General features: G+C 38.1%; 1 protein-coding gene, 1 long non-coding RNA gene and 1 other non-coding gene across 10 annotated transcripts; 2 read left to right on the top strand and 1 right to left on the bottom strand.

The window, feature by feature from the left end:
• Positions 1–193209: 193209 nt before the first annotated feature.
• LOC5576740 (leucine-rich repeat-containing protein 24) lies at positions 193210–1019529 on the bottom strand. Of its 8 annotated transcripts, none has more exons than XM_021837549.1 (7): positions 1018040–1019529; positions 1017653–1017975; positions 478538–478774; positions 313945–314096; positions 217871–218336; positions 211504–212785; positions 193210–194656 (listed from the first exon to the last, which is right to left on the bottom strand). In XM_021837549.1, exons 5-7 carry the CDS (start codon positions 218096–218098, stop codon positions 193686–193688), a joined length of 2481 nt encoding a protein of 826 aa, XP_021693241.1. In that variant the 5' UTR covers positions 218099–218336; positions 313945–314096; positions 478538–478774; positions 1017653–1017975; positions 1018040–1019529; the 3' UTR covers positions 193210–193685. The 8 variants fall into 8 exon arrangements, with proteins under 8 accessions (XP_021693241.1, XP_021693242.1, XP_021693243.1 ...); XM_021837550.1 differs by having other exon boundaries at positions 1017653–1017926; XM_021837551.1 differs by having other exon boundaries at positions 1018683–1019529.
• On the top strand, positions 409782–409853 carry Trnaa-agc. Its single transcript has one exon. It is a non-coding gene; the product is annotated as a tRNA-Ala (tRNA).
• LOC110674080 lies at positions 800424–801649 on the top strand. The gene is made up of 2 exons (XR_002498629.1): positions 800424–800847; positions 800925–801649. It is a non-coding gene; the product is annotated as an uncharacterized LOC110674080 (long non-coding RNA).
• Positions 1019530–1153433: the final 133904 nt, after the last annotated feature.

Raw genomic sequence — 1153433 nt, 5'->3', positions numbered from 1 at the left:
ATAAACAGAATACAAAAATCACTTGATTTTTGCATATATTCTCATAACTATTTTATGGATTTTTGGCCTACGAGCGGCACCACTGTGCAGCGTTGCCCATTCCAATCGACTTAAATGATAAACGTGCAAAGTTCATTTGTTTCTCGGAACGTCAACCGCCACATAATGGACGAATGAATAGGTTGGTATGTGCATAAGTTGCCAGTATGTTTGTAGGTGCTTAACATTCGCTCAGCTTTGTGTGTACCGGAGCAGAAGCGACCACTGCTCAAGTCGTTTTCCATGTCAGAAGGAAATTGTACCTCACCGCTACAATAAAGCGTTTGAAGTGGCCCTCTAGCAAATTTCTGTCGTCTTACGTTCGGAGCACAGGCGGATGAGCCCCAAGGCGATACGGTTTTGCCAAGGAAAAGACATGCTCTTTCTTGCACCGGCAGACCCATTCGATGGCAGGTAATTGAATTTAAAGGCTCCCCTCAATTGTTGTGCGGTTAGCCTTCTGTGCACAAGGATTTGGCAAGATCATAAACGGAACGTAAGCTGCAGAATATGAATAGATGAGATAGATACATGTTAATTTAATTCATCTTGCTTCGTTTAGAATCTATTAGGGTCATTATTAAGTGACATAGAAGTTTACAGAAGTATTTTTGTTATTCGTGTATAGAATTCCATTTGAATAGATTTCATTCTACATCTAGTTTTTTAGTGAATAATAATCAATTTAACTCATTGCACAGAGAATTGTTGGGGTATGGTAATTTACGAAACTCTTTTTTTTTTAGGTTCACGAAAATGGCTTTCTAGACAACCTATAAAATAGCAATAGCAACAAATTCTTGGACAAACCTGCCACGAACTCCGGAAAAGTCGAGAATCTACCAGCGTAATCAGAAAACCTTTGAAAAGTTGACATGATGAGAATCAAAATCAGCGTAAATAACCAGTTAGCTACAAAGGTGACTAGAATCGATTAGGACCAAATCAATCGTAGAAAAGATATTAGAAGAAAAAAACAAGCAGGGCTATCAGGATATTGCATTAAGTAATACCCTGAAGATTTAATTTATTTGGCTAACATCTAAACAGATAACACTTAATCAACAGTTTCACACCACAATATTCGGTTCGTGGCCGCATCTCTCCATCCTCGGCTCTGCCCCACGCTCGCCAAATCGATACGCACTTGATCCGCCCACCTTGCTCGCTGCGCTCCACGCCTTCTTGTACCGACGGGATCCAAAGCGAACACCATCTTTGCAAGGTTGCTGTCCGGCATTCTTGCAACATGCCCTGCCCATCGAATCCTTCCAGCTTTGGCCACCTTCTGGATACTGGGTCCGCCGTAGAGCTGGACGAGCTCGTGGTTCATCCTTCGCCACCACACACCGTTTTCCGGCACACCGTTAAGATCGTCCTAAGCACCCGACGTTCGAAGACTCCGAGTACTTGCGAGTCCTCCTCTAGCATTGTCCACGTTTCTTGCCCGTAGAGAACTACCGGCCTTAAGAGCGTTTTGTACATAGTACATTTGGTGCGGGTGTGAATCTTTTTTGACCGCAGCTTCTTGTGGAGGCCATAGTAGGCCCGACTTCTACTGATGATGCGCCTCCGTATTTCACGGCTAACGTTATTGTCAGCCGTCAGCAAGGATTCAAAGTAGACGAACTCGTCGACCACAGTATCCGACAGTATCCCCGTCTATCGTATCACTGCTACCTAGGCGAGTCCTGTCGCGCTCGTCTCCACCAGCTAGCATGTACTTTGTCTTGGTCGCATTAACCACCAGTCCAAATGTTGCTGTCTCGTGTTTCATGCGGGTATACAGGTGCTACCTTTTCAAATGTTCGGCCGACAATGTCCATATCATCCGCGAAGCAAACAAAATGGCTGGATCTCGTAAAAATCGTACCCCGGCTGTTTAGCCCGGCTCTCCGCATAACACCTTCTAGTGCAATATTGAACAACAGGCACGGAAATTCATCACCTTGTCGTTGTCCTCGGCGTGATCCAAAAGAACTGAAGTGTTCGCCTGAAACCTTCACACAATTGTACACACCTTCCATCGTCGTTATTATCAGTCTCGTGAGCTTCCCAGGAAAGCTGTGCTCATCCATGATTTTACATAGCTGTATGCGGTCGATACTATCGTATGCCGCTTTGAAATCGATGAAAAGGTGATGCGTTGGGACCTGGTATTCACGACATTTTTGGAGGAGTTGCCGTACAGTACAGATCTGGTCCGTTGTCGATCGGCCGTCAACGAAGCCGGCTTGATAACTTCCCACTAACTCGTTTACTATAGGTAACATACAACGGAAGATTATCTGGGATAATACTTTGTAGGCGGCAAATAGAACGGTGATGACTCGAAAGTTCTCACAATCTAACTTGTCGCCTTTCAAGTAGATAGGGCATATTACCCCTTCCTACCACTTCTCCGGTAGCTGCTCAGTATCCCAGATTGTGCCTATCAGCAGACAAATGGCCAGCCTCTCCGGGCCCAACTTTATGAGTTTAGCTCCGATACCATCCTTTCCGGCGGTTTTATAGTTCTTGAGCTGGTGAATGGCATCCTTAACCTCCCTCAAAGTGGGGACTTGTTGGTTTCCATCGCCCGCAGTACTGCCGAAGGTATTTCCTCCGTTGTTCCGCCCTTTATTGCTTGTGTTCTCAGCGCCATTCAGGTGTTCGTCAAAATATTGTTTCCACCTTTCGATCACCTCACGCTCGTCCGTCAAAATGCTCCCATCCTTATTCCTGCACATCTCGGCTCGCGGTACAAAGCCGTTGCGGGATGCATTGAGCTTCTGATAGAACTTACGTGTGTCTTGAGACCAGCACAGCTGTACCATCTCCTCGCACACCGTCTCCTCCAGGCGGCGTTTTTTCTCCCGAAAGAGGTGGTTCTGCTGTTGCCGATCCGTCTATATCGTTCCACGATCTATTGGGTCTCTTGCTGCAGCATGACCGCCCGCGCAGCATTCTTCTCCTCCAGAATCTGCCTACATTCCTCGTCGAACCAGTCTTTCCGTTGTCTCTGTCCCACGTACTCGACGTTGCTCTCAGCTGCATTATTGATGGCTGCTTTTACTGTTCTCCAGCAGTCCTCAAGAGAGACTTCATCCAGCTCACCCTCTTCCGGTAATGCAGCCTGATATCCTGAAGAGCACTCATCAAATAAAATTCTCCCGTTGGAATTACATTGCGAACCATTCCATGAGCAATTTTTTGCATTAAAGTCACCAATGACATTTTTTTAACTTATTGCAAATCAATTTTATCAAGTCAGTTTGTAACAAATAAATTTGCTGCAAATGTAACTGCTCAGACTTTGCGTTTTAGGAATCTCCGATCAACAAACTGGGAACTCTATATTGAATTGGCTGCGACCAAATTTCATAGATATTCTCCGTCCATTGGAAATCCAAGTGATCTGGATGATGCGGTTGATACTACAACATCCTACATTATGGAAGCTTTTGAAGAAGCATGTCCTCTGCGGTCTGTAAAGACTACAAGAGGGACCCCATGGTGGAATTCCGATCTGACTAGACTCAGGAAACAATGTAGAAGGAGTTGGAACAGACGCCGTTCAGCTGGATCAGAGTCGTTCAAGTCGGCTCGCAAGGCTTACAAGAAGGCTCTTCGTTCTGCTGAACGATCCGGCTGGAAAAACCTTTGTACAAATGTTTCCAGTTTGAGTGAAGTCAGTCGGTTGAACAAAATTCTTGCCAAATCTAAGGATTTCCAAGTGAACGAAATTCGCTTACCTAATGGTGACTTTACTTCTTCCGATGAAGAAGTTTTAGAATGTTTATTCAATACACACTTCCCCGGATGTGTGGACATAGCATCTACGGATGAACCAAATGTCTTTTCATGTAGTTACGAGTCTCTGGCCTCGGCTCGCAGTATCGTAACTACTGAATCGATTCAATGGGCACTTAATAGTTTTGCTCCTTTCAAATCTCCAGGAGCGGATGGGATTTATCCTGTTCTGCTCCAAAAGGGATTTGAGTTTATCAAACATGTTTTGAAAAAGCTACTTGTAAGCAGTTTTGCTACCGGGTACATTCCCAGATCCTGGCGTGATATTACTGTAAAGTTTATCCCGAAAGGAGGACGTGCGTCGTATGAAGAAGCGAAGAGTTTTAGACCAATCAGTCTGACCTCTTTTCTTCTGAAATGTCTGGAACGCATTATCGATCATCACATCCGTGATGTTTATTTGGCAAACATGCCTCTTCATGTGAATCAACATGCTTACCAATCTGGAAAGTCCACTGTGACACTTTTACACAAAGTTGTATACGATATCGAGAAAGCATTCGCTTAGAAGCAATCCTGCTTGGGTGTTTTCTTGGATATTGAGGGTGCCTTTGATAACGTGTCTTTCGATGCCATATTGGAAGCCGCACGAAACCATGGGCTACCTACAATGATTACCAATTGGATTCATCAAATGCTCAAAAACCGACATCTCTTCTCGACATTGCGTCAAGCAGCGATTCTATAATTGAGTGTTTGCGGATGCCCCCAAGGGGGAGTCTTGTCACCACTTTTGTGGAATCTCGTAGCAGATACGCTATTGAGGCAACTCAATAATAGCGGTTTTCCAACATATGGATTTGCCGACGACTATCTAGCTTTGATAGTTGGTATGTGCATAAGCACCCTATTCGACCTGATGCAAAGTGCTCTTCAGGTAGTCGAGAGTTGGTGTCGCCAATATGGCCTTTCGGTTAACCCGAATAAAACATCTATTGTTCTTTATACGGAAAGACGAAACCGCGATAGAATTCGACCTTTACGTCTTTTTGGCACTGAGATTAATGTGACTGATCAAGTAAAGTATGTCGGAGTCATTCTTGATTCCAAACTTTCATGGACAGCTCACATTGATTTCAGAGTCAAAAAAAGCTTGTATGGCCTTCGGTCAATGCCGGCGAACCTTTGGTAAAACTTGGGGCCTCAAACCCAAATATATCAAATGGATTTACACAACAGTTGTTCGACCAATATTGGCATATGGATGTCTTGTGTGGTGGCAAAAGGGCGAAGTGAGAACAATCCAATCAAAATTGGGCCATCTCCAAAGGATGTGCTTGACGGCGATGTCTGGTGCGTTCTCTACAACTCCCACAGCAGCGCTCGAGGCCCTTTTCGACGTTGCGCCACTACACATATATCTTAAACAAGAAGCACTTTCTTGCTCTTACCGTTTATGGGTACTGGATCTACTGGAGAAAAATCCAGTTAATCGTAGATCTACACACACTTCGTTGTTTCCACTTTTGGTGAATTGGGACAAAATTGTCTTTGCTCCAAGTGATCTCACAATTGCTTGTAACTTTCCTTACAGGACATTTACCACACAATTCCCTTCACGGGAAGAGTGGACGTCTGGCTATTTGGAAAGAAGTATATCAAACAATATAGTATGTTACACTGATGGCTCCCTTCTTGAAGGTAGAGCTGGTGCAGGAGTATATTCTCGTGAGCTAAGGCTGAATCAGTTTTACTCACTTGGTAGAAACTGCACCGTTTTTCAGGCGGAAATATTTGCTCTTATGTGTGGAGTGCAATCAGCACTTCAACAGCGCGTAATGGGTAAAGTCATATACTTCTGTTCAGATAGTCAGGCTGCTATAAAAGCTCTCGCTTCGGCCAACTCAAGGTCGAAGCTTGTTATCGCATGTCGAACTCAAATTGAGGAACTGAATTCAGTCAACTTTGTAAACCTTGTATGGGTACCTGGCCATTCTTCCATCGCTGGAAATGAATTGGCTGATGAGCTAGCTCGCGATGGAGCATCGCATGACTTCATTGGCCCTGAGCCGGTTGTTCCAATTTCGAAGTGCTGGGTGAAGCTTCAGATAAACTCTTGGGCGGCAACTCAGCACAAGCAATATTGGAATAGTTTGGAGTCGTGTCGTCAAACAAAATTGTACATTACTGAGCCATCTCCAAAGGTGGCGAAGTATTTAACAAATCTGTCAAAGCAGAATTGCAGTCTCTTGGTCAGAGCGTTGACAGGCCACTGCCGACTCAACTATCACATGGCAAATATTCAGCGTGCTGACTCATTTGTGTGTGATAGTTGTGACTCCGATTATGGAACTTCGTATCACCTGATATGTAACTGTCCAGTTTTTGCGCAAATGCGATTCCAATTACTTGATAAACACTTATTAAGTGAAACTGAATACAGAAGCCTAAATCTTCAGGACATTCTGTTATTCTTAACCCGCTGTGGTAATGAGCTATAGACATGCGTTTTGCAGTGCCCTTTTTAGGGCGCTGTTCGAACCCATTGTGGTATGGAGCTACATGCTCTCATTTCGCTTATGCGATCTTCCCTCTTCAAGGGACCCCACTCCTATTTCCTCCCATCTTTCCCTTCCCTTTCCTCTCCAATCGGGTAGATGATGAAATAGGCTCAAATATGACGATGGCACAAATCTCCCAACTGGTGGGGAACGTGCCTTTGGAGCCGGCCTTCTGATACCTGATACCAGGTCATGGGTAGTAGTTGCGGTCTTCTACGGGAGCGGGCTGGTGTCTGGCGAGGTGGATGGGTTATTCTTAGATCCAGTCATTGGACCAACCGTCGAGTGGGCCACTCGTTGCTCTCGGCAGGGGTGACCCATTTCGCATGGAGAAGTTTCGCATAAGGACGTTTCGCATACGGACGTTTGGCATACGAACATGTAGCATTTTAAAAAAGGCATATAATTATTTTTATGCCAAATGTCCATTACGTCAAATGTCCATATGCGAAACGTCATTATGCGAATCGTCTTTATGCGAAATCCCACCCCCGCTCTCGGCTGTGACGGGGCTTACCTACGACGACGGTTTCGCTCACCGCATTCTTCTCCGTGGAAGTTCTGCGAACAATTGACGCAGCGTTGCGCTCCAGGGCAAAGAACACAAGTGTGTCCGTAACTGGTGTTTGTTCGGCAAGCCTCGTAGGATAAATTTACAACTCGTGCTGTAAAAATCATCATTCTGCGACTTGTTCCGTAAACTAAATGCCCGAAAAAGCAATTATGAAGCTAAAAGTAGAACGAAAAATAAGTAGTACTACGGGCCAACTTGAATGACGACTATCCTGGATGGTTCACAACAGTTGTGTTACTATAGTGGTAATTTGATCCATAAGCTCTATCAGATCTTCATGGTCTATACGACACGTCATGGTTGAATAGTTGGTTCAGAGACGAATGTTTGTTTTGCTGAAAACTCTTGTCGTGCTCATTGGTCTTCTTGGAAAACATTTATTGTGTGAACAAATCTAATCACGCCAACCGTGTAGATATCTTTTCCAAATAATTTGCTCAGTCAACCATTCCAGCAATACTTGAAAACAGCTCGGAACGTGTCCCCCTCGCTCTGCCAATCGTTACGGCTACAGTCTTTGTTGACGTCTAGTCAAATATATCCCTTCTTCTGGTCCCCAAGTCCTGCTTTAGTCGAATCTGTACGGTAATGGTAATCGAATCGGATAAGCCAGTTTGTTGACAGACAAGAGTACGCTAATGTCGGCTGGCAGCTCGCAAATATCGCATCCGTCGCTAGGGCTGGTTGCTGAAATGATAGCGAACTGAGATTGTAAACACAACAGATAGCTCCTACGCTACTTTCCCAAAAACGTAGAATGTAAAGCTTTTATTCCGACTGGCGTTGTAAAGGCAGCGGAGAAACGCTGATATTTTGAAGGGTTTGTTGTTTGCTGATTTGTTTCGCGATGTGTGCGAGATAACAGCTTCCATCCTAAAAGGAGCTTTCCTCTTGGACCAGGTACATACTGCAAACAGGTAGAACATCAAATAGAATTTCTCCAACTTTTAGCCCTGTCTGTAGGGTGGCTGACTGAGGACGCCACGAGTGAAGCACATCCAGTGATTGTTAGCCTTTTGCAGATATTATTTGTCGGAATCGGTGCTTCTGTTGATCCTGTTTGTTGGCGGGTCGTTAAGAGCTATCTTCTGTTTGCGTATTTAAAACCAGATGATTGAAGCTTATTGCATCAGTAGCATAGGATGAATGATACATTATAGTTCCATCGAAGAAAAAACAGGGACATTGGAGCAGAATAACACACAATGCAATAAAATTAAACATAAAAACTACCGTTTTAGATTATGCCTTTAATAAGTTTATTGGTTTGGCACAAATCAGAGCTCCAATGATTCATCATCTACTCATTGGCGTTACGTCCTCACTGGGACAGAGGATACTTCTCAGATTTGAGAGCACATCCACAGTTTAACTGAGAGCTTTCTGTGCCAAAGTTGCCATTTTTTCATTCGTTTATCGTCCGCAAACACGATGCTACTTTGCTTAATAACCGCGTCTTTGAACAACCCTCTGACACTTATTGGAAAATGACTGAAATTTAATAAAATGAGCATACACATAATTTTAGATTATTTGTATGTAGTTCGTTATCCTAATTTCAGCCAATTCGGACTACCTGAAGCTAAAATACAGAATGTTTCAAACAGAAAAACTGCTTTTGAAGTTTCGATGATGACGATGATCACGATGACGGAGCGTTGATCGTCAAAGGTGGTACTCAAAGTGTCAACATTCTTTGATTTAATCATAGTAACATGTTTTCGAAATCAAAATAACAGTTCTTGGCAACACACATGCGTGTTGTTTTTCATTGAAACAATTTGTTTTTCGTATGCCCTGAAGATCTCCAGGCAAAGTATAGTCTCGTTAATAGCTGTCGTTCCGCAGTTGATTTATTTTTATGTTTTCGGATTACACAAATGCATAATCGAATTGCTTCTTAGATTTACACACGGTATATACAACAATGTAGGCTATTCCCACGGGTAAACAACGATTTTCCATCAAAACATGTGTCATCATTCCTATCGTCAAGCATGAGACCTTGAGGATAGTAAAGGAGAGCAGGCCTTGCTTTCTTTTGCACTCGTTCGAGTTTGCGATAGGAATGACGTCACTGCCAAATGTTATTTTTCGGAGTATAATACCTTGCTTTTTTTTACCGTGGATTTACATAGATTGGATGCTTTAGCCAATGGCAAGACGGATGGCGACTATATTTTTGCTCCCGGTACTTTTCAACCTGCTGCAACTTGACTCTGTATGGTGAAACTTTGGAGACATGTACGAGGAAAACGTAAGGATCAAATAGGACAATTGCAGTTGTTTAAACTGTTCATTATTCAGTAGCTTCTCATTCCCATAGCTTCTGTCTTCTTACATCAGTCAAAATTCTTAAATTGTTTCAGTAATATAAGATAAAGCAAATAAACGTTGTTTTATTTCAGTGAAAAATTGAGTACAAATCATTATATATATTACGCATACGTGTATCCGAGCGAATTCTGAGTGTCCATTTCCGATTCGTTCTGCCGTTAGAAACGTTAAACAAACTAGCACCGACTCGCTTTGTGAGTTTTTGTCCATCTTTTTTGTTTCATCGATTAGGGTAACGGTCGTATTTTGGACCCCCTAAGGAAGTTATTTTGTTTTTTTTGTTCCAATTAATTATTTGCACAGCGTAACTAAGTCAAAGAACATGCCAAAATGTGGAGTAAAACTTCCTCTACGAGATAAAAATGCCCATACGGTCATGTAGGATCCAAAAAACGTCGAAAATAATTGAATTGTAAAGCACTGTTTTTCATTTTTTTGGACACACCAATACATTTTGGACCCTCAAAGTATATATTTTGGACCTTCGGCATTTTTAATCGTTCGGCGATGAAGTCCACGACACTGGTTGTATAATACACTTGCACATAGTTTAAACAATCGATTGACAATAGAAAACCGAAGCAATTCTACGCTCTTGGTTCAGAAATTTGAAAAAAGTTTTTGTTTACATTTGAAAAATTTCTGACGGCTTGATGTTCCGTGTGTAACGTGTTGCAACGGTTGCATGTACGAACTAATTAAATTAAATTAATTTCAGATAAAATAAACACTTTTTCTATGTACAAACGTTTGATGCAAGTGCGGAATAGTCCTATCTTTCCAAATGGCTTGCGAATTGAGTAGGTCTTTCGATTTAAACTGGAAAATTTGCAGGAAAATGGCCCAGGTGGTCCAAAATATATTGGTTACCCTAGGATTTGGTTTCACTAGCATCCCGCATTTCACTTTCCTTTTCACTTCAGGATACGAAAAGAAATACAAAACAAAACAATCGTTTTGACACTTTGAGTACCGGTAGATTGCGCCACTAAAAAATCAAGGCTACTGTGGTTCATTCATTCCCATCACAACCATCGTCTGGAAGGAACAGCCTAGAGGCGCTGTTCTAAATCAAATATTTCTATTAGTTTAACAATAGAAATATTAGTAGTAGAACGCTAATGTCGCTGTTCTCACAAAAATTAATTAGTTTATTATCGCCTTTAACTGTATCTTTTCATTGTTTGTTCAATGCCATGTTGTAGTGGACGATTTTAAAATTTATTTGACACTTTGAGGACCGGTACTCAAGCTGTCAGCGCGTGGCAAACTAGATGTTGGTAACACGAACAGTAGCGACATTAGCATTCTTAGGTTAATGCTTCTACTGGTTTAACCCATTAACGCCCAAGGTATTTCACAATTGGAATTAAGCTCCGTATTTATTATTCATAATTGTATTTCCATAAATTAATCCTTGTTTAACTGAAAAATATTATCTATGGTGAGGGTCCAAGAAATTTCTTGAATGTGTATCGCCGATATGTACTTGTTTCATAAGATTATTTTCGAAATTTATAAAATATATGTCACGATAGTCAACCCATTACAATGTGAAGAAGTTGACAAAAAACAGCATGTTAGGGGTCGTCCATAAATTACGTCATACATTTAGCGGAAATGATGGGGTTTAAAGACACGTATCGTTCCATATAAAAAAATGAAGTACATATCAAAAGCGTGATATAGGAGGATGCGGGTGGACTAAATATGGCTAAATTGTTCTGGAAGTTATCAATGGACGAAATCGAAATATAAAAAATTAAAAAAGACTCGATAGATACAAACTTGGATACATCAACGCTGAGCAGAATCTAACGACTAAGGCAATGTGGAACTCGCGAGGGGGATCGATCCTATTCTACGGCTTCTAGGGCAATATTATGCACGTTACTTCCGGGAACCTTGAAGCACGCGTAGCATTCGAAGCATGTGAGGCATGCGGCAAGGCTGGTAGCAAAAAGTGGTACCGAAAAAAGTTATTTTAGTGACCACATTTGAGAAATAAGTGACTAAAAAGTGACTTTCAGTTCTCAAGAAAGTGACTAAAAAGTGACTTTCGGCTCTCGAAAAAGTTACTAGAAGTGATTTGACAATCAAACCGTAATCAGTTTTATTTCAATTCTAATATACCGTTTTTCGATCAATATCCAATATTATAGGGATTATTCAATATGATCTTCTGCAGGTAGTAAGTCTAGTTGAGTACATATTTGTAAAATTTTATTGTACAGTTAACTCTCCCTTACTCGATATTCCGCCGTATCTCGATATCGAGTTACAATTTTTTCAAGCAGAAAAGTTAATATTTATTAAATATTTTTCAATCTTTCAAAAATATTGTGTCTTTTATATCACCAAAGTATTTTATTTTGTAAATTTGAAAAATATTTGGAACATTTGAATTTTTTGTCATTTCACATTTACTTAGAGTTTGGATGGCTCTAACACTTCTACCTAATAAGGTAAATATTTTATGTAACTAGATCAAAATCACCGAAAATGTTATACTTGGACATTCATCAATATTTCAAATGAAAAATGATGATGGAAAAACAAATGGTTGATATAAGCCTGAGTGACATTGAAATTTTCAATCAGTAAGTTTAATGGGAGGTACTTTTGGCCGAATGGACATTTAGCATAAAGACGATAGGCTTAATAGGCTATTCTTTTGAGTTATGCTGTCAAAGTAGTTAATAGCACTAAGCTTCTAATATTGCAATCAAAATTACTTGAACACTTTCATATTTCACTTGACATTGGGGGTTATAGTTGGTCAAATATAACTCTGTGGGTTTCAAAAAAGAAGATCTAACGACTAACATTTTTTTGAAGAAAGCATGCATGATTTCATGAATGATTCAACGAAAGCGCTAAATTCGCGGTAAATGAATCGTCGAAAAACACGAGGTCTTTTTAACGTCGTTTTTTGAAATAACGCGGTTTTTTTACGCGGACGACCGACGTGAAAAAAACCTTAGGGTATCCGGCTTTTTTTGAAGGTATGACTTGCAAATAAAGTCTGTCCTAAGAAGTTTTTATTCTCAAATAGAACATGAAACAATTGAATACCATACATATTTATACCATGATGGTTTGGTTAATAAAACGAATTTTGAAGAAAACGAGAATAATTAGGATGCATATTCTCAAACGTAATGTTCGACAATGGAAGATACTGTCCATTAATGCATGTCGGTCCCATGTTTACTTGATTTCCTATTCACATGGGACAATTATGCGTTTATGGGCAGGATAAATATCTAATTATCCACCACAAGGTAAGGACATTTCTTTTAAATGAGATTTCACGAGATAGGGAGCCGTATTCTTTTCTTGGGAATTTTGACTCACTTAGGGCTCTCCACCTTCGCTTAAGCCGTAAACCCCGTTTACCCATATGATTAAACTAGGTTTAAAGCCTAAGCGGGAGTGAAGAAATCGGCCTTTAGGCAGTGGAATTTTTTGAATGCTACTGAGCTTATATTTGGCAACATTATGCGTCGTATTGACGTGCTTCTTATTGCAAAGTCCCAGACAATTCGACCGAGAAACCCACCCCCATGGCAAAGTGAATCATGAAAGTGCCCAAATAGCTCTGTACCCTATTCAAAAAAGGGAATACTAAACATTTGAACCTTTAGTTTAATAACAATGAAGTTACACCATACTAATAATAGCTGAGATACTATTACAAATTATGTGGAACTCTATGAAAGATTTACTCCTTTTTTTCTATCTTTATTAAAGAGATTTTTAGCCCTGGGCTAGTTCATCTCGGGAAATTTTTAGTGACTATCTCGGGGGTAGGATTCGATCCCAGGTCCTCGGCGTGAGAGAGATTAACCTTTTTTTCCAAGCTTTTTTTATCTTTATTAACGAGATTTTTAGCCCTGGGCTAGTTCATCTCGGGACCAACGGCTTTACTTCCCTTTTGAAGGAAGTTGTCACTGAAATTTTTAGTGACTATCTCGGGGATGGAATTCGATCCCAGGTCCTCGGCGTGAGAGGCGTGTGTTCTAACCACTACACCAGGTCCCTTTTTTTTCAATCTTTTTTCACATGAAAACCATGAACCAATATTTTGATAATGACATGAAGTTGTTCTGACCTAACTTAAAACTTAGCCTTAATTAAAAAAAGGCCGATTCATTATTTTTTCCAGTAAATTTAGCTCAAAATAGTTGAAAAAAGTGACTTTTTGACGAAAAAAGTGACTTTAGTTGAAATGGCTTCAAAAAAGAGACTTTAAAGTGACTGACCTCAAAAAAGTGACCAAGTCACTAAAAAGTGACTCGCTACCAGCCTTGCCCGGCGGCATGCGAGCATCTACGAAGAACCACGGGAGTACCTCTCGGTGATCAACCGACCGGATGCACTCGTTGGAAGGTGGAGCCGATTACGCAGTACCGCACTCCATTGCACAGCATTTGGTCGTGTTGGCCATGATTGGGTCGATCGTTTTTGGAATCTGAATGCTGCTGCAACAATTTAGACAGACGGAGCAGTTCACAACGTGGTCGGAGCTTTAGGTCACTATTTTATAAGTCGAGTCGACCAAAAACTACTCGACTGCAGTCACTGTCGACCAAAAATTTAGCTCGACTCGGCTCTGTCACTCGAGCTTATCGACAGTTGTCACTCTCTAAGACAAGACGTGACAAGTCAAAGTACAAAAATGAAACCAATTACCTGTCAAAAAAGACCACTTCCCATCGGTCGTTTTGGCAAAGGCCTACTTTCACATCGTTGAATTGGATTGCAACAGGGCACTTTGTTGCTAGCCCGACCGTGTTGCTAGTTCATAGATTAGAGTTTTTATCAAAAGTTTGTAGATTTTTCATGAAACTTTTTCGTTTCAAATCTATTTATATTTGTTGTTAAGCTTAAAACATGTGCTCCTAGAGTGATAAATTGAATTAAAAATACCTTATTGAGACAAATGTAATGGAAATTGTGTCCATTCTCGCTAAAAATACCGTCGGTTTTGAAAACTAATCTAATTTTTTTAAATATAGCATCCTCTATTGCACTAAATCAATGAAGCGTGCAGAAAACAATCAAATTTTGATCCTTGATATTTGTATTTGTTCACAAGATTTGCATAAAAAGGATACTGGTAACACTGCACTGGCTTTTGTATCGTCAAGGTTAAAAACTGAAAAACAACGGGGTAGTCTTAGTTGAGCTGTCATGTCTTGTCCTAGGTCACTCTATGGGACTGGATTACCTGGGAGGGAGGCACAAATACTACACACGTAATACGACACAACACTTTTCCAAATTGCAAGATAATTCTCGCTCACCAACGACAATCAAGGCAGGCTTGCGAAGAATCGCTAGTTTTCTTTTGTTGTGCACCTTCGATCTTTATGGACAAACTTGCGAAAAGGGCCATTGTTTTATGTGCATCTAATTTCAATTTTTATTAGAAAAGAATAAATAGATGCGTGTTTCAATACTTTACATTCGATCAAATTAAAAGGTGCTATCGTGGCATTGCTTTTGGGTGTGCAGGAATTGATTTTCAACCGATTGTTGCCAACTTTGTTAAAATGCAAAAATATGTTTTGATCAATTATGCGCTTTTCTCATGTTTGTCCATTCTTTAAGATCTGGGCTCACAGTGACAGTTCGTGACAACAGAATCTCGGCTCACTATGACGTACATAAATTTTGTATCGGTTTCTCCCTCCCAGTGGATTACTATGGGAGTCGTCGGGTGACATCTGAAATATACATGCTTACTTTGATCGACAAAAACTACAGACGAGTCACATGGATCCAATCCATTTATAAAATAGACCCCTTATGTTACAGTTACGACGAATGTTACAATGATATTCTGCTATTATATCTTCCGATTCATCTCAAGAGTGGAAGAATACTGACGGACATCGACCGCCCTGAACATCAACCTAATGCGCAATTTCCACCTCCAACTCTGTATTGTCGTAGTCCTTATGTTCTACTGGCGGAATAAGACCTACGACCACTGCTGGAAAACTTCAGTGGGCCAGAAAATCTACCGCCTCAAAGTAATCGACTTTGTTGTCTCCGTCATATTCCTTGACTTTCTTCAGGCATCTCGCTACGTTAAGTATCGTTACTACAGTCGCTTCATCTCCTTACCCGAGTTCTGCATCACCAACAACAGTCTCTGTCTGGTCTACAATCAAACTCTGCTTTTGTTTGGTCTGCTCTTCTCACCTCTGCTTCGCGTCGTTGTGGCCGCAAAGCTATTCCCCTCATTCTACATAAAAAACTTAGTCTGATCTAGTTCTGCAAACCCCAGGGCAAATAATGGCGATCTAGTCGAACCCAAATCCTATTCCTGGTCTTGGCCTTTATATCCCTCTTCGGGGTAATCATCACCTATGGTAACATCAACACCTAGATTCCCGTTAGCGCAGAGTGTGGCCCCTTCCGAGGAAAACGTCACTAAACCGGCCATCATCGGCGGTCGGTAAGATTACGCGCGGCACAGAGTGGAACTTCAATCGGGACCTGTTGAATGGGAGGAAGCGCAGACGGATTTCACGCCAACTCGACACGCGATTGGCAACACCCCTTCAGAATTCAATAAAACTTTCTGGATGTCTAAAGTACGTGAAACTAAGATACTTTGCAAATTTTGTTTTTTCAAAATCGATCTAGACTAACATTTGGTAAGGGTCAAAGTTTTTTTTTACTTTTTTTTATAAACCCGTATTTCTAGCACCGATTTTTTTAAGTCCAAAATGAATTTTTTATTTTACTTTTATTTCGCTTCAAATAGGCTAGTATGATCATATTTCCAAGTGGTAAATGAGTTTTAATCACAAAATAGATTATATTTGTTTTATTGGGAGTAGTTAAAAGAAATAAAGCGGAATTACACTGTTCGACAAAAAAAAATTTTTTGGATGGATCAGGGACGCATTTATATGGGTCTTGAAGTGCAAGAAAAGTATAGAAAGAGGCCGTTTTCAAATGATTTGCAGCACCCCTGGATTATTTTTTGATAAAGCTTGAAAATTTGGCATTTTTAATCACAAAAAGTGTAATAAGCAAAATATCAATATGTTTTTAAATTCAATTATACAACCATTGAATTTATCAAATCAATATTTTTTAACACTGGATGACTTCAGGGAAACGTGCACCATTTCAGAAGAATATAAGCATCTATTTTGTATATGAATTTGGAATGTTAACGATCATCAAGCAAGTACGTGAGCATGTGCACCATATAAATACTACTTTTTTCTATTCTACACATCTGGTTCGTTATATAATAATTATTATAGGTTCAAGAAGAAGCTTGATTAGGATTTGATTCTTTGCTCCATTAGATAAAGCAATGAGCAATGGAATTCAGTAACATTTGATTTCAACAAGGATACGACAACTACGGAAAATTTATGAGTGTTGTATTTATATGGGCTGGTTGGTCTAATAAACTCTCAACAGAAATACAAAATTGATATAGGTTGTACACTGGCATGTAAGTGGTCTTACAAGCGCTAGCTGGTTTATCAGGGGACGATGACTGTAAAAAAAATGTGATAACATTGTTATTTGCGATTTCTAAATATTTCGATAGGTTCTCATTAAAAATAGTTTACCTATCGTGAGATTAATTTTGCGCTCTTTATGAGGGATTCCACGGAGGCATGCAAGTCGATTCTGATCGACCATTTCAAAAATATCTGAAACTTTGCACAGTTTTTCAGTTCCATCTAAATCGTCATTTTCCGATATCAAATCTTCAAGTTGAGTCACGACTAACTTTTCAAAAGGGTGTATGTGAAAATGGTTCAAAAATATTCAAAAAGCTGCACAGCAAAAACGGTTCGTTCGATTGTTAGACAACTAAAGAAACAAAGTTAGACAACTAAATAAAGATTCCAAAAAAAATACACACAGTAAAAAAAAAATTTTTGCATTAAAAAACATCATTTTTGTCACAAAAACTCAAATATCTCAAAACCCTATCGGAATACCAACGTTATTTTTTGAGGGAAAACGGTCCATTATATTAGCTATCTACCATAAAAATTTGGTGATGGTAAGCCAATAAACAAAAAAGTTATGACATTTCAAACATTTCACAAATTTGACACTTAGTGAAAAAAAATTTTTTTTTTCATTGTTGATTTTTTTTAGGACCGCAGTTTGTTGCTGAATTTTTTGTTAAGGGTACCACATGAGGTTAACAAGTTGTTTTCATGATATTTTATTTAATTATTCATAACTATTATAGCATCTATTAGAAAGTTAGACGCGATCCAGTGTTGTGATCTAAAGTCTTGATAGTGTCATATTTTTTATTGTACGTAACTGAAGAAAAATTCTCTCAATAGTGTTGAAACCTTTTGATAAAAGAAACCTATAAGAAATCTAATATTAAAGACAAAAGCTACAAAAAAAGTTTTCTATACAGGTATACGACTAGTTTACCTGCAAAAAGTTTACCTCGTAGAGAACAAGGCAGGTCTATACCCAGGTGATCTAGTATAGAGGGATTCCACGGAGGCATGCAAGTCGATTTTGATCGACCATTTCAAAAATATCTGAAACTTTGCACAGTTTTTCAGTTCCATCTAAATCGTCATTTTCCGATATCAAATCTTCAAGTTGAGTCACGACTAACTTTTCAAAAGGGTGTATGTGAAAATGGTTCAAAAATATTCAAAAAGCTGCACAGCAAAAACGGTTCGTTCGATTGTTAGACAACTAAAGAAACAAAGTTAGACAACTAAATAAAGATTCCAAAAAAAATACACACAGTAAAAAAAAAAATTTGCATTAAAAAACATCATTTTTGTCAAGACAAAAGCTACAAACAAAGTTTTCTATACAGGTATACGACTAGTTTACCTGCAAAAAGTTTACCTCGTAGAGAACAAGGCGGGTCTATACCCAGGTGATCTAGTATACGTAAAGCAGGTCGGTTTTCTCGGTGCTGGTTTTCTCCACAAAGTTAAAATCTGATTACACCTGGGTATAGACCCGCCTTGGTAGAGAATAGACTTTGTTAATCATATTTGGGAGAAAGCGAGTAACTTCAACAACATCAAAAACATGATAGGTACATACCATGAACATACTCACGAAAAAGCTAAAAATATACTACCACTATGGTTATAAAAGATTTAATTGTAAAATTTTTCTTCAGTCAAGCAAACGACACCAAACTAGTCAGTAAAAACTTAAAAGTGATTTTGTTTATTAAAATCTAACGAGCAACATGAGTAGTCGCTTTCTCAACTGTTAAATAAATAAATAAATAAGTATTAATAAAATGTTTTCATGATCTCATAACGCATACCCAAATCCAAAACTTTTAAAGTTTATATATAACATTTAGAAACTCATCGATCATACTCTAAAAAAAAATATCCTGGTAAAAAAATTGTATTTTCGTGTAATCTGTTAATTCATTTTAATTTATACATATATACATATACATATAATATTTATACATATACATAATATTTATACATATAATATACATAATACTAATGAATACATGAAAACGACTTGTTTAATTCACGCAAGGCCCTTAACAATAAAATCAGCAACAAACTGCGGTTCCCGTAATAATTTACACCGAAAAAAAATTTTTTTTTCTACTAAATGTGAAAATTGTGACATGTTTGAAATGTCATAACTTTTTTGTTTATTGGTTTACCATCACCAAATTTTTATGGTAGATAGCTAATATAATGGACCGTTTTCCCTCAAAAAATTACGTTGGTATTCCGATAGGGTTTTGAGATATTTGAGTTTTTGTGTCAAAAATTATGTTTTTTAATGCAAAAAAAATTTTTTTTTACTGTGTGTATTTTTTTTGGAATCTTTATTTAGTTGTCTAACTTTGTTTCTTTAGTTGTCTAACAATCGAACGAACCGTTTTTGCTGTGCAGCTTTTTGAATATTTTTGAACCATTTTCACATACACCCTTTTGAAAAGTTAGTCGTGACTCAACTTGAAGATTTGATATCGGAAAATGACGATTTAGATGGAACTGGAAAACTGTGCAAAGTTTCAGCTCAATAGAAAAAAATGAATTAAAAAATTTACCAAATTTTGGTGCTGTTGCTTGGAATCACTCTTATGATTCAGTTTGTGCACAATGCTGATCATTTGGGAAAACTGATTTAGTGGTAACATGCCTGCTTCTTACTTGTAAGATGAAACAATTTCTGGTTAAACCATTTCCGATTTTTTTTTAATTTTTTTATTCTACATTTCACATATTTTTTGGCAATTTCAATCAAACTTTCAGTTTTTAGATTTAGAATAAATTTCACAAAAAATTGTGATATAATTTAAATGAATAAAAAACACTTTTTTATATGTCTTCCTGTTAAAAGAAAGAAAAACAGACATTACGTGAAGTTTCGCAAAATTGTTTATCATAAACGTATTGATAAATTGTTTCTTCGCTTAATCGAAAAGCATTTTTAGTCATTTATAGGATATGGGAATGGGGGTTCATAAATGGACACGTTTGGCCTCATAAGGGAAACGAGTTTAAAATTAATTTTAATGGACGACTTCTTTAAGTTTCCAATATGCCATTGCTAAACCCATTTGAAGAAAACATCCCATTGAACAAGAAACTAACGCTCCATTTGAAAGTTTGATTAAAATTGACGAAAAAATGTTAAATGTAGAACCAAAACAAAAAAAAAAAAGATTTGGAAATGGTTTAACCAGAATTTTTTTCATCTTACAAGTAAGAAGCAGGCATGTTATCACTTAACCAGTTTTCACAAATGATTAGTATTGTGCACAAACTGAATCAAAAGGAGCTCATGCCTGCCTGAGTGGCTGTCGAGTGGTGTCACAACAAAGGTGAAATTGATGATTACTGAATTGTTGGTTGCTATTTTACGTTAGTCTGTGATTTATAGGGATATTCTGATAACAAATAGACCTCACGATAGGTAATCTATTTTTAATGAGTACGTATCAAAATCTTTGGAAATCGCAAATAATAATATTGTCACATTTTTCATAGACTTCGCCATCGGTTCCTGATAAACCGACTAGCTCATGTAAGACCACTTACATGTCAGTGTCTAACCTAATTTTGTATTACTGCTAAGAGTTTATTAGACCAACCAGCCCATATAAATATAATAGACACATAAATTTTCCGTAGTCGTCGTGTCCTTGTTGAAATCAAATGTTACTGGATTGTATTGCTCATTGCTTTATCTAATGGAGCAAAGAATCAAATCCTAATCAAGCTTCTTCTTGAACCTATAATAATTATTATATAACGAACCAGATGTGTGAAATAGAAAAAAGTAGTCGTTATATGGTGCACATGCTCACGTACTTGCTTGATGATCGTTAACATTCCAAATTCATATACAAAATAGATGCCAATATTCTTCTGAAATGGTGCACGTTTCCCTGAAGTCATAAAGTACTAAAAAATATTGACTTGACAAATTCAATGGTTGTATAATTGAATTTAAAAACATATTGATATTTTGCTTATTACAATTTTTGTGATTAAAAATGCCAAATTTTCAAGCTTTATCAAAAAATAATCCAGGGGTGCTGCAAATCATTTGAAAACGGCCTCTTTCTATACTTTTCTTGCACTTCAAGACCCATATAAACGCGTCCCTGATCCATCCAAAAAAATTTTTTTGTCGAACAGTGTTATACAGAGTTTTTTTTCTCAATTAAATTTAATTCATTTCGCACCAAACCGCTTATGAGAAAATCAACTCCGATGGGTGTTTTATGGTTTGAAAGATATCACAATAATATTTAATTTCTTATTTGGTCAAAGCCAATCTTAACAGACACCTGTTAGAAAGGAAATGGTGAATATTATGCTTAAGAAAAAAAGTCGTGGTTTGTTTCTATCATGCATTATTGTTTTTATTATTGCTGTATATCCCTAAAACTTAGTATCTGCACATGAATATTTACATTATTTTTGGAGTTAACTGAAAAAAATTGAATATTTTTGGTTCATCCTCTGAATTGTTATACCGTTTGGCTGCAATTTGTGTATCACTAATAGGCATAAAACAATGATATTTTTGGGTACCAGGGACAGTTGTATCCTTATCAAACAATTCCACCAATTTCTCCGACGTTTTAACATATTGTTCATTAGATATATAACAGAAATTTAATTTGGTAATATATGATTCGCTGCCCAGTTGAATAGTTCTCTGTTTCCCTAGTCTTTTGCAAGTCTTGCTCTTTTTGCCATTCGCTTGAGAGTGCCACCAGTAGCGTCACAGGGGCCTTTGCCGTGGGATGTGGCAAAAAAGTGCAACTCTGCTTCCAATCCATGTATTTTCTTGAAATTACATAAGCTGGCAATTTTTTTTATTTTTATAATGAGCTGCATGGAGCAGATGGAGCTGACATAAAAATAACTTTTGAGGAATTTATTTTTTGTTTAACAAAATTTATCAATTTTGAAATAAATAGCTGAACTGCTACTGTGTCATGGGTCAACACTTCTGATATTATAATAAAACGAACGTTTTCCAATTTATTATCCTTTTTTATGGTAAATCTCGAATGGGTGTATCGTTGCTTGGGAATTATTCCAATGATATCCTTGAGCAGCGTTTTGTATGATAAAATTATATTTTTCAGAAAAGTCGCTAATTACCAGTATTCCACCTTGTTTTAAGGAATCTTTTTTGTTTAGTAGAAAAGAAGACTGTTCTTTGCAAATAAAATCATGAGTTATAAGCTTATAAACTTTCTCCACGAAATACAAAAAAAAAAATCTTTAACATGCTTTATTACAGTTTCTAAGTTACAGCGATCGGTGGTGAACCATTCCTGAAAAACTACATCTTCTTTGTTGTTTTGCTCTAAAAGCGAGATTAGTTCCCCTGTAATATAAAAATCCGTCGGATAGTTAGTCGGAGTTGATTTTCTCATAGACAGAGGTTTTCATTTAAAAAACATAATCACTGTATAATTCCGTTTTTTAACTATTCTCAATAAAAAATACAATCTATTTTCTGATTCAAACTCATTTATCACTTGAAAACACGATCATAGATCATAGCTTAGAACAAAATCTTTGAAAAATAAATCAGTTTTGGACATGAAAAAATCGTTGTTAGAAAAACTTTTTTCTCTTAAATATGCCCAATTTGCAATGTATGGACGACTTTTAGTAAACTTAATTGCGAAACTTTTTGCCTAAGAACGATCAAAATCTGAAATGGCCTCTTTTTTAAATCGTCTTTAAAGTTTTAATTTTTTTTTCGGTGTTAAAAATGTTTTCTTATTTTTTCAATATTTTATTCTAAAACTTCAGGAAATTTCACGACAGTCCCCGATACAACACTTTTTTGTAGGTCTTACCGTTTTCGAGTTATACGGGTTTATAAAAAAAAGTAAAAAAAACTTTGACCCTTCCCAAATGTTAGTCTAGATCGATTTTGAAAAAAAAAAACAAAGTATGTAAAGTATCTTAGATTCACATAGTCTTCACACCCAGAAAGTTTCATTGAATTCTGAAGGGGTGCTGCCAATCCCTTTGTCGAGTTGGCGTGAAATCCGTCAGCAGCAAGGCCGATAAATATTACAATGATCCGAGTTCTACGTGGCGATTCGCCGAAAGCCCTCGGAATTTCAGTGTAGACTCCGTACTAAGGGATAATCGGATAACACCGATGGGTTCCAGGTGTCAGCGAATCGATGAGTGTAACTACGATGAGACGGATCTAAAGCGTATGAGACGCATTCTAAAGCGTATAAACCTGAATTTATTAGCCATCTGCAATTTTTTATCAACTTAAAAAAATCGCAGCAACTTTCTGTCACGTTTGCTTCGGTTATGCGTTTTCAATTTGGCTGACGAAAAACAGAATCGGCTGATGGTGCAACGCCACTTGGTTTAGTTTCAACAACAACAATTCAACAATTCGAATCTCTCGAAAAAGTTAAGAGCGAGTATTTAGTGATGGCAGAAGTCAGAAATTTAGTCAGTATTCATTGCTAGAGGAACGACGGATTGTAGAGGAGTTTCAAAAACGAAATTTACATATTGAACATGTGTCGGCTAGAACGTCTATCGAACGTATCCTATGGCACTATCCTTTCTATCAACATTCCACAACATCGCGTAACAACTATGAGAGGTCGTAGAGTTCTCTGCATCTTTCTTAAGTAGGTGTTCAATCAATAATTCTTTCCTATTCCCCAGTTTTCGCAAGGACGTGGCCAGGACAGCATTCGACTATTGGTGGATGCGTCAATCGTGTCTAAGAGTTAGACTGTTAGAGGTTAATCCCAAATTTACGACTTTAATAACGCACGGGAAGGAGGCAACTCTCTTACAATGGTCAAGGAATATACCACCTACGAATTTTTGCGAATTGCTTAATGCTAATCTGCGTTTTTTTATCAACTTATATACGAGCATTTGAGTTTGTCTCAGTTTTATACGGAATGTTTATTCATATTGATTGCACGCCTTGAGTTGAGCTGCATTTAAATTAAATTGTAATGTTTTCCAATTGCTAAAAATAAACCAGCGCAAAATTTTCAGACATGTCATTTGAAAATGTATATGTTGCAAGTTTTATATTTTTAAAACAAGTACTGACATCATGTTTAACCGGAGTAAAGTGGAATGAAACGCTGTGGAACGGAAAGCAGAATGGCTAGATGTTCAAATTAAAAATGAACCCCGAAGGTTTGCATGAGGTACCGTTCAAATTAGAGGGGGTGTACGGTATCTCTAAATCCAGATAATATAAAAACTTGAAGTCTTTAGTAAATTTTGGAAAACAATTTTGGATTTTCAGTCTATTTTAACCATTTAAAACAACTGTATGGTTTCATTCTCCAACGTTTCGGTCCTTATTGGACCTTTATCAAGGACTCGAAGTTTTATGTTGTTTTTCGTCTATATGTTTGTTTGAACAATTAATCGTCATTGGTGTTATTGGGTGTTCACGGTTCTATTACTACCCGGAAACAATTTTATTTTTAAAGAATTTTTTTATTTAATTTCTTTATTAGTATTCCAAACATTACATTCATTTCTTATATCTAGGTGTTCTGTGTTATTAGACAACACTATCATCCTAATTTGGTAAAACAAATTTAAGATTTTATTAACATTTTGTTAACAACATATTACATTTCATTTGCCGTAGCAGTTTAGTTTTTTAACAGGTGAGTTGATTTCACCTGCTTATAAGAGAAAAAAAAAACGTTTTTATTATTTTTAAAGAATCGAAATTCGGTCTACCGTTCTACGCACTGGCGCAATTTTTCAATAGTGAGCATGAAACTATTGTTTTCAGATATTTCAGGAGCCTGACTACTTAGAAAGGTAGTGTCTTCGGCAAAGTTGTTCAGAAGCTCAAGGACTATCATTATTTTACAAAATCTCGAACTTTAAGGATTGAACAAAAATATAATGTGAGCTACTGAACAACTTTGCTGAAGACGCCATCTTTCTAATTGGTCAGGATCCCGAGATCTGCGAAACAAAAGTGCCTAGTGGCAAAATTCCGCATTTCTTGGCTAAAATAATGATAGCCCTTGAGCTACTGAACTGGGATATTTGCAAAACCAAGGGTACAAAGTACAACGTGCGACTACTCGCGTTACAAAAATTCGCGCGACAACCGAAAGGTTTAAAAAAAATTTAAGTGATTTATTTATTTAGCTGATATGAGGTAACATTGATCACCCATGAAAACAACGTTACCCAAGTAGCATGCGAAACATTTTCCAAAGAGATGCTTTTCAAAAATGGTTTCAATCGCGTATCAATAAAAGCATCTGTAACTTACGTGGTTCTTGGTCGGTTGCATAACAAAATCAAGGCTCATAAAGTTTCATTGCCGTTCCAATGAACATGCATTTCACTCCTTGTTTGACGTTCAACATTTTTGAAACGACACGATTTAATGTAAATTTCCTTTGCAAATAGCAATGAAGTCAAGTTTATCAAGATGTTTTTAGCAATTTTTCAAACAAACTCTTGAAACTTCTCCCAAAATGCCGGTTTTAATGTTATGGTTCAAATTACTTTCATTCAAAGCATTCGCAACTTGCATTCAATTTTCGTTCCCATACCCACAACTCAAGAAGATTCATCCCAGTTGCGAGAAAGTTGCACCAAACTACGTGTATGACAGCTAGAAGTTTGTTTGTTTCAATCCAGTTCAAATATGGTTGAGTTGCACCTTACGTATAATCTAACAACGAAAACATGGTCTAGCAACCAGGGAGTGAAATTATCGGTCACGGCGATAATCATAAGCCTATCACTCAAGCCGGTTTTCCGGCGAAAAGAAACGTGCTATAATATCCTACACGAAGAACCGAAACAACTCAAACATTAGATAAAAAGTACTCAAAATGAAGTATCTTTGTGTGTGCTCTCTCGAGATCTGCAGTAGCGAATTTATATTATCACCAGCAACGAAAAGTTGGCTTCCTTCTTTTCTTCTTTTGTTTCGTCGTTTTGAGTGTCCTTCGCTTCCGCATGTAGCTTTTATGTACCAAATTTCTCTACCCCTTCGTTCAGCTAGCGTGGCTGAGTGGTCATGGTGCACGCGTGTTTTTGAAAACGTTTTTGCTCATGGGCATGGGTTCGAAACCCATCGGCGGCAATTTTTTTGTTTTTTCCCGTCTGATAATTATCGCGATAAGTTTAGAGCCGATAAAGTTGGATCAGTGCATATGATCGGATCGATCTTGGCTTTTCGCCAGCACAATGATCAACAATTATAGCAGTTCACGAAATCTGTTTCTCGCAGATAAAGGCGGCAACTAATTGTCGGGTTGCTTGAAAAATGCTTATTTTCGTCTCATTTCCGCGATAATTTCATTCACTGCTAGCAACAGTTTGTTTGATCAAAAGGTGGTTCTCATGTGGCGGGGTAGTTTTTGCGAAAAGTTTAGATTATTTCAGGCGTGGCCTAATTTCGCAAGTAATAAACTTGTATTCCGAAGGGTGCAGTAAAGTTATAAGCAACAAGCATTGATTAATGGGCCATGTGGTCGCTTTTATAATGCACTGGCGAAGCAATTGTTCGAAGAGCTGGTGGAATAGTGAGTAGAAGAGAAGATTGGTGATCTTGAGGTCGGTAGTTCGATTCTCGTTCATGTTTTTGTTTTCATTTTTTCTTTTAAGTATTTTGCAACAAGTAAGCAATTTCGATATAAGTTTAATATGTTGCAAACAGAATTCGCCTCTTGCGCTTTTTGTGTTACTATTCAGTACAATAGTTGTTTTCTCTGATGTTTCATACATAAGGACTGTTCATTTTATAAAGTGGACACCTTGTGCATGCTGTATCTTTCTTATTAATCAATGAAATTTCAATCGGTTTTTTTGCACATCGTTCGACTAGTATTGTACAATGTTGTGATAATAAAAATTCTCCAAAATAATTAAATTTCACACGAATATGGAACAACGATTAGATCGGTCGATTTTTGAGGTTATCAAAATCAATGATTGTAAGAAATTGGCTGGAAAATACGATAATTTATATTTTCTATTTCAAAAAAGGCTTGTTCTTCGAAATCATCATCAATCAGAAGCCTGATGGAAAAAATCAAGTTATTCAAGTTTACAGATATAATAAAATCAATTTTCCCGTATATGTTTAAAGAATTTTTTTTTAAAATTTGATGGGAATTGATATGAGTAGAATTTTTTGTGTAAAAGTACGTCCTGACGGAAGTCCTAATATAGTATTAATATGAAAAATAACTTACGCCTTCATAGAGTTACTTAGTAAGTCCCCACGTCACATTCAAAGCACAACAGAAACACAATTGTTTTATCCTTAGAAGACCTATCAAAGTACATTGACAATCATCAAAATTGGCAACACTGCTGTAATAAAATCGATTTTATTTTCCACATATTATTTTTATAATATGTTATTCTGAGATTACCAATTGAAAAATTCGGAGAAAACTGTTTACAATTTGCTGTAGATCGATAAATATTCGTACATGATTTTAAAAGTATGAGACTTTTTAGTAAAACTACCATAAACAGTAAAATTTATACTTAAGACTGTAGTTTAATCTCACGATTTAGCTTTCGTTTATACTAATATAGTTTCTTTAGTAATCCAAACTAGTTTTGAACACGCTTTTTTCTTTTCTCTTTTGCTGGGAGTGAAAGGATGGTGTATCAGCAAATTTGGCCATAAATGGGTAAATCACTAAAGTTACCTAATGTCATAGAATGGTGGAATATAATTGATATTTTTAAAACTTTATCTTTAGTAGAATAGTAATAATAATAATAGTAATAGTAGTACAAACATACAATTTGTTCATAAAAATAAGGATTTTTGTTTTGCGAAAAATAATGTTAAACTTTGACAGACAGCTTTTTTTAAGAGTTTTTGGAAAAACTATTTAGCTCTTCAACCAAAAGCATTTTCAAAGATTTTATATTTTCATAGCATTTTAGAATAATAGGTCAACGATACACAGAAAACTGATTACGATTTTATCAATAAATAAAAAAGATATAGCATAAACAAAGTGTCCACTTTATAAAATGAACAGTCCTTAATGTCCATTCCCCACTAATTTGTTTTAATGCGAATAGGTTAGTTTGTCTTTGTCTAAAACACCAACTTTGTATCTAATTACTGAAATGACATATAAACAAATGAAATATTGGTCCACAAGCGCTATGTTAGGAGTTTTTAGGTGAATAAATCTTATTTAGTCGATCAACTTTGTATGAAATCACTGCAATGAGATAAATGCAAATACAATTTTTGCCACTAACGCTATCTTGGGAATTCCAATTCCAATCTTTTAAGTCTTAAGACGAATAGGTCTTATTTAGTTCTCGGAAATGTTGCTTGACGACTGGATGTTACAGCTATGAACGTGCTATTTTCGGCCGTTGCAGTCTTTGAGAGCAGCAAGAACAGTTTTGCTTCAATATCCGACGGTTTCGGTAATGTATTTTACCTTTTTCAAGGATTCTAAAATTATTTGCAAATAGTTACATATTCATCGATTTTGACTCACCCTATTACTTACAGAAACTACGTTCTCTTGTACATATATGGTAGTGCTATACATTCATTTGTCCATACATGAAATTGGAATGGCGCCCGCTTTGGCTATGGACAAGATTATGTCATTTAATTGATTTTAGTTTTACAATGTTTTTACTCACTGCATGTGTGGCGATATTTTTGCCTAGTACTGTAACGTGGGAGGCTTTTTGCTATAAACCTACTCGCTTTAGCTTACGCTTTGTGCTATAATTTCACAATTTTATCTCGCCTACGCTTTTAACCGTGGCAGCTTCTTAGCTGTCCACGCTAACTTTCATTTGTTTTTGTGTTAGTGGTTTATCGTTAGCAAGTATCTATTGTTGTGTGTGTGTCTTATAATTGTGTATTATTTCCTTTTCGTGTTTTGTTTATGTTCCTCACTTCGTACAAAATTCCTGCGTAAATTGCATGTAATCCTTCAATGTCTGTTCTTCTGTTTATACTATTTGTGGTGTTCGCTATGTGGCACATTTCGAGAAATTGAAGTGTTTGTGTGTTTTCATTTCTTATTTAACTTATTTAGTTCATCAGCTTTGTCTCGGACACCAACTTTGTATTTAATCACTGATCTGCGACATGGGCAAATCAAATGTTCACCCAGTAGAGCCATCTTGGGAATGATTTCGAACTAATAAGGTTCAAGGCAAATAGGTCTAATTTGGTTCTGATCTGGTTGATCAGCTTTGTTGAAGACACCAATTTTATATTTAATCACTGGACTGAGAAGTCTGTCACGTACTGATAAAATTTAAGAGGAATAGGTTCGGGCACTCAAAATTTCCTGCGTGCCCCACTCCCATGATTCACTTTATCATGGGGGGTTTTTCTTGGCCTAATAGGGTCCTAAAGCCCTGTCCCAATTTTAGTGCCAAACGCTTAAAAACAAGATTTCATTAAAAGTTTTAGGACCCAAGTGTCTGAAGCTTTGCAATAAGATGCACTTCAATACGACGCATATTCTAGCCAAATATGAGCTCATTAGTTAAAAAAATACACTGCCAAAGTGAATTGAAAGTGCCAAGAATAGGATCCCGCTCCCTAGGTTTCATGTGTTTGATCAATTTTGTCGAAAATGTCAATATTGTATTCATCACTTGAATGAGATATAAGCCAATAAAATGTTTGTCTATTAGCGGAATCTTTGCAAATATTTGTACGTCGAAAACTTATTTCATATATTGCTTCTGAAAGCGACTTTGGTTTTAGTTTGTGCGCCACCTGGTGAATGGATTGTGAATTAAAACATTGACCAAATGGAAGTCTGAAATCCTGTGACCATCTTGGCAGAAGGCAGTTTTTCCCTAAACTTGTTTATTTTCACGATACAACCCTCCCTTACTCGATATTAAAGGGACCATCGAGTTAGGGAGGTATCGAGTTATAGAACACAAAATCAGTGCAATTGCTAACCAAGGGACCATCAAGTTAGCCATGAAAACCAACTTTTACTATGGTTCTCTAACTCGATATCGAGATATCGAGTTAGGGAGAGTTAACTTAACTGTATTTGCATTACAAGTACTGGCCTATTTTTAGGATGCTGGGCGAATATGATTTAGTCTGATTTAGTAGTTAAGGTAGGATTAACGATCAGGCCGTTCTTCAGTCACTCATACTCTCAATCGTTCCACTCATTCTCGCATCACCCAATTATGTAACACACAGTAGTTACAGCCATCAATAAGATTCACTGAAGAGCTTACAATTGATCAACTGTAAATTAGATTTTAGGAATAAATTGACCATAGTACCGACAACACGCATCATTCAACTCTGAAAGATTAGGAATACCTCGCTTTTTCCTTATGCAGAAGCAGCTAGGCCTCCTCCACTGACCTACTATCAATTGAAATGAGGTTAATGTAGTGTATACATAAGCTAAATCATACCCGCCACATATATTTGAAGCTTGTGATAGCCGTAAGTATTTAGAATATGAGCCTGAACCCAATGAACCAAGAATTATGTTTTTCAATATGTTTGCACAAAATATTGTTTTTGACCTTTAAATAGATTAAAGAAGAAAACAAAAAAAAAACATTCTGATGAGGGGACTGACCTTTTTTTAACAAGATTAAGCTAGTCGCCGTCGTCGCCGTAGCTTATTCTTCATTGCCGAAGCTCATTCTAAGCTAGTCCTTGTCATTCAGCTTTCATTCACCTTGCAATAATGATGATTCCACATCACAGTAAAGCAAGCATCCACGTCATCTTTCTCAACTTCAAAAGGGCAACAGAAATAATGACAACCGGCAGGGTTCGGAAGAGTTCACATTTTTGTCATTTTCCCAGTCCCTTTGTACCAGCAACTTAGCTGAATTGTTATGTGTTGTGAGTCGCTCGGATTTTATTTCGTTTGCCTTTTCCCCCGGGGGGCGTCTTCTAAAAAGGGTCGTAATATGAGTTATTACGATAATCCTGTCATGTGCCCTGGATCAAATCTCCGACCCGGGACGGAAACGGAACAAAAAGAGATGGTTATCTGTGCAAAAATTGGATTAGAGTAGCAATTCCTAGTTCAGAGTCGCATTCTGCGAATTATGTGAAAGGTGCTACCTTTGGGGAGTAAGAGATTGAACCACACAAATTAATGAACCCCAAAAGTCATTAGAGGCTCGTCGTTTTATAAGTAAGGAACAAAAATAGAAAAATCATTTGCTGAAAGAAGTTCACTCTATCCGTAGGGAGCATAATGAAGAAGTTTTCATAACAGTTCCCCGTATTATCGCGCATTTCCGGAAGGATAGATGGATGCAGGACATCGATCGAACACGGCAAGCTGGAGGAAAATTCCGGTGTCTGCTTTTAATGATGGGTGGGCCGTAAATCGAAAAAGTTGCTCTTGAAGCGGGAATCTGCCCCCAAAAGTTGAGAACACAACACACTGAGACTAGGATTGTAAGGCGCCGTTACATAGTCGTATCATTAAAAGGAAGAATAGGGATAACACGAAACCCGTAATGAAAATGGACTCCGATTTTATAGCCGGTGGTCGGGTGTAGTGCACGTGGCGGAAGCTATTCCCCGAAAAAGCAACCGAAGACGGATGGAAAAATGCTAGTTCCAGGTAGATAGGGGCGTACGTACTTAATTCCCATTAATAAACCTGATCTTCCGATCCTTTCTCATGCCTATTTTCACCAGGCCCACTTTCCGTCTCCGCCGGAGATGTTAATGACGAACACTGTCCATCACTTTGAAGTACGGGAGGTGAATTCAAACTGTGCCGACACTTATGGGGCCCACTGTTCCCGAGCTTCCAGTGATTCTCAATTGATTAGTGCAAATCCATGAAACGGTTTTTTTTCGAATTCTCATTTGAATTGAATATGTGTTACGAAAATGGGAAATTTGCATATGGAATTCATTTTGCAAGGATTTTTCAAAACTGATATCGTAAACACTGAAAATGTGACTTGTGTGATAAAGCTTGTAAATCCGCTAGCGCAATCCAAAAAAAAAGTTCCAGCAAAAACTCAACGCATCCCGCAGAGGTTTCGTGCCGCGAGCCGAAATGTGCAGGGATAAATATTGGAACATTTTGTCGGACGGATGCGAGCTGATCGAAAGGTGGAAGCAACACCACGACGAACACTTGAATAGCACTGTGAGCACACACACGGAGGTTTAAAGCAAGTGGGAGAAATGACTAGGTATTTCGGAATGTTGGACAATAGCAACCAACCATCACCTACATTGAGGAAAGTTAAGGATGCCGTTCAACAGTTCAAGAGCAACAAGGCAGCTGGAAAGGATGATATCAGAGTGGAGCTCATTAAGATAGGCCCGAAGAAGTTGGTCGCTTGTCTGCATAGGCTGATAGTCAGAATTCGGGAGACAGAACAGCTACCAAAGGAGTGGAAGCAAGGGGTTATATGCCCTATTAGGCATTGCCCTATCTACAAAAAGGACGAGAAGCTATAATGTGAGAACTATCTAGCGATCACTATTCTAAATGCCGCTTACAAAGTATTATACCAGATCATCTTCCGTCGTCTAGCAGCACTAGCAAATGAGTTCGTAGGATGTTACCAAGCCAGTTTCGTGAACGGCCGCTCGATGACGGACCAGATTTTTACAATACGGCAAATCCTCCAGAAATTCCGGGAATACCAGGTCCCTACGCATCACCTGCTCATTGATTTTAAAGCAGCATACGACAGTATCGGGGGGCCTTCCTTAGCCGAGTGGTTAGATTCCGCGGCTACAAAGCAAAACCATGCTGAAGGTGTCTGAGTTCGATTCCCGGTCGGTCCAGGATCTTTTCGTAATAGAAATTTCCTTGACTTCCCTGGGCATAGAGTATAATCGTATCTGCCACACGATATACAAATGCAAAAATGGCAACTTTGGCAAAGAAAGCTCTCAGTTAATAACTGTGTAAGTGCTCATAAGAACACTAAGCTGAGAAGTAGGCTCTATCCCAGTGAGGACGTTAATGCCAAGAGGAAGAAGAAGAAGGCGACAGTATCGACCACATAGAGCTATGAAAGATTATGGACGGGTACAGCTTTTCCAGGAAGCTCACAAGACTGAATAGAGCGACGATGCACGGTGTAAAGATTTTGAGTGAGCATTCCGGTTTCATACGAATCCCCCCAGGGGCTAAGCCAAGGTGATGAACTTTCGTGCTTGCTATTCAGCATTGCGCTAAAGGGTGGCGTGGAGAAACGGGTTTAACTGCCGAGACACGATTTTCACAAGGTCCACTCAATTTTTTTGTTTTGCTGATGATATGGATATAATCGGAAGAACATTTGAAACGATGGCAGAAATGTACTCCCACCTGAAACGCAAAGCAACAAGAGTCGGACTGGTGGTGAACAAGGCTGGTTCATTGTACTCTGTGGCCAGAGTAAGGTTATCTGACTTGGCGAGAGTGGCTAGGAGGCCATCTTTAACTTGCTGGCCGTTTCGTTTACAAACATTACTGCCTGGCCTGGAAAACGCTCGAACTGAAACTAACCGTGCTGCCAATAGTGCGAACGAAATAGTTAAAATAGAGATAAAAGTAGAGTACGCTACGCGCAGATGCGGCTGCATTAGAATAAGTTCTGACACCATTTTTTTCTCCCTCCAATCAGAAGTCATTACTGCCTGGCCCGCAAGATGCTGAAACTAAAACTAACCGTGCTGCCATAAGTGTGGACGAAATTGTAGAAAAGAGAGAAAGAAGTATAGAGGACACATGGAGCAGTTGCGACCGTATTAGAATAATTCTTGATAACACTGTTTCTCCAACCAATTAAAAGTCAATTGTCCGACTACCTGTCTCAGATGTTTGTAAACAAAACGGTCAGCCCTTCCTCACCTACCCTTCCTGGTTTTCTCCACAAAGTGAGCATATTGCGAATCTTTACTTAAATCCGCAGACTGTCCAACAAGTTGCGCGCCGATGGCCCTTGCGCCGAGTTGTGCGCCAGCCAAAAAGTAAATAAAGAAATGTCAAAGTATCTCACCGAGAAAGTGAATCACTTTTAGGGCTCGAGTACTAAACTGGAGAGCGATCATAATTGTTTTATCGATACAAAACATATGGAATAAGATTTTTCATACCTTCTTATGTTCAAATTGCAAGCGATTGAAATCGTTTTGACCGACCCACAACTCGGTGCATAATCGATCGGCGCGCAACTTATTTGGTGGTCTGCGGTTTTGAGAAAAGATTCGCAAATTGCCCAACTAGTACCACACAATGACGCGTAACATTCGAAGTGAAGAGGAAATGATCGAAATGCTAAAAATTCTCGAGAAGCTCAATACACACTTAGATTAAATTACTGGGGTCGGTAAAATTTTACTGGGTTTTGGAACTACCAAAAAAGTCAATAAAATGAAAACTGTCGCCATGCGTAAATGAAAAGCAAATTTTACCATGTTTTATTTTTTATCAATATATGATAGAAAAAGAAAGCTCTCTGCAAAATTTCAGTGAAAAATCTCTGTTTTTCGATTTCTGAAATTTTTTTTAGTTTACTGAATTTTTCGGTAGTTCCAAAACCCAGTTATTTTTACCGAACAGATTGAGTGTGTAATGTATCACCTTAGGAGTGAACCCGCCTTGGTGGTGAATGCATCGAAAACAAAGTACATGCTGGTGGGTGGAACGGAACGCGACGGGGCTCGCCTAGGAACCAGCGTTACGATTGACGGGGATACCTTCGAGGTGGTAGATGAATTAATTTACCTCGGATTCTTGGTGACGGCGGACAACAATGTTAACCGTGAAATACGGAGACGCATCATCTGTGGAATTCGTGCCTACTATTGGCACCAGAAGAGCCTGCGGTCAAAAGAAATTCGTTCCCGCACCAAATGTACCATGTACAAAACGCTGATTAGACCGGTGGTTCTCTAGTGGCCTGAAACGTGGACGATGTTCGAGGAGGATCTGCAAGCACTCTGATTCTTCGATCGTCGGGTGCTTAGGACGATCTTTTGCGGCGTGCAGGAGAACGGTGTGTGAAGGGTGAACCACAAGCTCTCTGTACTCAACGGCGAACCTGAAGGTAGCAAATGCTGGAAGAATGCGTTGGGCGGGGCATGTTGTAACAATGCCGGGCAACAACCCTGCAAAAATGGTGTTCGCTTCCGATCCAAGGTACAAGAAGGCAAGGAGCACAGCGGGCACAGTGCGCTGATCATGTGCTGCAAGATCTGGCGAATGTGTGCCGCAGCCGAGGATGGAAGGACTCAGCTACGAACCGATTTGTATGGCGTGGAATTGTTGACGCAGTTTTACTTTAATTACAATATAATACCCATAAATGATGATGACCGCTAGCACGTTACTGCTCAACATAGTAGCATGTTCTAAAGAACTTGAAACTATTGACAACCAGAGCTACAGGTCCAAAGCCCTGATGAATGTGGATGTTTGTGATGGCTATGCTATGATCGTGATAATCGTATAAAGAACAACCAGAAAATGCTGTAGCGCAACCCTGGTTAAGTGGCCTATTGAAGACGTTTCGTCAACGAAGAAAGGCAAAAGTAGAGCAAACGCATAGATTTTACGGCAGCAGACCCGGAAACGAAAAAAGGTTAACAATTGGAAAGTTGGATCTTGGATATCCAGGAAATACGCTGGTTCAAAAAATTTCATTCAATAAGCACCTCTACAAGAGGCGGCGACATAGCACAACAGAGCATAATGAGCGACCGAATCTGTGTGTTGAGAATGAAGGGCAAGTTTTTAACCATAGCCTGATCAACATATATGCGCCATCGAACGATATGCTTGGCCTGAAAGTCCCATCGCAGTGAACAACGTGAAGTATATCCCTTCGATGTCATTCAATATACTATTGGTAAGTCAAAATGTCCGACGCGATCATTAGGTAAAGTTCACTAATTGAGGGCAGTTTTGATAGACTCACACTCAAATCTCAAACAATACGCTCTCCCGTGAGAGCAAACTCATTGGATCTGCTTCTCAAATCTCACGCTTGAGATTTCGATGCGAAAATCACTCAATCAACTCAAACCGTACACGGTGTGTTTCGTTGAGCAATTTCAAAACAGAAAATTCGGCATGTCTGAAATTTTAACACAAGAAAGCCATGAGTGTCCCCTTTCATTTGCGACCAAAACGAAAATAATCAGTCGGGGGGTCTAGAACAATATTTTTTTTTCAATATTTTTTACCGATTTTGGGATATAACTTAACCTTAGTAAGGACCTTGGGTCGTTTTCGACCCATTTCAAAATTCAAATCATTGTAACTTTTGATTAAAATAACCTTGCAATTTGACGTTTTCTGACTATTAGGTATTTTTATGGGAACATTTATTTTTTCGGAGACAAAAGTTTTGAATGGCTGTCTAGAATATAATCTACAAGATATTGACTCTAGATTTTTGCAACATTTTCATCTGAATCCGTTTCAACAGTTCAGCTCACCAAAATTTATTAATTTACGGTGCATTTAAAATGATATTACAAATAACAAAATTTCAAGAAACAAAAATTGCACTAGACCCCCTGATGGATTATTTTCATTTTAGCAGCAAATGAAAGAGGAAGGTCTTGTCTTTCATTGGTCCAAATTTGAGACATGACGATTTTTTTGTAATAACGTTACATGAAAAAGACACCGTGCGTAAAAAATGTTTCAGTCGCAAATCCCGGCAAAAACTCGTAAAACCCGAATGTTGTTGTTTACGTTAGAAAGAATTACTATAATTTTACCAGACTAACAAGAAATTATTGCCGTGTGTGAGTAAACAGTGGAAATACGAAACAATGAGTCAAAAAGGTTAGCCAACTCATCCATGATTTTTTGACTGCTGAGTTGCGTGATTGACAACTCACGCATGAAAAATCTCAAGTGTGAGTTGTGAGAAATTGAGTTTTTCACAACACTAAGTGGAAGTGATTGACCCGGATGAAACGGTAATCGCAACTGCGTAATTTTTTGGATACTGGCAACCAATTGTTAAACTCAATACTTGATAGAACATATTTTATTTAACCTGCTTGGGTGTAAACATTATTCATTTATTTCAAAAAGATCTTTGGGTACGCATGCAGATCGGAAGTCCTTTATTTGAATCTTAGATTGGCTTTGCGCTAAAAACACAATATGGCGATATTCAAAACTGGAAAGGCAATAGATGGCTCTTTGTAGTAAAAACGAAATCCTGAAGCAAAGAAAGCATCATGGAAGATGAACTAAACACAAAAAGATATGTATTCACTTTACACTTGATTTCTAATCACTACTTTTTTGATCCAGTTTCCTAAATGCAAGCAATTTACGATTTTTATTATTTTTCATACGTTTTGACAGTTCTCCGACTACCATTCTTCCTTGCGCTTGTGTTGAAAGTTTTAGAAATTTGAGAATTCAGCGTAGCGGGATCAGTAAGTGGAATACAAACATCAGTGTCGCCGCTCGACGGCCGGTAAGAGAAACTGAATGTTCGAAAGGTTGTTGTCTGTAATTTTTGCCGCTGGCGCCAACTGTTAGCGTTTGAGAACAAAATAAATAGTCATCCCCTTTTGATAATAGTTGATCTTGCGTGATTATGAATTGCAAAGATATAACTCTTGATTATCACTGATTACCTCTATACTCCAAAGAGTACAACAATACATATATTAGATCATCACGAAGGATATTGTTACATGTAAGAATGGAAGCTATAAGAATGCTGCGTAGCCTCAAATGAACACAAATTTTATTTACGAAATAAAAAGCTGAGAGAGAGGAGACAGCTCACTGACAACTACACTGAGGCAAAAATACTTAGGGTTTCCATAAATCAAGACTTATGAACCAGCCAAATTATGGTTTCATTGCTCGCTTAAACATTTCGAAAATGGGATCATAAGTTTCATAAGTGAGAGCTTTGAATTTTTTAACAACAATTACTTGAAATATTTATCATAGCAATCGCTAGAAGAACTACTCCGCTTTCGATGTTGGCTACAAGTTGATCGAAAGCTGATCACATGTTATCAAAACATGTCAATTTTTGTGCACGCCTGAAATAAAAGGCGAACAAAATTATCGATTGATAATTCGATTTGAGTTATTATCATTGCGTGTATTACCGAATTTCATTGATTGACTTATGAAATTCATTACTGAAATTCTTCACTAGACTCATAAGTAAAACTTACAAATTTCAACAATAATCATTGTGGCGCCAAATCATAATTATTCATTAAGAAACTATTAAGTTTTTTTGCCTCAGTGTAACTTGTTTTCTTGGCTTCTTTGATTTCTTCTTCTCAAGTTTGGGTTGTGCACAATGGTTCGGACAGCACAAACTGGGTCAAACCCATTTTCACATCCCATTTGTTATCGAAAAGATCATAAAATTGAAAAAAATCAAAAACAATTTGAGTCCAATCGACAATATTTAAATATTCAACAATTGTATATGCGAGAGTACAGGAAAACAACCTGAATTTTCAATCACATCCAGTTTTAATTTGGCCAAATTTTGACGGTTTTTCACGCTCTGCCCTTCGAATGTGCGGTTTTCCAGTGACAGTTGATGACAGGTTCCCTTGACTTTTGGGAGCTCGCAATATAAGCCAGCTGTCTCCTCTCTCTCAAATAAAAAGTTACGTAAATGAAGTTGTCAGTGTAAATGAAAACTGTGTTTATTTGTTTACTTACAAAATAACATTTGGCTTCGGATACGACATATCGCTGAAAATAATTAGTCGACAGCTGTCTTCGGTAAAAGCACCTCCAGATTGAGAATCCCCGTTCTCAATTGTTTACCATTGACATTTCATGCCTGCAAACATCGGGGTCAGGGTCCTTCATTTAATTAAACTGTTGACCATTTATCTTCCCATTTTTGTCGAGTTCATATTTCAGATACGGGTCCCTCTTTCCACATCCGAATAAGGCGTAGGCTTTCAGAGCAACCAACATCCCATAGAATGGTGTTTTGATGTTGATTTTATTTTCGATATCCAATTTCCTGTCCCAATTCTCAATCCAAACGTTTCACAAAAATGTTATGGGTGGTGAAATAACCAACATTGGCGTTATCATAGCGGGCGCTTCACTTTTTTAAAAGTAATTCACTTTTTTCATAATGTTCCTTATAGAGATTGTCCATGCGAATTAATCGTGAGATTCCGGAGGTTAATTCCAACAATTTTCTCTGAAATTTGTCAAAGAAAAACTCTCTCCTCCATCAAAGGTTTTTTGATGGTTTGTTCCTAAATATCATCTTTACACCAGCATGGGTTTTTCAGAGGTTCGTTCGGAATTTATTTCAAAGGATTGTAATCTTGATATTCCTGTAATAGTTTGGTAAGAGTCTAAAATTTATGCTGAAAGAAAAATGCGTGATTCTTGTGTTTTCTTTGGAAAATTTAAGAATAAATCATTTGAAGTCAGCATTATGCCCAATTAGTAATCTACCATAAAAATGGCAATTGCTGTCACTTCATCCAAGATGATGTAATTCTACGTACATTTTCCTTGAGGGGAATTCAATGTTTGCAATTTCAAGTACAGTGAGATTCCGTTTTTGGCAACAAAGTAGAAATTTTCAGTTGCCAAAAACGGAACCGTGCCAAAATCGGAACCCTTATTTTAAATTTTATTTTTCAACTACTGGTTTTGAAAACATCATTAGAATGTTATTACATCATCCTTATAGAACCATATGGCATAAAGACTTCTGAACGGTTCACTTCGAAGCAGTTTCCCTAATATTGTACTATGCTATGGATCTATAGCGCCGAAATGTTAATTGTGGCAAACGTTCTACATCCATGCTTTTTACGCCTAAACGTCTTTAATGATTTTTAGAAGCTTTATGTACACTATTTGTATGAGTGTGCCATGTAACATTAATAATCGCAAAAGTGGCTTATATACAAGAACTGAACATTTCCCTAAAACTGTGTAAGAATACGAAAAAAAATAAATGTGTTACTGTATTCATACAAAGACGTTTTTAAGTACAAATCAAAAGCCCTGGATATTGATTTTAGCTAAATTTAGCTAAACATATAAACATATAAAACATATATTTACATATATCCATGTTATGAAACCTCAAGAACTTGATAGGAATCTTCAGGTGCTCGTAAGTAATTTACAGGAAAACGCTAAGGTTCCGAAGCATCTTGCTAAGAATATTGCTGCTATATTGCCAAAAATTCTCAAGTCTCCAAGGAAAATTTTCAAATGTTTTTTATTCTTAGGTTAGGGTAGATGTACCAATAGTGGAGGTACTAAGCACTATTAAACTTAATTTAACCGCCTAAATTCAAGAAGCGCAATTAATATACATGTTAATGTTGTAACGGGAAATAACGACCCTTGACTTAATGAGAAAACATATTACGGTTGTTAAGAAAAATTTCCAGTTTGCGGTAGCCGCAGAGTTCTACCGCAGCTGTCAAAGTTCTACCGCAGGCTTCGAAATCATTCCATCATTAAAGCATACAATTCAATCATAGTATGCTTGAAAGTGAAAACGCTATGAAAAATAGCAAACAAACAACAATCATCAAGACGGTATCCAAGGTATCATTGAAGCCTACTAATGATTTACCAGTGCAAATCAGTGATGTGATAGCTGCGGTAGCTTTTCGTTGAACCGTAAAACGGAAAGTTTTCCCTAAAATTGCAATATTTCATCGTAGTAATCCACGGCATGTCAGTAAAAAATAATACCTCCACTATTGGTAAACTGTTCCTTTAGTTGCGGTATATTTTTAATTTGTGTTCCTATAGTTGCGGTATCCGTGGTTTTCTTATGGGATTCTCCACTATAGGAACACTTTACCGCATCTACAAGAACAGTTTTAGCAATTGTAGTGATGTGTCATCACTTTTAAAGCAATTTTAACGCTCTTTTCGACTATTCCGTATATCAAAAAGCCTATACGTCGATTGGCAGTGTCGGTTCTGCGGTTAATGTAATAAAATTAGTGAAAACGGCACTACCGCAACTATAGGAACACCCACAACTAAGGGAACACTTACCCTACCACTAGCACTCCTCAAATTCCTCTGGAAACCTTTTCAAAATCTACAAGATTTCGCCAGAAATACTCAAACTCGCCACCACAAACTCACATTTTCCCGCTAGGAATTACCAGGATGCCCTAGAAATCTTGAGAGTTTATTAGGAATCACCAAATTTCGGACTTAATCCCCAATAACCAACTATACATTCTCAGGATCCCACAAAAAACCCAAGTGTCCGCTAGGAATCTGCAGACATTCTCAAGAATCCATTAAAACTTCTGAGAAGTCTCTTAAGGACTAAGAACCTCCTAAGGATTCTCCAGGCTTCAGTTAGGAAACTCATAGTCCCAGCTCGCAAGGAACATTTTGTTTATGTTGAGACCCGTATTCTTGATTAAAAATCTTGTACCGAACTCGTCTCTTAAAAATCTAACGTCTTAAAGAATTTCCAACAAAGAGGGAACGTAGCTCTAATTAGTTGTCGCTGAAATATTAATATACGCACTAAAACCACAAGCAAAAAGTTAAAATACTCTTAATCGTTTTTATCGCACGCTTCAATTATTGAGAATAAGTTGTAGTTTGGACTGTGTTCGCATTTGTGCCGGTATTGAATGGAACATTAGAATTCTTAAAAACTAATATGCAATATATAGTAAATAGTAAATAAGTAAATAGTAATAGTAAAATCTTCCCTTTACGGATTATATGTTGCCATTTCTGCAATTCACTAGAATTAAGCAATTTATTCTATGAAATTCCTTAAAAGTTATGATGCACGACATATTGTTGTATTTTCATTTATTACTGCGTTGTGTTTTTCATGCGCAATGTATGTAACTCCACAAAAATAACAGTGAGCTAAAAAGGTGACTTTCAGTTGCCTCATGTGCTTGTGCTCTGTTCAAACAAGCTGTTCCAAAACTGGTTTTGAAAACATCATTAGAGAAGTGATTTTTAGTGTACCCCCTACTGGCAGACCCTAGTGGGCTGGACACTTAATAGGAATGCCTAAGAGATTGATCTCTAGTTGAGATTGTGGTGGAGATGAATGGCCTTATGAAACGATGCGAATGCATGACAAATGACCATCCTGAAGTAAATAAGCGCGTACGGGAGCCCTTAGTAGTTAATGAGATTTGGGGGAATATCAACGAAAATGAAGATCTGGAATGTAATCGGTGTGTTATTGACCTGCCATTCAGATAAAAAAAAGCAACAGACATGATAATATTTACAAAAAATTACAAATTTTAATGGTATTCAAAAATGTTGCCAAAAACGGATCCATTTTGTTGCCAAAATCGGGGGGTGCCAAAAACGGAGCATGCCAAAAACGGAATCCCACTGTAGTAGTAGAATACCAATTTTCGACCCATCATTAGTTTTCGACCCATTCTTAGATTTTAGCCTACTTTGTATGGAAAACCTAAAATTGCACAGATCCTAGTAGGTCAAAAATTAGTGCTTTTCCTTAATTATTATCTGAAAAAGGTGGTATATTTCTAATTGAATACCAAAGAGTTCCATATTTAAGTGTTCAATCATTTCTTCGACTGTTTCCAACAAATACTGCCCCATGCGAAATGACCAACAACACCACTGTTCACCAGCCCAAACGCCTCGTCTACAATTTAGCGCCACCTCTAGTCCGGGTCCGACTTCGACGTGACCGGATCGAAATGGACCACATTCGTCATCGTCAGTGGCTAGAAAAGCGCTGCTCTTGCACTTAAAATCCATTAATCTCGTCGGTTCTAATTAAATTTAGCCTCCCCTTCTGATGGCTAATGGAATTGGCGTGGCAGAGTCGGCCGTTTTAACGATATCTTCCTCGAAAGGTACAATTCAATTCTCGAAACACCAAACAAACCAAACGACCGGGAACGGTTGTTGGTGCGGTCTCACTCGATTCCGAATGAAGCTGCTGCTAATGGTGAAAGAGGTTTGTGATTTGATTGTAGGATTTCTTGCTTTTCCGTTGGCCGCCACAGAATTGTGAACCTTTGGGAAATATGATGAGCCTGTCAGCCGGTTTTATCATAAAAGTGTGCTGATGCTGAGGAAACCAAGAAAGGAATCAACTTGTAGTAGATTAGATGATAATGTATGCAAACTAGCGTAGGGCACGATTACACAAACAATTTAAATTCTCGGTCCTGTCCTTCTTTAAAGTCCCTACATCTCAATAAAAATCTAACAATTGATAACTTTACGATAAAAACATTGTCGACAACCGTGAATCTTATAGGGTTTTCGTTTACTTGAAGAGGGATACAGTGTTTGATGGGGATCCATTAGAAGTTGTTGATGAATTTGTTTACCTTGGAAGAAATGTGAAGTAAAAATGACAAACAATAAAGGCCTGTAAACACATGAAACTGTTACGTTCCAACTGAGACATGCACTCAAGACATTAATTGGTCGGGGTTCTGCTAAACCGCACCAAGTGCCATTTTTTCCCAAATTGAGTTTTTACACCAGAGGACTTAAATAATCATAATCATTTCTATCATAAAAATATCGAATAATTTGAACAGTCCCTTGTAATCTCAGATCACCAATTTTCTTTGAAAGGACTTGTAAAACTGTGATTTTGTTCAGCCAGAGTGAACCATAAACCAATGCATGTCATCAGAGGGAATTTATTTTTATGATATTAAGCTAGAATTTTTCAATTTCCTTCTATATCCTTAAAATTTATCCATTCCAAGCTACTCATTGAAACAAAGGCTAGTGGAATTGGGCAGCAAGTGTCTAATTAAAATTAAATATTGTTTTGGTGACGTTGATCTATTTTCTTTGAAATTATATCCAGCCACACCGTACTACGTACTGTTTATCTGAAAATCACGTTTTGGTATGAAGCAAAGACATTGACATGCAATAAATACCTAAATTTGCTTGTTTTATAAGTTAATTCATCCACACAGGAGCCACAATGAAATAACAAATTAATTTAATCTGATACTTTGGGAACAACTGAGGTGGAATTGGTGCGCTTTAATTGTTCAGAAAATAGCGTTATCGCCATCGTACCCCGTCAGGCAGAGTGCACATGACTCGTTCCAAGTTTTATAACCCTTCATTCAAGAAGTGAAGATGACCTTGTGGTAGCATACTAGATTACCACTAAGAAGGCACGAGTTCGAATCTCGTTGAAACTTTTTTTTTTCTGTTGTTCTATCCGATGGTAATGGAAATTAATCAATTTTTAGTTTCTGTGGTTATTTTTATATATCAGTAAGACATCAACAGGTTAATGTACAACTGAAAAGATGGTCATTCCTAGTGTACACTTCTCGCATAGAACTGTGAACTTGTTCAGCAAAAGTGCACCAAATGGGGCGCAACTTGGTGCGCTTTGGTAGAGCAAATTCATGGTTTTCTTCGATCATCAATTTTGGATCACTGTTGTCTCATTCGAATCTATGAACGAACGTGTGTGGACATTGATTCATATGTTTATAAGTTTTGTGAAAATGGATAACTCTCTTAATGAAATATTATTGGAAAGCGTAGGAGAGGAGTTGCATTAATTAATTGTCCACATAGATCCACAACACAACAGCATGTCCAGACCTTAGAATAACAACGAATCTTACCCAATCATAGTACATAAATATTTGTGACATGGCTTCCAGCATGCATGGTAATGATAAACATCATTTGTCTCCAATTTTACTTGTGTTGTTGAAAAATACGAAACACATCCAACCATACCAAACCAAGAACCATATTTTAGGATTTTTTGGCTGAGTGCTTTATGTTTTTAAATAAAATCCAATTACATCGATAATTCATGACGGTTTACTTGTATATTTCATCTTGGGTTACTTTTTGGACACTGTTAATCGCATGTAAGCGATGAATCAAAATTAAAATTAATCGTCCGCGATATACTAGTACATGATAAGACTTAAAAGTGAAATATCTAACAATAATGTTTTTGGCACTTGGTGCTGTTTAGCAGAACCCCGACCAATTAAAATGCGGAACCACCTAGATGATGTGGATTCTAGAGATGGGCGACTCACTCGTGAAACATTCAAAAGAGTCGACTTTCGAAAATGAGTGAACGAATCACAGTTCTTTTCAAAAGAGTCGCGATTCACTAACATCGCTCGTTTTAGAAGGAGAGCTCAAAAATCAACCAGGGATAACCATGTATAAATAGTTAAACCAGTTATATGAAAAATGTTTTATTTACTAATCTCGTTTTTTTTTGGCAGGCTCAGGCGCCGTAGAGCATAACAGAGCCGAATATTTTTTTTAATTTTTACATTTTGAAATTTGTAATTTTTTTTAAAACTATGTTAGTTTGGAGAAGTTTTAAGGTTAGGGAATACATTTGTAACAGAAAAGGAAAGGATTTTTTGGGATTTCTTAAGCTACTTAGACTACTAGGATGATGAAGCTTGAAAAGACAGGATGTCCAAATCTGTAATGAAACTAAACAGAAACGGTTTGTGGGAGACACGACGAGAAGAGGACAATTCAAAGGGGAAAAAGAAAGACAAGGAAAGAAACACAATCAAACTCGGATATTGATACGCACCAAAAACAGATATTGCTGTTTGCATTTGAGGCGCAAATCTTGACTAAATGTCCTCCAAATGCGGTAACACAAACCAATCAAAGGACTCCCAGGAACGATCTAAATCTAAATCACCGCTGACCTAGATAGAAAAACCTATCTTTGACATCGCATTTCTTGTGGAAAATCCTACCGCGTTTGGTGTTCCCGCATTTGATATTTGCGTTTCAAACGCACACAGCAATATATAAAATTCATATGTTCTAAATCAAGACCAGAGCTGCTGGCTGTCACTATCAACGCTTGTAATTTGCTGATTTGTACAGGCCGACTGCGATACAATTCGGACCATTCCATATCACATCAACATCATGCTGTGTACTCTATCACAGTGGATTGATGGCGATAGTTTAGTGATGGATATCACTGATGGCTCAAGTTTAGCCTTAAATTAGGCAAATAAAATAGCAAATAATCAGTACGATATTCTTGATAGTGCTGCAGACGGATTGAAACTGTGTGTTGGTCACTGAAAAACATTAATAGCGTGGTTAATTACCACATGATCACTCATTCTGCAGTAATTGTGATCTAGAATGCTATGTCGCATCACAGCTGTTGATTGTCAGATCCAAGTGATATTGATAGTTCGCAACTGATATTGATAGTTTAAGTCCATCAGCCATCAGCTGATATGACCGATATTGTGCAACTCTGATTCCAAGACCCGCCAACACTTCCCTGAAAGGTTTCTGCTGTTTTCCTCTGATCCGGAGAGATTCAAACAGTTCAGTTCTGTTGCCACGATACTCACCGCATCCCCATACGACATGTTCGATATCCTGGTAAGCCACGCCGCAAACACAGAGATTGCTTTCTGAGAACCCAATAAGGTGGGTATGTGCGTTTAACGAATAGTGATTGGACGTAAGCCGACACATGACACTAATGAAATCACGGCTAATGCCCAACCCCTTAAACCATGGTTTATTCGACACCTATGGAAATATGGAGTACAGTCATCTACCCATTTCTCCGTCTCTCCATTTCTGTTGCCAGCTGATAAAGGTCTCCCGACGGACCAAGGCAAAAAATTCATCGAAGGCGTAAACATCGCCTTCTTTAGCGCCTACCTTAGCCAGAGTGTCCGCTTTCTCATTGCCTGGAAGCAATGGGAAGGGACCCAAGCTAGGGGAATAGTGTAAGAGCGATTTGACGAAGCACTCAATGCTTGGCGTATTCCATTCAGGAAGTACGCTGAGTGCTTCATCGGTTTTATTGACCGAACAGCCTCCAGAGACTGTCGAAAAAAAAAAGAAGTGCTCGGGTGGGAGAGATGTACTCTAAGGCGTAATGTATAGCTGCTAGCTCAGCAACATATACAGAACATGGCTTTTGAAGCATGAATAAGGCGCTATGAAAAACGTTGTAAACACCGAAACCAGTATTATCATCCATTTTTGACCCATCAGTTAAGAACTGTCGGTTCTCGCTGACATGCCCGAATTTACTTGCAAACATGGCAGGGATAAACTTTGAACGAAAGTGATCTGGTATATCAAGGATATCTTGCTTCATGGACAAATCAAATACTACAGAGGAACAGTCGAGGTCTAGGAAGTTGTCACGAGTGGTGTGAACCGAAAATGGGCTGCTCTCCAGCGTCATGTACCAGTAATACACACTCATGCAACGAGTTTGAGGGTTATGTTCAAGCAGCTTTTCGATGTTTTCAATAACCAATGGATTGAGAACCTCACAACGGATGAGGAACCTGAGTGTTAACTCCGCGAAACGATCTGTCAGGGGCTGTACTCCTGCAAGTACCTCTAAACTCATTGTGTGAGTCGAGTTCATGCAGCCTAGCGCGATGCGAAGACAGCGGTACTGAATCCGCAGTATCTTCAGCATATGTGTTTTCGTCGCGGATTGAAAACAAAAGCTACCGTACTCTAAGACCGACAAGATGGTTGTTTGGTACAGCTTGATCAGATCTTCCGGATGGGCTCCCCACCATGTTCCGGTTATAGTTCGCATGAAGTTAATTCGTTTTTGGCATCTCTGTGTCAGATACACAACGTGTTTCCCCCAGGTGCATTTGGCGTTGAACCAGACCTCGAGATATTTGAGAGTAAGCGGAAACTTGGCAGGTTGGTGTTTCCTTGAAAAGACAACCATCTCAGTTTTCTCCGCAGAGAATTCGATACCCAGCTTTAAGGCCCAAGTAGCCGAATTGTCCAGAGTATCTTGTAAGGGTCCTTGTAGTTCGGCTGCTGTTGGTCCTGTGACAGAAAGAACACAGTCGTCTGCAAGCTGTCTTAACGAGCAATTTTCCATGAGACAGTCATCGATGTCTTTCACGTGAAAGTTATAAAGCAGGGGTCTCAGACATGAGCCCTGAGGGAGACACATGTAGCTAATTCGTGAAACTGTCAAGTTGCCATGAGTAAAACTCATATGCTTCTCAGACAACAAATTGTTCAAAATTGATAAAAGGCCACTTGCGTGGAGTTTGTCTGAAAGGGCATCAACACAAACTGAGTCAAAAGAACCCTTAAAATCCAAAAACACTGGACCCATCTGCTCCTTTTGGGCAAAGGCAAGTTGAATTTCTAAAGAAAGCAGCGCAAGACAGTCGTTCGTTCCTTTGGCTCTGCGAAAACCAAACTGCGTAACTGACAGCATGCCATTCGATTCAACCCATTTATCCAGTCGTAAGAGAATCATCTTCTCAAACAACTTGCGAATACACGACAACATCGCAATTGGACGGTACGAATTATAGTTCGACGCGGTTTTCCCGGGTTTTGGATGGCTATAACTTGCTGCCTCCAGTCATCCGGAATAATGTTACACTCCAGTAAGCTATTTAACAAGTTCAATAGGCGCCTCTTTGTGACGTCAGGTAGGCCCTTAAGCAAATTGAACTTGATTTGATCCATTCCTGGAGCGGAATTGAAAGGAGAGAAAGTGAGAATTCAACCATCGAAAATGGTCTATCCATGGCGTCCCTCATTTCATTTATTTTGTTAACATCTAGACAGATAACACTGAATTAACAATTTCACGCCACAATACTCGGTTCGTGGCCGCATCTCTCCATCCTCGGTTCTGCCCCGCGTTCGCCAAATCGATACGCACTTGATCCACCCACCTAGCTCGCTGCGCTCCACGCCTTCTTGTACCAACCGGATCCGAAGCGAACACCATCTTTGCAGAGTTGCTGTCCGGCATTCTTGCAACATGCCCTGCCCACCGTATCCTTCCAGCTTTGGCCACCTTCTGGATACTGCACGGAAAAAAATCCGTTGCCGGATTCATGAACAAAAAGTCATGAATTCATAAAATTTTATGTTTCATGATATCATGACTAATAGTCATGAAATCGTGACTATTAAGCAAGTATTCATATGTTCAGGGCGTTACACAAATGAAACTTTCACTTTCTTCACCTTAGTCAACGTGTATCATGGCGATCGTTGATGTTGTCTAGGGAAATTATATAAAAAAGTTTTGTTTTTGGAAAAGTTTGAATTCTTCGTAACCTTGTCATCATATTGATGACATTCCCGACAAAATTCCCGTGAGTTCCCATATTGTTTCACGACACAATTAATCTGCCGGAGCTGTTGGATGTTTCATAATGTACTTACTTCATCTTGACTTTGCAGAACCGGACAATGTTTGACTTTGAGCGAAGATTTTGCTTGACAAGCTCGTCGGCGATTTTGACTGTTCGGAAGTGATGCATTCCCCACGTCCTATAACAGAGCAGCTCACAAAAGGCCTTCGGCAGCTGGATGTTCCAGTTCCACTTTCCACATCCGCAGAGTCGTTATGGAGTGTTCCATCATTCATGCAATCCACCAGCCTAGGGACCATTTGCCAATTCAATGGATGCTCGAAACTACATATTGCGTACAAACCTAACCACCGAATTTTCGCGTTCTTGCTAAAGATGCGACACTCGTTAGGTTGACATCTGTGGAATATTTTCATGGTTTATTCCGAAACTACCGGCACAAAAGCAGTAAAAATTTTAATCTTAATATTATTTGTTTACCAATGGCAGATATAAAGTGGTATCATAATTGACGTATGAAGTTTGTTTTCATTAACTGAGTTCTTGTGCTTATGTTTTCATGACCTGTGTTCATGATATCAGATCCTGCTTCATAATTTCATGACCGAAATTGCCACTTTTCGTATCAAAAGAAGAATCATAAATGACAGTTGACTAAATACATGAATATTGCTTATGTTTGCATGAATTTTATTCATGGTTCCAGCAAACATGTTTCATGATTTGAGGATTTCAATTGATATTTTTCTTCGCTAAAAATTTAAAACGTAACGTATAGCCGACGTTACTGTAAAATACTTCATGATTTCATGACTTTTGGTCATGGTGTAGTTTCATAACATGAAATCCCACCTTTTTCCCAAAGTCATGACTCTTTCTCCTGTTTTAGAGAGCCGCATTTTTACCCGTGTGGGTTCGCCGTAGAGTAGGGCGAACTCGTGGTTCATCCTTCGCCGCCACACACCGTTCTCCTGCACACCGCCGAAGATCGTCCTAAGCACCCGACGTTCGAAGACTCCAAGTGCTTGCAGGTCCTCCTCGAGCATCGTCCACGTTTCATGTCCGTAGAGGACTACCGGCCTTATGAGCGTTTTGCACATGGTACATTTGGTGCGGGCGTGAATCTTTTTTGACCGCAGCTTCTTCTGGAGGCCATGGAAGGCTCGACTTCCACTGATGATGCGCCTCCGTATTTCACGGCTAACGTTATTGTTAGCCGTCAGCAAGGATCCAAGGTAGATGAACTCTTCGACCACCTCGAACGTATCCCCGTCTATCGTAACACTGCTACCTAGGCGAGCCCTGTCGCGCTCAGTCCCTCCAGCTAGCATGTACTTTGTCTTGGTCGCATTCACCACCAGCCCAACCTTTGCTGCCTCGCGTTTCAGGTGGGTGTACAGGTCTGCTACCTTTTCAAATATTCGGCCGACGATGTCCATATCATCCGCGAAGCAAACAAATTGACTGGATCTCGTAAAAATCGTACCCCGGCTGTTAAGTCCGGCTCTCCGCATAACACCTTCTAGCGCAATATTGAACAGGCACGAAAGTCCATCACCCCGGTGGGATCCAAACGAATTGGAGTGTTCGCCTAGAACCTTCACACAATTTTGCACACCTTCCATCGTCGCTCGTATCAGTCTCGTGAGCTTCCTGGGAAAGCTGTTCTCGTCCATAATTTTCCATAGCTCTACGCGGTCGATACTGTCGTATGCCGCCTTGAAATCGATGAAAAGGTGATGCGTTAGGACCTGGTATTCACGACATTTATGGAGGATTTGTCGTACAATAAAGATCTGATCCGTTGTCGATTGGCTGTCAACAAAACCGGCTTGATAACTTCCCACGAACTCGTTTACTACAGGTGACAGACGATGGAAGGTGATCTGGGATAATACTTTGTAGGCCGCATTTAGAATGGTGATCGCTCGAAAGTTTTCACAATCTAACTTGTCGCCTTTCTTGTAGATGGGGCATATTACCCCTTCCTTCCACTCCTCCGGTAGCTGTTCAGTTTCCCAGATTGTGCCTATCAGCCGGTGCAGACAAATGGCCAGCCTCTCCGGACCCATCTTTATGAGTTCAGCTCCGATACCATCCTTACCAGCAGCTTTATTGTTCTTGAGCTGGTGAATGGCATCCTTACCCTCCTCCGTTGTCCCATCCTTCATTGCCTGTGCTCTCAGCGCCATTCAGGTGCTCGTCGAAGTGCTGCTTCCACCTTCCGATCACCTCACGCTCGTCCGCCAAAATGCTCCCATCCTTATCCCTGCACATCTCGACTCACGGCACAAAGCCGTTGTGGGATGCGTTGAGCTTCTGATAGAACTTACGCGTTTCTTGAGACCGGCACAGCTGTTCCATCTCCTCGAACTCCGTCTCCTCCAGGCGGCATTTTTTCTCCCGAAAGAGGCGGGTCTGCTGTTGCCGTTTCCGTCTATAGCGTTCCACGTTCTTCCGGGTCCCTTGCTGCAGCATGACCGCCCGCGCTGCATTCATCTCCTCCAAAACCTCCTGTCACTCCTCGTCAACCAAGCTGCTTCTACTGTTCTCCAGCAGTCCTCAAGAGGGGCTTCGTCTAGCTCACCCTCTTCCGGTAATGTAGCCTCGAGGTGCTGCGCGTATGCCGCTGCGACATCCGGTTGCTCTAGGTCATACGGAGGCGGGCGTCGGTACCGTACATTGTTAACGACGGAGAACAGAACGTGGTCGATTTGCAATTCTGTCTGCTGTGGTGATCTCCAGGTGTATCGGTATGGAAGGCTGTGCTGGAAGTAGGTGCTACGAATGGCCATATTCTTGTCCAAGAATATGGCCATGGAGTCCTTATCCACCGGAATATCTCGTCGCACGAGATCATCAGGAACGGAATCCGGACAAACTTTCTTAGCGAAATCGATAATCTACCGAGGAGAGCTCACTCGATCTTCATTAACCGACGATGTATTACGCATTCAAATGAACCACATTTCCGAAAGTCTTTAAACGCGGCGGATTTCTCGCGATAGAGTTCCTTATACTCGTCATCCCACCATGGATTGGGAGACTTCTTACAAACCGACGGACCTGGAACAGGACTGTTGAGAATCAACTCGGATAAAAAGCGATACTCTTTCAACGGAGGACATATTTCTACCGCTTGCTCTCCATCAATGATCAATGATCGATCGATAGATAAAGACTGTTGTGTTCCATTGGAAATTAAAACTGATCGCCAAGTGATCGCTACCATGGGGATCCTGGATTACCCTCCATGAACAATCCAGCGATAACGAGCATGAACATATTGAGAGGTCTGAACGGATACCCCTAGGACTTACATCTTGAGCTAGAGGTGCCACTCGTGTAACTTCCCCAGTGTTGAGAATTGTCATATTGAAGTCGTCGCAGAGGTCATATATCAACGTTGATCGGTGGTCGTCATACAGTTCCCCCAATCTGTTCCGTGGGAGTTCAAATCCCCAATGAACAACCGTGGTTTAGGCATAACTGAGCAGATGTTAGACAGATTTCTGCGAGATATCGTTGGTCTCGGAGGAAGATATATGCAACGACTTCAATGCCTGACAGCGCACACAAGAGTAATTTGGGTAAATCATGGCCAAAATTATTTTTTACCCTAAATGATCTGCTCATACGTTAATATTGACTAAACAACTGTTATAACTCAACTAGGATTAACTTCGAACCGTTTCAGGACATTTATCCATCTATCAGTGAGTATCCGTATCGAAAAAAAAATACCGTTGTAGAAAAAAAGTTTTTGATTTAATTGTTGATGGCCAATCGTTCGAATATTCTACCAACAGATGGAAAATAGATTTGTACGTCATAAGTTGATGTGCATCTAGCTCGCCAAGAGGATAAGCAATCGATGAATAAGAGGGCATCCACAAATTACGTAACGCTCTAGGGGGAGGGAGGGAGTAAGCTCAAGCGTTACGGCTCATACAAAAATTTGAAATTTTTCATACAAAAAGCGTTACGGACGGGGGGAGGAGGTCGAAAATTTCCAAATTTCGCGTTACGTAATAAATGGACGCTGAATAATTAGAATTTTAACAGATATTGGATTTTTCGTCTTAAAGAATACAATGCAATATTGCATTTGCAATTCATGAAATCAAATTTCTTTTTAATGGAATAATAAAACTGACTGGTATGTTTTATTTGGAACGCTTTCTCCATGCCTTCTACAAAAATTTTATGTATGCCTCATTTGTACAAAAAATCTGATACACAAATTTCAAGATATCACGAACGGATTATTTTGACTCTCTATGTTTTGTAAATGTGAATTGCATCAATAACACTAGGAGTCAGCCTAAGCCCATCAGTCTTAAAATTTTAATAAAAAAGTAGACGAATATTCATAAAAATTCCTTCATAATTAGGTGAAAATTTGACAGCATAATCAGGTAAAAATTTTACAGCTGGAACAACTCCTATTCCCATGAATGTAAAATCATGACATTTATTGGTTAATTCATTCAATTTTCACTCACAACTTTCAAGTCCATTGAAAATCCTTTACGGGTATCATTTCTGAAAGTTGGGATCATAAAACTCGATGAAAAGGACTTTTATGCGTATAATAATGTCGATTTTTTTTCAAACAATGGTGTGAATGAACGTTGTTGACTATTGTTGGATCGAGAGTTGTGAAGATTTGTTTTGCGTTGATGAATGTTTATTTCTAAGAAAATAATGTAAAATTATGAATCATGTACGGTACGATATTAACAAACATTCGAAAATACCCTTAAAGTTTGTTTGTTTTTTAATCAACGAAACTCGTATCCATGAGCTTATTTTGTTGAAATAATTCAGTATCGGGTAGACATCAGGACATTCTTTTTTTCTAAATTGCCTACATTGAGGCGTTTTCCGCGAAATTCTTGATTTTTCTTTAAATTATTTCTAGAAATATAGTTTTTGTTTCAAATTTGGAAGCATATTCGTATTCAGGGAGCCGGAATTCAGTATATGGAGTAATTTTAAAAACTCACAATAATCGCATTGACAAGTGATCAATTTCACCCCGAAATGGAATCCCCCCAGTTTTTATTTTAAAGATTATTTTCATCACTTAAACCCCATTTGATAGAAAATTTCTGTACATGAGCTCGAGAGGATTACCGTCGTACTTGTTTTCCTGTATTCAGTTGTTTGGCATTGTCAACATTGAAGAGAACAGATAAAACCAACCGGGAAAAATTATCCATTTCAACCGAAATTACGGTATTCCTGAAAACCTATTAATGTGATGTTAGCAACTGTGGAAGTACTCGATGAACACTAAGCTGAGAAGCCGGCTCTGTGCCAGTGAGGACGTAATTCCAAGAAGAAGAAGAAATTCAAAAGACATGGAATTTTAAACCATGGCACCATTGCGTCTCTTACAAAGCATTTTTGTTTATTTCATAAATTTGCTAAAACTGATTTGGCGATGTCATGTGTAAAAACTGTGATATACGTTATTTATAAAATTAGCAATTTTACTTAAGTCAGTTATACAAATAAAAGAAATATGTTTAAATTACAATTTTCTCGGACATCACATTAAACAAACGCATTAAGAACATGCACTTCAATTGATTAGGGATAGAAGATTATTGAAAAGCGGGCAAAAATATTCGAAAAAAAAAAATGATAAAAATTGATATTTTCTAAAGGCTTAAAATTTCAAGTGCGGAAATATGCGGAAGTGTTTTATGCTGTAACTGATAGATAACATAAGTAAGTTTCACACTGTGGTCAAAACTTTGCCGGATATTGCCGTATAAGGTAACTTTTCCAATACTGAAGTTTACGAAAAATGACTAAAAGTTCGTTTTGCAAAATAGTCTTAAAAATAAACAAATAAAAAATTTTTTTTGGAAAATTTTATGCAGAAGCTCTTTTTGTATTTATAAACAAAAAGTTCAGTAAAAAATATATGTTTATTTTGGCAAAATTGTCTCATGTTAAAAATAATTCTGATTAAATAATATGAAAAAATGAAAAAAACCATTGAAAATCCTGCTATTTTGAACTCTTATAACATTTTTTAAGGTTATATGACGTCTTTTCAATGTAGCCACAACATGTGGCATACTATTAGCTATGTATAAAAAATATAGCGGGGTCAAAAATCACAATTTTTCAAAATCGAAATTATGGCCACGAATTTGTTCTAGGTGCTCCTCTGTGCAGCGGTGGAATTCTGATCTGACTATGCTCAGGAAACAATGTAGAAGAAGTTGGAATTATGAATGATGGCTTAAATGCCAATTATTGCTGTACGGTATATATTTAAAGCATTTAAGGTTATGTTTGGATTAGGCATTTTGAAAGTTTTTCCGTGGGCCAAAAATTGTTTCGAAGCATTTATTCAAAAATTTACACACATCAAAGCATCTTTACCATAAACCTAGCAAAGCCGTTACATAAAAAATTGAATTGAATCGAGCCTTCGACCAAAAATTACAACTTTGAGGTCTAAAAATGAAAAATTTCCATTTATCTCAATCGATTTCTGACATTTATCGAACAAAAATTATTTACTTGAATAGTTTTGAAATTATTTAAAAAAAATCTTGACCTACTCAAACTTTTTCCCCACTTTACTGTATGAGACATTGTCAAAATATAAATAGAAGTGTTCTTGAAAATATTTTTAAATGATCAACAATTGGAATTGTTTGATAGATTCTCCGAACGACGTTCTTGAAGAATCTGAGAACATTAAATTGATTAACATGTTATGTTGTCCATAATAAAAATTGAGAATTGTAAAAACATGGTTATTATGATGGATACTTCGCTGGGACTCTTACTTGTTATTCGAAGCATGATTTTGCAGATTAGCTTTAGCCCTCTATACTTTTGATTTTATTTTCCAAGATTCTGTTTGATATATCTCATTGTTTCAAATCTAGAATGATACGTAAAAATCCCGGCCTCATTCGTATTATATTAAAGTTGCGTTCAATACAACCAATCCAAGTTAGTACTATCCTCCACACATCCTGCGGTTATCCCACTTTGCTAACCTAGTACCACGAAGAAGACCCCACATCCAGCATAAATTGATCGTCACGGACAGCAATGTCATCTGTAGAATACAGTATTTATGCACCTCACGGAAACAAACGATGTTCGTTTTGTGCGATGTCGGCAGCCGGCTAGTGCAATTTATTCACGTGGAAAAAGTAAGTCGTAGTACCACGCGAACTGACTCCATAAGAAGTAGTCACTAGTAGTGGCATGGTAGGTCCAGCCTCGTTCTTAATCCCCGGAAACCACTCTCGAAATAAAATGCAAACGTTCGCGTTCTCGTTCAGCTCAGTTCAATTCCGTTGGAATGAAGTGGCAAGCATTCACACAGTCCTGTAATTGCTGGCAATGTGACAGCACAGTTCACCGCAGCCAGTAGTCGGTGGAAGTCATCCTTCATATCGCCGTTACGGGTCACCCAAGTCGTGAATGTGTGTCCGTTCAGGGTGAGGGTATGCGATATGCATGTTTTTTTCACGTCATTACGGAACTAAACGATACATGGAACATTGATAACATTGATAGAAAATGCTTTTCTAGACATAGAAAAAAATACAACAGTGTTAGGCTTCAAGGTTTGATTGTAAAATTGAATAAACTTGAAATTTCCAACATACATACATTGTAAGAATTATTAAAAGTTATCTATCAAATCGGACACTTCAGGTTAATTATCATAACTGTAAGTGCTGGTGCTCCTATGTTTCCAGAAAAATTCGACGTTACGAAACCGAAAAAAAAATTTCGCTACAAAGGATTCCGTGGAATTCTGTTTTTTCCTTTTTAACTAATTTTGATGGAATCATTCGAAACATTGCATACCCTTAGCTCAGGGACGATTGCGAAGGAAACAAAAAACGACCAACAAGGCACAGCTAACTATAGGGTATCGTCATCGAGTTTGTCGTAGACGTCGTTGTTGTCCACGACTGTTGGCATCTCTCTGCAATGGTAAGCAAAAGTCTACTGCACAGTAAAAGGAAATTAATGCCATAGTGGGAGTAGTAAATTTATTTACTATTTCTATTATGTGTGTGGTCCAGTACTTCCACTTCATAGTGGTTTCGTTCGAGAAGGTATCGTCATTTTCCGCTAGTTACTCGCGTTGAATGGGGCTCACATTTTGCACTATTTCACTGGAACGGGTGCTGAATCATGATTATTTTCGGTCCGTTTACTTTCATGCTGATGAAAAATGTAGCAGTTGTTATGCCTGGTGTTAGCAGAGACTAAAAAAGTAGCTGTCTTTTTATAGTTCCTTTATATTTTCGTGAGACGCTTTTCCTACTTTTGAAGTCTGTCAGGTCTTTAAATATATCCCATACAACAATAATTGGGCACGATTAAGCTTTATGTAATCTCAGTCCAGCAGCGAGAAAAAAAAACAGATCGGTATCTATTAAAAGTCGCCAAAGGCAAAAAAGCACGGAATACACTGTGTAAAATCCATAATGCGAAACTATATAGGTGGTAATATAAGTTAAATAACAACATATCTGTAATCCCACTCTTAATCCCAGGCATGAGAGTAAAGAAGGACAGCCGATTATCCCGGAAAAACACAAGAAGTTAATATTGTTGACGCTTTGCTCCTGTCGGACCCAAGCAGCTAACAAAATTTGGATTCAATTTGGAACAATGCCTCATATGTATAAACAGCCAACAGTGTGTTAACCATTAAAAGTAGTAGAAGCATTAGCTTTTTCTAGTAATACAGAATTGGAGTAGGTACGAACAAAACAAAATCTGTAAAAAAAACAATCACTTAACTAATAAAAGTTTCACAGCAAATAGCGCCATTATCTATCCAACTACGTTTTACTACATATCACCCCCGATGAAAACAGCCATTGAGAATGAATTCAATCTACTGCCGCAGCCGCCATCAAGTCTGAACGTCGCTGTGGGCTATGATAACTTTCACAACGCGCCTGGGCTTCAATGCTCGAACGAAACGTCCATGAAAGACAAAAAAATCGAACCTCCCCGCTTGATGGTCTGACAATGATTTGTTACCGAAATGAATTGGCAATCTCGAGGAAAATAAATCCCATCGACAAGGGGGAAATCCACCGCCTACAGCGTGGATTCGCTGATCTTTGGTTAAGAGCGTATGAGATATGGGCGCGGTTTTTTTGCGATTTTCCCTGCCTTCGAGTTTGATGAATCGGGCAATACATATCAATGATCTATGTTTGCAGCTTCTTGGGCAATTCGCTCGGAGATACTTCCTTGTATTTTTTTATGATTCAAAACGGCGGAGTTATCTTACATCTGGATAGAGGCGGTCAATTGATTTCGTAACATTTGCTCACAAACATAGCGATGAATATCAGTGGAAGACATCTAGTTCATCTACTGACAGGTTAAAAGGCTAATATAATAGGCGTAACCATGATTTTAATAAGGGGGTGGGTATTTTGGGTTTGAAGCGTCCCTAAAATCACAAGTCAGTTCCATCTGCATTTTTAAAAATTGAATTGATGCATATCTGTTTTCAAAATATCTTCCATGTTCTTGCAGGTACATTAACGAAACAACGCTATTTAGTCGGCAAAATCAGAATCATCGAATCGGATTGTCTTGATGAATGCATTTATCTGAAGATTCTCAATTATAGGCATCCATGAATTTCTCCAAAAGATTTATCTGAGAAAACCTCCTCAAATTCTCTTAGAAATTACTCCAGAAATTCATCTGAGATTCTATCATTGTTAAGGTAAAGATGCATCAATGCCGAATCTCCAAATTTCAAAAGCACAAATCTGGAGAACCGAACATCCGTTTGCATAAGCATAAGCATAAGCAAAGATGACCGCACAATTCGTAGTTACTACTCCGTGATTGACCATTGACAATCGACGTTGCACAGAGGTTTAATGGATGGGGCTTGGGATTAGCTCACCATTCTTCAATGTGCACAAATCGAGAGCTAAAAATCCAAAAGTCAATAACAGCGCCAGCCTTACGGTCATCGAGGAAGGGAAGGAATGTTAGTTCGACAACCGTTGTTACTAGAGACCCCGATCACCTCTGCATCTCCACAGTTGTCATGGAAAGGATACTGGGTTAGTGGATAAGGTATATATCTGGGAGTCACCAATGTTTGGTGATGCAATAATTACGCCTAACCAGATTCGCGATATTATTCGATAATCGCATTATACGCCGAAGAAGTGTACATCACTCGCCCCAGCCAGAACAAGCGACACGATCAATAGATCAATCACTACTGACGCTCGCGGCACTTTTTCACTCTAACGAAAAACGACGCGCGAAATGTTTGATGCTGCCAAGGTCGAAGGATCAAACACTACTCCTGGAGAACCGAACATCCGTTTGAGCTGAAAACTTGACCGACTGGTCACTTGCTGGCGGTAACCAATCGATCAACTTTTATACTCAAGCGAATGTTCGGTTCTCAATATTTGTGTTTTTGAAAATGTGAGGTTTGGCTTCGATTCATCTTCACCTTAACATCAGTAACTACTTTGCGAATTTAAAAATTTCTCACTTTCCTGAAGTATCCTTAAAAGAAACTAGGGAGGTAAACCCCATACCGTCCTAAGCTATTCTGATGCTTTCGTAGCACCCCTCTCCCCTTTTTTTTATGCCGTCGGGACTAGAGTTACTGTGCACGTGCTGTAGCCTTAAGCAGTGCCGTAGCGTGCGGTTGGCCAGGTTGGCACCCGCCAAGGGCGCCAGCCTAAAGGGGGCGCCAAAATGCGCGAAAAAATAGGACATAATAAAGAAACATACAAAACAGGTTTTGAAAGGCTTTAACCCCTCTACCGGCAGCTTCAATTTTTACCGCAAAAAAAAAATTCAAATCGTGATAACTTTTTTGTTTCTGGGTATTTTTGCACCATTTTTTCACAAGTTCTCAAACAGCTCTTCTAGTTTAAGAAACCATGTCGATATTAATGATTGATAATCTGGTTTTGAAGATATTCCAATATTCCTTGGGGGACCGACATTATCCATACAAAATGTCTTTGGCGACCATTTTGTTTTTGGTCAATTTATCAAAAAAATAAAATGTGGGCTATACATTATTTGCTAATAAGGAGCTACTCTGAAAAAATCATGCAAATCGGTCAGTACTCTTGGAGAAATCTGAAAATTACGGTATGAGATTTTTTGAAGTTTTCAAGATCTTCATTTGGCCAGCGTGGTACCAGAAACATAAATGCTCATTACTTAAAGACGGCTGCACCAAATTGCTTCATTTTTTCACAACATACTCTCATTAATGTATTGTCCCAAGAAGTGAATACCCGAATGCGATAAAAATTCTGTAGCCTTAGATATTCACGTGGGTTATGGCTAGGCGTCGGTCCCCCAAGGAATTTTGGAATATCTCCGGTTCCAGATGACCGATAATCAATATCGACACATATTCTAAAACTAGAAAAGATTTTTGAGAGCTTGTGAAAAACTGGTGCAAAAATACCAAGAAACAAAAAAGTTATCGCGATTTGAATATGTTTTTTGGGGTTCATTCCTATATATATTTTTAAAGTTTGAAGTTCAAATAAATACTCATAAATTTAGTTTGTTAATAAGAAGAAACAAAGATTTGTATCATTCAGATTTTTATGTATGCTAAAAGTTAGACTGTATGTTTCGATCACTCGTTTTTTTAGTAAAATTACAAGAAATATTTCACAGAATACTGAACACGAAATTATGGGCGGATGTTCAACAGAAGAAGGGCAAGATTCTCACAAAATCAAATACAAGATTCTAAGCAGCAGGCTCTTGCTTTATCTTGATCGGTCTTTCTTATAATTCTAGGCGTCATTCTGATATAATGTTGCGTAATTTTTTCATAACTCTAATTATTTTGTAAACTGATTTTGATACCTAGACGAAAATTCTCACACCAGACATAATTCTAGAATTTGTAATATATTTTTAACTAGTGTTCCCAGCAATCCTCGTCGTGTTGAAAAACGCTATGGATCGTCCCATACAAAATGACAGTTCCGTGCACTCTCGTTTTTTCAACGTTCCCGGTGAATATCCTGGGATTTTTATACACACAAACTAGTTGGAACCCTTGACGAACAAAACAGAGAAAAAAATCATTCAAATCCGTTGACCCGTTCGCAAGCCATTTCGTGACATACAAACACCATTTCATTTTGATTTATATAGATAACCGTAAACATGTTCTACACTAGCTGAAACTCGTTTGGTTTAAAAAAAATGCGGTGGAAAAGTTGAATGTAACTATTTAGACTTTTTCATTGACATTATTGTTAATATTTGATCACCTTTCAAGAAGTTTGCATGATTGACATTTTCCATGTTCACCTTCTCTTCCACCGTAAAGGTTCTAGGAAAAAACTTTAGATTTCTTGTGAATATTTCCATTTTTCGATATTTCAATGGTAATAGCAATTCCTTGAAAGTAAATTAAAAACTCTTCGATATATTTCAAATATTTTTTTTATTGATTTGCAAACAGCAGTTTTGCAATAAAACTTTTAAATAATGTCTTGACTAAATCTACGCAAAATTTCAAATAAAAATATTTCCTTTTAAATCCTAGAAAATTTTCTTTGCTTTCTCTATGAATTTCCTGAAAAATGATATTTCTATAAATGTCCAAAGAATCTTAACCATCCTATCATATCTCAGAAAATATAACAATTTTTCTATTACTATTATAAGGTTAGTCTTTGTTTAAGAATCATAATTTTGTAAAGGATTGCTATGGTTTTCGAATTGTATTTCTGGCATAAGCTATAAATTTCTTTCCAGTTATTCGGAGCGAAAAGTTTTAAAACTCTGCTTGAAAGCAAATGGTCCGGCATGTACAGGAGAATTTCTTTAAAAATTTGCATTTCACCAAAATTTACAAATTTTGTAGAACTGTACATTTGTTCTTAGCTATATAAACTCTATATTTCTTCGGAATTTGTCAATGCATCTTTCAGATATTATTCAAAAGTACACAGAAAATTTTCATTAAAAAATAAAAGAATACTCATATTTTCTTGCAGGAGATTTACTCAAAAATTTAATATGTTCTGATCTCAAGGAAATAATATAACCTTTTATGACACTTATGACGATTTTCATAAACATTCTCATAGAAATCGCTCAGAATTTATTTTTTTTGCTGAGCTTTGATTAAGAGGCGCTGAAATGGAGGTTCGCCAAGGGCGCCATGAAGCCACGCTACGGCTCTGGCCTTAAGTGCAGGAGCCTCATTGCTTGTAAGCGCACGGGCGCTCTGTACATTGTGAGACCTTTTTTGATGAGCCTCATTTTTCTGGAGATGTGTCTCACTGCGGTCTCATGCGCTCCGTCACATGTGCTGTTTAAAATTCAGCGCAATAATTGAAGTGATTACAAAAGTTTTCAACGAGAATCGAAATTGTAACTCTTGGATCGCAAGTCTTCGACCATATCATATAGGCCATCTAGACGCCTGCATAATGAGGCGAAAATAGTTGTAGAGGCTCTTCGTTACTAAGCAGTTGTTTCACAACTTGGAAACCGATGGTGTGCCGTAGCGCCGAACAGCGCATGAGACGAGTCTCCCCGAGAGCACATCACCTAGCGCGCGCTTTTAGAATTTTCGTGAGCCTCCATCTAGCGCAGCACACTAGGATTCCGATGAGCTGAGAGACGGTTTGGTTGGAGGCTCGTCAATACATTTATGTGCTCCTGAGATATATGTAACTCTAGTCGGGACATACCTTCATTTTGCGTGTTCATCTTCCGTTCCGGGCCTGCCGTCTATAGACCTCTGTCTTGTTCGTGTACCAAGAGCGATCCCGAAATACCATTCGATCCCAATTCAACTGCCATAGGATCTACCGCTGGCGCGGTAAATAGCTGGGCATGGCGTATCATTGGTACCTCGCGTACCTGCAGGAATAAAATAGACCCCTTTGTGTGGTCCTTAGCCTCTTGCCCAGCAAATCCTATCCCTACCTCCTCGTGGTACTGGCCGGGGTACGAGTAACCTTGGGGAAGATCGGGTACCCAACCCCCGGTGGGAACTTTAGGCTGACAGGGAAGGGTGGGTTTGCTTTTGCTTTTGCAAACCTGGAGCGTCTGTACTTCATGTTAGGAGCTGCTCACAACAGCGTCTTTTCCCCATGTCAGGGGTGGCTGGTCATCGTCCGAGTGCCAGAGAAGGACTCTAAGCTAAACTGCGTTCTATGGCCCTCCGAACATTTAGAAAGAATGGTCCTCCGGAAATCTAGGGGGTTGGTGTCAGGCCCTCCGAGCCAACCGTAAAAACACATCAGCAGTGGAACGTCAACGAGAGAATACGGACCGGAACAATCGGCAAAGACCACAGCGACGAAAAAGGACTAGCGATTGGAAACTCGGTACGTGGAACTGCAAATCTTTCAACTTCATTGGAAGTACTCGCATACTCTCCGATGTACTGAGACCCGCGGTTTCGACATCGTAGCGCTGCAGGAGGTGTGCTGGACAGGAGCATTGGTGCGAACGTTTAGAGGTAATCATACCACTACTTTCGGATGGCTTTCTCAGTCTGGAAGTCGAAAAACGATGTTTTTTATATTCCCGACGTTTCGGCCGATGGGTTTTGGCCTTTTTCAAGGGGTGCTAAAACATATATTAACATAGATCATACAACATGAAAACATAAAACATAATGTGGTAATCATACCATCTACCAGAGCTGCGGCAACACACGCGAGCTGGGAACAGCTTTCATAGTGATGGGTGATATGCAAAGGCGCGTGATCGGGTGGTGGCCGATCAATGAACGAATGTGCAAGTTAAGAATCAAAGGCCGATTCTTTAACTTCAGCATAATCAACGTGCATAGCCCACACTCCGGAAGCACTGATGATGACAAGGACGCATTTTACGCGCAGCTCGAACGCGAGTACGACCGCTGCCCAAGCCACGACGTCAAGATCATCATAGGAGATTTGAACGCTCAGGTTGGCCAGGAGGAGGAGTTCAGACCGACGATTGGAAAGTTCAGCGCCCACCGGCTGACGAACGAGAACGGCCTACGACTGATAGATTTTGCCGCCTCCAAGAATATGGCCATTCGTAGCACCTATTTCCAGCACAACCTCCCGTATCGGTATACCTGGAGATCACCTCAGCAGACAGAATCGCAAATCGACCACGTTTGAACCTATCGTGGCGCTCACATTGACTCCGACCACTACCTGGTGATGGTGAAACTGCGCCCAAAACTATCCGTCATCAATGATGTACGCCCGCCCCGGTACAATCTCGAGCGGCTGAAATAACCGGATGTCGCCAATGCGTACGCGCAGCATCTTGAGGCAGCGTTGCCGGATGAGAGCGAGCTCGATAGGGCCCCTCTTGAGGACTGCTGAAAGAAAGTCTAAGCAGCTATTAACGACGCTGCCGAAAGCATTGTCGGATATGAGGAACGGAGCTCAAGAAACGATTGGTTTGACGAGGAGTGCCAGGAGGTTTTAGAGGAGAAGAATGCAGAGCGGGCTGCAATGCTGCAGCATGGTACGCGGCAAAACGTGGAACGATACAGACTGAAGCAGAAATAGCAAACCCGCCTATTCCGGGACAAAAAGCGCCGCCTGGAAGAGGTGAAATGTCAAGAGATGGAGTTGCTGTACCGTTCTCAAGAAACGCGGAAGTTCTATCAGAAGCTCAACACATCCCGCAAAGGCTTCGTTCCGCGAGCTGAGATGTGCCGGGATAAGGATGGGAGCATCTTGACGGACGGACGCGAGGTGATCGAAAGGTGGAAGCAGTACTACGATGAACACCTAAATGGCGCAGAGAACACAGGCACAGAAGGTCAGGACAACGAAGGCGATGGCTACGTCAGCACAGCGGACAGCGGAAACCAACCAGCTCCCACGATGGGGGAAGTTAAGGATGCCATTCAACAGCTCAAGAACAACAAGGCCGCTGGCAAGGATGGTATCAGAGCCGAACTCATCAAGATGGGCCCGGACAGGTTGGCCGCTTGTCTGTATCGGCTGATAGTCAGAATCTGGGAAACGGAACAACTACCGGAGGAGTGGAAGCAAGGCGTTTTATGCCCTGTCTAGAAAAAGGGCGACAAACTGGAGTGTGAAAATTATCGTGCAATCACCATCCTAAACGCCGCCTACAAAGTGCTATCCCAGATTCTCTTCCGTCGTCTATCACCTATAGCAAACGAGTTCGTGGGAAGTTCATCGACGGCCGCTCGACAACGGACCAGATCTTTTCCGTGCGGCAAATCCTCCAGAAATGCCGTGAGTACCAGGTCCATACGCACCATTTATTCATCGATTTCAAGGCATACGATAGCATCGACCGCGAAGAGATATGCAAAATCATGGACGAGAACAGCTTTCCCGGGAAGCTCACAAGATTGATCAGAGCCACGATGGACGGTGTGCAAAACTGCGTGAAGATCTCGGGCGAACACTCCAGTTCGTTCGAGTCTCGGCGGGGACTACGACAGGGCGACGGACTTTCGTGCCTGTTGTTCAATATTGCGCTTGAAGGTGTTATGCGGAGAGCCGGACTTAACTGTCGAGACACGATTTTCATGAGATCCGGACAATATGTTTGCTTCGCGGACGACATGTATATTTTTGGGAGAAAATTTGAAACGGTGGCAGATTTGTTCACCCGCCTGAAACGCGAAGCAACAAAAGTCAGGCTAATGGTGAATGCGTCGAAAACAAAGTACATGCTGGTTGGCGGAATTGAGCCCGACAGGACCCGCCTAGGAAGCAGTGTTACGATAGACGGAGATACCTTCGAGGTGGTGGACGAGTTCGTCTATCTCGGATCCTTGTTGACGGCTGACAACAATGTTAGTCGGGAAATACGAAGGCGCATCATCAGCGGAGTTCGTGCCTACTATGGGCTCCAGAAGAAACTGCGGTCAAGAAAGATTCACCCCCGCACCAAATGTACGATGTACAAAACGCTCATAAGACCGGTAGTCCTCTATGGGCATGAGGCGTGGACTATGCTCGAGGAGGACTTGCAAGCTCTTGGGATTTTCGAACACCGAGTGCTAAGGACGATCTTCGGCGGCGTACAGGAGAACGGCGTGTGGCGGCGAAGGATGAACCACGAGCTCGCTCAACTCTACGGCGAACCCAGTATCGTGAAGGTAGCTAAAGCTGGAAGGATACGCTGGACAGGGCATGTTGCAAGAATGCCGGACAACAACCCTGTAAAGATGGTGTTCGCTACGACTCTGGTCGGAACAAGAAGGCGTGGGGCGCTGCGAGCTAGGTGGATTGACCAGGTGCACGAGGATGGAGAGAAGTGACCATGAACCGTGTGAATTGGCGAATTATTGTTGGCGAGGCTTTATCAAGATAATTGATGTAAAGCCAAATAAATATTAGGATCTACCGCTAGTAGGAATGTGGTCCACCCGTGTACTAGCACTACTCCAAGCGCAAGCAGAAGTCACCCCACTCCGGCTTTAACGGAACCAGCTAGATTTCGCCTGCATTGGAACACGTACGGATTCTTTAACAATCTTGCGGACATTGAGATCCACGCAAACAGCGACCCCCCTTGGGTCCTGGGCCTCCAAGAAGTCAACGGGGTCACACTCGAACAACTGAACCGCTCACTTGGCAGTAGATATGTATGGAACCCTAAGCGCGGAAGCAACTTTCGCCATTCCGTCGCCCTCAGGGTGCTTAAGTCGATTCCGTCTGCCTTTTTCAAAAAAGACTCCTGGAAGTTGGGAGTTGTTGGGATCAAACTTCAGGGAAGTACAGCAACATCTTTGGCATGTGTCTACCAACCATGCATAAATATTGCGAACCTGCGGGGCGAGGTAGAAAAAAAATATTCAACAACTGCCTGAAGTGATTTAAACGCCCACTATCCGGTCTGGTGTGGATCCCGGTCAGACTCTAGGGGCAATCCCTACTAAATCTCTTCGAAGATAGTGATCTCACTATCCTGAACGATGGTTCCCGATTTTCATCAACAGTCGCTGTTCGACGACAATCGATGTAACGGCTGCCACCCGGTCGGGGATCCGAAAGTTCAGCTGGTGCGTCAATTCGGATCCCCATGGTAGCAATTACCATCCACCTAAAATCTCGTTAGCCGTGGAGGCTCCCGTCACAACCAGGCATCCCTGCTGGCTATATGATCAGGCAGATTGGACTGTCTATAATAACAGCGTCAGTGCTTCACTCTGCTCTCGCCACCCGAGTAACATGGCAGAATCCACTACCGTTCTCACGCAAGCGGCTGCCGTTTCGATACCGAAAACAAGCAGCAAACCTGGTCGAAAAGCTCTTTGTTGGTGATCTCCAGAGATCAAAAAAGCTATCAAGGCACGTCGAAAGGCTCTTCGCGCCATTTAGAGATTGGCACCTGACCATCCAAACCGAGATGTAATCGTTGATCGGTATCACATCGAACGTAACACTTGTCGGCAAGCCATCCGAGACGTCAAACGAGCCTGTTGGGAGGAGTTCTTGGATAGTATCAACGCAACCCAATCAACCGCTGACCTATGGGCCAAAGTCATCACCCTCAACGGAAAAAGAGTAGTCACTCCACCCACTTCCGATAATGATGGGAACAGTACTGCGGATCCAGAAATCATTACCGACGGCCTAAGGAAATATTTCGAAAACTCGCAGCTTTTGAGACCTATGATCTGGTCTTCGTCCGCCAAACCGGTGCTACTGCTAACGTTTGTTTCACTGTACCCGACGATAATTGCCATCAATCAACCTGCTGACTCCTACCCGCCGGCATGGCAAGCGAGCTTCGTTGTCCCAATCGCGAAACCCGGCAATCAAGCTTGTGAACCAGCAAACTATCGCCCAATTGCAGTCACCTGCTGCCTTTCTAAGGTAGTAGATCGAATGGTAAACCTTCGGCTTACGCACAATTTTCAGCAACGTGGCCTGCTCAATCACCAGGAGGCACGCCTTTCTACCCGGTTACGGTACCAATACCTACTTTGAGGCCCTCGGCGAGGCTCTGCGGGAGGCAAAATCCTTGGATCATCAAACCGAAATTGGAAGAACCACAGGGCAACCGAATTCAGTAACGTCCTTGTGAGTTCCGTATCACCCACAGCAGATCGTTTGAATGGAAAAAAGTCAACGAATGATGAGATGGCAGAGTAGAAATTGATGACAACAAGTTTGATTGGACTAGCGTTGGCAGTTGAAGTAAAAACTATAGCCACCTCGCAACTTCATCATGCAGTCCGCAAAAGTAAGCGGTAGGTAAGTGCTCATCCAGCGGCATAACAGGAGGAATGGCTGGCTGTGACATGTGTGATGTCTGGTTTCATCCTGGATGCGTGGAAGTTAGCGAGACCAACCAAAACCCAGATAAAACATGGAGGTGTACCGGTTGCGTGAACGACGATGTGAGAGAAGTTGCTAGTCAGCACACTAGCAAGTCGCTAGGAAGTTCGGCAAGCAGTAAGGCCCGAAGAGAGCTTCTTTTGCAGCAACTAGAGAAGCAACGGGCATTGAAAATCAAAGAACGTGCAGAAGAAGACGAAATTCGTAAAAAGCGAGCTGAGGAAGACGATTTTGCATTTCTTCCGCAAAAGCTGGATATCATCCTGGAAGACGACATCGAGAGTAGAAGCAGCAGGCAAAGTAGTCGGGCTAGTCGTAGGAAAGTTGAAGATCGGCTCAACGATGGTCAAGGCGGCCAGAGAGCAGCGCAAGGCAAAAGTATGCCTCAAACAACCTATGGCCCAACAGTTTGCATCGACGAATACGGCTCATGACCAGGGACAAGTACCTTCTATCTTCGCACCACCAACTGGAGTCTCCACCTTAACATCTACACCACAGTCAGGTAAAGTCGACACAGTCCTAGAAGTAGATAACCCTAAGCTCAGCGTACCATAACAATTAGGTGCCTTTTCTTATCTTAACTCTCAAACCCCCAACGTCTGACTTTTCATTAAAAATGAACTTTAAAAAATCATAACTTGGCCAATTATTAATCAATTTTGGATCTTTTGGCCTCAAACAAACCGCATACTCCTCAAGATTTATTGTGTTTCGGAAGAAATGGGATTGGCCACTTTGTTCCGGAGTTATTCCGGATTCAAATGGGGTATATTCGTTCCGGAAGTGATAGTTCCCTTAGATTTTTCAAGATAAGCGGTAAGAAAATTATTCATTGTGTACTTTCTATAAGTAAAAAGCTGCCAGAGGGTCGAATGACATTGGTTCTCATTGATTCTGGCCATTTTGGATACCCGGTCACCTGGCACCGGTTCCTGAATGTACCCAGAGAGGACATTTTCTGAAACTCAAAGAATACTACCGTGCGACGGCTCAAAATTCCTGATTTTTTATCCGGAACATCATAGATATAATGCCAAAGACCAATATGAGGTTCTGGCTACATCCGGATACCCCGGAATCGGTTCCGGTAGGGCCTCAGTGGGACACTTTTGTAATCTTACTCACTCATATCGTGCGACGGCTCAAAATTCATGATTTTTTATCCGGAACATCAAAGATATAATGCCAAAGACCAATATGAGGTTCTGACCACATCCGGATACCCCGGAATCGGTTCCGGTAGGGCCTCAGTGGGACACTTTTGTAATTTTACTCACTCATATCGTGCGACGACTCAAAATTCCTGATTTTTTATCCGGAACATCATAGATATTATGCCAAAGTCCAATACGAGGTTCTGACCACATTCGGATACGCTGGAATTGGTTCTGGGAGGGCCTCAGTAAGACACTTTCGTAATCCTACTCACTCATACCGTGCGACGGCTTAAAATTCATGATTTTTTATCCAGAACATCATAGATATAATGCCAAAGACCAATCCGGCCACATCCGGATACCCCGGAATCGGTTCCGCTAGGGCCTCAGTGGGACACTTTCGTAATCTTACTCACTCATATCGTGCGACGGCTCAAAATTCATGATTTTTTATCCGGAACATCATAGATATAATGCCAAAGACCAATAAGAGGTTCTGGCCACATCCGGATACCCCGGAATCGGTTCCGGGAGGGCCTCAGTAGGACACTTTCGTAATCCTACTCATTCGTATCGTGCGACGGCTCAAAATTCCTGATTTTTTATCCGGAACATCATAGATATAGTGCCAAAATCCAATATGAGGTTCTGGCCACAGCCGGATACCCCGGAATCGGTTCCGACAGGACCTCACACTTTTGAAAATCTTCTCCTTCATATCGTGCGACGGCTCAAAATTCATGATTTTTATGCTGCACATCATAGCTATTATGCCATGGATCAATATAATATTCTGGTAACATGCGATTACTCCAGAATTGTCCTGATAAGACTCATATGCACTCTGTATAATCTTCGTTGAATCCATTGAGATAGCTTTGGATCCATATCGATAAGTCCATGAGACATTTCTGGCTAACCGTTTTTGTCAACATAAAAAACACGATAAAAAACCGTGTTTTTATTTTATTTCTTTTATCGCGGATTAAAATGTTGTTTTAGCGATTCGATTATCGAGTCCGACCTGTATTTGAATCTACTGACACATTAAGACTAGTTTGTTTTTCATTACACAATGCAACTAAATAATCTATTGGTACTACAGATCGGACTCGAGAATCGATTGTTTTTCACTCCGGATAATCGAATCCTCCGGATAATCGAATCACTAAAAAAAAGTTGAAATTTGCGAATAAAGAACTCAAATATTTTTCATTCGTTATTATATTTATATGATGCAGTGGCGTAGCAAGATATTATTTCTAGGAACATTTGGGGGTCTTGAGAAGAAAATACATTTTTTGACCAATGTACACAAAAAAAAACTTTTTCAAACCCCCTTTTCTTACCTACGTCCAAAACTGCTAAACCATTCATATTGTATAGTGCAATACTAAATTATCTCAAATTTATGCACAAATACTGAAAAACAAGAATATCAAATATCGTACTCCGTATAATCCAGTCTAAAATTTAAATAGTTAAATTTAATCCATGTTTATAAATACAAAAGTGTTTGATTTTGACACGGTTCGATATTGGCAAAATGATTTTTTTCTGGAATTGTACCAATATCAAACGGCACTATACCTTATCAACATTTTTAGAGTCCCTTTCATAAATGTTGTTGAAAAAAATTAATATTTAGAGAAAATTCTAAGACATGTTCGCTACAAATTCTTTTGACTATTTCATCCTATATATCTTTTATGACAACATGTCGTTTTTTGGAATTCGTTCGCAATGCTAAATACATTCTTATACAATTTATTGTTAACCTTGATGCAAGTTACTAGAGAAAAGTATAATTTTATTTTTAGAATATCATTTAATCTTGTGGCAGAAGTACTCCAAATTTAAATAATAAAGAAATTTGAAAATGTCTTTGAAAGTCATATGATGAAATTCTATATCATTTGTTAAGCTTTGATGCTGGTTCATAAACTACATCATTTTATTAATTTGTATTCGTCCACCTAGCATCAATTTCTCCAGACTACCAAGTTCCTTCCAACACTGTTGACTAGTTCCTTAGAAGAGTCAGCATTCGCATCACGCTGAATTTGTTCAACGCGTATTGACTTTCAAATCTATATTAGATTTTCGTCCATGCTGACTCTTCCTCCAGACTACAGCTCAGTCTCCAGGCTATATCTCCACGAAGAGGTTCTGTTTCCGCGTCCAGACTCTGTGTCTTAGCCCAGGTTCTGTTTCCTTCGAACCAGCCTCAGCATTTCGCTAAGATTTCAAGTATCTAGTCAGAATCTTTATATTGATTTATGGAGTGATGCTGTTTGATAAACAATTCGGGGTATCCAGATGTAACCAGAACCTCATATTGGTCCACGGTAATATAGCTATGATGTTCATGATGACAATTCATAAATTTTGAGCCTTCGCACGATATGAGTGAGTAGGATTACGAAAGTGTCCTACTGAGGCCCTCCCGGAACCGATTCCGGCGTATCCGGATGTGGCCAGAACCTCATATTGGTCTTTGGCATTATATCTATTATGTAAAGGATAAAAATCATGAATTTTGAGCCGTCGCACGATATGAGTGAGTAAGATTACGAAAGTGTCCCACTGTGGCCTTGTCGGAATCGATTCCGGGGTATCCGGATAGGGCCAGAACCTTATATTGGTCTTTGGCATTATATCTATGATGTTCCGGATAAAAAATCATGAATTTTTAGCCGTCGCACGATATGAGTGAATAAGATTACAAAAGTGTCCTACTGAGGCCCCACCATAACCGATTCCGGGGTATCCGGATGTGGCCAGAACCTCATATTGGTCTTTGGCATAATATCTATGATGTTCCGGATAAAAAATCAGGAATTTTGAGCCGTCGCACGGTATGAGTGAGTAGGATTACGAAAGTGTCCTACTGAGGCCCTCCCGGAACCGATTCCGGGGTATCCGGATGTAGCCAGAACCTCATATTGGTCTTTGGCATTATATCTATGATGTTCCGGATAAAAAATCAGGAATTTTGAGCCGTCGCACGGTAGTATTCTTTGAGTTTCAGAAAATGTCCTCTCTGGGTACATTCAGGAATCGGTGCCAGGTGACTGGGTATCCGAAATGGCCAGAATCAATGAGAACCAATGTCATTCGACCTTCTGGCAGCTTTTTACTTATAGAAAGTACACAATGAATAATTTTCTTACCGCTAATCTTGAAAAATCTAAGGGAACTATCACTTCCGAAACGAATATACCCCATTTAAATCCGGAATAACTCCGGAACCAAGTGGCCAATCCCATTTCTTCCGGAACACAATAAATCTTGAGGAGTATGCGGTTTGTTTGAGGCCAAAAGATCCAAAATTGATTAATAATTGGCCAAGTTATTATTTTTTAAAGTTCATTTTTAATGAAAAGTCAGACGTTGGGGGTTTGAGAGTTAAAGACACTAGTAGAGACAATTATGGGATCAGCACTCTAGCATCGACTCAGTTAGTAACCGCGGGTGGGAATATACTGTCATTTCCCCTCCATGTGTCATCCCAAGTCCCACAAGTATGTAACAATCTTGAAAGTTTGAGGGCCAAACAGTCATTCGCTGATACGAAAGTTACTTTCTCTGATCAGTTTCCTCACGTAGTTTCTTCACAACCTTACGCTGTATTCGGTCCACAAAGTGGGTATGCGCCTACCAGTCAAATACTGTCAAACGTGCCACCGGGCTCGCAAAATACGATTCCTTTGTCGACAGCAAACGTGAATTTAATTTAGTTGCGCTGTATCATACGCGAGTGTGCCTTTAGCGTCATCGTCAACAGCTGTTCCAGTATTGGATGCGACTCAACGAGTGCCGATCACCAACGTGACGACGATTTCACACAACCAAGTTTACAACAGTTTTGTTCATCACCGATGGGTACAGTGTATTAGCCTGCACTTAGTAGTGTACAACTCAACGGCGGCTTGTGGGTTCACAGATGCGGAGAACCTAGCGAGACTCCAAAGCTGTCTGAAAGGACATGCTTTAGAGTCAGTTAAGAGTCGTTTGTTGATACCAGAATCGGTGCCACATGTAATGGAAACGTTACGCATGGTGTATGGGAGACCGGAAGCACTCATTCACACTCTTTTACGGAGATTGCGAAGCGTGCCACCGCCAAGAACGGAGAATTTACAGTCAGTCATTCGGAATTCGGAATGGCGGTACGGAATTTGGTCGATCATATGTACGTGGCTCAACTTTCGGATCATCTTCGTAATACATTGCTTCTTCACGAGTTCCTGGAAAAACTTCCGTCACAATTGAAGATGCAATGGTCATGATTCCAGCGTTCGCAAGTGGATGTCAACCTGGCGACATTCGGAGAGTTCATAACTGAGCTTGTCAATACAGCGTCATACGTGACTCTCCTTCCGGACGTTCAATAGTCAAGACCAAACCTAACAGGGAAAGACAAGCAGAAGCTGTATGTTCAAGCAGCAGCAAGAGTCAGTTAGGCGTCCACGAGAGCTTTGGATACTATCAAATGTGTACCGGAGATCGACAAATTGAAAATATCTTGTTGCTACTGTTTGAATGAAGGCCATGAGGTAGCCGCATGTCCGCAGTTCAAGGCTTTGGACGTGGATGCAAGGTGGAAAGCCATTCGTTCAAAGGGTTTTGTGCAGAATATGTTTGATTCCACATCATAAGTGGCCGTGTCGTTCAGGGAAGGAGTGTGGAGTAGAGGGCTGTCGACTACACCGAAAGGAGGACAACGTCGAGCGGTGTGAACGTCATTCAACAGAATCATCATTCAACGTTGAACTACTGCCTTTTCGGGTATATTCCAATGACTCTTGAAGTAAATGGGAAGCAGGTGAATACGTATGCCTTTCTTGACGATGGCTGTTAAACTACACCAATGGAAGCTGGATTGGCGGCTGATCTGGATGTCACGGGACCAGTTGAACCCCATTAACTTGGATGGACGAGCAACATCTCCAGTGAGAAAGAGGGGTGGCAACGAAAGCAGTAAAAATATCCGGGACTGGAAACAAAAATCAATACCAGTTGAGCAACGTGCGTACAGTGCAAAAACTTTAGTTACAAGGGCAGACATTCCATTACGAGGAATTACAGAAGATCTACCCACATCTATGGGGCCTCCCGCTGATAAGTTACGACGAAGCAGTCCCAAGACTAATCATCGGCATCGAACATGCACAGCTGCTTATGGCGTTAAAAGTGAGAGGGGCGGATCGAACCAGTGGCAGTTAAGACTAACCGAGCCCGTCGGATTCTAGAGCAGACAACGCGCAGAACTGAAGAAGGCTTTGAAACTGGATTATTCTGGAAATATGACAATCCCGTGTTTCCAAACAGCTATCCACTAGCCTTGCGTAGGGTTCAGTTGTTAGAAAAACGACTCGATAAAAACCACGAGTCAAGGACGTGAGTTATATCTCGGATGCGGGAATACGAGACGAAAGGGTACGCACATAAATAACCCAGGAGGAAATGGAACTAACCGATGCGAATCGTACATGGTATCTATCCCTGAGGGTTGTGAAAAATCCAAAATAAGCTTCAGAAAATGCGATTAATCTGAGACGCTGGAGCACGAGTACATGGGCTTTCTCTGAACGTCATGCTCCTAAAGGGACCGGATATATTAACATCACTTTTCGCGAGATTTAGATAGAGATCAGTCGCGATATGTGGAGACATCCGTCAAATGTTTCACCAATTCCGGATCATACCACAGGACAAACAGGCACAACGATTTTTATTCCATGAAAGTTACAAGGAACTCTCACAAATCTATGTCATGGACGTTGCAACATTTGGTGCAACCTGTTCACCTTGTTCCTCCCGATTTGTCAAAATCAAATACGCACAAGAGTTCCAGTCACAGTTTCTGAGAGCGGCAGAAGCAATAATCAAAGCGCACTACCTCAACATCGTAGACACCACCAAAAAAGTAATAAATACAGCTGGTGAACGAAGTGAAGCACGTGCATGCGTTAGGTGGGTTCGAAATATGCAACCTTTTGTCGAACTCACCAGAAGTCCTGAGGCAGTTGGGCGAAACAAATTGCTTGCAGAAGAAGTCGCTCGATTTGGATGATTCATCGCACGTTGAGTGTGTACTTGTGATGGTTTGGAAGTCCACCGAAGATTTGTTCACCTTCGATGTTACGTTGAAAGAAGACTTGAATAAAGTTCTGGTGCAGGGAGTTACGCCGACTAAGCTACAAGTTCTGCGACTGGTGATGTCGCTTTTCGATCCCTACGGATTTATTGTACATTGTGTTTTGCATGGTAATATTCAATAATGCAGCATATCTGGAGATTTGCAACAGAGTAGGACCATGATATTTCTTTAGAACTGCAGGGGATGTGGAATAATCGGATCGGCTTTATTGGACGCCTGCAAGAAGTCGATGTTCCACGTTGTTTCTTCGGGGAATCAAACAGCAAAATACCCAGCAGCATACATTTGCACATATTTGTAGACGCAAGCGAAGTTGCTTATGCGTGTGCGGCTTATTTACGTATAGTACAAGTCGGTGTTGTCCGCTGTGTCCTCGTTGCTGCAAAAACGAAGTTATCCCCCTTGAAGCCGCTATCCATTCCTCGTTTTGACCCTGCGTTATTGGATGCCGTATGATGGAAACTGTTCAGTCAGCGCTGAATCTAACTATTGAATGGCTAAACAACTCCAGTTTAGATGAGTGGTATCACGTTTCTTCGAAGCAGAATGTGGCTGATGACGCCTTAAAATGGGGAAGTGGATCACACTTTGAAGCGAACTGTCGTTGGTACATTGGTGAATCTTTCCATTATAAGCCGATGTCGGAATGGCCAATACAAGTCGGGAAAAACTGGAAGACTGACGAAGAAATGCGCATTGTTTTCCATACCCACCAAAAACTACCTCCGCAAATTATCAACGTTAACAGGTTTTCCAACTGGTATCGATTGTTGCGGACGACAGCCTACGTGCATCGAGCGGCACAAGGGTTTCGTGGGCGAAAGTTCTTCGGAGAGCTGACAAGCGATGAACAGTTGCACGCCGAAAATTTTCTGTGGCGTCAGACTCAATCTCATACGAATATATTATGCTCAAACATAACCAACAGTATCCGAGCGAAACACCAATGCAGCTAGATAAAAGTAGTGTGCTGTATCAGGAATCTCTCTTATGGACGATGTAGGAGTGATCTGAATGAATAGCAGGATCTCTAATGCTCCATCGATTTCATTTGATACCCGGTAATTCTACCAAAGGACCATGTGGTGTCCCGTCTCCTATCAGACAGCTATCATCGACGTTTCTTGCATATGTATAACGACACTGTCTTCAATAGTGATGCAAAACGGTGAACCGAGTCTGCTCATGCACTACAGAAAAATGCTACCGTAACGGTGATTTCTTTTGTGCGATTGCGTTCTTGCTTTCTTTGCTCACGATCGCTCGAACAAAAATACTATAGAGGGCATCGCTTCATTTTATTTTGACGTGCACTCATGCATCCGACTCCCTACGATATTTCTACAGTAATACCATATATCCGTCAATTTGCTCAATACTGACGTACATTAGTTTGTAATATATCTATTATAATCATAATCCACCCAATTATTTACAAAAATTGTTATGAACGGGAAAAGAACGGCTGCGAGCAGACTCTGCTCATCCAGCAATCACGCTCTTTTTACATTTGTTTTGTTCTGGTCCTCCAACGCAATCTGTGAGCAAATCGGTCGCTATTGGTTCGTGAGCGTGTGAGCGTGGATCCTGCTTAATATTGGTTCATTATGCGTAAACGGCATGATACTTTCCACCACTGGTCTTCAACGAACTTCGGCGTATAAGGCCATCCAACCATCCGGTGAGCATTACCTTCAGAAGTACTCGGTGGGTGGACTTGTAAAGCTGCGCACTACCATGCTGATAAGCACGACCGGGATCTCATTCTTCTCAGTATTACTACACTGCTTTACTGCCATGAATCGCAAGTCAGTCCCATCTATAAAAAGTAGGCATTGAGAAAATTGGGTGTGAAGTTTCCAAACTCGATTTCTATACGAACAGTTAAAAAATTCAAGAGCATTGGAACATATTTTAATATTAATGAAACTTTCACAATTTGCTCTTCACTACGATATCTTTCTGAGAAAAATATAAAGATGATCAAAACACGGTTCATTTTTGTGTTACTTACTTGATACTTACTTGATGGGCAATAATTCCTTGCTATTGCGTTGAGTCCACGCCGAATGAAGAAGCCTTCTCCATTGGACCCGGTCCTGGGCCAATCGCTTCTAGTCGCCCTGAACGTTAAGCGACCTTAAATCCTCCTCAACTGCAAAAAGCCATCTGGTGCGCGGCCTTCCACTGTGGCGATGGCTTCTCCCTGGTTCTCTGCTGAATATTAGTTTAGCTTGACGTTCCTCCGACATGCGAGCTACATGCCCAGCCCACCGCAGCCTGCCGTGTTTTATACGCTTAACAATATCCATTTCATTATAGGCTTGGTATAATTCGTGATTCATGCGACGCCGCCAGATGCCATTGTCCAAATTACCGCCTAGTATTGTTCGCAACACTTTACGTTCAAAGACCCCAAAAGTTCTCCGGTCGACCTCTTTCAACGTCCAAGATTCGTGACCGTACAGAGCTACCAGAAGAATTAGAGTCTTGTACAACGCGAGTTTGGTCTTCGTCTGTAAGCTGCGGGACTTTAGCTGGATACGAAGTCCGTAAAAAGCCCGACTCGCAGCTGCAATACGCCTTTTTACCTCGCGGGTAACATCATTATCGCAAGTCACTAGAGTTCCAAGGTACACAAATTCTTCAACTACATCAAATATATCACCACCTATCACCACCTCATTACCAATATCACCTATGGGCCTACGGTTTCTACCAGCGACCATGTACTTTGTCTTTGTGGTATTAATAATGAGCCCAATTCGCGTTGTCTCCCTTTTAAAAGGCACGTATGCCTCTTCCACGGCTCGGCTATTAAACCCGATTATGTCAATATCGTCCGCAAATCCTTAGTTATACGAACGTGTGATAATAGCGCCATTCCTATGCACGCAAGCTCTCCTTATTGCTCCTTCTAACGCTATGTTGAACAATAGGTTTGAAAGTGCATCGCCCTGCTTCAATCCATCTAAGGTTACGAAAGATGTTGAAATCTCATCCGCAACCCGTATACTTGATTTCGATGTTTCCAGCGTTGCACGAATCAGTCTAATCAGCTTCGTCGGAAAGCCATGTTCCATCATTATTTCCCACAACTCGTTTCTTTTAACTGAATCGTACGCCACCTTGAAAGCAACGAACAGATGATGAGTCTGCAAGTTGTACTCCCGGAATTTATCGAGGATCTGTCGCAGGGTAAACATTTGATCCGACGTCGATCGGCCCGCACGAAAATAGCTTGGTATTCGCCGACGAAGGACTCTTCAAGCGGTCTCAATCTGTTGAACAGAATACGTGACATTATTTTGTACGCCGAATTGAGGAGCGTTATTCCTGGGTAATTGGGGCACTCCAATCTATGCCCTATTTTGAAGAGTGGGCAAATGAGGCTGCTGACCTTCTCCGCACGCCATTGACAGTCTCATAGAATCGTCGCATATCGTTCTGTTCCATACAGTTTTGCGCTTCGGCTATCACGTTCTCATCAAACTCTTTTTTCTTCCTGCGATGGATTCGCTTTTCGGCTGATCTTGCTTCCCTGTACCGCTCTCTGTTCAGCCTGGTACAAGACACTAACATCCGACGTCTGGCCACGTTCTTCTCATCCGTCACTCCTCGTCGAACCATCCGCTTCTGGGGCGTCTTCGAGCAGTACATATCACTTCTCGCGCTATTTCACTCACCACTCTATGGATTGCATCCCATAGATTGTTGAGGTTTTCGCTCTCATTGACCTCACTTATCCGCTCGTCCAGCTTTTGGTGGTATTCAGCTGTAACACCGTCTGCTGAGAAGCTTTGGATATTGAATCGCATTGTTCGCTGTGGTCTTGAATTCGCTACAGTTGATATCCGCGCTTGAATTTTACTGACAACGAGGTAGTGATCCGAGTCAATGTTAGAACCCCTGAAACTCCTAACATCGATGACATCTGAGAAATGTCGGCCATCCACCAGAATATGGTCTATCTGGTTGCAAATATCACCATTTGGATGCCTCCAGGTGTGCTTCCGAATATCCTTGCGTGCAAAGTAGGTGCTGCTGATGGCTATCCCCCTGGCAGCAGCGAAAGTCACTAGTCGTAGGCCGTTGTCATTGGTAACAGAGTGGAGACTCTCCGATCCGATTATCGGACGGAAAAAGTCCTCTCTTCCGACCTGCGCGTTCGCATCTCCGATGAAGATTTTCACGTCGTGTTTTGGGCACTCTCCATAGGCCTTATCAAGGCCTTCATAGAACGCGTCCTTCACGTCATCAGGTTTGTCGTTCGTCGGTGCATAGATGTTGATCAGGCTGTACTTGAAGAATTTGCCCCATATCCTCAGTACACAGATTCGCTCGCTAATCGGTTTCCACTTCATAACGCATTTCATCTGCTTCCCGATCACTATGAAACCGACTCCATGTTCAGCCTTATCGCCGCCGCTGTGTTAGATGTTATATTTGAACGTAGTGTTGGCGATGGGATCAACCGCTCGGAATTAACGTTCTCCAGATCTAGGCTACCGCACTTCTTGAATGGCGGCCACGCCCACTCCAACCTTCTGCAGTTCACGAGCCAAAAGGCTCGCACGTTCGGGTTAACATCCTGACAATCCAGGTACCAAGTTTCCATTCATAGTCCTTATTTCGTTGCCAGGTCGGTTGCCGAAAATATCGTTCGTTATTTCTTCTTTCTCCATTTTTCGTGGTAGGTGAGAAATTCGGTATGCTACCATACCGGGGTTGCGCTACCTACATCACGTTGATGGGGCTGCCACCTTAGGTTAGTTGACGTGATACAGCATTTCATACTCAGCCGCACTTCCTGGTGAACAGACGCTCGGGACGCACCCCCTCACTCTAGCTGATGTCAGAAGGACAACAGTGCCCAGGTTGCACTACCAGCTAAGTACGCAACCCTTAGCTGGTGGTCTTTGTCAACGTTAGACCCGTGGAAGCGTGAGGTAGGGACTTGCGAGGACCAGAGCTATGTTGGACGCTCCTTCCTGGTTGTCGAATCACCATTTTACAACCCACATTTTTGTGTTACACTGTACGGAAATCTGTAGTGGGACTGATTTGTGATTACTTTTCACTATGGGACAATTTGACTTACTATTTTTCCCTACTTTTTCCGAACAAATCTTATTATCTCATAAGGGCAGCTGAAAGCCTTCTTAACCTGCCCTATGGTCGGTGGGCCCACAGCTTGAACGTCATCATCAATGTTCATCCTGTTTCTCGCTAGATTTCTATTTTCGCCGTTAAACAATTACTGAATGTATTCGAGGGTTATAAAAAGGGATCCAAGAAGGAATACCAGGGAAATATGTGGGGGTTTCTTTTAATAAATTGAGTGACAAATTCATCAAGGAATTTCAGGGTTGGTTTGATTGTTTGAATATACCGTGTTGAATCGATTTGCCTGGACGCTTCGAATCCCTCCATCGGCTTTCACTCAGCCAAAATCTATCTTTTCGTCAACTTTATTGAATACAGCACGGAAAAATCGTTTTAATAATGGATCTCAAATGAAAAAAAAAAAAAGAATTTAGTCCAAAAATACATTTAAAAATGCGAGTGCCCGACAATTTGAAGCAATTTGGTAATTAGTGAATCTGCTGGCAATATTCCTAATAAACTTATGAGTGTCACAACATATTTTTGTCAAATTCCTCTCAAGATCTATTGTAGTTGAAGACAAATTTTGAAAAATTTGTACATAGAATTAATTAACGTAGCACATTTTCATCAGCCAAGGGGAGGGAGGACCCTCCCTTCTCTCTTTGGCGCCTTTAGCCACGCCCAAGACCAATATCGCTGTTCATCAAAGTCGACTTCCATTATAAACCGTATTCTATAGGAAAAGTGGCTTTCTCGGAAACGTTTCCTTTGTTATGCTTTATTGGTATCTACGCAAATGTGTGCCCATGTGCAACATTGGAAATCCTTTGTATTACATCGAAGAACATAGTTCAATAACAACGTAGCAAATATTTTGCTATTCATCGCTATTTATTTATCTGGAAGGCACTATCTCACCCATCTCCAGCACTACAGGCAGGCAGGCAGGCAAAAAGAAGTTAATCCAAATAGTTTTCCCTGCTGCTTCACGCCGGGTGCTGTTTGCTCTGCCAGCAGCCTAGGAAGGTATATATCTATCTACTTGTCTGTCTGTTAAGTGTTACATTACGCTCTGACGTTCTTAGGGGTTTTCCACCGACGCCGATTTTCCGCGCCCATCGCCCCTTATTTGACGACGGTCGTTGTATGACATGAAGGAAAACGATAAGCTCCACAACTCCCCGGTTGTTTTTTCCTGCGCAAACTGCAAACTGTATATATTGCTCGGAAGATAGAAAAACTTTCCCTCGTCTCAACTTCAAGTATTACAGTTTTTCTAGGATGTTGTTCTTTTTTCTTCACCGGCAGTCAAACGCAAACAGTTGCACCAGCTTTCTAGCTGTAGGAACGAGCTCTTTTTCTCCTGAGGTTTATATCAAATGCGGATTAGAGATGATTCAGAAAAATCCCAGCACTGCAGCATGTCCCAATGTTCCATGGTTTTGGTTTAGAAGCGTTGGAAGGGAAAGAGACACTTATACTGCAGAGAGATAGCGCAGCAAATATGGCACCATCCTGGCAATTAGAGTGAATATCGTCTGGATTCCCTGCAGGGCTCGGGGCGAACTGACTTGTCAAACCGTTTCGATGCAGCAGTTTTTGAGCAAAATCATCGCTCCCTGGTCAGAAGCAGCATTCGAACGTTTTACTCTACAGGAAAGATGTCGTTCAATTTCTATCCCCCAATGGCTATATTCTTTGGGTATTGTTCTGAAATTTTCATCATATTATCCACGTATGTGACATTTTTCTTGGTCATTGCTGCTTTGCTACCGCTGCCATGGTCAATAACAGCAATCGACGACGATGGTACGGGTCTTCTATCAGCAGTCGGTGCTCTTTGCTTCACATGGGACCTAACGATCCTCTTAACGGCGGAAGAGGAAAAACTTGTTCAATTAGAAAGAATCCCATGATTGCAAGCGATTAAGTTTACTACCCTTTCATAGGTGGTGACAATTGTTTGTCGCTTGATAAGAGATACCATGGTTTTCTATTGAAGAAAGAGTCGGAATGATGCAAGGACAAAACAGGTAGCTACGGAATGTATTCATTTCAATAATATTAATCTACATCAATTCTTTATGGACGACCCCCTTGAAGCGAAGACTGATTTTACAGGGTCAATCAGCATGTGCGACTTTTATTGCTTCGTGGTTCAGGCAGATGTACAATACCAATACTCCCAATAATATTCATGGCTTTCGTGAAGCAAACAAATTTGTTGGACTTTGTGATATTCGTGCCTTGATTGTTGAACCCGGTTCTGTACATGACATCCTCTAGCACAATATCTGTTCTATATCGTGCTAGAGGATGTCTTGTAGAGGACCGGATTCAACAGGTTCAACAGGCATGAAAGTCCATCACCATATCGTAGACTCCGACGGAATTCAAACGAACTGGAATATTCGCCCTACCCAAGTAGCCACTACCACGTAAGTTCGCCTTTCCACTGTTCCCTGTGTTGGTATCACTTACGCTATCTTGGCCTTTCTGCGCCATTTAGGTGTTCATCGTAGTGCTGCTTCCTCCTTTCGATTACCTTGCGTTCGTTCGTTAAGCTCCCACTATTATCGCTGCTAAAGGGTCTTGTTTCTTAGGCTCGAAAAAAATCCGGGGTTCCCAATTTGTATCTAAACATCTGTGCCAATCTTATGGAAAGGCATTTTTGTAAATTATTATGTATTCCCGAAAAAATCCAATTGTTCTAAATCATATATAAAACGATCGGAACGAGTTTTTAAGCAGTTTTTTATGTGTTCCCGATCGAATCTGCTTTAGTGACCTTCATTGGCGTAGCTAGGATTTTTCCCTGGAGGGGGCCTAGGGGGGGCCTAGAAAATTCTTGATTTACCGAAGTAATAATCATGATTTTCGCAAATTTCGTAGTTGGCGAAAATTTGCGTTGATTTTATCTGTTTGTGTTTTTGTCTCATATCAGCTATTATCTTTGAATATCAGTAATGCTTGAAAATTACAATTTTCATTACGGAAAATTTGACACGAATGCCACACGTATGGTAAAGTGGGAAATATAAGTTCTTTGTCTAATCCAGTAAAAAAAAATCCTTCAAGAATTTTTCCAAAGAACTCACGAAGAATATCCCTTTTAAGTTCTTGCACAAACTTTTCAAGTATCGGGGATCTCTTCATGAACTATTTCCGTACTTTTCCAGTGCAAGAACGCCTTTACCAGTTTTCACTCAGTTTTTGCTGGGACTCCCACGGAATAAGTAGTTATTATTAAACAGATTTTTCCCGGAGTTTCTTTAGGCTTTATAATCTGGGATTTTTCGAAGAAACTATATCAAATTGCTCAAAAGAAGACATCAGAATTTTAAACATCAACATGAAGCTTAACTACGTACTTATCACACATAAATTTTAATTGTTGAAAATATCATTAAGTTGTTCATCAATAATGTACCGTAAAACGGGGTAACTTTGATAGTTTTTTCGAAGAAAACTTGAATATTTATGCATGCTGTTTCAAAGAATTATAGTTTATATCTTTAAAACAAGTACTGGCATCCTAGCCATCGATTGCAATTGATAGATTGCCAAAAGATTTATTTTGAATGGATGTATAATTTTTCATTTAATCGAAAGTCGGGATTCTGTTTTGGGGTAACTTTGATAGTGGAGTATAAATCGAACAAAATTTAATGCATAACGTAACATTTGTAGGGCATTGCATACGTTTAGGCGTTTAACGTTGTATGAAAGTTTCTGACTTAGATAACAAAAATGTTCCCAGTTTGTGAAAATGCTTTTCGCTAAGAGATTTGTGGCCATATTCAAGTTCTATGATAACTAGGCTGTCAAAGATAAGTGATCAATTATTTAAAACTACATCAAATAGTGACCGTAGAACAGATTGTTCGGAAGCCTTTCGGAAATGCTAAAATCGTGTCAATTTTTGAAATTCGTATATAAAGCCTAAAATGCTCTCGATTCAAATGAAAACAGCTCTAACATGAAGTGTCATAGTAATATTCTTTAGTTTTGCATTCATTTCGCTTAACCGATTAACAGAAATTATGATATTTGGAGAAGTAAGTGGTGGGTAACGCAATCAAAGTTACCCGCATTATCAAAGATACCCCGTTTTACGGTACTAAGGATTTTCTGGAAATACTTAGGGTTTCTACAAGAAATATTACAATCAATAGTATCAAAATTGTGTTAAAAAATCTCTCTGAAATTCTTAAAGTCAGGGTGTCGACTACCTGGAAAAACCTGGAAAGTCAGGGAATGTCAGGGAATCCAATTTTGACCTGGAAAGTCAGGGAATTTCACTACAGGTCAGGGAAAACTATCTATCAATACTATATTACAACATCAAACGAGTTGATTATCTGCAAATTATTGAATACGATAAATTTGTTGGACGAAATGGGTAATCAATCTTAGCTATTAACCATTGATAAAGCGCTGTTATGTATGGTAAAGTAAACTATATTTTGCTATCTATAAAAAAAATCCTAGGAATTTCGAATTTTGAAAATGTGATGAATAAGGCTTCAAGCGCTACTTGAGGATTTTCATTAGGAGCTTTCCTATACTGATGTTAAGAATCGCAGAATGAACACATGTTCAAAAATTTGACGGCACTTGAAGTAATACATCAAAATTTAGAATGTCGTAGAAAGTGTACTGCGATATGCCAAACTTGGTAAACAAAATGTAGCGCTGAGCCTGACAACTATATTTTTATTTCGTCTTTAAACCAAATTCAGTACTTTGAAATGTTTCTGAAAAATTACTGGAAGGTCGGGGAATGTCAGGGAATTTTATTTTCCAAATTGATTCGACACCCTGTAGAGGATAGCTTGAAAAATTCGCTGCAAAAAATAGTGATTCTCTCTTGATTTCTCCTAATATTCCACAAAGTTTTCATAAATAATGAAATAATATTTAACTGGGAAAATGTTCTTAGTGATTTCTCAGAGAAGTTTTCAATAAATCCATCTGCATTTTTTCAAAGAAAATTGTCTATGTGTTTCTTTAGATTTATCTAGAAATCAATTTTATATTAATACCCGAATTCCTTACCCATATTTTTTCAATTTAATTATTTCAAAGTTTTAAGTGGAATGGGTTCAGCTATTCTATCATAAACTCTTCCGTGCAAATATTCAAAAAAAAAATCAAGAAATTTGTTCAGAGATTTCTTTTTTTATCATTAAAGTTCAAATTAAATTTGGAAAAATATTGAACTCTTATCGGAAAACTCAAGAATTAATCGTAGAATTTTTGGAACTTTCTGACGTCCTGACGATGTTACTCACAGAAAAAGCTTTGGCGTTTTTTGTAAGATTATCTACAAAAAATCTTGTTAATTTTTATCGTCTTTATAAGAGACAATGGCTTATGTTAAAACAGATGGAATTTTTATGAAGGTGTTTGTATCTTACATTTTAGAAAATGTTTCGCATGAACTCCGAAGCTTTAATATGGCAGATTAATCTAAAAACTTTGAACTATTGTGGTAGAACTGTAAAAGTTAAAGGTGAAAATATTGGCGGTTTTTATCAAGAACTCTGCTAAAAATGTTTTATAACCAAATTCATAATTTAAAACTTGAAGTAAATTTTGAAAATTCGTTGAGGAATTCCTGATAGATTTTCAGAAATTAGGAGCCATACGTATAAGAACTCTGAAAAATTTTAAAACTCCTGGAATTCATTTTTCTTCTTTAGATTCTTTAAAATGTTGCTTTTTGGAGTACGAATTTTTGTACGAAGGTGCCTAAGTATACGTCATGTGAAGGAAGGAGAAACAACAAAATGTTAAATCAGATCGAAACAACCAAAGATAAGTGATTATCTATATTTTTTCTCTAGAGGTGAATCAATGGGCAGGATAAATAAACAATAAACTACAGAATAATTGAAATCGCTCAAATCATATTAAAAAAAAAATCTCAAGGAGCTCCATCAGAATCTTCATAATTAAGCCATAAAGCCTCTAGGAATTCCGCCTTGAAAATGTACAAGAATTCAATTCCAGAATATATATTTTTTTGCAGAATTTATAAAACAATTTCTGAATCATTGTTTTAAGGAAGATCTTCACAAATTTCTTAATTAATCAATGTCCAGTAATTTTGCTAAATTGTTAATTTCGTAAGTAAAAATATGCCTGGGATTTTTCAATAAATTTCTTCTGGAGATTCGAAGCCAAAAGATGTTCCAAAAATACTTTTCGTATATAATTCCTTTGGAATCAGGGGATTTGAAGTAGAATTTACAAAAAAAAAACAAAGTAAAATTTGTAACGCAATTTACAATGTATTTAAAAATATTTCTATGAATGCGAACTTTGCGAAAAGGTTTTAAATAACTTTTTTGGGAAAACTAGGGTCATTTACGGCTTCGGCACCATTGGACAATCATCGGCAATCAAATTTCAAATGCCAGATACACAGAATTTATTCTTCAAAACACATCAATGAAAACATTCAGATGTTTCTTTATTTTGTCAGCTTCCCGTTGACGAGATGGCCGAGATTGGTCGAACAATTTCACCATAGATGCCATCAATTCAAATGAACACGCCTCAAAGTGCAACTGATTTAGAGATTTGCCTACAGTTCTTATGGAAAATCTGCCGAAGAGAATATTTAAGGCTGCCGACATTAGTCACACGGATATTGGTTGTTTGAAGCGTTATAAATAAGTTTCCAAGAAGGTTTTAACAAGTCTATCGGTGTGAATTGATAGAGGATTGAGCAACGCATACATGTAAACAGGCAAAAACGTAATTTGTCTGCTGATGTTCGAGAAAATTGCAAAAGAAGCGCGACATCGGTTTGGACTGCCAAAAATACGTAAATTCCCCTATATGAAGGAATTTGACAGAATCAACGATTATTTAGAAAAAAAAATGTTAGGGCAAAGTTTGAACTTTTTCAAGGTTTAGCAATTATTGGCAAATCTCTATATTATTTGACCACTTCCTAAAAGATTTGAAGCAAAAGGTATAAACCACTCTTCGATATACATTAACGAATTTGATCACTAAAATTCTTGAGACTGTAAAAAACTTACTTGGTAAAACGTAGTTTAGAGATAAATTAAAAAGTTCATTCATACGAAATTATTAAAAAAAATGAAGCAAAAACAGAAAAAGAACATATTGCTGGAATCAAAAATTATGGCCGATTTTTTTACTTTTTTTTGAAGCCTTAGGTAAGTTCGAAATTCTTTGAAGAGATATGTTTTGAATTAAGCCTTGTTTTTCGCCAATATTTGCAGCAATTTGACGTCTTAGAAGTTGCTTTAGTAATTTTGCCTATTTATTTCTTTGCCGAGACCTTTTTTATCAATGAATTTCTTTGAAGAAATCTTATGGGGACAATCATCATCACCGGACACCTCAATCAGGGCACCCTCCAAGAACACAGGAAATCGTTATTCATTTAAAAGGCTACACTATTCTAGAACATTTGAAATAGTATTGTTTGCCCTACTCAGAAAATACGAATTTAAGGAACCGATTTTCTAAGATACTGACGCTTTTTAGTATCACAGTATTTAGAAACGGAGATGTTGAGCGACAGCAGGACGATTAATTTTTCGATGGTCGCACAATTCAACGAATTCAGAACCGCCACACAAATGCTGTGAACGACAAGCTAGGTTTTCCCACTATTATTTAACAAAATAAAAGAACGTACTGAAGAATGTTTATCAATAGATTTAGAAGATTTAACTTCACTTTAGAATTATGTCAATTTTTTTTTATAAAAAAAATTTTTCATTCAAAATTCTGGAGGGGGCCTGGAAGACTCTGGGGGGGGGCCTGGCCCCCTTGGTCCCTCCTGTTCCTACGCCAATGGTGCCCTTTTTAAATCTAGTGTGACTTCATCTGTATCCTTAGTGTGATATAGGGCTTCCCAACCCAATGGCTTCTCAGGGGGTTTACGATAGTTTTTTTTTATTGACGCATAAATGTGAGGAATCTCTTATCTGTTTTGCACGAGAGAGTTATTATTGAATTGTACATTTATGATGTTCCAAATATTTTCAAAGGGGGTGGGCTACGGCAAAACGCAATCCCTAGTTGTTCATCACAGTTTACTGCGATTCCTGTTTGCCTTGGCAGCCAATTACAATCTCCAAGTAGACCAGAAGGATGCCATCACTGACTGCGTTCATTCAGGGCGAGTTAGAGGAGGAGATTCACATGGAGCACCCGCCATGCTGCGTGAAGCCTAGAGAAAGACAGCTAGTGTGTCGCCTGAACAAGGCGCTCTACGGTTTCAAGCAAGCAATTCAGGTCTGAAACGCCAAACTGGACGCCGCGCTAAAGAAGCTAGGACTCATCAAATCGGAGTTTGATCCATGTCTGTACTACTGGATCTATTTCGACGACGTTTTTATTCTCTACAACGACCAAGCGCTGAAGAACGACTTGGAGGTCAAGCTGAGCAGTACATTCCGGATGAAGGATATGAGACCTGCGGTGAGCTGCTTGGGCATGCGTATTCAACCCAGACAACCAAAATGTATGCATAACGAAATCACCTGGAGGCTTTGTATGTGCTACATTTCACTTATAAGATGTCGCGAAAAGGCCTTCTACGTATAAAAGTGGAGGTGATGAATAATAACATACAATGCGAGTGTATAAATATTCTACCGAACTAACCTGTGATCTCATGCGAGTTAACTTATGATAACAAATGTTGATTTGACAGCTGCTACGAATTGATTCGACTTACTTTGTATGAGTGTACGGGACGAAACAAAATGTAGAAATGATCTCAGAAAAAATGCGTTTATGCGAGGAAATTCATCAATCTGACGAGTTTATCCACGGTGTTTTGCGGGTTTGATGTAATTGGTATGAATAAACGAGTTGTAACGTGAACTTTCATGCGATTTCTGGTTGTCTGGGAAGCAACCAATAGTTCGGATTGTACTTAAGCAGTGAACTCCGTAGTTTACTTTTGGTATAAATCTAGTTTCAGTGAAACTTTCTCGCTGATTAAGAGATCACTGCGGATATTAAATGAACTTGATTCTCAAAAGAGTAACTCATGAACTCATCAACAACTTGAAAGTTCAGAACAAGTTCGAATTGAACTTATTTTGTACTTGAAGGTAAACATCAAACTTAAACGAACTTTATATAAACTGTAAAGTGCTGTTAATTACTTAAAAAGTAATTTGGTGAATGCTTTTGACTGTGATGACTAATTTCTTTCTAAAAAGTTAGCTGATTAAGCCAAAACATGCCCTTTTATCCGAACTTTTGGTTGCTTGGGTATCACTCGTACGGAACGTTCAGTATCGTTGAACCAGGAAACATACGTCGATCCCATTTTACGTCGGCTCAGTTTGCCCGTCACAATTCCGATGATCGATGTCTAAGGAGATGTCACCCAAGAGCGAAAGAGGAGGTTGAGCGGATGAGGAATGTCCCGTACCAAGAAGCCGTTGGATGCTTGATGTATCTGGCACAATGTACGCGTTCGGATATCTTCTTCGCTGTGAACCTTCTAAGTCGTTTCAACTGCTGTCCTTGGCCGAAGCACTGGGAAGCCGTGAAGCGCCTCTCCGCTATCTGACAGGAACGACAACAATGAGATTAGTATACTCTGCGACGCGGAATGGTGGGTACACATCCCGGACAAAACATATCGATATCCGGCACCATTACAGCCGTGATGTGTTGCACGGGAAAGTAATGAAAATGAACTACGCTAAAACTGAACAGTAAGTTGCTGATGGACTGACGAAGCCTCTCCAACGAGTCAAGCTAGAACGCAATCGAAAAGCGATGGGATTGCTCGTTTGTGGAGGAGTGTTGAACATCAGTAAGCTGTGCTTATCTGAATTACATTATAGTAGGCTAGTTATAGTACAGGTTTTCCACATCTCGATGTTCTATATCTCGATATCTCTCCCTATATCGATGATATCTTCACTCCCTTCATTCTGCATACATTTTCACTCTCCATATCTCGATATCCTCCCTATCTTCCTATCCCGATATGATTTTCATTCCCGATTTTCTTTTCGTATGTCAATTTGTCCATTATCAAAGGTTAGTAGACTAGATTTTAGGGATTCAAAACAATTTGCAAAGAAGTTATGACGTCTGTTTGTTTTCAATTTTCCTGGTAACGGAATATTTTTCAATCTTTTTTTTTTTTACTTATCTCGTTTATTTGGCAGGCTCAGGCGCCGTAGGGCATAACAGAGCCGAAATCTTTTCTTTTTTTACATTATTTACATTTTGAAATTTGAACTTATTTTAAAAACTATGTTAGTTTGCGGAAGTTTTAAGGTTAGTGGATACATTTGAAACAGGGAAGGAAAGGATTTTTTGGAATTTCTTAAGCTACTTAGACTACTAAGCTGATGAAGCTTGAAGGGACAGGATGTCCAGATCTGTAATGAAACTAAACAGAAACGGTTTGTGGGAGACACGACGAGAAGAGGACAATTTGAATGGGAAAAAGAAAGACAGGGAACGAACACAATCAAACCCGGATATTGATACGCTTCAAAAACAGATGGATTAAATTCATATATTCTAAATCAAGGCCCGCCAACACTTCCCTGACAGGTTTCTGCTGTTTTCCTCGGATCCGGAGAGTTTCAGTCAGCTCAGATCTGACGCCACGATGCTCAACGCATCCCCACACAACATGTTCGATATCCTGGTAAGCCACGCCGCAAACACAGAGATTGCTTTCTGAGATCCCAATACGGTGGGTATGCGCGCTTAACGAATAGTGATTGGACATAAGCCGACACATGACACGAATGAAATCACGGCTCATGCCCAACTCCTTAAACCATGGCTTTTTCGACACCTGTGGAAATATGGAATGCAGCCATCTACCCATTTCTCCGTCTCTCCATTTCTGTTGCCAGCTGATCAAGGTCTCCCGACGGGCCAATGCAAAAAATTCTTCGAAGGCGATTTGACGCTCGTAAACATCGCCTTCTTTAGCGCCTACCTTAGCCAGAGAGTCCGCTTTCTCATTGCCAGGAATGGAGCAATGCGAAGGGACCCAAGCTAGGGTAATAGTGTAAGAGCGAATTGACAAAGCACTCAATGCCTGGCGTATTCTATTCAGGAAGTACGCTGAGTGCTTCACCGGCTTCATTGACCGAACAGCCTCCAGAGAACTTAAACTGTCGGAAAAAATGAAGAAGTGCTCGGGTGGGAGAGAACTGATGTACTCTAAGGTGTAATGTATAGCTGCTAGTTCAGCAACATATACAGAACATGGTTTTTGAAGCATGAAGGAGGCGCTATGAGAAACGTTGTAAACACCGAAACCAGTGATATCATCCATTTTTGACCCATCAGTGAAGAACTGTCGGCTCTCGCTGACATGCCCGAAATTACTTGCAAACATGGGAGGGATAAACTTTGAACGAAAGTGATCTGGTATACCATGGATATCTTGCTTCATGGACAAATCAAATACTACAGAGGAACAGTCGAATTCTAGGAAGTTATCACGATTGGTGTTAACCGAAGATATGCTAACCTCCAGCGTCATGTACCAGTAGTACACACTCATGAAACGAGTTTGAGGGTTATGTTCAAGCAGCTTTTCGTAGTTTTCAATAACCAATGGATTGAGAACCTCACAACGGATGAGAAACCTGAGTGTTAACTCCGCGAAACGATCTGTCAGGGGCTGTACTCCTGCAAGTACCTCTAAACTCATTGTGTGAGTCGAGTTCATGCAGCCTAGCGCGATGCGAAGACATCGGTACTGAATCCGCTGTATCTTCAGCATATGTGTTTTCGCCGCGGATTGAAAGCAAAAGCTACCGTACTCTAAGACCGACAAGATGGTTGTTTGGTACAGCTTGATCAGATCTTCCGGATGGGCTCCCCACCATGTTCCGGTTATAGTTCGCATGAAGTTGATTCGTTTTTGGCATTTCTGTGTCAAATACACAATGTGTTTCCCCCAGGTGCATTTGGCGTCGAACCAGACCCCGAGATATTTAGAAGACAAGCTATGAGTGATTGTCTTACCCATGAGTGTAAGCGGAAACTTGGCAGGTTTGTGTTTCTTTGAAAAGACAACCATCTCAGTTTTCTCCGCAGAGAATTCGATACCCAGCTTTAAGGCCCAAGTAGACAAATTGTCCAGAGTATCTTGTAAGGGTCCTTGTAGTTCGGCTGCTGTTGGTCCTGTGACAGAAAGAACACAGTCGTCTGCAAGCTGTCTTAACGAGCAATTTTCCATGAGACAGTCATCAATGTCTCTCACATAAAAATTATAAAGAAGGGGACTCAGACATGATCCCTGGGGGAGACCCATGTAGCTAATTCGTGAAACTGACAAGTTGCCATGAGTAAAACTCATATGCTTCTCGGACAACAAATTGTACAAAAAATTGTTCAAAACTGATGAAAGGCCACTTGCGTGGAGTTTGTCTGAAAGGACATCAACACAAACTGAGTCAAAAGCACCCTTAATATCCAAAAACACTGAACCCATCTGTTCCTTTTGGGCAAAGGCAAGTTGAATTTCTGAAGAAAGCAGCGCAAGACAGTCGTTCGTTCCTTTGGCTCTGCGAAAACCAAACTGTGTATCTGACAGCATGCCATTCGATTCAACCCATTTATCCAGCCGAAAGCGAATCATCTTCTCTAACAACTTGCGAATACACGACAACATCGCAATTGGGCGGTACGAATTATAGTTCGACGCGGGTTTCCCGGGTTTTTGGATGGCTATTACTCTCACCTGCCTCCAGTCATCCGGAACAATGTTACACTCCAGAAAGTGATTAAACAAGTTCAATAGGCGCCTCTTTGCGACGTCAGGTAGGCCCTTAAGCAAATTGAACTTGATTCGATCCATTCCTGGAGCGGAATTGTTACATGAAAGGAGAGCAAGTGAGAATTCAACCATCGAAAAAGGTCTATCCATGGCGTTCCTATCCACCGGAATATCTCGTCGCACGCGATCAACAGGAACGGAATCCGGACAAACTTTCTTAGCGAAATCGATAATCCACCGAGGAGAGCTCTCTCGATCTTCATTAACCGACGATGTATTACGCATTCTTCTTCCGACGGTCCAAAGCGTTCTCAACGAGGTCTCACGTGATAATCCTTCCACAAAATGACGCCAATAACCGCTTTTCTTCGCTTTGACCAAGCTTTTAAACTTGCGTTCAAGGGAAGAATAGCGCTCATAGTTGTCAATTGAACCACGTTTCCGGAAGTCTTTAAACGCGGCGGATTTCTCGCGATAGAGTGCCTTACACTCTTCATCCCACCACGGATTGGGAGGCTTCTTGCGAACCGACGGACCAGGCACAGGACGGCGTTGGGCTTGAAGAGCGCTGTTGAGAATCAACTCGGATAAAAAGCGATACTCTTCCAACGGAGGAAGTACTTCTACCGCTTGTTCTCCATCAATGATCGTTTCCGCGTACTTTCCCCAGTCTATGTGCTTTGTGAGGTCGTAGGCGAGATCGATGGATGAAGACTGTTGTGTTCCATTGGAAATTGAAACTACGATCGGCAAGTGATCGCTACCATGGAGATCCTGGATTACCCTCCATGAACAATCCAGCGATAACGAGCTTGAACATATTGAGAGGTCTAAACGGCTATCCCTAGGACTTCCATCTTGAGCTGGAGGTGCCACTCGTGTAACTTCCCCAGTGTTGAGAATTGTCATATTGAAGTCGTCGCAGAGGTCATATATCAACGTTGATCGGTGGTCGTCATACAGTTACCCCCAGCCTGTTCCGTGGGAGTTGAAATCCCCAATGAACAACCGTGGTTCAGGCATAACAGAGCAGATGTGAGAGAGATCTCTGCGAGATATCGCCGATCTCGGAGGAAGATATATGGAGGCGACACTGAAGCTTTTGCCTCGGATAGTCACCTGACATGCAACGACTTCAATGCCTGACATCGGCGGCAGATCGACTCTGTAGAACGAGTGATGCTTTTTGATCCCCAAAAGCACTCCTCCATATGAGTCGGATCGATCCAGGCGAATAATATTAAAATCATGGAAAGGAAGGGTCACATCAGGTGTTAGCCATGTTTCTGATAACGCAAAAACATCGCACTGTAAATTACTAACTAAAAATTTAAAACTATCTAATTTAGGCATAATACTACGACAGTTCCAGTGTAGAACAGAAATCATATCTTCGACCTCTGTGGATAATTTATCCATCAAAAGATATGATCGTTGCAAGGAGGGGCATTCTAGAAGCCAGTTGCTTCAAAAGAGGAGTCACACATGGAAGCAATCCTTTGACAATGTTCTTCACTGGGTCAGAAGCATTGAAGAAATTAAGGATGATATCTACAATGCCAGAAAGCGTAAACATTGGAACGCCCTGAGGTTGCCCTAGGGGTTCCGAATGCGAACTTTCTTTTGGCTGAGCAGTTTGAAATTTTGGAATATTTGGGATTTTAGATTTTCCCGGTAGTGGCGGAAAGTCTCTTTCCTCTTGGAGTTTGAATCCAGGAGGTGAAAGCTTTGAGACTTTCGCGACAGGCTTAGTATTTTTCATGGCTGGTGGGTCATCACTGCTAGACAGATTCCGAGGCTTTTTTGTGGGTCTCTGGAGTCTCACACGCTTCCTCGATGAACCCTTGAAAACGAAGGAAACTCCTTCACCAACCTCAGAGTCAGAGCCCTGATCATCAAGAGACAGAGAAGAGTAGATATTTTGGGATTCAGCAGACGGAGCAGCCTTTTTCAACATCTCGGCAAAACTACGCCGAGAGCGCTGCTCTAATGATCGTCGCTGATGTTGCTGCCGGCGTACGTACGTCGGGCAGTTTTCGAGGGCATGTGGTGGACTTTCATTGCAATAAACGCATTTTGGCGGTATACTACATGCACCATCCACATGTCTCTCCCCGCAAGAAGCACAGCGAGGTTTATTGCAGCAATACTGGGCAGTATGGCCCAGCTGCTTGCAATTTGTGCAATTCATTACCTTCGGTACGTACAGCCGCACAGGTAAACGAAGTTTGCCGATTACAAGAAAATTCGGCAAAGCAGATCCGGAAAAGGTCACACAGAAGGATTCAGAATGTGAATAGATCTTCTTTTCTCCCACCAGGGATACGGAATGCAATTGCTTGCATTCCAATATGGGGACAGATGGGAGAGAAGGGTTTTTGAAGCGACCACAACCCTGCATCAATTCTTCGCAGGTCATACTGCCTTCGGTGACCACTCCCGCAATCTCAACCCGATGGCTTGGCAGATAAGTTTGATACTCCCGAGTAAAGAGCTCACAGGCCACAATCTCATTGGCCTGTTTACGGTCACTGACGGTGACGCGCAGCTTACCAGAACCCACTGTGTCAATGGCGACAACGGAAGAGAATCGCTTAGTCAGATCCTTACTAATCTGAATAGTGTTCAACCGTTTGCCTTTGGATCGAAAGAAAACAACAAAAGGCCCACCAGAGTCGGGCGGGTAGGCCTTGAGGCGAGGGGACGTCGGAGATGGTAGAATATTGGTGTCCATTTGAGACACATCAGATTGAGGGGACACACATGGATTGGGCATAGAGGTGTTTGTGTTTTGTTGGTTCAACACATTCGAAGACTCAGTGAGGGGATACGACGTTCCCCCGCCATCATCATCTACACCCATTGCGGTAGCTTAACACCGCAAAGGGCGCACGAATAACTCAAACTAACACTATTCACAGAAATGGAAATTGAATCAAACTGAAAAAAAAAAACATACAAAAGGGGAAAGGGAAAACTTTCACACGCAGTAAAAACTAATCAAAAAAGACGTGAAGAGGAGAAGGACAACGAGAGGTACTTATCTTTTACTCTATCCACGCTGGCGTCGTCGATGCTGTAACCGATGGGCGTCTACGCTTGGGGAGAGGTAGCAAGTAACGTACGACCATTCGCTGGGACGCGTAGATGTGTGGTTGATCTCCGCTGTCCACGCTATACGCACACCACAGACGATGATCGCACTGATGAACTCTGCACTGCACACAGGTAGCACACGGGACGGGGTGCGAGCTGCCTTCGATGATACACGTGATCAAAAAAGGACGGTCTGGTTCCTGGTTCGCTGGTACGGTGTATGTGTGGTTGGTCTCTCACTGCCTGCCACCAACCAACACAGGCGTCGATAACGATGGTGACCACTGTCGGTGTGGAGAGCGCACCGCTGTGCACGCTATATGCACACCACAAACGATGATCACTCAGGTAGCACACGGGACGAGGTGCAAGCTGTCTTCTACGATACACGTGATCGGAAAATAACCACGCAATGGCGAAAACGTTCAATACTTTTGCGCAAAACTCGATTAATCGGCAACACAATGGCTTCGCCAAAAGTGTTCCGCTTCCAAGCCGAACTAAGGCTCTTCACTGCCTAAAAACACTTTGCAATAGGCGTCGAAATACCAAAGATTTGGAAAAACGGGGGTGAACCCGGACACACGAGAACTATCGACTGTCTCGCACGGTAGCTCAACAAGGAATATTTTTCAATCTAGTACTCATTAAAAAATTTTCTATGTGTCGATCTCTCCCTATCTCGATGGTCCCTTCGATATGGAGATGTGGAGAGTCAACTGTCTTATGAAATAGACTTCCTCTTTTATTCCAACCTGTTGAAAAGCTAGTCCGCTGAGACCACGCAGATCTTAGCGAGCGTCCCCAACCGATTGAAAATAAATAGAATGGCCATTCAGAAGTTGTATCCATCAACTAGACAGCTACTGAGTGGTACCTCAATCAGCAGCTGCCACTCTCTTTATTCAAACCAGAAGGCGAATTCCGGCGTGTATTTTCTTCGAAGAAAAGAAAATTTTCTTGCTGGTGAGTAACGGAAGAAAATTTCTTCTCTTCGAAGAATTTGTCGCCGGAATTCACCTACAGCTATATTTTTACAATTCAACATCCTACACAAATATCATACCTCTCTCAACGAATCTGCCACACTTTTACCTACGGCGATGCATGCTCCTGAACTGATGCGATGTTATCTCTATTCCAACACAATCGTCACCCGAACCAGACGTTCTTGTTGCGCACTCCCACTGAATACTTCCAATGACATTTTATCAATAAGAGATTCAAATCCTTTATGCGCATCCATTCTAATTTTATTCAATGAGAGCTTGAAAATGGAACTAAGATCGTTCCAGGAGGTATATCTATAACTACGTAGATAAAAACCGAATACAAATCAAGTCTAGTAACGGGTGTTAAGTCAAAAATGCGAATGATTCCAATACCTTTCTATAATTAAAGTAAAGAGCGTATTTTTTTTTCTCGAAGAGAATTGCTCTTTAGACTCCTCAAAAATGGGTAGCATGTTTCTTTTCCCTCAGGTGTTGTCAGTTCAATCGAAGATGGCGTCAATACAGCAAGCTCTCTGCGAGCGTGTTGTACGGTTTTACGAAACGCCGTACGTATCGAAAGATAGGAACCCGACCAACTTGCCCAGTGTCATCCCATTGAGGATTTTCCGACTACCTCGGCGCCCTAGTGTATAAAAATAATTGGCGGGCCAAGGATACGAAGCAGTTAACATCGAGGATCCGGAATTGTATCTGGAAGATGAAGGTCTTGCCGTTCAGCGCTCTTGTGAGACTATCTATGGCAGAAAAAATTCTCACCTTTTATGGAACACCCGTTAGTTGTACTAAAAACACAGTATTGCTTTTGAAGAATCAAAATGGAAAATATAGCCCAAACAACTGATTTCTTGGTCTTCGGTCAGTATCTGTAAAAGATTGTTTAATTTTAATTCTCCTACTGAGGTCCTAATGAACATGCAATTTGTTGAGCTATATATTTGGGGAGCTTCTTTTGGGCATGATATAAGTATCATAGCCCACGTCACATATTCAATCAAACATCGACGGTTCACGGTTACTTGATTGATTATAAAATAACAGGTCATCAAAGATAGTCTCCAAAGAGATGTCATTCAGATGTAGAAGGTTCCCGAAGACCAAAGTGACTAACTTTGATTTTCCCGGAGTCCCAATTTGCGGTCATTCATAAACAAAGTTTGAAAATAATTGTCAAAAAAATGCTGGGTTTCGATCAAGCCTTTACTAAGGTTACTGTTTCATATCAACATATCCAAAATTTGTTGAAAAATTTCAGATTGTATGTTGACTCATTGTTACAATATATTGATGAATAAAAAAATAATTTCCAGTTACCTAGAATCAAATTTATTAAGTCTGAACCATACCAGACCGTTGACCTCGCTCACAGTTCCGTTTGATCGTAGACCAACAGGTCTGGAACCAACGCCTAGTTTGCTTTTACAAACTAGCTTGAATTAAATCACGTTAGTAATTAAATTAGTACGCAGAAAGAGGCATTGTAATAGCACTTTACCAACTCCATCAGACCGGTCGATCGTCGCGACGTCGGTCGTTCATGACGGCCCTGGGCGCTACAGGAAACTGCAAATTAATTTATAAACAGCATGCGGCTTTGCCCATCGGTGACGACGTCGCTATGGACCAGAAGGGCGCGGTTTGCGGTCGACGAGGTGTGTTGCAGTGGGTTAGCCAAGGGCGATCCCTTGGGGTATATTTTCGCGCCCCGTTCCTGTCGCTTGGCCAGATAATGAGCTGTAAACAGATTAACAATTGTTTTCTACAGGATGCTTGGACGAAGTAATTGCATTAAAGGTGACGCTTTTGAGTCCACAAAGTGTCTACTCACGAAATGGAAAAAGGTTTTTGCCACTACGAAGTACTAAAAACGCACCATAAAAATGGCAATGCTCCATAAAAATGTTACCATTCGCCGGAAAAGTTTCAATTTTCTCCATAAAAATGTAAAATTTATTAATTTTTGTAGTAAAATAAATTCTCTGGCTATTTATTTCGGATTGTACCAAAAAAGAACACAATTGAACAGCAAGATTGTCTCCTTTATCTTTCTTTCTAGCACTACGTTCCAACTGGGGCAGAGCCTGCTTCTCAGATTAGTGTTCTTATGAGTACTTCTACAGCCATCAACTGAGAGCTTACTTTGCCAATTGATTATTTTTGCTTTCGTTTATCATGTGAAAAATCGAAGAAAATTTCCATAGCGAAAAGATCCTCGACCGGTGGGATTCTAATCCACGACCCTCAGCTTGGTCTATCTGAATAGCTGCGCGTTTATCGCTACGGCTATATGAGCCCTCAAATGTCAATAAAAAGATGGCTTAAAAAAAAACTGTAATCCAATGCCAAATTTATCAGTGGTGCGAATTTGATCAGGTCAACACCAAATAGCAATTCCTTCCAAGGATGCTCAATATCTTGTTTACATCACAGATATTCCATGTTTTCCTGTCGATAAATTTCTAATGATGATTTTAAACAGTTTAGTTTTAAGCTAAGTATGCTGTTTCGCTCAAGAAAAATAAAGATATTCCTTAACTGAATGGGTCACGAAATTTCCTACAGAGAGCCCCATTTGATATGACATTTCTTCTCAACTGCGTACTGCGATCAGAAAAAAAGTTATTTTCTGTACCATTTCTGGGAAGAAATTTTCTATGCATCGAGATAGACGATTCTTTTTTGAGCGTAAACAAAATTGCTGGAAAAGTCAACACTAAACAATCTACTGGTAGGCTTAGTTATACGAGCTTTAAGTGTTTGAATTATTTTGTTAGCTTGAGAGAAAATTACTGAACGTGTTTTTGAAATCATACTGCATAACAAGCATAGTTTTCCAATCATAAACCGTGTATTCTAGAAAAAAAAGCTGCGTATTGGGCTGTTTTAATCCAAAAAACTTTTAAAATATATTGAAAGAATTTGGATTTAATTTTCCTAATTTGGGACCCAACTTCAAAGAAAATGTCTTATTTTTAAACTTGTTTTATAACATGATGATCAATTTCGCCACAGTGGGTCATTTTCATTTCATACTACACAGTTAAAATAAACACGATGAGATCAATAGTTCTGCTATTAAATTTGCACTATTGTTTAGTCTTGACAATATCCAAGGCACACCTCTTCAACTCAACGTTGTATGTTTTGATTTGAATTAATTAAAAAAAAAAAGTAAAATAGCGGTTCCGCCCGACCCAGACTTGAATTTTCAATGTTTGAAGTGCGAGTCTTGCATATTACTTTGACATCGAATTGCATCTGTTGGAAGGTGTTGAATTAATCTTCAACTAGCTGTCAATGTATACTTTTCCTCCTGGCATGATGTTCAAAATCAACAACTTTTCACTTCAGAGTCTAGTGCTAGAGACAGTAGTGCAGATCCACCTTATCCACAGTTGTTCACACCTTATCCACCTCTTCAGATCATGGTGATTGGTGTTTTCAATAAAGTTAAGAGGTCAATCCATTAAATCTAACGTGTTTATTTTTTAACCGTGTATTCCAGCTAGTTTTATAATATATTGCTGTGTGCGTTTGAAATGCAAATATCAAATGCGGGAACCCCAAACGCGGTAAGATTTTCAACAAGGAATGCGAAGTCAACGTTTGATTTTCTTTGCTAGGTTGGCGGTGATATGGATCATGGTTGCTAAGTATCCTTTGGTTACTTTGTGTTGCCGCATTTGAAGCCCAGTTATGTTGGATTGGTTCGTCAAACGCGAACAGCAATACACTCCCGTGCAAAAGTTTGGGTTCACTTCCTAAAAAACATAGAAAAGTGTTTTGTCCATATCTCTGTGATTACACGGCCATTACAAAACTCTCTATGGCGCATTCGAAAAGCAATGAGTTATTCTTAATTCGTATGTATTTTTACAAAATCATTTTTTGAATTTTGTACACTAAAGTTTTACTTAATGTTATGACATTTTTCAAATAACACACTGAAAAAAACATTTCTAACATTTCCTCAGCTTTGGATCGACCAAAATTGTAAAACAATCGAAATTATATTCTTTGAAGAGCACTTTTTTTGTGGAAAAATCTGAAAACTATTCAAAATTAATTAAACAGTCATTCAAGTCATCGTGCAAAAGTTCACCCCTAGGGGCGATCCATTAATTACGTAAGACAATTTTGGCGGTTTTTAGACTCCCCCCCCCCCTAGCAGGATTTTTTGTTTGAAAATTAAAAATAATTTGTATGGCGCGTAAGAAATCTCAAACCCCCCCATCCCCCCATAAACCCTTACCTAATTAATGGACGACCCCTTTGTATGATGTATGTAACGTGAAAAAGTTTAGTTTCTCTGGTTTTGCCGAAATTAAGTTGACAATATCTCAATTCCTAAAGATAATATTACAAAGAAATTGTAAAATACTGATCAATTTGCTTCCGGATTACGCATCCAGCTTTACATAAGTCATCCATATAGCTCTACATTGAAAGAAAATTGCATAAAAAGCATCATCGAAATGTACTATAGACATTTATTTCAGTGTCTAACAATAAATTTAATAAGTTAATAAAATTTTGCTTCAACAAAGGGCTAAAACATAAATGTTGAGCCTATTGTCAAGTTATTAGTCTTCAAACAGTTGCACAACGCTTTCAAAACATGACATAAAAAGCTCGGTAAGATAATCTTATCAAATGTTTGCCTTTTATCCATGATATTTTAAACTTATGATAACCGATTCGGGTTAAAAAGGCAATTAACCCAATTTTAAGTACTTCGGTTCTATTCCTCACAATTTATGTTTTAATGCTAAATGAATATTTTTTTTTACAATTAAAACATCTTAAACAAGAATGTCCGGGTATTGATTTAAAAACCCGAAAATTTTCAAATTTTAAAACCCGTACCCAACCCATACCCGTCGGGTTCAGGGTCGGGTTTCTGGTTTGAAAACCCGAGACCCGACCATCTCTACTAGACATGCCTAGCTGATTTCATTATTTTAGGTTATATTCCATATTCTAATGAAAATACTAGAGAAATATATAGAAAATATTAGTTGAATATTTTCCACCGCTTAAACGTCCGGGTATTGATGCATCACGGTAGGAAGGGGGATTTTGCAATCTAATTCCGAACTGAATTTTGATCGCAGTAAACACTTCATACGGCTCTACTTGAAACCTAGGGGTGCGAACTGTATATCAACAACCAGCCAGGCTGCTGTCAAGCTAAAATTTTCATCAAAATGATCCGAGTATGCCTAGGAATATGTACCCATTACTTTGTCACGCTAGAAACTGGTATGCATTTTATGTGACACAAAAACTATCAACTGTTGATAAAACGTTTACTTGGTCTTATTGATGAGCAAGTTTTTCAATTTTTTTGTGCAATATATTTTAAACTAACATACTGTCCGAAACAATCTGATTCAGCTGACTTATTGGACTTATTACCAGCATCAAATTGCAGAAGCTTTGTGTGGAGTATTTAAAGTGTGCATCTTGAAAATGGTTTCCTGCGAGACAACCAAACAAACAACGGTTAGCACTGACAGAAAAAATTGTGTCCAAATTGAATGACCAAAATGTTTGAGACCGCACTCCTTAGTTTTAAACAACCGTGCGGGATCGAAATCCATACACCTAAAAAATAAATCTAAATCCGTCCACTTCGAAAAATACCATCGATGCTGCTATGGACCAATGCACGAGTTCACAAGTTGACGTTCAACCGGTGCCGTGTTATTTGGTCACATAGGCTTTTTACAAGACGTTTTGAATCAGCTGATCTCGAAGCACTGCACTTTGACAGTTCTTCTACGACATGACATGAAAAGGCCTATGGAAACGAATGAAATTGGCCCCATCAACGTCTAATTCATGAACTTGTACAAAGGTCCATGGACTCAATCACTCTTTGACGTTTGAATGGTGCCGAGACATTTATGTTGAAGATTCAATGAACCCTTAGACTAGCTATCTAGGAATGGGCAGCCGTTGCACTGAAAAGCAGTTGTCGGTGGCCAAGGCTGTCTTGAAAATAAGGCAAGCACCAACGCAAAAACCAGCGAAGCCACTTACTTTTGCGAGGGAAACCAACGCAATGAGAGACAAACTCAAGAAGACGGAAAGCATGACTAAAAATTTCAACATGAGACACAAGAGCTCACCGAGAAAGCCAAGGTTTATATGGTACAAGTCAGAACCGTATGCCTGCAGGCGATCCTCGAATTCAAGGACTTTTATTTGTATTTGTATTTGTGCTTATTTTTTTCATCGGACTTTTTTGAGTCTACATGAAACTGACTAAATTTACTCTAGCATTGAATACACTTAAATTAAACAATACCATTTGAGACAAGCCTATTCTTAAAAACATTGATCGAAATATTAATATCAAAAAAGTGATATTTTTCATCCATCATCATACACATTGATCTACATTCTACATAATATCTCATTTTGTGCATAGTTCGTACGATGGTGATCTAGGCATAGAAAGTTAGTATTCCTGAGAGTCCTTGCTGGAATGTTGAGGTTTATTCGAGCAGAAATGGCTGGTGCGTCGATTTCTCCTTTTAAAAGTTTTGCTACAAACACATTTTTTATGAAATTTCGCCTCTTCTCAAGAGTGTCCATGCCTAAAAGTCGACAGCGATCAGGATAGGAAGGCAGATCAGTTGGATTGTTCCACGGTAAACTCCTCAACGCGAATCTTATAAATTTTCGCTGGACACCTCCGATTCGTCTTATCCAAATAAGCAAAGTTCTTCTCCAGACTGTTGCCGTGGATTCCAGTATCGGCCGCACCAAGAATAATACAAAGATCTCAAGCAATAGGGATCATGTAATTCTTTAGTAAATTTGAACAACTTTCCCAGATTGCGATTTGCTCTTGCAAGGATGCTGGCATAGTGTTCATTGAAGAGAAGCTTTGTGTCAAGGAGGACGCCCAAGTCCTTCACAGTACATACTCTTTGTAGTGACTCATCCTTCATTCTGTAGATCCAAGTGAGCGGCTGCTTTTTCCTACTAACCAAATAACCATGCATTTATGTGTGCTGATGGTCTGACGATTTCGTGTGCACCAGTCCACGAACATATCCACTATTTGTTGGAATTTCTTGCAGGCTTTGACTGAACTCACGGCTAAGAATAACTTCAGGTCGTCGGCATATATTAGTCTGCAACCAGCAGGCAGTACGAAGCAAACATCGTTGAAAAATATGAGATATGCAGAGAGATGAACCAAGCTTGATCTTCAAACGGCGATCCACAAGGTACGATTTCAGCCATTTAACAAAGTCCGTTCATGCGCCCAAGTATTCCATTTACTCAAGAGCACTTGATGGTTCACCCGATCGAAAGCCGCTTTTAAGTCGGTATAAATCGTATCAATTTGCATACCTTTCTCCATGTGTCGTATACAGTGTGATGTGAACTCTATCAAGTTCGTTGAAGTGGATCTTCCAGGAAAGAACCCATGTTGATCAGACGAGATATAATGCTTCACACTCTCGAAGAGACTCCCTCCGACCAGAATTTCGAAAAACTTCGACCCAGCACATAAGGAGGTGATCTCTCGTTAGTATTTAATGTTACGCTTATTTCAAAAGCAGGGATCATGAACGACTCATTCCATATCTCCGGAAATTTACACGTCCGTAAACTCAAGTTGAAAATGGTTTTCAAAGGAAAGGCAAGCGAATGTATGCATTTTTTTAAACACTATCGAGGGTGTTAGAGGAGCAACGACCTCGTAATATAAACATTTTGTGCCAGCCTAATCATTCATGTAATTTGTACCAGTCTAATGTTTCCTCTGCTGGCTATGCAATGCGCACCATTTTTCTATCTAAAAAGTGAACTCGTTGTGTGCGCATCGTTGTTTTAATAAATCGTTATTTAATTCGTTATTCAGTATAACTCAGACTTTTATTCCACTGCTGCCTAATCCCAATAGGTTATTGGCCCAGTAATCGTGGAAAGTGCGTGAGTTTGTGTCGTCGCGAGTGTGAATTGTGTGGACAATTTCCTGAACCGAAAAATCGTGTTTGATCGTGTCGGAAAGACAAGATGGCGGACGCAAAAGTATCGGTGGAAAAGTTAAAGGACCAGAACTACGCGATCTGGAAGTTTAAGATGCGACTTTTGTTGACACGGGAGAAATTGTTGGATGTGGTGATTCAACCGAAGCCTCCAGCTGCTGATGCGACCTGGGTCAGTAACGACGAGAAGGCGCAGGCGGTCATCGGGTTAGCACTGGAAGACGCCCAACTGATCCATGTGATGCAGAAGTCCACGGCCAAGGAGATGTGGGATGCTCTGAAAGATTACCACGAGCGTTCTTCTCTTTCGAGCATCATTCACGTCGTGCGTCAATTGATAACGTTGCGGATGTCGGATAACGGTGATATGGCGGAACACCTGAAGCAGATGACGGCGTTGCGAATTCGCTTGTCTGCTTTAGGAGAGGACGTGAAGGACAACTGGTTCGTGGCTCTGATGCTGTCCAGTCTTCCGGAGTCCTACGGTGGCCTCATCATGGCTCTCGAAAGTCGACCAGATGCGGATCTGACTGTCGATTTCGTGAAGGGCAAGCTGCTAGACGAGGGAAGGCGTCGTGTGGAAAACGCGTCGTTGAGTGAGAAGGCGTTGGCGACCGGATCTTGGAAGAAGTAGCCGGCTGAGAAACCAACAGTGAAGAAAGAAAAAGTGTGCCATTATTGTAAGAAGGAGGGGCACTTCCGGCGCGACTGTCGGAAGCTGATGCAGGATCGACTGGAGAAAGAAAAGTCACAGCAAGCAAACATCGTCGTGAAATCGGAGTCAGGAGGAGAGCTTTGTCTTGCTGCTGGCGTGACTGGAGACGCTGCCGTGTGGTATCTGGATTCGGGTGCCACAGCACATATGACGAACAACTCCAGCATTCTTGAAGAGGTAGATGTGGCGAAAGCGACGACAATCTGTCTGGCTGATGGAAAGTCGATCAAATCGGCCGGGTCCGGCTCTGGGCGGCTAATTTCAGTGAATGGAAGAGGAGCCCGGATGGATGTGAAACTGGAGAACGTGTTCCATGTGCCATCGTTGGCAGGAAACTTGCTGTCAGTCAGCAGAATTGCCGACTTGGGGTTTCGAGTCATGTTTGATAAATCCGAGTGCAAAGTGCTAAAAGGAGAAGAAGTAGTGTTAGTGGGCCAAAGGAAGGGTGGTCTATATCATCTGAAACAACTTCCAGAACAAGCGTTCTTAGTGGATCCAAAGCACGGTGAACTGTGTCCGCATTTGTGGCACCGTAGATTTGGCCACAGAGATCCACAAGCTGTGATGAAAATAGTGCGTGAAGACCTGGGACACGGGTTGAAGATGGGCTCTTGTGAAGTGCAATCGATGTGTGGCTGTTGCTGTGAGGGGAAGATGAGCAGAGATTCTTTTCCGAAGGCATCTGTGACAAGGTCGAAAGTAGTAGGAGAGCTGATTCACGTCGACCTAGGAGGTCCGATGGAGGTAGCTACACCAAGGGGTAATCACTTTTACATTGCTCTGGTGGATGACTGCAGCCGTTACTCCGTCGTCTACCCGCTCGAGAGGAAGTCTGATGCTGAGGAGAAAATTCGTGAGTATTGCGCTTTGTTGAAAACCCAATTTGGTCGATACCCGAATTTGTTTTTTTTATTTTATTTTTTTTTTATTTCTTTATTAGTATCATTCCAAACATTACATTCATTTCTTATATCTAGGTGTTCTGTGTTATAAGACAACACTATCATCCTAATTTGGTAAAACAAATTTAAGATTTAATTAACATTTTGTTAACAACATATTACATTTCAGTTGCCGTAGCAGTTCAGTTTTTTTACAGGTGAGTTGATTTCACCTGCTTATAAGAGAAAAAAAAAACGTTTTTAATATACTTAACCTAACTTAACCTAAACATATAACGCATTAATCGTGGCAATAGAAGATTGTAACGATTTTTGCCTGAAATTATTTATTATTTTATTTGACATTTGTTCCAATGTTTCATTGGATATTCTATGTAACTCATTGGTACTATACCAGGGAGGAAGTCTCAGAATCATTTTCAAAATTTTATTTTGAATTCTCTGCAGAGCTTTCTTCCTGGTATTACAACAGCTAGTCCATATTGGTACAGCATACAACATGGCTGGCCTGAAAATTTCTTTGAATATCAAAAGCTTGTTCTTAAGACAAAGTTTTGATTTTCTATTAATAAGGGGATAGAGACATTTTACATATTTATTACATTTGGCTTGAATGCCCTCAATGTGATTTTTGAAAGTTAAATTCTTATCTAGCATGAGCCCTAGATACTTAACTTCATCTGACCAATTTATTGGAACCCCTCTCATCGTGACAACATGTCTACTTGAAGGTTTCAAATAAAGAGCTTTTGGTTTATGTGGGAATATTATTAGTTGAGTTTTGGAAGCATTAGGAGAAATCTTCCATTTTTGCAAGTATGAAGAAAAAATATCCAAACTTTTTTGCAATCTACTACAGATGACACGCAGGCTTCGTCCTTTGGCGGAGAGGCCTGTGTCATCCGCAAACAAAGATTTTTGACATCCCTGAGGTAACTCAGGTAAGTCAGATGTGAAAATATTGTATAATATTGGTCCCAAAATGCTGCCTTGAGGAACACCAGCTCTTACAGGAAGTCTTTCAGATCTAGAGTTCTGATAATAGGGTCCTAAAGCCCTGTCCCGATTTTAGTGCCAAACGCTTAAGTTTAGACCAAAAACACATGTTTACTCAATTTTCTAATGTTTTCCGTTGGTTTAAGTCGAAAAAACATTTTTTTAGATTTTGTCTCTCCCCTTGGCTTAAACTCAAATTTTGGGTGTATTTTGTTTTCCGTGTCCCTTCCGAAATGTCAGATAGGAACAACCCCCGTGTTGAAACTAAAACCCCTGTGGTTTTTTTGTCGACTAAGCGAACGTCAAACATGATCTCAAGTGTCAAGGTTCATTTATGGACCCAATTTTTAAATTAAAGTTTCAATATGATATAGCCGTTATTTGAGCGGGAAAAAATGCTAAAGTAGTTGAAGTAACATGCTCTTTCGGGTTGTTAAATAAAAACAAGATTTTATTAAAAATTTTAGGACCCAATTAACCTGAAGTGTACGATTTGACAGATAACTTTGAATTATTCTAACAATGTATGTTGGAAAATTAAAGTTTTTTAATTTTACAATCAAACCTTCATGCCAAACACTGTCGAATGCTTTTTCTATGTCTAGAAGAGCAAGACCAGTAGAATAGCCCTCAGATTTGTTGGAACGGATCAAATTTGTTACACGTAAAAGTTGATGAGTGGTCGAATGTCCATGGCGGAATCCGAACTGTTCATTTGCAAAAATTGAATTTTCGTTGATGTGGGCCATCATTCTGTTCAAAATAACCTTTTCAAAAAGTTTACTGATGGAGGAAAGCAAACTGATTGGACGATAGCTAGAAGCTTCTGCAGGATTTTTGTCTGGTTTTAAAATTGGAACAACCTTAGCATTTTTCCATTTGTCAGGAAAATATGCTAATTGGAAACATTTGTTAAATATATCAACTAAAAATGATAAGCTACTTTCTGGAAGTTTCTTGATGAGGATGTAGAAAATTCCATCATCGCCAGGAGCTTTCATGTTTTTGAATTTTTCATAATAGTTCTCACTTCTTCCAAATCAGTCTCCCAGGCATTTTCGAAAACGTTCTCTTGATTGAGAATATTTTCGAACTCCTGAGTAATTTCATTTTCAATTGGACTAGTAAGTCCTAAATTAAAATTGTGCGCACTTTCAAACTGCATAGCTAGTTTTTGAGCTTTTTCGCAATTAGTTAGTAATAATTTGTTTTCCTCTTTCAATGCCGGTATTGGCTTCTGAGGTTTTTTCAAGATTTTCGATAATTTCCAAAAGGGCTTAGAGCCAGGGTCCAATTGAGAAATTTTATTTTCAAAATTTTTGTTTCTTAATTGAGCAAAACGTTTCTTGATTTCTTTCTGCAAATCCTGCCATATAATTTTCATAGCAGGATCGCGAGTGCGTTGAAATTGCCTTCTCCTCACGTTTTTAAGACGGATCAAGAGTTTAAGATCATCGTCTATAATCACGGATTCAAATTTTACTTCACATTTTGGAATTGCAATGCTCCGGGCTTCAACAATGGAATTTGTTAAAGTTTCAAGAGCATTGTCAATATCAAGTTTAGTTTCTAAAGAAATGTTAACATCAAGATTAGAGTCAACATACGTTTCATATATATTCCAGTCGGCTCGTAAATAATTGAAAGTGGAGCTGATAGGATTGAGAATCGCTTCTTGGGATATTTGAAATGTAACAGGGACATGATCAGAATCAAAATCAGCATGAGTAATCAGTTGGCTACAAAGATGACTAGAGTCGGTTAAGACCAAATCAATCGTAGATGGATTTCTTTAAGAGGAAAAACATGTGGGGCTATCAGGGTATTGAATTGAGAAATATCCTGAAGAGCACTCATCAAATAAAATTCTGCCGTTGGCATTACTTTGAGAATTATTCCATGACCGATGTTTGGCATTAAAGTCACCAATGACAAAAAATTTTGACTTATTGCGAGTCAATTTACGCAAGTCAGTTTGGAGCAAATTAACTTGCTGTCCAGAGCATTGAAAAGGCAAATAGGCAGCTATGAAAGTATATTTACCAAACTGTGTTTCAACAGAAACACCTAAAGTTTCAAAAACTTTAGTTTCAAATGATGAAAATAGTTGATGTTTTATAAGCCTATGAATGATGATTGCAACTCCCCCACATGCCCCATCAAGTCTATGATTACGATAAACAAAAAAGTTAGGATCTCTTTTGAGTTTAGATCCAGGTTTTAAATACGTTTCGGTAATAACTGCTATATGCACGTTATTAACCGTTAGAAAATTAAACAGCTCGTCCTCTTTATCATTTAGAGAACGAGCATTCCAATTTAAAATATTTAAATTATTATTTGGATCCATTAGAGAAACGTAAATTTGTAAATTTTACACCTACTTGGACTGCTTCAGTCATAGTGGTGGCTTTGAACATTGCATCAATCATTAGATTCAATTGTTCAGTTAGAAAATTAAAATCAGAGGCAGACATGTCATGTGATTTCCCATTAGAATTTCCGGTAGACGAAGAAGCGGAATTACCTGTGGCGGTAGGGTTTTTTTCCATTTGATTTGAAACAAGTACAATGGGTACCCATGGATCGAACAGGGGAGGAGTTCAAATTTCCTGCTACGATATCGGCAAAGGATTTACCGTGGGTAGATACATTCGAAATTGAAAGATTCGAACGGCTACCCGACGGATTAAAATTAGTTTGTGAATGAGCATGGTATGATTCATGATCAAGCGATCGTTAACTGAAAAATGAGCATTGTTCGATACTCTACCAGGCAAATTGCGGAAACGACCGTTATCGTAACGGATATTATCTTTCATCTGCCTGGCACGAGCCTCAATGACCCTTTTGCGTGAAGGACAATTCCAAAAATTGGACTTATGGTTAGCCCCGCAATTACAGCATATGAATTTGGTGGTATCTTCCTTCACTGGACAGACGTCCTTAGCGTGAGAAGAACCTCCGCAAATCATGCATTTAGCATCCATGCGACAATTTTTTGTACCATGACCCCACTTTTGGCACCGACGCACACTGGGGCAGATCGCTATTTTCGACGGCCAAAACCTCTAGTACTCTAGATATGCACCCTAGAGGTTTAGTGTCTTGAACAAAGTGTTTTGGAATAACTTGTACTATATTTTGACACATTCATATTTGATCTAGATAAGTGAAAACTGATCTAGATCAGTTTTATCTTTTGATAGGAGCGTCCTAGCAAAAAACTTTCTTCTGCAAAGTTGTTCATTGAGGCATTTTTGACATTTCTTCGGAAGACACTTACACTCTATCACTGACGTGGATTACAATATATGACAATTTAGTAAAAATAGTCTAAAAATCGATTTTGACCATTTTTTCATAAAAAAAATTATTAAAACATTTTTTGTCATCAAGTATTAGAAGCTTAACTATAACAAAGTAAATTTACATCATTCACTAGCAAAATTTTCAGATGTAATTATATTTTTAGTAAAAACAGTCTAAAAATAGTGTTTTACAAAATCCAGGATAACTCATGAAGCGGCAGATGGCGGCAGCTAATTTTTTGTATACGACTAGCCAAGAACATAAGTTTCCTTGTCGCAAAAAAAGAAAAGTGGGGCCACGTGGGGCTTTTTTGTTGTTGTGGTTTGAAAATTTGATGAAAATATGTTAAAAAATGCTTATATTTGTGAAAATTTTCATGAATTTATATTTTTCAAATGTATTTCTGAAACATATTGCATGTTGACGAAGTGTTTTGAAAAAGTCATCTTTAAACTTGGGCTTGTGTATGTTGATGACATTATGGTTGGTAGTGATGATGAATCCCAGATCGATGCAGTGTATAAAGCGTTGAAGAAACAATTTGAAATGACCGATCTTGGTGATGTGAACTATTTTCTCGGACTTGAGATTGGACTTGAAAATGGACAATACAGTGTATCGTTGGAAAATTACATTCAAAAAGTGGCGGAGAAATTTGGCCTCCGTGAAGCGAAAAGTGCCAAATCGCCAATGGAAACCGGTTATATTCGGATGGAGGATACAAGTCCGTTGCTATCGGACACAACAACCTACAGGAGTTTGGTTGGCGCGCTGCTATACATAGCTGTGTGTGCTAGACCAGATGTAGCGGCATGTGTTGCGATACTTGGCCGGAAGGTAAGTGCTCCAACAGAAGCGGACTGGGTGGCGGCGAAGAGAGTAGTTCGCTACCTTAAGACTACGAAAGACTGGAGATTGAAATTCGGTAGCAATGACGGTCTGGTTGGCTACTGCGATGCCGATTGGGCTGGAGATGTTGGAACCCGAAAATCAACGACAGGATTCGTATTCCACTATGCGGGTGGAGCGGTTTCGTGGGTGAGCCGTAGACAAAATAGTGTGACGCTCTCATCCATGGAATCCGAATACGTGTCGTTAAGCGAGGCATGTCAAGAGCTGGTGTGGTTGCTGTCTCTGTTCAAGGATCTTGGTGTGCAACAAAGTGGTCCAGTCACTATTCGAGAGGATAACCAAAGTTGCATAATGTTTATTGGTTCGGAGAGGTCTACCCGTCGTTCAAAACACATTGAGACCAAGCAGCACTACGTGAAGGAGTTATACGAGGACAAAGTGTTAAGCTTGGAATACTGTTCGACCGACGAGATGGTGGCAGATATATTGACAAAACCACTGGGCACCATCAAGCACCGGAAGTTGGCAGGAATGCTGGGTCTATCCGCTTAAGGTGGACTCGTTCGTTGAGGAGGAGTGTTAGAGGAGCAACGACCTCGTAATATAAACATTTTGTGCCAGCCTAATCATTCATGTAATTTGTACTAGTCTAATGTTTCCTCTGCTGGCTATGCAATGCGCGCCATTTTTCTATCTAAAAAGTGAACTCGTTGTGTGCGCATCGTTGTTTTAATAAATCGTTATTTAATTCGTTATTCAGTATAACTCAGACTTTTATTCCACTGCTGCCTCATCCCAATAGAGGGGAGATCATCAGGACTAGCTGACGTTGAAGCTTTTAGTTTTGTAGCTGCTGCGGTCACATCATCTTCAGTGAACGCTGTGATATTAGTGCTGATTACGTTGCTAGGGACGTTACGCAATGCATTGCTATTGTGGCTATCAGTATCATATTCAAAAGCGCTCAGGAAATGTGCTGCAAATAATTTACACATTTCGTCCGTGGTATTAGTAATCTCGTCCTCGTAGAACATAAAGCTGGGAATTCCATTGTCCTTTCTTTTGTGTTTGATGAAGTCCCAAAAATGCTTAGGATTTTGCTTAAGATCTCGCTGCTTTCGTTGTGCATATCTGCTATACATTAAACGATAATAGCAGTTATATTTAGTGCTTGCTCTTACGAAGCGGAAGTTCACCTAGCGTAATGATGGCGTAAAGCGGAGGCTCTCATTCTTTTGAGAAATCGGAGTCTGTAATTTGTCCAAGGAGGTTTCAGAGGGGGTCAAGGAGACGGTACGATTCGACGAAATACTACCATAAGAATGTCTGTGAGCACTGAAACTGCATGATCAACATCGTCCATATCGTCTATGATGTGTCAGTCTATCTCGGCCATAGCCTGACTCAATCTATCATAGTCTGCCCTAGCGAAATCGAATTCTCTCAGATCATTAGGGTCTACGTACTTGACGTCTTCAATGGTCTTCAGATTGACTTCAAGGGGTGGATGAAAACTATCAACAGTGAAGAGGGGTTCAATCACCTCTTCCAGATGGCATCGGTTTTCAACTGTTTCACTAACAAAAGCCAAATCAAGTGTGCGTCCTGGATGATTTTTATCATAATTTATCTGCACCATTCCATTCAAAGTCATCCCGTCGATCAATGCGTGCGAAAAAGATGATTCACCCGCATTGACAGTCATGGAACCCAATTCGTCCCTAGCCCAAATAAGATAAGGCTGATTGAAATCTCCGAACTATTTATGGCAATCACGGTAACTCATTACATTGGAAATAACACCAATAGAGTTAATATGTTGATTCATAACTCCAGAATCGGTAGGCATATCAGGACTAAGGTAGAATACCCCAACGTAAACCGACATATTTTGTACAGTTACGCATGTCCAAAGCTGTTCGGCAGCTCTATCTACGTTCACTAGTGAAGACGTCTGTGTTTACTGGGAAGGCGCCATAGGCACTGCAACTCTAGAATTTGTTTTGTACAAGAGGGAAATCTGCAAACAAACGCCTGAGAAGTTATCTCAGGGAGTGTGGGGATGCCGCACCAACGACGACTCACTAAAATCGGGCTACACATTGTACATGCGTAACTCTCGCTGAATTGCTCAAGTGGTGTACAGAGTGCACCGACATTACCCTTGGCCACAGAGCCTCATTTCCCCTGAACCGCCTTAAGGTATTTCTTCAGGGAGGAGCCAGGGCATATAGCACAACACATGTAGCAGAAGTAGCCTAGGCAAACTGCTTCCCCTAGCCGACTTAAACAATGTTACAAGGGACCAGCATCGGCAGGGCTAATCTCTGCTGCCATTTCTAACATAATGTGAGTAACAGTCGTAGTTATATAGTGCAATCCAGCACTCGGCATTCGCACACATTCTCTCTATTATATTATCGGGGGACGTGTCCCCTCCGCATGTAGCGAGCATGCAATCTCTCGCAACAATAAAACACGGGTAATCGCACACGACATGCTCCGCTGTTTTCTCCACATCAGCACAATTGGGGCACGCAAGAGATTATGAGTGCCCGAACCTATGCAGATACTGCCTATAGCAACCATGTCCTGACAGAAACTGCGTCAGGTGGAAGTTCACTTCCCCATGGTTTCTTTTAAAATAATCCGACACATTCGGTATTAGCCGATGGGTCCATCTACCTTTAGAGGAGTTATTCAATTCTTGCTGCCAATTTCTGAGCGTTGCCTCTTTACTCACGTATCTCTTTGATTAAAGCATTGTACATCTTCCTTGATGATGAGCCTGATGGGCGTCAATCACGGCTATGATGCACGCGGCATCTTTAGATACCGTTCAGTATGCACTTGCTATTCTGAAGCTCATGATCCTGTACGTGCTTTCCAACCGCTTTAGGTTTCTGCTCGTTCTAAGCGCAGATTGGTTCTCCATACCTCAGTTTGCGTTTGCTGGCAAGTACAGCAGAGCTGTTAGACATCATTCTCGAAAGCGCCGCTAAAGCCGTAGATGCCCTTTTACAAGCATATTCAACGTGGTTCTATGGCGCAATCTCCTCCCGAGATAAGCGCCCGTTGCTTGGACTTGCGATTGTTGACCACCATCACCTCAGTCTTGTGACGGGCGAGTCCTAGTTTTCTAGACTACATCCATTCATTAACTATGAAGATAGTACTTCCTCCATTGATTCGCCATAGACCCCTAGGGTGATGTCGTCGGCCAAGCCAACAATTTTAACACCCGTCAAAAGGGGCAGCCTCAGTACGTCATCGTACATCGCATTCCATAAAATCGGGCCCAGGATTGAAGCTTGAAGTACTTCTGCGGTAATTCGAACACTTTTCTGCCCCTCCTCTGTGTCATACAGTAGAATCCTACCACCATAAAAGCTTTATAGAAGCTTACACAACTGCACCGATGGTGGAGTGCAAAATAAAAAACTTTATTCATCGTTGCCTACATTTTTATAAAGCATCATCATTATTTTAAGGCGCTTTTTGATTTTTTCATGGGTGCATTAAACAGGCTGCCTCACAAAATTCCAAACCATGAATCAGCAGATTTTTTTTTGTTCGCCTAATTCAAAGTGGGTTTCCATTTTTTCACACTTCGCACGCGGTTGCTCTAATTAATTGTATAGTAGAAACGAAACAATATAAAGTGTAGAGAAAGGAGCGCCAAAAAGGACAAACGGACCGTCGTCGACGATGACGGTCCTCACCGGGCCCGGAAGTCGTTTCGCCACAGACTGCATTTTCGTTGGTGATGGGCGGGCGTCGGTACCGGTCGGTTGGCTTTGGCGATTCAGCAAAGCTTACCCGGCAAGTTGGAAATAAAGCGAACCGAAACAAAAACGGGAAGCACTTATTCTGGTGCAGTTTTAATGATCGTTGGTGGAAGAGAACTTTTTCCTGTTTTTTTTTTCTTTCCAATTCTACCGGGTCTCTACGTCTTCGTTTCCGATGTTAAATTCAATGTTCCGGTGTGTAGGGCGGGTAGCGTAGAAAAATGGAGAACTGGTTTTCTAAAAAATTCAGGTGCTCAAGCCAGCAACAAAAAAAAACTGTGTGAATTTTCGCTATGTTTTAGCACTTTTAAACAATGGAGTGCTTCTGGTAGATCGGTATGTTTTTTGCTGTGAAGGACGAACAGAAAAACATGCTTCCCTTTTTCTATGGAAGAAAGACCGCTGCTAATGTAGGGTTGCTGGTGCTTAGTTAACATGATTCATTTCAGATGAAAAAGTCAGCTGAATGGGTCTGACTTCAGGACGTCGACTCGATTGCCAGATGTAGGTATTTGAAAGTCAATTGCGAATGCTAATGCGTATTTACTGTGAGTACGAAATGCTTTCATAGTTTGGAACTGATTTACAATCGCATTCATTTGAGAGAGGCGCACTACAGTTCATCTCCAGTGATGTAACATGCCGTTAGCTCCCACCAAGGGCATCAGCCTTCAAAGGGTGCCAATAACCGTAACGCACTTAATAAGTTTTTTTGGAAAAAAAAAATAAATGCTACACACTTAGATTAAATTACTGGGGTCGGAAAAATTTTAGTGACTATCTCGGGGATGGGATTCGATCCCAGGTCCTCGGCGCGAGAGCGCGAGAGGCGTGTGTTCTTACCACTACACCAGGTCCGTCCCCTACATTCTACAACCTAGTTACGAAATTCCATAATTATTACAAGCATTGTCATCCATTAACCACGATTTATGTACCAGCTCAAAAAATGAATCCAAGCCATCCCACAAATTGAGAAAAATGTCATCCACTACCACGTCCACCATACCACTACTGGCGCAACTTAATCACATTTAGTGTCGGCGGACGGCAAAACCCAACTACCCAAACCAATTCCTACCCTTCCAGCCATTGCATAGTCATAGCCGATAGCATTCCACCGCTTCGGATGCCGGCACATTCAGCAGCAACTCGGCATAGTTCATTTCATTAATTTATATTTTTTTCCTCTTGACCGATGGGGGGTCCTGCAGGAAGTACCCCACTACCGAGACACGACTATTCTCCTCATAGCCGGGATTAACCTAAAGCTAAAGCATCATCATCATCATCCCCTCTTATATTCTCTTCCAAGTTTCGGCCGGACTTAAGCGGAAGTAGCTGAGAACAGACACACACAATGGAAAAAAAACTGTCTATTTGAAGCAAAATTAAGCTTTGCGTTCATTTTTATTAACGATACCTACCTTCTCCATGCTAGGCTGGGCGAAACGTGCTGAGCGAAGCAGAAGCCGTAGTGTTTTTACTACGTTCGGTTCCTTGGTTGTCCGGAAGAAGCGCCGGTAGAAGGAACAAACCGGGAAGCGGAAGAATTTTTTTATGGGATCATGGGTTTGTTTCTGAATGAATTGTTAGTGAATTCTTTGGCAGCCTATTCAATGCAGAAATGAAATATTAAAAAAACTATTTTAATGAAAAACTAATAATTTTGGCTTGTAAATTTCATTGTAAATTAGGATTAAATACCCATAAAAATAAGTGCGCATACTACTAGCAACATAGCTGGTAATTAAACACATACATTAGAATACAGGGTGTTTGGTTCCATGTTTTTAATAATTGGAGGGTAGATAGGTCTCCATGAGATATGAAAAAGTGCCCATGGAACATAGGGTCGCAAATCACTGCTAAGTGAGTTATTCACGATTTTAAGATTTTCAACTTGTTCATCTTTGGAACCACATATCTAATTAACTATGCGTCATACATTTAATATCAGCGCATGAATCGAAAGCTTATGATCTAATCTATCTTAGTTTCTTGGACGTAATTTTTGTAGAAAATGATTCAAAGGCTCAAATTACGAAAAGTTTGCAAAAAGTGACGGAAAAATCAGCATTTTTCGACGTATTTTTATGAATTTTATTAAAATTATCGTAATTAATGTTAAAAAAATTCTTCTACAAAATATGCATTAACTTGTTAGCTACCAAAGTGTCTTTGAGAGCAAAAGTGTATCTCTTGTAGATTCGTCACAATATCATTTTGAAAGTTGTGCTTCAAAGAGCAAAAAAATCAAAATAAATATCGGCTGATAACTCTATTCGTTCGTCCGTTCGTGTGTTGATGCCTCCGCGTGTGGATGAAGTGCTCGGAAACGACAGATGTCGGTCGTGCCGAAGCGAAGGGGAAATGAAATCGCTTCGCAACATGCGCCATTTTTTCTTCTCTTCGCGGCGTTTGGTTTGCAAACAGACGCATAAATAGATTTAGTGCGGTCGCCGCACGACCACCGCAGTAGCGAAAGTGTGTTCATAAAGACTGATCCCTTTAAATTCCTCGCACTCAAGCTTCCGAATTCTCACTCACTCTCACGATAATGGATTTCTCCATCACCACAATTTTCAGCGAAAAGCTGCCTTGCGAAATTATCCGTCTACAAAACAAAGCGAAAATAGATAATGGCACAACTCCACAGCTGTGAGAATTTTATTTTATCATTCTCCTCTCCATGGAGAACTTTTCATGTGTCCATCGCCACAAGCAGCAGTTGCTTTTATGCACCAAATTAACAGCTGCTTTCGTCAAGTTGATGTGGTAGCATGGATAGCGTGCACGCATCGCGGTTGTTTTTAGCAATGTTCTAGGTTCGAATCCCGTCGCCGGCACTAGTTTTTGTGTATCCACATAGTGATAATTCTCGGGAGCAGTTGGTGAGCGATAATATGATGGAGTGAAAAATAAATTATCCCCAGAGTGGAGTGATTTTCGGTTATCCTCCATCGTAGCTCCAGGGAAAATTTGTGTGAGCGATAAAAGATGTTCACGTGAGGAAGCGAAAATAGCATTCTCCTTACGTGCGAAAAATCGTAGATTTCGCATCATTGATACGAAAATTCAGAACCCTGCTCGCACTAGTAGCTGAGCTACGGTGCAGAGCAGATGGGGGGTGCGCTTGCGCGTGTAGCGAGGACTCAATTTATGCATTTCTCGCCTATGACGTGGAACTTTTGATGCATTTTGAAGGGTTTTAGGTCGTCTATTAATTACATAGAGGTGGACAAGTGAGAGTAGAATTTATGACGTGCCATTCACGCCGTTGTAAAAGTACAACACTACCAAGTAAACCTCGCCCGTGATACACAGCACGAGCGAGGTGAATTCTTAGGTTCAATAAAGTAATTTAGGTATCGCACTAATGCTCAGCGTGAACTGTTGGAGCAGCAGGATGAAATATCTCACAAAATTAGTGACCGTCTATCCTACTACAGCTTGGTTTTCTGTATAAGGTTGCTTACAAATTATGTTCAATAGATCAATAATCTCTCAGTGAACTATTTTTATAAAATCAAATAATAGACCTACATGTAATATTTCATATAATTTTCAGTGTCGTATCCAGAAAATTGCTCAGGGGAGACGAACGACGCAAAAAAGTGGATAGTTTTACAAAAATTGGGAAGGCTTAAGACGGTTCAACCACATCATTTTGTTTTTCTTTTATCCAGCAAAATAATAGAATAACTGCATAAAATTAAGAATTTCTTTTGAAATTGAGACTTTGGCAGTTTAATAGGTTCTATGTGCAGTCACAACAATTAAAAGTCACAATTTGTAGATCAGTACTTTTCTTAAAAAAAAGCCTGAAGCCTTGCAATGTTTGTAAATATTTTGAAAAAAAAATCAAATAATTCATCAAATTCCAAAATTTATGATAGATTGAACGAAAACGACACAATTTTATCAAGCAGGTTGATGCGGTTCTTGTACAAGAATAATAAAATATAAATAAACCTTTTGTTATGCTCTAAATCAAATAGTAATCAGATCAGTACCCAAATATTTGTAGTTCAAAATTTCATTTTTCTCTCTCTCTCTCTCTGTTGAGTTACTGAGTCTTATTTTTTAAAATTTGAATTAAAAACCAAGAGAAGTGTTAATTTTGAACGATAACATTTGAAATATTTGCAGTTTGCTCTAATAGATGGAAAATTAGGAATCAAATTGAATATAATTTAACAATTAAATGTATTAAAATGAACTTAAAACAGTCACAGTCACAATTAGAAATTGAAGCTCTTTCCAAACTTTAGTCAAGTTTTAATCATCAAGCTAACTGTAACTCTAGCAATGGCAAAATCATTTGAAATTTGACTCATGGAACATATTCAAGGCATAAATGTGTATGATTTTACACGAATTAAATTTAAAAAAATACCTGCTGGAAACCCACCAAAACCCGGAAATATGAGAATATGTCATTTTTCAAACAAAACTAGTTTCATGTTATTTAAAGCTCCCACAGCAATTTACGGATGCTAATGGTTGTCACTATGGCAAGCCTGTAAAATTTCGTGAAGGGAAATATCCTTCATCATTTTAGTAACAGAACCTCCGAAATGTCAAGAAGGCGAAAGTGCAAACACGACACGTAGCAAAACATTTTTTGGGATGAACAATATTTCATTAATAGTATCAAGAACTTTGGTGATCACTAAAGCCTCTCACTGATTTGAATTTCAAATCCAAATGTTTAATTTTAAAAATAAAATTCAATTCACATTTTCAAAACTGAATAAGCCAAACATGGCTTTAAGAGCGTTTTTCGTATTTCAAGTGGTTTCACACCAAAAACTTACTCCAAAATCCACTAAGGTGGAGAGGGAGGGAGGGTTGACCCTCAAACACACCCCCTCCCACTGATCACTTGTTTCTGTTTTGTAGACAATATGATCTTAATTTTCTTTCTGGCGTTATGTCCCAACTGAGACAGAGCCCTGCTCCTCAGCTTAGTGTACTTATGAGCACTTACATAGTTGTTAACTGAAAGGTTTTCTCAGCCAAAGTTGCTGTTTTGTATATGTATATGGGCAGAGGCATATACGTTTTAAATAGTTTATATGGGACAAAGTCCACGAGACCCCTCCCAGCTCTGAAATTCTTTGGAAATGAGCATGTAGCTTAAGGACAGCCAAAAAAGCACTGCAATATTAAATAAATGAAAAAAAAACTCTAGTGGAATTAAATGGTATAGTACTAGATTCGGGTTTTCTTTTATTTATAGGTATTCCACTAAACAGCTCGAAGATTTAATACACAATATTCTTAGTTTTTCTCATGATCTCAATTAAATGCTTTTCACACAAAACAAAAGCATGATTACTGCATTCACATGAAAATATTAATTTAGAAAATATTCAAGATCTATCCTGCAATTTCCAAGTTGTTCCAATAATTTCTCCACAAATTCCTTCAGGAATTCTTTCAGTTAATGTTCTCAGGAGTTTCCCAGGGATACCTTCAGACTGAGACCACTTGAGGAATCCTTTGTCGGCCAATACCAGGCTGGTTTTTGGGAGGGCCGATCCGACAACGAATCAGATATTACCAGATACATCTTGCAAATGAACTTAGATAAATTCTTGGAGTATAACTAGCAGACTCACCATCTGTTTGGATTGGAGACGAGGTGTCAATGTCGTGTGTGAATTTAGATGGAAGTAAGGAGACGCACTTTGGAATTCATTGTTCAACATTGCACTCCAGGGTGATATTAGGAGACCAGCGAGCAAAGAATGACACTATCATGACACGGTCACATCTTCTTCTTCTTCTTCTTCTTCTTCTTGACATTACGTCCTCACTGGGACAGAGCCTGATTCTCAGCTTAGTGTTCTTATGAGCACTACCACAGTAGTTGACTGAGAGCTTTCTTTGCCAAAGTTATCATTTTCGCATTCGTATATCGGGTAGCAGGTACGATGATACTTTATGCGCAGAGAAGTCAAGGAAATTTCCATTACGAAAAGATGCTGGACCAACCGGGAATCGAACCGAGACACCTTCAGCATGGATTTACTTTGCAGCCGCGGACTCTAACCACTCGGCTGAGGAAGGCCTACGGTCACATATGGTCCTTGGTCTTGTGGACGATATCGGCTTCATTTAAATCGATCGCAGGTCAGTGGAGGAGGTTTTCGAGGCTCTGAAGAATCTGAATATCTCCAAGAATTCGTTGAGGAATATCTGCAAAACATCTTTCAGCAATATTTTTAGGGATCACCCCTGATACTCCTTCAAGAATTGTTTTATGAATTTCTCCAGGATTTTCTCCAGAAATTGTTTGGTAAATTCTTGCAAATTTTTTTTCAGGGATTTCCTATGAGATACATCAAAGGATTCCTCTAGGAACTCCTCTAAAATTTCTTCGGGGATTTCGCGGATTTCACCTAGCACTCTTTCTCTTAGGAATTCCACTAGGGATTTGTTCAGAGTTTCTTACAAAGATTTTAACAGGAATTCTTCCAAAGATTCTATCAGGAATACCTCTTTGAATGCCTCCAGAAATATTTACAAAGATTTCTCGTAAAATACTTCCAGAGCTCCCTCCAGGAATTCCTTAAATTACATTCCTTCAGCATTTTCTCCAAAAATACCACCAAGAATACCTCCAAGAGTTTCTCTGAGGATTCCTCTAAAAATACGTCCAAGGTTTCCTCCATGATCTACACAAGAAATAACTTTAAAATTCTACTAAGAATAGCTCCAGGGATTCTTTAGGATTAACTTCATGGTTTCTTCCAGGAATACCTTCAGGTAGAGGAATATCTTTCAGGATTCGTCCATAAATTACTGCTAACTGGAATATCTCTGATGAATTGTTAGGAATACCGGCAGGGTTTTCTCTAGCAATCAATAATATATCCATTGATTTTTTTCAAGAGTACCACTAAGGTTTTCTCTAGGATTCCGTCAGTTATAACCCGATGAATCCTTTAAAGCAGTGATTCCTAAAGTGGGCGAATTCGTCCCCCTAGGGGCGATTTTCAGGTCCAAGAGGGCGAAAATTTGTAAGACAGAAATTGGGGAGCGAAAATCTAGAAAAAGCTGACATGGGAGCAGTTGAAAATTGTTACTTATAACCTTTGAAGAACACACTCAAGTACAACTATACAACAAGCAACTATTACTAATGCATCTGAAGGAGAATCATTTCTAAACTAAACCATTTTCATGAAATCATGAAAATGGTTTAGTTTAGAAATGATTCTCCTTCAGATGCATTAGTAATAGTTTCTTGTTGTATAGTTGTACTTGAGTGTGTTCTTCAAAGGTTATAAGTAACAATTTTCAACTGCTCCCATGTCAGCTTTTTCTAGATTTTCGCTCCCCAATTTCTGTCTTACAAATTTTTGCCCCCTTGGACCTGAAAATCGCCCCTAGGGGGGCGAATTCGCCCACTTTAGGAATCACTGCTTTAAAGGATTCATCGGGTTATAACTGACGGAATCCTAGAGAAAACCTTAGTGGTACTCTTGAAAAAAATCAATGGATATATTATTGATTGCTAGAGAAAACCCTGCCGGTATTCCTAACAATTCATCAGAGATATTCCAGTTAGCAGTAATTTATGGACGAATCCTGAAAGATATTCCCCTACCTGAAGGTATTCCTGGAAGAAATCATGAAGTTAATCCTAAAGAATCCCTGGAGCTATTCTTAGTAGAATTTTAAAGTTATTTCTTGTGTAGATCATGGAGGAAACCTTGGACGTATTTTTAGAGGAATCCTCAGAGAAACTCTTGGAGGTATTCTTGGTGGTATTTTTGGAGAAAATGCTGAAGGAATGTAATTTAAGGAATTCCTGGAGGGAGCTCTGGAAGTATTTTACGAGAAATCCTTGTAAATATTTCTGGAGGCATTCAAAGAGGTATTCCTGATAGAATCTTTGGAAGAATTCCTGTTAAAATCTTTGTAAGAAACTCTGAACAAATCCCTAGTGGAATTCCTAAGAGAAGGAGTGCTAGGTGAAATCCGCGAAATCCCCGAAGAAATTTTAGAGGAGTTCCTAGAGGAATCCTTTGATGTATCTCATAGGAAATCCCTGAAAAAAAATTTGCCAGAATTTACCAAACAATTTCTGGAGAAAATCCTGGAGAAATTCATAAAATAATTCTTGAAGGAGTATCAGGGGTGATCCCTAAAAATATTGCTGAAAGATGTTTTGCAGATATTCCTCAACGAATTCTTGGAGATATTCAGATTCTTCAGAGCCTCGAAAACCTCCTCCACTGACCTGCGATCGATTTAAATGAGGCCGATATCGTCCACAAGACCAAGGACCATATGTGACCGTAGGCCTTCCTCAGCCGAGTGGTTAGAGTCCGCGGCTGCAAAGTAAAGCCATGCTGAAGGTGTCTCGGTTCGATTCCCGGTTGGTCCAGCATCTTTTCGTAATGGAAATTTCCTTGACTTCTCTGCGCATAAAGTATCATCGTACCTGCTACCCGATATACGAATGCGAAAATGATAACTTTGGCAAAGAAAGCTCTCAGTCAACTACTGTGGTAGTGCTCATAAGAACACTAAGCTGAGAATCAGGCTCTGTCCCAGTGAGGACGTAATGTCAAGAAGAAGAAGAAGAAGAAGAAGAAGATGTGACCGTGTCATGATAGTGTCATTTCTTTGCTCGCTGGTCTCCTAATATCACCCTGGAGTGCAATGTTGAACAATGAATTCCAAAGTGCGTCTCCTTACTTCCATCTAAATTCACACACGACATTGACACCTCGTCTCCAATCCAAACAGATGGTGAGTCTGCTAGTTATACTCCAAGAATTTATCTAAGTTCATTTGCAAGATGTATCTGGTAATATCTGATTCGTTGTCGGATCGGCCCTCCCAAAAACCAGCCTGGTATTGGCCGACAAAGGATTCCTCAAGTGGTCTCAGTCTGAAGGTATCCCTGGGAAACTCCTGAGAACATTAACTGAAAGAATTCCTGAAGGAATTTGTGGAGAAATTATTGGAACAACTTGGAAATTGCAGGATAGATCTTGAATATTTTCTAAATTAATATTTTCATGTGAATGCAGTAATCATGCTTTTGTTTTGTGTGAAAAGCATTTAATTGAGATCATGAGAAAAACTAAGAATATTGTGTATTAAATCTTCGAGCTGTTTAGTGGAATACCTATAAATAAAAGAAAACCCGAATCTAGTACTATACCATTTAATTCCACTAGAGTTTTTTTTTTCATTTATTTAATATTGCAGTGCTTTTTTGGCTGTCCTTAAGCTACATGCTCATTTCCAAAGAATTTCAGAGCTGGGAGGGGTCTCGTGGACTTTGTCCCATATAAACTATTTAAAACGTATATGCCTCTGCCCATATACATATACAAAACAGCAACTTTGGCTGAGAAAACCTTTCAGTTAACAACCATGTAAGTGCTCATAAGTACACTAAGCTGAGGAGCAGGGCTCTGTCTCAGTTGGGACATAACGCCAGAAAGAAAATTAAGATCATATTGTCTACAAAACAGAAACAAGTGATCAGTGGGAGGGGGTGTGTTTGAGGGTCAACCCTCCCTCCCTCTCCACCTTAGTGGATTTTGGAGTAAGTTTTTGGTGTGAAACCACTTGAAATACGAAAAACGCTCTTAAAACCATGTTTGGCTTATTCAGTTTTGAAAATGTGAATTGAATTTTATTTTTAAAATTAAACATTTGGATTTGAAATTCAAATCAGTGAGAGGCTTTAGTGATCACCAAAGTTCTTGATACTATTAATGAAATATTGTTCATCCCAAAAAATGTTTTGCTACGTGTCGTGTTTGCACTTTCGCCTTCTTGACATTTCGGAGGTTCTGTTACTAAAATGATGAAGGATATTTCCCTTCACGAAATTTTACAGGCTTGCCATAGTGACAACCATTAGCATCCGTAAATTGCTGTGGGAGCTTTAAATAACATGAAACTAGTTTTGTTTGAAAAATGACATATTCTCATATTTCCGGGTTTTGGTGGGTTTCCAGCAGGTATTTTTTTAAATTTAATTCGTGTAAAATCATACACATTTATGCCTTGAATATGTTCCATGAGTCAAATTTCAAATGATTTTGCCATTGCTAGAGTTACAGTTAGCTTGATGATTAAAACTTGACTAAAGTTTGGAAAGAGCTTCAATTTCTAATTGTGACTGTGACTGTTTTAAGTTCATTTTAATACATTTAATTGTTAAATTATATTCAATTTGATTCCTAATTTTCCATCTATTAGAGCAAACTGCAAATATTTCAAATGTTATCGTTCAAAATTAACACTTCTCTTGGTTTTTAATTCAAATTTTAAAAAATAAGACTCAGTAACTCAACAGAGAGAGAGAGAGAGAAAAATGAAATTTTGAACTACAAATATTTGGGTACTGATCTGATTACTATTTGATTTAGAGCATAACAAAAGGTTTATTTATATTTTATTATTCTTGTACAAGAACCGCATCAACCTGCTTGATAAAATTGTGTCGTTTTCGTTCAATCTATCATAAATTTTGGAATTTGATGAATTATTTGATTTTTTTTTTTTCAAAATATTTACAAACATTGCAAGGCTTCAGGCTTTTTTTTAAGAAAAGTACTGATCTACAAATTGTGACTTTTAATTGTTGTGACTGCACATAGAACCTATTAAACTGCCAAAGTCTCAATTTCAAAAGAAATTCTTAATTTTATGCAGTTATTCTATTATTTTGCTGGATAAAAGAAAAACAAAATGATGTGGTTGAACCGTCTTAAGCCTTCCCAATTTTTGTAAAACTATCCACTTTTTTGCGTCGTTCGTCTCCCCTGAGCAATTTTCTGGATACGACACTGAAAATTATATGAAATATTACATGTAGGTCTATTATTTGATTTTATAAAAATAGTTCACTGAGAGATTATTGATCTATTGAACATAATTTGTAAGCAACCTTATACAGAAAACCAAGCTGTAGTAGGATAGACGGTCACTAATTTTGTGAGATATTTCATCCTGCTGCTCCAACAGTTCACGCTGAGCATTAGTGCGATACCTAAATTACTTTATTGAACCTAAGAATTCACCTCGCTCGTGCTGTGTATCACGGGCGAGGTTTACTTGGTAGTGTTGTACTTTTACAACGGCGTGAATGGCACGTCATAAATTCTACTCTCACTTGTCCACCTCTATGTAATTAATAGACGACCTAAAACCCTTCAAAATGCATCAAAAGTTCCACGTCATAGGCGAGAAATGCATAAATTGAGTCCTCGCTACACGCGCAAGCGCACCCCCCATCTGCTCTGCACCGTAGCTCAGCTACTAGTGCGAGGAATTTAAAGGGATCAGTCTTTATGAACACACTTTCGCTACTGCGGTGGTCGTGCGGCGACCGCACTAAATCTATTTATGCGTCTGTTTGCAAACCAAACGCCGCGAAGAGAAGAAAAAATGGCGCATGTTGCGAAGCGATTTCATTTCCCCTTCGCTTCGGCACGACCGACATCTGTCGTTTCCGAGCACTTCATCCACACGCGGAGGCATCAACACACGAACGGACGAACGAATAGAGTTATCAGCCGATATTTATTTTGATTTTTTTGCTCTTTGAAGCACAACTTTCAAAATGATATTGTGACGAATCTACAAGAGATACACTTTTGCTCTCAAAGACACTTTGGTAGCTAACAAGTTAATGCATATTTTGTAGAAGAATTTTTTTAACATTAATTACGATAATTTTAATAAAATTCATAAAAATACGTCGAAAAATGCTGATTTTTCCGTCACTTTTTGCAAACTTTTCGTAATTTGAGCCTTTGAATCATTTTCTACAAAAATTACGTCCAAGAAACTAAGATAGATTAGATCATAAGCTTTCGATTCATGCGCTGATATTAAATGTATGACGCATAGTTAATTAGATATGTGGTTCCAAAGATGAACAAGTTGAAAATCTTAAAATCGTGAATAACTCACTTAGCAGTGATTTGCGACCCTATGTTCCATGGGCACTTTTTCATATCTCATGGAGACCTATCTACCCTCCAATTATTAAAAACATGGAACCAAACACCCTGAATATCTGGCTTTGTAAATGAAGATGAAATGGATGAAAAAACTTAAAACCGAACAATCGTAAGTCCAGAAAAAAAGGTAAATTTTCAAATTTTATAACTTATTTATTATATTACTAGCTGATATTACCCGGCCTTGCTCGGGATGTAATTTGATGTTGGAGTCACTTCAATTTTTAGTCGTAATTTCTGTAAAAGCTTTTAATTAGTTACACTAAATATTTCTGCTGCTTCATGCTTATTGCATTACATACAAAAAAAGAACAGCAACCGTTTCTGGAATTGATTGTAAACTTAACATTTTGCTTGTTACGCAATCGCACTGCGCCAAAACCACCGCGCTGATGCTGTGTACGAAAAGCGGCCTTTTCACATGGTTGTACAAAATAAAATATGTTGAGATCTTTTTGGAGCATCTTTTCTATACATTAAGCATCCCCTTCTATACATTAAGCTTTTCACAAATCTTGCGATTGGCGAGTAATGTGTCTCTGGAACCGACATTCTATTGCATGATAGGATAGCAGTATGTACATAGGCGTTATATATGGGCGATCCCTATTGTGTGAAATGAGTTCTTCCGTAGCCATGTGGTAACGCCCGGGGCTGTAAAGCAAAGCTTTGAAGAAGTAACCTAGGTTCGATTCCGGATGGTCCCGAATCTTTTTTAAAAGAAATTTTTGGGACTTTTATGGGAATAAAGTATTATTGTACCTGTTACATGATATAAGAATGAAAAACATGAAACTTTAGCAACTCGGTTAAGGAATGCGCAAGCATTCATAAAACATTAGGCTGAGATGCAAACTAATACCAAGAAGAAGAAAGAAGCAAATTTGCTCAGAATAAAAATATAAATATTGGTCATAACATAATCACTATAAGAATTCTAAGTTTTATTTTAATTTTTGAGAACTGAAGTTGTTCCCAGTTGAGTGATTTATAGTGTTTTACAAATAACTGTCGATTAAAACTATGATTGCATTTTACCGGGCAGACGCTTGCTGTCCTTACTCGCTATCGCTCGTCGGACCTAAAAAAAGGGAAAACAATCTCTTTTTGCATTAAAGCGGGCGAACGCTTGCAAGGACATTTGCCTACAATCGATTTGATGCAACACTAACACTTCGGAATACGGGTCTTCAATGAGGCTTCGCCCCTGAAGCTTAAGGTATCTCGGTGTAATACGCTCTAACGAAGCAATACTATCGTGTTGTGGCTGAAAAGCAGCCTCTATACCAATGGGGACGAAATGCCAAGAAGGAGAATAAACTAAAAGGAAATTAATGATAGACTTTGGATGTCATTCATTTCTACAAAAGTTATTGTGATATAAGATATGTTATTCCGGTCATTCAACCAACTAACAAATGCAAAATTTGATCCATGTTAGAACTGTAAGTAATAACATAGTATAATTTTATAAACAGATCAATTTTTTCTCAGTACTTGTGTTATAGATGTGTGTGATGTGTGACTCACGTATAAAAACGATTGCACTCGTTGGAAAATAAGACTATGGCGGCATTCTGCTGCTTCAGTTTCTCTATCCATAAAGCGGATCTGTCGTATAAATTTTTTAACGGTAATGACGTGTCGCCACAAAAAAATCATACATAGTAAAATGACTTGAACTAAAATTGTTTCGGCCGGAAGTGTTAAAAATGTATTTTTTTCTGCTCCAAGTTTGTGCATACGTAGTCAAAATTTTAGAAGGTGGAAATGTAAAGATAAGCGGATACTGTCGATAATCAAATCAAGGAGTGCAATATCATTTTTAGCGTTTGTTACTATGTGCAAACAAAAAACTTTTTTGCAGGGCAATTCTTTTTTTTTTAATTTCATTTCTGCAACATTTTAAAAAGAGCATAACTGCTTTTGTAACCAACACCTTTTTTCGCCACTGAAGATTGCATATGACTCCTTTAACACTGTGAACAGCTCCACAGTTTTACTCCTTGTAAAAATAGCCATTTTCCTCTTACTGTTATAGATTTACATGAGCTTGAAATTAAACTCATTTTACTAAACTTACGATATATGTTCTCTTCTTGGTATTTTGTCAATCATAGTAAATATCTTAAGATTTATATTAAAAAAAATACACAGCCTTCATAAATGAACTCGCTATCATAAATGAAATTCATGTTAACCATTTGAATATGACTTTTATTCCACTTTTTATTTCTTATCTACATTTTATATGGCACTTTCCCCTACAGTTTATTATGCACTTTTACCTCGAATTTCACGTCAACACATTCAATGCCAATAATTTCTTCTGCCTTCAAGACAAAACTTGCTTGTAAACCACGTTCTTCGTTTCATCACTTGGAGCAAGAATGTTCAAATTTTTCGGTGAACCAACCCTCGAACATGCAACGTAAAGTTGACCATGAGAAAAACATGGGGACCTTAAATCCACCCCACAGTGCTCAATCGACTGACCCTGCGATTTATTGATTGTTATCGAGAACGCAAGCCTCACTGGAAATTGCAGTCTTTTGAAAGAAAATGGAAGATCTGAAGGCACCAGTGGTATCCTTGGAATGAAAACAGTTTCACCTTGTCCTTTTCCTGTTAGGATGACTGCTTCTATAACATTAGCTAGCATCTTTCTCACACACATTCTCGTTCCGTTACACAGTTTAGGAGGATCAAGATTTCGCAGCAGTATGATGGGACATCCTTCTTTGATAAGTAGACGGTGTGGTGGCATTCCAGCAGGATCAAGCGAATTCAGGAATTCCGGAGGGAAATTGACAGCATCATCCGCTTCTTCAACAGTGTCGATTGATTTATATTTCATCATTGCACCTGGAACCTTGGCAAGTATTTGATTATTCATGTCGTTGACGTCTTCATTTTTGGCTGCAAGGATTGCCCTTTCCCGCAACCAGTTCATATTACGATAGTTGTCAGCAATTTCTGGATAGATCACATCTATCAGTTCTGCTGCAGATGACACCAGGTTACAAAAATTAGGTGCCAATTTGATGTACCCATTCGAACCAATTGCAACTCGGCCTTCTCCGATTTCCAGAAGTTGTTTGGCGAATGTTTGAGCATGTTCATCGCCCAAACAAATTCTCATATTTGTTTTCAAGGTAACCTGAAGAAAAATAAAAATAAAATATTAACTCGTATAATCCAGTGATTATATATATTAAAACTTACCTTGGTAACATGTTTCCATATAGCTGAATACTTCAAGCAAGCATTAATCTCATCAACGGGAGTAGACTTCGGAATGACGGGTAGCGTTTGACGAAAGTCTCCACACAGCAGTAACAGCGCTCCTCCCATTAATTTATTATTACCGCGTATGTCTTTCAATGTGGTGTCCAGGGCTTCTAGAGCTTTTTTATGAGCCATAGTACATTCATCCCATATGATCAGCTTGCACAATTTGAGCACTTGTGCCTTACCGCTTGTTTTGCTTATATTACAGGTAGGGTTTTCCTGCCTGGTTAAGTCAAGTGGTAGCTTGAACGCAGAATGAGCAGTCCTGCCTCCTTCCATCAACGTTGCCGCTATTCCGGAAGACGCTACTGCAAGAGCGATTTCTCCTTGGGCTCTGATTTTTGCGAGAATCAAGTTGATCAAAAATGTTTTGCCGGTGCCTCCAGAAGCATTCAAAAATATAACACCACCGCTTTGCTTTACTACTTCATCCATGATCAGTTCGAAAGCTATTTTCTGATCTGAATTCAGCAATGATTCCTTTTCCACGACGTAGTCTGTTAGATCTATAATATTGTAGGCTGTTTCACGTATGTAATCTGCATCTATCATTCTTTCTTCGTTTCGTATCGGTGCAGGCAAACCAAGCTGTAACAGCGTTTTATTAGCCATGGCCACACATTTATCCTCAAGCATGATCAGAGCTTTGTTGAAAATATCTGTATTATACGTGATTTGTACTGTAGGAATTGATCTACGGACGTTCATGAGTACATCTTCACTAAGCGCCTCTTGATATTTTTCCCACAATGCATATGGGTTGGATGGAGCACATGTGGTCAATATTATGGCAAAAAGAGTTCTTATTTGATCTGGAAGGCACAATAATGCAGCTTCTTGCAATGTATCATCCCAATGCCGATCACCTTCCAACAATCCTAACACCTGGCAGGCCTCTCGAAATGTTTGACACACTGTTTGGTTTACGGTTCTGAGTTCCACGAAAGACCTTGGTCCTCGAATCGAATGTAGAAGCATCCTCAGAAAAAAACATTCAGCATTGTTGGGATAAACGGTATAAACTCGACCCAAAGCGTCACTTGCAAAGATATCATGTCCAAGAACGGGCTTTCCCACTTTCCTCCTGTGGAAAATCTTCTTCGCTGCGTCCCACGTATAGTAACGTGGAACTTCAGGATACAACAAAGTTCTTGCAAAAGGATCTTCTTGACATAGCTGGAAAAATGCAGTCAATGTTGTATTTGGCGGATGATCAGCAAATCTAGAAGCATTCTCAGGTGTGAAGTAAACTCGCTGGCCGTTTTCCAAATGAACACTGAGATGAACAACAGTAGGATGTCTTTCATGTATCGGAAACCCAAAAATTCGCCATACTGCTTCGTTACTACTAACGTATCTTCCCAATTGATACTGCATTACTTCGTCATTTGTGTTTTCACTGCTTATTCCATAAACAGCCATATCGCTTCCCTTATTCACGTACTTGCATACGTATTTAATGGATTTTACACTGTTACAGTATTCCACGTTGATGTGTGCTTGGAACATTTTCGACAGCAATGGCGAATATGGTACAACCCATCTATTATCAATTTCTACTTCTGTATTGCGTACTTTCAATTTCACCGATATTCCACCATTTTCTGTACTACGTCGTCTATATAATGGATAGCCATCGTTTCCAGTTTGAGTGTGTTCAACGAAATTTCTGGGATATTTTTTGGTACATTTTCCGTCTCTCATACATGGTGAACTTAAATTGAGGTTGCCGCATGGACCGTGGATCATATTTTTTGTTATAACAGCATGAAGTTCAGGATCTACAACCGGATCAGGTAGCTCAGCGGATATGACGTCATCGATTTGTGTTGGTTGAAGTTTGTTTACCAACCATATCAAATTGTGAGAATGTGGCAATCCTCGCTTTTGCCATTCAACTGTATACATCCAACACCTTGGCGCTCCAAAAACATGACCCTTCGTTATGGCTTCAATAAGTTTTAGTTGCTTTTGTCTGAAAACTCTCGCCACCAAATCGTGACGTTCGTTTACTGATTGTCCATTGGTAAGCATCTCCGTGATCTCAGGCCAAGCTGGGTTGCATGTGAAGGTAATGAACAGATCAGGTCTCCCATACATCCTGACGTACGTCATGGCATCTTGAGTGTATTCGTGCATATGTCTAGGGCTACCTGTAAATGTAGCTGGCAGAATAACTAACGCGCCAAGGTTGTCAACGTTACCATCGTTCGCTATTGCATCCTTGAGGTGGACATAGTCATCAACTCTTAGTTTTCGTTGATTCAAGCGAATGTAAAGAAGGCGTTCACTTTCGATTTTGACGTACATATCAACGACGAACTGTTGGAATAGTTGCCTGCAATTGAGTAAGTGGTTGTAAGCATCGCCCCGAATCATTAGCCGGTAGGCATAAAAATCCATGGCTGAAACTTTTTTGGTGGTAGATTCACCCGTCGTCGGATCGATTTGTTTTAGATTGAAGTGATATCCATCTTCACCATGAGGGAACATTATTGGGTACTGCAAAGCATCGTAGGATCTATGAGTTTCCGAAATCCTTTGTAATGATTCTCCTCGTTTTTGAATGACGATATCACGTTGATCATAAGCATCACCAGTTACAACAACTGCAACCTCATCTACTTGTGGTGCATTGAAGCGACGCTCATGTTCATCAGGAGGTCTTCGATCAGCCCTTATGATCACCTTTTATTCATCCGAAGGCATACGATCCAATGCAGATTTAAAAACTCTGACCAAATCGTTGTGCTCCTGAAACATCTGTTGCAAATGTTGCACTATCTGTCGTCTAGTTCCTGATATGTAGCTGCATCTGCGATCTGTTTCCATTTGTTCATCTCCGATGAAATACAGCTGCAGAAACTTTGGCGGCTGCTCTGGTAACGGAAGCAATGATCCAGCCTTATGATAAATCTGTCCTTGAACTGTGAATGTCGATGGAAAACCAGCTTGTTCAACAACTAATGTTGCGCCAAAGGATGTCATTTGAAAGCATGCATTGTATTTTCTTATGAATTTGAGAAAATGTTTGGATTCTGGCGTATTTCCTGACATGTAGTCCAAAAGTGCTTGTGGCGGTGGTTCTAACTGGCTAAGATTCACTTTTCCATTTTTACAACAAATTCCCGGAGCTTCATTTTTGAACTTCTTAGCTTGGCAATAGGTGCAAACTACCTCCATTTTTCCTATAGTTACGTCATTATGTTCCATGTAGTTCTTCTGTGGATCATAACGAAACGCTTCCAATGCCAGATTGATATGTCGTATGGTTCGTGAGTGTCTTGCCATACACCTCATTTCCTGTACTCGAGTTGCATGCTGCTCGACAGTTTCTGTTGTTCTCAAAAGCACTGTCCTCTCTCTTTGGTTGTATAGACGATCTTCACGCTGTTGAACAGTCTCTTCTTCTCTGGATGCCGTTGCATATAGGGCCATGTCATGCAGCCGTGTTTCACGTTGTTGTACTGTTTCTTCTGATCTAGATGTCGCGGATCGCAGGGCCATATCTTGTAGTCGGGATTTACGTTGTTGATCTGTCTCTTCTGCTCTCGAAGTCGTGGCTCTCTGTGCCATAGCCTGCAGTCGTAATTCACGATGTTGTTGTGTCTCCACAGCTCTTGCTGCCGCAGCTCTTTCTGCCGCATTTTTAAGCCGTTCTTCGCGACACTGAATTGTTTCCTTATCTCTAGTTCTTAACGTTCTGAACGCAACACCTTTCAACCTGACCTCCCGTTCTGCTGTCGTTTCTGAAGCTCTAGAAGCCCTTGCCCGTTCACGCAATGCGGCAAGACGTTTATTCCTTGTCAATGAACTTTCTTGTTTGCGCTGTTCTTTCACTTTTTTCGCTTTTGTTTGCACTCGACCAATGCACTTTCGTTTATTCGGAGCCATTGTATCGATTGCAGAGAATAACACTTGAATAAATTCTATTTAATCTGAAAACTAAATTTTGTTAATAAATGAATCAATATGAGGGTTTATATCATTACTAATGGAATAAGTAATTAATTAATGGAATAGAATTAACACTTTTACTCACTTCCTTCGATAATTATTATCTTTATCTCCGTAATTCTCACTTTTGCTTTACTAAAGACACTTTTTTGATAGAACACGAAACTGATTGATTGTAATGGAATATAGTGTTGAAAATAATAAACATAAACTCAAGGCTTCTGCTCCACAGGCTACTGACTGATACCGCTATCTGCCAGCTCCTCTCTTTTATTTCATGTCTGGGTACAATATTATCCGCTACGCGTTACCTCTACAATTCTTACCAATTGACATCTCCACTGCAGGGTGTGTGAAGTACCTGATCTTCAACATATAGTAGGTACGCTTAATCGCGATTGAAATCTTCAAACAATGATCGTAAAGCCGGGTAATGTTAGCTAGTACCTAATAAAAGTGCATACCATCTCTATCTTCTCTATGTCTATCTCTATCTTCCATCTCTATCGATTATTCGAATTGAAATGAGTTTATCTCACTTTGTGTTGTTTTTTATTTTATATTTTTAAAGTTTGTTCACTTAATTTTGACTTAATTTTTTTTTAATTACACTGAAAAACCATGTCAAATTTAAATAGAATGTGATCGACCAAATATTCATGTTCATGATATACTATCTAAATCCGAAGGAAATTAATCCTTTCACCATGGTTCCAGGCTTTCATTCATTATTTCACGGCCGCCATGTTCCATCCATTTTGTATGGTTTCAGGACTCAATTCACTGTCATGAAAGCCATTTAGAATTCAGATTCTCTATCTTGGGCGCCAAATATTGATTTCGTGAATCCAAAATAACATCGTGAATCGAAAAAAAAACTTTATCCTACGGCTTCCATTTTGAATCCCGGTCCATTATCTCGGATTTCCAAATGCCGCTATATATTTATTTTTGTGATCTTATATCATCGAACTCGATAGAAGAATGTTTATTCCGCATGATTTTTACTCTTTCTAGGATTTTCATAGTTCAGTCTCTTTCTAGGATTTATATAATTTCAGGCATTAATTCAGAGTCGCAAATTTAAATTAAGGTAAGCCATCTTGGATTTCCAGATGAAGATTAATTTCCATTATATAAACACCGATTGAAAGATATCCATTTTACATGATTTCAGTCTTTGATCCACTATTTCACGGCTGCCATTTAGAATTACGGTTCGTCATTTTGAATTTCCAGGTGGTGCCAAATATTCATTTATGTTATGTATACTTCAAACCTGTCTGAAAGATATTTATTTTGTATGGTTTCATATCTTATTTCATTATCTAGAGACCATCTTAGCCATCTTGGTTTTGAAAATGCCGTCGGAAAACGTTTTTTTTTAATCTACTTATCGAGCCCAGTCGATAGATACCCATATTGGATTGTTTTCGAAAAGACATTACGTTTAAACTACAAACATGTAGAAAGGCCATTTTGGAAATGAGGCCACCATCTTGAATTCCAAAATTGCTATAATCATCTCCACAGTCCAAGGAATGCATATGCAAAGTTTAGTGAAAATCGGTTCAGGCTATTGACTTTTATAAATAGATAGGTAGACTGCTATGAACATCTCTACAGTTTAAAGAATGCATGTGCAAAATTGAGTGACAATCGGTTAAGACTTTCCAGACTCATGTTGGAACATACCTTGACTTTTAAAGATATAAATCTCATGGCCACAATTTTGACTTTCATAGATATTAATCTCACGGTCGCCATTTTGAATTACAGTCCGCCATCTTGGATTATCAAATCATCGAATATTTAATGGGTGGTATGCACACCAATCCGGACAGCAAGGTATCCATTTTACATGATTTCAGGCCTTAATTCATCATCACATGGCCGCCATTTTGAATTTAGGTCCGCCATCTTGGATTTAAAAATGCCGTCGGTCATCAATTTTCGTGTTTTATTGATCAAGCCCAATCGTTAGACACCCATATTGCATAGTCCGGAAGGACATTGCCGGTACACTACAGACATAATGAAATGTGCACCGGCATTTTGGAATTTAGGCCGCCATCTTGAATTCCAAAATTGCTATGACCATCTGCACAGTCTAAGGAATGCATGTGCAAAGTTTGGTGAAAATCGGTTAAAGCATTCCAGAGTTATGGTGGAACATACAAACAAACATATAAACATACAAACATACATTGACTTTTATATATATAGATTAATGCACTGCTATGTATTTGATTTCATTTTAAAATTGTGAAAAATTAATCAATAGAAACATGTTCAAAATAAATATAACATATTATGCTTTATTTATGTTCTATTTGGCTGTTTATTATTAGAATTATATAGGATATGTACATCATATTCATATTCTGATAAAATTTTATAATATTGTTGTTATATGCCTCTAGTCGGGTCTTCATCTACTTTTAAGAGATTCTGCTCAGATGATTCGAATAAATTAATTAGATAATAAATCTTCGAGCTGTTTAGTAGAATACCTATAAGTAGATGAAAAAACCGAATTTAGTACTATACCATTTAATTCCACTAGAGTTTGTATCCTTTGACAGATACGCGTATTTCGACCTCAACTGTAAGGCCGTCTTCAGTGTCGTGTACTAGACTCGACTTGAAGAAAACCATCGTATGCACACATTATATATTAACACTAGGTATAAACGTATTTCCCTACCCATTATTATTTTTTAACTTAAAATTTATGAGCTTTAGGTACATTCCATCCCTCTTTTGTTGAAACTTTACCTTTCAGCATTTAAAGTTTCAACAAAAGAGGGATGGAATGTACCTAAAGCTCATAAATTTTAAGTTAAAAAATAATAATGGGTAGGGAAATACGTTTATACCTAGTGTTAATATATAATGTGTGCATACGATGGTTTTCTTCAAGTCGAGTCTAGTACACGACACTGAAGACGGCCTTACAGTTGAGGTCGAAATACGCGTATCTGTCAAAGGATACAAACTCTAGTGGAATTAAATGGTATAGTACTAAATTCGGTTTTTTCATCTACTTAAATTAATTAGAGTTAAAATCTTTTTGACTTAATGTTTAACGAATTTTTAAAGAAAAAACATCTATTTTTCAATTTTTGTCAACTGGTTTCACTCATTTGTTATCATTTTAAAATGGCAATAAAAGCATTTTTTTCATAAATTTTATAACAAAAATATTTTTGATTTTTTTAATATATGCGTTATTTAACTCGTAGTTAGAACAAGATGCTTTATTACCTCTAGTTTAACAGTAAAAAATTAATTTCAGGCAATAAAAAATCAACATTTCTAAAAATCTTGACTTTTATAATAATAAATAACGTTTTTGCGTAGTTTCTGCAAAAAAAAACTCAAAAGTCAAAACTATTTGTAATAGAATTTATTGAAAACAATTAAATTAGCTTCTAAAGCAAGTAAAAAGATCTGAAATTGGACAAGTATTCATGAAGATATGGTCAAACAAAAAAAAATTATATGTAAAAATTTAGAGGAAACTACTTTTATTTTAGTTTTAATTTAAGACAAATTTGATGTCCTACAAACTTTTCATAAATTTAATTTAGATGAGAATGATGCTGAGACCTTTCAAATTGGTTAAAAAATAACAAAGTTTTGTAGACTTCACTGAAGGTAATATATCATAACTTAAAAATTCACTATCAAATCGCTTGGACCACCTCTAAACCTTAGTATTTTTGGCTCAAAATTTCAGGTTACCCATTTTATGTGATTTGAATTAAGAAGAGCTCACGAATTTTTAGTATTTATAACTTTCGAAAAATAAGCCGTACCTTCTAGTGCACCATAAATAGTAAAGCGGTTCCACAGACGACTTTTTTCCCAAATTTCATTTTTATATTTTTTGATTTGGATGAAATTTTGCACATGCTTTCTTTATGCCCAAAAATGCCTTTTTGCATCATCGGCTCGCCATTTTGACTCTAGCCTTACTTTTGAGAAGGGCCTAAGAAAAAAATCCTTAATTATTTTCAAAAAATTATAACTTAGAAACGGTTTGTCCGATCAGTTTGGTGCCTTCTGCAAAGTTTTAGGTTATTGTTGGGACTATCTGGAAAAAAATATACACTGTAAAATAATGTTGTAATTTTTTATATATCGAAAATAAAGCTTGAAAATCAATTTTCTCAAAAATCGTATTTATTTATTTTATTTTTTATTTTTTTTATATGTTAAAGTGGACAAAAAATGAAGTCTTTTGCACAGTGGGTCAAGATGGAGAAATCATGGACAAAAAAGTTATGATTTTTTAAAAAATGGTTGATTTTTCAATATGGTCTAAATAAACTTTTTGAATGCTTTTCGACCCGATTTTATGAAAGTACGCAAAATTTTCAACAAAAAAGGTATACGAGAAAATTTTGCTAATTGCTACCGAAACATTTGAAAAGTTTATTATGACGATTTTTGAGAAAATTGATTTTTAAGCTTTATTTTCGATATATAAAAAATTACAACATTTTTTTTACCAACAATAACCTAAAACTTTGCGGAAGACTCCAAACTGATCGGACAAACCGTTTCTAAGTTATAGTATAATGACCGAAAATTGAAAATGATATCATATTTTTTTATTAAAATCGCTGTATCTTTATAACGGTAAAAGTTAGCCTGATTTTTCCGTACACCTTATTTGTTGTAAATTTTGCGTACTTTCATAAAATCGAGTTGAAAAATATTTAAAAAGTTTATTATGACCATCCCAAGTAACCATAAGCACTAATAATAAGCCCTTAATCAGCATCATAGATGCGTACATGCATTATAATAGCACCACAAATGCTTACAGACCTTATAACAGCACTTCCGCTGCATAGAAACCCTATTACAGCATCATTAATGCTTCTAAGCCCGATGCCTACAGGCATTAAATAAGCACTATATTGGCTTTATATTCGAATACAGAGCATGTTTAAATGCCATCCAGTGTTTTGACAGATATATCACGTGCTTTGTGTTTGCATATAGTGGTAAGAGGGAGTCAAACATAAATCTTCTCACTACTACAATTACAGGTTTTATGACGGGGAAAAGTGATGGTTTAAATTGGTCACTTTTCTTTCCAATACTATTCACCTTATGTGGCCGTAGGAGCAAAGGAGCAGGACAACAACTCAACAATACGAGTGTCGCAGGTTCGAGACGCAAAATGAGGAATTTCATCATCATGAAACGAGGTTCAAAATATGGCAGTTGCAAGTCCTCAGAAGGATGAAAACTACCAAAACGAATATGTCTGATACGGAGAAGTACTATCTGTATCATTTTATTACATTTTTTGCATACTATTAGAGGTTTCCGTTTTCATTCATTCATTTATTTACCTCGTGTACCAGTTGCTTGGCCGCATACGCGAAAGCACAAAATATTCGCCCTAAAAACATGGCGAAAACAACTGACGTTTCGCACGTGGTCTTATATCAGCATTAGTGGTGCAGAGAAGCACGGTTATATCTTGGCACTATAATGGCACGCTATTTCGCCTTTTCTGGCATTATAATAGCATTATATGCGTATATATAACTGACATGCATCAAATGATTACCCTATATGCGCATATAATGCTGTTACCGTGCCGCATTATCGTGCTTACTGGTTACTTGGGATTTTCAAAAAATCACCTATTTTCAAAAAATCATAACTTTTTTGTCCATGATTTCTCCATCTTGATCCACTGTGCAAAAGAATTCATTTTTTGTCTACTTTAACATATAAAAAAAAATAAATAAATAAATACGATTTTTGAGAAAATTGATTTTTAAGCTTTATTTTCGTTATATATAAAATAACAACATTTCTTTAACAGTGTATATTTTTTTCCAAATAGTTCAAACAATAACCTAAAACTTTGCGGAAGACTCCAAACTGATCGGACAAACCGTTTCTAAGTTATATTATAATGACCGAAAATTGAAGATGATATCATAATTTTGTATTAAAATCGCTGTATCTTTAAAACGGTAAAAGTTAGCCTGATTTTTCAGTGTACCTTTTTTGTTGTAAATTTTGCGTACTTTCATAAAATCGAGTTGAAAAATATTTAAAAAGTTTATTATGACCATTTTCAAAAATTCACCTATTTTCAAAAAATCATAACTTTTTTGTCCATGATTTCTCCATCTTGACCCACTGTGCAAAAGAATTCATTTTTTGTCTACTTTAACATATAAAAAAATTAAAAAAATCAAAAATACGATTTTTGAGAAAATTGATTTTTAAGCTTTATTTTCGATATATAAAAAATTACAACATTTTTTTTTACAGTGTATATTTTTTTCCAGATAGTCCCAACAATAACCTAAAACTTTGCGGGAGGCACCAAACTGATCGGACAAACCGTTTCTAAGTTATATTTTTTTGAAAATTATTAAGGATTTTTTTCTTAGGCCCTTCTCAAAATTAAGGCTAAAGTCAAAATGGCGAGCCGATGATGCAAAAAGGCATTTTTGGGCATAAAGAAAGCATGTGCAAAATTTCATCCAAATCAAAAAATACAAAAGTAAACCGACATTCGAATTCAAATGGAACCGCTCAGTAACATAGGACGGTGCGAGGCGACCTCAGCATGTCATGTGTAAAAACAAGAAGGTTGTTTTTTCATGTATCACTAATTTTAAATTTTTCCATGAGTTATGGTACGTTTCGTAGTAATATTTTCGCTTGGAATCATATGGAAAAATAAAACTATTCTAAGAAGTGCAGATTTTTCTTTAATACACGGTGAATTATAGCTTGACGGTACCAATACAGTTTTTAATTTTCTACATCCAAAATTGAATTGTATTTAGAAAATGTATCGATAAAACACAAAAATTGTCTAACTATTTATGTCCGATCGTACCAGTAAAACATTATAGAAAATAACATAGAATGCTAGTTTCACACACTTAGATTTTTTTCGCAAGCACGGCTATGCGAATCTCGGTTTCCCGATTTTAACCGAGACTCTGCAAACAATTTGTCCCGTTGCTTAGCAACGAAGCACGATTTACTCGGCTTTCATTTACTGAGATCCCGGGACATTTGTTTGCCGGCTTCTCAGCTGTGCAGATCTCAGTTTAAATTAGCCGAGATTTGGCATTCTAAATTAGGTGTGCATAAAAATGAATAATTTACGCACATTTTACTACCCAGCGAATCTTAAAATAATCTATGTTGCGCCATAACGTACAAACACCCTACATTCACAACAGTAACAGCAGGATAAATTCGAAATCAATTATATGTACGAGCATACATACTGAGAGAAAAATATTGGATTCCTTTAAGTGTTCGCTGTGTGGTGAAGGTTTAAGATTTTTTGCTTCAACTCATGCCAATACAGGCTGAGCCCGTGAACAAATTTAAACTATTTTGTTTGCTTCTTGTCTCTGAAAGATATTATAATTACATACATATTTTAAGGTATTTTTTTTTTCGAATCATAACACAAGTTTATAATATTAAACAAATTTAGTTAAGTTTATCATTCAACGTCCATTTTTTATGTAAAATAGTACGAAAATTCCAAATATGAGGTCCAAAAATGTTTAGGTGGAATCGTTTTCGGGATACACTCGTATTTTGAAATATTAAGTTTTAATGAAAACCATCATTACTAAAATGCTGATATTTTTGACAGTTTAGCTCGAATAGGGTCCTAAAGCCCTGTCCCAATTTTAGTGCCAAACGCTTAAGTTTAGGCCAATAACACATGTTTACTCAATTTTCTAATGTGTTCCGTTGGTTTGAGTCCAAAAAACATATTTTTAGATTTTGTCACACTCCTTGGCTTAAACTCAAATTTTGGATGTATTTTGTTTTCCGTGTCCCCTCCGAAATGTCAGATAGGAACAACCCCAGTGGTAAAACTAAAACCCCTTTTTGTCGACTAAGCGAACGTCAAACATGATCTTAAGTGTCAAGGTTCATTTATGGACCCAATTTTTAAATTAAAGTTTAAACATGATATAGCCGTTATTTGAGCGGGAAATATTGCTAAAGTAGTTGCAGTAAAATGCTCTTTCGTGTTATTGAATAAAAACAAGATTTCATGAAAAATTTTAGGACCCAATTTTCATTTCAGCATGAAATGAAAGCTAAGCAAATTTGTCATCAAACATTAGAACATAAGATTTCAGTTTAACTAGCTAGTTTCAAAATATTAAAGGGTATAAGGAATCAAATTGCACCACTTTTAAATGGCTATAACTGTTTACCCGTTGGGTATTTTCTATTGAAATTTTGGGTGTAATTTGTTCAATGTGTATTTGTTTACGCTGTGTAAGTTTCACTAGCAGATGTGCAATAGGGTCCTAAAGCCCTGTCTCAATTTTAGTGCCAAACGCTTAAGTTTAGGCCAAAAACACATGTTTACTCAATTTTCTAATGTTTTCCGTTGGTTTAAACCCAAAAAACTTTTTTTTTAGATTTTGTCACATCCTTTGGCTTAAACTCAAATTTTGGGGGTATTTTGTTTTCCGTGTCCCTTACGAAATGTCAGATAGGAACAACCCTAGTGGTCGAACTAAAACCCCTGTGGTGTTTTTGTCGACTAAGCGAACGTCAAACATGATCAAAAGTGTCAAGGTTCATTTATGGACCAAATTTTAAAATTAAAGTTTAAACATGATATAGCCATTATTTGAGCGGGAAAAATTGCTAAAGTTGCTACAGTAACATGCTTTTTAGTGTTATTAAATAAAAACAAGATTTCATTAAAAATTTTAGGACCCAATTGTTGTGAAGATGGAGTCGGAAGAACAGCAGCGGCGCAAAGAAATTTTGCCCAAGAACCACTACGGAGACTTCGAAAGCTAACGCTGGGTAGGTTTTTTTTTCAAAGAGTTGTGTTTTTTTCACTGTTGTCAAACGAAAACTACCTTATGATAGGTATATGTCCGTTAACCCAAATTTGGGTTATCCCACGGAAGAGCCGAATTGCATTAAAAGAAATCAAAGTTGGGTTGATTTGTGGCTCCGTGTACTTCGAAAATCCGGATCTATCTAATCGTGCCATCAGCAGAAAATTGGGAATGGTACATTCTACGGTGTCTCGTGTTTTAAATCGGTACCACGGTGACCATCGATCGGAAGAAAAAACTGGGAAAAAAAATGATCTCCGTATAGTGTTAAAGATCACAAACGAGTAGTTCAAGCTTGCAAGAAGAATCCCAACAGGTTCAGTTCGGTATGTGGCGAAGAAACTGAATCTATAAAAAACTTTCGTGCAAGATGCGAAAATACGTGAAGGACTACATAGGTGAGAAGACCAAAAGGCGCCCAATCACGATGAACGGAGGCTCTACACGCAGATGTTGACGACACCACATTGCCTCGTTATGGATGTTGAGACGTATGTAAAAGCAGACTTCCAGCAGCTTCTGGTGCTACCACTCGTGACAACTGAAACGGTCAATGGGCAGGAATGCCTCAGCTTCTGGTGCTACCACTCGTGACAACTGAAACGGTCAATGGGCAGGAATGCCTCCAAAAGCGTCTACTTCTTCTTCTGAGGTCACACGATGGTCCCACGATTTTCTGGCCAGATTTGGTCTCGTGACATTACTTGAAAGAAGTTTTGGAGTGGTACAAGGCTCAGAAGGTCAATTTCATGCCGAAGCATCTCAACCCCCGAACAAACCGGAACTGCGGCCAATTGAAAAGTACTGGGCCATCATGAAACAGGCACTTCAGAAGCATCCTAAGGAAGCGAAATCGGAGGAAGATATGAAGAAAAAATGAACTGCCCTCGCAAGTGTTGTACAGGACCTTATGAGTGGTGTGAAGAGAAAAGTTCTCGCATAATTTGTGATCTCGCCCTAAAATCCATTGGTAACCGAGTGTGTAACTTGTTACGAGCAAACGAATGGATTTGATCGTTATTCGATGATGCTACGATGAAGAGAAGATCCTCCTCTGACGTGGTGATTGCCCAGTGGTGATAGTTTTCATCCTGGTCCATTCATTTTCTTAAAAACAAGGAGCTACACACTCGGTTACCAATCGCTTTTAAGGCGAGATCACAAGTTATCAAGAGTTCGTGCATTTGGATATAAAATTGAACTTGAATAAAACAAACATGGGAAAATATTCATGTTTTATTTTACTCCCTGAAAGTTTGAAGATGATTGGTTGAACGTGCGAATTATGCTAAATCGCAATTTGATTCCGTACACCCTTTAGACAAGAGATTCGAGATTTTTCCACCAGGCGGCGCTAGTGAGCGTTTGTTTTGCGGTTATCTCAGGATCTTTTGTTAGTGGTTCCTGGTCCCGGTACTCCAGATTCAGCACTGACCTCATAGAAAGATGGCGTCTTGGGCAAAGTTGCTCAGCACCTCAAGCGCTATCATTGTAAAAGCCATGAGATAAAGCGAAATTTAGCCAACAGGCGGCGCTAGTGAGCATGAAACTATTGTTTTGAGGTTATCTCAAGATCCTGATCACTTAGAAAGATGGCGTTTTGCGCAAAGTTGCTCAGTAGCTGAAAGGCTATCATTATTCTAGTGTCGTGTTATTGTGTGCTACGCTTGTCGTATCTAATTCTGAACCAAAAATAACATACACTCCCGTGCAAAAGTTTGGGTTCACTCCCTAAAAAACATACAAAGGTGTTCTGTCCATATCTCTGTGATTACACGTCAAATTAAAACTCTTAAGGCCGCATTCGAAAGGGAAAGAATTATTACTACTTCGTAATCTTATATTCTTTGAAGAGACCCCACGTAATTTTGGCGGAAAAATATGGAAAGTATTCAAAATCAATGAAACAGTCAGTCAAGTCATCGTGCAAAAGTTTGGGTTCACCCCTCAGTATGATGCAAATCGTGCAAAAGTTTGGGTTCACCTGAGCTGCACGCACATTATTTTTGTCAATATCTCTGCCATTTTTCAACCCATTTTGATAGTTTAAAGCTTTTTTGAGCGCAAATGATGGCGCGTACATGATTGGTTTGAGATTTCACAGATTTAAGTAAGTTCAGGTGAACCCAAACTTTTGCACGATACACCATACTGAGGGGTGAACCCAAACTTTTGCACGATGACTTTACTGACTGTTTCATTGATTTTGAATACTTTTCAGATTTTTCTGCAAAAATTTCATGAGTGCTTTTTAAAGAATATAAGATTACGATTCTAATGACAACTTGTTTTAAAATTTTGGTTGATCAAATGCTGAGGAAATTAACTATGTTTTTTAATGTGTGTTTTTTTAAAAATGTCACAACTTTAAGTTAAAATTTAGTAAACAAAATTCAAAGAATGTTTTTGGAAAAAAACATACGAAGTAAGAATAACTCTTTGCCTTTCGAATGCGGCTTAGAGAGTTTCAATTGGACGTGTAATCACAGAGATATGGACAGAACAATTTTGTATGTTTTTTAGGGGGTGAACCCAAACTTTTGCACGGGAGTGTATATCCAGAGTAGCAACGAAGGGAATGAAAATAACTATTTATGGTACAAGTATAGAATTAGATTTACACCACTCGTATCCGAGATAATTTAATCAATCTATTAGATGTCTGTGTTATTTCTAGCATATTGTATCTTTAGGTGAATGAATGGAAGGATTTTGGAAAGCAAAAGCTTTTTCACGTTATGAAACAGGAAGTTTTTTGATAGGAAATAATATTTCCGAAACGATCACATTCTGTTGTTATGAAACATGAATATTATATAGTATGACAGAAAAAATACATTTTATGAAAAAATAAACATGTTTTATCTTTAGACATTGCTTCCCAACGTTGTCGACTGTCCCCTGATCTTAATGTCTGTAATCTTCGCAGCAACTGGTCTACTGCTCGAATCATATGTTTTTTGTTTACTATTGGTAATGACAGTTCGATGTCTTCTATACTAGATATACCACTTGCCAGCAGCTGGAAGTGGGTACAACTTTTCAACTCGATTTCATTTCTGAGTTCCACATATGTTATGTGATGCCGTCTTCGGCAAAAGTTATCAGTAGCTAAAGCGCTATCAACATTCTATAGTTAAAAGATTCGAAATGTACCAGGAGGCGCAAGTGAGCATGGATGTTATGTTTTGCGGATATATCAGGATCCTAACTTCAAATATCTCGAAAATGAAAGCTTCAATCGGAAAAATATTTGATAGACGTGATAGCCATTATTATTGTGCACCGAATATTTGTTCAAACATAGTTTTCACTCTCTAGAAATAATTCCTTAGATGCATTTCCGACCAGAGAGTACAGCAAAATTGTATCAAAATTATATTGAAATTTGCGACAAGTTTTCTTTTATTCTTGTTAGAAGCCTTTGAGTTGGTTAAGGCAGTTATAACACAAAAGAAACCAGGCGCACAGTAAAAGTCAAAAGAACAAAAGAGTTTATGGCACGTACAAAGGCTCATGTAGGATCCCAGAAGTGTCTGGTAGTTTTTTTTAGTTGGCGTCGGAATTTAGGGCTTTGATCCCAGATCCAGTTGACTTCAAAAACCGATCGGTGCTAGTTGACCAGAAAAATATTCTTTGGATCACTATGAACGATCTATATGTGGTATATGGATTTGAGGTTGAGCTTGATTGCTACTCCACTACCTATCGCCAGATCAGCTTCACATACACAAGGAACCAATCAAATGACTGCTTGTGATTAACAAACACTCTCAGTGTAGAAGTGCTGGTGATCACTTCTATTATTAGGCAACAATGACACCTGCCACGTCAGAATACAGACCAATGAGGGGAAGGGGGAGGAGAATTTATGATGCAATAAACTGGCTCCTACAGTAGACCGTACATACCACTGCGTCTACGCCAGTTTATGCGGAAAGGGTGTAAAAGGGCGGTTATTTTTATGGAAGAGAGGCTGGCTGTTTGATTGACAGACTGCCTATGAATCAGGCGTAAAAGAATGGAAGCGTAGGGACAAGTTTTTTTGTCCGTCTCGGGTTCTAACAATTGCTATGAACTGTGATAGATCTACTGTGATATATTAAGAGTGGAAGATAAAAGCATGTGAAAGATACATCTACAAAGTATGATGGAAGGGATGGACCTGGGATTGAACCCATTACCTTCTGCTAATGATGCAGAAGCAGAAGCCATTGGACCAGCATCCCCGTTAGCGATCTATATGTGGTATAGAGATTTCATATTCCGTAAACGTTATTTGCCCCATTTCACCCTACAGGATACAATTGGAAGTGATATCACCGCATAGACTGTACACAATAAAATCCCAAGAGTTCAGCTGCATCCCCACCCAGATGTGCATTTGCTTGTCGTTGTTAAATTCCTAGTCATAGTCAGAGTGCTGCACTACTGACCGACGACGGAAATGGCGACGATTATGATGCTGATGGTGGCTCTCGGAGGACACTTTTCACCCTTAATGAATAGATGAGGTGTGCCAAGTGGTTAGGTACGAGTGCAGAAAATAATTCTGCATTCTCCTCATAATACAGGCGGTGCACAGTGTTTTAATTTAGCGAATTCGTGCGCTTTTTTATTAGCGTCTAAACCTTAGTATATAAAAGCGCAATATTTGATACAGAAAGTTGTGCGAATAATTCACTTAAGCAACAGACAGGTTGAAAACATATTTTTTGTTGTAGTTGTAGAATTTGCAATTTGAATCAACTTTCTCGAAGGCACGATTTTTCTATCTCTTAAACAGTATTGGACAAAACATTTGCAACTGTTTCAGTTTTTCATACAACATGATCAACTTTTATAAAATGCTAGACCTCAGTTATTTTTGAACGATTTCAATGAAATTTTCACAGAACATCAAACATAACTTGAATTTTAACATATATTTTTCAATATTTTTTTCAATAACGAGTTTAAATGTAATAACAATTTAGCTAAAGTGCAAAGACGAAAGACGAAAAAATCAAAATTATTTATCTCAAAATCTAGTTCATCTCGTCAAAATCTACAACGTTGCTGAAGAAACCATGTCAATTATAAAAAATCGTCAAAAAATTCACTTTAGTCAAACCGTTACTGCTTTTGAACTCGTGAATAAAAAATCACTCAAAAATATATGTTGGTTATTCAAGCTAAGTCTGATGTTCTGTGAAAATTTCATTTTAATCGGTCAAAAATAACTGAGATCTAGCTCACCAAAGTTGGTCATTTTGTATGTAAAACCGGCAAAAGTTGCAAATGTTTTGTCCAATACTGTACTTTTTAAGATATATGCCTTTTTGTGAATGGCTCCTAAATTGAAATTATATTTTTATCGAAACTTTCTCTACAGCTTTCTACATTTTGTTGTGTTTTCTACTAAATTACTTGCCATACATTCCATTGCTGACCATTGCATCACGATATATTTTGAAATAACGAAAATTCTTCATAAAAATAACTATTCTTTTTGAAGCAAAAAAAAATGACTGTTTGTGATTTGTATTGGGTCTTGCACGAGTGTTTAGATTTCTGTGATAATTTTGACATCCCTTCAAGCATGATTTCGCTGCGACATTTTCCCCCGATTAGACTCAACGATTATCACAGTACGATTTATTGCGCACAAATCACACAAACGCGCACAGCAAGATCTGTTTAACTAGGTAGGCCAACTGGCCAACTGTCAAAAAGCTGAAACAACCTATCTTATGACAGACCTTGCTTGTATACATTTGCACTGCGAAATCGCATGCGAGATTCGACTGTGATAATAAGAAATTTGGGGTAAGTCTAAATGAGTGCAAAAGTCGCAATATTAGGGAGTTTCTTCATTTTTACTTCATGGCAAAATACAAAAATTCGATAATAAATATTATTTTAAGGGGTCATTCGCATATTCACTTTAATAAAGCAGCTTTTTATTGAAATATTTGAAATACCAAGAAACCAAGAAAAAGAGCATGAAATCTACCAACTAAAGCACTGTGCGGTAGCAGACAGAGTACGAAGATAACACAATTCGACGTGAGCTGAAGCATAACCCACAATGTGGGCGTTTGTCTGTTGGCTAGGTTACCAACAAGGCAAATGAAAATGATGAAAAAACAACAGTATATTCCTACACGAGAGCTTCATAAATTGTTTTTGATCGCCTGTTGATGTTTAGTGAACTTATTTTTTTCTCAGAATTTTAACTCGGGCAATGTTTATGAACGATTCAGACACAATAGATTGTTTGCTGGATCGAAGGCTGCCCTAATTCACCCACAAACCGAAAGCCGCAAGTCCATTTCAAGCACTTTCCGGAAAATCTCGAACTACTTCGCATAGAGAACGGGAGGAACCATTATCAAGTCAAAGCAGAGCAAAGCAATGAGGGCTGTGTAGCATCTTTTCGAATGAACTTTTATCACGAAGCGAAGCAACTTGTGAAAAACCACTAAACTGTCCTCTATCGCTTTATTGTTGAGCTTCTTTACGCTCTGGGCTCCCACAGCGCCACTAGAGGATATAACTGGTTGAACGTAACGGGGAAAAAATACGCAAACGATCGGAAAACCGCCGAGCCAGAACACCCATTACCATTAAATTGTGGAAAGCGGGGGCGCTCAAGAGCTTTCCACGGAAGAAGCGTTTCTCAATCTGAACTCAATTCTGGAAGTCTATTAAGGAATCAAGGGTTCCTTTTAAGTCGTAATAAATCCTCAAAAATAGTGAACTACTTCTCAGACATCTTGAAGTTAGGGGCCCAGATAGTGGTAGCGATAAACACCCAGCTATTCCACAAGACCATGCGGATGGTCGTGGGTTCGAATCCCACAGGTCGAAGCAGTAAGCTCGATGCAATGTGCGACACAAGGACTACAAGGAGGTTAAGCGATTCAGTTTACACATCGAAATCCAGCAACAGCACTGCTCAAGAAGGTAACAATTTGAAAACTCGAGGTTGACGGAGGTGAAGAATAAGGTCGATGAACTTGTTCAGTTCCTCAAAGACCGGCACAATGAGCATACCGCGATCAAGAGCAAGTTGACGAGCATCAAATCCTCTGTCAACGCTGCCAAGCGCTGAGGATGAGAACAGAGCTTGCCGAAAAGGTTACGGAGCAAGCAGCGTACCCCGAAGATAAGAGGTGACAAACCTACGAAAAAGCGAGATAGAGAGTCACCAGGTGAAGAGGAAGACCCAAAAAAGCAGCGCAACGAACAAGGAAAAGGTGTGTCGGAAAAGGACGGGAACGATGGCGGATGAAAAACTGTCGTCAACGCCAAAGATAAAAAAGAAACAAAAAGAGAAGTTGGAGATGAAAAAGGAAGGGAAGAAGAAAGCGAAGCGACGACCTCAGCGTGAGTCGTCGAAAGGGGATGCCATACTTGTTAAGGAAAACGACCAAACAACGTACGCAGATATCCTTCGAAAAGTTAAGGACGATCCGAACCTTAAGGAACTCGGAGAAAACGTGGTTACAACGCGGCGCACCCAAAAAGGGGAAATGCTGTTTGAGATAAAGAGCTAGTCGCGAAATCATTGGCGAACCCGGCAGACGTAAGAGCACTTACTCAGAAAGCAGTTGTTGAGTGCAGATATCTGAACGAGATAACAACTGTGGACGAGGTGAGTAAGGAGCTGTATAAGCAATGCAGCCTTGGAGAGGAGGCCATGCCAATTCGCCTGAGGAAGCCGTACGACAGCACACTTTTAGCGACAATTCGGCTACCAGTTGACACGGCGCACAAACTAGTGGAGAAAGACAAGATGATAGTTGGCTGGTTGATATGCCCACTGAGACTCGTCACACGAGCAGATAGGCCACCGATGCTGAATGAGAATGAGGAATGAGGAGTCAGAAATGAGGAATGAGAGATGAGGAAAGAGAAGTGATGAATGAGGAGTGAGCAATGAGGAATGAGGAGTGAGGAATGAGGAATGAAGTGTAAGTAATGAGAAATGAGTAGAATTGAAAATTGAGAAATGAGGAATGAGGAATGAAGAGTGATGTCTGTAGAGTGAGGATTGAGGAATGGGGAATGAAGAATGAGGGGTGAGAAATGAAGAGTGAGGAATAAGTTATAAGGAATGAAAAGTGAGGAGTAAGTGATAAAGAATGAGGAATGAGGAGTGAAGGACGAAAAATGAGGTATACAGCATAACAAGTGAGAAATGAGGAGTTAAGAATGAGGACTGAGAAGTGAGGAATGAAGAGTGAAGAATGAGGACTGAGGAGTAAGAAATGAAGAATGAGAGATGAGGGATGAGGAATGAGGATTGAGGAGTGAGACGTTAAGAGTGAGGAATAAGAAATTCAGAATTAGTAGTGAGAAGCGAGGAATGTGGAATGAGGAAATAGGAATGATGATGTGGAAAATAATAATGATGAAACAAAATGTTCTAACATTTTTGGAATACAGGGGATAGGAAAAATGATTGAGATAGCCAAAATTTAGCCTAAATTCAATTGCTTATAACTTTATGAAAAATTGATGAAATTCGATGCATCCGGAAGCAGTCGACGGCAAATTTGGTCTAGTTTCAGGAAGTTGCTTGGCCATGGACAAAAAATAGTATTTAAATATTAAAATAGGCCATTTTCATAGGTTATTTGCATTTCTCCATTAATAATAATCACTCAGAAGTAAAAATAGTCACAAAAAAAAGTTTATGCATCAATGACTTTTTTCTATCTGCCTCTCTTTCATTCTGCTGTGTATTTTCACACTAACTGTCATTACGACTGGGTTGAAGCTTAGCGATGCTTCAACCCAGGTGAATTGACAAATAGGAATAAAATTCCTTGCAGGATGAAAGAGAGGCAGATAGAAAATAGTCATAAATTACTAAAATTTAGTCATTCTGTGACTACTCGTGTTTCTGAGTGATACGTTTTCGAGAGTAATGACCATATTTCTTTCCACTCACTTATTTTCCTTGATGGAGAATCAAGAATAACTAATGAAAATGGCCTATTTTAATATTTGAATAATATTTTTTGCATTAAACTCGATATAATTTGAAAATGACTACTTCTAGAGAAATTATACATGTAATCATTTTGGCTTAGAATCATTTCAAGATGCTTACTGTATCATCAGAACGTATTTATTTTGACAAAAAAAAATCAAATTTTTGAAAATCGACCAAAAGTTGTTCTTAGAAAAACTTTGTTATTAATAATTTCTCCATCATCGAACTTTGTCCCAAGCATCTGTTTACTATCAAGATTCTATGGTGAAAATTTTAAAAATATTGAAAAAGGGGTTTTTGTGTAATTTAAAATTTAAGTTTTATTTTTGAATTTTTAATGAAAATAAATAAAATAGTTTTTCAGTGTACATATTTTTTTAATAGTCCAAATAGTTTACTACAACTTCTTCATAGAACATTTTTTAATAGTCCAAATAGTTTACTACAACTTCTTCATAGAACATTTTTCTCTGAAATCAACAGTTTTGGTGTTAGAACTTTTCAAATTAGTTCCATTTAAAAATTTATAGGCCATTTTCAAAAGTTACACTTGAGTTAAAATGATCAATGTTTCTATGGAAAACACTTATTCTACCATAGGGTGGCTAAATGTACAGAGAGCGAGAACGGACTATTAGAAAGGCAGTTCGGATTCCGGAAGGGAAAGTCGGCGGTAGACGCAATTCGGACCGGGCCGAGCTTAGCTTAGCTTAGCTTAGCTTAGACTGACTACACATATCAATGGTTGCTATTCCGTGATTGACCGAAGTCAGTGAAAATGCACAAAGAATCATCGGCTAGGATTGGCCATAATCTTCTTCAGTGTGCATAATTCAGTGCCTCTATTTATACATGGTCAATAACGGCGCCGGCCACGTCCTTGCAGTCAGGTGGGATTGGGGGATGGAATGTTAGTATGTATCCTTTGGTATTTGGAGACCGTGTTTGCCTCTGCATCTCCACAAAGGTTACTGGGATGGATGTTTGTTAATGGGGAGGATCGTTGGGTCACAGGATTCACTTTGATAAGCGATTAGGCCATGATTAATAATCATTGGTGAGATATAAACATACTTATATGTAAATATAATATTTTCATTTGATATGAACAATATCTATGTAGAGAAAAATTATGCCGACACTTGACGTGACGAACCTTTCAAAGTTTGTTGAATAAAGTGAACCTTTCGCAAATCTACACTTGTAGTGTCGAACCATTCAAGTTTTTTTTTTTAATTACAAAAATAAAAGTTTTTTTAAAAAAAAATAGACATAAATAATTTATGAATCAGAGTTTATGTCGACACTCACAGTGACGAACCTTTCATAGTTCGTTGAAAAATCATATTTACATCTCACCGTTGTAACGATTAAAGGTGCAGTCATACATATTTTATAGATTAGAAATAGTAGCATGAAACGAGCTCACCAATTGATCCGTCATCCTTGAGCAGCAACAATTCACTTTCAGCTTCACTCGTTTGCTCGGCTATATAAAAGCACTCAGAGAAAATAGACGCGCGACCCGAGAAGGAAAACAACTGACGACTGCTCGGGCTTTCTTGACGCACTGCCCAGGAGCAAGCGTCAACGTCGAAAGATCAAAAAGGACTAATAGAACGCGGCACTTTTTACTTTACTCGACTGACGCGCGACATGTTTGATCCTGCCCTCATCGCCGGCTCTCGCAGGAGCAAGCGTCAAGGTCGAAGGATCAAACACAACTCCAACTGTGCAAAATTTCAGCTCGATCGGAAAAACTGCTAGAATGTAGCCAGCCGTTCCAAGCTTGTATGGGACCCACCATGGGAAAACACACTTTTGCAAAGAAAAATCACCAGAGGTTGCCCATTGACCTCTATAAAATTTCTGAACACAGATCTCGGTAGGTATTTCTACGATGTACAACATTGTCGAAGACCGCAACACAATCCGATTCTTTGCAAAAGTAAGTTTGCCCATAGTAAATCCCACACAAACCCTGAACGGCCGGCGCCACAACACAGTTCCTCCGATCGAGCTGAAATTTTGCACATCCATTTGAGCCTTACCGGAACCAAACCCAGAACACCCAGATGGATCCAAGTCCGCCACCTGATTTTATTCAATACTAAATAAAACCAAATGGCGGACCTGGACCCATCCAGGCACTCCGAATTCGGTTCCGGTAAGGCTCAAATGGGTTGTTTTTCAAAACGGCCTCCAGGAATACTTCCAGGGATTCCACCACGAATACCTCAAGGAATTTATCCAAAAATACCTCCAGAGATTCCTTTAGGACTACTGCCAGATATTCCTCGAGGACTACCTCCAAGGATTCCTCCAAAAATACCTCCTATTTATCTAGGAATACCTCCAAAAGCTTCTCCAGAAATACCTTCAAGAATTCTTCCAGTAATAACTCAACAGATCTCTCATGGAAAACCTTTAGAAATTCCTCGAAGAATATCTCCAAAAATACCTCCAGGTATTCCTCTAGGAATACCTCAAGGGATTGTTCCAGCTTCAGTGCTTCCTCCAGGGCTATCTCCAGGAATACCTCCAGGAATACCTCCAGTGATTCCGCCAAGAATACCTCCAGGGATTCCTCCAGGACTACCTCCAAGGATTTCTTGAGGAATATTCCCATCAATTACTTAAGGAATATCTTCACGGATTGCTCCTGGATTGTCTCCTACGATTCTTTCAGGAATTTCTCCAAAGATTGCTCAAGAAATACTTTCAGGCATTCCTCCTGGGATTCCGTTGAGAATTCTTCTGGGAATTTCTCCAGGGGTTTGTCTGAGGCTTTTTCCAATTACAGCCAACTCTCCCTTACTACCCTAACTCGATAAAATGCGCGGTCCCTTCAATTAAGCATGTTTTGATCCCTCTGTAAGCCGATACCTCTCTAACTCGATGCTATCTGATTCAGTTTCCCAAGCAAGTTTACCTCTAACCTCTAACTCGATATTTTCATGAAAAATTTCAAATATCTTCCAAATTAAAAAATAATAATAGGATAATAAAGCTTTATAACCGATTCAAGGGTGATTAACTTTTCTAAATATTAAAATTTTACTATTGTTTACGTTAAAATTATTATTTCGAATGTATTTTGTCAAAATAAAGAAACGTTAAAAAATTGAAAAATGTGTGTGAAGGAGATAAATAAAAGGATAAATAAGGAGATAGATAAATGGAGATACAGATCCATACAGAAATAAGAAGAAAAAGATCCGGGTGTGGTATCGCCTGTCACTCGACTATTGGTACTATGTCATATGTTTTCTTTAAGAAAAACCATGCATTTTAAGCAAGCACTTGATTATCAAGATAGCCTGTTTAAAAAGTGTCCCATTTGAGCCCTACCGCAACTGAATTCAGAATACCCGGATACATCCAAGTCCGCCGTTTAACTTATGCCATCATTTCTATTCAATACAGCATGAAAAATCATGAATTTCGAAACGTCAGAATACTCTGGTACCCAAAATTCGATAAGTTCCCCATTTGAGGCCTACTGGAACTGATGTCGGAACATCTGGATATGGCTATGTCTTGTTATGGCACCATGTCTATTTACTTACAATTGAAAAACCATGGACTAATTCTAATTCCCTAAATGTCTCCTTGGGTTCCCTATCGGAACCTGTACCAGATGACCATGTGGAAACAATAGTCCAACATGATTCTAAGCTGATCAGCATAGTATCTTTATATCTAAGTGTCATATAATGATTTGAACGATGTTTTAGAGTGATTCAATATATTTATTATTGAGCATCCTGTTTTGGCTGCCTTAGGTACCCCACGTGACTTCGGCCCTATTTTGAAACTACGCCAGTTTTCAAAACCATTCATTACTCTCTAAAAAATATATTAGATTCCCGATCTAATCGTGGTTTAATCATAAAAATCGGTTAAAAAATGACAAAGTTATTGTAAACTAAAGAAAAACAAATGTTCGATTTTTATGTTGGTACTGTAAAGGTTAAACACCTATTTTATCATATCGCAAAATTTACTGCACGATCGTCGAGATCTGTGACTGACCGATTTGACATGGAATTCGTCTTTACGATTTTCAAACTTTTAAAAAATTCTGAAACGAATTTCCTTCAGACAGAAATACTTCAAAAATGCTGTTTCAAATACGAAAGAGATTCTGTTTTTGTATTTTGTTTTACATATTTTTATAATTAAACAAGATGCCTACTGTGATATTTTTTTAGTCCAAAAATCAAATGTATGAGAGACTTAAAATTTCAAAACTACCATAATTCGAGTGAAAATAACTATGTTTTCAATCTCTTAAACCTTCTATGCATGAAAACTAGCTATATAAATGGACCCGGTACAAATTGGATAAGCCATTCTGAGGTTATGCGCGAACAAACGATTGGCGTCCATATTAAAAAAAATAGATATAAATGAATTTTAAGACACTATAGTCTGCCATTTTTAACACAGTCACGGTTTTGTTTTTCACTTGTCCCAGTTTTATCCTGTTAGCTTATGGGCACCCCAGTTAATATACTGAATACCATTGCTTAGAGATAAAAGTTTGACAATTAACTTTAAAAGTGATGTACTGTTCAACAATCTATTTTTCTCAGAACATTTTTAATGAATTTAATTCTTATCTGGAACTGAAAGCAGACATTCAGCAAGCATGAAAACCAAAAAAAAAAAAAAATAAAAACATGCATCACAATATAAGTAACCATTCATACAGCACAAATGGAAAGCTTCTTTAATGATTCCATTACGCCAAAAACTCCTAAAATCGGCAACCCGAAGAACATCACTCGATTTGCATAGCGCTTCTTTTCCCACGCCACGCACGCACAAATTAACCTTCCCAATTAAGCGCATAGAAATTGTGTAGCCTAAACAAAGAACTCCATTATCTCACCAGACACCAGACCGGCTGCCAATTCCCGTTCCACTTCATCGCTGCCGACGAGCTGTTCAAGTTCGCGCCACCGGCCAAGCGGCCATTGCACCGGACATTCAAGACGCAATTCGGACCGGGCCGAGGGCCAAGAAGGCATCGAGGCAAAAACGAAGAGGATATCGTTACTGCGCCGTAGTTACGATAGAACATCGCCACAGCGCTGCATAGAATGTGGGTTCGTGACTATCTGTGCCGGATATTGAAGAGCTACTTCGAGAATCGGGTGTTGGTGTATGCAACCGACGCCGGTCGAAAGGAATTATGAGTAAAGGCGAAATAGGATGGGATGTATGATGGGGTCCTATCACTGGAGTTACCCGTTCGCGCCGAGATCGTCGGCTTTGCTGATGGCGTCATCCTAACAGTAATAGGCGAAACGCTGGAGGTATTGGAAGTGCTAGGCACGCAGGCAATTGGCACGGTTGAGAACTGGATGGATGGAGTCAAACTGAAGATAACCCACCAAAAAACGGAGGTACTACTAGTCAGCAATTGCAAAGCGGTCGCTCAGACACCTGGGCTGGAGGATAGACGATCGGCTGAAATTCAACAGTCACGTTGACTATACATGTGAGAAGGCGGCAGAGGCGATCAACGCACTTACAGGGTTCATGCCGAATGCTCAAGGTTGGAGAAGCAGTTGGAGGCGTCTTTTGGCCAGCGTATCATCGTCGATACTGAGATACGGAAGTCCGGCCTTAAATGTAGCACTGCAAACCATGCGCAATCTGAACAACAACAGCATGTTACGGCTCATGGTCATGAGAGTAGCAAGCGCATACAGAACAATACAGTAGGAGGCAATATGTGTGATCACCAGAATGATTCCGATTTGCGTCACTCTGGGAGAAGACATCGAGTGTTATCAGCGGGGAGGCACTAGGCATTTGAGGAAATTGGAGAGGATCGTCTTGCTGGTCAAGTGGCAGCATGGATTGGATGCCTCTGAGAAAGGTAGGTGGAGCCATAGGCTCATCCCGAATGTGTCGACCTTGTACACAGGGAGCAATTGGCCCTGACACAGTCCAGTCAGGTCACGGTAGCTTCAAAAGTATTTGCATCAGTTCAGCCACGCGCTGTCACCGTTCTGTCCCGTATATAGTGAGGGAGAGGAAACACCGGAACATGTTGTCTTTGATTGCTCGAGGTAAAACATGGAACGAAGCGCGGCGGCGGCTGCTTTTGGACAGGACTTCAATGCAGACAGAATGGTAAGCAAAATGGTAAGCGATCCTAACTTTCGGCATCTGGTGAACAATATAGCTCCACCACCATAAAGTCTATCTTGCAGAGAAACTGGCTGGAAGAGCAGCCAAATCAGAGGCAGAGAGCGCAGTGCCTGGCATCGAGTCGTCGAGGTGATTATGAACCGGAAGTCAACCCCCAACCGTCGTTTGACCGACCTCGGAACTCGAGTTAGCCTGACGAAGAAAGAAGACAAAGATCTCGCTTGCGATAGCCGGTAGTGGGGGCACCATCAGTGCGACGTATCCCCAACCGGTATCGGTGACAACTTCCAACCCCGGGAGAAGTCAGGAGCAGAAGGAGACGGGAACGGAAGAAGAGGATGAACGACGGAAAGACACAGAGAAGTGGAGGAAGATTAAAAAGCAGTCTACCCAACATGCAAGAGCAAACCACTGGCAGACTGCGAAGAGTGCAAGGGCACAGAGCGGAAAAACGTAAAGAGCGTAATGCACAAACGAAATCAACATGGAATGGTGTTTGTGTGTCACGAAATGGCGTGAGCTATCGAATTTTGAAAATTCTTCAATAGTTATGTTTCTAAAGTATTCCGACGTGTTAGTGTATATAAAAAGCACAGGATATTGAATGGGAAAGTCGGAAAAACGGGTGTAATGGCAAGACAAGTTATCAGTTATCAAAAATTTTAGACAAAAATCCTTCGTAAATTTATTTATTTATTTTTTTTTTTATTTTTTCTTTTTTTTTTCCCCTTGTTATTTATTTATTTATTTATTTATTTATATTTATTAATTTGCAATGTAAGGTTACACCTTTTTCAATTATTGCATTCCGAATTCATTTAGTTACAAAAACACTTAAAACTAAACATAACAGTTTCTGAATTCTGTTCACTTATACGTTGCTATTTTCATATTTCTAATACTAATTCCTTCTGTTGAAAAACTCTCTGCACTCTGTTCGGAACCTATCCAATCGATCAATAGATCTTATTTCTAGAGGTAGTTGGTTCCAAAACACAACGCCACGAACGAAGAAGGTACCACCATAATGAGATGTAGCATACTGCGGTAAAACAAAATTACAAGTACGCATGCTACGGAATGGTTGCAGTTTAGTGAAGAGATAATGCGGTGTAGTTGTTTTGATTATCTTAAAGAGTGTTATGCAAGAACGTAGTTTAAAAAAATCATAAAAATTACAGCCTAATAAATTGTGCTGTAGTCGTGAAACACTAGAAAATCTTGTTAAATTATAGACCCATCTAACACAGCAGTTCAAGGCAACTCTTAATCTGTCCAAGGCTCGAGCTGAAGCATTTTGTAATAGCTCTATACCATACAAAAAATGCGGAAGAATAAGTGATTTAAACAATCTAAGCTTAATTTCAACAGAAACCATATTAGCCGTGAGCTTAAGGTGTTTTAAACCCCCATAGATTTTTCCACATTGAATATTAATGTGGGAATCCCATTCTAGATCATGTTGAAATATCACCCCTAGGTTTGAAACATGATTTACATAAGAAAGAGTTTCACCTCCTAATGAAATGACCGGTAGTGACTGGGACTGACGAGCCCTTGAAATATGCATTATTTTAGTTTTAGAAGCATTAATAGGTAGAGTATTGTGACATGACCAATCGTAGATGTTTGATAAATCTTCATTGATAAGGTGAGCCATTTCTGACGAAGAAAGATTGCAGGAGTGAAAATAAATTTGAACATCGTCAGCGAACATGTGTATGGAACAATATTTCAATACAGACGGTAGGTCATTTATAAAAAGGGTAAACAGTAAAGGGCCTAAAACTGATCCTTGCGGGACGCCTGAGACAATATGAGCTATTTCAGAAAGGTTTGCATCAATTGAAACCTGTTGTGAGCGATCCGTTAGATAGGACTGCAGAAGATTCACGGCGGGAGCAGAAAAGTTGAATTGATCCGAAAGTTTGCGAAGCAGTTGATAGTGGGAGACTCGGTCAAACGCTTTAGAAAAATCAATTAAAAGCAAAAAAGCGATTCCTTTCCTATCAATTGTACGATGAATATCATCATGGACTTTTAAAAGAGCAGATGTTGTATTGTGCCCCGCACGAAAGCCTGACTGAACATCCGTTAAAAGATTAAAATTATTCAAAAATTCAAGCATTTGATTTTTCAGTATTTTTTCAAAAGCCTTTGAAAGCGCGCTTAAAATGCTTATAGGTCTTAGATTTTTTAAATCACAGCCTCTAGATTTTTTACGAATTGGCAAAATTTTAGCTGTTTTCCATGCTCGTGGGTAGTTACAAGTCAAAATGATTGTATTGAAGACATGAGTAATTGGTGTAATCACAAACGGTAAGATCAATTTAATGAATTTAAGAGGTACACCATCTAATCCAACAGCATCCGAGGTAATACTATTGATCATTTTATCGATTTCGTATTCATTAGTAGTAACAAATCTGAAACCATTTTCGTTCGATGGTGATAATCGAGGAAGATAATTATCGACGGTGAAGTTAGACGCAAAATAGTTGTTGATCTCATCACAAGAGTTGTTGAAAAGCATACCAGCGCCAGATTTTTTAACATTTATCTCTTTCAGTCTTCTCCACAAGTCATTATTTGAACGAGATAATTCAGATGAACGAGAAATATAAACAGATTTAGCTTGATTGATTAGCATTGTTACTCTATTTCGTAAGCGTTTGTATTGGTCTCTTTCTTGTTGACCTTTAGTCCGCTTCCAAACACGATACGCTAAATCTCGCTCTACCATTGCTCTAGAAATGTCATTGTTGAACCATTTATTATGTCTGACAAGCTTACTAGAACGAAGAGGTACGAAATGATCAAAAAGTGATAAAACTACTTGATTGAAATAGTCTAAAGCTAAATTAGAATCATTGATAGAGTAAAGAGCTGACCAATCAATTCTAGTTAAAGTGTGATTTAGAGATTCAAAATTTATGTGTTTGTAATCACGAAAAAATACTGCGCTACTGAAACATGATCGAGCTACGTTTAAGGAAGAAAATATTATATCATGAGCCGAGAATCCAGGTCCGGACACTTGGTTGAAATTGAGAATAAATTCAGGATCGTTTGTGAACATCAAATCTATTTGAGAACTTCCGCCAGAATAATAATGAGTTGGCTCATTTCCAACGCATGTAAACCCGAAATGATCAAACACACTACAAAAACGATTGACTATTGGAGAATCCTTCTTAACGTTCATGTTGAAATCGCCTATTAAAACAATATTTTTGTACTTTAAGATATGATCACTCAACTGTTGAAAAATAAGTTCACAGCAGTCGACACGTGGAGGATTGTAGAAAATTCCAAGCAAAAATTTGTCAGCCCCTGTTGATACTTCGACGAACAAAAATTCAGTATTACAGGCATCACCCAGCCCCACAAATAAATCTGAAGCAGAAACTTTTTTGCAGTTTAGATTACTTCTAAAATAAAGACAAACACCTCCCCCTCTGCCATAGTTGCGATCATTTCTAATCAATTTGAAACCTTCTACAGCGATAGTATCGTCAGAAATATCGTTAGTCAACCATGTCTCAGTCAAACAAATCAAATCAACTTTTCCGTTGTGAAAACAGGAAGTGAACTCATTGAACTTACTAAGTTGCCGTGAACAAATACTTTGCACATTCATGTGGCAAATATTTAGGAAATCTTTACGAAGAGCCGCATTCATGACAGCACGAGGAATATGATAAATACCTTCATTCGAACTGACGTTGTTTAGCATGTTATCTGACATCGTGGTAATAGTAGTATGAGCACGGAACGCAGAGCGCAAAGAGGATCAACAGAAGGATTACAGATGAATTCATGATATAAGTACAATTAAAAATTATTATTATTTTCGAATGGTAAGCTGGTGGCTGAAACGATGACTTCATGATTTAAGATTCAAATTTCATAAACACAAACAACTGTTTCATAGAATGTATTGGAGATGAATGATTATCATTACAGCGTTTAACTAGAACAATACCATTTTTCAAGTGTACCCTAACCAGCTTTCCATCATTTCTAAGTTTGCATGCATAGCGCCAAATTTGTCGATCTACTGAGCTTAAATTTTCATTGATATATACACGCTGTCTAGAATTGAAGCCTACGTGTTGCAGTGATAAATCTCGCTTTGCTAAATAACGTCGAAAAAATTGCTCTCTGGATAAATTGGTAATAAATTGAATCAGCACGGGTGTGGTTTCCCTATATTTCCTAGTTCTTTTTGGTGATCGAGTAGCATAAACAATTGGGAGATTGTTGTTTTCATATCCGAGATGCTGTGCAATATTTTGAACCATATCATTTAAGTTTTCATTGGGCACATATGGGATACCAGAAACAATCAGATCGTTAGACCTGTTGATTCTTTCTTTCCGCGATTTCTCCAGATCTTTTTCAATTGCTGAAACAGAGGCAGCTATTTTTTTCACATTTTGTAAATAAACAGTTTGTAATGACGCGATTTCATTTTGCACAATTGAAATTTGATTTCTGATGTCAGAAACGCTATCTTGAAATTTAGATCTAACGGTGGAGCACTCTATTTCACAAAGATGAAGAACTTTTTTCAGCAAACCGTCCAACGTTGAAAGATGGGAGCCCGGCTTCAGCTGGCCATCGATAGAATCCATAGTATTCGAGGTCATGCCAGTACACATATCAATTGCTTTAGGCGCGTGATAGTAGTACAAAGGGCAAGAGCGAGAACAAACCCGTGTGTTACCCCTCTCTCAGCAGACAATGATGAACGTGAGAAACGTTGCTATGATGGCGTTCACAGTTGAATTGATAAGAATATTAAAGCACCATAAGAGAGCACTAGGATATCAATAATCATCAAACTCCATAACCAGCACATAAATCGGGACTTCAAACAGCACAATATGAATAAACAACAGTCGATCACATTAGTTATCACTACAAAATCATCGCTAAAGCCACACCTACGAATACATCACTCACAACGCACGGCCATCTTTTGGGCTGATTTTTTTTTAACATTAACTTTGAATTTAACTGACCAAAAATAAAAGAAATCAAAACAAATTAATTTATTTGTGTTGTTCAAACCCAATAAAAGTTCGAGAACTACTGACCATGTAAAGCTCTCGCATAGATAGTCATAGTCAGTTCCGGCTTTGGAGATAAGACGCTTGCAGTTGGTACAGCATCGAAGTGAAAAGCAGGGATGGGAAAAGTACTGTAGCAAACATTTACCGCCTCTACATTTACATGTTTCTACACGACCATCAAAATCCAAAGCAAACCATGACCGTTCAAAACAAAAAAATGTCACGGCTCTTCAAAACTGTAATCGTTTTCTTCCCAACGTTTTTCAAACCCGAATGCGAAATGACTCGAGCAGAGTGGTGACACGATTTTTGCGGTTTTCGGGGTTTTGCATTTTTGCTCGATAAAGGCAGCATGAAATTGAACTTGTTTATATGTATCGCAATGGAATGATTGTGCTCTTGCTGTTAGAGCTAATAGATTTCAATTAGTTGAAAACACAAGCGAAACATTAGCGATTGAATTATTTAACAATTTGTTTCAATCACAGTTCCCAAGCCTGGTGAAAAGTAGCATTCTGGTCGTTGTTGCTGAGATGTCTGTTCCCGGATTTAAAATCAATAACAATGTGGGGATTTCCTCCTCGCTAGGAGAGTTCGTCAGCAAGTCATAACCACAAGCGGAAGAAGACAAAAGGGAAGCCGTGCCAAATTACCGCTTGAACAAATGGATTCTTCCCGCCCCACCCTTTCCAAGTAAGTCTCAGTGCACTCCTGGTCTCCGCTCGATGGGGACACTTATTGAAATCGTTTTTCTTAACAAGCAGGGCTGTGTCCGAAAGAAAGACATTTCAGCACGGTCCATGCCTTGAGCGGATTTTGCCGCAGACAGTTAGCTTTGATTGTTATGGCAAATCGTCCCCGTTGGTATGAGATGTCCTGGGAAAATACCATTTCGCATCTCCAATTATCGACGTTCGGTGAAACACGTTGTTTCTTGGGTAGCTGTTACATCTTCTAAAACCATGAATGGAGAGGCTTCAATTTTGGGCCTAATTACTGACAAAAGGGAACGTAATCTTCAATTTAAGTCAAATTAATGAAAATCGGTGGTTTTAAAATAGAATAATGGATCAACGTTGTTTAGAGGTGCAAAATTAGCACTCCAAAAGTGTCTGATGCTAAATTTTCCTAGGATAGAAGCACCGGTTTTGGCCATACGCCAGTTGTAGCCATAGGGGATTATACACCGTTTTACATTGCCAATCAGTATGAAACCTTTTGTGTTCAGTAGATCACATTGACATGATAGAGCTACATTCATTTACTCGACCAAATTGATTCAAAACATTAGAAAACAATTCATTTTCCTTATAATTTTAACTCCCATACACCTAATTTGGCCAGGGCGCTCCTAATTTGGCCACTTTCATGCGAAATCAATGCGATTGGCCAATTTAGGAAACGAAGTTAAATCTCTGGCCGAAACTGGATCCGTTGGTTTAAATTGACCAACGGAATGTTCAAAGCGAAAGAATGGTTTTAGCTCAGTTTTGATATTTTACACACATAATATGAATTGAAAGGTTACTTTTGACATATTTGTAGTATAAATACGGCTCCCCATTGAATTTTTATTGACTTTTTCTCTTAGGCTGGCCAAAACCGCTTTTACCCTATTTGATCCAAATAAATCGTCGTTACCACTCGAATAGAAGAAAATGGCTTAGTAATCCCAAATGTTATTGTTAACTATACTTTTTATTGATTTTGATGATGTAAGGAATAAAATAAATAATTGAAAATAATAACTTTAATTTGCTTCTGAAATTACATAATGAAAACATAATCAGTTTTTCAAATGGAATTTTCGAAACTCTTGGTAAATACTATTCAAATTAGTCAGTCATTTGACTCTTCTTCAGTCACCATAACTCTCAATTCAACCTCCTCAATTACAAGTTTATTTATTATACTATTGAAATCTGTTCATATAGGATTGCATCCAAAAATAGCTTTCACAAAGACTGCCCACGAGCGCAGCCAAGGGCGGAAGTAGGAAATCTTCTCCCCTTGGCTAAAACAAAATAAATTAAGCCAACTGACAACGCTGTTTAATCTGATTCTTAAGTTCTTGAAAGAAATATTGACCTCTGTAGAAGATCCTAACATCTCCAAGTAACAAATTGCAAGTTTTCTTTGCCAATTTTTCAATTTTGCATGAGTATTTCGTGTGGTAAGTACAAATTTACTCCAAATTTACGGTTCGAAAAGGTCCTCGACGAGCGGGTTTCAAACCCCTCAACATGGGACAGTGGCACACGGCCAAATAAAACCACAAAAAATGAAGTTAAAAAAAATATTTTTTTTAATGATTCCTACATTGTTGAATTATGGAAAAAATACAGGGAGAAAATGTGATTTGAATTTAATTTCTTCAAATTACAGTAGGGGAAGATCCCCCAGTACCCAGTACAGCATATTTTTTATGCAATAGGGTCCTTAGATGTTGAATGAAATCTTGTTTTTATTTAGAAAACTCAAATTCTTTTTGAAAATGTTGCATATGAATCCAATAGGTTCCTAAAGTCCTGTTGGATGTTTATGGAATTATGTGAACGAAATATTGTAAAAATATTAACAAGAACAACGCTTAGAATTGAAAAAGTTTTCGATTCCAGGTGTAGTTGATCAATTACAGCGAAAGGTTTCCAAAAATGAAAATACGTATTTCACCAAATTTGGGGTAGCTGAATCTAAATCAAGTGGCAGTGGTCCCACGCACATTTGCGTTTGAGCCGTTTGACATTCACGATTCCGAATCAGTGGAGTAGTAGACCTCCTTTATTCTAAACAAGCTCCTTGTTTCAAGGAATCTAAATGTCTTATGCGATGAAACCTATTCAGTAACAAAAAACGACTTTAAACCTTATAAGTAGAGGCAATAATTTGATACGCATGAAAATCGGTATCATTCAACTAGCATAGTGGACGAACCTGATTAAGGGGCGCGCTTTTGAGGGTTTAATGGTGACAAACTGTTTTCTCCAAAAGGTATAAATAGCGGTATCTTTTTCTAAAGAGGCTCTATGCATAATTATAAAGAATGATAATTGTATAAAAAACGACTACTTCATTATTTCTCGATAGTATTGGAGTAGAACGACATGCACTAAACAAAGGGCACGGGTATACCACAAAAAATCACAGAAAACTGGTCGCAGTGGTTCATCCCGAACAGAAACAGAACTCGTGTCGAAGTCGAACGCCGCGGCTTAACATCGAGCGGCTATGGGACTCAGAAGTAGCCCAAGAATACGCGCAGCAGTTGGAAGTGGCCCTACCAACGGAAGAGCAGCTTGGCGCCGCCACTCTTGAAGATGGCTGAAGGCTGGGAGGGAGAAACTGATACAAAATTTCTGTACGTCATAGTGAGCCGAGATTCCGCTGTCACGAACTGTCACTGTGATCCCAGATCTCAAAAATTGGACTAACATGAAAAAAGCGCGTAACTAATTAAAACACATTTTCGCATTTCATCAAAAGTGACAAAAATCGAATGAAAATCAATTCATGCTCATAATGTAAGTATTGTCACGTGAGCACCTTTTAATCTGATTGAATATGATTGCCTTGATTGTTTTTGGCAAACTGGGGTTATCTTGCAGTTCATAAAAACGTTGTTTTATATTTCGTGTGTAGTATCTGTGCCTCCCTTCCAGGCTGGAGGCAAATAAGATCCGCCATAGGTAGCACCGCAACAGCAGCACTAGGTCCAGCGGCCCCGAATCAGAGAAACGACTGGTACGACGGCGAATGCGAGTAGTTGAAGAATGAGAAGAATGCTGCATGGGCGAGAATGCTGCAACACCGCACGAGAGCGAACGAGGCACCACGCACGGTGTGCTGAAACACACATATTATCGAACTTGCATGAACCTCCGATCTTTTTTCACTAAAAGTTAGCCTTGGTAGTCAAAATAAGCTTGCGGCATATTAAAAAATCTTTCATCGGCAAAAATTTGAATAAAGTCGATTTTTGGGGTCGAACATGGGTTCATAGGAGAATATTAGATTTACACTAATATGATGACTTTTAATGGATTAAAGTCCAATTTGACAAATCTTTAACATGAATGTATTCTTAGATGTTTTAAATTAAGCATAATTTTCTACATACACTCACACAATATGCCTAGCCCATGGTAGTATGCCGTATTTTATATAATGGAAAATTCAATTTTCACTTCAGAAAAGCTCATACGAACGCTTTGTATTCTTCTTTCTGAATCAAATCAGTAATATTTTAAGTATGCGGCATAGTTTTTCAATAACAATAGGAATTCCAAGAAATGGATACACATGGAAGTATAGGCCTTATTCATGTGTTTATACGCGCAAAAGTCTTGAAAGAGGGTTCACTATAACATGATTAACAGTAAATGGCTTATATAGCCTTAATGTGGTCTCAAGCTCATCGTGCAATCACAAGTTTTGTGCAATCACTAATCTACTCATAAGTAATGGGCACATTATATTTGGGATTTGAAGTACCTGATTTTGAATAAAAGGGCTGGATTACTTCGGATCGACATTACGTCATCACTCCAATTGTTTGTAATAAGATGAATAATAAATGTGGCGAAGATATCGAATCGATCCGACGTTATCACGACTTCGCACTTATAGAGGGCACATTTTGCGAAATAGACACAACAATTTTAATAACCAACATGGACACATAAATTTTAGTATCGTTATTTATTTATTTATTTATTTATTTATTTATTTATTTATTTATTTATTTATTTATTTATTTATTTATTTATTTTCATACCTCAACTGATCGATGTCTTAATGAGGATTAAGATTGGGAAAAGCCCTTTTGCATGAACTGTAGTCCAATTAAAAGGGCGTAAAAACCTCATATCTTTTCAAAACAAAATACAATGGATTACATACAGATTAAAAATAATACATAAAAAAATATAAAATACAAATCGACATTTCTACGCAATAAATACTTATACAGAGCTATGAGAGAATTTGTCAAGTTCATATGCAGCAGTATTCGTCACTCGTTGTATTGAAGAAAGATGACCGAGAACAAAAAAGAAAAGAACACTCAAGAAGCATCATTTAAAACTTTTAAAATTATTGGACTGGGACTCACCTAATTGCGACACAATTTTGCTCACTCAGATTCCGGATGTAGAGAGAAACGTCTTAGTCTGCTTTTGAATACTGAAGCTGAGATGGAATAATCGAATAGATGATAGACTTTGTTGAATTCCCGGCACAAAGCAGTGATGGGTTCGTTGATTCCGTAATCCGTTCTACGAAAATCCGGTCTGAGAGGATCTCTGGAACGCAGGGATACTGAAGGCGCATTGATGTTCAGTCGCTCAAGAATATTTGGAACGTCTATAACCGCTAATAACAGTTTACCGGCGAATAATGCTCTCAAAGAATTCCGTCGATTGCGAAGCAATTCCATACCAAGCGAACGGCGTCGTATTTCATATGCTGGCATGTTGGCAATATCGTTCCAGGGGAGCAGTCTCAAAGCATATCTGGTGAATTTGGCCTGAATTGCTTCTATTCTCAATATCCATACATTTGTGTAAGGGCTCCAAAAAACGCATGCATATTCCAGTGTGGAGCGAACTAGCGAATAATATAGTGATCTTAAAGTGAAAGGATCAGATAAATCTCCGGTTGATCGCATGATGAAACCCAAATTTCTATTTGCTCTTGCAATTATATTAGAAAAATGGTTACGAAAAGACAGATTTGTGTCAAGAAGGACTCCAAGGTCTTTGACGACGGTAACACGCGACAACAGAGTACCACAGATTTGATAATCCCATGTTATTGGACATTTTTTCCGGTTGAATGATATCACTGTGCATTTTTGGGCACTTATAACCAGATGTTTTCTGATACACCAATCTTCAAAGAGATCAACCAACCTCTGCAGCTCGATGCAATCCTCGTGATTCTTTACAACTAGATAGATCTTCAGATCATCCGCATACACTAAACGAAATCCAGCAGGTAACAAGCAGCATACATCATTGATGAATATCGAGAACAGTAAACGAGGTGTTGAGAGGACCACCCCTACCGGAGTCAGCACGCAGTCGGTGGCTCATCATCTGACAACCGTCAGACTGACAGATGCCGTCCACGCCAGACCGATGGGGAAATGTCATCGTCCAAATTATTAATCTTTGTATTCGCCTAGCATTGTTCAAGTCCACATGTCGTTCATATTTTAATAAAGTTTTTAATTTGTTATTTGTTGCGTTAATTGCGAGTTTGTTATTGCAACAATTTGGCGACGAGTAAAACTCAAAACGGTTCGCGGAATTTTGCGTAGATCGGTGTTTTTCGCGATCGGGGAGTAAATTCGAGATTCGGCAAGAGTAGAGGTTAGCTGCTATGTCTCGCGAAGGAACACCCAGCTGGGGGGCAAATGAAGCGGAAGCCATCTCATTCCAGCAAGCCCTGACGCAGATTCTCGCTCAACAGCAGAGACTGATTACCCAGTTGTCCCAGCAGATGTCAGCAACACAGCTCGGCCTGAAGGAGCTTTCCCGTGACGACGTTGCACTGAATGCGCTAGCAAGCAACATCAACGAGTTCCGCTACGCACCTGAGGAGGGGTGCATGTTCGATTCTTGGTACTCCCGCTACTCGGAATTGTTCGATAAGGATGCCAAGAAGCTGGACGATTCCGCGAAAGTCCGACTTCTTATGAGGAAGCTCAATCCATCGGCCCACGAACGATATACAAGCTTCATTCTTCCGAAACAATCCAACGAGTTCACCTTCAGCGAAACTATAGAGAAGTTGAAATCGCTCTTCGGATCACCCGTCTCTATTTTCCACCGGCGGTATCAATGCTTGCGAACCGCCAAGGATGACACGGAAGACATCGTTGCGTATTCGTGCAAGGTGAATCGAGCTTGTGTGGACTTTAAACTTGCCGACCTGTCCGAAGAACAATTTAAATGCCTCATCTTTGTCTGCGGCCTCAAGTCTTCGAAGGATTCCGATATTCGGATGCGACTAATAACAAAGCTGAATGAATCATCGGATATCACATTAGCGAAAATTGTGGAGGACTGCAGAAGCCTAGTGAACCTCAAGAACGACAACGTACTGGTAGAAAAACCATCAACATCAAATGTGCATGCTGTGAAGTACAACAAGAAGACTCCCAAACCTAAATACCAATCATCGGGTAACGGAGGTAGCAGTAGTGCAGATCAGCCGCGTTCTCCATGCTGGTCGTGTGGAGGAATGCACTTTTCAAAGGACTGCCAGTTTCGTGAGCACACATGTCGTGATTGTGGGAAGAAAGGGCACAAAGAGGGCTATTGTGCTTGCTTCGCCGGGAAACCAGCAGGAACCAATGCGAAGAAGAATGCACGGAATCAAAAATCAACGAAAGTGGTGTCCGTAAATTCCGTCAGTCATGGAAGAAAATATGCTGAAGTGCGGATCAACAACGTTCCTGTACGCCTTCAAGTTGATTCCGCGTCGGACATCAGCATAATAACCGACGCCATGTGGAAGCAAATCGGGAAACCAGAGGCATCTCCTCCATCATGCCAAGCCGTGACAGCTTCAGGAGAGCCGCTCAACATCGCGTCCGAGTTCTGGTGTGACGTGACCATCAACGGTGTCTCCAAACCAGGTTTGTGTCGTGTCATGGTACCGGAAATAAATCTTTCGGTTCTAGGTTCCGATTGGATGGATAAGTTTGGCCTTTGGGATGTGCCTATCAATTCTTTCTGCAACCAAGTCAGCAGCAGGTCGTCGTCAGAAGTAGCATCAATCCAAGCGAAATTCCCGGAAGTATTCACCAACAAAATGGGACTATGCGGCAAAACGAAGGTCAAGCTTCAACGTCGCGGAAATCCCACACCGGTGTTTCGGCCAAAGCGTCCCGTCTCCTACAGTATGGAAGAAGCAGTCGAAGAAGAAATTCAGCGTCTACACAATCTGGGGGTCCTCAAACCAGTAGACTTCTCTGACTGGGCTGCTCCTATTGTGGTCGTCCGAAAGCCCAACGGAAGAGTACGGATTTGTGCCGATTTTTCGACCGGTTTAAACGACGTCCTCGAGTCCAACCAATATCCACTTCCGCTACCTGAGGATATTTTTTCGAAGATGTCAGGATGTCGGTACTTCAGTCATATCGACCTTTCCGATGCCTATCTTCAGGTAGAGGTCGATGAAGACAGCCAAAATCTCCTCACAATAAACACCCACAGGGGGCTCTACCAATTTACGCGCTTATCTCCTGGCATCAAGTCAGCCCCGGGGGCTTTTCAGCAGTTGGTAGATGCAATGCTCGCAGGACTCAAGTTCACCTGCGGCTACCTGGATGATGTTCTTGTGGGCGGCCGAACTGAAGGGGAGCATAATCAAAACCTCGAGCGGCTGCTGAACCGGTTACAGGAATATGGTTTCACTGTGCGACTCGAAAAATGCACTTTCAACATGGAGCAAGTAAATTACCTTGGGCAAATCATGGATGGCGATGGTGTCCGACCAGACCCCGACAAGGTTGCTGCTATTGCCAATATGCCACCGCCACACGACGTTCCATCGTTACGGTCTTATTTGGGAGCCGTAAACTACTATGCAAAGTACATCCCAGAAATGCGAAAGTTGCGATACCCAATGGACAAACTCCTGAAAGCAGGAACCAAATGGAACTGGAGTGCAGATTGTCAGAACTCGTTCGACCGATTCAAAGAACTGTTGATGTCTCCGCTAATGCTGACGCACTACAATCCTAGACTGGATATAGTCGTATCGGCAGACGCCTCATCCGTCGGCATCGGTGCTAGGATCGCTCATCAGTTCCCAGACGGCACCATAAAAGCAATTTGTCATGCATCCAGAAGTCTGACATCGGCCGAAGAAAACTATAGCCAGATAGAGAAAGAGGGGTTAGCCTTGATATTCGCTGTAACACGATTCCACCGCATGCTATTTGGCCGGCACTTCACGTTAGAAACCGACCATAAGCCATTGTTGGCCATATTCGGATCTAAAAAAGGAATACCCGTTTATACTGCCAACAGGCTACAGCGCTGGGCGCTGACCCTCCTTTTATACGATTTTGACATTCAGTACGTGTCCACCGAAAGTTTTGGCTATGCAGATCTTTTGTCCAGGTTAATCAACAACCACATTCGCCCTGATGAGGAGTACGTAATTGCGGCAATCGAAATGGAGAACACTTTTCAAGATGCTGTGCAGCAATCCCTAGATTTTCTTCCGCTAACGTATAAATCGATTCAGGAAGAAACAAAAGCAGATCCTGTTCTTCAAGAAGTGGTCAAACACGTTCAGAGGGGCTGGCCCGTTAAAAAGAGCGATATCAGCGAATCATGTCAGCAGTTCTTTCTACGTAAAGACGGATTATCAGTCATATCCGATTGCCTAGCCTATGGTGAGCGATTGGTCATCCCGTCGAAGTTCCACAAGAAAGTCCTTCAAATGCTCCATAAGGGACACCCCGGCGTCGAAAGAATGAGAGCAGTCGCCCGTAGCTATGTATACTGGCCAACCATCGACGACAGCATCGCTCAACTTGTTCTCTCTTGTAAAGAATGTGCGATGGCTGCCAAAAGCAATACCAGAACCAAACTGAAATCATGGCCGGTACCTGTAAAACCCTGGCAAAGACTTCATATCGATTACGCAGGGCCTGTGGATGATTGGTATTACCTTATACTAGTCGATGCCTTCACGAAATGGCCCGAAGTAGTCCCAACTCGTCGAATCACTACATCTGCTACGTTGGAAATTCTTCAAGGAATCTTCGCACGTTTTGGAATGCCGGAAACCATAGTGAGTGATAACGGCCGCCAGTTCATCAGTGAGCAGTTTGAACGTTACTGTGACAACAACGGTATACTCCACCTGAAGACACCACCATTCCACCCGCAGTCCAACGGTCTTGCAGAAAGGTTCGTCGACACTTTTAAGCGAACACTTAAAAAAATTACAGCGGGAGGGGAGTGTCTCAGCGAAGCCATCAACACCTTCCTGCTGTGTTACCGTTCAACACCTAACCGAAGCGCTCCTGAAGAGAAGTCCCCTGCTGAGCTGTTGCTTGGCAGACCCCTACGCACATCGCTTGACTTGCTTAAACCTCCAGCTACGTTTCACAAGGTGGAACAAAATAAGCAAGACGATCAATACAACCGCAAACATGGAGCCAAGACCATCAGTTATAATCCAAAAGACCTGGTCTGGGCTAAAGTCTTCAAGAACAACAGTTGGAATTGGGAAGCAGGACAGGTACTTGAGCGAGTGGGGAACGTAATTTACAACGTTTGGCTGCAGCAGAAAAACACACTGATCCGATCGCACTGCAATCAGCTTCGAAGCCGGAGTGAATCCGAGACAGTGGATGCAACAGAAACAGAAAACTCCGTTCAAGTTCCACTAGACATCCTACTAGACACATGGGGTCTGAACACACAGACCGAGTCTGAATCACAGCACGATCTGGACAGTGTTCCGGAGGAGCCGGTACAGAAGAGGACGAAACCGTCCAGTGATTCTCAACGAAGTCATCAACGCCCACCAAGAAGAGTTGAACAGCATCCATCCATACCTCGCCACTCTTCGCGTAGACGAAAGGTGCCTGTGAGGTACGACCCGTTCCATCTTTATTAAAAGGGGGAGGTGTTGAGAGGACCACCCCTACCGGAGTCAGCACGCAGTCGGTGGCTCATCATCTGACAACCGTCAGACTGACAGATGCCGTCCACGCCAGACCGATGGGGAAATGTCATCGTCCAAATTATTAATCTTTGTATTCGCCTAGCATTGTTCAAGTCCACATGTCGTTCATATTTTAATAAAGTTTTTAATTTGTTATTTGTTGCGTTAATTGCGAGTTTGTTATTGCAACACGAGGTATCTTTGATAATGCGGGTAACTTTGATAGTGCGGGATCCGCAACGTACTAAACGAAATCACAAACATTATGTTATTCAGTTAAGGGGGCAGGATCCGTCATTGATTTAGGAATTTTTAAAAGCAGTTTTTTCGTTCAAAATCAAGAAAATTTACAGGAAAATGTGTTCACTGTATTCTATTGTCCAACCGAAACACAGTGAACACATTTTCATCAAATATTTTTTAGTTTTGAACAGAAAAACTGGTTTTGAAGTTTCGATGATGACGATGATTACGATGACGGAGCGTTGATCGTTAAGGAAAACGAATGCGAAAGTAAGGAGTATTAGTGTGACACTTCATCTCGGAGCTGTTTTCGTGCCAATCGAGAGTATTTGAGGCTTTATATTCAAATATTAAAAAAATGATGAGCACTAGCACTCTCACGCTCACAAACAATCTGTTTTACGATCACTATTTGATAAATTATAATGAGTTCGGTACGTATGATTGATGGCCTAGCTATAGTAGAACATGAATCCGGTATCAAACCTCATAGCGAAAAACAGATTTTGTTGTTGTTGTTGTTTGAGAGGGACTTTAACCAAAAACAGATTTACAATTTGGAATCATTTGTTATATAGTTAGTTGTTGAAATAACAAATAGTTTGTTGTGGATTTTCATGTGCTTATCTACTCATAATCAATGTTACCCCATTACCAAAAACTGACTTTCGATAAATGAAAAATTATTTTTCAGATGGAACCGTTATGCAATCTTTCATGTACAATCGGTAACTAACATACCGGTGCTTGTTTTACAAATAAAAAAAAAACATATATAAATTTTCTCTCAAAAACTATTTAGTTTTAAGTAGGTGAATGTGACTAAGGATATGTTAATGATGTGAGGTTTTATATGTAACGATAATATGTAATATGTAACGATATTTTACAATATTTGTATGCGTTCTAGTTCTGGATGTAGACACACCGTATACAGGTTTGCGTAAAATCTTCCTTCATCTTTCAATCAAAACAAATGTGAATAACAAGACCAGCTAGAATGAAATACCATACAAAATCGAAACAGTACATTGCCCTATATAACTGTATGGCTTTTTAGATTAATGGTTGTCTGTAATTATATAATTGTCTGCTATCTTGAAAAAGCTTCATTTTCAATAACGAACTCCAATGATTTCAATTATTCAGTAGAATTGGAAACATTAATGGAAATTTGATAAGTTGTATTATGTTTACCTTAATAAATTTATGTAAAAATGCGAATCCGTAATAAACGGCATACCACCATGGGCTAGTCACATTATGTGAATGTAGGTAAAAATTATGCTCAATTTGAAACGTCTGTAATCATTTCGTTATCAAGGTACCTATATCAAATAAGTCTGAGCTGTTGCAATGCATCAAAATTAGTGGAACTCTAATATTCTCCTATGAACTCATATATGGGAGAAGAGTAAAAATACAAAAATCGTCTTTTTTTAATTTTTTGCCGATGAAAGATTTTTTAATATTCCGCAAGCGTTTTATGATTATCAAAGCTAACTTTTAGTGAAAAAAGATCGGAGGTTCATGCAAGTTCGATAATATTTGTGTTCCAGCACACCGTGCCACGGTAGAAACAGACGAAACTCGATCTTCCGGAGAAAGAAGAACGAGATCGCGAAGCGATGGAAGAGCTGTTCCGCGTTCTACGAGTAGCTTAACCGTTCGCGCAAAGGCTTTGTGCCACAAGCCGATATGTGCAGAGACTGTGACGGAAATCTTCTCACGAACGAACGTAAGGTGGTCGAAAGGTGGCGGCAGCACTAAGACGAGCACCTTAATGGTGATGTGGGCAGTAGCGAAGGTGGCACGGAAATAACTTTGTGAGCACGCGCGGACGACGAAAAACTTCCGCCTCCAGATCTCCAAGAGGTATAAACGGAAAAAAGCCGCAAAGCCGCTGAAATGGACCAACTACCGAGCGAGTTGCTAAAATACGGTGGTGATGCACTGACAAGAGCGCTGTACTGGTTTATTTCCAAGATTTGGAAAGAGGAAGTATTGCCGGAGGAGTGGATGGAAAATGTCGTGTGTCCCATCTACAAAAAAAGCGACACATAATCGTGCGATCACAATTTTGAACGCCGCCTTCAAAGTACTCTCCCAAATTCTATACCGCTGTCTATCACCAATTGCTAGAGAATTCGTTGGGCAATACCAGGCAGGATTTATGGGCGAATGAGCAACAACGGAAAAAAAAAAATGGTCGCCATCCGCCAGTTGTTGCAGAAATGCCGCGAATACAATGTACCCACACATCATTTATTCATCGATTTTAAATCGGCCTATGATATAATCGATCGAGAACAGCTATGGCAGATTATGCACGATTACGGTTTCCCGCACAAACTGATAAGATTGATCAAGGCGATGATGGAGCGAGTGATGTGGAAATCGTGTCTACTTTGGACTCCGCAGAACGCTCGAACAAAGTTTGCCATCGCACGAAGTAAACCATTTACAAGACGCTGATTAGACCGATACTCTTCTATGGGCACGAAACATGGACCCTACGTGCAGAGGATCAATGCGCCCTTGGTGTTTTTGAACGGAAGGTGTTGTGGACCATCTACGGCTGAGTGCAGATGAAAGACGGAACGTGGAGAAGGCGAATGAACAATGAATTGCACCAGCTGATGGGAGAACCAACCATCGTCCACCTCGCAAAAATTGGGAGGCTGCGGTGGGCCGGGCATGTCATTAGAATGTCAGATAACAACTCGGTGAAGATGGTCCTGAAAAAAAATCCGACCGGCACAAGACGACGTGATGCGCAGCGAGCAAGATGGGTCGATAAAGTTGAGGACGATCTGCGGACCCTTCGCAGAATGTGTGGCTGGCGACGGGCAGCCATGGACCGAGTCAAATCCCAGACAACCAAAATGTATGCATAACGAAATCACCTGGAGGCTTTGTATGTGCAACATTTCACTTATAAGATGTCGCGAAAACGCCTTCTACGTATAAAAGTGGAGGCGATATGCGTGCATATATTATGTGATGAATAATAACATACAATACGAGTGTATAAATATTCTACCGAACTAACCTGTGATCTCATGCGACTTAACTTATGATAACAAATGTTGGTTTGACAGCTGCTACGAATCGATTCGACTTACTTTGTACGAGTGTACGGGACGAAACAAAATGTAGAAATGATCTCAGAAAAAATGCGTTTATGCGAGGAAATTCATCAATCTGACGAGTTTATCCACGGTGTTTTGCGGGTTTGATGTAATTGGTATGAATAAACGAGTTGTAACGTGAACTTTCATGCGATTTCTGGTTGTCTGGGATGGAGACGTCTCCTACGTACAGCAGAGGCCACTCAGGCCTTAGCCTGACTGGTAAGGAAAGTATTGAGATGGTCACAAAACAATGGCTGTGAATCCATTAAAAACTAAATCTATGCTTATATGTACGCTTAAAATCCGTGCAGTACAGTTTTATGGCAAATTAGAATGTTTGAGATTATTTTTTACTTCAAATTTATGTTGGAATGCGTTTATTAATGTGCAATGCGATGAAATTTACGGTACTTAAAATAAGCTAAATTTAACTACAAAACACTTAGACACAGTATGAAAATTAAATCGGTCAAATCCTTAATTCTGTCTCTTTTTATATATTCCTCACTTTTTCGTTTGAGTTTTTAAACGGGTTTTTATATGATGTTTCAGTTTCAAAAAAATCATATACTTATCAACATTTGTGATGAAATGCTACGAGGGGGAGGGGGGTGTAAAAAATCAGTGAAAAATGCTTCGTCATTTATGGACGACCCCTACATAAATTCAAATAAAGAAATGAAATATATTAAAAAAACATGCTAATTTCCCCGTTTTATGTTGAAATTTTATATCTTTCCTTATATATACCTTATATTACCTAAATACCGTTAAATTCGAACCCTTAAAGAATATTTTTATTTGAGTAAAATATGATCAGAAGTATGAGACAGTGACATAGCCGTGAAATTTTTGTTCAAAAGCATTAGCCAGCCGCGAAATTAAAAAAAAAAAAAATCACGGATGTCCCCAAACATGGATAAAACTTCATACAACAAACGAATTTACTGTTAAACCTCATATTCTGTATTCCATAACGATTTGAGTAACTTAAAACATGCTTGGATGAAAAATCTATATTGAAATTACCGAAGAATGAAATCAACATGAATATTTATCACAACTTCGTATAGATTTGTATAGGTCGAGCTCCTCGAGTACGGAATTGAGCAGACGATCCTCCGAATACTCCTGAAGGTATGGGAGGACGATGAAATTCCCACCGAATGGTTGGATGGCCTCATATGCTCAATCTACTAGAAAGGACACTGACGGGAGTGTGCCAATTACAGAGGGATTACCCTGCTGAATTCGGTGTTCAAAATACTATCGCACATCCTATTTAACAGACTGAGACCGCTCGAGGAGTCCTTCGTCGGCGAATATCAAGCTGGTTTTCATTAGGGTCGCTCGACAACGAAACAAACGTTTACCTTGCGAATGATCTTATATAAATTCCGGGAGTTTAACTTGAAGACTCATCACCTGTTTATTGATTTCAAGGCGGCATACGATTCAGTGAAAATTAATTAGCTGGCAGATAATATCTGAACATGGTTTTCTGGCGAAATTAATTAGACTGATACGTTCAATGATGGCATGGTTTGAAATCAAGTGTTCGGATTGCAGACGAGTTGTCAATCTCATTGACGCTTAAGGCCTGAAAAGTTAATGCATTAAACGAGATACCAGCAAAAATACAAGATCTGTCATCATTTCCACAAATAAGAACACCACTCATTGTTCAATTTAATTAGTTTTTATTTCTTCCATTCACCCTTCCCGCGCATCGTACCCTATAATGTGGTTCGCATTCTCATTATATATAATTTAATATTTCTGCTGTTTCCTCTGTACTTTTTTGTGTAAATGTGTTCATATCTCTCTCTTGCTCAGTCCAATAACAACTAAACTGCACCACACTGACTTGCTCGGTCACGCCCTTGTTTCGCCGAGAGAAGAGTAAAATCAGCTTGTAAACCTACTTACAGTAAGATTTGAAAAAGTAATACAACAGAGAAGAAAAAAAACGTAATCGAGTTGGAATCAACAGCATTGGATTAATGCGGTTTTCGGTCCTTTAGCTTTCGCGAGCTATCGATTTCATAAATCTCCGGATTATCCGGCTTACGAGACTACAAGTACACTTGATCTTGATTCACGGTGGCGTGCCTTCCGTTGGTTTTATTTATAATTTTTCACTTTTATTCTTTTTCTCCAAATCGAATGATTCTGTGTGCATATGTGATAACGTATAAATAATGAATGTGTCGTTTTTCCAATGTACAATTCTTATCAACTAAAATAGCTATAAATGTAAATAATAGGAAACGTTATTTTCGGCATCGTGCTGTTTTTGGGACAGACAACTCCATCGTCAGTAGGCGTGGGAGGCTGTTTAGTACGGCTACCGAAATATGTAGTGAGATGGACCAACAGTGCAAACTAAAAGTAGCTCATGTAGATGAAAAACAACTCGGTTGCTTTGATCCCTTGCAGAACCTCGTCTACTTGGTTCGTATTTTTCTCATTAGCAGGAAAGAAAAACCCTAGCAACCTCGTGGCTGTCGAGTCCTGCTGCTGGCGGCGACCGCTCTGCTCTTCATAGTGTTTAATGTGTATGTTTTGAGTTTTACCGGAGTTTTTAATTAGTACAAAGAACTCAGGAAACGGAGATGCAAAATAACGACTGTCTGTCTGCCTGTGGAAGCAAATCGGAAACCCGTATGAAGGCTGTCCTAGTTGGCCAACTTGAAATAAAAATGGCTGCGAGGGTTTCTAGTGTTGCATGTAGGGCAAAACATGTTCAGCAAAAACTAGCCGTAAACATTTTTCCTTTACTATTTATTTTTCATGTTAAGATTCATTCGTTTTTTTATAGTTTTGTATAAAATGAGATTTATCTAACCAACGTGTTTAAAAAAAACTTCATTCCATGTGTTTCGTTTACCGCAGGATTACGGTCGTTATCGCCTGCATTTAGACTGCCGGTTTTGCATGATGACAATTTTTGTGTACTTTCATACTCTTTATACAATGTTACTTATTTATTTGTTTCAAATCAATGTTTATCCTTTCCGCCGTGTCAATTTGAACTTCTTCCCTCTAATCCCCCCTTTCATCAGTCGGTTGGCACTCTTTTTGTGTTTATTACCGTTTTGTTTAGCTAAATTTAAATTAGTTTCCCGAACACGCACGACCGCATGAGGCATTCCGCGAAATCATAAAATGATGAAATTTATTTGCCAGGTGTGCGTTTTTGGTTGGAAGCTTATGGCTGGAGAAAAAAGTATCCGATGGGATACAGTAATGGCCTGAATGCAATTTATCACATTGTTTGCAGTTCGCTGGTTTACTTCGGGATAAGTTTGCACTAGTGGTATTTGTTTGAACTTATATTACATCGCAAATGGTTTGAAAATGATTTTGCTAATAGAGGAATGTTTGTTCGGTTTCCCAACCGTAAATGTGGAAAATAAGTACCGTAAATTCGGGTGAAATTGATCAGTAGGGTGAAATTGATCACCGTGTCACTCGATTTTATTTCTTCATAATGGAGCACAAATATCAATTTTACCCGCAGTGAATGAACGTTGTTTGTTGTGACTATTAAATTTTTTGCGTTAAATAATGTTTATTTCTATGAAAATAATGTAAAATTCCAAAATCATGTGCGGTGCAATATTGACAAACATTCATAAACTTCTAGTTCTAAACAATGATATGAACATGGTATAAACCTGAAAGTTTGTAAGGATGCTTGAGATATATCCCCAAAAGAGATTTCATAACCAAAACTCGTACCAATTTAATCATTTGGTGAAAATAATTGAATTTCTGTTAGATATCAAGAAATTCCTTAGGAAATTGCATACATTTAGACGTTTTTCGCGTTATTCTTGAAATTTAACTATTCATTATTTCTATAATTATTGTATTGTTAAGAATTTAGCAAGCATATTCGGATTCAGGGACCTCAAATTTATTATATAGAGTTGGTTTGAAAACTAACAATAATCGCATTGACAAGTGATCAATTTCACCCCGAAATGAGAATCCCCGATTTTTTATTTTAGAGATATTTCTTAGCACTAAAATGACATTTGTAAGAAAATGTCGGTACATGAGCCAATGAGACTCACCTTCGTACTTGTTTTCCTGCATTCAATTGTTTGGCATTGTCAACATTATAGAAAACGGACAAGAAAAACCGTGAAAAATGATCAATTTCACCCGAAATTACGGTATATTTTGAAAGTTTGCCTAGAACAACCAATACAACTCTAAAATGAAATGTGGTGAAATAAGTTGGAGCATGCTTCCTGCATATTATAGAATAGGAATTCCATGGAGATATTTTAAAATAGGGAGCCTACAACCGTCGAGTTTTATTCGTTGCATTAGTTTTGAATGCACATCATTTTAATTGGGCTCCCTGTTCTAACTTCAGTGTGTGGGTTGAGTTAAATTAAAACAAAAACAAGCGTTCAGCCCAATTAGTTAACGCCACATACAAATATTAATATTAACATCAAACGGAATCGCTCAAGACTTGCCAAACATTTTTAAGGTAAATGATATGTTTTACCTTGAGGTAGCAAAGAATGTCAAATATAATCTTGAATATTGTCAACCACGTTAAAAACTTTCAGAAAATGTAAAATGTATAATATTTGATCGTGACCTCGCGGAGTTAATAAAGAAATCGATTAAATTTTAGGTAGTAACACGAACTTTCCGACAGCAGTCCCCTTGTAGCCAAACGGTTGAACAAAAAACTACAACAGTTACTCGTTAATAAGGTTAAAGGAACATTCACAAATGACGTACATGAATTATGAGTGGGGTTCCTCAAGCCAGTGCATATGCATATACCATATACTGAAAGCATATATCATATACTGAAAAAAAAGCATGGCTGAGAGACCGAATTTAGTACCCTTAAACGGGGTATCTTTGACAGTGCGTGTAGCTAAACCAGTGATTCCCAAACTTTTTTTATTTTCGCCCCCTTGAGGCCAATAAATTTTTGGAATCGCCCCCCTGATATGTTTTTGAAATATTTGCATAAGTGTATCGAAGCTTGGTTAAGTAATCAAAACTACTAGTGTAAAGATGTCAATTATATGTAGTTTCTAAGCATTTTATATTCCAAAAAATCACCTTGACTCGTTCTTATATCCACGACAAAGTCAGACGACAATCTTATTCATTGATTTTCAACAAATCTATTGAACATATTTTGTTGAATTTCAGTGATGAGAATTATTATAATGATGTATTTGTCAATAATTTATAACAGCAAATATAACAAGCCTTTGTGCATTGTGTATATGCTTACTGGCCCAAATTTCACGGCTTTTAAAAGATATGGCTCACTTTCTGTATTGCGAAACTTATTAATTTTACTAGTTGAAAGTTATTTTCTCTTGTGTCATTGGCTAAAATAAATTTAAATTCTGAGTAATAAATGTTCCACAATTTTGAAATGCAAAATTTATAAAAAAAAACATATTATTAATCTTGTTTACTGCAATTTAACGTGAATTGTTTTTTTCATTAAAAAAAAACTCGCTCTGCAGGATTCTATACGATATTTCTTCAAATCTATTTTTTGTTGCCTGATTAACGTTTTCGATTATGACTGGCTATAACATTGGCTTTTGATTTTTTACGGTCTAATTTTCTGATATTGGTTATAAAACAATGTCAATGATCGTAACATTAGTTGTCCAAATCTAAAATTTCCTGTTTCACGAGGAACGGAAAAACATCAAATTATTTCTTTTGTATTTTCGAAACCATTTCTAAAAATATCTAATAATTTTCACTTATTTGTCACTTTAATAACACTTTCAATGTTGTCTGTGATTACAAATAGATATCGTAGATGTGAATACAAAATCTTTTAAGAAAATTTCAGTTACAAATACATAGCTCAAGTGAACACTAACGCTTTAAAAACCTAAATGCTTGTCAAATATACAGTCATCTCTCCCTTACTCGATATTGAAGGGACCATCGAGTTAGGGAGGTATCGAGTAACAGAACACAAAAGCAGTGCAACTGCGTTCCAAGGGACCATCGAGTTAGCCATGAAAACCAACTTTTACTATGGTTCTCTAACTCGATATCGAGATACGGAATATCGAGTAAGGGAGAGTTAACTGTAGTTTGTCATTGTTTGCTCAACATATCTCTATTGTTCTTTTTAAAATGCAAGATGTACAATAAATAGAACAAAAAGATTTGACGTGTTATCAACTAGTCTTCAGATTATTTACGTATAATCCTCTATTATGTTGAGTGTCTTCTCCAAATGTTATGAATCGTTGTTTCAGTTTCTCACACTTTCGCCCCCTTCCTAGTTTTTTCGCCCCCCAAATTTCATTTTACAAATTTTCGCCCCCCTGGACATGAAAATCGCCCCCAGGGGGGCGAATTCGCCCACTTTGGGAATCACTGAGCTAAACGATTGCGAAAGTAAAGAATATTAGTATGGCACTTTATGTCACCGGTAGTTTTGTGATCCATACTTTCGATGCATTAAAGTTTTTTTTTTTAATTTGAAAATATAGAAAAGTAATGAATTTTGCCACGCAATAGAAACGAAGAATTTTGTAGCTAGCATGTTAAAAATGTCGATTTAGTCTAAAATGATTCGCAATTTAATAATTAATATAAACCTAATCATATCTTAATTGGAAAATTGGAGATCTATTCTGCATATTTATTGGATAATCCACCGTAGATTAAACCTTTAAAAGATTGAGAAACCATACTTCAAATTTCATGGAAACATCAATGAAACCAGTATTTTATACAACTTCGGCTACCTGTAGCTCAATTGTGACGTGCTAGAGCATTTCTGAGAAATACATCATAACCAGCAGCCCCAATTGGCTTGTTTATGGGTATCCTGTTTTTTACATATTCTGATTCCACGTTAACGACTGAGCCAGAATCCAAGGTTTCATAATGTTTCGTGCCCTGGAACTATTTTTAAAAAACGTTTGAATTTAGTATGGAAATCGCGTTTGAATCATCCTCGGCAAATTTTACTTCGGTACGAGCTGTCATTATGCAAATTGAAATGTCATTGAGTCGACGAAATGAAATCTTTTTTAATCAATAACAATATCAAAATTAAGATATGAAAGCGTAATAAAATCGTGTTACACTGTGAATTTTTGATCACTAAACAACCCAATTTTCTAGAAACCATACCCAAGTAATTAAAAAGAACTTTATTTCGCCCTGTGTGCTAATATAGTGCTATTATAAAGCTGACATGCCCTATATTAGCCGTATAATAGTCCTATTTTTCAGGCTAATGGTCATTTGAGTAATTCAATCCTTGAGACACGCAAAAATGTTATTTTTTACGCTGTGTTATCCTAGTTATAGTAGTACTCGAATTCAGTCTTCAAACTGTTAGCGAAAAGCCTATTTACAAATTTTGGCCATTTTTGTAATCAAAGTCAGAATTTCCCTTAAAACGTTAAATCGTAGTCCGCAGCTGAAAAGTACTGTGTAGTACTGGAAAAAGGTAGGACATGAAACTGTCAGGAAATGATTCGGCTATCTAAATTAGTTGAGCAGTCCGTAGCTGATAAGTAGAGTCAATTTGGTAACATCGGTAATGCCTGCCGTGCAAAACGAACAGAAATGTCACTTGTCCGTGCGGAAAAATATTCCGCTCAATGAGCCTATAGGCCTTTTCAAGTGACAGATTCGACTATGCATTTGTTTACATCGATGAAGGTTCAGTGCTAACACGGAACTGTCATCTCAATAGAAGGACAAACATTTCAAAAGGGCACATCGACATTGGTAAACATTGGCTTTGCAAGACGCTGTTGAGCCCAATTCAACTCGATCACGCTCACCAATACCGCTATCAGGAAGAGCTAAAACCAATCTTTCTGATAGTGGCGTTAGTTTTCGTGGGCGGGCTAAAAAGGGCTCCACAGTAACGTTTCTGAAACAGGCTCAAGACCTCCTGGGCCCTTTTCAAATGTTTGTCCAGAACTGTCAAAGAACTTCCCGGCTTATACGCCTTTTCAGAAGACGTTTCAAATCAGCTGATCCGGAAGCTCTTTGACAGTTCTTCTATGAAAATGATAGGATCGTGTTAGCACCGGTCTTCTACCGATGTAAACGAATGTATAGACGTAGCTGTCGTATGAAAAGGCCCATTTGAAACGTCTTGTCTCACGCGCAACTTAAAAACAGGGTGCACAGTAAAAGTCAAACGTTTTATAGCATGCATAGGCTCATAGATTTTATGGCACGTATATAGGCGTACATGTTTAAATTTCTAAGAAGTTACCTTCAGCATTCTTTTTTTTTTAATGCGTTCTAATTGACTACTTGAAGAATTCTTCAACATCACCAAACAATTAGTTTAAGATCTCACCAGATATCATTTGACGATTCTTTCAACAGCCTTCACTATATTAAGAGTGTAATCTTTCAACAATATTTTACGGAATCCAAAAAGATTTTTCAAGTTAGCTTCAAACAAAATCCTCCTCCAATTTTTCTAGATGTTTTTCTTTCGATTCTCCTAGGATAATCACTCCAAAGTTTAGTCCAGAATTCGTTTTTCGAATTTCTTCAATAAGTCTTCAGCAATAACTCAAGGTAATTGTTTGGCAGTGTATCTCTGTAGTATAACCAGAACTTTCTTTGAAACACAAGGCCTCGTGAACTGTTTCGAGAGTTCTAACAAAGAACTTACGGGAAAATACTCCTATCAATCGCTTAAGGTGGCACCTTCGGAAATTCTTATGCATATTTTCAGAGAACTTTTTCGTGCATTTCCTCTCAGTCTCAGTCAGAAGATAAACCCGGAATACCGTTTTTATATATTTTTTGAGAATCACTTTAGTATTTTTTTTTCTTTTATTCCCTTGTAAATTCAAGACATTCCTTTAAAAAATGTTTGAAATTTATAAATACACGCAGAAGAATTTCTGTATGTTAAGATTACAATCCTGTCAATTACTTTTACCTACGCACAAATAGTTGTTTCGAAATAAAATTAACTTACGCCAACGCTAAATTAACGTCAAATCAAATAAACACACTTCTTTGATTGAGCTATCCACTTGTACTTATAACAATTATAATTTTGATAATTATCACTATTCGGAAACATTCACCTCCCTAGAATTCAAGTCATGCTCACAAATCTACTTACTTCTAACTTGCAAGGAATAGTGTAGGTGCTAAGATGACCACCTCTCACGCAGGAGACCACATATCAAGTTTGTCGACTCGCCCTTTGTTTTCATTTTTGCAATGTTTTTTTTAGATCGATAAAGCAGCACCGAATCTTTTCAGATATGTTGATAAAGCAGAACAAAATGCTGAGTAAACATTGCAAAATATTGTAAACTCAATAAAATTCACTTTGAGTCAACAAAAATATAGTTAAATTTTGACGTTTGACGTTTGTAAATTCAATCAAAAATATAGTTATCAACAACTATATGGTATAGTTATGTTTAACAATATAGTGTCAATTCAACTATATTTTTAGTTATCTCCAAATTAACCTTAAAATATAGTTAAATTGACCGGAAAAATGATTACGAACACTATATTTTGTTCTCCGTGTAACTTCATGAACTCATTCAAACATTCCACAAAAAAAAGTGTTACAATTTTCAAAGATTCTTCCAGAAATTTCCAATTCAAAGTAATTTATTTTTTAATAGTTTTAGAAGAAACTTCTGTAGGAATACCTTTTGGGCTTGAAGAAGAATGCAGAGTACCTCTCACAATTGCAGTTTGTCTAGGAATTTCTCGATGAGATTTCGTAATATTTCAAGAGTCGCTTCGGAGGAATAATTGAAGAATTGATTCGCCCAAGAATTAATCCTGTAGTTTCCCAAGAAATAATTTAATGATTTTCTAAGGATTTCTCCAAATATTCAAACATGAATCATTCCACAGATACATTAGATATTGTTTCAAAGATTTTTCAGGACTTTAACTACAGCTGAGTGCCTCTTAGAACATCAAAACTTACTCTGCAAAATTCGTCAATAATGTTTTTTTAGCTTCAACAAGTTTCTGCAATAGATATTCCTAGAACTGTTTTTTGATAGATCCAAGGAGGAGTTCGTGAACAAAGTTCTGGAGTATCTATAGGAGGAATTGCATAAGAAACTCCTCGATGAATTGTCAGAGTATTCTTGAGAATATTTATTTTGAAATCTGTATATGAAACTCTGGAGGATATCTGAAACAAATTATGATAAATTTCTTGTATAAATTTTATTAGGAACCTCTAAAGAAATTCCTCAGGGAACAGCTCAATGAAAGATTAGTTTATAGAATTCATGGAATTATTTTGGCAGAATCCCAGCAAAATTACCAATAACAATGTTTTGAGAAATATCTAAATTTTAAAGAGTTCCTTGTGAAATCTTGGAATTTTGCAAAAAAAAATCATTGGAATAGCTTACGGAAGAATCTCTTTAAAAAAAATTGGTGTGAAACTTTTGTTTTAAAGCAATAAATTGTATAAACTACATTGAGGAGTTCCTGGAAAAACTTCTTGAAGATTACAAATTACCAAAAGAAAAAATCAAAACCAAATTCTGGAAAAGTCTGTTCGTGAATCAGTAGACAATTTCCGGAGGAAATTCTGTCTGATTCCTTGGGGGAATATTTGCGAGATTCCTGGAAAAAATAGGGAGTAATTTTTATAGAAAATGCATGTGAAATCTATTTCAGGGAATTCTTAGATAAATTTTGTGAAATACTTATATCCTGTGGCCGTTCAATGGTACTTTTACCAATCGAATCTTCAGGCATTTTCCATTCGGGTTTTTTAAAGGCGACAACAGACAACACATTAAACCAAGACACGTTTCGAACTCCACTTTGCTAACTGAGTGGATGTAGATGACCTTCCTTTAACGTTTTATACTACAACGTTGTGTATAAAGATCGTTTTGCATGAAATTTGTGAATAAGTTTTTGAGATCGCTGGTCCCCATTTGATGGAAATCCTGGCTATGCCCATGGCGCAATGTGTTGATGCTGTCTCGCTCTCTCACGGGCAACTTGAAAACAGGGCACACAGTAAAAGTTTAACGTTTTATAGCATGCATAGGCTCATTATTCCGCAAGAAAAAGTGACATTTCGCTTTAGCTGTCAAAATTACTTTGGTGAAAAGAAGATTTTTATTTTTTCGATATATTCCAGAATTTCATTTTATAAATCTCCTATTAAACATATTTCTTCGAGAATTTTTCTACAAATTTCCTTATAATACCTATGTTAATTATATTTTAAAACGATTCTACACAAGTTTATGTTTTTTCGTAGTCCTCTAAAATTATTTATAAAGATTGATGCAGAGATGCAGATATTCCTCCATTACATTCTTTAGGAATATTGAAACGAATTACTATCAACGTTCATCCATTAATACCTTCCTCTTATCATCCCCTAAACATTGCTCAGGGAATTTATTTAAAAATTCCCCAAGAATTCAGGGATATCTTTTTTCACTTTAACTCCAGTAAATCGTCTGAAGATTCGTCCTCGGCTTTCTTAAAAGAGAAATTTATTTTGAAAATTCATCAAAAGCTCTACGTTTCATTATTCCATCCAAAAAATTCTTCAAGTACTGCTCCAATGATTTCTTAAAATCTTTAAATCCTAGAAATCACTTTAAGAATCATTCCTTACAGCTTTCCAGATGTTTTCCTCAAGTTTTCTTCTCTCTTTTCTTTTTCTACGTTTTAAGCGATGATTTCCACAAATATAATAATTAATAAACAGTCGTTTTTCATTTTGAGACGTTGCATTGATTGAGATTTCAAAGTGAAAACATGACTAACGTTATTTTGTGTTGAGATTATTCAAACTTGTGGGATTTTAAGAGTGTTTTCCTTGAAGAATACCTGGGAGATCCATATAGAAACTTTAACAAAAACAAAAGCTACAATGCAAAATTTCTTGGAGGTTTTAATAAGAAATTTCTACTGCATTTTTAGTCCGCACTATTAGCGAAATACAGCAGGATAATATTTTTCGTATAGTTGCTGTCAGTATGATAACTTGTTTGCGGAATTTCTGGAAAACATTTCTGTCGATGCACATGACGAAAATTTTAGCGAAAGTCCTGCCGATATCAGATGTTTTACCTGGAGGAATTAAGTGCTTTTTGATGGAATTTCAGGCAGACTCTAAGGCGAAATTACTTAAAACATTGGAAATCGTTCATAATGGTGACAAAATATGAAAGTATATGATCAAATTCAAGTTAAAAATTTTAAAGAAATTCTCACTGCATAACTAAGAAAACTAGTTTAGGACTTTTATGGCAAATTACACTGTTAGAATACCTTATGAAAATACTAGGGGGAATCGTAACAAAGCTGCTAGAATCTCTTTGAAAGCAACTTTTGAAATATTCAAGAGATATGTTATCCGTGAAGGAATACGTATATCGCGTGGCAGATACGACAATACTCTGTGCCCAGGGAAGTCAAGAAAAATTCGATGGCATCCTGAAGAAAAAAAAAAGTGCTAAAAAACTTGCATCTAGTTACCTTTATTCGCAGAAGAGAGGATCGATGAAGAGAAATAGATCATGTTACATTCGCTTTGATTCTAATACATGTTTGAAATGCTATCGTTCAAAATAGAAAGTGCTATGAGCGTTATGAGTAGAGCTAGGTATAACAGCAGAAGAATAATTTTCAACAAATCCAGTCCATTTGTTTGCTTGGCGGATGATATAAACATCGTTTACTCTAGAGTGAATCCAGTATTCTGAGGGTGGCTAAAGCTGGAAGGTTGAATTGAACAAGGCATGTTGAAAGAATGAAAAAATTGCATAAAAACCCGGTAGCATTAGTTGAGTTCTCCAACAATTAGCACATTAACTAGGTACATATAATCAGAGTCGGACACAAGAAAAAACAGAACCTAACACGAATCCAACGGGCACAACTTAAGCTACGGCAAATTTCCCCATTTTCATAATTTTAATCTTTATTAAAATATTACTTCATTTCGGCCGTTGACAGTCATCGCCGCTTTTCCTTTCTTTTCCGATTTTTGCGATGCTCCCATCCATGGTGGAAAAGTAAGCTCGAAAGCTAAGCTGTAAAACCCATACCTTCCCACCTAGCCCCCCCCTAGTCAGGCGCCAGATAATGACAAGGAAAACACACGCCACTCCTCCACTGGCCACCAACCCCCTCTGGCGCACCACGGTGATAATTTTACAGCTAAAAGGACCACGCGTTCTACTTCTCCATCCGCCTGAAAGGAGCAAAGTGTGCACTCGCCAAGCGGAAGCATAAAATTAATTAAGAAAAGACGGGCTCGGCTTGCCGCTCGGCGGCCTGATTCGAATTTGAATTTTTAAATTATTATTTGTGCCGCAAAAAAGAAGGGGCGGGAGTCAACCAGAAGCTGAGAGCGTTCTTTCAAATGAGACTGCCGCCGTGTACGTTAAGATGGGCACTAGGGTACGGCCTATACTTCCAAAGTGCTGTCGACTCAAAAATTTGTTTGCATTTCTGTATTAAAACTGCATAAAAAGAGAAAAGGTAAAGCCAAAATCAAGAATATTTAGATTTAAGAGTAGCGATAGTAACTTGAAGATAAATATTTAGGGTATGACTTCAGCGATGTTTTAATAACTTCAAAAAATTGAATAAAATGTTGTTAAATAAATGATTCTTAATATAACCACAGACCGACTCTCTTTGAAAAAGTTACCATTTTTCGCATTCGTATATCGTGTGGCAAGTACGATGATACTCTATGGCCAGGGAAATCAAGGAAATTTCCATAACGAAAATATCCTGGACCGACCGGGAATCGAACCCAGACACTTTCAGCATAGCTTTGCTTTGTAGCCGCGGACTCTAACCAGTCGGCTAAGGAAGGCCACATAATTACATACAATAGTTACAAAAATAAAGAGAATTACATTTCATTCATGGTATAGTTAATGTTTTAGACAAATTTCATGTTCTACAACTATTAATTTTTAGACTATTTTCCTAAAAATGGAAGGTTGTAGAACATGAAATTCGACTAAAACTTTAACTTCCCTCCAATATTAATCATATTCGAAACATTACAAAAATCATATAGCTAGAGAGCCGGATCCTATTCTTGGCACTTTTGATTCACTTGGGCAGTGAGGTTTTTTGAAAGCTACAGAGTTCATATTTGGCCTTAATATGCGTCGTACTAAAGTGCTTCTTGTTGCAAAGTTTCAGACAATTCAGACGAGAAAAACCCCCCATTGCCAAAGTGAATCATGGAAGTGCCCAAGTGGTTCTGCACCCTATTTTCCATGAAGCTAAAATGTACAAAATTGGTTGAAAATTATTGAAATTATGAAAACTTCACAGGGCATTTTTATAACAAGGAAATTTACCTCCATGTCGCTTGCGCACACGATTTTTTGTGAATTTTCGAAAATTAATCCACACCCTAATGGGCACGAGGCATGGGATGAGAAACAGTTCGGCTGGTCTCATTGCTGCACGAGCAGATTAGATTTGCCATTCCGAACGGAAAAACTGCCAGACCGTTAACCAATCGCATTCGAGAGAGGGTAATGGATTGCCATTTTTCCAGCTTAAGCTCCCAACCGACGACGCCATCCCTGACTTAACAAGAGTTAAATAAATAGCTATTCGTTCGATTACTTCAACGCTTTCGTTCCATTTCGTTTTATTAGCTAACTTACAAACTAGCAACATTAGCCTATATAGTTCAAAATTTTTGATCTCCACTTTTTTATCCGCTGCTTTCGGTCACTTTTCTTATAAAAACATAATAGTACACTTTAATGCTATTTCATAAAGATTCATCGTAATCGTTTCATCAATCAATACATTACACTAAAGTTCATTCATTTTACTCCTCTCTCTCTTACTGTCACAATTTTAATTGTTTTACTCGCTCATACGCCTCCTCAAATGTACGTTCAAATAGAGTAGAAAAAATAACTATTAACTATATTTCACCGAATATACTATACTTTGAATATATATAAGAATCTTTAAAAGCTACTCACACTACCGATCGTTGGCTCCCTATAAGGAAAATCGGTAATTTCGTCGTCGTTTATTGCGCATCCACCGTTGCGATCGCCCAAGGGCCAAAGCGCCAGCTAAACCTCCGTTCCGTCTTCGCCCTCGTCGGCAAACAGCGGACTGGTGCTGCTGGTACTGGCCAACCCGCTCGAGCCGGGTGTTGTCGTCACCATGTTCACCCCCGCTAGGCTGGGCTTCTTCTTAGGCTTCGGTGGTGGTCGTGGTGGTACTTTGCTCCTACTACTGCTTCCGCTGCTCCCCGTGGTCCTTCCGTAGATCGATTCAAGGCCGGCTAACGTCGTCGCTGATTGTCCTCCCACTTCGGGAATCGATTCGTAGTTGCTGCCGGTGGAACTGTTGTGCGTTGCCGGCATGGCCGTTTGTCCCCCGGGGGTTGCTGGAAGTGGTCGATTCTTCATACTGTACGTACTGCTGGGGCCCGCTTTGTTGGCCGATTTGTTCAGCTTGAGCGTCGAGTTGCCGGACGCTGTCGTTCGGAGGCCGAGATTGTCGTATACCGGTTCCGTCGCGGCCGGCAGTTCTCCGGTGGACGTTGGGCTTGTAGGGGGCAACAGTTCAGCCGTCGTCGCAGTCGAATTGACCGATGGGGTCCAACTGGGGGTGCGTGGCTTGCGCGGAATTGTGACGTAGCCTTGCTTCATGACCACCTGCGGATAGATGAGCGGTGCTGGCGTGAACGGGGAATTGGATCGCTGCGTTGCGATTGCTATCGTTCGACCCGTTTTCGGATGTTGCAACGTTCGGAAGCCGGCCGGTACTTGGCCACTTGCGCTGGCACCTAATATGCTGGGACTGTGCTGATAGATGGGACTCGATAGGGGCGACTTGGTGGCGTAGATGCGTCCATCGTGGATGTTGGACATCGAACTCTGGATCGAGGGTGACTGGGGAAACCGTGTGTTCGGGAAGGCAAGCAGATCCGGTGGAAGATTTGTGGTGCCATAGCCGCCTTCATCGACATAGGTCGCACGGGTTCGCGGGGCAGTGTCCGACAGGGCAACCGAGGCCGTTTCTTCATCTTGAGCGGCTGGAAGAAGATGGAAACATGAAGAGAGTGGTAAATTAATACTAAATTATTGATGTACTGAAGTCAAAACATTCAATAAGTAATATTAGTCATATTTGAAATCATCTTTAAACGGTATTTTAAAATTTTGGTGGAATCAAAACCACTCACAAAATTGATAAAAAAGGGAGTTGGAATCATTTCAACCGTTTATTTCCCACAGCTTTGTTTGACAATTTGACGGTTAACAAAATGGGGTTTCTAAAAGAAGTGCTTGAACAAAAGTTGTTGCAAATGAGCTATATTATTCAAAATCTTTTTTTTTTTATTGTTTATCAATAGTTTGACCCTTGGGTCATTTATTTCAATGTTCGTTGTGACAAATGAGCGTATAACTTTATACCAATCATTACAATGATGACTGACTGGCGTATCACATCGGACGGAAATATGAAATTTTGCATTTGCACTCGTTATCCCATGCTGCAAAATTTCGTTGCATTCACTGACAAATGGTTGGAGGAAAGCATTCACATCCTTGGGTTTGTCTACAATTGATGAAACTTTTTATGAAATTTGTTCACGATTTCAGCCGAATAATTCATACTTCCTCCACAAAATATTCGCACAACGGGGTGTGTCAGTTCAAAAACGGGATAGCACTCTTGGAAGATAGAAAAAAACGCACTTGATTTGTTCGGGCGATAACGATAAACACATTTTATTTCTCCGAAATGACATTTGAGAAACGTGAATTGCTGCTCTTATTTCTGAAAGGGCGAACATCCACCCGCGGCGTTGACCTGTTCATCCTCCAAGTCAGCTAATTGTTGTTCCGTTGGAAGAGGGCAAATTTTGGAAATGCTCCGCTTGATGACTCCTCCAGAAGTACGTACTTCTACGACCCGCACAAGTCAATCACTACCAGGATATAGACCTGTAATGCGGCCCATAGCCCATTTAAGGGGCGGTAAATTATCCTCCTTAATAATAACCAATTGATCCAAACTCAAGTTTGGTGATAAACGTCGATGTTTCATTCGTTGTTGCAGTGTATTAAGGTACTCCATGGAAAACCGTTTGCAAAACAATTATTGACGTCGTTGTATGTCTTGATACATCGAAAGACGGTTTGTCGGAATATTGCTGTAGTCCGGCTCTGCTGGAGCAATCATGCTATCCCCTATAAGAAAATGCGCAGGGGTAAGTGGTAGTAAGTCGTTCGGGTCACTAGAAATAGGCGTCAATGGCCTGGAATTCAGGCACGCTTCAATTTTGCACAAGAAAGTGCTATATCCTTCATAGGTTTTTTTTTTTTTTTTTTTGACTTTATTTGTGTGAATTTTAACTCATCAGGCTAGTTCTTCACGTAGGTATACGCAGTATCTCCCAAGGATCTCTGAAGGTACAGCTTGACCTGCTTAACACATGCTTCCCAAATGCCTCCAAAATTTAGGGCACGTGGGGGAATAAAATGCCGGTGCGGTGTTCACTTAAACGACGCTGGATGGAATCACTGCTATCTGCCAGACTGCTGTAAAACTGATTAGTTTCATTCTTGGCACCCGTAAAATTTGTGCCATTATCGCAATATATATTCTGGCACATTCCACGACGACTCAGGACTCGGTCAAAAGCCATCAGGAAACCTTCTGTCGATAGACTGGTCACGATTTCCAGGTGTATCGCTTTCACACTCATACACACAAATACACAAATCCAGGCCTTTGTGATATTGTGTTTGCGCTGTAGTGGATTCTTCAATTTAATTGGACCGCAGAAATCAATACCCGTGTTCAGGAAGAGGCGAGCAGGTGTAACACGAACGGATGGCATAGTACCCATTAATTGCTGCACTTCTTGGCTCGGAAACATGGAACACAGCTACGCACAACGTTATGCACAACTCATTGTCCACAAAGCGGCCAGTATTTGCGACGCACTGCATACAGCAAAGCCTTTTCTGGTAGGTGTCCCTTCATGTGCTCCTTCATGACGATCATTCTAGTTAACGGATGATGTTGTGGGAGAACGATTTGATGTTTTTGGTACTGATCCAAAGCAGCGTTGTTTAGCCTACCATCAAACCACCACGTACTGTAGGGTTTAGCCAAGGTATCTAGAAGGGAGGTAGCCCAATGTGTCAGATTTCCCGTTCCGCCATTTTGAAATGCCAAGTGACAGCTGGCGAGTTTGTTTTCTTGTTTGGATACCTGGTGCATGGCGTGACAAAGTAGGTATAGAATGATTCTTTTACACCCATTTCTGTATGGAGTACGCGGCAAAGTATCTGAATTCCTTTACTGTGTGCACTGATAGTAGAATGACTATGAACTTACGAGTTAAAGTTACATGAATTTAATCGTCACCGTCAGACGACAACACCGTGGCATATCCTTTCTTTCATCGGTGGACCGTCGGTGATGGGTGGCTCTCACCCGCAGAACTATTCGAAACTTTCACATTTACATGCATTACATGCAATTGTTAACCAACTATTCAACTTTTCTGCGACTCAAAACACCGGGTTTCCGCGGAATATTACAATAACGACGGAAGTTTGATTCGCGACAAAACAGCTCATCAATGCTGGAGACAATTCTCACTTCACTGTGTTTATGTTTGTTGGAGTAAACATTCCCTAACAATCCCATTGAAACGGTAGAGTAAAAAACAGTGTACACTGTGCTAACCACACCGCGCACCCACTGACTGCTTAGATCCGTTAATCTGTCATTATAAAAACCTTGGGTTTAGCGATGACAAACGACTTCCGGCAGGAACTGATTTTCCAGATCTCAGCAATCGTAGTTCCTTTTCAAAAACTTCAGTTTGACACAATTTTAGCATACACGTGAGTGCGGCCTCCATTTCTGAAATGGACAGTGAGGCTTCTTTGGAGACTGGTCTTTTTCTTGCAGCGTTCGTAAACCGTAAGCACCATGCAACCACGGACACCAATCTGGATAGGATAGAAAATCTGCCGAACAATGCTGACGGCTCTTTAGAAGCTGCAACTAGACATACATTTTCACTGCTTGTCAGCATGGATGGCTGGTACTGTTTCGGCCACTGATCTAATGGTTCTGCCACCATCAGGGGAGTGACATCCTATTTTTTCTCTATGGGATTTGACAGGTTAAGCTGTGCCTTCTTATCTGGAGTATAATTTATACTCCAGTATCGACTTCCACTCACACATTTATATTTTTCGGATGTTTGCCTTCCATACGAGGGAGAACAGTACAAAACGCATGGAGCACAAAAATATCTGCTAAAGCTGATAGATAGTAATGCGCTACTAAAACACAAATATTTCTTAAGACAATCAAACCAAAGATAATAGACAAAACAACAGAAGTGTGAACTTGTTTATTCAGAACGATACGCATGATATGCGTTGAATTTATGTGCTGTTGTTCGTTTTACCACATTCGCACCAGCAGCATGGCTGAGGATGCGAACAGTGCACATTCGTATGGGTGAGCTCTGCTATCGTTTTTAAGAGACAACAAAATGATGCTCTCGTAACTATCCCTTGGCCACCATACCATCCCCGAGATAGTCACTAAAAATTTTTCAGTGACGACTTCCTTCGGAAGGGAAGTGAAGCCATTGGTCCCGAGATGAACTAGCCCAGGGCTAAAAATCTCGTTAATAACGATAGAAAAAAAAAATTCCACCATAAACGATTTAGCTGCAACTGACCTGATGAACACCCTCTGTAAAGTACATCTGCTGGATTTTCTGCACCACTTATATGCTTCCATGATGCTACTGGCGTCAAGTTTTGAATCTTGCTTACTCGGTTTGCCACAAAGAGATTCCAACGATTGTCATCACTGCAAATGCGAGCTAGGTTGATTGCCGAATCAGTCCATAGAGAAACAGAATCGAACTCTATTTCCAACGCTTGTAAAACCTTCACAGCCATTTCAGCTAGCAATGCTGCTCCACATAATTCAAGCTCCACGGAGGTCCTTTTTTTCAAATTCGTTCCTTTCTTTCCTGCAGGTGCCATTGTAGAACGGGCGAACATTAAACGAACTCGAATGCTTCCATCTAGATCTTCACTTCTCACGTACAGTACCGCCCCATATGCGATACCTGATGCATCACAAAATCCATGCAATTGAATGTTGCGAGGAGAGTTTACTATCGTGTGACGAGGAATTTTCAACGCGTTGACTGAAGGAAGCTCCGACAGGAATTTTGTCCAAGGTGCTGCTAAATCCGACGCTACGAATTCATCCCAATCATAGCCTTCGATCCAAACTCGTTGCAGAAAATGCTTAGCTGTAGTTAGTACAGGAGATATAAGACCCAATGGGTCGTATATGGTAGTTATACATTGCAGCATGTGACGTTTAGTTATTGGTTCGTTCACAAACTTGTCGCTGTTTATGTTATACAAAACAGAGTCACCTTCTGGATCCCAGTATAGACCAAGGGTCTTAATGGCGCGTCGCTCATTAGGTGGTTCTCTGTTTTCTTCCTCGATCACGCTTAGTAAGCTACTAGCGTTGGATGACCATTTATGCAATTCAAATTTAGCCGCTCCCAAGGTTTTCACTATCTCATCCCTTTTACTAATTAAGTGTTCTTCTGAATTTGCTCCAGTTACCATATCATCCACATATGTATCGTGACTAATGATATCTCTGGCTAATGGAAACTGTAAGCCTTCTTGACCATCAGCTAACTCCTTCAAACATCTAGTGGCCAGAAACGATGCTGAAGAGATTCCATAAGTGACGGTTTGTAACTTGAAACACTTCAGTTCATCCATGGGAGACTCGCGCCATAAAACGATTTGCAAATTAGCTGAGTTGTCATCAACGAGGATTTGCCGATACATTTATTTAATGTCGGCAACAAACACGTATCGATATGTCGTGAATCTAATCAAGATTGATTGGATATCATTTTGAACATTGGGACCGATCAAAAGGATATCGTTCAAAGATTGGCCAGTAGTCGTTTTGGCTGAGGCGTTGAAAACAACTCGTAATTTGGTAGAAGAACTCGACATTTTCAACACAGCATGGTGAGGGATGAAATAAGATGCGGAAGAAGATGTTCCGATATCTCTGCCATATGTCCCAACTCTTGATACTCACGCATGAAATCAATATACATCGAACGCAATACTCGATCTCGGCTTAGTCTGGATTCTAGCTTCGAAAACATGCTAAGAGCATAGTTTTTCGAATCACCCATCACGGATCTTCTTTCAATGGAAACTGCACCTTGAAACGACCGTCGTCCATACGCACGGTATTTTTCACAAAGTGTGATTCGCATTCCGTTTCCTCATTGCTGTTAGATGCAATCATCTTGTGTTTTTCCAGATTCCACAACATTTCCACGTTTGCATCGTCGTATGTTTCAGATTGTGTTTGCAGATGGCACAGCGGCATGCTATCTTGTGATGACAAGTTGTTCATTTTGCCTGACACGACGAATCCGAACTGGGTATTCTGCAGCGTAGGTAAGTTTCGACGAACAATCGGCTCTCCAACAAGAATTTCGTGAAATATTTCTGCTCCGACAAGAACGTCAGCTGCGATCGGAGGCGTTCGATAGAAGTTTAATGCAACCGTAGTGTCTGGAGGATCAATGTGAAGCATAGTATTATGTTTTGCACCACACTTTTGACAGCAACGAGCTTGACACACATTCGCCATGTGGTTTGACCTCATACAGTTGAAGCACAGACTGAGGCCTCTTAATGTTTCGAGGCGTTCTGTTGGATGCTTCTCCATGAATTTTGGGCACATGAATAGTGGATGAGGTGTTGGGCATTCCAACAAACAAGACATAACATTTGTGGTGGGATGAGCTAGCGTTGGTCGAGCTGCTGTTCGAATGCTCGGTTTGATATTCGAGCTGATGTTAAGTTGACTGAATCGACTAACTTCACGGGCCTCCAGCGTCTGACAGCGTCTTTCCAGAAAACGATTGAAGCTGTCGAGCGATGGTAAATCCGTCGGGCTTGTGTCGTTTTCCCATTCCTTATACGTTAATGGATCCAATTTTTGAGACACCAGAATTACAATTATTTTGTCCCAAGCTGGTGTGGGAATTCCAAGTTGGTTGATGACAGCTACATGTTTATTCAAATCAGTATGCAGCTTACGTAGGTCTTTGCCTGACTCTTTCGTCAGTATCGGTAGGTTGAAAAGGCCTTTAACGTACTTCTCCATCAAAACTCTTTTGTTTTGATACCGATTCTTGAGTAAATCCCACGCAATACTGTAGTTTCTCGAGGTGGTCTCAAGTGTATGGATTATCTCCAACGCTGGTCCTCTCAGAGACGATTTCAGATAATGGAATTTTTGAATATCTGAAAGGCCACGATTTTCATGTATCATTGCCGTGAATGAATCACTGAACGGAAGCCATTGCATAACATCTCCATCGAACGTTGGTAACTGAATTGGTGGAAGTTTAAACACGCTTTGTTCAACTGCCACCTGCGATGTTCCCTGAACCGACTGATTTCCTTCTGCTCGGCGAAGATAATCCAGAATCCTTGCTTTAGTAGTGAACAACATACTTTCGAATTGCTCAGACATCTGTTCAGCATCCTGCAACATTTGTTCTGTTTCAGCAACTGCGATGATAGAATCTTGAACGGTGTTAAACTTGGTGTAGATGCTATCGGGTCTCCAATCTTATCTCCAGTTCCGATAAAGATGTTGTTACTGGATTGAACTTTTCCACAAAATAGTACATCCGTTGCATACTGGATAAGATCAATGCTCGAGTTTTAACATGCCGCAAGGGGTAGACGGAACTAGGGCCTATTCCAGCTGTTGGAGTGTCCATCTCGTTCGTTTGCTTGTTTTTCTCCCCACTCAAAAAAATCCACACGTCGTTGTTACGTGAAAACATACGTGGTTTTTTTCCATCGCACTTTTCACGTAGCACTTACGTGGATCATAGGTAACACCGAATGAACGCATGAACAAGTGAACCTCATCAGTTCCATCGAAGTTCAACGTAACAGCTACATGATTTTTCACGTAGCTTTTACAAAGCTTTTCAATAGATACTAGAGAAATTTTCATTTAAAGTTATCGGAATCAATTAATGGAAATCAATCCTGTTTTGCACATGCTTTTTTATATCTTTATTTTGAAAGAAGGACAAATAACTAAGGGATTAAACTATTATATTCCATTAATGGTTTCAAAACACTGACTGACCACCATCGCGATATCGATCGTCGGGATCGTCGGAACCGTCGGAACCGTCGGAACAGTCCATGAAACGCACGTTCATCGCAAATTTGTTCAGGGTCAGTTCCATTCTAAACAATCAACGTTCTGTAAATTGATGTAAAACAAGGTATAAAGTATAAATTAATTTGGAATTCTAAGGATTTTAACTAATATTTACCTTGGAATTGTTCTTAAGGTGAAGATGAATTGAAGCCAAACCTCAAATTTTCAAGAGCACGGATCTGGAGAACCAAACATCCGTTTGAGCTGAAAACTTAATCGATTGGTCACTCGCTGGTGGTGACCAATCGATTAAGTTTTCAGCTCAAACGGATGTTTGGTTCTCCAGATCCGTGCTCTTGAAAATTTGAGGTTTGGCTTCGATTTATCTTCACCTTAAAATTAGTTTGAAGTCCAGCAGCAGTAGCTTCTTTTTAGTATCGGCCACTATTTTGACAACTAAGCTCAACAGAGAATGAACGCGATGACCAAATTAATTCAAATGCCTACGTGATTTTCACGTAAGTGCGATTGGTAGCCCCAGTAAGAATCACCGGGTCTCCATTTAGTGTTCATATATGCTCTGGTAATTATTACCTTAGTCAGGTGAATAGGAGGCAAAATGAATGCGGAATGATCTACGTGATTTTTCACGTAGCAATGACGTTTGGATTATTTTGATTGTGCTTTTTCGGCGGCGATGGAGGACGGCGATGGCGACGGTGTACGTCCAGCGGCGGACATGTTCGAAACTTTTGAACATAACCTCAACTCGGTGTTGAGACGACGATCGATAAATGACGATATTTATGCGAATTACGGCAAACGACGGTAGGAAAGTCGGCTTTCCTTATCGGACACTGTCCAATCCGGTCGATAGGACCAAAATGTCAGTTCAAAAACGGGGTAGCACTCTTAGATTTGATCCATTTTTTGGAAGATAGAAAAAAACGCACTTGATTTGTTCGGGCGATAACGATAAACACATTTTATTTCTCCGAAATGACATTTGTGAAACGTGAATTGCTGCTCTTATTTCTTAAAGGGCGAACAGGGTGGTTGAACACTTCGCAATTCGTGAATATTGACCAAAACTGGCCAAATGAATTTTGTTGAACTCTTAAAGGCTTACAGTCCATCGATAATAATATTTAATAATATGTTTGCTGGCACTTGTTGAATAAGTACGTTTTAAGTTTTCCAAGAGTACCCTTTTCAATCCATAATGCCAGTACTGTCCACCAAGTCGATGGTCTATGGTGATAATAGTACCACATTTCTCAACAGGGGGGACGGACCTGGTGTAGTGGTTAGAACACACGCCTCTCACGCCGAGGACCTGGGATCGAATCCCATCCCCGAGATAGCCACTAAAAAAAATAGTGACGACTTCCTTCGGAAGGGAAGTAAAGCCGTTGGTCCCGAGATGAACTAGCCCAAGGTTAAAAATCTCGTTAATAAAGATAAAAAAAATTCTCAACAGGGGGTCCGCGGACCCCCGACCATGTAAAAAGCACGCTGAAACGAACTGCTCACACCGAGCCGTTTTTCCGACGTTACCAAGGTTGAGAAACCGTGTAATAGTAGAACGAGGAGTGTGCACATTTTGGTAACACGTTTTCCGACAGATGACGCTTAAATATGTACAATAGGGCATTGATTTGGAACTCTATAGCCTACTTTCTTAAGTCGTCGCAAAAATCTTGAGGATCTTGATTCCTCAAATTCAGGATTGCTATCAATATCGGTGGATGCTAGGTGAGGATCAGTTCCATGAAAGACAAAATGATTCCAAGTAGCATCAAGAATGTCATTTACTTCATTGTTTAAACTAGAATTTGAATTTGGTATACGATTCACTTTATCTAAATTCTGAATGTTGAATGCACTTCTTTTAGGAACACTTTTCACGACAAAAGTTTTAATCATATCCTTTTTTCGTTTTCTCAAATGTCCATTCCGTTTAATTTTTCGCAACATGGCATTATCGGATTCGGAAATGATACGCTTTCGATCCATCTTCAAATGTCAATTGAGACAACCATTTCAGTCGAGACGTTAAACATGTTCCTCGCTGGGCAAATTGAAAATACCAAATCGGTGAACGATGGCAAAAAGTACATCCTCAGAGTAAGAAACCCTACACTGACCCTTAACTGATGGCAAGATAGTCTCGGTTACTTTTCACCCTGCGCTTAATACATGTAAATTCGTCATATTATGCCCAGAATAGCTGAAAATGACTGAGGGTGGCATTTTGACGGAATGAACATCTCAGAAAGTAATGGAAGTTCGGAGAATCTACCGAAATGTGAACAAAGAGAAAATTAAAACGCCCACATTAATTCTCACACTTCTTCTTCTTCTTGGCATTACGTCCTCACTGGGACAGAGCCTGCTTCTCAGTTTAGTGTTGTTTGTTTAGAGCACTTCCACAGTTATTAACTGAGAGCTTTCTTTGTCAAAGTTGCCATTTTTGCATTCGTATTTCGTGTGGCAGATACGATGATACTTTATGCCCAGGGAAGTCAAGGAAATTTCCATTACGAAAAGATCCTAGATCAACCGGGAATCGAACCCAGCCACCTTCAGCATGGCTTTGCTTTGTAGCCGCGGACTCTAACCACTCGGCTAAGGAAGGCCCCATAAATTCTCATCATAATTCTCACACTGTGTAGCACTATGTTTCCAATGGCTATTAAGATCCCCAGACAACCAGAAGTCGCATGAAAGTTCACGTAATAACTCGTTAATTCATACAAATTACATCAAACCCGCAAAACATGGTGGATAAATTCGTCAGATTGATGAGTTTCCTCGCATTAAACGGTTTTTTCTGAGTTCATTTGTACAATTGGTTTCGTTCCGTACACTCGTACAAAGTAAGTCGCATCAATCCGTAGCAGCTGTCAAATCAACATTTGTTATCATAAGTTAAGTCGCATAAGATCATAGGTTAGTTCGGTAGAAAATTTAAACACTCGCATTGTATGCTATTATTCATCACATAATATATGCACGTATATCGCCTCCACTTTCATACGTAGAAGGCTTTTTCGCGACATCTTATAAGTAAAATTTTGCATATACAAAGCCTCCAGGTGATTTCGTTATACGTACATTTTGGTTGTCTGGGTCGGCCCTCTGTACGTCCGTACCAGTCCTTTTTATCCCAGACCCAGGTTTTGCTACCATTATTTTAAGTATGGTCACACAAAACCACGAGGTCATGGTCCAGCACGGTGTAAGACTTGCTCAGACACAGATCCTCAGGATGATTGTAAGAAGGATGCATATTGCATTAATTGCCAAGGAGGTCATCAACCGAGTGCCAGAAAATGCTAAGAATAGACCAGCTGACACACCCAAAAAACACTAACCATACACTCTGATTCAGCTAGTAATGTTACTTGTGCATCTTGTCCCGCTTACCCTACTGTAAAATATCCATAATATTGTAGAAAAATGTGCTGAATGTGTGTGGCTTTCACTAAGATTTATTTCAAAATTTCGGCCCTTTGTGATTCGGCCTTTTGTGATTCGGCCTTTTGTGATTCGGCCTTTTGTGATTCGGCCTTTTGTGATTCGGCCTTTTTTGATTCGGCCTTTTGTGATTCGGCCTTTTGTGATTCGGCCTTTTGTGATTCGGCCTTTTGTGATTCGGCCTTTTGTGATTCGGCCTTTTGTGATTCGGCCTTTTTTGATTCGGCCTTTTGTGATTCGGCCTTTTGTGATTCGGCCTTTTGTGATTCGGCCTTTTGTGATTCGGCCTTTTGTGATTCGGCCTTTTGTGATTCGGCCTTTTGTGATTCGGCCTTTTGTGATTCGGCCTTTTGTGATTCGGCCTTTTGTGATTCGGCCTTTTGTGATTCGGCCTTTTGTGATTCGGCCTTTTGTGATTCGGCCTTTTGTGATTCGGCCTTTTGTATGTTTCAGCCTTTTGTGCTTTCGGCCTTTTATGATTCGGCCTTATGTGATTTGGCCTTTTGGGATAGACCCATATGATGATCTACGAAAAAGGCATCACTTGGAGTTATCAATTGCACAAATTTTCGAGAATGACCCAGTTGTAGAAGAAAACTTATTGCTATTTCTAAAAGTATCTGGGGTTTGATTGAAAAAAATCAAATTTTTAAGACAACATAAAATTAATTGTAACTAAGCAAAATCAAAATCAAGACCAGAACGACTTAAGGCTCAAGACTCCATCATTCAATCATCAGGAAACATCAAAAATGAAAAACCAGTTTTTTCGTTCAAATTTTAAAAAAATCCCTTGAAAATCTATCATTGCATTACACATAGTAAGTTCAATGCAATGATAGATTTTCTTGAGCATTGCTTCAATTTTGAGCAAAAAAACTGGTTTTGAAAATTTGTAAAACGATGATGGTTATTTTCCTCTTAATTAGTTGAAGCACATCAAATAAAAACAACTAACTTATTACTGGATTTGTCAAGATAAAAATTGTATGTAGCTAATGTGTGAGATAGCTTTCATCGCTGAACTCTCTAGTAAGCTAATAGATTACCATTGCCATAAGTTGATGCTGAGGATCTCGAAAAAAAGATCATCAATTTCGTCTCGAAGGAGATCGAAGAATTCGATTGGAAATTTTGATGATGACAATGATTATTCGTAGCATCTATTTAAGATCTTGTTATTGATGTGAGTCATTTTACGTGTTATAATTTATGGAGATTCTAAAACGTCTAGATCTTCTAGATTTTGACTATTAGACATATGTTTAAATTCAGATCTTCTTTAACCGCGTCAAATATTGTATTTTGGAGATCTGGGTCATTTGGCATAAGGTTATTTGGTAGAAGAGGCATAATTCTGGTTATGCCAAACGACCTTACGCCAAATGGCTTTATGTCAAATGACCCGCTCCCGTAGTTTGGTACACAACAAATTTCTGAGGTGTTCGAGTCCATAAAAACTCAAAAATTTTATAATCATTCTATAGAAATAATAATAACAGCAATTTAAACAGAACTTGAATAGCTTCAATCAGCTACCTATGGTTAACTCACAAAGAACTTCTGTGTTTCTTATGTTAACCTGTATCCGTCCAGCCAGTCTTCAAAAAATCTCACTCCAAGAGCTGCTGAGATTTAAAACCCACAGAACAAGATCGATTGCGTGCGCACATTATAGTTCAATCCAGGCATGCATTGAATCATGCGCCTTGTATGGGAGGAATCTAAAACAAGACGTGTCAGGTCAAAGTACAAAAACGAAACCAATTGCCTGTCAAAAAAGACCACTTCTCATTGGTCGTTTTGACAAAGGCCTACTTTCACATCGTTGAGTTGAATTGCAACAAGGCACTTTGTTGCTAGCCCCGCCGTGTTTCTAGTTCATAAATTAGAGTTTTCATCGAAAGTTTAGAAATTTTTCATGAAATCTTTTCGTTTCAAATCAATTTATATTCGATGTTCAGATAACAACATGTGCTCCTACAATGCAAAAATAGGTAAAAAATCTTTAATTAAGGATGGGAATATAATGGGAATTGCCGGTTTTCAATATAAAGCTGATTTTTTGAAAAGCTACACTCAAAATAATCCAAACGTCATTGTTACGTGGAAACATACGTGATTTTTTTCCATCGCACTTTTCTCGTAGCACCTACGTGAATCATTGGTAGCACAGAATGAACGCATGAACTATTGAACTCCGTTTGATTCACCAGCGTTACACGTACGAGCCAGAGTGTATGAATGGAGAGTTGCGCGAAGAGTGAAACCAAATCTACCTATCGAACTGTCAAACCGTCTACCTATCGGGCAGACCAGCAAAACAGATAGGGGATATTTTCGAAGACGAAGAAGAACAACCATTCAAAGAAGTCTCTTCGCGCAACTCTCCATTCATAGACTCTGGTACGAGCTACGTGGATTTTCCGGTAGCTTTTACGAAGCGTTTCAATAAGTCCTACATTGTTTTCCCTTCAAATTTATTTAAATTGAAGCCCACGTTATTTTCAATAAACTTCTGAAGTAAACTATTTCCCAATTCGAAAAATGTAAACCAACTATAAAAATTGAGATATTTATTTTATTCAAACTAAGCTTTTCGAATAAAAAAATCCAGCGAGATATCCAATGTTGCTCCCATATTTTCTGGTCGATTCTGCTGTAGCCTTTACATGAATATGAATATGAATGAAATCAGATATAAAATATGAATTAATACAAGATTCTTCGGTATTCAACGAGTACATACCTTTAAATCAAAGGTTTGAAGTTCAGCAGCTCCTTACGTTCTTCGAAAGTCTAGTGGACGCCATCTTAGCATTCAAGCTCAACACTGAATGTACGTGCGATATGCAAATGTCAAAATGAACTTGGGTACCTACGTGATTTTCTTGTAAGTGTGATAGGTAACCCCAAGTGATAATCACCGAGTCTCCAGTTGATGGTTACCGTAAAACGGGGCGAATAGAAAAAGTGGGGCGAATAGAAACAAAGCGACCTTTAGTTAAAAATGCGACTATTATGCAATGATAAACTTTAGAAACCTACAGAAATATTTTTTTTTCATTAGTTCAATAACAACAGAGTATCGCTAAACTATTTTCAAATTAAAAATTTTGCTCATTTCTCATTAAAAATTTGAGAAGAAAATATTGAAATCTCAATCATTTTTGATAGCTTGAAACATCCGCCATTTTGGCTGATTTCAAAAATGATCTAAAATTGAACTTGGTTTCAAAAATTTTAATATTTTTCTTCACTAAGTAAATACATGTTGATATTTCTTCAAGATGCAGTTAAAAATGTGTTTATTTTCCCATTTAAATAAAAAAAGTATTGATATTTACTGAACAATGTTTCTATTCGCCCCATTGCGGGGTGAATAGAAACATACAGCATTTTCATAAATATTTGTACGATATAATTTTTATTTTTTAACAGCGATTGGGGTCTTAGTAAAGGAAGACGCGACCCATATTTAAGACTAATAAAATTGGATTTTATCCACACGGTTTAAGTTGTACACATTCAAACATGTCGGAAAGTGTTTCTATTCGCCCCATTTTACGGTATGTATGGTTTAGTAAGCATTACATTAGTCAGGTGAAGTGAAGGTAAAATGAATTTCGAATGGTCTACGTAATTTTTCACGTAGCAATGACGTTTGGATTTTTTTGAGTGTAGCATCCTCTATTGTACTAAATGGATGAAGCGTACAAAACACAACCAAATTATGAGCCTTGGTATTTGAATTTGTTCACAAGATTTGCTTAACAAGGATACTGGTAGCACTGGCATTTGTATCGTCGAGGTCATCGATTGAAAAACAACGGGGCAGTCTTAGTTGAGCTGTCACGTCCTGTCCTAGGGAGGAATGAATCCCAGGATTCGATCCTTGATTGATGAATATGGACCAATGCACAAGTTCACTATTTTGACGTTTGAGCGGTGCCGAGTTCACTCGTTGCCATGGTCACGTAAATAACATGGCACCGCTCAAACGTCAAATAGTGAACTCGTGCATCGGTCCATTATTAAAATGAATCGAGTTAACCTTGATAATTTATCGAAAAATAAAAAAAAACATCTGTGACAGGACACACGTTTGACCAAGTATGTATTTCTATTCAAATGATTTTTATAGTTTTCATGTCCACATTTTCCCCTTATGTCTTACAGCTGTAGCTGCGAGTATGTCATGTCCAACGCTGAGAGAGACTCGCGAAGAGGAAAAATATCAACGTCATATGCAGCCCAGATTCCCCTCTCACGAAACGTCAAATGCAGCCCACCGTTTTTATGGCTGAAAAAGTGAAAAGTATTGTGTTCAAAGTAAACTGTTATTAAAAACCTCAGTCGGCGGAGCAGTTTTTTCCAAAGTTGCTGATAAATCTAAGCAGAAGATTAATTATTTCTAATGTCTGCTACGTTTGCTGGCATGAAATTTCACTCAAACGGCTATTTATGATTCGATGTGATGCAAACTCAATCATTTTTTGCTGAGAGGTTCATGTGAGGATTTGAACAGCATGCGCATAATTGGTATAAACACAAAGGGGAATAAGAAAAAAACTCAGCAATCACAGAAAAAGAAGACCGTCTTCGCGAGTCTCGTCTCAGGTCCAACGGTATCGATTCGTGTTTGGTGAAGTATTTTATGTCTGTCGCAGTGAAAGTTGAGGCCATTCAAAATTCATATTTTTTCCTTTACAGTAAATCAACCGAAGCTCATGAAGCTTACGATTCGCGTTTGCAGTGCAGTTGGCATCCATTTTGATCTGAAGAGTATGCTTGAAGCAAAAAAAAAAGGATCAGGCCTCGGAAATTCATGAATTTACAAATGAATGGAAGAAATTTATCACTGGAATTTTTATTATAAATAAAAAAAGTGTGATACGTGTAGAAATAATATTAATTTGTAATGCTCACGTCAATTTCCTTCTCGGGGTTTTGGCCTTTGTTGAACTTCTTGCTAGAAAATTTTGAACACAAATTGAGTAACTAAGCAAAACGACCCTTCGTTTTTCATGAAAGTTAAAAGGGGAGAGTTGTTTGGAATTTCATATGAGTCATTTTATGAACAACGAAAAATAATATAAAAAATAGTGCTATGCAAAACATAGTACTACTAATGTGAATTTTTCGGGACGGTCCATCTTACTCATTTTTTTAAATTTCTTCTGTGCTAATGCTCAACAATGGTATGTATTTTTCACATGGTCTTACAGTTTTTAACGCAATAGCTATGAGCCATTTTCATTTGAATTTCCATGCAAAACTCCTAAAATGGCTTGTTGAAAACAAGAGTATGGACCGATGCACAAGTTCACTATCTGACGTTTGAGTGGTGCCGTGTTATTTACGTGACCATGGCAACGAGTGAACTCCGCGCCGCTCAAACGTCAAATTAATGAACTCGTGCATTGGTCCATGGACCAATGCACGAGTTCACTACTTTGACGTTTGAGCGGTGCCGAATTCACTCGTTTCCATGGCTACGTAAATAACACGGCACCGCTCAAACGTCAACGAGTGAACGCGTGCATTGATCCATTGCTGCTGGACAGTTCGTTTATACATTTTTTCATGTTCAAACATCGGTCGTCCATCAGGCGGAATAATCGAGGTTTATCTGTTCCTTTCCCCATCAAAATGGAGTTGCTGGAGAATATGAGGTCTATCGAGGATATTTTTCTTCATGAAATACCTAAAATGACAAAATTATCATACCAAACATGTACTTGTATACACCTGTTTGCTGAAATAGAATGACAATTCATTCATGAGGATTCCATCCTGGGATTGAATCCCAGAACAAATCCCGCTAACTAAGATTGGAAAAAATCAGGATTCAAAACGATCCTGCAAACTGAGATGAATTCAAAGCCTGCATGTTTAAATCTGAGAGTAAAAATATGATCTTCGAAGACTGCGCCCAGCAAATGAAAAAAGTTCAAATTGCTGCCATTTCGAATAGAATCATTCAGTGGCCCACTGGGGATTTTAAAAACTGGTGGACATGTATTTCCTTCCACAAACCGCTAATGCCAAAATTTAGCTTATAAACTGCCAGAAATCAACCAACAGGGGTTTGTCCGAACTGGTTTCAGTGGTGTTTCAAGAATAGTAAAAAAAATAGCATTAGAAACTTCCACTTACCGAATCCCGTTTCCTCGAGCAGCGTCTTCTTGACCTCGTGCCCCTCGTCGTAGTCGTTCTTGTCAGTCGCCTCAATGTCCGACCGTCGCGGAGGCTTCTCCACCGGGTTCACCTCCGTCAGCAGGCTCTTCTGCATCTCCATTATCACCGATCCCCCGTCCAGCACCGACCCGTCGGCCGATTTGTCCATCTTGGAGTTCATCAGTCCGTTTTCGCTAATCGATGAGTTCTTCTTGAATCGGCGCGTTTTGCGACACACGCAGCACAGCACCATTATCACCAGTATCAGCACCACCAGAATCGCTAGCACCACGAACAGCACAATCCACAGGATGTCGTTCGTTCGATTCGGACGCACTTCGGGAATGGGGCTGGTCAGGTCGAAAAACTGTTCACTCTCGTCAGTTCCGCCCGGGTTGGTCGCCTTGCACACGTAGGAGCCCCGATCCGATGGTTTTACTCCCACGATGGTTAGTTCTGAAACCAGGACCTCGTTTGTGTCCTTGCCATTGGTCCTGACGGCGTAGGTCACACTCCATCGTTTGTCGTTTTTGGAGACGGGTCGTTTGTGGAACAACCAATCGACTTTCGGGAGTGGCAGTCCCGTTACCTTGCACGTGAAGGTAGCATTTTGCCCATCGCTGGGGAAGATCAGTTTGTTATCTATGATTTGGGGACGACAGGCAAAGTCGTCCACGTCAATCTCGTTCCACTCCTTTCCTTTGAGCATCGGTGGCTGCTCGCAAGTCGTAGGAGATCGATACAGATTATTACTCTTGATGAATTCGCTGAAATTCCGCAGGGCACAGCTGCAATTCCACGGATTGTTCGTCAGCGACAGGCTGGTCAGTTTCTCCAGGTTGACAAAAGTCTCCTTGCGGAGGATCTGCAGCCGGTTGTAGTCCAACTCGATCTGCGACAGTGCCGGAACGTCTATAAAACTATGCAACGCTACCCTATAGATGAGATTGTCTTGCAGGTCGATCTTGGTCAGAAATTTTAAATCTTTGAACAGATTGTTCTCTATCCGTTCGATCTGGTTGTGATTCAGCATGATGACCCGTAGCTTTTTCAAATCATCGAACATGCCCGGATCTAGGCGCTTCAGTTTGTTGTTCGATAGATCCAGCTCGATCAGGATCGTTAAGTTTCGAAACGAATCCTTGTGTATGCTTTCGATCGTGCTGTTCTTGATGTACAATTTGTGCAAATTTTGCTGATGGGCACGCATCAGCTCGTACCCGCGAATCTCCCCTATCCGATTGTTGGACAAATCTAGAACCTGTAGAATAGAGTTTGAACAAGAGATTAGAATGCATAGAAATCGAGGGTTTAACCTTTACGTACCCAACGTCTGTTTTTTGAGGATTTCCAAATCTTCAACCAACTGATGAAAGCTCATTACCAACCAGATCTGTGTAACGACAGCCTTTAGAGAGGTGGTCATTCCCACAATAGGGTAACCAATATATTTTGGACCCCTATATATTTTGGACCCCCTGGTCCAATTTCCTGCAAATTTCCAAGTTTAAATCGAAAGACCAACTCAATTCGCATGCCATTTGGAAAGATAGGACTATTCCGTACTTGCATCAACCGTTTGTTCATAGAAAATGTGTTTATTTTATCTGAAATTAATTTAATTTAATCGGTCCATCCATACAACCGTTACAACACGTTACACACAGAATTTAAAGCCGTCAGATTTTTTTCAAATGTAAACAAAAACTTTTTTCAAATTTCTGGACTAAAAGTGTAGAATTTCTTCGGTTTTCCATTGTTAATCGATTGATTAGACTATGGGCAAGCATATTATACAACCAGTGTCGTGAGCTTTGTCGCCAAACGATAAAAACACCGGGGGTCCAAAATATATACTTTGAGGGTCCAAAATGTATTGGTGTGTCCAAAATAATGAAAAGCAGTACATCACAATTCAATTATTTTCGACGTTTTCTGGATCCTACATGACCGTTTGGACATTTTTATCTTGTAAAGGAAGTTTTTTTCTACATTTTGGCATGTTCTTTGATTTAGTTACGCTGTGCAATTAATTAATAGGGACAAAAAATCAAAATCACTTCCTTAGGGGGTCCAAAATACGACCGTTACCCTACGCTTGGGCAAATGAAACATCAAAATTTTATCAAAACTTAAATTAATTCACAGAAAACGTGTTCCCTGCGTTTTGGTTGGAGAATAGTATATAGTGAACACATTTTAATTTAAACTTTGTTGTTTTTGAACGAAAAAAAAAACTGAAATTTATGACGGATCCTGTCTTTTTATTTTTTTTTATTTCTTTATTAGTATTTTTCCAAACATTACATTCATTTCTTATACCTAGGTGTTCTGTGTTAATTGATAGTGTTCATCCTATTTTGGCAAAACAAATTTAAGATTTTATTAACATTTTGTTAACAACATATTACATTTCATTCGCCGTAGCAGTTCAGATTTTTTTTAAGGTGAGTTGATTTCACCTGCTTATAAGAGAAAAAATAACACGTTTTCAATTTACTTAACCTAACTTAACCTTAATACATAACGCATTAATCGTGGCAATAGAAGATTGTAACGATTTTTGTCTGAAATTATTAATTATTTTATTTGACATTTGTTCCAATGTTTCAACATTGGATATTCTATGTAACTCATTGGTACTATATCAGGGAGGAAGCTTCAGAATCATTTTCAAAATTTTATTTTGAATTCTCTGTAGGGCTTTCTTCCTGGTATTACAACAGCTAGTCCATTTTGGTACAGCATACAATATGGTTGGCCTGAATATTTGTTTGAATATCAAAAGCTTGTTCTTAACCTTTACGATACCGACCTCCGACAAGGCATTTCCAAATAGCTGCCATTTCGTCAATTTTTTTGAAACCATTTTCAGTTTACTTTAAAAAGTTTTCAATTATTTGCCATAAATGGACAATGCTGAATTCAGAACCATGCCGGAGATTTTCCGGGTTGTACTGGGGTCACGAGGGTGCCAAATTTGGGAAATGCGGTTTTTTTTATTTATTGCAGTCACAACACTGAAGATTTTAGGTGAAACGTAAGATAATGATTGACTGTCATCATTTCAACATAATTTGAATAAGTGGATCGTTTCGGAACATTGTAGCCGGTTCCGTTAGGGCCAGTTTGGGGACATTTCCGTTGTATGTCCAAAACATACCGTGCGACGTCTCAATCTTCTTGAATTTGAAAAAAAAAAACATGTCGATAAAGAAAGAATAAACTAAATATCCATATATTTAGCCACTACAGAGCACGTGACACAGGTTCCGCTAAGGCCTCTTCGAGGATATTTTCGTTTTTTGTCGAGAACATATCGTGCAACGTCTCAATCTTCATGAATTCGAAGGAACTTGTTAATAAATGGAGAATCAATTCATTATCAACTGATTTGGCCACTCCGGAGCAATACAATTTGCATTGAGGCGAATGAACTGGCTTATTAAGTTTCAAGCTTAAAAAATAAAGAAAGAAAAAATGCATGTAAAATTTGTAAGTAGAACCCTTGGGGATAATGAGCATGAGCTCAAGCATAGATGACCGCTTCGTAGTTGCACTCCGTGATTGACGAGAACAGTCGAAGATGCGCAGAGATTTAATGAATGGGGCTTAGGATTAGCGAAACATTCTCAAAGAGCACGAATACCTCTGCATCTCCACAGTTGTCTAGTAAATATGCCAAAGGTCAGTAAGCCAAAGGGATATCTTTAATCATAAGATTGTTTTTATAGTGTATTCATGTGGAATACCATAGCGAATTCCTTCTATGTTTTTATTAACAAACCCTGAATAATAAATAGAAAAATATTTGATTGAAAAGGAATTTTTTTCGAAGTTTATAAATATTCTTGAAAACATTTTAGCCAAAACCTTTTAAAGATTCTTGTTGGATTTCTGATGTTCGAAACAAAGTTCTGGTGGATTCCTTGTTAGTTTTCTTCGCAGTTTTTTGTTGAGTTTTAACTAATTGCTTTTAACTGACGTATTCATGAAGATCTGCATGACAGATTTTCCAAAAATCGTGGAAAACAATCTGTTTAGAAAGATCCTGCATTAGATTGCATCAGTGAAGAGAAGCCACATTAGTTAGTATGCATTTTATCTTGGATTTTTTGAATACTTTTCAGAATTTTCATTATGCTTTACCCGTGGTACATCATGTTTTGAGCATATAATGGAAAAGTTTCGAAAAAGTTTTTGGTGGAACCTGCTCCTTGTGCTCTGGAGTGGCCAGATCTGCTGGCGAGGTCAAATTGATCAAATAACGGAAATAATTCAAATAACGGAAATATCATAAAATAGGCCTTCCTGGAACCTGTGCGTGATGCTCTGGAGTGGCTACACAGGGTTTATTCCACATTTATTGACATGTTCTGTCGAGTTCATGAAGATTGAGACGTTGTACAATATGTTTTGGACATGAAACTGAAATGTCCCCTAAGAGGCCTTGGCGGAACCAGTACCAGGTGCTTAGGAGTGACCTAATTAGTTGATACCTAGTTCATTCCTCATTAATTGACATGTTCTTTCGAATTCAAGAAAATTGACACGTCACACGGTTTGTTTTGGAGATAAAACAGAAATATCCCCAAGGAGGCCCTGGCGAAACCTGTGCTTGGAGCTATGGAGTGGCCACATCAGATGTTAATAAGTCGATTCTACTTTTATTGACATGTTTTTTTACAATCCACAAAGATTGAGACGTCGCACGGTATGTTTTGGACAAAAAGCAGAAATGTCTCCAAAGAAGCCCCCGTGGAACCTGTGCCAGAAGCTCTGGAGTAGCCAAATCTTTTATTACCGTGTTATTATTCATTTATTGACAAGTTCTTCAAAACTCATTAAGATTGAGATGTCACACGGTATGTTTTTGGACATAAAACGGAAATGTTCCCCAAGAAGCCCTCGTGGAACTCGTGCCTGGAGATCTGGAGTGGCCACATCTGTTTGTATCAAGGTTTTTCTGCTTTTATTGACATGTTCACCCGAATTCATGAAGATTGAGACGTCGCATGATAGGTATGTTTTGGACATGAAACGGAAATGTCCCCGAACTGGCCCTGCCGGAACCGGCTACGATGTTCCGGAACGGTCCACTTATCCAAATTGTGTTGAAATGATGACAATCGACTATTATCTCACGTTTTACCTAAAAACTTTAGTGTTGTAACTGAAATAAATAAAAAAATAATCACATTTCCCGAATTTGGCACCCTTGTGACCCCAGTACAACCCGGAATATGTCCGGTATGGTTCCGAATTCAGAATTGTCCATTTATGACAAATAACTGAAACCATTTTAAAGTAAACTGAGGGTGTATACTTGAAGGTTTCAAATAAAGAGCTTTTGTTTTATGTGGGAATATTATTAGTTGAATTTTGGAAGCATTAGGAGAAATCTTCCATTTTTTCAAGTATGAAGAAAAAATATCCAAACTTTTTTGCAATCGACTACAGATGACACGCAGACTTCGTCCTTTGGCGGAGAGGCCTGTGTCATTCGCAAACAAAGATTTTTGACATCCCTGAGGTAACTCAGGTAAGTCAGATGTGAAAATATTGTATAATATTGGTCCCAAAATGCTGCCTTGAGGGACACCAGCTCTAACAGGAAGTCTTTCAAACCTGGAGTTCTGATAATAAACCTGAAGTGTACGATTTGACAGAAAACTTTGAACTATTCGAACAATGTATGTTGGAAAATTAAAGTTTTTTTTTTTAATTTTACGATCAAACCTTCATGCCAAACATTGTCGAATGCTTTTTCTGTGTCTAGAAGAGCAAGACCAGTATAATAAACGTTCAGATTTGTTGGAACGAATCAAATTTGTTACACGTAAAAGTTGATTAGTGGTCGAATGTCCATGGCGGAATCCGTTGATGTGGGCCATCATTTTGTTTAAAATTACCTTTTCAAAAAGTTTACTGATGGAGGAAAGAAAACTGATTGGACGATAGCTAGGAGCTTCTGCAGGATTTTTGCCTGGTTTTAAAATTGGTACAACCTTAGCATTTTTTCTTTTGTCAGGAAAATATGCTTATTGAAAACATTTGTTAAATATATCAACTAAGAATGATAAGCTAGTTTCTGGAAGTTTCTTGATGAGTATGTAGAAAATTCCACCATCGCCATAAATAAATATTTATACATCTTATTTCAGAAGGTTTTGACCCATAGTAATAATTTTGGAACCGTCAGGTGAACCGGTTCCACCCAAGCAAGTTATTACTAATTTGGATCAGATGCTATTTATTTAAAACATCGATTTTGAAATTAGTTTTAACAGCTTACTAAAGATTTGAAAGTCCTCAAAAACAGGTAACAGTAAGCAGCAAATCTCACCTGAAGTTCCGAGCTCAGATCGCCCGGTATCAGTGCCAGTCCCTGGTTGGTGCAGTCCGCATTTCGTTTGCCACTCTTCCAACTGCAGCGACAATTGTTGCACTGCTGTGTGAAATCTTTTTCGGTGTTCCCGTCGGCCGATCCGATCAGCAGTAGCAACGCTGCCACTATAAGTGTCCACAAGGGATGTAGCCCTCGGCGCTTCTTTTCCTTCTGGCGATGATCCATCTTTTCCCTCGTTGATTCACGTTGTCTTGCCGGGATGGATGATGGGGTGGTCCTACTGCTAGTGGACACCGTTGGCGATCCAGGATGAATTCCGGTGCGTTCTTCCGGGCAGATGTTAGCTCTTGCCTGGGCGGGAATTCTGCATGGAGCGACTGATTTGTTGTTCACTATCCGATTGCAAAGGGTGTGTTATCTCTTAGAGCGTCGTTCGTTGAATGGCCGGCTTGGAAGAAACAGTCTGCGAAGGGAGAGAGCAAGCAAAGAAAGGTAAATACATTAATCGAGAGGCCAATATCCGGCGCTACGCTGGAGCGATAAGCTCTAACTTGGTTTATTTGTTGAATACTATTGGATTTTGATCGTGTCATACTGATAATAGGAAAAACGCATTCTATTAATATCTAATGATTCATATTATGAGCGAGCGCTACTCACGATTTCGATACAACTTTTTGTATTTTGATTTTGTTAAACAAAAACATGTTTGTTTTCAGGAACAGCTGATTTCTGACATTTTCGCCATTTTCGCCAAACGCTTCGAGGGAGTGGAAAGACAAAACAGACCCTTGAAGCGCACAGACAAACAGAGTTTGTCGTGCTTTGGGAACTTCAGCAACGTTACAACAACCGCACAGTGGACCGACAATTTTTGGTATCAAATGTTATCTAAAGCTTCAGCACGAATTCAGACTAAAATGCTAAATTTTCACATATTTTTATCACTAGCAAAAAGCGATGGAAATGTTCATTTTACCTGCTCTATGTGGGTAAAATAAACAGCTGTTGGTGGTAAAATGAACATCATGCAAAAAACATGAGCAAAACTACCCAGGTAACCAAAAAGCAGTGCAACGGAATATGTTTAGCACTGGAACTGCTTGCTGCCCTTATAGAGCAGATTGATTGCTTGGATGCATTACATCGACAGAAGCAATGCTGTTAAAAATCTGGTGGTTTTTGAAAAGCAGTTCAATTGCAAAGTGGGCCGAAGGGTCTCAGATTTTCATGAAACTTTTTCCACAGGCAGGGCTCATCAATATATGAATAAAATAAGATTGAGAAAAATTCAGGGTCGCCTATTTTCCCGGAAAACTCAGTTGGAAATTTTTTGTTTTCCCCTGACACTACTTACTTTGAAAAATCATAACTCAAGAACGAAGCATCGTAGAAACAAAGGTTTTGTTATGAAAATGAAAGCAAATTTTCTAAGAAATATAAAAAATGTTAAGTTTTCCACAAAATTTTCCACCGTTGAGGAAATTCGTAAGCTTTAATTGCTGAAATTTTTGAAATGGTATTTTTTTTCGGTTTTGAGTTATGGCCAATTTTGTAAAAAATGTGGAAATGTGCCATTTTGAGCCTTTTCTTTGAAACATCATAGCTCAAGAAAGAAGCAAAGTTTTTTTTTATGAAAATGAAAGCAAATTTTCTGAGGAATAGAAAAAAATGATAACTGGAAAAAGTTTTCCACAAAATTTCTCACCGTTGAGAAAATTCTTAAAGAAAAGCCAGGAAAACTGTGCTCCAACTCGTGTGAGATTCCCAAAAAGAATATTTTTGAGAACAGAATTTTATAAATTTCAATCACTGAGATTTTTAAGATGTACTACTTTTTAATTCCTGAGTTTGGTCAAAGTTTTGTGAAAAATGCCCAGATTTCTCGTACAAGTCTTTTCGTTCGAAAATCATTATATATAGGCTTATATGATCATTTTCCACAAAATTGGCCATAACTCAAAAACGAAAAAAAAGTACCGTAATCCGGGGGCAAATTGATCACTTTTTCACAATGTTTTGTCACGATTTTCTTTGGAATTCAAAAATTGCCAAATTTATTTCGGTAAAATCAGTACTTCATTGATCTCTATCAATTTATGTAATCGATTTTTTATGAAATAAAATTTAACATTTCATAAAATTAGTTTTAATGTTAAAAATTGTAAATGACACATTGGGGTGAAATTAATCATTATATAATAAAGCATATTTTAGAAAGTAAAATTTCCCTATCTACTAAATTTGGGTCTCCTGAATCTGAAAATGATGTCAAAATTCTTACAACTCGTGTATATCATCATTTTATTGCAAAATTACTTTTTTTAAATCTGCATAATACGTGCATGCATGCAATGCATGCAATTTCCCTTGTAACAAGCAGTTTATTTAAAATAAAAAACGGTTTTATGAGCAAAAAAAAAAACTATTCTTGTAATGCTGAACGATTTCAAAAATGATTTCAGCAGTTCACACTGAAGATAACACAAGATTTTTAACACTCAAAGTTTACATGCAGGCTTAGCACCAGCAGATTGTTTAGTGCCGATATTTCCAACAGTATTGCTAACACCTTCAAAAACTGTGAATATTTCTATGCAAAACTGATCTTAACAAAAATGAAATAGTTTAAAACCATCATTAGACATCTATAAACTAGAAAACATGGGATGTTTGTGATGGAAACGAAGCATTAAGCATCCTTGAAAGGAAATGCTATTTGGTACCGACCCGATCAAATTCACCCCAGTGATCAATTTGCCCCCGGATTACGGTACATTTCAAAAATTTCAGCAATTAAAGCTTATGAAATTACCTTCTCAAAAATATATTTTTGAACGTTTTCCACTAATTGGAACATAGTTTTTCCGGCTTTTCTTTACGAATTTTCTCAACGGTGGAAAATTTTGTGGAAAACTGTTTCCAGTTATTTTTTTTGTTATTCCTGAGAAAATTTGCTTTAATTTTCATTAAAAAAAAAAACTTTGTTTCTACGATGCTTCGTTCTTGAGTTATGATTTTTCAAAGAAAAGGCTCAAAATGGCACATTTGCACATTCTTCACAAAATTGGCCATAACTCAAAACCGAAAAAAAACTACCATTTCAAAAATTAAAACTTATGAAATTATCTCCTCAAAAATTTTTTTTTTTTTGAAAATTTTCCACGAGTTGGAGCATAGTTTTTCCGGTTTTTTTTTACAAATTTTCTCAACGGTGGAAAATTTTGTGAAAAACTTTTCCCAGTTAAAATTTTTCTTTTATTCCTGAGAAAATTTGCTTTCATTTTCATAAAAAACCTTTGTTTCTACGATGCTTCGTTCTTGAGTTATGATTTTTCAAAGTAAGTAGTGTCAGAGGAAAACAAAAAAAAAATCCAACTGAGTTTTCCGGGAAAATAGGCGACCCTGTATTTTTCTCAATATTTTTTATTCATATATTGATGAGCTCTGCCTGAAAAAAAAATCATGAAAATCTGAGACCCTTCGGCCCACTTTGTACGGAAATAAAAAAAAAATCCCCGTTTGTGAGAATAACTTATTTTGCAAAGAAATACGCTACATACTTGGAAGGTTTTTGGTCCATTCAAACAGTGTAACATATTCTGTAGACTTTGTTTCTTAGCAGATGATACAAGTAGTAAGGCTAATCGCCTTTTTGAGACTCGTACATTCTTAAATATATTTCCATATATGTTATCCAAATTAATCCATTTCATACAATAAAATATGACATTCCTTCAGCTTATTCTGGGGTATCGAACGAACAATCAAGTCAACAATGTTTGTTGACCGTTCCATGTTCTACCCTGAAACAATGTTCAACAGCCTCCATGTGCTGAAGCATTGCGTGTTTTGTGATTGGAGATACTCACCTAAAATTTTTAATGAAATCTTGTTTTTATTTAATAAGACGAAAGAGTATGTTTTTGCAACCACTTTTGAAATTTTTCCTGTTCAAATAACGGTTATATCACATTTAAAATTAAATTTCAAAAATAGGTTCAAAATTGAACCTTGACACTTTAGATCATGTTTGACATTCACTGAGTCGGCAAAAACGCCACAGGGGCTCATCTTTTTAACACTGGGGTTGTGCCTATTTGACATTTCGGAAGGGACACGGAAAACAAAATACACCCAAAATTTGAGTTTAAACCATAAGCTTTGACAAAATCTCAAAAATCTGATAAAAATATTTTTTGGCCGTACACCAACGAAAATCATTCAAAAATTGAGTAAACATGTGATTCTGGCTTAAACTTGAGCGTTTTGCACTAAAATTGGGACAGGTCTTTAGGACCCTATTAACGTTTGAAAGAAATACGCTACATATTCGAGAGATTGTTTGTTTATTCAAACAGTGTAGTAAACTCTGTGGAGTTTGTTTCTTAGCAGATTATACAAGTAGTAAAGCAAATTGCTTTTTATTTATACCACCATGTTTCAAAATAAATTCAATGTGAATATGACATTAAATTTAATTGAACGACTAAATCGATGATGAAATAATACAAACACCCCTCAAAAACCAATTGGAATGTTAGTACATTCAAAAGCGCATGAACGTGTTTGAATTGTTCGATTTTTGAGACTCGTATACTGTTAAATATATATTCAGCAATGTGTAAACTTTTAACCAGCCGTGCAGAACGGCATCCATACCATCCAAATTTATCCGTATCATATAATAAAATATTATATTCCTTCTTTTAAATGTGGGATATCGAACGAAATTTGTCCAAATTCAAGCCAACAACATTCGTTTGCTGTCCCATGCCTCACCCTGTGATAATATTTAACAGCTTTCATGTGCCGAAGCATTGCGTGTTTTGTGATTGGAGATGCTCACCAATTCTTGCTATGGTCAGATTTTCGTCAATTTATATCACCGCATGTAGCTATTCCTGTAGACCTTAATGGAATTCGTCACACCAAATCGCACGATTCGTCACGTTCAATTCTTCCTAATTCCACATTTTGTTGGGTTTGACTTTAATCTCAGCGTTCATTGAAATAGAACGGTCGTGTTCATGTTGCATCTTAGTTGAAGAACATGCTCAACATTGATGCTAATGGCGTTCTGAAGCACTATGACCGGGCCGCCATTTTTTTCTTTTTAATTTTCAAATTAAACTATGACTGAAAGTTACGCTTAGTTCTAAAAGATTAAAATCTCGCGTTTAGTATCATACAGGCGTATCTACAGTGATCGATTTCTCTTCATCGATTTTCTCTTTGGATTAGTGAACGAATTTCAATTGATTTTCGGAGCAACTGACAATATAGGATGACGAAAAACGATGAATACTTTCGAATAACAGTAGGAAAAGTTCAAGAGCATAAGCAAGAATTCGGCACCAGCAGTCGCGAACGAATCCCAAAAATTTTCGACCACATTCAGCGACAGTTTCTATGCTTCACTGCGTTCACTTCAGTCGGAAGTCCGTTCGCCGGAGCTTTGACACGTGATCCGGTCCGATGATCCCCCTTTGCTTGTGCGGACCATTATGCGGATGCTGTTAAGTCGACAACATTATGATATGCCTCAGGGCGCCGTAATGATATTGGATGCTTATTTTTCCTCACAATTTCTTTTATCTGCTGTTGAAACGGTCAGTTGTTGCAGAAGGGGATTCAGTGAAATTCTGGTTGACGTTTTAACGAGAATCGGATCGATATTGTTACTCCCGAAGCATAATTCAGGGAATAAAGAATCATAATATTTGCTACACTTGCGAGACGTCAAAAATGAAATTGCACTCTTTGAGAGACAGATCACATTATGAAATATCAACTTGAAACACAAAATTTAATAGTTTCGATTTGTCGTGCATACTTTGTTCACAGTTTGGCATTGTCATGTGTCAGGTCCGCCTATGCATTTGTTTACATCGGTGGAGCACCGATGCAAACACAGGGCTGTCAACTCCATAGAAGAACTGTCAAAGTGTTTCCAAAAATTAAAACTTAAAACCTGAATCAACTTTTCGTTCTGATTTGCATTATCGATTGATTGGTTGGTTCGAAAATCCATATGGGACAGTTATGCTTTTATGGGTATTTTAAGGCCCCAAAAACAATATGTCATATCGTATATGCAAAAAACTTACATGTTTGTAAAGTTTATTATTGAAATAACGTCAAATGTCCCATAACCGAGAGGTATGAAATTGAAAACGTGTTTTGCAATCGTTTTCAATCAATCGAAACGATTGAAACATTTTCCGGAAATTTTTCCATGGATCATAAAGCACACATCCACACTGTACTTCCACCTTCATTCGCATTAGCCATGCTCGCTTTCGTCTGTTATTCGGCTTACATAAAGCTAAAGCTTCCTGCTCTCCGGTGCGGTTCGTTCAATTTATCATTCCCATTTCGTTGGATTGTATCTACCACGCAAAAGATGCTGGAAGAATTGCAGCACACACCGCTTCATAAAGCTACATGTCATATATAGAGAGGCATCATCACTCCTGGCGCGCTGGAATCGTGGAAGAATCGGCAAAGCCCTTGAGTTGGTGCTCGGTTGAGTCAGGATTCGGCATCCATCTCTATGGCAGCAGCAGCAGCATCATGTTGGCAATACTAAAGCAGCATCAGTCAACGGCGGCCTTGGAGAGACGAATGTTTGTTCGGTGTGATGGGGAGCGCACGGGGTGGATTTGGTAAATCCTCGGATATGACGTTCTTACTTGGCATGCATTATTCTTTGCTGCTCTAGTCGGTCTTTGCGTAATAAAGAAAGGCAGAATACTTTTGTTTGCCGTTAGTTAATGTTGAATGTTCACACTTTTAGAAAATACATATTCTAATGCATGATAACGTGTTTTATTGACATCAAAATATTTTCGCTGGGATCAGTAATTTATAACGGAATTTTTCCAAGCTGTTTATTTTATTTATTTACATTGTTTTACTAAAATTCAGAAAATCGAACTGAAATTTCAGCAATTTGGCATGCTAAGGGCTTCTGTTCGGAAAGTTGTTATATTTTGTTTCTACAAGGCCTTATACATTAACGGTCCTGAACACAACAGTATATTTATTAGATTTCAGACTAAAGCTTATATATACATATACATTAGACTGATGCAAATTTTGAAGTTTTTTCTCCCCTATGCCTAAACGGTGTAAATTATGATGGAAATCATTCTCCAGAAATTTGAAGTGATTTGGAAGAAATTTGGTTGTGGGCCTGTGCCTGTGTGGTAATTTGAAGTTTCTATGGAAATTAATACGGAAAAAAACAACCTTTTGTGTTCAGTCCTCTAACCGCTCGTAATAATAATTTATGGAAAAGTGAACAAACTCTACTCATGTGAAATCTTCCCAGCTACAATTTTGCCGAAGATCACATTTTGGAGGGACTTAATGATAATTTGTTTTTATTGACAACAAAGTGTAAATCATGCTGAGATGATCATTCAATGGATCATTAAAATAACCAAAACGGCCGCTATGGAAAGCATCCAGCTTTTTACGAGCGCTAATGGCCGCCGCAAACAGCCTCGCTTTCTGGTAGGGATAAGTCGATTTGACGTTTGGCTTGGGTCGTTTTATATTGAACGGACCCAAGCCAAACGTCATACCGACCGATCCCTACCAGAAAGCGAGCCTATTTGTGGCAGCCATTAGCGCTCGTAAAAAGCTGGATAGATAGCGCCACCGTAGCCTTGTGTGTTTGACAGAACAGTAATGCTGTCACAATGTTAAATCCCATATACAGTGGCGCCTTTATTTTGATGCGGTGAGCACTGGCAAAAACTACCTTCAACGATCCATTACTTTCAGAGCAACACTGCTGTTTTGCTGAAGAAAATAGTCGCCTGGATTACTTCGATCTATTCTACCCGTCAGGAGCACCACTGTTGCCTGCCGAGCAGTTGGTTAAGCATGCAAAATGCAAACCTAGTTTATGATTAGGAATAGCAATTTATCCTTAAGTCCTATCAAAATGTGGTCTTCAGCAAAGTTGTAGCTGAAAGGATTTCACATGAGCAGAGGTTGTTCACTTTTTCATAAAATATTATGTCTAAGAGATAGAGGCGTGAACACAAAAAGTTGGCGTTTTCCAAAATAATCTCCATATAAACTTCAAATGGCTTGTGCACAGTCAAATTTCTTCCGAATCATTTCAAACTTTGGGAGGATGCTATTTATCATAATATAAATCGTTTAAGCATAGAGGAGCCAACATTTCAAAATTTGCATCACTCTAATATACATACTTCTTATTTCCAATGAAAACTAGATGTAAGGTTTCTGATATCAAGAAAGCTTATATTACGTAATATCAGCTCTAGTCTAAACGTAGTACCGTTTTGATTCATATTACGGACAGCTTCAAATTCCGGACAGTCTCGTTTGTATGGGAAACATTTCACACGAAATGTTTCAATTTTCGCCGTCAAAAAGTTCTCATTTTCGAGGCTCGTTTTATTAGGTTTTTTTCCATGAATATCATTGCAAATTTATAATGCCCAACAACCTTAGACGACTCTTAAGTGGTTGAACGATTTCAATTGATGATTTGACTGTTCCATCAATGATTATCATGAGCTGTCCGTAATTCGAATCAAAGCGTCCGGAATATGAAGCAAAAGTGAGGGAGCGTCCGGAATAAGAATCATGAAAAGGCCACACGTTTTGATTTATTTAAAATTATTCAAGTTGCGGACGCGTATTCTTTACTCACCATCCGAAAGTTAAGGGCTTCCGACGCTCGATAACGCTAAAAAATCATACAGAATGATTTATTTGGTATTGTCCAAGCTGGGTTATACTTCACTGAGGCCTTAAGTGTCCGTAATATGAATCAAAACGGTATAAGGATGGTGATGAGAAATCAATAGCTATCAGAAAAAAAAACATTCCGTGGTTGTTGGATACTATAACGACAGCTAGCTTTTTATGGGTAGTACGCTGTTCATTAGTACTGTGCAAAAAGATAGTACAAGAAACGGTTAATGGCCATCATAAGGACTGTGCAAAATATGAAGGACAAGAAACGGTCAAGGAATGATTCCTCTGCCGAAATTACTTGAACTGTACGCTGCTGAGAAGTAGAGCTGATTTCATAACGTCGGTAACGCCTGCCGTACAAATCAAATAGAGCTGTCACTTTTCCGTACGGAAAAATGTGCCGCTCAATTATTCCGCAAGTAAAAGTGACACTTCGCTCATACTGGATCGGCTGTCAAAATTATTTTGGTAAAAAAGAGAAATTTCACTTGAGCGCTTTACGTTTCAGATGCATACTACGCATTAGCGTTTAAGAACGAAATAAACAGTCGTTACCCTATTCTTCTCCGAAAGATAGGGTGCAGAGCTACTTGGGTACTTCCAAGATTCACTTTGGCATGGGGGTTTTTTCTCGACCGAAAGGTTTGAAATTTTGCAACAAGAAGCACTTCTAAACGACGCATATTGTGACCAAATATGAGCTCAGTAGCATTCAAAAAACCCCACTGCCGAAGTGAATCAGAAGTGCCAAGAAAAGGATCCGGCTCCCTATTTTACTTTTTCTCTGGAATAATTTTCTAATCTTATCGTACCATAAATTGAATGGTGAAAACGATTTATATAACAATAAATAAATCTTTAGAAACCTATAGAACGAAATAGTAGTTCAAGCTGACAACTTAATCGATTGTCTGCTCTCTTCACAAGGTTGTTTGTTTTTATTTTTGAACTTTTTCTTTTAAAAGAAATTATAAAATAAGCTACACTCAGAAATAAAAATAGTCATAGAATTACTAAAGTTTATGCATTAATGACTATTTTCTATCTGCCTATTTTTCATTCTGCTATGATTTTTTAGCCTAACTGTCATTTCGACTGGGTTCAAGCTTAGCGATGCTTCAACCCAGCACGCTCGTTCAAATCTACTCAAAAGAGAGTAACTTTGACTCACTTTTGAAGTTTCAAGTTAGTTGTCAAAAGTGAGTAACCTTATTTTATCAAAGTGAGTAACTTTTTACTCAACCATGAAAGAAAACGACCTTACTCACTTTTGAGTAAACACAAACATATTTGACTCACTTTGTAAACGTCAAAGACTTGTGAAAATTTCGCGCGCTCGAACTGACAAATCCTCCGTTGTGGTGAAAATTTTTCCGTCGACGTGTTGTCGGACTGTTTTCAAAAACAGTTGAGACAAAAGCCGAGCCGGCAGAGCAATGACAGTTAGTTTGCTTGAAACTTCGCTTCGGAAATCCAACCGGCGAATTCCAGATTAGTGCTGCGAAGTCAATAATCCTGATATCAAGTGAAACGAGGTCGGAGTGAAAGTGACCAAGTCCTGGTTTTGATCGAACAACCGCAAGAAAAAAATATAAACAGTAAGTTTTACCGTCGTACTTTTTGTTGGACTAATTATCAATTCTTTACAGTCTAACCGGGACGGCTACTGGCACGGTCAAACTACATCCTCCATGGTTTCATCAATCCCCCAGAGATTTATAACATCCAGAGATCCATTCCAGAGCAGCAAAATTTTCAACACAAATATCATTTTTTTTTTACTTGTTATCATGTATTATTCATATAGTAATGTGAGAGATAATGAATAAATGTTATGTTTTTTGTATATTTCTCCTGATTTTATGAATAACATAATAAATTTATTTCCAAAAATATTATTTCCTGAAGTGAGTGACATCTACTCACTTTCGCAAATTTCAGATTAAACGAAGTGAGTAAGTGTTACTCCCATATTGACATTTGACAATGTTACTCTAAAGTGAGTAACGATGGTGTTACTCACTTTTGAGTAGTTCCACTTTGTTCCGAAGTGAGTCGAAATCTACTCTCTTTAGAGTAGATCTGAACGAGCGTGAGGAGAATTGACAAATAGGAATAAAATTCCATGCAGGATGAAAGAGAGGCAGATAGAAAATAGTCATAAATTACTAAAATTTAGTCATTCTGTTACTATCCGTGTTTCAGAGTGTACCAAACGTTACAGAGACTGGAGCATGAACAGAATTTTTGAAGATCTGCCTTCATTAACTTTTGATGGCTATTGTTCAGCAAACGGTCAGCAATGAGGTTAGCCGGGTTGATGGGAAAGAGATTTGGTTGATAAATAATTTAGTGTGCAGAATTCCCATACTCAGGACAGTGAAAATCAGGACTGTGAAATGTCATGAATGTCACATCACTTTGACATTTGAATATTGCTTATATCATCGTTCCTAGTGGAAAAAATAATCGGAAAATGTTGAAAAGCTGAAACAACCTAGCCTATGACAGGCCTTGCTAGTATATAACTGCAAAATCGTATGCGAGAGTCGACTGTGATGATAATTAATATGGGGTCAGTCTAAATGGGTGTAAAAGATGCAATAAGTTCACCCATTTCTTTTGACACAACTTAAGACCCAAACGCAATGATAGTGAAACTGCAAGGGAAAGCGGAATCGAATCACCAGTATGAATTACACTATCTCGACTGAGCTGTCTATGCACTATTCTACTCCTCCGAATCGACAAGTGCTTCTGGCTTATCGAAATGTTATGTTGCAAGATAACATCACTTGACAGTAGAATCCGTAAACTGATTGAAGTTTACAGTTTCGATCCGAATTATTCAAAACTTCTATTTTGCATGATTTCCTCCCGAAAGCGCCCATTCCGAATACCCAACAACCATTCAACAGTAGAATCAATGTCGATTAAAGAAAGCCTCAAAAGCAAACAGGCATCCAGCTTTGGCTGGCCTTCGTTTTCCTCGCGCCGTTCCATCCACCGGAAGATAGCGGAAGACCTTATTTGCAGAGGAGATGTTTTAACCAAATTGAAATTCTATTTGAAAATTGTTTTCTTCCGCATTCCATCTCACTGCTCGAGATGGCCTAAGCCGGTAAAGGAGCATTTTCTTCCTTTTCTTCTCATTGATTCGCCTATGACAGGGTTTCCTAAAGGGTGGTTCACGGACCCCGTGAACGCGAAGCCATTGCAATTACTGGCATTGATTTTTAGGGGAGATGGTTACAGAGATTTGAAGGAGGTCACGACTTCAAAACGGTTGGGAACCACTGGCCTAAAACCTAGACGTTTTGAGCTCGGCAGCAGCGATCGTTTCAGTTGTAGCTTGTTGCTTTGCGCCATCCGAGTCGCCCAAACGGATGTACGGAAAGGGAAGTTTCTTGACGACGAAGGTCTTCCGGAACGCGGGAGGGAGCCTGATGAGTCGGAATGTTTCCTCTTGACCGGCTGATAGACAGGCATATACCCAATCCACCCAAAGATATGGAACTGTGAGGATACAGTTTACGATCTGCATCTTTGGTTTTCGCTTCGTAACACTCTATGTCTCGCTTACTCTTGCAGAATGATGCTTGAAATCCCCGTACCCTAACCGGTAAGGTGCCAACAGACGAAGGCGAGATGCTGCAAATATTTGAATTGATTAACATGTATTTGATTGTTTCTTCTCGGAAGAACTTGGGTCTCGTATGGGGAGGCCACTACCTCAGGAGCCTCCGAGATGGGGGCAGATTGTTTCCATACTTGAGATAATTTAAGTGGTTTTCAAGAGAACTTCCTCTTCTCCGGAGGCGTTTGATTCCGGATGATTTGCAGCTTATCGAGCACTCTCTTCGGTGTTATCTAATGTACATCGCCCGTTTGTCGTTTTCCCGGGAGCTGAGTTTGAACTTGGTGGAATGGTGTCGAACAAAGTTAAATACGGTCTGCCATGTAGGCCAAACACATTTATCATCGGAAAAGTAAATTGGATTTTTGGCACCGGAATCGGACCGACGTGCCAGCATAGTTTTCGCAATAAATAATTCCGGAAAGATGCTTTCCTGGATAAAAATCGCCAAACCGCAAAAATGAAGTATAAACTTCGAAAAGAAATACGCGAGTGGCGTAATATACGACTGTACGTTCCTTTCGCTGCCATTAGCGAAATTAGGGACTGTCGATCCCGCCGGAAATGCGGGAAAAATTCCGGAAACTACCGGATAGACCACATCATAATTCAAATGACAATGGCTAGACCAGCGAAGCACAAAACGAGCCCCGAACCTATATCGAATCGAATGGTCCATTTTTTCCCGCTGGAAAGTTTATTACATGGAAATCTTGGTGGCCTTTTTATTTTGTGCCACAGATTGCTCCGAGGAAGATTCCCCGGAAAAGCACTTTCCTTCTTGAAACGATTTACGTGCCTGACGTTATTGGTTTGCTGTTCCGCTTCCCGTGGCAGTTAATAAAAGCAAAGGCGTGCAAGGAATTTTTTGGATCGAGGACTCGCCAAGAAATATTTATCCTTGGGCCGGCGAAAGTTTTTCAAATGGCAAGATGATACGAATTCGGTTCAAGGAATCAACGTGACCGACAACGTGAGATTTTGACTACGAATACACGATTAGCGGTTCAGTAAATACGTTCAATTCAGTTTCAGTTCAGTTTCAGTTCAGTTTCAGTTCAGTTCCAGTTCAGTTTCAGTTCAGTTTCAGTTCAGTTTCAGTTCAGTTTCAGTTCAGTTTCAGTTCAGTTTCAGTTCAGTTTCAGTTCAGTTTCAGTTCAGTTTCAGTTCAGTTTCAGTTCAGTTTCAGTTCAGTTTCAGTTCAGTTTCAGTTCAGTTTCAGTTCAGTTTCAGTTCAGTTTCAGTTCAGTTTCAGTTCAGTTTCAGTTCAGTTTCAGTTCAGTTTCAGTTCAGTTTCAGTTCAGTTTCAGTTCAGTTTCAGTTCAGTTTCAGTTCAGTTTCAGTTCAGTTTCAGTTCAGTTTCAGTTCAGTTTCAGTTCAGTTTCAGTTCAGTTTCAGTTCAGTTTCAGTTCAGTTTCAGTTCAGTTTCAGTTCAGTTTCAGTTCAGTTTCAGTTCAGTTTCAGTTCAGTTTCAGTTCAGTTTCAGTTCAGTTTCAGTTCAGTTTCAGTTCAGTTTCAGTTCAGTTTCAGTTCAGTTTCAGTTCAGTTTCAGTTCAGTTTCAGTTCAGTTTCAGTTCAGTTTCAGTTCAGTTTCAGTTCAGAACCCCTCACCCCTAACAAAGCTTCTGCAAAAAGTCCCACAAGGTGGCAAATCTTCCAGCCCAATAGATCGACGACAACTTATACCTGATATATGCCTAACGTTCCGGACTGGTGCTCACGTAGTCAATATATTTCATAACCCAACAGTACTATAACCTACCGTCTCAAAAGAAATACCCACCCTTTCAAACCTCAGCATCAGATAACAAATCACCGGCAGTAATTGGGAAATCCCATCGACCAACCGCACAAGTGATAGGAACAAGTGGTCAAAAATCCCAACCGAGGACAAATGGGACAGTTTAAACCCACGCGACTTTGAAAGCACACGAGGATATCTCTAAGGATTACTCCATGTTGGTCGGGAGGGTTCGGAATCTCTCTATCATTAGAAATAACAACGACCATAAATTGTAACAAGGTTTCATCTTTTACCATCATCGTGTGGGGTCGGTATGTGAGGACGAATTTCCAGCAATCATCCGACGAAAGTGGGGACATTTTCTGTCAGATGACATACGGAGGTGAGTTTCCTCCCGAATCATAATCACAGACAAACAGACGTAATATCTAGAACAGTTTTCTTTGAAATGGATCACCCACTTCACACAATCATCATCTGGTGGCCATTTTGCACGAAATACGATTAATGTACAATAAGGCCTGTGGTAACAACCACAATGTATAATAAATCCAAAAACCACGCGCGCTGCGGAGCGAACGAACTATCCTCGTCAGAGGTGTGTGAGCGACTGCCAGGATGTCCCACACAGTATGCGGGACCCCGTCAGTCAAGTAATGTCGAATTCGTTTTTGAACCTAGGTTGGAACTGGCGCAACCCGTTCTGAATCACAGTTTCAACCCCAACCCGGTTCAGGTTCGACCGAACCACAATTTGCTTGACGTTGGTTTGTTTATGTGTTGATCACCGACCCAGTTCCTAAAAACGAAAACGACATAAGTAAAGTGGGGAAAGTGTGTTAGTAGGGCATCTACCACAAGGCCAGCAGAAGGCGCTAGTGTGAAACGTCAAACGCGAAGAAAAACGACGCGTGTGCGTCTGGTTGTGAAGTAAGGAACAAATGAAATTCGAAATGATCGTTCAAGGCACGGTCGATGGACATTTCGTCAATGTTACGTCTGTTTGTCCATGCCATAACCCTCACATGCGTTTGGAGTAACTGCCGGGCTTGAATAACAAGCATTTATATGTCAGCCAATGTCTCTCTGTCTGGCCCAAGTCAACGGGTGTCGTTTATTTCCATTTCAGCGTCTTCAGTTCCAAATCTAAAGACATCAGCGCAGTGGTAACGAGACGGCCTGGGCAAGTGGGATGCTGGGTTGTCACATTTTTCTTTATCTGCTTGTTACTACACTTATGGCAGGAAGGGATAGTGCGATAAGACCGTCACCGGGCCATCATTACTGGGTATACGGGCGAAGATTGCGAGGAGCAAGAAGATTGTTGAACTTATCAAATTTGATGCAATGAAAGTTCGAAAACGAAAACCAAAAGCCAAAATTCGTGAATTTGGAAATAATAATCTGGACCAAAACCCAGTATGGATAGAGAAAAATAGCATTAAAAAAATTTGAGTATCCATTTGATTATGAAACATAGATGGCAGCACCGATTGTCTTGCAAAACACACCGAATGTGATATCTTCGGTACAGGAAACAGTCCAACAAGACGTTATACTCATACGTGTACCATACCGTTTCTAATCTTGTGCACATAAAAAGGATCAAAAAGTGCTCCTCTCTCTCCAGGCGGGAGTGTCACTGCGTCTTTTGGCATTGCCAACCAGGGAGTTGTAAAACGGAAATGTACATTGTCCGTGTACAAGTCGTTCTTCCCTGCAACTAGATATGTACGTCTTTTATGAATATGAAACAGGAGAGCTTACGGTACATACATCTCATTAGAGAAACAGCAAATTATATTTGTCTTTTGACATTTTTTGTCCCGCTCTTGACAGACCATTATCTGCGAGTTGGGTCAAACGGGTTTTATTTGTGACATTGAAAGGGGAACTTTTCACTATCACCGGAGGATCGGAAATGGTAATTGATGGTTGATGTTCAATATCAAAAAGAATAATGAAGCGATATCAAAATTGTTGCTTGCAATAGGGTCCCAATTTAAGTACCAAACGCTTATGTTTAGGCCAGAAAGACATGTTCACTCAATTTTTAAATGTTTTTCGTTGATTTAAGGTCAAGAAACAATTTTTCCGGTTTTTGGGATTTTGTCACTCCTAAGCTCAAATTTTGAGTGTTTTTCATTTTCTGTGTCTCTTCCGAAATATTTAACGTAAAGTAAAGTAAACGTGTAACATGATCAAAAATGGACCCATTTTTTAAATTGAAGTTTAAATACAATACAACCGTTATTTGAGCGGGAATATTTGGCAAAGTAGTAAAAAAAGACACCTACACGTTAATGCTTCCAGTGGACGGATTTATCCTTTGAAGGAAGCACCACACTAGACAATGGACTAGCCGACAAAGCCCAGTGGCAGTCGTAAAACATTCCTTACGAAAAGTTTTCCGGGCTGAAGCGCGAATCGAATCCACACTTTATGACACGATGCGGCTTAATGCCTGACGACACTAACCGCACGGCCACGAAGCCCACAAGTTCACACTCTATCGTGTTGTTAAAAAAAAAACTTTAATAAAACAATGAGTTTTCAATAAAAAATAATATTTTAATAAAATAAATAAATTAAAATTAAATAAATAAATAAAATTTTTCGAAATCCTCCATTAACTTCGTAATAACAAGGTATGTGGTATCGTACAGAGAACCTCTTATGCGGCCTAAGGTCTTGACGTTTCACCTACAATGTATAGTCAGACTTCTGTTACTTCTGGAACAGTTGTTGTAACTAGAAAACAAATAGAACTGCATTATTCTCTGTCACCTTGGTTAAGAAACAACTGTGACAAGTGAAAACCATTTAAATTTATTCAGCCCTTTTCCAAAGATAGTAGAGGTCAGTGTTGTGAAAAACTCAATTTCTCACAACTCACGCTTGAGATTTTTCATGCGTGAGTTGTCAATCATACAACTCAGCAGCCAAAATATCATGGATGAGTTGGCTCACCTTTTTGACTCATTGTCTCGTATTTCCACAGTTTACTCACACACGGCAATAATTTCTTGTTAGTCTGGTAAAATTATAGTAATCCTTTCTAACGTAAACAACAACATTCGGGTTTCACGAGTTTTTGCCGGGTTTTGCGACTAAATCATTTTTTACGGTTTGAGTTGATTGAGTTGATTTTGCATCAAAATCTCAAGCGTGAGATTTGCGAAGCAGATCTTTAATGAGTTTGCTCTCACGGGAGAGCGTTTATATTGAGATTTTGAGTGTGAGTCTATCAACACTGGTAGAGGTTAGCTTTGGAAAAGCGCTTATTCATACATTTCTCAAGAAGTTTGTTGAAGGATGCCTCCAAAGAAAGCTGTAAGAATTAACAAGATTACTAAAAACTTTTCTCCATACATTATTCTAGTTATTTTAATACCATTTCTTCCGTGACTCTTCTCGAATTGCTTCAAATGCTTGGAAAACTATTTCAACAATTATTTCCTAAGTTCTTGCAAGAATACTCCTCAAAAAGGTTCATCAAAATGATTTCTCCAGAAATGCTTCAAAACCAATTTCAGCATGCTGCTACAAGCTTCTCCTGGTCTTTCAGCAGGTTTTTCTTCATGAATTATTTCAGACTACCTTCTTGAAAAATCTTTCAGAGGTAAATACCTCCTAAGTACCTCCAAGTATAAATCGAGCAACTACTCAAGCTAGGCAATCCTTCTGGGATTCTTGCAGAACATACATTAGCAGCCACTCCAGAGATTCTTACTGATAAGAATCCTGAAAGAAGCTCTAAAAAAATTCCTGAATTCTAAGATTTTTCATGAAATAATTCTTTAGTGGGTCTTTAATGGCGAGAACGAAAAACCCTTAGCAGATATTGCTATTTGGTTTAATCACTCATGAAAAGGATAAACTTACATACAAGATTCCTCTTAGGACACCTTTTTAAGAATTATTCCGAGATTTGTCATGAAACAGCATTAGATATTTTCCCCAAACTTCCTTCTGGAATTACAACACAAATAACATAAAAGGTTTTCTCATAAATTTATCTTAAATTTACACCATGAATATCTAGATAAATTTCAGAACAAATTTGTGTTAGGACTTGGGAAGAAACTCTTCTAGAAATTCAGTCTTGGACGCCCCAAAACCACATGCTTTTGAAGAAATACTGTAGAAATAGTTGGGTTCTTTCAAGATAAACCCTTTTAGTAACACATTGTTTGTATTCCAACCGGAACTACTAGATGAAAAGGATCCTACAATTTTTGATAAAATATTATTATTATTGAATAACACGATAGAGCATGTTATTCTTACTACTTCGCAAAATTTTCCCGCTTAAACGGCTATATACACACACATTGACCATGAGTTCATATTTTTACCACTGGGGCTGTTCCTATCTGACATTTCAGAAGGGACACGGAAAACAAAACACACTCAAAATTAGAGTTCAGTAAACATGTAAATCTGGCCTAAACCCTATTCTCAGAATAATTTCTAGATGTGCCCTTCAAGTAATTCCTAGTTTTTGGAGGAATCCTTAAAACAGTCTTGAAGGATTTCCTAAAGTAATTCCTGGAAGAATCGAATGCGAAATTTCAGGAGCAAATTTTGGACAAATTTCTGATAGAATTTTTGGAGTCAATTCTGGTTTGTAAGTAGAAATCAATGTAGAACACTTGATGGAATATTTGTAGCAATTTCATGGTGACTCCACAAAGTTATGCTATGTAGAAGGAATTTTTGATAAAAATCTAATTCATCTCAAAGTTATTGATAATCCTTATCAATTTCGTAGAGAAAATCTTGATATAAAACATTGAAGAAACAATCTTTCTTGAAATTATTGGAATACCTGAAAGTATTTTTTTTTCTTGACTTTTTGTCAAGTATTGCCCAAGAAGAGATTAATTGAGCGTATTTACGACACTTAACACCACAATGGTGCATTTGTGTCGGCACCAAGAAGAGAAATCTGAAAAAAATAATGACGAATTCCAAAGTGTTTACCAGTTATAATTTCGTGATTTTTTCATGGTAATTGCCCGAAAAAACACAGAATGAATTTCTGTAAGGATCCCCGTGGTATTGCTTGGCGGAGCTCAAAAGGAAATACAGCAAAATCTTTTTCAACTTACCCAAAACATGGTAGTAAGTTCAAAGCTCATGTTTGAACAAAAGGAGCGCAAGTTTTCGAAAGAAAACAAAGGAGCGCTCTTTCAAGCAGGGAACTCAGTGCAGTGTGCAAAAAACATGCGTGCCACTCCGATATTGATTGTGCGTCTCCCATTTGTTGCGAATAAGCTTAAAACAAGGTGCAGGAGATAATTTTTTCCGTGCGAGACAAAGCGAAGCATAATTTTTACTCTTTCAATCTCTTTCGGGCCAGCACAAAAATTCACTCTAGGAAAATTTCAGCAAGGTATGCTTAGAAGGTCGAGAAACTTAATGAGTGCTCTGAAAAAACTTATATTTGAGGATCTTAATATAGTTGGTAAAGCCAGAAATTTAAAGTGGTAATAAATTATGTTCATCGTGTTTAACACAAGGGACTGGCAGCCCTACACCAACCAACACGATGTTGCCGTAGCCAGCATTAGAAAGCTCAAGCCAAAGGCCCAAGCTGACAGCCAGCAGTTTGATGCTGGCTACGACATCATCACAATCTGACAGTCCCTTGGTGTAATAGTTTTGACAGTCACATTTTAGTAAAACGAATTCAAGTAGAATTTTTGACGCGTGTACAAAATGCAGAGTGGAAATAAGACAACTCGATATCACGCTGTCCATCACACATTGCGATTCTGCACTGTAAGGGTGCAGTGCAGAAAAATTACGCGAGCAAATCTCTTTCGAATTAAAGGTGCTGTCTCTAGAAAATTAGAGGTGCTGTCTCAAAGAGTTTTGAATCGCACCCCATCAAGTGCTTTCAAGTCAGAAGCATAAAAAAGTGCACCGAATCGGGGGTTCCGTTGAAGTTCTGCACAACAGAAATGTGCAATTTATGAAGCTCTTCAAAATCTCCATAGTGATCTTCATTGGATTTCTACAGGGGTCATGATGGTCTTATGAAACTTCTTTTACCATTCCCCAAACATTTTCTCTTCGTTGTTTCTGAAGTACCAGATATAACTTCAGGGATTTTCTCAGAAAATTACCTAAAATCCATGATTTCCATGGATATCCCCTGAAATTCCAGAATTTTTATACGAACTCTTTCAAGGATATCAGAAAGATTTCATCATTAGCATGGGCGTAGCCAGAGGGGGGCAGGGGAAGGCCGTTGCCTTCCACCCTGGCTGACAAAAAAATAAGATATATTATCTGGCTTGCTACATGCTATTTTTTCGAATTTTTAAAAGATGGTCTTCAGAATTCATGTTTACGTACTATAGTGTCATGAAGTCTATCATGACGCAATTTTACGTAAACAATAACCAACTCTATGAATTCGGTTAAAGATCAAACTTCTGACGAAGACTTTACCCAACATAATTTAAACATTTTATCAACAGTTCACAATGGATGTTGCGGAGGCTGTTGCAGGCAAGCATCTGCTAAGTTATTTTGAAATAAATTAATCTGGGAATTACTTAAAGAATTTTCCAAGGAATCAGATAAGAAATAACTCCACATATTCGCCAGAAATTCTTCAAGATTTTTTTTTATTTACTGCATTTTTTTTAGATTATACAAGAAATTTCTTCAATGACCATTCTAATAATGTATTCTAAAAATCGTCCCTGGAGTAATTTAAATTTCTCAATCGAGTCCTCAGTTATATCTAAGATATTTTTCTGCTTCTCAAAACTTTTCTAGTACAGTAATTTCTCGATTATATCACGGATCCAAAATTTTTTGGCGTGGTATACCGAAACGTGATAAAATAAAAATGTATTTCTCAGCTATATAATTTTCATCAAAATTTTAGATTTTTGGTGCAGAAATAGAGCGAATTATATGAAAAGCACGCAGAAGATGGGCAAATATGTAGATGCTAACTGTTAAGGGTTATTTTCCAATGTTAAATATATGAACTTCATACAATTATTGTGGCGTGATAAAATCGAACAGAAAACCGTGCTAAAATCGAGGATGAGATAATGGAGCGATATTGAAACGAGCAGTGATAAAATCGAGCAACTACTGTAGTTTCTTTGATTTCATCCAAAAATTTCTAAAACAAGAAAGCCAAGTTCTCCGAATACCCCGTGTTCCCCAATAGCCCAGTTCCCCGAAAAGTTTTTAGCTCTCATAATTGTTATAACTTTTTGTGTTTCAAGGTGGAGAACGAACCGGTCATCTGATATGCACCCTTCCTTACTTGATTGGCGATTCTTCCGAGTTTCACCGTCCTCCGCATTTTTGGCAAGATGTGTTTAGTCTAGAATGACCTTAGAATCTATAAAATCGCCTTCTTTTGAATGCTTATCATTCTTGCTAGTTCAGCACCCAGTTCCTAAACTCTATTCTTGTACATGTTTAAACTATATCGCTTTTCGAGGAAACGCGTCATTTGGGGAAATGGCTTTTGGTGTAACGGGTCATTCGGAGAGCTAGCATTCGGGGAATTAACTTTCAGGGAAAAGTAACACAATCATGTTAAACAGCTTCTATACAGCATTTTCCCCTTAAGATTTTGGTCGGGTCTGGCCATGAATCACGTGATCATTTATTTTGGATTTTCAAGACCACCTCGTTCCCCTTGCGTCGTGATCTTTTGTCCATACAAACTTTTTGAAATTTATATGGGTCGTAATCTTTGACCAAAACATTCTCACCCCCATATATGACCAAGTGGTTTACGGGCGGCTCTTTAGATCGTTTGCCTGAGACAAATAAAACCAAATTTATTTCTTCCCGCTCTTTAAAAATGATTAAAAACGATTCAAGGGAATGTCCTATTCCGGGGAATGGGATTCTGGGAAACGTCATTCTGGGATATGTCCTACAACCTTCCAGAAGCCTTCACAGAAGTCTTCGAAAAGCCTTCACAGAAGTCTTCCAGAAGCCTTCATACAAGTCTTCACAGAAACCTTTACAGAAGCCTTTACAGAAGCCTTTACAGAAGCCTTTACAGAAGCCTACGCAGAAGCCTTTACATAACTGTCCACAAAAGTTATCATATTAGTCACCACGGATGTCTCCAAAGTAGTCATAAATATTCGTTCGACTAAATGCCATTTGACCAACTGCTTTAAAGCCCTTCCAGGACAATCCGTGGAACAATTCTATAACAATTCTTGGAAGAATTTCATGAGGCTTCATTGGAATCCTCCAAAGTATTCCTTACAAAACGCATTTGAAGGACTTCTAGAAGATTCTTTTGGACAGTTTGAATAAATTTTCGGCTTGGAATCCTATGAGCATCGGCTACAGCAGTCACGTGGCATGCGGAAGGAACATTTCACCACGGGAATGGGCATGGGCCTGAAAAGCACGGCATGGGACTAGGCGCATTTTTTCCCAATCCCTTGTAAATTAAACATACGAAACGTCCTCATTCTCTGCTACCAGAGGGATATGAAATGTAATTTATGAGACTGCTGCTCCGTTTCGGGATATGAAATGCAATTTGTACCTACGGTTAGGCAGTTTGCGATTGTCCCATCTTCTCTCCTGCCGGCGAATATGAGCATAAACATGTCGCTGACCCGATAAGAGAGTAATATCAGAATTACACCAATAAAAAATATTGTTTTAAAAAAAGTTTTATAACAGAATGGGTAAAAACCATAAGCTGTTGGGTTTTGAATTACAAAAATTCATGCGATCATATCACAATTATGGCAGACTATGATTCGAACAAAATAATGAAAAGTCGTTGTGAAGTTGCCAATTTTATTTGATTGTAAGAATCAAATTTTATCTGTCAAATCGTACACGTCAAAATAATTATCAGAACTTCAAGTCTGAAAGTCTTCCTGTAAGACCTGGTGCACTTATGGCAACAATCTGGGATCAATATTGTACAATATTTTCACATCTGACTTACCTGAGTTACCTCAGGGATTACGTGTCATCTGTAGTACATTGCAAAAAAGGTTGGATATTTTTTAGCATACCTGCAAATATGGAAGATTTTTCCTAATGCTTCTAAAACTCACTCACTTCAACTTATAATATTCCCATATAAACTGATAAACTTATAATATTCCCATATAAACTGAAAGTTCTTTTTTTTCTGAAACCTTCAAGTAGAAATGTTACGATGAGAGGGGTTTCAATAAATTGTTCAGATGAAGTTAAGTATCTAGGGCTCATGCCAGAAAAAAAACTTTCAAAAATTATATTGAGGGCAGTTAAGCCAAATGTAACAAATATATAAAATGTTTGTATCCACTTATTACCAGAAAATGGAAACTTTGTCTTTAGAATAAGTTTTTGATCTTCGAACAAATTTTCAGGCCTGTTGCCTAACACAGAACACCTAGAAATAAGAAATGAATGTTACGTCTGAAATAATAACATAATTAATAAAAAAGATAATTTATTTTGGTGTTATGTTAATGATGCAAAATATATAAATAGACAACATGTTTTCATGTAATTGAGTAATTTTTTGTTATGTTTTCCTCATCGGGGAGGAGGTTCCCCGCCGTAGGCCGTCTAGCCCAGGGTGCTGTTTGTGACAAACGACCATTTTTCTGCGGTTTAGTTGATTAGCTCGATTGTGGAAGCAGGGCGTGCAAGATAGATGGATGGCCAAATGGATGTGATATGGGTCGAATGAAAGAAAGCAGATGAGTGCATTTTAATGACGGGTTAGGTTAGGTTATGACACAGAGGGAGAGCCCTTTTGGAAAGGGGTGAATCCCCTCATGGAACGATGATGGGTTATTAGATAGGTTTGCATGCATCGCGAGTCGGACGGTAGGTACAGTTAATTATGGCTGATGTAATCCGGGAGGCTATCAAACCGGATCATAATTTTAATGTGATTCCGGATGATTTACGAGGTAGGTGAGGCTTTTCGAAATGACACTTGAGTGAGAGTCAATTAGGGGGTCGTGCGTTCCGTAATAAATTTGTATTTTTTGTATATTCATTAATATCAGTAATTAAGAACCTAAAATTATTTTTCAATTGGTGGTTGCTACATTATCATCCAATAAAAAACCATAAATCACAGTAGCTGAGGACGAGGTTGCCATTTGGTGTTACCATTTCAACAAATAACTTTATCTTTAGTCAGAACATTTTTAGATAATATTTACCATTTGTTCCTTAAGTTAAGTCGAAAAATAATACGAAAGCTTTGGATAAGACAGCAGTTATATTATATATCCATGTGTAATGGAAACATTACCGGAAGTCTAGAAATAGTTTACAGAACCCTACAATGGGGCAAAAAAACACATTTTCAAAATTATGTGCATTTTTGTTAAACAGATGAAATTTCTACGCTGATCAGAGTTTGGGGAACCAACTTTGAAGCTTCAAATTAATCAAATCTCTCAATACAAAGCTTTGTCATTTAAGTACAGATTAGGAAATGCTAAGAGCATATCATCAGACATCATCAGACGGCATCATCCAAATTCCTGTTCATTTGCAACTTCAATGCATTTCACCTAAGAATGCGAAGTAAAAACTGAGCCGAAATGCAAATATATAACAACCGAGCATCTTATTCATCCATTCAGCCCTGTAGTATTTTTGGGTAAACAGGCTAACCCCACTACATAGCATATTCCCGATGTAGGCGCGGCTCATGAAAGAGGGCTTGTTTGCATTCATCTCAGTTGGGAATCGACAACAACCGGTGAGTGCTTTTCCCTAGACATGCGAGGATGAATAAAATGCAAAAGGTCTTTACTAGGGAAATTGCTTAATACCAAGCAGATACGGGGTTCTACAGAAGTCCATCTTTGAATACCTTGACGGAGTGCACAGTTTCGCGCTCGCCCCGAGCGAGTGGATAGACGACTTTTATCTTGCGAAGTCTTTCAGGGGAATCTCCGAAATTTCATTCCTGAAATTCCACTCTTCAAATCGCGTCGCAACACATTTAACCAACACGCTGTAAACAAGTCTCCTCGTCAAACTGTGCTCCGCTGTTCTATGATATGCTCAGCTAGGCGTTCTTTTTATGACTCGTGTAAATATTTAATTTAACTTTGTCTCTTCCTGTGTAACTAGCAGTGGATCGGTAGATTCGATAGTAGCGAAAGTTGCACCCAAACAACGTCAGAATATCGTCTGCCGGGAAAAGCTGGAAAGCTAGAGATACCCCCTCCCATTCGAGCGATACACTTTTTGCTCAAGTGGATTTCTTCTCCAACTGCTACCAATGATGCTATACAATATTACACGGTTATTTGCCAAGCGAAACAATAGCCTATCTGACCCAAGAGAAAGCGAGAGAACCCCCTGGAGGGTCGGTATCAAACTGGAAGAAATTCGCGATTAAAAAGGGCATCCCTCATGGGGAGCGATAACAAACTGCTCGTAACAAAACAAAGTCGTAGTCTTCGTCGGTGAAGTGCACTCTCGACAAACAAGCATCCTGTATCAGCAGCACTTGGGGCTTGTTCTGTGTTCTCTGTGTACCAACTCCTCGATATGGCGGCGTCGTAGGACGAGAACTCGACAACAACACCGACGATGCCATCATTCGCTCTCGCGCGATCTCGAAAGTCTCCCTGAGTCCTGCTCTGACTCCTTCCGCGCCTTCTGAATGTGGTTCCTGTGCACTATGGGCTAGAAATCAAAATTAGGCGACGAAATTCCAAGCACTATCCAAATGAACAAAGGGCCTGTTCACAAATTTCATAACGCTGAAGGGAGTGGGTGGCTGTTTTCAAAATGTTACAGGTCATACAAAATTTATAAAACATTCATACAAAAGGCGTTACTAGGGGGTGGGTGGGTATAAAAAATGCTCATTTTTGGCATTATGAAATTTGTGAATGAGCCCTAAATATCAACGTAGAAGTGATACAGCAAAGTCCTGTTTGGAGGGATTAAGATTATTAATAAAAAGGGTATATTTTAGTGAATTTCGTTTGTGTTTCTTATTACATAGATATTTTGAAAGCTATCTTTCATGCATTTGAAGTATTTCAAGTAATAAAGCACGAAATTCTGCAGAATATTTTACATGCAAGAATTCATATAATAAGAGGAAATACCGGTGTTCCAACTACTCGGATAACTTTGGAGTAAAAATGGCTTTTTGTATCAGCCCAACGGTCGTTATTCGATTGCATCACTCGATTATAGTGAATCTTAGACCATCACCATCCAACCCACCCAAATCCGTCGGTGTATAGGGCACTTGCAGCCTTTGTTTAGTGTGCCCAACGGCTCCCTTTGATTTTGCTGGGAAACGTTTCGTAACGTGTTTTCCGTTTCGAACCGTTACCCAACACAATCAAAGGGGGCCGTTGGGCACACTTTTGTTTTCTGCAAGCGCCCTATTGTAGGCCCCTTGCTGATAACTGGCGTGACCGTCAATAGAAGCTTACATGTCTTTGGCCTCATGGATGTTTCCCAAATAACCCTTCATAAGCAATTGGAATTGGAATAACATTGAGAAAGCAAAAAACATGCTGCTATTCTGCTGTGCAAGAAAAATCTACGGAACGCGATTATCTGAAAATGTCGATATTCAATACATCTCGAAACTAATTGATTTTATTTATGTTTTCTTTATCTCTCATCTCGAATAATTGAATAGCTGATTATGATCTTAAGTTATTCACTTTAGAGCAAAAAATTATGATCTTGTTCTTTTTGTACTTGCTCGGTGTCTGTAGTAGATTTGGGGTTGCTGCCTTCAGAAATGTCCCAGCATGTCACATTTAGTTTAGATTGAAAAATTATGATTTATCAAACTTTTCAGTAATACAATCCAAAGAATTCGAGGACGAAAGGGCTTCAGCTATTATGTAGGATAGATTTGCTTTAAATTGCACGCTTGAATTGAAATTAAAACGACTAGCGCTGGAAAGAATCTTGACAGTCCCCTGTTGAAACTGACATATATTATCTTTCTTTCATGAGCAAAGCAGTGTTGCTAGATTGTAAATCTTTGATCAACAATCTTGATGACAAAAACATACAAAATGTGTATAATGTTCGTTACTGTTTGTAGGGAAATGTGTAGCAGAACATGTTTGGGCTGGTAAATCTTAGAAAAGTGTATTCAACACATTATGATTTTTTAAAATGTTTATATAATGGAGAAACTCATACAAAAAATGCATGATTGTTAGGATGTTTTCGATACTCAGCTGCTATTTGAGCAATATAAATGCAAATCTCGGTTATATTTTCAAATCGACGAAAGTAACTTTCATATGGTTTTGAGAACATTAATTAAAAATATTCACAACCTGTCTTCAACAACTGTTTTATAATACATCATCTTTTTACCATGTAATTTACCGTGAACATCGCGCATACAATCAGTTCGCGTTCAAAAACTAGGTCGTTTCTCCTATTACCCGCACAAAAATTATGACAGTCGTTTTATTCAGTTAATTGCGATGTTTTTGTACCAGTGTAAAATTGACTCAAGTAGTGTTTTGTTTTGATTCGTGGTTAAGTCACTTTGTCTTCTTAGCATTTCTTCTGCGAAACACCGATAAAGTAAGTTTGTTTACTATTCTAACTTGAGGCTTCTTGAATAAGTTTTCGAGAAATGCTTGAAACGATAGAATGTTTAAATAAATAGAATTGATGGTGGACGGATATTCATGGTATGCGTTAAGTATTTATAAAAAGTTCAAAAATCACCAGCAACGATATTCCTTTCGAGCAAAACTTTCAGCAATAAATTTATTTACGGATCCATTAAAACTACATATACAGGCAGCAAAATGATAGATAGCATCGAATATGATGAAATTTTCATTTTTTTTGTATATTTTTTTGTAAAAACCAATATCATTCAAACTTTGACCCAAAATATTCTGAACTGCCAATTGATTATATGACGACGACAAGGATTTTTTTATATATTTGATAAATGGTTATTTTGGATTAATATCTATAGTGGAATTTACGTATTCTCGGCAGTCTAAGTCAATACCGCGCTTCTTTTGCAATTTTCTCGGACATCAGCAGCCAAATTACGTGTTTGCGCTGGTCAATCCTCTATCGATTCACACGGATAGAATTGTGAAAAGCTTTTCGGAAACGTTTTTACATCGCTTCGAACAGGTCTTGTCAGCTTGACTATTATCGGCAGCCACGTTTTCTTCGGCAGTTTTCCCATAAGAACTGCAAGCAAATCTCTTCGGCAGCTCCAAATCAGCCGCATTTTGTGACGAGTTCATTTGAATTGTATTTCTACAGTCTACAGGAATATGAATGGGATGCTCAAATGTTCAGATATTACTCCGGAAATTGTTAAGGAGTTCATTTAATGATTATTTCCAAAGGAATTTCTCTACGAATTTTGTTTAGGATACCTCAAGAATTTTTCCCACGGAGAACCACGATTTTTTTTAATGGTTATTTCAAAAATCAACTGAATTCCTCAGAAAAAAAAATTGAGAAATTTTTCAAGAAAGTCACATTTTTTCCAAGATTTTATCCAGTGATTCATTCATAAATTTCCATGGAATTTCCGGTCAAAGCGTATTCTAAAATTAAATCAATAGCTTCTCCAGAAACTGCAAGGAATTTCCTATAAAATGATCTTTCAGGATTTGTATGATATATTTACTAGGAATTTTTCTAAAGATACCATGCCCACACAGTTACGGATCACCCACAGTGACGGATCACTTTGGCGTTCAACATAGGATAACTCGCTCAAAACATAAACGTTGACGTAAAACATATTTTTCCCATGTTATACTATTTGTCTTCTAGCATTTGTAAAGTTAAGAAAACATTCTACCGCTTAATAACGGTGTATTTGACATATGTTTAGTTGGTACCACACAGCTATCATTAAATGGTCGTTTTCTGTAAGAAGTGCCGTCAGCATTCATAAGCTCTCACAAGTGGTAAAATTCATATGTTATAGCATAAAACATGCTCGTTCGCTTCGATTTAGTGTGAATTCATCTTTAGAAAACAGTTTTCTTGATTGTTGATTCTAAATACCGAATATTAGCACTTCTAACTAGTGATCCATAATATGGACCAGGAAATGATTGTTTACCACGGTTATGGATCACTACCAAAGAATGTAGATTTCCACCATTTTAAGCATTGGATTCGACATTTTCAGACAATAGCACTAAGGATAATGCTAAAACAACATCAAGGTTGGTAAATTTCATTTTTTTAGCAGACAAAAATGGGTGGAAAACTTGGTGTGGAGCGAAAACAGTTCATGCCTCAGTTACTACAATGCAGTATATTACAAAAAGGACATTTTACCCTTATTTCCAGCTCTAACAATGCTATATTTTGCAGTAATATGTGACACATTGTTAACTTTCACCAAATCATGCAGTACAGATGCATTGAGTTTAAAATTTCTTGATTTTGCGCACTGATCCGTAATATGTCACAATTTGATCCATAATATGAAAATTGATCCATAATATGGTTTTCAGAAACCGATTCAATTTTTAATTTTAATGTAATCCTATGTAAATATTACACTCAAAACAGTTTACTAACCGAAGTTCCAATTTGAAACGATTCAATTCGTGCTTTTCAATTACAATTTTACGATTTCCATGTCGTTTTATTGAATTTTATAGGTTGGACTCCACACTATTTGATCCATAACTGTGGGGTCATGGTACTTTCTCCAATTGCTCCAGTAATCCTTTGAAATTTTTTATGTAATTCTTGATTTTTTTTTTAGAAATTCTTTTAGGAATTTCTCGAGGAAAATGCCTAGGAAATTTGTCTGAAAAATAAATCTGTTTTTGAGAAAATTCTAAAGTAACCTCTAATGAACTTGTGTAAGTTTAAAAGTCATCCTTAATCCTTTCAAAAAAAAAAAAAAAAAAAAATCAATTGAATCTCTGGATAGTCTTCCACAGGATTATCGAAAGCAATTTCTCGAAAAACATTGGGCAGAATCTCAGTATAAATTTGTGTAGAAATTATCGGAGGAATTTAAAAAAAAAAATACTGTAGTATTAACGTGTATGGAAACTTGGATGAACCTTTGTTTGGATGAAATACTGGATAAATTTCTCTGGAAATAATCCTTTGAGGATATACTCGGAAGAAATTTTGTTGTAATCTGGTTGAAGGGTCAGTGAAAAATATTTGGAGGACGTTTTAGGATAGTTTTTAAAAACGAGTAATACCTGAGAAAATTACTGGAGGTGATAGCTTTGAAATTCTCAAGGATTTCCTGGACCAATAATTCTGGAAAAATTCTTTCAAGCATCCTTTGACAAAATTGCTGGGAGAACTGCAAAAGAATCTCTAAAACAATATCTAGGAAGATCCCTGTAAGAGACACTGAAAGTATATGATAATTCCTTGAGCATTTCCTCGGGAAATCTGAGCTCAAATTATTTAAGAGTCTGTTAAACCCGTTAGTCTCTGTAGATAAGACCAAACTGCTTGCCTTTTCAACCAGTTGGAATGTTCTTATTTCCTAATCTGTTTCTCGATAACAAATAGATAAACAGCAAAAATGCTATGAAAAACCTAATTGTGTATTCCGTCCTCCATAAGAATAAATAGGAGGTGATCAGATTTGTATGTACCTATGTTGAACAGATTTTTCTTTCAACATTATATTGATTAATATGGCCATGATAAGTATCTTTTCACCAAGTGGTCATATCTTTTTTGAAAAGCCTTATTTGTCACATATGTCATTGCATAGTATTTGTGATGAAATAATTTATCACTCATCAGTTCATATACATGGCACGTGGGATTTGTGGCCGTGCGGTTAGTGTTACCAAGCATTTAGCCGCATCGAGTCAAGGAGTGTGGGTTCGATTCCCGCTTCAGTCCGGAAAACTTTTTGTCAGGAACGTACGTCAACTGTGCCACTGGGCGTTGCATGCTAGTCCGTTGTCTAGCGTGGTGCTTCCTTCAAAGGGCAAATCGTCCACTGGAAGCATTAACGTATCGGTGTCTCAAAAAAGTCGTTGAACAGCCAATTTATCGCTTACAACTGTGCTTACTGGTTATCTGGGGTGCTGTACATGAAGAAACAGTATAAATACAAGCCAATGAATCAAACTGATTAGGCAAATCATGCATGATGTTTCGCTGTTGAGTTCGGTTAAAAACATCAACTATGAGATATAAGAATTTGGAGATCTCGAATCCATCCAACTATCTTGCGATCGATAGGCTTATTCGTACAACATGTGCGAAGAGCTTCAAAACTACCCAGGTAACCACTAAGCACCGTTATAAGCAATAAATGGGTGGTTCAGCGGCTTTACAGTGTCAATTAGCACCATAAGTCAGGTAACGGGAAAAGCGTGGACACCAGAGGCCCAAAACGGATATCTCAACAGCCAAATGATATCTCAACAGCCAAATGAGCTAGAAGTTTGGTGTCTTCGGCAATGTATTTCGGCTTATCAATGGCTATCTGGCGATGAAAAGTCTGATTGAGAATTCCTCCTCTAGGTGGCACTGTGATTCCGATAGATGGTACTAGTGATTTCGCATTGGTAATAATTTCTGGTCGGCTATACATTAGCGCCAATATTTTTCACTTCCAGATAGTTCTTAATCAGCTGAATATCTTTGCTGAAGGCATCAACCTCTTAACCTAGAATCTCAATCAGGTTCTCCACCGCCAGATAGATTTTGACATGCAGCTTTGCCGAGGACACCAACATTCTAGCTGAAAAGGATCTAAAGATGCAGACAATTGAAGAAAATGTGTTACTAGGGCCACGTAGCGGATAAATTCACATTTAGACTTTTCACTTCCAGATAGTCCTAAATCTGCTGAATATCTTCGCCGAAGAAACCAACCTTCTAGCCGTTAAGGATCATGAGGCAGTAAAAATTGAACATTTCTTTTCACTAGCGCCACCTAGCGGATGAATTTCCAATCAGACTCTCTACAGCAAGATAGCTCTTAATCTACTGAACAGCTTCGTCGAAGAAACCAACTTTCTAGCTAATTAGGACCTTGAGATACATATAATTGAATAAAATTTGTTACAAGTGCCACCTAGCGTATGCATTCTCAATCAGATTTTTCATCGCCAGCATATCAAGGGCTATCCCTCGATATGCTAAATAACTTTGCCAAAGACAGCAAACTTCTAGCCCATTTCGATATTGAGATATCCGTTTGAGGTCAAATTTGAACGATCGTGTCTACGCTTTTTCCGTTACCTAGAAAAAAGGGAGGGATCAGGGGAAGTCTCACCCGAAGATTGTAAGACCAACTAACCGTATTTATTTTAAAATTTGTTTCAAATTAGTTGATCTTTTGGTCTCCGAATTGTGGCCATTAAAAAATTCAATGTTCGTCACGGGCTTTTAAGAGTTAACGTCAGTCCTATGACGTCTTTTTGAACGAGCAATGTGCTAGGACTGCCGTAGAATCAAGCCAATTATTCGCCAGGCACTTTGAAGCTATATTTGCTGCAAACACGGCATCAATACAGGAAGTAGCTGACGCAATTCGAGATGTCCCTGCAGATGTTGTTGATCTTAGTGCATTTACCATAAATCCCGATATGGTCTTATTGGCCGCGAAAAAGCTAAAACGATCGTATGTTCCTGGTCCTGATGGATTACCGGCAATTATTAGTTGTCGTTGTATTTCTGCATTGGTACAACCATTGTGTGATATCTTCAATCAGTCACTCCAGCAAGCAAAATTCCCACGCATCTGGAAACAATCGTTCATAACACCCGTTTTCAAACGCGGTGATTGCCATGATGTTACAAACTATCGGGGTATTACAAGCCTGTCAGCTGTTTCGAAACTGTTCGAAATAATGTGTGGAATTATCTTCGAAACAACAAAATGCTACATCTCCGTTGAGCAACACGGATTCATGCCTAGCCGATCGGTGACTACAAACTTGTTGACTTTTACGTCAAAATGCATGAAAAGGCACAAGTTGACGTAATTTATACCGACTTAAAAGTTGCGTTCGACAAGATTGACCACCGAATACTTTTGCACAAACTGTCCCGCCTCGGAGTATCTACGCATTTGGTTTCTTGAATGGAGTCGTACCTTACGGGACGAGAGCTGCGAGTAAAAATCGATGGATGTGTATCATTACCCTTTTCGAACAAGTCTGGTGTCCCACAAGGAAGCAACCTTGGACCGTTTCTATTTATTATTTTCTTTAACGATGCTGGCTTGGTTCTCGGTGAAGGATTTAAGCTGATTTATGCCGATGATCTCAAACTGTACATTGTAGTACGGACTAAAAATGATTGTATGCGTCTTCAGAACTCGTTAACACTGTTTGCCGATTGGTGCCGCAGAAACAAGCTAATTATTAGCGTAGAGAAATGTCAGGTGATCACTTTTCACCGCAAGATGCATCCAATTGTTTTTCACTACGAAATGGATGGGATCATTCTCAACAGAGTTGATCATGTGACTGACTTCAGCTTGATGAGAAAATATCGTTTGAGCTGCATCGTTCTGCAATCATCTCAAAAGCAACGCGTCAGCTAGGCTTTATTTCCAAGGTTGCCAAGGATTTTTCAGACCCGCACTGCTGGAAATCATTGTATTGTTCCCTGGTACGCCCTATCTTGGAAAATACATCCGTCGTTTGGCATTCGCACCAACTCACGTGGAGTCTAAGAATTGAACGGATTCAAAAGAGGTTCATTCGTTTGGCACTAAGAAACTTGCCATGGAAGGACCCCTATAACCTGCCACCGTATCCGGATAGATGCCGACTCCTGGGACTAGAAACATTGGATCGACGAAGAAAGGTACAGCAATCGTTGCTTATAGCGAAGTTGCTAAATGGCGAAGTCGATGCTCCAGAACTGCTTAGTTTGCTAGAATTTCGTGTTCCTAACCGAGTTCTCCGGAGTACAACACTGCTCTAATCAAGTTTCCATCGCACCGTATTTGGATACAACGAACCCATCTCAGCGTGCATCCGAGCATTCTCAGCTGTCGAAGAGTTTTTCGAGTTTGATGAACCGACGAGGCATTTTGCTAATAGAATACGATCTGTAGTTCAGTAATCTGTGTTAAGTGTATGTTATGTTCAAGTTTTTATTCATTAAGACTAATTTGTCAGATGGATTATTTTAAATACAAATACAAATACAAATACGAATTATAGTATTTTCTAAAATTTGTTAATCGCAGAAAAAGTTGGCAACGAATTCGTCGGTTGCTTGAAAAATACATATTTTCTTATCATTTCCGTGATATTTCCATTCATAGAGGCTCACGAACTAAAATGCTACAGCGTACCTTTACTTCATTAGTTATCGCACACAGTATTTCGCCATTCTGTTATCTGATGCTATTTCATCATTCAGCAAAGTTTGAAGTGTTCTTTACATCTATCAGTCATCATCGCTTCATCTGTCAGCTAGTTATATTCAAGGTCGTTGCACAGGAAGCAAGATAAATTTGGCCATTGATTAAAATAAATGAAAAATCATAGCATATCCTTCTGTACTATAATGTTTTACGCCTCGGACTTTCTTCATACTGCTTTAGAGATCGCAGCAAGCCGCGCGCGCGTGCCGGTGTGTTTTGTTCTAACCTGGGAGGGAGGCACCGATACTACACACGAAATATAGAACAATGTTTGTTTGAACTGCAAGATAACTCCAGCTTGCCAACAACAATTAAGGCAGGCTTGGGGAAAATCGCTAGTTTTCTTTTGTTGTGTACTTTAGATTTTTCCTGACAAACATGGAGAAAGGGCCACAGTTTTTTTATGCACTAAATATTCATTTTTATTGGAAAAAGTAAAACGATGCGTTTTTCAATGCTTTATACCGTTTTGACTCATATTCCGAACACTTAAGGCCAGCAGTGACTTCAAATGCATCTGAGGGGCACAAATTAGTCGATATTAATGAAAAATCTGATTTCTTCGCAAAGCCTACCTGTCAGCTGTTGGGTGAGCCGTTAGAATTGTTAATTTTAACTTGTTTAGTATTGTTTTAACTCAAAAGTATAGAACAACATTTTGATTCAAATGCCGAACACTGTATTCATTTTGTCTCATATTCCGAACACCTTGATTCAAATTCCGAACAGCACGAATAAATTGTATTCAAATGTATAATTTCGCAAATAAATTTATCTAAGCTAGTTTAACTGGTCTCGAACTAGAGAATCATCACTACTCTCGAGGTATAAAATAGATTGGGAGACGTTCAAATTGAATTGCATTTGATGCCGTTTCCTGGATATTTGATGACATATTTCAGCGAAACATTTCAACCAAATCGCCATACAAAAACCGAGTGTTCGGAATATGAGTCTGTTCGGAATTTGAGACAAAACGGTATTCAATCCGATTGAAAGGTGCTCACGTGACATTACTTGCATTGTGTGCATGAATTGATTTTTATTCGATTTTTGTCACTTTTGAAAATGTGTTTTAATCAGTAACGCGCTTTTTCCATGTTAGTCCAATTTTTGAGATCTGGGGTCACAGTGACAGTTCGTGACAGCGGAATCCCGGCTCACTATGACGTACAGAAATGTTGTATTGGTTTCTCCCTCCCAGGTTCTAACTATCACTTTTTTCTCGTACTCGTGTATGATTTAATTTCGGCTGGTAGAATCGCAAATTGGCTGGTGCCAATATAAAATGTTATTGGAAACAACTAATGTGTTTTATAACTATAACTAGCACAGCAATGCGAATATTTTAAGTTTGATTGTGTAATTGTACAAGTGAAAAGCGAGTGTTCCGGGATGGCCCAAATCAAGAATAAAAGTACCTAATTATATGGGATATACGTTGGAGTTGTTCGAATCACGAATTCTGATGCCGGCGAAAAAGTGAACTAGCATTTCAGTTGTTAAAGCTGCTTTGGACTTCTTCTTCTTTCTGGCATTACGTCCCTACTGGGACAGAGCCTGCTTCTCAGCTTAGTGTTTATATGAGCACTTCCACAGTTATTAACTGAGAGCTTACTATGCCAATGACCATTTTTGCATGCGTATATCGTGTGGCAGGTACGATGATACTCTATGCCCTGGGAAGTCGAGAAAATTTCCAACCCGCAAAGATCCTCGACCAGTGGGATTCGAACCCACGATCCTCAGCTTGGTCTTTCTGAATAGCTGCGCGTTTACCGCTACGGCTATCTGGGCCCCCTGTTTTGGACACTTTACTTACTGACTGGTGAGATCGTTCCTGATTATTTGTAGTTCTCCCTTTTGTTCCCAAGAACCCATATATATTCTTATTTTTTCGTTAGACGAAATTGATAATAACCCATCTATAAAAATATTACCGATATGAACTGAAAACCTGTTGGTTATCAATCCCAGGTCTGAGGTCAAAGTGAATTTTCTTCTCGTTTTAGAGAGCGAGCAATGGCGCATAAGCCTAGGCCTTACAGCCAGGACATGAGGAAGAAATACCCGTGTCCCATCCTCAAAAACGGAGACAGAACATAAACTGAGTGTGCATTAACCCTCTTAGCAAAGCCACTCCCAACGATTTTATCAATATCTCTGAAATGGAACGGTTGGTACGGTCGTCCCCGTTTCTTCTTTCATAAATTTGAAAATTCTCATCGATCATGTTATTCGTTCGTGTATAATCTGATCGCCGTGAATTTTTGAATTATCTTCAAACCCAAGTCTGCACAGTGGGCCTGGCCATTTTATTATCTATACCATATCATCGATATCCTGCAAATATTAATACTGCCAAAAGAATAACCGAACATGTTCCGGTATTTCCATGATGCTTTTGGCTGTGCATGAACTTAGAATAGAATAGAATTTCCGTGATATTTTCATTCACAACTCTACAACTACAACTTGCTTCTTTCACTCAACTGACATCTCACATACGTTCATAGCTAGAACCAGAGACGGACAAGAAACCCGCTTCCATTCTTTTATCATTATAGTGCGCCTTTCCTTTACCCTGATACATAGGCACTAGGCAGCCTGCTAATAAAAACAAGCCTCTCTGCCATGTAAAAATAGCCTTACCCTCAATACCCATACACTCCCGCAAGAACTCACGTAGATGCAGTGGTATTGACGGTCTACGGTGAGTGCCTTTGTTGTCTAAAAATAGGCGCCTAAAAACACTTATACATTGAAGATGCCTGTTAAGGTGAAGATGAATCGAAGCCAAACCTCAATTTTTCAAGAGCACGGATCTGGAGAACCGAACATCCGTTTAAGCTGGTTTCAGCTTAAACGGATGTTCGGTTCTCCAGATCCGTGCTCTTGAAAAATTGAGGTTTGGCTTCGATTCATCTTCACCTCAATCCCAAGACCTCCTGGTTGGTTTTTTGTGTAAGTACTGCTGATCTGGCAATACTGGAATAGTAACAAATCAAGTTAAAACTCCAGTTTCTTTTATATGACAAAACACAAAACTTTTTTAAACCATTTAGAAGAACTTTTGAGCATCTAAGGTAAAATGACCATTGTTGACAAGTACTCTTCAACACATAAAGTTTGAATTATGTGGTAAATTAAGCTAATAAATCTTCATACAAGCTGGCAAATTGGCTTACATTGACAAATTCTGCATTTTCCACAGAAAATATCTCAAAATTTGACGTGCTTTTATAATTTCGAAACAGCAATAGATTCAGTAATCTTAAGTTTCCGCAGTGTTATTGAATCAAAGTATCGTCTGGAAGCCGGATCAGGAGTTCTGCTCCAGAACAATATGATTTTTAATGGAATTTTGTCGCAAAATTTCGAATTTTGGCCCATAGTGGCTATGGAAAGGATATCATCTCGCTGGCATGGTCGGTAGCTAGTGCCTCTGTGCCAAGTGGAGTGCCACTATCGCGATGATACCAACCAGGCTGCTGGTGCAAGACTACGTACGGCGCGCGCGAGAGAGTATTCCAGGGCCCGAGACAAGGAGCGGAATAATTAAAAGCAACACAAGTAGTGTCACTGTAAACAGGTAGTAAATTACATACACTACACCGGCTGATAAGATCTACATTTAATGACTCGCCTCTCTGCCTTTGGCTTCCGGTTCGGTTGGCAGGGCCATGTTTGTTAGAGTACCTTGTGGAGGTGTGGCGGATTCTAATTTATTTTTTCTTGTGCAATCTTTCCCGGAGAAATAATGAGGTAAGTGGGATTCTCTCCGGTTGAGGATTTTCAACCGGAGGCAGTTTTTGAACCGGATGCAGCTGGGTCTAGAGAGGTGAGATGAGACTTAAATGAATTACTTAGCGTAGTTTATTCGCACACCAGCTTAATCTGTAATAATATCATAAACAATAAGAAATAACTCAAGAAAAGGTTGAGTAGATAAGTAGAATTTTCAGTTTTTATACCATTGATAATATGGAAGAAGTTTGACTTTATTGTTTTTTTTTTTTAAGTTTGAGAAGTAATATTTTTTTCTTGAACAACTTGAAAAATCATTGCCTCTCAAACTTTTGAGCTTTGCTCTTGATTATTCCATTATTTTATTATGAGATTACATTGAGGTTTAAATGTGTCTATTAGAAAAATGGTTTTCTTTTGAAGAAAAAGTTCTAATGCTTAACTTTAAACATCTAGAGTGTTTGAAACGCAATCACGTTTGAGTATCAATATCATTCCCAAAGTAGTATTAATTGCTCATTATACATACATACTGTTCTGGTTTCCATACTACTTAGCTTTCAACTAAAGTTATCCATGTGCATGTCTTACCTGAAAAAAAAAACAAAGAAAATGATAACGATTAATAATAATATATACTATGGTTAATTGACTTGAAACATAGTTGATGTTTTAACATAAGATACTCACAACTTTATCATACATATTAAAAACTTACAATTAGAGATGCAGTTCATTATTGGTGGGAATGAAGGGGGCAGGGAAACATGATGCATCAACACAGTTGTCAATGCTCAACAGACTGACAGATAAACAGGCAGCAGGAAAAAGTTTTTTTTTCCTAAATTTACCTCGACACTGTAAGCTGGGAGGTGCAAAGATAGAGTGATGACAATTTGGCGTTGCTCAAAGGCACAGGGATAAAGATGGAATCATTTTGTCGGAGGGACGCGAGGTGGTCGAAAGGTGGATGCAGTACTACGACGAACATCTGAATGGCACTGAGAACAAATACATGACTATTCAAGGAAGCGCAAGAAATGGCTATGTCGGAATGTTTGACAATTTGAGTCAACCGGCTTCCACTTTTAGAGAAGTTAAGGAAGCCATTCACCAGCTCAAGAATAACAAGTCAGCTGGGAATGATGGTATCGGAGCTAAACGAATTGTGATTACCGTTGCGTCTATTTTTGGCCGCAAATTGAATGATGAATTTCCAAATAAATCGAAACTTAGAAAAAGCTTGCAGAAATGAACATCATTCCGTATTCTGGCCTCAATCCAAGCTTATGATTTATTTATTATGAAATAACTCGCCTCAGTACACAACAACTTCAGATAACTTCCAACTCAAGTGAGCAATTTATGATAATGCGATTATCACAACGGTAATATTCCACATTTTGCACTTACCGAAATTGCCCCGACCGCCTCCTCCAAAATACCATCCCGGAAAAACTTCCTCTGGGAACAAATCAGCTGAGGTTCCCCTGCGTCTCATTTCCAGCTCCAAAAACATCCAGTTTCAAAATGTGACAAACCACTTACCGACGACGACGACGACGCAAGTGCGTTTCGGGTTCGGTGACGGGGCGATATCGCGCAAAACTTTTCCCCGCAAAATGTGTAAAAGGTAATCAACTGAGCGTCAACCAGCATAATTCATCCTGGATCGTGGGAAATTTTGCCACACCCTCAGCCACGCAGTGGTTTGGATTTAGAAAATCTTGGCAAAATTTAGCATCCTCAAGATTTTACAATAATTATTATTATTTATTTAATTATTCTTTATTTTTTATTTATTTGATTATTCTTTTTCTTTTTGGCATTAAGTTCTCACTGGGACAGAACCTGTTTCTCAGCTTAGTGTTCTTATGAGCACTTCCACAGTTATTAACTGAGAGCTTTCTTTGCCAAAGTTGCCATTTTCACATTCGTATATCGCGTGGCAGGTACGATGATATCAAGGTGAAGTCAAGGAAATTACCATTACGAAAAGATCCTGGGCCGACCGGGAATCGAACCCAGACACCTTCAGCATGGCTTTGTTTTGTAGCCGCGGACTCAAACCACTCGGCTAAGGGAAGTCCCCTACTATCTGATATTCTAGATGAATGTTTTTCAACTTTAAGCTATGTTTGGAAATTGGCTTCATGCCAGCTTTTCGAAAATCTGGACCCCTGTGAGCCGAGGTGGTTTTATTGCGAGCAAACACCGAGAGTCGGCTTCCCAGACAACCAAAATGTACGTATAACGAAATCACCTGGAGGCTTTATATGTGCAAAATTTCACTTATAAGATGTCGCGAAAAGGCCTTCTACGTACAAAAGTGGAGGCGATATGCGTGCATATATTATGTGATGAATAATAACATACAATGCGAGTATATAAATCTTCTACCGAACAAACCTGTGATCTTATGCGACTTAACTTATGATAACAAATGTTGATTTGACAGCTGCTACGGATCGATGCGACTTACTTTGTACGAGTGTACGAGACGAAACAAAATGTATAAATGAACTCAGAAAAGAAGTGTTTTATGCGAGGAAACTCATCAAACTGACGAGTTTATCCACGGTGTTTTGCGGGTTTGATGTAATTAGTATGAATAAACGAGTTGTAACGTGAACTTTCATGCGATTTCTGGTTGTCTGGGTTGGAGAAGAGATCAACTTCGATAACAATTGACCCAAATTAGTACGGTACGGTGAACTTTCTTGGGCACTTTCGCCGTTTGTAAGCAGCATTCCGAAAAGTTTTCCCGAAATTTCATTTCGTTCAACTTGAGCGACGACGAATTGTGGCGGGAGCATTTCCCACACAAACGCACGTACACATATGTTCGTCATTTCCATTCGTTCGCAATCATCATCCCATAGCCGGGGAAGAAACTTCTGTAAAATCATTAAAAGTTCAATCTCGACATCTCGGGATGTCGTACGCCATACATGATAAACTATCTTTTATCAGATAGATCTGTCCGCCGCTGCCGAAACATTTCACGCCAGCACAATTTAAGTAAATGAAAAACGAAATTTAGTGCTATAATATTTAATTCCACTAGAGTTTGTATCTTTTGACAAATACGCGTATTTCGACCTCAACTGTAAGGCAATATTCCACTAAACAGCTCGAAGATTTATTATCACGAAGAATTGGATATAATTTTCAAAGTAAATGAGATCCTTCCAAGGATGCCTTCTGAATTTTCTCCATAAAATCTTCAAATAATGTCTTCAGTTCAATATTGTGGATTTATCCTACAATTATACGAAGATTCTTCCATGAATAGCTTTATTGTGTTATGCAAGAATACCTTCAGAGGTACCCACCGTATTGGACAATACATTTGCAACCTTTTTGATTTCGTACTAAAAATGGTAAACTTTAGATTGTTAAATTTTTGTTATTCGTGGACTGATTTCAATGAAATATTCCTAGGTTAAAATACACCAGAAATGCCAGAAATGGGAGAAGATCCTCCTTTATCTCCCAGTGATGGTAGTTTGGTGATTCTTTGTCCGCTCATTTGCTTAAAAACAACGAGCTACACATTTGATTACCAATGGCTTTTGGGCGAGATCATGAGTTATGCGAGAATTATGGTGTACTTTTGGAAATTGATATTTTTTTTTGTCAAACCATCTCATAGAACATTGATTGTAAACTAAAACTAATTATTTAAATTTGCCAATTGCTCGCTCATCATTTAATACGCCATAAAAAATTCACGGGCGGTGAGATTTTTAGCCATTCAACAATAGAGAAATATCCTAATCTCATTTAAAATAACAAGTATAACGGTCGAAAAATGTACATCAAAATCGTGTACCTCGAAGTTGTTCTTGACAGACTAGTAATTGCAAAAGTGTCAATAATTTTCAAAGTTGCATCGACCTGTGTATTATTTTTCACTTAAAAGTTGTTACTATAAAATAAATTGACCAAGTGCTTTTTGCCTCGACACATACAACCATACAAAAGTACGACCATACAAAAGTAGGAAAAAAAATGAAATAGATTTCTTATACTATGATGAAGTTTCTTTACTATGACAGATGAAAATGTTCATTTTTTGGAACTTTCTATAATCATCATATACATTGGTTAACCCATTTTTAGGTTATTATTTTCATATACAATGGGGTTTCGTTTTTGGCATGTTCCATTTTTGACACCCCCCGATTTTGGCAACAAAATGGATCCGTTTTTTAGCAACATTCTTGGAGTACCGTACGAGCTTATTTATTTCTAGCAACGTTTCATGAAGTCATTAATCTCTATGAGTGTCTCAACTAGAGTTCCAACATATTTTTTCAGGAATTAACGTTGTATGACCAGCCTACGTGAGTATGTCGGTAGGCGATACGGTTAACATTTTTTTTTCTGGACAATTCAAAAACATTTACACAAGAGGACAACACAAGTCTCTGACTCGCACAGAATTTTTAACTTAGCAGATTTCGTTTTGCCTGTCCAGCTCACTGTTCTCTTTATGGTGGAATTACATGCATTGCGTGTATTAAGGCATATCATAATAATAGAAGCAACTAATCAAAAAGTTGTGTCATTTAACTTTTTACATAATCCACAATGTTGACAACACCTTGAGAAATAAATGACTCACCAGTTGTATGACAATCGACTTTTTAAGAAACGATCCAATATTCTATACTAGTGTTGCTCAGGCTGGAATGTGTTGCATGCTATATCGAGATGCGGGCCACATGAAATAATCAAAATGTTCTTTACGAGATGCTGGTGATCCCTGGCTGGGCTCAGGCTGAATTCTGGAGAATCCTTACGGGATGCTATGCTATTCTTGTAATGAGCTTTTGAAAAAATTTAACGGATTCTTGAAAACACTGAGTGAAATCTTGGTATTCCTATCAGACAATAGGGGTTTCTTGCGGGATCCTAGAATGTATAATAAGTTATTGAGGATGTTGTGCGAAACCTGTCGTTTCCTTGTAAACTCTATTTCTATTTTGTGGCAAAATCTTGAGGACTCTGAATAGGTTTTCAGCGAAATTTAGAGTTGCTACTGGCCGTCTCAGAAGTCCTTATGAACTTTTGAGAATTTCCATCGGATAATTTTCAGGATTTTCAGAAATATTGTAGCGTAATCTTAAAGTTCTGAGCAATATCCTCAAACTTTTTAGCAAGCTCTTGGGTACATGTCAACTCCTATCCGGCTCCTAAGCGAGATCCTAAGAATTCTAAGCAGGGACCCATAACGCTGGTAGATCACCTTTTCGTGGTGCGTTATGGGGTAAAGATCTACCAGTGAACCCTAGTCCTGACTGCTTCAAACGAAGAGAACAGGATATTATAGTAATCAAAGGAACATTTTTTAGTCCTTATTACAATTGTAAACCTTGTTGAAAGTGACAAGTCTCGGTTTTCCCGGTTGCCGAGAATGATCTTAAGACAAGGAAAAAAATGAGTCGAATACAACAATTTGTTTTCTAATCTTTTATTTCTTAAGTTCTCTAGTTTGAAGAAGTAAGGACTAGGATTCTGATGCATGGACAATATCGGTGTAATTTCTTGGCTTTATCAAGGGATCCGATTTTGACTGATAAAGGGGCGCACCTGTGGAGAGTGTACCCACCACATTCTTCAAAGGATATAAATAGCGGAACCTTTCAATTAGAATGCTTTCCTGCGATCAAGTTAGGAATTACAACTGTAAGAAAACCGAATACTTTATCACTTCTCAATAGTGATAAGGTAACACGACATGCACTAAACAAAGGACGCGGGATATACTACAATAGATCAAATCTTGGTCGCAATGGTTTATGTTCCCAACAGAAAAAAGCAGGGTTCTGTGGATTCCTAGCGGGCTACCTCAGAGCTTTAACGGGTATCTGTAGGTGCCTAACGGATACCTGGAGATTTTTATCAGGCCCTTGGGGTTTCATAGCGGGATCGTGTGAATTTCTGTTGAATTCATATCCAAGCTCAACTTCTAAAACACAATTCAAATTTATTTCAAATTGAAGTAATGAGAAGCTTTTTTGTGTATTCTAGGAAATTATGGGCCACAGTTATAAATCTTGGGGTGTAATTGCGGTTTGCGTGTCGCATGTTGAGCATCACTGTTCTACACATTTTGTAATTATTTCTAGAGGTATTTTTCATCCATATTTCTATGGAAAAAGATTCGTCAACATTATGTTCCGAAAAATATCATAGCTTTTGTGTTCAACAATCTATTTCAGTTATTTCTGTGTGCACTTTTGACTTTAGGCAATTATTTGATATGAGATCCTTACTAAACACTTAAAATAAACCGCATCACCGAAATTGAACTGTAAAGGCCAGTTTGCTACTGACAAGAAAAGGAATCGCCTATCTCGATGCGTGGAAAATTTCTCCCAAGAAATGGTCAAGAAAATCACTTTTTTTCTGATCGCAGTACGCAGTTGAGAAGAAACGTCGCTTCAAAGGGGGCTCTCTGTAGGAAATTTCTTGACCCTTTCAGTCAAGGAATTTCTTTACTTTTCTTGAGCGAAACAGCATACTTAGCTTTAACAGTAAAAATACAGATTTTCTGTGAAATATACTATTCTACCGACAAAATCCGTGAAATCAGCTATTTTACCGGAAAAATCCGTGAAACAAACCATTTTACTGTAACCCTGTGAAATACTAACGAACAGTTCGGTAAAAGCATTATTTTCACCGAACTTCTGTGGAATCGTGTGACAGCCGCATGAGCATGGCATGGCAGGCATGAGCTTCCTTTTGTTTCAGTTTTTGCACACCACTTACAAGCAGTGTAAGCTGGCTTGATTATAGCAATCCTGCTTCCTGATCGGCAGGTCGGGAGTTCGATTCCCGGTCGAACCATTTTCTTGTTTTTCTTTATGATTTTTAACAACTACCGAAAAGCTAAACATTACATATAATTTGCGACTCCCCGATCTCTAGTTGGGGCGCGTTACCACTACGCCATGAGAGGACGCAGAAGTTAACCTGAATTCGATTTCAGCTCAATAACCACGTGGTCCTTTTTCGCAAAGTGCACCTCTTTCGGAAGAATTAGATGCCCATTAGAGTGATGCAAATTTCGAAATTTTCGCTCCCCTATGCTTAAAGAATTCAAATTATGGTAAAAAGCATCCTCCCAAAATTTGAAATCATTTGGAAGAAATTTGACTGTGCACACGCCATTTAAAGTTTATATGGAGATTACTTTGGAAAACACTAACCTTTTGTGTTCGGCCTTCTATCTCTTCGTCTTAATATTTTATGGAAAAGTGAACACACTCTTCTCATGTGAAATTCTTTCAGCAACAACTTTGCCGAAGACCACATTTTGATTGGAAGTCAGGAAAAATTGTTATTCATCATCATAAAGTGGGTTTGCTTTCAGTTAGCTTCACCAACTATTCGGCAGGCAACAGTGGTGCTCCTGGCGGGAAGAATAGATCAAAGTAATCCAGGCTACTATGTTCTACAGCAAAAAAGCAGTGTTGCTCTGAAAGTAATTGAATGATCATCTCAGCATGGTTTAGACTTTGGAATCACGAATAACAAATTATCCTTACGTTCCAACAAAATGTGGTCTTCGCCAAAGTTGTAGCTGGGAAGATTTTACATGAGAAGAGTGTGTTTGCTTTTTCATATATTATTATGCCGAGCATATAGAGGACTGAACACAAAAGGTTTGGCTTTTCCATAGTAATTTCCATATAAACTTCAAATGGCGTGTGCACAACCAAATTTCTTCCAAATCACTTCAAATTTTGGGAGAATGATTTTCATCATAATTGACACCGTTTAAGCATAGGGGAGCAAAAACTTCAAAATTTGCATCAGTCTAATGCTTTCTAGGGAAAGTGTACCAGTTATGGCCATAGTGGTTCCCTATTTGGCCATATGTGACATTTTGATAACTTTCACATTTTAAGTCTTTTTGTATGCTGTAACATCAAGATATATCTTAAATCTAACTACTACAATACACAAAAATTTTCAAAATTTGAAGACATTAAAGTAATTACGTATGGCCAAATAGGGAACCACTATGGCCATAACTGGTACACTTACCCTATATATATCCAATGCCTAGCCCGAGAGGGCATTGTTTTTTTAGGTATAGGAATAGCACACTACACTAGCCAGCAACTGCGCTGGCTGAGGTATCTATTGTGTGGGCTTGGGGCCAATGGGTCGCGACGTTCTCAAACGACCGGTTACGGAACATGAGTCCGTTGCTCGATAAATACTTGTTTTTAATTATGAATCGTGGTTTACGGCTAACCAGCCGAGTGGAAGTTTAACAACTACCGAAAAGCTAAACATTACATATAATTTACAATTGGATTAGATGGACAAATTGATGTGAAGATTTGCGAAAAAGTTACATGGCATAGTGGTAACGCGCCCCAACTAGAGATCGGGGAGTCGTTAGTTCGATTCTCACTGAGAAGACGTGTAACTTTTTCTCAAATCTTCACATCAATTTGTCCATCTAATCCAATTTCAAATTATATGTAATGTTTAGCTCTTCGGTAGTTGTTAAACTTCCACTCGGCTGGTGAGCCGTAAACCACGATTCATAATTAAAAACAAGTATTTATGATTTTGTTCAACGATTTTACAGATTGCTCGGTGATTTTTCACCGAACCTTCAGCTGTTGAGATTACGGTGAAATTTCACCGTAATCCGTATTTTTTTTTGGTGTGTATACAAGAAATATAATTTTGATGAGCCATTGTAGATTTGCCGATTTTTTTTTGTCAAATTTGACGCTCGGTATATTTAGTCCTTGAACTGATTTAAACTGATTTGTTATGTTCATGGAATCAAAAAAAAAAAATGTTTGTAACACCTAGATAATAAGATAGTAGTTTACGCAACAAGTTGCAGTGTGATGATTTTTACAGCACGAGTCGTACATTTGTCCAACGAGGCTTGCCAAGTTGGATAATCACAACAAATGCAGTAGAAATTGAGTTTTGCGACGAGTTGCGTACAACATTTTTTGCAATTTCATAGAAGACCTCTTGAGGATATCAAAAATCATATAGGAATGCATTCACCATTATTTTACAATTTCTGAAAAAAATGTTGTGTGATGATTCATAACGAAACTCAAAACAGTTGCGTAATGAGAAAGCGTTGCGTAATGCATCATTACAACACTGGTTTCTGTTGCGTTATGACAATTACAGCACTGCATAATTCAGTGCAGGAAAGTAGCCCGTTTCATGATAGATTGGCGTGATAAAAAACAGCCAATTACGATAAGAAATTTCAAAAATTCTTTTGTAATTACGTTTCTAATTGTATTTCTTTATTTTCACAGTAGAATGAGGAATTTTCTAGTTCTTGAATAAAGGTCACTTATGAGATTATTGGTTTTACATGGTCAATGTATACAATAGTATACATAAAGCTTATAAAATATCATGGGAGATATTTTAGCAATAAAAAGTGTGTGGAGCGTCGGTCACAATTAATACGACGGGTGTATAGATTTATAACTTAGCCTTATCCGACAGAAATCTGCTTTGAAGTGGACCGTTCGGAAGTCTGGCCATCATTTGGTTCCATAATGGAACAACATTCAAAGGATATTTTTGAAATTAAAAATGTGTTCATTTTTGGTAACTGAAAATTTCGACCTTGTTGCCAAACACGGAATCCCACTGTATCAGAATTTTTCGTTTTCGTTTTATGTAAGCTTTACTTCGAGAGGCTTTTTAACACTTGAACCCATTTGGTGAATGGTTTGAAAATGGAATCCTTTAGCTTCGTTATATTGATATATTATTAAATGAGTTTTTACCAGATATGCCTTTTTATTGACACTCAAACAGAAGTATTCATTACACGCATTAATATATTACCGTACTTAGTATTGTTACATCCAATACGATTAGTCAAACGACAGAATCCAAATGTTGTGCTAGTTTGCGCAAGATGAGTTTAAAATTTACCGAAACTTTACCGAAACTCTTCAAATTAAGACAAGTATGTGCGAGTGCGTGCTCACATTTAAATCTAAGTTGAATCTCATTTGGTTTTCCCCATATACTTTCAAAGGAGCAAAAAAAAAAAAACAAAAGTTGAATTATCGTATGAAAATACAAAGATATTTTGATGTCTTGGTATTTTCATCGATAATGTTTATATTTGCACTAGGGTATGGTTTTGGCCATACGCCAGTCGTAGCCATAGTGAATTGTACTCATTACTGCTTAACATACTTCGACCTAACGTACTGCGGCTTAACGTCATTCGGCCTAATGACAAATCCCCCTTCACAATTATTAACTGAGAGCTACTTGTAGTAAAGTTAACCGTTACCCAATAATTTCTTCGCGGATTCCTTTACCATTTTTTCCATTCCATGAATTCCTTCCACGATTTATTTTGGAAAACAATCTGATTATTCCTGAATATTCTGCATGAGATTCTTCTATCCAGGTATTTCTACAAGAATCTCTTCAGGGATTTTTCCACGAATTCATGCATGGTATTTATTTAGAAGAATTGTTTAAGGAATTAGGGAAACCTGGGAAGAAATGCATCAATCTAGAATGACAAACCTAAATGAAGACAATACAACATTTATGTAGTGTTTCAAAACACGAGTTTAGTTTATTTAAGTTAACCCTATATGATGCAAGGAAATTTCTTCTTTGGTATTTTTCCCGCTAAAATAGCAGCTATATATATGATATATGTTCGCTTGACACAGCTCTGTCAATCGAGTTTTTCGACAGTTGCCATTCTATGTGACTGGATTATAATAGCAGTCCACGGGTTCCGGGTTGCCGTTTGTCCGAAATTGAAAACAATAGTGTCCTTCAGTTAGCATGCATTTGTAATGAAGTCCATAGCTACTTGTACTTAAAGATGAATAAATCATCATTTATATACAAATAATAAGCTCTTAGTGATAGTTCAAGTAACAGTTGTAGGAATTTAATTTTTTTTTTGTTCGTAATTAGGCTAAACGGCATTCTGCCTAATGGTCGGACACAGCTTACTCTGATCGACTGTGACTACAGACGAGATACGTGGATATGCCCGAATTACAAAATATCTGTGTTGTTTTTTCATAAGGGCTCATCTGCATTCATCGATTTTTCTTCATTGTTGCTCTCTTTGAGTTATTGCAGAAAATTGATTCACTTTTTGTTACATATTTTTGTGCTATAGGATTAATAATCACTATACCTTGCTTTATTAACAAGAAATATTATAAATTTAACTTATTTAGCTAAGTTATTAGTGAAAGAGAGGATCAATGAAGTGAGATCGCTCATGTCAGTAACAGCACAGAATTAATTTCTGAGTGCCATGCATGTTTTTGGCACAGCACTGAGCATTCAGACATTCCCTGATGGCAAGTGAAATACACTAAAGTTTTCTTTTACACGGTTTTTTTTTGCACGTTTTATTTTTACACGGATTTTTCAGACGCCTTTCGGAATTTACACGGTACTTTTATTTGCACGGAATTCGGAATTATCACGGTTTTTTTTTAACTTATTTACACGGATTTCGGAATTAACACGGCTTTTTCTTTTATTTACACGGATTTCAGAATTAACACGGTACTTTTTCCATGGATTCCAGAATTAACACGGTTTATTTTTACACAGATTCCGGAATTAGCACGGTTTTTTTGCGCGGATTTTTTTTCGCACGGCACGGGAAACCGTGTAAAAAAAGACCTTAGTGTAGTCGGAAAAGTTATATCAAAATCCTTCTTTCCAAAGTTCGTAGTATTCACTCAAAAGTTGATAGTATTGGAGAAATACACAAGTTGCGTTTTGACTCGACAGTGCACATTACTCCAAGCCTCTCTACTCTACGGAATCTTTAAGAGATTCATTCGGAGATGCATTTAGAAACTTAACCAGTGAATCTTTCAAGAGTGGTTGAGGAATTTATTTTAGAAATTATTCATGAAACATCTGCAGAAATTCTTTTGAGGACGTCTGCGTAGATTTTTCCAGATATTCTCATTAAACTCTGAAATATTTCTAGGTTCAATTAGGATTTCTTACAATACCTTTAGAAGCTTTTTCAATAAATTTTTCATGGATCCTCTCATACTAATCTCATTAGTTTTTTAATGGATTCTTTCAAGAAATTGTTCATGTCAGTGATTCCCTCAGGACATTAATAAGCATAGATTGTTCTTGTTGGATTCCCTTGCAGTCTTCTAAGAACTTCTCTAAACAGGATTTCAGAGTATGTTTGTCAAGAAATTTTCCAAAACAATTTAATTTTACTAAGTATTCTTGAAGAATTATTAGTTGAAATCATTGGAATATACCATTTATGCTTCCATGCAAAATTGAAGCCTAATAGAATTGCTCTAGGTATTTTTCTTATATATTCTTTGTCTTTTTTTAAGGCACATCTCTAGGATATTTCTTAAGGAATCTTTCTAATAATATCTTCTGATATTTCTGTTAAAGAAATTCGTTATATATTAACTCCAGAGATTCCTCCAGTTACATCCAAAGAGTTTTTCAAAGGTATCTCAATACCATTTAATTTGGGATTACTCTAGTAATTATTCGAGAGACTGCTCTAGACATTTCTTGAGGAATTGCTCCATATAATTCGCCGGCGAATCCGGAACGAATTTCTTGGATAAATACTTTTAAAGAAATAAATTATATTCATAATAATTCTCGTGGGTTTTCCGGGGATGTCTTCTGGAATTCCATCAGTTATTGCTTCAATGATTTCAAGGATCTAGTATTGAGGGAATTTCTCCATATTATCATGATTTAATTTCCACATAATTCTCGAATTTCTTCAGTGATTTCCGATCAGACCGAACACAAGATTTCAACATATGTGGTTTTCTAATTTGATATTTTTATGTAATTTGTAATAAATCATATTCCATCACATAAAACAAAAATATAACAGATTCCATCTTTAAATTAAATATGACTCAAGGCTATTCAACAGTAACCAAAATATTGCAGATTACACAGCGCAAAATAGAATTTATGCGAATCTTTAGAATCTAATCATCTGTCTCTAGTGATTAGTTCATCAAAACTAATGCTGATGCTGTTCTCAGAAATGTTTCAGCACTTCAAAATTTTGAGTTACAGATCGCCAAAGTTGTATTTAAACTGGTTTCATTATTTTTAACATAAAATTTAAACTAAGAGTTATCAAACTTTCCTAATGATCAAATCAACCAAGCATGTATAATACGACTTAAACTTTCATGTAGTATATGGGTTGGTTGAAATTTCTCGATTAAATTTTGAATACAGTCGAAGCTCGTTATAACGACAACTTTTATAACGACAACTTTTATAACGACAAAAGATCTCTATAGCGACATTTTTCGGTCCCTTAAAAAATATGTCAATATTATATCTATTCTCTATAACGACTTTTCTCTATTGCGACGGTCCCTTGCGATGTCGTTATAACGCGCTTCAACTGTAGTTCTATTTGAAGACGGCAATAGATTTAGCAATCACAAATTAAATAAATAGTGGTGTTTTGATGATTGAATCAAAAACGTTCCGTAGTGTTATGTTACAGTTCATAGCCTCGGCTGTTATTCACAAACTTTGTTATAAATCTGTTACATAATTGCAAGCAAAGTCATCTTGATAACAAAATTATACAAATATATGTATTTTTTTTACTGTGTTAAATTCTTATTTTGGTCGGAACTCCATCGGGAATATTTTCAAACCTTTCTGAAACAATTCTTCCGATTCTAACTACAAAATATCTGCAGATTTCTTTGAGAACTTTGTCAAAAGATTCTTCAATTATCTTGCGAGGATTCTTCTAGAAACTTTGTCAAAAATTATTCTTGGGATTCATGTAGATATTTATCAAATAAGTTCTGATCAAGGGATACTTCAAGAATCCTCCTAGGATTTATTTACCCTGTTGAATTGCTCCACGGATTTCTTACCGGATATTGGACAGTCAAAATCGCTGTATTTTGTTTTTATTCATCCAACTGTAATGAAATCCATATATTTGGTTGTAAACAAACTATTTCATCATTTATATTTTCGAAAATTTCTATGTGCAATATTATTTACACCGATGTACTTCGCCGCCGATCAAAAATATTTCGGCGCACAGGTCCATCATCAGGTAGCCTAAGTTCCGTTCTACCTGAAACAGTTCTTCAGAAAAAAACTGCATCATTATCATTCGTGAAAGTAAAAACTTTTCCTATGAAAGAATTGTATCGGGCTCGGAGGTGGGGGTGAGCTGGATGTTGAGGCGCTCCAAGAAATTTGAATAATGTGCTTCCAGCAGCATCGGCAGAAGACAGTTATTAAAAGTTTAATTGAATATACATTTCTAGTCCTGGTGTCGTCGTCGTTCGTTTCCTTGTAAAACATGAAAAGGACTTCTTTCTAAACGTTTCGCATGTGGGTGGATATCTGAGACGTGCGGATGATGATACCGCATAGGTGGGTAGTGTCGTTATCTGGTGCTACGCCGCCAACACAGTCTTCGTCACTCACAGGTATGGCAAAGGTAACTTCGGTTCAGCTCCATGTAAGTATTCGGAGAAAGAATGGTACAGATGAGAAAGATGTTATCACTGCCTACGATTACGACAGGCCGCTTCAGTCTCTGGTCCTTGACTACACACTCGAGACGAGAGATGAATGAAAAGATTCCCCGTAGGGCCTCAACGAGGAGGTTGATTTGATTATCAAAGCCACAAACAAACCATGAAAGTGTGTGTGTTTATGTTTCGTTCTAATATGCTAGATTTGTTTCGTTTGTTTCCTTCGACGAACAATATAGGTGGAGATTGGTGTGGGGTGAGTTCTTGTGAAGATGATGGTATCCGATTGTGTTTGCTTGTGAGGTCGACCGAATGCTCCCGTCACCCCCTACCGATCTTATTCTTACGTTATAGGTGTTACGGACGATGTGCGACATAGGATATTGAACGAAACGATGGTAATTCGTTTTAATGGTGTCTTTAAACAATCGTTTGAAAAGAAAACATGGCATGATTGTTATATTTCGATATATTTATATCTGCAAAGGTAGTATAATTTGATTTAAGGTAATTTCTCATCAAATTTGAATGAAATAAGGTGTTTCCTTTTAACAATTTTTGTTTTATTATGCTATTTTGGCCATATTTTTAAATTTTAAAAATAAAATAAAACCATGACAAAACTGAAATGCTGATGGTCTTTCATTGAAAAATGTTTCGGAAGAGTCGGAATTTCACATAGAACATAATCAACATTCCTAAACTAATGAATGATGATTGATCGAGATCACTTGCTTATAAAATAATAAGAGAAAAATATTGATTTTCATTTAATGTAACCTACACAAATTTTTTTAATTTGTTTAATTTGTTGGCGTATTTTATCAATTTCAATTACCCTTCTCATCATGACGTCATGTCTACTAAAACGATTCTAATAAAGAGCTTTTAGTTTATGTGACAATATTGTAAATTGTGTCTTGGAAGCATTAGGAGAAATCTTTCATTTTTGAGAAAACATATCCAACCTTTTTTGCAATTTACTACAGATGCCACGCAGGCTACGTATTTTGGCGGAGAAGGCTGTGTCATCCGCAAAAAAAGAATTTTGACATTCCTGAGGTGACTCAGGTAAGTCAGATGTGAAAATATTGTATAATATTGGTCCCATCGTGCTACCTTGAGGAACATCAGTTCTAACAGGAAGTCTTTCAGACTTGGAGTTCTGATAATTAACCTGAAGTGTACGATTTGACAGATAAATTTGGATTATTCTAACAATGTATGTTGGAAAATTAATGTATTTTTTAATTCCACAATCAAAACATCGTACCAAATACTGTCGAATGTTTTCTTATGTCTAGAAGAGCAGAACCAGTAGAATAGCCTTCAGATTTGTTGGGACGAATCAAATTTGTTACACGTAAGAGTTGTTGAGTGGTCGAATGTCCATGTTGGAATCCGAAAAATTAAATAAAATTTTTATTGATGTGGAGCATCATTCAGTTCAAAATGACCTTTTCAAAAAGTTTACTGATTGAGGAAAGCAAGCAGATTTGACGATAGCTAGAAGCTTTTGCAGGATGTTTGCCCAGTTTTAAAGGGGTACAACCTTGTCATTTCTCCATTTGTCAGGAAAATATGCCAACTGAAAATATTTGTTACATATATCAAACAATAATTATAAGATACTCTCTGAAAGTTTCTTGATGATGACGTAAAAAAAACCATCATCGCCAGTAACTTTAGTAAAAATAGTAATCATAATTTAATGAGGAACTTTGTTAGAATCTTAAGAGAGGTATTTTTTTTAGCATCCATGGGATTTAAAACTTGGTATAGATAAATCTAAAGCATCCCAATCAAAGCGTAATGGGTATGACATTGAGTTGCTTTCAGAATAACCATTTCATGCTAGCACTGAAAGATTTGCTCAGAATCAATATCAACTAAATTTATCGCTTATCCCTTATTCAAAAACTGCCAAGCCACATTAGTGCACTTTGATTGATACACCACCATTCCCAACTACACAAAAACGCTCTCTCGATGTCACAGTAGTCGCAATCAGCAGCCGCCCACTTCAGCATATGTCGATCCTGACGACAGTTACCCAAAACACCACATGCTAGAACCGCTCTCAACATGTTCTCTACCCCATCAGGACCTAATAAAACATTCAAAAACCCTTCCGATCGCATCCCCACCGAGAGAACACATCCCAAATCACGTCACTTCAAATCGACACACTACGAAAAAAAATCGTGAATATTAAGTTAAACAATCAACTTTAGGTAAAAAATGTATGGATGTAAATTAGACAATAATTGAGCTTCAAAATGCGTTACTCATGTAAAATTAAGTTGAATGTGACTTGAAAGTTTTGTTGTTCGAACGATATGTCCGGCACATGAGACGTAAATTCACATGTTTTTTTTTTAGTGTACTCTTCTGTTTTGCCGATAGCGCTCCGACAGAAACGGATGCAGTCACCTCCACCATGCAGTAGTGTACCGCCAGAATAATTGAAGTTTTACGACAATGGAATTCCGCTCGGATATTACGGCTGCTCCTACGCCTTGTGACCTTATCCGGTACCACGAAGTTGGGTATAGCTGGAAAACAACATCACAATACTCCACTGCACTGTGACGTCACGCATCAATTTTGACAGGTACTGGTCCTGTTGTTTACAGTTTGGACTTTTTTCGAATCATTCTTAATTTCGTGAAAGTTTGCTGCGAAGAGAGGTCAAATCCACTGCAGATACCCACGGATCGTATTATTCTATCTTCCTACCGTGGAAAATCGTCACCATCAGCATGCTGGTGATAGAAATGCGAAGATGAAAAAATGATGGAAAAAACGACTAAGTCCGAAACGTAAACAACAGGACCAGCAGCTGTCAAATAAGTGAGGTTAGGCTCGCCATATGCAGCGCTCTATTGGCACTAATGCCTCACTCTATAAAGTCATCATCTGCAATGTTGCCAGAATTGCTGTGCATTCAAATAATGTTTTCAGTTATCTTTTAATTAAAAAACAAACAAACAAAATGCCTAAAGGTAGGCGATTTTTTTCTTTACAATCCTGAAGTCTTTACAGTGATTCGCTTATTTTGGTAAATTTAATACTTATTGAAAACTTGATAACACAGTCGTTTTTCGCGATTCCACTATTAGTAAAAGTAACGATTATCATATAAACATGATTTTCGAAACTCATGTGAGATATGTAATTTGGTGAGATAAATCATAATCATTACTTTAATAAGTCGCATAAGCTAAACATAATCCTGGCACAAACTTTATATCACTAACAGTATAAGATTGAGAAGCACTATTCAAAACTTCAAAATATGCCAAAGAAAATGATTCAATGATTTTTTATTTCTATAGACGTGTCTTGTGGCTTGTGAAAAGTCACAATTAAAACTCTGAAGATATTTTTGAAGGAACTCTCTAACGAATTGCTAAAGATATCCAGGGCCAATTTTAAAAGACATTTTGAATGATCCTCTAGAGAAGTCTCTAAAGGATTTTTCGGTGAAATCCTGTGAGAAATATTTTAGGAAGATTCTGGAAGAATTTTTGGAAATTATCCTAAAAGAAACTTATGGAAACATTTATGAATGAGTTTCCGGAAAAAGCATTGGGAAATCTGTGAAATAGTTGGTCGGTGTTCAGACAGACTGAACCAAGTGTTTTTTCCGGAAAACGTATCTCACACACCAAAAAAATCTTAGGTTTACACGTAACGCTATTTTAGTTTCAATCATGCAAAGCCATCTCTCATGTATTATTCAATGATAAAACCTATAAACACATCTATTATATCCAACATTGTTACCAAATTCCTTAATATTGAACGCGAAACGTCTTCTCTCAAAGAATGTTGCTTGCAAAACGGCTCGGTTTACATGATTTTCCCGCTGAAAATTCAATCATAAATAATGCACATGGAATGAGAAGCCGTCGATCCATCTATGTCCATTATTTTTGGTTTAATATTCAGCGTGGAATGACGTAATCCGAGCGATCCTGTTTCCGCTTTCAAGATGCAAGAAAGCATGCAATATTAGTCCATCGCTGGCATATAGATGCAGGTTTACCATCCAAATTCAGCCCTGCTTCCAGATATGCGTCCATTAGGGTCAACGAAGAGCCATCATCAAGAAAGCCGTAGGTTTCAAATAGAGAGTGAAATTATCGGTCACGACGATAATCGTAAACCTATCACTCAAGGTGATTTTCCGGAAAATAAAAAAGACGTGCGATAATATCAAACCCATTCAGCACTGCGAGAGTGTGTTCTCATGAGATTTGCAGCAGCGAATTTATATTATCACCAGCAACGAGAAGTTGGCTTCTTCCTTTTCCACTCTATGCACTATGGGCGGTTTCCATACAGACTGGCGGCCAAAAATATTTTTTTCCATTTCATGTCGTATTTATGAGTTTTATGATACAAATTTGATGTTTTATTTTCAAACACAAGTTTTCGAGACTAACTTTTGAATAGGGCCTATAGCGAAATATTAAACTTTGTTACTTATAATGCATATATGCCATTTATGCGATTAACGTTGTGCAAATCATTATAAATGTTAAAACATACATAGAAATGATGATTTGAATGATTTAGCGTCATTAAGTTATTTTCTGAATTAGTTTTTAGCTGTTTTCAATAGAAAATGGTTAAAAATATTGAAAAAATTCAAAAAGCCTTAAATTAAAAAAGTGCAAATTTGTGCAGCTAAACTCTTCACGATCCTTTAGTTTACATCTCAAAGAACCCTTGGAACTGAATTTAAGCCTGGGACAACTTGGGACAAAAAAGTACTCGATGTGTTAACTATAAGCTTATTCGATTTTTTTAACTGCTTTATAAAAAAACATCATAAAAGCCACTATTTTGAAGCTTTTTGTTATTTTTTTATTGTTTCTGGGAAGCTTTTTTTGTAAGCTTTCAAATGGTGTAAAAACATTTTACGTAAGTATTATAGAAAAAAAGTTATATTTATTTGAGTAAACCATAGTTTTTGTTAATAAAAACAAGTTTTTCTTCATAGGCTCAACTTTGGCATCTCATATCTGAGTGTGCAATGCAAATCATGCCCTAATATTTTGGGGATTTCTTAGCAGACATGTTTACAATGAAATGGCGAACAAGAATTGAAATTTGGGGCACATCACTTTTTTGATTATTGGCCACCTGATAAGCCATAGTGCTATGTTTTGAAGTTTTGAATGTCCTTCGCTTCCGCAAGTTGTTTTTATTCACCAAATTTCTCCTTCCTTTCATTCAGCTAGCGCGGTCGTGTGGTTAAGGGGCCGTTTTTTTGCCACGGACATGTGTTCGAATCCCGCTCGTGGCATCAATTGTTGTTATGTTCCTTGTGATAATTATCGCGATAAGTGTAGAGTCGACAAAGTTGGGTCAGTATGAATGATCGGATATATACTGACGTATCGTCAATAGCAGTTCATGATAACTGTTTCTCGCGGATAAAGGTGGCAAAGAATTGTCGGGTTGCTTGAAAAATGCCCATTTTCTTCTCATTTCTGCGATAATTTCATTCACTGATTTTAACCATCCTGTCACGTCCATATAGCATGACTTGGACAACCTGGAACAGCATCTTTGCGGAGCTGTGAAGAGCATTGTAATACCGCTCTTTAAAAGCTTTTTTTATTTAAGATTTCATCATTTGATTTGTGATTCTGGTTACCAGCGTTACGTTGGCCCATTTTGTCCACATGTCGGTTGCAGTTTGTAACTTCCCTTGTGTTTCTTAAAACACTTTCTGCACATTTCGCCGTTCTTAACTTTTGCCCACCATGCGCTATACCCGAAGTCTATGAACCACTGGCACCTATCGAGACTAACACAGTTGGTTTTGCACGCTGGACAGCCTTCTGTAGATAGATTCAGAGCATTGAAGTTGCTACCTGTTGCTGACCGTTAAGCTCTTCAGAAAGAGCATTAAGAAAGGCCGGACTATTTTTACGTGTACGTGCGACGTTACGTGATGCAATCGGGCATAGAGATTCGGCAAGATCATAAAGCCAGTCGGCAAACGTAGAAAGATGAACTGTGGAAAGTAGAGATTTTAGTGAACCGGATGTTTTGAACTGTTCAGTGGCTTAACAGCTCGCAAAGGAAGAGTGAACTGGACCGAACGAATGGAAAAAAAGAGCGGTTCACTCCCTATTGCGCGACATGCGTCGTACCTTTCGTTCTTTCGCTCTCGAACTCACGATACACACGACCGTTTCCCCTACCCAAACTATTCGTGTGGGCACTTTTTCTCTCATCTTTCATGCCTGTATGCAAATGAGCGGGTCAAATTAGTTGTTTGACTGTGTATGCTGAGAGTGCGGAGCTGCAGCATACTGTGTTTTCATGTGTGACATGACGCGCAAATCAAGGCACATGTCAAGCGTAATAAGGCAATCTGACGTTTAGTCTCCTTCCCTTTTCCTGCACATACACGCATATGGTTGTTTTCATACGGAAACTGTTTCCGTATGAAAACAACAAACAAAAAATCCCATTTGACCTTGTTGCTGGAAAGAGAAGGGTGCGAAAGCCTTATAATAAAGCCGAGGAACGAACGAAGGAGAATAGGGGATAAGAATCGATTCGTTCGTTTTCTGAGTCACTTTTTGTCTGATCCGTGCTGATCAAATGAACCGATTCTCGCCAAAAAAGAACCACGGATCACTCGTTCTTTTGAGTGATCCGGATCTTTTGAACGGCTCCGACTCTTTTTGCCCATCTCTAATGGAAAGTGTACGTCCATGTTTTGTCCAAACTGATTTGAGTGGTGGTGGAAGTTTGTCGACAAGCTCTGTTAGTAGTGCAACGTTGTATGAGTACTCCAAGAGATCGCATGCTTCTATCGTCGCACGTAAGGCGTATTACGATACTACTATGCATCTTCAGCAAGCGGGTTCAACCTGTCCAAACATATCGTATTAGGAAGATAATGAAACCTAGTTAAAGCTATATTACAGATGGTTATTAAATCGCTAACTAAGCATCATATAAAAAAAAGCTGCAGAGCTGTCTTGTCCCACGGACGAAGTTTTGGGGTTAACTTGAGCAAAAGTTTATAGTTTGGCAAATTCATCGATAAGTTTTATAAATTCAATTATATTTTTTTGTAATTCACTATTGTAACTATTCCTAGACACTATAAGAAAGTAAACTCTAAGGAACTCCCACGCAAAATTTGTATATAGTAAGCTGCTAATATTGACGAACTTCTTGCATGAATCCACGTTATATTTTCATCCTCTCTCCTCTATTATTTCATATTAAGATATTCATATCAAAATTTGCTAGTAAACAGATTTTTCCATCTGTTCGGGTCTGCTAGTTAAGAACGAAGATGCTTGAATTCAAAGATGGTCATTTTTCATTTTACTCGCATTTTCCTGAACACAAATCACAAATCACCCAGAAGAATTACAAGCCATTTGCCAAACAAGAAATACGTAAATTGAAAGTGGTTCCGAATAGTCATGTACCAACGACAATTTAAACATAGGACAGTTAAAGTTAGACCAAACACTAGACAAAAAACGACAAATTAATCTCCCCGTGTCGAAACGTTGGGTTGAAACAAAACTCGTTTTAATCATTCCAAGACTGCTTAGCCGTAAATTCCACAATTAAAATATACAGTCGATTGCTCTACAAAATTTTACAAGACAGTATTAAGGTTTTCCTAGCATACTATCTAGCAACACTGTTTACCACCATCCTGTAGATTGACAATTTCCATGGGCTGAACCCATCACCAGGCTTTGAAATATTAAAGTGATTGGCCCGGTTGTTTGGATTTGGCAGTACGTAAACCTCTCGGCCCTTGATCACCATCCAACCATTGACTTCTATATCGTGTAAATCAAAATAACTTCTCCGGGTCGTTGCTTCTTTCCTCATCAGCAGCATATTACAATGTTTTTGTAACAGACAGTAGTGATCCCTCCAGGGGGTTAAATATTGTTTAGTTGTGAGTGCAAAAGCAAGTGACCATTTTAAATTGACCGGGCAGAAGCTCTTTGGTATTCATAGGAGTCGGAAAGAGGTGATGGGTGCCCTGAATGGGTGCAGTTGGTACTGAATTCCATATAGCGCAACATATCGAGCAGCGACCGGGGCGCGATGGCAGCGTGCTGACGTCGTGGAATTTAAATTGATAAATTAACGGGCAATTAGACTGACCTCGATTGTCTTTGCGCGATGATGTCGCCGCGACGACATTGGTCGCCTCGAGTGCAAGCTGTGTTTGACTAACAAGAGTGTGCAACCGGCGACAGCAACTGCAAATATTATTCTGTAATTATTCTATGTTGTACTTATTATGTGTTTGAATAGAAATCAAATGCTGTGGTTTAAACAATACTAGAGTAATTGTTTGCAATACAACTGAATATTGATAAAAGTTTGACAATTTTTGAATCCCATTGTTTTTGGCCGACTGAATTCAAATATGTACTCAGAATTTTCGCAACACGCACAGTTTTTTGAGAAACACAGTTTCTTCTTCTTCTTGGCATTATGTCTTTACTAGAATAGGGTGATGTGCTAGTATCCATCGTATTAAGCATTGATCAGTGAGAACTGTAATTTTCCCAGTGTTGCAGTGAATGATGCTGATACAAACCGATGCCAAACAATTCTTTCTCAAAACGGCTTTAGCATTGTACAATAACATTTTGATAAATCTCGATCTCTTTTTGGAAATAATGCAAAGAAAATGCATCTAACCGTATTCTCAATCCGTCGTATCGTTTTTGACTCCGTCGCAATCAGTTTCCAGATTCGTCTCACAACTTACGGCTCACTGTGATGTATTGAGTGGTTAAAACACAACATATCAACGTTATAATACAATGTTTTATTAGAATATATACATCTACGGGCATCTCCCTCCATTCGTTCAGCATGATGGAATGTACTAATTTCCTTTAAAATTAATTGTTCGTCATCAAAATTCAGCCCAAACATATGAACACAATTGCTTTTGACCGTACAATTATGGCATTTGCTCACAGTACAGCGAAAACAACACAATCAAAGGAACCGTATTTTTACGTCGAGCATCGCACACACATTGATGTGCACAAGCTTTTTTTTTTCTCAGTACGACGGATTGAACTTTGTTTACAGTCTCAATTATACGCGGCGGTTGAGTAAATTTCGTAAAATTTGATGATTTATTGAAGTTTTACGGCGTATGATTGGAAAGAAATCCTTCAGTGAAGAAGTTCGAAGGTTTTCCATAGTGAAAATAAGTGCCCGGCGAAGTTAGTCACCCACGGGGGCGGGAAGAAACTTGTGTTGGAAAGTGGTGTGGCTCAGTCGATCGTTAAGCATTTCTCTCAAATCGTGTTCGTCCATGTGGATAATTGAACTGAAGTTATTTACCGAAATACAGTAGTTTTATTGCATTTTTGGTGTACAAGTGTACAAACAGGGATGCCAAGTCAATTTAAAAAAAAAACTGGCAGATTTTGGAAATTTGTCTGGAAAAGCCTGGATAGTTTATGTCGCACATGGTGAACCTTACAAATTATTTACAAAACCTTACAAATTAATTTGAAATTTTATCTGGATCTTCCAGATTTTTGTAAAATGGGGCCTCAAAAATCTGGAATATTCCAGACAAATCTGGAAGGTTGGCAACGCTGTGTACAAACCATAACAGCTTTCACAAAATTGCACTTGGAAAATGAATCTTTGTTGCAGGTAAGTTGGAATATCCACCGTAGTGAAACATTTAAAGTTTAATACGACGAATAGTAGTGCTTACGACGAAGTAGAACGAAACCCTACAGCTTAGTGTTCTTATGAGCACTTCCCAGTTATTAACTGAGTGCTTTCTTTGCCAAAGTTTCCATTTTCGCATTGGTATATCGTATGGCAGGTACGATGATACTATATGCCCAGGGAAGTCAAGGAAATTTCTATTACGAATCGAATCCAGACACCTTCAGCATAGCTTTGCTTTGTTGCCGCGGACTCTAACCACACAGCTAAGGAAGGCCCCATAAAAACGGTTAATTATTCGCAAATTTTCATATTGTCATTTACATTTAGTGCAATTCTAAACCTAAAAAAGCATCCCAATACAGAATGGGGTGCATATTCTCCAGCAGAAATTTTGTCAACCCTCTGAAGCCACAATCTCTATTTCCTCCTAAAAATCAAAGACCGGTAAACGAGTCACCAAGAAATGTGGTCCTGTTATCCTTCCCCCAATTGGCCGATGATGTTTGCCGTTATTGTATGTTTTCCCAGCTAATCGGTGCCCCTATTCTGACGTCATTCCATAATTACAACAACCGTATCAGGTCAACCCGAGTGAACTTCGGTTCCGAATGATTGATTCCCAGCTATCCCAGTCCTAGTCCATTGCAGGTTGATTGGATTCGCCTCATCCGGTCCGGTTTACAGAATCCTGCTGCTCCTGAGGCCCAACCGCCCCGTCTCCAGCCGCCGTTTGATCTTTTCTGTCAATAACCGGTCGCTTCCAATGTTTCAATTGTGCGGTGCCAGAAGGAAGAGAACAACGACTTGGACGACCAAAAGCTTGATTGGCCGAATTACTGACACCGGGTCCGGACGGTCGTTGGCACACTATGGACCTCGGTACCGTCAAAAGGGGGTAACTTGCAACTCAATGACATGATAGCAAATTGACGTTGACGTAGATTTGTCTTTTTTTTTTCATAAACGATTGTATGCGCAAATTGCGGGGGCAATCATAAGTCTAACTTTTGGGATTGCTCTTCTCGTAAACGAATCGTTGAGGCTCGTACCAGGCAGATGAACGGCAACGTTTTTCGTAGTCGCCATTCCCCAGACAGGACATCAATCCTCATTTTTCAGTTAACGATCGCTTGCTTAATAGTCATAATCTTCAGGTAAATTATAATCATGCTCATTCACAAGCTAATTTTCTTCCGTCGGGTAACCGTATGAATCTTTTCAATTTGAAGGGAAATACCCGAGATAATTCCCATGCTAATGTTATCGCAGCTAACTTCAGTACCTCTCCTTTTTCCCTACCAGGAACAGTTCATATTGTTTCAAATCAAATAGAAATACCTCTGCATATGCCGCGGCAGGAAACTTCTATACCGTCTCTTCATCTCAACAAAAAATCATCAGAAAATGTACCTACTTCTAGTAACATGTTTGCCTCTGATATTGAATTTATAACTGAAAAATTGAATCAAATTATTGATGCACTGTTTAAAACCACCATTATGGCTCAAGTAGTCCAAGTTGATTTAAAATATACTAATAAAATTGTTATTGATCTATCAAATGTGCACTCTTGAGTTGTTTCTATATATTTCACTCAGCGTTTATAACGATATTTAACCGTTTTTTTTAGTAAATTCACCAGGGATTTTTTTTTAAATATTCCTCAAGCAATTTTTCCAGAATTATTATATTCAGGAAATCCATCAGCAGTTTTACCTGTGATTCCATTGAAAAGTTCAACAAGAAATTCCTTCAGGGATTGTACCAGAAATTTCACCTCTTGAAATACCATTAGGAATTCTACCAAAATTCCTTCATGAATTTCATCGATAATTCCTACTTATGGAACCCAGGTTTGCCTCCAGAAATTTAATCAAGATTTTGTTCTTTGATTTAACAAGGAATTCCTGTAAGACATCATTTAGAAATAACTTCTAAAAATTCACCTGGAATTCCTTAAGGGATTCCATCAGGAGTTTTTCTAGGGATTACTTAAAAAGTTCTTCCAGGGATTCCATCCGGGAACTTGATGGGCTACGTGGCCGTACGGTTAGTATAACCAATCATTTATCCGCATCGATCAAAGGAGTATGGGTTCAATTTCCGCTTCAGTCCGGAGAACTTTTCGTGAGGAAAGTATTTTGACTGTGCCACTGGGCGTTGCATACTAGTCCGTTGTCTTCAAAGGGTATGTCGTCCACTGGAAGCAAATACATTACATTACATTTTGACTTCAAACTTCCTACTTCCATCAGAAGTTATTTGGAGGATTCCACCAGGAATTCCTTCAAAGGTTCCACCAGGAACTCCAACAAAATTTCCTCCTGAAGGAATGAGTTCCTACAGGGATTCCATCAGTAGCTCCTCTCGGGATCAGAAGTTATTCTAGGGAAATCAACACGAGTTCATCTAGGCATTTCATCAGGAATTTTTTCAATGGATTCTATCATGAATTCCACGAAGGATTCGTTCAGGAATTTCTGCAAGGTTTTTAACAGGAGTCCCTCCAGGGATTCTATCGGAGATTCCTCTAGGAATTCCATCAAGGGTTCTTCTTGGGATTTCGTCAGATATTCGCCTAGGGATTCCATAAAGAATTCCTTCAGGGAGCCCATCTGGAATTTCTCCAGAGAATCCATCAGGAGTTCCTCTTGCAATTTCATCAGAAGTTTCTCCGGGGATTCCCTCAAAAGTTATTTAAGAGATTCCATCTGGAATTCCTCCATGGATTCTATCAGGAGTTTCTCTAGGGATTTCATCAGGAGTTCCTTTAAAAATATCTTTAGAAAATCTTTCAATGATTCTATCAGAAGTTCCTCCAGATATTATATCAGGAGTTCCATAAGGAATTTTATCAGGAATTCCTCCAGGGATTTCATCAGGCGATTTCATCTGGAGTTCCTTCAAAAATATCTTAAGAAATGCCTACAAAGAGTCCATCAAGAGTTCCTCCGGATTCCATCAGGACTTTCTCCAGGGATTCCATCAGGAATCATAATTATTTTCTTCAGAGATTTCAACAGGAGTTCCTATAGAGATTATATCAGAAGTTTCTTCAGAGATTTCACCTGGAACTCCTCTAGGGATCACATCAGAAGTTGTTCTAAGGATAATATCAGGAGTTCTTCTGGGTATTACATCAAGAGTTCTTTTAGGGATTTCATGCAGAGTTCCTTCAGGGATTTCATTAGCATTTTATTTAGATATTCCTCTTGAAATACCTCCAGGAATTCTATCGAAAGTTTCTGTAATGATCCAGTCTTCCAAAAGGAATTCTTGTTGAGATTTCATCAGGAGTTCCCAAGGGATTCCCTTCAGAGATTTCAACTGGAATCCCTACAGGGGTTCTTACAAAAGTTTCTCTAGGGATTCCATCAAGAGTTACATCAGAAGGTCTACCAGGTATTGCAGCAGGAGTCCTTCCAGGGTTTACATTAGGAGTTCCTTCAGAGATTCTGCCTGTAATTTCTACATAACTTCTATCGAGAGTTTTTCTAATGATTCCATCAGGAATTTCTCCAGGGATTACATCACAAGTTCTTTCAATGAATCCATCAAAAGTTTCTGTAGTGATTTCATCAGGAGTTTTTCAATAGAATTCATTGGGAGTTTCTGCAGGGTTTCCATCAGAAGTTCTTTCATGGATTCCATTAGAAAAACTTCTAAGATTTCATTGTAAAATCCTCCAGAGATTCCGCCATATACACCTTCTGGGATTCCATCAGAGGTTCTGTTCTATAAGAAATTATTCTGAAGGTTCCCTCAGGAGAAGAGGTTATTCTGGGTTCCATCAGGCTATTTATTACGGATTTTTCCCGGAATTTATGAAGGGATTTTATCTGAATTTTCTTCCAAGGGTTTGTCTAGGGAATTTTTCAAAAGATTCATCAAGGTACTCTTACCGGAATTCCTAAAGCAACTTCTCTCGGAAATTATCAAGAGATGCCTCCCAAAATTCTTATAAAGATTTCACCAGAAATTAGTTATAAGAAATACACCTGTCATTTGGGAATCCACCGGTATATCATCCAGTGACTGTTCCAGAAGTTCTTCCTGGAATTCAAAACAGGAATTCCTTCAGAGACATCTCATCTCTGAAAATTCCACCAGAGGTTCCTCCGTGGATTCCGCCATATTCCTGTGGGATTGTATCACTATTTCCTTAAAAGATTCCACCAGTAATTCCTTGAGAAACTTCACCACTATTTTCTCCGATTATTTCCCCTGTAATTTTTTGCGAGAGAAGTTTCTTAATGAATTTCACAAGGAGTTATTCTAGGGTTAACACTGTGAATATCACAAGAGTTTCGCTAGAGCTCCCACCAGAAAAATCATCAATGATTCGCCAGAAGTTCTACCTTAAAATACTTTAAAGGTTTAATTAGATTTTCTTCCAGGGAATTAACTGATAATTAATCAGAGAATGAAACAAAACATTTCTATAAATGCCTTCAAATTAAACCCCTGAAGTGGACCTTAAATAATATTTTGGAAAATTTCTGAACAAAACCATCCAGGAGAAATTATTGGAGTAATCACCAAAGAAATCACTGGAGAAAATTTAAGAGAATTCCCTGGAAAAAATCATTAATAAATATCAAGAAGAATTTTTTAAATCAATCCCTGAAGAAGTTCTTGAAGAATTCTCTCCTTTGAAATGAAAAACCATCAAGAAATACTGGAAGGAATTGATGGATAAGTTCCTGTAGGAATCATCGGAGAATTTATGATAGATTATTGAGGTTATTCCTGTGGAAATCTCAGCACGAATGCCATATAGGGTCCCTTCAGAGATACAAGGAACAATCTTTGAAGGAAACACTGGTGGAGTTTTTAAAAGAATTTACTGAAGATTCTTTAAAAGAATACCAGAGGATAACCTTTTTGATAACCTCTTAAAAAATTGCAAGCGGAATCTCTAAAGGAATTCCTGCTGAAATCCCATGTAGAAATGTTTGATGAATTCTTTTGCAGTATTTCTCGTATTTCTCAGGGACTGCCTGGCAAAATCCTTGGAGGAACTCCTTGGAGGAACTCCTTGATGATTTCTTGGATAAATTCTGGGTAGAATCATTGTAAGACTTCCTGGAGTAAATCTCTGAATGTATTTCTGTAGGATTTTTTTTAAGGAATTTATAGAAAAAATCGATAATGGATTTTCTGGAGGAATCATTGGATGAATTACTAGGGAAACCGCTAGAAGAAACACTGGAAGATTGTTGATAGCAGCAATTCCTGGTGGAAGTTTTGATGGAATTCCTGTATTATTTTTTGGACAAGATTTCCTGAGCAAGATTTCCTCTTTAAGAATTTCTAGAGGTATTTCTGGTGGAATCGCAGAAAATCCTGATACAATCTGTTTAAAAATTCCTGAATTTTGGCCGATGGATTTTTTGGTGGAATTCTTGACGGAAGCACTTGAATCACTGAAGAAATCCCTTGAGAAGTTTTTGTATAAGACTCTGAAGGAATCTGAAGAAAAAATACTAGAAAGAATCACTGAAGAAATTCTTGGTGGAATTTCTGAAGCAACTCCTTGTTGAATTAAGGGAGGAATCCTAGGAGGAAGCCTTGAACAAAATCCTGTTGAAATCCTTAGGGGAATTTCTGGTGATGAAATTCTTGAGGAATCTCTTGAGAAATATCTGAAAGAATTCGTGATGTGATTCCTGGGACTCTATGACACTACCCCGAACGCCACTACCCCGAATGCCGTTACCCCGAACGCCATTACCCCGAAAGCCATTACCCCGAATGGGTCATTACCCCGAACGCCACTACCCCGAATGGGTCACTACCCCGAACGCCATTACCCCGAATGCATAACATTTAAAGACTACGATTTCTTATGAGTATTACACAAGTTTGACATAACAATGTATTTTTTTAAATATTATAAGATAAAAAAGGAGCTCGATTTTCAGCAAATATTATTTAAAATACGATTGGATTTGTCCTCTAATTTTAATGAGATTCACACAGCCACACTGTAATGCTCTGAAGAACAGCTTATTTCGAAAAGAAGGGTGATTTTGTTATGAAAAGGATAACTATAATATGCACAAAATTAGGGTGTAATAAAGTCTCACTGATATCCTTTTCTTTCACTCAATTTATTTTAAATCTCGATCTACTAGAATTAGGATCTTTTAAAATATTTTGTTTCGTTAACGATTGTAATAGAAGATCACCCTGATATTATCGCAGCAAGTGATGTTCTCTGAACACTTACAAAACTTGATAGACAATCGCTACAGTAAATACTTTTTTTGGTTTACAGGATCATTCATCAATTCTATTAGATAACTATAAGATGACTGTTTTAATGCAAGAAGATAAAAGAAGGGATTAGAATTATAGCAGGAGTAACTTCAATATAGCTTTAAGGACACCCTGCTCTAAAAAAGCCGTTCCATATGAAAATATTAGTGACTAGCTCATTCAACTTAGAAGAACAGCCTATTTTAGAAAGAAGGGCAAATTGCTGGTGGAATGCTTGCAGCTATGACGTGAATAATAGCTGTAACAATGTCGTGCTATCAGACAACCTTTATTCATAAAAGAGGACAATTTTTGTTAAAAAAATTGAAATATGAACACCACCGAAAAGTCTACATTCCGGTGAGCACGCAACTGTTCAGCAAGACCATATTGAAGGTATGTGTTCGAAATCCTCCGGTGGCGGATCTCAGAGACACATTTTAAGAATATTGACTACGAAAGCTCTCAGTCAATAGAAGGCTTGTTTTATTAAAAGCCTATTAACAAATTTCATAACGCTGTAGGAGGCAAACAAATTTCACATTTTTTTTGTGGTTCTCGAAATGTTACACCTCATACAAAATTTGTAGAATTTCCATACAAAAATTGTTATGAGAGGGGGGGATTAAAAATGGCAATTTTTGGCGTAATGAAATTTGTGAATGAACCCTAGAACTGTGAAAGTGCACACTGAGCTGAGAAACAGGTCCCAGGAAGAAAAAGAAGAAGATAGTTGCCTGCAAAATATTTCGAAAGAGTAGCTGGAATATAAAAGAAGGGCAAAATGTTCATCATGTATCCGAAGAATTTTACGCACTACTAATTACCGGTTAACATAAGAGACGCATACATCTATGGTCAGTATTTTTTTAAACAGTATGGTCAACATTTTTGCCCACAATACGGAATACTGCCCAAGTAACCAACTAGCACTTTAATTCGCCCTCCGTGCTAATATAGCGCTATTAGAGAGCTGACATGCCCCATATTAGCTGTATACCAGCCCTATAAGCCCAAAAAGGCGAAGGTGGTACTTGAGTGGGTTGTATCTCATACTATTCGGGGTAATGGCTCACTCGGGGTAGTGGCGTTCGGGGTAGCGACCCATTCGGGGTAGTGGCTTTCGGGGTAGTGACCCATTCGGGGTAGTGGCGTTCGGGGTAGTGGCGTTCGGGGTAATGGCGTTCGGGGTAATGGGATGGAGCCGATTCCTGGATAACGCGTGATGGAATCCTTGGAACTAATTTGTAGAGCAATTCCTGATGGATTTTTCGAAGAAATTGTTATGGCAATCTCTGGAGGAATTCTTGGAGGCAGCCTTGGAGTAAGCTCTTTAGAATTACAGAAGATTTATTTGAGGAAATTTTTGGATTGATCTTTGAAGGAATCAGTGGAGGGAATCAACAATAATTTGTAGAGGAACCTCTGAAGAATGCCACCTGAAGGATTGTCTCCGGAGGAATGTGTGGTTGAATCTGTGGATAAATTACTAGAAAAAGTATTGATAAAATTCCCAGTAGAATCCCAGGAAGAATTTTTGGTGAAATCCTTAATATAAGCCATGTGTTGCTGCAACAAACTTTGACAGACGTTCAAACGGTTGCATCAATATAAATCGGTTTGACTAACTTGGGCGCGGAGTCAAAGTTGGTCAAACCGTCTCAGCGTCTGTGGGCTGCATTTCACTTTACTGGCACGATAAACAATACCTGAACTTCCGATAGCAATAGTGTCCCCCGGGTTTGGAGATTTTTTAGAGGGGTTTAATCATGCACTGCTATCCACCCGATCTGATCAGAGTTGTAACAATAAACAGTCTCTCAAAATGTGCTACATGTAATGATAGTTACATAGAGCGATACGTGAGAGATTCTCTCAATTTTCTCAGGATTCAATCCCTGGTCTTAACCGACTCTAGTCACCTTCGAAGCCAACTGGTCACTCACGCTGATTTTGATTCTAATCGTGCTTCGACGTTGTAAAGTATTGCAAGTTACCCTCGTTTGACGGTACGTCGTTGTTGGGTGACCGGAATGGAATGATTTGGAACCGAACTCAAACGAACGGAACGGGAAGCTCCTTGCGGCTGAAGAGGCAAAAAGGTATCGTTTTCATTATGGACGGGACCAGATCCTTTGTGAGCCGCCAGAAGCGCAGGGCCTTGTTCCGGGAAAGACCACCGGGAAAGACACGGTATCCAATTTGCAGTTGGGTGAGTTGAAAAATCAACTTTTTTTTCTTGCTTGCGGAAAATTGAGAATTCTTTTTGGGTTTTTGCGCGCTTCCGAGAAGCGACGGCATTATTGGACTGTGTTGTGTTTCGTTGTTGCTTGTGATGTGGTGAAAATGCGGACAAAAAATGCTTTCCATTAGTAGTTGGGTCTTGTCCTACTGGATAACCAACCGGATCGAGCATCGTCCGACAGAAAATTATGCTATGAGAGTACAATTCATATGTTTGCTGCTGCATGTAAAGGAGATTTGTATTGTGTGCGGTTGGGACGTCTTAAGGTATGAATTTAAACTTGGTTGCTTATAGCATTTTGAACAATAAACTTAACAAACTTATAGGATTGGGACCCGTTTTCCACTGCAATTCAGAGTTTTTCATTACTGCAGGAACTCTATTAGCCATGAGTTTTTATGATAAAAAATAATAATAAATAAAATAATAGTAAAAGACGATAAAATATTGTTTTTGAGATAAAACTTTTCACAAACTTCGACTGACTCATGCTCATGAATTCATAAGTCACTATGAGCCTTAAGAATATGAATCAAAACGGTAAATTTCCATGATAAAAAAATGTGTGTTAAAATAAGCATGGAACGAGCTCACCATAGGTAATCCATTTTCGATAAATAGTCACAACTTGGGCTCTCGCAAACCACTCTGATTTGTTTTTGGTACGTTATTAAAATAATAAAAGAAAACATAGAAATTCTTCAGAGTGGCATTTTGAATCACTTTTTCCTAAGCTTCAATTTAAAAACCATTATAAATCATATTGCTTTTTCCTCTCATCACATTAATCCCCATCCATCTAAAACTTATACTATTGTTTCAGCACCGCTCCATCGCACACAACGGTTTAAAAAAACAAGAAAAGCTCATTTTCAATTTGCTGTCACTTTCCATCCAAACTTGTTTATCTTTTCAATTATTATTAATCCACCATATGAAACGCCATTCACACCGAAAAAACAAAGCAGAAAAATAAACAACAAAATGCGCAAACAAATGCTGGCATAACTTCAACATCAAAGAAAAGCCGGCCGGCCGGCTTGGCTTCTATTTTGGCAGCTTTGGTTAGCCGAGCGAATGACCCCATTTTTTCAGGGCCTAAAGCTTTTTGTGTGCTGTGTGTTTAATTTTGCGGAAAAGTGGTAAGCTCACCATGAAATAAGGTCGTCTTCCGGGAAAAAGAGGTATATCTTCAATGTTTTACTATCACTTGTGGCGAACACAGAATTTGACAGTTATTTTATTCTCGACTGTTAATCACGAAGATGTATTTAGAGTAAGGGTAATTCATTTTGAGTCATTAGTCTGATTTTGATTTTCATGGACATGATTCCACACAAATGATTGAGAAATGTCTTGTTTTATGAACAAAACGTTATGATGCTACTAATTAAAAATATAAGCTATATTCAGCCTTATCTTTTAACTCTTTAGATGACTTTATTATCTGTCGCCTCAACTCACACAATTTTAGCCAGAACATATTTTCTCACTGAAAACGATCAAAAAGTGATGGGGCAGCCCGTCTGCGCAAATTATCCGGTCTACGGGATGACCCTCCATCAGCATGCGGGCTCTCGACCAAAGTGTCCAAAGGGAGTGATAAATGTGTAGCTTGTAGGGGGGCTGGGGGCAAGAAGGACACCTTAAGATATATAGGTTCAAATCATGGTTGATAAGCACAATTTTTGAAGATTATTCCAGTGTAGGGGCAAGCTCAGCTCTTGTTCTAAATGATGTAATCGATAGATTTCAAAAATGTAGGAAACACATGATGATTTGAGATTTTTGAAAATGTCCCTTCTTATCAGGTTTTTAAACGAGGCACGGGTCAAGAGTGCCACTCGTATGGGGCAAGAAGACCACCAGAGCAAAATGCCACAAATTTTGTATATTTTTATTTCCCCGCCTAAAGGATAAATTGTAGAGTAAGTAAAGACAAAAACTGAGGGATAAAAGTTGACTTATAGTTAAAAAGTAATTTTACGAAATTAATTTAGTTTTCATCTTATTTGACTGTAACAATAATAGAAAACATTTTCAGAAACCATTTTGAATGTCCAAGATGGTTTATTTTGATTTTATTGAGTAGGAAACATTGATTGAATGCAATATTAAGAAGAAGAACAAAAGTTCATTTGATTTTATATGAGAAAATTGCGGTGTCCCTCTTGCCCCATAAGACATACTGTTATTATATATGTAAAATTTAATGTCAAAAGGATTTTTTCGAAAAAAAAATTCCTCACGTCATATTAAACAATTGAAAATCATCAATACTGTGCGGAAAAATCAATATGTTTTGTATTTATTGGGAGTCAAACCTTGTTTTCCAGTCTTACATTCTTATAATATTTCGCATATTTTGCGTTGGTGAGTTAAAGACATTTTTATAATTTTTTGTACTAAACATTTTTAACTGTAATATTTACACAACCCTCAATTAGTACTCAATTTATACTTATCCTGCATTAAATATCAAAAAATTGATTTGAACTACGTGAAATTAGAGGTGGCACTCTTGCCCCGGGTGTCCTTCTTGCCCCATGTCCCCCTACAGGTTTTTAAAAGGCACTCTCGCAAACTCGAGCCCACGCAAACACCCAACTAGCAGAAGCTTCAGGTAAAAGGTAAGTGAGCCTTACCTGTCATTTCTCTTACCTGTCCTAGGCTCCCGCACCACCAAAAAAGGCAAACCGGGGAAGAGAAATGTGCGCAAATCAAGCCATTCATTATGCAAAACAGATTAAATTTATGCTGGTGCCGAAATGAATGTTTAAATTTTATAGTGATTGGAGTGGTGGGGGACTAGCGGCGACGACCTGAAACCTGGGGATGTTGGCTTTCACGAACGAGTTTATTTCGGTATGCTTCGCCGTTTTTTATCCCGGCTTGTCAGCACGTGACTTGGCGTGCTCACCACACCGGGCCACAGTGGGACGAAAGTGAGAACAAACGGTCAAAATCACTTTTAGGCATTTTTTGCACGAACGCATCCTCAAATAAAATTGCATTTTCAGGGCAGTTTTTTGCAGTTCTTCATTGAAAGGAGAATCTTCTAGTGACTAACGAAAAAAAAAATCGTTTCGGATTAAATTTTGTTGTAACAGTTTATTTTTTCTAAATGTTTGACCAAATTACTGCATGCATACTTTAAGTTCGCTTAGCACCTCTTAAGAGATAACGGAATGGCCGATACATGAGAAACCTGCCTGGAAAAATGGTATTATTTTAGTAATAAAACATAATATACTTCGACAGGATGCTTGTACAGTAGACCTGTTCACTTTTTGAAAAATGTTCTCCAACTCTCCGTGCCACATCAAATTTTCATCACTTATTCATCACAATTCAATCAAACTTATTCATCTCGAACAAGCTATCTGCCCAAAAATGTGCCAATTTGATAATGTTTTAGAGGTGTATCGAATCGGTTTTATGCCGTTGCCTTCATGAAACCCCAAAATTACTTTGAAAATGATTTGAAAATACCATTAGCCGTTTGTTTAAACAATAGTCTATCACTTTGTCAAGAACTCTAGGGTGTTGTGAAAAAAGCAATACAGTTCTTCAGCTTGCTATATACATTCCGATTAAATTCTTATTATATTTTGTATCCAATTAAACCAAATATTTCTTGTTAGTGTTACGAACATATCGTTCAATCATAATTTTTTATGTAGGAAACGGATTTCACTGTGTAATAATTGAAAATGTATCGCTCTATACCCTAAAATATCAACGCGATTGCACTCTACAAAAACCACAATTACCCATGATTTAGACGTCATAGCTTTGAACCCTACAGTCCATCAACATTGGCTCAAAATAGAGTGGATGCTAAGGTTTTGGGCCTGAGGATCAGAATATCCACGGTTCAAGTACAATTTTTTTTGCATGCTCAACAATAATCGTAGCTTATCATCACTTATTAGTGAAGGAACATTACTACTGGTATGTTGGTATTTTGAGTAATACTTGCCAAACATAAAGGTTGTTTGTAAGTTTGAAAAATGTTTGGATTTATTGGAATTTATATGGCAAACTGAAAAAAGTATATTGATTTTTTTAGTTTTGTTTATTTTCATTAAAAACATAATGTAGAAGCGGTCAAAATACCATAGCATCTTCAGCAAAGTGATAGGCTACTATCTAAGCAAAAGGTTAGTGGTATTTTCGAATAATTTTCAATCATATTTTAAGTTTTCAGGAACGCAGTTCGGTGGAAAGTTCCAAAAAACCATAAAATCGATTTTATACACCTCTAAAACTGTACCAAATTGGCTCATTTTTGGACAGATAACTTGTTTTGATAAATAAGTTCGGAACTTTATATGACAAAACCTTAGAAAAAATGAACAGGTCTATTGTACTGCTTTGATGTAGTTTTGCGATATACAGTCAGCTCTCTCTTACTCGATATTTCGTATCTCGATATCGAGTTAGAGAGCCATAGTAGAAGTTGGTTTTCATAGCTACCTCACTTGGATAGCAGTTGCACTAGTTGTGTGTTCTGTAACTCGATACCTCCCTAACTCGATGATCCCTTCAATATCGAGTTATGGATAGTTGACTGTATTTGAGATTGCACAGTATTTCTAGTTCATTGATTGCATTACGAACATGACGAAAACTAGTTAGAGTTAAAATGTCAATCATTTGTTTCTCAGCAAGTTACGGCATTATGAACGAGATAAATTGACTGTAAAAATAATGGGAAATATATATTGAAAATTTTTTATTTAGAACTCAAAAAGCACATAAGGTAGAGCCTGTTTGCAACATAAATGCAATAAAAAGTAAAAGAAGTACCTAGACTTGAACCACGGCCGTTTACTCTATACATCACTCCATCAGTTCTTGTGAAAGAACTGGTGGAAAATGCACAATAACTTAACAGGAATTAAAGGTTTATACAGTGCACCCCCGCTAATTTAAAAGACAATTTACACCGTCTTCAGCACATAGGCTGCACATACTGAACGATCACTAACATTAGGCAACGGACTACACGAAAAACCCAGTAGCCCAGCGATGAATTTTTCGTTTGACGAAAAGTTTTCACCGACTGGAGCGGGAATCGAACCCACACCCACACCTAGACGACTGACGCCGCTAACCGCAAGGCCACGAAGCCCACTAGAGCATATTTCGTGTAATTTCGGTACCTCATGCAAACCATCGGGGTTCATTTTTATTTTGAACGTCTAGTCACCCTAGAAAAGTGTTTCTGGTTACCTCTTTCACTGTTTTGTTTTGATTCTGCTTTCCGTTCCATAGCGTTCCATCTCACTTCACTTCGTTCCATGAGCTAAATGACGTTTGAACCATTTTTAATCTGAACGATGTGCAAATTAGCGGGGTACAGATTGAAAAGTGTTCAGATTAAATGTGGTCTAACCATCGGGGGTACCCGGTATTGCATCGTTTCACGACAAATTTTGTGAAATTTTACTGGATTACTAAAGTCCATTAATTACGTAAGACAATTTTGACGGTTTTAGAAACTCTCTTCCCACATGATAAGATTTTTTGCATGAACATTAAAAATAATGTGTATGACGCGTAAGAGATCTCATATACCCCCCCCCCTCCCTCATAATCCCTTACATAATTAATGGACCACCCCTAATTGTACCAGTGTTTTGACAAAAGCATTTTGAAAGACGTGCTGATAGGAATACCAAGGTTGTCGAAAAGAGGTTGAAATTGAGTGTCTTGTTAGATCCGAATATAATATTGTCAGGGCTTAATCTTATATAACGAGACATTGAACTACACAAATTGGAGCCAAAAAGTTCCGATTCAGGAGGAACATGCCTAGTAAAGTGGTAATTTTTATTACAAATTTTCTTCACAGCTTTGGTACAAATGGAAAAGTTTTGTAGTTTTGTAATATGTAAAATGTTGTACAGTCAAATCTACCTTAATCGATTTAGAATAATTTGATGTTTTCCCTGATCCCTTTAATCTAGCGTACTTTTATCTCCCTGTAGGTCGATATCTCTTCAACTCGATGTTCTCTAGTTCGATGTAATCTTTTCCAGTTTTGTTTGCAAGCTTGCTTCTCTCACTAGATATTTTCATTTCAAGTATAAGATCTCGTCCAAATGGTGATAATTTCCATAAGCTAGATTATTATGGTTATGTTAATAATAAAATAATAGTTGCCAATTATTTTCGGGGTTTATTTATTTTTGTTTGAAGCTAGTTCAAAATATCTCACTTAGGTATATGTATTAAAATATTACAAGTTTTCACGTTAAAACTATTACATCGAAATTATTTTGCGAAATTCTGAAAATTTCAAAAATTCAAACTAAGGTACGTGTTCTGTTTCTTGACATCTTTTCAACAAGACGATCCCCTCAATATCGTGTTAGGGAGAGTTGACTATAGAACATCCAGTAATAGACAGCATAAAGTACCGTTTTGATTCAAATTCCAGAATTCGTCGTTCAAATGTTCTCACTCTGAAGGCTCAACACCATAAAAATCCAACAAATTATATTATTGACTGCAACACATTTATATTTGTTGACTTTAATTTAATTTCCAAATTAAAATCTTCATCCAACATTCAGCAGTTAAGTATTTTGAAAGCTTGACGCCGCTTAGGTATCATGTATAACTATTCAATTTATATGCTTTATATGCCTCTTTATTAATTATACTGCACTGTACACTAAAATGTCCGGAATATTAATTAAAATGTAGGCATTGATTGTTTTGTAATATAAAATCTTCAAGTATAAAGGCCTGAAAACTTATGAATCTGAAAAGTTATGAATCTTCAGAAGAGCATATTTCGTGTAACTTTCAAGCTGCGAAAAATGACCAATGACCTACTTGATTCTGTCCAGTACTGTATCTTGTTCATGAATTGCACTTCAAGTTTAGGAATGGTAAAAAAACAGAATTTAAATACCGTCGTCGGGGGTGACATTTAGGGGTGACAATGAGCCAAAGCTTGATCTGAAATATCTCAGCAAATAGGGCAGCGTCCATTACGTAACGCTAAAATTGGAAATTTTTGACCCCCTCCCTCCCTTAGTATCGTTTTTTGTATAAACATTTTCAATTTTTCGAATGAGCCGTAACGCTCGAGGCTACTCCTCCCTAGAGCGTTACGTGACTTGTGAATGCCGCCTAGTAGAATTCTTGATATTTTCAGCAGCTACCGGCAAAAAAAGAGTTGTTAAGTTGTTAATTTTTAATAAATAATTGGAAATTGAAAATAGGGCCGTTTTAAATTGTTACTTTTAGTTTACTACAATTTCAATCCTAGGTGGATAAATGCTGTTGTTGTTGTTGTCATTGTCAAAATCTCACAATCATAATCATATATATAAAATCCCAGAGTTGTCTGTCTGTCAGTAACGCTTTGAAATGTTTCATCGAAAAGCTTCATTGAGCGCTACAATAGCAATTTATGAGCACTACAAGTCAATTTGAATACTAGAGCATTACAACTGCTTATTTAGAGCACTATAATAGTTATATGATAGAATATTCTCGAACTTTCATCATTGTCGTTTTCGTCTTAAAGAACTTGGTAGATAATCAAAACCTAAATAACACAAATGCAACTAAATTGTAGTTTGGTCGGATTTAATTCGGGTTGTGGTTGGATGTTTGATTTATAACGATGTTTGCCCATCCCAACCTAGGTTCAAAGACGAATTCGACATAAGCAAGGGCCAGATAATGAGATGAATGTGCAACAAATATTCGAGTTGTTTTATTTACAGTAAAACCTACACTGCCCATAACTGATTTTTTGTGACATTCGACAAAAGTAGGCATTGTGTAGAAAGTAAAGTGTGCTTTTTATGGCAGTATGCGAGAAAACAAAAATTTCTTAAAATTATTGAGAACTCAAAAGTGCTTATTTAGGGCTGAATTAGTTTTCGCCAAATCAAGTTTTTATTCTATTTACAGTGAAGCTAAAAACAGACTAAAAACAAAATTTCATGGTTACTATGATGGTCCCTCATAACAGCTTTCCAAAGCATTTCTGTTCTATGAGTCGATATTTTCAAGCGTCATTACAACTGTGATTTTGAAAGACAACAATATATTCTGGAACTCTGCAACAACTATTCAGTAGAATATTCGAGAATGTTATTCTCTCTAATTCATAGAATGTTCTGGAATTTTCGAAATGTTTCACAGCTGAAGAAACACTACAACAGCATTAGAGCTGTAATTATTCCAAATAAGAACATTACAACAGCATTTAGGTCATATGCTCAATAGAGTATGGTCAGAATATAAAATTAGGCGATTTTGCGGTCATTAGTATCTTGCATGTCAATGTCGGGTCATGTTAATAAAATTATAATCATTATACTCTACTTCTAACGTTACAGCTCCACTGGGACGAAGTGTGTTTCTCAGCTTATTATTTATAGAACACTTTCACAGTTATGAACAGAGAAATTCATTAGTTCATATTTTTATTTTGCATAGCTTTCCGCTTTCAAATTTTTATGCATAGCTTTCCGCTTTTAAATTTTGTTCGAGCGTGGCTAGCCACGCTGGGTAAGCTAGTATATAATATATTATCCATCAAGAAAGCTGTATAAAACTTAGGTGGAAGACGAATTTTTTGATTTGCTCTTATTTCGAATCAATTCTTATTGGCCCAATGTCACCTCTTCGAAGGGATGAGATTGGGCCGATTTTCATACGTTTCCCATTAAATGAAAAACAAATGTATATCAATGAATTTGTGAGCCTTTTCAAATGCATTACTCATGAATGAAAAAGAAAGATTTCATGTCATGAACGAAGCAGGAAGATTTCAAGATTTCAAGGCTCAAAAATCAATCAAGACATATGTATTTTTGGTGCAATCTCACCTTCACATCGGTATCAAAAATTTAAAGCTGGTTTGCTACAGACAAGAAAAGGAATCGCCTATCTCGATGGGAGGAAAATGTCTTCCCAGAAATGGTCCAGAAAATCACATTTTTCTGATCGCAGTACGCAGTTCTGTAGGATGTTTCTTGACAAATTCAGTCAATAAATTTCTTCACTTTTCCTGAGCAAAACAGTATACTTAGCTTTAACCGTCAAAACGAGGTAAATATATATCATATACTAGTTGACTCGACAAAGCTAGTCTTGTCACGCAGTATGCTAATATGAAACAAAGTTCAACTGAAAAGGGTCAGTTTTCTTCTCTTCTCTTCTTCTTCTTGGCATTAACGTCCTCACTGGGAACAGAGCCTGCTTCTCAGCTTAGTGTTCTTATCAGCACTTCCACAGTTATCAACTGAGAGCTTTCTTTGCCGAAATTACCATTTTCGCATTCGTTATATCGTGTGGCAGGTACGATTATACTCTATGCCCAGGGAAGTCGAGGAAATTTCCATTATGAAAAGATCCTGGACCGACCGGGAATCGAACCCAGACACCTTGAGCATGGCTTTGCTTTGTAGCCGCGGACTTTAACCACTCGGCTAAGGAAGGCTCTTCCCTTATTTGTCCTATATTTCCCGTGAAGTTCTTCGATTTTTTGAATACTGTTAGAGATGAGAGTCAAAATCACTAAAATCATTGGAATGAATTTTGGGTCACCCTAGGGAAAATAATCTCGCGTATTTTACAATGAAATTATCGACATGCGTAGCATACACTAAAAGGCAGATTGTAAGACAAAATACAAACACGATATAGATAGATCGAGAAAGAACATGAGAATACACTCAGTTGGGGATAGATATAATTATTGCAAAACAGTATAGTACGGCTGCTGAGAGCAGCAAGATCGCGTTCGATATAGCTAAAGGCTCACGGTCTACGTAAAAATTTGTAGAAACAGTGGCAGAAAATAAAGTTTGAAAATCCATACAACGAAGATTTAAGGAACCGGTTCCGACGTTGGGCTCGGAGAACAAGTGCTGATTTTCATGAACAAATACAGTAACACGTTGCAATACTTCGAGAACCGAACTATACAATAATAAGATAAATCCACTGGTTCGCTCTAAAGCTATTTCGTGACATACAAAAAAACCTCTATTTTTGTTTTAAAAACTGTTCATCAAAGTTGTTCAAAATGAAATTGTCCTTAACTTTGCTAAAATAGGTAATCAACCCTGAAAAATAAGTTATAAAATCAGTGTTTTGACCTGACGCCTTTATTATTTTTTTCATTACTAATTGGTATTACATATTAAGGATGCTACGACGAGAAAATAAGGCCCAGAAGATACCTGTGGTCTACAAATGCCTCTGAGAGGTTTTGACCGGGTATTTTCAGTTTCGTCCCACTGTAGCTGGCTTGGGGAGCTCAGCCGAGCGATTTCAGTGAGATAAGCACAAGCGCGTGCGGGAGCTGACTGCAAGGAGTCTTTCCCGCCATGCTGCCGCGATGTGCCACGGATACATTGTTTGGCTATTGTGTGCGTGCAGTTTTCGGGGTGGGTGGTGTTGTTTTGGTGATGATTAGAGGATGTTGTACACATATCCACCTAAAGAGAAGCACGCGCTCCAAACTGACAGTCACGCGTTCCGACGGCATGCTGTCTGTGAAATTGAATCTACGGGTTCCGAGATTCGAACTGAAATAGCTCCCGGGTGAAATGTGTGGATGGGGAGAGCCGTCTACTTCCCATATGTGTTTATACAATCGAATTAGGCTGAATTTAGATAATCATATATCGTGTTAAATTTTCATTCTGATGCTAACGAGGTGTTGCCGTGCGGAAATGAGCCTTTGTTGGCATAATTGATGAAAGGAGATTCGTTTCTTGAAATATTTAACGTTCGTTGTAGGGCACGTGACTTTTGACATGCTCAGCGAATAATGCCAACATATCACAACTGCCGTTAATTCAGCATCATTCTCATAAGATGCTAATTTGCTTGATAAAACATATTTACGAACATATGCTGGAATTCCGGTGACCCAAATCGCAACGATGAGACTTCAATACAACGCCCGATTCCAGTTCAACAAGCAGCACTCAACCTTGCAAGACGAAATCCCAATAACCTTCTTTCAACATTGAACCCGGCAGGGTCCAGGCCAGTAACATTATCCGGGCTATTGTTGGATCTGAACCTACGACGACGACGACAACGACGACGTTAGTAATGGAAGCAATTTTCCTAGAGCGAAACCTTTCCGGCCCGATTTCGCATTCTAGTATAGGGAACGGGACCCGGGTCTGGATGCTTTCCTGTTCCGAGCAGTTTTGCGCTCGACTGCTTAACATATATGATAATACCTGTGCCACAAGTCCGGTACTGAAGGACGTGTTGTGCGGACCTGAGCTGCCACCGACGGAGCCGATCTTCTGGCCCGATGTCGATTCCGTTGTTATTATAATGGATATTGAACTCATTTCTCTGCTATCGGGGCCGGACACCGTCGTTTCCGTGTGCTTGTTTCGTTTACGTTGTCTGAGTTACACAGTGGAACGTTCCTGTTAGCCTTGGTAAGATTCGGATCGATCCCCGTTTGACAGGTACGGAATCCTCTTATTCAAAGATTCTCTCTGATTTTAAATTATATAGATATCTTGGTTTGAGATGAATATTTCATCACCTTTCGATTAGAAGAATTTTTCAACACTTGGTCCATCTGTAGATTTGAAGAATTTTGAAGACTCGCATGCTCAATTGCCTTATCCCTCAATTGATTCCTCAACTCTCTCTTACCCACGGTTTTTGACGAATTTGAGCTTGAGCTTAATTGGCTGCCAGTGGTTGCTACTCCAGAATCGCCAGGTCAGTTGCACTTACACAAGAAACCAACCAGATAAATGCTTGGGACTAACAGACACTTTCAATGTGTAAGTGCTGAAGATCCTTTATTTTTAGGCAACAATGGCGCCTGCCACGTCAGAATGCAGATCAATAAGGAGAATGGGGAGGAATTGATGATGCATTGAACTGGCTCCCACAGTAGACCGGATTTTCCCCTGCATTCTACCCCTGCCAGCTTATGCAGGAAAGAGTGTGCACCCCCCCGGGAGTGGTAAATTTATGACAGAGAGGCTTACTTTTGATCAGCAGGCTGACCATGTATCAGGCGTAAGGAAAGGCGTGCTATAATTATGGAAGAATGGAAGCGTATGGAATCGGTTTCTTGTCCGTCTCTAGTTCTAGAGTTTGCTATGAATGAATAGTTTGAGTGTGATAGATTTACGAAGAAGTTTTGATCGCAACCAGATTTTTCAAGGCCGGATCAGATAGGACTCCAGGAGCACCTTCAGCAGTTCCTTCAGAAATTCTGCCTGTTATTCCTCATGGAATTCTTCCAAGGATTTCTCCAAGGCATATTCCAGGGATTTCTCCAAGGCATATTCCAGGGATTTCTCCCGAAAAATCTCTACAGGGGTTCATCTAGAGATTTCACAACGAGTTTCTTTAAAACTTGTAACAGGAATAATATTTTTAATGAAATTCCTCCAGGAATATCTCCAAGAATTCCTCCATGAACTTTAAGGATTGGTCAAGGGATTCCTCCATAGATTCTTCCAGGTATTTTTCAAGCGATTCCTTATTATGTTTCTTTAAAGATTTCTCCAGAAATTCTTCTAGAGACTTTTCCAAGCATTCCTCCAGAAAAATATCACCTGGCATTCTTGCAGAGATGTCTCCAGGGAATCCTCAGGGGTTATACTAGGGTCTCTTCTTTTAGGATTACTTCAGATATTTCTACAGAAGTTCATTCTAGAATGAATTCAGTGTATTCCAGAGGTTCCAAATTCTCTAAATTCCTCCAGGAATTATTCTGGAGAATTCTTTAGGGATTATTAACGGATTGCACCAGAGATTCGACCAGGAATCCTGTAGGGATTCCACACTGAATTTTTCCTAGGATTCTACAAGTAATTACTTCATGAATTCCTAAAGTGATTCCCCAAGAATTTTCTCAAGAAATTCTCTTAGAGGTAGCTACATAAAGTAATTTGAGATTACTACAAAAAATCCTCCTAAAATATCGCCAGTGGATCTTCCAGAAATGTCACCAGGGATTCATTCGAAGATTCTTCCAGGGATTTTACCGGAAAATCCTTCAAGACCAGACACCAGGGCTTTGGTCAGAGATTTCGCCATGAGACATTTTAGACTGTTTCTGATAGGGCTCCAAAATTATCTTCAGCAATTCATCCAGAAATTTATCCAAGGATTATTCCAGGAATTTTTGCAGGGATATTTCTACAGAGATTCCTTTATGTAGAGATTCCATAAGGAGTTCCTGCAGGAATGTCTCCAGTAATTTCTTTATGGATTCCTGTTAAATCTTAACTGGGATTATTCCAGGAATTTCTCTGCAATTTTTAAGCAGATTTCTCCAGGGATTTTTCCAGCGATTTATCCTTGTATCCCGTCAAAGGTTTCTCTAGAAAATCTTTCAGAAATTTCTTTAAGGATTCCTCTAGGAAAATCACCACAAACATTATTGCAAAGATGTCTTCAAAGCATTCTCCAGGAATTGTTCCAGGAGTTTTACTAGGATAATCTCTTCAAGCATTACTCAAGATATTTCTTTTGTGATTTCTCAAGAGTTGCCTCCGAGGATTACGTACAAAGATATCTCCAAATAATCATCTCGAGATTCGTCCAGGAATTATTCCGTAGATTTTTTCCGGGATTCTTCCACGATTTGCACCAGAGATTTTACCATGAATTCCTCCAGGGATTTCATCAGGAATTCCTCCAGCTGTTCTAAAACTCACGGATTCTTCAAGAATTTCATCCAAGAATTCTACCAGAGTTACTAACAGGAAAATCGCTGCATGACTTACTCCAAGGGTCTCTCCAGATAATCCTACAGGGATTCCCCCTGGGATTTCTCGAGAGATTCATTCTGTGTTTCCAAAAAAGCATCCGGAGATTCCACTTACAGTTCCTCTTGGAATTCTTCCAAATATTCTTCCATGAGATCCTGCAGGAATTTCATAAGAAATAATCCTGACAAGTAGATTTATTATTAACAATCCTGACAATTTCTCCTGGAATTACATTAGGAAAATGTATACAAAAAATTGCAAAATCTCTTCATGGATCCGAAAATTTCACCTGGAATTTCTACAAAAATTTCTCAATGGGGTTTTCCCGAGATTTCTCTAGGAATTCCACCAGCAAAATCTCTACAGTATTCCTGCGATACCTCCAAGGATTCTCCAGGGATTCCTCCAAGAGTCCTTCAGTAATTAACTTAGATAGTCCTTCCTACAAGAGTCTCTCCAGAGACTCCTCCAGGGATTACTCTAACAAAATCTCTAAAGAGATTCCCGCAGAGATTTTTCCACTTTTTCACATGAATTCTTCCAAGGCTCCATACAATTTCTTCAGAGATTTCCTCGGAAATCAATCCATAGGCTCACACAAGAATAATACACAGATAATTCCTGTAGATTTTTTACAGCGTTTCCTCCAGGGATTGATTTAGGAATTCCTTCAGAAACTTATTCAGGAATTTCTCAAAAAAAAAAATCCAAAATAGGAGTTCCAGGAATAATTTCTTAAAACGAATCGGGGTGGAAACCTGAAGGACTTTTTATTTTATTTGATGAAATCCCTGGAGGAAATCATGGATGAATCTCTGTAGGAATTTATAGAGGAATTCTTAGAGGAATCTCCGGAGGATCTTTTGATGGTTCAGAACGAATCCCTGGAGAATTTTCAAAGGGAATCCCTGAAGAACCCTGGAAAAAATTACTGGAGAAATGTGAGAAGTTATCCTTTATGATATTATCGTAGTGTAACCTGGAAAAAGCCTTGTGATCGCGCACGGATGGACCCATTGGTTACGTTGTGATTTAATTAGTAATAAAACGAGAGCGATCGATTTGCCGTCCTGCCATGGCGGAGGCGCTATAACTACTATTTTATTTATCTTAACTGCAATACAGTTGATGAGCATACATGTAATGGTGTATTGGTGTATATGTAGATGGTTTAACCGAACATACCGGCCCGCCAAAACCAACGGTTTTAATTAATAAAAAAACGGGAATTGCGGGCACAAAACTGCATACATATTACTGTGTTGAGTTAATGTTTAGCGTTGACAAGCGAACTGTTGAATCAATAGATAGGTATAGAACACCGTAGAAGTTTGAGATGAAGCAATCACTGCGGGAAGAGATCCATTGTTGTCCAGCCCAGATGTTTTGTTTCTCCTCGCAGACGAAGATGATAGTATTGAAATGAAGCACGATAACTGCACGGCATCCGAAAACGCATTCGCCACTTGATATGATTATGCTTGCTGGCCAAAACTGCCGTAGTTCATGATGAGCCAGGAACGAGCATAACTCTGCTAGGTGGCTACCAGGAGGGCCACACCACCGTAGCCGGGAATGAAGTGGAGTGCCTAGAGTTGATGAAGTCATTCACAGATCATCTTTAGTAAACTTGGAGCTTCTAAACACGGCGGAAACATTCACAGTGATTGGAAAACTTTGTTCTTGCTTCTGGGATCAAACGTTTGGTCACGGCACCAAAATATGATCGCGCACGGATGGACCCATTGGTTACGTTGTGATTTAATTAGTAATAAAACGAGAGCGATCGATTTGCCGTCCTGCCATGGCGGAGGCGCTATAACTACTATTTTATTTATCTTAACTGCAATACAGTTGATGAGCATACATGTAATGGTGTATTGGTGTATATGTAGATGGTTTAACCGAACACCTTGAGAACATCTCTGTTAAGATTCCTACAGAGATTTTCCTAGAGGAATTCTTGGGTGTTTCTAGAAGAATTTTTGGAGGAATATAAGGATAAATCGTTTGAAGAATCTTTGGAAGAATCTTCGAAAGAGCAATAATTCCTGCAAAAGTTTCCTGAAGATTTGTTTGGTTTGATAAAGATTGAATAAATCTATGACGAAATCGCTGGAGACATTTCGGCAAAAACTCCTGGAAAAATCACTATAGGAATCCCTGGAGAAATATCCTTGCAAAAATTCCTGGAATAATCCTTGAAGGAATCCCAGAAGGAACTACTGGCGAAATTCCTGAACGAGTTGTTGTACGTATTTGGAGTCCTATAGGAAGCGGTCTACGGTGGTCCTCTATGGACATCCCAGACAACCAGAAATCGCATGAAAGTGCACGTTACAACTCGTTTATTCATACTAATTACATCAAACCCGCACAACACCGTGGATAAACTCGTCAGATTGATGAGTTTCCTCGCATAAAACACTTCTTTTCTGAGATCATTTGTACATTTTATTTCGTCTCGTACACTCGTACAAAGTAAGTCGAATCAATCCGTAGCAGCTGTCAAATCAACATTTGTTATCATAAGTTAAGTCGCATAAGATCACAGGTTAGTTCGCTAGAATATTTACACACTCGCATTGTATGTTATTATTCATCACATAATATATGCACGCATATCGCTTCCACTTTTGTACGTAGAAGGCCTTTTCGCGACATCTTATAAGTGAAATTTTGCACATATAAAGCCTCCAGGTGATTTTGTTATACGTACATTTTGGTTGTCTGGGATGAAGCATGTACCATGCTGGAAGAGGACCTGCAAACATTTGGAGTGTTCGAACGAAGGGTGCTTAGGACGATCGAATCCGGTTGGCACAAGAAGGCGGGGAGCACAGCGAGCGAGGCTTGATCAGGTGCAACAATATCTGGAGAACGTGGGCCAAAATCGAAGTTGGAGAGACACAGCCATGGACCGAGTAAATTGGCGTAACATCGATAACGAGGTTTTATCAAATTAATTGATGTAACACCAACTAAATAATAAAAACAAGGAAGCGGTCTAAAAAATCTGGTACCTTAAAACGGGGCAACTTTGATAATGCAGGTAGCTTTGATAGCGAGACCCACAACATTTTAAACGAAATAACGAAGTTTCTGTTAATTAGTTAAGCAAAACGAATGCAAAAGTAAAGAGTATTAGTATGACACTTCATGTCAAAGCTGTTTTCGTTGGAATCAAGTGCATTTGAGGATTTATAGGCAAATATTAAAATTTTATAAGATTTTAGCATTTTTGCAACGCTTACAACGCTTCTACGATCACTATTTGATGAAGTCATAATGAGTTCGTCACTTATCCTTGACAGCCTAGTTAAAGTAGAACATGAATTCGGTCTCAAACCTTTTAGCGAAACCCATTTTTACACACTGTGACCATTTTTGTAATCTAAGCCAGAAATTTCCATATAGCGTTAAACGCCTAGAGGTATGCAACGCCCTATGTTCCGTAATTCATACAAATTTGTTCGATTTAAACTCCATTATCAAAGTTACCCCAAAACAGAAAACCGACTTAAGATTGTAAAAAAAATAATATATCCACTCAGAATAAATCTTTTAGCAATCTAGCAAGTGCAATCGATAGCTAGGATGTCAGTACTTGTTTTAAAAATATAAACTGTAGTTCTTTGGAACAGAATGTATAAATATTGAAGTTTTCTTCGAAAAAACTATCAAAGTTGCCCCGTTTTACGGTAGCAAACAACAGTTCTTCCTGGAGGTATCTAATGAGGAGGTACTCCAAAATGTCAGATTTCCAGTTCCGCCATTTTGCAATAGCAAATGACAGCTGGCAAGTTTGTTTTGATTGTGAACTAACACAACATAGAAACAACATACCATAATAAAATCTTCGACAAACTTCGCTTTTCTTGCACATACTTTGACTTATTTGACTTGATTTTGGTTTAATATCACCGAATTCGTTTTAGTAATTCAGGGATATCTGGTGCAGGGCGTTACAGATTAGGAATAGAATGTTCCTTTCACTCTCACGGGATACACATTAGAGTGGTTCAAAAAATCATTTGTGCTCCACGCCGCCCATTTGATTCTAGATCAAATTTTGAGTGCCCTCCCAAAATTTGAGCTTGTTTGGATAAAAACTGGGACTGCACAAGCCGTTTCCGAACTTGAAAATAACCTTATTCTCAATCAGAACATCTTCTGCGATTCATAACACTGGAGTATTACATTAATGACGAGAGTTCGAGTCGTGATCAAAAACTTCATGGAGGCAGAAACATTTTTTCACTATCTTGTATTTATGTTTCTTGCAGTAAACAATCCCTAACAACGTCATAGAAACCATAGAGTGAAAAACAGTGTACACAAACCCGCCAGCTAGCCAGCTCGCCAGCTGTCACTTCTATCTCCCCCACAGTTGACCTCACCTCGCACCCACTGACTGTTTAGATTGCTGAACCTTCCTTCGAAAAATCTTGAGTTCGTACGTACAGAACCTCGACAGTTCGCGCGGATATTGAACGAATATTTTTTTGAACGAAAGTTTATGCATTTGCGCGCAGTGTGTAATCAAGGCTTTAACCCTCTTATACCCAAATTTTTATTTTCGATTTAAGTATTATTTTTCGTTATCTAAAATCGTTCTAAACACGTTTTGGGCATTTATTTATTTTTATTCGCAAATTTTTAAATTTTGGTTTTTGATTTTTATAAATTTTATTTTTGAACATCCCTAGCTTTTTTCATTTTTTCTTGAAGCCTTTTCTAGTTGTTGATTTTTGGCAATAATAAAAATTTCAATTGTTACGGTATTTTGAAAAATATTAAATTTTTGATTTTTTTTTCGGAGCGTATTTTATTTTCCGTGTAACTAACGGAAAAACAAGTTTGAAATGATTTTAATACCACCAGGCTCTTCGTTTGTGATAGGTTAATCGTAGAAAAATATAAAAGGTACGATTTTTTATATTACACGTTAAATGAAGCCCAGGCATTTGTAAGTTATATGGTCGGGGTTCTGCTAAACCGCACCAAGTGCCATTTTTTCCTAAATTGAGTTTTTTACACCAAAGGACTCAAATAACTATAACCTTTCTACCATAAAAATATCGAGTCATTTGAACACTCCTTTGCAATCTTAGATCACAATTTTTCTCTGGAAGGACATGTAAAACTGTAATTTTGTTCAGCCAGAGTGAACCATAAACCAACGCACGTCATCAGAGGGAATTCATTTTTCTCATATAAAACAAGATTTTTTCAATTTCATTCTATATCGTTACAGTTTATCCATTTCAAGAAACTCATAGAAACAGAGGCGAGTGACATTGGGCAGTAATTGACTAATTAAAATAAAACATTGTTTCGGCGGCGTTGATCTATTTTCTTTAAAATTTTATCCAGCCACACCGCACCAAGTACTGTTTATTTGAAAATCACATTCCGACATGATATGAAGACATTCACATGCAGTAAATACTTACATTTGTTTGTTACATAATGTATCAATTAATTCACACAGGAGCCGTAATGAAAATAAGGAATTAATTTCATGTGATACTGTGTGAACAACTGAGGTGGACTTGGTGCGCTTTAGCTGTTCATAAAATGGCGTTATTGCCATCAAACCCCGTCAGGCAGAGGGCGCTTGACTTGTTCCAAGTTTATCATCCTTCATTCAAGAAGTGAAGATGACCTAGCGTAAGTAAGACATCAGAAGGTTAATGTACAGCTGAAATGATGGTCATCACAGGTGTACGCTTCACGCATTGAACTGTGAACTTGTTCAGCAAAAGTGCATCAAATGAGAGCAACTTGGTTCGCTTTGGCAGAGCAAATTCATGATTTTCTTCGATCATCACAGTTTTGAAACACATCACTCTTGTCTTGTTAGAATCTATGTATGAACGCGCGATGACCTTGATCCAATACAGATTAATAAGTTCTATGAAGATGGATAACTCGCTTATTCAAAGGTATATTATGGAAAGCATAGGAGAGCCGTTGCATTAATTGTCCACATAGATGCACAACACAACAGCATTTCCAATCCTTTGATTAACAAAGAATCCTTCCCAATCATAGTGCATACATGTTTGTGACATGGATTCCAACATGCATGGTGATGATAAACATCATTTGTCTTCAATTTTACTTGTGTTGTTGAAAACTACAAAACACATCCAACCATACCGAACCAAGAACCATATTTTTCGATTTTTGATCAGCCAGAGTGAACTGAGTGCAACATATGTTTAAATAAAATCCAATTACATCGAAAATTTATCATGATTTACTTATATATTTAATCTCGGGTTACTTATTGAACACTGTTAATCGCATGTAAACGATAAAAAGATAAAATTAATCGTCCGCGATCAACTATATATATAAGAATATATTATAAGAATGCAATTTTTCAAACAATTTCTATAAATACAAAAAAGTTTCAAAAGTCATAAAAAACTTTTCTTATATGCGTGTTATGAGTCAAGGTATAAGCCAAAAATAAAATCATTTTGATTTCCGAGCTACGAAAAAATACACAAAATTCCAAAGTGTACCCCGTCTAAAGGCGGGGTTGGATATTAGAGGGTTAAAGTGGATCAAGGTATCTAGAAGGGAAGTAATCCAATCCGCCAGATTTTTCATTCCGCCACTTTGAAACAACAAGTGACAGCTGGCGACTTTGTTTTGGTTTAAAAGATTACACGATACATAAAAACATCGCCCCATGAGCATTCACTGTCCACGAACTGGTGCATTTTTCAGGCAAAAAGATGATTATTTTTTTATTTTAATTCACTAATTCGTTTCATATTTCACATATTTACAGATGCAGGACATCGTAAAGTTTATATTTTATACTCAAATTGAAGTTCAAGCCGCGACGAGATAGCTCATGGACGCGCGACAAAGTATTCGCTCAACTGCTGTTACTAGCAGTAAACAACCTCTTACAGTTCCATAGAAACGGTAGATTGAAGAATAGAGTACACAAATCCGCCAGCTCGCCAGCTGTCACTTCCACTTCCCCTGCAGCTGACTTCACTTTGCAACCACTGATCGCTTCGATTACTGAACCTCCCTTCAATAAATCTTGGAGTGGATGATAGAAGCAAGTGAAAGATACAACTACAAAGTATGAGGATTGAACCTTCTGCATGTAAAGCAGAAGTGATAGCCAATAGACCACCAACCCCGTCTCTTATCCAAGGTTTTCGATGAACTTGAGACAAACCGAATCAGATGAATACTATGCAATAGTTATTATAATATGATTCCATACTCATAGTAAAAACTCTTTCAATAGTGAATAACATTCAAACATCCATTTTACTATTGAAAACAAAACAACAAAATGACAAGAAAATACCTAGTACTTAAATTTCCATCCAGGAAGAAGGCCTTATGAAATCAGGCTGTCAAAATCACAGCTGGTTTTCAAAGTAATTTCCAGTTCAATTCTCAGTATATCCTGCTGTTATTCAAAATCAAAGAAGATTCTCATACCTCAACACGAGTAACTCCCTGCACGGTATACCAATACCCTTCTCAGAAGGTCAGAAAGATACAATTTCTCCCAAGCTCTTGTTAGCGTGCGGTTTAGTTTTATTCTGGTCCCGGGTTTCCACCAAGTACAGGCCAAACGGTGTGGCCTATTGTGTCCGTGTAGCCACCTCTCCCGAAACAAAATCAATATTTTTGTTCAATCTGGGGAGCCTTCTTGGGAAAGACCGATGGTGGGCTCACTCGTATATTTTTTCAAGAACAAATGAGGATGCTTTCCGGAGCGGCCGGAGTTCTCCCTCAATGTACCCATGTTCATGGCATTGATTTTTGTTTAATTTTTCACTCCGATAAACTTTTTCTCCTGGCATAAATCAGCTGGCCGAGATTCAGTCTGCTCATAAATTTATTGCTTTTCCAAGGAAAACTGCCAACCGGCAACAAAAGATTTTACGTTCGGCCCCTGTGAAGCAGATAGGCTGGACACAGTCCGAGTTTTGGGTTAATATTTTAGAAGTACCTTCCCAGGAAGATCGAAGCCATACCGAATGGGAATGCTGGTAGAATATGAGCGGGACGATGAATAAACAACGCCGTTGAATTTTAAGCTTCGTTTAACCCACATGATGAATATTGATACCGTTTGGTTTTTTCTTATGAAAGGTGCTTGTTAGCTTAACAGCTACTGGTTTTAAAGAGTAGAATTTTCTTCAGAGGGAATAAAGCTGCAGCTCATTTCGTGCAAACTAACGATGAGGAAAACAAAGGCACATGCTGTCTTCTGAAACGACAATCCACCCACAGTGATTCCAAATCCTGGAAAATGATCTTGTACCACGCGGAAATCCGTTCTTGTTTTTCACGATATCTTCAAGAGGATTGTTTTTCTTGCAGATTATGATTCTCAAGTTTGAAAGGAGTTCCATCTTCATTTGATATCAGTCGCGAACAGCAACAACAGATGTTAGCAGATACCTGAGCACCGATATTGAACTGCAAGATCAATTCATGAGTTTCGTATTTCATGCGAAACCGCATTGAAGCGCTTTTTGATTTAAAGTTTTATGCCTCCAAAAGATTCGACGAGACTTGCTTTATGTTTGAACGTACTACGACTAAGAATACGACTACGTCCATGTCACACAATAATTAACAATTTAAAAATTTTGTGTTCTACTGCTCTTTTTGAATAAATCAAAAACGATGCATTTCCCAAGCCACTTAAGGCAATCCACCTGTCGTGTTGCAGTGTTCGCTCAGACCTACCTTCGTCATGACCCAAATATTGTATCCTTGCTCAAAACTTTGCTGTACAATGTCGCCCGCTCCGGGCGTTGTATGACATTTTCCTTCCCTCATCATTCGGATTTCCCTTCTTTACCCGAGAGCGAAAGACATCCACAAAGCGAGGAGGAAAAGTTTCCAAACATTAGCTCAGGAAGAAATCCTGCGGAGCAGCTCAAACACCTCCAGGATAAGCAAGCGAAGAAATGGCGCGTTGGAAATGAAGACATTGTTCCCGACCGTTGAACCTCCTACCCAGGCCTGTAGAATGTGTCGTTCCGAAAACTGAAAAGACAGCCACTTTACATCATTTCTGGATTGGCCTTTGAACTTTTTCTGCACTTACAGCAACACACTCACGTTCTTTGTGCTTGCATTGCCCGGCATTGAATCATCATCTCTCGCAGCCAAGAGCTAAGGCTCGCACAGTAAAAAATAATCATGTACTGTCATGTAATTTTAGTTGTACATCATCTTTTAGGAGTTCAAAACCCTCAAGAATTTTTTTATTCCCTAACCTCGACCAATCCACGAGGTTTAAGGTTCCCCAAAACATAGAATTTTAAGAAGCAAATGTGATTATGTGTAATAAATCAATTGAATTTGGCTCCGTTATGCCTACTGGCACTTAAGCCTTTGTAAAAGAAGGTTAAGTAAAATAAAACGTTCAAATCTAGCTCGACTGCTGAAAATCATGGTCTGGCATTCCAAAGAACCGGTTTGGAAAGTTAACGAAAAAATGTTATAGTTTAACCTGGTTTCGAACCCTAGTACTAGCAAGTGGGAGTTGCATCCCATACCTCTCGGTCATCTCACCACGCTAAGGGAAGTGAGTTCAATTTGCTACAAGTTTTGTGTTGCTATTTGATATGGGTTTCTTGGCAGTTTCGTCGATTGAATCCGATTAAGTTTTTAACTGAATATGGTTGTGAAATGGATGCGATTGTCGAACAATATCAATTTACTTTTTGCTGTGTACAGTTCGTATGAGCCCGTAGGATGGGCCGAAGAAAAGGCTTAGAGTGAGAAAATAATCATATGCATGAGAAGATAGTCATAAGTGATAAAAAAGTTGTCGCAGATGAAAGCAAAGGATGGGAAATCCTGTTACCACGTCCGCATTGTCGCCGGGAAAGCGTGAAATATGATAAGCAGTAGCAGCAGCAGAAGCAGCATCAGTTAGGTTTTGGTGGGAGCCATCTCGGGCCAGGCCGGTAACTTTATCACGTGCCTTCTTTTGTCTGTCGCTTTGAACTGTAAGCGACGCCTCCCTGGGGAATGATTTCACGCACCAGGGATAGGCAAGGTTTTGGCATGGGACTTGCTAAATTTGTTAGATCTTTTGTGGGGCTTGCAGTTTGCATTTCATATAAACCAAAATACCGAAATATCATGGCGATCATGACAGTACCAGATATGGCGACCGTGACGGAATAGAAAATCATTGAATTGATTCAAAAGCACTGTTCGAATCAACAATCTCTTGGAATAAAGAGTTAATCGAATCCAGGCTTGGAATTGTGTTTGAATGGATTCGAACATAATTCAGCTCTGGATGCGATCAGAATCCAGCTCTGGATTCGAACAGAATTCAGCTCTGGTTTCGAACAGAATCCAGCTCTGGAATCGAACAGAATCTAGCTCTGGATTCGAACAGAATCCAGCTCTGGGTTCTAACAGAATCCAGCTCTGGATTCGAACAGAATCCAGGTCTGGATTCGAACAGATTCGAATCCAGGAACAGAATCCAGCTCTGAATTCGAACACAGAATCCAGCTCTGGATTCTAACAGAATCCAGCTCTGGATTCGAACAGAATCCAGCTCTGGATTCGAACAGAATCCAGCTCTGGATTCGAACAGATTCTAGCAGAATCCAGCTCTGGGAGTGAGCTAAAGATTCAAACAGAATCACACACTGGATTCGAACAAAATTCAGCTCAGGATTCAAAAATCTTGGAGCTTAAATTAGAACAGAATCTAGCACTGGACTCTAACAGAATCCAGCTCTAGGATCGAGCTCTGGATTCGAACAAAATCCAGCTCTGGATCGAATGTGTGCATATAGACTAGCACCACTTAATTCCAAGCGTACAAATTTAGATCCAATCACACCATGGACCCACGGACCATAGGATGTTTATGTGTCACGTTCGTGCAGCGGCAGAAAAATCTGGCCATTATTATTCATGAAAACACGATCTCGAGTACACAGACACTTACTTTGGGACTATACGTATGTATTGCTGTATATATTGTACGCGCAACTACACGGAAGTGTATCTTAAGTGCCGGGGAAATATAGGCGTGATTGGAGAAAGGTGTCGATGCTTGACTTTTGATTGCTCTTTTGCTGCTCTTGATAATTACTTTCCGGCAAGGTCAGAAAGTAGAAGTCTTTCATGTTTCATTGACGTGTAGTGAACTTGGGACCACATGTGATGATTAGAGCGGGAAAATGACTGTTGTTAATTCAAAACAATTGCTCGTGCCGTCAAGTTAATTTGAATGTAACTTACCATGATAGGCCGAAAGCTTAACCAATTGATGCTTGCTCGTTTCAATATCAAGGATTGATTCAGCTGCCTCCTATTCTAGCTAATTGACCGGTTGAACAACACTACTAATGGAAATCTGATAGCACAGGAAAATTCTGTACTCCGTCGTGGTTCTGAAAAAAAGAGAATTGTCGACCATTAATACTGTTTATTAGTTGTTTGATGGGTATGACAGGACAAAGACAGAAAAGAGGTGCGTGAAACGCGGAGTATAATGAGCTGTAACTGATATTGATCATCATATTATAAACCTCTTTTTTTCAATTAATGCCCAACACCTCATCGAAAAACTATTATCCCGCCTACCAATTTTCATAACCGCCACCACCAACGAATAAAAATATGACCCTCCCCTAATATTAATCATAATATACCCCTAATGGGCAACCACTGTTCCAGGGAATAAAATGCTCATTAAGCTTCGGCCTCCTCTGTCCACTTCGATAATCCACAGACCATACATACATTGTAGCACACTGGCCAGTAAAACGCCTACGACCTTCATAAATTGCCACACCCCTGACTTTAACTCATTCAATCCACGCATACTTACAGTTAAACGGGGTATGTTTGATGTTGCGAAATAACGAAATATCTGTTATTCACTTAAGCAAAGCTTATAAGAACTTATAAAAATGTACTGTTTTTATTGGACTCAATAGTATTTAAAGCTCTACATTCAAATAAGGTGATGTGCTCATTTCTATCGCATTTAGCATTGATCAATGTAAACCTGCAATTTTCTTAGTTTTGCAGTGAATGATACTGATACAAATCGATGCCAAACAATTCTTTCCCATGACGTCATACGCTCTGTGAAGTATGATTTTGATAAATTTTAACTGTTTATTGGAAATAAAGCAATGAAATTGACACTTTCCGTTACCTATATCCGTCGTAAAATTTTATTTCGGTCGCAAACAGTTTTGATTCGTCACACAACTAACGGTTCACAGTGATATAATGAGTAGTTAAAATATAACACTTCAAAATTAAAATAAAATATTTAGCTAGATTATTTAGATCATCGGAACGTCCATTCTTACAGCATGATGAACATTTCGCTCAGTACGTCTTTGTCCAAAAATCAAAGAGGATAATTAAACTGAAGTTATTTATCGAGGTATAGCCGTTCTATAGCGTTTTGGTGTACAAATCATAACAGTTTTCACAAAATTTCACTTTAAAAATTAATTTATTTTGAAGGTAAGTACAAATATACGCCGTAGCGGAACATTTTTAAATAGCTAAAGGGTGTACGAAATCAAATTGCACTACTTTTAAAGGGCTGTAATTTTTTACCCTTTGGGTATTTTCTATTGAAATTTTGGGTGTAATTTGTTCAATGTGTATTTGTTTATGCTGTGTAAGTTTCACTAACAGATGTGCAATCGTTGTGAAGATGGTGTCAGAAGAACAGCAGCGGCGCAAAGAAATTTTGCGCACGTACCTTGAACATTCGGATCTGTCTCATCGTACCATCAGCAGAAAGCTGGGAATGGTAAATTCTACGGTGTCTCGTGCTTTAAATCTGTATCACGAATGTTTGACCATCGATCGGAAAGAAAAAAAAAAAGATCTCTGTATAGTGTTGAGGATCACAAACGGGTATTTCAAGCTTCCAAGAGGAATCCCAACAGTTCAATTCGAGTTGTGGCGATGAAACTGAATCTATCCAAAACTTTCGTGCAAGATATGAAAAAAACGTGAAGAATTACATACATACATAGTCCAAAAGGCGCCTAATCGCAATGAACGGTAGAATACGGTAGATAAAACACGTGCACGGAAGCTCTACCCAGATGTTGACGAAACCACATTGACTCGTAATGTAAGATGAGAAGTATGTAAAAGCAGACTTCCGTCAGCTTCCGGGTCTCCAGTTTTTCACTGCTCATAATAAATTCGATGTCCCTGAGGACGTTAGAAAGCAGAAGATGTCAAAGTTTGCCAAAAAATGTATGATTTGGCAAGCAATTTGTTCGTGTGGAAGGTAAATTTGCTCAACTGGAACGGACAATAGGCAGGTGTACCTAAGGGAATACCTCCAAAAGCGTCTACTTCTTTTTGTGAGGTCACACGATGGGGTTGTGCTACTTTTCCCCGAATGTCGATTCCCCGCATGTCGTTTCCCCGAACACCAGTTCCCCAGAAAATCCCGTTTCCCCGAAAAGCTTCTGGCACTCGCAATTGTCATAACTTTTAACATTTCAGAGTAGTCAATGTACTGGATATGCACCCTTCTTTATATGGTTTGCGATTCTTACGAGTTTTAGCGTCCTCAGCTATTTTGGCAACATGTATACAGTCGAGAATAACCAAATAGCTCCTTCTTTTGATTGCTTAAAATTGTTATAGCACCTATTCGAACAGTACCGCTTTTCGGGGAACTGGGTCATTCGGGGAACTGGCGTTCGGGGAAACGACATTCGAAGAAACTACAATCTTTGAAAAGTAGCACAATCACACGGTGGTCCCAAGAATTTCTGGCCCGATTTGGCCTCGTGCCATTATTTGAAAGAGGTTTTGGAGTGGTACAAGACTAAGGAGATCACGCACCGGAATTGCGGCCAATTGAAAAGTATGGGCCGTCATGAAGCAGGCCTTCAGAAGCATCCTAATAAAGTGAAATCGGAGGCCGATATGTAGAAAAAATGGACTGCTACGCAAAAAAGTTGGTCCAAGTAGTAGTGAGTGAAGTAGTGTGAAGAGAAAAATTCGTGCATTTGGATATGGAATTGAAATCGACTAAAAAAAACATGGGAATATATCTATAACATGTTTATTTGACTCTCTGAAAGTTTGAAGATGATTGGTTGAACGTGCGAATTTTTCCAAATATTTGTGTGTGTCGCAATTTGATTCCGTATACCCTTTACAACGAATATTAGCGCATGCGACGAAGTACATCGTAGCCATATTGGAAATTGTTAGTATATTTAAAACGCCTGCAAACAAAATGTTCTAAAATCATCATTAGGAAAATTTTCATAAGAATCGAAGAACTTTTGGATTTCTTAAGGAACTGATTCAACAATTGCTCCCTCATTCATCCTACTAACCGTTTCTGGGAGTATTTCAAATTGCTTCAGTGAGTCTGCAGCAATACCTAAAGATAGCTTTTGGGAATGTTTTAACTTTTTTTCTAAATTTCATCCATGATTTCTTTTATTGAATCTTGGCAAAAGTTTCACCAATAATTCCTCCCAATAAATAACTTCGTGAATTGTTTCTGGAATTCTAACAAAAACTATATTGGGAAGCACCATAAGGCTTCCAACAAGTATCCACATAATACAGCACCTTCTTGATTTTTTAAGCATATGTTTATGATATATTTTTAAAATGGAACAAACTCAGTACTAAATTTTGCAGTATTAAACCATATATTTTAGAAATCACTACGAAACATATTTTGCACAATTTATCCAGTTTTTTCTTCAGATTCATCACTAATGTACTAATAAATTCCTTAGAAATTACTTCTGATAGTTCATCTGAAATTCTGCCAACAATATCTTCATAAACTCCTTCTACAAATCCCTTAAAATCCCTTAAAGATCCCTGAGGAAATATATCCTGAAAATGATAATAAAATGTTCAGGGATAAGTGTGAGAGCTGTTTTATGGATTTTTCCTGAAGTTCTATTTATTTTCCTTCTAGAATCCTTACAGACCTGATATCAAACAGATTTCTGGTGGGGATTCTGGAGTCACAGATGCAATAACTGACACAATAACCTCGTAATTTTCGTGGATTTTAGTCATTGTACTTTTTTTATGTTTTCTCGGTTGTAAAGAATGCACACTGGTCCAGGAAGCTAATTTAGGCGGACATGAGGTTTTCGTCAAGATTTATTGATTTTAGAGCCATAGTTTATTCTGAGAATATGTTCAGAATTTTCAGTACTACAAAATGTACGGAACAAAATTTTTTTTACGGTGATCGCAAGAGTGACGCATACGCCAACTTTTTTATTTTAACGAATCGTAAGTTGGTATGTTCAGAAAAGTTGTAGCAATTGATCATAGAAACAACTTTGCCGAACAAACTTTTTCTCGGTTTTACTTCAGTGCCGAGATAATTAAGTATTTTTAATAAAAAATCGTTTTTTGCTCTTAAGTGTTTTATTTTTTAGTTTTATTGGCCTACTATGTTCTACAAAGTTTTTATACTTATCATTTGCTACAACTTTGCTGAACATACCAAAGTTGTATTTCTTATGGTTTTCATGTTATTTGAGTTTTTCATCTTAAAATTAGCTATTTTGTATGCCTTGTACCTCAACTATGAGCACCTCAAAAAAATATATCTTTCCACCAAATGATTTTGCAGTCTTTCAAGTACCTGTGTGCAAAATTTGGAGAAGATGATATTTTTCTATCTCATTTAAAATCTATTTTACTAATAGACGATATGAGATAAATCCATATTTATTGAATATTCATACATGTTCAACTCACAAAAGTCATGGCTACCTAAGCATATCAAACAAAAAGTAACACGTGTATTTATATAGGAATATAAAGTACATCGTTTTTCAGTTGTTTTTGATTAACTTGGAAGCTTCTGCAAGAAATTCATCGTCTTTTCCTCTACCTGTATTTAATCTATTCCTAAGCAAGATCACCGAGTTGGAAGTCAACATAAGCTGTATAAAATACATACACAAAATTTACAGTCCGATTGAATTCTGTGGCATGATTTTCCCAGAATCTTCTGATGGATTTATTCCGCATTTTTTATGCTTCTTCGGCGGCATGCCGGACAACATCACTCCATGCGAAAGTAGTTTTTGCACCGTTGAAGAGAGTACATACCAATCGTAGAACTGGCGATACTAACAGTACGTTTCTGACAAAAACTGTTCAAATGCCTTCTCGTCAATCTTCCGATTAAAGTTGACCACTTTTAAAATGATTGAGATCCGTGAAAAGAAGTTATTACAAGTGCGGAAACGCTAACAAAAGTGCGCAATTGAATCAAATCGGGTAGGTGTCTTCGTAAATCGAAGAATAAGTGCTCTGAAGACACCAACAGGATTCAATGCAATCCCTCACTTTTATTCACTCTTTCGGACTTATGAGGCCGCACTTCGCAGTTCAGTAGTGAAATCAATATAGGGGAAGTGGTGGTAAAATGAACAGGGGTGGTAAAATGAACACCGTGCCTTTTACCGAGAAAAAAAAATTTCGATGATTTTTTATCACGCACGAACGATTTAGAGCATAAATCTGCGTGTTAGAGTTAATACGTAGGTCAATTGAAGTGAAAATATCAACGAAAACTAAGATTTTAGAAAACCACGTTTGAAAATTAGAACTGACGTAACTTTTAGCTCGGAAAACTTGAGGTTTTTCAGTGAGATGAATATCGTTATGATATGATGTCAAATCTGATACATTTAGATTTTTTTTTGAATGGGTTACAATCATTAATGGATGTTTTTTTGGTTGGGCAAAAAAAGTTTTCATAAATATTAGTTTTGCTCACGTTTTTTGCGTGGTGTTCATTTTACCACCAACCGCTGTTCATTTTACCCACATAGTGCAGGTAAAATGAACATTTGAATCGCTTTTTGATAGCGATGAAAATATGTGAAAATTTAGCTATTTTAGTCTGAATCACTGTCCCTGCTATAGATTACATCCCTATTTTTGATGTTGTGCGATAGAACTATACAAATTCCTCGTTTATCTATCAGAAACAAGATGCTTTCCTTAAGGTGTTCATTTTACCACCCCTTCCCCTACAATATCTACTTCCCTTAAAAAGCGGCATGCCGTGTTACGACCATTTGAGTTCCTACCAGCTGGAAGAGGTTCGATCCTTTAGAATGCTGTTACATTTACTGATACTTCTACAACTATTGCACGGAAGTTGTGTTGTCCGGCATGCCGCATTACCAAAGAAAAACATGAAACGTAGAATCCATCAGAAGATTCTGGGAAAATCATGCCCCAGAATTCAATCGGACTGTAAATTTTGTGTATGTAGGGAGTCGATGCCGGTTATGGACCCTTTGCGTATTATGGACCCCCTACAGAAAAACATATAATTAACACTCAAAGCAACCTTATTCCTATGAAAATCCACCGGGGGAATTTCGATTGCATTGTTAGTCAGCAGTTTCAGGCAAAATATTTGTTTGAGGCGCATAAATCCAGATATTTGAACAGTTTTGTAAATGAAACCACACAAGAGGGTCCATAATACGCATTTCCAGGTGGGTCCATAATAGGCTCGTCGGCAGCGAGCCGGATTACATGGGAATCAAATGGAGGGCCCATAATACGTAACGTCAAATTTGTAAACAATCCTATTATGAACCCTCCCATTCGAGGCATTCGGACAACAGTTTTCGAAATGTATATTTCTCTGGGAAAATCGTATGATTTTGTATGTTGCATGGGTGTACTGTGAAGTAAAGACATTGAACTTGTTATTAGACTCTACAAAATGTATATCTGCCTGATATATAATTGCGAAAAGGCGTCGAGAATGAATTTCAGCTACTAAGGGGTCCATTACTAGCATTGACATCCTATTTTATACGGCTTATGTTGACTTCCAACCCAGTGATCTTGCTTAGGAATAGATTGAATACAGGTAGAGGAAAAGACGATGAATTTCTTGCAGAAGCTTCCAAGTTAATCGAAAACAACTGAAAAACGATGTACTTTATATTCCTATATAAATACACGTGTTACTTTTTGTTTGATATGCTTAGGTAGCCATGACTTTTGTGAGTTGAACATGTATGAATATTCAATAAATATGGATTTATCTCATATCGTCTATTAGTAAAATAGATTTTAAACGAGATAGAAAAATATCATCTTCTCCAAATTTTGCTCACAGGTACTTGAAAGACTGCAAAATCATTTGGTGGAAAGATATATTTTTTTGAGGTGCTCATAGTTGAGATACAAGGCATACAAAATAGCTAATTTTAAGATGAAAAACTCAAATAACATGAAAACCATAAGAAATACAACTTTGGTATGTTCAGCAAAGTTGTAGCAAATGATAAGTATAAACACTTTGTAGAACATAGTAGGCCAATAAAACTAAAAAATAAAACACTTAAGAGCAAAAAACGATTTTTTATTAAAAATACAATTATCTCGGCACTGAAGCAAAGCCGAGAAAAAGTTTGTTCGGCAAAGTTGTTTCTATGATCATTTGCTACAACTTTGCTGAACATACCAACTTACGATTCGTTAAAATAAAAAAGTTGGCGTATGCGTCACTCTTGCGATCACCGTAAAAAAAATTTGTTCCGTACATTTTGTAGTACTGAAAATTCTGAACATATTCTCAGAATAAACTATGGCTCTAAAATCAATAAATCTTGACGAAAACCTCATGTCCGCCTAAATTAGCTTCCTGGACCAGTGTGGAATGTTTGTCTTAAATTAAGTTTGCGTATTCATCAATTTTCATAAATTTCAATTTGTAATATGGACAACATAACATGTTAATGAATTCAACTTTCTCAGATTCTTCAAAGAACGTCTTTCATATCATTTGATATTTTGGCAAGGTCTTATACAGAATTTTTCGAAATTTTTTGAGCTTCACATTTTTTTCCAACATCAGCTCCTGGAAATTCAACCTACAATTCATTCAACAATTATCCTGTAGGTGAATCCCGGCCCACATTTTCTTCGAAGAGAAGAAATTTTCTTCCATAACTGACCAGCAAGAAAATTTTCTTTTCTTCGAAGAAAATACGCGCCGGAATTCGCTTACTTGTGTGATGTTTCACAAGAGTTATTTAGCAAGATTATATGCTGAGACCCACCCAAGGTAATTTCTCTGTTTTTTTTTTTAAATTCTACTAGAAATTTGGTTATTTTAATGCATTCATTTCCTCCATAATTACCTTGAGCGAATTATTCATAAATTCTCTAATAGATTTCTCTATTGCTTCTTCTTGTATTTTTGTGGCATTCCTTCAATTGTATTTTACAAGCATTCATACAAAAAAATTTCCCCAGAATTTCATTTTAAGATTCTGTGTACTGGTTTGAAAAAAATGTTTTAAAATAACTTTTGGAATTGTAAATTCTTTCAGGAATTGAGCATTCCAAGAAAGACACACTTCTTTTATGAGATCTTTCATGATCCCCGATATTAAAGTGTTATTTTTCTTGATATTTTTTTATGTGATAATTTTGGGATTTTTCTCAGAGAAGTTCTGAAAAAAAAATGAACACTATTTAGGTTTCTTCTCTTTGATCATAATTGATGTGAAATATAAAAAAAAATCAATTATGATCTCGAGGATATTTGGAACTTTCAACGGTATTTAAACAGATATTTTTTGTGAGTATTTTAGGGGACTTAGAAGCATGAAGTTACCTGAAAAATGTGTTAGAGTATTGACAGAGCAGCTACAGTATGAATTTTGATCAAAACTCCTTACGATTTTTTTTAAGTAGGCTGTTTCTTGAGAAATTCTGATAAATTAATTGAAGTTCTTTGTTCTTTTTTTTTAATTTCTTAATTTCTAATCATAACATTACTTTCTTATATCTTGGTGTTCTGTGGTGTTCATCCTTTTTTTTTAAGCTTTTTTTTGCTTGTTGTGTAAGCAGATGTATTGATGTATTACGATTTTTTATGTTAATCTTACAGATATGTCTTAATGGCATTATTTTCGACTCAACTACTGGCGGAATTTGGGAAGCCTTTGAAATGAGAATATTAGAAATTTGTTTCAATAAAAAAAACTGAAGCTGTTCGTAGGTATTCTGAATCATGCAAGAATTTCTGCTTGATTAGTTTTTGGCGAAGTCCATAACCAAATTTTAGAAGGAATTGGTTTTAACCCATTAACGCCCAGAGATCGTTCAAGGCTTCTGATGTATTTTGAGATCAGTTACTTTTATACATACAATTTAGTTTGTAGACGAAATGGATGGATGATATTTTCTGCAAAGCTGTGAAACAGGTCAGGGGCAGTGTAATGACAGGTTCAGATTTCTTCCACTAGGTTGCGAAGTAAGAGTAATATATTTCAATTTTTTAGTTGTTTAGGCACCAGCTCTTGTCGGCATTACCACGCAATAGATGTGGTTTACACGATTTCAGGATGAATCATAGGATTCCATTGTGTCTTCTGGGATTCTATTGCAGATAACTGGATTCCAGTGTGGATCCTGGGATTTCAGTGTGGATGCTGGTATTTCAGTGTGGGCTCTTTGATTTCGCTTTGGACCCTAAGATTGTAGTGTGGACCCTGGGATTTTATTGTGGAACGCAGAATTTCAGTGTCGATCCTGGAATTCCATGGTGAATCCTGAGATTCCAGTGTGGATTCTAGAATTCCAGTGTGAATCCTTGGATTCCAATGTGGATCCTGGTATTTCAATGTCGATTTTGTGAGTTAAGTGTAGATCCTGAGATTGTCATGTGGATCGCCAAAATTAAGTGTGGAACTTGGGATTTAAATGAGGATCCTAGGATTCTAGTGTCAATCCTGGGACTCCAGTATGAATCTTTATATTTCAGAGTGGATTCTTTGATTGCAAATTGAATTCTGGGACTGTAGTGTGGATCGAAGAATTTCAGTAAAGTATGGATTGCATAATTTCATTATGGATCTTGGGATCTGGTATTTCAATGTAGATCCTTTATTCATTCTTCAATCGTGGGATTGTAGTATAGATTGAAGGATTTCAATGTGGATCCTGGACTTTGATGTGGATCGTAGGGTGGAAGTTTGGATCTTAGTATTTCATTCTGGATCCTGGTCTATCAGTGTGGATCTTAAATTCTGCGTGCAAATCCCGGGAATGCAGCGTTGATCTTGAGATGTAAATGTGGACCTTGAGCTTCCAGCCTTGGTTTTGGTATTTGAGGGTGGATCTTTTGGTAACAGTGCAAATCTTTTTGATTAAAGTGTTAATCTTGGAATTTCAGTGTGGATATTGGAATCACAGTGTGGATTTTGAGATTCCTGACTGAATTCTGGTATATCATTGTGTATCCCTTTATAAAGTTTGGGGGATTTCAAAATAGTTTCTCTGATAGCAATGTTGACCCTTGGTATCCTGGTATTCCAATGTGGATTATTTAATTCAAGTGTAAATCCTCGTGTTCCAGTGTAGATACTGGGATTTCAGTGTGGACCTTGAGATTCCAGTATGAATGCTGAAATTCCGGTTTAGATACTTGGATTCCAGTGTGGATACTGATATTCTAGTGTGGATCCTAGGGTTTTAGTATGGATCCTGGATCAGTGTGGATGCTGGAATTCGAGTTAGGATATTGGGGTTCCCACGTGAATCCTGGTGTTATTGTACACTCTTAAAAATAATGAAAATTACTCTGGACGTAATTCTGGTTATGACTGAATAATACATGATGTAAGTGATGGAACGACACAAAAACGTGTCCTTGAAGATGTATTGAACAAAAAATGTAATTTTAAATGTTAAAGGACACGAAAACGATGGAACTGTGATCGTCATTTCCCGAATCAGACACTAACGTATTTGAAATTGGACACCAATTTACGTCATTCGGCTCGCTTCTTTTATGTGCATCCCAAAAGACGTAAATCACATTATTTTTTGGTACTGTGTATGGATCCGGATATTCCAATATGGATCCTAAGATTGTAGTGTTGATAATGAAATTCCAGTGTGGATCTCGGATTTCAGTGTTGTTCTTAGAATTCCAGTATGAATCTTGGTATACCAGTGTAGATTATGGGATTTTCGGCTTCGAGGCTGTGTGGTTAGTGTTACCAAGCATTTAGCCGCATCGTGTCGTGGGGGTTCGATTCCCGCTTTAGTCCGGAAAACCTTTCATCAGGAAAGTATTTCGACTGTGCCACTCAGCGTTGCATGCTAGTCCGTTGTCTAGAATAGTACTTCCTCCAAAGGGCAAATCGTCCACTGGAAGCATAAACGTGTCGGTCTTTTAAAATGTGGATTCTGGGATTCCAGTGTGGATTTTATTTTTCAGTGTGAATCCTGGTAATCTAGTGTGGATCCTGGGATTTCAGTGTGGATGCTGGAATTCCAGTGTAGAACCTAGGATTCCTGTGTGGATTCTGATATTTCAGTGTGGATTCAAGTATTCCAGTATGGATTTTGGGATTTCAGTGTGAGTCCTAGAATTTCAGTATAGATCCTAGGAAGCTAATGTGTATTCTTTAAATGGAATATAGATATAAATCGAAAATCTCTGGGAATCCGGTGTGAGTACTGTGAGAATTCGTTTGGATCCCTATTGAAATTCTGTGAGAAAACTTCAAGCGTCCTATGGGAAGAACCTGTAAATACCATGGAAATTCTGCTGAACCGTCGGTGGTATTGCCTACGGCAAAATAATACTTAACCATATTCATGGAACTTTTATGAATATGTACCCAGATCCATTTGATGTATGTATGTTTAGACACTACTCCTATGTTTAAAAAATCTCCACATATATGTTAAAAAATCTGATTCATTATATTTTTAAAGCTTTGAGAAAATTTGTAAAGGAAAATCTAGTGGGATTTATGGAAAATATTCAAAGGAATACAGAGATAAATTTCTTAAAAAAAAACTCCGGTAGAAAACTTTCAGTAGTGGAAATCTTCAAAAAATGTTAGAGTATCCCTGTGGAATTTCTTAGCATGATTTTGTATTTAAATGCAGTTTTGTTAGGAATTTCCAGAATAAATATGTGAAAATATGTTTTTTCGAGATTAACAAAATTCCAAGAATGGCTAAAAGTGGAGAAAATCCGGTACAAAATTTTTTGAAAAATAGTGTAGAAGTTTTTATGGATCAGGAAACTTGGAAATATGGTCCAAGTGGTTCCGGAGTTATTCCGGATTGTCTTGGGGTACCAAAATTGGTCACATCATCCATTCAACGCATATCTCAAGACCCAGATGAGCGAGAAGTTTGTACCAAACCTAATTGTGAATTTCTCCGCTAGGTGGCGCTAGTAACAAATTCTCTTCAATAATCTTTATCTCAAGATCCTGAAGAGCTAGAAGGCTGATGTCTTTGGCAAAGTTATTTAGTGGACCAAGGGCTATCCGGTTGTAGCAAACCTAATTGGGAAGCTCTCTTATTTCTTCTATCTTCTATATCTCAAGATGCTGATGAGCTAGAAGGTTGGTGTTTTCGGCAAAGTTGTTCAACAGACTATTGGCTATCTTCTTCTTCTCTTCTTCTTTCTGGCATTACGTCCCAACTGGGACAAAGCCTTCCACAGTTATTAACTGCCGATTGACCATTGTTGCATGTGTATATCGTGTGGCAGGTACGAAGATACTCTATGCCCTGGGAATCGAGAAAATTTCCTTTACGAAAAGATCCTCGACCAGCGGGATTCGAACCCACGACCCTCAGCATGGTCATGCTGAATAGCTGCGCGTTTACCGCTACGGCTATCTGGGCCCCATTGGCTATCTGGCAATAGCAAAACTCGTTGTGTGTTTCTCCGCTAGATGGCGCTAGTAACAAATTGTCGCAGTGAGGACGTTATTCCAAGAAGAAGAAGAGAAACGTAATCCAATACCAATTTTATTAGTAAATTTTCTCCTATATCACGAGATATTGATAAACTAGAAAGGTGTCTTCGGCAAAGTAGTTCAGCAGATCAAGGATTTTTGTGCAGTTGCAAATCTAATTAAAAATTCATACCCAAAGTGGGGCCAATAATCTTTTTTTTTTTTGAACTTTCTATAACTCGAGATACTGATAAGCTAAAAGGAAGGTGTCTTCGGATCAAGGGCTTTTTGGCAGTTAAACATCCGGTTGAGAAATTATCTGCTAGGTATTGCTAGCAATACATTTTTAATCAGTTATATATTGAGATCATGAAGAGCTAGAAGGTTGGCGGTAAAAAATGGGAATTCATCTGATAGGTGTCGTAAGTAACAATACTTCTTCAATTTTATATACATTGAGAAAGTTTATATGTTCGGAAAAGTTTTTCTATTTTGGCACAGTACGATTTTGGCAACACGGAAAAACAAAAAATGGATCATGAGTCAGTCAATAATCCTGTTAATATCAATACTTCTTTGAGCCGTTTTGAGGCTTGCCATGTTTAAAATATGTAAATTTAATTCGATGTCATTATCACGGTGCTTTTATTAAACAAAAAAAATCTGATTCAGAATTCATCTACTGGAAGGTTGTTGTGAAATAATTCTGCGATATTTCTAGGAAGCATTATATTTTTTTCTCAGGATTTCTTTAAACTTCATACAGAAATTCTTCAAAAGATATATTGAGATTTATTACAGAGACACAATTCACAATTTCAATCAAACGAGTACTACCTGATGAAATTTTTGAAGTATTTTAGAAGAAGTATTTTAAGGAACTACTGGATGAATTTTTGAAGCATTCTTGCAAAAATGTACACAAAAAAACTCTGATTTGCATGAAAAATAATTGGTCCTTCAACTGTAATCAATTATTCAGATATCAGTACTCGTTTTAAAAGATAGAAAAATCTTAAAGACTGAATGCATAGATCAGATTCTTATCCACAAGCAATCAAAGTTACTCCGTTTAACGCTATGCGATTTAAATCCTTCACCACCTTACCCTTCCAATGGTTCCTGACGCGATTAGAAAATTTGACCGACCGGATTCCGAAGCGGATCCCGAAATAATTATTTACACCTGCTACAGCAGCAGCAGCCACCACCTACAGCGATAAATTCCGTACGCCGGAGGAATTATTAACTGATCCGCAGTGCGACGACGACAACGCACAGTGGGAGCACGGTTGGACAAAACTTATTCTCTCAAAATTACTTGTTTATATTGTCATAGATTCCTGTACTATTGAGTGCCAGTTTTCTTAAATATTAGATTAGTCCTTTTCGATTTTAACTACATCTTAAGTATTAACGAAATTCATTGGTAACCATGGAAAGTTGATAGACTACCATTTTAGTCGATTTGAACCATACTTGAGGTTTTGTCCGACGTTTGCTTGAGGGCGCACCACTCTGCAGCGGATGTAAGGGACGACCCCTTCACCCACGTGTGCACACTATTTATGGTTGGAGACAAAATGAAACGGCTTTTAGGATTACATAATGGACGTGCGGGTTAGGGTGCAGCACGATGACGATAAAGACAAAGATGACAAGGACGGTGGACAACATGGTCGGATGGCCGCTCTCAATCAGCCAATATTTTAGTTCCGGTCGATGCCAGCGGAGAGGATTGTCTTTCCGGTCACGTTCCGTGTGCTTGCCAATTTGGCAGGATTTGATCTGAAATGCGATGGTCCATTACAAACGGATTCTAGCGATGGGTGATGCTCTGCTTTTTGAGATTGACTTATATTTGTATCGAAGGTCGTTCCATGGATGTGAATAGGGTCCGACAGTTTACAGAAGCCGTAATGCAATGATCTAGCAGTGCCAAGTAATGTTTAAACATGGTTTTCCAACGAAGCTAATTAGGCTGATTAACGCTGGAGGAACCGGCGATACTGAAAAGAGAGATAGAAACGCAGAATAAGGCTGCGGGTGGAGATAGAGGTAGGCCTAATGCTTTTGGTGCTGAGATAGTGTTTGATAGGAAAGTGTGTTTGAAGTTGTTGAAGCATTTGTTTCTTATATAATTTTTTATCCTGAAACACTTCTGACATGAGACCATGACGTTTCTCGGGAAGTGAAAAGATGGCCTTGTTTTTACGTGACCGAATTAGGCGCCGATCCATGCAAACTGAAACAAAATTAGTCCTTTGTTAAGTCCTTCATTAATACTTCCGGTGGCTTTCTACAGGCAAGAAGCGTGGGCATTGAAAGATGCAGATCGAAAATTCTTGTTTTCGCCTGTAAAGTGCTGCGAACAATATTTGGTGGGCGGATAGACTACAATTGGTTTTGATGCTAGGTCAACGTCGTATCAGATCAGCAAGGGTATAACATACATTCCACATCTAAACACACTAAACCAACCATGCAATGAAATAATTGACATCCCACTTCAACAATACCACAATTCTCGGTCTATTTTCAAAGCAATGCTACTGAAAAGTTAAACCCAAAAACCACATGCACCCACATTTCCCGAGCAAATTACAAACAACAAAAGCTCTCTAGCAGCGCACCCGTGAAAATCATTTCATTTTTCCGGCTTCATCACAAAGCAATTATGTCCGCAAAACTACTAACTGATGTTGATGTTGGCTTCCAAAGCCCTAGCCCCCACATTCTCCGAAAATTTGCAGCGTGAGTTGCCAAAAATAAAGGACAATTTGCGTGTGTGTGTGTGTGTGTGTGTGTGTGTGTGTGTGTGTGTGTGTGTGTGTGTGTGTGTGTGTGTGTGTGTGTGTGAAAAATCGTTTCTCCTAATGGCCAACATTCACATTTCATCTCGCTTGCTTTTGGGTCCTTTAATTACCGAACTTTTCCCCTGCCGTCATCCCGACAACAACTCCAACCACCGGGTCACTTCTGATGCTGGAAAAATAAGATGTAAACTCCCATTTCCTTCTCATGCTGTTTCCACCCTGCAATAGTCCAACTGTGTGAATGGATGCTTCCGACCGGAAAAAAAAGTTGAGGAAGATGGTTTAATTTGGCAACTTCTCTTCGAATCCAGAGCTGAATTCTGTTCGAATCCAAAGCTGGATTCTGTTCGAATACAGAGCTGGATTCTGTTCGAATCCAGAGCTGGATTCCGTTCGAACCCGTGCGTTCTAATGCAGTGCCGCATTCTGTTCAAATTCAGAGCTGGAACCTGTTCAAATCCACAGCTCGATTCCTTTCGAATCCAGAGCTGGATTCTGTTCGAATCCAAAGCTCAATTCTGTTCAAATCCAGAGCTGGATTCTGTTCGAATCCAAAGCTGGACTCTGTTCGAATCTAGAGCTGAATTCTGTTCGAAACCATAGCTGGATTCTGTTCGAAACCATAGCTGAATTCTGTTCAAATTCAGAGTTGGATTCTGTTCAAATCCATAGCTGGATTCTGTTCGAACCCAGAGTTGGATTCTGTTAGAATCCAGAGCTGGACGCTGTTCAAATCCAGAGCTGAAATCTGTTTAAATCCAGAGCTGAAATCTGTTTGAATCCAGAGCTGGATTCTGTTCGAATTGAGCGCTGGATTCTGTACCAATCCAATGGGTTTTGTTCTAATGCAGTGCCGGATTCTGTTCGAATCCAGATCTGGATTCTGTTCGAATTCAGAGCTGTATTCTGTTTAAATCCCAAGGATTCTGTTCGAACCCAGAGCTGGATTCTATTCGATTCCAGAGCTGGATTCTGTTCGAATCTTAAGCCGTATTCTGTTCGAATTCAGAGCTGGACTCTGTTCGAATCTAGAGCTGAATTCTGTTCGAAACCATAGCAGGATTCTGTCCGAATTCAGAATTGGATTCTGTTAGAATCCAGAGCTGGATTCTGTTCGAATCCAGAGCTAGACGCTGTTCGAATCCAAAGCTGGACGCTGTTCGAATCCAGGTCTGGATTCTGTTAGAATTCAGAGCTGGATTCTGTTTGAATCCAGAGCTTGATTCTGGTCGAATCCAGAGCCGGATTCTGTTCGAATCCAGAGCTGGATTCTGTTTTAATCCCAAGGATTCTTGATTCCGTTCGAAGTCAGAGCTCGATTCTGTTCGAATCCAGAGCTGGATTCTGTTCGAACCCAGAGCTGGATTCTTTTCTAATCCAGAGCTGAAATCTGTTCGAATCCAGATCTGGATTCTGTTCGAATTCGAGTTCTGCAATGCCTGCTACCAATGGAGTGATTTCAAGCGTTTCGTAACATCAATAAAATTTAAACTGCGTCGTTTTACCCCATGAGTGCATTTTGAACCACTTTGCCCTAGACTCCCCGGTGCCAGATGGAACCATACTGCTAACTCACTCCATTCCATTGCCGAACGAGCATTCGAAAGCCATTGAAAAGTTTACCTTCATGGCTTAATTACATTGCTTTGAGAAACACCAAGGCTGGGTTTTCTGGTTGCCCCCATCTTCCCCACTGGTAATTCCCAGCCATTGGATTCCCCGAAACCAGATTGTCAGCCGAAAGCCTGGTTGGCCCAGAGCGTTACTATGGACATCTCACCCAGTCCCCCCGTTTTTTGATCCTCTTCCCAGTGAATTTCGTTAGGTTACACGCTTTGGAAGTTGTTTAGTATTTTAACAGGTACAACATTTGTCGTCTCTTGAAGATCAGGCAAACGCAATTATTTAGAAACGATGGGGGCTTGGTCGCATGGTTCCCACCAGGAAAATCCGTTCGTTATCGGATGGCAAAGTTTGGCGATTATCTGGATGGGGACAAATGCTTACGCACTGGCCGAGGTTTCCATGGCGGTGAGGTCGAGTGATGTTTGGAAATAAAGTTTTACGATGTCAGCTGACCGCATTACATGGGATAACTTTCCTTTTTTCCAGTGATAATTGCGATGTCGTTTTCGGGATGTAAAATTAAGACTTGATATTAATATTAACCGTGATTGTAGAATTTTGCCGAACATTCTATAAAAATCAACAATAGGTTGAATTCTTACGCATTTCATGGACGGCCTCTAAGTGACCAGTCCATTGAAGCCTACCGTAATTTACACGTTTGACACTTTGTCTACAATCCGAACATTTGTTTTCGAACTATCCAGCGTAACACGTTTCAGCCTAATTAGTTTCGCCGGAGAACCATGTTCAGACATTATCTGCCACAGTTTATTTCTTTTCACTGAATCATACGCCGCCTTGAAATCAATAAACAGATGGTGAGTCTGTAAGTTACCAGCATATATCTAAGATCATTCGCAACGTTCTGGTCCGTTATCGAACGGCTCTCACGAAAACCACGAGGTTTTTTAAGAACAACTCACGATTTGCCTAACTCCCTAGATTACTGACACAAATTGCAGAGAACTAAAATAAGCTGTCTGCACGAAGACAATTCTTCAAATAATTTAATAAAGCTTATGACTTCGATCGAAGGCAGTAACCAGTCGCATAAATTCGGCACAAATCAGGACGACTGTTTGTCGGTAAATCAAAACCCAAAATTACCAACTGGAGCGATTCCAACCTCAAGAAGGCGCCATCCATTTTTCGTTCAACTGTCAGCACCAACTACAATGGTCGAAGTTGAAGGAACTTCGGCCGTCGCGCCACTCGTCGAAACGAAATAAAAAGCAAAGTTTGCAGCGCCAAACAAAACAACAATAAAACATTACAAAACTTATGGACATGTATCGTACATTTCAATTTCATTTGGCAAAGTAATACAATTAACGTTTCATTTCATTTATCCTCGTCCTCGTCGTCGTCGTCGTCGTCACCGTTGTTTGCTCTGGGTGTTGTTGTAATAATCCAGAGCTGTTGGGGGATGCCTAGCCATGAAAGCTCAGCGTTTTCCTTCCATTGTCCGGATCAGGACGCGAGAGGGAAAACGCTTTAGAACCACACTTTCCACTCAAAAGCTGAGTTTGTAGGTGCTTTTTTTTCAACACCGATGCACTATGGGCCAGATATCAAAAATTTGCGACGCAATTTCAAGCACTTAGGCAAAAATCAAACCAAAAGTAACAACCTTAAATGTACATAAAAAAGTCGTGTTTGATGAATTTGGGAACCGGATCCTATTATGGCTCTTTTAATTCACTTCGGCAGTGGGGTTTGTTTAAGGCCCCATGCCAAAGTAAATCTTGGCAGTGCCCAAGTAGATCGACACTCTATTCCATTTGATTTGGAATTGAAATATGCATATTTCAGAAGCCTCATTCTCTTCTCAGAATTCTTTAAGGATCGAAGTTAAACCTAGAATTTTTAGGAACACAAATCTAGAGAACCAGACAACCGTTTGTGCAGAAAATTTAACTCATTGGCATTGGCGTAGGGACAGAGGGGGCCAGGAGGACCATGCCCCTTCCGGAATCATTCAAGAAGCCAAGAATTTTGGATGATAATTTATAACAATAAAAATAATAATACCTTATTCACATGATTCTAATGTGAAGAAAAATTTTCTGTGTCAGTTGACAAATATTTTTAAGTACCGTAATCTAAGGGGCAAATTGATCACTGGAGCAAATTGAACAGGTCGGTACCAAAAAACATTTTCTCCAAAGGATGCTGAAGGTTTCGTTGGCGCCGAAGACATTCCATGTTTTCTAGTTTATACATGTATAATAATGATTTTAAACTATTTCATTTTTATAGGGGTCAGTTTTGCATAAAAATATTCAAACTTTCTGAAAGTGTAGTAAATAATACAGTTGGAAATGTCAGTGCAAAACAATCCACTGATGCTATGCCTACATGTCAACTGTGAGTGTTTAAAATATTGTGTAAGCTTAAGTATGCACTACAAAACTCATTTTTGAGAGTGCCCTGCTCGAGATGCCTGGTGATGATGATTCCTTTATAACAATTCTCTAAAGAAATTCATAAATCAACTAGAACTTGTATAATGTCCGAAAAAAATGATTGAAAATAGGCTCTTACTTAGGAAATTCTTAGACAAAAGATAGCTGAGATTTGTAGCGAAAAATAAGATGAAGTTCATAACAGATCTTTTCAAGCAATTTCAACTTGGCTAAGGTTTCTAAGAACAGTCCAGCAAAATGGGCCATAGTATTTTTTTTTATCGGCAAAAATTATTTCTTTGATTTCGCTTAAATTTTTATATAATACGTTTAGCCAAAAATATATTCTCTAGGATTTTCAAACATTATTTGACTTATTTCCAACATATTTGTATCTCAATTTCTTAAGCCACCATTCGCTATTCCTTGGGGAAGTTAAGTATAATCAAATTTTTCAAGGAATATCGAAGAGTGGCCTCAAAGCCTTTGCTATAAATCGCTTGGAAATTAGTCAAATAATATTGTGAGATTTGTTTATACTTTTAACGTACATTTCTTCTGTAGGACAACCATTCCTCATTTGCCTCGAAAGTTCAAAATTTTATCTTGCAATCCCTCCAAAAAACATTAAATAATTCTGCCAATTTTCTTCGCGATGTTGATCAAAAGTGCTTCAGAAAAAAAAAACCTCACAAATTGCGTCATAAATTCTCCTTTACTTTTTTCTCTAAATTCTAATTCAAATCCCCGAATTATACTGGAATTATTGACGAAAAGTATTTTTGAAATGCCTCTTATCTTCGAATAATCAGAGGAAATTTGTTGAAAAACCCCAGCCATAATTATGATTCCGAAACAAGCATAGTGGTTAAGGAATCTGTAGAGAACTAAGCAAAATAACTGGGAAGGGATTTATAAAGAAATTCTTAAAGAAATTTGTAAGGATCCCAACCATATTATTTTAAAAATAGTTTTTTCAATTATTGTCAGAATCCACATATTGGAATTGAATGCTTGTGCTAGAGGCTTTTTCTGTGGAATTTTGGGGAATCCAGAAATCAAAGACGGAATTCTGTGAGATTTCAAGGATGAAATGAATAAAAAAATGACATGATAAACATCTACAGTCTTCTTGCTCGCGCAAAAAACGATTCATTATTCATGAATGTATTATAAAATATTCGACTGTAATTGAATTAGAATCTAAGGAAGTTGTAAAACCTGTTTTCTAAGTAAAATTAAGCAATAATTCATGAAACGTTTCTTAAAGAAAATTAGAAAATATATCTCCCAAACTATTCTATACTGAAAATAATGATGTTGTACATTTTTTTCATATTTTCAATAATCTACAATATTTTAGAACTTTTTGTTGTGCTAACTTTTCAAATAAAAAAGTTTGAGAGAGAATTTCGAAAAGTATGAAATTTAGTGTTTAGGACACTTTTGCATATAACGCGTCTTGACCAGACTTCAAAACTCTTATATTCTTCAAGTTACAAATTTATTTCACCTAATTTCGTTCCGTGGACCAATGTTCAATGGTTTAAAGCTGTCCCTCCAAAAAAGTTTGATGGGAAACAATTGGTTCCTGGATACCAATACCTTCAGCAAAACAATCCATCCGAATAAAAATAAACAAGATTTTTTTAGGTAAATCCTACAAAAAAATACCTGAGCTTTTCTGTGAGGTACATCGTCAGGAATATCGTCAAAAAAATGAAGAAACTCAACGGGGAATACTTGAATTTTCTGACAAGAATTCAGTATTTTTTACAAATTCAATTCACACTAAAATTATCCAATTTTTTTGAAAAATCCTTCAAAAATATTGAGGTATTCCTGGAATCAAATATGGAAAGTGATATTTTTTGAGGAAGAATTCCTGAATTAACATTCGGGAAAAAAATTTGAAATTTATTTTAGAACCTAAAAACAAATACCTGATGGAATTATTTTTTTTTAGAATTTCATATATGTGAAAAATATTCTATAAATGTCAGAATTCGCTAATACCTACTATTTAATAAAAAAAAATCTTTGGAAAATACTCGGATGGATCTCTGGTGAATTTTTCGAAAAAAATCATAGGACGTTGTTTCAGGGAAAACAATGATCTTATTCTCCGAAGAAATCCTTTTGAGATTTTCAAGGATGAGTTTATGAAAGTGCGCTAGAAACTTTATAGGAATGTTTGATTTTTTGAAAACTTTTTTAGGTAAGAAATTTTATTAAAAAAAAAATAAAATATGGTTTTCGAGAGAACTTTGAAGGAATGTGGGAAGCAATATCAAATTGATTTTAAGATAAATCTAAAGAAACACTTAGATAATTTTCTATGAAAGAAGTACAGATAGATCTATGAAGAACTTCTCTGAGAAATTTGACGATTGAAGTTTGTTTATATGATTTTTTTTAGAGAATCCATGAAAAATCATTTAATATTCTTTTTTTTAACAGGTAGTCCTGGATATTTTTTATTGTGAATTTTTCAAGCAATCTCTGAGACTTTCCGAGCGATTTCAAAAGATTTACTGAAGAAATCTTAAAAGAAATTTTTAGGAAGAATTTATTTTAAAAGGGAATTTATGTGTAATAAGTACGTAGAGGACTTCACGGATAAATGCTCAAAACCGCATTTCAACAGCATTCTCTGGCGGAATTCTACAAGAGATTTTTAAGTAATTTGATGCAGGCTCTCCGAGAAATTTTCTGATAAAATCAGAAAGCCGAAAGAAACTTCATGAATTTTAATCTTATAATCCCGGGAATGATTTCCCATGGGAATCTCAAGAGGATTTCAATAAAAACTGGTAAATATTTTCCTGAAGAAAGCACTGGAAAAGTACAATAATAATTCGTGAAAAAAACATCCCGATACCTGAAAAGTTCATGGAAAATTGACACCGCGATATTACTCATGAGTTCGTTGAAAAAATCTTAAAGGATTTTTTACTGGATTAGACAAAAAAAATTATGTCAATTTAAATCGTGATCAAGGGGACGGACCTGGTGTAGTGGTTAGAACACACGCCTCTCACGCCGAGGACCTGGGATCGAATCCCATTCCCGAGATAGTCACTGACAAAAAAAAAAGTTGTAGTGACGACTTCCTTCGGAAGGGAAGTAAAGCCGTTGGTCCCGAGATGAACTAGCCCAGGGCTAAAAATCTCGTTAATAAAGAAAGAAAAAAATAAATCGTGATTATTGCGACCGACATTACTTCGGTAAACCAAGAATTTGCTAGCCCCTCTCCCAGGCCCTCCCGAGAATATAAATGAAATCTCCCAAAATTACAGAGTATTTTTTCGGGTATTGCTGAAGCTTTTCTAAACTTTTTCTAAATAAGAATACTGGGTAAATGGAACGGAGTGAGAATTATTCAAATCAATTCACCCGTTCTCAACCCAACTTGTTCCGGCTTATCAATCTGCTCCCATAGAACTGCATTTAGGATAGACAAGTCAATAAGAACTACGACTTAGATTTCCGGCCCACAGTGCGCTCCCTCGCCGGACCAGGCGATGTGGGGCGAACAAGTTAGGGCAAGGCAGCTGGGAAAACTTTCCTCTTCAGTAGTACCCCTCCTCCCCCCTTCAAGATTGATTCCCGCGCAAATTGAACGAATGACGAAGACGGAGCTGGAAGCGAAAACACCGAGAAACCCCGCACGTCAAGTTATAATGAAAATTTATAACGATCGTGAAAATAACATCAATCCTTATTGTTATTGCCTGCATTCACCCAAGTCACGATGGTACCGGGTGCTGTTTAGCGAGCAGTGCCAGGCACAAACCTACGGCCAAGCTTCTCTGGGTCCAGCAGATGAGGAGAGTCCAAGGAGCGCTCAGGTTAAATTCCGTTTCCTTCGTGGAAATGTGTTGCAGAGACCGGCGCTCGCTTTGCTTGTTTGTTCCCACGAATACCGTGGACGACTCCGTCAGAAGATGGCGACTGCAAAGGCTCCTACCACGGAATGGAAGGTGCGCTTCCGTGCAAAAGCCAATGAAAACGAAACAGAAAATGTCCAAATGCTTATGGGTATGGGCGCCGTTGGTTTTATTTCGTTAGGTTACCGTGCCACTATTCTTGCACCTTTGACAGGGCATTTGACACAGATTTGTAGTTGCGATGAAAATTCATTGGGTAGGTACCCGAGCAGAAGAAAATAACTAGTGAATACCAAATTGAGGTATTCCATACCAGATAATTTCCAATACTTACAACCTGAATGAGGTATGAATGAGCTCTGCATAAGAGGTAAAATACCTCAAATAATACCTTCTGCATATTCTACAAATACCAAGCTGATAATTAGATCAGGTATTGTAATACCTAAATAACACATGATGGATTTTCATATAAAGTGAAATTTTTCAATAGTAGTTCAATACCTCCAGCAGTCCTTAATAGCTATCGAATACCAAAATGAAGTATTTTAAATTGTTTTAAACATTTTTTTCAAATACCATCATAATACCAACATGAGGTATTGACAACTGAACAATACCAAATTATGGTATGCATAAGTTATTGCGAGTTATTCTTTCCTCCTCAGGTACATAGATCTGCTGCCAGCTACAATCGATTGGTCATAAGTCGTTACATCAATTGTGATTTTTGTAGAATGTCCACCTCTACCAGGCTTGGAGAAAAATGAATTGTTGAAGTACTTTTCCTTCGCTGGACTATCGATATTACTGATTAGATGATCTGCAATAATTATGAAAGTTAAAGCAATGTGCGTTGCTTATCACAACAAATGGGTGAAAGCTCAAAGTGATGTTACTAGTGTTTAATCAAAGGTATGTCGTTCAACAATAATTATTCAAAATTGGATCCACTTTAGCCAAACGTCTATGATTGATGTAGGGCAGTGCATTTGCTTCATATATTATTCCAGATTCATGATTACTTGCGGAACCATCACTCGATTTCGAAATACACTAAAGAAAACTGATTCCAGGCAGCACTCTATCGAGTAGCTTAAACGGTCATCGGTGCTATCTTCGGTTTTGTCAAATAAGCTCACCACCAGCAATAATCTTCGATAGGACCGCACCCTAGTTTCTCCGATTGCAATTCGGAACGGAAATTCCATAAGCTCGCTTCGGGACAATGCAAATATCCATCCACTGCAGCAAATATACTTAGAGGGTTCCATCTGTGCTCCAGTTTCCCATAGTAGTGGCGGCAGTAGCGCCAGTGCCAGCGGTTGCAATGGTAACCATTCCTAGAAGAATGAAAAGTCAAGAAGAGAACGCCGAGCTGAGTGCTGCAGCAGCATCAACAGCAGTGCAAATCCCATCATTTCCAGTCCCGGGGAGATTTCCAATGCTGGTTGGTGGAAACCAAGCGATAAGACCATTTAGGGGCTCCCAAACCCTATTGACTCGGTTTTGGGAAACTTGGGGGCCGCAGTGCCCTCTCTTCGATGCGAAACAGGATTAGGTTTCCCTTGCCGTAAGTGTGGTGAATGGAAATCTCGAATTGGAACCTTGATTTAAGCTTAGAGGTTTTACGAAGTGCCCCCTCCCTCCGCATTTGAATGTGTGCTGGTGGGTGGTACCTTTGAAGCGAGCTTTAACACCGGAGGGTTTAATTTCCGAGTGTATTCGAATGATTAATTCTTAATCACCGCACGGATTTTTTCACATTTTGCTCCGGAACTGAACTTGGCACGGTTGTTCCGCAGAGTCGTGGGATAAAAGCCCTCCCATCCGGTGTCGTCGTGTGTTCACAGCTATAGAGCAGAAAGTGTTCATTATTTTCTCCTTGCACCACCCAGTATGGGCATTGGCAAGGCGGTATAAAAGCGAGAAGCGAGAGTACTTATACTTCTTTCCGAAAGGATTGCAATTTAGTTCTTATGTTCGTGTGAATAACGTGGAAAACGGGCGGCGCGTCGTGGAAAACAGGAAAACCACATCCGAGTTGTAAGTTGCTGCTGGAAGAGAATGGAACAATCTTCTTTCGGTTTTACAAGACCATTTTTGTTCGTTGCTCGAGCGAAAACTATTTCATCGCTGTCTTCCGCTTGGATGGCATTGTGGGAAGTGTTGGCAGATGCGTTTTTTTATTTGAAAATATGTTTTTCTCCTGGACGATTGAAATGTACGATTTGACAGATAACTTTGGATTATTCTAACAATGTATGTTGGAAAATTAGTTTTTTAATTTCCAACCAAGCCTTCATGCTAATGTCGAACGCTTTTTCTATGTCTAGAAGAGCAAGACCAGTAGAATAGTCTTCAGAAAAATCAATTTTTTTACACGTAAAAGTTGATGAGTGGTCAAATGTCCATGTCGGAATCTGAACTGTTCATTGGCAAAGATTGAATTTTCGTTGATCATTTTGTTCAAAATGACCTTCTCAAAAAGTTTACTGATGGAGGAAAGCAAACTGATAGGACAATAGCTAGAAGCTTCTGCACGATTTTTGTCCAGTTTTGAAATTGATACAACCTTAGCATTTTTACATGTAACATGTACAAGTGAAATCTTAAGAAAACATTTTCCCCAAACTGGCAACACTGCCGGCCTGCAAAGTTTCCGTTGATTACCCGAAGCATTCAGAGGGCATCGGAAATGTGCCGCATTTCCCATCATCAGCTTTCTCTACGCTACAGCTACACCATCAGGACACAGTCAGTGTTGAATGCCGGCCGTAATGGCGTGCAATACCTATCTTAGCTGGAAAGGGTGCAGATTTTTCCTGTTTTTTTCATTTTTTCGAAGTAAAAAAGAATCAGCCCGAAAAAAAATATATGAAAAAACAGTTCAGTCTTGGAATGGAAATAAAAATCTTTTGCCGGTCTCTCGATGTTTGTGCCATCTCTAGCCACAGGCACGCCTTAGAGTAGCTTGTTGATAGTGGGCTGCAAAAAGTGCGACAGGCAACCTTCCCTTTTCAGAACGGAAGAGCTGGGCGGTAAGGCGGTGGGAAAACTATAGCATGAAGAGAAAAATAGCAATAGAAAATGTAATAATATGAAATATAACTGCCATTTCACATGAAAAATACATGCCCCGAAGCGACGCGAAACGATGACGATGGTTAGATCGTGCTGATACTGTGAATGACGGATGGTGGATTCCATTGGCGATGGGTGGTTATGTGGAAGAAGGGCATTTCTGTAACAGCATAGCCGGGGATTCTTTCGTTCGGTGGTTGATTACCGATTTGATGAGGCGGACTAATGCTGTTGGGGAACGGAGTTTTATTGGCTGAATGGGCAGAAGTGGAAAAGAACTATAATTGAGATTCGTCTGGAGAAAAATACAGTCACAAATCGCTTTACTTGCGGTTTCTCCGAAGGTGAAGGTAAATCGATTGGGAGATGGAAGGAAATGATAGGTCGTTTGACAACACGAATGTGCGCTGTGAGTCGAAGTAATAGTTGGAAAAATTGTTAATTTGTCAATTACATTCATTTATCGGACTATTGAGTTTTTGTACAGTAACAAGTTAATTCGTACGCTACGCCAGACGCAGCAAATTAAAAAAACAAATCCATGTTGCTATATTTCCATAATCAGAAGGTTTCAAAATATTATGTTGGAGCAGTTATACTGTGTACATTCAGCTATTTGGTGCATTTCAGCCCAATATGTATGAAATAATTTCACCTATGGAATATTTTAAAATATTTGGATTTTGACAACATACTGATACCCAAATACTGATCTCTGGCGAGAAAAGATCCGATATTCATTCGATTTTGACAGTGTTGTGAAAAACTCAATTTATTACAACTCACGCTTGAGATTTTTCATGCGTGAGTTGTCAATCATGCAACTCAGCAGTCAAAGGTCATGAATGAGTTGGCTCACCTTTTTAACTCATTGTCTCGTATTTCCACAGTTTACTCAAACACGGCAGTAATTTCTTGTTAGTCTGGTAAAATTTTAGTAATCCTTTCTAACGTAAACAACAACATTCGGGTTTCACGAGTTTTTGCCGGGTTTTGTGACTGAATCATTTTTTACGGTTTGAGTTGATTGAGTTGATTTTGCATCAAAATCTCATGCGTGAGATTTGCGAAGCAGATCTCTAATAAGTTTGCTCTCACGGGAGAGCGTATTGATTGAGATTTTGAGTGTGAGTCTATCAACACTGGATTTTTATCATCTGCTGGTTTAGATATAGAGTAAACCATCGATGTTTTCGAAAATCATAAAATTTTGAATTGCTTCTTCTTGGCATTACGTCCTTACTATGACAGAGCCTGCTTCTCAGCGTAGTGTTCCTATGAGCACTTCCACAGTTATTAACTGAGAGTTTTCCTTACCAACTTTACCATTTTCGCATTCGTGTATCGTGTAGCAGGTACGATGATACTCTATGCCCAGGGATGTCAAGTAAATTTCCATTACGAAAAGATCTTGGTCCGACCGGGAATCGAACTCAGATACCTTCAGCATGGCTTTGCTTTGTAGCCGTGGACTCTAACCACTCGGCTAAGGAAGGCCCCATTACTAAGGTTAAGGAAGACCCATCATTACTCAATATATGATCTATAACCAGGCATATATTTTTTGGAACAATATTAACAATAACAGTAAAAATAAGAAAATATTTCAAAAAAGTTTGAACAAATACTTATAAGGTATAAAACATTTGCTATGGAAACATTGTTTGAAGTTTTGACAAATCGTGAAAAGTTATTGGGAGCATCACAAAAATATCAAAACGTCATGTTTCACAAAAACATATAACAGTTTTATGCTCGAATTGTTCTTTTATAAAAATAATACGCAAGTTCACCACATAATCTCTAAAAATATATTCAAATTTTATCTGAATCTGTAGTACAAGACAATTAAATCAAAAATACCTTTTACGCCATTACAAAACCACTGATTTGTTCACAAAAGTGAAATAACCCTATTTACGATCTTGTGAAACATTCTTATAACGCATAGACTAAACTTTAAATCATTTTTTTTAGTTACATGAATTCATTCAACAACAGTCAGAGTCAGAATTATTCATTTCAGTATCGGATAGCTACATCGTTCGTTTGTGTCAACTTCAACAGTCAAGCAAACGTAACTGACAGTTTCGTCTAAAATGCAGTTAAGTTTAAGCACTGCAAACTAAAAAATATGAGAGTACGTACCTGGTGTAGTGGTTTGAACTCGCGTCTCTCACGTTGAGGACTTGGAATTCCTAAGACAGTCACTAAAAACTTTCAGTGACGACTTCCTTAGGAAAGGAAGTAAAGCCGTAGGATGAACTAGAAAAATATGAAAAACTTGTTTTGCTGACAAGTGTTAAATAAGCTTACATTTTCGAGCCAATTGTTAGGCTTGTTTAGGGTATCCAATTTTTAACATTTTATTATTCCATTTAAAAGATAGACCAATTAACAAAGTTTCAGAATTTTGCGTGCAACAGATCTAGGTTTTAAAAACACGTATGAAAATCGTTTTTGCATCACCCCTCGGCAAATTTTACTACGGGACGAGCTGTCATTATGTGAAATGAAATGCCATTACGAATTGGAACCGTCATAGATCACACACCAAAAAAATCTTAGATTTACACGTAACGTAATATTAGCCTCAATCATGCAAAGCCATTTCTATGATTGTCAGCCATATGTATTATTCAATGATTAAACCTATAAACACATCTATTATATACAACATTGTTACCAAAATCCTTAATATTGAACGCGAAACGTCTTCTCTCGAATAATATTGCATGCGAAACGGCACGGTTAACATGATTTTGACGCTGAAAATTCAATCATAAATAATGCACATGGAATGACAAGCCGTCGATCCATCCATGTGCATTATTTTTGACAAAATATACAGCGTAGAACCATGTACACCGAGCATTCTCCTTAGCAATTTCACTTTCAAGATGCAAGAAAGAATGCAACATTGGCGAATGTTGAATGTGAGATCATGAAATTTTTCAATTTCACTCAAGATTGCAAGCATTTTCGAATCCAGTGAGAAAGTTTACATTAATTATCGTTGAATGTTCAGTTGCAACTCCTCTTACACGATTATCATAAAAAATTACGTGCCATGTAAATTTGAGGATTTTTTCTGTGCATTTATAATGTCAAAATTAAGATATTGATGCGCAATAAAATTGTGTAATCATTTAAAAAGTGCTCTTTCGATCAAGCTGAAGAATAACTGTAACTTTCTAAACACCAAAAAATCCACCCAATTGTCTAAATTATGTTTATCAAAGAAAAAATGTCCAAAAACATCATAATGGACGATAATTTATAGAATCAGTTATATATTCACTCAAAAAATCTGAATTTGCGTATGAGCAGAGACCGACCAGTTCGGGCAAGCTCGAGGAGCACCAGGTCAGTCCAGCAAAATCCGATTCCGGAAACTTTTCGAACCAGTCTGTACGGTCAACTTTCACATCGTAGAGTATCCGTACAACAGCAGCAACTTGCTCAGATAAGCATCTGAAACCGCTATAGACATGTAATACACTATTTCGATAGCGCACGCTATGTCTGCACCAGACGATTATAAAAATCGAATGTACATCGGACTTTTTCTCGCTAGTGATCTGTATTTGATCCATATTTTCATAATCGAAAGGTTTTAAAATATTCTATTAGAAGACTGGACTCTACTTTAAGCTATGTTCAATTCGTTTACCCAGATCTGTGGATTTACGCACGAGGAGAACATGTTACGTCTACGTAAGTGCCTGTAGGGCAAAGCGTTGGAAGTAGTGAATTGCGAGCTACTTCATTCATCCGACGGGTGTCCAGCAATTTGGCCGAACGCCAGTTGGCCGAATGCCATTTGGCTGAACGGGTCGTTTGGCCGAATGTCGTTTGGCCGAATTACGAAAAAAATCAAAATGCTACAACGCTGATGTATATAATAAAATTGAACCGTCTATTCAGGACGAAGTTGTAGACTCTAAGCTGATGGTTGATTTGCCTATGGATTATAAAGGGTGTACTATGGTTTCAAGTATATTTAATGAATTCATCATAATTTTATCCTGCTTTTAAACATAGGCTTTTCTTTAGAGTTATATTGGTTTCATTCATATCGGCAATAATTTAGCTTATATTTTAATTGGGAATTTTACCTTCTTTGAATCATCAGCAGTTCTTTGTATTTATATTAAAACGAATATTTGTATTACAGTGCTTATATTTTCATTAGAGATTTTTCCTTCTTTTGATCATAGGCTATTCTTTTAAGAGTAAAGGAACCTGAACAATACCTCGTAGTTATTGGAATCGAGGCTTGTGCATAAAAACAAAATATTTTTTTCAAAATTCTTTTTTTTTATAGCACAACGGTTAACTTAGGTGAGATGTCTTTCTCCTCCAAGATTTAAATTGCAACGTGTGAACCGAACTCTGCACCGTTGCTTGCGTAATGCAGTGAACCGAACGACTCAGTGAACACTTACGTCGAAGAAGCTCACTGTCTCTCCGTTAGGAAAAAAAAAGAAACAAAGACATGTGGATCCTAGAACTATGAAATATTTTGCTTAGTACTATTCGAGAGATCAAAGCAACCCGGTCCAGCAGAAGGACGAATAAGTTGTAAACCGTTTTAATTACTGTCATAGGTCTATAAGACTACAAACGCGATGGGAAAATCTCTGCTGGCAGCTCTTACCTAGCAGAGCAGTGAATGATTGCATACATTTAGGACGTTCTACTTTCAGCATTGATATTCTATTGAAACTGAAGATGTTGCATTGACGACCAGAAGCAATTATTTTATCGATTATTAGGAAGATTAGACACCTGCCTTCACCTAATACAGAAAAGCATGGGAGTTTAGTAAATTTTGCACTAACAGTGAAAACATGGTGGCGATACTTCGAGCACGTGAGGTTGATGACTTCATGTTCAAAACTTCACTTCGCTACGAAGTAGTAGAACGCCTTCCGTCGTCTCTTAAGCTAGATTGGGCAAAGTTTGCACGAAATCATCCAAATTCAAACCTCGCAGACTTAAGCTCCAGACTGTATACTATAACGGAGAACGGAATCATGGTGATGGCGACACCTAATCAAGATCAACGGAGTAGAGGCGCAAAGAAAGATGAATTTCTGAGTTTCCACTCAGAGTCGGAAACGAGCGAAATATGAGCTCACTCTTCTAAAGGAAAGCCTCGCTGACGAACTTGGCATCGAAAGACCGAAGAAGTCACTTTGTCTTAAGTGGACTGGAGGGACTCGCAAGGTAGAAAACGAATCACAACTGGTGGATCTACAAATATCTGGGATTCACAATCTGACAAAATACGAACTTTCGGGAATAAATAACCTTCATTTTTTTTAAATTCGACCACAGATTCGAATTCTGCAGAAGAAGTTTCCTTATCTAAAAGGACTGCCACGGGATGAATATCGGAACGTCAGTTCACGACTATTTAATCGGCCTTGATTACGCCTGTCTCAGGCATGGACTCAAGAGTTGGGAAGGAAAATGAAACGAGCCAATTGCAGTGAAGACACGACAGGAATGGTTGGTCTACGGCAACTGTAACAGAAAAGAAGACAGCATCAGATACATAAACCATCACAGTGTCCGGAAGTGTGACTGCAATCAAGAATGCGATGAAAACCACCACAAATCGATGAAATTATATTTTACGTTGGATAGCATGGAGATTACCGAACCAAAAAAGGCTCTGCAGTCTCAAGAAGATCAACGGGTGGAAATACTTTTGAAAACTATTACTCGTGGCAATGTTTAGAAAATGTGGTAAAGTGTTCCTGTAGTGGAGGATCCCATAAGAAAACAAAGGATTCCGCAACTATAGGAACACAAATTAAAAATATACCGCAACTAAAGGAACAGTGTACCAATAGTGGAGGTATTATTTTTCACTGACATGCCGTGGATTACTGCAATGAAATATTTTTTCTCAATCAATGGTCGTGACTCCCCGTTACAACGTTCAGATGCACATTAATGGATCATTGAAGATAGTTTTTGTCAGTGCTCACCGCATCAAAACAAAGGCGCCACTGTATATGGGATTTAAAATTGTGACAGCATTGCTGTTCAGTCAAACACACAAGGCTACGTTGGCGCTATCTATGCTTCCCATAGCGGCCGTTTTGGTTATTTTAATGATCCATTGCGCTTCTTGAATTTAGGCGGTTAAATGAAGTTCAATCATGCTTAGTACCTCCACTATTGGTACATCTACCCTACTTCCTACATTTGCTGTACCAGTGAAAATGCTTAGTGTAGGATGCAGCAGCTACGGCTCACGGCATCTCCCCAAATTCTGTTGTTCTGAAGGGTCCCGATCAGTTAACATCCCTTCTGTCAGTACTAATACATTTTCGTCAATTTAGGGTTGCGGTGTGCGGTGATATAAACGAGATGTTTCACCAAGCGAAGAAGCGGGCTGAAAGATCAACATTCCCAACGATTTTTTTTTTTGCAAGAACGACAAATCCGAACCCAGCATTTAGTAATGTATAAGTACAAGTAATAACTTTCGGTGCATGTTGCTCACCAAGTACGGCGTAGCAGCAAAGCGATGCGTTTTGAGCATGAGTATCCTAAGGGAATACATTTGCCACAACAGTCAAAAATTTTGCATTAGCATTTCGAGAGTTCTGCTTCTATTCTGCCGTGCATAAAGTCCCTTCCAGTTTCAATCCGAGATCCACACTCACCCTCACGCTGAGCAAAGTCAATCCAGTTTAGAGAAAAGTTTTCCATAGCAGCAGTAATTTGTTTCGACTTTCGCCTCCGAAGGGTAACAACTCAATCGTCCAATAGCACTGGAAAGGTACTCGATTGGCAGTAACAGCAGCCCTAGCAGCAGCTGGGCCAAAAAGTTTCGATCACTTTTCACGCACTTTCCTTCCAGTTGGTCGCATTCGTTCCATACCTCCCCATACACAGGTTGGCTCGATTTTCACAATCCCAACGTGTTCCACCAAGCCTGACGTCGGTCGTCGGTATCGATTTTCCACCTCTATGGTCCCCACAACGAGTCAAACTAGCTGAAAAGAACCACCATTACGGCGGGAACTGGTTTGCCTTCTAATGCTCTTTCAATTGAAGGGAAAATTTTCATCAAGTAGCTCCCCCCCTGTGCAAGAGCCCCGGTAATGAGAGGACTGACTGGCAGGACAACGCACGGCGGGAAAATGCACGATGATGACGTGAGGTGGCGGTTGGCGGTTTTGAGGTCCCATCGTCATTATCGTCCTGCGTCGTCGTCGTCGCCGTATTACCTGGAATAAGCGCGCTACTTTTCGCCATATTGCCGTGGCTTCTGGGGCGGGGCCGGATGAACCTACGGTGGTACGGGAGAGATTCTAAAAAAGGTCGCTCGTATGCGACTTTTCCACTTTCCGCCTAAACGATACAGTGGCGCTCACAAACCGAAACCGGTACCAATGGGCGTAGCTAGGATTTCCTGTAGATGGTAAGGAGATTCAATGCAAGCAACATTTGGGGATATTTTACTTATTCACGCAAAAAATACAATTTTTGACTCTCTCTTTTCACCCTCTTTGTATAGAAGACATTCCATACACAAAAATGTCTAAATCAAAAACAAAAATATTGTTTTGGATGCAGTGCTGCCAAATAAACTTATTTTAAATTTTAAAAGTTCTGCAATACTGCCATCTCATGTTTGGTTAAAGTTTACCTTCTGTCTATTAGTAAAATATATATACCACCCAATTTTTCCACCGCTGAGTAAAAACTGTTTGGCAAATAATTTTGATGTCCACAGCAAGATGACACATTAGTTACAAATATACACTCAGAAACACGGGTAGTCACAGAATTACTAAATTTTAGTAATTTCTGACATTTTTATATCTGCCTCTTTTTCATTCTGCAGAGAATTTCCATGCTATTTGTCAATTCAACTGGGTTGAAGCATCGCTAAGCTTCAACCCAGTCGAAATGACAGTTAGTGTTAAAATCACATAAGAATGGAAGATAGGCAGATATAAAATAATCATTTATGCATAAACTTTAGTCATTTGATGATTTTTTTTTTATTTCTGAGTATACTAGAGCAATATTTGATTGATTTGTTAAGACTATTAATATTTCAGCATAGATTCATGAGAAATGGGTGCGAAATAAAAATAGCACCCCTTGAGATTCAATAAAAACTTATTCAATTAAACAATGTCGTAGAACATGATTTAGAAAATCGTTTCATTTCTCTCTGTATGTCGATATGCCTTTTATCAAAGGTTACTAGATTAGATTTTAGGGATTCAAAACAATTTGCAAAGACGAAATGACGTCTGTTTGTTTTCAATTTTCCTGGTAATTTAGTGCTTTTCAATCTAGCATTCATTAAAAATTTGTTCTATGACTCGATCTCTCCATATCTCGATGGTCCCTTCGATATCGAGAAGTGGGCTTTTTCGCAAACTGTTTAGCTAGCTGGCGTGCGAGGGGTCTACCAATGTGAGAAAACCAAAAGGACCACTCTTTAGTTTTACTAACGACCAGCGACATAAAATTGGAATTCTAACGATGGGTGTCGATGGCGGCCTGGTATCAGCGAGAATTACTCTGGTGAGAGCCTGCTGTGAAAAAATGAAACTATCTAGTGCAATCGTTTTTGAGTTATGAACATTTATTTTTCTGGTACCACCCTGGTCGTATGAAAATCTTGAAATCTTCGAAAAACCTAATATTGTAATTCCACAAGTTGTCGGAGAAAACTCAAGCGATTGGTATGATTTTTTTTTCGGAAAAGCTCCTTATTATCTGACTTTACAGAGTCAATCTTTTTTTTGTAAAATTCACTTAAAACAAAATGGCAGCCAAAGATATTTTAGGGGCTGTCCATTAAGGCTAAGTAGCCCGTCATTCGTTATGGCAACAATGATGACTTTTCAGCTAACATTTCAAAGTGATAAAACTCAGTTTTGATAGTTTATATTGACTTGCATAAAGTATGCTGATGCTTTTTCAGCTGTGTCAGTGCAAAACCAAATGATTTTCTTTCATTCGAAATCGTGAGATGAATAAGCAACAATCATCAACGAAGCGCACAAATTTCAATGACGGCCAACTTCGCCTTAATTACGTAAGTCAATTTTCGGGGTTTTTCAAACAAACCCCCCTCCCCCTCCCCACAAGGTAAGATTTTTCGTATGGAAATGTCAAACGCTGTTTTAGAATTTACAGACGAACATAACCCAATAAAAACTACTTATGGGTGACAAATAAGTCTGAAATCATGTTATGAGCATTTTTTTACTAATTTGGAATTTTCAAATGACCTATACTGTCAAAAATCAAATCGTACAAGCTAGAAACTTGTCCTTCCACATTACTACCATTGGAAATGATAGCTCACTCTTCATTTAACATTACACTGCTCATAAATAGTGGTTTACGTCACATATGATCCTGTTTTCGCTTATGTATTTTTTAAGGTAATTGTGCTATACATTATCATTGCAACAGCACTAACACATACTGCAAGACATTATTGAAAAAAAAAGAATCGATTCGAACTCTCAGGCTCAAAACACCTCGGAGAGTTGAATATTTTCGACTAGAAAATGTGTTATAAATATGATGGAATCAAAATGTGTAATTATTGGAGTTTTGAAATTTTAATTATGTTTATTTTAACACTGTATCCAAAAACCATATTTTTACAAAATTCAAAAGTTTCATACAGGGGGCATACAAATTTGGTTTTTGAACACAACAAGTAAATGAACATTTAACCAAAATTTGATTGAAAACGGTAATGCACAATGGTCCAGATTCTCAAATTGCTGGCAAAAATCAAATTCACAAACTTAGTTTTCAGTTTAAAAGCAGAGTCAAACATTCTTCTACTTTATCAGATAATAAAGAATTAAAAAGAAAAATATGTTTCTATATGTTCAGACGTTAAATAGCTGCACATGTCCAAAAACCTTAAGGTGCTTCAAAACTCAAGTTATTCATTCTCACCAAAACCCGTGCAAATTTGTGTTTCAGAATGTTTTTTTTCTGGTCGACAACTCATTCTCATATAGATTCAGCATCCTCTGATGGAAATTGATATTCAAATGACGTTAACCTCATTAAATTCACACTTATCATTGTAGGTACTTCAAATAATTAAAGAAGAAAGATTAAACTTCTTTACACCGTTCAAATCGCTCCCCATCATTCCTCGCGGAGAAATCTTGTTCAACACGCTTTTAAAACTAAGGAATTGACTGAAGAAGATTCTTCTTACGGGCATTTTTTTAAATTATCGGACAGGTTTGGGCCGGAGGTTCTCCGATTTGCATGAAATTTTCACCAGAGGTAGAGCTCGTGGATACATGACCAAAAGTGAAATTCAAAAAAATTATAGTGGCCCATTTTCCCGGAAAACTCTAGATGAATTTTCACGATTTCTCTATATACCTCAAACTTTGAAAATTCATATCTCTTGAACTATGCATCGTAGAACAAAAGTTTTTTAGTGAAATCGAAAGGAAATTTTCTCAGCAATCTATTAAAAATATTAAAAGAAAAACATTTCTCGGAAAATTTTTCACCATGGAGAAAATTGTCGGAAAAATAGCAAAAAAACTATCGTCTGTATCATGAAAAATTTTCAAAAAAATATTTTTTGTTTCATCAATTCATACTCTAACCTTCGTCCATAGACGCCAAAGTGGTATCTTTTACCGTTTAGGCGACAGAACTGAAAAACCGATGACCACCCGCACGCTTCCCATAGGAAAATGTGTTCTATTGTGGGCCTCAAAACCGTGCGCTACCGGCGGCAGTAATTTACACGCATTGTTAGTGTAACACAGTAAACCATCCTTTCCAGTCAGAAGAAGCTTTTCGTCAATCGGACCACTCTCCATTGGTCAGTTGAGTGTTTCGTGTGCCCTTCATCAGCAAAGTTATTTAGTATTAAAGCTAACAGCCTCTATGAAAGCCGCACGGGAAATTCTTGTTACCATCTATCATTATGGTAACGTTTGAAGGATCAAATCTCAAGATCTACTTTCTTTGAAAACTTATGAATATATTGTTAATATGTTGTTTCGGCCAGGACGTCTTTCCTACGTTGTGTCTTTTACGATACAACGGACGACAAATCAAGCGAACGGCTTCACTTTAACAAATTTATTACCACTGAGAGGCAGCATGCCTACTCGGTGGAGAAACGAAAGTAACTACATTCTTACAAATTCAATGGGTGCGCCTTATATAGGCGCACGATACGGCCAGACAAAACATACAATAATTATTCATTACGCGCGTACGCTTCTCAATACAGTTTGGCGCGCTGTTGGGTTGACGCCAACTGTAGAGGCTGCACGCTGACTGGCAGTGGAATATTCCACAGCAGCCATCAATGGAACAATACATAGCGTCCCTGAGTGTTATACAGTTGATTGATATTATATACATGCAAATACTATACTATATTCTTCCAAGGAACAATCAGAATTTATATCAAATATATCACTTTGTATAGAAAACAAAACTGAAAATTTATTCGCGCGCTTTTAGTTAATTATCTAATCATTTGATAAATTGAACAAAATTTGAAAGAAGCAAGAAAATTACAAATAGCACTTTATGTATGCATAAATATCCTTTTTGCTTGGCTATATGATACTGAGGGTCAAGCATGGGAAACACTTACTCAGTTATTGTGTTTCCCTCACTCGCTTCCACGCACAGTCGGGAGCGAGAAAGCCATTTTTTTAACCAAGCCGAACGTTTCAATTTCCAGTGCCCATTCTGCTTCTTCGGCGAGCACTAAGCGAAACAAAAAAAACGGCATCTGATCAGTCGAATGCAATACCAAAATTCGGACAAAGGACAAACATTTGAAAAGCGCCCAAGAGGTCTTGAGCCTTTTTTCAGAAACGTTGCTGTTGAGTCCTTTTTAGCCCGCCCACGCAAACTAACCCCACTATCAGAAAGATTGGTGTTAGCTCTTCCTGATAGTGGTATTGGTGAGCGTGATCGAGTTGAATTGGGTTTAACAGCGGGTTGTAAAGCCAATGTTTACCAATATCGATGTACCCTTTTGAAATGTTTGTCCAGGAATGATTGTTTACATTCTGATTCCGTTCGAATGGCATTCGGGTTTGAGTGCTGATGAGCGTTCACTGACTGGCAGTCCACACCACGGAATAATTCAGTGAGTAGGAATCCTCTCAGTCAGTTCAATGCATTCGGCGAATGGATGCTAAGTGCATTAACTCGTGCCTCGCAGATACAAGTGTATTGTATTCACTACTCTTCGCGTTCCTTCCGATTGTCGCTTTTACACAATCGGTTTCGACGCTTTCATACTACACTCCGCCTAGGACGGTTCAGCTATCACTGAATGTTCGATAGCAGCAGATTTTTTGCTGTTTTTCATCGGTGGCGTTCGAATGAGTGAGTGAATTTTCCCATGCTTGCTGAGGGTCAGTTCCTATTACCTATATTATTAAATGTTAGGATCGTTTTCAATTAAAGACTGTTGGTCTCAATAGCAAAGGTTACGAAAAAAGGACATACAAAACACCCAACAGACCAAAGAAGAGTGCTCCGAGTGACGAAAAGCTTCTTCTGACTGGAAAGGAAAGGATGGTTTACTGCGTTACACTTACAATGCGTGTAAATTACTGCCGCCGGTAGCGCACGGTTATGAGGCCCACAATAGAACACATTTTCCTATGGGAAGCGTGCGGGTGGTCATCGGTTTTTCAGTTCTGTCGCCTAAACGGTAAAAGATACCACTTTGGCGTCTATGGACGAAAGTTAGAGTATGAATTGATGAAACAAAAAATATTTTTTTGAAAATTTTTCATGATACAGACGATAGTTTTTTTGCTATTTTTCCGACAATTTTCTCCATGGTGAAAAATTTTCCGAGAAATGTTTTTCTTTTAATATTTTTAATAGATTGCTGAGAAAATTTCCTTTCGATTTCACTAAAAAACTTTTGTTCTACGATGCATAGTTCAGGAGATATGAATTTTCAAAGTTTGAGGTATATAGAGAAATCGTGAAAATTCATCTAGAGTTTTCCGGGAAAATAGGCCACTATAATTTTTTTTGAATTTCACTTTTGGTCATGTATCCACGAGCTCTACCTCTGGTGAAAATTTCATGCAAATCGGAGAACCTCCGGCCCAAATTGTCCGATAATAATAAAAAATCCCCTTACCTAAGTTTGCCTAAATAGACAACTTCCTAGACTTCGACTGTTCCTCTGTAGTATTTGATTTGTCCTTGAAGCAAGATATCCATGATGTACCAGATCACTTACGTTCAAAGTTTATCCCTCCCATATTTGCAAGTAAATTCAGGCGTGTCATAGCGCCTTCTTCATGCTTCAAAAGGTTTGTTCTGTCTATGTTGCTAAGCTAGCAGTTATGCATTACACCTTAGAGTACATCAGATCTCTTCCACCGAGTACCGTAATCTGGGGTAACATTGATCAAGTATTTGAATATTTCTTAACACTTCAGTCGTCGCGCTGTTGTATATTGTACAACACTGGTGAAAAAACCTCGCTTTTCGTACACAGCAGCGGCGTGGTGGTTCTGACGGTTGCAAACCGCGCGACGACTGGAAGGTTAAATGTTTCATTTTAAAATGTAAATGTTGCAAGTTTTTTATTTATTAAACAAGTACTGCCACCTGCAGCTCATGACTGTATACTGTATTTTGTTTTTTTTTTTGATAGATTTAGGCATGTTTCAAAAAATGTTTTAGGTGAGTTTTTGATTTAGCTATATGGGGTAACATTGATCACCTATGTAAACAATTTTCGATAATGTTGAAGATGTCGTTAATTATTCAAATAATTGCTTCTGAAGCCGAATATGAACGCCAAACGCTTACAAGTCATTTACTTTTTGAGATATTTCAAAATCAAAAACATCTCGAACCGCGGAATACGCCTAAAAGAAGGCAATTTCCTTAGGAAAATTTACATTTTTAACAGTATTTCGCTAATGTTGCCTAACTTAACTTGCTTATGAAAGTTTTAACAACGGAATTGTCTTCGGCGATGCCGTTTTTAATGACAACTGTATTTTCTTAGCTCATATCGCATGCAGAATTTGTGCCTCTTTGAGAAAGATTTCCTAGAAGAAATCACTCAAAAGGGTTTTTCCCTCTTTCAAAATTTTTGTTTAAAATAAATAATAATAATAATAATCGCATGCAGAACTTATGTGAGACATGAATCTTTGGTAGTGTCTTCCTTAACAATTGAAATCGATGTTTTGAAAAGTTGACAATTTTATGCATGAAGTAAACGCAGCTTTCACAAAAATCTTAATTTTCATTAGCTCATAAATATAAGAAGGAGAAGTACCGATCATGCTCTGGAAATGCCATCAATTAACGATGCTACGAACTTTTTTCGAGATGAGGCATTCCGATCAATGTTACCCCGCTAATCGGTACTTAGGGTACTTCTTCATTTTTTTTCCGGTGAAGCACTCAACGTACTTCTTGAATGGAATACACCAAGCATTGACTGCTTTGTCAAATCGCTCTTTTACTATTACCCTTGCTTGGGTCCCTTCCCATTGCTCCATTCCAGGTAATGAGAGAGCGGACTCTCTAGCTAAGGTAGGCGCTTAAGAAGGCGATGTTTACGTGCGTCAAATCGCCTTTAATGAATTCGTGTCATGTGTCGGCTTATGCTCAATCACTATTCGTTAATCGCGCATACCCACCGTATTTGGCTCTCAGATAGCAATCTCTGTGTTTGTGACGTGGCTCACCAGGATATCGAACATGTTGTATGGGGATGCGGTGAGCATCATGGCATCAGATCTGAACTGACTGAAACTCTCCGGATTCTAGGAAAACAGTTGAAACTTGTTAGGGAAGTGTTGGTGGACCTTGATTTGGAATATATGAATTTGATCTACCTATTTTTTTTTTTGAAGTGTATCAATATCCGAGTTTGATTGTCGTTCGTTCCCTGACTTTCTTTGTCCCTTTCTACTTGTCCTCTTCTCGTCGTAACTCCCACTAACCTTTTCTGTTTGATGTCGTTACAGAGTAAGTATCGTTGAGTATCATTATAAGAGTATAATTGAAATCAAGAAAAAAACCTTCCCTTTCCTGTTTTATAAATGTATTCTCTAACCTCGAAATTACTCAAATTAACAAAGTTTTTAAAATAATTCAAAAGTCAAAATTTGTATGAATAATAGGCAATTTTGGAAAAAAAACATAATAATATGTAATCCGTGAAGAAATTAAGGCAAACTAGTAAAATTTGTTTTGAGTTATTCTTGAGAACAGCATCGATGGATGAAGCTCGGATTATTCCTGATGTTGAAGGAATACCAGCAGAAAGCAATGCTGACATTTTGGAAAAGTTTCTTGATAAACTATTCGACAAGTTCCCATACAAACCTTAAGAAAATTCGAATGATATGATAAGTAAAGTTTAGATATCCTTGGTGGAGAAGTATATATAGTACTTCCAGCATAAAAAAATTAGGAATTTTTAGAAACGTCCATATTGAAATAGTTGCGTAAATTCAAGGAGGAACCAGAGAGTATTATTCGGTGAAACCTATGGGAGAATCTGCAAAATATGTCCCGAAACAATTTATCACAAAAGTACCAGGCAGAATCATAAGAGGGATGAATGAAAGAAATTCAGGAGAAATACCCGGAGTTATCGCTAGAGGGGTTTATGTTGATATAAATAGTAGTTTTGCTACCAAGATCCTTGACAGAAACATGTAGAGATTCGTGCATTCATGCAGGCCTTCCTTAGCCTCGTAGTTACTTTCGAGTCCGTGGCTACTAATCAAAGCCATGCATAAGGGGTTTCCTTGATTTCCTCATTGTACCAGTCAGACGACATACGTATGCGAAACTGGCAACTTTGACAAGAAAGCTCCTAGTTAATATCTTTGAAAATGCTCTTTGAACACTAAAACAGGCTATGCCTCAATGGTTACGAAGTACCGAGAAATAGAAAGAGCAATTAAAAATTAGTGGTATATTTTCGACCAAAATCTATAGGATGATTTTGATGGACATCATATAACTAAATTATTTGATTTTCATGTTGTGTTTTTTTTTTTCCTTTGCCCAGAGGGGAAGGGGTAAACGCCCCTTCTCTTGTCCTTCTCTGGCTACGCCCAAGCCGGCACGAGTTTCAAACCATAGTAAACGGAAGGTCTGCGTTATTTTTTCCATACTCGGAACCTGGGAGGTACCACTGGGACGATGGCGACGGCGAAGGATACTTTTCGACATTAATTTGCTTTTGGGCTTTGCGTGGAGAAAAGGCTTACGTGAGTGTATGTTTATGTGTGTGTGAGTTTGTCGGAGAATGTTTGGCTTTCGGCTACGCGATAAGGACGACGGCGTACTACCGGTGAGGTAATGATCGGAAAATGGGAACCAGTTACCGGTGAGGTGTATGAAAAATTGCTTTTGATGATACCGTTTGCTTGGGCTCTTTGCAGACGCCCCATTAATCCTGGTTCCAAGCTTCATGGCAGCAGCATCAGCAGTAAAGGGTGTGCGATGTGGATTTTTTTCATGTCGAAACGGTGCACCAAACTTCCAGAACTACAAAACAAGGTTTGAAAATGTTGCGTTAGCTGATAGAAAAGAAATAAATACCCAACATGTATGCAGCGCATTTACTCGCCCACTGCTGACCATGAAATTATTTACATCTGGGAAAAGTAAAAAATATGAATACGTGGAAAATTTATTTGAACAATCGCTAAATACAGTTGTTGAAAATATTTCCGATTTTATCGCAGAAGAAATCCATCGAAAAAATCTGAAGAAATCTCAGAAGGGTATTCTTGTGAACTTTGGAGAAAATTTTAGAAGAATCTCAGAAGATCTTCTGAAAAAAATCATGGAGAAGAACATCATGGATCTGTCTACAAACTATTGTTTTTTTTCATATTAAGTACTGTAAGAATCTTATAAAGTTATTATTGAAAAGGTAGTTTAGAAGAATCTCTGACGGAATCGTTCAAAATATCGCATACCCCTAGCAGCAGCAGCAACGATGGCCTGAGTCAACAAGTAGCTTTTCCGAAATTTGTGGAAGTTGGAATGGGCCTTTTGTTGATGGGAACGGATTCTGGAAAGTATGCTAAGCATTCTGAGCGACATTTTGATTGGAAAAGCGTACCGGCTTTGGGTATTATTTGTAACCATAAACCGGGCTCATCATTTTGCATTCAACGTGACGCTCGGAAAGGGGATTTGGAATTTCATGCTTGCGTCTGGTAATTAGCGTTAGAATGAGGATTTTTCTCGTTGGCAATCCAAGCGAAAACAACATTTTATGCGACGATTACATTGTATAAATTGTATTCATTAAATCTTTTCAAGTGTTTATAAGCATTGCTGGGAAATTAATGAATGCAACTGTATTTCCCGCTCTAATCCGATTACAAACTCTCATGAGCACAAATAGATGATGTTCAATGAGTCATCCCACTATCATAAAATGATTTCAGAGCACATGAAAATCACGATAAAGAGCAACAATCATCGTCGGAAAACCAACGTTTCATCAACCACTTAAATATGACCTAGCTCATTACTGTGACGCGTAGGCACAACCACTGTCAATTCATCAAAATATCGATACTTCAAATCAGTTCAGTGCTCGACATCACCTACACACACGTTCATTACCGTCGCACCTTCGAACTGACCTGCATCAATCAGCAGTGATTTTGCGCGCACCTTTCACATCAGCTGAAATTACTATACTTTTTACCGGAGCATGTTGGTAATCAGGTGACAATCGTCCGGACATGGTGGACGACAGGACAATGTTTGCTTTCGTGTTGGCCAATCGCATTAATGTCAGTCATCATCGTCTATTGCCGACTGCGGACCCTAGGCCCATCTATCGTTGCAAATGCAGTCCAGAGCGTTTGAAGGGTGGCACAGTCATAAATGAATTCTACACGACTGTCATCGCTAGTGACTGCTATTATAACGGACCAGAATTGACGTTTGCTTGGTTCCTGGGGTGTAATGATGTCACGAACGATACACAACACGTTTGTAACGATTGAAGCAGTGTACAAGAGGTACTCAAGGTGTACCTTGAGGATGTACCAAAAGGACTCCAATTATATTTTCAATATTTTTTCTTCACAGTTCTCAAAGGGATTTTCAGAAGTAATCGGTGATTCAAGTCGTTTACATAGCATTTCAGATGCTACCGGCGGTTTGAAAAGCAATCCGGAGGGGGTTTCAGAGGTGCTAAAAGGGTTCATCGCGAATTTCCATGGGGATTCTGATAGCTTCTAAGTGGTTGCTAGTAAAATAAAATTCCTCTTGGTAACCTCTGAATTTCATTAAGGTGAAGGTTCATTGAGCACGTAAACATAATGTTGCCACCCACTCGAGCCACCCGCTAAAGCACCCTCTCGAGCCACCCAACAAGGCGGAGCACAATGTTATGTGCGTCGGCCAAAAATAAATCATCATGTTTCATGTATACCTCCACCAACAAAATTATGTAGGTAGTGTTACTTGCACACGTTTCATACAAAGGTATCATTGTCGATATGAATTCATCAACAACATTAAAACTCAAAATCACAATTTATTTCATTTGGTAGTGAAAACATGTTTTTTGACCAAAATTATAAGCATTTTTCACACCATGCGTGTGTTGTTTACTATTTTTGTCAGTTTTCTCCTCTCTTCTCTCGCTTCTCACGGACGGAGAAAGTTGCCATCAGTATGCATTTGAATTCTACAGTCAATTGTACTGTATAATATCTTATATTCATTTTTGCTGTTAAATTGCGTCGTACATTGTTTTTCTCACGCAAAAAAATGTTTTGCAACGCTTGTGACATTGTACACATTTGAGTATTATGAAATTGTAAAATACGTGGTTGTAGCAAGTGTATGAATATTCAAACCATTCTAATTGCAAACATAAAAACTGGCATCACTTCCAATCAGTGAGAGCGGCGCATCCGAATCATAAACAATGTTGGCTCAGTGAATTCGCGTTCCGGTGCTGTTTTCGAGGACAAATTGATTTATTGCTCCCAGGAGCATCGTGCGTGAATAATCAAAGTGTTTCAAGTATCGCATTAGATTTTTGAATTGCTACGGTGAGTAGAAATACGATTAAGGTGAAGCGGCGTGTAACTCAAAGAATCATTAGAATCATCATTGATGTAATAGTAGTAGTGTCGCCTTTCCATGTATATTTTCAAAACAAACAAACAAAAAATATAACATTTGTGTTTAGCATATTTTTATGTAAACACATGGGAAATTTAGTAGATTGACGAGTATTAGAAATCAAAATCAACTCCTCAATCGTACATATAAAAAAAAACATTATAATTTAATGAAGGGCAACGGAATTTCCCTGTTTTTAATTGAATTTATCGCATATTTTTGTTATGAATCGGTACGGTTTATGTTTGCAAGGGATGACGGTGTTGCCAGGTGATTGGTGACAGATTTTTCTAGCAATTGTTATATGCTTGTTTTCGGAACATTTGCTGCATTTTATAAAAACTTATCATTTTGCAAATAGTTTTCCATCACAAGATCACTGATTTAATAAAATTTCAATGATTTTTGTGATCAATTCACATTAAATGCTATGATTTTATAGATAGCAACTCTGACATCACTGCGCTCAACGATCGCGATGATTGTGCACACACGATAGACACGTCCCGACGCATCCCGACGCATCGCACTGTGGAGCTTTTCAATTATTTTGGGTGGTCCAAATTGATAAACTCTTGGTATGATTTTATGCTTCGTAGAGATGGTTTTCGTAATTTGAGAGAATCGAAAAACAAACAACGTATGAGTTTCAAGTTTCTATGCTTTGCCCAACCTATCCGTACTGAAAATAAATACAACAGGAAAAAAGTTGGATATTTTAGACTATAAACACAGGCATGTCTCAGTGTGCGGTGGCGGCGTCGATTCGAAGCAAGTGAAAACAACCGCCATAATAGTTTTGAGTGTTGCGGTTGATAAAACTTTATAAATATTTGATTCCTGTTTGAAATGTGTTCCTTTAAGGAAATTGAATGAACGATTTGTTTAGTGGAAGTGTAGTGAACGCAATATAAAATCCAAAATACAAATGTTTGCTGCAGAATTACAATGGAAAAGGTAAGAACCTTCTATTTACAAGTGTAGTTGTGTGAGGCAATGAAATGCGGCATAAAATTGGAGATTTTTTTCGAGAATATAAATCTCATGTATATTGTTGCTAAATTGATAATGCTGTATCTGAAAGTGTTGTTTATATATTGAAATACCACCTGAAGCATTTTTCTTCGAATAAATTATCCATTAAATCAGGTGATAAGCAGTTTTATTTCATCGATGCTGCAAATACCAATACTATCATAACAATATGTTAATGATTTTGGAAGAAGCCATTTTGTGATGACGCACCAAAAGGCCTTAAAAGTGAGTTTTAGAACGGGCACCGAAAAGCCAGCAAACAATATCTCGGTGCGTGAAGAAGAAGTGATTCGGAAGGGCGTGGTATTTTACAACACAAATCACAGCAATAACTACGTATTTGCATTCAAAAAATGGTGATTTGTGAAAAACATATTATGGAATGCTTTCAGTTAAGAAACCACCGCTCTACAATAAGGTTAGTAACTTCAAATAATCATTTTTTGGAATCGCTCTCCAAAACACTGAGAGAAGTGAGGGAAGAGGGAGCGGAAAGCGAAGGGGGAAGTAAGGTGCCATATTAGAGGCCATTTTGGTACTCATGGGGATATGTCCTTAAGATGCTTTGTGTTTCCGTAAGACATTTCTGGAATCTTCAGAATCTAGCGGAAACCTTTAATATCAATCAGAAATTCCATTGGAACTCCAAATATCCGTTCAAGCGGAAAACTTGATCGTTTGGTCCCGCGCTTGATTCTCAGATTTGTGATTTTGAAAATTTGAGATTTGGCCTCGATTCATCTTTAGTTTAACCCCTTATCACGCTTTGTCTTAACCGGCAAATTATAAAAATGGAAAGTTGGTCAGATTTTTCTCGCTGGAGATAAGTATCGTAGCTTCACGGAGCATTTTAAGATCTGTTGACTGCGATCGGAAGAGCTCGAAGAGCGAGCGTCATTGGATGCACGCCTTTTTGGATGAGGGTGCCCCATGTCAACGAACGGCAGTTATGCTCTTTAAAACCTGCCCTTATGCATGAGCAGGAAAAAATCACGACTATCTGCAGATTGTTTTCAAGGAAGTTTGTCAGTTTTTCTCGTACAATACCTCAACTATCAATCCAAAGATTTTACCAGGATTCTCCCAAGGTTTCATCCAAGAAAACCTACTGCTGGAGATTCTACAAGTTTTTTTTTCTGGACACTAAAGAAGATATTCCAGCAGCTGCTGAATCGACTCTATCAAATATGTCGCTAGATAATTCCTCATTAGTTCATTCAAAAGTTGTTCAGGGTTCTTTCTGAGTATCCTCCACTGATTCCTTTAATATTAATAATCCAAAATTCCACCAGGGATTCAACCAAGGATTTATTCAAGAAACTCTCCAGATTCCAAGGATTTCTCCCGTACATCTTACAAGTGACGATATTGGTGGTCTAATGGCTTCTGCTTCTCCTTCATTGGAAGAAGGTCATGGATTCAATCCCAGGTCGTCCTTTAGGAGTGTATCTTCCACTTCTAATCTATCACACTTGGCTTCCATCGTGCTCGGCGACATCGTGCTCAAATCCTCTCTCGATAGTCCCTGCACTAACGTACCGGACGTTTTACCCCAACCGGAATCGTTGAATCCGCTCCGGCGACTTGTTTCCCACTCCTAACCTGGCGGACATCCTTTTGGCGCTAAGGGAAGACCTGGAAGAGGGAAACAAGCTTCCGAGCCTACCTTCTTGAACGACGAGAGAAGTCAAGGTTCAAAAGCAATCGGGACGCGGTGGGTTTTGCCCGCCACCCTAATGGACAACGCGGGAAGTCAAGTCATATCTACCTCTTCCGTAGAGGATCTTGGGCACCTCGGAAACCCCAACCCAGGTGGTAAGCCCCACACCGTCGTAAGCTCTTCTGATGCTCTCTTAGCACCCCTTTCCATCGTGGTCGCTTTTACTCTGGACGACGTGGGAAGTCAAAGCCAGCAAGCTCTCGGGACGCATCGGGCTCTATCCGCTACCCCGAAGGACAACGTGGGAAGTGAAGCTACCTCCAAACACAGAATTGTCCTAGCACTTAGCTCCATCAACCCAACCCACCTCGGGACATCCCTGCATTTGGTGGGCTCATCTTCCGGGCTTGCCATCTGTAGAGCTCTGTCTTGTTCGTTCACTGAGAGCGCTACCGAAATACCATCCAATCCCCGTTCAACTGCCACAGGATCTCCACCGCTCATTGTTAGTCCACCCTCAGGACCTACCGCCGGTAGGTATTTGGTCCATCCATGCATTAACACCACTCGCAACAAGTGAAAGCAGAAGTTACCCCACTTCAGCTTTACCGGAACCTGCCTGCAGTGGAACATGAACGGGTTCTTTAGCAATATGGGGAACCTTGAGATCCTCACAGACAGTGACCCTCCTTGGATTCTGGCCCTACAAGAAGACAACCGGGTCACACTCGAACAGCTGAAACGCTCACTCGGCGGTAGATATGTATGGAACTTTGGCCGTGGAAGCAACTTCTGCCATTCCGTCGCTCTCGGGGTGCTTAAGTCGATTCCATCTGGGATAAATTTTCAACGCGGAGCGCTGTTTGGTTCTCAAGTCTCGTGCTCTTGAAAATTTGAGGTGTGGCTTCGTTCTTTAATCACCTTAATTTGAGGCCAAAAAAATGTACAGCTTCGGCAATTTAGTGCATCGGTTTCATCATATTCGAAAGATTATGTTTACACGTATGAAATTAACCATTTATATAAGGGATTAGATTTTTCCTGAATTAAGCAGAAAAAAGTGAAATTCATTTAGAAGACAGATCATGGAGTACAATTGACCGGCGCGGTTAAACCGTTTTAGAGCAGTTTTCTAATGATTGCTTTTGTTTTGACATGTTTGTATAAAACTTGGAGATGGATATATGTCCTTTTTCCTTCTTTAAAGTATTCGTGTATAAAACAATGAATGCAATATAACGTAGTTTAGAAATCTCCGAATATTTATGTCAATGTTCAAAAAAGCGAAAGACGAAATTCTACACGTTCCGCTCTTTCCCAACTAGATTTTTCACCTTTAAAGTTTAATTTTGGAATGACAAAATGGCGTAAGTAAGAGTTTCAACTTTCGCAACCCAACCGCTACTTTCACCGCTCCGTTGCATGGAGAGACAATGTGACTTACTGGTAGAAAAACGTCGAAAGTAACTGAATGAAACGGCTTATCATTTTGTTATAATTTTTTGTGGGAATTAATAGAAACTGCCTAGTTTTTGAACGCATGCAAAATTTAAACGATGTACACGGCGAAAAAATGTTTAAAAGGTGATTCATTTTAAAACAGTTTTAAAAGACAGGTTGTGATTCTTCCTAATTAATTTTCTCAAAACCGTATGAAAGTTACTTACGTCGATTTGAAAAAGTAATCGAGATTTAGAACTTAAATACGATATATATTCAACTGATTCAACCAAAATTCGAATACACAGAAATGGTCGCTCTATAAAAGATAAAGTGAAAATTTTTGACAGCAAAATTAACAATCCTAAATAACAGCCAACTAACACTTCAGTCGTCGCGCTGTTGTATTTTGTACAACACTGCTGAAAAAACCACGCTTTTCATTCACAACAGCAGCGCGGCGGTTCTGACGGTGGCAAACCGCGCGACGACTGAAAGGCTAAGACTAAACCATAAAAATTGTACCCAGGAAACATCAAAATCGAATCACTCCTCTTAGTTTTATGGTAAGCGTAAAACGCTGGATACATAGGCAGCCTGCTAACCATGAAGCAAGCCACTCTGCCATAAAATTATCTTATCTTTTGACCTTGCCGCAAGAATTGGCGTAGATGCAGGGGTATGTTCGGGCTACTGTGGACCAGTTTTAAATGTAACGTCAATTCCTCATCCGTCCCCTCATTAGTCAGACTTTCTTAAAGAATTTTTGAAAGAGTCTTTGGAAAAGAATCTAGCCTTTTAAAAACCTCCGGAGTAATACCTAGTATTTGAAAATTTGCTAAGTGAATTATTTTGTCCAAGAAAAAAATCTTGGAAAGTTTCTTGTAGGAAACTATCCCAAGCAGCACAGTTGGTTTCAGCTCAGGAATAAAATTACCTCTTTAATCTAATCAGAGTTGTCAATTGTTGAAAATATGACTCACAATTGCACTGAATAGCAACGTAAAAAGCGCAAGAGGCTGAATCTGTTTGAAACATGTTTGAGTTATATCGAAATTGCTTATTTGTTGCAAAATACTTAAAGAAAAAAAATGTAAACAAAAATATGAACAAGAGTCGAACTTCCCACCCCAATCTTCTCCTATACTCACTGCTCCACCAGCTCTTTGAACAATTGCTTCGCCAATGCACTACAAAAGCGACCACATGACCCATTAAGGTGAAACATCTCGAAATCCAAAGATGGCCGGCACAATGGCCGACTTCTACCCCTACTCACGTTTTCAAAGGCACAAAACTGGAGAAATAGTAGGCAAACGTTCCTGATCTTTTTATTTTAAGCTTTCTGCTAGTGCACAAAGCCAAAATAAAAAGTGCACTGTTGTGGGATGCTTTCCTCGCGAGATTTGTGCCTTTGAAGTTTTAGTGCAATCTTAGAAGTTGATTCCAAACTGTTTCACCTTAATCAAAGCTTGTTACGTTTAAGGGAACTGGCAACACTATAGATACTGTGCAGTTAATTTTACGGCTCCGTGTATTTTTTGTATTTTAGAGAGTTTTCATAATCTTTAAATCTCATAAGTGTCAGAAAGTGAACGTTTGTGGTCCATTGATTTTGGAAATAATGAAGATTCACAACTAAAATTGCAAATTGTCCAGTTTCATAAAGTTATTTATGTTCGTACTGCTGAAAAAGGTGAACCATTCATTCGTGTGAGTGATGATAGGAGAAGTAGTTGCCATGGTGTTTATGGAGTGAAAATAGTGAGAAAAACGTAGTTACACTCACACTAATGGTATGAGTCTGTCCACGAGGTAAACTAAACGAATCACAGTGGCTAAGGTAAGATAAATTAGAGTAATATTGGACATGCTGTCGACGAAGAAAGAACATAATTCTGAGTGCCAAAGTGGGGTCATATAATACAGTGAATTGAGTTTCATACTGGTGCTAATAATTAATGAGGTTGGGAGCCCTATGCAATTGAATATCGCTATGGAATCCTTACACATGATGTATCTACACACCAAATTTTTATTGCTGTGAACCAGCAAATTTTTGCTGATTTTTTTTGTGCTGTGAATTCAGCAATCGATCCAGCAAAATAAAATTTACTGAATCTTTCAGCAAACCCAATTCTCATCAAAGTGACAGCTAGTTTGCTGACCATCCAGCAAAGCATATTTGAATTTGCTGATCAACCAGTAATTGATTATTAGTTTTTCTTGTGGGATATTTTGCTGATTTCCAGCAATTTCAGGTCGCCAGCAACCGCTTAGTGATGAATCTATAGCTAATGTTCATTACTGTTCTTATGAAAATTAAATAAAATGCTTTTGCGTTGCATTTCATAGACATTTATTTTCACAAAAATAAACACTGCGCTTTGGGGACAATCATAAGGTAGAGGCAAAGCACCGTCTGCCGTTCCGGTTTTGTTACCATCCTAAAAAAAACACTCAAATGATTCTTCAATATTTAATACTTTACTGAATATAGTACTTACCAGAAATGATATTCCGAAGGATGTCCGAAAAATTTGACTAGTTGGTTAAATTTGTATCGCAATTTCATGCTAATAACGAAACGAGTGCGAGAGATTTTTTAAAATTTTGAGTTTGTCGGTTGACAAGAACAACTACTGTTTGCTGGTTTTTCAGCAAACAAAAAAATGCTGATTCGAGTACAGCAATTGTGTTTACTGGTTTACGGCAAATCTTCAATTTGATTGCTTGTTATTAATCATCTGACATACAATTTACTGAAAATCAGTAAATCCGATGACGTTGACAGATAACCAGCAAGTTAGATTGCTGAATTCCAGTAAACAATTTTAGAAATGCTGTAGATCAGTAAAATGGTGAATTGCTGAATTGGTTCCAGCAAACGAAATTGCTGGAAGATTGATGGAAAATTTGGTGTGTATGTTCGGCAATTAATAATTTGATTTTGAGCTTCAGGACACTTTGAAATATCATACTTGGATATGAGGTAGGCTCACAATGACTCAGTTTCAGTGTATGTATGAAGGGTAACGGCACATCGACGTTGCATTAATACTCACACCAATGCAGCGGAAAATCTTCAACCACATGCAAACCCAAACCAGCCGATCGTTTGTAGTAGCGCAAATCATCGATATATGTAAGCAGTATATTACTGGTAGCGTATATGCAGGTATGTATATTACTGGTAGCCTCATTTGGAAGTAGTGGTGAGAAGATCTGCAATGCATCGATTGAACTAATCTGTCAAATATGCAGCGAAGACGGCTAAGTACAGCTGATGGAGCGAATTATAACTAATTTGGCAAGTAAAAAGCGATTTTCCGGAGTGGTTAAACGATAGAGAAGGATGTACGCACGGATTAATGCTTACACGGGTAAAAATGCGGCACTCTAAAACAGGAGAAAGAGTCATGATTTCGGGAGGAAAGTGTGTTTTCATGTTATGAAAATACACCATGACCAAAAGTCATGAAATCATGAAGCATTTTACCGTAACGCCGGCTGTACGTTACGTTTTCAATTTTTAGCGAAGAAAAATGGCAATTAAAATTCTCAAATCATGAAGCATGTATGCTGGTACCATGAATAAAATTCATGGAAACATAAGCACTATTCATGGATTTAGTCATCTGTCATTTATGATTCCTATTTTTGATACGAAAAGTGGCAATTTCGGTCATGAAGTCATGAAGCAGGATCTGATATCATGAACAAAGGTCATGAAAACATAAGCACTTTTCATGTATTCAGATGCCTGTCATTTATGATTCCAATTTTGGTGCTGAAAAGTGGCAAGTTGAGTCATGAAATCATGAAGCAGGATCCCTGAATCATGAACTCAGTTCATGAAAACGAAACACTATACGTCAATTTAGATCCCAGTTTATATTTGCCATTGCTAAACAAATAAAATAAAGATTAAAATTTTTACTGCTTTTGTGCCGATAGTTTCGTAATAAACCGTGAAAACATTCCACAAATGTCAACCTAACGAGTGTGACATCTTTAGCAGGAACGCGAACATTCGGTGGTTAGGTTTGTACGCAAAATGTTGTTTCGAACATCAATTGAATTGGTAAATGGTCCCTGGGCTGGTGGGTTTCATGGAACTCTCCTTAACAACTCTGCGGATGTGTAAAGTGGAACTGGATCATCCGGCTGCCGAAGGCCTTTTGTGACCTGTTCTGTTATAGGACGTGGGGTATACATCACTTCCGACCAGTTAAAATTGCCGACGAGCTGGTCAAGCAAAATCTTCGCCCAAAGTGAAATATTGCCCGGTTCTGCAAAGTCAGGATTAAGTAAGTACAGTCGCCTCTCCACATCTCGATATCGAAGGGACCATCGAGATAGGGAGAGATCGAGACAAAGAACAAATCTTTGATGAATACTAGATTGAAATGCCAAGAAAGTAATACACAAACAGACGTCATTTTGCGCTCCCGATTTGTTTTCAATCCCAAAACTTTGGTCTAGTAACCTTCGATATGGGTCATATCGACATACGGAGAGAAAATCGAGAACAAACATCTAACAGAAACACATCGAGATATGGAGATATCGAGATAAGGAGGATATCGAGATATGGAAAGTGAAAATGTATGCAGACTGAAGGGACTTACGAAATCATCGACATAGAGAGAGATATCGAGATGTAGAACATCGAGATGTGGAGAGTCGACTGTACATTGATTGTGTCGTGAAACAATGTTGGAACTCACGAGAATTTCACCAAGAATGTCATCGATATGATGACAAGGTTCCAAAGAATTTAAACTTTTTCGAAACAAAACTTTTTTTTTATAATTTCACTAGAAAAGATCACCGATCGCCACGAGACACGTTGACTAAGGTGAAGAAAGTGACAGTCAGATTTGTGTAACGCCCTGAGCATACGAATTCTTGCATAATAGTCATGATTTCATGACTTTTAGTCATGATATCATGAAACATAAAGTTTTATGAAATCATGACTTTTTGTTCATGAATCCGGCAACCGATTTTTTTCCGTGTACAAATAGGAAAATTGGACGACGTGGATTGTAGATAGGCACCTGCTAGTTATTTCTCTCGCGAGAGATCAGTGTTTTGTTGCGTTTGTTCTGTTTGCATAGTCGGAGGGTGTCCTATCGGTAAAACTGTTCTCAAACATAATTCCGAAATGCAAATCTTGCTATTTTTTTTGTTCACGAAATGATATTCAGCTTCAAAATGGAAAAAGTCATGACGTCATCGATGTAGACCTACCAATTGTGTGTAAACTGCAACAATCACACGCATTATAAAATTGCAATAATGCCTTTCACACAAATCTTGCACAATTTATGATCTTGCCCTAGAGGCCTCTGGTCGCTGAATGTGTGACTTGCAGTTTCTGAGCAAATGAATGGATATTTATGTTAGGGAGAATTCAAATATGATATCCATCCTTTCTCGGGATTTCTAGACCCCCTACCCCCTCTGACACGCTTTTACCAATACCTAGTACATGCACTGTCACACATTCGTAGACACCCCCCTCCCCCCACGATGGACGTCATTTTTGGATGACCCCTTACTCAACAATACTACGATGAAGAGAAGATACATGAAGAGAAGATTCTCTTTCTCTCAGTGGAGATGGCTATTAATTTTGTTCATTCATTGTTCAATGACAGTGGGCTACACATGCGATTACCAATGGTTTTTACGCCGGGATCAAATGTTATGCGGAAAATGTTCCAAATCAGTTTGACAATTTTTTCAGAAGATGTAATTCGACACAATGCGCGTGCAAATCTTAGTAAAGTAAAGTTTAAGTGAATGAGGGCTTCAGTATACAGTCAGGACTTCTTTAGGACACTGCCACCCACTTTCGTCCCATGGCAATTTCTCAGCAGTTGTTGATGGGATGTAACTGATTTTACGTATGAGAGTGGAGTATAGTAGGAGCTTATTACCTACTACATTTCATCAGAATCGACGGAGAAGTACCTAACTGAGAAGTTGTGGTGGGCGTAAGGTGGGTGATTGCCTCTAGTAGGAAACCTGACTTCCTGAAGAACTTTCGAAAATTGTTAAGAATTGACTGAGAAAAATATAGTGAAACGTTAAGTGTATTTATGCATGTTCATCCTATTGAGACAGTTTTGAAATTATCTGAAAGCTTTGCACAGTTCATCATTTTAAATGACGGTGTGATACAACTGATTTTTTTTTTATTTTTGTAGTTAAATAAACCATTGTAAAGTTCGCCACCAAAGGTGGCGGCACGATTTTAATTCAATTTTTTCCCCAAATAGAACTCATTTTAGTAGTTACAGGTTGCATGAATCACATTACTTACCAAGGTAAATCCTGAAAATGCAACTTTTCATCCCTTCCCACTGAATCCTCCTCCTGTGACAATCATGGAGATGCAGAGGTGATCTCGGTCTCTAGTAACAATGGTTGTCACACCAACATTCCCTCCCTTCCCCGATGACTGTAAGGACGTGGCCGGCGCCGCTATTGACTTTTTGAAAATTGAACTCTCGATTTGTGCACATTGAGAATGGTTCGCTAGTCCCAAGCCCCATTTGTTGGTTCTCTGTGCAATTTCGATTGATCTGGTCAATCACGGAGTAGCAACTACGAATTGTACGGTCATCTATGCTTATGCTTATGCTTATGCTTAATCAAAGCTTGTTACGTTTAACTTTAATGCACCCTTTGGAATACTAGTTCGTTGCTGGCGAAATTAGGCCACACCTTGAATAATCTAGACTTTTTGCAAAAACATCCGCGCAATACATGAGAAACACCTTTTAAACAAACAAACTGTTGCTAGACTATGTTTTCGATGTTAGATGATACGTAACGTGCAACTCAACCGTATTGCAACTGGATTGAAACAAACAAACTTCTAGCTGTCATACACGTAGTTCAGTGCAACTTAGTCGCAACTAGGATGAATCTTTTTGAGTTGTATCAGAAGGCCGGCTCCAAAGGCACGTTCCCCACCAGTTGGGAGATTTGTGCCATCGCCATATTTGAGCCTATTTCATCATCTACCCGATGGGAGAGGAAAGGGAAGGGAAAGATGGGAGGAAATAGGAGTAGGGTCCCTTGAAGAGGGAAGATCGCATAAGCGAAATGAGAGCATGTAGCTCCATACCACAATGGGTTCGAACAGCGCCCTAAAAAGGGCACTGCAAAACGCATGAGCGTAAAGAGAGCCTATAGCTCATTACCACAGCGGGTTAAGAATAACAGGATGTCCTGAAGATTCAGGCTTCTGTATTCAGTTTCACTTAATAAGTGTTTACCAAGTAATTGGAATCGCATTTGCGCAAAAACTGGACAGTTACATATCAGGTGATACGAAGTTCCATAATCGGAGTCACAACTATCACACACAAATGAGTCAGCACGCTGAATATTTGCCATGTGATAGTTGAGTCGGCAGTGGCCTGTCAACGCTCTGACCAAGAGACTGCAATTCTGCTTTGACAGATTTGTTAAATACTTCGCCACCCTTGTAGATGGCTCAGTAATGTACAATTTTGTTTGACGACATGACTCCAAACTATTCCAATATTGCTTGTGCTGAGTTGCCGCCCAAGAGTTTATTTGAAGCTTCACCCAGCACTTCGAAATTGGAATAGCCGGCTCAGGGCCAATGAAGTCATGCGATGCTCCATCGCGAGCTAGCTCATCAGCCAATTCATTTCCAGCGATGGAAGAATGGCCAGGTACCCATACAAGGTTTACAGAGTTGACTGAATTCAGTTCCTCAATTTGAGTTCGACATGCGATAACAAGCTTCGACCTTGAGTTGGCCGAAGCGAGAGCTTTTATAGCAGCCTGACTATCTGAACAGAAGTATATGACTTTACCCATTACGCGCTGTTGAAGTGCTGATTGCACTCCACACATAAGAGCAAATATTTCCGCCTGAAAAACGGTGCAGTTTCTACCAAGTGAGTAAAACTGATTCAGCCTTAGCTCACGAGAATATACTCCTGCACCAGCTCTACCTTCAAGAAGGGAGCCATCAGTGTAACATACTATATTGTTTGATATACTTCTTTCCAAATAGCCAGATGTCCACTCTTCCCGTGAAGGGAATTGTGTGGTAAATGTCCTGTAAGGAAAGTTACAAGCAATTGTGAGATCACTTGGAGCAAGGACAATTTTGTCCCAATTCACCAAAAGTGGAAACAACGAAGTGTGTGTAGATCTACGATTCACTGGATTTTTCTCCAGTAGATCCAGTACCCATAAACGGTAAGAGCAAGAAAGTGCTTCTTGTTTAAGATGTATGTGTAGTGGCGCAACGTCGAAAAGGGCCTCGAGCGCTGCTGTGGGAGTTGTAGAGAACGCACCAGACATCGCCATCAAGCACATCCTTTGGAGATGGCCCAATTTTGATTGGATTGTTCTCACTTCGCCCTTTTGCCACCACACAAGACATCCATATGCCAATATTGGTCGAACAACTGTTGTGTAAATCCATTTGATATATTTGGGTTTGAGGCCCCAAGTTTTACCAAAGGTTCGCCGGCATTGACCGAAGGCCATACAAGCTTTTTTGACTCTGAAATCAATGTGAGCTGTCCATAAAAGTTTGGAATCTAGAATGACTCCGACATACTTTACTTGATCAGTCACATTAATCTCAGTGCCAAAAAGACGTAAAGGTCGAATTCCATCGCGGTTTCGTCTTTCCGTAAAAAGAACAATAGATGTTTTATTCGGGTTAACCGAAAGGCCATATTGGCGACACCAACTCTCGACTACCTGAAGAGCACTTTGCATCAGGTCGAATAGGGTGCTTATGCACATACCAACTATCAGAGCTAGATAGTCGTCGGCAAATCCATAAGTTGGAAAACCGCAATTATTGAGTTGCCTCAATAGCGTATCTGCTACGAGATTCCACAAAAGTGGTGACAAGACTCCCCCTTGGGGGCATCCGCAAACACTCAATTTTCGAATCGCTGCTTGACGCAATGTCGAGAAGAGATGTCGGTTTTTGAGCATTTGATGAATCCAATTGGTAATCATTGTAGGTAGCCCATGGTTTCGTGCGGCTTCCAATATGGCATCGAAAGACACGTTATCAAAGGCACCCTCAATATCCAAGAAAACACCCAAGCACGATTGCTTCTGAGCGAATGCTTTCTCGATATCATATACAACTTTGTGTAAAAGAGTCACAGTGGACTTTCCAGATTGGTAAGCATGTTGATTCACATGAAGAGGCATGTTTGCCAAATAAACATCACGGATGTGATGATCGATAATGCGTTCCAGACATTTCAGAAGAAAAGAGGTCAGACTGATTGGTCTAAAACTCTTCGCTTCCTCATACGACGCACGTCCTCCTTTTGGGATAAACTTTACAGTAATATCACGCCAGGATTTGGGAATGTACCCGGTAGCAAAACTGCTTACAAGTAGCTTTTTCAAAACATGTTTGATAGACTCAAATCCCTTTTGGAGCAGAACAGGATAAATCCCATCCGCTCCTGGAGATTTGAAAGGAGCAAAACTATTAAGTGCCCATTGAATCGATTCAGTAGTTACGATACTGCGAGCCGAGGCCAGAGACTCGTAACTACATGAAAAGACATTTGGTTCATCCGTAGATGCTATGTCCACACATCCGGGGAAGTGTGTATTGAATAAACATTCTAAAACTTCTTCATCGGAAGAAGTAAAGTCACCATTAGGTAAGCGAATTTCGTTCACTTGGAAATCCTTAGATTTTGCAAGAATTTTGTTCAACCGACTGACTTCACTCAAACTGGAAACATTTGTACAAAGGTTTTTCCAGCCGGATCGTTCAGCAGAACGAAGAGCCTTCTTGTAAGCCTTGCGAGCCGACTTGAACGACTCTGATCCAGCTGAACGGCGTCTGTTCCAACTCCTTCTACATTGTTTCCTGAGTCTAGTCAGATCGGAATTCCACCATGGGGTCCCTCTTGTAGTCTTTACAGACCGCAGCGGACATGCTTCTTCAAAAGCTTCCATAATGTAGGATGTTGTATTATCAACGGCATCATCCAGATCACTTGGATTTTCAATGGACGGAGAATATCCATGAAATTTGGTCGCAACCAATTCAATGTAGAGTTCCCAGTTTGTTGACCGGGGATTCCTAAAACGCAAAGTCTGCGCAGTTACATTTGAATGTTCAAAGAAGATGTAGCGATGATCAGATAATGATTCCTCATCTGATACATGCCAATTCGTCAACTCGTGACTGATTCTATTCGAGCAGAGCGTTATGTCTAACACTTCTTCTCTATTAGAAACCATGAAGGTTGGGCGATTGCCTATGTTAAGTAATCCAAGGTCTGTACTACTTAAGTATTCCATCAGACTGGAGCCTCTCAAATTGATATCCGAGCTGCCCCAGATGATGTGATGAGCATTGGCATCACTGCCCACAATCAGCGGAAGGCCTTTTGTTACGCAGTGTACGACAACTCGTTTGAAGTCATCCGTTGGGGATGGTTCATCATGTGGTAAATATACCGAACAATAGACGTATTTTCTGTTGAGGTCACCAACAGAAACATCGATTGTGACAGCACATACATCTCTGGTAGTTAACTCAGAAATGAGTGTAGCAACGATTGCTTTATTAACGAGCACGCATGCGCGGGGCATGGAGCGCGAGTTTGCCATTTCAAGCTTGCTAAAAGTAGCAAAAACTGGGTCCACAAGGTTACCTAGATAGAAGTTCCCTCTACGAAAGTAGGGTTCTTGAACTAGCGCCACTTGGGCTGCACCATTTTGCATGAGTCTGCAAAGATTGATCGTTGCTGTTCTTTTATGCTGAAGATTGATCTGAGCTAACCTAACCGTAGCCACTACCCAAACTAGGCAGGATTAAGCTTTTTGCAATCTCAGCATGAAAAAGGCCAGCAACGAAAAAACCAGATCGGTATCTATTTAAAGTCGCCAAAGGCGAAAGAGCACAGAATACACTGTGTAAAACGCATAATGCGAATCCATATAGGTGATAATTTAAATTAAATGTCAACATATTCATAATCCCACCCTTATTAAGCCTCAAGATAGAGACTGAAGAAGGGCAGCCGATTATCTCGGAGAAACACAAGGTCACCTGCACCATTGCTCCGGGTAGCACAGGAAGGACTCAATACTGTGGAGGGCGCCCTGGTACCCCACAGGCTCCGTTTGCGGTTAGGTTTTATTTAGACCCCCCTAACCATTCATTCTTAGGCACGGTACGCATCACACCATAAATTAGGGGTCACCTGTGAGGTGGACTTTTACCACCGGAACAGGCAGTCCGTAGTGTTAATTCTTAGCCAGTTGAAACAACCGCTACCGACACTACGCGGCTATCTAGGCTGCTCGGGAAACGGAGGTTAATATTGATGATTAACTCCTGACGTGCCCAAGCAGCCTCTAAAACGATTTTAATTCAATTTTTTCCCCAAATAGAACTCATTTTAGTAGTTACAGGTTGCATGAATCACATTACTTACCAAGGTAAATCCTGAAAATGCAACTTTTCATCCCTTCCCACTGAATCCTCCTCCTGTGACAATCATGGAGATGCAGAGGTGATCTCGGTCTCTAGTAACAATGGTTGTCACACCAACATTCCCTCCCTTCCCCGATGACCGTAAGGACGTGGCCGGCGCCGCTATTGACTTTTTGAAAATTGAACTCTCGATTTGTGCACATTGAGAATGGTTCGCTAGTCCCAAGCCCCATTTGTTGGTTCTCTGTGCAATTTCGATTGATCTGGTCAATCACGGAGTAGCAACTACGAATTGTACGGTCATCTATGCTTATGCTTATGCTTATGCTTAATCAAAGCTTGTTACGTTTAACTTTAATGCACCCTTTGGAATACTAGTTCGTTGCTGGCGAAATTAGGCCACACCTTGAATAATCTAGACTTTTTGCAAAAACATCCGCGCAATACATGAGAAACACCTTTTAAACAAACAAACTGTTGCTAGACTATGTTTTCGATGTTAGATGATACGTAACGTGCAACTCAACCGTATTGCAACTGGATTGAAACAAACAAACTTCTAGCTGTCATACACGTAGTTCAGTGCAACTTAGTCGCAACTAGGATGAATCTTTTTGAGTTGTGGGTATGGGAACGAAAATTGAATGCAAGTTGTGGATGCTTTATTGCTATTTGTAAATGACATTTGAAGCAAATCTAGTCGTTTCAAAAATGTCGAACGTCAAGCAAGGAGTGAAATGCATGCTCATTGGAACGGCAATGAAACTCGATGAGCCTTGATATTGATATGCAACCAAACAAGAACCAGGTAAGTTACAGATGCTCTTATTGATACGCGATTGAAACCAATTTTGAAAAGCATCTTTTTGGAAGATGTTCCGCATGCTACTTGGGATGTGGAGAACCTTATGAAAATCTGTGGAAGCATTGTCTTAGGCTGCTAATACGTTCAAGCACAATACATTTCTACATAAAACGTATGATTTTTTAGGGTAGTTGCTTTATGAATGATGAAGGTGTTCTTAGAGGAATCTTTAGATGAATTGTATGAACGGTCCCTGAAAGATTCACCCAGTAGTAATGAATAGAAATTTGCAAAATCTATTGATGAAGAGTTTTCAATAAGGATTCTTTTGGACATTCTGTGAGAAATTCTATCAGGAATGCCTAAAGTTTCCAGAAGAACCGCAGACAACCAAAAGCAAAATTGTTGAAAGTACTTCTGAAGCATTTTCTAAAATAATCTCTAGCAAAAATCTATGGAGACCCTTTAGTCGTTTTAACCATACAATAACAAACCCCTTTTCTCAAGAAACCTCAGTTTTTATTTTAAGTCACCAAATTGACATATTTTAGATTGCACACATTTTTTTACGCATAGTCATTTGTTAAACGACGAAGCGTTTAACAAAATTGCAATTCCAATTGATTTATAGGTCCTATCAGTTACAACGACAAACAATGTTCCACATTATTGGCCATACCTTCGCCCACTCTTTCTCATACATCCCACTGACTTTTTTCATTCATCGCACCGCGACTGAAATTAATTGAATTTTTATCGCGATGACATAGTTCAGCTGTAACACTACTGCTGCTCCAATTGTAGGTACTCAACCTGTACCTCCATCTCAATCAGCCTGTGTCACATTTATTCTTGTCTATCTGCGGGAACGACACGGAACGGTGGTAGGCCATTTGGCATCGAGTCGTGCATAAGGTTAATTGGTATAAAGGCCATTTGACATACTAGAAATTTGGCATAATGGTCATTTTGCATAATGGGCATTTAAAGTGATGTACCCAAGGCCAAGTGACAATCCGGGGTAAGTGGAAGCTACAATTGTCAGTATTTATTACAAGCTGCTTACGATAAACAGGTTTTTTTTCTATGGTCTAACTTACCCCAACATATATTTGTACCCGGGGTTAATCTAACCTATCAAAACAAGCACCATTATGAAAACTTTTCCCACACGTTTCAAACATTTTTCTCTGCTTATTATGCGATATGACCATTATGCCAAACAGCCTTATGTCACACGGGGTATAACCCATGCAACACACCGTGTCAAGTGAGTAATATGCCATCCGCAGCGATCGATGTACAAGCATTTCATAACCCGAAGCATTATTAATGTTGTCACCATTTTTTTCGGGAATGCTGGAATGTAACAAAATTGCAGCATAATTGCACTTTTACGACACACGAGGAAAAATGTGTTTTCCACGAACCAGCGCCTCCAGTACCTCATCCAATCCGCGCGCTCTCTAATTACTCAATTTACAAGTTATCGCAATGTCGGCAGCTAAAACAAGGCTCATTAACTATTGATGCGAATGACGTGTATATGGGTGTGTTCAGTACTGCACTGCTCACATAGAGCAGTGCAATAGTAAGTCCAGGAAAAATCATTTCATTATGCATGACCCACGCTATTTCCCCGTTTTCAAACCACCGGGGGATGGTCATTAAAGTGTACACTAGCATTTTTTCAGAAGATTCGGTACAACTACGCCATCGAGGAGGAAAAATCGATTTTTCATATAATCCTCGCAACCGGTTTGCTGGTTGGTTAGCTCGCTCATTTGGCTAGTTGGGCTCGTTTCACGGTATGAAAATATGAGCGGTAATTGAATTTATGTAATAATTAAGCCATGTTTTACCGCCATGGTACAGGATGCCTGTAGTCGACGGTTGGGGTTATAGTTTTTTCGGTAATTAAACAAGTTCGTTCTGTTAATCTCTTCCAGCGAGAATTGCTACTGGAACGAACATATAACATTTACAGTATAGTTTTTTTTTTAACAATATGACGCTCTGAAGATTTGTTAGCAGATCAAAAAATTGTGCTTAAGAAAAAGTTTCGATTTTCTGGTAATATGTTTCCCTCAATAAGATTTTTAAAAGTTATTTTTTATTAGCATGATACTTAACCAATGATCAATTTATTGGAACCCCTCTAATCGAGACAACATGTCTACTTGAAGGTTTCAAATAAAGGGCCTTTGATTTATGTGGGAATTTTATTAGTTGAGTTTTGGAAGCATTAGGAGAGATCTTCCATTTTTTTCAAGTATCTATCCAAACTATTTTGCAATTTACTACAGATGACACGCAGGCTTCGTCCTTTGGCGGAGAGGACTGTGTCATCAGCAAACAAGGATTTTTGACATCCCTGAGGTAACAGATGTGAAAATATTGTATAATATTGGTCCCAAAATGCTGCCTTGAGGCCACCAGCTCTTACAGGAAGTTTTTCAGACTTGGAGTTCTGATAATGAAGCTGAAGTGTACGATTTGACAGATAACAATGCATTATTATAACAATGCATGTTAGTTTTTTTTATTTTCAATCAAACTTTCAAGCCAAACACTGTCGACTGCTTTTTCAAGACCAGTAGAATAACCTTCAGATTTGTTGGAACGAATCAAATTTGTTACACGTAAAAGTTGATGAGTGGTCGAATGTCCATATCGAAATGCGAACTGATTATTGGCAATAATTTTGAATCCAAAATCTACAATCTACAGTGAGGTTCCTTTAAGCACTCCGACGTTTTATCACACGTAGAGGAAGGTGTACCGATTCGTACTCGGTCAATGGTAAAAATTTCGTAGGAGCCCGAAACTAGTTGCAAGAATTATTTCATCGATGGCAGGACGCCAGCAAGGTGTCTCCAATGTCTAGGAATCCAGATGATCTGGAGCCTCTTACTCCAGCACACTTCTTAGTTGGAAATTCCCTTCAATCGGTCCCTGAACCGGATTCGTGTTCAGTGCCTATAAAACGCTTGAAATATTACCATGTGGTTTAGCAAAAGTTTCAGCATTTTTTGGATAGATGTAAGCGTGAATATATCTACCAGCTTCAAGGCAGATCTAAGCATTGGAGTCCACCGCTTAAGTTTGAAATTGGAGTAGTTTGAAATTAGACCAACTACAAAAGTGGCTGGAGTAGATTAAGGTCAAAGAAGAAGGGTTTTTAGAAAAGGAATATAAATAGCGCCATCAGGGTATTGATTTGAAAAATATTCTGAACAGCATTGATCAAATAAAATTCTACCGGAATTCTATTGGAATTGACGTCACGAATGACAAAAAAAAATGCATTATTGCGAGTCAATCTCCACAAGTTAGATTGAAGCTAATTGACTTGCGGCCCAGGGAATTGAAACGCCAAATAGACAGCTATAAAGCAATATTTACTAAGCTGTGTTTCAACAGAAACCCCCGAAGTTTAAAAAACTTTGGTTTCAAATGACGAAAAAGGTTGATGTTTAATGCGCCTATGAATGATGATAAAAAACACCACCACATGCTCCATTCACACGATCATTTCGATAAACAAAAAAGTTTGGATTCTTTTTGAGTGTGGCTGCAGGTTTCAAATAAGTTTAAGTTATAACTAAAATGTGTATGTGATCAGCCGTTAACAAATTAAACAATTCTTTCTATTTACTATTCAAATAACGAGCATTTCAATTCAAATGTTTCGAGAAAATTTTTGGAATCATAAGTGAAACGTAATCCAGTACCACTTTTATTAGTAAATATTACATCAACTTGGACTGCATCAGCCATAGTGGTGGTTTTGAATATTGCATAAATCATTTGATTCAATCATTAAGTTAGGAAATCGAAATCAGAGGTATGTTACTAGAAGTAGGTACATTTTACGTTGATCTTCTGTTAGAAATAGAAGATACCTGTGGCGGCATAAGCATGAGTATTTTCATTTGATTTGAAACAATTCGAACGGTTATCCGTAGGAAGCGTTATTTACATTCGAATTAAAAATATTCGAATGGTTACCCGACGGAAGAAACTAGCGAATTAGCATGATTCTAATTTACCTGATGGGTATGATTATCAAGTAAGCGATCGTTAACTAAAAAATGAGCATTGTCGGAGATTTTGCGTGAGGAATTCCGTCTACAAAAATCCTTGCCGTTCATTTGCCTGATACGAGCCTCAACTACAGCGGGGATTCGCTGGTTGGAACACGACTGTCTTCCAGCTAGCGAATCCGACTCGTTAGTTGGAACGACTGACAGCCGGTGAAAATGCTCCAGACTCCCGCATTTGGAGAGCACAAAACGCACATATACATGCTCATTTGTTCTATATATGTAGACTTCAATGCAAAGGTGCTCAGATGTCAAAGTCAGTTTGACATCTACTCTTGACATCCGAGTGCTTTTTTGTTGGAACATTTTCCAACCAGTGAACATCCAACCATCGAGTCATTCCATGAAGCGGACCTCCAACGAGCGAATCCTCACTGTATTCGTTTGCTCGAAGGACAATCCCAAAAGTTAGACTTATGATTGCCCTCGCAATTTGCGCATACAAACTTTTTGGTGTCTCTCTTCACAAGACAGACATCCTGTGCTTCTTCTCTTCAAGATGTTTGAGAAAAAGTTCCCGATCTTTAAGAGTTGCCGCCAAACGCAACAGTCTCCTTTCTTTGCGATTTGGAAGGCATCCTTGATTTCCCTAATGGACTTCAAGATCTTTTGCCTAAATCCTCAAAATTCGGAACAACAAACCACGATAGGTGGCACTCTTTTTTTCCTTGACTTGAATCAAAGAGCCTGGGCTTCGATTTGATGTTCGAAAAATTTGACAAAAACTGCAACGAAGACTCATCAATTAATACTTCAAAAGCTACAACTGAAATGAATAGCTGTTATAATTTTAGCTTACGTTAGCTTCAGGCATTGTCTGCTCAAACATTGTGATTATCCATCCGATGATCCATTTCCGACACAGCATTTGACGTAAAAGCTGTAAATACCTGTGTGGTCAAATTTCCGAGCATCGATACCACTATTAATAAAAAGCCATTAAGCTGATTTGTCTACTATCCAACGTCAATAGTGCTGAATCGACACCGGGCACACCAATTTCACCGATACCCGATAAATTCGATTCCCTGGAAATACACCCGAATCCAGAGGTCGATACTATCTTGCATTTTATAGAGCAAATCAAATGCGAACCATTTGAATCCTCCCCGCTCCCTCATAAATTGGATCATCGAAAAATAAACGAACAGTTTGATTGAATGCAAATATGCGCGTAGAATATTGAAACTCTAATTTTTATGGCAACGTAAGCTTATTGTGATGCAGAAAAGTCAACGGGGGGCGAATGATGGCAGCGGTGCTGGTCGATAGGGCCACGTCTATCGCCTCCAGTATGGATTATTTGCTTCGCTTCGGCGAACTTGCACTGTTGTAGGGGAGAATGATTCGAAATGGACCATGTTGAAATGGGCTGAAATGGAAAATATATTTCCTTCTATATTCCACATGTTCTCCGGAAATTGTGAAACAAAATAAACATTCATAAAATAATATTTCAATATGGATAGTATAAATTAACGCTAAGCGCAAACTACTCCACAAATTTTATTGAAAATTTGAAAATTTTGAAAAATTCGTAAGAATTTTGTCCTGTTTGGTTCTAGAGTTGTGGAGAAAAACTATGAAAAACTACAAAATGGTTACAACCTTTTTGTTTCATTATGGCTTTAAGAACCACTTTTTAGTTTTTAATCGATAATACAGCTACGGCAAATCCTCAAATTGGATCACACCACGAGTTTCGTGGAATTTTGGATATTTTCAAAGCTTTTTGTACTGTCCGACACTCGATGTATCAATGCGCATCAGAAATGTGGAGAAAACACTATGGAAAACTACAGAATGGTTACAATAGTAGATTTTTTGGTTCTATAATGGTTTTAAAGATCATTTTATAGCTTTAGGCGAGTTTTGTACCATTCTCTCCTATATCAAACCGGTGCAGTGCATTTATTCGTGATTTTTGGCTACACAAAATAATTGGCCAAGGGAGGTTGACCAATTTTTTCGCACGCTGACTGAAAATTCCCAATCTACGGTGCTGTCTAAATGCAATCCAAATCGAATGCATGTGTTGCCATTTTTTTTTGGTGGCACCACCGAAAAAATCAATATCCTTTTTGTCAGACAGTGTCGCCACTTGATTCCAAAGTCAACGATCGGGGGCACCACTGTGCAAAGGTACCAGCCCGGGTCAGAGCATTGTAAAATTGCTTTTTTATCGAACGTCAAATTGCTTCTAGGTGAGGCATAGAGTGGAGAGCACAGCCATTGTCATGCCATCGATGGGCGGTAACTTTGCACACATTTTGCTGATTAAAAATTCATTTGTCACTGGCACGGTGGGGAGCTGATTGCGGCAAAGGACACAGCCTATATGCGGAACAAAGCAAATTAGCTGGTTCCGGTCACGGCATGATAAACGAAGGTACTGGTCGGGTTACGTTGCATTAGATTACGTTGATGTGAAGTTGTGGAACAACTTATTCTGTGATGGAAAATTCTGGAAAGCGTCAGATGTTAAACTGGAATGAATCTGAACTGAAACTGAACTGAAACTGAACTGAAACTGAACTGAAACTGAACTGAAACTGAACTGAAACTGAACTGAAACTGAACTGAAACTGAACTGAAACTGAACTGAAACTGAACTGAAACTGAACTGAAACTGAACTGAAACTGAACTGAAACTGAACTGAAACTGAACTGAAACTGAACTGAAACTGAACTGAAACTGAACTGAAACTGAACTGAAACTGAACTGAAACTGAACTGAAACTGAACTGAAACTGAACTGAAACTGAACTGAAACTGAACTGAAACTGAACTGAAACTGAACTGAAACTGAACTGAAACTGAACTGAAACTGAACTGAACTGAAACTGAACTGAAACTGAACTGAACTGAAACTGAACTGAAACTGAACTGAAACTGAACTGAAACTGAACTGAAACTGAACTGAAACTGAACTGAAACTGAACTGAAACTGAACTGAAACTGAACTGAAACTGAACGGAAACTGAACTGAAACTGAACTGAAACTGAACTGAAACTGAACTGAAACTGAACTGAAACTGAACTGAAACTGAACTGAAACTGAACTGAAACTGAACTGAAACTGAACTGAAACTGAACTGAAACTGAACTGAACTGAAACTGAACATTGAATTTAAAGTCTGTAGTGAATTCCAGACATAATTTAATTTTAAATCATAAGGAGTATGCAGCAATATTCGTAAGGCTCGTAATAAACTTCACTTTTCGATTGTTTCTTCAAGTTTTTTCGCTTTAAATGCTTCAGAAGCCCACTTTTTTTTGCTAGAAATCAAGGCAAATGAAAAACATTGTTGCACCACCGATGCTTGTTCCCAATCAAGTCGTTGTTTCTCAAAGCAACGCCCACCAGTAGCAACGGTGGTGGTCTAGGTATGGATGGTTCCTCCAGCGGAATGAGCGAATTTTCTGCTCCACTGTAATTGCAAACCTAATTATCATAAAATTTTACGCCGATTCGTTATTGGGCCGGAAGGGACGCCGTGCTTGAGCCTGCCTCCTCATCGGCGGGCAGCCGTAGTCTTGATGAGCTAACGAGTCAGCTGCATTCGGCTAGCCGAACTACGTTGCTTGGTTCCCAGGGGTCTTCTTCTCTTCCTTTCGGTAAGAAAGCAACGTAGAACAGGAAAAACACTCGAAATTTTACAGCCTTTTTTGTGCGCGCAAAATTTGTTTGATGGTTCGCTTATTTCGAGACGCGGGACCATCTCGGTGGAATCCGTGCCATTCGATTAATTTGTTAATTTGGAGCTGCTTCATCTAATTTCCGCGTAACGATGGCCCATGGTCTGACCGCGGGCATCCAATCACCCAGCGTGTCGCAATCCCTAATTCACTTTCATAATACCAGACCACCGAACAAGCAGGGAAGCGCAAACTACCCGCCCCGGTTATTTGACACACCTGTCTATTACTACATCCCAAGGATTCCATGTTTTCCTCCCCCGCCTACCAACCAATAACGGGCTCCGCTACTCGGAAAATCCATCGACGCTTACGGTCCATTTATCATGTTCCGTAATAAATTGTGGGACACACGCGGCAACCGAAGGCTGCTTTCCGCGCGTTAGCTCCCACCAATACTTAGGTGGGCACACATGTGGAGAAAATGGGACGCGCCCCGAAATTGTTGCCGACAGCCAAGAAGCACATATTCAGGCAGCGATGCCAGATCTACGAATATTTCAGTAGATTTACTTAATTGAAAAGTTTCTACGAATCTACGCATTCGAAACATTCTTACAGTAGATCTTCCAAAGGCTTTTTGAGCCCCCTTCACAGATTTCTCCATGATTTTATAAATATATGTTTCAATTTAAAAAACGATGTTAAGTTTTACAGAAATAGGTACTAAGAATTTCTTTATAAAAAAATCTAGGTCTTCGCCACAAAACTCTTCTAAAAATTGGCATTAGCAAATTATTCTTCAAATGCTAACAGAAATTCATTTTGGTTTTGGGTTACAAAACGTTGAATTCCAAAATGTCGAATGCCAAAACGTCGAATGCCAAAACGTCGAAATGACAAAACGTCGAAGGAACAAAATGTCGAAAGGACAGAACGCTGAAAAGATAAAACTGGAAGGAAATGAAAATTTCTTGGAAGAATGATTCTATTTCGAATACATAATTTACTATGAGCTAAACGTTTTTCATAGTACATACATTGATTCGAACAGGATGTCCACCAAGAAGTTAAATCGCTGTTGAAATGTGAGTGTTCTCGACGTTTTGCCCGTTTCAACGTTTTTGGATTCGACATTTTTGCATTCGACGTTTTGTCTTTCGACGTTTTGTTTTTTGACGTTTTGTCTTTAAACCTCTTTTTGGAATTTCTCCAGAAATGCCTCTTAGATTTTTTTTAGAACTTTTTTAGATATTACCCAAAGTGATTACACTTGGATTGCTTTTCGACCATAGTTGAAGGATATTGAAAGGTATTCCTTGATATACGTATGATAACTAATGTATTAATGTCATTCTGCAAAATTGTCGATCAAAGTTGAAGAATATTTGAAGATATTACTTTTACAGTTAAACCAACATTAATTCTTTTATTCGATATCGACGTATGATTCCATATACAAAAATCAAATTTCATGGTTACTATGATGGTCCCCTCAAACAGCTTTCCAAAGCATAGCTATTCCATGACTCGATATTTCTATGAGTAGATGGTCCTTTCAATATCGACTCATGGAAGGTTTACTCTTTAAGTAATTTCGAAAGGAATCCACAGAGTAAATTCTGAGAGAAACCCTTTAAAAACATTTCAATGATATCCTACACGGGCTACTCTTCAATGATATCCGATTTGAGAATATATTTCTGGAAGAAATCCTGATGTCATTCCCAAAAAAAAATTTACCGCTACAATCCAGGAGGAATCGTTGCAGTAATGTACAGAGATATAAGATGAATCGCTAGACTGATTCCTAAATGGTCGGCGTTAAGTCAGAGTGGACTAAGTGACATTTTTGATATCTCGAGAAAAACGGGTTTAAAGTCTAACGCTCTGTAATTTTTGAACTCGTTTGAATTTTGGTTCAATATTTCTACACGCCTTTATGTTACTTCCAAACAATATAATGTAAAGTGATAATCATGAAAAATCATAATTCAAACCTCTAATAGGACGATTTTTTGATAAACTATGTGTACTTGGTCCACTCTGACTGAACATTTTCTTGGAAAATAACAATCATTTAATGCTTGCATGGTCAAATTGGGTGCATATCTCGAAGATAAACAGATTATCGAGACCCTTCGACACCAGTATCGTTAAGTCTTAAATAATTCATATAGTAAGTACCAAAATCAGTGGCATAACGATAGCTTGAAAATTAAAAAACCTGAAATATTCGAATATGCGTTCAGTCAGAGTGGACCAAGTGAAAATCTTGACTACCGACCAAAATATGCTGGCTCGATAAGCGGGTCCTAGGACATGCCATACATACACCATAGAATATATCGGACTCTGAAATTGACTCAAAAAAAAAAAAAAAATGCAGTAATCAATCATTTTATTGCTTTTCAACACTTGGTCCGCTCTGTCTGCACAGAATTTGTTGCAATTTCTGACCACCCATCCGAATATGATAAATGTTAAAAAATCAAATTCGAATGCATGGAATTAAGTAATATTCATATATTTCTATGGTTGGTAAATGGCTGGGCATGGCGTACCATTGGTACCTCGCGTACCTGAAGGAATAAAATAGACCCCTTTGTGCGGTCCTTAGCCTCTTGCCCAGCAACTCCTATCCCTACCTCCTCGCGGTACTGGCCGGGGTACGAGTAACCTTAGGGAAGATCGGGTAACCAACCCCCGGTGGGAACTTTGGTCGTATGCTGACAGGGAAGGGGGGGTTTGCTTTTGCAAACCTGGAGCGTCTGTACTCCACGTTAGGAGCGGCTCACAACAGCGTCTGTTCCCCATGTCAGGGGCGGCTGATCATCGTCCGAGTGCCAGAGAAGGACTCTAAGCTAAACTGCGCACTATGGTCCTCCGAACATTTAGGGGGAATGGTCCTCCGGAAATCTAGGGGGTTGGTGTCAGGCCCTGCAAGCCAGCCGTAAAAAAATCAAGCAACGAATAATCAACGAGAGAATACGAACCGGGACAATCGGCGAAGACCACAGCGACGTAAAGGGACTAGCGATTGGAAGCTCGGTACGTGGAACTGTAAATCTCTCAACTTCATCGGGAGCACACGCATACTCGCCGACGTGCTGAAGGACCGTGGATTCGGCATCGTAGCGTTGCAGGAAGTGTGTTGGAAGGGATCAATGGTGCGAACGTTTAGAGGTAACCATACCATCTACCAGAGCTGCGGCAATACACATGAGCTGGGAACAGCTTTTATAGTGATGGGTGATATGCAGAGGCGCGTGATCGGGTGGTGGCCGATCAATGAGAGAATGTGCAAGTTGAGGATCAAAGGCCGGTTCTTCAACTTCAGCATAATAAACGTGCACAGCCCTCACTCCGGAAGCACTGATGATGATAAAGACGCTTTTTACGCGCAGCTTGAACGCGAGTACGACAGTTGCCCAAGCCACGACGTCAAAATCATCATAGGAGATCTAAACGCTCAGGTTGGCCAGGAGGAGGAATTCAGACCGACGATTGGAAAGTTCAGCGCTCACCGGCTGACGAACGAAAACGGCCTACGACTAATTGATTTTGCCGCCTCCAAGAATATGGCCATTCGTAGCACCTACTTCCAGCACAGCCTCCCGTATCGATACACCTGGAGATCACCTCAGCAGACAGAATCGCAAATCGACCACGTTCTGATTGATGGTCGGCACTTCTCCGACATAATCGACGTCAGGACCTATCGTGGCGCTAACATCGACTCTGACCACTATCTGGTGATGGTCAAACTGCGCCCAAAACTCTCCGTCGTTAACAACGTATGGTACCGACGGCCGCCCCGGTATGACCTAGAGCGGCTCAAGCAACCGGATGTCGCAGCGGCATACGCGCAGCAACTCGAGGCTGCATTACCGGATGAGGGTGAGCTGGACGAAGCCCCTCTTGAGGACTGCTGGAGAACAGTAAAAGCAGCCATCAACGATGCAGCTGAGAGCAACGTCGGGTACGTGAGACGGAGTCGACGGAACGATTGGTTCGACGAGGAGTGCCAGGAGGTTTTGAAGGAGAAGAATGCAGCGCGGGCGGTCATGCTGCAGCAAGGGACCCGGCAGAACGTGGAACGCTATAAACAGAAACGGCAACAGCAGACCCGCCTCTTTCGGGAGAAAAAACGCCGCCTGGAGGAGACGGAGTGCGAGGAGATGGAACAGCTGTGCCGGTCTCAGGAAACGCGTAGGTTCTATCAGAAGCTCAACGCATCCCGCAACGGCTTCGTGCCGCGAGCCGAGATGTGCAGGGATAAGGATGGGAGCATTCTGACGGACGAGCGTGAGGTGATCGAAAGGTGGAAGCAGCACTTCGACGAGCACCTGAATGGTGCTGAGAGCACAGGCAATGAAGGACGGGACAACGGAGGAAATGCCTTCGTCAGTACTGCGGAAGATGGAAACCAACCAGCCCCCACTTTGAGGGAGGTTAAGGATGCCATTCACCAGCTCAAGAACAATAAAGCTGCTGGTAAGGATGGTATCGGAGCTGAACTCATAAAGATGGGTCCGGAAAGGCTGGCCATTTGTCTGCACCGGCTGATAGGCACAATCTGGGAAACAGAACAGCTACCGGAGGAGTGGAAGGAAGGGGTAATATGCCCCATCTACAAGAAAGGCGACAAGTTAGACTGTGAGAACTTTCGAGCGATCACCATTCTAAATGCGGCCTACAAAGTATTATCCCAGATCATCTTCCGTCGTTTGTCACCCGTAGTAAACGAGTTCGTGGGAAGTTATCAAGCCGGCTTCGTTGACGGCCGATCGACAACGGACCAGATCTTTACTGTACGGCAAATCCTCCAAAAATGTCGTGAATACCAGGTCCCAACGCATCACCTTTTCATCGATTTCAAGGCGGCATACGACAGTATCGACCGCGTAGAGCTATGGAAAATCATGGACGAGAACAGGTTTCCCGGGAAGCTCACGAGACTGATAAGAGCGACGATGGAAGGTGTGCAAAATTGGGTGAAGGTTTCAGGCGAACACTCCAGTTCGTTTGGATCCCACCGGGGACTACGACAAGGTGATGGACTTTCGTGCCTGTTGTTCAATATTGCGCTAGAAGGTGTTATGCGGAGAGCCGGGCTTAACAGCCGGGGTACGATTTTTACGAGATCCAGTCAATTTGTTTGCTTCGCGGATGATATGGACATCGTCGGCCGAACATTTGAAAAGGTGGCAGACCTGTACACCCGCCTGAAACGCGAGGCAGCAAAAGTTGGACTGGTGGTGAATGCGGCCAAGACAAAGTACATGCTAGCTGGTGGGGCCGAGCGCGACAGGGCTCGCCTAGGTAGCAGTGTTACGATAGACGGGGATACGTTCGAGGTGGTCGACGAGTTCGTCTACCTTGGTTCCTTGCTGACGGCTGACAATAACGTTAGCCGTGAAATACGGAGGCGCATCATCAGTGGAAGTCGGGCCTACTATGGCCTCCAGAAGAAGCTGCGGTCAAAAAAGATTCACACCCGCACCAAATGTACCATGTACAAAACGCTCATAAGGCCGGTAGTCCTCTACGGGCATGAAACGTGGACGATGCTCGAGGAGGACCTGCAAGCACTTGGAGTCTTCGAACGTCGGGTGCTTAGGACGATCTTCGGCGGTGTGCAGGAGAACGGTGTGTGGCGGCGAAGGATGAACCACGAGCTCGCCCAACTCTACGGCGAACCCAGTATCCAGAAGGTGGCCAAAGCTGGAAGGATACGATGGGCAGGGCATGTTGCAAGAATGCCGGACAGCAACCCTGCAAAGATGGTGTTCGCTTCGGATCCGGTTGGTACAAGAAGGCGTGGAGCGCAGCGAGCTAGGTGGGCGGATCAAGTGCGTATCGATTTGGCGAGCGTGGGGCAGGACCGAGGATGGAGAGATGCGGCCACGAACCGAGTATTGTGGCGTGAAATTGTTGATTCAGTGTTATCTGTGTAGATGTTAACTAAATAAATGAATGAATCATATATTTCTATTGATGGATAAGTAGGAGAATGATTCGATGTCGGAATATCAGACAAATCTCCTGGAATGTTTTTCATTTCCTCATATTTCTCAGCGCGCTGATGATTTTCGCTGTTTTGGTAATAAGCACTTGGTCCATTCTGACTGCACACTTTTATCGGTTTTTGTTGATCATCCAAAGTAAATTTATTACATATCTCTCGCAGTTTACAGCATTCTTCAAATCTGATCAAAGTGTAACGGAGGTAAGGTAATTTCGCATCTAATTAGAGAATAATCCAATTTTCCCAAGTTTTGTACTTGGTCCACTCTGACTTAACGGCGACCAAATGTTGCTCTTAACCCTCTAATACTCAACCCCACCTTTAGACGGGGTACACTTTGGAATGTTGTGTATTTTTTCGTAGCTCTGAAATCAAATTGATTTTATTTTTGACTTAAACCTTGGCTTATAACACTCATAAAGACCAAGTTTTTAATGACGTTTGAAACTTTTCTGTAGTTTTAAAAATGGTTTGCAAAATAGTATTTTTATTTAACCTACATATGTCTGGAGTTAATTTAAAGGGTACAGTTGTACCTTTTATATTTTTCTACAATAAACCTATCGCAGAAGAAGCCTGGTGGCATTAGCATAATTTCAAATGTCTTTCTATGTTAGTTACACGGAAAAAAATATGTTTCAGAAAAAAAATCAACAACTTTATATTTTCAAAAGTACTGTAAAACTTAAGTTTTTATTATTGCCAAAAATCAGTAACCAGAAGAGGCTTCAAGAAAAACTGGGAAAGGAAAATGATGTTCAAAAGTAAAAAAATATAAAAATCAAAAATCAAAATTAATAAATTTGCGAATAAAAATAAATCATTGCCCAAAACGTGTTAAGAATGATTTTAGATGGCTTTGGATTGAAAGTAAATTTTTGCGTATTAGAGGGTCAGAGCTCATTCATCATTCAAACAGCAATCATCTAAAACTAAAAAAATAGTTTCAACTTTAGATAAATACTTATAACAATCTTCCAGATAAAATTTGCCGTGCAGGGCTAGATTTTCATTAACATTACTTATATTTTGAGTGAAAAAGCTGGTTCATGAAATTTGTAAAATGATGACAGTTATATTTCTCTCAACTTTTTGACTGCTAATTTTGTGCAGTTTTCTTTTTGTAATCATCGCAGAATTTTTGAAGGTATCTCTGAATTTATTTGTGGATGAGTCTTTACATAACAACTGTTGAAGATATCTCATGAGGATTTTTCAATTAATTGGATGAAACCTTGCCGTGAAAATTAAAGAAAAAGTTTCATCATTTGGTCATACTAGAAGACGGCTAATAAGTTCATGATTTCAGTAAAAAAAAATGTAAAAGCAGTATATTCAACAAGAAATTAAATTAAAATTCAGAGCAAATTGTATAAGAAAATAATATCTATATTTTCTCATCTCATCATAGAGGGTTTTTACAGAAAACTTGGTGCTCGTAAAGGAAAATGATATTTTTTAGAGCGCATACTATGAATCTCTGGTTTGCAAATCTTTTTTGAAATAATCTAGAAGCTTCTAAATGAGTCTAGGAATACATTTGAAAAAAAAAATCCAGGAAAAAAAACTATGGCTTACGAGAGCTAGTTTAGAATTCTTTGCAGGAATTGGAAATTTCGAAAAACCAATCCATATCCGAGGATTTCGAACAAAATAATAATAAACGAACTATTCTAAATAATCTTAGGCTTCTAAGAATCACTTCAGGAATTATTTCTGATAATTACTTACATTGCTCTAAAAACTTTTTGGAGATTTCTTCTGCTACAAATAATGTCTAAAAAAAATCTTAAAGAAAATCCTTCCAGGGTGTTTTTAGTCTCACCACAATTTTTTTCATGACTTTTCTTGAATCTTTTTAAAAAAATGTTATTTTATACGTTCAAATATTTTTCAAATCTTCCACCAAAAATTTTCAGAAAATACTAAGATTTTTTTTCAATAATTTCTCAAAAAAGAACCTAGGTCTTTCCCAACAAATTCATCCAAAAATTGGCAATAGCCAATTTTTCTACAAATAATTTCATGTATTATTTTCGCAAATTTCGCCTAAAAGTCCTCTTGAAATTTATTCAACACTGCAGATTTTTTTAAGAATATCTTCTAGTGTTATTTCAGAAATTTCTTCAGATATTGGCCGAGAAACTCTTGTCGGGATCTTTTCCTCGGCTAATAAACTTGCATGCAAGTAAGCTAAAATCGATGTACATATAATTCATTTTAAACAACTAGTATCTCATAAACTTGTGATATTTTGTGATTTGTTACCAGAAGATTCTGCAAAAATTCCACAGAGTTCTCTCAGGAGCTTGAGTTTGATTGGCCGCTCGTGGATGCTACTCCAGTATCGCTAGATCAGCTGCACATACACAAGGAACCAACCAGATGACTGCTTGGGACTAACAGACACTCTCAGTGGATAATTGCTGATGATTTACTATTTGTGGGCGATAAAGGCGCCTGCCACGTCAGAATGCAGACCAATGAGGGGAAAGGGAAGGAATTGATAATGCATTAAGCTGCCTCCCACAGTAGACCTATATACCACTGCGTCTACGCCAGTTCATGCGGGTGCAGTGCTGCTATAATTTTATGGCAGAGAGGTTTGCTGTTCGGTTAGCAGACTGCCTATGTATCAGGCGTAAGGAAAGGCATTCTATAATCATGGAAGAATGTGAGCGTTGGGAGACGTTTTTTTGTCGTCTCGGGTTCTAGCAAATGCTATGAATTGTGATAGATTAACTGTGATAAATAAGGAGTGGAAGACAGAAGCAAGTGAAATATACAATTACAAAGTATGAGGAATGCTACAAATTTGTTCTTTCTTAAGTTTCCGCTAAGTTTCTTCTTCTAGGGTTTTTTTTTTCAGAAATATTTCAGATTTATATGATATGCCTCTAAGAATGTCTCCAAGAATGTCACAATGAAATTCATATGCATCTGCTCATAATTTATTCCAGAAACATTTTTCACGGATTCCATTTAATTCCAAGAAATTCATAAAATGCCTTTGGAAAGTACTCTCCCAGTATTTTCTTGTCAGCAATAATATTTACAGCATACCCGTAATATGGTACACATATAAAAACGGTTAGGTCCACTGTGCAGACTTGGGTTTGAAGATAATTCAAATACAACACGGCTATCAAATTATCCACGTATGAATAACGTGGTAAACGCAAATACCGTTTCATTTCAGGGATAGATACAATCGTTGGGAGCGGCGTTACTTAGAATCAATGATGCATTTTGAACAGAAAGCGAGCCAAAACTGAACGGAGCAAGTTCAAATTTTGCTCAAGAACGCAGTAGACAGTGAACTCCCGAGCCGGAGCCCACTGCTGCTCTCGAACGCCCCGTTCAGATCGCAATGCACTACTAATCTTTGATAGGTTTAGGTTTAGGTTTTTACCAGGAAAATATTTGCTGAATCAATGGTAAAAGCAATTACGTTATAAATAAATATATTATGTCTTGCTTTGAGCACTTTTTAAACAACTTTAGCACGGTAAGATGCCGTGAATTCTGTCAAAACAATCTGCGTTCAATTTTCTGCTCACTAGCGTTCAAATTTTTGAACTGAACAATGAGCGAGCCTACTTGATCACTCCGTTCAACAAATTGAACTGGATCGCGAACTGAACGCGTTCAAATGCATCACTGCTAAGAATGTTTTGGTTCTCCTTTTCTTGGGATGGGACACAGATATTTCTTTCTTGTGCCCTGGCTCAAAAGCCTTGGCTTAAGCGCCTTTTCTCGTTCTCTGGAAGGACATGAAGACCCACCCATATCGCAATAGTTTTAAATAAGCAACGAAAAATCAATCGACTCCAGCTCTTAATAAAAAAAACACCTTTAAAGAGCGTATCGGAGCAAACTCACCAAATTATTTTGATATCCAAAGGGAGGGCTTCCAGTTTTCTTCACCAGTGGCACTATTTGAAAAATATTAAAACATTTTCTTAGCATTTCTATAATGTTTTTTTTTTTCGACTTTTGCAGTCAGCTATTTTTACTTTTAGGGTGAAAGTATTCGATATCGGCAGATAGAGATATGTTTGCCAAATTAAGTGTAATTGTGGTAACATTGTGCTAAAAGATTATGTAGCCGGCGGGACCTGAACCCACAATTTCCATTCTGTACACGGACGCATTACCAATTATACTACAGCTACGCTACGGTAAACTGAAGTATTTGGCTAATGACCTTTGTAGCATCTTCAAGCCCCACCATCCTACTAGTCCAATATACCACACTTATCCCTCACCATATCTCTATCTGCCGGCATTGAATACAGTCGGTGTGAGAAAACGCAACACTATTGTACCTACATCCGGTGTTGCGTTTTCTCACACCGACTGTATTCAATGCCGGCAGATAGAGATATGGTGAGGGATAAGTGTGGTATATTGGACTAGTAGGATTGGGGGCTTGGGGATGCTACAAAGGTCATTAGCCAAATACTTCAGTTTACCGTAGCGTAGCTGTAGTATAATTGGTAATGCGTCCGTGTACAGAATGGCAATTGTGGGTTCAAGTCCCGCCGGCTACATAATCTTTTAGCACAATGTTACCACAATTACACTTAATTTGGCAATATGACTTATGTTCACTTTTAACACAATTTTTATTTGAATTCTTTATGGACAGCAGCACACAGTTTTTCCATGTATAAAAATAAGTACTGATTGGATTTTCACTTCCACCAGCTGAAACGATATATCGACGTGTAATTTGATTTTTGAAACTGGTACTGCGTAAGTTATAATTATGAAAATATTAGGCAAATCCATTGAAAATTGTTCTTGCACCAGCCGATTCGCAAATTCGACAGCAGAACTGAATGTATACGGGGAGAGGAGAAAAATCGTGACAGTTGGTTTGAAACAAGTCTGTTCGCCCGCGCGGCTTGCTGCGATCCTTCGAAGATCCTCAAAGATCCTCATTCAAAAAATAATGACGGAATACCTTTAAAAAAAAAGTCGCGTACATATATGTGAACAGTAAAGAATTAATTCGTCCAATTTTTTTTTTATTTTTGGCCTTCCTTCGAGAATTTATTAAACGATACGTCCAAAAATAGCAAAATATATTTTTTCAACAAATTTATCAAGGTCAGCAGATCCAGAGAAGTTCTCAAAAGTTCTCTTGGGGATTTTTCTCAAGGATACCTCACAGGAATCCTTCACATATATGTTCTTCTTCTTCTTCTTTTTGACATTATCGTCCTCACTGGGACAGAACCAGCTTCTCAGCTAAGTGTTCTTATGAGTACTTCCACAGTTATTAACTGAGAACTTTCTTCGCCTAAGTTGCCATTTTCGCATTCGTATATCGTGTAGCAGGTACGATGATACTCTATGCCCAGAGAAGTCAAAGAAATTTCCATTACGAAAAGATCCTGGACCGATCGGGAATCGAACCCAGACACCTTCAGCATGGCTTTGCTTTGTAGCCGCGGACTCAAACCTACTCGGAAGGCTCAAAAAAAAACTTTTAGGCATCGAAAATACTATGAACTTTGTTGATAATAATTGTTAAACACATGGAATTTGCATTCTATTGCAAATTAAGCGAATAAATTTCCATACAAGCTGGTAATATTCAAAAACTTGCATGCAAGTGGGATAAAATAATCAGGTTTTAGCATATTCAACAGTCAATATCTCAAAAACCAGATGTGGTATGCTATAATTTTGAAAACGGCAATCCAGTAAATGGCGGTATTTTGATGCTTGAGACAAAAACGTGTTCCGCAGTGTTATCAACCAAAACCAATGGTAATTGATTGGATAAATTCAACTACAGAATTTTTTATTGTATTTTGTTTATTAATATCAAATTATTTCTCAGAAAATCTGGCATCACTTCTTCCAGGCTAAGGAGGAACAACAAGCCAATAATACATCTTCACCTCACCGACCTTCCGCGAGTCCGCAGGTCCTCATCTGCGCTTCGTCCTAGTCGGTATCTACCACTCACACGGGGTCCCCCAACGCCCCCAGGGGAAATTGCTTCTTTCTCAAAAGTTCAGCAAACGGATGGATTAGAAGACAAGAAATGCGTTCCGTGAAGAAAAACGACCTGCCAATCATACATTTCAACACGTGAGACACTCACGCCTTTCGTTCATACACTCCTCGCCGGGAACTGACGGATTTTGTGACAAGCCCCGGTGAAATTTGTCTTTCCAAATTGCAGACAAGAGCGGGAAGTTTTACGCGTCATCAAGACGAGTTTGTCAGGATGAGTAAATGAAGTAGAGTTCTTGCTTGCTAAATTGGGGTGTTTGTTGCTATGTTCATCTCACAAGACAAACGTGGACAGGCAACATATTTTTTCACTACGGGAAGTAGTTATAAAATAACCCTTTTGAGAAATTGACATCAAAAGAATGAAATGATGTATAGTATTATTGAATTTACTTACTTAAAATTTATAGATATGATAATATTCGTAGAAAATCGTCCGCTTATGGATGAGAATGTTCTCTTACCTGAAAAAAAGAAGAGAGATAAAATTAGTTAAGGGAATATGTAACATGATTTTGGAATTTCGTGCACAGTGTTCAATTTGAAAGGCTTCTACGCAACAACGTAAACAAGAACAACTTATTTCTTTCACCGATGATAAATGTTCTTGTTTTCCAAATAAAATTACACCACAACCACTCACTTTTCGAACGAAATCGTTACACAAAACTTTTTCCACCCCACCAAACCGTTATCTTCAAAGGCCATAAACCATTTTTCATCTTTACTCGCTACGGCCATATCTCGTCCCCTTCCCCCCATTCCCTTTATTCCTAGAGGAACAAACTCCAAAGCCCACCTTTGCCTATTGCTTTCGGTGTGGTGGTAGGGCTACTATCCCACGCAGCCCCAAACCTTAAATTAATAAACGATGCACATAGTCATTAAAAAGCCATATTTCACCGTTTCCACCACCGCCGAAGTTTTGGTCGCCCAGGAACATACCCCCCGACCGTCCTCATCTGCGGTTCGATAGCCGATGCCCTCCTGGCAAAAATTTTACGCCAAACCGTCATTATCTCCTTGTGTAACGAAATATGCCCGGGGTCTGGTATTGAAACATGACCGTTTCGTGCTTCCACTCGACCCCCCCGTCCACAGGTAATCCATCTGCCCTTGCTCCTCCCCCTTAATATGCATTGGTGAGTAGGTGGGCAGCTCGCTTGGGAAATTATTTTCCCATTTTTGCAGCAGCACCTTGTGGTTCCCACGGGGACGATGGGATCCCAAACGGGGAGGGGGGAGTGGCCACATTTTGCATTTTCGCTGTCTTGTCTTCACTTCTGTGAAGCCGGTGTGGAGCCGATGGATGGCAGTGCACCGAAAGCACTGTTCTTGACCTAGGATCCCGGATCTGGGAAGATGATGGATTGGACTCGAAAGAAGTTCAAGCCGCAGCCGCAAAACACCTCTGGTTTCCGCCCTCCAGGTTCGAAGTCGTCCTAGAGCTTAATTCTCCGAAGATTGTTCCGACACAGAAAGTACACCTTTCGGAGTGGAAAATTGATGAAGAGTAAAATGCCTTCCATGGAAATGTGCGCTGGCTATGGCTGGCGAGATAGTTTAGTGGAAAATGCGGTCCGGCTTCTTGGTATTCAGTGCACTCCTGAATAAGGGTCGACGCGGAGGAGAAAATACTTTCCATAGAGGCTTCGTCCTAGAATGTTAGAGCCAGCTGATAAGAATTCTGTTGGATCTGGTGCAATGCAGAGAGGTGGCGTTTTTCCACGAGGTAATGGATAGTCGACCGCGTTCCCCTCCCCATAATTCTTTCTCAGCAAATAATGAACCTTCAACTAACAGACAATCATCAATTCCCGTTGGAATCGAATAACTCAATCAAATACCTCAATCAACGTATGAATGTTCAATTCTTTCGCAATTTACCGCAATATGTATTGCCATCCGTGGCGCTCTTCGCCAATCCATCAATTATTGTGGCATCCGAGCGAGAATGTTGGCTCGGCGTCCCCGAGAGTACAACGCCCCACTTAGTTCCGAATTTATTTATTACCCTTCATCGTATCACGCGTCACACGTCATCCATCAGATCAACAGCCATGAAACGGAACCAAAAAAAAAATCACCTCGAACGCATTCTTTCCCTTTAATCCCACCCCTGCCAGACTGCTCCATTTCGAATATTAAATTTATTATTCATGACAGAAACACGAGATTAGATTTTTAAAACGTTCCTGATTGCACATTCACGTAGACTCCGGCAACGGCGTCCTCGCATTGGCATTAGTCGGTAGGGTGGGTGCACCAGTTTTGGACATAGCACCAATTTAACTGTAGTGAATTCCGCTGCACACAGAAAATCATGATGAAAGACTTCGTATTCAGTACAACAATTCACCATTTTTGCATTCGTATATCGTGTACAATCACGAATAAATTCTATACCCTTAGAAATCGAGAAAATTTCCAACCCGAAGAAATTCTCGACTGATGGGATTTCAACCCACGACTCTCAGCTTAGTCTTGCTGAAAGCTAAGGCTTTCTTAAAATTTCTTCAAAATATTCTTTCCTAGGCTGGCAAAAACCGGCGCCCCTACCCTATGTGTGTTTGCGCGAGTCTCATCCATTTTTAAGCGCATTCTCTTGGCACCGTACATAGTACAAAGCTTTCGGTTCGCTTTTTGTGCTGGTCGAGTTCCAACAGCGCTATAATTCCGTTTTACATGCAATCCATCGGAGCAACAACTTTTTGACAGCGTGACAATCCACCCGCGTCGCGGCGTCGTTTCCCCGTCATACCTACAAAAAAACATAAACGAAGGAGCAAAAAAGTGAATGAACTATGAATGCTACCAAACATGTTGAAGTCAGCCCACCGTGTTCTACTACTAGGACAAGCATGAATATTTGCTGAGGTGAACCAGCGATGCCAAAACGGGACTTGATTTTTTAGAATGAAATTGCTTGGATGCTTTTTTTACAGTGTGATGCGAGATGCCTCTATCTCTACCCGCAACCATGCACTCTATCTTGGTGGTTTCGATGCTTAAGCCTATCCTAGTGGATCGTTTTTCAAGATAGTGCGAGGTTCAAGTTTCGTCTGTAATTCACAGTCTTGATTTAAAGCCACCAAGCGATTGATCGTAACAGCCCTATAAGTTTTGTCCGAAAACCATGTGCAGACAACTACTTTCCCAGCCCATTTCCCCAACTGAAAAGTATGTTGTCATTGAATCTATATTTTCCTCTATATTCTAAATCTTATGACTTTCAAATCAATTGCTCATAGAGTTGATCATTTTTTCGTTTCCCATTTGAAGATTCACCAAACAGTGGAAAGGGACTACATTAAACCGAAAAAAAAATTCGTTTGGAAACAAAAATTTATACATATATTTAAAAAAAGCTAAAATGTTGATTCCTCCGGGATAAAAATGACAACTCCTTATAAAAAAATATTTTCAAACAGTTGATGGGAGAAACTATATGTCACTAGTGAAAGAATCTCATCGACTACTGCGCCATCTATGGATGAAAATGTAATTGTAACACATATTTTTCGTTTTCATACCAACTTTTATCTTGGTGAGCCTCTCATTAATGGATTTTATTCAAATTACTACTGCACAATGGACCGAATCGACAATTTAGCCGGAAAAAAGTGTCTTCAGAAAAGTTATTCGCAATTAAGTTTTAAGGCTCTTATTTAATTTAAAATTTTGACTCAAACTTTTTTGTTTGATGAAATTTGTGGCTGCAGAAAATGTTATTTTAAACAAATTTGTTGAAGACACTTTTGATCTAACTCTTCATTTGAGCTAAGTAAATTGATTTTGAAAGTTTTAACTTAGGGTGGACCAAAAAAATCAGTTATTTTAGTCTAACTTTTTTATTTTCTGTTTTACGTGAATGTGGTCTTCAGAAGAGTTGCAGAAAAAGTAAAGATACACATTTTTGCTGAACATCGCAAGTTTCTTATTCTTGTCATTTTGAAGTTATAAGCAAATTTAAGTGAAAAATTGAATGAAATCTTTAGATGCCCATAACTCATGGAGTTGGTTCGATAAAATTTTTCTTTTAGGGGCAATCGAAAGGCCATACAATACGTATACAACGTAATTTACTTTCTCTGCAACTCTTCTGAAGACCACATTCACGTAAAACAGAAAATAAAAAAGTTAGACAAAAATAACTGATTTTTTGGGTCCACCCTAAGTTAAAACTTTCAAAATCAATTTACTAACCTCTAATGAAGAGTTAGATCAAAAGTGACTTCGACAATGTTGTTCAAAATGACATTTTTTAAAAGTTTGCAGAAGAACGCAGCCACAAATTTCATGCAACAAATAAGTTTGACTCAAAATGTTCACTAAAATGAGGGCCACCCTATTCAACTTTTTCTTAAAAGATGCAAAACTCAATTGAACAACTTCTCTGAAGACATCGAACGTCTCAAATCGACGAGAATAGAGAAAACGCATTTTTCCGGTTAAATTGTCGATTCATTCCATTGTGCACTGAAGTTTCTGGAGGTCTGAATGAACAAATATGAAGAGTGTTGCTAAAGATTTTTGCAATCTGATCCTTTAGAAATATATTCAATATCCCACAAGAGGATTAAAGCATTGATAATTTCATTTATCCATTCAATTTTCTCCAAAGTGACCACAAATGTTTGCTTCAGGCCTTCCAACAAAGAGCCTTTCAAGTGTTATTATTTTAAATATTCAGAAATTAGGCTGAACATCTGCCGTAGTCAAATTCTCTTTTCTTAAAGTCTTCACTACTTCGCATCTCCTGGCCATCCGCTTACTATAAATCTTCTATTCTTTAAGCCTGTACTTTTTCAACTTTCAAATCTTCTAGTTTTCTCAGTGCTTTAGTCATTTCTGTGTTAAATTCAGTCTCAGTCTTCTCAGTCTTCTCAGTCTTCTCAGTCTACTCAGTCTTCTCAGTCTTCTCAGTCTTCTCAGTCTTCTCAGTCTTCTCAGTCTTCTCAGTCTACTCAGTCTTCTCAGTCTTCTCAGTCTTCTCAGTCTTCTCAGTCTTCTCAGTCTTCTCAGTCTTCTCAGTCTTCTCAGTCTTCTGAGTCTTCTCAGTCTTCTCAGTCTTCTCAGTCTTCTCAGTCTTCTCAGTCTTCTCAGTCATCTCAGTCTTCTCAGTCTTCTCAGTCTTCTCAGTCTACTCAGTCTTCTCAGTCTTCTCAGTGTTCTCAGTCTTCTCAGTCTTCTCAGTCTTCTCAGTCTACTCAGTCTTCTCAGTCTTCCCAGTCATCCCAGTCTTCTCAGTCTTCTCAATCTTCCCAGTTTTCTCAGTCTTCTCAGTCTTCTCAGTCTTCTCAGTCTTCTCAGTCTTCTCAGTCTTCTCACTATGCTCAGTCTTCTCACTATGCTCAGTCTTCTCAGTCTTCTCAGTCTTCTCAGTCTTCTCAGTCTTCTCAGTCTTCTCAGTCTTCTCAGTCTTCTCAGTCTTCTCAGTCTTCCCAGTCTTCCCAGTCTTCCCAGTCTTCTCAGTCTTCTCAGTCTTTTCAGTCTTCTCAGTCTTCTCAGTCTTCTCAGTCTTCTCAGTCTTCTCAGTCTTCTCAGTATTCTCAGTCTTCTCAGTCTTCTCAGTCATCTCAGTCTTCTCAGTCTTCTCAGTTTTCTCAGTCTTCTCAGTCTTCTCAGTCTTCCCAGTCTTCCCAGTCTTCCCAGTCTTCTCAGTCTTCTCAGTCTTCCCAGTTTTCTCAGTCATCTCAGTCTTCTCAGTCTTCTCAGTCTTCTCAGTCTTCCCAGTCTTCTCAGTCTTCTCAGTCTTTTCAGTCTTCTCAGTCTTCTCAGTCTTCTCAGTCTTCTCAGTCTTCTCAGTCTTCTCAGTCTTCTCAGTCTTCTCAGTCTTCTCAGTCTTCTCAGTCTTCTCAGTCTACTCAGTCTTCTCAGTCTTCTCAGTCTTCCCATTCATCTTAGTCTTCTCAGTCTTCTCAGTGTTCTCAGTCTTCTCAATCTTCTCAATCTTCTCAGTCTTCTCAGTCTTCCCAGTCTTCTCAGTCTTCCCAGTCTTCTCAGTCTACTCAGTCTTCTCAGTCTTCTCAGTCTTCTCAGTCTTCTCAGTCTTCTCAGTCTTCTCAGTCTTCTCAGTCTTCTCAGTCTTCTCAGTCTTATCAGTCTTCTCAGTCTTCTCAGTCTTCTCAGTCTTCTCAGTCTTCTCAGTCTTCTCAGTCTTCTCAGTGTTCTCAGTCTTCTCAGTCTTCTCAGTCTTCTCACTATGCTCAGTCTTCTCACTATGCTCAGTCTTCTCAGTCTTCTCAGTCTCATAAGTCTTCTCAGTCTTTTCAGTCTTCTCAATCAATTCAGTCTTCTTCTCTCAGTCTTCTCAGTCTACTCACAAGGGAAGGTCACGATGGTGTTACACGGGGTTTTCAACCGGACTATTTTTGTTTGATTCTACATGTCGAAATATGAAAAACCCCAAATCCTTTCGGGTGATGGACAAGAGGTGTAGCCAGAAGGGGCTCTGTAAGGGTCTGTTTTGTACGAATATAATATTATTGAGTCAATTGAAAATTTGTCTAAAAGGTTTTTCTCAGCATTTATTATGATAGTAATGAACAGAATTGACATTAATATATGTTTATAATGAATTTTTATGCCATTGGCATAACTAACGTGGAATATGAACACCAGAACAAATTTGGTTTTATCAAAATAGTAAACGAAGAAAAAACCCATCCTGATTGCGCCTATGGCATGGAAAAAATTCATGTAAAACATACATTTATGTCAATTCTGTTCTCTACCATCACAATAAATACTAAAAAAATATTTTGGTCAAATTTACAATTAGCTCAATAATATAATGTACGTACAATTTGCCCTGGTCCATCACCCGAAAGGCTTTGGGGTTTTTCATATTTCGACATGTAGAAACTAGCAAAAATAGTCCGGTTGAAAACCCCGTGTAACACTATCGTGACCTTCCCTTGTCAGTCTTCTTTTCTAAGCTTTCTTCCAATCTCTGATTCGTCATATATTCTACTTCATCGCTGAAATTTCTTCAAAACTTGAAACTAGTCCACGTCTCACAAACTTTTTAAGTTCACTGGCACTATGCAGGGCAATCAAACTGTAATGTCTTGTTCCATCTGTAGTGTGTCTCCCTTACCCAGGGCCTCTCTTCCGCCCCACGAGCAACGTAACGTTTTCTTTTATTCGAAAAACTTTTCCATTTTCCCAGTCAGATTCTCGTCAACTCCCATCGCAGTCGTGATTGAATTTTTTTTATTCGTTCTCCAATGGAAAATTCAATATCGTGCATCAGAAACTGTGCCAAAGCAAACATTCATAGTCACATATCGTGGCGTTGGAGCTAGACGAAAACATATAACACAGAATGATAATGCTGCTGCTGCCTGCCCCATTCTCGTTTTCTCGCTGGCTTTGATGGTGATGGCCCGAAAAGTTCTGCACCCCACTTTAACCCCTCAACTCACAATCGACACCGAGGATGATAATGGTGTGAAAAAAATGGCATAAAACCAAGAACCAGAATGGGCCAAAAATTGACGAAATGAGATCATCAGGAAGGAAGTCGAGCCAACACCCCGACTCGAAAGGGAACCGAGTTCGGGAAAATATTCGAAACCGGGTGAGGGTATGCGATATGAATTTTCTTTTCATGTCGATACGGAACGAAGTGATATGCCGAATTTCTTCCACTGCTCCTTCTGTACAAACTTGTACTTGAAATCCATATAATTAAAAATGGCTTTAGAATGGTTCGATGGATTTGAACAATTCTTTCACTGTTGCATTCGTTCAGGACTTCATCGTGTTCGTGCGATTAAAGTTTACGAAAGTATTCTGGATTATCAAATTTGTTTTTTTTGGGTATACTACAATTAACCGAACTTTGTGTACATTTTTGATTGCAATTTGGAGTATATTTTTATGCAAATATCATTTCATGGCTGGGAAAAGGTATTCTTGCCATAAAAGTATCGATATATTGTGTTTCAGTCAGCATACTTTTGCCACACACTAGTTAAGAATTATTGCTCCACATGTGGCGCAAAATTTCGTTTGAGACAATCAATTTTGAAACATTCATAACTTAAAATGGGTAAATATGTTGACACTAGTGTGTTCAGCAGAATTGTAGCCAATTTTCTGAAGGTTCATTTTATGGTATTCATTTCTTTTCAATTGTAAGTTTGTCTGCAAATATCGATTGTTCCATTAAGGATGAACTTTTGCCCTACCTAACTCTGTTAGGTGAAATTATTCGAAATATCGCATACCTTTATGGAACCGAGGCAGCCCCATCATCACACACCCAACTGCATTGTTTGTTTGAGCCCGCCAGGCGAAAAGGGGAAAATGTGCTTGTAAAAAAACTACACACTCACACACATTAAACCTTTTTGGTCCTTTGGAGCGCCACCATACGAAAGGGGGTCGTCGTGAAATGGAGAGTGATATTGGAATGTCAGTTTTCAGGCGAATCTAGTCAGTGTACCTAGCTACACCATCATCATAATCAGAGCGCTGTCACACTGTTGTTGTTAGCGTCATCAATGAATGGTTGGTTGTATGTGAACAAAATGGAAAATTGAATTTCGACCTTTTGTGATGAGGGTGACCTGTTTGCTGTACTGGGGGACACTAGGGCGGATCAAAGTGCAAGAAAGTTTGAAAATTTAATCTCCCATATCTTTTGTACCATGTTTACAATAAAAACGGTGTTCTGTAAAATTTTCAGAATTATTGGTGGTGATTGGAAAGTGACCCAAAGACGATGTAAGTTTATGTGGAAATTACGGTTTATGGACTAAAGGTCGAAAATTGTTTGCTAGATGAGAAATTTTTCCTTCTTCCAACAGGAAGTGTTTTTTCAACCCCTTGTCACTTATTTTTTTGTTCTTTAATCTTTTGACATATCGTCTTTTTGTCTTACGATCTTGTGTCATAGATTCATTTCAACCGATAAAGCTGAAAATTCGACAGATTACTATTCCCATTGTTGGGATGCTAAGCAAGATATTGGAGATTGGATTTTCAAACTTTTTTTGAATTTTGAACCACCCTAAGGAACACCCGACATTGTCGAAATAGATTGCGGGATGCAATCTAGTCGGGAGATTGCCCAGGCCACTGATATGTATGCCATTCAAAGGCAACTGGACCAAAATTGCCACGATGTAAAAATTGCTAGATTTTAAATGACCGCGGGGAATGCGGCTTATAGTGATTGGAAATTTGCCGCTTTGCAATTTGCGACACTATATGGCGGCAGCGAACGAAATTGCGCGTTTAAAAATCTGCAATCAACTAACCTTTACTCGATACAAAAGGGACTTTCGAGTAAATGAAAAGTGAATTTGGAAATCAGTATGAAGGTGTCAATCACGTTAGCCAGGATCAGTATCGGAATAGGGACCCATAAAGCAAGAGAATTTTGAGTAAACATGAGTTCATTGCATTGCCTTAGAGGTCCTTGCCATAAGAAGTTACAAACATGTAATCGACTTAAATGGATGAAGTTCATATTCCGATAAGGCATTCGTTTCAAAAATCATATTCTTAGCACATTTTACCATTCTCGGAAGAATTCAATCATTAGTTGGTATTCTCAAAATTATGTGATGCGACCATTTTTAACACACCGAGGACGAAGCCTACAAATCAGTTGGAACTCTTAATTCAACCTTTATGTCTCCTAGGAGATCGTGGAGTCTGATTTATAAAATGTTGGCACCTAGAGAGACTTATGACATTTATGAGAGATTTTTGATATTTTTAAAATCTATGTTTTGCTTTGTAAATAACAAAAACACCGAAGCAAGTCCAAAAAAATATTCTAAACGGCAGTAATTTGTGGATAACTTCAAATTTATCGCGATGGTCCATAGATTTAATAGCGATATGATAATCGTTTGCATATAGCATTGAGATTTTGATTGTTAGCCATTCTAAGATCTATAAAATAATAACGAAACTGCGTTTAATACAGAAAAAGTACACTTGAAGATAATCGCGAAGACGCATACATTTCATGATTCTAAAATATTCTACAATTTCAGGTTATCAAATTTGTAGAATACTGATAATGATGATTTACTGTTAAAGAATTACATAACTTCAAAAAAATGTGAATAAACAAAAAAAAATCTTTTTAACTGTAGATTTAGATGTATCGCAATGAAACACACATTTTATTATTTTAAATCATTTTTTTATTCTTGAGAAACAATTTTATAGAACATTGTTGGAGGCGGCTGCTTCTTCAAAGAGCTACAATATTGTCACAAAATCGTGTAAAATACAGAAAAAAATAAGATTTCTATTGCAATTTAATATTTAGATCAAATAGGTACATACAAACTTTATGAATTTACAAAATATTTTCGAAGATTTTTTCTGGAAGAACTACAATATTTTCACAAAACTGTGAACAATACAGGAAAAGCTCGATTGTAACAACAACTTGAAATTTATCGCAATGATCCATGGATTCTTATGGGGCTCAAATAGCCGTAGCGGTAAACGCGCAGCTATTCAGCAAGACCAAGCTGAGGGTCGTGGGTTCGAATCCCAACGTTCGAGGATCTTTTCCGGTTGGAAATTTTCTCGACTTCCCAGGGCATAGAGTATCTTCGTACCTGCCACACGATATATGCAAAATGGCCATTGGCAAAGGAAGCTCTCAGTTGATAACTGTGGAAGTGATCTTAAGAACACTAAGCTGAGGAGCAGGCTCTGTCCCAGTGGGAACGTAACGCCAGAAAGAAGAAGAATCCATGGATTCTGTGATTTTACAATCTTTTCATATTTGTGATTAATAAGTTTGCAGAACAGGTTTGATGATTTTTTTTGAAGGACTACAATGTATTCACAAAATTACAAATAACACAAAAATATACTACTACTGAGCGGTTCCACGCCAAATCGGTAAACGATGAAACTCGACTACTTTGGATTCAAATGGAATTTTGCACATAGTTTCGATATAATAGAATAAGTTTTTTTCCACTGGTGGAGAGACCATTTAAGATCAAGAGTAACTTCTGATAAGGGCGTAAGTATTTTTAGCATCACCATTTAAAAAAAATGTACCTCGGAAACCGTTTGTCATAGAGAAAAAGTGTCTGAGGAGAGTTGGTAGACAATCAAATAGGCTTTGTAATAAAATATACACTAAAAAAAAATACTTTTATTTTCATGAAAAAATCGAAATTAAACCTTAAAACACAAATTGCAAAAAATAGGTATCTTCGATTTTTTTCCATTTTTTTCTGTAAAATTTTAATGTAAAACCAGATGTAAGCACAGTTTCAACATGGTGCAATCTAAAATAAAAAAGTTTTTCTAAGAGAAACTTTTGGTGCATTTCTGAAAATTCAATTTCTGGCCGTAGAAAAGACGTTTTGATGCTGTAATATGATTCTTCACCCAAAAACAATTCAAAATGCTAATAACAATGAAAAAGTTTTTCTAAGGGCAACTTTTGGTGTATTTCTGAAAAATCAATTTCTGGTTATAGAAAAGGCGTTTTGATGCTGCAATATGATTCTTTATCCAAAAACAATTCAAAATTCTAATATCAATGATCTTAAAGGCGTTTTTCCTTCTTCCCCTCCTTAACATCATTCATATTATCATCTTCCATCGTAATACCACAGACAAGCAGAAGTAACACTTAGAACATTTTTCACAAAATTCTCTCGACCACAAATACTACCACCATCTAGTGAGCTTATTGAACGAAATAACTTTTTGTGCCACATGTCCAACAGGTGGCGGTAGGGTGAAATGTCAAACACGAAGGAAAGCGACGCGCGTGCCTCTGGTTGTAAACTTGACAACTGTTGTAATTTAAACTGATCGTTAAATTCGTGGGCGATGGAAATTTATCCAGTGTTACTTCTGTTTGTCTGTGGTAATACTTATACTAATTCTCAACAACATTCCAACAATCATCCTGTATCTTTCGAACTGTTCATCCAAACGTCTAAATGTCAAAGAAAAAGTAGATGGGATATTAATGTGGGAAGAGATTAACGTAACATTGTTGATGGAGCATCTGGAATAATGTAAGAAACGGGCGTATATTCTTAAGTTATATGATATTAATATAATTCAATCCCAAATATCTTGAAGCGGTTACTTATAGGAAGATCATTGATATTAGAATTTTGAATTATTTTTGGATATTGCAGCATCAAAACGCCTTTTCTATAACCAGAAATTGAATTTTCAGAAATACACCAAAAGTTGCCCTTAGAAAAAAAAAAAATATTTTAAATTGCACCATGTTGAAAAAGCCCTAAAACATGGGATATTAATGTGGAAAGAGATAAACGTAACATTGTTGGTGGAGCATCTGGAGTAACTTATGAAACGGGCGTATTTTCTTAAGTTTTATGATATTAATATAATTGAATCCTAAATATCTAGAAAACGGCTAGTTTTAGGAAGATCATTGTTATTAGCATTTTGAATTGTTTTTGGATGAAGAATCATATTACAGCATCAAAACGTCTTTTCAACGCCAGAAATTGAATTTTCAGAAATGCACCAAAAGTTGCTCTTAGAAAAACTTTTTTATTTTAGATTGCACCATGTTGAAACTGTGCTTAAAACATTTGGTTTTACATTGAAATTTTACAGAAAAAATTTGAAAAAAATCGAAGATACCTATTTTTTGCAATTTGTGTTTTAAGGTTTAATTTCGATTTTTTCATGACAATAAAAGTATTTTTTTTTCAGTGTTTATTTTTTTACAAAGCCTATTTGATTGTCCACCATCCCTCCTCAGACACTTTTTCTCTATAACAAACGGTTTCCGAGGTACAATTTTTTTTAAATGGTGGTGCCAATCAGAAGTTACTCTCGATTCGAAACGATCCCCAATTATATGAGATAATTTTCGTCCCATATACTTAATACATCTGCGCAGTTTCATCCAAATCGGAATGGTACATGTCAGATTTCAGCATTTTATGGACGATTTCGCGTGAAACCGCTCTACTGCAATTTGGTTTAAAAGGAAACTTCTTATGAGAGAATACAATGAATTTGAAAAACTATGTACAATTTTTCCTAATCAATTTTATATTTGTACAAGAAATAAGTATTATAAATAGCTATTAGTTCCAAAACTAGAATTCAAAAAAAGGTAATACAGAAAAATATAGGTGTTGTTTTGTTATCTGAAAATCGTTGCTTAAGCCTGGTTGAGAACTTTAAAATTTTCACAAATTCATACATAAATATTGAAATGGAATTTTGAAAATGTTTTCACTAAACTAGAATATTTCCAAAAAATTGCGAATAAAGAAAACTACATTTTCAACTATCATTGAAAAACATTATTGACCCATTTAATCAGTTAGCATGGTTAGCAAGTTTTTAGCACATTGTTGGTGAGTTTCTGTTGGAACATCTGCAATACTTTCAGAAAATTGTGAATTATACAGAAACATACATGTTTTACTGTAGTTTGATCTTTTTCGCGTTGCCTCATCGATTTTATTGTTTCCAAATATTTCCTCGCTCATGCTGAAAAATTTTGGTGAAGAATGGCTAGAAAACAAAAATATTCTTACAAAATCATGAACAATGTTGAGAAGTCTGAGATTTCTTGTGCAATTTGAGAGCGGAACAAAAATAAACTTTTTCACGTGTCTCAAAGATTAAATTATGTCTCCACTAAATTTGGAGTTACTGAATCCATTTTTATTTCCAGTGATGCTCTGGCACGCCACATTTTTATATAGGTCGTCAAAGTGACATAATTAACTGATTTCATAGATGTTCAAAGCAAATTTAAGTTATGACTTTTTTTGGTAAAGCTATTCACTTATACTTTTGGTTAGTACATAGTTTAATTGAAACTTCCTGATTCAACCCTTCCGGTACTACTTCCGGTGTTAGAAAAAAACACGTTTTGGGCAATAACTTTTTTGTGTTTGATATATTTAAACCAAATTTCGACACAAGAAGCGGATATCCTTCTAGTTTAAGGGCTTGGACAGAATTTTAGGATTGGTCACCTGGTTCCGGAGTTATTCTGGAATCAAAATGGGTGTTTCAAAATGGCCACTTTATAAAATGTGCATTTGCAATGTGGAATCATCTGGTGGCTCGGTAGCTTAGTTGGTAAAGCGCTCGTCTAGCATACAAGAGTCCTGGGTTCGAATCCCAGCCGAGCACGTGGATTTGTTTCATAATTTCACTCATAATTTATTCATCTTTACCACGCGTAATGAGTTAATTAATTTAAAACCCATGCAGATTGGATTTCCGAACAGCTCTAAGAATTTAAAGAATAACCCTACAAAAACATCGTCAATAATTATACTAATGTTTAATTTTAGGATTGCTCATGTGTGTTGAATAGAGACTTCTTCAGAAAACTTCTTAAATTATTTCAAATACACAGTAATTACCAGGAAGTATAATCAAGGCTTCCTTCAAAAATTTCTGGATACTGGAGTAGCATCCACGGGCGGCCAATCAAGCTCAAGCTCAAGCTCAAACTCTGGTAAAAAGATGTGCTTGCAATGAGCGTCAACAGAGAAATCATTAATACCGGGAATTGTTTGATTGTACAACAAATTGACATCTTGAAATTATATCGCCTTGTGTGATACAGAGAAGCAGCAACTCACTATTTCGTTGGAAATCCTTTACCATCTCACTCTCTCGAGTCTTATGCTTTATTTAAATAATTCAATCTGAAAGTGGTTCCTAATTTTGCCAAATCAAATCACTTAAAGTCAATGACAGACCGGTTCAAGTGATGACCCTTTGCCGTGATTGGATTACCGGACTAATTTGTAGCTCTCCGGCACAAGTGTTTCCGTTCGACTATGGAGAGCTCACGTACCTCACCCATATCAAATCCGTAGCAACAGAAAGCTCATCAGAGCTACAGTTACATACTTCCAATCATCCTTTTCGTCGAATAAAATTCACCTCACGGCAGCGCAGAACCCGGTAAGGATTTTGTGGGTGAATTTTTGTCTGTCGTTTCCCGTAAGTCTGACACAACCACCTCGGCAATTCCACCGTAATTTGTTCTAGATTGGCAACCGATTCGTCGGCTTGTTCTTTTACCTTTCTATGACCTCAATGGGAAAAGTATGTGAGAATTTATGGTTTCTAATTCGAACAAGACATGATTAGAGTTTGGATACGATTAAAGTTCAAACTCGACAGTATAAGCTGAAACGAATATTTTAAGTCACAAAACAGACCACCTTGTGCTACAAAGTGGATGAATCCGAGGCCTTTTCCTATACTTGGGATTCAATCGCTTCCCACTCCCTCCCAGCCACAGTACAATCCGAATCCTAATCTAATATAAACAGCTTCTCCGCCGTCTGCACGTCGAATCATCGTCGTCGTTGGTTTACCGGAAAATGGCATTTTCATAGCGCAAGGGAAATTGAAGTAAGCCTTTTTTCCGCACCCTCCCCCAGACAAGAGTAGCGCCCCTCAATCCTCACTCGGTCCCGTTAGTCGACATCATTCCCGTCATCGCTCGGCAGAGCTTTATTTCCCTTTTAGAGAGGAATTGATATGTCACCGGTTGAATTAGAGCGCACGATTTTACCTTACGAGACAAAAAAAGAAAAAGAATCTCGCTCGAAAGACCGTAACGTAAACGACCCTTTTTTCGACGGTTAACGGGGTTGTGGTTGTGCCCTCACGTTAACCGACTTCCAAATACGGTTGAAGATTATTTTTTCCGGGGGAAAAGATTTTTTTCCCATTCGATGAAATATTTTTCGCCAATTGCTTCCGGAAAAAAATGTAAACGGAAAGCCCGTGGGTGGATGCGGAGAGCTTAGGACGCAATTAGATTCCGTGACATTTTTCGCTTTCCGTAAGACACTTTGCTGGGCGGTTGCGAGTAAGTGACTTGTTTGCTTGGAATCAGTGACAATAAATTGGAAGATTTCACGGTGGGGGATTCCGACTTGATGACGAGAAAGTGATGACTAAGATTTTTGGAGCTGAGGGAGGGCCATCGGAATTGGTTGGTGCACAGCAGTTATTATTTGCGCGATTTGCGATTTGATTGCTTTTTTATGTGGGGTTCACTTATTTAGGAGAAATAGCAGCTCAGTCTGTTTCGCTTCCAGATAAGAAACCTATCAGAATTCTTGTAAGATTCTATTGAGAATCCTCTCTGGAGTTAGTCGTGAATACTCACAGGATTCTGGAGAATATTCTCAGGATTCTATCGACAATCCTCTCAGGATTATGTATAGAAGCCTCTCAGAACACTGTTAAAATACTCTCAGGATTCTGATGAGAATCCTCTCAGGATTCTGTCGAGAATTTTCTCAGGATTCTGCTGAGAATTTTCTCAGGATTCAGTTGAAAATTTTCTTAGGATTCTGTCAAGAATTTTTACAGGATTCTGACGAGAATCCTCTCAAGATTCTATCGAGAAGCCTCTCAAGATTATGCAGAGAATCCACTCAGAACACAGTCCTCTCAGGATTCAGTCAAGAATCTTCTCAGCATCCTGCTGAGAATCCTCTTAGAACTCTGCTGAGAATCCTCTCAGGATTTTATTTGAATCCTTACAAGATTCTGCTGAGAATCCTATCAGGATTCTGTCGAGGATTTTCTCAGAATTCTGTCAAGAATCCTCTCAGGATTTTCTCCAGAATCAGAATCCTTTCAGGATTCTTCTGAGAATCCTATCTGGATTCTTCTGAGAGCCCTCTCAGGATTCTGCTGATAATTTTTTCAGAATTCTGCTAAGATTCCTGTCAGGATTCTGCTGAGAGTCCTTTCAGAATTCTGCTGAAAATTCTTTCAGCATTCTGCTGAGAATCCTCACAGGATTCTACTGAGAATCCTCTCAGGATTTTACTGCGAATCCTCTCAGGATTCTACTGCGAATTCTTACATAATTCTGTTGAGCATCCTCTCAGAATTCTTTCGAGAATCCTCTCAGGATTCTGTCGAAAATCCTCTCAGGATTTCACAACTCTCTGTCGATAATTTTCTCACGAATCTGACAAGAATCTTTTCAGGATTCTGCTGAAAATCCCCTCAGGATTCTATTTAAATCCTTACAAGATTCTGCTGAGAATCCTCTCAGGATTCTTTCGACAATTTTCTCAGAATTCTTTCGAGAATCCTCTCAGGATTTCACAACTCTCTGTCGATAATTTTCTCACGAATCTGACAAGAATCTTTTCAAGATTCTGCTGAAAATCCCCTCAGGATTCTATTTAAATCCTTACAAGATTCTGCTAAGAATCCTCTCAGGATTCTTTCGACAATTTTCTCAGAATTCTGTCGAGAATCCTCTCAGTATTCTGTCGAGAATCCTCCCAGGATTCTGTCAAGAATTTTCTCAGGATTCTGCTGAGAATCCTATCAAGATTCTGTTGAGAATCCTCCCAGGATTCTGTTGACAATCCTCTCAAGATTTTGTCCAGAATTTTTTCAGGATTCTACTTACAATCCTCTCAGCAGAATATCCCTACAAAACTCTGCTGAGAATCTTCTCAGGATTCTGCAGAGTCTTCTCAAGATTCTGCTGAGAATCTGCTTAGGATTATGCTGAGAATCCTCTCAGGATTCTGTTGAAAATCGTAACAATATTTTGCTTAGAATTCTCTCAGGATTCTGCTGAGAATTCTCTCAGGATTCTGCTTAGAATACTATTCGGATTCTACTGAGAATTCTTTCAGGATTTTCCTGAGAATCCTCTCAGGATTGTGCTTAGAATCCTTTCAGAATTCTACTGAGAATCCTCTCATGATTCTGCTGAGAATCCTCTTACGATTCTGATGAAAATCCTCTCAAGATTCTGACGAGAATCCTCTCAGGATTCGGACTAGAATCCTCTCAGGATTCGGACGAGAATCCTCTCAGGATTCGGACGAGAATCCTCTCAAGATTTTGCTGAGAATCCTATCAGGATTGTGCTGAGCATTCTCTCAGGATTCTGCTGCGATTCCTCTCAAAATTCTGATGAGAATCCTCTAAGGATTCTGCTGAGAACATGCTCAGGATGGTTCTATAGAGAATCCTATCAGCACTCTGTTGTGAATCCTAACAAGATTCTGCTGAGAATCCTCTCAGCATTCTGTTGAGAATCCTCTTAGGATTCTGTTGAAAATCCTCTCAGGATTCTGCTGAGAATCCTCTCAGGATTCTGCTGAGAATCCTCTCAGGATTCTGCTGAGAATCCTCTCAGGATACTGTTGAGAATCCTCTCAGGATTCAGTTGAGAATCCTCTCAGGATTCTGCTGAAAATCCTCTCAGGATTCTGCTGAGAATCCTCTCAGGATTCTGCTGAGAATCCTCTCAGGATTCTGTCGAATCCTCTCAGGATTCTGTCGAGAATCCTCTCAGGATTCTGCTGAGAATCCTCTCAGGATTCTGCTGAGATCATCTTCGGATTCTTTTGGGAATACTCTCAGGATTCTGTGGAATCCTCTCAGGATTCTGTCGAATCCTCTCAGGATTCTGTCGAATCTTCTCAGAATTCTGTCGAATCCTGTCAGGATTCTGTCGTATCCTGTCAAGATTCTGTCGAATCCTCTCAGGATTCTGTCGAATCCTCTCAGGATTCTGTCGAATCCTCTCAGGATTCTGTCGAATCCTCTCAGGATTCTGTCGAATCCTCTCAGGATTCTGTCGAATCCTCTCAGGATTCTGTCGAATCCTCTCAGGATTCTGTCGAATCCTCTCAGGATTCTGTCGAATCCTCTCAGGATTCTGTCGAATCCTCTCAGGATTCTGTCGAATCCTCTCAGGATTCTGTCGAATCCTCTCAGGATTCTGTCGAATCCTCTCAGGATTCTGTCGAATCCTCTCAGGATTCTGTCGAATCCTCTCAGGATTCTGTCGAATCCTCTCAGGATTCTGTCGAATCCTCTCAGGATTCTGTCGAATCCTCTCAGGATTCTGTCGAATCCTCTCAGGATTCTGTCGAATCCTCTCAGGATTCTGTCGAATCCTCTCAGGATTCTGTCGAATCCTCTCAGGATTCTGTCGAATCCTCTCAGGATTCTGTCGAATCCTCTCAGGATTCTGTCGAATCCTCTCAGGATTCTGTCGAATCCTCTCAGGATTCTGTCGAATCCTCTCAGGATTCTGTCGAATCCTCTCAGGATTCTGTCGAATCCTCTCAGGATTCTGTCGAATCCTCTCAGGATTCTGTCGAATCCTCTCAGGATTCTGTCGAATCCTCTCAGGATTCTGTCGAATCCTCTCAGGATTCTGTCGAATCCTCTCAGGATTCTGTCGAATCCTCTCAGGATTCTGTCGAATCCTCTTAGGATTCTGTCGAATCCTCTTAGGATTCTGTCGAATCCTCTTAGGATTCTGTCGAATCCTCTTAGGATTCTGTCAAATCCTCTTAGGATTCTGTCAAATCCTCTTAGGATTCTGTCGAATCCTCTTAGGATTCTGTCGAATCCTCTTAGGATTCTGTCGAATCCTCTCAGGATTCTGTCAAATCCTCACAGGATTCTGTCGAATCCTCTCAGGATTCTGTCGAATCCTCTCAGGATTCTGTCGAATCTTCTCAGAATTCTGTCGAATCCTGTCAGGATTCTGTCGTATCCTGTCAAGATTCTGTCAAATCCTCTCAGGATTCTGTCGAATCCTCTCAGGATTCTGTCGAATCCTCTCAGGATTCTGTCGAATCCTCTCAGGATTCTGTCGAATCCTCTCAGGATTCTGTCGAATCCTCTCAGGATTCTGTCGAATCCTCTCAGGATTCTGTCGAATCCTCTCAGGATTCTGTCGAATCCTCTCAGGATTCTGTCGAATCCTCTCAGGATTCTGTCGAATCCTCTCAGGATTCTGTCGAATCCTCTCAGGATTCTGTCGAATCCTCTCAGGATTCTGTCGAATCCTCTCAGGATTCTGTCGAATCCTCTCAGGATTCTGTCGAATCCTCTCAGGATTCTGTCGAATCCTCTCAGGATTCTGTCGAATCCTCTCAGGATTCTGTCGAATCCTCTCAGGATTCTGTCGAATCCTCTCAGGATTCTGTCGAATCCTCTCAGGATTCTGTCGAATCCTCTCAGGATTCTGTCGAATCCTCTCAGGATTCTGTCGAATCCTCTCAGGATTCTGTCGAATCCTCTCAGGATTCTGTCGAATCCTCTCAGGATTCTGTCGAATCCTCTCAGGATTCTGTCGAATCCTCTCAGGATTCTGTCGAATCCTCTCAGGATTCTGTCGAATCCTCTCAGGATTCTGTCGAATCCTCTCAGGATTCTGTCGAATCCTCTCAGGATTCTGTCGAATCCTCTCAGGATTCTGTCGAATCCTCTCAGGATTCTGTCGAATCCTCTCAGGATTCTGTCGAATCCTCTCAGGATTCTGTCGAATCCTCTCAGGATTCTGTCGAATCCTCTCAGGATTCTGTCGAATCCTCTCAGGATTCTGTCGAATCCTCTCAGGATTCTGTCGAATCCTCTCAGGATTCTGTCGAATCCTCTCAGGATTCTGTCGAATCCTCTCAGGATTCTGTCGAATCCTCTCAGGATTCTGTCGAATCCTCTCAGGATTCTGTCGAATCCTCTCAGGATTCTGTCGAATCCTCTCAGGATTCTGTCGAATCCTCTCAGGATTCTGTCGAATCCTCTCAGGATTCTGTCGAATCCTCTCAGGATTCTGTCGAATCCTCTCAGGATTCTGTCGAATCCTCTCAGGATTCTGTCGAATCCTCTCAGGATTCTGTCGAATCCTCTCAGGATTCTGTCGAATCCTCTCAGGATTCTGTCGAATCCTCTCAGGATTCTGTCGAATCCTCTCAGGATTCTGTCGAATCCTCTCAGGATTCTGTCGAATCCTCTCAGGATTCTGTCGAATCCTCTCAGGATTCTGTCGAATCCTCTCAGGATTCTGTCGAATCTTCTCAGAATTCTGTCGAATCCTGTCAGGATTCTGTCGTATCCTGTCAAGATTCTGTCGAATCCTCTCAGGATTCTGTCGAATCCTCTCAGGATTCTGTCGAATCCTCTCAGGATTCTGTCGAGAATCCTCTCAGGATTCTGCTGAGAATCCTCTCAGGATTCTGCTGAGATCATCTTCGGATTCTTTTGGGAATACTCTCAGGATTCTGTGGAATCCTCTCAGGATTCTGTCGAATCCTCTCAGGATTCTGTCGAATCTTCTCAGAATTCTGTCGAATCCTGTCAGGATTCTGTCGTATCCTGTCAAGATTCTGTCAAATCCTCTCAGGATTCTGTCGAATCCTCTCAGGATTTGTCGAATCCTCTCAGGATTCTGTCGAATCCTCTCAGGATTCCTGTCGAATCCTCTCAGGATTCCTGTCGAATCCTCTCAGGATTCTGTCGAATCCTCTTCAGGATTCTGTCGAATCCTCTCAGGATTCTGTCGAATCCTCTCAGATCTGTCGAATCCTCTCAGGATTCTGTCGAATCCTCTCAGGATTCTGTCGAATCCTCTCAGGATTCTGTCGAATCCTCTCAGGATTCCTGTCGAATCCTCTTCAGGATCTGTCGAATCCTCTCAGGATTTCTGTCGAATCCTCTCAGGATTCTGTCGAATCCTCTCAGGATTCTGTCGAATCCTCTCAGGATTCTGTCGAATCCTCTCAGGATTCTGTCGAATCCTCTCAGGATTCTGTCGAATCCTCTCAGGATTCTGTCGAATCCTCTCAGGATTCTGTCGAATCCTCTCAGGAATTCTGTCGAATCCTCTCAGGATTCTGTCGAATCCTCTCAGGATTCTGTCGACATTCCTCTCAGGATTCTGTCGAATCCTCTCAGGATTCTGTCGAATCCTCTCAGGATTCTGTCGAATCCTCTCAGGATTCTGTCGAATCCTCTCAGGATTCTGTCGAATCCTCTCAGGATTCTGTCGAATCCTCTCAGGATTCTGTCGAATCCTCTCAGGATTCTGTCGAATCCTCTCAGGATTCTGTCGAATCCTCTCAGGATTCTGTCGAATCCTCTCAGGATTCTGTCGAATCCTCTCAGGATTCTGTCGAATCCTCTCAGGATTCTGTCGAATCCTCTCAGGATTCTGTCGAATCCTCTCAGGATTCTGTCGAATCCTCTCAGGATTCTGTCGAATCCTCTCAGGATTCTGTCGAATCCTCTCAGGATTCTGTCGAATCCTCTCAGGATTCTGTCGAATCCTCTCAGGATTCTGTCGAATCCTCTCAGGATTCTGTCGAATCCTCTCAGGATTCTGTCGAATCCTCTCAGGATTCTGTCGAATCCTCTCAGGATTCTGTCGAATCCTCTCAGGATTCTGTCGAATCGAATCCTCTCAGGATTCTGTCGAATCCTCTCAGGATTCTGTCGAATCCTCTCAGGATTCTGTCGAATCCTCTCAGGATTCTGTCGAATCCTCTCAGGATTCTGTCGAATCCTCTCAGGATTCTGTCGAATCCTCTCAGGATTCTGTCGAATCCTCTCAGGATTCTGTCGAATCCTCTCAGGATTCTGTCGAATCCTCTTAGGATTCTGTCGAATCCTCTTAGGATTCTGTCGAATCCTCTTAGGATTCTGTCAAATCCTCTTAGGATTCTGTCAAATCCTCTTAGGATTCTGTCGAATCCTCTTAGGATTCTGTCGAATCCTCTTAGGATTCTGTCGAATCCTCTCAGGATTCTGTCGAATCCTCTCAGGATTCTGTCGAATCCTCTCAGGATTCTGTCGAATCCTCTCAGGATTCTGTCGAATCCTCTCAGGATTCTGTCGAATCCTCTCAGGATTCTGTCGAATCCTCTCAGGATTCTGTCGAATCCTCTCAGGAATCTGTCGAATCCTCTCAGAATTCTGTCGAATCCTCTCAGAATTCTGTCGAATCCTCTCAGGATTCTGTCGAGAATCCTCTCAGGATTCTGTCGAGAATCCTCTCAGGATTCTGTCGAGAATCCTCTCAGGATTCTGTCGAGAATCCTCTCAGGATTCTGTCGAGAATCCTCTCAGGATTCTGTCGAGAATCCTCTCAGGATTCTGTCGAGAATCCTCTCAGGATTCTGTCGAGAATCCTCTCAGGATTCTGTCGAGAATCCTCTCAGGATTCTGTCGAGAATCCTCTCAGGATTCTGTCGAGAATCCTCTCAGGATTCTGTCGAGAATCCTCTCAGGATTCTGTCGAGAATCCTCTCAGGATTCTGTCGAGAATCCTCTCAGGATTCTGTCGAGAATCCTCTCAGGATTCTGTCGAGAATCCTCTCAGGATTCTGTCGAGAATCCTCTCAGGATTCTGTCGAGAATCCTCTTAGGATTCTGTCGAATCCTCTTAGGATTCTGTCGAATCCTCTTAGGATTCTGTCGAATCCTCTCAGGATTCTGTCAAATCCTCTCAGGATTCTGTCGAATCCTCTCAGGATTCTGTCGAATCCTCTCAGGATTCTGTCGAATCCTCTCAGGATTCTGTCGAATCCTCTCAGGATTCTGTCGAATCCTCTCAGGATTCTGTCAAATCCTCTCAGGATTCTGTCGAGAATCCTCTCAGGATTCTGTCGAGAATCCTCTCAGGATTCTGTCGAGAATCCTCTCAGGATTCTGTCGAGAATCCTCTCAGGATTCTGTCGAGAATCCTCTCAGGATTCTGTCGAGAATCCTCTCAGGATTCTGTCGAGAATCCTCTCAGGATTCTGTCGAGAATCCTCTCAGGATTCTGTCGAATCCTCAGGATTCTGTCGAGAATCCTCTCAGGATTCTGTCGAGAATCCTCTCAGGATTCTGTCGAGAATCCTCTCAGGATTCTGTCGAGAATCCTCTCAGGATTCTGTCGAGAATCCTCTCAGGATTCTGTCGAGAATCCTCTCAGGATTCTGTCGAGAATCCTCTCAGGATTCTGTCGAGAATCCTCTCAGGATTCTGTCGAGAATCCTCTCAGGATTCTGTCGAGAATCCTCTCAGGATTCTGTCGAGAATCCTCTCAGGATTCTGTCGAGAATCCTCTCAGGATTCTGTCGAGAATCCTCTCAGGATTCTGTCGAGAATCCTCTCAGGATTCTGTCGAGAATCCTCTCAGGATTCTGTCGAGAATCCTCTCAGGATTCTGTCGAATCCTCTTAGGATTCTGTCAAATCCTCTTAGGATTCTGTCGAATCCTCTTAGGATTCTGTCGAATCCTCTCAGGATTCTGTCGAATCCTCTCAGGATTCTGTCGAATCCTCTCAGGATTCTGTCGAATCCTCTCAGGATTCTGTCGAATCCTCTCAGGATTCTGTCGAATCCTCTCAGGATTCTGTCGAATCCTCTCAGGATTCTGTCGAATCCTCTCAGGATTCTGTCGAATCCTCTCAGGAATCTGTCGAATCCTCTCAGGAATCTGTCGAATCCTCTCAGAATTCTGTCGAATCCTCTCAGGATTCTGTCAAATCCTCTCAGGATTCTGTCGAGATCCTCTCAGGATTCTGTCGAGAATCCTCTCAGGATTCTGTCGAGAATCCTCTCAGGATTCTGTCGAGAATCCTCTCAGGATTCTGTCGAGAATCCTCTCAGGATTCTGTCGGAATCCTCTCAGGATTCTGTCGAATCCTCTCAGGATTCTGTCGAATCCTCTCAGGATTCTGTCGAATCCTCTCAGGATTCTGTCGAATCCTCTCAGGATTCTGTCGAATCCTCTCAGGATTCTGTCGAATCCTCTCAGGATTCTGTCGAATCCTCTCAGGATTCTGTCGAATCCTCTCAGGATTCTGTCGAATCCTCTCAGGATTCTGTCGAATCCTCTCAGGATTCTGTCGAATCCTCTCAGGATTCTGTCGAATCCTCTCAGGATTCTGTCGAATCCTCTCAGGATTCTGTCGAATCCTATCTTCGATCCTCTCAGGATTCTGTCGAATCCTCTCAGGATTCTGTCGAATCCTCTCAGGATTCTGTCGAATCCTCTCAGGATTCTGTCGAATCCTCTCAGGATTCTGTCGAATCCTCTCAGGATTCTGTCGAATCCTCTCAGGATTCTGTCGAATCCTCTCAGGATTCTGTCGAATCCTCTCAGGATTCTGTCGAATCCTCTCAGGATTCTGTCGAATCCTCTCAGGATTCTGTCGAATCCTCTCAGGATTCTGTCGAATCCTCTCAGGATTCTGTCGAATCCTCTCAGGATTCTGTCGAATCCTCTCAGGATTCTGTCGAATCCTCTCAGGATTCTGTCGAATCCTCTCAGGATTCTGTCGAATCCTCTCAGGATTCTGTCGAATCCTCTCAGGATTCTGTCGAATCCTCTCAGGATTCTGTCGAATCCTCTCAGGATTCTGTCGAATCCTCTCAGGATTCTGTCGAATCCTCTCAGGATTCTGTCGAATCCTCTCAGGATTCTGTCGAATCCTCTCAGGATTCTGTCGAATCCTCTCAGGATTCTGTCGAATCCTCTCAGGATTCTGTCGAATCCTCTCAGGATTCTGTCGAATCCTCTCAGGATTCTGTCGAATCCTCTCAGGATTCTGTCGAATCCTCTCAGGATTGGATCTCTAGTTCGAATCCTCTCAGGATTCTGTCGAATCCTCTCAGGATCTGTCGAATCCTCAGGATTCTGTCGAATCCTCTTCAGGATTCTGTCGAATCCTCTTAGGATTCTGTCAAATCCTCTTAGGATTCTGTCAAATCCTCTTAGGATTCTGTCAAATCCTCTTAGGATTCTGTCGAATCCTCTTAGGATTCTGTCGAATCCTCTTAGGATTCTGTCAAATCCTCTCAGGATTCTGTCGAATCCTCTCAGGATTCTGTCGAATCCTCTCAGGATTCTGTCGAATCCTCTCAGGATTCTGTCGAATCCTCTCAGGATTCTGTCGAATCCTCTCAGGATTCTGTCGAATCCTCTCAGGATTCTGTCGAATCCTCTCAGGAATCTGTCGAATCCTCTCAGAATTCTGTCGAATCCTCTCAGGATTCTGTCAAATCCTCTCAGGATTCTGTCGAGAATCCTCTCAGGATTCTGTCGAGAATCCTCTCAGGATTCTGTCGAGAATCCTCTCAGGATTCTGTCGAGAATCCTCTCAGGATTCTGTCGAGAATCCTCTCAGGATTCTGTCGAGAATCCTCTCAGGATTCTGTCGAGAATCCTCTCAGGATTCTGTCGAGAATCCTCTCAGGATTCTGTCGAGAATCCTCTCAGGATTCTGTCGAGAATCCTCTCAGGATTCTGTCGAGAATCCTCTCAGGATTCTGTCGAGAATCCTCTCAGGATTCTGTCGAGAATCCTCTCAGGATTCTGTCGAGAATCCTCTCAGGATTCTGTCGAGAATCCTCTCAGGATTCTGTCGAGAATCCTCTCAGGATTCTGTCGAGAATCCTCTCAGGATTCTGTCGAGAATCCTCAGGTTCGGATCCAGGATTCTGTCGAGAATCCTCTCAGGATTCTGTCGAGAATCCTCTCAGGATTCTGTCGAGAATCCTCTCAGGATTCTGTCGAGAATCCTCTCAGGATTCTGTCGAGAATCCTCTCAGGATTCTGTCGAGAATCCTCTCAGGATTCTGTCAAATCCTCTTAGGATTCTGTCGAATCCTCTTAGGATTCTGTCGAATCCTCTCAGGATTCTGTCAAATCCTCTCAGGATTCTGTCGAATCCTCTCAGGATTCTGTCGAATCCTCTCAGGATTCTGTCGAATCCTCTCAGGATTCTGTCGAATCCTCTCAGGATTCTGTCGAATCCTCTCAGGATTCTGTCAAATCCTCTCAGGATTCTGTCGAGAATCCTCTCAGGATTCTGTCGAGAATCCTCTCAGGATTTCTGTCGAGAATCCTCTCAGGATTCTGTCGAGAATCCTCTCAGGATTCTGTCGAGAATCCTCTCAGGATTCTGTCGAGAATCCTCTCAGGATTCTGTCGAGAATCCTCTCAGGATTCTGTCGAGAATCCTCTCAGGATTCTGTCGAGAATCCTCTCAGGATTCTGTCGAGAATCCTCTCAGGATTCTGTCGAGAATCCTCTCAGGATTCTGTCGAGAATCCTCTCAGGATTCTGTCGAGAATCCTCTCAGGATTCTGTCGAGAATCCTCTCAGGATTCTGTCGAGAATCCTCTCAGGATTCTGTCGAGAATCCTCTCAGGATTCTGTCGAGAATCCTCTCAGGATTCTGTCGAGAATCCTCTCAGGATTCTGTCGAGAATCCTCTCAGGATTCTGTCGAGAATCCTCTCAGGATTCTGTCGAGAATCCTCTCAGGATTCTGTCGAGAATCCTCTCAGGATTTCTGTCGAGAATCCTCTCAGGATTCTGTCGAGAATCCTCTCAGGATTCTGTCGAGAATCCTCTCAGGATTCTGTCGAATCCTCTTAGGATTCTGTCAAATCCTCTTAGGATTCTGTCGAATCCTCTTAGGATTCTGTCGAATCCTCTCAGGATTCTGTCAAATCCTCTCAGGATTCTGTCGAATCCTCTCAGGATTCTGTCGAATCCTCTCAGGATTCTGTCGAATCCTCTCAGGATTCTGTCGAATCCTCTCAGGATTCTGTCGAATCCTCTCAGGATTCTGTCGAATCCTCTCAGGATTCTGTCGAATCCTCTCAGATTTTGTCGAATCCTCTCAGGATTGTCGAATCCTCTCAGGATCTGTCGAATCCTCTCAGAATTCTGTCGAATCCTCTCAGGATTCTGTCAAATCCTCTCAGGATTCTGTCGAGAATCCTCTCAGGATTCTGTCGAGAATCCTCTCAGGATTCTGTCGAGAATCCTCTCAGGATTCTGTCGAGAATCCTCTCAGGATTCTGTCGAGAATCCTCTCAGGATTCTGTCGAGAATCCTCTCAGGATTCTGTCGAGAATCCTCTCAGGATTCTGTCGAGAATCCTCTCAGGATTCTGTCGAGAATCCTCTCAGGATTCTGTCGAGAATCCTCTCAGGAGAATCCTCTCAGGATTCTGTCGAGAATCCTCTCAGGATTCTGTCGAGAATCCTCTCAGGATTCTGTCGAGAATCCTCTCAGGATTCTGTCGAGAATCCTCTCAGGATTCTGTCGAGAATCCTCTCAGGATTCTGTCGAGAATCCTCTCAGGATTCTGTCGAGAATCCTCTCAGGATTCTGTCGAGAATCCTCTCAGGATTCTGTCGAGAATCCTCTCAGGATTCTGTCGAGAATCCTCTCAGGATTCTGTCGAGAATCCTCTCAGGATTCTGTCGAGAATCCTCTCAGGATTCTGTCGAATCCTCTCAGGATTCTGTCGAATCCTCTCAGGATTCTGTCGAATCCTCTCAGGATTCTGTCGAATCCTCTCAGGATTCTGTCGAATCCTCTCAGGATTCTGTCGAATCCTCTCAGGATTCTGTCGAATCCTCTCAGGATTCTGTCGAATCCTCTCAGGATTCTGTCGAATCCTCTCAGGATTCTGTCGAATCCTCTCAGGATTCTGTCGAATCCTCTCAGGATTCTGTCGAATCCTCTCAGGATTCTGTCGAATCCTCTCAGGATTCTGTCGAATCCTCTCAGGATTCTGTCGAATCCTCTCAGGATTCTGTCGAATCCTCTCAGGATTCTGTCGAATCCTCTCAGGATTCTGTCGAATCCTCTCAGGATTCTGTCGAATCCTCTCAGGATTCTGTCGAATCCTCTCAGGATTCTGTCGAATCCTCTTAGGATTCTGTCGAATCCTCTTAGGATTCTGTCGAATCCTCTTAGGATTCTGTCAAATCCTCTAGGATTCTGTCGAATCCTCTTAGGATTTTGTCGAATCCTCTCAGGATTCTGTCAAATCCTCACAGGATTCTGTCGAATCCTCTCAGGATTCTGTCGAATCCTCTCAGGATTCTGTCGAATCCTCTCAGGATTCTGTCGAATCCTCTCAGGATTCTGTCGAATCCTCTCAGGATTCTGTCGAATCCTCTCAGGATTCTGTCGAATCCTCTCAGGATTCTGTCGAATCCTCTCAGGATTCTGTCGAATCCTCTCAGGATTCTGTCGAATCCTCTCAGGATTCTGTCGAATCCTCTCAGGATTCTGTCGAATCCTCTCAGGAATTCTGTCGAATCCTCTCAGGATTCTGTCGAATCCTCTCAGGATTCTGTCGAGAATCCTCTCAGGATTCTGTCGAGAATCCTCTCAGGATTCTGTCGAGAATCCTCTCAGGATTCTGTCGAGAATCCTCTCAGGATTCTGTCGAGAATCCTCTCAGGATTCTGTCGAGAATCCTCTCAGGATTCTGTCGAGAATCCTCTCAGGATTCTGTCGAGAATCCTCTCAGGATTCTGTCGAGAATCCTCTCAGGATTCTGTCGAGAATCCTCTCAGGATTCTGTCGAGAATCCTCTCAGGATTCTGTCGAGAATCCTCTCAGGATTCTGTCGAGAATCCTCTCAGGATTCTGTCGAGAATCCTCTCAGGATTCTGTCGAGAATCCTCTCAGGATTCTGTCGAGAATCCTCTCAGGATTCTGTCGAGAATCCTCTCAGGATTCTGTCGAGAATCCTCTCAGGATTCTGTCGAGAATCCTCTCAGGATTCTGTCGAGAATCCTTTCAGGATTCTGTCGAGAATCCTTTCAGGATTCTGTCGAGAATCCTTTCAGGATTCTGTCGAGAATCCTCTCAGGATTCTGTCGAGAATCCTTTCAGGATTCTGTCGAGAATCCTCTCAGGATTCTGTCGAGAATCCTCTCAGGATTCTGTCGAGAATCCTCTCAGGATTCTGTCGAGAATCCTCTCAGGATTCTGTCGAGAATCCTCTCAGGATTCTGTCGAGAATCCTCTCAGGATTCTGTCGAGAATCCTCTCAGGATTCTGTCGAGAATCCTCTCAGGATTCTGTCGAGAATCCTCTCAGGATTCTGTCGAGAATCCTCTCAGGATTCTGTCGAGAATCCTCTCAGGATTCTGTCGAGAATCCTCTCAGGATTCTGTCGAGAATCCTCTCAGGATTCTGTCGAGAATCCTCTCAGGATTCTGTCGAGAATCCTCTCAGGATTCTGTCGAGAATCCTCTCAGGATTCTGTCGAGAATCCTCTCAGGATTCTGTCGAGAATCCTCTCAGGATTCTCGAATCCTCTCAGGATTCTGTCGAGAATCCTCTCAGGATTCTGTCGAGAATCCTCTCAGGATTCTGTCGAGATCCTCTCAGGATTCTGTCGAATCCTCTCAGGATTCTGTCGAATCCTCTCAGGATTCTGTCGAATCCTCTCAGGATTCTGTCGAATCCTCTCAGGATTCTGTCGAATCCTCTCAGGATTCTGTCGAATCCTCTCAGGATTCTGTCGAATCCTCTCAGGATTCTGTCGAATCCTCTCAGGATTCTGTCGAATCCTCTCAGGATTCTGTCGAATCCTCTCAGGATTCTGTCGAATCCTCTCAGGATTCTGTCGAATCCTCTCAGGATTCTGTCGAATCCTCTCAGGATTCTGTCGAATCCTCTCAGGATTCTGTCGAATCCTCTCAGGATTCTGTCGAATCCTCTCAGGATTCTGTCGAATCCTCTCAGGATTCTGTCGAATCCTCTTCAGGATTCTGTCGAATCCTCTTAGGATTCTGTCAAATCCTCTTAGGATTCTGTCGAATCCTCTTAGGATTCTGTCGAATCCTCTCAGGATTCTGTCAATCCTCACAGGATTCTGTCGAATCCTCTCAGGATTCTGTCGAATCCTCTCAGGATTCTGTCGAATCCTCTCAGGATTCTGTCGAATCCTCTCAGGATTCTGTCGAATCCTCTCAGGATTCTGTCGAATCCTCTCAGGATTCTGTCGAATCCTCTCAGGATTCTGTCGAATCCTCTCAGGATTCTGTCGAATCCTCTCAGGATTTTGTCGAATCCTCTCAGGAATCTGTCGAATCCTCTCAGAATTCTGTCGAATCCTCTCAGGATTCTGTCAAATCCTCTCAGGATTCTGTCGAGAATCCTCTCAGGATTCTGTCGAGAATCCTCTCAGGATTCTGTCGAGAATCCTCTCAGGATTCTGTCGAGAATCCTCTCAGGATTCTGTCGAGAATCCTCTCAGGATTCTGTCGAGAATCCTCTCAGGATTCTGTCGAGAATCCTCTCAGGATTCTGTCGAGAATCCTCTCAGGATTCTGTCGAGAATCCTCTCAGGATTCTGTCGAGAATCCTCTCAGGATTCTGTCGAGAATCCTCTCAGGATTCTGTCGAGAATCCTCTCAGGATTCTGTCGAGAATCCTCTCAGGATTCTGTCGAGAATCCTCTCAGGATTCTGTCGAGAATCCTCTCAGGATTCTGTCGAGAATCCTCTCAGGATTCTGTCGAGAATCCTCTCAGGATTCTGTCGAGAATCCTCTCAGGATTCTGTCGAGAATCCTCTCAGGATTCTGTCGAGAATCCTCTCAGGATTCTGTCGAGAATCCTCTCAGGATTCTGTCGAGAATCCTCTCAGGATTCTGTCGAGAATCCTCTCAGGATTCTGTCGAGAATCCTCTCAGGATTCTGTCGAGAATCCTCTCAGGATTCTGTCGAGAATCCTCTCAGGATTCTGTCGAGAATCCTCTCAGGATTCTGTCGAGAATCCTTTCTGTCGAGAATCCTCTCAGGATTCTGTCGAGAATCCTCTCAGGATTCTGTCGAGAATCCTCTCAGGATTCTGTCGAGAATCCTCTCAGGATTCTGTCGAATCCTCTCAGGATTCTGTCGAATCCTCTCAGGATTCTGTCGAATCCTCTCAGGATTCTGTCGAATCCTCTCAGGATTCTGTCGAATCCTCTCAGGATTCTGTCGAATCCTCTCAGGATTCTGTCGAATCCTCTCAGGATTCTGTCGAATCCTCTCAGGATTCTGTCGAATCCTCTCAGGATTCTGTCGAATCCTCTCAGGATTCTGTCGAATCCTCTCAGGATTCTGTCGAATCCTCTCAGGATTCTGTCGAATCCTCTCAGGATTCTGTCGAATCCTCTCAGGATTCTGTCGAATCCTCTCAGGATTCTGTCGAATCCTCTCAGGATTCTGTCGAATCCTCTCAGGATTCTGTCGAATCCTCTCAGGATTCTGTCGAATCCTCTCAGGATTCTGTCGAATCCTCTCAGGATTCTGTCGAATCCTCTCAGGATTCTGTCGAATCCTCTCAGGATTCTGTCGAATCCTCTCAGGATTCTGTCGAATCCTCTCAGGATTCTGTCGAATCCTCTCAGGATTCTGTCGAATCCTCTCAGGATTCTGTCGAATCCTCTTAGGATTCTGTCGAATCCTCTTAGGATTCTGTCGAATCCTCTTAGGATTCTGTCGAATCCTCTTAGGATTCTGTCGAATCCTCTCAGGATTCTGTCGAATCCTCTCAGGATTCTGTCGAATCCTCTCAGGATTCTGTCGAATCCTCTCAGGATTCTGTCGAATCCTCTTAGGATTCTGTCGAATCCTCTTAGGATTCTGTCGAATCCTCTTAGGATTCTGTCGAATCCTCTTAGGATTCTGTCAAATCCTCTTAGGATTCTGTCGAATCCTCTTAGGATTCTGTCGAATCCTCTCAGGATTCTGTCAAATCCTCTCAGGATTCTGTCGAATCCTCTCAGGATTCTGTCGAATCCTCTCAGGATTCTGTCGAATCCTCTCAGGATTCTGTCGAATCCTCTCAGGATTCTGTCGAATCCTCTCAGGATTCTGTCGAATCCTCTCAGGATTCTGTCGAATCCTCTCAGGATTTTGTCGAATCCTCTCAGGAATCTGTCGAATCCTCTCAGAATTCTGTCGAATCCTCTCAGGATTCTGTCAAATCCTCTCAGGATTCTGTCGAGAATCCTCTCAGGATTCTGTCGAGAATCCTCTCAGGATTCTGTCGAGAATCCTCTCAGGATTCTGTCGAGAATCCTCTCAGGATTCTGTCGAGAATCCTCTCAGGATTCTGTCGAGAATCCTCTCAGGATTCTGTCGAGAATCCTCTCAGGATTCTGTCGAGAATCCTCTCAGGATTCTGTCGAGAATCCTCTCAGGATTCTGTCGAGAATCCTCTCAGGATTCTGTCGAGAATCCTCTCAGGATTCTGTCGAGAATCCTCTCAGGATTCTGTCGAGAATCCTCTCAGGATTCTGTCGAGAATCCTCTCAGGATTCTGTCGAGAATCCTCTCAGGATTCTGTCGAGAATCCTCTCAGGATTCTGTCGAGAATCCTCTCAGGATTCTGTCGAGAATCCTCAGGATTCTGTCGAGAATCCTCTCAGGATTCTGTCGAGAATCCTCTCAGGATTCTGTCGAGAATCCTTTCAGGATTCTGTCGAGAATCCTTTCAGGATTCTGTCGAGAATCCTTTCAGGATTCTGTCGAGAATCCTCTCAGGATTCTGTCGAGAATCCTCTCAGGATTCTGTCGAGAATCCTCTCAGGATTCTGTCGAGAATCCTCTCAGGATTCTGTCGAGAATCCTCTCAGGATTCTGTCGAGAATCCTCTCAGGATTCTGTCGAGAATCCTCTCAGGATTCTGTCGAGAATCCTCTCAGGATTCTGTCGAGAATCCTCTCAGGATTCTGTCGAGAATCCTCTCAGGATTCTGTCGAGAATCCTCTCAGGATTCGATCTGTCGAGAATCCTCTCAGGATTCTGTCGAGAACCCTCTCAGGATTCTGTCGAGATTCCTCTCGGGATTCTAAGAGTCATTTTAGGTTGGTACTGAGGATTTTTACAGAAGTCTTCTGAAGCTCATATTCTATGAGAAATATTTATTCTGTGCTTTCAAAGATCTCTAAATATCATCATTCAAATGTATACATGATCTGTTTTAGAGGCTTTGAGTCAACAGTCTCTAAAACCAAAAAACACCTACTTATCCTTCTATTAGTTGTTGGAGTACATACTTAATTTAATTTCGCCCAAACAGCTCATTTACATATTCGCACTAACACAATCGCTCATCAGCGTTCGACTACTCGGATTTCACTTGGCATACAGCATGCCCATCTTTCAGCACCTCATTCACCCTTTAATCAGTCCCACTCTTGAACCGGTAAGAACGCACATTTTCACACCGTTTTGAATCCATACTGCTATCCGCTGCACAATGGTCGAAACTATCACAATAAAATTTGAGATTTTGTTTTTTTTTAATATCTTGTTTATTTCATCGCTACGGTCCTTGATTGCAATTGTTCTCGAATTGAATTTTCAAGTACTAAGTATAAGTATTATGTCATTAAATAGGCTAAAGTAAAAAAAATCAAAAATTATGATATGAAAATAAACCACAAAATTTGTATTAAGATGACTAAACTAGTTTTAACCAAATTTTATTTTTTTCCATCCATTATGCGTTGCTTGGTGGCACCGCAACCAGATCATCATCACTCACTCTCACTCGGCATCGTCGTCGTCGTCGTCGTTCGCACACTCGATTTGCAACATCATTAATAATGCATTTCCAATAAATGGTTCCGTAAACATGGTTCGCCTCAGCTCCATTATCGATATTACTATCGGGTTGGAAAATTGCTCCTGCTTCGATGCCCCCCACACCAAGGATTCGCTCCGAATGGCACAAATGTGCAAGCATCCGTCCGACAACGTTGCCGTCATCATCAGTGTGAGAATCAGCCTTCCGTTCAACCATTTACCTATTCATCTGCGAAAAGCCCTTGGTGCAAGTTTTTTTTCCGGAATCGACATCAGCGCTAGTTTTCTCACGAATGATCCTTTATGTATGGTGAGCACGGGTTAAGGAGGAGGAGAAGAGGGGGTTACAGTGGTAAAACAGTTACTGTAGACTGATGTTACGAGCTTCCATGGAATGGGAAGATCAATTTTAGAATAGTGCAGAGAGAGAGAGCAATGTGGTTTGTTTGGAGAATTCTACATTTTCTCATAAATTTTTGGAAAATTTCGATGCCGTTTTTTAAGGTTAAGATGAATCGAAGCCAAACCTCAAATTTTCAAGAGAACAAATCTGGAGAACCGAATTTTTATTCGAGTCGAAAACTTGATCGATGACCAATCGATCAAGATTTCAGCTCAAATTGAAGTTCAGTTGTCCAGATTTCAAAATTTCATCTTAATAAATCCATTTTTTTTTATTTTAAATTGGAATTTTTTGGATTTCAATTGGAATTTGTTCTTTCAATGGTAAAGTAGACGAGCTGTTTAATTTTCTAACAGCTCAAGCTACCAACTCAAAAGAGATCCAAACTTTTTTATTTATCGTAATGATCGACTGGATGGAGTATGTGGTGGAGTTGCTATCATCATTCATAGAAGTATTCAATATCAGCTTTTTCGTCATTTGAAACTATCATTTTTGAAACTTTGGCTGATTCTGTTTAATCATTCCTTGATAGCTGCCTATTTGCCTTTTCAATACACTGAACAGCAAGTTAATATGCTCCAAACTGACTTACGAAAATTGACTCGCAATAATTCAAATTTGTTTGTCATTGGTGACTTTAATGCAAAACATCCCTCATGAAATAATTCGCAAAGTAATTCCAACGGCAGTATATTATTTGATGAGTGCACTTCAGAATATTTCTAAATTCAATACATTGATATCCCACCTTGTTTTTCCTCTCCTAGAAACCCTTCTATGATTGATTCTATGAATCCCTTAGATTGATTTGGACGCAACTTATGATTTTTAACCGGTCTAATGGCATTGATGTCTGATGCATCTGACGGCCCTGCCATCGTCGTCCTCATCATCCTGTAACCTGGTAATCGCGGCACGGCCAAAACGGGAGATGAATATTTCAAAAATGTTGTTTCCATTCAGCGGCAGTGATTTCGCAGCTCTGTCAGAATATGAAAAACGTTAATAATCCAAAAAGCGTCGTCGGTTTTTCAGTAGGATTTCCGACGCGCATAATTGTAGCTGGAGTGCGTGAAGTTATTGAGCGAAAATAAATTGAACCATGCATCATTTAGCTGGTGGAAATGAATGCTGTTTTTTTTTTGCGTTAATAGGGATGGGAGGTTGATGGAAACAGCTAATTACTAAGCCAATGGTACAGATTATCAATGGTTTTGAAGTATCTATGGAAAATTTAATTTGCGTCAACAACAAAAAAACACATATTTTAATATCTATAAACACTTCTGAATCGAATAATATACTTATCTATAATCGGACACATGATTTAAAAAAGATTCGCTATCGCGAAATTCTCAAATAATGCCGAATACTCAACTTCAGTCGCGATTTAAAACATAGGCCTTCTATTCCCTTCTTAGCTTTAATACAAACTCAACGCCATTACTGCCCGCCAGCCTCAAATGAAAACCATCCTGCTATAATCAAAATTCAAATTGCTCCATGTTTTCTCGCCCTTGTCATGACTGCCACATCCGGCCACATTCTGGCATTGAACTGCGCTCTGTTTGCTTCCGTCGACGTCGGAGCCCCTCCTATCCGAAGCTCCTAGGTGGATATCGTTTACCAAAGTCGGAAATGAAGGAAAAACGACAAACTCCGGGAAAAATTGTTTCTGCATATACTTAGAGGAGCACCAGTTTGCGTTTCGTTTTTTCTGCTCTTGTACGGAAAGGCAAGAGCACCACCCAGCAGCGTTTGTATAAAGTCTTATTTGCATTGAAGATGCCAAGGAAAACATTCCTCGGTCAGACAAATACACACACATACATTCGCACAATTTGTGTTTATTTATGTGGGTGTTTTCCCTATCTGCTGCAGTCGATCATGTTCGGAACCTTGACAGTTTTACTCTTCCACTTCTAGTTTGAGTTGCACTGAAGTGGGTATGGCTCTTTTGAGGATGAAAAAGTTGCACAGCAGCAGGCAACTATTCAAGCTTTTCTTGTTAAATAGTGTTAGCATGGGTGAATCCAGTTTCAAAGCAATTTGTTTGAATAATATGAACAACTTCCTAGAAATTTTAAATGAAAACGAATCTTTTGAATTGAAATAATTGAGAAAACATTCTTAGTAACTTGTCATATTCAAGTGCGTAGCTAATATTTTCTTCATGGGGTTGTATGGTTTTTATGTAAATTGGTGCACAGTGCGACCATAAACGCATTATTTACCCATTTCTCACAAAATGGCACTTTTCAACACTTTCCGCATTGTTTTTCTGTGGTTATTCTGATCTTTTGAAGAACATTGTTCAAAAGCTGTGTTACTTTCTTCAGAAACCGATTTGATTGTTTTGTTTTCAAGAATATCTTTTCAATTCTACTAGAACTTGTCTTGGCCTTCCTTAGCCGATTGGTTAGAGTCCGCGGTAACAAAGCAAAGCCATGCTTAAGGTGTCTAGGTTTGATTCCCGGTCGGTCCTGGATCTTTTCGTAACGGAAATTTCCTTGACTTGGCAACTTTGGCAAAGAATACTCTCAGTTAATAACTGTGGAAGTGCTCATACGAACACTAAGCTCAGAAACAAGTTCTGTTCCAGTGGAGACGTAATAGCATAAAGAAGATGCATTGTCTTGTGTTATCTTAGAGATGATTCAAATATGACGTAACGCAAAAGTTGTCTTCTTTAGACTCCCTCCCTCCCCTACGCACAGATGGAAAGATGGAAAAAAGTCTGGAAATAGATTTCTCACATTCTTGTATTACCGTACTCAGAATTGTCACATTCAATCCGGTTAGTCAAACGACAGAAAAACCTATGTTACGCAAGTTTGCGCAAGATGAGTTTATGATTTACCGAAACTTGATTGAAAAACCTTCAATTTTAGATTAGAGTCATATGTGAGCGAGTGTGTTTTCAAATATGAGAACTGAATTGAATTTCATTTGGTTTTCCCCATATATTTTACAAAGGAGAAAATCTACAATTAAGTCGGTCGTGTTCTTCAAAATGTCCTCAAAACTTCAATTTTCACTAAATTTTTATGAAACCTTGGAAGAACACTATTCAATTATCGTATAAAAATACAAAAATATTTTGGGAATTAATGTGCAAGTCAGTTTTTCGACTATTTGCCGCTCTTGCATCACTGTGCCACGTAACAGGTTTTGTGTGCAACATTTAAAATTGTTGTGTGAACCGAAACACTCCGGAGGACCCCCTCCCCCCGCCCCCCTAGTGCGTTACGTTTAATTGAACGATCCCTTCACACGGTGCTCACAATTACCGTTATTATCAAATAAAATATACCATTCAAACGGCATTCAGCAGTTGATTCCTAACGTTGTTCTGCACCTCTGGGCCGATTTAAAAAAAAAAATCCTTAGTCAGAATTTTGAGTTACGCCCTTTTGAAGTTTATATGATAGAAATCACTTAAAATATGCATTTTTACTTGTTTAAACAAAGAGATTATGCAAAAAAATGTGGTTTTGATTTTTTATCTAGTTTTAGATATTGAAAAACATTTTCATAAAAAAAATCTAGACCGACATTTGAAAAGGGCCAATGCTATGTTTAGTTATTACTTATCAACCAATACACGAACAATTATATCTAACGCCTGATAGTGATTTTAGGAAATTGTCCAAAGCATTCAAATAGGAATGAATAATTCTTGGGCAGGATATGCAGATACGCCCTTTTGAAGTGTATGGAAAGAATTTTGCATGGTGAATTCCGTTTCATCTATAATCAACGGTTAGGTGCAAATAATAATCATTGCACCTCTGCGGTTGTTCTTATTTCATTCAATTTAGCAAGTTGCACTAAATTTACACGTACATATATTGTCTAGATTGACATTATAAAAGGGCCAAAGTATAATTGAAATATATACACATCAATATAGCTGAACATCAAAGTTGATCGCAATATTCGAACATAACATATCTGTATCTACATAATTCTATATTCTATATTCTTTTCAATTCTAATCTGTTCTATTCTATTCAATTCTGCTCTACTTAAATTTATTCTATTCTGATCCACCCTGCTTGCTCTTATACATATTTTTACAAATGTCAATGTTGTAATCAACAACTACGCGCAAAAGAATTGAACGATACACTTTTGATGTTTGTTCGATTTTATAGCGTTGACAGGTCTGTGAAACAGCGCTATGCACAGACTACGACGTCAGCTCATTATGTCAGCCTAGTCCTCGATTAGAAGTCTTTTACATTAAACATGGTGATATGATATTTCGAAGATTTTGTCAGACTCTGCTCTTTTCAGCTCTCGACAAACTTGTTCAAATTACCTTTAAAACGAGGATCCATCTCAAATGGAAAGCATTTAATACAAAATGCTTAAGTTTCTTAAAATACATAAAAACTATCATATATAAGTTGAAACCCTTATTTTTACTTACTGTGAAATAATAATTCAAATCTTCATTTTTATGGATCATATGAGAAGCACGCATTAGGAGTCAGAATCTGTGCATAGCAATTTTTTACAGAGCTGGGAGCGCAAAAAAGCCGTACAAATATTGAAAGAGTACCGTTCAAATCTTTTGCGCGCAGTTGTCAATTTTTACAGTGTCCATTTGTAAAAATATGTATAAGAACAAGTAAGGTTAATATAAATGTAAGTAGAGTATAATGGAATAGAATAGAACAGATTAGAATAGAAGTATGTATGTATGACTATATAATAAAGATAAAGATAAGTGATGTTCGAGTGTTTCGGTCATCTTTGATACAGTCATTGTTCAGCTATATTGAAATGTGTATATTCCAATTATACTTTGGTCCTTTTTCAATGTCAGTATAGACCACATGTGTACGTGTAAATTTGGAATCGTTTAAATAATACGTAACGAGGAGGTTTGGTAGTATTACATTTGAATACAATTTGAATCATTCCTTCTATGCAACTTGCTGAATTGAATGAAATAAGAACAACCGCAAAAGTGTAATGATTATGTATGCACCTAGCAAACCGTTGATTACAGATGGAGCAGAATCCACCATATCCGATATTCCATATTCTTTCCATACATTTCAAAAGGGCGTATCTGCATGTCATGTCAAAAATTTTTCATACAAATTTGAATGCTTTGGACAATTTCCTAAAATCACTAACAGGCGCTAATTTGGTAGATATCATTTTTCGTGTATTGGCTTATTAGTAATAACTAAACATAGCATTGGCCCTTTTCAAATGTCGGTCGAGAAAAATATTAGAAAAATGTATTTTTTAATATCTAAAACCATATAAAAATTAAAAATTAAAGTCTGTTGTGCAATCCTTGCATTTCAGGCATTTTTAAAAAAGTTTCAGAGGGTTGTACAAAGGAAAAAGTTAGGAATCAAGATATATTACTTTATTTTATTCAAAACGGCAAGTTGTAAGTAGTTGGTGTACCCGTAACGAGGGTGGTTACGGGGTAAGATCTACCAATTTGAATCCTAGTCTCATCTTGTTTGTCGGGCTAAGGTAATATGTTCTGGTAATTCATGGATTCGCAGTACAAAGTCTTTGTTACTGGCAACAGTTTCTGTAATTGAATATATTTTACCTAGCAGATGGTCAAAGACTCGAAGTTGGTCAGTGCCGAGACTACACTTGAAGCCAGGATAACAATCATAAGTATTAACTCAACAAGAACATTTAAGTACTGGTAATTCAAGGACTCACGTGAATTCTGATTACTGAACAAATTTTCTAGCATGATTCGGTTTTGCTGCTAGTACAAAGCCCGTTTTATAGTATTTTTCTGGGACTAAACTAAAAGCGAAACAAGGATGGGACTAGAGGTCCGTTGCATGGTCAAATATCAATAGTACCGATTTGGTTCCTCAGAAATTAAATCGATTATGTTTGCAAAGGGGTGCGCCTTCGCTGAGATGTAAGTCTTTATGAAGGGTGTAAATAGCAGGATCTTTTCATTCTTTTTATATCAATCTATGAGGAATCAAATCAAGAACTGTACAGAAATCGATGCTTCATTACATTACATGCACTATACACTAAGGATATGAGTAATGCCACAATAAATCTAAATAATGGTCACACTAGCGTATCCGAACAGAAAAAAAAAATAAGTAGTTGATGCCATTTTGTGTAACTTCTACAATGAACAACTTTGTCTATCGAACTAACCTAATACAACTTATAGTTTTGAATTGAATTTGAAAATCTCAAAGTTTCTCACTTTTATCATTGAATAATTTTCTGAAACTTTTTGAACAATCAACGGAATTTAATGAACTCACCTCAGAAGAATTCCTGGAGAAACTTTCAGTAAAACACTGAAAATACTCTTGGCAAGTTTCTGGAAGTATTCCAGTGGTATTTCTTGGAGAAATTTAATATAATTTTTTTGGAAAAATCCTTGACGGAATTTCTCCTGCCTAGAGAAATGGGTGGAGGTGTGCCTGACCGTAATAGCACTGGGAGCTGACATCAAAGTTTTAAAATTCAGTATCTTCGCTGTTGCTCGATCGATTTTGATAAGATTTCCAGAAACAAATGTATTTGAAATTTAGAGCTCGGTGAAGGTTTCAGAGTAAGTTATTAATTTATTGGGGTTTCTAGGGTATTACTAAATATAAATAATGGGGAAAAGTAAAATAACTTGTAAAAAAGTATAAAAAAATCATTTTAAATTAATCTTATTGACAGCATATATCAGCTATTTCAGTCAAGACAGAATATATCACCTGTTTAGTCTTCATATATTACATATAAACACAAGGAATGATAAAAGTTTAAAGAATGTTTCAGGTCAGGGTTACAGTGGTAAAACAGTTACTGTAGACTGATGTTACGAGCTTCCATGGAATGGGAAGATCAATTTTAGAATAGTGCAGAGAGAGAGAGCAATGTGGTTTGTTTGGAGAATTCTACATTTTCTCATAAATTTTTGGAAAATTTCGATGCCGTTTTTTAAGGTTAAGATGAATCGAAGCCAAACCTCAAATTTTCAAGAGAACAAATCTGGAGAACCGAATTTTTATTCGAGTCGAAAACTTGATCGATGACCAATCGATCAAGATTTCAGCTCAAATTGAAGTTCAGTTGTCCAGATTTCAAAATTTCATCTTAATAAATCCATTTTTTTTTATTTTAAATTGGAATTTTTTGGATTTCAATTGGAATTTGTTCTTTCAATGGTAAAGTAGACGAGCTGTTTAATTTTCTAACAGCTCAAGCTACCAACTCAAAAGAGATCCAAACTTTTTTATTTATCGTAATGATCGACTGGATGGAGTATGTGGTGGAGTTGCTATCATCATTCATAGAAGTATTCAATATCAGCTTTTTCGTCATTTGAAACTATCATTTTTGAAACTTTGGCTGATTCTGTTTAATCATTCCTTGATAGCTGCCTATTTGCCTTTTCAATACACTGAACAGCAAGTTAATATGCTCCAAACTGACTTACGAAAATTGACTCGCAATAATTCAAATTTGTTTGTCATTGGTGACTTTAATGCAAAACATCCCTCATGAAATAATTCGCAAAGTAATTCCAACGGCAGTATATTATTTGATGAGTGCACTTCAGAATATTTCTAAATTCAATACATTGATATCCCACCTTGTTTTTCCTCTCCTAGAAACCCTTCTATGATTGATTCTATGAATCCCTTAGATTGATTTGGACGCAACTCATGATTTTTAACCGGTCTAATGGCATTGATGTCTGATGCATCTGACGGCCCTGCCATCGTCGTCCTCATCATCCTGTAACCTGGTAATCGCGGCACGGCCAAAACGGGAGATGAATATTTCAAAAATGTTGTTTCCATTCAGCGGCAGTGATTTCGCAGCTCTGTCAGAATATGAAAAACGTTAATAATCCAAAAAGCGTCGTCGGTTTTTCAGTAGGATTTCCGACGCGCATAATTGTAGCTGGAGTGCGTGAAGTTATTGAGCGAAAATAAATTGAACCATGCATCATTTAGCTGGTGGAAATGAATGCTGTTTTTTTTTTGCGTTAATAGGGATGGGAGGTTGATGGAAACAGCTAATTACTAAGCCAATGGTACAGATTATCAATGGTTTTGAAGTATCTATGGAAAATTTAATTTGCGTCAACAACAAAAAAACACATATTTTAATATCTATAAACACTTCTGAATCGAATAATATACTTATCTATAATCGGACACATGATTTAAAAAAGATTCGCTATCGCGAAATTCTCAAATAATGCCGAATACTCAACTTCAGTCGCGATTTAAAACATAGGCCTTCTATTCCCTTCTTAGCTTTAATACAAACTCAACGCCATTACTGCCCGCCAGCCTCAAATGAAAACCATCCTGCTATAATCAAAATTCAAATTGCTCCATGTTTTCTCGCCCTTGTCATGACTGCCACATCCGGCCACATTCTGGCATTGAACTGCGCTCTGTTTGCTTCCGTCGACGTCGGAGCCCCTCCTATCCGAAGCTCCTAGGTGGATATCGTTTACCAAAGTCGGAAATGAAGGAAAAACGACAAACTCCGGGAAAAATTGTTTCTGCATATACTTAGAGGAGCACCAGTTTGCGTTTCGTTTTTTCTGCTCTTGTACGGAAAGGCAAGAGCACCACCCAGCAGCGTTTGTATAAAGTCTTATTTGCATTGAAGATGCCAAGGAAAACATTCCTCGGTCAGACAAATACACACACATACATTCGCACAATTTGTGTTTATTTATGTGGGTGTTTTCCCTATCTGCTGCAGTCGATCATGTTCGGAACCTTGACAGTTTTACTCTTCCACTTCTAGTTTGAGTTGCACTGAAGTGGGTATGGCTCTTTTGAGGATGAAAAAGTTGCACAGCAGCAGGCAACTATTCAAGCTTTTCTTGTTAAATAGTGTTAGCATGGGTGAATCCAGTTTCAAAGCAATTTGTTTGAATAATATGAACAACTTCCTAGAAATTTTAAATGAAAACGAATCTTTTGAATTGAAATAATTGAGAAAACATTCTTAGTAACTTGTCATATTCAAGTGCGTAGCTAATATTTTCTTCATGGGGTTGTATGGTTTTTATGTAAATTGGTGCACAGTGCGACCATAAACGCATTATTTACCCATTTCTCACAAAATGGCACTTTTCAACACTTTCCGCATTGTTTTTCTGTGGTTATTCTGATCTTTTGAAGAACATTGTTCAAAAGCTGTGTTACTTTCTTCAGAAACCGATTTGATTGTTTTGTTTTCAAGAATATCTTTTCAATTCTACTAGAACTTGTCTTGGCCTTCCTTAGCCGATTGGTTAGAGTCCGCGGTAACAAAGCAAAGCCATGCTTAAGGTGTCTAGGTTTGATTCCCGGTCGGTCCTGGATCTTTTCGTAACGGAAATTTCCTTGACTTGGCAACTTTGGCAAAGAATACTCTCAGTTAATAACTGTGGAAGTGCTCATACGAACACTAAGCTCAGAAACAAGTTCTGTTCCAGTGGAGACGTAATAGCATAAAGAAGATGCATTGTCTTGTGTTATCTTAGAGATGATTCAAATATGACGTAACGCAAAAGTTGTCTTCTTTAGACTCCCTCCCTCCCCTACGCACAGATGGAAAGATGGAAAAAAGTCTGGAAATAGATTTCTCACATTCTTGTATTACCGTACTCAGAATTGTCACATTCAATCCGGTTAGTCAAACGACAGAAAAACCTATGTTACGCAAGTTTGCGCAAGATGAGTTTATGATTTACCGAAACTTGATTGAAAAACCTTCAATTTTAGATTAGAGTCATATGTGAGCGAGTGTGTTTTCAAATATGAGAACTGAATTGAATTTCATTTGGTTTTCCCCATATATTTTACAAAGGAGAAAATCTACAATTAAGTCGGTCGTGTTCTTCAAAATGTCCTCAAAACTTCAATTTTCACTAAATTTTTATGAAACCTTGGAAGAACACTATTCAATTATCGTATAAAAATACAAAAATATTTTGGGAATTAATGTGCAAGTCAGTTTTTCGACTATTTGCCGCTCTTGCATCACTGTGCCACGTAACAGGTTTTGTGTGCAACATTTAAAATTGTTGTGTGAACCGAAACACTCCGGAGGACCCCCTCCCCCCGCCCCCCTAGTGCGTTACGTTTAATTGAACGATCCCTTCACACGGTGCTCACAATTACCGTTATTATCAAATAAAATATACCATTCAAACGGCATTCAGCAGTTGATTCCTAACGTTGTTCTGCACCTCTGGGCCGATTTAAAAAAAAAAATCCTTAGTCAGAATTTTGAGTTACGCCCTTTTGAAGTTTATATGATAGAAATCACTTAAAATATGCATTTTTACTTGTTTAAACAAAGAGATTATGCAAAAAAATGTGGTTTTGATTTTTTATCTAGTTTTAGATATTGAAAAACATTTTCATAAAAAAAATCTAGACCGACATTTGAAAAGGGCCAATGCTATGTTTAGTTATTACTTATCAACCAATACACGAACAATTATATCTAACGCCTGATAGTGATTTTAGGAAATTGTCCAAAGCATTCAAATAGGAATGAATAATTCTTGGGCAGGATATGCAGATACGCCCTTTTGAAGTGTATGGAAAGAATTTTGCATGGTGAATTCCGTTTCATCTATAATCAACGGTTAGGTGCAAATAATAATCATTGCACCTCTGCGGTTGTTCTTATTTCATTCAATTTAGCAAGTTGCACTAAATTTACACGTACATATATTGTCTAGATTGACATTATAAAAGGGCCAAAGTATAATTGAAATATATACACATCAATATAGCTGAACATCAAAGTTGATCGCAATATTCGAACATAACATATCTGTATCTACATAATTCTATATTCTATATTCTTTTCAATTCTAATCTGTTCTATTCTATTCAATTCTGCTCTACTTAAATTTATTCTATTCTGATCCACCCTGCTTGCTCTTATACATATTTTTACAAATGTCAATGTTGTAATCAACAACTACGCGCAAAAGAATTGAACGATACACTTTTGATGTTTGTTCGATTTTATAGCGTTGACAGGTCTGTGAAACAGCGCTATGCACAGACTACGACGTCAGCTCATTATGTCAGCCTAGTCCTCGATTAGAAGTCTTTTACATTAAACATGGTGATATGATATTTCGAAGATTTTGTCAGACTCTGCTCTTTTCAGCTCTCGACAAACTTGTTCAAATTACCTTTAAAACGAGGATCCATCTCAAATGGAAAGCATTTAATACAAAATGCTTAAGTTTCTTAAAATACATAAAAACTATCATATATAAGTTGAAACCCTTATTTTTACTTACTGTGAAATAATAATTCAAATCTTCATTTTTATGGATCATATGAGAAGCACGCATTAGGAGTCAGAATCTGTGCATAGCAATTTTTTACAGAGCTGGGAGCGCAAAAAAGCCGTACAAATATTGAAAGAGTACCGTTCAAATCTTTTGCGCGCAGTTGTCAATTTTTACAGTGTCCATTTGTAAAAATATGTATAAGAACAAGTAAGGTTAATATAAATGTAAGTAGAGTATAATGGAATAGAATAGAACAGATTAGAATAGAAGTATGTATGTATGACTATATAATAAAGATAAAGATAAGTGATGTTCGAGTGTTTCGGTCATCTTTGATACAGTCATTGTTCAGCTATATTGAAATGTGTATATTCCAATTATACTTTGGTCCTTTTTCAATGTCAGTATAGACCACATGTGTACGTGTAAATTTGGAATCGTTTAAATAATACGTAACGAGGAGGTTTGGTAGTATTACATTTGAATACAATTTGAATCATTCCTTCTATGCAACTTGCTGAATTGAATGAAATAAGAACAACCGCAAAAGTGTAATGATTATGTATGCACCTAGCAAACCGTTGATTACAGATGGAGCAGAATCCACCATATCCGATATTCCATATTCTTTCCATACATTTCAAAAGGGCGTATCTGCATGTCATGTCAAAAATTTTTCATACAAATTTGAATGCTTTGGACAATTTCCTAAAATCACTAACAGGCGCTAATTTGGTAGATATCATTTTTCGTGTATTGGCTTATTAGTAATAACTAAACATAGCATTGGCCCTTTTCAAATGTCGGTCGAGAAAAATATTAGAAAAATGTATTTTTTAATATCTAAAACCATATAAAAATTAAAAATTAAAGTCTGTTGTGCAATCCTTGCATTTCAGGCATTTTTAAAAAAGTTTCAGAGGGTTGTACAAAGGAAAAAGTTAGGAATCAAGATATATTACTTTATTTTATTCAAAACGGCAAGTTGTAAGTAGTTGGTGTACCCGTAACGAGGGTGGTTACGGGGTAAGATCTACCAATTTGAATCCTAGTCTCATCTTGTTTGTCGGGCTAAGGTAATATGTTCTGGTAATTCATGGATTCGCAGTACAAAGTCTTTGTTACTGGCAACAGTTTCTGTAATTGAATATATTTTACCTAGCAGATGGTCAAAGACTCGAAGTTGGTCAGTGCCGAGACTACACTTGAAGCCAGGATAACAATCATAAGTATTAACTCAACAAGAACATTTAAGTACTGGTAATTCAAGGACTCACGTGAATTCTGATTACTGAACAAATTTTCTAGCATGATTCGGTTTTGCTGCTAGTACAAAGCCCGTTTTATAGTATTTTTCTGGGACTAAACTAAAAGCGAAACAAGGATGGGACTAGAGGTCCGTTGCATGGTCAAATATCAATAGTACCGATTTGGTTCCTCAGAAATTAAATCGATTATGTTTGCAAAGGGGTGCGCCTTCGCTGAGATGTAAGTCTTTATGAAGGGTGTAAATAGCAGGATCTTTTCATTCTTTTTATATCAATCTATGAGGAATCAAATCAAGAACTGTACAGAAATCGATGCTTCATTACATTACATGCACTATACACTAAGGATATGAGTAATGCCACAATAAATCTAAATAATGGTCACACTAGCGTATCCGAACAGAAAAAAAAAATAAGTAGTTGATGCCATTTTGTGTAACTTCTACAATGAACAACTTTGTCTATCGAACTAACCTAATACAACTTATAGTTTTGAATTGAATTTGAAAATCTCAAAGTTTCTCACTTTTATCATTGAATAATTTTCTGAAACTTTTTGAACAATCAACGGAATTTAATGAACTCACCTCAGAAGAATTCCTGGAGAAACTTTCAGTAAAACACTGAAAATACTCTTGGCAAGTTTCTGGAAGTATTCCAGTGGTATTTCTTGGAGAAATTTAATATAATTTTTTTGGAAAAATCCTTGACGGAATTTCTCCTGCCTAGAGAAATGGGTGGAGGTGTGCCTGACCGTAATAGCACTGGGAGCTGACATCAAAGTTTTAAAATTCAGTATCTTCGCTGTTGCTCGATCGATTTTGATAAGATTTCCAGAAACAAATGTATTTGAAATTTAGAGCTCGGTGAAGGTTTCAGAGTAAGTTATTAATTTATTGGGGTTTCTAGGGTATTACTAAATATAAATAATGGGGAAAAGTAAAATAACTTGTAAAAAAGTATAAAAAAATCATTTTAAATTAATCTTATTGACAGCATATATCAGCTATTTCAGTCAAGACAGAATATATCACCTGTTTAGTCTTCATATATTACATATAAACACAAGGAATGATAAAAGTTTAAAGAATGTTTCAGGTCAAACATCTGATAGAGCAGGTGAAATAGTAAGCTGAGAAAAAGTGTATGATCTGGTTGGGACGTAACGCCAAAAAAAAGAAGGAGGAATATGAGACGGAGTCAATTCGTTTCTGTGTGAAACATCATGAAATTCAAGCCATATGATAACGGCAGGAAAGGTTTCAAAATTGGCCATTTGGAGCCCTATCGGAGCCTAAAACCGAGTGTCTGAATATGATCAGAACCACTTCATAAATCTTGAAACGATATTTAATACCATCACCAACTTTCAAATATTTAATTCATGAATCAAAAATATAACCAATTACCGCAATTACCAATTATGCTCCAATTACCGCTATTATCAAATATAATATACCATCCAAACGGCTGTCGGCAGTTGATTCCTGACGTTGTTCCGCACCTCTGAGCCGAATTTGTAAAATAAATGCTTAGTCAAAATTTATAGTTACGCCCTTGTGAAATTTATACGGTAGAAATCACATGATATATACCACTTTAACTTGTTTAAACAAACAGATTATTATAAATTTTTGTAGTTTTGATTTATATATCTGGTTTAGATATTGAAATTGTTTTTTCTAAGATAATCAAGACCGACATTTGAAAAGGGCCAATGCGATGTTTAGTTATGATTAATCAGCCAATACACGAAAAATGACATCAACCAATCTAACACCTGATAGTGGAAATTGTTCAAAATATTCAAATATGTATCAATAACTCTTGGACAGGATATTTAGATACGCCTTTTTAAAAAGCATGGAAAGAATATTGCATGGTGAATTCCATTCCATCTATAATCAACGGTTAGGTGCATACATAATCATTACACCTTAGCGGTTGTTTTTACTTAATTCAATTTAGGAAGTTGCATATAATTTACACGTACATATACTCATATATTGTCTAGACTGACATTCGAAAAGGGCCAAAGTATATTTAAAGTATATACTAATCAATATAGCTCAACAATGACTGTATCAAAGTTGATCGAAAAACTCGAACATCACATATCTGTATCTATATACTATATCTGTATTCTATTCTATTTAATTCTTCTCTATTCTTGTCTGTTCTATTCAATTCAATCCTATTCTACTTAAATTTAGACCATTCCGATCCACCCTAGGACAATTTGCCCATTATAGGGGTATATGAATCCAATCCTCATTATTTATTAAAAACTCTATTTTATATGGATATTATTGATAATGAGGAAAGCTTGTAATATTGCCAAGCTGAATGTTTTCTAAATAAAACGATTTTGACCGTTTGAAGAACAGTTTCAAATGATGCATCAAGAAAAGCCTATATTTTTAATCAGTCCCTTCATATACGGAACGTCATATGCGTTAATATTTAAGTGAGGAACCAAAACAATCATATGCTGCAGTTATATCAGTTCATGATGGATGTAGTTATACGAGTTATTCAAAAATTCGAAATTTCAATATGCTTTGGACAATTTTCCTAAAATCACTGGCTGATTAATAATAACTAAACATAGCATTGGCCCTTATCAAATGTCGGACTAAGGACTGTTCATTTTATAAAGTGGACACTTTGTTTTTGCTATATCTTTTTTATTTATTGATAAAATTGTAATCGGTTTTCTGTGCATCGTTCAACTATTATTCTACAATACTATTAAAATATAAGATCTTAGAAAATGCTTTTGGTTGAAGAGCCAAATAATTTTTCCAAAAACTCCTAAGAAAAGCTGTTCGTCAAAGTTTAACATTATTTTTCGCAAAACAAAAATCCTAATTTTTATGAACATATTGTATGTTTGTATCCTTTACTATTCTACAAAAGGTATAGCTTTAAAAAAAATCAACTATATTCCACCATGCTCTGACATTAGGTAACTTTAGTGATGCACCCATTTATGGCCAAATTTGCTGATACACCATCCTTTCACTCCCAGCAAAAGAGGAAAGTAAAAAGCGTGTTCAAAACTGGTCTGGTTTACTAAATAAACTATATTTGTGCAAACGAGATCCAAATCGTGCGTTTAAACCACAGTCCTAAGCACAAGTTTTACTGTTTATGGTAGTTTTACTAAAAAGTCTCATACTTTTAAAATCGTGTACGCATATTTATCGATCTGCAGCAAATTGTAAATGGTTTTCTCCGAAAATTTCAATTGGTAATCTCAGAATAACATATTACAAAAATAATAGGTGCAAAATGAAGTCGATTTTATTACAGCAGTGTTGCCAATTTTGATGATTGTCAATGTACTTTGAAAGGTCTTCTTAGAATAAAGCAATTGTGTATCTATTGTGCTTTAAATGTCACCTGGGGACTTAATAAGTAATTCTATGAAGGCGTAAGTCATTTTTCATATTAATACTATATTAGGACTTCCGTCAGGACGTACTTTTAACCAAAAAAAATCTACTCATACCGATCCCCTTCAATTTTAAAATGGTTTCTCTAAAAATATAGGGGGAAAATGATGTTATTATATCTGTAAAATTGTTGTTCCAAAAATAACTTGATTTTTTCCATCAGGCTTCTAGTTGATGATACTTTCGAAGAACAAGCCCTTTTTGAAAATAAAAAATATAAATTGTCGAATTTTCCAGCCAATTTCTAACAATCATTGATTTTGATAACCTCCAAAAACCGACCGTTCTAATCGTTGTTCCATATTCGTGTGAAATTTAATTAATTTTGGAGAATTTTTATTATCACAGCATTGTACAATACTAGTCAAACGATAAGCAGAAAACCGATTGAAATTTCATTGATAAATTAAAAACATACAGCATGCACAAGGTGTCCACTTTATAAAATGAACAGTCCTTAGATAAATTTTAGAAAAAAAAAATATTTTTCAGTATCTAAAACCAGATAAAAAAATAAACTACAAAATTTTGTTATAATCTGTTTGCTTAAACAAGTTATAGTGGTATCCATCATGTGATTTCTATCATATAAGTTTCAAAAGGGCATAACTCAAAATTCTGACAAAGGATTTGTTTTTTTTTCAAATTCGGCCCAGAGGTGCAGAACAACGTCAGTAATTTACTGCCGACTGCCATTTGGAAGGTACATTTTATTTGATAATAACGGTAATTACAGCACCGTGATAACTGATTTATGATTATTTCTGAAAATCTGATCAAAATCGATGGCAAAGATACCGATATTTGAAACTTTGATGTCAGAACCTAGTACTGTAAAGGTATTTGTAAAGAAATTCTAGGTTGATTCCGTGAAAAATTTTTGCATTAATGCTTTGAATGAGCACAATTTCGGAATTTATGTAGGATCCTCCTACCAAATGCTTTGACGAATTAAAAACTTTCATAAAACGGACAACTAAAGCATTAAGGACTGTTCATTTCACAAAGTGGACACTTTGGACATGCAATATCTTTTTAATTTATCAATGAAATCGAAATCGGTTTTCTGTACATCGTTCGACTAATATTGTACAATGCTGTGGTAATAAAAGAGTTACCAAAATAATATGATTTCACATTAATAAGGCACAACGTTTAGAACGGTCGATTTTTGGAGGTTATCAAAATCAAGGATTATTAAAAATCGGCAGGAAAATTCGACAATTTATATTTTTTATTTTCAAAAAATGGTTGTACTTAGAAAGCATCATCAATTAGAAGCTTGCTAAAAATTATCAAGTTATTTTTGGAGAAGCAATTTTGCAGATATCATGAAATCATTTTTTATCAATTTTTTTAAAGAAAAATATCTTAAATTTAAATGGAACTGATATGATTTTAAGGTTTAAAGTACGTCCAGACGGAAGTAATAATATAGTATTTATAATAAAAATAACTTACGCCTTCATAGAGTTGCTGATTTAGTCCCCACGTCATATTTTAAGCACAATAGAAAAACAAATAATTTATTCTCAGAAGACCACTCAAAGCACAATGACAATCATCAAGATTGGGAACACTGCTTGAATTAAATCAAATTTATTTTGCATGTATTATTTTCAGAATTTTGTTATTCTGAGACTACCTATCAAAATATTTTGAGAAAAACGCTTACAGTTTGCTCTAGATCGATAAACATGCGTATATAATTTTAAAAGTATGGGATTTTTCAATAAAACGACCATAAAGAGTAAATTTGGTACCCAAGAATGCGGTTAAAACTCAAGATTTGCTTTTTTTATACATATATAGTTTCTTTAGTAATCTAAACCAGTTTTGAACACGCTTATTACTTTACTTTTTTGCTGGTAGTAAAAAGATGGTGTATCAGCAAATTTGACCATAAGGAATAGGTCACTAAAGTGACTCAGCGTCAGGAACTGATGGAATATTATTGATGTTTTTAAAAGCTCTACCTTAAGTTGAATAGTAAAGGGTACCAACATACAATTTGTTCATTAAATTTAGGATTTTTTTCATGCGAAAAATAATGCTTAAACTTGACAAACAGTTTTTCTTAGGAGTTTTTGCAAAAAACTATTTAGTTCTTCAACCGAAAGCATTTTGTAAGTTTCTGTATTTTCATAACATTGTAGAATAATAGTTGAACGATACACAGAAAACCGTTTACGATTTCATCAATAAATAAAAAAGATAAAGCATAAACAAGGTGTCCACTTTATAAAATTAACAGTCCTTAGGAATTGTTTTAAGCCTTCTACTGTTTTTTTTTGTATTTGGTTTGCTTGAAAGATTAGAAGGATATTTTTCCGAAATATTTCATATTTTCATGTTTTTTTTTTGTCTTTGAACGAGATTAGGAAGTAGAAATTTCAATATTAATTTGAGAGGCCTGTTCAAACCATCTAAAAAATGCGAAAGTTCACTTACTATTGTAATTGTTTATTTACTTAACAAAAAATCCGAGAAAATGACAGAAGATTTTTTGAAAAAAATATCCTGTTAAAATACCCATAGGAATCACAGATGACTCTGAAGAAATTAGAATATTTTCTGAAAACTAGGGGAAAAGCATTAATTTCCGACCTACAAGAAATCTGTGCCAATTTTTGGATTTTCGCACAAAGTAGGCCAATATCGTATGAACCCAGTAAATGAAAAAAGAAAAGATCAAATAGCTGCCATTTAGGCTGTTCTTAACAGGATGCCTTCGTTTTCTGGATGTCTAGTTTTTCGAAGATCATTGGAATTTTTACGACTAGAATGATATTGAAAAAAACATAAGGGTGTCCTAGGTAATATGCACCCCCGGGGCAAAACAACTTTTTAGGGTTTCTATGAATATTTTCGAAAAATTGAGACATTTTCCGTGGAATCTTTCTTGACAGATCGTATATTGGAAAACCTTACTAGCGATTCCTGATGAAAAAATGTTCCCAATTACTAGGCAAATAGCCTTAAATAGGACCGTTGGTCGTTTTGCCTCAAGGGTGCATATTACCTCAGATTCCCGTACTGTTAGAGTTACCTTATCAACTACTTGGAGAGAATGGCAGAAATAATTCCTGGAGAAGCTTTCAGAGAAGTATGAGGGAGTTAGAAGCAAAAAGGTGTAAGTGACAAAAATCTGCTTTTGAGAAAAAAGAGTTTGAAGTTTTTTCAGAAATTTTTCATTACGAACAAATTGTATGGGAGCCAGTTAAACAAACAAGCCAACGAATTGTGTATTTTTTTTCTGTCTGATGGCATAGTCACCTAAAAATTCCAATGGAAAGCTTGAAAATGTTAGAATTTTTCAGTTAACATCACTCAAAACTGACTAGAATGTCACTTACACCGTTTGGGTAAATCGTATCCAAATATATGCTAGGAAAATTTCTGGAAGAATCCCTGCAGTATGTTTTGGAAAAATCAGAGAAAGAAAAATAAAAAAATCCTGATGGAGTTTCTTGGAGAACTCTTGCCTAGGGAAATGCTTGAAGGTTGCCTTCTTTAAAATGCTATCTGTTCTTGTATGAAACTGTTTTATGCCAAACGTCCTTGTACGAAACGTCTTTATGCGAAATGGGCCACCCCCATGGTTAATATTCAAGTTTTTGAACATACAGATTTACTTAAAAGTTTTGAGTTTAAGAAGTTGGTGCAGGGTTGGTACCAGATCTTTTTCCAGAGATTTGGTTTCTATTTTAATGCAAGTCTCTAAAAAGTCTCTATTTTTCATGGAAGGTCTCTAAGGTGAAGATGAATCGAAGCCAAACCTCAAATTTTCAAGAGCACGGATCTGGAGAACTAAACATCCGTTTAAGCTGAAAACTTAATCGATTGGTCACTCGCTGGTGGTGACCAATAGATTAAGTTTTCAGCTCAAACGGGTATTTGGTTCTCCAGATCCGTGCTCTTGAAAATTTGAGGTTTGGCTTCGATTTATCTTCACCCTAAGTTCTCTGTTTTTTTTTTCTTCTGACTGCAGTGATTACTAATGTAAAATTCTACAGGCACCAGAGAAAAATTCAAAGGCTATAACGCGGCTATCCAACAGGTTCTTCAAGAATTTCGTCTAACATATCTCGAGAAAACACTTATTCTACCAATTCTCCCATAAATTCTTCCAGCAATTGTTCAAAAGATGCTTAGAGGATTTTCTCTAGAATGTTCTCCAGGAAGTTCGTGAGCACTCTACCGAAACTTCCTAAAGAAATTTCCTCAGGGATTATTCAGATTTTTTTTCCAAAAACTATACTAGGAGTTTCTCTAGAGAATGTTTCACTAATCCTTTAACCGAAGTCTCCAGTTATTACTCTAGGAGCTCTTACTACGATTTTTTGAAGATGTTCTAGCTTTAACTCTTGGAGGATATACTAAGGAAGTTGATAGAAGACTAACCGGATAAAATCCTATTTGAAAAATATCTAAACGAATCTTTGGAGAAATTCCTGATAGAATATCTCAGGTAATTTCAATGGTTATCCTTGGAAAATCCAAATTATATTCTTGAAATATGTCCTAGAAAGTACGGGCACGATTTTTCCATACTGACATTTTGACTAGTGCACATAAAAATCAATTTTTTTTTCAAGAGCAGGTTTTGAATTTTGAGCGATTTTTCGCTACCTGTTTGTTGATGGTGTTACATATATCCTCTTATCAGTATTGGATGAATCGCGTTATACCTGAGCGGCTTTGTTGTATGAAACTTGTGCTAGGTAATAAAGTACGTAAATGATCAGACTATCATTTCTTTTATTGGAATTTTTAAACTTAAGTATATGAAACTTGAATAGAAGCTAAAAATCCGATGTCAGCTGTGGTCGATTTATAAAAGGGACAAAAAAAAAAAGTCATTGTAAACAACGTTAAAACATGTATTTATCTTAAATTGTTGTTGCCTTATTAAAAGTATAGTTGCTTGACATGAACTTCTCAAATGAACTATTTTTATTTATATTGAAAATACTTGAAAAGCTATGGTTTCGTGAAGTTATCTCATGTGTGGACAAAAACCAGCGATTTTTTGCGATTTTAGCATTTGATTAAATAGAAAACATCCAGATAAGCACAGCCAGATAAAATTTTAATTGTTCGAAAAAAACATCCAGATCAGCACAGTCAGATAAAATTTAATTGTTTGAAAAAAATATTGTGATTCTGGTTATCAAAGTCGTGCCTATACTTTCTGGGACACCCAATATCAGAAACAAAATTCTTGGAGCAATTAGTTAGCAAAATTCTTGTAAGAACTCCATGGGAAATAATCCCACAAAGAACTCTTTGAAAAATCTTCGGAATAATTCTCTGTATCCTTAGGAAAATACCTAAATTCTCAACGAAACCCCTAGGGGAAATTATGGTATAGTACGAGCAGTAATATTGTCGTTATGTCATGAGGAATAACAAAAAAAAAAGATAAATGTCTTTCCAGATTATATGATAAACAATCAAATTCTTATCTTATGGTTCCTTTCACATATTGTTTTTCTGTTTAATCCATTTTTGATCTCTTTTTAGTTCCTGTGTGGTCCCTTTTTATTTTTTTCAATGTTACATATCTCTAAAGGTCCTATATTTAAGGCACTTAAACACTACCAGCCCTGCAGTGTGATCGATAGAGTCAAAATCCATATATTAATAATTAAGTCCTATTACTTGATCTGCAGATATACAAAAAGCATTTGAACCTAGCCCTGAACTTCGTCAAGAATGCTTTCGTTACAGTTAAGTAATCACGTTACAAAATAATTACGAATTTAAATAAAATTTCTGGAAATCAAAATTCAAAAGACTTCTTTAATGATATCCCTCGAAATTATCTCTGGACGAGTTTTTGTATGAGTCCATAATGCATGTCCTCTCAAGGTTTTGGAGAAATTTTACAAGACATAATTCCAGAGGAATTACAAGAAGAAATAAGAAATAACTTGACAAATTACTTAATATATCTTGAACAAGTAGTAACTAAAAATCCTCTTTTTTTATTGAGAAATTATTCTGGCTGTAATTCTGAACGAGTTTGAAAAAACATGTAAAAATTTGCTTAGATTAATATGTTAAATCCTTGAAAAATCTACATGTTGTTAGTAGAAATTTTCGGCAAAAATACTGAGAGATGTTCAACAATATTAGAATTTATTCTGAAATGCCTAGATAATTATTGAGAAATTTTTTTAAATGATTTCGTTTTAAAATGTTTTAGAACTACATCAAAAAAACTCTTGGAGATAATCATGGAAGATTTTTGAAAGAATTATTAGGAGAATTACTATGAAAATACCCAAAGGAATAGCGGAAGAATTTTTGAATATCTCCTGAAAATAAATCACAAGAAAAGAGGATAATCTGGAAAACAACTTAATTTAAGCAATAGAAGAACATATATGTAATGAATGGAGTTTTTAAATTGAAAAGTAGTTCTGCTGGCTAGTATCCGCCAAGGATGTGGTAAATTCTACAAGAAAAGTAACCGGCAAATTCCATGCAAGATTCGTAGCAGAATCTTGAAGAAATCTTTGAATAATTTTAGACACAGGTTTGGAGACCGTCTTTGAGGCCAGGGGAAGGAATGGGACAAAGGCACCCTGCCCCCTCTGGCTACATGATTATATTGAAGTTCAAATTTATTTTTCAAATACTTCGCTGTTTAAAGTGAATGTAATTCTGAATTCGATTAAACATGGTTGCACAAAGTACAAGACAAAAAAATCTGAATGTAGTGTTTTGTTTGGTGTAGTCCACTTTTAGCTAAGGTCAGTTACTCTTAGTAGACAGTTCCTATGAGTCGCACTAGTGGCCTTTTGCTACAAATCGTTGAAAAATATTGGTTGACATTAAGGTCATTAGCTTTTTACCTAAGAATCATTGATTCACAGCTCGATTCTGTCCAAAAAATGATCGTTATAAATAGTTTCAAATATATATCAAATATAAAAATATGATATTTCGTCGTCTTCATATTTATATCACAAAGACAAGATGAAAAGCTTCCAGATGATCGAAAAATAATATATTTATCTTAGCTGTGCGGCTATTGGTACACCGATCCTAACAATTTCTTCTTGATAATCACATTATTCTAGCTAGTGTCTAGCTCTCCGTGATTTACTTTGTTGCCCAAGATATTTCCGGAGAACCATATTGCAGGTCAGCAGCTTTTCTTCACCAAATCCATCAAATCAAAATACACAAAGTTGTCGAGAGTACACAATTGTCCAACCTTTTCTGCCCTCCAGCAATTTGCATGGAACGTTAGTTCTTTCAGTCTCCACTCTCAAGCTGTGACACTTCTCAAGAATGATAAATCCCAAGTAGGAACCTGAAACGCTAGACGGTCCACCCGAACCAGAAGTGACAACTAGCAAAAGGTCGATTGAAGTTTACCATCTGTGCCACTTGCCGTCATCCTTCGGGGGGGTCACTCTCCCGGGAGCTGCCACTCTTGCAAGATTTATTTCTCGGGCTGCTTCTGGTTATTTTTCATTCGTTTACATTGCAGCAAAAATGGTGAATTATCTGCTCAAAATATGGCCAACATTGCCCAGAACATGGATCTTCTCGGAAAGAGAGACAGCGCTCGGTGACGGCTCAATCGTCGGTATAAATCACCATGCGCCTCCACTCCCGCTGAGATGGGAGCCCACTACTAGAAGGCACAGTGGTGCATGGCGGATTTACAAAACCACAAAAATGGAATTCCTAATATACTGTTGATTGATAATTTCCTCAAAATTTAAAATTGATTAGGTTCGTTTAGCGAATTGTGGTGTCATCTTAAGTGAGGACAAGTAAGCAAAATTTTATTGCTCTAATTTCATAAACTGCTGTATATCCTACTCGCACGGTTGAACATTGCCAGAACCACCACGCTGACGCTGTGCACAAAAAGCGAGGTCTTGCCAAATGTGTTGTACAAAATACAACAGCATGTACGGTACATGTGTTAAACAAGATGTATCTCAGCTAATTTATTCTCAACAATTTATTAATTTATTCTCTCTGCTGGAATTTTAGTAAAACTAACAATAGAAATATAAAATAGTATCTCTGCTTGCAATTTAAATTCCTTTTCTGTGTGCCATTCAAATATTATGTAGGAAAAATTGTAAAAAAACCCATTTGGACATAATTAGCAGAAAAAACGTGTTTTCAAATCGATTGTAATAGATTAGAAGGTTGAAAGAAACCTTAGAAGTGACCCATCTAAGGTTTCATTCAACCTTTATATCAATGTGCACCACTGTGTGTTAGCTTTCCTTTCTGAGGCTAAGCTCAAGCTCGATGTAAATTATTCAAATTAGAAGGCGACAAATAAACATCACTTTTTGGGGTGATGTTCTTTTTTTGCGATAGACCGGCCGGGATGAAAATTGCTACCGGTAGCCATCGTTTAGGCACCCCCCGGAAGGCTAAATCGACATTTTTTTTCGCTGCCTTCTATTTGACAATGATGGTGACGACAGTAGGCAGAATTGGCGTTCCCTTCGGGAGAGTTACACAGCAGGCACTGAACCAACTGGATGGATGGTCCTTATCCTGCTCCACGTGAACCGGCTTCACAGTACCATTTTAGCTGGCTCCCATCGCCTTATCGATGTTTGCTCAGTTGTTGTGTTCAGCCATTTTTTTTTTTTTTTTTTTTTTTTTTTTTTTTTTTTTTTTTTTTTTTTTTTTTTTTTTTTTTTTTTTTTTTTTACAAGGGGGAAATCTGCAAACAGATCCCCTGAGAAGATAACTCAGGGAATGCGGGGATGACGCACCAACGACGACCCGCTAAAACCAGCCTATGCACTGTGCATGAGCAATTCATTTAGAATTGCTCAAGTGGTGAACAGTGCATCGACATGACCCTTGGACTCAGACCCTCATCTCCCCGGAACCACCTTACGGTATTTCTTCGGGAAGGGACCAGTGCATATAGCACAATACGTGTAGCAGAAGTAGCCTAGGCAAACTGCTTCTCCTGGCCGACTTAAACAATGTTACAAGGGACCAGCCTCGGCAGGGCTAATCCTCTGCAGTGTTCAGCCATGAACACGTTTAAACGTAGCTACACAAAATTGAGCGCGATTCGCTCAAAAATCAGCTTATGGGATAATTTATCATTCTTTTTATCGTATCGAACATCTAAAAGTTTCAGAAAATTAAGCAGAAATCAGCACGGCATCGATTTTTAAGGATGTGTGAAAATACCACACATGGTATGTTAGTCCAAAATAGCCCAATTTTGTGTAACTTTATTCAAGAGACCATACTAGATACGATACTTTCCTTCCGAATTGCTACACAGCGAGTCAACGATGCGCGAAAATGGCATTCGTCGTTCACGTCTGACGGGCAGGAAATATCAGTCGCGAAACTTCAGTCTGGTGACGCAATGTCACAAGCATGAATTGAATGATTATTTTCACTTCGGTCGTTTGGAATAAAAGATACTTTGTTCGGTCGAACAAATTGTGTTGTGCCAGTTTCAAGTTTGATTCGAATTCACAAGATGCTGAGAAAAGTTGCCAAAAAATAATCGATTCCAAATTCTTAGAATAAAGAATTAGCTCTGCTAAGCCAACAATGTAATTTTATCCAAATTCATCTTGATTGCACTTTAATTAATTTTGAATCAATCGAATTGAAAATTTCTGGAATGACCTGTGTCATCCGCAAAATTGGAAAATTGGAAATCATTTTCGATAAAAATGACAAGAAACCTTAAAACAAAAACACAAAACTTGTTGCAAATTAAATGCATTTTTCTTAGTGTGAGATGAGCTAGAGGTATCAGACTTGGTAGTCGATCAGGCTTGAAAGCTTTTACTTTTTAGTTCAATGTTCAAACTGGGATTTTTTGACTCTACCTGATGGAAAAATGGCTATGTTCATTCACGCACTTGCTGTATCAATGATTTTGCCAGAACAAATGGATGTTTAAAGTTGAACATCCTTGGTTCCCTGGAATTAAGGTGCAATTAAAAATGAAGCGAATGTCAAAAATGAAAAAGCAGTTTTCGCCCTTGAAATCAACAAATCGGAAAAAATAAAAACACACAGCCTTTTTATTTTGGAAATAAAACAGCTGTGTGTGTTCATTTTTTTCGATTTTTCGATTTTAACGACGAAAACTGCTTTTTCTCTTTTGACATTTGCTCCATTTTTACTTGGGCCTTAATATCATCACGTTTATTTTTAACAGCCATTTATGCCATTAAATTGAAATAACTGAATAGCCTCTCCTCAGCTGACAGGAAGCAAAAAACGATCATGTCCCACAAACCACCCCGTATGTGCCACATTCAATCCTCGCACACGTCGGAACGTGTACGAATAACCTTTCAACGCTTCATTTAGCCGGAGGAACTATCGCGATTCATAATAATTGATTGAACTTCCACCGCGCGCCATCGGATACCAGTGACGAACGACGATGACGACCTCCCCGCCATTGCACAAAACTATAATCCCGCTCTATCTAACTGAAACTAACTGAAAGGGCGAACGACGATGAAACGGCTAAACGTGACAAATAAAAGGCAAAATGTTTCAATCATTTCAGGAGCTGCGGTGGAGAGGTGTGCTGGAGAAGGCACTTGCGAACAAAGGCGCCTTTTGTTCGACACCGGCACCACATCCGTAGCTTTTTTGCTTTCCGCGCCGCGCGCGCGACGAAACTCGTGTTGACCTAACAACCTGAATCGTGACCACACGTGTATGTCTGTGTGGGAGCACAACGCACAGTGGTTCTACGAAACGGTCATCAATCATCTTATACAAAAATTGATGAAAAATACCATCAAAAATTACCAAATCAGTTAAAAAAGTACACTTTAAAGAATGTAAAACTAATAACTTTATTGATTCTTTTCCAGTTTTGACCTATGGTTGCTACCACTGTGCATCGCGACGCTCATCGTCATCGTGAGTTCAGAGATCCAGCCCGGAGCTCATTGCAATCACCGTATCGAGATGTGTGTGAAAATTGGGGCGACATTGATTGGAGATTGTTGTCTCGTTCGGACGGAGTCGGTCCTTGCTCAGCTGAACGTTGGAACCAGAAGCCAACCAATGGATGCCACAGGTTGAAGTCACCTTCTTTTTTTTTTCGGGGCACGCTTAGATTGTGTGGGCGCTGCGTGGTCCTGGAAGCGAATTTGATGACGGTGCTCTGCCGGGTATGCAAATTTCCGGTTAACCACTAACACGCCATGAGATGCCCACCGGCGAAACCGGCGATTGGTAGGAAAGATACTGTGGCAGAGTTTTGGTGCAGAAATAGAAGATTGCGGATGTCGATGGACTTTTTCATGGGAAACAAATATCTTTTCGTTCCAGATTACTTGTTGCGCATGATATTATCTCTTTTCAGAAATGACCTTTTCATGAATTTACGATGCACTGAATCAGTTGATGGTACCTTTCTGCTATCACTGAATTCGATACGTACATGGCGACTTCACGGTCGCCATATAATGCGAAGCCTATATGATCTTTTTCGGACCACCCTAGCGCAAAATGAATTCTCCGAGCAGAGCAGAAATTATTCTGAATATTTTGCAGTAACTCAAGTGATTCCTCCAGGTAATCTTGTAGGAATTCCTTTAAAGATTCCTCTGACATATTCTCCTCCAGAAACTCCTACAGCATATTTTTCGGGGATTTTTTCCTTCAAGATTCAATTCACTAATTCTTTCAGAGATTCCCTCAGGATTTTTCAGCATCGAGGAATTCCTCGAAGCACTCATCCACGGATTCAAATATAAATTATTCATGTGATTACTCCAGTGATTTATCTAGTTATATGCAAGGGGTATTTTTCCGAATTCCTTTCAGGGATTCCTTCATAATTTTTTCTGAAGATTCCTTCAGGAGCTCCTACAGGAATATTTCTTGGGATTTTTCAGTTATTCGTTTGGTATTTGTTCCACTTATTTCTACAGGGGTTCTTACGGATATTTCTCTAGAATTTTCTCCGAGTATGCAAGAGTTTTTATTAGGGAATCCTTCAGGATTTCTTCTAATGACTCCATCAAAAAATTCTCCAGAATACCTTACAGAAATATCTGGAGGATTTCTCGGAGAACTACTTGGAGGAAATTCTGGAGTAGTTCCCTGATAAATAAATTGCGCAATGTCTTGATTAGCTCTTTTGTGTCGGGGAAACATTTCCTCAAAGACTTGAAGGATTTCTACGGGAGTTTCTTCAGGTGTTTATCCAGGATTTTCTAGAAGAATTCTTTGGCAGATTCGTTAAGAGGTTCCTGATGGAAAACCAAGTGGAACTTTTACGGAATATTCTTCAGAGATTTCCTCCTCCAGGTATTCCTACAGGATATTCCAGGACTTAGAGTGATTGCTCCAGAGATTTTTCCAGTTCTTTTTTAGGATTATTTTGTTTGCAGATTTTTTTTCTAGGGATTTCTTTATGATTTCTTCCAAAGAATCTTTCTTGATATTCTGCAAGCATTTCTCTACGAATTTTCAAGTTATTTGTCTGAAGATTTTTTTACTTATCCCATCAGGAATTTCTCCAATAATTATTCCTAGAAATCTTCCGGAAATTTCTCCAAGAATTCAACCTATTCAAATTCTTGAGTTTTTTTTTTTTTTGCTTTATTTAACAACGCAGCTGTAGAAGTTACATAATTAACTGTGTCCAGCCACTCGAAAAGTAAAATATTTCGAGGGAGCAAGCTTATAATCTAACAATGTTTCTTATTTTCTACTTAATACTAACATTAATTCATTACATTTCAATAATTCAATATGGACATCTCAATTATTCTCAAATAGATACTTTTTCAATTTCTTTTTATAAGAGGATAAATTCAATTCTAATTTCAAATGATTAGGAAGCGCATTAAACTGAGTTATTCCGGAGTAGAAAAAATGTTTAAGAGCTAATTCTGTACGTGGCCTTGAAACATAAAAGTTTTGTCTTGCTCTTGTGCTATGAGAATGCAAATCATGAAATTCAATAAGACGAATATTCGATTCTACCAATTTATATTTGATTTTAAACACCAAAATTAAATTGTATTTGTGCAGCAAATTTGAAGGCAAAACTTCTGGCGAGTATAAACTTGCACTTGGAAATAGAAGTGGAAGCTTTCGAATTGTTTTAATAACCCTGTTTTGTAGAACTTTCAAAACGTTTAAGTGACTTGCTGCAGCTGATCCCCAAACTGTATTCATATAAGACAAGTGAGGTAATATGAATGCATTATACAATTGCCAGCAACTCTTTGTGCTTAGACAACCTCTAACCCTTCTTAGAGCAAATATAAAAGGAGTTATTTTTTTCTTTACTAATGTTATGTGACTTTTCCAGTTCAAACTCTTGTCAATTACCAAACCTAAATAGTCTACCTCAGTGACCTGAGACAGACGCTCATTATTAATGTACAAGTCCAAAGATACATTTGAAGTTTTTAGAGAAAATATTATGAAATTCGTTTTTTTATTGTTAATTTGCATTTTATTTGCCGAGAACCAGCTGGGAAGTAACTGAAGATCGTGTTGCATCATACTTTGTAACGTTTCTAAATCTTTTGCTCTATACTTAAGAACAGCGTCGTCCGCATAACACTGTAATTTTCCTTTCAATGGTATATTGAATAAATCGTTAATGAAAATGTTAAATAGTATGGGTCCTATGATTGACCCTTGAGGTACACCAGACTTTATCAACAAGGGTTCACTAAGTACTCCATTGACTTGACATTGCTGCTTTCTATTCGCTAGGTATGATTTTAATAAACTCACTGCTGAAGGCGTAAAACCATAGAAACTTAATTTAGCTATTAGAAGTTCATGGGAAATACAGTCGAAAGCTTTACGTAAATCTATAAAAATACACCCAACATATTCTCCGTCATCTAACCCTTTCACTATAAAGTTCAAAAGTTCTAACGAAGCAGTTTCAGTACTCTTCTTTGGCAGGAAACCAAACTGGTTTTTGTTCAGAAGTTCATTTTGCAGCAAATGACGCTTTATTTGTTCATTCATAATGCATTCAGGGATCTTCGACAAGGCTGGTAGAATCGGAACAGGTCTGTAATTTGATTTTGAAAATTTATCTCCCGATTTATATAGAGGAACTATTTTTGCTATTTTTAAACAGTCTTCAAATTGCGAAGAAAGAATCATATTATTTACTATTTCAGTTAGCTTTGGGGCAATAAGAGTAACACATTTTTGAATACATTTCGTAGAAATTTTATCTAGTCCAACTGATGCTCCTGATTTCAAAGAATTTATCACATTTTTCACCTTTTCTGTCTCAACAACAGAAAAAGAAAAACGAGTTTCTGGCATAGTATTTAAATAGATTAAAAAATTATTATTTCCTGTTCCGTTCTGTTGAATATTCCAACCAATGTTAATAAAATATTCATTAAAGCACTTTGCTATTTGTGCAGCTGAATCAATAGTCTTACCATTTTCTTTTAATGTCAATGCCTGTGGTGTTATATTTTCGGAGTCGTTTTGGAAAATGATTTCCCTAAGTGTGCTCCAAGTTTTCTTATAGTTATTTATGTTTTGATGTATTTTGCGCCCATAGTACTGCTCTTTGGCAAAATTGATCTTATTTTTCAACATATTTCGCTTCCTTGCATACAAAATATAAAGCTCATCTTTTAAAACATCTTCTGGGGCTGTTCTATATTGCCTATATAACTCATTTTTGTTATGGATTTCAGCAATCAATGCGTTATTTATATAAGGTTTTCTAATGACCATTGCTTTTTTTCTTGATAATATTTCTGTTCTGTTTTAGTTTAGTTTCCAGGGATTCGTTCTGTATTTCCTTCGCACAAACCATCAAGAAAACCTCCAGGATAACATGCAGGAAAACATTAAGAAAATGTGGAGTATTTTTCGGAGAACTACAAAGAGGAATTTCTGGGGGAGTTCCCTGAGGAATTTCTGGAAGAATCCTTGTTTAAGTCGTTAGAAGAATTCCGTCAAGATTTTCTACGGGATCTTCTTCACGTACTCCTCCAGGATTTTCCGGAAAAAAATCTTGAAGGAATTCGTTAAGAGGCACCCGAATAAATTTCCGGTAAAAGTTTTGATGGAATCTCTGTAGAAACTCCTGAAGGAATCCCTGAAAAACTCCATTAAGGAATCCCTGAATGAACTCTTTAAAGAATCCCTAAAAGAAATCCTTCTGAAATCCCTGAAGGAGCTTCAAAAGGAATCTCTGAAGAAACTTCAGGAAGAATACTAAGAGAAATCCCTGAAAGAACTCCTGGAGGTATTCCTGATGGAACTCCTGGAATAATTTCTGAAGAAACTTCAGGAGGAATCCCTGAAGGAACTGCTGGAGGAATCCATAAAGGAAAATGAAGGAGGAATCGCTAGAGCAACTTCCTGAAGAAACTCCTGAAGGAATTTCTTAAGGAACTCCTGGAGCAATTCCCGGAGGAACTCCTGGAGGAAATCCTGAAGGAACTCCTGAAGGAAACCTTGAAGGAACTCCTGAAAGAATAGCTGAAAGAACTTCTGGAGGAATTCCTGAAAAAAAAACTTCTGGAGGAACACCTGGAGGAATTCCTGAAGATAAACCAGCGGAAATTCCTGAAGAAACTCTTGGAGGAATTCCTGAAGGATCTTCTAGAACATTTCCTAGTTCTCCCAGGAACCTGGAAAAATCCTGAAAGAACTCCGGAAAGTTTTCCTGAAGGAGGAATCCCTGATGGAACTCCTGGAGGAATCCATAAAGTACAATCACTGGAGGAACTCATTAAGGAATCCTTAAAGGAATACTAGGAATAATTCCCGGTAGAACTACTTAGGAATCTCTAGCGGAACTCCTCGATGAATTCTTGGAGGAATTGCTGGAGAAATTCCTGGAGAAATTCCTGGAGACAATCCTGAAGGAATCATTTAAGGATCTCCTGGAGTAATTCCCGTAGGAACTTCTGAAGGAAACTCTGAAAAAACTCCTGGAGGAATTGCTGAAAAAAACTTTTGCAGGAACTCCTGGAGGAATTCTTGAAGGAACTTTTAGAACATTTCCTGCAGGATCTCTTAGAAGAATTTCTGAAGAAACTCCTGGAGAAATTTCTGAAGCTATTGCTGGAGGAATTCCAGAAAATAATCCAGGAGGAATTCCTGAAGGAACTCCGGGAGGAATATTTGGAGGAATAACTGTAGGAACTCCTGAACGAACTCTTGTAGGAATTCCTGAGGAAGCTCTTAAAGAAATTCCTGAAAAATATCCAGGAGGTTTTACTGAAAGAACTCCTGGACAAATTATTGGATATACTTCTGGAGAAATTCCTGAAGAAAAAAATTCTGGAGGAACTTCTGAAGGAATTTCTATAGGAACTCCTTGAGGAACTCTTGGAGGTACTGCTGATGGATCTCCGGGAGGAATTCCTGAAGATAAATCTACGGAAACACCTTAAGAAACTTCTGATGGAATTCCTGAAGGAACTTCTGAAGTAATTCTTGAAGGAACTCCTGGAAGACATTCCTGAAGGAACCCCTGGACAAATTTCTAAAGCAACTTCTGGAATAATTTCTGAAGCAAATCCTGGAGGAAGTACTGAAGGAACTTCTAGAGGAATTCCTGAAGATTCCCCTGAAAATTTGTTTAACGAAATCCTGGAGGAATTCCTGAAGGAACTCCTGGAAGAATTCCTGAAGGAACTCCTGGAAGAATTCCTGAAGGAATTCCCAAAAAAATTCTGGAGAAATTCCAGAATGAACTCCTGTTGGAATTCCTGATTTCTGAAGCAATTACTGTAGTTACTCCTGGAAGAATTTCTGAAGGAACTTCTGGAGGAATATTTGAAGGAATTCCAGGAGGAACTCCTGGAGTAATCTCAGGAGAAATTCGTAGAATAATTCCTGGAGGGACTCCTGGAGTTAATACAGAAGAGACTCCTGGGTGAATTCCTGGAGATACTCCTGGAGGGGTTCCTGAAGGAACTCTTGGAAAAATTTCTTAAGGAACTTCTGAAGGAATTTCTTAAGGAACTCCTGGAGATATTACTGAAGGAACTCCTGGAGATATTACTGAAGGAACTCCTGGAGATACTCCAGTAGGAATTCTTGAAGGAACTCTTGGTAAAATTCCTGATAGAACTCCTCGAGGAATTCTTGAAGGGAACCATGGACGATATCCTGAAAGATCTCCTTGAGAAATTTCTGATTTCCTGAAAATAGTCCTGGAGAATTTTCCTGAAGATACTCCTGGAGGCATTCCTGAAGTAACTCCTGGAGCAATTCCTTAAGGAAACCTCGGAGTAACTCCTGAAGGAATTCGTGGAGCACTTCCTTGAAGGAACTCCAGGAAGACATTCCTTAAGGAACCCCAGGAGGAATTTGTAAAGCAACTTCCGGAATTCTGAAGAAAATCCTGGAGGAAGTATGGAAAGAACTGCTGGATGAATTCCTGAAGATACTCCTGAAGGAATTTCTGAACGATGTCCTGGAGGAATTCCTGAAGGAATTCCTATAGAAATTTCTGTAGCAACTCCTGGAGAAATCCCTGAATAAACTCCTGGAGGAATATTTGCATAAATTTCTGGAGCAATTCCTGAAGTAACTCTCGGAAGAGTTCCTGAAGGAACTTCTGGAGAAATATTTGAAGAAATATTCCTAGAGGAATACCTGGAGGAACTCCTGCAGTAATCTCAGGAGAATCTCGTAGAGTCATTCTTGGAGGAACTCCTGGAGGTATTTCAGAAGGAACTCCTGGGTGGTTTCATGGAGATACTCCTGGAGGGATTCCTGAAGGAACTATTGGAAGAATTCCCTAAAGAAACTTCTGAAGGAATTTCTTAAGGAACACCTGGAGGGATTCCAGGAGATACTCCTGGAGGAATTCTCGAACGAACCCTTGGTGAGATTCCTGATGGCACTCCTGGAGGAATTGTTGAGGAAATCCTGAAAAATCTCCTGGAGGAGTTTCTGAATTCCTGAAGATAGTCCTGAAAGATTTTCCTGAAGAAATTTCTGGGGGAATTCCTGATAAAATTTCTGGAGAAATTCCTGAAAAAAATAAAGGAGGAATTCTTTATAGATTATCTGGAGGAATTCCAGAAGAATTCCTTGAGAAATCCCTATAAAAAAAACTCCAGGGGCAATTCCTAAGAGAAATCCTGGTGCGATTCCTAAAGGGTTTCCTAGAGAAACTCTTGGAGGAATTCCTGAAGTAAATCCTCGAAAATTTCCTGGAGTAATTCCTGAAGGATTCTCTGAGAGAATTCTTGAAGGAATTCGTGGAGAAATTCCTGAAGGATTTCCTAGAGGAATTCTTGAAGGAAACCCTGGAGGATTTCCTGAAAGATTCCCTAAGGGAATTTTTGAAGGAGCTCTTGGAAAAGTTGTTGAAGATACTACTGGAGGATTTTTCTGAAGTAAATCCAGGTGGAATTTCCGAAAAAACTCCTGGAAGAATTCTTGAAAGAACTCCTGGAGTAATTCTTAAAAAAAAACTCCTGGAATTTCTGAATGAACTTCTGGATGAATTTCTGGAGGAATCCCTCAGAAACTCCTGGAGGAGTTTCTGGAGCAATTTCTGAAGGATTTCCTAGAGAAACTCCTGAATGAACTTCTGGAGGAAATCTTGGAGTAATTCCTGGAAAAAACTTCTAGAGGATTTCATGAGGGAACTCCTGGAGCACTTTCTGAATGAAATCTTGGAGGAATTCATAAAGATACTTCTGAAAGAATTCCGGAGCCTTTTGAGAAATTCCTGAAGAAACTCCTGGATGAATTCCTGGAGGAATTCTTGAAGGAATCTCTTTAGGAATACATTAATGATTTCAAGGAATAATTCCTTTACAAATTCCAGGAGGAATTCCTTGAAGAATCCCTGAGTAAATTCCTGGATGAATTTCACGAGGAACCTCGGGATAAATCTCTAAAGTGAACTAGAAAACTGATTTTGAAAACTCTGAAATAGGTGACGGATCCTGTCCCCTTATATGGCGACCGCTAAATGTATGATTTACATTTATACAACGGTCGTCATATAATGTGCCATGTGAAGTCGTTTCTAAAAATTAGATAAACCTGACTGTTGATAATATTTTCCAAACTTAAGACCAAATTCTATGCCCAAGTGCTTCGGACACGTGGATGCCAATCTGAAAGACATGCTCCACGGTCAATTGTTGAACACTACTCATCATCCTAAAGTCAAGAGCCTCCACGTTCTCCTTAACCTACTGCGTACCGCTACAAATGGGCATCTTATTTTGAACCTCCCTCGATTTGATTGTTTGTGTTCCATCATAATTTCTCTTCGCCGTCCCCATCTTATCCAAAGTCCATCCAGTCCACTCCGAAAAGTTTTATCGAAAATTAAATTCCGACCCGGAGATGTTTGCATTGACTTGACTCCCGTTATTTCAACTACCTTGACGACTCATCATTCCGGGTAGGCCACCCAAAGTCAAATCCGGATCCGGATCCGGCCTGCTTACCAATAAACACAAGCAATTTTCGCCGCCGACTGCCAGACTCGAATGCGCCCAAGGACCTGCACAGTGAGAAATCCTTCGCAGAAGGATGACGGTACATCACACCGTGACCTGTGTTTATGGATCATCCGTCAACCTCCGAGGCCTAGAGGAAACGAGCTGCCATCGGGAGAGTGGAGAGGAACGAGAAAAGAAATGACGTGAAGTGGGGTCAGGCCAAACAATTGTGTCGCATTCACCCACCGGAAAGGTACCTTCCGGATCCCGGTTCGTATCCACTTTGGTGGAGTGGAAGTTGAGAACCTTGTAGGGATAGTTTGTGAAGCATTTGTGCTTGTCTTTCGAGAAGATTCACGGTCGAGCTTCGAAAGGTGATGTTTTCCACCTTTTTTTTTTGTAAATATTTGATGAAAGATGAAATATTTTTAAAAATTATTAGCATTAATTCAAGACAAGTAATAGAAGGCCCTTCCAAGGATTTATAGCTTCGTTAAAACCGACCTAAAACCTAATTTTCCGCACAACATTGCCAGGTTATTGAATCCATCATTTCTTTTGATATTCAATCAAAATTTAATTTGGAGAAGTTTAGGGAATAAACATCTTTCATGGCATAAAATTTCTATCTCAAAAATACAACCAGAATAGTGAACTGAACATCATTTTCCCCGTCTACAAAACGATGTATTGTCTAGGAAAAACATCCCCCGTTCTCCGAAGGAGCGGAGACTTTCCCATTTTCATTATTTACCGTGGGAGTACGGGGACGCGTACACGTTCGCCGGATATTTATTGCGAAACAACGAGAGATTATTGCTATGGTACACGGTCGGGCTGGTGTGTTATAAGTGGCAAGATTATTATTTAATTTCAACCCCCACTTGTGCAGTGCAGAAAGTGGAAAACGGTCAAGATGCCATTCGTTGCCACGGGCTTCGGGAACGGTAAATAAACTATATTGCTCTTTGAGAATAGATGTGAACGAAGTTGATATATGACATACTGGTATAACATGAGTTTTCTCTAATGGTTTCTTATAACGACTAAGATTTCCTCTTTACTTTCGAATTTATCTATCATTTGTTACTGTTTTCTTCAAACTGCCTAATTTATGGTCTTCCACTGACCATTTCTTATTTCATATTTTCTTATAGTTTTCTTTTGTCCTTATCCTATTTCTATTCCTATTCTTATTTCTACTGTTCTCTTTTATCAATTATTTTTCGTCTATCGTCTATCATCTATCGTCTATCGTCTATCGTCTATCGTCTATCATCTATCTTCTATTAACTATCGTCTATCGTCTATCGTCTATCGTCTATCGTCTATCGTCTATCGTCTATCGTTTATCGTCTATCGTCTATCGTCTGTCTGTTATTTGTCTGTTTTCTTTTTGTTCTCTATTTGTTACCTCTATCTTTGTTCTCTGTTTGTTCTTCGTCTGCTCTCTGTCTGTTCCCTGTCTGCTATCTGTATGTCTTTTGTCTGTTCTCTGTCTGTTCTCTGCGTGTTCTCTGTCTGTTATCTGTCTGTTTTCACCCAGTAAACACAAACTCGTATACGATAGCATATATGAGTACAAAAGTGGACGCGATATACGTACATACTCCATTAGACTGCATGTACAATGTACGTATATCGCCTCCACATTTGTACCCTTACAGTACTGGACAGAATAAAGTACGCATTGGCCGTTTTTCCATACAAAATGGTCATGTTTGGAGATCTGAATCTCAGCTTTTAGTGGTCCGAATGATCCGAAATTTTCACCACAGCCTAGATATAACATAGATTTTACTCAATTAAAATATCACTGCATTTGAAACACAATCTTTTAAATTATTGAAAATCTTTCAATTTACAAAAAAAGCAAAACTTAATTTTGAAAATATTTTGAAAACAATCAGTTTTACCGAAATATTATGTTCTGCAAACTTATGTGTCTTATCAAATTGTACATTTTTGCAGAAGGGCATATTGCTCTAAGTATTTTCATTTAAAAATTATTTTTATTTAATTTTTTTTTCATTTTTTGTCAAAATTTGAGATTTGCGATAACTTAAAAGTTCGTTAATCAAAAACTATAAATTTCTAGCCTAGCAAATTTGAGGTTACTTTCAAGCTGCGGTGAAAATTTCAGGTCAATCGGACAACTACAAACCAAGATATAAGACTCCAAACTTGATCATTTTGTATTAAAAAATTGCCGTACTTTATTCTGTCCAGTACTGTATATCCTTTTATATACGATCGTGTGTTTACTGGGCAGTCTGTTCTCTGTATGTTCTCTCTGTCTGTTCTCAGTCTGTTCCCTGTCTGTTATCTGCATGTCTTCTGTCTGGTCCTTGTCTGTTCTCTGTCTGTTCTCAGTTTGTTCTCTGTCTGCCTGTTCCCTGTCTGTTATCTGTATGTCTTCTGCCTATCATCCGTCTGTTCTCTGTCTGTTCTCTGTCTGTTATCTGTCTGTTCTGTCTGTTCTGTCTGCTCTGTATGTTCTGTATGTTCTGTCTGTTCTTTCTGTTCTGTATATTCTGTCTCTTCTGACTGTTCTTTCTGTTCTGTCTGTTCTGTCTGTTCTCCGTCTCTTCTTTGCCTGTTTTCTGTCTGTTCCCTGTCTGTTATCTTCATGTCTTCCATCTGTTCTGTCTGTTGTTTGTCTGTTTTCTCTCTGTTATCTGTCTGTTCTGTCTGCTCTGTCTGTTCTGTCTGTTCTATCTGTTCTGTCTGTTCTGTCTGTTCTATCTGTTCTGTCTGTTCTGTCTGTTCTGTCTGTTCTGTCTGTTCTGTCTGTTCTGTCTGTTCTGTCTGTTCTGTCTGTTCTGTCTGTTCTGTCTGTTCTGTCTGTTCTGTCTGTTCTGTCTGTTCTGTCTGTTCTGTCTGTTCTGTCTGTTCTGTCTGTTCTGTCTGTTCTGTCTGTTCTGTCTGTTCTGTCTGTTTTGTCTGTCTGTCTGTATGTTCTGTATGTTCTGTCTGTTCTGTCTGTTCTGTCTGTTCTGTCTGTTCTGTCTGTTCTGTCTGTTCTGTCTGTTCTGTCTGTTCTGTCTGTTCTGTCTGTTCTGTCTGTTCTGTCTGTTCTGTCTGTTCTGTCTGTTCTGTCTGTTCTGTCTGTTCTGTCTGTTCTGTCTGTTCTGTCTGTTCTGTCTGTTCTGTCTGTTCTGTCTGTTCTGTCTGTTCTGTCTGTTCTGTCTGTTCTGTCTGTTCTGTCTGTTCTGTCTGTTCTGTCTGTTCTGTCTGTTCTGTCTGTTCTGTCTGTTCTGTCTGTTCTGTCTGTTCTGTCTGTTCTGTCTGTTCTGTCTGTTCTGTCTGTTCTGTCTGTTCTGTCTGTTCTGTCTGTTCTGTCTGTTCTGTCTGTTCTGTCTGTTCTGTCTGTTCTGTCTGTTCTGTCTGTTCTGTCTGTTCTGTCTGTTATGTCTGTTCTGTCTGTTCTGTCTGTTCTGTCTGTTCTGTCTGTTCTGTCTGTTCTGTCTGTTCTGTCTGTTCTGTCTGTTCTGTCTGTTCTGTCTGTTCTGTCTGTTCTGTCTCTTCTGACTGTTCTGTCTGTTCTGTTTGTTCTGCCTGTTCTGTCTGTTCTCTGTCTGCTCTCTGTTTGTTCTCTGTCTGTTCTCCGTCTGTTCTTTGTCTGTTTTTTGTCTGTTCTCTGTATGATTTCATTTCGTTCTGTATGTTCTGTCTGTTCTTCCTGTTCTGTCTGTTCTCTCTGTCTCTTCTCTGTCTGTTCAGTCTGTTCTGTCTATTTTCTCTGTCTCTTCTCTGTCTATTCAGTCTTTTCTATAGGTTCTGTCTGTTCTGTCTGTTCTTTGTCTGTTTTGTCTGTTTCATCTTATTCCAAATATCATTATATCAAATATTCAGCCACCCCACACCGAAACTCCACAAACAAGACATCATTATCATAGTTCTCGTCACCGACCGCTTCAGCCTAGAAAGCTCTACACCGGGTCAGCGCCGGCAATCGTTTCGGATCCCAATTGCAATTTCACTCGGGCCGCCTCTTACTTCCGCACCAACGACTACGACGATAAATCGTCATTCTGCTCTAATGAAACTGCGCTCCACCGTGCTCCGGGTAATGTTTTTCCGGCCACACGGTGGGCGGAGGGATTTTGAGGGAAGGCGAGGAACGCATCTTGAACAAGTCCATTTCCGAGGCTCGTTTAGAACGCAAGACTCACCACTGGATGATTGCAAGGGCCAACGCAAAGCAATGACGACTGGCGCTGAGTGCCCTGGCTATCGGTAAGTAAGGGCGAAAATTTCAAGATTTATGGGTAATTACCGGGCAAGTTTTAATGTTTAATGTGGCGTTAGGGTACTTGTTGGCCCTTGGTTCCTTCTGGAGCTCACACGTTCAAAACTCGCGGCCACCGCGAAGCTCATAATGATGTGCCTTTGCGAGGTTGTGGAAAATTGCACTTGATTTAGTGTGGGGGGGTGTGCTGAGACAAAAAGCTTCGGTCACGTCCGTGGAAATTAAGGCCACCGAGAGGACGCTGTCTGGCTCTCTATCTGCAGTTAATTGTTAATGATTTCTGTCCATTACGCCAACGGGCGTGGGCGATTCTTGGTATATTCTGAGGTCAGTGCGACCCGGGTTGGATGTCGGATTAGCAGAGCTTTCCGAAATGGAGTGAAATGTGCTTCCCGGAATGTGCGTATTCTTTTTTGACATTTGGAGACAAGTGGCAAAGTTAAGCAAGTATTTTTTTTCCCACAAAAGCGACGTTAGTGGAATTGAATCCGTTTAATTTTTTGACTTTTGGGTGTCCCTGCCAAGGTTATATGCTGCTTCATAATGAGATCTTTGGAAGGCTTCCATAAACTTTCATTTATAGACCATCCAATTTTGGGGTCCACGAGATGCTTGTAGAACTTCAAAGCAGCTGCAAAAAGGTTGAGAACCACTGCTCTATGCCCAGGAAAGTCAAGGAAATTTTCATTACAAAAAGATGCCGGTCCGACCGGTAATCGAACCCAGACACCTTCAGCATTGCTTTGATTTGTAGCCAGGAGCTCTAACCTACTAAGAAAGGCCCGGTCGAAAGATCTTTTGTCTTAAATCATTTTGCGCATTCAGTAGTGTTTATAAAATTTCGATTGTAAAAATGAAAAACATTACATGTCAATAAATTTATTGTTCTCAGATTCTTCCAAGAACTTTTTTGGAAAATTCATCCAACAATTCCAATAAAAAAATATCTTTAGCAACGCCTCTATTGACTTTTTGGCAAGGTCTGATATGTTTTTTTTTTCAATATTTTTTATAGTTTTACAAATTTTCAAGCTCTTAAAAATCTATCCTAGAATTAATTCATGATTTTTTGTAGTTTTGCTTTCTGTTATGTCAAAAAAGTTTTCTGTAAGCAACCTTATAGGATTTAGTTTTGAGTCTTCTAAAAGATTTCTCTGATTTATTTTGTCAGTGATTACGTCATATATTTGTACTGATTCCACTAAAAAAATGTTATTTTACTCCATTATTTGCCTTCATAATTAACTTGAACGAATTATTCATAATATTCTCTCATATATTTTTCCATTTCTTAAACCAAGAATAAATCAATGTATTTTGCAATCTGCTTTACAAACATTCCTACAAAAATGTTTCCACAGTTTTCCCTGGAACTTTGTTTTAAGGTCAGTCCCCAAATAAATGGATCATAAAATACTTTTTTAGGAGAATGATTTTACAATATTTTTTGAATCAAAGTTTGGGCATTAACTAAGACTTTCAAGACAGTCACAGTCTTTTATGATATTCTCCATTTATGCCTTCGGGAAATCCATCAGGAATATTACTTTTCTTCAAATTCAGTTTCTTCAGGAACTGCTCTAGGACTTCAAAGAAATTTTAAACGATACATTTTTTAATTTCTCTAGGACAAGTCCATAAATATTTCCAATATAAATAGATAAAAAAATTTCTTCTGGACATATATTAATGGATTGATGATGGGATTTGTTTTAGGCAAATCCTGAAAAAATATACACTTTTTTGGTGAAACAGAAAGGAAAACAAATGTGCAAACGTGTTTCGGAGATATTTTGAATATAACGGATTTTTTTGGATTTTTAATGGCAAAATGTTTCTAGAAATATTATAATAGAATTGCAGAGCAACATCAATGTTAATTTAAAATCAACATCTTTCGAAATAACTTGAAAAAATTGTCTTTGTTCCTAGTGCAATATCTGGTGGATTATTTCGAGGATTTCTTTTCGCATATTGGTGATACATCTTGGCAAACTTCTGATGAAAATTCAGTTGATATATCTTGCTGGCATTATTTGCGACACAACTACTGGCGGAGTTAAGGAAACATATTTTGAGTATTACTGAAGCTGTTTGTACTATGAGTCTTAGACTTTCTGCTCCCAAAATTTTTGGTGAAATCCTTGACAATTTTTTTTAAGGAATTGGTTTTTATCTTCTTCCTTAAATTTCCCGGGTATATTTTTGGTCTAAGGCATTTTATTATCCTAGTATTTATTCATTCATATTATGAGGAAACGGTATAAGATGCTCTAAATAAATTATACAAGGATCTTTCTTTGTATTTTGATGGAAGTTCTTAAGGACATCTTCGGTTTTTTCTTGTGAGAAAATTAATAAGAGAACAATATTCTGCCAGTTTTTGTGAAGAAATCTCAGACGAATTTTCCGATGTGACTTTTTAAAACATATCTGGGGAAGCGTTACCTCTTAAAATTCCAGATGGCATAGCCAAGTTATTTCACTTCTTTTTTTGAGTATTCTAGTAGAAACTTCGCTTTTCCTGTTATTTTGCATAACGTTCTATATGAGAATTAAATATAACAAGGATCTCCAGCATTTTTTATGATTTTCCACAAAGATTTCTGAAAAACTGTTTGATTAGTATTTTACTTATAGATCAATTCTGACTATTTTAAGAAAAATGCTGTTTATGAAATTTTTTTTTTGCATTTTTGAATTAGATCTGATGAATGGTGTTATTCTTGGGAAAATTATAAGTCATAAGATAATGAATTTCCACATTCAGAAATATTTAACAGAACTTTATGAAAATTGTATTATTGTTCAATTAAACTTCTAGCTTGTAGTATTTTTGCTGAACTTTTTGGATTTTTTTAATAGACTGTCTGAAAAAAAATCTTGAAGTTGTGTCAGGCAGAACTCTTTTATATTATGAGCGAGATCCACATGGATTTGGTGTTAAGATGGAAATTGGATCCGTTGTATTTTTTGACATAATTAAAGTAACTATTTATAACGAAATTTTTGGAACAATTTTCTGACTATTGAAGGGATTTTTTGTAAACAATTGTAGAAATTTTGAAATTCCTGTACATTTTCTTGAATGACCATACAAACTAGGAACTTAGGAAGCATTTCTGATACACCTCTTTTTTATAAATTTAGAAGGAATAAGTGAAAGACCATTTATGGAATTTGTGGAAGATATTTGAAAGAATGGAGAGAGGTAAAATACTGAAGGGACGATATTGAGCACGGGCATAAGCATGAGCATTGATGACCATACAATTCGTAGTTGCTACTCCGTGATTGACCAGAATAATCGAAATTGTACAAGGAACCAACAGATGGAGTTTGGGAGTAGCTTAGCATCTTCAGTGCATAATTTCTTAGCACGCCCTTGTTTTTTGTGTTTCCCCATAAAAAAAATACTTAAGTTTGAAGCATTTTATCACAGTGTCTTGATGAAACTTGGATGACGCTCTACAAAAATCCTTCATTTAGTCTGAATTTTTCTGAATTCGTACTGAATTGCAGAAATTTTTGAAAAAGTTTCAGAGGGTTTATCATAGACCAGAGAAAGTAACTTAAAGATTTTTTCATTTAATTAAAAAACGGTAAGTTGCAGGTGATGTTCTGCAAACTTGCGTAACCTGTTTGTTGAATAGCTGCGCGTTTATAGCTACGCTATCATGTTTGAGTATTAATATTAGCCCTTTAGGTAATAATCATGTTCAAAGTCCTCCGGCGCACCGCTGGTTTGGCACGTAGATCTAAAGGCAAATATTCAAAGGAATTGTCTTGTATAACTTTAAATAGTTGTTGAATTCAAAATATGTCAGAGTACATTTTCTTGGGAATATATGGGTATAAATGTTGTTCATAAACCTTCGAGAGGTCACTGTTTACGCTTGTAGATCTGAAGGTCTGTTCCACGAATTTTATAGCTAACCTAGAAAACCAAGGCAAATTAGCACACAGATGACTAGCTTTGTCAAATAAGTCCCATTTTTAGTTTTTTTTAATCAAGCTACCTAATTTCACCGTTTTTCACTTCCTTCAAATGGCCATCTTCTTTCTTCATTCGATGGCTAGAAAACATGTGTTTGCTCTTGTGAGCTTTCAAAACAATTCATAAATGGTATCATGATTCATACAAAACTTGAAACGAAGTTACAGGCACTCAAAATAGCCTATTGTTGCGCGACTCTATAGTGAGTATTAATTGTTCTTGTCAAGCTAGACCAATTTCTGATTGATTGTTTTGGGCGAATAGATCTCATTTTGTCGTTCAACTTGGCCAAAGGCACCAACTTTGTATCTAATCACTGGACTTTGATATAAGCGAATACAACACTAGCGCCTCGTTGGGAGTGTTATCTGAACTAATAATTAGGCAAATACATCTTACTTAGTTGGACACATTTGTCGTATACATCAATTTTGTATCTCGTTTCCATAATAAAATATATGCCTACGCGATCTTGTGAGAGATTTCCAAACTGATAATAATAAGGTTTAGACGACTAGGTCTCATTTAGTTCATTAACTTTGTCGTATACACCAGCTTTGTGCCGTACCTTATCACTAGACTGTGAAGTAATCGAATAAAATGTTTGTTCCCAAGCGCCATCTAGGAATTATTTTCTGTAATAATAAAGTTTTAGACATATGGGTGTCATCTAGGTGATCAACTTTCTCCAAGACACCAATTTTATACCTAACCAGTGGACTGAGATACACTCCAACCGTAGTCGTAACATGAATCAGTCGTAAAAATATCAGGGCAATAATTATGTTTTTGAGAAATGCAACGTCTAGATGTGGAAAACTGATCCAAGATATTCTGCAAAATTTAAGCATGGTCATTTAATTTTTCTGATAATAGATGGCAACACTGACAGCTCGAACGTTATCAAAAGAGCATATTACAGTCGACTCTCCAAAATTCGATATTCTATAACTCGATGGATTTTTTTGTCCCTTCAAATTATCATACATCATGCTTTTCATTAATCGATATTTATTTAACTCGATATCTCCACTGGTCGATGCCACGTATGAGGCAAATTTCCCTCCATATCTTGAATCTCTCTAAAAATAATTTCATACAAGAAAATATGGACCACTTCTTGTTTGGAAGTGAATAAAGCCTTGCAAGTTGTAACCAAAGCAAATAAAACAAGAAAATACATCAATTTGAAAAATAAATCAAAAATAATTTTTCAAAATGTTACCTATGAAAAATATTGCTTTCTAACGAAAGTGATCATAAAAACATTGGAAATACAAAAATTTGATCCTTTCATTTCAAAATTGTCTATGTTGGTATGTTCTATAACACGATAATTCTCTAAGTCGATGGTCCCATGGATATCGAGCTATGGAGAGTCGACTGTACATTGGAGTGTATTATGCATCTACTATTCAATTTTAAAGATAACGGTACCGAATGTTCAACAAAGTTAAGAGAAGAGTTGCATGCCAAACATTCGATTGGAGCACAAACGTAATTCTAGCTGGCAACACTGTTTAAGAAGAATTGGGGAAAACTAGCTGAATACAGTCAGGTATCCCATAAGAAACATGGTAGAAGGCGTTATATGAGGTCCAGCGCTAATGAGATTTCATCAATTTGGGTGTGGTGTTGTATATCTCGTAAGCGTTTAGAGATAACCCTGTACTGTCTTTGGCAAAGTTTCAGTACTCCGTACGATTTACACTCAGGAGTTCAAGAACATCCTAGTTGAGAACTTGCACCACATGAACCTTTGGGGATAAGAATGTAACCTTTGGAACATGTCATATCTCTATATCCTTAGTATTTGGAAAGTTGGTGCCTAGGGGTTCAATACCTCAAGGACTTACATGCGGAGGTGATTCAGATACGGAATCCCGCCACCAGGACTAGCGCCGCCGTGCATCAAACTTTTGTTTCGATGATATCTCAGGATCCTGATCACTTAGAAAGATGGCGTCTTCGGCGATGTTATTCAGTAGCTCAAGAGCTATCCTTATTATTATTGAGCCATTTGATTCGAGATTTTGCCACCAGATGGCACTTGTGCATATGGAATTTTTGTTTTGTAAACATATCAGGATTCTAACCACTTGGAAAGATGGTGTCTGTATTCAGAAAGTCCACTCGGGGTCATGCACAAATTACGTCACGCTCCAAGGAGGAGGAGGGGGTCTAGCCAAGCGTGACAAGCCTTACAAAATTTTCGGAGGACTCATACAAAAAGTGTAACAAAGGGGGGCGGGGGGGAGGTGTTCGAAAATGAAAGCTGAATGATTCAAAATTTCGCCACCAGGGGGTACTAGTGAAAATTTTGTTGTTCAAATCTACTTGCTAAAATAATGATTGCTTATAACTGAACAACTGAACAACCAAAAACGTAATATTTCCACATGATCAGGATTGAGATATATCCGAGAAACAGTAATTTTATGCTCACAAGCGCCGCCTGCTGGCAAAATCTCGAATCTTTTGGCTAAAATAAACATTGCCTCTGAGGTACTGTACAACTTCGCCAAAGACATAGTCCTAATAAGTCTTAATAAGATGTTGAAAAATCTGAAAAACAAAAGATTCATGCTTACTGGCGCCACGTGGAGCGAATAATCTAATCGATTGTACCTACCGACTAAAAACAGCGCTTAACTTACATCAAAACATTTCCATGTACGCCAATTTTGTACTGAACAACTTCACCGATGACGGCATTTTATGATACAGAGAAATCTTCAAAACAAAAGTTTCACCGCCAAATGACAAACCTTGAGCTACTGGACAACTTTGACAAAGCTTTTATATTTATAACTGGTCAGGATTCTGAGATATCCTTAAAACAAAAGTTTCATATTCGCTAGTGCCGCTCGGTGGCATTATTTTGAATTGTATGGCTCAAACAAGTTGTCAATGGCTTAACCGTTCTATGTAATCATGATCCTAAGATATTTGCAAAACAATAGTTTGTTGCTCACTAGCGCAATCTATTGGTAAAATCTCGAATCTCTTTGCTAGAATAATGATAGCCCTTGACTGCCCATAACTGCATAACAGTCACATTAGACATTTTTGACAAATTGGAGTTAATACCATGGAGAGTCATCAAACGATAAATACTTTCGATCAACTTAATGAAATCTATGAGATTGTTCTAGAAAATTCGAAAAAAATACCAAGTTGTTTTGTCACATTGGTAATTATAACCGCATAACAGTCACATTGAGATTATAAATGTACCTCGTAATGTGATAGCAATGAAATTTCGATTAGAATTATTTTCTGTCTATTCACCTAGTATGCGACATGAGTTGTACAAAATATCAGCCTCAAATAAGCACTTTTGAGTTCCAGGTAATTTTTTGAAATTTTAGTGTCCTTCCATACTGCAATAAAAATGCACACTTGGTACTCCATTTACTCAATGCCTACTTTTGTCGAATGTTACAAATATGCAGCTATGGGCAGTTGAGCTCTTGAACAATTTCCCAAAGAAGCCACAAAAGTTTCATGCTCACTAGCGCCGCCTGGTGGCAAAATCACAAATCTCTTGGCTGAAAAAATGATAGTTCTAGAAATAATAATAGTTCTTGAGCTACTGACGCTACTCACTAGCGCCACCTGGTGGCACAATTCCGAATCTCATGGCTTTATAACGATAGCGCTTGAGCTGTTGAACAACTTTGCCGAATACGCCATCTTTCTAAGTAGTCAGGATTCTTAGATATCAGAAAAACAAAATATTGATGCTCAATAGCGCCGCCTAGTGGCCGAATAGCGCATCTCACGTTAGCACTTTATCTACTGAATAGTTTTGCTGAATATCATGAGCCTTTATTTAGATTACTTTTAAGATTTTCATCATTTCTAAAAAACGTTCGATAATCTAAATCTCGGACAGAAAAACCTGGTCGTAAAAGAGAACCGTCGTTGAAGAACTGGAGTCTATGCACACCTGGTGAGTGAATTCTTAAATAAAAAACTCACCAAATAGAAGCACTTTGAGTTGAGTTGAAATAAGATTTGTTATTTGTTACACATTTTTATATTGCTTTGTTGTTATGGTCAGACATGAGTTACTGTCAATCTACAAAACCTCATACATTGTGAATTTCTAGAGTGAGAATTCCGTTTACGCAACACAAATTCCATATACGTAATGATTCCATTTACGAAATATTATACTCAGGTTACCAGACCTATTATGTAAATGGAGGTTAAATGTTTGAATGCCATATATTTTAGATATAATACCAGCCCTTTCCAAAGGATAACAAATATTACATTACCCTCAACCAACACTTACCATCTGGATCCAAACTCAATTTGGATCCCCTTTTCCACTTGAACCCATATTCAGAATTATGAGCACGTTCGTTTGCACCCCTCCATTCGCCTCGAATAAAATCTATTTTTGAACTCATATTCCAATAAACGTACGCTTTAATTTTCCAGCCCTCAACGTAAGTTCTCCCGCAATATGTGCATTTAAATAGAAGCCCATCGACCCACTCTCGACTCATATAATCGTTTAAATAAAAATCACAAGCAGCAGAAAAAACTCACCTCATTGAAATTCAAGCAGTCTCGCTCATTTGGACAACGTTGTCCTAGAAGGAATGCTCCATGCTATCACATCATCCACGTGAGCTTTCTTCGATTCGTATTCTTCACCCACTTTCCGTTTCACACAATCACTTTCACACGTTCATTTAGTTTCACACACACACACAGACATCTTTGGGCTGCCAGGAAAAAAAGCTTTTCTCGGTCACGGTTCGTGTTGCTCGATTCTGGAAAATCCTGCGAAAGAGAAATGGGGAGAAACGAAGCGGACGTTATTAGAATTTCCAATTGGCAAACACGAATGTGCAGGCGAGAAGGTTGGTATGTAGGTTAGGTAAGTGTTCCTTGCCTGGAGAATGTGAGGCCACGGAAGCAGATAGTGGAAAACATGGAACCGGAGATTTACATTCAGCATTCCGGTCTGGTCGCCGTTCCGTGCCGGATATGGAGGTCGAAAACCCTCGCGTGAATATAATGCTCAGGTACGTACTAGGTGATGCAGGTCACATGGTTTCTGGGTACCTTCCAACTCAGATTGGTGGCAAATCTTTTAAATCTAAAAATACTTTTTTTTAAATTTCACAATGGATATTCAGAAATGGAAACGTTTTCTTTGCATGAAATCTTTCAATACAAACGTCTTTCTTAAAGTATACAATGGCTAATTTATTCTGTCTGTTCTGATTTTTTTGTCTATTCTGTCTGTTCTCTGTATGTTCTTTGACTGTTCTCTGTCTGTTCTTTGTCTGTTCTATAACTGTTCTCTGTATGTCTCTGTTTGTTTTGATTGTTTTGACTGTTTCTGTCTGTTCTGTCTGTTCTCTGTCTGTTTTCTAACTGTTCTCTGTATGTTCTTGTCTTTTCTCTGTTCTGCTCTGTCTGTTCTCTTTCAGTTCTTTATCTATTATCTGTCTGTTCTCCGTCTGTTCTCTGTCTGTTCTTTGTCTGTTCTCTGTCTGTTCTCCGTCTGTTCTCTGTCTGTTCTCTGTCTGTTCTCTGTCTGTTCTCCCTTCTGTCTGTTCCCTGTTCTGTTCTCTGTCTGTTTTTTTGTCTGTTCTCTGTCTGTTCTCGGTCTATTCTCTATTTGTGCTGATTGTTTTCTCTGTTCTGTCTGTTCAGTCTTTTCTGTATGTTTTGTCTGTTCTGTCTGTACTCTGTCTTTTCTGTCTGTTCTGTCTGTTTCTCTTCTGTTCTCTTCTGTTCTCTTCTGTTCTTCTACTTCTCTTCTGTTCTCTTCTGTTCTCTTCTGTCCTCTTCTTGTTTTCTTCTGTTCTCTTCTGTTCTCTGTCTGTTCTGTCTATCTTTGTCTGTTCTCTACCTGTTCTCTGTCTGTTCTCGGTTATGTTCCCTGTTCTGTCTTTTCTCTCGCAGTTCTACATCTATTTCCTGTCTGTTCTCCGTCTATTCTCTGTCTGTGTTCTGTCTGCCTTCTGTCTGTTTTCTGTCTATTCTCTGTCTGTTCTCTGTCTCTTCTCTGTCTGTCCTCTGTCTCTTCTCTGTCTGTTCTCTGTCTGTTCTCCGTTCTGTTCTGACTTTTCTTTGCAGTTCTCAATCTATTTTCTGTCTGTTTTCTGTCTGTTCTTTGTCTGTTTTCTGTCTGTTGTTTGTCTGTTCTCTGTCTTTTTCTCGGTCTGTCCTGTCTGTTTTGTTTTCGAAAGGTATCAAAAGTAACAACAGTATATCACAAATTATGAGTTTCATATTCAAAATAAAAATAAAAATATCAAAAGAATTTGGAGGTTGAGATGTGAAGTAGCTTAACTCCGTCCTAACTACAACTCTCACCGGTTCCAAATAATCCCAAAGCAAAACCAAAGAAACGCCCGAGTGCTGCGTGTCTGTGTACGACAACAAACCCCAAACCCACACACACTCCCACTTATTGGAAAACCAATTTCGAGCCGATTGTTGTGAAAATTTGCAAATTCATCAGTTTCTCCGCACCGATGGTTTTTTCTCTCTGCGTTTCTACCGGGGGGGAAAACTCGAAATCCATTTGCTCTGTTACCCACTTGTCGACTGTCACAGACACGCATACCGACTTGTTTCCGGTTTTTAGCAATTCACAACATTCCCACAGTAGAGGAATGTGGAACGATGGGGGAAGGACCCGTTTCGAGTTACGTGGTGCGGCATTGGAAGGATCGAAGATATCGCATAAATGAGAAATCAAGTGCCGACGAGAGAATATTCTGCGTTGGAGGGAAAAAAGATTCATTAATTCCGGCTTATCCTCTCAGGGCTGGATCGTTTAGTGGTAGTTCTTCGGGTCGGTGATTTTCCGGGGGATCATGTGTGAAAAACGTATGTCGGGTCGTCATCGTCGGTCTCCGGGTCGGGTGTGTCATTGGATGCCTATTGAATTCCGGTTTTAATCCGGGAAATGAGACATCCGGCGAGACGGGGGCCGTTGTTGTACGTCGTTTTCCATTTCCAGCAGAAGAATGACACCCGGATAACGGTCGGAATAATAATTTTTGTTCTTCAATATATTGCTTCCTGGAGTGCGTGGGTGTGAGTATGAGTTGTTTGTATGTGTTTAGGCTGGAATGCTGCCTCTCGTCGGATCACGTTTTCGATTAGGGCCGTACAGCTTGCGTCATGTTGGACTTAGACGGATTAGGAAAAAAACTACAATAATGTGTACAAACTAGCTTGTCCGGTGAGGTTGTTTCGATGTCAGGGGAATCCATATTGACGAAAACAGCAGAATCTGATAAATTTTCAAGGAACTAAAGTCAAAACTTCTGTTAGTTTCATAATTAAACAGCATTTTATTATAGGAGACCACTTTCACGATACCACTTTTATGACTTCCATTTCAAAATCTAATCATCCAGTTGTCGCATAATCGAATTTCCATTATTTTATAACCACTGTTGATCACTTTATGGCTGCGTATTTTTTAAAATAATGCTCCATTATAGAATCCCATTCAAAGACCCTCCCTTTTCATCAGTACAATCCGCTCCACCAAACAGCAAAACACCATATTCAATCTCTGGAAATACGCTGGAAAAGGTCCTCGGTAAATCTGAAACCACTGACTGTCACCGAGATAGAGAGCGAGATAGACGGTTGGGGACACGCCGTAAAATGGAAATCTTAGCTGAACCCACGCGTGTAAATTGCGAGTAAAAATGCTTTTATGACGCTGGGGTGAATGTCCTTTAAACCTCAAGGGGACTAAAGAGGGGCGGGGGGTTTGGTTGAAATGAACAGAACATTAACTGAACGAAGAAGTTCGAGAGCAGCATGAGATGGTGGTGGAGCTGTTTCTAATAAAGTGTCGGTTTATGGCTACTCAGCTGTGAAACCACTTAGACATAGACATTGGTTTTTTTTATGCACGTCTGATACCTTTTAATGGATGGTGTTGTGGTTTTTTTATTTTCTAGGAATCAAAGATGATATGAGTACGAGAATGGAGGAATTATGTTAGAGAGTTACAGTTGAAAAATCGTTGACAACAGAATGAGTTTTCAATTGCATTTTGGGATAAAATTGTCAATGTGATTCTAGTCATTGACACTGAAAAAAGTTGATTTCCAAAGTGTTCAATAAATATTTTTTTGGTGTGACACCCGATTCTGTTTTTACACGGCGGATGCGTACCGTGTAAAAAAAAGTTTTCAAAATTTCAAAAACCGTGTAACACCATTTCTCGACGTTTCGTCCATAAATAAAGTTTTTGCGGAAAAAATGTATGGAAATACATGTTTTTAAAATATATGTCGTCTAAGGAGTTCCTAAAGTTTGTTCTGAAAATGACGCAAAACCTCTAAACTCCAAATATGAATTTGCTGGTGGGGATTATTTATTATACAAATTGGGCCGAAGGGTCTCAGATTTTCATGAAACTTTTTCCACAGGCAGGGCTCATGGATATATGTATAAAAAAAATGATAAAAATTCAGGGGTCGCCTATTTTTCCAGAAAACTCAGGTGGAAATTTTTTGTTTTCCCTTGACACTACTTACTTTGAAAAATCATAACTCAAGAACGAAGCATCGTAGAAACAAAGTTTTTATATGAAAATTTAAGCAAATTTTCTCAAAAACCCAAAAAAAACTATGAACTGGAAAAAGTTTTCCACAAAATTTTCCACCGTTGGGAAAATTCGTAAAGAAAAGCCGGAAAAAGCTATGCCCGAACTCGAGGAAAATTTTCAAAAAAATATTTTCGAGAAGGTAATTTTATAAGCTTTAATCACTGAAATTTTTGGAATGCACTTTTTTTTCGTTTTTGAGTTATGGCCAATTTTGTGAAAAATGTCCAGATGTGCCATATAAGACTTTTCTTTGAAAAATCATAACTTAAGAACGAAACATTGTAGAAACAAAGTTTTTATATGAAAATTAAAGCAAATTTTCTCAAAAATCCAAAAAAAATATGAACTGGAAAAAGTTTTCCACAAAATTTTCCACCGTTAGGGAAATTAATAAAGAAAAGCTGGAAAATCTATGCCCGAACTCGCGGAAATTTTTATTAAAATATTTTTGAGAAGGAAACTTTTTAAACTTAAATTCTAGTAACTTTTAGGATGTACATTTTTTTTGTTCCTGAGTTATGGTCAATTTTGTGAAAAATGACCATAGTAGCCTTTTCTTTGAAAACCCATATTTCAATCGAAACATCAGAAAAACAAGGTTTTTTTTATCAAAGCAATTGCAAACTTTCTAAAAGATCTGAAAGAAACGATATGGGATTGGTTTTAATGAAGTATAAGTCGGATTGGATTATATTTTTCATGAAACATTACACCGTTAAGCAACGCTGAAAAAACTGTTTCTTTTCCATTCCAAGGGATTCTTTCTTTTCTATGGAACAAATAAGATTCTTTTTACATTTTTCTTTAATTTTATTTATTCAATTATTCAGTACATAACTTACATTTTATCTTAAAACTATCTATTTTTTCAACCAAGAAGATTGCCTTGGTTGCTACCACCAGAAGATTTTCGTTTCTTTGTAGTATTTAGAACAAAGCATGCTGTATTTTCTTGGTTTGCATGTGCATCTGAGAATTCACTCGCAAAAATGCTTCATTCGTCTTTTGGAATAAATGAATGATATTTCTATTCTATTCTATCTTTATTAACGAGATTTTTAGCCCTGGACTAGTTTATCTCGGGACCAACGGCTTTACTTCCCTTCCGAAGGAAGTCATCACTGAAATTTTTAGTGACTATCTCGGGGATGGGATTCGATCCCAGGTCCTCGGCGTGAGAGGCGTGTGTTCTAACCACTACACCAGGTCCGTCCCCTCTTATGAATGATATTTTTTTGTTCCAGGAATTGGAACAAGGTTAGAAAATCTCTCCTGAAGTAATTTTTCAGCCTCTGAATAGTCATTTTCAGTTGCATAGATGAAATCCCAATCTTTTTTAAATTGATCTTTCACCTTTTGCGACACAGCCCAGTCAAAAAAATTGTTTGGCGTTATTAATTTCCGCTGACTTTCTAATACTAGCATCTCTAGCCATTCGCTTAATATTGCCACCGATACCATCACATGGACCTTTTCCATGTGAGGTTGGGAAAAAGTGCCATTCTGCTCTAATTTTAAAATCATTTTCATGGTTGCTTACATTTTTGAAATTTGATTTATTTTTGTACTGCTCTCCGCAACCATCAGAAAGATAAATGATTTTTTCAAGCTCAGGAAATTTATTTTTCAATCTTGAAATTAGTTTTGTTTGAAAGCATAAACTGATGTCGTGTTATGCTTTTTTATGTCAGCAATTACAACAAAATTTAAGACTTTGATCGAAAATTTGTCTTTGTAATAAATTACAAATGGATGTATTGTTACTTGAGGTCGTACAAAGTAATGGCTTTGAATGGAAACTTGTATCACGCACGAATAATTTTCTGCGAAATCTATCTGGCACATTATTTCTTTGTTTTCAACTAGTGATTCCTTTTTAACTCTTATAAATTTATTTTGTTTATCTACTTTGAATTGATGCACAAGAAACTTCTCTGTAAGATTTTTCAAGTTTTCTATAAAATCATTTACATTTTCTTCTTTGTTGATAATTTCACAACGAGGAGAAATAATCCAAAAACAATAATTAACTTCTTCAACGTTGTTTTCATCTAAGCGATTGGCAACAAAATCTAATTTCTTTAATTTACAATCCTCACAGGACCTCAAGTAACAATCATCTGTACTATCTGGACATATCATTTGACTAGTCCAAAAAGGTGTTAAGTTTTTTTTTTCTGTATTATGAACTTCAAAGCAATTAGTTTTTTCAATGCATCAACCATGAATTTCATATTCTCATGTATCATGCAAACACAAACATTCAAGGCCGATGAATCCTTTGTATAAACACATTGTTTTGGTTTAAGTTTCCAGAACGATGTGAATGAGACAGATTCCTGTTCACTCTTACAGGTTTCCAAATATTGTTTATATAAAGTATCCAAAGGGTCAAGCAAAAGGCGTTTTTGAACATTTTGGCGCACTCCATTGGGTAACGTAATAGATATGGGTATCTTTCAAGCCAGGAAGTGGCCGACTGATATCATCCCTTAGGTAAAAATTTGAAACTATGTCTTGGACATCTGATCCATGCGAGGGTCGTCCTACTGTTGAAAGTGGTTGAATCCCTAAATTGTATTTTTTTTGATTCAGTTATAACGTGTTGAGACACGTCAAATGAGCTTTAACTTTGGCATATGATCAATTCCTAGGAAGTTATTTTAGAAGTTCAATTTGCTTGTCAGGTTCGGCTTTTGTAACAGCTGAGTTCAAATTTAATAAAACGGAATTAAAACCCTCTGTAACATCGACAATATTAGGCGGAAACCAAGTCTTTATTTTACTCAAAATTTGATTGAACATTTCGTCCATAGAAGCATTGCGATAGTTACTACTAGAAGCATCCAAACGTGAAGATTTTACTTGAAAAGAAATTTCCAAGAATTTAGCAAGCTCTTGTATTTTTGTACATTATTTATAGAACCAACTGACTCACCAGAGGAAGGAGTTTCCTTTGGCGACGCCAACGAAGATAGTGGTGAAACTTGTTTCTCAAACGCCATTACTTCTGGAAGATCCGTTACGAGAGCCTTCTGGTCACCGGTAATGGAGCACTTCACGCAAATTTTCATCTTTTCCGTAATCCACCGAACTCCATTCGAATGAAGCTTACTGATGAGGCCTTGGCTGATCGATCGTTGAATTGTCCTTACTGATTTGTGGCCGTCCAGTCCGAAGGGGTTACAGCATAAAGAATTGTATTCGTAATATTGAACTTTGTCCATTTCAACAGCTTGGGGAAAACTTTTTTCACTTTACAAAAAATAATAACGAGGAATATACAGCTGATAGACAACACTTGCACTTTCTCACTGTTCTTTGTTAGTTTTTGGTAAACTTATGATTCTCAAGCCATTTCAACGCTTTAAACTTGAATTGGTAAATACCTATTTGTCATATTGTCTACCCATTTATTTAACTGTCAATTTGTAGTTACCTAACAGGAAAAAATTGCCTACATTCTGATTGAAGGAAACTTTGTTTCTATGTAGTTTCGTTCTTAAGAAATTTTGTTTTATGAACTTATAAATTTGTAAATATATGGTTCAAACAGCTCATCCTAGCAATATTTGATCATGTTTTAGGAACGAAAAATGAGCGTATTTAAAAATATTGTAGGATTGGATCTTATTGATCGCTCTTTTCAAATATACTTTGTTTGAAAGCTGGAATAGCTAATCGGGTTTTCATCATTTGTTTTCATAAACAGTGAAAAATGTCCTGGGAAATTGATTCCATTTCAAAAATTTCATATTTTTGAGATAATTTGAATCCGGTTCGACAAGTCATGATGAGTCTTGAGTCATGATTTTAAACGAAAAGGCATGTATGGCAAATCTTTGCATTTTTTACAAAATTGACCATAGATCAGGAACTAAAGAAAAGTACATCCTAAAAGTTACCAGAATTAAAGTTTATAAAGTTTCTTTCTTAAAAATATTTTTATTAAAAAATTTCCGCGAGTTCGGGCATAGATTTTCCAGCTTTTCTTTATGAATTTCCCCAACGGTGGAAAATTTTGTAGAAAACTTTTTCCAGTTCATATTTTTTTTGGAATTTCTGAGAAAATTTGCTTAAATTTTCATATAAAAACTTTGTTTCTACAATGTTTCGTTCTGGAGTTATGATTTTTCAAAGAAAAGTCTTATATGGCACATCTGGACATTTTTCACAAAATTGGCCATAACTCAAAAACGAAAAAAAAGTGCATTTCAAAAATTTCAGTGATTAAGGCTTATAAAATTAACTTCTCGAAAATATTTTTTTGAAAATTTTCCACGAGTTGAAGCATAGTTTTTCCGGCTTTTTTTTACGAATTTTCCCAACGGTGGAAAATTTTGTGGAAAACTTTTTCCAGTTCATATTTTTGAGAATTTTGCTTAAATTTTCATATAAAACTTTGTTTCTACGATGCTTCGTTCTTGAGTTATGATTTTTCAAAGTAAGTAGTGTCAAGGGAAAACAAAAAATTTCCACCTGAGTTTTCCGGAAAAATAGGCGACCCTGAATTTTTCTCAATTTTTTTTATTCATATATCCCCATATATGAGCCCTGCCTGTAGAAAAAGTTTCATGAAAATCTGAGACCCTTCGGCCCAAACCCGTACGGTAATAAAAAAAAAACCCTGGTCTAAGATACACGGAGAAATGAGGTCAAGTCTTACTAAAACTCGTATTTTTCAACAAATTTATTTCTCAATTTGTAATTCAACACACACTGTGCCTTCTGATAACAAGCTTCCAAAAGTACCCATTTCTTGAAATTCTAATAACAGCTTTAAGGATCCCACAAGGAAATATTTGAAAGAATCCTTCTATTTTTAATTTAAGAATTCTTACAGAGATTAGACCTGTTTATTTTTCTCAACATAAATAAATTCCTCCTTTTGAAGTACTCTAACGATTCCTCATCTTCTGATAGAATTTCTTACAGCAGGATTTGTCCTAGATTTTTTTCTTTGCTTACTACAGTTTTTTTTTCTAATAGTTAACTCTAGACTCAAGAAATTTTTCCTATCAATCCTTTATTTCCGAAGATTTTTTTTCAATCTTCCTTTCAATCAATCCCTCGGGACCAACGGCTTCACTTCCCTTCCGAAGAAAGTCATCACTATGACCCCGTGCGTCATGGAACGGGATTCGATCCAGGTCCTCGGCGTGAGAGGTATATGTTCTAGCCATTATGTCTGTTTCTATTTTTAAAGATACCTACTGGTGGGGCGCCTGGTTGCCTCAAGGGCAATAGTCAGGGGTTGGTCTTTCAGCAAGAAGGAAAATGGGATATTTCACTGCTAAAGACGTTCACTAACTTGATCCTTTTCAAGGTCGATTGAAACTGTATGCTGCAGCGTTCCAGAGCACCCATGTTAATAGCCCTAAACGGTTGTTTGTATCCTTCTAGAACACGTCGATATCTAGATGATTGACTTCTTATGTACATCGGGTGGATGACTATCTCATGTACATAATATCAAATTTAAATTTCTTCCCAGTTGCTATGATTCGTTGATGCTGATGGAAATTTTGCGCAACGTGTCAAAAGGACCTACCCAATATTGAGAGGCTCTCTTTGTTTACTTTCTTATTAATCCATGACTGAGTCACATTTACCTCTCGTGTTGCGTTTTTTTTTGTATGAAACGCTAGTCAAGGAAATTGCCTTTCCATCTATAGTGAAAAGCTTCCCAAAAGCTTCAGTATACCACTTTTATAATCGGAAGAGAGCGAGAGAGGAGAGAAACTCTCATTTGTAGATATGTCCTTAAGTAATGTTATTTGTTTTAACTTGGTTGTAACCATTATGGTCATTCGCCCTTTCAAATACTAGATTTCATTAAAACAACACACTATCTTTAAATATGTTCAAACCGCTAAGGTATTCCCAATTCTTTCATGGAATTTCATACACCATTTAGAAGTTCATCTAAAAACCCTTCCATAAATCCCCCTTTTTTAAACTTGAATCAAAAGTTTTCCACATATCTTCTGTTTTTCTTCTAAAATTGACACCAGCAAACATCGAGCGATTTTTACAGGATTTGTATTTTGGTATTTTCTACCAGGATTTTTTCTTGAAGACATGCATCTTGAACTTTTCAACTTTAATAATGTTTTCTCCAAGAACTTCAGGATATCTTCACAGACTTTAGTAGATATTATTTCAAATATCCCTTCAGTTTTTTTTCCCTTGATGCGTCCTAAGCGTTCTTTTAAGAATTCTCCAAGAAATTATACAGGTCGGACTCGATTATCAGTAGTATCGATTTTTCTTATCATTCCGGATAATCGAATCCGCCGGATAATCGAATCACTAAGAAAAAAAAAATAAATCTTTGGTCTTTATTTATATGATGCGGTGACGTAGCAAGAAATTTTATCTAGGAACAGTAGGGGTCTTTCTAAGAAAAAAATTTATTTGAGCGGCATACACAAAAAAACATTTTTTCAAACCCCCATTTTCTTAAATACGTTCTAAACTGCAAAACCATAAAAATTGTATATTACAATACCAAATTATCTCAGATTTATGCATAAAAATTGAAAAAAAGAACATCAAAAAACAAATTCCGGATAATCGAATCCCGGATAATCGATTTCCCGGATAATCGAGTCCCCGGATAATCGAGTCCGACCTGTACCAAGAATGACACTCCAAATTCCTTCAACAATTCTATCATGAAATCGTTAAAGGCTTTTACCTGCTTGAGCTACAGAGAAATTATCCAGGAACTTTTAGTATGAATTTCCAAATATTACTCCGATAGTTCGCCAGGAACCTTTATCATTACTAAATATTTTCGAATCTATCTCATAGCATAGCATAGCATATAATATATGCAGCTGTACAAATCATTAAGCTAAGCGACATTAATTTAACGACCTTTCCATTGCTATGGAAGGGAAGGAATGTTAGTTCAATGTCTACTTAAGAAGATACAGGGTTCCCATATAATCTCCATAGACGATACGGGATATGATTATTGTGTTAGTTGAGTAGGATAAGCTAGATTTGGCAATCTAGGACACGATATATTTTTTAGTTATCTTGTTGTTCTAGATAAGTTTTGAAAAGGAACTTACTATTTATGCTATGGAAATAAAATATACGCAATAAAAAGAAAAAATAAAACAAATTCAAAGACACCAAACAATGAACCGAAAACGATTGATCCTACATTTCTGTAAAAGCGAGTGAAAGTAGCATAGCATTAAGCTCTCAATTGTTTCTCAAAATCTTTCATGCAGCCTCACTTGAATTTATCTTCAATTTATTTAATTCAAATCCAACACTTCTTGCTTGAATTTTTCAGGAACTTCGGAACCATTTAATCAGCATTTATTATTTGAAAATGTGTCCTGTTCATTCAAAGGTTCTCGAAGGATTTAACTAGTTTTCGATTCATTTCGGCAATTTCATTTAAAATTAATGAAAATCAATCAATCATCAATCAATGCATCAATCTCAAAATGTTTAAAAAATGTCCATATTGTTCGCCATTCTAGAGGGAAGCTAGAGAGGAGGGGTATTTCAGGGAAAAATGATTACGAATTTCTAACTTTTATTCTCTCAGGATTACTCATGATTACATGAGGAACGCTTTTAGATTGTTCACGTGCACAATGAAAGACTGACAACCAGTGAATGAAATTATCGCAGAAATGAGACGAAAACAGGCATTTTTCAAGCAAACCGACAATTCGTTGCCGCCTTTATCTGGGAAAAACAGATTTCGTGAACTGTTATAATTGTTGATCATAGTACCGACGATAAGTCAAAATCGATCCGATCATTCCCACTGATCCACCTTTATTGGCTCTAAACTTATCGCAATAATTACCACAAGGTAAATAATGAAAATTGTTGCCACCGACTGGATGCGAACCCATGTCCATGGACAAAAACGATTTCACTGCGCGGACCATAATAACACGACCATGTTAGCTGAACGAATACAGAGAGAAATTTGGTATATAAAAGCAACAAGCAACAAGGGGCCCAGATAGCCGTAGCAGTAAACGCGCAGCTATTCAGCATGACCATGCTGAGGGTCGTGGGTTCGAATCCCGCTGGTCGAGGATCTTTTCGTAATGGAAATTTTCTCGATTCCCAGGGCATAGAGTATCTTCGTACCTGCCACACGATATACACATGTAAAAATTGTCAATCGGCAAAGAAAGCTCTCAGTTAATAACTGTGGAAGTGCTCATAAGAACACTAATCTGAGAAGCAGGCTTTGTCCCAGTTGGGACGTAACGCCACAAAGAAGAAGAAGAAGAAGAAGAAAAGCAACAAGCGGAAGCGAGGACACTCAAAACGATGGAACAAAGAGTAGAAAAGGGGATAGCCAATTTAAAATAAATTCACTGCTGCAGATATCGTGATAACATACTTTCGCAGTACTGGACGGGTTTGATATTATCGCACGTCTCTTTCCTCCGAAAAATCGGCTTGAGCAATAGGTTTATGATTATCGTCGTGACCGATAATTTCACTCCCTGGAACTAAGCTCTAGGGCGCGGTAAATGGCTGGGCATGGCGTACCATTGGTACCTCGCGTACCTGCAGGAATAAAATAGACCCCTTTGTGCGGTCCTTAGCCTCTTGCCCAGCAACTCCTATCCCTACCTCCTCGTGGTACTGGCCGGGGTACGAGTAACCTTGGGGAAGATCGGGTAACCAACCCCCGGTGGGAACTTTGGTCGTATGCTGACAGGGAAGGGGGGGTTTGCTTTTGCTTTTGCTTCTGCTAACCTTGAGCGTCTGTACTCCATGTTAGGAGCGGCTCACAACAGCGTCTGTTCCCCATGTCAGGGGCGGCTGATCATCGTCCGAGTGCCAGAGAAGGACTCTAAGCTAAACTGCGCACTATGGCCCTCCGAACATTTAGGGGGAATGGTCCTCCGGAAATCTAGGGAGTTGGTGTCAGGCCCTGCGAGCCAGCCGTAAAAACACATCAGCACAGGAACGTCAACGAGAGAATACGGACCGGAACAATCGGCAAAGACCACAGCGACGAAAATGGACTAGCGATTGGAAACTCGGTACGTGGAACTGCAAATCTCTCAACTTCATTGGAAGTACTCGCATACTCTCCGATGTACTGAAGACCCGCGGTTTCGACATCGTAGCGCTGCAGGAGGTGTGCTGGACAGGAGCATTGGTGCGAACGTTTAGAGGTAATCATACCATCTACCAGAGCTGCGGCAACACACGCGAGCTGGGAACAGCTTTTATAGTGATGGGTGATATGCAAAGGCGCGTGATCGGGTGGTGGCCGATCAATGAACGAATGTGCAAGTTAAGAATCAAAGGCCGATTCTTTAACTTTAGCATAATCAACGTGCATAGCCCACACTCCGGAAGCACTGATGATGACAAGGACGCATTTTACGCGCAGCTTGAACGCGAGTACTCGCGTACGACCGCTGCCCAAGCCACGACGTCAAGATCATCATAGGAGGTTTGAACGCTCAGGTTGGCCAGGAAGAGGAGTTCAGACCGACGATTGGAAAGTTCAGCGCCCACCGGCTGACGAACGAGAACGGCCTACGACTGATAGATTTTGCCGCCTCCAAGAACATGGCCATTCGTAGCACCTATTTCCAGCACAGCCTCCCGTATCGGTACACCTGGAGATCACCTCAGCAGACAGAATCGCAAATCGACCACGTTTTGATCGATGGACGGCACTTCTCCGACATAACCGACGTCAGAACCTATCGTGGCGCCAACATTGACTCCGACCACTACCTGGTGATGGTGAAACTGCGCCCAAAACTATCCGTCATCAACAATGTACGGTACCGACGCCCGCCCCGGTACAATCTCGAGCGGCTGAAACAACCGGATGTCGCCAATGCGTACGCGCAGCATCTTGAGGCAGCGTTGCCGGATGAGGGCGAGCTCGATAGGGCCCCTCTTGAGGACTGCTGGAGGACAGTCAAAGCAGCCATTAACGACGCTGCCGAAAGCGTTGTCGGATATATGGAACGGAGCTCAAGAAACGATTGGTTCGGCGAGGAGTGCCAAGAGGTTTTAGAGGAGAAGAATGCAGCGCGGGCTGCAATGCTGCAGCATGGTACGCGGCAAAACGTGGAACGATACAGACTGAAGCGGAAACAGCAAACCCGCCTATTCCGGGACAAAAAGCGCCGCCTGGAAGAGGTGGAATGCCAAGAGATGGAGTTGCTGTACCGTTCTCAAGAAACGCGGAAGTTCTATCAGAAGCTCAACACATCCCGCAAAGGCTTCGTGCCGCGAGCTGAGATGTGCCGGGATAAGGATGGGAGCATCTTGACGGACGGACGCGAGGTGATCGAAAGGTGGAAGCAGCACTACGATGAACACCTGAATGGCTCAGAGAACACAGGCACAGAAGGTCAGGACAGCGAAGGCGATGGCTACGTCAGCACAGCGGACAGCGGAAATCAACCAGCTCCCACGATGGGGGAAGTTAAGGATGCCATTCAACAGCTCAAGAACAACAAAGCCGCTGGCAAGGATGGTATCGGAGCCGAACTCATCAAGATGGGCCCGGACAGGTTGGCCGCTTGTCTGCATCGGCTGATAGTCAGAATCTGGGAAACGGAACAGCTACCGGAGGAGTGGAAGCAAGGCGTTATATGCCCTATCTACAAAAAGGGCGACAAACTGGAGTGTGAAAATTATCGTGCAATCACCATCCTAAACGCCGCCTATAAAGTGCTATCCCAGATTCTCTTCCGTCGTCTATCACCTATAGCAAACGAGTTCGTGGGAAGTTATCAAGCAGGTTTCATCGACGGCCGCTCGACAACAGACCAGATCTTTTCCGTGCGGCAAATCCTCCAGAAATGCCGTGAGTACCAGGTCCCTACACACCATTTGTTCATCGATTTCAAGGCGGCATACGATAGTATCGACCGCATAGAGCTATGGAAAATCATGGACGAGAACAGCTTTCCCGGGAAGCTCACAAGATTGATCAGAGCAACGATGGACGGTGTGCAAAACTGCGTGAAGATCTCGGGCGAACACTCCAGTTCGTTCGAGTCTCGGCGGGGACTACGACAGGGCGACGGACTTTCGTGCCTGTTGTTCAATATTGCGCTTGAAGGTGTCATGCGGAGAGCGGGACTTAACAGTCGAGGCACGATTTTCACGAGATCCGGACAATTTGTTTGCTTCGCGGACGACATGGATATTATTGGGAGAAAATTTGAAACGGTGGCAGATTTGTTCACCCGCCTGAAACGCGAAGCAACAAGAGTCGGGCTAATGGTGAATGCGTCGAAAACAAAGTACATGCTGGTAGGCGGAACTGAGCGCGACAGGACCCGCCTAGGAAGCAGTGTTACGATAGACGGGGATACCTTCGAGGTGGTGGACGAGTTCGTCTACCTCGGATCCTTGTTGACGGCTGACAACAATGTTAGTCGGGAAATACGGAGGCGCATCATCAGCGGAAGTCGTGCCTACTATGGGCTCCAGAAGAAACTGCGGTCAAGAAAGATTCACCCCCGCACCAAATGCACGATGTACAAAACGCTCATAAGACCGGTAGTCCTCTATGGGCATGAGGCGTGGACTATGCTCGAGGAGGACTTGCAAGCTCTTGGGGTTTTCGAACGTCGAGTGCTAAGGACGATCTTCGGCGGCGTGCAGGACAACGGCGTGTGGCGGCGAAGGATGAACCACGAGCTCGCTCAACTCTTCGGCGAACCCAGTATCGTGAAGGTAGCTAAAGCTGGAAGGATACGCTGGGCAGGGCATGTTGCAAGAATGCCGGACAACAACCCTGTAAAGATGGTGTTCGCCACGAATCCGGTCGGAACAAGAAGGCGTGGGGCGCAGCGAGCTAGGTGGATTGACCAGGTACACCAGGACCTGGAGAGCGTGGGTCACAGTCGAGGATGGAGAGAAGCGGCCATGAACCGAGGGAATTGGCGAAATATTGTTTGCGAGGCTTTATCAAGATAATTGATGTAAAGCCAAATAAGTAAGTAAGTAACTAAGCTCTAGAGCGAAAAAAAACATCAGATATGAATAGCTTTGAATTAAATAAAACTCATTCAAGCAATATGAATCGTAAATATTGCTTGGTTGAACTTTATATTTCATGTCCTGAAAAGACTTCTCAAAACCTTCTGCTTTTCCGTGGTGGTCTTTCAAATCCTTTCAGTCATGGACAAATCACACCGCTTCTTCAGTTTCCCCAGTTTTCAAAACATTTCCATTTCCATTTTCCAAGCAAAATAAAAATCCGAATCTGTCCTTTCGCTGTGTAAATGGACGCGCCAAGCAACAAACAGCAAGCTTTTCTCCCAGTCCAGAACATAATTATCCTCATCAGGACAGAAAACTGGTGCACTCATTCGTGTATGCTGATGCCTCTGGAAAAAAGCGGGCAGCTTTTTCGAGTTTAACTATTGCGGAAAACATAAGCGCATTCACGATAATTACAATTTGGGGCTGTAAATGCAGAGAATGGCACAGGCAAAGCAACGGAACCGGCAAAAGCAAAGGCGTGGACGTAGTCAGGATTCCTATCCCCCCATTTGTTGCAGAGATTATCTCAAAAACTACTCCTAAGATTTCTATTTTTTACAGAATCTCAAATTCCGTGGCGAATACTAACAGAATTCTGTTGAGAGAACCCTCACAGGATTCTGTGGAGAATCATCACAAAATTCCGTGGAGAATCCTCCCAGGATTCGTTGGAGTATCCTCATAGAATCCTTTGGGGAATCATCACAGGAAAAAAAAAAGATTTTCGATAAAAAAATTGACTTAATTGAACTCCAAGATGTCTTCAAATACTTAATTAGGAGACGCAATGATTTTATAAGTATAAATGCTGAAAATAATTTTTGAATTTTTCATATATTTATCATATATTCCTCTGGCTACGCCTTATGAGCAAAGGCCTTCCCGGTGTTCCTGCACTAATGACGATACAACTTTGCGTCATCCGGTTGTCATCATCTACGTCGTAGTCGTCGTCGTCGTTGTCAACTTTTTCGGGGTGGCATATTTGGCATCGTTGACAGTTGGGTTGCAGTTAGTTGGCAAGTGCGACCATCGCGCGACACACTCCAGCACTCATTCGAAGCTTCGCCGTGTATTTAGGTATATGCAAGTGCAGGGTTGTCAACCAAGAGGAGTCTTGAGCCATGAGCGAGTGGCTTGTGAATTTGTTGGCGAAGAAATGCATCCGACAAGTGTTTCGTTGCACTGACAAGAAGCTGTTGCTTTCCGGTTGTGTGTGTGTTGGGAAGTGAAATGCCGAGCAAATGCCACTTCCGGGAAATTCATCAACTGGAAGAACTTTGCTAGTTGACAGCGAAACAATTCTGTGAAGTGGTGCAAGTAAATTCATAAAGCAATATTTAATAACCTACATCAAAACGAGTAAAACCAATCATTTAAGAATTCAAAATTAGATTATAAATAATTTATCAATATCTATATTTTATTTTCAGGACTGACTTTAAAAGAATCACAGAATTCTAGAAGTGAACAATCCTGTGAGGATTCTCCACAAAATCTTGTGAAGCCTCTCTTCAGAATCCTGTGAAGATTCTCCGCAGAATCCTGAGATGATTATCTACAGAATCCTGGAAGGATTTTCAGCACAATCCTGAAGGGGTTCTTTACAGAAACCTGAGAGGATTCTCAGCAGAATTCTGAGAGGATTTTCAGCAGAATTCTTAAAAAAAAACATCAGTATCTTGAGAGGATTCTCAAAGGAACCATAAGATAATTCTCAACATAATCCTTAGAGAGTACTCAGTAGAATCCTGGGAGAATTCTGAGCTGATTCTTGTGAGAATTCTTTGCCAAATTCTGAAGAAATTCTCAGCAGAATCCTGAGAGAATACTCAGCTGAGTCCCGGGAGGATTCTTAGCAAAACCCTTAAAAAACTCTCAGCAGAATCCTGAGAGGATTTTTAGCAGAATCCTATAAAGATTCTCAGCAGAATCTTGATAGAATTCTCAGCAAAATTCTGGAAGAATTCTCAAAATAATCACGAGAAAATTTTTAGCCTAATCCTTTTAAGATTCTCAGCAGAATCTTGATAGGGTTCTCATAAAAAATATGTAGAATAATGAGTAATATGTAGAATAATGAGCAAAATCCTGGAAGAAATCTAAGCAGAATCCTAAGTGGATTCTCAGCAGAATTTTGAGAGTACCCTCAGCAGAATCCTGACAGAATTCTTATCTAAATCTAGTGAGGATTCTCACCAGAATCATGAAAAGGTTCTCATCAGAAATCTTAGCAGAATCTTGAGAGGATTCTCATCAGAATCCTAAGATGGTTTTCATCAGAATCCTGAAAGGATTATTTTCAGAATCATGAGAGGATTCTCAGCGGACACCTGAGATGATTCTAACCAGAATCCTGAGAGGATTCTCAGCAGAGTCCTGAGAGGATTCTCAGCACAAACCTGAAAGGATTCTCACCAGAATCCTGAAAGGATTCTCAGCGGAATCCTGAGAGGTTTCTCAGCAGAATTCCGAGAGCACCTTCAGCAGAATGCTGAGAGAGTTTTCAGCAGAATCGTGGGAGGATTCTCAGCAGAATTATGAGAGAATTCAAAACAAATCCTTCAAGGGATTCCAGCAGAATCCTGAGAGAATTTTCAGCAGAGTGTTGAGAGTATTCTCAGCACAACCCTAAAATGATTCTCAGTACAACGCTGAGAGAATTCTCAGTAGAATCCTGAGAGGATCCACAGAAGTATCATGAGAAGATTCTCAGCAAAACTCTTAGAGTTTTCAGCAGAATCCTGAAAAAATTCTCAGTAGTATCCTGAGAGCATTCTCAGCAGAATCCTGTGAAGAATTTCAGCAAAATCCTCAGAGGATTCTCAGAATAATTCCGAGAGGATTCTCAAACGAATTCTGAGAGGATTCTCAACAAAATCCTGAGAGGATTCACAGAAGAATCATGAGGGGATTTTCAGAAGACTCATGAGATGATTCTCAGAAGCAATCTGAGAGGATTCTTAGCAGAATACTGAGAAAGGATTCAGCAGAATCCTTAGATATTTCTCAGCAGAGTTCTGAGAAGATTCTCAGCAGAACTTTGAAAGGATTCTTAGCAGAACCCTGAGTAAATTCTCAGCAGAATCTTGAGAGGATTATCAGCATAATACTGAAAGAAAAAATCCTGAGAGGATTCTCAACAGAATCCTGAGAGGATTCTCAGCAGAATCCTGAGAGGATTCTCGGCAAAATCCTGCGAGGATTCTCGGCAGAATCCTGAGAGGATTCTCGGCAGAATCCTGAGAGGATTCTCGGCAGAATCCTGAGAGGATTCTCGGCAGAATCCTGAGAGGATTTTCGGCAGAATCCTGAGAGGATTCTCGGCAGAATTCTGAGAGGATTCTCGGCAGAATCCTGAGAGGATTCTCAGCAGAATCCTGAGAGGATTCTCGGCAGAATCCTGAGAGGATTCTCGGCAGAATCCTGAGAGGATTCTCGGCAGAATCCTGAGAGGATTCTCGGCAGAATCCTGAGAGGATTCTCGGCAGAATCCTGAGAGGATTCTCGGCAGAATCCTGAGCGGATTCTCGGCAGAATCCTGAGCGGATTCTCGGCAGAATCCTGAGCGGATTCTCGGCAGAATCCTGAGAGGATTTTAGGCAGAATCCTGAGAGGATTCTCGGCAGAATCCTGAGAGAATTCTCGGCAGAATCCTGAGAGGATTCTTGGCAGAATCCTGAGAGGATTCTTGGCAGAATCCTGAGAGGATTCTCATCAGAATCCTGAGAGGAATCTCAGCAAAATCCTGAGAGTATTCTCATCAGAATCCTGAGAGCATTCTCATCAGAATCCTGAGAGGATTCTCATCAGAATCCTGAGAGGATTCTCATCAGAATCCTGAGAGGATTCTCATCAGAATCCTGAGAGGATTCTCATCAGAATCCTGAGAGGATTCTCATCAGAATCCTGAGAGGATTCTCATCAGAATCCTGAGAGGATTCTCATCAGAATCCTGAGAGGATTCTCATCAGAATCCTGAGAGGATTCTAATCAGAATTCTGAGAGGCTTCTCATCAGAATCCTGAGAGGATTCTCATCAGCATCCTGAGAGGATTCTCATCAGAATCCTGAGAGGATTCTCAGCAGAATCCTGAGAGGGTTTTCAGCAGAATCCTGAGAGGGTCCTCAGAAGAATCCTCAGAGGATTCTCAGAAGAATCCTGAGAGGATTCTCAGACCAATTCCGAGACGATTCTCAGAAGAATGCTAAGAGGTTTTTCGGAAGACTCATGAGATGATTCTCAGAAGCATTATGAGAGGATTCTTAGCAGCATACTGAGAGGATTTCCAGCAGACACCTGAGAGGATTTTCAGCAAAATCTTTAAAAGATATTCAGGAGAATCCTTAGAGGATTCTTAGCAGAGTTCAGAGTAGATTCTCAGCAGATTTTTGGAAGGATTCTTAGCAGGATCCTGAGAGAATTCTTAGGAAAATCCTGAGAGGTTTCTCAACAGAATCCAGAGAGGATTTTCAGCAGAATCATGAGAAGATTCTCAGCAGATTCCTGAGAGGATTCTCAGCACAATACTGAGTGGATTCTCAGAAGAATCTTGAGAGTATTTTCAGCATAATCCTGAGAGTATTCTCAGCAGAGTGTTGAGAGCATTCTCCGCACAACCCTAAGATTCTCAGTAAAACGCTGAGAAGACTCTCAGCAGAATTTTGAGAGAGTTCTCAGCAGAATCCTGAGAGTACCCACAGCAGTTTCTTGAGAGGATTCTCCACAGAATCCATAGAGGATTCTCAGCAGAATCCTGAAAAATTCTCAGCAGAACCCTGAGAGGATTCTCAGCACAATACTGAGAGGATTCTCAGAAGAATCCTGAGAGTATTTTCAGCTGAGTTTTGAGAGAATTTTCAGCAAAATCCTGAGAAGATTCTCAGCAGAATCCTGAGAGGATTCTCAGACGAATTCTGAGAGAATTCTCAGAAAAATCCTAAGAGGATTTTTTAGAGCGAATTCTTAGCAATATCCTGTTAGAATTCTCAACAGAATCCTGAGAGAATTCTTAGCAAAATCCTGTGCAGATTCTCACCAGAACCTTGAAAGCAATCTCGTCAGATAAGTAAGAGTATTCTCAGCCAAGTGTTGAGAGGATTCTCAGCACAACCCTTAGAAGATTCTCAGTACAACACTGAGAGGACTCTCAGAGAGAATTCCACTCAGTATCCTGAGAGGACTCTCAGCAGAATCCTGAGAAGATTCTCAGAAGAATCTTGAGAGGATTCCCAGACGAATTCTGAGAGGATTATCATAAAAATATTGAGAGGATTCTCAAAAGAATTCTGAGAGGATTTTCAGAAGACTTATGAGATGATTCTAAGAAGCATTCTGAGAGGGTTCTTAGCAGAATACTGAGAGGATTTAAGCAGACACCTTAGAGGATTCTCAGCAGAATCTTTAGAGGATATCCAGGAGAATCCTTAGAGGATCCTCAGCAGAGTTCTGAGAAGATTCTCAGCAAAACTATGAGAGGATTCTTAGCAGAATCCTGAGAGGATTCTCAACAGAATACTGAGAGGATTCCCAGCAGAATCCTGAGAGGATTCTCAAAAGCATACTGAGAGGAGCACAACCCTAAGAATATTCTCAGTACAACGCTGAGAGGACTCTCAGCAGAATTTTGAGAGAATTCTCTGTAGAATCCTGAGAGGACCCACAGCAGTACCCTGAGAGAATCCATGGAGGATTCTCAGCAGAATCTTTAGAGGATATTCAGTAGAATTCTTAGGGGATTCTCAGCAGAGTTCTGAGAAGATTCTCAGCAGAATCTTGAGAGTATTTCCAGCAGAATCTTGAGAAGATTGTCAGCAGAATCTTCAGAGCATTCTCAGAAGAATCCTGAGAGGATTCTAAGACGAATTTTGAGAGGATTTTCAGACGAATTCAAAGAGGATTTTCAGCAGAACTTTGACAGGATTTTAAGCAGAATCCTGTGAGAATTCTCAGCAGTTCTCAGCAGAATCCTGAGAGGATTCTCAGCAGAATCCTGAGAAGATTGTCAGCAGAATCTTCAAATGATTATCAGAAGAATCCTGAGAAGATTCTCGGACGAACTCTGAGAAGATTCTTAGACGAATTCTTAGAGGATTCTCAGAAAAAATCCTGAGAGGAATCTCTTAAGAATCCTGAGAGCATTTTCAGAAGACTCATGAGATGATTGTCAGAATCATCCTGAGAGGATTCTGTGAAGCATTTTGAGAGGATTCTTAGCAGAATCCTGAGAGGATTTTCAGCAGACTCCTAGGAGATTCTCCGCAGAACCTTTAAAGGATATTCAGCAGAATTCTTAAAGGATTCTCAGCAGAGTCCTGAGAGGATTCTCAGCAGAATCCTGAGAGGATTCTCAGCAGAACTTTGAGAGGATTCTTAGCAGAATTATGAGAGGATTTTCAGCAGATGAGACGCTTTTATAAGAATTTGAAAAAATCATATAAAAATCTGAATTTCTGAGAGAGTTCCGTTTAAATTCTTTGAATGATTTTAATCGGGATCTTGAGATTTTTTCCTTCCGATTTGAAAAAATCATATGAAAATCCCTTGATGATTCTCGTCAGAATTATAAGTGAATTATTGTTAGAATCCAGAATCCAGTTTTCTGAGAGAGTTCTGTTTAAATTCTTTGAATGATTTCAATCGGAATCTTGAGATGTTTTCCTTCTGATTTGAAAAATAATGATATAAAAATCCCTTGAGGATTCTCGTCAGAATCTTAAGTGAATTATTGTTAGAATCCAAAAATTAAAGTTCTCTAAATGCTGAGAAGGTTTTCGTAAACATTATGAAAATATTTACGTTAGAAATTTGATGGCATTCTCTGCAGGTTCTCAAGTGTCCCTAATAGATTCATTCAGAATTCAGTTAGTATTTTATCAGTTTTTTCAGAGAAATTCCATTAATGGAAAAGAATTACTTTCAAGATAACTAGCCATTTGAGCATTTTTGCAAAAGCTACTTAGAAAAAAAGTGCGATAGAAACTCCGAATCGAACTTCAGAAAGGACTTTCAATTCTAAGAAAACCATTGCTTCAAGCATTACTTATCACTCTTCTATTTTCAATTTTCTCAAGAATATTTCGCTGACCACAATTTTTCTCCTTTTCCAGCTCATAGCTTAAAGCGAGGCAACAATTCACCGATACGTCAGATATTGAACCGGAAACGATACAATACCCAATTGATTTCCACAGTGCTTGATTCAAACTTCCTGAGCTGGGACACAAATATCAACCGAGATGAAAGAAGGATCCACCATTCGAACAAGAATATATTTTCTTATTTTTCCTTGGTGGCCCCATCCCGAAGACAGACCGAAACATTCTAATTGAGGAAACCGAAAATCCATCTAATGAAGTGGATATGCGTCGGCTTTCGACTTTCTTTTTTTTTCTTTTTGGATAAGAAACTCGCCGTCCTGGCAAAATCAGAGGAAGGCATTGTGCCTCATTGATTTTTTTTCCGGGCCGATTCGAGTGAGATAAGTAATTAGCCAATTAATCTTAATCGGAAGACCGGCGACAGGAAATCGGTGCCTCGCTGACCAATCGAGTGGAACCAATCATGCCTAATTGAGTAGACTCTCGGCTCCTGGCAGGATGTTTAAGCAGCGGAGCTTCTCCGCAGTAGGAAAATTAGGAAAGTTTCCCCGGCAGTGGAGACGTTAAACCTCATTGTTGATCAAAGGCCATTTCGGCGGAATTGACGATCAAACGGGAACTTTCCACGACAGCGCCATCAATTTCACCCTTAGACGTCGTCGCAGTTATTACCTCGTAAAAGATATGACGAAACGATTAATTTCAGGAGGGCCCCATTGTCTCGTTTCAAGCAAGAAAGCAAAGAGACACGCAACTTTCGGGGGGTGAATTTACGACTGAAACTGCAGAGCTTCCATAGCTAGCTAATGTGAATTGTAAAAACTGCGATTCTCCAAAACGGACGTAAAATTTCAGACCCTGACTATTAAATCAACAACGTGGCGACCTTGAATGGCGCTCCTTCCGACAAGAGGCACTGCAATTTTCCATTTCCTAGTGGAGGCCTTTCCCGAGAGAGAGAACCCGATCAGATGGAGAAAACAAGATTATAACATAAGGTGTTTCTTTGATAAGTTAGTAGTTAAAATTACCATGTTATGATAACAATGGCTCCTAATTAAATAAGAATTTAACAAAATTTTACAAAAGCGTTACATAATGTGCTCCAAGGATGTTCGAGAATGAGATTTTTTTTTGCAAATTATGAAACTGTCCATAGCCTCTGATGTTATTCACAACCAACTTACAAATGCAATGCCAAAAATAAAACAGAAGTTTATATAAATGTGTTAAGCACAAATTTCAGGTAAAAAATAAAACACATGTTGTTTCAAAATATGTAACAAATTTAAAAGAAAGGTATCTAATAACAAAACTTCAAGTCAACTTCTGTTTAACTGTTGTAGATAGAAATGTGTGTCAACCTTGTTATTAGATTCTAGTCGGGATAGCACCCGTCGTCCCCACAGTAAGGAACCGCCCATTCGGCTAATGCATGTTTGAACAAAGTTGGAGGAAAAAAGCCAGCCGACAGAATGGTGTCGTGCTCGGGTACAATTACGGGTAATTTCAGTGTTCGTGGCCGGTCTTACGATCCCTCCCGGAGTCGATAATATTTGCATTTTTATTCAATTTCCACTCTCTAGTGGTGGGGCGTGTAGGAAAGCTGCCCTGCCATTTGGGTAATATTCTTGGAAGTGAGGTGTGCTAGGGCAGGCCATTCCGCAAATTGATGCTCCATATTTAACACGCATTTATCCACAAGCGGCAATTTCCCAAAGGTTTGAAGCAGGGACTGAAATTTAAGCGGTTTTCTGAAGAAAATCTTGAAGGATGTAGACAGAATATGTGAGTAATATTCGGTCTGCGGTATTTTTAACGAACTAATGACAAAAATTTGATGTTAATTCATCTTTATGTGATCCAGATGTTTTCATCTTTATGTGAACCAAATGTTCGATTTTGGACTTGATACTGTTTAAACCAAAACAATGTCTAAATCATGATAGGATTAGCATCTTGTGGAGATTTTCACCTGAATCCTGAGAGGATTCTCCACAGAATCTGAGAAAATTCTCAGCAAAACCCTATAAGTATTCTCCACTGAATTCTGGTAATATTCTCCTCAGAATCCTGAGAAGATTCTCAGAAAAATCCTGGAAGGATTCTCCTCAGAATTCTGAGCGGATTCTTCACAGAATCCTGAGAGGATTCTCAAAAGAATTCTGAGTGTATTTTTTACACAATCCTGAGAGGATTCTCCACACAATCTCACAGACTACTTAGATGATTCTCCACAGAATCCTGAAAGATTTCTTCACAGAATCCTGAGAGATTCCTGCACAGAATCCTGAGAAGATTATCAGCTAAATCCTGTAAGTATTCTCCACAGAATCCTGAGAAAATTCTCAGCAAAATCCTGGAAGGATTCTGCATCTGTACCGAATCCTGAAAGGATTATTCACAGAATCCTGAGAGGATTCTCCACAGAATCCGAAGATAATTCTCTACACAATCCTGAGAGGATTCTCCACAGAATCCTAAGAAGATTCTCAACAAAAACCTGGAAGAATACTCCACAGAATCCTATGAGGATTCTCCAATGAATCCTGAGAGAATTCTCAAAAGAATCCTGAGGATATTCTTCACAGAATCCTGAAATGATTCTCAGCAAAATCGTGAGAATTTCACCTGAATCCTGAGAGGATTCTCTACAGAATCCTGAAAGATTACTCCTCGGAATCCTGAGAAGATTCTCAGCAAAACCCTATAAGTATTCTCCACAGAATCCTGGTAGTATTCTCCTCAGAATCCTGAGAAGATTCTCAGAAAAATCCTGGAAGGATTCTCCACAGAATCCTAAGAGGATTCTTCACAGAATCCTGAGAGGATTCTCAAAAGAATTCTGAGAGTATTTTTCACAGAATCCTGAGAGCATTCTCAGCAAAATCGTGACAGGATTCTCCACCGAACCCTGAGAGGATTCTCCACAGAATCATTAGAAGATTCTCCGCAAAATCCTGGAAGGATTCTCCACAGAATCCTGAGAGAATTCTTCACAGAATTCTGTGAGGATTCTCCACAGAATCCTGAGGAGATTCTAAACAAAATCCTGGGTATTTTCAACAAAATGCTAAGAAGATTCTCTTTGGAGTCCTCACAGGATTCTCTACATAATACTATGAAAATTCTCCTCAGAATCCTGAAAGCATTCTCCACAGAATTCTGAGAGGATCCTCCACAGAATCCTTAGCGATATCTTCACAGAATCCTGAGAAGATTCTTAGCAAAATTGTGAAAAGATTCTCCGCAGAATGCTGAGAGGATTCTCCACACAATCCTGAAAGGAATCCACCGAATCCTGAGAGTAATCTCCATCGAATCTGAGAGGATCCTCCAAAGAATCCAGTGAATATTCTCAGCAAAATCCTGAGAGGACTCTCCACAGAATCCTGAGAGGATTCTCCACAGAATTCAGAGAGGATTCTTCACAGAATCCTGAGGGGATTCTCAACACAATCCTGGGTATTTTCAACAAAATGCTAAGAAGATTCTGTATAAAGTCCTCAGAGGATTCTCCACATAATACTATGAAGATTCTCCTCAGAACCCTGAGAGCATTCTGAAAAGAATCCTAAGAGTATTCTCCACAGAATCCTGAGAGTATTCTCCACAGAATCCTAAGAAGATTCTCAGCAAAATCATGAGAGGATTATCCACAGATTCATGAGAGGATTCTCTACAGAATCCTGAGAGGATTCTCAACACTATCCTAAGAAATCTCCACAGAATCCAGTGAAATTTCCCCATAGCATCCTAAGAGAATTCTCCTCAGAATTCTGATAGGATTCTCCACAGAATCCTGAGAGGATTCTTCTCAGAATCCTGAGAGGATTCTCCTCAGAATCCTGATAAGATTCTCCACAGAAACTTAAGAGAATTCTTCACAGAATCCTAGGATGATTCTCCACAGAATCCTGAGAGAATGCTCCACAGATCCCTGAGGGGATTCTCAACAGAATTCTGAGAGGATTTTCAACAGAATCCTGAGAGGATTCCCCACAGAATCCTGAGAGGATACCCCACAGAATCCTGAGAGGATTCTCCATAGAATCCTGAGAGGTTTCTCCACAAAATCCTGAGAGGATTCTCCACAGAATCCTGAGAGGATTCTCCACAGAATCCTGAAAGGATTCTCCAAAGAATCCTGAGATGATTCTCCATAGAATCCTGAGAGGATTCCCCACAGAATCCTGAGAGGATACCCCACAGAATCCTGAGAGGATTCTCCACAGAATCCTGAGGGGATTTTCAATAAAATCCTGTTTTTTTTTTCATTAAAATACTAAGAAGATTCTCTAAAGAGTCCCCAGAGGAGTCTCCACATAATATTATTTAGATTCTCCTCAGAATCCTGAGAGCATTCTCAAAAGAATCCTGAGAGTATTTTCGACGGAATCCTGAGGGTATTCTAAACAAAATCTTGGGTATTTTAAGCAAAATACTAAGAAGATTCTCTATAGAGTGCTAAGAGGATTCTAAACACAGAATCCTGAGAGTATTCTCCAAAGAATCCTGAGAGTATTCTCCACAGAATCCTGAGAGTATTCTTCACAGAATCCTGAGGGGTTTCTCCACAAAATCCTGAGAGGATTCTCCACAGAATGTTGAGAGGATTCTCCACAGAATCCTGAGAGGATTCTCCACAGAATGTTGAGAGGTTTCTCCAAAGAATCCTGAGAGGATTAGCCACAGAATCCTGAGAGGAATCTCCACAAAATCCTGAGCGAAATCTCCACATTATTCTGAGTGAAATCTCCACAGAATCCTGAGATAAATCTCCACAGAATCCTGAGAGGACTCTTCACAGAATCCTGAGAGGATCCTCCACAGAATTCTGAGAGGAATCTCTACAGAATCCTGAGAGAAATCTCCACAAAATCCTGAGCGGAATCTCCACAGAATTCTGAGAGAAATCTCCACAGAATCCTGAGAGGATTCTGCACAGAATTCTGAGTGGAATCGCTACAGAATCCTGCGAGGAATCTCCACAAAATCCTGAGCGGAATCTCCACAGAATTCTGAGAGAAATCTCCACAAAATCCTGAGAGGATTCTCCACAGAATCATGAGAGGATTCTCCATAGAATCCTGAGAAGATTCTCTGCAAAATCCTGGAAGGATTCTCCACAGAATCCTGAGAGGATTCTCCACAGAATCTCCACAGAATCCTGTCAGGATTCTTTCCAAAATTGTGTGAGTATTTTCCTTAGAATCCTGTGAGGATTTTGCACAGAATCTTGTAAGGATATTCTGTGGATTCTTTACAGGATTTTGAGGATTTTTTACAGAATCCTGTGAGGATTCTCCACAGAAACCCGTATTGTTTCTCAACAGAAACCACTCCAGAAACATGTGTGAATAACCAAAGAATGCTGTGTGGATTCTCCATTGAAACTTGTAGGATTTTTCATCGAATCTTAAGAGGATTCTCCTCAGAATCCTGATAAGATTCTCCACAGAAACTTAAGAGAATTCTTCACAGAATCCTAGGATGATTCTCCACAGAATCCAGAGAGAATGCTCCACAGATCCCTGAGGGGATTCTCAACAGAATTCTGAGAGGATTTTCAACAGAATCCTGAGAGGATTCCCCACAGAATCCTGAGAGGATACCCCACAGAATCCTGAGAGGATTCTCCATAGAATCCTGAGAGGTTTCTCCACAAAATCCTGAGAGGATTCTCCACAGAATCCTGAGAGAATGCTCCACAGATCCCTGAGGGGATTCTCAACAGAATTCTGAGAGGATTTTCAACAGAATCCTGAGAGGATTCCCCACAGAATCCTGAGAGGTTACCCCACAGAATCCTGAGAGGATTCTCCATAGAATCCTGAGAGGTTTCTCCACAAAATCCTGAGAGGATTCTCCACAGAATCCTGAGAGGATTCTCCACAGAATCCTGAAAGGATTCTCCAAAGAATCCTGAGATGATTCTCCATAGAATCCTGAGAGGATTCCCCACAGAATCCTGAGAGGATACCCCACAGAATCCTGAGAGGATTCTCCACAGAATCCTGAGGGGATTTTCAATAAAATCCTGTTTTTTTTTTCATTAAAATACTAAGAAGATTCTCTAAAGAGTCCCCAGAGGAGTCTCCACATAATATTATTTAGATTCTCCTCAGAATCCTGAGAGCATTCTCAAAAGAATCCTGAGAGTATTTTCGACGGAATCCTGAGGGTATTCTAAACAAAATCTTGGGTATTTTAAGCAAAATACTAAGAAGATTCTCTATAGAGTGCTAAGAGGATTCTAAACACAGAATCCTGAGAGTATTCTCCAAAGAATCCTGAGAGTATTCTCCACAGAATCCTGAGAGTATTCTTCACAGAATCCTGAGGGGTTTCTCCACAAAATCCTGAGAGGATTCTCCACAGAATGTTGAGAGGATTCTCCACAGAATCCTGAGAGGATTCTCCACAGAATGTTGAGAGGTTTCTCCAAAGAATCCTGAGAGGATTAGCCACAGAATCCTGAGAGGATTCTCCACAGAATCCTGAGATGATTCTCCACAGAATCCTGAGAGGATTCTCCTCAGAATCCTGAGAGGATTCTCCACAGAATTCTGAGAGGAATCTCTACAGAATCCTGAGAGGAATCTCCACAAAATCCTGAGCGAAATCTCCACATTATTCTGAGTGAAATCTCCACAGAATCCTGAGATAAATCTCCACAGAATCCTGAGAGGACTCTTCACAGAATCCTGAGAGGATCCTCCACAGAATTCTGAGAGGAATCTCTACAGAATCCTGAGAGAAATCTCCACAAAATCCTGAGCGGAATCTCCACAGAATTCTGAGAGAAATCTCCACAGAATCCTGAGAGGATTCTGCACAGAATTCTGAGTGGAATCGCTACAGAATCCTGCGAGGAATCTCCACAAAATCCTGAGCGGAATCTCCACAGAATTCTGAGAGAAATCTCCACAAAATCCTGAGAGGATTCTCCACAGAATCATGAGAGGATTCTCCACAGAATCCTGAGAAGATTCTCTGCAAAATCCTGGAAGGATTCTCCACAGAATCCTGAGAGGATTCTCCACAGAATCTCCACAGAATCCTGTCAGGATTCTTTCCAAAATTGTGTGAGTATTTTCCTTAGAATCCTGTGAGGATTTTGCACAGAATCTTGTAAGGATATTCTGTGGATTCTTTACAGGATTTTGAGGATTTTTTACAGAATCCTGTGAGGATTCTCCACAGAAACCCGTATTGTTTCTCAACAGAAACCACTCCAGAAACATGTGTGAATAACCAAAGAATGCTGTGTGGATTCTCCATTGAAACTTGTAGGATTTTTCATCGAATCTTAAGAGGATTCTCCACAGAATCCTGAGAAGATTCTCTGCAAAATCCTGGAAGGATTCTCCACAGAATCCTGTAAGGATTCTCCACAGAATCCTGTAAGGATTCTCCACAGAATCCTGTAAGGATTCTCCACAGAATCCTGTAAGGATTCTCCACAGAATCCTGTAAGGATTCTCCACAGAATCCTGTAAGGATTCTCCACAGAATCCTGTAAGGATTCTCCACAGAATCCTGTAAGGATTCTCCACAGAATCCTGTAAGGATTCTCCACAGAATCCTGTAAGGATTCTCCACAGAATCCTGTAAGGATTCTCCACAGAATCCTGTAAGGATTCTCCACAGAATCCTGTAAGGATTTTCCACAGAATCCTGTAAGGATTCTTCATAGAATCCTGTAAGGATTCTTCATAGAATCCTTTGAGGGTTCTCCACAGAATCCTGTTAGGATTTTTCACAGAACCCTGTGATCATCCATAGAAACCTTCAAACATTCTCCACAGAATCCTGAGTGGATTCTTAAAATCCAGGACATATTCTGAATGAAAATCCTTTGAGAATTCTGAACAAAACCCGAGTGAATCTAACAAATTGTCATATTTTTCAAGGTTGTTTGAAGCAGGTCTCAACTCAATTGTCGAAGCAAACGCATATTTTCTTTGCCAATTTGGTTCCCATCAATCACTTATTCCGTGAATGAATTCGAGCATGCCAATCTGTTCAATCTAGAATAATTATTCCACACCAGCCAAATGGAACGCATTAGTTGAAATATGATTACTCAACCAAACTATTGCGCCACTCAATGTGCAAGGCTGAAATTAGTCCCCATGTTTTGAGAATTTTCAACAGCCACATCCACGGAAAAAGCCACATCTCATCCCATACCCTTAGTAAAGAAAAAGAAACTTTACCGACGGGCACGTCAAATTCCAAATCACATGAATCACGCAAGAAGTCAATCTACACTGGATGTCGGTCGGTCGGTGGTCGCCATTGCCGGTGAACCAAATCGACAAGTTAATTGAACAAAAATGGAACTCTGCTCGTTCGCATTGCTCAGTGTTTTTTTGCTACGCAAGGTTGCTTCATTCTGTGATGGAACGCAAAGATCTTCAACACTCCGATAAAGAACCAATTTATTCCAACCGAGGAGTTCATACCTTCGTGAAGTGCTTTGTATGGCGTTGGGACTTTCAGTCGTTGCGAATGCAATCTGTTCGTCATTAGTTTAGTTCATTTGATCGATGAAACAACAGCTACATGTGATTTTTAGGATTGTGGAAAAAATATGAATTTTTGCGACCTAATAATTTAATCTTGGTACCTACTTAAAAATGATAGGCGATTTTTTGTTGAAATCCTAATCAACCGTAATTAATTCCCTGGTGTGACTTGATGATGGTCCTCCAATGAATAATTCATTCCTAACCCGTTTCTTCTCCATCCAAAATGCGGGCAATATTTCACTCCACCATGAGTGATCGATTTGTTTCTTTCCATTCGAAATGGTTTTCTTCTTTCTTTGCATTACGTCCTCAGTGGGTCAGAGCTTACTTTTCAGCTTAGTGTTTTTATGAGCACTTTCACACTTATTAACTGAGAGCTTTCCTTGCCAAAGTTGCCATTTTCACATTCGTGTATCGTGTGGCAGGTACGATAATATTCTGGACCGATCGGGAATCGAACCCAGACACCTTCAGCATGGCTTTGCTTTGTAGCCGCGGACTCTAACCACTCGGCAACGGAAGGTCATTCGAAATGGTATATCGATCAAAACAGGAAAAAACCAACTACGAAGAAAATGATGCGTGGGAAGGGGGGGGATGTTTGGTCCAAATAGAGCGGAGGACCATCCACCGTCGAGAAGGAAGTTAATTACTGCTTTTCATGATTGCGATCGTTCAATGGGACTTAGCCGTGTTATTTGCTTTATAGGTATAGGCTTCCCTCTGACGGTGACGATAAAACGAATCCAATTTACGGGACCACGCAAACCGGCTACAATGTTGACTCTCCAGAGGGAGGATTTGAGGTAATTGTGTTCTGCCTTCCGTGTTTGTCCGGTTGGGGATTACTACGTAATTACGAGTCGCAATTGGAAGCGGTACAGATAGTTGATCGAAGTATTGCGAGCTGTATCGGTTTGAGTCGAATTCAATCCTGAGCTTAGAGAGTGTTTAATAAGCGATTTGTTCATCACTATTCAGGTCTTAAACCTAGCTTGAAGATATGGGTGAACGGCATAAGAAAAAAGTGCATAATCAGCCCTTGAGAATGCCTCGACTCAAAATAAATTTACTTTATTCAATAAGATTATGCTGGATGTGATGGGAATGGGAATCTCGTCTAATATAAAAAAAAAGATTATATTTGATACCAAATGAACATTGGTATAGAAACATAGGGGCTAAGGGGACCAGGAAACCCACCACCACCCCCTCAAGATTAATCCAGAATTTTGGACGATAATAAAAAAAACTATTTCAATGTCCTAACGTGGAGAAAAATATTCTGAATAAATTAATAGAACTCTCTTAAGTAGTTTATTGTGTACAATAATAGTGAGAAATCACACTCTTCGTAAACAGTATCAGCGTGGCGGTTGTGACTTTGACGCATCTCGCCAATCAGCTTGTCGTTGTGTAAGATAAGCACAGTTTTGTAAAAAAAAATACCTTGGTACAAAAAAACGTCAAAATCCTGGAAATTCGATTCCAAATATTCGTGTTTACTAAATAATACAAACAATACTGTTTTAAAAATGTTTGCATAAAGTTCCATATGCAATGATTATGATTTTTCATGTTTTAGGAGGATGCTCTGCTCGAGGTGGCTGGTGATGATGAATTCCATTATACGAATTCACTAAAGAAATCCATCACTACATTAATTGCAACTCGTATGATTTACAACAAAACTGGTTGAAAAATAGACTTAAATTACTCAATTTTTATACAATAGATACTAATCGTTTTAGTTAAATATCAGGCTTTATTATTATAAAACAAGCCTTAAAGATCAAACAGAGACCAAGAAAACAAAACGAAAATTAATAGGACCCAGGAGATACGAGTTTGATTCTTTAAAGCATTATTGTAGACATTTTTAAGTTTTAGTTTTTTTTTTAGAATTCCTCGTCACATTACGACAAGTATTACTGTATGTGTTTTTCATTAGAAATTTATTCAGGTATTTTCCCAAATGTTCAGTTATTTCTCTGGAAAAATCTAAAGGAGATCATTCAGTGTTTTTTTTTTTCAAAGAATTATTCCACAAATTTTCCCAGGGAGTTTTTTCCAAGAATTTTGTTAAAGATGCCTTAAGAATGCAACCTTGAAATTCCCAAAGAGAACCACAGCAATAGAATTTCTTCAAATATTATTTCATAAATTATCTGAATTCCTCCAAAAAAACTTTGAGACATTTTTCAACAAAGTCCTAACTTCTCAACAATTTCATCCAGCGATTCATTCATCGATTTTCCTGGGACCTCCTCCCCAGAAACACACATGTTATAATTGTGTATTATCAACTGATATATGACCAAAACTAGTCATATATAAGTTGATAATACACAATTATAACATGTGTGTTACTCGGGCTTCAAGATTTCAGGTTTAGGTGTTTTAGGATTTATATCAAATTTCAACTAGGAATTTATCCAATGATATCTTCAGTAATTGCTCCAGAGATTCCTTCTAAGATTTCTACAGAAATTTCTCCAGTAATTCTTTGAGTGTTTCTCAGGTAAGTGTTGAAAGATTTTTCCCAGGGATTTTCCAAAAATGTTCCAGGGAAATGTCAAGGAAATTTTTCGGAAAAATAAATCTTCGAGGTATTTCTAAAGAAAATTCCCAGAGTAACCTGATCAAATTTGTGTAGGTTTTAAAGTCATCATGACCAACATGATAGAACAAAAACCAATCTATTCTTTGGAAAGTATTCCGCAGGATTTTCTGAAGAAATTTTTGAAAATCATTGGATAGAATCTCAATAGAAATGTATGTAAAAATTATCAGAAGAGTTATTGGAAAAATTGCAGGTTTGCTCGTAATAAAATTCTGATCTCCTAGAAAAAAAATCGGTTGAAGGATTAGGTAAAAAATATCGAGAGGCAATTCTAGGATAGTTTTGGAAACAAAAATCAATGGAATACCTGAGGAAATTACCCAGTATCGTATAAGAATGTGCATCCAAAATCACATAATCATGCGTCAAAAATCAAAGTTGCACAAGATGCCATATTAAGCATTATCAAAGTCAATACAAGTTGTATATAAATCCCCAATACGATTCATAAGCGACAATCTGTGTTGACAACAAAACATGTCGTAAATAGTGCAAAATAGAATCACGTTATGTTATATGAACTGACAGATCACATATCAATCAAGTAAGCATCGTTTGAAATCGCAATAACTTAGCAAAAATTGCCACTCAAACTTTGTCTATCTGCTGACGATGGGCCTCGAAGAACAACAAAGTATCTGTCGCTGTACATGAAACATGTATTAATATTGGCAAATAATCACCCATCGGATAAGTAACCCTTGGTGGTACACTGGTAAGGTGCCTGATTCCTGACCCAAAGGCCCCGTGTTCGAGACTCGCTGGAAACTTTTTTTTTTATTTTCATCCAAATTTTGTGGCATCGTATATCTATCTGATCGCAGAAAGTCCAAAAAAGTCGTGCTAAGTACGCATATAGCCTCCACTTTGGTAGGTATATAGCCTTTTCGTGCATTCTATACGATTGAATTGATTCATATGGAATAATGTATAACAAAAGTTATACCAACCAAAACGTTGACTGGGTACTGGAGGTAGAAGCTTTGAAGTTCTTAAGGATTTTTTAGAGCAAATTCTTCCAAGCAACCTTTGAAAAATCACTGGAAAAATTTCTGGGAGAATAAGTTGGGCAATCTATAGAAGAACTTCTGGAGAAATTCCTGTAGGAGAAACTGACAATATTATAAAGAAAATCACTATGATAATTGCTGAAGCTTTTCCTCGGCGAATCTGAGATGAAGTGCTGCAACAGGTGGAACCCATTATGGTGTCCGAAGGTTTCTTTAGAGCCTGTACAGGATTCAATGCAGCAGAATGAGGAGGAAGTGTACTTTGAATACCATTTTGTTTAAAATAGACATTTTAGAGACCTTCCGTTAATAATAAAGACACTTTTTAGCATTTTTCGCAGTCATTCATATTAAAAAATGTGAATATCCTCTATATGTATATCCTATTTGAATCAATATAATGTGACAAAAATATACCAAACTGCTTGCCATTTTAACAAGTTAGGTTGTTATAATTTCCTCATCTTTTTTCTAGATAACAAATGGACGAACAGTGAAAATTCTGTGCATTTGTGTTGTTTTATTTTTCTTGAAACCGAAGTGACCCGGCTAATCTTAATTTTTTTTAAGGAGAAACTGAAGATGTTTGAAAAATGTTTCATCGCCCAAAAACTCCATCAAATAATTCGTTGGAATTTCTTCAACAATTAAAAATATATCAAGAAATCTTCATAATCGGCTCTAAATACTGTTATGAAAGATGCCACAAAGTATCAGTAGGAATTTGATCACATAATTTCAGAACTTTTGTTACAATTTTTTTGAAAATTAAAACAATAATTTGAGATTTGTTCATACTAGTAACGATTATTATACGTCTACTCTCCATCCACAAATTGATTCCGGAATTAATTCCCGGATTCAACAAAAAAAAAACAACCTATCAAAAGATCAAATTCTTCCAAAAAATATTTGGTTTGGTCAAAGCTTATAACGAGATGTTTCGCTGAAAGTTCTACTGAAAATTACTCTAAGAATTCCTTGAAATAGCTATCCCAAAAATTTCATTACAATTTCCCTCGCGAAGTTCATTAAAAGGCGTTCAGAAATTCCTCCAAAATACACCTTGGATTGCGTCGGAGATTTTTCGATGGCTCTTTTTTGTTCAATTTTGCTTCATATTCCTGGATTATACAAGAGTTATCAGCGAAAATTGTTTTTGATATTTGTCTTGCCTTCGAATCTTCAGAGGAAGTTCTTTTTTTTTGGGATTTGTGCAAGTACGAAAAAAATGGTTTCTACATCAATCTGGGCGCCATAGTATCATGAAACTTCAGATAATTCATGCAATACATTTTCTAAGATATAAGATAAATAAACCATCAGTTAAAACTCCATTCGTTAATGCCAATCCTTGCCCATCATTAAAGACAAAGAAAAAAATAAACAATAATTTTTGCAGTTAATCCTACAAAAGCACTTAAGCTTTCCTGTGAACTATATTGTCAGGAATTTAATCAAAACTTTTCAGAACATCTACGATGAGATTTTGAATTTTCCGACATGAATTTAGGTGATTTCCAAACTCAATTTCTCAATTTAGGCTGAAACTAACCAACAAATTTCTTTAGGAGTTCTTCCATTGTTTTGTTTGAAAAATATTATATGAACTGGATATGTATTTTCAGTAATTCGTAGAGTAATTTGTAAAATTTAATTAGTATTTTTTTTAAACACACTCTTATAATCCCTTTAATAAATTTCAAAAAAAAATGTAGTCAATAGATCTGTTGAAAAATTTCTTCAACAAAATCCCCAGAAGAACCGCTAGTGCTGTTCAAAGAAAAACAAATCTTTGGAAAATACTTTGACGGATCGCTGGTATTTTTTCTGGAAGAACCCTAGGACGTCATCCCAGGGAAAATTATCATATAATTATCTGAAGAAATCTTTGAATGATTTGCTCTGGAAATTAAGGAGTTTCTTCGAAATAACAGTTAAAGGTATTCCGCTAGACACTTTATAGGAACGTTCGAATTTTTTAAATAGTTCTCAAGTTGGTATTTTTGAAGATGTTAATAATTTTCAAATATAATTCTTGGAACAATTCTGAAGGGATGTAGCGTCAACTTGAGAGAAATCTAAAGAAACACTTTGAAAATTGTATGTGAAAAAATGCAGATTGATTTGCCGAGAAATTGCTAGGAATATTTTACGAAGTTGGAAAAACTATTTGGTCGATGTTCAGACAGACCAGACTAGATGATATTTTAACCTTCTAAAGCTAAGTGAAGAATTCCTACTACTCTGATCTTCCATATGATATTTTTTAAAAGATATTTAATCGAATAGATTGGTGCCAATGTTAAAGGAAATAATACACATATTTTGTAGAATGTTTGGAGAACGTTTTTCGGAAACCATCAACACTTGATTCAGTTTGGATACATTTATAGCAACTCTTGAAAATCCTGAACAAATTACTGATAAAAAGCTGGGTGATATTGTAAACTTACAAGTAGAATTTGTATGTACGTAAAGGACCTTCATCGAGAAATGTGTATACATTTTTTAGAGCATTCTCTGAAGGAATTCCCTATGTAACTTTTTCAGCAATTTGATGGAGATCCTTCGATCAGATTTCTGTATCAGAATGCCTAAAGAAACTTCAGGAAAAGTTTGTTGAATAATGACTTCTAATCTCAGAAATGATTTTCTGTGTGAATCCCAAGAAAAAATCAGGGAGGAATTTCTAAAGAAGTTCTTGGAGGGAGCACAGAGAACGTAAGGAAATTATTTAGGAATAAATTTCCTTGAGAATTCTCGGAAGATTCTCTTAAAAGCACATGGATGATACCTCAACAGTTCTTGTAAGAATTACGAGGGATATTCCAGGTGAATTCTTTGAGAAAATTGTTGAAGGATTTTTAACTGGATTTGACAAAGAATGAGATCACTGATATGCAGCGATATGAGAAATTTTTTTTTAATAGATCAATACAAATCTATGCAAACTTCGAAATTTTTGAAAATCGTGATTATTGCGACCGACCTATCTATGCCAATGCAAATGAGTGTTAGCTTCTCAAAGGAATTTCCATGTTATCTTATAGGTAAACTTACATAAATTTTTATCGAACTCAGTTATGTTATGTGATGAATAAATTACCTGAAAAGAAAATAGAAAGAGTAATAAATCAGTTAAGTTGATTGAAAAGGGACACAGGGCTAATCATTTTATTAGTAATAACTTGGAACCCAAGCTGTTCATAATTCAAGGGAGTTAATTGTTGTTCATTGTAGATGAGGTCATCTTTAATAAGTTTGTGTTAGAGTACAATTTCAGAGCATTAATAATTATAAACATAGCATAGCAGAGACCGACTGAACATGTCAATGAATGCTACTCCGTGATTGATCGGAACTGGTAAGAATTTCACTTCGATACAGATGAATATGGGATGGAACTATCTCGCTTGCTTTCGAAGTGTACATTTAAGAAGTTCTAATATTATTGATCAATAACACCTCTGACCAAGTCCTTACAGTCAGTTAGGATGTGGAAGGAATATTAGTGGGTAGTGATTGTTGTTTTCAAAAACCGAGACTACCTCTGCAACGCCACAATCACCACAGGAAGGATATTGATTAGTGAGGCAAGAACAATATTTGGGATCTGGGTAGGTGATACGATCCATGGATTAGGATGAAAAATATAATAAATCGGAACCCAATTTCAGAGCTTTATTATCATAATTGTTTAAAAATGCTCCCTTCTTATAGCATAGCATAGCATAGACTGACTGTACATGTCAATGGTTGCTACTCCGTGATTGATCGGAACTGGTAAGAATTGCACTACGATCCAAATGAATAAGGGATGGAAGTTTCCGCTTACTCTCGAAGTGCAATTTTAGCAGATCTAATATTATTGATCAATAACGGCGCCGTCCAAGTCCTTACAGTCAGTTGGGATGGGGAAGGAATGTTAGGGTGTAATAATTGTTGCTTCTAGAGACCGAGAATACCTCTGCATCTCCACAATCACCACGGGAAGGGTGTTTTTAGAGAGGGAGGAAAAGATCTGGGAGTCACCTCTGGGGTCGATGATGCGATCCATGGACAAGGGGGAAATATACGACTCATATTTAAAGCTTGTTTTGTATTTTTGTCTCGAGAAGTTTTTGGTAGAAGCTTTAAAAAATACGTCAACATCTATAATGTCGAACAATTCAAAAGATGTTTTTTAAATGACGAAAACTGAAAATTACATGTATATATTTTAAATTATATGAAACAGGAATAATGCCGACACTTGTAGTGACGAACTATACATAGTTTGTTTGAAAATTACATATGAGTATTACTGTGCATTTTGTCTCGATATGGTAGAAGTTTTAAAAAAAACGTCAACATTCACAATGTCGAACAATTCAAAAGATAATTTTTAATAATGTCAAAAAGAGAAAAATATATGTATATTGCAATTGTATAAGAAAAAAGCATAATGCCGACACTTATAGTGACGAACCATACAAAGTTTGTTTTAATATTACATAAAAGTTACGCTTTCAAGAAAAAATGTGTTATCACAAGCATGAAACGAACTCACCAGTTGGTAATCCATCCTCGACTGAGAACAGAAAACTGACACTGACAGCAAAACTTCTTGGCGTCAAACAAACGGAAAACAAACCGTCTTGCTTGTGCCTTCCCAAATACCTACCCAGCAGGACGCTCCAAACCTTCGGCGACGAAAACACGCGCGAAACCGTGAGCAAAATCTATCGGACGACGCAAAACCGAACTCGTTAAAAAATGCTCCCTTCTTATATGCAAAATACTCCCGATGCAGCAATTATATGCAAAATTCTCCCGATGCAGCAATAATGGATTATTCGTATTATGTTACACTTCCAGGAATTATTTGTCATAGTTTGTACTGAAGAATATACATACGGGTTGAAAATATTTTCAGATTTCTGATATACTTCAAAGTTTTAAATGTATCATCAATTCCGCAGAGTTGCTTGAGATCATTTGATCGATATTATTTATTTTTTAGCAAAATGTATATTCAAAGTTCAGCATAATTTAGTTTTATACAAAGAGGTAATTCATATTCCATGGCGACGATTTATTTCAGGAAGCAACGGTCCGGGGAAGTTTGGGAATCACTGATTTATGCTGTCATAAAACCGTAATTAACATCGGATGAAGTAACCATAGAAGTTGTAACTAAAATTAGTCATTCAATATTGCTTCTCAAAACTCAAACTCAATGAGGAAAGTTCAAACTGACAGATTAATGTCACATTAAAAGGCAAATATATTCTGTAAAGCCTGCTATCTTTAGCAGTCAGACCGCACATCCGACAGTCACAGTCTCCCCCATTAGACAACACTCCCTTAATCGCGGCGTAAAGTTTCCTGATCACTCAGCGAACCGTTACCCAAAAACTCTTAAGATAAGCAATCCGCCTAAGTGAAATTGCCGGCCTGTGTTAAAGTACTCTTCATCATGCACGGGCACGCGTCGTATTTTCCCTTCGGTTAACCAACAATTAATTACCGTTTCCTAATCACTTACTAACGAACGGCCAAACGGCATATCTTGGGAGTGCGGCGACGACGACGACGTCGGCGGTTTCCCGATCAGAAGAGTAAAACGTAATTAGAACAATATACAGTCGAAGCTCGTTATAACGACAACTTTTATTGCGACAAACGCTCTCTATAGCGACATGTTTCGGTCCCTTGAAAAATATTTTGATGTTATAACTGTTCTCTATAGTGACATTTCTCTATTACGACGATCCCTTGCGATGTCGTTATAACAAGCTTCGACTGTAACATCATATTGCAAACTTCTTTTTGTTATAAAACGAGCTTATATGGTATTTAAATGATTATTATAACAAAATAGACACTGACTGTAACGAAATTATTACAGATATTGATATTGTCAGATGTCGGATTACTATAAACAATATAAAATATAACTCGTTTTGTTGTTTTGTTATCAATGTGAAATGTTTGCCTTCCTTAGCCGAGTGGTTAGAGTCCGCGGCTACAAAGCAAAGTCATGCTGAAGGTGTCTGGGTTCGGTTCCCGGTCGGTCCAGGATCTTTTCGTAATGGAAATTTTTGACTCCTCTGGGCATAGAGTATCATCGTACCTGCCACACGATTTACGAATGCAAAACTGGCAACTTGGGAAAAGAAAGCTCACAGTTAATAACTGTGGAAGTACTCATTGAACACTAAGCTGAGAAGCAGGTTCTGCCTCAGTGAGAACATAATACCAAGAAGAAGAAGATGAAATGTTTGCAGGAAACGGATCATTATAATATCGGAATGAAACAAAGCTTGATTCATATACCGAAAGTCGATATAATAGAATTTTAATTCTGCTACCCCGTCCTGATCGGGCAGTCACGGTCGCTGCCAAGATTTTGCCTAATTAATTGAAACAACTTACTTTGCAAGGTTGATACCCCGACCCTGAAACTCCAAGTGCGAGTGGGATTGCTCAAGTTTAAACATTTCCCCCGCATCCTGATATCAGCGTCTCCCGATCGAAGCCCACTCACATTTACGGTCGTCGTTGCGCGCGTAGGTTCGATTCCCGGAAGCCTTGGAGGCTAATTCATTTAGTTAGTACGGGCTACATATTTATTCGGCAGTTGAGATAAGACCGTGTATTACTTACTCGGAATTCTTCGGCGCTGGTCCTCACCACGAAGAAGTCACCAGGTAAAGGACAGCAAAAGAACACGGAGCTAATAAGGGACGTGCTTATGAAACATAATGAGGAAGTATGGTAGACCAGCGTGGGAAACCTTGCGACCTTTTGGTGGTCATTAACTTTCCACCAACCAAAGAGGCTGCCCTACTTATGGCACTCCTGGAAGATTGACTTGAAGTAAATTTGTACGAACCGTTTCTAATCGATGCATCGCGATGGTATGCATGTGTTGTCTGAGAATGTTTCAGTGTTTAAAGCTCTTTAAATTTTCACGATCAGCGTTGCCAACCTTTCAGATTTGTCTGGGTTATCCAGATTCTTGAGGTTTTGATTTTTGGAATTTTTATAACAGAGTCATCTAAAATTTTATTCTGGTACAATCTCTGAACAAATTAACTCGATAAAGATTTTTCAGGGGGGAGGGGGTGTCAGATTGCCGTAGAGGTAAAAGCGCACCAAGCTGAGAGTCGTTGGTTCGAATCCAACCGGTCGAGGATCTTTACGGGTTGGTGATTTTCTCGATTTCCCAGGGCATAAAGTATTTTTGTACGTGCCACACGATATACACATGCGAAAATGGTCAATCGGCAAAGAAACCTATCGATTAAAAACTGTGGAAATTCTCATAAGAACACTAAGCTGAGAAGCAGGCTCCGTCTCAGTTGGGACATTACACCAGAAAGAGGAAGAAGATATATCATTTGGGCTGATCTGCGATGTTTTATCATCAACGACGCTCCCTTTTCATTACTACAAAAACTAGTTAACATATCGACAAGCACAAGTGAAGAAGGTGACGGATTCGACACCTTTTATGGCATCATCGTCATCGACCCTCGAGTTGCGCTTTCCCCGATAGTCGATTACCAACATTACCATGGGCCTCTATACGTGCCATAAATACTTTTGTTCTTTTGACTTTTACTGTGCGCCGTATTTTGGTGCTGTCTCGCTCCCTCTCACGGAAAACGTGAAAACAGGGCGCACAGTAAAAGTCAAACGTTTTATAGCATGCATAGACACATAAATCCTCAGCGGCCCAGATACCACTTATTTTTAGTCTTAGATCCAATCGATAGGCTAAGTCATCGTCGACGAGTGGTTGACATGAAAGGTGAAGGTTCCTGAAATTAAAATCGTGTCTCCAACCGCTGTGCTGCTCGACACTGGTCCTTCAATCCGGATAGCGTGAACTCCGCTAGTCTGCCGGCTGGCAATCTTCGCTGAATCCGCCAGATCAACGCCCGCCACGTGACCCAAAGGTAAGCTGTCCAGAGCTTTCGAACGCTCTTACCCCTTCTCGTTTGAGCTGTGCGGTCTTTCGTCTTCCAGAGCACTTTGCGTCCTCGTCCTTTTGATTTCTTCACAATGTCAACGGAACGCCGCATCAAGTGCCTCAAGAAGGGTCTGCTGACTTCGTTCAACCTTGTCAAAACCTTCGTAAGCGAGTACAATGAAGAACGAGACGCTCTACAAGTCCCGGTGCTGTTGAAGCACGTGATCTCTGAACGGGCATTAGTGCAGCTCAAGAAGAACCATAATCCCTTATACTAGTGCGCCGTTTTCTCGAAGATGACCATCGAAGACAAAGAAAAGGAGGTTCGACGCCACCAACTGTGTCCTAACTGTCTCTGAAACGGCCACCAAGCTGGTGAATGCCTCATGTCTAGCACCAGTTGCTAGTGTAGAAGCCGCCATCATACGCAACTCTGACCCGGTAAAGCTCCTTCAGTCTCGTCATACTCCAAGACTCCAGAATCTGCACCACCGAAATCCACACCTGTCCACCGAAGAACAATCAAGAAACGCCGCTTCTGTCATCACCGAACTTGTTAGCTGCACCTCTACTGACCTGAAGCGGAAGAGCGTCTTGCTGGCCACTGTGGTGTCATTCTAGCCGACGACAATAGAACCAAACATATCGCTAAAGCACTCCTAGACTACGGAAGCAAGTGTTGCCTTATGACCCAATCCACCGGGAAGTTCCGTCAGATATCCAGCTGGGTCGTATCTGGAGGGATAACCAACTGCCGACCAACCTCCGTGGTAGCGAACGTCGCTACGGTCACAGATCTCCACCATCTGATGGACGGATTTTGGGTCATCGAAGAAGGCAATGACTCCACCAACTACTCCGTAAAAGAAACTGCCTGGGAGATACATTTCTAGGTTCGTCTTCCACTGAAGCAAGATGCTCTGATCACCCTTGTGGACAATCACCGGTCAGCTCTACGTCGTTTCCACCTCATCGAAAATCGTCTGCAACGGAATCAGCACCAAGGTGGCCAATACCGTGAGTTCAACCGAGACTTCGAAGGACTGGGGCATATGCAACAAGTCTAAGGCGACGAGGCACCACCTACGCCGAACTATCATCTCCCTCAACACGCCGTTATTCGTGAAGACCGCAGGTGCGTGAAGCCTTCGACGCATCTTGTCGAACCACCGAAGGATCATCCCTAAACTTCACCAGCTTGCTGACAACGGGCAAACCCAATTTCCGAAGGTTCTACGCGAGGACTTTTAAGTGGACGACCTGTTCTCTGGAGCAGAAACCGTGGAAGAAACTATCGAACTTCGTAGGCAGTTGGATTCCCTTCTTTCCTATGGAGGCTTCGAGCTGCGCAAGTGGGCCTCTAACGTCGACGCCGTACTAGAAGAAATTCCGGTAGAGAACCGAGTGTTGAAGACATCGGTGGGCGGCTACAACTAATTTAACTACCTTTTTTACAAAGATTACTCTAGAAGTTCTTGTGGAGATTCATAAATAAATTTTCACTGGAGGTTTTTCAAGTATTCTTCGAAAAATCGAAACATTTTGTTTAAGATGCCGATAGAAAATAATACATGGAATTTTACAGGAATTTACCCAGGTGCTTCAGTGATTTCACCAGATGTTCCTCAATGGATTGCTCATGGAATTCCTACAATAATTTCTTTTGGGCTTGCTCCAGAATTCCTCCAGGATCTCCTTCATAAGTTATGCTAGAAATTCTCCCAAAGAATTCTCCAGGGGTTCATTCAGCAATTCCTACCTGGATTTCTCCAGGGAATTTAAAAAAGGCATGGCTACAATCTTTAGCTATTTACCGCCAAAGACTGTAACTTAACACTAGAGGACGGACAAGCTTGCTCCAGTGGCACAATCGAGAAACATTCCTGACGAAAATTCTCAACAGCTGAAGCGGGAATTGAGCCCATGCCCCATGACATGATGCGCTTAACTGATCAACGAAACAAACTCCATGGCCACGAAACGCACACTCTTACTACGAACCCTCCAGTAATATCTCAAGGTTTCTCTCAACGTATTTCTCAAACGATGTCTCTAACAATTTCTCTAGGAATTCCTCAAAAAAAATAATAAAATAAAGATTCCTACTGTGTTCTCCCCCGAAAAACCTCCAGGGGTTTCTTTAGAATTTTTACCCAGAATCCACCAAACCATTCTCCGGGAATTCCATCTGAATTTCCTCTAAGGATTTTTATTGAAATTACTCTAGGAACTCCTTCAGAGATACCTCAAAAAATCTCTCCAGAACTGTCTTCATAGATGCCACTATGAAGCAATTTAGAGATTTTTCCTGAAATCGCTCCAGATGTTCCTACAGGGAGTCCTTCAGATGTTCCTCAAGTGATTCCTCTAGAAATCCCTGCAAGAATTTCTCTTGATTTCTTCCTAAAATTCATTCAACAGTTATTCTAGGAATCCTCCAGAGATTTTTGCCTTAACAATTTTTTTCCTTTAGAGGTTTTTTTCATGAATTCCTACTGGGTTTCCCAAGGAATATTTCTCTAAATGTTTCTCAGGTGCTCCAACAAAAATGTGTTCTAGCTTTCTTGCAGAATGCCTTCAAAATTCTTCTAGGAGGTATATCAAGGCTTACTTTAGGAATTCCTCCAAAGATTTCGGCAAGATGTTCCTCTTTTAATTTTCCCAGGATTACTCTAGAAATTTTTGAACAGATTTATACACAAATTCTATCAGCAGCTCTTCCAGGGAATCTCCGAAAAAACACCCCTGAAAATTCCGTTAAGTACATAATAACTCTTTCAAATTTTCTAATTTTTCAGAAATTTATCCCGTTGTTTCTTCGGTGATTCCTCAATGAATTGCTCCAGGAATTTTTGCAAAAGTTTTTTTCTAAGTTGCGTCCAAGGTGTCCTATATGAATTACTCTAGAAATTATTCTGAATAATTCTACAGGGATTCTTCCAAAAAATATTTCTGGGTTCCCTTACAAGGTGCCTTCCATAAATATCGCAAGGTGTAACTGAATGATTTTTTCAAGTGATTTATCCAATAATTTCTCTAAAGATTCTAGCGAAATTTCTTCAGAGATAACTCCACATCCAGGGACTTCTTTAGGAATGCCTACAGGGATTCTTCCAGGAATTTCCCCAGAGATACCGTCAGGATTTTTTTCAAGAGATTTTCCTTAGAACCATCCAAAGATATTCTTGGGGATTCCCTTTTAGTTTCCTCCAAGGATATCTTCAGAAATTTCTCGATGGATTCCTTCAGTAGTTCAGAGGTTCCATCGAAAATTCGTCCAATAATTTCTCCAGGATACTCTAGGAATTTCGTCAGATAGTTATACAGGGATTCTCCTAGAAACTTCGACAGGAATGCCTCGAGAAATCACTTCAGAAGTGTCTTTAGAGCCGCTGTGAAGCATTTTAGAGATTTTCCCAGGAATCCCTCCAGATGATTTTCCAGGGTTTCCTTCAAATGATTCTCAAAGTATTTCTCAAGGAATCCCTACAAGTATTACTCCATATAACATTGTATAATCTTCCTATTCACTGCAGGTTTTTTTTCTATTATTTGTCTAGAATTTATCTTAAATCTTTTTGCAATTTTTCCACGGAAACCTCCTGAAAATTTTCAAGAATTTTTTTCTGGAATTTCTCAAGGGATTCCTTCAAGAATTCTGCTAGAAACTCATCCAGTCATTTTTCCAGGATACAATCTCGTAATTCGTTAAATATCTAAAAATACTTCTTGGCTCCTGGAGAAATACCTGTAGGTAATTTAGATAAAATTATTAGAGGAATTTCTAAAGAAATCCTTGGATTGATTTGTAGACGAACAGTTGAAGGATTTGTAGACGAAACTTGAAGAAAATCCTTGGAGGTATTCCTGAAGGGATTTCTAAGCATTTATAAGAGGAATCATTAAAGAATTCCCTGAGGTAATGACTGATGAAAGTTCTGAAAAAATCCTTGGAACAATTCCTCGAGCAAACAATCAAATTCGCAGTCCTTCAGGAGGGAATATTCTGGGTTTCTTCTTATTCTTTCTTCAAGAATTTCTTCAAAGATTCCTCCAGGGATTCATCTAATGATTTCTCCTGGGATTCCTCCACGATTTTTTCCAAGGTCTATTTTACCATTCTACCAGAAGTTCTTGCAGATATTTATACACGAATGGTACCAGGGTTTTTTCAGCGATTCCTCGGAAATCCCCTAAGAAACTCTTTCAATGTTTTTTTTTTCAGGAACTCCTTTGGGGATTTTTCCAGAACTCGTACAAGGAACCCTCCAGGAGTATTCCAATGTTCCTAAGGAATTTCTCAAGTGATTTCTCCAAAACTTTCTCTAATGCACAGTTTTCAATCCTTTAAGAGATTTCTCTAGGAATCTCCTACTGAAGGAATGCCCACAGGGTATCTTCCTGAAAACTTTTCAAGAGATCTTTTTAAGAGTTTGTCAAGAATTTCTTCCAGAATCTTTCAAAGATTTCTCTGGGGATTCTCTATGAATTTTCTGACACGGATTCTTTGGCAAGCTTCGAGGGGATTTTACGAGGAATACCTGGGAGAATTCATGTAAAATTATTTGCAAGAATTATAAGAGTAATCCTTAAAAAAATGCATTGAGGAGTCCGTTGATAAATTATAAGAATTATCCCTGGAAAAATATTTGGATGAATTTCTCGAGTAATAATTTATAGAGGAGCTTTTGAAAGAATTCTGAATGTATTCTGCAAGAAATCCAATTTTTTTACAGGTACCCTTGAGAGAAATCCTGGAAAAAATGCTAAACACCTTCCTTGCAAAATCTTTGAAATAACTTCTAGAAGAATTTTTCTAAGACTGCTGAAAGAATTTGAATACGATCGGTTTCAGCAGGATTTCTTACAAGAAATACATGAAGTAAATAATTCGCCAAAGATTCCTTTATAGCTTTCTCCAAAAACCTCTTAGGAATTCGTTCAAGGATTTCTCCTGAAAATCCTCCAGGGATTCCTCCTGTGATTCCTTTAGGATTTTTTTCGATTAATTGCCCAGGATGTACCTCCAGAAGTTCCTACAGGTAGTTTTCCAGGAGCCATGGGGAGATTGTTTTCGAATTGCATCTTTGGAAGAGCTCTCGAGGTCCATGGAAAATTCTTTAAGGAAAATTCCCGACAGAATTCTGATACGATTCTCTACAGAATTCTGATATGATTCTCTACAGAATCCTGAGAGGATTCTCGGAAGAATTCTGAGAGGATTCTCGGCAGAATTTTGAGAGGATTCTCGGCAGAACTCTGAGAGGATTCTTGAAAAAATTCTGAGAGAATTCTTAACAATGTTCCGAGAGGATTCTCGACATAACCCTTAGAGGCTTTGCGACAGAATCCTGAGAGGATTTTCAACAAAATTCTGAGAGTATTTTCAACAGAATCCTGAGATGATTTCCACCAGTATCCTGAGAGGATCATAAGCAGAATTCCGAAAAGATTCTCAGCAGAATCCTGAGAGGGTTCTCAGCAGAATCCTGAGAGGATTCTCAGCAGAATCCTGAGAGGATTGTCAGCAGAATCCTGAGAGATACCCCAGCAGAGTCCTGAGAGGACTCTCAGCAGAATCCTGAGAGATATCCCAGCAGAATCCTGAGAAGATTCTCAGCAGAATCCTGAGAGGATTCTCGACAGAATCCTAAGAGGATTCTCGACAGAATTCTAAGAGGGTTCTCGACAGAATCTTGCTTGAGAGGATTCGCGACAGAATCCTGAGAGAATTCTCGTCAGAATCCTGAGAGGATTCTCAGCAGAATCCTGAGACGATTCTCAGCAGAATCCTGAGACGATTCTCTGCAGAATCCTGAGACGATTCTGAGCAGAATCTTGAGACGATTCTCAGCAGAATCCTGAGACGATTCTCAACAGAATCCTGAGACGATTCTCAGCAGAATCCTGAGAGGATTCTGGATAGAATCCTGAGAGGATTCCTGATAGACTCCTGAGAGGATTCTCGACAGAATCCTGGCAGGACTATCGACAAAATCGTGAGAAAATTCTGGACAGAAACCTGAGAGGATTCTTTCTTGACAAAATTCTGAGAAGATTATCGACAGAATTCTGCGAGGATTCTCGTCAGAATCCTGAGAGGATTCTCAGCAGAATCTTGAGACGATTCTCAGCAGAATCCTGAGACGATTCTCAGCAGAATCCTGAGAGGATTCTGGATAGAATCCTGAGAGGACTCTGGATAGAATCCTGAGAGGATTCCTGATAGAAATCGTGAGAAAATTCTGGACAGAATCCTGAGAGGATTCTTTCTTGACAGAATTCTGAGAAGATTCTCGACAGAACTCTGAGAGGATTGTCGACAGAATCCTGAGAGGATACTCAGAAGAATTCTTAGAGGATTCTCAGCAGAATCTTGTAGGGATTCACAATAGAATCCTGAGAAGATTCTCAGCAGAATCTTGAGAGGATTCTCGACATAATCCTGAGAGGAAGCTCGACATAATCCTGAAAGGATTCTCTACAGAATCCTGAGAAAATTCTTTCTCGACAGAATTCTGAGAGGATTATCGACAGAATTGCGAGAGAATCATCGACAGAATCCTGAAAGGATCCTCAGCAAATGCATTCTCAGCAGAATCTTGTAAGGATCCACAATAGAATCATGAGAAGATTCTCAGCAGAATCCTGAGAGGATTCTCAACAGAATCCCGAGAGGATTCTCAACAGAATCCTGAGAGGATTCTCAACAGAATTCTGAGAGGATTCTCAACAAAACCCTGAGAAGGTTCTCGACAGAATCCTGAGAGGATTCTTGACAGAATTCTGAAAGGATTCTCGACAGAATCCTGAGAGGATTCCCTTCAGAAGTTTCCGGAGATTTCACTATAGCAGAGTTTAGAGTTTAAACAAAAATCCTGAAGAAATTTCTGAAGAATTTCTTGGAAGAAACCTCTGATGAATTTCTGAAGGAACCCTCTGAAAATTCCTGGGGGTTATTAAGAAGTAATGCTGGTGAAGCCTTGGAGGAATCCTAGAGAAAGTTCTGAAGGAGTTCTTGGAGAAATCCTAAAAAATCGATTAGAATCTCTTGCAGGAATCCTTGAAGCCGTTCCTTGTAAACTACCTCGTAGAGTGCTTAGAGAAACCACTAAAGAAATATCAAAAACAATCCTATGAGATATTACTGGAGGAATTGAGCCTTGCGATATTCTTGGAGCAAAAAAACAATCTGGAAGAATTCTAGAGAATTCCTAGGGATAAACAAAGGGGAAATTTTGCAAGTGTTCCTGAAGGAACCCATTGAGGAACCCATTGAGGAACATCTGACGGATTCTCCGAATAAACATCTGAAGGGATTTCTGGAAAAATCTTGAGTTTTTTTTAATAGTGGAAAGAGTTTTCGAGGTATTTCTGAAGAAGTTCCTGGGAGAATACCTGCATAAATCTCTCAAGGAATTCCTAGAGCAGTGTTTCCCAAACTTTTTCAACTTTCGCCCCCTTGAGACCAACATTTATCTGGAATCGCCCCCCTGATATGTGATTTTAATATTTTATAATGTACGTCAAAAAATGTCTTTGACTCGCATATCCGCAGAATCATGATACCAATTATGTACATTTAAAAATATATTCTCAAAAATCGATATCCCAAATTATTAGATAATTTACTAGATTGCAATTTATAATAGCAATTGAAACAATATTTTGCGTGCATTACAGGCTACTGAATCAGTTTTTGATACTAGTTCAGTCCAGTTTGAACTATTTGAATGCATAGGCGCCAACTTGTGACGTAGATGGTGATTACATACTGATTTGTCTTTCATTTCTAAAATTACTGCAATAATTTTCAGAAGCAGTGAATTTTAAATGTTTGACGTTTCTGAGAACGATTTTTTTTTTTTCATTCAATTAAAAAGCATTGAACAAATAATGAAAATCCAGTTTTTCAACTCATATGTCAATGCAATATATAAAAGGGTATTTATTTCTTACACGAAAAATTTGTCTCTCAAATGATTTGTTCCATGAAAAATGATAAGAAATAGTGCAACCGAATCTTCTTTTGTTCTGTAAAATAGCTGAATGCCAATGAAAGAAATATTAGCTTCCCAACCTCAAAGTTCCCATATAAAATATTGGGCATTTGCAGGAAGTTTTAAAAATTCTCCGATATATGTTTTGTACATCCAAAATGTGTTGTGTTTCAAATGTTATCTGTGAACTTATGAAAATCTCAAATACCGATAATTTTTCAAACTCACTTGATATAAAAAACCTGAATGCATGTGCTTGACCTTTAACCTTCCAGGCGTCGCGCGGTTTGCCACCGTCAGAACGAACGCGCTGCTGTTGTGAACGAAAAGCAAGTATTTTTATTCAACAGTGTTGTACAAAATACAACAGCGCGACGACTGAAGTGTTAAAATGACCCTGATTGTTGATATATCGATCAAACGTAAAATATTCCTGGAATTAGTTAAGTTTGGAATTGATTAACCTTCAGATGTGTTTCCTAAAAAGAAAATGAGTAACTATTTTCAACGCCCGCTTTCTGATTTTTTCGCCCCCCAAATTCTATTTTACAAATTTTCGCCCCCTTGAGCCCGAAAATCGTCCCCTGGGGGGCGAAATCACCCACTTTGGGAATCACTGTCCTAGAGTTACCTCTGGATAAATTCCTGGAAATAATCTGGATAAATCACCGCAAGAATTCCTGAAAAAATCCCTGTAGGAAATTCTAAGGGAATCACGGAGAAATCGGAGGGGAAATCCCTTGGGATATTTTTGGAAGAATACCTGCTTGGAGGAAGAAGGAGAAGCATTTCGTCGATTACCACTACTACCATACAGACGACAGCCTGCATTTTTTGGACGTTTAAATTTTTCCGTCCACCATCAACTTCTGTCAAGTGACACCTATATTCAAATCCCATGTCTTTCACAATCCTTCCCATAAAAACAGTGTACTGTGAAATTTTCAGCTTTTTAGGTCGTGATAGGTTGAGGCTAAGTCACCGTCGACGAGTGGTTGACACGAAAAATTCTGGTAATCAAAAAAATAAATTCAGTGAAGGTTCCATCACTTTGAAGGTCACTTTGTATTGTACGATGAAGTATTGTTATGTACAGGCTTGAAATACTCCTCAACATCATCAGACTTAAGTGACATACACTAGACCAGCGTGGTGCCTATGCCTCTTTGCGAGGGAGCGAAAAAATGCTTAGCAGAGAGGCAACGAGAAATGAGCGAGGAGGATGCAGCACAAAACACAACAGAGTAAAATTCTATCAAAAAAGTGTGCCAGCACAACTCCATGAGGACTGTCTTGTTCGGGCGAAACACTCAAGAGTTCTTTTGAAGCGTGAGTATCGCAACAAGAGAGAGAGAATACCTGAAAAATCCTCGCATTTTTTTACACCCTCACTCGAATCGCTTGAGGATCAGTGTTGAAAATTTTGAGTTCAGTTTTCACTCCTCAGAAAAACGGCAAAATCGCCTCATCTTTGCATCGCGTAGGAGTTTCTATCATGCCTGGTTATGTGTTGCTTCAGTAGCAAAAAATCGTTACGTTAATTTAGCGAAAGAGAGCGTCCAAGAAGAGAATCGATCATCGCAAATAAGCCCAAGAATCAATATCAAATTCTTAAATGAATTTCTGAAAGACACTGTGTTGAAATTCTTGAAAAATCTATGGAGATTTTTTTTAAAAAAAGATCTGGGCAAAATTTGGAAAGGATCTTTGATGAACTATTGAAGAAAACCTTGAAAATGGTATTCCTCGTTAATGAAGAATAACAAAGAGGGGGTGTAAGTTGACACATCATCTTGTTTCCCGAGCACAGTTATGAAAATCTCGATTTAAGAATTATCACTGAGATATAACATATTGTCAGATATTCTTGTAACGGAATTCAATTCACTAATGTAAGTCATAGTGAGATTTCGCATTGCCCTATAATGAGTTTTTTATTGACTGAATTGAAATTTTATGCATTTCGAACAGTTCGGTAATTCATATTGTAAGAAGTTTAACACAAATCCATGACGAAAGATCGAAGTACAAAAGGTTGAAAGAGCAAAAGGTCGAAAAGCAATCAATCTGAGATGTTGATTGAAGTTATCTAAAATTAATTTCACTTTTTTTGTCCATGATAGATCAATTGTTTCACAGCATACAGTTTGCGCACAGATTTACTTTGGACCATGTAACTTGACTTGGCTTCGGATGGCTCTCAGCGTTCGCGAGAAATTATATTATTTTGTTGTTATTTTTTGTCACGAAGCACGAGCTAGGCCTTTCCCCGGCTGAGTACCGTTGTATGCCAAGCGAGGCGGCGAGAGTGCAAAACTTTTTTAATCATAAAATACGTCCGGCAAGGCACCAAGTTCTGGGTGCAATTGAGACGCCCTCTAACCAGCCAACAGCACGCTCGCCCTTTTCGCCGCTTTCCCAGCGAGTGGCCCTGAAGGTGTTTCCCTCGATGATCCTTATCTAAAGCGTATGGATCGAGCGGTTGGAGAGGACTTACGCTTGTTTGTCCTGCCCTACCGACCGCTGCCAACTTTTTTTCTCTCGTTCCTCTCGATGATAGTCATTATCGCGATTCGTGCCACAGTCGCAGCAGCGGATAGTTGAGACGGGCGTCGTCGTCGTCGTCGCTGCGCCCAATGTGGTTCCAAATTGCTATTATAATGCGTCGCCCTCGTTTCAGCCGTCGTCGTCGTCGTCGTCAGCATCGGTTTGCTCTTGAGCGGATGTCCCGCACGCGGGACACAGCACTCAGCCAGCCGCCCAGAAATCGCATGTTCCTCACTCTCCGTGGAATGTAAATTAACAGGTTCCAGGTTTTCCGTTTTCTGCCTGCCTGGCTTTTTGCGCGCCAAGTTTGTTTGCGTTTTTTTCGAGAAGTCACGCTATCGTGCCGTAACCACGGTCATGGAAGACGGGTCATACCGTCAGAGAGTTAACCTTACGTCGTCGTCGTTGAGGACCAGAAGGTTTAATTTTTTTCCCCGTTCTACTTCGGTACACTAACTTTCTGAGGTTTGTGTGACGGTCCAAGTTAGGTGCCAGGCTGAAAAGTCCTTGAACGGAGCGAAAGGTGAAGTTAAAGAGTACACGGCGAGGTTTGTATGGACTTGGTTGATGGTTGTATTTCAATTGAAATTAAGACGATAATCTTGATGGAAAGTTTTTACAATTCTCACAATGAGCTCAACTTGATGAAAAGTCGTTGTGAATAACCATGATAGAATCACTATTTTAAAACTAATTGTAAATAATAAATTAAAAAGTTTGATCAATGCGGGCTCAAAACTTATTATGTCTCATATTAACTGCACGACTTGTGACAAGTTTACACTATTCAAATTCTTTAAGTTTGGATTCTGATTTTATTTGGATTAGATTTGGATTGGATTTGAATAGGATTTTGATTTAAATAATCATTCTTCAGTATTCCAAAATTCAACAACCAAATTAAATCTGCTTCTGAATTCCAGCTACAGTTTGACACTAATTCGTCGTTCAAAGCACAAATACTCGCCAATCGACCGTAGCGACTAGCTCTTATCGGTTCGATTGGATTCGCTTCCACCAGACCCAGAAAGGGACGAGGAGTTTCGTAGCGCAATAAACCTTCGCTAAAAAAAGCACGAAAGATCAACCGAACGGAAGAAAAAACACAAAACCTCTCACAAATGTTTAATTCAATAGTTTTTCGCTGTTGTGCTCTTACCCAATATACATCACCCTGCTTGGTCTACCCGAGACTACATGAACCCATGGAGACTGTGGAGGAGCGGAAATGGGAAAATCTCGTTCCACGTCTCGTCGGTCCAGGGTTCAATTTTCGCTTTTGCCCTCAAATGTGGGGCTATCGAAAAGTTTTGGTATCATTCTGAAAGTAAGCAATCTCTATTATGAAATTTGTAATGATGTGAGATATTTTCAAGAGCACAAGACTTAAGAACCAAACAGCGCTCCACTTTGAAAATTTATCTCATTGATCACTACCAGCAAGCATGCAGTTTGATTGATTTTCAACGCAAAGTGTTGTCAGATTCTCCAGTCTTGTGCATTTGAAAATTCAAAGTTTGGCTTCGTTTTATAATCACTTTAACACCGCTAGCGCATGACGGGCCACCATAGTAGCATGTCCGAAAGACTGTATCGTGTCAGCACCGATGAGGCAGCTCCTCCAGCACGATGTAGGTACCGCAACCCTGGTTAGGTGGCCTATCGAAGACTCTTCACCCACCAAGAAAGCAAAAGCAGAAAATAAGCAGATTGATTTTACGACAACAGGCACGCAACGAATAACGGTCAACGATTGAAAAGTAGGATCTTGGAACGTGAGAACTTTGAATGAACCAGCGCGTGTTGGGCTTCTGGCGTATCTAGGAAATACGCTGGCCCAAAACCGGAGAACGTGAGTTCCGAGCGGTGGATTCCATCTATAACACTTCATTCATGTGCCACATCTACTGCAGAGGCGGCGACTGAGCAGTAGGTAGCGTTTGCTTCATAGTGATTGGGAAGCAGATGAAGCGAGTTATTCGGTAGAAACCGGTAAGCGACCGTGTCTGTGTGTTGAGAATGAATGGCAAGTTCTTCAACTACAGACTGAGCAGCATAAATGCACCAACGAACGATTATTCCGATGACATGAAGGACGTGTTCAATGAGACCCTAGAATTTTAAGTCATTGTCGACGCAAATGCGGGCGATGATGCTGCAGCAAGGCACCCGTCAAAACATGGAACGATACAAACAAAAGCGAAGACAGCAAACCCATCTATTCCAGGATAAAAAGCGCCGCCTGGAAGAGTTGGAGTGCGAAGAGATGGAGCAAAGCTGTATCGTTCTAAAGAAACACGAAAGTTCTACAAGAAACTAAATGCATCCCGCAAAGGCTTTGTGCCGCGAGCCGAAATGTGCCGGGATAAGGATGGAAGTATCTTGACGGACGAACGTGAGGTGATTGAAAGGTGGAAGCAGCACTACGATGAACACCTAAACGGTGCAGAGGAGGAAGATCAAGATAGCAGGAGGAATGGCTTCATCAGTACGGCGGATGAAGAAGACGTGCCAACTCCCACAATAGGTGAAGTTAAGGATGCTATCAAACAGCTCAAGAACAACAAAGCAGCTGGAAAGAATGGTATTGAAGCGGAACTTATTAAAATGGGCCCGGACAGGTTGCCCACTTGTCTTACCGATTGATAGCCAGGATCTGGGATACAGAACAGCTACCGGAGGAGTGGAAGGAGGGAATAATATACCCAATATACAAAAAGGGTGACAAGTTAGAATGTGAGAACTATCGAGCGATCACCATTCTTAACGCAGCCTTCCCAGATCATCTTCCGCCGTCTATCGCCACTGGCAAGCAGATTTGTGGGAAGTTATCAAGCCGGTTTTGTGGACGGGCGATTGACGACAGACCAAATCTTTATGTTGCGGCAGATCCTCCAAAAGTGTCGCGAATATCAAGTCCCTACGCACCACCTATTCATCGATTTCAAAGCGGCCTATGGTACCATCGACCGCGAAGAGCTATGGAATATTATGGACGAGAATGGTTTTCCCGGGAAACTGACTAGACTGATCAAAGCAACGATGGATAGTGTACAGTGCTGTGTGAAGATATCGGGTGGATTATCGGACCCGTTTGAAACACGCAAAGGACTTCAATAAGGCGATGGTCTTTCCTGCCTCCTGTTCAATATTGGCTAGAAGGTGTTATGAAACGGGCGGGCTTCAACATGCGGGGTATGATCTTAAATAAATCCAGCCAGTTCATCTGCTTTGCTGATGACGTGGACATTGTCGGAAGAACGTTCCAGGTGGTTTCTGAACAGCATACCAGGCTGAAACGTGAAGCAGATCGGGTTGGATTGATAGTAAATACGTCGAAGACGAAATATCTGCTGGCTGGAGGAACCGAGCGCGATAGAGCTCGCATTGGTAGATGCGTGATGATCGACGGGGATGAGTTCGAGGTGGTGGACGAATTTGTCTACCTCGGATCATTGATAACGTCGGATAACAACTGCAGCAGAGAAATTCGAAGACGTATCATTGCCGGAAGTCGTGCTTACTACGGACTTCACAAGACTTTGCGGTCTGGTAAACTTCACTTCCGTACTAAGTGTACCATGTACAAGACGCTGATAAGACCGGTAGTCCTCTACGGGCAGGAGACGTGGAAAATGCTCGAAGAGGACCTGCAAGTTTTTGAACGACGTGTGCTTAGGACGATCTTCGGCGGAGTATGTGAGAACGAGGTATGTAGGAGAAGGATGAACCACGAGCTTGCGCAACTCTACGGTGAACCCAGTATCCAGAAGGTCGCCAGGAAGGGTACGATGGGCGGGACACGTTGTGAGAATGCCGGACAACAATCCTGCAAAAATGGTGTTCACCTCAAATCCGGCCGGTACATGACGATGGGGAGCGCAACGAGCTAGGTGGTTTGATCAAGTGGAGCAGGATCATGGAAGTGTGGGGCGATCGAGAAACTGGAGGTTAGCAGCCATGGACCGAGTTAATTGGCGTAACATTGTGGCGCAGGTCATGTCTTGAAGGACGTAGAGCCAGCAAAAGTAAAGTAAGTAAGGCTACCAAGTACGCTCTAAACCCCCCACCTTAGTTGGTGGAAGTAGGCTCAGCTTTCCTTACTTGCGCCGATCTGGCTCTGAACTTGGACCTCCATATGGGGCTTGGTCAATCCTAGTAAAGCGTCACTGCTTGCATATTTACATCACCATGGCATCACGAAGGCGACTACTTACGACGGGCGAGGATAGTGGCTAAGAGAGGAGACCCACTAAAATGGAGAACTTCCAAAACAATGCCGATACAATGGAGTTCAACACAGCAGGAGTCGAGGACGCGAGCGCGTTTGAGAAAAGCGGTAAGGTGCCACGATCGCCGGTGCATACTAAGGATAATCTATCGCCGTATAGCAGTAGCTGGAAGCAATGTAAGACACAAGGACAACAAGGAGAATTGGGGATTCAATGTACACACCGAAATCGAGCAACAACGCTCAATAATGGTAACAACCTGAAAACTCGAGGTTGACGGAGGTGAAGAATAAGGTCCATGAACTCATCCAGTACGTCAAAGAACGGCACAATGCGCATACCACGATCAAGGATAAGCTGACGATCATCCAATCCTCTGTCATCGCTGCCATGATAGATGAGAGCAGAGCTTGTCGAAGAGGCACTGAAAAAGGTTACGGAGTAAGCAGCGGCTGACAAGCTTAGGACCTTGAAGATACGAGGTGACAAAGCTACGAAAAAGCGAGACAAAGGGTCACCAGGAGAAGAGGAAGTCCCAAAAAGGCAGCGCAACGAGCAAGTAAAAGGTGTGTCGGAAAAGGACGGAAACGATGACGGATGGCCAACCGTCGTCAACGCCAAAGATAAAAAAGAAACAGAAAGAGAAGCTGGAGAAAAAACAAGGACGTGACGACGAAAGCAAAGAGACGCCCGCGGCGTGAGTGGTCGAAAGCTGATGCCATACTTGTTAAGGCAAACGGCCAAACAACGTACGCAGATATCCTTCAAAAAGTTAAGAACGATCCGAAGCAGCAGAACCTTGGAGAAAACGTTGTTAGAACGCGACGCACCATGAAAAAGGGAGATGCTGTTTGAGCTGAAGAGGGACTCAGCGATCAAAGCTCGGCCTATCAGGAGCTAGTCTCGAAATCTTTGGCGAACGAGGAGGACGTAAGAGCACTTAATCAGGAAGCAGATGTTGAGTGCAGATATCTGTACTAGATAACATCCGTGGAGGAGGTGAGTGAGGAGCTGCATAAGCAATGCAGCCTTGAAGACAAGGCCATGGCAATCCGTCTGAGGAAGTCGTACGACGGCACACTGTCAGCGATGATTCGGCTACCATTCGGCAGGGCGAACAAACTGGTGGAGAAAGGCAAGATGATAATTGGCTGGCCGATATGCCCACTGAGACTTGTCACAGGAGCTTATAGGCCACCAATACGATGCTTCAAGTGTATGGCCTTCGGACATCCGGCGGTGAGCTGTAAAGGTCCGGAAAGCACCGAACTGTTCAGGAAATGTGGAGAAAGAGCTCACTTTTGGAAAGACTGCAAGAATCGACCAAGGTGCTCTGCTCACCGGAAGAAGGAAACCCTCATTAGAAGGGCAGCTTTAATTACCGTGCGATTGTGCAACGAATGCACCGTTAGCACATTTCGGAAAGACGGACGGGAGTCGATCAACGACATAACTTTTTGTAATCACTGGCGGGCAACATGAAATGGAGGGTAAGTGAAGAGTACACCCATAGCGATCATCAGGCGATACGCTACAGGATTGGCCAGCGGATCACAAGTTAGTTCGGTAGAAATTTTATACACTCGCATTGTATGCTATTATTCATCACATAATATATGCACGTATAACGCCTCCACTTTTGTACGTAGAAAGCCTTTTCGCGACATCTCATAAGTAAAATTTTGCATATACAAGGCCTCCAGGCGATTTCGTTATACGTACATTTTGCTTGTCTGGGGTAGAAGTCAAAGAGCAGCGAAAGGTCGTATTCCAAGCAGACAGAGCTGCATTCAAACGCGAGATAATGCTGAGCAAGTCTGAGTGCTACAAAGAGCTGTGCCGAGCAGTTGACGTCAACCCTAGGGGGGACGCTTATCGAGAGGTCATGGCGAAAGTCAATGCCGGTTGAAACGCGTGCTGAAAGCTGAGGGTTATTGTCATGGGTATCTTCCCAACGTATGATCTGACACCGTGGCCACCCACATCGTAAGTCGACGCGGAAGGAGAAAACTGGAGAAGGAGAAATATGTTCCGGACGGTGATGCAGAAATACCTGGACGAAGGCCACTTGCTAGATATATGGAAGATCCAGAAGCTGGTGCTGCTACCGAAGTCAGGAAAACCACCCAGTGATCTATCATCATGCTTTCTGGATAAACTGGGCAATCTATTGGAATGAGTCATCCTAAACTGGTGGCTAAATGAGGAAATCGGCGAGGATCAGCTCGTTGGTCAAGTGGCAGCAGGAATGGGATGCCTCTGAGAAAGTTACCCACAGACTCATCCCAAATGTGTCGACCTGGGTAAATAGGTGGCGGCTGATTTTGGACAGGACTTCAATGCAGACAGAATTGTAAGCAAAATGGTAAGTAAGCTTAACCTTTGGAATCTGGCAAACAATATCTTGCAGATAAACTGTCGGGATGAGCAGCGAAACGAGAGGCAGAGAGCAGTGCCTGGCATCGGGACGTCGGGGCGCTAATGAACCGGAAGTCAACCGCCAACCGGAATTATTTGACCGACCTCGGCACTTGAGGCAGCCTAACGAAGAAAGAAGACGAAGATATCTTCTGCGATAGCCACCGGTAGTCGGGGCACTATCAGTGCGGACGTCTACCCAACCGGTACTGCCGAGAATCTCCGACGCCGGGGGAAGTCTAGAGGTGAAAGAAGCGAGAAGGGAATAAGAGAATGTACGACGGAAGGAGACAGAGAAGCGGAGGAAGATGAAAAGGCACACGGTGTGTTTCGTAGAACAAGTTTATTACAAAAAATAGGTAAGTCTGAAACTTCGCCACAATAAAGTCTAGGTCTCTCGCGTTCATTTGCTGCAAAAACCAAAAAAATCGGTCAGGGGGTCTAGAGTAATTTTTTTTTGGTTGATTTCGAGAGACTTGCACATATGTTTGTATTTGCGTATTGATGTGTTTATGTACATTGGGGCGATGCAAAATTTAAAAATGTTTGAGAATCAAATCTCCCATATGTTCCTTGCCATCCTTACTATAAAAATAGTGTTCTGTGAAATTTTCGGCTTTCTAGGTGGTGATTTGAAGGTGGCCCAAAGACAACGTAGGTTTATATGGAAATTACTATGAAGAAATTTTGAGATATGTTCCAAACACGCTTATACTGTACTGTAAGTACAAACTGATTATCCCATTGTAAAAACTCATTCTTCAAACTATAATAAAGAAATTTGCTGTGGAGAGAAGTTCAATCCGACGGATAGCAGAAGAGATATTTAGTAGTTTGTTTGCTATTATTTAGCTTAATATGGGAGTATAGCCCTGCAATCATGTACAAAAATCCTAAACAAAATCTACCTCAAAGGGATTTTTTTCTTCAGCAACATCGTTCATTAATGTTTGAAGAATGAATTTCCATAAATGATGTTGTTTTTACTTACATTACAGTACTTTGGGCCACCTTTAAATCACTACCTAGAAAGCTGGAAATTTCACAGAACACTATTTTTTATGGTAAGGATGGTACGGAGCATATGGGAGATTAGATTTTCGAACAATTTTAAAATTTGATTTGCCCTAATGTACATATGTTTGGATGTATCTATAAATGAATGTACGTATGTATATCTGTGAGGTAATATTTAAGTATACTAGGAATACTGGAGAATGGATATTAGTCGAGATTTCAGTTCATTTTTTTCAAATGCGACCGGTTATTTTATAAAAATGTTATCCATCTTTTAGTATCCACCTATTATAATAACAGATAAAACAACTATTTCCAATAAAAAAATAAAATTATCAAAATTTGTAATTTATGTGCGAGTATGTAATACATTTGAAAAGATTCCGGTATTTCACTTTTGTATCTGCGAGTAAAAAGAGAAATCTCGCATAATTTATGATCCTGTCCTAAAAGCCATAGGTGACCAAGTATGTGGCTTGTTGTTACTGAGCAAACGAATGGATTTCCACGTTATTTCACAATGCTACAATGAAGAGAAGATCCTCCTGTGTCTCCCAGTGGTGACAGTTTTTATTTTGGTCCGTTTATCTGCTTAATAACAACGAGCTACAAACACGGTTAGCAATGGTTTTAAGGGTGAAGATACATAGAATCCAAACCTCGAATTTTCAAAAGCACAATTCGAGGAAAGTAGACAACCGGTAACTCACTGGTCACTCGCTGGTGGCGACCAATCAATAAAATGTTCAACGTAAAAGGTTGTCAGGTTCTTTAGATTTGTGTTCTTGAAAATTAGAGGTTTGACTTCGATGTATTTTCACTTTAGCACGAGATCATAAGTTATGCGAGAAATATTTCCTAATAACTTCTTACATCATAATGACCAATTTAAGTTTCGTGAAAAATAATTAAAATTATGCTTGAGACAGTTTTGTGATTATGCGTATACCATATGTCATTTATGCTTATTACAGCTCTTTTGACCAAGAACATCTTTAATTTCCATGCCAAGGTATTCAAATTAAAGGGTCTTGTTTCCCGGACTCGAAAAAATCCCGGGATTCGGGATTTTATTTTTAAAAATCCCGGGATTTCCCGGGATCCCGGGACAAAAATCAAATGATTCCAAAACGACTATAGAACAATCAGAGCGCGTATTGAAGCTTTGTTTAGTCTTATAGAGCAGTTTCACAATACCCAAACCTGTTTTCGAAGAGTAAGTTGAATTAAAATAGACAAAAACAATGCTGTCTCAGGCTTCATTCATAAATATTTCACCTAACTGCAGTTGAAGTCAACGGGCATTTATTATTAGTAGTATAAGGTAGAGTAAAGTGATACCAGTCACTTTCAAATTTTACCATTTCTTTTAAAATCTACTCTAATGATTATGCAACTTATTTACTTATCTTCATGCTTTTAAATTGTTGGCATGACAAACACAGGCATATTCGTCCTGGAAAATTGTAAGGTACACCGGGCAAAACGGGTACGGACAGATAAAATGGCATTCATACAATTTTAATATGATGAATAATTCAAGCACCAAAGAATTTATTGACAAATGAAAAAAAACCGTAGAGTTTTTATATATTTTGCAATAGTTTATTGGAAAATACGTAACTAACATACCAGAAAAAAAAACAAGTTCAAGCATAAGTAGCCTTAAACCTCAATAACAACGCTTATGGAGTATGCTAAATGCAATAACTAAAATACATTCCTGTATCAACAGTCACCGGACAAACATGCAGCTTGTTCTGTGTCATTATTTGAAAATAATACAACATTATTTTCTACTTCAGCATGCAATTTCGGGAAATCCCGGGATTTTCGAAAATATCCCGGGATTCGGGATTTTTTAGATCCCGGGATTTCCCGGGATTTTTGTCCTGGGATTCCCGGGACAAGACCCTCTAATTCAAATGGATTGATCTTGCAGTTTGTCCCATATCTCCATACGTTCAAATACTGTACACAAAATAAAAAAAAATGTACTGGACCCCCCGACCGATTTTTTTTTTTGATTTTGGTCGCAAATGAAAGAGCAAAGTCTAATTGTTTCTAGTTTGAAATTTCAGGCCCACCTATTTTTTTGTAATAAAGTTGTTCCACAAAGACACCGTGGGCTGGGCAGTCTGCTCAACATGCAAGAGTAAACCACTGGCAAACTGCGCAGAGTGCAAGTGAACAGAGCGGGAAAACGTCAAGCTGTGGACCCACCAACCATACAAGTGGTTTAAAAAGTTATCAGCGATCTGGAGAACTGTAAGGCTGCTGAGAAGGACGAGATCCCGGTCGAGCTTCTAGAGCACGGAAGTGAGTAGCTTTACCAGTCGATCCACCGAGTACTTCTGAAAGTATGGGAGGACGAAGAAATGCCCACCGGCTGGTTTCCAATCTACAAGAAAAGGCACCGACTTCAATCACAGAAGAATTACCCAGCTGAACACTGTTGCGCATCCTGTTGAACAGACTGAAAGCGCTCGAGGAGTTCTTTGTTGTCGGATACCAAGCTGGTTTTCATGAGGGCCGCTCGACAACGGACCAGATGTTTATCTTACGAATAATCCTAGATAAATTCCGGGAGTATAGCTTGCAGACTCACCATTTGTTTATTGGCTTTGAGGTACGATTCAGTGAAAATAAATGAGCTATGGCAGATGATATCTGAAAATGGTTTTCCGACGAAACTAATTAGGCTGCCACGCTGGATGCTTCGATATCAAGTGCTTGGGTCGCAGATGAGGCGTCAACCTCGTTTGAGATGTTAGATGGATTGAAGCAAGGAGACACACTTTCAAATTTACTGTTCAACATTGTACTCGAGGATGATATTGAGAGATCTGGCGTGCAGAGAAACGGCACTATCATCACACGGTCGTACATGCTACTTGTCTTTGCGGACGATAACGACCTTTTTGGAATCGATCGCTGGTCAGTGGAGGAGGCCTTCGTGCCTCTGAAGAGGGATACAGCGAGAATAGGCCTGACTATCAGTTCTACCAAAACGAAGCACATGTTTGCAAGTAGAGATAGAGGTAGCCTTGGTGGTGTAGATCCTTAGGTAGTGTTTGAAGAATTTGTTTACCTTGGAACACTAATGACATGTGACAACGACGTTTTTCGTGAAGTGAAAATATGAAATGCGGCTGCTAATAGGGCTTTTTACGGACTACGTAACCAACTTAGGTACCGCAACTTGCAAACGGAAACCATTCTCGACCTATATAAAACATTGATTCTTCCGGTGGCTCTCCACGGTCACGAAGTGTACACGTTGAAAAAGGCAGACCAGAAAGCATTCGGTGCTTTCCAGCGTAAAGTGCTGTGAACAATACTCAGTGGGAAACTAGAAAAAGGTGAGTGGCGCAGACGCATGAATCACGAGTTGTATCAAGTGTATTAGGGGCCTTCCTTAGCCGAGTGGTTAGAGTCCGTGGCTACAAAACAAAGCCATGCTGAAAGTGTCTGGGTTCGATTCCTGGTCGGTCCAGTATCTTTTCGTAATGGAAATTTGCTTGACTTCCCTGGACATAGAGTATCATCGTACCTGCCACACGATATACGAATGCGAAAATGGCAACTTTGGCAAAGAAAGCTCTCAGTTAATAACTATGGAAGTGTTCATTGAACACTAAGCTGATAAGCAGGCTTTGTCCCAGCGAGGACGTAATGCCAAGGAGATGAAGAAGAAGAAGAAGAAGTAGAAGAAGAAGTAGAAGAAGAAGAAGAATCAAGTGTATTAAGTTGCGAATATTCCATTAAAACAGAGTGTAATCACAACTCCGCGAGGCCTGTTTTGTTCGGACGGGTCACTCAAGAGTTCTTTTAAAGTGTAAGTAAGATTCTGTCAAGCCTACTGACAACCTGAGTAGTGGTAACAGCTTCCACCAGTCGAGAAACGCTGATAAAGAAGTTGACATTTTTTGAGATTCAACTTAAAAGTATAGTCTTCGATAACGTCACTAGAATTGCAATTTTCTCATTTCGATACTTAGGAAAGGCTCCCAAACCTTCCCGGTGGATTGATTCGATAATCCCTTACTTTCTTAAAATCAGTTTTCGAAGCTTCCCATTCCAACCCAACAGGCAGAACAAACACCCCCTTCGTACGTAACTCGGCGAGGAAATGAAAGGGGTCATTTTTATTTCATAAAATACCCTCCGGGGTCCAAGTCAGCAATGCCACTCGTCGTCTTTTCAGCCGACCCCCGAACGTATTCTTAGGGCTCTTCAACCCGGGTTTGCGGGATGCAAGATTTATGACTTCGACCACAGCATCGCCGCCTCCGCCAAGCTACCCCGATTACCAGATTATAGCACATTTCTACCAGCAGTCGTCAAACATAACAGAAGTTGATATATTTTTGTCATCAAGATGGCATTTTATAACTATTAACTTGTTATGTTTTCTGTAAGACATTAATATCAACATTTGTTATATTTCCAACATTACTTTTGCGAGTTTGTTGCGTATAACTTCTGAACTTATGAGCAGTAACATAATTTGAAAATATAATATAATTTTTTTGACATTCTTGAAACACGTTCTATAACAATTTTGTTGAAATCATAGAAGAATTTGTAATAATTTAGATATATTTTGTAAAAATTTGGAAAGTTTTGTAACAACTGGTTATATAAAAAAAATCATATCAGGAAAACACTATCTGTTATAATTCTGTTTCTTCCGTCTGTTCGGGACGCCCTGGAGGTGCAAAACGCGGGCTTGGCTCAGAATTCTGCTACAGTTCTCACTTTCCGTGTGTGTGTAGCAGAACCATCTCGAGGGGTTGGCCTTTCCGAGTGTTCCGGTTCCGGTGTTGATGATAGCGATTCCAGCGTTGAACCGGTCTTAGACCGGGTCTTAGTCACCAATTTGGGAGTGATTCGGTGGGTAGGGTCCGGGTGCAGATAAAACCACAATCCACACTTCCGTGCATCGCTGCTGCTGCTTCTGACGGCGACGAGTGGACCAAGTTGCGGTCGGATCCAATCCCCGATGAGAACGTGAGAATAGTAACACGTGGAATGACACTTCTCGCTCCTGGGATAAGCGATGGCGGTACGGAAGAAAGGTGGAAGGATCTGGGAAGCTGGAAATTGAGCTCCGTGCTCTTTCGATCCAAGAGGATTCCATTAGCGTGGCTAGGATTTACTTCTGAAGGGGATCTAATTGCTTAGCGTTTTGTGTTGTTAAACGCAGTATAACGATTTCAAAGAGTTTCAAAGCTTTTGATAATCATTGATCCTCGCATTTTTTTGTGATTTCCGAGGACCAAATTTTTTTAAAACTTTTTTTCTCACATTCAGCAGTTAATATAAAATTGAATTTCCAGTATGATATATTTGAAATATGAAATTCTTAGGTTCGTCCAAGAATTACCTTAGAAGAGTACTTTTGAGAATCCCCCAGAAATTTATGTTATTGTATTCTGAGATTCTTTTTGAATTCCAGGATCCAGGTCCAGGATCTTTTCGTAAAGAAATTTCCTGGATTTCCCTGGGCATAGAGTATCGTCGTACTTGCCACGCAATAAAAGAAATGCGAAAATCGCAGGTTTTGCAAAGAAAGCTCTCTGTTAAAAACTGTAGAAATGCTCATAAGAACACTAAACTGAGAAGCAGGCTCTGTCCCAATGAGGGATGAACGATTGCTGGGGGCAGGGCTTTACGATTATGATAGGTCAGGCCCTCCTACGCCATTGGACGATTCCCACAATTGGCGAATAAATGGAAACAATAGCGAAGGTCCGGCCACATCCTTACCGCAAAAGGTTTTCTTCCATCCATTGATGACCACATATAAACCGTTACAACAAATACACTTTCCGTCGCCGGATGGGATAAGGGAATTGATCCGAAGCACTTTCCGGCATACAATACCTATGAGCGGAAGAAAAAATATATATTGAAAAACCATCATCCACCCACTAAACTCACTCGATTTGAGAGCATCGAGTGGATGCACTTTTTGCCATTGATCCCCAGACACTGTTCCCCGGGCTGCACCACACACAAAGCTGTTATAGTTTTATGACACATTTCCATTTTTATTGGGCAATATTTTTGTTGGCCCTAAATCTGCAGTCCGTCGAGTCCGTATATCTCTAGGAAAAGTTTGGCCCGCTTTGGTGCCAGTGCAAACCCAAACAGGAGAAAAAAGTTATTTCATTGCTGTCATTCGAAATCTATATCCGATAAAAATGTTTATGATTAATGGCGAGCGGTGTTGGGGGATTCTTTGTGGCCACTTTCATGCCAGGCGGCTATTGTCCAGTCTGATGGGGTGAAATACGACAAGCTTTTTTGTTGCAAGTTTTGACAGGTTCGGCGAAACGTGCTTTCGTCCGAGAGCGTAAACAATCATTCATCGGAAAATGATTCAGTTGTGGCGGGTGCTGCAAGCTGTTAATGTGATAAATACTCTTCATGTAATAAATGAACAGCTATTCTGAGGCATTTCATTGGAATGTGTCATTTTTATTAATTAACGGCAAACTACAGAGGGCTAGACTTTACACAACTATCAGAAATCAATACTGAAAGTAATTAAAAACGTAATTCCAAATAGAACTGGAATCAATCAGAGCATAGAGCTGAATTCTGCTACAATTCAGAGCTGGATTCGAACAGAATCCAGAGTAGATTCTATTCGAATCCTGAGACGGATTCTGTTCGAATCCAGAACTGGATTCAGTTCAAATCTAGAGCTGGATTCTGATTAAACCCAGAGCTGGATTCTGTTCGAATCCAGAGCTGTATTCTATTGGAATCCAGAGTTATATTCTGTTTGAATCCAGAGATAGATTCTGTTCAAATCCAGAGCTGGATTATGTTCGAATCCAGAGCTGGATTCTGTTGCAATACAGAACTGCGTTCTGTACGAATCCAGAGCTGGATTCTGTTTGAATCCAGAGCTGGATTCTGTTTGAATCCAGAGCTGGATTCTGTTCGAATTAAGATCCAGATTCTGTTCGAATCCAGAGCTGAATTCTGTTCTAACCCAGGGCTGGATTCTGTTCGATTCCAGAGCTTGATTATGTTTGTATACAGAGCTGGATTCTGTTCGAATCCAGAGCTGGATTCTGTTCGAATCCAAAGCTGGATTCTGTTCAAATCCAGAGCTGGATTCTGTTCGCATCCAGAGCTGGATTCTGTTCGAATCCAGAGCTGCATTCTGTTCGAATCCAGAGCTGGATTCTGTTCGAATCCAGAGCTGGATTCTGTTCGAATCCAGAGCTGGATTCTGTTCGAATCCAGAGCTGGATTCTGTTCGAATCCAGAGCTGGATTCTGTTCGAATCCAGAGCTGGATTCTGTTCGAATCCAGAGCTGGATTCTGTTCGAATCCAGAGCTGGATTCTGTTCAAATCCAGAGCTGCATTCTGTTCGAATCCAGAGCTGGATTCTGTTCGCATCCAGAGCTAGATTCTGTTTGCATTCAGAGCTGGATTCTGTTCGCAATCCAGAGCTGGATTCTGTTTGCATCCAGAGCTGAAATCTCTTCGAATCCAGAGCTAGATACTGTTGAAATCCGGAGATGTATTCTGTTCGAACCCAGAGCTGGATTCTGATGAAATCCGGAGATGTATTCTGTTCGAACCCAGAGCTGGATTCTGTTGAAATCCAAAGCTGGATTCTGTTGAAATCCAAAGCTGGATTCTGTTAGAATCCAGAGCTTGATTTTGTTCGAATCCAGAGCTGGATTCTGTTCGAATCCAGAGCTGGATTCTGTTCAAATCCAGAGCTGGATTCTGTTCAAATCCAGAGCTGGATTCTGTTCAAATCCAGAGGTAGATTCTGTTCGAATCCAGAGCTGGATTCTGTTCGAATCCAGAGCTGGATTCTGTTCGAATCCAGAGCTGGATTCTGTTCGAATCCAGAGCTGGATTCTGTTCGAATTTAAGGCTGTATTCTGTTAGAATCCAGAGCTGGATTCTGTTCGATTCCAGAGCTGGATTATGTTCGAATCCAGAGCTGGATTATGTTCGAATCCAGAGCTGGATTCTGTTCGCAATCAGAGCTGGATTCTGTTCGCATCCAGAGCTGGATTCTGTTCGAATCCAGAGCTAGACACTGTTGAAATCTGGAGATGTATTCTGTTCGAACCCAGAGCTGGATTCTGTTGAAATCCGGAGATGTATTCTGTTCGAACCCAGAGCTGGATTCTGTTGAAATCCGGAGATGTATTCTGTTCGAATCCAGAGCAAGATTTCATTTGAATCAAGAGCTGGATTTTGTTTGAATCCAGAGGGCTTTAGGATATTTCGTCAAATGACATTTGGTCGAATGACGTTTGGTCGAATGACATTTGGTCGAAAGGACATTTGGTCGAATTAATTTGGTACATTTATTGTGGTCGAATGACGTTAAGTTGAACGGAAATTGGGTTGAAACCTTTTTATTTTACAAATGGTTTATTGGAAGATCGTTTGTTAAAATTGATTATTGTACTCAAAGTTTTGCAAAGTTGGTAAGATAACGTATTCTTTTCAATAATCTGAATTATTAACAGTTGTTGAATAAAAAAGGAACATTTTATTTAGTCTTATTTTAAAATTCCAAACTGATTTTAAATTTGTAATTTGAAGTTATGCCAAAATCGAGGATTTCGTTTATTATATAAATGAACTTGTTAGAAGTAGGTTTATTGTTCATTGACTGAAATATTTAGCTCTAGTGAATTTACTATTCCTTGAAAATATCATCATTTCTTAAAAAATGCTCAACAAGTTATGTAATTATTCAACGATTTGAACATTATGTTTTAATTATTAAATATTTTTTGAAATATCATCGTTCTTCATAATGAACTGCTTTTCTTCATCTGATGGAAGCATTCAGAGAGAGTTATCGGGATCTTTCTTTGTATTACGGATCTTACAGCTTAAGGACGTGAGTAAGATTTTTAAATGCGGAAATCAGAGTTCTTCTTCTTCTTTCTGGCGTTTCGTCCCCACTGGGACAGAGCCTGTTTCTCAGCTTAGTGTTATTATGACCACTTCCACAGTTATTAACTAAGAGCTTACTATGCCAATGACCATTTTTGCATGCGTATATCGTACGAAGATACTCTATGCCCTGGGAAGTCGAGAAAATTTCCTCTACGAAAAGATCCTCGACCGGTGGGATTCGAACCCACGACCCTCAGCTTGGTCTTGCTGAATAGCTGCGCGTTTACCGCTACGGCTATCTGGGTCTCGTGGAAATCAGAGTTAAAACGGCAGGAAATAAATCCTCCAAGAAAAACCTTCATGACGAAGTGAATGTTAGGTGTCGGTAACTCTACTTATGGCCAATAGGGTTATTGTGACTTCCAGCTTAATAACATTCCTCAAGCAAATATATGGCTTTGCTGAGAGTGTTTGCAGTAAAAGCTTAGAATTATTGAAAATTGTGCTGATTCTATGTATTGGGAAAGGGAGTTGACTGAGGCGACAAAAAATGGCTTGCTTCCATTTAAGATCAGCTTATCTCAAATCACAGATGTGTATGAACGAAAAAGCAGCTTGAAACGTAAAAACGCAAGAAGTTGATCAATATGTTGGGATATCGTCCATCAAAATGAATAACAATTTATTGCTTATCGCATAAAGCAAATGACTGATATTTTTCAATTATTCAGTCTCTCTTGTATTAACGACCAAATGCTACTCTCGACGATAGTCAGACTAAACGTAACCTTGGTTTTCATACTATTTCATTTACATTCCACGAAATGTCGGTTCAACCGAATATCGTATGCTTTCTGTTGCAACTAAACCTTTTCGACTAAACGTCATTCGACCAAACGTAATTCGACTAAATGTCATTCGACCAAATGTCATAGGTTCAATCTATAGATGAATTCTGTTCGAAGCCAGAGCTGGATTCTGTTCCAATCCAGAGCTGGATTCTGTTTAAATCTAGAGCTGAATTCTGTTCAAATCCAGAGCTGAATTCTGTCCGAATCCAGGGCTGGATTCTGTCCGAATCCAGAGCTGGATTCTATTCGATTCCAGAACTGGATTCTTTTTGAATCCAGAGCTTTATTTTGTTCGTATTCAGAGCTGGTACGGTTCAAATCCAGAGCTGGATTCTGTTTGAATTCAGAGTTGTATTCTGTTCGAATCCAGAGCAGGATTCTGTTTGAATCAAGTTGAAATTCGTTCCAATTCTGAACTATATTCTGTTTAAATCTAGAGCTGATATTTGTTCAAATCCAGAGCTGGATTCTGTTCGAATCCAGAGCTGGATTCTGTTCCAATCCACAGCTGGATACTGTTCGAATTCAGGGCTGGATTCTTTTCAAATCCAGAGTTGGATTGTGTGCGAATCCAGAGCTGTATTCTGTTCAAATCCAGAGCTGGATTCTGTTTGAACCCAGTGCTAGATTATGTTCGAATCTGGAGCTGTATTATGTTAGAATCCAGAGCTGGATTCTGTTCGAATCTAGAGCTGGATTCTGTTTGTAACCAGAGCTGGATCCTGTTCGAATCCAGAGCTGCTTTCTGTTCGAATCCAGAGCTGGATTCTGTTAGAATCAAGAGCTGGATTCTGTTAAAATCTAGAACTAGATTCGATTCGAATCCAGAGCTGGATTCTGTTCGAATTCAGAGTTGAATTCTGTTTGAATTCAGAGTTGAATTCTGTCCGAATCCAGAGCTGAATTCTGTCCCAATCCAGAGCTGCGTTCTGTTCGAATTCAGAGCTGAATTCACTTCAAATCCAGAGTTAAATTCTGTGCAAATCCAGAGCTGTATTATGCTCTAATTCAGAGCTGTGTATTCTGTTTGAATCCAGAGCTAGATTATGTTCGAATCTAAAGCAGAATTTTGTTTGAATCCAGAGCTGAATTCTGTTCAAATCCAGAGATGGATTCTGTTCGAATCCAGAGCGGGATTCTGTTCGAATCCACAGTTGAGTTCTGTTCGAATTCAGAGCTGGGTTCTGTCCGAATCCAGAGCTGCGTTCTGTTCAAATCCAGAGCTGGATTCTTTACAGATCCAGAGCTGTATTATGTTCGAACTAAGAGCTATGAATTCTGTTTGAATCCAGAGCTAGATTATGTTCGAATGTGGAGCAGAATTTTGTTTGAATCCAGAGCTGAATTCTATTCAAATCAAGAGCTAGATTTAGTTCAAATCCAGAGCTGGATTCTGTTCGAATTCAGAGCTGTGTATTCTGTTTGAATCCAGAGCTAGATTATGTTCGAATCTGGAGCAAAATTTTGTTTGAATTCAGAGCCGGATTCTCTTCAAATCAAGAGCTGGATTCTGTCCGAATACAGAGCTGAATTCTGTTAGAATCAAGAGCAGGGTTCTATTTTAATCTAGAGCTGGATTCGATTCAATTCCAGAGATGAATTCTGTTCGAATCCAGAGCTGAATGCTGTTCGAATCCAGAGCTGAATACTGTTTTAATCCAGAGCTGGATACTGTTCGAATCCAGAGCTGAATTCTGTTCGAATCCACAGTTGAATTTTGTTTGAATGGAGAGCTGGATTCTGTCCGAATTCAGAGCTGCGTTCTGTTCGAATCCAGAGCTGGATTCTTTTCAAATCCAGAGTTAGATTCTGTGCGAATCCAGAGCTATATTATGTTCGAATTCAGAGCTATTTATTCTGTTTGAATCCAGATCTAGAATATGTTCGAATTCAGAGCTGAATTCTGTTCGAATCCAGAGCTGAATACTGTTCAAATCAAGAGCTGAATTCTGTTCGAATCCAGAGCTGTATTATGTTCGAATTTAGAGCTGTGTATTCTGTTTCAATCCAGAGCTTGATTCTGTTCCAATCCAGAGCTGGATTTTGTTCGAATCCAGAGATGAATTCTGTTCGAATCCAGAGCTGGATTCTGTCCAAATCCAGAGCTGGTTTTTGTTCGAATCCAGAGTTGAATTCTGTTTGAATTCAAAGCTGAATTCTGTCCCAATCATGAGCTGCGTTCTGTTCGAATCCAGAGCTTGATTCTGTTAGAATCAAGAGCAGGATTCTATTTAAAACTAGTGCTGGATTCGATTCAAATCTAGAGCTGGATTCTGTTTGAATCCAGAGTCGTATTCTGTTCGAATCCAGAGCTGGTTTCTGTTCGAATCCAGAGCTGGTTTCTGTTCGAATCCAGAGCTGGATTCTTTCCGAATCCAGAGCTGGTTTCTGTTCGAATCCAGTGCTTGATTCTCTTCAAATCCAGAGTTGAATTTTGAGCGAATCCAGAGCTGTATTACGTTCGAATTCAGAGTTGTGTATTCTTTTTGAATCCAGAGCTAGATAATGTTCGAATCTGGAGCAGAATTTTGTTCAAATCCAGAGCTGAATTCTGTTCGAATCAAGAGCTGAGTTCTGTTCGAATCAAGAGCTGGATTCCGTTTGAATCCAAAGCTGGATTCTTTACAAATCCAGCTAGATTCTGTTTGAATCTTGATTTGTATTCTGTTCAAATCCAAAGCTGGCTTCTGTTCGAATCCAGGGATTCGTGTATTATTCCACAGTGTCAAATTTGGAAGAACTCCTGAGTTGATATTAGGAAGAATCTCTGGAGTGAATCCGTAAAGCATCATTAGACAAATTTCTTATTTAAATCATCCAGAAAGGAAAGAAAAAAATTGAACGAAAATTTTCAAGTAATTTCTATGTTACCCCCAGAGGAATTCTTGAGAAATTTCTAGAAGTAATCCTAGAAAAATCTAAATTTTGGAACAAGCACTTAAGAGAAGTTTGGAGAAAATCCTAGGACAATCGATGAGAAAATTACTAAATGAGTTCATCGAGGTCTTGAGACTTCCTTGGGTAATTTCCGGAAAAATCTTTGATTTAATTTTTTATTAAATCTTTGGAGTTGTTTATGTTGTTATTGCTAGAGAAATCCTAGGTTTAATTCTTAGAGGTATTTTGGAGGAATTTCTTAAGAAAACTGTTCAAGAATCACTGAATGAATTGTTGAAGAAATCTGTGATATGATTCCTGTTTGGAGAAATACCTGGACTTATCCTTTCCATGACAATTGTAGAGATGCGGTTTTTATCAGCAATGATTGTCTAACAAGCCGGAATGCTTATTCTTTACATATGTTCTTGAACACAATTACCTGGAAAGAGAAAGATGGAAACATAATAATCAATTTCAGTCTTAATTGAATTGTCTTAGTTTGAAAACTATTAAATCTGTTTATTTTTTCGGTATAACATAACTTCCACTCCATCCGACAAACCACGGCCGTAGTTTCCAGAACTCAAGCCGAGAAAATGCATTAGTTATCTGCTGTCTAATCAATTTACAACTTTTTAATAAACTTCTTCCCTGTCGACGTGACGTCCTTTTCCGAGTTTCCCTTTGGTTCCAAAAAAAATAAAATAAAAAGAATCCCCAGGGATGCTCCTTAGAAATGACCAACTTTCACAAAGGCAGTCGTCATCCCATCAGAAGCTAGCATTTTATCCATCAAATTCCGTTCTCCCTTCCTTTGGCATCGATAACGTTCCGTTCAATGTGCTCACCGAAGCGAAAAATACATCATGAAGAGGAACTCATCTCGGCACAGCACAGCAAGCAGCTGACAAATTGAAACAAACTTCAATCACCCAATCATGTAGCTCCCATTCTCCAGGTTTTCTTTTCCAGGGGGCTCATTTCTTTTCTGGACAAAGCAAAATTGCCCAACTAGAAGCAAGATTCCTGGCCCAAGATAGAGCAAGGAATTGAAAACTGGAATTTCTCTCTTCACAGACAGGGGGCGCTTCGGACGTTTGCCTGTGGGCTTGTTCAATTCATGAGTTGTTTCAATTAACTGTGGATCCCGTTAGGAATCAGATATCATGATTAGTTGGGAACAGACATCGGAATTCTGACACATGTTTCTAGAATAGTTACGTACCATAAAATAGGTTAACTTTGATAATCTTTGGGAGATAACACTGATTCTATCTGCATTCTGATTAAATGATTTATTTATCTTATAAGCAGGGATTGAATTTTGAGAAGAAACATCTCTTACTTATTGCTCTCTGTATACACTCATGATCCGCAGAACACCATGACAGTCTGTTAATCATCTCTTGCTACAGTTCTGATTAGATCGGGGCAGTGTATGATAAAACCTATCTAAACAAGCCCCAAACCTGAGGGTCATTATTGCTATAAGATGTTCGAGGATTGTTTAAAGACATGGACACCGTCTTCAGCCATTAAGCTGCACAGCCTGTAAACTTAACACTAGACAACGGATAAGCATGCTCCAGTGGCACAGCCGAGAAACATTCCTGACGAAAAGTTTCAATGGCTGAAGTGGGAATCGAACCCACACCCCATGACACGATGCGCTTAAATGCCTCACCGCACGGCCACGAGGTACATGTTTATCATGCCAGTAAAATAAAACACCTATTCCCAATGGAATATAGACACTTAAAAAGGGTTTTATCATCGCTCTCTCTTTAGGGCTCTCGTGCGCTGCTGTTGTTTTTCAAGTTTGTTAAAAATTGCCGATCATGGACCGATACAGATAGATTGTTTTCATCGTTTGCTTTGATCATGCTTCAAAATCAAATGAGAATCAATTCTACAAGGGTTGAAAACATATAAGTTACACTACCTCTAGGCGTTCAACGCTATATATAAATTTCTGATAATGATCAAAAAAATTTGAGATGGAATTCAAATTCTACTCTTTAAATTTTGAAAACCCTGTATTACGATCGCAATCCAACTTTGGGTCACTTTCGATTCCACGCAGCAAAGAATAACCTGGAGCAGCAAACCATCTGATACCACGCCCTGTAGCGGAAAATGCCCGCGGACACAGGCTTCTGCATATTCCATTTCCAGCATGCTTCAAGCTTCAACGAAAAGGTAGTATACATTTGTTTGGCAAATCTCGTTTCTTGGTTTCCGGCAGAAAGGAAATACACAATGTTTACTGTGTAGGCGGCCTGGCTTGGCTGCTAGTTGGAATCAATTTTCGTTCCTTGAAGCTCACATTTTTATGACCCATATTTTTTACTCGGGGGGAATCTGCTCCGAGATGAACAAAGCGCGACTTCTTTTCCTGGAGCAGACTGGTTTGAAATAGATAAAGGAGAAGGAATGGCGCTCAAGCATGATTTGAATACATTAAGGTAATGATTTATATCTCTAATGGCTTTTGAATTCAATTTCCAGATTGAATCTTCCGTAAAGGTATATGAAAACCAGTATAAACAGATTTCGATTTGATAGATGATTCATCAAAATAGGAAAAATCATTTTCAAATCTTGCTTCTTCTTTTTGGCATTACGTCCTTACAGGGACAAATCCTGCTACTTAGCTTAGTGTTCTTATGAGCGCTTCCACAGTTATTAACTGAGGGCTTTCTTTGCCAAAGTTGCCATTTTCACATTCGTATATCGTGTGGGAGTTACAATGATACTCTATGCTAAGGGAAGTCACGGTAATTCCTTTTTCGAAAAGATCATAGACAGGTCAGGAATCGAATCCAGCATTCAGCGGGGCTTTGCTTTATAGCCACGGACTCTTACCACTTGACTAAGGAAGGCCCCGACTATTAGGGGAAAAGCACCAATTTTCGACCCTTTGCTAATTTTTGACCCATTCATATGATTTTGGCCTACTTTGTATGAAAATCCGAAAACTAGCACAGAATTCTTGTGGGTCGAAAATTAGTGCTTTTCCCCTAGGCGTTTTGGGGTTGAAGCCAGAATTAGTATTGCAAAGTTTAAGACTTTTGGACCCTAAAATGCTGATTCCACATTCCAATCCTACGAAGCTCATTGAGATATTTTTGATTCCTGATGCAAAATATCAACAAAATATCAAGCGTTCTAATGGAAAACTCAGGTGATTATCAATATCGTTGAAAATAATAATTTCCTGGCTAAATCATTTGACATCCGCATGATGTGGTGTACAATATGAGTCATTTCGCATCCTAGATAAAGATCAGACGTGTAATTTGACTCGCTTCGATCTTTGCGACACTCATATTTTGAATCATTCAAACATCGAGTGTGATCCTAAAACTTGTTGGATTTTAACATTTATTTTTAACAATACCTACTACTCGATCAAAGCAATGTTGTAGCATTACTTTTTTCATTTAACTAACGATGAGCTCAGTTGATTTTTGAATAAGCTTCGGCTGAAATTAAGTGGTTTCTGTGTTGACTAAGCTGGAATTAGTTTTTCGAAAGTTCTCTAAACCAAAAATTCTAGTGCTTTTCTGAATTCACATCACATCAAGAGAAAAATCTCAACATTTGAGCAAAAAAAAAGGTTGTAGAGGTGGCACAATATAAATGCACTTAAATTTTTTAATATTTTTGTGTATTTTTCAAGCGGTACCGCGTTATTTCAGTAACCGACGTAAAAAACCTGAGTCAATTTTTTTCCATACCAAACAATGTTCTACATGACGGATTTCACGCCAACTCGACAAAGGTATTGGCAGCACCCCTTCAGAATTCAATGAAACTTTCTGGGTGTGAAGACTATGTGAAACTAAGATACTTTACATACTTTGGTTTTTCAAAATCGATCTATACTAACATTTGGAAAGGGTCATTTTTTTAACTTTTTTATATAAACCCGTATAACTTGAAAACGGTAAGACCTACAAAAAGGTGTTGTATGGGGGGCAGTCGTGAAATTTTCTGAACTTTTAGAAAAAATATTGAAAAAATTGAAAAACATTTTCTACACTGAAAAAACAATGATTCAAAATTTTAACATCGACTAAAAAACGGCCATTTCAGATTTTGATCGTTCTTAGGCAAATAGTTTCGCAATTAAGTTTACTAAAAGTCGTCCATACATTGCAAATTGGGCATATTTCAGGGAAAAAAGTTTTTCAAACAAATAATTTTTCAAGTCCAAAACTGATTTTTTTTCAATGCTTATTATTCCAAACCGTCAAAAATGATAGTGATAAATGAGTTTGAATCAGAAAATAGATTGTATTTTTATTGAGAATAGTTAAAAAACGGAATTATACAGTGATTAAGTTTTTTTAATGAAGGCAATCAATGGACTTCGCCTCTGCCTATGAGAAAATCCACTTCGTCTAACAATCTGATGGATTTTTATGGTTTGAAAGATATCACAACAGTATTGCAAACATTGAAAAAAAAAACATCATTATCCATACCCCATTAAATTCTCTTCTAGAAAAAGATTTGTTAAAAAAAGATGAATAAGAAATAATGAATAAGTTTGTATTGTTATCTAACTAAAATGTCCGTTAAGAGTGCTTTGCGAAGACCAAAGCACACAGTGGAACGGAATCAAAAAAAGTGGGACATGTGTGTTTGCGCTGAAACTATTGGGTTTAGCGTTTCGACATGTTCTACAAAGTTTCATCATTTGTTGAGCACTTAATTTAGACACTGAAAAAAATTTCACTTAAAGTGATATACACTGAGAAAAAAAATTAACTTTTTTAATTATTGTCAAAATTGAAAACTGTCTAAGGAAGTATTGTAGGCGACCTCATTTCATGAAAGTTTGTCGAAGACGGAAAAGTTCTATCTCCTAAACTGACGAAGTTAGGGGGTAAAAATGATGGGTACCCCCTTAAAACTCATATTTTCTCCATAACTTCTAAATTTGATTTTTTGCATTTTTACAATGTTCTACAATGTTTAAGGTGCTGTGAAAATACACATTTTTGCCAATGACACTAAAGCGCTAGCTCTTCATTTTGAAGATTTACGAACGATTTTCTGATTTTTTCACATCAAATTTAAGTGTGTAAAGTTGCAAGTAGTAGCAGCTAATTTTAGCATCATGCTGTTCCTCAACCTATACCCTTTTAATATATGTACGAATAATTGCGGGGTCAAGCGGGGCTCATCGCAGTTTGCCTAGTTGAAAATTGTATTTCCTTTAAATAAATGTATGTTTTCTAAATCTTAATTATTGTTTTTTTTTCTATCTGTTAGTTTTTTATGTTTTGTTATGATATTTAACTCTTGGCCCATTTTACGAACGGCACATTTATAATGTTTACTGTTTAAGTTTCAATTTGACACGGTTGACAGTTGTTGTTTCCGTGAAAATTACTGGATTTTTTTTTCAAGTGTGTCAGGCTTATTAAAAGTTAAACACAGTATTATTAATCCTTAAATATTCAATTTTGTCCCTATACTAGATACCGTCTGTCGCTTTTTGTAATTTTGCAAAGCTAGGAAATCAATACATATACAGATATACAGCGCTATAATAGACATCTAAGCAATGTCATTGATAGCTATCAAAACAAATTTGTATCTTTCTATGTTTTAATGTTCTTAGGAGTGAAATTCATTTATTTCTTATTACTTTAAAATTGTAGTATATACAATAAAATTATACATTTGAATCAGTTGAACAGTTGATTTCAACTTTATAGCGGTATTTAGCGCTTTGATATACTTATAAACATGTTGTCAGAAACATGGAAAAATAAATATTACTTTAAAAAATATAACTGTTCAAATTTTGACAAAAACTGTAATACATAACATTTTATCATCGTTTAAAATGGGCAAACATTAAAAATTCCATAAACATTAAATAAAAACTACAAAAAACATATGTTTAATTGTAAGAAATACAATTTTCAATTAAACAAAGTGCGATAAGCCCCGCTTGACCCAGCAATTATTCGTACATATATTAAAAGGGTATAGGTTGAGGAACAGCATGATGCTAAAATTAGCTGCTACTACTTGCAACTTTACAAGATATGCACACTTAAATTTGATGTGAAAAAATCAGAAAATCGTTCGTAAATCTTCAAAATGAAGAGCTAGCGCTTTAGTGTCTTTGGCAAAAATGTGTATTTTCACAGCACCTTAAACATTGTAGAACATTGTAAAAATGCAAAAATTTAAATTTAGAAGTTATGGAGAAAATATGAGTTTTAAGGGGGTACCCATCATTTTTACCCCCTAACTTCGTCAGTGTAGGAGATAGAACTTTTCCGTCTTAGACAAACTTTCATGAAATGAGGTCGCCTACAATACTTCCTTAGACAGTTTTCAATTTTGACAAGAATTAAAAAAGTTAATTTTTTTTTTCAGTGTGTATCACTTTAAGTGAAATTTTTTTCAGTGTCTAAATTAAGTGCTCAACAAATGATGAAACTTTGTAGAACATGTCGAAACGCTAAACCCAATAGTTACAGCGCAAACACACATGTCCCACTTTTTTTGATTTCGTCCCACTGTGAAGCAGTCCAATTCATTTTCGCGTGTTCGGAGTGTTTTTTCGCTGGCTTCGTTTTTTTTTTTTTTTGCACGTTTTGCTGGGCAGTGCTTCGGAGAGCCCAAGCAAGACGGCTCGTTTTCGGGACGCCGAGTAGTTTTACGGTTCGCGTTGTGTGAGTACGAAAAGATACACTAAAACCTCAATTTACGAAGTCTTCTTTTAGGCTACCACAATTTAAGTCACTTTTTTTACGAAGTAAACTCAATTTAAGTCACTTTTTTACGCAGTGCGTAAATTGAGTTTTGACAATTCTGTGGGAAATTATTGACCTGGAGTTGGAGAAAACCGTTGGAAACTCATACAATATGGGTATTTTCGGAATAGGCACGATGAGGGGGTGACGAAAATCGATGTCCGACGCCATTTTGGAATCCAAGATGGCGACCTCTGGTTTGGGAAAATCATTGGCAACCCATAAAATATGAGTATTTTCGGAATGGGCACGATGAGGGGATGACGAAAATCGATGTCCGACGCCATTTTGGAATCCAAGATAACGACCTCTGGTTTGGGAAAAAAATTGGAAACCCATACAATTTGGGTATTTTCGGAATAGACAGGGGAGGGGATGACGAAAATCGATATCCGACGCCATTTTGGAATCCAAGATGGCGACCACTGGTTTGGGAAAACCGTTGGAAACCCATACAATATGGGTATTTTCGAAATGGGCACGATGAGGGGATGACGAAAATCGATGTCCAACGCCATTTTGGAATCCATTTTTCCGCCATTTTTAAATTCCAAAACCTCAATCAACGAAGTCTGTTTTTACGCAAATTCAATTGACGTCACTTGTTTAACGAAGTAAATTCATGAACATCAGCACATTGATCCATTTGCTAATATTAAGGCAAAGTAGGCCGTCATTGAAATTTGTACTGGGCATCGATGATTGTGGCCAATCCGTCTCACGATTGCGAAATCAAGAAAATCACTAGGTTTTGCACTGACATTGCTGAAAATGTATCAGCATACTTTCTATATGTAAGCGCAAGTAGCGATACTTTTATGAATCAATATTACTTAAGATGACTGAGTTTTATCACTTTGAAATTGCAATCTGCAAAATCAACAAGTCTACCAAAATGAATGACGGGCTACTTAGCTTTAAGAGTTTAGATTTTATGCTATAATTAAGTATCATCAATGTACAACTACTTAAGTTTGTAGATACTCAGGCCTATATATCGTGGAGTCTTCGGAAGTACAAAAACATCGACATAACTCAATACAACACTTCGTTTGCTAATGTGGACAGTAAGAGGCCTTTGCAATATTGAAGAACTATCTATTATTGATTGGTTACGCTTGTATATCCTAATGCCCATATTCGATATAGATTTTAGAGGACCAAGGACATCCGCACACATTCATACAATACAGTCAGTACAATGTCCCGATTTTGTCAGCCCCATGCTGCATTTAGGGTTGACAAAATTGGGGAAGAGCTAAAATCGGGAAAAATTTTTCGACAGTTTTTTTATTTTAAATTTAGGACTTAGCTCTATGATTTCGTTAATATAAACATTGTTTTTTACTCACATTTTCTATGTACCGTAATTCAAGGTAACATTGATGAGTTTCTTGGATGATCATTCAAAATTTCAAAATTTCTGTCTTTAGATGATTGTATAAACGTGGCCAAGGTCATAATTGACTTTATGCACCCAATATTGCCAATATAGACGTGTTTGCTCTGATAAAATTAATATAAATTTTAGGCTAACTAAATCGGGCAAAAAAAGATGCTTAAATTGGGGGTAGACAAAATCGGAGGCTGACAAAATCGGGTCATTACTGTACACCGTTTACCAACAGGAATGGTAAGGGGCCTTTGGAGCATTTGAAAACTATCTTCTTATCACTTATTATAGCCGTAAATCCTAAGGCTTTTTTTCAATGGAGTCCTTGGAGCACCAAAAACATCCGTATAAATCAATAAAATATTTCGTTGTCTTAAATGAATGGTTAAGAGACTGTGCTATATATAAAAATTAACTATAGACCATTGATTACGTTTGTAGATTCAAAGGCCTATATTTAATGAAGTCCTTGGAGGACCTAGGATATCGGTACAAATGATAACAGTACTCATTTTACTGCTACATATAGATAAGGACCTTTGCCATATCAAAAAAGCATCTATTGATAATTGGTTACGCTTGTAGATCCTAAGACCTATATTCGATATAGATCTTGGAAGACCTAGGACATCCACACAAATTAATACAATACACTGTTTGCTCATATGAATGGTTAGGGGCCTGTGGAGTATTTGAAAACTAACCTCTAATCTCCTATTACGATCGTAGATCCCAAAGCCTATATTCAATGGAGTCCTTGGAGGACCTAGGACATCGGCACAAATTATAAAAATACTCATTTTACTACTATGAATAGACAAGGACCTGTGCCATATCAAAAAAAACATCAAAGGATCGCTAAATATGCCAGTACATTGCAGGTATATATTCCAGGAAGTTTTTGGATGAACTAGAACACCTGTTGTACTCACTTTATTACCAAAACTTGAATCTGACAATACAAACGCTTCTTAGAAATAAAACAATTTTCTAGGGTCTAGTATTGTGAGATATTCTTCTACATAAAAATGATAAATTGATCTCCGTTAACTCATGTAGAGTCATATGCCCAAACTCCAAAGAGTTCTTGGAAGACCTTAACTTGCACACATTTTGGCCTGATTTAGAATCCAATGTATTAATAATATATAAATGGTGCTAAAAGAGCATATTTTTTTCTAAATAATATAAATTAATGACATACAAGTAGACTCTAAACGGTACAACCTCGTTTTACGAACTGAGCTCCCTCGTTTTACGCACTGATTCAATTTACGCACCTCCGATCTAGTTCGTAAATTGAGGTTATAGTGTATACGTGTTCAGTCAAGGAAGAATTACCAACTGGTGAGCTCGTTTCGTGCTTATAATGACACATTTTTTCATGACAGCGTTAATTTTATGTAATATTCAAACAAACTTTGTATGGTTCGTCATTACAAGTGTCGGCATTATGCCTGTTTTATATAATTTCTATAAACACATATTTTCTCTCTTTAACGTTACTTAAAACATCATTTGAATGGTTCAACATTATGGATGTTGACGTATATTTTGAGCTTGAGCTTGAGCTTGAGCTTGCTTGGCCGCCCGTGGATGCTACTCCAGTATCGCCAGATCAGCTGCACTTACACAAAGAACCAACCGAATGACTGCTTGGGACTAACAGGCATCCTCAGTGTATAAGTGCTGGTGATCTTCTATTTTTAGGCAACAATGGCGCCTGCCACGTCAGAATGCAGACCAATGAGAGGAAGGGGGAGGAATTGATGATGCATTGAACTGGCTCCCAAGTAGACCGAATATTCCACTGCATCTACGCCAGTTCATGCGGGAGTGTATGGATTGGGGGAAAGGCATGGCAGAGAGATTTGCTTTTATGGTTAGCAGACTGCCTATGTATCAGGCGTAAGAAAGGCGTGCGCGTGGAAGTAGGAAGCGTTAGGGAAACGGTTTCTTGTCCGTCTCCGGTTCTAGCGTTTGCTATGAACGAATAGTTTGAGTGTGATATATTTAGAATGGAAGATAGAAGCAAGTGAGGGATGTACAACTACAAAGTACGAGGAAAGGGACGGGCCTGGGATTGAACCCATGACCTTCTGCATATGAAGCAGAATCGGTAGCCATCAGACCACCAACCCCGTCTTATGGATGTTGACGTATATTTTAAAAGTCCTACCATAAACTTTTCATCTCGAGACAAAAATGTACAGCGTTACTCTTCTGTAATTTTCTAACAAACTATGTATGGTTCGTCACTACAAGTGTCGGCGTCATTCCTGTTTGATATTATTTAAAATAAATACATATATTTTTCTCTTTTCGCCATTACAAAAAACATCTTTTGAATGGTTCGACATATTGGATGTTGACGTATTTTTCAAACCTACCAAAAACTTCTCGAGACAAAATGCAAAACTAGCTTTAAGTTTAGGTCGTATTTTTCCTCCTTATCCATGGATCGCATCACTGACCAATGGTGACTCCCTGATCTTTTCCTCCTTCACTAATAAACACCCTTCCCGTGGTGATTGTGGAGATGCAGAGGTATTCTCGGTCTCTAGAAGCAACAATCATTACACCCTAACATTCCTTCCCCATCCCAACTGACTGTAAGGACTTGGTCGGCGGCGTTATTGATCAATAATATTAGATCTGCCAAAATTGTACTTCGAGAATAAGCGGAAACTCCCATCCCTTATTCATTTGGATCGTAGTGCAATTCTTACCAGGTCTGATCAATCACGGAGAAGCAACCATTGACATGTACAGTCAGTCTATGCTATGCTATGCGATGCTTATCAACTTAAAATTTCCGTTAAGGTGAAGATGAATCGAAGCCAAACCTCAAATTTTCAACAGCACAAATCTGGAGAACCAAACATCCGTTTGAGCTGAAAACATAATCGATTGGTCACCACCAGCTAGTTTGGCTTCGATTCATCTTCGCCTTAACGACCTGAGTTACTCAACAACCACCACGTGAGTGTATAGAAAAATAGGTATTTCACTTACAATTGTCGTTCTACCTATGCCGATAACTATTTAAGCTTGATGTCAATAAAACTCTTTTCATTTTATTTAAGTCATTTGTCCAGAGGAGTTAAAAGTTCTTTTCTAGAGCTGGATTTCATTCAAACTCACAGCTGGGATCTGTTCGAATCCTAGGCTCCATCCTGCTCGAATTCAGAGCTTTCAAATTTTGTGCAAGAACGGCTGTTAGTACCTTCTGTTTTGCACTGTTGAAAACTAAACCATGTTTTGTAATCAATTTTCCTCCTTAGACACCAGTCTAAGGCATCCCGCTCTGAAATTCCAGCGCGAGCTCAACTATTCCCAATCCCAAGAAATGGCGCTGCCATAAAATAGACTGCAAAGGACCCTAACCGCCACGGCAAAGGCAGGCCGCCGTCTCCACTAACTAGATAGCTGTGCTATCAGCAGTGCCAAACTGCTTCTGACTCTTCCCGAACGCAAGCTCAGATCGGGTCGGGTTCTGCCGACCTGTCCGGGAAGTGTGTTTTTGCTGGTGGCAGCAAGCAGTATCCCCATAGTAGTGGTATGTCAAACAATTTGATGGGGTTATGTCATGACAACGACAAGACACCACCGCACCGGGGGCTTCTCCGGTTGAAAACTGGGGCGCAGTGCTACGAATGCTACCCCCGGCGGTGCACAGTGGTTCAGATTATAAAAAAAAGATTGCATAACTACACATTATATAGTTTTGATCATGGCAAATGTTGTGGAACATGTTTTAGGATTGAAGAGATATTTAGCATTGTCATAATTTTTTAGTTTTCATAGAACAACATTCCAATAAAATTGCTCTGTCATTCAAAATGTATGAATTTTGAAGCTCTTATCTAAAAAAAGGAATACATAGGCAAACTTATGCAAGATGATTCTTTTCTTATCAATTTTTTTAGACTTTAAAAAGCATTTGAGCAAGATATCTTCGCTTTGAGCGGCGGGTAGTAATTTGTACGATATGAACAAGCCATTCCGAGACAACCAAAAGCCGCAGAAGAATTCACGTAAAAGTCGATTATGTTTATCATACCCACGGAATACGGTGTATGAAATCGTTTGGTTTACGAGTTTCCTCGCATAAATAGCTTTTTTTGCTGAAAGGATTCTCAACAGAATCCTGAGAGGATTCTCAGCAGAATCCTGAGAGAATTTTCAACAGAATCCTGAAAGGATTCTCAGGATTCTCAGCAGAATCTTCTCAGGATTCTCAGCAGAATCCTGAGAGTATTCTCAACAGAATCCTGAGAGGATTCGCAGCAGAATCCTTCATTTTGATTCGTTCCGTTTACACGTACAAAGTAAGTCGAATCAATCCGTAGCAGCTGTCAAATCATCTTTGTTGTAATAAGTAATGTCGTATAAGATTACAGATTAGCTCGCAATAAATCTTCACACTCGCATTGTATGCCAATTTTCATTATATAAAATATTCACATCCTCTTTTGTACGTATAACACCTTTTGACGACATCTTACACGGAGTCTTTGCACGTATAAGCATTGTATAACGCAAAAAATGTTCTAAAACCTGTTGACTTAAAATTTTCAACCAAAAACATGTTAGGAAATTAAGTTTTAGCAAGCTTTTCGGAAAACTGGACCTCCGTGCACCGATTGGTCGTCATTTTAGACTGGTGGTGTGCACAGTTTGTGTTTTACACACATTTGATTGGCGCTAGTTCAGAACCCGGGCATCAGGGGGTCCTCCCCATTATTGGACCGGAAAAATAACGCCGGGGACGCAGCATAGGAAATTCCGACATGTTTCGGATTTTTATGGACGCTCCGACAGTTTTTTGTTGGAGGGAAGTAGGGAAAAGGGGTTTATGGGCCAACAGTTTAGAATGGCATCTGACATGTGTTTTCCACTCGTTAATATGTGTCAATTCTCCGAATTCCGATAAAGCCACCAGAACAAAAGCCAGAAAAGCTTCGAATGGCGGGCGGCAAGGCAAACACGTGGTGTCATTTTACTCGGAATGCATTATGACGCAAAACGATATGGGAAATTAAATGGTTCCATGAAGATACGGCGGATATGGGCTTTGAAATGGATACTTTATGGGGAACAAAAGTGGAACAATGATTATTACCCAACATGATGCATTAGGAGGGAAGTCGAATCGTTTTGTTAAATTAGTTTGACTGATAGTTTCAGAGCAGAGCTGTTTATGATATCTTATGACTCTGATGACACCCAAAGCATTTGTCTTTCACAATCCACTATAGTTAAAAGATTGGGAATAATTTGATTTGGAATAAGTAGATGAAAAACCCGAATTTAGTACTATACCATTTAATTCCACTAGAGTTTGTATCCTTTGACAGATACGCGTATTTCGACCTCAACTGTAAGGCCGTCTTCAGTGTCGTGTGCTAGACTAGACTCATTCTGTAGCATTTACTATATTTTCATCAAATATAGAGGCCATTTAATACTTCAAAGTTCCTATATGGTTTATGCAACATGCATGCATTTGAATCAACTGACCTGCGAACATATTCAATCCAGCCTTTGTTTCCAGCTCCATAAAATGCTTCACAGCACTTGATACTTAGTTTTAATGCCTAATGCTCAAGATCTAGTAAACATTCTCTGGTAAGCCAACTGGCAAATCTCCTAGATGAAGCAGGGATTTATTTGAAATGGAAAGATGAGTGCTCGAAATCATCCACCCGACCTTCCAATAAACTATGAACGCCCTAATGAAGATGTCTTCCTTAGCCTTGAGGTAACGTGCACGGTTGCCAAGTCTTTGGGTTCGAATCTCGGTTTTGGTCGAGGATCTTAAGGATCAACGAGATAAAAATGTCAAATTGTATTTTTTCAAAAAAGTTCTCCAACAACCAATGCAATTCGCCCCAATTGGGATGTAATGCCAAGAAATATAATAAGAATAATAAAAACACCCATCCTGGAAGGGATTCAATAAAATATACTCTGAGCTCCACAATCAAGCCGACTTAACTAGGAAGAAATTGAAATTTAATCTTCCGAATAGCTCCAACATTCCGATGCAACAAACTGCCGCCGCCGGTCGAGCTCCAGCAGACGAAGTCATCGACGAAATGGGCACCTAGCCCTACCACAACATACCCGGAAGCAAGTAACATGGCACACGAAATATATCCAGCAGTAATTATCTCCCTCAACCGACGCTGGACCGGTAGCCTACAAGGAAGAAACTATTATCCCTTACTTATAGAACGATTATAATTATTCCTCCTTGAGAAGGCTGAGAGAACGAAGGCGAAGACGAGGACGACGTCGGCTCCCAACCAATGTCCCAAGAATATTAAGCCGATCCGGGAGGTCTTCCATTCGTTCGACCTCGTATTTCTAGACATGTTCACAATAGCCCTGCTGGAAACTGCTGCCGCAGTGAATCAGGTGTAAGTTTACCGGCTTCCCCTCTGGCTCTCACACTCACCGAAGGAGTCGAAGCTGATCCATAAATAATTACTCCGAAGGAATTTTGAGGATTTATGGAAAACAATAATGAGCGGCCGTTTCTGCTCCGCAGACGTTCGTTGCTTTCGAAGGAGCTTCCCGGAAGAATCTGTATTCTTCGGAGTGGGAACGTCTACCGGAGCAGTCGTCGGGGGAATTCCAGGGAATATCCTGCTGAGTTATGGGGGATGGCTTAGTTTTTCTTCATTTGATTTCCCCGGTGTCCCTACCAGCTGTGGCCACCACACCACCGTCCTTCCGATAGGCGATAACGGAAAGCAATTAAAATGAAAACGAAGCCCTCCTCACTGGAGAGGGAGAAATGGTTCATAGGAAACGACTGGTAGAAGAAGGTTTTCCTGAGTGAGGCGGAAAATACTGCCGAGAAAAGTTGATGAGTCGTTCAGAGTTCGGGAGAATCATTCATCAGCGCAAAGTGTTTTGTTGACTTCTCCGGAGAAGCCGGCATTTTCTGTTACTGAGACTTTGTTTCGTTTCTGTTGGTTGATGTGCATTGTATTTAACTGTATATAATTGAGTTGAATCCAATTATAGAATAGAGATATAGTTTCCCATCTAAGCTTTATGTTCAATTCCCAACTTCTTCTCATTTATCCTAATTCCATTCAATTTCAATTCTTTTTCATGCTTTTAAATTCCTTCCCATTGCTTTCTATTGCTTTACAATCCTTTCCACTCCTTTTCATTACTTTCTATTCCTTTACTTTCCTTATCATTTTTTTTGAATCTATGACAAAAGGTCGAAAGACAAAAGGTCGACAGGACAGAAGGTCGAAAGGACAAAAGGTCGTAGAACAAAAGAGGAGGGGCAAAAGGTCGAAAATCTATTTTCAAAGAAGGAAAAATTTCCCACCATGCATATCATTTTCGACCTTTTGTCCTTTCGACCTTATGTCTTTCGACCTTTTGTCCTTTCGACGTTTTGTCTTTCGACCTTTTGTCCATAAACCATACGATGAGCATGGACAAGGAAGTCCAGGAAATTTCCATTACGAAAAGATCCTGGCCCAAACGGGAATCGAACCCAGACACCTTCAGCATGGCTTTGCTTGGTAGCCGCGGACTTTTACCACTACTAGGTAGGATTTATCCACATATCAACCGGTTGTATAGAAATGCTGAAAGTGGTGTCTAAATATGATAAACATCAAAGCCCAAGATAAAATAAAACATGCATTTTGAATCTTAAAATGCTGCAGAAATAATATATTTTAATTAACACAATTAGCTGAAGCTGTCACTCACACAAATTGCGGCATTGCGGCATTAAATTGCCTAGATTGACAATTTAATCTCCGCCAATCTCCTCGCATTCAATCGCACAAGCCCCCGTAACTCCACGTGGATTCATACATTTATGTGCGCATAACATATGGACACGTAGCACGTTTCGTTGCTACGGCACCAAATCTTCCCATCAATAAGACAATTCCACCGGACCAAGCCACACGCTGGGCTTCATCAATCAAAGTGGCTTCCGTCCCCACTGTTGCGCGGTGCTAAGCTGTTGTTTCACAAATCGCTTCGTCTTCGCTTCTCATACATCATTATCGTTGCATATCTTAATTAGAAGCGTCACTTAACACGACCGGCCTCCCAAAAAGGCGGCGGCTGAACCATATATAGCTAGCACCTGCAACCGGAACGGACATGGGCGTAGTCAGGATTTGTATCCAGGGGTAATCATATGGAAAAGAATAACTGCCTAATTTTTCCAGGCACCCCAGTAAAGAGCTTTCGAAGAATTTCTACAAGGAATCCAACAAAAATTTTGTCTAAGGGCTTCCTGTACAGTTTAAGTTAGGATTTGTCTTTGATTTTCCCTACAGGATTTTCGCATTCTTTAGAAGTTTTTCAATGTTCTCTATCGAATGTTTTGCTTTATGAACAAGGCACGAGGATTGTACCCCGTTTGGCTTAACGTCGTTTGGCATAAAGCCGTTTAGATTAAAGTCATTTGACATAATGGTCATTTGGCATTTGGCAAAAATGCCGTTTGGCATAATAATTGACTTAGAATAAATATCGGCATTTTTAAGCTTTTCCCGAGATCAACATCACCGAGCCCATAGCTAACATTTTTGGTAGGTTCACAACAAGCGTGCAGTTTGTTCAGAGATTTTCCAAGCTCTGAATGTCAAAAATTGTTGTGACATTAGAGAACATTACTAAGTAAAACTCATGACGGGTCTGATGGAAGATCTTTTCAAAATAATAATTTTCTCTATATCCCAGAACATCTTTGAGCTTGTTGCGATACATATATTTCAAAATAGAAAATCGACAAAGAAAATTCACAGTTATTAATAAAGAGAACGCTCATAGTATATTTCCCTACAGATCAAGCTCTGTCCCAGTTTGGATGGTACACCTGATGATAATTACTTGATAAAAGAAGGGAAAATTTTTTGGTAATATATTGACAGCTCTAATCTAAAAATCTATTACTGCAGCATAATGCAAAAACAGCCTTTATACGAGAGCTGGTTATTTTTTGTTTAAAATGTTTAAGGCTCTATTGCAAAAAAATCTTCTCACAGCATAACTCAAATGAACAACACATTTTTAAAAGAAAACATTTGTGGCAAAACTTTTCAACGATTCAATATAAATTTTAATTTTGGAAGTTTGTATCAAAAACACCATCTACTATCGTAAAAACGGAAAATTTGTGATTGAGATAATATTGTTTCCAGCATATCTCGAAAGGAGATCATGCGTTTGCAAAAAATATGGTGAATGTTGGCAGGTAACAGAATAAATATAAAGAACAGCCTATTCTTAAAAGAAGGCAAAATTCATGATTAAACCAATAGAAGATTGGACGTCAAAAATTATTGTGACATAATAAAACGAACAGACATCAACAATTGCGTTCAGAATCATCGAATTGATTTTACTACTCTTCCCCGAATGTCGGTTCCCCAGTTCCTCAAATGACCCTCTTCCCAGTTCCTCGAATAACCGTTTTCCTCGAATGACAGGTTTCCTCAAAAAGTGGTGCAGTTTAAATAGGTGCAATAGGGGAAACGATATTCGGGGAACCGGCATTCGTGAAAAAGTAGCACAACCCATCGAAGTAACTGCCGTAATCGATGTCTCTTTTCGCTGATAATTTGAGCAGATCAATGTTATCGAATGCCGCCCTTTTGTCAAACGGAAACAATAAAATATTTAAAAAATATAGCTCCAAAGAACAGCCTATGTATAAAAAAAGATGAAATTTATTTAAATTTTAAATTCACAGTTTTTATATTTATAACTATGGTTACATCGTATTTAAAAAATAAAACCTATAACGTTTGGAAGAAGGGTAAAATTGTGCTAAATATATCAAAATCTTCAGTGCAAAAATTTATTCCAGTAGGGAAACTCAAAAGAAGAACTAATACTTGAAAGAAGGGTAATATCTTAGTAAATAATAAAATACTATAGGCAACAACTTTCTTAATATGCTTTAGTTTATTCAAGAGCATATGATTGTTAAACAAAGTGTCGTTTTGTGTCAATTGACTCCATAACAAGCCTGATGTCATCAGAAAGATTCAATAGAAACGTAAAAACGAATGTCATCTTAAGAAATTCTTGGCTTCAGACTCATTGTGCCAAACGACTATTATGCCAAACGACCATTATGCCAAACGACTTTATGCCAAATGACCATTATGCTAAACGACTTTATGCCAAACGACTTTATGCCAAATGACCTACCACCAGGCACGAGTTTATAAATTATGTATACATAACATGGAAACATTCTCTCGTAAACTACTCTCTTCAGTTCTCTCTTATTCCTTCAGGAGTTATACTCGGAATTTGTTTAAGAATGATTCTGTCAGTGTTATATAAGAATTATATCAACATTATTTCAATATAAATTCGTTGCAATTTATTATTATTCATCTCAATATTGTTATTTTTTATTTACTAACAGTAATATCTCACTACTTTTGGTAATATTTTAGGCACTCGGCCATAAATTTTCCAAGTATTCCATCAGTAATTCACAATGGTTGAAAACAAAAAGTTTGGCCAAAACTAGTTGCATAGTTTTGGGAACTTGTAATCAGAAGACACGGGGGCCCAGATAGCCGTAGCGGTAAACGCGCAGCTATTCAGCAAGACCAAGCTGAGGGTCGTGGGTTCGAATCCCACCGGTCGAGGATCTTTTCGGGTTGGAAATTTTCTCGACTTCCCAGGGCATAGAGTATCTTCGTACCTGCCACACGATATACACATGCAAAAATGGTCATTGGCATAGTAAGCTCTCAGTTAATAACTGTGGAAGTGCTCATAAGAACACTAAGCTGAGAAGCAGGCTCTGTCCCAGTAGGGACGTAACGCCAGAAAGAAGAAGAAGAATCAGAAGACACAGTGTGTTTGTTTGACAAATTGGGATATGAATTTGCGAAAAAAAAAAACACGCGTTCTAGTGAGACTCGAACTCACGACTCCGTGTACGCTATTCCGGCGCTTTAACCAACTAAGCTACAGAACACCTTATGATTCTGCGGAATAGAAAGCCAAACTGAATCCGAGTACTAACTATTAACATGTCTCTTTTCGCATATCCATGTCCCTTTCGGACTTAAATGCCAAACCCCCAACACGCTCGCGTTTGTATCTCCCGATTACAAGTGAGAGCGAATTGTTAATTGATACTCTACAGTCGCATACCTATAAGCCGAAAACTTGCCGGCACGAAATTCAGTATGCGTTGAGTTCTCAGTGTAGTCGCACGCTCTACGACCAACTGTGCCAGGAGGACGCAACTGTAGAGCGTATTGCATAGTATTCATTTGATTCAATTTGTCTCAAATTCAACAAAATCAGTAAAGCTGTGGGTAACCACGGGAAATAGAGGTTGAATGGAATGAATTCAAGGATTTCTCCAAAATATCTTATGGAGATATCTCCGAGAGAAATTTTTTAAAATAATGTTAGTCATTCTCGGTAAATTCTTTATAACATAATTTTACGATTCTTTCAGAACTGACACGAAAAAACACTTCAAAATCCAATGTTTTGGTGTTCAGATCATAAATATTCCAACAGAATTAAGAAACTCCTCCAAACTAGTAACAATAAATTCCTTAGGAGCTCTTCCTAGAAAACCATTAAGCATAAATTAACCCTCTATTACCCAAATTTTTATTTTTGATTTGAATATCATTTTTGGTTATCTCACATCGATCTGAGCACGTTTACGGCAATGATTTGTTTAAATTCGCAAATTTGTTAGTTTTGGTTTTTGATTTTTCTAATTTTTCTCTTTGAATATCCCTATTCTTTTTTATTTTTTCTTGAAGCCTTCTAAGATTACCTTCTTCTTCTTCTTGGCATTAACGTCTTCACTGGGACAGGGCCGGATACTCAGCTTGGTGTTGTTATGAGCACTTCCACAGTTATTAACTGAAAGATTTCTTTGCCAATGTTGACATTTCGCATTCGTATATCGTGTGGCAGGCACAATTATACTCTATGCCCAGGATAGCCGACGATTCTATCCACTCGGCTAAGTAAGTACAGTTATTTTTAATATATGAATTTTTAAATGTTCAAATCAAGAATTGACAGGATAAGTAACTGCAGGAATCGCTACATGTTATTTTATTGGGTAGAAAAAATCCGAGTAGAAGTACATAGAATAATATATTGGGAAAATTTCCAAATAAATTCCTGTTATCTAAGTTATTCAACAAACTTCCTTGAGTTCTAGAAAAACGGCTAAAATAGTATCTTCCAGTATAATTCCAGCGAGGGAATATACTTGCCGTCAACGAAATTTTTTGATGAATACATGAAAAACACCTGAAATGTTCCGATAATATTAGAAGTTTCTGATTCAGTTTCTCAGAATTACCTGAAAGAACTCATCAATTTTGTTAGATTTCCAGAAGAAGTGGGCTTCGTGGCCGTGCGGTTAGCGGCGTCAGTCGTCTAGGCGTATTGTGCCGCGAAGTGTGGGTTCGATTCCCGCTCTAGTCGGTTGAAACTATCCGTCAAATGAAAAATTCATCACTGGGCTACTAGTGATCGTTCATTCTGTGCAGCCTATGTGCTGAAGACGGTGTAAATTGTCTTAAAAAAATAAGGAAGAATCTCAACAAAAATACTTAATGCAGGTCTCAGTTACATCTCTGATCGTTTGTTTTAATTCTATTATCGAAGGTTGCATTTCGTCAAGAATTTAAAAAGTTAAAGGAAATTTTATGGATACAGTCATGACATAATCGAGAAACAGTTATCACGAGTAATTTTTTAAGGAGTATTTTGACGAATTACTGAAGACATCTGAAGAAACAAAACTACGAATTTTACAAGAAATGGATGAAAAAATCAAAGTGATTCCGAAAAAATCCCAAAGCATAATTCCGCATGTAAACCACTTCGAGTTTAAAAAAAATGCATTAAGAATTTTATTAAAAAATATGCAGAAGACTTCCTGAAGGTAAGAATTTACTTGGAGGAACCGTATAAACTTCCTTCCTTCTTTGCAAGAATCATCAAAACAATTCAAGAAGCAATTTCTCGTACGTTGAAGAAAGTTCTGTCAGGATTCTATAGATGAATTATTAAGGTCTTGAAAAAAATTCTTTTTGATTTTTTAAAAGAGATTATTTTTGAAAAAAAAACATGGAAAAACTTCTGAAAGAACTCTTTGGAACATTCTGAATAAATTCGTTAGGGTATTGAGGACCTTCTGGAGATATTCGATATGAAATAAATCCTTGAGTGATTATCGTATTCTCCGAAGAATTACTGAATAAAATTATTTTAAACTGGGCAAATCGTTGGCATAAACCTTCTGAGTTCCAGAACAGATTCCTCACAAGATCCATTGCGGACCGTTTATAAAAAAAATCTTATGAATCTGGAAAGACCTCTGGCAAAAGTCTGATTGATTGGAAAATTACAGAAAATTAAAAAACAAAAAACCGTTATAACCAGACTTACATTTGAGGGGGACAAAGGGGTAATTTTATCCGTGAACCCCCCAACCCCAATCAAAACTCTCCCCTCTCCGGAGTTTAAACTAGAATAAGAAAAAGAAGCAGTTTGAAATACCTTTCAATATATTATTTTTAAACATCTTTTTAAATCTAAATTTCAAAGTAAATGTATGATAACTGTTTCCAACAAATAATACTTACTCAAGCACATTGTTTCTATTAGAGTAAGGTGGGGCAAAAGTTCGACCTTAGTGGTAGAGTAAAATGGGGCAAAAGTTCGAGTGGGACAAGAATTTCTTTTTAAAATTTCTAGCTCAATTCAAAACAAAACTTATAAATGTCATGGTGGTTCGAATTCTATTTAAGTAAGAGACTTTCACTCCAAACATCATAAAAATTAATTGAGATTTGGAAAAGTTATGGCTATTTGTTGTTTTTCGACATGAATATTGTAATTTTCGGTCAAACTTTCGTTGCATGGGATCAAATGAAGATGAAATCTTTTTGCAATATTTTATAATAGGGCATTTCTAGGCCTACTATAAGGATGCTGTGAGGTGTATTAATTTTTGCATCAATGCTTGGAAACAATTTTTGGCCCATAGTGGGGCAAAAGTTCGAATTTGCGGGGCAAAAGTTCGACCCATGTATAAACTCACGGAAAAATTTGCAAATTGCCTAAAATCCACATTTTCTTCAAATTTAGCTAAATTTGAAAAATGTCAATGAAAAATTTTACATTTCCACTTAATTTTGCGAAAAATTGCTATTTTTGAGTATACTACAATTAACCCTGTTTTGGGCAAATTATTGATGAAAATTTAGAGTGTATTTTTCGGCAAACTTAAGTTTACGGTTTGTATAAAGTATGCCTGTCATAAGAGTATCGATATGCTAAACAAACATATGCCAAAATATTCATCCATTATTAGTTATAACAATTTCAAAATTGGTTGACTCAAACGAACTTTTGCCCCACCGTTATGGCAAGAGCTCAAATCTAGTGTGGGGCAAAAGTTTGCTGACTTGAACACAAAGCATTGATACTTTCATGACAGACATACGTTATACCAATCGTAAACTTATGTCTGACGAAAAATACACACTGAATTTTCTTCAAAAATTAGTCCAAAGGAGGGTTTATGGTAATGTACCCAAAATAGCAGCTTTTTTTTTTGTAAAACTAAGTGAAAACGTAAAATTTTGGTGACATTTTTCGCACGATCAGGCAAATATTTTCCATGCAATTATGCAAAAAAATACGCCACAAAAATACCTATATTAGGCCAAGAAAAGCCCTTACATAAAAAATTTAAAAATGGTTTTATCTTTATTTTATTCCATGCAATGAAAATTTGACCAAAAATTACATTATTCTTTTTGAATAACAACAAATAGCCATAACTTTTCCTAATCTCAATCGATTGTTATGATATTCGGAATGAAAGTCTCTTTCTTGAATAACATTCGAACCACCATGACGTTTTGAATTGAGCTAGAAATCTTAAAAAGAAACTCTTGCCCAATCGAACTTTTGCCCCACTTTATTCTATTGGATTCTAAATTTTGTATTATTTTGTAATTATTTATTCTTAAATTTGTAATACATAATCAATATTGTTTCGATAAAGTCTTCAAAATTGTAATCGAATCAGTTTTAAAAAAACTATTGGAGTTCTGTAGAAAAGTGGTAACAAAATTGTGTAAGAGTAAGCCTTATTCTTCAAAACACGATAAAAACTTCAACAGCCACGTAGACTATGCCTGCGAAAAGCAGCTAACCCTGTAGCTAGAATCATGCTCAACATTGGAAGACTAAACACTAGAACGTGGCATCTTCTGGCGACCGTTTCATCATCCATATTGAGATAGGAAGTCCCGGCTAGGGCTGCAGCGTTGACAACTAAACGCAATCGCAAGAAGCTGGCAGGTACGTTCCGGCTCATGGCTATACGGGTAGCGAGTGCTATATTGTCGGAAGCAGTGTGCGTTATCGCCAGAATGATCCTCATCTGCATTACTCTGGGTGAGGACATAGCATGCTACCAGCAATGGGACACAAAGAATACAAAGAATAGGAATGCCATCAGATTGGATTGGATGGCCCAGGAGTGGAATATTTCGGAGAAAGGTAGTCTACAGTCTTTTTCCTACCGTGTTGGTGTAGACGATCAGAAAACATGGAGAAGTTAACCTCTTTCTGACCCAGTTTTTTTTCAGGCCATGGATGCTTCCGGAAATATCTGCAAAGATTCGGATACTTAGATGCAGATGCATGCGGCTTGTCCAAATATCGAGGAAACACCGAAGCATGTTATATTAGTCTGCTCTAGATTCAGGCATATACGAAGCGAGATGATGTCAGAATCCACAAGCGTCCTAAATCCGGACAACATCGTGAATTACATGTGCCAGCATGAAAGCACTTGGAACAGGGGGCCATACCGCAGATTATGTCGTGGCACTTGGTCGACCAACGTAGAGTCGGAGTAGGCTGAAACCAACGGTGGTTCCTAGTTCAGTTGGAGACTAGTTGTGTAGATCGCGTAGTAGCACCGGCAAAAGTTCGTCGGGGCGCCTGTGAACCGGGATCTTCCTACCCCGGAATCGCATTAGCTTTGGCATTAGCCCGGATAGTATCGGTTCGAGAGATCTTCTGCCGCCGGGGAATTCTTCGTTGAAGTAGGATAGATCCACAGTCGGGGACTACTCTGAGTAGTACGTAACGTATCACTCCACCGACCAATATCGACGCATGAAGAAACGCATAGGCTATCTAAACCGTCGGGGATCAGGCCAAGTAGCATCAATAGTCACCAACCAAACAGTTTTGGGTCGTCGGGACGCCAGTGAACTGGAAGTCATCCTTCAACCGGAATCGCTGGACCAACTTCGGCATCCAATTGGTCAATCAGAAGAACTCGAAAAGCAGCAGCGGAGAACGAGTCGTCGCATCCAGTAGAAGTTCGACAGGGCTCTGACGTGAGGCTAGGCCAGGAGTAGAATGCGTAACTAATAAGAAAACTGTGCGAAACCCCGGCGAAATTTTCAACTGCCAATTGGGCAAAACACCGTAGAAATATCGTAGTGAGCAGCGTTTATGACGACATTAGGCTCCAACAGCGAACTAGCAGAACAGCTAGATGCTGATACTGACGAAATGCATGAGCACAGCCCTTCCCGATTAGTTGCGAAGGGAAAGTTTTTTAGTGGTTAAACACGCCCAACGTTAGTCCCACACCGTGCCAACACACAACAGGCTTTTGAAGCTTTTTTGTACCCTACTATTAATTAATTTTAAACGATAAAAGCTGTAGGTACTGCTAGATTTATAGAGTTCATTGGTTTTCCTATCAGAACAATATTTCTCTAAAACGTATTTGCAGTTTTTTTAAACACTGAAGTGTAACGTATAAGTGATGAGTTTTTTTTAGCGCTCCTTTTGTGAGTTTCTGGGTAGATCTTTGGCAAAAGTCTGAAGTCTGAACAAATATTTATGCAGAATACAATCCTAGGGGCCCTTTTTAACCGAATGGTTATAGTTCGCGGCTACAAAGCAAAGCCTTGCTGAAGGTGTATGGGTTCGATTCCCGGTCGGTCCAGGATCTTTTCGTAATGGAAATTTCCTTGACTTCCTTGGGCATAAAGTTTCATCGTACCTGCCACATGATATACGAATGCGAAAATAACAACTAAGGCAAACAAAGCTCTATGTTAATAACTGTGGAAATGCTGTGTTGATGTTCAGAAGAAAAAGAAAACAATCCACGAAAAATCAAAACAAATAATTAATCTTCTTCAAAAAAATGTTGATTTACATTTTTTTTTCTACAAGCCAGAAGGGAGGACCAATACTACTCCTCTGCTTCTCCTGGCGACGCCCATGGGAACTGACAAAGTCCCCAACCAACTGGACCGGAAATCGATTCCCGCAACGACTGCCCCATCACTCTGTAGGACACACCGAGGCCTTGGATATCTCGAACAATGAACTACGGAGGATAAGCAGCGATACGATTGCGACGAAATGGTTGGCTGATAATGTTAATTAATTACCGACGATGAGCTTGGTCCGTTTGTTTGAATTGTACCTACAGAGGCGAGGTATTGTTGACCCTGGAGTCACCACTACGGTGCGGTTAGATCCAGAAGCAGTTATTAATGCGCATTCAAGACCAGGTGGCCAATTCGAACTGTCCCATATCTCCCCGGACAACTAAACACCACAGGGACTACGCACAGTACAACCAGATCTGGCATACCGACATCAAGAGTTTATAATCTGTTGATTTTAAACAGTCCCAGACAGACGAGTTGGAGTCGTCGTCGCCTCCTCGCCCTGGCCCACCATTGGAGAAGATTAATACACTATGAACCGGTCGTCGTCGGTCGTTTTCGTCGTCAACGGATGGCATGTGTGTTTGTTTGTACAAAACGAAGCGTAAAATGTTCCGGATTGAGCGCACACACACACACACTGCCGAATCTCTGTCCCCGACCGACTGGAAATCTCCGGAGCAGTGAGGCACTCTATGGTATGGTGTCTTGATTTATGGACTCGAACTAATCTGCTTTGCCACCGGTTTTCCGGGAAACTTTGAGAATCGGGTCCATCGCTGGAGAAGAGTAATGAGATTGTGGCTATCTACGTCGGGTGGAGTTTCGTCTCAAAGCACTATTGTTCGACTAAATACGACGACGACGACAGTAGTGTGATTATTTCGGGATTATGAACTTTTGTGGTCTGCTGACGATAGATCACCGTGTTAGGAATGGAATAATGCCAACTACTTGTTGGATTCGTCCAATTGAAGCTTAAGAGCAGAATCAGGTGTGATAGATTGGTTCTTGCATGCGTCGAGATATTATATTTGAGGCATTCCATGAATAACAGAAATAGCCACATTACGCATATACTGATTGATTAATATTTTTAAATTCAGTATACGTACAAAAGACTTGTGTAGCTTCATGGTCTATTGAGTTTAACAGGTGATCAAATTATCCACCAACTCCCTGAACCTGTAAGTAAACTTATTACTCTGTAGATCTGAACTTCCTCACTTGAGCGATTAAGTGTAATACCACAACTTACAAGCCATTGAAAACGTTGGTAGTCATCAGAGGAACTTAACGAACCATTTGGAACCTTCCATTCAGATATTCATGGTAAGAATTACACTTCAATCTAAATAAATAAGAAATCCGCTTATTCTTGAAGTGCATATTTTGGCAGCTCTCATATATTTGAGCATGAGCATAGATGCCCGTACAATTCGTAGTTGCTACTCTGTGAGCAATGCAGATCTTCTGTTGTCTGCACAGATCTTTACGGATCTTCGCAGATTTTTATGGACCTTCGCTAATCCTTTGAAGAGCTTTGATCCTTGCTGACTTTGATGGACACGGACTTTCGCAGATATTGGCTGAGCTTGACTGTCCGCATAGATTTATGCTGTTCTTCGCCATTAGTTTCTATTACGGATTTTAATGGTCATAAGTAAACCTTTGTGGAGCTTCGCGAATTTTAGCACATATTCGTAAACCTTTGCGGACCTTGTACAATTTCATGAACTCTCGTGAAATTTTAAAAACCTTTGCAAAACTTTGCAGACATTCTGAGACTTACGCAAGTTTAACACGATATCGAGCTCTGAAGATGGTTCGACCGAAGCGTTGGCTAATATTTAATTAAATCAACGCGTTTTAGAAGACGTTTAAGCTTGTTTTATTTGTTAGCGTTAGCGTTGTTTTATTTGTGAAACAGATTCGAAGAGATAATGTGCTAATATTTATTGAAAATCACAACTCAAAGAAACAGTCCTCATGGCCGTCCATAAATGACGTAGCATTTTTTGTCACATTTTTTTTTCACCCCCTCTCTCCTCTCGTAGATTTTCGTCACAAATGCTTATACCCCCCTTGGAAAAAACGTAGCATATCGAGCATCCCACTCCCCTATTATTTTTCATTTGTTTTCTTCAGTGCTTGAGCTAAAACGAATCATTGATGTTCAGAAATTCAAAACAAAGTTTGATATTTATTACTGACTGGAATGACAGGATAATCTGACGAATAATAGTTTGATATACGGTAGCGCTCAGAAGTCATTTGAAAAACAGTTTAAAAAAATCTTATTTATTGTTTAAGTTAAATAATTTTGTATTTAAGTTTCATACATATCCAACTTGTAGTACTTCTGCTGTTACCATGAAATCATAAAGCATCATTCGGACGAACAGATTTTGTTTTAAAGAAGAACAAATTCATGATTTCAATATGAAGAACATCACTAAGACGATATATTAAACGATACAACAATACTTAAAACAGCATACATTTATAAACTTTCCTAATCAATTTTATTATGTTCGAACCATACTAGCAAGAAGTACCTGTGTTTTGTTAAGAATAAAATGTATGTTCGGAACATCGGGAGATTTGAAAACAATGTGTAAAGACTGTTCATTTTATAAAGTTGACATCTTGTGCATGCTGTATTATTTTAATTTTTCAATAAAACTGCAATGGGTTTTCTGTACATCGTTCGACTAATATTGTACGATGTTGTGATAATTAAAACACACAAAAATAATTGAATTTCTCACGAATAAGGAACAACGTTTAAAACGGTCGATATTTGAAAGTTATCAAAATCAATGATTGTTAGCAGTTGGGTGGAAAACTCGACAATCTTTTTTTTTTTGTTTTAAAAAAAAGGCTTGTTTTTTGAGAGCATCATCAATCAAATGGGGACCCAGATAGCCGTAGCGGTAAACGCGCAGCTATTCAGCAAGACCATGCTGAGGGTCGTGGGTTCGAATCCCGCTGGTCAAGGATCTTTTCGTAAAGGAAATTTTCTCGATTCCCAGGGCATAGAGTATCTTCGTACCTGCCACACGATATACACATGCAAAAATGGTCAATCGGCAAAGAAAGCTCTCAGTTAATAACTGTGGAAGTGCTCATAAGAACACTAATCTGAGAAGCAGGCTCTGTCCCAGTGGGGACGTAACGCCAGAAAGAAGAAGATCAATCAAAATCCTTCTGAAAAAATAAAATTGGGTCCTAGTTTGGTACGTTAAGATGAGTGGATTTACCGCATTGGACATTTTGGCAGAACATGCAATGTAGTGACTATTATCAGCTTTGTCACTCCACAATTGATTTGTGTAAATGTTCAAGGTATTATTATTTACAGAAGTAATGTCGGTCGCAATATTCACGATCTCCATACATTTCGAAGTTTGCATAGATTTATTTTGATTTTATTTGTTCATGAATATTTCTAATACTATTGTACTTCAGTGATATTAGTATTTTTTCGTTCTTTGTTTAACCTTCCAGTCATCGCGTGGTTGACCATCGTCAGAGCAGGCTGCTTTTGTGATCAAAATGTGAGTTTTTTCACCAGTGTTGTACAAAATACAACAGCGCGGCGACTGAAGTGTTAATCTATATATATAAAAATTGAACGGTGTTTGTATGTCACGAAATGGCTTGAGAACGGGACAACCGATTTACACAAATCTTTCACTGTTATTTTCTTGAAGAGTTTCGACGTGTTCGTGTGACGAAAAAGTTTGGGAAAGTTTTCGGAAAATTTGGTAAAACAGGAGAGTACTAATATGTCATTTTGTATGGGAGGTTTCATGACATTTTTCAACAGCAGTTGACATCCAGCTTTTGTTGTGAATGGATGTGATATAAAAACAAACCGCTGGAATATAAAATTTCGCAAAAAGTTATCGGACTTAGTCCGGCATTTCTGTCGCGAATACATTTTCCGGTAATCGGAACTAGCATCTCGCACGATGGACACTTTGACGGAACGTTCCTTCGTTCTGAACTTCCGAGCACTGCCCGGAAAACTAAAGTACGCTGACGTCTTCGACTTCATTGCGAACAAGCTAAACTTCGACCTCTCCCGAATTAAACACCTGCAGATAAGCAATGGCAAAGTCTACGTCGGAACGGAGTCCGCACAAATCGCCCAGGACATGGTGCAGGAGCATAACATGAAGCATGAGTATGTACATGAGGGGAAGACATACAACATTCCGCTGGAGATGGAGGATGGTACGATTGAGGTTAGGGTACATGATCTGCGACCCAGAACCACCAATCGGATGCTGGCTCAACGAATGAGAGAATATGGTGAAATTTGCTCGATCCGCGAGGAGACTTGGAAGGATCATCTACCAGGAATTCCAAATGGCATCAGGATACTGAGGATGAAGCTAGTTAAGCCGATTCCGTCATATGTTCAAGTCGACACGGAAATGACGCTGGTGACGTACAGGGGACAGGTTGCCACATGTAAACACTGTAATCGCAATGTCCATTATGCCCAAAAGTGTTCTGAGTACGCCAAATCCGTCAAAACATCCGTAAACACCCGGATGACCATGGCTGAAGCTGTTAAACGTACCGACACCAGCAACGACTTCATCGAACCAAGAAAAAAAGGAAGAAGAACCACTAGCTCACTGAATGCCCAAGCGAAGAATCATCTGACCAACCGGTCTAACATCTCTCTGGCTGAAAGCGAAATATCTCTGTCATCGATGGAACACATGGATGCCGAGTTTCCAGCCTTGGAGGATACGCAAGGTGTACCCCAGAAAACGCCGGGTGAAACAGCAAGCACATCAGCAGGATCAAACTTGGACAGTTCCTCGCAGTTCTCTGGTACGTTCGATGATCACGGAAATAAACATCACTCGACAACTTCACAAACAATCAACACAATGAACGTCAAAAGACCGGGTTCTCCTCTTCAAGCCGACATCAAAAATGCCGACAAAAGGCAAACAAGGTCGCAGCCATCTCGAAACAAAAACCACTGAAAAAAATGTTCTCCCAAATTCAACAACCGACCGCAACGTTTGCGTACAAGCTTCTTCGTCGCTTCAACAAGATGATCGCCAGGAAATCCCGACTACCTTCCTCTAAGGTAAGCAATACACGCAGAGCTAGTATATGTCTAGCCGAAGCGACACATGATACTGCGCACCTAAGTCTCGTCTTAAACATGTTTACAGACCATCAAATATGTTTGTCCTCATGGCGGAGTTAATAAGCTACAAAATTGCAACGATCAACATAAATGCTGTACGATGTGATACGAAAATCAACGCTCTGGCCTCCTTCATCCGTTCGGCGGAGCTCGATGTGATCTTTCTGCAGGAAGTAGCGCGGACTAACATCGATTTGCCAGGATTCAGAATTGAGTACAATGTGGATGAACGTCGGAGGGGAACAGCGATTGCTATCAGAAGCTATTTCAACTGTAATAGGATTGATCGCAGCTTTGATTCACGCCTCATCAGCTTGAGCATCAATGGTGTCACGTTCATTAACGTGTATGCTCCACCTGGTACACAAAATAGAACAGCGCGAGAGAATTTTTACAAGGAAACTCTTCCTCACTACTACCATCACGCCAGCGATACCGTTGTGATTGGTGGAGATTTTAACAGCGTAGTGAATCTCAAAGATGCGACTGGAACTAATTCGAATAGTCCGATGCTACGCCGATTCATGAATGCCGCAGATATCGCTGATAGTTGGGAACTCCTGCACCGTGACCGAGTCGAATTTTCATTCATCAGAGCGGATGCTTCCTCTCGTATTGATCGGATTCTCATTACAAAAAACGCAGTCCCGGGATTACGAACTGCGCATTTTGTAGCAACTGCCTTCTCTGATCATAAAGCTTACATTATCCGCACCGTCCTTCCAACGCTAGGAAACGCACCGGGCCGCGGAATCTGGCGTATGCAGCCCAAGGTCCTGGATCAACCAGAAGTTATGGATGAGCTACGATCCAAGTGGGGATATTGGACAAGGTCGAGACGGAATTACTCTTCTTGGTATGAATGGTGGATCAGTTTCACCAAAACGAAATTGATCTCATTTCTCAAATGGAAAGCTTCAATTCAATATCGAAGTTTCCGTGACACAATGGAACTTTATCACGTGATGCTTCGTTCGGCATATGATCATTACCATGGAAATCGTCAACAACTTCAAACAATAAATAAAATCAAAGGACAAATGATTAAACTACAACGTGACTTCGACCTACAGAACCAACGCTGGCAAGATACGTACATCGCTGGAGAGAACACGTCAGTATTCCACGTCGCAAGCCGAACGAAAAGGAGAGCAGCAACGTGCATCAAACGGCTCCGAACAGAAAACGGAGAAACAACGGATCCTGAAATCATCAAAGAGAACGTGTACAACTACTTCAAAAATCTTTATTCGTCTGCGCAAGTAGTTGAAAACGACCAGTTTCTACCAGCTCATAGCATACCTGAGGACAACGAGCAAAATCGACAAATATTACGAGAGATTTCTCCGGACGAAGTGCTGCAGGCAATCAAAATAAGCTCCCCCAAGAAGTCACCTGGGATTGACGGTTTGCCAAAAGAATTTTATATCAAAACATGGCAAATCATTTGGAGAGAGTTTACGTTTGTGATGAACGATGTATTAGGCGGAAAAGCAGGTAAAACTTTTTTTGATGGCGTTTTGGTTTTGGTGAGGAAAAAGAATGGGAACGATAATGTCAATAGCTATCGTCCTATTTCACTATTAAATTTCGACTTTAAACTGATCACTAGAATAATCAAAAATCGCATGGTTGATCTATTACCGCTTGTTTTATCGGAGAAGCAAAAATGTTCAAACGGTAAACGAAACATATTTGAGGCAACAGCAAGGATCATTGATAGAGTTTGTGAATTGAAAAGCAACAACCACAATTCTCTTCTGATTGCATTCGATTTCGATCATGCATTCGATCGAGTCGAACACAACTTTCTCGCCAAAACAATGGAAAGAATGAACTTCAATCAAGGATTGATTAACTTGCTAATGCAGTTTGCAAGACATAGTCATTCAAAAATTTTGATCAATGGAAAACTCTCAGAAGAAATTAAGATACAGAGATCTGTACGTCAAGGAGATCCCTTATCGATGTTGCTTTATGTAATATACCTCCAACCGCTGCTGGATAAACTTTCGGTGACATTTCCACGAGCGATACTGAATGCATATGCAGACGACATTTCTATGTTCATCGAGAATGAATTAGAACTTTCTACAGTGATCGAAACTTTCAATGCTTTCGGACTTGAATCGGGAGCAATGCTCAACACAATGAAAACCAGTGCAATAATGATAGGAGTAATACCATTGACAGTCGCAAGTGGATGGCTGCAGATCAGGAATTCGGTAAAAATTTTGGGAATTGCGTTTCATGAGGATTTCGATGTTCTTCTGCATGAAAATTGGACCAATGTTCTCAACGGGTTTCAGAAATGTCTCTGGATGAACAACGATCGGCAGTTGAACATTGTACAAAAGGTGATTCTGATCAATACCTTCGCATCATCCAAGTTGTGGTATACTGCATCCATTTTACCATTACCAAAAAAGTTTGCTGGTAAATTCATTTCACGAATAGGTTCATTTCTTTGGTATGGTAAGCCATGGACAAGAATAGCGTTCGAAACTCTCATTCTACCAAAATCGAAGGGTGGTCTCAACTTGCATTCACCATCAATCAAGGCTAAAGCGTTACTGGTTAACAGGATGATGCATATTGCTCGTGATCTACCCTTTTTATGGTCGTTTCTTGAAAGTAATGCAAATCCTCCCAACATCATACAAGTTCCTCGGCGATATGAGCATGTTAAAACAGTAGTGCAAGAAACGGCTTTCCTCCCCGAAAACATATCAAGAAACCCTACATCAAGTGAAGTGTATCAGTTCTTTCTAAGTCGTATGAAAGCTCCAAAGATAATTCGGGAAAACCCTAACCGTGATTGGATAAAAATTTTCAAAAACGTACACTCCAAGTACTTGAAATCATCTCATCGGTCAACATGGTATGCGATTGTACATGGGAAAGTGCTAACCAATGAAACATTATTCAAACGGAACAGGCGCATGGATCCTTTTTGCAATAACTGTCCTGGAGAACCTGAAACGATCGTCCATCATATCTTTACATGTAGTAGGAACAATCACATATGGGTGCATCAACGAAATCTGTTTGTACAAGCGAACCATCGGTTGCGTGCCCTCAGCTTCGAAGACTGGATGTTTCCCGTTTTCAACAATGTCAGCAGATCGTTTAGAACATTTTTGCTTAAAACTTTATCTATTCTGTTTAAGTATTTAACTGAAAATAATGCAAACAAAACAGTCGATGATTATGAATTCTACAAACAATGTAATAATATGTAATTGAATTTTTACACTAGACAATAAATTTTATAAAAAAAAAAACAGCCTACTTGATGGCAAGACGAAGTTTGCCGGGACCACTAGTCCACAATAAATTAAATCCTTCATGCCTACGGCAGAAAATCTGTTTAGTAAAAAAAAATCAATTCAATTCAATTCACTATGAATATCCATTGTGACTCTTTCACGAACCTTTCAGGTTATCAACCATGTGCTTTTGAGAGATTCCCCTGAGAATTCCTGCGCTGATTTCTTCATGAATTATTTCCGTACTTATTCAGCGCTTTCTCCAAGAACTCCTATACAAGTTTTCACTGAGTTCCTCCTTGAATTCCCACAGAAAATCAATCCCGGGATTAGTAGTTATTACTCAACAAATTTTTCCTGCAGTTTCTAAGGCTTTCTGATTCTACAAGATTTTTTTCGTAGAGTCTTAATCGTATTGTTTGAAAAATCTCTTGAAGAATTCCGCCAGTGGATTTAGAGAATTCAGAGACGTCCTCTACGTACACAAAACATTTAAATTTCGATTGTTAGTTTTATATATCATTGAGTTCTTTCTTAATGATTTGTTTAGGATTTTCTGAAATTACTGAGGATAAAAAAATTAGAAGAGTTTCTCTTCAGATTCCATTAACACAGAAAATCTCTCAAAACTTCTTCAAGGACTGCTTAAACAAATCTCAGCAAAAATTATACAGGACTTTATGCAAAACACATTAAATGATTCTTGCAGGTGTAAGTATGTCTCCTTATATTTTCCATCAGGTTCTTTAAAGTTCATGATTATTTTTTCTGTAGGAATACCTCAATATTTTTTAAGGGATTTCTTTACAAATAACTCTACAAACCACTCCATATGAATATCTAATTTATATCAGATTCCTAGAGAACCACATACAAAAAATATAGTATATATGAATACGGAGAAATGCAATATTCATTCCGGGAAAATCAGCAATGCAATAAAGAATTCCAGAAACTTTTTTTATGGTAAAAACTACTATAAGGTAATGAAATTCGATTAAACATTTTAGTATGTCTTGTCTCTATATCCGGACATCTGAAGTGAGCTTTGGCTTTAAATCCGGAAATCACTGAAAAAATCCGGACAGCAGCATTCTACCATTGAACACGAACGTGAATAAATTCATAAAAAATATCTCAATTCAATTGACTATAATAATCATATGAATTTCAACTATGTATGGGCTCTAGACTATTTTATGGAGCTATGGGTAAACGAATTTAGGTCGTAATTACCTCTCATGAAAATGACGGTATCCGATTGAGGGTAGCTTGTTCAAGCTGCAACCTCGAAACTACATTCACGAAGTTTATTTTAGCATTAAACAGAGTTCTGATGATTCATAACACTTTGAATAACTATTTTTAAATTTTCGACTCACAGCTATTTTACAAATATTCACACACGTAGGCAGAACACAGGGTTTTAGTACGTTGTCCGGATTTGGAGTCACTAGCAAATAATTCCGGACAGCAGGGTTCAACGCCAATTAACGTAAATTCACACATTTTTTTCACGCAATTGTGTTGTCAGTTTGTTAATTTATCACTTCATTCGTTTTTATGATGGAAAAGCTGCCACAAAATATAATTTAAATTAGTTATCATCAATAACACGCCCGGGAAATTTTTGCGTGAGTTATAAGCACATAAACTTGCACTGCAGAAAAATGACGTTCAACTAAAGAAACATTTTTGTATTTATGTCTATTATTTATTTAGCAATGGTAATTAGATTATAAACGATAGTAAAATGATCCGCATTATTATAAGCTGAAATTATGAATATATTCATGCAGTTTAATATTCAATTATACCTTTAATTAATAAATACTATTCGAGTGTCCGGATATTGGTACCGTCCGGATTTTGATTCACCACGGTATTTAATTATGTAATAATTGACTGTCCGGAATTACGAGCCAGTGATTTTAAATCCGGACAGCATACGGAAAACCTACTTTTTAGTAGTGTAAATGATTTTTTTCGAAGATAAAATAAGAGCAGACTCGAAAAATATGCATGAACAGCCTTGAGATTTATCAGAAGAAGGGATAAATTGTGTAAATCCTTCGTGATCAGAACCAAGCCGCACGTAAATGAGCTCGAACTACACGCGCTTCAGTTCAGGTGTTTAAAACGCTTATAATAGTTACGTTATATTTTCGTTGTGACATTTTAGGAAGAATACGTACATCGAATTGAAACAAGAACTATATTTAAAAGAGTTTGTGAAATTTTCCTGAAAACAAATAAAAATATTCCACATTATATTATAGGTGTCCGCATTTCGATCCAAAAGTGTCCGGATTTAAAAACATCATTTGTATAAGGTGTCCGGATTTGAAGACAAGATAGGCTCTACTATTTCATTGATTTACTTGTAATAATCATTAAAAATATCAAAAAATCCTTAACTTTCATAAAGATCTGAAGTATAAGAATGTGTTAAATAATAACACTTTGAGAAAATTTGCCCTGAAGATACACAAATCGGCGTTTTAAGCGTCCGGGTATTGATGCGTCACGGTATTTTTTAACTATCATTCGTATAAGAATTCCGCATTTTTCAAAAAATCCTAGAATTTACCTTTTTTTAGATTCTTTAAAGTTTTTCTGTGAAGATTTTTGTTTGAAGTTTCTCAAGAAAGTGTCTAAACTTCGAAATAAAAGTGATTGTTTGTAATATTTTCTCTAGCGGAAAATTATTTTTGGTTAATTACCACCTCTAATGAATAAAAAAAAACCTTTTGTTCTTTTAGTATTTTCATTTTGAGCAATATTTTAAGATTCCTCATATCTTTACTAAAAAGTCTCTAGGAATTCCGCCCCTGAATTGCAAAAGAATTGATTAATTTTGACAATAATTGATATACAGTCGACTCTCCATAACTCGATATTCAAGGGACCATCGACTTATAGAATTATCGAGTTATAGAATATACCAACACAAAAAATCGCAAAATCGAAGGAAAAAAAATCTGTATTTCCAATACATATATGATCACTTCTGTAAGAAAGCAGTATTATTTTGTTGATAGTATTTTGCAAACTGTTATTTAAAGACTTTTTTCGAAATGCTCGAAAAATCACCTTATTTTCACTAACACTTTTTTCATGTTTTTCAACTTTCATTAAAGCTTGCAAGTATTTATTCACCTCCAAACATGGTTCAGACCTAGTTTCCTCAAATAAGAATGATTTTTAAATAGATATCGAGTTATGGAGAGTAAATTACCTCCCACGTGACATCGACTAGTAGAGATATCGAGTTATAGAAATATCGACTTATGGAGAGCACGATGTATGGAAATTTGAAGGGACCGAAAAATCCATCGAGTTATAGAGTATATCGAGTTATAGAATATCGAGTTGTGGAGAGTCGACTGTAACTATTTCTGAAGAAAAGTTTTGAAGTATTTCTTACAATATTGTTTTTGAATGTCTTAATTCATGGGGACGGGCCTTGTGTAGTGGTTAAAACACACCTCTCACGCCAAGGAACTGGGATCAAATCTCATCCCCAAAATAGTCACTTATGACGCAAAAGTTATAGTTCCTCTACCGCTTTGCTAATTTCGGAAACAAAAGTATTCCTGGGTTTCTGAACAAATTTCTTCTGAAGATTTAAGAAAAAAAATTCTGTCTCAATACTTTAGAAATCTTTTAGAAGACTTTGCGGAAGAATTTGAAATTAGGTTTTTGGGAAAACTATTTGAATGAATTTACAAAGGAATTTCTAGTAGATCTTTCAGCGAAATATCTCAGTATAAGATTTGACAGAATCAATGATTTTTCTGAACAAGATGTAAGGAAAACTTTGAGCTTTTGAATGGTTAAGTTTTTTGTTTAGTTGAATTCAGGAACATATTCCGAAATCAATTTGTGGGTAAAAATAATGCTTAGAAGGAATGTCAGCTCTCCAGGAATCTCATAATAATATTTGACTAACTTCTAAGAGATTTGTAGCAAAAGTTCTGGAGCCACCTTTTGATATTATTTGAAGAACTTGAACATAGTACAGAGATGAACCAGCCTCTGGCTGAAAATCACTCTAATAAAGATAAAATAAGTAAATAATAATTCATCATAGTAAAATTCTTCATATCGGAGAGTGGCTTCAAAATTTCTGCTACAAATCTAGTCAAATAATTTTTGGAATATCTTTAGAATTTAAAGCATAAGTTTAGAAAAATGTAGTTTAGAGTTCTAGCAATTATTTTATTCATGCGAAATTACTTAAAAAATAGGCAAAATCACAGAAAGATTTTATTGCTGGACGATTTTTTTTTACTTTTCCACAACAGATACAATTTCTGCCATCCAACTAAAAAAACTTATCCAGGTCAAGAATCTTACAAAATGTTTGTTATAAGAGGAACGTACCCTGACAATTGGGTAATTTGTGCCGGATTGCTCGTGGCTTGACCAGTATCGTGGATAATACTTAGGGTAGGTGTACCAATTATGGATGCAATATGTCAACAGTAGTAATAAAAATCAAGTTGTAACCGCGTTTCTAAAACGCAAGCATGACTTGTTGGTGTCAATTACTAGTTTAAAGCCTTGCGAATCTGTTGATTTAAACAGTTTTAGTACTAAATTGATTTTAAACGTCTAAAAATGGATTTTAAAAAGCGTTGTCTTTGTACCAATTATGGCAATAGCGTTCCTAGCATTCGACATAAAAGTGTACCAATTATGGACTATCGAATATTTGCACGAAATGAACTCAAACGCCATGAAGAGCGAATGATAATGCAACGCTTATATGTAATGAAGATATCGCTCATAAAATTTTCCAAAAATTTTGGGTTAAATATATGTTAAATCAATTTTTTGCAATGGGTTCATGGGAGAAAATTAATTTTCGAAAAAGAAGTCAAAATGTAGTGTAAATGCAAATTATGATACAAAACAGCATTAATGATCTCACATTACCTTTCCAGTGCCAATTTTTAACGAAAAAAGAGGGAAAATTCAAAAATCGAGTGTCGCTGAAAACCCCTCTCTATCATGAAATTAGCATCTTCCGCTCGCGAACGTTTTCGAACGTGTGATTGAAAAATCTTAGTAATTGAGTACAAAACATGAAGATAATGCCTTACCGAACCGTCCCGTCGTGGAAGTCACCAGTAAAATAGCTTTACTTCTTTTATTTTACTGATCAAAAAATGTAAACAAACCGCCTCCAGAGTATTGCCATAATTGGGCTCTCATACACTCTTTGTACCAGTTATCGACATAGTGGAAATAACACGATTTCCAACTTAAAACAGTAGAATTGATTGCATACCAGCTAAATTTATTCATTTGTTCTCACTAGGTAACATACATTCATCGGTTGAAACAGTTTATCCGGATGAAAACATACATTTCGTAACGGAGGTCCCTTAGCCAACTGCTAAGAAGGTGACATATATGTGAGGCAAAATTTTCAAATGTTCATTTTTCGAAGCTTATTGCACGAATGTTCTTTTCAAGGTTTAGTTACCATCAACAACAAATAGTTTAATCATTCCTGTGAATATAAGCCATTATAGTCTAGTGAAACAATAAGAAAAATCTCTTTTTGTTCCCACTATTGCCATAATTGGTACTATAGCCATAATTGGTACTATAGCCATAATTGGTACTTCTACCCTATTTGCTGATTAAAAGACCTACCGAAGAATTTATAACTACCGTAAAGCAGGTATGCGCTTCTTACATCATGCTAGAGGTGCTGTCTCCTCGATACTGGTTTTGATACTGCATTATCCGCTTGCTCTTTATGTTGTTCATTGCCACCTTTATCACACCTTTGAATCTGTATCTCCGAATCTCAATAGTGGTGGTAACGACACGTCTGCTAAAAATGATATCCTGAGTGACTTTAACAAGCCGACCATAGCACATTTTTGTTTCAGGCCCATAAAACACAATGAAAACCTCTACGACAAAGTCGAATATCAAACTGGAGCATTCTTAAGCCACCGACGACAATGAAAATCATCGCTCTGCTCCGCTCATCGACGTTGTAGTCGTAAAAACGAGAAACACAACAGCCTGCATGCCATAAATCAAGCTGCGTGCTTCTCGTTGCAACGCAGAAACATCCTGCCGGAATCCGATTACCCCTTTCAGTTAACCGCGCTCGTTCATTCGCTATCACACCAGGGCGGTTCAATTTATTAAAAGTTCAAAAATCCAGTCTCCTATATCTTTTTTAAATGTTTCATAATAAAAGTAGTGTACTTTGAAATTTCCAGGATTTTCGGTGATTATTCAAAGGTGACTCAGAGACAAAGCAAAAACGTTTCAGGAACGTTAGTAGTGAAATGTTAACACAACAACATCATCTCGAAGTGAAAGCTTATTCTTTAATCCATGATAAACTAAGTTTACTGAAGACAGCACTTCAATCTGACGCAGGGGAAGAGATATTCATTAATTTGAATGTTTTTTTTTTTTTGAGCTCTATGTCGAAGGTTCAGTAAACTTTTGCAGAACCCCCAAACAAAATTAGCTTAAAATGAATTTATTTTTCTTAGAAACTTTCTTCATATGGGCCAAGAATTAATGTCCGATAATTTGTACCTAACATCAGTACGGATATAATAGTTTTACCAGTGTTAAAACTATTGTTTTGATTATATCATATTGAATTTCAATATAAACGTTCAATATAACATCTAAACCTATACCTGAATTGCTGAAAATATGAGTGAGTTCTATTTATATCTTGAGGATTAAAAAAAATGTGAGATGAAATTTTCAAATTTTTTGGAAGTTTGAACAACTCTACTGTCGTCCCACACGCACTCGTACCAAGCAGCAAGCAGATCAAGCCAGTCAGTTTGTCAGACTGCATGATGTGCCGGATTTATTGCGACTTTAAGCGTAGATTGAGATGATGTTTTGTATGGGAGGGACATACGACGAGAAAGGGAAAAGTTGTCATCTCGGTTCGTTTCGTTTCTGGGGAGTCACACCGCCGCCGCCGCCCGGAGGTAAGTACCAGATAACAAGAGATAATGATCGTTATTTTCATGATAACGAAATTTATGGTCGGTAATAAGCTACGCGTTTCATCGGTTCGGCTCTGGATGAGGAGTAGGGTTTTTAAGAGGGAAGCAAACGGTATATGACGAGTGCGTGGGTGGAATATGACGATGATGATGATGACACAGCTGAAGAGAACAAGCTCTGTGTCTTTAAGAGGTTGTAAAAGTGATTCTGGTTCGCGTTCTTGCATCATAGTGATAGGCTTTAATCTGCTTAACCGTGTGGTAGACACGTGCCGGCCTAAATAAGTAACAAAAGATTGTACTTCATTTGATGAGCCTACGTGATATTTGCATCTACTCTTAACACAAATTCTTTATGAGTAGTTCCACTGAAAAGTCAAGTTTATATATACGAGTGTGTATATGATTCTGTAAATTTTTGTCGTATGCAATGTCGAGCAATAAATTCAAGTTCCTTCACTTTAATCTGTCTAATGGAATGAAGAAAGTTGCTAACCGAACACTATTATTAAATGTCAATCAGCATTGCACAAATCAGCCTTATCACTTTAGTCGGAAATCCATGCCTCAGACATTATCTGCTAGGTAAAGCATAGTGGACTGGAATTAATGAACTAGATCACTGGTTCGTACATTGAATCAGTTCATTAAACTTGGAAGTTGTTTGTAAAACAAATGAAGTTTTGTTTCTGGGGTCTGTTCGTCAGAAAATAAACCTCAATATATCAAGTAACTATGCTCTTGTCGTACCAAAAAAAAAAAAGAACCATAATACTGATTACAAGAGAATGATGGACTTTCGTGCCTGCTGTTCGCTTGAATGTATTATGCAGAGAGCTGGGTTTAATGGGCGGGTTAATGTTTTCGCAAGATCCGGTCAGTTTGTTTGCTTCGCGGACGACATAGATATTCTTGTTGGATGAGAACAGTGTCACGATAGACGGAGATACTTCAAGGTGCTTGACGAAGGACATCAAGGATGGTGCTGACGAAGGACATCAAGGATGGTCAAGATAGTACTATCGGCTTCAGAAGAAACGACGGTTGAGATTCACGACCGCATCAAATGTACGAAGCACAAAACGCCGATAAAACCTATTGTCCTCTATGGCCATAAGACCTTGACCATGCTGGAGGAGGACCTGCAATTAGTCGGAGTCTTCGAACGACAAGTGCTTAGAATCATCTTCGTTGATGTGGAGGGGAACAGTATGTAGCGGTAAAGAATGATCCATGTGATCGTTCAGATCTCTTGCCGAATTCAGTCTTCTGAAGGTTGCTAAACCTGAAAGGTTACGCTGGGCAGATAATGTTGTTAGATTACCAAACAACAAATTTGTAAAAACGGTTTTCGATTGTAATCCGGTCCAAATAAGAAGGGGTGGAATGCAGCTGTTCACAAAACTATGCTGGGAGTCGTCATGGGTTCGAAACCCACCGGTTGTCCATAATCCAAATGAGCAGTCAGATAATCATATTTTCGATGGATATACAAAGTTATGGTAGAAATCCTTTCGAATGTGAGGAAAACCTATTCCGCTTGAAAAACAGACATAACAAACCGACAATTACTGAAAATAAAAATCAAACTGTACATGATTAACTGTCATGTATATGCGACCTTTACTTTATCCATTTCAGCTTCCCAGAGTGACAGTTTAGCTCTGAACCGCATGAATATTTAATTCATCCAAAACCCACATTACACCTGAGCAACCGCAACAAACGCGTATCAAAGCAAATCTCAAACAATGGCCCCATCAATATTCAAAACGTCTGTCCTAACTGCCAATTTTGACGACGATTCTTCCCGCACTCAGTGCGCAGAGCCTTCCCCATTCTCCCTTTTTTTTTCCAAAGCAATCGATTTCCCATCCAAGACCGCTCGAGGTTCGATTTCGGCGTCGTAAATCAAATTTATTAATGCATAACTGCCTTGTGTCCCCCTTTCGAAGATTCTCCCTCTTCAACTCCCGATCATGATGATGATGCTTCTGTGGCGCTGGTGCAACCCACATTGGAACACTCCATCTTTCTTGCTGCAACCCTTCGACTTTCAGATCTCCAACGGACCAATCGGGAGTGATGGCAACCAAAAGGGCAAGCAAATCCCACCACCCATTTCGTGTGGGACCAACCTCCCGTGCCAGCTTTCCCACCATTAGATATTCATCATTTTCGAGTGTGATAAATTGGATTCCGATGCATACTGGCACTGGAGGAACCATTCGTTTGGGAGTCGGACTGGATGAAAAATATAAAAAAAAACAGTACAGTTATTCCCCGATGTAGAACGGTTATTGATATAAAATGGAGTATCTTTAAAAGTGCGGGACCCACAACATACATTATTATTGAACATAATTACTGTATTTGATTAACAGAAATTATGTTAAATAATACGTAAAACGAGTTGAATAGTAAAGAGTATTTGTACGACACTTTATATCAGAGCTTTTTTCGTATGAATTAAATACATTTGCGGTTTTATATTTGAATATCACCATTTTACTGAATGTCAAAATGGCATCTAACATCGATTTCCAACATCTACATCTATGCTGACCCTTGCTCCAGAAATGGTTTATGGAAAAAGGTCGAAAGACAAAACGTCGAAAGGACAAAAGGTCGAAAATGAGTTGCATGATGGGAAACCTTTCGACTTTTGTCTTTCGATCCTTTGTCATAGATTCGTAGATTAAGTACGTTGTAATATGGGGTACAGCTGTATAGCATTTTCCCGTCGAAACTCAACCGAATCGGCGGAGGTGGTGGGAAAATGAAGCGAAGACAATCCATTTTCCAGCAAATTCTGAGTTCCCCCCCGAAGTAGGTACCACTGTGTGTTTGTTGTCGAAGACGCAACGCATTCTGAGTAAAAACTAAGAAAATATTGAAACGAAAGCAACTTTTCATCGGACTTGAAAAGTGGGAGATGAGGCGACAGCGAAGAACGTGATGCGCTGCTGTGTGTTGTATTTTATTGGATTGATGAAAATAAATATCAATTCAACAAAGTTGTCCGATGAAGTGGAAAATCGCTTTTTTTCGTGCCAAGAAAATGGAACCTCAAACCAACAAAAGGGGGTGCTGCTCGTCACTTTTTGTGTACTCCGAGCAAGCGCTGGACTGGGCAGATAAATGGAAGAAAAATATAGCTCCATTTGGAAAGCAAACAGACCTGGAGCCGAGAACTGTCAATCATTGTGTGTTTTTTCTTCTTTAAGCTTGTATGACACGGGTTTTCGAGAGCTTGCTTCTGGTTGCGATTGCTAGATGTCAAACTACAAGTGGTTTGTCAAGCGGTGGCGGCGGTGGCGTGATTGATTTGGTCGCGCGTCTTGCCTTTGCCCCTGCTGAGGTTCAAGTACCGGTCACAGCCATTTGCTCCCTCGCGCTTTGGAAATTTATATTCTCACATTAGTTACGATTCAGATTGCATTTCCTCTAGCACCACGCTGCGGAATGAAAAGCATTCAAAAACTAATCAAAACGAAACATTCTGACACTAATCGTGCCACCAACGAGGGCAGGGCACTAGCACTTTGCAGTCGAGGCGGTAAGGGCATCCCGCAGTCAGAGCAAACAAACCGCTCATATTTCATCTCGCCAACAACCAAAAAAACAACCAGAACTAAACCCGAAATCTGAATCGAAAACACATTTCCATCAGCCGGGCGAACAATTTATGAACTTTGGGGAGTTTTTTTCTGCGTCGAGTATTCCATATGGAACACATTAGGGATCATAAATCTTTCCGCCGGTACTGCTGGCGGGTTCTAAACTGAGGTTCGATTCCCGAGCGCTCCATAACTCATCGCCGGTTTGGCAGAGTTCTAGTAAAAAGGATTTAGGGAATTTCTAAAGAAATCTTTAAGAAATATTTCACACTCGCTCTCGACGACGACGGTTGAATCCAGAAAAGCAAACAATTCCACCGTCGCGATTGTTCCCATTTGGCCGGTCAAACTAACGCAGCTAGTCTGCACAGTAAAAAAATAATTGGAATATCACGTCACATTTGGGGACTTCCTTAGTCGAGTAATTAGAGTCCGTGGCTACAAAGCAAAGCCATACTGAAGGTGTCTGGGTTCGATTTCCGTAATGGAAATTTCCTTCACATGAGGTGGACTTCAGATAATGTTTTTAGCGAAATATTGTTGTCAAATGGATGTGATCACATTCACTTACTTTCGATTTTTGATACATAGCCAAAAATTACTTCAGCCGATATCAATTTATTTTTTGCTGTGTACCTCGGAAGAGTTCTTCCCGAATAGACGCACATCACACCGAAAGCGAACAACGCAAGTTTTCTATGAAATGAATCAGAGCGATGGAAGGAGAGCTGTCGACGGGCGGCTTTTGTTATTATTTCATCTTATGCTCGTGGTTTTTTCGAACCACAAATCTTTTGTTCGCAAATGTTGTTGGGAGATGAGATCCCTGTAAACAACGAGCACATGTTTACCGGTTCCTGGTAGATGAGAATATGAGGAGTGTTATATTGAACGGACGTTCCATTGAGCTATACTGACGATTTTTGTTGTACCCTAATTGCAGAGGCGCCTCGACGTTCGCAACCATGGGTAGGACAAACGTTGTCAAATATTTTTGCACAGTGAAGCAAACCCTGGTCTGGAATTTGAAAGTTACTATATTTGAGAGGCTCAAACGCAAAGAGTGTGACATTTTGGTCGGTTTTGAGTTGAGTTGAGGAAATTATACTATTTCCAAGCGTTCTAATGATATTTTCAGGTGATTTTTTCGCTGAACAGAAAAAGTCATAATTCTTAGAAAACTGGCTAGCTTTTTTTTTTAATAAAATCTAATAAGACCCAGGAGAGTTTGATGCTTCGTAGTATCAGAGCAGGCATATGTCTAAGATCAAGTACTTTTTTTTAGAATTTCTAGTGACATTATGACAAGTATTACTGTATGTGTTTTCGCATGATTTTCTCTAAGAATTTCATCAGAAATTTATTCAGGTATTTGCTCAAATGTTTAGATATTACTCCGGAAATTAAAAAATTTTCCAAAGGAATTTCTCCAAAAAAATTATTAAATTCCTCAAGATTTCAACATGAATTTTCCAAATAGTAACCCAGTAATGAAAAATCCTAAAAGATTATTTCAGAAATCATATGAATTCCTCCAAAACTTATTTAAGAATTCTCTAAAAAAAACCCTAACTTCTCCAAGACCGTTTCCATCGAAAGTCCTAACTCTTTTGATATTTTATTTATCGATTTCTCTGGGACATCTTCTAATAGAATTGGTCAAAACATCATCTTAAATTCAATCAATAACTTCACCACTGGACTAAACTTTTATGAATTCCCTCGAAAAAAAATCTGTAAAACTATTTTTAAGATCTCCTACAGTAACAACTGGCGAACTCGGTTGAAGGATTAGTGGAACAAATATCTGGAGGAAATTGGAAAACAGTTTTGGAAAAAATAAAAGTAATACCTGAGGAAAATACAAGAGGTAATAGCATTGGAATTCTAATGGATTTCCTTGATCAAATTTTAGAGAAATCATGTATTTCTGGAGAGGGGCCCAGATAGCCGTAGCGGTAAACGCGCAGCTATTCAGCAAGACCAAGCAGAGGGTCGTGGGTTCGAATCCCACCGGTCGAGGATCTTTTCGGGTTGGAAATTTTCTCGACTTCCCAGGGCATAGAGTATCTTCGTACCTGCCACGCGATATACACATGCAAAAATGGTCAATTGGCAAAGAAAGCTCTCAGTTAATAATTGTGGAAGTGCTCATAAGAACACTAAGCTGAGAAGCAGGCTCTGTCCCAGTAGGGACGTAACGCCAGAAAGAAGAAGAATGTATTTCTGGAGAGATCCCTGTAGGAAACCCTGAAAGTATACTAAATTAAATCACTATTGATAATTCCTGAAGCTTTTCTTCAAGGAACCTTAGACGCAATTCTTGAAGAGCCTGTTGAACCCGTTATAGTCTCCGAAGGTTTTTTGGAGCCTGTACAGTCTGTAGCCAGTGAGGTTTCTAATTTCCTTATCTAATTCTAGATAACAAATCGATGAACAGTGAAAATAATGTGAATTTGTGTATTTTTTTTAAACATTGAAAGTGACCCGGCTTTACGCAAAAGTTTTCAGGATACCCTGAAGATGTTTGAAAAATATTTCATCGCGCAGGAACTCCATTAAATACTTTATCCTATCTTACGAAGTTGATCGAGTTTTATGTATATTGAACAAGTAATTTTTCAATCTTTCTGGCGATCTTGATTTTTTTTGGTGCTTGAATTGTCTTACCCAGTTATTTTCTTGCGTAGTACATGTCCTACCCACTTCCCGCGCCACTGCTTACTTGGTACAACTTTAAGAAAAATGAGTAAAGAAAGTTCATCAATTGATTAATACAATTATTTCGTGAATACCTTTCCAAATACCTGCCTTGTACGTTGCCCCATAATAAGATATCCCAATCGTTTAGGCTCTCCAAGTCTAATTGTTTTTGCCAGTAAACCATGCTCAGACGGTTCCGGGTCATTTGGCGGACGCCATTTGGCCGAATGTCGTTTGGCCAAAATTGAAAACCTATAGTGCATAAGTAATGAATTTCAAAGAACTTATTCAGTTTTTGCGAAAGAAGGATTTTCTTCTTCTTCTTGGTATTAAATCCGCACTGGGACAGAGCCTGCTCTTCTCAGCGCAGTGTTCTTATGAGTACTTCCACAGTCATTAACTGAGAGCTTTCTTTGCCAAAGTTGCCATTTTCGCATTCGTATATCGTGTGGCAGGTACGATGATACTCTTTGCCAGCGGTCACCAAACTGCGGCCCGCGAGCCGCATGCGGCCCTCGAGAAGGTTTTGTGCGGCCCGCGAATGGATTTTAAATATTAATGTGATGCGGCCCGCATGTTATATTTTTTTGATATTAAGGTTCATAATCCTTTGCTCTTAAAACATTATTCTTGAAAAGTCAAACTTCGAAATCACACATTTGATAGTATCTGCGTTCATTCCTCTCCATGACATAAGTAGTAACATGAAATTGACTTTTTTATCAATTAGTTAACAGCTCATAATGATTCAAAGATTTAAAATTTATAAAACCTGAAATTTTCTTGAATTTTCAAAGAAGTTCTAATAAGTTGCAGACTGAAAAAAATCTTCAAATCCCCACTCTTTTGAACATACTTCAGTTTACAAAATTGTGCCATTATCTTAGTCTTGTAAAGGTATCCTTAGCTTAGCTTAGCTTAGACTGACTACACATATCAATGGTTGCTATTCCGTGATTGACCGAAGTCAGTGAAAATGCACAAAGAATCAACTAGAAGTTTGGCTGGGATTGGCCATAATCTTCTTCAATGTGCATAATTCAGTGCCTCTATTTATACAGGGTCAATAACGGCGCCGGCCACGTCCTTGCAGTCAGGTGGGATTGGGGGAAGGAATGTTAGTGTGTAACCTTTGCTATTTGGAGACCGTGTTTGCCTCTGCATCTCCACAAAGGTTACTGGGAGGGATGTTTGTTAATGGAAAGGATCGTTGGGTCACAGGATTCACTTTGATAAGCGATTAGACCATGATAAATAATTATTTGTGAGATATAAACATGCTTATATGTAAATATAATATTTTCATTTGATATGAACAATATCTATGTAGAGAAAAATTATGCCGACACTTGAGGTGACGAACCTATCAAAGTTTGTTGAATAAAGTGAACCTTTCGCAAGTCTACACTCGTAGTGTCGAACCATTCAAAGTTTTTTTCAATTACAAAAATAAAAGTAAAAGGAAAAAGGTGTTTTGAGAAAAAAAAAAATTGGACGTAAATAATTTATGAATCAGAGTTTATGTCGACACTCACAGTGACGAACCTTTCAAAGTTTGTTGAAAAATCATATTTACATCTCACCGTTGTAACGATTAACGGTACAGTCATACATATTTTATAGATTAGGAACAGTAGCATGAAACGAGCTCACCAATTGATCCGTCATCATTGAGCAGCAACAATCCTCTTTCAGCTTCAGTCGTTTGCTCGGCTATATAAAAGCACTCAGAGAAAATAGGCGCGCGACCCGTGAGGGAAAACAACTGACGACTACTCGGGCTTTCTTGAAGCACTGCCCAGGAGCAAGCGTCAAGGTCGGAAGATCATAAAGAACTAATCGAAAGCGGCACTTTTTCACTTTACTCGATCGAAGCGCGACATGTTTGATCCTGCCCTCATCGCCGGCCCCGCACGAGCAAGCGTCAAGGTCGAAGGATCAAACACAACTCTATCTTAGTCTTGTAAAGGTATCCGCAGAATTATGTTTTTCGAAATATTTCAAGATTAATTGCTTTTTGAATGTTTGCAACTTTTTCGATCTTCCATAAAATATGGTTAAAGACGAAAAAAGCAAAAAAGGCCAAAAGATATCAAACAGAAACCAAACAACAGAACGAAACCTAGCGGGAGCCTGAAGATAAGAGTTTGATTCTTCATATCATAAGAACAGATATTTCTCCAAGGTCTTAAACGTTTTTATAAAAATTTATAGTGACATTACGACAAGTATTACTGCTTGGATTACTGTATGTGTTTTTCTTTAAGATCTTCTTTAGGAATTTGATCAAAATCTATTTCATGTGTGTTAGGATTACTCCGCAAACTTTTGAAGGAGTGTATTTAGTGATCATTTCCGAAGACATTTCTTCACACATTTTTGTAGGGAATTTTTCTTCAAATTTTATTCAGGATACTAAAAGAATTCAACCTGGATTTTCCCAAGGATAACAACAGAAATGAAATTTCTCGAAAGAATATTTCAGACATCATCAGAACTCCTCCAAATAGCCTTTGATAAAAATTTCAAAAAAAAACATAATTCCTCCAAGGTTTTATCGAGTGATCCATCCATCGATTTCACTGGGGCATCCTTCAAGATTCCGGTCAAAACCGCGTCTAAAATTTAATCAACAACATCTCTAGAAATGCCTCTAGAGGTTTCCTTTGAAATTGTATTGGAGGATTTATATAAGATTTTTAGAGATTTCTCTGAAGATACCTTCTGCAATTGCTCCAGACATTCCTTCTAAGAACTGCACAGAATTTCATTCCATTCTATGAGAAAATCTCGGGATAGTATCAGGTAGGTATTTAGCAGGATTTTCGAAAGGAAATTCTCCTAAAATATTGAACAAAAACACTGAAGAAATTTGTGCAGGAAGGATCGGAGGAGTTAATGAAAAAATAGCTGTAAATGGTGTAAATACTTAAATAATGTTTTGGAGATCACATGGGAATTTGAATTTGAAAACTTTTGAAAACATGTTTGGATCAACGGCAGCAGTAATACTTGGATTAAATGCTAGAGAAATTTCCAGAGAAACATACATTTGTTCGAAGAGCTCCTCAAAGAATTTTGGGGTCTTGGAGGAACGTGAATAAATTTTTGAAGCAATTTTTTTTTCTAAAACTCAGGAATAAACCTCTGGGGATTTCCTCGAGAAAAGTTCTGTGGAAATCTTTGAAAGATCTTCTGGGAATTCAGCCGACAAAATATCTCGAGATAATTCTAAGACAGTTATAAAAAATAATGCCTGACGAAATTATTACTACCTCTTAAACCCGTTAAAGTCTCTCAGCAATTCTCTGAAACCTGTAGAATATTACATCAGGATTAAATGCTAGCAGAATAAGAATAAAAGAGACCATTTAGAGATCATTTTTGTTGAAATTGAGACTTTAAAGACCTTCCTTTAAAAGATAGACTTTTTAGAGACTTGCAGTTAAATAAAGACCAAGTTTCTAAAAGACACCTATGTTTACTTCAACAATTCTGCAAAAAAATCTATCTATACAGTCGACTCTCCATATCTCGATAACGAAGGGACCATTGAGATAGGGAGAGATCGAGATGTAGAACCATTTTTTAATGAAAACGAAATTAAAAATCACTCCGTTAATAAGAAATATAAAAACAAACAGACGTCATTCGTCTTCGTAAATTGTTTTGAAAATCTAGTCTAATCACCTTTGATAATGGGCATATCGACATACGGAGAGAAAATCGGAAATGAAAATCACACCGAGTTAGGGAGATTTCGAGATTATAGATATTTATTTATTTCTTATGGAGCAGGGAAAAGCCCACTGCAGGTGAGCTGGGAGGATAAGGTGGAATAAGTTGAGATAAGGAGAATATCGAGATATGGAGACTGAAAATGTACGCAGAATAAAGGGACCGAGAAAATCATCGGTTCTCTCTTGAACATCAAGATGTGGAGAATCGACTGTATAAATAAAAATGGAATGGTGTTTGTTTGTCACGAGTTGGCTTGAGAACGGGTTACTTATCTAATCTCAGCTGTTCAACTGATTGTTCATTTCTATAAATGGTTTTAGACCAAATTAATGAAAGAAATAATGCTATTTTTCAACTCGAAGATATGCAGAAGAATCATTCAGGTAGCAAATAAGCGTTAAAATCCTATTTGATAATTTGTTTTTAAAGCCAGTTTAGCTGCGGGGCTGGCTCTGTTCCAGTAAGGAGGTAACGTCAGGAAAAAGAAGAACAAGAAGAAGAGTTAGTGTAACAGTAGCATTAAAATTCAACATATTGAGCGTTAAAAAGGAAAGAACTCATTCTACTACTTAAAATCAAAATGGCATCAAAATACAAGATGACTGCCAGATTTTTTCACTCAAAATAATACTCCTTTTCTACATCTGACTGGAATAAAACACTTTTGTTCCTTTGTTGTACAAAAAATTATGTTTACATTGATTGCACTCGCCATATACGTCAAAATCGTAGAACATGATTTTGAAAATCGTTCATTTCATAGAGTAAATACCACCTAGTTGTTCTAGCCTATCTTACGCAATTTTTCATCAGCTTTCTGATGGTGATCTCAGACTTTAAAGCGGTGCGAGCGGTGCGCTAATGGTGAAAAAACAATTTTTGCAACAAAATTTAAAATGGCCGTCAAAAATAAGAGGTATATCTTTTCGCTATACGATGCCACAAAGTTTGCTATGTGTTCCTGGGGAAATATGAGACATATCGCGTGAAGAAATACCCTAGATTTATCAAAAAATGGGCTTTTTCGCAAACTGTTTAACTAGCTGACGTACGAGGGGTCCACCAAAGCGAGAAAACCGATGGTTTTATTGAAAACTAGCGATCTCGAATATTTGACGCACATTCATCTCATTCATGTTTATCTTGCTTTTGCAAATGTCGAATTCGTCGCAAAGTAATCTTTGCATACTGAATATCAGAACAAACTTTGCAAATTAAAATTCAAAACTTTGATGAGATGCAATGCCCCACCCGGTTTAATTTACCCCGATGTACCTTATGCCTTTCTAAAAACAGCCTAAATTTGTGTTTAGAACACTATATTTCTGTTCATGTAACCTCTATGGTGTTGTATGGTTTCAATCTCAAATTATTACAGCCTCAATTGCTGATGTAGTCTTTCTTATTCTGTGAAACATTTCAAAAGTTTCAGAACAGTCTACGAATTGGAGCGAAAAATATCAAAATTTCTCTTTAATGAATGTTCGAATCCTCTGAGCAGAATCTCAAATAGAGAAACTTTAAAGTAGATGGAGTACCGTGTACCTTTTAATTCCGCTCCTAAATGCTTATCTTTGACAGATACGCGTATTTCGACTACCACTTGCAGTCTTCTTCAGTGTCAGTTACTCGTATCCACTGTGGATACGAGTAACTGACACTGAAGAAGACTGCAAGTGGTAGTCGAAATACGCGTATCTGTCAAAGATAAGCATTTAGGAGCGGAATTAAAAGGTACACGGTACTCCATCTACTTTAAAGTTTCTCTATCAAAATTTCTTTTGTATTCTGCTGTTGTAGTGCTCGAAGCACTCAATAAAACATTTCGGTGAAACTTTTCAACGCGTTACTGACAGACAGACAATTCTGGGATTTTATATATGTGATGACTAGCTTACCTGACGTGGCTAGCCACGTTCCAACGAAATTTGAAAGCGAAAAGCTATGTATAATCCATCAAATCGATGATACTGAGACCGCAAAATTGCCTAAATTTATGCTCTGGCCATACTCAATCAAGCGAGTGGCCTCAGAACTGTTGTAGTGCTCTAATCTGAAATAATTATAGCTGTATATACCGTTGTAGTTTTCTTCTGTTATGAAATATTTCAAAAGTTCCAGAAGATTCTCTGAATTAGAGTGTAGAATCTTACCAAAAATTCTAGCATATTCCCCCGAATAGCTGCTGCAGTGTAGTATTATTTATTGTCATTATTCAAAATTACACTTGTGGTGAAAAGACCATCAGCTCAGGGAAATATCGAGTCATGGAACAGGAATGTTTTGGAAAGCTGTTTTAAGGGATCGTCATAGAAAGCATACCGTTTTGTTTTAAGCATGCATCCATGGGTCGATATCGAGTCATTAATCATCGACACATGGAGGTTTCACTGCAAATTAATAAAACTGGAATATTTGGCAAACATTTATCTCATTCATCTTTATCTTGCTTTTACATATGTCGAACTCGTTCTAGAACTTGAGTAGGAACTGGAGAAAGCCGTTTCACATTTTCAACACCAACCCGATTCAAGTTCGACCAAATTACAATTTGCTTGACGTTGATTTGTTCACATTTAGTTCACCAACCAAATTCGTAAACAAACGATAATGAATAAAGGGTTCGAGAATATTCTACGAAGTTGAATGAACAATGTTCCAGAGAACTACAGAATATTCTGTCAAAGAGCTGTTGTAGTGCTCCACAATTTGCAATTATAATGTTCTTATATTATTGCTGCAGTTTGCTCTTAAACTGCTGTTATAGTGCTCAAAGAAATTTTTCGACGAAACATTTCAAAGCGTTACTGACAGACAGAGATGCCAAGTCATTTTTTCAAAAATCTGGAAGATTTTGAAAATTTGTCTGAAAAAGCAACGTCGTATATGGAGAACCTTACAAATTATTTGCAAAACCTTACAAATTCATTACACATTTATCTGGATCTTCCAGATTTTTGTAAAATGGAGCCTCAAAAATCTGGAATATTCCAGACAAATCTGGAAGGTTGGCAACGCTGCTGACAGAGAGACAACTCTGAGATTTCATATGTATGATGTATTAGAGTGATGCAAATTTCGAAATTTTTGCTCCCCTATGCTTGAACGATTTACACTGAGAGGCAAAATAAAGTGCCCACCTTACCAGTTTTCAAATTTCTGTCGTTGATTTGGTTCAAATTAAAGTTAACACACTTAAATCTTTTTTGATATTTTATTTTTGATATTATTTTAAAGTTGCACTTACGAAATTTTGATAAAAAAAAAGAATTTTACTCAAAGAAAAAGAAAATCAATTTGTATTGAAAAAAAAATAGTGACAAAATAAAGTGCCCACTTCCTTCTTGGCCCCAGAAAAGATGATTTAAGAAAAATATAGAGCAATTTAATAGTTAATGTGTCCTCCTTTGGACTTAAGGACTTGCTGGAGGCGCTTTGGCATTTTTTTCACCAGGTTTTGTAGGTGTTATGGTTCTAGTTCTTCCCAGTCGCGCTCCAAGGCTTCAAAATAATTATTTTTGTTGGTAACACCAGTTTTGTCAACCCCGGCATCGAGAATCGCCCACAAATTCTCGATGGGGTTGAGGTCTGGGCTTTGTGGAGGCCATTCCACCGGTTTAATCCGACAAGATCGGAAGAAAGACTTGGTCTTCTTGGTAGTATGCTTTGGGTCGTTGTTCTAGAGAAATATGAATTTCTCTTCAAGGCCCGTCTGGATCAGCGAAATCTCCAGATTTTCCCGAAAGATGTTGATGTAGGAATCTGCCGTCATTATTCCGTCGATTTTCACGAGGCTTCCTACTCCACTCCACGAAAAACACCCCCAGACCATCACATTTCATCACATCACACCTCCATGCGTCACCGTTCCTTGGATGTAGCGCTCCTGAAGCTCGAGCTGTTTAACCGAAAGCGGCGGGCTCGTGTGTGGTGCTGAGCGCCACATCCAAGGAACGGTGAAGCATGGAGGAGGAAATGTGATGGTCTGGGGGTGTTTTTCATGAAGTGGAGTAGGAAGCCTCGTGAAAATCGACGGAATAATGACGGCAGATTCCTACATCAACATCTTGCGGGAAAATCTGGAGATTTCGCTGATCCAGACGGGCCTTGAAGAGAAATTCACATTTCTCTAGAACAACGACCTCTCTATTAAATTGCTTTTTATTTTTCTTAAATCATCTTTTCTGGGGTCAAGAAGGAAGTGGGCACTTTATTTTGTCACTTTTTTTTCAATACAAATTGATTTTCTTTTTCTTTGAGTAAAATTCTTATTTTTATCAAAATTTTGTAAGTGCAACTTTAAAAGAATATCAAAAATAAAATATCAAAAAAGATTTAAGTGTGTTAACTTTAATTTGAACCAAATCAATGAGAGAAATTCGAAAACTGGTGAGGTGGGCACTTTATTTTGCCTCTCAGTGTAAATAATGGTAAAAAGCATCCTCCCAAAATTTGAAATGATTTGGAGTAAATTTGACTGTGCACACGCCATTTGAAGTTTATATGGAGATTACTATGGAAAACGCCATCCTTTTGTGTTCAGCCCTCTATCTCTTTGTCATAATATTTTACGGAAAAGTGAACACACTCTTCTCATGTGAAATCTTCCAGTTACAACTCTGCCGAAGACCACATTTTGATTGGACATCAGGAAAAATTGTTATTCATCATCATAAAGTGGGTTTGGCTTCAGTAAGCTTCACCAACTATTCGGCAGGCAACAGTGGTGCTCCTGGCGGGAAGAATAGATCAAAGTAATCCAGGCTACTATGTTCTACAGCAAAAAAGCAGTGTTGCTCTGAAAGTAATTGAATGATCATCTCGGCATGGTTTGTACTTTGGAATCAAGAATAACAAATTATCCTTACGTCCTAACAAAATGTGGTCTTCGGCAAAGTTGTAGCTGGGAAGATTTTACATGGGAAGAGTGTGTTTGCTTTTTCATATATTATTATGACGAGCAGATAGACTGATCACAAAAGGTTTGACTTTTCCATAGTAATTTCCATATAAACTTCAAATGGCGTGTGCACAACCAAATTTCTTCCAAATCACTTCAAATTTTTAAGCAGAGGGGAGCAAAAAGTTCAAAATTTGCATCAGTCTAATGATATATACATATATGATAAGGGGGTGTCTATTTTTCCCCGTGTGGTTATTGTGCCCCTAATCTCTCTACATTTGACAAGTGTTCGTCGTGTATGCAGGCATCAAAACTTTACAAAAATAGTCGATTTTTCAACAATTCGTCAAACATTTCCATAAAAAAATCTGTTTTTCCATGGTACAACGTGTTTTGAACATTAAGACAGATTTAAAATTAAGAAAACCAAAAGTAGGTTGACTAGGGGCCATTCCCAAGTAATAACTAGCCCGCTAATTCGCCTTTTTAGCCTTATGCGGCTGTTATACGGCTAATACAGGGCTTGTCAGCTCTTTAATAGCCCTTTATTAGCACGGAGGGCGAATAAAAGTGCTATCTGGTTACTAGGGTTATGCCATTTTAAAATATTTCAGGTATCGTCGGCTGGTTCCAAGTTCGTAATCTGTATCAAATCATATCAAATGTCAGAAAAACGAGATAGAAAATTGGGATCCTCCTCTATCACATTAGCAAGAAAAAAAAAGCCTCTCTAAGTTAGTTAGTTTGTTTACAAATTAGATTCTTCCATTATATTATTTATAAGCAAGGCTATAAAACAATTTGAAACCGAGAAAATTTTCAAGTTTCCAGATCATTCAAGCCAATTATAAACTTCCAGATCGTCAAACAGTTCATTTATTCCATACATTGTATTCAATTTCAATGGAATATACATATTCTGAGAGAATAAGTATGTGTCCATTTTGCCCCCTGTGTTAATTATGCCCTTAATCCTCGTAGATGTCAGATAATGCAACATCATAGAAATTTTAATAATTAAAATCAAATAATAACTCTTTTGACAGTCAATACAACTAGGTACGCAATTTATCAACACCCCGAATTATTCTACCAATCTAAATCATTGTGATATATGACCAATTCCTGCAAGTGTTTCTAACACACCAATAACGTGACATATTGCTGGAACAGAAGCTGAATAGTAATAAAGTGAACAATTACCTTTGCTTAGCAATGGTTTCAACAAGTCATTTCGATGTTCCACAAGGATTTACCTGGAATGAAAGCAAACAAAAATACTTATTAATAATTGTCAAAATTGATAGTGCGCAAACTTAACAAATGATGGGTCATCCATAGACCACGTGGATGGAGGGGAGGAGTGAACTGTCCAGAAAATATGGTTCATACAAATTACATTGATTAACTCATTACGCGTGGTAAAGCTGGATAAATTATGGGTGCAATTATGAAAAAAATCCAAGTGGTAGGCTGGGATTCGATCTCAGGACGCTTGTATGGTAGACGAGCGCTTTACCAACAAAGCTATTGAGCCACTTGGTGACATAATTACTCAGATGTTTCGAATTCAAATTCCCACAGATCATGCAGACCCTTTTCATAACCCATATTCATCCAACTCATGTATACTACATACGTCGACAGAGTGGGTGCGATTTATTTAGTGTTGAAACTAGTTTTTATAAGTTATTTTGAAATGAGGCTATATCAAAAACTCAAGTATAATTCGGTTTCTCATTCACGAACAGGTATTTCACGAACAAATTGCAATATTTTTAATCACATATTTCACTGTATTTATTGTTTTATCATTTTAATGCTTAACAGTTGAAATTATTTTTTTTTTAAATCTAACCATTTTCCAACTGTGAATCATTCAAAAATGTACTGACGATTTTCTATAATGTAGAACGCTGTTCCCTTTATATATTTGACATCTGACCATCGTTTGGTGGATGCCCACGCCAAAGCAATTTTCAGTTACCAAAACAACTCAGGTGGCCATAACTTCTGAAACTCCAAGCACTGAAACAAATTGCCACTAAATTACCCGCTCCTACAACAAATGCTCCGTATTGACCACAAAGAGTTTCAAATCCCGTACCCAACATGCCTCCGCCATTTGTCCTTTGTAACAAAACAACTCAATTTCATGCTCTCGCTATCTCTCTATCTCTATCTCTGTCCCCATATCTATCCGCTAACCGTCCCTTTGTTTATTTGCACCATTTGCATCGCACCGCACACTCAACATGCTTTTCCCAGTGTCACAATTAGAGTTATGGTGCTTCGGAGCCTCGCGTCCCGGAGTCGTTAACTGCGCGATGGCGATGTGGTGGCGAAGTCCTCCACGGTCCGAGCCATGGGCGTAGCCAGGCTAAGAGGCTCTCTTTGTTTACTTTATTCAATAACTGAACCACATTACTCTCTTCTGTTGCGTTTTTTGTATGAAATGCTAGCCTTTCGATCTATAGTGAAAAACTTCCCAAAAGCTTCAGTAAATTACTGAGTAATCGAAAGAGGGCGAGAGATGGGAGAATCTCTCATTGTTACATAGGTCCTTTAGTAGAGTTCAGCGAGAAATCTCGAAGTGTCTCGTTCCCCTCTAACGAAAATCCTGGCAACGTCCATGCTCCCGGCCCAGCCGTTGAGGAACTTTTTTTCTCCACTGCCAAGCATTACAGTTTTATGATCCAAACTAAGAACGGCGGATTGTATGACACTACGTCGTCGCCGGGCTTTCCGCTTGTGCCCGTACGTACCTCCTCCGAGCAGGATATGTAGGTGAAACCATATGTAAATCCTCTCACGAACCGGATCTTCCGCTCCGCACTCTGATGAATCCCCGTTTCCGCCGTCGTCGTTGTCTTCTCCAGCGCCATCATTGTCGTGGCAAAAACCAATTGTATGCGCGAATCCTCACCGCACACATATGTCCAGATTCCAGCAGTACCCGATTAGAGGATTGCAACAGAATTGTAGCAGAGTTTGTTACTCAGTTGGTACGGTTTTTCTAACAATATGATAATCGAATATGGGAGTCGATCACATCAATTTGTCCATTTAATCCAATTGCAAACTATACGTAATGTTTAGCTTTTCGGTAGTTGTTAAACTTCCACTCGGCTGGTTAGCCGTAAACCACGATTCATAATTAAAAACAAGGAACAATATGTGTTTTAGTTTTGGCCGTGGGTAAAATAAGTAAAACTATTACAAAATTTTCTCTACATTAAACAAAATAAGTTAAAATTTGAACTATAATGTAATTATTTTTTCATAATCGAGCAACAATTTCTTTTGTTTTTTTTTTTAAACATAAAATAAAACTGATAATGTATCCGTAATTTATCTCAGGTATATTATAACAAATGTTATGGTGTGATGAAGCAAAACAAATTTAGAACGATCTTTGTTATTACAAATGGTTTTGTTTTTATTGTATTTTATATTCCTAAAAAAAACTCAGAATGCCTCTATCAAATTTTGTTATTTGTAACAAATTTCTAAATTATTTTAATACAATTTGCTTGTTATCCACTGATCGGGTTCCCACCGACTGTTGATATCGCGCACCATCAAGAGTCACATGAATGCACACATAAACTACCTCCTTCGTTCGTTCGTGTCGGGCTCCCTCTCATCTGCCCAGCCACTTTCCATACATCAATTTCGCCACAAATGCTTGCGCCCGGGTAGACAGGGTAGTGGCAGGGGAGCTAGCGATGTGGGATCTCTGTACTGCACGCTGTGCAACATATTGCTTAGATTACTTCACTGGAAGCATTGGATCGCGGCCACACCAGTGGGAGAAGAGAATCGGCGAGCAGGGGTTCCCAAATTGGGCGATATGCTCCTTTAATGGTTATTACTATTGAGCTCAATTTGTCCTTCGTGAGTTCAGCACTAAACGAGTATAATATGATTTGGAGCAACCTAAGAGCTTCTTGAAAAATCACCTCCCTGAATATCCAACAAGAACCAAATATAATATTTTTCAGAATTTTATACTTCTTTCTAAGAAAGTTGTTTTCCAGAATGTTAATTTTTTTTCTAAGAGTGAAATGTATAAGTTGAAATGTTGAAAATTGTATTGAAAAGAGCAATCAATTTGATGCTTTGGACAAATTTTCCAAGCAACCAGGCTTGGGAACTGTGACCTCTATTCACCACAGTTCATCGATTCTGCCAGTCAAACAAAACACAAAGCAGCAGCAGCATCAATACCATCAGGCGTTGCGCTGCCAACAGTTCACACAATGCTTGACTGTTTTTGTCTCTCCACTATGATCGTTTTCGGGCAGCCATCTCGAGGTAAATGATTAAAAAAAATGTTAAATAATTCAATCGCTAATAGATCGCTTGTGTTTTCAACTCATTGAAATCTATTAGCGCTAATAGCAAGAGCACAATTATTTCGTTGCGATACAAACAAACAAGTTCAATTTTATGCCGCCTTTACCGAAAAAGTCGAAACTCCAAAAACCGGAAAAATCGTGTTACCACTGTGCTCGAGTTATTTCGCATTCAGGTTAGAAATAACGTTGGGAAGAAGAAGATTACAGTTTTGAAGAGCCGTGACATTTTTTTGTTTTGAACGGTTATTGTTTTGCTCTGGATTTTGATAGTCGTGTAGAAAAATGTGAATGTCGAGGTGGTAAATGTTTACTACAGTACATTTCCCATCCCTGCAAGCAACACTTCGAGGCAGCCTCTAATCCAGACTCTTCGACACTGGAGAGGAAGCAAAAAATGCCGCCAATCGAGGTCAGTGTAGTGTCTGGATCCACAAAACAGTATACTCTCGGCCGATTCCGTCATCAGCCGAATACACATGAGCAGGATTCAAACCAGCACATCTGTCCGCCACAAAACTGACTTCTCAGTCACGCGATGAAGTTCAAACCATTTTTTGCGCTTTTGTCTTTCGAACTGTCAATTCAGATCACGCTCAAAAGATTCTAGCCAGGTCGAATGTATTGTACACTGACAAACAAATCATACATACTGAAATAAATACAAGCAATAATAATGTGTTATTTTTACATACATAAATTCTTCATCATATCAACTCCAGCTACCACAGTCAGTTTTTCCTAATTTACCGGAACAAAGTCGTCATCTGGTTGGGCAAACTGAGCGGTAGGTAATTCAGATGCCAATAACTGACCAACGACTCTTATGGAACCATTATGACAACTACTTCGGCGAATATGGATAGCGGCTTTCAAAGAAATCCAAATAAAAATGTGTAGTACACAACGAAGTCATTGAGGTGAACACGTTTTGCAAATGCGGTGATGAGGTCTCCGCCAAGCTAGGGCACAAACGTTATAATCAGAGGCGCGTCCACATTCAAAACCATGGGTAGGACAAACGTTAGAAAAATCTTCATGTGCAAGAAGTCCAGGAAGTCTGGGAAATTTCTAAATTTGTGGTATTATTGACAGAAAATTTAAAGTGAATGTATTCATGTCAGTCATTACCGAGGTATCTTACAGAGCTTACAGCAGGGCTGGTGGCAGATCTTTTTTAAGAGACTTGGTATTTTTTAATGCAAAGCTTCGTTTTAGGAAATCATTAAAGCTACTAAAGATAGTTACAGAAATTACCTCAAAGATTTTATCAGGAATTCCACCAAAAATACATTCAAAATTTTTCAAAAAAGTCTCAAGTCATCCAAGAATTTATTCAATTACCCTACCATCCTTTCTTATATAACTTCCTCCAAGATTCTCGTTTAGAAAATTGGCATGAGGTATTTTTTCCAGACATTTTCCAGGATTTTCACAAAATTGTCGTTCAAGATTTCTTTAAGATTCCCTCAGGATTTTTCCAGGAAATCCCCAAGTAACATCTGATGAAACCTGATTGCATTCTATAGTAACCCTTGATTTACACCCACAAGGTTGTGTGTAAAAACTACTCGAATCTCTCGAAAGTCTTGAAGGGTTTCTAAAACTAATTGCTGTTTGCTATATTATGTACAGGAAATCCTTGAAGACTATCAAATGGATACGGAGAATTTACTCGAGAAATTGTTTGAATAAACTGAAACAGGATTAAACCTTGAATGAAATTTCTGGGTTAATGTGGATGAATTATTGTAGGAATTCATACAAAAACGCCAAGAAGGATAACTAGAAAAATAGGCATAGGATATCTTGTAGAGCTGCCCTGAAATATTTTTTTCAAAAACTTTGGAATGAACCTTTCTGGATTTTCTTGGAAAAACTCCTGTAGAAATCTTTGGACAATCTCCTGAAGTAACAACCGGGGCAAACCATGACAGAGATAGTCAACAAATATCTGGAGGTATTACTGAGAATTACTTTCAACATGATCCTTGTGCATTGGAGTGATCCTGGATTTCCTGTAGCAAATTCTGAAGTAACTCCTCTACGCATCCCTTAAAACACCGCTGGAAGATTTCTCGGAAAATTGGTAAAGGAATCTGAAGAGGAATTTCTGGAAGAATCTCTGAAAGAGCACCTGAAACTATGCAAGAAGAAATTTTGAAAAAAAAAACAGTTGAATTCCTGAAGATTTTTCTCGAGGAATTTGAGAAAAAAAAATCTGGAGAACCTAAGAAATAGACAAAGTTTTCTTTGAAGTTTTCTCTAGAACTTTTTGTATATCACAGCAGGATTCACTGCAAGAAGATAAGCAAAAAATGAAGATTTTGGAAACCTTCCGTCAAATATAGACTTCTTAAAGACTTGCATTAAAAAAGACCAAGTCTCTTAAAAGAGATCTACTACCAATCCGTAAAATTCAATAAATATAAACTCATACAGTAATACTTGTCGTAATATCATAAATAAATAATATCTTTTAAATATTGTTAGAGTCTGGTTAGAATAACAATCTTATCTGGTTCCTTTTAGGGTTCTTCCTGTTACCTTGATTCCTTATTTAATCCTTTTTGATTTCTTTTTGATCTCTGTCTATTTACTTTTAGGTCTCTTTTTCTGGCAAGAGGTCTCTAAAATTTCAATTTTCAAAACACTTAGCCACTACTAGCCCTGTTAAGGAAGAAACTTATAGTTTATGTACTGTCGTCTCATATGTAAAAATTGGCACTGATAAATGGTACTGAGAAGTTTTTGCCTTATTTAACAGAAAAAATCGTGTTGTATTATTAGTGCAACTGAAAGGTCATTGGAAGATATGTTGAAAACCGATATCAACCGAATTTGACTAGCGAATTATTGCAATAGTGCAAACTGTATATCACCGATCTATAAACTTCCGGTCTAATTGTAAAACGACGTAACAAGCTAAAGTTTCTTGGTAAAGCTACAACAAATATTTCGCTTGAATTTCTTCAACAATTCTGCAAGCATTTTTGGTGTTTCCGACAAGAATCTCAAAATATACTCTATTTTTAGGGGCCTAGATAGCCGCAATGGTAGACACACAGCAAGACCAAGCTGAGGGTCGTGGGTTCGAAACCCACCGGTTTAGGTTCTTTTCGCAAAGGAAAATTCTCGAACACCCTGTACATAGAGTATCTTCGCACCTGTCACACGATGTATACATGCAAAAATGGTCAATTGGCAAAGTGATCATAAGAACAGCGGAGATGTAGGATTTGTCCCCGTTGGGACGTAATGCAAGAGAGGAGAAAATTTGAAAAATATACCCTAATTTTTAGGAATAAATTTTCTAAGGATTCTTCTTCTTGCAGAACTCTTTACGGTAATTTAGCAAAGAACTTCTACAAAATGTGCTTCGCGAGTTCTGCAGGAATTGATCAACAAATCGTCAACAGCTGCTTCCAGGAATGCCTTTTAAAAATCATGAGCATCATCAGCCATCGCCAGCACCACTACGCTAGTGCTATGTATAACAAGCGAGTTTTGTTCAAGATGCGTATACTCAGTACACTATGCTACCGGTCTTGGTTTAATCCATAAATTGTTTCAACGATTCATTAGGAATTTCTTAATAGTTCTCTATGCAATTCACGAATTTGTCAAGAAAAAATGCTGGTGCCAATTAATCCAAGAACATCTACATCTGGCTGTAGAAATTCTGTAGAAATGATGTCACTTCGTGTTGAATCATGGGAGGGACAATCCTTTGACTGTCCTACCAAGGTATTTTTGTGCCTAGGACATGTCCTACCCACTTCCCACGCCACTGGTTATAATAAGAGACACTGTAATGACATGCGCTAGTTCTTCCTGCAGCGTACTAGTAGCGAATAACTCAGGGTTGACCATTCCCTTGAGCAAAATTCTAAATAAGTTTCCGGAGATGGTGATGATGGGTGAGCAATTCGAGGTGATTATTGAGTATGCATACCTGAAGATCAGCATCAGTAAGGACCAGAAAATGAGCTTAGCTTAGCTTAGCTTAGCTTAGACTGACTACACATATCAATGGTTGCTATTCCGTGATTGACCGAGGTCAGTGAAAATGCACAAAGAATCAACTAGAAGATCGGCTGGGATTGGCCAAAATCTTCTTCAGTGTGCATAATTCAGTGCCTCTATTTATACATGGTCAATAACGGCGCCGGCCACGTCCTTGCAGTCAGGTGGGATTGGGGGAAGGAATGTTAGTGTGTAACCTTTGCTATTTGGAGACCGTGTTTGCCTCTGCATCTCCACAAAGGTTACTGGGAGGGATGTTTGTTAATGGGGAGGATCGTTGGGTCACAGGATTCACTTTGATAAGTGATTAGACCATGATAAATAATTATTTGTGAGCTATAAATATGCTTATATGTAAATATAAAATTTTCTATTTGGTGTGAACAATATCTATGTAGAGAAAAATTATGCCGACACTTGAGGTGACGAACTTATCAAAGTTTGTTGAATAAAGTGAACCTTTCGCAAGTCTACACTCGTAGTGTCGAACCATTCAAAGTTTTTTTTTAATTACAAAAATAAAAGTAAAAGGAAAAAGGTGTTTTGAGTAAAAAAAATTTGACGTAAATAATTTATGAATCAGAGTTTATGTCGACACTCACAGTGACGAACATTTCATAGTTTGTTTAAAAATTATTAAAGGTGCAATCATACATATTTTATAGATTAGATATAGTAGCATGAAACGAGCTCACCAATTGATCCGTCATCCTTGAGCAGCAACAATCCACTTTCAGCTTCACTCGTTTGCTCGGCTATATGAAAACACACAGAGAAAATAGGCGCGCGTCCCGAGAGGGAAAACAACTGACGACTGCTCGGGCTTTCTTGACGCACTGCCAAGGAGCAAGCGTCAACGTCGAAAGATCAAAAAGAACTTATCGAACGCGGCACTTTTTCACTTTACTCGACCGATGCGCGACATGTTTGATCCTGCCCTCATCGCCGGCCCCCGCAGGAGCAAGCATCAAGGTCGAAGGATCAAACACAACTAAGCGATCACGCCACTTTTTCACTTTCACTCGACCGACGCGCGACATGTTTGATCCTGTCCTCATCGCCGGCCCCCGCAGGAGCAAGCATCAAGGTCGAAGGATCAAACACAACTAAGCGATCACGCCACTTTTTCACTTTCACTCGACCGACGCGCGACATGTTTGATCCTGCCCTCATCGCCGGCCCCCGCAGGAGCAAACGTCAAGGTCGAAGGATCAAACACAACTCCATCAGTAAGGACCAGAAAATGAGGCTGATAAAGTCACGACGAATGGTTGTAAGGCGTTTGAAGACTAGTGTTAGCAGAGGACGTAGAAGCCACTAGTTGCACAAAACAGAGGTGCTGCTAGTCAGCAACTCTAAGGCGGTTTAGCAGATGGAGGTCAACGACGGAAAGTGTATGGTTGCACCGATGAACGTTTTGAAGCACCTGGGAGTAATGATCGACGATCGGCTGAATTTAAACAGCCACGTTGGACATACGAAAAGCCCGAGAAGACAATGAATGCATTAGGGAGAATCCTGCCAAACTTAGGCGGTCCAAGCAGTAGTACAAAGCGTCTGCTAGCTAATGTCTCAGTCATCGATACTGAGTTCCTGCTTGGGGTAAGACACTCGAAACAATGCGGAACCGCGAAAAGCTGGCTGAACAGAGCGTTTCGGCTGATGACAGTGCGAGTTGCGAGTGCGTATAGCACGATAGCTTCAAATGCTGTATGCGTCAAGCCGGTATGATGCCCATTTGCATCACTTTGGCGGAGAATGTCGAGTGCTACCAACGAAGAGACGTCTGAAACGCACGGAAGATGGTCAGAGTCGGATCTATTGCGCTGACTGGGACTGCGCGCAGAAAGGAAGATGGACCTACCGGTGTATTCCAAGCCTGTCGACGTAGATGAATAGGAAGTATGAAGAAGTGAACTTCTACCTGAACCAGTGCCTATCAGGTCATGTAAGCTTCAGAAAATATTTAGATAGATTCGGACACGCAGAGTCGCCACCCTCCCTAGAATGCCCAAACATCAAGGAGACACCGCAACATGTAGTTTTTGACTACCCAATATTCGCGGAAGTGCGGAACAGAAAGCTCGGAAGTAGCGACGGAGATCAAAACCCCGACAACATCGTGCAGAAAATGTATCAACACGTAAGTACGTGGCACGCAGTAAACAGAGCGATAACACAAATCATGTCGTCGCTGCAACAAAAATGGTGAGAAGACCAGAAGGCGTCGATCCGCGATCGGAGTAGGCTAGATCCTTTGTCGGGGGCTAGGCCGTGCAGGTTGAGCGTCACGTAGTATCGATGATGGGTAGGCGAGGCGAACCGGAAGTCTTGCTCCACCGGAATCGCAGGACTGACTTCGGCACCAAACCGACCAGCATCGAGTTATCGGTCGTGGTAGACTAGGTCCACCGTTGGGGACTAGCTGCGTAGACCGCGAATTAGCATCGAACAGTGATCGTCGGGGCGCCTGTGAAGCGGAAGTTTTCCTTCGCCGGAATCGCAGGACCGACCTCGACATTTGCCCGGGCAGCTTCGGAGTAGAATAAGTCCACCATCGGGGCTAGTAGAGTAAATCGCGTTATTGCACAGGCAAAAGGTCGTCGGGGCGCCTTTGAAGCGGAAGTTTCCCTCCGGCGGAATCGCAGGACCGACCTCGAGATCTGCCCAGCCAGCTTCGCAGTAGACTAAGTCCACCGTTGACGACTAGTTAAGTAGATCGTGGAGTAGCACTGGCAAAAAGTCGTCGGAGCATTTGTGAACCGTAAGGGCCCCTCACCAGAATCGCAGGACCGACCTCGGTATCCGCACGGATAGCATCGGTTCGGGAGATCTTCCGCCGCCGGGGAAATCTTCGCCGTAGTAGGATAGATCCACCGCCAGGGACTACTCCGAATAGTACATAATGTACTACCGGCTTGAGTCGTCGAGGCCGCCGGAATCGCTTGGCTAACTTCGACACTCTACCGATCAGTATCGACGCATGAAGAAACGCGTAGCTGGAGTAGGTTAGCTCCACTGTCGGGGACTAGGCCGAGTAGCATCGATCGTCACATACTAGTTTAGGGTCGTCGGGGCACCAGTGAACCGGAAGTTATTCTCCAACCGGAATCACAGGATCGACCTCAGCATCTGACATCCATCCAGCTCTCGAAAAGCGATAGCGGAGAACGAGTCGTCATAGAGTAGCGAAGTGCTCATGAGCGTCCAGTAAACGTTCAACAGTGCTCTGACAGAGCTAGAATGCGTCGTCGCACAGAAATCTGTTCAAAACCCCGGCGAGATTTACAACCGCCAGTTGGGCAAAACGAGTAGTCACAAGGGACACCGTAGAATTTTGTAGTGAGCAGCGTTTTTAACGATAATAAGCTCCAACAGTGAACTGGCAGAACAGCTAGAGGCTGAGACTGACGAATTGCATGATCACAGCCCTCCTCCGCTGAAGTTGCGTAATGTAGTACCGGGGGAGATCGAGGCGACTCCATCCCATTACCCCGAACGCCATTACCCCGAACGCCACTACCCCGAACGCCACTACCCCGAATGGGTCACTACCCCGAAAGCCATTACCCCGAATGGGTCATTACCCCGAACGCCACTACCCCGAATGAGCCAGTACCCCGAATAGTATGAGATACAGTACAGTATCTTGTTTTGCGTCCAAAAATGCGTCTCTAATGAAGGCTGGTAATTAATGGCACGTAAAATTCGTCGGTAAAATGTTCATCATATATTTATTCTTTCCAAATATCTTGATGGCAACTATATTCTTCTCATTCTTTCTGAGACAGTGCCTGTTTATCAGCTCAGTGGGCACCTTCGCAATTCAAGGGTTCATTCACAAATTTCATTTCGCCAAAAATTGCCATTTTTAACACCTACCCACCCCCTTGTACTTTTATTTGTATGGAAATTCTACATATTGAGAATGGGCTGTAACATTCTGAGGACAACCACCCACAAACTCTTTTGCTCCCTTCAGCGTTACGAAATTTGTGAATAGGCTTTAATAAAATAAGCCTTTTATTGACTGAAAGGAATTCGAATCCATAACCCTCAATATGGTGTTGCTTAACAGATGCGTAATCACTGGTATTTGGACTTGTTGGTGGTGTTCATATTTCAATTTTGTTTTTGAACAAATATTTTTCTTTCTTATGCATATAGGCTGTGTCATAGCATCATTTCACCAGAAATTTGCCCTTCTTTTTTAAATAGGCTGTTCTTTCACGTTTTTGTTGGATAAGCTAGTCACTAATATTTCCATATCGAACAGCTTTTTATAAAGGAATGTATCTTGAAGGCATTCACTAAAGTTATTTCTGCTATAATTCTAATCGGAAATTTTCCCTTCCTTTTATCTTCTTGTATTAAAACCGACAGGTCTCTTATGGATTTACCACCACTTCATTATCTTGAATCAAAAAAATATTTTTTTTTGTGGTTATCTCACAGAAATTCAAATTAATGATCCCACAAATCAACAAAATTTCTTACTGTAGCGTCAATCAGAGGCCACAGATTTTTCTAACAAGTACAAGTGTACAAGTGCGATAGCGGAATGGTCGTCTATTAGATTGTTTTTAAGCGGGTTCCATAGAACAACTGTTGCAGCGACTATCTCAGGGTGAACTACCATAACCATCGTTTACGAAACAAAACCTTTAAGAAGATCTTAATCTTAATGCCCGGCACCTATAAAATGTGTAAAGCAAGTGGCTACCGACGTCCAATAAGAGACTTTACTACATCCTAATTTTGTACATATTATAGCTATCCTTCTCATAATAAATTCACCCTTCTTTTCGAAATAGGCTATTCTTCAGAGCATTGCAATGTGGCTGTGTGAATCTTCCCAAAATTAGAGGACAAAACTTAGTGTGTAAAAATTATTTGCTGAACAACTAGCTGCTTTTTTAACTTATAATATTTGAAAAATACATTTTTGAGCCAAACTCGTGAAATACTTAAAAGGAATCGTACAATTATCTCCCCACTCTCTAACTAGAATATGTCTCAAAATGTTATCCATTCGGGGTAATGGCGTTCGGGGTAGTGACCCATTCGGGGTAGTGGCGTTCGGGGTAGTGACATTCGGGGTAGTGGCGTTCGGGGTAGTGTCATAGAATCATCGAGGCATAGGAGCAGTAGAGAAAGTTTTTTAGTGGTTGAGCATGCTTAACATGAGTCAGTGTCACACCATGCTAACACATAGCAGGCCAGGCTTTTGAAGCTTGTTTGTACCCTAAAGGACTTAGTATGGCCTCTTGTAAAATTTATCATGGGATGTGATGACTACTACATACAGCGGATATGGATAGCGACTCTAGAAGAAATCCAAATTAAAAATGATTGGTAAACAACGAGGTCATTGAGATGAACGGTGAGCGGTTATGAAGTATTTGCTAGAGGACTCTGTTAGAGGACTGGCATAGAGGGGAATTCTGTGAGCGATATAATAAGAGACACTGCAATGACACGCGTCCAGTGGCGATCTAGAAGAGTTCATGTATAGCTCTGGGTGGACCATGGTCCTGGAGAAAGATCGGAATGACATTCCAAAAATAATGACTATGACTGATCATTGAGTATGTATGCCTGAAGAACAACATAGATTCGAACTAGAAAGGGAGCTTGGTAGAGCCTCGATGATTGCCACGAGGGCGTTTGAGACGGAATGACAGTTAGTAGAGGAAGTAGCTGCTTCTTGTCACACAGATGTCCTCTCCTTCTAGGATATCTAGGGATCAAGGAGGAACCCTAGATCTATGAGGAACCTTAGAACTAGGGCAAGGAAAAATGAAGCGCTCCTGGAAGGTCTAAACTGAGTAGACCTCGCGTAGCATAAGCAAGGTATCAGAAACCCCTGTCTGGCACGAAGATACTATCTTAATTGATCACAGTTCATGTGATGAGGACGAAGTGGCAAAAGTGACCAACGAAGAGCTTGTGGAAGAAGCGCAGTTCTTTTAGGCCCACAATGCGGAAGTGGATCTGACACGTTATTATCTGATCCCGATTGTTCATTTAAAGGAGATTGACCGCAATGGAAGATTTTCATGTAGATGTACTCTTCGTCGAATTGTCCAAGGTCTATAATATGACACTGTAGCTTAGATACAAGTAAGAATATACACTTCCAAGGGCGAATGGATGGTAACGGCGGATCTCTCGTTCAGGACCTTACGAATCCGTGAGAGGGACAACCTCTCTGACGAAGGGTATTTGGTTCGAAGAGTCTCCAACTTCTTTACTGATGGCCCATACGTTCTTGATAAGGTAGGTTATGTTGTGTTTGGAGGTGTCGTTAACCTTTGCAGCTGGATACCCAGTCAACGTGGTGTCTTGTCAGCTGAACGCTCTGTTGGAAACTTGCAAGCTAGCCAACGGAGTTCAAGCCGTTGCATTCTCCGAATCTGCGGGTTGTCTATCTGCCATTGAGCGCGGGCCCATGATTGATAGAAATACAACAGTAGACTAACATAACCCTTGCATGGGTGTCAGACAGGTATACGTGGCAATGGAGATGTTGACATACTAGCTAACCGTTGGTTGATTGAAATGATGGTGCGATTGCGTATGGAGTTACGATAGTTGGATGGAACATACCCCCGAAGGAGAGGTCTTTGGCGGTCGTGCAATCCTAGGTATTCTCTGAAGTTGGATGGAGTTAGGTTCTGGTTGTAGAGTCGTCTCGTACGCGAGTAGAATCTGGCTTCCTTAAGGAAGCAAATTAGGGTCGCTTGATTTGGGTCGTTTGAGAGGGCATCGAGGATGCTTCCGGGAATGTCATTAGTACTTCTATGGTTTCGTACAGAGGGCAGTGACAGGTTACGTGTTCCGCTGAATTGACGGAAGGATCTGCCATCAAAGCTATAGGCAAAACGGGTGTGTCCGGTCCTATGGTGCGTATTTATGAGGATTGGATTGGAGCTTTCGCTGGTGAGATGGCTGCATAAAAAATGGTCGCTGCTTCGGTAAAGAATACCGAACACTCAATTGGAAGACTTTGACAGATCCCGAATATTACCTTATAAGCGGCAGTGAAGGCGGATCTGGACATGTTCAGAATCACGATGCAACGCTGTATAGATCAAGGAATCTTCCCGGATTTATGGAAGCGACAGAAATTGGCGCAACTTCCAAAGGCGGGGAAACCACCAGGAGACCCGTCGGCGTATAGACCTATCTGTCTACTAGATACAACTAGCAAGTTATTAGAGAGGTTGATGCTCAACAGGCTAGTACCGTATAAGGAAGAGGCCGTCCGCATTTTCCGTATACGGTACTAGCCTGTACGACAACCAGTTTTGATTCAGGAGAGGTAAACTCTGAACGCTATCCAGACGGTCAGACAGCTGAGGTGACAATCGAGCATAAAAGGAGCGGCATCCGTCACTGCGCGGTTGTCATTCTGAATATAATGCGTTCAACAGCAAAAGCTGGGAAGCGATGGCCAACGCACTTCGCGGCCTGAAGATACTGGTACAGTTGTGTAAGCTTCTAGAAAGCTATTTTGTTGGTAGGATTCTACTGTATGACACAGAGAAGGGACAGAAAAGCGTTCGAATTGCCGCGGGAGTACCTTAAGGTACAATCCTGGGCCCGCTGTTATGGAATGCGATGTACGATGTCGTACTAAGGCTGCCCCTTCCGACGGGTGTTAAGATTGTTGGCTTAGCCGACGATATCACTCTAGTAGTCCATGGTGAATTGATGGAGGAAGTAGAGTTGACAGAAGCGCCCTCTATGTCCATAGTTGAGGAATAGATGAAGTCTAGGAAACTAGGACTGGCCCGTCATAAGACTGAGGTGGTGGTGGTCAACAACCGTAAGTCCGAGCAACGGGCGCTTGTCTCGGTAGGTGATTGCACCATAAAGTCCAAGCGATCCTTCAGGCATCTTGAGGTAATAATCAATGACAAGCTCAGCTTCGCATTGCCAGCAACGCAAGGTTACACATTCCAGTTTGAGAAACCCTGTTCCCATGGAACGAACTTGTGGTGGCTCTCGCGCAGCACACATGTGCCCCAACCGGGAGCTCTGAATATCTATTTTTTCTCCCACTCGATGTCGATATAAAACGTCATAAAACCTTGTTTATTTCGTAGATCCGGAACTGTAATAGCTTCCCCTGCGTGTTTGTCATCGTGCCCTTTCCTCTTCATCAGCACCGACGACTACGGATCGTAAATTCGCGAGGTGGAAAACTTGCAAATCCCAAATCGATGGGAGTTTTTGGAGCACTCACTGCTAGAGAGATGCTGCTGCTGGTTCTGGGGTCGGAACGTGACCAGAAAATATGACTGGCTTTCAGTGAAATTAAATAGTCCGCGCTCGAAGCGACCGACTGGATAAAGGAGCTCCCGGTTCGTGTGCTGCTGAATAATTTGCAATAATTCCACGCAGATGAATACAGGGGAGGCGATGGTTTCGAAGTAGCGAAGTACATTCCATAAACCAGCGAAAGAAATGCATTTTCGAAATGAATTTACAATTCAACACTCGGGGAGAGCTCCTGAGTCAGACCAACAGAAAAGGATACGAAGGAATCTTCCTGTAGTCAGCTCTAGAATAGTCCAGACGTAATCCAGTCATTGCTGGTGTTCAGGACGAAGCTTGGGTGGTTCGCGGTAGATGGCGGTACGCCACTGTAAATGATTCAAAGCTCTGCTAGTTTGGCTCGAAATGCTCTCCGTTGGGTGGTGGGAAGAAACCAACGCTGTAAATAAAAGCCCGATCTGGAGAAATGTAGGACGTAGAATGCTAGCTGCTAGGTATCTGCACAGCAAGGATTCTTCGACAGGAATGAGGCTACGTGTTTATGCAGATATAGATGGCTTTTGCAGTCGCTGTATATTTAGAGAATACATGGTAGGGATTTTGATGACGGAAAATTTGTGTGCACTCCAGAAAAGAGCTGGTATGTTGAATATTTTGAGCAAATTGAATATAAATCTTTCTTGTGACAGATCACAATGCAAACATGGAGAGGGAGAATACATGAAGTCACATGACTGATTACAATGAAGAATGTCGCTTTTTCTCATTGAGTATTGAATTCATTTGGTTCAATTTCATATCACATCTTCCAGACTGATTCTGATATTGAGTATTTCCTGCTCAACTTGCCAATAGAAATGTCATTTCAATGTGAGAAAGCAATAAACTATGTTTTTTCTCATTGAAGTTTTGCTGGTATTCTCAGACTCCCAATTCCAAACCCAATCCATCCAATCAATCAGATTTCTGATTTTTGATTTCTGATTTCTGACTTCTGACCTCTGACTTCTGACTTCTCTGACTTCTCTGACTTTTCTAACTTTTCTTTCTTTTCTGATTTCTCTGACTTCTCTGTCTTCTCTGACTTCTCTGACTTCTTTTACTTCTCTGAATTCTCTGACTTCTCTGACTTCTCTGACTTCTCCGATTTCTCTGACCTCTCTGACTTCTTTGACTTCTCTGACTTCTGACTTCTTTGACTTCTCTGACTTCTCTGACTTCTCTGACTTCTCTGACTTCTCTGACTTCTCTGACTTCTGACTTCTCTGACTTCTCTGACTTCTCTGACTTCTTACACTTCTCTGAATTCTCTGACTTCTCTGACTTCTGACTTCTTTGACTTCTCTGACTTCTTTGACTTCTCTGACTTCTCTGACTTCTCTGACTTCTCTGACTTCTCTGACTTCTCTGACTTCTCTGACTTCTCTGACTTCTCTGACTTCTCTGTCTTCTCTGACTTCTTTGACGTCTCTAGCTTCTCTGACTTCTCCGATTTCTCTGACTTCTTTGACTTCTCTGACTTCTCTGATTTCTTTGACTTCTTTGACTTTTTTGACTTCTCTGACTTCTCTGACTTCTCTGACTTCTGACTTCTCTGACTTCTCTGACTTCTTACACTTCTCTGAATTCTCTGACTTCTCTGACTTCTCTGACTTCTGACTTCTCTGACTTCTCTGACGTCTCTAACTTCTCTGACTTCTTTTACTTCTCTGACTTCTCTGACTTATTTGACTTCTTTGACTTCTCTGACTTCTTTCACTTCTCTGAATTCTCTGACTTCTCTGACTTCTCTGTCTTCTCTGACTTCTCTGACGTCTCTAACTTCTCTGACTTCTCAGATTTCTCTGACTTCTTTGACTTCTCTGACTTCTCTGACTTCTTTGACTTCTCTGACTTCTCTGACTTCTTTCACTTCTCTGAATTCTCTGACTTCTCTGACTTCTCTGTCTTCTCTGACTTCTCTGACGTCTCTAACTTCTCTGACTTCTCCGATTTCTCTGACTTCTTTGACTTCTCTGACTTCTCTGATTTCTTTGACTTCTTTGACTTCTTTGACTTCTCTGACTTCTCTGACTTCTCTGACTTCTCTGACTTCTCTGACTTCTTTGACTTCTCTTACTTTGCTGACTTCTCTGTCTTCTCTGACTTCTCTGACTTCTCTGACTTCTCTGACTTCTCTGACTTCTCTGACTTCTCTGACTTCTCTGACTTCTCTGACTTCTCTGACTTCTCTGACTTCTTTGACTTCTTTGACTTCTCTGACTTCTCTGACTTCTTTCACTTCTCTGAATTCTCTGACTTCTCTGACTTCTCTGTCTTCTCTGACTTCTCTGACGTCTCTAACTTCTCTGACTTCTCCGATTTCTCTGACTTCTTTGACTTCTCCGACTTCTCTGACTTCTTTGGCTTCTTTGACTTCTCTGGCTTCTCTGACTTCTCTGACTTCTCTGACTTCTCTGACTTCTCTGACTTCTCTGACTTCTCTGACTTCTCTGACTTCTCTGACTTCTTTGACTTCTCTGACTTTGCTGACTTCTCTGTCTTCTCTGACTTCTCTGACTTCTCTGACTTCTTTTACTTCTTTGACTTCTCTGACTTCTCAAACTTCTCAAACTTCTCTGACTTCTCTGACTTCTTTCACTTCTCTGAATTCTTTGACTTCTCTGACTTCTCTGAATTCTTTGACTTCTCCGACTTTTTTGACTTCTGATTTGAGATTTGAGATTTGAGATTTGAGATTTGAGATTTGAGATTTGAGATTCCAATCCAATCCAATCCAATCCAAATCCAAATCCAATCCAAATCCAATCCAAATCCAATCCAAATCCAATCCAAATCCAATCCAAATCCAATCCAAATCCAATCCAAATCCAATCCAAATCCAATCCAAATCCAATCCAAATCCAATCCAAATCCAATCCAAATCCAATCCAAATCCAATCCAAATCCAATCCAAATCCAATCCAAATCCAATCCAAATCCAATCCAAATCCAATCCAAATCCAATCCAAATCCAATCCAAATCCAATCCAAATCCAATCCAAATCCAATCCAAATCCAATCCAAATCCAATCCAAATCCAATCCAAATCCAATCCAAATCCAATCCAAATCCAATCCAAATCCAATCCAAATCCAATCCAAATCCAATCCAAATCCAATCCAAATCCAATCCAAATCCAATCCAAATCCAATCCAAATCCAATCCAAATCCAATCCAAATCCAATCCAAATCCAATCCAAATCCAATCCAAATCCAATCCAAATCCAATCCAAATCCAATCCAAATCCAATCCAAATCCAATCCAAATCCAATCCAAATCCAATCCAAATCCAATCCAAATCCAATCCAAATCCAATCCAAATCCAATCCAAATCCAATCCAAATCCAATCCAAATCCAATCCAAATCCAATCCAAATCCAATCCAAATCCAATCCAAATCCAATCCAAATCCAATCCAAATCCAATCCAAATCCAATCCAAATCCAATCCAAATCCAATCCAAATCCAATCCAAATCCAATCCAAATCCAATCCAAATCCAATCCAAATCCAATCCAAATCCAATCCAAATCCAATCCAAATCCAATCCAAATCCAATCCAAATCCAATCCAAATCCAATCCAAATCCAATCCAAATCCAATCCAAATCCAATCCAAATCCAATCCAAATCCAATCCAAATCCAACCCAAATCCAATCCAAATCCAATCCAAATCCAATCCAAATCCAATCCAAATCCAATCCAAATCCAATCCAAATCCAATCCAAATCCAATCCAAATCCAATCCAATCCAATCCAAATCCAAGAAGGTGCTGAATGAAATGAAATCCTGTAAAAATCCAAAAATGGATCATGTTGAACCAAACTTCAAAGTAAAAAAGTTAACTTTTAATCCACATCCGACCAAGAGCGTGAGCGCACCCAAGCAGCACAACCTCCTCATGAATGCAAGCGCGTTACCAATTAACTCAATTCACTTCAAACCAATATATCATCCAGTTCTGCGTAAGGACCTCTTCGGGCTCATCATGGTACATTCCGCTGAACAAAGGAACACCCTGATCAAGGACCATGATGGAAGAGGTGGGGTGCACAGTGGTTGAGAGTTGAAAAATCATGGCAGAAATCGAAAATGGAATAGTTTTTTTTATGTCACGAAATGGCTTGAAAACGGATTAAGGTTTTCTGGACATGTAACCTTATTTACTATCCATATATGAAGAAACACAATTTTATTACAAACATTTTTTGATGTGTTCTGAAACATCTGAGATCGTAGACGAATCTTGATTATTTTTTCAACTTAAAACAAAAAAGTTTGTTTGTTTTTTTCTCCGCTTTTCTTAGAAATGGTCTACTGTGGAACTCTGGCTGGTGGTTACGCTCTTGCCGGTTGGCGGCCAATTATTTAACATTATTTTTGTTTCGGCTCAGCGGTTGTTTGATTGACCGCGCGGTTGTTGAGCGTGCCGCCTTCTCCTCCTCCGCCTCCTCCTCCTGCCCATGACAGACAAGGTTTGCAAAAATAATGCCACAATGTGAAATATTGTTGCCCTTTTTATTTTTTTGCTTTTTGTTTCGGGAAAAACCTACGGAAAATATGATGAGCATCGTTGGGATGGTTTTTTCGATGGTTTTTAATTTTTCATTTTCTTTTCAGGCGCGGATTTATATTGTGAAAAACGAGGTTGCTGTTTTTTTCTGTGTGAGGCCACATGATGAGGGTGCGATCCATTCGGCCGAAATTTGTGGTGCGAAATTGAGTGAAATTGAGTTATGCTTGAAAGCTCAGTTGTACTGATTATGATAGTCTGGATCGTATAGGAATGACATCAATTAGTTTATAAATAAATGTATACTAATTAAAAAAATCGTAAAGTATTCTCAATTGTATTTCTTTATCCCACGATTGGAATTTGGAATAAATCAGAATAAACTTCCATCATCAATTATTACAAATATACATACATACAGCCATTTCATGAAACGTTTGACTTTTGACTTTTGATTTTTGACTTTTGACTTTTGACTTTTAACTTTTGACTTTTGACTTTTGACTTTTGACTTTTGACTTTTGACTTTTGACTTTTGACTTTTGACTTTTGACTTTTGACTTCAGACTTCTGACCTCTGGCATCTGACATCTGACTTCTGACTTCTGACTTCTGATTTCTGACTGTCGACTTCTGACTTCTGACTTCTGACATTTGATATCTGACTTCTGACTTTTGACCTCTGGCATCTGATATCTGACTTCTGACTTCTGACTTCTGATTTCTGACTGTCGACTTCTGACTTCTGACTTCTGACATTTGATAGCTGACTTCTGACTTTTGACTTCTAACTTCTGACTTTTGGCTTTTGTCTTCTGACATCTGACTTCCGATTTCCGATTTCTGACTGTACTGTACTCCACTGTAGGTCTTAGCGCATTAGAGTTTTATTAAAAAAATCATAATTTTTGAACAGCTCAACCGATTTCCAATCTTTTTTTATGGAATGAGAGCTTATGATTTCAATTTCTGAAAATATACAAAACTCTGAAAAAAAAAAATTACCAGATTTTTAATATTTTTTGAAAAGATTCATTCCATAATAAAAGATTGGAAATCAGTTGAGCTGTTCAAAAGTTATGATATTTTTTATAATAAAAAATCTTATGTGCTGAGACCTACAGTGTGTGCCGTTTAAAAATGTCTGATTTTTTATTTAAAAAAATATCTCAAAAACTTAAAATCATACATCGCTGAAAATTTTACAGTAAACGTAAAATTTTCTGAACTTTCAAAAAAAAAAAGAGAACAGCAATAGCTCCTTTTGTCCCGGGGCCTTCAAAGCATGAAAAAAATGGAAATCTTTGATTTTTTTTCATGTGAAAAACAATTATTGTGAAATCCCATATTTTTCTTGAAATGTCAAAATTATTAGCTTTTTTTTCTTCCAAATTGAAAATCGGTCAAGCGATTCAAAAGTTATAATTTAAAAATAAATAAAAATTTTGCAAAGTCACGATATTTCTGGTCACCCTATTTTGGAAACGGTCACACTAAACAAAAAATCCAAAAACACGTGTATTTTCTCGGAATTCGGTAACCCACTACATTGGTTTTTCATGGATTGGCTGCATAATGATAAACGTTATAAGAAAACTTGCAAAACATCAACTAAAATTTCAACATAAATTTCCGACAAGATGTTTCGGAAATATATTCTAATTTTTTTCTAAACAAATCCAAGTAAAATTATTTTTGTATTTTAGTCGGACATTTGATGGACATTTCTAACAATATGTATTTATTTTTTTCGCAAAATAATTACCACAACTGCCTCTTACCAATTTTTTTTTTGTCGTGTCTGGCAGCTCTGGTAAAAATTTGTCTTGGTACAATATCCACTACAAGAAGTTGTATCTAGATTTGTTTTTATAATTTTTTTAGTATTTTTTACAGTAATTGTGAATAGAATTTTGCAAGAAATTGAACGCACGGTTTGTGAAAATTTATCTATCCGGTAAATATCAGAGTATCGGAGAGCAAGGTTCAAAATTTTTAGAGGAAATTTATTTACCAGAAAATCAAAAGCTATCAAACTGGGATTAAATAGACTTAAAATATTTCCTTTAATAACAGACTGGACTGCTCGAAAACCACTGAGAACTCCATGATTGTTTGAGAACATCTTATACAGACATTGGCAGATTAAGATTGGTTATGAAATTGAAAACAACTTTTTTTCTAAATACATAGTTAGAATTTATTCAAATATTCTAATATTATCGGTCAAATCATACACTTCACGTTAATTATCAGAACTCCAGACTTCCTGGAAGAGCTGATGTTCTTCAAGATAGCATTCTGAGACCATCAATGTACAACCTTTTCACCCCTGACTTATCCTGAGTTATCTCAGGGATGTCAAAAATCTTTGTTTGCAGACGACATAGGTTTCTCTAAAAAATGTCGAATCCTGCGTCTTACCTGTCGTAGATTGAAACAAAGTCTTATCTAAAAGAAGATCGAAATGCAAATGTTCAAGAAATAGGAGGTCGAAAGACAGAAGGTCGGAAGACAGAAAGTCTAGAGACAAAACGTCTAAAAAATAAAAGATGGACGCAAAAAAAAATGTTGGATTTAGAATTCGACATTTTATTCGATCTGCTTTCCTTCCGGCTTCATGTCTTTTGACCCTAAACCCTATTACAAGACGATATCTCTCCTCCGTATTTCCCTTGCAGTGCAAAAATGGAAAAACATTATCCAGCACCAGTTCAACACAGTTTAAATCGAGCACTACAAAACTCAACAAGCTCTTCACATCGGTAGTAAAAAAAAAAATCCCATACTAGTCTGTTTGGGAACGTTTCAGCTCGACAACAACAACCATCACCGGAGCAAACCGTTCGGTATGAGCTTACAATGCTTATGCAAAGCACCACGTTTACAACATCCGATTCACAGCAGCCAGCAATAGAATTTTTCGTAGGAACACTGCCATAGAACCCTTCATACAAGATACCTACCTAGTCGTAGGAGCAGTTGATGTAGAACGGATGCCATAAAGCTGGTAGTTATTTTATCGAAGAAATTATGGAAAAAAGGTAGGAAGACAAATAGTCGAAAGAACAAAAATGGGGCAACAGAAGTTCAAAACTCTTATAAGATAAAATTCCCCATGAAGTAAATTGTTTTTGGCTTTATAGGCAACCCTTCTATCTTTTATTCTTTAACCTTCCTCGGTTTGTTTTTCGAAATTTTGGATGTTTCTGTTAAAACAAAGCTTGGTATATATACTTTCATAGCTGCATATTTGCCTTCTCAATGCACTGGGCAGCAATTTAATTTGCTTCAAACTGACTTGCGAAAATTGACTCGCAATAAGTCAAATTTTTTTGTTTTGGAGACTTTGATGCCAAACATGGAATAATTCTCAAAGTATTTCCAATGGCAGAATTTTATTTGATGAGTGCTTTTCAGGATATATCTCATTCCCCTGGTAGTTCTACTTGTTATTTTTTTCTTTTAGAAATCCTTCAACGATTAATTTGACCTTAGCCTGTTCTAGTCAGTTCTTTATTTCAGATCAGCATTATAGCTCACTCTCCCCTCACAAAATAGAAAACATGCAACAACCGTTCCCCCATTCAAAAAACCAGCAGAAGGGAAGATGAGTAGGTCCATCTAGAGAAGAATTGCGCACCACGTTCTCTCTCTCTATTGTTACACTATTACAATGCTTCATACGTACCATGGAAAGAACACACCGGTTTCGTTTCCGATAAAGGCACCGGCGTTCGTTCTCCGGAGCTCACGGAGAAGAACCCCCATTTGCAACATTATTATGAATGCAACTTTGCTGTGCAAACCAGACCACCGGAAACCGAGTGGGTCTGTATTATGCGACATGATGCGTCAACATAAAACGCGCATATTTTTTTTAATTTAAAAAGAGGTTTTTCTAATCGGAATACTTTCAAAGCTACTGAAAGGGTTTTTCAGATTAGTTGTGGAGTTCTCATTGAATTCAGTCATAATTAAGTTTAATCTCAAAGTTTCAACAAGATTTTTCGTGAGTTTTGTTTAGAATTCTCCACACGAAATAAACAATAATATATTTCTGTGCTATTCCAGTCTTGCCATCGACTCTTTTCAAAGTTGACAACTTCTACTGATAAACCTAGGCTTAAGCGCCATTGGTCACTTCAAACATTTTCGTGGTTGAAATTTTTGGGTAATACAAATCAATAGACTTTAAATATTGGCTTCGAACAATCATGTTCTAGATTTTATATGAAATATCGGTTGAGTTGTATACCAAAGTAAATTTCTTCATTTCTTACCAACGCACCCTATTTGTAACATCTTACGGCCAATAGTGCTTCTCCCATGATACTAGCTCATCCGAATAATCTTGAACCTCGGTTGAAGCAAGGAAGAAGTTCCAATTTCAATTTTCCGATAACTGAACCGTACCTCCCAACGAACCTTCGGTCGCACAGGGTCTTCTTCAGCAGCTCAATCCACAAAAGTCTTTAGAACGCCCATTTATTCTACGCCAACTCATTGTTTCCATGTTGGAGGGCCATTTTCAACGACGTTGAGGATAATCATACTACTAGCAGGGTTTTTCGGCTGATGCTGCATTCTTCGAAACAGAACACGCAGAAACCGCCAGCAGATAATGAAGCGTTTTGTTCCTTGGGGCAGAGCAGCAAACCACAGTCAATAGAGGGTCCTAGGCTCGGGTGCCAAATTCTGTACTTCTGGTGATTCGTCTTGCTCTGGAGCAGTATTGCTAGCAATATCATTTTCCGAGAAAATCCAATTCAGTGTTCAACATAATCTATTGGATCAGAGCCATCGTATGCATCGAGGCAGTAGAGAATCAATAAACTGCATCCTACAACCGATTGGAGATTCTCTTTAATTGATTAGGATTTCGGTAGAATCGAATGCTTTGTGAGCATGGATTTGCGGATTCCAGGTTAACTGAAGCGGTTCGGAGAGCGCACAAATTGATAATTCAGAATCCAGGTAGACTTTTATTCAGACAAACTTTTAGAAAATATGTTTGTACAGAGATTTTTGAACAGAAATCCGGCAAGATCTCCAAAAAAAAAAAAACAAACAAATTATGTTAAATTCAAATTTCTTTCGGAAATCCAAAAAAAAAAAACTTTTCAGAATAATTTTTTTTTGAGAATTACTTCCAAACATACGAACAATTTCTTCCAGAAATTCTAGCAAATTTGTTATACATTTTCTTACAGCAATCGATTTCCAGATATACGAAACAGCTTCTCTCAGATTCAAATTCAAATGATTATTTTTCTCTAAATTAGAAACAAGTTGTTTCACAAACCGAAACATAAGGTGAATTTCAAAACCATTACTTCCAATATTTTTAAAGAACTTCAACCAGTAATTAAGGAGATTTTTTCCAAAATATCGGAGGATTTTTTTTACATATTGAAGGGATTTTATCTTCTAAAATTCGAAAAAATTCATCCCATGAGTTCAGTATGTTTCGAAAGATTTTTTTTTTCGGGAATTAAAAAGATTTGCTTCTCGAATTTCGACATAAAAATACCAGATAATCGAGAGGTTTTCTCGCATATATCGGTTCAAAGATATACGAAAGTTCATTTTCCATAATAGCAAAAGTTATCTTCCAGAAACTTCAAACAATCTCTTACAGAAATTCATTATTGTTCCTTCCAGCATGTTGGTAGGAAAACTTTCGAAAACTTGACAGAATTTACACCAGAAATAGCACCTTTCTGGGACCTTTCTTACTCTAGCGGTAACATCTGTTACTACAATGCAAAACCAAGCTGAACTGAAACTGAAACAACCAGGTAGACTTTAATTTAGACAAACTTTTTGAAAATATGTTTGGAGTTCAGTACTATCTTCCAAGAGGTCTCAGAAATCCAATTTTTGCTTAGCTTAGCCTAGCCTAGCTTAGACTGACTACACATATCAATGGTTGCTATGGTTTTTGTTCCAAAAATTCGAGATAATTTCAACTAGAAATACCGAAAAGTCAATTTGATTCCAAAGATTCGGGGCAAATACTTGAAGAAATTTAGAAGAATTTCTTAAAGAAAATGATGCTACTTTCATATAGGTTTTTCAGTCTGTTGGTCGAAAAACGAAGGTTTTTACAATCCCGAAGTATCAGTCGATGGGTTTTCGGCTTTTTTAAGGGTCGTAAGGTAGAAAAGTTAAAAAAGCAGTAAAAAAGCTTATAAAATCTGTTATTGACCCTAAAACTTAAAATGCAGGCATGATTTAGCACTCTCCGTCGCCGATCAAACGACAAACTTCTTATAACGGGAGACGATAGACCTTACGACCCTTGAAAAATGCCAAAACCCATCATCCGAAACGTCGAAATTGTAAAAAAACATGGTATTTCGACCACCATATTGAGAAAGCCATACGAAAGAAGCAGACAAGATCTGGTTGATATCGCCATAACCGAAAAAAAAATCTTCCCGGTAATTCGAAAAATTTTCTTCCTGTAATTCTAAGTATTTTTTTTTTCAATGTTTTGAAAGAATTTTATTTTCCAAAAAAAAAATGGAGACGTATTATTCCATTTATTCGGAAGGGTTCGATCCAGAAGTAATTTCTTCCAGAAATTTGAAATATCTTCTATAAAAATATAAAAGAATGTCTACCACAAGCTTCAAACCACATTTTCCAGAAAATCGTTAAGTTTTATCCAGCGAACAGAGTTTCCACCAGAAATAGAAGCCATCTGAGGTATCTAAATTCGATTCCCGGTTGATCCTGAATCTTTTCATAATGGGAATTTCCGTCTACCGCATAATGCTTATATGCGTATATTAATGCTTAAATGGCAAAATTGAAGTACTCTTAGAGCACTTGGCTTTTTCGCAGGCTCTATCCCATTGGGGACGTAATGCCAAGAATAAGGAGAAAGACCATTTTCTTCCAGATGTTAAAGTTTTAAGTTCGAGTTTCAACAAATATTCTCCTAGAATATCAAAAGAAACTTTTTGTTTGAAAATTTAAAATAAATTATTTTAGAAATTCAAAACCATTTGTTTCTGAAATTCAAAATAAGTATTTTAATTTTTTTTTTCTAGAAATTTTATAGCTTTTCCTTAAGAAATTCTATGTAAAACTCTAAACCGTTTCTTTTAGTAAAATAAAACAATATTTTTCGGAAACTGAGAAACATATCTTTCTGAAATTTTTCTTTTCAGAAATTTGAGAGAACCGTTACTTTACAATTTCGTAAGAACTGTTTTAAAATAAATACTTTTATACATAAAAAACATCGTTTAAAATTAACGAATAAATTCTTTACGAAATTCAAATTAATCACAAAAATAAACGAATTTCGTTAAGAAATTCTAAACATTTTCCCCCAGTAGTTAAGAAGGTGCAAAATACAAGCAGATAATTTTCTAAAGGTTAGAGTAAAGAATTTCTTTCAAAATAATGTACGCAATATTTTTGTTTTTTCAAAAATGCAAAAATCAAATTGTTTTATAATTTTAATTACATTACCCCATTAGAGCAAGTATCTACCATAAACTAAAATGAATTCCATAGAGTAATTTCCAGAACATAAGACGCCATTCTTCATTATATTGGGAAAATAAAAATCAACAACTCTTATTTGCAAATACAGTAAGGACCCGATTTTGTCAGCCCCTCGATGAATTTTAGGCTGACAAAATGGGGTACCTGAAAAAATCGGGTCATTTTATTTTGTTCCTGTTTTTCAAATTTTGACGTGTTACAGGTTTCATGGACTTTTAAGAGAGCGATATAGGACATGGGCGTAGCCAGATTTTTTTTATCAGGGGCTTCCCTCCCTTATATTGGAAATATCGATTTTTAACACTTAATAAAAGGCATTGCCATAGCCCCCTCTGGCTACGCCCATGGATGCACGACATCAAACATTATCATCAATTTAAATGTAAACGCGGTAAAACACGACGAATACAATTTCAATACAATCCAAACCAACATGGTAACATGGAAGACCGTGTTATTTTCCCTATACTTTTCAGAAGCAAATCCCGAGTTTAAGTAAACCGATTGAGCTGAAAATTTAATAAATTGTGCACTACAAATATAAAGTTATTTCCACATCGATGTATGGAATGATACTTGAGATTTACTTCCGCATATGGATAGGGTGATTACAATGACTCCAAGTGCGGCCTTAAGTATGACATTTATTTGTTGATTTTCTCTTTATTATGGGGAAATTAAGCCCGAGGCTGGTGCTACGGGATGCATAACATTTATAATGGAAATAATCAACTAACTTTAGTATCAGAATTGTTTTCTAGGAATAAAGCCCCCACAAGACTTTGGCCCCGGGGCCCTCACATTTGTAAATCCGGCCCTGGAAACATTAAAGAATAAGTTTAAGAAAATCAAAAGGGAATTTTACATTATTTATCTTAAAAAATCAAAAGTTTTGTTTTAGGAACACAAAAGACATTTTTGCTAAAAAATTAGAAAAAGGTCTTTAAGAAATAAGAAATAATTTCTTTAAGAAATGCATTACATTATCTTTCAGAATTTCAAAACATTTTTCGTAATTCCATAGAACACTTTTTGTAAACCCAAAAGGAGTTAATCAAAAATTTGTTTTTATATCAGTAATTCGAAAAAATAGTTTCCTTTGATTTTTTTTGTTTTTGTGTTCCACAAATTCTAGAAATTTTTTTTTCAGAAATTCAGATTCGATTCTCTAATAACTTTTACGAAATTTGTCCTATAAATTTGAGAAAATTTTTGATGTTAATGTTTCTTCCACAAATTTAACAAACAAAATCAAAATCTTTAAAAAGTATGATCGATCAACTTTCTTGCGTCATTACTGTTGTGTTGAGTGATTTGGAATCGATGTGTTCATTCCGATTAATCGATTTTTGGACCGATGATTGGAGTACGCAAATTTGAGTAAAACGGTATTATTTTTTTCAATTTTTGGATTCGACTAAATGTCATTCGACCAAATGTCATTGATTCAGCGTATCCAACGCTATCTCGGAAGTGAATGATCCCGGAAATCAGTGATTAAGGTTAGCGTTGCAGCAGGTCCAAAAAAAAAAAACAATTTTTTCATGTTTTGAGTTCTAGATCATTTAAGATTTTTAAAATAATACCTAATTTTTACATTTAAATCTCCAAGTAAAACTCTTTTCAACTCATTCGGAAATCCATATTGATTTCATTGAATCTATGACATTTGGTCGAATGACGTTCAGTCGAATTTGGTCGAAAGTACATTTGGTCGAATCGTCATTTATTATTTTTTAGTAATATAAAACTGTGCATGGTAAGTAGATAAAAACCGAATTTATTACTATACCATTTAATTCTACTAGAGTTTGTATCCTTTGACACATACGCGTATTTCGACCTCAACTGTAAGGCCGTCTTCAGTGTCGTGTACTAGACTCGACTTATAGGTATTCCACTAAACAGCTCAAAGGTTTATTATGTGCATTGTAAGATTATTCGATAAAAAAGTCGAATCTATGACATTTGGTTGAATGACGTTTGATCGAATGAAGTTTCGTCGAAAGTGCATTTGGTCCAAGGAACATTTGGTCGAAAAGAATTTATTTGATTTGAAAAATGTGAAAATTTGGTTGAAAGGACATTTAGAAGGAAATTTAGACGAAACCCAAAATTTGTAGAAGTTCAAAGGCAATTTTATCTATTTGTTGCTCAACGTTGGAAACAAAATGATCTGTTCAATTTATTATTCTTTTAAAACATCATCATTCTTTGGAAAAAAAACTCTGTTCAGCTATTGGAATGCCAAAAATTGTTAAATTTATTATTCATTCAAAATGTCGCAAGTACATTTGGTCGAAAGACATTTGGTCGAATGGACGTATAGTCGAATGACTTTTGAAAATTTCGTCGAACGATTCTTCAGCCTTTTTAGATTGTTTTGTTTTATCCAATTCTGTAGAAGTTGTAACCCGGCAGCCTTACGAGTTTCCCGGATGTAAGTTAAAGTGGCTTAAGCGCCACTCCGATTGGAGACCACTAACCGTTTTTGGAGGTTTCCCGACCTTTTGGGACCCTTCAGGGGAGGGTTATAGATTTTCCCAAAGTTATTGGGCGGGAAACGAGTTGGCTGACCTAGGGAAACAAGATGCCTCACGACTGTGAAGTCGTGCGAATCAGAAAATTTGTGTGTGAAAAAGCGAACTCTGCCGGCGACTAGACAATTGTCGCGAGGGGTATCATCACGGGCAGACTTCACCAGTAAACACCTCGAACCAGCCACGTTCGAAGAGAGACAAATCCTTGGTTGGATTCAGGACCAACCTTCCCAGAAAATACTCAAAAGAAACTACAACCAAAACGACCGAAGTGTGAAAGATACTCCTACATCTACCGCCTCAGATTTCTCTCATTCGAATTGCTGTTCAAAGATTGTGGTTCTGTACTGTAACCCAAACTCCCATTTATTTAACTCAATTCAACTTATCTTCATTTCAACATGTGTATTTTCAATTCTGCTTTATCGACATCGAATTCAATCTCTTATAGGCCTTTCTAATATTCGTTCTAATTCATTCCCTCTTACGCTAGCTAACTATAAATCTCCTAATCGTGCGGTACTCTTGTGCGGTGCGGTGTTCATTCGGTGAGCGACTCAAAATCAAAACTTAAAGCCTGCTACCGGCGCTCACGCGCGGCCAAACAGTACGGCTATTTGCAGCGGCCACACTAGCTGATTTGGCTAAGGCTAGGGGCAAATCTCACCATGCGCATGGGAATCAAAAAGCATGCATGCTACTTACGGTTTGGACGCTGTCTACTGTCGTGGGTGCATTTGCGGTTTGCTGGCTTTAATGTTAGCACCACGTGTACTACACGCGGTCTCCTCTCCGGTGCTCGACTCTTGATGTTCTCGCTAGTTCGCTCGCTCGATGATCGTCTTGCCTGCCGTTCTCAACGGCGCATCCCACGCAGATTTGTGGTCTTCAACGACGGGGTACGGCCGTCTCACCAACGATCGACACTGACGGTGGTCTAGTTGATACGGTCCTCGCCTCTCACGCTGGTGGTCACCGGATCGAATCCGGTCGGGGAACTTTTTAGCTTCGCTATTTCTCACTCGGACGTAACGTCGTCGGAGCTGAGAATCTCGCCGGTAGAAACCAGCCTTGTTGCTTGGCGCCCTGCCAAGGGCGCGGGAGTAACGTACGCTGCCCTCTCCGGCCACGTGTACCGCCGGGACTTCCTTCGCAGGAAAGCGGGGTCAAAAACGGTCTCTAACGAAATGGGGGTGGTGCGACGGGCTCGCAACGTGCCACAAATCTAATTAAAAAAAGGTTGATGGCGGGTGTTGAACACTGTACACTGCACCATTATGCACAAAGGTCTTACCGCTTAATCCGCAAGTCTACACTCGCACTTAAACCGCAATAAACGCACTACTACGCACTTTCTGCTAGCAAATCTACCTAATCTATTCGAGGGAAACGAAAGAAAATCTAATTAAGTAAACTCAAAGCACTTTCACACTTTTTCTAAGTTCACCTTTCGGAACACACCACGGCGCGATAACTAATTCGGACCGTTCTCGCCTCTTCCGCGGACCTGAACGAAGTGAACGAGCTAAGTCTGAAGATCCTCAGATAAGGCGCGAGATGTGAAGGTCTTCGTCACCGGATATTACGCGAAATTAACGAATTTAATTTCGCGAAGGTCAAGACTTCGCTTTCACGCACACCAACGTTCTAACCCGTCGGGTGAAAGCATCCCCTTTCCCCAAGGTAGATCTTCCAAATCGCTGCCCTCCCGAAGATTATGAATAGGAAAGGCCGGGTCAACGATTCTTCAATACGATCTCGACAGGTCGATGTCCGAGGATCGTCACATGGTCGCTTCAACAAAGTTCGTATGGCTGCTGAGGTTTGGCGCCAGAAGGCTAGTTGGAACTCATTTAATTTATGGACTGCGGTCAGCCCTGTCGTCCTGCTTAGTCGCGCTTAGTCGACGCCTAAGAAGCTATTCTCAGAGTTTTTCTTGACGCCCTGTAGGACATCAATTAAAAATTCAAGCTACATCATAGACCTGAAGTAATTTGACTTTATTTCATGTAGATCAAGAACAACTTAACGCCCAATCATCCATGACAAAACACCAATCAATGTTGTCTATCTGTATTAACACCCTGGAGTAATTTGACCTGGTCTCAAACAGATTAACGCCCTGTAGGATATCATTTAATAATTCCAAGCTGTATAAACGCCCTGAAGTAAATTGACCTAATCCTATGTATATAAGGTGTATCTTAACACCTTGTAAAACATCGATTGTAAATTCCAAGTTGTATCAACGCCCTGGAATAATATCAGATTAATTTTTACGGCCTGTATGGCATCGCCCTGTATGGCATCATTCGATCAAGCTGTTTCAACGCCCTGGAGTAATTTATCCTTATCTCTTGTCGACCAAATGCTTCTTAACACCCCATAGGACATCCATTGTAAATTACAAGCTGTATCAATGCCCTGGAGTAATGTGACATAATTCCACGTAGATCAGATGAATCTCAATGATCTTTATAACATCAATCAATCAAGCTGTATCAACCCCCTGAACTTTATTCGACTTTACTCCCTGCTCTTTGCGAGATCTGGAGCATATTAAACTTCAGTAGAAAATCAATCGAAACTTCCAAGCTATATCAAAGCCCTTGAGTAATTTGACCTTATTGTATGCAGATTAGATGCATCTTAACGCCCCACATGACATCTATCGAAATTGTCAAGCTGTATTTACGCTATTGAGTAATTTGACCTTGTCTCAAATAAATCATCTGTAACTTAACGTCCTTTAGAACATCTTTCAATAACGCCATGGAGTAATTGGTCCTTATCTTTTGACGATCAGGTGCATCTTAAGGCTCTGTCGAACATCAGTAGCAAATTACAAGCTGCATCACCGTCCTGCAGTAATTTGACCTTTTTTCATATAGATTAGATGCATGTTACCGCCCACTACGACATCATTTGAAAATTCCAAGCTTTATTAACGCCCTGGAGTAATTTGACCTCAGTCTACGTAGTCCACACTTAACGTCATGTCGGGCATCCATCGATTAAGCTGCATCAATGCTCCTGAGTAATTTGGCTTTATTGCAGCAATTTGATTTTATCATATGTAGATAAGATGCATGTCAACGCCATGTAGGACATCAATTTAAATGGTCAAGCTGTACCAACGTCCTGGAGTAATTTGACTTTGTCTCAAATAGATCAGCTGCATCTCAACGCCCTGTAGAACATATTTTAATAATTGATAACTGTATAAACGCCGTGGAGTAATTTGTTCTTAAACTTTGTCGATGAGATGTATCTTAACGTCCTGTAGGATATCAATTCGTCCCTTAATGCTACAACTAGATAACACAAAATCAAAATTTTGTGATGTGCAACATTGAAAATATGACCGTTTTACAAGGAGATGGTTAATCGCAGAGAATATGATTGTAAAATAAACTTTAACTTGTGTATTTTGAATCACACGCTAAAAAGCCGTGGATATTTTAAAGATCTAATTGAAAATATTTTTTTGACATATTGAAGTCAAAAATTTCAAATTTCGAGTTTTCTAGTTGTAGCATCAAGGGGACGAATTGTAAATTACAATTCGTATCAACGCCCTCGTCTAATTTGACTTTATTCCACATTGATATTTGCGAGATCTGGAGCATCTTAACACCCTGTAGAAAATCAAACGAAATTTCCATTCTGTATCAACGCATTTGAGTTTTTTTTACCATGGGTCATGTAGATTGGCTTGAACGCCTTGTTTGACATCAAATGCAAATTCTAAGTGGTATCTACGCTATGGAAAAATATCATATCCTATGAGGATGAGGTGAATCTTATCGCCCTGAATCAATTAATAATCCAAGCTGTATAGACGCCCTGGAGTAATTTGACTTTAGATTAGGTACATCTTAACGCTCTAAAGAATATCAATTGAAAATGTCAAGCTTAAACAACGCATTAGAGTAATTTGACCTTTCCCTACATATGTAGATCAGGTGCATCTTAGCGCCCTGTATCAATCGAAAACACCAAGCTGTATTAGGACCCTCGAGTAATTTCACATTATCCTACGTAGATCAGCTGCATCACAACGCCCTTTATGTCATCAATCGAAAATGTCAATCCATATTGGCGTCCTGGACTAATCATTTCACATTAAAGTCAGCCCAATGGGGCATCAATTGAAAATTCCAAGCTGTATCAACACTCTGGAGTAACCGAAAATTCAAAGCTTTATTAACCCCTCTACCGGCAGCTTCATTTTTTACCGCGAGAAAAAAATTCAAATCGCGATAACTTTTTTGTTTCTCGATATTTTTGCACCATTTTTTCACAAGTTCTCAAAAAACTCTTCTAGTTTGAGGATCCGTGTCGATATTGATGATTGGTGATCTGGTTTTAAAAATATTCAAATGTTCCTTGGGGGACACTGCACTCTGCACTAATTTGACCATAGCCCACATTGATCAGGGCACCTTAGCGCTTTCTAGGACATCAATCGAAATTATTAACCTGTGTGAACACCCTCAATAATCAGGAGCATCTCAACGCTCTGTAGAAAACCAATCGAAATTTTCGAGCTGTACGACCCCTTGCCACCAATAAATTCTCAAGTCCTGGTACCTTTTTGATATACAAATCACCTTTTTGGCATGGCAAGCAAAATTATGTTAAAATTGTGACATTAATCTAGCATGAGTGAGACAATATCTCAAATTATTATCTCAAGTAAATCTTTAAGTTTGTTGAGCTATGTGAAAGTTTGAAGCTAAAAAAAATCTTCAACTCATATTTTAGAGTATACGAGTTGAAGATTTTATTAGTTAGACAATTAATTCATTGTGAGCCAATTTTTTTATGTGATAGTGACGTAAATTCATTATTAAGTATGCATCCAAAACAGCATTTTCGGTTTACATTTTTTTTTAAATGATGATTTAATTAAGTGATATATTTGGCTGAAAATCAAAAACCTCTTGTTTTAAGTCCAAAATAACGTGTAAACTTAGGGGCCCAGATAGCCGTAGCGGTAAACGCGCAGCTATTCAGCAAGACCAAGCTGAGGGTCGTGGGTTCGAATCCTACCGGTCGAGGATCTTTTCGGGTTGGAAATTTTCTCGACTTCCCAGGGCATAGAGTATCTTCGTACCTGCCACACGATATACGCATGCAAAAATGGTCATTGGCATAGTAAGCTCTCAGTTAATAACTGTGGGAGAGCTCATAAGAACACTAAGCTGAGAAGCAGGCTCTGTCCCAATAGGGACGTAACGCCAGAAAGAAGAACGTATAAACTTCTTAAACGTCCTGCTTAAGGAAACCTCACACCTAGTTCGTGAACTAAATTTTCCGAATATTTTTATTTAAGGAAATCTTGTATTTTTCCAGGTCTGCTTCATATATTATTTCCAATCTAATCTAATCTAATCTTCACGTTCAAACACAATCAATCATCGGAGCATATTGTTAGTACTCCGATTTTGTCTGGAGGAGATACGTTTTGGTTAACTTATATTGGTGAACACCTCATACGCTTGCTCATTTGATGAAAAGCTTCAGGTATTTCTTCACGTATATTTCCTCTCATTTATTATATTTTGATTAATTTAGGTGAATTATGGCTATGCGTCGGTACATAAATGAATTTTGGAATTTCTCAGGAACAAGAAAACCAATATCTAAATTCGACACATATTCTAAATATAGCAGAGATTTTTGAAAAAAATGAACAAATGTTTGTGGTAAAAAAAGGTTCTGCAGATAGAGAATCTATTACTTTACCAATATTTCGTTTGTCATTTAGTAAAACGACATCTGTTGGGAGAAATTTTCTACGCTTCCGTGCAAAAACTTGGGTTCACATTCTGAAAATCATACAAAAGTGTTTGTCCATAACTCTGTGATTACACGTTTAATTCGAAGTCTCTACGGCGCATCCGTAATAGTTAGTGTAATTATTTGCATAAAATCTCAATTTTGATAAATAGTTTACCGAATTGGTTTACATTAATTGGTGAATAAACAATTTTGTCAATATAAGTTAATTGAAAGAGTTATTTAGTGAACATTTTCTGATCGTTTGATGCTGCTCCCTGCTCTATCTATGTGTTGGTAATTTTACGAGCAACGTATATTATCTAATGAACATCCAACATCGAATACAGATAAGTATCATTTCTCATCTGCATGCAGCTATGTTACAATGTTGAATGTAGCACCAAATGGCAATTTAAAAAAAATATATATATAAATATACAACTGCAATGATCCCATCATTTATCGTAAAGCATTGTCCCATAAACATATATATATTTTTTTTGCTTCCAATGTTTGCATCTCTTATGAACTTTATCATTAAAGTACTCGATTTGTAAGGTAGCTCAGCTTCATCATACATATGTTTGAAACTATTCACGCCTATTGTTACGATCAAATATTGGTTCTCATTTATTGCATACTTCGTTTGTATACTAAACAGTCAAAAAGAGATCTTGTATTGAATGGTAATATACACAACTGCATCTAAAGACAATTGATATCTAACAACATGTTTGTACCAGTATGCCTACCCGAGAAAAAATACTAATTTATTTGATGATGGTACACTGCAGTGATGTGTATTTTGCTGATGGAGCTTCATGGAGCGGTGTGATACGGGCGCACATGTTCAGAGTAATTTAGTGGATGGTATGTGACGCATTGAATACCGTTGCCGGCTATTTTGCTCATGTGTATTCCCATCGCATTATTTTGTTCTCAAGCTAAGGATCTGTGAAGTACATTCCATTCTGGAGGGTTTCGTTGTTTTTAAATTTGCTTTTTTTACTTGGGTATGCAAATAAAAAAGGTACTAGATTAGCTGATCTGATATGATAGAGAAGAATTTCTTCACGTTTACATATTCAAGATGTAATCGTTTTAGGGGTAGGTATTGGGTATGGCAAACCATTTCGTTCTTTTCTATTGTCTGAAGTTGACCGACAAACATCGATCTCTTGCAATAAGCAGTTTTTTTCCGCAGCCTAATTTCTGAGTTTAAAAGTTATTTGCTCACACTACCAATATGGATAAAATTAGTTCGCGGTTAAATTTGGTAAGTGAATTAACGAAATAATCAAACGACAAATGATTAATTATCGAACCTTCAATAGGATCACGATATGGAGATTGAACGTGCGTTGCTTGCCTCGCCGGAGAATGATGCCATTGTTAAGGAAGCCGAATCTAACGTCGGTATGGCATTAAACGCTGACAGGAACAAGCGTCCAGCGGAATCTCCGAGCAATGGTGACGACAAGCGACAACGTATTGCATTGCGAAATCGACTGAAACTATCTATCAAACGGAACAACGCTGATGTCGGTGAGACATATTTTCGCAACCTATGTGGTCACATTTTTGAAAAACAACAACAATTTGACGGGGACTTTAACCCCACTTTCTTCAACTCAGGACACACGCATGGCCTGGGCTGGTTTAGTGCCTGTAATGAGAAAAGCCTTTCATGGTTAAAACCATATTGGCAGAAATTAAGGACAGTGGAGCAATTACGGACTTTTCTGTGATGCCCTATTCTCCAATACCTCCATTGAGGCGTGTCATTTTGTCTGTCCCAAACTTTCCTTGTTTGGAGAAAAATGGGACTGACAAAATATTGAGTATGATAACACGTATGAACAGTAATTTGAATACCAAATATTGGAAAGTAACCAAGGTTTTGCCACCCGAAAATGGGGCACGATCCATTGTCATGGGCATTGATGAAGCATCCGTAAATGCTCTGGAGAATCAGGCTAATAAAATTTTCTATGGTCTCGGACAAGTATCCGTAAAAATTTATTCTAAGTTAAATACTATGTAAGCTTCAAGAGCATACCATTGATTGAATAAACGTGAATTGAAAACAATATTGTCTTATTTTAATGTGAGCTGAAATTGGCGTAAATGTGTAAAATTATGCAAATTTGCTTACCAGAACCTTTATGGATACCATTTATATTGGATACACCCTAATGGATACTACTCAATCAAGACCATGACTGTATGAGTAAAGTAGGCAAATGATGCATACGTCCGATTCAATATTTCTTCAGTATTGACTTCTCAATGGTTTCGCAACAATTTGTGTAAAAACAATATTCTTCACCTTTAGCCTCGACCCAATGTCCAAACCAATTGTTAATCCAGTATTTAATTTATTATCGATGTGGATTTTTTTTTCTTTTTGTGTTGTTACTCAATTGTATTTCACAGTGCCTTTAAAGGGCGTAGCTTGAACCCATTGTGGCATTAGCTACATGCTGTTCCCGCTAATGCGATTTTCTCACTTCTAGGGGTCCCTCTCTCTTTCCTTACATCCATTCCTTTCCTTTTCCTATTTCCTTCTCCCCCAGGTAAGTGATGATATAGGCTTGATACATATGGCGATGGTACAAATCTCCCAAATGGAGGGGAACGTGCCTCTGGAGCCGGCCTTCTGATACCTGATACCTGATTGTCATTTAGTAAAACGACATGTGTTGGGAGAAATTTTCTACGCTTCCGTGCAAAAATTTGGGTTCACATTCTGAAAATCATACAAAAGTGTTTGTCCATAACTCAGTGATTACACGTTTAATTCGAAGTCTCTACGGCGCATCCGTTATAGTTATCTTATGTAGTTTTCAGATTTACATAAGATTAGATCAAATTCAGATAACCGCATGGCCAATCAATCAAACGAACCACAACATGTTGCAGTTCCATGTTACTTACTGAACCTCTTATTAATACCATTGGGAAAACTAAAATTATTCTTCTGAATTTGATCAACTTTTATATAACATTGACATGTAAAGAAGTCGAAGATCAGTACAATTTGAGGGAAATTCACAGACCAATTTTTCAACTGAACTATGTTTGATCCCATGCACTTGATCTCTTTATTTCACATTTTAATTGACATAAAACACTATCTAGGACACTTGCAAATGTATATTTTTAATGAGACGACTTCATTAACGCATGGGAGTAGAAACGCCCTCTGGGCTATAGCAACGCCCCCGTCTAAAGGTCACGACTAAGGAGCTCAAATTTTACGACGACAGGACTGACTGCGGTGTGGAGCAAGTGAGCTCAGTCAGTTCATTGAGTTCTATGCTAATATTAACTCAAACTGAGCGATCGATTTCAAGGGGTAGTTCAATGGTGAAGTTCATTGTATTTGCTACTGATGTTATTTATTTACAAATTATAATTACAAATTCATGGTACTGCTACAAAGTTTAAAAGTTTTTGTGTCTATCGATCAACGTTGGATCATGATGTTGAATGTATTATTCTTTCAAAATATCATTATTCTTTGTAAAACATCTTCCTTCATATTTTTATTGCTCAGTTGTTAAAACATTAAGCATTCCCTAATTTATTATTTTTTTTAATGTCTTCGTTCTTTACACATGACTGCTGATCTTTATCCAATGACAACTTCCAGTGTGAGTGCTGGGAACCTTTATCATCAATCAAGTTTAACAGCGTAACCAAGGAATTGGGAATGCGGAAAGCAGGGACCAGATTTTATACAGTTTGGCATATAGCATTTTGGTCAACTTTGATTTTCTGCATATAATGCACTTGTATACGTAGAATGAAAGGGTCAATTTTGATATCCATGGCTTTTAGGAAACGATTTTGACGAAGTGCATTAAAAGTATTGTCTGTATGATAAGTTTTTCTCCTCGTGGTGAATTAATGTTATGATTGTGACATCCAGCTATATTACATTCCTTGAACAAATATATTGTTTTTAAAAAGGGGTCGAGGGCTTCGATTGATAATATATTGATAATTAATTCAATCAAAAAAATCAAACAAGAGAATTGTGTTAAGCCTGTGAATCGCGAGACGAGTCGATTTAGGGTACAAAAGTTCATTTGCTTCCATTCGAGATCAGCTTGTCACAATTCATCCGACCCACAGAATAAGCCTGAGTAAGGAAAAAACATCAAGTAACGTTAACAATGCAAGAGTCAATTGGTTTTGTGGAGGAGTCTGATGATCAACTTATATTCCAAAATATTGCTCGTCTCATATTGAAACCATACTCATGGAACCATACTCAAAATTAAATTTCATGGTTACTATGATGCTCCCCTCAAACAACTTTCTGTAGCATTGCTGTTCCATGACTCCATATTGCCATGAGTCGATGGTCCCTTCAATATCGACTCATGGAGGGTTGACTGAAGATACTCTCTATGCCCTGGGAAATTTTCTCGACTTTCCAGGGCATAGAGAGTATCTTCGTACCTGCCACACGATATACGCATGCAAAAATGGTCATTGGCATAGTAAGCTCTCAGTTAGTAATTGTGGAAGTGCTCACAAGAACACTAAGCTGAGAAGCAGGCTCTGTCCCAGTGGGGACGTAATGCCAGAAAGAAGAAGAAGAAGAAGGGTTGACTGTACTTACAATGCACAGTTTTACAACAAGCCTTTGATCAAATTTCCGTTTGGTCGACCACATCTCATTCGTCGAAATGCTCTATAGATTTTCGACTAAATGTCCATTCGACCAAATGTACCGGTTACGCTGGTAGTTCCGAAAATCTGTTTTTGGGAAACTTTTATTAGTCGTTGGCCTTCAAAATAGGAAGGACATATTTTTAGGGCCTATTAGAGTGTGAAGCTAGTTCATTAACATTCAAGAGATCCCAAGTTTTACTTGTAGAATTGAAGGTCTTAATTCAAAGGAATTCCTTCATTAATTTACCTTCAAGGTTTGACAGCCAACGTTTGTTGATTCAAATTCCTGTACTCAAAGGATTACTTGGATAACTCTAGCTAGACTATCGTAGGGTTCAAGTCGTGAATTGTTCTACACTAGTAATCCCGGCAAACTTCGTCTTCTCTTCGTCTTTATTGGTGTCTAATTCAACGAACCTTTAAGGTCTTATTCTTCATGTGTACTTTACATCACAAATATTCATAAACGTTTTACATTTTTTTAAATGCATTATACAACAACAAAAAACATGAAGGAACACTTATTACATAATAACTACACAAGTAACTATATCTTCTATCAGTGAAGCTGTGTTTTTATGAGCAATTTTACAGTTATCAACTGAGAGCTTTGACAATGATCATTTTTGCATGAGTATGTCGTGTAGTAGGTACGAAGATACTCTATGCTCGGAGAAGTTTAGAAAATTTCCTTTACGAAAAGATCCTCGACCAGTGAGACTCAAACGAACCCAGCTCGAACAAAGCTTCACACGAATAATGTATTTACAATCATTCGTATGAAGCTTATGGACCAATTTGCCTTAGTGTACAAATAATTGAATTCAATGATATATTTGCGTTTCCCGAGGAAGACTTCAAAACTGTGCACAGAAAAAAATATTTAATTTTCAATGTGATGTAAACTGAAGTCTACTGTAAAAATAAATCAAACTCGTGTGTTGTTACAGCATCATGTAAACTTAAATGAATATACATTCAATTTTCAACCAAAAATGGTTGACTATTACATGATCGTGTAAATTTAAAGTGAATTCGATTGAAAAATAAAGGTTTGGTCGTTGAAATTTAGGTTTATTTTGATGCTCCAAATATGTGCATCAAAATAAACTTAAATTTACAACATATTTTTAGCTGTGTGGAAGATTCTTTCAATTTCGTTCAAAAATCCTTAAATTTTGGTTTTCAAGCTAGTCATAGCTAGTCCAAGGTCCAAATCCACGCTCCGATACCTGAACCAGCAAACATTGTAACATTATTCACGGTTTACTCGGAGATTATACTCAGACGTGCTCAAATGCTACCCGTAGGTAAAGTTTAGCCAGTGACTATGTATGTCGACTGCAGGCCCAAGAATTGACTCTTGCTTTGCCTGTTTCGCAATCTGCCTACCAGCCCTACACTCAAACTCCCCTTTCCATCCTCCTCGTGATGTGATATGGGACAACCGGTAATTTCGTATTCAAGAAGCGTGCTCCAAGTCATACACTCCGGGAAATCATAATAAAATGTAATGAGCATGCTCCAGGCAGAAACCGTGAACACTTACTTGCATTGCTACTGCGACTATAGTTAGGGCGGCAGTCAGTAATGCTGTGTAGCTCTGAAATTGGTCGAAAGATCATGGCTAGATGGCCCTCGCTACTTTGCCGTGCTGGTTAACACCGGGATTGTGATTTGCACGCCAAGCCAGCCCGAGTAAAAATTTTGATTCTGCACCATGTTCATGGATAACAGGTAAGCATGCAAGCTCAAATCTGAACGAGATCCTTAAATATTCGATAAAATCTTAATTTAAATCTAAGGGTGTGATTCAGAAAAATATGTTTTTAGAAGTGAATCTAACACAAAGCATATAAATATTGAGGTAATATGTGTTTCTGACCTTAGTCTAGGCATTTAGTACAAAAATTGAGATGTTTACTCGGGAAGCCAGAGGCCTCCCGAAAAGTAAATTCTACTGCATCATAATCGCGCTGTAATATGTAGTGCGTTTCACTGCCCCACAGTGGATTTCCCGCTCAGTTCTCTCGCTTTGCATACCATATAGTTCATTCTGAATGCAAACCAACGCTTGCCAGCTATGCGCGCCGCTAGTTGTTACCTTGCTCATTAAAATTCAACGAATGTAAATACGGGGCCGGGAAGAAATGGCCTCGACCGACAACTGTACGCTTTCCAGGTTTGCTACTGGCGTTCCGCACTGCTGTTGGAAGTTGACCTACAAAGTAAGCGAAAAGATTTCTCAAATGAAGGCCGTGGGCTTCGTCTTCGTGGTCGTTGTTTTCTTTACGGGATGTTGTCTTTCTTTGCTATCTTAGCATTGCTTCGTTTTCTCGAGATGGAAGTTAAATTGACCAAACGAATTCCGGGAAGATGGATGGGCGATTTTGTTTGTTCAAATCTAAAATTTCACCCCCTTGCAAGCGATGTATGGACGCCATGATGGTATTTATCAACATTTCATAATGTTTTCTGACGAATTTGGAAATTAATTGACCTTTTTCGAATGCGGGAGCCTGAATGTCCCCAACAGAGGTTAATTCTACTCAAATAAACAACTGGAAGGACTGAGCTTCATCAATTAAACCTACATGATTCGTTTACAATCAATTAAGGTTTAAAGGTTTTCAATCAAATCAAATTATCAGCTAAATAGCTAATTTGGGTTATTCCGTTGATAGGGTTCCTCAGCTTCCGGAAGGATCTCATATGACTTTCTAAAGATGTTTCAAAGCATACATCGAAAAATGCATTACAATTTTCAACTATGATGGGGCTTCGAAAATTGAGTTAGTTTGAATTTCAAACGAAATAAATCATTTCATAAGACATAAAGTTTTTTCCTTCGGATTATGATTTTAACAGATTTATCAGAAACAACAATGTACCCGAATAGGTTCAGGGGCTTCCGAAGTGTTCTAAGTGATTTCCGGGAAGTTAGGGAAAGATTTTCAAATGGTTTTAACCGTTTTACAAAGACTACCCAGTAGGATTATTATGGGTTCCAAAACAAAACAGGGCGCTCCCAGAGTTTTTGAGCTTTTTAGAGGTTTCCAAGGGTTCATGAAGGAGTTCTCAAGAGCTTTCCAGGTGATCCCTAATGATTTCCAGGTGTATCAATTAGAATTCCAAAAAGTACCCGGGATGGTTCAGACGTTCACCATTGTTTTTCAAAGGATAACCATGGGTTCTAGGAGCTTTCCCAAGAGTTCCGAAGAGGTCAGCGAGGCTTCCTGGGGGTTGCCAATGATCCATAAGTTTCCTAGACAAGTCATTTCAAGCTATTGTAAGTCTTCCAAGATGTTTGAAGCCAATTCGAGCCATATCAAGTCAGTTTAAGCAAACAATTTGAAGCCATTTTAAGCTATTGCAAGCCATATCAAGCCGTTTTTAACCATTTAAATTCGTTCAAGCCATATTATGCCATTTTAAGTTGTTTTAAGCCATTTCAATCCATTGAAAGCCATTTTATGCTATCTCAGCTATTTGAGGTCTTTTTAAGACATTTTAAAAATGTTAAGCCGCTTCAAGCCAACTTAACCAGTAATAAGCCAATTTTGGCCAATATAAACAGACATTTAAGCGGTTTCTTCACCACCACTTAGGCCTTTAACCGAGTTGATCTGTATGGGTAAACGTGATTTACGGCTTAAGCGAAGGTGAAGAAATCGGCCCTTAAGCAGTTTGAAACCGTTTTAACCATGTTGTGCCATTTATAGCCGTTTTATACAATTTTAAGCCGTTTTAGGTAGCTTTAAATCATTTTAGTCTTAAAGTTTCGTGCCGTCTCAGCCGTTTTAAACTGTTTCAAGCTGTTTTAGGTCGTTTTCAGCCATATCTTGCCGTTTAAAGCCGTTCAAATAATTTTTTGAACGTTTTAAGCGACTTTTAGACTATTAAGTCGTTTTGAGTCATTTTAAGCTATCTTAAGTCATTTTAAGCCGTCTTAAGTCGTTTTTTGCTGTTATAAGCCGTTCTAGACTGTTTAAAGGCCGATTTCTTCACCTTCGCTTAAGCAGTAAACCACGTTTACCCATATGATTAAACTAGGTTTAGCACCTAAGCGGAGGTGAAGAAATCGTCCCTAAGCCGTTTTAAGCGATTTTGAGCCGTTTGAGCCATTTAAAGCCACTTTTGGTCGTTTTCTGCCGTTTTAAGCCATATGAACCGTTTAAAATCCTTTTAAGCCATTTAAGCCGTTTTAAGTTGTTTTGACGTTTTAAGCCGTTTTAAGCCATTTTAAGCCGTTTTAGGCCGTTTTAAGCTAGTTTAAGCCATTTAAGCCGTTTTAAGTCGTGTTTTGCCGTTTTAAGCCATTTTAAGCCCCTTTAAGCCGTTTTAAGTCGTTTTAAGCCGATTTAAACCTTACAAACCATATAATATCGTTTTAGGCCGTTTCGAGCAGTTTTTTTGCCATTTTAACCCATTTCAAGTCGTTTTAAGCCGTTTTGAGCCGTATGAACCATTTAAAATCGTTTTAGGCTATTTTAGACAATTTTAAGACGTTTGAAGTCGTTCCTTGCCGTTTTAAGCCCTTTTAAGCCTTTTTAAGTCATTTTAAGCCGTTTTAAGCTATATAAACCGTTTAAAATCGTTTTAAGCCATTTTTATTATTATTCGTTAAATAAAAAGGTTGTGTGTTTTTATTTTTATCAATTTGTTGTAAAACAACAAAAACTGCTTTTTCAGTTCTGACTTTTGTACCACTTTCTCTTGCGCCTTAAGCCTTTTCAAGGCATTTTTTGTCGTTGAAAGTCGTTTTAAGCCGTTTTAAACTTTATGAACCGTTTAAAATCGTTTTAAGCCGTTTTAAGTAGTTTTTGCCGTTTGGCCTTTTATTTTATGCCATTTAAAGCCGTTCTAAGCCGTTATGTTTGCCGTTTTAAGCCGTTTTAGGCTGTTATAAGCGATTTTAAGCCGTTTTAAACCTAATAAACAGTTTGAAATCGTTTTAGGCAATTTCTGGCCATTTTAAGCCATTTTAAGCTGTTTTGAGTAGTTTTTTTGCCATTTTAAGCCATATAAAGTCGTTTTAAATCGTGGATTTTGAATTTTGAATTTTGAATTTTGAATTTTGAATTTTGAATTTTGAATTTTGAATTTTGAATTTTGAATTTTGAATTTTGAATTTTGAATTTTGAATTTTGAATTTTGAATTTTGAATTTTGAATTTTGAATTTTGAATTGAATTTTGAATTTTGAATTTGAATTTTGAATTTTGAATTTTGAATTTTGAATTTTGAATTTTGAATTTTGAATTTTGAATTTTGAATTTTGAATTTTGAATTTTGAATTTTGAATTTTGAATTTTGAATTTTGAATTTTGAATTTTGAATTTTGAATTTTGAATTTTGAATTTTGAATTTTGAATTTTGAATTTTGAATTTTGAATTTTGAATTTTGAATTTTGAATTTTGAATTTTGAATTTTGAATTTTGAATTTTGAATTTTGAATTTTGAATTTTGAATTTTGAATTTTGAATTTTGAATTTTGAATTTTGAATTTTGAATTTTGAATTTTGAATTTTGAATTTTGAATTTTGAATTTTGAATTTTGAATTTTGAATTTTGAATTTTGAATTTTGAATTTTGAATTTTGAATTTTGAATTTTGAATTTTGAATTTTGAATTTTGAATTTTGAATTTTGAATTTTGAATTTTGAATTTTGAATTTTGAATTTTGAATTTTGAATTTTGAATTTTGAATTTTGAATTTTGAATTTTGAATTTTGAATTTTGAATTTTGAATTTTGAATTTTGAATTTTGAATTTTGAATTTGAATTTTGAATTTTGAATTTTGAATTTGAATTTTGAATTTTGAATTTTGAATTTTGAATTTTGAATTTTGAATTTTGAATTTTGAATTTGAATTTTGAATTTTGAATTTTGAATTTTGAATTTTGAATTTTGAATTTTGAATTTTGAATTTTGAATTTTGAATTTTGAATTTTGAATTTTGAATTTTGAATTTTGAATTTTGAATTTTGAATTTTGAATTTTGAATTTTGAATTTTGAATTTTGAATTTTGAATTTTGAATTTTGAATTTTGAATTTTGAATTTTGAATTTTGAATTTTGAATTTTGAATTTTGAATTTTGAATTTTGAATTTTGAATTTTGAATTTTGAATTTTGAATTTTGAATTTTGAATTTTGAATTTTGAATAGGACTTTATTGGTCAGAGGAATTGTTTATCAAATTGTTGTAAGAGACGTTTGGATTCTCCAATCCCGTCCAAAAAGATTCGTTTCTAATGGAAACGGAAACGATTTGAAGCACAAGCCTACATGCCAAAATATCATGATTTCATTCTGATTCGAAATTTAATCTAAAATCACACTTTGATCTTGGGGCTTTCCCCTGCCGAAGAGATCTCAATTTATCCGAGCATTTGGAGGAAATCCATTCTACAAACAGGCCTAAATCTCCTTCTCAAATAACGCTCCTCAACCCCAACCGATGTCACATTTTAGCTCAGCTGCTTCATCTTCTTCAAACAAAACCATTCCTCAGCTCAGACCATCAACAAACCGGAACACTCCCTCCCCCTTTCCGACATCGAATCGAAATCCACATTGCAGGGCCCGGGACGTGTCGGCATTAAATTATCATCCCTTCGTTAACATTTGCACGTACTTCATTATTGTCTTCCTGATTTCCGATAGCAGAGTGTCGTCCTCTGACCGGTTGTCGTTGTCATCGCTTAGCTTTCTGGCGGGGGGTTTAACTACTAGGTGTCCACCACTAGGGTAGTCCTATTTTATGAAAAAATCTTAGGTTACACCCTCCGAGGTGTGATTTTTTGGAAAGCTGTTAATATTTGCAGATCTGATTAGTTCTTGACAAATTTGAGGATCAAGCAATGGATTTTTTGTGTTGGATAATTCACAAAAAAAAAAATTAGAATGACATCGTATAAAATTTTTAAAACTCGTAGAAAGCTCTAAAATCTTGTTGAAATATCTTGAAAGATGTCCAAAGTAAAAAGAGAAAACATTACAAGAAACATCAGGAAGAGTCCTTAGGGTGAAGAGTTTTTATTGGAATCCCTAGAGAGATTTTTAGAAGAAAGTCATGAGGAAGCAATTTCAGCGACATCTTAGGAGTAAATTTCTAAATATTGAACTAAATGTATGTAGAAATTACAAGAAGTGCCTGTAGCAGTGACTATCAGATATTCTAGATAAAATTCGGTAAGCTTGAATATTGAAATTTCTCTAAATAATTTTGCAATAATATAACAGATGTCTTCAAAGAAAGAATTCTGTACTAAAGAAATGTATGAATATCATTGTAAATGAATAATTCTTGGAGGGTAGTACAGTAATTATGAACCACCCTAGTCCCCGCATTCCACGGAAGTGAAGGCACGGCAACAGGAAAAATGTGAAATAAATCCCCAAAATGCTTGCATAAACCATCGCCCCCGCCCCTCCTTTTCCCCGCCCCCTTATACGCTTTGAGCGCAGCTTTGGTCCCTTTTCCCGGAAAAGCGAGTAGAAGCAATGGAAAAGAGGCAGCTCGAATAAAAGGAACGGCCGGTAAATTATGAGCCGTGCCCGGTGCGCTATTCGCTTTGACTGGAATGACTGACGGATAGCGCGCGCTGGACTGGACGGCGTGAAGCGAGGTGGAAGATTGGAACGGGGGTTGCGATACAGGGTCAGGTGAGCAACAGAAGGACAGAAATTTATGGCTAGCTGGCTTTTGACGGTTGGGTGGAGAGTCCTTGAGAAGGACGCTTCCGAAGATGGGTTTGCACTGGCTGATGGTGGTTTGGGAATTGGGACATCAACCTCTCATGGCTAGTGGCACCTTGTAGCGGCAGCATCCTTTTGAACTTGATTGTGTGGGAAGGCGGCCAATAGTGACTGTAAGAGGTTGATTACTTGGATTTGGAGGAATAGTGACACCTTCAAATTTTAAAGACAAATTTTTTCGAAATTTCTTGTAGAAACTCTAGTATATCTTTGTAATTTCTTTAAGATTTTTTTCGAATTTCTATGAGATTTTTTTTCGAATTCCAATAAGTAATTCATTCGAATTTCTATGAGAAATTCTCCCGAATTTTTATGAAAAATTCGTTCGGATTTCTTTGAGAAATTCGTTCGAATTTCTATGAGAAATTCTTCCCAATTTCTATGAGAGATTCGTTCGAATTTCTATGAGAAATTCGTTCAAATTTTTATGAGAAATTCGTTCGAATTTCCAAATTCTTTCGAATTCTTATGAGAAATTCGTTGAAATTTCTATGAAAAATTCATTTGTTTTAAATTTCTTCGAGAAATTCTTAAAAATTCCTATGGAAATAATAGAAAATTTGTATGAGAAAACCATTCGAGCTTTTATGAGATATTTGAGGCTCAGTCAGGAACGGGGTGTCCTGACTAAATGATGAGATGGATACTCCTGGCATGGTGATGGAACCCGGAATGGTGATGGGAATTGCTTTATTGGCTTTCGAAGAAGATGGTGGTGGTGACGATCGATTTTCGTGAACCTAACTTCCGCCCGATGGAAATCGAAGCTAAGAATAGGCCAGGGGTTTCTTCCGGCGACGACGTTTGGATGCCTGACGACGATGGAAAACCGTCAAACTAATCTGATTACGAAAAGTTGTGCCGAGTTGCAGCAATAGGGGGTTCCCGATTAGCGGACCATATCGAAAATGTATCATAAATATATCTTCTTTTTCTGGGCATTACGTCCTCAGTGGGATAGAGCCTGCTTCTCAGCGTAGAGTTCTTATGAGCACTTTCACAGTTATTAACTGAGAGCTTTCTTTGCCAAAGTTGCCATTTTCTCATTCGTATATCGTGTGGCTTGTAGTCCGTTTAGTACATGTCTCGGTTAGATTCCCGGTAAAACTCGATAAAAAAAACAATAGAAAACCTTTTGTTATTTCATTGAAGTCATTTTCCAAAATTAGACTTACACACTTAAAAAATTTTATCTAAAAGTAAATTAAAATATAAAGTTTTTACCATTTTTACTCAAAGTGGCAATATATGTTTCATTTTTGATATAATATAGTTAAAAAATTAGGGCAATTGAACAACATGCTGCATCTTTTATTTTTTTTATTATTCATTTATTTGGAGCAAAGAAAAGCCCTTGGGAAACAAATTCTAACTAATAATACATCAAGTTATAATTCTGATAGTTCCAGCTATTCGGATTGTCATCAACGAGTGACGGTGGAGGTGAATGGGAGCAAAATGTGAGGCAGAAGCTACTTTTGTGAAATGGATTATACCTTTTTATGGTTAAACTGGATGGAGCACTCCGTTCGCCACACTCTAGTCTAGAGCGTAAGGATCGTTGAGTGCCGGCAGCGAAGAGCGTGCTTGCTGTTTTTGAACGAGAGATTACCTGGAATGAGAAAATGGGATGAATTAGTGGAGAGTTGAAGTGGAAAATTTTATTATTTTGGGAGCTTCTCACACCAACTGTAAATCATGGGATGATGATTGCTCATCAATAATTATTTATAGGAATTAAATCTCTAGCTAGATATACTGTAACAGAATTCCTGACAAAATGTATATACCATTTTCCGGGAAGAAATAGATTGAATTTCTAGAAGAAAATCAATCTGATTTATTGGCGCAGTTCCATGAATACTTTTAGGAATGTCTCTAGGAATTCTACCAAGAGTTTGCCCAAGGATCATTTCAAAGATTCTTCCATAATTTTTTTAGAGAGCAGGATGCCTGCAGAAATGCCTCTAGAGATTTCTCCAAAGATTGATCCAGCAACATTTTTAATGAGATTCCTCGGGGAATTTCTCCGAGAATTCCTCCTGCAGCTGATACAGTGATTCCTTCATAGATTCTTGAAGGAATTTATCAGATTTCTTCTGAAATTCTTCTGCAGGCTGCTCGGAGGATTCCTCCAAAAAAATTTCTACAGGGATTCTTGCAGAGCTGCCACCAACGATTTCTTCTGGAATTCCCACATAGGTTATACAAGGGCAATTTCTTCTAGAATTACATAAGATATTTTTCCGAAAATGTCTTCAAGAATACTGGCAGGAATTTCTTCAGATAGCACTCTCCAAATTACTTCAGGAAATATTTCGGAGATTTCTTTGAGGATTCCGGCAGGGATTTTCCAGGCATCCAGGAAATAATGCAGATATTTTTCTATGGATTATATAAGTAATTACTGCACTTTTTTCTCAATCATTTCCTTAGATCCTCAATCAATTCTCTTAGAGAATTCTTCAGCCAAATCACTACCGGAATTACATCAAGAATTTTCCAGGCAATCCTTTAGGGATACACCCAGAATGTTTTTTTTTATAAAATTGTTCTGAATATTATTTTTTCCGGGATTCCTTCAAGAATTTCTCAAACAATTCCTCCGGTTCAGTAGATGAAAAAACGAATTTAGTACTATGCCATTTAATTCCACTAGAGTTTGTATCCTTTGACAGATACGCGTATTTCGACCTCAACTGTAAGGCCGTCTTCAGTGTCGTGTCGAGTCAGTACACTTATAGGTATTCTACTAAACAGCTCGAGGATTTATTATCCTCCGGTTCATTCTTCATGAACTCCTCCAGTAATCCCATCAGAAATAACCTCCAGTTATCCCATCAGAAATAACATAAAAAATTCATGCAAGGATTCCTCCTAGATTTTTTTTTTTCCAGACATAGTGTAGTGTGCTATTTCCATACCTAAAAAATAATGCGCTCTCGGGCTAGGCATTGGATATATATAGTAAGCGTTGTGTTTGGATGGGCATCTAATACTTCCGAAAGAGGTGCACGTTACGAAAAAGGACCACGTGATTATTGAGCTGAAATCGAATTCAGGTTAACTTCTGCGTTCATGAATCCTCTCATGGCGTAGGGGTAACGCGCCCTAACTAGAGATCAGGGAATAGTGAGTTCGATTCTCACTGAGAAGACGTGTAACTTTTTCGCAAAACTTCACATCAATTTGTCCATTTAATCCAATTGCAAAAAAATGTAATGTTTAACTTTTCGGTAGTTGTTAAAAATTGTGATCGCAAGTTCTTCTAATGAAATTGGAGAAATTATCGGAACAATTCTTTGAGGAATCCCTGAGATATCGTTACCTGTAGAGATTTGGAGGAATTTATGCAAAAACTCCTGGAGGAATCTCTGAATGAATCCCTTGAACATTCCTGGAGACATTATTTGAGAAATCAATGAGGAGTTTCAGAATAAATCCCTAGAGGAGTTCTAGAAGGAATCCCTTAAATTATCTATTTCTTTATTTCTGAAGGAATCTCATGACTTTCCTAATGCATTAGGGCAAAAGAAGTTTTTATAGTGTTTGGTGAAGTGGAATACATATGAATAAACCCTGACGGTATTCTGAATGATTTCTCGTTAGTATTTCAGACAGAGTTTCCACAAAATCGAAATAAATGGTGAATCCCTGGTGAAATGTTGATAATGAGTTATTTTATATAATAAAATGAGGCATTAATCATCAAGATCCTTTACCTATACTGAACAATATTTCTACCGGATGTGTGTAGGTGATTGATTAATTATAACCCTTTTGATTATGAACTAGATCTACAACAAAGGTATTCCATTTTTACAGAACATTAAATTTCTCGAAAAGATGTTTCTACAATTTGTCGAGTGCAAAAGTGAGAAACTTACGACAGTCCGTTGATCCGTTCTCAAGTCACTTCGGGACATACGAACACTACTCCATTTTCAATTATTTATAGATAGATAGATTAAAAGATGGATAGATAGATAGATATTTCTTATTAAATTATCTAAATGACTTAAAAAAATGTTTCTAAATTTTTTTAAGAATTCCTCAAGGTTTCATTCAGCTTTCCTCAAGGAATTTCCCTATGTATCACTCCAGGGATTTTTTTTTTCAATTCTATTAGTGATTCATCCAAGTGTTCTTCAGGAGTTGCGCCAGAATTTTTCAAAGGTTTTCCTTAACAAATTTATTCTAGAAAAAACTCCAGAAATGTGTTATGGGTCCATCCGAGAATTCTTCTACCCTCGATGTCGTTTAGAAATTGTTTTAGTAATTCAAAAAAATCATTACATCTCAACTGGGACAGAGCCCATTTCTTAGTTTTATTTTGTGTAATATATCATCAAACATTGCTCCTAAAACTATTCCAGATGTACGACCACCTCACCTGTTAAATTCTCATAAAAATATGTTTTAAAAGTCTTCAAAAATTCAGTACAGTTATTGAAAAATCTTGAAGTTAAGAAAAATTGTTTAAGGAAATGCTTGAAATAATTATTCAATGAGGAATGCCTATAGGCTTCCGAGAAAATAGCGAATTTATCCGTCAAATATATGTTGAGAAATTCATGTGGATTTTTTGGAATCAGAAGAAATACTTTTAGGAATTAGTAAAGAAGTGCTTTGAGGAAGTTGTCTCTATGAACTTTGTTATCCGTTATCGTTCATCGTGATGATCATAACTTAAAAAGCAGTTTCTCTGCTCAAAATTGAAATTTGTTCGCTGAAAATGTGCTCACTGTGTTTCGGTTGAAGAAAATAGAATACTGCACAATGGTCGGGCTCCATATAAAGGGGCGGCCAAAACTGCCAAAAACTTTTTTGAGATTCTTATGTTTTTTGTCAGTTTAAAATATACCTCATGCCATTTGTTCGAAAGACATTTGATCGAATGACGTTTGGTCGAATGACATTTGGTCGAAGGTACATTTGGTCGAATGAACATTTTATCGAATGGACATTTGGTCGAAAAGAATTTAATTGCTTTAAAAACATATGACATTTGGACGGCAGGACATTCAGTAGAAAATTTAGTCGAATAGGGATATTTCAGATTGTCGTACATTAATACACAGTGATAGGGGCAGTGAAAAAGAGAGTGCATATATGGTCCATGCTATTACTGGAGGTTGCATATACTAGAACAACAGAATAGAGTTCAAGAAATCTGCTTTGATGAAATTCATTGAACAAACTCGACTTTGAATCAACTCTACAATATGCGATGAATGATATTTATGGGTTCTAGTTGCTCACTCTGACTTCCTCACAAAATCAATTGAATCCTTGCATTTTTGACTTAACTTGATGCCATTTTTCTCATTCAGGCTTATTCTACGAATCAGATGAATTGCGACGAGCTGATTTCGAATAAAAGAAAGTAAACTTTTGTCACCTATGTCGACTCGCCTCACGTCACGCGATCACGGGATAAAAGCTCCTCTCTTGTTTGATTATTTCGGATGAAATTAATTATCAGTCGAAGTCATCGACAGCCTCATCAAAGCTACATGCCCAAGGAATGTAATTTAGATGGAAGTCACATTAAATGATTCACTATGATAAGCAAAATGTATCTTCCTTGCTGAACTTTTTATGCACTTCGTTGAAGCGTTTCCTTAATGGCTTGACCATCTAAACTGGCCCCTCACATTCTACAAATGGAAGTATATGCTGACAATTTGAGATGACAAAGTTTTTGTATGCCCAACCGTAAGAAGTCTGATCCCACTTTTCAAATTATTTGCCACGGTCGTTCGCTCTAACATTTGATACTTAATAAAAGTTCTACGCACTCACACTGAAAGTGTGTCAGCAGTTTAATATAAAGAACGATGAAATTTCTAAAGAATAACAAATTATACAATGCTTAATATTTCAATAACTGAATAACGACACCGTTAAGGAGGCGTTTTTCCAAAGAATGATGATATTATGAAAGAATAATAAATTTAATAGATCATTATGCTTCCAAAATTCAGCAATAAATAGAGTACTATTTGTAAGAAAATTAAAAAAAAATGCTCAATAGTACGAAAAACATGAAAATAATAGTTTTATGGCATTTGACGCAATTAATTTTTTTTTTTTCATTTCATTTATTTGATAGGCTCAAACGTGCATGGCACTTAACGGAGCCGAATAACGATATTGTAAAACTATTTTGATTCTACAATGAAAAAATGCATTAAAACTAGCTTTTTCTTGCTGTCTTTTTTGGACGCAGCACTTCCGTTGACGTTGAACCAGTCGCTGCAAATTTATTCCTGCGTTCGTTCGCATCATGCCTGTCCATAGCCGCCTGGAACGCGTTTGCTATTTTTGCCAGACCATCCAATTTCTCCTGTCTTAGCTTTTTCTGCTCCGCTTCTTATTCTTCTTTCCGTTGCATCTCAATTTTTCTTAATTCTTCCGCACTCTCTACGGTTTGTAGAATAACTTCTTCTTCTATTGTTTCCTCTTCAATAAATTCCACTTCATCGGATAACGCTGACGCTCCAGACTACAACTACTGCGTAGGAAGCCGATTCACCAGTCTCCTTTTCCTTTTTCTTGGACTTTCGCTGTGGGCATGCATCTTTGTGGTGGCCCTCCATCCTGCACAAAAAACATTTATCCTTAAGACCTTCATAAAAGATCCTAACTTTCCAGCTACTGATTTCTAGAGTTGGAGGAATCTCTTTTTCTAGTTCTAAGTGCACTCCCCGAATACCGGTGTACAAATGATCGAGCCCCAAACCGGTCGGAAACTTTTCCCGAATGATGCTTTCCACTCTTCCGTATTCAGCAAACACCACAGCTAAATCATTATCGGGTACCTCGGGGGCGATGTCGAAAACACGCACGTAGGTACTCTTACTTCCCGCAATCGACAATCGTACATCCACAGCCTTTCCATTCGTGTAATGAAATTTGATTGATTCCTTCTGTCGCTTAAACATGTTTTCCATGGCTTCTTCTGTTTATATTTAAAACAGAGCGCTCTTCCCGGCAGTCTATACACTGCTTCAATTATCATCAAATCCAAATGCATCCGTTTCGTAAAAACAGCAATCTCCTCCCATGAAGGCTGGGGAGCTCCAGCGGGGAATTTGAATTGGACTGTATTACAAATCGCTTCCATGATACACGGTATCAACAATTTGCACCGAACGTTTCGAACTAACGGACAAAATCCGCACCGAACAATAGACTACGTACACGCGGGAGCAATTTACAGCTGCGTCCGATGCAGACCAAAGCAGAATAGAAACTGACGCAATTAATTTTGAACTACTACAAAATGAACAATGACAAGAATACTTCATCCTATATAGACACTAGTACATATGCTAACCTCTTTGTTAAACGTAAATAATAATTATCATTTAGAAACATTTGTTATTGACTTCTGATGGAAAATTTTGTTTACCCATCTCCCAAAACAAACGTAAGACCCAATGTTCATTCATTGTGCAACAAATAAAGTTCATTTTTAAATCTTTTAAACCAAGCGATTTTCCAGTCATGCCATTCGACCAAAAGGAATCTATGACATTTGGTCGAAAGACATTTGGTCGGATTACGTTTAGTCGAATGACATTTGGTCGAAAGTACATTTGGTCGAACGGACATTTCGTCGAATGGACATTTGGTCGAAAAGGTTTGGTTGCAACAGAAAGCATAGGATATATATGGTCGAACCAAAATTTCGTGGAAGGATAGGGGTCGATAGTATGGAAACAAAGTTTTACGTTTAGTCTGACTATCGTCGAGAGCAGCATTTTGTCACTAATACAAGAGTGATTGAATAATTGAAAAATTATTAGCCATTTTACCAACAATCTATATGCGATTAGCAAAATTTTTATTCTATTCAAATTGATGGACTGATAAACTTCTTGCGTTTCCTGCTGCTTTTTCGTTCAGACATGTTCTGCGGTTCAAGATAAGCTGATCATAAATGGAATTAGGCCAACTTTTGTCACATCAGTCAACTCGTCTTCCCTTACCCGATACAAAGAATTAGTATAATTTTCATTTTTATTAATTCAAAGTTTCTACTGAAAACTCTGTTAATTACCCGAGGTCATCAGCACTGTCAGCAAACCTTTAAATTTGATTGAAGAATGTTATTAAGCTGGAATTCACAATACGCCATTTGGCCATAAGTAGAGTTACCGACACCTAACATTCAAAAGGTTTTACTTAAAGCAAATTTTTCCTAACGTTTTCATTCTGATTTCCGCATTCAAAAATCTTACCCACGTCCGTAAACTGCAAGACCCGGAAATCAAAGAAAGAGCCCGAACACTCTCTTCGAATGCTTCCATTAGATGAAGATCAGCAGTTCATAATGAAGAACGATGACATTTCAAAAGAATAATAAATAACAAAAACGTAATGTTCATCCTTGAGTAATAAAATAACTTGTTGAGCAGTTTTAAAAGAATAATGATATTTTGAAAGAATAATAAATTCACTAGAGCTAAATATTTCAGCCAATGTACAAACAAATTCCTTCTGTAAAGATTATTTGAATAACCATCGAAAAATTAGATTTTGGCATACCCTCAAATTTCAAATAAAAAGATGTATGAGATTCAAAAATAAGACTACTTAAAATATCCAATTTTTTCAACAACAGTTATTGATTCAGATTATTCAACTTTGCAAAACTTAGAAAACAATAATAAATTTTACCAAATGATCTTTCAATAAACTATTTGAAAATAAGCTTGCAACCAAGTTTCCGTTTAACTAAACGTCATTCGACCAAAATAAATGTTCCAAAGGAATTGGACCAAATGTCCATTCGACCAAATGTTCTTTCGACCAAATGTACTTTCAACCAAATGTCATTCGACCAAACGTCATTCGACCAAATGTAATTCGACCAAATGTCCGTAAGCCTGAAAACAAGACTACATAAAATATTCCACTTTTTATTCAACACAGATTACTTAAAATAATACATCATATCACCAACTTTGCAAAACATAGGAAACAATAATTAATTTCAACAAGTGATTAAAAATAAACCATTCAAAAATAATCTTTCAATCAAATTTCCGTCATTACAGCAAAAAAAAATGTTCCAAAGCAATTCGACCAAATGTAATTTCGACCAAACGTCATTCGACCAAATGTCATTCGACGAAATGTCCTTAAGCCGTACTATATTATTATGATCCGTAAATGAAATTGAATTGAAATTTGAATGTCTATGACTTTTATGACGGCAAATTGGCTGAAGTCAAAAATTGAAAAATATAACAATAAATTAAGTACAAAATTTATAATTTAGGGATGCAATATTTCCCCAAAGTTACGCTTATAGTTCAACATTTTTATCAAATATGAGGATGGAAAAAAATATTTGGTAGAAGTTTTAATACTGTTCAATATAACACTTTCGTAATTTTGATGATTTTGAACATGAAAATGACATGTAGTAAAGCCTGATTTGTTGCCTAAAAGGTAATAGCTAAAGAAATTTCTCGCCGATTCCTTGCAGAAATTTCCTACAGCGAATCCCGTTTGAACTGACATTTCTTTTCAACTGCGTACTGCGATCAGAAAAAAGCGCTTTTTTGATAAATTCCTTGCAGGAATTTCCCATGCGTCGAGATAGGCAAAGAAATTTCTTTTCAGCAGCGATTCAGGCTTAAAGGCTGGTTTGTTACTGACAAGCTGAGAAAGGGGAGACAGCTCAATGACAGTTGGCATGTTTTCTTGCCATTTTTTACTGCTTTCTTCAATTCTTGGGTTTTGTACAACGATCAGATGATTATTTTGGTCAAAATCCTATTCATTGCTTGTTGTTAACTATGAAAACGAATATGAATATAAAAAAATCAATAACAAGAAATCGTGGTTTTATGCGAGAAAACTGTGGAAATACGAGGCAATGAATCAAACAGATGAGCCAACTCATCCATAATATTTTGGCTGCTGAGTTGCGTGGTTGACAACTAATTCGTACATATACCTATCGAGTTTCTTAAGGAGACCAGAGAACTCTGCATCATTCATGTGGCCGGATTTATTCCGGTGGGTCACTGGGCCAGGTCGGGTAAAAAACGTCTATTTTCTGGGACAGCTGGGACGCCAAGTTATCTTTATTAATTTGCAATGACAATCATTTCAAATAGCATAAATCATTAAGATTGGACATGTAACATTATAAATAAAGGGTTCTGGGCCATTTAGTATGTACCGGATGTGGCCACTCGGACTCAATGCCCTGAAGAACCGGCTGTAGAATTGTTGGATACTAAGTCACAAAAACGCGTTTCCATACGCTTTGCACAAATGTTCAGATACAAATTGCCCAATTTATAATAAATGTGAGGCGTCCGAGGACCCAAAATTTGTCAATCAAATGAAGGAATAACGGTTTTCTAAATCAATTGTTCCTCAAAAGGTTCAAACTGATGCGATTTTCTTGAAATTATTTGACCACTATACCACATTATAACCGATTCCAGAAACTATCGGTGATCCGTCGGAATAACTCCGGACACAAGAACATTTCCGATATCTTTTGGTCACCTTTAGAAACTAGGGGATTTTTTTTTATTACCGTACGGGTTTGGGCCGAAGGGTCTCAGATTTTCATAAAACTTTTTCCACAGGCAGGGCTCATGGATATATGAATAAAAAAAAATTGAGAAAAATTCAGGGTCGCCTATTTTTCCGGAAAACTCAGGTGGAATTTTTTTTTTCCCTTGACACTACTTACTTTGAAAAATCATAACTCAAGAACGAAACATCGTAGAAACAAAATTTTTATATGAAAATTTAAGAAAATTTTCTCAAAAATCCAAAAAAAATATGAACTGGAAAAAGTTTTCCACAAAATTTTCCACCGTTGGGAAAACTCGTAAAGAAAAGCCGGAAAAACTATGCCCGAACTCGTGGAAAATTTAAAAAAAAATATTTTCGAGCAGGTAGTTTTATAAGCTTTAATCACTGAAATTTTTGGAATGCACTTTTTTTTCGTTTTTGACTTATGGCCAATATGGCGAAAAATGTCCAGATGTGCCATATAAGACTTATCTTTGAAAAATCATAACTCAAGAACGAAACATTGTAGAAACAAAGTTTTTATATGAAAATTTAAACAAATTTTCTCAGAAATCCAAAAAAAAAGTATGAACTGGAAAAAGTTTTCCACAAAATTTTCCACCGTTGGGGAAATTCATAAAGAAAAGCTGGAAAATCTATGCCCGAACTCGCGGAAATTTTTTAATAAAATATTTTTAAGAAAGAAACTTTATAAACTTCAATTCTGGTAACTTTTAGGATGTACTTTTTTTAAGTTCCTGATCTATGGTCAATTTTGTAAAAAATGCAAAGATTTGCCATACATGCCTTTTCGTTTAAAAATCATGACTCAAGACTCATCATGACTTGTCGAACCGGATTCAAATTATTTCAAAAATATGAAATTTTTGAAATGGAATGAGTTTCCCAGGACATTTTTCACTGTTTATGAAAACAAATAATGATAACCCGATTAGCTATTCCAGCTTTCAAACAAAGTATATTTGAAAAGAGCGATCAATAAGATCCAATCCTACAATATTTTTCAATACGCTCATTTTTCGTTCCTAAAACATGATCAAATATTGCTAGGATGAGCTGTTTGAACCATATATTTACAAATTTATAAGTTCATAAACAAAATTTCTTAAGAACGAAACTACATAGAAACAAAGTTTTCTTCAATCAGAATGTAGGCAATTTTTTCCTGTTAGGTAACTACAAAATTGACAGTTAAATAAATGGGTAGACAATATGACAAATAGGTATTTACCAATTCAAGTTTAAAGCGTTGAAATGGCTTGAGAATCACAAGTTTACCAAAAACTAACAAAGAGCAGTGAGAAAGTGCAAGTGTTGTCTATCAGCTGTATATTCCTCGTTATAAATTTTTGTAAAGTGAAAAAAGTTTTCCCGAAGCTGTTGAAATGGACAAAGTTTAATATTACGAATACAATTCTTTATGCTGTAACCCCTTCGGACTGGGCGGTCACAAATCAGTAAGGACAAATCTACGATCGATCAGCCAAGGCCTCATCAGTAAGCTTCATTCGAATGGAGTTCGGTGGATTACGGAAAAGATGAAAATTTGCGTGAAGTGCTCCATTACCGGTGACCAGAAGGCTCTCGTAACGGATCTTCCAGAAGCAATGGCGTTTGAGGAACAAGTTTCACCACTATCTTCGTTGGCGTCGCCAAAGGAAACTCCTTCCTCGGGTGAGTCAGTTGGTTCAAGTAAAATCTTCACGTTTGGATGCTTCTAGTAGTAACTATCGCAATTCTTCTATGGACGAAATGTTCAATCAAATTTTGAGTAAAATAAAGACTTGGTTTCCGCCTAATATTATCGATGTTACAGAGGATTTTAATTCCGTTTTATTAAATTTGAACTCAGCTGTTACAAAAGCCGAACCTGACAAGCAAATTGAACTTCTAAAATTACTTCCTAGGAATTGGTCATATGCCAAAGTTAAAGCTCATTTTGACGTGTCTCAACACGTTATAACTGAATCAAAAAAATACAATTTAGGGATTCAACCACTTTCAACAGTAGGACGACCCTCGCATGGATCAGATGTCCAAGATATAGTTTCAAATTTTTACCTAAGGGATGATATCAGTCGGCCATATCCTGGCTTGAAAGATACCATATCTATTAAGTTACCCAATGGAGTGCGCCAAAATGTTCAAAAACGCCTTTTGCTTGACCCTTTGGATAGTTTATATAAACAATATTTGGAAACCTGTAAGAGTGAACAGGAATCTGTCTCATTCACATCGTTCTGGAAACTTAAACCAAAACAATGTGTTTATACAAAGGATTCATCGGCCATGAATGTTTGTGTTTGCATGATACATGAGAATATGAAATTCATGGTTGATGCATTGAAAAAAACTAATTGTTTTGAAGTTCATAATACAGAAAAAAAACTTAACACCTTTTTGATTAGTCAAATGATATGTCCAAAGAGTACAGGTGATTGTTACTTGAGGTCCTGTGAGGATTGTAAATTAAAGAAATTAGATTTTGTTGCCAATCGCTTAGATGAAAACAACGTTGAAGAAGTTAAGTATTGTTTTTGGATTATTTCTCCTCGTTGTGAAATTATCAACAAAGAGGAAAATGTAAATGATTTTATAGAAAACTTGAAAAATCTCACAGAGAAGTTTCTTGTGCATCAATTCAAAGTAGATAAACAAAATAATTTTATTAGAGCTAAAAAGGAATCACTAGTTAAAAACAAAGAAATAATGTGCCAGATGGATTTCACGGAAAATTATTCGTGCGTGATACAAGATTCCATTCAAAGCCATTACTTTGTACGACCTCAAGTAACAATACATCCATTTGTAATTTATTACAAAGACAAATCTTCGATCAAAGTCTTAAATTTTGTTGTAATTGCTGACATAAAAAAGCATAACACGACATAAGTTTATGCTTTTCAAACAAAACTAATTTCAAGATTGAAAAATAAATTTCCTGAGCTTGAAAAAATCATTTATCTTTCTGATGGTTGCGGAGAGCAGTACAAAAATAAATCAAATTTCAAAAATGTATGCAACCATGAAAATGATTTTAAAATTAGAGCAGAATGGCACTTTTTCCCAACCTCACATGGAAAAGGTCCATGTGATGGTATCGGTGGCAATATTAAGCGAATGGCTAGAGATGCTAGTATTAGAAAGTCAGCGGAAATTAATAACGCCAAACAATTTTTTGACTGGGCTGTGTCGCAAAAGGTGAAAGACCAATTTAAAAAAGATTGGGAATTCATCTATGCAACTGAAAATGACTATTCAGAGGCTGAAAAATTACTTCAGGAGAGATTTTCTAACCTTGTTCAAATTCCTGGAACAAAAAATATCATTCATTTATTCCAAAAGACGAACGAAGCATTTTTGCGAGTGAATTCTCAGATGCATATGAAAACCAAGAAAATACAGCATGCTTTGTTCTTAATACCATGCCCACACAGTTACGGATCACCCACAGTGACGGATCACTTTGGCGTTCAACATCGGATAACTCGCTCAAAACATAAACGTTGACGTAAAACATATTTTTTCATGTTATAGTATTTGTCTTCTACCATTTGTAATGTTAAGCACAACATTTAACCGCAAAATAACGGTGTATTTGGCAAATGTTTAGTTGGTACCACATAGCTATCATTATATGGTCGTTTTCCGTAAGAAGTGCCGTCAGCATTCATAAGCTCCCACAGGTGGTGAAATTAAAATGTTATAGCAGTAAGTATGCTCATTCGCTTCGATTTAGTATGAATTCATCTTAGGAAAACATTTTTCTTGATTGTTGATTCTAAATACCGAATATTAGCACTTCTTACTAGTGATCCATAATATGAGCTAGGAAATGTTTGTTTACCATGGTTATGGATCACTTACAAAGAATGTAGATTTCTGCCATTTTAAGCATTGGATTCCACATTTTCAGACAATAGCACTAAGGATAAAACTAATAAAACATCAAGGTTTGTCAATTTCATTTTTAAGCAGACAAAAATGGGTGGAAAACTTGGTGTGGAGCGAAAACAGTACATGTCTCAGTTACTACAATGCAGTATCACAAAAAAATGACATTTTACCCTTGTTTCCAGCTCTAACACTGCTATTTTTTGCAGTAACATGTGACACATTGTTAACCTTCGCCAAATCATGCAATACAGATGCATTGAGTTGAAAATCTCTTGATTTTGCGCACTGATCCGTAATATGTCACAATTTGATCCATAATATGAAAATTGATCCATAATATGGTTTCCAGAAACCGATACAATTTTTATTTTTTATGTAATCCTATGTAAATATTACACTCAAAACAGTTTACTAACCGAAGTTCCAATTTGAAACGATTCAATTCGTGCTTTTAAATTACAATTTTACGTTTTCCATGTCGTTTTATTGAATTTTATCGGTTGGACTCCACACTATTTGATCCATAACTGTGGGGTCATGGTACTACAAAGAAACGAAAATCTTCTGGTGGTAGCAACCAAAGGCAATCTTCCCGGTTGAAAAAATAGATAGTTTTAAGATAAAATGTTAGTTATGTACTGAATAATTGAATAAATAAAATTAAAGAAATGTATAAAAAGAATCTTATTTGTTCCATAGAAAAGAAAGAATCCCTTGGAATGGAAAAGAAACAGTTTTTTCAGCTTTGCTTAACGGTGTAATGTTTCATGAAAAATATAATCCAATCCGACTTATACTTCATTAAAACCAATCCCATATCGTTTCTTTCAGATCTTTTAGAAAATTTGCAATTGCTTTGATAAAAAAAACCTTGTTTTTCTGATGCTTCGATTGAAATATGGGTTTTCAAAAAAAAGGCTAATATGGTCATTTTTCACAAAATTGACCATAACTCAGGAACGAAAAAAAAGTACATCCTAAAAGTTACTAGAATTGAAGTTTATAAAGTTTCCTTCTCAAAAATATTTTAATAAAAATTTTCCGCGAGTTCGGGCATAGATTTTCCAGCTTTTCTTTATGAATTTTCCTAACGGTGGAAAATTTTGTGGAAAACTTTTTCCAGTTCATTTTTTTTTGGATTTCTGAGAAAATTTGCTTAAATTTTCATATAAAAACTTTGTTTCTACAATGTTTCGTTCTTGAGTTATGATTTTTCAAAGAAAAGTCTTATATGGCACATCTGGACATTTTTCACAAAATTGGCCATAACTCAAAAACGAAAAAAAAGTGCATTCCAAAAATTTCAGTGATTAAAGCTTATAAAACTACCTGCTCAAAAATATTTTTTTGAAAATTTTCCACGAGTTCGGGCATAGTTTTTCCGGCTTTTCTTTACGAGTTTTCCCAACGGTGGAAAATTTTGTGGAAAACTTTTTCCAGTTCATATTTTTTTTTTGATTTTTGAGAAAATTTTCTTAAATTTTCATATAAAAACTTTGTTTCTACGATGCTTCGTTCTTGAGTTATGATTTTTCAAAGTAAGTAGTGTCAAGGGAAAACAAAAAATTTCCACCTGAGTTTTCCGGAAAAATAGGCGACCCTGAATTTTTCTCAATTTTTTTTTATTCATATATCCATGAGCCCTGCCTGTGGAAAAAGTTTCATGAAAATCTGAGACCCTTCGGCCCAATTTGTACGATAATAAAAAAAATCCCCACTAGATATGTGTACGAGTATACTGACAAAAATGAAAACCATTCAGTTACTTGCCGAGCGGTGAGATTTTTAGTTATTTGTTTCTATCACCCAGGCCTATACGGGTTAATTCCAACTAAAAGTTTGTATCCCTCGATAAATACATGTATTTTTACATACATATTTGTAATCTTCTTCATTGTCGGCTGGGTCTGGTTCACGTAATGTATAGTACACGATACTTAAGCGACTTTACAAAATACGCGTATCTGTCATAGGATACAAATTCTAGATGGAATTGAACGGCGGAACAGTACTAAATCAGTTGTCTTATTGACTCAGTAAATAATAATGTTTTTCTCGCCTCCATTCCCGTATTTTCCTTCGACAATGATGATGCCGAGAGCCTGCGGAACATCATCCACTGCTATCGCAATTTCCTACGCCGGTCCATTGCTCCCATCGCACCTTCAAAATCCGTGGCTCTGCATAATTTATAAAGGGATGATACTCTTCTTTTTTTTTGGTCCATCTTGCCGGACCATTGCCCCAAAGCGGGTCGTTATCACCTGCAAACAAAAACACCACCGGGCAGGCAATGACGGAGAAAGTCCCAGTCCCAGCAGGGATCCTGCTTTGAAAGTAAAAATTGCTAAACCGGAAATGAGCGGAAATTTACTGGCGGCGCTTCGAAGGGGTCAGCTATTTTGGGAATCGCCTTTCCGTTCTCGCCCCCTACTCCGTTGGATTTTGACTTATTCTCCGGTGCCCGTTGCCTGTCGTCGCACCAGCAGCCATCAGGAATAATAACACATCAATTATTCCGACAACTTTCCAGCATATTTCCGCACAAACTCAACTTGCTGGAGCGCACTTTTAGGTGCCGTAAAACGGGGTAACTTCAATAGGTTTTTGGGAAAGAATTTAAATATTTCTGCAAATTGTTATGAAGATATTTATTTTCTAATTTTGGAACAAATACGGTGTGGTAAATACCGTTTGCAGTTTAGAGATTGCATACCGATTCGTTTTGAATGGACCTATAACAAACCATATAATTCAAAGTCAATTTTCAGTTTCGTATGAAATGTTTAAGAAATACCCTGAAAAAATTGATCAACGTTACCCCGAATTACGGTGCCTAGTTCGTCGTTTCGTCGGTCGGCGGTGACGACAGATGATGCCTCACAGCCAGCACACAGCCATTGTCAGCATAAAAACTATTCAGCGTGGTGGTGGCCAGGGCACAGGGCTTAAATAAAGTGCAAACTATTCGGAAGCTTGACTAGCGCTACTTTGGCACGTCGTCGTCGTCGTCCGTCGGCCGGGGCCAACTTCTGTCAACTCGTTGTCAAGACACTACGGCGGCGGTGGCGGCGGGGTACAACGACTGGGTGGATGCTGTGTGTGGCCCTCTGAGTTGCCTGCTAGTTGCTTTTCTGTCACTCGCTCTGCTGCTGGTGGGATACCTAATATGACAACGTAGCAACTTTTCGATGGCGCAGCTTCAGTGCATAAATGTCATTCCAACCGGGAGTGTTTGATGGATTCACCTAAGGGAAGTCGCAAGTGTTCAGAATTATAGTGCCAAGGATCAAACGGATGATGAATATAGGCGATACGATTAAGAGGTGCAATTAAAATTTAGGCTGCTTTCTAAGATTTCCCCAGGAATCCTTCAGAGAACATTCACATGTAAATAAGTTCAGTGAGGCATACATTTTTTCAAATATTTCTACGAAATCTGACAGAAAACCGTACAGATATCCTCAAAGGATTGCTCAAAAGATTCTGCCTATTTTTTCCAAACAAGAATTACGTTAGTTGAAAGTGGTTCCATAGTCATGTGCCAACGAAAATTTAAACATAGTACAGTTAAAGTTAGACCAAACACTAGACAAAAAACGACAAATTAATTTCCCCTGAGAAAGACACAATCCCCGTGCCGAAACGTTGGGTTGAAATAAAACTCGTTTTTCATTCCAAGACTGCGTAGCCGAAAATTCCACAATTGTTAAGGAAATTACACCAACGAGTTCTCTAAAAATTATTGAAAAAGCCATTAGTGATTCACGGGCTTTTTGCATAAACTCCCATCAGAATTTTCTAAGGAATAGCACGAGTGGAATATCACGAGTAGAATCATGGAATGTATCTCAAAACTCCTTCTGAAATTCAACTACAAATCCTTGAAAAAAGTGCTTCAAAAACTCAAGAGTCATACCTTGGGCTATTTCAAATTATTCATCTACTCAAATTTTACCAAGGAATCCTCCACAAATCATTAAAAAAAATCCTCCAAGTATTCATCTCAAAACTTTTCTAATGCTAATAGATGCTAATAAGCTTCTATAATAATTATAAGTATCATTACAGAATTTGTTTCCAAAGATTTTGTTGGGAATCACAAAAAATCAAAAATGTCGAAGAAAAATCTTGATAACATCCTGTAGGATTTTTTAGAAGGATTTCTGGAAAAACCTCCAAAAGATACTCGGTTTGGAGTAATGAATATAAAAAAAAATGTTTGAAGTATCTCATATTAAAAAAATAAGTTGAAATCATCTAGAAAATCCTTGCGTAAATCAGGAGAATCATTGTCTGAGCATTTTTCTCAAGAAATCATGAATTTAATCCGGTTCATATCACAGGAAAGTCTTATAAGGTCATCCCTGGAGTAATTATTGAAGGAAAGTGTGGATAATTTATGGAAAAAAATCCTTGAAGAATGGCCCAAAACTTCCTGTTGTTGTGTTTCTCACCATAGCTTTCTAGTCTGTGTTGTGTGCTTAGAATATGGCACGGGCGTCGAGGTATATAGGGAAGAATTTGAATACATTTGATCAACTCCAAATAATATTGAATGAATGAGTTGTCTCGATAATAAATAAAGACTTTATACCAAATCATATTCTCAAGCTTCTCTTTAATGTCAACATAAAGATCTCTAGGCCTCAGGATTGTTCAAGGTGTAACATGGTTTTCAGATTTGGGTAACACTTTGATCTCTAAATGTTCGAGATGTAATCCAGCGTCCAGAGGCCAACAAAGGTCTATGTAAGTTTTCATAGTCATGACACATCATTGGCTATCAAGGGGGGTCTGTAGCCTTGAGGTTACGCTTTCGCTTCATAAGCGGAAGGTCATGGGTTCGAATCCCAGCCCCTCCACAAAAAAAACCGTCCAGCCACCAGAAGACGCCTCACGGAGGACCGTGCTTTGGGGAGCACATCCATCCTCCGTCAGTATCAGATGGAGACTGAGACAATTGACCCTCTTCGCAGGCAGCTAGCCTCACTAACAACAGAGCTCTCTCCTACCTGCTCGGTGTGAGAGTAAAAGAGTAGGAGAGAGTGAAAATAAGATGTAAATATAGATAAGTTGAAAATAGACCTGTATCGGTAAAGAAGAAGCTACAGATCAACTGATTCCGGCACAGTAGTGGCCACGAGCACAAAGTGCCTCAAAAAAAAAAAAATGTGGTTAACCTAATACAAAATAAAAACATTGGCTATCAGGTGTCAAATATCAGGTATCAGAAAGCCGGCTCCAAAGGCACGTTCCCCCACCAGTTGGGAGATTGGTACATGGAAATGTTAAATTTGGTATCTGTTTCTTTTGTACGAATTAATTCAAAAATTAACTTGATGCCGTCAGTAGGATTCAAAAGAAAGGTAAAAACGAATGTCACCTTAGATATGCTTAGTTTCAGACTCGTTATGCCAAACGATCGTTATGCCAAACGACCGTTTTACCAAACCACTTTATGCCAAATCACCTTCATGCCAATCGAAATTATGAAAAACGGCTTTATGCCAAACGGCTTTATGCCCAACGACCTACCACCATGAAAACATGTGCAGATTAGAGAAACTATGGAACCTTGTGGCCTGTCGAAGTCTTCTTTGGCTTTCTTTGGAAGATATCTGCAAACATTTCAGGAGGAATCCTGAAAAAAATCGCTTGAAAACTTCTAGAAGCAACTACTGGAGAAGCACTGGGAGCAACTGCTGCATGGATTGCTGGAAAACCTGAAAAACACGGTTGGAGTAGGCTCTAAATATTAACAGATATAATTGAACTCATTTCAGTCCTTTAGTTTTCAATAAATCTTCAAGACTTAAAACTTGAAAATTTTGCCACGCTGTTGTAAATTTACAGGCCAAAATGTATTCTTTTGAAAAGGTGTGGGACATTTCGCATAAAGACGCTTCGCATACGGACGTTTGTCATAATGAACATTTGGCATAATGAGAATTATATACCTTCTTTATAATGCTACCTGTTCTTGTAAGAAACTACTTTATGCGAAATGTCCATTATGCCAAACGTACGTATGCGAAACGTATTTATGGGAAATGGTTCACCCCCCTTTTGAAAATACTGAAAGGAAGCTCTATGAGTTTTACTGTCATTCATGGAAGATCTAAAATAGTTATGACTGGAGAAATTGATGAAATAATCTCTAGATTTTTTTTGTGAGAAATACAGTGAAACATTTTCCACCGCTGTTAATTGGAATAATACAATTATTATTTATTAATTTATTTGGTTCTACATCAATTAGCTTGATAAAACCTCGCCAACAACATTTCGCCAATTAACTCGGTTCATGACCGCTTCTCTCCATCCTCAAATGCGACTCACGCTCTCCAGGTCCTGGTGCACCTGGTCAATCCACCTGACTCGCTGCGGCCCACGCCTTCTTGTTCCGACTGGATTCGTAGCGAACACCATCTTTACAGGGTTGTTGTCCGGCATTCTTGCAACACGCCCTGCCCAGCGTATCCTTCCAGCTTAAGCTACCTTCACGATACTGGGTTCGCTGTAGAGTTGAGCGAACTCGTGGTTCAGTAGGAGAGTAATAACATAACAGAAAATCAACAAAACCATCACATAGCAAAATGTTTTTCAGCTCAAGAACAAGAAGCTTAAGTATGAATTTGGAGCTTAAGCTTAGAAATGAAGACTCTGTAAAGACTTCTACAATTGTCTTCATAATGATCTGCAATTTTCAGAGGAAGTTTGTAGAAAAACCCCAGGAATACTTTTACTTTCGAAACTAGCATAGCGGTAATGAAATCTGTGGATAACCATTTAGCAAAATAACTGGCAACCAGAAAGGTATTTAGGGTGCAGGGTTAATTGGGCACTTCCATGATTCACTTTGGCATAGGGGGATTTTCTCGGCCGAATTGTCTGAAACATTGCATTAGAAAGCGCTTTAGTACGACGCATATTGAGACCAAATTTGAAATTTGTAGCTTCCAAAAAACTCCACTGCCAAAATGAATCAACAGTGTCAATAATTGGATCCGGCACCCTATTAAGATATTCTTGTAGAAATTTGGTAAAGTCTTCCTTGAAAAAATTCTAAAAAATAATGTTATTTTATTGTAGGCAGAACCCATATCCTGGGATTGCAATTTTGGATTCTACCCCATTACCTCGAATCCCATTTCCCCGAATGCCATCATCCCGAATGCCATTACCCCGAATGCTATTTCCCCGAATTTGCAATTATCTTGACATGATGACATCAATGACATTTCTCCACGATTTTGGGATTCGGGGTAATGTCATTCCGGATTATGGATCGTTCGGGGATTTGGAATTCGGGGTAATGGCATTCGGGTCAATGGTATTCGGGGTAATGGGATAGAATCAAATTTTTGGGCAATTCCAAGGCGGAAATTTTAGAAATTTTCTGGCAGAATTCTTAGGAACGCAGAAGTCTAGGAAGAAATTATGCTATTAAAAACAAATAAATAAAAGAAAATTCTGATGGACCTTCACTATTTTAATTCATTAGAGAAGCTCATATTAACTTGTAACCATTCACCTATAAATTATCACTTATCTTTCGTCATTTGTTATTAAAAAAAGCGTAAACTGTAGAAGTTTGGTAAACATGCAGAGTAGACCTGTTCATATTTGAAAAAATCTCTGTTAATCTTCCGGTCAAGTAATATTCTGAATTCTCATGCTAAGAACATCGTCTGGTCAAATTTTCAGCTCATTTGATGAAGATTACGGTATGCTTCAAGTTAAAAATGTGTTTTTGGGCTTATTTCAAGGTTTGAAAAATCATAACTGGCATGTGGAATATCAAAACCACTTGCTATTACCACTATTTGAAAGCTAATTTAATTCTGTTAAAGTTTGTCGAAAACGCTAATAAGATTAAATTGAGTTTTAACATTGTTTGATCCAGACTTGTTCGCCACAGTACCCAGAAATCACAGTTTTCTCAATATATATGGTATACAAAACACACATTGACATTATTTCTTCAAGCCCTAGTCAACGAGAATAAAACATAATAAACCTATGAATTCATTGACCACCAACTGCTCACATGTTGCTTGAGGCAATAAATTATAAAAAATGCCCAAAGATCGAGCACAGCATCGCAACTTGATGAAAGTTAAATCGTGCGTGACACATGTACCGACGAATAAATGAATTGAACAAGTTAGCATTGCTTTTTCTTTTCAATTGATGATTGTTTTGATCGCATTTCACTGACCATTTAGAACGATTTGAAAACAATCATCATCATCGACTGAGAAAAGGCAGTGCTAACGTGTTCATTTTTTATGTTCTTTGAAGCTCACGGTGGTGCTTTTGGCTCACGAACAGCGGATTTAAAAATGTGCTTCATAATTATCTAATTTTTACAATTTGTTTTCGTAAGACAAATGGTAACCTTAAACGGTATTGACTTTTAGATGTGCATAGTCATCATGTCTGGAAATTTAAAATCTGAAGTTTTCATACAAGTATGCTTTCCAGAGAAAATACTCCCCGAAAATAGAGATTTTCAAGAACCTCGAGACACAAACCTCAACCAAACTATGTTAAAACTTGCTCCAATCATAAAACCGTGTTAGACAATAGTTCGTGGAATTTGATAAACTACTGTGTAGAGGTATTTCCGATAAGGTTTGGTGTTCCTTTCGGTAGTTATGATTTTTTAAAGCTTGAAAATAGCCCAAAAACACAAAATTGATTTGAAGCACACCTAAATTTACTCCAAATTGACTGAAATTTTGACCAGAACTTCTTTTCGACATGTTAAATTAAAGTATTGGTTGACTGGGGAGTTTCCAGACATTTTTGAAATAATGAATAGGTCTAATGCAGAGTTCTAAAACGCATGGATCCTGGTATCTGAAAGTTCATCAGGAAAACTTCAACAAATTTCAAAATTCTTGCAAAAATTTCTTTCCAGGTTTAAATTTAGTAAAATCTTACGTTATGAATTTTACTAGTTCTTTAAAAACGCCAATATTTTCGCCTTGAACTTCTAGAGTTCTACCACAATAATTGAAACTAGTACGTCCACAAAAATTTGTTTGGAATTTCTGCAAGTAGGAAAAAACTGATTTCGACATCAATCTGTTCGCCATAGTATCATGAAATTCATAGTCAAAGTTTCAGAAACTCCCTGGTCAATTATTGGATTTTCCGACAACAATTTAGTAAATTTTCCGAAGTTTTTCCAAAACTTTTTTTGTATGTGTAACTCTAGAAATCTGGATATGAATATGAAGTGGTTCGTCGAGTAATAGGTAAAAAAAATCTCTGAAAAATATTGAGGTTTTCTCGGAGTAGTTTTTGAGCCTAGAAATGGAGAGTAGATACCTAGATTTTTATCCAGGATTAACATTTGGAAAAGCTTACGGAGTAATTTCTAGAATCTGAAAAACATCTGATGGCATTTCTGGGGAAACTTTTTGGGAAGTTCAAGAATGAATTGCAAATACTCTAGTAAATCTGTAGCGAATTTTCTTTTAAAATCCCTCAAAAAAAATTGCTAGTAGAATATGTTAGTAGAAAAGAAAAAACCCGAAAAATACATAGACGAATCTTTGGTGAAATTTTTCGGAGGAATGCTAGGACGACATCCCAGGGGAAGTTATGATATAATTCTTTGAAGAAATTCCTTAAAAAATTGCTCGGAAAAGTTTCAAGTATTTTCAGAGAAGAGTTTTGAAAAAAGAATTAGGTTAACGTATTCCGCTAGGAAGTTTATAGGATTTTTTGATTTTTTTCTTAGTTGGGTAAGATTTTCTTAGTCAGGCATTTTTAAGGATTTTTTTAGATAGTTTTGAACGAATGGTGAGAGCAACATCAAATTGATTTTTAGAAAATTCCGAAAAATTTTCTGTAAAAAAAAAATTAAATACGTCTGCAAAGAACCATCAAATCAAGTTGAATTGTTTATGAACATATTGTGAAACATTGCGAATAACGCAAAAAATAACACTGGAAGAATCCTGAATTATTTTGCTACAGATTTTTTCAGCAATTATTGAAGAATTTCCTATAAATAATCTAAATGATGGTTGTACGAATTTGAGAAAAAACTGTAGGAATAACCTCAAAGGCAATGATGGATAAACTGTTGGTGATTTATCTGAAGAATTGTTAGAATGATTCCTTGCTTGGTGTTCTTGAAGATAATTTAGGGGAGAGTCCTAGAATTTATTGTACTTTTTTTGTAAGAAATCCTAGTTATTCCAGAAAATCCTAAAAAAGTATGTGTTCATGGATGGATGATATTCAAACCAACAATTTAATTTTTATATGTAATAAAAATTCAGTCTGATAAACAAACCAGCAAGCCTCTCTGCCACAAAAACTACCCCACCTCTTCACCCATCCCTTCCCGCATGATCTGGCGTAGACACAGTGGTATATACGGTCTACCGCGGATGCCAGTTGAATGCTCATCAACTCCTTCCCTTTGCCCTCATTGGTCTGCACCTGTCTGTGACAGGCACCATTGTTGCCTAAAAATAAAAGATCACCAGCACTTATACACTGAGGGTGCCTGTTAATCTCAAGCAGTCATCTGGTTGGTTCCTTGTGTAAGTGCAGCTGATCTGGCGATACTGGAGTAGCAACCACGGGCGGCCAATCAAGCTCAATAAGTACAAAGAGGAGCTTCTTGGAGAAATGTTTAACAGTTCTCTTAAGCATTCCTAGACGGAATTCTTCAAGAGATATTTTAAAGCATTATAAAAAATATTTTTCGAGGAATTTCTCGTAGGTCAGAAACCTAAAACATCTTCAGGAAAAATCGGTTGAATAAGAACCAATAATCCCAGGTATGATTTTCAAAGGGAATCTGAGAAGAAACTCAGTTGACTGGTGAAGAAGCTATTGTGGAAGGCACACAAAAAGTACGTAGGTAATTCATGGAGCAATCCCCTCGAGAACTATCAGAGAAGTCTTTGAAAACAACTTGGTTTGATACTTGAAAAGTTCGAGGAATCACGTATCAGGAATATTCCTCGTCAGTTCTTTTAAATAAGTCTTAAAACAAAATTTACTGGATTAGACAAAAAATGTTTTTTTTTTCGTAATGAAAATTGAATTTACAAATATGACTGCAGCGATATTTATTAGACAAATTGTGAAAATTGTATTATTGCGGCCTGTGAAAAAAGATTTTGCTAGGCTCCTAAGGCCTCCTCCAGAAAAAAATCCTAGTCACGCCAATGGGTATCCTTTAGGAAATCGATCCAGCCATTTTTCTAGAAACATATCCAAGGATTCCACAAACATATTTCTCTCTCAATTTATCCTATGGATTACTTTAGAAATGCTTATGGAAAATCTATATGAATCTATCCGAGAAATCGTTCAGGTCCTATTTTTAAATAACTTCCTGAATGGTCCACAAATTCCGTCCAAGAACCTCTAGGCTTTTGATAAGAAGTACCATAAAATTTCCTGAAAGAATATCCGGAGCTTCTCCTAGAAAATTAAATTAAGAATTAATGGAGACTTCATATGCAACAGAATATTCTCCGATTCCAATACCCCTCACGTACCTCAAACCAAAACTTTTTCCAAAGCACAACTGCTAGGAAAGTACCGCCAACAACAAGAGCGACGACGGCAACGTGATATGACATCCCATGACTGATAAAATTGCAGGCATGCGGTGAACGACGACAACGACGACGGTGACTCGAGTACTAGGCCATCGTCATCGTCATCGTCATCGTCGTCGTCGTCCAGGAGGAGGTCTTGTTTGAGGTTTTTTACTTTTTTATGATCCGGTTAGCAGCATCCTAGTCCTATGCTGTCGGGGTCCTGGTACCTACATTTATTACTGTTTCATGTCGCTCTCAAACACTCATTCTCATGCATGGAATATGTATGTATACAATGTGTACGATGATTGTTGTGTGTGCAGCCGCAGGATGGCGAGGAGGGGCAGAAGAGAAGGACATCAACCGCGCCAACCAGCAGTGTGCAGTACAAGCTTTGGACGATTTTATGCGCTTCAGCACCCCGAGCTTATGGTGCAGGCGTCGGTACCGTGGTGGTGACCTTTTAACGAGTGGGGCATTTGAAGGGGAGCGACAACACGTGGCTAGGAGCTGTTTTTGGGAGATAACTGACCAAAACGAGTGGCGTTGCTGACCGAGACGCATAAATGTTTCGGTATGCAATCAAGGGTCGTAAAATGCTTCCACTTTTTTTTCTAGGGGAATTTCAACTATGCAGCAAGTGAAACAAATCCCTGTTTAGCTGGGGAGGAACGTGGTTGTTTCAGATAACATAGGTTGTAAGTTTTATAACACTGCAGTTAGTTGGATGAGAGAATTTGTATTTCAGAGGATCGTGGTGAAACATAAATCACCGGTGAATTCTAAACTAATTTTTATGACTGCTCAGGTACCACTGCAGACAAAATGTTTGTTTTATTTATTTGGTTCTACATCAATTACCTTGATTGAGCTTCCGAAGTAACCATTAGCCCAATAATTCGCTTTTTTGGCCTTATGTAGATTATACCGAGGCGGGCGTCGGTACTGCACATTTATGTCAAATTGGGAAGCACATTATCAGCATTGGCATGCTGTCCGGAAATTTACATAGAGGAAAACTGTCAAGTTAAATCTGACCGTTGACCAGGAAAATCTCAAAGTCTCCAAGGCAGAAATCTCAACTTTCTATCATCCCAAATCCGAGCTCTGCTCGGCCACGCACGGGATACCACATTACGTCATAACCATCGCACTTTTGCCGCCCGTCATGGAATTGCAAGTGACGTTGATGAATGGATTGCACAAAAACTCCCACCGCCCATCAACAAGGGAACTTTTCCATCAAACATTCCATCGATGATGATGACGTTGATGGCATAAAAACGGTACCGATGTGTATGGAAAATTCCCTCCCCCACCCCTTTAAGGGGAAAACTCGCTCATCCGAAACAATTTTCCTAATTGACCCCAAAGCGGTGGATGCGATTTGCATAATGGTGCGTTTGTTTTCACTCGCTGGGACTTCTTCTTTTGATTTGCAGCTTGAAATGGGTCGTTTTGTTTTGGCAATTCCCCGGGAAGCACTGGAGACAAAGTGAAATGAAAGGGAAAAAATCCGGCCATGTTTGTCTTCGGGAAAGGAGGAGAAAATCCGCTTTGGACCGGTTAATGGGAAATCCTTGCACGGCACTCTTCCAGCATTGAGCAAAATTTAACGACAATGGATGGGTGACATTTTTCGGAGGGAAGATACTTGGGTTTCGTAAAATATATGTAAGAAGTACGCCTCATTTCGGTACATTATGTAAACACTTAGCCGGTTCAGCAAAGAAGGATAATAAAACAGTTGCCGCGAAGGAAATGGTAAAGTTGAGGTGAAACAAAGTTTTTAACAACTCGATAGGCGCCCTTCGCTCTCGGGGAAAAGCTTTCTGTTTTCAGAGATAAAGGATTTTTTCCGATGGAACCCATGTGTAGGCTTCAGTTGATCATTGGAAAGTTTCTTGCAAAGCAATGCCACGTGGCTTCTGTCGTTGTTGTTGTTTTTGTTGTTTCTGCACCAGAAGGCAAGAATATGTAGACAAGATTGAACGTGACAGAGTCGATGTGAGCGTGAGATCCTTAACATCCTTTCAGACAGGGGTGGTAGGCTTTTCTCGGCATAGAATTTTAATACCAGTGCATACTTGTTGTGGCTCGTTCCCAATTCTGATATTTTCAAATAGTTTTCGATTATTTAATATCATTTTTCAAAAGAAGTATGAATAATATTTTATTGCGAATGATTCCATCACCCATATCCACAGTGTTATCTCAACTGAAAAACTGGTTAAACAGCCCTGCGCCTCCATTCAGAATGTGACGTGTTGAAGATGTTACGAATCCGAACGATACATCTCAAGTCAACACGGGAATGGGATTTGGCGGAAAATATGCGTGAACAGAAATATCACTTTGAGTGAAGCATACGTGCGCGTGCGGGGAGGGGAGCGAGGTGTCAAAAATGATTCAGCTTTTGTGCCTATGCAAATATGGGGGGGAAATGGAACGGGGTGTGAACGTGTCGGCAAAAGCTCACATTACGTGTCACGAAGTTCAAGTTGGAATTTGAATGGTTGGATGTTGTAGAAGCTACACATCATCGGATGGTTCTGCGACGTATGGAAAAGCACATTCCATGAGTCAGATTTATGAGCTTAAACTTATGTCATGCCTGCAGGGTGTTTCGATTGTGGGTTGTAAGAACTTCGATTTCAATTCATCTAGATGCAAACTTAATTTGGAATTCTTTTTTAAAACCTCTAGACAAATTTCGAAAAAAAATAATAATTGAAAAGCTTGTCAGGAAACTGTTATTTAACTCATTTTAGAAATTTTAAACAAGAGTTCACCACAGATTCCTGAGAAATGATTCTCAACAGAAACTTGATCAAGAGAACCTAGAGAAAGAGGATTATCAGTAGAAGCTTAAGTATTCTCAGCATTATCTTCAAAAAAAGATTCTTAACAGATGTTTGAGAGAGAGTTCTTAGCAAATTTCTCAATTTTAAGAAGGACTTCTAAAAAGAATCTCTACTGATTTCTGAGTGAAGATTCTAAAAAGAATCCTGAGAAAGCAATCTTAATAGAATACTTAGATAGGATTCTAAACAAAATCCTGAGAAAACATTCTCAATACAACCCTGAGAGAGGGTTTTGAAAAGAATTCAGAGACTAATTTTCGAAAGATCCCTGAGACAGGATATTTTACAGAAACGTGAAAGGATACTCAACAAAATCCTAAAAGGATACTCAACAAATTATCACAACGATTCTCAGCATAATACTGCAAATGTTTTCCCAGCAGAATCCTGAGAGAACATTTCCGATTTTACTCTGGCAAATCTTAGGAATAATTCTACTCAACATAAATTATTTCGCGATTTTCGCAAAGAAATTTTACGTATTCAAGATTGCATTCCAAATAAATTCAGAACCACCTATTTTTTTTATTGAAGAGAAGGGTTCTGTGCGAATCAAGAGCTTCCGTTTGAATCCAGAGCAAGATTTCGTTGGATCTAGAGCTGGATTCGCTTGGAATCCAGGGCTGAATTATTTTGGGATCAAGAGAAGTATTCTGATGAGATTCAGAGATGGATTCTGTTGAGATCGAGAACTGGATTCTGTTGGAATCTAGAGTTGAATTCTGTAGGAAACCAAAGCTAGACTCTTTTGAGACCCAAAGCTGGATTCTATTAGAATCCAGAACTGAATTCTGTTCAAATCCAGAGCTAGATTCTGTTCGAATCCAGAGATGGATTCTGTTGGAATTGTGAGCTGGATTCTGTTAAAATCCTGAGCTGGATTCTGTCAGAATCCAGAGCTGGATTCTGTTGAATCTAGAGATGGATTCTGTATGAACCCAGAGCTGGATTATGTTCGAATCCAGAGCTGGATTCTGTTCGAATTCAGAGTTGGATTCTGTTCGAATCCAGAGCTGGATTTTGTTCAAATCCAGAGCTGGATTCTGTTCAAATCCAGAGTTGAATTCTGTTCGAATCCAGAGCTGGATTTTATAAAATTCAGATCAAGGCTTTGTTGGAATTCAGAGCAGTATTCTGTTTGAATCCAGATGTGGATTCTGTTCGAATCCAGAGCTGGATTATGTTCGAATCCAGAGCTGGATTCTGTTCAAATCCAAAGCTGGATTCTGCTTAAATCTAGAGCTGGATTCTGTTCAAATCCAGAGCTGGATTCTGTTCGAATCCAAAGCTGGATTCTGTTCGAATCCAAAGCTGGATTCTGTTCGAATCCAGAGCTGGATTCTGTTCGAATCCAAAGCTGGATTCTGTTCGAATCCAGAGCTGGATTCTGTTCGAATCCAGAGTTGGATTCTGTTCGAATCCAGAGTTGGATTCTGTTCGAATCCAGAGTTGGATTCTGTTCGAATCCAAAGCTGGATTCTGCTTAAATCTAGAGCTGGATTCTGCTTAAATCTAGAGCTGGATTCTGTTCAAATCCAGAGCTGGATTCTGTTCGAATCCAAAGCTGGATTCTGTTCGAATCCAAAGCTGGATTCTGTTCGAATCCAAAGCTGGATTCTGTTCGAATCCAGAGCTGGATTCTGTTCGAATCCAGAGTTGGATTCTGTTCGAATCCAGAGTTGGATTCTGTTCGAATCCAGAGCTGGATTCTGTTCAAATCCAGAGCTGTATTATGTTCAAATCCAGAGTTGAATTCTGTTCGAATCCAGAGCTGGATTTTATAAAATTCCGATCAAGGCTTTGTTGGAATTCAGAGCAGTATTCTGTTTGAATCCAGATGTGGATTCTGTTCGAATCCAGAGCTGGATTATGTTCGAATCCAGAGCTGGATTCTGTTCGAATCTTTGTTGGAATTTAGAGCAGTATTCTGTTTGAATCCAGATGTGGATTCTGTTCGAATCCAGAGCTGGATTATGTTCGAATCCAGAGCTGGATTCTGTTCAAATCCAAAGCTGGATTCTGCTTAAATCTAGAGCTGGATTCTGCTTAAATCTAGAGCTGAATTCTGTTCAAATCCAGAGCTGGATTCTGTTCGAATCCAAAGCTGGATTCTGTTCGAATCCAAAGCTGGATTCTGTTCGAATCCAGAGCTGGATTCTGTTCGAATCCAGAGCTGGATTCTGTTCGAATCCAGAGCTGGATTCTGTTCGAATCCAGAGTTGGATTCTGTTCGAATCCAGAGTTGGATTCTGTTCGAATCCAGAGCTGGATTCTGTTCAAATCCAGAGCTGGATTCTGTTAAAATCCAGAGTTGAATTCTGTTCGAATCCAGAGCTGGATTTTATAAAATTCAGATCAAGGCTTTGTTGGAATTCAGAGCAGTATTCTGTTTGAATCCAGATGTGGATTCTGTTCGAATCCAGAGCTGGATTATGTTCGAATCCAGAGCTGGATTCTGTTCAAATCCAAAGCTGGATTCTGTTCAAATCCAAAGCTGGATTCTGCTTAAATCTAGAGCTGGATTCTGTTCGAATCAGGAGCTGGATTCTGTTCGAATCCAGAGCTGGATTCTGTTCGAATCCAGAGCTGGATTCTGTTCGTATCCAGAACTAGATTCTGTTCGAATCCAGAACTGGATTCTGTTCGAATCCAGAACTGGATTCTGTTAAAACCCAGAGCTAGATTCTGTTCGAATCCAGAGCTCAATTCTGTTCGAATCCAGAGCTGGATTCTGTTTGAATCCAGAGCTGGATTCTGTTCAAATTCAGAGCATGATTCTGTTCGAATCCAGAGCTGGAATCTGTTCGAATCCAGAGCTGGATTCTGATCGAATTCAGAGGTGGATTCCAATCAAGTCCAGAGCTGATTTTTGTTGGAATCCAGAGCTGAATTTTGTTCGAATCCATAGCTGGATTCTGCTTTTAATCAGAGCTGGATTTTGTTCGCATCAAGAGCTGGATTCTTTTCGAATCTAAAGGTGGATTTTGTTTGAATCCAGAGCTGCATTCTGTTGGAATCCAGAGCTGGAATCTGTTCGAATCCATAGCTGGATTCTGTTCGAATTCAGAGCTGGATTCTAATCAAGTTGGAATCTAATTCTGTTGGAATTCAGGACTGGATTCTTTTGAAATTCAGTCCTGGATTCTGTTTGAATCCAGGGCTGGATTCTGATAGAATCCGAAGCTAAATTTTGTTAGAATCCAGGTCTGGTATCTGTTAGAATCCAGGGTTGGATTCTGTTAGAACACTGGGTTAGATTCTGCTCGAATCCTGAGATGGATTCGGTTAGAATCCAGGGCTGGATTCTGTTAAAACCCAGAGCTGGATTCTGTTTGAATCTAGAGCTGGATTCTGTTCGCATAAAGAGCTGCATTTTTTTAAAATCCAGAGCTGATTTTTGTTGGAATCCAGAGCTGAATTTTGTTCGAATCCATAGCTGGATTCTGCTCCTAATCAGAGCTGGATTATGTTCGCATTAAGAGCTGGATTCTTTTCGAATCTAAAGGTTGATTTTGTTAGAATCCAGAGCTGCATTCTGTTGGAATCCAGAGCTGGATTCTGTTGGTATTCAGAGTTGGATTCTGTTGGAATCCAGAGTTGTATTCTGTTAGAACCCAGAGCGGAATTTTGTTGAAATCCACAGCTGGATTTTGTACGAATCCAGAGCTAGATTTTTTTTCGAATTCAGAACTGATTTTTTTTTTTAAATCTAGAGCTAGATTCAGTACGAATCCAGAGCTGGATTTGGTTCAAATTCAGAGTTGGATGCTAATTGAATCCGGAGTTGGAATCTAATTGAATCCAGGGCTGGAATTTGTAATAATCCAGAGCTGAAATCTGCTCGAATTCAGAGATAGATTACGATCTGATTCTGATTCTGATCCAGAACAGGTCTCTGTTGGATTTCAGGACTGGATTCTGTTAAAATTCAGGGCTAAATTCTGTTAGAATAAAGGGCTGGATTCTGTTGAATCTAGAGATGGAATCTGTATGAACCATGAGCTGGATTCTGTTCGAATTCAGAGCTGGATTCTTTTCTAATCCAGAGCTGGATTATGTTCGAATTCAGAGCTGGATTCTGTTCGAGTCCAGAGCTGGATTCTGTTAGAATTCACGGCTGGATTCTGATAGAATCCAGGGCTGCATTCTGTTCTAATCCAGAGCTGGTTCTGTTAAAATCTGTCTCTGTTGGAATTCAGTACTGGATTCTATTAGAATTCAGGACTGGATTCTGTTAGAATAAAGAACTGGATTCTGTTCGAATCTAGAACTGGATTGTTTAAGAATCAAGGGCTGGATTCTGATAGAATCCAGTGTTGGATTTTGTCAGAATCTAGGGCTGGATTCTGTTAGAATTCAGGGCTGGATTATTTTAAAATCAAGGGCTGCAATCTGTTCGAATCCAGAGACGGTTCTGTTGGAATTCAGGACTGGATTCTTTTAAAATTCAGTCCTGGATTCTGTTTGAATCCAGGGCTGGATTCTGTTTGAATCCAGGGCTGGATTCTGATAGAATCCGAAGCTAAATTATGTTAGAATCCAGGTCTGGATTCTGTTAGAATCCAGGGTTGGATTCTGTTAGAACACTGGGTTAGATTCTGCTCGAATCCTGAGATGGATTCGGTTAGAATCCAGGGCTGGATTCTGTTAAAACCCAGAGCTGGATTCTGTTTGAATCTAGAGCTGGATTCTGTTCGCATAAAGAGCTGCATTTTTTTTTCAAATCCAGGGCTGGCTGGAAAGAACTGTATTCTGTTAAAATCCAGAGCAGGATTCGGTTTGATTCGAGAGATGAATTCTGTTAGAATCCAGGCCTGGAATCTGCTAGAATTTAGATTGTGTTTGAATTCAGAGATGGATTCTGTTATAATCCATTCGAATTTAGAGCTGGACTCATGTATCATGAACCCTGGGAGTTCTGAGATGTTAGATAGAAATACCTTTAGTTAAAATTTCTTAAACTTTGACGCCGTTTTAAAAAACGAGAAAAATGAAAAAAAAATCAGTATAAAAAACGAAGAAAACCAACAAATATTTGTGTCCTACAAATCCTACTAAAGATTTTCTTTTAGGCATATCGTCAAGAATTTCGTCAAATGTTTCAGAAAGTGGACGGTGAATTCTTATATTTTTCTACAGGAATTTAGTATATTTTAGCAAATTCAATTTGAGCTGATATTATTCAAAAAAATTGAGACATTCCTGGAGTAGATTTTTGAACCAAGACTGGAGAGTTGGTAGATTAGTAGATGTTATTTATAGGAATGTTAACCCGGGATTAACATTCGTAAAAATATGGAGTAATTTCTATAACCTGAAAAATACTTGATGGAATTTCCGCAGAACTTTTTTTGAGGAGTTTGAGAATGAGTTGCAAAATTCATTAGGTAATCTGTTAAACAATCCATAGGAGAATAGCTAGATCCGTTAAAAAAAAATCAGGAAAATACTTGGATGAATCACTGGTGATTTTTTCGCAAGAATTCCAGGGCGACATCCCATGAGAAACAGAATATAATTCTCTGAAATCCACGAACAAATTGCTTGGGCAATTTTTGAGTATTTTCAGGAAAGCGAATTTTAAGAAACAGCTTTATAGAAACATGCGATTTTTTTTTTCAAGAAATTTTAAAACATCATTTTCGAGAGTATTTATAAAATTTAATTCAGAATTCAAATTGTGTTTGAAGAAATGCTGGTAGTTACATTTTATGATTTTTTAAAAATTCTAAAGAAACATTTTTTTCTGTGGAAAATGCAGATAGATCTGCGAAGAACTCCTCTGAGGAATCGCTAAAAAATGTACCCAATTGAATCCTTTTTAATTGCTTGTGAAAAACGTGTGGAATGTTAGAAGGATTCCTGGAAGAATAATTTTATGTGTTTTGCAGGTAGTCCGGAATAATTTAAATTGCGAATTTTTCCAGCAATCCTTGAGTTTTTCTGAAAGATTTGCAGAAGGAATCTGAAGAGACATTTCAGAAAGAACCTCAAAGACAAATTTGGAAAAAACTGTTGAAATCCTTGCTTGGTGATATGGAAGACAGTTTTGGTGAGACTCCTAGAATTCTTGTACTATTTCATGGAATGACTGAACCAGAAAATTCTCAACAAATTATTAATAAACAATTGAATGATGTTTAAGCTAACAATTGGAATTTTTAATGCAAAAAGTACGTAGACGTAGAATGGCTCAATACCTGAAAAATCATGGAATATTAAAAGAGACGTTTCCCGTGAGTTCTATGGAAGAATTTTTGAGGATTTTTTTACTGCATTAGACAAATAATGAATATTATTCTTGGGGAAAATTGAATTTAAAAACATAACTGATATACAGCGATATGAGATAAAATATATAAATCAATACAAATCGATGCAAACAACGAAATTTGTAAAAATCGATGGATTCTGTTTGAATCCAGGGATGGATTCTGTAAGTATTCAGGACTGGCTTCTGCTGGAATTCAAGGGTGTTGTGTTAGAATTTAATACTGGATTCTGTTAGCATCCAGGGCTAGATTATGGTCGACTGCAGAACTAGCTTCTATTGAAATCCAGAGCTGCATTCTGTTCAAATTTACAACAGGATTCTTTTTGAATTCAGAGCTAGATTTTCTTGAAATCTAGAGCTGGGTTCTGCTATAATCTAGAGCTGGTTTCAGTTCGAATTTTAAGCTGGTTACTAATCGAATCCAGAGCCGGATTTTGTTGGAATCTGGAGCTGTATTCTGTTAGAATCCAGAGCTTGATTCTGTAAGTATCCAGAGCTGAATTCTGTTAGAATCCTAGACTGGATTCTGTTAAATTCCAGAGCTGAATTCTGTCCGAATCTAGAGCTGGATTCTGTTCGAATCCAGAGCTAGATTCTGTTGGAATTCAGGGCTGGATTCTGTTGGAATCCAAAGCTGGATTCTGTTAAAATCTAGAGCTAATCCTGTTGGAACCCAGAGCTTCATTCTGTTGGCAATTAGAGCTAGTTTCTGTTTAAATCCCGAGACCTGTATTTTGTTCGAATTCAAAGCAGAGTTCTGATCCAGTGCTTAACTCTAATCAAGAACTGGAATTCAGAAATGATTTCAGATTCAATTCCGGTACTATGCGTTGGATTTCCTTAAACACAAAATCTGGATAATGTTCATCTCAAGTGCTGTTGCTGAGCGAGTAAATGTATGTTCCTACAATAGTAATCAGGCACCATTCTTCTCTAAAATGTATGGTATCACTGAATTCAGACTCCGAAAATGATGTATGCATTCCTAAATTACATGTGTGAAACGAATAATGAAGCAAACAGACAAATGCAATCAAATCGAGCCCATTTCACCTGCTATGTAGTTAAAACACTGTTAATCCATTCCAACAAATTTGTTGCAAAACAATTCATTCCAACGGGGCACGCAAAACTTTGCTTTGCTCCCGTTGCATAAACATCGGATCGAGTTCGGGCCTCACCCGGCGATTTTCCGGGGAACTCGCGCCATCAAGTTCCACAATACGTGCCATCACTGCTGTAGACTTCGCCATCGTCCTGAACGTCATAATGTTTGCGCTATTTTCCGGCCGAATGACTGTGACTGCACCCCCACTTAAAATAGGATGATTATGATTAAGCGTAATTATATCCACACGCACTGGCAGCCAGCCAAAGCAAACATTTCAGATATGTTTATGCTGCTGCTGCCCCTGGTTTTGCTTTTGTGGCTGATGCTTTCGCTTGGTGGCAGAAACGGTAAATGTCGCGTGTGCTCTCCGGTTTAAAACTAAGTGACATTCCGAAGTAGTATAGAGCAGCCGTACCTCTCCAATAATGTGGTGGAGAACTAGAGCGTCATCGTTTGCTGGAATCAGTTTTCACCGGGAGCGGGACTCGATCCAGTTGGCAAATTTCGCCTCTGAACAGCTTATTCGCTATAAATTGCCCGCGTAACCCTTTCAAGACGACTTTTTTACACAATTATTACGTAGAGATTTGATTTTTTTTTTCTATTAGGATGTACATTATGAACCCAGCTGTGGATTTCAACATAATCCTCTGAAGGAGAAATTGGGTCAAAATGACCCCTCCATCTTGAAAGGGTAAATTTACGAACAGTTGAACGGCGATATGGAGTACCTACAAAGTTATAGCTTTGTGGTTTCATGGATAAACCCATAGGCGTGAATATCGGTCCATCGAGTCACATAGTTTAATGTGTATTTGAACGACTTCTGTTCGGAGCTTTCACTGTGAACCTCCAAAGGGAGCGTCACACGATTACTGGTTCCCAACTACCCTCATTTCTAAAGCAGACTTCCTCCCTCCTGTACAACCGATTGGATTATCGATTTTGTGTTGCACAACGGAAGCAGGTCACATGACGGCGACCGTTGCGTTTGCTGTTTGCTTCTTGCTTCTCTCGCCGGGCTACAGATGAATACTAAATGAGATTGCGCGGTCCCCTCACTTTCGCCCCTTCCCCCCTTTAGAACCTTCGGGGGATCCCACTCGAATGAATGGCTTAATCAGATGCAAAACTGTGGAATAATCCGATGCGAACTTTTTTTTTCGGAATGCTAAGCACTTCTCGGGAATGACACATCAATTAGTGCGCGGTTCGGCTGCTTTGGCTCTTGGAGTCGATTTCCGAGTCCTCTCTCCGCCGTATGATCTTCAACGCTCGGCGGCTCGGCGGGATGCATAAATTCTAATTCGTATTCATATGTTTACGGATGACAGCAACGGTGACTCGCTCAGTCGAGCGTTGCCATCAGAGAGAGAGAGGGAGCGGTCCCTCGGAGCTGTGTGTATGCAAAGTGATAATGGATGCAAACATATTGAGTCGTAATAGGGATTTATCGTCGACGTCCTGCGTTTGTAGTGGAGGAAGTGCAGCAGCTGCTGTGAAATGGGCTTCGGTTGGGTCGTCGATGTTGTCAACTATGAGCGCTCCAACAGGCACTTCTTATCAGCTATGTGCATAATCAAGATAAGCGAGGCAAACGATGCACACGCGATGTGCACGATCACAAGCGATGGAAAAAAGTGGAACTTTCCACTTTAGATGGCGTAACGGTTAGCCTCCTGAGCAGGGTTTTTGATGCTATAAGAGTATTGGTTCTGGATTCGAACAGAAACCAGCTGTAAATTTGAGCATGATTTGCTTAAGCTTCATACAGAATTGGGCAATGAACTCTAACAGATTTCAACTCTTGTTTTTGTGAAGAATCCTACTCTAGTTAAACATAATTCAGCTCTGGAATTCAGTTATGGATTCGAATAGAATCCAGCTCTAGGTTCGAACAGAATCCAGCGCTGGGTTCGAACAGAATCCAGCTCTTGATTCAAACAGAATCCAGCTCTGGGTTCGAACAGTATCCAGCTCTGGATTCATACAGAATCCAGCTCTGAATTTGGATTTTGGAATTCTGGATTCGAACAGAATCCACTTCTGGATTCCAACAGAATCCAGCTCTGGATTCCAACAGAATCCAGCTCTGGATTCCAACAGAATCCAGCTCTGGATTCCAACAGAATCCAGCTCTGGATTCCAACAGAATCTAGCTCTGGAATCCAACAGAATCCAGCTCTTGATTCTAACAGAATCCAGCTTTGGATGCTAACAGAATCTAGCTCTGGATTCAAACAAACTCAGGATTCGAACATTATCCAGCTTTGGATTCGAAAGGAATCCAGCTCTGGATTTGAACAGAATCTAGCTTTGAATTCGAACAGAGTCCAGTTCTGGATTCGGACAGGATCCAGCTGTGAATTCGAACAGAATCTAGCTCTGAATTCTAACAGAATCCATCTTTGGATCCGAACAGAATCTAGCTCTGGATTCGAACAGAATCCAGCTCTGAATTTAAACAAAATCTAGCTCTGAATTCGAACATTAACCAGCATTGGATTCGAACAGAATCCAGCTCTGGATTTGAACAGAATCCAGCTCTGAATTTGAACAGAATCTAGTTCTGAATTCGAACATTAACCAACTTTGGACTCAAACAGAATCCAGCTCTGGAATCGAACAGAATCCATCTTTGGATTCGAATAGAGTCCAGCTCTGGATTCGAACAGAATCCAGCTCTGAATTTGAACAGAATCTAGCTCTGAATTCGAACATTAACCAGCTTTGGATTCAAACAGAATCCAGCTCTGGATTTGAACAGAATCCAGCTCTGGATTCGAACAGAATCCAGTTCTGAATTTGAACAGAATCTAGCTCTAAATTCGAACAATAATCCAGCTTTGGATTTGAACAGAATTCAGTTCTGGATTCGAACAGAATCCAGCTTTGGGTTTTAACAGAATCCAGCTCTGGATTCGAACAGAATCCAGCTCTGAATTTGAACAGAATCTAGCTCTGAATTCGAACATTAACCAGTTTTGGATTCGAACAGAATCCAGTTCTGGATTCAAACAGAGTCCAGCTTTGGGTTCGAACAGAATCCAGCTCTGGATTCGAACAGAATCCAGCTCTGAATTTGAACAAAATCTAGTTCTGAATTCGAACATTAACCAGCTTTGGACTCAAACAGAATCCAGCTCTGGAATCGAACAGAACCCATCTTTGGATTCGAATAGAGTCCAGCTCTGGATTCGAACAGAATCCAGCTCTGAATTTGAACAGAATCTAGCTCTGAATTCGAACATTATCCAGCTTTGGATTCGAACAGAATCCAGCTCTGGATTTGAACAGAATCCAGCTCTGGATTCGAACAGAATCCAGTTCTGAATTTGAACAGAATCTAGCTCTAAATTCGAACAATAACCAGCTTTGGATTCAAACAGAATCCAGCTCTGGATTTGAACAGAATCCAGCTCTGGATTCGAACAGAATCTAGTTCTGAATTTGAACAGAATCTAGCTCTAAATTCGAACAATAATCCAGCTTTGGATTTGAACAGAATTCAGTTCTGGATTCGAATAGAATCCAGCTCTGAATTTGAACAGAATCTAGCTCTGAATTCGAACATTAACCAGTTTTGGATTCGAACAGAATCCAGTTCTGGTTTCAAACAGAGTCCAGCTTTGGGTTCGAACAGAATCCAGCTCTGGATTCGAACAGAATCCAGCTCTGAATTTGAACAAAATCTAGTTCTGAATTCGAACATTAACCAGCTTTGGACTCAAACAGAATCCAGCTCTGGAATCGAACAGAATCCATCTTTGGATTCGAATAGAGTCCAGCTCTGGATTCGAACAGAATCCAGCTCTGAATTTGAACAGAATCTAGCTCTGAATTCGAACATTATCCAGCTTTGGATTCGAACAGAATCCAGCTCTGGATTTGAACAGAATCCAGCTCTGGATTCGAACAGAATCCAGTTCTGAATTTGAACAGAATCTAGCTCTAAATTCGAACAATAACCAGCTTTGGATTCAAACAGAATCCAGCTCTGGATTTGAACAGAATCCAGCTCTGGATTCGAACAGAATCCAGTTCTGAATTTGAACAGAATCTAGCTCTAAATTCGAACAATAATCCAGCTTTGGATTTGAACAGAATTCAGTTCTGGATTCGAACAGAATCCAGCTTTGGGTTTTAACAGAATCCAGCTCTGGATTCGAACAGAATCCAGCTCTGAATTTGAACAGAATCTAGCTCTGAATTCGAACATTAACCAGTTTTGGATTCGAACAGAATCCAGTTCTGGATTCAAACAGAGTCCAGCTTTGGGTTCGAACAGAATCCAGCTCTGGATTCGAACAGAATCCAGCTCTGAATTTGAACAAAATCTAGTTCTGAATTCGAACATTAACCAGCTTTGGACTCAAACAGAATCCAGCTCTGGATTCGAATAGAGTCCAGCTCTGGATTCGAACAGAATCCAGCTCTGAATTTGAACAGAATCTAGCTCTGAATTCGAACATTATCTTTGGATTCGAACAGAATCCAGCTCTGGATTTGAACAGAATCCAGCTCTGGATTCGAACAGAATCCAGTTCTGAATTTGAACAGAATCTAGCTCTAAATTCAAACAATAACCAGCTTTGGATTTGAACAGAATTCAGTTCTGGATTCGAACAGAATCCAGCTTTGGGTTCTAACAGAATCCAGCTCTGGATTCGAACAGAATCCATCTTTGGATTCGAATAGAGTCCAGCTCTGGATTTGAACAGAATCCAGTTCTGGATTCGAACAGAATCCAGTTCTGGATTCGAACAGAATCCAGTTCTGAATTTGAACAGAATCTAGCTCTAAATTCGAACAATAACCAGCTTTGGATTTGAACAGAATTCAGTTCTGGATTCGAACAGAATCTAGCTCTGAATTCGAACAGAATCCAGCTTTGGATTCCAACAGAATCTAGCTCTGAATTCGAACAGAATCCAGCTCTGGAGTCGAACAGAATCCAGTTCTGGATTTGAACAGAATTCAGTTCTGGATTCGAACAGAATCCAGCTTTGGGTTCTAACAGAATCCAGCTCTGGATTCGAACAGAATCCAGCTCTGGATTCGAACAGAATCCAGCTCTGGATTCGAACAGAATCTAGCTCTGGATTCGAACAGAATCCAGCTCTGGATTCGAACAGAATTCAACTTCTGGATTCGAACTGAATCCAGCTCTGGATTCGAAAAGAATTCAGCTCTGGATTTGAACAGAATTCAGCTCTGGATTCGAACAGAATCCAGCTCTGCATTCGAACAAAATTCAGCTCAGGATTCGGAAAGAATCCAGCTCTGAATCGGAACAGAGTTCAGCTCTGGATTCGAACAGAATGCAGCCATTGGCGTAGGAACAGGGGGGGGGGGGGGGGGGCAGGGGGGCCAGTCCCCCCCCCAGAGTCTTCCAGGCCCCCTCCAGAATTTTGAATGAAAATATATATGAAAAAAAAAATGTTTACATAACTCTAAAGTGAAGTAAATTCTTCTGAATCTATTGATAAACATTCTTCAGTAGTTGCGTTCTTTTATTTTGTTCAATAATAGTGGGAAAACCTAGCTTGTCGTTCGCAGCATTAGTGTGGTGGTTCTGAATTCGTTGAATTGTGCGACCATCGAAAAATTAATCGTCTTGCTGTCGCTGGCATCTCCGTTTCAAAATACTGTGATACTAAAAAGCGTCAGTATCCTAGAAAATCGGTTCCTTAAATTCGTATTTTTTGAGTAGGGCAAACCATACTATTTCAAATGTTCCAGCATAGTGTAGCCTTTTAACTGAATTACTATTTCCTGTGTTCTTGGAGGGTGTCCTGATCGAGGTGTCCGGTGATGATGATTGTCCCCATAAGATTTCTTTAAAGAAATTCATTGATAAAAAATGTCTCGGCAAAGAAATAAATAGCCAAAATTACTATAGGAACTTCTAAGACGTAAAATAGCTGCAATTATTGGTGAAATACAAGGCCTAATTCAAAACATATCTCTTCAAAGAATTTCAAACTTACCTAAGGCTTCAAAAAAAGTAAAAGAATCGACCATAATTTTTGATTCCAGCAATATGTTCTTTCTCTGTTTTCACTTCATTTTTTTAATAATTTCGTATGAGTGAACTTTTTAATTTATCTCTAAACTACGTTTTACCAAGTAAGATTTTTACAGTCTCAAGAATTTTAGTGCTCAAATTCGTTAATGTATATCGAAGAGTGGTTTATTTTATACCTTTTGCTTCAAATCTTTTAGAAAGTAGTCAAATAATATTGAGATTTGCTAAAAATTGCTAAACCTTGAAAAAGTTCAAACTTTGCCCTAACATTTTTTTTTTCTAAATAATCGTTGATTCTGTCAAATTTCTTCATATAGGGGAATTTACGTATTCTTGGCAGTCCAAACCAATGTCGCGCTTCTTTTGCAATTTTCTCGAACATAAGTAGACAAATAACGTTTTTGCCTGTTTACATGTATGCGCTGCTCAATCCTCTATCAATTCACACCGATAGACTTGTTAAAACCTTCTTGGAAACTTATTTATAACGCTTCGAACAACCAATATCCGTGTGACAATCCCGACCTTCTAGTAATTTTTCAGAAACATTTCAGAGTACTGAATTTGGTTTAAAGACGATATAAAAATATAGTTGTCGGGCTCAGCGCTACATTTGTTTACCAAGTTTGGCATATCGCAGTGCACTTTCTACGACATAATAGATTTTGATGTATTACTTCAAGTGCCGTCAAATTTTGAGCAACTACAAGGAACATTAAAGTCTTTATTTGGACCGTAATAGGTCGTATAAAGAAAAAGCTTTCGCTCAGTTTAGCAAAGGCTTTCACTATACTCGAATACAACTGTTAGATAATTTTCTAGAGCGTGTTCTAAAGCTATTATGATTAAACTGATCACATGAGTGTTTTCTTTCAAAGCTTAAAGATTCGTATGAAACAAAATATAGTGAAACCTGAGTAGATACCCAGAAAATCCTGAGTCATCTACTTACTAATCATACTCAGTTAAAATGTTCAAAATTCAAATTCTCAATGTTATTCTCTACATGTATTTGTTTATTATAGGAAGATGCTGTTTCATAAACTATTACAGAAAATCTTACATTATTCCTTCATAAACTAATCCGAATATTCCTTCAAGAATACCTAGGAAGATTTTTTCAAGAGGCTCAATTTTTTTTTTCACTCAAAATGAATTCATTTTTTTTCGAATAGGTACTTCGAATGATTCTTCGCGAAGATATGTTTATTTATTTACATAAAAATTTTGGGCTTTCCATATGAATTATGCCTTGGTTTTCTTCCCCGAAAAAATCATCTAAAGATGCTTTAAAAAATCATTCAGGGATTTATTATTGTTCTAATAAAAACTTGTCGTTCCTCCAGCAATGCTGTGAGAAACTGCTCCAAGAATTCAATAATCGATTCTTCTAAGAGTATCTTCAGGAAATCTCACAAAATTACAATCTACTATAGCAGAAATTATATTTAGAGAATTTCTGGATTTTTAAAAATCATGGAGCAGGGAAAAAGCACTAAAATTTCGACTCACAAGAATTCGGTAAATGTTACAAATTTAATTTCACCGGAAAAGGCCGTTGAAATTGTCAATAAAATTAAATTTATGATACTGGGATGATCCAGACATAACAAATTGCAAAGAATCGCAGATTGAACACTTAAGGAGAATTTCAGAAGAAAATCCAGAATATCTGGGGATTTTTTGTGTTCATTCTGCGATTCTAAACATCAGTATAGGAAAGCTCCTAATGAAAATCCTAAAGTAGCGCTTGGAACCTTATTCATCACATTTTCAAAATTCTAAATTCCGAGGATTTTTTTATAGATAGTAAAATATAGTTACTTTACCATACATAACAGCGCTTTATCAATGGTTAATAGCTAAGATTGATTATCCATTTCGTCCAACAAATTTATCGTATTCAATAATTTGAAGATAATCAACTCGTTTGATATTGTAATATAGTATTGATAGATAATTTTCCCTGACCTGTAGTGAAATTCCCTGACTTTCCAGGTCAAAAATTGGATTCCCTGACATTCCCTGACTTTCCAGGTTTTTCCAGGTAGTCGACACCCTGACTTTAAGAATTTCAGAGAGATTTTTGAACACAATTTCGGTAGTATTTATTGTAATATTTCTTGGAGAACTTCTAAGTATTTCCAGAAAATCCTTAATACATTATTAATGAACAACTTAATGATATTTTCAACAATTAAAATTTATGTGTGATAAGTACGTAGTTTAGCTTCTTGGAGAAATGTTTAAAATTCTGATGTCTTCTTTTGAGCAATTTGGTACAGTTTCTTCGAAAAATTCCAGATTATAAAGCCTAAAGAAACTCCGGGAAAAATCTGTTTAATAATAACTACTTATTCCGTGGGAGTCCCAGCAAAAACTGAGTGAAATCTCTTAAAGGCGTTCTTGCACTGGAAAAGTACGGAAATAGTTCATGAAGAGATCCCCTATACTTGAAAAGTTTGTGCAAGAACTTCAAAAAAATATTCTTCGTGAGTTCTTTGGAAAAATTCTTGAAGGATTTTTTTTACTGGATTGAACAAAGAATTGATATTTTCCGTAATTATTATTATTATTATTATTATTATTATTATTCATATTAATTTAGGACACTTTACCATACATGTGGCATTCGTGTCGAATTTTCCGTAATGAAAATTGTAATTTACAAGCATTACTGATATTCAGAGATAATAGCTGATATGAGACAAAAACACAAACAGATAAAATCAACGCAAATTTTTGCAAACTACGAAATTTGCGAAAATCATGATTATCACTTCGGTAAATCAAGAATTTTCTAGGCCCCCCCTAGGTCCCCTCCAGGAAAAAATCCTAGCTACGCCAATGAATGCAGCTCTGGAATCGAACAGAATGATGCACCGGATGTAAACAGAATACAGCTCTGAATTCGAACAGAATCTAGCTCTGGATTAGAACAGAATCCAGTAATCCACCTTATCCAGTAAAGGATGCGAATAGAATCCAGCTCTGGATACGAACAAAATTTACCTCAGGATTCGAACAAAATTCAGCTCAGGATTTGAACAGAATCTAGCTCTGGATGCGAACAGCATCTGCACTGGATTCTGAATCCGAACAGAATCTAGCTCTTGATTCGAACAGAATCCAGCTCTGAATTCAATCAGAATCCTGCTATGGATTCGAACAGAATCCAGTTCTGGATTCGAACAGAATCTAGCTCTGAATTCGAACAGAATCCAGCTTTGGATTCCAACAGAATCTAGCTCAGAATTCGAACAGAATCCAGCTCTGGAGTCGAACAGAATCCAGCTCTGAATTTGAACAGAATCTAGCTCTGAATTCGAACAATAACCAGCTTTGGATTTGAACAGAATTCAGTTCTGGATTCGATAGAATCCAGCTTTGGGTTCTAACAGAATCCAGCTCTGGATTCAAACAGAATCCGGCTCTGGATTCAAACAGAATCCGGCTCTGGATTCAAACAGAACCCCGCTCTGGATTCCATCAGAATCCAGCTCTGGATTCAGAGAGAATCCAGCTCTGGATTCGAACAGAGTCCAGCTTTGGTTTCGAATAGAATCTAGCTTGGGATTTGACCAACATTATGCTCTAGATTCGGATTGAATTCAGCTCTGGATTCGAACAGAATCCAGCTCTTGATTTGAACAGAATCCAGCATTCGATTCGAACAGAATCCAGCTCTGGATTCAAACAGAATCTGGCTCTGGATTCGAACAAAATCCAGCTCTGGATTCGAACAAAATCCAGCTCTAGATTCGAACAGCATCCGGCTTTGGCTTTGAACAGAATCCTGATCTTGATTCAAACAAAATCCAGCTCTGGATTCGGACAGAATCCAACTCTGGATTCGAACAAAATCCAACTCAGGAGTAACAACAGAATCCAGCTCTGGGTTCGAGAATTAAGCACTGGATTCGAACAGAATCCAGCTCTGTATTCAAACAGAAGCCAGCTTTCGAACAAAATCCAGCTCTGGATTCAAACTGTCAAAATGTGCTATTGTCTTCTTGTCTTCTTCCGTTTGTCTTCAAACCTGCTACTTGAGAAAATCTTTCTGCTGTCATAATATTTCAATTAAAATTGATGCAAATCCGTCATGCTGGAAAGGTACAGTAATATCCTATTTCACCTTAAATCCACAAGAGCAAAATGTTTCAAAATTTTGATCCGTCGATGAAAATTTTGATCCTTGATTCTCGTTCTACCTAAAGGCGCACTCTGAATAACGCTTTCGCATTGGAATCTCTGATATTCATATTTCTTTCACCTGAACGCCCCGTGGAATAACTTTTACCGTCTTGTTCTTCCACGTGCGAATCAAATTTGTTGCGGATTTTTTTTTCGGTAGGTATTCTACGAATTACACTTCCACTGGAGCGATATCGCACGCATTTCCCACATCGACCAACGGAAGATGACGACGACGTCGACGTTGAAGAAGATGATGATGATTACTTATGATAGGCGCGCAGTTGATGTATGGCTTCATGTTTTCCCGCTTTAATGTCTATATATTTTGGGCTGGAATTTTCTCTCTTCGTCGAACTACAAAGAGAAACAAATTCCCTGGAAACGGTGGAGGCTCGCCTTGTTTCCCGAGTGTCGTGCGCGCCATTGATGATGATGATGATGACGGCATACTATGGGCCAGAAACAGAAATTTCGCGACAAAATTCCAGGGATTGAAATGTACTTTGAATCAGATTAGAAATAAATCCAATTCTCGCATACTCTGCCTACGACTGATAGATTTTGCCGCCTCCAAGAACATGGCCATTCGTAGCACCTACTTCCAGCACAGCCTCCCGTATCGGTACACCTGGAGATCACCTCAGCAGACAGAATCGCAAATCGACCACGTTTTGATCGATGGACGGCACTTCTCCGACATAACCGACGTCAGAACCTATCGTGGCGCCAACATTGACTCCGACCACTACCTGGTGATGGTGAAACTGCGCCCAAAACTATCCGTCATCAACAATGTACGGTACCGACGCCCGCCCCGGTACAATCTCGAGCGGCTGAAACAACCGGATGTCGCCAATGCGTACGCGCAGCATCTTGAGGCAGCGTTGCCGGATGAGGGCGAGCTCGATAGGGCCCCTCTTGAGGACTGCTGGAGGACAGTCAAAGCAGCCATTAACGACGCTGCCGAAAGCGTTGTCGGATATGTGGAACGGAGCTCAAGAAACGATTGGTTCGACGAGGAGTGCCAAGAGGTTTTAGAGGAGAAGAATGCAGCGCGGGCTGCAATGCTGCAGCATGGTACGCGGCAAAACGTGGAACGATACAGACTGAAGCGGAAACAGCAAACCCGCCTATTCCGGGACAAAAAGCGCCGCCTGGAAGAGGTGGAATGCCAAGAGATGGAGTTGCTGTACCGTTCTCAAGAAACGCGGAAGTTCTATCAGAAGCTCAACACATCCCGCAAAGGCTTCGTGCCGCGAGCTGAGATGTGCCGGGATAAGGATGGGAGCATCTTGACGGACGGACGCGAGGTGATCGAAAGGTGGAAGCAGCACTACGATGAACACCTGAATGGCGCAGAGAACACAGGCACAGAAGGTCAGGACAGCGAAGGCGATGGCTACGTCAGCACAGCGGATAGCGGAAATCAACCAGCTCCCACGATGGGGGAAGTTAAGGATGCCATTCAACAGCTCAAGAACAACAAAGCCGCTGGCAAGGATGGTATCGGAGCCGAACTCATCAAGATGGGCCCGGACAGGTTGGCCGCTTGTCTGCATCGGCTGATAGTCAGAATCTGGGAAACGGAACAGCTACCGGAGGAGTGGAAGCAAGGCGTTATATGCCCTATCTACAAAAAGGGCGACAAACTGGAGTGTGAAAATTATCGTGCAATCACCATCCTAAACGCCGCCTATAAAGTGCTATCCCAGATTCTCTTCCGTCGTCTATCACCTATAGCAAACGAGTTCGTGGGAAGTTATCAAGCAGGTTTCATCGACGGCCGCTCGACAACGGACCAGATCTTTTCCGTGCGGCAAATCCTCCAGAAATGCCGTGAGTACCAGGTCCCTACGCACCATTTGTTCATCGATTTCAAGGCGGCATACGATAGTATCGACCGCATAGAGCTATGGAAAATCATGGACGAGAACAGCTTTCCCGGGAAGCTCACAAGATTGATCAGAGCAACGATGGACGGTGTGCAAAACTGCGTGAAGATCTCGGGCGAACACTCCAGTTCGTTCGAGTCTCGGCGGGGACTACGACAGGGCGATGGACTTTCGTGCCTGTTGTTCAATATTGCGCTTGAAGGTGTCATGCGGAGAGCCGGACTTAACAGTCGAGGCACGATTTTCACGAGATCCGGACAATTTGTTTGCTTCGCGGACGACATGGATATTATTGGGAGAAAATTTGAAACGGTGGCAGATTTGTTCACCCGCCTGAAACGCGAAGCAACAAGAGTCGGGCTAATGGTGAATGCGTCGAAAACAAAGTACATGCTGGTTGGCGGAACTGAGCGCGACAGGACCCGCCTAGGAAGCAGTGTTACGATAGATGGGGATACCTTCGAGGTGGTGGACGAGTTCGTCTACCTCGGATCCTTGTTGACGGCTGACAACAATGTTAGTCGGGAAATACGAAGGCGCATCATCAGCGGAAGTCGTGCCTACTATGGGCTCCAGAAGAAACTGCGGTCAAGAAAGATTCACCCCCGCACCAAATGCACGATGTACAAAACGCTCATAAGACCGGTAGTCCTCTATGGGCATGAGGCGTGGACTATGCTCGAGGAGGACTTGCAAGCTCTTGGGGTTTTCGAACGCCGAGTGCTAAGGACGATCTTCGGCGGCGTGCAGGAGAACGGCGTGTGGCGGCGAAGGATGAACCACGAGCTCGCTCAACTCTACGGCGAACCCAGTATCGTGAAGGTAGCTAAAGCTGGAAGGATACGCTGGGCAGGGCATGTTGCAAGAATGCCGGACAACAACCCTGTAAAGATGGTGTTCGCCACGAATCCGGTCGGAACAAGAAGGCGTGGGGCGCAGCGAGCTAGGTGGATTGATCAGGTACACCAGGACCTGGAGAGCGTGGGTCACAGTCGAGGATGGAGAGAAGCGGCCATGAACCGAGGGAATTGGCGAAATATTGTTGGCGAGGCTTTATCAAGATAATTGATGTAAAGCCAAATAAGTAAGTAAGTAAATACTCTGAGATAACGCCCTAAAAGCCATTGGTGGCTAGCTCATTGTTTCTGAGCAAATGAAAGAATAAGCATCCAAACCAACATCACGGGCAGGTAGATAATGATCCTTTCTTTCACATAGTGTTGTTAAATAACATGAAAATGCATTCATATGCCCAGAAACAGCGAGCTACACACATGGTTACCAATGGCTTTTAGGGCGAGATCAGAAGTTATGCGAGAATTGAAATTGTGATACATAGGAAATAAAATTATTTGAGGAATTTTTCATTAAAATTTAGTTTGCATTTCACGTTTATGGCCCATAGTGCGACTATGGCTTGTGCCGTCGACGTTTTATGCGCATATTATTTTCGCTGATGATGGGAAATAATTAGTGCTTCGCGCGGTGCTCTCTTTTGCTGTGTGGCAGTGTTGTGTTTCAAAGATTCGTTATCATGTTTGGTGAAAAGTATGCTTTTCGGATGCTTTTTTCTTTTCTGATTTTTTTTGTTTGTTTGGTCTTTTTCTCTAGCCTGGATACGGTAGAAAAATTTCACTTTTTGCATCAGTGTTGCACCGATGCTAATTAGACTCGGATTTCATACAGAGAGACGACGGCGACGACGACGACCTCTAACTATGTACTTAGCGGAGGTATGATCTCGACAATGGCCAGCATCATGTTGATACAAATTGGCAATTTGCCTTCGGTGGCACGGTGAATGGTGAATGAGAGAAAAAATGGAGGAGCTACTTGTGATAAAAGTAATAAAAGCACAGATTTTCTGTGTTCTTTTTGGAAAATGAACACAGTAAGATAGAACGACTGGAAACCACGACGTTATAGAGGTGTGGAAATTGCATTCATTCATTGTCATTTTCATTCGGTATGAAATCCAAGCAAGGATTTAAGTTAAATGGGGCCATGGTATTGCAACTAGTCCATGAGAATTGAAGCAAATCCAAAACCCTCGATGATGTGCGATTGCATAACTTCCCGCGATGCAATAAATGTATGTTCTGGAGTTAAATGAATTTATGATGACAATTTTAATGATAGCTATCGTCGACCTGGTTATCAGCAACGTTCAATGCTTTTATCTAGTCGACTCATGTGCTGGAAGTGTATCGTAATGGTGAAACCACCATCAAAGCAAAATAGGCTTTCAAAGTCCAACCAGAGGAGGTTACTCTGTGCCATCAGTAGTATCATTCAAAGTATCAATAACTCAATAAAATAGAAATAGTTGTGGTTTACTAGTATTCCCTACTGACAACGGTAGATAGGGATCGAGGTTCGTTATTAAATACCGATGGCTCGGAACCTTTTCTCCAACCAACATCATTAGAACGTATTTTTAATCCCATTTGCAAACAACCTGTGTTTTGACTGAAACCTCCATTTACTTAATGGAGGTTCGTAAATAGTAGATTACGAAACAAGTTGAAGAATGATGATTTTTACAATACGAGTCTTACTTTAATTGCGACGAGCTCTGCAAATGTCGAGTTCTATAGCGAGATGCGCGCGCGCAATATTTTTTTGAATTTCGTGGAAGTCTCTTTGAGGGTATCAAAAATCATATCGGGATGCAATCAAAATTATTTTGAAATTTCTGAAAACTGTTGTGTAATGATTTATTATGGAACTCAAAACAGTTACATACGATCCAGCAGGGAATAATTACACGAAAAGATATGAATTCGAATTCACGGTTTATTTCAGACTGATTTTCTACTTTTAATGGTTGCATAGAATATTCTAGAGGTGTATTGTTGTATACAATATTGTGTTGATAGATAACTATTATACAACTGATGGATTGAATATTCTGGTAATGTCAAACAATACAATGCAAAGGGTAAACAATAGCAATTTGTTGACGATCTGGAAAGATCGAGGAATGAGTAAATGTTTCGATTGAATTCATGAAGTGTATGTGGGCTCAACATGAGGTATGTTCGTCCACCGATGCAGTGCGGAGTGAGGCACACAGATCGCTTGTTGTTGGCTTAAACAGGGGTATAGGGTGACGGTGCAAATAATGGATCAGCTAAGCAAAAAAAAAAATACCATAACATTATAAGGAAAAGTTCCAAAAGAGATTTGCGTCAGTCAGTGATAAAATTAGTTTTTCAGCACAAAATCGCATGAGCCACAGATAGTGCACGTGCTCCTGCAGTGGCGCTAGTGCTCCAGTGGAAGCCATTCGGTAATGATGCAAAATAGTTGATTTTTACATAAGTTTAACATTTTTCCCTCGAAGCAGCAATTAAAATCTTATAATTCAATTCTTCATTTCTATACATCAATTTACAGAACCACTTCCATCAGTGATTCACTACTTGAACACGAATGCAACTACTGTTGCAAGGGAGCGATTTTTTCGGAAACTTTATTATTTACATGATTTTTTAATAAGATAAAAACCAATTTGGCAAATCTACTAAACTAGAGGCGATCTATCCACCAAAAAAAAGCGCATGTTGTTTTTATCGAAATATTACGTTTTATTCCATAGTCCATTATACTGGTACATAACAACCATTGGTACTGGCATCCTAATGAGACTTTTGATCCTAATGAGACTTGCATGCGTTTTCCAAGTACAGGTCGGACTCGATTATCCGGAGACTTAATTCAATTCAATTTCATCATGTTATTGATTGCCCATGGGGCACGGTAGGGCCGTTGCCCCCCTCTGACCGACAAAAGAACAATCAAAATCAACGAGTTTGCTACGAAAATATATTGTTTTAATTTTCAAAACTTTTTTTTCAGCATTCATGTCTATCTAAACTTAAGCACCTATTAAAAAATAAGTAATAAATCTAAGAGGCCTTCTCCAAATCAGACTGTCAAAGGTATTTTAGAGATTTAGACAATTTGGCTTTGTTATGCCATCCCTGTCCGGGTGTCCGGCCATTTGGCCGAACGCCGTTTGGCCGAATGCCGTTTGGCCGAACGCCATTTGGTCGAATGCCATTTGGCCGAAAGGGTCATTTGGCCGAATGCCGTTTGGCCAGGTCCGTCGCACTCGGGCTCAGATTGGGTACCACTTCTAGTACTGCATTTGGTCCCTCGCTAGTGCAAAAGGTACCCAAGTTTGACAGATCGCAGTACACTTTTCACGGCATTCTAGATTACCTTATGAGCCATAAAATTTTGGGCAACTGCAAGGGACATGGAGGTCTTTAATTTGTCTTTGGTTTGGCCGAATCATGAACAAAAAAAATGCTACAAAGCTGATGTATAGGATTCATAAGTATGACCCAATAACTGCTAACTAATTTATATGTCGATTTTTATGATGTGACAGGACGTCATGTTTGCCACTATATGAGCTCCAAGAGAATGATAACATTGAACCTTTAATTCAGGACGAAGCTGTTAACAACACACTTCGCGGCAAGACTCTGAGGTGATGATTAAATCGCCAATAGATTACCAACGGGTAATGTGTTTTTAATAATTTCATCAGATTTTTTTCCTTCTTTTAAACAAAGGCTATTCTTTTGAGTTATACTGGTTATACTGGCATTTCTATCGGTAATAGTTTAGGTTATATTTTAATTGGGATTTTTTCCTTCTTTAAATAATCGGTAGTTCTTTGTAGTTGTACTGATGAAATGATTATATGCATTACACTTGCTTAAATTTTCATAAGAGATTTTTCCTTCTTTTGATCATAGGCTTTTCTTTCAAGAGAGAAATATTTTTCATAGTTATTAGAATTAAAGCTTATAATAAGTTTTATTCAAAACATACTTTTTTAGCTCAAGGGTTAACTTAGGTCAGATGTTATTCTCCTCCAAGACTAAGATTACAACATGAGAACTGAACACTGCACCGTTGCTTGAGTTAGCAATTAACGACTCGACGAACACTTACGTCAATGAAGCACACTGTTTCTCCGTTTTGAAAAGAAGAAGCCAAGACTTATTAATGCCAGAATTATGACATATATTACTTAGTACGGTTCGATAGATCGAAGTAAGCCGATCCAGCAGAAGAACGAATAAGTTTTAAACCGTTTTAATTACTGTCAAAAGCTAACTACAGACGCGATGCCAAAACATCTGCTGGTGGCTATTACCGCTGGCATCGAAGTGAACAACTGCTTACATTTAGGATCTTTCAGCACTGACTGTTTCTTCAACTAACACTAAAAAGCTTATGTATATCAATGATGATTTATCTTTTTTATGAATAAGCTGAATAAGTTCATTGGAATTCATCATAAATCCATACTAACTGTAGTTCACTTTTGTTTTCAATTTCGGCCAAACGGCAGTCGGCCAAATGGCGTTCGGCCAAATGGCATTCGGCCAAATGACCCGGAACCCCCTGTCCGATGAAAAATAATTTACCATGGAGATTGAGCTTATGTTTGAATTTCTTAGAAGTTGGCTACAGCATCCATATTTCAAAACTAATTTTGTTCTAATTGACTGCTTGAAGAATTCTTCAACTTCACCAAACAATTAGACTTCTGCGCAGGAACTCACCAGATATTTTTTGACGATTCTATTAACAGCCTTTTTTATATCTTGAGTGTAATCTGTGAACAATATTTAAGGGAATTCAAAAAGATTTTCCAACTTATCTCAAAGAAAATTCTCTCAAGAATTCATCAAATAATATTTCAATGAAATTCGATAAGAGATAGCTCCACATTTTCAAAAGGAGAATTTCTGTTTCAGATTTATCTAGATGTTTTTCTAACAATACTTCACAGATTTCATAAATAATCACTCCATGGTTTATTTCAGAAACCGTTTCTCGGAAAACGTCGAGTATCTTCAATGAGTCTTCAGCTATAACTCAAATTTTTCAATAAATTTTTCATGCGTTTCCTCTCAAGCACAGTCAAAAGATAAACGGTCTTTCATAAACTTGAAAATTCGCTTAAGGAATTATATATTTTTAGGAATCACTTCAGTATATTGTTTTCTTTTATTCCTCAATAAATCCAAAATTTTCCTTTGAAAATAACTTGATATATATGTATAACCTCAGGAACTCCATGAAGGAAAAGTTCCAATTCTTCAATTTGTTTTATATATTCTTGATGAAATTCAACCTTTGACTCAAAAATATGTTCAGAAATACCTCTTAAAACTTCTCCAAGAACTCTTTCAAAGATTCTTCCAGAAATTTTCAATTCAAAGTAATCTTCTAAATAGTTTGGATACAGTAATAGAAATTTCTCCAGAAATACCTTTAGAGTTTGAAGAAGTAACTCTGAGTACCTCCCATAGTTGTAATGTTTGTAGGAATTTTGGATGTATATATTTTCATGCACACTCACGGTGTGTTTCGTAGAACAAGTTTATTACAAAAAAATAGGTAAGTCTGAAACTTCTCCACAATAAAGTCTAGGTTTCTCGCGTTCATTTGCTGCTAAAACCAAAATAATCGGTCGGGGGGTCCAGAGTAATTTTTTTTTTGTTCGATTTCGAGAGACTTGCACATATGTTTGAATTTGTCTGTTTATGTGTTTATGTACATTAGGGCGGTTCAAAATTAAAAAATGTTTGAGAATTCAATCTCACATATGTTCCTTACTATCCTTACTATAAAAATAGTGTTCTGTGAAATTCGCAGCTTTCTAGGTGGTGATTTAAGGTGGCCCAAAGACAATGTAGGTTTATATGGAAATTACTATGAAGAAATTTTGAGGTATGTTCCAAACACGCTTGTACTGTAATGTAAGTACAAACTTTTTATCCCATTGTAAAAGCTCATTCTTGAAACCATAATAAAGAAATTTGCTGAAGTGAGAAATTCAATTCGACAGATAGCAGAAGAGATATTCATGAGTTTGTTTGCTATTATTTAGCTTAAACCCTCTACCGGCAGCTTCATTTTTTCAGCACAAAAATATATTTGAATCGCGATAACTTTTTTGTTTCTCTATATTTTTCCACCATTTTTTCACAACTTCTCAAAAAACTCTTCTACTTTTGGAATCTATGTCGATATTGACGATTGGTCAGCTGGTTTTAAAAATATTTCGGTGTTCCTTGGGGGACCGACACTTCCCATATAAAATTTCAATATGATGTTTTAAGAAGTTTTCAAGATCTCGTTACGGCTAGAGTGGTACCAAAAACATAAAAGCTCATTGCTCAAAAACAGTTGCACCGATTTGTTTAATTTCTTCACAATAGACTTTCATCAAAGTTTAGTTTTGAAAAGCGAATAACCGAATATGAGAAAAAATCTGTAAGCAGAGATAATTACGAGAGCTATGGCTATGCGTCGGTCCCCCAAGGAATTTTGGAATATCTCCGAATATAGATGACCAATGCTCAAAACCGATACATATTCTGAAAATAAGAGAGTTTTTTGAGAAGTTGTGGAATTTTTTTTTTCAAAAATATTGAGAAACAAAAAAGTTATCGCGATTTGAATATTTTGAAAAAATGAAGCTGCTGGTAGAGGGGTTAATATGGGGTTATAGTACTGCAAACAAGTACAAAAATCCCAAACCCATTTTAGCCTCATGATGTTAGTTTCTGATCTTTTCATAAGCACTGTGCCATAAAGAAAGTAACATAAAAAATATAAGATTTGAAACTTCTCAAATACCATCCAAATTATCGTATTTTTCAGCATGGGGCAAGTATATTACATGCCTTATAACAAGGTTTATCACATGCGAAGCCCTCTACTAGTTAATTCGAATAACTGAAATTGTGTTGTTTGAAAGGCGGATAAATCACTTTTGTAACGAGTAAAAAGAGAAATCTCGCATAATTTATGATCTCGTCCTAAAAGCCATAGCTTGTTATTATTGAGCAAACGAATAGATTTACACTTTATTTCACAATGCTACGACAAAGAGAAGATCCTCCTCTGTCTCCCAGCGGGGACAGTTTTTATTTTGGTCTGTTTATTTGCTACACACTCGGTTATCAATGGTTTTAAGGGTGAATTGAATATACATAGAAGCCAAACCTCGAATTTTCAAAAGCACAAGTCTAGAGAAGCAGACAACCGGTAACTTACTGGTCACTCGCTGGTGGCGAGTTCAACGCAAAAGGTTGTCAGGTTCTCAAGATACAAATCTACAAACAAGCTCTTGAAAATTCGAGGTTTGATATCGATGCATCTTCACCTATTAAAAATATTTCCTAATTACTTCTTACATCATTATGACCAATTTAAGTACGATTTTCAAGGTTTTTCGTGGACAATAACTAAAATGACGTTTGAGACAGTTTTGCAATTATGCGTATATCATATGTCATATATGCGTATTACAGTTCTTTTGAGCAAGAACAACTCTACCTTCCAAGCCAAGGTGTTCAAATGGTTTGATCTTGCAGTTTGTCCCGTATCTATGTTCAACGCAATATGTGTCGGTACAAAAACACATATCCATGAATACTTCACACAAAATAAAAAAAAATGTTCTGGACCCCCCGACCGATTATTTTGATTTTGGTCGCAAATTAAAAAGCAAAGTCTAATTGTTTTTAGTTCGAAATTTCACACTTACCTATTTTTTTGTAATAAAGTTACTCCACAAAGACACCGTGCACTGAAAAAAAAAAAATAGATTCAATATCGATACCTGCAGAAAGTTCTTTAGGCAGTTTTTGGAATATCGTCAGATATTTCTAAAATTTTTCCTGCAGTTCTCTTAAAAGTTCTTCGATAATTCCTAACCAGATTTCAGATCAATTTAAAAATTTATTCGCCCAAGAATTAACCCTGTAGTTTCCCTCGAAACAATCTAATATTTTTTCTAAGGATTCCTCCAAGTATTCAAAAATTTCAACCAGGCTTTGAGCCAAAATTTAAAGCCATTTATCCGCCTGCATTCACACAACACGCATGCCATTTCTCGTTCGAGCCACGAATGGAAAAAGACAGACATACACTACCCACTGTTGGGCGCCGATCGCTGTGTGTCACCACGTGTTACATTCGCTGACACCAGTGTCGTAAAAATTCAGCCGAATGATACCCGATCAGTGCGAAAACGAACAAAAACAAACTCCGCTAGCAAGAAGCCAATCTGACTTCGAGTGCGAATGCGATGAGAAAGAGAGTGGGTGCAACACACGCACACATTCAGTTTCACCCACTGTTGGTGTCATTTCAAAATTCAGTTTCACCTAGAGGCACTGAAATTGAAAATTGAATATAAAAAATTACAAATGAATTTTATATTACTAGTGTAAGAAAACGGCAATGTTATGCCTCCAGTTGATGAATCATGATTGTCTTTAAAAAAAAAATACAACTTTTGCAATTTGCGGATGTTTTGGGGGGTATTCTGACGGAAATGATTTTTTTCACTAGTGAAATTGAATTTGAATGTCAGTAGGTGGATGAGAATTAGTGTTGTAAAAGTAATTGAAAAACTGAATGCACGTTCTTCCAGATTCGTGCATGTATTGTCAGACAAACATTCACACAAAGAAGAATTCAACGATGACGGAGCCTACTGAGGATCGGCGTTGTTGACTGTATATTGAAATATGCAGACACTGGCTGACACACTCTCATTCTGATCAAAAAACAAAGGCAAATATTTTCAATTTTCTGTGCTATGTTTGCAACCACAGAGTTTTTCTATGATCCAATAGATTATAATTAAATTGTTTAAAGTTGTATTACCAGAAAATATGGAAGGTATTACTAATTCTACGCAAAACATAAATTACCCGAATGGCTCGACACCGTTGTAGTCTGTGAGAGTTACTGGTCTTGAACGCTCTCTCGCCACGTACCAAACGAGTGAGAGAATATAAACATTCATAGGGCTCTACGATTGCGATGTGCCACGAACTGTTATGGTTCGTGAACTGTTACACTCTCTGAATATGGTTCGATCGGCTTATTCGGATCGAAATCCAAACACTGATTTCAACAGATGCACTAGAAAATTATTTTTCAGGACTTTATATTATGCTTCCTTCAGGGTTTACTATCATTTATCTATGAATGCTTCTAAGAACACCAACACTTTCTCTACAGAATTCGTAGGGTTTTTTCCGCAAATTTGATTCTTGGCTTGAACAAGTTTATTTAAGGGATAGAAACAAATTTAAATCGATTATGAAAAAATCTGAAGTGTTTATAGGAAGAATTTCATAAGAAACTCCTCGATAAATTTTTGGATCTTTCTTGGGAAAATTTATTTAGAAATCTGAAATTTTGGGGCAATCTTGCAAATTATTTTTTGGGTAATTTTAAGAAAAGCTCCTGAGGATTTTATCTCAAATATTTTAGAGCAGCTTAAATTATGATAAATTCCTTGTATGGGTTTCATAAAGAATCCTAATGAAAAATCCTCAGGGAAGAGCTCAGTGATTTTTTTTTTAGAATTCATGGAAAGACAGACCTCTAGCAAAATTACCAAGATTATTTTTTTTAGCGAATGGCTTGAGGATGCCTCAAGAAAAATGTTAGAAGAAATTTGAAAAAGTTTCTTGGAAAATCTTAAATAGATCCTTTGAAGGCATTGACAATATCCTTGAATACATTTTTGAAGAAATTTCGAGTTTATCCTGAATAAATTTCTTCATCTGGAAAATTAGATGTATTGATAGTTGAACTCTTCAAAAATATTAGGTAAAATTCAGAAAAAAATATCGGAATAGTTTACGCCGGAATCTTTTGATAAATTATGGTGTGGAACTTTTGAACTCATGTCTTCCGTTTTTAAAGCATCAATTTGATAAATTACCTTGAGGAGTTGCTGGAAAAACTTCTTGAAGACTACAAATTACTTAATGGGAAAATTAAAACCAAATCCTGGGAAAATGTCTACATGAATCCGTAGACAATATCCGGGGTAATTTTTGTCTGATTCATTGGAGGAATACTTGCGAGATGCCTGGAGAAATTTGGGAGTAATTCCCATAAGAAATGCTTGTGAAATCTATTTCAGCGAATTTTTAGATGAACTTATGTCTCGTGGCTTGAATGCCGTTTTACCAATTGAATCTTCATACGCTGATTCCTGATTTTTAAAGGCGTAAATAAACCCATTACTTAGACAACAAATTAAACCAGGACTCGTTTTAAACTCTATTTGCAAACTGTGAAAGAAAAAGAATGTGGATGACCATCAAAGTTCAAAGTACCATTCAAAAAGGGTAAAGAGGTTGCGTATGATGATCGTTCTGCATGAAATTCGTGAAGTCGCACGCCCCCCTCTGATTGAGATCTTGGCTACGACCATGATTCATGTATTCTATTAGAACTTTTTTTTTGAATCCAAAGCTCGATTCCGTTTAAATCCAGTACATATTTCTGGTCGAATCCAGTGCTCGATTCAGTTTGAATTTAGTGCTGGGTTCTATTCGAATTCGTGCTGGATTTTTTTCGAATCCTAAGCTAGATTCTGTTTGAATCCAGAGATGTTTTGCATTCAGGTCCAAAGCTGAATTCTTTGTAAATCCAGAGCTGGATTCTGTTCGTATATCATTGAAAAGCGTTTTAATTTTCAAAATCAAAAACCATACATTTGAAAACTCTTTCATCCCTAACTTTTCAATTACGGCTGAGTATGGTCGGTACAGCAGTAGTCGTTTATTCAGTCCCTATCATAACTTTTCCCGGTGCGTGAGCATCGCGATGAAGTAAAACCATCAGCCAAAACGATCACGAACGACGCGACGGAACCTTTCCAATGTGAAATGGGCCCGGGAAATCTCAGTTAGCATTTACCGGTGGAATTAAGCCGATCATTTTTATTTTGTTGATAACGTTTCACTTTTTTCTTCTCTCGAAACGAGAAGTACACTGCTCACACTATTGTGGGTCACCTGGTCACGATTATCTATTTCGCAAAAAGACGTTTCGCATAAGGACGTTTCGCATACGGACGTTTGGCATAATGGACGTTTCGCATAAAGCGGTTCCATACAAGAACAGGTAACATTTTGAAGAAGGCATATAATTCTGATTATGCCAAATGTCCATTATGCCAAACGTCCGTATGCGAAACGTCCTTATGTGAAACGTCTTTATGCGTAATGGCCCACCCCCCGATTATAAGTCAATCTGTTCTATTCTAGCTATCGTCCAATCAGATTGCCTTCCTCCATCAGAAAATTTTTGAAAAAGTTGTGCTGAACAGAATTATGGTCCATATCAACAAGGATTCAGTATTTGCCAATGAACAGTTCAACTTCCGACATGGACATTCGACCACTCATCAACTTTTACGTGTAACAAAATTTGATTCATTTCAACAAATCTTCAGGCTACACACATTGTTAGAATAATTCAAAGTAATCTGTCAAATCGTACGCTTCAGGTTAATTATCAGAACTCCAAGTCTGAAAGACTTCCTATAAGAGCTGGTGTTCCTTAATGCAGCATTTTGGGACCAATATTATACAATATTTTCACATCTGACTTACCTGAGTTGCCTCAGGGATGTCAAAAATCTTTGTTTGCGGATGACACAGGCCTCTCCGTCAAAGGACGAAGCCTGCGTGTCATCTGTAGTCGATTGCAAAAAAGTTTGTATATTTTTCTACATACTTGCAAAAAATGGAAGATTTCTCCTAATGCTTCCAAAACTCCACTTATATTCTTCCCACATTAACCAAAAGCTCTTTATTTGAAACCTTCAAGTAGACATGTTGTCACGATGAGAGGGGTTCATCATGGTCAGATAAAGTATCTAGGGCTCATGGTAGATAAAAAAAAATCCCATAAAAGTGAGTGACCCATAATTGTGTGACCACTGTACATATCAAATAAACGTGCATGCTTGTTTCGAAAACGAGCATGATGATGATGGTGATGAGATGGGGCCTACTCTGCCGTCGATTGGTAAGCACTCGCATTTTTTTTTTTGTAGCGGAAAAAAGAATATCGCAAAGTTATGCTTTTTTGGAGTATGGCAGCGAGAGGGCGTTAGACGAGCCGGATCGTTATTATGGGTTTCAATTTTTATATTTGATGAGGTAGGTGTGTGTTTTTGCATGGTTAGTGCTTTGGAATATTTTATAAGCTTCGACTGGAGAGTCAAGGGGATGTAATATAGACTAATTATGACCTAACCCTTGATTTATGACAAGAATACTGATGTACCATGCAAAGATTAGGCTGCATTTATGGTTTTTTGTTGAACTTATATTTGTTGGTGTGTGAAGCTCAATTTGCTTACCGTTACTAAACGATTTATAATGTAGTAGTTGCAATGTACCTGAAAATAAAAGAATGAAACTTGTTAGATTACAATTTAGTGATCAACTTTCTGAAACAGCAATAGTTATCTGACAATTAATACGCCTCTAAAAATGATAAGAAATATCCGTAGCGGTAAACGTACAGATATTTAGCTTGACAATGCTGAGGGTTCGAATCTCACCGAAGAACTTTTCACTTGCGAATGTGCTCATAAGAACACTAAGCTGAGAAACAGGCTCTGTTCCAATTGAGAATTAAGGTGAAGATGTATCGAAGCCAAACCTCAAAATTTCAAGCGCACAAATCTGGAGAACCAAACATCCGTTCAAACTGAAAACCTAATCGATTGGTCACCTCCAGCTAGTGACCAATCGATAAAGTTTTCTGCGTAAATAGATGTTTGGTTCTCCAGATTTGTGCTCTAGAAAAATTTGAGGTTTGGCTTCGATTCATCTTCACCTTAAACCAGAAAGAAGGAGAAAAAGAACATATCCAAATCCACTCCATATCAACCTCCAAACAAGTCCAACACCAAGTTGCGATCCACTTAATGCATTTCGCTTGCCTCCAGAACGTTGTCGGCTTCTTTCAGAGGGTTCAATCCCCGTCTTGTCATGTGGTGATCGCGGTGACGCCGCTTCGCATCGTTCGCATTGTGTTGACAATCGTCTTTATTTTTAGTTCCCCTTCGTCCCGCGTCACCGTCTTCGGAATCGAATCCCTCTGGCAACTGCCTCGACGACCACCGTGATCTGAAGTAAACTAAGAACTTCTCTTTGGTTGCATTCTTCTGGAATAGAGGACAAAGAGGGAAACAGAGGAAGAAAAGGGACAAAGTGCATGTTACACATCAAACAACGCCATTACAAGATTGTCACCACAAAAAGTCTACGCGAGCCAATGAATTAGGGTGGACCAGATTGGTTGGGTTGAGTTCTGAGAAAATTGAGAATATCTCTCGCTTATTGCTCTCTGTGACCATCGTGATTTGCAACGCATCATGAGAGCCTGTTTATCGTATACTGCAACAGCTCTGATTTTATCTGTTATAGGATGTTCGGGAATTGTTTATCAATGCCAGTAAAGTAAACCATTTACCCCTAATGGTAAGTAAGCGAGAAAAATGGGTTTTGTCATCGGTCTCTCCTTCGCTGCTGCTGTTAATCAAGCTTGTTACAACTTGCGAAACACTGTCAATCATGGACCGATACGGATGTGATGTTTTTCTCCACTTGCTTTGATCGTGCTTCGATATCAATTGAAAGCGAATCATGCAATATCTGCTCGTGACTTATCACCACTGCAAAAGTCGAGGCCGGCAATGATAGTTTTCATGCTTTTTAGGTTCTGATAACTGTTTCGACTGCATTTCATTCAAACATTAACAAAAACTGTTATTTCGTTACCAAAAAAGGATTCACCCTTACAAAGTTGCATTCAATACAAATATTTGTAATTGCCAGCGCTACTGGGTAATGGATTCCCATCGTCGTCTTATCATATAGTTTTCTTTGTTCGCTCGCACAGTTCTGACACTGGCGATAAGATAATCCCCCGGGGACATAGCTTACACTCTTGTCTAATTGGTCCAACTCCGACTGACTGACTGACTGCCTGCAATTGGAATCTCGCTCTCTCTCATTTGGTGTTCCCATACACACGCACATGTGACACTTCAAATTAAAATTCCTCCCGTTCTCGGGCTTCCTATGGGAAAATTGGACTCGTGCTTTGCCGCTGATTCTATTACAAACGGAGAAATATGAGATCGTCGTTGGAATGGATGTCGACGATGGATTTCGTGGGGGGGGGGAAATTACTGCCTTGTTTGAAATTAACCTGGAACAAGCGGAAAAATTCCGCGTGAACCTTTTCGATGTTCCGGCTTTGGAGATGACTGCCGTTTTGACTCGAATTCTGAACATGATTCGTATTCTGCTTACTCGACTTTAAACATTTTTTTTTTCAATAAACTACCCAAATCTCTTCCTAAGGCGAGTTTTTTTTCCGTTAACCTTTTGAATTTATGACGGTTTCATATATCACATTTTGGAATCTGTAATGTAACTTAGACAAGGTTCCCTTGAAATAAAATTTTAAAAGTATTAATGCTTTTATAGTTGAAATATGTGTCCAGTATCAGAATTCGAGACAAAACTGTACTCGAACAGCCAAGGACGGAATTTCGTGAGGCGTGTCACGCGTGTAGGTGATCCGGTTTCATGAGAACGACATTATACTTTTTGTATGATCGAATTATACAAATTTAAAGCGATGGCGAAATCTTTTCGTCCTCTTGACATTTATCTTCCGTTCCCATGCACATCAGTTCACGCATGTTTGGGGCAAACTAAGGAATTTGTCGCTACAAAACCATTACTTAATTTTAAAAATTAAAAGAAAAAGTATGTTTGCCGTTTGACCTATTTCATTTTGAAATGTGTGAATGCTCACTTGCCTCAATTTTAACCCAAACCGAAAAAGCTTGCTTAATCGCTGTCTTTAGGTTAGATTCAACTATTTAAAAACAAAATGAAATTTTCTTAAAGACTTAGCTTGACCTTAAGAAGATTATAGAACGAAGCCAAACGTCAAAATTTCAAGAGCACAAGACTTGAGAATCAAATAACGCTCCACGTTGAAAATTTATCCCATTGGTCACCACCAGCAAGCAAGCGATTTGATTGATTTTCAACGTGAACTGTTGTCAGATTCTACAGTCTTGTGCACTTGAAAACTCAAAGTTTGGCTTTGTTTTATAATCACCTTAATTGATCGCCAGATCAGCTGCACTTACACAAAGAGTAAATGAGATGACTGCTTGGGACTAACAGACATCCACAGTGTATAAGTGGTGGTGATCTTCTATTTTTAGGCAACAATGAAGACAAATGAGGGGTAAGGGGAAGGAATTGGTATTGCATTTGAACTAGTACGAGGAAAGAGATGGGTCGGGAATTAAACACTTATGACCTTTTTCATATTAGCAATTCGACCACCAATCCCGTTAAATTTTCAAAGATATAGCAAACAAAAGCAATGAACCCTTTCAGATATTTGTCTATAGATTATTTCTAAAAACCTTCAAATATGTCTCACGATCCTTTCAAATAATTTCTAACGGAAATCTATTATACATAAAATGCAAGAGTTGTCTTAATATATCAACGGGATACCTCAAAAACAAAATTGATTCAGTAAAGCTACAGTGCATTCTGCTAAATATAATTCCGTGACCTCTGCCGAGAATCACTACTTAAATAAATTCAGAAAGCTGAAAAACTTAATTTAAAATTCATCCAAAAATCTTACAGATATTCTCAGAGTGTGGATTTTGATCTGAATAAGCCGATCGAACCATATTCAGCGGGTTCAACAGTTCATGAATCATAACAGTTCGTGGCCCGTCGCATTCGGAGAGCCCTATGAATGTTGATATTCTCTCTCTCGCATGGTACGTGACGCGAGAGAGTGTTTAAGAGCATTAAATCTCATAGACGATAACGATATCGACTCATTTGAGAGATTTATGCTTCGCTTAAAATTGTCAAAAATTTACATGCTCTCTGGTAATGCACCCCTAAGCATCTTATTTATAGTCTACTAGTTCAAATATCACATCCCTTTGGTCGCATAAAACAGAAGATGAAACATATTCGTTTATACTTTTTTTTTAATAATGATTTGTGGTTTACGGCTAACCAGTCTTTTTGAAGTTTAACAACTATCGAAAAACATTACATATACTTTGCAATTGGATTAAATGTACAAATTGATGTGCAATTTGCGAAAAAGTTACAAGTTTTCTCGATGAGAAACGAACTCACGACTCCCTGTTCACTAGATAGGGCGCGTTACCGCTACACCACGAGTGGACTCATGGACGCAGAAGAACACTACTCCGCCGTTCCGACTCGACACGCATTCATTATCCACAACGCTGTGTGTTCCATCCGAAAATCGTCTACTAAATATGACACTTCCGATGACCAGATCGGCTGCTAAGGCTGAAGTCGCTTCCAATTAGGAAGTCCCCTCCGATGCTGAGACACTAAAGAAGCTTTTGTTGCTGTCTCGCTAACGTGTCCAAGTTAGCCTGAAACTAACGCTAGTGCAAAGGGCACTTGTCGCCACCCGCAATCAGGTCAGCCCTTCGCAGTTGAGGACAATCTTGAAGAACATCGACGACACTTACAGTGAATAAGGCGCAGTGCACGGCAAACGTACCGCCATCATTTACTGTCAAAAATACACCATGAACTACCATCATGTTTACGCATTAACATGATCTAGTTCACGGTGTATTTTTGCTTGCTGACGAGTTCACGTCTGCTGTTCACGGATACGAGAACGGATTTTTTCTGTGCGTGGAGCATTCCAGCTGGAGTCTGCCTTGCTGACCCAGAGTTCCATAAACCCGCCAAGACAGTTATGCTCCTAAGAATCGAATTATTCTTCGACCTCATGCGACCAGGAAACATCAAGCTAGATGAGGACTACCCGAACTTCTAGAGATACTACTAGGATGGGTTGTCTCTGATGTGTTCCGAGAAACATCTACCCTTGAGGAAACGCAACATGCTTTCACCGCTATTATAGACAGTCCCAACTGCTCGAGCCAACGCTATTAATCCACGAGAATTTCGGTTCCAACCGCACGCATTAAAATGGAGTCTACGCTCATTTGAACACAACCCGAGAGACATCAAACATCGACGCCTCATGCGCTGTTTGATGCCACGACTCGCCATCGGTATCCTAGCTGAAGACAACTGCTTAGTAACGAAGAGCCTCTATAACTATTTTCACCTTATTATGCAGGAGTCTATATGGTCTACCTGATAGGGTCGAAGACTCTCGATCCGGGAATCACAATTTCGAGTCTCGTTGAAACATTTTTTCATCACTTTAATTATTGCGCTAACTAACAGCATGACAATATGACGGAGCCAGCCTCCTGACACCGCCCATACAACCCCATTGGAAAATAACGAGCAAACATGTCTGGTTCCCACTGGGAAGTGGTTCCCACTGACAACTCAATGTTTGTAAACAAATAGTCGTTTAAGGACTAACCATCGAGGAAGGCGAAATCTTTTTTGCCGAAAAAATTCTTTTCTCGCAACAACAGTTTCATTAGCACAAACAAATGGTTGCAAACTATTAGTTTGTTAGTTTGTAGTACAACAAGTAAATTAGAATAGATATGGTTAGCGTGGAACACATTTAAATATCTGAGTAAATTTTCCTTAATATGATTTCGCCAATGTACGTTGTTGTTCTTGAGTTTGATGCTGACCTCGAAAACATGGCTGTCTAGCACCGGGCTAGACGGAGCGCATTAGACCGCAATAAGACACATCACAAGAAAAATTAGGCGCACCAAAGGTGGTAGGTCATTTGGCATAAAGTCGTTTGGCATAAAATCGTTTGGCATAAAGTCGTTTGGCATAATGGTCATTTGGCATAAAGTCGTTTGGTATAACGGTCGTTTGGCATAATGGTCGTTTGGCATAATAGTCGTTTGGCATAATGAGTCTGAAACCAAGAATTTCTTAAGATGAGATTCATTTTTACGTTTCTATTGAATCTTTCTGATGACATCAGGCTTGTTGTGGAGTCAATAATTGACAATAATTGATACAAAATGTCACTTTATTCTACAATTATATGCTCTTGAATAAACTAAAGCATATAAGGAAAGTTATTGTCAAAAATATTTTATAATTTATGCAGAAATTACCCTTTTTTCAAATATTAATTTTTCTTTTGAGTTCCGCTATTGGAATAATTTTTTTGCACTGAATATATTTAGCACTAATTTACCCTTCTTTCAAACATTGGATTTTTTTTTTCAAGTATGATGCAAACAAATTAAAGGCATAAAAACTGTTGATTTGAAATTGAAACAAATTTCACTTTCTTTTAAACATAGGCTGTTCTTTTAAGATTTCTTTATTTTTTAGATATTTTGTTGTTTCCAACTGATTGGCAATTGATAACATTGATCTGCTCATTTTATCAGCGAAAAGAGAAATCGGTTACTGCAGTTACTTTGATGGGTTGTGCTACTTTTCCCGTAATGTCGATTCCCCGAATGTCGTCACCCCGAACGCCAGTATCCCGAATACCAGTTCTCCGAATATCCGGCTTCAACAAAAAGTTCACTTCCCCGAAAAGTTTATGGCACTCATACTTGTCGTAACTTTAAACATTTCAGGGTGGTGAACGAACTGGCCATCTGATATGCACCCTTCTTTATTTAATTGGCGGTTCTTTCGAGTTTTACCGTTCTCAAAATATTTGCCAACATGTGTATAGCCAAGAATGACAGAATACCTGCTTCTTTTGATTGCTTATCGTTCTTGCTCCTTCACCTTCCAGCCACTAAAGACTATTATAGCACCTATTTAAACTGCATCACTTTTCGGGGAAACGAGTCATTCTAGAAACTGGCATTCGAGGAACCGACATTCAGAGAAACGACATTCGGGGAAAAGTAGGACAAGTGCTATGTTTCTGAATGCAATTTTTGATGTGTTTTCGTTTTATTATGCCGAAATAGTTTTTGGCTAACGCTAATAGTTTTACGCTAACGCTAACGCTTATTATGCCGCAATAGTTTTTTGCGTCCAATATTCCCTTGATTTAATCATAAATTTTGCCTTCTTCTAAAAATGGGCTGTTCTTTGTATTTATACTGTTCTAAATTGTATTATTTAGTTCACTATTTGCTAGAAGAATAATATTTTTTTAGAACCTTTATATATTCAACATATATTTTTTCAAACACAAGATCTGTGTGTTGTTCATTTGAGTTATGTTGTGAGAAGATATTTAGTGTTAGAGCCTTAAACATTTAAAACGAAAAATAATCTGCTCTCGTATATGGGCTATTTTTGCATTTAGCTGCAATAATAGATCTTTGGATAAGAGCTTTTAATATTTTGCAAATAAATTTTTCCTTCTTCTACCAAATAATTGTCATCAAGTGTTACGTACACACTGAGACAGAGCATGATCTGCAGCAAAATATGTGCGTTCCCTTTATTAATAACTGCGAACTTTCTTTGCCAGCTTGGATTGTCTCTGAACGACCACCACGCTTATTGAGAAACTACGAAAAAATTTTGTTATGGGCTCAGTGGTGTTGATCTCGGTAAAAGCATCGAAAATGCCGATATTCATTCTAACTCAATCATTATGCCAAACGGCCATTATGCCATACGACCATTATGGCAAACGGCCATTATGCCAAACGACCACTATGCCAAACGACTTTATGCCAAACGGCTTTATGCCAAACGAGGTACAATCGCATCAAAAAGGTCTCACAATGTACAGTGCGCCCATGCAAGCAATGTGGCTACAGCACGTGCATAGTAACTCTAGTCAAGCCACCCAAGTCGAGCGTACCCAAGAAAACAAAGATTGTATGTCTCGTTCTCCAAGCCAAATTCTTCACCCACGAATGCGTCCTAAGAGTTCCAACATTCTAACATGAATGTGAGAGCATCCAAGAGATAAAATTATAGCTCGTTAAAATGGTGATAAAATTACAGATGGTTACATTTTTCAAAGATTTTAAAGGTGAATATGGAACGAAGCAATACCTACACGGAGACGGGATTCAACCCAGTTTTGGGTTGTTTCAACGCAATTTAGTAGTTGAGCCCAATTACTCAATTTTGGCTAATTTTACAAGGTCCCCTCTGGGTAGTTTACCTTAACTCCATTAGAAAAATATACTCAATTTTGGGTTGATTTAACGCAAAATTGAGTTCTTTCAACCCAAACATAAGAAAAGTTGCATTTACCCAAATTTGGCTTATTAGGCCAAAGTACCCCCAATGGGTAGATACAGCTCTCTCCATTTTTGACAACATTCGTAAGTAAGAAAGAGAATACTGAATGATCTTGGGTTGATATTATATTCGATATTCTTTATTTTGGGTAAAATAAACTCAAAAACTAGGTAAACATTTTTCTCCGTGTAGAACTTTCAACAGCACAAATTTGTAGATCCATGTAGACATAGGTTGGTTACTAGTTGGAAGTGGCCAACTCACTAAGTTTTCAGTGCGTAGTCATTTTTGTTTCTGCAGATGTGGCTTTGGTTTATCTTTGCCCTTAAAAAAAGGATGTCAAGAATTCATGGAAGATCTCAACAGAGGTCCTGGAGTGATTCCTATCACATCTATTGCGAAAGTTCGTATCAGTAATTTTGAAGAAAATACCGATTTTTTTTTCTTAAATTATGTTGATGAAATACCAAACTTTCTCCAGGTAATTCTTCTAGATTTTGCTACAAATTGTTACTAAAATTCTTGAAATGTTTCACAAATTTTTAAAGTTATTTCCTGCAGCAAATCCTCAACGGATGTCTCCTAGAGTTCTAATAGGGTCTTCTTATCTATGAAACCTTCAGCAAATGTTCCGACTTATCCAATAATTTGATTTTTTATTTTCTCCTAAAATATGTCTAGGGATTTCTCTAAAGTATAACCTAGAGTATCAGCAAGACTATAGACTACAGATGTAGAGAAGGTATCGACAAAAGTATAGAAGGTATCCCGCAAAAGTTCCTCCAGTTCTATTGTTGAAGAATTATTGCAAATGTATTTTCTAGAGGAATTGCTAATGCGTCCTTAGGAAATACCTATTCAGTCTATTCACTTGAAAAGATCTCTGTCAGAATTGAATTCTCGAAGAAATTTCACTTAAAAATCTGGTAAAAAAAATCTTGGAATAGAATCCCCGTTATTACCCAAGCATTTTTTTTTAATTTCGCATGAAAAATTCTTCCAAGGAACTCTTTCAGATGTTTCTATAGAGATTCATTCACTAATCCTTTCTTATGAACTTTATCCAGAAATTACAAGAGTGTTTGTTTCTCCTGAAATTGTTGTAGAATTCAATGAAATCAAATTGAAAATTGTTTCACGTATATTTCTAAAAATATTAAGGAAAATTTCCATTAATTCATTCAAAAATGACATTTATGTTTAGCCCAGTAATGCACCAAAAATTCCTAAAAATATGAGCTCAGGGATTCAGTCGAAAATAATTGCTAAATAATTTTATACAATTATTCTTAAAATGTGTCACGAGCTCCTTCACAGTTTCGTCTGGATATTCTTTTAGGCTTAAATTCAAATAGGGCTTAATTTTTCAGTTGATCATGGAAAAATATTGGACAAATTGCTGCAATTGCAAATCCCAGAAAAAATAGTAGTTTAAATCTGTACGGATGATCCCTAGCAGAAATCAGGCGGAATTCTCTGCTCAAATTCCTGAAAGAATCTCTGGGAAAATGCGTGGAAACAGCTAAGGATCAATATTTTCCCAGAATCTAAAATCAATTCGTTTTTTTATACAGAAACCCTGTTGACATCTTTTGTTAAGTTCATAGAGAAATGCTTCAACATTTCTGGAAAAAATATACCTATATCTGCAGCGATCCAGTGAACGAATCTCTGAAAGTATTCTTTAGTGTAGCTCCTGGGGGAAAACAAGAAACAACATTTTGAAGGGATGTTGTCAATCGAGAAATTCCTTCTTCTTTTCTGGCGTTACGTCCCCACTGGAACAGAGCCAGCTTCTCAGCTTAGTGTTCTTATGAGCACTTCCACAGTTATTAACTGAGAGCTTACTATGCCAATGACCATTTTTGCATATATCGTGTGGCAGGTACGAAGATACTCTATGCCCTGGGAAGTCGAGAAAATTTATAACCCGAAAAGATCCTCGACCGATGGGATTCGAACCCACGACCCTCAGCTTGATCTTGCTGAATAGCTGCGCGTTTACCGCTACGGCTATCTGGGCCCCTCAAAAAAAATCGAGAAATTCCTGCTACGGCTATAAAAACTAGAAGCATCCCGATTAGCCCAACGAGAAGTTTAAGAGAGGAAATCTGGAGGAAATTTCTGAGTAATTCGTGAATTATTAGCACGAGACAAACTTTTGAGCGATTACTTGCAAGATTCCTTGAGAGGATGAGGAATGAGGAATAACTGAAGTTATATTCAAAAATCTCACTGAGTATCGGCAAGCAATTATCAATCACAAAATTTAATTGCGAATTGATACAGAAATTTGAGACATACCTGGGGAAATTCATATTGCATTGAATTGGTTTGGTTTCAACAGGGAAGCCATTTTCAACTTGCTCCTTAAATGTCTGAAAGAGATCAGAAATTTGACTGACAGGTATTTTACATAGATGTCCCAATTTGGCGGCCCGTTTTTGAAAACGTTTTTCAGCTCTCCTTCAAAATGCAAACAAGTAATCAGAATTCTTTCTTCACTATGCTATGCATATTCATAATAACTTTAACTGAGTTGAATACAATTTGGAGAAAAATTAATATTGAAACCGTAAGAGCAAAGAGTTCTCCGCAAAAAGGGGCTAGTTTTAGGAAACCCAGCAGAACTTTCTTCTGAAATGTATTGAAAGATTATTCAAATAATCATAACATATCTCTTGCACCCATTAGAATAAATCCCTTTGAAATTCTGCCACAAATGTGTCCAGGAGTTTCAGCAAAAGTTCCTTCAGAAATTTTGATCCTAGTTATTCTGAGCATTTCACTATATTATTCCATCAATTATAATTGAACGCTACCTAAAACCTAAGGAAGGTCATTATCATCACATCATCACATGACCACTAGCTGCTCTTCCGAATTCACTCATAATTCGATTTTCACCTATCGTCTAGGCCGTTTTCTGCACCCTAACCGAAATCGAAACCCTGCTTTATTTCTACTTCGATTTTTTTCGAATTCGAATCAATCACGCACCAAAGGATGCATTGCGTTGAGCTCACCTCTTGCGAAGGGAAAGGCGAACCAATCAAACTGCAACACTTCCGCTCTTATCTTACGAAAACATTCGATAGTGCGGCGTTGAGTCGCTTATTTCATCACTTCGTTCGATGCCTTGCGTAAACTCACCTCAATTCCATCCATCACGTAGCAGCCTGGGTACCTATCAGTCGAGCATACCCTCGAGCACTCTATATGTACGACTCGAATGGAACATACTGTCGATTCGAGTCGCTTCAGCTGATAAGCGTCCTTCTGTTGTTTGCTAATGCACCTACAGTTGTGTTCAGAATGATAGCATGCTATATACAATCCACATTGAAAGGCAACTTTCATACCGAATGCTCGAGATTGACATAACGCTAGTTTGTGTATCTAGGAACACAACTGTACCTACTTGCGAGAACGACACCTATGGGTTCAATGAATCCTACCAACCAATCGAGATCGAGTCGCTTTTGGCTGTTCGGTAGGATGGTCGCTTTTCGATTCGATGTTTGAACGATGACTTCGGTGTCGAAGTTATCGAACGCGGCCAGCGAACCGGTTTCCTGCAAAGGTAAACAAACCGACAACAAGAACCTCCCGGACATCCATTCCCATTGGCAAGCGCGTTTCGAAGTGGAACGCATTTTATCTAATGTTCGATTCTCAGAAATGAAACGCCCATGTGCATGTTATCTGTCGCCCCAAGGTTCGATCACCCGAAAGGCAAATAGTTTGGAAGTTCGATAAGTGGTCGAGGTGTTGGTTAGGATGACACTCGTGCAAGAATTCCCTGTATTTAGAAATGAAACTTTTCCGTTTTTTTTAACCCGTATAGGCTTGAGGCCTCTCACCGCTCATCGAATACTTAACGGATTTAAATTATTTTTTGGCAGTATACTCGAACACATATCTAGTTTTCAAAACTGGTCAAAGAATCTCGGGAATGTTCCTGTGGCCGAAGTTATTGCGCTGAATCACTGGGTCAGGTTGGGTGACAAGGGTTTTGTGCTTCTGTACCCCTGGAGGTAGGCAAATTTCAAGTCACAGATAATTTCCAGAATCGGCTATAATGTGGCCACTATATCAAGAAGTTTTAAGAAAAACGCATCAGCGTAAACCTTCTAACAATCGATTAAATGAAATAATTATGTCAACTGCATTTGATTGATCCTACAAATGACCATTTTCGGGTCCCCGGGATGCCTCAAATTTAATGATAAAGTGCACAATTTGTATCCAGTGCTGTTAAATGTCAAAATTTTGGAAAAACTAGAATGCTCATAGCACCCTCCTATGCGAAATATCACATCAGCACATAATGCCAACCGATAGTAGTCTGGAAAACGTCACCGGAAAAATGCTTTTCCGATGACTTTTTCCACAGGGATCGATGATATTAGCAATATTCAAATGTCAAAGTCACGTGAAATTCGTGACATTTAAGGTGAAGATGAATCGAAGCCAAACTTTCCATTTTTGAGAGCACGGATCTGGAGAACCAAACATCCGTTTAAGCTGAAAACTTAATCGATTGGTAACTAGCTGGTGGTGACCAATCGATAAGGTTTTCAGCTCAAACGGATGTTTGGTTATCCAGATCCGTACTCTTGAAAATTTGAACTTTGACTTCGATTCATCTTCACCTTAACAGCTCTGTTTGTATCTTAACATTTCTGTCAAACTTATGGGAACGCATTTTAATGAACTATTATGTTCGAGCTATACTTTTAGAGATTGCAAACGGTTTAATACCTAATAAATCTAGAGCTGGTTCTTCGGTACATTAAGCCCGAGTGGCCACATCTGGTACACTCTGAACGATGCAAACTATTAATTTATAATGTTGAATATCAGATCTTAATGATTTATGCAAAATAAAATGAATGTAATTGGAAATAAATAAAGATAATTTGGCATGTCTCAAAAATCTCCTTTTTCTACCCGACTTGACCCAGTGACCCACCGCAATAACTCCGGCTACAGGATTATTCCCGAGTTCCTCCGGCCATTTCTAGAATCGAGATATGTGGACCAGTATACAGACAAAAAATATTTGAATCCAATAAGTATTCGCTGAGTGGTAAGGGTTTTAGTATTTTTGTTTTCACTCAGGCCTATACGGGTTAATTTGTCTCAGGATTACGTTCTCTTCCAAAAAAAGGGGGTATTCGAACTGTCGCTAAACCTGGGGCCTTCCTTAGCCGAGTGGTTAGAGTCCGTGGCTACAAAGCAAAGCCATGCTAAAGGTGTCTGGGTTCGATTCCCGGTCGGTCCAGGATCTTTTCGTAATGGAAATTTCCTTGACTTCCCGGGGAATAGAGAATAATCGTACTTGCCACATGATATACGAATGCAAAAATGGCAACTTTGGCAAAGAAAGTTCTTAGTTAATAACTGTGGAAGTGCTTATAAGAACACTAAACTGAGAAGCAGGCTCTGTCCCAGTGAGGACGCTCATGCCAAGAAGAAGAAGAAGAAGAGAAACTTCAAAGTTTGAGCCAAGAATATTATGATTTAAAGGTGGTACAAGCGAACTTAAGGCAAATTTAAAGTTAAAAAATACGATCTTCAGTAAAGTCTTTATAATTTTGTTAATTTCTATCAAATTTTGAAACTTTTTTCATTTTTCTGAAAGCATGAAAAAATCTCTTTTCATGCTTTCAGAAAAGTGTCGAGTTAGTTATTCAGTTAGTTATGGTCAAACAAAGATGATTGTTTTTTTTTTAGTAAAATGGGGAACAATTTGCGGAAAACTTCCTTCAGCTAAGACTAGTTTTGATTTGAGAGAAGTTTAAGCATTATTCTCTTCAGAATTCTATTTTGAAAAAGTTTGTGAATTATGAAGAGAATAATGCTTTAAAGTTACTTTACTTAAGGCCATGTTTTCTAATTTGAAAGTCGCTTGGGCCATTTCTAAATTTTATTTTTTTCGGCTCAGTTTCAGTCAGTGGCGTAGCTAGAGTTTTCGAGGTCCGGTGCGAAGGAACATTTGGAGGCCCCTGAAATAGAGGTACGCAACGCCGTGAAAATTAGCTACCTAATGAGATAAAGTAGATTTGTGTCACGCTACTAATGCAGAGTCCCTGTGCTAAAAAATCTGAACTCAATGAAAATAAATATAGCTTTTATTTTTGAATTATCATCTACCTTCAGGATTTTCATCGGAAAGTAATTTCTGGAGCGTCATTTTGTGGAAGATTGTACCCCGTTTGGCATAAAGTCGTTTGGCACAATGTTAGTTTGGCATAATGTTTGTTTGGTATAATGATTAACTTAAAATGAATATTGGCATTTTCGAAGGTTTTACCGAGATCAACACCACTGACCTCTTAATAAGCGTGGTGGTCGTTCAGGGATATTCCAAGAATGTCAAAAGTTGAAGAGAGCATAACTAAATAAAAATCGTGACGGGTCTGGTGGAAGATCTATTCAGAATTATAATTTTCTCAACATCCCAACATTGAGTATCGTTGAGCTTGTTGCGATATACATATTCGAAAATAGTAAATTGACAAAGAAAGTTCGCAGTTATTAATAAAAGGAACACGCATAGAATATTTCTCTGAAGATCAAGCTCTGTCCCAGTTTGGACTTAACACTTGATGTTTGCAAAAAAAATATGATGAATATTGGCAGGTTCTAAAGTAACTATGTAACAGCACGTCTTGCAAGAAATGATGATCGAAGTGATTTTGCTACTTTTCCCTGAATGTCGTTTCTCCGAATGCCGGTTTCCCGAATGACCCTTTTCCCCAAAAAGTAGTGCAGTTTAAATAGGTGCTATAATAGCCTTCGGTGGCTTGATAATGAACGAGAAAGAACGATAAGCAATCAAAAGAAGGAGGTATTCTGTTATTTTCGGCTATACACATGTTGGCAAAATTGCTGAGGACGGTAAAACTCGAAAGAATCGCCAATTTAATAAAGAAGGGTGCATATTAAATGGCCAGTTCGTTCACCACCCTGAAATGTTTAAAGTTATGACAATTATGAGTGCCACAAACTTTTTGGGGAAGTAGGCTATTCGAAGAAGCGGGACATTCGGAGAACTGGCATTCGGGGAAAAGTAGAACAACCCATCGAAGTAACCGCAGTAATCGATTTCTCTTTTCGCTGATAACTTGAGCAGATCAATGTTATCGATTGCCGCACTATTATCAGTTGGAGGCAAAAAAATATCTAAAAAATATAGCTCCAAAGAACAGCCGATGTATAAAAGAAGGTGAAGTTTATGTAAATTTCAAATCAGTTTCTATACCTTTAATAATGGTTACATCATATTTAGAAAAAAACAAAATAAAATGTTTGAAAGAAGGGTAAATTTGTGCTAAATATATAAAAATCTTCTGTGCAAAAATCTATTCCAGTAGCGGAACTCAAAAAAAGAACTAAGATTTGAAAGAAGGGTAATTTCTGGATAAATAATAAAATACTATTAGCAATAACTTTCCTTATTTGCTTTAGTTTATTCAAGAGCACATGATTGTTAAATAAAGTGACATTTTGTATTAATTGATCCCACAACAAGCCTGATGTCATCAGAAAGATTCAATTGAAATGTAAAAACGAATGTCATCCTAAGAAATTCTTGGTTTCAGACTCATTATGCCAAACGACTATTATGCTAAACGACCATTATGCCAAACGACTTTATGCCAAATGACCTACCACTTTTGTGGAATCCAATAAAAATATATGAATCAACTTCTTCATAAGTTCTCGTATGACTTTTTTAAAGGATCTTCAAAGAAATTATTTCAAAATTTTGTGTGACAAAACATGAAGAAGAATATCTTGAAAACTTTGATAGAATTATGTTAGTAATTCCTCGTTATATTCTTGGAAAAGTCGTAAAGTGAAAATATATATTTGGAAGTTATTTTAATTTCTTGGAAGATTTTCTGGTAAAATTTCTCTAAAAAAAACTCGTGTAAGAATATTAAGAAGAATCCTGGGGAAAAAATCTGGTGGAATCACTATGAAGAATCTGGACTGATTAGTGCATATATCGCTTGAAGAACTACTTCCAGTAATGCCTGAAGTAAGTTAAAGGCAGTTCCAAGAAGGACTGCCTAGAAAATTTAAAGGACGAATCCAATTGTTTGCCAATGATCTGAGAAATCATTGCAAACTAATAAGTTAGTTACCAGTAAGAAATCCTAAGAGAAATCTCGAGAGGTACATTTGAAATAACAAGAAAAATTTGGAAGAATCCCTGGAGTTGTTTGTAAAGGAATAGTTGAGAAAACTCATGAAGGCACTTCTTGACGTACCTTTTGCAGAGAAAACTTAGGAGGTCTCATCAGAGAAATCCTTGGTTTACCATTTGCAAATTGTTAAGAATTTTTCTCGTAAGAATTCTTGAGGAATCCATGAACAAAATCTGGATTGTATTATGAAGAAATTATCTGAATCTCTACAGTTATTTCTTGAAAAAATGCTTAAGCAATTTAAGAGTTTCCATATAGAAATGCCAGAAGGATAATTACCCGAGAGAAGGTGAATAGCTGAATGATTAAACTAGTGATTGGCATGATTGGCCGCCCGCAGTTGCTACTCCGCTATTTCAAGAACAGCTGTATTTACACAGGGAACCAACAGACGCTACACAAGATCAGTAACATCCGCAATGTATAAATACCCGTGCTCTCATATAAGAGTGCATGGTGACGTCACGAAAAATTCTCCTTCTCTGTCCTTCTTTCATCACGCTCAATTGACTGTCCTGCTCTTTGACACTTACTGCTGGAATTGTTTGGATTTTTTTCATATGGACTTGACATTCGCTGCTGGAATTGTTCACATTTTTTTATATGGAGTCTCGAGGTTATGTCAAGCGTGCAACGATTTATTATTATAACAAAGGATACCGGCGCCAGATGCGTCCGAATGCAGGTCTATTTGGGGATGGGACGGAAATGTTGACGTGTTAATTGGGGAAGGATTCGTTTTAGTAAACGATAAAGATACCTAATTTAAAATGAATACGTGAGCATATACACGGATGGATATCAATAGTACGGTTACTAACCAAACCGGATACTACTCACGTATTCTGATTTTTTTCTTTTCTTATTTCACCCGAACAACGCGAACCAGGCACAATTGATCCGGATTCCGTCGCTCGCTCACAAAGGAGCATGCAACAGATTCAACGAACCATACACTACTACACTAGTTATTTACTTAGGTAAACTCATTATTATAATAACAGAAATTTGCTCTTGGCTTAACATTATAATGTTTAAGTTAGCTATTTAAAAAACAAATCATTAACTCGAAGTTATATGTTTGTTATTTAAATAACTAAATTTCATGTTCCCATGTTATTTCAGAAGCAGATTGTTGTTATTATAACTTAATTTAACCAAGTTTAATTAATAAATAACATTTCTAAAATTACCTAAAAATTTGCGTCTACTTGGGTACTGGGGTAAAACGGTTTTTCGTTCAAAGTAATTCTTTCAGGAATCAATATAAGAAATGTACAAATTTCCTTGAGTAATTAATTGGTAATGTAGACACAGAAAGAAAACCAGTAAAAGTTTTCTGTTATAATTCCTGAAAGAAAACTCAATCCAATTCTTGAGAATGTTTTGGTGATTGTACAACGAAAATTTGGAGGAAGCTCTGGATATATGTTATCACATATTTTTGGTAAAATCTATGTCACCCGAGGTTAATTTTGATAAATATTGGAAAGAATTCTTGGATGATTGATACCAAAAAAAATTTCGATTTATGAGCAATTTTATGGAGAAATCATAAGAGATTGTTCAGTGAAATCCGTCGAGGAATCATTGAAATACTTCGTAACGCGATTTATCAGAAGAAATGCCAGAAGGAAACATTATGTTTACCTATTGCAGACACGCAGTATTTCTCCTGCTGGTCCTTTTAGAGTTATCACTAAAGAATTAATTTTGAAATGAATAGCAGATAATCAATCAAAATTTGAAAATATCTCAAGGGTTGAAATCAACATAAAGACCTGTTTGGGTCTGACCGTGTGAAATAGCGGATCCTATAAAACTGAGTAAATCGTTGAAAATCATTCGTGAATCTAGGACCGTAGGTCAGACCTAACATCTTTAACATTCGAACCTGAGTCTTCTTCAGCCGCATTAGCTATAAGGAGGCTCAGGGCCATATTATGTGTCAGGTCCATTGAATAACACCTGTTTTGATTGGAATAACTTAAAACTATTTTTGTTAAGGTCCCCAAAACGTGGGGGCCCAAGGCCATGGTCACGACGGGGCCCTTGGCCCATTTTAAATCTAGCCCACCTTAATAAACAAAAATAAGGCATAATCAGTGGGCCCCATATCACCGTGCCATGTGCATTTTGATTTTGCGGAGCTATTTCATTTGTTTTATTTCTGTGATAAATCCTTACCCCGATTTTGGGGCCCCTAGAATTTCGGGGCCCGGTGCGGACCGCACCCACCGCACCCCCCTAGCTACGCTACTGGTTTCAGTTCAGTTTCAGTTCAGTTTCAGTTCAGTTTCAGTTCAGTTTCAGTTCAGTTTCAGTTCAGTTTCAGTTCAGTTTCAGTTCAAGTAGTGTTTGAGCCGTTGAATCTGTTGCATGCTCCTTTGAGGGCGAGCGACGGAATCCGGATCAATTGTGACCGGATCGCGTTTTTCGGAAGGAAAAAACGAAACAAAGTGTGCGAGTGAAAAAAGTATCGACGCGTCAGTAGTGTTTGATCCGTTGAATCTGTTGCATGCTCCTTTGAGGGCGAGCGACGGAATCCGGATCAATTGTGTCCGGATAGCGTTTTTCGGAAGAATAAAAACGAAAACAAACTGCGGGTGAAAAAAAAAGAATCGGCGCGTCAGTAGTGTTTGATCCGTTGAATCTGTTGCATGCTCCTTTGAGGACGAGCGACGGAATCCGGATCAATTGCGTCCGGATCGCGTTTTTCGGAAGAAAAAACGAAAACAAAGTGCGGGTGAAAAAAAAAAATCGACGCGTCAGTAGTGTTTGAATCGTTGAATCTGTTGCATGCTCCTTTGAAGGCGAGCGACGGAATCCGGATCAATTGTGTCCAGATCGCGTTTTTCGGAAGAAAAAAACAAAACAAAGTGTGCGGGTGAAAAAAGTATCGACGCGTCAGTAGTGTTCGATCCGTTGAATCAGTTGCATGCTCCTTTTAGGGCGAGCGACGGAATCCGGATCAATTGTGTCCGGATTGCGTTTTTCGGAAGAAAAAAACGAAACAAAGTGTGCGGGTGAAAAAAGTATCGACGCGTCAGTAGTGTTCGATCCGTTGAATCTGTTGCATGCTCCTTTGTTGGTGAGCGACGGAATTCAGATCGTGTCCGGTTCGCTTAGTAATCGCACTATCGGTATCGATCATTCGTGTATATGTTCACGTATTCATTTAAAAATATATCTCTATCGTTTACCAAAACGAATCCTTTCCCATATCCAAACTCCCAGTGTTTTCTTGTGGAAGTGCAGAGGACTCCTCGGCTTCCATAAAGCAAGTAACACGTCAACATTTCCCTCTCATTCCCAAATTGACCTGCATTCGGACGCAGCCGGCGCCGGTATTGTTTGCTATAATAATGAGTGCACCAGTACTTACACTTTGAAGATGTTACTGATCATGAGTAGCATCTGTTGGTTCCCTGTGTAAGTACAGCTGTTCTTGCAATAACGGAGTAGCAACTACGGGCGGTCAATCATGCTCATGCTCAGTTTCAGTTCAGTTTCAGTTCAGTTTCAGTTCAGTTTCAGTTCAGTTTCAGTTCAGTTTCAGTTCAGTTTCAGTTCAGTTTCAGTTCAGTTTCAGTTCAGTTTCAGTTCAGTTTCAGTTCAGTTTCAGTTCAGTTTCAGTTCAGTTTCAGTTCAGTTTCAGTTCAGTTTCAGTTCAGTTTCAGTTCAGTTTCAGTTCAGTTTCAGTTCAGTTTCAGTTCAGTTTCAGTTCAGTTTCAGTTCAGTTTCAGTTCAGTTTCAGTTCAGTTTCAGTTCAGTTTCAGTTCAGTTTCAGTTCAGTTTCAGTTCAGTTTCAGTTCAGTTTCAGTTCAGTTTCAGTTCAGTTTCAGTTCAGTTTCAGTTCAGTTTCAGTTCAGTTTCAGTTCAGTTTCAGTTCAGTTTCAGTTCAGTTTCAGTTCAGTTTCAGTTCAGTTTCAGTTCAGTTTCAGTTCAGTTTCAGTTCAGTTTCAGTTCAGTTTCAGTTCAGTTTCAGTTCAGTTTCAGTTCAGTTTCAGTTCAGTTTCAGTTCAGTTTCAGTTCAGTTTCAGTTCAGTTTCAGTTCAGTTTCAGTTCAGTTTCAGTTCAGTTTCAGTTCAGTTTCAGTTCAGTTTCAGTTCAGTTTCAGTTCAGTTTCAGTTCAGTTTCAGTTCAGTTTCAGTTCAGTTTCAGTTCAGTTTCAGTTCAGTTTCAGTTCAGTTTCAGTTCAGTTTCAGTTCAGTTTCAGTTCAGTTTCAGTTCAGTTTCAGTTCAGTTCAGTTCAGTTCAGTTTCAGTTCAGTTTCAGTTCAGTTTCAGTTCAGTTTCAGTTCAGTTTCAGTTCAGTTTCAGTTCAGTTTTAGTTCAGTTTCAGTTCAGTTTCAGTTCAGTTTCAGTTCAGTTTCAGTTCAGTTTCAGTTCAGTTTCAGTTCAGTTCAGTGTGTCTGTGAATACATTAACACTGTGTTAACATTTGAATTATTCTGCACAAAACACGGAATGTTCTCACTAAATAAGTAAGTAATCGATTCGGCTACAACTGGCCGTACCAAGCAGACAGCCTGATTCATTCATTAAAGACAAACCCGTCCCCCGTCGTCAATCCGGTATCATTGATCCGGCACGTCAATTGACGAGCAACAGTAAGAGGATTACGGAATGGTAAGCCGTTACTCAAATATATTATCGCTCGCTTTGACTGAAATCAGTTTCCACGTGTGCAACCACGAGGACTCTCAACCTGTCTATTTGTTTCACAGGGAAATTAGTATGCGTTTAATCTCCCTTCCTTCGTTGGCTTTTCAGCCGGTTTCCCGGAAGAGCCATTTAGCTCCGACGCACTCAATGGTATTTAACTGGTTTTGGCAGTACTTTGGTGATACATTTAATGAGCATTATAGTGCTGCTACAAAATTGCAACTAGAATAAATTTGTGACTTAACTGATACTAGCTGTTCTGAGAGCCCAATCTAGTTGAGCTTTTTAGCTCCTAAATGGAACACTTTCTATATGGATCAGATACAGTGTAAGTCAATCACTCATTAGTCCCACTATTCACGCTTCTGTCAATAAGGAAGCATTTGAGTCCTCATTGATCCGGTTCAACGACTTTACATTCGAAGAACTTCATTATCCATTTTCGTGAGTCACTTAGCTCCTTGCACTGATATTCTGCTCAGTTTGATAAAAATCAATTCAGATGCCCTAAAGACCTGAAAAAAATTCGACAGTATATGGCTCGTTTTGGCAGTAATTATGTAAATTGTCTCATTTGTCTCAACATTTATGCTGATAAGGAAGCATTTCTGATCCTTATAGATCCAACCCAGTGATTAACATTCGAAGCAATTCATTACACCCTCTCGGGAGCCATTTAGCTCCTTGAACTGTCATTCTTCTCGATCAATTAATCGAACCCAAAGACCCGAAACAAGTTGAACTCATTTAATAGATAATTTATCTTGAGGTCAACGCTGTTCTGCTGCTCCAATGGCTCCAATCTCCTGAATCCATAATTCATAGCAGCCCTCGTCTCCGAAACCTCTTCCGACAGTATCACACTGGGCAGTACAGCTGCGACACGCTGCTTATCAATCACACATTTTTCGCTGAACTTTATTTCGGTCATTTGAATCAACCGAGCTGATTCACATCAGTCAGTGAAATGTCCGCTCCCAGTGCGTGGAAAGGGGCCAATAGTTATATATTTGCAATTTAAATTGCCCTTGCTTCTGACCCCAGTGTCTGAAGCATGCACATCAAAAAATAAATTAATGTCGGCCGACGTGAATGCTGACCGTTTTAAAAATCGGATTTGAGTGAAATCGATCAAAACGAAAACGCATTATATCGAGGAAAATGCTAGAAAACCCACTTCGAGTAGTAGCATAAAACATGCAGTAAATAGAATTCACTTTCCTGAGTTAGGTAAGATGACCGAGATGTATCGGTAAATGGTGTAAAATTAAAATTAATTTTTTGCTGTGGCGTAATCGCAATCGTGTCACGATTGATTGACATCGCTCCTGGTGGTGGTGCTAGAGATGGGGGCTCCCAGCCAGCAGTGGGAGCCCTTCGTTTTAAATTGATTATCAATTATTAAGCTTTAATTTGTTTTAAAACGACGATCGTGGCGAGGATGATGCTCGATGAACTCCATTCCCGGTTTTTTTTTCCTCTGAGCAATGAAGGGTACTCGGATGCGGGTTTCCTCCGGTGGCAGCTGCATCAATTCGGTTTGCTTGTGGCTCATGTGAAAATTGATGAATGTTTGTTTGCTGCATTCAACCGATGTGTTTAATATGAGGGAATCGGCTTCTTTTTTTTTGCGCTCTCGGTTGCGATTTCGCAATTTCCATTTAAGTGACTAAATAAATTTCAATCAGTCGATTTCCGGTTGCGTTGGTGTAGGCAGGGATGTATTCAAGGCAGAATATGAGTTGAACATCTTTCCACACTTTTAACAAACCATTAACAGTAGTCGTTCATTAGATATTCCAATGGGTTATGGACCCAGCAGAAATTCAGAAAGTAGATTCCGGACTACAGCCAGAATTCTTACCATGAAGTTTGGCAAAAATGTAGCTAGGATTTCCACAAAAAATGTCACAGTTTTTTTTTCAGATACTGCCAGAAACTTCCAAGAACATTGTTCAGTACTATCCAGCTTTTTAAAACCGCTCTTGGGCTGCCGCAGCAGGCGATTCGACATTTGGCTTGGGGTCGTCTCTATTGAACGGCCCCAAGTCAAACGTATATCGTTTGATCCCTACCAGAAAGAGGAGCTATTTGCGGCAGTTATTGGCGCTCGTTCAAAGCTGGATTTGAAATTCTGTCAGTATAACAACTACCGAAAAGCTAAACATTACATGTACTTTGCAATTGGATTAAATGGACAAATTGATGTGAAGTTTTGCGAAGAAGTTACACGTCTTCTCAGTGAGAATCGAACTCACGACTCACTGATCTCTAGTTAGGGCGCGTTACCCCTACGCCATGAGAGGGTTAACGCGCCCTAACTAGAGACCAGGGAGTCGTGAGTTAGATTCTCACTGAGAAGACGTGTAACTTTTTCGCAAAACTTCACATCAATTTGTCCATTCAATCCAATTGCAAAGTATATGTAATGTTTAGCTTTTCGGTAGTTGTTAATCTCCCACTCGGCTGGTTAGCCGTAAACTACGATTCATAATTAAAAACAAGTATTCTATCAATAATTACTGATCAGGCATCTACCACATAAACTGGAACTCGTTAAACTCTTTCATAAATCTACCTATCATTTTGCCATAGATCTTGTTAGTAGAAATACTGGTTTCCGCACAATAATCTCGTCTCCGCATCTTTTGAAAAGGTGGTCCACTTAGGGTTTATTCACAAATTTCATAACGCCAAAAATGACTATTTTTGACACCCACCCACCCCCTCGTTACTTATTTTGTATTGATGTTTTTCAAATTTTGTATGAGCTGTAACATCAGAGAGACACCCACCCACCCCTTCAGCGTTATGAAATTTGTGGATGGGCCTTTACACAAACGACAAAAAATGTATCCAACTTTGACGTGAGTCAATGGCTGGCGCAAATAGGCTCACATTCTGGTAGGGATCAAACGATATGACGTTTGGCTTGGGTTCGTGCAATAGAAAAACAGAGAATATGTTTACATAAAGCAGCGCGAATACTGAAACCAAAGGTTTCAAGTGAACAGTCAAACGCGAACTGTCAAATCGAGCAAATGGGAGTCAGCAAGCTGTTCCACAAAAATGGATGTGTGTTACCTGGGAGGGAGAAACCGATACAAAATTTATGTTCGTCATAGTGAGCCGAGATTCTGCTGTCACGAACTGTCACTGTGAGCCCAGATCTTAAAGAATGGACAAACATGAGAAAAGCGCGTAATTGATCAAAACATATTTTTGCATTTCAACAAAGTTGACAATAATCGGTTGAAAAGCAATTCCTGCACACCCTAAAGCAATGCCACGATAGCACCTCTTAATTTGATCGAATATAAAATATTGAAACACGCTTTTCCAATCAAAATTAAAATTGGATGCACATAAAACAATGGCCCTTTTCCCAAGTTTGTCCAGAAAGATCGAAGGTACACAACAAAAGAAAACTAGCTATTTTTCCCAAGCCTGCCTTGATTGTCGTTGGTGGTCGGGAATTATCTTGCAATTTGGAAAAGTGTTGTGTCATATTTCGTGTGTAGTGTGTGCCTCCCTCCCAGTGTGTTACCATGTGCGATACGAAAGGGACGTCACGTGCTAGCTCGGTCTCTTGTGGTGACTCTCGGGATAACACGCACACTGCAACATTGTTCGAATCTCCTCAATTATTGATGGTCATTGCGTATGTTGTTTATAAACAAGTTCTAAATGCTCTCCGCGCTTCTCTAGTATAATAATATCCTCTGATATAAACGAACTCACAAGGAATATCCCTTTATGATTCTTCCACGAATTTTTCGGGAATTTCCTCGTGAATTATTTCCGTACTTTTCCAGTGCAACCTCCAAGAATTCATTAATTAATTTTCACTGAGTTCCTCCTGAGATTCCCACGTGAAACCATTCCCGGGAATAGTGATTATTATTCAACAGTTCTTTTTCCCCCGAAGTTTATTTTGACTTTTTGATCTTACCAGAATACTTCCCGAAGAATATCAAATCAAATCAAATCTGTATCAAATCTACTGAAGAATTCGGATTACAGTAATTTCTCGATTATATCACGGATACAAAAATGGGGACGGACCTGGTGTAGTGGTTAGAACACTCGCCTCTCACGCCGAGGACCTGGGATCGAATCCCATCCCCAACATAGTCACTTATGACGTAAAAAGTTATAGTGACGACTTCCTTCGGAAGGGAAGTAAAGCCGTTGGTCCCGAGATGAACTAGCCCAGGGCTAAAAATCTCATTAATAAAGTCAAACCAACCAACGGATACAAAATGTATGAACTTCATAAAATTATTGTTGTATGATGAAAATCGAACAGAAACCCGTGCTTAAATCAAGATTGAAATAATGAAGAGTTATTAAAATGAACAGTGATAAAATCAAGAAACTACTGTATTATACATTTCCCGTGATTTGTCGTAATTTCCGGCTGCGTTCCTGGACCGTGGCAACAAGGAAGCCTGCTGTTCGTCGTTGTTAGCCATCTTGACAAACTTTATGACTTCGCCAGTAGCTGTTGGAATATTTTTCTTTCTTCTTACATGATTGATTCTTACAGTTTCTTCTCAACATGATTGTCGTCTACATACTTATTACACATGAATTCTCATTGTTAGTTAAAAAAAATCAAGCAGTTGTTCATTTATAATTTAATATTCACCAAAATCAACTTCAAGACTACTAAGCAAGGATTCTATCAAAAAATGCTTCAGTTTTTCGAACTTTACCTTTGAGATTCTTCCTAAAGTTTATCAGAAATTACACCAAAAATTTATGCAGGAATTCCTGCAAAAACATTAAGGCAAAGTAGGCCGTCATTGAAACTTGTACGCGTCGTTGATGATTGTTGCTAATTCATCTCAGGATTTCGAATCAAAGAAAATCAGTTGTTTTTGCACTGACACAGCTAAAAAAGTATCACCATACTTTATGAATCTTAGTGCTTACAGTGATACATTTCCAAGTCAATATAAACTATCAAGACTGAGTTTTATCACTTTGAAATGCAAGCTGAAAAGTCATCATTATTGCCAAAACAAATGACGGGCTACTTAGCCTTAAATGATTCTCACAGGTTACTATAAGGATTTCACAAGATAAACAATTGAACAAGATTCAATTTGAACAATATTCTTTTTTTGTATGTTAAATCAGGGATTCTTCCATGAATAATATCTAGAAATCTATCGACTCTCTATAATCTATCCACCATCCATAAACTAATCCAGAAACACCTCAAGATTTTTTGTTGAGGAATTCACGATTGGCTTTCGGTAATCAGGAACTATACGTATTTAAATCAAGCTTTTTTCAAAACTCTTAGGATTTATTTATTTTTTGCTTGAAATTCTTTAAAATGTTGCTTATTGGAGCATGGAAAGATTTTTTGCACGAAGTGGCCCAAGAAAACATTCACATGACGAATCAAGGAGAATCAACAAAATGTTAAACATGTAGAAATAACAGATGGATAAAGGAACAACTAAAGATAAGTGATTATTTATGATCTTTTTTCTATAATAAATGATAACAGCCAGCATAATTGAAACATCTCTAATGATTTAAAGAAAAAAAATTCTTAAGAAGCTTCATCAGAATCTTCTTTAGAAATTATCCTTAAAATATATCAGAATTTCTTCTTTAATTTCTGTATACCCCAGAATTCTGCCAGAAAGTTTTAGGAATTCCGTATTGAAATTGTACAAGAATTCGATTCCAGAATATAGACTATTGACAGGATTCAAGTCCAAAAATTTCAAAGGTCCAAAAATTTGTGGGACAAAAGCTAAAAAACTGGAAAAAATATTTTTGGAAATGTGTTTTTGGCCAAAATTTAGGTGTTCGATACTTAAATTGAGACAGGGTGTTGGAACCCTATTGAATTCTGAGCTACCTCGTTACAAGCACCAATTCCTGTCGTGTCAAAATTTTAACAATCCACTACGCAAAATATTCGAACTTACTTACAATATGCACAAATTTTACAAATGTAATGTTGAGTTTGCAGTTCACCCACTTTGGAAACAAAAACTCAATAGAATTGATGATAAATCTTCCAGCTGTGTTGTGCCATACCTGGAAGTAAAAAGAGAAAAAAACGAATTTAGAACTATACCATTTGATTCCAACTGAAATGTGTATCCTTTGACAGATTCGCGAGCTTTGAACTCAACTGCAAGGCCGTCTTCAGTGTCATGTACTAGATTCGACTTTTAAAAAATGGTATTCTGTATAAGGGGATGACTTTGTATAGGCGGTTAACTTTGATACTCTGGGTAGGCGAGAAATGGCGCTTAAGCCTAGGCTATAATAAAAGTCAGAACACTAGTAGGAAATTCCAGTGTTCCATCCCTAGATCAATGGATAACTATGGAGCGAAAATAAGTTTTCTTAGCTAAATCGCTCCCAATGATAATAATCCGGGCGTAGAACTCGCTTATAGTGAATCCTAGACCACTACCTTCCCACCCACCCAAATCCTTGATATCTATGAGGGCGTCGGTGAGTCGCCTCTTGCAAAGTAGACATCATATCATCATTATACTTTCCTATTCCTGTAATGGAGGGCGTGGCCGGCAATGGAAACTTTCATGTCTTTTAAAGTCTGAACTCCGATCGGTTGGCTACTCATTCCCAAATAGTCCTCCATAAGCAATTGAAATAAGATTGAAAAAGCGAAAACATGACAGCTCTCAGAATGCAATCTACGAATTACTCCGTTACTACGCAACACGGCTAACTTTGATACTCCGGGTACCCTTCAAGACTCAACGTAATAACTGAATTTTCAAAGATCCGTTTAGCAAAACGAATGCGTAAATAAAATTATAAGTATAACGCAATAATACTTACAATAATTCGTAAGCTCTTCTGGATTCAAATCACATAAAAAAGAAGCCTCAAAGTTGGAGCCAAATATATTAGGATATAGAGGTGGCACAACAAATTCAGGAATTTTCAGGTAATAAAGTATAACCTTCTGTGAAGTCTTCATAACTTATTTTCGAACCAATTATGAAGCTTCTAGCATAAATCTTTACATAATTAAATATTGATGATGTTCTACATCACATTTGTCTCAAATCAGAACAAGTCCTAGTTGAAAATAATTTTCCACAATTTTCTAAGCATACCACAAAAAAATTTTGACCATAATATTTATAATTCATAAATACTTCACCGATTCCAAATCTTTTTTCATGCTTTTGAATCCAATTTCGTTGTTTTCAAACTGTGTACACAACACAATTGTTATTTTTTTAATAAGTCAATTTCAATCAAGTGTGGGCTTTGTAACTGTGCGATTAGTGTTACCAAGTATTTAGCCCCATCGAGCAGAGCTGGGAAAAGTTCTGAAATTCACACTACAGTAGGCAAGCGTAGCTACCAGCTACCACAGTCAGCGGAGCCAGTGAAACTCACGCCTATCGCTGCTGTAGGCAAAAAGCCTTGAAAATAGCAAAACACCCGTTGCTAAGGGCAACTCAAAACTACTGTAGAAATATGTTCTATTTCCCGCTGCATTTCCCGCATTTACAGCCTTCAATGACACTACTGATTTAGGAAATTCATGTACCCAACATAGGCTACTTGATAAGATTCACAATGAGCCTATGCATGCTATAAATCGTTTGACTTTTACTGTGCGCTCTGTTTTCAAGTTGCCCGTAAGAGAGAAAGAGACAGCACCAACACACGGCGCACAGTAAAAGTCATGAGAACAAAAGAATTTATGGCACGTACAGAGGCTCATTTTGAACTACTGTATTAGAAGAGCCACGTGATTTTCGCAAAAACTCAAGCCTACTACTATTACCATTTTCAGCACTGCCATCGAGTCAAGGAGTGTGGGTTCGATATTCGCTTCAGTTCGAAAAACTTTTCGTTAGGAACGTATTTCGACTGTGCCACTGGGCGTTGCATGCTAGACCGTTGTCTAGTGTGGTGCTTCCTTCAAAGGGCAAATCGTCCACTGGAAACATTAACGTGTCGGTGTCACTTGAAAACTTTTTTTTTTTCATAAGAAAAGCAATTTTTTTGTTATTTTTTTTTCAATTTTTTTTACCGGAAATTACATTTTTAGTCAATCATTGAAAACTACTTGAAAACATTTTTTTTTCAAGGAAGCTTTTTCTTTTCTATTTTTTTACCAGAAATTACATTTTTATTTGAGGAAAAAATCATTTTTAACATTTTTAACATTTTTTTAACTGAAGTTTTTGTTATAACCACGAGTTGATAAGTGCAAATATTTTTTGATAACCGCAAAATATGTTAGTCATAATTCGTTCAAAATTGTTGCTAGGACTAAGCATAAATGTTTATAAAATGAGAGATCAGCTCTAGTAATAGCTCTTAATTATTTGAAAATATGGTATTCTTCGTTTAAAATTCGTTTTTTGGGCAGTTTTTGTTAGACAATTTTGTCAAAACATTTTTGAAATTAATTACTAATTATAATACATAAGAATACGGAAAATTTGAATCGGTTGAGTATTCATGATGCTATGGTAAAGCAAAGATGATTGTTTAAGTGAATAAGGAAACATTCGGAGAAGAAGAGGAAAAATTTCATAAGGAATGAAGTTAAAAGTTTCAAAATTGGCCAGAAAATAATAAAGTTATGAAAACATCACTGAAGGTCAAATTTTATATCTTGAAAAAAAAATCACCTAAAAGTCTCCTGCAACACCTCTAAATCCTTATGTTTTTGACTAAAATTTTGAAGCTTCACTTTTTATATGCTTTGAGTTCAGAAGAACATATTGTCACACCGCCACCAAACCGGATCGCGCCAGTGAGACTCGCGACGCGCCTCAACTCGCGCGATTTTGAAATCAGTTTTTTAGTGTGGCGCTGCATTCTTACGATTTTTATGAACACAGCGCACTATTCACATATTAGCTGCGACGCACGGGGCCTGAGAAAACAATAATTATAAATAAATGTTGGTCTTGATTTCTACCGGATACATAATACAAATTTTAGATTCCAAGAACTTTCGAAAAATAAGCCGCACCTTATTATTTAAGCTTTTCGGAATCATTTACGCTCACTAGAGGATTTAAGTGTACAGAATTCGCATCAAAACGGTATACCAATGTATGTTGCGAAGCAATTCGTGGCTTAGTAGTGTTCTCTATTCGCTACTCTTTCAACAAACGTCAATTTCATAGTTTTCGTCCAAAGCTACCCCAAAAAAAGAACACTGTTTTATGAAAATATCGAAAACAGTCTCCTGCAAGTTAACTGTTGATCGATCATTCAACTGTAATCGATAATCATGGCCTCAGTACTTTTTCAGTAAATATAAAACGAAAAACTGTAAGACAAATTTCAGAAAACTACGATATTTCTTCTAACTAACTTTAACTTTCTTAAAACTATAAAATTTACTCCGGTTTACTATTCTAAATTTTGCTAAATAATTTCAATTACATTATTCACTATGTATTTATTTCCGGAATTGGGCTCTGCACAAAAATCAATCCCTCTCTATTACTCTTCCTTGAAATTAGTAAACAACAAGGCCAGAAAATATCAGCAAGACAAACGGGGAGGTCCTTCGCTATCGATGTCTGTCCCTGAGAAGCACGCCTGGTCAGAGCAAGACGATCTGTTGCCTGTTGAGATGCGATTCAAACGGAGAATGGGAAGCAAATGACGTCAAATTTTCTCTAGCACCCCTATTTATAAATTTGCTTGAAATCAACGTTCTCTTTTTAAACAGTTATTAAACTATTTGGACAAGTATGTGGGATTCAGTAAGTAAACGACATGACCCTTTGATGTCTTGTCTTTCAATTGAGGTGCCATTCAAGGAATTTCGTTACACCAGCAAACAGTTATAAGATTTCAAAATAGTTCATGCCAACGTAAGGCTCTTGGTTTTAAAATTTCAATTTCACTCCTGTATAGAGAATTTTTATATTACTTTCAAACTGTGCGGCATAATCAAATGCAAACGCATTCAGTTCCCGATAGTTAGGGCCTGTGCTTTTACTGTTCATAAGTCGCAAGGTGGAACTTTCCCCGAGGTCGTGTACGACTATGACAAAAGCCAGGATCAGCAATTGGTATATGTTGGTTCGTCGCGGGTTACTTCACTGCAAGGGCTATTTCTGACAAACTCTTCCAATTTTATTAAGTTTTTTAACGCCAAAGGCAGCAATTCTCCCAAGAGGGTTGACTTGAGGAATGAGCTGCAGTGCTTAGTCAATCATCGATTAGTGACGCTTTGAGACGAACTGCGTGAAATACTGGATCATAGCGGCCAAGCCTGCATATTGATGAATATCAATGTACAGAGCCTAAATGCTCATGCAATGGATATTGCTACAGACCAAAGCACTGGACCGATTCTATCGATTCTCACGATCGAAGCACCCGAGCTATCAAACATCTAATCTACTGGAGGAGTTTGGCGAACTACAGCTGGAGCCAGAAACCGATCACCCAACCAAGCAACACAAGGAAGCAACGACCAAACAAACAAATTCAATCATCTGGCATTATTCCTGGAACACCAAACACTGGTTCTCGGAACCACAGAACGACAAATGGTTCTTTTCAGGACTACCACAAAATCAAAACAGTGCAGAGCCCCATAACACATAACAATTAAGGTTTACTGCACAGTGGTCACACTATTACGGGTCACCCACTATTATGGGTCGTTTCCATTTGAATTGCGTGTGGAAAAACGTGACTAGTAATCATGTCTTAGTGACCCATAATATGTTTTGTGATTCTTGGACTGTTTATAACCGGTCAGACTCAATCGATGTTAGTACAGTGTAGGACGATAAAACAATGATACATGAATATTTATTTGAAATCTTCCTTGAAATTTAAAATACAATTTTTTTATGGATTTAGAACGATTATTTATTTATTTATTTATTTCGTCTCCGAATGAATCGTACAGACTACCAAAAAGTACTTATAATCTAGGATACTACAAAATTTCATACATACAGCAAAAAGGGAACATATACAGCAATCATAAAACAATCAATTAATAGGTAACAATTACAAATCAGACTGAATTGTTCGTTGTCCGATACGAAGGTCTCCACACGGGATTGGAGTAGTCTCGAAACTCGCGGCATTTTACACCAATCGGCCAATTACATGTTGTGAAGACGGAATTTCGATATTTTGCATCAAGGACGACTTTGAACGACACATAATCGTACGTGGAAAGATCTTTCCACGATGAAACCAAGCATTTCACGTTCAAAACTTGATCGGCTCCAATCGTTTCGCAAACCATTTGCTCGACTTCATCCACCGTGACGTCATTCGCTATGTTGGAGATAAACAGTTGTAGATTCGAATTGATCGTTGCATCAGGAGTGTGGTCGATGATTTTTGTTGAAGTAAGCGGTGATTTCGATGTAGGCGAAGAACTAGAAGCTAGGTCAAACTTGAAATCGTTCGGTGCTGTGGTATGTGTAAAAATCGACGGCAGATCAGAGATCACCTTGCTGATACGTTCTATCTCCAATTTCAAACACTGGACGTCTTCCTTCGTTGCATAGTTGCTTTCTTCATTCCTAGTTGTCGAACTTTTGTAGCGACCGTTCTCTATCGAATGCTTACAGGAATCACACATCCAAAAAATGTTGCTATGTAGACATGCACAACCTTCGTCATACGTTAATCCTACACATTTTGCGTGGAAAGAGTGCCGATTTTCGCAAAATGCTTCACAAGAAACGACAATATCTTCGACACGGAATTCCATTTTGCAAGAGTAGCAGTGATCCATTCTTGCGGTATTGTAAATCCTATCCTGTTGTCGACTGTTGTTGCTTCTCAAAAACAGATGGCACGGTAGGTCCGATTACGATTGATGTCACACCAAACAAATGAAGACGGTTAAGCTGGATCGATTGTTGTTATACGTTCGATGAAATTGTTTTCGGTCGCGAAAAAACAGTTATTGGTAATACTTTGAGCTTCGGTTGTCTATTGCATTCAAATCAACAACACAGTGTGCATCAGAAAACAACTGGAATGGCGCCGTATAAGTAGAAAAACAACGTAAATTATCGATTAAGAAACTGCACAAATCTTCAACGAAACGCACGGTAGGAGCACAACAACAACAATTATTATGACATTTTAGAGTTGAACAAAGCCATATTGACTAGAAAACCTTATTGATTGGTAATTTAATTTGACTTTAAATGATTTGTAAAATTTTAGAACCCTTGAGAAAGGTCTAAAATAGATCGAAACGTCGGGAAAAAAAAACAGCGTTTTTAATTTCATAAAAAACTGCTTAGTCTACATTGTTTCAATAACATAATAGTGCGGACGGTGTACAACTAAAAAAATCCATGCATTTTATAGCATAAACAGTACTGAATAGAAAAAAAACATTGATCATTTTTTATACACAATGGTCAAGTTTGGATGTCTGAGTCTCAGCTTATATTGATCCGATTGATCTCCCTTACTCGACATTGCGTATCTCAACATCGAGTTAGAGAACCATAAGTAAATTGATTTTCATGGCTAACTTGATGGTCCCCTGAATCGTAGTTGCACTGGTTTTGTGTTCTATAACTTGATTTCTTCTTTACACGATGGTCTCTTCAATATGGGGTTATGGAGAGTTAAGTGTATTAAATATCTACAATTTTGTGAGAAATTACATGGTTTTATTGATAAGTATTATTCTACAAATTTTTGTGTCTTATCAAATAGCACGATTTTGCAGCAGAGCATATTGCTCCATATATTTCCATAATAAAATTATTTCTAATTAAAATTTTATCATTTGTTGTCCTCAAGTTTGGATTTGTGTTATTTCAAAAACTTGATTATAAAAAGCCCTGAAATTTCAGCTAGGTATATTTGAACTTACAGTCAGGTCTCCTATTAGGCACATAATTGGGGGCGTTATAGGAGTCCGCGTTATGGCTAATGAAATTTTATTCATTTTGGAAGTGTTGTTGAATATCTCATATGCGTTAAGAGATACATAATACTGTCTTGGGCGAAGCTTCAGTGCTAAGTGCGATCTACTTTTAGGAGTTGATGATAATCCTTTTGGTTGAGAATTTGGCCGGTAGGAACGCTTTTTCTGACTTGCACTTTATGTACCCAGAGGGATAGGAATGCTAAATTATTTGCATATGATATCTCTAGATCCTGATATTTTGAAAGGTTGGTGTGACATTATAAACCATATCAACCTACATTGTCTTTGGGCCACGTTTAAATCACCACCTAGAAAGCTGAAAATTTCACAGACCACTATTTTTATGGTAAGAATGGTAAGGAGCATATGGGAGATTGGATTTTCTAACAATTTTAAAATTTGAATCGCAATTTGGTATTGGAGCTGAACTCATCAAAATGGGCCCGGAGAGGTTGGCCGCCTGGCTGCACCGGCTGATTGTCAGAATCTGGGAAACGGAACAGCTGCCGGAGGAGTGGAAGCAAGGGGTCATATGCCCCATCTACAAGAAGGGCGACAAACTGGAATGTGAAAACTATCGTGCGATCACTATCCTGAATGCCGCCTACAAAGTGCTATCCCAGATTATCTTCCGTCGTCTATCACCAATAACAAATGAGTTTGTGGGAAGTTATCAAGCTGGTTTCATCAACGGCCGTTCGACAACGGACCAAATCTTCACTGTACGGCAAATCCTCCAGAAATGCCGTGAATACCAAGTCCCAACGCATCACCTGTTCATCGATTTCAAAGCGGCTTATGATAGCATCGACCGCGAAGAGCTATGGAAAATCATGGACGAGTACAGCTTTCCCGGGAAGCTCACAAGACTAATAAGAGCAACGATGGACGGTGTGCAGAATAGCGTGAAGATTTCGGGTGAACATTCCAGTTCGTTCGAATCCCGCCGGGGACTTCGACAGGGTGATGGACTTTCGTGCCTGCTGTTCAACATCGCGCTAGAAGGTGTCATGCGGAGAGCCGGGTTCAATAACCGAGGTACGATTTTCACAAGATCCAGCCAATTTGTTTGCTTCGCGGATGATATGGATATTGTCGGCAGAACATTTGGAACGGTGGCAGACGTGTACACCCGCCTGAAACGTGAAGCGACAAAAGTCGGCCTGATGGTGAATGCGTCGAAAACAAAGTACATGCTGATAGGCGGAACCGAGCGCGACAGAGCCCGCCTGGGAAGCAGTGTTACGATAGACGGGGATATTTTTGAGGTGGTTGATGAGTTCGTCTACCTCGGATCCTTGTTGACGGCTGATAACAACGTTAGTCGTGAAATACGGAGACGCATCATCAGTGGAAGTCGCGCCTACTATGGGCTCCAGAAGAAGCTGCGGTCGAGAAAGATTCACCCTCGCACCAAATGTACCATGTACAAAACGCTTATAAGACCGGTGGTCCTCTATGGACATGAAGCATGGACCATGCTGGAAGAGGACCTGCAAGCACTTGGAGTGTTCGAACGAAGGGTGCTTAGGACGATCTTTGGCGGAGTACAGGAGAACGGTGTGTGGCGGCGGAGAATGAACCACGAGCTCGCTAGGCTCTTCGGCGAACCCAGTATCCAGAAGGTTGCGAAAGCCGGAAGGGTGCGCTGGGCAGGGCATGTTGCAAGACTACCGGACAACAGTCCTGCAAAGATGGTGTTCGCGTCGAATCCGGTTGGCACAAGAAGGCGAGGGGCACAGCGAGCGAGGTGGCTTGATCAGGTGCAACAAGATCTGGAGAACGTGGGCCAAAATCGAAGTTGGAGAGACACAGCCATGGACCGAGTAAATTGGCGTAACATCGTTAACGAGGTTTTATCAAATTAATTGATGTAATACCAACTAAATAAAAAAAATAAATAGTAGCCTGACCATTTACAGAGATGGAGTTCACTAGCTATCCGCAAATCAAAAGTTCCATGCTCACTATCGCTGCCTGGTGACAAAATCTCGAATCTCTTGGCTCAAATAATGTTAGCCCTTGTGCTACTGAACACTTTTTCCGAAGACACCAAATTTCCAAACCATCAGGATCTAGAGATACCATATGTTACAAAGTTAGCATTCCTATCCCTCCTGTTCAAAAAGTGCAAGTGAGAAAAAGCGTCCCTACCTGCCAAGTTTTCAACCAAAAAGATGATCCTCGACTCCTAAAGGTAGATCGTACTTAGCACTAAAACTTCGTCCAAGACAGTACTATGTTATATCTTGATGCATACGAGATATTCAACAATTATTATTATGACTCATGAAATCACGATTTGCCGTCATGATTGGTCTAATTTATGAATTCCATTATTTCCATCATGACTTGTGGGTCTGATCGTCATCCAGATAAGCATGTTTCTTTTGAATTCCATGATTTCCATCATGACTTTTGGGTCTGATTGTCATCCAGATATGCATGTTTCTTTTGATAATTTCATCTCGACTGCCAAGGCTTCCATGGCTTAGGAATGAACATTGAACCAATCTAAAACAAGAATATGATAAAATTATGAATATTGCTATTGCCGGTCACGCTCATCTTTACTGTAACATGGAGCAGGGAGAGGAAATGTTTATGTAACAATTACTAAACGAGAGGCCTCCGACTCGGTATGCGATAAATTGAACAATTATCCTCACGTTTATCAATTATCTATGATTTTACTTTCAATTCCTGTTAAACCGGTCCTGTCACCCCTGGAGAAATCACTGTTTATTCCGCAAATCGATATCCCATCCCATGTGCCAATATCCATCTGGATTTCCAACTTTCGGCGGCTTCCAAAACGGAAATCACTTGAATTTACTCAAATTACCACCGCCTGGCGGACCTGGGAGGCGTATTTACCCATCGAGAGCTGCTGAGCCATGTTTGGTCTACTATGGCTGCTGCAGTTTGGATAGCGCTACAACACAACCACTTCCAACATCGCCGCTGGCGCAGGAATAATTCGTCGGCAGTAGGAAAATGTTTACCCTTCTGCTGTGCAGCGCCGCGAACACAAATTGTTTGCCTTTCTAATCAGTTGTTGAGTCAACACCGAACAATGGCTCGCTAATTGGAAATTTTGTCGCGCACTCTTAGAGCAGTCAGTAGTGACAATCATTATGGCGTGAACACTGAACATTTTAAGAGGTGTGAAATCCTTGAGTTTCCAGTTGTTGTTGTTGTCGTCGGTGCACTCAATTATTTAAGTAGCAATTATTTTCCAAGAATCCGCGATGGGAAAGATGCGCGTCCGGGGTGGCTAATTATAGCGAAGGAACTAAAGATACCGTCTTGAGCTTTTTATAAATCTGTACAGTGGGGCCTAGATAGCCGTAACGACAAGCACGTGGCTATTCAGCAAGATCCAGCTAAGAGTCTTGGGTTCGAATAAAATCGGTCGAGGATCTTTTCAAAAAGGTAGTTTGTGAAGAAATCTTTCAGTTAATAACTGTGACATAAAAACTCTTTATGAAAGAGGGTGATGTGCTAATATCCGTCGTATTAAGCTTTGACCAGTGAGAACCTGCAATTTTCCCAGTATTGTAGTAAATGATGCAGATACAAACCAATGCCAAACAATTCTTTCCTCAGACGTGCATTGTGCAATAAGATTTTGATAAATCTTGATCGTGCAATGCAATTATTACTTACCCTTGCATATATTCCTCGTATTCATTTTCATTTCGGTCGCAATCAGTTTTGATTCGTCTCACTACTAACGGCTCACTGTGATATAGTGAGTAGTCAAAATATAACACTTTTATGTTATAATCAAATGTTTTACTAGAAAATCTAGATCTCCGGGCATCTCCCTTAATTTCTACAGTATGATTATATATGTGGATTTCCTTCAAAATTATTAGGCGCTATAAAAATACAGCCCACATATATTAGCACAATTCCTTTTGACCGAACATTCATAACAGATGCTCATAGTGTTGCGAAAACACCACTATCAAAGTAATCATTCCATAGTGTAAATAAGTGCCCGGTGAAGTAAGTCACGTAGAGGGGCAGAAAGAAATGTGCATCGTAACGTGGCGTGACTCAGTCGATCGCTATTCAGATTTCGCTCGGTACGTCTTCGTCCATGCGATTTAGGTGAAAAAGTGCAATGGGTATAATTTAATTGAAGTTATTTATCGAAATACAGTAGTTTTATTGAACGAACCAAAAAATTACACTTGATAAATGAATCTATGTTTCAGGTAAGTTTGACTATCCATCGTAGTGGAACATTGTAAGTTTGATAAGACGAAACATAGCGCATACGACGAAGAAACCCTTCTTTGTAAAGGTGCCTTGCAATCGAGAGCAGAAGTCGATTATTTTTAGTTATTCTTCTGAAATTATGGCATTATAAGTGGGTCGTTGGTATGGAATGACCCTTCTATATTGAGTGAATTATTTCGAATTTGCTTTGGTGCTGATAAGGGATTCTTTCAGAACTATTCTAAAGCCTCACCAGTATTATGCTCCCTTCTCTTTGTATGTGCGCTCTTTCATCGTCATCCCTGAACTCAGTCTTGCAAACACAATAATCATCACCAACGTCCCAAGTCATCATCCTCTGCTTCCCATCGCAATCGCCACGAAGCGAAAACAAGCGAAATTGTTTGCAAACATAGTTCTCTTGTTCCAGCTACTCATCCGACTTCCGCCTCCGCTTTGCTGCGAAATGGAACAGAGTTCGTTGTTTACCGGGCTCTTGTCTTAATGTTGTCCAAACACGCTGCTCGACGATTCCCACTGTCGTCGTTTGTTTTCCGACGCGAATGGAACAATGACGAACTGTGAAATTTGGTGCAAATTAAATGGGTGCATCTGGAAGAGGAAATGGTAGGACTGTTGAGCACAAGCTGCACACTAATTGTTGTTTGTCAAAAAGTGCATTTTATTTCATGGAAAATGGATCTTGAATTTTGTTGTATCCTGAAATTGGGTTCAAGTATAGGAAAATCGTTGTCAAATCAATGACATTAAGTTGTAATTAGAGCCTTTTTCAATTCAAGCAGCTACGGAAACAGTAAACTCTCGACTTGAAAAATCTAAATCTTGCAATCTTGCATATCGAATTTCTGTTTCTAAGGTAAGCCACCGAACGAACAAAGAAAAACATAATCCGAAAGCATTTAGCGATATTACTCACCTCAGAAGCTAATGCCTTTGCCGTCAGCTTCGTCACCGTCGTCACCGTCGTCGTCGTCATCGCTAAATCCTCCGTCCGCTGGCAACCGTTAGACAGATAATCGATAGCACAGTCCTCCTTCGTTGGCTCAACAGCTAGCTTCGCGAAGTCCTACAAGTGTATTGCGTTCGCTTCCATTCCTAGCGTGTCCATCCCACAGTCGAACCGTGGCTCGATATAAAATGCCATCGTGCGGATATTAATTTTCACCATCAACCGCAATGGTTTTTGCCTACTAAACCGATGAGTGCCGCGAGGCTCTCTGCCGCATCAGTGATGCCAGATTTCCAGGGTTTTGATTCCGTAGATTTGAATTACATGGAACCTATAGTGTTTGCTTTGTCAACTACAATAGGTTAAACTGCGGAACACTGTTTTCTATCAAGCATCAATGTACCGCTATTTACTTAATTAAGGATTGCTGAATCCATGGCCATTTTCGAAAATATCATAACATGTCTAGTTTTTGGGACATTGACTGTTGAAAATGCAGAATTTGACGGTTTCAGCCAACTTGCATGCAAGATTTCCTACTTGTATGGCAATTGATTTTCGAAATTTGCCACAGAATTCAAACTTCACGTGTTAAAAATTACTTTTCAATAAAGTTAATAATAGTTTTGATGTTCAAAAGTTGTTATTTGATGGTTTAGAAAAGTATTGTGTTTTTTCATATAAGAGTTTTGTTGATAAAGTCTATTTAATCTATTTTTGACTGTACAATTAAATCCAAATTGAAACTTAAATGAAAGAATTTCTATTTTGCATGCTTGGTGGATTAGATCACAAAAAAGTTTGATAACTCATACTTTAAATTTCATGTGAACGTCAATGAAACCAGTGTTGTATACAACTTTGGCGACCTGTAGCTCAAAGTTGCGACGTACTAGAACATTTCTGAGAACAAAATCAATTCTTCAATGAACGAAAATTTTCCGGGAAATATAGGGACCCCGGGAAAAACGAGACTGGAAACTCTACCGCTGATTTAGTTTCTAGACAATTTCTGTAATCATTCCAGAGAAAAAATTTTGACATAAGGGCAACTTCAACGGTGGTCCAAATTTATTCCAAAAATAGCCCAATCGAAATAAATTAGACCAGAAAAAAATAGACCAAACCGCACGGACATGCACCGGTTGTTGTATTTTATTTGAAATGAGTTTCGAAGGTGATCGCGGAAAGCGGAATTCAGGAGGAATTTCTATAGAAATTCACATGAGAACAACCTGAGGAATGCGCATTAGAACATATCGCAAAATTTACAAAGGAGTTCCTGGCGAAACCGGCGAAACAAAGTTTATTCATCCTGGAGGTATTTCTGGTGGACCTAGGAATTCTTGGCGTATTGTGTAGTGGAACTCCTGGTGGAACCTATCAAATAATTTACGGAGCAATTACTACTTAGGAAATTCTGGAACTCCGGAGAAATCCCGGGAAGAACTGCGAATGCTTTTTGGAAGGAACTTCAAGGAGTACCTGGATGAGCTCCAAAGAAATTTCCGGAGGTATTTCGAGGCATTCGCGACGGAAATCCAAAGAAATTCTTGGTGGAGCTCCGGTGAATTGTCCAAAATAACTGCTAATAAATTCCCGATGGAGCTCCAGAGGAATTGCTAGAAAGAATGTGTCTGGAGGAACTCTGAAGATATTTCGAAGAAATCTTCGGAGCAATTCCTGGTGCAAATCCCCAGAGAATTTCCCGAAGGAATTTCTGGAGAAAATACCCGGAGAAATTTCTAGATGAAATCCCCGACAAAAATTTCGGACGAAATCCCCAGATAATTCCTGTAAAAATGATCGGAGGTGTTCTTAGCAGATATTCCCGAAGGAATTCTAGGAAAAAGACTGGACTTTCTGGACTGAAGGAATTCGCTGGCGTATATCGCCAGAGAAAAACAACCCAGAGAAAAGTTCCTGGGAGGAATCACCGAATTTATTCCTAGATGTAGTCCCAAAAGCAATTTCTGGAGAAAGTCCCCGGGGTATCCCAGGAAAAATTAAAAAAATGTCTGGTTCGAATCTTTAGAGAAATTTCTGTAGGAAATCTCAAAAAATTTCTCTAAAAAAAACTCGAAAGAATTTTTGAAAAGAAATCCCCGGAGGAATTTCTTACTTAAATCTCCGGAATAATTTCTGGACACAATCCCTTGAGGCATTCCTGAACGAAATCCACGGAGGAATTAATATTGGAAATACCCTGAGGGGCCCAGATAGCCGTAACGGTAAACGCGCAGCTATTCAGCATGACCATGCTGAGGGTCATGGGTTCGAATCCCACTGGTCGAGGATCTTTTCGTAAAGGAAATTTTCTCGATTCCCAGGGCATAGAGTATCTTCGTACCTGCCACACGATATACACATGCAAAAATGGTTAATCGGCAAAGAAAGCTCTCAGTTAATAACTGTCGAAGTGCTCATAAGAACACTTATCTGAGAAGCAGGCTTTGTCCAAGTTGGGACGTAACGCCAGAAAGAAGAAGAACCCTGAGGAACCCAGAAGGGTCCTTGGGGGATACTTCTTCAAGGAATATTTCAGAATCAGTTCTTGAAATTCCCGAAGGAAATTCTCAGAGGGATTCCTAGAGCAAATCCCTGGAGGATTTTCTGGAGGAAATCTCCGGATGAAATCTCTGAAAAAAATCCTCGAAGAAACTTCTAGAGGATTTCCCCTTCTGGATTAAAAAATCCCGGAGGAATTTCATAATAAATCCCCGGGGAACTCCCCGGGAATGAAATTCCCAAAAGAATTACTATCGGAAATCATCTGAGGAATTTCTAGACAAAATCCCCGAAGGAGTTCTTGATGCAAATCCTCGAAGAAATTCTTGTAAAAAATCTGCGGAGAAATTGCTGAAAAAAAAACTCAGGAGGAATTCCTTGGAGATATTCCCAGATTGATACCTGCAGCAAATCGCCAGAGGAAAAAAAAAACCTATAGAGTTCCTGGGAGAAATCTCCGGATGAATTCCTGGAGCAAGTCCCCGGATTAAATATTGTAAAAATCCCAAGAGCAATTTCTGGAGGAAATCCCCAAAGGAATTCTGGAGGATAATTGGAGAAAATATTGAAGTTTTTAGGGGATTTCCTTGAAGGAATCATTAAAATTCCCGGCGGAGTCCCTGGAGGAAATTCCTGGAAGAATTCTACCGATGAATTCTCTGAAAAAATCCTCAAAGGAATTTCTGGAGAAAATCCCTGGAGGAATTTTTGAATTATATCTCCGAAGGAATTCCTGGAGAAAATTCTTGGAGGAGCTTCTGGAATAAATCTCCGAAAAAACTCTTCTATTGGTTTTCCCCTGAGGTGAAAATCCCCGCAGGAGTTCTTGGGGATATTCCCAGAGAAATCCTTGAAATCTCCGGAAGAATTACTGAGCGAAATCCCCGGAGGAGTTGCCATTGGAATCCCTGTGAGGAATTCCTGGTGAAAATCCCCGGAAGAGTTCTTGGAATCCTCGGAGCAAATCACTGAGGATTTCTTTAAATTTGAACGAAAAAATTGGTTTTAAATTTTTGATGATTGCTGATGATTGAATAATGGATTCTTGAGCCTTAACTATTTCTAACCTTCTGGAAGGACATACGAACATTTTTTGAAACACCAAACGCGATAATATTGTTTGCAAGGAAGACAAAGTCTCTGATATATTTATTGGCAGTGACATGAATCACGCTTGTTATGCAAAGTATTCGTTGATTACTTTGTATTACCGCATTTGAAGTCCATTTAGACAAGATTTGATCAACAATAATATGCTTTAAGAACATACTATTTGAAAAACTCTGAAACGTTATGTAGAAAAAACATGATTGCAAATATTTAGGATACATTCATTGCTGATGTATTGAAGAAAGCTCCGAATACCTTCACATGACAATTTTCACGTTACTTTTCAAGAAGACCCATCTAACATTAAGTGGCTCTTTTTAATCAATTACTGAGCCACATTATTCTGTTCAGTTGCGTTTTTCGTATAAAACGCTAGCCATCGCCATTGTCTTCAATCTATAATGGAAAACTTTCCAAAAGCTCTAGTATTGCACTGTTATGATCGAAAAAAAAATCATTACATAAGTCCTTTTACGTAAGCTACGCGAATTACACGAGTGTTGTTTAATACATGTTTGGGATGGTACACAAATTAGGTCACGCTAAATTTCATTTTTTGACACCCCCCCCTTGTCACGTTTTTTGTATGAGTCCACCGAAATTTTTGTAAGGCTTGTCACGCTTGACTTGACCCTCTCCCCTCCCTTGGAGCGTGACGTAATTTGTGTATGGCCCCTATGGTAAAAAACAGTGAGAGTCTGCTGATTGAATTTCCTGAATCTCTAAGAATATGTAATGGGAGCTCTTTTGAACGGAGTATTTAATCAGTGTGTTGAAAAACATTTGAAAAGGATTTTTGCATAAAAGAGTTAATGAGTACATATGTATCTATGTACATAACTCTGCATCGTAATTGAAAGAACTTTCCAGAGGAATTTAGGAATGACTTGGAATTAAATAACATTTTTGAGCAAATCCTGAGGGAGTTTCTGAAATAATCTATGAACAAGTCTATGATTTTTTTTCCGTGGAATTCTTATAGGCATTGTTGAACAAAAGTTAAGAACAATTTCTGAAGACATTTTTGGAAGCAACCCTTGAAAAATCGTAGTACAAACTCATCAACAAAAATAATTCACAACTAGAGCAAAAACAATCGGATCCGGGTCCTCAAAAAAACGAGAGATCCGTGGCTCTTGTATGACGGGGGCGGCTGATAATCGTCCGAGTGCCAGAGAAGGACTCTAAGCTAAACTGCGCACTATGGTCCTCCGAACATTTAGGGGGAATGGTCCTCCGGAAATCTAGGGGGTTGGTGTCAGGCCCTGCAAGCCAGCCGTAAAAAAATCAAGCAACGAATAATCAACGAGAGAATACGAACCGGGACAATCGGCGAAGACCACAGCGACGTAAAGGGACTAGCGATTGGAAGCTCGGTACGTGGAACTGTAAATCTCTCAACTTCATCGGGAGCACACGCATACTCGCCGACGTGCGGAAGGACCGTGGATTCGGCATCGTAGCGTTGCAGGAAGTGTGTTGGAAGGGATCGATGGTGCGAACGTTTAGAGGTAACCATACCACCTACCAGAGCTGCGGCAATACACATGAGCTGGGAACAGCTTTTATAGTGATGGGTGATATGCAGAGGCGCGTGATCGGGTGGTGGCCGATCAATGATAGAATGTGCAAGTTGAGGATCAAAGGCCGGTTCTTCAACTTCAGCATAATAAACGTGCACAGCCCTCACTCCGGAAGCACTGATGATGATAAAGACGCTTTTTACGCGCAGCTTGAACGCGAGTACGACAGTTGCCCAAGCCACGACGTCAAAATCATCATAGGAGATCTAAACGCTCAGGTTGGCCAGGAGGAGGAATTCAGACCGACGATTGGAAAGTTCAGCGCCCACCGGCTGACGAACGAAAACGGCCTACGACTCATTGATTTTGCCGCCTCCAAGAATATGGCCATTCGTAGCACCTACTTCCAGCACAGCCTTCCGTACCGATACACCTGGAGATCACCACAGCAGACAGAATCGCAAATCGACCACGTTTTGATTGATGGTCGGCACTTCTCCGACATTGTCGACGTCAGGACCTATCGTGGCGCTAACATCGACTCTGACCACTATCTGGTGATGGTCAAACTGCGCCCAAAACTCTCCGTCGTTAACAACGTACGGTACCGACGGCCGCCCTGGTATGACCTAGAGCGGCTCAAGCAACCGGATGTCGCAGCGGCATACGCGCAGCAACTCGAGGCTGCATTACCGGAAGAGGGTGAGCTGGACGAAGCCCCTCTTGAGGACTGCTGGAGGACAGTAAAAGCAGCCATCAACGATGCAGCTGAGAGCAACGTCGGGTACGTAGGACGGAGTCGACGGAACGATTGGTTCGACGAGGAGTGCCAGGAGGTTTTGAAGGAGAAGAATGCAGCGCGGGCGGTCATGCTGCAGCAAGGGACCCGGCAGATCGTGGAACGCTATAAACGGAAACGGCAACAGCAGACCCGCCTCTTTCGAGAGAAAAAACGCCGCCTGGAGGAGACGGATTGCGAGGAGATGGAACAGCTGTGCCGGTCTCAGGAAACGCGTAGGTTCTATCAGAAGCTCAACGCATCCCGCAACGGCTTCGTGCCGCGAGCCGAGATGTGCAGGGATAAGGATGGGAGCATTCTGACGGACGAGCGTGAGGTGATCGAAAGGTGGAAGCAGCACTTCGACGAGCACCTGAATGGTGCTGAGACCACAGGCAATGAAGGACGGGACAACGGAGGAAATGCCTTCGTCAGTACTGCGGAAGATGGAAACCAACCAGCCCCCACTTTGAGGGAGGTTAAGGATGCCATTCACCAGCTCAAGAACAATAAAGCTGCTGGTAAGGATGGTATCGGAGCTGAACTCATAAAGATGGGTCCGGAAAGGCTGACCATTTGTCTGCACCGGCTGATAGGCACAATCTGGGAAACGGAACAGCTACCGGAGGAGTGGAAGGAAGGGGTAATCTGCCCCATCTACAAGAAAGGCGACAAGTTAGATTGTGAGAACTTTCGAGCGATCACCATTCTAAATGCGGCCTACAAAGTATTATCCCAGATCATCTTCCGTCGTCTGTCACCCGTAGTAAACGAGTTCGTGGGAAGTTATCAAGCCGGCTTCGTTGACGGCCGATCGACAACGGACCAGATCTTTACTGTACGGCAAATCCTCCAAAAATGTCGTGAATACCAGGTCCCAACGCATCACCTTTTCATCGATTTCAAGGCAACATACGACAGTATCGACCGCGTAGAGCTATGGAAAATCATGGACGAGAACAGCTTTCCCGAGAAGCTCACGAGACTGATAAGAGCGACGATGGAAGGTGTGCAAAATTGTGTGAAGGTTTCAGGCGAACACTCCAGTTCGTTTGGATCCCACCGGGGACTACGACAAGGTGATGGACTTTCGTGCCTGTTGTTCAATATTGCGCTAGAAGGTGTTATGCGGAGAGCCGGGCTTAACAGTCGGGGTACGATTTTTACGAGATCCAGTCAATTTGTTTGCTTCGCGGATGATATGGACATCGTCGGCCGAACATTTGAAAAGGTGGCACACCTGTACACCCGCCTCAAACGCGAGGCAGCAAAAGTTGTACTGGTGGTGAATGCGGCCAAGACAAAGTACATGATAGCTGGTGGGGCCGAGCGCGACAGGGCTCGCCTAGGTAGCAGTGTTACGATAGACGGGGATACGTTCGAGGTGGTCGACGAGTTCGTCTACCTTGGATCCTTGCTGACGGCTGACAATAACGTTAGCCGTGAAATACGGAGGCGCATCATCAGTGGAAGTCGGGCCTACTATGGCCTCCAGAAGAAGCTGCGGTCGAAAAAGATTCACGCCCGCACCAAATGTACCATGTACAAAACGCTCATAAGGCCGGTAGTCCTCTACGGGCATGAAACGTGGACGATGCTCGAGGAGGACCTGCAAGCACTTGGAGTCTTCGAACGTCGGGTGCTTAGGACGATCTTCGGCGGTGTACAGGAGAACGGTGTGTGGCGGCGAAGGATGAACCACGAGCTCGCCCAACTCTACGGCGAACGCAGTATCCAGAAGGTGGCCAAAGCTGGAAGGATACGATGGGCAGGGCATGTTGCAAGAATGCCGGACAGCAACCCTGCAAAGATGGTATTCGCTTCGGATCCGGTTGGTACAAGAAGGCGTGGAGCGCAGCGAGCTAGGTGGGCGGATCAAGTGCGTATCGATTTGGCGAGCGTGGGGCAGAACCGAGGATGGAGAGATGCGGCCACGAACCGAGTATTGTGGCGTGAAATTGTTGATTCAGTGTTATCTGTGTAGATGTTAACTAAATAAATGAAATGTATGACGAGAGTCAGTTCATTTAATTATGTAGCACGAATCAGACAAAAATTTTCCCGCAAGAAGAACGAAGCGCTAATTTTTTCCCTATTCCCCGCATAGCATAGCATTGGCGTGCGGAGCACTTTTCGAAATAAAATAGTTGAGCGGAGCACCTGTCCTTCAGCTCTTGTGAACGAAGTTTCTGAAAGAATATTTGGAAAGGCTTCAAAAGGATTTTTTTGCATAGAATAATTAAGGAATTCAAAGGATAATATTTTTGAGAACTTTCCTAACGAATTTAGAAATGACTTGTAATTATATAAAATCTGTGAACAAATTCCGAAGGAATTTCTGAAAAACATCTATGAGCAAGTCCATGAGATTTTGTTTGGAGAAAATCTTAGAGGCATCATTGTACGAATGTTAGGAACAATATTATACATGAATATCAATATAACTCGTCTCATTTTTTTTTTAACTTTTGTTCAATAAATAATCTGTTGATTTCCGTAGCAACAAATAATTTCCGTAGATTTTGTCTCCAGAATCTGCAGATCCGGAAGAAACTCAGTCAGTCCATGCTATTCTAGAATCTGCAGATCCGGAAGAAACTATACGCAGATCTTCGGTACTTTCCGTAGATCTGGCATCCCTGCAGTGCCACTACTGCTGCTCGGGTGTCAAAGCGTGTCACCCGAGGCGATTGATTGAATCGGACCGATACTATGCGTCCCCGTTGGCAATGGGGAGCTCTTGAACATCTCTTTCTGGTGCGGTTTGGACCCGTGGCTAGAGAACGAGGCGGTTACGCGCGGGCTGACAGGTATCAAGCGGGGATTGAAACACGATCAACACGGTTATTACATTTCGGTTCTACCGCACAACGGCATCCAGCCCTCCCCCTGGAAGAAAAATGATTAATTGCTCAATTGGCACGGGGAGGGTCACGGGCCGATTGTTAGACTCGGCAGGAGGCAGATGGCTAGTGACCGCCTCAGCACCACCACCATCGGTACCCATCGCAGCTCCAGCATTGGTGACAGTTTTATTTCTCCAAACGACTTTGGAAAATGGAAAAAGCCACCAGGGGGTGTTGGGGGGGAGCTCGCCTGTTATCTTGCGTGTTGCTGCTGCTGCTGTGAGCAATTGTAGCACTGGGAGTTGAAAGTCTCGCTTGCTTCGAGATTGATATCAGTTTTCGTTCGGATTCGTCGGATGGTTCGTTTGTTTGCACGGCGCGTGGTAAATGGCGTTGGCCTCTCCAATGTGGTTTAACGACTAAGACAACATGCTGGTGGTCGTCGTCCTAAAAGACGGCAACACGTGCCTTGAATTAAGGTGTGGAATTATATTTTCCAGGATATTTCATTATATCACATCTCAACTGGAAGAGAGTCTACGCTTCGGTTTGAAATTCCATAAAATCTGCCACATGTAATAGTTCAGGACTCCTGAGAGACTGGTTTGGAAGCAGTATTTAAAAAAAAATAAACTTTGAAATCCCCTGGCGCTGATGGAATTTTCTACATCCTCATCGAAAAAACTTTCAGAAAGTAGCTTACAATTCTTAGTTAATATATTGAACAGTTGACAAATTTTTCTGCCAAATGGGAAAATGCTAAAGTTTTCCAATTTTAAAACCAGACGAAAATCCTGCAGAAGCTTCTAGCTATCGTCCAATCAGTTTGCTTTCCTCCATCAGTAGACTTTTTGAAAACGTCATTTTGAACAGAATTAAATTTTTGCCAATGACCAGTTCGAATTCCGCCATGGACATTTGACCACTCATCAACTTTTACGTGTACGTGTCCCAGGTATTGTACCAATGAGTTACATAGACTATCCAATGTTGAAACATTGGAACAAATGTCGAATAAAATCATTAATAATTTTAGGCAAAATCGCTGCAATCTTCTATTGCCACGATAAATGCTTATGTAATTAAGTTAAGTTAGGTTAAGTACATAAGTTGGCAAATAATAATTATAGCTCATCTCAACTCCACTCCCTACTGCGCCCTCTTCAATTTCCGTTTCCCATTTTGCAACACTTCACCAACAAAAATAAGCATCCCCTATCCTGGATCACCAAGCCACATTCAATTGGCCCTTTCAGGCAAAATTTGCGATCGTCACCTGCTTCGACCGAACCCAAAACAGCTCATAACGATACGAAATAATCGTCCATCCTAATTGGTTCCCGTTTCCCGAAAACATCATCAGGTATAGCTAGCGATCCTTCGGTTCGGTCAACAGCACCACCGCCAAAAGTGACGTGTCAAAATTTAATTAAAACCGCTACTGCTGGGTCAAAGGAGAAAATAACAATTTCCCATATCCAGCGGAGTGCCTGCTGCATGGGGAAATGGGGGAAAATATTATCATGACCTATGAAAAGGATGAAAAGTTAATCTGAAAACAGCAAATAAAACAATTCGAAATAAGCAATAGTTGGATACGGGTTGATAATTAAAAATTTCAAAACAGCGACTGAATGAAGATCGTACATGATTCCATTTGCATTGCCTAAGTGCGAAAAAATATTCGTTTTCAGTCTAGAATAGATGGTCAATGGTGATGGTGAGCTTGTTTTATAATAATGATAACATATTTTTTTCGTGGCATTCCCCTTCCTTAAATGCTTGTTAATTGGGCTGCCACGGGAAAACCTTACCGTCGTCATCGACGGGACCTTCGTCGTAGTAATCTAAATTTAAATTTATTATTAAAATATGCTTCAGCCGTATTATTTTCGGATCCTTTGGACGTATTGAAGCCACTTAGCATCGCGACTTAGGCCGCTCCAAAACCCGGTAACACCGAAGCCCTGCTGCGGAAAACTGAAGACACACGTAAACGTTAATGAGTTCGACGAAAACAGATCCCGCGGTCGCCTTTCCTCACAAGGGGAACCTTCGTTGGGAAGTGATGATTTATTGTCTTTGTTTATAACACTTCGTGAGCGTCGCTCTTTTTTCCGACTATTGTGAAACGGTGACTCGCAACCAAATCCTAGCGACGAAACCGTGTGAATTGGAATGACCTCTAGGATTGGGTTGATTCCAACGCTGATTCGGTTTTCGTGATCAAACGTCGGAAAATTTTGGTGGGTCGTATTTTCTTCATATGTAATTTGTGGTCGGTTGACCAACTTTCGAAGAGTATACTCAACAACATTTCTACGCATGCAAATGCTTCTGAAATTACCTAATGAGTATAAATCTTCTTCAAATTGGATAGAATGAGTTCAAACTGTTTAAAGGCAACTTCAGCGGTGGTAAATATTCGGCCCAATTTTACGACCAAATTACGTTATATTAGACCAACTGTTTATATGATTCAAATGTCTGAATATATCGTTTGTATTTGACCACAGAGAATAAATTTTAATTTCCCACATTTTTCGAGTTTTTTCCGTGCTTGCTCGACATTCAGTACAACGCTTTGTACTTTGCATTTTTATATCTGTAACGGTTATTACAAAATATTTACAAACGAAAAATTTTCATCTGGAAATCACAAACAAAAGAGATAAAGTATTTTCATTTGAAATTCGTTTTGAAGACATTGACTGTAAATCATTTATTTACTGGAGTAATATGCGCCTAAGTGATTGAACCTTCATTTGGTGTAACAATGATTCATAACGTAATCTGAGATATCTCAAAACAAATTCCTGTAACAATATGATTTGAAATATTGTTTAACAACTATTAGCAAGAGAAAAAGTCATCATTTGGAATCTAGTGATATGCCTTGACCACTTAGATAATTTTCGTTCATTTAGGACGAACCAGAATACTGCAGAAAGTGGTAATAAAAAGACCAACTAAACCAACCATGTTCTTTGATCCCCTAAGGGTTTTTATGGACAAATCTGATAATATTTTTTAATAAGTCCTATGACAATATTTCCCAAAATTATAACATGATTGTACTGGTTGGACTTTCTTTGAAATCCTTGAAAAAAAAAACTAAAGTGAGATGCGGACCGCTACGCTACTGCCCTGATAAGCAGTATAAAAAGGTCTTCAAACTATTTAAAGACATTGAAAACATCAGCTCTACGGCTTGTAGCGACTGAGTGTGAAACAGAGAAGGAACATTAGAGATAACCTGCTTGGACTAGAAAATACTTTGTGACGATTTCTCGTGATATTACGCCAGCTGTTACTGTTATTCCATCAGAAATTAATTCAGCCCATTGTCTAGAGATCCCTTCAGGAAGTCATCGAGTACTTCTTTCATGTTTTTTTTCCAGGAATTGCACCAGGAATTTCTCTACAAATAGGCTGAAATTACGTGCCGTATTTAACGGGACAGTACCACTTTTAAAAGCTTGACGGACTGCTCCGTCCTTTTTTTTGTGCTGCAACTTATGACAAGTCTTTAATACTAATGTAGGTAGTAAAAGATTGGTCGACTAGTTTATAGCAAAAAAATAGTTGAATTGAAAATAAATATTTGCTCATCTACTTAATTTTTGAATTGCACAGAATGAAACTTTTCAAAAAATGTTGGTCAACAATTAACTTTCAACGATTTTTTTTCATATTTTTTTTATTTTTATTTATTTTTAATATTTTTTCATTCTTTAATTTTAACTTGTATTTTAAAAAGAGGGAAAAATCCCTTTGAGTGATTACTTGCTGGAATCTTCCTCAATGAGGGACAAAACCTCTTTATTATTATTAAAAACATTACAAAATAAAGAATTGTAGCAATATGAGGCTCAAATGACATTGATCCATAGTAGAGCCAAGCTCTTTTAATATCGATCGTGTTGAAAATTATGTTAACTTAAATCCAAATGTTAACTTATATCCAGAAAATTATCCATTCCTACTTCCCATCTGTCATGATGGATTTCGATTCACGAATGCTGAAGAATGTGTCAATTTTGTCTAAAAATCATAAATTAGACCCAAATTTTTATCATCTTCCGAATAATCCCACAAAACTCGGATAGCAAATAAATTCCAATAATTTTCTATATTTGTCACCTAATTACTATCAGAAATCCGTTCCATTTCCCAGACAATAAAGATTCTATACTCTAATTATTAGATTTTCCTATATATTTTGAACAAAAACTATGCTAATTGCTGTCCATAGTGTTAAACAAATAAATTTTCTCGTTTCTAGCTATTATAGGAATTGTTTTTCAGAGAGATTTGGATTGAAATTTGATTATGAATTAATTGGAGAAATTTTGGGGGATCAGTGGCTGTAAAATAATCTTTGTTTGTAGCATGTGAATTATATTTTTAAATTTAATCTTTAGAGACAAAATTCATTACAAAAAAAAAAAGATTTATTTGACTATTGAAATATGCCCGGTTTTAAGGACTTCATTTGTACGGTTTCTCTTCAAAAACGTTATTGTAAGCCTATCTGAAGATACCTGCCACATATCTGAAGATGCAGCTACATATTTTGAATGAACTTACTATTTTCATCCATTGTCCAAAATGTAAAATGTAATTTAGAAAAGTCTTGGTTCCATGAATGTTGGTCGTAGCAACCAATGTGTGGTGTATTCATTGCTCGTCAAAATGTTACTGCTGCTGATGCTGCTGTTATCAAAGTATATTATTAACAAACGATTTCCCTCAGCTTATCCTTCTTCACTTCCAGATATAATTTAGAAATTTTCCTCAGGAAATATCAATGGAAACTAAAGAATTTCATGATTTTTAGAATTTTCTCCATGGTATTGAAAGTTTTATCGATTCCTTCCGAAACCCACTAGATTCCTCCAGGAAGAAGTTTTGTTCGGTACCAGATTCTCTAGACCAGTTCCAATAGGGCTCCAGAAATACCTCCAGCAACTCTTTCAGGAATTTTGCCAAAAATTCCTCCTGGGATTTCTCCAAATATTCCAGAAATTTTTGCAGGGATATTTCTATAACGGTCTATCATCGCAATAAAATTTCCATCAAATCAAAGGATTCCTCAGGAAATTTTCCAAGGAATTAATAATCTTTCAGAGATTCCTCCAAAGATTCTTCAAGCGATTTCTCCTTATATTACTCCAAAAATTCTTCCAGAAACGCCTAAGAATTCTAAATCTTATTAGGGATTTTTGCAGAGATATTCTCAAGGATTTCTCCAGATTACACTACGACAATTCCTTAAGAGATTACGTTAGATATTTCTCCAGTGATTTTTGGAGGAATTCTTCAAGTAGTCCTCTCGACATTTTTCTATGAATTATTCCTGTGATTTTCTCCAGAGATCGCTCCAGGAATTCTCCCAGAGATTCCACCGAAAATTAACCTAAGGATTCTCCGAGGAATAACTTCACAAAAAACCTACTCGTCAAGAGTTCTTCCACAAACAATATACGATTTTACAGGGATTCCTTTGAAATTTCTCCAGATGTTCGTTCTGGGCCTCCAAAAAATCCTCCGGGGATTCCTCTAATAATTTGTCTATAAATTCCTACAGGGAATTTATCAAACAGAATAAGAAGTCCTCCAGGTTTCCACCCCGATTTTTTAAAGAGATTCTTCCTGGTAGAGTTGGGAAAAGTACTGATATTCACACTACAGTAGGCAAGTGTAGCAAATCACAGTCAGCGAAGCCAGTGAAACTCACGCCTATCGCTTCTGTAGGCACAATGCTTTGAAAATAGTAAAACACTCGTTGCTAAGGGTAACTCAAAACTACTGTAGAAAAATGTTCTATTTCCCAAGGCTAAACTTCAATAAGAAAATTCATGCACCCAACTTAGGCTACTTGATGAGCTTCACGATTTTAAAATACTGTAGTCAGAGAAGCCACGTGATTTTCTCGAAATTCCACCCTACTACTATTACCACTCCCAGCCCTGCTTCCTGGAACTTCTTTTCTGAAAAAGTTGTTTGAGAAATCCCTGGATAAGTTCCTGGAGGGATTCTCGGAGCAATCCCAGCAGGAACCTCTTGAAAAAAATTTAACTCTAGAGGAATCCTCGGTAAAATTTATTGAAAAAAAAAAATAAATAAATCTTGGCGAAATGCTTGCATGAGCCTATGGAGGGATTCCCGAGGAAATCTCTGGAGGAATTCCTGAAGAATTGAAGCGTTGTATTGCCATCCAGTAGGTCGTTTTGTTATTCATAATTTTCTTCAAATCTATATAGTATCTATTTCTCCAGAGATTCTTCAAATAATTTTGCAAAAAAAATCTTTCTAAATTCTTTTGGGATTCCTTTAGAAAGAACTTTGAATCACAGCCGTATTTTCTAGACCAGTTTAGAGAACGAACCATTCCTTCACAAAAGACATTACTCTTGAGAGTTCTTTCAAACACTCCACTGGTGATTTTGCCAGAAAAAAAAATCTAGAGTTTTTTTCCAGGTATTTCTCCATAAATTTATCAATTCGTCCAAGGATTATTCCAGGGATTTTCCCAAAAAAATAAAGACAGAGATTTTCCTAGCAAAATCTCTACAGTAATTCTTTTAGTAATTTTTCCAATGTTACTCCAGGAATTTTCTCCAGGAATTTCTCCAAAAATGCCTCCATTGATTCCTTCAGCAATTATCCCAGGTAATCCTTCTGCGTTTTTTCCAGCAATTTCTTCAGAAATTTCTCCAGAAAAACCATTTTATTGTTCCTCCAAAAAAATTCATAGGGGTTTTTTCAGAAACTCCAGAGATCTTTCAGGGTATTCCTCTAAAAACTCCGGCAAGATTTTTTTCTCCAGGGATTTAACCAGAGATTGCTCCAGAATGTCTTCCAGAAGTTTCTCTAGGGATGCCTCCGCAAATCCTACAGGAATTTACCAACATTTTTTTCTGTAGGATCCTCTTGGAATTTCTCCTGGAATCCTTCCAAGTATTTCTACACAAATTTATCTTCGGATTTCTCAAAAAATGTCTTCATGCAAGGGGGTTTCTGCAAAAAATCTTGAAGGAATTCCTTGAAGGATACTTGGGATTATTTCTGATGAAATTCCCGGAGGAATTCGTCATCAAAATTTCTAGATGAATTCTTGAAAAGATCCCTGAAGGTATTTTTTGAAGCAGAGATAAATATACTTCTAGGTAAATCCCTGGAGGATTTGTTAAAATTGTTGTGTTAACGTAAAAATCCTCAAATTACTTCCTGTAGCCATTTTGCTAAAGCAATCTCTAGGAGAACTTCTGGAAAAAAAACTCTTGAGGAATCCCTTTAGGAATTTGTTAGGCAATTACTTGTTAAATATCAGGAGAAATTGCTGGTGGGATCGCTACAAGAATTCCTGGTAGATTCTCTGGAGCAATCCGAAGAGAATCTCTGAAGAATTCTCCGGAATCATTCCGAGAGGAACTACCTCTGGAATACACTGGATACATTCAGGAATATCTGGAGTAATCCTAAATGATGTTGTCCTAGTGTAACCCCTGGAGAAATCCTTGGAGACATCTGGAAGAACTTCTGGAGAAATCTCTGAAGAAACATCATGAGGAATCGCTTGAATAATAGCTGGAAGAATCTCTGAAGAAATCTTTGGACCAATCCATGAAAAGTTCTCGGAGATAATGCTGGAGGAATCTTATTCAAAATATTACCGAAGGATTCTACGAAGAAATCACTGAAGGTATTCTTGTCAAAATTAACTCATCACGAAATCTCTAGAGGACTTCCTGGAATATTCATCTCTGGAAGTCTATTTCCTGGAATATTCAATCTCTGGAAGCATCCCTGAAGGAATTTCAGGCAGAATTTTTGGAGGAATTGTTGGATGCTACTGGAGCCCTATCTAATCTAGTCGCGTTAAAAAAAATTTCGCGAAGGAATCTCTGTCGACATCATTGTATGGACCACTGGAGGAATCATTAAAATAAAACTGGAGAAATCTCTGGAAGAGCCTTTGGAGAAATTTTCTTTCATCACCCATTATCTTTCTGACCAGTACGAAAGAATAATTTGGTTTCCTTTCCTACTACACAACTTCCTAGGGTTCTACGGTTAGTTCGATGAACCAACATGTTTGAATGAAAACCAACATTACGAAACATTCACGAAACCAACATTAAAGAACACAACTATCAGAACCAAAAATGCTACTTATAAATCTTAGAAGTCCGTCTTCTAAAACCAAAATCACCGATTATTCCGGTGTTCCATTAGCCTTAATTAGCTTGATCGTTTTAGTTATGATTACAGAAATATATCGCACAAACAAAAACTAACTTCGCTAAACGAATTTGTTCCAAACTCATAATGCTACGTTCAAAATCTCATTCGCTGACAGCATGGGTAAGAGCTATATTCTTGTTATTCCTCAACGCAATTCGCATACTTTCCCGCATTCGCTTCGTTACCACCATCCACACTGTTGCTGCAGCAGCCTTCCCCAAAAGTGGTATACCTACTTCAACAATTATCAACGCCGCATTCTCACCGGCAGCGCAATTATGCATGAAATCAATTTTCCAGAAGAAAATTTTTCAATTATAATCCTCGCGCCCGGATCCCGGATCCGGAATCCGCAGCTCGCAACAGCAATGCGAACCAAGAGAGGAGGTACCGCCAAATCTAAATGCGCACACAAACACATGCACACAGTACACCAGCACACGAAATGACGGTATAATGTTTCACCACAGACATACACAAACGTAACACTCAAAATTTACAACTACAGACGTAACACTCGATTTTTTTCATCGTACATGTGAAAAACGCTCAATAGGGTAACGACTGTTTATTTTGTTCTCAAACGTTAACAGTTGGCGCCAGCGGCAAAAATTACAGACAACAACCTTTCGAACATTCAGTTTCTCTTACCGGCCGCCGAGCGGCGACACTGATGTTTGTATTCCGCTCACTGATCACGCTACGCTGGATTCTCAAATTTTCAACACAAGCGCATGGAAGAATGGTAGTCGGAGAACTGTCAAAACGTATGGAAAATAATTAAAATCGTAAATTGCTTGCAATTAGGAAACTGAATCAAAAAAGTAGTGATTAGAAATCAAGTGTAAAGTGAATACATAACTTTTTGTGTTTAGTTCATCTTCCGTGGTGCTTTCTTTGCTTTAGGATTTCGTTTTTACTACCATTGAAAAAGAGCCATCTATTGCCTTTTGAGTTTTGAATATCGCCCTATTCTAATATTCAGTAGTAGTCCCAAGCTTCACTCGTGGCGCTAGTATTACTTTTGAACAAGTTTGACAATACCGCCACCTAGTCGCCGGTTGGTGAAACATTGGCCGTTACGTTGATATGTTTCAATTTGATACAATTAGACGTCTGTTTGTCTGTGGTTTCATTGTTTTTCTCGGTGTGGGGGAAATTTGTGCTGTGATGATTTCGCAATTGCTGTTGCGTTGTGGCTCATGCTTTGTTTGTTATTTATTTGCAATGATGAGTACCTTCGTGAAGTGTGAAATATTCGTCTGAAAAACAGAAAACCGAGAGGAGTGGTTCACCTAGCGGTGAACAATGATTTGCTCAATAACGAATCACATTGAAGATTTTAGTTATCTAGTAAATTTGAAATTAATTTAATAAAATCTTTGACCTTCACAGGATTACCTCCAGGGATTCTCTAGTGAGTCTTTCCTTTCAATTTCTCCAGATGATAGATCTTCTAATGATACATACTGAGGAACACTTAAGTTTCTCACGGATATTTCTCTGGGAGTACCGTAAGCCATTTCTACATGGACTTGTATTTAGAGAAATAAATATCCCACAAGAGTGTCTCTTTGGGAATTCATCAAAATATAACATCAGCACCCTTGTCCAGGAATTTCAGGATACTTTTCCAATGATTACTAAATATGACAGGAGGCCCTGCAGAAATTCAGTCATTCACTTTTCCAAAAATTCTATCAGTGATTCCCTCTGATATCGCTCCCGTAAATCAATCTTCAACAATACTCACTAAGATTTCCTTAAGAAAATCCAGACGCTTATTTGCGAGTTCTCTTATGGATTACAAAAAGTTTACCAAAAATTTTCACACCGATGCCTTTAGAATTTCATTCAGAATTTCTCCAAAAGCTTCTTTTCAGGAATTACTCCAACAGTTTCTGCTGCATTCCATTTAGAGGAATGGAGCTTTCACTTTGACTATGGATCTTGAAGCCTTCGATCAATTTAAGAGTTACTTACAATGTACTTCCAGAAATTTTCCCGTTGATTGTATCAACGATTTTCCTACAAGACATTCTTAAACAATTTCTTCAAAGGCTATTGCTGTTTTGCATGACATTCCCCATGAGATTTGTTCACAGCTGTCTTCCACAAACCACCATGATATCTTACAAGGTTTCTTTGTTGATTTTTTCAGGAATCTCCACAGTAATTGTAGCAGGGGTTGCTCCAAAAAGTCCCATCGCTTTTTCAAGAACTATTTAAAAAAATCCATTTGTGATTTTATTAGATACTACCCAGGAAGATTTTTAGGGATTGCAATGCTCAAGGAATTCATCCACGTGTTCATTGAGGGATCAAACCTAGCAAAATTCCAAATTAAAGCGGCTCCTCCTAAAATTACAGGTTTTTCCGGAATTTATCTATATAATGAGTTCAGTATTTGTTGCCAACCGTTTTACAGCGATTCCCCTTCGTGCATGGGTCTTCAGAAGGTATTTTTAGGAGTACCCCAGGTATTTTTCGAGGAGTTCGTCAAAAGATCATATCCATATTAAAAAGACAATATCTTAAAATATGTTCAAATTGAACTTTATAAGAATTAATCACAGGTACTTTCAAGTATCAAAAGCTACATTGGCCACCTAGTGGTTCCGTAACATGTTTCGGGACTCTCGGATAAGTAATAAGTTCATTCATTCGATGAAACTATATCATGCGACACATCATACTCTTCAGAACACCCTAGAGATGTATTCAATAATTTAAGATAATATTGGCCACCCAGTGATTCATTAATCAGATAGCACATAAAAATTTACAGAATTCCTAAGAAAATCAATCGGAGACGTCTTCAGTAACATTGGCTACATAGCGGTTTCATCACAAGTTCCGGGTGGTTGTACGACATTTCCCAGATGCCCATTCCCCAGAATAGGACGTTCCCCACAAAACAAAAAGATTCTAAGACTGCCTTTATTCAGGTAAATGGACACCGATAATATAGGGGAAGTGCACCAATCTTCGACCTAGCATTAGTTTTCGATCAGATGATTTTGGCCTAATTTGCATAAAAATCTGAAAATTGGTACAATTCTTGTAGGTAGGAAATTAGAGCTTTTCCCCTACAACAGTATTTAACTAAAATTAATAAAAGACGATAATTATGTTCCTATTAGGATAAATCATTCCTATATGGAAACACCCCAAATTGTTCATTTGGGTCCTCAAAAGTTACTCTGTGAAATTATGAAGTGGAATTAATCAACTCAAACTCGTTAAGCCTCTCCTTAGAGCTGATGGATTCCCTAATGCACACAGGCTTTGATATTTTATAACCTTTACGTTTTATTGAAAATTTTCTAAAGAGACGGATTTCACGCCAACTCGACACGCGATTGGCAGTACCCCTTCAGAATTCAATGAAACTTTCTGGATGTCAAAAGTATGTAAACTAAGATACTTTGCATATTTTGTTTTTTCAAAATCGATATAGACTAACATTTGGAAAGGGTCAAAGTTTTTTTTACTTTTTTTTATAAACCCGTATAACTCGAAAACGGTAAGAACTACAAAAAAGTGTTGTATGGGGGACTGTCGTGAAATTTCCTGAAGTTTTTGAGAAAAATGTTTAAAAAAATTAAAACACATTTTCTACACTGAAAAAAAATAATATTCAAAACTTTAAAATCGATTTAAAAAAACGGCCAATCGACTTTAAAGTTTTAAATAATTTATTTTTCAGTGTAAAAAATGTGTTTTTAATTTTTCAATATTTTTTTTCTAAAACTTCAGGAAATTTCACGACAGTCCCCCATACAACACTTTTTTGTAGTTCTTACCGTTTTCGAGTTATACGGGTTTTTAAAAAATGTAAAAAAAAAACTTTGGGACTTAAAAAATTCGATGTTAGAAAAAAAAAATTCCCTAAAATATGCCCAATTTGCAATGTATGGACGACTTTTAGTAAATTTAATTACCAAACTTTTTGCTTAAGGATGATCAAAATCTGAAGTGCCGTTTTTTTTAAATCGACTTTGAAGCTTTTTTTTCAGTGTAGAAAATGTGTTTTAATTTTTTCAATATTTTTTCTAAAACGTCAGGAAATTTGACGACAGTCCCCCATACAACACTTTTTTGTAGGTCTTACCGTTTTCGAGTTATACGGGTTTATAAAAAAAGTGAAAATAAACTTTGACCCTTTCCAAATGTTAGTCTAGATCGATTTTGAAAAAACAAAGTATGTAAAGTATCTTAGTTTCACATAGTCTTCACATCCAGAAAGTTTCATTGAATTCTGAAGGGGTGCTGCCAATCCTTTTGTCGAGTTGGCGTGAAATCCGTCAAGAACTTTAAAAAAGAGAAGCGGACTTCTCTTGTGTAATTCGGTTTCAATATTATCAATATGACGAAGACAATAAACCTAGGAAGAACAGTCAATGTTCAAAAAAATGGAAAATATGCTTTGGCATCATCATTAAAAAAGACTATAAACCATATAACACTAGCAAAAAAACTATCATACAGAACAGGTATTTGTTAACAGAAGGCAGAATAATCTATGGAAATAACAAAATACTTATTTTTTTCAATAATGAATTGACGAACTAATATTTGTTCGGTGAATTAAGGCCGGGACTCGAAGCGTCTGGCAAATCATTTTTATGAAAATTAAAAAAAAAACTGAACAAAAACAAACTTATTTAATATTTTTAAACCTTGATAATGAACAACAATGATTTTGGGGAATGTCCCAATGAATAACAATGATTTTGGGGAAAATCTGAGAAACGTCATTCTGGGGAATGTCGTTCTAGGGTTCGACTTTCTGGGAAATGTCCTACAACCGTTCCGAGATTCGTGAAAGAGTGGCCAATTCAAACATATGATAGAACTGCAAAAATTCCCAGAATTTCATACAGAATAACATGAGAAATTTCCAGTTACGTAAAATAACATTGATCACCCTTAAATTGACTCCGTAACAGGTTCCGGGATTTCCGAAAAAATGGCCAATACAAACAGTTGCTGGAACTTAGCCCTATGGCACAACATATCTTTCATATTTTCTCGAGCATCCATCATAAATGTCCGCAGTTATCTCAAATAAAATTGGAAATTTAGTGGTCTCGGGAGTCATATAAGTAAAATATAATACCTTCCAATTGCTGTCTCAGTCTGGTAGTCGAAAAAAAAATGTGTTTTACATTCCCGACGTTTTGGCCGATGAGTTTTGGCCTTTTCCAAGAGGCGTAAGGTCTATCAGCCCTTTGAAAAAGGCCAAAACCCGAAGGCCGAAACGTCAGGAATATAAAAAAAAAACATCGTTTTTCGGCTATCAGACTGAGAAAGTCATCCGAAAGTAGTATTCAAGGTCCAGTCGAAATTGCCATTACCATGTAAAATATTATAATGAGTCAATAAGTAATCAATTCGAATATTTGATGGGACTGACTGGTGTTCATCAATGTTTGCAATTTCATAGATGATTTATCAAGAGTGTCTTGTAACATAAAATTGATCACTTAGTGGTCCTGCAACAGGTACTAAAATTCTTTACAAAGATTCTTGACGTGTACAAAAAAGTTTGTGGATAATTTATCAGAGATGTCCCCATTTATCTAAGGTTACATTGGCCACTTAGTGGTTCTGAGAGTATTGGATAAGTGACAAATATTACTATTCAATAGAACCTAACCTTACGGGTCATGAAATATTTTAAAATTTTATGAACAATGCATCGGAGGTGTATTAAAAAATCATGAGGAAGTTTGGCTATTTCTTATTATTTTTTTCTACTTTTTTCATGGTTTTATGCACTATCAGCTTACTTTGATAAGAAGGTTTTATACAATGATAGAATAATTCTCAAACCTGCGACAAAACTTTGACAGCTGCGGTAGAACTTTGACGCAATATGATAATATTTACGACTTGACTTACAAGGAAAAAATTCAGACGATTTCACTTATTTATTATCTGCTTAGTTCTCTATAAAATTCTGTTTTGATGTGTATGATGACTCTTTCAAAAATATGAAAATAAATCATGTTACCCAAGATAACTTTTCGATAAATAAAAAAAATGATAATCCACACGGCTCAGCTCTATGAAATGTTTGGATTGATCACTTTTTCGGAAATCCCGGAACATGTTACGGAACCGATTTGGCTACTTTCCCCCGAAAGTCGTTTCCCCTAATGCCAGTTCCTCGAATGACGCGTTTCCCCGAAGGATCCGTTTCCTTGAAAGCAGTTTAAATAGGTGCTTGAATAGATTTCAGAGGCAGGATGGTGAATTAGAAAGAACGATAAGCAATCAAAAGAAGGGGGTATTTGGCCATTCTCGACTATACACAAGTGGCCAAAAATGCTGAGGATGGTAAAACTGGTAAGAATCGCCAATCAAATGAAAAAAGGTGCATATCAGATGATCAGTACGTTCACCATCATGAAATGTGTAAAGTTATGACAATTATGAGTGCCAAAAACTTTTCGGGTTTTTTGGGGAAACAAGATATTCGGGGGACTGGCGTTCGGGGAAACGACAATCGGGGAACCGAAATTCAAGGAAAAGCTATGGAGCCGCTTGGTGCTAATGTAACTTAACATAACTAAAGATTTATTTTTTGAATTATCTTTGAAACTCTGCAAATTTATGCAGTTCTATCAAATTAATGACTTGGCCACTTATTCGGGAATCATGAAACATATTCCAGAACCGCTAGATGGCCAATGTTACTTTTGATAACAGGAACACGGCCTAGTTCGATTGCATTTTTGTCACTTACAAATGCCCTTGCAAAAATGTCCAAACCTTTAGCACTGGTTATGAACGGCCAATTTCAACCAAACTAAGATTTGTAGCTGGATTCACAAAATACAATCCTAGACAATAAATTTGGAGTAGAAAAACATTTACATTACCATTACCACAAACTCGTAGGTCTCCAGGACAAAATGACCCGAACATGTTATACACCTTTTTTTGTCCAGCCCTTCAGAATTGTCCTACGAATATTTTTCAAACGTGAAATTCTTATCTTACACAAAAGATTCAAAGTCAACAAATTAACAATGGCGAAGAAATTCCGGCAATAAATCTGAACGAGTTCATGACCTTACTTCAATTCCGGTAAAACTTTTTAAAGAATCGATCAGATTATGACGGATTTCACGCCAACTCGACACGCGATTGGCAGCACCCCTTCAGAATTCAATGAAACTTTCTGGATGTCAAAAATATGTGAAACTAAGATACTTTGCATGTTTTGTTTTTTCAAAATCGATCTAGACTAACATTTGGAAAGGGTCAAAGTTTTTTTTACTTAAAAAAAAATTGGGGCTTAAAAAATTCGATGTTAGAAAAACTTTTTTCCCTATAATATGCCCAATTTGCAATGTATGGACGACTTTAAGTAAATTTAATTACGAAACTTTTGCGCAAGGATGATCAAAATCTGAAATGGCCGTTTATTTTTTAAATCGACTTTAAAGTTTTTAATTTTTTTTTTCAGTGTAGAAAATGTGTTTTTATTTTTTCAATTTTTTTCTCTAAAACGAAATTTCACGACAGTCCCCCATACAACACTTTTTTGTAGGTTTTATTGTTTTCGAGTTATACGGGTTTATAAAATAAGTAAAAAAAAAAACTTTGGCCCTTTCCAAATGTTAGTCTAGATCGATTTTGAAAAACAAAGTATGTAAAGTATCTTAGTTTCACATAGTCTTCACACCCAGAAAGTTTCATTGAATTCTGAAGGGGTACTGCCAATCCCTTTGTCGAGTTGGCGTGAAATCCGTCTTATGCAATATACTACATTTCGTGAAAAAAATATTTTAAGCTATCCCTGGAGAAAACTCGATACAAATCTCTGAACGAACTCCTTGAACAATTTTCAGAAGAATTCCTGAAAACGTTCGAAATTTCAGCTGAAAGTATATAATATGAAATATTCAAAATATTTTAGAAACAAAAATCAATAAAAAAAATTGTGAATGAACGGATAGATGAATCACTCGAGATTGATGGAAAATATCCCCTTCTTCAATAGATGAATTTCGATCTTCAGTCTCTTATTTACTTCTTCTTCGACCTTTCGCCTTTCTGTCTTTCAAAATTCAATACCCGAAAATTTCTTCCATTCCAAGGGTGTAGACATTTCTTAGTACTCCAAAGTTACAATGCTCTTGAAAACCCCGGGAGAAATTGTACAACACACCGCTCCCTTACCATCATTACCGAAACTCCCCCATCAGCTCGCTTCGCTCCAGTAATCTGTACCTTACTCGGCCAGTAATTTAATTTCCCGTTAACATTTTCGCCAAATTCTGCATCCAGGGATTGGCGAATTTCAACGCAATTGCGAAACAATCCGCATGAATGATTGCGGCTTCTCCCGATTAGAAATGCATAACAGAAAAATAATTCATTTATATAAAAACATGTTATTATCAGCAATACATATTAATATTAATGTGGGGCCTTCATTAGCCGAGTGGTTAGAGTCCGCGGCTACAAAGCAAAGCCATGCTGAAGGTGTCTGGGTTCGATTCCCGGTCGGTCCACGATCTTTTCGTAATGGACATTTTCTTGACTTCTCTGGGCATAGAGTATCATCGTACCTGCCACACGACATAGGAATTCGAAAATCGCAACTGTGACAAAGAAATCTCTCAATTAATAACTGTGGAAGTGCTCATAACAACACGAAGCTGAGTAGCAATGTTCGATCCAATGAGAACGTAATACCAAGAAGAAGAAGAAGATGTTATATTAATTTAGTATTTTTCAAATTTTGATCTGAGGACAAATAGAAAATGTCCTCATTATAAGAAGATTATGTTATAATTATCATGAAAATATTTGTGATAATCAATCACTTCATTAAAAATTGTTATATCTTATATTATAAAGAGGATAAAACCATATCGAGACCTGCAGTAGTTGGATTACAAATTCAGGAATTTCAGATATCTTTTTTTGTTCTGCAACTTCTACCAGGCTATAACATATAACGCACTGAACATGTTATGAAATAATATCTCTGGTTGTTTGAATTGTTTTTTTTTTCTCTTCAGTCGGGTAGCTACTGTCTCTACTATAAAGAGCAAAAGAATGGTAGCCCCCGCCGCCAACTGCGGGAATTGCTTACTGTTTCAGAAAAACAACATCATCTGGCAGTTCTCAAATCCAACTCCGGACAACGAAAGTCACAACGGATTAGCCACTGCGGTATTGCCTGGGTATTTTTCAATTTCTGGATTCGGTTCGTTATTGCTCCGTGTTGAGCAACGGAGCAGGGCAGGAAGGCAGCTGAATGGAGAATTTCCTCCCTCTTCCGATGAAGAACAGCGCGATGGGAAACGGTCGATAATTAGTTTTAGGGGAAAGTTTGTTTTGATGGGAAACGGTTGGTTTGCACGGGAATTGCTGCCTAGAGAGCCGTCTCGCTTCAGAGTTTAATATAATTTTCCGATCGATGAGCTTACAATGTTGTTTATGGGTTCTCTTAGAATCGAGCTTGCAGCTGCCGATTCATTAATATCGCTATTGAAGATAATTTGGAGTGGGGAAGAGAATTGCGAAATTGTTTATGCATCAATTTTCTTCTTTCTGACGTTGCGTCCCAACTGGGACAGAGCTTGCTTCTCAGCTTTGTGTTCTTATGAGAACTTCCACAGAAATTAGTTGAGAGCTTTCTTAGACAATTTACCATTTTTGCATGTGTATATCGTGATATAAGCACGAAGATGTTCAATGCTAAGGGAAGTCTAGAAAATGTCCAACCAGAATAGATTCTCAGCCGGTGGGATTTGAACTCACGACTCTCGAACTCACGACAAACGAGGAGCAATATTTAAGAGATAGTAGATACTCGATATACTGTTTCTTAATACACTAATAGCAAAATATATTAAATCGAAACTGCCTATCTCCATTATAGCTACCTCCATTCGCATTGAACTCCCTTGTCTCATCGTTTTCATGTGTCACTCAAACAGAGGAAGCCATATGTTTTCCCATCAACCTGAACCGTATTCAACCAATCATCCGGGGCCGGGCTTATCTCGTGTGCAGCTGAAATTACGCTTAAGCACCCCAATTAATATGCCACATTTCATTTTATTGAAAGCAAATAAAAACGAATCCAACAAAGGATCGAATCGAACAAAAAACCTGTGTATCTCTCGCGTCCTGCATGCGTGAACGCACTCCACACGATTGTGCCATTGTGCAAATTGTGGGTGAGTGAGAGAGACGCGCATTCAGACCGCTTCAGGCGAGTCCATATCATTATAGAGCATCCGATGGCGAATCCAATCCCTCTATCGCACTCGTAAAAGCGGAAATCGACAGCTGATCGGAAATCGGAAATGCGCATAAGTAGCGAGGATTCGAATCGATTGCAGATAAAAAAATAAAACAAATGAAATGAAACTCGCTCTGATTGATCTGATATCCACTGGTTTCGGTTCAGTGATTGTCACGGCGGGCATACTACAATTTTCCCTTTTCGAAAATATAATGCTTTACCTGTCATTTGACATGTTCTTCACAAAAAAAACTATTGATGTATCTCAAACAGGGGATGAATTCTGAAATAATTGAGAGTATCTCTCACAGGGGCTTTCCTTAGCCGAGTTGTTGAGTCCGCGGCTACAAAGCAAAGCCATGCTGAAGGTGTCTGGGTTCGATTCTCGGTCGGTCCAGGATCTTTTCGTAATGGAAATTTCCTTGACTTCCCTGGACACAGAGTATCATCGTATCTGCCACACGATATATGAATGCGAAAAATGGCAACTTTGGCAAAGAAAGATCTCAGTTAATAACTGTGGAAATGCTCACAAGCAGTGTTGAAAGACTCACACTCAAATCTCAATCAATACGCTCTCCCATGAGAGCAAACTCATTAGGGATCTGCTTCGCAAATCTCACGCTTGAGGTTTTGATGCAAAATCACTCAATCGACTCAATCCGTAAAAAAATGATTCAGTCGCATAATCCGTAAAAAACTCGTGAAACCCAAATGTTGTTGTTTACGTTTGAAAGGATTACTTTAATTTTACCACACTAACAAGAAATTATTGCCGTGTGTAGGTAAACTGTGGAAATACGAGACAATGAGTCAAAAAGGTGAGTCAACTCATCCATGATTTTTTGACTGCTGAGTTGCGTGATTGACAACTCACGCATGAAAAATCTCAAGCGTGAGTTATGAGAAATTGAGTTTTTCACAACACTGATAAGAACACTAAGCTAAGAAGCAGGCTCTGTCTCAGTGAGGACGTTATGCCAAGAAGAAGAAGAAGAAAAAAAAATACATTTTGCTTTAAACTTGAAATAACTCGAATCCTTTATTAGATACTTTAGAAGGAATCTGATTAAAGCAATCCATTCACAATTATCGCTGAAATTCTACTGCAAATTCTCAAAATAATCGCTGGAGGAACGTTTAGAATTTTTTTTGTAAGAGTAAGTAAATAAATCCCTACAAAAGTTCATAGAAAAATTCTTCACAAAAAGCACATAAAAGAATTCTTGAAAGAAATCTTACCGAAGGTTTAAGAAAAATGTCCGAAGGAATCTATAGATAGTCTTGTGAAAAATACTTGCGGAGAATTCTAGAGTAAATATTGGTATTACTCAAACAATGAAATTAAAAGAACTCTTTGACTTTAAATTTATTTCCATCAAACTTTATTGCTGATTCAAACACACATCGAATCAAAAGCCAATAAAAAACAGTATATTGCTTTGTTTATCAAAGATTTTCTTCAGCATTTTACTTAAATAATAGCATCACGAGAAACTTCCTAAGGTCTAAACCAAAAACCTTTTTTAGAGGATTAATCGAGAACGATTTCTATAAAAATAAAAAAAATAATTACCAAAAGTGCGGATATTATCTTTATTGGCATCAACAAAAAAAAACTATTCAAAGGTTTTTGCTTAGAATCAAGAACCAATCAAGAGTTCTTGATGAATAATAAACAGGATTTTATTTTAAGCTGAGGATATGTTTATAAAATTTAATAGGAATTTCTACAGATATCTTTTTAAGATTTTCATTTGATTCTTTTAAGATTTCTTACTATAATCTTTTTCAATTGATATCTAGAGGAATCTTTCTAGAATTTTGAAAAAAAAAAAAAATATTCAATACTTTTTTCAACAATCTTCAAAGAATTATTTTTTATCAAACATTAGCTCCTAGAAACGATTTATCTAAGATGCCTAAGATATTTAGAAACCCACTACAACGAAGCTAAACATAATTTTCCAGGTGTTCATTTTTTCATTCCATCAGGAATTGGGGAAAAAATAAGAATTTATTCTAGAACCATATCCAGAAATGTTGCTGGGATTCGTGAAGAAATTTTTGTTTGGAACCTTTTCGTGCATTTATCTAAGAATTTTGTTTTAAATAACTCAAGACGTAATTCTGGATATTTCTCCAAAGATTATTCCAAGAATTCACGTAAAGTTCCTGCATTATTACTTTAAACGTGTTTTGAAAGTTCCTAGAGGGTTTGCAAGGATTCCTCAAATATTAGTGAACTTTTCGAACACGTCTTTATTATTTCCCAGACGTCCCCTTTTGTATCATTTAGGAGTTACTCAAGGATTTCTTCTGAGGAATTGTTACGTAAGAATTACTCGAGGACAATTCTGGAGAAATAAGATCGTTAATTTTGTTTGACCATTTATAGAAGTTTTCTTTTAAAAATCCCAAGAGAAAACTATAACGAAATATTTTCATAACAAATTCTTTAAGAAATTCTTTAGAAACCTTTGAAAGTAATTCAAAAAATAGAAGTGGACTCAAATAAAAACAAGGCCGGCATAAATATCAAAGGAATGGAAATACAGACATTCAGGAAAAATAACAGAAAGGATTGAAATCTTAAAAATTACGCTTGAAACACAAAAAATTGTTAAAATAATTGTTTGGAGAATTCTTGGAATAGCTAGTGTTTTAAAAAGTTCAAAAATATAAAGAGATCCCTAAAAGGAATTTAAGTATTATTCTGGAAGAATTTTTGGGGCAATCTCTTAATGCATTTCATCAGAAATCTTCAGAGAAATTTGTTGGCGAATATTTTGGAAGAGAAAGGAAATCTTTGAAGTATCTTTAAGAATTAATTCAGAAATCAGAAAAATATTTCTCGAATAAAGTCTGGGATGTTACTGAAAATTCATAGAAGACTTATATAAAAAAATCCTAATGCATTGTTGGTGGAATTCAAGTAGTTTTTTTTTATGGAGAAATGTATGTTAGTTTAATTAAAAAAAACACCTTTAAAATTTTCTGGAGCATTTTTTTTTATCAATCCTTGAACTTCAAGGATTGATAAACAATCAAGGCTTGAAGTAACTTTTGGATGTAATTCTGGAGTAATTTTTAGGATACGTGAAAAATTAAGAAATTACTGGAAGATATCCTAGAGAACTTCATGAAAAACTTTCTCTGAAGTTTTTGTTTTGGGTCAAATCGTGCAGAATGTAATTAAAATATCAAGAAAACTGAGGAAAATTCAATGATAAATATTTGCTAGAGTTTTCAAATATATACGGCTTGAAATTCTTGAAGGAATTTGAAAAATGTTTGAAGGAAATTCGAAAGAATCTTCTTGAGGTGCTCCGGGACTTATTCTTGAAAAAAATTGTTAAGAAACATCTAAAGGTATTATTGGAGAAATAACACCTAATTTTTTTTTTGGTGAATTGCCTGGAGCAATCCTAGGCAACATATGTGGAAGGGTTTGATAAAATAATCTTAAAGGGTTCCTTAACGAATTTGTTAAAGTTCTCTGAGAAATTTCTGAAAAAAAACTTGAAGCAAAACTTGTGATATATTTTTCGTAAATTAAGGGAGAAACTGCCTGAATAATTTTGCATCAGTTTAAAAAAAAAACTTTATACAATATACAGTTTTTACCCAGCACTTTTCCAGAATCATATTTCCTCGAATTTCACTTTCCAAAAAATCTTAATTCTTGTTGAAAACATTCTTAAAGAACCCGAATTTTAGTTTTCACCAGAATTCTCTTCTTCGCTGTTTTTTTTTTGAGATCACCAGCTTCATACCGGAATTTTTAACTCAACAATGATGTCAAATTGATGCAGTCTCAAGCATAGAGAAAACATATACCTATAATGGTATTCTATTTGGAAGACTGAGTGAAGTTGTCCTAATGCAGTCAACTCTCCCTTACTCGATATTTCGTATCTCGATATCGTTAACTAGAGAATCATAGTAAAAGTTGGTTTTCATGGCTATATCGATAGTCCCTGATTTTGTGCTCTGTAAATCGATACCTCCCTAACTCGATGGTCCCTGCAATATCGAGTCATGGAGGCACCTGGCATCCCTGGGGTTTTTTTTTCATGTAATTCATGATTTCAGGTTTTATTTTGGAATTTTTCATTAGACAATTTTTTTTTTTAGTGTTTATTATTTTCTTGTAGTTCAAACAGTATACTACAACTTCCAAATTTGAGATTTTTCTCTTAAATCAACAGCTTAAGAACTAGAATTTTTCAAAAAATACATGCGAAAACTCATAGGTTATTTGCCGAAGTTATTTTTAAACCAAAATGATTTATCTATGAAAACACTTAAAACCAGTATAAGGATTATGAAAATCTCATATTGTATTTCAAATAGAAAATGCAAATCGATGATAAATTTTCTTGAACACTGCTTTGAGTATGAGCAAAAATATTGGTTTTGAAAATTTGTTAAACGATGATGGTTCTTTTCCTCTTGATTCAAATCGAAGATGGTCGAAACCGATTTTAATTTTTTTTTTTTTGACTTCTTTTGTATGGAAATCGTCTACCAGTGAAAGCTTGCACAATGATCCGAATCAACAATTTAGCAGGAAAAAAGTGTTTTCTCTGTTTTCGTTGATTTTAGACGTATGGTATCTTTTGATAAGTTGTACGTAACTTGTACCTTGGACTAGAATATAAAGTTAATAAGACCTGTATCCTAAGAATAGGCAGTGCATCCGTTATGAATCACTTGAATATGGAGTGAATCAAACATTAATCATTGGAATATAAAGTAAATAAATCCTGGATTACTTAGGATTCTGAGAGAATCCTTCCCAGGATTCCTAGAATTCTGAGATAATCCTTCCCAGAATTCTGAGAGAATCTTCGACAAGATTCTGAGAGAATGCTCGACAGGATTCTGAGAAAATCTTCGATAAGATTCTGAGAGAATCTTCGACAGGATTCTGAGAGAATCCTCGAAAGGATTCTGAAAGAATCCCCGACAGGATTCTGATAGAATCCTCGCCAGGATTCTGAGAGAATCCTCAACAGGATTCTGAGAGAATCCTCGACAGGTTTCTGAGAGAATCCTCGACAGGATTCTGAGAGAATCCTCGCCAGGATTCTGAGAGAATCCTCGCCAGGATTCTGAGAGAATCCTCGCCAGGATTCTGAGAGAATCCTCGCCAGGATTCTGAGAGAATCCTAGACAGGATTCTGAGAGAATCCTAGACAGGATTCTGAGAGAATTCTCGACGGGATTCTGAGAGAATCCTCGACAGGATTCTGAGAGAATCCTTCTCAGGATTCTGAGAGAATCCTTCTCAGGATTCTGAGAGAATCCTTCTCAGCGTTCTTTGAGAATCCTTGTCAGGATCCTGAGAGAATTCTGAGAGAGTCTCTCCCAGAATTCTGAGAGAATCTCTCCCAGGATTCTGAGAGAATTCTTCCCAGGATTCTGACAGAATCATTCCCAGGATTCTGACAGAATCGTTCTCATGATTCTGAGAGAATTCTCCCAAGAATCTGAGAGAATCCTTCTAGGATTCTGAGATAATCCTTCCTAGGATTCTAAGAGAATCCTTTCCATGATTCTGAGAGAATCCTTCCCAGGATTTTAACAGAATCCTTCTCAGGATTCTGAACGATTCCTTCCCAGGGTTCTACGAGAATCTTTTCCAGGACTCTGAGAGAATCAATCCTATGATTCTGAGATAATCCCTTACAGTATTCTGCGAGAAGCCTTCCCAGGATTCTGAGAGTATCCTTTCCAGGAATTTGACAGAACCCTTCTCAGGATTCTGAGAGAATCCTTTCCAGGAATTTGACAGAATCCCTCTCAGGATTCTGAGAGAATCATTCCTAGAATTCTGAGCGATTTCTTCCCAGGATTCTTAGAGAATCCTTCTCAGGATTCTAAGAGAATCCTACCCAGGATTCTAAGAGAATCCTTCCCAGGATTCTGAGAGAATCCTCTTCAGCATTCTGAGATAACCCTTCACATGATTCTTAGATAATCCTTCCCAGGATTCTGCACTTCCAGAAGAAAACACTGGGAGTTCGAATTTGGGAGAGGGTTTTTAAAGAGATTCGTTTCAGTAAACGAAAAAGATATAAGTTGAAATTATTACATGAGCATACACATAGATGACCGACACTGTTTTCGTAATCGCACAATGAAATATTGTCCTATCAGACACACCGTGCTTATCGATTCTACTATATCTATCAGATGCGTAAACTCGAACCGCTACATCCAGGATGCTGCGGAACGTCGCACACATCAGATTCATCAATTAAGTATTTGTCCCACTTTGATGGGGTGTGTCTGTGTGGAGTGAATCTCCCCGGAAAGTTGCCACCACACCCCGATGCTTTGGGATAAGGTACCCAATCCCGGAGAACGCACCATCACACAAGGAACGGCGGGGATCCAATCGATCAATCCACAGCAGCAGTGAGCGCACGCGTTGCGTTAGCCCACTATGGGCGGATTTCATATAGTATGGTGGTCAAAACCTTTTTTGCCATGAACTTTATGATACCAATTTGATATTTTAGTTTCAAAAGGTATCCCGACAAACTTTTAAATATTGTCTATTGATGCATATAGGTCACTTGTTCAATCAACGATGCAAATATTATTTTATATATTAGAACTTGCATAGTGAGCATAATTTGCATCAATATGAAACAATCTCTAGCTGTTGTGAAAAGAAAATTGTTTAAAACATATAAAATAGTTTATTAAGTCCTACCTTAAAAATGTGCCACTTACAAGACTACAGAAGACCTCTAACATTCCATGAATATCTTTAGAGAATTAGGTACTTGCTATGGAATGATCAACAGCAAACCCCTATCAGGACAAGCATTTTTTTTCGATTTTTGACCACCTAATCGCCCATAGTGAATCCCTCCCTTCCATCATCATAATCTCCCCGCCGAAGGAAAGTCGAATGCAGTGGTCGAAGCCAAACGCAGACCAAGCGGCATCAGCAACAGCAGAAGCACCGAATGGAAGTGACTGACGGACAGATGATTACCGGAGAACCGCACAGCTGGTGATGTTCATTTAATCAAGAATGTGAGCCTCATAGGAAGATAAGTTTCGGGAAGTGTGGAGGGGAAACATGAGGGTTGATTTTCATAACTGAATGGCCTCCTCAGCGTTGAGCATATCGGAGGGTACTTGATGAAATGATACGATCAATTATGTATAATTGAAATCGAACAAAAAAAAAAACAGCATCAAGCCACGTGTCTGCCCGTTTGCCATTGAGGTAGATCAATATTGCGGCGAATTTGAGTCGAGTAAAGTGGTCCCGTTATTTGATGGTTTTACCTCACGATCCGGACGTGGGAAATGGGTATTCTTCCGAGCATTACCTGAAACGAAAAGAGATAAGTGAAAATATGTTATAATACATGCGTTTGAGATCAGGGGCAGAAAATGTATAACTAGTATTGAGTGGATTTTGGGGTGGCTTAACCCAGAAATTGCGCAAAAACTGAACTTATAAACTTCAAGATGCCAAATCTAAAAATTTCCTGATTTGGTCTCTTAGAAACTAATGCAAAACACCAAGAGGTATTATTTTTATTGGAAAACATATTTTTCTATGGAAACTTGGATACTTGGATACAAAAGTCAAGATTATGTAAGAAACATTTGTGCTACGATTTGATGAGCTTGTTCTATACTGGCTGCTACAAACGTAAATTGAAGGCATCGGCAATCTTGTGGTTAGAGATTTCTGACGAACACCTTTGCAGTATTTCTTTCGTGCAATTTCGGAAAACTCTTCCGAATGACTTCCTAGAGTATGTTTTGTACAATTTCGAAATTTGTGGACGACTCGTAGGCAAAAAAACCACATATGCTATCTATAGGATCAATTTCCAGATCAATTTACGGAACTCTTATTGGTAAAACTAAAAAAAATGTTAATCAGCGTTTCGTTAATTCTTGAACGAGTTTATTAGGTGATTTGGTGATAAGTCAGGAAGTTCCTTCAGGAAGTTCGTTTGAAGAGTTCCTTCACGAAGTTCTTTCAGAAAGTCCCTTCGGGAAATTCGTTCAATATGTTCTTTCAAGAAGATCCTTCAGGAAGTTCCTCCAGGAAGTTTCTTCAGGAAGTTCCTTCAGGAAGTTTCTTCGGAAAGATTCTTTGACAAGTTCCTTCAGGAAGTTCTTTCAGAAGGTTTCATTTTGAAGTTGCTTCCTTTCGAAAGTACCTTTGGAATGTTTTTTTTGCAAAGTTCCTTCAAGAAGTTTATTCGGAAGATCCTTCGATAGTTTTCAGAAAGATCCATCGGCATTTTCTCCAGAAAGTTTCTTGTGGAAAATACTAGGGAAATGACTCAGGAAATTCCTTCAAGAAGTGCCTTCGGAAACTCCTTCAGAAAGTGCCTACGGAACTTTTTGAAGTTCCTTCAGGAAGTTTTCAGGACGGTCTACCAATTAGTTCCTACCGAAGTTTTTCCAGGAAGTTCCTACGGGAAGCTTTTCTTGGAAGCTCAACAGAAATTTCTTTCGGGAAAATCTTCTATTACTTCGAGAAGTTTTATCAGGAAATTTTCCTAGAAGTTTTGCCTGGAGGAACTTCCAGGAGGATCTTTACGAAGAAACTATCAGGAGGAACTTCTGAAAAATCTTCAAAAGAAAGTTATGAAAGAAATTCTGATGAAAATACCGAAATATATGCAAAAGAAAATTACAAAGGTAATTTCGAAGGAAATTCCGGAGGCTGTCAAAATTGTATGGATATATCACGTTCCAGAAACATGATATTGACTCAATACCACGAAAACCGCTTGCGAAGTGATACAACTCCGTAGTCTGAACATATCACAAGACTCCCATTTCTTCGCGGAATCCATTGGGCAATCCGGCAGAAATTCCATCCAAGGATTCCACCACGAATTTCTACGAATATTCTTCCTAGGATTCCTCAACGAAGTCCTCCTACAGAAACCTCCAGGAGCTCTTCCAGGAATTCTACCGAAGATCTTCCGAAGACATACAGGAAATCTTCCGGGGATTTTTTTCCAGAATTCCTTCGGAGATTTGTTGCAGGAATTCCGGTGATTTCCATCACAAACTACACCGTGGATTTCGTCCAGAAATTCCTCTGGGTATTTCCTCCAGAAAATCCATTTGGGGTTTCCAATAAGAATTTCTCCGTGGATTATTTTTCAGGAATTCCCTCGGGGATTCCATCCAGGAATCGCTCCTGAGATTTGTTCCAAGAATTCTGCCAGGGATTTTCCTTCCTCGTTCACAGATTAATTAAGAAATTGTTCCGTGGATTTTCTCCAGGAATTTCTCCGGAGATTATTTCAGAGATTTTATCCGGAGATTTTCTCCAGTAATTTCTCTGGAGATTTGCACCAACCATTTCTCCGAAGATTTTCTCCCGAAATTCATTCGAGTATTTCCTCTAGAGATGTCCCAAACGAACTCCTCCGGAAATTTTAAGAAGAACTCTTCCAGAAATTATCTCAAGAACTCCTCTTAAGGTTTTCACAAGGAATCCATCCGATAAATGCGTTCAAAAATTCCCCTGGGATTATTTTATAAGAATTCCACCGCAAATTTCTTCAGATTTGCTACGGGCATTCCTCCATGAATTCCTAGAGTTCCTCTAGGATAAGCTTCGGCGTTTTCCGGGATTCCTTTAGAGTTCTTTCAGAATTTTTGCTGGAGAATTCTTCGGAGCTCAACTGGGAATTCCTTTAGAGTTCCTCCGAGAATTCTATCGTAGTATCGACGGTAATCCTTCGGAACTCCGGGAATTCCTTTGGATTTCCTTCATGCATTCTGCAGGAATTATTTCAAAGTTCGTGCAAAAAATCCTCCGGAGCACCTCCAGGAGGATTTTTCCAATAACTTCTAGAAATTCTTCTGGACTTCCTCCGGCATATTCCTCTTGGTTTCACCCAGCAATTTTTCGGAGCTTACTCCAAATTTCCACCGGGAATTCTTCCAGAGCGCTTCCATATACTCCTCTGGAGTTCCTCTAGCGATTCCTTTAGATTTCTTCAAGCAATTACCCCGGAGTTCCTCCAGAAACGCATCCAAAGTTTCTCCAGGCTCTGAAGTTCTTCCAGGAATTGCTTCAGAGTTCCTCCAGGAATTCTTTTGGAGTTTCTCTAGGATTCTATCCATAGTTCCTCCAGGAACATTTCTTCTGAAGTTCCTCCAGAGTTCCTCCGGGAATTCCTTTGAATTTCCTTCTTAGTTCTTTTTGAATTTTTTTCCATAGTTCTTCCAGGAATTTCTCCAGCGTTCCTCCAGGATTTTTTTTTTCAGATTTCCCTCATGAATTCCTTCGCAGTTTCTCAAGCATTTCTTCTAGAGTTCCTTCAGCAATTTCTCCAAAGTTCCTTCAGGAACTCCTTGAGATTTCCACCAGGAATTCCTTCAGAGTTGCTCCGGGCTTTTCTCCAGGTTTTTCTTTCGGAATTCCTCCAGTAATTCCTTCAGACGTTTTATAGGAAATCCTCCAGAGCTAAGCCGGGAGTACTTCTAGAGTTCCTGCGGGAATTTCTTCAGAGTTCCTCCAGGATTTGCTAAGGAGTTTTTGGCATGAATTTCCAGGATATTTTTTTTTTCGGAGTTTCTCCAGAACTTCTTTGAAAGTTTCTCTATAAATTCCTCCAGGAATTCTTCCAAATTTTTTGCCGAAGTCCTTTCCGAGTTCGGCCGGGAATTCCTTCGAAGTTCCTATATGGATCCTTTAGGAACTTTCTCGGAGTACATTCAGAAGTTGCTCCAATTTCGTCTAGGAATTCCTCGAAGTTCCTTCAGGAATTATTTTGGAGATGCTCCAGAAATTTATCCAGAGTTCCTTAGAGGATTCCTCCAGAGTTCGTTCAGGGATTTCTCTGGAATTTCTTTAGGTATTTCCGCAGTTCCTCCAGCAAATGCTTCGGAGTTTCTTCAGGAATTCCTATAGAGGTCCTTCAAGAATTTCTTCAACGTTCATCATAGAATTTCTACGGAGTATCTCCGAGAAATTTACTTGAATTCATTTGGGAATTTCTTAACGGTTTTTCCGGAATCCCTCCGGAGTTCATCCAGGAATTAATTTCTTCCGAAGTACCTGCAACAATTCCTCTAGATTTCATCCAGCAATCCTTCGGAAGTTCCTCCTGAATCCTACTGCGAATTGTTTCGAAATTTTTACATAAACTCTCCCGAAGTTCCTCCAACTGTTCCTCTGAATTTAATCCACCAATTCCTTGGTAGTTCCTTTGGAGCTCCATCGGGAATTCCTTCCGATTTCCTCCATAATTTATCCCGGAATTTCTCCGAAGTTCCTTAATAAATTACCTGACAATTCCTACAGGATCGCCTCCGTTGTTATTCTAAGAATCGCTCCGGAGTGCCTCTAAGAGTGTTTCTTTTTTTTTCAGATATCCTCCAGTTATTCTTTCTGAGTTCCTCCGGAAAGTCCTTCTGAGCTCCATCGGTAATTCCTTCAGATTTTCCTCGTGGGCCCACCTGCAATTCCTCGGAAGTTACTCCTGCAATTCCTTCGCAGCTCCTTCAGGATTTTTTCCGGGGTTCCTCTAGGAGTTTCTCTGATAATTCCTTCAGACTTCCTCCGGGAAATACTTCAGAGTTCCTCCGGAAAATCCTCCAGAGTTGATCTGGGAACTCCTCAAATTCACGCAATTACTCGCAATTCCTCTATGCATTCCTTCGAAGCTCCTGAAATATTAAAGGAAAAAAATCTCTAGGTATCTCTGGTGAAACTTTGGAATAAATCACTACGATTTTTCGGAGGTATACACCTGGAGGAATACCAAGTGAAATTGTTGAAGGAATTGGAGCTATCTCACAGGTTTCAATTCAGGGAAGGTTCTGGAGAAAATAACTAGAGAAATTGCAGTGGCTCAATGAGGGGTTCCTGAAGATGACGAATGTTAGTGTCTGCTATCAGCATAGCCAATGCAGAAGGTCCGCCACCTTCTCAATCGTTTGGCCTACAATGTCCTTATAATTCGCGAATCAAACAAACTGACTGGATCTTTTTGAAATCATTTAGTTGCTCATCGAAGTGCTGCTTCCACCTTTCAATCACGTTATGTTTATCCGTCAAGATAATCGTCAAGACGTGGTTCTGGCCGCTTTAGCGATATCCAGGTGTAATGCCGTATCTGGTATCTCTTAGTTAATAGCTGTGGAAGTACTCATAAAACATATTTTATGAGTACTTCCACAGTTATTAACTGAGAGATTTCTCTGCTAATTTCTCAATTTTAAATTTGTACTTCATGTGACAAACACAAAGGTACTCTGTGCCCATGGAAGTCGAGATAACTTCGACCCGAAATGCAAATCAGGAATCAGGTTTTGTATCCCTACTTGAAAATTAAATAGAAATCCACGTTGCGTATAACCCCGATTAATTATCGATCCTTCTAAAAAATGCTACAACGCACAATCTTCTTCAAAGATTTCATAAAAAAAGGAAAAGAAGGATGAAGAATTTTAATTGAAAAGAATTAACTTAACCTTATCCGAGCGAGAGCACGTTGACCCAGTTAGCAAACATTCCGTCCGAACCCTTCAAACTCATCCATTCTTCTGCAGCTTGTAAAGCAACTTACTGCATCATCAGCTTCGGGTATCACGCTTCAGGTCCGAAAAAAAAAACATCCAAACTTCTCCATCGCAGCTTCCAGTTATTCTCCCTACACTGACTGGCTGTATAGAGAGACACCCCATCCAGGAGCGTAGATGCAACATCTCAAACAGCAGTTTGAATCGTTCTTCGTTTGTAATTTTCCACATGTGTAATCAGGCACCTTGGTTGGTAATCGGAAAAGTTACTCCATCCGTCCGTCGTCGTCGTCGGCGCTGGAAGAAGGGAAATGTGCCTTTTCCCAGCAGATGAAGTGGTGGATGTACACAGCCGAAAATAAATGGTTATTTCACGTCATTCTAGGTACACATCAGACCCATCGCAAGTATAATGTAAAATTACATCTTTTAAGCGTTGATAATCTACCGGGAACTAGTGATCGACAGAACTGGTCTGAAAAATTTACATGGAAGACGTATAAGTTTGAGTGGGATTTGATCCCTGGTCTTGCGAGTGAGAGACGCGTCGGATACCTCTCGGTCATCTTACAATTTATTTTTTGCTGTGTACACACTGCATTTCACCTTCCATTGTACACCTAGGACTGTGTGGGAAAATACCCTTTTCTGCAACGGATCAGCCAAAACTAACAGTAGCAGTAACACAGCCACTCTGCTGCACCGAAGAGAGCGTCATGAATGATGAGGACTCCGGGAACCGAAAGTCTAACAGACTTTTTCCCCAATCCGACCCTTCCCCAGTATTGCGAGCAGGAAAATGATGACGTGTTGAATGGCAGAAAGCACTTTTCGTAATGAACATTTCGTGACTCATCATTCTCGCTCGAGTAGTGGCTGTAACGTTGGCTACAGCGATGCCAGAATTTCACAGCATTGATTCCATAGATTTGACTTACTTGATTAATCTTATCACTACCGGATAGCTCATCTGAACAATTCAGCCAAAACCACCAACTTTTAAAATTATCATGATCTTCAGATACAAGAGATAGATTAAAATATGTTACTATCGCTATCGAGCGGAAGTATTTATATCTTATGGCTCTTGATCTGCTGAACAAATTTGCTGATATCACCGACCTTCTAGCTCATCTGAAATGCTGAACAACTTTGCCTTCATAGTTCATCATTGTTTTGAGCACCACCTAGCGGAAGAAATCATGATCAGGTTTTTCACAGGCGCCACCTAGCGGATGAATTTCAAATCAGTTTTTTCAGCCCTTGATCTGCTTGATCACTTGATGTACTGAGCTTTTTCGATGATACCTACCTTCTAGTTTATCAGGATCTCAAGACTGTATGCAACCCTTTTTTTATTTTTTTCATAAGTTATCTTATTTTGTTTTCACATGGTAGCTTAACGTTTTCTGAACACAACAGTATATTTTCCATACTGTTTGCACTCCTAATTCTTCCTGATTCGCGAGAAATCAACAAAATTCGAAATAATTAAATTTTGCTTATTGACGGATGACATAATGACAGCTCACTTTTTTGTACAACTTTGAGTGGTTTCGGTTTATCGTGCACAGTTTGTTTGAGAATTGCAAAGGAGGTCCTGATGCAAGGATGGCACTAGGTTGCCTATTCGAAGATGGTGCAGTTTGTCAACGTCATGTTGTCTGGATTAAACTTGTTCTTCAAATTTACAAATTTAGAAATACCCGCAAAGAAAAATACAGTTTACCGTTTGTTCCAAACAATAAGATGCTTCTAACTGGTAATGTTAACGAATCACAAACAGTTGCATTTATGTTGAACATTATAAAATCTAGAGCTTTCAACAGTAAAAAACGTTTCCAGTAATCCAATCCAAATTGTGCCAATGTATTGAAGTGTCCTCAAATTGTTCAACAATATAGCGTAGACACCGGTGAGAAATAGTGACAACATATAATCACCTTCTATAAAACTGTTTTGGTTTATTTTCACACAACACATTTACATATATACCATACACCATATAAAAAAGTATTTTAACAATTCGGTGAATAGTTAAACGCATTTTATTATTATACACGCTTGAAAATTAATATTGCGATGACAAGGTTTAAAAGTTTTTACATAGCGGTGAAAAATACTTATTTTCTCAAAAATTAATACACATAGTCAATCAACTCAACAATTTCAATATTCTATTTTTGCATATTATAATAAATATGAAGAAAATAATAAAAGAAAATTTGCCACCGTTTATGATTTACACATTGACTGTGTTGAATTTTTTCAACGTGTTCTTTGCACTAGCTAACAGAAATAGAAAAATAAAACCCGTCGCGCTTTTGCCAGTTGTAAATATTATGTTTTTATTTTAAAAAGAGCACTCACTAGGATCTTGTGCCGGATTTGGAACTGCAGGTAAGCTAAAAGATCCCTATTTTAATTTCATCAACCGGCATGAATAAAGTATGCTTTTGCTTCTCTCTTCTTCAAAGATTTGCGAGTCGGCTGCTTCTGCGAGATCCTCCGAAAAAAAATTCCGTCTGCCACACAATACCAATAAACAGCAACGCAAAAAGCCGGCAGCCAATACGAGAAAGGAAGATGAGGTAATCTGGATCGAAGATGGAAACATGGAACTCGTTCGCTTTCGGACTACTAGCAGCAATATTGATCTGGAAGAATGGATCCCAGAGGTCCCGGAGCTGCAACTGCTTCTCTCTTTTCAAAGATTTTCGAGTCGGCTGCTTCTGCAAGATCCTCCGAAAAAAAATGTCGTTTTTGCCACACAACACCAAGGAACAGCAACGCAAAACGCCGGCAGCAAATACGAGAAAGGAAGATGAGGTCATCTGGATCAAGGATGGAAACATGGAACTAGTTCACTTTCGGACTACTAGCTGCAATATTGATCTCGAAGAATGAATCCCAGAGGTCACGGAGCTGAAAGTTTGAAACCCTACGATAGGCATACGTGAAAAACTGTATAGAAGAGTGTAGCGAAAAAGACGAGGCTTAACTGATCATTAATAATACTAAATAATGATAATCGAACAACTTTTTTTTTCCAAATGTTATCTCATTTCAAACTAAAACAAAATTTGTAGTTTATTTGTATATTTCATTGACTTTGTTACAAATGTTTTATTAAAAGTGAGTTTTTCAACATGTATCTACTTGTTTCGTTGTGTTTTATGGAATATTTTTATGACATTTTCTTGTAATGTATAAATGCAATATAACAATTCATCATACCGTTTAAATACCATAAAGCATCATAAGCCAACAATTACACGAACATTATTCGTTATTTTTAAATATATATTGTTCAACTGTAACTAAACCTTTTGCGTTACAATGACTTTGGCAAATAAATGGATGGTATACCCACCTTTCGACAAACTATCCACAACAAATTTTGTTTGAGAAAATCGTCATTTTTGAATGGTTACATAACTTAACCGCCCATCCTCCACATTGTTATTTGCCCATTCTCATTCACCAAACTGTCAAAATCGTCTGCGGTACTGTTGGTATATTGTTAATTTGGATGTTATAGGAAACTGGTTAGATATTGTTTTTAGTTGTTATGGATAATTTGGCAAATGGTGCCAGTACGGTTCCAGTTTATGCGGGTATATTTTCAAAACAGTTCTGGGACTCAAAACATATTTAAAATTTGGTTTTGGAATATATTTTGAACAAAAATCTGAGCATGAAATAATCCCAATACCCTTCAAAAACCCAATTGTAGAAAATTCTTACTAGTGCAACCTAGCGGATGAATTATCAGTAAAAACAAGTAGTTCTCTGATAGCCGTTGATCTGCTGAACAGCTTTGCCGAAGACACCAACTTTCTGGATTTAAGTCCTTCAAAAGCAAACAACAACAACCAAGCTTCTTGATTATTTTTCCGGATCCTGAGATACAGAAAGTATTGTAGTGTAGAAAGTTTAATAATAGTGCCACCTAGCGGAAAAATTGTCACAAATTTTTTTGAACCATGAACTAGAAGATTTTTCTGAGAAGTTCGAAAAAAATCTACAAAACCAAAACAAAAAGTTAAGCTCTTTTTCGCGTGGTTTTCAGCACGTTAAATGTTTATCAACTGGAGTAGGTTATGGAATAACTATAAGCAATAGTTGTCACAAAAAATTAGCAGTCAACATGTCCATTTTAGGGTAACTAGACGACGGAAGACTGCAGGATATCTCAGAAAATGAATTGGATTTTTAGGACATGTTGAAGATTTTTGGAATAAGAGTTCAGTTTATAAGTTGTAGCTTTGGACAAAAGTTGATATATTTTCAAAAATAAGCTACATCCACAGTCAGAGATCACAAGAAGAAGCCAAAATGACCGCTCTATAAATTAAGCTAAAGATTCGCAAGTGGTCCTGCATTCCAAGGGCACTTGGTTCCAAGAGTGTCCATGGTGAAGGTCATTGCACAGTGGTCCAGGAATCATTTCTACACGGAAAGATGCATTTTGAGCTTTAGAATGAAACATTAGACGAAAACGGTCTTCCACAAAGTTGTTCGTATTAGTTTGGCACTTTGTTTGGTATTATGGAAAATTAGGGTGGTCCACGTTTTCATAGAAATTGTGTAACTAACTTTCTTATTTGTAGAAATTATACTATACATGCTTCAGATAAGTTGTAGACCATTTAATTTAAAGCAATCTTGCCGAAAAAAAAAAGTTTTTTTGTTTCTCTTAAATTGACCGATTTAGAGATTTTTTCCTACGGTGACATAGGGTGGTCCGAACAAAACTGATTTTCTCGCTCTAGCGTTTGCAATCCAACTATCTCATCTAGGTAGTTTATGAAACACTTTTAGAGCTTTGAAAAATGCGTAAATTGTTGAATGAAGAAACTCGCTATCTCCTTCCGTTTGGGAGTTATTGTTGTTTTTCGCAAATAAATATGCTTACTTTGATTGTGAATATCTCTAACACTTTTTTAACGGTATGCAAAAGACAAACCAAAATTGTATATTAGTTAAAAAAAATATAGATGTGTTATTCTTGTAACTTTAATAAAATGCCTTGAAAAACGAAGGTTTTTACACAAATCTTCAATGACTTTTAAATTAAAATAGATATCAACAGTATTTTTGCATTTAAATTTATGTTCTTTCGAATTAAAAAATTCTATGAAAATGTGGACCACCCTAATTTTTAATATCACCAAACAAACGTCCTAGCTAGCTAGAAGATTGTATACGAAGAACTTTGTAGAAAACTGTTCTCGTCTGATGTTTTATTCTGAAGTTCAAAATGCATCTTTCCGCGTAAAACTGCTTTCTGGACCATTGTGTAATGTACTGTACCAATCCAAGAGCAGATCTTCTGATTCCATCGTGCTTAGTTTTTTACCTAACTTTTGGAATAACATAATTGAAAAAATATAAAGTTGATTTACCAATTTAAAAATAAACTCTGAGTATTATCTACACGTCATCCAACTATTTTTTTGTTTGGAATTGTCATTTTTTGATAAAACTATTTTGAAAAATAAATCAAGTAAAAAAATTGATCCTTTTCAATTGATTATCCAGATAAATTTAAGAAAAACTGAATATGCAAAGTTGCTTATTCAGTCAATGTCTACACATCCAGGAAGTTTCATTGTAATCTGAGAGGATGACGCAAACATCAAGTTGGGAGTTCAACTTGGCGCAAAATGCATCAATAATGCCGTTCCTTAAAATTAACCAACTTTTTTCAAACGTTTCCAATCGTCAGAAACTTTTTCCTTAAAAGTTCCCAACTCACGATTGTTATTAGAAAACATAATAATCTTTCTTGAGACAATATTTTATCAAAATAAAATATGACCTTCTCTAACCGACTTTAAGTTTTATTTTTTTTTCAGCGTAGGCCACAAATGAGCCATTTTAATATGGAACTCTCGATTATTTAAAGTAATCAGTTTGACAAATTGACTTCATTGAATTTTGAGAAAATCGTGACTTTGGCTTCTTTAGTTTTGTATGAAATTGAAACATTTAAAAATTTTATTCAGGACAAAAAAAAGTTTTCGTTAGAACAACTTTTTTTTCCCTAAGTGCCCATCTCATGATGTTTGGACGATTGGAAGTGAAAACCCCTTCTTGAGACAAAATTTCGTTAAAATAAGAAACCATCATTGTGTTTAAATTAACTCTAAGTTTTGAAAATCATTTTCTCCAGTGTAGGCCAAAAATGAGATTTTCAACAGTATTTTCTATAAAAATTTAGACAATCATCTTAAAGTAACCCATGCAACACTGTTTTTATATCAGTTGCCATTTTTCAAATGATTGTGCAGATAAATTTTGGAACAAACAAAGTATGCAAAGTGGCTTATTAAGCCAAGGTCTATGCAAAATTTCATTGAAATTTGAGTGGCTTAGAGAATGTTTCTAAGAACTAACCTAGCAATCTTCATAAGATTTCCAAATTTGTTGGAGTCATTGCTATAAAGACCCATTAGGGATTTTTATTTTTTCAGAGACATCCTCAGAAATTGTCAGACGTTTCTCTAAAACAATGTTCCAGGAAACTTTACATGAATGAAAAGGAAATTGCTGTTTTGTATAATTTTCTCTAGAGAAGTTAATTAGAAAGCCGAAGAATTTCTCTAGCAATCTAACATGAAATATCTCCGTTCATTACTTCAACAATTGCCCTTAATTCGTTCTACCAAGGTTCTGCCAGGTATTTCTTTAAGAATAACTTCTGATATTCGTAAGGACTTTTAACATAAATAAAAATGGAATGATGTTTGTATGTCATGAGCTGGCTTGAGAACGGAACAACCGATTTGAACAATTCTTTCACTTATGATTTCTTTGAGAGTTCTGTGGTGTTCGTGCAAAAGAACAGTTTGGTGAAATTTTCAGAAAAGTAGGTAAAACTGGGGAAAACTTATACGTCATGGGAGGTTTCATGTTTCCAACAGCCTACTTGATAGAAAGACAAAGTTGGCAGGAACCTGAGAGAGACTCGCGAAGAGGAAAAATATAAACGTCATGTGCAACCCAGATTCCACTGTTACAAAACGCCAAATGTGGCCCGCCGTTTTTATGGCTGCAAAACTGAAAAGTATTGTATTCAAAATAAACTGTTATTAAAAATTTCATTCGGCGGAGCAGTTTTTTTCAAAGTTGCTGATATATCCAATCACAAGATTTGGTATTTCAAATGTCTGCTACGTTTGCTGGCATGAAATTTCACTCAAAAGGCTATTTATGGTTCGGTGTGATACAAACACAATTTGCTGAGTGATTCATGGGAGGGTTTGAACGGCTTGCGCATAATTGGTATAAACACAAAGTGGCATAAGAAAAAAAACTCAGCAATCACAGAAAAAGAAGACCGTCTTCACGAGTCTCGTGCAGGGACTATATGTTATTACATAAATTAGTTTTGGTTATCTTCAAAACACTTCTATATACTCTCTGAGAATTTCTACAAGAAGTTATATAGCAATCCCATATGATTCTTCTAGAATAAGCTCTGGGGAATGCATAGAAAAAGCCCAGAGAAAAATTCTATGGAAATTTATGGAATTTCTCGGAGTAAATCTTTGGAGAAGTCATTAGAGACACTCAAACTGAAAATTAAGGAATTTAAAAAAAAATGTATTCCTGAAGAAGAGTTTTGGAGCAGTTATCAAAGAAGTTCCCATGGATGAGTTCATGAAGAAATAGAGAAGAATTGGAAGTAGAATTCCAAAGAGAATTTCCATACCTTTCTACATAGAAATAATTAATGAAATTCCTAGATTATTTGCCAATAAATGCTTACAGGAAAACATTGATTTTGTTTTTCAAAAACCTTCCGCGAGAAGAGAAAAGTCGGTGAAAGTTTATTAGAAAAATTCTGGAGAAATCCCATAATACATCCCTTGATAATTCAGAAGAATTATACTTTCAATTTGTTGCGGAAGAAAAAATCTGAAATTCCTGATGATGATTGAGAAAGAATTTGTGCATGTGAATGGAATACGGTATTAGATAAGTGTGTTAAAAAATTGGAATCATATTATTTCCTAGAAAAATCGTTAAGGTTTTTTTTTTATTAAAACTCTGAATAAAACTAGCGATAATTTTTTAAGAGAAGTTTCAGCATGGTGGAACAAGTGATTTCCATAGATGCATCAATCATTTCGTCTCAAGAATAACTTTTGAAAATGGTCTATGAGTTTTTGCATGCAATATTTTGGTCCGAAACTGTAGATTTTAGAGAGTATAGGCCGTATTTTTCTCTGCTGACTTATTTTTCTTGATAGAAAATCAAATCGTGAACAACCAGTAAAAATGGCCTATTTTAACATTTGATCAATACATTTTTGCATTAAACTTGAAATAACTCGAAAATGGTTACTTCTAGAAAAGCGATCTCGATAATCGGTATGGATTAGAACAATCTCATGATCATCAAAAATGTGGTTTTTGTATTATTTGAAATCTATTTTTTATTTTAGAATTTTTCATGATAAAAAAATATTTTACAGTATATATTTTTTCTTGTAGTCTAAACGGTTCACTACAACTTCTCCAAACAACATTTTTCTATAGAATCAACAGTATCGAAGCTAGAAAAAAAAGTTATTCATAAATCAAAACCATTGATTTTATTTTTTCGACTCATACTAGATGGAATTCGTCTCTTGTAAGGGTTTTACCCCTTTAGGCCGAATGCCGTTAGGTCGAAAGGATCGTTAGGTCGAAAGGGTCATTAGGCCGAAACCTATACGCCGCCGAATGTATTGTTAGTTATTAGATCAAGATATTATGCATTACTATGAAGCACAAAATATCCGCTGTAAAATGTAACTAGAAAGAACAGCCTTTGATTGAAAGAAGGAAAAATCATTGATGAATGTGTTGGCTTTTTGAAAAAGTATTGAATGATCATATGTTTTTTTTTTTCGGCTTAACGACCCTTTCGGCCGAATGACCTCTTGGGCCTAACAATCCTTTCGGCCGAATGACCTCTTTGGCCTAATGGCATTTGGCCTAATGGCATTTGGCCTAATGGCCTTCGGCCTAACTACATTCGGCCTAACGACCTGCACCCCTAGTAAGAAATCATAGACAAAATTAACCAATAACTTGATGCGATGATTTTGTGGGCGATATTGTTGAATTTTTCAAATTTCAGGAAAGAATCATTTGAATTTTTAATGCCATTCTCGGTGGAATACCTTGAACAACTTTTGTGAAGTGGTTCGTTGAAAATTTTCTGGATGAACTTCTGGAGCATTTCCTGGAGAAATGTCCGGACAAACCTATGAAGGAGTTCAATTTGTTTCTGTTGGGCGGAAAAGTCACCTAAACATATTGTGGGAAAGCTTCGAAACAGTAGAATTGGTATTAATCTATTCAACTTAAAACCTACCAAAATGTCACTAACATACCTTCTGCATAAGGGCCTCTCAATTACGAAACGAACACTTGGTTCACTAGAAAAATAACTGGATAATTTTGGAAAGATTTTTTTTTTTTTTGAAGAAAACCTGGAATTTAAAGAAACTTTTAAGAAATTTTTAGAGATATTTCTAGAAAATTCCTAGTGGAGGAGCTGAAGAATTTTTGTATACAGTTTTAGATGAATATTTCAAGGGAGCTATAATGTAACCTGAGCAGTAGGGTGCGGCTTATTTTTCGAAAGTTTTCAAAACCAAAAGTTCGTGTGCTCTTATGAATTCAAATCACATAAAATGTGAACCCTCAAGTTTTGAGCCAAAAATATTAACATTTGGTGGTGGTACTCATCTAAGTTAAATGTAGATTTCTCCAAATGTTTCTCCTTTTACTAAAAAAACACTTTTGTTTGACCATAACGTCATGAATACTTAACCGAAGCCAGTTTCTTTTACAAGCTTTTGAAGCGATTTTTTTCATTAGAAAAAATCAGGTTTTTGGGTTCTTGGCAAATAATTGATTCAACACAATTTTTAATTAAGGTGATTATAAAACAAAACCACACTTCAAATTTTCAAGTGCACAAGCCTGGAGGTTCTGACAACCTTTCGCGATGAAAATCAATCAAATTACTTGCTTGCTGGTGGTGATCAACCAGAGTCGTATTTCATAACTTGAAAATTCATCTTTAAATCGTTTGCGCCATCTTTAAATCTTAATATTTTTGGCCCAAAATTTGAGTTTTCTCTTTTTTTGTGATTTGAGTTCAGAGCAGCACACAAATTTTTGGTTCTGACAAGTTTTGAATAATAAGCCGCATCCCACTGAGCACGCATTAGAAAATGAAATTTCTGTAAGATTCTTTGTAAATATTTTCTGGATCTTTCTCTACAGAAGTTTTCAGAATAATGTGGGTAGTAAATTGAGGAATTATTTCTTAGGTAAATCCTGTACCGAACACTGGTAAAAATAATGATGTTATATTCAATTATATCCATTGGCGTAGGAACAGGGAGGCCAGGGGGCTGGCCCCCTCCAGAATCATCCAGGCCCCCCCCCACCCCCAGAAAATTTCGATGATAATACAAATGAAAATTTCAACAAAAATTATTTGACATGAAGCGAAATCTTCTGATTTAATGTACATGACTCTTGTTATTGACAAAAATCTCAAAAATCTTCGTTATTTTATGTTGAACATCTATAGTGATGAAACCTCGCTTGTCTTATACAACACCAGCGTGGCAGTTCTGACTTCGGTGAATCGCGTGACAACCGAAATTTTAACCGTCCAGCCGTCGATTGAATGGTTGTTGTTGTTTGCGATAAGCGCAATTTTTCGACATTTCCGTTGCAAAAATATCGTGGTACAAAAAAAGCCAATATCCGGGAAATTGGATTCCCAAAATTCGTTTTTTTTTCTGAATAATCCAAATAAATTCTGTTTCAGCATAAAGCAGCATTTTCACTGCATTATAATTTCTCATGTTTTTTTGGGGGATAGCCTGCTCAAGGTAATGTCCGAAAAAAAAAATTGAAAAAATATACAAAATTACTCAAGGAATTTCTCGGACAGTACATAGCGGGAATTTTTGTCGAAAAATAAGGCTTGACATTCAAAAAATTTCTAAAATTTTCCAAAAAAACTTTTCGACATTTTTTATGAAATTTTAGTATGATGAAATTCTTGAATAAATATTGAAAGGTGGCTTCAGAAATTTTGAAAATCTCTTGAAAATTAGTCGAGACTTGTTCATACTTTCAAAGCAATTTCCTCCTGATGGACATTCGTTCTATGTCTATTATTTATAAGAAAACTGATTCCGGAATATAATCCCAGATATACCAAAAAAAATGTTACCTTATCTTTTAAAAGTTCAGCATTCCTCTTAAAATAATTGATTTTGTCAAATCTTATACTGAGATATTTCGCTGAAAGTTGTATAAGAAATTCTTCTGTTCTTTCAAATAGTTTTCCCAAAAAAATGATTACTAATTCTTTCACGAAGTTTATCAAAAGCCCTTGAGAAATATTTCTAAAATACATAAAAAAAATTGCGTGAAAAATTCTCTTATGTTTTCCTTTTTTAGAAATTTTGCTTCAAGTCCCCGGATTATTCAAGAATTGAAAAGAAAATTGTTTTTGGAATGTCTCTTGCCTGCGAATCTTCGGAGGAAATTGGTTGAAAAACTCCACGAAATTTTTGCTTCCAAAATAAGCATAGCGGTAAAGAAATCTGTAGAGAACCATGTAGCGAAATAACAGGGAAGGGAGTGAGGATTTATTAAGATATTCATAAATACATTTGTATTGATCTTCCTTTAAGAACCTTCTTCAGAAATAATTTTACTATTTTTTGGCAGAATCCATATTTTTGGTTTGCATTTTTCAGCGATACGAGGGCGGAATTTTAGGAGGCTTTTTGGCAGAATTCTAGAAAACCAGAAGTCAAGGAAGGATAGATTCCAAAGACAATTTCCAAAGAAGATTCTGATGGAACTTCTTGAGAAATTTGTTTTATTTGTAAATTCATTAGAGAGGTTGCAACTGTCCTGTAATTTTTCAGGTTATAAATAATAAGGACTGTTCATTTTATAGAGAGGACACTTTGTTTATGCTATATCTTTTTAATTTATTGATAAAATCGAAATCGATTTTCTGTGCTTTGTTCAACTATTATTCTATAATGCTATGAAAATATAAAATCATAGAAAAGGCTTTTGGTTGATGAGCTTAATATTTTTTCCAAAAACTCATAAGAAAAGCTGTTCGTCAAAGTTTAACATTATTATTCGCAAATCCTAATGTTTGTGAACAAATTGTATGTTTGTATTCTTTACTATCCCACTGCAGGTATCTCTGACATTAGGTAACTTAAGAGATTTACCCATTTATGACCAAATTTGCTGATACACCATCCTTTCACTCCCAACAAAAGAGAAAAGCAGAAAGCGTGTTCAAAACTAGTTTGGCTTACTAAAGAATCTATATTTGTACAAACGAGAGCTAAATCGTGCGTTAAACCATAGTCTTAAGTATAAATTTTACTGTTTATGATAGTTTTACTAAAAAGTCTCATACTTTCAAAATCGTGTACGCATATTTAGCGATCTACAGCAAATTGTATATGGTTTTCTACAAATATTTCAATTGGCAATCTCAGAATAAAATACTATGAAAATAATATGTGGCAAATTGAATCGATTTTTTTACAGCAGTGTTGTCAATTTTGATGATTGTCATTGTAATTTGAAAGGTTTTCTAAGAATAAAGCAATTTTGTTTCTAATGATCTTTAAATGTGATGTGGAGACTAGATAAGTAATTTTATGAAGGTGTAAGTTTTTTTTTCATATTAACCCGCAAAGTGCCGGGACGAACCTAAAATTTTCAAAATGCTCGTTCTCAGTAATGTTCCAACCGATTTTCGAGATTTTTGGCTTTTAGGGAAGGGGAATAGTTGTACTAACTTTCTGCGTTGGCGCAGCCCCGCCAAAACCCTCCCCGTATTTTGGAGATGCAAATATGTTTGTGTTTTTTTCCCGTTTTTCACGCTGAGCTGACAAAATAGCTCTGATTATTAATTGGATTCGTCGCCCAGTTACCTAAATCTTATCAGAGAGGTGCCGTTCAGTGAGGGGATGGTTACACACATCTCGGGAATAACTTGGCTCCGATGGTAAGTAACCTGGTACTCCGGAAAATCCGGAATATTCGTGAAGATGGTCAATTCGTGAAAGTCGTCCTAAACAGCTGCGATTTTTGCCAATTCATCAGATTTCATTGTCAAAGAACGTAATAGATGATCGGAATTGCTTATCGACATGAGTGGCCACTATAACGGCCTCCGGAAGATCCGGAACATCCGTAAAAATGGTCATTTCGTGGGAACTATCCTAGACCACCGGGATTTTTTCCAATGATATCAGAATTGATAATTATGGAATATAATGGATGATTTGGACCGTACATGGACATAGTTGGCCACTATAATGACCTCCGGAAGATCCGGAACATCCGTAAAAATGGTCATTTCGTGAAAACCATCCTAGACCACCGGGATTTTTTCCAATGATATCAGAATTCATAATTATGGAATATAATGGGCGATTTGGACTATTCATGGACATATGTGACCACTATAATGGCCTCCAGATGATCCGGAACATCCGTGAAAATGGTCATTTCGTGGGAAATATCCTAGACCACCGGGATTTTTTCCAATCATATCAGAATTGATAATTATGGAATAAAATGGATGATTTGGACTGTTCATGGACATAGGTGGCCACTATAATGGCCTCGGGAAGATCTGGAACATCCGTGAAAATGGCCATTTCTTGAAAACCATCCTAGACCACCGGGATTTTTTTCCAATGATATCAGAATTGATAATTATGGAATATAATGGACGATTTGGACTGTTCATGGACATAGGTAGCCACTATAATGGCCTCGGGAAGATCCGGAACATCCGTAAAAATGGTCATTCCGTGTAAACTATCCTAGACCATCCTGTTCGGCAACTTTCCCATAAGATCGGCTGGTGAATCTCTTCGGCAGCTCCAAATCAGTTGCATTTTGAGGTGTGTTCATTTGAATTGATGACATCTCTGGCGTTATTGTTTGTTCAGTCTCGGAAATCTCGTCAATTGGAAGTGGACAGAACAAAGAATCATCTGAATGTTTTCATTGACGTGGTTTGATAGAATAAAACCGTGTATTTGCGTTTGAAATTTGGTTGCCGATAATAGTCGAATGGTGCCGAAGCCGTAAGTCTCCCTATATAGTGGTCACCAGAGAGGCCTCCGGAAGATCCGAAACATCCGTTGATATGTTCATTTCGTGAAAATCATCCTTGACCAGCGCCATGGATGGATGATTTAGATTATTTATGGAAAAAAGAGGCCATTATAATGATATCCGGAAGATGCGGAACATCCGTAAAAAAAGATCATGTCGTGGAAACCATCCTAGACCACCACGGTTTTTTTCAATGATATCATAATTTATAATTGTATAACCTAACGGATGATTTATATTGTTCATGGATATTAGTGACCACTGTAGGGGCATCCGAATGATCCGGAACATCCGTAAAAATGGTCATTGCGTGAAAATCATTCTAGACCATCAAGATTTTTTCCAATGATATCAGAATATAATGGATGATTTAGATTGTTCATGGACATATGTGACCACTATAACGGCCTCCGGAAGATCCGAAACATCCGCAAACATGGTAATTTCTTGAAAATAATATTAGATCACCTCGATTTTTTTCCAATGATATCAGAATTTATAGTTATAGAACGTAACGGATGATTTCGGTAGTTGATTGAAATAAGTGGCCACTAAAATGGGCTCCAGAAGATTCGGAACATTCGTAAAAATAGTCAATTCTTGAAAATCATCCTAAACTACCGCGATTTTTTCCAATGATATCAACATTTATAATTCTTGAACATAACGGATGGTTTTGATTGTTCCTAGAAATTAGTGGACATTATAATGGCCTCCAGAAGATCCGGAACATTCGAAATAATGGTTATCCCGTGAAAAACATTCTAGACCAACGCGTATTTTCCAATAATATCAGAATTCCAAATAATCCATTTTGTCTTTTAATTATGAATTTTGATATCATTGGATAGAATAATGATGGCTTAGAATGATTTTCACGACATTACCATTTTCACGGATGTGCCGGATCTTCCGGATGCCATTTTGGTGACTACTTATGTCCATGACAAATATATATCATTCGTTATGTTTTATAATTGGAAAAAATCGCGTTGGTCTAGGATGATTTTCACGAGATTACCATTTTCACGAATGTTCCGGATCTTCTAGCTGACCGTTTTTTACGGATGTTCCGGATCTTCCGGATATCTTTATAGTAGCCACTAATGTCCATGAATAATCCAAATCATAATAAAAAAATAAAAAAATTGTGAATATTAAGCAGCACGCAATTCGGACATCGACGGAAAATTGTGGCAGGCATTTGAAAATTACACGCGTTAGCCAACAGCTGATGCAAATATGACCATCTGTCAACCAATCAGGGCCCTTCCAAATATATTTCAGTTAAATCCACTAGAAATTTACATGAATCTGCCACAAAACAAACCCAGCCACGCTCAACAATCACGCGACTGAGAGAACGCTCGGCATTGTTGACTGCTCTTTCAATCACTTCTCGATGAAACCGCCAACCGACGAAGTGATTCTGTGATACACTCATTTTACGCAGAACGTGTTCAACTTTTGTCAGTCACTTACTAAGTGGTAAGACAGCCGAGAGAGCTCGGGCGTGTAGCTATCGCTCCAGAGGTCCCTAATTTGAATCCCGTTTAGAATTTGTTTTTATATATATATCCATCAAGTTTGGTAGCTAATTATAGCTCATATTCAAACCAGCAGCAATGTTATTTTAAGATCGCACATAAATATCTATCATATATAATGGAGTCCTTTTGTTACATTCGACTCGCTATAATTTTGCAGGTTACGTTCGTACTGTGTAATATCATTGGAAAAAATCGTGGTGTTCTAGGATGATTTTCACGAAACAACCATTTTTACGGATGTTCCGGATCTTCTAGAGGCCATTATAGTGGCCACCTATGTCTATTAACAGACCAAATCATCTATTTTATTCCATAATTATCAATTCTGATATCATTGGAAAAAAATCCGGTGGTCTAGGATGGTTTTCAAGAAATGACCATTTTCACGGATGTTCCGAAACTTCCATAGGTCATTATAGTGGCCACCTATGTCCATGAACAGTCCAAATCGTCCATTATATTACATAATTATCAATTCTGATATCATTGGAAAAAATCCCGGTGGTCTAGGATAGTTCCCACGAAATGACCATTTTTACGGATGTTCCGGATCATCTGGAGGCCATTATAGTGGTCACATATGTCCATGAATAGTCCAAATCACCCATTGTATTCCATAATTATGAATTCTGATATCATTGGAAAAAATCCCGGTGGTCTAGGATGGTTTTCACGAAATGACCATGTTTACGGATGTTCTGGATCTTCCGGAAGTCATTATAGTGGCCACCTATGTCCATGAACGGTCCAAATCATCCATTATATTCCATAATTATCAATTCTGATATGATTGGAAAAAATCTCGGTGGTATAGGATGGTTTTCACGAAATGGCCATTTTTACGGATGTTCCAGATCTTCCGGTGGCCATTATAGTGGCCACCTATGTCCATGAACAGTCCAAATCATCCATTTTATTCCATAATTATCAATTCTGATATCATTGGAAAAAATCCCGGTGGTCTAGGATATTTCCCACGAAATGACCATTTTTACGGATGTTCCGGATCATCTGGAGGCAATTATAGTGGTCACATATGTCCATGAATAGTCCAGATCGCCCATTATATTCCATAATTATGAATTCTGATATCATTGGAAAAAATCCCGGTGGTCTAGGATAGTTCCCACGAAATGACCATTTTTACGGATGTTCCGGATCTTCCGGAGGCCGTTATAGTGGCCACTCATGTCGATAAGCAATTCCGATCATCTATTACGTTCTTTGACAATGAAATCTGATGAATTGGCAAAAAATCACAGCTGTTTAGGACGACTTTCACGAATTGACCATCTTCACGAATATTCCGGATTTTCCGGAGAACCAGGTTACTTACCATCGGAGCCAAGTTATTCCCGAGATGTGTGTAACCATCCCCTCACTGAACGGCACCTCTCTGATAAGATTTAGGTAACTGGGCGATGAATCCAATTAAGAAACAGAGCTATTTGGTTAGCTCAGCGTGAAAAACGGGAAAAAACACAGACATATTTGCATCTCCAAAAACGGGGAGGGTTTTAGCGGGGCGGCACCAACGCAGAAAGTTAGTACAACTATTCCCCTTCCCTAAAAGCCAAAAATCTCGAAAATCGGTTGGAGCATTACTGAGAACGAGCATTTTGAAAATTTTAGTTTCGTCCCGGCACTTTGCGGGTTAATACTATATTAGGACTTCCGTCAGGACATACTTTTAACCAAAAAATTCTACTCATATCAGTTCCCTTCAATTTCTGAATTGATTTCTCTGAAAAATATAGGGGGAAAATGATTTTATTCTATCAGTAAAATTGTTGTTCCAAAAATAGCTTGATTTTTTCATCAGGCTTCTGCTTGATAATTCTTTCGAAGAACAAGCCTTTTTTGAAAATAAAAAATATTAATTGTCGAATTTTCCAAACAATCATTAATTTTGATAACCTCCAAAAATCGACTTATAATCTGAATTTCTAAAGTTAGGAAAATGGGCTCTACATTAATATATTCAATATAGTACCATGAAACTGTCGAGTTCATACAAAATGTTATGTAAGATTTTAGTAACAAATACTTTCAGTTGAAATTTCATCCATTTTAACACCAATCATTTTTTGTTATAGAAGACGGAGAAAAAGGAGCAAGAATTTTTGTAGTAAATCCTACATGGACATTTTTTCTCTGAAATACATTGACAACAAATTTCAGAAATTCTACGATATATTACTTGAGGTTTACGACAGGAATTTAGTAATTATTCGCGAATTATTTTTAAGCTGCAAATATTAAAAATAAATACCAAAAAAGTTCTTTCATTTTTTTTTGTATGTTCATTTTTTATGGAGTGATTTGTAGGAGGAGTATGTAAAGCAATCACTGAAAAAAAATTTAATATGGATAGCGGATACATTTTTAAATGTTATTTATGGAAGAATCCTGAGATTACCATTTGGAAAAAAATTGGAGTTATTTCTAGAGCCCGAAGTAATACTTGATGGAACTGTAATTTTTATGAAAACTTTCTTTGAAAATTCCCATTTGGTATAGAAAATGTAAAGAAAAAAATCTCTGGAAATTACTGGGAAGAATCTCTGGTAAATTTTTCGGAAGAATCTAAGGAAAACAATAATATAATTCTTTAAGAAATTCCTGAAATAATTTGAGTATTTTCGCGGAAGAGTGAAAGAACAGTTGAACGTATTCCGCTAGGAACTTCATAGTTAAAATTTTTGAAAAAATAAAATAAAATTGAGGGGGAACCAAGTGACATTTTTGGTGAGACTCCTAGATTTTTTTGCACTATTTTTTGGAGAAATTTTAAGTAATTTCTAACAATCCTAAACAAATTATAAATGAACTGCTGGAGGATTCTACGAACTAACAATTGGAATGTATATGTAATAAGTACGTAGAAGACTTTCCAGGACAAATCATAAAAATAATTTCTAATGCATTCTCTGGCGGAATTCTTAAAGAGAATTTTTTAGTCCAATTTGTTCGAGAAATTGGTGACATCAGAAAGCCTGGAAATGATTTTCCGTTGGAATCCCAGGACAAACTCAGTGAAAACTAATCAATAAGTTCTTTAAGAAAGCACTGAAAACAACGAAAACAATTCATGAACAAATCTCCGTAGGAATTCTCTTCAAAGCACATGTTTAAGTACTTGCGAAATTCGTGGAAATATCACAAAGGTCATTCCTTGTAAGTTTTTTTTTCTAGAAATCTTGACTGGATTACAAAAAGAATGAATCTTTTCCGTTGTGAAAATTAAAAATAACATACATCACTGATGTGCCGTGAAATGAAACAAAATAATGAATAAATAAAAATCCGGTAAAATTGCGAAATTTGTGAAAATCCTACTTATTGCTGTTGGCAGTACTTTTGAAAAACAAGTATTTGCTAGGCCCCCCCTAGGCCCCCTCCAGAAAAAAATCCTAGCTACGCCAATGATTATATCTTGTAAACTTCAATCTGGTGATTCGAACTTTATACAAGTTGCTTGGATCACGATCACTTGTTTTCTTAAAGAGTAATTTTTTCCATCATATTGAATTTGCAAGAATTTCGCGTGAGAACATACAGTGGGCTTTGTGGCCTTTCAGTTTGCGCCGTCAGTCGTCTAGGCGTATTGTACCACGGGGTGTGGGTTCGATTCCCGCTCCAGTCGGTGAAAACTTTTCGTCAAACGATAAATTCATCGCTGGGCTACTGGGTGTTTCGTGTTGTCCGTTGCCTAATGTTAGTGATCGTTCAGTCTGTGCAGCCTATGTGTTGAAGACGGTGTAACTTGTCTTTTAAAATGATAAACTTTATGTTAACAATGGTTCAAAAATACTAACCAACTTTACTTAGTATCCTAGTATAGTGATCTGAAAAACTATTCTTCAGAAAACTATTGACACTGAAGAAAACTACAAGTTTTAGTCGAAATTCGCATATCTGTCAAAGATGAGCAATTAGGGCGGCATTAAAAGGTAAACGTACTCCAATCTACTTTTTTTTCTCTATTGAGATTCTTCTCATTGGATTCGAATACAATCAAAAAAGATTGCAGAAACTAATTTGATTTTCACTTTTATTAAACAATGGAAGTCACCTTGCTTTAAAAATAAAATACGTTTATTTCTGTCGTATATTCAATTTTGCATGAAATCCGCAGATTCTTAGAACTTCATAAATTTCGTAGATATACGGGAATTTCCATAGATCTGGCAACGCTGGACAGCTGCCGACAACTGAATGTTTGTAGGACGGATCACACCGAGGCACAGATGGGAAAATTTTTGCAAAACTTTTCGTGCCGCCAGGGAGGAAAACCCCGGCCTTCCGTTTCCCGTCAGTAAAAACATTCTCTCCGATGGCAAAACAAGTTGGACCAGGAAAGTCTGAAAACGAATAGACTGCTAACGGGATGATATCCACTTGCTGCTTCTGTCTCCTAGCTGTTTCGAATCAATCGGATTTTCCCGACAATTTACATAGGGGACTTTTGTCTCCAGCCGACAAACGGCCTTGCTTAGCCGAGTGGTAAAGCTCGCGGCTACTGAAAGAAGTGTCTGGGTTCGATTCCCGGTCGGTTCAGGATCTTTCGTGCCTCCCACATTGATATACGAATGCGAAAATGGCAAATATGACAATAAAGCTTTCAGTTGATAACTGTGGAAGTGCTATTAGAAACTAAACTGAGAAGCAGGCTCCGTCCTAGTGAGCACATAATGCCAAGCAGAATAAGAAGAAGCTAAGGGAAAGTGTAACAAGGGCACCTCTCTCCTCCCTTGACGGTGTCTTGTTCAACTGAGTTCGGCTCACTGAATTGGTAAATCTCCTCGCCGGCGCGCAAAGTATTGTTCCGTGATGGCACTATATAGATCGACAGCAGATAAATCAAATGAGGTTGAATCGATTTGGAAAGTTTTCCTCCCCCTCCCCCGCTCTGTGAAACACGATCCATCCCCCGTTTTAAGTCAGTACAAATCTCTTCCAAATCGTAAAAAGCAAGCGAACGGAATTGATTTCTATCGCCTGCTTGAGTCGTCTCTCCGAAAAATAAATCGTGACTCGAGACACAAAACGAGAACAAATGGAAGAAAGGCAGAGCGATTGTCAGAGCTCTAGAGCACTTGCTCTGAATGATTCCGAGGCATTCGAGACGGACAATTTTGGGTCGACGTTCTCCAGCGCTCGAAGCCATTACCCTCTTCAGTTCGTGCGAGATGGCTTTTGATGAGTTCGTGGTCTAGCATCGACGAGTGAACGGCGTAAAGCACCACCCGAGAAGCGTCCAAGTAGATCGGTTTGCATTTGAATGGTGGATGGTGTTCCTTTGCTAATCCTTTTGCTGTTTGCCGTTAAAAGTCAGCCATAGTTCAGTGATTTGCGACATGCTGGTGGGGCATATCGCTTTTTATGAAGAAGGGAACGAAAGAGTGAAGGCACGTTCATACGATGAAGAAATTGGGATTCTCGCTTGACTTTTGGGTAGACGTTGATTTTGAGAGGGCTTGAAGAATTTAAGTGCCCAAGAATGGCATGCATCGACGAGGAAACATGAATTGATTCCCGAGAAGAGTGGTTTTGATGCTCTTCGAATGCGTTATTTGCATTGATTTACTCTATTGAGTAATATACAAAGGAAATGCTGTTAAATGTACAAGATAAAATGATACTTCATATATGTTATTTATGAGTATCGCGAAATACAGGCCTTAATGTATTGTAGCGTAATCTGAAATTACTCTACATTTTGGAAAAAAGTTTTTCTTCTGGATTAATCTACTAAATCAGTACATTCATCTCTTGGAATTCCTTAAAAATTAGCTTACTGTTTCAGGATCTCCTTGGATTCTTTTCATTCGTAATTTTTCAAAGACTCGTTTGTTTTCCTCCAGGTTCAATGTTCAAAACGTTTTCAAGATTTTATTTTTGGTTATTTAGGTTATTTGAGTTTCATGCAATAAGCCTCACACTCACTTCACATCTCGCTAAGAATCTGAATGACGCATCAACAGACAGACATTAGTTCCATCAAAACTTCAAAGCTGCTTCCGAAAACACTTACCCGATAAACTCATTACCCAACCTCCGTTGTTACATATGGGGGAGAATATGACAAATAGAACTTCAATAACTTTCCTGAGAAAATGTGTGTGCCCTTCGAGGCCACACTCCACCACAGTAAAGCTTCTACTATCATGACAATGCTTGCACCGAAAACCTCGATTGTCTCCAACGGCTAAATTGCCACCTACATGGAGATTTCAAGTTCTCGGCAAACACAGAAAACTTTCACCGCGCCGCCGGAAGAGTTGCGTTGCGGTCATATACCTACAACTTACGTTCTTTATGGGTGCCATGCAAGTATAATTGCAGAGCTACCTAGTCCGAGGAGTCGTGGCGCTGAGGTGTTCAACTTTTCGGGAACTCGGCACTCCATTACAAGCTTCCTGAGTCTAGAAGTAACGGTCGTGGATACAGAGCAAAGCCATGCTGAAGGTGTCTGGGTTCGATTCCCGGTCGGTCCAGGATCTTTTCGTAATGGAAATTTCCTGAAGATCCCAGGGCATAGTACCATACCTGCCAAACGATAAACGGATGCGAAAATGTCTACTTTGACAAAGAAAACTCTCAGTTAATGACGGTGGAAGTGCTATTAAAACACTAAGCTGAGAACAGGCTCTATCTCAGTTGGAACGTAATATCAAGAAGAAGAACTCTGTCACAACCGGCATTGCCACCGTGTTCTCTCAGTTTCGGAGGGACGTAAAAGTTTCGCTTGAAAAAATATTTCTACTTCGAGGATTTTGTTATTCCCAAACTAACGTAATGTAGGTCAGTGCGTGGTGGATACGTGGGCTACGAGACGTGAAAGAGTTCCTTCGCCTTCGGAGGGGGTAAATGCCAACTTCGGAGTTGTTCAACCTAGTGGAACGACGAACGACGACGACAAACATTTAAGTCCCTTCTTTCAGGAGAGCGGAAGGTACACATTACTATCCATTCAGCTGTTCTACCACCGGAGTGAAATTCATTTTGGCAGCTAGTTCGGTTAGAGTTCCCCGGTGGCCAATTCGGTGCCAATGAACTACTCCGGGCGGACCACACACCTAACTAACTAGTACGGAGATGACTTACGGGCGAAAAGTTTGACGCTATATGGAACGAGACGAGTCCCCACGGGGGAAGTTGGATAACCGAAGAAAATTAAACCCGTCATGGAGCTGCTACCAATTTGGAAAACGAGGTGAACTTCCGTCCGATGCAATGGCTTTAACTTAAAAAGCAAACGAGGAATTACTGAACCGGATCGATCGAAGCCCTTCGGGATTATTGACTTTTCAGTACAAACTCAAATAGCGTCGTCGCTCGTTGTTGGCTCCTCGTTTAATACTCCCGTGAATTGTCGTTTCTGCTACACTGAAACCTCCTTTTTACGTAACTTCTATTTACTGAAATTCACCTTACGTAAATCCATTTACGGCGCATATTACGTAAAATCAACTCTCGTGCATTTGGTTACATGGCAATCGTTAAGTGCATACTGGGTGATTTGTAAGTTTGAAACATTGAAGTTTGTGCTAAGCCGAACAAATATCTTTGAGGCATTATCGGGAGCTTAATCATTGCCAGGGATTGAATTCTGAGAAAATTGAGATAATCTCTTACTAATTACTCTCTGTAACAATCATGATTCGCATCACATCATGAGAGCTTGTTTATCATTTCGGGATTTCCCGTTTCCCGGGATATTAATGATGCCGTCCCGGGAATCCCGGGATTTCCCGAGAAGAATGTAAAATTTGATGGAAACCAGTATATTTTAATACAAAACATTGATATTTTTATCAGACTCAGTCTTTATTCGATAAAAAAGAAAAGCATCATGAAGGAGAGCAAACAAGAAGGTAATAATTTTCATAAAAATACTATATTACCAAATTAGTAAAAGCGATTTTTGTTTTATTGCGTTACTTTACAACATTTGTAGGTATCATAACTGTAAGCCAATCTGGTTCCCCTAATTATAATAATTAACTTCATGTATGAACCAGTACAGCACTTTCAATGAGCTTCAAAACGTTTCTCTTGTACTTAGAAGATAATGATGATATTTTTTTAAATTTTCTGAATTAAATTGTAGACTTAAATGTTTAAGAATCAGAGAAAAATAATATATGATTATTTTCAAGTTTTTAATTGTACTATGGTCGGTGTTGAGACATACCGGACTAGATGATATTTTGACATTCTAGAGCAGTGTTTCCCAAACTTTTTTGACTTTCGCCCCCTTTAGACCAATATTTTTTGGAATCGCCCCCCTGATACGAAATTTAATCATTTGTATTGAGTAGTAAACTTACGTTGGAGTATTGATCAAAATCTCATCATAAGTGCATCAAAAATTGGTCAAATTTAAAGGGTGTAGTAGTCAATCATAATACTTCATTTAAAATACCCCAAAGAGAATATCTTCTACTTGTATATCCATAAAAGAGTTGTGTAATATCTATATTATGCATCAATTGTTTTCATATCAAGAAATCTATTATTTTGGCTTCTGTTCGATCAACGAAACAATTGTAATTCACATTACTTTTTTGTCTTCTTTTAAAAGTTTATTAAGTTGTAGAAATACATTTAAGAATTTTTTTAATACATTTCGGCAGTTCTGGAAACAGTCCAATCTAAAGTCTGTTCTGATTTAAAATTCATAAATTTCGAAAAGATTTGTACAAATTTGCAAAAATTATCGCAAATATAAAAATAATACAATTTATTAAAAATATAAGTAAACTCAGACTATTCTTCAACTTTCCATTTACCGAAATATAACGTTCAGCGCAAATTTTATTTTTCAGGCTTTGAACCATGCACTTTTATGACACCAAGGCCTATTTTTTAAAACAAAATATCAAAATGAGTAGTGAAACAAATGCGTGAGAAGCAATAAAAACTTAATCTGCCCTATTCCAAATATCGCCAAAAAGCTACCAAACATTACATTAAACTTGGAAATAAATTTAAAATATCGCTAGAAGTTCTCACATATTTTCTTCTTTCAAAAAACATTAAATGTTATATTAGTCAAAAACCATTCAAATCTCAATTAAAATCGTCAAATTTGTCTATCATAATTAAAAATCAAGCGCGTTTAGAGGTACACACAAGAACAGATGAAATAGTTAGGAGTTAATTTTTTTTTTTCAGATGTAGATGCTTTCATTGAAATATGAGTGTCTCTTACAAACTTTGAAATAATTATTGTTTTTCAATTGCTGTCATACCATAATTTTCGCCCCCTTTCTAACATTTTCGCCCCCCAAATTCAGTTTTATAAATTTTTGCCCCCTTGCACCTGAAAATCGCCCCCCGGGGGGCGAATTCGCCCACTTTGGGAATCACTGTTCTAGAGAAACGTTAAGAACGCCATCATTTATGATTGTTTCGATGCTATTTTTGTACAGAAATATCATCAAAAAATATTTTTTTCCTGGTTTCATAAAAAAAACGTTTGGTATGTCTGGACACCTACCATATAGTCGACCATTTTATGTATTTTACACAAGCAATTTCATATGCACTATATTAATTTTTTTAACCATATCTAATTTTGCTATTTGTACATGCCATTGTTCCAAATACCGTGCATCTGATCCCGTTTGACGGGTGACTATAAATTAAACTAACGAAGTTCATCTTAATTAAAATATTTGAATCAATCATAAATTTCATTCAGCTATCTTGCAAATATGGCCGAAAAACGGAATAAGGAACTCACAGATGCTTATGTCCTAATACCGTTCGTTGGCATCATGCGATTGCATTCTTAAATTATGTTTGATTGTTGGTATGTGCAACTTTAGTTCACATTTGTCATGGCATTCTAAAGACCAATTAATAGGTTTGCTAAAGTATGTCTCAATCATTTAGAAAAAAATGAGTAATAAATATGTAAAACATCGACATAGTTCTCATTTTGAATCAGAGTCGGCCAAGGTAATAGATAATTCCTTAACTTTCCCAACAAACCCATAATTAACTATCTAATTTTGTTGTAACTTCATTAGAATAAATGTGTTGTGATTCATTTTTTAATTCAACTGTTCATCTTAAAAAAAATATATCTTTTTAAATTCAATTGTAACATTGTACAGTTGAAATTTTACTTCCATTTCAACGAAAATACAATTTTTAACGAAATTCTAAGAAATCCCGGGATTTCCCGGGACAAGCATCAATTTTTGTCCCGAATCCCGGGACAACCAAAATGGCCGGGAAATGGACACTCTACTAGAGACACATAATTTGATCCTTGAGACACACAAAAATGTTCTTTTTGTTACGCTGTGTTACTGGCATTTCAGTCATTTTTGACGAATTGACTTTGTTTAGGTCTAACGTATGAATGTCTGGTATTTCAAGGAGTATCGGAGCTTTGAAAACATTCTCTGGTTCGGAATTGTTCCAGCGAGTTACCTCAACTTGCTTTTTCGTCAACGTTGCCCAAACCAATTAGTATGAATATGACTCCAATTCAACTGATGTTTATTGTATGTGTAGATTGTTACATGAAAACTAAATAGGACCATGGACCAGTTTTGCTTCGGGTGACTTTATACAGTCAACTCTCTCTTACTCGATATTCTGTATTCTCGATGGAATGCGCGGTCCCTTCAATCTAGCATACTTTGATGCCTCTGTAAGTCGATACCCCTCTAACTCGATGCGATCTGTTTCAGTTTCCTATGCAAGTTTACCTCTCTAACTCGATATTTCCATGAAAATTTTCAAATATCCACCAAATGTTTATAAATTTGATTATTATGATTATACTGATATTAGAATTAGTAATCCTTTATAAGAGAGATTCGCGGAAGCTGACATTTCTATCAAAGTGTGAGCCAATCGAGCAGTGAGAACTGTCAAAGTGTAAGCCAAACGAACATGCGTTATGTTTGTTTTGAACTTTTCTTGAGGAATAATGTAATCCGCTTGAAGTTATTTCGGTTAAAGTAATTTTGCATGAAGCAATAAAATGAAATATTTTTCTTTTTAAAATTTTTGTCAATGCGATTTTTAGTTGTTGATTTTTTCGACTGTTTATAAGTTTGGATGTGTAGCTCGAAGATCTAGAACGAAACAAAATACACTTTTTAGCAATGATGAAGTCATGTCCGTGTTTCAATATTATTCTCGACGCCGAGCTAAATCAGCACTGCTGGTCTGTTGCCAAATCATTCCATTTTACTTCTGCATATCTCTCTATAAAGGATCACTAATTAGAATGAAGGCTGACAAGCCATTTAAGGGTGATACAAACATTACATTTTTAAAGACTTTTCAAGAAGTGTCGCGAAGATGGTAAAAATTTACTATTTATAACATTTAATTTACTATTTTAAATGTACTTTGTCGAAATAATGAAAATTTCAAATATTGAAAAATATGTGTTCTGTATCTCGATACCTCCCTAACTCGATGGTCCCTTCAATATCGAGTTAGGGAGAGTTGACTGTAGATTTTAATCAGACTTCCGAAAAACCGATCTCAAGTACGCCAATTCTATTTTTCTTCTAAACTGGCAAAATTGGGTGACAAAATACATCATTTTGAAAAGCCTATCAGGTATCAGAAGGCCGGCTCCAAAGGCACGTTCCCCACCAGTTGGGAGATTTGTGCCATCGCCATATTTGAGCCTATTTCATCATCTACCCGATGGGAGAGGAAAGGGAAGGGAAAGATGGGAGGAAATAGGAGTGGGGTCCCTTGAAGAGGGAAGATCGCACAAGCGAAATGAGAGCATGTAGCTCCATACCACAATGGGTTCGAACAGCGCCCTAAAAAGGGCACTGCAAAACGCATGAGCGTAAAGAGAGCCTATAGCTCATTACCACAGCGGGTTAAGAATAACAGAATGTCCTGAAGATTCAGGCTTCTGTATTCAGTTTCACTTAAAAAGTGTTTACCAAGTAATTGGAATCGCATTTGCGCAAAAACTGGACAGTTACATATCAGGTGATACGAAGCTCCATAATCGGAGTCACAACTATCACACACAAATGAGTCAGCGCGCTGAATATTTGCCATGTGATAGTTGAGTCGGCAGTGGCCTGTCAACGCTCTGACCAAGAGACTGCAATTCTGCTTTGACAGATTTGTCAAATACTTCGCCACCTTTGGAGATGGCTCAGTAATATACAATTTTGTTTGACGACACGACTCCAAACTATTCCAATATTGCTTGTGCTGAGTTGCCGCCCAAGAGTTTATCTGAAGCTTCACTCAGCACTTCGAAATTGGAATAGCCGGCTCAGGGCCAATGAAGTCATGCGATGCTCCATCGCGAGCTAGCTCATCAGCCAATTCATTTCCAGCGATGGAAGAATGGCCAGGTACCCATACAAGGTTTACAGAGTTGACTGAATTCAGTTCCTCAATTTGAGTTCGACATGCGATAACAAGCTTCGACCTTGAGTTGGCCGAAGCGAGAGCTTTTATAGCAGCCTGACTATCTGAACAGAAGTATATGACTTTACCCATTACGCGCTGTTGAAGTGCTGATTGCACTCCACACATAAGAGCAAATATTTCCGCCTGAAAAACGGTGCAGTTTCTACCAAGTGAGTAAAACTGATTCAGCCTTAGCTCACGAGAATATACTCCTGCACCAGCTCTACCTTCAAGAAGGGAGCCATCAGTGTAACATACTATATTGTTAGATATACTTCTTTCCAAATAGCCAGACGTCCACTCTTCCCGTGAAGGGAATTGTGTGGTAAATGTCCTGTAAGGAAAGTTACAAGCAATTGTGAGATCACTTGGAGCAAGGACAATTTTGTCCCAATTCACCAAAAGTGGAAACAACGCAGTGTGTGTAGATCTACGATTCACTGGATTTTTCTCCAGTAGATCCAGTGCCCATAAACGGTAAGAGCAAGAAAGTGCTTCTTGTTTAAGATATATGTGTAGTGGCGCAACGTCGAAAAGGGCCTCGAGCGCTGCTGTGGGAGTTGTAGAGAACGCACCAGACATCGGCATCAAGCACATCCTTTGGACCAATTTTGATTGGATTGTTCTCACTTCGCCCTTTTGCCACCACACAAGACATCCATATGCCAATATTGGTCGAACAACTGTTGTGTAAATCCATTTGATATATTTGGGTTTGAGGCCCCAAGTTTTACCAAAGGTTCGCCGGCATTGACCGAAGGCCATACAAGCTTTTTTGACTCTGAAATCAATGTGAGCTGTCCATAAAAGTTTGGAATCTAGAATGACTCCGACATACTTTACTTGATCAGTCACATTAATCTCAGTGCCAAAAAGACGTAAAGGTCGAATTCCATCGCGGTTTCGTCTTTCCGTAAAAAGAACAATAGATGTTTTATTCGGGTTAACCGAAAGGCCATATTGGCGACACCAACTCTCGACTACCTGAAGAGCACTTTGTATCAGGTCGAATAGGGTGCTTATGCACATACCAACTATCAGAGCTAGATAGTCGTCGGCAAATCCATAAGTTGGAAAACCGCAATTATTGAGTTTCCTCAATAGCGTATCTGCTACAAGATTCCACAAAAGTGGTGACAAGACTCCCCCTTGGGGGCATCCGCAAACACTCAATTTTCGAATCGCTGCTTGACGCAATGTCGAGAAGAGATGTCGGTTTTTGAGCATTTGATGAATCCAATTGGTAATCATTGTAGGTAGCCCATGGTTTCGTGCGGCTTCCAATATGGCATCGAAAGACACGTTATCAAAGGCACCCTCAATATCCAAGAAAACACCCAAGCACGATTGCTTCTGAGCGAATGCTTTCTCGATATCGTATACAACTTTGTGTAAAAGAGTCACAGTGGACTTTCCAGATTGGTAAGTATGTTGATTCACATGAAGAGGCATGTTTGCCAAATAAATATCACGGATATGATGATCGATAATGCGTTCCAGACATTTCAGAAGAAAAGAGGTCAGACTGATTGGTCTAAAACTCTTCGCTTCCTCATACGACGCACGTCCTCCTTTTGGGATAAACTTTACAGTAATATCACGCCAGGATTTGGGAATGTACCCGGTAGCAAAACTGCTTACAAGTAGCTTTTTCAAAACATGTTTGATAGACTCAAATCCCTTTTGGAGCAGAACAGGATAAATCCCATCCGCTCCTGGAGATTTGAAAGGGGCAAAACTACTAAGTCGATTCAGTAGTTACGATACTACGAGCCGAGGCCAGAGACTCGTAACTACATGAAAAGACATTTGGTTCATCCGTAGATGCTATGTCCACACATCCGGGGAAGTGTGTATTGAATAAACATTCTAAAACTTCTTCATCGGAAGAAGTAAAGTCACCATTAGGTAAGCGAATTTCGTTCACTTGGAAATCCTTAGATTTTGCAAGAAGTTTGTTCAACCGACTGACTTCACTCAAACTGGAAACATTTGTACAAAGGTTTTTCCAGCCGGATCGTTCAGCAGAACGAAGAGCCTTCTTGTAAGCCTTGCGAGCTGACTTGAACGACTCTGATCCAGCTGAACGGCGTCTGTTCCAACTCCTTATACATTGTTTCCTGAGTCTAGTCAGATCGGAATTCCACCATGGGGTCCCTCTTGTAGTCTTTACAGACCGCAGAGGACATGCTTCTTCAAAAGCTTCCATAATGTAGGATGTTGTAGTATCAACGGCATCATCTAGATCACTTGGATTTTCAATGGACGGAGAATATCCATGAAATTTGGTCGCAACCAATTCAATGTAGAGTTCCCAGTTTGTTGACCGGGGATTCCTAAAACGCAAAGTCTGGGCAGTTACATTTGAATGTTCAAAGAAGATGTAGCGATGATCAGATAATGATTCCTCATCTGATACATGCCAATTCGTCAACTCGTGACTGATTCTATTCGAGCAGAGCGTTATGTCTAACACTTCTTCTCTATTAGAAACCATGAAGGTTGGGCGATTGCCTATGTTAAGTAATCCAAGGTCTGTACTACTTAAGTATTCCATCAGACTGGAGCCTCTCAAATTGATATCCGAGCTGCCCCAGATGATGTGATGAGCATTGGCATCACTGCCCACAATCAGCGGAAGGCCTTTTGTTACGCAGTGTACGACAACTCGTTTGAAGTCATCCGTTGGGGATGGTTCATCATGTGGTAAATATACCGAACAATAGACGTATTTCCTGTTGAGGTCACCAACAGAAACATCGATTGTGACAGCACATACATCTCTGGTAGTTAACTCAGAAATGAGTGTAGCAACGATTGCTTTATTAACGAGCACGCATGCGCGGGGCATGGAGCGCGAGTTTGCCATTTCAAGCTTGCTAAAAGTAGCAAAAACTGGGTCCACAAGGTTACCTAGATAGAAGTTCCCTCTACGAAAGTAGGGTTCTTGAACTAGCGCCACTTGGGCTGCACCATTTTGCATGAGTCTGCAAAGATTGATCGTTGCTGTTCTTTTATGCTGAAGATTGATCTGAGCTAACCTAACCGTAGCCACTACCCAAACTAGGCAAGATTAAGCTTTTTGCAATCTCAGCACGAAAAAGACCAGCAACGAAAAAACCAGATCGGTATCTATTTAAAGTCGCCAAAGGCGAAAGAGCACAGAATACACTGTGTAAAACGCATAATGCGAATCCATATAGGTGATAATTTAAATTAAATGTCAACATATCCATAATCCCACCCTTATTAAGCCTCAGGATAGAGACTGAAGAAGGGCAGCCGATTATCTCGGAGAAACACAAGGTCACCTGCACCATTGCTCCGGGTAGCACAGGAAGGACTCAATACTGTGGAGGGCGCCCTGGTACCCCACAGGCTCCGTTAGCGGTTGGGTTTTATTTAGACCCCCCTAACTATTCATTCACAGGGGTCACCTGTGAGGTGGACTTTTACCACCGGAAGCACTGCTGGTCTGTTGCCAAATCATTCCATTTTACTTCTGCATATCTCTCTATAAAGGATCACTAATTAGAATGAAGGCTGACAAGCCATTTAAGGGTGATACAAACATTAAATTTTTAAAGACTTTTCAAGAAGTGTCGCGAAGATGGTAAAAATTTACTATTTATAACATTTAATTTACTATTTTAAATGTACTTTGTCGAAATAATGAAAAATTCAAATATTGAAAGATATGTGTTCTGTATCTCGATACCTCCCTAACTCGATGATCCCTTCAATATCGAGTTAGGGAGAGTTGACTGTAGATTTTAATCAGACCTCCGAAAAACCGATCTCAAGTACGCCAATTCTATTTTTCTTCTAAACTGGCAAAATTGGGTGACAAAATACATCATTTTGAAAAGCCTAGCCCAGATTTGATCGACCGAAATCATTTTCCGAGTGTTGACCACCCAGAAATCATTTAAAATAATGACTAAGTTCGGAATTCCAACTGGTGAGCTCATTTCATGTTTTTGTTTCCAATAGGGTCCTAAAATGTTTGAAAAATCTTGTTTTATTGAATAACACGATAGAGCGTGTTCCTACTACTAATTAGGCATTTTTTCCGCCCGGATACATCAAATTTATACATTTATTTTAAAAATGAGTCCATATTTGAACCTTGTCACTTTTGATCATGTTCTACGGTTCACTTAAATGACAAAAACGCTTCCTATTTGACATTTCGGAAGGGACACGGAAAACAAAACTCACCCAAAATTTGAGTTTCAACCAAGGAGTGAGCCCAAATCTCAAAAACCGAAAAAAAAAGTTTTTTGTTCAAGTCCAAAAAACTTTTAACAATACAAAAATAACATTTAAAATTTGAAAAAAAATGTGTTTCTGGACAAAACTTAAGCGTTCGGTACTAAAATTTTGACATGGTTTAATTTTTTGAACAAACAGTAAATAAAAGGTTACTGTCGGAATAAACCTTATCTCAAGCACAGACAGCAGATGTTAATGCTAGAATAAAAATCTTCTGAAAACCTGTGTAAATATTAAACTGAAACACGTTTAAATCGCAAGCGTAGCCACACAGCGTATTGCGTCAAACAGTGGTGTACATCTGTATCTTGAAATATTTCATATTCACCACTGACATCACCAATGGACTTTGCGATAACAGCACCACCACGATGTTGCTACCTGTGTTGCCATTTGAAATTACCGTTAATTGTCTTACACAGTTCTACAATCGGGTTTAAACGTCTGTGTTCTTGCAATAACGTAGTGGCGACTGCATGCCTATGAGGAAATTTGGCAGCCCAAAATGATATTGACCTAGGGGAACTTACGTATTTCCGTCCGTGTTGTTCTCTATGTCTGGGAGGGTGGGTTTTGTTGACCAAATCTTATGAAATTCGACGGCACAATGCGCTTATAAGTTAAGAATATGGAAGCAAATTTTGTGCTCAATAGGTTCAAGAAATCGATCCGTGACGAAGATAACAAAGTTGACGAAAATATAACAAGTCGCTCTATCTAGAATTGGTTCCATTGAGGTCTGATGAAGAATTAAAAAAGTTGAAAGGGTTGCAGTGTTGACGTTGGATAACCTTAGACTGGTTGAAAATGTTCTGAATATGAAACTGCTCTTGATATGATTTCGATAAAGGGCCAATTGTTTTGGGGCGATTGTACACATATTTTAGTTTCACGTATCATATTCCGATTAGAGTAAGGTGGGGCAAAAGTTTGACCTCAGTGGTATAATCAAAGTTTACAGAAAAACAATAGCAGTTGAAACATAACAAATACCATACAATGAACCTTCAACATATTGGCTATAATTTTGCTGAACAAGCTTGTGTCAAAATATTTACCCATTTTTAATTATAACAGTTTCAAAATTGATTGTCTTAAACGAACTTTTGCCCCACCGGTGGGACAAGAGTTCGAATCTAGTTTGGGGCAAAAGTTCGCTGACTAAAACACAAAATATCGATACCTATATGACAGGCATACTTTATTCTAGCTGTAAACTTATGTTTGCCGAAAATACACACTAAATTTTCTTAAAAAAAAACTGCCCAAAACAGGGTTAATTGTAATACAATAAAAAATAGCAGTTTTTCGCAAAACTAAGTGAAAATTTAAAATTTTGATGACATTTTTCACACGATCAGGCAAATTTAGCTAAATTTGAAGATAATGTGTGGATTTTAGGCAATTTGCAAATTTTTCCGTGAGTTTATACATGGCTCGAACTTTTGCCCCGCTGATTCGAACTTCTGCCCCACTATGGGCTAAAAATTGTTTCCAAGAATTTATGCAAAAACTAATATACCTCAAAGCATCCTTATACTAGGCCTAGAAACTCCCTTACATAAAATATTGAAAAATATTTTATCTTCATTTAATTTTGGTAATGTTCTGCAATCAGTCTTGTGAGATGGTGTTTACTGGGGAGAACCATTGGGTGCTTCGTTTGAAATTCTTCGCCTGATAACTGGAGCCGGCCACCTACACGAAGGATACCCTTCGAGTCTAGAACGATGCGAAGGTTTTTCAAAGGGGACTTCGATGAGATGGGTTGTTTCTTTTTGGGAGCTTTGGTTTCTTCAACGAAAACTTGATGCTGCACATCAATGATTTATGAAGCGAAGAACATATGCGGTTACACGAGTGAGCTTCCAAAACGAAGAATACCACTCGAACAGAGAAGTATCGGTAGGGGCAACATTGATCATTGTAATGAGCGTAGGTTTTCTTTTCTCCAACACTTCATCAGAAACTGAATCCAAAACCCGTTGTACCGGCCAGTGTTCCTTACTTTTTAGACGCCAAGATGGACTACATTGCCAAATAGGATTCTCCACGATGTCTAACGGTAGCATACCACGAGAAATGTAGTCAGCAGGGTTGTCCTCTCCTTTCACGTAATTCCAGGTATGCCCATGTGTGAGGTGTTGTATTTCAGAGATACGGTTACCAATAAAAGTCTGCCAAGTGTTGGGTGGTGCAATGTAGTGTTACGATTAAATCCGACCAAAACCAGCAACCCCTCCCTCCATTCCCAGCGCTGCCGAAACCCGAGCATAGAGCTTTGCTCCCAAAAGAGCAGTTCAGAGTTCCAAGCGAGGTAAGCTGGTGCGCTTAAGCGGTGCTACGCGAGATTTTGATGAAATGAGCTCAGATTTGATTAGGCCGCCCTTGCCAGTAGATCGAGCATATATACAAGCACCATATCTAACCTCTGAAGCATCGCTAAAGACATGAAACTGGATTTCATCTGGATCAAATGCGAAAACGAACTGGGGTGCCTTTAAAGTACGCAATAAGGGTAACTGTTCGTAAAAATCCTGCCACTTCAGAGAAATGTCTTCCGGAACAGGATCATCCCAATCGACGGAAGCCAACCATAAATATTGCATTCGTAATTTTGCCCAAGCAACTACCGGGAAGACGAGACCAAGAGGGTCGTAAAGTTGTGCAATTGCCGAGAATATCCTGCGCTTAGTCCATTTTTCTTCGATCTTGAGTTTCTGTACTTCTATCCCAAACTGGTTTGATTCTGTTTCCCAAGATACTCCGAGTGTTTTGACCTTTTGATCTGAATCAAAATGCATTATTAATGGAATTTTATCATCCGGTTTATCGTCTAGGACTTCTGGTCGGTTGGAATTCCATTTCCGCAGTTGTAGTCCGCCTTCTGACATCGACGCTTGAACGGCCTTCAGGAGTTTTCGAGCTTGTTCTACCGAATTCACTCCAGAGATGAAGTCGTCCATGTAAAAATCTTTCATTACTCTCGGTGCTGCTATTTCATACATCTTATGCTGCTATTTCATAACATCATCTGCTAGTTTCTGAAGCACTCGAGTAGCCAAAAACGACGAGGGAGACAGTCCGTAGGTTACTGTTTGCAGTTCATAGATCTTGATGGGTTCAGCAGGGTCAAAACGCCAGATAATCCGTTGAAGTGGAATATCTTCTGGATGAATCTGACGATACATTTTTTCCACATCGGCTACAAGTGCGAGAAGGTCATCTTGTATAACCGGTCCGGTAAGCAGAGCTTCATTTTGAGAACGATTGGTGGAAGTCTTTGCCGACCCATCGAAAACCACACGAAGTTTTGTAGTGGTACTCGATTCTTTAAAAACGGGGTGATGCGGTAGATAGCAGACGGTATGTCTATCGTCCTCAACGGTCTCGATGGTACCGATAAGATTGATGTGGCCTAGGTCGATATATTCTTGCATAAATTCGTTGTAGCGCTTCCGTACATCAGCATATCGTCCCAAACGTCTTTCTAATTGTTGGAACCGCCGTATTGCTGAAACTCTCGATTCTCCTATCAGTTCATTGAAGCCTATATGTTTCGGGTTTCGAATGATGTATCTTCCTGTCTCGTCTCGTGTGACGGTTTGTACAAAATGATTCTCGCAGTCTTCTTCTTCCTGTGATCTAGGTTTAGCCTCTATTAGTTCCTCGATGGCCCAGAACCGCTCAATACTTTTATCTATCGATTCTGTTACCGCCAAGTTGCAGCTGATTCTAGAGTCTGCCCTTTTCAAATCGCATTCGCCTGCAGCTACCCAGCCAAACACCGTGTTGACGAACACTGGCAGTGTACTGTCAAATTTCCGAATTTGTAGTCGGCCACCATCAAGTAAGTGAAAATCGTAGAAGAACTGGGAACCTAGCACGATGTCCATCGGACCAGAGAGAAAAAAATTGGGGTCAGCGAGCTGCATTTCTGCTGGGGGCGTCCAATTTGCTAATGGAAGGGATGAAGACGGTTGGTCATCGGTGACCTGCCCTAGCACCAAGAAATCCATAGGCACAGAATAGTTTCGAATGCGTGAACTGATAATAGTGGAGACTTCACAAGAGATTTGTCGTCGTGCGCATCCGATTCCGCTGATCTCCACTTTCTTCTCGCTGCGCGGTAACTTCAGAAGTTGACATAGTTGCTCCGTCATTAGGTTGGCTTGTGAGCCGGAGTCCAAAAGACCCCTCGCGAGATGTGTCCTTCCCCATTTGTCTTTGACCTCCAGTACAATCGTTAGTAGAAGTGAGCATTGAACTCCCGTTGCTACGTTAGTAGACATTGTTGGGATCGGACTAGAATCGAGAGAGATGGAGTTCGGTACATCACCCGTAGCATTTGGAGTTTCCGGAAGCATGACTAAATCCGTGGTAGTAGTGGTAGTAGCAGAGGAACCAGATCCAGGGAAACCCGGATGTAGCAGAGTGTGATGTTTTCTAGAGCAAGTTCTGCAGCGAAACTTGGATGGATAATCTCGTGCCAAGTGGTTCCGACCAAAGCAGTTACTGCACAGCCGTTTAGAATTTGTGAGATGCAGCCGCTTGTCTACTGGCAAACCGCTGAACGTTAGACATAGCGAAATAAAATGTTCTTCACTGCACACCACACAGTTCGGAATTGAATTTTCAGTCGCCGAGTTGACCGAAACCTTTGGTGGACGAGATTTGCTTACATTTGAGGAATTCGAAGTCGCTTATTCTTGATCCACTGAAACCGCATCCAAAACACGAGTTTGTTTCTTTAGAAACTCGATAAGAACAGAAAAAGATGGTTCATCGACTCCTGAAGCGTGCTCCTCCCAACGTTTTTGACTTTGAACTTTGAAACCAACAAATGAGTCAACATCGCTCCCAATTCACTAGTGCGCACTACTAACTGATTCAGTATTTTTGTGTTTCGTTCAAAACAATCGATGAGCTGGTGAATTCCAGTCGCTGACTCTTTTCGCATTTTGGGATACTCAAATAATGCGTTCAAGTGTCGCTTCTTCAAAAGATACTTGTTGGAAAATCGTGCTACCAAGCTATCCCAAGCAATCCTGCAAATTGCATCGCTCACAGGAAAGGAATCAACCAACTTCAGAGCATCATCCTTCAATGAGGCTCGTAGGTAGTGAAATTTTTGTATATCACTGAGTTCAGCAGAAGAGTCGATAAGAGCCTTGAACGTGTCATGGAATGCAAGCCATTTTTCAAAGTGGCCGTCAAATTCTGTCAAATTTATTTGCGGCAGTCGCACGTACGCAGGCACGTTGTTCGTCTCACCTGCTGTTACAGGAACTGTAACATTCTGGCTCATATTTTGCGATTGTCCATGCGGCACCAACCCTGCCCTTATATCAAAGTATTTCTCCTCAAACTCAGCTATTACTTGTCGATGTTGCTCAATATTTTCCTCGTGTTCGTCGGCCCCCTTAATCTCGGATTGGATTTTTTCGAATTCATTCCCGTTTCGAGCTTTTCCAAACGAAATTTGGTTTGAAGTTCGCTCGGTGATCCCGTATTCCACAACAAGGTTTCTGTGCGATACAAGAAGTCGACGATACTGTCCCGTACATGGATCATTGGCTTAAGCTTCTTTCCTCCCATGATGATGCCAGAGTGCCAATCTTGTAACCGACGAGCTGCAATTACACTCAAAGAGAAGCACTCCTTGCGAAAGAAATAGGACGGGTTGGACAGGTACTCACCCTGTGAGCCTGTCAAAGAGGCCTTGTATTTCTTTAATTTCTCCGCCGATGACAAATTTCCTTGAGTATTCAATTCAACGTATTGCAGTATGTCTCAGTATAAAGACTTCGTATAAATTTGATGGCAGTGATCTCTAGAAGCAATACCCACAAGAGAAGCACCTTCGCACTGTAGAGTAGATTGTCGGACAGGTACTCACCTTGTGGACCTGTTCGATAGGCCTTGTATAATATTATCCAGATTTCCAGAGAAATATGTCACAGTGGGCCCCAATCTCCCGTAAGCAAAACTACTCCTCACCAATAACGTAGCAGTCCAATCGAGAACACAGAAGGCAAGTTGCTGCAAGCAATATGCACAAGAGAAGCACCTTCAACACTGTAGATAGATTGTCGGACAGCTACTCACCAGGTGAGCCTGTCTAACAGACCTTGAATTATTAATCCCAGCTGGTTCTTCAGCAGTTTCCAATGGCGTCGACCATCCAATACATCAATTGAAGTGAGATGGCTGTTTTCAATTAATCCGAGATCGTGGTAATTATGGCGACACCAATAGTAGTAGTGATCCTTCCAGTATGGCGCAGGTCCCTTTGTGTCTGCGCGGATGATGGCCGTTCCAATGCAGCGTCGTTTCCTTGGAACACAATCCTGGTCACGGTACCAATGTTGTGACCTACCGTATGTGTTCCAACCGTTTTTTTTTGGTGATTGAATCCAATGCCCACTGCTGGTGACACAGTTTGGCCCCGAAATCTCCTTTCTCCTTTACAGGTACAACGATGACGATAGCAACAACGGGGACGAGGGTTATGGTCGTATTCCGGTCCGAAAAGGTAAGTAAACCACTTTTAAAAATCACTACAACATCACTTTATTATAAACGCCTTTATTCACAGTACTACACTACTTCTACACTAATTTCTTTATTATCTATTTCTTCTATAGATTACATTACGTCTATCTGTTACGAAGGTCGGACTATAAGTAAGCACAAAATGAAATCCCTTCTGCTTTTACGTTTGTAAATACATAAAACATAAAGAGAAAAGGACAAATAGTTTCAGTGTCGGGTGCCGGTTTGCATCTCTCTTTCGTAATGACGTTTAAAGCATAAATTTTAGTTGACCTAATTTTTGCCTCTCTCTTTCTCGTTTCCTAAACCTGTCAACATCATCAACACCACTATTATAGAAACAGAAAATAGCAAATACCACTATTACTGGAACATGTTCCAGTAATGGTGGAAATCATTTTTTGAGAGATTTAAAGATTTCATAATACTAAGATTATTTTTAACATGAAATAGAATAAAAAAAACTTTCGAATAACGTATTCAGATATGAAAAACGAGCTTCCGTTATTTTTTGCCGTCATTTTTTCCAGATCTTACTCAATGACCCACCGGAATAACTCCAAACCAATGGACATTTGCAATAGCTCCAATCATCCTCGACCAACTAGACATCCATGCAATTCTGTTGGAGCCATAACAAAGTCAAACTGTCAAAAACTACGAACATGGCAGCATTTTGTTCATTTGCTGGGCGAATATGGGTTCAACAAGGTTTGAGATCCTTAGCCGAGTTGTTAGAGTCCGCGGCTACAAGGCAAAGCCATGCTGAAGGTGTTTGGGTTCGATTCCCAGACGATCCAGGTTCTTTTCGTAATGGAAAATTCCTTGACTTCCCTGGGCATAGAGTATCAACGTACCTGCCACACGATATAAGAATGCGAAAATGGCAACATCAGCAAAGAAAGCTCTCAGTTAATAACTGTGGAAGTGCTCATAAGAAGCTGAGAAGTAGTCTCTATCCTACTGAGTACGTAATGCCAAGAAGCCATGCACAGTCGTTGAACTCAGAACTATTTTCATTAGCCTTTTTGGGTATAAATGTAGTTCAGAAATTTTCAAGAGATCATTGGTTAAGCTTGTAGACCTGCATTGTCACACAAGTCTCATTTTTAATCGTTTTAGACTAACTCGAGGGTGAGAATTCCCTTAACGTAACTCAAATTCCATTAACATAAAATTCATTTTAAATTAGATACCCCCATCTTATTACGCAAATTGAGTTTCCAGTGTACCTCGGTGACGACGGCCAAATCAATATTTGCACTGATTGTGACGGTGCCCGGCGTCGCCATCGTCTATTTCTTTGTAATTGCCTTCTATGTACATTTTCCCACCGCCATAAACCCGAACACCGATACAAAATGGATGCGTTTCATTGGCTCTTAAAACGATCCCGTGGTAGCACTGATTATGATTGAATCCGAGCATCTCATCAAAGTGGCACCTTCAGCCAGCTTTGCAAATACCTAGCTGTATCGGTGGGCTTTGATTGACGCCTTTTTAGACTTCGTCGACCGCAGAAAAGCGAAACCGTAAGCCGCGTTTCGATTAAAACTCCAGCAGCGTAAATCTCTACCCGCCGCCCCCAAGGAGAATATTGCATTAGCAGAGCAGCATCATCGCAGATGAAGGACGTTGATTGGAAAAGTTTCCTCGGTAGTACCCCGGCTATTGATTGCATCTCGTAGACGTATCACTCTTTAAACCTGGATATGCGCCTCTCGGTAGCAATTATCGGTAGGCTAATTAGGTATCCTTTCCGGAGCGAGATGCGAACGGTGGCACTGACTACAACAAGCCTTGCCGCGGTTTTATGTAACACCAACACGTTATGGGGAGCTTCATCATCGTTGTCAGAATGGGAAAATGTCTGAGCTCTGTGTATCAGTGCGTTGTTAATGTAAGCCAACCAGCCAAGAAATGGCTGCTAATCAATGTTGATCGAACGTGCCAAAGTCATTTTGAACTAGGTACCGGTGCGGTGCAAAACGAGCTTCACTCTACGAGACATGTTGTTAGTTTCTTCGTCGTTGAAGTTGGATAAAGTAGGAATCTTGCGGTGATGATGAGGTAAACTAGTAACAACGTCTCGATGTATCTTGCTCCCTTATTGATGCGTAGGTATGGTGGAAGCAGTGCTGGCAGAATATTTCAAAATCTTCAAAAGATATTAGATAGCTGAAGATTATAAAAAGCCACAAAAATGTTTATTTCTAAGAGTTCTATACACTTTCGTAAAAGAGCTTTGGTAAAGAAACATATAAAAGTGTTCTGTCCATATCTCTGGAATTACACGTTCACTTGAAACACTCCATGGCTCATTTGAAAGACAACAAGCTAATCTTACTTCATGTGTATTTCAACATAACCATTTCATAAAATTTGTTTATCACATAAAAAAAACTAAAAATTGCGACATTTTTCAACAATAACACTGAATACCATCGCTAATTTTCTCAGCACTGGATCGACCAACATTTCGAAACAGGACGGTGTTAGAACCGTCATATCATAATCTTTGAAGAGTACTTTCAAATTTTGACGGGGAAGTCTGATTTTTTTTATCAGTGGCAGTTAAAACGAAATTCTGAAGCAAAGAAAGCATCATGGAAGATGAACTATACACTAAAATTTATCTGTTTTCATTACGCTTTATTTATAATCACTAGTTTTTCGATTCAGTTTCCTTACTGCAAGTAATTAACTTTTCAAAATTATTTTCCATACGTTTTGACAGTTCTCGACTGCCATTTTTCCATGTGGTTGTGTTGGTAGTTTTAAACATTTGATAACAGAACGTAGCTAGTTCGGTGAGTGGAATACAAACATCAGTGACGCGGCCAGTGAGAGAAACTGAATGTTCGAAAAGTTGTTGTCTGTACTTTTTGCCGCCGGTGCCTACTCATTTCATTTCATAGAGATGTAAACAGTGTGAATAGGAAATTAGAAATGCCTAATACAAAAACAATTTTTGGAAAACTTGTTCTTCCTGTCAAAATCTTCAACTTTGCTAAAGATATCATAAAGTTATTTCTTGAATGTTTGGAGTTGTGTCAATTATTAAAAACTGTTTAGAAATTCACTTGAGTCAAACCGTTGTTTGGAAATATCACTCAAACAATATGTAAAAATTCAAGTTATGTCTGATCTGCTGTGAAAATTTCCTTCTAATCGATCCATAAATAACTCAAATTTAACCCTCTTTTTCCCACGACTTTGTTCGACTATTTCTTTACGAAAAAAGCGTTTTTATCAAAAGTACTTGAACAAACAATGTTGCAAATGGTCTTAATTTTTCGAATTCGGTAAAAAAGTTTTTGGTTGTTTTTCAATAGTAAATTGATTGTTTATCAATAGTTTTAATATTGAAACAGTTAGTTTACTTTTGGATTAATCTGATGAGTATATAAACATATTCTAGTAACTATTATCAATTATTCATCTAATTCGGGTTGTCTCCAGTTCGTCGAAAACTAGTGGAGCTCTGGAGCTACCACCAGAAAGAGAGGGTTAAGCCCTAAATCTGAGTTGATCATTTGAATGAAAAATCGAAAAAGTTGCAACTGTATTGGCCAATACATAAGATCATCATACTGAAGGGTAAACCCAAACTTTTGCGCGATAACTTGAATGACTGTCCTATTGAGTTTGAATAGTTTTCAAATTATTTCACCAAAATTTTGCAAGCGGTCTTCAAAGAATATATAATTACAAATCTAGCATCGAATAAATGTTTAGCTTTGATCGATTCAATTCTGAAAAAATATGCTATGTTTTTTGAAAACTGTCACTTTTGTCAGTCTGATAGCACTGTATGAAAACCTTTCATTTTCTACATATACATTGATATTATACAATATCTGTAACGTTTTTATGCTGCGTTGTAATAAAAACGTGCAGTCACCGTTTGGATGTAGAAATTTTAAATTGGATATCCTTAGAGGATTTGAAACGTAAGTTCCAAGATAATTTTTAATTGATATATTCAGAGGATTCCGATCGCAAACCGACAGATAATTTGAAATGGAAATTCTCTTTTAAATCAGAATGGAAATACTCAGATCCGAATGAAAACCTTCACATGATTCAAAACAGAAATCTTCAGAAAATTCTCAAGAAAAATCTCACGAAAATTACCACAATCCTCTCCGGATTTCTGTTCGAGATTCTCTCAGCATTTCATTTTGAAACCCTCTCAGAATTTGTGTTCGAAATTCTCTCAGGATATCTGTTCAAAACCCTCTCAGAATTTCTGGTCGAAATCCTCTCAGGATTTCTGGTCAAAATCTTACTAGGATTTCTGTTCAAAATCCTCTCAGAATATCTGTTTGAAATTCTCTCAGGATTCTGCGGTTGGAAATCTTCTCTAGATTTCCGATCAAAATCTTCTCAAGATTTCTTATCGAAATCCACTCAGGATTTCTTATCGAATTCCACTCAGGATTTCTGTTCGAAACCCTCTCAGAACTTCTGTTCGAAATTCTCGCAGAATTTCTCTCCAGACTCCTCTCAGGATTTCTGTTCGAAATTCTCGCAGGAATTCTTATCGAATTTCTCTCAAAATTTGCATTCGAAATCTTCTCAGATTTTCTGTTCGAATTCCTCTCCGGATTTCTGTTCGAAATCCTCTCAGAATTTCTTTTGAAAATCCTCTCTAGGATTTCTGTTCGATGTCTTTTCATGATTTCTGTTCGAAATTCTCTCAGTATTTCTGTTTGAAAAATCCTCTTGACTGATCGAAATCCGCCCCGGATTTCTGTTTGAAAACCTCTCAGGATTTTCGTTTGTAGCCCTCTCAGGATTTCTGCTCGATATCCTCTCAGGATTTCTGTTCGAAATCCTCTCAGGAATTATTTTCAAAATCCACATAGGATTTCTGTACAAAATCTTCTGAGAATTTCTGTTCGAAATGCACTCATAATTTTTGTTTGAAATCCTGTCAGGATTTCTGATAGAAATCATCTCAAGATTTCTGATTGAAATCCTCTAAGAATTTCTGTTCGAAATACTTTCAGGATTTCTGTTTGAAATGCTCTCAAGATTTCTGTTCGAAATTTTCGCAGGATTTCTCTTCAAAATCCTCTCAGGATTTCTGTTCAGAACCCTCTTAATATTTCTGTTCGATATTCTCGCTGGATTTCTCATCGAAAGCATTCGAAATCTTCTCAGAATTTCTGTTCGAAACCCTCTCATGATATCTGTTCAAAATCCTCTCAGAATTTCTTTTCAAAATCCTCTCTAAGATTTCTGTTCGAAATCTTTTCATGATTTCTGTTCGAAATTCTCTCATCATTTTTGTTTGAAAAATCTTCTTAGAATTTATGATCAAAATGCACTCCGGATTCCTGTTTGAAATCCTCTCAGGATTTCCGTTCGTTTTTTCCAGGATTTCTGTTCGAAATCCACTCATAATTTTTGTTTGAAATCCTGTCAGGATTTCTGATGGAAATCATCTCAAAATTTCTGATTGAAATCCTCTAAGAATTTTTATTCGAAATACATTCCACTCAGTTTGAAATTCTTTTAAGCATTCTGTTCGAAATTTTCGCAGGATTTCTTTTCAAAATCCTCTCAGGATTTCTGTTCAGAACCCTTTTAATATTTCTGTTCGACTTTCTCGCATTTCTCATCGAAATTCTCTAAGAATGTGCATCCGAAATCTCAGAATTTCTGTTCGAAAACCTCTAATGATATCATTAAAAATCCTCTTAGAATTTCTTTTCAAAATCCTCTCCAAGATTTCTGTTCCAAATGTTTTCAGGATTCCTGTTCGAAATTCTCTCAGCATTTCTGTTTGAAGTCCTCTAAAATCAAATCATGATTTCTGTTTGAAATCCTCTCAGGATTTCTGATCAAAATCTTCTCAAGTTTTCTGATCAAAATCCTCTCAGAATTTTTGTTCGAAACCCTCTCAGAATTTCTGTTCGAAATACTTCCAGGATTTTTTTTACGAGATCCTCCCAAGATTTCTTTTCATACCTCCAGGATTACTGTTCCAAATTTTCGCTGGTTTTTCTTTAAAATCCTCTCAGGATTTCAGTTCAGAACCCTCTTAATATTTCTGTTCGACTTTCTCGCAGGATTTCTCATCGAAATTCTCTGAGAATGTGCATTCAAAATCTTCTCAGAATTTGTGTTCGAAAACCTGTCATGATTTCTGTTCAAAATCTTCTCAAAATTTCTTTTTAAAATCCTCTCTAGGATTTCTGTTCGAAATCTTCTCCGGATTTCTGCTCGAAATCCACTCATGATTTCTGTTTGAAATCCTCTCAGGATTTCTGATAGAAATCTTCTCTGAAATTCCTTTGAAATTCGTTTCAAAATCATCTCAAGATTTCTGATTGAATTCCTCTAAGAATTTCTGTTCGAAATACTTTCAGGATTTCTGTTTGAAATTCTCTCAAGATTTCTGTTCGAAATTTTCGCAGGATTTCTCTTGAAAATCCTCTCAGGATTTCTGTTCAGAAAACTCTTAATATTTCTGTTCGACTTTCTCGCAGGATTTCTCATCGAAATTCTCTATAAATGTGCATTCGAAATCTTCTCAGAATTTATGTTCAAAACCCTCTCATGATATCATTCAAAATCTTTTCTTTTCTTTTCAAAATCCTCTCAAATATTTCTGTTCGAAATTTTTTTCAGGATTTCTGTTCGAAATTCTCTCAACATTGCTGTTTAGAATTCTCTTAGGATTTCTGTTTGAAATCCACGCAGGGTTTCTGTTCGAAATCTTCTCGGGAATTTTATCTAAAATCAACTCATGATTTCTGTTTGAAATCCTCTCAGGATTTCTGATCAAAATCTACTCAAGTTTTCTGATCAAAATCCTCTCAGAATTTCTGTTCGAAACCCTTTCAGAATTTCTGTTCTAAATACTTCCAGGATTTTTTTTACGAGATCCTCCCAAGATATCTTTTCATACCTCAAGGATTTCTGTTCGAAATTTTCGCTGTTTTTTCTTTAAAATCCTCTCAGGATTTCTGTTCAGAACCTTTAAAATTTCTCTTCGAAATTCTCGCAGGATTTCTCATCGAAATTCTCTAGGAATTTGCATTCGAAATCTTCTCAGAATTTCTGTTCGAAAACCTCTCATGATTTCTGTTCAAAATCCTCTCAGAATTTCTTTTTAAAATCCTCTCTAGGATTTCTGTTCGAAATCTTCTCAGGATTTCTGCTTGAAATCCACTCATGATTTCTGTTTGAAATCCTCTCAGGATTTCTAATAGAAATCTTCTCTGAAATTTCTCTGAGTTTCTTTTCAAAATCATCTCAAGATTTCTGATCGAAATCCTCTAAAAATGTTGTTCGAAATGCTTTCAGGATTTCTTTACGAGATCCTCTCATGATTTCTTTTCGAAACCCTAAGAATGTCTGTTCGAAATTTTCCTCAGGATTTCTATTCGAAATTCTAGCAGGATTCCTCTTAAATGTATTCTCCTAAAATTATTTTATATTTCACATGGAAGGGCGTTATAAGCCTGTTAATTTTTCAAATGTTTGCCATTTAACAGTACTGGTTCGGAATATATGTTTGAAATACTCTCAGAATTTCTTTACGAAATTCTTCTTTGGATTTTTTTTTCAAATCTCTCAGGATTTTTGTTCGAAATTCTCTCAGGATTTCTCTTGAAAATCCTCTCAGGATTTCTGTTTGAAACCTTCTTAAGATTTCGGATTGAAATGCTCTCAGGATTTATGTTCGAAATCCTCTCAGGATTTCTGTTTGGAATTCTCCCAGGGTTTATGTTCGACATCATTCGATTCCTGTTCAAAATCCTCAAAGGATCGCTGTTAGCAATCTTCTCTGGATTTCTGTTCGAAATCCTCTTAGGATTTCTGTTTGAAATCCTCTCAGGAATTCTAGTCGAAATCCTCTCAGGATTCTCATTCAACATCCTTTCAGGATTTCCATTCGAAATCCTCTTAGGGTCGGTGTTCCCTTAGTGGACAATCCCCTATAGTCGCACTAGTGGCTTTTTACGGCCGTTTTACTATAAATCTTTTCAAAATATTTTTTGACATGAAGGTCAGGAGCTATTTACCTAATTACCATTGATACACAGCTGGATTTTGTTCAAAAAATGATCAAAATAATTAGTCTTGCTTAAAATTTGAGCTCCCTTGCGCCTATAGCAAACCTATTGTTCCTATAGTAACACTACTGAGAGAAACTGTTTTTTATCATACAAAATAATTGATGAATTAGGAAATTTTTTTACACCAAACGAAAGCTTTTGATCCACACTTTGTACGGTTTTGATCAGTACTTTCCCAACGCCGTGATGCTAGTGCTGCTATAGGAACAGAAATTAGAAATAGTGCTTCTATAGGCACATGTATTCCTATAGTGGCACAAGCGATAATAAATAAAAACATATGAGTTTTCGTAGTTTTCATATTTTTCCCACAAAACCAAGACAGATGATGCAAAAATAATGACTCTGGCGTTATTTTTCTATTTTATACGAATATTTATTCTTAACTATGCGGCTATTGGTAAGGACTGTACATTTAAGAAAGTGGACTCGTATTTTTTGAAGGAATCTGTTTATTTTCCAACAAATTCATGAGTTCTCTTGAAATTCATGGAAATCAAGGTAATTTCGACCACATTCACATAAGTTCAAACATTTATTGAGTATTCCTTGAGAATACTCTGACTTTTCTCTTGATACCTTCCGTCGAGTTCCGCACAACCTTCTTCGTAACTTTTCGTTGTGTTACTGACCACATATTCTTGAAAAATCTATGGAGCTTGCTTGTCTTACATCCATCTTAAGATGTCGTTTGATTATTGCCCAATATTTTCCAATGGGGCGTAGTTCTGGGCAATTCGGTGGAATCTGCCATGTTTCGACAAATTCGTCTTTTTCCTTCTTGAACATCTCCATAGTAGCTGAAGCATATTAGGTCGATACCAGGTCTGGCCAAAACAATGTAGGCTTGGGTATGTTTTTGGTAGATGGGCAGAAGACGTTTTTTAATGCATTCAGTTATGTAATTTTCGCCGTTATTAAACCCGTTGTGAAATATGTAGTATTTTATATTCCACAGGAGCAAATTGCTTGCCATACCAAAACCTTTTTCCCAAATTTTCCTATTCAGATGCATCGTACGTCCTCAGGAGCATCTGTTTTCGATACAGTGTTGAAAAATTTGAATTTGGACACATCGTGATTTAAGCCAAAACTCGGAACGACAGCTTTTCTGAACACCATTTGTGCAGAATAAATCTGCGTGTCAGTATTTTAAACTGACCTATCGCTTGGAACTTACAACTGTTTTGATGTCAACTTTTTTCTGCTGTCAAAATAAACACTTTAATTTTTTTTCTTGAAATTTTCACACCAAAATTTTAACAATCACGTGTCCACTTTCTTAAATGAACAGTTCTTACATCGACCCAATGATACTCATAGCAAATAATCTCCGGATATCATGTACAAATCCTGTCAAGATATTTGAGCCGCAGCCTCTCAGGATTACTGTTCGAAATCCTTACAGGATTCCTGTTCAAAATCCTTGTTTGAAATTATGTCGAGATTTCTTTTCGAAATCCTTTCAGGATTACTAATTGATATTTTCTCAGAAATTTTGTTCAAATTTTTTTCTAGATTCCAATAAAAATCTCTGAATGATTCTAGTTCCAAATCATTTCAAGATTTCTAATCGAAATCCTCTTGTGATTTACGTTCGAAATCCCTTCAGGATTCCTGTTCGAATTCCTTGCATGATGTCTGTTTGATAGCCTTCTAGGATGCTTTCATAATTTCTACTCTTAATGGTCTCAGATTATTTGTTCAAAATGGTTTCGGATTTTTTTTTTGCAAAACCTTTCAGAAATTCTGCTTTTAATTATTTTAGAAATTCTGTTCGAAATTTCTGATTGATTTTTTTCCCAGTATTGCTTTCAAACCCCTTCCAATTTTTTTGTTCAAAATTCTTCCAAGGCAACTACTTCAAATGCACTCAAGATTTCTGTTCGAATTTCTATGAAGATTTTTGTTCGAAATCTTCTCAGTTTTTACGTTTGAATCTCGTCTGTTTGAAATTATATCAGAATTTTTGCTTGGAATCTGTTCATGATTTTCCTTTAAAATTCATTTGCGATATCTGTTTGAGGTACACTCTGGAATTTCTCAGTGAAAGAGAATGTACCGTCAAAAATTGTAGTGAGCGTGACAGTCACGCATTGACTACCACTACCTTCATGCATCAAAAACATTCAAGCGATACTGAAAAAAAAGACACGCGCAACTGGTACTTTTTTTTGCTCAGCTATAAATGTTTCATGGTTGTATTGAATTACTGTAGTAGACGTTAACCTGTATTTTCATAATGTGCCACTCACAATTAGCACCGATTGAAATATTTGTTCCTTTTCATCCTTGTGGCAACCAACCGCACTAGCTTGAGGTGTCAATCATGATCTTTGGCCAGACAAATCCCTCCCCCTCTCTCCACCATTGATGGCCACGTGGTTTAAAGGCCAGGAGAAGTGGATGAACTTGTCATTCATTTTTATGTCAATTCTCATACAAAATCTACTTTTTCTCTGACATAAATTCACTCTAGGTGAAACACTTCCCCTGGCCTATTGGCAGATCGGCGAGATCGACACAAAGCAGAAACCTCCAAAAAAAAAAGAGTAGGAGCAAACGTCAAAAAACTAACCAACCAATTGCGCCTCTTTTTTGTTGCTTCCAATGAACGCTCACCATGGACCGATGCATGAGTTCACTATTTGACGTTTGAGCGGTGCCGTGTTATTTACGTGACCATGGCAACGAGTGAATTCGGTACCGCTCAAACGTCAAATTAGAAAATTGTATTGTTCCATAGTTCCAATAAGGGATCATCCCTAAATGACGTAGCAGTTTAGGGGGAGAGAGGATATATTAGGTATGAGAAAATAGGCTTCGATGGGGGAACGGATGTCAAAATTTGCTCAAAATTGCTACGTCATTTATGAACGCTACCTAATGCAGCAGTGAAACCGCATGCTGAAGAGAACACTGCAAGAAAACGTCATAAGGAATTATTCAATATTACGCAACGAAAAAAATGCCAATTTTAAACCTCCAACCTCCCCCACGCAATAGCTTTTGCACGGAAAATTTAAAAATTTTGCACGGACCGTAACTCTATGGAACACTTCTCCCTCCCCGTGATGCGTTATGGAATACTTAAACAATCCCTTAAGGCTGCGTTTGATAGTTCAGACTTGGATCAGAAGCAAACGGGAGAAGAGTGCTTGCTACGAATAGCTACGCCGTGATTGTTTCTACATTCATTTTGCATTCCCGTCATCCACGACAGCATAACGCATAACGTTCATGGTAGGCTGAAAAGAATGGCACGCTACTTTTATCCATGTCAGGTAATACATTCATGGTTGCAGTAGGAATGTATCAGCAGCAACCTGAATGTCACACATGAATGTTTTGATATCTCCTGCATGTGAATGTAACAGCAATGCGACAATAGAATAAAAAATGTATTATACGCTTCCCTGCTCTGGAATTTCTTTCAAAATTGTCCCAAGATGATTTACGTTTGGACTCCTCCATGGATTTTGGTTGATTGACATATCCTTCTAACTACACTAGTTTGTGAGGCATTGACTGATTGTAAAAAAGTACGAAGTGCCTTTTTTTTCAAACTTATGAAGTATTTTCCAGAACCATTATGATATCGCATAATGAGTTCCACAGTAATAAAATTTTACAGCCAAAACCATGTCTGCAAAATAACTCTGACAAGCTCCGCGAAACCATCACTCATACTGCGCTGACATTGCTGACATCACTTCCCTCGCGGCTTTCCATCGCATACGAACATCCATCGAGCGAACCTATAAGTGATATCATGCGGTAATTTGAGATAATTTAAACGACGTTCCTGCGAACGGTGAGAATGTCATCGCCGGTCTGGCTCGACATTCGTCGGCCTTAATATTTTATCGGGAGAACACGTCCGTCGTGAAACTTGATGTTGAAGGGGCATGTTGTTCCTTCCATTGATGACACAGCCCCCTCCTCCGCCGTCTATGGTCGAACATGGAGCTGATAAGCTGATTTTGCCGACTATAGAGTCGGTGACTTCCCCGCACCCTCATGACCGCAAGCTAAAACCCGCATGTCTGACGAAATCGGAGCCCCAACTAGCGGTCTTGAATTTCATCCTGGCTCAATTTGTTCCATCGTCGACAACGATGACTACGACGACTCTGAGCACCAAGTCAAGCAACGAGTAATGATGAACACTAACTAACTAACTGGGTTGTCGTTGTTCGCCGTTGGCGTCTTGCAATTGACACTTTGGCGTTGCGTAATCGGTTATTAAAAAAGATGTTGCTGCCAGATCGATTTGCAGTGTTGTTTTTGCTGGAAACTGCACGGTGAACTGGATGCAACATGAGATGGTTTTAATTAGTCAGTAGCAGTCAAACCAGTCTCCAGTAGGATTGGTTCGTTGTAAGAGCGATTGTCAGGAGTTCCAAAACGAGAAAAAGTTCTTCTTTTGGTTTCAATTTATCAACATTTACTATTCTCTTGACTTGATTGTTGTGATACATCGTTTATTTCTTATGCTTATTTATTTTTTACTTATTGCTCTAGTTATTTTATTTTCCTTACTTAACGTTTATGATTATTTTCGGGTTATTTCATTCCATTGTTGCTCTCTTAAGTTACTATCTGTTTTCAAAGTTGAAAAATGACAGTTTTTAAAGAGATTTTCTATATATTTTGAACTCTTGCTTACAATTTTAAATAAGTTAGTTTTTTTATACAAATTTAGAAACCTCTGAATCAGTCACAACATGATAGAGTAAACGAACGTAGCCACAGTTTATTAGCCGGCCGTCATTTGACGCCTTTCGATGATGATGACGAGGGAGAGCAAACAAATAGAGTCGCCTTCGTCGACTAACTTCTTGCTTGGCTAAGCAAGCAGAGCGCGCGGTGGTGGCACTATACAGAGGTACCTCTAATAACGTAATAACTCCCATAATATGTACAACAGCGGACTGTCATTTTCCGCAGACGGGGTTCCAATTTATCAACATCCATCGCCGGCTGCTGCTGCTGTTCCTGCTTTTGTTACGACGACGACGACGATGGCAAACGACTGCAGCAACAGCAACTTTTCCCATTGTTGGAAACTCAGCATAGACACAGCTACCTACTGACTGGCTGCTGCGACTGCAAATTGGCATGCTTGGCACTTGACAGCTGGTTTTAGTGGAAAGAATTCCGATTTGGCAGAAAGAAATTCCCGTTGGATGGGAAAACACGCTCCCACAGGACGATGAAGATGGTGACGATCAATATAAGTTGAGGAAGTGTGTGCTCGACTAGCTGAATCTAGCAAAATTTTAATTTGATGTGTTATTTTACACATCAAAATTGTAACATATTTTGTTACAAACACAGCTTTGGATAAACCTCAATTGAGGTAAAAAATTAAAGTTTTTTTACTCTTTTTTGGGTAAATATCTCAAATTGTGTAAATTTATATTTAGAAAATCGCTGAAATTAAATAAAAAAAAAAACATTAAATTGTTCAACGAGAATCGAACCGAGATATGTACCGAAACACCTGGCGCCTTTACCATTAAGGCTGTGCCACAAGCTCAGCCATTTCTACGAATTTGCAGCTCATTTATCTTAACATAGACTTGGTGTTCTTTAAATTGCTCACGCTACTGAGCTGCATAACATGACGTCACAGGCAGTGAAATAATTAGACTACAAACTGTTCTTGGCAAATGTTCTTCATACAATAAACACAAATATATCATGTTTTGTTATTGAGACAACCTATAATACGCAACTAGGGTTGTCATTTCTATTACGGCTTAAACCAGCCGAAGGTGTTTAAAAAAATCTGAAGTTCATTGACACAAAAGTCAATTTGGACAATATAGGGATGTAAAATTGTGAAAAATAACGAAATCGTTCTGGTGGGCTTCGATCCCACGACTCCCAATGCGCTAGACTGGGCGCGTTAACCAACTACGCCACAGAACGGGTAACGATTCTGCAGCTCTGAAACCAAAGCCCGTCTCGACCCCATTTTTTTTTTTTTTTTTTTTTAATTTCTTTATTAGTATCATTCCAAACATTACATTCATTATTTCTTATATCTAGGTGTTCTGTGTTCTTAGACAACACTATCATCCTAATTTGGTAAAACAAATTTAAGATTTTACTAACATTTTGTTAACAACATATTACATTTCATTTGCCGTAGCAGTTCAGATTTTTTACAGGTGAGTTGATTTCACCTGCTTATAAGAGAAAAAAAAAAGTTTTTAATATACTTAACCTAACTTAACCTAATCATATAACGCATTAATCGTGGCAATAGAAGATTGTAACGATTTTTGCCTGAAATTATTGATTATTTTATTTGACATTTGTTCCAATGTTTCAACATTGGATATCCTATGTAACTCATTGGTACTATACCAGGGAGGAAGCCTCAGAATCATTTTCAAAATTTTATTTTGAATTCTCTGCAGAGCTTTCTTCCTGGTATTACAACAGCTAGTCCATATTGGTACAGCATACAACATGGCTGGCCTGAAAATTTGTTTGAATATCAAAAGCTTGTTCTTAAGACAAAGTTTTGATTTTCTATTAATAAGGGGATAGAGACATTTTACATATTTATTACATTTGGCTTGAATGCCCTCAATGTGATTTTTGAAAGTTAAATTCTTATCTAGCATGAGTCCTAGATACTTAACTTCATCTGACCAATTTATTGGAACCCCTCTCATCGTGACAACATGTCTACTTGAAGGTTTCAAATAAAGAGCTTTTGGTTTATGTGGGAATATTATTAGTTGAGTTTTGGAAGCATTAGGAGAAATCTTCCATTTTTGCAAGTATGAAGAAAAAATATCCAAACTTTTTTGCAATCGACTACAGATGACACGCAGGCTTCGTCCTTTGGCGGAGAGGCCTGTGTCATCCGCAAACAAAGATTTTTGACATCCCTGAGGTAACTCAGGTAAGTCAGATGTGAAAATATTGTATAATATTGGTCCCAAGATGCTGCCTTGGGGAACACCAGCTCTTACAGGAAGTCTTTCAGATCTGGAGTTCTGATAATTAACCTGAAGTGTACGATTTGACAGATAACTTTGAATTATTCTAACAATGTATGTTGGAAAATTAAAGTTTTTCAATTTTACAATCAAACCTTCATGCCAAACACTGTCGAATGCTTTTTCTATGTCTAGAAGAGCAAGACCAGTAGAGTAGCCTTCAGATTTGTTGGAACGGATCAAATTTGTTACACGTAAAAGTTGATGAGTGGTCGAATGTCCATGGCGGAATCCGAACTGTTCATTGGCAAAAATTGAATTTTCGTTGATGTGGGCCATCATTCTGTTCAAAATAACCTTTTCAAAAAGTTTACTGATGGAGGAAAGCAAACTGATTGGACGATAGCTAGAAGCTTCTGCAGGATTTTTGTCTGGTTTTAAAATTGGAACAACCTTAGCATTTTTCCATTTGTCAGGAAAATATGCTAATTGAAAACATTTGTTAAATATATCAACTAAAAATGATAAGCTACTTTCTGGAAGTTTCTTGATGAGGATGTAGAAAATTCCATCATCACCAGGAGCTTTCATATTTTTGAATTTTTTAATAATAGTTCTCACTTCTTCCAAATCAGTCTCCCAGGCATTTTCGAAAACGTTCTCTTGATTGAGAATATTTTCGAACTCCTGAGTAACTTCATTTTCAATTGGACTAGTAAGTCCTAAATTAAAATTGTGAGCACTTTCAAACTGCATAGCAAGTTTTTGAGCTTTTTCGCAATTAGTTAGTAATAATTTGTTTTCCTCTTTCAATGCCGGTATAGGCTTCTGAGGTTTTTTCAAGATTTTAGATAATTTCCAAAAGGGCTTAGAGCCGGGGTCCAATTGAGAAATTTTATTTTCAAAATTTTTGTTTCTTAAATCTGCAAAACGTTTCTTGATTTCTTTCTGCAAATCCTGCCATATAATTTTCATAGCAGGATCACGAGTGCGTTGAAATTGCCTTCTCCTCACGTTTTTAAGACGGATCAAGAGTTTAAGATCATCGTCTATAATCACGGATTCAAATTTTACTTCACATTTTGGAATTGCAATGTTCCTGGCTTCAACAATGGAATTTGTTAAAGTTTCAAGAGCATTGTCAATATCAATTTTAGTTTCTAAAGAAATGTTAACATCAAGATTAGAGTCAACATACGTTTCATATATATTCCAGTCGGCTCGTAAATAATTGAAAGTGGAGCTGATAGGATTGAGAATCGCTTCATGCGATATTTGAAATGTAACAGGGACATGATCAGAATCAAAATCAGCATGAGTAACTAATTGGCTACAAAGATGACTAGAGTCGGTTAAGACCAAGTCAATCGTAGATGGATTTCTAGAAGAGGAAAAACATGTAGGGCTATCAGGGTATTGAATTGAGAAATATCCTGAAGAGCACTCATCAAATAAAATTCTGCCGTTGGAATTACTTTGAGAATTATTCCATGACCGATGTTTGGCATTAAAGTCACCAATGACAAAAAATTTTGACTTATTGCGAGTCAATTTTCGCAAGTCAGTTTGAAGCCAATTAACTTGCTGTCCAGAGCATTGAAAAGGCAAATAGGCAGCTATGAAAGTATATTTACCAAACTGTGTTTCAACAGAAACACCTAAAGTTTCAAAAACTTTAGTTTCAAATGACGAAAACAGTTGATGTTTTATACGCCTATGAATGATGATTGCAACTCCCCCACATGCCCCATCAAGTCGATCATTACGATAAACAAAAAAGTTAGGATCTTTTTTAAATTTGGATCCAGGTTTTAAATGAGTTTCGGTAATAACTGCTATATGCACTTTATTAGCTGTAAGAAAATTAAACAGCTCGTCCTCTTTACCATTCAGAGAACGAGCATTCCAATTTAAAATATTTAAATTATTATTTGGATCCATTAGAAAAACGTAATCCAATAACAATTTTATTTGTAAATTTTACACCTACTTGGACTGCTTCAGTCATAGTGGTGGCTTTGAACATTGCATCAATCATTAGATTCAATTGTTCAGTTAGAAAATTAAAATCAGAGGCAGACATATCATCTGATGATTTCCCATTGGAATTTTCGGTAGACGAAGAAGCGGGGTAGGAGTTACCTGTGGCGGTAGGGTTTTTTCCATTTGATTTGAAACAAGTAGAATGGGTACTCATGGAACGAACAGGGGAAGAGTTCAAATTACCTGCTACGATATCGGCAAAGGATTTACCGTGGGTAGATACATTCGAAATTGAAAGATTCGAACGGCTACCCGACGGATTAAAATTTGTTTGTGAATGAGCATGATTATGATCTTCCTGGTGGGTATGATTCCTAATCAAGCGATCGTTAACTGAAAAATGAGCATTGTTCGATACTCTACCAGGCAAATTCCGGAAACGACCGTTATCGTAACGGATATTATCTTTCATCTGCTTGGCACGAGCCTCAACGACTCTTTTGCGTGAAATGCATTCCCAAAAGTTAGCTTTGTGAGGGCCCTTGCAATTGGCGCATTGAAATTTTCTGGTATCTTCTTTTACAGGACAGTCGTCCTTAGCGTGAGAAGAACCTCCGCAAATCATGCATTTAGCATCCATGCGACAATTTTTTGTACCATGACCCCACTTTTGGCACCGACGGCACTGAGTGGGGTTCTGGTAATTTCCTCCAGGTTTCTGGAAATGTTCCCACGTCACACGGACATCGAACATAAGTTTAGCTTTTTCTAAAGCTTTAATATTATTTAGTTCTTTTTTGTTAAAGTGAACTAAATAATATTCTTGAGAAAGCCCTTTCCGAACAATGCCAGATTGGGTTCTCTTTTTCATAATGATTACTTGGACTGGGGAAAATCCAAGTAAATCATTTATTCCATTTTTGATCTCTTCAGGTGACTTATAGTCACTTGAGAGACCTTTCAAGACGACTTTGAACAAACGTTCAGTTTTGTCGTCATAAGTAAAAAATTTGTGCTTCTTCTCTTCAAGATATCTGAGAAGAAGTTCGCGATCTTTAAGAGTTTCCGGCAAAACGCGACAGTCTCCTTTCTTTGCGATTTGGAAGGAAACCTTGATTCCCCTAATGGAGTTCAAGATCTCCTGCCTAAATCCCCCAAATTCGGAACAACTGACCACGATAGGCGGCACTCTTTGCTTCCTCACTTGAATCAAAGAGCCTGGGCTAGAGGCTGCTTCGATTTGGTGTTCGGAAAATTTGTCTAGAGCATCGAACTGATTGCTCATTTCAATACAATTATTCATTTCACCCTTGGAAGAAACTTCGCATTCCGGGGAAGCGTCCTTTCTTCCATTCTTGCCACGTGTAGTGACAGTTTTAAAACCCACTTTTTTGGAAGGAAGTAGTGAATTCAGAGATTCACCCTTCCTTTTGTTAGTTGTTGATACCATGTTTAGTTAATAAACGAGAAAGACGTGACCTTCGAGAGGTTTTTTCCCTAGACGGTGTCCAAGAAGGATTACCACCGCTAGCTTTCGCCAACGGGTCCAACGAAAAATCGAAGGCACGGGTCCAAACAAGGATCGTAAAGGGATCAATAGTAGAAAAAATAGTACTGAAAAGTACTGTTTAAGTAGCACTGAAAAGTACCGTTTTTAATTTTAGCACTGAAAAGTACTGTTTGTCTAGCACTGAAAAGTACTGTTTTATTGCTTTAGGTAGTTTTTAAGAAAACTTCCAAGAGCAGAGAGAATTCGTGTACGCACAGCACGAAGGTACGATGCGCACTGACGTCTCGACCCCATATTCTCCTTCACAACTCTACATCACCTTCAGCTCTTCCCATTCTTTCCTAGTTATAACAAGATTGTATCAAGATTTGTTAGAATTTTTTATAGCATGATGTACTATAAAAATCATTGTAACACCTTCTGTTATTATATTATTGGAAAACAAATTGGTCATATCTAAATTTCATCATATCATATATTATGATACAATTTAGATATGATCTGCTAGTCGGGTGGAAGTAGAAATCATGTTCTGAGACGATGCTGTTGTGTCCCACGGTTGAATAGGCTTTGCATTCGTGATTCTGCTTCCAATGGATGAAACAGCATCCGTAAGTCACCTGAATGGTTCCCAAACTTATGTCAACTCGCTTGGTTACACGCAATCTTTCACTCCGCTGCTGTTCGCATTCAGTCGTGAATGATATATTTCCAATATTGTCTAACAGAAATATAAACCCTGTACGAGAACACGTTTCTTCCGAAGGGAAATTCTGCTGTCAATTTGTGCAAGCTGATGCAACTCAAATGATTGTCGGTCCTCGAAAGAAGCTGCCAATTTGCTGGAAACGGATTTCACACGTGATGGATAAAATGTTGCAGGTCTTTCATTTCGATTCTGTGCTCAATGTATCAGTTATTTGATTTGAATATGTCTTAAATAAAATAACTTTACTTAAACGAGAACTTAGTAAGCATTTCATCGATCAATAAAACTCTTAGATGATTTCAAATTGAAATCCCAATATATTTCGGGTTTCGGGAAACAGTCAAAGAATCGTTATAGAAATTTAAATAGAATCCTGACTGCATATTAAAAAAAAGACAACGACACGTTAATGTTTTCAGTGGAATATGCCCTTTGAAGGAAGCACCACACTAGACAAAGGATGCAACGCCCTGTTGCACAGGCGGAAAACATTCCTCACGAAAAAAATGTCAGCCTGAGGCGGGATCGAACCCTCGCTTCTCAGTACGATACGCCTTAATGCTTGGTGATACTAACCGCATGGCTACACAGCCCACAAATGGAATCCCTGGAATAATTTGCAAATGAAAATTCAGATAAAATTCCGAATAGGCCCTGAAAAGATTTTGAATTAAAATTCTAAAAGAATATCGCGGCAATCCTGAAGCAATTAAAAAAAAGTCCTGAAACGATATCGAATGTTAATTCTGAAAGAACTTGGATTAGAAATCCTGAAAGAATTAAGATTGGAAATCATCGGAGAATCTCGAATCGACATCTTCAGAGAACTTCAATGGGGATGCTATGCTCAGATTCTGAATAAAAAAATTTAAATTCTGAAGGGATTTTGACAAGAATTTAAGGATTTCTCGAATAGAAATGCTGAAAGGATTGTGAACCGAAATGCTAGAAAATTTTAATGGAAATTCTCGAATTAGATATCAAATGAATCCTTAACAGATTTTGAATTCTTCAAAGAAATCAAATGGAAATGCAGGAAAATTTTAAAATATATACAGTCAGTGACATAAGTTAGTAACCAAATGCTGTTTTCCATACAAAATGCCCAAGTTTGGGGTACTGTATCTCAGCTTATGGTAGTCCGAATTGGCTGAAATTTGGATGACGAACTACAAATAGCTTGTGTTTTGCCTGTAAGGGAATTATTACATTGTAGTCATTTTACACCGAGTTTCAGAGGGTTGTTCAAAGACAAAAGTAAGTAACCGAGAGACTTTTTAATTTAATTTGAAAACGGTTAATCGTGGAAAGTTGGTCTGTTCCACAAAGTTGTTCAATTTCAGAAGTCACACAAATTTGTAGAACACACCAACTTTCCACGACTTACCGTTTTCGAATTGAATTTGTTAAAAAGTCTCTCGGTTACTTACTTTTGTCTTTGAACAACCCTCTGAATTTTTATGTAAAATGACTGCAATGTAATAGAGGAACTTACGTATTCTCGGCAGCTTAAGCCGATGCCGTGCTTCTTTTTTAATTTTCTCGGACATCAGCAGACAAATTCCGTGTTTGTCTGTTTACATTTATGCGTTGCTCAATCCTCTATCGATTCACACCGACAGACTTGTCAAAATGCTTTTGGAAACGTTTTAACAACGCTGCGAACATCCTTTGTCAGTGTGACTATTGTCGGCAGCCTTAATCTCTTCGGCAACATTCCCATAACAACTGCTGGTCAATCTCTTCGGCAGCTCCAAATCAGTCGCATTTTGAGGCGTGCTCATTTGAATTGATGGTATCTCCGGCAATATCGTTTGTTAAGTGTCGGAAATTTCGCCAGCGAAAAATGGGCTGAACATAGAATCATCTGAATGTTTCCACTGATGTGTTTTGGAAAAAATACTGTATAAATGGCGTTTGAAATTTGGTTGCCGATAATAGTCGAATGGTGTCGAAGCCGTAAGTCTCCCTAATTCCCTTACAGGCAAAACAGGTAAATACTGAACGGGATTCTGAAGACTGACCAGGATTCTGAAGAAGGAAATCTTCCCGAACAAAATTCTGAAAGGGATATCCTGAGAACAGGATTCCAAAACGGAAATCCTGAGATCAGAATTCCGAAATGGAAATCCTGAAAACAGGTTAATGAAATGCAAATCCTGAGAACACGATTCTGAAATTGAATTTTTGAGTAGGATTACGAAACGGAAATCCTGAAAACAAGAATTCATCACGAAAACCTGAGAACAGAATCCCAAAACGGTAATCCTGAGAACAGTACTGAAACGAAAATCCAGAGAACTTGATGCCGAAACGAAAATCTTTAGAAATTGATTCGAAAATGGAAATTTTGAGAATATGATTTCAAAACGGTTCTTTAGAGCTGGATTCTAAAACGGAAATCCTGCGAGTTGGATTCCGAAATGGAGAACCTGACAGTCTTCCAGCAAATTTCCCATGGAATTTTTTCAGGAAATTCTCCATAGATTTCTACAAAATCCTTCGAAAATTCTCCAAAAAATTTGTCTTTCAGACATTCTTCCTGAAATTCTTTCAGGGATTCCTCCATAAAATCTTCCAGGGAATCCTTTCTTAACCATTTCAGGGGTTTTACCAGAAGTTTCATAGTGATTTCTTCAGAGATTCCACTTATGCATTATCCTCCAGGGATTCCTTCTGGAAATATTCCGGATTCCTCCAGAAATTTATTCAGTGATTCATACAAAATGTTTTGCTCAAGTTACGCCAAAAGTTCCTGGAGAAGTTGCAATGAGAGATTCCTTCAGAAATTTCACTGAGATTTCACGCAGAAAATTCCAGTTCTTGTTCAGAAAGTTCTCCAGAGATTCCTTCAGATATAACTTGAGAAATTACTTTAGAAATTCTTCCAGAGATTCCTCCAGAGATTAACGTTAGATATTAAACCAGAAAATTATGAATAAACTGACTACAGAGATTCCTTTTAAATTATTACAGAACTTTCTCCTGATCTTCTTCTTCTTCTTGGCATTAACGTCCCCACTAGGACAGAGCCGGCTACTCAGCGTAGTGTTCTAAGAACACTTCCACAGTTATTAGCTGAGAACTTTCTTTGCCTAAGTTGCCATTTTCGCATTCGTGTATCGTGTGGCAGGTACGATGATACTTTATGTCTGGGAAATCAAGGAAATTTCCATTACGAAAAGATCCTAGACCGACCGGAAATCGAACTCAGACACCTTCAGCATGGCTTTGCTTTGTAGCCGCGGACTCAAACCACTCGGCTAAGAAAGGCTCCTTCTGCTGATCTTTTTATCAAAAACTCGCCAAAAAATTTCTTGACATATTCCTCCAAAAACTCCTCCTCGAATTCGTTCCTTTAAGAGTTTCTCAAAAAAATAAATAAATAACAGGATTTTCTTCAGAAATTTCTTTAGGAATTCTTCAGAGCTTTTTTTCCAGAAATTCATGCACAAGATTTCTCCAATAATTTCAATAGAAATTAACTCAACAGTTCGTCCATAAATTACTCCAGAGATTTTTACAGAAATTCCTCGAACAGTTCTTTCAGCAGTTCTTCTAGAAATTTGTCAAATAATACCTTCAGGATATTGATAACAAATTCTGTCAGGTTGTTTTCAAAGAACTCCTCTATGAATTCCTGCAAGGGTTTTACAGGAATTCCACAAGTAATACGTCTAAAAATATATCCAGAAGGTACTTCAGAAACTCCTCTATGTATTTCTCCAGGGATTGCTTCTGAAATTTTACAATCTTTTCTCTAGTAACTACCTGGGAGGGAGGCACCGATACTACACACGAAATATGACACAAAGTTATTCCGAACTGCAAGAAAACTCCAGCTTGCCAACGACAATCAAGGCAGACTTGATGAAAATCGCTAGTTTTCTTTTATTGTGTTCCTTCGATCGTTCTAGACAAACATGGAAAAAGGGCTTAAGTTTTCTATGCATTCCATTTTCGTTTTTATTGGAAAAAGTAAAATGATGCATATTTGAATACTTTATATTAAATCAGAATAAAAGGTGCTATTGTGACATTACTTTTGAATAAGCATGAATAGCTTTTCAATCGATTTTTTGTCACATTTGATGAAATTCAAAAATATGTTTTAATCGATTACGCGCTTTTATCATGTTTGTCCATTGTTTTAGATCTGGGCTCACAGTGACAGTTCGTGACAGCAGAATCTCGGCTCACCTTGACGTACATAAATTTCGTATCGGTTTCTCCCTCCCAGGTAATTACATCAATGCTTCCAGTTGATTCCATCAGTAGTCTTTCACAATTTCGGTCAGTAACTATTACTAGAATTTTTAAAGGTATTCCTTCACATCCTTTTTAAAAAAATATTTCTCCAAGGATCCATTCAGGAATTTCTTAATGTTTTTTTTTACAGGAAAATGGCCATAAATTACTTCATGATTTTCCGGGTGTTCCTACAGAAAATTTTCCAGCGACTACTTGATGATGATTGTTTTCAAATCGTTCTAAATGATCAGTGAAATGCGATCAAAACAATCATCACTCGGGAAGAAAAAGCAATGCCAACTTGTTCAATTCATTCGTTTTCGGTACATGTGGCATGCATGGTTTAACTATCATCAGGTTGCGATGCTGTGTTCGATCTTTGGGCATTTATTGTAATTTATTGCCTTATGCAACATGTAAGCTGTTGATGGTCAATGAATTCATAAATGTATTATGTTTGATTCCCGTTGACTAGGGCCTGAAAAAATAATGTCAATGGGTGTTTTATATACCATGTATATTGAGAAAACTGTAATTTCTGTGTACTGTGGAGAACAAAATTGGATCGAACAATGTTAAAACTCAAATTAATCTTATTAGCGTGTTTGACAAACTTTGTCAGAATAGAATTAGATTTCAAATAGTGGTAATAGCAAATGGTTTTTATTTTCCACATACTAGTTATGATTTTTCAAACCTTGAAATAAGCCCAAAAACACATTTTCAAATTGAAACATACTGAAAACTTTATCAAATAAGCTGAAAATTTGACTAGATATTGTTCTTGGCATGAGAATTCCAAATACTGCTTGACCGGTAGATTTCCAGACATTTTTTAAAAATCAACAGGTCTATTACTCAATGTTTTTTCAAGATAATCAAAAGAAATCTCTGAGAATATTTCAAGAGGAGTTTCTGGAAGATTGCGGATTGCATGCAGGAATTTCCAAATGGAGTAGTAATCCCAAGAAGAATCGCAGGAAGAAACCCTGAAAGGTTCCCAAGAACAATCCTATAGAAATTTTCAGTGGAAATCTCGACCTTCTCAAAAAAAAAAAATGCCTGGAGTTATGATGAACTGCTGAAGGATTATTGCACAAATTTCTAAAGGCATTTCTTGAGAAATCCCTAAATCTTTAGAGGCATTCCTGAGTGAACTTCCGAAGGAATTTTTAGGAAAACCATTGAGGTTATTCTGAAAGAAAAACTGAAGAAATTTCTAAATGAAATACTGGCGAAATTTCTGAAAGAATCTCATCAGGAATTTATGAAACTATTCTTAAGCTAATCGTAAAGCGATTGCGGACATCGTTGTCATGCGGTTAGTGTCACCAGATATATAACCGCATCGTGTTACTGGATTCGATTCCCGCTTCAGGACGGAAAACGTTTCGTGCGGAATGTTTTTTGACTGTACCACTGCATGCTAGTTCGTTGTCTAGTGTGGAGCTTCATTCAAAGGGCAAAAGCATTAACGTGTAGGTGTCTTTTTTAAAGTAAACCCTAGAGCATTGTTAAAGAAATCCCTAGAGTAGAGTTTTCTGGAGAAATGTCTGAAGAAATCCTTATAGAAATTCCTGTAGAAAATTCCGAAGTAATCACTGGAGAAAATCCTGCAGGAATGTATGGAAGAACCTCTGGAGACAGGTTTGAAGGAATTCCTGTAGGAAGGCTCTGGTATGATTTCTCAATCAATTTATAATGGAATTTCTGAAAGAATCTAAGGAGATTTTTTGACGGAATTTTTGGAGAAGTTCCTGGATAAATCTCTGGACTAAACCTTATATACACGTTTTGAGGAATCTCTGGAGGAATAACTTGGAAAAATTCTTCAAAACTAAGATTGAATCATTGGAGAGATATCTGAAGGAATACTTGGAGACACTTCCAGAGTAATTTCTTAAGAAATCACTGGATAAATACACGGAGTAATCTTAGCAAATATTCCTGAACAAATATCTGGAGCAATGCCTTGGAGATTGATTTCCTGAAGTAATCCCTCGAGGACTTCATATAGAAATTTATGTAAGAACTTCTAAAGGAATTTGTGAAGAATTTTTAGATTTCTTGGAAAATCCATCAAACCATTGTTTAAATATCTCTGGAGGATTTCCTAAAGAAATCACCGAAGGATATTTTTAAAGAATATCTGAAGAAATTTCTGTAGAGATTCCTGGAGGATTTTTTGAGGGAATACCATCAGGATTTCTGGAGGATTTTTTCAAGAGAATGTTACATTACAAGAGATATTCCTGATATAAACAGGATAGTGCAATTTCAACAAGATTTCATAAAAAAAATACTAGCAGATGTCATAAAGAAATTACTAGATAAATTTTCCAATAACTGTTCGGCCTGTGATTTTTGTTGCAAATAGTGAATAGTGACCAAGTCACTAAAAAGTGATTCGTTATCAGTCCTGAGAATTCTTGTAGGAATTAATGGAGTGTTCAGTTCAGATGAGGCGGCACCCTCGTTTGTTGACGTTAGACGGATTAAAGCAAGGAGACGCACTTTCGAAATTACTGTTCACATTGTAATCGAGGACAGAGAAACGGTACTGTCGTCACACGGACGATCTCAACCTTATTGGAATCATCCGTAGGTCAGTGGCGGAGGCCTTCGTGTCTCTAAAGAGGGAGACAGCAAGGATAGGCCTGATCATTAATTCTACTAAAACGAAGTACATGGTTTCAGGTAGAGATAGAGGTGGGCATAGTGGTATTGGTGCTGAGGTAGTGTTTAATGGGAATGTGTTTGAAATTGTTGAAGAATTTGGAACATTTGTGACAATGACGTTTACCGCGAAGTAAAAACACGAATTGCGGCAGCAAATAGGTCCTTTTACGGATCACGTAACCAGCTTAGGTCCCACAACTGGCAAACGGAAACAAAATATGCCCTTTATAAAACATTGATACTTACGGTGGCTCTCTACGGGCACGATGCGTGGACGTTGAAAAAAGCAGACTGGAAAGCTTTCGTTATGTTTAAGCGTTAAGTGCTGTGAACACTACTTGGTTGGAAAACTAGAAAATGGTGTGTGGCACAGACGCATGAATCTTACTTACTTACTTACTTGATACTTGATGGGCAACAATTCCTTGCTATTGCGTTGTATCTACGCCGAATGAAGAAGCCTTCTCCATTGGACCCGCTTCCAGTCGCCCTGAACGTTAAACGACCTTAAATCCTCTTCAACTCCAAAAAGCCATCTGGTGCGCGGCCTTCCACGGAGGCGACGGCCTCTCCCTGGTTCTCGCATGAATCACGAGTTGTATAATGTGTATAAACACCTTATATTATTACGTGTATGAAATATGGCAGACTTCGGTGGGCTGATCACTTAGTGCGAATATAAGAATAAATAATCGCAAAAATAAGACCCAGCAGTGAACCAGGTAGAGATCCTCGATTTCATGGATGGACAGAACCGACAACGATGGAGCTCTGCTACAAGTTCAGCTATGTCGTACTGCTACGCTATAGTCATCTAGCTACTAGATGGCGACGAGAAAACGAGCATCCTTTTGAGTAGCATTTTCATGACTTCGAGCCAATAATCGATTGCCGCCTCATTTGCAATTCCGATTTCATGCGTTCTTTATTCTATGTATACAAAACGCCTCTACATCTCTTTTTTTCTTCTTCCCCGCGTCATATTCCCGGACACACCATAATGATGATTGAATCTGTTATGACTTGTAGGAACATCGATTTGGCGCCATCGCACTCTCCTAAATATGTTTTTGGTCAGCCAATTTCTGGCCAAACAAAAACAACAACGATGGATCGCCAAGAGTTTCCAAGCCAAGGGGTTGTTCATAAATTGCGGCAACTTTTTTGGAGGTGCGATTCCAAGAAAAATGTTATCTATATGATGTTTTCCATGAATCGTGAACTCCCTTCTCCCCACGTAGAGTTTGTTCCCCAACAAACGAACGGTTCGACTATAACGAGCTTGGCTGTGTTGGCACCGGTTGCATCGCATTCCGAACATTCCGAATAGTGCCGAAAGGTGTGCTTGTTTATATGTGTGACTGTTGATTGTTAATTGAGCTGACAGTGCCAAAATAAAAGCCACCCGACAAACGTTTGATGTCCAATAAAACGACTCCATCTTCGGGACGGAACGGAACGACGGCACTGATTTACGATTGGCAGCAATTCAGTTCCTTATCAGCAATTCAGACAACATATTAGTGAGACAAGCAAAGAAACAGCTATCCAGTTTCGATTGCTCGCTTCTTCCTTCGTGTTTTCCCCTTGAGCTAGAGCTGAACAACGCGCTCTTACTGAGGATTGTTTGGGTTTGACGATGTCGTCAGTGGTGAGAGGAAGCGCCATTTGATGTTGCTGCTTTTGACCCAGAAGAACAAATGCACACAAACCAACTCGCCGCACAATCAACAGTTTGCGCTTCTCGCTTTTGTGAGCGATGATCCTGTTTTCTATTCTATCCACTGCTGCTGCCGCCGTTGCTTTGCACTGAGAATCAACGAATTGTTGGCCAACGGAATTGCCGGAAGAAAGAGAAGTCTCAAACGACTAGAACCGCACAAACAAATTCTTTGTGCAACGGACCAGGGGGACGGCTATCAGGACAGGGTGTATTGATCGATTCGAGTTCCGATAACCCACTATTCTTCTTTCTCTTCGGCGTCATCCGTGTTCCGGAGAATCCGGACAGAAATACACAAATCAGCGCAAACAGCGAGCGCTAGGACGCGGTTCGTTTGGACCAGTGTCGTTGACTGTTCTATCAATGGAATGGTCTTGAAACCATTTGAAAATTTGATTCGGACAAAGAATACAATTGTTAGCCATTTTGAGAAACACACACATAACTTCAGTTTTGAAGTGGTAGTTGTGCAATGCCAACTTCGGCGAACCGAAAATTCATAAAGTTGCCGATAGTGGCGCGGGAAGTTGGTAGGACAAGTATGCAATGTACTACGCACGAAAACATTTGGGTAGGACAGTCAAAGGATTGTCCTACCCACAATTCAACGAAAAAAGATCAGCAGAAAGATTGAAAACTAACTTAAACTGTTTATCATCTGTTCAATATACATAAAATTTTATTAACGTCGTAAGATACGATAAGGTAGTTGATGGAGTTTAAGCGAGATAGCACATTTTTCAAGCACCTTATTTCTCCTTAAAATTAGCCAAGTCACTTTCGTGCAAACAACTATACAAATTCACAGAATTTTCGCTGTTCATCCATTTGTTATCTAGAAATAGTCCGTTGTCTAGTGTGGTGCTTCTTTCAAAGGGCAAATCGTCCACTGGAAGCATTAACGTGTCGGCGTCTTTAAAAAAATAAATAAATAAATAAATAAATAAGGAATTTAGAAACGTTACTGGAAATAAAGGATATTCATGTTTTTTTTAAAGATGATTGATAACAAAAGTGATGACAAAGACAGGACTAGTATTACGTTTCTTTTTAGAGAATTGGTCTCTGTTTTAATGCAAATCTCTAAAAAGTCTGTATTTTTTATTGAAGGGTCTCTAAAGTAACTATTTTATCCAAAATTATCTCTAAAGTCTCTTTTTTCTTATTCTGCTTGCATTGAATCCTGATGCAAAATTGTGAAGGCTCCAAGAAACCTTCGGGGACTATAACGGTTTCAACAGGCTCTTCGAGAATTGCGTCTTAGGTTCCCCGAAGGAAAGCTTGAGGAATAATCATAATGATTTTATTTAGTATACTTACAGGCTTTTATACAAGAATCTCTTCAGAAATACTTCCAAAATTTTCTCTACCGATTCTCCCAGCGATTTTTCAAGGGATGCTAATAAAAATTTCCTCAAGAAACTCCATCAGAACTCCAAAACTACTACCTTCAGTAATTTCCTCAGGTATTACTATGATTTTTTTTTCGAAACTATTCTGCCGTTCTACGCATATTTGTCCCGCGGTCAATAAGGTTTACATGAAACATGGGACAAGTAGACGTAGAAAGGCATTATTCTAGAATTTCTTCCAGATATTTCATCACTAATCCTTCAACCAAATTCGCCAGTTGTTACTCAAAGAGATCTTCTAAAGATTTCACAAATGGTTAGTCCAGAGCGTTTGAAAACAATAGCTAAAGGTTTTTTTTTTTCAAGAAATCCTGCAAGAATTCCTCCGCCTGTTCATGACGGATTCCATGTCAAATCGGTCAGTCACAGAACTCGACCATCTTCGATTTGGATTAAATTTTGCACATGTTTTTGGTATGGTAGAATAAGTGTTTTCCATAGAAAAATTGATCATTCTGTCTCAAGTGTAACTTTTGATAATGGCCTATAAATTATTGCATGCAACTTATTTGAAAAATTCTAACTCCGAAACTGTTGATTTTAGAGAAAAATGTTCTATGAAGTAGTTGTAGTGAACCGTTTGGACTATAAGAAAAAAATATACACTGAAAAAATATTTTATTTATTTTCATAGAAAAATCAAAAATAAAAATAAAATTTTAAATTACACAAAAACCCCATTTTTATTATTTTTTAAATTTTCACCATAAAATCTTGATAGTAAACAGATGTTCGGGACAAAGTTTCATGATGGAGAAATTTTTAATAAAAAAGTTTTTCTAAGAACAACTTTTGGTCGATTTTCAAAATTTTGATTTTTTGTCAAAATAAATACGTTCTGAGAATCACGAATAACTAATAAAAATGGCCTATTTTAATATTTAAACAATATTTTTTGCATTAAACTCGATATAATTAAAAAAAAAAGTCAAGTCGAGCACTCGACACTGAAGAAGTCTGTAAGTCGCAGACGAAATAGGCCTATCTGTCAAGATAAGCAACACATATTAGAGTTTAAAGGTATTTGCTCACCTTAGTGATTTTAGTATTTTAATTTTTTTTGCAAAAAAGTGAAGTGTTAAAGTTCATTTGTAGTTTTTAAACATACTCTAATAATCCCTCCCAAAGTTTAATATAAAAAAGTGTAGTCGATATAATTCGAAAATGGCTACTTCTAGAGAAATTATTCATACGATCATTGTGGCTTAGAATCATTTCAAGATGCTTACTGTATCATCAGAACGTATTTATTTTGACAAAAAATCAAAATTTTGAAAATCGACCAAAAGTTGTTCTTAGAAAAACTTTTTTATTAAACATTTCTCCATCATGAAACTTTGTCCCAAACATCTGTTTACTATCAAGATTCTATGGTGAAAATTAAAAAAATATCAAAAATGGGGTTTTTGTATAATTTAAAATTTAAGTTTTATTTTTTATTTTTCTATGAAAATAAAAAACATATTTTTTCAGTGTATTTTTTTTTCTTATAGTCCAAACGGTTCACTACAACTTCTTCATAGAACATTTTTCTCTAAAATCAACAGTTTCGGAGTTAGAATTTTTCAAATAAGTTGTAGGCAAAAATTTATAGGCCATTTTCATAAGTTACACTTGAGTCAAAATGATCAATTTTTCTATGGAAAACACTTATTCTACCATACCAAAAACATGTGCAAAATTTAATCCAAATCGAAGACTATCGAGCACGATTTTTATTTTTTTCGACTCATTCTGGATGGGATTCGTCTCATGTAGATTCTGAACTTTCTCGCGGATACGACTGTGATAATTATGTTCTAGGTTATAGCCTTCAGTCTTATGCTCAAAAACGGATTTTAGGTTTTTATCCGACGTTTCGGACACATTTATTGTGCCTTTCTCAAGGAATTCAATAAGATTAAAAGTGGCGATAAACAGGCAACTTTATCAAAGTTCTGCGACCCGAATTGTTTTTCGGATTCTACGCCCGTGTTAAGTACCACAACAGGCAAAATTCTGTCGGATGAAAATCTGAAATCCGTATTTGAGCATGTTTCTAACGGACTTGCCATCAGGATTGTTCATTCCCGTCCGTACTGAAAGTTCTCCTCAACAGATTTGTTTTCCAGAAAACAATCCTAGGTATTTCCCTGGAGACATTCCTGGAAGGATACCTAAAAAACTTTCAAGACCTAAACTAAATATACTGTTTCGCCCAAGAGAAATAAAGAATTCCTTTGACTAAATGGGTCAAAAAATTTCCTACAGAGAGGCCTACCGTTTTGATTCATATTACGGACACTTAAGGCCTCAGTGAAGTGTAACTCATCGAAAAGCATATAAAATAAATCAGTTTGTATGATTTCTCCATGTCATCGAGCCCTTAGCTTTCGAATAATGGGAGAAGATTTTGATTCCGCAACATGAATGATTTTAAATAAATGAAAATGTGTGGACTTCTCATGATTGTTATTCCGGACGCTTCTTTATTTTTGCCTTGATTTACGGACATTTTGATTCCAATTCCAGACAGCAAATAAAAATCATAAATAGAGAAGTTAAATGATTGATTTTAATCGCCAAACCACTAAACAGACGTCTAAGTTAGTTGGGCATCGTAAATTTTCATAGATATTTAGGAAAAATGCTTATAAAAACAAGCTTCGAAAGTGCGAACTTTTGAACGGCAAAAATTGAAACATTTCGTGTGAAATGTTTCCCATACAAAGGAGAATGTCCGGAATTAAAAGCTGTCCATAATATGAATCAAAACGGTATTTAAAATGAAATTTCTTTCAAAATTCTTGAAGTATCTCTGATAAAATTCTTGGAGAAATTCCCTATGAAAAATCGTGAAGAAATTCATTGAAAAATAATCACTTTATAAATTCCTTTAGAAATTTTCATTTGATCGAAATCCTGAAAAAAATTCTGATGAAATTCCTAGTAGACGCCAAGAGAAAACTCATACAGTAATGTTTGTCGTAATGTCACTAGGAAATCTAAAAATAGTATTTTATCCTAGACATATGCCTGTTCTGATATTATAAATAATCAAACTCTTATTTCGAAGCTCCTATAAGGTTTTGTAAAAAAAAACCTAGTCAGTCCTCTAAGAATTGTATTACTTTTTTCTGTTCTGTTGATAAAATTACCTGAAAATATCGTTACAACGTTTGAAAACAGAATAATTTCCTCAACTCAACTCAAAACCAATCAAAATGTCACTTACACCTTTTGCATTTTAGCCCCTCAAACATAGTAACTTTATATTTCCAATCCAGGGTTATTTTCGTTTCTTTGCTTCGTTGTACAAAAATAGTTGCTATCGTGTGTCCTACCTGCGAACAATTTTTTTGGCAGGCTTGTCGTCACCATCAGCTGATCATTTGTGTTTTACATCTTCTCCGTGACTAATACATGCAAACACATACTAAGAAACAAACCTATTATTAACGACATTGGTGCAAACGTCAGTTCGCGCATAGAACGGAGTAAAGCAGAACGCAAAATCAAAACAAAGCAGCCAAAGAAATAACCAGAAACACGACACACTGTAGGCACGGTGTACAATATCAAGAAGGTGATATATTCCGAAAACTGACAACTACTCTCTACGCAATTCCTATCCCTCGAACAAATTTGTGGAAAAAAATGATCTAGTGGTCCGGATGGGATATGCTACACGCTAAGATCAGTTTACCCATAAATAGGTAGTTGATTCACCCATTTATGAGTATTTCTTATAAAACTCATAATATGGGTAAAATCTACCAATAAAAATTGGTAAAGTTCACCCATAATATAAGTAAAGTTGTTTTACCCAAATATGGGTAAAATAAGTACCCATATTTGGATGAAAAATAAAACATCAACAATTATAAACGAGTAACAGCAAATAGGTGCTTACAATCTTTAGGCAGTTTTTTTTAAGGAATAAAACAACTAAAATTGATAATATCAAGGTATTTATTTAAATTGTTTTAACAAAAACATACTAACACTTGAAATATTATCTGTTTCAGCGAATAACACGAAGAATCCAACATTTCACCAGCAAACTTTGGCGTACTTAACTTTTTCGACATCGAAAGTCTTCAACCTGAAAATTTCAACCTGTGGTTAAACTGATGTTCCTGGATGGATCAAGGTCGGTCACTCTACGGATACGGTGGGGATCCGTTCCTTGGGGCCCGCTAGACGGAATGAGGCGATAGTTGGATGTTCCCTAATTGGGATAAACTCCAACTAAAGAGCAAGCGTATGTCAATGTCTTTATGTTTAACTGTCCTTATAATTTTGAATAAAATGAGTACAGCATGTATTTATAATATTGTAACTAGTTTGTTCAATATCTTTATTATCGAAAATCAGCAAATAAAAGAGAAATGAAGTACTCATATTTGGGTATTTTTGCCATAATTTCGCTCAAAATCAAATACCCATTTATGGGTTTAAAGAGTTTACTTATTTATGGGTAAAACCCACTTTACCCATAAAATGAGTGTGTGCACTTTTTGACGATTATGGGTAAACTTTACCCATATTTGGGTATACTGATCTTAGCGTGTACGATAGGTTTGACCTGAGAGAGAGGAGACAGCTGGCTTAGATTGCGAGCTCCGAAAAGTCAAGGGAACCTGTCATCAACTGTCACTGGAAAACCGCACATTGCAAAGGCAGAGCGTGAAAAACCGTCAAAATTTGGTTAAACTTAAACTGGATGTGATTGAATATTCAGGTTGTTTTTCTGTGCTCTCGCATATAAAATCGTTGATTATTTAAATATTGTCAATTGGACTCAAATTGCTATTAAAATTGTTTAATTTTATGATCTTTTTGATAACAAATAGGATATGAAAATGGGTTTGGCCCAGTTTGTGCTCTCCGAACCATTGTGCACAACCCAAACATGAGAAGAAGAAATCAAAGAAGCCAAGAAAACAAGCCAGTTGTCAGTGAGCTGTCTCCTCTCTCTCAGGGATTGACATCACATGTTAACAATAAAATTTGATGTTTACAGTAGTAAGGAGCCTGCCTTGTTAATTGTGTATGCCTTGGGCTGTAGGATGACTAGAAGTTCAAATAAAAAATAGACTCCGATGGTTTGCATGAGATATTGTTCAAATTAACTGGGATGCACTTCTTTCTAATCTGATTAGCATTATACTACACTCCAAAATAGTGGCGCGGGAAGTGGGTAGGACAGGTAGGACATGTACTACGCACAAAAACACCTGGGTAGGACACTCAAAGGATTGTCCTACCCACGATTTAGCAAAAATAAAAAAATAAAAATAAGATCAGCAGAAAGCTTGTAAAATAAATTAAACTATGCTTCAGAGAAATTTCAGAGACTATAAAGGGACCAACAGGCTCTTCATGAATTCTATCTCAGATTCCCCTAAGAATAGCTTCAGGAATTATCATAGTGTTTTTATTTAGATTTTTCCAAGGTCTCTTACAGGGATCTCTTTCAAAGTTGTTCTAGAGATTTATCTACTAATTTTCCCAGAAATTCTATTTTACAAAGGATGCTTAGAAGAATTTCTTCAGAATATGCTCCAGGTTTCCTTGCGACTACCTCCAGTAATTTCAGCATTTCATCCTGCAGTTTTTCCAAACATTAAAAAAAAAAGTTTTCCCAAAAATTCTCATGCAACTTTTGAAAGTTTATTTAAGTTTTCACACCAGCTAATACTATACCAATTTTCCCAATAATTCCTCCAATCATTCTTACACAAGCTTCTATAGAGATTGTTTCCAATGTTTTTCGAGTAATTCCTTTAGAAAATCCTGCAAAGTGCTATCCCGAGATTCGATTGATTTTGTTTTTAAGTTTATCTTAGTAAATTATCTAGGAAATCCTCTGCAACTTACTCAAGAGTTCAGGCGTTATTTCAGAGATCATTGATGATTAATAGTGACTTTAATACTTCCACTAGTTTTATATGAGATAAGTTCAGAAATTTCTTTAGAAGTTCTTCACGGATTTATTCTTCCAAAATAATTCATTGGCATTTTCCTGGAGAAAATATAAGTATGACAGGAGGAATTTATGAAGAAACCTTAGAGGAAATCTCTGAGGGACTATCTGAAGGTATCTTTAGAGAAATCTAGTTGAAATCTTATATTAACTCTCAAAGACAGTTTTATAGGAAATCCCTAGAAAGATTGATTAATCATTGGATAAAATCTTAGAGGAATAGATACTTTCTTGAAAAAATTCACAAAGAATTTCAGGAGGAATTCTGATGAGTCTCTGAAGAAATTCTGTTTCTGTGGTTTTCTCTGGGTAAATATAGGTTGAATTCTTGAGGCATCCAAAACAAAAATTTTTAGTCAAACTCTTTAGGAAATTTTCGGAGTAACATCTAAACATTTTATCTTAATAAATTGCAGATTAAATTTCTGGGGAAAATCACGTAATTTCAAAAAGATCTTGGATCTTGAAATGCCTGCTATGATGCTATGAACAATCAAACTCTTCAAGAAGGAACTGCCTGAACTCCTGGCTTCTAATAGGTTTCGTTTTGTTTTCTTGGTTCCTGTTACGACTCTTCACAGCCCCTTTCTGAATCTTTTAAAGTCTCTTTTTTCAGGCAATAGGTCTTTAATTTCCTATTTTCAGCCACTTGCGTAGTCTGGCGTGAAAATGAGGGGGTTAGAAAAAAAAGGGGTGTCAGTGAAAAAAAAACTCAGTTTTGAGAAAATCTACTTCGAACTTTAACTGAAATTTTTCATTCCATACAAATTGTATGGAAGCCAAAAAATAAAAACAAGCCAGTTTTCTAACAATCATATTATTTCGTCTATTGAGCGGATAAGTCACTTGAAAATATCTTCAGAACGCTTGGAAACAGAAGAATTTCCTCAACTCAAAACCGATCAAAATGTCACTTACACCCCTTTGCGTTTGAGCCCTTTGAATACGGTAACTTGAAATTTCCAGTCTAGGATTCCATAGGGTTAAAATTTTTCTTAGCTTCAATGTGCACAAAATATTTTCCAACGTTTGTCCTACCCATGGTTTCGAACGTGGACGCGCCTCTGCTCCAAAATATCTACGAAACTTTTAAAACTGATTTGAGTCGCCATAGGAAAGATCCCACCCTCCAACAGATGAATGAATACGGATTTTTTTCCTCCAAAGCTGTCCCGCTCGAAGTTTGTCGTTCGCTCAACTCGTGCTATCGAACTTCCGAGCGATTCCATCAGCAATTGGACAGCTGCCGCCGCCGTCCATAGGGCCTCTGTCGTTCTTCGCTCGCTAGGAACAGGAGTAGCATGTGGCCAGCTGTAAGCTGGGCGCTGATAAGATAATGGGTAAGCGGAGTTCTTGGAAGAGCGCGACTGATGTCCTGTGCTGTGGAAAGCGCGCCTGGTAGACATACGGAACCAGTCACCGTCCTCGCCGTTGTTTATCGATTGTGTTTGGATAGGCCTTTCGGCTGTTGCTGCGAGGCGATGGCTATGTAACCTCTCTCTCTCTCTCTCTCTCTCTCTCTCTCTCTCTCCTCTCTCTCTCTCTCTCTCTCTCTCTCTCTCTCTCTCTCTCTCTCTCTCTCTCTCTCTCTCTCTCTCTCTCTCTCTCTCTCTCTCTCTCTCTCTCTCTCTCTCTCTCTCTCTCTCTCTCTCTCTCTCTCTCTCTCTCTCTCTCTCTCTCTCTCTCTCTCTCTCTCTTCTCTCTCTCTCTCTCTCTCTCTCTCTCTCTCTCTCTCTCTCTCTCTCTCTCTCTCTCTCTCCTCTCTCTCTCTCTCTCTCTCTCTCTCTCTCTCTCTCTCTCTCTCTCTCTCTCTCTCTCTCTCTCTCTCTCTCTCTCTCTCTCTCTCTCTCTCTCTCTCTCTCTCTCTCTCTCTCTCTCTCTCTCTCTCTCTCTCTCTCTCTCTCTCTCTCTCTCTCTCTCTCTCTCTCTCTCTCTCTCTCTCCTCTCTCTCTCTCTCTTCTCTCTCTCTCTCTCTCTCTCTTCTCTCTCTCTCTCTCTCTCTCTCTCTCTCTCTCTCTCTCTCTCTCTCTCCTCTCTCTCTCTCTCTCTCTCTCTCTCTCTCTCTCTCTCTCTCTCTCTCTCTCTCTCTCTCTCTCTCTCTCTCTCTCTCTCTCTCTCTCTCTCTCTCTCTCTCTCTCTCTCTCTCTCTCTCTCTCTCTCTCTCTCTCTCTCTCTCTCTCTCTCTCTCTCTCTCTCTCTCTCTCTCTCTCTCTCTCTCTCTCTCTCTCTCTTCTCTCTCTCTCTCTCTCTCTCTCTCTCTCTCTCTCTCTCTCTCTCTCTCTCTCTCTCTCTCTCTCTCTCTCTCTCTCTCTCTCTCTCTCTCTCTCTCTCTCTCTCTCTCTCTCTCTCTCTCTCTCTCTCTCTCTCTCTCTCTCTCTCTCTCTCTCTCTCTCTCTCTCTCTCTCTCTCTCTCTCTCTCTCTCTCTCTCTCTCTCTCTCTCTCTCTCTCTCTCTCTCTCTCCTCTCTCTCTCTCTCTCTCTCTCTCTCTCTCTCTCTCTCTCTCTCTCTCTCTCTCTCTCTCTCTCTCTCTCTCTCTCTCTCTCTCTCTCTCTCTCTCTCTCTCTCTCTCTCTCTCTTCTCTCCTCTCTCTCTCTCTCTTCTCTCTCTCTCTCTCTCTCTTCTCTCCTTTCTCTCTCTCTCTCTCTCTCTCTGCTCCTCTCTCTCTCTCTCTCTCTTGTACACGGTAACGCAACGGTTGCTTCCTCGGAATGTATTAATTTCGGTGATTTATGAAAAGTATCGAGTGCTGCTTGAACTGTTCGCAATCAATCAGGTCGCGATGTGATATGGGGAGTCCTGGGAAGGTGGGGAAGGAGGGAGGCATTCTGTTTGTACAATCGAGTCGAGTTTGGGCACTTAATCTTAGCTTTGCGTTAGCTTCTTTTTGAGTTTAATGACTAAAGTTGGACGTTTTTATGACTTCGAATTCATATCAAATGGTTGCCAGAATGTAGTCATCGTCATTGTATTACTCGAAGTGTCCACGAATTTCATTATTGAGAATACGGAACATCCTTCGCATATTTGATGAAGTCATGGGCGTAGCCAGGATTTTCATCATTTGACCGATCTCGTAAACGATACACAACTGATGTGTATCCGAAAATGACACTTCTTGACACCTTCCTCATATTATACTTTTGCATGCAACGTATCCCTATGAAGTGGACGAAGTGGAGTCCAAAATGTGACCAAACTCAATTTCTCTACAAGATAATGGGTTCAGATAATCATTTTGGACGAATTGGAATAAGTCTGAAAAATTGATTAGTGGCGAAAGAGTTCAAGGAGAAATTCCTGCAGCTCCAGAATGTCTGCAAGCATCCTGCAAAAAAAAAATCAATGAAGAATTCCTCCAAGGACGAATTACTCTGGATTTTATCTTGAAATTCTCATAGAGATTTTTTTCAGGAATTCTTTCAGACATCCCTCCAGTGACGGGGTTGGTGGTCCAATGGCTACCGCTTCTGCTTCATAAGCAGAAGGTCATGCGAGAACCTCAGGCCCGTCTCTCTCTCCCCGTACTTTGTAATTGTATCTTTCACTTGCTTCTATTTTCCACTTTTAATAAATCACAGCTGATCTATCACAGTTCATAGTATTTGCTAGAATCGGAGACTTTCCGTCTTCCTACACTTTCATTCTTCCATCATTATAGCACGCCTTTCCTTACGGCTGATACATAGGCAGTCTGCTAACCAAATAGTAAGCGTCTCTGCCATAAATATACCATAAACTGGCGCAGATACAGCGGTATATCCATTCTACTGTAGGAGCCAGTTTAATGCATCATCAATTACTTCCCCTTCCCCTTGTTGGTCTGCATTCTGACGTGGTGACATTGTTGCCTAAAAATAGAAGATCACCAGTACCTATACACTGAGGGTGTCTGTTAGTCCCAAGCAGTCATGTAGTCGGTTCCTTGTGTAAGTGCAGCTGATCTGGCAATACTGAAGTAGCAACCACGGGCGGCTCAAGCTCAGTTCTTTCAGACCATTCTTCAGAAATTCGAGGCTCTTCTAGAAATAAAATCCTCTAGATAGTTCATCGAAGGTATTGGTGGACTATTCGTGGCTATTTCAAGGAATTGTGGCAAAGATTACTCCATAAACCACTTAGAGGTAGTATTTGAAATTTTCCAAGGATTATACAAAGTATTTGTCGAATAATTCTATCAATGACTCTTCTATGAATTTATAGACATGTTTTATATTTTTACGAATATCATCAAGATTCTTAACCAGAATTACTATAATATTCAACTTATTCAGCAATTTTTGCTGTAAATAAGCTGAAATAGCTAAAAATAAGCAAAAATTTGCTGAAATTCATAAAATCCATGTTGATGATCAGCAGAATTCGTTGAAAAATTCATCTTATTTTTGTTAAAAACACCGGCAAGACAAAATTTGACAAAATTGTTTGAAGAAAAAGCAAAAAAAAAAAATGATGTGTGGGAAGAATTTTAAGGGATGTTTCAAAATTAATTTAAATCTTGTCTAGAAATATCCTGTCATAAAAAATTCCTCAAGGGATTCTTAATGAAATGTATTCTAGAACACATCCAAACGTTAGTCCGAAGATACCTCTGACAACATCTTCAAAAGTTCATTGAAGGTTATCTTATAGGGTTCTTTCAAATTTAGTTTCAGCAACTTCTCCAGTCATCTAGATACTTATCTTATATAAATTAAATAACTCCGAAGAATCCAAGGATTACTTTAAACCTTTCTGAATGAGCTTTCGATATAAATCACCTCAAAATAATCAAAAGAGGAGCTCCTGAACAAGCGATTGTAATTTTTCAAAGCCAATAATCACTTGCTAAGAAACTTCTCTTGGGATTCCTTTTAGAACATTCATCCAGATAGTCCATCAAAAATTTATTCAGAGATTTCTGTATGAGTTTTTGCAAGAACTTCTATAATCACTTTTGAATCTCCATCGTATCTGTGTTCCCCAGTCGTTTTCTAAGCTACCATTCACCGTGCATTTATAAAAAATCTGCGCTTCAAAACTCAATCAAATTTCTACAAATAATTTAAAACGAACAAAAATACCACCACAAAGCATGCAATTATACCATAATTTATGACAAAATCTAAAATAAGTGATGCATAACAAAACAATAGTCAAAAATTATGTTTACAAATTTCATGTTAAGGTCGCCTCGTACCGTTCTATGTCACCATTTCGTGCGTATAGTTTTAAATTTGATGATTAAATCTTGTATCCTGAAGAAACGTTGTTGGTTGAGCAACTATGTAGCTAGTAGTGTGCGCACTTATTTTCAAGGGTATTCAAATCTAAATTTACAATAAAAGCCATAGAAAGTTGAAAAAATGGATAAATATTATTTTTCATTGATATCGCTATAGGAGGTTTGACTGTATTGTCCAAATAGTTTCATATTCGTACAAAAACATCATATGAAGTTGTTTAAGCACGACATAACAATAAATCCAATATTACCCAATAATATATGGCTTTTACTCTAATGCACGGTAGTAGGAACCATACATGTTGAGAAAGGTCCATTCACCGTTTCGACGTGTTTCGACTGCAACACAATAAAAATTGTGATTTGTATAAAACCTCATCGCTCATAGGATGAAATATATCTTACTAGTACTCTTACTAGTAGTCGTAGCGAATACATGTTTAAATTATGAAAAACTTGATACTCTAATGTTAAAATGAAAAATGTGATTTTTTTGGCGTATCTACTAAGAGTACTAAAAAAAAATCACTATTTAACAGAATTCACATGGTTTTGACTACATAAATTAAGTTCTTCAAAATGCATTGTGACAAGAACTAATTCATTTCATCAGTTTTATCTTCTTTTGCTAACAAAACAATAATTTGTGTAAATTGTAAAAATATTCTGCAGGAATCTGTATATGTGCACGGTGAATGGAGGCCGCACGGTGACCTGTGACTTAACGGTATACGGTTTTTCATATGTCGTGTGTATCCATTGAACTGTACGATCAAAACTTGGTGCCAAGTTTTTTTTTTTTTATAATTTGTTAACTTTAGGTAGTATTTTGAACAAAAAAATAAAAAAAAAATGAATTACGCCCATTTTGCGGCGTAACCATTAAAAGCATTAATTTTTAAAAGAGTTTGATGGCATGTTAATATTTTTAATTATATTTCATTGTTGTCGAAGACAAACTGCAATAAAATGCCGCAGAAGTTTTTCACAAGTTGCTCATATATCATAGGCTCAAGTGCTGATAGACATTACAGAGCCAATTTTATACCACATAATTTTCTGAAAAATTAAGTGAACTTGATTAATGCTTTAATTTGTTTGTAAATTTTGTTCGCTTTTATTGTTTGATTAGTGACGTTTCATGTACTTATTTTTTTTTATCATCATTTGGGCAACTCAGCCTGTTGATGAATACCAATAAACATAAACATAAACATAAACACGGCACAACCGATTTTCAAAATTCTTTCACGATTCCATGTCCTCAGTTTAGTACAGTAAGAAAGTGTTGAAATTTCTCCCAGAGCAATGAAACCTATACATTTTTTTTCCGCACATTGAAGCGGCATTAGAATCGTGCCAAATTTTACCGTTAATTTAAGGATTGTCAAAATCGAATGCTTCAGTGCTCTAGATATGTATATTGGAGGTTTGGAATCCTTGACAAAACATTGGACTAAGTTACACAATATTTTGATATCTTTGATTTTGACCTAAATAACTTATAATTGATCTGGATCAGTTATAGATGAAATCTTCTTTCTGTTATGTTGTTTACTGATACAATAAAAATAAGTAAAAATAAAATAAAACAACATACAATATGCAATAAACAATATTCAATATATCTTCTTCTTCTTTCTGGCGTTACGTCCCCACTGGGACAAAGCCTGCTTCTCAGATTAGTGTTCTTATGAGCACTTCCACAGTTATTAACTGAGAGCTTTCTTTGCCAATTGACCATTTTGCATGTGTATATCGTATGGCAGGTACGAAGATACTCTTATGCCCTGGGAATCGAGAAAATTTCCTTTACGAAAAGATCCTCGACCAGCGGGATTCGAACCCACGACCCTCAGCATGGTCATGCTGAATAGCTGCGCGTTTACCGCTACGGCTATCTGGGCCCCAATAATAATATATAATATAGAATATACAATATACAGTACACAATATACAATATAGAATATTAAAACGTGAGTATCCGGAATATTGTACTTAAAATGATTTGGTAACATGATGAAATTGGCTCCGTAACGTGATATTGCACGTGAGCCCTTGATAAAAATCAAACAAATGTTATCACGGTCTCAATAATCTAATAACATGATGATGGTTTGATGGGCACCGTAAAAAAAGCGTAACTCAAAATTTTGTTGATCTTGCTAATCAAAACTCCGCTCAGAGATTACAAATAACTTAAAAACCCAACCGTTCCAATAATTTTAATTTCCTTTGAATTTGTGGGCTTATACCATCAAAAAGGCGTAACTTCAAAACGAGTCCTACGATTTTTGTTTTAATTTTGCCTAGACGTGCAGGTCACCCATAATAAACGACTGGTGAGAACAGGAGGGATTCCACGGAGGCATGCAAGTCGATTCTGATCGACCATTTCAAAAATATCTGAAACTTTGCACAGTTTTTCAGTTCCATCTAAATCGTCATTTTCCGATATCAAATCTTCAAGTTGAGTCACGACTAACTTTTCAAAAGGGTGTATGTGAAAATGGTTCAAAAATATTCAAAAAGCTGCACAGCAAAAACGGTTCGTTCGATTGTTAGACAACTAAAGAAACAAAGTTAGACAACTAAATAAAGATTCCAAAAAAAATACACACAGTCAAAAAAAATTTTTTTTTGCATTAAAAAACATCATTTTTGTCACAAAAACTCAAATATTTCAAAACCCTATCGGAATACCAACGTAATTTTTTGAGGGAAAACGGTCCATTATATTAGCTATCTACCATAAAAATTTGGTGATGGTAAGCCAATAAACAAAAAAGTTATGACATTTCAAATATTTCACAAATTTGACACTTAGTGAAAAAAAAAATTTTTTTTTCATTGTTAATTTTTTTTTAGGACCGCAGTTTGTTGCTGAATTTTTTGTTAAGGGTACCACATGAGGTTAACAAGTTGTTTTCATGATATTTTATTTAATTATTCATAACTATTATAGCATCTATTAGAAAGTTAGACGCGATCCAGTGTTGTGATCTAAAGTTTTGATAGTGTCATATTTTTTATTGTACGTAACTGAAGAAAAATTCTCTCAATAGTGTTGAAACCTTTTGATAAAAGAAACCTATAAGAAATCTAATATTGAAGACAAAAGCTACAAAATAAGTTTTCTATACAGGTATACGACTAGTTTACCTGCAAAAAGTTTACCTCGTAGAGAACAAGGCGGGTCTATACCCAGGTGATCTAGTATACGTAAAGCAGGTCGGTTTTCTCGGCGCTGGTTTTCTCCACAAAGTTAAAATCTGATTACACCTGGGTATAGACCCGCCTTGGTAGAGAATAGACTTTGTTAATCATATTTGGGAGAAAGCGAGTAACTTCAACAACATCAAAAACATGATAGGTACATACCATGAACATACTCACGAAAAAGCTAAAAATATACTACCACTATGGTTATAAAAGATTTAATTGTAAAATTTTTCTCCAGTCAAGCAAACGACACCAAACTAGTCAGTAAAAACTTAAAAGTGATTTTGTTTATTAAAATCTAACGAGCAACATGAGTAGTCGCTTTCTCAACTGTTGCAGGCCGTTTGCAGAAAAAAAGTGTTCGAAAGAGCTACGAAATCTCACCGAAAGCACCATAGATAAACTGAAAGCGGCTGGTTATGCTCCAATGTCTACATTGAATACAAATTTACGCATTTGTACGTCCTGCCGTTTAAACGTTGACAAACGGGCAATCTGTACATCATCGGTGGATCAGGTTGCAGGAAGTTCGAAAACAACAACAACTGAGGAATTACTAGATGCACCGACAACAACTGAGGAGTTACCAGAAGTACCAAGTGCAGATAGTCTTGCCACGGTACCATCAGCGACATCTGTTTCAACAAATCAATCAGAAGATGAGTGCATCCAGAAGGTCAACATCGAACGCTTCAACGAAGGGATAGCTGGAATAAAAGTGACTCCGATTAAATGGACGAAGATGGGTTACGTCAATTATCCCGAGAAAAAATACCGTGAAATCAACGAAGCTGTACGAAGAAACCTCTTCAAATTAGGACCTGAGGATGTGGAAAATACAGACTACGATGAGGTAATTATGAATATGAAGGAAAGGTTCTCGAATCTAGCCACGACAAGGAAAGAAAAATTATTGATTTTGTCGATGCTGCCAAGCTCGTGGTCTATTCAAGACGCCATTGATGAGTTCAAAACCAATAGAAATACAGCAAAAGAGGCAAAACAATTCAAAAATAACTGTCTTGCAACCAAAAATGCTAGGTCGAGTACTTCATTAACAGATGAGACAAAAGAAAAAATAATTCAATATTTTGAAGACGATGAAGTAAGTAGAGCTATGCCTGGCCAAAAAGATTATGTATCTGTAAAAAAAGATGGAAAGCGTCAAGCAATCCAAAAACGATTAATGATGACTACTTTGAAAGAAGCGTATACACGCTTCAAGGAAATTAACGAAAATATTAAGGTAGGTTTTTCCTCATTTGCAAGCCTTCGTCCAAGGCAATGCAAGCTTCTATCCAATTCAGGAACACATAATGTTTGTGTGTGCACAACACACGAAAATATTAACCTAATCTTACATAGTTTGAAAAGAATCAATTTATCAAAGGATATTTAAATGTTAACTGGTAGTCTTTTGTGTGAAAATAAACATCAAATTGCTATCTACGATCTTGTTCGGATTGTCCAGATTCTTCATCACTGGAAAATACTTTATTCGCTGAGTTTGAAGAAAATTATATTGATCAGTTATCATTTGAGCAATGGGTGACCACGGATAGGTGTGACCTAGAAACTATTGTAAAACCTGTAGATGAGTTTGTGTCATTTTTTGCTTGAAATTAGAAAGTTTAATTCCTCACGACTTTATTAAAACAGAGCAATCCTGCTTTTTAAAAAATACGAAAAATACATTACAAGATGGTGAATTTTTAGTCATTTGTGATTTTTCTGAAAACTATAGCTTTGTATTGCAAGATGAAGTGCAGTCCCATCACTGGAACGTACAACAGCTACAATTCATCCATTCGTTATTTATTTCAATGGAAGTACGCAAATTGAACATTTTAGTTTTATTGTAATTTCCGAAGATTTAAGACACGACTCAGTATCTGTAAATTTGTTCATTGCCAAAATGATTAACTTTTTACGCGTTGATAAGGATAAAGAAATCAGAAAGATATATTTCATGTCTGATGGAGCAGCATCGCAGTACAAAAATCGTAAGAATTTTTCGAGCCTATGTCAATTCAAATCAAAGTACGGAATTGATGCAGAATGGCATTTCTTTGCTACGTCACATGGAAAAGGTCCTTGTGATGCTATTGGAGGAACCATAAAGCGCATGGCCACAAGAGCAAGTTTAGCCAAAGAACGTGAGCATCCAATTAAAACTGCAAAAGAACTATTTGATTGGGCGAATCGCAGAAAAGAAGAAGATTTAACAAAATTATCATTTTGTTTTACTACTACTGAAGAGTACGAATTAACGGCATCAGAGCTCAGCGAGCAATATAATAACGCGAAAACGATCCAAGGAACTCAGAAAATAAAATTAAAGCAAAACTATACTCGAACTGTACTGATAATGATGCAAAAGTGTTCGATATTGTAATAACATTTAATAACAATAAATAAATAAATAAGTATTAATAAAATGTTTTCATGATCTCATAACGCATACCCAAATCCAAAACTTTTAAAGTTTATATATAACATTTAGAAACTCATCGATCATACTCTAAAAAAAATATCCTGGTAAAAAAAAAAATTATTTTCGTGTAATCTGTTAATTCATTTTAATTTATACATATATACATATACATATAATATTTATACATATACATAATATTTATACATATAATATACATAATACTAATGAATACATGAAAACGACTTGTTTAATTCACGCAAGGCCCTTAACAATAAAATCAGCAACAAACTGCGGTTCCCGTAATAATTTACACCGAAAAAAATTTTTTTTTTCTACTAAATGTGAAAATTGTGACATGTTTGAAATGTCATAACTTTTTTGTTTATTGGTTTACCATCACCAAATTTTTATGGTAGATAGCTAATATAATGGACCGTTTTCCCTCAAAAAATTACGTTGGTATTCCGATAGGGTTTTGAGATATTTGAGTTTTTGTGTCAAAAATTATGTTTTTTAATGCAAAAAAAAAATTTTTTTTACTGTGTGTATTTTTTTTTGGAATCTTTATTTAGTTGTCTAACTTTGTTTCTTTAGTTGTCTAACAATCGAACGAACCGTTTTTGCTGTGCAGCTTTTTGAATATTTTTGAACCATTTTCACATAAACCCTTTTGAAAAGTTAGTCGTGACTCAACTTGAAGATTTGATATCGGAAAATGACGATTTAGATGGAACTGGAAAACTGTGCAAAGTTTCAGCTCAATAGAAAAAAATGAATTAAAAAATTTACCAAATTTTGGTGCTGTTGCTTGGAATCACTCGATTGTGATGGAGATTGTATTTCCGATGAAAATAGGCTGGGGAACACCGTGATAACATTTCACAAGAAATTTCCTCAAGAATTTCTTCTGGAATTGCTCCAGAATGTGTGAGATAATAAGCAGTCTAAGAAGAAGTATTTAGAGGAATTTCCATATCTTGGTCTATTCCTAATGTATTTATGAATTCCTAATGGAAATCTATGAGGAATCTTGAAAAAGCACATAGTCAATGCATTCAATGTCAAAATGTTTTGGAAAAACATTGATAGTACATTCTCACGCAAGATATGACATCGGCTAATATGATCAACCGATAGTGATTATGAATTGGCCTCGAAAACTTACATTTTCCGATGACGTTTTCCACGGGGAAGAAAGATACTCGCTATATTCGTTTGTTAAAATCACGTAATATTTATGAAATCGTCCCTGTATTAAATATTGGAAAAATGTTGTAAACATTTTTAAACAAGTACTTCTTAACAAGTTACTGGATCGTTTTCTAAAATATATCTTAAACGAAACTTGATAAAAAAAATATTAAAGTGAAATTAATTCCTGAAATAAATGTAATAATTTCTTGGGAAACTTCTTAAAGATTCCTCCAGAGAAATTCCCTCAAAATTCATAGATAAAACTCGTGGCAAAAACTTTTTTGAGTATTTACTTAAACAATGCGCTAGTTTACGAATGGAGAAATATTCATGAGATAATGCTTTAGAAATTTATATTCCTGAATAGAATGCAAGTAAGATGTTTTGTAATTTTGTTTTTTGGGAAATTCTCAGATATATGATTGAACTAATTCTTGGTTCTAGTGGCTAACTAGCCACGGGAAAAAAGGCACTTAAGGTGAAGATGAATCGAAGCCGAACCTCGAATTTTCAAAAGCACTGATCTGGAGAACCAAACACCCGTTTAAGCTGAAAACTTAATCGATTGGTCACTCGCTGGTGGTGACCAATCGATTAAGTTTTCAAGTTTTTATCCTAAGGCTTAAGGGCTACTTTACATTAACATGATTTTTGAAAAGAAATAACATAAGTAGAAGTTCTTCATGAATCTGTAGTAGATTTTTCAGGAGACTTCTCGGTGTTAACTCTGAGCGTTTTTTAATGGTGCACAGGTTGTATTTCATCGCGAATTGCTGGAGTATCATGGAGGTGAGTTTAGAGAGAATTCATTAAGTTGTTCAATGCAGAATTCAAAAAAATATACCAGGAGCGATTCAAAACAAATCTTCAAATGTTACTCCAAAACAAAAAAAAACAAGTATTTTGCAATAATTTTTGAAATGCTCATTGAAGTGATTTCTTTGAGATATTTTGGTTGAATAGATTGAACCAGTTCCAGAAGGAATACTTAGACATCGTAAATAATATTTACAAACCCTCCTAAAGGTGCAAGCAAGCATGGGAAACATTCACTCGAATATTGCATTTCTCTCGCTCACATCATCAAGCGGTCAAGAGCGAGATTGCCGTTTATCCGACCAAGCTGAGTGCTTTAATTTCCAATGCGCTTTCTTCTTGTTCGCCGAGCGACAAGTTAGACAAAAACGGCAACAGAATGATTCACTACCGACTCCTTGTGCCGAAGGCATCCGATTCAGTGTTGCCACATTTCTATCTGTACCGACGGCTCAAAAATTTTTTTATCTGTACCATAGATTCTAAAAATCTGTACCACATCTAATAGAAATTGTTGAAAAAACTCTTAAAATCCTAATAAACTTGGAAGTTTAACATAGTTTTTATTGAAATAATTTCACTTGTAATATAATTATTATTCAATTTATAGTATTGAAATAATTTCACTTGTAATATAATTATTATATAATTAGGGAAAGTGTACCAGTTATGGACATAGTGGTTCCCTATTTGGCCATATGCGAAATTCGGATAGCTTTCACATTTTTCATCTTGTTGAATGTTTTGACATCAAGATATATCCTATATCTTACTGCTAAAACACAAGAAAGCTTTTCAAAACGATGAGACATTCAAATTATCACGTATGGCGAAATAGGGAACCACTATGGCCATAACTGGTACACCTACCCTATAGTTTTGTAAAAATTAGTTCCAAATTTCACGATTTTTTCGGATTTTGTGTCACAAAATTACCAATTCCAAAAATCTGTACCAATCTGTACTTTTTCGTGAAAATCTGTAACCTGTACCGTACAGAATCTGTACCAAAAACTATCAAAAAATCTGTAGAGTGAAGTGGGGCAAAAGTTCGAGTGGGGTAAAAACTTCTTTTTAAGATTTCTAGCTCAATTCAAAACAAATCTTATAAATGTCATGGTGGTTCGAATGCTATTCAAGTAAGAGACTTTCACTCCAAATATCATAAAAATTGATTGAGATTTGGAAAAGTTATGGCTATTTGTTGTTTTTCGACGTGAATATTGTAATTTTTGGTCTAACTTTCGTTGCATGGAACCAATTGAAGATAAAATCTTTTTCAATATTTTATGTAAGGGCGTTTCTAGGCCTATCATAGGGTTGCTTTGAGGTGTATTAGTTTTTGCATAAATGCTTGAAAAAAAATTTTGGCCCATAGTGGGGCAAAAGTTCGAATCAGCGGGGCAAAAGTTCGACCCATGTATAAAATCACGGAAAAATTTGCAAATTGCCTAAAATCCACATATTATCTTCAAATTTAGTTGAATTTGTCTGATCGTATGAAAATTGTCACCAAAATTTTACATTTCCACTTAGTTTTGCAAAAAACTGCTATTTTTGAGTATATTACAATTAACTCGGTTTTGGGCAATTTTTTGATGAAAATTTAGTGTGTATTTTTCGTTAAACTTAAGTTTACGGCTGGTGTAAGGTATGCCTGTCATAAAAGGGTCGATATTTTGTGTTTTAGCCAGCAAACTTTTGCCCCACACTAGATTCGAACTCTTGCCCCACCGGTGGGGCAAAAGTTCGAATAAGACAATCAATTTTGAAACTGTTATAACTAAAAATGAGTAAATATGTTGACACAAGTTTGTTCAGCAAAATTATAGCCAATATGTTGAAGGTTCACTGTATGGTATTTGTTTTGTTTTAACTACTATTGTTTTCCTGGAAACTTTGATTATACCACTAAGTTCGAACTTTTGCCCCACCTTACTCTACCTTTCCAGATAAATCTGTACTTGTGGCAACACTGATCCGATTGCTGTAGCGAATGATTCTTTACATTCCGATTCCGCACGAGTGGCATTCGTATTTGAGAGCTGAAGAGCGTTCACTGACTGGTAATACACAAGGCGAAATGTTTCAGTGAACGCAAAATCTGTACATTTCGCAGTGATCGAATGGCGAATGCGTTCTTCCGTGTCTCCAATATAAGAGAGGATAGGTGCTCTCTCCGCTCCGTATATCTTTTCATTTTCGGTTTATCTCAATCGTTTACGATTCGTCGGGATTGCGCTCACCTTAGTAGCGTTCGGCAGTCATTGAACATTCGATGGCAGCAAATACTTTGCAGATATTTTATCGGTAGCGTTCGGGTGAGTGAGTGAATTTTCCCATGCTTGGGTGCAAGTAGTAAAAATGTTGAGAAAATTTTTTGAAAAAAATCTTGAAGTGTTTAGAAGGAATCTATACAACAAATCTTGGATAGATTCATCAATTATCATCATTAGATAGAATCCTTGTGAAATTTTTAGACGATTAGTAAAAATTCTTGAAGGACTTCATGGAAGATAGAGAGTACAGGTAAATATTCCTGAGAAAATATCAGAAGAAATCGATAAGTATTCTCTGAAGAAAACAAAAGCTGACGTGCATCTTGCATTAATTTCAAGAAAAAAGCATGTTCGTCTAGAGAAATCTTTTGATAGATTTCTTGACACTTTCTCCCTTATTCCATAGCGGCAACGCCCATGAATGATATCTTAAACTCATCACTTATGCAAAATAGATTGGACGAGTCAACCGTATCTTATTAATAACTTCTCTTTCAGAGCAAAAATCTTATTAAGTGAAACCCTCCAGAATGAAGTCATTGATCTAGAACGATCCTCCCAACCCATTTCAAGGCAACGTCAACTAATTGGAGTCATACATAATACAAAAACAATCCTGTGTGACATCACCCTAGCAGCACACAGACAGAAACTTCGACTCCAGGACGCATTAATTCGGCAAACAGCCCGCCGTCCACTACTGCTAGCATCTACCGCAAAGCCCAGGAACTCAGTAAGTGGCAGTCAAAGAGCCGCCCGCCGCATGAATAAATCATCAGTCCAATAATCGAATCAACAAACATCGCTCGAATACCGAATACCATACTAGCTACCGATTACCTGCCGCCCATCGAACATGTCGGTCATAAAAATTAATATCCTTCGACATGATAACCATTTCAGGTTGGACGACGCACAGTGGCGCGCCAAATCGATTAAGCACGATAACGATAACCTTCAAAATAAAAAAAAATTAATTCCATTTTTTTTGTCTACGTTCTTTTTTAATTAAGATAAATAAGGCTGAATATTCATAAACTTCAATTGAAATATGGACAAATGAACATAAACTGACAGGGATCTACGAAAAATAATAGCAGGCAATTTGAAGTACATACTGCAATTACTGAAATTTAAGGCCACTGTGCGTCGCCTCAATCAGCGCTCTTTGCTCGGGAGAGCCTCCCATTCTGAAGCACAGAAAAGTTTTTGACTGCGGTCCAGGCAATACCTCCTAAGGATGAGGGGAACCTCCAGAATGTGGACTGTCCTGAACAAAAGGGCCGAAGGGCGAGCGGTTGGGAGATCCATGAATCCCTAATCATGTACTATGAGCCCTATTTTTAGACCGTTGTTGAACGAGGGGGAAGCCGAAATAGGCACTAAAGGCGCTCAGCTGCCGCAACAAATGCCACACAAGAAGGGGTTCATCAATAATTCAATTATAGGGTTTGTGTGTGCAAGTTTTATGGTGTTGTCCCTTTTCCTGTGTGCGGTGCGGTCCAAGATGGGCCTGAAATTCGGCCGGTGAAAAACTTTGTCAAACGCTTGTTCGGAGAGCGGTTTGTGCTTAACCGATGTTGAACTGAATTGTTTATGTTCGGGCGAACTTGTCAAAGTTCATGAAAAATTTTGTGAAGTGGCGTAGTTATACTTGGAGGCTTTTATATTGTACCCAAAGGAATGTTTTTAAATCTGGGACAACGCTCTCTTAACATGGCCTTGTAATGGAGTTTATATGGTAACACTAAAACAATAAGGGTAATGTTTGAAGAAACTAGTTAGGAACCCCCAACACTCCCTGCAATTCACGTCATTGATCAGAGAAATATTAGGGATCAGCAATAAAGCTCATAGATTTCCAGAAACTCATTCCAGCGACTTCTATAGTTCAAGAGAGGCTTGACAAAATAAATAAATATTTTGTTAGTTTAACCTACTATCCATACCGCGAGCTAGAAAGAAAAAAAGTAACGATATTAACTGTATCCTATCTTACGCAACTTTTCCTTAGCTTTCTGATGGTGATCTCAGAATTCAAAACGAGCGGTGCGCTAGTGGTGAAAAATCGATTTTTCTAACAAAATTAAATATGGTCGCCAAATTTTTTTTAACTTTAAATGAAAGCTATATCCTCTCTCTATACAATGCCACTAAGTTTGCTATGTGTTTCAAGGGAAATATGAGACAACTCACGTGAAAAAATACTTAATACTGTTTAGCTCGCTGGCGTACGAGGGGTCCACCAATTTGAGAAAACCGAAAGGACCACCTTTAAGTTTTATCGAAAACTAGTGATCAATGACATAAAATTGGAATTCCAACGCTGAGTGTCGATGACGGCCTGGTTTCAGCGAGAATTGCTCAGATAGCTATCAATTGTTTTGAAAACATCGTTCTTGGTGAGAATCTAACTCACGGCCGCCAATTCGCAAGACAGGCGCGTTACCAACTACGCTAGGTCGCCTCCTGCATCACAATCTTAACATGAACGCCACAGTTTACATACACTCATCAGTCCTATGTAAATTATGTGAATCTAGAATCTTCCTGGCCATGAACATCTGCGGAGAACCCTCCGGGGATTTTGTGAAGAATCCTCCGAGGATTCTGAAGAGTAACATCCGAGGCTTCTGTGGAGAATCCTCCGAGAACTATGTTGAGAATCCTCCGGAAATTCTGTTGAGAATCATCCGAGAATTCTGTTGAGAATCTTTCGGGGGTTCTGTGGAAAATCAATCCGGAATTCTGTGAAGAATCCTCTGAGGATTCTGTGAAGAATTTCCGAGGATTCTGTGAAGAATCCTCCGAGGATTCTGTGGAGAATTCTTAGAGGATTTTGCGGAGAATCCTCCAAGAACTCTGTTGAGAATCCTCCGCGATTCTGTGGAGAATCCTACGGGGATTCTGTGGAGAATCCTACGGGGATTCTGTGGAGAATCCGTCGTGATTCTGTGAAGAATCCTCCGAGGATTCTGTGGAGAATCCTCCGAGGATTCTGTGGAGAATCCTCCGAGGATTCTGTAAATAATCCTTCGAGAATTCTGTGGAAAATCCTCCGAGGATTCTGTGGAGAATCCTCCGAGGATTCTGTGGAGTATCCTCCGAGGACTCTGTAAAGAATCCTCCGAGGATTCTGTGGAGAATCCTCCGAGGACTCTGTAAAGAATCCTCCGAGGATTCTGTGGAGAATCCTCCGAGGATTCTGTGGAGAATTCTCAGAGGATTTTGCCGAGAATCCTCCAAGAACTCTGTTAAGAATCCTCCACGATTCTGTGGAGAATCCTACGGGGATTCTGTGAAGAATCCGTCGTGATTCTGTGAAGAATCCTCCGAGGATTCTGTGGAGAATCCTCCGAGGATTCTGTAAAGAATCCTTCGAGAATTCTGTGGAAAATCCTCCGAGGATTCTGTGGAGAATCCTCCGAGGATTCTGTGGAGAATCCTCCGAGGATTCTGTGGAGAATCCTCCGAGGATTCTGTGGAGAATTCTGTGGAGTATCCTCCGAAGATTCTGTGGAAAGTTCTCCGTAAATTCTGTGAAGAATCCTTCGAGGCTTCTGTGGAGAATCCTTCGTGGACTGTATGGAGAATACGTCGAAGACTCTGTGGAGAATCCTCCGGGGATTCTGTAGAGAATCCTCCGAGGATTCCGTGGAGAATCCTCCGAGGATGCTATGGAGAATCCTCCGAGGATTCTGTGGAGAATCTTCCGAGAATTCTGTAGAGAATCCTCCGAGGATTCTGTGGAGAATCTTCCGAGGATTCTGTGGAGAATCTTCCGAGGATTCTGTGAAGAATCCTCCGAGGATTCTGTGGAGAATCCTCCGAGGATTCTGTAAAGAATCCTTCGAGAATTCTGTGAAGAATCCTTCGATAATTCTGTGGAGAATCCTCCGAGGATTTTGTGCAGATTCCTCCGAGGATTCTGTGGAAAATCCTCCGAAGATTCTGTGGAAAGTTCTCCGTAAATTCTGTGAAGAATCCTTCGAGGCTTCTGTGGAGAATCCTTCGTGGACTCTGTGGAGAATACTTCGAAGACTCTGTGGAGAATCCTCCGGAGATTCTGTAGAGAATCCTCCGATGATTCTGTGGAGAATCCTCCGAGGATGCTGTGGAGAATCCTCCGAGGATTCTGTGGAGAATCTTCCGAGGATTCTGTAGAGATTCCTCCGAGGATTCTGTGGAGAATCCTCCGAGGATTCTGTGGAGAATCCTCCAAGGATTCTGTGGAGAATCCTCCGAGGATTCTGTGGAGAATCCTCCGAGGATTCTGTGGAGAATCCTCCGAGGATTCTGTGGAGAATCCTCCGAGGATGCTGTGAAGAATTCTCCGAGGATTCTGCGGAGAATCCTCCGAGGATTCTGCGGAGAATCCTCCGAGGATTCTGTGGAGAATCCTCCGAGGATTCTGTGGAGAATCCTCCGAGGATTCTGTGGAGAATCCTCCGAGGATTCTGTGGAGAATCCTCCGAGGATTCTGTGGAGAATCCTCCGAGGATTCTGTGGAGAATCCTCCGAGGATTCTGTTGAGAACCCTCCGAGGATTCTGTAATGAATCCTTCGAGAATTCTGTGAAGAATCCTTCGAGAATTCTGTGGAGAATCTCCCGAGGATTCTGTGGAGATTCCTCCGAGGATTCTGTGGAGAATCCTCCGAGGATTTTGTGCAGATTCCTCCGAGGATTCTCTGGAAAAACCTCCGAAGATTCTGTGGAGAATCCTCCATGGATTCTGTGGAGAATCTTCCGAGGATTCTGTAGCGAATCTTTCGAGAATTCTGTGGAGAATTCTCCGAGAATTCTGTGGAGAATCCTCCGAGGATTCTGTGGAGAATCCCTTGGAGATTCTGTGGAGAATCCTCAGAGGATTCTGTGGAGAATTCTCCGAAGATTCTGTAGAGAATCCTCCGAGGATTCTGCGGAGAATTCTCGGAGGATTCGGCGGAGAATCCTCCGAGGATTCTGTGGAGAATTCCCCGAAGATTCTGTAGAGAATTTTCCGAGGATTCTGCGGGGAATTCTCTGAGGATCCTGCGGAGAACCCTCCGAGAACTCTGTTGAGAATTCTGTTGAGAATTTCCGAGAATACTGTTAAGAATCCTTCGGGGATTCTGTGGAGAATCCTCCGGAGATTCTGTAGAGAATCCTTCGGGGATTATGTGGAGAATCCTCCGAGGATTATTTGAAGAATCATTCGAGAATTCTGTGGAGAATCCTCTGAGGATTCTGTGGAGAATCCTCCGAGGATTCTGTGGAGAATCCTCCGAAGATTCTGTGGAGAATCCTCTGGGGATTCTGTGGAGAATCCTCCGAGGATTCTGTGGAGAATCCTCCGAGGATTCTGTGGAGAATCCTCCGAGGATTCTGTGGAGAATCCTCCGAGGATTCTGTGGAGAATTCTTCGAGGATTCTGTGGAGAATTCTCCGAAGATTCTGTATAGAATTTTCCGAGGAGTCTGCGGCGAACTCTCTGAGGATCCTGCGGAGAATCCTCCGAGAACTCTGTTGAGAATTCTGTCGAGAATTCTCCGAGAATTCTGTTAAGAATCCTCCGGGGATTCTGTAGAGAATCCTTCGGGGATTATGTGGAGAATTTTCCGAGGATTATTTGAAGAATCATTCGAGAATTCTGTGGAGAATTCTCTGAGGATTATGTGGAGAATCCTCTGAGGATTATGTGGAGAATCCTCCAAGGATTCTGTTTAGAATCCTTAGAGGATTCCTGTGGAGAATCCTCCGAGAATTCTGTAGAGAATCCTCCGAGGATTCTTTGGATAATCCTCCGAGTATTCTGTGGAGAATCTTCCGAGGATTCTGTGGAGAATCTTCCGAGGATTCTGTGGAGATTCCTCCGAGGATTCTGTGGAGATTCCTCCGAGGATTCTGTGGAGATTCCTCCGAGGATTCTGTGGAGAATCTTCACATAATTATGTAGAGAATGCTCAGAGGATTCACAGGAGAATCCTAAAACGATTCCTCAGAGGATTCTGTGGAGAATCCTCACAGGATTCGGTGGAGCATCAATTCAGGATTCTGTCTAGAATCCTCACAGGATTTTGTCGAGCATGTCCACTGGATTTTGTGGAAAATCATAACAGGATTCTGTGGAGAATCCTCAGAAATATCATAAACTAAGATATAGTAAGAATTTTTACAAAATTTCGTCATGTAATTCCTTTTCAATGACTTACAACTTATCGTGTTGAATCATTTGGATACAATTCAATTGCTGCCGCCGACAAGCCCTATGAAAATTTATCCTTTCACCAACCAATCCGTTGGTCCACAAGCATATTAGTCACATCCAACCTGCTCCTTCCTCCGTCCCCAAAAACAAGCAATCCCAATTTGTTCGAACACCCGGCCCGGCCCGGCAGCAATCGCCGTCATTTCAAGAAACTCGCCAAAAGAATAGTCACCAATGGTGGTTGTTAAATTTGATTGATAAGTAATCCAATATCCGCCTCGCGCTCTGTCGACTCGGCGCGTTATGACGAGCGAGAGTGAGGGGGACCATTCACCAGAAGTTTGTTGCGTGTATACAGTCGTGTTCTGAATAATAGTGGTACAAGCCAGCCCAATGCTAAGTAGCCATGTTTTTTAGTGAGCATCAAACTCAAGAGTAATTACTCCCTTTGGCCAAATCGTTTCAATAATAACTTTCAATTTCATAAAACTGTTTTCGAGGTTCACCATAAAAAAAAAAAAATTCAAGCGTTTGCAAATGTGTGTCTGTTTCAATAAGCATAAAGTATTATTAAACACTATTTTCCCATTCGCCATTCTAGATTGTTTGTCCCGAAACGATTATTTGTCTACTAACATTGAGCTGTCTTGAGGAACCACTTCCCAGTGGGAACCGAAGATGGTGGCTTGTTTTTTCGCATGGGGTAGTATTGTGGTGCCAGAAGCCTGGTACAAGCCAATTGGCATGCGATTTTGACAGAAAAAATAACAAAATAAATTGTTTTATTTAAAAAAAAATGTTGGTTGATAATAAACTTAAGCAAGTTCAAATGCTTCGCCAAAACTGGATACCGATTACTCTAATGGAAACAAAGTCATTGCCAAATTCGAGCTTTTTGTATGAAAATCGGTCTTCACTACCATTATTCTGAACACAACTGTAGATATTTGCGCTACTTGTTTCGCCCGCAAATTTTCCTCAGGCTCAATGCCTTGGTTTTGGTTGGGCAGGGAAGCATGGATTACGGTCGAGGGAGCACTGAAAATCAATCACACTGCCTGGCGTTGGTGCTCTGCCTACTTCATCCGGCTTACATCACTTCGAGAGCCAAAAATCTTTTAGAAGAACTTTGATTAAATCACTTAGCAGTGATGGATTTCAGGGTGGTTCGAGTAAACAAGAAATTTTGGAATTTCAATCTCGTTATCTTCCTAACAAACTTTCTAAAAAAATGAATTGTTATTTCTTATAAAACTACAACGTATTTGGACCATTTTTAGATCACCATCGATTTGACTGAATCTTCACAGTGCTCCATTTTTATCATAGGAATTGAAGACATGATTGCCAAACTTTTTTTAAATCAAAACCGCCCTATTTGATAGTCTTGATATGCTCATAAGGAAGCGCGAATTTTTTCTGATAACTATTCAATAAAAATTGCTTCATTTGAAAGTAGAACCTTCGAAATGAAATCGTAACCATTCCACTCAACTCACTTAAACAAAAAATTTCGGAAAAAGTACGAAACAGTCAATAAGAAGGGCGATAAAACGCTCGACTGGTTCGGACTCGAGAGTTCGTTAGCCGCCGGAGGCGGAGGCCGGAAAGTTGCTCCGAAAGTACACTCGATGATGGAAAGCGTACTCCAAAAAGCTCGTAACTTCGTTTCCTGCTTCTCCGGGTTCGGGGTACAAGTACATACATTTGCGAGCTTCGTTCCCGCGAACGACGTCCCCGGAATATCGTCTTTTGATGGACTCGCGTCCATGCTGCTAAATATTTATGATGCAAAAGTTGCTGGTGCTTTTCGCTTACGGTTGCTGTTTGCTGACTGTGTGTGTGTGTGTGTGATTGTTGTTGAAGTTTTCAAGGTCGCGGAATCCCTCGAGAGCCGTCCTTTTCGAGAGTACTCGAGGCTTCCCTCTTCTGGACGGTCAATCTTTTGCGTACGTACCTGTGTAAGAGAAGGAGAAGAAAAGTTTGTTATTAATTTTTGCAGGCGTTGGGATTTATGGCACAATTGGGAGGATTTTGATTGAATTTAATACGTGAGTATTGAAGAGGGGGAGATGTGAGATAATGCTGGATCATAAGTGATTTAAAACAAAAATTTAAAGTGGGCATTGTGGAACAGAAAATAAACATCCCGGAGTTTAAGTTCTGGCGTTACGTATCAGAATAGGCCTAAATCGACTTCTAAGTTCTCATCAAATAACATTTTGAACGATAGACTCTTAGCACAAACAGACACATTTTCATTTTAAACAAAAATCATACCTAAGAGTTTTCAGCTATTACTCCAATGGTTTTTCAGAATATCTAGCATTTTTTCAGGAAAAATTCAAGAATTCAATCCGGAATTTTTCTAGGAGTAATCCCAGATACAACGGCAGAATTCCTCTAAGAATTCTTGCAAAGATTTTTTTTTCAGAAATTTCTCATGAAAGCACTTTGTTCTTCAGATATTTCACCACTGATTTCTTCACAGATGCCTCCAGTGATTTACTCCAAAATTTTCATTCATTGTTTTTTGAGATTTTAACCAAGAATTGCACTAATAATACTTTTTTGAAATCAGTTCAGAGATACCTCATATGATTCTTTCAGGATTTCATCCAGAAAATCTTTGAGAAACTTCTCAACGAACTTGTTGAACAATTTATCCAGGAATTCTTTCAGGGATGTCTTTAGAGAACTCAATTTTTCTCAAAAGATTTTTCTCATTTGTTTTTTGAAGAATTTTCTGAGTGTTAAAACCGTTTAGTATTTCTAGAGGGAATCCTAAGGAATGTGCTTATTCTGCACGGCGTGTGAGTCGAGACGAGTCGCTCTCACCGCGAGTGACGTGAGACGACTAATGTTAAGCAAATGGGAGCGAGTCGACAATTGTCACCTCATTCGATTCGGGTCACCACACACGTCGCACAGAATCTCTGCTGATTTTTTCCTGCAGGAATTACTGGGTTACTCCTGCAAGCATCTTCGCAAGAACTCGTGGACTCTTGAGGAAAATTTGGAAGAGTTTCTAGAAGAAAATGCTAAGGTAATAAATAAGAAACAATAAATCGAATCCCTTGATATCTTCCTCTAAGATTTGTTTAAAGAATTTCTTGAAGAACATAAGATGGAATCTCGGAGAAAAATTGTGGAAGAATAGCTAGAATATAGCCTAGAATACTTGTGAGTTTGCTCGAGAAATGATTGGTGGAGCTGCAAGGAAAATTTATGTATGGAATGCTGGAGAAATATTTATGGAAAATTGCTCGTTGAAAGAAGCTGTGCAATTTTTTTTAAGAAAATCCATGAAAATAGTTTGAAGCATTACAGGAAAAATCAACGTAGGAATTCCTAAAAAAAGTATTTGTATTGTGGGTTTCTGGAAAAAAAAACAAAGAATCTACTCGGGCAATTCTAGAAGAGATTTCAGAAGAACATGGGAAAAGTCTCCAATGAGATTCCCAGAGAATCTCCAGTAAGATTTCGAAAGAATCCCCTGTGAGGTTCCGAGAGAATCTCCACTGAAATTCTGAGGGAGACTCTTAGAGCGTTATTCCAGAAGAATCTCCAGTGAGATTCCGAGAGAATCTCCAATGACATTTCAGGAAAATCTGCAGTGAGATTTCGAGAAAACCTCCAGTGAGATTCCGAGAGAATCTCCAGTGAGATTCCGAGAGAATCTCCAGTGAGATTCCGAGAGAATCTCCCGTGAAATTCCGAAAGAATCTCCAGTGAGATTTCGAGAGAATCTCCAGAGAGCTTCAGAGATTCCGAGAGAACCTACAGTGAGATTCCGAGAGAATCTCCAGTGAGATTCCGAAAGAACCTTCGGTGAGATTCCGAGAGAATCTCCAATGTGGTTCTGAAAAAATCTGCAATCAGATTTTAAGAGAATCTCCAGAAAATTCTTAGAGAATATCCAGTGTGTTTCTAAGAGAATCTCCTGTGAGATTCCAAGAGATTCTCCAGTGAGATTCAGAGAGATTCTCCAGTGAGATTCCGAGAGACTCTCCAGTGAGATTCCGAGAGAATCTTCAGAGAGATTTCAATAGAATCTCCATTTATTTGTCGCGAGAATCTCCAATGAGAGTCCGAGAGCATCTCTAGTGAGATTCCGAGAGAATCTCCAGTGAGATTCCGAGAAAATCTCCAGTGAGATTCTAAGAGAATCTCCAGTAAGACTACGAGAGAATCTCCAGTAAGACTACGAGAGAATCTCCAGTACGATTATGAGAGAATCTCCAAAGAGATTTCGAGAGAATCTCCGAAGATATTTCGAGAGAATCTCCAGAGAGCTTCCGAGATTCCGAGAGAATCTACAGTGAGATTTCGAGAGAATCTCCAGAGATATTCCGAGAGAATCTCCAGTGAGATTCTGAGAGAACCTTCGGTGAGATTCCGAGAGAATCTCCAATGTGATTCTGAGAAAACCTCCTATCAGATTTTAAGAGAATCTCCAGAAAATTCTTAGAGAATATCCAGTATCTCCAGTGAGATTCCAAGAGAATCTCCAGTGAGATTCCAAGAGAATCTCCAGAGAGATTCCGAAAGAATCTCCAGTGAGATTCCAAGAGAATCTCCAATGAGTTTCCGAGAGAATCTCCAGTGAGATTCTTAAAGAATCTCCAATGAGATTCCAAGAGAATTTCCAAAGAGATTTCGAGAGAATCTCCTAAGAGATTTAGAGAGAATCTCCAGTAAAATTCCGAGAGAATCTCCAGTACGATTCTGAGAGAATCTTCAATGAGATTTCGAGAGAATCTCCAGTGAGATTTCGAGAGAATCTCCAATGAGATTTTGAGAGAATCTCCAGTGAGATTCCAAAAGAATCTCTAGTGAGATTCTGAGAGAATCTCCAGTGAGATTTCGAGAGAATCTTCAGAGAGCTTCAGAGATTCCGAGAGAATCTACAGTGAGATTCCGAGAGAATCTCCAGAGAGATTCCGAGAGAATCTCCAGAGAGATTCCGAGAGAATCTCCAGTGAGATTCCGAAAGAACCTTCGGTGGAATTTCGAGAGAATCTCCAATGTGATTCTGAAAAAATCTCCAATCAGATTTTAAGAGAATCTCCAGATAATTCTTAGAGAATATCCAGTGTGTTTCTAAGAGAATCTCCTGTGAGATTCCAAGAGATTCTCCAGTGAGATTCAGAGAGATTCTCGAGTGAGATTCCGAGAGACTCTCCAGTGAGATTCCGAGAAAATCTCCAGTGAGATTCTAAGAGAATCTCCAGTAAGACTACGAGAGAATCTCCAGTAAGACTACGAGAGAATCTCCAGAGAGATTCCGAGAGAATCTCCAGTGAGATTCCGAGAGAACCTTCGGTGAGATTCCGAGAGAATCTCCAATGTGATTCTGAGAAAATCTCCAATCAGATTTTAAGAGAATCTCCAGAAAATTCTTAGAGAATATCCAGTGTGATTCTAAGAGAATCTTTTGTGAGATTCCAAGAGATTCTCCAGTGAGATTCAGAGAGATTCTCCAGTGAGATTCCGAGAGACTCTCCAGTGAGATTCCGAAAGAATCTCCAGTGAGATTCCGAGAGAATCTCCAGTGTAATTCCGAGAGAATCTCCAGTGAGATTCCGAGAGAATCTCCAGTGAGATTCCGAAAGAATCTCCAGAAAGATTCCGAGAAAATCTCCTTAGAGATTCTGAGAGAATCTCCAAAGAGATTTCGAGAGAATCTCAAAGAGATTTCGAGAGAATCTCCAGAGAGCTTCCGAGATTCTGAAAGAATCTCCAGCGAGATTCCGAGAGAATTTGCAGAGAGATTCCGAGAGAATCTCCAGAAGGATTCCAATACTATTTCCATAGAAATTTCGTGAGAATCACCAGAGGGATTCTGAGAGAATCTCCAGAGAAATTCCGAGAGAATCTCCAGTAAGATTCCGAGAGAATCTCCAATGAGTTTCCGAGAGAATCTCCAGTGTGATTCCGAGAGTATCTCCAATGAGATTCCAAGAGAATCTCCAGTGAGATTCCAAGAGAATCTCCAGTGAGATTCCAAGAGAATCTCCAGTAAGATTCCGAAAGAATCTCCAGTGAGATTCCAAGAGAATCTCCAATGAGTTTCCGAGAGAATCTCCAGGGAGATTCTTAAAGAATCTCCAATGAGATTCCAAGAGAATTTCCGAAGAGATTTCGAGAGAATCTCCTAAGAGATTTAGAGAGAATCTCCAGTAAGATTCCGAGAGAATCTCCAATGAGATTCCTATAAAATCTCCAGTGAGATTCCGAGAGAATCTCCAGTACGATTCTGAGAGAATCTTCAAAGAGATTTCGAGAGAATCTCCAGTGAGATTTTGAGAGAATCTCCAATCAGACTTTGAGAGAATCTCCAGTGAGATTCCGAAAGAATCTCCAGTGAGATTCTGAGAGAATCTCCAGTGAGATTCCAGGAGAATCTCCAGTGAGATTCCAGGAGAATCTCCAGTGAGATTCTAGGAGAATCTCCAGTGAGATTCCAGGAGAATCTCCAGTGAGATTCTGAGAGAATCTCCAGTGAGATTCTGAGAGAATCTCTTGTGAGATTCTGAGAGAATCTCCAGTGAAATTCTGAGAGAATCTCCAGTGAGATTTTAACAGAATCTCCAGTGAGATTCAGAGAGATTCTCCAGTTAGATTTTGAGAGAATCTCCAGTGAGATTCCGAGAGAATCTCCAATGAGATTCCGAGAGAATCTCCAGTGAGATTCCGAGAGAATCTCCAGTGAGATTCCGAGAGAATCTCCAGTGAGATTCCGAGAGAATCTCCAGTGAGATTCCGAGAGAATCTCCAGTGAGATTCCGAGAGAATCTCCAGTGAGATTCCGAGAGAATCTCCAGTGAGATTCCAGGAGAATCTCTAGTGAGATGACGAGAGAATCTCCAGTGAGATTCAGATAGATTCTACAGTAAGATTCTAAACGAATCTCCAGTGAGATTCCGAGAGAATCTCTAGTGAGATTCCAAGAAAATCTCCAGTGAGAATCTTCAAAGAGATTCCGACAGAATCTCCAGAGAGACTCCGAGAGAATCTCCAGAGAGATTCCAAGAGAATCTTCAGAGAGATTCCAAGAGAATCTCCAGTAAGATTCCAAGAGAATCTCCAGTGATATGACGAGAGATCTCCAGTGAGATTCCAAGAGAATTTCCAGTGAAAATCCGAGAGAACCTCCAGAGAGATTCCGATAGAACCTCCAACAGAATCTGCAAGAGAATTTCCAGAGATTCCAAGAGAATCTCCAAGAGAATTTGCAAGAAAATTTCCAGAGATTCCAAGAAAATCTCCAGTGAGTTTCCGAAAGAATCTCCAATGAGTTTCCGAAAGAATCTCCAATAAGATTTCAAAAGAATGTCCTAAGAGATTCCAAGAGAATTTCCAGAGAGATTCCGAAAGAATCTCCAGTGCGATTCCGAAAAAATCTCCAGTGCAATTCCGAGAGAATCTCCAGTGAGATTCCAAGAGAATCTCCGGTGAGATTCCGAGAGAATCTCCAACGAGATTCCGAGAGAATCTCCAGCGAGATTCCAAGAGAATTTCCAGTGATATTTCGGGGGAATTTCAGTGAAATTTCGAGAAAATCTCCAAAGAGATTTCGAAAGAATCTCCAGTGAGATTCCGAGAGAATGTTCAGTGCGATTCAGAGAGAATATCCAATGAGATTCCAAGAGAATCTCCAGTGAGGTTTCTAGAGAATCTCCAGACAGATTCCGAGAAAATCTTCAGAAAAATTCCGAGGAAAATCTCCAGAGAGATTCCAAGAGAAGCTCCAGTGCGATTCAGAGAGAATATCCAATGAGATTCCAAGAGAATCTCCAGTGAGGTTCCTAGAGAATCTCCACACAGATTCCGAGAGAATCTCCAGAGAGATTCCGAGAGAAACTCCAGTGAGAGTTCGATAGCATCTCCGTCTTTAGTAAGAAATCGACAAAAAACACCAGTATGGATTAGAGATCATCTCCGGTAAGATTGCGAGATAATCTTCAGTGAGATTCTTGGAGTCTCTAGTGTGATTCCGATAGAAACTCCAGTGCGATTGCGAGATAAATTCCATGGAATTTCCAAGAAATCACTAGCGGATTTTTGAGAGAATCTGTAGTTTCAGAGAGAATATCCTGTTAGTTTACGAAAAAACTTAGGTAAGAATATCTTGCAAAATTCCGAAAAAAATCTGAAGTGAGATGTATGATGTTATGACATAATACTGAAAAATATTTTGGAAGAGTCCTTCGATTAGATTATGAAGAAATATTTTACAGAAATTAATTTAAAAATTCTAAAAACGATTCCCATAATTTTTAAAGCAATTCCACTGTAGAAAAATAAAACATAAATGATTTTTGAGGAGTTAAAAAATGAGAAAGGTTTAAATAATTATTCGGTAGAATGTCTCCATGGCGTTTTCTTTAATACCTTGGAAGAATTACACAAAAGCCGCCTAAAAATTCTCCGAAAGAAAAATAAATACTTAAGAAAAATCCAACGGACTGGTTTTTTCAAGTCGGTTACTAAGCTTGAGCTTGAGCTTGACTGGCTGCCCGTGATTGCTACTCCAGTATCGCCAGATCAGCTGCACTTGCACAACGAACCAACCAGAAGACTGCTTGGGATTAACAGACACCCTCAGTGTATAAGTGCTGGTGATCTTCTATTTTTGGCAACAATGGTGCCTGCCACATCAAAATGCTGACCAATGAGGGGAAGGGGAAGGAGTTGATGATGCATTCAACTGGCTCCCACGGTAGACCGTATATGCAACTGCGTCTACGCCAGTTCATGTGGTAAGGGTGAAGGGGTGGAGCAGAGAGACTAGCTGGTTTGGTTAGCAGACTGCCTATGTATCAGGCGTAAGGAAAGGCGTGCAATAATGATGAAAGAATGGAAGCGTAGGGAAACGTTTTATTTCTGTCCGTCTCGGGTTCTTCTTCATCTTGGCATTACTTCCTCACTGGGACAGAGCCTGCTTCTCAGCTTAGTGTTCTTATGAGCAGTTCCACAGTTATTAACTGAGAGCTTTCTTTGCCAATGTTTCCATTTTCGCATTCGTATATCGTGTGGCAGGTACGATGATACTCTATGCCCAGGGAAGTCAAGGAAATTTCCATTACGAAAAGATCCTGGACCGACCGGGAATCGAACCCAGACACCTTCAGCATGGCTTTGCTTTATAGCCGCGGACTCTAACCATTCGGCTAAGGAAGGCCCACATCTCAGGTTCTAGCAAATGCTATGAACTGTGATAGATCGCCTGTGATATACTAAGGGTGGTAAAGAGAAGCAAGTGAAAGATACTATTACAAAGTACGAGGAAAGGGACAGGCCTGCGATAGAATCTATGACCTTCTGTTTATGAAACAGAAGCGGTAGCCATTAGAAAACCAACCCCGTCAGGGTTTTGTCAAGTCCGTTACGATATACAAAAACTTATAAGGTTGTGGTCAGGTGTGCGTAAGTAAGCGAGTCTATTTAATTGTAGAATTTGGTAACATCAACAATGGTTTATGGTCAGAAGGTCGAAAAGACAAAAGGTCGAAAAGACACAAGGTCGGAAATGATTTGCTTAAAGGGAAGTTTATCCTTCTTTGAAAAGAGATTCTCCACATTTTGTCTCTTCTTTATTTTCATTTCCACCTTTTGCTATCTCAACCTTCTGTTCTTTCAACGTTTTGCCTTTTGAGCTTTTGAAATCGATTCTATACTAATACAAAAATGGTCATTAGACAAAAAAAATAATAAAGTTTGGCTTCGAATCATCTTCACCTTAACCATATTCACTATCAGGAATTAAATTCGGAGAGATTTGAGGCTATCCCTCACTTATCGCTATCAGTACCAATCATGATCCGAAACACATAATGAGAGTATGTTTATCATCTTCTGCTACAGCACTGATTAGATCCTACGATAACAGTGCATGATCAAATCAATCCAAACAAGCACCAAACCTGGGGGCAGTATTGGGAATTGTGTATCATGTTAGTAGAGTGAAACACCTACCCCAATGATAAATATGCGAGACAAATGGATTTTATCATCCTCTCTCTATCTCTTTGAGGCACTTGTTCACTGATCTTGTTTATCAATCTTGTTACAACTTGCGAATCATTGCTGATCATGGAAAGATGGAATGTTTTTCTTCGCTTGCTTCGATCGTGCTTCAAAATCAAATGAGAGCGAATTCTGCAATGCCTGTTCCCTGTCATTGGAAAGCCAAAAAAATGTTCAACCAATGATCCGAAACCTTCAGGATTCAAAAATATCGAATCAGTCTTACTGAATAGCTGTCTTACCGCGACGACTATTTCAGTCGAAGATTTTCACGGAATTCAAATGTAGTGGCTCATGAACTACATATAATACCTAATTACCATTAATAACTCGCAACAATTTAAAACATCACAAAAATAACAGTTCAGTTCCTACACAAGAAACGACCACGTTCCAATTACCGTAAAATAGCAATCATTGATCAAGATTCATAGCGGTCGTCGGTCCCGGGTATTGTTGCACCGAACCCACAACCCAATCAATTCCGTCCTACAATCCTCACCGGAGGAAACCCCTTTTACAGTGTTTCCCCGAAGCAATAAAGGAAAAATGCACTTCACTCGTCAACTGTGTCGACGTCCGCCATCTCGACGGGGGTTGCCCGATCCATACCACAGCCTACGAAGTAGATTTGTAGCGCAGCAGTTGCATCGGATTGACTTCATTTGCTTCATCCAGTAGAAGCTAACAAACCATTGCGCAGTGTTTCGATCTAGAATGAATGTCGTCAAAAATTATAGTCCATAATGCTTGAATATGTCTTAAAATATATGAAATTTGTAAGCTACACAAACATTTAAAGATATTTACCAGTTAAATGGGAGTTAGATATTTTGGACGACATTTGCTCTAGAACGAACCACTGAGCATTGGGTTGGCAGTGGATTACAGCGAGTAGATTTTTTCTCCGCATCTAATGAACGTGAAATCAGCAGCATAGTACCAGGCAAGGCCGCCGCTGTCGAGTTGGTTCTTGAGAGTTGCCAGTTCGTCAAGAGTGGCCACCTCCGCGAGCACCACTCAATCCCTTGCGCCTTGCTGAGTGCGCGTCGACTAAACCTTACTCTACTGGCATCATTCAACGGAGCACTAGTGTATGAGCCTTATTCCGAACAACTGGATGACTGTCTAGTTGCCCGGAGGAAATATAAAATCCAATAAAGTCACCCACTTGAAAGTCTAACCCGCGTCGTCGAGGGAGAACGCAGCAGGTCGACCTGCCGTCCGTCCATCGTCTTCGTTACAGTCGTTGCTGGTTTGCTGCAATCTGGAGGACTACTCAGGGTGATGCTGGGCGTACTGTAAGTAGAGCGAGTGGTACTATAGCTGGGCGCTGCATTTCAATGTAGTAACAAACGGCACGGATGTTGGTTTGAGCGATGAACAACTGGAGTTATTCAATGGGCAAGCCGTTTCTAAGGATTTAACGTTCAAAGCGGCGTAAAGCGTGTAAGTGGTAAGTTGAAACCTGCCTTCGTAACGAGTTGTATAGGCACGTTTCAGACTCAAGAGTTTTCGTGGAAGATGAATTATGGGTTACAATTACGGTAATAAGGTTTTTACTGTGGTTTAACCCGTATAGGCCTGAGTGAAAGAAAAATTACTAAAACTCTCACCGCTCAGCGAACACTTAACGGATTCAATGATTTTTTGTCAGTATACTCGTACACATATCTAGTTTCTAAAAGTGGTAAAAGAATATCGGGAATGTCCATGTAGCTGGAGTTATTGCGGTGAATCCCTGGGTCAGGTCGGATGACAAGAGTTCTGTGCTTCTGTGCCCCTGGAGGTAGGCAAATTTCAAGTTACAGATAATTTCCAGAATCGGCTATAATGTGGCCACTATACCAAGGAGTTTTGAGAGAAACGCATCAGCGTAAACCTTCTGATGATCGATTAAATTGAATAGTTATGTCAACTGCATTTGATTGATCCTACAAATGACCATTTTCGGGTCTCCGGGATGCCTCAAATTAATGATAAAGTGCACAATTTATATCTTAACATCTGTGTCAAGCTTATGGGACTCCATTTCAGTGAACTTTTCTGTTCAATCTATACTTTTAGAGATTTAAAATGGTTCAGTACCTAACAAATCTAGAGCCGGTTCTTCAGGGCAATAAGTCCGAGTGGCCGCATCTGGTACACTCTAAACGGTGCAAAACTATTAGTGTTTAATGTTAAATATCAAATCTCAATGATTTATGCAAATTAAAACGAAAGCCATTGGAAATAAATAAAGATAACTTGGCATGTACCAAAAAATCGCCTTTTTTCACCCGACTTGACCCAGTAACACACCGCAATAACTCGGGCTACATGAGTATTTCCGAGTTCCTTTGGCCATTTCTAGAATCTAGATATGTGGGCCAGTATACTGACAAAAACTTATTTGAATCCGTTAAGTATTCGCTGAGTGGTAAGGGTTTTAGTATTTTTGCTTTCACTCAGGCCTATACGGGTTATAATGTTTCGTTGATGATTTTATGAGCGTGTTATTAGATTAGGCTGGTGTCACCCTATGTCTCAGCAACGAAATATTCCAACTGCTTCTAAATTGTTTCTTGAGTCTAGTCAGCTCTTGTAGTCTTCACAGACACCACAAAGGACGGACATGCTTCTTCAAAACTTCCATATATAGGATGTGGTAGTATCAACGGTACCATCCAAATCACTTGAATTTTCAATGGACGGAGAGTATCCATGAAATTCAGTCGCAACCAATTCAATATAGAGTTCTCAGTTTGTTGACTAGGGTTTACTGCTACTTGCTTGGGTTTTCTTCTGTGATACTTGCAAAAGATGTAACTTTCCGCATTTCCGACGATTACTGTGCACATAAAGGAAAGCCGAGAAACAGACTCGGTCCAGTAGAGAATTAACACCAAAAATAAGAAGAACGTATCACGTAGAAACATACCACCGAACATTTTCTTCATAAGTTTGTACATTCCATGTTTCCTATGTAAAAACCGAGTTGCACCAGTTTGTTCCCAAAGATGTGAGCACAGCTGCTGCTTTGGAACAAACTTATCCAATCCACACGAACTTTCACTGCAATCACCATTCACCAGCTACCGCCCGAAGGTGTCAGTAGGTATATCCCTAACGGATCCGTACTAGGCAAAACAGAGCCATCAAGTAAGGCAATGAAAAATTTAGCTGCCCGTCAAAACCAACTGAATAATTGAACGGCCTGCAATTGGTCTGGTAGGTAACGCTCCGTAGCACCTAGCAGCTCTCAGACACCCAACAGACTTGGGCGCCGAAGGTACCAGTTCTAGCTCATCACAGTAGTGTTAGACGGATCGGAGTGTGGCAATTGCTACACCGTCGTCGTTGTCTCGGTCATCAGTTGCTTCTAGCTTCTACTGAAGCAGGGTTTCCAAACTGGTGGTCCGCTGATCCCAAGCTTCATGATTGGTTTTGATGAACAAATGCGAGAAAATTCCTAATTCTCTTCTATTGCACGAGTTTTTCATTACCGAGCTACATATTTTTGATACTTTAAGTATGTATTACGGATGTTCTACAAGGCTTTCTAAGAATTTCAGGCGATTTTTTACGGTCGATAATTGGTTCTTGAGTAGCTCTTTAGTAAATTTCGTAAAATATGCATAGCTTTTGATAATAATCTTGGAAAGATCTTCGTGAAATTCTTAAAGTTGATCTCAAGAATATAAATTTTGAGGGGTTGGGAACCCCTGTACTAGACCGTGTCGAAGCTCGGCAGCGTGGAGCTCAAAAGGCAACCAATCCATTATTTCGTTTTCGGGACGGTGTGGTTGATGGAGGATGAAGAAGAAGCTACAGAGTGTTCGTAGGTATTAGGTAAATAAGGAAAGCAACACACGGAGTCCCTTCGCCCCGTTCCCCGTTCTAAGCACGCTGGCGGATATCGAATTTCACTCGAAATGAAGATTAAGTGTGCTCAGTGAACATCTGTCACCGACCGGTGGTGATGGTGCGGACGTTTGTGGTCCGCTTTTTGGGCGGGATGGGTATCGGAACCGGCGTGAATGGCGCAAATCGGTTTTGAAGGTAATAAAATTCGATTGACTTGACTGTCCGAAAGAATCCTTTTTTCATAAGAAGTTTGAAAAATTTTGAAATCCTTCATAGAAATTTCCTCAAAATTTCTTCCTGCATTTTTTCTATGAAAACTCCAAAAACTTCTCAAAAAGATTTTCGGAAGATTCAGCAAAAAAAACTATAAACTCCTATAGATCTTTATTCATAAATTCTACCATTTTTTTCTTTCCTTAGACGAATCCGAAAATGCTTCCGAAAACTTTAAAAACCGCACAATATAACAAGTGTTCGTAATGCACAGTCCAAGATTTTTTCAAAAGCATTTTTCCGTGAGATTCTCAGAAGAATTCTTCAGAAATTTTATAAAGGTTCTTTGAATCAATTATAAATACTAATTATAATTACTCCCACAAAAAATCTTCAATTGATAACACAAAGAACCAATAAAAAACAACAGGGATTTCAAAGAATTTGTGTGAAATGTCCCGTACATGTTGGACAAATTTACAAATTATAAAAGGATTTTTGAAAAAAAAAATCCCAGAGGAATCTCTGACTGAAATTTTCAATAGTTATTGATGGAAAAAAGGTCCTTACTCAAGATTAATTAAATGTTGGTATTAATGTTTATATTTCAAAGAGTATCTGCGGAAATCTTTAGAGAAAATGTACTGGAAATTATAAAAGAATTCTAGTGATATCCTCAGATTTTTTAATTTTCATCACAAACAAATATCTTGAGTAATCTGTGAAGAATTTTCTGGGGGAGAAATTTGGGACAAATCCCTATTTTTTTAATTTTGGTAAAAATATCTGGAATGATTCAAGGGGTCTTCCTTAGCCGTGTGGTTGGAGTGCGCGGCTACAAAGCAAAGCTATGCTGAACAATTCTGGGTTAGATTCCCAGTCGGTCCAGGATCTTTTCGTAATGGAAATTTCCTTAACTTCCCTCGGCATAGAGTATCATCGTACCTGCCACACGATATACGAATGCAAAAATGGCGACTTTGGCAAAGAAAGCTCTCAGTTAATAACTGTGGAAGTGCTCATAAGAACACTAAGTTAAGCAGCAGACTCTGTCCCAGTGAGGACGTAATGCCAAGAAGAAGAAGAATCTGGAATGATTCCTTGAGCATATTCTACGGGAAATCATACAGAAATCTAAGCAGTGATTCCTGGAGTAATTCTGTTGGAACTAGAGAAAATTACCTGAAGGTTTAGTTTTATGAGTTTCTTTAAGATTTATGTACACAATAACTCTTGACGATATCAGTGCACAAATTAAAGAGTACTGGTAAGTTGAAATCTTTAAGGCAGCGTCTATTTATTACGTAACGCTTAAATACAAAATATTCGAATACTTTCCCCCTCCTTTACGCTTTTTGTATGAAAAATTTCAAATTTTACCACATCTTTCGACGTTACGTAGTGTCCCCAAACTAAGGAGCCTCAAAAAAACTCCGTAAATTTGTTAAATAAATTTGTAGAGTGAACCTAGCTCTAGAAGAAAATTTTAAACAAATTCCAGAAAAATGTTTATGGCACTTTCTGGCTATTCAATATGTTAAAAGCATAGAAGATATACTTCGGGAATCCCATATAAAATTTAAGGCTGAATTCCTGTATGAGTTTGTACACCAATGGGTCGATTAAGTTCCGGCAGAGTTCGAGAAATGATGTCTGATTTTTTTTAGCATTCATCTATGAAGGATTACCTATTAGACACAGCTGATAATATGTTATAAATTTCAGTGTATTTTCATGCACATATTTGGAGCATTAATATAAACTTAAATGTCAACGACATATCGCTGATTTTTTAATCGAATGCACTTTAAATTTACACGATCATGTAACATCAAGCAACTTTAGTTGAAAATTAAACCTTATGCTGTAATCACAGATGAATTTGATTTACTTTTACCATACTCTTTTGTTTACGCTACATTGAAATTCAAATATTTTTTATGTGTGGAGAAGAATTTTTGCAAATTTCTTTGAAGAATCCAATGAAGCATTCCTGGAGAAATATTTCAGGTTGATTTTTGAAGGAATACTTGGACTTTGAGAAGTTCTTCATGGAAGGCCTTGCTCAGTGACCAAACGCTGACCCAAAGTAGAAATATGAGTTTTCGGATATTTTTTATTAATTTTTTTAGTTTCAATTATTCCCTACAGTTTCAGATCAATCGATTTATACCCAAGTAACCACAAGCCCACTAATTCGCTTTTTGGGCTTATCGGGCTATACTTCAGCTAATATAGGGCGTGTCAGCTGTATGATAGCGCTATATTAGCACGCAGGGCGAATTTAAGTGCTATTTGGTTACTTGGGTATTTCGATTTTTCACACCATACGCCCCGTAGAGATGTCAACTAAAAAAGACCCTTTTGAATGTTCGAAATTTCGTGAATGTTGTTCTATTGAAATTGTAGTTTTTGTACTAAAACGATCTTATAGAAAAGAACATACCTTATTCATCGTTTTGAAGATGTTTCAAATCATATTTGACATGATTACCCCTTGCGAATGTCAATAAGTGTATAACTTACAGCTCCTTCAAAAGATTGGCATATTTCAAAGCCTACTGTTGGATGGCTAGGAAACGCTCTAAAAAGACTCAATTTGTTGCAACTATTTCATAGTATTCGATGTAGTATGGCTTCATTTGCGCATTTTGCGCCACGGTATAAAAATTAATGGTACTATTACATTGCGTACCAGACCTTGAGATCATCATACATGTTATAAAGATGGCAGTTTTAGATCATTATCAGCTCTCAAATAGATTTTGAAACCACCGAAGTTTTCCCACGATTTACAATTTCGAATCGGTATAAAAATGATACCGGAATCAACAATCATTTCCATAAAAAAAACCTCCAAGAACTATGTAATGTCAAATAATAGATATATTTTTGGTTTAAGTGAGAATTTTACTTTTGTCCAGAATTTGTATGAAGTGCGGCCAATTCTAGATAACATTGGTAGCTGAAAAACTGTCTATTCAGCTGAAAAGTGGCTGTATTTTAGCTGAATAGGCTGTTATTCAGCTGCCAATGAAACTTGGACTGTGCCTTGTGCAAATTCTAAATGCTTGGTGATATTTTAGAGGAAATTATGGTCATAGTGAATCTACAACATTTTTCGTTCGAATAAAAATCTCTTCGAACGGACATGTGGTCGAAAATAAATAATTTTTATATTTAAGAAGCGTATAACATTTGGTCAAAAGAGTACTGTTTTTAATAAAATTCATATATTAAAATTTTATGATAAACTTGGAAAAAACACACTTCCCCCGACCAATTATACTTTCGACCAAAAGTCGTAAATTCGTTCATAGTAGAGGCTTTAAGACATTTGATCGAATGACATTCGGTCGAATGGACATTTGATCGAAAATCTTTAACATATTTCGTTGGATATGTGGTGAAATTACGTTTCCTCGAACCGAACTTTGGTAGAAAGCTTATTTTAAAATGCAGCTACAATGGAATGCTTGGTTTGAGCCTTATAACAATTGATCTAGAGTTCATTCTCGGTAAACTGGCACGAATTTTCTAATTTCCCGGGAGTGTTCCGATGATGTTATGCAAAGATATGAATGAGCGTTAAAAAATTAGGTTTGTGCTAATGATTTTATTATTTTCCAAAACACCATTATTCTTTGAACAATTGCTCAACAATTTCTCTCATTACTCAACGATGAGAACATGTTGAATTTATTATGCCTTGAAATGTTTCGTCTTTCTTCGTAATAAACTGCTAATCTGCATCTAATGAACGAGTAAGGAAAAAGTGCCAAGGATCTTTTTTTGAATCCCGGATTTGGAATCTTACAGACGATGAGACGATTTTGAAATAAGGAAATCATATTAAAAACAGCAGAAAAAAATATCAAACTGTGTCAACAAAAGGATACGTTTCTCTACTTACGGTCTGTTGGATAATTGAATCTTCCAGTAAAACATAAATTTATAATAAAATATCGTTACTTAAGCAAATTCCGTTTCGTATCAAATTCCAAACATGACTAATATTCCGAAGAGGGGCATTTTGAAAGGTAAGGATTGATATTTTCACAGCTTTTAAATATAGAGAACTTTAAATATAGGAGAATTGGTCATCCTGTGAAGAAATTTGAGTGTTTTTTTTTTATTGCTAGGAAAACTGGGGTATTAGTCAGCAGAAATCAATAACGCCAAACAATTTTTCGACTGGGCTGTGTCGCAAAAGGTGAAAGACCAATTTAAAAAAGATTGGGAATTTATCTATGCAACTGAAAATGACTATTCAGAGGCTGAAAAATTTCTTCAGGAAAGATTTTGTAACCTTGTTCCAATACCTGGAACAAAAAATATCATTCATTTATATCAAAAGACGAACGAAGCATTTTTGCTAGTGAATTTTCAGATGCACATGAAAACCAAGAAAATACAGCATGCTTTGTTCTGTATTGAAAATGTAAGTTATATACTGAATAATTGAATAAATAAAATTAAAAAAAAAATTATAATAATCTTATTTGTTCCATAGAAAAGAAAGAATCCCTTTTCAGTGTAATGAAAAATTGAGGCAGAAACATTTTTTTTCAGTTTTTCTTAGCGGTGTAATGAAAAAATATCATCCATTCCGACTCATACTTCATTAAAACCAATCCTATATCTTTTTTTCAGATGTTTTATAAAATTTGCAATTGCTTTGATAAAAAATCTTTGTTTTTCCGATGCTTCGATTGAAATATGGGTTTTCAAAGAAAAGGTTTATATGGTCATTTTCCACAAAATTGGCCATAACTCAAAAACGAAAAAAAGTACATTTCAAAAATTTCAGCGATTAAAGCTTTTGAAATTACCTTCTCAAAAATATATTTTTGAATGTTTTTCACTTATTGGAACATAGTTTTTTCCGTTTTTTTTAACAAATTTTCTCAACGGTGGAAAATTTTGTGGAAAACTGTTTCCAGTTAATATTTTTTTTTATTCCTGAGAAAATTTGCTTTCGTTTTCATTGAAAAACTTTGTTTCTACGATGCTTCTTTCTTGAGTTATGATTTTTCAAAGAAAAGGCTCAAAATGGCACATTTGCACATTTTTTACAAAATTGGCCATAACTCAAAAACGAAAAAAAAGTACATTTCAAAAATTTAAGCGATTAAAACTTATTTTTCTGAAAATTTACCACGAGTTGGAGCATAGTTTTTTCGGCTTTTCTTTATGAATTTTCTCAACGGTGGAAAATTTTGTGGAAAACTGTTTCCAAGTAATATTTTTTTTATTCCTGAGAAAATTTGCTTTCATTTTCATAAAAAAAAACTTTGTTTCTACGATGCTTCGTTCTTGAGTTATGATTTTTCAAAGTAAGTAGTGTCAGAGGAAAACAAAAAAATTCCAACTGAGTTTTCCGGGAAAATAAGCGACGCTGAATTTTTCTCAATTTTTTTTATTCATATATTGATGAGCCCTGCCTGTGGAAAAAGTTTCATGAAAATCTGAGACCCTTCGGCCCACTTTGTACGGAAATAAAAAAAATCCCAATAAGCATTAGCATTAAGCAATTCGCACAAATTCGTAGGTGGTACAATCCTAGACCGTTGTATGCAGATTGCCTCCTTCCCGTTCGTTACCAAATTCATAGATTTGGGACCAGCCCTTGACTCTTAGACAAGATTGACGCATCCTCCAACAGTCGAAAGCTGTCCTGGTCTTCTTCTTCTTTCTGGCGTTACGTCCTAACTGGGACAAAGCCTGCTTCTGTTCTTATGAGCACTTCCACAGTTATTAACTGAGGGCTTTCTTTGCCGATTGACCATTATTGCATGTGTATATCGTGTGGCAGGTACGAAGATACTCTATGCCCTGGGAATCGAGAAAATTTTCTTTACGAAAAGATCATCGACCAGCGGGATTCGCGTTTACCGCTACGGCTATCTGGGCCCCTGGTCACTCCTTGATAAATTTAACACCTACTTAAGAAAGCTGCAGAGAACTCTTCGACCTTTCATAGGTGTTACGGGATATTGTGAAATGTTAATAGGATGGGAAAGGCCACAGGATTTGTATGGTAGACGTTCTGGCCAACAAGATAAAATATGCGCCTTTGCAACAGATAGGAACAAACCCTAGATATTTCTTTAAGAATTATGCAAAAAAAAATTAAAATTTCAAAAATTTTTCCCTGATTTTTTTTATGTCGATTTTTAGGGTTGTTTTTTTTTAATATTTCGTCAAGTACAGCATTCTTGTGGAATTTCTCCAGGGATTCTAGATGACATGAATACAGCGATTCCTACAAAATATCATCCAATAAGAGCATAGAGCACATCGAAGAAATCATTCAGGGTTTTCAACGTATTTCTGAGGAATTTCCTTTGGCTATCTTTCGACAAATCACTGGACGAATCCAAAGAAGAAAATTATATATAATATATTGTAATAGTATTGGTAAAAAATCATGATTTATTCAAAGCTTTCTACAAGAAATCAAAAAAAAACCTTGCAGTGAATCCTAGTATAACTTATGTTGGAATCAAAGGAAAATATATGGATCTCTATGAGTTTCTATAAGACTTATGGTTTCTTGGTGTTCTTGGGTAAATTAATATAATTACCAACTTTTCATAGAAATGTTTTAAGAGCAGTGTTTAGTTGAACTATTTAAGGAGCCTTAACAAAATCTCGGTGATTCCTATCAAATTATGTGATTAATTTGTCAGATGAAGTCGTGAAGCAATCACAGCAGCAAATGTTGTGCAAATTCCTGAAAAATCTTTGTAGTATTTTGTGTTGGCATTGTAGATTTTTCATGTAACTTCTCGTTAAGTCTTTGATTGCACTCTTCAGCACGAAACCATAAAAAATTACGATTATTGAAAAATTCTTGCGAACTACTTGGAAGCATCATATGATTTGATAAGGAATATCTGTAGAAGTCCCTGACGGAATGCCTTGGAGTAATTCTTTAAATTGTTTGAAATTGTTTGAATTCCGCTTCGAGTTTTTGCAAAAGTCCCAATATATTTTTAAGGATATTTTAAAAAAGCTCTCAGTGGAATGTTTAAACAAATTTACAGAATCAGCATTATCTAAAAAAAAACTCTCGATGAATTCAAGAGTTCTTCATAGTGGAACACAAGAACATCTAAAAACGAGGGAATTTGGTTCGTAAAACGAGGTTTTGTCTTTTGGGGTCTGCTATAAGAAAAAAAGTTTTATTTACATTTTTACGTTTTTAAGAAATTATGCTTTGTCAGTATCTATTATTGATAAAAGGGATCTTAATGAGTCTCAAATATTTGCAAATTTCTGCAAGATCTTCCAATAATTCATTGATGTTTGGACATCTTATCATCATCTCTAAGCAAAAGATTATCTTTCAATTCTGAACACTAGAGAATTGTTATATTTTGAAGATTCATTTGTTTTATCAAAATCCCAGTTTTGGTTACTACAACAGGTGTTCCAGTTCATCCAAAAACTTCATGGAATAAATACCTTCAATCAGGTATAATAAGCAATCTTTTGTTAGATTTTAAAAGCACAGACTCTTGGTCCTCCATGGACTCCATGAAATAAAGGCCTTAGGATCAACAATTCTAAACAGTTGTATATTGATGATTTTTAACGATGACATAGACTCTTAACCATTCATTTATTTAAAAAAGTATTACATTGCTTTGTACGAATGTTCTTGAGTAAAGACTATTTGATAATAGGCCTCAGAAACAATAAGCGTAACCATGGATCTAGTTTTTGATTATGACACAGACCCTTTAATATTTACAAAAACATATGGAGTAATGTTCCAATTTAAACCAATGTTTTTGATTCACCAAAGATCTCAAGAACTCAGAACGTCTCTTAAATGCAACATAACAATGCATCAACAGAATCAAAGAACCATATTGCTCTGAACTTTTTTGCATATGCATTATTTTGCATATGTAATGACGAGAATAGAAAGGTGGTTAAAACTGTATGAAACAGGAATAAAAGTTTATGTCGACACTAGTACTGATGACCCATCCATAGTTTGTTTGAAAATTACAAAAACGAAACGTTGCGATAAAAACATTTTAATCATAAGCATGAAACGAGCTCACTAGGAAATCCATCCCGAACATGAATATTTTTTCGCCCTCGCACCGTGCAAGCCGGACACGATTGATCTTCACCGCTTACCCCACAGGAGCATGCGAAGGAATCAAAAGACCACACTCTATTGACTCCCAAACGCTTGCACATTTAACACCAGTTCGATCTATGCTGTATCGCATTCTAAGCGGGTTTATAGCTCTGCCACCTTTGTAGATGTTTGTAGACAATGCCGATATCATATCGCGAAGCAAACAAATTGACTGGATCTGTTGCAAACCGTACTCCGACTGTTGAACCCTGCTGGTTTTGCATAGGTCTATGTGGTCGATACACGATATTTTTGAAGGAATTGCCGTACAGTAAAAGTCTGGCCTGTTGTTGATCAGTCATGAACTCATGTATTACATATGACAGACGACGGACGATGATCTGAGATAACACTTTGAAGACCGAATTTTGAATGTTGACTGCTTGGAAGTTCTCATAATCCAACTTGTTACTTTTCTTTTAGATGAGCCTTTTTACCCCTTCCTTCCACTTCTCCAGTAGCTGTTCTGATTCCCAAATTGTACCTAACAGCCGGTGCATATAAAATAACAGCCACCTTGGGTTAATAAATTTCATTTTCGATACTAGCCGTGTTAGCTGCTTCATTGCTCTTGAGCTGACGAATTACATCCTTAACTTTCTCAAAGTTGGGGCTTGGTTGGTTTCTATCATCCGCCGTACTGACGAAGACATTTGTTACGTTGTCTTTTTTCACATTGCCTATACTCTCAGCACAATACATGTGTTCTTCGAAGTGCTGCTTCCTCCTTTCGATCACCTCACGGTCGTCTCTCAAGATGGTATGCTCCCATCCTTAGAGCTTCTGTGTTTGTTTGAGACCAGTACAGGTAGCCAATCTAGGATTTTTCTTTTCGCAAAATATTTACGAATTCCGCAACATATTTGCGAGTACAGAATGTCGTCACAAACATTGAGGGAAAAATGTTCCATTTTGGCAAGATCAAACTCAATGTTTTGTCGGTATTTGACATTTGTTCTTCGAAATGTTTACCAATCGTGAGAACGATGCATCAATCCTTTAGGTGGTTTCTTCTTCCAAATTTGAAAAATCCTCTACAGCTGACACCCTGACCTGGCCCCGTACTCCCAGCGTTCAGCAACCGGAACGATCATCAACATAAAAAATTCATTGCAAATGTTCGGCCGTATCCGAAAAAAGAGGACAAACAACCTATCGTCAGTTCCAGCAGTTACCGCCGCCTCTTCTCTCCCCGAACAAAACAAATCACCAAATTGGGTGAAAGAGATCTAATGTCTAAAAGTGGCCGGGGGGAACGTGAGGTCGGAGGTTCACATTCGACAGGAAATCGATATCAAATATAATGCACACATCGATACGCTCCGAGGAGTGGCCCAATTTGTTTTTGGCCCCATCGCACTTCCAGCTTCGATTCTTGTGCCCCAGAGACAGACGACCCAGGGCTTCAACAGGTATGCGCCCTTTTTTCAGAATGGTAGTTTTTGCATACAGACAATGGGTCAGCCACACGAGCACGCATGGCTGTGTGGGTGCTCGGCGAGGCAATGTAACGTCAAAGTCAACTGAACCTCTCCATCAAAGTGAATCGTGCAACACATGACGATGACGAATACGACAACGGATAGGCCGAATCCAAATCAACAGACTAGAACGCGTTGGAACAATTTTTGGGGTCTTATAAGGTGTAGTAGGGTGCGTCTTAAAAGTTCTCAAATTCAGAAATTTCGAACTAAAATCACAAAAAAACAACTCAAAGCCTGAGCCAAAAATATTAAGTTTTAGCAAAGCCATGCTGAAGGTGTCTGGGTTCGATTCCCGGTCGGTCCAGGATTTTTTCGTAATAGAAATTTCCTTAACTTCCCTGGGCATAGAGTATTTTCGTACTTGCCACACGATATACGAATGCAAAAATGGCAACTTTGGTAAAAAAAGCTCTTAGGTAATAACTGTGGAAGTGGTAATAAGAAAGCTAAAGCTTCAAAACTCATTGAAAAACAACAAAGCTCTGCAAACTTCGTTAAAGGTAATTTCTTATTCTTTGAAAATTCATCTTAATGTCGCTTGCGAGATCTCTAAATCTTTGAGGTTTTTTTATGCGATTTCAATTTAGTAGATCTTACGAACTATTGATTTTGAGAACTTTCATATATTAAGCCGCATCCCAATGTGTACCCACCAGTGAATCAAATTGTCATCAAGATAGACGAAAAACAAACAACAAAACAAGCACGCTCATAACCGTTTGTCGCAACTGTTGCGGATAAGGACACAATTAAAAGCAAAATTGTCATGACAATTACAGAGTACAACATTGTTGCAACTTTTTCAACTCGCGATTCATCAGCTATTTTAAACTCAAAACCAAACTTGTTTAATGAAAGCTGTTTAATAATGTGTCAAGGTTTACCAACACGGAGAAAGTTCTCGAAAATTGCAATGCGAATCCCAGAAAATCGCTGTGCACGTGGTGATCGATCTTTGTCATATTCTGTTCAAGTGATGACAAACTCATGTTGCGGAATAAAATTGTTGCAACAAGTATAGGAGATGACAATGTCTTTATTGCTGCGTGTTGGGTGACAATTGATTCACTGGTACCCACACATCTTCCGGAGAGATGCTCTGTCTTTAGAATCGAAGGGAGAGCATCTTCCCCGAAAAGAACACGTGGATTCACTAGAACAACCGAACCGTCGTCTTCATCAGCATCCCAAAGCAATCTTTGGGAAGGGCGGCTCTTGATTGTTCTGGTTGATTGCGGGGATTTGTTGACGTGGGTTTGACAAGGTACGGCGAAAAGATTTCGGGATTAGGACAGCAGTTTTTGCATTAGCAGATTGATCGCAGTAAATGGACTCGGAGATGTAATGGGGTCAACGTTCTGGGCTGTTTGCGTGGGCCTACATGTTATAATGCGTGGAAGTAGGTAAACATTCGGAGATGTCGTTCCTTACATGTAACAGTTGATTATCGATACAAAAGTACGAGATAGTAGGTATACCTAACTCATAGAGAGAATAGGAGAAAGATTTTTTTCGTTTACAGCTAAAACATGACGATAAAAGCGACGATTGTAAAACTTTTCTTCAATCTTATATAGTTACCGTGGACACTCCACCAGTACCGGCAGCTAACCCCATTGCACAACATGCGACCGGATGCATTGTAAGCACCTTACGCACCTAGCAACAACGACGAGTGACGACGACAACGACGACGCATCATCGGTTGGTCAACATTTTAGGCTACATGCAGAATCAGCAAATTATGCTATTAAATAGGGCCGATAGGATTCCGATCAGGCAGTCATCAGTGGTTATTATGTGAAGATAGTCGAATTGTGTTAATTAATTGTGTAAAAGTGAATAATTGTCGATAAAGTAAATGTAACAGTGATTAAATCTTTTTTTTAAAATCCGATCACGATAGCCCTGTGATTATTATATATGTATCTCAAGATCCTGATAACCTAGAAGGTCGGTGTCTTCAGCAAGCCTGCTCATCAGATCAAGGGCTACCTAACACTGATAAATCTGATTGAAAATTTATCCACTAGGTGAAGCGAGTACCATTTTTCTTAAATCTTCTATATATTAAGATAATGATGAGCTAGAAGATTTGTGTCTTCGACTAAATTGTTCAGTACATCAAGGTCTATCTGACAGTGACAAATGTTATTGAGAATTCATACACTAGGCGGCACTAGTAACATATTTTCAATTTTCTGTATCTCAAGATCCGGGTTGGTATCTTTGGTACTGTTGAGCTGATCAAGGGTTATCTGACGAATTCATTCGCGATGTGGTGATAGTAACAAAATTTTCCCTAATCTTCTAAATCGCAAAATTTAAAAAGCTTATCTAACAGTAACAAATCTAATTGAGGATTTATCCAGTAGGTGGCACTAGTCACAAATTTTCTTCATGTTTTAGCATCGTGAAATTCTGATTAGCTGAGAGGTCGGTGTCAGTTAAATTGTCTACCGGAGAGTTTTCTGGATAATTATCTTGGCTTTTAAAACAAAATATTGGAAAAACTCGTCTGAACATGCATTTTTAAATATTTAGAAATACTAGAATGGTAATTTTTCAAATAAATCAGGGAAAAGAAAAGTTTTTTTGGAGGAATTTAATCATTCGGCAACATCTCTCAATATCCCGATCTTTTTCAAATAATTACTCCCCTCCACAGAATTTTTGATGATAACAAAAAAAAATTAAACAAAATAACAAGAAGTAAAATTTTCTGAATTAAAGTACATGAGCACCAGCGTAGCGGTTCTGACTTCAACACATTTGTAGCGAAGTTTTTCAAAAAGCTTTTCAATTTTCCTTAGAGAATTTCAGTATAATCAAATTCCTTGAGAAATATTGAAAGATGGCTTCAGAACTTTTGCAAATCTCTTGGAAATTAGTTCAATAATATTGTGGGACTTGTTCACACTTCCAAAGCAAATTCCTCCTGGTGTAGATTCATTCATTCTATATGTTCTTTTTATTAGCAAATTGATTCCGGAATGCTCCTGGATTTACATAAAAAATTACATAATCTTGCAAGAGTTCAGTTTTCGCTCGCAATTCCTCCAAATGAAACATTGATTCTGTCAAATCTAATACTGAGATATTTCGCTGAAAGTTCTACTAGATTTTTTTCTGTTAATTTCTTTATATGATTTAAAAAAAAATATATCGAATTCTTCCGCAAAGTTCATTAAAAGTCCTTAAGAAATGTGTCCAAAAAACATCACAAATTGCTCCAAAAAATTCTTCTTTTTTTCTAGAAATTTTGCTTTAAATCCCAGGATTATTCAAGAATGGAAAAAAAAAACTTGTTTTTGAAATGCATCTTGCCTTCGAATCTTCAGAAAAACTTTTGTTTTGAAAATAAGCATAGCAGTAAAGGAATCTGTACAGAAACATGCTGCAACATAACTGGGAAGAAAGGGAAAAGAGATTTTTTTTACGATCTCCGTTAAAACACTGCTCTAGAAATAAGTTTACCAATTATTGTCAGAATCCACATTCTTGGTTTGAATTTCTGTGCGATACAAGGGCAGAATTTCTAGAGGCTTTCTGACAGAATTCTACAAAACTAGAAGTCAAGGAAAGATACGTTTTAAGGATAATTTCTAAAGAAGATTTTTATGGAACTTCTTGAGATGTTTGTTTTATTTGTAAATTCTTTAACCAGCATGTGATTTACCTCTAAAGAAAAGATTATAAATTATCTTTCATTGTACCATTTCCCATTGATTGTTCTCTCGGGTCCAACATTTTGTTTTTTTCTCCTTCCTTCGCATTACGCTTTGATGAACATCGTACAAAAATCTTTCCATACTCCAAAAAGCAGCATTTCAAAGAATCTAAAAAAGTTAAATTAATGGAGTTTTTAAAAAATACAGAATTTTTAAACGTATGGCTCCGGATTCCTGAAAGTCCTTCAGGAATTTCTCAACATATTATCAAAATAATGCAAAAGTTTTATTAAATTTATTTAAATCTAACATTACGAATTTTACCACAATACACCTTCAGTAATGTGTTAAAAAAAACCTCGGCAATATTTTAGCATTAAACTTCTACAGTACTTCAAAATAATCAATAGATCCTTCAAAAAAGTTTGTTTGGTATTTCTAAAGGTAGGAAAATATGGGTCCTTATACTTCAATATGTTCACCATAGTATCATGAAACTTTGAAGTTTATTCAAACTATTCCCTAAGATTCTAGTTAAAAATACTTTCAGTAGAAATTCCATCCGTTTTGACACCAATCATTTTCTTTTATAAAAGACGGAGAAAAAAAACAATGTCTATTTTCAATCCGAATTATATTTAAGCAGCAAATATTTAAAAAAATACCAACAGAGTTCTTTGAAATATAGAGTGATTTGTAGAGGAATTTGTAAAGTAATCCTTTAAAAATATTGAGATATTCCAGGAGTAGATTTTGAACCAAAAAATGGAGAGTAAATAAGTTTTTAATTGTTATTTATGGAAGAATCCCAAGATTACCATTCGGAAAAAAAAAAAACAATTGGAGCTATTTTTTGAACCTAAAAGATGGAACTTCTGGAGATTTTTTTTTGAGAAGGTCAAGGATGAATTACAAATTTTTTGTAAATCTGATGAAAACTTGCTCCAATAAATTTCCAAACGAAATCGCGGTGGTGCGGTAAAAGCAAAAAAAAAAAATCCCTGGAAAATGCTTAGATGATTCTCTGGTAAATTTTCCTGGAGAATCTTAGGGAAACAATAACTGAACAACTTACTCACGATATCTTTTAATATTTCCACGAAAGAGTTTTTGAAAGAACAGTAGAATGTACCCTGATAGGAATTTTATAGGAATGTTAGAATTCTTTAAACATTTCTTTATTATGCATTTTTGAAAAATTAAAAAAAAAAACATATTCTCGAGAGAGTTTTGAAGGAAAGCGAGATCTTGCTCCTTGATTTTAGAGAAATCCGAAAAAAAATATCTGTGAAGAAATAGCAGGTAGATCTGCGGAGAACTTCTTTGAGAATTCATGAATAACATTTTCCCAATTGGATTCTTTTCAATTACTCATGAAATTCTTGTGAAATATTACGAGGAATCTTCAGAATAACACCTGGAAGAATCATTTAATTCTTTTTGCAGGAAGCCTAGCTGTGATTTTTTCAAACAATCCTGTGGAGAAACTTTAGGAAGAACTTCAAAAGCAAAGTTGGAAAAAACTGTTGGCAAACTCTCTGACATTTGATTGAATACCTGAAACAATCGTGGAAGAATCACAAGGGACATTCCTTGTGAGTATTTTATGTTAGACTTCTAGAAGGATTTTTGATTGGATTACAAAACGATTTTTGATGTTTTCCGTAGCGAGAATTAAAATTTTACAGATATCACTGATGTGCTTCGAAATAAGACAAAATAACATATAAGTAAAATCAATACAAATCTTGTAAAACTACAAAATTTGTGAAAATCTTGATTATTGCGACCGATATTACTTCTGTAAAACAAGTAGTTGCTAGGCCCCCACTAGACCCCCTCCAGGAAAAATCCTAGTTACGCCAATACTAATACTTCCAAAAAACATTCCGGAAATGTTTTATTCTATTGCTTCACAAGCTCATCAAAAAGTTCTTCAGGGAATTTTCATAGTAAGAACTGATTCACAAATAGAAAACACATAGTCAAAGAGAAATATGAGAGATAGACAGACTATTGGAATTGATCGAATTCGGCCTACATCGCTACTGGACGACTGCTCAGTTAACAGCTGTATAGAAAACTCAGCAGATACCAATCTGAATATTCCGGATCAAGCAAGAAAATAGCAGTCCATCTATCGAATTCAGCGCATCCTAATTCGCAGCCCATAAATAACAATCAAATCCCTACCGACCACTGTTCATCGACTATTGTGGTCCACAACGACCAGTAGCAGTGCGGTCTAATTCCAACCACGCACCCCGATTTCCAGAAATAGCTGGAAGATAACGCTGTAAATTATCGATTCTACGTGACGGCACCGCCTTCCGAATTGGCTTCTCATCTAGGCAGTGGATTGGAATTGGGGTTTCTTCTCCATCTCAGTGGCTAGAGCCAAAGAGACAATAAACCGATAGACTTCAGCTCGGAACGTGTGCCCTTTTCAATGCAGTCTCAATGCCAGGCTATATCACCACAATTCATGTTTTTCCGTGCAACGCACAATGGTCGGGCTCTGTGCAAGAAGAAGAACAAAGCCAACAAAAATAATTTAGAAAATTTTAAAAACAAAGCTTTTCGAAAAATTCAATATTTTACATATATTTTGATAATATTTTTCACATAAAATGCACCGTTTTAGTCAATTACTTACGACGTTTTTTTACCAGTGATAAATCGACTCAGTAGTAATTTGTATTGATTGGTGTTTCGTCTCTTCATATATCAGAGCGTCGTAGGCAGTGGTTAGGTATCGAAAGTTGAAAATCTGACTTGGGACGTTCTATAAATCCTGAAATTGTGCTAAAAGTGAAAACCGAGTAAAAGAGTTGAATTTGTAGAACTTTGTCTGCGGAAGGACCTTTTTATCATTGAGAGGCTCTATTTTGTTTAATTTCTGTTTTGTCAACAACTGAGCCACATTAACCTCTTCTGTTGCTTTTTTTTGTATGAAACACTACATTGTCTTTCGATCTATAGTAAATAATTCCCAAAAGCTACTGTTAAAATCGAGCTTTGCACTGTTATAATCGAATCTCTCATAATTACATAGGTTTTATAGTAAAGTTCAGTGAGATTTGGAAATAAGGCTGTTTCAATTATTTTTTTTTTTCGATTGATGCAATAAACTAGTTTTGACCAAACATTATTTTTCCCAACCATTGTGCATCGATGATGTACGTACGTGCGTGTATGCGCCTGGCTCGTGCGTGCGTTCGTGCGTGCAGCGAGCGAACGGATTGGTTGCATGTCCGTCCGTAAATATAAGCCTTTCGGGTGCTCCAGGAAATGCTGATTCACTACTTCATCATCAACGACCAACTCGACTGAAGAAGGTGTGTGGGAACGATGACGAAGAATGGGGTGAGAGACTTCGACTCGTTTATGAATCGTACCTATGTGGGAACTGGAGCTTCGCCCTTTGCCAATAATGTTTTCCCAGAATATTGTGGAGGGGGAGCTGACGCCACACGGCACGGTGATTCTACTGACCGGATTTCTTAGGTACCTGAACGGTGCTCTCCAGGCCGTAATTATCAAAAAAAAATATCACCATCAAATCTGTACTCACCAGTTAGCTTCTATAAACTTCAAATCTAGGTTTATCTTTTAAGAGAATAGTAGGATTCGTTTTGAAGTTACGCCCTAATGATATAAGTCCACAATTGCTAAGGAAAATTGGGATTTTTTCACTGTGTTTTATGCTCCGTTACTTTCAGAAGCATCGCACCATCAAAGCTTGATCGTAAGTTAGCCATTATAGGTGTTCTTCACCTGCGAGCGAATTTATAAAATAATTAATCAACTAAATTTTGAATTACGTCTTCTATGAGACGTAACCCTCAACACGTTAATTTTTAGTAATTTTATGTAGAATTTGACTACCGTAAACCGTAAGTATATGTGTTCAAAAACAAACCAAAAATAGCTAGCTATAACGAATAATATTTATTAACTGATTTGTTGAAGTCTCACGAGCAACGTGGCATTACACAGCAAATTGCATTATGATATTACTTACAAGCAGTGACGTAGTGAATGATTGGTCAGGTTGATCCCCGTCAATAAAAAATACAGTGATTGATTTCCAAGAAATGCTGTGTTAAATTGACATCATGTCAATTTATCGCAATGCGTTGAACCCATGAGCATGAGCATGATTGACCGCCCGCAGTTGCTACTCCGTTATTGCAAGAACAGCTGTACTTACACAGGGAACCAATAGACACTACTCGGGATCAGTAGCATCCTCAATGTGTAACTACTGGTGCTCTCATTATTATAATAAACAATACCGGCGCCGGCTGCGTACGAATGCAGGTCAATTTGGGAATGGGAGGGGCCCAGATAGCCGTAGCGGTAAACGCGCAGCTATTCAGCTTGATCATGCTGAGGGTCGTGGGTTCGAATCCCGCTGGTCGAGGATTTTTTCGTAAAGGAAATTTTCTCGATTCCCAGGGCATAGAGTATAATCGTACCTGCCACACGATATACACATGCAAAAATGGTCATTGGCATAGTAAGCTCTCAGTTAATAACTGTGGAAGTGCTAACAAGAACACTAATCTGAGAAGCAGGCTTTGTCCCAGTTGGGACGTAACGCCAGAAAGAAGAAGAAGAAGAGGGTTTCTGTTGACGTGTTACTTGCTTTACAGAAGCCGAGGAGTCCTCTGCACTTCCACAAGCAAACACTGAGAGTTTGGATATGGGAAAGGATTCGTTTTGGTAAACGATAAAGATATAATGTTAAATGAATACGTGAACATATACACGGATGATCGATTCCGATAGTGCGGTTACTATGCGAACCGGACACGATCCGAATTCCGTAACTCGCCCTTAAAGAATCATGCAACAGATTCAACGGATCAAAAACAACTGACGCGTCGATCCTGTTTTTTCACCGACGCACTTCGTTTTTTCTTCCGCGAAACGCGAACTGGACACAAAGCAGCATGCAACAGATTCAACGAATCAAACACTACTGACACGTTTTGTTTGTTTGTTTTTTTTTTTCACCGACGCACTTCGTTTTTTTCTTTCGCGAAACGCGAACCGGACACAATTGATCCGGATTCCGTCGCTCGCCCAAAAAGGAGCATGCAACAGATTCAACGGATCAAGCACTACTGACTCTTATCGCAATGCGCTGAACGGAGCATAAACATTTCCGAAATGGAGTTGAAACGTGGTGTAGAAAAATGTAGTAAGTCGCTTATGGACGTTTTCGAACGTATGATTGAAGAATGCTAGTATTTGAGCACACAACTTGAAAATAATGCCTTGTCAAACCATCTCGTAATGCCAGTTAGCCGTAAAACCTTTGCTACTTTTATTTCATTTGACAAGATATGTGAACAAGCCGCCAAGAGAGTATCGCCATAATTGGGTCCTCGTATACTCTTTGTATCAGTTATCGCCATAGTGGATACTAAATGATACATAGGTAACTTAAAACGGAAAACTGAAATGCTCACCCGCTTCTCTTGTTAATTTTTTCTCACTAGGCAACAACCATTTATCAGTTGAAGTAGTTTTACTGGTCTTAATCATAATCTTTGGTATAGGTTTCCTTCAGCAAACTGCTAAGAAGCAGACATTTGCGTGATACAATGCACTATGGTCCAGAAATCAGACCATTCAATTTCAAGCAACTTTGCCAAAAAAGTTTTTTTGTATCTCTTAAATTGACCGATTTAGAGCTTTTTTCCTACGGTGACATAGGGTGGTCCGAACAAAACTGGTTTTCTTCAAATTTCTCATCAAAGTAGTCTAAAAAACACTTTTAGATCTTTAAAAAATGCGTAATTTGGTGAGTGAAGAAACTCGCTAGGGCAAATGTACCATTAGTGGTGCACCTAAGGGAAAACTGCTTAACCACGGTGATAAAATCATCAAATATATGATTTAAACGTATCAGTCGATAGATTTCAAATCCTTGTATCATTCAAATGTATAAAAATCACGATTCATTTGAAATTTCCCTGTAAAAAGCCTTGCACCAATAATAGGAACACTGTTCCTTTAGTGGAGGTATGTTTTAAGAATGGTTCCTTTAGTGGCGCAATCCATTGATTTCTTATGCGACCCTCCACTATGGGTACCGATGCACCACTATAGGTGCAAAGGAGCAAAAAATTTAAGCAAAATAATTGTTTTAAATAGTTTAACGGTTAAATTTCATGAATATTTTTCGATAACTTGTATTATTTTCGCATCGTACATCATAGAAAAATATCACATAGCCATAAATTAGTGCGAAACATGTCAAAACACACTACCTCCACTATTGGAGCTACCTCCACTAAGGGAGCGTTTGCCCTATCTCCTTCCGTTTAGGAGTTATTGTTATTTTTCTCTCAGAAGCATGCCTACCTTGATTGTGAATATCTCTGATTGGGGCAAACATAAAAAATATCTTTTAACGGCGTTCAAAAGACAAAATAAAATTGTATATAATATCAAAAAATTACAGATGTGTTATTTTTGTAACTCTAATAAAACGTCTTGAAATTCAAATATTTTTTATTATAAAAACTTTAATAATTTTCGAACTAAAATAGATATCAACAATCTTTTTGCATGAAAATTTGCATTTTGTTAAGTTCTAAAAGTCGTTCATAGACGAGTTTGACTAGAAAATAATATTAAAAAAACTAGAGTTGAAAAACTTATTTTTGTTGGACCACCCTGCGATGATTAGGAAAAAATGCTCTAGATTGGTCAAATTTTGAGCTACAGAAAAACTTTTTTTGGCAAAGTTCATCAAAATTTCAAGTTCTACCGCTTTGCCTAAGAGCATATACCAGTATTTTTGCAAATAAAAAAGTTGATTATATGATATGTGTAATATTGTGGACCACCCTAGTTTCAAATGACACAGTATGTAAGCTTACATTTTAAGAAACAATTTTGTAGAAGATCATTTTTGTCTAAAATTTCATTTTCATGCTCAACATGCAAATTAATAAAGAAAGACATACTATGAAAATCTTCAAAATAGTTTTAGAGCCCTATCTTTCTTATTTCAGATTTCTCGTCAAAGCGGTCTATGAACGACTTTAAGAACTTAACAAGACGCAAATTTTCATGCAAAAATATTGATAATATCTATTTTAGTTCAAAAGTTATTAAAGTTTTTCTGCTTAAAATCCTTTGTTTTTCAAGGCATTTTATTAGAGTTACAAAAATAACACATCTGTAATTTTTTGATATAATATACAATTTTATTTTGTCTTTTGAATGCCGTCAAAAGATATTTTTTTATATTTGCCCCAATCAGAGATATTCACAATCAAAGTAGGCATGTTTTTGAGAGAAAAACAACAATAACTCCTAAGCGGAAGGAGATAGCGAGTTTCTTCACTCACCACATTACGCATTTTTCAAAGCTCTAAAAGTGTTTCTTAGACTACTTTGATGAGAAATTTGAATTGAAAACTCTAGAGCCAGAAAACCAGTTTTGTTCGGACCACCCTATGTCACCGTAGGAAAAAAGCTCTAAATCGGTCAATTTAAGAGATACAAAAAAACGTTTGTGGCAAAGTTGCTTAAAATTGAATGGTCTACAACTTTGCTGAAGAATGTATCATATAATTTCTACACATAAGAAAGTTAGTTACACAATTTCTATGAAAATGTGGTCCACCCTAATTTTCAATAACACCAAACAAAGGGCTTAACTAATACAAACAACTTTGTAGAAACCGTTTTTGTCTAATGTTTCATTCTAAAGCTCAAAATGCATCCTTCCGCGTAAAACTGATTCCTGGACCACTGTGTAATGTTTCGAAATGTTTGTTTGCGGAAAGTATTACACGAATGCAGGGCTGGTAGCAGTTGGACAGCAAAATAATAGTGACTTTAGTGACCAAAATGATCAAAATAGTGACCAAAAAGTGACCTAGAAGTGTCTTCAAAATTACAAGTATTAGTCATTAAAATGACTAGAAATGAAAATACGTTATATGTGTAGCCAATCTACATATTGGGTGAATTTAGAATGTAAAGAACTGCAGTAATTTCAAATCTTAAGCAATAAGCTATCCGGAATGAAACAAAAAGATGGCTCATTGAAGATTTCACATACCATTTTTTACGAGACGATCATTAACTTAATATAGGTTAATTTTATATTTCTGATTTCAGTCGAAAAAAAAATCAAATACATGAACTATGGTACACGTGATAGAATGTTTAGAATAATTCCTGTTCATGATGAACTAACAGGTAAAATTCATTAAAGATTTTGAAGAATTACTAGAAGCATTTCTCAACAAATCTGTGAAATAAATCGGTGGAAAAATGTTGGTTGAAGACAACACTGTGGTGAAAATCGTGAATTTATTTCAAAGTATTCTGAAAAAAAAAATCCTTACAGAATTACAAGTTCAAAAACGAACGAAATATTAACACTCAAGCTAAATTTTCGACAGAATTTCTGTAAAGTTAAACCGTTTCTTCCAAATAAACAACGGTAACTCTAGAATACAACTGATTATTGGCGAACTCGAGACAAACCAAATTCGATGAATGTCTTGCATAAAGATTTAGAAAATAATTCCATGCATACTTAAAATGTTTATATTTCAATTGATCGTTTCAATAACTAAATTAGGTTTTGAAAACAATCATATCACTCAGTGGCGACTGAGACCACACGTTTTATCTGATCTACAATCCTTAAAATGACTAATTTTAAATACTTAGATCATAAAGCAAACAATAAACTATAGAAATCGCATATGTTTTACTCATATGAGTTGCTCCATAAACAGGTGGATTTGATGTTAGGGAATAGTCACTGATATCATCTTTAATTAATTATTATCGTCTCATAATGTTCAAGAATTCATTAGAGTAACGTGTTTTTTGTATAGAAAGAGTTGACCATAGTCATGTATAAAACTGCCAAAAGGTAATCAATGAAAACATGTATAGTTTATATGTTGGAATATCTAATGTAATATCTGCAATGGTTCCTAGCAAAACTAGTACTTGCTATTGAAATCCTGGACGAGTTTATGACAAACTTTTTGAATTTTTGTTGTTATTTGTAATCGTCTTTGGCTTATTATAGTATATTATAGTATATAGGCATATAGTGGAGTTTTCATGATGTTCTTTCAGGAGGCAGGTTAAGGATTCCTTCTATAGCCGTAGATTACTGCAGAAAGTTCACTGGTAATTTATTCAGCACGTCTGTTAGATATTAGTCCTGCGTTGTCGCGAAGTCGCTTCCTAAGTTTTGCCAATATCTTCTCCAAAACTTTTCTCAGGAAATTTTTACATTTTCCGTTGGAAATGTCTAGGGAATATTCACCTGAATTCTTCCAGAAAGTTAGTCGGAAGTCTCTATTTTACTTGAGTCAAGAATCTTAACACTTTGATTTCAAAATCACACTTTAGTTGCCCTGATAATGATAAATATCCATTTCTTGTTGATTATGTTTGAAGAGCTATCCCTGTCTAAGATTTCATTATCATCTGATCACGAAAAAAGTGACTTTAGTGACCATTTTCCTGAAAATAGTGACTTTAGTGACTTTTTGTCGAAAATAGTGACTTTTTAGTGACCAGGTCGAAAAAAGTGACCAAGTCACTAAAAAGTGACTTACTACCAGCCCTGCGAATGTGCTTATAAGGGCCTAATTATCATCCGAAACAAATAGTTTTATCATCCTGTGAATATTATCTGTCTTATTCTAGTGTAACCAGTGAATCAAATTATCATCAAAATAGACGAAAAACAAACAACAAAGCAAGCTCGCTCACAACCGTTTGTCACAACTGTTGCGGATAAGGACACAATTAAAAGCAGAATTGTCATGACTATCACAGAGCGCAATATTGTTGCAACCTTTTCAACTCGCGATTAATCAGTAATTTTAAACACAAAACCAAATTTGTTTTATGGATGCTGTTTGATAATGTGTCAATGTTTACCAACACGGAGAAAGTTCTCGAAAATTGCAATGCGAAGCCCAAAAAATCGCCGCGCACGTGGTGATCGATCTTTGTCATATTCTGTTCAGGTGATGACAAACTCATGTTGCGGAATAAAATTGTTGCAACAAGAATAGGAGGTGACAATGTCTTTGTTGCTGCGTGTTGGGTGACAATTTATTCACTGAGTGTAACATTATAAAAAAATATAATTCGTAATTCTGCGGAATTAAAAGGTACACGGTACTCTATCTACTTTTAAGTTTCTCCATTGAAATTCTGCTCAGAGGATTCGAATACATTAATAAGGGATTTAAAACCCTATTGTATACCAAATTTGCGGCGAGACTTTTGTACAGCTGAATGACGTGATAGTAAAACTTATTTTTTGCTGTATATTAAAGTTTTTCAGAAAGTTTATCATTCCCCCAAGGTTTCCACCAAACGTTTCTTGAAAGAATTCTCTAATGATTCTTCTAGATTTCGTGGAGGGATTTTCCCAGCAATATCAACAAGAGTATTTCTAGAAGATTTGTAAGGATTGATCTTCGGTTTATTTCAGATTTTTGTTCAGGAATACATTGTCAAATTTCTTATAGCTCAGTCAGATTTGTTCATCAAACACTCAACAGTTGAACTTTTGAGGAACACTCCCATTATTTGGATTGAAACTAACCCATCAAATTAATAGTTGTCGAAAGGCTTTGACACTTAAAGACTCCTACTCACATCAACATATTTTCATAAAATAGTTATATAATAAGACTCTGAAGTTTTACCGAACTGTTTCTCCGGTATGATTGGATAATTTTTCAACTGGATAATCGGGTAGGGTAAAACGATCCAATCCACCGTTTAACTACGATACAAACTTTTGCAAAATATCGTTGAACTCCTTCAACGGTCCTTTTTAGTAGAAACCTCTTGAGGCGATAAGTGGGCCAATAATCGAAAGAAATGACAAGGTCGGATAAGTTTTTCTTATACATCATTTTACAGTTTACACTTATAATAAAAAAATTTAAATATCAGAGCAAGATCTTCGGTAGTTTCTTTCATACAGTATGTCAAATTAAGAGTTTTTAAGAAAAATAAAGAGTTCAGAGCAAGCACATGTATACATTAAATGAAATAATCGTAATATTTCTTCTTCTTCTTTCTGGCGTTACGTCCCCACTGGGACAGAGCCTGCTTCTCAGCTTAGTGTTCTTATGAGCACTTCCACAGTTATTAACTGAGAGCATACTATGCCATGACCATTTTTGCATGCGTATATCGTGTGGCAGGTACGAAGATACTCTATGCCCTGGGAAGTCGAGAAAATTTTCAACCCGAAAAGATCCTCGACCGGTGGGATTCGAACCCACGACCCTCAGCTTGGTCTTGCTGAATGGCTGCGCGTTTACCGCTACGGCAATCTGGGCCCCAATCGTAATATTTATACAGATATTTATACACTGATCGAAAATTGTTTATTTAAAGTTGTTAATTAAATGTTCGTGAAGAATTTAGCTGCACATATTTGCATATATTAAAAGTTTCTAGAGGGCGCCAAAATTATTTGGGTCAAATCGGGATAAGCATTACAAAGAAGCTTAAGGCTCAAGAAGCCTTAAGCTTTTTTTTTTTAAATCGTTAATGTTGCCCAGTCATTGTTTACCAGTGTCGATAAGCTATTTTCTAATGATTGTCCAGAAATTTTAGATAAGACGTAAAAAAACCACGTCAATTCAAAAACCTACGTAAAACAAACCTGAGTCAAAACCGTCCGTACAAAACAATATTCTGCATTATGATTCGTATGGTCATGAGACGTTGAAAAACATAAGGTTTTTTTACATAGTTTTTTTTAATTATCTCGGTTCTTACGCGGGACATTGACTGACGTACAAAAAAACCTTTGTGTTCTTTATTAGGGTGCCTTGTAAGTTACAGTTTCGATATAAATTCAAAGTTCAAAAATTAGATTTAAATCTAATTTTTCCAAATGTTAATGAGGAAATATTAAGTATGTTATCAATTATATTAGATCAATGTCATTGGAGTTTGTCTCTCCAAGCATTGCCTCTCCAACGATTGTTTGTCTCTGAGATGGGCAAGGTGGATTCTTACTAAATCCAGCGAAGAATTACTATAGCATCGTGTATAACAATCTTCTAGAGAGAGATTCCAAAAGATTTATGGACATGAGCTTCACAAAAACTGGACAGATTTCTTACAGAATGTTGGCTAGTATTCTTCAATATTCGTTTGCAGAATTCTTGAGAAATCATCACAAAATCTGGGACAAAATTTTCTCAGGATTCCAGGTAGGATTTTGGAAAAAATCATGACAAATTTCTGATGGGATTCTCTGAAAATCCTGGATGTCTCTCACGGACCGAACTATGGGCCAGAAGCGCAATCTGGCGGGACAAAATTAATCACTCGGCCACGAAGCGTTTTTGGCATCAGGTGTCTCGGCAAAGTTTTTTGTAACAACAAGGACCATCTACTGACATAATCGGATAGTTCGCTAATCGTCCGCATAGGTGACGCCACAATCTAACTGTTTACTATGACGTTCTAGAGACTTGATATGTTAGGTAAAGTTGTGCATTTTGTTAAAATAAACAACTCTCTTGAAGACGTCAAAATTCCACAGCCTACTGTTTTCGAGTTATTGGCATAATAAAACCAAATTAGTGAAAACATGTTTTTTTCACCGAGTTTGGCATTTTTCTTAAGAACCATGTCATAAAATATTTGATGTTTATAAATATATAACAAACACAAAGTTTAATGGAAAAAATGTAATAATGCGACGCATTATAATCAAAAAATAATCAAAAAACATAAAAATAGTGCAATTTTAGATCTTTAATATCTCCAAAAGCTTAAAAATAGCAAGCTCAAATTTTCAGGCAACATGGAACATTATTTTATGAAACGAATGTTAAAATTTCAGAAAGGGTAAATTCTGGTGTTTTCGAGTTGTTTTTTCATTTACTACGATTATTTTTCCATTATGCGATTAATATTGTCGTGACAAATATTTAAGTGTAATTTGAAATTAGCGAAAAAAATTAATTTAAATTGCTACCTTTGATCTGAATCCTCTGTTTCAAAACATCCAAGGATCGCTTAAACACAAATCTACAAGCTCATGACAAGAGTCGTGCGCTGTGAGATATCGACACGAAAATGCTTTATAATTTTATTTTCTGTATTAAAATTAACACATTCACTATATAACTGACTATTAACTGACAAATTATAAAAGTTTTCATGGCATACTATACCATTTGAATAATTGAAGAAAAACATACGTATACCCAGCTTAAATCTACACTTACATCTACTTTACTCGATATCAACTAAAAGAACTGTTCTAACACTGAATTTCATGGCTACTCTTATGGCTTATTAAAACAGTTTTCTAATAGTCTTTGTTCCATGTTTCGATATTTCTAAAAGTCGATCGTCCTTCCAGAACGACTTATGGAAATTTAACTGTATTAGAGTAGTATGCTCATTGTAAAAAATGGAAATATTTTAAAACACCAGTGTATACCTTTTGACACCTGTTTCATCTAGTATTCTTCTTTGTTGTCTGAAAATTTGAGCTTGCGCTAAAATGTTGCTCTATTTTTCACGTTTTTTTCAAAATTGCTCAATTTTGAAGCGTCATATAATTATTTGATTTCCTCCAGAGTTTATTTATGTTATATTTATACCAGCAAAAAATATTATACGACAAGATTCTTAAGAAAAATATCGAACTCGGTGAAAAAAATCTTTTTTTATCAAGTTCACCGATAACTCGAAAACAGTAGGCTGTGAATTTTGACGTCTTCGAGAGAGTTGTTTATTTCAACAAAATTAACAAATTTTCCGAACATGTCAAGTCTCTAGAACGTCATAGTAAAAAGTAAGATTGTGGCGTCACCTATGCAGACGACTTACAAGAAAGTTTGCCGAAGAAATCAAATACCAGAAATACTTCGTTACCGGGTTATTAATTTTGTCCCGCAAGATTGCGTCCCAGGCCCATAGTGCAATGGCTTCGCGGACACCCTGAGAAGCTGTCACGACCCTCTAGCGGTTCGCGGATCACCGGTTGGGAAACCCTGATATATTTGGATATTATGGATATATTTTATCTAGAAATTATAAGACAAGTAATGAAGTTCGACCTCACTGTTTAGTGGGGCTACAATGAGGGCATAGAGGGGAAAACATTCAACAAGTTCTTCGCTTGCATTCATTGGAAATTTTCTTGTCCGAACGATTTTTTGTTTGACACAAACAAAAATACATCGGAAATAGTTTGTAAAGAAAAGACTTGATGGACTATTTTAAATTCCAGAAAAAAAAAATAAAATTTTATTGCGAATGATATGCTTAAAGTATGAGACAAACTCAAAAATAGAATTTATTTTTGGTCCCCTACAAATATTGTTTTTTTTTTCATGCACTCCGCTGAAATTTGCAGCTTAAGTAAGCCTGCTACAGTCCCAATAATTTAATGTATACATAATTTTATTTGAAGAAAAAACAGGTTTAGCTTGATGGTTTTAGAGAATTATCGCCATTGAATTTATATGAAGAATTGTTCTAGTCCATTTAAAATGTCTCTATTCTTGAAAGCATACATATTATGATTGAAATTTCCCAATTAAATATCGATTTAATCGAAATTCAGAACATGTTTGCATTCTCTGTACAAAATTTTTCGTTTTTTTTTTGTATGACCAATGACAATAATTTTTCAAATGATCAAAAAGTACCGTTTTAGTAATAAAAAATACAAATATGGTTTATAAACATTCTTTACTACCTAAACACTGATTTCTGTAGTAGACTAAGCAAAAAATCAGCTTATAAGCTAGTGAACTTGCATGCAAGTTGACTGAAACCGATGAATAATGCATTTCCAATTATCAATATCTCAAAACCTAGACGGCACTAGATTTCAATGGCGACATGGGACAAAAACTTGTTCCACAGTGTCATCCAGTTTCGTGAAATAAAATCAGCAGCATTTACAAAAATTCCCTTTTACTTGTATGTATTATTAATAAAAAGATTACCAAACTAATATACAATTCATTGATGATTATTGTACTATATACTAGAAATTGTACAGTCAATTTTAACAAATCTGTCCATGTTTCGGGATCATCTGGCACTAATATTCCATTTGGAATTAGGTCTTCGGCCATTTGATAATTCATACCTAGTATAGCTTATTTTATTGCTATCTGTAATGCAATGATAGGTTTGTCATGAGGATTTCTTTGAATTTGAACGAAAAAACTGTTTTATAATTTTCGATGATTGCTGATGATTAAATGATGGATTATTGAGCCTTAAAGACAAGCTACCTAGTGGGGACCTTGGAGATTCATCCAAAATTGAGTAATTGGGTTCAACTATGGAATTGCGTTGGAACAACCCAAAATTGAGTTGAAACCCGTTTCCGTGTAGGTTAATATATTTGAAATAAATGTTTTTGGCAGTTGAACTTTGAAAAGGGCGTAACTTCAAATATTATTCATCTTTTATTTCAAAAACCCTTCCAGGGGTAAAGTGTTCTGAAAAAATCCTACCTTGAATCATGTTTTGATGGTTATTACGTTTCTGATAATATCGGTATATGAAAAATCCTGTGAACATCCCCGTTTTTAAATTCCATGACAAAAGGTCGACGTTTTATTTTTCGATCTTTTGTCCATAAATCCCCATTTTCCTTAGAATTTGTGGACCTAAACATGTCATGCAAAGGGCGTAACTCCATTTTTTTCCTAGCTTCAACCCAGACATGCAGTTTAACTATCAGAGTGTCTACTCGTTTACTGAAATGAAATTCCCTGATATTTCCAGGTTTTTTCCAAGTCTTAAGAAATAATTCCAGGCTCAAGAAAAGCTCTTAAATACTAATGATGATTGAATTATTAATTTTGAATGAGTTTGAATTCAGTTGGTCTTGAATGGCTTCAAAACACTTGAACAAAAAACAAAGATTTCTTTAGACCTTCAGTGATTATTTCCCAAGGATTCCTCCTACAAATTCATTTCAGAAACCTCAAGAATACAATATGGATTTTGAGGAGAACCACAGACCTCAGATATTTTAGTAGGAATTCCTCCAAAGATTCTCCAACAAAGCCTTAAGTCCTCCAGACTTTTATGCAATGATTATTCTATCGCTTCTTTTTGGGCACTCTCAAAAATACCCGTTTAGAACATCTAAAAAAACAGTATCTTAGTGTTAGCGTTAGCGTTAACGTAGTTACGGTATACTTCGTAGATTGGATACTAACAACATTCATGTTTCTTTTTAATAATCTCATCCTGACTACTTTCAGGAACAAGGCAGGGGAGTATACCTTGTTCAAATCATAAACAAGAATACTAAAAGCATGAATATCACTTTTCCCGGTCACGCCCATCTTTACCGTAACTTGATATAGGGGAAGGAAATGTTGATGTAGTACTTACTTAATGAGAGGCCACCGACTCAGCGACACCCTCATAAGTGCTACGGAGTTGGAGGTTGGGGAAGGTATATTGTCAGGATTCGCCTAGAAAGCTGGCGATAGGAACATCTAAAAAACAGTATCTTCTCCAGAAAGCACCTCTTGGTCTTTCTTAGAATTCCCTACAATATTCTTTTTTTCAGGATATCTTGACATTTCAACTTGAAATTTCTCTATGGATACTTTTTGGATGTACCCTAGGGAAAACTTACTCGAGTAATTCTTTGAGATATTTCCCAAGCAAGTCTTGGAATATTTTTTCAGGCATTTTTAAAAGAAAGAGAAATTTCATGCATTTTTTTCAGAAATTATTAAATAAATCTTTGATAAAAACCTGGACGAGATATATTTTAGAGGAAAACCTAAAGTAAACTCTGATGAAACTTGTGTAAGGTTTAAAGTGCATAACTCGTATTGGACAAGGATCCCTGAAAGAACTCCTGGAAACTTGAGGAATCAATTGTTAAGATATTGAAAACAAAAATCAGTCGAATAGCTTATCCCGTAGGATGTTCTGAATTCGAATTCCGTGAATAACATCGGAAGCAATTCCCAAATAAGTTTGTATAAGAATGATCGGAGTAATTACTTGAAAATTTGCAGTGGTGTTAACTGGTGTGGAACCTTAAATAAACTTTAGATGATTACAAGGGTATTTTATTCGAGAAATTCATTGGAAAACGTTTGGATGAAATGCTGAAGAAACTCCTAGAAAAAAATCTATAGGAGCATTATGATGAATCGACGATCGAGTTTATTGGGAAATCCTTCCTTCCTAATTGATTGCCACGAATAATACCTCGAGAAACTGTTGGAGCGATTTCTGGAAGTAATCATGGATGAACTTTAAAGGAATTCGCATGAAAAAGCGTAGGAATTCTAGTGAGATTCCTTGGTAAAATATCTAAGCGAATTTCTTCAAAACTATGGAATAAATCTTTGTGGGTTTTCTTGGAGAAATTTGTTCGTGTGAATCTTTGAAAAAATATTTAGAGCAACAACTGGAGGAATCGATTGAAGAATTAGTGCGTAGTTTGGAATTGTTTTCGAAAAGATAAATCAAAGAAATACATGAAGAAATTACGGGAGCACAATTCCGAGAAATTCCTCTAAGCATCCTTCGAAAAGTCGCTGAATGAATTTCTTGGGTAATTGGTAGAGAGAACTCTATAAAAAGTTCTAGAGAACTTCTTTGAAAGTATTCCAGATCAAATCTCTTGGCATTACTGGGATATTTCTTGAGGTTTTTCCTCGAGAGATCTTAGAAAAAAATCTAGATGAGCCTGTTTCAGAGTCGCATTATAGTCTCTGAGTGTTACTGTGTATAATTATGCATCATGATAATGGTAAAATGAACACCGTGCCTTTTACCGAGAAAAAAACAAATTTAGATAATTGTTTATCACGCACGCAAGATTCAGAGCATAAATCTAAGTGTTCGAGTTGATACGTAGGTCAATTGAAGTAAAAATATCAACGAAAACTAAGATTTTAGGAAACCACGTTTGAAAATTAGAACTGACATAACTTTTAGTTCCGAAGACTTGATGTTTTTCAGTGAGGTGAATATCGTTATGATATGATGTCAAATTTAATACCTTTAGATTTCTTTATGAATGGGTTACAATCATTAATGGATGTATTTTCGGTTGGGCAATGAGAATTTTCAGAAATATTTTTGCGTGGTGTTCATTTTACCACCAACCGCTGTTCATTTTACCCACGTAGTGCAGGTACAATGAACATTTGCATCGCTTTTTGATAGCGATGAAAATATGTGAAAATTTAGCTATTTTAGTCTAAATCCATGTCGCTGCTATAGATAACATCCCTATTTTTGATGTTGTGCGTTAGAAATATACAAATTCCTCGTTTTTCTATCAAAAACAAGATGATTTCCTTAAGGTGTTCATTTTACCACCCCTTCCCTTATAGTGACTTTAGAGGCCATTTTGTTCAAAACAGATACTTTAGAGTTTTTTCTTCAAAAATAGAAACTTTTTCAAGACTTGCATTGAAATAGACACCAAGTATCTTAAAATAGTTCTGCTACTAACTCTTCAATGGACATAAAATGTTTTTTTGTATTTCATTAGAATTTCTACGAAAAACAGGAATGCCTAAAATACATTCTGAAAGCGAGCTCTTAACAGCTAGTCTGGTATGACGAAAAATTTGTATGCAGAAGTTCCGTCAAAAAGTATTCATTTTACTAGTGTATACGTCAATCTTTTACATTAAACAATTAAAATTACAGAACCAGCTTATATAAACATTTATTTGCTTAGATTACTACACAATTCAAACTCTTCTTTATGTATTAGAATCCTCTATACAATTCAAAGTTAATGTGTTAGAGAATACTTTTCAACAAATTTTCCTAATACTTTCAAAGCCCAAAGTTAAAATACAGTAAACATTCTTAGAAGATCTCCTAGAGCAACAACTAGAAAATTCCGGTGAAGGATTTAAGAAAAATATCTAGAGAAAGTTATTATACAGTGTTTGAAGCAAATTCTGGATAAATTATTCTAGATCTTCTATAAAAATCTCTGGGAGAATATCTTAGAGAATTGGTAGAGGAATCTCTCGAAAAAAATTTTGAAGAAATCCCGATAGGAATCCCTGGAAGTATTCTAGATGAAATCTCCGGAGAAACAACTAGGATTATTCCTAAAGGTTTTCCTCGAGAAATCTTAGATTAAAATTTTAAATAAATATTTGAAAAGTCTCGTAACAGTCTCTGAATGTTGCTCTGGTGCCTACATAATTTTGCATCAGAATTCACTGCAAGCAAGATGTGTGAAAAAGAGACTTTAGTGACCATTTTGATTAAAAAAAGACTTCAGAGATCTTTCATCAAAAATAGAGACAATCATGTCTTGGGAACTCGATAAGATTCACTGAACAGCTAAAGGAGCGTTTTGTTAGCGGCGCAGCCGAAATTTTTTGGGGTGATTCGACGTGAAAATCCTTTGTTATGTACACATTCTACCATGAATTACAGCCTCAAAGAAATTTCCCTGATTGTTAGTGAAATTCCCTGAGAATTCCAGGTTTTTGCCAGGTTTAACAAAATTCCCTGATAATTCCAGGTTTTCCAGGTTTTTCCAGGTAGTAGACACCCTGACTATAGAAATCGACTTTTGACCCCAGATTTGATGAATATTTTCTCTGAGAGTTGTGTTTGATCCTTCGACCTTGACGCTTGCTTCTGCGGGAGCCGGCGAAGAGGGCAGGATCAAACATGTCGCGCGTCGGTCGAGTGAAAGTGAAAAAAACACCTTTTTCCTTTTACCTTTATTTTTGTAATTAAAAAAAAAAACTTTGAATGGTTCGACACTACGAGTATAGACTTGCGAAAGGTTCACTTTATTCAACAAACTTTGAAAGGTTCGTCACGTCAAGTGTCGGCATAATTTTTCTCTACATAGATATTGTTCATATCAAATGAAAAAATATTTACATATAAGCATGTTTATATCTCACCAATAATTATTTATCATGGTCTAATCGCTTATCAAAGTGAATCCTGTGACCCAACGATCCTCCCCATTAACAAACATCCCTCCCAGTAACCTTTGTGGAGATGCAGAGGCAAACACGGTCTCCAAATAGCAAAGGTTACACACTAACATTCCTTCCCCCAATCCCACCTGACTGCAAGGACGTGGCCGGCGCCGTTATTGACCATGTATAAATAGAGGCACTGAATTATGCACACTGAAGAAGATTATGGTAAATCCCAGCCGATCTTCTAGTTGATTCTTTGTGCATTTTCACTGACTCCGGTCAATCACGGAATAGCAACCATTGATATGTGTAGTCAGTCTAAGCTAAGCTAAGCTAAGCAGATTTGATGAATATTTTCTCTGAATATGACTGTCAGAGGAGCACCGTGACCCACACTGATGCGATGCGGTGGCACAAGAATGAAATCAGTCGTCGTAACGGTGACGTGGGGAGTGTTATATGATTGGAAGAGAGTTTATTTCGAACGATGGACTGCGCCGGGCTCAATCGATGATTACATGTGTGCATTCGGGTGAGTCAGAACAACTGCTGCTGGAACTGAAAACATCATTGATTGGATTGGAAAATATTTATAAATACAAAACGGTTTGCAATTGCTCGAGGCACGTACCGAGGTTGGAAGGTTCTTATTGTAAGGCTAAGACGTTGAGACACGTCTTCCGTGACGGTTCTGCCGCCGAGATTAGTTGCAGTAACCAGGAAGAAGACGGTATCGATTTTCGTACGAAGCGATTTGAGAAATACTCAACAAGTCAGCTTCGTCTTCGGGTGAAGCAAGGGTCGTGGTTGGTCGGTCGTAAATTGCCCAGCTTTACGACCACTGGAAATATGGCGAATCCGATACGCATAGTTTCGCACGCATTTCCTGGCCCGATTCCCTCGGGGAAGCATTCCACGGGGTCTAGGTTGGCTTGCCAGCAAATGATAATGGTTCTGGCTTGAGAGGATTGCAGAAATCGATTATCAAGAAGCTTATCATGTGCTCTGGCTAACACTTTAGCACCGTTGTTGGTTGGGCTGGAGATGGAAGATGCTGAGGAATCTTCTGAGAATTCTTCTGACACGCAGGATTCGTCCCTTGGTATAATATTGGTCCCAAAATGTTGCCTTGAGGAACACCAGCTCTTACAGGAAGTCGTTCAGACCTTGAGTTCTGATAATTAACCTGAAGTGTACGATTTGACAGATAACTTTGGATTATTCTTACAATGTATGTTGGCATTTTGAAGTTTTTTCGATTTTACAACCAAGCCTTCACGCCAAACACTGTTGAATGCGTTTTCTATGTCTCGAAGGGCAAGACCAGTAGGATAGCCTTCACATGTTTTGGAAGAAGTTAAATTTGTTACACGTAAAAGTTGGTGAGTAATCGAATGTCCATGTCGGAATCCGAACTGTTCATTGGCAAACAATGAAATTGTCGTTGATGTGGACCATAATGCTGTTCAAAATTATCTTTTCAGAAAGTTCACTGGAATGGAGGAAAGCAAATCGATTGGACGATAGCTAGAAGCTTCTGCAGAATGTTTGTCCGGTTTTAAAATTGGTACAACCTTGGAATTTTTACATTTGTCAGGAAAATATGACAACTGAAAACATTTGTTAAATACATCAACTGAGAATGATAAGTTTCCGATAAGGGTGTAAAACATTCCATCATCGCCAGGGGCTTTCATATTCTCGATTATTTTTTATAATAGTTCTCATTTCTTCCAAAACAGTCTCCTAGGAATTTTTGAAAACGTTATCTTGATATTTTGATGTGAAGGAGGTGATTTAACTTATTTGTTGAGTGGATTTTAAATCACTTTGCCCTAACCATGTTTGTTGCCCTTAATCTGGGTAACGTTCTGGGAAGCGGTGGTATCATGTGCGAACAGAACAGAAAAGGGTTTCAAATAGCTTTAAGTGCTTTACAGAAATGTGAGCCAAGTCGACTTCAAAATGCTTCATTCTAAGTATGATTCTCTCCAGTCGAAAACAAGCACTACAATATGTACAACTTCAATAATTTATCGACCAGCATGCAAAACAAGCAAAGCCAAACACACCAGTCTGCTCGATTTCCTCTGGTTTGAACCTCACTCTCTGTGTAGGGGACTGCATTAATCCATCAGAGTTTGAACGAACAACGGTTCTTTGGTCGTTCGAAAAGACCACGGTGCAAACAACCGAAAGAAGAGAACTAATTCAATCACTCGTTCTCAGTTGTTTGGGTATCAGCAAAACAAAAAGAAAAAGGCGATCATGCTTCACACTTCAACCCGAGATACGTACCTATCGACGCACACACAAACACCAATCGGGGTCGGTTTATGGTGCGATGAGATGAGTTGCGTTGTTTGCTCTCAAATTGCGGTTCATCATCTTCCATGGAGAAGGTAGGTAGTCTCTATCTCGACCTCTACACTCGTTCTCCTCTCGACTTTGACGATGACGACGAGACAGACGAAGAACAACGGTTCCCTTCCCATCTACATCCACAAACAAAAAGGAGAAACAAAAGAAACCGATCCCGGCCATAGGATTGCGCGCGGCAACAGAATCCTCTCGATTCGAATGTTTGTATACGCAAACTAATCCCGACAGAAGACTCCGCAAAGGAAACGCAGTTCGAGTTTATGGTTGTAAAAATAACCAAAAAGAGTTCCATCATGATGAGTCCGTCGAGTCGACGACGCGTTTCCATAAACAAACCATAACGCCTCGAGCCGAGTCGGTGCAGCTCGTAGCAGCTCTTAGCAGCATTGATTGTTCTGCTGGATGCATTCTCCTTCTTTTTCTTGGCCTGAAGTCCCTACTGGGACAAAACCTACTTTTCAGTTAGTGTTTTTATGAGAATTTCCACAGGTTTTAACTGAGAGTTTGCGTATGATGGTGTAACACACGAAAATTCTCTGCATCCCGGGAAGTCGAGAAAATTTTCTTTACGACTCGGCGGGATTCGAATCCACAACCCTCGGCTTAGTGTTGCTGGATAGCTGCGCGTTCACGGCTACGACTATCTGGGATGCATCATCATTTCCATGCAATAAATTCAGCAGTGCCACGTCTCTCGCTTCGGACTGATGCGTTGGACAATGTCAGAAATGATTTTCTTCCCATCCTTTCTGTAGATATTCGCTTTGCAGTGCGTCGAACAAGGTATACCTACAGTTCAAGTTCAGTCGACCAACGGTCAACCGACCTAGGCGAAGATGTCACAGTTATACTCGGTAGAAACCATCAAAGCGTCAACAGTGCGCATCGTACTCTTGTGCTGGCTGTGCGTGAAGAAATAATTCCTTCTGCCGAAATTTTTGATACTCTCAAAAACAGTATTTCGGAGGGCTGAGCAGTGGTAATTCTGATAGGACACCGTCATTGGCGTAGGGGGGGCCAAGGGGGCCTGGCCCCCTCCAGAGTCATCCAGGCCCCCCCCAGAATATTTGATAATAGTAAAAATAAAAATAAAATATTAACACGAAGCAAAATCTTTTGCATCAATGTACATGACTCTTGTTATCAACAAAAATCTCTTCAGTAGTTGCCTTATTTTAGATAATATCTCGCTTATCTAACACAGCATCGCCACGCTGTTTTCAGTGAATCGCGCGACAACCAAAAGCTTAACCATTCGACCGTCGATCGACTGGTTACTGTTATGGCTTTAGGACATTTGGTCGAAAGACATTTGGTCGAATGACGTTTGGTCGAATGACATTTGGTCGAAAGAACATTTGGCCGAAAGGACATTTGGTCGAATGGACATTTGGTCGAATGGCTTTAAAACTTTTTCGTCGAAAGATTATTTTGAAATGATTGATCGAAACATCGTTTAGTTCAACTGATATTTAAGGCTTAGTAGCCCGTCTTTCGTTTTGGGAGCAATGATGACTTTGCAGCTTGCAATTTCAAAGTGATAAAATTCAGTCTTGATAGTTTGCATTGACTTGAAAAAGTATCATTGTACCCGCAAACATGCATAAAGTATGCTGATACTTTTTCAGCTGTGTCAGTACAAAACCAACTGATTTTCTTTGATTCGAAATCGTGAAATGAATTAGCAATAATCATCAACGACGCGTACAAATTTCAATGACGGCCTACTTCGCCTTAACCGAACTAGATTTGTTGCGCAATGTTTTATTTTACGGTTATTTTGGGCAAACATTCTTTTTTTTTTCATAAGACATTAACGAATCTATTTACATGATTATTAGTACCTACGCTCTACAACGTGATTAATATATGTTCTAGTGTCTATATAGGATACATTATTCTTGTAAATTTTCTTATTCATCAATATTTTTTATTTGAAAGCGGGTAGAAGGTAAAGGTAATCAAGGACTGTTGAATTTATTATTCTTTCAGAATATCATCATTCTTTTGAAAAAATCTCCCCAAATATTTTTGTCGCACAGTTCTTCTTTTTTCTAGCGTTACGTCCCAACTAGGACAAAGCCTGCTTCTCAGATTAGTGTTCTTATGAGCACTTCCACAGTTATTAACTGAGGGCTTTCTATGCTGATTGATCATTTTTGCATTCGTATATCGTGTGGCAGGTACGAAGATACTCTATGCCCTGGGAATCGAGAAAATTTCCTTTACGAAAAGTTCCTCGACCGGTGGGATTCGAACCCACGAGCCTCAGCATGGTCATGCTGAATAGCTGCGCGTTTACCGCTACGGCTATCTGGGTCGCTCAGTTATTGGAATTTAAACATTGTTGAGTTTATTATTCTTTCAAAATGCCATCGTTCTTCATATATAACTGCTGATCTTTATCCAATAATAACTTCCAGTGTGAGTGCTCGGATTCTTTATTAAGTATAAAGTTTTGCTGCCTACGACCGTTCGTAAGAATAAACCTGATAGGCAAAGAATAAATTGGTCATCTAGAATTGTCTGCATATTATTCACTTTTACACGTAGAATAAAGAGGCAAATTTGAATGGCTTTAAATAAAGATTTTGACGAAGTGCATCAAAAGCTTTGTATGTAGGAAACGTTTTCCTACTCATGATGAATTATTGTAGTGATTGTGATTTCAAACCAAATGAAATTCTTCGAGAAAATATGTAGCTTTGATGGCATAATCGATGATTCCGATGGATAATAAGTTGATAATTATTTCAATCGAAATAAATCAAAGACGTATTATAATTATATTATATTTAAGTCTTAGGTGACAAAACTTGACTTGCTTCCATTTCAGATCTGTTTATTGCGATTCATCCAATTCGTAGAATCAGCTGGAATAAAATAAATGACATCATGTAACGTCTACAACGCAAGGGGTCAATCGTTTTTGTGGGTGAGTATGGGTGATCAACTGAATCCCGAAATATTGCTCGTCACTTACTGAAGGCTTGAAGTTTCTTCAAGAAATACCAGAATACCAATGTAGATTCCTTGCACTTTATCATGTTGTTCTAGCATATACAACTCCCAGTAATAGCACCTACCATACACGCTTTCAATTTAAAACACGCTGTGTTTCAAATCAAAATATCACTCTGTAAAGTAATCTGACAAATTCCTATTCGACGAAATATTCGACTAAATGTCCGTTCGACCAAATGTCATATTCTTCTTTAAGGAATCAAATTATTTTCGACCAAATGTCCATTCGACGAAATGTCCATTCGACCAAATGTACTTTCGACTAAATGTCATTCGACCAAACGTCATTCGACCAAATGTCATTCGACCAAATGTCATAGATTCTACTGTTATAACTAGCTTCCTGTTGTATGCGATAAGCGCAATTTTTCGACATTTCCATTGCAATACAATACCGCGGTACAAAAATAATCCAAATAATGCTGCTTCAGCATAAAGCAGTATATTTACTTCCTTCTAATTTTTCAAGTTTTTGAGGATACCCTGATATCCGGTAATGATGATCTCTCCAATGAGAATTTCACTAAAAAAAATCCACACGTTTACTAAAACTTTTACATAACCGAAAAATATAGTTGGAAAAATAGACAAAATTACGAAACGAATTTCTCAGACAATAATTACCGGGAATTCTTGTTGAAAAATAATGCTTAACTTTTAAAGGAGTTTCGGCATGGTCAAGTTTTCTTCAGATGAATGGTAACAATTTAACCTGGTGTGAAAAATGTTACAAAATTCAGCAATACAACCATTCTTTGATTTTGATTAAATTTTTAGGATTTTTTCGCATAAATAAATTTATTGATTAATTACATTAATTTCCTACAGATTTGCATTTTTTTAACTTTTTGATATTCTTTATAGAATTTTATATAATCAAATTTCTCAAGGAATATTGAAGACTGACTTCAGAACTTTTGGAAACCTGTTGGAAATTAGTCAAACAATATAGTGGGTCTTGTTCATTCTTTCAAAGCGAATTCCTCCTGGTGGACATTCATTCCTTCTATGACTACTTCGTTATTTGCTAAATGTTCCCGGATTTACCTACACAATTTTACTTTTGAAAGATTAGAGTTCAGTTAAACCTCCTTCACTGAAAGTTCTATTAGAAATTCTTTTGGGGATTTCTTTAAATAGTTTTCCTAAAAATGTTATCAAAAATTCTTCCGCAAAGTTCATCGAAAGTCCTTAAGAAATATTTCCAAAATACTTCACAAATTGCGTCGAAAATTCTTCTGTCTTTTATTTCTAGAAATTTTGCTTCAATTCCACGAATTATTCCAAAATTGGGAAAAATATTATTATTGAAATGTCTCTTGCCTTCGAATTTTCAGAGGAAATTTGTTGAAAACCCCCGGAAAAACTTTTGCTTCCGAAATTAGCATAGCGGTAAATGAATCTGTAGAGATACATGTAGCAAAGTTACTGAGAAGGCGTAAAAGATTTATTAAGATATTCATAAATAAATATGTATTGATCTTCATAAAACACTTCTATAGAAATAAGTTTACGTATTATTGGCTGAATCCAAATTCTTGGTTTGAATTTGATACGATACGAGGGCGGAATTTCTAGAGGTTTTCTGGTTGAATATAGGATATATTTCAAGGATAATTTCTCAAGAAGATTCTGATGGACTATATGGTGAAATTAATTTAATAGGTCAATTCATTAGAGAGGTTATAACGATCCTGTAATTTACCTCTATCGAAAATATTAAAAATTATCATTGTACTATTGCACATCTATTGTTCTACCTTCTTCAACATTTGATTGCTTGTCTTTTCTTCGCATGTCGCTTCGAGGAACTTTGTATAAAAATCTTTCCATACTCCCAAAAGCAATATTTAAAAGAATCTTAAAGAAAGGTTAAATATAGGAGTTCTGAAAAATAGCAGAATTCTTTTACGTATGGTTCCAGATTCTCAAAAGTCCATCAGGAATTCCTCAAAAAAAAAAAAAAAATCAGTGTAATGCAAAAGTGTCGACTAAGATTTTAATTATCTTAATATCTTATATTACGAATTTTACCACAAAACATCTTCGGTAATGTTCTTGAAAATTGCAGGCGATATTTTCGCGTTAAACTTCTACAGTACTGTAAAATAATCGATAATAGACCCTTCAAAAAAATGTTTTTGGAATTTCTAAACGCAGCAAGAATGAGTTATAAATCAATATGTTCACCATAGTATCATGAAACTTTGGAGTTGATACAAAACATTATCTAAGATTTTAGTTATAAAAACTTACAGTAAAAATTCCATCCATTTTAACACCAACATTTTCTATTATTATAAACGTAGAAAAAAGAACAAGAATTTATGAAGTAAATCTTACAAGACCACTTAAGCTTTTCTGTGAGGGGTATATTGTTAACAAGTTTCACGAATTCTTTGATTTATTTCTTAAATTTTACAATAGGAATTTTGCATATTTTTCCAAATTATATTTAAGCCCCAATTATTCAAAAACAATCGAGCAAAGTTTGTTCAATCTTTCTTTTGTTTCTTTTGTATGTGTTTCTTTAAAATCGAATCACTCCATGATTCGTAGAAGAATTTGTAAAAAAATATTGAGCTATTCCTGGAGTTGTTTTTGAACCACAAAATGGATACCTAGTTGATAAATTTTGTTATACCATTTTGTCTCAAATTCCGAACAGACTCATATTCCGAACACTCGGTTTTTGTATAGCGATTTGGATGAATAGTTCGCTGAAATATGTCATCAAATTGCCCGCAAATAGCAGTCAATTGCAATTCAATTTTAACGTCTACCAATCTATTTTATACTTCGGGACTAGTTATGATTCTCTATTTGGAGACCAGTAGACCTAGCTCAGATGAATTTATTTGCGAAATTATTCATTTGAATATGATTCATTCGTACTGTTCGGAATTTGAATCAAGGTGTTCGGAATATGAGACAGAATGAACACAGTGTTTGATATTTGAATCAAAATGTTTTTCCAAACTATTACGTAAAAACAATGCTAAATAAGTTTAAAAAAACAATTTTATCAGCCAACCCAATAGCTAACAGTTAGACTTTGTGAAGGAATTAAAATGTTCACAAATATCACTCAATTTATGCTTATCAGATTAATTTGTAGTCGCGGCTGGCCTTAAGTGTTCGGAATATGAATCAAAACGGTATATTATTTATGGAAGAATTAACATTCGCAAAAAAATTGGAGTTATTTTTAGAACCTGAAAGAATACTTGATGGAACTACTGAAGACAATCTCTGAGAGGTTCAGGAATGAATTGCATAATCTTTCTAAATCTGGGGAAAAAATTTTCAAAAAATTTCCAAAATAGTCGTTAGTGCGGAGTTTTTGAAAGAACAGTTGAACCTATTCCGCTACGAACTTTATATAAATGTTAAAATACTTTAATCATTTCTTAGTTAGGCATTTTTGAGTTTTGAAAGTAGGCGATTTTGAAGGAATCTAAAAAACAATGATCTGTGAAAAAAAAATACAGATAGATCTGCGGAGAACTTTTCTGAGAAATAATGAACATTTTTTTTTTCAAATGAATTGTGTTTAATTGCTTATGTAATTCTTGTGGACTATACGAGGAATCCTTACAGTCACATCTGGAAGAGTCAATCAATTTTTGCAGGAAATCTGGATTAATTGTGCGGCGATTTTTTCAAACAATCCTGTAGAGAACTCTCTGAAGAATTTGTGAATGAATCCTTGCTTTATGATCTTGAAGACATTATTGGTGAAACTCCTAGAATTGTTTATGCTACTTTTTTGGAGAAATCCTCATTCATTTCTGAAAATCCTAAACAAATTATTAATGAACACAGGAGGATATTTTAAACTAACAATTGGAATTTATATGCGATAAGTACGTAGAGGACCTTCAAGGAGAAATGATTTAAATAATTGCAAATGCATTCTCTGGCGGGATTTTTCAAAAGATTGTTTAAGAAATTCGATAGAGATTCTTTGATAATTTTTCTGGTGAGATAGTTTGGGAATGATTTTCCGTGGAAATCTCAGGACGAGTTCAGTTAAAACTTGTAAAGGAGTTCTTGGAGAGCACTGAAAAGTATGAGAATAATTCATGAAGCAGTTCCCGTAGGAATTCTCAGAGAAATCTATTCAAAGAACATGGCTGAATACCTGAAAAGCTCGTGGAAGAATCACAAAAGACTTTATGACATTCCTTGTGAGTTTTTTTTTCTGTAATGCATGAAGGATTTAGGACTGGATTATAAAAAGAATAAACCTTTTTCGTACCAAAAATTAAAAATTACAAATATTACTGATGTGCCGCGAAATGAGACAAAATAAACAATAAATAAAACAAACTTCCGTAAAACAAATATTTGCTAGGCCCCCCTAGGCCCCCTCCAGAAAAAAATCCTAGCTACGCCAATGGACACCGTATTGAAAAAAAAACCTTTTTAAAGGTCACTTTTTTTATTGTGGTTGGTAATACGAACAAAGGAGTAACAAATCCAAGCAGCCTCTTCGGTAGAGAAATCGAATCGAATGAGGAAGTAAAGGGAGACGCCAATCGTGTCCAGTATTTCCGAATTTGCTGGGTTTTGACAAAGGATCTTGAACTCCTTTAGGAGAATCAAGGTTTACTTCCGAATCGAGAAGCAAGTAGAATCCCTTATTGCGAACTACTCTCAAACACCCTGCTCATAGTAACATAGGTTCTGATTTTGTTTTTTTTTTATCGGAATTATTACAAAAAATGATTGACGTTATGCTCGAAACTGAAAATACGGCTGAAGAAAAATCTATCTAAATGAACAAAAATGATTGACAAACGTTTTAACCGTGCATAATTTCAGAACTGATCATCCGATTAGCGTAGCTAGGAGAGTGCGGTCCGGGCCCCGGTTTTCTAGGGGCCCCAAAATCATGGTGAATATATCCTATATAGCAGTAGAAATTCAGTTTTTAACAAACTAAAATGTGTACAAATACGAAAAATATAAGTTGAAAGGGCCTCTGTAGCATCCAGTTATATTGATAAAATGCGTCTGTTTAAACCATATGGAATCGTAGTTTAAAAAAAACGTCGTATTTTGTTATTAAAAAATAAATCATTTTCTGAATGAAAAAGGAACCCTCTATAAGTTGAGCTGGAGCAAGCCAGGAACTGCTTTGGAAATATTTCTATTGTGAGCCATATTGTAAACGACGGTCCTCAAGCCTTTCAAAATGTTTGTATTCCTAAGAGCGATTATTCCATGGGTTTACATATTCATCATGGAAAGCTTCAGGAATTCTTCTAGTGATTTGTCTAGAACCTTTTCTTCAGGAATATATATAAAGATTACTCCAGGGATTGTTATAAAAATTCCTCTAAGGGGTCGTCCATAAATGACGTAGCATTTTAGGGGGGAGGGGGGCTTCACGAATTTGTGAAGATCTGTGACGAGGGGGAGGGTGGGGTACCAACTAGTAGACGTAGCATTTTGAATGATGTCGGTAAAAAGAGCAGCACTGAAAAAAAAAACATGGACAAACATTTTTTTTATCAAACTTTGTTTTTTTTTGTTTTAGTTTTTAAACGAGTTCTAATTTAATAACCAATCTTCACAAATGGCATTTGATAAGAATATAAATTTTCTTAATAAATACTATCAAACAGATTTCATAAAGCTTTAAAGAAATATGTAAATATAAGATTGACTTATGTGAATTGATGTCAAAATCAATAAATTCTTCTTCTTCTTGGCATTACGTCCCCACTGGGACAGAGCCGGCTTCTCAGCTTAGTGTTCTTATGAGCACTTCCACAGTTATTAACTGAGAGCTTTCTTTGCCAAAGTTGCCATTTTCGCATTCGTATATCGTGTGGCAGGTACGATGATACTCTATGCCCAGGGAAGTCAAGGAAACTTCCATTACGAAAAGATCCTGGACCGACCGGGAATCGAACCCAGACACCTTCAGCATGGCTTTGCTTTGTAGCCGTGGACTACAACCACTTGGATAAGGAAGGCCCCCATTCAATTTGATTTTTCTATCAGAATTCTTCATCAAGCTTTTCTAAGATTTTCCAAAAAGAAGTTCTCAAAGAATTCATCCAGGATTTCTATAAGAACGCCTCCAAAAATATGCTAAGGAAATTTTCCAATAATAATTGGAGGGGATTAGTGAAAAAAAAAATCCGGATATTTCTAAACTAAATCCGCGATATCACTGATTGTGGTACAATAGATGATACATTTTTACAAGAGAGAAGCTTTTTAAAGATCTCCTCATTTCTTGTAGACTCTTGGGAGAGTCTTGAATAAGCATCTCGAGAAACTGATGAAGTAATTATTGAAAAATTACCCGAACGAAACCCTGCATTATTTCCTGTAGGATTTTCTAATGGAAATCCCTGGAAATTCTCGAGTGGAACTCTTGAAGGAATAACAGACATAGTTGCTGTAGTATTTTGTGGTCTTCAAACCTAAATGAACTTTTATTTTCGAGGAATCTATTAGGAAATTTCTTCACAAATAATTCAAGAAATGTTTGAAATTACTCAAAATGTTTGGAGAAATGTATGAGGAATCCCCGGTTGAATTTAGTTAATGTAAATTAAATGTAACAGTTCCTGTGATTATCTATGCGGTAATGCATGAAGGAGTGGTTCTAAAATGACATAAAGTGATGCTGGAAAAAATGACATGAAAGCTTTTCTTGTTTGATTTCTCTAGAAATTTTCTGCACGAATGTTTTCAAAACCTGAATAATCCTATGTATAATTTCTCGGAAGTATTCTTGCAGGAGTAATATTTCTGCTGGAATATCGGTAGAACTAAAATAAAATTTCTAGGAGAATTTCTGGGATAATTGATACATTGTTGGACTGATGAAATAGTTTAAAGTTGTTCAAATCGTTCAATTCAAATTGAGAAATCATTTCAAGTTTTTCAAATCAAATTTCTGAAAGAAACATTAGGAGCCGTCCATAAATGACGTAGCTTTTTTACATCCCCCTCATAGCATTTTGTCACAAAAGCTGTTACCCCCCCTTGGAAAATACGTAGCATATCGAGCTTCAAAAGAAATCCTCGAATTTTTGACTGAAAAAAACTTTAAACATACACCTGAATTTAATTCTCAGGAAATTATTAAATATATGTAGAAATGTCGGGCATAACGTCACTAGAAATCCCCAACATAATTTCTTAGAGGGTCCTTTCTGAGAGATGACTGGTTGGATTCTCTTAAGGAATCCTTATAAAAACGTGGTTCTTGATCAATCTCTTTTTGATCACTTTTTTCAGACATGAGGTCTCTAGATTCATATTTCAAGATATTTAGCCGCTAGTCAAAGGTCAATTGTTATACAATTTGTGTGTTAGTCTAGCGACTTTGGTGTTGTAACTGCAACAAATAAAAAAAAAATCACATTTCCAAAATTTGGCACCCTCGTGACCCCAGTACAATCCGGAATATCTCCGGTATGGCTCCGAATTCAGCCATGTCCATTTATGACAAATAACTAGTACCATTTTAAAGTCAACTGAAGGTGGTTTCTACAAAATCAAATGGAAATTGACGAAATGGCAGCTATTTGAAAATGTCATGTCGGAGGTCGGTAACGATTTCATACATTTATTTATATTAAATAATCTCTAAGAGAATATTGATATAATTTGTTAGATCATTTTTTTCTGGAATTCTTGGAAAATCTTAGAATGTTTATCTAGAGCAAATGATGAAAATATTCTTGGAGAACTGAGTGCTGAAGCAACTAGCGGAATTTTTCCATGGGTTATCATGAAATAAACTTAGTTTGAGTTAACTGGAAAAATCCAAGACTAGCACTAGAAACAATCACAGGGAAATTCAGAATTATATGAAAAATGCATTCGGGATTCCTGGGAAAAATAATTTTAAAATATATTAATGATAAAATTCCTTCAATGATTCTTGGAAATATATATATAGAGATACTTCCCGGAAAGATCTTTGGGAAAATTCTGCAATTTTCCAAGGCATCTGTGTTGCTGTGGTACTTGGAATACATCTAGAAGAATTTTTGGAGAAATTTTTGCAGTGCTATAAATTCAACTGCAAAGGCCTGGAAGTTTATTAGGACCGCTACTAGAAGTAGCATTGGGAAAGTCCTGAAATACTCCCAAAAATATATCTAGGAAAAAATCAAAGCGGCATCGTAGGAAAAACCCTGTAAGAGAGGATGAAATCCTGGAATAATCGATAAGGAAATGTATAATTATATTCCTGAAAAAATAATCCTTTCAAACTTCAAAAAAAAACTTTCAGACGTATCTATAAGTGTTTTTCGGACATTTTCGTAAGCACTGATGTGTACTACTTTATTGATCCTTCTTGCGATATTTGATCATCTAAATATTTGATAGTCTAGCTGGTATTTTTATAATGAATTTAGAAAGTCAAGGAATATCTGAAGAAATTTCTGAGAAATGCCGGAATAATACTAAAACAGTCATAGGAGAGAGTTCTACAAAAAGAGTGCTTCGTGAGGCCCAAGCAGGACAGTTCGGTTTTGCGTCGTCCGATTGATTTTGCTGACGGTTTCGCGCGTGTTTTCGTCGCTGGAGATTTTTTTTCCCTGTTTTGGAGCGTCTTGCTGGGTACGTATTTGGGAAGGCCCAAGCAAGACGGTTTATTTTCGGGACGCCAAGAAGTTTTGCTGTCAGTGTCAGTTTTGTGTTCAGTCGAGAATGGATTACCAACTGGTGAGTTCGTTTCATGCTTATGATAATACATATTTTCTTGCAAGCGTAACTTTTATGTAATATTAAAACAAACTTTGTATGGTTTGTCACTATAGTCGGCATTATGCTTTTTTCTTATACAATTTGAATATACATATATTTTTCTCTTTTTGACATTATTAAAAATTATCTTTTGAATTGTTCGACATTGTGAATGTTGACGTATTTTCTAAAACTTCTACCATATCGAGACAAAATGCACAGAAATACTCATATGTCATTTTCAAACAAACTATGTATGGTTCGTCACTACAAGTGTCGGCATTATTCCTGTTTCATATAAGTTAAAATATATACATGTAATTTTCAGTTTTCGTCATTAATAAAAACGTCTTTTGAATTGTTCGACATTATAGATGTTGACGTATTTTTTCCAAAAACTTCTCGAGACAAAAATACAAAACTAGCTTTAAATACAAGTCGTATATTTCCCCCTTGTCCATGGATCGCATCACCGACCAGAGGTGACTCCCAGATCTTTTCTTCCCTCACTAATAAACACCCTTCCCGTGGTGATTGTGGAGATGCAGAGGTATTCTCGGTCTCTAGAAGCAACAATCATTACACCCTAACATTCCTTCCCCATCCCAACTGACTGTAAGGACTTGGCCGGCGCCGTTATTGATCAATAATATTAGATCTGCTAAAATTGCACTTCGAGAGTAAGCGGAAACTCCCATCCCTTATTCATTTGGATCGTAGTGCAATTCTTACCAGTTCCGATCAATCACGGAGTAGCAACCATTGACATGTACAGTCAGTCTATGCTATGCCATGCTATGCATAGGAGAGAGTTCTACAAAAAAAATCTTAAAGAAATCCTTTTTAAGAATTTTTTTTGAAAGAATTGCTGGAAATATTCCAAGAATATCCTTCAGGGAAATTTAAGGATAAATTGCTACAGACATTCATCCATAAATCCTGGTAAAATGCTTGCAGATATCTCTTTTGAAGAGTTCCTGAACGAATAGCTAATGGAATTCTTATATACATATTTAGGCGAATACTTGCACATTTTATTGAAGATATCCCTCTACAATTTTATTTTACATTTCCCTTAAAGTTTCTGGAACAATTATTAAAATATTTTCTGTTGTGGAAATTTTTGAGCTTCTACAAATTTCTCTTAAAAATCCTGTATGTTTTATTCATGGGATTTCTCCGGAAATCTTAACAGTGATTCTGCCAAATGTTTTCCAGGAGTTGTCATGGGAGTTTCTCAGGAATAGATTTTTGGAAATTTTACTATAATTTTCTTCATACGTTTTATGTGAAGAGGAATTAGCCAGATAGATATCTTTCCATTCAAAATGATCAAAAACAGTTATGATAGAATCTGGAAACATCTGGCGTGGATATTTGTAGAAATCCCCGGAGGAGTCTCTCAAGAAATTTCAAGAGTCGCGTATCAGCACTTGAAGAATTTTTAATTATTAACAGGATAAACAGTTTTTGTAAGAGAAATTTTGGAAAGAATTCTCAAAGAAATATTTGATTTAATCTTAGGATGCCTTGATTGAATTGGACTTGTTTCTTGAAAAATACTTGCATGAAAAATTACAGGAGAACCTATACAGATTTTTTTTATTAGAAATAAATAATGGATTTATTTTAATTTTCACTAGAATAAATCGTGGAACAATCTCTGAGGTATTCAATTGTATAATATTTGCAAAATATCTGCAGGGATCTTGGAAAAAATCTTAAGCAAGCTAAGAGTTCATCAAGACATTCATAGCGTGACCCTCTTGAAAGTTCGAAAAAAAAAAATATTTATTTAACTCTTGAAGAAATGCTTAGTGATAGTCTTTAACCAAACTTCTGAACGTTGTTTTCTGGAAATATTTCTGACAACACGAGCTTGGAGTAAAACGTTCTGAATTTTTTGGAGAAAATCCTAAAGGGAGCCAAGCAAAGTACCAATCCTACAATTTGAAAACGATCAGTCTTATTTCCCCTAGCTCGTAACCCTATCGCTTTAAATTGGAAAAGATTGTATCTACAGCTCACCAAGAACAAATTCCATTGCTTTTTCGATGTAACACGTTTCCTCCTCCGGTGCTGCCCAAGAGATGAAACGAATTACAGTCTGCCGTTATGGTAGTAGGTACGAAAACCTCCCTAAGGAATTCAATGCTAAAATTGTAGAACACCGAGGAAGGCACGTTTTGGTCTGGACCGGTGCCAACTAACCAGTCGGGTGAAGGTCTACCACCGGACTCCTCACCTCACCCCAGCAGCCATATTCCGTCCTCGATCGGGGTCTGTTCTGCATCGACCGGACCGCACTAAATTTGGAAGCTCACGTTCCGATCCGGATGGGTGCCTGCTTCTTGGCTTATATGCTCATTATGTGTGCAGTCATGTCAGGGAATTACTGCATCACACCAGCTCTGGTCAGGAATCGCACAGTGGTTCAAACCCCGAAACCTCGAAATGGTTTTTGGTCCCCAAACCTCAACAAATCAAAGTAGTTCTCTCCGGACAATCATATTCTCGGTAACACTTTTGTGGTTTATATCCGAAATTAGAGGCGAATTATTTGAGTTTTTCATTTTGTAAAACTTTTTTAGTGGGCCGCAGACTTAATTGTTAAAAAGTTTTTTTTACCAGCTATTTATGAATTTGAAGAAAACTCCAGCTTTAGAGAAGTTTTTTGCAGCATAGCATAGCATAGACTGACTGTACATGTCAATGGTTGCTACTCCGTGATTGATCGGAACTGGTAAGAATTGCACTACGATCCAAATGAATAAGGGATGGGAGTTTCCGCTTACTCTCGAAGTGCAATTTTAGCAGATCTAATATTATTGATCAATAACGGCGCCGGCCAAGTCCTTACAGTCAGTGGGGATGGGGAAGGAATGTTAGGGTTTAATGATTGTTGCTTCTAGAGACCGAGAATACCTCTGCATCTCCACAATCACCACGGGAAGAGTGTTTATTAGTGAGGGAGGAAAAGATCTGGGAGTCACCTCTGGTCGGTGATGCGATCCATGGACAAGGGGGAAATATACGACTTATATTTAAAGCTAGTTTTGTATTTTTGTCTCGAGAAGTTTTTGGTTTTTGGAAACTTTAAAAAATACGTCAACATCTATAATGTCGAACAATTCAAAAGACGTTTTTATTAATGACGAAAACTGAAAATTACATGTATATATTTTAAATTATATGAAACAGGAATAATGTCGACACTTGTAGTGACGAACCATACATAGTTTGTTTGAAAATGACATATGAGTATTACTGTACATTTTGTCTCGATATGGTAGAAGTTTTAAAAAATACGTCAAAATTCACAATGTCGAACAATTCAAAAGATAATTTTCAATAATGTCAAAAAGAGAAAAATATATGTATATTGAAATTGTATAAGAAAATAGCATAATGCCGACACTTATAGTGACGAACCATACAAAGTTTGTTTTAATATTACATAAAAGTTACGCTTTCAAGAAAAAATGTGTTATCATAAGCATGAAACGAACTCACCAGTTGGTAATCCATTCTCGACTGAACACAAAACTGATACTGTCAGCAAAACTTCTTGGCGTTCCGAAAACAAACCGTCTTGCTTGGGCCTTCCCAAATACCTACCCAGCAAGACGCTCAAAAACAGGAAAAAAAAAATCTCCGGCGACGAAAACACGCGCGGAACCGTTAGCAAAATCTATCGGACGACGCAAAACTGAACTGTCCTGCTTGGGCCTCACGAAGCACTACCCAGCAAGACGCTCCAAAACAGGGGAAAAAAAAATTCTCCGGCGACGAAAACGCGCGAAATCGTGAGCAAAATATATCGGACGACGCAAAACCAAACTGTCTTGCTTGGGCCTCTTGTTCGCACTACCCAGCAAGACGCTCCAAAACAGGGAAAAAAATTCTCCGGCGACGAAAACGCGCGAAATCGTGAGCAAAATATATCGGACGACGCAAAACCAAACTGTCTTGCTTGGGCCTCTTGTTTGCACTACCCAGCAAGACGCTCCAAAACAGGGAAAAATAAATTCTCCGGCGACGAAAACGCGCGAAATCGTGAGCAAAATCTAACGGACGACGCAAAACCAAACTGTCTTGCTTGGGCCTCTTGTTTGCACTCGATATCTTTAGAGAAGTTTTTTGCGTACATAAATATACCTGGTTCTAGCTATCACAATGAACAATAGTTTGAAGTGTGATGGATTAAGAGTGGAAATATAGAAGTGATAGATACAGCTACAAAGTACGAGGAAAGGGATGGGTCTGGAATTGAAACCATGACCTTCTGAACCCATGAAGCAGAAGCGGTAGCCATTTGACCACCAACCCCGTCTGTAAAAAATATTATTAGTATCATAGAATAACAATTTTTGTGATTGACGATTTATATTTGAACTAAGACCTTTTAGTGTGAAGAATCATGTTAACATGATGATAAATCGAAGCCAAACCTCAAATTTTCCAGAGCACGAATCTGGAGAACCAAACATCCGTTTAAGCTGAAAACTTAATCGCTTGGTCACTCGCTGATGGTGACCAATCGATTAAGTTTTCAGCTTAAACGGGTTATCGGTTCTCCAGATTTGTGCTTTTGGAAATTTGAGGTTTGGCTTCAATTCATCTTCACCTTAACTTTATCCTAATTATCAGTCTTAAAAAAGAAATATTCGAATATAAAAGTTCATGATGGTTGAATATGGCAAAAAATATGGCCAAACAAAAACAATAATCATGTAAATTAAGAGTTTGAAGTTTTGGTCGTCATGTGCTCCAGATCGAACCACTGCACAGTACATCGGGCATGGTCGTCTGCAACCGCATAGGAGAAACAATTTTGCCCAGACGGTGAAAACACGACGGAAAAGAGGAAGACAAGAAACATTAAATGCAATCCAGTGGACGTATCTTCACGTCCAAGAAGACGAATCATGACCAAATACGGTGCAAGACGATGTTGGCGGTTTTTGGTTTTCTTCTGACTGGTCTTGGCTGGAATTCATTCTCTCTGCAGGAGATGCAGTTATTGTGCGAGTTACAACGTGGTTTACGTTCGAAGAATGATTACTCAGTAGCTGTCAAAGCAGTGCCTTCACGACATGACCCCGCCGCCTAATGAGATCCACCAGTCAATTCAAACAAATCCCTTCTAATTGCTCCGGAAGTCATCACCTCCCGACAGGCTTAGGTATTCATCTGTCGCTGTTCTGTGTTTAGCTTGGAATGCATTCGTCACATACGGCACGTCAACGTCGATAATGAGACGTCATGTGCACCGTGTGGTATCATCACTCCCGACCAATCCCCCATTGACACTCCATTATTTACAGTTTAGACGAGAAGGTAAGCTACACCTACACAGTCAGTGTCAAGGGAGGAAGCCATCAGGGGGCGCCAAAATACTTGATATGCTTAAACAAAAATTGTAAGAGTTGTATATCTAGTATGTTTAAAAAGTTTTAAAAAAAAGAAAAAGGATCAATTCTTTAATTACTTTCAAAAATTAATGCAAAAACCATTTTTTAGGATTGCAGGATTAGTCAATCAATGAAATTTCGTTGAATATTTCCTTACAAATTTTAACTCAATATTTATTTATTCTTTTCTTTAAAATTATATATTTGTATGATTATGAACTCTATTGTAAAATTTAGGAAACGAGTATGTTAAGATGCTATTAGCAATATTATTCAGAGTTTCAAAAGCCGGTAAAACCAGTTTACACTAAAATCTGATTTGAAGTGTTTGATCTGATATTTTAAATGATAATCAATGATGTTTCTATTAATAGCATTAATTTCTTAAGAGTTATCAACAAACCTTACTCTCCTAAGTACTTCTTGTTTTTGACAGGTCAAACTGAATTTCTATTTAACTTGAACAAAAGATGCAGCGTAAAAGCTAAATACGTCAGACGCAATTCCCTGGAATCAACACATTGCATAGCATAGCAAAGCATAAAATGACTCCATAATTGTTCGGAACTGGTAAGAATTACACTTCGATCCATACGAATGAGGTATGGGACTTTCCGCTTATTTTCGAAGTCGAACTATTCAAAGGCTATTTTCAGTCATGAAAAAATAAGGTAAGTGCATAAAAAAATTCAATGAAACAGGAATAAGGGTTTATGTCGACACTTCTAGTAACGAACTATCCATAATTTGTTTGAAAATATCATAAATGTAACGTTGCCACGATTGAAATGTGTTACTATAAGCATGAAACGAGCTCACCAGTTGGCAATCCATCCTCAACTAAACACGAGTATTCGCACAACGCGACTCGGACACGATTGATCTTGATTCCGTCGCTTATTATGACATTAGCATGTTTTACTGATATTTTCTGTTTTGTTTCAGGTATGCTCTATCGTGAAATTGTTACAGGTGAGTACAGTGTTGCCAGATTGGCAGTGAATTGGAGTGGAATGTTTGTAGCCTAAACATGAAGCATGTTCGTCTACCGGTATGGTACGGTATGATGCCCCCCGTTGGCTTGTTCCTATAGGGATTCTATCAGAAGTTTCATCAGGAATCTTATCAAGAATACCTCCATGGATTTCATCAGGACCTCCTTCAAGAATATCTTGAAAAATTTCTCCAAGGATTCCATCACGAGTTCCTTCAGGGATTCCAACAGGAATTCCTATAGGGATTCTATCAGGATTACCTTTAAGGCTTCCATTAGAGTTCTTCTAGGGTTTTCATCAGGAGTTTCTCCAGGGATCCCATCAAGAGTTCCTACTGACATTTCATCTGAAATTCCTCAAGAGATTCCTCCAGAGATTATATCACGAGTTTCTCGAGGAATTGTATCAGGAGTTTCATCAGGAACCTCATCAGGAATACCTCCACGGATTTCATCAGGAGTTCATTTAGGGATTTCATCAGGATTTACTTCAAGAATATCTTTAGGAACACCTCCAAGGATTCCATCAAGAATTCCTATAGGGATTCAATCAGCATCACCTTTAAGGCTTCGATCAAAGTTCTTCTGGAGATTTCATCAGGAGTTTCTCCAGGGATTCCATCAAGAGTTACTTCTGAGATTCCACCTGGCATTCTTCCAGAGATTATATCAGGAGTTCCTTAAGGAAATACATCAGGATTTCTGTTGGGGATTGCAGAAGAAGTTTCATCAGGAATTCTCTTAGGAATCTTGTCATTAATTTCTTCAGAAATTTCACCAGGCGTTCATTTAGAGATTTGAAGATTATATCTTCAGAGATTTCACCTGGAACTCCTCCAGGGATTAAACCAAAAGTTCTTCTGTAGATGACATCAGTAGTTCTTCTGAGGATTACATCAGGAGTTCTTTTAAATATTTCATCAGGAGTTCCTTCAGGGATTTTATTAGCATTTGCTTTAGATATTACACCTGGAATTCCTCCAGGGGTTCTTACAAAGGTTTTTTTAGGGATTCCATCAGCAGTTTCCCTGAGTATTTTAACTGGAGTTCTTGTTTGAATTTCATCAGGAGTTCCTATAGGGCAGCGGTTTTCAGATCGTGCTCCGCGGAGCACTTGGTGCTGCGCGAAGCTTTGGCAGGTGCTCCACGACAGTCTTGAAAATGTGTACAAATGCTTTGGAATATTTTAACTTTTTGCTTTAAAATACGCTTTTCACTATATCAAACCAAGCCATACAATGAATTTGGATTGACATTTTGTAATTGAAAGGTTAAAAGTATTCTGTCGGCAAATATTTTGGTCATATTTTTCAAATAGGATAGTTTTGGTTGCAAAATTGGGTTTTCCTTGTTTTAGATCCATTTTTCCGAAGGAATTATTTGAAGCTTTCAGGGTGTTCAAGTTTTGTTGAGATACTTATCCTCGTCAAAAAAAACTGAGCTGAAGTAACTCCGTAAAAGTAGAAATTTTTAAACCGTTAGGAATATCTCACGGGATTCATAAATATTTCCTTATGTATTGCACTTGTAATTAAAAAAGCAGAATTTAGCTACGAAAATTCGCTTAGTTGTTTAAGCTTAAAATATAAGTCGGAGATTTTCCTAACCATAGCAGCTCTGTCACAAGCCACAAATTTTGAAATTGAGGTATGGTACACAACTTTATTTACTCGCTTCCCTTTAGTCACACTGTTTGTATGCGACCTCCAAAAATGTTGTAAGGCTTGTCACGCAGTACCTGATTTTCTGGTGCGTGATATAATTTTTGTACCCCTTGCCTAATTGTCACAGTTTAATTCCGAAAAATAGCTTGCTGAAATAAATTAAACAAATATTTTGAGATAAGAATTGAGATATTGCATAAAAATAACAAATAATAAAATATTAACCAATGCATAGTTAGTGGCAATACTTAGTAACCAAATGTTTTTTTTTCGTACGAAATCCTTTAGTTCGGAGCTCTGTATCACAGCTTCTGGTAATACGAATTGGCTGCAATTTGGATGACGAACTACAAACAACCTGAAATTTTGTTTGCAGTGTAATCATTACAATGCAATTATTTTTCAATGAGTTCCAGAGGGTTGTAGTACTCGAGCGTTTTTTTTTAAATTTTCTCAAAAACAATAAAAGTTGTGAGCAATTCGTTTGCTCGATGAAGTCATTTACTTTTAAAAGTTATGCAAATTGACAGAACATATCAGCGACCCACAAAATACCGTTTGTGGATTAAAAATATAACTCGGTTACTTACTTTGTCTTAGAACAACTCTCTGAAACTCTGTAAATTCGGACTACCAGAAGCTGAGATACTGAGCCCCAAATTTGGGCATTTTGTATGAAAAAAAAATTAGGTTATGTAGTAACTTTTGTCACTGATTGTGAATCGCACTTCACGATTTTAATAGGAATTACTGGTTCAATTTAGGCGTGTAAAATATCGGATTTCAAACGGAGATGAAGAACAAATGCTCCGCGCAACGATTTAATTTCAAAAAGTGCTCCGCGAGCCAAAATGGCTGAAACCCCCTGCTATAGGGATTCAATAAGGGATTCAATAAGGAGGGATAACAGCACAAGTTCTTCAAGGGATTACATCAATAGTTCCATCAGGAATTCCAACAGGGGAATTCCTGGATTCCTACAGCGGATCTTTCAAAAGTTTCTCTAGATATTCCATCATGATTTCCTTCGGAGATGGCACCAGGAATTCCTCTAGAGATTATATGAGGGGTTCCTCAAGCCATTCCATCAGAATTTTTGCTTGGCATTTTATAAGAAGTGCTTCCAGTCATATGATCAGGAATCCCTCACGAGATTTCATCAGGGGTTCCTGTAGGGATCCATCAAGAGTTCTACCTGGAATTTCTAAAAGCTTCTCTAAAGATTCCATCAGGAATTGCTCCAGCGGTTACTTCACAAGCTCTTCCAAGGACCCCATCAGAAGTTTCTCTAGGAATTTAATCAGGAGTACTTCCAAAGATTTCATTGGGAGTTTCTGCAGGTATTCCAATGGAAATTCTTTCATCGGTTCCATTAGAACAACTTCTAATATTTCATTATAAATTCCATCATGAACACCTTCTGGTATTCCATCTGAAGTTCTGTCAGAGATTCTACCAGGAATTCTTCTAAAAGTTCCTACAGGAATCCTTCTAGGGTTATTATGGGTTCCATTAGGCTTTTAAATACGAATCCCTCCCGGAATTTATAAAGCGACTCCACCCGAATTTTCTTCCAGGGGTTTTTCTAGGGAATTTTTCAAGATATTCATCCAGGAACTCTACAAGGGAGTCCTCCCGGAATTCCTTGAGGGATTTTAACCGCAATTCCTAGAGGAATTTCTCTTTATTTAAGGGATGCCTCCCGAAATTCCTCAAGGAACCAATTTTAATCAATGAATTCCTCCCACAAGAGTTCCTCCAAGGATTTTATCCGATTTTTATAAGGATTTCAACACCGCAATTACTCAAGAGAATCCTTCCGGAATTTTTCAAAGGATATCTCGCGGAATTCATCGAGGGATTCCTCTCGAATTTCTTTAAGCAATCAATCGCTGAAATCCTCAAGATATTCTCCCGGATTTTTTCCAGGAATTTCTCGCGGAATAATTTGATTTTTTGGGAGTTTTCAGGAATTCCTCCAGCGATTTCGTCAACATTTTTCATAAGTATTTGACCAGTCATTTGGGAATCTACCATTATATCATCCAGTGATTCCCTCCGGAATTCCTCCTGGGATTCAAAACAGGGATTACTCAGTCTCCCAATGTTCTTTAAAGGTTTCACCAGAGACTTCACAAGTATTCTTTCTAATTATTCAACCAGTAATTTGGAACTTAACACCAGAAAGAAAAGAGAGATGGAGGCATTTCATCTGACAAAAGTAAGGAGATTGAAAGATGGAAGCAGCACTACGTCGAACAACTAAATTGCGCTGTCAGCATGGAAACGGAGGTTCCCTTCAACCGTGGTTACGGGGGAAAGCTTAGTATGATATGCAACAGCCGTAATGAGAAAGCGTTGCGTAATGAATCATTACACCACTGGTTTCAGTTGCGTAATGACTGTTACCGAACTGTATGATTCAGTGCAGGAAAGTAGGCCTTTTCATGACAGATTAGCGTGATGCAAAACAGTCTATTACGATGAGAAATGAAATTGCAAAAATATATCAGATTATTATAAGTGTTACAGGTTTTAAAGATCTGCCAAACGTTTTGAAACCACGTGCTAAATCTGTGCAACCAAATTTGGTGGCGATCCAAATTTGTTTGTAAGTTACAAACAAATCCTTTTTCTTCAAATCAAACAAAAATTGGTTAATGCAAGAGCTTATTTTTTTGGAAAATTGAAAGAGAAGATACTTGCTGCTGAGCACTTTATTCTTCTTCTTCTTCTTGGCATTAACGTCCTCACTGGGACAGAGCCTGCTTCTCAGCATAGTGTTCTTATGAGCACTTCCACAGTTATTAACTGAGAGCTTTCTTTGCCAAAGTTGTCATTTTCGCATTCGTATATCGTGTGGCAGGTACGATGTTACTCTATGCCCAGAGAAGTCAAGGCAACTTTACCAAGAGGATTTTGTGACAACTATTTTCAAGAATATGCCACCTATTCCAAGTTTTTTTTTAGAATGTTGCACTGAATTTAATGAGAATATAGTCCAAGTTTTTTTATGAGAAAACTAGTCATGATTCTGTCAAAATCATACATGTTGGAATTAAATATTGAACATTCCTAATTTTCAAGAATGAATTGAATAGATAATAAGATTGCTTGAACTTCAATAAAGAGCCAGTTGTTATTCCGCCTTAGTGCCGATCGGTGTCGGATCAAAGCGATCAAATAGTTGAGTATTGATAACGTATTCCGAGTATTTAGAGGGGTTAGCGGTTATCGATCCCGGTATCTTACATACATGTCTCTGAAAGTCCTGAAAGTCCTCTGAGCTCCTGGATATTGTGAGAATAATTTCCAAGATTTTGCATAGAATGAAATAAGAATTTTGTTAAAATTGTGCACATCATTATGCCAGAATATTGCCAAGATTCATTTTGTAATCCTGTTCAGTGTTCAGAAGTTCATTTCTAGTATTTCCTATGAACCACGCTCACAATTCCATTAGAATCTAAACTAGGATTATGTTAATGCCCTGTCTAAAATATTGTGAGAGTTGCCAAGATTAGTGTGTATTCTATCGAGGATAGTGCTAGAGATTTTGTAAAGATCCCACCTAACACTCAGGAGAATCTTGCCCGATGTTTCCATGAAATACATTTCAATGATTTCAATGACATTCATATCCAAGATTTTGTGAGATTTTTTTCAATATATTAGATACTCCTGCTCAGTATTTTGCTTGAATCCTTCCAAGAATTTTTAATAAATAATGATAGAATTTTGTTAGAAGCTAATGAGGAATTTGATCTTAAATTTTCATTACAGTTTGACCGAAATTTAGTTTACTCTTCTTTCAAGTAAATAAATATGGGGTTTCTTACTACCAACTTCAAAACCAAAACTACAAGTTAATTCTTATTTTTAAGAACAGTTCTAACGTTTCTATGAAGAGGGAGATAATTAGACATGGAATGCTCTATTTTCAAGTTGATAGAACAATCAACGGGCTAAAAATGATACGAATCTTCTAGCTCTTCGCTCTTCTACACAAAGTCCACGGGCCGTACGTTTTACAGCCCTGGCTTACACCAATTCAGTGTAACCTCACTTATCGATGTTATGTCATTTTACAGTAAAATTGAAAATCACCAACTAACCCCCCTCCTAAGCAATCTTCTGCCACTGATTCAGATATCATACTGAAAGTTTTTCCATAAGTTCATTTGGTGATTTTTCTAAAGACTTCCTCAGAAAATTTCAAAATGCCTTCCAGAATTCAACCACTTTTGCACTTGGCTTGGCTTGGCTGGACTTCATTCTCTCTGCAGGAGATGCAGTTATTGTGCGAGTTACAACCTCATGGTTCGAAGAATGATTACTCAGTAGCTGTCAAAGCAGTGCCGTCACAACATGACCCCGCCGCCTAATGAGATCCACCAGTCAATTCAAACAAATCCCTTCTAATTGCTCCGGAAGTCATCACCTCCCGACAGGCTTAGGTATTCATCTGTCGCTGTTCTGTGTTTAGCTTGGAATGCATTCGTCACATTCGGCACGTCAACGTCGATAATGAGACGTCATGTGCACCGTGTGGTATCATCACTCCCGACCAATCCCCCATTTACACTCCATTATTTACAGTTTAGACGAGAAGGTAACCTACACCTACACGCAGTCAGTGTCAAGGGGGGCAGCCATCAGGGGACGCCAAAATACTTGATATGCTTAAACAAAAATTCTAAGAGTTGTATATCTAGTATGTTTAAAAAGTTAAAAAAAAAAAGAAAAAGGATCAATTCTTTAATTACTTTCCAAAATTAATGCAAAAACCATTTCGTAGGATTGCAGGATTAGTCAATCAACGAAATTTAGTTTAATATTTCCTTACAAATTTTAACTCAATATTTATTTACTCTTTTCTTTAAAATTATATATTTGTATTATGGATTATGAACTCTATTTTAAAATTTAGGAAACGAGTATGTTAAGCTGCTATTAGCAATATTATTCAGAGTTTCAAAAGCCGGTAAAACCAGTTTACACTAAAATCTGATTTGAAGTGTTTGATCTGATATTTTAAATGATAATCAATGATGTTTCTATTAATAGCATTAATTTCTTAGGAGTTATCAACAAACCTTACTCTCCTAAGTACTTCTTGTTTTTGACAGGTCAAACTGAATTTCTATTTAACTTGAACAAAAGATGCAGCGTAAAAGCTAAATACCTCAGACGCAATTCCTTCATTAATTTTATTCATTGCATAATTAATTCATTGCATAGCATAGCAAAGCATAGAATGACTCCATAATTGTTCGGAACTGGTAAGAATTACACTTCGATTCATACGAATGAGGTATGGGACTTTCCGCTTATTTTCGGAGTCGAACTATTCAAAGGCTATTTTCAGTCATGAAAAAAAAGGTAAGTGCATATAAAAATACAATGGAACGGGAATAAGGGTTTATGTCGACACTTCTAGTAACAAACTATCCATAGTTTGTTTGGAAATATCATAAATGTAACGTTGCCACGATTAAAATGTGTTATTATAGGCATGAAACAAGCTCACCAGTTGGCAAGTCATCCTCAACTAAACACGAGTATTCGCACAACGCGACTCGGACACGATTGATCTTGATTCCGTCGCTTATTATGACATTAGAATGTTTTACTGATTTTTTCTGTTTTGTTTCAGAGGAATTGTTACAGGTGAGTACAGTGTTGCCAGAATGGCAGTGAATTGAAGTGGAGTGTTTGTGGCCTCAGCATGAGGTAGGTTCGTCTAGCGGTATGGTGCCCCCCGTTGACTTGTTCCTCTAGGGATTCTATCAGGAGTTTCATCAGGAATCTTATCAAGAATATCTTTATGGATTTCATCAGGACTTCCTTCAAGAATATCTTAAAGAATTCCCTCAAGGATTCCATCAGGAGCTCCTTCAGGGGTTTATCAGGAATTCCTATAGGGATTCTATCAGGATTACCTTTAAGGCTTCCATTAGAGTTCTTCTAGGGATTTCATCAAGAGTTCGTACTGATATTTCATCTGAAATTCCTGAAGAGATTCCAGCAGGACTTCATCCAGAGATAATATTCGGTATTTCTCGATGAATTGAATCAGGATTTCCATCAGGAATCTTATCAGGAATACCCCCACGGATTTCATCAGGAGTTCATTTAGGGATTTCATCAGGACTTCCTTCAAGAATATCTTTAAGAACACCTCCAAGGATTCCATCAAGAATTCCTATAGGGATTCTATCAGCATCACCTTTAAGGCTTCGATCAAAGTTCTTCTGGGGATTTCATCAGGAGTTTCTCCAGGGATTCCATTAAGAGTTCCTTCCGAGCTTCCATTCGGCATTCTTCCAGAGATTATATCAGGAGTTCCTCAAGGAAATGCATCAGGATTTCTTTTAGGGATTGCATAAGCAGTTCCATCAGGAATTCTTTTAGGAATCTTGTCATTAATTTCTTCAGAAATTTTAACAGGCGTTCATTTGGAGATTTGAAGATTATATCTTCAGAGATTTCACCTGGAACTTCTCCAGGGATTAAACCAAAAGTTCTTCTGTAGATAACATCAGTAGTTCTTCTGAGGATTACATCAGGAGTTCTTTTAAAGATTTCATCAGGAGTTCCTTCAGGGATTTTATTAGCATATGGAATTCCTCCAGGGGTTCTATCAAAGGTTTTTTTTAGGGATTCCATCAGCAGTTTCCCTGAGTATGTTAACAGGAGCTCTTGTTTGGATTTCATCAGGAGTGCCTATAGGGATTCAATAAGGAGAAATTTAGGGATAACAGCACAAGTTCTTCAAGGGATTACATCAATAGTTTCTTCAGGATTTCCATCAGGGAAATTCCTGGATTCCTACAGCGGATCTTTCAAAAGTCTCTCTAGTTATTTCATCATGATTTCCTTCGGAGATGGCACCAGGAATTCCTCTAGAGATTATATAAGGGGTTCCTCAAGCAATTCCATCAGGATTTTTGCTAGGCATTTTATAAGAAGTGCTTCCAGTCATATGATCAGGAATCCCTCACGAGATTTCATCAGGAGTTCCTGTAGGGATCCATCAAGAGTTCTACCTGGAATTTCTAAAAGCTTCTCTAAAGATTCCATCAGGAATTACTCCAGCGGTTACTTCACAAGTTCTTCCAAGGATCCCATCAGAAGTTTCTATAGGGATTTAATCAAAAGTACTTCCATAGATTTTATTGGGAGTTTCTGCAGGTATTCTATTGGAAATTCTTTCATCGGTGCCATTAGAAAAACTTCTAATATTTCATTACAAATTCCATCTGAAGTTATGTCAGGGATTCTATCAGGAATTCTTCTAAAAGTTCCTACAGGAATCCTTCTAGGGTTATTATGGGTTCCATTAGGCTTTTTATTACGAATCCCTCCCGGAATTTATAAAGCGACTCCACCCGAATTTTCTTCCAGGGGTTTCTTTAGGGAATTTTTCAAGATATTCATCCAGGAACTCTTCCAAGGAGTCCTCCCGGAATTCCTTGAGGGATTTTAACCGCAATTCCTAGAGAAATTTCTCTTTATTTAAGGGATGCCTCCCGAAATTCCTCAAGGAATTAATTTTAATTATTTCCTTCCACAGGAGTTCCTCCAGAGATTTTATCCGATTTTTCAACACCGCAATTACTCAAGAGATTCCTTCCGGAATTTTTCAAAGGATATCTCGCGGAACTCATCGAGGGATTCCTCTCTAAATTCTTAAGGAATCAATCGCTGAAATCCTCAAGATATACTCCCGGATTTTTTCGAGGAATTTCTCGCGGAATAACTCAAATTTTTGCACGTTTTCAGAAATTTCTCTAGCGATTTCATCAAAAATTTATCATGAGTATTTGACCAGTCATTTGGGAATTCACAAGTTTATCATCAAGTGATTCCATCCGGAATTCCTCCTGGGATTCAAAACAGGAATTCCTTCAGAGATTCCTCAGTCTCCCAATGTTCTTTAAAAGTTTCACCAGAGACTTCACAAGTATTCTCTCTAATTATTTAACCAGTAATTTGGAACTTAACACCAGAAAGAAAAGAGGGATGGAGGCATTTCATCTGACGAAAGTAAGGAGATTGATAGATGGAAGCAGCACTACGTCGAACAACTAAATTGCACTGTCAGCATGGAAACGGAGGTTCCCTTCAACCGTGGTTACGGGGGAAAGCTTAGTATGATATGCAACAGCCGTAATGAGAAAGCGTTGCGTAATGAATCATTACACCACTGGTTTCAGTTGCGTAATGACTGTTACCGAACTGCATAATTCAGTGCAGTAAAGTAGGCCGTTTCATGACAGATTGGCGTGATGGAAAACAGTCTATTACGATGAGAAATTGCAAAAATATATCAGATTATTATAAGTGTTACAGGTTTTAAAGATCTGCCAAACGTTTTGAAACCACGTGCTAAATCTGTGCAACCAAATTTGGTGGCGATCCAAATTTGTTTGTAAGTTACAAACAAATCCTTTTTCTTCAAATCAAACAAAAATTGGTTAATGCAAGAGCTTATTTTTTTGGAAAATTGAAAGAGAAGATACTTGCTGCTGAGCACTTTATTCTTCTTCTTCTTCTTGGCATTAACGTCCTCACTGGGACAGAGCCTGCTTCTCAGCATAGTGTTCTTATGAGCACTTCCACAGTTATTAACTGAGAGCTTTCTTTGCCAAAGTTGTCATTTTCGCATTCGTATTTTCAAGAATATGCCACCTATTCCAAGTTTTTTTTAGAATGTTGCACTGAATTTTATGAGAATATAGTCCAAGTTTTTTTATGAGAAAACTAGTCATGATTCTGTCAAAATCATACATGTTGGAATTAAATATTGAACATTCCTAATTTTCAAGAATGAATTGAATAGATAATAAGATTGCTTGAACTTCAATAAAGAGCCAGTTGTTATTCCGCCTTAGTGCCGATCGGTGTCGGATCAAAGCGATCAAATAGTTGAGTATTGATAACGTATTCCGAGTATTTAGAGGGTTATCGATCCCGGTATCTTACATACATGTCTCTGAAAGTCCTGAAAGTCCTCTGAGCTCCTGGATATTGTGAGAATAATTTCCAAGATTTTGCATAGAATGAAATAAGAATTTTGTTAAAATTGTGCACATCATTATGCCAGAATATTGCCAAGATTCATTTTGTAATCCTGTTCAGTGTTCAGAAGTTCATTTCTAGTATTTCCTATGAACCACGCTCACAATTCCATTAGAATCTAAACTAGGATTATGTTAATGCCCTGTCTAAAATATTGTGAGAGTTGCCAAGATTAGTGTGTATTCTATCGAGGATAGTGCTAGAGATTTTGTAAAGATCCCACCTAACACTCAGGAGAATCTTGCCCGATGTTTCCATGAAATACATTTCAATGATTTCAATGACAATAATATCAAGATTTTGTGAGAATTTTTTCAATATATTAGATAATCCTGCTCAGTATTTTTCTTGAGTCCTTCTCAGAATTTTTCATAAATAATGCCAGGACTTTTTAAGAGCTCAATGAGGAATTTGACCTTCAATTTTCATTAAAGTTTGACCGAAATTTAGTTCATTTTTTTAAGTAAATAAATATGGGGTTTCCTACTACCAACTTCAAAACGAAAACTACAAGTTAATTCTTATTTTTAAGAACAGTTCTAACGTTTCTAAGAAGAGAGAGATAATTAGACATGATATGCTCTATTTTCAAGTTGATAGAACTATCAACGGGCTAGAAATGATACGAATCTTCAAGCTCTTCGCGGACTACACAAAGTCCACGGGCCGTACGTTTTACAGCCCTGGCTTACACCAATTCAGTGTAACCTCACTTATCGATGTTATGTCATTTTACAGTAAAATTGAAAATCATCAACTAACCCCCCCTCCTGAGCAATCTTCTGCCACTGCTTCAGATATCATACTGAAAATTTTTCCATAAGTGCATTTGGTGATTTTTCTAAAGACTTCCTCAGAAAATTCCAAAATGCTTTCCAGAATTCAACCTGGCACTTTTCTAAAAAATAGCCCAAAAAATATTCAACCGATTCCTCCAGGATTTAAGGATTTAGGGATTATTTTTTCAGAAGTCCAACTAGAAAGTCATAAGCCTTTCAGAAATCAATGCCGTGTTTTTTATCGATTTGTAAAGGGTTTACCATAGATGCCTCCAAATATTTTGTGGAAATTTTGGAAGAGTTCTTAAAAGACTTCCTAGAGTAATCCCTGAAGGAATTTTCGGAGAAGTTATCTGAGAAAAACTGTGGATAGATTCTTTGAAGGAACTTATTTTGCCCGGAAGAATAACTGGGGAAATCGGCAAAAGATCTCCTGGAGGGATCATTTCAAATCTTTAAAAAAAATGCTTCAAAAGTTCTAGAATGAACTCTTGTTGATTTTTTTTTCGAAAAACTTGCAAGGAGCTCTCTAAGAAAATTGATAAATCGGTAGTAGAGTAAGTGGAAAAATCTAGAAAGCTTGTGATATACCCTGGGAAAAATCATAATAATTTTTGTGGAAATTTCTGGATATTCAAGTGTTGGAATGCTCAAGGAATTTCTGAAGCAAATTCCTTCAAGAATGTCTTCAAACATCGCTAAAGGAAGCCGGTCAAATCTCTGAGAGAAATGGAAAAGGTATAGCTAAAGGAGTTTCTGGAGTAATCTCTGCAGGAATTTATGTAAGTATACCAGAAAAAATCACACGAAGTATTATTTAAGATTATTTTGGAGGAATCTGAGAAGCAATTCTGGCAGATCCTGTGAACGCGTTAGAGTAGCGTTCTCTAGATAGCATAGCATAGCATAGACTGACTGTACATGTCAATGGTTGCTACTCCGTGATTGATCGGAACTGGTAAGAATTGCACTACGATCCAAATGAATAAGGGATGGGAGTTTCCGCTTACTCTCAAAGTGCAATTTTAGCAGATCTAATATTATTGATCAATAACGGCGCCGGCCAAGTCCTTACAGTCAGTTGGGATGGGGAAGGAATGTTAGGGTGTAATGATTGTTGCTTCTAGAGACCGAGAATACCTCTGCATCTCCACAATCACCACGGGAAGGGTGTTTATTAGTGAGGGAGGAAAAGATCTGGGAGTCACCTCTGGTCGGTGATGCGATCCATGGACAAGGGGGAAATATACGACTTATATTTAAAGCTAGTTTTGTAATTTTGTCTCGAGAAGTTTTTGGTAGAAGCTTTAAAAAATACGTCAACATCTATAATGTCGAACAATTCAAAAGATGTTTTTATTAATTACGGAAACTGAAAATTACATGTATATATTTTAAATTATATGAAACAGGAATAATGCCGACACTTGTAGTGACGAACCATACATAGTTTGTTTGAAAATGACATATGAGTATTACTGTGCATTTTTTCTCGATATGGTAGAAGTTTTAAAAAATACGTCAACATCCACAATGTCGAACAATTCAAAAGATAATTTTTAATAATGTCAAAAAGAGAAAAATATATGTATATTGAAATTGTATAAGAAAATAGCATAATGCCGACACTTATAGTGACGAACCATACAAAGTTTGTTTTAATATTACATAAAAGTTACGCTTTTAAGAAAAAATGTGTTATCATTAGCATGAAACGAACTCACCAGTTGGTAATCCATTCTCGACTGAACACAAAACTGACACTGACAGCAAAACTTCTTGGCGTTCCGAAAACAAACCGTCTTGCTTTGGCCTTCCCAAATACCTACCCAGCAAGACGCTCCAAAACAGGGGAAAAAAAAACAAATCTCCGGCGACGAAAACGCGCGAAATCGTGAGCAAAATATATCGGACGACGCAAAACCAAACCGTCCTGCTTGGGCCTCACGAAGCACTCCGCGTAAGAGTAGCGTTCTCTAGAGCCTCTAAAATTTTGAAGTGGGTTCTGCTTCAAGCTGGAAAAGGATAAAAGGGAATGTAGAGACCATTTTGGTCAAAATGAGGTTCTGGACACCATCCTCTTTTTAGGCTTTCGAGAGACTTCCAACCAGCCCTGCATTCTTTGAAAAGCCGACTTACTTATGCATATGACACTGAGCAAATTTTGTCGGCTACCTTAACCCAAGACCAGTCGGATGTGTGTACTGAGTAAACGCATCTTGAAGAAATCTCGCTTTTCATTCAAAGGTTGAGCGAGGTGATGCTGGCGATGGCTGAATGCGCGACAGCTCGTGAGTTTATCGAGTTTCCGATGGAAATCTTGATTCAACTTCCAGAAGAAGCAGAATTTCTCACAAAATCTCGGAGATTTTTACTATAATCTTTTTATTCCTTCTGACATTACGTCCCAACTGGAACAGAACCTGCTTCTCAGCTTAGTATTGTTTTGAACACTTCCTCAGTTATTAATTGGGACTCAGTTTTTCCAATTGACCATTCTTGTATCATATTGTGAGCACAAAGATACTTTATACCCGAGAAAGAATAGATTTTTTAAAAGAAAGTATCTCTGACTGGTGAAGATTTGAAACCATGCAACGCGTTGGATTAGATCTTCCTCATCGCTCGAAATGATTGTATTGAAATGATCAACTGTTAGTTTTGAACAGCTGCTCAGAAATTTTGTAAAATCATTAATTTAGAAAAGCTCAGGTATGCTGAACCTCTGACCACAAAATTGCTTAATGTTTGTTCAATGATTTTCTCTGAAATTTGTAACGAAAGTTTTTGCCCTATACATCCAGTAATTTCAGCGAGTTTGCTTACAGCAATGTGAATATCTCGTGAAAGTATAACTCGGTATAGTCCTTGAAAAACGTCACGTTAATTTGGGCCCTTTACGCCACGCTTTCTATATAAAGGCTTTGTATAGACCGTCACAATTCAATGAATTCCTCTAAATAAGTGACGGGATTTATGTTTAATATACGGTTTTAGGGGAATTAAAGTTTATTAAACAACTTTTATAGAATTTAAGTGGCGTATTCTAATATATGTCTGAATAGTATTACAAACCAAATCGTTTATTGAATTTTACATGATAAGATGGGACCTACCTTAGCCGAGTGATTGGAATCCGCGGCTACAAAGCAAAGCTATGCTGAACGTGTTTGGGTTCGATTCCCGGTCAGTCCAGGATGTTTTCGTGATGGAAATTTCTTTGACTTGCCTGGGCAAAGAGTATCATCGTACCTGCCACACGATATACGAATGCGAAAATAGCAACTTTGGCAAAGAAAGTTAACAACTGTGGAAGTGCTCATTGAATAGTAAGCTAAGAAGCAGGCTCCGTCTCAGTGAGAACGTAATGCCAAGAAGAAGAAGAAGATGATGATAAGAGAAAAAAAACCTTTATTTGGGAACGCACAACTAGATTTTCGACAAGGCCCTCATAGGGCAATGCTACGCCCATGGGGCCTACACAAAGTCTCTCGTCAAAACGCACTTCAACACCGATCACAGCAATTAAGCGTGGCTTCTTCTTGTTCCATTCCTGAAGGACGTCTCATCCGTCATCCGGAATGTCGTCGACGACGACGACGACATCGGGAGCCTCCATCATTAGTGCGATGTACTGATTCGAAAGTGACGACACACCAATGTACTCCTTCGATCGACTTCCAGCTACGTACACATAAATAGGAATAAGCTGTCAAAGCGTTATTTGGTAGAGAGCAGCGGTGCATTAATCAAGCTTCGTCTTCCAGCAAGCCGGATAAGTAAGTAACGAGTGTGACTTGTGATGTCTAGTAGCAGTACAGCATGGTTCATAAAAAACGCGAAAATTCGATTTTTTTTTTCAATTTGGCTTTGGCGTTATTTTCATTGATTCCGCAGGTGAATATTATTTCTGCGGGCCTTCCTTAGCCGAGTGGTTAGAGTCCGCGGCTACAATCCTCTTTTTGAAGGAGAAAGAAGCTGATAAATATTATGTCCTCACCGAAAACAGAGTCTGAAAAGATGAATGATGATGAACATCATTTTTGTTTCGTTTTCATTTTTCAATAAATCCACAACCATAATACATGATATGACGATTTTCATATTTTTTATGGACCACACTGTAGTATGCATTTGCATAATCTCACGACCCCTTCCCGTAGGGTCCCTTTGGAGGGGTTCATCAGCGGGTCGTTCCGCATTTTGGGCTGCTATTCCTGTTGTTGACTCGCGTATCTGGTGATTAATTACGGTTCCATTCGGTCTTGTATGCCGGAGAGATCCCCGCTGTGCGTTAGGAGGATAAGTATGGTGTTCATCGCTCGTCAACACACGTTTGATACTCCCTGGGGGGCGCGGAACGCGTGCTTCTTGTGACATTCGAGAAGACGTTTCCTGTGGTGCTGGGAAAAAGTTTTAGGTTTTAGAAATTGAACCCATCTGTCGAATTTGTGACGAACACGCTTTTACTAATCGATTTCATTCGGTTTTATAGCATTCACAATTTTCCCTACAATCCCTGGAATAATTACAGGAGCAGGGATTGCAGAATTCGTTCTTAACAGATTTCGAAGAACGACCAAAGCAAGCGACGAGAAACATCGCATCTGTATTGGTCCATGATCGGCAATGCTTCGCATGTTGTAACAAGTCTGATCAATAGCAGCAGCGAAGGAGAGCCCAATAAAGAGTGATGATAAAACCCATATTTCTCGCTTATTTACCATTGGGGCAACACACTCCGAAAAAATCTTGCGATTTTACACCTTTTGGATGCACATAAAAGAAGCGAGCCAAATGACGTGAATTTGTGTCACATTTTTAATACGATGGTGTCTGATTCGGGAAATGTCTATCATAGCGGCATCGTTTTCATGTCCTTCATCATGTAAAAATACATTTTTCTCTCTAAACATCTTTCAGAACCCATTTTTACGTCATTTTATCAATTACATCATGTGTCATTCAGTCATAATGTGAATTACGTCTGGAGTGATTTTCATTATTTTTAAGAGTGTACACTCTTAAAAATAATGAAAATTACTGTGGATCTAATTCTCATCATGACTGAATGACGCATGATGTAAGTGATAAAAGGACACAAAAATCTGTTCTTGAAGATGTATTGAACAAAAAATGTAATTTTACATGTTGTAGGTCACGAAAACGATGGAATTGTGATCGACATTTCCCGAATCAGACACTAACATATTTAAAATTCGACACAAATTTACGTCATTTGGCTCGCTTCTTTAATGTGCATCCAAAAGACGTAAAATCACATGATTTTTTGGGAGTGTGTAGGTATTCTATTTTACTGGCATGATAAATACTTCCCAAACATTTGATAGCAATCGAAGGCGCGTCCACGTTCGAAACCATGGGGAGGACAAACGCTGGCAAATATTTTGTGCGCTAAGCTAAGTGGTCGGCTTAAATTTAAGTTTAATATTCTCTACTGTCTACTGTCTGTTCTAGATCTAGTGTTTCTAAACTTTTTAATAATATTGTCAGGTATTTTTCTCGAGCAATAGAAAAAAACATAGTTCTTAGAATAAAAAAAAAACCCATAGTAGATTTTCTTAAAATTAGGTTTTTGTCCCTGAAATCCCATTGCTTCACCCCATAATTTTCATGCCAGCTTTCAGGGTGTCTACTCATTTACAGAATCGAAATTCCCTGATATTTCCAGGTTTAACAGCTTTTTCTAGATTAAATACAAATATAAACCTTACAGGAATCACGCTATGAGAGGTTGATTCCTTATTTGATCAGACATTTCACTGATAATATTTCTGACACTTTTTTTGGAATTCCTCGAGACTTCACGGCAAGCATTACTGTTCGTTTTACTGTAGTTTTCTTTCACATATTACTCTGAAGATATTTTAAGGGGCTTGATTTTTCTCGTACTTTCTAAGTAATTCTTTCTAGAATTTTGTTTTAGATGCCTTTAGGAGTCCAATTTTGAACATTCCTTTAGATATTCACAAACATTACTACAAGAATTCATCAGGAAATCATTCAAAGATCGTTTCAGACATTTTTCAAGGATGTCCCAAGTTCTCCATAGATTTGTCCATTGATTTTTCTAGGCCCACCATTCCCGCTTTTCAAATATTAAAAAATTCTTCCGTATTTATTCCAAATTTGTTTAAAAAATTCCAAAAAAATGGTTACAGTTATCCATCCAGCGATGTCTTCAGAGAAATCTCAAGACAATTTTTCAGAGTTTTTTTGAAGAAAATTTAGAAAAAATCCACGAGGAGCTTCAAATGACAACCCGGAGTAACCTCTGATAAAACTTGAGGTTTCTCAATGAAATTCTTCCTAGGATTTTCTTGATAAATTGCTAATATTAGGCCGATACAAATTTATCTTTGATTTTTTGTCTCTACCCTTTCGGAATTTTCGGGCCTTTTCTGGATTTTTAGGGGTCGGTTGAAAAAAAAAATCAAATTCTGAAGGTTTCCACAAATTTTTCAAAAAATCTGATGAGTTCAGATATTTTCCCAGTTCTATTGCTTTTTTTTATTATCCCCCTCTCAACCGTTCGAAGGTCGATGTGTCAAAAGGTCAATAAAATATTATTTATTTGGGTTTATTTTTAAAGAAATGTTGAATCCCAGCATGTTTTATAAAATGCTGGAGAAAGCCCGAGTGAAATTTCTGAAGGAACTTAATGTCGATTCCCAGATAGAATTTATGGAGGAATTCTTGTGAAAGTTTATAATACATTTTATCGAATAATTAGCAGACATTTTTGATCAATCCCTGGGAGTAATCGTGGAAATCGACGAAGGAATTATTTTAGGGTTTCTTTGAAAAACATTGAAACTTTTGATTCAAGTCTGGAATAAACCTTTGTTAACAACTGGAGAAAACGGTGAATGAATCAGTAGAAAAAAATCTGGATGACGTTTACCGGGATCTCAGTAAATTTTTTACCGAGATTCGGCACTTAACTACTAAGATATCGGCTGTTGGGTTTTCGACAAATACGTTTACCGAAGTCGATTTCTGAATTTAAGTGTGTAGTAGCGTTGACGTGTTCTGGTCAACGAAAATTCAGACATAGGACAGTTAAAATAAGATCAAAACTAAACAGAAAACGATCAAATTTCCACTGAAGAAGACACCATCCCCGCGTCGAAACGTTGGATTAAAATAAAACTCGTTTGAATCATTCAAAGACTGCGTAGCAGTGAATTTCTCAATCAAACGAAACAGTCGATTCCACACCTTATGGATGTTTAAGAAGTATCTCAAGAATTACTTCTAGGTATGCTTACGGCAATTTGTCCCAGAACATATACAGGGTTGGTCGTAGATTTTTTCAGAAACTATACATTAATTGATTCAATCAGAAATGCCATAGAGGGTCCATTAGTTTTTCTTAGTCTTAGTCTCCATTAGTTTTTCTTAGTCTTAGTCTCCATTAGTTTTTCTATCGGTTGAATTAGTTTCTAGTAACAATTCATCCAGTTTTGCTTACCAGGATTTCTGCTATTGATATTCTTAATCGATTTTGAAACGTGCCAAAACTTTTGGGGTTCATGCACAAGTCATGTCACTAGGCATGAGAAAACAATGAAAATCCTTATCGTGTCATTCATACTCCATGAGAATTAGTACGACCTTTATCGTGTTTGAAAGGTAATAAAAAGTTTCTGCTGATCCTTGTTTTTTTTTTTTTTTTTTGGTGTATTAGAGCTGTTCTTGTGCGTAGTACATGTCCTACCGGTCCTGTGACTTCCCGCGCCACTGAAAGTAATAGTGCCCACCAGGTTCGAAGCTTGTGTAGATGGGTTTTATCATGCACTATTATCCCCCCAATATAATCAGAGCTGTAGCAGTAGACGATAAACAGACTCTTGTGATGCGTTGCGGATGATGGTTGTTACAGAGAGCGAAAAGAGAGAGGTACTCTAAATTTTCTTAAAATTCAACCCCTGTACATGAAGAAGTGATTTGAGAATTCTCGAAGAATTTGGACGATCCATATGGAATTTTCTGTAAGATTTGGGTAAGGAACTCTTGAAAGAGTTATTGAAACATTTTCGCAAGAAAATCACGATTGTTTTAAGCAATCATGGAGAAATCGCCGGATGAACCCCTGGAAGAAATAATAGAGGTAATCTTTAATAAATCTCAGAAGATCTGAAATTTCTTGGGTTTTCTAAAAGCGTTTCCTTAGGTTCATGCAAATGTTTCGTCTGGAATTTCTGAAAGAATCCCCGGAGGATTTCCGAAAAAATCTTTGAGATATCCAGAATCTCAAAAAAAGTTTCATAAGAATACCTGAAAGATTTCCGAAAGAATTCTTCAAATATTGTCAGTAGAATTGCAGAAAAAAAATGATCGGATAATCCTGGAAGTATTTCCATAATAATTCAAAAGATATTTTCGAAAGAGTCCCAGGGAGGTTAACTAAGAAATCGGAAAGAGTTCTGGAAAATATCAGAGGGATAACTGAAATAATTTCTGTAGGATTACCGAAATAATATAAGTGGAATTTCTGGAATAATCTCTTAAATATTTCCGGAAGAATCTCTGAAGGATTTTTGGAATCAACAGAAGTATCCCATGAGGAATTTTAGAAAATCCGAGAGACAAGCATCTCTTAAAGAAACCCAAAGAAATTTCAAGATGAATCCCAGTACGATTGCCAAACAGAACAATTCAAGATGGATTTCTGGAAGAATTTTTTGACGGGTTACCTGAGAGATTTCAATAGGAGTACCGAAAGAATCTCAGAGGGATTTTCGAGAGAATCTCAGGGAAATATGCGGAAGAATCACTGAGGGATTCTCGGAAGAATCTCAGTGAGATTAAGAGAGGCTATTGAATGAATCTCAGAAGAAATACTGGAAAAATCCCGAAAAGGTTTCCTGGTGAACTCTTCAGAAGTTTCCTGAAGAAACCCATAAGTTTTATTTTAAGAAACTCAGAGGGATTCAATTTACAATTGCAGAAAAATATCCTCTGAGAAAATGTTGGCGCAAAAAAAAACAAAAATTGTCGGCGCGCCAAAGCCATTTTGGTGAATATAACAACACAGCTATAGATGGGCGTACTTTACAGATAATCCTCTTTAAGATTTCACTTAAAGATCTTCTGTAAAAATCAATGGTCAAACTCTTGGAAGGATCCCCCGTCGAGTTTTTGAAGCATTCTATGGGGTAATTACTTGAGCAATGAGAGAAGAACTTGTTGAACTGTTTTATCGAGGAAAATTTTAAGACAATTCTATGGAGATTTTCGGAGAAGGCCAAAGTTACAAAGATCTTCGAAACGAATGACGGGCTACTTAGCCTTTAGGCTCAAGAATCCATCATTCAATTATCAGCAATCATCAAAATCGAAAAATCAGTTTTTTCGTTTAAATTTAAAGCAATTCTCATAAAAATCTATCATTGCAATCCAGGGAACAAGTTTAATGCAATGATAGGCTTTCTTGAAGCTTGCTTAAATTTTAAGCAAAAAAAAACTGGTTTTAAAAGTTGGTAAAATGATGATGGGTATTTTCCTCTTAAAGACCGATCTGATTGAAACTGTCACAACATTTGAGACATAACTTGAATTTCACAATATATTTTTACTGTTTTTTTCTTTGCGATTTGAAAAACAATAATGGATTGACTGAAATGAACTATTTGACTTATTTTAATAAAGATCATAATTTAAAGAATTCAAGGAATAGTTCTTCTAGATAAAACGTAACAATTGCTCTAAAAAAAACAAGCATTTTTTTCAAAGACTTGTTGATGTTGAACTAATTAAATAACTTACTAACTAACTAACTAACTTACTAACTAATTAACTTACTAACTAAATAACTTACTATCACATAATCCTAATACCAGGAAGGAAGATGTGTTTTAGGTACTTCAAAAGTGTGTATGGTTTATTACAATTTGTATGGAAAAACAAACTTGTTATTTTTTTAAGTAGTTACATCTCTTTGCTTCTTAAAGTTAAGGTGGCTTAACTAATAGTTATATTTAAAACAATAATGATTTCTTATTCAATCCGAAAAAATCAAGTTAAAATCAGGCATGGTATTTCTCCTCATCATCATCAGAGTGAAATATTCTAGAGCAGCGTGTTGCCTTTGCCTCTTTGCTAGGGAGCGAAAAAATGCTAAACAGAGAGGCAACGTAAATTGAGCGAGGAAAATGCAGCACAAAACACACCAGAGTAAAATTCCATCAAAAAATATTGCCATCACAACTCCCCGAGTACTGTCTTGTTCGGGCGGGACGTTCAAGAGTTCTTTCGAAGCGTGAGTAAAGGTGAGCATTGCAACAAGAGAGAGAGAGAGTACCGTAATTTCGGGTGAAATTGATCATTTTTCACGGTTTTTCTAGTCTGTTTTTTATAATGTTAACAATGCCAAACAACTAAATGCAGGAAAACAAGTACGAAGGTTATCCTCATCGACTCATGTACCGAAATTTTCTAACAAATGTCATTTTAGTGTTAAAAAATATCTTTAAAATAAAAAAATCAGGGGATCTCATTTCGGGGTGAAACTGATCACTTGTCAATGCCAATATTGGTAGTTTTCAAAACAACTCTACATGATAAATTTGAGGTCCCTGAATCCGAATATGCTAGTCAAAATCTTAACAATGCAATATTTGTATAAATAACGAATAGTTATATTTCAAGAATTACGCGGAAAACGCCTAAATGTATGCAATTTCCTAAGGAAATCAATGATATCTAACAGAAATTCAATTATTTCAACCATTTGAGCTAATTGGTACGAGTTTTGGTGATGAAATCTAGTTTGCGGATATATCTCAAGCATCCTCACAAACTTTCAGGTTTATACTATGCTCAAATCCTTGCTTAGAAAGAGAAGTTTATAGGTGTTTGTCAATACTGTACCGTGCATGATTTTGAAATTTTATATTATTTTCATAGTAATAAACATTCTTCAACGCTAAAAACTTCACAACACACAATTCGACAATAGTTACGACAAACAACTTTCATTTACTGCAGCTCACTTTGATATATGTGCTCCATTACGCATAAATAAAATCGTATGATACGATGGCCAATTTCACCCTTCTGATCAATTACACCCGATTTTACGGTACCAGAAAAATCCTCGAATTTTTTTGCTCTCTCACTCGAATTGCTTGAGGATCTGTGTTAACAATTTTGAGTTCAGTTTTTTCTCCTCAGAAAAACGGCAAAATCGCCTGCTTTCTGCATCGCAGAGGAGTTTTCATTAAGCCTGGTTAAAATTTAAAGCAAACCCTAAAATAAATCATAACTTCGTTCATTATGATTGCATTGAAAGCTTGTTAGTTTTTTGCTACCCATTTAAAGTTAATCAAATCAATCGTAACATGGAAAACCACATCAAACCAATTCCAAGGTGATTAGCTGAAAGTCACGCCAGACTGACAGAAAAAAAAACCTGTTCAACACGAATCACACCAGCGGATTGTGCATTGGCGGCAGCATCCGTAGTCTTCATGCTATTCGCAATTCGCAATCCGTGCACAATCACGTGCAGTCATCGAAATCGACCAACAGTTGGCTGGTTTGGTAGTAGTGGCGTCGCCGCTGTTATCGCTTGTATTGAGCACTGTTCTAGCGCCACCATCTCAGCTTCCAGAGGCAGCTGTGGCAGGTGAAAACGTCCCATGGCGAATGTGTATTCTGGATAGATGTTTGCACCCAAAACAAAAATGATAAATTTAAAAAATTAAAATATTTAATGAGTATCATCTAAAACATCACATTCATTTCTCATATCTTCCCAATACGTTATTTATTTGTAATTGGTGACTTTCATACAAAACATCACTCATGGAATAATTTGCAAAGTAATTACATCGGCAGAATTTTATTTGATGAGTGCTCTTCAGGATATTTCTTAATTCAATACCCTGATAGCCCTACAAGTTGGGCTGTCAGAGTATTAAAATGAAAAATATACTAAAGAGCACTCATCAAATAAAATTCCGCCGTTGGAATTGCTTCGCGAATTAGGATATTAGTCACCAATGACAAAAAAATTGACTTATTGCGAGTAAATATTCACAAGTCAGTTTGAAGCAAATTAACATGCTGTCCAGTGTATTGAAAAGGCAAATAGGCAGCTTGAAAAGCATGTTTACCAAGCTGTATTTCAACAGAAACACCCAGAAAGACAGAAAACTTTGGTTTCAAATAAAAGTTTCAAATGATGAAAAAATTTGATGTTTTATACGCCTATGAATGATGATAGCAACTCCACCACATGCTCCATCTTGTCGATCATTACGATAAACAAAAAAATAGTGGATCTCTTTTGAGCTTGAATCTAGGTGTTAAATAAGTTTCAGTAACAACTGCTTGCAAATAATCATTAATTTGGTCATATGGATGAAATGTAAAACCATCTACCACTCTCCGTTTGAGTGCACTAACAACTCATACCGGAGGCCGACGCCGCATACGAAATCGACAAGCAAAGCCTTTGGTTGTAGGTATAAGCCAAACCCGCAAAACATTCGTTTCAAATCTGATCCATCGAAAGCACACATACAGACAGAGACAGACAGACGAATCGTTGTAGCTGGACAGCTCGGCCGTCCGTCATCGGTCATCGCTGGCTATTGTGCTGGAATTGTATGGCGCCCGGTGTGCGTAGGTAGCACCAGCCCGCAAGCCCTTGAATTTGGCTTCGTTCGTTCGTACGTCGAAATGCATTCGTTGCACAGTGGTCGGGATCGATACAAAGAAGCGGCCAAAACTACTATGATGATTTTGAGTTTTCTTTGTATTTCATTATTTTATCAAATACCTAGTGTATTATTTTTTAACTATCCTTTATTGAAATTGTATACACCTTCTAGCACTAAACCGAATAGTGCCTCCCGCTTTTTACTAGCGCTGTCTTCCCTGTTCGTTAAACCTAATGGCAGAAGTAGTGCGCTGTATAGATCATTAGATGATTTATGCAGCACGCTACTTCCGACATTAGGTTTAACGAACAGGGAAGGCAGCGCTAGTAAAAAAGCGGAAGGTGCTAATCGGTTTAGTGCTAGAAGGAGTATACTAAAAAACAAAATATCTGGCTTTAATTTCTTGAAATCAGTCAATTTGATATTTGATAAAAATGGTATGTATATTCGAGTTTGTATTACTTTTAGGTTGATTTTCATTCACTATGATAATGTTTTGAATTTGGTCGTGATTTTTTTTTATTTCTGGTCCATAGTGCGCTGCTGGCGAAATACCGGGCAGACCTATGCACGTCGTTCGATCGATTGGCGGTCTCGGACGAACTCTCCCAACCAGCCGGTCAGTCGGTGTCAGTTTTATTCGATGCGAAAAAAAATGCTGATTCGTAGGCCTCCGTCTCGGCCGCCACCGCACAGTCAACCAACGAATCAACGGGCCAATATAGTGCGTTGGTTTCCCGGTTTGATGATGTACGATTCCGGATCGAATCGGGTCAATCCGATTCGAATGGAGAAACAAAGGGCAAACCAGTGCCATTAGGTGTTCTGGCGGCGTAGGCATTTCTCTGGGCACAGTGAAAAATTGCATAAAAAGAAAGGAAAATTAAAATTGATGGGATTTGAACACACAACTACTGAATGACAGCCGCTTCCCATCTCCCTGAACCATTTCAGTCACCGATATCAAATTTCGTTTTTTTTTCAGCTGTGTCCATTCTAACGAGGCTACTTTTGTCGGCAAACACGATTGTGTAACTTTTCATCACGTGTAAGCTCACACAAAGCTGCTGCGGTCAGATTCATCTGCGATCGTGTTTTGCAATCGAATTGACGAGCATTTGAGAGAATAGGTACATAGGACTGGTAGTTGATAAAGTAACCTCTACGCCTACGACGTTGATCCATTCACTGCTGATGGATTGACTGGGCCCTTGAAAGTTTTCAAGCTGGAAATGCTCCTCGGTTGCTCGATAATGGAAGTGCAATTGGATTGCTTTTACTGTCTGGTGAGAAAATGCTATGGGAGCGGATGGAAACGAAGGTCAATGTGAGAATTGTCAGTGTTTACAGGAAATGAAGAGCTTACGAAAATAGAGGGCCAGATAGTCGTAGCGAAAAACGCGCAGCTATTCAGAAAGACCATGCTGAGGACCGTGGGTTTTAATGCCAGCAGCCGAAGATCTATACCCAAAAAAAAATTCTTTACTTCCCGTACACGAACGTACTTACGAACTAGACTGAGGGTTCGTAAACTGAATTGGTTCGTTAATTGAATAAAATCGTAAATCAAGAGAGCTTAGTTTGTAAATCGAGGTTATGCCTTTTGTAGTGTACTTGTAGGAAATTAAATTTATATTATTTTTAGAAATTATGCTTTTTCCGTATCTTATGCCTATTATTGATAAATTTGGTTCCTAGTCAGGCTAGAATTTATATAAGTTAAGATCTTCTAAGAATTCATTGAAATTTGGGCGTGAATAAATGGAGACCAATTTATCATTTCTATGTAGAAGCATATCTCGCTTTAATGGACCCTAGAAGATTTTTACACTTTGAAGAACCGTTTGTATCATCAAGATTCCCGTTTTGGTAACTAAATAAATACAACAGGTGTTCTAGTTCTTCCGAAAGCTTCCTGGTACTACCTTCTACTGGTGTGATAAGCAATCTTATACTACAAACCCCTTGTTAGAGCCCTTTCTCAGCCAAGTGGTTAGAGTCTTCGGCTCCAAAGCAAAACCATGCTGAAGGTGTCTGGGTTTGATTCCAGGCCGGTCCAAGATCTTTTCGTAATGGGAATTCCTTGACTACCTTGGGCATACAGTATCATCGTACTTGAAGAAAGCTCTCAGTTAGTAGCTGTGGAAGTTGTCATTGAACACTAAGCTGAGAAGTAGGCTCTGTCCCAGTCAGGACGTTAAGGTGAAGGTGAATCGAAGCCAAACTTCTAATTTTCAAGAGCACGGATCTGGAGAACCAAACATCCGTTTAAGCTGAAAACTTAATCGCTTGGTCCCCAGCTGGTGGTGACCAATCGATAAGGTTTTCAGCTCAAATGGATGTTCGGTTCTCCAGATCCGTGCTTTTGAAAATTTAAACTTTGGCTTCGATTCATCTTCACCTTAATGCCATAAAGAAGATGAAGAAACCTTTTGTTATTAAGATGAAAATTCACTGTGTCCGCCAATATTTGAGCTATTGTAGTACCATTTCTCGTGTCGTTTGTTTAGTGTATGTCGTGCTACTTTGTCACTATTGAGGTTCACTGGTAGATGTTTACCTCATAACGTCCCACGAAAAAGTGATAATTTTAAGGCTATAGCCTATAGGCTTTTATTTTTTCAATCGTAGGCAGTTCTTTGAAGCTTTGCTGTGTTATTATTGTTCTGCTTAGAGCTACTCATTATTACAACAGGAATTTTCCCTTCTTCAAGGCTGTTCTTCATATATAAAGCACAATTTAAGCAAATTTTGTTCTGGTAAATAAATGCCATTCCTTCAATTTATTTTATTGTAAATGCAAATATTCCAGATTCTAATGTTTTGAACCAACATTTTCTATGCTTCTAATCTACCCTTGATAAAGTTTTTTCATTGCATAAGCATGTTTTTTCTATATAAAATGTGATTATTAGCATTTTGGGTATTCATTATAAACATGCTTACTTTATTTGATGTTTTTGACTATTATTTTTAGGCAAAATTGTTTCTACTGAAGACATTTATCTTTAAATTGATTTATTTATAGAAAATTGAAATGGAAGCATGGTGTTGCGTTTTCTTAAAAGTTTCTACAAGGAAAAATCGATGTATAATTATGTAGGACAAGATATAATAGATTCTTTAATTAGCCTACCGTACTAAAGCTGGGCTTATTGTAGTTGCAGTTCTTTTATGTCATGCTAAGTATTATGAAAGAATAATCGTTTGACTTAATGGATATATGGCAAAAAAAAAAAACATTTGGCCGAATAATGAATCTTGGCGAAATATTTCGATACAATTTGTAAGAACAGCCTATCATTAAAAGAAGGGACAATTCAAATTGAAATATTATCAGCTAAGTGCCAATAATTATTGAAACAGTTTAAATAAAAAAAGCCCATAATCAGGTATCAGAAGGCCGGCTCCAAAGGCACGTTCCCCGCCATTTGGGAGATTTGTGCCATCGCCATATTTGAGCCTATTTCATCATCTACCCGATGGGAGAGGAAAGGGAAGGGAAAGATGGGAGGAAATAGGAGTGGGGTCCCTTGAAGAGGGAAGCTCGCATAAGCGAAATGAGAGCATGTAGCTCCATACCACAATGGGTTCGAACAGCGCCCTAAAAAGGACACTGCAAAACGCATGAGCGTAAAGAGAGCCTATAGCTCATTACCACAGCGGGTTAAGAATAACAGAATATCCTGAAGATTCAGGCTTCTGAATTCAGTTTCACTTAATAAGTGTTTACCAAGTAATTGGAATCGCATTTGCGAAAAAACTGGACAGTTGCATATCAGGTGATACGAAGTTCCATAATCGGAGTCACAACTATCACACACAAATGAGTCAGCACGCTGAATATTTGCCATGTGATAGTTAAGTCGGCAGTAGCCTGTCAACGCTCTGACCAAGAGACTGCAATTCTGCTTTGACAGATTTGTTAAATACTTCACCACCTTTGGAGATGGCTCAGTAATGTACAATTTTGTTTGACGACACGACTCCAAACTATTCCAATATTGCTTGTGCTGCGTTGTCGCCCAAGAGTTTATCTGAAGCTTCACCCAGCACTTCGAAATTGGAATAGCCGGCTCAGGGCCAATGAAGTCATGCGATGCTCCATAGCGAGCTAGCTCATCAGCCAATTCATTTCCAGCAATGGAAGAATGGCCAGGTTTACAGAGTTGACTGAATTCAGTTCCTCAATTTGAGTTCGACATGCGATAACAAGCTTCGACCTTGAGTTGGCCGAAGCAAGAGCTTTTATAGCAGCCTGACTATCTGACATACTTTACAAACAGCCCGACGTCCACTTCTCCTGTGAAGGGAGTTGTGTAGAAAATTTACCTATAAGCAAAGTGACAAGCAATTATGAGATCACTCGAAGCAAGGACAATTGTGTCCCAACACACCGGAAGTGGAAACATCCGAAATACTAGGATTTCCAATGGACGGAGAGAATCCATGGAATTTGGTCACAACCAATTCCCAGTGTATGTAGCGATGATCAGATAATGATTCATCATCTGATACATGCCAATTCGTCAACTTGTGACTGATTTTGTTCGAGCAGAGCATCATGTCTAACACTTCTTCTCTAGCAGATACCATGAAGGTTGGGCGATTCCCTAAAATAAGTAATCCAAGATTTGAACTACTTAAGCACTTTATCAGACTGGAGCTTCTCAAATTGATAGCTGAACTGCTCCAGATGATGTGATGAGTATCAGCATCACTACCCACAAGGAGCAGAAGGCCTTTTCATAGGCAGTGAACGACAACTCGTTTGAAATCATCCATTGGGGATGATTCATCATGTGGTAAATACACCTCATAACGAAAGACGTATTTCCTATTGAGGTCACCAACAGAAATATCAATTGTGACAGCACATACATCTCTGGTTGTTAACTCAGAAATGAGTGTAGCAACGATAGCGCTATTTACGAGCACGCACGCACGAGGCATGGCACGCGAGTTTGCCATTTCATGTTTCTGAAAGTAGCAAAAACTGGGTCCACAAGGTTACCTAGATAAAAGTTCACAAAAGTAAGGTTTTAGAAACAAGCGCCATTTGAGCTGTAGCATTTGCATGAGTCTACAAAGATTGATCATTGCTGATATTTTATGCTGAAGATTGGTCTAACAAAGCTATCCTAACCGTAGCCACTACCCAAACTAGGCAGGATTAAGCTTTTCGCAATCTCAGAACGAAAAAGACCAGCAGCGAAAAAACCATATCGGTATCTCTTAAAAGTCGCCAAAGGCGAAAAGCACAGAACACACTGTGTAGTACGCATAATGCGAAACCATAGAGGTGAAAATTTAAACTAAGTTACAACGTATTAATAACCCCACCCTTATTTAGCCTCAGGCTGGAGACTGAAGAAGGGCAGCCGATTATCTCGGAGAAACACAAGATCACCTGCACCATTGCTCCGGGTAGCACAGGAAGGGCATAATACTGTAGAGGGCGCCCTGGTACTCCACAGGCTCCGTTTGTGGTTGGGTTTTATTTAGACCCCCCTAACCATTCATTCTTAGGCACGGTAAGCTTAAAGCCACATGAATTAGGGGTCACCTGTTAGGTGGACTTTTACCACCGGAACAGGCAGTCCGTAGTGTTAATTCTTAGCCGATTGAAACAACCGCTACCGACACTACGCGGCTATCTAGGCTGATCGGGAAAAGGAAGTTAACATTGATGATTAACTCCTGACGTGCCCAAACAGCGCATATTGTAGTTGCAGTTCTTTTATGTCATGCTAAGTATTATGAAAGAATAATCGTTTGACTTAATGGATATATGGCAAAAAAAAAACATTTGGCCGAATAATGAATCTTGGCGAAATATTTCGATACAATTTGTAAGAACAGCCTATCATTAAAAGAAGGGACAATTCAAATTGAAATATTATCAGCTAAGTGCCAATAATTATTGAAACAGTTTAAATAAAAAAAGCCCATAATTCTAAGAAGGCATAACTCAACCAAATGTCCATTCGCCCAAATGTCCATTAGCCAAACAGCCATAGGCTAAACACCGCTTACAATGATACTGCCTATCATGAGCTTGCTTTTTCATGTCAGGCACATGACTAGGGGGAGGACAGCTTTGCTCTGAGCAGGCTATGCGCATCGAGAAACTCTTTGAGTTACTCACTTTTGCTCAGAAAGCAGCATATTCAGTCAGAAGTCAGTTTTACTGTGATCGGGTTTAACAAATGTAGAATATGTAGGACATTTTTTTTCTGCGATGTAAGAAGTTCAGAATGTTACGAAGAAAACGTCATCATACTAATTGTGAAAAAAGTTCGAGAGATGGAAAATATTAGGCTGGAAGATATTTCTACCTAATTCAAAGTAAACATGAATCAAACCTCGAAATTTTAAAAGCACAAATGTAGGGAATCAGATAGCCGTTCAAGCAGAAACTTTGATCGTTGGTCACGTGCTTGTGATTATCAATTGATAAAATTTTCAGCTTGAGCGAACTGCCTTTCTGGTTTTCCAGATTTGTGCTCTGGAACAGTGTGGCTGTGGCTGTAAATTTCTCACCTTAACCGCTTACTAGTTTTAGCCTAGTCCTGAGAACCGTGGCCTTCGTTAAAATAACTAAATATGTACACTACACTGCATTTTAAGAATGAATAAAGAAATGTGATATAATACTCTTATAAATAAAATAATTGATTAAATACTCTTCAAAATCGAAGGCAATTTTTGCATTTCTGATACATTTTAGAACAAATTACACAGCGCTACAAAAATGACATTTTTGCGTGTCTCAAGGATCAAATTATGTGTCTCGAGTAGATTTGAGGTTGCTGAATCTGATGCCATTTTCAGAAATGTTCCAGCACGTCACAATTTTTAGCTACAGGTCGCCAAAGTTGTATAAAACACTGATTTTATTGATGTTTACACAAAATTTAAAGTACAGTTTATCAAACTTTTTTGTGATCTAAGCCACTAAGCATGCTATTTTCCATTAAACTTTCATTTTGGATTAAATTTGGATGAAATTTCGCAATAAAATTTAGATTAAACCGATTTTTTGGACATGCTTGCTTTCTCCATACAAAATTCTTCGTTTCTCTTATATGGGAAAATACAATACTTTTTAAAAACCATCAAAAAACAAATTTTCCGCACCGAAAGTATTATAAACTTTACCTATAAGTATTGTTATACAGATAAAGTTTGAATTCTGTGGCAAATTATGCAAATAAATTGCCTTACAAGCTGGCAAACTTGCATGCAAGTTGACTGAAATAGTCAATTTTTGCATTTTCAACAGCCGATATCTCAAAACCTAGACGTGCTATGATATTTTTGAAAACGGCAATGGATTCAGCAACCCTTAATTGAGTGAATAACGGTATTTTGATGCTTGAGACAAAAATGTGTTCCGCAGTGTTATCTGTATATATGTTGCTTACTGTAGTTTCGCTTTAAAGCGATGGTGCAAGGATGGTTCTTGCAGTACATGACTGGCGAAGCCGCTCCACACTCCAACATAAACATTACGAGGTTCGTTTCGGGTTGAAGAAGATGTAATGCAAATTAAAACTTCAATGGGCATTTATTAGCTTCATCACTTCATCACACCCCAGTACCTATTTGATGTTGCTAAACTTCACACGCAAAACTTACAGAAAGTGTTTGATTCCAGTTTTTAATTCAAAACTAGACCTCTGATAAGGAATGCTTTCCGCATACCTATGAAACGATATGTTTTTTTTTCTCTGTGAAACAAACAACCAAATACTTATGGTTGCTATGTCCACATGAAGCCGAGAAAATCGAGTTACTCTGAGTTGCTAAAAAGCAACTCATGATCTACCTCAAGATCAGTAGGCTGTCCCGCCCCTTGGCACATGAAGCGATTTTTAAGTTGTATTGAGTTACGCGGCACATCATTTTGAACACCATTTACTTCAAACACATGGATTTTAAAACAAATTTAACAAATTTTCATCTAACCTAACATCAGCTAGCACGTTAATGCAAAGAAGGCCGTCATTGAAATTTTTACGCGTCGTTGATGATTGCTGCTAATTCATCTCACGATTTCGAATCAAAGAAAATTAGCGGGTCTATGCATCAGGCTTCGGACAATTTAACGATCATTGACACACGAGCCATAATTTCATCCCATGTATCGGCCTGCATTCATACAACACGCATGACGTTTAACGTTCCTGGAAGATAACGAGCCATGAACGAAAACAAGACAGACACATACCACCCAATTTTAGGCGCCGATCACTGTGTGTCAACACTTGTAACATTCGCTGGCCTACTCTCATTCTGATCAAGAAACAGAGGCGAATATTTTTTTTTTCTGTGCTATGTTTGCAACCAAAGGAGTGTTCAATGGACCAATAGATTATGATTAGGTTGTTAAAGGCTGCATTACCAGAAAGTTATAACCAATTTTATGCAAAACATAAATCACTCGAATGGCTCGATACTGGCTGCAGTTTGTGAGAGTTTCTGCTCTTGAACGCTCTCGTGCCACGTACTAAACGAGAGCGTGAATGTTTACATTCATAGGGCTCTCCGAATACGATGTGCCACGAACTGTTATGATTCGCGAACTGTTACACTCTCCGAATATGTTTCGATCGGCTTATTCTTTTTTTTTTTTTTTTTTTTGTATGGTATTCAGTTGGAGCTGCCTGACAGCTTAACTTGTCAAGGCTGAACCCTCGGTCTGGCTTTTGCCAAGTTTCCCCTCTACCAGGACCAATACTCAGACGGACTAGGCAATGGCGCCCACATGAACACTGTTTTTTATTAGTATTGTGACGTGGTAGTTTTTGAAAAGTACCCATATTCCCTTGCTTCTGAGAAAAGGAAGCATTGTGAAAATCAGCAGCTCCATCAGAATTTGTTTGAAATAGTAGTGTAGTGGTGTCATTAATAATACTGTTTAGTCGAAATGGTTTTGAATAATTTGTCATTCAAGTGCTATTCTGATTACTCCTGTCTTTTACGTTAGATTAGAGTCTTAAATGTCAATTGTCGTCAAGTTTTAACAAAATTAGGCTTTTTAGTAGTAGTTCTAGTTGATTTAATTTGTTGTTGTTAAAAGTATTTATTGGTCATTACGTTCATATATCCTTGAAGAAAAAAGTCACTTTCCTTGTCTGTTCAACAATTTTTCGAAACTAGCAAGTGTACCCTAATGATCGATCTCAGCGTCTTACTTTCCACAGTCATTTTATAGTGAATATTGAAAAGTAAAGTTACCTTAGGCTTCTATTACAGTCTCCTACATGATTCACTTTTCGGTGGCAAATGCAATGCTTCACAACGCCTACTTTCTACTTGTAAATTTTGCGAAAATGAAGCTGGAATTAGATTATTTATACCGCTGTTACAAAAGAGGTATTTCTTATTATGGCAATGTAAAAACCATATTAAAATAAGATTGTCGCCACTTATTTCTACTCAGTGAATCTACTAGTCATTTTCCTAAGAGTTCCTATGTATTCCCTACGTCGTATATGATAACGATGTATCTAGCTAGCTAATAGTAAGAGTGGCTACGGATCATTCTGGTTAGCAAAAGGCAAACTGAACGTCCCCAATAGTATTAATGTCCACTTCGAATAGATTAATTATTTGAAATGGGCATCAATTCTATCAATGACGCAGAATGTCCGTTGGATCACATCCGAGATATTATTGCGTCTATGCCATATGAATTATGACGCGGCTTTAAGCAAAAAGTGCCAAAATGTGATACCACCACTACAGGTTACGCCTTTGGTTTCCATCATATGGGCTAATGGATTATGCCCTCCCATCGCGGCAAGGTCGCATAACCAAGGGGAGGGAATATGTTTCGATCGGCTTATTCGGATCAAAATCCAAACATTGCTATGTATGTTAGGACGTACAGTGATATTTTTTCAAGTCAATATAAACTATCAAGACTGAGTTTTATCAATTTGAAATTGCTGGCTGAAATGTAATCATGACTGCCAAAACGAATGACGGGCTACTTAGCCTTACACATCTTTTGGCAGCAGGATTATGAATAACTTTCAGTATGTAGCTAACATTAAGATTTTGTCGGGGAAATAGTATATTCTGGAATAAAAAGTTCGGGGAAGTGGTTCATTCCTAGAAATGGTTTTCGGGGAAATGTCTATGCTCATGCTCATGCCAGGGACAATGTCCTTAATAGAAGTAAACAAGCCATTATAAGGATAAGAACCGATGTTCTTGATCCTTCAAGGACTAAATGGAATACAGGCCTAAAAATCTACAATCTGGAGCAGTTGTATATAGATCAGAGGCGCGTCCATGTTCGAAACCATGGGTAGGACAAACGTTGAAAAATAATTTGTGCACAGTGAAGTTAAGAAAATATTTATCCATATGGAATACTAGGCTGGATATTGAATTACTATATTCGAGAGGCTGAAACGCGAAAGTCATATTTCGTCGGCCAACAGAAAAAAATAACAAAATCCTTAGAAGGCTGGCTTGTTTTTTTTTGAATCCCATACAAATTGTACAGAATGAAAAATAGCTGAAAAAACGTCAAAGTAGATTTTCTCAAAACTAAGCTTTTGTCACTGACAACCTTTAGCTTCTAACCCCTTCATTTTCATACTAGTCGTTAGAAGGGCTGGTAGCGAGTGCTTGGTTTAAAAATAGAAAATTATAGCCCTCTTGCTTGGAAAGAGGAGACCAAAAAGTGAACTAAAAGGGAACAAAAAAGAGATCAAACAGGAACTAATAAAACGAAACATCTAATAGGAACCAGGTGCCAGGAGATAAGAGTTTGTATAGCATCGGAGCAGACATATATCTAAGATCTAAGATATTTTTTAGAATTCCTCACGGTATTACAAGTATTACTCTATGCAGTTTTTCATGCTATTTGAGACAAATTTCATCAGAAGTAATTCTGGTATTTCCCCAAATGTTCAAATATTACTCAGTAAATTCCTAAAGGATTAGTGATTCAGAAATTTCTCAAGGAATTTCTTTACAAATTTTCCTAAAGAATTCTTCCAAGAATTTTGGTAGGGATATCTCAAGAATTCTTCAGGAAAGCCACTGACCTTTAAATTCTTCAAAGATTATTTATGAAATCATCCATCGTTTTCTCCGGAACATCCTCCAAAATTCTCGGTCAAAACGTTTTCTTAATTTAAATCAATAACTTCTCCAGAAATTTCCAGTGATTTTCTATAAAATTGTCCTTTAGGATTTATATAAGACTTAACTAAGGATTTCTCCAATGATATCTTCAGCAATTGCTTCAAAGATTACTTCTAAGATTTCTACAGAAATTCCTCCAATAATTCTTTGAGATTTTCTGAACACTGAATGAACAAGGGTTTGTGAAATAACTCCTGGACTTTTGAAGACATTTAAGTAGATTTCCTTGATGATTTGCTACAACATAGTAATAATCATGAAAAAGTTAATCGAATCACGACATAATATTCTGAAGGTTTTGTAAATTTCTCAAAAAACATTGAACAGAATCTCTATGAAAATTGGTATAGGAATGATCGCAAGAATTTGAAGATTGTATGGGAGCTTTTTGAAAAACTTTTTTAAAAATGTTAAGGAAAACTGCAGGAGTAATACGTGGATAAAATGCTACAGAAATTCCTAGAAAATAGATTTGTTCGAAGAAGCCCTCAAGGAATTTTGGTTTTCTGGAAGGAAACGTGAATAAATTCCTGTAGGAATCCACATGAACATGCGGAGGAACTTAGCAGGGTTTCTTGTAAAACCCTTAAACTATTTCTTGCAAAAACTGTGCCATAAACCTTTGTGGATTTCCTCAGATGAAATTGAAATATTTTAAAAAATATCTTCAGGAAATTGTAGGAGAGTTTTGGAAAAAAAATCAAAGTAATACCTGAGAAAGTAGCTTTGGGGTTCTCAAGGATTTCCGGGAGCAAATTCTGGAAAAAAAACTTTTAAGCATCCTTTGAAAAAATGCTGACAGAATTTCTGGGAGAATTGGAAGAAAAAACTCTAGAAGAATTTCTGGAGAGAGATCCCTGCAGGAGACCCTGCAAGTATTCTAAATAAAACCAATATGATAATTCCTGAAGCTTTTCCTTGGGGAATCTGAGACGAAATTCTTGATGAGTCTGTTGAACCCGTTAAAGTTTCTGAAGGTTTCTTTGTAGTCTGTATGTCTTTACATCAGGATTCAATGCAAGCAGAATAAGGAAAAAAGGGAATTTAGTGACTATTTTGGTTAAAATAGATACTCAATACACCTTCCAATAAAAATAGAGACTTTTTAGAGACGCATCAAAACCATGTCTATTAAAAGAAACCTATTACCAATTCTGCCTTTGGGATCATCAATTGGATCAACTTTTTAAAATCATTGAAAAATCATCATATTAAAAATATAAATATCTTTAATATTTCTATCCTTTTCAAATCTACTTTATAAAACAAATTTGACAAAAATAGACCAATGTTTTATATTTCTTAACTATTTCTAGACAACAAATGGGTGGAAAACAAAATTCTGTGAATTTGTGTAGTTTTTATTCCATTGCATCAAAGTGCCTGGCTAATACAAAATAAAAATCAGGAGAAACTGAAGATGCTTGAAAAATCATTTCATTTCATCGCGCAGAAACTCCATCAAATATTTTGTTAGAATTTCTTAAACAAATCTGCAACACAAAACCTCTCAGAAAATCGTCATAATTTGCTCTGAATATTTTTATAAATGATGCCACAAAATATCACTGGGATTTTTTTCCAAATCATTTTCCAAGAATTAACTTATTGATGCTCACGGCAATTTGTCCAAGAGTGAGCCGTAGATATTTTGAGAAACCATCCATTGATTCATTCAGAAATGTCATTGAGGATGGCTTAATTTGTTTTTTTTTTTCTAATGGTCAAAGAAGTTGCTTGTAGCAATTATCACAGTTAGTTTCCAGAGTTTTCACTATAGATTCTCTCAATCGTTCTACTAACGTGCCAGAAATTGTGGGGTGATGCACAAACCATTTCCCGCTTTACTGTGAATATGAATACCATGAAAAATCTTATTGTGTTTTCCAGGCTTCATAACAACATTGATCAAACTTGTATGTATATTGAATAGTTTAATTTATTTTCCAAGCTTTCTGCTGATCTTGTGTTTTTTGTTGAATCGTGGGTTGGACAATCATTTAACTGTCCTACCCAGATGATTTCGTGCGTAGTACATGTCCTACCTGTCCTACTCACTTCCCGCGCCACTGATATTTATGATTTCAACTGTCATCTAGCCAACATACTTTTGCATGCTAAAAAACACAAAAAAAAAACACTGACACTCGACTACTCCCATGAACTATGCTGACGCCAATATATGTCAATCTAGGTTATTTTTGTGTAAAATCAGTCAAGGCAAGTACTGAGTTCTGTTTGATCTTTCGACCTTGACACTTGCTTTTGCCGGGGCGAGCGACGAGGGCAGGATCAAACATGTCGCGCGTCGGTCTCGTAAGTGAAAAAGTGCCGCGATCGGTTAGTTCTGTTTGATCTTTCGACCTTGACACTTGCTTTTCCCGGGGCAAGCGACGAGGGCAGGATCAAACATGTCGCGCGTCGGTCTCGTAAGTGAAAAAGTGGCGTGATCGGTGAGTTCGGTTGGAGTAACTGAAAAAGTGCCGCGATCGGTTAGTTCTGTTTGATCCTTCGACCTTGACGCTTGCTCCTGGGCAGTGCGTCAAGAAAGCCCGAACAGTTTTTTTTTTATTCTTTTTGGGTCGCGCGCTTATTTTTTTTCCTGAGTGCTTTTTTATAGCCGAGCAAACGAGTGAAGCCGAAAGTGGATTGTGGCTGCTCAGTCAAGGATAACGGATCAATTGGTGAGCTCGTTTCATGCTACTATTTCTAATCTATAAAATATATGATTTATCAACAAACTATGGATGGTTCGTCACTGTGAGTGTCGACACAAACTCTGATTCATGATTTATTTATGTTTAACATTTTTTTTTTTCAGAACACCTTTTATATACCTTTATTTTTGTAATTAAAAAAAACTTTGAATGGTTCGACACTACAAGTGTAGACTTGCGAAAGGTTCACTTTATTCAACAAACTTTGGATGGTTCGCCACTGTAAGTGTCGGCATAATAATAAGAGTGTTCTATGATGTCCCAACCAATCGAGTTTTTTGTTTCTTTTCAAATGAGTAAAATATAATAACACATGCTTTCGTCCTGACAGCTGTAGGAATGTTACATTTAGGTATTTGTTCAACAAACTTTGAATGGTTCGTCACCTCAAGTGTCGGCATAATTTTCCTCTACATAGAAATTGTTCATATCAAATGAAAATATTATATTTACGTATAAGTATGTATATATCTCACAAATCATTGTTTATCATGGTCTAATCGCTTATCAAAGTGAATCCTATGACCCAACGATCCTCCCCATTAACAAACATCCCTCCCAGTAGCCTTTGTGGAGATGCAGAGGCAAACACGGTCTCCAAAAAGCAAAGGTTACACACTAACATTCCTTCCCCCAATCCCACCTGACTGCAAGGACGTGGCCGGCGCCGTTATTGACCCTGTATAAATAGAGGCACTGAATTATGCACACTGAAGAAGATTATGGCCAATCCCAGCCGAACTTCTAGTTGATTCTTTGTGCATTTTCACTGACTTCGGTCAATCACGGAATAGCAACCATTGATATGTGTAGTCAGTCTAAGCTAAGCTAAGCTAAGCTAAAATCAGTCAAGGCAAGTACCACTGTTATCGAGAAGCTATTATCAGCCGAAATAATAGTAGTTACAAGGAAATAAGGGCCATTTTATAAATATTCGGCCAATATTCGGTTTTTAGCTACCTCGGAGAACTATAAAACGGTAGCACACTATGTATGCAGGGTAGTTCAATTGAGTTCGAATTCTGAAATACATTCGTTTTACGTACACAGCTAAACATATGTTGTAAATTTAAGTTTATTTTGATGCACATATTTGGAGCATCAAAATAAACCTAATTTTCAACGACCAATCCATTATTTTTCAATCGAATTTACTTTAAATTTACACAATCATGTAATATTCAACCATTTTTGGTTGAAAATTGAATGTATATTCATTTAAGTTTACATGATGCTGTAACAACACACGAATTTGATTTATTTTTACAGTAGATTTCAGTTTACATCACATTGAAAATTAAATATATTTTTCTGTGTACCTGATAAGAAAATAAGTTAAGTAAGTTTCGTTTATAATAAACTGACCGTTTGTTTGTTGATATGTTTCGTCATTGTGCAAGTGAAATGAGCCCGCCGAACTTAGTGAGAGCCAGCATCCAATAATCCACTGCTACTAATTATTAAAAGGATGTCTCCAAATGGATCAGCCATCGCACCGACCCCACAGACGCTGGAATGTGCGTGAACAAACAGGAGTTTAAATTTGATTAGTTCCGAGAAAACTCTAAGGTTAATTAACTGGTCTACTCTAGAAAAGAAGCAATCTAGAACCAATGTTGTACTATACTTTCATATCTGACTTACTTCAGGGATGTGAAATATCTTTTTCTACGGATGACAAGATCTTTTTCACCACAGGACGAGGTCTGCGTATTATCTGTAGCAGATTAGTTAAGCAGTTTGGATGTAGAATATGTCTAAACTGCTTAACAAACAAGCATGGGTAAATTCATTCACTCACCCGAACGCTGCCGATAAAAAATAACAAAACATTTGCTGCTAAAGAATACAGTGACACTATCCCCAAAATTCGTATCCGAATGCGAGAAAGCGAAAATCGGGACACACACGATCTTCTTGTATCTGCAAGACACGAACGAACGCGTTCGGCATTCAGTCATCGAATGCGTTCAGCCGAATGAGCGAATTCCCACTCACTGAAGTGTATTGTCGATCTGCAGTCAACACCGAATGCCACTCAGACGCATTCAGCACGCAAACAATTATTCGGTATTACGATCGGTTAGCTTTGGCACTCCGAATCGGTAGTCACTCATCTTGATGCTAAATCTGATGCATAGTTGCATTAGATAAACACTATATTAGCCCTATATTCGCATATAGGACATGTTTCAATACTAACCAGTGTTTTGACATGTGTTGGTAAGAGGAAGCAAGACACAAATCTTCTCACTACCACAATCACAGATTCTATGACAGGTGCAAGTAATTGTGCATCAAAATCTCATACATACGTGAGTTTGCTTCCGCAGGAGAACTCAACGATTGAGATTTGAGTGTGAGTATACCAACTTTGCTCACTGATGGTGACTAATTGATCAAATTTTCAGCTAGAACGTCTGACTTGTTCTTCAGATTTGTGCTTTATGAATTTGAGGTATGGCTTCGATTTATCTTCTTCTTAACATATAGTATCCAGTATGAATTAAAGGCACACAAAATTGCGAACATTCCTATAACATAGAATTCCGAGTCTAGTACACGACACTGATGACGGCCTTACAGTTGAGGTCGAAATACGCATATCTGTCAAAGCATACAAACTCTAGTTGAATTGAACGGTACAGTACTAAATTCGATTTTTTTGATATCCTTTGTATATAGAAGTCCATCTTGTAGTACTAATTCCACTCGGGCTGCCTAGTCTATACCCATCTCATTTCTCTTTCCATTCTTACGATCAAATGCTTCCAGTTCAGTTATAAACCAAGCCCCACAGTCCGTTCGAAACTCTCGGAACACCCCACAAGCCATTCATCTTTATTTCTCTCCTCCATCCTTCCGATAACAAACCGCACCATAACGGTAAACCGACGAGGACACAGTTGGTCCTTTGCATAGCACCGCCACACTAGAGCAATAGCAAAAGTAGCTACCAATGCAAAAAAAAAAACTACCAGAGAACGGAAATTCATGTTCCGGCACTGTCAACGTTCTTTATGAAAGAAAACTGGTCGATTTCCGGTTGACCTGACCCTGAACTTCGCCGCAAACCGGCCTCTGTCGTTTCCCCGCTGCCGCCGCCGGGGTTCGATTCAATTTTGTTTTATTCGAATGAAATGGCTGCTACCCAGTGATTATGGACTCGTCCTCCTTCGGTTCGACACAGGACACGACAGGGATCCAGATCAGATGTTGGCAAACAACTCGAAAAGAATACGGAAAATATGGGCGTTGTGCAGAGGGGCAGGGCTGGTAGCAGGTCTCTTTTTAGAGATGGATTTTTATGGAACTTCTCGTAACTCTATATTTTAACAAAAAGGGGTGACTTTTTCTTTGTTTTGCTTGCAGTGAACCTTGGTGCAAAAACCTAAAGACTCCAGCAAAAACCTTCAATTTTCTATAGCCATAGAAACTTCATGTTAAAGAAAATTATAGGCACAATTTGAGCGGTTCCATTTGAATTCGAATGTCGGTTTACTTTTGTATATTTTGATTTGTAAAAAAAAAACTGTAAAACAAAATCCAAATCAAAAAATATAAAAATGAAATTTGGGAAAAAAGTCGTCATTTTCTGTGGAAGCGCTCATTTCTGATGAAAAATTTGGAGATAATCATGAAAAATACATGCAGTAATATTTTTCGAAGTGTCATGATGTGTTACAAAAACTATAAGGGTACATCCCTATGGGGTTGTACGAACTGGTGACGTAGGACCACGATGGTTAATTTAACTGAATTTGATGTCGTTCTTGTTGCTCGTTTTGACTTCATACTGTTTTCAGTGCTCGAAACTTTCGTAAATATTTATGCATATAACGATTTACAGCCAAGTGTACGTTTTATCATGTCCCAAATATACATTATCTTTATCCGATGAATTCGTCATATTTATCTATGAAAATGTGAAATTTCACTTCAGGTTGTATGATCATTTTGAAATTATATTATTAACCTCCTATGAAATATATGGTAGCATTGGAAAGAACAGTAGTGAGTGAGGCTTGTTCAGCATGCTGAAGCAAAATCTAAGTAATTCTAATTAAAGAATATTTACAGCAATGTGTCTATAGGAAGTTATTCGAGGATTATAATGAAAGCTTCAGTCATCGCTTTGTTGATCTTATGGATTGAGAGAAATATTATTCATTGCTTGGCAATGTGATAAATAAAGTCGGAAATATTACTCTGTTAACTCTTTTACACACATTTGGTGGCCCTGAAAAGAGCCAAAAGCTTTGTTAGCTCGGATGCTGTCATAGATAAATCGCACTACAGGATGTTACCAGTTGATTGCCATGGTTAAACGAAGAATCCCCAACGCAAGTGTAGAAATTTGTATAAGTTCTCTGATTATAAGACGAACCAGTTGAATGTTTCGTGGTGTGGATGGCACACATCAGCAACAGGTATTAGATCACACGGCTGAAGTCGAAATCTGAAAACGTAGCTTAAATTTGAAATCTTGAGCGATACCACAAACCGGACGCTCGATTTGTCTAATAATAGTAGTAATGATGCCTAACGGGTTTGATTCTTGACTGCACCACAGATGAGTTTATCACGAGCCGAAATCTCATAAACCAGATGCTGATCAACAGCTCAGCAGGCTTCTGGCTATGAGGTGCTCCTCGCTTAGCAGGTTCGGAGGAGCTCTTACCAGCTCGAAAGCGAAAATGGAATGAAACCGAATCTGACGAAGGAAGCATGCTTTAAACCCTTAGATTAGCAGATGATGCTCCTCCCATTCGTGCTCTTCTCTTCTAGTCGACCAATCTGGAAAATGGGTATGTGCCAATAATGTGTTGGGCTTAGAATTACTTGAAAATTGCGAAAAAAATGATAATGCGTGTGAAATTGATCAAACATGAATAGTTGGAATGCTTGACATTTACTAAATATTCTCTAGATAGCTTATGATAATCAATAGTTTTCTTTAGTATGAAGGTGAATTTCTGATTAATGGGTGCCAAAATGATGAAAATTGTTTAATCAGAATTTCTCTTAAAAACCATTCTATATATGTCGCAATTTCGTTACATGTGATAATTTTCATAATCGAAATGCTCTCATAAAATATGGCAAATCAAAGACACTGTTGGAAATGCCACTCTAATTTACAATAGTTGTGAAATGTTGAGCACTCACCCCGACGGCACAGCAGCAGCGTCCAAGAATAGTCTCAAATTGTCGTGCCATCTATTATTCATGACAAATTAAATTTTGTACGAAACTGTGGGATTATTGATTGAGGAATATAAGATGTAATAAGGTCGGAAATATTATTCTTTCAACTCTTTTCCACAAATTTGATGGTCCTGACAAGGGCCGATGCCTTTCTTAGGCTCGATGCGGTCACAGATAAATAGCACTACGGGATTGACCAGTTGATTGCCATGGTCCGTGGATGGCGCACAACAGCAACGGGTATTGGATCACCGGGCACAAGTCGAAATCTGGAAACGATGCTCACTCTTGAAATCTTGAGCGATTTCATAAGTCCGACGCTGGATTCGCTGCTCTTTTCTCTTCGGATCAGCTTCTGGAATTTAGCTCCTAACGGGCTTGCTTCTTGACCACCGATCATCAGACGCTGGATTGCTAGCTTGAAGGACGTCGCTGCACAGGATCGGAGGAGCTCTTGCCAGCTCGGAAGTCGAAACGGAATGAAACCGAATCCAACGAAGGAAGCATGCTATATACCCTTAGATTAGCAGATTATGCTCCTCCCATTCGTGCTCTTCTCTTTCTAGTCGACCAATCTGGAAAATGGGTATGTGCCAATAATGAGTTGGACTTAGAATTACTTGATAATTGCGAAAAATGATAATGCGTGAGAAATTGGTCGAACATGAATAGTTGGAATGCTTGACATTTACTAAATATTCAATAGTTTGCTATTGATAATCAATAGTTTTCTTTAATATGAAGGTAAATTTCTGATCCATGGTGCCAAAATTATGAAAATTGTTCAATGGCAATTTTCAAAAGCATTCTAAACATGTCGCAATTTTGTTAGATGTGATCATTTTCGTAATCGAAGTGTTCTCATAAAATATGGCAAATCAAAGACACTGTCGGAAATTCCACTCTAGTTTACAATCGTTGTGAAATGTTGATCACTCACCCCGACGGCACTGCAGCAGCGTCCACGAAGAGTCTCAAATTGACTTGCCATCAATTATTCATAACAAATTAAATTTTGTAGGAAGCTGCGAGATTGATTGAGGAATATAAGATGTAATAAGGTCGGAAATATTATTCCTTCAACTCTTTTCCACAAATTTGATGGCCCTGACAAGGGCCGATGGCTTTCTTAGCCTCGATGCGGTCACAGATAAATAGCACTGCGGGATTGATCAGTTGATTGCCATGGTCCGTGGATGGCGCACAACAGCAACGGGTATTGGATCCCCGGGCACAAGTCGAAATCTGGAAACGATGCTCACTCTTGAAATCTTGAGCGATTTCACTAGTCCGACGCTCGATTAGCAGCAGCTCCTTGGATCAGCAACTCTGGGGGCTTCTGGTAATTGGCTCCTAACGGGCTTGCTTCTTGACCACCGATGCTGAATTTATTTATCACGAGTCGAAATCTGGGAGCGCGAATAAATTTGCGGCGGCGATGACGATGGCTTAGTCCCCCGCTCGGAGAAGCGCCCAAGCCATCGTCATCGCCGCCGCAAATTAATCTTGCGTCTTCCTCTTCCGACGACACAAATTGGACTGTGACGCGGGTGCAAAAGCAAAGCGAGAATGACTCGCCCGATCGTGTTCACAGTCCGACCGCAAAAAGAAGGCTGACGGAAGAAGCAGGGACCCGTTTGCTTTTATAGTGGGAAGCGATACCGTCGAAAAATGCTCGAACGTGATTGGTTGGATAAGAAAGGGGTCAACATTTATCAAATTTTCAATAGTTTAACAACAAAATTCCTTTATCGGATATATTACTAACGATGCGTAGATACACTTCTGATCGAATGATACTAAAATCGTAATAATTGGTTCATAAACAACTGAGTTATTAACGTTCAAAATCTCCCCTAATTTCGTTACATGTCTCATTTTCCGTACTTTTAAAGTGCACCCCAATATAGAAAACAAAAACGTAGTCCTACGTCAAAAAAAAAACAAGTTTTAGCTATATTCTTAGAGAAATATCAGATTCTAATAGAAATAAGGCAAAAAGCCTCTGAAGTCCCAAATTTAAAGACACACAGTCACTCCCAGCCCTGACAGCGTCCAGCTGTGCTGCGACATCATCGGTCCAGGCTCGAACAATTCGAAAGTGCATCCATTCTTCTTCAATTTGCTCTGGTTCCGTTTCGATTTTCTTCATCGCCGGCGCCCATTATTGGGTTAGGTTTCTCCTTTTTTTCTGGTGTCTCAGTTTGTCCTTGCCCTGGATAACAGTGCAGCAGCCACATTGAAAAGATTATGTTTAATCTTCAACTCGGTACAGAGACCTTCCCCGTTTTCTCTTGAGGCCATCCCGGAGGGAGATAAGCCGTGTTGCTGCTGCACGGAATATTTCGTATTTCCGACGTCATTCTCCGGACTTCGGTGAGTTATCGCCTCGACATGATGGAGCGGATCAGTGATGCGAGCGAGAAACGCTTCCGGCTGCAGTCCTTAATTTATTTTCGGCTTTGGTTGATGTCCTTGAATAAATTCCGGACCGGGTGGCAAACAGAACCGATGGCGCCGGAGAATTTCGCACGATTCGGATACGGAAAGACGATGGTCTCTCACAAGGAGAGGTTGTTTGTCGATGAACCCGAACGCACCAGAACACTGCTGTAATGTAGCTTCCGGCAAATTGAAATTGTCTTCCTCTTCTTTTTTTCCTTCCATTTTTTTTCGAATACATCCCCACCCCGAGCGACTGCGGAAAAGCTGTTATTCATTTGATCGCAATCAATGTTGCTCACAGCCAGCTGCAGCAACAACTGGAGCGGCAAAGGAAGGGCGTGGGAAGATTCCGATTCTTCCGAGAAATGACACGCAAATCACTTTTTCATTGATGGTGAAAGCCGAAATTATCTTGTATAAGGAAATGATTCGTCAGATAGACAAATCTCCGAAACAAGCTTGAAAGCATTCGAAGATGCCAGATATTGGAGACTTTGTTTAGAAGGTGTCTTCGTATATCACAACTAACAAGATAAACAAACTCATCTCGAAAGTTTCTTCGTTTACTGCCTTGTAGGTGAGACCTGTGAGCTCTGTTATTCTTCATATTGGCAACACATTCTCACTGGGACAGAGTCTGCTTTTCAGCTTAGTATTCAATGAGCACTTCCACAGTTATTCCATCCCTTCAATTGGGTTTCTTCCATGCATAACAGTAATCCCAGAAAATATTTACAATTTCGTCAATTATTGACAGTTAACGTGCCACCCTTGATTTAATAACTTATAAATCATATATTTTGAACATGTTTTATTCCTCTTAACGCTTATAGTGATGAATTTGCGGTTACTATCAAGAGCGATGTGACATACCATTAAATGTACATTTTCTTCCTAAGTGTAACGTATTTTATGATTGATCCCTTATGTGCGTCAAATATGTTCTCAAAAAAAAAAATATGATTTTTCAATCCTATTGTTGAAATCGTTGACTTATTGATGTGGATTGATGCATGAAAACTCTTGTTTTATTTTTCGAAGAAATCGCGTTGTCGCATAACTGCAACTAAAAAATCATTGGAAAATATATTGGAAACTAATATTAACTAATTTTTGACCAAAATTCAGATGGGACTGACTTGCGAATCACGGCAGTAAACGTCGCTTAATTTCTCAAGTTTTCATTCCAGAGATTTCTGTTAAATTCACTACTAATTGCATCACAGATGAATTTAAATGGAAACGGCTAAAACAAATGCCACCGTTTTCTGCCCTTTTTTGTCTCATTTCGTTTCAGAGAGTGAACAATGGCGCTTAAGCCAAGGCTAAACAGCCCGGGCAAAAGGTGGAAATACCGTTTTTCCATGCCATAAAGGCCAACACCAACTTAGTGACCATAACTTTCCTAGCCATTTCGCTCCCAACGCGTATCCGAACGAATCTGAAATGGTTTTTTTCTTTCGTTTTTCAAATCATATAAAAAAAAATTTAACTCTGCACAGTAGGTCCAGCCGTTTTAAAATTAGTGTCATATTACAGGTATGCTACTTATGTTATTGTGAATTCGGTTAGTTTTCGGGACGCCGGGAGTTGTGTTTCATTTCCGCGCGTTTGCTCGGCAGTGCTTCGAAAATCCCAAGCAATACGTTTTGTTTTCGGGACGCCGGGAAGTTTTACGGGTTGACGTATATTTTAAAACTCGTATCAAAAACTTTTAATCTCGAGACAAAAATGTACAGCGTTCCCCTCTGGAATTTTCAAACAAACTATAATTGGTTCGTCACTACATGTGTCGGCATCATTCCTGTTTCATATATTTTAAAATATATACATATATTTTTATCTTTTCGCTATCACTAAAAACATCTTTTGAAAGGTTCGGCATTATGGATGTTGACGTATTTTTTAAATATTCTACCAGAAACTTCTCGAGACAAAATGCAAAACTAGCATTAAGTTTAAGTTGTATTTTTCCTCCTTATCCATGGATCGCATCACTGACCAATGGTGACTCCCAGATCTTTTCCTCTCTCACTAATAAACACCCTTCTGGTGATTGTGGAGATGCAGAGATGTTCTCGGTCTCTTGAAGCAACAATCATTACACCCTAACATTCCTTCTCCATCCCTGACTGACTGTAAGGACTTGGTCGGCGCCGTTATTGATCAATAGTATTAGATCTGCTAAAATTGTACTTCGAGAATAAGCGGAAACTCCCATCTCTTATTCATTCGGATCGTAGTGCAATTCTTACCAGTTCCGATCAATCACGGAGTAGCAACCATTGACATGTACAGTCAGTCTATGCTATGCTATTACAGGTATACTACTTATGTTAATGCTGACAAGGAGAATGACAGAAGTTGTCGATTCTACCATTTTTCAGGATTCTTTCAAGTACTAGCTGTGTATGAGTAGACTAGACCAGATTTCATTTCAGGGATTATTCTAGAATATCTATAAAGATTTGTCAGGATATTCCAAAACCTAATTGTTTCCAAAGCTTTCCTAATTAACTACAAAGAGAAAATCTTCAGGTTTTCTTCCATATAGTTTGTAGATACAGCTCTACCTCGATTTATTGGACATTTTTATTTAAAAATTGTCCATAAAATCGAAGCAAATTTATTATCTCTTTCTTTTTCTGTTAAAAGTTAATAAAAATGAATCATTATCGCTGAAAAACTAATTTACGACACAAAAATAAGAGTTCCAAGACTGGCTTGAGATGAAAAAAAAATCTTGATGAAAGCAGGCTGCTATTGAAGTATTGAATTCTAATACTGCTTGTGTTCGCTTTTTCACGAGAAAACCGTCAAAACGATAAAACTTGATTTTGTTTTACTCATTCGTTCATTTCATGGCTCAAGCGTTATATTGTCGGCGTTAAGTCAAAGTGGACCAAGTACCATAACAGCGAAAATGACCAGCGCGGATGCATGTAAATGCAAGACATCTCAAGTGATTTATCAGATTTTTTCACATCGAATGATTCATTTTCTCATCCATCAATAGAAATTATTAATATTACTTAGTTTGATGCATTTGATTTTGGTTTTTCACCATTTACTATAATTGGATGGGTGGTCAGATATTGCAACACTTTCTGTGCAGACAGAGCGAATCAAGTGTCAAAAAGCAATAAACTGATTGATCATTGCATTTTTATAAATCGATTTCAGAGTTCGAATGAAGTTTTTGGTAGCTTTATGGTATCTGTATGATAGGTTTAAAACGCGCTAATTGGATCAGTATGTTATAGCCGTAATTCAAGATTTTCACTTGGTTCACTCTGACTGAACGCATATTTGCATGGAAATTTGAATATTTCTGGTCTTCAATACTCTGACCCTGCAAAACTCTAATTTTCAAGCTATCGTAATGCCACTGATTTTGGGATTGAAGATATGGATTTTCGAAGAATTTACGATATTGATGTCGAGGGTTTATGTTAATGATAATCTGTTTTGCTCAGTGATATACACCTAGTTTGACCATGCAAGCATCAAATGATTGTTATTTGCCTAGAAATTGTTCAGTCAGAGTGAACCATATCACTGAACGGTGGTCTTTAGATCAGTCAGAGTGGACCAAGTGCACATAGTCCATCAAAAAATCGTTCTATTAGAGGATTGGATTATGGTTTTTTCATGATTATTACGTCACATTATGTTGTTTGAAATTAACACACAGATGTGTAGACATATTGAACCAAAATTTAAACAAGTCAAAAAATACAAAGTGTTAGACTTTATGACCATTTTTCTCAAAATATTCAAAAGGTCACTTAGTCCTCTCTGACTTAACGCCGACCATATGGCATAACGGAGTCGAACTCATTTAAAATTTAATTAGAATTTCGTCTTTTTCATCATACCTAATTGGAATAAATAAAGTTAGAAATCATAATATTCTGACGGTTTCATTTCAGGTAAACGTGTAGTAGATAAATTGATGACCTAAAAAAAACAGATTTCTAGAGAAAACGAAGCTACCAGCAAAACGATACACAAGACGAACTAAAACAGCGAGTTCATTTTTTTGCAAGACCTCAAAAACGATTATCATAAAGTTAAGATTTAGCTTACCAACACATCTAAAGTACCATCTTTTTCTGGTTTTTCTTAGGCCCTGATCGTTGTTCGATGTATTTCCACAATACATGTTTGATATTTTGGTGTCCTGCACCACAGCTTCAGCGATCCTGATCAGTATAGTGATTGAAAACCAGTCAAAATATTACCTTAACACTTCTGTTGTCATGTTTAACTATTTTGTACAACATTGCTGTAATAAAAAGATTTGTTTGGCATCAATATCGTCTTCCATAGAGGATACCGTGGCGAGAAAGTCCTCTATCTCATTACCCAGAATCGAGTAATGTGATGGGACCCAAACCAACTCAGAGTAGATTGTATTTCGTGGACGATATACGAAGAGGCTTAACTTGCCTCAGGGAACGAGTGACTTCTACTTAATTAGGCTATTCTTCAAAATTAGGTATTGATCAAAGGGAAGAGAGACAATCAGCGCGAATGCATACTGCAACGCAGAGTCGGAAAGTGTCAAAATAGAAAAAAAAATCAAATTTTTTATTGGAGATTTAACTTTGGAAAGCATTGCTAACTTCAGTAATCGAGCATCAGAATGATAAAGTCAGGTTTACCAATTGTTTTTTTTTTTCAGGAGGCGATGATAATCACAAATTTCAAATGTCATTCGAATTGAAACTCTCTGACATTTTCAATTCGATTCATGGAACGTCGATGGGCGTGAGAGTGAATCAGGCGCTCAGGTTCGATTCCAGTAGGCGGCTACTTTATTGTTGGCAAATGTTTTTCATAAGATCTCTTATGAAATGTTTTTCATAACAATATCGTCTATCAAATTAAACTGGTTCTTGTGGAAAAATTTCATAGTTTCATCTTATTTCCAACTGGTCAAACTGGAAGAAACTGGTGTTCTAGTTTTCTCAATGTATGTCGTAATACACAAATTTCTAGAGAAATCACTTGAAATGTATCTTCATAAGTTTTTGAATTAATTCATTGAGGAATTCTAGAGATATTTCTGAGAAAAAACTCTTAGAACCGTGGAAGATCTCTTGAAAAGACCTTTGAAAAACTGCGGCTGTTTCGCGGCTGACTGCCACGTTGATGCTGTTTACAAGTAAGGTTTTTTTTCTGTGTTATACAAAATACAACAGTACGAAGACTGAAGTGTTAATGTAAACATCCATTCCATGAAATTCTAGCACGAATCATTGAAAAAAAATCTGTATCTATGGAAGAATCCGTAGAAAAATTCATAATAGAGCTCCAAGAGGAACTTCTGGAAAAAAAAAATACCAAAATAATTCCAGCGAGCCTGTTTAAAAAAATGCGCATTATCTCGGCTAGCCGACCCCATTGATCCTAGCTGTATTGAAAAAATAAACAACTTAACAGTCCGAATGTTTTTATTTTTCACAATCACGAACTTCATGTTGTGATGGCACTTATAAAATCTTCTTTTCAAATGGTTATTCGATTATCAAAAAATGTCATCGAAAATTTGAGCATTGCTAAACCCCTCTTTTTCTGAAGAGGCTCATTGCAAAATTGTAGAGAATGATATTAGTATAAAAATGATGATCTCATTACACCCGATTCTGTTTTTGCACGGATTTTTTTACACGGCCGTGCAAAAAAAGTTTCCATACAAAATTTTCCGCCAAAACCTTATTTTTACATGAAACGTCGAGAAATGGTGTTACTTTTTTTTACACGGTTTTTGAAATTTTGAACTGAAAACTTTTTTTACACGGTACGCATCCCCCGTGCAAAAACAGAATCGGGTGTATTTCTCAAAAGTAATGGAGTAGAGCTACATGCACTTAATGAACGACACGGGTATACACCAATAGATCGAAGAAAACGGGTCGCAGTGGCAAGAGATTGAATCTATGACAAAAGGTCGAAAGACAAAAGGTCGAAAGGACAATAGATCGAAAAACAAAAGAGAAAGGACTAAAGGTCGAAAACCTTTTTTTCAAAGAAGGGATAACTTCCTACCCAGCAAATCACTTTCAACTTTTGTCCTTTCATTCTTCCAACAAATTTTCGTTTCCTTACAATTTTCTTTTTTCGACATTTTGTCTTTTCGATGTTTTGGCATTCGACGTTCTGGAATTCGACGTTTTGTAACCCAACCATCACTGAAAACATTTTCAAATAATATTACAGAGGAGGATTTCCTCCAAAATATCCGTTCAATTTATTTTTTTAAATTTCAAACATGGATTTTTCTAATGATACCTGTATAAATTTCTTCAGATCAATTGAGCTTATTCATTTTTACTCATATTCGCCTCGCCGAGCGGTCAGCAACTGAATTTCAACTCATATCAGCAAAAAATCTAGTTTGTTTATAGCAACACTTTTGGGTGTCGCTGACATCAAACGTTACTTTTGCTGAGATGACAGCATATGAACATAAATCGAGATTTGCACATCTGAGATCGGTATTCGGATTTTAATGTGTGCCAAAGTTTCCTTCAGGGATTCTCATAAATTTCCAAAAAGAAGCTTTGCGACCCGAGAATTCTTCCAAAAGTATCTTCAATTTTTCAGAAATTTTGGGAAAAGTACCTCCCCGAAAAGACCAGGAGGTATTGCTGAAGAAAATACTCAAGTAATCTTCATTGAAACTCTTTTAGAGAAAGTCTTAAAGGATCTACTAGATAAATTTCTCACTGCTCCCTCTACAAAAAAAAAAATCAAAAATTTGGCTGAAAATAATAAAAATATAAATGAAACAGAAATCTATTCAAAAATATGATTTTGCCAGTCATTTTTATGGGATTTCGCTCAAAAACCATCATGCATTTTCTGAAGTGTTGGTTTCGGAAACTGACTCACAAAACACTGACATTTTCTTTAAATAACTCCAGGACTACTTCAAAAACTCTTCTTCTAAACAAAATTAAGACAAAAAAGCTTTTCAGAAAAATGTTTAAAATAACTGTTGGCTTTTTTTCAGGATGTGAATGAGGGTTTACTTAAAAAAAAATAAGCAGGGTGTCTACTCGTTTACATAAATTAAATTCCCTGATATTTCTAGGTTTTATAAAACAATTCCAGGTTCAAGAAATACTATTATTTAAGATAGATTAAATGTTATTGATAAAATAACTCGATCCAATAGCGTTCCATGCTTCCATATTTTTTTAATGAATGTCGAAGCTATTTCACGGTGGATGTCTTTAAAGATTTGTCCAAGTGTTCTTCAAGGAATTTTTCTAGCCATTTCTCTATAGAAATGTGAATGAAATTTTTCAGAAATTTGAGAAAATTTTAGAAAAAAAATCATGAGGTATTTCTAGAGCAAATTGAAAAATAATCTCTGATGAAACTCGTGTAAGTTTTTAAGTCACCCTTGATGAATAACGGTGATTAGAAGAACTCATAGACCTTTAAGGAATTTCTAGAAGAGGTTCTAGTCAAATTGTTGGGATGATTGAAATAAAAAAAGCAAAAAAAACAAAATGAGTAGGATTCTCTGGCCAAATGATGCCTTAAATAAACTTTTGTAAGTTCCAAGGGATTTTTTGTGAAATGTTTCGAAGAACTGCATTTCGATAAACTTTTGTAAGTTCCAAGGGATTTTTTGTGAAATGTTTCGAAGAACTGCCTTTCGATTAATCGTCATGATGAAACACAGGGTCGAGTTTGAGGAATTATTTGAAAAGTTCCTAATAGATTTACTCGAAAAAAACCCTCGATGATTTCTAGGAAAAAACCGTTTGGAGTCATCGTGGATCAAATGATGTAAATTTTCTTGTCGGTTTTTTTTTAAATATCAACATCTGGAATTAACCTTTGTAGTTTTTCTTGGAAAAAAAAATCTGCGAAAACCCTTAAAGGATCTCCTATAGTAACAACTGGAGAATTCGGTTGAAGGAATAATGGAAAAGCATATCTAGAGGAAGTCCTAAGATAGTGTTTGTAAAAATTTTCAAAGTAAACCCTGAGCAAATTACTAGAGATAGTAACGATGACAATTTCCAGGGACATATTCTGAAGAAATTCCTCAAGATATTCTTTGAAAAATCGCTGGAAGAATATCTAAGAAAATTAATAGAGGAATCTCTAGAAGAACTTCTGAAGAGATCTCTGTAGGAATCACTGGAAATATTTCATTAGAAATCTCTGGAGAAACTACCTAGATAATTCCTGAAGCTTTTCCTGGAGAAATTTGAGATGACATTTTTAAAAAATTAGTTGAAAAGTGTCGTAACAGTCTCTGAAGGTATTTCTGAAGCCTACATTGTTTTGCATCAGAATTCACTGCAAGCAAGATATGTAAAAAGAGAATATGGAGATCATTTTAGTTAAAAAAAATCAGACTTTTCATCAAAACTAGAGACTTGCATTGAAAAAGAGAACAAGTCTCTAAACAATTGATAAATAGATTATTTTGGAGTTTTAAGTTGAAAATGTTTTTATTCCAAATTATTTTCTTAAAATCAGTTTCCCAGTTTTTCAAATTTTGAATTATTTTAAAATCGTACCGTGCTGCATTAGGGCGGATCAAATTTTAAAAATGTTTGAAGATTGATTCTCCCATATGCTCATTACTATCGTTACCCTAAAAATAGTGTTTTGTGAAATTTTCAGCTTTCTAGGTGGTGATTTAAAGATAGCCCAAAAACAATGTAGGTTTATATGGAAATTACTATGGAGAAATTTTGAGAAATGTTCCAAATACTCTAGTACTGTAATGTAAGTAAAAAATTATCATTCCATTGTGAGAACTCTTTCTTCAAACCTCAATGAAGGGTGAAGAAACAAATCCCTTTTGAGCTAATTTTGTTTGTGATTGTTGTACATGTTTGCAGGGTTATAATCCCATATTAGGCTAAATAATAGCAAACAAACTCGGATTGAATTTCTCTCTTCAGCAAATTTCTTTATTATGGTTTGAAGAATGAGTTTTTACTATGGGATATTTAGTTTGTACTTACATTACAGTACTAGCGTGTTTGGAATATGAACCTACATTGTCTTTGGGCCACCTTTAAATCACCACCTAGAACTCTGAAAATTTCACCATAAGAATTCTCATTCTTATTCTTCAAACAGTGTCTTCCTGAGAGACTACGAACGATATTCCGTGCAAAAGGCTTCAAGTCTAAGGACAGTTCATAAATAACGAAGCATTTCCGGAGCATGATTCTGTAACAAATCACAAAATGGAAATATGTGATTTTAGATTTCAATTGAAGAGTTAGTGTTGAAAATCAGCCAATAAGGGCTACGTAGTTTTTTGGGCCCTTTTTAATGTACTCCATAAATTTATCTGGGGTTTTCTACTGCTGGTGCTGCTCAGTGCACTTCATCCCAACAATAGGGTTCCCGCAATAATTTTTAAGCTCCAAGTCTGATGATCTGAACCATCTTATTAGACTTCTGAATTCATAATTCGAGTGCAGAGTAGAACAGATAATTCGTTGATTTAATGGTTGATGCCTTTGATCGTACTCAGTTGTCACTTATTAACTTCTCCATTTGTTAAGGTTCATCCATTTAGCCTCTCTTATATAGCCAACAAGTGTACCGTTAATCCTATAAAACTACGACCAACAATAATCCCGAAAGCTCAAATGACCATCTTCGCGCTATCATCATTTCACAGTCGATTGCCTTCACTCTATATAACACCAGCAATCGTAGCGCAATTAAACAGACGCAACCAAGACGCGAATCATCACTGGTCATCTGGAACTCGTTCCCAGCCTCGAAATTGTTGCATGCACGGAAGAGAGTCCGCCTTGTCTAGTAGTTTTATTATTATTATTACAATCGAAGGTTACCGACCTATTGAACTCTGCTGATCTTCACGCGCTCAGACTCCGCTGCGAACAGTCAATGATCTCCGGCTGTCGTTGTGGAACTGCAGTTCTGCATTCGCTGTAGAGATGTACTGTTTCTTCTCAACTTTGCGGCGGGCAGTATTGGGAGCTATTCGGTTCAGCTTCCCGAACACACTTTTCTTAATTGACACTGAATAGACTTCTTCTTCCTAGACACTCCTTTTCTAACACTCACTAGCGGGCGTTAATCCCACGTTTAGCTCTCGGTTTTCCACCAGCTTCGCTCCAATAAGAACAACAAACCATTCACTTTGCTTTATTTACAAACTTGGGAAAAAAAAACTTTTTTTCGGAATGATCTGTGTATGTTTGTTCATACACACAAACACACCCTTCTTCGAGAAAACGGCTATTATTCGATTAGGCCGTGCCGGCACTCTTTTCCATTCCTTTTCGGGCTTATTTTTCTGCACACTCGTCGCGAATTGAACAATATTTCCACTTGAATGCACAATATCGGCACGGTTCACTCGCTTGCGCCTCGACTCACTTCAGCATAGGCTTCTTGGACCATAGGGAGGCGCCTCGGCTTTTTGCTCGTGCGTGCCCTGCCTTGCCAATTTCGTAATAATTCTACGCTTCAATGACTAACACCGCCTCTATGCTAGTAGTAGTTGCTATTATTGATGTCGCCGCATGACTCAACTCTTCACCGAGGCCAAGAATACCTTCAAATGCCACTGCACTACCTTGTAACCTACACGTTACGAAGGTTTCTCTACGGGGATTTGCTTGGATATCGAGGCTAAGCCAAGCGTGTAAACTTTTCCTTTATGTAATGCGCCTTCATTGGCCCGGTCCATACACTATTCTATACTGCATCCAGGGCAAGCCTTTCTTTGGGTTAACTCTGTGGGACCCTGGAGAGGCTTATTGACAACACGTGAAACGCTAGCAGAGCTCCGCGCACAAACACACGTCAATGGTTATCGGCTTTTATGTCGTTTCTTCACGTTTACCGTGTTTTTGTTTACCGTTTCTTCGCGTTCTCTGTCGATGTGTAGCACTTTTTTCAATCGAGAAACCGGTCTCGCGACTCCAGTTTCCGAGCACTGTACGATGTATGGGTTCGATTCGAAGTGGATTTTGTGTAGGTGACCAGCAACTCAGATCAGTCGCACTGATTCAGCAACCATAGAGAGCACTGAATTTGGGTAGACGAACGAAAGCACTGAAGCCGGTTCTTTCCGCACTAAGAATATCCACTGATTACCATAGGCTGTATGAATACCGAAGTTGTTTGATTACTCGCGCTAAATTGCACAAAAACCTCTGCTTTGCTGTTTTCTTCCACCTTCCAAACCTTTTACACCAACACAAAGCTGGCCAGCCCCACCATGAAACCTTCACTCGTTCTTCTTCTCACTGACTGTGCTTGTGCTCGTACACGTATTAAGGTAACATTCAACATCAGCGCAACGAGACACGATGCTGAAAACCTTATTCCTTCAGGCCAAATTCACTACAGAATAAGAAAACACAAAAACTAGGCCTTCCTAAATGTAGGCATAAAAACGCGCCGAGCAAGACGTCGTCTTCGTCCTCTACCGTTTCAATCACGCATTCCACGCGCTATTGTTTATGATTTATGGTTTGCAGTGCACAATAGCAGAGCAGCAGCAGGAGGAGGAGCCGAGCTCTCCGTTTGACAATGCGGCAAGAATATAATCCACGCGAAAGTCCACACACGAAACACGCGACGCGCGTCAACGGCAATTCGTCTGTTCTCCGTATTCTAGCAGCCGAGTCCGAGTCACTCGACGTCCCGATCGAAACTGGAGAAACATCCCAATGGGGGCGCTGCTGCTAGCTAGCCAGCGGCGGCAGCGAACTCGTCGGTCGAGGGTTGTCCATAATATTCCATCATTATCCGCAGAGAAGCTATGCCGCCGCCGCTGCCACCCGTGTGGATGACAACAACAATGCAGTAGCATACCATCAGGCGTTACGATTCGCTCTGATAAGAGAGAGATATTGCTGGAGAGAATCGACACTCACTCTCTTCTGGAGAAAAAAATAACCAGCGATGCGGCGGTAGCATGGAGAGGCCGTTTTATGAATGGATTCACACACTCTTAAGAATGTTCGCTGTTAGTTAGGACGATAAGATATATTTTATTACACCTCGTCGAATGTTTTGACCGAAGGTCCTCATGACCTAACATAAAATTGTTTAAATGAAATAAGTTGACCATATACAATTTATCAGAAGAATGTTGTGTTTTGTTGAAGATAATAAAATGATTTAATTAAAGGATCATACAGTGCTGTTCTGAATATATCTAGTACAGCGCATGTCGATTTTCATACAATATGCTCAACTTTTGGCATTGTCTAGTTTTGTTTTGTTCCCTTTCAAGCAATCGAGGTGATTTTTTCCTCAGAACTACAAATATGTTCAAATTCAAAAGTAATCTTTTAATTTTGTTTTTGGGCTTCTTTAAGCCGAATATCGAATAAGCTTTTAAATTAAGTAAAGTAATAATGTGTAGTAGTGTAAATTGAAACAGTGTGGAAATGTGCTGTGAATTATGCTGGGTATCGGCCTTGGATTCAGCTGAGATGCATGGTCGAAAGTTTTCCGAAGGTTGCATCCAGGGACTGATCTCATTCGATTTATTTGGTGAGTATGTTCCTTAATATCAGGCAAAACAAATACTTTTATTTATAATAACATTTTCTAAGTTAAATCGTGTTGCTGATCCTGGAATCGTTTTCAACTTTTCGATTACGGCATACTCATGTTCGAAAGTATTGTAGCACTGCCACCAAACCGGACAGCTCAGTCGCGCCGTACCTCAACTCACCGAGATTTAAAACCGGATTTTTAGCATGGTGCTGCATTCTTACGCTTTTATGAATACAGCAACCCATTCAGATATTAGTAGCGACGCTCGAGGACCGATGATAAATAATTAAAAAAAGAGTGTTTGACTTGAATTAATTAAATAAATAATGAATGGTTCAGCACTCCACGTGTCGGCAAAAACTTTCTTCAAAAACACTCATCAAATGAACAAAAGAAAAATACATTCATTTTTTAAATAAGCAATAATTTTTAATAGTTCGTCACTACTACCACCACCAGCTGATGTCGACATACATTTGTTTTCGTTTATAATAAAGCATTTAAAAAATTGCATTTTAAATCAAAGTTTCATGAGCCACATCAGCATCTTATTTTAAAGTTTCAGATTTTTCGACTGAGCATTTTATATGAAAATCGACATGCGCTCCTATTATTCAAAACAGCACTGCACATCCACTGACTAAGTATTAAGGTCATGTGTAAAATTAAATTAAAGTTCAAACATGTTATACCCGTTATTTGAGCGGGAAAAATTGCTTAAGTAGTTGCAGTAACATGCTCTTTCATGTTATTCAATAAAAACATGATTTCATTAAAAATTTAAGGACCCAATTATCACGGTAGACACAACAAGGTAGGCTATTCCCACGTGTAAACAACGATTTTCAATCAAAACATGTGTCGTCAAGGCTTACAGGATAGTAAAAGAGAGCAAGCCTTTCTTTCTTTTGCACTCCTTCGAGTTTGCGAAAGGAATGACGTCACTGCTAAATGTCATTTTTCGAAGTATAATACCTTGCTTCTTTTTACCGTGATCAATTGTGAAAAAAATAGTTTGTACCTAATCATCTTACAATAAAGACATATTAGTGTACAACATCTTAAGGACGAGATATTTTCAAGGATTCAACGCTTTGGAGGAAGAGTTGCAGTTTTTATCAAGATGCTTGGATTCGGAGATAACAATTTTCAAGAAATCTACCGGCAAAACATGCAATGGACCGATGCACGAGTTCACTAATTTGACGTTTTAGCGGTGCCGAATTCACTCGTTACCATGGTTACGTAAATAACACGGCACCGCTCAAACGTCAGATAGTGAACTCGTGCATTGGTCCATACAATCAAGCGAGATAGGAGCAAAACGCACAGCTTATGAAGATGGTGGAACGTTTTGACAATCAAGGAAAGGATCCCAATGGGTAACATCCATGGCCTGTTTCGCTACTCACCTACACTAGACTACTAATGTCTATGCACGAAAAACAGCTAAAAGGTTAAGCGAAAAAAATTGTATGGCGAAAAGCATCTAACGAAGTATTTCTCAAAATTAGAAACTATTTTCGAAAAAATATTTGGTACCGGTTGTGCGTAATGATGGTGGCTATCACGCTTACCAAATATTTTTTGATTACAGCTTCCAATCACAAGAAATTTGAAGTTAGATGCCTTTCCCCATACAAAATAAAACGAGAAAACTTCTGCTGATCAACTGTGGACAAGAGCCATGCAGGTAACCTATTGGTCTGTGGGCAGTCCGGAGTTCATCCGGGAATTCGTCTACGATCTAGACAACGGGCTCGTTTTCGAGCGGCGGTATCGGAAGCACAAAGTCTTCTTCCTCAAGGACGGAGCGAATTTGGACGATGTGGCAAAAGTGCTGTTGAGAAGCCTCAGCGTGGTGGTGCACGACAAGTATGTCAATCACATGCTCCCAACGCACCCTCGTGAGTATTCGTTCGCAGAGAAAGTGATGAAGCTGACAGAGCTATTCAGTGTCCGAATCTCCTCTGTTCAGCAAGCGGTACCAGTGCTCCAGCTCACGAAGAATGACGCAGTGAGTACAATCTGTGCAGTCAAGCAGAAACCTCCACCGTTGTCAGCCGGTTCCAAAGAAAAGAAGAAGACGGAGTCCGATGGAAGTGTGGCGAAAAATATTGTGGAAGCTACTCTTCCAGCTACTCTTTTCGTAATGGAAATTTCCTTTCCTAACATTTAAATTCCTAGAATAAGGCGATATTCAAAACTGATAAGGTAATAGCTGGCTTTTTTTTCAGTGGTAGTAAAAACGAAATCCCAGATAGCCGTAGCGGTAAACGCGCAGCTATTCAGCAAGACCAAGCTGAGGGCCGTGGGTTTAAATCCCACTGGTCGAGGATCTTTTCGGGTTGGAAATTTTCTCGACTTCCCAAGACGAAGAGTATCTTCGTACCTGCCACACGATATACACATGCAAAAATGGTCATTGGCACAGTAAGCTCTCAGTTAATAACTGTGGAAGTGCTCATAAGAACACTAAGCTGAGATGCAGGCTCTGTCCCAGTGGGGACGTAATGCCAGAAAGAAGAAGAAAAACGAAATCCGAAGAAAGCATCACAACTAAAAAAAATCTGGGCTTCGTGGCCGTGTGGTTAGTGTTGCCAAGTATTCAGCCGCATCGAGTCAAGGAGTGTGGGTTAGATTCCCGCTTCAGTCCGGAAAACTTTTCGTCGGAAACGTATTTCGACTGTACCACTTGGCTTTGCATGCTAGTCCAGTGTCGAGTGTGGTGATTCCTTCAAAGGGCAAATCGTCCACTGGAAGCATTAATGTGCTTGTGTTAAAAAAAAAAACAATAAAGTAATACATTCACAATACGATTGATTTCTAATCACTAATTTTTCGATCCAGTTTTTTAATTGCAAATAATTAACGATTTTCATTATTTTCCATACGTTTTGACAGTTCTTGACTACTATTATTCCATGCGTTTGTGCTGGAAATTTGAGAAAAAAGAAAACCAAGCGTAGCGCGATCAGTGAGTGGAATACAAACATCAGTGTCGCCGCTTGGCTAGTAAGAGAAACTGAATGTTCAAAAGGTCGTTGTTAGTAATTTTTGCCAATGGCGCCAAATTTAAGAACGATGTAAACAGTCGTTAACCTATTAAAGGCGGTAGAAGTTTCAGCTGGAGTGAAATTTTCTGTATATAACGAAAAATTCAAACCTTTTTTGGTTAATTGTTTGTTCAAAATATATCATATTATACTGCGAAATATCGATATTTGCTTTCAATACAGCGGTTGTATTGATTATTTGATTCTTTAATCATATCGAAACAAATATCGATATATTGCAGTATCGGAACGTATCTAGTTTTAAATTACGCGAAAATCACCTTTTTTAGTGGTTTTAAATAAAAATCAAACTTAATTTGGATAAATAGAGAGCAATTATGAATTCTTGATGAAATTAATAATGCTTTTTATCACTCCACATATTGTAGGGTTATTTACGGCTTCGGCACCATTCGAATATTATAGACCATCAAATTTCAAACGCCAAATACACAGTATGTTTCTATCTCAACACACTTTTTAAAACATTCAGATGATTCTTTGTCCTGTCAGGTTCCCGCTGGCGAGATTTCCGAGACTGAACATACAATTTCGTCAGAGATGTCATCAATTAAAATTAACATGCCTCAAAATGCGACTTATTTGGAACTGCCGTAGAGATTTACCAGCAGTTCTTATGGGAAAGCTGCCGAAGATAATGAGGCTGCCGACAATAGTCACACTGACAAGAGATTTTTGAAGCGTTGTAAAAGCGTTTCCAAAAGTTTTTAACAAGTCTGTTGGTGTGAATCGATAGAGGATAAAGCGCATAAATGTAAACAGAAAAACACGTAATTTGTCTGCTGCAGTCCGAGAAAATTATAAAAGATGCGCGGCTTTGGCTTAGACTGCCGAGAATACATAAGATCACCTACATCAGACCTATTCGTATTTTCAAAAATGTCTGGAAACTCCCCCAGACATGATGACTATGCATATCTTAAAATCAATCCCGTTCGAAGTTACCATTTATCTTACGAAGATAAGTTGTAAACAATAGTTAATTATGAAGCACATTTGTAAATCCACTGTGGGTGAGCCAAGAGCACCACCGTGAGCTTCAAAGAACACAAAAAATGAACACGTTAGCACTGCCTTTTCTCAGTCGATGATGATAATAGACCATTTCTGTCAGATCTAACCCCCAGTATTTGTAGTTTTCTTCGAAAGACAATCATTTTTAATGAACATTAACGCTTTCAGATTTTGTTTATATGCATTCCGGATTTTCTTACAAATTTTTGAAAACATGGATACTCACCACATTTTGTAAAATAATTCGAGATGCGGCACAGTTTGTTCAACCCTATGGGTATCAGCGTGGTGATTTTGCAACAGTTTTCGATTCCACCCCTGCATTGGGATGCTTGTTTACATTTGGAAACGTCAAATCAGGTGCGCGCTCAAACTGACAGTGATTCCGGTCAGGGCGCCCCAAACAGGAGCGCCAATCCGATTCAGGTCTTCCTTTAGGAAAATATATTTTCCTCCACAGATTCAAAATTCAAAACCAATCTCTCATCCACCCAACAGTTACGGTACCGCTAATTCTATAAGAGGCTATTTCTTACTATTCATGCCGTCAAATGCCTAAATCTATCTGTTGGCTGTTGATCCGGAAGATTTCCGCCTTGAGGCAGCAACAGCCGAGCAAGGAAATTTTGAGCGGCTGTTGCTGCCTCTAGGCGGGAATCTTTCAGCTTATTCAATCATCGTTGGCACAAAACAGAGAGGTCAGGCATCTGTCGACTATAATCCTTGCGTTACAGGACCGTGTAGTGTTCGCCGGGTGCGATCGTAACCGGCTGAAGCGGTGAAGGTGGTTTCCACGGTGATTACGGAGACTTCAGGAACCGTGAAGGAAGGAGGAAGTGGAACCAGTGGAGCTCATTATGATGAATGAAAACATAAACAAAAATCGTCTGGTCATGCCAGCTGATTTTAAATTCACCACAACGTGGTGACAAAACCATAGGGGAAAAAGGGGTCTGCATTTTTTCGAGGTGAAACTAATTGTAAGGGACCGAGGGGTGAACTATCGTGCCGCAAGTTTTTCATTGTTTTCTAATAGTTAAAGGCTCCAAAACATATCGATTCCTTAGGAAAGTTTGTTCAGTAAATTGACAGAAAGCATATAAGCCAATAAAAAAATTTCACGGAAATGGTCTATTGTTTTTAAATCGTTCTAAATGATCAGTGAAATGCGATTAAAACAATCATCACTCGGAAAGAAAAAGCAATGCTAACTTGTTCAATTCATTCGTTTTCGGTACATGTGTCATGCCCAAGTAACCAGTAAGCACGACAATGCGGCACGGTAACAGCATTATATGCGCATATAGGGTAATCATTTGATGCATGTCAGTTTTATATACGCTTATAATGCCATTATAATGCCAGAAAAGGCGAAATAGCGTGCCATTATAGTGCCAAGATATAACCGTGCTTCTCTGCACCACTAATGCTGATATAAGACCACGTGAGAAACGTCAGTTGTTTTCGCCAGGTTTTTAGGGCGAATATTTTGTGCTTTCGCGTATGCGGCCAAGCAACTGGTACACGAGGTAAATAAATGAATGAATGAAAACGGAAACTTTTGAGGACTTGCAATTGCCACATTTTGATCCTCGTTTTATGATGATGAAATTCCTCATTTTGAGTCTCGAACCTGCGACACCTGTATTGTTGAGTTAATATCCTGCTCCTTTGCTCCTACGGCCACATAAGATGAGTAGTATTGGAAAGAAAAGTGACCAATTTAAACCATCACATTTCCCCGTCATAAAACCTGCAATTGTAGTAGTGAGAAGATTCATGTTTGACTCCCTCTTACTACTACTTACTACTATATGCAAACACAAAGCACGTGGTATATCTGTCAAAACACTGGATGCCATTTAAACATGCCCTGTATTCGAATATAAAGTCAATATAGTGCTTATTTAATGCCTGTATGCATCAGGCTTAGAAGCATTAATGATGCTGTAATAGGGTTTCTATGCAGCGGAAGTGCTGTTATAAGGTGTGTAAGCATTTGTGGTGCTATTATAATGCATGTACGCATCTATGATGCTGATTAAGGGCTTATTATTAGTGCTTATGGTTACTTGGGTGCATGATTAAACTAACATCAGGTTGCGCTGCGGTGTTCGATCTTTGGGCATTTATTGTAATTTATTGCCTTAAGCAACATGTAAGCTGTTGATGGTCAATGAATTCATAAATGTATTATGTTTGATTCCCGTTGACTAGGGCCTGAAAAAATAATGTCAATGGGTGTTTTATATACCATGTATATTGAGAAAACTGTAATTTCTGGGTACTTTGGAGAACAAATTTGGATCAAACAATGTTAAAACTCAATTTAATCATATTAGCGTGTTCGACAAACTTTGACAGAATATAACTAGCTTTCAAATAGTGGTAATAGCAAGTGGTTTTGATTTTCCACATGCTAGTTATGATTTTTCAAACCTTGAAATGACCCCAAAAACACATTTTCAACTTGAAGCATACTGAAATCTTTATCAAATGAGCTGAAAATTTGACCAGACATTGTTCTTAACATGAGAATTCCGATACTGACTGGTAGATTTCCAGACATTTTTTAAAATATGAACAGGTCTAACCTACATATTAAATCACTTCGAAGACGCGCACAAAACGCACTCGATTGCTTGGACCATTGCAGAACACTCCCTGACAAAAGTGAAAAGTATTGTATTCAAAATAAACTGTTATTAAAAACATCAGTCAGCGGAGCAGTTTTTCCAAAGATTGTAAATTTCAATGAAAATGTTATGTATGCTTCGGTGTTATGCAAACGCAATATTATTTTGCTGAGACGTTCATGTGAGGGTTTGAACGGCTTGCGCATGATTGACATGATCACAAAGTGTTTAAAAAAAACTCAACCTGTGAATGCTTCTCACGTCTCGTTCCAGGTTTTAACATTTTTGTAATAGCTGGATGTGCCTAACCAACATTTTACTATTATAACTTTGCTATTCATGAGCTGTCCGGAATTTGTATTAATCCCTCTACCAGCAGCTTCATTTTTTACCGCAAAAAGAAAATAAATGCAAATCGCGATAACTTTTTTTTACAAGTTCTCAAAAATCTCTTCTAGTTTAGGAATCCGTGTCGATATTAATCAATGGTGATTTGGTTTTAAATATATTACGATATTCCTTGGGGAATCGTATTGTCCATATAAAATGTATTTGGCAGCCACTTTGTTTTTGGTCAATTTAACCAAAAAATGGACCATACAATGCCAATCAGACTCAGTCTAGGTCTCCGTTATTTACAGACCAATTTAAATTTGCAGTCATAGCTTGAATTTTCACATGATGAATTTTCCAATCACGACTTCAAAAATAATAACGGTATCACTGAAAAGTAATTTTAGACAAAAAAATTCAAATGATTTATCTGGAAATAAAACAGCTCTACATAAAAACTGTTTTTAGTAAACTTGTTCAACTTGTCCAAATCTACAACTTTGTTTAAGATATCAGAAACCTATTCCATCACCTTTTTTCATTACGTAAATTATAAAAAATGTGAAAAATCTCTTTTAATTTAATTGAATCCTCTGAGCAGAATCTCAATAGAGATACTTCAAAGTAGATTGGAGTACCTTGTATTTTTCAATTCTGCCCTAAATGCGTATCTCTGACAGATACGCGTATTTCGACTACCACTTGTAGTCTTCTTCAGTGTCAGTTACTCATTTCGTGAAAAATCACTTCAGTCAAGCCGCAATAGGGTCCTAAAATGTTTAATGAAATCTTGTTTTTATTTAATAACACGAAGAAGCATGTTACTGCAACTACTTTTATCAATTTATCCCGCTCAAATATCGGCTATATCATATTTGACTTCAATTTAAAAATTGGGTCCATAAATGAACCTTGACACTTGAGATCATGTTTGACGTTTGCTTAGTCGACAAAAACACCACAGAGGTTTTAGTTTTAGCACTGGGGTTGTTCCTATCTGACATTTTGGAAGGAACACGGAAAACAAAATACACCCAAAAATTTGTGTTTAAGCCAAGGGGTGTGATAAAATCTAAAAAACATAAAAAAATTTTTTTGGACTCAAACAAACGAAAAACATCAAAAAATTGAGTAAACATGTGTTTTAGGCCTGAACTCAAGCGTTTGGCACTAAAATTGGGACAGGGCTTTAGGACCCTATTGGTTTTAAACTATTGATTGGAAAAATCACTCAAAAAAATATTTCAATTTTCATGTTATGTCGGACGTGCTGTAGGAATTTTATTCAAATCGTTCTAAAAGTAATCGAAATCATATCAAGCATATCAAATTTGGTAATTTTGCATGGAAAGTTGAAAAAGTTACAAATTTATTGTCCAATACTGCAAACTTTGAACAGCAGGCGCTAAATCATAGTTTTACCAATCGAGTTAAAAATTTTGGGACCCGAAAAGTGGCGGGGAGCGAGAATTAAAAATTTCCCCGCTTTTGTGTCCCACGCTAATGAATATAGTGCATGTTGATCTAGGCATAATTTTATGTAAAAACTATTGAACTATGAAAAATCTACCATAATAATACGTTACTATCTAAGAAAACAACCTAATACAAATAAGATGTTACTTATTAAAAGTGATTGAACTATAAACTTTTTTCTAGCAAAAAAATCAGCATCGGTTGAAAAACGCTGGAGCAAGCGATAGAATTTTTCTAAGCGTGTACTCACCGATTTGCAAGAGAGCAGAGATTGCTTGCTCTGTAAGTGACCTACGTTCAACCGGCTTTTGGTGCATTTTCTCAAACCTCATAGAATAAATCATAAGACTGTTGAGTGGAACGGTTGTGTGTAATGTAAAATTTAAATTGTCTTGGAGACTTAGCTAAACGTCATGTGCTATTTGGATTGTAGGATCAATAGCTAGGATTTGGAATCAAATATTGGTATACCTTTTTGTTATCATCTCATGTTTCAAAAAGCGACAATATATAACGAAGTCTATAAAAAGTGAGAATAAATGTACAATCATTACAATGAATAAATCACAATCATTACAATGAATTAACGCCAAACAATGAAGATAACTGCAATTAATGGTAAAAATCATTCAATGTAGATAAAAAAAACCTAATTTGTTAAAATGGGACACAATTCAATGGTGAATGATCCTTACTGTGTAGGAACTCACGAGCAAAAAACCTCTCTTTCTCTTTGCTGTGTTTCGATTACAGAGAGATTCGAATCCAATAAGAGATCCATACCAGCTGGCAGGCGTTACTCGCCGCGGCGCTATAATGAATTTATTTCAAATGGTCTGGATTCTCTGCATCCACTGACAATTCATCACGATGAATCGATCATGAACACTTCAATACCATCTCAAATGAATAAACTCTTGCTGGAATCGAAAAATCGTATGCCCGCCTGTGTGCGATAGGTGTGTATGCTCCACAGCTCGCTGTGAGTTGAGTGCGCGGAGCTATGTTTGCGTGATGGATGCTTGTGAATTCTGAAAATAAGAATAACTTGTTGCGCTGCATCGCAATCATGAACCGCTCCTCTGGCTGCTGGATGCCCTTGGTTCAAGAACTGCATCCCTTGCCAAATTGAGTATAAGTTTGTTTGGCGTTTTTGTTCGCCATATCGGGGTTTGGAGTTTTATCAAGTTTGCTTTCTGTGTTTATGTTTGGTTTCATCGAATTAGGTTTGTGTTAACCGGTTGGAGCGTTTGCATTTTATAGGTTGGATAAGCGCCTGAATGTATGTAACCAATTGTGATATATGAAACAAAGTGAGAACAAACAGTTACTGAATGATATGACCAATAATAACGTTGGTGAAAGGAGATTAAACCACCAATGTCTGACTTTTCATTAAATATGAACTTTAAAAAATCATAACTCGGCCAAGTATTAACCGATTTTGGATCTTTTGGTCTCAAACAAACCGCATACTCTTCAAGATTTATTGTGTTCCAGAAAAAATGGGATTGGCCTCGTAATTTCGGATTCAAATGGGGTATATTCGTTCTCGATGTGATGGTTCACGTAGATTTTTCAAGATAAGCGGCAAGAAAATTATTCATTGTGTACTTTCTATGAGTAAAAAAGCTGCCAGAAGGACGAAGTACACTGGTTCTCAATAATTCTGGCCATTTTAAATACCCGGTCACCTGGCACCGGTTCCTGAATGTACCCGAAGAGGACATTTTCTGAAACTTTCAGAAAAGTACCGTGCGACGGATCAAAATTCGTGAATTGATTCTGAGAGAATCCTTCTCAGGATTCCGAGAGAATCCTGCTCAGGATTCCGAGAGAATCCTGCTCAGGATTCTGAGAGAATCTTTTACAGTATTCTGAAAGAAACCTTCTCAAGATTCTGAGAGCATCCTTCTCAGGATTCCGAGAGAATCCTTCTCAGGATTCTGAGAGCATCCTTCTCAGGATTCCGAGAGAATCCTTCTCAGGATTCTGAGATAATCCTGCTCAGGATTCTGAGATAATCCTGCTCAGGATTCTGAGATAATCCTGCTCAGGATTCTGAGAGAATCCTGCTCAGGATTCTGAGAGAATCCTGCTCAGGATTCTGAGAGAATCCTGCTCAGGATTCTGAGAGAATCTTTTACAGTATTCTGAAAGAAACCTTCTCAGGATTCTGAGAGCATCCTTCTCAGGATTCCGAGAGAATCCTTCTCAGGATTCTGAGAGCATCCTTCTCAGGATTCCGAGAGAATCCTTCTCAGGATTCTGAGATAATCCTGCTCAGGATTCTGAGATAATCCTGCTCAGGATTCTGAGATAATCCTGCTCAGGATTCTGAGACAATCCTGCTCAGGATTCTGAGAGAATCCTGCTCAGGATTCTGAGAGAATCCTGCTCAGGATTCTGAGAGAATCCTGCTCAGGATTCTGAGAGAATCCTGCTCAGGATTCTGAGAGAATCCTGCTCAGGATTCTGAGAGAATCCTGCTCAGGATTCTGAGAGAATCCTGCTCAGGATTCTGAGAGAATCCTGCTCAGGATTCTGAGAGAATCCTGCTCAGGATTCTGAGAGAATCCTGCTCAGGATTCTGAGAGAATCCTGCTCAGGATTCTGAGAGAATCCTGCTCAGGATTCTGAGAGAATCCTGCTCAGGATTCTGAGAGAATCCTTCTCAGGATTCTGAGAGAATCCTGCTCAGGATTCTGAGAGAATCCTGCTCAGGATTCTGAGAGAATCCTGCTCAGGATTCTGAGAGAATCCTGCTCAGGATTCTGAGAGAATCTATTACAGTATTCTGAAAGAAACCTTCTCAGGATTCTGAGAGCATCCTTCTCAGGATTCCGAGAGAATCCTTCTCAGGATTCTGAGAGCATCCTTCTCAGGATTCCGAGAGAATCCTTCTCAGGATTCTGAGATAATCCTGCTCAGGATTCTGAGAGAATCCTGCTCAGGATTCTGAGAGAATCCTGCTCAGGATTCTGAGAGAATCCTGCTCAGGATTCTGAGAGAATCCTGCTCAGGATTCTGAGAGACCACGACATCGGCGCTATAATGAATTTATTTCAAATGGTCTGGATTCTCTGCATCCACTGACAATTCATCACGATGAATCGATCATGAACACTTCAATACCATCTCAAATGAATAAACTCTTGCTGGAATCGAAAAATCGTATGCCCGCCTGTGTGCGATAGGTGTGTATGCTCCACAGCTCGCTGTGAGTTGAGTGCGCGGAGCTATGTTTGCGTGATGGATGCTTGTGAATTCTGAAAATAAGAATAACTTGTTGCGCTGCATCGCAATCATGAACCGCTCCTCTGGCTGCTGGATGCCCTTGGTTCAAGAACTGCATCCCTTGCCAAATTGAGTATAAGTTTGTTTGGCGTTTTTGTTCGCCATATCGGGGTTTGGAGTTTTATCAAGTTTGCTTTCTGTGTTTATGTTTGGTTTCATCGAATTAGGTTTGTGTTAACCGGTTGGAGCGTTTGCATTTTATAGGTTGGATAAGCGCCTGAATGTATGTAACCAATTGTGATATATGAAACTAAGTGAGAACAAACAGTTACTGAATGATATGACCAATAATAACGTTGGTGAAAGGAGATTAAACCACCAATGTCTGACTTTTCATTAAATATGAACTTTAAAAAATCATAACTCGGCCAAGTATTAACCGATTTTGGATCTTTTGGTCTCAAACAAACCGCATACTCTTCAAGATTTATTGTGTTCCAGAAAAAATGGGATTGGCCTCGTAATTTCGGATTCAAATGGGGTATATTCGTTCTCGATGTGATGGTTCACGTAGATTTTTCAAGATAAGCGGCAAGAAAATTATTCATTGTGTACTTTCTATGAGTAAAAAAGCTGCCAGAAGGACGAAGTACACTGGTTCTCAATAATTCTGGCCATTTTAAATACCCGGTCACCTGGCACCGGTTCCTGAATGTACCCGAAGAGGACATTTTCTGAAACTTTCAGAAAAGTACCGTGCGACGGATCAAAATTCGTGAATTGATTCTGAGAGAATCCTTCTCAGGATTCCGAGAGAATCCTGCTCAGGATTCCGAGAGAATCCTGCTCAGGATTCTGAGAGAATCTTTTACAGTATTCTGAAAGAAACCTTCTCAAGATTCTGAGAGCATCCTTCTCAGGATTCCGAGAGAATCCTTCTCAGGATTCTGAGAGCATCCTTCTCAGGATTCCGAGAGAATCCTTCTCAGGATTCTGAGATAATCCTGCTCAGGATTCTGAGATAATCCTGCTCAGGATTCTGAGATAATCCTGCTCAGGATTCTGAGAGAATCCTGCTCAGGATTCTGAGAGAATCCTGCTCAGGATTCTGAGAGAATCCTGCTCAGGATTCTGAGAGAATCTTTTACAGTATTCTGAAAGAAACCTTCTCAGGATTCTGAGAGCATCCTTCTCAGGATTCCGAGAGAATCCTTCTCAGGATTCTGAGAGCATCCTTCTCAGGATTCCGAGAGAATCCTTCTCAGGATTCTGAGATAATCCTTCTCAGGATTCCGAGAGAATCCTTCTCAGGATTCTGAGATAATCCTGCTCAGGATTCTGAGATAATCCTGCTCAGGATTCTGAGATAATCCTGCTCAGGATTCTGAGACAATCCTGCTCAGGATTCTGAGAGAATCCTGCTCAGGATTCTGAGAGAATCCTGCTCAGGATTCTGAGAGAATCCTGCTCAGGATTCTGAGAGAATCCTGCTCAGGATTCTGAGAGAATCCTGCTCAGGATTCTGAGAGAATCCTGCTCAGGATTCTGAGAGAATCCTGCTCAGGATTCTGAGAGAATCCTGCTCAGGATTCTGAGAGAATCCTGCTCAGGATTCTGAGAGAATCCTGCTCAGGATTCTGAGAGAATCCTGCTCAGGATTCTGAGAGAATCCTGCTCAGGATTCTGAGAGAATCCTGCTCAGGATTCTGAGAGAATTCTGCTCAGGATTCTGAGAGAATCCTGCTCAGGATTCTGAGAGAATCCTTCTCAGGATTCTGAGAGAATCCTGCTCAGGATTCTGAGAGAATCCTGCTCAGGATTCTGAGAGAATCCTGCTCAGGATTCTGAGAGAATCCTGCTCAGGATTCTGAGAGAATCTATTACAGTATTCTGAAAGAAACCTTCTCAGGATTCTGAGAGCATCCTTCTCAGGATTCCGAGAGAATCCTTCTCAGGATTCTGAGAGCATCCTTCTCAGGATTCCGAGAGAATCCTTCTCAGGATTCTGAGATAATCCTGCTCAGGATTCTGAGAGAATCCTGCTCAGGATTCTGAGAGAATCCTGCTCAGGATTCTGAGAGAATCCTGCTCAGGATTCTGAGAGAATCCTGCTCAGGATTCTGAGAGAATCCTGCTCAGGATTCTGAGAGAATCCTGCTCAGGATTCTGAGAGAATCCTGCTCAGGATTCTGAGAGAATCCTGCTCAGGATTCTGAGAGAATCCTGCTCAGGATTCTGAGAGAATCCTGCTCAGGATTCTGAGAGAATCCTTCTCAGGATTCTGAGAGAATCCTGCTCAGGATTCTGAGAGAATCCTGCTCAGGATTCTGAGAGAATCCTGCTCAGGATTCTGAGAGAATCCTGCTCAGGATTCTGAGAGAATCCTGCTCAGGATTCTGAGAGAATCTATTACAGTATTCTGAAAGAAACCTTCTCAGGATTCTGAGAGCATCCTTCTCAGGATTCCGAGAGAATCCTTCTCAGGATTCTGAGAGCATCCTTCTCAGGATTCCGAGAGAATCCTTCTCAGGATTCTGAGATAATCCTGCTCAGGATTCTGAGAGAATCCTGCTCAGGATTCTGAGAGAATCCTGCTCAGGATTCTGAGAGAATCCTGCTCAGGATTCTGAGAGAATCCTGCTCAGGATTCTGAGAGAATCCTGCTCAGGATTCTGAGAGAATCCTGCTCAGGATTCTGAGAGAATCCTGCTCAGGATTCTGAGAGAATCCTGCTCAGGATTCTGAGAGAATCCTGCTCAGGATTCTGAGAGAATCCTGCTCAGGATTCTGAGAGAATCCTGCTCAGGATTCTGAGAGAATCCTGCTCAGGATTCTGAGAGAATCCTGCTCAGGATTCTGAGAGAATCCTGCTCAGGATTCTGAGAGAATCCTGCTCAGGATTCTGAGAGAATCCTGCTCAGGATTCTGAGAGAATCCTGCTCAGGATTCTGAGAGAATCTTGCTCAGGATTCTGAGAGAATCCTGCTCAGGATTCTGAGAGAATCCTGCTCAGGATTCTGAGAGAATCCTGCTCAGGATTCTGAGAGAATCCTGCTCAGGATTCTGAGAGAATCCTGCTCAGGATTCTGAGAGAATCCTGCTCAGGATTCTGAGAGAATCCTGCTCAGGATTTTGAGAGAATCCTGCTCAGGATTCTGAGAGAATCCTGCTCAGGATTCTGAGAGAATCCTGCTCAGGATTCTGAGAGAATCCTGCTCAGGATTCTGAGAGAATCCTTCTCAGGATTCTGAGAGAATCCTGCTCAGGATTCTGAGAGAATCCTGCTCAGGATTCTGAGAGAATCCTGCTCAGGATTCTGAGAGAATCCTGCTCAGGATTCTGAGAGAATCCTGCTCAGGATTCTGAGAGAATCCTGCTCAGGATTCTGAGAGAATCCTGCTCAGGATTCTGAGAGAATCCTGCTCAGGATTCTGAGAGAATCCTGCTCAGGATTCTGAGAGAATTCTACTCTGAATCCAATCTGAAGAAAAACTCTTCTATGATTATAATTTTAATGCTAGAAACAACGCACATTTTATCGTACCTTGTTACGTCATCTAATCAATTTCTATCACCATAAACTCTACGGTCTCTACGGTCCATTGATTTCACCTGTTTCTGTCCGAATTGACCCATCGCCAAAGTTAATCCAGCTCCCCGGAAAAATGAACATTCAACAGCCATCCATTATTGACGAGGTCAACCGCACGACAACATTTTGGCCCACGGTGATTGTGAAGCAATTTATTTGCGCTAAGCTCGGATTTGAGGTCGGCTATAAATCGAGAGTGCGTGTAGTGGGTGACCAACAGCAAATCTAATTAGTTTTAAAATCATCATTGAGTGTTGGCAATGTGCAATAATTTCCACTCAAATCACACCATATGCCTGCGTTTATAAAGAGCTATGGAATCTGAGCTGAGAGATGAGCTGCGGTTACAAAGTGGTTCCCATGGCCGGATTTCCGTAGAGTTGGGTAATCGTTGAGGATTACAAAGGGATCAATTGGTGGCATTTAATCCCAGAAATTCCGGTTAGATAATGAAATTGGGCGTTTCGTTGTAAATAAATAAGCAATAGGGTTTTCTGCAGAAATTTCGTGGATTATGATATCAGAGCATTTTGATTGAATAGAGAATCAATTAATAAATAAAATTTGAGCGTTTCGTGTGCAACAGTTGTTTAGAAAGACAATATTTCTCTCATTAGGTTACTTATCTGAATGTGTAGAGATCTCTATAAATCCTCTGTCAAAGATTATCTTCTAACTGTCAAATAATAGAACAATCCTGTCAATGACATTTAAAACTTTCAACATTGAACGTCATAAATACATCTCAAGTCGTCTGACAAGCTGTATACCTGATAAAATCTATACCTCCTTCGAGCTTACAGCATCTGTCTCCTTTGACAAATTTTCGTTACATAATCAGGATTTACCTTGTCATCGCAAAACCAGCTCTGTTGTGGAAAGCCCCTCTAACCAAGCCCATCGATGACAGCCCAATCTTTTGTTATCGAGACCACGACATCAGCCTTCCGAAAAAGGTGTCATCCTTGTTTTCTCAGCTCGGCATTACATCAAAATACTCGAAATAATGTCGTAAAAGATGTCGAACGACCGTGTTTCCCTACCCTGTCGCCAATCTGTGCCTACCGTTTCCCCAATAGATTTTACAATAAATTAAGTACACGAACCTACTCATTTCAACATCACCACGAAGTATAGCAGGTTGATTCAGTTTGAGTCTGCTATAGGCAATGGGTTGAACCTTCCAGCGATGTGAGCGATTCGAGCGAGTTACAAGCCGGCGAAATATTGTTGGAAATTATCGACGAGTTAATGTCGTTTTCAACATGGCTAGGATTTTATCATCATCGTCGTCATCATCGTCATACAGATAATATGTTAGAGGTGAGCAACAATTAACAACGTGAAGTGTTGTGGCTCAGTTGGATTGGATTTGGATTGGATTTGGATTGGATTTGGATTGGATTTGGATTGGATTTGGATTGGATTTGGATTGGATTTGGATTGAATTTGGATTGGATTTGGATTGGATTTGGATTGGATTTGGATTGGATTTGGATTGGATTTGGATTGGATTTGGATTGGATTTGGATTGGATTTGGATTGGATTTGGATTGGATTTGGATTGGATTTGGATTGGATTTGGATTGGATTTGGATTGGATTTGGATTGGATTTGGATTGGATTTGGATTGGATTTGGATTGGATTTGGATTGGATTTGGATTGGATTTGGATTGGATTTGGATTGGATTTGGATTGGATTTGGATTGGATTGGATTTGGATTGGATTTGGATTGGATTTGGATTGGATTTGGATTGGATTTGGATTGGATTTGGATTGGATTTGGATTGGATTTGGATTGGATTGGATTGGATTGGATTTGGATTGGATTTGGATTGGATTTGGATTGGATTTGGATTGGATTTGGATTGGATTTGGATTGGATTTGGATTGGATTTGGATTGGATTTGGATTGGATTTGGATTGGATTTGGATTGGATTTGGATTGGATTTGGATTGGATTTGGATTGGATTTGGATTGGATTTGGATTGGATTGGATTGGATTGGATTTGGATTGGATTTGGATTGGATTTGGATTGGATTTGGATTGGATTTGGATTGGATTTGGATTGGATTTGGATTGGATTTGGATTGGATTTGGATTGGATTTGGATTGGATTTGGATTGGATTTGGATTGGATTTGGATTGGATTTGGATTGGATTTGGATTGGATTTGGATTGGATTTGGATTGGATTTGGATTGGATTTGGATTGGATTTGGATTGGATTTGGATTGGATTTGGATTGGATTTGGATTGGATTTGGATTGGATTTGGATTGGATTTGGATTGGATTTGGATTGGATTTGGATTGGATTTGGATTGGATTTGGATTGGATTTGGATTGGATTTGGATTGGATTTGGATTGGATTTGGATTGGATTTGGATTGGATTTGGATTGGATTTGGATTGGATTTGGATTGGATTTGGATTGGATTTGGATTGGATTTGGATTGGATTTGGATTGGATTTGGATTGGATTTGGATTGGATTTGGATTGGATTTGGATTGGATTTGGATTGGATTTGGATTGGATTTGGATTGGATTTGGATTGGATTTGGATTGGATTTGGATTGGATTTGGATTGGATTTGGATTGGATTTGGATTGGATTTGGATTGGATTTGGATTGGATTTGGATTGGATTTGGATTGGATTTGGATTGGATTTGGATTGGATTTGGATTGGATTTGGATTGGATTTGGATTGGATTTGGATTGGATTTGGATTGGATTTGGATTGGATTTGGATTGGATTTGGATTGGATTTGGATTGGATTTGGATTGGATTTGGATTGGATTTGGATTGGATTTGGATTGGATTTGGATTGGATTGGATTGGATTGGATTTGGATTGGATTTGGATTGGATTTGGATTGGATTTGGATTGGATTTGGATTGGATTTGGATTGGATTTTGATTGGATTTGGATTGGATTTGGATTGGATTTGGATTGGATTTGGATTAGATTTTAATTGGATTTCTGGGTTTTGATATCCAGATTTTTATATTGAGTTTTTGATTGCTAGGTATCGAGGTTCTAATTTCGAGATATTTTTAAAGGTCTCGATGTAATTGTTTTGATTTCTGTATTTCTGTTTCCATATAATTAATTGTCTTAAATCTAATATCCTTTAGATTTCCCATCGTCTCTATTTTGTAGTATTCTCAGATTTCCAACGTTTCGCTCTGTGTTTTTAAGTATTTTACTCATTTGTCTTTCTCGTTTTTTTTGTTTCTTCATTTTCTTCGTTTCTTTCCTTCTCATTTGATTATCTTCCACGCTTCTTACCTTCTACCTGCCTCTCTTTTGCCATTACCTGAGTATAATTTACGATGCACTCACGTCTCCAAAAATAATCTTCTCAGCTAATAGCCTCTACGCAACGAACCTCTTAACTGCCATAATTACCCACAGCTCATTAAACGCAAGCCTCACCCGAAATTCCGTCTGGGAAGCACACCATAAATCGTCATTAGATTTGCCGCCCAAATGGGTTATTTGGGTACATACGGTGAGTGTGAAATTCGGTACCCAAAACATCTGGTCAATCCACGAAGGCCCAAAAATTGCGTCCACGTGGTCCAAATTGCACGTCTCTTCGGTTCCAGCCGGTGGTCGATTTCGCGGTTTACATTCTTTGCGCTTGCGGTTCCTCTCAGAATCGCGTGCTCGCTCCGTATTTTGTTTTACGAGCTCGCTTTCCTCCTCAGCCGTCGGCGTTGTCGTCGTCGTCGTCGTCGTACCTAACCTATCCTAAATACTACATGACCTCGCTAGGAAATGTTCCAAGATTTATTGGTCATTACCGCAAGTCCTAATGCTTGCTGCGTGATGCCTCCTTTTTATTTGCGCTTTCGCCCGAAAGAGCTCCCCTTTTTTCCCTATTGGTAGGAGCCGTATTTTGTAGAAGAGTGTTTCCAGCTCAATATGCAAATCTAGAAGATGGTGCTCATGTTTTAGTGTCTATTCAATTTGATATTTCCCATTAAAATTACCTAAATTGCTTTCTAAAAAAGGGCTAACAATAAAAAGTTTTTTGTAATAAAAAAATCTTCGAGCTGTTTAGTGTAATACCTGTAAATAAATGAAAAGCTAATAGGGTCCTAAAGCCCTGTCCCAATTCTAGTGCCAAACGCTTGGGTTTGGGCCAAAAACACATGTTTACTCAATTTTTTAATGTTTTTCATTTGTTTAAGGTGAAGATGAATCAAAGACAAACTTCAAATTTTAAAGAGCACAAATCTGGAGAACCGAAAACCCGTTTGAGCTGAAAACTTAATTGATTGGTCACCACCAGCTAGTGACCAATCGATTAAGTTTTTAGCTTAAACGGATGTTCGGTTCTCCAGATTTGTGTTCTTGAAAATTTGAGGTTTGGCTTCAATTCATCTTCACCTTAAGTACAAAAAAAAAACATGGTTTAAACTCAAAATTTTGGTGTATTTTGTTTTCCGTGTCCCTTCCGAAATGTCAGATAGGAACAACCCCAGTGTTAAAACTAAAACCCCTGTGGTATTTTTGTCGACTAAGCGAACGTCAAACATGATCTCAAGTGTCAAGGTTCATTTATGGATCCAATTTTTAAATTTAAGTCAAACGGAACTACTTTTGATTCCGGGGGCTACTTTGGACATTCGTGTTTTTGATTTAGTTGCAGCATAAATATCAATCTGAGCTATTTTGTGTCTTCAGCACTTTTATTGACCAACACATGCTCTACAACCAGACATGAAATTTTTTCGGAACAACATCAACAATAACAGGATAAACAGGAAAATATATTTAAAAATTCCGAACAAATATTCACAAGGCACAAAACATTTGCTATGTAAACATTGTTCGAATTTTTCACATATTTTGGAAAGTTATTGGGAGCGTCACAAAACTATCGAATCGTCATGTTTCATAAAAATTTGTGATAATTTTATGTTAAAAATTGTTGTATTTCAAAAATAATTGGTCAAAGGTCTTAATTTTACGACTTTTATTTTATGTTAAAACGTTGGTTTCTATATTTTACAACATCAAAAAAATTAACTAAGGATTCAGGAAAGTCAATAGTCACCAAATATATATATATTTTATTACGTATTGGTAGTAAACTCAAACCACATTCCTTAAAAAAATAATTCTCGGTCATTTTTACATGAATCCGTAGTACAAAACAATTTCATTCTTCATCTGCTATAAATAAACTACCATTAAGCCATATCAAAACTATTGAGAACCAAAATAATTACAAAAGTAAAATTTGAATTGCCTACGATCTTGCGAAACATTATTCTTGTACTTCATGCATTACACTTTAAATAAATATTACTTTTAGGTACAGGAATTGATGAGATCCTTCTACATATCATTAATATAACATTAAGAACTTTAACAAATATTAATCATTATTAATCAGACCTTATTAATCGTCACACTACTTGGTAAATGCATCATTCGATTGTGTCAACTTAAACAATCTAGCAGTCGTAGCTGACAGTTTTATTTAAAAGAAAGTATAACTGAAATTTCATACTAGAAATTAAACACTACAAAACCATATTTTACTGAAAAGTGTTATATAGGTATATGTATTTTTTCGGGCTTTACAATTTTCTTAATTATGTTTATCAACGAAAAACGTTCAACAACGTCAAAATAGACGTTAATCTATAGAATCAGTTCAAAATTTATGCGAAAATAATCATTTTATTATCAAATCGTATTGTTTTCTAAATGTGTCCAAATATATTTAAAAATAATGTCAAAAGAAGCCCCGTGTGACGGTATCCGTTGTATGAGCGGGAACAATTGCTAAAGTAGTTGCAGTAACATCAAAGACAAATTGAAGACCTCCATGTCCCTTGCAGTTGTCCAAAATTTTATGGCTCATAAGTTAATCTAGAATGCCGTGAAAAGTGTATTGCGATCTGTCAAACTTGGGTACCTTTTGCACTACCGAGGGACCGAATGCAGTACTAGAAGTAATACCCAATCTGAGCCCGAGTAGGACGGGCCTGGTAACATGCTCTTTCGAGTTATCAAATGAAAAAAAGATTTCATTAAACATTTTAGGACCCTATCAAGTACTATACCATTTAATTCCACTTGATTTTGAATCCTTTGACAGATACGTGTATTTCGACTTCAACTGTAAGACCGTTTGCAGTGTCGTGTACTAGACTCAACTTAAAAATCATGTGTTATACTTAAACGAAGTATAAAGTCATAATTCTCTTCCCTCTTTTTTCTATACAGTTAGGGTTAAAATACGCGTATCTGTCAAAGGATACAAACTCAATTATACCGTGCACCCCCGCTAATTTGAACGGTACCTCATGCAAACCATCGGGGTTCATTTTTAATTTGAACATCTAGTCACCCTAAAAACGTGTTTCTGGTAACCTCTTTCACTGTTTTGTTTTGATTCTGCGTTCCGTTCCATAGCGTTCCATCTCACTTCACTCTGTTCCATGAGCTAAATGACGTTTGAACCATTTTTAATTTGAACGATGTGCAAATTAGCGGGGTACAGATTAAAAAGTGTTCAGATTAAATGTGGTCAAACCAACGGGGGTACCCGGCAGATAGATTAAATTTCAGGACACCATCGCACTGTGTTTTATTTTCTCGTTTTCATGCGCTTTTTGAATAGCGCCCTAACCGTTGATTTTAGCGATATAGTTTGTTCGGAGAAGTTTCTTGGTATATTAAAGCGCAACTTTTGACGAAAAAAGTTTTGTGATCAATCCACCTAGCAGTGAGATAGAAAAACTATTTTTTCAAAACATTTAGATAGACATATGGTGTCTTCGGCAAAGTTGTAGAATTGGCAATTTGAAACAACTTTGTCGAAGACACAATTTTTCTATCTCTTATACTTCTTGAGATATATACCGTTGTATGTGAATGACCCCTAAAAATCATATTTTTTATCATAACTTTTTTCCAAGATTTTTAACATTTTTTGTGTTTTCTACAAAGTTGTTTGTCATAGAAAAACCCGTGTTTTTGCCGAACATATCATCACCCTATCTTTTGAAGTAACAAAGTTATTCATGAATTACTCTTTTTTCAAGGGGTAGTTTAGGCCTCTATAACTGGCTTCGGCGCAAAATGGCGCAGACAACTCTTACAAATCATGAAAGTACCATATCTCCCCTTTCGGCAGTTGATAAAAACTTTTGTCTATAAGCGTCTTTGCATGGGTTTTTACCTGGGAGGGAGGCACCGATACTACACACGAAATATAAGACAACGTTATTTTGAACTGCAAGATAACCCCAGCTTTCCAACAACAATCAAGACAGGCTTCGAGAAAATCGGTAGTTTGCTTTTGTTGTGTACCTTCGATCTTTCCTGACAAACATGAAAAAAGGGCCACAGTTTTCTATGCAATAAATATTCAATTTCATTGGAGAAAGTAGAACGATGAGTTTTTCAATGCTTTATGTTCAATCAGATTAAATGGTGCTCACGTGACATTACTTGCGTTATGTGCATGAATTGATTTTCATTTGATTTTTATCAATTTTGAAGAAATACGAAAATGTGTTTTAATCAGTTATGCGCTTTTTTCATGTTAGTCCAATGTTTGAGATCTGGGCTCACAGTGACAGTTCGTGACAGCGGAATCTCGGCTCACTATGACGTACAGAAATTTTGTATTGGTTTCTCCCTCCCAGGTTTTTACTATCAAACAAATAAGCCTTATTAAAACTGATTCGACTGATAATTCTTTTACTTTAAGAGATAGAGAAGTGTAATGTTCAGCAAAAACACGTGTTTTAAGATGTTTAACAACTTTGTAGAAGACATGAAAAATGTTAAAAATCTTGTAAAAAAGTTACGAATTTTTTAACTTAAAGTACACAAATTTGTATGAAAAAATCGTTTAAAATCATTATCGTTTATAACTTTTTACTTGAATTTTTAACATTTTTCATGTCTTCTACAAAGTTGTTAAACATCTTAAAACGCGTGTTTTTGCTGAACATTGCACCTCTCTATCTCTTAAAGTAAAAGAATTATCAGTCGAATTCGTTTTAATAAGGCTTATTTGTTTGATAGTAAAAACCCATGCAAAGACGCTTATAGACAAAAGTTTTTATCAACTGCCGAAAGGGGAGATATGGTACTTTCATGATTTCTAAGAGTTGTCTGCGCCATTTTGCGCCGAAGCCAGTTATAGAGGCCTAAACTACCCCTTTAAAAAGGAATAATTCATGAATAACTTTGTTACTTCAAAAGATATGGTGATGATATGTTCAGCAAAAACACGGGTTTTTCTATGACAAACAACTTTGTAGAAAACACAAAAAATGTTAAAAATCTTGGAAAAAAGTTATGATAAAAAAATATGATTTTTAGGGGTCATTCAAATACAACGGTATATATCTCAAAAAGTATAAGAGATAGAAAAATTGTGTCTTCGACAAAGTTGTTTCAAATTGCTAATTCTACAACTTTGCCGAAAACACCATATGTCTATCTAAATGTTTTGAAAAAATAGTTTTTCTATCTCACTGCTAGGTGGATTGATCACAAAACTTTTTTCGTCAAAAGTTGCGCTTTAATATACCAAGAAACTTCTCCGAACAAACTATATCGCTAAAATCAACGGTTAGGGCGCTATTCAAAAAGCGCATGAAAACGAGAAAATAAAACACAGTGCATCGTACATAATATTTCACAGAATCGGGCCGAGAATAGAGCCCTGAGTAACGCCCGCCGTAATTGGAGTACTTTTTACTCCTTGGCTTGTTTCGTAAATCAGATATCGATTTTGAAAATAGCTCTTCAGAATCCGACAGATGTACTCAGGTACTCTCAGGCTATGCAACGAATCAGCAATTACTTTCCAGCTAGCGCAGCTGAAAGCGTTCTTCACGTCTAGTATGATCACCACACAATAACAGTTTCCTCTTCTTTTCTGCTTCTGAGCTGTTTCCTCAGCAGTTTGGATGGCGTCCACTGTAAACCTTTCTTTTCGGAAGCCGAGCTGCATATTCGACATCGCATTTTCTCTTTCTGTATGCTTCGTAAGCCTGATCAGGATTACTCTCGCGAGCAGTTAGCTGGATGTTTCGGCCCGACGGATTCGGCGCTTATTTTATTGGTTTCATTCAGAAAATCTCAGTAAATCACAAAGACTGTAGAAACTCTGAAAACGCAGCATTATTTTTGGGTATAACTTTCTACTGCATGTGTAAAATTATATGAAATTTTGATGAAACTAATTTAGAGTGCAATATTGACATATGCTCAATTTTGTCAAGTGATCATCGAGATAGCTTCCAAGCAAGACAACTTCATTTTGTCATGGAAAATCCAGGCCAGTACCATAGGTGGATCGCAAAATAGCTGGAAATCGACAATTCCACCGTAATCCGTGAGGTAAAATCGTACAAGGAGGCCCAGACGATCTGGCGGAGACTTGACAGTGGATGAAAAGCGAAGGTATGTGACCACGTGAAGGCAAGGAAGATGAGGAGTTACTTCAAGCGCAATCCGAACCATTAGATGCGGTACGTATTGAAGAAGGTCAATTCTTTCGTCTAGTTCGTCCTGCGAACGACTTTACGTCTTCAAGGTAATGAAAACGTCCAACCCAAAAAGATAAACATACCAGATGACCTGTTCTAAGTAGATCTTTGTTAACCTTGAATGGTCTTTGAACTCAAATTTGGTAGAGTGTGGTTGAATAAGCCCTAATAAGTATAAATCGTATCAATAACCCTACGAAATATCATAAGTTGGTTATGCTTGCAGATGTACTCAGAGAAGTTTTGTGTAATCTTCAGTGGTGGTTGGGTACAATATTTGACGAAATGTATTTCCATGAGCCTATATGTTTATAAAATTTGTTTTTAAACCTTCGAGAGTTCCCTATAGTTACGTTTGTAGACAGAGGCTCGGGAAGCGGGTAAGACAGCCAAAGGATTGTCCTACCCATGATTCAACGAACGAAACAAAAACAAAGATCATCAGAAACTATTTATCATCTGTTCAAAAAACATAAAAACTCGATCAAGGTCGTAGTTGTTCTTTTAGAGGATGAAAGACACGATAAGGTGATTCATTGTTTTCTCATGTCTAGTGAAGCGTGACATGGTTTGTGCATGACCTTTAACCTTGAAAATAAATGTAGTGAAAGAACTGGGAAACTAACAGTAAGAATTGTTACAAGAAACTTCTTTAACCGTTTTAAAACTTTATGATGCAATCCTCTATGGCATTTCAGATTAAATCAATGAATGGTTTCAAAAAAAATCTACGGTATACCCCTGTATATGTTCTGGAAAAAATTGCCGTGAGCATTCCTGGAAATAATTATCAGAAGATTATTGAAGAATATTTTCAAAAAGTTATGTATTATTCTGAGAACATTCGCATCGCATTATACACAGCATGAGTGATGCTAGTGATTTCTAAACATGCGATCACTTTTGATATAATCTAACACAATTCTTATGGAACTCCCACAGCACACTCTCTAGAAGTTCTTGGCATATTCAGAATTGTCGCAGGAATTTATGAAACTAATCTGAAAATCATGGAGCAGAAATAACGTGTACTAGAAACGTCACCCCGGAAATTTTAATATAAAAGCATCACTCGATAATAACGCTTACAAGTTAGACCAATACCTCGGTCATTCACCTAACATTCTGATATAAATGTTAGCGTCAGTGAGTTACCTCTTGCTAAGTAGATATCAAATATAGGGTGTCCCAGAAAGTATGGGCACGAATAAATAAATAAATAATAAAAATTATAGTACTTTTCCTAACAATCAATTTTTTTTATATTTTTGTATTTTTCTATAGGCTGTTTCAACCAGCATCTGTGATAAATTTATTTTATTTAATAATCGTTCACATTGACATTTAATAATCGTTTACATTCTTATTATGTGGTCAGCACAGACCCTACATTTTGTTTTTGTTGAAAAATAACTTGTAAAATATGTTTTCATCAAAATCTTTCGCCGTGGTTAGTTAAAGTACACTGTATGAAGGATTTTTTACATAAAATTTTGTTTGAAATTTTATTTGGCTTTGTTAGATAACAATTGAAAAAAAATGTAAAATTCTAAAAATCTCGTATTTATCCCTCCACATAAGACAACATCATGAAGGTATAACTCTTCAGGTATTTTAAATAGAAATAAAAATAATACATTTCAGAATTACGAAAGGTTAATCCCTATTCTCTTGGATAGACAACTTTAATTTTTGATTTATTCATGTTTTCACGTAAATATAAGGATTTGTTTTTTGATCATTTTCAAATCGACCACGGCTGGAATCGGATTTTTAGTTCCAATACAAATTTTACATGCTTAAGTTTAAAATTTACAATTTGAATAAGTGATATTCCGATCAATTATCATACCGTCGCTAATAAATATATTTTTTCAGATTTTTACTATACGCACTTTCTGACATAGAACAAGTTTTGTAAAACAAAGTCGTTCAAAAATAACGCGATTTGTGCAAGACTGATAAGAGATGCTTCAAAAAAAATTTATGTAATCAATGCATTAAGAATTCAAATATTCATTAAAAAATCGCAGTCTACTCTTGTTGGGCACAGTTATCAAATGTCTAAAAATCAGATTTTTATCTTCACTAGTCTTGAAATGGCAGTATGGTGAAGTCGTGTCCATACTTTATGGGACACCCTACCCGAGTAACACACATGTTATTATTAAGGCATATAAACTGAAATATGACTAAATATAGTCTTATAAGAGTTAATCTGCATCAATTATAACATGTGTGTTCCTTGGGTATAATAATAATCTTTTCGTCTCCGTAATGCACGATACTACCTATAGAACAATATTCTAACATATTAACTAAAAGTTAAAATATAATAAGTAATGGGAATTCAAATTGTATATAAAACTGTCCCTCTTTTCATTTTATCGTTCCAGGGAGCGAGTAATGGCGCTTAAGCCTAGGTTTTAATATGATCCAGAACAGCAGAAGGAATTTCCAGTGTTTCAACTCCTTGTTATCCGGTACTAGCTCTGGAGTGAAAATAACCAATATAACTTCCAATGGTCATAAACTGGTCGTTATAGACCATACCCTTCCCTAACACCCAAATCCTTGATATTTATTAGGGCGTCGATGAGTCGCTTAGTAGATATCATATCATCATTATCCTTCCTATCCCAGTAACGGAGATGATGGACGTGGCCGGCAATGGAAGCTTTCTTATTTTCTCAACTCTGAACTCTGATCGGATGGCTATGTAGTCTCTAAAAAGCCCTATAAGCAATCGGCATAAGATTGAGCAAGCAAAAACATGAAAATGAAACTGATATTTTGTGGCATCATTCATGAAAATATTTGAAGCAGATTAAGAAGATTTTTTGATTCCAACGGAATATTCGAAAGTGTTTTGCGCAATGAAAAGTTCATCAAGAGTCTTCAGTTTTTCCTGAAAAAATATTCGATTAGCCGGGTCACTTAAGCGCAAAAAAAAATGGACAGATTCACAGAATTTTGAATGTTTATTTATTTTCTATCTAGAAATGAGAAGGAAAATAAAACAACCTTTATTTTAGGTTTATTATTGTCAAATTTGTTTAATGACACTTATTAAAAAGGGATATCCATTGATTGATCCTCAAGACAAAAAGCGTTCTTAGTCTTGTGGTAACGACTGGTATGAAAATGATGGGGTTAGAAGGAAAGGGGTGTAAGCGAAAAAAAACCTAGTGTGCCGAAAAAACAAGCCAAACTACAAGTTGGGTTGTTTAGCGATGAAAAAGGTTACAAGTTTTAGAAGCTAGACCAAAAGAGCACAGAGAACTTGGTATAACATAACCCAGGTAACAATTTGATGCTACTTAAACGCTTCTATCACCATCTCAAACCAGCCTTTGTTTGAACAAAAGCTGCACATAGCCTCCACACACTTTTGTTCAGCCTTTAAACATCTAATTTTGGCGATTTTATTCAGCTTCAAGCTTCTTTGAAGCTATACGGAAGGCTGGTTTAAGGCTTAACATGCGATTATATAGAACCCCTCTGGATAATAATAATTCTATTTTTAGAACAGATGGCTGCCATAGAACCTTTATTCAACAGTAAACCATATAAAAATTAAAATTTACATATTCATGGTTTTGGGTATCATTAATGCAAATAACAATTCCAAATACGTACTAAAAATGTTTGCTGAAATTTAGAAGTGAAGAATAATAATTATGAATAATTGTGAATTGATCTGGGATTCATTGATTTATAGCCACTCACCTTATCATCTGCTCCACTTGAGGCTGTATAATCAATAATGTAAGCAAGAGGATAGTTTATCTACTCGTTTGAATAACGGCTATACACATTTTGATTAAAGGTTGAATTGAGACTGGAGAAGCGATTTCAACGATATGCGCAAACACTTGAGTCAGCTGTCATAAGTGTGTTGTAATTTGTGTTTTCAAGCAGAATTCCAGATAATTCTAGATAATTTGTTTTTAATGCAAGTTAAAAATGATTACAGTTCAAGTAAAAAATCAATTGTTTCTTCCGTTCCCAGGAGTTTCTTTTTCGGGAAATGATAAGCTTGTGTTCTTTTTAAGTAGAGTCCACTTGTTACATTTAAAATTAATGTCCCATAGGTAATACTCAATTATCGTTAAATTGTGTTTGTCAGAGTGTAGGAGTTAGATTATTTATTGTAAAAAAATCCCCCCTTTTTTGTGCCGTAAACTGCTGAGCCCCACTCCGACAACGAAAACGCGATGACATAAGAGGGAAACGCAAAAATCGACTCTTCGGTTGGGAGTTTCCGCCTATCGGCGATCGGTGAGGGTCTCGAGTTAGCGAGACAGACAGCGATCGTCCTCTTGTGCTCGAACCGTCGAAGGAGAGAGATCGAAAACTTAGTCCGCCGTGTTGAAATACCACTCGCCCATCTTCTGGGTTAAGTCCGCGTGCTATAGTGTTGGCAAGGAGAAGATTCTGATCCCTTCGGGGCCGAAGAACCAGTGATTGTGTGGAGAAGCGTCGTGAGTGCGAGGCCAAGACGGGCCACGATTGGAAGAAACCCCCCCCGAACAAGTGAAAGCTGCCACCCGCGAGTGCATAGTAGCGAGTAAGAGTTGCCGCCCGCAAGTGCATAATAGCGCAATTAGGCCACGAACCCCAAGCTGACAGTGGACGTAGCGTGAATATCACGAAGACAGTGAGTGAGTGAGTCGACTGGGGTGAGAAAAGTGTGAGGACGGCCCCCTCCCAGTGATAGCGTTAGTGAGTCCGTCCTACGGAGAGAAGGACGCCGCTGCCGCGTGCGAGCGTGAGTGTGGGCCATAGACCGGTCTGGAAAGCGGCGGAAGGAACCCCTTCCCAACCTAATTAATACCCTCGATTAGGGAAGCCAGGAAGCCCCCGAGATGAGTCACTGAGATAAGTCGCATGCATCCTACTGAGTTAACCCTAACTTACACACTCCATGATTTGGAAATTTGTTTTTCGATAAATGAAAACTTGATTGAAGCTTTTTAAAGAAACATAAAATTCGTATACGTCGCAAATTTGTATGTGCATACTCTTTCGAACTTATAGCGGTACGAAAGATCGATAATACATGTTGATTACAGTTTGAAATAACCCTCAACCGTCATTGGCGTAGGAACAGGGGGGGGCAGGGGGGCCTGGCCTCCTCCAGAATCATCCAGGCCCCCCCCCAGAATTTTTGATGATAGTTAAAAAAGAAATTAAAACAAAATAACACGAAGCAAAATCTTCTGAATCAATGTACACGACTCTTGTTATTGACAAAATTCTTTTCAGTTGTTACGTTATTTTAGAGAAAACCTCGCTTGTCTTAAACAGCATCAGCGTAGCGCTGTTGACCTCAGTGAATCGCAAAACAGCCGAAAGCATAACCGTCCGGTTGTCGATCGATTGGTTACTGTTATAACTAGCTGTTTGTTGGATGCGATAAGTGCAATTTTTCGATATCTCCGTTGCAAAAAAATACCGTGGTAACATAAAGCTTCAATATCCTGGAATTCTAATTGCCAAAAATCGTTTTTTCTTCTGAATAACCCAAATATTGCTGTTTCAGCATAAAGCAGCATATACAGTGCATTCTAATCTCTCATGTATTTAGGATACCCTGCTCGAGGTGTCTGGTGATGATGATTTCCCTAATGAGAATTCACTAAAGAAATCCATACATTAACTTCATAGTGTATGTTAACTCGTATAGTGTCCGACAAAAATAATTGAAGAGATAGACAAACTTACTAAAGGGATTTCTCAGACAATACATAGTGGAAATTCTTGTTGAAAAATAAGGCTGAACTTTCAAGGAGCTTTGGCATGGCCAAATTTCCTTCAGATGGATGGCAAAAATTTAAACTGGCGTGAATAAATGTAACAAAATCCAACAATAAATTCTCTCTTTAATTCAATTTTTTAAGTATTTTCGCATGAATAAATTTATCAATTAATTTGATTAATTACCAACAGGTTTTTAGTAAAATTTAAAAAAATCTTTCGATATTCTTTGTAAAATTTTAGTATAATCAAATTCCTCAATAGTGGTGAAGTAATCTGTAGAGAAACATGTAGAAAATAACTGGCAAGAGGGAAATGTTTCATTAAGATATTCATAAAGAAATTTGTATTGATCTTTCTTAAAATGCTTCTTTAGAAATAATTTCACCAATTGGTCGGTGTTCAGGCAGACCGGATTAGATGATATTTTGGCCTTCTAAAGATGATTCAACGATTTTATAAAATTTGATTTTTTCGGTACGATTTTAACACAGATGTGGTATTAAATTGATAAGTTCCAACATTACAGCAAATAAGGTAAATATTTGTTACTCCAAATGCTTGAAGTACGTTTTTCGGAAATCAATTAAAAATGCTTGATCCAGTCTGTCTGAAAACGGACCAATTATTGTCAGAATCCATATTCTTGGTATGAATTTTTGTGCGATACGAGGGCGGACTCAGACAACCAAAATGTACGTATAACGAAATCATCTGGAGGCTTTGTATATGCAAAATTTCACTTATAAGATGTCGCGAAAAGGCCTTCTACGTACAAAAGTGGAGGCGATATACGTGCATATATTATGTGATGAATAATAACATCCAATGCGAGTGTATAAATATTCAACCGAACTAACCTGTGATCCTATGCGACGTAACTTATGATAACAAATGTTGATTTGACACCTGCTGTGGATTGATGCGACTTACTTTGTACGAGTGTACGGGACGAAACAAAATGTATAAATGGACTCAGAAAAAAGGCGTTTTATGCGAGAAAACTCATCAATCTGACGATTTTATCCAAGGTGTTTTGCGGGTTTGATGTAATTAGTATGATTAAACGAATTATAACGAGAGCTTTTTTGCAATTTCTGGTTGTCTGGGGAATTTCTAAAGGCTTTCTGGCAGAATTCTAGAGATCCAGAAGTCAAGGATAGATATATTTCAAAGACGATTTCTAAAAAAGATTCTGACGAAACTTCATGAGAAATTTGTTTTATTTGTAAATTAATTAAAGAAATTTTTACTAACCTATAATTAACCTCTAGAGAAAAGATTATAAATTATCTTTCATTGCACCATTGCCCATATATTGTTCTACCTGCTTCAACATTTGAGGAATTTCTTACAAAAATCTTTCCATACCCCAAAAAGCAACATTTTGAAGAATCTAAAAAAGGTAGTTTTAAAAAAGCAGAATTCTTATGCATATGATTTTTAAAAGTCCATCAGGAATCCCTCAACAAACTTTCAAAGTAATGTAAAAGTTTCCCCTAAGATTTCAATTCATTAAAATCTTACATTACGAATTTTACCACAACATATCTTCGATAATGTTCTTAAAAATTCCTGAAATATTTTCGTGTTAATATTCTACAGTACTACATACTAATCAATAATAAATTCATCGAAAAAGTTTGTTTGGAATTTTTAAAGGTAGGAAAAATGGGTTCATTCCACATCAATATACTCACCATAGTATCATGAAATTTCGGAGTATATACAACATATGTTCTAAGATTTTATTTAATAATAGTTCCTGTAAAAATTTCATCCATTTTAACACGAATCATTTTCTATTCCAAAAGACGAAGTAAAAAGAACAAACATTTTAAAAGTCAATCCATCATGGACCACTCAAGCTTTTCTGTGAGGTACATTGTGAACAAGTTTCATTCTACGGTTGAATTCTTGAATTTTACGACAGACTATTTTTGTAATTTTTTCCGAATGATATGAAAGCCGCAATTATTCAAAAAAAATCCAAGAAAGTTCTTTCAAACCTTATTTTGTATGTATTTCTCTAAAAAACTAATATGGAGTGATTCGTAGAGAAATTTGTAAAGCAATCCCCAAAAATATTGATATATTCCTGGAGTAGTTTTGCACCAAAAAACTGAGCGGGGATAAATTTTCAAATGTTATTTATGGAAGAATCCTGAGATTATCATTCCGAAAAAAAATGCAGTTATTTATAGAAGCTGAAAGAATACTTGATGGAACTTTTTGAGAAATATGTTAAGAATAAATTGTAAAATCTTATTTAATCAAAGAAAAGTTTCTTCAAGAAATTCCCAAATCAATCGAAAATACATAGATAAATTTCTGGTACATTTTTCGGGAGAATCTTAGGGAAACAATAATACAATTCTCTAAGAAATCCCTGATCAAATTACTCGGAAAATCAGTTGAACGTAATCCGCTAGACTGTTAGAATTCTTTGACCATTTTTTCGAGAGTGTTTTGAAGGAATGCGGGGTGTTGCTCATTGACTTTAGAGAAATCTAAAGAAACATTATCTGTGAAAGAATAATGTAGATAGATCTGCTGAAAGAACTTTTTTTTCCCAATTGAATTTTTTTAAATTGCTCATGAAATTCTTGTGGAATATTAAGGAGAATCCTTAGAGTAACATCTGGTAGATTTTTTTTTTGCAGGAAGTCTAGATAATTTCTGCTGCGAATTGTTCAAACAAAATTTCTGGAATGTCCAATCATTTTTTTACAAACAACTGGAGGATACTATAAACAAACAATTGGAATTAATAAATCAATACGTATAAGACCTTACAAAATAAATGATTTACTAAAGCATTCTCAGGTGGAATTCTTCAAGAGATTTTAAAACAATTCGATAGAGATTCTTCGAAAAATTTCCTGGTGAGATCGAAAAGTCTGGGAATGATTTTTCGTGGGAATCCCAGGGATGAACTCAGTTAAAATTGGTAAAGGAGTTCTTGAAGAATCCACTGAAAAGTACGAATATAATTTATGAAGAAATTCCCGTAGTAATTCTCAGAGGAATCCCTTCAAAGCACATGGTTATTTTTCTTCAATTCTTGAAGGATTTTTGACTGACAAAAAGAATGAATCTTTTCCGTAGCGAAAAACAAAATTTACGAATACCACTGATGTGTCACGAATATAACGAAAATAACTTATAAATAAAATCGATAAAATCAATACAAATCCATTAAAACTACGAAATTTGTGAAAATCGTGACATTACTTGTACAGTATGGCCTATAAAAAATGCGAAAATGATCATATCATGTTTTATAGTAGTTTTGTAATAGAAAATGTTAATGAAACAGCAATATTATTCATTACTTTCATTGTATAATGTATTTAGACTCAGTTTTTCGCTTTGGATATGATTTTTATCTGTTACTTTCACCTTACCAGAGAGGAATTGGAGGCATGCCTTCAAATTTTATCTTGTGGACGTCGAATTCAATATTTGTGTGATGAAATCTTTTAAAAAATCAACGATGGCGTGGGATCCTTCATGGTCCTTGTCTCCAGCATACGCCCATATCAAATGATAGAATTGGTGCGTACCTGGGTAATTGGAGACTTAAACATATTTCCGAAAGAACTGTTCTTTTCGGAGAGCTTTGATTGAACTCTCATATAAGTGTGATAAGCGGCTCCGTTTTGCTCAAAACCTATGAGCTAGTATTGATATAAGTTGTCTCTAACCGATGGAACAAATGTCATCCTCAAAAATCTGTTATAGGCCTCCGTATTTAGTTTTTATTCAGCCTTCACAAAAAATGAAGGTATATAAAACCTATACTAAACTCCTCCATCCTCTGATACCAAACAAACTAAAATTTTCAACAATCAAGTGTGATTTTTGATGGTGGAATATTTATCACCAAAGTACACGACAATCAGACGCTGTTTCTAGCTTTGGGCGGACAAAACCTTTGAACTTATTTGCTTTATTACATTATTTAGGACAATTTGAAAAATATGACAAAAATTGTCCTGGATAGCAAAGCTGTGTCAGAATATACTACAATAATCAGAAATTACATTCACCATCAAAAACAATAAAAATAACGCTTGTGGATGCTATATTCACGTTCAAACAATTTTCGCATTTTTTTATGGGCCATACTGTATAAAACAAGTATTTGCTAGGCCCCCCCTAGGCCCCCTCCAGAAAAAAATCCTAGCTACGCCAATGTCAACCATCATCATTAAGGTTGGTTGAATAGAAGTGAAACATGTTGATGCAGAATACTTTATTCAGCTTGATAATCAGCAATAAGTGTTCTGCTGATTAATAGTGTTGAATAAGCTCTTATTCATGTTAATATTCAGCTATCATTTTGTTGAGCCATGGACATCATTAATCAGCCACTGTTCAGAAAATGTTCTCACTGTTCAGTTTACATTGTTACTTGGGAATTCTATTGTGCTTCAATATCCTAATTTTGACATTATAGTTAAATTTGTTGAGGGGTGATGCAAAACCGACAAACTTCAAACGTGTCTTAAAAATAGTTATAGGGCACGGAAAATGATAAAACCTTGGGTTCTGGCTTACTTTTAACATAGAATCAGAATATGCAAAAAACTGGACGCACCCAAACAAACGAGCTATGTAATTATGGTTTATGGTTTTAAAAATCAGCTATAAATACTGTTGGAAATAGAGTTTCCAATCCCGGGAAATGAGGTTTCCCGGGATTCCCGTTTCCCGGGAAATTATTTTTTGTTTCCCGGGATTCTCGTTTTTCTCGGTAAGCTCTATTTCAATAAAGAATTGACCACCTACATTCAAATAAAACCATCAATTCACTATTCATACCAACCAATGTTCTCACTAGATCCCTAATTATATTTTGATGTTTTTTTTTGTTTTCTTTGTAATCAAATAGGTATTGATAAATGCATATCTTTTTGACGATATGTTTTATTTCCAAGAATGTTTATATGGAATACAATATAAAGTAATATTCGAGGGATTTATTCCATGATGTGAGTAGGGTTATAAAATTCTCACGATTTCTTTGCAATGTACAGGTGACAATTTTCAACGAAAGACTCTTGTTAGTTTTTATTCCAGTGTTTGAAAAGGTTGACTGAATCTGACGGGGTTAGTGGTCTTATGGCTACCGCTTCTGCTTCATATGCAGAAGGTCATGGGTTCAATCCCAGGCCCGTCCCTTTCCTCGTACTTTGTAGTTGTATATCTCTCACTTGCTTCTATCTTCCATTCTAAATATATCACACTCAAACTATTCGTTCATAGGAAACGCTAGAACCAGAGACGGACAAGAAACCGTTTCCCTAACGCTTCCTACTTCCACGCGCACGCCTTTCTTACGCCTGATACATAGGCAGTCTGCTAACCACAAAAGCAAACCTCTCTGCCATGCCTTTCCCCCAATCCATACACTCCCGCATGAACTGACGTGGATGCAGTGGAATATACGATCTACGTGGGAGTCAGTTCAATGCATCATCAATTCCTCCCCCTTCCCCTCATTGGTCTGCATTCTGACGTGGCAGGTGCCATTGTTGCCTAAAAATAGAAGATCACCAGCACTTATACACTGAGGATGCCTGTTAGTCCCAAGCAGTCATTCGGTTGGTTCCTTGTGTAAGTGCAGCTGATCTGGCGATACTGGAGCGCATCCACGGGCGGCCAATCAAGCTCAAGCTCAGTGTTTGAAAAGGTTGACTGAATGTTGGTAAATATTACTAGAATTCCATACGATTTATCCATAATTACCTAGTTTTATAAACTTTTTTGTTTTGAAGCCTGGCAAAACCCGAAGCCAAAAGATTTTTTCGGAAATATATAAAAATTACTCACAAAAAAGAAAAATAACCGCACAGTTTTACTGATCTTTAATATAATATACACAAAAATATGGATAATTTCAACAAACTTCATGAAATAAGCTTGATTTTCACGTTCTTAAGATTTCCCGGGATCCCGGGAATTCCCGGGAAATGACAATTTTATTTCCCGTTTCCCGTGAAGTCAAATCCCGGGAAAATTGGGAACTGTAGTTGGAAAGCTATTAAACTGAAGATTAGTATACTCAACTCAAAACCGACCAAAATGTCACATACATTCCATTGTGCTAAGGCTCCTCAAATGAAGTCAATTTCTATTTCCAGCCTAGGACTTCGAAGGGTTGAAAAATTTTCTAGGCTTCATTGTACACAAAATATTTGCCGATTTCGAACGGGGACACAACTCTGCTTGTAGATGTGAAAGCCTGGGTCTCATGGAGCTGGTGTCTGATCTACAGATTCAACCAGAAGTCGCATAAGAATTTAGGTGAAAGTCGTTCATTTTTACGAATTACATTACATCCGCACAAAATGGTGAACAAAATCGTTTGGTTGACGAGTTTCCTCGCATAAACTTTGGCAAAGAAAGCCCTCTGTAAATAACTGTGGAAAAGCTCATTGAACAGTAACCTGAGAATAAGGCTCTGTTCCAGTGATGATTAAATGCTAAGGAGAAGAAGAAATAAATCCTATGAGAAGTACCACCTGATCAACCATAACGCACAATATATTTCCAAGTCAACACCGACAGCTTATTTTCATTCGTCTGACATTTCCACCTAACTAAAAACTATTGTGTCAGGGGCGACACAATGGGACACTCTAATGTTTTAAAGCATTCAACAGTAAGTATGGTCTGAAGTAATAAAAAAAAAACAAAAATTGTATTATTTCATTGAAAATGTTGCTATAGTGAATGTATAAAACACAAGCACAACACAAGCAAATTTATCTTGACCATACATTTACGGTACATTATGTGGCTACCAAATAGTTTTATCCAACATCTAATGGTTTATTTTTATACGGGTTGCTAAACCAGTCTTGTTTGTAGTCTATTTGATATTAATTTACGAAAGGTACCGTTTTATAGCTATAAATATTCTAATTTTAAAAACAATTTTCTCGGAGAGGTCCTTTTTCAATGGTGTCTATGAAATGTGCAAAATTTCTATGTAAAATTCAATAGCGGATAGCTACTAATACATGGGAAAAGTTTCAGAGAAACTGAAAAAAAAAAATCAATTTGAATCTGTCATTTTAATTTGCGTTTCGAGCTGGAAATGCTCAGCAACGTGTTTAATTTCCAAAAGTGGATGCTTAATGATCGGGTTCTGAATTCGAAGCGAATGATTCTCGGCTGAATTATGCAAGCAAAGTAACTTGTTTGTTATATTTTTCATAGCCACTTTTCCTTTGAGTTATATTCGCCCGCCAAAGGAAAGGGAATATTAATCAAAGAAATTTGATGTTTGGCGAAAACGACCGTCTTCAGCACTGAATTTGTTGGGATGGTGGGGGGAAGGGGTGGTGGAGCCGAACATTAACCTGTTAGCTGCCGTTGGAATTGGCGCTGGTAAGGCTCTGGAAGTGGGTGTTCTCCCCCGAAATAAGGTGCAAAAAGGTCGTAACGCTGAAAATGGCTATTACTTGCGATCAATAAACACGGACGGAAAGGTTACAGCGATTGCCCATTAAAAGGTGAGGGCATTTCAGACGATTCAGGGATTTCACGATTCGTGGGCAGCTGCCTGCTGCCGGTAGGTACAAGCAATAAGGGATTTATTACGAATGGCCCGCGACGACGTTGCTGAATGGTCCGGTGGATGGATGGATGGTGTTTGGTAGCTATGGGAATTCTTAAGAAAGGTACACCTATTTTAGCGAACACTGACGTGTAGTTGATACGTTTTCTAACAATACGCTATTTTAATTAGTGTTAACAAATTGTATTTTGATAGTTTAAATCTTTTTTATCTCACATTTGCATCGTGAGTATTGGCATACATACTTTTCAGAAATCAGTAACTTATCCCATTAACGCCCAGTGATCTATTTTGAGATCAGATGCCTCAAACGCTCAGTGATCTATTTTGAGTTCAGTAACATTTTTGAATACAGTTAATTTTTTAGACAAAATGGATGGTTGGTGTCTTTGTCAAAGTTGTGAATGACCTTAAGGGCAGTCCAATGACAAGTTTTTTAATTCAGATTTTTTCCACTAGGTTGCGCTGTCAGCATAAAACATATCTGTTTTATTAAGAGCTCTTACCGGCATCACCACGCTCGTCGTATACTGTAATAAGCGTGGTTTGCAAATCAGAGATTCATGAACAATTATAGAATGGATCCTGAGATTTAAGAATATGTTTTGGGATGCCAATGTGGATCGAGGATTTCCAGTGCAGAATCCTGGGATTCCAGTGCAGAATCCTGGGATTCCAGTGTGGATCCTGGGAATCCCGTGAGGATTCTGGGAATCCCGTGAGGATTCTGGGAATCCCGTGAGGATTCTGGGAATCCCGTGAGGATTCTGGGAATCCCGTGAGGATTCTGGGAATCCCGTGAGGATTCTGGGAATCCCGTGAGGATTCTGGGAATCCCGTGAGGATTCTGGGAATCCCGTGAGGATTCTGGGAATCCCGTGAGGATTCTGGGAATCCCGTGAGAATTCTGGGAATCCCGTGAGGATTCTGGGAATCCCGTGAGGATTCTGGGAATCCCGTGAGGATTCTGGGATTGAAATGTGGATCATAGGGATTCCGTGTGGATCCTGGAATAACAATGTGGATCCTGGTGTTCCAGTCTAGTTCCAAGTGTTCCAGTGTGAATCTTAGGATTTTAGTGTAGATTGTGTTGCTGCATTGTGGATCTCTGGTTTCTAACGTAGATATTGGGATTACACTAGGTTTATTGTATTTTTATCTATATCCTGGGACTGTTGTTCAGATCATAGTGTGTCAGTGTGGATCTTGGTATTCCATTGTGTATATTGAAATTCCATTGAATCCTGGGATTGTAAGATGGTTCGTGTAATTCTAATGTGAATCCTGAAATTTCAGTGGGTACCTTGGGGTTTCAGTATCTTGATACTCCAGTATGGATCTTGCGATTTTAGTGTGAACCGCAGGATTAGAACATGGGTCCTTATTTTCTAATAATGTAGATATTTGAGCACCAGTAAGTATTTTACGTTTCCAGTGTAGCTCCATGGAATTCACTGAGGATCCTGGAATATTCCAGTATGGATTTCAGTGCAATATGGTGATACCAGTGGAGTGTTTGAGTTTCCAGTGTGGATCCTGGATTCAAGCATAGATCATGAATTTTCAGTGCCGATTTTGAGATTCTAGTGTAGATGCTTGTATTCCAGTAAGGATTCTGGCATTCCAGTGGGAATTGTTAGATGGTAACCCAAGGATATACTGTGTGAATCCTGTTGGAGTTATGTTGAAAGACAGTGCAAATGTTGTAAAAATTCTACGGAAATAGTGAGCAAAAATTTTTAAAAAACATTGGGAATCTTACGCGGATGCTGGGATTCTTGTGAAGGTCCTGTGGAAATCTTATCTTATAGTTATATAGCAAACTGTTAGTATACCTGAGAGAATCTCGTAGAAATAGTTGGGGAATTTGGATTGGACTTATTAGAAAGACTCATGTGAGAATTCTCTGTGAACTTTGTGTGAAACCTGTAAGAATTCTTTGGGAATTGTGTAGAAATACTGCGTGAATTGTGAACCTTATGGGAATTCCGTGTGTATTTTTTTCATGAGCATCCTGGAAAAAATCCAATTAGGATTCTGTGATATTCTTTGAGAATACTTAGGGAATCCTGTGGGATACCCTCAAGAATCCTGTAGAAACAATATCTTGGGAATCCTACTAAATCCTTAGTGGTTTTTATTATGACAAAAATTATCATATTCGTGGAAAGTTTACATATAAAACCTACCCCGTAACCATTTGATACTAACGAGGCTGGCGTAAAATAAAGGTGGAGAATGCGAATACTGCGGTTATATGTGTATGAATGTATGCATGTTTGAATGTACAAACGAGTATGTGTTGTACATGTACGTGTATGTTCTTGTGTGTGTGTTGCGGCGTGCAACTGGGACTTTTGCTCGGGTGAGCGGGAACGGAAGGATCGGATGATCTTCCGTCCACCTGTTGCCGGGAGCAACAGGGCACAGGACCGATAGCTCGACTGGAGGGGGTTCTTGCAACTCTAGCCTTTAAAAAGGCTGATTGGCTTCCACTGGTGGAGGGAAAGGCGGTTTGGTTCACTTAAACTTCTATATTTCTTAACTTCTTAACAGAATGGTGGTTGAAACGAAACTGAATTCAGAGCTGCGCACTAGCCTGGGACATGGTTATATGAAAAAATTAGATTCTCGCTCCAGTCCACTTTTTGGATTGCATTTGGGTCCCATAACAACTGTGCAAAATTTCAGCTCGATTGGTGAAACTATATTTTAGCGCCAGCCGTTTAAAGTTTGTATGGGATTTACTATGGGAAAACTTACTTTTGAAAAGAAAAATCGCCAGAGGTCGCCCATTGTATTCTATAAAAATTCTAAACGCAGATCTCGATAGGTATTTTTACGATGAACAACATTGTCGAAGACCGCAAAGCAATCCGATGCTTGTGACAAAAGTTATTAAGCATAGACTATTCGGAAATTTTGCCGAATTTTGTTATTATTGTTATTCCTTTACGTATTAATCAACGTCGCCTTGCGAATAGGTTTTCATTGAATAACTTTTTTCACAAGTGTCGGATTGTTTCGCGGTCTTCGGCAATATTCTTCATGGTGAAAATACCTATCGAGATGTGTGTTCAGAATTTTTATAGAGGTCAATGGGCGTCCTCTGGCGATTTTTCTTTGCAAAAGTAAGTTTTCCCATAGTAAATCCCATACAAACTTTGAACGGCTGGCGCTAAAATATAGTTTCACCAATCGAGCTGAAATTTTGCACAGTTGTTATGGGACCCAAATGCAATCCAAAAAGTGGGCTGGAGCGAGAATCTAAATTTTGTCCCACGCTACTGCGCACGCAAGTTCCCTAAATAGGTGGCAGGTAGACGCAAACATTGCATACGCAGCGGTGGGGTAGCGATGGTGGAAACTTCCACTGCCTCTTATGTACTGGGATGCTGCAATCGATCTGCTCGCTGATGGTGGTGTGATTCTCGGGCGGGTTTCTTCATGCAATAGTGGTTTCTGCGCTCTTGTACATACACGGTACATGTCACCAACACTACTTTAAAATTGCTGGTGGAAAATATAAACAAAGATCAGCTGTTCCCAGCAAAATCAAATGGCAGTATTTTCAACCAGCAAATTTGCACATGTGTTCGTGACACAGCTCGGCGAGAGCTCAATTACATAACTGGGATGGATGGATGGTCGGCTTGCCTGCGTGCAGGTACACGTTCGATCTTGTCGCTCGAATGGATGGAAATGGGAAACAAGCAAAACTATCGAAGTGGTGTGTGTGGGCAAATTAGGGTGGTTGTTAGCTTGGTATTGGAGGCCGATATAGACCAATCCAGTTGCCTGCGTAGTTGTGCAATGTTGACAAAATTTTCTTTGTTTGCTGTGAGAACTGTCACAACATTGCTTTTGTTTGCTGTGAGAATCCAAATATAAACAGAATTGCTGCAAAACAACCACTTCCTTGTTGGCCTGCCGTTGACCGAAAGCTCAATGACGTCAAACAAATATCGATACGTTTTCATTCTGAGGAAATCGACTTGTGTAAGATTGATTGTGCGTTGGTGTTCGTGGCAGTTTGCTTGGGGACCTTTATACTCGCGGCGGCTCGAGATTAGTAGGGTGGGAAAAGGGTGCAAAATGGCATAAAATTCAACAAACGAGCTTCGCGTTGGCGCGAACAGTGTGCTTTGTACACATGTCACATTCAGCATCATTTTGTGGTGTAGTTTTCAAATAAACCTCTTTTTGTTATTTATATTTATGGTAACATTTTATTACCGTTTACATTATGTTTGTTATAATATCTTGTCACTTTTGAATGCACCATACCACCTTCAAACATTTGCGAAAATAATCAAAGATTTTTATTTCTTCAATATTTTGCGTACATATGACCCACTGTGTACTGTAACAAAATGTGACCGTAGATTTCTATCTAAATGGCGGTTTAAGCATTCTCTTATCATATTGCGATACTTCAGAAAGAATAAGGTGATTACTACAAATGTGAAATAATTCGGGCGTTAATGGGTTAAATATTGTGGTAAAATAGACATAACAGATAAAATTTCAAGTGCATGATACTCGGTTATGAACAGAAATAGTCTTTGGTTGTGTTGTGGTGATGTGTTGAGTTGGTATTGTTGACTGCTGCTGTTGTTTTTGCTGGATGGTTGGTCGTATGCCTTGTATTGGGTAAATTAATTAAACTGAAATGTTTGTATGCGTGCATATATTATTTAGATTGTGCACACAAAGTGGTTTCTGCTCATGCCTTATGAGTGAAATACTTGACTCTTCCAGATGATTTAGCGAAAATTGAGCGAACGGGAGCCTTGCACAATCTAGTTGATTCGCGCTATGTGCACTGGTGCTGTAGTAGTTTGATTAGTAGCACGCTTTGCGATTCTACATGTTATGAACATAGTAACCCTGAGTCAGTAAGTGGATTTGGCGAAATTCGAGCGAACGGGCGTCTTGCCAATTAAGCCGTTGATTCGTGCTATAGAGTATTGGTGTTGTAGTTGTTTGAATAGTAGCACACCGAGTGTATCTGTTCACTTCTTGTGAAACGAAAAGTACCAAGTGTTCATACCATATGATTTTTCTGTTTGCATTTCCGGGTCTAATTGAGCAGCGATTCTTTCATGTTTTGGTTCAATATTGTAGTGAACTGAATTTTGATTCTTGCAATTGAGGTTATTCAAAGTTGGTGTGTGTAACGGTTATTTTCCTTTTACATTTAAGGTACAGTGGGGGAAGTGTATCAGTAGGGTAAGTGGATCATTCGTCAATATGAAGCATAAATACTTGAATATGTTGCATGTTTTCGCACCAGTGCTTCGTTTTAGGTTATATTCTTACGTCCACACTGATACTATTGCAAAATTGGTGCTACACGTACACTAACACAAGCAAACTTGTTAGCTGATAAAATTAATTATTTTCAAAACTGTTTTCCATCAATCAAAAATCCACTGTATCTCTGCCTAAAATCGAATACTATTAGTTTTTTCGACACATGATAGCATTTCAGTTCTAATTGAATGAATCTCAATTAAAAATATGTGATTACTATAAATAAATACAGATATTTTGTACATGGTACACTTACCCATACTTTTAAATGGGGTGGGGTAAGCGGATCAAGTATCATTATTATTTATTGGCAGACTGCTTAGGCGGCATCCACAAATTACGTAACGCTCTAGGGGGAGGGGGGAGTAGGCTCTAGCGTTACGACTCATACAAAAATTTTAATTTTTTCATACAAAAGCGTTACGGAGGGGGGGAGGGGGGGAGGGGGTCAAAAATTTCCAATTTTAGCGTTACGTAATAAATGGACGCCGCCTTACGAGATTTTTAATAAATTTCAATATCCGCAAATGATGTTTTCATTTAACTCTATTCATTCCTAGCTTAAATTTGTAAATTGACCATAGAAAATTTGAATGAATCCACCTAAATTTTTTTTAAACCTTTCTGGTATAAAAAAACATATTAAAGAAGAATAATTTCAAAATTCACAAGAAACGTTTCGTGGTTTATCTAAGCTGAGTTGCAAAAGAGCAAAAAACTAATTTACCAATATAGAGCGTATTATATAAATAGAATAAAAGGATTTCAGTTTGTTATTCAAAAATATGTGACTAATATTTCTAAAATACGAGAGTTTTTCGAAAATATCGTTAGGAATAATCCTACAATACTTCTGTTTAACTTATGTGTATAAATGGATGAATTTTCTCCAAATTATTCTAGTTACAATGTTTTTTTTTGTTCAAATTCCAGTGAACTGACGTATACATATTTTTCATTATATTTTGATTATATGAAGATACTTTTTAAATTGAAAGTATTTAAATGTAACATTACTAGTTCTAATAACAAGAACGAGAGTAATATCATTCTTAATATACATAATTACACCACATTTGTTTTGAAAACAGATTTTTTCCATGGTGGGGCAAGTGAATCATTTGGCACAAATTTGTAAGTCCCTCATACTCAATACATAACAATCAGAAAAATCTAAATAGATGACGATTTGAAGTGTATTAGTACCTCATTTGTTATCCACAGAAAAAAGTTTGAATTAAATTATTCACGTTAGCTGTTTATAATAATGAAGTTGACCTTTAATTTTTCTGTATCCACTTACCCCATGGTACCTTATTTATTTTAGTTTTCGTTGGAATTTGATTCTGGATTTGTCTTAGCATAGTTGTTCTCGTATTCGGTATAATGTAAGGCGTAGCCGGAAATTGCGTCTAATGCAACAAAGTAATGAAGGATGTTGGCAAGCTAAACACTTGCATGTACTGTTTTAACGAAGCGCTTTATAAATGCCGTAACTTTGTCGGTAATGCAGCACGACGTATTTAGGATAGGATGTCTTTCTGTTCGCATAATTGTTCTAGCATTTATCAGCGCATCACTTAAATGCAGAATCGAAAATCGCAAATTATTAAAACACTAGCAGTTGAACTCAAGGGAGCAGTTTAAAATACTGTTTCCCTGGAAATAAAAAGCGTTAGAGGTGAAGTGCCACCGCAATAGAAAAGTCACAGCAGTTTCTATCTGACAAATTTGATGCAATTGTGGCAGGTTTTCAAGAGGGAAAATGAGAATTTGAAGCAAGAAATTGTTAGGCTTAAGCAAACACATCAGCAAATGTCAAAAATAGTCCATAAACTCGAACACGATGTTGATAAAACTAACCGTAAGGAAAATTGTAACAACGCTAGGGTACCCTTTTCTCCAGACGAAAATACATTAGGAATTGTTCAAAAACTTATCGACTGCTACGGTTGCACTGAAAACAATGCAGTTATGTCAGCAACAGGCTTGGCGGCAAAACCAAAGCAAGAAATTCCTTGATTCCCATTCGAGTAGTTTTTCAGGATAGAGATGTGAAAGAAGGGTTTTTTTCGAAAAAGAAAAATTTTGGAAAACTTAATTCTACTTCAGTTGATGCAAACTACGTTATCAATGGAAAACCGACTACAATTACAATGCGGGATGAACTTACTTCGCTGTCCTCATAGTTGCTGAGCGAAATACGAGAGCATCAAGATAGATTAAATATCAAGTATGTCTGGTCACGTAGAGATGGTAATGTCCTAGTCAAGAAAAATGAACATTCTGACCTGGAATTAATCAAAACACGCGATGATATGGTTGATCTACGTAACGATTAATAGTTACACAAATAAATAACGATTTGAGTAACGATTAATAGTTACATAAATAAATCACCGGTTAGAACAACCCCTTCGCCTAAAAGGAAATGTACAAACGTCAACAGTAATATGTAATTCTTGAATGTTATTTTAAATGTTGTGTCTACTTAAAATAATTTGTTTTCAAAATCGATGGTTTAATAAATGTTTATCATGATTGTACCGATGATCTTAACCTGAATTATTATTTACTAGTGGTCCCGGCAAACTTCGTCTTGCCATCAAGTAGGCTGTTGGAAAACGTCTTGAAATCTTCCTTACAAAATGACAGATTAGTTTTCACCCGTTTTTCTGACTATTCCGAAAACTTTCCTTATTTTTTTCCCCGCACGAACACGTCGCATCTCCTGTCGAATACAACAGTGAAAGAATTATGCAAATCAATACACCCGTTCTCAAGCCATTTCGTGACATACAAACACCATTCCATTTTTATTTATATAGATTTATAAGTGTTGATAATTATCTTCAAATCGCTCAATGGAACATACGAGGCATGAATGATATGCAAAAGTTCGATAAAATTTCTCTATTCTTGGATAGCTTAAAAGTCCCAGTTGATGTTTTAGTTGTTAGTGAATCAGGGCTCAAATAAATTAATTGTGCGCCATATAACATACCCGGATTTAATTCTATTTTTACTTGTCGTACTGCGTCTGCGGGTGGCCTTGTTGTATATGTTCAGGTAGGATTAGTTTTCAACGTTTTGAAAAACATTGAAACTGACGGATTTCATTTGATTCATATTGAAATTAATAAAAAATGGTTCCGTAGTGAAGTGATTGCATTATACCGGCCATCATCTTTTGACTTTAATCGATTCCATGATGAAATAAAAAATATATTATCGGTTCAAAATCCACTTCTTCGTTTTTTCGTCGTGACTTGAACTTTCCCATTAATTTATTGAACAATAATATTGTTGTTCAATACAAAAGCATTCTTGAGTCGTATAATTACGCTTGCTCGAACAAATTCGTGACTCGACCAATTAGAAATAACATTTTGGACCACTTTGTGTGCAGGAATGATGATTTAGGAAGTATAAGAAATGATATATATATACAAATATTAGTGATCATTTGCAAGTAGTTTCTTCATTTAAATCAAGGGTTCTTAAGAATGCAATGTGCTTACAAAGAAATTCATTAATAAACCAAAAACGCAAGAACTGTTTAAAAACTTTTTAAAACATTTTAATCTATGCGGTGACGCGAACAATACAATTTTAACCATTATTACTTACAAAAACATATTGGCTCAATGTACGTAAACCAAAAGCGTAAAAGTAAACATCAAATCTCAACACTATCCTTGGATTATCTACTATTTATGGCAATGGATGAGACTGAAAGAAAAATATCTCAAAAAAGTTAAGAACAACCCCAACAATAACCATGTGTCCAAAAGAACTGATTATGCTAAAAGAGAGTGTCAGAGCGATTATTAAAAACAACTGTTGGAGAACACTTGTCATACAAAGCTTAGGAAACGCATTTGAACGAGGTCATGGTACGTTCTAAACCAAAGACTCGGTTGAAATTAAAAGTAAATGGTTGTTCAATATGTGATAGTTCAGAAGTTTGTGAAGCATTCAATGATTTCTTTTCAAAAATATGGAAAACTCTTGGCGACAAAATACCGATTCCAATCCTTCAAGTAACATTAATCGATTCAAACCCTCAATTTTTCTAAACCCTGCAAATGAAATCGATGTATTCGGGATTATAAATGAACTTGATGCAAAAAAGTAGCGGTCCTGATGATTTCCTAACTAGCGTCGTCAAGGCTAATATCGGCTAGTAGACAGCAATTTGTAGCAATCGAGGACTCTCGAAGTGCTTTAAAGACGATCAATATTGGCGTTCCCCAAGGCAGTAATATAGGCCCATTTATGTTTCTTTTATTTGTAAATGACTACCTTTAAAGGGAATTCCGAGACTTTTCGCGGATGATACAACGATTTTCTGTTGGTTTTGTGTTAAGTTCTGGTTGGTAAATGACTGGGCATAGCGTACTATTGGTACCTCGCGTATATCCCTTTCGGGACGAACCAGCACAATTGTGCTGTTCGGCACCCTTGACATTGAATGATTATTTCAGCCAATAAATCATTGTTTTACTAAACTTTTTCGATTTCGATTATTGAATTATCATTGATACTTGTAATCAAGCACAACAGCTTTTGTTTACATCGTGTTTAGAAAACACCAGCTCAGGGTAAACAAAAAGTAAACAAACACCGTAAGAATTAAAAAAGTTTTATCTGTCGCAACTTTTCAACTATTCATTTTTTCTAGGTATGCACAGGTACGAATCGAGAGTGAAAGAGTCATTCTTTGAAATGGTGAAGACCAAATGAAAATTGATTCAAATAGCAAAGATTTCTGGAGGGACAAAGTGGGACCAGTACAATTGTGCTGGTGCCGGCACTTACCCGGTCGATGTTCGTTGTGGACTACCAATTTTCATTACCAGTATTTTGATCGAATTAAGTGGCTGAATCTGGTTCTAATGTCCACAATAGTGCATAATATTGCATTAAAACATGAATGAGTGATTTCATACGAATCATAAGGATGATGTACCATTCGAAAACCATGTAACAGAAACTCATAGCTTTGGTTTAAAAACTTTAATTTTTATACGTCCATATTTGAAATAGATTGGGAATCACATTTAATGTTTTAAATCTCCTATAGCAAAGTTTAAGACAAAGTAAAAGTTTAGGGGAACGTTCAAAAATTACGTCAATCATTTAGGAGAGTGGAGGTGTATGAAAGTGCGACAGTGCATGTGGGAAAAAGCGTGATAGTGGACATGGGGAGGATTTAGATTGACTTAAAAACAATGGACGTAATTTTTGAATTTTCCCTTGTTTTGATAATCGATCATTACCATGTTGACGCGATAATCCATTTTGGTGTTCTACAATGTATTCCAGTTCAATATCTGCCATAATATTTATGAAATTTGGCAACTGAAGCTGAAAACCTTTACTAACTATTTGCTTCCGAACCACAGAGCCCTTTAAATGGAATACTATTGATATATCCAGCCCATGCTGGTCTTCTTCTTCTTCTTCTTGACATTAAATCCTCACTGGGACAGAGCCTGCTTCTCAGCTTAGTGTTCAATGAGCACTTCCATAGTTATTACCTGAGAGCTTGTATTGCCAAAGTTGCCATTTTCACATTCGTATATTATGTGGCAACTACGATGACACTCTATGCCCAGGGAAGGCAAAGAAATTTCCATTACGAAAAGATCCTGGACTGACCGGGAATCGAACCCAGACACCTTCAGCATGGCTTTGATTTTTAGTCGTGGACTCTAACCACTCGGTTAAGGAAGGCCCCTGCTGGTATTACTCGCAAATATGTTGTTTATGATGTATGAAATGCATTTGAAATACTCTACCCAACTAACATTCACTCATTTAACAAACACCATTATGGCAGTTTTATCCAGCATCATGTTTTATAACATTTTAATAATTTCCATGGCCAACCTTTGTTAAAGCATTGTTCACACAAATTTGGAGAAACTTTAAAGCGTGTCGTTGAATACCAACTTTATTTTTCAGCTTTAAACACGTTTTACAAGCATTTAGTTCAGCTTTTATACGGCTGGTCTAAATATAATTATAGACTAATAAAAACAAAAAAAAAATGTTTTTATTTACTTTACTTTATAAATGTAGTGTGCACTATTATTATGATAGTATAACAATCTTATTCAAAAATCGCCTGTATACTCAGCGGTATGCCTTGCCATCTGCGCCATCCTAGAATTGATGATTATACCGTCCAGTGCAAAATATAAGCTTCTCATAGCTGAATATTGACCATGTTCGAGCTTCTATTCGACAACATCTTATCAACACATGGTACGCTAATCTACAACTGAACAAGCATATTATTCAGCTGCTGTTTAGTGCTGATCCAAGCTGAGTTCAGTTGGCTATTTTTAGCGCACAGTGAGAAAATTTATGTCGATGTTGGTCAAAATAATGTTTATTTACACAAAGTAAAAACAGTCTGATATGATTAATCTAATTTCATAATAAGTTTGAGTTTGTTCAAAACTGATTAATTAACTTAAATAATTGTATAAATTATAGTTTGATTATTTTTTTATTTGTATTTTTCATAAACCTATTACATATGCATTGAAGTAAAAGTTCTCTGTATGAATATATTTGAATCATTTGAAGGGTTAGTCCTCAGAACCCACCTGAATAGAAAAATATTCTAATATCTTGATGCGATTTTTATTTGCGGAAATGGCCAAGTAAATCATTTTTCTTAGAGCGCAGTATTTATTCATTTGTGAAGAAATGTCATTTCAAATGTAGCTGGCTATAGAAATTTATTTAATCAATTCTGTCAGAGAAATTTCCATTTTTCTTGTACAGAAAAACATTCCGAGCAGGCGAAAAGAGCTTAGCAATAGAAAGTATAATATGGATAGCCAAAAGTGATATTAACTTGATAGATATATGATATATGGCACAAATCTCCCAACTGGTGGGGAACGTGCCTTTGGAGCCGGCCTTCTGATATGATATAAAATATCTGGAAATTATATCTAAAATAAACTACTAGAACAAAATTGGCATGTCATATTTAGATTCTGCAAGATCTTACCAATAGCTGCGAGCTATTCATTAGATCTGCGTACATCAAATTTTTCATAGGTTTAGAAGTTCCAGGAACAAAATTTTGATATTGTCTTCAGATATTTTATCTCTTATGTCAATCAAGTCAATATCACGCTTTGTTTGTCAGTACTTTGCTCCTACTCGGAATACTTAGCTTAAATGTTTATTTTTGTTTTTCAAAATAATTCTGCATTTCTGGAGACTGACCATGTTTATTTTCTGAACAGCTATTTTAAAAGTTTTAAGATAGCATAATTTATGAGCTTTGAAATGCATTCGGAACTCAACACGAGTTTCGGATATTTTGTCCATTTTATGAAATTTAGCTATAGTGTGATCGCTTTTACAAGGCTTATTTATTGCTGAACAATGTGTTTGTTAAACGTCATTTTGGCCTCTATTGGATCAACTGTTCTTATAATATACTGAAGCTGAATTAGGATTTTATAAGATACTTACTAGCTCTTATTCATGCTTATGTTAAACATATGGGAATAGCTGAAGTGCGACGCAAGTAAAACGTTAGTTCGTCTTCTGAATATCCTTTTATACATATACATTTGTTTAGTGGAATATTGGCTTTTTAATTGGGGGAAACATGTCTTGTTCAGCTCATTTGTAGAACAATCTTGACTAGTCGAATGAGAATCTTTGGAAACGTTTAATAAGTGGCGATTCAACTTTTGTTCATTGTAATGCATAACGTTGAACATTGATCTAAGTTTGTGTTAAAAAAGCACCTTCTCAGCTCTTTATACAGCAAATTTTTTATTCAGCTGCCATTACCATTATTGAACAATAATTAAACATGCATGCTTGTTTGTGGCTCTGAATTGTTAGTTGGGTACTTAACTATTAAACAATGTATGAAGTTATGGAGTCTAGATTATCAGCTTATCTAAGTTTCAAAATTCAAGACTTATCTAAGTCTCAAAATCTTGAATTTTGAGACTTAGATAAGCTGATATATTAAAATAAAAATCTGTACTTTATGGCCGTGCGTATAGTGTTGCAAAGTAACTAGCAGTATCGATCAAAGAAGTTTAGGTTCAATTCCCGCTGCAGTATTTTTTTTCGTAAGATACGTATTACGATTGTGCCATTTGGCGTTGCATGCTAGTCCGTTGATTCGTGTGATGCTCCCTTTAAAGGCCATAATCGTACATAATGCTTTCCAGGAAACTTTCCACGGTAGGATTGACAGCTAAAAATGTACATGCAACCGAAACGAAAGAGAAAACAAAACTTACGAGTATGGTCGAGCTTTACATTTTCCAGTAATCTAACGGTCACACCGATTGCGAATCTTTAAAAGCTCATGGCAAACCAAAAAGTCTACTGTTTGCAGCTGTCTTCTGTATTGTCTTATTAGAAGCATTGTCAGTGTCTTTATTTTCAAATCTGGTAGTTTCCAAATATTTAAATACATTAAAAATATTGATTGTTCTATGTAATTTTTAAATTAGCTGGAATATATGTATGTAACAATTTCAAAAATCAAATTCATTCTTTAATATGGTTATTGACCTGATTTTGTCAATCCTTTTTAAACGGGTTTTTGAATTCCCTATTATATGTAAGCTATCCGTCATAGTTCTTTCAATCCTACACACTATACGGGTAATGCCACAATAGATCTAAATACTGGTCGCAGTGGCGCATCCGAACAGAGAAAAAAAAATCCTACACACTACTAAAACTAATACAGTACTGACCCGATTTTGTCAGCCCCCGATTTTGTTTGCCCCCGATTTTGTCTGCCCCCGATTTTGTCAGCTTTTTGACCCGAATTTGTCAGCTTATCTTGAATATATCCAAAAATTGTCTTCGTCATGAAGTACCCGTTTACATTAATACTGATGATGATGTTCGATGTCATGCACGCATGGGCGTAGCCAGAGGGGGCAATGGCAATCCTTCTTCCCTCTGTACAAAAGAACAATTTTACTATGAGAATTAACCCCTCTACCGGCAGCTTCATTTTTCACCCCTAAAAATATTTAGATTGCGATAACTGTTTTGTTTCTCGATATTTTTGCACCATTTTTTCACAAGCTCTCAAATAACTCTTCTAGTTCAAGAATATGTGTCGATATTGATAATCGGTCATCTGGATCCGGAGATATTCCGAAATTCCTTGGGGGACCGACTCGTAGCCGTAATCCACGTAGATATCTCAGCCTACAGAATTTTTATCGTATTCGGATATTAATTCATCGGAATGATACATTAATGCGAATATGTTGTGAAAAAAATAAGGCAATTTGGTGCAGCCGTCTTTGAGTAATAAGCAATTATGTTTCTGGTAGCACTCTGGACAAATAAAGATCTTAAAAACTCTAAAAATCCTCATAACGTAATTTTCTGATTTCTCCTAGAATGCTGAACCGATTTGTATGATTTTTTCAGAGTAACTCCTTATCACCTGGCGTTGTATAGACCAGATTTTATTATTTTGATAAATTGACCAAAAACAAAATGGCCACCAAAAACATTTTATATGGAGAATGTCGGTCCCCCAAGGAACATCGGAATATCTTCAAAACCAGATCACCAATGATTGATATCGACACGGATTCTCAAATTAGAAGAGTTTTTTGAGATCTTGTGAAAAAATGGTGCAAAAATATCGAGAAACAAAAAAGTTATCGCAATTTGAATATTTTTTTGGGGGTGAAAAATGAAGCTGCCAGTAGAGGGGTTAATCTTGTGTTTGAATTCTTCAAAGATTGTCTCCAGCACTCGTATTTATACAGTAGTTACGTCATGGTAGATTATAAAACTTTAAAAGTCTTCCAAACATAAGACTTTTTGAAAACATCTTCGAAGGTTTTATCAACAGTCCGCAATGGAGATATGCACAGCTAAGTAGTCGACAAACGAATTACCGTAATCCGGGGTAACATTGATCGGGATGACTCATCTTGTTAAACGTTCAAATAAAGATTTATTGATGAAGCATTTTCGAACCATGAATGGTGCCTCTCTTTCGTATATTCATAAGCTAATGATAAGGTTTTAAAATATATTAAGGTTTTTGCCAAAATTGCGTTTAGTTCATACGCAAATTTGTCAACTTTTTGAAACAATGATTTCTATCATTTTCACTGACACTACCGAAAATTCATGTCTCACATGAGTGCTGCAGACGATGTGATCAAGGAAAATGCGGGTGTTACTAAAAATGGCATCGCCGAAAACGATTCCGTTGTCAAATCTTTCATAAGTTTATTCATTTAGGCAACATTAACTAAATACTATTACGAATGTAGAATTTCCTGAGGAAATTGCCTACTTTTAGGCGTATTACGCGGTTCAAGGTGTTTTTAATTTTGAAATAACTCAAAAAGTAAATGACTTGTAAGAGTTTGGTCTTCATATTCGGCTTCAGGGGACCTGATTTTAGTAAGTAACGACATTTCCAATATTAGCGAACGTTGTTTACTTGGGTGATCAATGTTACTTCATATCAGCTGAATCAAAAAATCACTTAAAACATTTATTTAAACATGTTTAAATCTTTCGAAAAACAAAATAAAGTACATAGTTAGGAGCGGTGGGTGCCAGTACTTGTTTTAAAAATATGAAACTTGAAACATTTGTATTGTGAAATGAAAAATTTAAGAAAAACTAAAAAAAAAATGATCAATGTTACCCCGGATTACGGTACATACATTTTCGAGTATCAGTAAATCGTGATTCGTTACTTGGCAACCAGGCAATTATTTGTTAAAAATGAAAAACCGAAAAACACAGTCGAGATCACGAAATAGAAATTTGGTATGTAGGTTCATTCATGAATTCCTCTAAGAATTTCTCTAAAGGTTAAGATGCATCGAAGCCAAACCTTGAATTTTCAAGAGCACAAATCAAGAGAACCAGGCAACCATTTGTACTGGAAATTCAACTCATTGGTCACATTTTGTTACATTCTTTCCGGGTTTTTTCAAAGTAATATCTCGAAGATTTCCTTTAAATTTGCTCCTAATGTTTTATTGGTTTTCTGCCTTGAATAACTCTATAAGCTCTTGAAAGTATCCCTTCAAAACTACATTTTGATGAAATTTGCTCATAGTATTCTTAATGTAGTTTGGCCTAGGACTCATCAATAGTTTCAAAAACTCCTCTTAAAACTGTCTTAGAGATTCTTCAGAAATTCCTCTAATTTCACTTCTTTTTTTTTTTGCAAAATTGCTAAAATTATGAAGGATTCTTACTAGAATCATCTCACGAGATTTTTCAATAATTCGACCAGGAATTTCACGAAGATCTTTTTCAAGCATTTAATCATCCCATAGGTATAGAAATAATTTCAGATATTTATTCACGACTTTATCGAATGTCGTTTATGTATACCTCTAAGAACACAAAAAAATCGCAAACTAAAGAAAGTTTCTAAAAATATTATTTTTTAATTTTCATACTGGAAACAATTTTTTTACAACAATTCCAGGTCAAATTCTGGAAACTCCTGCGAAACTTTTAAAACAACTCTATAAAAATATTAAAAACATGTTCTGGATGAATTTAAAAATATATTAAAATTTACATAGAAATCTCCAGTTGAAATATTCTATGCATTATACTTAAAGGAATTGCAAGAAGAGCTTCGAAGCAATTACTGATGCCATCTTAAAAGAAATTCTGAAATAAAAAACCTAAAGAAATTTTCGTTTGATTTTTCTTAGGAATTCCGGTGCCCTAAGAAAAATTCTTAGATAATTCAACGGTTAGGTAGAACTAAGATTCAGATTGATGCCGGTTGTCTTACAGGCCAGAGCAAAATTGCCGATCAAAGGGATCCTTTGGCGCGAAATTTGAGAATGAAATTGTGAGGGCCGCTTTTCTCCCCCTGATAAACAAAAAAAACCTGACTACGCACATGTCCCTCGCCCCCTTTAAAGGCAATGTAGGTCGTAAACGTAGTTCATAAGCAAATATTAACACGTTAAAATTTAAAAAACAGAAACAAAAAATATGTCCCGATTATGTCAGGTTCCCCATTTTGTCAGCCTAAAATTCATCGGGGTGCTGTCAAAATCGGGTCTCTACTGTATTGGCTGTAATGACTTAAATTCCATTTTAAGCAAATAAACTCGATGTAAAAAATAAAATAAAATAAATTTGATATTGGGAGCCAGACAGACATAATGGTAAACGTGGAGGTACTAAGCAAGATCATGCTGAGGGTCGTAGGTTAGAGTCCAGCCGGTCGAGCATCTTTTCGTAAAGGGAATTTTCTCGACTTCCCTGAGCGTAGAGTATGATCGTACCTGTCACACGATATACACATGCAAAATCGGTCGATTGACAAAGAGAGCTGTTAGTTAATATCTGTGGAAGTGCTCATTAGAAGTTGAGAAGCAGGCTTCTTTAGCGTCAGAAAGAAGAAGAAGAAATTTTATGGTAATTATTTGCACTTTAAAATGCGCCATTCTTGTCAATTAACGTCCAAGCTGTCGGGCACATATGACGTAAATTTACATGAATTTTTAGGGAAGCTGCTTACGCAGACTGAATATTTTGGCGTTTCCATTTTAGCTCTAGGAATAAAATGAATGATTCCAGTTATTCAAAATAAATTAGTTCCATGTTACCAACCTTAAAAAAAACATCGTTCAAGCATCATTTGAAGGAGGGCTATGTGATTTCAAAAGTGATAGTGTATATGTTAGGTAAAGTGAGTGAAAGAGGTTGGAGGGAGTCTCTAAAAAAAAATAATTTTCGAGTCTAGTACACGACTCTGACAACGGCCTTATGATGGAGGTCGAATAATGCGTAACTATCAAAGGATACAAACTGTAGTGGAATAAGATGATTTAGCTCTCAATTCGGTGTTCATTTACTTATAGGTATACCACTAAACAATTCGAAGGTTTATTATTATTTTCAATTTTTATTTTTATTGCATAATTATTTTTGAGGAAAAATCCCACATAATTTAGGAGGATATAAACAAACATAGCAAAACCAAGACGTTTTGATTGAGACAATTAGTTTTCAAGTTATTCACACATGTATGTTTACCCATTTTTATATGACGTAGACTAGTTCTTGAATAATCTCGATAAACGTCATCGTCACGTGATGCCTTTAATCTTAGAGAGAATATGACGTATTTTTTATCTCTCGTACATTGTTTTCGTTCCATTTATAGAAAAATATCATATAAATTATTTATTTTTAATTACAATGTACATAAAAAAAGACATAATTATTTCTGAATTTTTGGGTCACCCTATCTCACGAAAGAGCACCCTAATGACGAAATAAAAAAATACGGGTCCAATTTTTTTTAAAAAGGTATGACTTGAACAGTTTTCTAAAAAAATAAAAAAAAAAATATTTTTTTTTCGAACATCGACCGCCTTGGGGACGGACCAGCACAATTGGGCTGGTCTGAATTTGACCCTAAAAAGTTCATGGAGTGATAGAATAGCCAAAATAAAGAATGTTTTGTTCTACGAGATGATGAGTTTATAAGGTAAATTTTGAAATAATCACTCAAATATGGTCTGTCCCGAAAGGGATATGCAGGAATGAAATAGACCCCTTTGTGCGGTCCTTAGCCTCTGGCCCAGCAACTCCTATCCCTACCAACGGTGGGAACTTTGGTTGTATGCTGACAGGGAAGGGGGGGGGGTTTGCTTTTGCTTCTGCAAACCTGGAGCGTCTGTACTCCATGTTAGGAGCGGCGCACAACAGCGTCTGTTCCCCATGTCAGGGGCGGCTGATCATCGTCCGAGTGCCAGAGAAGGACTCTAAGCTTAACTGCGCACCATGGCTCTCCAAACGTTTAGGGGGAATGGCCCTCCGGAAATCTAGGGGGTTGGTGTCAGGCCCTGCAAGCCAGCCGTAAAAACATCAAGCAACGAATAATCAGCGAGAGAATACGAAACGGGACAATCAGCGAAGACCACAGCGACGTAAATGGACTAGCGATTGGAAGCTCGGTACATGGAACTGTAAATCTCTCAACTTCATCGGGAGCACACGCATACCCGCCGACTAGACCTGTGCGCCGAAATATTTTCAATCGGCGGCGGCGGCGTCATCGGCGTCACGCCGTTAACAAGTCTCGGCGGCGGCGGTGGCGGCGTGCATCGGCGTGGAGAAAATTAGACATCAAAATGTTTGAGTTTGTCTTCTTTTTTTCCGGCGTTACGTTCCTACTAGGACAGAGCCTAATTCTTAGCTTAGTTTTCTACAAGCACTTTCACAGTTGTTAAGAAAGAGTTTGCAAAGTTTCCATTTTCGTATTAGTGTTTCGTGTGGTTGGTTCGATGTTCGATGATACTTCATGCCCAAGGAAAGTATGGATATTTCCTAATATACAAAAAAATCCTGAACTAGCCGAGGACATTTTCATTAGGGTAAGAAAGGCCTCGAAGATACTCTATGTCCCGAAATGTCAAGAAAATAACGTTAAAAAACCCTCTAGCGGTGGAGCACGAACTCACAACCCAAACCCCAAGATCATGCTAAATATGTTCGCGTTTAATGCTACATACATTTGGGTGCCTAAATATAAACTACAATTAAAACGATGAAACAGTTAATGCACCATCACAATAATTCAAATTACAGCGATTGAAATTGTTGTCCCATATGCGCTAATCTAGAATAATCTTTGAAAATCCCAAAATGCAACAAATCCTGGAAAAAGAACTTGGAGAAATTTATGGTGAAATCCTTTCAATAAAACTAATAGAAATATTAGTAAATACTTGAAACATCCCCTGGTAGGATACTAACCGAATATATTTGAAAAATTAATTCATTATTATTAATCTTCGGACAAAATCTAAAAATAGTTATTGGACGAATCCTTGGAAAAATAATTAGGAAGAAGGAAAAAGAACTCGACGAACCAGAAAGGAACTCACAAGAATACCTGGTGAAATTACCACAGAAAAATGTTTGTGATATATCGGAAAACTATGTAAGAGAAATCTTTGGAAATTTTTTGCTGGACTTTTGGGAAAACTATTCGAAGAATTCTTGCACGAATGTTTGAAGAATTCTCAAAGTAACCCTGAAATAAAAATCATGGACCTTTTCGAAATTCTAGCAAAAATATATGTGCTAGTTAAGACTTGCTTGGAAGATGTTCTGGAGAAAGCTTTGGAGGAACGCTTTCAGAAATACAAGAAAAAATGTGGTGCGCATCATTGTAAGTAGGTCGAATCCTCAGTTAGTATTTTAGAAGAAATCGTTGCAGAATCCCTATAAAAGTTTTTGGACGTATCCCTAGTGAAACGCATTGAGTATCTCCTGAAAGATCTTCAGGAGTATTACCTAAAAAGTATATTGAAGTATCCCTAGAAAATGATTTGAGTAGTTCTTGGAGTAGCTCTTAAACGAATCTCTGATTGAAAAAAAGAAGGATACTTGGAGAAACTTGAAGATAAAGACATAGGTTTCACTTTTGTTGAAGAATTAATATTGAGTAATTCATGAACTAGTGCATTATGAACATTTTCGAACAGATTTACATGCGGTTTTATGAGCGATATTTTGCTTATGCACGCGAAAGGTGAAGAATTTTTTGAATTAGCTGCATGAATCCTGGAAACAATTCTGCAAGAGCTCTAAGAGGAATATCTGTAGTGCGTGGAACTCCAATTAGCACACCACTTTTCCATACAACAAAATACATTTTCGCCGATTAAAATTAAGCTTATAATACTATATTAATTAAAGTATACATACTCTGGAAAATAACCGAAACTCTAGCGAGAATGAAAAACTGAACCAGTTATTGACTTGGTTACCATGTTATTTCATAAGAAACTTGTTATTATTTTTATAAAAACAGTTCAATAAAAGTAGTCAAGTCAATAACAAGTTTAAAAATCTATCATTCAACCGCTCGGAAAGAACGATAAAAATGTGCATAAAGTAATATTTTTGGGTTTAAAAAGTGGTATTTTAAGCTTGTGAAACTGTTGTTACATTTTTCTGATGGAAAAAATGGAAAAAAAGCGCTGTGTTTGGTGATTTACTGACTTTAGCAATGGTTATTTTAGTTTATAAATTCATTAAAAATTTACATTGAAAATACAGGTGCGCTTATAGAAATTTACGTAGCCACCATACAATTTTTTTTCCAGATGTCGTTACGAAATATCTTGTCGAAATTAGCAAAAGAATTTTTGAAAGTACAGATTGGAAAATCGAGTAAAATTTACTAGATAGTCCTAGAATCCTAGAACAAGCTTTAAAGTATTTGCCTTGGAAAAAATGTTAAATAAACATTTGACGGATAAACTCGAAGAATTATCTTCGGAGGTATTTCGGGAGAAGTCGATGGAGAAAATCCATGGGAAAATTACTGGAAAAACTCTAGGAGATTCGATTGAGAATGTTTCGAATAAATTTCAAGAGTTATCCTTAACGGATTACCTACTCACAAATGCGATTGAGAAATGTAGGTATCCTATATCCATGTAATGCTTTGAGAAATTTCAGATTGATGACAGAAATCTTTAACGCATCTTTTCTCGATAGATCCCTATAACAACGTTCGAAGTAATTACTAACGGAATTTCTGAAGTGTTTCTTAAACAAATTATTGGAGCAATTAGTGCAGAAACATATGAAAAAATCCCGGAAGGGTTCTTTTTGCGTAGGTTTATAGAAGAATTCCTACAGGATTTTTTTCCGAAGAAATCTCTGCATTATTTGTTATACCGTCGATGGGGGTGACAATGGATCTAGGGGGTGAGATTGGGTCAAAACGGAAAAATATGATTTATGAAGTATTTCAGCCAATAACGCTGATATTATTAAAATTCATAATTCATATGTTAGGGAACATATTATTACGCATAATTCATCACAATATACATTTTTGGAAATAGTAGTTTTTGTTTACTATATCAATATATTTGTATGTTGAAACTAGATAAAATTTACAACATTAAATTTCTCCTGTGCAAAGTATCACGCATGAACTTTAACCTCTATCGTTATATTAGTAGAAGGTTAAAAGTCTTTTCATTACATTTCACACGTATTTTCCGGAATCTATTTCATTTTTCCACGAAAAAAAATAATATTTTTTTCGGTACAGTGTCTAAAACATTAAAAATGGGGGTGAGATTGGGTCAAGCAAGAGCGGTAGTAAATGAAATTGCGAATCCATTTTTTTTTTACATTTTACGGTGCCCAGTGTTCTCTTTTTTCATTAAGATGTGTTTATTCTTTCTAAATACAGCATTTATGAAACATCAAACAAGTCTAGTTGAGGATTTCGTGCATTAAATAACAATGCAACGCATTTTGACAACTTCTCAAACCAGCAACATCGTAAAATTTTATAAAATTGATTTTTTTTTAAATTTAATTATTTATCAGTGTTTATATTATAGAAACATTTCACGGAAGTACAAATGAGTTGGATCGATGAAATACCGGGACATCAACATCTGCCTGAAATGTATTGATCGTGGAATGTCGTGGAATCGAAATTTAACTATTTGTGAAGGTTTAGAATAATCACTGTTTCAGTACACCTTTGGGGAAACTGAGTAGGCTTTATGGCAATGGGGATAAGACTTTGAAGACAATTTGAGGGAAAAAACAAGAAAATTTATGTAAACTTGACGATAAATGTTGGGCTTACATATTTTTTCTCATAGCTCTTCAATTTTTTTTGTATAATCATTCTTTTAAGTGGGTTTATCGTACTTGTGAAACATCTTAGATATCTTTTCGTCTTGTTTGCATTGCATTTCATCAATATTTTTCAGCCGTGAATGGTTTTGCAATCATATTCTCAAAAACAAGTTATTTCAATTACAGTGACCCAATGTCACCCCCTCTATGGGGTGAGATTGGGTCATTTTTCATTCACTTGTGGTGCCGCTGTGAATAAATATTTTTCTTTAATTTTTTGAACAGTTGTTAACGTACCATCAAAGTGCATACACATCAAATTTGAAGTTAATTGGAGTTAAACTACCCTTTTTGACCCTTTCTCACCCCCAACGACGGTAACACGATTGTTTTCAAAAAAGATTGTAGGGTAAATCTCTGAAGTAATTTATGAGAGAATATTTCGAAGAATCAGTTACCCTGGAAAAAATAAAATTACCGAGAAGGAATCAAAAAAATCTCAAATCAGTTTTATAAGAAACGCCAGAGAAATCTTAGAAATATCTGTGAAATTATTTAGGAAGAAATCACTGGAGGATTCCCTAAAACAAGCGTATGAGAGAAAACTTTGAAAAAACTTCTTTGGCAATAATTCATTTATTTGCTTCAATTATTTGAGAAATATTTGATTCCTGAGATTCCAGGATGAACTCCTGGAAATAATTCAATTGATTTTATCGAGGATTTTTTTTAGATTCTTTGAAAGCTTACTGATGGAATCTGTGTAAGCCTTCTTAGAGTAACTGTTGGTCTTATACGAATTCTAAAGTAATATATGAAGTAATTCGTACAGAAAACTGTGAAGGAGTTCAAGCAAAAATCCGTGTATGTATTCCAGGATAAATCCCTGAAAAATCTCTGGACGGTTTCAAGATGGAGTTGATAGATAAATTCCTGAAGTTCTCAAAGAAATACAAAGAGGAATTCTTTGATTAATTCCTTGACGAATTTCTGTAAGAATCTCTATAGGAATTCTTTAAGCAACATTGAATTATTTTGTAAATCATTTTTTTTAATAAATTTATCAAATTTTACGAGCCGAATTATTAATCGGCGTGAAAATACAAAATCGGCGGTTAAGTTCTGATCGGCGTATGGCGCGCCGCCGATACCTTATTCGGCGTCGGCGTGACGTAAAATTGATCGGCGGCGGCGGCGTGGCGCGGCGGCGCACAGGTCTACCGCCGACGTACTGAAGGACCCCGGATTCGGCATCGTAGCGCTGCAGGAAGTGTGTTGGAAGGGATCAATAGTGCGAATGTTTAGGGGTAACCATGCCATCTACCAGAGCTGCGGCAACACATACGAGCTGGGAACAGCATTTATAGTGGTGGGTGATATGCAGAGGCGCGTGGTCGGGAGCTGGCCGATCAATGAAAGAATGTGCTAGTTGAGGCTCAAAGGCCGGTTCATCAACTTCAGCATAATAAATGTGCACAGCCCTCACTCCGGAAGCACTGATGATGATGAAGACGCTTTTTACGAGCAGCTCGAACGCGAGTACGACAGCCATGACGTCAAAATCATCATAGGAGATTTAAACGCTCAGGTTGGCCAGGAGGAGGAATTCAGACCGACGATTGGAAAGTTCAGCGCCCACCGGCTGACGAACGAAAACGGCTTACGAATAATTGCCTCCAAGAATATGGCCATCCGTAGCACCTACTTTCAGCACAGCCTCCCATAGCGATACACCTGGAGATCACCACAGCAGACAGAATCACAAATCGACCACGTTCTGATTGATGGACGGCACTTCTCCGACATTATCGACGTCAGGACCTATCGTGGCGCTAACATCGACTCTGACCACTATCTGGTGATGGTCAAACTACGCCCAAAACTTTCCTTCGTTAACAACGTACGGTACCGACGGCCCCCCGGTATGACCTAGAGCGGCTTAAGCAACCGGATGTCGCAGCTGCATACGCGCAGCACCTCGAGGCTGCATTACCGGAAGAGGGTGAGCTGGATGAAGCCCGTCTTGAGGACTGCTGGAGAACAGTGAAAGCAGCCATCAACGATGCAGCTGAGAGCAACGTCGGGTACGTGGGACGGAGACGATGGAACGATTGGTTCGACAAGAAATGTAGGCAGATTCTGGAGGAGAAGAATGCAGCGCGGGCGGTCATGCTGCAGCAAGGGACCAGGCAGAACGTGGAACGCTATAAAAGGAAAGGGCAACAGCAGACCCGCCTCTTTCTGGAGAAAAACGCCGCCTGGAGGAGACGGAGTGCGAGGAGATGGAACAGCTGTGCCGGTCTCAAGAAACATGCAAGTTGTATCAGAAGCTCAATGCATCCCGCAATGGCTTCGTCCCGCGAGCCGAGATGCGCAGGGATAAGGATGGGAGCATTTTGACGGACGAGCGTGAGGTGATCGTAAATTGGAAGCAGCACTTCGACGAACACCTGAATGGCGCTGAGAGCACAGGCAATGAAGGACGAGACAACGAAGGAAATGTCTTCGTTAGTAGTGCGGGCAATGGAAACCAACCAGCACCCACTTTGAGGGAGGTTAAGGATGCCATTCACCAGCTCAAGAACAATAAAGATGCTGGTAAGGATGGTATCGGAGCTGAACTCATAAAGATGGGCCCGGAGAGGCTGGCCATTTGTCTGCACCGGCTGATAGGCACACTCTGGGAAACAGAACAGCTACCGGAGGAGTGGACGGAAGGGGTGATATGCCCCATCTAAAACAAGTAAGATTTTGAGAACTTTCGAGCGATCACCATTCTAAATGCGGCCTACAAAGTATTATCCCAGATCATCTTCCGTCGTCTGTCACCTGTAGTAAACGAATTCGTAGGAAGTTATCAATCCGGCTTCGTTGACGGCCGATCGACAACGGACCAGATCTTTACTGTACTGCAAATCCTCCAAAAATGTCGTGAATACCTGGTCCCAACGCATCACCTTTTCAACGATTTCAAGGCGGCATACAACAGTATCGACCGCGTAGAGCTATGGAAAATCATGGACGAAATTTCCGGGAAGCTCACGAGACTGATAAGAGTGACGATGGAAGGTGTGTAAAATTGTGTGAAGGTTCCAGGCGAACACTCCAGTTCGTTTGGATCCCGCCGGGGACTACGACAAGATGATGGACTTTCGTGCCTGTTGTTCAATATTGCGATAAAAAGTGTTATGCGGAAAGCCGGGCTTAACAGCCGGGGTACGATTTTTACGAGATCCAGTCAATTTGTTTGCTTCGCGGATGATATGGACATTGTCGGCCGAACATTTGAAAAGGTGGCAGACTTGTAAACCCGCCTGAAACGCGAGGCAGCGAAAGTTGAACTGTTGGTGCATGCGGCCAAGACAAAGTACATGCTAGCTGGTGGGGCCGAGCACGACAGGGCTCGCCTAGGTAGCAGTGTTACGATAGACGGGGATACGTTCGAGGTGGTCAACGAGTTCGTCTACCTTGGATCCTTGCTGACGGCTGACAATAACGTTAGCCGTGAAATACGTACCGTTTTGATTCATATTACGGACAGCTTCAAATTCCGGACACTCTCGTTTGTATGGGAAACATTTCACACGAAATGTTTCAATTTTCGCCGTCCAAAAGTTCTCATTTTCAAGGCTCGTTTTATTAGGTTTTTTCCATAAATATCATTGCAAATTTATAATGCCCAACTACCTTAGACGTCTCTTAAGTGGTTGAACGATTTCAATTGATGATTTGACTGTTTCATTAATGATTATCATGAGCTGTCCGTAATTCGAATCAAAGCGTCCGGAATATGAGGCAAAAATGAGGGAGCGTCCGGAATAAGAATCATGAAAAGGCCACACGTTTTGATTTATTTAAAATTATTCAAGTTGCGGACGCGTATTCTTTACCCACCATCCGAAAGCTAAGGGCTTCCGACGCTCGATAACGCTAAAAAATCATACAGAATGATTTATTTTGTATGGTCCAAGCTGGGTTATACTTCACTGAGGCCTTAAGTGTCCGTAATATGAATCAAAACGGTATCATCAGTGGAAGTCGGGCCTACTACCGTTCCATCCGGATCAAACAGGCAACCGCAACCATCAGGATCAAACAGGCGGTTAAACTTGAACTTGTGCCATTTCCGACAGATGCCAATTTTTATTGCTCTCCAAGCTATAACTCAGCACATTGTTATCTCGCTATATTTCGCTCAACCACAAGCCGAAGTGAAGCATCCTCAAAACGGAAACGTATGATAAACCTTGGCCGGATAGATGGGGACAAGCCCGCTACAAGAAGGGCACACCCGTCCCTGGACACTGACGCGTTGCACAGTGGTCGGTCTTCGCACAAAAGTCTGGCGAAACCTTAACAATTATGGGAGCAAAAATTCATAACAATGCTATCATAAGAATATTTCACTGCGTTATTTGAAATCGATTGATAACAATTTCTTTTCTTTTCAATTTCTTCTGTTGAAAGCTTCAAATATCAAAAACATTTATTTACCCGGCAATGGCATTCTATATCTGACAACTCTAAATTCGTTGAAAACAAAAACTAGCAAAATGAATTCATGTTATTAAAATGTTATGCAGTTGCTATTCATCGTTGCTTGAGCACCTTCTTTTTTCTGGAATTATGTCCCAACTGTAACAGAGCTTGTTTTTCAGCCTAATGTTCATATGAGCGGGTAATAACTGAGAACTTTATTTGCCAATAGGGTCCTAAAGCCCTGTCCCAATGTTAGTGCCAAACGCTTAAGTTTAGGCCAAAAACACATGTTTACTCAATTTTCTAATGTTTTCCGTTGGTTTAAGCCCAAAAAACATTTATTTAGATTTTGTCACATTTTTTGGCTTAAACTCAAATTTTGGGTGTATTTTGTTTTGCGTGTCCCTTACGAAATGTCAGATAGGAACAACCCCAGTGGTCGAACTAAAACCCCTGTGGTGTTTTTGTCGACTAAGCGAACGTCAAACATGATCAAAAGTGTCAAGGTTCATTTATGGACCAAATTTTTAAATTAAAGTTTAAACATGATATAGCCATTATTTGAGCGGGAAAAATTGCTAAAGTAGTTACAGTTACATGCTTTTTCGTGTTATTAAATAAAAACAAGATTTCATTAAACATTTTAGGACCCAATTGACCATTTTTGCATGTGTATGTCATTCAAATCCACAACCCTCAGCTTGGTCTTGCTGGATAGCTGCAAGTTTGCTGTTGTGGCTATTTGACAAAGCATCTCCTAAATTTGGATTTTTTGTGGCTTTGTGCGCATTTTTACCACTGTGCAGTTTCGGTTTCGATACGACCATCCATCCCATCATCGTTCGCCGGCTTCATCCGCGATGACACAGACAGGTAAACGCAAACCAGTTTGACCCTCAGCCACCCAGATGCGCGTAAATTCTCGGACGATGGATGATCTGGGAGTGCTGGTCCTCGGTTGGAAGGTACTCACCAGCGCAATATATCATCCCGGGCACAAAGTGCTATTTTCCGGGTGATTCTATAACAGCTAGCTGTATCCGTTAACAGTGAGTTTTTTTTCTCTGTTGCTTCAAACATAATTTGACGAGCTGACGAGCAACATTTGCGGTGTCATCGTCGTCGTCGACGGCGTCGAAAGTCTCGTGATAGCAATTTAATCCATTGTGTGCGGAGAGCCGTTAGGTAGCCGAGATGTCATCTGGATGCGGTTTGACGTTCTCTATCAAACGACGAGGTTGCGTTGAATGAAGCTCAAAAATATGACACTCGGTCAAAATGTTGCTCTTGGGTAAAATTAAACACTTGATGTGGCCAATTTGGAGCATAACTCAAAGCTACTTGAGATTAAATTTGGGAAAAATGGTTTCAACAATGATTTGCATCATGGTCCGACGTGTGGGTTCATCGTTAACGATGGAAAAAAATAGAAATGATTAGCCAAAACAAAACGGTTGTATCTATGATCAACATACTCATGTCAACCTGTTTTCCCTTTAAAACACAAATATTGTTGATGATAAAGTGTTGTGAAAGGTGAATAATGCATACCCAAATCAGCGGCTACGTCGACGAAGGGGGGGGCTATCAAAATTCATACATTTAGACTTCGCCGCAGCACTTTACGCTAAAAAATACCCCAAGTGCTCCAATATTAGTCAACTACTTACAACACTACTTCAGTACCAATACCACTGGACCTACCTCTGTATCTACCAGCAATCATGTACCTAATTTTGGTAGAATTAATTTTCAGGCCTATCCTCGAGTAAACAATAATTATATTGCTGTGTGCATTTGGAATGCAAATATCAAATGCGGGAACACCAAACGCGGTAAGATTTTTAACAAGGAAGGCAAAGTCAAAAATTGATGTTCTGTGCTAGGTTGGCGGTGATATGGATCATGGTTGCTTAGTATCCTTTGGTTACTTTGTGTTACCACATTTGAAGCTCAATTAGACTGAATTTGCACGTCAAACGCAAGCAGCAATAAATAAATGTTGGTCTTGGTTTCTACCGGATACATTACATTACTCCTCTGCAATTTACGCACTCCATTAGGGCTCTTTCTTCTAGATTGGGCGTATGAACCTATCCAATCAACCAGTAGAAATTTCTTCGTCCGAAATCGAGTTCATTCTACTTGTGATTTAGCTTTCACATTTCCTTCATGCTGCTTTTTCTTTCTGCGGTAAATTCCCTTTTCTTCAGCGCTCGCTATCATTTACCGCTCTTCACGTCTGTCACCGTTTGACACTATTTATCGAGCCATTTATTGCTGTTTGCATTTAAGATGCAAATCTTGACTATGCATCCTCCAAATGCGGTAACACAAAACAATCAAAGGACACCTAGCAACGATTATGAAAATCACCGCCGCCCTAGCAAGAAAAAAATATCTTTGACACCGCATTTCTTGTGAAAAATCTTACCGCATTTGGTGTTCTCGCATTTGATATTTGCATTTCAAACGCACACAGCAGTATTTCGCTAGCCGTTGTTGTGTAGTGTCCATCACAACCTCTGTCGTCGTGGCTACAGCTTCTTGGATACAGTTCCATTGACATCTCCAGAAACGTTAATTCTTCCCAACTGCTCGTCCAGCTGCTGGCAGTAGGGGTTCCTGGGTAACATGCACTGTCCGGTCAAAATGTAGCTTGTCAATTTCTCCTAAATAAACATGTTTTGGATAGAATATGGACCGATGCACGAGTTCACTAATTTGACGTTTGAGCGGTGCCGAATTCACTCGTTGCTATGGTCACGTAAATAACACGGCACCGCTCAAACGTCAAATGGTGAACTCGTGCATCGGTCCATACTACACAGCTTGATGAAACGTTGCAAATTGTCGACACCCTGAGAATTTTATGCACCGTAATCCAAGGTAACATTGATCAGCGGGGTAACATTGATCGCAAAGACTCTCCTCGTAAAAAGCTCGAATCAACATTTGACGGATTTCACGCCAACTCGACACGCGATTGGCAGCACCCCTTCAGAATTCCATGAAACTTTCTGGATGTCAAAAGAATGTGAAACTAAGATACTTTTCATATTTTGTTTTTTCAAAATCGATCTAGACTAACATTTGGAAAGGGTCAACGTTTTTTTACTTTTTTTATAAACCCGTATAACTCGAAAACGGTAAGACCTACAAAAAATGTTGTATGGGGGACTGTCCTGAAGTTTTAGGAAAAAATATTGAAAAAATAAAAAATAAACATTTTCTACACTTAAAAAAGAAATTATTCAAAACTTTAAAGTCGATTTAAAAATAATGGCCATTTCAGATTTTGATCATCCTTAAGCAACAAGTTTCGCAAATAAATTTACTAAAAGTCCTCCATACATTGCAAATAGGGCATATTTGAGGGAAAAAAAGTTTTTCTAACATCGAATTTTTTAAATCCAAAATAAATTTTCTATTTTATTTTTATTTCGCTTTAAATAGTCTAGTATGATAAATGAGTTTTAATCACAAAATAGATTATATCAATTTTATTGGGAGTAGTTAAAAGAAATAAAACGGAATTATACAGAGTTTTTTTTTTAATTAAATACAATTGATCTCGCACCAAACCGCTTATGAGAAAATCAACTCCGTCTAATAATCCGATGGGTTTTTCATTTCATTTCTTATTTGGTCAATGCCAATCTGAACAGGTGTATGGAATGGGTCAATATTATGGTTCTGAAAAAAAGTCGTGGTTTGTTGTTATCATGCATTATTATTTTTATTATTGCTATAAATCCTAAAACGTAGTATCTGCACATGAATATTTGCATTATATTTTGGCTTTACTGAATAAATTGAATATTTTTGGTTCATCCTCTGAATTGGTATACCGTTTGGCTGCAATTTGTGCATCACTAATAGGCATAAAACAATGATATTTTTGGATACCAGGGACAGTTTTAACCTTATCAAACAATCCACCAATTCCTCTGACATTTTAACATATTGTTCATTAGATATATAACATAAATTTAATTTGGTGATACATGTATCAGTTTGTTTCACTGCCCAGTCGAATAGTTCTGCTTCTTATTTATGTATTTTCTTGAAATTACATAAGCTGGCTTTTTTTTTATTTTTATAATGAGCTGCAACTCCATCCGACATAAAAATAACTTTTGAGAAATTATTTTTTTTTCAACAAAATTTATCAATTTTTAAATAAATAGCTGAACTGCTACTGTGTCATGGGTCAACACTTCTGATATTATAATAAAACTAACGTTTTCCAATTTGTTATCTTTTTTATGGTAAATCTCGAATGGGTGTATCGTTGCTTGGGAATTATTCCAGTGATATCCTTGAGCAGCGTTTTGTATGATGAAACTTTAATTTTCAGAAAAGTCGCTAATTACCAGTATTTCACCTTGTTTTAGGGAGTCTTTTTTGTTTCGTAGAAAAGAAGACTGTTCTTTGCAAATAAAATAATGAGTTATGAGCTTATCAACTTTTTCTACGAAATACGTAACACATTCTTCAACAGGCTTTATCATAGTTTCTAAGTTACAGCGATCGGTGGTGAGCCATTGCTAAAAAACTACATCTTGTTTTTCGCTTTCCTCTAAAAGCGAGATTAGTTCTCTTGCAATATTTTCTTTGGAATTACAATTTTCACATTCTCGGAAAAAAACAATCAGTCGTTCTTACTAAAACATTGCATAACAGTGTTTCACTAATTTCTGCCTGAGAGACAATTCCTAAACTGTTAAGCATTAATTTCACATTTTCTTGGTATTTGCCCACACATACATTGTGAATTCCTGTGCTATCGAGAAGCCTACAATGTTCAGGCCTCAACATAGTAAACAAAGTGAAACCAATTTCTACATTTTGGCATCTTTCTTCAAAAATCATGTACGCCTTATTTTTCTGAGTGTAATACCTTGCTTCTTTTTACCGTGCCAGAAGCCAATGACTTCGTTTCTGAGTACCGAAATGGTAGTAAAGAACAAGTTCAAAAGCGTCTATTGATGATGTCTCTCAAGGTGAAGATGAATCGAAGCCAAACCTCAAATTTTCAAGAGCACGGATCTGGAGAACCGAACATCCGTTTGAGCTGAAAACTTAATCGATTGGTCACTTGCTAGTGACGTCAAATATCTATACTTCTGGGCAGGCAACAAAAATTTTAGGTTTTCACATGTTTTAACGGATATTGGTTTTAACCCTTATGAAAATCGACCAAGGCTGGAATCGAAATTTTAGTTTCAATTCTAATTTCATACACTTATTTTATATTTTCTAATAAAATAAGTTTAAGTCTGATCATTTATCATATCGGCAATGATTTTGTTTTTGTGCGTACTTTATGACTTAGCACAAATTTTGTACTACAAAGTCGTTCAGATATAACGCGATTTGTACAAAACTGATAAGAGGAGCTTCCAGAAATGTTACACCATACACAAACAGGTAGCGACAAAAATCACTTAAAATTCAAAAAATTTTGTACTTTTAATCAGTGGCGACTCCCTAACCTCAAATCTACCTGTTCCACGAACAGAAAATCCTGAATTTCAGCAACAAATGTGTATGTAATGAGTAGAAATTTGTTAGAAAGGACGATTTCAATCATTAATTTTTTGATTTATAATCTAAATTGGCCGCAATAGTCATTTTTAGAGTCGTAGAACAGGTAAGAAGTGAGGTTACGAGTCGCCACTGCTTTTAATTCTGCATATTTGTGTAATAAGTCCCATTTTTTTGTCGAACTGTGCAATAGAGCGTTTTTTTTACAAGGAAAGGTTTGATATTAAACAAAAGGAATGCTTTTGGGGCCTTCCTTATCCGCGGCTACAAAGCGAAGCCATGCTGAAGGTTTCTTGGTTTGATTTCGGTCGGCGCAGGATCTTTTCGTAATGGAAATTTCCTTGACTTCCCTGAGCATAAATGTATCATCATACCTGTCACACGATATACGAATGCGAAAATGGCAACATAGGCAAAGAAAGCTCTCAGTTATTAATTGTGGAAGTGCTCATTGAACACTAAGTTAAGAAGGCTCTGCCCAGTGAGGACGTTATGCCAAGAAGAAGAATGCTTTTGATATACTAAAATAATGATACGTATGTTAGCTAATCAGCTTCGAAAAGCTCACATGTACTTAGTTAGTCCCTAAAGGATGCCGAAAATGTCAAATTGAACAGAACGAAAAGCAAACCGAAGCATCAAATGGTGAACACATGCATTTGTACTCAGGCTTTGTGCACAGGTTTGTACACGCATTTTGTACACGGCTTTGTACATGGGTACGTATTTAGACAGCTACTAAAGGTACGCTGCATTTTTGTTTATCTTACACAAAAATACCCAAAATAGTTATGAAAATCCGTCAGATTTGTACTGAAATCGGGATATAAATTCAATTTTTTCAATTGGCTTGTTTAGGGGTTGTTGTAATAAAGAATAATATTATTAATATTATCAAGGTAGGCAGTGACTTAGGAAGACATGACTGAATATGTAAAAGGACTGACATTCAATAAATAATCACCAAACTGAAAAGAAGTTGATTCCTTCAATTCAGAAGTGGGATATCGCCTGAAAATATCGCCTTGCACCCAAGATGTTCTCTAGAAGCCAGGAGTCTTCGGATATCTACGAATCGGAAAATTTCGGAAGACAACTTCCTTTTTCGAATCTACATAATTCAGCCGAAGCAAATAATTCTGGATCTCAAGGATCACTCGTTGGTGTTTTGGACAACAATCGCTTTTCGCTTCAAACAAATGTGAATGAAAGTTCAAGAGAATGTATTCAAGCTGAAAATGCAAGAATGGCTCAAAAACCTACGGAAGAAAAATCTATTCAGATGTTCAATTTAAATTTGTATTTGGCCTTTTACCAGACTTTTCGGGAAATAGTTATGAAAATTTTGAACATTTTGCGAATTTGGCACAACAAATCAAACATATTTTCAAGATCAATGATGACATTAAGAAGCTTATCGTTTTGAAACATTTGAAAGGGAATGCGCCGAAATGTTGTAATAAAGAATAATATAGGTAATTAATATCATCAAGGTAGGCAGTGACTTAGGAAGACATGACTGAATATGTAAAATAACCACCAAACCGAAAAGAAGTTGTTCAGGGGTACCAAGTTTTTTACATGCCATGATTCTACGTTAAAAATTGAGCCAGAATCCAAAGTTTCATAATTTTCCGTGCTCTGGAACAATTTTTAAAACACATTTGAAGTTAGCATGGAAATTGCTTTTGAATCATTGCTCGGCAAATGTCATTATGTAAATTAAAATGTCATTGAGTCTACAGATTTAAATGTTCATTAATCATTTATAACAATTATTTACAACAAAATTAGGATATTGAAGCACTATCAATTTGCATTATACTTAGAAAAATGTACTCTTTCGATCAAGTAACGAAAGCTTTTTCAGTGCCAGTCTTCAACGGCTTGGAACTAAAAAAGTGCTTAAATTTCTACTATCAAAATTTCGTGTCATGTTCCGACATGCTGGAGCAAATTATATCCGAAGAAACTCTAAAACAGAACCATGTGAACCGGTTACGTTCCATATTTTCCCAACCATCAATGTGCAGAGAAACCGATGGCTAAAATTTTTGGCTTAAACTTGGAAACAAATACCACGATTTTTTTCGTCTGTTCCAAGCACTTCCGAGAATCAGATAGCACGGCCATAGCGGAAGAAAATAAAGAAAATCTTGATGAAAGTTTTTAACAACTATCAAAAGTTAAATTACACTGAACAATAAACAACAAGCAAATGCACCCTGTGTTATTTATTTTATTATATCTATCTAAAATATCTAAAGTGTCGATCGAATTTCCTCCAAAAACACTGTTGTTAAACTTGAAGCTTTTAAGTATACTTAACTCAAAACTGACCTAAATGTCACTCTCACTTTGTGGTATTCGGGCCCCTCATGTGATCTAGACATTCAGTCAAATTTACCAAATTATATCAGATTCAATTCCTGCATTCCGAAAAATAAGGCCTTTCTATGTACATATAATATATTCTTGCATATATAAAAAAAACAACTTGCACGGCAATTTATTTCTGAGGAAGGTTATGCGTTACGATGAGAAACATGAAAAAACTCCTCATAAATAGAACAAATGCATTAAATGACCTCCCAATCAAATACGTTACAAATTATTCTGCTAAAATATCGATATTTTGTTATCCTAAATACCTAAATTTACTTAATATTGCATTAAAATATAACAAATTCCATACGAATCCGGAAGAAGTTCATAACTATCTACTAATACTAATGCACAGTCGTGAATAGCATACCTTCTATAGCTGTCAATATACTTAGACAAACCTGTGCGCAAATTTGTACATTGTGCTTCTGTTCAAGTTCGTGTACAAGTTTCCTTGCCCAACGAAAGCATTGGATGTAATGCAGCTCACAGACGCTCAGACGGTTTGACCAACATTGACTCCGCCCCCAAGTTAGTCAAACCGATTAATGTTGCTGCAACCGTTTGACCGACTGTCAAAGTGTGTTGCAGCAACACCATATTTCTTTGCATGTTTTGAATGCTCTCGGCAAGCCTAGTGAATATGTGATTGGCTGTGGCTGTGGGGTTGAATATTTCTATGGCAATAATCGTTGTGAGAAAGAGCAGAACTTTCAAAATTTGAATACCGGAAGAAATGGATATTGATGAGGAATTACAATTACAATTTGCACGAAGTATTCCGGCAGAACTCTAAAATTATGAGGGATCTATATCGGGGATTATTCTGAGCAGTCATCGATATGAGAATGACTAGAGCAATTTCTTCAAAGTTTGTATCCGGAGTCTTTAGCGGTTTCCTCTAGTTATTCTACTTTGAAGTCTTTCCAGAACCATTGATTATACTAGGGATTCCACCTGAAAGTCTTCCTGGGATTCTACCAGGGATTTCATCAACAATTCCTCTAGAAATGTATCCACAGATTTACCCAGAAATTCCTCCGAGGAAAATTCTTCAGGCTGGCTTTCTTCCAGAGGTTCCTTCAAAGATTCCTCTGCTAATTATTCAGGGTTTCCTCTACTGATTCCTTCAAAAATCAAAAAAATCCTCAAGTGATTTCTTCAGTTATTTTTCAGAGTTTACTTCAAGGCTGACTTCAAGAATTCTTCCGGAGATTGCTATCACAATTTTTCGAAGATTGTGATTTATTTTTATTTCCTCTAAAAGTTATATCATTATTCAGGAATCACATAACGAATTATTTCAGATACTTCTCAATAAATTTATAACCAGAAATTCCCATAAGGAATTCACCAGACCTTTTTTCAGGGCTTCTCCTAGGACTCCTCCTTAAATTCAACCAAAAGGAATTTCTTCAGCGATTCTATCTTGTAATTTTCTCTACAGAGACCTCCAGAGATTTTCCCTAAAACTTCCGAGGGATTTATGCTTCCTTCAAAAATTCCTCCAAAATATCCTCCACAGATGTATTTAGGAATTCCTCCATCGAAACTTCAAGCAATTCTATACAGATTACATAAGCATTTTTTTTCCTGCGCTTTTACTAGGAATTCCTCAAGAAATTTTTATAGAGATTGCTCAAGAAATTATTACAGGAATTCCATCAATAATTCCACCAGGAATTTCTCCTATGCATCAAAAACCTTTCCCTAGGAATACCTCCAAAAAATCCTTCAGTGATTAACCCAAACATTCTTCCAGAGATTCCTACGCGATTTTCGCTAGAAATTCTTCAAAAACTCCTACAGAAATACATGTAGAGATTTACTTCAGGAACCCTTACAGTGATTCCACCCAAAATTTCTCCAAGGATTCATTAAGGCATTCCTCTTGAGATTCCACTAGGAAGCTTTCGGGAATTCAGCAAGAAATACTGCAAAATAATTCAAAAAAAAAAAAAAAATTCACACACGGGATTTCACCAGGAATTGCTTTAGAAATTCCGCTTGCAATTTTTCGAGAGGTTCCTCAGGTTACTGTCAGGGGATTCTTCTAGGGAATCTTCAATAAATTATTTTATGAATTCTTCCAGTGTTTCCTTAAAAGATTTTTCTTTGTATCCCTTAAGGGAACCAACGAGGCATTCTATCTCGAATTTTTGAAGGAATTACTTCAAGAATCTACCAGATATTTCTCCAAGGATTCCTAAAGGAATTTATCCATCAATTCCTTCCAGTATATCTTGGAGGATTTTTTCCAAGGAATCCACCAGGAATTGCCTTAGAGAATCCTGTAGAAACTCCTTCAGGGATTGCTTTAAACGTTCTTACGGAGATATACTAAGGAATTTCTCCAGTGAATTTCTCCAGTGTTTTCTTTGGTGATTCCTCCAATGATTTCATTATAAATAATTCCATGATTTTTTCCAGAAATTTTCCAAAAAATAATTCAAGGAATTCAACTTGAAGTTCAACCCTTCGTGGAATTGCTGGTCGATTCTCTTGCGGTTTTCCAGAAAAAAAAATAGTCATTTGAACTTGTAGTTTTTTTTTTTGATACCCTGGAGGAATTTCTGATAATCCTGAATAATTCGAAAAAGGAAAATCCTAGTCAAATCATTGAAGTATTTTCTGGTAGAACTTCTGGCGAAGCTGTATTAGATTTTTCTGGTAAAAAATTTCTAGCGAAACTCTATTGATATTCTTAACCCTGGAAGAACTCATGGCGAAATTTCTTAAAAAACACCATTCCGGAAGAAATAGTTAGATAAAATACTGGTGAAATCTCTGAAGGAACCGAAGGATTTTTTCCAGAATGTTTTAGAAGAACTTTCAGAAGATTTTCTTAAATTTCCGGTGAAGTCAACGGAAAAATATTGGTGAAGCTTCTAATGAGAATTTCAGCTCATTCCTTGAAGATTTTCCTGATGGAAATCATGGAGAATTATCTGGGCGAATTTCAGATCCAATCCATGGATGTACCTCTGGTGGAATCCTTAGAGAAATTCCTGGAGGGTTTTTACTTGGAATGCCTAGAGGAAATCCTAGCGAAATTTTCGAAGCAATTCCTGTTGGATTCAATGAACGAATTCTCAGAGGAATCGCTGAAGGAATTCTGTTTTTGAATCCTAGGATGAACTCCTCACAGAGTCACTTGAGGATATACTGATGGATTCCCTAATTACTTGTGAAATCTTTATAAGAAATTTTTGGTAAAATTGCAGAAACAATTTCTGAAAACCCCCAAGAATCTCTGAAGATATTTTGTGAGAAATTTCTTGAGAAATTTCCGATGGAATCTGTAGAGTTATTCCGGTGATAAAATCCTGAGACATTTCCGGGAAAATCTAAGGAGGAATTCCTGATAACCTTTGAGTATCCTTGGAGATATTTATTCCTTGAAGAATTTTTGGAGGCATCCCATCCGAGTGATTAGAGTCCGCGGCTACAAAGCAACGCCATGCTGAAGGTGTCTGGGTTCGATTCCAGGATCTTTTCGTAAATGAAATTTCCTTGACTTCTCTGGGCATATAGTATAATCGTACCTGACACACGATATACGAATACGAAAATTGCAACTTTGGCAAAGAAAGCTCTTAGTTAATAACTGTGGAAGTGCTCATAAGAACAGCTGAGAAGCCGGCTCTGTCCCAGTGGGGACGTAATGCCAAGAAGAGGAAGAATTTTTGCAGGAACTCCAGATGAAATCATAGGAGGAACTCCTGATGAAATCCCTTGAAGAATTCCCTATGAAATCACTATAGGAACTCCTGATGAAATCCCTGGAGGAATTCCTGATATCGTATCGCGAATCGTAACCTCATTTTCTACCTGTTCTCTGATTCTAAAAATTACTATCTCGACAAATTTAGAATATAAATCAAAAAGTAATCAAAGAGTAAATTATTGAAATCGTCCTTCCTAACAAATCTCTGCTCATTGCATGCAAATTTATTGCTGAAAGTCTAGAATTTATATTCGTGGGACAGGTAGATTTGAGGTTAGGGAATCGTTACTGGGAGAAATATAAAGATATTGTAAGAGGAACTCCTGATAGAATCAGGAGTCCCGATGAAATCTCTAGATGAACTCCACATGAAATTTCTGGAGGAATTCATGATAAGTTTCCTGAATTAACTCCTGATAGAATCTATAGAAGCACTCCTGATAGAATCTCTTGAGGAATTCCGAGTGAAATCTCAGAAGAAACTCTGGAGGAATTTCTTGGAGGAAATCCTAAATACATTACACAGCGATACAAAAATGACATTTTTGCGTGTCTCAAGGATCAAATTATGTGTCTTGAGTAGATTTATGGTTGCTGAATCTGATGCCATTTTCAGAAATGTTCCAGCACGTCACAATTTTTAGCTACAGGTCGCCAAAGTTGTATAAAACATTGATTTTATTGATGTTTACACAAAATTTAAAGTATAATTTATCAAACTTTTTGTGATCTAAGCCACTAAGCATGCTATTTTGCATTTAAACTTTCATTTTGGATTAAATTTGGATGAAATTTCGCAATAAAATTTAGATTAAACCGATTTTTTCGACATGCTTGCTTTCTCCATACAAAATTCTTCGTTTCTCGTGTATGGAAAAATACAATACTTTTTAAAACCATTTAAAAATAAATTTTCCGCACCGAAAGTATTATAAACTTTACCTATAAGTATTGTTATACACATAAAGTTTGAATTCTGTGGCAAATTATGTAAATAAATTGCCTTACAAGCTGGCAAACTTGCATGCAAGTTGGCTGAAATAGTCAATTTTTGCATTTTCAACAGCCGATATCTCAAAACCTAGACGTGCTAAGATATTTTTGAAAACGGCAATGGATTCAGCAACCCTTAATTGAGTGAATAGCGGTATTTTGGTGCTTGAGACAAAAATGTGTTCCGCAGTGTTATTGGAGGAGCTCCTGATGGAGGAATTTCTGATGAAATTCGTAGATTAACTAGTGATGGAATCCCTAGAGGAACCTCTGATAGAATCTCTGGAAGAATTCCAGGTGGAATCTCTGAAAGAACTCTGGAGGAACTCCTGATGTAATCCCCAGAAGAACTCTGATGGAAGCCCTAAAGGTATTCCTAACCCTATAGGAACTCCTGATGGAATCCTTGGAAGAACTCCTATCTATAGATATTCTTGAAAAAACTCCTAAATCCCTTTAGGAACTCCTGATAAAATCCCTGGTAGGAAACCTGATAAGTTTCCAGATAGAACTCCTGATAGAATCCCTAGAGGAACTCCTCATAATATTTCTAGAAGAAACATTGATGGAATTCCTCGAGGAACATATGATTTAATCTCTTGTAAAATTCCGGGTGGAATCTCAGAAGGAACTCTTGATGGAATCCCTGGAGGAACTCTTGATGAAATCTCCAGAAGAACTCTGATGAAAGCCCTAAAGGTACTCCCGATAGAATCCAGATGCAGATACATAAATACAGATAATATAGATACAGGAGATTATTCTTGAAAGAAATCTGTATGGAATCATTGAAGGAATTCCTGTTGAAATCGCGAGAAGAACTCCTAGAACTAGAGCAACGACGGACAGAGTCCATGGAGGAATTTCCAGATGGAATCTCTAAAATATCTCCTGATAGAATCCCTGGTGAAACTGCTGATGAACTCTCAAGTTGAGTTCTAGGTGCAATCCCTGAAAGAATTCCTGATCGAATCTCTGGAGGAATTCTAGATGGAATCCCTGAAAGAATTCCTGGTGGAATCCCTAGCCGAACAGCTGATGATATCCCCAGAAGTATTCTTGATGGTATTCCTAGAGGAACTAGAATCCCTAGAGCTTGTCCTGATAAAAACCCTGAAGGAACTGCTAAATAAAACCTTCGTGAAATTTATGATTGAATCTTTAGAAGTTCTTCTTCTTCTTTCTGGCGTTACGTCCCCACTGGGACAGAGCCTGCTTCTCAGCTTAGTGTTCTTATGAGCACTTCCACAGTTATTCACTGAGAGCTTACAATGCCAATGACCATTTTTGCATGTGTATATCGTGTGGCAGGTACGAAGATACTCTATGCCCAGGGAAGTCGAGAAAATTTCCAACCCGAAAAGATCCTCGACCGATGGGATTCGAACCCACGACCCTCAGCTTGGTCATGCTGAATAGCTGCGCGTTTACCGCTACGGCTATCTGGGCCCCTTTAGAAGTTCTCCTGATGGAATGCCTGGATGAAATAGTGTTTAATTCCCTAGAATAACTCCTGTTCTAGAGGCTTTCCTTAGCCGAGTGGTCAGAGTCTGCGGCTACAAAGCAAAACCATGCTGAAGGTTTCCGGGTTAAATTTCCGGTCGGTCCAGAATCTTTTCGTAATGGAAATTTCCTGGACATAGAGTATCATCGAACCTGCCACACGATATATGAATGCGCAAATGACAACTTTGGCAAAGGAAGCTCTCAGTTAAAAATTGTAGAAACTCTAGAGTAGAACTCTAAGTTGAGAATCAGGCTCTGTCTCAGTGAAGACGTAACGTTAAGAAGAAGAAGAACTCATCATTCTCAGAGGAATCACTGATGCAATCTTTATAGGAACTCTTGATAGAATCACATGAGAAATTTCAGTTAAACTTTCGGTAGGAATTTATAAAGGAATTCTTACAAAAATTTCTTGTTAAATCACTAGACAAAGTCTTGATTGGATTTCTGGAGGAACAACTGGTGGAATCATGAAGGAGTTTTGGAAGAATTCCTAAAGATATTACAAGAGAATTACCTGGAGAAATTCCTGGTAAAATTCTTGATGGAATCTCTGTAGTACAAATCCAAATCCATGGATGGATTTTTTTGAATCACAGGTAAAACTGCTGATGGATTCTCTGAAGATATTTCTGGAGAAATTGGTTCAGGAATAATTAAAGAATCCTTGATGAATTTGCTAAGAAAACGGTTAGAGATAGTTTTAAACGATATTTTACTATCAATATAGAAACAACTCAAGAGCGCGCATTGGATAGATCACTATGGCACCGACGCTGCGTAAATTCACGCATTTTGACTTTCCACCCATCTGCATCGGTAGTTCATGGGACGTCGAAGCTTCAATTTGACATGATGACGTCGATGTTCGTGCAACATCCCTACAGACGGTACGATCGGTTCGTCAAACATTTGGCTCCGCCCACCGGTGGTTTGAGCAAAATCAAACTCGTTTGATTTTGGCCGACCGATTCGTCAACCGTCAAATCGGTTTCACAAACTGTCAAATTGGTTCGTCAAACAGCATCACACACGGTCAAACATAGCACCAACATGAGCATCAACCTGGGGGGCGGAGTCAATGTTGGTCAAACCGTCTGAGCGTCTGTGGGCTGCATAATGTTTAACTGAGTGCAAAAACATCCGTGCGCGTTGTGTTCATGTCACACCGTGATGACTGCTTTTAACAGTACAAAAGATAGTTAGAGTCTGGGTTAGTTGTTGATGAGTTGATTTGGCGAGAGAACACAATGATTTCTTTTCTGTTCTGTTACGAGATCAGAATGCAATATTGTCAAAGAACCCAAATTTTTATCTTCGATGGTTCGCGAGTTATGATTTTTATTTACAAATTAGTTAGGGTGGACCTGACAAATCTGTTTTATCTTGATAACATTGGCATCATGCCACTGTTCTAAAAGTGTCCTGGTGTGGTATGAGGCCAATTCTGTCCATTTTGTTCCAAAGGACATGAATCCGCCAAACTGTCCGGAGCTGCGACCGGTAGAGGCAATAATGAAGCGGGAACTTCGGAAGAGCAAGAAGACAGTCGAAGACGAGAAGGACATGTTAAGAAAATGAAAAAAAAACTGAGAAACTGGTACCGGATGACACTGTATTGACTTTGATGGAGGGCATCAAGCGAAAATGCCTTCAATTTTACACTCAAGGCTCCATCGATTAACTTTTCTTTTGATTTTTGAAGTAAATATATGTATAAAACTACCCTAAAATTTTTGTTTGATTCTAAACATTATAAGAAAATTGGCATGACATTTTCGGTGTCGCAATAATTTCGTGTTCACCCTTCATGGGCTAGAGACGCAATCTAGCGGGACAAAATTAATAACTCAGTAACAAAGTATTTCCGGCATTTGATATCATCGGCAAAGTTTTTTGTAACAACAAGGACCATCTACTGACATATACGAATAGTACGTAAATCGTCCGCATATGGGGCGCCATAATCTAACTTTTTACTGTGACGTTCTAGAGACTTGGCATATTCGACAAACTTGTTTATTTTGATAAAATAAAGCTGTTTGATAAAATAAAGCTGGCTTTGGATTTCATCTGAAATTCGTCTGTTACAGTTTTTAGAAGCTTTCCATTATGCCTCCATATACGCCTCTTTGAAAATTTGACGTCCGTTTCATGAAGTATTATTCTATGTTGCAACGGAGATGAACCAGCCTAGGGCTGAAAATCTCCTTAATAAAGCTATAATAAGAATTCTATGTTGCATGAAAATTTGAGCTTGAGATTTTTTGCGCTTTTGGAGATATTAAGGTTCAAAAATTGCTCCATTTTTCAAGTTTTTTCATTATTTCTCAATTTGTTTGCGTCGTTTTAATAAAATTTTCCCACAAAAGTTCGTGTTTAATATATTCTTATCAGCAAAAAATATTATATGACATGGTAAAAAAAGTCAAACTCAGTGAAAATCCCGTTTTTCACTAATTTGGTCTTATTTTTACAATAACTCGAAAACAGTAGGCTGTGGATTTTTGACTTCTTCGAGAGAGTTGTTTATTTTATCAAAATGAACAGCTTTACCGAACATTCCAAGTCTCTAGAACGTCTTAATAAAAAGTTAGATTGTGACACCATCTATACCGATGATTTACGTACTATCGGTTTATGTCAGTAGATGGACCTTGTTGTTACAAAAAACTTTGCCGAGGACACCAAATGCCGGAAATGCTTCGTTACCGAGTTATCAATTTTGTCCCGCCAGATTGCGTCCCTGGCCAATAGTGCAATGTGCATTGGACGGAGTAGAATGATCCAGTTCAAAATAAACTACAATCATAAAAGTAAAGGTAAGTAATCCAAAACGCATGTTATTTTTTGATAAAAAAAATGTTTAAAACACGACGTTGCCTCTATGTTGTGATTCGTTTTGCCCCAATAAGTAGTGCATCGTGTCACGTATGATTAATTATTTACGCAAAATTAGTGTTTGAAAAAAGTAGAATTTTCCAATAATAATATAATTAGGATAAAAACTCCCTTAATATCATGTAGGGTGAACATAAACCAACTAGATCCGTGTATCACAACACAACAAACACGTTGTTTGGTTCTCATTTTGGCAAATTTCTCTTAACTGGTGCATTTATCCCAGATCCAACTGTTCCCATTTGTCGACAAGCGTTGAATTTGGAAGCTCATCGTTTTGTTGTTTCTAGAACTCGTGGCGATGTATAATCGCGAGGAGTTTTTTTTTCTATTCGGAATATGAACCGCTGCAAACAATAGTTGATCGATTGTTGTTTATCCCGTGTCCTTTGTTTAGTGCATGTCGGTTTATCTTATCACTATCGAGAAATGATAAAGTATTCGGCTTTCTTACAGTTGTAATTCCTTACTTGATCACAGGAAAGGATTCCAATTGAAAGGTTCCGCTATTTATTCCCTTCGAAGAGTGTGGTGCGTGCATTCGCCACAGTCGCGCCCCTTCTTAAGTCAAAATCGGATCCCTTTTTTGAAGTCAAGAAATTACATCGATATTGTCCATGCAACAGAAACCTACAAGGAGAAAACGGAGAATTTTAGTTAGTATGACATTTACGACAAATCAGACTTATTTTATAGAACTGACTTGCAAACTATAATCGCAGATGTAATTTTATTTATGCATTTGAATGCATTTTACAGTTTTATTATTTTTCCGTGCACATAAGTTACCCGGCGTTACTTTAGGGACTTAGAAAAAAATATGTATGCAGTTTTTTTTCTGAGCAGTCCAGCGGTCGCCGCGTTCTGTTTCGCGAATATTTTCTGTAATTTGTCGGTATTTACGCGGCCGCGATTAGTCTTTTACGATTTGTTGAGCATCCGCTAGAGTATCCGGGAGTGTTGTTTGATACTGTTATAGTAAGGGTAAGTACCAAAAGTGAAAAAAGTAGCCTAAAAGCGCTGATGGCGTTCGGCGAACGTGTAGCCGAATTGGTGCCTCAAAATGGCGTTCGACTGGCAGTGAAAAAAACAGCCCGCAATCAATTTAGTGGAAATTAAACAAAAGGTATAGTGATTGCATAATTCAAGAAGTTTAAAAGAAGATTGGTGGAGGATGTTTTACTCCATGTCGTAAAAAGTGGGGTTAGTTCCCAATTTACAGAAATTAATTTTGTTTTCTTCTTCAATATATTAACAGCATAACCAAATGAAGAAAGCATTTGAAGAGCTGTGAAGAGCTGGGAGGTCGCCAGTTGTTTGAAAGTCAAATGGTTTGATTTTTGTTGCAACCTCGAATATTATAATGTGCCCCGTTTCTTCTGCTTTTTGGTTTACGCCTCCACTGGAACAAAGCCTGCTTCACTGATCTGTGTTCTTGAGCACTTCCACAGTTAATAATTGAGATCTTTCTTTGCCTTACTTGCCATTTTTGCATTCGTATATCGTGTGGCAGGTACGTTAACACAATGCCCGGGGAAGTCAAGGATATTTCCATTATGAAATGATCCTGGACCGACCGGGAATCGATCCCAAACACCTTCAGCATGGCTTTGTTTTGTAGCCTCGAACTCTAACCACTCGGCTAAGAAAGGCCTGTAAAGTCGTGAATACTCAAAAAGTTCAGTGTCAGTTCACAACGTCCGCAATTCATGTGATGTAACCCAAAAACCCATTTCCTTTCCATTTGCATTCCATTTGAGTGACTTGTCTGTCTGTTGCGTCAATTAAAATCAATCATTATTTTTCTCCAACCGAGCGAGAGAGAGAGAGCACGTGTCATACGAAATGATGTCGATTCAACTACCCTTCGGTATTCTACCCAACATGAAGACCATCTGCCCAGCAGCATCAGCCGGCAAAAGTCTCAAACTGCCCGGCAAATGGTGACACAAAATTATCCAACGATTGCTCGCTGCCACATGCAGATTTTGGCACAAAATGTTCCACAACCCCACAAGCAGCCGACGATGGAGACAAGGACAATGATTGATTTGAGCCAACTTGACAATATGGGAATGTTTCCAATTGGTGTGTAGGACTGAGATGAGTGAGGCAAGCGCAGGAAACATGAATAATAGGCCCCTGGAACTGAGCTCCCCAGAAGACAACTAAATGCTACTGGCCGAGTATACGCACGTCTCGAGTGTAGGGATGGAACATTTTCACAATGATCCATGACGACACAGCTTCTTGGATGCGCTGCACATATCTGTATGTACGTCGTACACACCAGAGACGCATAAATACACGCCCAATCCATGTTTTGAAGGAGACATTATCCCACTGGGGGGGGGAAAGACATGAAGACACGAGAGATCTTCGTTGGCATGTAACAGTGATTTGTGCGTCTGGTAGCGTTGTTTCCAGGAGCGGTGATTAAGTTGCCATTGGGTTAGTAGTTATAAGTGGGATGTAGGTTGGCCGCCCGTGGGCGTTTCGCAAAAGAGAACCAGTGAACTTGGAAGCTGGTGGGACGGATTGACACGAATCTTGGAATTTGTGTATGGCTTGGAAAGCTTCGATTCAAACTAAAGGAAAATAAGATATAAAATTATCCACCGCACAGACGACGAAATTCAACCCTTAATCTCACTTATTTCGTGCCTATCTAGAAAAATAGCTAGTAGAAAATCAAATGTTAATAATTCCATGTATCGCAGACAGATCACAGGAATCTTATTTTACTTTACTTAGAAATTTGTGTATCTGATGTTCCATAGGAGTTCCTATAAATTCTTCAGAGATTTCCAAGGATTGAAAAGAAGTTCTTGGAATGTTTGTGATGGTTCTAAAGCTGGTCACAGATATCTTCATGGTTTTCCAAGTGATTTCCAGGTGACTTCTAAACCACAGAAGTAACCACTTGATTCTCATAGAGCTACCAAGGTACAGGCACCCCACAGTTATTGATAGCACACAGATATGGATCAGAGTTGGCATAAAAGAAGAATTTCTCATCAAATAGAGTAGCAACTATGTGGAACACATTTTATCTATGTGAACCATAAATCTGTATAGTATTGCAATCAATCATATCATGCTCTAGCATATTTTTTCCGTCTGTGTGAAATAAAATGTTTTCCTTATCCCTAGAATCGCCGATTCTCGAAAACAACTATATTCTGCATTGCCAGAGAGGTATTTTTGTTTTGTACAACGCCACCATGATTTGTAATCTTATATTATTTCATAAAATGACCCTTAGTTGATCCATAACTTTGGGGTGACTCTATCCCAGTTTTTTTTTGTGTTTTAGGTTATGGCAGATTCTAAGAAATTCTAAACGGCAATTTCAAAGAGTTCTATGAAATTTCCCAAGGGTGCACAGTGACTCCCAAGAAAATATTCGTGGTTCAAAGGTTTCCATGGTGTTCCCAAAGAGTTTCTTCCTCTGAAAACTCATTGGAGTTAAGCTTGGGAAACGATAAAAAATAAGGAATCATTGAGAACCACTCGAACCCTGCTGCATGAGTTTGGAAAAAAAATACTTGAAAAATTCCTGAAACTTTTCCTGTAGCAGTTTTCAAAGAAATCTTTGGAGTCTCTGTTGAATTTGATGTCAGATCCTGTGCAAATTGGATCCCCGTTGTTGTCGATATTGACGTTTGAAAAATTTAATTTTTTTTTAAATAAAACTGATCATATTTCATAAACAAATGAGTAAAATCACTTAACTCTTTCACCGTTCACCGTTTGCGCGTTTCAACTAGTTCTAAAACTTTGATAGAATTTGAAGTAAAAAAGTTATGGGAAAAATATCAATTTTTCATGGACAACCCTACCCTGCAACATTGAAAGGGCCATAGCAAGGGCCATAGTAGACTTAAAAGGTTGGCTTCTTGGGCAAAGTTGTTCAAAATTTAACAGAGAACAACTTTATAGAACAGTTCAAAGCCCTAGCTTGAAAAGCATAAAAGTTGGAAAAAATATTTCCGTGTTTTGTTGGACCACCCTAATGTCACTGAATGTCAAAATGTAGTCCTCATCATATGTAACATTTTTGCCGAAGACAGTTTTGTTCTAAAAAATCATCTTCATAATCAATTTTTTTCCCCTTATTTTGAGGTCTGGCCCAATGTGCAATGTCGATTGATGTATTGGTGGTATAACACTTTTGACATTCTGATGTCCTTATACCAGCATGCAAATATTAAAGTGGGTGCCACTTTTTGAGCTCGAGTTCCACTTATGTTATGTGATACGGGGGAGCATACGCCAAAGTGGAGTACATTTTTTGTACACATGGTTTGCTCTAGACTTGATGAAGCCATCCTACGGAACTGGGAAGTTGTAGTGATTATAGTGGTAATTTTTCTGACTAACAGTCTGAATAAATGGTTCACGAAACAATTATTCTCGCTCCAACGTTTCGATCGCAATTTGGATCTTCATCAGGGGATCTGTGTGTTATTGAAAGATATAGCAGAAAATGGAAAGTTTCGTACATTCATAGGAAAAGGGAGGAACTAAACACTTTACATTAAAAAAAATTGAGTAAATAAACAAAAAAAAAACATCAACTTACAAAGGTCATTGTCTTAAAACTTTTAGCCTGTACTGTTGTCTATGCACGTCGGAAAGTCCTATAAAAACTATTAATTTAAGTTTGTTTTCATGTGGTTTGCGTCTAAAATCAACTTACGGTACCGTAAAATCGGGTGTAATTGATCAGAAGGGTGAAATTGATCATCGTATCACACGATTTTATCCATTCGTAATAGAGCACAAATATCAATGTAAGCTGCAGTAAATGAACGTTGTTTGTTGTAACTATTGTCGAATTGTGTGTTGTGAAGTTTTTTTGCGTTAAAGAATGTTTATTACTATGAAAATAATGTAAAATTTTAAAATCATGCACGGTGCAGTATTGACAAACACCTATGAACTTCTATTTGTAAGTAAGGATTTGAACATGGTATAAACCTGAAAGTTAGTGAGGATACTTGAGATATATCTCCAAACCAGATTTCATCACCAAAATTCGTACCAATTAGCTCATATGGTTGAAATAATTGAATTTCTGTTAGATATCATTGAATTCCTTAAGAAATTGCATACATTTAGGCGTTTTCCGCGTATATCTCGAAATTTAACTATTCGTTATTTATATAAATATTGCATTGTCAAGAATTTCACAAGCATATTCGGATTCAGGGAACTCAAATTTATCATGTAGAGTTGTTTTGAAAACTAACAACAATGGCATTGACAAGTGATCAATTTCACCCCGAAATGAGATCCTCTGATTTTTCATTTTAGAGATATTTGTTAACACTAAAATGACACTTGTTAGAAAATTTTTATACATATGTCGATGAGACTCACCTTCGTACTTGTTTTCCTGCATTTAGTTGTTTGGCATTGTTAACATTATAGAAAACAGACTAGAAAAACCGTGAAAAATGATCAATTTCACCCGAAATTACGGTACGTCTAACGCCTACACTATACTTTATTTCTCCCACAATTTTTGTAAAACACTTCTCACTCGTCGTTGACTAACTTTTTTTTTTTTTTTTTTTTTTTTTTTTTTTTTTTTTTTTTTTTTTTTTAATTTCTTTATTAGTATCATTCCAAACATTACATTCATTATTTCTTGTATCTAGGTGTTCTGTGTTATTAGACAACACTATCATCCTAATTTGGTAAAACAAATCTAAGATTTTATTAACATTTTGTTAACAACATATTACATTTCATTTGCCGTAGCAGTTCAGATTTTTTACAGGTGAGTTGATTTCACCTGCTTATAAGAGAAAAAAAAAAAGTTTTTAATATACTTAACCTAACTTAACCTAATCATATAACGCATTAATCGTGGCAATAGAAGATTGTAACGATTTTTGCCTGAAATTATTGATTATTTTATTTGACATTTGTTCCAATGTTTCAACATTGGATATCCTATGTAACTCATTGGTACTATACCAGGGAGGAAGCCTCAGAATCATTTTCAAAATTTTATTTTGAATTCTCTGCAGAGCTTTCTTCCTGGTATTACAACAGCTAGTCCATATTGGTACAGCATACAACATGGCTGGCCTGAAAATTTGTTTGAATATCAAAAGCTTGTTCTTAAGACAAAGTTTTGATTTTCTATTAATAAGGGGATAGAGACATTTTACATATTTGTTACATTTGTCTTGAATGCCCTCAATGTGATTTTTGAAAGTTAAATTCTTATCTAGCATGAGTCCTAGATACTTAACTTCATCTGACCAATTTATTGGAACCCCTCTCATCGTGACAACATGTCTACTTGAAGGTTTCAAATAAAGAGCTTTTGGTTTATGTGGGAATATTATTAGTTGAGTTTTGGAAGCATTAGGAGAAATCTTCCATTTTTGCAAGTATGAAGAAAAAATATCCAAACTTTTTTGCAATCGACTACAGATGACACGCAGGCTTCGTCCTTTGGCGGAGAGGCCTGTGTCATCCGCAAACAAAGATTTTTGACATCCCTGAGGTAACTCAGGTAAGTCAGATGTGAAAATATTGTATAATATTGGTCCCAAGATGCTGCCTTGGGGAACACCAGCTCTTACAGGAAGTCTTTCAGATCTGGAGTTCTGATAATTAACCTGAAGTGTACGATTTGACAGATAACTTTGAATTATTCTAACAATGTATGTTGGAAAATTAAAATTTTTCAATTTTACAATCAAACCTTCATGCCAAACACTGTCGAATGCTTTTTCTATGTCTAGAAGAGCAAGACCAGTAGAGTAGCCTTCAGATTTGTTGGAACGGATCAAATTTGTTACACGTAAAAGTTGATGAGTGGTCGAATGTCCATGGCGGAATCCGAACTGTTCATTGGCAAAAATTGAATTTTCGTTGATGTGGGCCATCATTCTGTTCAAAATAACCTTTTCAAAAAGTTTACTGATGGAGGAAAGCAAACTGATTGGACGATAGCTAGAAGCTTCTGCAGGATTTTTGTCTGGTTTTAAAATTGGAACAACCTTAGCATTTTTCCATTTGTCAGGAAAATATGCTAATTGAAAACATTTGTTAAATATATCAACTAAAAATGATAAGCTACTTTCTGGAAGTTTCTTGATGAGGATGTAGAAAATTCCATCATCGCCAGGAGCTTTCATATTTTTGAATTTTTTAATAATAGTTCTCACTTCTTCCAAATCAGTCTCCCAGGCATTTTCGAAAACGTTCTCTTGATTGAGAATATTTTCGAGCTCCTGAGTAACTTCATTTTCAATTGGACTAGTAAGTCCTAAATTAAAATTGTGAGCACTTTCAAACTGCATAGCAAGTTTTTGAGCTTTTTCGCAATTAGTTAGTAATAATTTGTTTTCCTCTTTCAATGCCGGTATTGGCTTCTGAGGTTTTTTCAAGATTTTAGATAATTTCCAAAAGGGCTTAGAGCCGGGGTCCAATTGAGAAATTTTATTTTCAAAATTTTTGTTTCTTAAATCTGCAAAACGTTTCTTGATTTCTTTCTGCAAATCCTGCCGTCGTTGACTAACTAATTCTCTTGATCGTGGTGTATCTACTGGTTTGACTTCATTGTATTTGCTCTATCTGTAATGTGTTTGTATCGAGTCTATTGCTACTGTTTTGTATATTCTGTGTTGACATAATGTGGCGAATTTCTAGGATCGGTAACCTATTTGTTTTAGAGCTGGAGTCTAAAATACGAGCATTTTGTAAATCAAATCGATGACCTGTTGTTATGTAGTTGTTAATCATTGCAGTTTTCTCCTTCAAATTGTCAAGTTTGTGTAGCCTATTGGAAGTGTTTTCAATCTAAATGACTTTGGGTTTACGCCAGACTTGTGTCCGTAAATACGTATATTTAACTTATTGGTTGTCATACCAACGTATCGAGTATCGCATTGTTGACAACCTATATACCATAAATTACATTGTTTCTCTGATTCCTATCTGTCCTGTTATTATATTGTCTGTCTCAAGATAAATCCAATTATGGCGATTATCTCCCCATGTCTTCAAATATAAGCGCAGCGGTCACTGATCATACAGAACTTTCAACTTCGAAACACAATACATGGACTAGACAGCAAGTACACTCATTGTGTTCAGTGACTCCTGATATCTATCACTAATACATAGATGCACTGCTGTCATTCTGCGAAAACCACGTGCTTTCAATTTAGGCGGGAAAGTTTTTCCATTCATTTCACCCTGCGGGTGTCAGTTCGCTGTAACGGCTGCGGGCGTACGACCGCCGCCGGACTCTAAAAAAACATAAGATGATCAATATATGAAAGATAAAAATTGAATCACAGACAAACAGACGTAACACTTAGAACAAATCCCGATCAAAATCATAGTCACGATGACATGTACGCCCATCGAACGCTTGACGTGCTAATAGTTCCCGGACCAGAAACAGAGGAATGTCGGCCGATATAAAATGGATGGACGCGGACACCACAATCATTGCTCCACAGACAACAGCATTACCTGAGCATTATGAGAGAGTGGAACGGCACGGGCTGTGCTTGAACTTTCTGTCTTTGTCACACATGGTTCGAGCGTGTACTGCTGGCGTGTGCTGACACTGCCAGGAGAAGCATCATTCGCTTCTCTATTCCGGAGGCTTCAGCAGTGCAAGGACTGCTGCATCAGCGGCACGGAACGACTCCATCGGTCTACAAGCAGGCTTGATAATACTCCTCAACATCATCAGAGTTCAGTGACATACTCTATAGCAGCGTGCTGCCTTTGTCTTTTTGCGAGGGAGCCAAAATGATGCTATGCAGGCAACGAAAAATGAGCGAGGAACCAATTGGGACACTCAAGGGCAACCGCATTGCAAAGGCTTCACGGGATGGAAAGCCGCTTTATTGGCTTTGTTCAGGAATACCTGTTCATGAACCATATGCGTGAGGTTGATATCGGAGAAGATGAGCCTATCGTCATGAGCCTATGCATGCTATAAAACGTTTGACTTTTACTGTGCGTCCTGTTTTCAAGTTGCCCGTGAGAGAGAGTGGAACAGCACCAACACACGGCGCACAGTAAAAGTCAAAAGAACAAAAGAATTTTTGACACGTACAGAGGCTCATACTATCTACACTCTGAAAAAAATCTAAACTATATAGTTTAAAAGCCACTCTGAATCGCTATTTACCTGGTTGGGTCTAAGCCCCGTATAGGTGCAGACTATACAGGCTTATTTATCCTAAGCATAAACTGACGCTAGTATAACTCCACCGCATCAATGCTTTTTATAGCATGCTACCGAATGCCCCGACGTTTCTACAAATATAAACAAAGAGGAAAACATTGAAAAAATCAAACTCCCCGTTTTTATTATCGTTAAAACACATGGAAATGAAATAAGTAGTTTGCACTTAACATTATGACCCATGCCTTATTTCAGATAACTAAAATTTTGATTCTGCGTAGTCTGCCGTTCACAGAACTTCCGACTCGGAAGTTCCGAGCCGCTCGTACTTAATTATCCTGCAAATATTCGATAGCATCCAGATACGAAATGATGGATTCTTCTCATGTTTCTGCTTTCTGGACCGGGTTTCCTGCATCGTAGTAGTACTCCGGTGTTTTCGAGCTTTTCTGAAATAAATAAAGAAAGAAAAATTAAACTGAGATGAAGGGAATTTAAACTCGTATCAGATTTCTTACCTGCCAAACAGTTCCTAGCAATTCGCCATTCGATTGATTCGTCATTTCTAATGAAAGCAGTCCACTTTTGAGAATTTTCTAATGATAGTTAATCTAATAGTAGACAAAACAATGGAACAAATTTCACGAGTCAAGCCGTCTTCACCGACATTTTTGTTTTTGTGAACATCTGCGGTCGCTAAAATACACTGATAAAAATAGTTTTGTGGAAGTCCAGCTTAGTTTAGTTTATTATACCAAAAATGTATACTACTTAAACTGAGCCTAGTGTATTCTTTAAGAATGACAAAAATGTATGAGTTTTAAACCGTGATTTCTATTAAGGTACCCCGGGGCAAGTGAGAATCTGGGGTAAGTGGGGCGTTTCGTCATAGCTCAACTAGGAAAAGTTTTTCATGGGGGTATTCTTCTAGAAAGTTGAAGATACAATGACAAGGAATGTGTTTAGTACTAAACATATTGTTATTTTTATTACCATGTGGTTCATGTAACAGTTGTCAGTTCAGCGCCATTTTCAACTTGCATGACAAATTGTGACGCGTTTCACGTCTTGCATTGACTCGCAAAAAATAAATGTGTTTTAAATCGAGTTTCCATCAGTAAGCTATAATTTTTAGTATTATTACAAGCTGCTAACGATAAACCAGTATTTTGTTTTCATTTTATATGAAATTTTCGATGGTCTATCTTACCCCAAAATATATTTGTACCTGGGGTAAGTGGGACCTATCAAAACAAAAACCGGAATCAAAACTTTTCGTACACGTTTCATACATTTTGCTAGAAAATAGCACTAAAACATTCGAACAAATGATTTTTATCAAAAAAGATCAACCTCAAATTACGTAATTGCATAAGAGGGAGAAGAAAAGTGTTACTATTCTTTATTTTTAATTGATTTTTTATTTTTGAAATACGACTTCAAAATTGAACAAACACACAGCTGAAATTTGAAATGCATCATGAGAACGATTACTTTTCTATGTTATTTGAACTTTATTTGTTATTCCTACCAAATTAAGTAGTGATGGAAAACAATTCCATCCCATAAGGTGGTTTTCTGCCATGCATATAAATTATAACAAAACATATTTATAATTTTGTCAATTATTGATTGTTTATGTGCTACATTTTAATAAGCAACTTATAAATGATATATTTTGAACATGTTTTATTCCTGTTTATGCTTTTATTGAGGAATTTTCAGTTAATATTAAATGTGAGGTGACATACTATTGAATAAAGGGTTTCTTCCTAAAACGTAACGTATTTTATGGTTGATCCCTTATGTACATCAAATATGTACTTAAAATTAAAAATCTATGACTTATCAATCCTATTATTGTAATGGTTGACTTACTGATGTGGATTGACGCATGAAACTGGATGTGTCCCACTTGCCCCGTTTAGCGAGGTAACTGCGTCCATTGGCTCATTCTAAAACTTTCTTCCAATGTTTTCACAATTTCGAAATTATTCAATTAGTTTCATGCACACACCAGCAAATATGTTGCCAAAACGTGATTGTGTTGTTGGATTTGAAAAATATTGACATTTGAAAATTTTATTGAACAATTTGTTTGAACTATCGTTTTTTTCGTTCCCACTTGCCCCGCGGTACCTTATTTCTGAGTGTACCTTATCACGCACGACAAGCTGCGTACTATGTTCGACACCTTCTGTCGAACGTCGACAGGAACATCCTTAAACGACGGACCTGTGGTGCAGGATTATTTGCTCGCCATAATTATGCGTTTTCGTTGTTGGGAGTTCGTATTAGTCGCGGACATCGCTAAAATGTATCGAATGGTCAAAGTCAATGTGATATAAAGGAGGCTTGTATTAGTGCAGTGTAAAATCAAAATAAACATTGAGGGGAAATGGGTGACGTCATACGGTTTCATTTAAATGCTGTGAGAGGGCAATGTGCATATTGGTGAGAGGGTACAGAACGTCCTATATTGTAGAATTTGTCAAGGGTAGACGAGAAAACATCTGCAGCCAACTCCTTAATTTACAAGTATATTAGATTACAGGAGTCATGTATTCCAGCAATAAATTCGCGGATAAACTTGCTCTTCCCTGTTATTACGAATATTAGCACTACATTCATTGACGAAATGTCGGTAAATCTCATGCGCACCCATTATTATCCAGCACTTCACGGCTCAGTATTTTACGGATTAATATTTTACGGATTCTTTCTATGGTTTTATTCCCTGCGTTGTAAAATTCGTCCTAAAATAAAAGAAAAGTTAGAACTAAATTACAAAAATCACCTGTAGCGCCATCATCCCGTGCTGAATTTTTCATGTTTTTGTTTGAGTAACTACTCACATAACTGTAGTAACCGAAACTCAACTGATCGGCCAAACTTGAGCCGAACCGACAAATAAATACACTATTGCAAACACCGTCCGTTTGCTACCAAAGTTGTCACCAAACTGATCGAGTTGTTTTCAAAACTGTCTTCTTTTCCACAGTTCTCGTTTCGCCCGATCCGCTTTTTCGTTTTCTTTCGCTCGTCGTTTGACATCTCTTGTACACGCTTAGCATAATACAAGTAAAATCGAAATCAATTTACTCTATCTTTTATATTTCAATCTATAACAACTCTATTCGCCACAATAACAACCTTGGTAACGACAGGGTGGCTAGCAACAAAGCCTCCGAAACTTTCGATAACAAACGGTATGACGTCACATATAGTCACCCATTGATTGCTGTGTGAAAATGCAAGCGGTGCACTAATACATAAAAACGGTTGTGTATTACACAGAAGCATCTCCTCACCTGTATCATATCACATTGGGTCAAAGTAGCCGATTATCCCCTCCAATGGATTCTACGTACGTCACGACCTCATCACCATACCTCGCAATCAAATGCCTTCAACGGCAAGCCACGGAAGGTTAAGTTTCGCATCCAATAGCTGCGAAAGACGTCCGCAAGCGCTTAAACGTTGACGATTTGTTAACTTGTAGGGTAGAAGTACCAATTATGGCAATAGTGGGAACAAAAAGAGATTTTTCTTATTGTTTCACTAGACTACAATGGCTTATATTCACAGGAATGATTAAACTATTTGTTTTTGATGGTAACTAAACCTTGAAAAGAACATTCGTCCAATAAGCTTCGAAATATGAACATTTGAAAATTTTGCCTCACATATATGTCACCTTCTTAGCAGTTGGCTAAGGGACCTCCGTTACGAAATGTATGTTTTGATCCGGATAAACTGTTTCAACCGATGAATGTATGTTGCCTAGTGAGAACAAATGAATAAATTTAGCAGGTATGCAATCAATTCTACTGTTTTAAGTTGGAAATCGTGTTATTTCCACTATGTCGATAACTGGTACAAAGAGTGTATGAGAGCCCAATTATGGCAATACTCTGGAGGCGGATTGTTTACATTTTTTGATCAGTGAAATAAGAGAAGTTAAGCTATTTTACGGGTGACTTCCACGACGCGACGGTTCGGTAAGGCATTATCTTCGTGTTTTGTACTCAATTACTAAGATTTTTCAATCACACGTTCGAAAACGTTCGCGAGCGGAAGATGCTAATTTCATGTTAGAGAGGGGTTTTCAGCGACACTCGATTTTTGAATTTTCCCTCTTTTTTCGTAAAAAAATGGCACTGGAAAGGTAATGTGAAATCATTAATGCTGTTTTGTATCATAATTTGCATTTACACTACATTTTGACTTCTTTTTCGAAAATTAATTTTATCCAAAGAACCCATTGCAAAAAATTGATTTAACATCTATTTAACCCAAATTTTTAGAAAATTTCATGAACGATATCTTCATTACATATTAGCGTTGCATTATCATTCGCTCTTCATGGCGTTTGAGTTCATTTCGTGCAAATATTCGATAGTCCATAATTGGTACATTTTTATGTCGAATGCTAGGAACGTTATTGCCATAATTGGTACAAAGACAACGCTATTTAAAATCCATTTTTAGAAGCTTAAAGTCAATTTAGTACTAAAACTGTATAAATCAACAGATTCGCAAGGTTTTAAACTAGTAATTGACACCAACAAGTCATGCTTGCGTTTTAGAAACGCGGTTACAACTTGAGTTTTATCACTACTGTTGACATATTGCATCCATAATTGGTACACCTACCCTACCGACAATCTCAATGATGGGAAAGCACTCGCCACCAATCTCGCCACCAAATTCAGCAGCGCAAGTGGAGCTCAAATACAACAGAGCAGTTGTCCACCATTCCCGCAGAACTTCGATAGTGAAGGCCCAAACGTAATGATGGCGGAACGGCAACGGAAAGCGGAACTGGTTCGCCAGCATGAACTATAACATGCCTGTCGACTCAGTAATGATTCACTTTTATTCGTTGACAGCTCAGTCGAGATGGTGTGATTCATGCTGGCAAACCGCTTCCGCTATCATTGCGTTTTGGCCTGAACGGTCCACTCTGGAACTCGATTCGTCGACGTCGGTTACTAAAACGATTGAGTTCACTTCAGAACTGGCTAATGACATCTTCCAGTTCGCCGTACCATGCTGTAATTCTGAGTCAACCATTACCAAGCGCGTCGTTGTATCCGACACCGCTCCACTGGGCCTCATCAGCCCGGTTACTGTCCAAGCGAAAATATTCCTTCGGCAGCTTCTTAAGCACGCTTCTTAAGCACGCTTCATAAGCTCCACGCTTTCTGGAATGAGTTTCGTCGGAACGCCGGCTCGTTTGAGTTTCTTTCGGTTTTAAGATGGACAGGTTCAGTATCGGTGGAGCTGTATGGGTTCTGGGGGTTGGTGTCAGGCCCTGCAAGCCAGCCGTAAAAAATCAAGCAACGAATAATCAACGAAAGAATACGAACTGAGACAATCGGCGAAGACCACAGTGACGATTGGAGGCACGGTAAGTGGATCTGTAAATCTCTCAACTTCATCGGGAGCCCACGCATACTCACCGACATGCTGAAGGACGGCGGATTCGGCATTGTAGCGTTGCAGGAAGTGCGTTGGTAGGGATCAATGGTGCGAACGTTTAGAGGTAATTATATACCATGTACCAGCGCTGCGGCAACACACACGAGCTGGGAACAGCTTTTATAGTGATGGGTGATATGCAGAGGTGCGTTATCGGGTGGTTGTCAATCAATGACAGAATGTGCAAGTTGAGGCTCAAGGGCCGGTTCTTCAACTTCAGCATTATAAACGTGCACAGCCCTCACTCCGGAAGCACTGATGATGATAAAGATGCTTTATACACGCAGCTCGAACGCAAGTACGACAGCTGCCCAAACCACGACCTCAAAATCAACATAAGAGATCTAAACGCTTCGTTTGGCCAAGAGGAGTAATTCAGATTGACTATTGGAAAGTTCAGCGCCTACCGGCTGACGAAGGAAAACGGCTTACGACTAATTGATTTCGCTGCCTCTAAGAATATGGCCATTCGTAGCACTTTCTTCTAGCACAGCCTTCCATACCGATACACCTGGAGATCACCAAAGCAGACAGAATCTGACCACTATCTGGTGATGGTGAAACTGCGCCCAAAACTCTCCGTCGTTAACAACGTATGGTACCGACGGCCGCCCCGGTATGACCTAGAGCGGCTTAAGCAACCGGATGTCGCTACTGCAAACACACAGCACCTCGAGCTGAGAGCAACTTCGGGTACGTGGAATGGAGTCGACGGAACGATTGGTTCGACGACGATTGTAGGCAGATACTGGAGGAGAAGAATGCAGTGCGGGCGGTCATGCTGCAGCACGGGACCCGATAGAACATGGAACGTTATAGACGGAAACGGCAACAGCAGACCCGCCACATTTGGGAGAGAAAAAAAGCCGCCTGGAGGAGGCGGAACAGCTGTGTTGGTCTCATGAAACACGTAAGTTCTATCAGAAGCTCAACGCATCCCGCAATGGCTTCGTGCCGCGAGCCGAGATGTACAGGGGTAAGTATGGGAGCATTTTGACGGACGAGCGTGAGGTGATCGAAAAGTGGAAGCAGCACTTCGACGAACACCTGCCTGGCACTGAGAGTACAGGCAATGAAGGACGGAACAACGGAGGAAATGCCTTCGTCATTACTGCGGACGATGGAACAGCTCAAGAACTCAAGCTGCTGGTACGGATGGTATCGGTGCTGAACTCATCAAAATGGGCCCGGAGAGGCTGGCCATTTGTATGCACCGGCTGAAAGGCACAATCTGGGAAACAGAACAGCTACCGGAGGAATGGAAGGAAGGGGTGATATGCCCCATCTACGAGAAAGGCGACAAGTTAGATTGTGAGAACTTTCGAGCAATCACCATTCCAAATACGACCTACAAAGTATTATCCTAGATCATCTTCCGTCGTCTTTCACCTATAGTAAGCGAGTTCGTGGGAAGTTATCAAGCCGGCTTCGTTAACGGCAGATCGACAACGGGCCAGATCTTGCAGATCCGTACAGTGAGGCAAATCCTCCAAAAATGTCGTGAATACCAGGTCCCAACGCATCACCTTTTCATGGACGAAAACAGCTTTCTCGGGAAGCTCACGAGACTGATACGAGCGACGATGGAAGGTGTGCAAAACTGTGTGAAGGTTTCAGGCGAACACTCCAGTTCGTTTGGATCCCGCCGGAGACTACGACAAGGTGATGGACGCTGGTGCCTGTTGTTCAATATTGCGCTAGAAGGTGTTAAACGGAGAGCCGGGCTTAACAGCCGGGGTACAATGTCGGCCGAACATTTGAAAAGGTGGCAAACCTGTACATCCGCTTTAAACGCGAGGCAGCAATTGTTGGACTAGTGGTGAATGCGACCAAGACAAAGTACATGCTAGCTGCAGTGGCGTAGCTATGGTTTTTGGGGCCCGGTGCGGTGTTCCATTTAGGGGCCCTCAAGAAAGTAATGTGAACGCCGTTCAAATGCGAACGCTAATGTGAAATCAACTGTTGAAATAAACGATGACCAAATAGCTTTTATAGAATTATGACTAAAATGATGGAACTTATGTTGATATGTTGATAATGTTGCTGTAGTCGTTAAATGACAAAAAATGTCAGTTAATGAGCCTACAGTTCTTCTTTTTTAATTCTTGTTCAAAAATACATAAGTTTACTAAAAATTATCGAGAGGACTTCCAGTGAATTGCCATGTAAGTTGATATATTAGCTGGCGGAGTAGCTCTGGAAAGCAACGATCCATATACAGCTTAAATTGGGAATTCTAGCGTAATGTTGACATTACCCGAATTTTGTGTTTTGTTCGATTTTGAAATTCTTGATGACAGAAAAGCCTTAGATTATGCTAACTAATTACAAAATGAACACCAAAGATTTTCTCAAGAGTTCATTTTGTGATTTTCACGAACTTCCTAAAAATTAATAAACCCTAAAAAATCCAATGTAGAATTCTCCTTAGGATAACCATAAAAGTTACCTTAGAGATTCCAGCATAAATTTCTTCAAAAAACCTTCCTGAAATTGTTCAATTGTTCAATTGTTTTACGTTTTCTCATAACTTCCACCAAGATTTTCGTTTACAATATCTTTATGATTTCAAACAGTATTTTCTCAAAGGATTTTCTAGATTTTTTTTTTCAAATTATCGTTCAGATTTTAACCAGTGAATTCCTCCAGAGATTGTCCCTAAGATTACTTCGGGAATTAAAGAATATAGAGTTCTTAGAGATTTTTTTTAATTGCGACAGTGATCTTGTAGGAATTCCACTAGTTAATCCTCATGATATTCATGCATAAAAACTTGTGAGATATTCCTCAAAAATAATTCCAGGGATTCCACCCGATTTTTTTCAAAGCGATTTCAGAGATTGCTCCATAAGTTTCTAGAAACATTTGATCAGTATTGACTTAACGGATTCCCGTCCCAAGGATTTCTTGAGAAATTTCATAATAAAATTGTAATTAAATTCCTCCAGGATTTTATCCAGAATATGTCCAAGAACTGTTTCCAAAGAATTCCGGATTCTAGGGATTTTAAATTCAAGGATTTTGAATTTCTCCAATAGTTTCTTTTTCAAATATATCTATGAATTCTTCTATGCCTTTGATCAAGAATTTCACCAAGTGATTTCTCCAGGAAATGAAGAAGATTCAACTATAAATTCTTCAAACCATTCTGCCCACGAAACTTTAATTTTTCCGGAGTATAGAAATTCATAAATTATTCCAGCAGTTTATCATGAATTCTTCCAGCGACTCTTTCGAAGAACTATCCAGTAATGATTCTTAAAATGCCCTAGCATTCTAAAAACTCGTACAGGTATTCGTCCAAAAACCTAAAAAACATCCCATTTGATTCCATCAGGAATTTCTTAAGAAAGTTCTTTAGGATTTTTTTTTCAGTGGGTTCTCCAAGTAATCTTCAAAGCTTTCGTCTATAGAAAATCCTACTGATATTTTGAATTACAAAATATATTCGGGAATTCGTTCAAAAACTTATCAAGATCTCCAGATCCCCCAGAGAATTCTCCTGGAATAATACCAATACTCTCACAACGTATTCGTTCCGAAACTTTTCCATGGAAAATCTCTCAACGTTAGTTCTTCTATGAATAGAGTTTTCTAGTGATTCCTTCATCAATTTACTAATACGTTTTTTAAAAAATTCTTGGGAAATTTATTCTAAAATTCTGTTAAGAAATAACAAAAGAATTTATTTCAAGAGTTCCTCATAACAAAATTCTTCTAGTCCCATAATTGCCTAGGGTCGGTGTTCTCTTAGTGGACAGTCCCCTTTAGTCGCACTAGTGGCTTTTTACGGCCATTTTGATATAAATCTTTTCAAAACATTTTTTGACATGAAGGTCAGGAGCTATTTATCTAAGTACCATTGATACACAGATTGAACTTGTTCAAAAAATGATCGAAATAATTAGTTTTGCTTAAAATTTGAGCTCCCTTGCGCCTATAGTAAACCTATTGTTCCTAAAGTAGCACTACTGAGAGAAACGATTTTTTTATTTTACGAAATAATTGATGAATGAAGAACTTTTTTTACATCAAACGATAGCTTTTGATCCACACTTTGTAGGAAAAATATAGAAGTTTTGTAAAAATACTGTTTCGATAAGTATTTTGCCAACGACGTCATCCTAGTGCTACTATAGGAACAGAAATTAGAAATAGTGCTACTATAGGCACATGTATTCCTATAGTGGCACACGCGATAGTAAATACATACATTTGAGTTTTCGTAGTTTTCATATTTTTCATAACCAAGATAAAAAGCTTTCAGATGATGTTAAAATAATGACGCTAGCGTTATTTTTCGATTTTATACGAAATTTTGTTCTTAGCTATGCGGTTATTGGTACATCGACCCTACTAGAACTGTTAATGGACGGCTCAACATAAACTTTTTCTGAAAGATCTCGTTCATGAATTTATTTCAGAGTTTTTCTGAGTGTTCAAGGATTCCTCCAAAGATATTTCTGGAATAAATTTCTTCAAAGATTGCAACAATAGAGACGTAACAATAAAAAAAAAGAAAATTAAAAGAAAAATAAAAAATAAACACGCAAAAATATGTAAGAAAGACTGAAACTGCTTGCTAGGTCAATAACATCAATTCATGATCCATTTTCCAATAAAAGTTTACATGTTGAACGAAATTTAGATACAAAAAAACTTGCTTTTTTTTGTTTTTTTTTTAATTTTTTATTAGTATCATTCCAAACTTTACATTTATTATTTCTTATATCTAGATGTTCTGTGTTGTTAGACTACACTATCATCCTAATTTGGTAAAACAAATCTAAGATTTTATTACCATTTTTTAATAACATATTACATTTCATTTGCCGTAGCAGTTCAGATTTTTTACAGGTGAGTTGATTTCATCTGCTTATAAGAGAAAACAAAACGCTTTCAATATACTTAACCTAACTTAACCTAAACATATAACGCATTATACGTGGCAATAGAAGATTGTAACGATTTTTGCCTGAAATTATTGATTATTTTATTTGACATTTGTTCCAATGTTTCAACATTGGATATTCTATGTAACTCATTGGTACTATACCAGAGAGGAAGCCTCAGAATCATTTTCAAAATTTTATTTTGAATTCTCTGCAGAGCTTTCTTCCTGGTATTACAACAGCTAGTCCATATTGGTACAGCATACAACATGGCTGGCCTGAAAATTTGTTTGAATATCAAAAGCTTGTTCTTAAGACAAAGTTTTGATTTTCTATTAATAAGGGGATAGAGACATTTTACATATTTGTAACATTTGGCTTGAATGACCTCTATGTGATTTTTGAAAGTTAAATTCTTATCAAGCATGAGCCCTAGATACTTCATCTGACCAATTTATTCGAACCCCTCTCATCGTGACAACATGTCTACTTGAAGGTTTCAAATAAAGAGCTTTTGGTTTATGTGGGAACATTATTAGTTGAGTTTTGGAAGCATTAGGAGAAATCTTCCATTTTTGCAAGTATGAAGAAAAAATATCCAAACTTTTTTGCAATCGACTACAGATGACACGCATGCTTCGTCCTTTGGCGGAGAGGCCTGTGTCATCCGCAAACAAAGATTTTTGACATCCCTGAGGTAACTCAGGTAAGTCAGATGTGAAAATATTGTATAATATTGGTCCCAAAATGCTGCCTTGAGGAACACCAGCTCTTACAGGAAGTCTTTCAGATCTGGAGTTCTGATAATTAACCTGAAGTGTACGATTTGACAGATAACTTTGAATTATTCTAACAATGTATGTTGGAAAATTAAAGTTTTTCAATTTTACAATCAAACCTTCATGCCAAACACTGTCGAATGCTTTTTGTATGTCTAGAAGAGCAAGACCAGTAGAGTAGCCTTCAGATTTGTTGGAACGGATCAAATTTGTTACACGTAAAGTTGATGAGTGGTCGAATGTCCATGGCGAAATCCGAACTGTTCATTGGCAAAAATTGAATTTTCGTTGATGGCCATCATTCTGTTCAAAATAACCTTTTCAAAAAGTTTACTGATGGAGGAAAGCAAACTGATTGGACGATAGCTAGAAGCTTCTGCAGGATTTTTGTCTGGTTTTAAAATTGGAACAACCTTAGCATTTTTCCATTTGTCTAAAAACTTGCTTTGATATAACGTAACCTCGATGTAACGTAACGAATATAAAAATCGAGTTCTGTTATATCGAAGTATTGCTGTAAAAAGTTCTGTATGGCAAACTAGAGAAACTGGCATAGGAATTCTCTTAGGAATTCTTTGAAAAATCCTCAAATGCAAATGAACAGTATATTATTTTTTAAAGAGCTCCTTTATGAATCTAGGGAGGATCTCCTATACCGTTCTGATTCATATTACGGACACTTAAGACCTCAGAGTGATTCCAAGCAACAGCACCAAAATTTGGTAAATTTTTTAATTCATCATTTTCTATTGAGCTGAAACTTTGCACAGTTTTCCAGTTCCATCTAAATCGTCATTTTCCGATATCAAATCTTCAAGTTGAGTCACGACTAACTTTTCAAAAGGGTGTATGTGAAAATGGTTCAAAAATATTCAAAAAGCTGCACAGCAAAAACGGTTCGTTCGATTGTTAGACAACTAAAGAAACAAAGTTAGACAACTAAATAAAGATTCCAAAAAAAAATACACACAGTAAATTTTTTTTTTTTTGCATTAAAAAACATAATTTTTGACACAAAAACTCAAATATCTCAAAACTCTATCGGAATACCAACGTAATTTTTTGAGGGAAAACGGTCCATTATATTAGCTATCTACCATAAAAATTTGGTGATGGTAAACCAATAAACAAAAAAGTTATGACATTTCAAACATGTCACAATTTTCACATTTAGTAGAAAAAAAAATTTTTTTCGGTGTAAATTATTACGGGAACCGCAGTTTGTAGCTGATTTTATTGTTAAGGGCCTTGCGTGAATTAAACAAGTCGTTTTCATGTATTCATTAGTATTATGTATATTATATGTATAAATATTATGTATATGTATAAATATTATATGTATATGTATATATGTATAAATTAAAATGAATTAACAGATTACACGAAAATAATTTTTTTTTACCAGGATATTTTTTTTAGAGTATGATCGATGAGTTTCTAAATGTTATATATAAACTTTAAAAGTTTTGGATTTGGGTATGCGTTATGAGATCATGAAAACATTTTATTAATACTTATTTATTTATTTATTGTTATTCAATTTTTTTACAATATCGAACACTTTTGCATCATTATCAGTACAGTTCGAGTATAGTTTTGCTTTAATTTTATTTCCTGACAATGGAATGAAACAGTGAAATTTTTGGGTTCCTTGGATCGTTTTCGCGTTATTATATTGCTCGCTGAGCTCTGATGTCGTTAATTCGTACTCTTCAGTAGTAGTAAAACAAAATGATAATTTTGTTAAATCTTCTTCTTTTCTGCGATTCGCCCAATCAAATAGTTCTTTTGCAGTTTTAGTTGGATGCTCACGTTGTTTGGCTAAACTTGCTCTTGTGGCCATGCACTTTATGGTTCCTCTAATAGCATCACAAGGACCTCTTTCGAACACTTTTTTTCTGCAAACGACCTGCAACAGTTGAGAAAGCGACTACTCATGTTGCTCGTTAGATTTTAATAAACAAAATCACTTTTAAGTTTTTACTGACTAGTTTGGTGTCGTTTGCTTGACTGAAGAAACATATTACAATTAAATCTTTTATAACCATAGTGGTAGTATATTTTTAGCTTTTTCGTGAGTATGTTCATGGTATGTACCTATCATGTTTTTGATGTTGTTGAAGTTACTCGCTCTTTCCCAAATATGATTAACAAAGTCTATTCTCTACCAAGGCGGGTCTATACCCAGGTGTAATCAGATTTTAACTTTGTGGAGAAAACCAGCGCCGAGAAAACCGACCTGCTTTACGTATACTAGATCACCTGGGTATAGACCCGCCTTGTTCTCTACGAGGTAAACTTTTTGCAGGTAAACTAGTCGTATACCTGTATAGAAAACTTTTTTTGTAGCTTTTGTCTTCAATATTAGAATTCTTATAGGTTTCTTTTATCAAAAGGTTTCAACACTATTGAGAGAATTTTTCTTCAGTTACGTACAATAAAAAATATGACACTATCAAGACTTTAGATCACAACACTGGATCGCGTCTAACTTTCTAATAGATGCTATAATAGTTATGAATAATTAAATAAAATATCATGAAAACAACTTGTTAACCTCATGTGGTACCCTTAACAAAAAATTCAGCAACAAACTGCGGTCCTAAAAAAAATTAACAATGAAAAAAAAAAAATTCACTAAGTGTCAAATTTGTGAAATATTTGAAATGTCATAACTTTTTTGTTTATTGGCTTACCATCATTAAATTTTTATGGTAGATAGCTAATATAATGGACCGTTTTCCCTCAAAAAATTACGTTGGTATTCCGATAGGGTTTTGAGATATTTGAGTTTTTGTGACAAAAATGATGTTTTTTAATGCAAAAAAAATTTTTTTTACTGTGTGTATTTTTTTTTTGGAATCTTTATTTAGTTGTCTAACTTTGTTTCTTTAGTTGTCTAACAATCGAACGAACCGTTTTTGCTGTGCAGCTTTTTGAATATTTTTGAACCATTTTCACATACACCCTTATGAAAAGTTAGTCGTGACTCAACTTGAAGATTTGATATCGGAAAATGACGATTTAGATGGAATTGAAAAACTGTGCAAAGTTTCAGATATTTTTGAAATGGTCGATCAGAATCGACTTGCATGCCTCCGTGGAATCCCTCCTCAGTGAAGTATAACTCATCAGAAAGCATATTTAAATAAATCATTATGTACAATTCTTCTGCGTTATCGAACCTTCAAAACACTTAACTTTCGAATGTAGTGTGAAGATTTTGATTGCGCAACAGGAATAATTTTAAATAAATGGAAATGTGTGGCCTTCTAATGATTCTTATTCCAAACGCCTCTTCGCTTTTGCCTCGTATTCCGGATACTTTGATTCGAATTCCGGACAGCTCATGGAAATCGTAGTTAGAAAGGTCAAATCATCAATTTAAATCGACAAACCATTGAATAGACATCTGAGGAAATTGGGTATTGTAAATTTGTATAGAATCTATGGAAAAAAAATCACTATCAGAATTTATGAAGTTTTTTCTCGAGGAATCTGAAAACAAATACCTAAAGAACCAGTGAAAAAAAATTATCAAAAAAAAGTCTCTATTTTTAAGATCTCTTAAAAATAGAGCCTTGCATTAAAATAGAGGCTAAGCCTCTAAAAAGAGGTCTTCTACCAGCCTTGAAGGTTCCGGGTCATTTGGCCGAATGCCGTTTGGCCGAACGCCATTTTGCCGAAAGGGTCATTTGGCCGAAAATGAAAACAATAGATAATAGATAATAGTTAGCATGAATTTTTAATGAATTTCAAAGCTAAATTTTAAAGAACAATTTATTTTTAAAGAAGGATAAATTATCATTTATGAACAGCTCTTTAGTATTAGTTCAAGAAATAGTCAATGCTGAAAGAAGAGCATCCTAAATGAAAGCAATTGTTAACTTCTCTGCTAGCGGTAATAGTAGCCAGCAGAGGTTTTCGCATTGCGTTTGTAGTCAGCTTTTGACAGTAACTAAAAGACAGTTTAAGACTTATTCGTCCTTCTGTAGCATCGGTTTGCTTCAATGCTTCGAATCGTATTAAGCAATTTTATTTAAAGTTCTAGCAAATACGAGTTTTGGCTTCTTCTTTTCTCGACGGAGAAACAGTGAACCTTATTGACGTTCACTGAACCGTTCGAATTATTGACATACGAAAGCAACGGTGCACACTTAATCTTGGAGGAGAATGAAATCTTACCTATGTTAACCCTTGTGCTAAAGAATATGTTTTTTATAAGACTCTTGCTGAGCGTATTATAAGCCATAGTTCCAATAAACTATGAAAAATATCCAAAAATTAAAGAACAGCCTATGATCAAAAGAAGGAATAATTTCTTATAAATATTAAAGCAAGTGTAATGCAAATAATTATTATATCAGTATAACTACAAAGAACTGCCGATAATTTAAAGAAGGTAAAATTCCCAATAATAATATAATATTTAATATTGCCAATATTTATCGAATCAGTACAAATCGAAAGAATAGCCTCTGTTTAAACGAAGAAAAAAAATCTGATGAAAATCAATCAGGAGTAAACCTAGCACACCGTTGGTAATCCAGAAACGAACCAATTATCAGCTTAGAGTCTTGACGCGAGTTCAAAACTTCGTCCTGAATTAATGAATCGTTTTTATTATACTCTTGGAGCACTAATATAGCGACAAATATGACGTTCGGCCACATTATCAAAATCAACAAATGAATTACCTGATTAGTTATTGGGCCACACTAATGACTCCTAGTTATCAGCGTTGAAGCATTTTTTTCGTGATTTGGCCAAACGGCATTCGGCCATATGACCCTTTCGGCCAAATGGCATTCGACCAAATGGCGTTCGGCAAAACGGCATTCGGCCAAATGACCCTTTCGGCCAAATGGCATTCGACCAAATGGCGTTCGGCAAAACGGCATTCGGCCAAACGGCGTTCGGCCAAATGGCCGGACACCGTCGGTAACATACCTCCAAATCAGTTTCAGATACGGTTATGGGCCCCGCACATTTAGGTATATCCGTATGAATTTCAAAATTAAACCGAGTTATCGAGAAGGAATTTTGAGGTATTTAAGCTTTTCTAATCACTAATACCATTGATTATGGGGCCCTACACATTGCCGATCAAGGTCACCGTCAAACTGAGTTTTCGTCTGCTTGTAACCTGTTAGTTTCCTAGAAATCAAATTCTTTATAGTAAATGAAATACTTACCACGATTTGGGGGCCCCTATGAACTCGGGGCCCGGTGCGGACCGCACCCACCTAGCTACGCTACTGGCTAGCTGGTGGAGTACATGCGACAGGGTTCGCCTAGGTAGCAGTGTTACGATAGACGGGGATACCTTCGAGGTGGTCGACGAGTTCGTCTACCTTGGATCCTTGCTGACGGCTGACAATAACGTTACCCGTGAAATACGGAGGCTCATCATCAGTTGAAGTCGGACCAACTATGGCCTCCACAAGAAGCTGCGATCAAAACATACCCGCACCAAATGTATCATATACAAAACGCTCATAAGGCCGGTAGTCCTCTACGGGCATGAAACGTGGACGATGCTCGTGTTGAAGAGCTAGTCCGCTAAGACCACGCAGATCCTAGCGAGGCTAGCCCGTCCACATCCGATTGCAAATCATAAAGAAATACAATACAGTAGATGTCTCCTTCAACTGGGCAGCTAACTGACTGATACCTCAATCAGCAGCTGCAACTCTCTTTATTCAAACCAGGTATACATTTACAATTCAATATCCTACACAAATATCATACCTCTCTCAACGAACTTCCACACTTTTACCTACGACGACGCATGCTTCTCAACCGACGATTCTTCTACCTGAGGTGCGACACTACCTCTATTCCAACAGCTCGAAGTGGACCTGCAAGCACTTTGAGTCTTCGAACGTTGGGTGCTTAGGACGATCTTTGGCGGTGTGCAGGAAAACAGTGTTTGGCGGCGAAGAATGAACCACGAGCTCGCCGAACTCAGTATGCAGAAGATGGCCAAAGCTGGAAGGATACGATGGGAAGGGCATGTTGCAAAAATGCCGGACAGCAACCCTGCAAAGATGGTGTTCGCTTCGGATTCGGTTGGTACAAGAAGGCGTGGAGCGCAGCGAGCTAGGTAGACGGATCAAGTGCGTATGGATTTGGCAAGCGTGGGGCAAAACCGAGGATGGAGAGATGCGGCCACGAACCGAGTATTGTGGCGTGATTGTTGGTTCAGTGTTATCTGTATAGATGTTAACTAAATAAATGAACTAAATCGCCAGTTTCTCCAGATTCATCTGGATGAGCTCAGTTTCAATACTATCTTAACCAGCTGGTTTATGGTTCATGAGCTGTTTAATGGTATCGTCAAACCCTCTCAAACTAGTTGGTGGTGTTGATCGTCCCCGTTAATGACGCAGACATTTTCATCATTGTCTTGACCCTCATTGTCTGCGCTATCAGTCCCATTCAGCTGTTTATGGAAGTGCTGCTTCCACCTTTTGGTCACCTCAAGCTTGTCCGTCAAAGCGCTTCCATCCTTACCCCTGCTCATCTTGACTCGTGACCCTAAGTCTTTGTGGGTTGCATAGAGCTTCCAGTAAAGCTTCCGCGCTTCTTAAGAGCGGCACTGCTACTACATTTTCTTTCACTCTGCTTGCTTCAAGTGGTATTTGTTTCCTGAAAGATACGGATTTGCTGTGTCAGAGACGATGTTAGCACCACGATACGTCCTGACATGACGTTGATGACATTGGATAAAAGCGTGGTAGATTTGGAGCTCTGAACATGATTAGTTAGTGATTCTGTCTGCTGCCACTCAAACACAACGTTAGAATAAATAGATTATTTGTTATTTTGCTGACTAGGTGGATTTGTACACAATTCCTTGTAAGCCAAGTTATTGCACATGATGAAGGAATTGTATACATTCATGTACTTTTCAGAACTCATCCTCCATCTCGAACGTATCCCCGTTTCTCAGAACCATTCAGGTGTTCATCTAAGCGCTGCCTCCACTTTGCAATAACCTCACGTTCGTTCGTCAAGATTGTAAACGCCCATGCACATCTCTTTATCAAAAGTAAATATGGCTCTGAGCAATGTTTGAAAATTATACTTCCGGAATCACTCGATCAACGAAAACATGATTCAACCTCTTTTTGTTGATGTCAATTGCTGCTCACCAAACTCCCAGAATAGGAAGCAAACAAAGTGAAACTACTGTCAATCGTCTGACGTGACACGTGATGAATGCCACCCAAATTAGTAGCTCAAACAAAAGCTCGAATCGAGCAGCTGCTTTCTCAGTTCTCCCCGGACTCAACGATTACTAGGCCCAATCTTTTTGTCCCAAAATCCCCTGGCACTGCCGACTCATTCAGGGAGTAAACAAATCTAAATATGTTTATCAGATAATCAAAATTGACGTACAACACAGTGTCCCGGAAAGACTGGAGCCCACACCCGAAAGGGGGAGTCGATGATAGATGCGGTATCCCGTTGGGAAGGGATCCTGAACCTGTATGGGCAATCATCCTATCATCGACAGAGAGCTTTGTGAAAAACACATCAAGGACATGTATTGGAAGCGACTACAAGAACAAGAACAACGGCGCCAATCTATTTGTAAGTTTCTTTTTCAGACCGAGGAAGAGGAAGCTTGCTGGGCTTCACTACTACAGCTTATGGAGAAACCAGAAACACACCAAGCGAAGGATTACAATCTTGTTTGACTAGGACCGTAATAAATCAGACAAACATACACAACATTTAACCTACTACTGTTCTGGCGGTTGGTCGGTCTGCTACAGTAATGCTTGTGTTTTCTTTCTCTACCTTTGCTTGTAATGCCGAAAATACCCATGTAATGGGTTCAAATAGGCGAGAGGAAAAAAATAAACGAATCCAGGAAACACATTTGTTCAGCGACGGACGGAACAGATGAACAGGAAACGGGCGTCAGAACAACATCGTATATTACTGTACCGAGCGCACATGGGAGTGGAATCGGAGAGGGATTCTAATCCAGCATGTTCTGTGACGTTTGCGATGGTACCCAATTATTCAGGATGAAACGAATGGAACAAGAACGGAGATTTATGTTTTTTGCGAGGGAAACTGGATGAATCATATTATTATATAGTTTTAGTTTGTTCCTACAGATTGCACCTGAAAGAAAATAAAAATAAGAGATAAAAATTTGAAACGTAAAACATAAGCATGAGCACGATTGACCGGCCGTAGCTGCCACTCCGTTATTGCAAAAACAGCTGTACTTACACAGGGAACCAACAGACGCTATTCAAGATCAGTAGCATCCTCAATTAATGAGTACTATCTCATTATTATAATAAACAATACCAGCGCCAGCTGTGTCCGAATGCAGGTCAATTTGGGGATTGAAAGGAAATGTTGATGTGTTACTCGCACTATGGAAGTCGAGGAGTCCTCTGCACTTCCACAAGAACACACTGGTAGTTTCAATATGGGAAAGAGTATTTAAGGATTCGTTTTAGTACATGAGATTTAAGTTACGCGATTCTCCGTTTGATCTTGGTAAATTCATTTTAAAACATTTCTAGTGAGATCTCCAGGGAACTCGTATGAAGTTCATCAATTTACCCAGTTTTGTAGATCTAAGTGGTTTTCACAATCAAAATCAACCAATCCAATCATCCCAGATCGACCCAAAACGCCAATAAAGTTCACATTCCCGGACAAACTTCCGAACAGCCGCAAATTGCCCGTTGCGTGCTGCGACTGAGCACCGCAAAACGTTGCTAAGTGCTTCTTTTATCATCAATCTACATTACACTGGCGCGCGATCGGGTTTTCGCAGTCGCACGGCGGATGGCATAAATGTTGGCCCCCTAAAAACATCCGTCCCTCTTGGCACAACTCTTCAAAAATTGAATTTTGTTACCCATTTCGGAAGAGCTTTTGCTCAAGCACCAGACGATGGCGGACAATTATTTTGGCCCCCTTCCTATCTTCCTCCCTCAAGTTGCTTGTACCCGAATGGACTCACATAACCAGAATATAACGCATTTCAATCTACAACAGTTGAAAATGACAGAAGTTGATATTATTTTGTTGTCAAGATGGGTTATATTTGTTTATTAAACATTTATAAGAAAATCTACAACCTGATGTAATATCTATTATAGTTCTGAGAGCTTTCTTAGCCCAAGTTGCCATTTTTGCATTCGTATATCGTGTGGCAGGTGCGATGATACTCTATACCCAGGGAAGTTAAGGAAATTTCCATTATGAAAAGATCCTGGACCGACCGGGAATCGAACCCAGACACCTTCAGAATGGCTTTGCTTTGTAGCCACGGACTCTAACCACTCGGCTGAGGAAGGCCCCGCGATTATAGTTCTGATATTGCTCTCGAATCGGGTTGGCTCCATTGATCGCTGCGTGGTGGTGAGGTGAAAGCCAACCACCCCCGCCTGCAAGCTCGAGGGTAGCTTATCAACAAACGGTTTAACGGAGCAGGAAGAAGGAGCCGCATATTTTACGAAGCGTTTTATTTTATTTTTATTTTTGCTCGTTGCTGCACGTTGTCACCGCGCTCGCTGCTGCTGTTGCTACTATTGCTGTTTGAAATCTTGTAGAGTGGTTTGGAGAATCTTTTTCTTGTATTCAGTTCGAACAACTCGGGTTCGAGAATGTTTTGAATATGTTAAAAAATACAACGTTAGCCTATTCAAATGTTTTACCGTCATAAAGGGTATTTCTGCAATTCCTCAGGAATTCATGCAGAAATCCTTTCAGAGATTACTCCTGGGATTACTTCGAAAATTTCTCAAGGGATTCTTGTAAATAATTTCTTGTTACTGAATTCCTAAAAATGTTTTTTTCCCGAGATTACTTTATTGATTGAATCAGAGAAATGAAAAGCCACAATATAAGGTAATAACAATTAAAATCAGTTTTGTGACAACAGCGCCACTAGCGTTCTACTAACCAAAACAACAACATGGTATTGAACAAACAATGAAAACCCATAATTTAAGGTAATAATTATTAAAATCAATTTTGTGAGAACAACGCTTCTAGCGTTCTACTACTAATAATTCTATTGATAATACTGATGGTGAACTGAGGCAAATAATTGGTGCATCAGCATTTTACTTAAGACTGCTTCCGCCAGGATAAATGCAGCTGATTCCGATTCATGTGATGAAAAGATAGCCCAGTAATCCTAAGGAATGCCAAACTATAATTTTAATCCTCAAACGGTTTCAAAACACTGAAGTCAGTTTATTGTTTGTCTTCACCCCAGTCCAAACTATGCCCCGGAGATAAACCAGCCACGGACTGAATGTCTCGGACATTATGTTAATAATAAAAATAACTACTCAGAACGAATTCCACGTTTCCGATATCTCGCTGAACATTTAGTAAATTAACTCGTGCAAGATCGTGTTTCAGTGCAAGATTTAATTCTGCCACCAGGACACAAAGTTCCGGTTTGGAATAATGCTCTCGTTGGCCTGTGAATTTGTATTCGTTTTGCTGCAAGAAGTGCTGGTTTCCAGAGCAAACTCGTCTTGCATCCAGCTTTTCCGTATCCGTTCTAAGAAAACATTATTGACATTTGTCAGATTACCAGCGTTCTTGGATTGATAACCATTTGAGTTTGGCAACCCGAAATGTTTCATTTGCATTTTTCGCAATGTGATGAAATATTTAGTTAATCATTTAAGCATGACTTGCGCAGTGTTTTACGCTGTTAAGTGAATACCCCTAATGATAATTTGTCATTTTATCAAACTGTTTCCGAGGCTCAGCCATAAAAAAACGTTTTCATTAAGCATAAAATATTTTAAGCGTTAGCAACTGTGAGTCTGTTTTAAACAGCATAATGTAGTTTTAAGCACATTTTTCCCATATTTTTTTCACCATTTTAAATTGTTTGTCTTGAAACAACTATTTGTTTACTAACATTGAACTGTCATGGGGAACCACTTCCCAGTGGGAACCGAAGATGGTGGCTCGTTTTTTTTTTCGCGTGGTGTAGTACAGGGTGTCCGCAAATTATCCGAACAGCTTAATATTGGAAAGATGATCTCGCATTGCAAACAATGAAAAATCAATGTCCATGTACCTTTTATAATACATGTTTATGTTAACACAAAATACAACTTTAAACAATTTCGAAATGATTGCTTGTTACTGAGATAGGCAAATTTAAATTTTTCGGAGACGTTTTTCCTGAGGGCCGCTAGATATACTGGAGATGTGTTATCTCTAAAATTTAAAATAGATGAATCTAAATGTCCTATTGTTATTTGAAGTAACCTACAGGTTAGTGGCTTCAAGTTAGACTGGAAAAAGAAAAATATGCGGTTCAAATCCAGTAAGTTCTATGGACATTTCTCTTCCGTCATAAAGCTCGAAAAACAGCTCCCTTTAAGACACCTCAATACATTTGGCTTGGTTTTGCAAATATTTGAAATCGGAACTGTGTCAAACTTACTTCTTAAGAATATAATAAGCCAATGTTTAAGACCATGCAAGAATATTGAATTTATAATGCTTAATTGTATAGAGCCATGTCTTCAAAGTTTGTACGGATAATTTGCGGACACCCTGTATTGTGGTGCCAGAAGCCTGGTAGCGATGGAAATATGAAGATAATAAGAAAAAAATCCCTGTCATTGTCTCGTCGTCCGATGACAGTGAGGAAAACATCTATGTAAAAAACGCACAACACTCCCTATTTTCATTGATGCCTTCCAGCCCTGCCTGGTTATCTTTTAGGAGATTATTCACAAAAGGAATGGCTTTGATTTATTCAAAGATTCCTTCAGCAATTCCTTCAGAAATGTATTTTTAATCAATTTGTTCAAGAATTCCTCCAGATGTTTGAATTTACTTATTTATTGCGACAAGCATGAGTAGACTACTTGTCTTGACATTTCATCAAAAATCCCTTCACGAATTGGTTAAGTTATTTCTATAGTGTTTCTTCTAAGAATTTTTAACCAGGCCGCTCCAATAATTTTTTAAGTATGGGTCCAGAAATGTTAGCCTTTTAAGAAAACCTTTTATGTGCATTTCTTATTATTATTGAACAAGTATTTCCGTATTTTTCAGGTTTTTTTTTCCGAAATTTCTTCTTAAAGTTTTTCAGGGATTTTTTTTGTGAAATCTACCTAGGACTGTTTCAGAAAGTTCATTATAATATGTCATGAATTCTTACTTGATTTTCTTCATAAGCCCCTCCAGCATATTGCCTCGAAATCCCTACAAGAAATCTTCCAAGTATTCCACCAGGTGATTTACAAGTAAGTTCTTCAGGAATTCAAAAAGCAAGGAAATCCTTCCTAGTGCGTCATGCAGAAGTTACTTTTGTGATCTCTATAGCATTATTATTGATGTTACTCTAGGTAGGATATTGAAAAAACGGACTCCATCAAAAGATTTTTATCACACTGCGCATGCCTGTTAGTTCCTAAAAAAAATCTTTTTATTATTTATTTATTTGAGTAGTTATAAAAATTACCATATGAACTAAAAGTGAGCATGAGCATGAGGGGATTTTTTTTATTATCGGACGATTTGGGCCGGAGGTTCTCCGATTTGGATGAAATTTTCACCAGAGGTAGATCTCGTGGATACATGACCAAAAGTGAAATTTAAAAAAAATATAGTGGCCTATTTTCTCGGAAAACTCTAGATGAATTTTCGCGATTTCCCTATATACCTTAAACTTTAAAAATTCATATCTCCTGAACTATGCATCGTAGAACAAAAGTTTTTTTAGTGAAATCGAAAGGAAATTTCCTCAACAATCTATTAAAAATATAAAAAGAAAAACATTTCCCAAAAAAATTTTCACCATGGAGAAAATTGTCGGAAAAATAGCGGAAAAACTATCGTCTGTATCATGAAAAATTTTCGAAAAAATATTTTTTGTTTCATCAATCTATACTCTAACTTTTGTCCATAGACGCCAAAGTGGTATCTTTTACCATTTAGGCGATAGAACTGAAAAACCGATGACCACCCGCACGCTTCCCATAGGAAAATGTGTTCTATTGTGGGCCGCATAACCGTGCGCTAACGGCGGCAGTATTTTACACGCATTGTAAGTGTAACGCAGTAAACCATCCTTCCCTTTCCAGTCAGAAGAAGATTTTTGTCAATCGGAGCACTCTCCATTGGTCTTTTAGGTGATTTGTGTGCCGTTTATCAGCAACGTTATTTAGTATTAAAGCTAACAGCTTCTATGGGAGCCGCACGGGAAGTTCTTGTTACAATCAATCGTTATGCTAACGTTTAAAGGATCAAATCTAAAGATCCACTCTCTTTGAAAACTTATCAATATATTGTATATACTAGTGGTCCCGGCAAACTTCGTCTTGCCATCAAGTAGGCTGTTGAAACATGTCATGGGACCTCCCATGCAATATGACAGTTCCGTTCACGCTCGTTTTTCCGACTTTCCCGGTGAATATCCTGGGATTTTTATACACACAAACACGTCGGAACACTTGACGAACAAAACGGAATTATAATCATTCAAATCCGTTGACCCGTTTGGATGCCATTTCGTGACATACAAACACCATTCCATTTTTATTTATATAGATTAAAGCTAACAGCTTCTATGGGAGCCGCACGGGAAGTTCTTGTTACAATCAATCGTTATGCTAACGTTTAAAGGGTCAAATCTAAAGATCCACTCTCTTTGAAAACTTATCAATATATTGTATATATACTGTATATTGTATAATTTATTGTAAATATATTGTTTCGGCCAGAACGTCTTTCCTACATTGTGTCTTTTACGATACAACCGACGACAAATCAAACGAATGACTTTCACTCTAATAGATTTATTGCCACTGAGAGGCAGCATGCCTACTCGGTGGAAAAACGAGAGAAAATACATTTTTACAAGTTAATTGGCGCACAATGCGGACTGACAAAACATACAATAATTATTCATTACGCGCGTTCGCTTCTCAATACAGTTAGGCGCACTGTTGGGTTGGCGCCAACTGTAGAGGCTGCACGCTGACTGGCAGTGGAATATTCCACAACAGCCATCAATGGAACAATAGATGGCGTCCTTGAATGTTATACGGTTGATTGATATTATATACATGCACATATATTATTCCAAGCAACAATCAGAATTTATATCAAACATATCATTTTGTATAGAAAACAAAACTGAAAATTTATTCGCGCGCTTTTAGTTCATTATCTAATCATTCGATAAATTGTACAAAATTTGAAAAAGCAAGTAAATTACAAATAGCACTTTATGTTTGCATAATTATCCCTTTTTCTTGGCAACTATATGATACTGAGGATCAGTACCTATTACCTATATCATTACCAATATTATTAAATGTTAGGATCGTTTTCAATTGAAGACTGTTAGTATCAATAGTAAAGGTTACGTATTAAGGACATACAAAACACCCAACAGACCAATGGAGAGTGCTCCGATTGAAGAAAAGCTTCTTCTGACTGGAAAGGGAAGGATGGTTTACTGCGTTACACTTACAATGCGTGTAAAATACTGCCGCCGTTAGCGCACGGTTATGCGGCCCACAATAGAACACATTTTCCTATGGGAAGCGTGCGGGTGGTCATCGGTTTTTCAGTTCTGTCGCCTAAACGGTAAAAGATACCACTTTGGCGTCTATGGACGAAAGTTAGAGTATGGATTGATGAAACAAAAAATATTTCTTCGAAAATTTTTCATGATACAGACGATAGTTTTTCCGCTATTTTTCCGACAATTTTCTCCATGGTGAAAAATTTTCTGAGAAATGTTTTTCTTTTTATATTTTTAATAGATTGCTGAGGAAATTTCCTTTCGATTTCACTAAAAAATTTTTGTTCTACGATGCATAGTTCAGGAGATATGAATTTTTAAAGTTTAAGGTATATAGGGAAATCGTGAAAATTCATCTAGAGTTTTCCGAGAAAATAGGCCACTATAATTTTTTTGAATTTCACTTTTGGTCATGTATCCACGAAAATTTCATGCAAATCGGAGAACCTCCGGCCCAAACCTGTCCGATAATTTAAAAAAATGCCCATGAGCATTATTGAACACCTGCTGTTATTATTCCGTTAATGCAAAAAAAAAACAGCTGAACTTACACAGAAAACCAACAGACGCTACTCAGGATCAGTAGCATCTTCAATGTGTAAGTGCTGGTGCTCTTATCATAATATAAAAAAAAAACAATAACGACGACGGCTGCGTCTGAATGCAGGTCAATTTTGGGATGGGATGCAAATGCTGCTCTGATTGTAACTTGAATAAAAATCTTATGAATCAATTATCATGACTCTTGATATTCACATAAAAAATCTCTCCAGCAGATACATTGACTTCGGTGATTCGAGCGACAACCGAAAGATCAACCACAGACAAACAGATGTCACACTCTCATGATTGTCCATCGACCGACTTTTTAACGGTCGATTCAGTAGAAGCATTAACCTAAGAATGCTAATGTCGCTGCTGTTCGTGTTACCAACATCTAGTTTGCCACGAACTGACAGCGTGAGTACCGGGCATCAAAGTGTCAAATTAATTATAAAACCCAAAACAACGACATGGTATTGAACAAACAATGTAAAACTATAATTCAAGGTAATAATAATTAAAATCAGTTTTGTGAGAACAGCGCTTCTAGCGTTCTACTACTAATATTTCTATTGTCGATTCGAATTTATTGTAGGTGGTCAATCCACCGCCAGCAGCGCTCGCATCGTTTTTGTTCGTGTTTGACGTTTACACACTACCGCCATCTGTTGGCCTTTCGGCCAAACACGGTGATTTTAGCATTGGGCGTACATGTTTTCGTGACTAGGATTTTTATCGAGATTTGTTCAAAGTATTACGTCTGTTTGTCTGTGGATTAACCGTCCGGCTGACACTCGATTGTTTACCGCTAGAACCAGCTTGTTGCTGTGTGCGATAAACGCAATTTTTTCGAAATATTCGTTGCAATAAAAAAACCGTATGGCAAAAAAAAGCAGGTTCCCAAAATTTGAATTTTATGAAGAATGCAAATAATATTGGTGGAAAAACTTTTGAAGTCATTTTTCAATATTTCTTGAATAATTTTAGAATAATCAAATTCCTCAAGATATATCGATGGGCGGCTTCAAAGATTTTGTTACAAATCGATTGAAAATAAGTCAAATAATATTGTGAGAATTGTTTATTCCTTCAAGTATCTATTGGAGGACAACCATTCCTACTATTTTTATTACTTATCTACAAATAGATTCCGGAATATGTTCCTGGGTTCAACTTAAAAAATACATAACCTATTAAGAGTTCAAAGTTTTACACCACATCTCCAAAAATCATTGATTCTGTTAAATCTTATCATAAGATATTTCGCTGAAAGTTCTAATAGATTTTATTTCGTAAATTCCTTCAAAAAATTCATTCAAAGTCCTGCAGAAATATCACAAATCGCGTGAAAAATTCTTCTACAGTTTTCTTTTTCCAAAAATTCTGCTTCAAATCTTCGGGTATGCAACAATTATCTTCGAAAAGTGTTTTTGAATTATCTGTTGCCTTCTAAAACAAATAAATAAATTCCAGGCGTTTCAAAAAAAAAAAAAATGCTTAAGGAACTCCTCAACAAATTTTTAAAATTGAGCTTCGTGGCCGTGCGGTTAGTGTTACCAAGCATTTAGCCGCATCGAATAAAGGAGTGTGGGTTCAATTCCCGCTTCAGTCCGGAAAACTTTTCGTCCGGAATGTATTTCGACCAAGGATGGAAATCTAGTGATCATGACAAAATCCATGATGCCTCGCGTTGTTCTTTATCCTGCGATCATAGCAACAACGATTAACTCTTTGTCGTCAAGTTATCACAACAAACTACGCTCCGCGAATAATGCATCGTGTTGCACGTGTGCTAGCGATTAACTGTTCGCGAAAAAAAGTTTGATTATTTTTAGGATTTTCCACTTTTACTTAATGATCTACCTCCATATATGTTGTTTGTGATTCTAAAACCATTCGGACATTGGTTGAGCGATAAATAATAGCGCGAATGCGGCATGACTCAAGTTGATCGCTACTTGTAACAACATCCGATAAACTCTTTGTCCCACGACAAACAGTGCATCGGATGCTTCATATATCAGCTTTACGCACGCGTAATGAAGTGTTGAAATCATGCTGCTGCGAGAGTAACGGCCCTCTTAGATTATTCCAATACTGTGTTGTTGATCGCTAGATTTTTTTCCATCCTTGATTTCGACTGTGCCACTGGGCGTTCCATGCTAGTCCGTTGTCCTTCAAAGGGCAAATTGTCCACTGGAAGCGTTAACGTGTCGTGTCCTAAAAAATAAAAAGTTATGCAAAAATGTCCCTTAAAATTTAAACTCTGTAAGATTATACAATACAAATTTTACCATAAGACATCTTTGGTAATGTTCTTAAAAAATTAACACCAATGTTTTCGCGCTAAACTTTTACAGTAACTACCACAGAAATCAAAATAGTTTCTCCGAAAAAGTTTGTGTGGAATAGCTGCAAGTAAGAATAATTTGGATCACATCAATTTATTCGCCAGATTATTATGAAACTTCGAAGTTCATGTGAACATTTTCTACAAATATTTTCAAAAATTCCATTCCTTTTAACTCCAATCATTGTCCTTCACAAAACACGAAAAAAAAGAGCAAGATTTTTTGTAGTTAATTTTTACAAATATCACTAAGACTTTCTGTCCGTTATATCATGAGAAATTTCATTAAAATGTTAAGAAATTCTACGTGGAATTACAGTCAAACGTCCATGAGTCGATATCTGAAGAGAACATCAATTCATGGAATTTTCGAGTCATTCAACAGTTATGCTTTGGAAAGCTGTTTGAGAGGACCATTCCATTAACCATGGAATTTTATAATAAAATACGGTCCTATGAGTCGATATCGAGTCGTGAAACATCGACTCATGGAAGGTTCACTGTATTAAATTTCCCGACAGGAATTAAGTGATCTCTTTCGAATTAAATCTAAACTTAAATAGATATGGAGTGATTTGTAGAGTGACTTGCAAAAATATTATTGACGTATTCCCAGAGAAAAAGTTATGGAGAAATTTCTAGAACCTACTGGATGGAGTTCTTGGATTTTTTTTCTCGGGAAATCATTAGAATCGCTTGAGCTGTTTAAAGTTTAAAATCTTTGGAAAATTCTTGGGTGAATTATTTGTGATTTTTTGTAAATAATAATTTAATTCTCTAAAGAAATTCCAGAATAATTTGAACGAGAAATTTTGCGGAAGAGTTTCTGGAAGAAAAGTTGGACGTATGTCGTATCTTTGCAGACATGTTATTTTTTTAAATTTTATCAAGTTGGCATTTTTGAAGAAATTGTCAAAAAATACTTTCGAGAGAGTTTTGAAGCAATGCGGGGAACATTTTCACAATTGAATCCTGTTTAATTACGAATGAAAATCATGTTGAACATTAGGAGGAATCTTTAGTGAATAACTGAAAGATTCTTTTTACAGAAAGTCCTGAATTATTTTCGCAGCACATTTTTCAAGCAATCATTGAAGAACTTCCGATTGTTGAAGGAATTCTGAAGAGAAAATTCGGGAAAAAAAATCAAAGGCAAAGCAGGAACAACTATTGGTTAGCTCTCTGAAGCATTTGTGGAAAGATGGTGATCTGGAAGACAATTTTGGTCTGACTCCTAGAATATAATTTACTATTTCTTGGAGAAATCTTCAGTCATTCGAGAAAATATATAACCAGTTATACAGGAACAACTGAATGGTATTTAAAACAACCAATTGGAGTTGGAGCTACGTAGAGGATCTTCTTGGAGAAGTGTTCAAAAGAATTTCTAAAGCTTTATGTAGCAGAATTATTCAATAGATTTTTTTAAGCAATTTGGAAGAGATTCTTCGAAAAAATCTTATAGGTTCAGTAAACCTAAGAAACTGCAAGAAAAATGTGAATAAAAACTAGTAATCCAGGAAATAATTTTCCTTGGGAACTCAGTGAAAACTTGTAAAGCAGTTGTTGGAGAAATCACGGAAAGAATACGGATGATGAAATCCCTGTAGGAATTGTCAGAGGTATCTCTTAAAAGTACATGGTTGAAATCTTGAAGTTCGTGGAAGAACTACTGGGGATATTCCTCGTGAGTTCTTTGGAAGAATTCTTGAAAGGTTCGTTTACCGGATTAAACAAAAAAATAATATTTTCCGTAGTTTAAATTGAAATTTATAAATTTCCCTGATGTGCACGATAAACTATATATTGAGTCCTTTTGGCTATAAAGAAAGCACATGTGAGTTACTTAAGTTCTACCAACCGTTAACGAGCCATGCGGACTATGTGAGAACCATATATGTAAGAAGATTGAATTAATGTTTTCCGGCTCCAGCGTTCCATGGGAGGAATTCTTGGAAGATTCCCTGGAGGAGTTTCTACAGATATTCTTTAATAAATCGCTAGAGGAATTTTCCAACCTTTGGAATAATTCCCAACGGAATTAATTGAAGAACTCCTGCAGGAAACCCTGGACGAATACTTAAAAATCGAAAGGAATTTTAGAAAAAATCCTGATGAAATTTCTGAAAAATTCCTGGAGAAAATTCTGGAGAAATTTCTTGTGGAATTTCCTGAAAGAATTGTTGGAGAATTGCCTGAAGGAATTTTTGGTGGATTTGCTTCAGAAATTGTTTGATGAATTTCTGGAACAATTCTGAATAAATCCTGAATCCTGAAATTTCCTGAAGAATTTCCCGAAGAATTTTCTGCAAAAATCCATGGAGAGATTCTGGGTACAATTCTTGAAGGAATCTCAGGTGATTATTTTTCGACTAATTCATAAAAAAACATATTATAAGTCAGTCCATGGGTTAGCTTTTTGACACTATTTTGACGAATCTTTGGAAGAATGCCTGCAAGCACTCCTGAGAGAGTTTCAGAAGTAATACTGCAAGAATTTCTGGAGGAGCTTAGTTATGCTTCAATTCTTGGATGGATACTTTGAGAGATTTTTTAAGAAATTCCTGGAGAAACTTGAGGAAGACATTCTGATTGAACCTTGGAGGAATATTGGAAAATAGATTGAACTCTGGAAAAATCTCTCCGGAAAGCTCAGGAGATAATCGCTGTACGAATTTTTGGGGGAGCCTCGGAGGAATGGGTAAATGCATTTTGGAGAAATTACCAGAAGAACTTCTGAATAACTCTCACAAAGAATAATCAAAAAATCCCTGGAGAATTTCCTTACAAAATACCTGTAGGAATTCTTGATGGAAACTCAGGAGGAGGAATCCTTTTAGGAATCTCTGAAATTCAGCTGTCAATGTAACCTGGGACCTGCAGACATTTGTGGAACAATTGTAAGAGGAATTCTTGAAGGATACCCTGAGCTCCAGGATGAATAACTGGAAGAATCTCTGAAGCAAAACCTGAATGAAGAACTCGAGGATTGCTTGAAATAATTCCCATAGAAAACCGTGTGAAAAAACTTGGAGTAATTCTTGAAGACATGTTCTTAAATCTGGGCTTTGCTTCTTCCTTAAAAGAGTGATGCGAAGGTAACAAATGGTTTTTTTTCCCTCATCTGTAGAGCCTTTTAACCACTGCTTCCATTATTTAGGAATATTGTGGTATGACCCATATTTTATTTGGTGCTCATCAAATATCCTTTCACAATTGAGATGTGATAGACATTGGTTGATGTGTCACACTGTCCCAACTGGGCACAACTCGTCTTATAAAGTCTATTACCCTATTAGGACTACCTTGCCAAATTTCCAAGGGCTCTAATAACCCTTTTCCAAATGTTAACGTTCTTTGATTAAGCAATGCTCCGCAGTTGCAGAGTAAATGCTCAGCAGTTTCGTCTTCAGCTTGACAAAAACGACACTCAGAGGATTGTATTTTTCCCATATTTTTAAGATGATACCTACTTGGGCAGTGACCGGTCATCAGGCCAGTTATTACCCTAAGATTTCCTTTATTAAGATTCAGTATAGCCCGGGCTTTAGCTAGACTGGGTTTTATGAATCTTTTCGCTTGCTTGGATGTATCCGTGGCGTTCCAATTGGATTATACCATGGACATTTCCCAATTTTTCAGTTTCATCCTGAGAGTGCACTCAGGAATACCACAGAACGGTTCAGGGCCGACAAAGCTCGAAGCTGCACCCTGTCTTGCTAGATTGTCGGCGATTTCATTCCCCTCAATTCCACAATGGCCGGGCACCCAGTACAATGTAATTTCGTTCCTACTGGCCAATTGCTTCAAAGAAAGAATGCATTCCCACACTAACTTTGATCTACATGTGAATGCCTTTAGAGCATTCAAAGCTGCTTGACTGTCTGAGAAAATACAGATCTTTGCAAACCTATAGTTTCTTTTGAGACAAACATTTGTACAGTCAATGATGGCTTGTATTTCAGCTTGGAACACAGTGGGACTGCGCCCCATAGCGATTACCTTGCTGATACCAGGGCCGAAAACTCCAGCTCCGGTATTGTCGCTCATCTTTGACCCGTCGGTATAAAACACAATAGAACCTGCACGTAAACTTGGCCCACCAGAATCCCAAGTATAGCGGCTTGGTTTAACCACTTTAAAGGGAACATCATAGTTGGTCTTCGTTGTCATCCAATCTTCTATTGTTTTGTTATCTGAATTAAAATTGAATTCCTTGATGATTTTCATGTGACCAATCAAATCACCATCTAGTATTTTATTATAACGAATAAACTGCAAGGCATTTTTTGCAGCTTGCAGTTTAATGAATTGATGCAAAGGCAGTATATTAAGAAGGGCATCCAAGGCAACCGATGGTGTACTTTTCATTGCCCCTGTCATTGATATACAAGCAAGTCTCTGCAACTTAGCCAGCTTCTTCTGAGCGGTTACCTCATTTGTCTTGGGCCACCATACCAGTGAAGCATAACTCATTTTTGGTCGGACTATTGCTGAATAAATCCAGTTTACCATATTAGGTCGCAGTCCCCAAGTTTTTCCTAGGGCTTTATTGCAGACCCATAGGGCATTAGTACCCTTACTTATGACCTTGCTCAGATGAGAGTTCCAGTTCAATTTCTTATCCAAAGTAACACCAAGGTGTTTAACTTCTTCCGAAAATTGAATTTGAACTCCATTCAAAGAAGGCTGTATAAGCTTTACCTTTTTCCTTCTGGTAAAAGGCACGATAGTAGTTTTTGAAGGGTTTACGTTTAACCCCTCTTTCCTACACCATTTGAGAGTAATGTTTAACGCAGTTTGCAACCGATCGGAAATCGTGTTATCAAACTTTCCACGAACTAAGATGGCCACATCGTCGGCATATCCAATTACCTCAAAACCTTGATCTATTAAATTTCTAAGGAGTTCGTCTACTACAAGAGACCACAGTAAGGGCGATAACACTCCTCCTTGAGGACATCCCTTCGTAGATCTTATAGATATTTGCGCACCTCCTAGATCAGCAGAAATTGTGCGACCCTTGAGCATGGTCATAACCCATTCGATAACACTTTTATCCAAGCCCCTTGCTTCCATGGCTGAACTCATAGAGCTATAGGATGCATTATCAAATGTTCCTTCAATATCGAGAAAAGCAACCACGGCTATTTCTTTGGCTTCAAGAGATTTCTCGATTTTATTTACCAGCGACTGCAGCGCCGTAATGGTAGATTTACCTGATTGATACGCAAATTGGTATTTACAAAGAGGCATTTCTATTAAACTTGTTGACTTGATGAAGTCATCAATTATTTTTTCCATTGTCTTTAAAAGAACAGAGGAAAGGCTTATAGGTCTAAAGGCTTTGGGAGTTGTTTTATCCTTCCTTCCAGCTTTTGGAATGAAGACAACTCAAACCTTTTGCCACGCTTTTGGAATATATGAAAGCGCAACACTTGCTTTGAATATTTCGGTTAAGAGCGGACAAAGCGTCTCTTTTCCTTGTTGCAGTAAGGCTGGGAAAATATCATCTTTCCCGGCAGATTTGAAAGGCTGAAAAGAACTCAATGCCCATTCCACCCTCGAAGGCGTGAAGATTTTACAAGCTTTCTGATAGGCATTTATCGACCATACATGTCTTGCCTCATCTGAGACCTGTTCTTCATCCGAATATGGGATCGATTCAGGGAAATGAGTTCTCATCATTACTTCCAGTGTTTCAGAAGAGTCAACAGTATAACTGCCGTCTTCTTTTTTAAGGCAACCTAGACCATTTGAATGGTCTTTTGAAAGGACTTTGTGCATGGTTTGGCGACTAGTCTTTGTCCTAGCATCAAAACCTCTGAATGTCGTTAAGAAAACGAAACCGTCGGAAATATTTTCTGCAGCTGTGGAGCTTTGTTTACAAAAATAACGTCAATATTTGGAACAGTTTCTGGAGCCCTTTTCAAATATAGCAAATCTAGTCAAACAGGGTGTCATACTTTATAGAACGACTTAAGCTTAGTTGGGATTATGTAAATTTATCAACCAGTGTCCATCCCATATTAATTGTGGTCAGATATTTGATGAGCACAATATAAATTTGGTTTACTTATACGACAATATTCCTGAACACTGGAAGCAGTGGTTTAAAGGATGTACACCCGATTCTGTTTTTGCACGGGGGATGCGTACCGTGCAAAAAAAGTTTTCAGTTCAAAATTTCAAAAACCGTGCAAAAAAAGTAACAGCAGTTCTCGACGTTTCATGCAAAAATAAGGTTTTGGTGAAAAATTTTGTATGGAAACTTTTTTTGCACGGCCGTGTAAAAAAAATCCGTGCAAAAACAGAATCGGGTGTACAAGGATAAAAAGCCGTTCTGGGGAAAGTTATGGAAAATTGCAGAAACAATCTCAAAAGAAATTTTTGAAGGAATCTGAAGATGAATTTCTGTAAAAGTTTTAGCAGACCGCGTGGTGAAATTCTTGGAGAAATCTTCTGAGTAGTTATCCATGAGGAAATTCATGTGGTTGTCTCTTTAGATTTTTTATAGCAATCTTCTGAGAAACTTTGAGTGCAATCTATCTTTAAAGAATTTGCAATGAAATGCCTAAACAAATTCCTGGAGGAACTCGAGAAATATCTGGTATAATTCTTTTTTTTTTTGTAGGCACTCCATGCTCGTGGCCACTATTGTGCCGGACTCAGTTGATCTGTAGCTTCTTTATCGATACAGATCTATTTTCAACTTATCTATATTTACATCTAGTTTCACTCTCTCCTACTCTTTTACTCTCACACCGAGCAGATAGAAAAGAGCTCTGCTATTAGTGAGGCTAGCTGCCTGCGAAGAGGGTCAGTTTGTCTCAGTCACCATCTGATACTGACGGAGGATGGATGTGCTCCCCAAAGCACGGTCCTCCGTGAGGCGTCTTCTGGTGGCTAGACGGGTTTTTCGTTGAGGGGCTGGGAATCGAACCCATGACCTTCTGCTTATGAAGCGAAAGCGTAACCTCAAGGCTACAGACCCCCATTGCTATAATTCTTATAAATATCTTAAAAAAATCCTTAAAGGAGATCCTGGAAAAAAATTAAAATATTTGAAAGATTTTTTTTTATTTAATTTCTTTATTTGTATCATTCCAAACATTACATTCATTTCTTATATCTAGGTGTTCTGTGTTATTAGACAACACTATCATCCTAATTTGGTAAAACAAACCTAATAAATTTGAAGGAATTCATTTATCTATGCTTTCGGAAGGTTATGATCGAAATTCTGCCATTTGAAGTTTATTATCTAAACTAATTTTTGACTGGAGTAACGAGAACTTCTTCTCTTTTCCATAAATGTGTTTAGGCTAACTGTTCAAAATTGGTATTGCAATTTCATCTGTAGTTTGATTACAAATATTATGTACAGAAGTTACTCCGAGATGATCTAAGGTGATTATAAAACGAAGCCAAACTTTGAATTATCAAGTGCACAAGACTGGAGAATCTGACAACAGTTCGCGTTGAAAATCAATCAAATAACTTGCTTGCTGGTGGTGGCCAATATTCAACGCGGAGCGCTGTTTGGTTCTCAAGTCTCGTGCTTATGAAAATATGAGGTGTGGCTTCGTTCTATAATCACCTTAATTCCCATTTACAAGTATAAAAAAACACTAATCGTCTCCCGAGTCAGGACAGAGATTAGTTTTAGGATGTCAATAAACATTTAGCCTTGAATTTCAACTCTTCTTATAATATCAACTAATTGATATAGAAAAAGCTAAAATTTGAAAACTATGTTTTTTGAAGTTTTCAAGGTATGTTAACGGCCATGTACATGAACGCTAATTATCTTAAAATGTTTGACCCATTTAGCATGATTTTTTTAAACCATTTCCAATTCCGAACCGCCGTGCACCGCATGGTGCTGAAAGAAGCAAATGGTGCTGCGGTGTGCGCGGTAGTAAATTCAATTGTAACTTTTGCAACAAAGTTGTCTCTTTCGGAGTGGGTACCTATCAGTCGAGCAGCTGATCTTTGCCGAAAGGACCGGACACTCACAGAACAGACAGACAGGCAGACAGACTGACGACGTCCAGGAATGGACGGGAACCATTTCGTCGACGTTAAACTACAGGGATAATTAGCTTTTATTGAGGATTGCCTGGCTATTTATTTCAATGATTGCGAGAGAGATGGGCCACCGAGCTCTGCAAGGACCAGACCGGGATGATGTCCGCCCGTTCTGCTAATTCATTTGTTCAGATTTGGATTCGACGGTGACGGAGGGTGTCGTGACGGTGGACGTTAAAAGCTTTAAGTCGTTTTTGGCAGATCTGGTACGGATTTGTTACGGATGCTGCAGCTGCGCTGGATGGAGATAATTGAGCGCTTTATGGAAGAGTTTGTCGTTTTGTTCATCCAGTGCGGTGTTCCTAAATTTTCGTTAAATAATCGATAATCGTTTAGCAGTGATTTGTGTGAAAACCACGACCGTGGTTGAGAAATAATTTTCATTGTACAAGTCTCGAAACGTAATATCAAATCTCATTTCAGGTTGACTGAAGCAGAACAGCTAGAGAGCGCTGTATTCATCCAACTCAATTCAACTTAGTTACTGATAAACTTTTTGAATATTTATTGTAGCCCACCGAAACATCACACTGAAAACATCTATTCGTAATTTATCCAAAATAAATTTCGTAAAACAAGATTTCGTACATATAACGCTATTTTCATTCATTGTACGAATTATTTGTACTTGACAGTATTTCGCGATTCAGTGACTTTACGAAATAATCGTAAGATGTACGATATACAATTCGTAGATGTGCGTTATCGTGTTGTTCGTATTACGAATTGTTGAGTACACACTCAGTTGAGCTCGGCTAATTTTCATTCTTTTGCCGAGATCCGCACAGCCGAGCAATCAGCAACTGAGATTTTGCTGATTTGTCAGCAGAAAATCAAGTTTGTTTATAGCAGCTCCTGTGGGTGCCGCTGACATCAAACGTCACTTTAGCTGAAATTTCAGCAAACGAACTTTAACCGAGATTTGCACAGCTGAGATCGGCATTCTGATTTAAGTGTGTATTACGAAACTGATCGTTTAATCTACGAAATCATTCGTTGTTTTCTGCAACGAAAGGTTTCGTAGACACATTTCGTAAAATACAACATGACACGACCGCAGCCGAGGGAGCGTATAAATCTTCTTCTTTTCTGGCGTTACGTCCCCACTGGGACAGAGCCTGCTTCTCAGCTTAGTGTTCTTATGAGCACTTCCACAGTTATTAACTGAGAGCTTACTATGCCAATGACCATTTTTGCATGCGTATATCGTGTGGCAGGTACGAAGATACTCTATGCCCTAGGAAGTCGAGAAAATTTCCAACCCGAAAAGATCCTCGACCGGTGGGATTCGAACCCACGACCCTCAGCTTGGTCTTGCTGAATAGCTGCGCGTTTACCGCTACGGCTATTTGGGCCCCACAATAAGCGTATAAATGTTCGTTCTGAATACAAAACAAACGAATTTCGATTACGAAATGTTTAGTACATTATAACAATCATTGTTTGTTTTGATTTCGAGCATGAATCATATTACGAAGCTGGTTGCATACATTTTACGAAACTGTTTCGTTGCAGAAAACAACGAATAATTTCGTAGTTCATACGAACGATTTCGTAATATTAAACAATATATATTTTCAGTGCAGCAAAATGGGTCAAAACTCGAGGTTATTTTTTTTTTCTGTGAGAATGAATAAAAAGTAGCTAAAGCCAAAGTAAAAGAAGCTGTCGCTCTTTGTAAAAATATGCATAATAAATATTTTTATCTCATAAAATAAAATCTCATCATTCCACTGAATAAATACATCAAGTTGTTCCAGAGCCTGGCTCAGTTCTCAGGCAATTGCTTTTCAAGCATACATAAACACCCATCATTGCTCCCTCTAACCTTGCACGCATCGAATACATATCATATTCACCTTTCATCTAATCTTCATGTGCCCCCAAGGCAGACATTATTCCAACCCAGACTGTCTGTGGCGGCAGCACCCAAACCCACCCACAGACATCCATAGTCGAGCATACAATCCGCACTTTATCGCTTCAGCATGTTCAGGTGAAAATATGCATCTCATACAAGTTAATCGAAATCTGCTCGGAACTATTTCAACCGGCAATCTTTCTGGCCTCTGGCGACAGTTTTCTTCTTTCCGTCGCTTGAATGGTTTTCTTCGAGATATCACTTGCAAATTCTTTGCACCATGAGCGACATTGAAAGTTCCAACCAACGTTCCAACTCTTGGAATATGGGTGAGCTGGATGTGGGTTACGGCAAAAGGTTTAAGGTGATTATAGAACGAAGCCACACCTCAAATTTTCAAGAGCACAAGACTTGAGAACCAAACAGCGCTTCGCGTTGAAAATCTATCCCATTGGTCACCACCAGCAACCAAGCAAGTTGATTGGTTTTCAACCCGAAATGTTGTCAGATACTCTCGTCTTGTGCACTTGAAAATTCAAAGTTTGGCTTCGTTTTATAATCACCTTAAGCGACTCTAAGAAAATTAAAATGAAGGATTTCACTCGATCAGAGACAACACTCTCTTAGGATTTTATGTAACTTTGAAATCATGAAGACTTTACCTTTTTAAGAAACCTTACTTTTTTTTAAAATCTATCGAAATAAGCATTTGAAATGGGCTTAGGTTTTTTTTCGTAGCCATTGTTTGAAGTCATATTACCCACGCATTGCTTTTGTTTTTCTTTTGTCATTCTTTCGTTTCTCAAAATGCAAAACTATTCTTAACAAATACAGTCATGGGTCAGTTTTTCAGCTTTATCGGGTAAATATCGCACGAAGTATTTTATAGGTTTTACGATTGTTTCTAAATTTCACCGATCAGTAGTTAGCCAGTTTTGAAAAACCACTTCCTCTTTACCGTTTTCCTCCAAAAGTGAAGTGAGGCAAGTTTTACATGAATTCTTTCTTTCGAAAACTCTTTGAAAGTACAAACATAACAATATGTATTTTAGCCTCAACCTCTTAACCCCTTGTATTTATCATATCATTTATATTTTCTTTTTGAGAAACGGTCCTTAATGTGTGAATCAACAGATTTACCTTATGAGATCATGTTTTATACAGCTGTATGCAATGCTTAGGTTTCAATAGTATAAATGAAAGAAAACTGATTCAAAATTTATTTTCCAGCGTAGTTTTTGTGCGGAAATATTGTTTTTCTTCAATATACCCACTTTGCAATACATACATAGCAAACATTAAGGTTATTATGTCATCCCTATTAACAATCTGCTTAATATTTGTTTTAACATTTGTCTATGAAAGTTCATTTTATATCTTAAGGTGAAGATGAATCGAAGCCAAAGTTCAAATTTTCAAGAGCACTTTAAGAGATCTCTATAGCATTACATGGAGATTTCTATGATAGTCTATGAGAATCTAGTGGCTATTTATATACTTTTTTGAACGCAACTAGGGTTGTCATATCTATTACGGCTTAAACCAGCTTGCTTGCACCAGTTATTCTTGATGCTTGCCATATTGTTCTATTATTCTGGCATTGGTTTTCCGTGTCAATTTTACCCATATTTGAGTGTTTTTGGCGTGGTGTGTTCAACGTCACTTTATGTCACTTTATGCCGACAAACACACCACTGTGTTATGAAAAATATATTAATTTTTACATTCAGTTTTATTTGAATCAGTTCATTAGTGTAATTATAATGTAGGGAATAAAATATCGTATGCGTTTGTACCGGCGAGTAAATAAAGTTAGATCTCCATCTACTCCTGTAGCAAGAAAAGCAACGGCAATATGAAACAGCATGACTGTCGAGCACGGTGGAAGGAGATTATAATGTTTGTGTTGATTGTTTTGGTCATGATGATGACGTTTTGAGATAGAAAAGTGATGAACCATGAAAAGTTTTGGAGTGCCGGTTCCGTTTCCGTATCGTCTGTAGACTAGGCTGGAAGATTGTGTCCAGCCTTGTCAGAACTCAACGGGATAGCACCGACCCATGGTTCGGGTACAAGTGTAGTGCAGTAAAAGTGCTGTACCCTTTGGGTAAGGACCGCCGCCATATTGGGAAGCTAATTGTTAAGGAGCTTTCGCTTCACGGCGGTTTCGTCAAGTGTCCAATTCTCGCCGTTCTCACTGTGGGGGCTCAGCCAAGGAGAACGAAGACAGACGCGTAAAAAGGGATTAACCGTCAGTGGTAGTAAGCTGCGGTTTCTACCAGAGCCTTCTACGGCGAGTAGTTGGTCCGGTGTTTCGACACCAGCGTCGCTAGGGGGTCCCGACAAAGGAGTTTATCTATTCCCCTTAGCTAATAGTCAAGGACCGTCGCTTAGGCGGCGTTTGTGTCCAAAAAAGTGAAGAAGAAGAAGAAGGTGCTTCGCACAGTCCGTGAGGAGCAAAAGAAGCCGACGACCATCGCCACCACTGCAGTAAGGGCCCCACCGATCGCCAACGAGACCAGTGCCGTAGCCAGGGAAAAGTGAGAAAAGGTCAGGTTAGAATACAGGTTTTTAAATTGAA

The sequence above is a fragment of the Aedes aegypti genome, chromosome 1, assembly GCF_002204515.2.
Source record: "Aedes aegypti strain LVP_AGWG chromosome 1, AaegL5.0 Primary Assembly, whole genome shotgun sequence".
Classification (NCBI taxonomy): Eukaryota; Metazoa; Arthropoda; class Insecta; order Diptera; family Culicidae; genus Aedes; species Aedes aegypti.
Note: the sequence above shows the minus strand (reverse complement) of the source record. Positions and strands in the feature narration are given on the sequence as shown.

Coding starts and splice junctions, on each gene's coding strand:
- LOC5576740 (XM_021837549.1), bottom strand. CDS start 218,098: ATGGATCATCGCCAGAAGGAAAAGAAGCGCCGAGGGCTACATCCCTTG. Junction 212,786..217,870: donor ATCTGAGCTCGGAACTTCAG/GTGAGATTTGCT, acceptor TCTATTCTACAG/GTTCTAGATTTGTCCAACAA. Junction 194,657..211,503: donor GCTCGAGGAAACGGGATTCG/GTAAGTGGAAGT, acceptor ATCTTCTTCCAG/CCGCTCAAGATGAAGAAACG.